Below are 1,009,620 nucleotides of genomic sequence, written 5' to 3' on the forward strand. Positions count from 1 at the left end.
TCACTTTTCACTTTCACACATTGGAGAAGGAAATGGCAACCCATTCCAGTGTTCTTGCCTGGAGAATCCCAGGTACAGAGGAGCCTGGTTGGCTGCCGTCTATGGGGTCGCACAGAGTTGGACATGACTGAAGTGACTTAGCAGCAGCGTTTAGATTTAAAAGGAATAATAAACACTATTTTTATTAGACAGCTTGGTTATATCTCTGTTAGCCTCTGATGGGCCAAAATATATATATTCATACATAAATATTGACATATACATATACAAAGATACAGATAAAATAAGAGATATAGGTACTTGGTAATACACTAATACAGTTTAAATATGTATTAAAACAATACTCAGTTTTTTCAACCATCTGTGGAGCACTAAACTAAAAAAATAAAATAACTGTAAGCGAACTTGCAAATAAAATATCAATAAAGTCTCCCAAGTAGGAACCATAAAGGGAAGGTTCTTCTACAACACTGCAATAAAATGACAAATTGTGTTCACAACCTTAGATACAAATAATTAGGTTTACAATGAAATTTAAAAAGAATCCCATAAAAATTTTAGGCTAAAGACAAATACAAATCTACAAGTATGGAGTACTTAGAAAATAAGAAAAATGAGAACATGAATTCTCAAATTTTGTTGATTGTGGCCAAAGCACAAGGAAAGATTTTGTGTTAAAAGCATTCATTATTTAAAAAAAAAAAAAAAAAAAAACAGAAATAAAAAAATGACTAAGGGCAACTCAAAGAGTTTGGATAAAAACAGATCACTTGTAAAACGGCATAAAAAAGGATGTGATGAAGAATAAAAATCAAATTAATCAACATCACAATCAATTAAAAAATAACATGGTAGTCCTTTAAAACCAAATAGCTTATAAATACAATTAAGAGAAAAGATAAAACACAAATTTTAAAAATAGGAATTAGATATTTGATAACACAAAAAAGTATAGAGGAAATAAACTACAAAGACATTATATACTATTCTATGAAAATATGTTAGGAAATTTCAATGGAGTAGATTACTTCTGAGACAAATTTAACATTCAAGTTGGTTCAAGAAATAAAAAACATTATTTTCTCTTATTTCTCTTATAAGAAATAATCAATTTTTTTCTTCTGAAAAGCTTTGAGCCATGTGGTTTTATTGTTGAGAATTATGTCAAACTTAAAAAAAAGATAATCCAAATTCTACATAAAATCTTTTCTCAAGTATGGAAAAAGCCAGCTTTGATTTTTAAAGAGTCTTTTAAAGATAGTTGAAAAAACTCTATTATATACTTTAAGAGAGTGAAAAGAAAAGCCACAGATTAGGGAAAAAAAAATTTGCTAAGCATTTCTTATAAAGGACTTGTATCCAAAATAAGCAAAGAACACTTAAAATGCAGCAATAAGAAAACAGCCTCATTAAAAAACAGGCAAAATATTTGAACAAATATTTCACCAAAGAAGATATACAGATGGAAAATAAGCATATGAAAAGGTGCTCAACATCACACATTATTAGGAAATTGCAAATTAAAGCAACAATTAGATACTATTACATTAATGCATATAAACACAGTCACTTCAGTCATGTCTGACTCTTTGCGACCCTATGGACTGTAACCCGCCAGGCTCCTCTGTCCATGAGACTCTCCAGGCAAGACTATTGGAGTGGGTTGCCATGCACCCCTCCAGGGGATCTTTGTGATCCAAGGACTGAACCTGTGTCTCCTGCGTCTCCTGCATCTCCTGCATTGCAGATGGATTCTTTACCCACTGAGCCATCTGTACTTGCTGGAAAGGCTACAGTCCAAACACTGACAACACCAAATGTTAACAATGATATAGAACAACAGGCACTGCCATTCACTGCTGGTGGCATAGTCACTTTGGTAGACAGTTTGACAGTTTCCTACAAAGCTAAACATAGTATATGATCCAGAAAACACATTCCTAGACATATACTCAAATGAGTTGAAAACTTATGTCCACACAAAAACCTGCACACAGATATCTATAGCAGCTTTATGTCTTAACTGCCAAAATGTGGAAGCTACCAAGATGTCCTTCAATAGGTGAGTGGATAAATAAATTGTGGCAAATCCAGACAATGTACTATTACCTAGCACTGAAAAGAAATGAGCTCTCAAGCCATGGAAGAGACATGGAGGAAAAGGAGATGCAAATTGCTAAGCAAAACGAGTCAGTTTGAAAAGGGTATGATTTCTATGATATGATATTCTGGAAAAGGCAAAACTATAGATATAGTAGAAAGATGAGTGGTTGCCAGAGGTTTAAGGAGATAGATATGGAGGGGTGAGTTAGGTGGAGCACAGACTCTACTTGTTGTTTAGTCATCAAGTCTTGTCTGACTCTTTTGCAACCTCATGGACAGTAGCCCAGACTTCCCTGGTGGCTTAGTGATAAAGATTCCATTTGCCAATGTGGGAAACCTGGGTTTTATCCGTGGATCAGGAAGATCCCCTGGAGAAATGGCACTTCAGTATTCTTGCCTGGAAAATTCCGTGGACAGAGGAGCCTGGGGGGTTAGAGTCTATAGGGTCAACACAGAGTCGGACACAGTGGAGCTATTGAACATGCACATATGGATTATAATCCACCAGGCTCCTCTGTCCATGGAATTTTCCAGGCGAGAAAACTGGAGTGAGTTGCCATTCCCTACTGAGGGATTCAACCAATGTTTCCTGCATTGTTAGATGGATTCTTTGCCACTGAGCCACCAGGGAAGCCCAGGGAATATTTAAGTCTTGATATTTGGCCTTGTCTAACTCAATGAAACAAAGCTATGTCTGTGGGGCAACCCAAAATGGGTGGGTCATGGTGGCGAGATCTGACAGAATGTGGTCCACTGGAGAAGGGCATGGCAAACCACTTCAGTATTCTTGCCTTGAGAACCCCATGAACAGTATGAAAAGGCAAAATGATGGGATACTGAAAGAGAAACTCCCCAGGTCAGTAGGTGCCCAATATGCTACTAGAGATCAGTGGAGAAATAACTCCAGAAAGAATGAAGGGATGGAGCCAAAGCAAAAACAATACCCAGCTGTGGATGTGACTGGTGATAGAAGCAAGGTCTGATGCTGTAAAGAGCAATATTGCATAGGAACCTGGAATGTTAGGTCCATGAATCAAGGTAAATTGGAAGTGGTCAGACAAGAGATGGCAAGAGTGAATGTCGACATTCTAGCAATCAGCGAACTGAAATGGACTGGAATGGGTGAATTTAACTCAGATGACCATTATACCTACTACTGAGGGCAGGAATCCCTCAGAAGAAATGGAGTAGCCATTATGGTCAACAGAAGAGTCCAAAATGCAGTACTTGGATGCAATCTCAAAAACGACAGAATGATCTCTGTTCGTTTGCAAGGCAAACCATTCAATATCACAGTAATCCAAGTCTATGCCCCAACCAGTAATGCTGAAGAAGCTGAAGTTGAACGGTTCTATGAAGATCTACAAGACCTTTTAGAACTAACACCCCAAAAAGATGTCCTTTTCATTATAGGGGACTGGAATGCAAAAGTAGGAAGTCAAGAAACACCTGGAGTAACAGATAAATTTGGCTTTGGAATACAGAATGAAGCAGGGCAAAGACTAATAGAGTTTTTCCAAGAAAATGCACTGGTCATAGCAAACAGCCTCTTCCAACAACACGAGAGAAGACTCTACACATGGACATCAGCAGATGGTCAACACCAAAATCAGATTGATTATATTCTTTGCAACCACAGATGGAGAAGCTCTATACAGTCAGCAAAAACAAGACCAGGAGCTGACTGTGGCTCAGACCATGAACTCCTTATTGCCAAATTCAGACTGAAATGGAAGAAAGTAGGAAAAACCACTAGACCATTCAGGTATGACCCAAATCAAACCCTTTATAATTATACAATGGAAGTGAGAAATAGATTTAAGGGCCTAGATCTGATAGATAGAGTGCCTGATGAACTATGGATGGAGGTTCATGACACTGTACAGGAGACAGGGATTAAGGCCATCCCCATGGAAAAGAAATGCAAAAAAGCAAAATGGCTGTCTGGAGAGGCCTTACAAATAGCTGTGAAAAGAAGAGAAGCGAAAAGCAAAGGAGAAAAGGAAAGATATAGGCATCTGAATGCAGAGTTCCAAAGAATAGCAAGAAGAGATAAGAAAGCCTCCCTCAGAGATCAAGCAGAAGATATCAGGAAGAGGTGGCAAGAATACACAGATCAGATCAGTCGCTCAGTCGTGTCCAACTCTTTGCGACCCCATGAATCGCAGTACGCCAGGCCTCCCTGTCCATGACCAACTCCGGGAGTTCACTCAGACTCACGTCCATCGAGTCAGTGATGCCATCCAGCCATCTCATCCTCTGTCATCCCCTTCTCCTCCTGCCCTCAATCCCTCCCAGCATCAGAGTCTTTTCCAATGAGTCAACTCTTCACATGAGGTGGCCAAAGGACTGGAGTTTCAACTTTAGCATCATTCCTTCCGAAGAAATCCCAGGGCTGATCTCCTTCAGAATGGACTGGTTGGATCTCCTTGCAGTCCAAGGGACTCTCAAGAGTCTTCTCCAACACCACAGTTCAAAAGCATCAATTCTTCGGCACTCAGCCTTCTTCACAGTCCAACTCTCACATCCATACATGACCACAGGAAAAACCATAGCCTTGACTAGACGGACCTTTGTTGGCAAAGTAGTGTGTCTGCTTTTCAATATGCTATCTAGGTTGGTCATGACTTTCCTTCCAAGGAGTAAGCATCTTTTAATTTCATGGCTGCAGTCACCATCTGCAGTGATTTGGGAGCCCAGAAAAATAAAGTCTGACCCTGTTTCCACTGTTTCTCCATCTATTTCCCATGAAGTGATGGGACCGGATGCCATGATCTTCGTTTTCTGAATGTTGAGCTTTAAGCCAACTTTTTCACTCTTCACTTTCACTTTCATCAAGAGGCTTTTTAGTTTCTCTTCACTTTCTGCCATAACGGTGGTGTCATCTGCATATCTGAGGTTATTGATATTTCTCCCGGCAATCTTGATTCCAGCTTGTGTTTCTTCCAGTCCAGCATTTCTCATGATGTACTCTGCATAGAAATTAAATAAACAGGGTGACAATATAGAGCCTTGATGTACTCCTTTTCCTATTTGGAATCAGTCTGTTGTTCCATGTCCAGTTCTAACTGTTGCTTCCTGACCTGCATACAAATTTCTCAAGAGGCAGATCAGGCCGTCTGGTATTCCCATCTCTTTCAGAATTTTCCAAAATTTATTGTGATCCACACAGTCAAAGGCTTTGGCATAGTCAATAAAGCAGAAATAGATGTTTTTCTGGAACTCTCTTGCTTTTTCCATGATCCAGCGGATGTTGGCAATTTGATCTCTGGTTCCTCTGCCTTTTCTAAGGCCAGCTTGAACATCAGGAAGTTCACAGTTCACATAATGCTGAAGCCTGGGTTGGAGAATTTTGAGCATTACTTTACTAGAGTGTGAGATGAGTACAATTGTGCGGTAGTTTGAGCCTTCTTTGGTATTGCCTTTCTTTGGGATTGGGATGAAAACTGACCTTTTCCAGTCCTGTGGCCACTGCTGAGTTTTCCAAATTTGCTGGCATATTGAGTGCAGCACTTTCACAGCATCATCTTTCAGGATTTGAAATAGCTCAACTGGAATTCTATCACCTCCACTAGCTTTGTTCATAGTGATGCTTTCTAAGACCCACTTGACTTCACATTCCAGGATGTCTGGCTCTAGGTGAGTGATCACACCATGGTGATTATCTGGGTCGTGAAGATCTTTTTTGTACAGTTCTTCTGTGTATTCTTGCCACCTCTTCTTAATATCTTCTGCTTCTGTTAGGTCCATACCATTCCTGTCCTTTATCGAGCTCATCTTTGCATGAAACGTTCCTTTGGTATCTCTAATTTTCTTGAAGAGATCTCTAGTCTTTCCCATTCTGTTGTTTTCCTCTATTTCTTTGCATTGATCGCTGAAGAAGGCTTTCTTATCTCTTCTTGCTCTTCTTTGGAACTCTGCATTCAGATGTTTATATCTTTCCTTTTCTCCCTTGCTTTTCACTTCTCTTCTTTTCACAGCTATTTGTAAGGCCTCCTCAGAAAGCCATTTTGCTTTTTTGCATTTCTTTTCCTTGGGGATGGTCTTGATCCCTGTCTCCTGTACAATGTCATGAACCTCCATCCATAGTTCATCAGGCACTCTATCTATCAGATCTAGGCCCTTAAATCTATTTCTCACTTCCACCATATAATCATAAGGGATTTGATTTAGGTCATACCTGAATGGTCTAGTGGTTTTTCCTACTTTCTTCCATTTCAGTCTGAATTTGGCAATAAGGAGTTCATGGTCTGAGCCACAGTCAGCTCCTGGTCTTGTTTTTGCTGACTGTATAGAGCTTCTCCATCTTTGGCTGCAAAGAATATAATCAATCTGATTTCGGTGTTGACCATCTGGTGATATCCATGTATATAGTCTTCTCTTGTGTTGTTGCAGTGCATGTGGCTGTGACCAGAGCACTAAGCGTGGTCGAGAGGAGCTACCCCACGTCCGAGGTCAGGGGCAGAAGCCAGCAGGACCCCATGCCTGAAGGGCGGCGGCCAAGAGGAGTTACCCCACGTCCAAGGTCGGGGGGGCGGCTGAGAGGAGATACCCAGGGTCCGAGGTCAGGGGCAGCGACGAGAGGAGTTACCCCACGTCCAAGGTCAGGGGTGGCGGCCAGAAGGAGATAACCCACGTTCCTAAGCCCGAGGCCAGGGGCGGCGGGCAGGAGGAGCTACCCCACGCTCCCACACTGGAGGCCAGGGGCAGTGGCCGGGAAGACCAACCCCACGTCCAAGGAGCCGTGGCTATGCGGGTGCAGGAGGGCCTAGAGGAGCTATCCCACACTGAAGGTCAGGAAGGGTGGCAGTGAGGAGATACCCTTTGTCCAAGGTAAGGAGCAATGGCTGCGCTTTGCTGGAGCACCCGTGAAGAGATACCCCACGCCCAAGGTAAGAGAAACCCAAGTAAGATGGTAGGCGTTGCAAGAGGGCATCAGAGGGCAGACACACTGAAACCATACTCACAGAAAACTAGTAAATCTAATCACACTAGGACCACAGCCTTGTCTAACTCAATGAAACTAAGCCAAGCCCATGGGGCAACCCAAAATGGGTGGGTCATGGTGGCGAGATCTGACAGAATGTGGTCCACTGGAGAAGGGAATGGCAAACCACTTCAGTATTCTTGCCTTGAGAACCCCATGAACAGTATGAAAAGGCAAAATGATGGGATACTGAAAGAGAAACTCCCCAGGTCAGTAGGTGCCCAATATGCTACTAGAGATCAGTGGAGAAATAACTCCAGAAAGAATGAAGGGATGGAGCCAAAGCAAAAACAATACCCAGCTGTGGATGTGACTGGTGATAGAAGCAAGGTCTGATGCTGTAAAGAGCAATATTGCATAGGAACCTGGAATGTCAGGTCCATGAATCAAGGCAAATTGGAAGTGGTCAAACAAGAGATGGCAAGAGTGAATGTCGACATTCTAGCAATCAGTGAACTGAAATGGACTGGAATGGGTGAATTTAACTCAGATGACCATTATACCTACTACTGAGGGCAGGAATCCCTCAGAAGAAATGGAGTGGCCATTATGGTCAACAGAAGAGTCCAAAATGTAGTACTTGGATGCAATCTCAAAAACGACAGAATGATCTCTTCGTTTGCAAGGCAAACCATTCAATATCACAGTAATCCAAGTCTATGCCCCAACCAGTAACGCTGAAGAAGCTGAAGTTGAACGGTTCTATGAAGACCTACAAGACCTTTTAGAACTAACACCCCAAAAAGATGTCCTTTTCATTATAGGGGACTGGAATGCAAAAGTAGGAAGTCAAGAAACACCTGGAGTAACAGGTAAATTTGGCCTTGGAATATGGAATGAAGCAGGGCAAAGACTAACAGAGTTTCTCCAAGAAAATGCACTGGTCATAACAAACACCCTCTTCCAACAACACAAGAATACACATAAGAGCTGTAGAAAAAAGATCTTCATGACCCAGATAATCATGATGGTGTAATCAGTGACCTAGATCCAGACATCCTGGAATGTGAAGTCAAGTGGGCCTTAGAAAGCATCACTACGAACAAAGCTAGTGGAGGTGATGGAATTCCAGTTGAGATCTTTCAAATCCTGAAAGATGATGCTGTGAAAGTGCTGCACTCAATATGCCAGCAAATTTGGAAAACTCAGCAGTGGCCACAGGACTGGAAAAGGTCAGTTTTCATTCCAGTCCCAAAGAAAGGTAATGCCAAAGAAGGCTCAAACTACCGCACAATTGCACTCATCTCACACTCTAGTAAAGTAATGCTCAAAATTCTCCAACCCAGGCTTCAGCAATATGTGAACCATGAATTTCCAGATGTTCAAGCTGGTCTTAGAAAAGGCAGAGGAACCAGAGATCAAATTGCCAACATCCGCTGGATCATGGAAAAAGCAAGAGAGTTCCAGAAAAACATCTACTTCTGCTTTATTGACTATGCCAAAGCCTTTGACTGTGTGGATCACAATAAACTGTGGAAAATTCTGAAAGAGATGGGAATACCAGACCACCTGACCTGCCTCCTGAGAAATTTGTATGCAGGTCATAAAGCAACAGTTAGAACTGGACATGGAACAACAGACTGATTCCAAATAGGAAAAGGAGTACATCAAGGCTCTATATTGTCACCCTGCTTATTTAACTTCTATGCAGAGTACATCATGAGAAACACTGGACTGGAAGAAACACAAGCTGGAATCAAGATTTCTGGGAGAAATGTCAATAACCTCAGATATGCAGATGACACCACCGTTATGGCAGAAAGTGAAGAGACTCTAAAAAGCCTCGTGATGAAAGTGAAAGTGAAGAGTGAAAAAGTTGGCTTAAAGCTCAACATTCAGAAAACGAAGATCATGGCATCTGGTCCCATCACTTCATGGGAAATAGATGGAGAAACAGTGGAAACAGGGTCAGACTTTATTTTTCTGGGCTCCCAAATCACTGCAGATGGTGACTGCAGCCATGAAATTAAAAGATGGTTACGCCTTGGAAGGGAAGTCATGACCAACCTAGATAGCATATTGAAAAGCAGAGACATTACTTTGCCAATAAAGGTTCGTCTAGTTAAGGCTATGGTTTTTCAGTAGTCATGTATGGATGTGAGAGTTGGACTGTGAAGAAAGCTGAGGGCAGAAGAATTGATGCTTTTGAACTGTGGTGTTGAAGAAGACTCTTGAGAGTCCCTTGGACTGCAAGGAGATCCAACCAGTCCATTCTGAAAGAGATCAGCCCTGGGATTTCTTTGGAAGGAATGATGCTAAAGTTGAAACTCCAGTTCTTTGGCCACCTCATGCGAAGAGTTGACTCATTGGAAAAGACTCTGATGCTAGGAGGGATTGGGGACAGGAGGAGAAGGGGACGACAGAGGATTAGATGGCTAGATGGCATCACTGACTCGATGGACGTGAGTCTGAGTGAACTCCAGGAGTTGGTGATGGACAGGGCAGCCTGGCGTACTGCGATTCATGGGGTCACAAAGAGTCAGACACGACTGAGTGACTGAACTGAACTGATTTGAATATTTCCTTTGGTAACTGTTATGATGGATACAAAACGATATACATTTGTTAAAACCCACAGAATTGAACAACAGGACAAAGAGTGATCTCTAATATAAACTATGGACTTAGTAATTTTTCAGTTTGGTTTATTAATTGTAACAAATATAGCACATTAATGCGAGATGTTAATAACAAGGGAAGTTGTGTAAGTATGAGGAGAAGAAGTGGAAACTATACTTTGTCCTCAATTTTTCGTAAACCTCAAACCAATCCAATAAAATAAATTATATTAATTAAAATATTGCATATAATTCAATGTTCAGTGTCCATAAATAATGTGTTATTGGCATGGAGGAAAATAAAACTACATACACAGAAACATTCTAAAACTACATACACAGAAACATTCTCATAAAGAGAGTTGCAAAAATCTCAAATAATATATGAGCAAAGCAATTTGGATAGTCTACTGAAGAAGTAATTCAAGGAGCATTGTTACCTGGAAAGCATATCAAAATTTATATATACATAGCACACTGTATAACAATTTTATTTATAATAATAATTTCAGTTGATGGCAAAACTGCATTTGGAAAGAAATATTGACATCCATTTCTGGTTAAGTCTCAAAGCAATATTAGGAATAGGAGTATATTTCTCTCCATTTAAAATATTAAAATTAAATCGAGTCAGCATCATATGAATGGTTTTTAACAATGCAAGCTTCTCATTTCAAGAGATTTCATAGTAGACATTTCTTGGGTGTCTTCCAAACTCATGATAATCTCCCCCTCTCTAGAAACAGCCCTTGAGACTCAGGGATGGAGCTCCATGTAGTATGTCTACCATCTGACCTTTACCATTGCTGACTGATGTAGTAGACACCCAACCCTCTGATGGCTCATCAGGCTTTGTCTCCTGAGAATCTGAAATTTAGGGCTGACAGACAGAGATTGGGAAGTAGTTGGTCCTCTGCTTTATTTACTGACAGCGTTTGACAGAGAGGCTTTCAGAATCCTCTATTTTTTCCTGAGTCTTGGCTTTCAACTGTTCCTTGGATTCTAGTATACTCCTATTTCCACTTAAATGTGTGAGATTTGTTTATGTGGCTTCCAAACAACAACAGAAAACCTCAAGTAACTCAAATGCTAATAGGTGTTTGATGGTGAAAATGGAGGCGTGTTGATCAGTAGACAATTTGTGTGGGAACTTAAACAAACTTACAGAGCTCTCTTTATTTTGGAACTTCTCAGAGTCAATAACATGTCACATTGTGAGTCTTGAGGAGAAATCTGCAGTATGCAATTTCACAGCCTTATTTGACCACAGAATATTTTTTCTTTTGGAAGATACTGTAAAAAGATTGGTGTGCTACAGAACATGTTTTGGGAAACAGTTCCCTAGCGGTATTCTCAATAAACCAGCATCTTCATCCTCTTGACTTAATTGGTTCTAGAAAGTCTTGGCCAATTCATGTCACATCTACAACAATCTTTTGGTAGCTGTAATGAGGAGGAAATTAATTCATAATAGCAGTAGTATCAGCAGCAAAAATAAAAACAGAAGGTGCCTGAGATTCCTTTTTAATCCAAGTTAATGAATTTATTGAGGGAAGCACTTATTCATTATTGTGTCCCTGGAAGAGTATCTGGCTCACAAGAAGCAAAAAAAAAAAAAAAAAAAAAGTGTGTGTGTGTGCGTGTGTGTGTGTGTTAGTCACTCAGCCATGTCCAACTCTATGCAACCCTATGGACTCTAGCCTCCCAGGCTTCCCTGTCCTTGGAATTCTCCAAGCAAGAATACTGGAGTGGGTAACCAGTCTCCAGGGGATCTTCCCAACCCAGGGATCAAACCCAGGTCTCCTACATTGTGTCCTTCATAATTAAATAAGCAGAAAGTGAAATCGCCCAGTCATGTCCGACTCTTTGTGACCCCATGAACTGTAGCCTAGTAGGCTCCTCCATCCATGGAATTTTCCAGGCAAGAGTGCTGGAATGAGTTGCCATTTCCTTCTCCAAGGGATCTTCCCGACCTAGGGATCGAACCCAGGTCTCCTGCATTTCAGGCAGATGCTTTACCTACTGAGCCACCAGGGAAGCCCTAAATAAGTAGATATTTTCTTTCAATTTCCTTGAGATTAAGATAGTTTCTGGCTATTGTTAACTGTTTAAATCATACTATTCTGGGAAATACAATAAAATTTGAGGATGCTGGTCAAAGATCAGGTAGTTCTAAGTATATACTTTCTTATCTTACAAAAACTGTAGTATAAAGTAGGAATTGCACAGAAAGAGTATTCATCCAGTCACATTGTCACGCTGCTTTTCTTCCTTTTGTCACCACCAGTAAAAGAGGAGGAATGAATTGCTGCTCCAATGACTGAGTATCTTGGTGGTGGTTTAGTTGCTAAGTCATGTCCGACTCTTGTGACCCCATGGACCGTAGCCTGACAGGGTCCTCTGTCCATGGGATTCTCTAGGCAAGAATACTGGAGTGGGTAGCCATTTCCTTTTCCAGGAGATCTTCCTGACCCAGGAGTCAAACCTGGGTCTCCTACATTGCAGGCAGATTCTTTACCGACTGATCTATGAGGGACGATTGAGTACTTTAGTATCCCAGACTTCTCCCTTTATTCTCTTCTACTCACACTCTCTACTCCATTGAACTGGATGCATTGTTTAGTCAGAACTACTTGCTTTTCTGAAGATTCTCATTCATTCACAAGACTGTCATAGTTGTTGTAATTAAAGTGTGTTAGTTAAACACGCTTTAACTAAGTGTTGTAGTTAAAGTGTGCTCAGTTGTTTTTGACTCTTTGTGACCCCATGGACTGTAGCCCACCAGGCTCCTCTGGCCATGGAATTCTCCAGGCAAGAATACTGGAGTGAGTAGCCATTCCTTTCTCTGGGGGATTTTCCCAACCAGGGGATCAAACCCAGGTCTCCTGTATTGCAGGCAGATTTTTTTTACCATCTGAGCCACCAGGGAAGCCCAAAGGAGAACATAAATCTGCATAGCCTGACTTTCCTAGATTTTAAATTTTAGTGGTGCTGGGCTCCTGGTTGATGCTGAGTCAAGTTTCCCTTCTCTGGGATTTTGGACTTGGGTAAAAAGAGAAGGGGGAAGGGAAGGAAGGAAAGAGGGAGGAAGAGAAGGGGGTGGAGGGAGAGAGAGAGAGTGAGAGGTGCACACCCGGAGAAACAGAGAGGCTGTTCTGTTGGAAGAGAATATGATGCACAGAGAACAACACAGTAATGGGGTAGAGCAGGACTTCTGACAGTGTATGATGATGATTATTCCTGCGATGCAGACATATTCCTTTCTTTAATCCTAGGAGACAGCTCAGTGTTTTTACAAGAAAGCTTCAGATCGGATAGCCATCACCTGCAACCAGTCTTGGACAATGCCTTTAAACTATCACTTGGAGAAAATTATGCTTAACTTGCAAGGCTATTCTGTTCAGCTGAGGGAATCTATAAATAGATTAGAAAAACAGCAAGGAGAAATCATAGATGTTTTGGATTTTGAAGAGACCTTCAAGAGCCAAAGTCTGGAGAGATAAAGTGATTTGGCCAATTACCAACATCAGCTTGCCAAACAGTCTGGTTCTTAATGCTCTTTACTCTTTATTGCATTGCTCAATTTCTGGTTTCATTTCCTTTCTGTCGGCTAGTTCATTCTTTGGTCCTATGTCTTTGGCTCACCATTCTTCTGCTGATGCTCATATACATTTCACATAGTTCCTTTCCTTGGCCCTGCATTCGACCATTAGCTTCAGGTTAAAATTACTTTCTTTGTGAACCCTGGACTCATGTGTAACAGCTCTCTAATCGCTGTCTCTTCTTTCCTGGGTTAAAGTCAGTTCAATGAACTTTCATAGAAGGAGTTTCCAATTCCCAGTAGTCGCATTAGTTTGACCTTAGTACTGTGATCACAGGGCAAGGTAAGATGTGAGAGCTAAGCTCAACACAAGGACATGTCATTTAAAACATTTATAGGAGTTGTGGCTCTGTTGATATAAAGTATATATAAATAGGGGCTTCCCAGGTGACTTAACGGTAAAGAATCCACCTATTAATGCAGGAGATGCATGAGATGTGGGTTCCATCCCTGGGTCGGGAAGATCCCCTGGAGGAAGAAATGGCAACCCACTCTAGTATTCTTGCTTTGAAAATTCCATGAACAGAGGAGCCTGGTGGACTATATAGTCCATGGGGCCGCAAAGAGTTGGACACGATTGAGCGACAGAACATGGATGAAATCTTACATAGATTCATTGAATATCAATCAACCTGGGTGGGTGCTGCAAACTTAAATCAGGCTACAAAATCAGGCAACATGACATCTGAATCCAAGGCCAGCTGCATGGGAACACGTGTACACCCATGGCGGATTCATGTTGATGTATGGCAAAACCAATACAATATTGTAAAGTAATTAGCCTCTAATTAAAATAAATAAATTTAAATTTTAAAAAAATTAAAAAAAGGAAAAAAAAAAAGACATGATATTGGAACTCTCAGAAGTCTAGTCTTGGCTTTGCACTGGCCCAGAGGTTCTAATCCTGAGAATGTCCTGGGTATTTGTGGTCCACATCCCACGTTATGGGCTCACATTCATGTCTAAAGTTCTGTTCCTCCCTCCCTCCACCCCGGTACCTCAGAATGTGATTGCACTTTGAGAAACAGCTTTTGAAGTGGTACCGAGGTAAAATGACACCATTACAGTTGAATCTAATCTAATCTGACTGATGTTCTCACAAGAATAAGAAATTTTGACATGTGGAGAGATACCAGGGATGCCTGCACAGAGGAAAGACTGAGTGAAGAAACAGCAAGAAGCACGGCACATGCAAGCCAAGAAGAGAGGTCTCAGAAGAAACCAAACTTTCTGATACCTCGATCCTGAGCTTACAGTCTCTAGAAGTGTCAGAAATAAATTCTCATTGTTTAAGCCACGCAGTCTGTGGTATTTTGTTATGGCATCCCCAGCAAACAAATACTCTGTTCAATACTTACTATCATTACATTCAGTTCAGTTCAGTTCAGTTCATTTCAGTCACTCAGTCAGGTCTGACTCTTTGCAACCCCGTGAACCACAGCATGCCAGGCCTCCCTGTCCATCACTAACTCCTGGAGTCCACCCAAATCCATGTCCATTGAGTCGGTGATGCCATCCAACCATCTCATCTTCTGTCGTCCTCTTCTCCTCCTGCCCTCAATCTTTCCCAGCATCAGGATTTTTTCAAATGAGTCAACTCCTTGCATCAGGTGGCCAAAGTATTGGAGTTTCAGCTTCAACATCAGTCCTTCCAATGAACACCCAAGACTGATTTCCTTTAGGATGGACTGGTTGGATCTCCTTGCAGTCCAAGGGACTCTCAAGAGTCTTCTCCAACACCACAGTTTATTCAGTCATTAAATTCAGTTCATTAAATTAAGTCTCTGTGCTGCTGGTGGGATGCAGATCACGTGCCCTGAGTTCCTGCTAGCATTTCTGCCTGCTAACTGGGGGATGCTAAGGTGCATGTGGCTTCTTAGCGCCTGGAGCTCAGGCCCCGAGCACTTCACTCCTTCTCAGTCACTCTTTTCAAGCCTTCTGCCATCTGTGTGGGCCTCAAAAGTGCATCCACACTTAACGTGACGATGGAGTAGGAAGAACATGGAATCCATCTCTCCAGCTAGACAACAATTGTACTGGCAGAAACTGTTGGAGATATTGACTAGAGGGGCACAACAACCCACTCAGTATTCTTGCCTGGAGAATCCCATGGACAGAGGAGCCTGGTGGGCGGCAGTTCATGGGGTTGCAAAGAGTTGGACACTACTGAAGCAATTAACACACCACACACATTCAATTTAGAAGGTAATATAAAAATTACTTTTGATGACATAATTAATTTTTGTGTCTTAAATGTTGGGAATAAATATAGAAGCAATCTAAATATATGAATTATTTTAAATATTTGAAATAGCTATACTTAAGAAAGATCTTCACGACCAAGATAATCACGATGGTGTGGTCACTCACCTAGAGACAGACATCCTGGAATGTGAAGTCAAGTGGGCCTTAGAAAGCATCACTACAAGCAAAGCTAGTGGAGGTGATGGAATTCCAGTTGAGCTCTTTCAAATCCTGAAAGATGATGCTGTGAAAGTGCTGCACTCAATATGCCAGCAAATTTGGAAAACTCAGCAGTGGCCACAGGACTGGAAAAGGTCAGTGTTCATTCCAATCCCAAAGAAAGGCAATGCCAAAGAATGCTCCAACTACTGCACAATTGCACTCATCTCACACGCTAGTAAAGTAATGCTCAAAATTCTCCAAGCTAGGCTTCAGCAATATGTGAACCGTGAACTTCCAGATGTTCAAGCTGGTTTTAGAAAAGGCAGAGGAACCAGAGATCAAATTGCTAACATCTGCTGGATCATGGAAAAAGCAAAAGAGTTCCAGAAAAACATCTACTTCTGCTTTATTGACTATGCCAAGGCCTTTGACTGTGTGGATCACAACAAACTGTGGAAAATTCTGAAAGAGATGGGAATACCAGACCACCTGACCTGCCTCTTGAGAAACTTATATGCAGGTCAGGAAGCAACAGTTAGAACTGGACATGGAACAACAGACTGGTTCCAAATAGGAAGAGGAGTACGTCAAGGCTGTATATTGTCACCCTGCTTATTTAACTTATATGCAGAGTACATCATGAAAACTCTGGGCTGGAAGAAACACGAGCTGGAATCCAGATTGCCGGGAGAAATATCAATAACCTCAGATATGCAGATGACACCACCATTATGGTAGAAAGTGAAGAGGAACTAAAAGGCCTCTTGATGAAAGTGAAAGTGGAGAGTGAAAAAGTTGGCTTATGGCTCAACGTTCAGAAAACAAAGATCATGGCATCTGGTCCCATCACTTCATGGGAAATAGATGGAGAAACAGTGGAAACAGGGTCAGACTTTATTTTTTGGGCTCCAAAATTGCTGCAGATGGTGACTGCAGCCATGAAATTAAAAGACGCTTACTCCTTGGAAGAAAAGTTATGACCAACCTAGATAGCATATTGAAAAGCAGAGGCATTACTTTGCCAACAAAGGTCCATCTAGTCAAGGCTATAGTTTTTCCAGTGGTCATGTATGGATGTTAGAGTTGGACTGTGAAGAAGGCTGAGCGCTGAAGAATTGATGCTTTTGAACTGTGGTGTTGGAGAGGACTCTTAAGAGTCCCTTGGACTGCAAAGAGATCCAACCAGTCCATTCTGAAGGAGATCAGCCCTAGGATTTCTTTGGAAGGAATGATGCTAAAGCTGAAACTCCAGTACTTTGGCCACCTCATGTGAAGAGTTGACTCATTGGAAAAGACTCTGATGCTGGGGGGGATTGGGGGCAGGAGGAGAAGGGGACGACAGAGGATGAGATGGCGGGATGGCATCACTGACTAGATGGACGTGAGTCTGAGTGAACTCTGGGAGTTGGTGATGGACAGGGAGGCCTGGCGTGCTGCGATTCATGGGGTTGCATAGAGTTGGACACAACTGAGCAACTGAACGGAACTGATACTTAAAAATATTTAAAATAGCTAAAACTTTTAAGAAACACTGGCATATTAGGGATAGATGATCTAATTTGAGTGTGTGTGTGTGTGTGTGCTTACTTGCTCAGTCGTGTCTGACTCTTCTTGATCCCATGGACTGTAAACCACTAGGCTCCTCTGTCCATGAAATTTTCCAGGCAAGAATACTGGAGTGGGTTGTCATTCCTACTCTACGCGATCTTCTGAACTCAAGGATCAAACTGCATCTTTTGTATTTCCTGCATTGACACGTGCCCTCTGGGAAGCCCAGATTATTTAATAGGTAACACCGACTCAGCTGACATGAGTTTGAGCAAACTCCAGGAGATAGATGAGCAAACTCCAGGAGATGGTGAAGGACAGGGAAGCCTGGCATGCTGCCATCTATGTATGGGGTTGCAAAGAGTCGGACATGACTGAGTGATTGAACAATAAGAAGCACTATTATTCTAATTTAAAATGTATACAAAACCAGAGAAACTTACATAGAAAACAAGTTTATGGTTACAAAGGGGAAAGGGACAGGCAGAGGGATAAATTATGAGTATGGGGTTAACAAATACAAATTACTATACATAAACTAGCTAGTCAACAGGATTTACTAAATAGCACAGGGAATTGTGTTCAGTATATCATAATAACCTATAATGGAAAATAATATGAAAAATGTATAACTCAATCACTTTTCTATACACCCGAAACTAGCACAATATTGTAAGTCAAATATACTTCAATTAAAAAAAATATGTAAATTATACCCACCTGGGAGGCAGCTCCTAAAAACAAAGGGATTAAGAGAAAATTAATTCTGGATAAAAGTTATTTTTATTTTAAAATAAAATATGATATTTGAATAATTAATTCAGACTATTTTAAATTAAAATCTTATAAATTTATGAACTATATTGAAACTTTTATGAGAACATGAATCATTATAAGTTTAATTTATTAAATTTATGACAGTTACTTAAATCTGTAGGAAAGGTTGTTAGTTGGAAAATTGAAATCATTAGAAACTTGAATGTAATGAAGCTCATAAATAAAATTTAAAATGTTTACAGGATTTTAGTTAACTACACTATAGAATTCATAAAAATAATTGCTAAAATTTCACCAAATCTATGGATAGAAAAATAATTTGTATATATATTTAAAATATAAGTTGTTGTATTGTTCTGTCACTCAGTCATGTCCAACTCTTTGCAACCCATGGACTGCTGCAGGCCATGCTTCTCTGTCCTTTATCATCTCTTGGAGTTTGCTCAAACTCATGTCCATTGAGTCGATGATGCCATCCAACCATCTCATCCTCTGTTGCCCTCTTCTCCTCCTTCCCTCAATCTTTTCTAGCATCATGTTCTTTTCCAATGAGTCAGCTCATCACATTTGGTGGCCAAAGTATTGGAACTTAAGCTTCAGTATTATCCTTCCAATGAATATTCAGGGTTGATTTCCTTTAGGATTGACTGGTTTGATCTCCTTGAAGTCCATGGGACTCTCAAGAATCATCTCCCGCACCACAATTCAAAAGCATCAATTCTTCAGCACTCAGCCTTCTTAATGGTCCAACTCTCACATGACTACTGGAAAAACTATAGTTTGACTATACGGATGTTTGTTGGCAAAGTGATATCTGTGCTTTTTAATACACTGTCTAGGTTTGTCATTGGAGAAGGCAATGGCAACCCACTTCAGTGCTCTTGCCTGGAAAATCCCATGGGCAGAGGAGCCTAGTAGGCTGCAGTCCATGAGGTCGCAACGAGTCAGACACAACTGAGCAACTTCACTTTTTTCACTTTCATGCATTGGAGAAGGAAATGGCAACCCACTCCAGTGTTCTTGCCTGGAAAATCCCAGGGATGGGGGAGCCTGTGCCGTCTATGGAGTCGCACAGAGTCGGACACGTCTGAACTGACTTAGCAGCAGCAGCAGGTTTGTCATAGCTTTTCTTCCAAAGAGCAAGCGTCTTTTAATTTCATGACTGCAATCACCATCTGCAGTGATTTTGGAGCCCAAGAAAATAAAGCCTGTCACTGTTTCCATTGTTTCCTCATCTATTTGCCATAAAGTGATGGGACCAGAGGCCATGATCTTCATTTTTTAAATGTTTAGTTTTAAGCCAGATTTTTCACTCTCCTCTTTCACTTTCATCAAGAGGCTCTTTAGTTCCTCTCTGCTTTCTGCCATAAGCATGGTTCATCTGCATATATCTGAGGTTAATGGTATTTATCCTGGCAATCTTGATTCCAGCTTGTGTTTCATCCAGCCTGGCAGTTTGCATGATGTACTCTGCATATAAGGTAAATAAGTAGGGTGACTATAAATATCCTTGATGTACTCCTATCTCAATTTTGAATCACTCTGTTGTTCCATGTCTGGTTCTAAGTGTTGCTTCTTAACTTGCATACAGATTTCTCATGAGGCAGGTCAGGTGGTCTGGTATTCCCATCTCTTTAAGAATTTCCCAGTTTGTGTGATCCACACAATCAAAGGCTTTAGGGAAGTCAGTGAAGCAGAAGTAGATGTTTTGAATTTGTAAATGTAATAAGTCAAGCATTTATCCTATTTCAAAAACAATCCCAGCTTTACAGAAATGTTGCAAATTCAGAACAAAGATTTTTTTCCCCCATGAAATATTTATAATTTGCTGACATGATGCCTTTTGACTCCCAAATACTTTAGTATAATTTCCTGCAATCAAGGACATTTTTGAATATAACCACAGCATAATAATCAAAATCAGGACATAAATATTTTTACATTACTACCATCTAATCTTTAGAAATCATTCAATTTTTACCGATTGTCCCCAAATTCCCTTTAGAAGATATGGATAAAACTCAGAATCTTGTGTTGCATTTCTTTTTTTGGCCCTACCACGTGGCTTGTGGAATTTCAGCTCCCCCACCAAGGATGGAACCCGGACCCTTGGCAATGAAAGCACCACGTCTTAATCACTGAACCACTAGGGAATTCCCCATGTTGAATTTGAATATTATGTCTCTCTAGTCTCACTCAATCTGGGATAATTTCTCAGTCTTCTACTCTGATAATCTTGACACTTTTGAAGATGTCAGGCCAGTCAGTTATTTTGTAGAATGTCCCTGGATTTGGGTTTGTCTGTGTTTTCTCTTGATTAAATACTAGCTATGCAACTTTGGCAGGATTTCTACAAAAGGGATGCAGAGTTCTTCTATTGCACCTTAATTAGGTGAAGAACAAACTCAGTTCACCTCTTTACTAGTCATATTCTCTTTGATCATTTACTGAAAGTGGTGTATTCCAGGCTTCTGCATTGTTCTCTCTGTAATAAGTATTTTGTGGGAGATACCATGTAAATACTCTGCTCCTCATCAAACTTTCCATTTATTCTTTTAAGTAGATCTGTATAGACTCATGGTGTCCTATTTTATACCTGCTGTTTTCATTATTTGATGCCCAACCTGTACCAAATTTGGCCAGTGAGAACCCTTTCAAGGTGGAGTCTGTGTTCCTTTGATAAGTTCATTTCATTTTTCTGGAACGTCTTTGCTTTCTGGCACAGAAAGGGATTCCAGACTCTTTAACTCTCCCTGACTCAGTCCTAGAACCAGTTATTTTCCTATGGATCCCTCCTTCCCTTTGGGAGAAAATAGTGTTGAGGAATGAAGATCTGGGTGCGAGATGTGCTCACTTACATTGGGTGTTGCTGCTCCGAGGTTGTCTCAGTGGACAGAGTGTTGGAATATGAATGCATACACACAGAGGTGTATGTTCTGTATCTGTTGTATTTACTGAGAATGAAGGGATCACACCAATACATCCAATTCTAATTTCACACCACTCTACTACTCCACACTGGGATCTGACACCTCGAACCAGACTATCACCTCCTCCATGAATACATCCTGCTCACTGCATTGGAACTGGGGACAACCTACTCTGTGCTCTCCCACCCCAACCCTGACACTGAGCCTTGCTTGGCTCCACCTAATTGCCTTAGAACTGGATTGCTTAGAAAAGGAAGGAAGGCAATGGGAAAGAGGAGAAGTAGCACGTGTGCTTAGGCATGTCTGACTCTTTGTGACCCCATGGGCTATAAAGCCCACCAGGCTTCTCTGCCCATGGAATTTTCCAGGCAAGAACACTGGATTGAGTTGCCATCTCCTACTCCAGGGGTCTTCCTGACCCAGGGGTTGAACCCTCATCTCCTGGGTCTCCTGAATTGGCACGCGGATTCTTTACCACTGCGCTACCTGGGAAGCCCCAGAAGGAGAGCCAAATATTAACCTAAATTCACAAACGGCCTCTGAACATCTTTTCTGCCCAAAAGTCACCTGCAGGGGCATATTAGGAAAACGTGTTCTTCACTCTTATGAGGTCCTCATTTCTCTAAAACCTCTCGTTTCCTTTAGATTTCATTTTCTCAGCTTTATTGTCATGAAGTTCACATTGTCTAGGCCTATGAACATATTAAACACTTCAATCATTTTATACATCAACTCATGGGATACTCAAGATTATATTTACTCATGTGTGTGTGTTAGTCACTCAGTCGTGTCTGACTCTTTGTGACCCCATGGATTGTAGCCTGCCAGGCTCCTCTGTCCATGAGATTCTCCAGGCAAGAATACTGGAGTGGGTTGCCATTTCCTTCTCCAATTTACTCGTGTAGTGCTAATGAAAACTTTAAAAACCTTTGGACAGTCTTCCAACCTCTTATGTCAGATGGTAAAGAATCTGCCTGCAATGTAGGAGACCTGGGCTTGATCCCTGGGTCAGGAAGATTCCTGGAGAAGGGAATGGCTACCCACTCCAGTGTTCTTGCCTGGAAAATTCCATGGACAGAGGAGCTCGGTGGGCTACAGTCCATGAGGACATAGCTGAGTGACTAACATCAAATTCAATGATTTTAGGAGATAGCACTGCCATGTAGCATAAGGCTTTGCCTAACTCTGTTTGGCAATATTAGGACCTAGGACATTTTTGGACATTTGGAAACGTGGAAAATCTGAGGTACAATGTAAGTCACTAATTACTTAATCTTTGAAGAAGCAGTAAGATTTTCTTCCATGAATTACTGCAATCAGCTTCAGTGTTTAGGGGGAAAAAAAATTAGAAAAACCTCAAAGCAGATTAAGACAATATTAGTACCACAGAAAGAAAGTCAAGGTCATGATTTCCTCTCTAATTTCTTTATTAACTTTTATTATTCTGATTTGCCTTATAGCTACTGGACTCACTTATTATTCTGATTTGCTTCTGGTTATAGGAGTCATTTACATTTAGCAAACCATTGGTGAGGGAACTATCTACGATGTTTGTCATTAAGTCTTTCTTCTGGAAACGTGGTCAAAAATGACAACTTGTGTGTAGAGCTCTGTTAGGATCGGGCTTCTAGTAGAGTTGTCACCAGGTTGAGCCTAAAATACACAATCATATTGTTAGTCAGGTCAGTCCATGCACATAATTCATATTAAATGAATTTTCCTCTTGCTTCAATGTTGTAGCAAACAGAACTAAGAAAGTTGTATCCATGGAAACATATCCAAGTTTCCCCCCCAGATTCTTTTCCCAGGAGTGGTGATAATTCCAGTCAGGAGCTCTGAGGCCCTGGTGGTGACATTACTGAAAACATCTAGGATCAAAGTGGTGTCGCAGGTTCATACTTGTCTAGACTCTGCCGAACCCCACGGGTCACTAACTCTGCAGAATTTCCAGGGAAGGGCTTTGCACACACAGGTGATTGCAGGGTAATAAGTTAAAAAGAACCCTATCTTGATTTCAAGTTTGTTAAATAAAAATGTCTCAGATTTGGAATTGGTTCAGACTCGTGGAACTAACTACCTGTCCATGGTGGGTTTCATGAATAGCTTCTTACTCGTTTGATAGCTATTTGATTTACATGTTCCCCCCTTTACGTTATAATCCGTGAAAAAAAGATTTGGTCCTTTTACTTTTATACAGATATTTTGCCATACTTATAAGGCCCCCAGAGAGACCCTCTGGGAGAAAGTATTCGCTAATGTGGTACTAAAAAGAGAGAAGACAGATCCGAAAAGAGCCAGATAGTATCTAATATTAGTCATTGGGCCTTTCCTGTATTTGATGTACAAAAGAATGCACGATGTTACTTGCTCTCTCTCCTCTTGTAGGAAGAGATGATAGGAATTTAGATCAGGGACTAGAGAGAAGCTTTGATATTATCTTTTCCCCTTGGTATTCAATTTCTTGTGCTAGTGAGAAAAAATATATCAGACCCATTTTCTGTTAAAAGAATGAGTAAAATTGTAAAGATTTTGAAATGGGGAAAACAAAAAGAGTGAGTGTCTTGAGTGGCTTACTCATCCACGTTTTATTCTATGTTTGTGCTATTTTATAACTCATTAAGTTGGAGAAAACTGATAACAATGCAAAATATTCTTCTCTACAAAGATGCAAACTAATTGTGCTAAGTGGCACACCACTGATTATTGCTTCATCTTGAGACCTTTTTTACATTAATTTGTAAATTAATTTCAATCTTTCTTTTTCCCTAAATGTGTTCTGATTTTTTACTTCTTCATTGAACTGCTTACAACATCTTACTTGTTCATTGCATAATTTATGAATAAACAAAATTTTTGACACATTCATTTTACATCAGTATGAGAGTCACAATTATATCCTTTTTTAGAAACACTATCTTGTAAACATTTTGGAGATTCCAATTTGATGCACAGTGGATTCACCTGACAGTTAAAAAGCTTGAGTAGCTGGAGCGTGTCTCTCTTGGGTGACTTAAACTCTTTATTTCTTGGTTTCCACTGGTAAATCCCTAGTAGCAACAGAACTTTAACTTTGTTGATCCTCTGTTTCTTTGCATATTTCCCTTTTTACTATGTTTGTATCTTGTTTTTGCTTTTGGAACTTTTACAGTGAATAAATTATTCCCCCTTGGTGACAACTGTGATTTGGAACTTGATTTTATGGCTTAACCTTTGCGTTTTATGTAAATAGATGAATAGATTACTGAGATTTATTCTTTTTTTGAGTAAGAAACAACAGAAAATCTGATTTGTTATTATTTTTCCTTTATCTGTCTACTTGTCTTTTTTGAAGAAATTAAGAATCTTCATGCCCAGTAGGAAAGAGGACAACTTTTTTGATATACGGGCAGATTACTTTTTTGAGTTTACTCTTGAGTTGTGTTTATGTTTAGACTTGAAGCTACAAGATCCCTATGTGTCTGTGTGTATATATGTTTAGAATTCAGAAAGACCTTTGCATCTTTATGTATGAGTACACAGTATTTTTCTATCTCTGGAGAGAATTAATAAATTAGATTTAGAAGTCTCCTAAATTAAAGAAACTCTGTTCTGATTGTCCGGTAGAGCTCTTATGTAAATAAGTTCTTATGTAAGTCAAATATTTATAAAATTCCATGAAAATGTGGAAATTAAAGTTTTGATACTTTTTTTTTTTTTTCCTGTTTGTCCATGCAACATGAGAATCTTCCCCATCCAGGGATAAAACCCATGTCCCCCATGTTGGGAGTGTAGAATCTTAACCACTGGACTGTCAGGGAAATCCAGAGTTTGGATAATTTTAATGTGCTATGCTTAAAGAGTATTCTTATAGAAATGATTTAAAATTTTAAGGTCACACAATGAGATAAATATTTGGCAAATCAGAGTAGTGTAATAATTTTGGTTTAACACAAATAGCTTTTCCTCTGATTTATCAATGTTAGGTATAACATAAACATATTTTATTCTACTGTACTTGTGTTTGCTTTTCTTAAGCTTATTGATGCATACTGATAAAATAAACTAACACTACTCTGATACAATCTGTAATATAATGAGAAATCCATATTCAACAAAATCATTATTCTGACAACTTTATTTCATCAGTAATTTTGTTTTTTACTGTCAACGTGAATATAATTACTCAGATCTTTAGGTAACATAAAAACTTAGACAGCTATTAGATTCAATAGCATAAAGAATATTCATGTGATATCCAGATAACTTCTAATCATGATAGAATACTGAAAATTTGATGCCTAATTATTAAACTTAACTTTAAGTTTATATACTTTTGCTTATAGCCAATGAAAAGTTCCTATTTTGGGTCATGTTAGTGACAATGTTCATTTTTTCTCTTTAAAAAGATATGTGTGTGGCTATACAAAGATGCAAAGAAGGCAATGGCCACCCACTCCAGTACTCTTGCCTGGAGAATCCCATGGGTGGAGGAGCCTGGTGGGCTACAGTCCAGGGGGTTGTGAAGAGTAGGAAACGACGGAGCGACTTCACTTTCACTTTTCACTTTCATGCACTGGAGAAGGAAATGGCAATCCACTCCAGTGTTCTTGCCTGGAGAATCCCAGGGATGGAGGAGCCTTTGTGGACTGCCGTCTATGGGGGTCGCACAGAGTGGGACACGACTGACACGACTTAGCAGCAGCAGCAGACAAAGATACAACATCAACTTCTCTTGTCTGTTAAAATGTCTTTGGAAGAAAGGAATTCTTAGTTATCTACCTCTAATTTTCTCCATGAAAGAGAGTTACTTTGGTTGAAAAATCATAATTAATATGAATGGTTGAGAAGACATCAAAAGCAATGTTGTTGTTGTTTAGTCACTGAGTCTTGTCAGACCGTTTTGCAATCTTATGAACTATAGCCCACCAGGCTCCTCTGTCCATGGGATTTGTCAGTCAAGAATATTGGAGTAGGGTGCCATTTCCTTTTCCAGAGGATTTTCTCTACCCAGGGATTGAATTGGCATCTCCTGCATTGGCAGGTGGATTCTTTACCACTGAGCCAACTGGGAAGCGCCATCACAAGCAACAGGGATAGAGTAATACCATAGTCTCTTTGCTTTTGTGTTTCAAAGAGAAAATAGTCTTATCCTATAGTGGAGTATTTTTTTTTTCAATTAATTCTTATTGGAGTATAGCTGATTATTTTTTTAATATAAATTTATTTATTTTAATTGGAGGTTAATTACTTTACAATATTGTATTGATTTTGCCATACATCAACATGAATCCGCCACAGGTATACATGTGTTCCCCATCCCGAACACCCCTCCCTCCTCCCTCCCCAATCCATCCCTCTGGGTCAAATTCTGTGTTAGTTTCTTGCAGTACAGCAAAGTGAATCAGTCATACGTGTACATATGGATACATATATATCCACTCCTTTTTAGATTTCCTTTCCATTTATAGTGGAGGTTTTATAACAGTATATAGTAGCAGTATATATATATATATAAATATAAATATATAGTCACTCAGTCGTGTCCGACTCTTAGCGACCCCATGGACTGCGGCCCACCAGGGTCCTCCGTCCATGGGATTTTCCAAGCAACAGTACTGGAGTGGGGTGCCACTGCCTTCTCCGATATATATAGTATATAGGGCCTTCCCTGGTAGCTCAGCTGGTAAAGAATCCGCCTACAATGTAGAAAGTCCCGGCTCGCTTCTTGGGTTGGGAAGATCCCCTGGAGGAGGGCACGGCAACCCACTCCAGTATTCTTGCCTGGAGAATCCCCATGGACAGAGGAGCCTGGAGGGCTAAGTCCACGGGGTTGCAAAGACTCAGACACGACTGAGCAACTAAGCACAGCACAGCACAGTAATTATATATATAGTATTGTGCTTCTTGGGTGGCACTAGTGGTAAAGAACTCACCTGCCAATGCAGGAGGCGTGAGGATCCCTTGGTCAGGAAGATACCCTGGAGAAGGAAATGGCAACCCACTACAGTATTCTTGGCTGGAGAACCCCATGGACAGAGGAGCCTAGAGAGCTACAGTCCATAGGGTCACAAAATGTTGGACAAGACTGAAAGTGATTTAACACACATATATATAGTATTAATTGTATATAAAATTGTATATATAATTTATAGACTTATGTAGCTATCATGTATGTATTAATAAATATAATTTATACAATTTCTATAGATTTATAATTTATATATGGTTATATAATTACACTATATACTGATATAATTATATATGAATAACTACATATGCAATAGTAGTGCTTTTCAGGCTTTTTTCCTCTTCTGTTATATCTCAGAACCCCTGTAAAATCTCAAGACTTACTGAGAACCACAAAGAATTTTTATGTGAGTTATAACTATCAATATTTACTATATTGGAAGTGGAAATTGAGACAATTTAAGATAGTGATTCATTTGACCATAGCTATGATAAATACATATTGAAATGTTAACAGAAATAACATCTTAGTGTGTGTGTGTGTGTGTATATATATATATATATATATAAATTATTTTGAGTTCATGGATCTCCTGAGAATTGCTGTGACATAACAAAGGAAAATGAAGGACAAAATTTGGAAGTAAATTTTGCTTGCCTTGGTTTATAGTACTTGATTCTGAAAACAGTAATGACATGCTAAAATTTCAGTTAAGTTTGCCATATCTTGATGGGCTTGCTTACTGGTTAATTCCTTTACCTACTATATAGTAGTAAGGTACTTTTTTTAACCTTCTGTGTAACTGTCTAGGTAGTAAATATTCCAAGTCTTACAAGAATAATTTTCTGCGCTTTATGTTGAATTTATTACATTCTTAATTGCTTAAGAAAAAGAAAAATAAGAAACAAATGCAAGGAACAAAAATTCCTCATTTATAAAGAGCTAGGACAGGGAGGCCTGGTGTGCTGTGATTCATGGGGTTGCAAAGAGTTGGACATGACTGAGTGACTGAACTGAACTGAACTGAAGGTTCTTTATAGTCATGTTAATGTACTGTTAATTTATAAATGTATTGTTTTAAATGTTAAAACAGTTAACTCGGTATTGTTTTTGCAGCATCCTGATCCCATCCTAATCAAGTGTCCAAATATCCTCTGACAACTTTTTAAAACTGATTTTTGCCTTCCTATAATTGAATCCTAAGTATTGAAAAAATTAAACTTTCCAGTTATATTTTACACCTGAAACTATCTTTGAGATTTCCCACAGGGCCTGGAAAAAAATCATAAAGATTTATTTTTTCACCTTTGAAGAGAGCTGCCAGAAAGAGCTAAATTTTTCTGTAGAATTTTGTGGGCAGATTTGCTATTGGTAAATCAGAAGGGGTGTTCAGCCTTGCTGAGATAGACTTGTATAGGTATAATGCTATTAACATAAATATTTCAAAAATTTTGGGGGAAGTCCCTGGAGTTATGTCATTAAACTTGCTGTCTTATGATATGGCTTTACCCTCAGGGAGAACACTGATTCCAACTCTTAGGAATATTTCCACCAGCTTTCCCTATATATAGCAGAGTTCTGGTGCTGCTGAGCTTGATGATATTAGACAATGGTAGCATAATGTTATGTGTCATCATTTCAACCACTGGTTTTAAAGATACAATTGTTTAGGTCTTACTGCAGACCTTACTAAGCCACTTGCTTGATGTTCCTGGTACAAACAATTGTATCTCAGGATTATTTATGTCATATCTCAATATTTTTTCTTTTATAAAATTATTTTTATTCACTTTTCTGAATCAATTATAGCATTCACAAACTCCTGAAATAAATTTAATCATTATCCTTAGACGGTTTATCATATTTCTTTATTTGGCGTTGGAGAGGAGGCAAGGAATTTGTTTTGAATGTCACAGAGAGAAGTAACCTTTTCTATTTTCTGCATTATTCTTATTCTGAACTCTCATCAGACTGCTTGCATTTGAAAATTACTAGTAATAAATCACTCACCGATTTTAAGTCCCTTTTATCTACAGATAGTATTGTTTTGCTCTGATGCTTCCCAGAAGTGTCTCTTATAGTTACAGGTGAGAATCTGTGTCTTCAACTAAGAAAAGTCTTAGAATATTGTAGAAAATAACTGTTTCAGGTATGTCAATTACTGACACTTCAAAGCTAAGCTAACATAGATTAGACAGCTTTCAATCTGCACCGCAATGGACTGAGTCAGGATTTCCAGGTTCTGTTTTGGCCAAAAGAGAGGACGGCATAGGACAGCTAACCAAGGATCCACTGGAGCAGGAATCAGTTATAAATGGGCTGAATAAACTCTTAAGAGAAATTTTGCTGTGGCTATTTGTCTGGAATATTGTTGATATTATTTAATGTTCTATTTTCAGATATCTAAGAATCACCCTATCTCCTTTTCGTTAAGTAATATGTAACACATACAATTTAGTAAAGTCTGCTTTTGTAAAATGAAGCCAAACATTTTAAAATGATTTTAAAATGATAGCTGATTCCCACTTATTCCTCAGTCATGTCCGACTCTTCGCAACCCCATGGACTATACAGTCCGTGGAATTCTCCAGGCCAGAATACTGGAGTGGGTAGCCTTTTCCTTCTCCAGGGGACCTTCCTAACCCAGGGATCAAACTCAGGTCTCCCGCATTGCAGGTGGATTCTATACCAGTTGAGCCAGAAGGGAAACCCATTTATTCCTCTAGGATTCAGAAAATTATTATATTGTCTCCTTTCTTTCCATGCCATTTAGTTATTTGCCTAGGTTCAGTAAGGCTCTGTCATCTATAATTGTACATAACATAATTGTACAAATTGAAAAACCAAAGCCTTGCCTAGAATGTCATACTTGAACGGAAGAAATGCCTATAAAGTGCTGACCTATTCCTTGACTTAAAAAATCCAAGAATATTGTATATTATATGCTTGCTCAGTCTCTCATTCATGACCAGTGCCTTGTGACCCCATGGACTACAGTCCACCAGGCTCCTCTGTCATGGAATTTTCCAGGAGAGAATACTGGAACAGGTTGCCATTTCCTCCTCCAGGAGATATTCCTGACTCACGGATTGAGCCCACGTCTCTTTTGTCTCCTGCATAAGCAGGCAGAATTTTTACCACTGGTGAAGTGAAAGTCGATCAGTCGTGTCCAAGTCTTTGCCACCCCATGGACTATACAGTCCATGGAATTCTCCAGGCCAGAATACTGGAGTGGGTAGCCTTTCCCTTCTCCAGGGAGTCTTCCCAACCCAGGGATCGAAATCAGGTCTTTCGCATTGCAGGCGGATTCTTTACCAGCTGAGCCACAAGAGAAGCCCATTACCACTAGTGCCAGCTGGGAAACACACTCTATGTAACTAACTTTAAAATATTTGGGAGACCTAGTGAACACAGGTGGAGAAGGAAAGGGCAACCCACTCCAGTATTCTTGCCTGGAGAATCCTAGGGCAGAGGAGCCTGGTGGGCCGCCGTCTATGGGGTCGCACAGAGTCGGACACGACTGAAGTGACTTAGCAGCAGCAGCAGTAAACAGAGGAATTTATGCAAATTTATAGGTATTTCAGGTGAAATATGGTGGAGAGCATTCCTTGGGCTTGGTTTCCTAGCCTCAGGTCAATAAATAATAGAGGATTTTAAAAATCCAATTTGAGATTTCTTGTGAAAATTTCCAAACTCAGTTTAATTTAGTTTTTGTTCAAAATTATATGGATTTAGAGTTTACATGGGCAGCTTAAGATGCCCAAAATGGTAAAATAAACCTTTTGTTGCATTTTTGTAAAAAATCAGACAAATCTAATGAGAGCAGCTTTATCTTATAAGAATAATCTTTCTTTGAAATTATTATGATAAAAAGAGGAGAGGAGGCTCTCAGGGAAAATTGTAAGAGACTTTGAGGGTTACATATCAAATAGTGGCTATCCTGAATGCTCATTTAGATTTTCTCATCTTTGATATTACAACTCTGTAAGTTCTCAAAGTCAGATAATGATTTAAAAACTTCGCATCTATATAAATGCAAGACAGTGGTACTTGGTAGACTGCAACTAACTTTTGCATTGATTTTAGTAGACCAATTGTGCATCTAGTCGTAAATTCATTTCAGAATTTCTTATTCCCTTTATATGCCTCTGCTCTGACTTTTCCTTGGCATCAACATTAATAGCTACCAGTTTGTCGTTAATTAATGAGTTAAAAATCTTTGACACATTCAGTTTAGTAAAAAATACATATACATTCTACCTGAGAATCATGATTCTACTTTCTTTTATTTTATTTTTTTATCTTTTTGTTTGTTTGTTTTTAACTTTTTTTTAAATTTTATTTTATCTACTTTCTTTTAAAAATTGTTCCTTAACAATAGATAACAAGAGTGCTAGAAATAATCTCACATATACAGCAACAATGACAAACATTGCAGGTGGTTGAGGAAATTTAGCACTTAGAAAACTGACTTCAAATTCACAGCATGTAAGAATTGCTATTAATAAAAGACTTCTGCCTGAAGTCACTACTAGGTCCTAGGAGAGATGGGACTCCAAGTCAAATATAAAATACAAGTAAAAAAAGATACTGGGATAAGATCACCTATTAAAAATTACTGGAAAAGAATAATTGAACAAAGTAAAAAAGACTCTAACCTTATTCTATAAAACCTGAGAAAAATTGTAGATTTTAATGTATAAAGAAAACCAAAAACTTTGTATAAGAGAAACTATCAGTAAAATATTGCCCAGTCTTAATATGGGAATCTTTTTGAATATAGTAACAATAGGAAGAACTCAGAATGGGACAATAGTTTGGACTATACAAAAATTTAAAATTTGTATGCCAAAAACATTATAAATATTAAGATAGATATTTAAATTGTAATGCATCTTTAAAATATGACTGCCAAAAGTTGTCTACCTTTATATATAGAATACTTTAAATTTAATTTTAAAAACTACTCAAACTCCATAGAGAATTGTGTAGAGGGCAATAACTAATACAGGAGAAGAAATATAGTATACAAACACACATGTGAAAGAAATGTTCACTCCTGACAACGATATAAAGTGAAAATTAAAGTGACCTCTAATACATTTTAACTATAAGATTAACAGTTTCAAAAGTGTGCAAAATAGAGCATGGTTTTTGGCAGTTTTAAACAGTTCAGGTATAACTGTAAATTGATATGGTCTAACTGCAAAGTGATTTGACAATATCTTTCTAAAGTTTTACAATGTACATATCTTTTGATGAAGCAATTTCCTTTTTAGGTATCCATCTTAAAGAAAAAGATCAGAAACTTGGTTATAGAGAGTTGTTCTTTAAACCTAGGGAGAAAAATGGAAACCAACCTAAGTGTCCATGAGTAGGAAATTCTTATATAAAAGATGAATGCTTTAGAGGATGGAGTGAAGTGTTAGTCGCTCAGTCGTGTCTGACACTCTGCATCCTGAGGACTGTAGGCTCCTCTGTCCATGGAATTTTCCAGGCAAGAATACTGGAGTGGGTAACTTTCTCTTCTCTAGGGAATCTTCTCAACCCAGGGATCAAACCTGGGTCTCCCGAATTGCAGGCAGATTATTTACCTTTGAGTCACCAGTGAAGCCCCTTATAAGATAAAACATTATTTACACTGTTTCACAGCAGGTCAGGAAGCAACACTTAGAACTGGACATGGAACAACAGACTGGTTCCAAATAGAAAAAGGAGTACGTCAAGGCTGTATATTGTCACCCTGCTTATTTAACTTATATGCAGAGTACATCATGAGAAAAGCTGGACTGGAAGAAGCACAAGCTGGAATCAAGATTGCCGGGAGAAATATCAATAACCTCAGATATGCAGATGACACCACCCTTATGGCAGAAAGTGAAGAGGAACTCAAAAGCCTCTTGATGAAAGTGAAAGTGGAGAGTGAAAAAGTTGGCTTAAAGCTCAACATTCAGAAAACGAAGATCATGGCATCCGGTCCCATCACTTCATGGGAAATAGATGGGGAAACAGTGGAAACAGTGTCAGACTTTATTTTTGGGGGCTCCAAAATCACTGCAGATGGTGACTGCAGCCATGAAATTAAAAGACGCTTACTCCTTGGAAGGAAAGTTATGACCAACCTAGATAGCATATTCAAAAGCAGAGACATTACTTTGCCAACAAAGGTCCATCTAGTCAAGGCTATGGTTTTTCCTGTGGTCATGTATGGATGTGAGAGTTGGATTGTGAGGTGTTGGAGAAGACTCTTGAGAGTCCCTTGGACTGCAAAGAGATCCAACCAGTCCATTCTGAAGGAGATCAGCTCTGGGATTCTTTGGAAGGACTGATGGTAAAGCTGAAACTCCAGTACTTTGGCCACCTCATGCGAAGAGCTGACTCATTGGAAAAGACTCTGATGCTGGGAGGGATTGGGGGCAGGAGCAGAAGGGGATGACAGAGGATGAGATGGCTGGATGGCATCACTGACTTGATGGACGTGAGTCTGGGTGAACTCCGGGAGTTGGTGATGGACAGGGAGGCCTGGCGTGCTGCGATTCATGGGGTCGCAAAGAGTCGGACACGACTAAGCGACTGAACTGAACTGAACTGACAGATTGATTTTTCCATTTGATAGTGTAAACAAACATCTGTCCACACTAACACAGCAAATTCAGTACATATAGTTTTAACTCATTTTTAGCTAGGGCTTCCCTGGTGGCTCAGCTGGTAAAGAATCTGCCTGCAGTGCAGGAGATCTGGGTTTGATCCCTGCAATGCAGGAGATCTGGGTTTAATCCCTGGGTTGGGAAGATCCCATGGAGAAGGGAAATGCTACCCACTCCAGTATTCTGGCCCAGAGAATTCCATGGACTGCATAGTTCATGGGGTGGCAAAGAGTTGGACATGACTGAGCAACTTTCACTTTCCCTGGTGGCTCAGTGGTAAAGAATCTGCCTGCCATTGCAGGAGATGCAAGTTTGATTCTTGCGTTGGGAAGATACCCTGGAGGAAGAAATGGCAACCCACTCCAGTACTTCTGCCTGGGAAATCCCATGGACAGAGGAGCCTGGTGGGCTACAGTCCATGGGTCACAAAACAGCTGGACGTGACCTAGTGACTAAACAACAATAACAACAATATTACTTCACTGCTATGATGTATCATAAATTAATTATTGCTGTCAGTCAAGGACATAGGGATTATTTCCACTTTTTATCTACTGCAATTAGCTTTTTACTTTTTAACAACTACTACTTTTACTAGTTTTAACAATAACTACTTTTTAACAACTTTCACTTTTCTAAGTTGGTACAACACCAGGAAGCAATATCTGTTTACCCAGCCCAATTCAGTAGCACATTAAACACGTTCTCTCATTTAATCATCACAACAACCTTGTGTAAAGTAGTTGTTTTTAATAGATTTAACAGATGAGAAAACGGAGATAGAGAAGTGGCCCAGAGGAGTTAAGGAATTTACCCTAATCACAAAGCTGATAAAAGTTTAACTCTAACTCATTTTCCCTATTGCCCCTCTTAAACAGCTTTTCTCTGAGTCTTAGGAGGTGTTCCCCAGCCTTTCCTACTTGTCCGGTTCTTTTTCTAGCTCCTTTGAACTGCTTTCGGGCATTTTGGAGAGTCCTAGGTCCTCAGGTCTCAATTGGAATTCATTAAAAGGCTTAGGCAGGTTTCTGAATATCCTAAAATATTTTTATATTACTCTGTGTATGCCAGCAGGTATGCATTTTCTTTTCTGAGCAAATCTATAAAATGTGTCAGAGTTTTAAAATTAGTTGTGTTTCCTAAAAGGTTGAGAGTCTTTTAGGACTCTGGAGCAGCCTCGTGTGCTTGTGAGGTAGTGTTCTGGGTTACCAAGTTGGGGGTTGCCATTTGTTTCTTTGTCTTATGATTTTTTTACTCTTGCTTCAGCTTTTCGAGCAATATACATCATCCAGGCCACTAATATGTACGCTGAAGCTCTCCCAACTAGCAATAACCATTTAGAGGTTATCAGCATGGGATTTTTCTCCCCTGCCAGGAGGCTTGATCACTGTTCATGCTATCGTGTTCCATGTTCCAACATATTTCAGTATCCCTCAACCTGCTTTGGGATTTCAGTGCCTCAGAAACTGTAAGCATCTAATGGGGTGATGAATTGTTAAATAGTCATGAGACTTGACTACTTGTTTAGCTGTTAAGACTGAGAAGAAATCATGCTCTCTTTGAATAAACAATAATTCCTTGACTGTGGTCTAGACCGACAGACACTATGCCTGACTCCTGTGTGTCTAGCACCTGCCTCTCTGACGTTAGTTACCAGGTCTTTGAAACCATGAAGGAAACGACTATTTTGTTCCTACTTAATCTTTTCATTCAGCTAGGAAAGGAAATGTTCCATTCTTTTCCATAGTCCTTGTACTGATTCGTAACACATTTTGTAAAAAAACGTGAGCATGAATTGAAGCTAAAGCTGTCTTTCTCAAATTTCTCCATTCTCACTTCTCTTTTGGTCTGTATTACTTTTGGCTCATTTGAGAAGACCCTGATGCTGGGAAAGATTGAGGGCAAAAGGAGAAGGGGACGACAGAGGATGAGATGGTTGAATGGCATCACCGACTCAATGGACATGGGTTTGGGTGGACTCCAGGTGTTGGTGTTGGACAGGGAAGCCTGGCATGCTGCGGTTCATGGGGTTGCAGGGAGTTGGACATGACTGAGCGACTGAACAGAACTGACTTTTGGCATAATGTTTGATTAGGCTGTCCTTCTAATCAGAAGCTTAACACAGCAAATTTTCTTTGTCATGTATGTTTTATTATATACTTTCTTTTCACTGCAGCATAAATATATACTTTTATTTTCACTAAGATAATATACTTGGATGGTGAAGGGTTGTCATTCACACTTTCATTACTAAGCATTGATATATATATATATATATAATTTTAAATTATATATTTAATTTTTTTCTTTCTTCCAGCTCACCTTTTCTGTGCCACACCTTGTATATGAGTTCATTCATACATTGGACTTAACAACAATGTACTTATCTCTAGGGGTTGTTTCATAATACTGCATATAAAATTAAAATCAGTTTTCCAGGTCAGAAAAAGGGCATAGCATTTAAGTTTTAGGAGTTTTAATTCATAAAAGCTAATCTCTGTTGTGTAATTTTTAATGTATTCCTCAAGGCCATTGATTTTAGCAGCAGTTTGTTAAGTAAATACTTAATTTATATGTGGTAGACTTTCAGTTCAGGTATACCAGGTGATTGCCCAAGGGGAGAAAACATTTAAAAGCTTCTGAGTATGTGGGTGTTTTAGGGCTATAATCAACCAAACATTCAGTAATTTGGGCAGCAAAACCAGAAAACTGGCAAGGCCTCAGCTTTACTTAATAACTGCGACTGTGCCACAGTTAAAAGCAGTACTTACAAGAGGCCTCTGAGGAAAACCCAGGAGCCAAAAAAGTGGTGCTGGTGACTCAGTAAGTGTCCCCTGCCCCATTAACTCAAGGTTGTGTGGAGGTGAGAGAACACTGTTGGAGACTTTCAAGAAAGAAAGCGTGGCTTCTCTTAAGCCTATTCTGTTCAGTATGGGTTTTTCTTAAAAATATCCAGTAGGAAATATACCTGAGCCCTGTAAAAAGACAACCTGTAAAATTGAGGACCTTCGCTGGGAGGGTGGAGCTTCAAGAGAATAAATTCAAACCATCTGCAGAAAGGATGTAGGAATGTTAGGGGCCCCCATTTTGAGAAGAGAATTTTCCAGCCTATGACAGGCTCCATCTGACTTTAACATAGTGAATTGGGAGGCAGCATTAGGAGGCAATTAACACCTTTCCTACTAATGTAGCAAGTGGTTGGGTGGAGGATGGCTTGGGAGGAATGGAGCAGAGGGACAGGAACTGTAAGGAGGTATTGCTGCAATGGTCCTCTAAATTAAGCAAACAAACAAGTCACTCCCCCCCCAAAACAAAAACATATGTTGTCATTGGAAGTAATTTTTAATTTTAAACCTTGTTCACCTAGATATTCTTTTGCTTATAGAAAAATAAAGTAAAATTTGACTTTCTGTTTTTTGTGTTTTTTGGCATCTGTATCAGACAATAATGACTATACATTTACTTTTTAAACATAATAAAATACTAAGTACCTAACACCTTGCCCTTGCCCTGGACACCTAGAATCAGCACTCCAAAGCAGGAAAGGACCCCCAGGGTTAACTCACCTACCAAGGAGAGAAAAGTACCAGAGTCAATTACTCAGGCAATTTTCAACTAAAAATAGCTTTAGCACTACATATGTTTCGAGTGTCTAAGATCCTAAAATATTTTAAAGTTAACCTCAAAAGTTTCCAGGATTATTTTTGACCTTCCTTCTTCTTTAGCAAATATTTAATATTCAGTTTATTCATTCCACAGATGTTTACTAAGCACCTACCATACCCTAGCACTGGAGATACGATGGCAAATCGACCAAAAATGGTTTCTGCCCCACGGTTCTGTGTATGCTTCACAAGTCTTTGTCATATATGTTTCATGTGAGCCTCTGGACTGATCTGCCTGACAAAATGATTCTTGGTGAGGCCATGATAGCAAGAATGGGTATCGTCATCCTCATTCTATCATGATCCAAGTAAGGAAGGAAAAATAGCTGCAATTTATCAATGGAAGTATCTGCTGAGGTCATTGGTATTGTGGTGGGAGTTAATCCAAAAGCCTTTGGTGTGTGGTCTGTACTTTCTAGTTGGTTCGTGCAATCTCAGAAATGTGTAATTTAGACTACATAAAATTAAGACTACTGACTTATAGCTTGCTTTAAAAGAATGAAGTTTGATTACCTTGTGGACATACGAAAAGGTGTGTGCATGCTAAGTTGCTTCAGTTGTGTCCAACTCTTTGTGACCCTATGGACTTGCCTCCTCCAGGGGATCTTCCCAACACAAGGACTGAACCTGTGTCTCTTATGTTCCCTGCATAGTGAAACAATGAGTTGAGTCCAGTTCAGTTGCTCAGTCGTGTTTGACTATTTGCGACCCCACGGACTGCACCAGAGTGCCAGGCCTCCCTGTCCATCACCAACTCCCGGAGTTTACTCAAACTCATAACCATTGAGTCAGTGATGCCATCCAACCATCTCATCCTCTGTCATCCCCTTCTCCTCCCACCGTCAATCTTTCCCAGCATCAGGGTCTTTTCCAGTGAGTCAGTTCCTCACAACAGGTGGCCAAAGTATTGGAGTTTCATCTTCAGCATCGGCCCTTCCAATGAATAGTCAGGACTGATTTCCTTTAGGATGGACTGGTTGGATCTCCTTGCACTCCAGGGGACTCTCAAGAGTCTTTTCCAACACCACAGTTCAAAAGCATCAATTCTTTGGCCGTCAGCTTTCTTTATAGTCCAACTCTTACATCCATACATGACTACTGGAAAAACCATGGCTTTGACTAAATGGACCTTTGTTGGCAAAGTAATGTCTCTGCTTTTTAATATGCTGTCTAGGTTGGTCAAAACTTTTCTTCCAAGGAGCAAGTGTCTTTTAATTTCATGGCTGTACTCATCATCTATAGTGATTTTGGAACCCCCAAAATAGTCTGTCACTGTTTCCATTGTTTCTCCATCTATTTGCCATGAAGTGATGGGACCAGATGCCATGATCTTAGTTTTCTGAATGCTGAGTTTTAAGCCACTTTTCAATCTCCTCTTTCACTTTCATCAAGAGGCCCTTTAGTTTTTCTTCACTGTCTGCCATAAGGGTGGTGTCATCTGCATATCTGAGGTTATTGATATTTTCCCTGGCAATCTTGATTCTAGCTTGTGCTTCATCCAGTCCAGCATTTCTCATGATGTACTCTGCATATAAGTTAAATAAGCAGGGTGACAATATACAGCCTTGACGTACTCCTATCCCAATGTGAAACCAGTCTGTTGTTCCATGTCCAGTTCTAACTGTTGCTTCTTGACCTGCATAAATATTTCTCAGGGGGCAGGTAAGGTGGTCTAGTATTCCCATCTCTTGAAGAGTTTTCCACAGTTTATTGTGATCCACACAGTCAAAGGCTTTGGCATAGTCAATAAAGCAGAAGTAGATATTTTTCTAGAAGTCTCTCACTTTTTCAGTGATCCAACGGATGTTGGCAATTTGATCTCTGGTTCCTCTGCCTTTTCTAAATACAGCTTGAACATCTTGAAGTTCATTGTTCACATACTGTTGAAGCCTGACTTGGAGAATTTTGAGCATTACTTTGCTAGCGTGTGAGATGAGGGCAATTGTGTGGTAGTTTGAGCATTCTTTGGCATTGCCTTTCTTTGGGATTGGAATGAAAACTGACCTTTTCCAGTCTTGTGGCCACTGCTGAGTTTTCCAAATTTCCTGGCACTGAAACAACAGCTAATAAAACATCACTTTGCTAAAGAGCTTCTATCAATCAGCTAATCTTTAAGCTCACCAGAAAAGACATTTGAAAATATTCTTGGCCATATATCTGGGGAAACTGTAACTGGAAAAGGTATATGTTCCCTAATGTTCATTGCAGCTCTATTTACAATAGTTAAGACATGGAAGCAAGTTTAATATCTAGAAGATGTGGTACATATATCAGTCAGTTCAGTCATGTCTCCTTCTTTGCGATCCCATGGACTGCAGCACATCAGGCCTCCCTGTCCATCATCAACTCTCCAGCTTGCTCAAACTCATGTCCATCAAGTTGGTGAGGACATCCAACCATCTCATCCTCTGTTGTTTCCTTCTCCTCCTGCCTTCAATCTTTCTCAGCATCAGGGTCTTTTCCAATGAGTCAGTTCTTTGCATCAGGTGGCCAAAGTATGTATATATTGTATATATAATATATATATATACATATATATGTTGTATATACATATATACAATAGAATATTACTTGGCCATAAAAATAATGAAATATTTCCATTTGCAACAACGTGAATGGACCTAGTGATTACAACATTAAGTGAAGTAAGTCAGACAAAGACAAATATCATATTATATCACTTATATGTGAAATATAAAACAAAAAAATGTTACAAATGTATTTATTTACAAAACAGAAATAGACTCACAGACATATAAAACAAACCTTGGTTACCAAAGAGGAAAGGTGGGATGGGGATAAATTAGGAATTTGGGAGTAACAGATATGCACATATTATATACAAAATAGATAAACAACAAGGACATATTATATAGCAAAGGGCACTATATTCAGTGTTTTGAAATAACCTGTATAGGAAAAGAATCTGAAAAAGAAAGAGACTATATATATTTGTATGACTGAATCACTTTTCTATACACCCTAAACTAATACAATGTTGTCAACCATGCTTCAGTAAAATAATTTTTTTTTTTAATGGGGATTCCTGGGCCTTGCCACAGACAGATGCAGCTTGAATCCCTAGGAGGATGAAGCCTAGGGCTTTCCTGACCGGCTGGTGTGAGGAGAGAGGAAGGGGAAATGCTATCTGGAAGTCGAGGAAATTGCTACTAAACAAGTCCTGGTGGGCTGGATGTAGATGAAGAGCTCTTGTAACAACAGTTTGCATTCCAGCATATCTCATTTTTATGTTTGAACAATTGTGATTTTCCAAGAGAGGAGACTGGATTGGGGAGCTCTTGTTGCATGGCGAAGAGTATCGATATGTAAAGAGATCATAAATACATCTGCTAAATCAGTGCAGTCTGCATTACACATGACTTCCAAGTTCAGTGACACTCAGGGCGAACCAGAAAGGTTGATGATACAATAGTGTCCTCTGTTTCTATTTACTATGTCTAACTTGGGGTGCCTCAGTGGGTAAAGAACTTACCTGCAGTGCAGGAAACACAGGAGACATGGATTCGGTCCCTTTGTTGAGAAGATCCCCTGGAGGAGGAAATGGCAGCCAACTCCAGCATTCTTGCCTAGAGAATTCCATGGACAAAGGAGCCTGGCGGGTTATAGTCCATGGGTCTCAAAGAGTCAGACACGACTGAGAGACTAAACACACAAACACACACGTCTAATAAAAACCCCGCATCTTTAAGATCTTTTAACATATTTTTTTATTTGCTTGTTTTGTTATTAACCATTTGTCTAGCAACTATATTTAAATACACTCTATTAGACATAAAGTGACAGAAAGAACATGCCGTGCTAAGTTTCTTCAGTCGTGTCCAACCCTTTGTGACCCGGTAGTTTGTAGCCTGCATGGCTCCTCTGTCCATGTGATTCTCCAGGCAAGAGTATTGCAGTGGATTGCCATTTCCTTCTCCAGAGGATCTTCCTGACCCAGGGATTGAAGCCATGTCTCTTCAGTCTCCTGCATTGGCAAGTGTGTTCTTTACCACTAGCACCACCTGCTGCTGCTGCTGCTGCTAAGTCGCTTCAGTCGTGTCCGACTCTGTGCGACCCCATAGACAGCAGCCCACCAGGCTCCCCCGGATTCTCCAGGCAAGAACACTGGAGTGGGTTGCCATTTCCTTCTCCAATGCAGGAAAGTGAAAAGTGAAAGTGAAGTCGCTCAGTCCTGTCCGACCCTCAGCGACCACATGGACGGCAGCCTTCCAGGCTCCTCCGTCCATGGGATTTTCCAGGCAAGAGTACTGGAGTGGGGTGCCATTGCCTTCTCCTGGGAAGCCCTAATTTCATATTTTTCATACAATTGATTTTCTTTTTTTTTTTGTACACCATTGGAATTTAGCCAGTGGAAAAATAACCTCCGTTCAGGATGGCTTAATCATTTTCATGCTCAGAAATTTTGATTATAAGTCTTGACACAAATGGTACAGATTTTCGTTGAACTGTACAGAACGGCAAAACCTCACTAGATTTGGCTTCCACTCTTGGACTTCAAGTTTCTTCCAAAACTTCTCTGCTATTTCTCTCCTTCCTGTACCTTGGTCTCAACCCTGCTTGCGCTTAAGACTTACCTGGGAACTTTTAAAAAGAATGGATGTCCAGGCAGACCTTCCACCCACACCAATTAAACTACAGTTTTTGCTGATGAGGCCAGGCATGAAATACTATAAAACATTCTGGGTGATTCTCATATCTGATCAGTGCTGAGAATGACTCTTGCCAAAAGGAGCTCCTCTCCCTTCTCTCGCAGCCTCATGCCCTGTGCTTCCACACCTTTCTATGTGAAGTTCCTGCCTACCAGAACATCCTTTCTGCTCTTGTTCTCATGTTTTCATCACATCCATCTTTCAAAATCTGGTTCAGATGCCATTTCTTTCACTAACTTGTTTTTGAATGCCTTGTGAAGTGAAAGTCACTGAGTTATGTCTGACTCTCTGCAACCCCATGGACTATACAGTGCATGGAATTCTCCAGGCCAGAATATTAGTGGGTAGCCTTTCCCTTTTCCATGGGATCTTCCCAACCAGGAATTGAACCCAGGTCTCCTGCAATCCAGGAGGATTTTTTACCAGCTGAGCCAGAAGGGAAGCCCTATGAATTCTTTAGGTTGAAAGTAATCTCTGCCTCCTTTGGAATTCTTAGAGCATTTTCTTCCCTGTCAGGTCACTTTCCAGCTTGCCATTTCTGTGCATATTATATTTTTGCACCCACCCACCCACCAGTTAGTTAACCTATAAGCTTTTTTAGGGAAAGAAAGCCAACTTTCTGATTCATTTTTTATACCTCACAGTGCCAGTAAACACAGGAAGAGGAAGATGGAAGGAAGAATAAAGAGGTGACAGAATGACTTAAATGATATCCATCCAGCTTATCTTTTTCTCTACTCTTATCCAGCATTAGAACTCTCTCTCTCTCCTTCTCTTTCCTAAGTGTTGGAGTAAAATGTCATTTCTCAACCACTTTTCTACATTGATATATTCTTTAAGTTTTGTCTTTTCTTGGATGATCAGGTAGTTGCAGTATTAAAAGCCTAACTCAGAAACATTCTAACTACAATGCGACCCCGAGTTCTAGTTCTCTTTGATTGTTGTAGTCTCATCTTCTCCAGTCTTTCTCCCTAGTGTGTCCTAATTTATACTCTGTAATCTCCTTAAAACGTACTTGCATCCTGTTATTTCCCTGCACAAGAGCCTGGGCATATTTCCCTATTTTCCATCAAGTCTACTCCAAGATAGCTCATCTTGGCCACCGCCCCTGACTTCAGACGTGGGATAGCTCCTCTCAGCCACCACCCCACGTCCAAGGTTAGGGGCGGCGGCCCAGAGGAGCTACCCCAAGTCCGAGGAGTGGCAGCTGCGAGGGTGCAGGAGGGCCGAGAGGAGCTGCTCTTCCAAGGTAAGGAGCAGTGGCTGAGCTTTGCTGGAGCAGCCTTGAAGAGATACCCCATGACCAAGGTAAGAGATACCCAAGTAAGACAGTAGGTGTTGTGAGAGGGCATCAGAGGGCAGACACGCTGCCATGTGGGGCCACCCAAGACAGATGGGTCATGGTGGAGAGGTCTGACAGAATGTGGTCCGCTGGAGAAGGGAATGGCAAACCACTTCAGTATTCTTGCCTTGAGAACCCCATGAACAGTAGGAAAAGGCAAAATGATAGGATACTGAAAGAGAAACTCCCCAGGTTGGTAGGTGCCCAATATGCTGCTAGAGATCAGTGGAGAAATAACTCCAGAAAGAATGAAGGGATGGAGCCAAAGCAAAAACAATACCCAGTAGTGGATGTGACTGGTGATAGAAGCAAGGTCCGATGCTGTAAAGAGCAATATTGCATAGGAACCTGGAATGTTAGGTCCATGAATCAAGGCAAATTGAAAGTGGTCAAACAGGAGATGGCAAGAGTGAATGTCGACATTCTAGAAATCAGCAAACTAAAATGGACTGGAATGGGTGAATTTAACTCAGATGACCATCGTATCTACTACTGCGGGCAGGAATCCCTTAGAAGAAATGGAGTAGCCATCGTGTTCAACATGACTCCAAAATAAAGAACATGGATGATCTCTGTTCATTTCCAAGGCTAACCATTTAATATCATGGTAATCCAAGCCTATGCCCCAACCAGTAATGCTGAAGAAGCTGAAGTTGAATGGTTCTATGAAGACCTACAAGACCTTTTAGAACTAACACCCGAAAAAGATGTCCTTTTCATTATAGGGGACTGGAATGCAGAAGTAGAAGTCAAGAAACACCTGGAGTAACAGGCAAATTTGGCCTTGGAGTATGGAATGAAGCCAGGGCAAAGGCTAATAGACTTTTGCCAAGAGAACACACTGGTCATAGCAAACACCCTCTTCCAACAACACAAGAGAAGACTCTATACATGGACATCACTAGACGGTCAACACCAAAATCAGATTGATTATATTCCTTGCAGCTAAAGATGGAGAAGCTCTATACAGTCAGCAAAAACAAGACCAGGAGCTGACTGTGGCTCTGATCATGAACTCCTTATTGCCAAATTCAGACTTAAATTGAAGAAAGTAGGGAAAACCACTAGACCATTCAGGTATGACCTAAATCAAATCCCTTATGATTATACATGGAAGTGAGAAATAGATTTAAGGGACTAGATCTGATAGACAGTGCCTGATGAACCATGGACGGAGGTTCGTGACATTGTACAGGAGACAGGGATCAGGACCATCCCCATGGAAAAGAAAAGCAAAAAAGCAAAATGGCTGTCTGAGGAGGCCTTAAAAATAGCTGTGAAAAAAAGAGAAGCAAAAAGCCAAAGAGAAAAGGAAAGATACAAACATCTGAATGCAGAGTTCCAAAGAATAGCAGGAAGAGATAAGAAAGCCTTCTTCAGCGATCAATGCAAAGAAATAGAGGAAAACAACATAATGGGAAACTAGAGATCTCTTCAAGAAAATTAGAGATACCAAGGGAACATTTCATGCAAATATGGGCTTGATAAAGGACAAAAATTGTGTGGACCTAACAGAAGCATTCTAATCAAGGCTATGGTTTTTCCAGTGGTCATGTATGGATGTGAGAGTTGGACTGTGAAGAAAGCTGAGCACCAAAGAACTGTTGCTTTTGAACTGTGGTGTTGGAGAAGACTCTTGAGAGTTCCTTGGACTGCAAGGAGGCCCAAGTCTATCCTAATGGAGATCAGTCCTGTGTGTTCATTGGAAGGACTGATGCTGAAGCTGAAACTCCAATACTTTAGCCACCTCATGCGAAGAGTTGACTCATTGGAAAAGACCCTGATGCTGGGACGGATTGGGGGCAGGAGAAGGGGATGACAGAGGATGAGATGGCTGGATGGCATCACCGACTCGATGGACATGAGTTGGAGTAAACTCAGGAGTTGGGTATGGACAGGGAGGGCTGGCGTGCTGTGATTCATGGGGTCCCAAAGAGTTGGACATGACTGAGCAACTGAGCTGAACTGAACTGAACAGAAGCAGAAGATATTAAGAAGAGGTGGCAAGACTACACAGAAGAACCGTACAAAAAAGATCTTCATGACCCAGATAATCACGATGGTGTGATCACTCACCTAGAGCCAAACATCCTGGAATGTGAAATCAAGTGGGCCTTATAAAGCATCACTACGAACAAAGCTAGTGGAGGTGATGGAATTCCAGTTGAGCTATTTCAAATCCTAAAAGATGATGTTGTGAAAGTGCTGCACTCAATATGCCAGCAAATTTGGAAAACTCAGCAGTGGCCACAGGACTGGAAAAGGTCAGTTTTCATTCCAATCCCAAAGAAAGGCAATGCCAAAGAATGCTCAAACTACCGCACAATTGCACTCATCTCACACGCTAGTAAAGTAATGCTCAAAATTCTCCAAGCCAGGCCTCAGCAGTACATGTACCATGAACTTCCTGATGTTCAAGCTGGCTTTAGAAAAGGCAGAGGAACAAGAGATCAAATTGCCAACATCTGCTGGATCATGGAAAAAGCAAGAGAGTTCCAGAAAAACATCTATTTCTGTTTTATTGACTATGCCAAAGCCTTTGACTGTGTGGATCACAAAAAACTGTGGAAAATTCTGAAAGAGATGGGAATACCAGCCCACCTGACCTGCCTCTTGAGAAACCTATATGCAGGTCAGGAAGCAACAGTTAGAACTGGACATGGAACAACAGACTGGTTCCAAATAGGAAAAGTAGTATGTTAAGGCTGTATATTGTCACCCTGCTTATTTAACTTATATACAGAGTACATCATGAGAAATACTGGGCTGGAAGAAGCACAAGTTGGAATCCAGATTGCCGGGAGAAATATCAATAACCTCAGGTATGCAGATGACACCACCCTTATGGCAGAAAGTGAAGAGGAACTCAAAAGCCTCTTGATGAAAGTGAAAGTGGAGAGTGAAAAAGTTGGCTTAAAGCTCAACATTCAGAAAACGAAGATCATGGCATCCTGTCCCATCAGTTCATGGGAAATAGATGGGGAAACAGTGAAAACAGTGTCAGCCTTTATTTTTTTGGGCCCCTATGTCACAGCAGATGGTGATTGCAGCCATGAAATTTAAAGACGTTTACTCCTTGGAAGGAAAGTTATGACCAACCTAGATAGCATATTCAAAAGCAGAGACACTACTTTGCCAACACAGGTCCATCTAGTCAAGGCTATGGTTTTTCCAGTGGTCATGTATGGATGTGAGAGTTGGACTGTGAAGAAAGCTGAGCACCAAAGAATTGATGCTTTTGAACTGTGGTGTTGGAGAATACTCTTTAGATTCCCTTAGACTGCAAGGAGATACAACCAGTCCATTCTAAAGGAGATCAGTCCTGGGTGTTCTTTGGAAGGACTGATGTTAAAGCTGAAACTCCAATATTTTGGCCACCTCATGTGAAGAGTTGACTCACTGGAAAAGACTCTGGTGCTGGGAGGGATTGCGGGCAGGAGGAGAAGGGGACGACTGAGGATGAGATGGCTGGATGGCATCACTGACTCGATGGACATGACTTTGAGTGAACTCCAGGATTTGGTGATGGACAGGGAGGCCTGGCATGCTGTGATTCATGGGGTCGCAAAGTGTCATCAGGACTGAGTGACTGAACTGAACTGATCTGAACTAGTCCAAGGTCCTCACCAGTTCTGCATTTAAGGCTTTTCATGATCTTTTCATGCTTTATTCCCATTCCACTCCTTCTCCAGACTAATTCAACAGCTAGCTTTAGCTATTTAGGTCTTCCTTTCCTTTGTTTTACACTCATCAACCTTATCTTTGCTAATAGGTTTCCTTCTAGGTATCATCTTCATCTCTATGAGTTCAGTTCCTAATCATTCTTCAATTTCAATGAAAGATTACTTCCTCCATTAGTCCTTAACAATCTCCAGTGCTCTCCCTGCCCTAGATCGAAAGTCATCTCTCCCCTGAATCCCCAAAGCATTTCTATTTTTTTTTTTTTATAGCATATCACTTTCCTCCTTAGGTTGCCCTTATATTCTTTACATGCCTGTTTTCTTAAAAATCCTGTAAGCACTTAAAGGGCAAGTGTTGAACTCATACACTCTTTATGCTCCCTATGGTGTCTCATATTTAAGTTTAAGTTTCATCACTAGTTTCTACTAATAAAGAAGTCTGTGACCCTGAGCAAGTCATTTAACCTGTTTGTGTCAATTTGTTCATAAATCAAAAACATATTCTAACAGTCTGAATTTGAGATGGATTAAATTACATATTCCTGGGGCTGCACAAGAACACTTGGAAGTACATACTAAAATAAAGATTCCTGCATAACTTCAACAAAGCCTCAAATTATGGCCACACTACTAGCTGTTTCCACCAATAAGTTCCTATAATTATTTTTTCTGACTTACTTGGATCAATGCAGAGTGGTGTGACTGTGCCGTTCCTGACTGTTACTGCTACCTCAAGCATCAGTGACATAGTATACGCCTCCCCTTTTTGTTATGTATAGCATTGCATTTGTGTTTGGAGGGAATCATACATTCAATCATTTATGCCATAAATATTTATTGAGTATCTATTAACCAGACATTTTTCCAGGTGATAGGTTCTATTCTCAGATTAGTAAATAGAAGAGGGGAGGGGAAAGGAAAAAAAAAAAAAGGTGTAAGTATGAAAGGTTTTTTTTTTTTTCCTATTTTAACTATTCTAAACAATCTCTCATTAGTAGATTATGAAACTTTTAGACCACCTATGTTAGGCTAGGACTCAAAGCAAACTCTTTCATGGTTAATGTTTCCTAAAAGCAAAAGGAAAATTCCTTTTTTTTTTTTCATTTGTGCAGATGATGCAGAGCAGTGAGTACAAAGTGTGTCCACTCAATCCTTCTAAAGATAATACACTGGAAACAGTTTGGTGGGTGTGAATCACTCAGACAAGCATTCTTCACTCAGAAATAGAAACTGGCCTTATTTGTTCCAGATGTTATACAGCTGCAGGGAAGTTAAAGCCAGTGGTCCTGTTTTCAATGCAACCAAACTCTTATTGCATTTGGAATTTCTTAACCAATGAACTCATGTTACTTGTTCTAAGACATGCACGATTTTCTTTTTTCCACTCTTTCCATTTACAAACAACTCTGTTTCAAGGGAACCACACTTCAGAAGTAATGAGTCTACATCTGTGTTGTACAAAGGAAACACATCCTGTTTACCACTGTCTCCACCTTTCATATATCTCAACCTCTTTAATTTCAGGCATAAAATATCTCAAAGAGAGTACTTGAAGGAAAGAAAAAGGAGAGTTGAGTTGTATGGTTCTTAATATTTTATAGCTCTTTAAAGATGGAATTATGAGATGTTCATCTTAGGAAGAATTTTAAGCAGAATTGTTAGGGAGGATATTGAGTACAAAGATGTAACTCAAATTGTTGTTTGTAGTTTTAAAAACTTGACTTATTAGCTTATTTCTTGACTTGCCTGTAGGTTTGTAAGAGCTACTGTGTTGATGCATGAAATATAAAATGATTATCGCTCTTTGAAGAGGGTAAATAAGTTAAGAAATTAAGTAGGTGATATACATGCTAATTTTATATCTAGTCCATAAAAATGAAAATATATGTGTTCTGTTTTGTTTGAGAACACTTGTGTCTGGGACACACACAAAGTACCAGATCTTGAGATTATTGTTTTTATAGGGAAGACTTTTTCAAATTGTGGTTCATGGACAATCTACAGCAGAATCACACTGGTAGCTTTATGAAAATATGTACTTCTAGGCCCAGTTGAGTTAGAATCTCTTCAAATTGGGCCTGGGTAAAGCTAGAGGGACTCCAGAGATCAAACAACAACAACAAAGTCTCATCTTCCAGCTGTGAACAGCAAAGCCTAGACAAGTTAAGTGAATTTCTCAAAACCATTAAGCCAGTTAATAATAAAGGCCTAGAATTTTGTTTATTAATGCTAAGACCAACATTCTTTTCATTAGTTTTTATCCTTCAAAAAGATAAAAAAAAAAAAATTTAAAGGAACATATGTACAAATAGGGGCTTCCTAAGTGTCTCGGTGGTAAAGAATCCATCTGCCAATGCAGGGGACACAGGAGATGGGAGTTCAATCCCAGGATCAGGAAGACTCCCTGGAAGAGAAAATGGCAACCCACTACAGTATTTTTGCCTGAAAAATTCCATGGACAGAGGAGCCTGGTGGGCTATATTCCATAGAGTTGCCAAGAGTTGGATACTACTGAGCAACTGAGCAAGTACTCAAATATCACTGGATGCCTCACTTAACAATTCTTTTATATAATATATTTTATGAAAGTGTTAGTTGCTCAGTTGTGCTCAACTCTTTGCAACTCCATGAACTGCAGCCTGCCAGGGTCCTCTGTCCATGGAATTCTACAGGCAAGAATATTGGAGTGAGTAGGCATTCCCTTCTCCAGGGGATCTTCCCAGCCCAGGGATTGAATCCAGGTCTCCTGAATTACAGGCAGATTCTTTTACTGTCTGAGACACCAGGAAGACCAATATACTTTATACATGTATAATATAATATAAAATCATATACTTCTATTATTAATTATCCAAATCCTTATTCTCCAGGATTTTGGAAGTACCTTTCCTTCAGAGTCACCATGAATCTTTTGAGTTAAAATCTTCCAGGAAAAAGAGGAAAATGTTATGTTTCATGGATTATTGATTAAGTCTTTGAAATTTCATGATTGATTATTATGGAAATGAGTGTTTATTAATTAAACTATTCAAACCATTCAAATAGCAGTTTGGATTCAGTAATGATTCTTCAAAGACATACACAAAAACTGTAATTGATGGCATACATTCTTGGTATATGTATATGGCATAGGTTAAAATCGAGCCTTAAAATAGTCTGTGTGATGCCATTCAAAACTGATTCAAAAACTTGTTCCACACATATTAATAGTGCTATTATCATTTTATATGTTTTCTTATGTATGTAGTTTAGTCTACAAAAAGGAAAAGACTCTAGCATAAGAATGCTATTTATTAGGTTTTCTATAATTTGCCTCAAGTGATAGTGTGCTGACACTCATTTGGTGCTTCCCAGGTGGCTCAGATGGTAAAGAATATGCCTGCAATGTGGGAGACCCGGGTTCAGTCCCTGGGCTGGGAAGATCCCCTGGAGAAGGGAATGGATTCCCACTCCAGTATCCTTGCCTGGAGAATCCTATGGACAGAGGAGCCTGGCGGGCTACAGTCCATGGGGTGGCAAAGAGTCAGACACGACTGAGCAACTTTCATTTTCACTTTCTGACACCCACATATGAGTAAAGAGGCACTATCAGAGACAAGGTGTGCACATATACTTCTCTGCTATTCATAAGTGAACACTCATAAATGCATTGAAGACAATATTGTTTTCAGTGTTGCTGCTGCTGCTGCTGCTAAGTTGCTTCAGTCATGTCCGACTCTGTGCGACCCCAGAGATGGCAGCCCACCAGGCTCCCGTGTCCCTGGGATTCTCCAGGCAAGAACACTGGAGTGGGTTGCCATTTCCTTCTCCAATGCATGAAAGTGAAAAGTGAAAGTGAAGTCGCTCAGTCATGTCCGACTCCTAGCGACCCCAATAACCGTAGCCTACCAGGCTCCTCCGTCCATGGGATTTGCCAGGCAAGAGCACTGGAGTGCCAATGCCTTCAGTGTTAGTCACATATAAAAAAGGGATATTAGAATTCTGGGTATGTATGTGAGATGAGAGCCTCTCTTCTGTAAATGACTCATCACCAAATTCTGTGACTAGACTCCACAGAATCAGAGCGAAAAATGGATGTGAAGTCTACTGGTTCTCTGACCTAAGTCTGCTGCCAGGCAAAGAGGAGTGTTCCCATATGTGAGTTCCATTTAAATTCCCCCCAAATTCTTCCCTGTTGATTTATTAAGTTTTGAAGTTTTTTTCTTTCTTTAAGGATAGTAGACGCTTGTTTCCACATAGCTTTTCATTTATAAATTAAAAAAAAAACTTAAGGTCAATTATTTAATAATTTTTGAGTGATAGTAAAGATACAATAAATATGATGAGATTCATAAATGTAAAAGCAGATGTACCTTAGGGTCCACATTGAGAATTTTTCTGTCTCTTTTGTATTTGAAAAGTAAGCCTTCTGGATTATTGGCAATCACTTGGTAGTTGGGAGTTGAATTCCAAACAGCAATATGACTGTCCCAGTTGTAAAAACTATAAAAATAAATATTTATTAGGAATTAATACGCATAATGAAATAAATGGACAAATATATTCCAGACAATATTTGAGGCAGGTCAGCTTCAAGATAAATGGATAAGATCATAGTCTGTAGAACCATGCAGACCACAGGTATGATTAAAATTCTTGCAGAAAAGATTAGACTGGGTTCTTAATTGTTTAGATACATATTTATGACTATTTTGCATGATTTCCTGGTTTGGACACTCTAAGATCTAGGGCCTATTCCAGGATTATATTCCCAGGAAGAAGAAAATTGATGTAATTTAAGGCTATTTCTTCTAGCTCAGACTCTTCAGGTTATTGAGTATTCAGAGTATTAAATAAGAGACTGTTTACTGGAAGGAAAAGTAGGCTAAGTCACCACTTTTCATTCAAAACCAATTAATTTGTTTCTTTAAGGCTCTATTTTTCAATGATACGTTTCCCAGGCAGTAAGAAAACTACTTGTGTTTGAGAGGTGACCACAGGCCAGGCATGATGTGATGTATTCTACAACAACATCCATATGAAACTGCTCTTACTTCGCAGACAAGACAGATATCAGAGGAGTTCAACTAGTATAGTTAACATTCTAAATCTAATATTTCAACCCAGATCTGTGTGTTTCAAAGCACACACATACTCTTTCTTCCACTCAGCATTGCCTGTTCAACTCTTTCTTTGGATGATCTTCTATGGAAACTTTGTATTTTTTCCATGTCTTATTTTATATCTATTTGTCAATACAAATATAATGCTGTTATGTGTTAGAAGCATCCTCAACATACTTATTTTTACATATCTTATTCCCGTTAACACATTTCTAATATTATGTTTGCTTTTAAAATGACAGCTGTCAAGATAAGACATGTATAGCTCACAGCCCAGTATGCATCTCAAATATTTTTAATATTTATTTATTTATTTTTTTTGTGTGTGTGTGTAATACAGTTTTATTAAAGTATAAAGGAGATAGAGAAAGCTTCTGACATAGGCATCAGAAGGGGGCAGAAAGAATACCCGCTTGCTAGTGTTAACAATGAGGTTATATAATCCAAAGAATGTCTGGAGGTTGTAAAGACCTCATCAGACCTACTCCCATAATTTACATTTTAAGAGAACAGAAGGTTGAATCCAAAGACTGTCCTTAGGCAGGATACATTATTGTTATATAATCCTAAGGAATATGGAGAAAGAAAAAAAGTTTGTCTTTTCTTCCTCCTTGAGAATTCCAGACCCCTCTCTCCTTGGGGACCCCTAGACTCCCTATCAACCTGCCTAGGAACTGACTCTCTTATTCCCCCCTTTTCTTTTAGAAGAATTATGTTGCCTAGGGAAAAGGGGCCTCATTCTCGTTCCATAACTGCTTCCGAGCTGACAAGGGGCTTTGTCCCTAAATTGGTGAGGCAACATATTCTCCTAATCCTCATATTGAGGATATCTGATCCAGGGGCCCCAAATAGTTGTTGGAGGAAGCTACAGCAGTAGCAGGAGTTTGAGCAACCATTTGTAACTTAAAAGCTTTCATGCGGCTAGAAACAAATCCAGTTATACAACTACAGAAGCAGGCAACATAGTCATTAAAACAAGTTAAAATCGAAATTAAAAGTCACATTATGTCCATAGTTGAAGTACAAAGTGTTGCACCAGTCCATTTTAGGGTTGGTAGATGTCATCAGATGAAGAAGAGGCATTGCATGTGATTGTTGTCGAAGGTATTCACAGACTTGGAGAAAGTCTTTTCCTTGAAGTGGGGATGTCTACCACGGGAAGCCTTCCACTGACGAAGAGGGGAGCGCTCCGCAGACCCAGCAGTTAGACCGATTGTGGAATGCAGCATAGGAGTGAGCCCAGAACAGGAAGACATTGTCTTGAGGATCCAACGGCAGACTCAGGATTTTTGGAGTCAGCAGTAGATTTTTATAATCATTTCCCCCTTATCCTATTTCTGGGTTGTTTTGCCTTCTATCACTGCTCTTCTTCATTTTGAAAGAGTAGATTTCACTGATTAAAGTCACCCTGAATTACATTGTTTTCTGAGGCATCAACATTTTGCTATTACCTGAAAATGTGATATGTTTACCTTCAAATATTTTAATATTCAAAAACTGATTGTATAGATCATATATCTTCAGGGGTGCATATGAGTGAGAACTAGTCTCTATCATCCCCTCTTCTTCTATGGTCAAGACATAATAACATCTGCCTTTTCTGAGGCTTAGAGTTAGAAAAAGAAGTTTTTCAACCACCTCTGTGTTTTCTCAACCCTTCCCAAGAGAGCAGGAATGACTATCTGATTAACGAATTGAGGGCCCGAGCTGAACATTCATGCTTTCTAGGTCCTCACTTTAGCCAGGTTTTGGCAGGCTCAATGCTCAATAGGTTGATGATAGGAGAGTCGCCAATAGTATTGGTGGTGAATTTAATCCAGTAGAAAAGGAATTACAAGACAATTTGACTTCACACTCAAACTGGGTTCCTCAATTCGGTTTAATTCATAATAAGGAAGATAAATTGACCTCCATCCTCCTGGGTGTTCAGTTACGAGACCGACAAACTGGAATAAGGGGCATGGGTGTGATTCTCAACTTTATGTGTGTGTATTTCTGAGATATATAGATAGAGACAATCTCAGTAAAATGCTTGAGTCATAGTTATACTCTGAGGGGCATGGTTTGTATCACACATTCCTATCTTGTTGCTCAGACTTCAAATGAAAAGCCTCATTGAAGTTCAGGCAGATTTTTTGAATATATATTAATATGTATATATATACACTTTTTATGTAAGAAAGTCAATTTGTCTAGCACATGGTACTTTTGATGAAGTGACTTGGATTTTTGGTCAATACTTTTTGTTCTCCTATTCAGCCAATTCTAATAGCTAATAATTATTAATATTTAATAATGATAACTAACAATAAATAAGCACCATGTACTGGGTAATGTCTTGAGACTAAGGAATCTATTATATCATTAATCTTATTGTCAACCCCATGAAGTAGGCATAAAGCTATCCCATTTTATACATACAGAGACCAGGTGATCGTGAAGTGTGTCTGTGGATGAAAATGAGGAACTGGATTTAATAACATACTGAAAAATGGATTTAATGGTTATGAGAAAAATGTCAACAAGATAAGAGTCTAGATTACTCTCAGATTTCTGATTTGAATACCTAAGTGGATAGAATTATTAATGTTTACTAGGAAATAAAACACAAGGTAGGGAACAGATTGCAGGAGTTAGAAGGGGATTATTTCAGTTTTAGATGTGTTCAACTTGAAATCCTCAGGAAATATCCAAGAAAATGAAACCAAACCAAAGGTCTTGGTTTGTGCTGTTTACTGCCATATTTCCAATTCCTTTTTACAGCCCATGCCTGACACATGGCAGATACTAAATGTATATTAACAGAATAAATAGGTAATGGATAAATTTCTAAATTTAGAGTTTTCTTAGATGGAGAAGGGGCTTCCCCAGTAGCTCAGTGGAAAGAATCTGCCTGCAATGCAGGAGATGTGGGTTCTGTCTCTGAGTTGGGAAAATCCCCTGGAGGAGGAAATGGCAACCCACTCCAGTATTCTTGCTGGGACAATCCTATGGATGGAGGAGCCTGGCAGGCTACAGTCTGTGGGGTCTCAAAGAGCTGGACATGACTGAGTGGCTGAGCATGCTTAGATGGAGTACCAGCACTACCAGCAGTATTTAAATTCCAATAGGTGACTGAGATAGATGAAGGAGATAATGTGAATAAGAATGAAATCTGGGAGACTTCCCTGGTGGTTCAGTGGTGAAGACTTCACCTTCCAATGCAGGGGGTGAGGGTTTGATCCCAGATTGGGGAACTAAGATGACATGTGCCTTGCAGACAAAAAACCAAAACATAAAACAGAAGCAATAGTGTAACATATTCAATAAACATGTTAAAAATGGTTCACATAAAAAAAACTTTAATAAAAATTTAAAAAAATTTTAAAAGAGTGAAACCTGGGAATGTCAATTTTATAGGAAAAGAAGAGGAATCAGTAACCTGAAAAGCTTCTGCACATCAAAGGAAACTATTAGCAAGGTGAAAAGACAGCCTTCAGAATGGGATAAAATAATAGCAAATGAAGCAACCGACAAACAACTAATCTCAAAAATATACAAGCAACTCCTACAGCTCAACTCCAGAAAAATAAACGACCCAATCAAAAAATGGGCCAAAGAACTAAATAGACATTTCTCCAAAGAAGACATACAGATGGCTAACAAACACATGAAAAGATGCTCAACATCACTCATTATCAGAGAAATGCAAATCAAAACCACTATGAGGTACCATTTCACACCAGTCAGAATGGCTGCGATCCAAAAGTCTACAAATAATAAATGCTGGAGAGGGTGTGGAGAAAAGGGAACCCTCTTACACTGTTGGTGGGAATGCAAACTAGTACAGCCACTATGGAGAACAGTGTGGAGATTCCTTAAAAAACTGGAAATAGAACTGCCTTATGATCCAGCAACCCCACTGCTGGGCATACACACTGAGGAAACCAGAAGGGAAAGAGACACGTGTACCCCAATGTTCATCGCAGCACTGTTTATAATAGCCAAGACATGGAAGCAACCTAGATGTCCATCAGCAGATGAATGGATAAGAAAACTGTGGTACATATACACAATGGAGTATTACTCAGCCATTAAAAAGAATACATTTGAATCAGTTCTAATGAGGTGGATGAAACTGGAGCCTATTATACAGAGTGAAGTAAGCCAGAAGGAAAAACATAAATACAGTATACTAACGCACATATATGGAATTTAGAAAGATGGTAACAATAACCCGGTGTACGAGACAGCAAAAGAGACACTGATGTATAGAACAGTCTTATGGACTCTGTGGGGGAGGGAGAGGGTGGGAAGATTCGGGAGAATGGCAGTGAAACATGTAAAGTATCGTGTGGGAAGCGAGTTGCCAGTCCAGGTTCGATACATGATGCTGGATGCTTGGGGCTGGTGCACTGGGACGGCCCGGAGGGATGGTGTGGGGAGGTTGGAGGGAGGGGGGTTCGGGATGGGGAACACATGTATACCTGTGGCAGATTCATTTTGATATTTGGCAAAACTAATACAATTATGTAAAGTTTAAAAATAAAATAAAATTGGAAGAAAAAAAAAAAAAATAGTGATCTGAAGCATCAGGAAGAACCAGGAGAGCTATTTTATTGCAAAATCTGAAGAGAGGAGAATATATAAAGAAACAGTATTTTAGGAAAGATTATAGTGCCAAATGCTTTACAATTCAGATAATGTATGAAAAGAGTTCATTCAAATTTTCACTTGGAAGGATATTACGAAAAAACAGTTGCAGTAAAATGGTGGGAGCAAAATTCAGTTATAGAGAATTTAAGAGAAGATGAGAAAAGATCATTGAATAAAAAATTCCTCTATTAATTTAGTTGTGAAGGAAACAAGAAAACTAGGACAGCACTGAAAAGGATACAAAACATTAAAGGTCAGTTTTTTTTTTAGTATAAACTATTCTTGAATTTGTTTCCATGATGTGAAGAGGGAAAAGTAGAGAAAGCAGGATCCTAAAGCGGCAGGAGGTATAAAAAGGTTTTATCATAAAACAAATTATATATGAAATGATATATTTAATATGTAACAGCATTATGATATATCTCTTCTATGGAGATTAATTTGATTTTAGTAAGAATCCTGCATACTGTTTATTTCTATTCCTATTATATAGATGAGGGCACTGGAGCTAAGGGGCTTCCCATGTGGCTCTAGTGGTAAAGAAGATGCTTGCCAATGCAGGAGATGAAAGAGATGTGGGTTTGACCCCTGGATCAGGAAGATCTCCTGGAGTAGGAAATGGCGACTCACTTCAGTATTCTTGCCTGAAAAATTCCATGGACAGGGGAGCTTGGTGGACTACAGTCCATGGGGCTGCAAAGAGTCAGACATGACTGAGCACATACACTGGAGCTAAGAGAAGATAAATATTTAAAATTTATATTACTAGCAAGTACTAGAATACAGTCTCAAACCCAGTCTATAGGCTCTAAAACAAGTACTCTTTCTTAAAATTTAATTTATTATATTAAGAACACTCAACATGAGACCTTCTCTCTACAAATTTTAAGTGTACATTATGTTGACTATAAGTACAATGCTGTACAGCAGGGCTTTATAGCTTACTTGTCTTGTTTCAGTGAAATTTGATGTCAATTGATTATTAACTCCACCTAGACAGTGTGTTGAAAGCAGAGACATCACTTTGCCAACAAAGGTTTTTCCAGTAGTCATGTATGGATGTGAGAGTTGGACCATAAAGAAGGCTAAGTGCCTAAGAATTTATACTTTTAACTGTGTTGCTGAAAGAAGACTCTTTTAAGAGTCTGTTGGATAGAAAGGAGACCAAACCAGTCAATCCTATAGGAAATCAGTCTTGAATATTCATTAGAAGGACTGATGCTGAAGCTCCAATACTCTGGCTTCCTGAGGCCTCACTGGCTTTCCAATGAGCCAACTCATTGGAAAAGACCCTGAAGCTAGGAAAGATTGAGGGCAAGAGGAGAAGGGAGCAGAGGATGAGATGGTTGGATGACATCACTGACTCAATGGACATGAGTTTGAGCAAACTCCAGGTGAAAGTGAAGAACAGAGAAGTCTGGTGTGCTGCACTCCTTGGGTCACAGAGAGTTGGACACAACCAAGCAACTGAACAACAACAAGCTTTTTGGATTTGGATATCCATTTCCTTTTTCAGATTTTGGAAGTTTCAGTTATTATTTTTTGGGTAAGTTTTCTGGTCTTTTATTTCTGTCTTCTCATTCTGGGAATCCTATACTGCTTATATTGGTTTTCTTGACAGTATCCCATAACTCACTTAAGCTTTGTTCACTTTTCTTCATTATTTTCTTTTTGCTTGTCTGACCTAATTATTTCCAATGACTGGTCTTTTTTTTTTTAATCTTTTATTTCTTTTTTTAATATAAATTTATTTATTTTAATTGGAGGTTAATTACTTTACAGTATTGTATTGGTTTTGCCATACATCAACATGAAGACATACAGATGGCTAACAAACACATGAAAAGATGCTCAACATCACTTATTATCAGAGAAATGCAAATCAAAATCACAATGAGGTACCATTTCATGCCAGTCAGAATGGCTGTGATCCAAAAGTCTACAAGCAATAAGTGCTGGAGAGGGTGTGGAGAAAAGGGAACCCTCTTACACTGTTGGTGGGAATGCAAACTAGTACAGCCACTATGGAAAATTGTGTGGAGATTCCTTAAAAAACTGGAAATAGAACTGCCTTATGACCCAGCAATCCCACTGCTGGGCATACACACCGAGGAAACCAGAATTGAAAGGGATACGTGTACCCCAGTGTTCATCGCAGCACTGATTATAATAGCCAGGAAATGGAAGCAACCTAGATGTCCATCAGCAGATGAATGGATAATGGCCAGTCTTTAAATTCACCAGTGTTTTATTTTGCTTGATCTAGTTTGATGTTGAAACACTTTAGTGGGTTTTGTTTAAGTTTGATTATTATCTTTAGCTCCATGATTTGTTTTGTACTTTTTAATATTTATCTTTGTTCAATTTCTCCTTTTGTTCATGCATTGTGTTCCTGACCTCAGTGAGCACCTTTCTGAAAGTTATTTTCAATTCTCTTTCAGGTATATATATCAGATTACTACTTTTCTTTAGAGAAGGAAATGGCAACCCACTCCAGTATTCTTGCCTGGAGAATTCCATGGACAAAGAAACCTGGTGGGCTACAGTCCATGGGGTCAGAAAGAGTCAGACACAACTGAGTGACTAACACTAACACACTTCTACTTTTCTTTAGGGTGAGTATCTGGAGGTTTATTTCATTCCTTTTTGGGGAACATTCTTGCCTGATTATTGATTTTCCTTGACTTTATGTGTTGCTGCCTGCATATTAGACAAAGTAGATGCCTCTCCCAGTCTTCATGAACTGGTTTTCTACAGGAAAAGACCACCATCTATCAACTTGGATAGAGATTCATTGGCCCATTCTAACTTTTTCCCTCCCCAGGAAGAGGCAGGCAGCTGTGGATTTTGTCCCTTGCTCTGTGATGAGCAGTGAGTGGGATGTATGATGTCTACCAGCCCAAGATGCTGTAACCACTTCCCTCCAGTTGCACAGAATGTGCCTGACCCAACAGAAGTCCAAGACTGGCAAAATGGAAGTTAGTTCCCTGGGGAGCCCCACTTAGAACAGCTGGGGGTTTGGGCACAGAAACCAATCCCTGCTTCCCTTGGGAGAAGCTGAGAGCTAGAGGGTTTCTTTTGCATCGTATGATGCTAAGCTGGCAAAAGGTAATCCAGTAAGAGGGTGTCTCAAATCTCTATTGGCTTTGTTAAGGCTGGGTTTCATTTGACTGGGGGGTACACGGACCTTTCAGTTGTTTCTGGATTTCTTACAAAGGGAATTTGTCTGAGAATAGTTACTGAATCTGTGTATTTGTGGAGGGAAAGAAGAGTCCAGGGCTTCCTACTCTGCTATCTTGTTGATCTCACCAACCCAAACATTCTTTTTAATCTGCTGTTTATTGATTTCTTTAAAGTGGCAAAGTAATTGTCAATGCAGAATGTGTTAATGTATATTTAAACCTTAATTCCACTCCTTTTAAGCCATCTATATCCAACTCGATATTCTAGATATTATTATAACTCATAATTCTATTTGAATTTTTATTGTCTATTAGTATTCTTTGATAGTTCTTCTACAGTACTGTTTTGCACTTATTGAGGCCTTGGGTTCCCCAGATCACCCTTTTTAATTCTCATTTGTAACAACTAATTTCTTGACTTCTGTCCTTCTTGAGACACTTGCCAATAATCACAACTGTCTAGCTCAATAGACTCTCTTGATATTTATAAATACCAGCTCTCGGTCAGTTCAAATGTTTGCCTTCTCTGTTCCTACATATAGTCTTCTGACAATTCTTGCTGTAAACAACAGACTGTACCATAGATGTAATTCTAAATTTCAAATTCTAACCCCCAATTCTGGATCCTACAGAGTAACTTTTTACATATTCTAGTTCTCTTTCTCTATCTTTCATTATGTTATTCATGCATCCTATTCCTCCACCTCCTTCTTTACTATCCGAAAATGACCTTACTTCTTAGTTTATTAATAAAAAAGGACACTAAATGGGAACATGATCAAGATCCTATCCCTTCACTTGCAAATTTATTCATATTGACAGTGTTCTCTAACCTCCCTTCAGCTCAGAATGAATGCCTCTCTTCTTTTTCAAGATAAAAAAAAAAATCTCTATTTGTTTTCTGAATTCCATTCCTTATTGTCTTCTTTGTTACTTCAATAGTTACTCAACATTTCTCTAATATAATCAAACTCATCTCCCTATACAATTTTTCTCAAAACTAACACACACATATAAATTTCAGCTAAACAAGGAAAAGAAAGACAGACATAAAGAGGCAGAGAGAAAGAAGTAAAAAACAGAAAGTAAATATAGTGAAAATGAGTATACTACCCAAAGCAATTTATAGATTCAATGCAATCCCTATCAAGCTACCAACAGTATTCTTCACAGAGCTAGAACAAATAATTTCACAATTTGTATGGAAATACAAAAAACTTCGAATAGCCAAAGCAATGTTGAGAAAGAAGAATGGAACTGGAGGAATCAACCTACCTGACTTCAGGCTCTACTACAAAGCCACAGTTATCAAGACAGTATGGTACTGGCACAAAGACAGAAATATAGATCAATGGAACATAATAGAAAGCCCAGAGATAAATCCACGCACATATGGACACCTTATCTTTGACAAAGGAGGCAAGAATATACAATGGATTAAAGACAATCTCTTTAACAAGTGGTGATGGGAAATCTGGTCAACCACTTGTAAAAGAATGAAACTAGATCACTTTCTAACACCATACACAAAAATAAACTCAAAATGGATTAAAGATCTAAACGTAAGACCAGAAACTATAAAACTCCTAGAGGAGAACATAGGCAAAACACTGTCCAACATACATCACAGCAGGATCCTCTATGACCCACCTCCCAGAATATTGGAAATAAAAGCAAAAATAAACAAATGGGACCTAATTAACCTTAAAAGCTTCTGCACATCAAAGGAAACTATCAGCAAGGTGAAAAGACAGCCTTCAGAATGGGAGAAAATAATAGCAAATGAAGCAACTGACAAACAACTAATCTCAAAAATATACAAGCAACTCCTACAGCTCAACTCCAGAAAAATAAACGACCCAATCAAAAAATGGGCCAAAGAACTAAATAGACATTTCTCCAAAGAAGACATACAGATGGCTAACAAACACATGAAAAGATGCTCAACATCACTCATTATCAGAGAAATGCAAATCAAAACCACTATGAGGTACCATTTCACACCAGTCAGAATGGCTGCGATCCAAAAGTCTACAAATAATAAATGCTGGAGAGGGTGTGGAGAAAAGGGAACCCTCTTACACTGTTGGTGGGAATGCAAACTAGTACAGCCACTATGGAGAACAGTGTGGAGATTCCTTAAAAAACTGGAAATAGAACTGCCTTATGATCCAGCAACCCCACTGCTGGGCATACACACTGAGGAAACCAGAAGGGAAAGAGACACGTGTACCCCAATGTTCATCGCAGCACTGTTTATAATAGCCAAGACATGGAAGCAACCTAGATGTCCATCAGCAGATGAATGGATAAGAAAACTGTGGTACATATACACAATGGAGTATTACTCAGCCATTAAAAAGAATACATTTGAATCAGTTCTAATGAGGTGGATGAAACTGGAGCCTATTATACAGAGTGAAGTAAGCCAGAAGGAAAAACACCAATACAGTATACTAACGCATATATATGGAATTTAGAAAGATGGTAACAATAACCCTGTGTACGAGACAGCAAAAGAGACACTGATGTATAGAACAGTCTTATGGACTCTGTGGGAGAGGGAGAGGGTGGGAAGATTTGGGAGAATGGCATTGAAACATGTAAAATATCATGTATGAAACGAGATGCCAGTCCAGGTTTGATGCACGATACTGGATGCTTGGGGCTGGTGCACTGGGACGACCCAGAGGGATGGTGTGGGGAAGGAGGAGGGAGGAGGGTTCAGGATGGGGAGCACGTGTATACCTGTGGTGGATTCATTTTGATATTTGGCAAAACTAATACAATTATGTAAAGTTTAAAAATAAAATAAAATTAAAAAAAAAAAAAAAACAGAAAGAAGAGGAATAAAAAAAGAGAAATAAAAAGGAGAAAAGAGATTTTAAAACTTCCTCAAACTCATATTCTCCTAATGCATATAATGAAGTCTATCTTCTCTGTGCCAGCTTACTCCAAACCATGTTCCATCTCAGTTCTCTCCCTGAATTGCTGATCTACATCACCTATTCAACTGTATTTACTGGGACAAACCACAAGCATCTCAATCACAGCATGAAGTGTTACTTGCTCAGTCGTGTATGACTATTTGCGACCCCATGGACTGTAGCCCACCAGGCTCCTCTGTCCATGGAATTTTCCAGACAAGAATACTGGACTGGGTAGCCATTTCCTTCTCCAGGGGATCTTCCCAACCCAGGGATTGAACCTGGGTCTCCTTCATTGCAGGCAAATTCTTTATAGTCTGAGCCACCAGGGAGCCCCAATGTCAACATATCAAAAAGTAATTTTTTCTTTCCCATCTTCCAACCCTGTTTATTCTACACTTGCTACACTGTTTCTATCAACAAGTAGCACTCAATAAATATTCATAAACTAAATTAATGATACAGTGCCAATATTTATTATCATTCATCATTCAATTGATTATATTATTTTCAATTACTACAGAACTAAAACAAAGAAATAGCAAGAAAATTATTTTAAAAGGTAATTAAGAGAATTCACCTAGAACATTGATCTGGGACTTAAATCTGAACTCTGAAGCGATTGTTTAAATTTTCTCTATCTAAAATTTAGAGGTTGACCTATATATTGCAAAGGCTCTTCCCAATGGAAATAGTCTATTATTATGAAAGCCTCCTTTGATTCAGTGAATTATTGCATGTTATTTTAATTTATGTGTAAATGTTCAGATCTAGAACATACTTGTAGAAAAGTTCAAACATACTGTATGAAAGGTGAAGGACATAAAAGGATGATTTGTGTGAAATTGATTAAGGTTTTGGAGTAACAGAACAAATTACCATTTGCTCCCCATGATAAACATCCTAGTAATTGGGCATTTTATTATATAAGAGCTTACTTATATACAACTTATATAAATAAGTTAGAATAATGAGTTGAGATGAATATGTATAAAATTTTTTCATTAAGTGACAATGGGTCCTTATGCATATTTTTGGAAACAATGACCTGTTTGTCATCTATTTTACATGATGACTCATAGTATCAGAAAAAAATATTTTTATTACATCACAGGGAAACAGGGCTTTGGACCACCAGGGGGAGTAAAGTTCAAAGCCATTGTCCCCAAAATGCTTTGTCCTAATTTTGTTCAATATCTTCCTTCAAGTGGCATATTTAGGGAAACTATGGAAGCATAACGGACAATGCTGTCAAAGATTAGAAAATTTTGCACATAAAAATACATTTAAGGCAAGCCAACATCTTAAGGGTGAATCCAGAACAAAAATAATGACTGTAACAATTGTAGTCTCCACTACCTAAAGCATAGGGGGAAAAAGAAAAGATCATTATCATATGAACAGGAAATTTGACATCACAGAGAACACATTACTGAAAGAGAACCTATTAGCTCCTAAGAGATTTTCCCTATGAGTATAACCAACAGTTCATAATGAATAGGAGGGAGTTTTTATTTCAATCTCCATTAATAATGGAATCTTCCTGGGTTTTAAAGAGTTGGACCAGTAGGCATTTATAGTACCTAATACTTGAATATGCTTATAAAGTTAAAACACATTTCATTTGAGAGAAAAATAAAGAATATTTATAAGACAATTTTTAGGAGGAGAGATAATCATATTTAAAGGAAATCTGTAAAAACAGAAATAAACTTAAAAACTTACAAAAACAGTTTTTGTGAAATCAAAAGATTTTATTGAAAAATGAAAATTCAGGGGGTTTTATCTGAGTCATGGGGACATTTAGGCATTAAAAATTATTGTCTCCTTTTTAATCCCTGTGTAGACAGTCTGTAAGTAGGATGGCTACAGTTCTACTGTCCAAACTAGGATCTTACTGAGAAAAAAAGAAGCTGCTGACAATTGTGCCAAGACAATAAGAGTAAGCTCAGACAATGCCAGGAAAACTGAGGTGTGTGGTCACCACACCTACAGACCATTTAAATGCTGCTGTTTTAGAGCTGATTTATCCAATGTTTGTCTAAACTGTTTCCAAAGGTTTACCATAGATTTGCCAAAACTATGATAAAGATGTTTAAAAAATGCTAAAACATGTTTTCTTATGGTTGATCCTTTTTATTTTATTGATGTGGAAAAATTATATGAAATTGCAATTGTGGTAAAGAGACATGAAATTTAATCTAGAATAATAAACACTCCTGTTGTTTTTCTATTTTTCAAATAATATCAAAGCAGTAAAACATTCTATAACAAACTAATTTCCTGAAATATCATATTCCCTGTAAAAATATAGGTTTGATCAGTGATTTTGGTTGGTAAGGATATGAAACCTAAAGTTTAGTGTTTTCAAAAGTTAGTTAACTTGGCTCCTATTCATAGCTATACAATGTATCTCTAACTCAATCAGCTATTTAATGAATGCATATTCCAGTTAGGAAAATATAGATAACTGTTGACCAATCTATTGCAACTATTAAAATAATTGAAAATATTAAGTGCCCTAGTGACAGGTAGTCAGAAGTGTCATTCAATTCAATTCAACACATCAAAAATAAAAAAGGATTATAATACAGCCTGAGAAATGATACAATAGGTATTTGTGTAAGGTATTTTTGGACTGTTCTGTCAAAAAAGAATATGTATCTTGGTAAGATATGTTCCTAATGAGATTTTCTTGATGGAAAGAAACAGGGCCAAGTATTCTAGGTAGAAAGGACATTAAATGTTAGACAAGAACTGAAAACTTTGTATGTTGTCATATTCGACTCTTGCGGGCTCCTCTGTCCGTGGGATTCTGCCAGCAAAAAATACTAGAATGGGTTGCCTTTCCCTTTTCCAGGAGATCTTCCCAACCCAAGGGTCAAACCTGTGTCTCTCAGGTCTCCTGCATTGGCAGGAGGATTCTTTACCATTAGTGCCACCTGGGGAGCCTGAAAAATGAGTATATATCAATTAGTGTTAACCTTTACAAGAGATTCTCAGTAGTTTCATACTAATGAGGCAGAAAATAAATTGCTGTGGATTGAGAATCAAATATGGACTGGTCTCCCACCAAAATGTGGAGAACTTTGGGTGTGCCTTTCCTTCAGGGAGAGCAAAGGAAGCAAGGAGAACTGGCAAAGTTGGCTCTCCTCTCCCTTGAAGGCATGTGGATAATAGGGAGTGTTCATTGCCAGAAGGTCACTGAGTCAGAAGACAGATGGGCACCTGTCTGGCATGTTCACCATGTTACCTGCTCTAAATCCAAAGTGCAATGTCAAGTATATGGACTGGTTATGGAAGGTGTTAAGGGTAAGGTAAATGTTATAATATATGGTATACTTGAATATTTGTGATAAGTCCCCTAGGGTAAAGAACAATGTAACCCTTGATCAGAGGAATCCCTCTTATAGAAAGATTCAGAGGAAGTATTCCAAATCTGCTTCCATACTCCCATGCTGGCCTCCTCACCGTGGATCCCAGCCTTCTGGCAAGGTCTCTGGAATGTTTCATTGCTACCGCAGGTAATAGGAAAGGAGTAGGTGATAATAACAGATCTACTCATTACCATACCTCCCCAGAGTAAGGAAAGAGAGTTACACACAGCCCTTTCTGATTTTTCAAAGGGAGCAAATATTAGAAACATCCTGGAATACCTCTCAGTTCCAAATCACAGAGTGAGAATCTCAAGGTCAAGAGAGAATGGCACTATCTAGCCCTAGAGTAATTAGGCTATCCGGCCATTCCTCATGAAGAAGCTGAAGAGGAAGTACTTTGCTTAGGCAGAAACCCGAGGGAAGGGTGCATGTATGGGTTGGGTGTCACAGAGACCCCTACCTTAATTTCATTCTCTTTCTGATATTATTATTGAAACAACTGTCAATAATGTTATTTTGCATTGATGTAGTGCTTTGTCATTTACCAAGAACCTTTATACTGTTGTTCAATGTCCAGAATAATGATGTGTTAGGCAGGGCATTTATTTATAGGTCATTTCAAGATATTGGATATAATTCCCTGTGCTATACTGTAAATCCTTGTTGTTTAATTTATGTATAGTCATTTGTATCTGTGTTAATCCTATATTCTTATTTTGTTCCTTCTTCTCTCCCTCTCTTCTTTGGTAAATATGTTTGTTTTCTATGTTTATGACTCTATTTCTGTTTTGTTAAATACATTTGTTTAATGTATTTTGTTTTATTCTTTAGATCTCACATTTCTAGGTCTAACTTACTCCACTAAGCATAATAGCCTCTAGTTCCATCATGTTGCTGAAAATGACATCATTTATTTCATTCTTTTGGGGGCTGATAATATTCTGTTGTATATATATATATATTGACTCTTCTTTATCCATTCATCTCTTGATGGGCACTTGAGTTGCTCCCAAATCTTGGCCACTGTAAATAGTGCTGCTATGAACACTGGGGTGGAAGTAGCTTTTCGAATTAGTGTTTTCATTATTTTTTTTATATCCATACCCATCAGTGGAATTATTAGATCATTTGGAAGTTTTATTTTTTTGGGGGGAGGGACCTCCATACTGTTTTTCAGAGTGGCTACATCAATTTACATTCCCACTAACAGTGTACAAGTGGTCCCTTTTCTCCACATTCTCACCAGAATTTGTTATTTGTGGACACATTTTATGTTTTTGATGTTACAATTTACATTTGGTATACATAAGAGAAGAATGTGAGAAGGAGACAGAGGAATCTCATACAAATGTAAGAGGAGTAAGACAGTGGCATGAGAACCAAAAGGAATAGAAGGTATAAAAAAATAACAAGGACATCTAACCCCTTGTCAAATGCAAGAAAGAAATGAGAAAATGACCAAAATTTGATGGCTATTATTGATAACTGTTCTCTTAGAGGCTAGTGTGCATTTATGAATATTGAGATGTTCTTTAGGTTTACTGATCTTTCTATAAGTAGAAAGATTCGGGCCTGTAATCACCATTGTTTTCCTTCATATCTATGGATGTATTTCTAGAATTATAATTTTTTAGTCATGACTATGTGAAAAGGTAAGGCATTTTAATAAAGAAATGTCAGTATATTAGGGAGAGGAAATTACGGTGGGTCTTGGGTCCTAGAGACTAGAGAATGAAAGCAGATGTGAAAACTGGATTGTAGGTATGTTGTGAGGAAGACTGGATAGCCTTCAGGCTCAGGCACTATAATTGTGCCTTGATATGAAATGGCTCTGAATTTGTTAAAAAGATGTGCAATTTAGAGCTATATTCTAGGTGAGTGTTATGAAACAACATTTAGGCAACATGAAGCTGTGGTGGAGGAACATAACGCTGGAGAAGAGAGACTGCCTTCTCTGCTGCTATACCTGGAGGGACACTGCCCAGATTAGAAGTGAAATCCCAAGTCACTGAAGTACTTTTTTTTAGTGGATAGAAATTTTACCAGGCAGATGCATCAACTGCCTGTTAAAACTCATGGTATGGTACATTTGTCTAGGAAATGGGATCATTTGGCAGTACAAGTAAGATGATCTCAAGAAGGCTGGAGTTTCTGTGCTTGAATTACAATCCTCTAGGAAGGGAAGATACCCAAACTGCTAGGTGGCTTGGTTTCAACAGAAACAACTTGTTGAAAGGGGGTTCTGTGGCTAATGAAAATGGTTTTGTGAGTTTGTGTCCTTCAAAAGATAGTAACAAAGACTTAACCACTTTGGAACAGGTAGACTTGAAAGGCAGAATTCAAAATATCTTCTGTGATCTCTACGCTTTGGTGGTATGCCCACAATATTGTATATGGCTTGGCAAAAGGGGCTTTACTAATTGTTTGACCTTAATATAGGGAAAAGATTCTGGATTATCCAGATGGGCACAATGCTACTGTTGTTGGTGTTTTAGTCGCCAGCTTGTGTCTAACTCTTTTGTGACCCCATGGAGTGTAGCTGGCCAGATTCCTCTGTCCGTGGGATTTCCCAGGCAAGAATACTGGAGTGGGTTGCCATTTCCTTCTCCAGGGGATCTTCCTGACCCTGGGCTCGAACCCATGTCTCCTGCATTGGCTAAGCCACCAGGAAAGCCCAGTAATGCTATCGTAAGAGTCCTTAAAAACAGAAAAGAAAGCCAGGATAAGTCACAGAAATTCAAAGTATGAGAAGGATTTGGTGCATTGTTGCTGGCTTTAAGATGGAGGGGCCATGGGGACCTCAGCTGAATAAGTAGATGGAACTGAAATCTGCCAACAATCTAAATGGACTTGGAAGTGTGTTCTTCCCCAGAGCATACAAAAAGGAATGCAGTTTTACCTTCATCTCAGTCTTGTGAGACCCTGAACTGAGAATCCAGCCATACGGTGCTGACCTACGGACGGTGACATGTGTGTTATTCTAAGCTGCTAAATTTGTGGTAATTTGTTACTTGGCATTAAAAAGCTAAGACATCAGGCGTTTGCAAGGGCCTTAGGATTAACTTAAGGAAATATGTTGAGGAGGAAATAAACATTTTATCACAGTTGGGAGGCTGGGATGGACCTGAGGCTCAACATTTATTTTGAGTGTTAAAAGGAATGTGACCTCATTTTGTACTCCCGATTGGTAAAGCAGGAATATAAGTTATAATTAGAATGTGATCAGGGAGAAATAACAAAAATACCGCTGAAACAACAACGACTAAAGCAATGAGAAGCCACATAGCAGGAAAACAACCTTAGGCAGAAAGGGGAGCCAAACACTTTATAGCCTTTGACTTTTCATTGGGCAGTTTTGTTTTATTTCTGTAGATGCTATGGAAAGCTATCTTTTTTTTTTTTTTAAAGGTCTGTCTGCCCAACTGTGCAGAGCTAAGCCAGGAAAAGATGTGCTGGCTCCTCCGGGATAGAATGAAAATGGAAGCAGCTATTCTCTGGGGCCCATCACGGTGAATGGGAGTAAGAACTGAGGAGAAAAACATGAAGTGGAAAGAATCAGAGCTGCTCATCCAGCTCTCTTTCCTCATCTGACATATGTCCTTTGAAAGCCTTCTTCATTCAAATAATCAGGTTTTCAGTGTTTTATTTTCACAAGTGAAACCATTACCTTATACTGACTTTGTGCCAGAACTCTTTTCACGACCCTACCTGCCACTCAGTCTTTTTCCTGCAATGATTCTCCTTCTCTTTCCTTTGCTGATTTTAATACTGAAACAGAAGAAGCAGTGTCTTATCATGTTTATGCGTCATGACTGGATGAATATGAGTCACCAGTAAGTGTTACCACTACCCATCCAGTCACCCAGTCTAGAAATGTGGGTCACTTCAGGCTTTTCCCACTTCCTCTCCTACATCCTCTCTCGTCAAGTCTTATAGATTGTATCTCCTTAAGCTCTCACGTCCATCCTCTTCTCTCCAAATGCTGCATCATACATCAGTTCTCACCTGAATTAATACAATTCCTTCATTACCAGCCTCCCAGCTTTGTCTGCATCCCCTATCATCCTTGCAATCACAGGTATCTTTCAGGATAGCACATCAGATATGACATCCCTGATAAAAAATACTTTTCTGACACCCATGGCTTTCTAACCACACTCTAGAATGTAGCACACAAACTCTCCAAAACCTGGAAGCTGCGTCTTTGGCCACCCCACCTATTCCCGACCCCAGATTTCTCTTAAGCTTTTTCCACGATGCATTTCTTTCAACATGCCAGTCCATGCCCTGCCAGTGCCTCTCTAACCATCAGGCATGCTGTTTTCTTTGCCTGGATTGCCCTCTCTGCATTTATTTTTCTTATCTTGTCGAGCGCTACTCTTTCTCCAAGTCTCTTATCACATAATCCCTCCTCCAGTCTCTGTGCTGAATAGACACTCTACTTATAAATATTTATTTATTTGGCTGTGCCAGGTCTTTGTTGCAGCATTCAGGATCTTTAGGTGTAGCAGGCAGGATCTTTTTAGATATGGCAGGTAGGATCTAGTTCCCTGTTCAGGGATAGAACCTGGGCCCCCTGCATCAGGAGTGTGGAGTCTTAGCCACTGGACCACCTGGGAAATCCTGATACTCTTCTTTTAGGAACATTAATGTTCTGTCTTGTAACAATTGATTTACTCTTCTCTCTCTCAGCAGTAAAGAATTTGCCTGCAATGCAAGAGATGCAGGTTCGATCCCTGGGTCAAAAAGATTCCCCTAGAGAAGGGAATGGCAGCCCACCCCAGTATTCTTGCCTGAAAAATCCCATGGACAGAGGAGCCTGACAGGCTACAGTCCATGGGGTTGCAAAAGAGTTGGGTATGACTTAGTGACTAAAGCATCAAACCATCACCTTCTCAATTAGCCTGTGAGCCCCATAAGGGTATTCTTGCCTGGAAAATTCCATGGACGGGGAGCCTAGTGGGCTGCAGTCCATGGGATAGCAAAGAGTCGGGCATGACTGAGCATGCATGCAGGCTCATAAGGGTAGGAACCAGGTTTTATTTGACGACTCCCAGAGCTTCTTGCAGAACCTGGGACTTGGTTATTTCCAACAAATGTTTAACTTTTCCCTTTGCTACCATGAGACTGCCGTCAATTTAAAATGGACTTTCATCTTCAGCATCAGTTTCTCTTTCTCTCTTGGGTCTACTGTTACCTTCTTTCTGTTTTGGTCTTCATCTTCCCTGCTAAGAGCTTTGGGTCAGACATTATGAGATACTTATACATTAGCACAGAAGAATTGTGTCTTCTTTCATTTGCTGGTGTCATGGATTGACACTGTGGGAGTGTATGCCCTGTCACTTTTAAGAGAATACATTTTTGAGTGGGAGAGGAGGCTGTTTACTGACACTCCTTCAACTACATCACATACTCAGCACCTCCTTTGTTTGTACAAAGCATAACTCTCGTCGGTATGACTAGAGTACCAGACACCCCACCGAAAATTGAATGGCAGAGATTATTATAGTTGGGTAAAACACTGCATTGAAAAACCTGTTGTTTAGCCCTTGAGAAGCTGGTAGGATATGCTTTTGGCAAGCATTTGGACTTGATAATAATGACAAAACATAAAAAGGTAAATGAGCAATATTTTGCTTAGTAAAGACAGAATATGAGGATTGAGAGAGAATACACATTGAATGTTACAAAGCCTCCAGAGGAAATGAAAGGGAGGATATGTGGGCTACTGTTTATTTGACTGGCACATACTGAGGGATTTCCTAAGCTTAAAAGCAATGGAAGGAATCCTAAAGGAAAAGATAGACCAATTTAACTTCATAACAATTTAAAATATTTTTATGTCAAGATAAGTCATAAAAATAGAGGCAGTAAATACGGAAAAATGTGTGCCATAAACATCCTGAAATTATAATACTCTCTTACAAAGTAATTTAAAAAATTTCAAGGGTCCTAACTTTAAAATTTGGAAGAGACCAGGGACTTTCCTGGTTGTCTAGTGGGTAGACTCCCACTCCCAATGCAGGGTGCTGCAGGTTTGATCCTTGATCAAGGAACTACATGCTTCATGATAAGAGTTCACATGCCACAAGAAAGATCATGAGAGCCACAACTAAGCCCCAGTGCAGCCAAATAAAACAAATAAATTAATTAAACAAACATTTAATAAATAAATACACTAGTCCTTTTAAAAAAATGTTGGGTGAGACCAAGGATAGATAGATCACGGAAAATAAAATAGTGGCCAGCAAATAGTTAGAATAATCACTGCTAACAAAAAAATTAAATGTTTTTGACTTTTAAAATGGAGAATAATTAAGAAGTGTGTATTACTACCAACTAGCAAGGGTATCATGAGACAAGCACACACACACACTGATAGCTTGTGAGAGTGCAATTTATTACATTTTTGGAATGCGATTTGGCAATGTGCAGAATAAGCCTTGTAAGAATTTATATCACTTGACCCAGCAATTCCACCTCTAGGAACCATAGACAGATATGTACATAAAGACTCTCTACAGTATTATTTATAACAACGATGGTTTGAAATCAGCCTACGGGGTCCAAACTCCTAGGCCAGGCAGTCAGAGGGCCAAATTCTTACTTAAACTGGGTCTGTGGCTTCCCTGATAGCTCAGTTGGTAAAGAATCCGTCTGCAATGCAGGAGTGGGGAAGATCCGCTGGAGAAGGGATAGGCTACCCACTCTAGTATTCTTGGGCTTGTCTTGTGGCTCAGCTGGTAAAGAATCTGCCTGCACAGTGTGGGAGACCTGGGTTCAATCCCTGAGTTGGGAAGAGCCCCAGGAGAAGGGAAAGACTGCCCACTCCAGTATTCTGGCCTGGAGAATTCCATGGACTGTATAGGCCATGGGGTCACAAAGAGTTGGACACGACTGAGCAACTTTCACTTTTCAACTAGCAGTAGCAATGAAAAAGGCAGACTAGGAGGCAGAGCGTGGAGAGAGAATAGTGGTTTTTAAACAGCAAATATTGAGATTCTTTTTTGAACTCCAAAATCAATTTGCTGGTCCACAGCCAGAATGAAAATCCAGAATGGTATAGAAAAGAGTAGAAAATATCAGAGGGCACTTCATTGGGTAAAGTTTTACAAACCTTTACCTAGAATATTTATTGAGAGACTCAAGTAATCTCTTCTTCCCCTTTAAAAAAAATGTTTAGTGAAAGATTTCAAACACACCTAAAAGTAGAGTGATTAGGTAACAAATCCCCATGTACCCATTATCCAGCATCAATAATTATCTACAAAGTGTCCTTCAGTTTCTTTTCTTTTTTAATATAAATTCATTTATTTTAATTGGAGGCTAATTACTTTACAATATTGTATTGGTTTTGGCATATATCAACATGAATTCACCATGTGTGTGCACGTGTTACCCCTCCTGAACCCCCCTCCCACCTTCCTCCCCATACTATACTTCTAGGTCATCCCAGTGCACCAGCCCCGAGCATCCTGTATCATGCATTGAACCTGGACTGGCGATTCGTTTCACATATGACATTATACATGTTTCAATGCCATTCTCCCAAATCATCCCACCCTCGCCGTCTCCCATAGTGTCCAAAAGACTGTTCTGTACATCTGTGTCTCCTTTGCTGTCTCACATACAGGGTTAACGTTATCATCTTTCTAAATTCCATATATATGCGTTAGTATACTGTATTGGCGTTTTTCTTTCTGGCTTACTTCACTCTGTATAATAGGCTCCAGTTTCATCCACCTCATTAGAACTGATTCAAATGTATTCTTTTTAATGGCTGAGTAATATTCCATTGTGTATATGTACCACAGCTTTCTTATCCATTCGTCTGCTGATGGACATCTAGGTTGCTTCTATGTCCTGGCTATTATAATCAGTGCTGCGATGAACACTGGGGTACACGTGTCTCTTTCAATTCTGGTTTCCTCAGTGTGTATGCCCAGCAGTGGGATTGCTGGGTCATATGGCATTTCTATTTCCAGTTTTTTAAGGAATCTCCACACTGTTCTCCATAGTGGCTGTACTAGTTTGCATTCCCCCAACAGTGTAAGAGGGTTCCCTTTTCTCCACACCCTCTCCAGCATTTATTGCTTGTAGACTTTTGGATCGCAGCCATTCTGACTGGCGTGAAAGGGTACCTCATAGTGGTTTTGATTTGCATTTCTCTGATAATGAGTGATGTTGAGCATCTTTTCATGTGTTTGTTAGCCATCTGTATGTCTTCTTTGGAGAAATGTCTATTTAGTTCTTTGGCCCATTTTTTGATTGGGTCATTTATTTTTCTGGAATTGAGCTGCAGGAGTTGCTTGTATATTTTTGAGATTAGTTGTTTGTCAGTTGCTTCATTTGCTATTATTTCTCCCATTCTGAAGGCTGTCTTGTCACCTTGCTTATAGTTTGCTTTGTTGTGCAGAAGCTTTTAAGTTTAATTAGGTCCCATTTGTTTATTTTTGCTTTTATTTCCAATATTCTGGGAGGTGGGTCATAGAGGATCCTGCTGTGATGTATGTCAGACAGTGTTTTGCCTATGTTCTCCTCTAGGAGTTTTATAGTTTCTGGTCTTACATGTAGATCTTTAATCCATCTTGAGTTTATTTTTGTGTATGGTGTTAGAAAGTGTTCTAGTTTCATTCTTTTACAAGTGGTTGACCAGTTTTCCCAGCACCACTTGTTAAAGAGATTGTCTTTTCTCCATTGTATATTCTTGCCTTCTCTGTCAAAGATAAGATGTCCATAGGTGCGTGGATTTATCTCTAGGCTTTCTATTTTGTTCCATTGATCTATATTTCTGTCTTTGTGCCTGTACCATACTGTTCTGCTGACTGTGGCTTTGTAGTAGAGCCTGAAGTCAGGCAGGTTGATTCCTCCAGTTCCATTCCTCTTTCTCAAGATTGCTTTGGCTATTTGAGGTTTTTTGTGTTTCCATACAAACTGTGAAATTATTTGTTCTAGCTCTGTGAAGAATACCGTTGGTAGCTTGATAGGGATTGCATTGAATCTATAAATTGCTTTGGGTAGTATACTCATTTTCACTATATTGATTCTTCTGACACATGAACACGGTATATTTCTCCATCTATTAGTGTCCTCTTTGATTTCTTTCACCAGTGTTTTATAGTTTTCTATATATAGGTCTTTAGTTTCTTTAGGTAGATATATTCCTAAGTATTTTATTCTTTTCATTGCAATGGTGAATGGAATTGTTTCCTTAATTTCTCTTTCTATTTTCTCATTATTAGTGTATAGGAATGCAAAGGATTTCTGTGTGTTGATTTTATATACTGCTACTTTACTATACTCATTGATTAGCTCTAGTAATTTTCTGGTGGAGTCTTTAGGGTTTTCTATGTAGAGGATTGTGTCATCTGCAAACAATGAGAGTTTTACTTCTTCTTTTCCAATTTGGATTCCATTTATTTATTTTTCTATTCTGATTTCTGTGGCCAAAACTTCCAAAACTATGATGAATAGTAGTGGTAAAAGTGAGTCCCCTTGTCTTGTTCCTGACTTTAGGGGAAATGCTTTCAATTTTTCACCATTGAGGATAATGTTTTCTGTGGGTTTGTCATATATAGCTTTTATCATGTTGAGGTATGTTCCTTCTATTCCTGCTTTCTGGAGAGTTTTTTTTTTTTTATCATAAATGGATGTTGAATTTTGTCAAAGGCTTTCTCTGCATCTATTGAGATAATCATATGGCGTTTATTTTTCAATTTGTTAATGTGGTGTATTACATTGATTGATTTGTGGATATTGAATAATCCTTGCATCCCTGGGATAAAGCCTACTTGGTCATAATGTATGATCTTTTAAATTTGTTGTTGGATTCTGATTGCTAGAATTTTGTTAAGGGTTTTTGCATCTATGTTCATCAGTGATATTGGCCTGTAGTTTTCTTTTTTTGTGGCATCTTTGCCAGGTTTTGATATTAGGGTGATGGTGGCCTCATAGAATGAGTTTGGAAGTTTACCTTCCTCTGCAATTTTCTGGAAGAGTTTGAATAGGATAGGTGTTAGCTCTTCTCTAAATTTTTGGTAGAATTCAGCTGTGAAGCCATCTGGACCTGGGCTTTTGTTTGCTGGAAGATTTCTGATTACAGTTTCAATTTCCGTGCTTGTGATGGGTCTGTTAAGATTTTCTATTTCTTCCTGGTCCAGTTTTGGAAAGTTGTACTTTTCTAAGAATTTGTCCATTTCTTCCACATTGTCCATTTTATTGCCATATAATTGCTGATAGTAGTCTCTTATGATCCTTTGTATTTCTGTGATGTCTGTTCTAATTTTATTGATTTGATTTTTCTCCCTTTGTTTCTTGATGAATCTGGCTAATGGTTTGTCAATTTTATGTATCCTTTCAAAGAACCAGCTTTTGGCCTTGTTGATTTTTGCTATGGTCTCTTTTGTTTCTTTTGCATATATTTCTGTCCTAATTTTTAAGATTTCTTTCCTTCTACTAACCCTGGGGTTCTTCATTTCTTCCTTTTGTAGTTGTTTTAGGTGTAGAGTTAGGTTATTTATTTGACTTTTTTCTTGTTTCTTGAGGTATTCCTGTATTGCTATGAACCTTCCCCTTAGCACTTCTTTTACAGTGTCCCACAGGTTTTGGGTTCTTGTGTTTTCATTTTCATTCATTTCTATGCATATTTTGATTTCTTTTTTGATTTATTCTGTGATTTGTTGGTTATTCAGCAGCATGTTGTTCAGCCTCCATATGTTTGAATTTTTAATAGTTTTTCTCCTGTAATTGAGATCTAATCTTATTGCATTGTGGTCAGAAAAGATGCTTGGAATGATTTCAATTTTTTTTTGTTTAATTTACCAAGGCTCGATTTATGGCCCAGGATGTGATCTATCCTGGAGAAGGTTCTGTGTGTGCTTGAGAAAAAGGTGAAATTCATTGTTTTGGGGTGAAATGTCCTATACATATCAATTAGGTCTAGCCGGTCTATTGTATCATTTAAACTCTTTATTTCCTTGTTAATTTTCTGTTTAGTTGATCTATCCATAGGTGTGAGTGGAGTATTAAAGTTTCCCACTATTATTGTGTTATTGTTAATTTCCCCTTTCATACTTGTTAGCATTTGTCTTACATATTGCGGTGCTCCTATGTTGAGTGCATATATATTTATAATTGTTATATCTTGTTCTTGGATTGATCCTTTGATCATTATGTAGTGTCTTTCTTTGTCTCTTTTCACAGCCTTTGTTTTAAAGTCTATTTTGTCTGATATGAGTATTGCTACTCCTGCTTTCTTTTGATCTCTATTTGCGTGGAATATCTTTTTCCAGCCCTTCACTTTCAGTCTGTATGTGTCCCTTGTTTTGAGGTGGGTCTCTTGTAGACAACATATTTAGGGGTCTTGTTTTTGTATCCATTCAGCCAGTCTTTGTCTTTTGGTTGGGGCATTCAACCCATTTATATTTAAGGTAGTTATTGATAAGTATGATCCTGTTGCCATTTACTTTATTCTTTTGGGTTCGAGTTTATACACCCTTTTTGTGTTTCCTGTCTAGAGAGGATCCTTTAGCATTTGTTGGAGACCTGGCTTGGTGGTGCTGAATTCTCTCAGCTTTTGCTTGTCTGTAAAGCTTTTGATTTCTCCTTCATATTTGAATGAGATCCTTGCTGGGTACAGTAATCTGGGCTGTAGGTTATTTTCTTTCATCACTTTAAGTATGTCCTGCCATTCCTTCCTTGCCTGAAGAGTTTCTATTGAAAGATCAGCTGTTATCCTTATGGGAACCCCCTTGTGTGTTATTTGTTGTTTTTCCCTTGCTGCTTTTAATACTTGTTCTTTGTGTTTGATCTTTGTTAATTTGATTAATATGTGCCTTGGGGTGTTTCGCCTTGAGTTTGTCCTGTTTGGGACTCTCTGGGTTTCTTGGACTTGGGTGATTATTTCCTTCCCCATTTCAGGGAATTTTTCAATTATTATCTCCTCAAGTATTTTCTCATGGTCTTTCTTTTTGTCTTCTTCTTCTGGGACTCCTATGATTCGAATGTTGGGGTGTCTAACATTGTCCCAGAGGTGTCTGAGATTGTCCTCATTTCTTTTAATTTGTTTTTCTTTTTTCCTTCCTGATTCATTTATTTCTACCATTCTATCTTCTAATTCACCAATCCTATCTTCTTCCTCCGTTATTCTACTATTTCTTCCCTCCAGTGTTTTTTATCTCATTTATTGCATTATTCATTATATATTGATTCTTTTTTATTTCTTCTAGGTCCTTGTTAAACCTTTCTTGCATCTTCTCAATCCTTGTCTCCAGGCTATTTATCTGTGATTCCATTTTGTTTTCAAGATTTTGGATCATTTTCACTATCATTATTCGGAAATTCTTTATCAGGTAGATTCCCTATCTCTTCCTCTTTTGTTTGGTTTGGTGGGCATTTATCCTATTCCTTTACCTGCTAGATATTCCTCTTTCTCTTCATCTTGTTTATATTGCTGTATTTGGGGTGGCCTTTCTGTATTATGGCAGTTTATGGAGTTCTCTGTATTGTAGAGTTTCCTCACTGTGGGTGGGGTTGTACGGGTAGCTTGTCAAGGTTTCCTGGTTAGGGAAGCTTGTGTCAGTGTTCTGGTGGGTGGAGCTGGATTTCTTCTCTCTAGAATGCAATGAAGTGTCCAGTAATGAGTTAAGAGATGTCAATAGGTTTGGAGTGACTTTGAGCAGCCTGTATATTGAAGCTCAGAGCTATGTTCCTGTGTTGCTGGAGAATTTGCATGGTATGTCTTGCTCTGGAACTTGTTGGCCCTTCGGTGGTGCTTGGTTTTAGTGTAGGTATGGAGGCGTTTGAGAGCTCCTGTCAATTAATGTTCCCTGGAGTCAGGAGTTCTCTGGTGTTCTCAGGATTTGGACTTAAGCCTCCTGCTTTTGGTTTTCAGTCTTATTTTTTACAGTAGCCACAAGACTTCTCCATCTATACAGCACCATTAATATAACATCTAGGTTAAAGACAGAAAGTTTCTCCATGGTGAGGGATACCCAGTGTGGTTCACAGAGTTACATAGAGAAGAGAAGAGGGAGGAAGGAGATAGAGGTGACCAGGATGAGATGAGGTGGAATCAAAAGAGGAGAGAGCAAGCTAGCCAGTAATCACTTCCTTATGTGTGCTCCACAGTCTGGACTGCTCAGAGATGTTCACGGAGCTATACAGAGAAGAGAAGAGAGAGGAAGGAGACAGAGGTGGCCAGGAGGATAAAGGGGGGAATCAAAAGGAGAGAGACAGATCCAGCCAGTAATCAGTTCCCTAAGTGTTCTCCACAGTCCGGAACACACAAAGAGATTCACAGAGTTGGGTAGAGAAGGGAAGGGGGAGGGAGGAAATAGAGCCGACCTGGTGGAGAAAAAGGAGAGTCCAAAGAGGGAGAGAGCAATTTTGGCTCCCAAGTAAAAATGGGTACTGAAGGTTGGGGTTCTTAAAGGTACAAAATTGATAACAAATACCAAAAAGCAAAGATTAAAAATCTAGAGTAGAGGTTGGATTTTCAAAAATACAATATCAAAGAGAGAAAAAACACAAAGTCACAAAGTTATAAAATATATGTGTATGTATATGTGTATATATATATATATATATATATGAAGTTTGCTTTAAAAAATTAGGTCTCTCTCTTTTTTTTCTTTTTACAAAATAATATTAGGTTATAAAAATGAAAATTAAAGGAGTAATAGAGGACTTCCTTTCAAAGACAATGGGCTGCTTATGTCCTCTGCTGACATTCAGAAGTTGTTTTGTGAAATTTACTCAGTGTTCAAATGTTCTTTTGATGAATTTGTGGGGAAAAAAGTGGTCTCCCCGTCCTATTCCTCCACCATCTTAGGACCACCCCCTGTCCTTCAGTTTCATCTTTCCCCTCTCACAAACTCACTCTTACCAACCAGATTAGCAAGTTCTGAACTTTATATAATTTTATATGAAAAAATTTTGTATCAATTTCTGTGATATTGTGATATAATAAGAAATATGGCTTGGTCTTCCAAACCCTTGTAATTTCTTGAGTAGAAGGGGTGAGTGGAGGGTGTTCTATTACATATCTTAAGCCCCTTTCAACCACCTCTGAGCATATGCTAATGAGAAGACTGTTGGTGGGGGCCTAGACAGATTCAGGATGGGGGTTGGTTGCCAGAGGAACCATCCTTGTGATTAGAGGATTAGAACTTTCAGCTGCACCCTCAGGCCTCCAGGGAGGGGAGAGATGCTACTTGGAGAAGCCAAAGATTGAGTTGATCACCAGAGGCCAATGATTTAATCATTTATACCTATATATAAGTGGAAACACAGACATATTTTCTTGGGCTCCAAAATCACTGCAGACGGTGACTGCAGCCATGAAATTAAAAAGTGCTTGCTCCTTGGAAGAGAAGACATGACAAATCTAGTCAGTCAGTTCACTCACTCAGTCATGTCTGACTCTGCAACACCATGGACTGCAGCACACCAGGCTTCTCTGTCCATCACGAACTCCCAGAGCTTGCTCAAACTCATGTCCATCATGTCGGTGATGCCATTCAACCATCTCATCCTCTGTCGTCCCCTTCTCCTATTGCCTTCAATCTTTCCCAGCATCAGGGTCTTTTCCAGTGTGTCAGTTCTTCGCACCAGGTGGCCAAAGTATTGGAGTTTCAGCTCCACCATCAGTCCTTCCAATGACTATTCAAAACTGATTTCCTTTAGGATGGACTGGTTGGATCTCCCTGCAGTTCAAGGGACTCTCAAGAGTCTTCTCCAACACCACAGTTCAAAAGTATCAATTCTTTGACACTCAGCTTTCTTTATAGTCCAACTCTCACATCCATACCTGACTACTGGAAAAACCATAGCTCTGAGTAGATGGACCTTTGTTGACAAAGTAATGTCTCTGCTTTTTAATATGCTGTCTAGGTTGTTCATAGCCTTTCTTCCAAGGAGCAAGCATCTTTTAATTTCATGGCTGCACTCACCATCTGCAGTGATTCTGGAGCCCAAGAAGATAAAGCCTGTCACTGTTTCCATTGTTTCCCCATCTATCTGCCATGAAGTGATGGGACCCAATGCCATGATATTTATTTGATTTTTGAATGTTCAGTTTTTAAATCTAGACAGAGTATTAAAAAGCAGAGACATCACTTTGCCAACAAAAGTCTGTCTACTCCAAACTATGGTTTTTCTAGTAGTCATGTATGTGTGTGAGAGTTGAACCATAAAGAAGGCTGAACACCAAAGAATTGATGTTTTTGAATTGTGGTACTGGAGAATACTTTTGAGAGTCACTTGGGCAGCAAGGAGATCAAACCAGTCAATCCAAAAAGAAATGAATGCTGTATATCCACTAGAAGGACTCATGCTGAAGCTGAAGCTCTAACATTTTGGCCACCAGATGCAAAGGGCTGACTCACTGGAAAAGACCCTGATGCTGAGAACGATTGAAGGCAGGAGGAGAAGGGGGTGACCGAGGATGAGATGGTTGGATGGCATCACAGACTCAATGGACATGAGTTTGAGCAAACTCCAGGAAATAGTGAAGGATAGGGAAGCCGGCTGTGTTGCAGTCTATGGGGTGGCAAAGAGTCGGACATGACTGAATGACTGAACTACAACAGCAATATAAAGAATGACTTTCTTGGATAATGTCATCTTTGCTCAAGATGTATTAGTTACCACTTATATTTTTAAAATTCCACATCCATTTCTCTGCTTACACATCTCAAAGATTCAGAAATACATAACTATCTACTGTATATTAGATATCCCACTGGCCCTTTACTTCATTTTTGTTTGTTTATTTACCTTTGACTGCATTGGGTTTTCACTGCTGTGTGGGGGCTTTCTCTAGTTGTGGTGTGAGGGCTTCCAATTGCAGTGGTTTCTCTTGTTGTGGAGCACAGGCTCTAGTATGGCAGGCTAAATAGTTTGTGGCTAACAGGCTTAGTTTCCCCCTGGCATGTGAGATCTTAGTTCCTGGACCAGTGATCAAACCAGTGTCTCCTGCATTGGCAGGTGGATTCTTAACCTCCGGACCACCAGGGAAGCCCCTCTAGTGGCACTTTAAATGCCATATATACAATACGGAGTGCTTGATCTTCCCCTTGAACTTCTGTTGTCCTGGATTTTCCTTTTTACATTAATTGGTACCTCTGTTGACTGAGACATTCATGTTTTAGGTTTAGAATTGTGCTTGACTCTCCCCTCTCCGGATTTACCCGGTGGCTCAGCAATAAATAATATGCCTGTAATGCAGGAGCTTCAGGAGATGCAGGTTTGATCCCTGGGTTTGGAAAATCCTCTGGAGGAGGGGATGGCAATCCACTCCAGTATTCTTGCCTGGAGAATCCCATGGACAGAGGAGTCTGGGGGGCTACAGTTCATGGAGTCACAGAGAGTTGAACACGACTGAAGTGACTTCGCACGCATGCACTCCCCTCTCCACACAGCCTGTTTCCACTCAGTTCTGCCAGTTTCCCTCTGTGAATATTTCTCCTACTGGTCTCCTTGTCACCCTGCCCCCCTCCACCATCACCCTAATCCAGTCCTTTAGTGTGTTTATTGTCTCCTTGCCTCCTGTCTTATATCTATTTAATCCATCTTCAACATTGCCTGCAGGGCGTTCTCATGCTCAAGATTTAACCATGTTGCCTCCCGATGCACATCCCTTTCAATGACTCACCATCACCTATAGCATAAATTCCAAGTTTCTTAATTTGGTTTGCAAGGCCCTTCATGTCTTATTGCTCCCAGTTTGAGGTTTATGCTGTAGCAACCTTGAACGACAAATAGATTCTCTTTCCTGTATTATGTTGTTTTTCAGTTTTACAACCTTGTTCATGCCTTTCCCTCAGCCAAAATGCCATTTCCCCATCTTCCATGAATGGTAACGCCTATGCATTCCTTAAAAATGAGTTTTGTGGGGACCTACTCTATGAAGCCGTGTCTTCCCTACCCTCCTTCCCCGCCCAGTGAATTCACTCTATATTTTCCTCTATAATTAGATATACTTTGGGCATATTTCTATCACTCTATTTCCAAATCGTTTTATAATTGTCTATGTCTAACTTTTTTTTAATGTCTAACTTTTTATTAGATGATGTGTTCCTTGAGGGAAGGAACTGTATATTATTTCTCTTTTGGAAATCCAAAAGATAGTAAAAGATCTGCCTGCAATGCAGGAGACTTGGGTCCCATCCCTGGGTCGGCACGATCCCCTGGAGAAGGGAATGGTACCTACTGCAGTATTCTTGCTTGGAAAATTCCATGGACAGAGGAGCCTGGCGGGTTATAGTCCATAGGATTGCAAAGAGCTGGACATGATTGAGTGACTAACACTTTCACTTTCACTATATATATAGAGAGAGTTGATTTGCTTTATTTTACAGCAGAAATTAATACAACATTGTAAAGCAACCATCTTATTAAAAAATAAGATAAAATCACTTAACACTGCCCAATGTATAGTGGGTTGATAGATAGAAATTTAGAAAATAAAATAATGAATGATGTGTCAGAGGATAAACTAAACTACTCTCCTCAAACCTGGGGATTAAGAATATGAGAATTGGGCTTGGTGCTTGGATTTGTCAATTAATGTGGGGGAAATAGTGTCAAAAAAATTTAGACTGGAAGGAGACACGTGTGCAAATTAATAAATGAGAAAATGGTAATTTAATCCATGAGAAATAGGGTAAAAGTCAAGTTATGCCAGAAAGAGAAAAACAAATATCATATATTAATGCATATATGTGGAATCTAGAAAAATAGTACAGATGAATCTACCTGCAAAGCAGAAGTAGAGGCACAGACTTGGAGAACAAACATATGGACACCAAGGAAGGCATGTGGATGAGTTGGGAGATTGGGGTTGACATAAATCCACTATTGATACTACGTATAAAATAGATAACTAGTGAGAACCTACTGTATAGCACAGAGAACTCCATTCAGTGCTCTGTGGTGATAAATAAGGGATATATATGTATTTAAAAAGGCTGAGTGCCAAAGAATTGATGCTTTTGAATTACAGTGCTGGATAAAACTCTTGAGAGTTCCTTGGATTGCAAGGAGATCAAACCAGTCAATCCTAAAGGAAATCAACCCTGAATACTCATTGGAATATTCAGTCATTCCAATATTTATTGGGAGCTGAAGTGCCAGTATTTTGGCCACCTGATGTGAAGAGCTGACTCATTAGAAAAGATGCTGATGCTGGGGAAAATTGAAGGTAGGAGGACAAAGGGACAAGAGAGGATGAGATGGTTGGGTGGCATCTCTGACTCAATGAACATGAATTTAAGCAAACTCCGGGAAATAGTGAAGGACAGGGAAACTGTCTTGCTGCAGTGCATGGGGTCTCAAAGAGCCAGACGTGACTTAATACTGAACCATAACAACAGTTAATTCATTTTGCTGTACAGCAGAAACTAACACAGCATTGTAAAGCAACCAAACTCCAATTAAAAAAAAAAAGTCAGGTTCACAGAAGGAATTTGTGGGTTTTATAAGGATTAGGTTGAGTAACTCTTGATAGGAAAATAATATTTTATTGATAAACTGGGTTTAATATAAGTTATTAAAAAAAAAGGAAAAGTCAGCCACAGCCCAGAATAGAAGTCCTCATCCTTACCTTAACTGTTCCTTTCCCAATTCCCCATGTACACCCCCCAAAAGCACTGGAAAGTAAAGCTAGAGTTCCCTGCTTCCTGTTACAGAAAGAAGTCATGGACTTTCAAGGGACTTCTGGACATTATTAATAAGCAACAAAAAGTGACTGCAGGCTGGGGCATCAGTATTTTGTAGTAAAAGGGCACATATTTTAGTGAAGGTTAGGTCAGAGACATTGCATAGAAAGGAGCTAAAAAGAAGATGCATTACAGGAAGGGAAAGTAGGAGAAAGGGCTAGAATTAAAGACTAAGAGGTCAATCATGTGGCATACCCTCTCGAGACCTAAGGACATCGAGTGAAGACTTAAGTCATGAATATTGGCCTCTCCTCCTCCTCCTGTGGTCCAGGAGGCAGGTTAGGTACACGAACCTACAATCTGTATGATATACTACATGACCCACCACCATTGATTGGCTTAGCATTGACTCCATTTGGTTTAGTTAGGAAATACTACTTTCATCTTCAGTGGGATCCAGTGTGTATTTAATATAGGAGAGATGAGAGTCACATTCAGAATGAGGAGCTAGTAGTCTAGCTCCATATTTGTCTGACAGATACTGACAAATTCTGCTTATGAACTTATTTGCCAGGAAGGAATTTTGTCCAGGATTATTTGTCTTGATCTTTAAGTTTGAAAGGGGATGTATAGTGTAGTTAACTTCAGTGTATGATTCTGGGGTAGGGTTGGAGATGGGGAAGTGCATCATATGAGAGTAGTATTTTTCATGGAGGAGATTTTGCAAGTCCACGTTTTTACTAAAACTTAAAAAAACCAAACAGGTCAGATAATCCTTTAAAGAGAGAGGTTGTGTTTATGTGGCCAACATTGTGGAGCTAGATGGGGTATCCTAGAAAGCTCATATATACTGCTGCTGCTGCTGCTGCTAAGTTGCTTCAGTTGTGTCCGACTCTGTGTGACCCCATAGATGGCAGCCCACCAGGCTCCCGCATCCCTAGGATTCTCCAGGCAAGAACACTGGAGTGGGTTGCCATTTCCTTCTCCAATGCATGAAAGTGAAAAGTGAAAATGAAGTCGTTCAGTCGTGTTCAACTCTTAGTGACCCCATGGACTACAGCCTACCAGGCTGCTCCATCCATGAGAGTTTCCAGGCAAGAGTACTGGAGTGGGGTGCCATTGCCTTCTCCAGCAGGGACACTAACTACAAAGCAAAGAATAAAAAGAAATATTGGAACTAAGGGCCTATCTTTGAGTTAAAAAATTATTATACCAATAAAGAAGAGGAAATAAGTTTCAATATAAAACTTAAAGAAAAAGAGGTTTCAACTTAATTTCAAATGGAGGCATTTCTTTTTTGTTGTTGTTGTTCAGTCACTAAGTTATGTCTGACTCTTTACAACCCATGAACTGCAGCATGCCAGGCTTCCCTGTCCTTCACTATCTCCGAGAGTTTGCTCAAACTCGTGTCCATTGAGTGAATAATACCATACAACCCTATTATCCTCTACTGTCCCCTTCTCCTTTTGCCTTCAATCTTTCCCAGCACCAGAGTCTTTTCCAATAACTCAGATTTGACACCTAAGGGACTTAGGTTCACATAAGAAAATTATAGCTCCCTTGATTTTATCTGGATGGCAATCTTTGCAATAGTCTTAGCTAACTTTGGCCTGGAATTAATAAATACTTACAAATTTTTCCTTCGATGAACTTGATGTCCTGATTCTATGTGAACCAGAGATAAATTTGGACCAAAACAATAGAAAACTATGCCCACCTAGGAATGAAATGATCCAAACATATTGAATTTGTGAGTCATGGATTTGACTCAGAGGGAAAATAGTTTCTCATGTAGCTTGGAAAAAGAGAGAGCTGCTTAAGTTTAAGTAATGGATAATTCAACTTCACCTGAGGATCGCATGCTAATAGTTGAAGATGGAAAACATTGCAATAGCCTCAAACTATAATATAATATTCTGCCCACTTGAATTATAATGTGTTGAGAACTGCAGATGACTGCACTTCTGTCTTAGACATGATTGTGACCAGAGGCTAAATTCTTGAACTTCATGTACCACATCTGTCCAATAACTTGAATTAGAGGGTTGCATGGTAATTCAACACGGTTATTAAAACATATGGAGGTTAAATACTGATATAATACACTGGATTATAACCTGAACTGTGGAATCTGGAAACCATTCTAAGTAGGAATATTCTGTTTTGTAATTTGCTCCTTGTAGCATGCTTTAGGAACTAATAATTGAGAACTAAATGTGTATTTACTGAAATAGTAAGAAGAAAGTAAATGCAAGTCCCTAAGGTTTTGGGTTCAGTACCAGATTGTGAAAACTACAGATCTTCCCTGGCTTTTGCCCACACAATTTACAACCAATAGTTACACAAGCTATTGTGTGTATCTTCCTTTAACCTCCTGATTGACAGGGAGGCTTGTGCTGCTGCTGGACAACTGAGTCATCATCACAGTCTATGGACCTTTTACTTCCTCTTAGTTTCCTTACAGACAGACACTGGAAATAGAACTTTCATGCTCAGAAACCAGTTCCCAAACCTAGAGCTTACCCTGATATAAGAGTTGCTATTGAAGCAACCCAAACACTGCCTGTAAGATTCCATCAGCCTCTCTTCCCTCCCTCCCCACTCTCCTCCTCTCCTGGTGCTACAATTGTGAAGCCTGTGCCTGAGCAGGGTAGGAAATAGTTCACCTTTAGTGTGGGGAAAACTATGCTATTGAATAATATCTTGTTCAGTTCAGTTCAGTTGCTCAGTCGTGTCCGACTCTTTGCGACACCATGGACTGCAGCATACCAGGCTTCTCTCATGTCCATTGAGTTGGTGATGCCATCCAACCATCTCATCCTCTGTTGTCCCCTTCTCCTCCTGCCTTCAATCTTTCCCAGCATCAGGGTCTTTTCCAGTGAGTCAGTTCTTCACATCAGGTGGCCAAAGTACTGGAGTTTCAGCTTTAGCATCAGTCCTTCCAATGACTATTCAAAACTGATTTCCTTTAGGATGGACCGGTTGGATCTTCTTGAGGTCCAAGGGACTCTCAAGAGTCTTCTCCAGCACCACAGTTCAAAAGCATCAATTCTTCAGCACTCAGCTTTCTTTATGGGCCAGCTCTCATATCCATACATGACTACTGGACAAACCATAGCTTTGACTAGACAGACATTAGTCAGCAAAGTAATTTTGTTGCTGTTTAGTTGCTACATTGTGTCTGACTATTGTGCAACCCCCATAGACTGTAGCCAGCCAGTCTCCTCTGTCCAAGGGATTTCTCAGGCAAGAATCCTGGAGTGGGCTGCCATCTCTTTCTGCAGGGCATCTGCCTGGCCCAGGGATTGAACCCGTGTCTCCTGCATTGGTAGGCAGATTCCTTACCAGTGACCCAGCAGGGAAGCCCATACTATGTTAGATATTATATATAAATATTAGAACTTATAAAAAAGTTTTCTTTTTTTACATAAACCACTTACTGTAAATAAAAGATAGTTATCAGTTTGCTATTAAAAGTTTACAGACATGCACACACAAACCCACTATCAAAGTAATAATATTGAACAGATCTGACTTTGATACATAACATTGTTGGGAAAATGCAGTAAATGTTTCTAATAGTCTGCAAACTTTTGGGAAATAAATCATTGGTAAATTGAGGTCTACAAGAATATGCTAGATATGATTAGTCATAAATCAAATTCTATCACTTGTTAGCTTTCCCCACCATTTTAAAGTGGGGAGAAGACTGACTTTGTTATTCATAGCCATGGAAACTAAAAATTTATCTCATAATTAGAGTCAAGGCATGTAGTAACAGAAGAGATACAGGCAAAACACTAGTTTTAGATGTGTTGTGAAATCAAGTGAGTCATTGTAGGGCCTCTGGAGATAACCTGGTGTTACCTAGTTGCTTATGAATGTGATAGAAAACTAGGGCAACACAGGTACTGATATTTAAGGTGAATAGATCGAAGAAATCGTGCTTGATTGGCATCTTCCCATGATAAGAGAGACTTCAAAAATATTTGCAAAGAGCAAAGCTAATGGTACAACATGTGGCACTGAGCAGACATCTTTTTAAATTGAAGTTAGAACTTCATCATTAATCTGGACAGGAAAGTGTACCATTTCTTACCGACAATTTCTGCATCTATACAATAAAGCATCTGGAGTGGGTGATTTCTAAGGTGCCCTGGAATGCTGTAATTTATGTTTTTGTCTAGTGATTAATTTAGACCAACAGTGGTGAATGAATTGCTACCGTAGGAAACTGTACGGAACAGAAAACTGTATGCTGTGTTCTGGAAGTTGTCTGTACCACAAAATGAGCAAAAACCCATCCATTGTGTTTCTAGAGCCTATTTATGCTGTATGAAATCTTTGCTCAAAGCACAAAAGGCTCAGATTCTTTGGGAAATGTGCCATGGAAAGGAAATGAAAGAATTAGCCTGGCAACTGCTGGTGGTGACTATTGAACAATTTGGAGACTTGTTTATCTGAAGGTTGGCCAAAATTCTGGTAAAGAATATGGGCTGGAGTTCCCTCAAACACAACATTTTATGCGAGGCTTCCAATACTTGTGTAAGTAATTACACAGAAGAACAGCTTTCCTTGCATTATTATGATATTTCTAATTCCTTTTCAAGTCTAGAAACCAAAAAGTATTCAAAATCTAAAACAGAGAAAATATTATTATTTAGTTTTTCTTTTACCAAAGTAAGATTGACATTAGGACAGAATTTTGAAGAGTAATACATTTGAAAAGTGACTAAATGCATCCATATTGACCATGGCATTTTTTGTCCAGACTAAGGTCTCCTGACTGAATATATGATCTGTAAAATAGTCTGTTGTCTTTCAATAGTGGTTACTTGGATATGCCACCTTCATCACAAAATACAAGTCCAAAATTTGCTCATCCGCTCCTCTTGAAAGCTGTTTTTTCTTGCCCATTTCTTTTAGTATCACCCTGGCTAGAAATCTTGGAGTCAGCTTTGACTTTTCCCTTTCCATTCCTAATATCATTATATCCAGCTTGTTACCAGGCCTTTCCTCTCAGATAATTTCATCCTTCCAAATGTTGCCCATATTAACCATTTTCTCTCTGCTGTTCCACACTCATCACTGTTGGAAAACAGTATATTACTTAATTGCCCCCCTGGGCTCTCTTTTTCAAGACCTTCTTTTCTTGAATGTACACCATAAATTAGTTCACCCCAGACTTTATTCCTTTGTATTTATCAGTTACCTTTTCAATAATCAATAATAGTTCCATCTTTGTTGCTATTGTTGTTCTGTCACTGACTCATGTCTGACTCTTTGCAAACCCAGGGACTGCAGCACACCAGGCTCTCCTGTCCTTCTCTGTCTCCTGGAGTTTGCTCAAATTCATATTCAATCTTTACTCTTACACTAAGTTGTAACTTGGCTACTTGGCTAGACTTTTAGTGTCTTTGATAACTTATTTACTCCTAATTACATAATCCCAGCAACCATTATTTGCTTTCAGTTAGAATTTTCTGGAACCTTCCTTGGCTGAATTGACAAATAAGGGATTTATTAAAGTGTCAGAGGAAGAGTTCCCAGAACTCACACAAGGGATGAAAGTAGTTCATGTTCCCTTCAGCTGGACCATAGATCTCATAATATCTGGGTTATTGGGCAGAGTCAGTGCTCTGAATCTGCCCAAGCATAGCATGAAAACAAATGTCAGAAGGATCTACCTGATTTCATGTAACTTAATTACATTTCAGCACAAAGTGCTACATTATTTAAAGCAATACAAAAATATCCAGCATCCCCAAATCTAAAATCTACAATGTTGTTTAATCAGTAAGTTGTATTCAATTCAACCCTTTTGGGACCCTGTGGACTCTAGCCCACCTGGCTCCTCTGTCCATGGGATTTCCCAGGCAAGAATACTGGAGTGGGTTACCATTTCCTTTTCCAGGGGACCTTCCTGGGGATCAAACCATGTCTCCTGCATTGGCAGGTGGATTCTTTATTGCTGAACCACCAGGGAGGTTCCCAGCTCTAATCTATATGCTAGATATACAAAGAAGTAGGAACATGTGATCTCAGCCAGGAGAAAACATCAGCTAATGACAATAGACTGAGAGTGACAAAGATGATGGGACTAGTTCATAATACAGTCAGTAAATATCTTTCAAATATGTTTTAATATGTACCTGGAAAAGAGAGGACTTGGGATGTATGAAAATAATCCAAATGAAATTTTAGAGAAAAAATATAATACTGGAAAGACAAAACAAATTTGATAGGATTAAGAGCAGATTAGACATTGCAGAAGAAAAAACAATACCAGTGAACTTGAAGACATAGTAACAGAAAGTATAAAAAAACTTAATAGAAGTTCAGTGAGCTAACATATGTGTAATTGGAGTCCTCAAAGGAGAGTAGGAGAGGGAGGGAGGATCCAGAGGGGACAGTAAAGAGGGAATTAAGAAAAAAAAATGAAAAAATAGACTTCTGAAATTTTCCAAACTTAGTGAAATCTATAAGCCTGCAGTAGTAAAAGGCTCAGTGAACTTCAAGTAGAAGACACATTAAAAAAATGCACCAAAGGAGCAATACACCAAAAGTTGTGGAAAATATACCAATTGTAGAAAATAAGTGACAAGAAGAGAAATCTTAAAGAACAGAGAAAAAGATACTCTATGTGCAGCTTAAAAGGGGTAAGAATGTTCAAGCTGGTTTCAGAAAAGGCAGAGGAACCAGAGATCAAATTGCCAACATATGCTGGATCATGGAAAAAGCAAGAGAGTTCCAGAAAGACATCTATTTCTGCTTTATTGACTATGCCAAAGCCTTTGACTGTGTGGATCACAATAAACTGTGGAAAATTCTGAAAGAGATGGGAATACCAGACCACCTGACCTGCCTCTTGACAAATCTGTATTCAGGTCAGGAAGCAACAGTTAGAACTGGACATGGAACAACAGACTGGTTCCAACTAGGAAAAGGAGTACGTCAAGGCTGTATATCATCACCCTGCTTATTTAACTTCTATGCAGAGTACATCATGAGAAGTCCTGGGCTGGAAGAAGCACAAGCTGGAATCAAGATTGCCGGGAGAAATACCAATAACCTCAGATATGCAGATGACACCACCCTTATGGTAGAAAGAAGAAGAACTAAAGAGCCTCTTGATGAAAGTGAAAGAGGAGAGTGAGAAAGTTGGCTTAAAGCTCAACATTCAGAAAACGAAGATCATGGCATCTGGTCCCATCACTTCATGGCAAATAGATGGGGAAACAGTGGAAACAGTGGCAGTCTTTATTTTTGGGGGGCTCCAAAATCACTGCAGATGGTGACTGCAGCCATAAAATTAAAAGATGTTTGCTCCTTGGAAGGAAAAAGCAGAGACATTACTTTGCCAACAAAGGTCTGTCTAGTCAAGTCTATGGTCTTTGCAGTAGTCACGTACGGATGTGAGAGTTGGACTATAAAGAAAGCTGAGTGCCAAAGAATTGATGCTTTTGAACTGTGGTGTTGGAGAAGACTCTTGAGAATCCCTTGTACTGCAAGGATACCCAACCAGTTCCTGATAAAGGAAATCAGTCTTAAATATTCATTGGAAGGACTGATGTTGAAACTGAAACTCCAATACTTTGGCCACCTGATATAAATAACTGACTCATATGAAACCACTACATTAGTGGTTCGCAATGAGAAGGTGATCATTTGCCCCCAGGGGACATTTGGCAAAGTTTGGAGACAGTTTTGGTTGTTAAAACTAGAGGGTTGTTACTGGAATCTAGTGGGTAGAGGACAGGCATGTTTCTGAATATCCTACAGTAAACAGAAGAAAAAATGATCTGGTCTCAAATATCAATGGTGCTGAGCTTAACAAACTGAAACTACATACACAATAGAGTAGCCAAAATTAAAAAGACTCACAATAACAATGTTAGCAAGAATGTGGAGAAAAAGGAACTCATAAAATGTTGGTAGAAGTGAAAATTACTACAGAATCTTTGGAAAACAGTTTGGCATTTTTTCAAAATGTTAAACATGAGCTTATTGTATCCAATAATCCACAGAAAGACTTGTTCATCGTTACGGTCATTTTAAGGGCTTTCTGGGTAGCACCAGTGGTTAAGAACCCACCTGCCAATTCAGGAGACATAAGAGAATCAGGTTTGATGCCTGGGTCAGGAAGATTCCCCTGGAGGAGGGCATGGCAACCTACTCTAATATTCTTGCCTGAAGAATCCCATCGACAGAGAAGCCTGGCAGGCTACGATCTATAGGGGAGCAAAGAGTTGGACACATGAAATTAAAAGACGCTTACTCCTTGGAAGGAACGTTATGACCAACCTAGATAGCATATTGAAAAGCAGAGACATTACTTTGCCAACAAATGTCTGTCTAGTCAAGGCTATGGTTTTTCCAGTGGTCATGTATGGATGTGAGAGTTGGACTCTGAAGAAACCTGAGCGCTGAAGAATTGATGTTTTTGAACTGTGGTGTTGGAGAAGACTCTTGAGAGTCCCTTGGACTGCAAGGAGATCCAACCAGTCCATTCTGAAGGAGATCAGCCCTGGGATTTCTTTGGAAGGAATGATGCTAAAGCTGAAACTCCAGTACTTTGGCCAACTCATGGGAAGAGTTGACTCATTGGAAAAGACTCTGATGCTGGGAGGGATTGGGGGCAGGAGGAGAAGGGGACGACAGAGGATGAGATGGCTGGATGGCATCAGTGACTCGATGGCATCACTCGACGTGAGTCTGAGTGAACTCCTGGAGTTGGTGATGGACAGGGAGGCCTGGCGTGCTGCAATTCGTGGGGTCACAAAGAGTCGGACATGACTGAGCGACTGAACTGAACTCTGGCGGATTCATGTTGATATATGGCAAAACCAATACAGTATTGTCAAGTTAAAAAAAAAAAAAACTTAAAAAAAAAAGACTGAAGTGACTTAGTGCACAGTCATTTTATTCTTAGAAACAAACTGCGAAGAACTCAAATATCTGCCAGCTTGTTAATGGATCAACAGATTGTGGCATATGTAATACTCAGCAATAGAAAATAGCATTGATGTCTGCAACAGCATGGATAAATCTCAAAAGCATTAGTCTAAGTGAAATACATCATACTTCAAACCTTACATGCTGTTTAATTCCATTTTTATGACATTCAGGAAAGAAAAATCATACTGTGATACCAAAAAGCAGATCACTTGAGCTGGAGTGGGGGTAGGAGATTGACTGCAAAGGGCCAAAAGTTGTATTTTAGTGGGTGATGAAAATATTCTATATCTTGACTATGGTGCTATTTGCATAACTGTATACATTTGCTGAAACTCACAAGCTGTACATTTTAAAATTAGAAAGTTTTATTGTCTGTAGCTTATATCTCAAAATAAACTGAAAAGGGGGAAATAAATTGCATGTCAAATGAAGGAAACCCTTCTATAACTAGGCTTCCCCGGTGGCTCAGAGGATAAAGAATCCGCCTGCAATGTGGGAGACCTGGGTTTGATCCCTGAGTTAGGAAGATCTCCTGGAGGACCGCATGACAACCCACTCCAGTATTCTTGTCTGGAGAATCCCCATGGACAGAGGAGCCTGGTGGGCTACAGTCCATGGGGTTGCAGAGTCAGCCGCAACTGACTAAGCACACATCACACCCTTCTATAACTGTGGGTTTCAGAACCATACAGCCTCTGTGAACACTGGGGCGCTCCCTGCCCAAGTAAGAAGCTGCCTCAGCTCTGTCCCCATCATAGTCCACACTCCCACGCTGGATGCTGACTATCCATCTCCCTCTCCATAAACAATTGTCCAAATTGAGGCAGGGAAGCCTATTCCTTGTTCAGAATCCTAGGTCTACTGGAGTCTGAGCAATGTGATTTTCAGCTCCAGGTTTCAAAGTATATTAAGGCATGTTAAATGGAAGTTAGTACCAAAAACAAATAGCCAGCTCAAGGTGTCCACCACAGCTCACCTTCAAGTAGTCACTGGCTAGTTTGTTCCCTGCTTATACACAGAACTTGTTTTCTTCTTTCTCACAGGGACTCTCTCTGTTGCTATCTCTCAACCTTTCTCTTTTGCTTACTGTCAAGTCCTTTTTCTTGTCTGGACCCTTACTATCTATCCAAGACTAGGTCCAGCCATTCTTTCTGCCAGTATGCTTCTAGGCCCAGGGAAGCAGGGCTTCCATCAGGGACCCCATTGTTGGGAGTGCATTTCTAAAAAAATGTCAAAGTACCCTTGCAGTGGTACTTGGTGGTGGAGATCAACTATGGAAGGCAATGCTATATGGGTGGAGAATCAGAACACACCAAGACCTATGTTTTCCCTGGTCTCCATTTTCCCCCTCAAGGTCCTCTCTGACTCTTCTTTATCCCTGCCTCATTCTTTTATTATCTGTCAGAAGACTCAAGGAGCTCCAGGACGCATATTTTTTGGAGTCTTCCTGGTCCCATTAGCTGGATCCTATAGCATGTGATCACAGGAGACTGTGCTGCTTAGAATACGGCTGAGGTTGATTTGAGTGAGCCTCACTTATGTCTGACACAGGAAGCGCTCAGGACACCAGGTTACCCCTGAGGCATGTGTCTACTTTGTCCATTAGGATTTCATCCCTGCTCAGGTCTACAGCATCCCATGGCCTCCAAAGGTCCTGCACAGTGAAGAAGGCAGTGTTCCAGGGCTGGCCATGTCTATCTTTCCCAAGAGCTTTTGACACTATTGCTCAGTGTTGCCGGTTAGTTCTTCTAACTGATGCTATCTTTTGACTCTGAATGATATGGGAACATTGTGTACACCTGCGCCTGCCTTAGGCTAATTGGTCTAGGACTGTACCTTCTTCTTGCCCTCTGATCATGGTCCCCTCACCTGGTGCCTGGTAAAACAGGTATGTGGTGATAATCTGATACCCAAGTATTCTCTAACTGCAGCCTGAATGTTATTTTTGCTGTGGAGATAGAATAAGTTCATGGAGAAAAGACACTGCATTTTACATATCTTTTGCATTTTCACTGCATCTAGCTCTTACTTTTGTTGTTGTTCAAGTCACTAAGTTGTGTCCAACTCTCTGAGACCTCCATGGACTCACTATGCCAGGCCTTTCTGTCCCTCACAGACTCTCCCGGAGTTTGCCTAAGTTCATGTCCATTGAATCGGTGATGCTATCCATCCATCTCATCCTCTGCTGCCCTCTTCTCCATTTGCTTTCAATCTTTCCCAGCATTGAGATCTTTTCCAGTGAGTTGGCTGGTTGTGTCAGGTGGCCAAAGTATTGGAGCTTCAGCATCAGTCCTTCCAGTGAGTATTCAGGGTTGATTTCCTTTAGGATTGACTGATTGGATCTGCTTGCAGTCCAAGGGACTCTCAAGAGTCTTCTCTAACACCACAATTCAAAGGCATCAATTTCTCGGCTCTCAGCCTTCTTTATGGTCCAGCTCTCACATTAGTACTTGGCTACTGGTAAGACCATAGCTCTTATTAGCACATGATTATTGTTGTTCATTTTTACTCTGGCAGATTGGCTGAAAGGTCCACAGAATACTGACTCTTCTCAATAAATCAAGCATTTCATTCAGGGGGCCAGATGCTTAATATTTTCTCTCTGAAAAAAGAAGCTATTAAGTATTGTTGGTTTGCTGCTTTGAGGGCAGCGTGTCTTAACTTAAAAAAGTAAAATACACATTTTTTTTATTTGAACAACTCTGGAAAAATTCTGCTTTTGAAATACAGTTGTAAGTCAGTTACAATGTCAGAGAATAAACCATTTTTGCATGGTATAAAAAAGACCAAGTAAATAGACACAGGTTTCTTGAATGTAAAACAAATGCCTCTTCCTTTTGTTATAGATCATTCTCCCTTTCAAGAAATTCTAATTTCATTATGTTGATCCTGACAGAAGCAATTCTGATTTCCTTCCTCTGGTATGTGGTATAATTTTAAAGGTTGGTGTGATGTACTTTGGTATGACATGAAACTTTTCATGAGATTTACAGAATCAGCCGAATCTTACTGTAGCCAGATATTTTCCTAACAATCTAAGCCTGACATCAATTTGGATGATGAATGTACTCAACTTAAATTCCTTTTAGGATACAGACAAATAAATGGTGGAAAAAAAAAAAAAGGAAAAATCTACCATTTGGAATAGATACCTAGTTCCAAATCTATCAAACACCTGCCTTAGTTATAAAATTAAACAAATAAACAACAACAAAAAAACCAGTTTGGTGCTCTTTCTTCTTTTTAAAAATTTTTAATTAATTAATCTTAATTGGAGGATAATTACTTTAGAATATTGTGATGGCTTTTGCTCACTAGTATATTTGATGTGAAAATTCTTATACAATCAATTTGTATTTGTGTCAGAATAATTTCTTCAAATGTGAATTGGCAGAATAGAATAGGAAGAGTGTGACTGTAGCAGAAAAGAATATTTTATATAAAAGGTGGCTTAAAAAAAAAAAAAACAAAAACAAGCAAAAACTTTGAAATAGTGGGTCAGATGAGAGACAAAGTAACCAGAAAAGGACAAACCATCTATTCTTTGTTATATTTAAACACTCTCAAGTGCTCAATTGTAAATGCGTAAATACTTTAAATAAAATACTTATTTTATGACTAAAATGTTAAGTTTGGAGTGAGTCAAAAAGCTAAAAGCCAAGGATTAGAAAAAGTTTCTAGGATAAAGTGTTACTGAACATTTGTTGAATTATACAAATTGCTTTTATTTTTTTTTCATTTGGAAGCACTTCTAGTAATCTATCTTGAGAATTAGAGAAAATGGCACAAATCTTGTAGAGAACTCTGAGTTTACATTTCCTAGACTATTCTACTTTTAGAGTAGAAAATGATAACATTGACCCATTTTTAATGAAGTCAATAATTTATGTAAAATAAATTTTCTATTTGGAGATAAATTTCAAATATAAATTTTGGTGTGCTAATCTGCTAGGCTAAGAGAACTTTTTATGATCAAATATATATTTAGTTATTCTGGACCATTTCCTTGATTATTTAATTTAGATGTAAATATCAATTTGTGGACTTTTTAAAGCATGAGTCAATTCAAGCAATTGTTATTAAACACACAGTTAATAGTAGGTTCATTGAACTCCATTTATAGTTTTAAAAAATTCAATTATTTCACTAAATTGAACCATTTAGAAATCTGTTATCATTGCAAGCCTACTTCAGAATACTGAGATTGAATAGAAGAATTTAAAGCATACTTTTCTAAGTTTTACATGGGCCATTTGTTCCTTTTAAAATCACATAGATTTTGTTTATTGTTTTGGAATATCGAAATGAACTTGTAAAAGTGAGTAAGAACTTAAAAATTTTGGTAAATTCTCTTTCCACTTGAAGTTTAAGAGACACAAGTCATAACGAAAAAAAAGCTTTCTTAGAATGAAAAATTTAGAATGGCAAATCATACATTGTATATCAAATTTAAATTTTGGGGGGACTCTAAAATACATATTATCAGTATGTATTCCCTTGGAATTCATTAGACCATTATATAATAGATTCACTTCCTATATCTGCCCATTCAGTCGCTAAGTTATGTCCAACTCTTTGCGACCCTATGGACTGTAGCATGTCAGGCCTCCCCGTCTTTCATTATCTTCCAGAATTTGCTCAAACTCATGTCCACTAGTTGGTGATGCCATCCAACCATCTCATCACAAACCTAGACAGTATACTGAAAAACAGAGACATTACTCTGCCAACAAAGGTCTCTATAGTCAAAGCTATAGTTTTTCCAGTAGGCATATGGTGGCTCAGATGGTAAAGAGTCTGCCTGCAGTGCGAGAGACCCAGGTTCGATCCCTGGATCAGGAAGATCCCCTGGAGAAGGAAATGGCAACCCATTCCAGTATTCTTGTCAGGAAAATCCCACGGATGGAAGAGCCTGGTCAGCTACAGTCTGTGGGGTCGCAAAGAGTCGGACACGACTGAACAACTTCTCTTTCTTTCTTTCTCTTTCTATACGGATGTGAGAGTTGGCTGAGCACCAAAGAATTGACACTTTCAAATTGTGGTGCTGGAGAAGACTCTTGAGAGACCCTTGGACTGCAAGGAGATCAACCAGTCAATCTGAAAGGAAACCAACTCTGAATATTCATTGGAAGGACTGATGCAGAAGCTGAAGCTCCAATACTTTGGCCACCTGATGCGAAGAACTGATTCACTGGAAAAGACCCTGATGCTGGGAAAGATCGAGGGACTTGAGGAAAAGGGGGTGACAGAGGATGAGATATCTGTTTAGGATAGCTAATTATGAATTTATTATTAAGATTATCACTATTAAATTACAAATTTTAATCTAGTATCATAACTGGAAGGAAACTCAGTCTTGTAACAAATATCCAGATAATTTCTAGAAAATGCTGAAGCCTTTTATACTGCAAACATGAACTATGCTAGGCATTACGAAAGCTTGGTGCCTACTGAACAAAATACAGTTAGTTCTTAGTAGTCAATTAGTAAAAAAGCTAAAGGCAATGGGAAAAACTGATTTGGATTTAAATCCAATCAAACACCTCTCTAGATGTATGTTCTAAGTATGCATTTGGAAAACTGGGGAGAATTGTGAGAATGATCAAAGTTGCATATACATTTGGTAGAGTAAAAAGCCTTTACCTTGTTATGAGACTTTCCCAAAGTTTGAGTCATAATGTCAGCATCAGGGCATGACTTGTCATCTGAGGGCTCAAATCAGGTGCGACTAAGGCAGAATGTGAGTTCATGTATGTGTCTGTGTGTATACATACACTTGAATGTGTGTGTGTTTAAAATGCATTTTAAAACATTAGCATTCAATCCAGAGATATGCTTTTGGTACAGATCATGCACCAGAGTAAAGTGGTGATGAAAGAGGTGAGCATTAGCACCTAAAGATCACTTCAATGAACTTGCAAACTACTTTAGCAAAAATGTCAATTGACAGTTTGAACCACCTTAGCAATATTATCTGAGGTGTAGTACACCGGTGCCCACAAGGCAATCTGGCTTGCACACTTACTTCCTAAGGACATTTTCATCTGGAGATGTAAAGAGAAGCAGCATTTAAAGTAGTATTTTCTCTCTCCCGATTCTAATGTGTAGGAGCAGGTGCATCACCAAAGCGAAGTTTGGAAGAATAAAATCCTGGCATGGGAGCAACTCTAGTGTGAATCACTTCTCCACTAATTTTTCCCAAACCTTGGTATTTAAGCAGGTAGGAATGTCACGCTGAACCCATAGTCTCAAAATATGAAACAAAGATGTGGGGAAAAAAACAAAACCCGAACTCAAAAAAGTATTCTTAAAGCTTAAACTCTATGGGATATCCTATCAGCAAAATAAATCAAGCATACTTTGTATTTCATGGGTGGTTGGTTTCACAGTGCTGATGAATGTAACCCGCAGGATTCATACACTATCTGCAGTCAAGCATCATCGTATATGGACATAAAGTGTCTCAACTGCTACACAACAGTTTATTACACGCTCATTAACAGTGACCACTGGGGACCACTGACAAAGTGGCACAAGGTTTGTGAGAGTGAGAAATGCCAGTACCAATGAACAGGGCACTTCAGGTTCCCTGAGCAAAGGTTTGAAACCATTTTTGCCTTTGCTTGTTAACCTCAAAATGAAAAAGCATGATAAAAAAATTGCAGGGATGGGCCCTTTGCCACAGAGTAAAAGCACTGAAAGCCAAAGGTAACTAAAAGAATGGTTTCTCCACAGAAACAAGGTGATGGGGCATGGACACCCTTAAGCTTTCTGAAAGGTTTCTCCTGGTGGGCTTGATGCTTTCTTGGCAACCGTTCTGGGTGAGGGAGATTCAGAGTGAAAACACTGTCAATATATTTTCTTCGAGCCCTAAGAATATTACTGCCATGTCCAGCCAAGTCTTCAGAGTTCTAATCGTTTTTAAAGGATAAAGTTTCTGATAAAAACAATTTTAGTGATTAGAAGGAACAATGGAAGTCAACCCAGTGGCGCCAGTTGAGGAGCAGGAATTAGCTGGCAGTCCTTATTTATGGGCAAACCCACCAGTAAATTTGGTCTAGAAGCTCATGGTAGCTCAGATGGTAGAGAATCTGCCTGCCATGCAGGAGACCTGGGTTCAATCCATGGGTCAGGAAGATGCCCTGGAAAAGGAAATGGCAACCTACTCCAGTATTCTTGCCTGGAAAATCCCTTGGACAGAGAAGCCTGGCGGGTTACAGTCCATGGGGTTGCGAAAGAGTCAGACAGGATTGAGTGACTAACACTTTTCTTTTTTCCTGGCTTTTTTCACTGAATGAACCAGATTCAAATACAGTGACCATGAATTTGATGGGCTGAAATGATCAAATGATTGAAATGATGAAAGTTAGCCAGCTGGTAGTACACAGGTTTGCATTATAACCAAAAGAGTGTTCTTTTAGTTTAATTAAGTCTTTCCAGTTTTCCTCAATCTCAAGAAACGAGGACCTTTACAAAGTATACTGAGTGGGAGTACTATTTCTTTTAAAAATTGTTTTAACTTATAAAATTTGGATCATGTTTTATTACAAACTTGTCTCATGTAGAATTTCATTATCTGACACATACTTTTAAATATCATAAAGTTGGATATTAGATCAACGGCTTCTCATATTGCAAAACCATTTTCTATTTACTCCCACCATACAATGCTTTTTCCCTCATATTTAGCACATGGTTTTTATTGCCTGTAACAAAGGCTTAAGGTACTCATGTTTGCTTCTTATGATACATATCACCCATTCCCTAAGGGTCAATATCAGTTTTACTGCACATCAAACGATTCACTTCTTCTCACTAAGATGTATACATTGATGATTTTTATTATTAGGCTTTTGTCCCAAATTCCAGTGTGTTCTCATGAGAACTAGGCTGAACCGCGGATGGCTTTTCTTGGATGAGGTTGACTTAAGGCCTATAAAAAACACACTGAACAACTTGCTTGTCCCTTTTATCTTGGCCTAGTCCATCTAGATATTACCACATCGATTGTAAAGAAAGTCAAACCCCAGGAAAAAGTCCTTCAAGGAAAATGAGGAGGAAAAGAACATCCCCTTCTCTAGGATATGAAAGAGAAAGATGAAATTATCCAACTCAGGGACTTCCCTGGTGGCTCAGTGGTAAAGAAACCACGGCCAATGCAGAAGATGCCAGGGATGTGAATTCAATCCCTGGATTGGGAAGATTTCCTAGAGAAGGAAATGGCAACCCACTCCAGTATTCTTGCTGGAGAAACCCATGGACAGAGGAGCCTGGAGGGCTATAGTCCTTGGGGTCGCAAAAGAGTGGGACACGACTTAACAATAACAAGGCAATTTAGAGATTCTGAAATGGTTCCCCATAGAATCTAAGCAAAAGGGCCCCACCTGCCAATCTGACCAGGACATAAGGGTGGAATGGGATGGAGAGAGGCAAGTGTCTTTACGTCTTTACTGCAGCAGGTCTCACTCAGACTTGCTGATACAGACTCCACAACACTAAGAATATTGAAGCTGTTTCCAGCCTGACTCTGAACCATTTTTTGAGATGCACTGCTTGAATTCAGCATTCCTCAGACCAAACATATTCATTCCTCTAACTGAATTGCTGGATTAAACTGGATAACAATTAGCATCATATTTGACAGAGGGCAATGAAGGCAATAATTTCAAAAACAGTACACTTGAAACTGGGAAATTTCCAATTTTACTCTAAATTCATAGGTAATTACCTAACTGTATTGCATTTTTATTGCTCTAAGCAGAACCTAAAGTATGAAAGTATTCATACATTGTAAGAATTATGTGACCCTTTGGACTGTAGCCTGCCAGGCTTCTCTGGCCATAGGATTTTTCAGCCAAGAATACTGGAGTGAGTTGCTATTTTCCTCTCCAGGGGATCTTCCCCATCCAGGGATCGAACTCATGTCTCTCATGTCTCCTGCATTGGCAGACAGATTTTTTACCCACTGAGACATTGAGGAAGTGCCTTTTTAAAAATACATAAATAAATAACATTACCTTTATTATGTGTATGCCAAGTAAAAACTGATAGATTTTCTACTCAGTATATATGTCTTTGGGCAATTCAGCAAATGTTTCTCGGTGTTCCTGATCAAGGACAAATTTAAGTTTATTTTTCTATGAATCCCTATATAAGTGCAGGGAATAATAAAAAAATCTCTTGAGATCAATGACTCTGAGTTACACCACTGTGAATGCTCTGAAGTAAAGTGAAGCTGCTCAGTCGTGTCCGACTCTTTGCGACCCCATGGGCGGTAGCCTACCACGCTCCGATATCCATGGGGTTTTCCAGGCAAGAATACTGGAGTGGGCTGCCATATCCTTCTCCAGGGTATCTTCCCAACCCAGGGATCAGACCTGGGTCTTCTGCATAGCAGACAGACACTGTACCGTCTGAGCCACTAGAGTGATCGTAGAGTGAATGCTATAGGTAATCACAATTATTTAGTAGGTTTCACTGAATTAATTGATAGATTTCTTTAAATGTATATTTCAGGAACTTCCTTACAACAACTTAATGATGCTTTGACTTACAATTCTTCACCTTTAGGTTGCTGTGAATGCATCGTAAATGTGAAAGCATTCTGCTGAAACTGGACTTTGAACTCTGAATTTGGATCTGTTCTCTGGCTCCTGCAGTACAATACTCTCTCGCGGTGGCAGTGGCAGCAGCCACTGCTCCCAGTCAGCCATGTGGTCATGAAGGAAAACAATCATTCAGTGCCCATACAACCATTGTTTTTCACTTTAAGTACAGGATTCGATAAATTATGTGAGATATTTGACACTCTATTATAAAAGAGGCTCTCTGTTAGATGAGCTACTGTTAATAGAGCTATCTATCTCTGTTAGATAGGCTACTGTTAAGTGTTTTGAGCATGTTTAAGGTAGGCTAGGCTAAGCCATGATGCTTGGTAGGTTAGGTGTTTTAAATGCATTTTCAATAAGCATGTTAAATGCAGGCTAGGCTAAACTATGATGTTTGGTAGGTTAGGGGCATTAAATGTATTTTGAATTATGATATTTTCAATTTATTGATTGGTTTATGGTGACATAACCTCATTGTAATTTGAGCAAGATGTGTGCTCTAAAAAAGACTTTCTAAGAGTAATTGAAATAATCTTGCATGAAAGCATGATTAGAATTTTGAAAAAAAGAGCTGCATTAGGATCTATACATATACAGCTATACATATAGGATCTGTGCATATACATTAGAAACTATACACACACATATAAAGCTTCCAAGGTAGCTTGGTTTCCCTTGTGGCTCAGATGGGAATGTGGCTCCGCTTGCAATGCAGGAGACCTGGGTTCGATCCCTGGGTTGGGAATATCCCCTGGAAGAGGGCATGGCAATCCACTTCAATATTCTTGCCTGGAGATTCCCATGGACAGAGAAGCCTGCTGGGCTACAGTCCACGGGGTCTCACAGAGTCGGACACGACTGAGCAACTAACACACCCAGGTGGCTCAGTGGCAAAGTGTCTGCCTGCCAAATAGAACATGGGCTCGATCCCTAGGTCGGGAAAATCCCCTAGAGAAGTAAATGGCAACACATTCCAGTATATTTACCTGGGAAATCCTATGGACAGAGGAGCCTGGCAGGCTACAGTTCATGGGGTTGCAAAAGAGTCAGACATGACTTAGCAACTAAACACCACCAAAAAAATATCTACCTGTACCTGTATTGATAGCCTCACCAACTCGATGGACATGAATTTAAGCAAACTCTGGGAGATAGTGGGGGAAAGAGGAGCCTGATATGCTACAGGCCATGGGGCCACAAAAAGTGAGACATGACTTAGCAAATGAACGACAACAACAATATTGGTAATCAATTTTGCTATTGCTAACTATGTATCTTCACACAAAGTAATACTGGAGAGAAATAAATCAGAATAATTGTAATATCTTACAGTGATGAAATTATAGATGATTTTATTTATTTGTTTATTTATTTTTTCACTTTCTTTCTTTTTTTAAAATTTTATTTTATTTAACTTTACAATATTGTATTGGTTTTGCCATATATCAAAATGAATCTGCCACAGGTATACATGTGTTCCCCATCCTGAACCCTCCTCCCTCCCCATATCATCCCTCTGGGTTGTCCCAGTGCACCAGCCCCAAGCATCCAGTATCATGCATCGAACCTGGACTGGCGACTCATTTCATATATGATGTTATACATATTTCAATGCCATTCTCCCAAATCATCCCACCCTCTCCCTCTCCCACAGAGTCCAAAAGACTGTTCTATACATCAGTGTCTCTTTTGCTGTCTCATATACAGGGTTATTGTTACCATCTTTCTAAATTCCATATATATGCGTTAGTATACCGTATTGGTGTTTTTCTTTCTGGCTTACTTCACTCTGTATAATCGGCTCCAGTTTCATAGAACTGATTCAAATGTATTCTTTTTAATGGTTGAGTAATACTCCATTGTGTATATGTACCATAGCTTTCTTATCCATTCATCTGCTGATGGACATCTAGGTTGCTTCCATATCCTGGCTATTATAAATAGTGCTGCAATGAACATTTGGGTACACATGTCTCTTTCCCTTCTGGTTTCCTCAGTGTGTATGCCCAGCAGTGGGATTTCTGGGTCATATGGCAGTTCTATTTCCAGTTTTTTAAGGAATCTCCACACTGTTCTCCATAGTGACTGTACTAGTTTGCATTCCCACCAATAGTGTAAGAGGGTTCCCTTTTCTCCACACCCTCTCCAGCATTTATTGCTTGTAGACTTTTGGATTGCAGCCATTCTGACTGGCGTGAAATGGTACCTCATTGTGGTTTTGATTTGCATTTCTCTGATAATGAGTGATGTTGAGCATCTTTTCATGTGTTTGTTAGCCATCTGTATGTCTTCTTTGGAGAAATGTCTATTTAGTTCTTTGGCCCATTTTTTGATTGGGTCATTTATTTTTCTGGAATTGAGCTTCAGGAGTTGCTTGTATATTTTTGAGATTAGTTGTTTGTCTGTTGCTTCATTTGCTATTATTTTCTCCCATTCCAAAGTCTGTCTTTTCACCTTGCTTATAGTTTGCTTTGTTGTGCAGAAGCTTTTAAGTTTAATTAGGTCCCATTTGTTTATTTATTTATTTTTTTAATTTTATTTTATTTTTAAACTTTACATAATTGTATTAGTTTTGCCAAATATCAAAATGAATCCACCACAGGTATACATGTGTTCCCCATCCTGAACCCTCCTCCCTCCTCCCTCTCCATACCATCCCTCTGGGTCATCCCAGTGCACTAGCCCCAAGCATCCAGTATCGTGCATCGAACCTGGACTGGCATCTCGTTTCATACATGATATTTTACATGTTTCAATGCTATAAATCCACGCACATATGGACACCTTATCTTTGACAAAGGAGGCAAGAATATACAATGGATTAAAGACAATTGTTTATTTTTGCTTTTATTTCCAATATTCTGGGAGGTGGGTCATAGAGGATCCTGCTGTGATGTATGTTGGAGAGTGTTTTGCCTATGTTCTCCTCTAGGAGTTTTATAGTTTCTGGTCTTACATTTAGATCTTTAATCCATTTTGAGTTTATTTTTGTGTATGGTGTTAGAAAGTGCTCTAGTTTCATTCTTTTACAAGTGGTTGACCAGTTTTCCCAGCACCACTTGTTAAAGAGATTGTCTTTAATCCATTGTATATTCTTGCCTCCTTTGTCAAAGATAAGGTGTCCATATGTGCGTGGATTTATCTCTGGGCTTTCTATTTTTGTTCCATTGATCAATATTTCTGTCTTTGTGCCAGTACCATACTGTCTTGATGACTGTGGCTTTGTAGTAGAGCCTGAAGTCAGGCAGGTTGATTCCTCCAGTTCCATTCTTCTTTCTCAAGATAGCTTTGGATATTCAAGGTTTTCTGTATTTCCATACAAACTGTGAAATTATTTGTTCTAGCTCTGTGAAGAATACCGTTGGTAGCTTGAGAGGGATTGCATTGAATCTATAAATTGCTTTGGGTAGTATACTCATTTTCACTATAATGATTCTTCCAATCCATGAACATGGTATATTTCTCCATCTATTAGTGTCCTCTTTGATTTCTTTCACCAGTGTTTTATAGTTTTCTATATATAGGTCTTTAGTTTCCTTAGGTGGATATATTCCTAGGTATTTTATTCTTTTCGTTGCAATGGTGAATGGAATTGTTTCCTTAATTTCTCTTTCTATTTTCTCATTGTTAGTGTATAGGAATGCAAGGGATTTCTGTGTGTTGATTTTATATCCTGCAACTTTATTATATTCATTGACTAGTTCTAGTAATTTTCTGGTGGAGTCTTTAGGGTTTAGAGAAAAACTATTAAATATTCCAACATATGGAGGCTGAACAATATGCTGCTGAATAACCAACAAATCACAGAAGAAATCAAAAAAGAAATCAAAATTTGCATAGAAACAAATTAAAATGAAAACACAACAACCCAAAACCTGTGGGACACTGTAAAAGCAGTCCTAAGGGGAAAGTTCATAGCAATACAGGCATACCTCAAGAAACAAGAAAAAAGTCAAATAAATAACCTAACTCTACACCTAAAACAACTACAAAAGGAAGAAATGAAGAACCCCAGGGTGAGTAGAAGGAAAGAAATCTTAAAAATTAGGGCAGAAATAAATGCAAAAGAAACAAAAGAGACCATTGCAAAAATCAACAAACCCAAAAGCTGGTTCTTTGAAAGGATACATGAAATTGACAAACCATTAGCCAGACTCATCAAGAAACAAAGAGAGAAAAATCAAATCAATAAAATTAGAAATGAAAATCGAGAGATCACAACAGACAACACAGAAATACAAAGGATCATAAGAGACTACTATCAGCAATTATATGGCAATAAAATGGACAACGTGGAAGAAATGGACAAATTCTTAGAAAAGTACAACTTTCCAAAACTGGACCAGGAAGAAATAGAAAATCTTAACAGACCCATCACAAGCACGGAAATTGAAACTGTAATCAGAAATCTTCCAGCAAACAAAAGCCCAGGTCCAGATGGCTTCACAGCTGAATTCTACCAAAAATTTAGAGAAGAGCTGACACCTATCCTACTCAAACTCTTCCAGAAAATTGCAGAGGAAGGTAAACTTCCAAACTCATTCTATGAGGCCACCATCACCCTAATACCAAAACCTGACAAAGATGCCACAAAAAAAGAAAACTACAGGCCAATATCACTGATGAACATAGATGCAAAAATCCTTAACAAAATTCTAGCAAATAGAATCCAACAACACATTAAAAAGATCATACACCATGACCAAGTGGGCTTTATCCCAGGGATGCAAGGACGTGTCCACAAATCAATCAATGTAATACACCACATTAACAAATTGAAAAATAAAAACCACATGATTATCTCAATAGATGCAGATAAAGCTTTTGACAAAATTCAACATCCATTTATGATGAAAACTCTCCAGAAAGCAGGAATAGAAGGAACATACCTAAACATAATAAAAGCTATATATGACAAACCCACAGCAAACATTATCCTCAATGGTGAAAAACTGAAAGCATTTCCTCTAAAGTCAGGAACAAGACAAGGGTGCCCACTTTCACCATTACTATTGAACATAGTTTTGGAAGTTTTGGCCACAGCAATCAGAGCAGAAAAAGAAATAAAAGGAATCTAAGTTGGAAAAGAAGAAGTAAAACTCTCACTGTTTGCAGATGATTTTAATTTTGTCTATACTTTTGTGTGCTATTTGTCATCACTAAAGGTAAGTTATCTTTAGAATTACAACCAAAATACGTGTTATGATAAAAATAATTTCCTATGAAAAGTTTTTTACATTTGATTTCAATCTTTATCTATGTAACTGTGATAGAGCTAGAAATCTACCTTCTGGATGATAAGTAGAGGTAAAATTTCTCCATTTTCCATTCCCTAATTGCTTTGGAATTTAGGTTCCTTGCTGGACCACTAGTTAAAAATCTCTTCTTGGGCTATGCAGACAATGGTACATGGATGTGGACAACAGCAACACTGAGGGTTTCTTTTTCCTGACACGTCTATAAACAGATGTCTGACTTGACTTCTGAGGTTAGGGTATCCTAGTGGGGCAAACACTGTCAAAACAAAAGATGCTTTGTAATATTCCACACCCTCCTTTAACCAAAAAGGTAATAACCTTCCAATATCATCTCACCAAAGATTTAGGTTTTCCCACTTTGTCTTTGCCAATAAATTCATTAAAAGACTTATCTTCCATTGAAAATTTCTAAGTAAATATAATAACCTTCTTAGGCTGTAACGCTTTATATGCAATTTATATGTAACGCTTTATATGCAATGCTTTATACTAACATATTGAAATAATCTCAATTTCTTTGAAGCATAATAATATACATTGATGATTTATAGTCTGTATACACACATGGCATGCTGCTGCTGCTGCTAAGTTGCTTCAGTCGTGTTCGACTCTGTGCGACCCCATAGACAGCAGCCCACCAGGCTCCTCCGTCCCTGGGATTCTCTAGGCAAGAACACTGGAGTGGGTTGCCATTTCCTTCTCCAATGCATGAAAGTGAAAAGTGAAAGTGAAGTCGCTCAGTCGTGTCCAACTCTTAGCGACCCCATAGACTGCAGCCAACCAGGCCCCTCTGTCCACAGGATTCTTTAGGTAAGAATACTGGAGTGAGTTGCCATTTCCTTCTCCAACACCCATGGCATATTTACGTGTAAATATACAGCTCAGACAGTGAAGAATTGCCTGCAATGCAGAAGACCTGGGTTAGATCCCTGGGTCAGGAAGATTCCCTAGAGAAGGGAATGGCTACCCGCTCCAGTATTCTTGCCTGGAGAATCCCATGGACAGAGAAGCTTGGCAGGCTACAGTCCATGGGATCGAAAAACAGTCAGACACAACTAATATTTTCACTTTCACTTCACACATACTTCAGTAAACCACTGTCATAATGTCCTATATACAAGCATAGCTCAGAGGTATTTCAAATTTGATTCCAGACCACCTAAATAAAGTGACTATCATAATAAAGCAAGTCACACAATTTTTTTGATTTCCCAGTGCATATTAAAGTTAGTTTTATACTGTACTGTATTCTATTAAGTGTGCAATAACATTATGTCTTCAAAAACAATGTACACGCCTTAATTTAAAAATACATTTTGCTAAATGGTCACAGAAGCACTATTTATAATAGCCAAAACATGGAAACAACCCAAGTGCTCATCAATGGATGACTGGCTTAAGATGTAGTATATATATTTATACATGATGGGCTATTACTCAATGGACCAATGGAATATTGTTCAATGAACATGAATTTGAATAAACTCTGGGAGATAGTGGAGGACAGAGGAACCAGGTATGCTGCAGTCCATGGGGTTGCAAAGAATTGGACATGACTTAGTGACTGAACAACAACAATAATTACTCACTAAAGAGAATGAAATATTTCCATTTGCAGCAACATTGATAGTCCTAGAGAATATTTTACTTATTGAAATGTCAGACAAATACAAATACTATGTGATATAATTTGCATGTGGAATCTAAAAGAACAATAAAAGTGAATCTACATACAAAACAGAAACAGACTCACATACATAGAAAACAAACTTACAGTTACCAAAGGGGAGAGGGAGAGGAGAGGAGCAAATTAGGACTATGAGATTAACAGACACAAGCTACTATACATAAAATAGATAAGCAATAAGAATTTATTGTATAACACAGGGAACTATATTTGTTATCTTATAATAGCCTATAATGGGATAAAAGTAGAAAAAAATAACTGAATCACTACACTGTACATGTGAAAGTAATGCAACATTGTAAATCAACTATACTTCAATAAAAATAAATAAGTAATATGATATTCTTAAAAATACTTTTTTGCCAAAAAATGCAATCATCCATCCAAGCCTTTAGCGAGTCACAATCTTTTTGCAATAACATTAAAAACCACTGACCACAGATCACCATAGCAAATAAAATAATGAAAAAGTTTGACATATTGTGAGAATTATCAAAAATGTGACACAGAGACACAAAGTGAGCAAATGCTATTGGAAAAATGGTACTAATTGGCTTAGTGGATGTAGTGAAAAGTGTTAGTCAGTCGTGTCTGATTCTTTGTGACCCTATAGATTGTGGCCTGCCAGGCTTTTCTGTCCATGGAATTCTCCAGGCAGGAATACTGAAGTGGGTAGCCATTCCCTTCTCCAGGGGATCTTCCCAACTCAAGGATCGAACCCAGGTCTCCTGCACTGTGGTCGAGTCTTTACCATCTGAGCCACCAGGGAAGCCCATTTAATGGATGTAGAGTTGCTATAAAACTTATATTTGTAAAAACAAAACAAAACAAAAAAACTGCAATATCTGCAAAGCACAAGAAAATGAGGTATGTCTGTATACCATTTTACTCTGGTAAAATAATTTATTCTTGTATTTGAACAGTTATAAAATCTAGCTGAAGGTAAAATGTTATCAACTTCTTTAAAAATTACTTCCAGTAGTGTGCATTTATAGAAAATGATGTTCTCTTGAAACTGTTCCTTCTGTGTTGGCAAACCAACCAACCTCTCTTAAAGAAAAGGCTGATGATATACTGTCATCCCTCAGTATCCACATCCTAGAGATACCAAAATCTACTGAAGCTCAAGTCCTTTATATATGATGTAGTGGAGTTATTTGCATATAAACCATGCATATTCTCCTGTATATTTTAAATCATTTAGGTTATTTATAGTACTTAATATAATGCAAATGTTGTGTAAATAGTTGTAAATACAATTTAAATACTACGTCAAGAGTTGCCAGAGGATGAAAATTTTGAGTTTGCTTTTTGGAGCTTTCTGGTATTTTTTTTCCTGAGTATTTTCGATCCATAGATTTAACCAAATGTGGATTGAAAATATTCAGAAAAAAAAAATCCAGAAAGTTCCAAAAAGCAAAACTTGAATGTTTCATATTCTGGCAACTCTTTGCTGTTCTTCAGTTGCCAAGTCATGTCTGACTCTTCATGATCCCATGGACTGCAGCATGCCAGGCTTCCATGTCCCTCACAATCTCCCAGAATTTGCCCAAGTTGATGTCCAGTGAATCAGTGATGCCATCCAACCATCTCATCCTCTGTTGGCCTCTTCTCTTTCTGCCTTCATTCTCTCCCAGCATCAGAGTCTTTTCCAATGAGTCAGCTCTTTACATAGCATTTATTTATTTATTTTATAAATGGTATCTACAACTAATTACATTACATTTATATTCCCTGGTGGTTCAGCTGGTAAAGAATCCTCCTGCAATGAGAGAACTGGATCTGATACCTGGGTTGGGAAGATCCCCTTGAGAAGGGAATGGCTACCCACTCCAGTATTCTTGCTTGGAGAATTTAATGGACCGAGGAGCTTGGCAGACTACAGTCCATGAGGTTGCAAAGAGTTGGATATGACTGAGCCACTTTCACTCACTCACTCACTTAGGCATTATAAGTAACCCAGATGATTTAAGTTATTGAAGGCTACCCAGGTGGGTCAGTGGTAAAGACTCTGTCTGCTAACTCAGGAGATTCAGGAAACATGGGTTCGATCCCTGGGTCAGGAAGATTCCCTGGAGGAAGAAATGGCAATCCACTCCAGTATTCTTGCCTGGAAAATTCCATGGACACAGGAGCGGGGCGGGCATGGGGTCGCAAGGGTTGGACACAACTTAGCGACTGAACAACAAATGGGTTAAATGTTCTGCAACTTCTTTTTCCTTAAGGAAAATGTTCAAACTTTTTGTACAAAGAAATGTAACTTCAGGGCATGTCACACTGAGAAAGATGGAGGCACCGCATTAAGATGAAAAACATCATGTTTTATTATTTAAAAATGCCACTCTTGAACATTTAACTGTCTTTCAGAAAGGATATATACTATATATATATATATATATATATGCAATTGTGTGTAGTTTTAGAAATGAAGGGATTTGAGTATGGAGAGAGAGAAAGAGAAAGTATGGAGAGAGAAAGCAAACATTAGCCAACAATTAGCTGGCCGACTCAGGAAGAAAGGGGAGAATTCAACTGGCAATCTTTGAGAAGGAAAAATGAAAGCTATTCTAAAACTTTAAAAGAAGATTCATTTAAAATCTCTTTGGAAATTGTAGACTTAATAATCCTATAGTCATATTTAAGCTAGACTATGTATGCATATCTGAAAGAAATGAGAGTGATGGCAGTGACTGAGCCAAGAGGATAAACACTAATTACTAAATCTGTAGTCCAGAAACCTGTCATTCTAGACAGTGGAATAAGATGAAAATTCAGATGGTGAACTAATGTCAGTGGGTTTTAAAGTTCCAAGCAGGTAAAATGAACTGTCATATCCCCTTGGCAATACCTAAGGATCATGAGCATCTTAGAAGTGACCAAGTGAAGCCAAATGGGCAACTAAATTCCAATAAAAAATAAGATAAAAATTAGAAAAAAAATTTTTTTAAGTTTACTATGATGTATAATATGGAAGCAAGTGATTTTTGTTCTTTTATTTTTAGAAAGATCCAGAATGTTTAATTAGAGTATCCTGTAACATCCAGTGCATCATTATATGGCTTCATCCAAAGGGGAAGAGAATGTCTCCAGGGATCCTGAGAGCCACTAAAAAATTCAGGATCAGCCCTTTGATAAAGCAATGGATTTCAAAAATCAAAATTGCTTACTATGTAATGTGTTCAAGTGTGTGTGTGTGTGTGTGCATGTTCTAGTTTATGCTACAGATTCTATACCTGGAACTGTTTTGTTCTGTACTGGGTATATTTTGTTTATCCCTACATATCCCTCCTCTGCCCATTCATGTCCCAAGGAGAGTCTTGCCTTGATAGGCAACTTTGCTATCTGATTTTGCATAATTTCTACCTATGGTGGTGACTTGTGATTTTACTCACTGTCTCACTGTTTTATTCCACAGCTGTCCATTTTCCAGTTTTAGAACAAAAATTATTCTAGTGCTTCATGTATTTTTCTCCAAGTATAGTTAACATGATAGATACTGAGTGAAAATTTACATTTTTATGGACCTTCATAAATTCCTTTAGATTCCGTATTTAATTTACCAACTTCTTACTCATTGATACTCAACACTTAATAAAGCGATTAACAATACCTTAATAGATTAAACATACACTATGGGGTAGTTTTCATACTACGTAATTTACATGCAATATCATATTGATCATATCCTCTATCATTTGAGGAAGATATTATTTTTCAACTTATATAAGATGTAGAAACTAAGGGTCATAAAATTCAAAACACTTGCCCAAGAAATGAAGGTTGAGTGATCCCAAAGTCCAGCTTCTTTAAATATAAGGTATATAACCTGAAAAGATCATTGCTATTTTAATATTTTCCCTACTATATTCACTGTGTAATTGGATCTTCCCTGGTGGCTCAGACGGTAAAGCGTCTGCCTACAATGTGGGAGACCTGGGTTCAATCCCTGGGTTGGGAAGATCCCCTGGAGAAGGAAATGGGAACCCACTCCAGTATTCTTGCCTGGAAAATCCCATGGATGGAGGAACCTGGTTAGGCTAAAGTCCATGGGGTCGCAAATTGTGTAATTATAAGATAGTAAAAGACTTCCCTGGTGGCTCAGATGGTAAAGCATCTGCCTACAACGCGGGAGACCTGGGTTCGATCCCTGGGTCGGGAAGATCCTCTGGAGACGGAAATGGCAACCCACTCCAGTACCCTTGCCTGGAAAATCCCATGGACGCAGGAGTGTGGTAGACTACAGTCCATGGGGTCGCAAAGAGTCAGACACGACTGAGGGACTTTCACTTTCACTCCCTCCCCCGCCCCTCAACCCACCCCACCCCCCGCTCCCCCGCTGGGAATCCGACCTCCAGCCCTTCCCCTGCCTCCATCACGCTCACCTCTTCCCTCCTCACACCACGGTTTGTAGTGGTGTGAGTAAGTAAAAGTAAAAAAAAAAGTAAAAGTAAGATAGTAAAAGAAAAACGTAGAATTGATTTAGAATGCGGCAGGATGGCTGGATGGCATCACCAATGCAATGAACATGAACTTGGGCAAACTCCGGGAGATGGTGAGGGCAAGGGAGGCCTGGCATGCTACAGTCCATGGGGTCACAAAGCGTTGGACACAACTGGGCGACTGAACAACAACAACAGCAAAGGATGGGATGATTTAAATGTTTTTCCTTTCCTTTTTGCTCTTTTGTCCTGAAGAACTTTCTTCATTCTCATGTCTCTCTTCCATGATTGACTACTGTTATCATCTACTGCTACCAATATACACACAGAATTTCTTCCTGTTTCATTTTCTTTTCCTCATCAAACTTCTAGAGTTTTCTACTCATGCTATTTCTCTTTCTCCACCTCCAAGTTATTTCAATCCACTACAATATAGTTTTACCAATACAACCACCACATAACTGAACCTGTTCTTATAAAGGTCACTAATATTCAATCCTAAAGGAAATCAACCTTGAACATTCATGCAAGGACTGTTGCCAAAGCTAAAGCTCCAATATTTTGGCTACCTGAAGCAAAGTGAAAGAAAGTGAAGTCGCTCAGTCGTGTCCGACTCTTTGCGACCCAATGGACTGTAGCTTACCAGGCTCCTCAGTCCATGGAATTTTCCAGGCAAGAATACTGGAGTAGGTTGCCATTTCCTTCTCCAAGGGATCTTCCCAACCCAGGGATTGAACCCGGGTCTCCCACACTGCAGGCAGACGCTTTACCATCTGAGCCACCAGGGAAGCCACCTGAAGAAAAGTGCCAACTAATTGGTGAGACCCTGATGCTGGGAAAGACTGAAGGCAAAAGGAGAAGAGGGCAGCAGAGGAAGAGATGATTAGCTAGCATCACTGACTCAGTGGACATGAATCCGAGGGAACTCCAGGAGACAGTGGCAGACAGAGGAGCCTGGAATGCTAGAGTCCATGGAGTTGCAAACAACTGGACATGACTTAGTGTTTGAACAACAGCAACAATATTCTCCACATTTCCAGACACAATGGACATTTTTTAAATCCTCATCTTAATCAACAGATGTACTTCTTCTTTCTGTTTTCCATAGCTCAGTAATGAGCTATAATTGACATATAACATTGTATGAGTTTAAGGTGTACATTGTGTTGATTGGATACACTTATATATTGCAAAATGATTAGCACCACATTGTTTAGCTCACATATGAATCACATCAGATAATTAATATTTTGTCTTTGTGGGAATGACATTTAACCTCCACTCTATTAGCAACTTTCAGGTACTTGAGAGAGTATTATTCACTATAATCTCTTTGCTGTACATTAGATCCACATGGCTTATTCATAGCTGAAAGTTTGTACCTTTTGATCAAAATTTCCCTTTACCTGCTCCAGCCCCTGGTAACCACCATTTTGTCTTTGTTTCTATACATTCATCGTTTTAAACTTTACATACCAATGATATAAGAGTGTTTGTCTTTATCTGTATGATTTACTTCACTTAGTATAATGCCTCCAGGGTCCATTCATGCTGTTGCAAATGGAAGCAATTCCTTCTTCCTCATGTATGAATAATTATATATATATATATATATATAGTAATTCTCTCTCTCTCTCTCTCTCTCTATATATATATATAATAACATATTCAACATCTTCTTTATTTGAACAACATTCAGATGTAGATAACTTTTTAATATCCTCTTTTCATTTTCTTTGGATATGTACCCAGAAGTGGGATTTCTGGATGACATTGTCATTCTATTTAGTTTTTAATTTTTTGAGGTGGTTACATACTGTTTTCCATCACTTCCTCACTTCTGAAATACTTTTCTTTCTTGAATTCCATGCTATGATCATCCTCTGTTTTTCTTCCCATGCCACTGTACCTGCATTCTCAGTTTTCATTACCGGGTCCCTTTCCCAGGATCTAAAATTTGGCATTTATACATACATCTCCTCTCTTCTTGTCTGTGGTTAGTAATATTCCTTCCCAGAGATTTAAGTACTAATTATCCGTTGAATCACTTTCAAATTTGTTTCTCTAGACTTCTCAGTTCTAGACTTATCCAATAGATAACTCAAACTTAACATGTTGGAAAAGTTAAAAATACCCCCCTCCTTTTCTTTTACTGCACATATTATGTACCAGTCACTGTTATAAGTGCTTTATACACACTAAATCATGCAATCCTCGCAGTAACCTTCTTAGGTAGTAATACTATCTTTGTTTTATAAACAAGGATAATAAAATAGAGAATTTGAATAATTTGCCCATGATTATAAAGTAAGCAAGGTTTTAACTCAGCTTAGTCCTAGAGATCTCACTCTATTACTACCCTCTATAAAATCTCTTTCCCTAAAATCATCTTTCCTCACTCTTTATAGGGAAAGTAGGAAGCACTGTCCTCTTTTACGAATGATCCTACATTTTACCTAGTCAGAAAAGCAACCCTTACTCCTGCTTGCTTGTTCTTAGCATCAGCAATTTATTTTTTTGAAATTAGTTATTAAAAAATGTAAGTCATGCAACTTACTCATCACTTTTGTCAGATACCATGGATTGTTCCACTCAGTATCCACTGTAATCCCTTTCTGGTGTGCCTTCCTGTACTGCAGAAGTGAGAGAGCTAAAATCTACCTTCCTAAGATTACACTGCAGCTGAGCTGCTCCAGGTGATTCAGTTTCCACCAACTACAAACTCTCACAGGAGTCATTAATTTGGAACTAAGTCATGTGGGGAGAGAAACAGGACAGAAGGAATAATTTTTCTCAAACAGATTTTGGTAGAAAAGGCATGGTTCTAGAACTGGCAGGTGTGGCAGAAGATTCACTGCAGCTCCTGATTGCTGCACAAGCAGCATGTTTTTGGAGCTGTCAACAGTGGTAGAAGCTTCTTGATCAAGTAGTTTCCTGATAGTGGTAGAAGCTGTGCCTTTTTATCAGTTCAGTTCTGCAGTGTGGCTCGAGTGTACAAACTCAGTCTGGAGTCTGTTTCTTTTGTCCTCCAAATGATTTTGTGAATTATTTATATTCTTATTAAATCTCTTTGTGCTTAAGCCAACTTTAGTAGACTCTACTGTCTGCAACTAAAATGCTTGGTCATTACATCTAGCAATTTTTGTTTCTGTCTGCCAGAATATAAGTACTTCAAGAGACGTTAGACCTTTACTGTTGATTGTTGAATTACAACCGTCAAATAGAGCTTATCTCATAGCAGGTTGTTAACATAATTATTGAATTTCCTAACAAAATTTTATAAAATGTTTAATTTCTTCTGCAGTTAGAGAAACTGCTTTGGAATACCATCTGAAAAAAAAATTTCCTTGCCAGTCCACCTTCTTCTTTCTTTATGTGTATTATATACTTCATTTCAGTTTGGTCCTAGACTATGCTATATCAAGGAGACCAAGATTGCTGAACTGTTGTGCAGTCACTCAGTTGTATCCAATTCTTTGCAATCCCATGGTCTGCAGCATGCCAGGTTTCCCTGTTCTTCATTGTCTCCTGGAATTTGCTCAAACTCATGTCAACTGAGTCAGTGATGCCATCCAACCATTTCACCCTGTCTCCCCCTTCTCCTCCTGCCCTCAATCTTTCCCAGCATCAGGGTCTTTTCCAAAGAGTCAGCTCTTTGCATCAGGTGGCAAAGTAATGGAGTTTTGAAGTTTCAGCTTCAGCAACTTCAGATTGCTCAATAGGTATCAGTTACTCACTATTCCTAAAATCTGTCAGACATTCTCCTGCTCTTGCTCATGTTTGGAACATCCTGTCCATTTTTCTGCTACTTGTTTTTTCAAGGAAATTTCTAATTATTTTCTTGCAGAAGGCTTTCCTGTACTTTCACAAATGATTAATTAATTATACCTTAATCTGTAATACTCTGTAGATATTTTATTATAGCATTTATAGAATAATAACATTTGAGTCATTGTGTAATAATTACTAGGTGAAATAAAATGTATGGGTGAAGAGCATTAAAATGACAAAGTGTGAAAATACGCTAAAACCTCATAAATGTTAAGTTATTATCTTTATTATTACATGGAGAAGTAGAGGAAAGTTATTGCTCAATTTCATTTATTTCTCTTCCAATGTTGGTAGACCCTCAGTTTATTCCACTTGTCTTCTTTTTTTGGACTGACTTACATATGACCTTACTTTTGGAAGCCCTATGAAGAAGAGCCAGGAAGCCTTTGGTAGCCAAATGTCAACGTGTTTGGCTGACTTGAAGAGTAGAAGGCTCCCTCAGAGTAATTCCTCAGAAAATTAAGAAATAATTCAGTTTGAAGCTAGTTCATTACTGCATACAAACATTATAATACTGTCCTCAAAAAAATTAATACAAATGAAACATTTTTACTTCCTCTTTTCCTTTTAAATGATTTATGGTCACTTTCAAAATCATTCTGTATTACAAGTATACCACAGAGACTAGTGTTTTGGCCATTTTGAGAATTTTCACAGTGAAAGTGAAAGTGAAGTCACTCAGTCGTGTCCGACTCTTTGTGACCCCCTGGACTGTAGCCTGCCAGGCTCCTCAGTCCATGGAATTTTCCAGGCAAGAGTACTGGAGTGGGTTGCCATTTCCTTCTCCAGGGGATCTTCCCAACCCAGGGATCAAACCCGCGTCTCCCGCACTGCAGGCAGACGCTTTACCGTCTGAGCCAGTATTTAATATATTAGATGACTCATATTCAAACAATAAAAATGTTTGCTATTTTCCAATATTTTCACTTTTCTTCTTTAGTGGGTTTTGGCAACACATGCTAGAGAACAGGTATCATTTTGTATTTTGAATATTTTATTTGAAATATTTAGCACTTGTAATATTAATACATCTCTCCACTGAATTTTATTTTTGTTAATAAACAAAAATTTACATCAAAAATAAAATTAAAAAATCAAAGCAGTGATATTTACAATATTAAACATAAGCCAGATGTGGAACCATGCTTTTCCAGATTAAACATTTACTGAGTTGGCATAAAAAGACTTTCTTCCTCATTCATCCAAGTTAAGTTTTGTTTGAATGGATTCTAATTTCTTATTCCTTTACCCTTTTCACCATCTTTCTGTTGCTTTGTTTACCTAATCGTGGTTTTTTCTTACCACTGCTTTCCACAGTTCTGCACAGCTGCTTCCCAGATGAGCTAAATAGTTCATTTTCATCTTTATACAAGTGTAAACTATGGGTTAATCCTATATGGCTTTAATAGACACAGTGACTAAAATCTCTTCATGACAGTTCCTATACATATGTATATACACATATACATACATATATATACATATACATACATACATATATATATATATACACATATATATACATTTTCTGCAAGTATTCAAGTAAACTTGACTATAGAAAACCATGAAACATCCTTATCTGGTTCTGCATCCTTCAAATCTTATATATTCTTTGAAAACTAGTGGAAACAAGGCCCTGATTTACAAAGAACATAAAGTATGCATTTGAAAAATTTTTAAAAAGACCTCCCCAGCAAGTTGAGAAAGTTTCTAATATTGTTCCTTCCTACTAAAGGTTGATTAACCAATTTCTACTGAGTATTTTACCCAATGCCTTTAAAGTGGCTACAATCAACATGAGCTGAAAAACCAAAGCAATAATTTTCTCTCCTTCCCTTTCTTTTCTGTGTTCATTTCTGCACTTTCTTGACAGTACATCACAGACAAAGGACTTAAGCACACAGCATACTTCCCACTTTAAAACCCCAAAGGTCTGACATGCAGACCTCTATTCAGGTGGATGATAATGGGTAGAACTATGGGAATTAATAAGAAGGCATGTTGGCATTCCCAGTGTTCCCAGTGATTTGCCTTTTCATGTTGGACTTGTTTATTGCTTTCCTTATTTGAAGGTAAGAGAGGGAAATGAGAGGTTGAATTCTGGGTTCTGACTAAAGAAGTTAAACCATTTAAAGTGCCATTATTCCATCTCATTAAATTTTGGGTTGGAACTGCATGCACATGTTCCTGGATTGTAAGGTGTGTTCATAAATCAGAATGACACAGCTTGAGGGCTTATCTGATTCACGGTCTGAAAAAATGATTATGTAAAAAATAAGTAAAAATAAAATATAAATGTTGATATAAAGTAAACATGATGAGAGTTAAAGGAATAAAAATGTTGGTAAGGGGTTTTTAGACCTATGTCATCAACAAGTTAACTTCCCTTCTTTTTGCCTTTACAAATTTATGTGTGATGGAACATAAATGACAGAATATTAATGTGTTAATAAGTCTTTACAATATTTGTGTGTACATGAGAGTTTGAATATATACATTGTCCTGCTGTTTCCATAGCTAAATAATATGTAATTGAGCTAATGTGGGACAGTCAGGAAATCAAAGAATTACGTTAATCATTCCTGAATTCCAGTGCTCAGGCAAACTGCAATTGGGTTTTCCTTCTCAACTGAGTATGCTTAGGACTATATGGGAAACTGGTATGTTTCTGGATCTTCTTATAGAAATAGACAAAGTTAAAGCATAATTGTATCTGGATTTTGGTTTCATTCTTTGCATTTGTTTATGAATACAAATTGAGAAGCCATCAAAGTAAACTGAATCATTTAGTTCTTTTAAAATGACCATTTTTACTCCTAAAAGTAGGGGTAGGGAAAATTAAAAAAATAAATAACACACAGATTGTTCCCTTGACCACAAAATCCTTTTATGTCTGTAACATTGCCTTATATATTGAGGTTCTCCTATGTTGGTGCATACATATGTACAACTATTATATTGTTTTCTTGGATTGATCTTTGCACCATTATGTAGTGTTTGTCTTTTGTAACAGAATTTAATTTGAAGCCTATTTTATCTGATATAAATATATCAGTTCTGGCTTTATTTTTATTTCCCTTTGTGTGGAATATCTTTTCCATCCCCTTGCTTTCAGTCTGTATGTGTCTCTAGATCTGAATTGAGTCTCTTATAAGCAGCAAATCTATGGGTCTTGTTTCTGTATTCATTCAGTCTTTGTCTTTTGGTTGGAGTATTTAGTCCACTTACATTTAAGGTAATAATGGTTATGTCTGTCCTATGGTCATTTTGTTAATTGTTTTGGATTTGTTTTTGTAGGGTTTTTTCCTCCTTTTTTTGTTCTCCTCTCTTGTGATGTGATGACTAAATTTAGTCTTATGTTTGGGTTCCTTTTTCATATATCTATTATAGATTTTTGTTTTGTGCTTATCATGAGATTTTTGTATAGGAATCTATATTTATTCATGTGTGTTTTAAGTTGCTGATCTCTTAATTTCAAGTGTATTTTAGATATCTTGCATCTGTAGTCTCCTCACCTCACAATTACTGTTTCTGGCTTTATATTTTCCATCTAATTGTTTTGAGTATCCCTTAGCTGCTTATTGTGAATACAAACGATTTTACCTTTTTTTTGTCTTTTAACCTCCCCATTAGCTTTGTCTGTGGACGATTTCCTACCTTTATTGTATGTTGCCTTTATCAGTGAGTTTTCCATTTTATAATTTCCTTGTTTCTAGTTGTGGCTTTTTCTTCTGCCTGAGAAGATCCTTTAGATCCTTTAAATTTGTTGTAAAGCTAGTTTGGTAGTGCTGAATTCTTTCAGCTTTTGCTTATTTGTACAGCTTTTGATTTTACAGCCATCAAATTTAATGAATACCTAGCTGGGTAGAATATTCTTGGTTGTAGACTTTTCTCCTTTATCACTCTAAGTACATATCATGCCACTTCCTTCTGACCTACAGAGTTTCTAATGGAAATCAACTGATAGCCTTATGGGAGTTCCCTTGTAGGCTATTTGTTACTTTTCTCTTGTTATTTTTAATATTCTCTTTATCTTTAATTTTTGCATTTTGATTATAATGCATCATGGTATATTCCTCTCTGGGTTAATACTATATGAGAGACTCTCTGTGTTTCTTGTACTTAGGTGAGTGTTTCCTTTCCCAGGTTAAGGACGTTTTCAGGTCTTATATCTTCAAATATTTTCTCAGGCCCTTTCTCTTTTCTCTTTCTGGGACTTCTGTAATGTGAATATTAGCATGTTTGATGTTGTCCTAGAGATTTTTTAAACTGTCCTCGTTCCTTTTCATTGTTTTTGCTTTTCTCTGTTTGATAGCAGTGACTTTCATTACATTGTCTTCCAGGTCACTGATCTGTTCATCTGCTTCATTTAGTCTACTATTGACTCCTTGTAGTGTATTTTTCATTTCAGTTATTATATTCTGTAATTCTGTTTGGTGGTTCTTTATATTTTATAATTATTTGTTAAAAACTTCTAATTTCTCATTCTCTGCATCTATTCCCATCACTTTTTTAACATGGTTTTTTAAGTCCTAGCTACAACAACTAGAGAAGAAAAATAAATAAATAAAAGGAATCCAAATTGAAAAAAAAAAAGTAAAACTGTCACTGTTTGTTATGCAAAACCAGCTTTCCTTCAGGCAGCCCTGATTTCTAGCATTAAAGAAGGAGGTAGAGGCATCCTCTGGACCAGTGGTTCTTAAAGTGTAGTCCGTGGACTAAGTAGCATCAGCATTACTTGAGGATTTGCTAGTAATACAAATTCTCAGGTCCTACTTCAATTTTACTAAGTTAAAAACTTTGGGAGTAGGACCCAGAAATCTTGTTTTAACAAGTACTCTATGTGATTAAGGTGTATGCTAAAGTTTAAAACCCAAGATTAGATCATCTTTATCAGAAAATCCAGTGTTTGAACTGCCATCGAGAAAGCTGACATTTCAGATCCCATAGCTTCTGTTTCCCCTGCTTCTATCTTTGTTTTCTCCACAGTTTCCTCTAAATTCTATAGATAGCATGACTGTGTAAAAATTTAATCCACATCACTACTGTTACATCTATCCTTTTGTGCTTATGCAAGTCATTAGTTGACTTTCCCTCATGGCTCAGCAATAAAGAATCCACCTGCCAATGCAGGAGACACAGTTTTGATCCCTGGGTTGGGAAGCTACTCTGGAGAGAGAAATGGCAACCCACTCCAGTTTTCTTGCCTGGGAAATCCCATGGTCAGAGGAGTTTGGTGGGCTATAGTCCATGGGATTGCAAAAGAGTCAGACACAACTTAGTAACTAAACAACAACAAAGTCATTAATCCTCTTCTCATCTGTGAGATTTACACTTAAGCATACATCCTTAGATATTTAGGTTTTCAGTCATTACCAGATTTATAGTGTTCCCTAAGTTATGAAGATTGGACTTTTGAACAGAATCTACCCAGAATGTATTGATGTGTATGTATTCAAATAGGATTAGATTTTGCTTGCTATTCTAGAGAGCAAGACGTGTTCCCTGAAATGTGTTATCTTACTTTTTTGATTCCATGATGGTCACAGCTATGTTGTCTTAAGGAAGATGATCATAGTGTGTTCCTATTTATTTAATTAGCCCAAATGAAATGGTCACCATATACCTGAGGAAGGGAACTTTCAGGACACTGGAGACATTTATTTGATGTCATTATGTTTCTTCTTGCTACATACAACAAAATTAATTTTTCAATAGAAATAATGGGTTTGGCATTTTGTGAGGTGACCTAGGAAATGGATGGATAGTTTCTTTAGGAAAATGGTTCTGAGCTCCAAGTGATAAACAAGTGCAGTTTTGGTGCACAGTTTATCTGCATATTGGAAATTGTTTATAATTTCTGATAGCTCTACAGTATAACTTTTTAAAAGTATTTTTGAAGTTTTTATTGAATTTGTTACAATACTGTTTCTGTTTTATGTTTTGATTTTTTTGGCCATGAGACATGTGGCATCTTACCTCCCTGACCAGGGATTGAACTCACACCCTCTTGCACTGAAAGGCAAAGGCTTAAATACTGCCAAGGAAGTCCTTCTACATATAATTTTAACTCTATTTGATTTCTGTTATAACAAATACTGTCTTTGCTTCTACTTTAGAAAAATTTTTAAAAAGATCTCTGTATATCAAGGTTAACTTGCTACTAATAGTCTTTCTTTTAACCAATGTAGATTTTTGAATAGGAAATAGGCACATATATAAATGTTCATACTAGTTTAGTTACTATAAAATTTTCCCAAGGGAAATAAAATATATCTTTCCACAATAAATAGTTAATCATTTTTCATTAACATAGGGGTCAGACTGAGCATCACTAACAACAGGACAACTTGACATTAAGTGCCTTCTCATATGATGCAATACATAGTCCTCACCAATAGAGAATTCCTACTGAAAAAATATTTGTACTTAATACGATCAAGCTTTTAGAATTATCTCCCATCCCAGTTTAAAGAAAATACAGAGATGAGAGAAACAAATAAAATACTACAAAGAAACAATCAGACAAGTCCAGAATGCAGAATAATATAAAAGGCAACTGGCCTTATCTCTTTAAAAAAACAATGTTGTGATATATATACACATACACACACACACATATCTTGTTGGAAACTGAGGAAGAAGGTGCTATCTTAGCATAAACGAGAGTCAAGATACATAAGCAATGCAATTTTTGTACATCATCTGAATGATAGTTTACAAAACCAGTTACAAAACAGATTTTGAAATAATTAGGAAAATTTGAATATGAGCTGGATATTAGATGATAGTGGGAAATACTTATTAATTTTCTTAAATTGATAATGGTAATGCTATAAAGGAGAAAGTTTTCATTCTTAGGAGATGAATGGTGAAAAAATATTAAGGGATTAAATCTGTAAGCTACTTTAAAATGGCATGCACACACACATACCAATGTACTAAGAAGAGTTAAAGCGTATTTGGAAAAACGTTAACAGTTGTTTAGTTTAGGTTGTGAGTATACTGGCATTTATTGTACTTTTCTTCCAACGTTTCAAATTTTTTAAAAAAATTTTATAATAAAAGCTGGAAGAGTTACACAATTTGAATATACTTAATATCACTGGAGACTACACTTAAAATGATTAAAATGGTAAATTTTATGCTATATATATTTTACCAATATTTTTAAATATTGGAAAAAATCTTGTATAAAGAATAACACTGTCATAACCACAGTAATTCCAGTTGAGCTATTTCAAATCCTGAAAGATGATGCTGTGAAAGTGCTGCACTCAACATGCCAGCAAATTTGGAAAACTCAGCAGTGGCCACAGGACTGGAAAAGGTCAGTTTTCATTCCAATCCCAAAGAAAGGCAATGCCAAAGAAGGCTCAAACTACCGCACAATTGCACTCATCTCACACGCTAGTAAAATAATGCTCAAAATTCTCCAAGCCAGGCTTTAGCAATATGTGAACCATGAACTTCCTGATGTTCAAGCTGGTTTTAGAAAAGGCAGAGGAATCAGAGATCAAATTGCAAACATCCGCTGGATCATGGATAAAGCAAAAGAGTTCCAGAAAAACATCTATTTCTGCTTTACTGACTATGCCAAAGCCTTTGACTGTGTGGATCACAACAAACTGTGGAAAATTCTGAAAGAGATGGGAATACCAGACCACCTGATCTGCCTCTTGAGAAACCTATATGCAGGTCAGGAAGCAACAGTTAGAACTGGACATGGAACAACAGACTGGTTCCAAATAGGAAAAGGAGTCCATCAAGGCTGTATATTGTCACCCTATTTATTTAACTTATATGCAGAGTACATCATGAGAAACGCTAGACTGGAAGAAGCACAAGCTGGAATCAAGATTGCTGGGAGAAATATCAATAACCTCAGATATGCAGATGACACCACCCTTATGGCAGAAAGTGAAGAGGAACTCAAAAGCCTCTTGATGAAAGTGAAAGAGGAGAGTGAAAAAGTTGGCTTAAAGCTCAACATTCAGAAAATGAAGATCGTGGCATCTGGTCCCATCACTTCATGGGAAATAGAAGGAAAAACAGTGGGAACAGTGTCAGACTTTATTTTTTTGGGCTCCAAAATCACTGCAGATGGTGACTGCAGCCATGAAATTAAAAGACGCTTACTCCTTGGAAGGAAAGTTATGACCAACCTACATAGCATATTCAAAAGCAGAGACATTACTTTGCCAACAAAGTTTCGTCTAGTCAAGGCTATGGTTTTTCCTGTGGTCGTGTATGGATGTGAGAGTTGGACTCTGAAGAAGGCTGAGCCCTGAAGAATTGATGCTTTTGAACTGTGGTGTTGGAGGAGAGTCTTGAGAGTCCCTTGGACTACAAGGAGATCCAACCAGTCCATTCTGAAGGAGATCAGCCCTGGGATTTCTTTGGAAGGAATGATGCTAAAGCTGAAACTCCAGTACTTTGGCCACCTCATGGGAAGAGTTGACTCATTGGAAAAGACTCTGATGCTGGGAGGGATTGGGGACAGGAGGAGAAGGGGACAACAGAGGATGAGATGGCTGGATGGCATCACTGACTCGATGGACGTGAGTCTGGGTGAACTCCGGGAGTTGGTGATGGACAGGGAGGCCTGGTGTGCTGTGATTCATGGGGTCGCAAAGAGTCGGACACGACTGAGTCTGAACTGAACTGAACTGAACCACAGTAATGTTGTCAATAAACTAGAGGTTATCTCAGATCTTTAATTATTCACTTAAGGTTTACCCAGATACATAAGCTTCTGGGTAAACCTTAAGTGAATAATTAAATGTACTCAGGGGAGTACATTCTAAACAATTAAATATAATTTAATTGTACATTCTAAACAATTAAATATTCTAAATAATTAAATGTACTCAGGGTAGTACATTCTAAATAATTAAATATACTACCAGATAATTGTTCTGGGGTTCTGACTTTTTAAAAAAGCAATGAGCCAAACAGCCTGGATAAAATTCTACCATATAATGATGCAGACAAATATTTCAGTAGAAATTTGGTAGGAGCTGTTCTAGTATATTTGGGTTTTATAGACCAACAGGAGGAGGTCCATCTTTCAGATCTCCCTTCTCCACCCTTGTGTCTCCCATGAGAGAGAATACTAAATGTTTACCTTAGGAATAGGAAAAAAATTCAAATGAGTTAATTATTGGAAAATTAAATTTATTTTTAAAAGAATTCCAAGTAAATATTACAAAAATTATGTAAGCCACAGTTCAGAGGATATGAATAGATTCTAAAAGTATCCTGGGATATAACTGAGGTTCAACACGTCAGGGCCAATTTTTCCCTAAAGATTTTTAGGCTGAAGCCACAATTAAAGGCCACTTTTAGTTCTGTCCAGAGCTCTTCCACACACAAAGCTGTGGGACACTGTAATTTTTACTCACACAGACTGAAAATAAAGGCCTGGTTAAGTACAAAGGGTTGTTTTCTGCCAAGCTCAATGAAAGGAGGAAGTGGCAAGGGTGGGTACAGGATGGCTGAAATTCCCCAGTCTTAACCGTAGATAGCAGGATTGTTTAAAGCTCTGAAAAACAACCTCAAATTAGGTCTTGTCAAGTCAGATACACATCTGCAAAGAAATATATGGCCTGACAATTGCTAGTATATGGATATGAGACCAAAGAGAAAAATATCTTTTTGTGACAAAATCCTAAATTAGAATCATATAGCATTGATTAAACAAAAAACATGGCATCTGGAGTTCCACGGGTCTCTATTTGGTCCTGGCTTGTGAGTTCATTATCTATGTGTAATTTTGGTTAAGCCAATTAATACCACTATGATGCATGTTCTTTGAGGTTAAAATGTAAAAAATATTCCTAACTCATAAGGTTGTTGTTCAGTTCAGTTCAGTCGCTCAGTCGTGTCCTACTCTTTGAGACCCCATGAATTGCAGCATGCCAGGCCTCCCTGTCCATCACCAACTCCCAGAGTTCACCCAGACTCACGTCCATCGAGTCAGTGATGCCATCCAGCCATCTCATCCTCTGTCGTCCCCTTCTCCTCCTGCCCCCAATCCCTCCCAGCATCACAGTCTTTTCCAGTGAGTCAACTCTTCGCATGAGGTGGCCAAAGTACTGTAAGGTGTAAGTGAAATGACATATATAAATCATTTAGCATAGAGCATTATGCATGGTAAGTGCTTGGTTAATTTTTATCAGCAATACAGTCATCTTAGACTGACTCAGCCTAGTCCCAGTGCTATGGGACAACCTGAGAGAGCCCAAGGACTGAAGTTAAACCCACCCAAAGGGATTGAGCAAAGGAGTCATAACTGGACTAATCCTGTCTGACTCTTTGTGACACAGGCCAGAATACTGGAGTGGGTAGCTTTTCTCTTCTCCAGGGGATCTTCTCAACCCTGGGACTGAACCCAGGTCTCCCGCATTGCAGGTGGATTCTTTACCAGCTGAGCCACAAGGGAAGCCCTTGAAAACATTAGGTGGTAATTCAGACTGGAGGTCACAAACTCCAATGTCTAGAAGAATCTCATAGGTGTTATAAATGAGTGACTTAAGGATGACAGTGTAGATGCCAGTAAGTATGAGTGGTCATGGAGTAAAAGTGAATATTAGTCACTCAGTTGTGTCCAGCGTTTTGCAACCCCATGGACTATAGCCTTCCAGGCTCCTCTGTCCATGGAATTCTCCAGGGAGTGGGTGACCATTCCCTTCTCCAGGGAATCTTCCTGACCCAGGGATCAAACCCAGGTCTCCTGCATTGGAGGCAGATTATTTTTATTTATGGTCTGAGCCACCACCAAGTCTCTGTCAATGTGGTGAGAACATACCCCATCTTAAGTAGCAGCTGCTTTTTGATTCATGGCTGGGATGAGAGCATGCAGGCTCAGTGTGGGAAGACCTTATCAGTTTTTAGAGAATCAGCAACTCAGAAATATTTTATGTGTTGACCCAACTTTTAAATATATTGTGCAGGCCCAAATAAAACATGTCTGCAGCCAGATGCTACTAACTGGTGATTTCTGGCCTATGACTTCTTATTAATGTAGCACATCTACCTAACACCAGTACTGGTCCTAATGATCTGGATGGGAGTGAATCTCTGGGCTGGGGAGCAGTAGACCAGACCAGTGCTATGTGTATGTATGCGTATGTTGTTGTTGTTGAGCAGCTAAGTCATGTCTGACTCTTTCTGTGACCCCATAGACTGTAACCAACCAGGCTCCTCTGTCCACCATGGTATTTTAAGGGCAAAAATACTGGAACGAGTTGCCATTTCCTTCTCCAGGGTATCTTCCTGACCCAGGGATTGAACCCGCATCTTCTATTCGGCAGGTGGATTCTTTATATATGTGTGTGTGTGAAAGTGAAAGTGAAATGGTTAGTCACTCAGTGGTGTCCAACTCTTTGTGACCCCATGTACTGTAGGTATCCCACCAGGCTCTTCTGTCTATGGGATTCCCCAGGCAAGAACACTGGAGTGGGTAGCTATTTCTTTCTCCAGGGGATCCTCCCAACCCAGGGATTGAACCTAGGCCTCCAGCATTGCAGGCAGATTCTTTACCATCTGACCCACTGGGACATGTGTGTATATATATATATATACATACACACACACACACACACACACGCACATATAATGTGAGCCACAACACAAGGAGGCATGTGTGTCATTTTGAATTTTCTAGTAGCCATACTGAAAAAGGTAAAAAGATAGGTGAAAATAGTTTTAAATATATTTCATTAACACAATACATCCAGCATATCACTATTTTAACATATAATAAATGTAGATTTATGGTGAGATACTTTATATTTTTATAACATCTTCAAAATCAGGTGTGTATTTTACCCTTGTAGCACATCTAAATTCAGGGCTAGTCAGTGTGATTAAAGTGAAAGTACTCAATACTTGTATATGAATAGTGGTGACTCTACTGTAGAGCACAGGTCTAGACTATGCTTCTCAAACTTAAACATGCATATTGAAATGCAGAAAGGGAAATGTGAAAGTGTTAGTTGCTCAGTCATGTCTTTACTCTCCAACACTATGGACTGTAGCCCTCCAGGCTCCTTTGTCCACAGGATTCACAGGCAAGAACACTGGAGTGGGTAGCCGTTCCCTTCTCCAGGGGATCTTCCTGATCCAGGGATGGAACCTGGGTTTCCTGCATTGCAGGCAGATTCTGTACCATCTGAGACACCGTGGGGGGATCATATTAAAATGCCAGTTCTGCTTTGCTGGTTGGTACAGAGCCTGAGATACTTCACTTCTTCCTGGCTCTCAGGTGATGTCACTGCTCCTTGTCCATGGACCACACAGTTTCAATACCTAGGAGCTGGGTATTTGTGGCAGGTCTCCCTCAATCAGTATTTTTACTCCCAAAGCATTTCTTCCCCTTCCAAATTCAGTGAATATTTGTTGAAGAGGCTAAAATGATGTTCTAATGGCAAGTCACCATATTCAGATGTGGGACAATATTAATAATTTCAAAATAAACACTATTTTACAGATCACTTGCAGAAGCACTGAATCATTTACTCCTTTTGTTTTAAACTTGAGAACTTGCCAACGTGTTACCAGATGCTTTCATGAGAATGAGCTTAAGCACAGGATAAGCACAACTTTATAATTCTAACTTCAGAGATTTGGCACGTTTAACATTTTAATAAAACAGACAATGGGACTGCAAGGGAAATTTGACAATAATACCTCTCAAAGCTTTAGTATACAGGGGCATTCCTTGGTCAAGGGTATGAATATTTCATGGACTCTCTAAAAAGAAACACAAAAAGAGAACATTTTAATTTCCTCATGACAATTCTATTTGAGGCATGAGTAGAGCTCGACAGGAGACATTACATCTTTGTTCAACAATACATAAATATGGAAATTTAAACAGCTCAATGTGGGGGGTGGGGGGCAGAATATAACTCAAGGATTCTACATAGTGCATTGTCTTCAAGACACAAACACTTTTACACCCAGAAGAGAGTTCTGGAAGTGAACAGTGAATTCCTAAGAACTTGTTCTCACTTACCACTGTTTGACTTGTGAACTTTAGCAAATGATTTATCTTCTTTTATCCTCTCTTGGATGTTGAGAATAATGCTTGTTGAGCTTATTTCACAAAGTTGTTGTAGGGCAGTGTAAAGGAACTTGGTAAACTGTAGCATGGCATTTGTTTATAGGTTGTTCACAGTCACGCCCAGAGGAAGGGACTGAATCGAAAACACATGATCAAGATGAAGTCTGAGCTGACAAGATCATCAAGTTCTCAGCCCTTTCTACTGCTGCAATTCATAATAGTTGCAGCTGTCTGCTGATATTTATGTTTTCCTCAGTAAAAGTGCAAGACAGGATTCTAATAAAATAGCATGTCAAAAGATAAATAGAAAGGAACCTTTGGAAAGTTTTAATTTTAAAGTCTTTGTTTTAGTTCTGAATCAAACTGACCATGGAACTATGGATACCAAAGATAATTTTTCCCTAGCAACAACTGTTTAAGTCATTTACTGGCATGAGATCTCTTGAGTGAAAAAATCTGAAGTCTGGTTCTGACAGATGGCTTAAACTCAATGTGGTAAAAGTTGTAAAGTGCAGTCTTTGTAATATAGTTAATTTTGCTTGAAAGGTCAGAAATTATCTGGCACCAAGGAGAAAAAAAAAAAAAAAACCCAAGATGATAAAACCCTATAATTGAGAAATTTACAAAATATTATGAAAAGACATTAGTTCAGTTCAGTTCAGTTCATTCTCTCAGTTGTGTCCGACTCTTTGCGACCCCATGAATTGAAGCACGCCAGGCCTCCTTGTCCATCACCAACTCCCGGAGTTCACTCAGACTCACGTCCGTCGAGTCAGTGATGCCATCCAGCCATCTCATCCTCTGTCATCCCCTTCTCCTCTTGTCCCCAATCCCTCCTAGCATCAGAGTCTTTTCCAGTGAGTCAACTCTTCGCATGAGGTGGCCAAAGTACTGGAGTTTCAGCTTTAGCATCATTCCTTCCAAAGAAATCCCAGGGCTGATCTCCTTCAGAATGGACTGGTTGGATCTCCTTGCAGTCCAAGGGACTCTCAAGAGTCTTCTCCAACACCACAGTTCAAAAGCATCAATTTTTTGGCGCTCAGCCTTCTTCAGAGTCCAACTCTCACATCCATACATGACCACTGGAAAAACCATAGCCTTGACTAGACGGAAATTTGTTGGCAAAGTAATGTCTCTGCTTTTGAATATGCTATCTAGGTTGGTCATAACTTTCCTTCCAAGGAGTAAGCGTCTTTTAATTTCACGGCTGCAGTCACCATCTGCAGTGATTTTGGAGCCCCCCAAAATAAAGTCTGACATTGTTTCCACTGTTTCCCCATCTATTTTCCCATGAAGTGATGGGACCGGATGCCATGATCTTAGTTTTCTAGAGGACATAAATAAGTGTAAATAAATAACTGAAAGACCTAATGTCATCAAGATGCCAATCAACGATACATTTAAGCATAACATGAAAGCAATTGCAATCAAAATTACACCATTTTTTGTGTGTAGACATTAAAGTTTGACTAAGATTTATATGAGAGAGTAAAGGGCAAGCATAGACTAGATATTCCTGAAAAAGAAAAACCAGATGAAGAAATTGCCTTTTTTATATCAAGAATTATTATGAACATTCAACAAATGAGTAAGATTCTATTATTTTAAGTAAAGGCCAATAACACAAAAGAGTGAGCCCAGGAGCAACCTATCACATGCAGAATCAACTTTTGAAACAAATTGTATTGTGTATGTGGGGGAAAAGATAGTGGACTTTTCAATAAATATTGCTAGGGCAAATTATTAGTAATACAGAAAACAAAAAGTGGACTCTTCACAGGGCACTGAGCTGAGTTCCCTGTGCTATACAGCAGGTTCCCGCTAGCTATCTATTTTACACATGATCACCTTGCTTATTTAACTTATATGCAGAGTACATCATGTGAAATGCTGGGCTGGATGAATTCCAAGCTGGAATCAAGATTGCTGGGAGAAATATCAATAACCTCAGATATGCAGATTATTCTACCCTAATGGCAGAAAGCAAAGAGGAGCTAAAGAGCCTCTTGATGAGGGTGAAAAGAGGAGAGTGAAAAAGCTGGCATAAAACTCAACATTCAAAAATGAAGATCATGGCATCTGGTCCCATCATGTCATGGCAAATCGATGGGGAAAAAAATGGAAACAGTGACAGAATTTATTTTCTTGGGCTCCAAAATCACTGTGGATGGTGACTGTAGCCATGAAAGTAAAAGATGCTTGCTTCTTGGAAGAAAAGCTATGACAAATCCAGGCAGCATATTAAAAAGCAAGAGGCATCACTTTGCTGACAAAGGTACATATATTCAAAGCTACGGTCTTTCCAGTAGTCATGTACAGATGTAAGAGTTGGACCATAAAGAAGGCTGAGCACCCAAGAATTGATAGTCTTTGAACTGTTGTTCTAGAGAAGACTCTTAAGAGTCCCTTGGAGAGCAAGGAGGTCACACCAGTCAATCCTAAAGGAAATCAACCCTGAATATTTATTAGAAGGACTGATGCTGAAACTGAAACTCCAATACTTTGGCCACTTGATGTGAAGAGACAACTCATTGGAAAAGACCCTGATGCTGGGAAAGATTGTAGGCAGGAGGAGAAGGAGAAGACAGAGGGTGAAATGATTGGATGGCATCACTGACCCAATAGACATGAGTTTGAGCAAACTCTGGGAGATAGTGAAGGACAGGGAAGCCTGGCATGCTGCGGGTCATGGGGTCACAAACAGTCAGACACGATTTAGTGACTGAACAAAAGGTGTGTATATGTCAATTCTAATCTTCCATTTCCCCTCCTGTTCCAAAGGCCGTTCTCTAGAAGGGTGGTATAGGAGGGTGGGAGGGAGGTCTAAGAGAGAGGGGATATATATACACATAGAGTTGATTCATTTTGCTCTACAGCAGAAACTAACACAATATTGTAAAGCAATTATATTTCAATTAAAAAAAATAGACCCTTACCAACCACCATATACAGCACTAAATTCTGGTAGGTTAAAGATATAAGCCTTTGACTGTGTGGATCACAATAAACTGGAAAATTCTGAAAGAAATGGGAATACCAGACCACCTAACTTGCCTCTTGAGAAACCTATATGCAGGTCAGGAAGCAACAGTTAGAACTGGACATGGAACAACAGACTGGTTCCAAATAGGAAAAGGAGTCCATCAAGGCTGTATATTGTCACCCTGCTTATTTAACTTATATGCAGAGTACATCATGAGAAACGCTGGGCTGGAAGAAACACAAACTGGAATCAAGATTGCCAGGAGAAATATCAATAACCTCAGATATGCAGATGACACCACCCTTATGGCAGAAAGTGAAGAGGAACTAAAAAGCCTCTTGATGAAAGTGAAAGTGGAGAGTGAAAAAGTTGGCTTAAAGCTCAACATTCAGGAAACGAAGATCATGGCATCCAGTCCCGCCACTTCATGGGAAATAGATGGGGAAACAGTGGAAACAGTGTCAGACTTTATTTTTGGGGCTCCAAAATCACTGCAGATGGTGATTGCAGCCATGAAATTAAAAGACACTTAATCCTTGGAAGGAAAGTTATGACCAGCCTAGATAGCATATTCAAAAGCAGAGATATTACTTTGCCAACAAAGGTCTGTCTAGTCAAGGCTATGGTTTTTCCTGTGGTCATGTATGGATGTGAGAGTTGGACTGTGAAGAAAGCTGAGCGCTGAAGAATTGATGCTTTTGAACTGTGGTGTTAGAGAAGAGTCTTAAGACTCCCTTGGACTACAAGGAGATCCAACCAGTCCATCCTAAAGGAAATCAGTCCTGAATATTCATTGGAAGGACTGATGCTGAAGCTGAAACTCCAATACTTTGGCGTTTCAAAGAACTGACTCATTGGAAAAGACCCTGATGCTGGGAAAAATTACAGGCAGGAGGAGAAGGGGACAACAGAGTGTGAAATGGTTGGATGGCATCACCAATGCAATGGACATGAGTTTGAGTAAGCACCATGAGTTGGTGATGGAGAAGGACGACTGTCATGCTGTAGTCCGTGGGGTCACAAAGAGTCGGACATGACTGAGTGACTGAACTGAACTGTGATATTCAGAAGGTTCTCAAGTGAGTAGCAGGATAATTGGGTCTTAAATAAAGAGATCTATTCTACTTTCAAAGACAACTCTACTCCAGAAAAGTGATCAAATCACCCACATGGTATGAAAGAAGTCAAGAATGAACTCTGGTGATTACCATCATGCGTGAAATAAATAAGGCGAGGATTCAATGAGGGATTCTGATATAAAATGTTAGAGTATTTGAATAGATTTGAGAAGAAAGAATTAATCAGCATACTGATTCAGCAACAGTAATCAAATGATGTAGAGAAGTTAAATAAGATGAGATCTGAAAATAGCACATAGAAGTTTGAAATTGGCAGTCAGTCATAATTTTCACAGGAGCTGTTTCATCTGAATAATAGTGGCAGAGGGCTAATAACAGTGGGTTATCACCTCCATGAGAAGTGAGAATTGAAGATACTTGTTATTTTGAAGAGTTTAGCTGGAAACTATAAGAGAGAGGTAGGTCAACAGTTGGAATTCAAAAAGGATTTCTTTAATATAGAAAAAGCTTCAGCATGTCTAGAGGTGAGATAAAGGAGCCAGCTGATAGCATCAGTATGAGAAAGCATGAAAAAAAGAGAATAATAGATGAAGCATGGCTTCACTGGAAAGAGGGGTGAAAGGTAAAAAAAAAAAAAAAAAACAAGTTGAATAAATTAGCTCTAACCAAGTCACGGAGTTCTTTTTTTTCTGCATCTGGGAAAATGTGGTGAGAATAAATGCATGTATTTCACTTAATAAAAATGAACTATTGATTTTTTTTTAAAGAAAGAAACAATTTTCTTCCTTGGTGTTCCAGTAGTTAAGAATGCGCCTTGCAATGCAGAAAATGTGGGTTCAGTTCTTGGTCAGGGAACTAAGAGCCCACAAGCTGTGGAGCAACTAAGCCCATGTGCCACTACTAGTGAGCCCACATGCTACAACGATAGTCTGTGGGCTGCAAACAAAAGAGCCACATGACACAGTGACGATCCTGCATGCTTCAGTGAAGACCCGATGCAGCCAAATAAATGAATAGGTTAAAAAATAAAAGCAAGTACAAGTACTTGTGGTCAGGCATTTTATTTCAGACATGTCTCCAGAAAACGCTGAGTCACTCTTAGGGCACACATTCCCCCATGGTTCTCCGGAAATCCTAAGCCTTGCTGTGTGGGGGAAATGTGCACAAGTTTGCAGCGGACTGAATGTCCGAGAGGTTGGCTGAGGGAAAGGCGGCGGGGCGGTGTTCTGAGAGTTAGGGATGGACGTGTTTTGCACATAGATGGTGAGCCCAGGAGCCAGTAGCGGCCAGAATGGAACGGTGACTGAGAATAATCAGAAGAACACTCTGAGGGGTGCACCTGCTCATGAGGAAGCTGATTTGCGTTGAGAGAGAGCCAGATTAGGCCGTGGTTTCTCTGTTTAGACCCAATGTTCTCTCTGAAATGTGAGGCAAATCATATATGGAGAGGAGTCAGGGTCAGAGTCGAGAACAATGGTTTTGAGTAAGTGATGAAGCTTCAGATTATTGGGGGCGGTGGGGAGAAGGATGAAGTTAAGAACTGAGAAAAAACATACAGATGTATGGCTGAGGGCCACATACGGCCTGGCTGAATCTGGAGACCATAAATTATTGGTAGCAGCCATCCACACCTTTCTGAAATATCCCAAAATTTCCTTCAACATTTCCCAGGGATCTTGCAGACAAGAGGATGACTGGCTCAATCAACCTGAGGGTTAGCAGGATAGATACCATCAAAGCACAAGAAAGTCATGGGCAGCAGGGATTAGTGCAAGAGGTAAATTAAATGATTTTGCTCTGCATCAAGGTGGGATAGGGAAAGGAGTGTGTCTGTGGAATGGTGATGGGTTAGGAAGTCTAGAGGACAGCAAGTAGGATGGCCGAGATGTCAGAGGAAGGGTTGTTACAAGTGTCGAAACATAATCTGGATACAGCAGTGAAGAGATAAAGCAGAATGCTGCTAGGACTATTGTGTTCTAGCATAAGTGATAGGTGTAGAATAAAAGTTTAGCTTGAGAGCTACTCAGAAGGTGGGAGAGGGATCGGGATCTGTACATGGATTGACTTTGTTGAGTAGATCCTATGTTATGGATTGAGGGCATCGGAATAAAGCGTAGGGCTTAGTAAAAACAACCATGAGTAGAAGAAATATCCAAAGAGGCCAGTGGTGAAAACAAAGGAGTGTGAGCTATTCAGAGGCCTGGACTTTGGTTGGTGACAAAAAAAAAAAAAGTGAGAGGAAAATGTATTCCCTGGACTGCTCTTGAGGTTCTAGACAGGCAAAGTCCCAAGTGGTGCAAGATCCTTGTGAGATTAGCAATTTTTAGATTCTACTTATCATTTAAAAATGTCACTGAGAATTTGCTTATCTCATCTCTGAAGAGTTCCCTTCATTGGCCTGTTAGTGGAAAATATGCATCTATGTTCAGTCCCCATTTTAAAATTTACTTACTTTTTTATTCCAACCACTCTTACTACATTCCTATTATACATACATTGGAGTTCCAGAATATAAATAACCTTTATCTTTACTCTTGAGAAGCTTGTTCTCTTATTGAAGGTGTGAGAAATGTGTTACACTTTACCTCATATCTGTGGGTCTTGGAAGAAGTCGTTTCTTTCCACTAAAGTAGACTTCGAAATCTTCAGTCTTCAGCCTGTGGGCATAATCGATGTATCCTGACACCTCCTGCCCATGAGAATTTTTGTCACGAATAAAAATCACGGACTAGTAACACAGAAAAACAGAGAATGGAGAGAGAGTAAGTGAATGAAAGTCATTTGAGTAAATTTTACATGATAAAATCTACAGTTATTGAGTGATACGTGTGTTACAGCTTATTCTAAGGCTTCACGTTTCATCCTTACAATGAGCCTATAGGTATTATTACTTTCTCCTGACAGTGAAGAAATTCATGAAAAGTTAACTAAATATGCGTATAATGTTCATTTACAGCAATTCAGGGCTTCCCTTTTGGCTCAGACAGTAGAGAATCTGCCTGCAATGGGGAGCCAGGTTTGATCCCTGGGTTGGGAAGATTCCATGGAGAAGGGCGTGGCTACCCACTCCATTATTCTTGACTGGAGATTTCACAGAAAGAGGAGCTTGGAAAGCTATGTCCATGGGATTGCAAAGAGTTGGACATGACTGAGCAACTAACACTAATTAACTTACAGTAATTGTATATAACAGTTTCAGTAAATTACTCCAGAAGTATTCCTAAGGACAGACATTATTTTAAGTGTTTGTAATACATTATTTTCAGTTTTGTAATACATTTATTAATTTAATATATTAATTTATTCCTAATGACAGACATTATTTTAAGTGTTTGTAATGTCTTTTTCCAACCCTATTGTCTTTTCTTTGTCATCATTTTGTTAATTTAAAAACTGAGAAACAAAGAAGTTGAGTTCCTTATACAGCTAGTAAGTTGAAAAACTCAGATTAAACCCAGGCTCATGTGTCTGTCCTTCTGATTAGAAGAAAAGAATCACTACATTCTTTTTCCATTTGAGCACCTATATATTTTCTGTTACAAGAATAGAAATGGGCTCTCTCCTCTTTATTATAACAGTCAAAAATTGAAATCTCTTTACAAAATTAATTCCATAGGTCAAAAATGTACAGAAAGTACATATTTCTCCTTTATCTTAATTCCTTCACGAATATCATTGCATGGCTACAACATGTTAGACATTGTTGAATGTGCCACGGATACAGTGATAAACAGAACAGTAAAGCTGTGATCTCTTGGAACTTATGTTGAGGTAAGCAGAAGTAGACAATAGGCATGAAAAGAAAACAACACTTACAGTGAGTGATAAGTGTCATAAAGAAAATAAAGAAGATGATTGGCTAGAGAAGTTCATAGAGTTAAAGGCCACTTTAGGTAGAGTGATCAGACAAGACCTTGAGAAGATCTTTATGCCAAGACTTGAAGGCTGAGAAGAGGTAAGCCATGTAGAGATGTAGCATGCTGCTGCTGCTGCTAAGTCACTTCAGTCGTGTCTGACTCTGTGCGACCCCATAGACAGCAGCCCACCAGGCTCCCCCGTCCCTGGGATTCTCCAGGCAAGAACACTGGAGTGGGTTGCCATTTCTTTCTCCAGTGCATGAAAGTGAAAAGTGAAAGTGAAGTCGCTTAGTCGTGTCTGACCCTCAGCAACCCCATGGACTGCAGCCTACCAGGCTCCTCTGTCCATGGGATTTTCCAGGCAGGAGAACTGGAGTGGGGTGCCACTGCTTTCTCCAAAGATCTAGCATGCTGCTGCTGCTGCTGCTAAGTCGCTTCAGTCATGTCCGACTCTGTGTGACCCCATAGACGGCAGCCCACCAGGCTCCCCCGTCCCTGGGATTCTCCAGGCAAGAACACTGGAGTGGGTTGCCATTTCTTTCTCCAGCGCATGAAAGTGAAAAGTGAAAGTGAAGTCGCTTACTCGTGTCTGACCCTCAGCGACTCCATGGACTGCAGCCTACCAGGCTCCTCTGTCCATGGGATTTTCCAGGCAGGAGTACTGGAGTGGGGTGCCATGATCTAGCATAGGAGCCTATAAATCAAGGGGAACAGTTGATAGAAAGACCCTAAAGTGGGAACAAGATAATGGAAATGGAAGAAGTGTAGTCTTTTCTCTGTCAAGCCAAAGCACATGGATCTCAAGTTCTATGGTGGGGGCGGGGGGTGGGGAGGAAAAAAAACAAAACAAAACTCTAACTGTAATTGGAAAAGCTCATAATGTATTCATTTCCAAATCTAGATCAAAGTGTAGAGTTTCATGGTGAAGTTCTATATTTGGGGGAATCTGTAAACAAGATTTCCTTTTCCTCTTGAGCAATTACTGGATGGTTACTTGTTGGGTCTTTGTATAGTCAATTATAGGGAGCACTTACAGGGGTTACCTTAGATAGCAGAGTTTCCAAAAGGGTGAAGTTAGAAAATTGAAATAATTCTTTTCCCTGCTACACTTATGAAAATATATTGTTAACAACATGCCAACTTAAAAATGGAAGAACAGAGATATAATTTACAATTATTTGTTACTCTGCTGACGTTCTGTCTTTCAGCCTACTCTGGTATGGCATTGGGTGCTGAGAATACTGTGCTAAGAAGAATCCTGAGGCCCTTTCTTAGCACAAGAGGAAGGAATATTGTGCTGGATTAGTGATGTTTCCCTCAGAAATGACTGGATGAACAAACATTCATTACTATTCCTGTGGTCAAATTAGAGTCAATCCTTAGTCCTTCTCATTACCCCTACATAACTCTCAGTTAAATTTATGTAGATTTCTCCACGCTTTTAGTTACTTAGCTTTTACTTTATACAACACAAAATCCAAAGGGTTGGTAACTCAAAGAGACCCTGAAACTCTCACACTACTAAAGCAATAACTAGTGTTGCTATCCCAACTTAAATGAGGCCATGGGCTATTAATATTTCATATGCTGTTTGAAAGGTACTTAAAATCTTTATTCCATCATGGCTGTTCCTGATGTTAGCAAGTCATGCAGGGACATGGAGATGGAAAAAGGCCCAGAATAAGTCCTCTACTTTCAAAATGGAACTCTATTAAAAATAACAACAACAAAAAGCTCTTCTGTTTCTCTCTGTTTTTGTCTCTGTCTTTCAAAATGAGAGATTCTGTTATTAGCAATTATTAGCTAATTATTATCAATAATTAGCAATTATTCAATTGCTAAGTTGTGTCTGACTCTTTGTAACCCATGGACTGCAGCACACCAGGATTCCCTGTCCTTCACTGTCTCCCAGACTTTGCTCAAGCTCGGGTCCATTGAGTTGGTGATGCCATTCAATCATATCATCCTCTGCTGCCCACTTCTCCTCCTGCCCTCAATCTTTCCCAGCATCAGGGTCTTTTCCAGTGAGTCAGCTCTTCACATCAGGTGGTCAAAGTATTGGAGCTTCAGATTCAGCATCAATCCTTCCAATGAATATTCAGGATTGATTTCCTTTAGGATGGACTGGTTTGATTTCCTTGCTGGCCAAGGGGCTCTCAAGAGTCTTCTCCAGCACTACAGTTTGAGAGCAACAATTTTTGGCACTCAGCCTTCTTTATAGTCCAACTCTCACACCTGTACATGACTACTGGAAAAAGCATAGCTTTGACTGTGTGGACCTTTGTTGGCAAAGTGATGTCTCTGCTTTTTAATATGCTGTCTAGGCTGGTCATAACTTTTCTTCCAAGGAGCAAGCATCTTTTAATTTCATGCCTGCAGTCATTGTCCTCAGTGATTTTGGAGTTCAAGCAAGTAAAATAAGAGATGGACCAGACATTTTTCCAGCAGAATAGCATAGCAGATATTGTTATGGACTTTTCTGCTAAAAACAAATACGAGTTCTGGATAAAATCTAAAAACTAACTTGTAACATACATCAATACATGAATTTAGGAGGAAATGGCAACTCACTCCAGTATTCTTGCTTGGGAAAGCCTAGTGGGTTACAAGAGTTGGACAGAAATGAACACTGTAGTAAACTTATATCTATCATTAAGTTCTAGATTAAAGGGAATATACACATAAATATTATAGAATACAGATTATAAAGTATTAAAATATAAGCTTGATTGTTTAGCTTTTAACTTAGTCAAGTACCTAAACATCTTTAGTCTTTAATGTTCTTATGGGTAAAGTGACTGATTGTCTAGAATGCTGGCAATACGGAAGATCTGGGTTCGATCCCTGGGTTGGGAAGATCCCCTGGAGGAGGACATGTCAACCCACTCCAGTATTCTTGCCTGGAGAATCCGCATGGACAGAGGAGCCTGGTGGGCTATAGTCCATGGGGTTGCAAAGAGTTGGACGTGACTGAACAACTAAGTCCGACTTAGTTGGATATGAGCAACAATAAGCAAAATATGTATCATTTTGTTATATATATTTGTTAATATATTTTTGTTTTATATATATGTATATATATATATATATATATATTCCTCCCATGTGCATTAAAGCTCTCTATCCAGAGGAGAAATATTATGTGACATCCCTTATATATGGAATCTAAAGAGAAATGATACGAATAAATTTACTTACAAAACAGAAAGAGACTCACAGACTTAGAAAACATACTATGGTTGTCAGGGAGAAGGATGAGGGGAATGGATAGTTAGGGAATTTGAGATGGATACGTACACACTGCCATATTTAAAATGGACAACCCACAAGGACCTACTGTATAGCACAGGGAACCCTGCTGAAAGTTCTATGGCAGGTGACTGGGAGGGGAGTCTGGAGGAGAATAGATACATGTGTATGTGTGGCTGAGTCCCTTCACTGTTCACCTGAAACTATCACAGTTTTAATTGGCTATGTGCTGTGCTGAGTTGCTCAGCTGTGCCTCACTCTTTGCAACCCTATGGACTGTAGCCCACCAGGTTCCTCTGTCCATGGGGATTCTCCAGGCAAGAATACTGGAGTGGGTTGCCATGTCCTCCTCCAGGGGATCTTCCCAACCCAGGGATCGAACCCAGGTCTCTCATATTGCAGGCAGATTCTCTACCATCTGAACCACCAAGGAAGCCCTTAATTGGCTATACCCCAATACAAGATAAAAAGTTTTTGAAAAAGGCCCTCTATCCATAGAAATCTAAATAAATTTGAAATATTACTTCTCCAGCCTTTGAGAAATAAGAGCCTGCTCTGTGATTTTTGTGAGTTCTGAGATTTTGGGGTTTTTTGAAACTAAATAACTTCAAGTAAGTTCAAACTGGGTCTAAGCGTAAGTGTGATTCCCTCCATGTTCACTGTGTGTCTTTGGGTGGATTGTTCAAACTCTTAATGCCTCTCTATATTCATAAGTCCTGTGCCCTTAATCAGGTTCCTGCAAAATCCAGCAAGTCTCTACACCAAAGCAGACTGAACAACCCCCAAAATAACAAAACAAACCATAACAAAATAAACAAGAATCCAAAATCCTGCTTGGACCTAAGCATTTAACTAGTTAAGCCTCCTCTTTCTTTTTTCTCTTTCTTTTTTATTGAACTATAGTTGACTGATTCTGTATGTTTTCACTTATATGTGAAATCTAAAAAATAAACAAATATAACAAAAACCAGAAACAGACTCACAGATACAGAAACAGAGTCACAGATACAGAGAATAAACTAGTGGTTACTAGAGGGGACAAAATAGATCGAGAAGATTAAGAAGCATAAGCTACTAGGTATAAAATAAATAAATTGCAAGGATGTAATATACAGCAAAGGGAAGACAGTCAACGTCGTGTTATATCTTTGTATAGAGTATAATACATGAAAATATTGAATTACTATGTGGTACACCTGGAGCTAATATGATATTGTGGTTAAGCCTTCTTGCAAACTCTCTCTTCTTCCTGTTTGTCTTTTTACTTTACAGAGTAACAGAATAATCTTTTCCTTCTGTCTTGTGTGAAACTTCCAAGTTCACATTTAGGTGTTGTCAGACCCATACCTTTAGCCCTATTTGACCAATTTGTAAGCAACATGCAAATATGGTTTCTTTCCCAATAGAAATTCTTGTCACCATTATATCTATGATTTTTTTTATCTTCAAGAAAAGCTAAATGTTCAATTAAAATTTCTACGATTTCAAATCTAGAAAAATAATTGCAAGAAGCTGTTTTCACAAAAATCTTTACAGAGAAAATGAAAATTACTTTATTCATGTCTTTCCAAGTATGAGTACATATGTGTAAAAGTATATTTAAAAACTTTTTAGTAAAATAAAAAAATCGGTGAAATGAAAAACCTTCCATATGAACAACTTGCTTTATGAATTATTTTAAAACTCTGATTAGAACTATTGAAAGTCACTCAGTCATGTCCCACTTTTTGCCACGCTATGGACTATACAGTCCATGGAATCCTCCAGGCCAGAATACTGGAGTTGGTAGCTGTTCCCTTCTCCAGGGCATCTTCCCAACCCATGGATTGAACCCAGGTCTCTCACACTGCAGGTGGATTCTTTGCCAGCTGAGCCACAAGGGAAGCCCAAGGATACTGGAGTGGATAGCCTATCCCTTCTCCAGGGGATCTTCCCAACCCAGGGATCGAACCAGGGTCTCCTGCATTGCAAGCAGATTCTTTACCAACTAAGCTATCAGGGAAGCCAAAACTATTGAGTTACAGTAATTGGTAAAAGTCAGGAAATGACATTTAGCTTTCAAAACATATCATTAAAAAGCATACGGAAGGGTAACAGAAAAAATAGTGAAACAGAAGAGGTGAGAGGTAATTAGAGAATTAGAATAAAGTTAACTAATACTCCTGATTAATTAATTTAATGTATTCATTTACAAAATGTATATATTCCTTCTAAAATGTGTGTATATATATATATAAAGTCAATACTAATTACTCCTACCATTAATACTACTATCATTTATTAATAAAATACCATGTTCTGAGCAAAATATTAGCTTCATATTTATCATTGCATTTAATTATCTAAAATACACACACACACACATATATATAAAGGTTACTACTACTACTACTAAGTCACTTCAGTCGTATCCAACTCTGTGCGACCCCATAGACCGCAGCCCACCAGGCTCCCCCAATAGATACCATTAATATCCTCATTTTATAAATGTAGGACCTCAAAGAACTGAGAGTTTGAGGAACCTCCCTAAGGACATTCAGCTACAGTGGGGCACACACCCTTACACACTTACTTCCATGAATCCCAACACTCTGCACAGACACACAAAACTTGGATCCAAATGCTGGCCCTGCCATCTATTTACTCTGTGACACTAGTAAGTTAGTTATCATTTTTAAGGTTTAGTTCCCTCTATTACAAAATGGTCATAACATCTGCCTCTTAGGGTGGCTGTGTGAAATGAATAAGACTGTTTTTGCTAAGCACACAACAATGACTTGTATATGGCAAAAACTCAGTAAATTATAATATTACATATTAGTTTAAAAAAGTTGCATTACTGTCACTTCCGTAGTTACAATACGATAAGAGTTTTGTCAGTTCCTCCTGGATAAGGAAATGGAATAATTATATCAGAATTCCATTACCTAGGTGTATATAATTATGTTTAGGCTGCAGTTCAATTCATTTGTTGTTTATTCATTCTCAGTTAAAACTTTGAATGCATTTTGAAGTAAAAATTTAAGCAATCTTTGTAGGTATTAAACAGGATGGATCTAATTGACAATAAAGTTATGACTTTGGCATCCAGAATGGGTATAATAGGAACCCCTTTGAAGAATTAGGCTTATTTCGGCCTGAGTGTGACAAGTTCTACTAAATGAAAGTTTTCTTATTTGGAGTCCTCTACTGTTTCAACATATAAAATAGATTCAATACAAAATATAGAATAGAATCAAGGGATTAGATCTGATAGACAGATTGCCTGAAGAACTATGGACAAAAGTTCATGACCTTGTACAGGAGGCAGTGATCAAGACCATCCCCAAGAAAAAGAAATACGAAAAGGAAAAATGGTTGTCTGAGGAGGCCTTACAAATAGCTGAGAAAAGAAGAGAATCTAAAGGCGAAGGAGAAAAGGAAAGATATATCCATCCGAATGCAGAGTTCCAAAGAATAGCAAGGAGAGATAAGAAAGCCTTACTCAGTGATCAATGCAAAGAGATAGAGGAAAACAACAAAATGGGAAAGACTAGAGATCTCTTCAAGAAAATCAGAGATACCGAAGGAACATTTCATGCAAAGATGGGCATAATAAATGACAGACAGTGTATGGACCTAACAGAATCAGAAGATATTAAGAAGAGTTGGCAAGAATACACAGAAGAACTATACAAAAAAGATCTTCATGACCCAGATAACCACGATGGTGTGATCACTCACCTAGAGACGGACATCCTGGAATGTGAAGTCAAGTAGGCCTTAGGAAGCCTTACTACGAACAAAGCTAGTGGAGGTGATGGAATTCCAGTTGAGCTATTTCAAATCCTAAAAGATGATGCTGTAAAAGTGCTGCACTCAATATGCCAGCAAATCTGGAAAACTCAGCAGTGGCCCAGGACTGGAAAATGTCAGTTTTCATTCCAATACCAAAGAAAGGCATTGACAAAGAATGTTCAAACTACTGCACAATTGCACGCATTTCACATGCTAGCCAGTAATGCTCAAAATTCTCCAACCCAACCTTCAACAGTATGTGAACTGTGAACTTCCATTTGTTCAAGATGGATTTAGAAAATGCAGAATAACCAGGGATCAAATTACCAACATCCATTGGATCATCAAAAAAACGAGAGTTTCAGAAAAATATCTACTTCTGCTTTATTGACTATGCCAAAGCTTTGACTGTGTGGATCACAACAAACTGCGGAAAATTCTGAAAGAGATGGGAATACCAGATCACCTGACCTGCCTCCTGAGAAATCTGTATGCAGGTCAAGAACCATCTGTTAGAACTGGACATGGAACAACAGACTGGTTACAAATTGGGAAAGGAGTATGTTAAGGCTGTATATTGTCACTATGCTTATTTAGCTTATATGCGGAGTACATCATGAGAAATACCGGGAATCAAGCTGGAATCATGATTGCTGGGAGATATATCAATAACCTCAGATAAGCAGATGACACCACCCTAATGGCAGAAAGCAAAGAATACTAAAGAGCCTCTTGATGAAAGTGAAAGAGGAGAGTGAAAAAGTTGGCTGAAAACTCAACATTCAGAAAACTAAGATCATGGCATCTGGTCCCATCACTTCATGGGAAAAAGATGGGGAAACAGTGTCAGACTTTATTTTCTTGGGCTCCAAAATCACTACAGATGGTGACTGCAGCCATGAAATTTAAAGTCACTTGCTCTTTGGTAGAAAAGCTCTGACCAACCTAGACAGCATATTAAAAAGCAGAGACATTACTTTGCCAACGAAGGTCTGTCTGGTCAAACCTATGGTTTTTCCAGTAGTCATGTATGGATGTGAGTGTTGGACTATAAAGAAAGCTGAGGGCAGAAGAATTGATGCTTTTGAGCTGTGGTGTTGGAGAAGACTCTTGAGAGTCCCTTGGACTGCAAGGAGATCCTACCAGTCCATCCTAAAGGAGATCAGTCCTGAATATTCATTGGAAGGACTGATGCTGAAGCTGAAACTCCAATACTTTGGCCACCTGATGTGAAGAACGAACTTATTTGAAAATACTCTAATATGGGAAAGATTGAAGGCAGGAGGAGAAGGGGACAACAGAGGATGACATGGTTGGATGGCATCACCAACTTGATGGACATGAGTTTGAGCAGGCTCTGGGAGTTGGTGATGGACAGGGAAGCCTGGCCTGCTGCAGTCCATTGGGTCTCAGAGTCAGACACGACTGAGCAACTGAACTGGATTGATTGTTTCAATAGGAATTAGAAAATGTTATAAATAATTGTTTTAAATTTCTCTACTAACCTTTTTCTTTTAAAGAATATAGTAGCTTTATTGAGGTATAGTTTACATAACATAAAATTCATACCAAAGTTTTAAGTATAAAATTCAATAGTTTTTAGTATATTTGTAGAGCAGTGTAATACAATTTAGCTTTAGAAAATTTTCATCACCCAGAAAAGATCCCCTGTGCCCATTTGCATTCATCCCTGTTCCCATCCCCAGGTCCCAGGCAACCACTAATCTACTCTGTATCTCTATAGACTTGCCTTTTCTGAATTTTTTCATATAAATGGAATCGCACAGTATATGGTTTTATTCACTCTAATAACTTTTTAATCACAGTTAATTTCCCAAAAGACACATGAAAACTATACTTCATATACCAAAGAGCTCTTCTAAATGATGATGTTTTGTTTATAGAAAAAAATTTTCCAAAATGTTCATTGTCCTTAGATATGACCTTTTAATCCTTCCTAGAATAAGTCAAGTTATAACCAGTACAAGTATTACAGGAAATCAAATGATATTCATTTGAATGCATGACTCAGTTCACTTCAGTTCAGTCACTCAGTCACGTCCAACTCTTTGCGACCCCATGGACTGCAGCATGACAGGCCTCCTTGTCCATCACCAACTCCTGGAGCCCACTCAACCTCATGTCCGCTGAGTCAGTGATGCCATCCAACCATCTCATCCTCTGTTGTCCCCTTCTTCTCCTGGCTTCAATCTTTCCCAGCATAGGGTCTTTTCAAATGAGTCACTTCTTCACATCAGGTGGCCAAAGTATTGGAGTTTCAGCTTCAGCATCAGTCCTTCCAATGGGTATTCAGGACTGATTTCCTCTAGGATGGACTGGTTGGATCTTCTTGCAGTCCAAGGGACTCTCAAGAGTCATCTCCAAGACCACAGTTCAAAAGCATCAATTCTTCGGCACTCAGCCTTCTTTATAGTCCAACTCTCACACCTGTACATGACTACTGGAAAAACCATAGCTTTGATTTAATGGACCTTTGTTGGCAAAGTCCAAAGTTCTACATTTATTTGCAACCTAAGCAAAAGATGGATCATATTACTGGTAAAGAATCTCCCTGCCAATGCAGAAGATGTAAGAGATGCAGCTTCAACCCCTGGGTTGGAAAGATCCCCTGGAGAAGGAAATGGCAACCCACTTCAATATTCTTTCTGGGAGACTCCCATGTACAGAGAAGCCTGGTGGGTTACAGACTGTGTCGCAAAGAGATAACAGAACGTCTGAGCAAGCAAGGAAGCAAAAGACACGAATTTCTAAGTAACAAAAATGATAGCAATGAAAAACATAAGAAGAAGGTATCGATAAATATCAAGACACAAGCATTCTTGAAATTGAAGTGAGAGCTCAGGTACTAAAAGGTATGTGGAAACTGAGATTTTACTGAGATGGTCTGTGACCTCAAGTGTGAACCAAAAAACTTATGGAATGCTGAGTTAGGTCCTCATTACTTCTCATGTGTTGGGAGAAGATGAATTAAAGCACAATTTAGACCATTAATATATCATTTGGATCTTTGGCTGCTTGTCTTTTTCCCAGAAGTGGATTAAAATACAAATTCATAAAGTTGTTATGGGCTGAGTACATATGTTGCCTGATTTTTCTTGCCAAACACTAATGAGGAGACATAAACCTGATACACTGAAATGGGACTTTTTCAACAATGAAGCCAAAGTCACTTGTAAAAAAGCGTACTAAGCAGTATGTTGCTGCATAAAAACTGAACCATCCATTTCAGGGTATGAAAGCTGTCTGACAAGCTAAGTTCTGGTAATTCCCTCCTGAGACTGTCAGCATGCCCCCTGATAAAGACAAATGAAGAAAGAATTTTTATTTCTTAGAATTTTAAGATCCTGGAATGCTTTTATGAATCATTAGCTTTAGGGAATCATTTTGGTTTGGAAGAGAAATAATTTGGCTAAATGAAGTCTAAGTTTTGACAAACAATTGTTTTCTAACATTTTAAAATTTCCGTTATAAATTTCTCTGATACAAATTGTTTTCTTACTTTTTATGCTGATAATTATTTCAAAATTCTGTATCTTCTTATTCATTTGCAGTTAGATATATCTTTTCACTGTTCACAGTTATAACTGTTTACACAGTTCTCAGGGTTATGGGGAAGATGGTTCTTTGTCTTTCTCGTTAAAGGCTTATTCTAAGAACCAGCAAGCTTTTACTTCCACATTCTGTTGCCGAGGGGAATTCCTGGTTGCTCAGTGGTAAAGAATCTGCCTGTAATGCAGGAGACCACAGTTCGATCCCTGGGTTGGGAAGATCCCTTGGAGAAGGAAATGGCAACCCACTCCAGTATTCCTGCCTGGGAAATCCCATGGACAGAAGAGCCTGGTGGGCTACAGTCCATGGGGTCACAAGAGTTGGACACAACTGAGTGATTAGACCACCATCACCACATGTTGCCCAAAGCAGGTCACAAAGCAGCTCAGTTTCAGAGGCAGGCAGAGTGACTTCTCTTGATGGGAGCAGATGCAAAGTATCATTGCAAAGGGACATGGATAAACGACAAAGTGGAGAATGGTAGCCATTATTTTGCAATTTAAGTATTTATCATATAGAACCTAAAAATTTTGCTTATTTTTTGACAATTAGAGATTTTATTTCTGAGGGGAATTATTGACTTTACTATTTTTACTCTTTAGATTATAAAAATATCCATATTTTAAAAAGTTTCTTTTTTGCATTACTAATGAGGTTAAGAGTAACTTAGGAATGCCTGATCTCACTGTAGTATCCAAAATGTTCTGGAAATTTTAGTGAATGAAAGTAATATCAGTGCTTTGTGGTGACCCACCTAAATGGAAAGGAAGTCTAAAAGAGAAGGGATGAATGTATGTTTAGTTGATTCACTTCGCTGTACAGTAGAAATTAACATGACATTGTAAAGCACCTATACTTCAGTAAAAATTAATTTAAAAACAACAGCATAAGGCAGTTCTATTTCCAGTTTTTTAAGGAATCTCCACACTGTTCTCCATAGTGGCTGTACTAGTTTGCATTCCCACCAACAGTGTAAGAGAGTTCCCTTTTCTCCACACCCTCTCCAGCATTTATTGCTTGTAGACTTATGGATTGCAGCCATTCTGACTGGCGTGAAATGGTACCTCATAGTGGTTTTGATTTGCATTTCTCTGATAATGAGTGATGTTGAGCATCTTTTCATGTGTTTGTTAGCCATCTGTATGTCTTCTTTGGAGAAATGTCTATTTAGTTCTTTGGCCCATTTTTTGATTGGGTCATTTATTTTTCTGGAATTGAGCTGTAGGAGTTGCTTGTATATTTTTGAGATTAGTTGTTTGTTGCTTCATTTGCTATTATTTTCTCCCATTCTGAAGGCTGCCTTTTCACCTTGCTAATCGTTTCTTTTGTTGTGCAGAAGCTTTTAAGTTTAATTAGGTCCCATTTGTTTATTTTTGCTTTTATTTCCAATACTCTGGGAGGTGGGTCATAGAGGATCCTGCTGTGATGTATGTCGGAGAGTGTTTTGCCTGTGTTCTCCTCTAGGAATTTTATAGTTTCTGGTCTTACGTTGAGATCTTTAATTCATTTTGAGTTTATTTTTGTGCTGGGCATACACACTGAGGAAACCAGAAGGGAAAGAGACACGTGTACCCCAATGTTCATCGCAGCACTGTTTATAATAGCCAGGACATGGAAGCAACCTAGATGTCCATCAGCAGATGAATGGATAAGAAAGCTGTGGTACATATACACAATGGAGTATTACTCAGCCATTAAAAAGAATACATTTGAATCAGTTCTAATGAGATGGATGAAACTGGAACCTATTATACAGAGTGAAGTAAGCCAGAAAGAAAAACATCAATACAGTATACTAACGCATATATATGGAATTTAGAAAGATGGTAACAATAATCCTGTGTACGAGATAGCAAAAGAGACACCGATGTATAGATCAGTCTTAAGGACTCTGTGGGAGAGGGAGAGAGTGGGGAGATTTGGGAGAATGGCATTGAAACATGTAGAATATCATGTATGAAACGAGTCACCAGTCCAGGTTCGATGCACGGTACTGGATGCTTGGGGCTGGTGCACTGGGATGACCCAGAGGGAGGGTAGGGGAGGGAGGAGGGCGAAGGGTTCAGGATGGGGAACGCGGGTATACCTGTGGTGGATTCATTTCGATATTTGGCAAAACTAATACAATTATGTAAAGTTTAAAAATAAAATTAAATTAAAAAAATAAAAATAAAAACAACAGCAACAAAAAACCCAAAAAAGTATATATTATGCATGCTAAGTCAGTTCAGTCGTGTCCAACCCTTTGCAACCCTATGGACTGAAGCCTGCCAGGCTTCTCTGTCCAAGGGATTCTCCAAGTAAGAATACTAGAGAGGGTTGCCATTCACTTTTCCAGGGGATCTTCCTGATTCAGGGATGGAATCCGAGTCTCTTTACGTCTCCCGTATTGGCAGGCAGGTTCTTTACCACTAGTGCCACCTGGAAACCCCAAAACATGTGCCTCGAGAAATAGCCAAGTTAAAACTAGAGAGGTCCGTCAGGATATATTATAGAAGCTCTAAGTACTGGAAAAAAGAAAAATTATTTTATTTGTATATGAACTGATAATTTACTTAGAAAATCAGAGATAGTTAACTGAAACCAATACAAAATATCTATACAAAAATACAATAATAGCTAGACAGCAAAAACTAACACAATATAGTAAAGCAATTTTACTCCAATTAAAAAAAATAGCTTGGTCTTGCATTGGCAATAACCTATTAGAATATTTCACATGCAACCTTTATTTGCATTCTGCTTTTTTAAAATTATAACTCTCCTCCAAACATTTTTTATGAGAAAGTTTTCTAAAATAACATAAACTAACATAAAAAAACCAGAGGTTACATTGCTGAAGGAAATTTATTATTACAAAATAAATGTATTAAAATTTTAAGCAAAATACCAGTGGGTTACTTTTGATTCTTTGAAATTTTACCTTAAACATAAAGATTAACATTCAGCTGGTAAAGAATCCGCCTGCAGTGGGGAGACCTGGGTTCAATCCCTGTGTTGGGAAGATCACCTGGCGAAGGGCATGGCAACCCACTCCAGTATTCTTGCCTGGAGAATTCCATGGACAGAGAAGCCTGGCAGGCTACAGTCCATGAGGTCAGAAAGAGCTGGACATGACTGAGCGACTTTCACTTCACTTCACATTACCCAAGATAATTTTGAAGAGGAAAAATAAACAGCAGAACTTGCATTATTAGATATAAAGTTGAAATAACTAATCAATAACTAATCTTATATCATTGATATAAAGTTGAAATAACTGATCAATAACTAATCAATAACTAATCTTATATCATTGATACAGTGATGCATAATGAAAAGTATTAACTTCAGAAACACACCCTTACACAAATGTGTATACTGCATATAGTATGATATTTTCTAAATTTTCTACAATGGGTGTCTATGCTTTGTTTTTATTTTAGGTGTGTTTTTTTTTAATGGAACATTTTAAAAGTCTTTGTTGAATTTGTTACAATATTGCATTTGTTCTCTGTTTTTGTTTTTTGGCTTCAAGGCATGTGAGACTTAGGTCCCTAACCAGGGATTGAACCCACATCCCTGCATTGGAAGGCAAAGTCTTAACCACTGGACCACCAGGGAAGTCTCATGTCTGCACTTGCTTTAACTACATGATTCTAAAATTTTCTGTGCAAATATGCACCTCTCTGACCTCTACCTCCTATCTTTCTAGGTCACAGATGCTGGTACCATTTCAGATCTTTGAGCTGCTGATTCATTAAACCACCATGTTTCATCACTGTTTACTATCCTGTTTATATAGTCAGTTCTCTCTTTATCCAGCTAAGAGTCCATGGTGCCTGCATTATCATAATTGTTCACTTGCATACCTTTTCAAATTTCTTGCACACATCCTGTCACACTCATGAAAAAAATTCCAATGTGGTTTCAACCCAACATTCCTTTTATTGTTTTTTACATAGCAATGACTGATTTTGGCTAGAGAAAAAGAAAACTAGAATGACTGGATTAAAAAAAATGACTATAAACTCCTTTGTACCTATATCAGATCAGATCAGATCAGTCGCTTAGTCGTGTCTGACTCTTTGCGACCCCATGAATCGAAGCACGCCAGGCCTCCCTGTCTATCACCAACTCCCGGAGTTCACTCAGACTCATGTCCATCGAGTCAGTGATGCCATCCAGCCATCTCATCCTCTGGCGTCCCCTTCTCCTCCTGCCCCCAATCCCTCCCAGCATCACAGTCTTTTCCAATGAGTCAACTCTTCGCATGAGGTGGCCAAAGTACTGGAGTTTCAGCTTAACCATCAGTCCTTCCAAAGAAATCCCAGGGCTGATCTCCTTCAGAATGGACTGGTTGGATCTCCTTGCAGTCCAAGGGACTCTCAAGAGTCTTCTCCAACACCACAGTTCAAAAGCATTAATTCTTCGGCGCTCAGCCTTCTCCACAGTCCAACTCATATAGCACTTACATAGTAATTGTCTATGATAAGCTCTTTCTCTCTCCCACACTCCCAATTTTTTTCATATCTTCTCTCCTCAAACTTTCAACAATACCCCATTTCTTATATTCAGATTTTCTCTCTGAAAGTAGAAGCATTTGGGGAATTTCCTCTGCTTCTCACTAGTATTAATAAATATTTTTTATATTGGGAATATCCTCTGCTTGTCACCAAAATTAAAAACATATTTTTTTTCTCTGTGTACTTCCTATTTTATATTGTAGTATTTGAAGTCCTTTCAGGCTGGACGTCATATCTTTATCTAAATTTGTATGCTTAATATGATATCTCAAAGGTATATAATTAACACAGTTTTGTATTTGAAGTGATTAAATAAAGTCTAGCAATATAATCTGCCAAGGTGCTATTTATTCAATCATGCTTCACAAAAAGTGTCACCATGTAACAAAATAATATTAGTGATAAGACCTAACTTCTAAAGAGTATTTCAGTTCAGTTCAGTTCAGTCGCTCTGTCGTGTCCTACTCTGTACGACACCATGAATCACAGCACGACAGGCCTCCCTGTCCATCACCAACTCCCGGAGTTCACCCAAACTCATGTCCATCGAGTTGGTGATGCTATCCAGCCATCTCATCCTCTGTCGTCCCCTTCTCCTCCTGCCCACAATCCCTCCCAGCATCAGAGTCTTTTCCAATGAGTCAATTCTTCGCATGAGGTGACCAAAGTACTGGAGTTTCAGCTTTAGCAAAAGTCTTTCCAAAGAACACCCAGGACTGATCTCCTTTAAAATGGACTGGTTGGATCTCCTTGCAGTCTAAGGAACTCTCAAGAGTCTTCTCCAACACCATAGCTCAAAAGCATCAATTCTTCAGCGCTCAGCCTTCTTCACAGTCCAACTCTCACATCCATACATGACCACTGGAAAAACCACAGCCTTGACTAGACGGACATTTGTTGGCAAAGTAATGTCTCTGCTTTTGAACATGCTATCTAGGTTGGTCATAACTTTCCTTCCAAGGAGCAAGTGTCTTTTAATTTCATGGCTGCAGTCACCATCTGCAGTGATTTTGGAGCCCCCAAAAATAAAGTCTGATGCTGTTTCCACTGCTTCTCCATCTAATTCCCATGAAGTGATGGGACTAGATGCCATGATCTTAGTTTTCTGAATGTTGAGCTTTAAGCCAAGTTTTTCACTCTCCTCTTTCACTTTTATCACGAGGCTTTTTAGTTCCTCTTCACTTTCTGCCATAAGGGTGGTGTCATCTGCATATCTGAGGTTATTGATATTTCTCCCAGCAATCTTGATTCCAGCTTGTGCTTCTTCCAGTCCAGCATTTCTCATGATGTACTCTGCATAGAAGTTAAATAAACAGGGTGACAATATACAGCCTTGACAAACTCCTTTTCCTATTTGGAACCAGTCTGTTGTTCCATGTCCAGTTCTAACTGTTGCTTCCTGACCTGCATGTAGGTTTCTCAAGAGGCAGGTCAGGTGGTCTGGTATTCCCATCTCTTTCAGAATTTTCCACAGTTTATTGTGATCCACACAGTCAAAGGCTTTGGCATAGTCAATAAAGCAGAAATAGATATTTTTCTGGAACTCTCTTGCTTTTTCCATGATCCAGTGGATGTTGGCAATTTGATCTCTGGTTCCTCTGCCTTTTCTAAAACGAGCATGTACATCTGGAAGTTCATGGTTCACGTACTGCTGAAGCCTGGCTTGGAGAATTTTGAGCATTACTTTACTAGCGTGTGAGATGAGTGCAATTGTGCGGTAGTTTGAGCATTCTTTGGCATTGCCTTTCTTTGGGATTGGAATGAAAACTGACCTTTTCCAGTCCTGTGGCCACTGCTGAGTTTTCCAAATTTGCTGGCATATTGAGTGCAGCACTTTCACAGCATCATCTTTCAGGATTTGGAATAGCTCCACTGGAATTCCATCACCTCCACCAGCTTTGTTTGTAGTGATGCTTTCTAAGGCCCACTTGACTTCACATTCCAGGATGTCTGGCTCTAGGTCAGTGATCACACCATCGTGATTATCTGGTTCGTGAAGATCTTTTTTGTACAGTTCTTTTGTGTATTCTTGCCATCTCTTCTTAATATCTTCTGCTTCTGTTAGGTCCATATCATTTCTGTCCTTTATCGAGCCCATCTTTGCATGAAATGTTCCCTTGGTATCTCTAATTTTCTTGAAGAGATCTCTAGTGTTTCCCATTCTGTTGTTTTCTTCTATTTCTTTGCATTGATCGCTGGGGAAGGCTTTCTTATCTCTCCTTGCTATTCTTTGGAACTCTGCATTCAGATGCTTATATCTTTCCTTTTCTCCTTTGCTTTTCGCTTCTCTTCTTTTCACAGCTATTTTTAAGGCCTCCACAGACAGCCATTTTGCTTTTTTGCATTTCTTTTCCATGCGGATGGTCTTGATCCCTGTCTCCTGTACAATGTCACGAACCTCTGTCCATAGTTCATCAGGCAGTCTGTCTGTCAGATCTAGTCCCTTAAATCTATTTCTCACTTCCACTGTATAATCATAAGGAATATGATTTAGGTCATACATAAATGGTCTAGTGGTTTTCCCTACTTTCTTCAATTTAAGTCTGAATTTGGAAATAAGGAGTTCATGATCTGAGCCACAGTCAGCTCCTGGTCTCGTTTTTGCTGACTGTATAGAGCTTCTCCATCTTTGCCGGCAAAGAACATAATCATGCTGATTTTGGTGTTTCAGTGTGTCTGCCCTCTGATGCCCTCTCGCAACACCTACCATCTTACTTGGGTTTATCTTACCCTGGACATGGGGTATCTCTTCACGGCTGCTCCAGCAAAGCACAGCCACTGCTCCTTACCTTGGTAGAGGGGTATCTCCTCACGACAGCCCCTCCTGACCTTGAACGTGGAATAGCTCCTCTCAGCCCTCCTGCGCCCACGCAGTCAAAAAGAATGTTTACTATGTGTCTAATCTTGTCTCATTTAATTCTAACAGGAGTCCCACAATGTAGGTAACACTAATTATCCTATTTTATAGATAAGAAAACCAAAGCAGGGAGTACTAGGGTGCAGGCTTACATGGTTAACATGTCAGAATTCCAACAGAATATAATGGCAATATTTTTATTGCCATTATATTATATTAATATTAATATAATGCCATTAATATTATATTAATTCCAACAGAATATAATGGCAACATATTATGCAGGGATAAATGGATGGTACGAAGGGGCACCAGAAGGGATACTGCCTGAAGCCAGGGCTACGAATAATGACACTGACACTATTCCTGCCACAAACCTCTCCTCACCCCCAAATAGCAGAATTTATCAAAACCCAAGAGCGAGTGAGAGATATACAGACTGAAAACATGCTGAAGAAGAGCGGATGCCTGATGTCAACGGGACAGAAAGAGCTGTAAGTAGAAGGAGGATCAAGGGAATAAATACCTTACTGCTGGAGCCTCATACTGACTATATCTAACTGGGACCAGAGCCCTGATACCATGCATGTAGTCACATAGAGCCAGCCTTCTTAGGCAGAGAGGAGGGTGCAGAGAAGAATAGAAGAGGCTCTGAAGAAATAAAACCAAGGTATAAGGAATAGTTACTAATAATGCTGGGATCTGTACCCACACCGTTGACTATATATACCTAACTTGGGCTTCGCAGGTGACTCAGTGATAAAGAATCCATCTGCCAATGCAGGGGATGTGGTTTGATCCCTGGGTTGGGAAGGTCCCCTGGAGAAGGAAGAGGCTGCCCAGTCCAGTATTCTTGCCTGGAGAATCTGATGGACAGAGGAGTTTGGTGGGTTACAGTCCATGGGGTTGCAAAGAGTTGGACACAACTGAGCCACTAAAGAACAACAACTTGACTATGAAGCCTCTGCTAGGCTGGTGGGGTGGCAGGCGGGAAGGGAGGTTATGTTTTCAGTTCAGATTCCAAAAACAAAATGATTCTTATGAACAGGGGATTTTTATTTCCTTTCCACCATTAACATTGATGGAACATTCATCTTATACACCTAATACAATGCCTAGGAGAATAGGGGACCATTTGGGAATAAGAGAAAAATGACTACAATGGTACATATGGATTCTCTTTAGCAAGCTTATAGGCACTTAGAATTTTGCAGGGTGTTATTGGTTTGGATCAAAGGGCTTCAGGTACCTTAGAAGACTAAGAAACCATAAATAATAGAGGCTGACAGTGTGGTCATCCCAGTGGAATAACTGCATCCTGACAATGAGGATATGACAAAGCCAGAACACAGTCTCATCAATTAACAAGACTAATTATGGGTTAAAACCACGTCCTTAGTGAGAAGAAACTATAAACTGATATCTAAACTCACTATATAGTGAGGTTCTATAATTCATTGAATATGAATGTGTAATAAATTATTTATCATTCTCATTATAGACTGGATTCTGTCAACTTCAAAAAATCTTTTCATTGCCTCCATACAATCCTAAGTTAGAAAACTCATCTATATTTTTTTTAATATAGGCTTCTGAATACAGTGAATCACTTAATACTATGCTTTGGAGGGACTCATTCAAATGCACTTAATGGGAGATGAGAGTGTACTGGGTGCTGTCCTAGGTGCTGGAATAATACTGAGCAAAGTAAGAACCTGACCTCATGCAGTTCACAGTCTAATGAAGAAGACAGACAACTTCTCCATTCAGAAATCTGGAATGAACTTCTCCTTTACCATCTGTGCATTTTCTCTTATTCCTCGACCTCACCTTCTTGGAGGATTTTGTGGACCTTCTGGAGAAATGCTACTGGAGATCAGTGGAGAAATAACTCCAGAAAGAATGAAGGGATGGAGCCAAAGCAAAAACAATACCCAGCTGTGGATGTGACTGGTGATAGAAGCAAGGTCCGATGCTGTAAAGAGCAATGTTGCATAGGAACCTGGAATGTCAGGTCTATGAATCAAGGCAAATTGGAAGTGGTCAAACAAGACATGGCAAGAGTGAATGTCGACATTCTAGCAATCAGCGAACTGAAATGGACTGGAATGGGTGAATTTAACTCAGATGACCCTTATATCTACTACTGTGGGCAGGAATCCCTCAGAAGAAATGGAGTGGCCATCATGGTCAACAAAAGTGTCCAAAATGCAGTACTTGGATGCAATCTCAAAAACGACAGAATGATCTCTGTTCGTTTGCAAGGCAAACCATTCAATATCACAGTAATCCAAGTCTATGCCTCAACCAGTAACGCTGAAGAAGCTGAAGTTGAACGGTTCTATGAAGACCTACAAGACCTTTTAGAACTAACACCCAAAAAAGATGTCCTTTTCATTATAGGGGACTGGAATGCAAAAGTAGGAAGTCAAGAAATACCTGGAGTAACAGGCAAATTTGGCCTTGGAATATGGAATGAAGCAGGGCAAAGACTAATACAGTTTTGCAAAGAAAATGCACTGGTCATAACAAACACCCTCTTCCAACAACACAAGAGAAGACTCTATACATGGACATCACCAGATGGTCAACACCGAAATCACACTGATTATATTCTTTTCAGCCAAAGATGGAGAAGCTCTATACAGTCAGCCAAAACAAGACCAGGAGCTGACTGTGGCTCAGACCATGAACTCCTTATTTCCAAATTCAGACTGAAATTGAAGAAAGTAGGGAAAACCACTAGACCATTCAGGTATGACCTAAATCAAATCTCTTATGATTATACAGTGGAAGTGAGAAATAGATTTAAGGGCCTAGATCTGATAGACTGCCTGATGAACTATGGAATGAGGTTCGTGACATTGTACAGGAGACAGGGATCAAGACATTCCCATAGAAAAGAAATGCAAAAAAGCAAAATGGCTGTCTGGGGAGGCCTTACAAATAGCTGTGAAAAGAAGAGAAGTGAAAAGCAAAGGAGAAAAGGAAAGATATAAACATCTGAATGCAGAGTTCCAAAGAATAGCAAGAAGAGAAAAGAAAGCCTTCCCCAGCGATCAATGCAAAGAAATGGAGGAAAACAACAGAATGGGAAAGACTAGGGATCTCTTCAAGAAAATCAGAGATATCAAAGAAACATTTCATGCAAAGATGAGCTTGATAAAGGACAGAAATTGTATGGACTTAACAGAAGCAGAAGATATTAAGAAGAGGTGGCAAGAATACACAGAAGAACTGTACAAAAAAAGATCTTCACGACCCAGATAATCATGATGGTGTGATCACTGACCTAGAGCCAGACATCCTGGAATGTGAATTCAAGTGGGCCTTAGAAAGCATCACTATGAACAAAGCTAGTGGAGGTGATGGAATTCCAGTTGAGCTATTCCAAATCCTGAAAGATGATGCTGTGAAAGTGCTGCACTCAATATGCCAGCAAATTTGGAAAACTCAGCAGTGGCCACAGGACTGGAAAAGGTCAGTTTTCATTCTAATCCCAAAGAAAGGCAATGCCAAAGAATGCTCAAACTACCGCACAATTGCACTCATCTCACACGCTAGTAAAGTAATGCTCAAAATTCTCCAAGCCAGGCTTTAGCAATATGTGAACCATGAACTTCCTGATGTTCAAGCTGGTTTTAGAAAAGGCAGAGGAACCAGAGATCAAATTGCCAACATCCGCTGGATCATGGAAAAAGCAAGAGAGTTCCAGAAAAATATCTATTTCTGCTTTATTGACTATGCCAAAGCCTTTGACTGTGGATCACAATAAACTGTGGAAAATTCTGAAAGAGATGGGAATACCAGACCACCTGATCTGCCTCTTGAGAAATTTGTATGCAGGTCAGGAAGCAACAGTTAGAACTGGACATGGAACAACAGACTGGTTCCAAATAGGAAAAGGAGTTTGTCAAGGCTGTATATTGTCACCCTGTTCATTTAACTTCTATGCAGAGTACATCATGAGAAATGCTGGACTGGAAGAAGCACAAGCTGGAATCAAGATTGCTGGGAGAAATATCAATAACCTCAGATATGCAGATGACACCACCCTTATGGCAGAAAGTGAAGAGGAACTAAAAAGCCTCGTGATAAAAGTGAAAGAGGAGACTGAAAAACTTGGCTTAAAGCTCAACATTCAGAAAACGAAGATCATGGCATCCGGTCCCACCACTTCATGGGAAATAGATGGGGAAACAGCGGAAACAATGTCAGACTTTATTTTGGGGGGCTCCAAAATCACTGCAGATGGTGACTGCAGCCATGAAATTAAAAGACGCTTACTCCTTGGAAGGAAAGTTATGGCCAACCTAGATAGCATAATCAAAAGCAGAGATATTACTTTGCCAACAAAGGTTCGTCTAGTCAAGGCTATGGTTTTTCCTGTGGTCATGTATGGATGTGAAAGTTGGACTCTGAAGAAACCTGAGTGCCGAAGAATTGATGCTTTTGAACTGTGGTGTTGGAGAAGACTCTTGAGAGTCCCTTGGACTGCAAGGGGATCCAACCAGTCCATTCTGAAGGAGATCAGCCCTGGGATTTCTTTGGAAGGAATGATTTTAAAGCTGAAACTCCAGTACTTTGGCCACCTCATGTGAAGAGTTGACTCATTGGAAAAGACTCTGATGCTGGGAGGGATTGGGGGCAGGAGGAGAAGGGGACGCCAGAGGATGAGATGGCTGGATGGCATCACTGACTCGATGGACATGAGTCTGAGTGAACTCCAGGAGGTGGTGATGGACAGGGAGGCCTGGCGTTCTGCGATTCATGGAGTCGCAAAGAGTCAGACACGACTGAGTGACCTGATCTGATCTGGAGAAAACTAAGACTTATCCCAGGGTTTAGTAAGTGTCCACCTCTTCTTCCTCAGACCCCAAAGAGAGGTGATGGCACCCCACCCAGCAGTCAGTAAGCAAATGAACAAAAGAAGTCCATGCAGCATTACCTAGAATGTGAAAGGCAGGGTGACCACATGGAAAGTTACAAGGATTAGGTAAAAGATAACTATTATAAAAGTAGAAAAGTCCTAAATATTGCTATTCAATGCTGAACACATTTCAGACATATGGAAATGGGAATCAGTAAGAGACCAGCGTGTTAAAGGAAAATTTCAGGACATTCACTCATTTTCATATTTTATGAATATTTATTGGGAACCTATAAGCAAATCACTGTTCCAGGCACTGACAATGAGTCGTAAATAAAATAAGGTCCCTGCTCTCGGTATAATGTTTTTCAGTAAAGAAAGAAGAATCATAAATATGTAAACAAATAATTGCAAGTAGAGACATTGTGCTGTGAGAACAATGGAGTGGCTATTAATTGGAAAGAACCTAGCTACTTTAGACAAGGAGGTAGAATCAAGAATCTCTGAGAAGGAAATGTTTTAATTGAAACTTGACTAATGAGAAAGCCAGGGGAAGACGCTAGGGAATAACATTCCAGGCAGAAGGAATAGCAAATCCAAAGGCCTTCTTACAGGAAAAAAACTGGCTTGTTCTAAAAGTAAAAAGGTCATTGTGTCCAGATTATAGTGAGACTAGAGAAGGAGGCAGGGAAGGGAGGACATGAGATAAATTTTAGGATTAAGTAGGACCCAAATTCTGTAGACTAAGGAGGCTCTAAGAATAACTTTCAATTTGACTTAAATGCAATAGGCAGTCACTGAGTAGTTTCATGTAACAGAGCACCACAAATTTTAATTTAAAGATATCACTTAGGAATTTCAAAGCTCTTTCCTAGAAGAAAGTGTGGGGCTGGAGCAGACTGTGCTGTGACACGAATGGAGGACAGAGCAGAAAAGACAACTGAGACATGTAAGACTTTGCCCTAACCTTCAGGACTAGAGAGCTGCTGCAAGCCAACATGAGCCCAACAGACATAAATTCTATTTAGACATGTTTTAGCTTACCAGGTGGTACTACTGGTAAAGAACCTGCCTGCCAATGCAGCAGACATAAAAGATGCAGATTTGATCCCTGGGTTGGGAAGATCTCTTGAAGAAGGGAAAGGCAACCCACTCCAGTATTCTTTCCTGCAGAATGCCATGGGCAGAGGAGCCTGGCAGACTACAGTCCATAGGGTGGCAAAAAGTCAAACATGCCTGAGCAACTAACACTTTCATTTTTAGTCACGTTTTAGGCAGAAAATTGGCATCTGACTTACATTATGGTTGAAGAAATGGTGATAAGTTTGGATTTAGTAAGAATACTCCAGACCCTCAAACCCTATCCACCACCCACTCCTGCAAAGAGTCTTAAGGAAATGAAAACTTCAGTTCAGTTCAGTTCAGTTCAGTCGCTCAGTTGTGTCCGACTCTCTGCGACCCCATGAATCACAGCACGCCAGGCCTCCCTGTCCATCACCAACTCCCGGAGTTCACTCAGACTCATGTCCATCGAGTCAGTGATGCCATCCAGCCATCTCATCCTCTGTCATCCCCTTCTCCTCTTGCCCCCAATCCCTCCCAGCATCAGAGTCTTTTCCAATGAGTCAACTCTTCGCATGAGGTGGCCAAAGTACTGGAGTTTCAGCTTTAGCATCATTCCTTCCAAAGAAATCCCAGGGCTGATCTCTTTCAGAATGGACTGGTTGGATCTCCTTGCAGTCCAAGGGACTCTCAAGAGTCTTCTCCAGCACCACAGTTCAAAAGCATCAATTCTTCAGGGCTCAGCTTTCTTCACAGTCCAACTCTCACATCCATACATGACCACAGGAAAAACCATAGCCTTGACTAGATGGACCTTTGTTGGCAAAGTAATGTCTCTGCTTTTGAATATGCTCTCTAGGTTGGTCATAACTTTCCTTCCAAGGAGTAAGCGTCTTTTAATTTCATGGCTGCAGTCACCATCTGCAGTGATTTTGGAGCCCCCCAAAATAAAGTCTGACACTGTTTCCACTGTTCCCCATCTATTTCCCTTGAAGTGATGGGACTGGATGCCAATGAAAACTTAAGGTGAGTTAAGTTCATGATTCCTTGGGGGTTTTGTTGGCAATACCTGGTGTCATAGCCTAAGGACTTAGGCTGAATCACGTGAAAGAGCAACTGTTTTTTAGATGCCCGAGGCAACCCTGAGTCTAAGATTGCAGGTGGTTGAAAGGCCTCCTCTTCCCACGTCTCATTTAAGCTCATGCTCAAGCTTCAGCTATTGTTATTAAAATCCAGTATTTGTTAAACGATCAGACCGAGTCCAGCACTCTGCAGATTGTGCCGTGTACTGTGCTCTACACCTGACATGCACTTCATTTTTCACATGCAAGTGTTTCCATGCACATGCAAACACTTCACACAAACATCTCACCTAGTACTTGCAGTGAACTTGCTAAATAAGCACACAGATTGCCTCCACATTACTGATTAGAAAACTGTGATTTGAGAGAAGTAATTTCCCCAAGTTACAGCCATATGTGACAGAGCTAGAATTAGAAACCTAATTTGTCGGATTCCTGAGTCTATTTTAATCCCTGTTATGATCAACCTCCCCTCTACCACCCTGATGGTAAGGAAAGGACAAAGAAATTAGCTAGAGATTTGAAAATGTTATAAGAGGTGCCAACCATTTCCTAGCGTCCAGGATAGAACTGGTTAATAACTTGGCCAAGTTCACCCATACAGTAGATGGTGGAGACAGGATTAGGATTCAGTAGCTTGTGGATATTGCCCAATAACATGCTGCAGCCTCTTCTAAGTGTAATTTGTTTTTTCTGTCCAGCGGAAGGTCCAGACAAAGTATGGCTCTTCTCCCTCATACCAGCCCCAAGGAGAAGGGATGAGTGAGGCTCCAGGATGTGTCTAGCAGAGGGGCTAGGGGCATGCAGTCTCTTTTCCTTGCTAACACACTGAGAAAAACTGGGAACAGATTAGCTAGTTTCCTCTTGGCCTTAGAAAGAGATTTTGGCCTGTTTTCTTGCCAAGACCTTCTCATTAGACTGATAAACAAAGATTTATAGAAGAAGGTTTGGGTGAAAAGGAGACAAGAAGTTCTTCTCAGTTTATTTCAAGTATTTTGGGTCACTTAGGACAAAATGTAGTACAGACAAAAAGGCATCCTTCTCATTTAGTTTCACTCATCATCAGATTTGGGACAAAAGCCTCATTTTAAAAGAAGTACCTGTTTGCTTGAATTATTGTCTTAGCATCCAATTAGCTAAAGTTTTAGTTGTCACACAAGTTTTAGTTGTCTGAGGATCAAATATAATTTTTTGGATTTAGTTTGAAATATAGGTGGCTCAGAGGGTAAAGAGTCTGCCTGCAAAGTGGGAGACCTGGGTTCGATCCCTGGGTTGGGAAGATCCCCTGGAGGAGGAAATGGCACCACTCCAGTATTGCCTAGAGAATCCCAAGGACAGAGGAGCCTGGCAGGCTAAAGTCTATAGGGTTGCAGAGTCAGACACGACTGAACGACTTCACTTTCAGTTTATAATTGTAACACTACCTTAGATGTAACTTACATTGTGTGCTCAGCCACTCTGTTGTGTTCAACTCGTTGGGACCCCATGGACTGTAGCCTGCCAGGCTTCTCTGTTCATGGGATTTTTGAGGCAAGAATACTGGAGTGGGTTGCCATTTCCTACTCCAGGGGATCTTCCTGACCCAGGGATTGAACCAGCATCTCTTGTGTCTCCTGCATTGGCAAGAGGATTTTTTTACCACTGTGCCACCTGGAAAGTCCATAACTTATATTACCTAGCATAATCTTGTAATATTTTAATTACTTCCTTGGTTTCTAAAAATGTTCAAGGAGTATATTGTAAAGGGAATTTTTGAGCCTGTGTGGACTGTCTGCTCATCTGGGCAGAACAATACAGTCAGGACTGGGTTGGGACATCAACTTAGGTGTTGTAAAATGTCCTTTGCACAGGGACCTTTGTATAGTCACTTTGAGCATTAAGATCTTCAAGATCAGTTCTCTAGAGATATTTCCTTTTACATAAAAAGAGTTTGTGGCCTTTATTGACAATGAGACCACAAAAGCGAGGCTAACTGAACAGCTAGGCTTGAATTAATATGCCTACCTCAGTCAAAGGTGATACACTGATCCCAATGCCATGTGAAAATGAGCACCAGTCAGCAGCTCCATTATTCAATGTGTAAAGTGTTCATTGTTACTGTGTGCTGCTGCTGCTGCTAAGTCGCTTCAGTCGTGTCCGACTCTGTGCGACCCCAGAGACAGCAGCCCACCAGGCTCCCCCGTCCCTGGGATTCTCCAGGCAAGAACACTGGAGTGGGTTGCCATTTCCTTCTCCAGTGCATGGAAGTGAAAGGTGAAAGTGAAGTCGCTCAGTCGTGTCCGACTCTTAGAGACCCCATGGACTGCAGCCCACCAGGCACATGGATAAATAAGACAACATCTTTGCCGCCAGTCTTCCTGTATTCTAATGTATGGTGAAAGGAACCCACTCCACTATTCTTGCCTGGAGAATCCCAGGACACAGGAGACTGGTGGGCTATAGTCCATAGGGTTGCAAAGAGTCAGACACAACTGAAATAACTTAGCACACACACAATAACATATTTATCCTTCTTGGAAAGATTTAGTTGTTATGAGTGGCAGTTTGAGACAGTGGAAAGAGTCTAGCCTGAGTAGGAAGGACAACATCAGAGGCTTGTCTCAGTTCTGCCTTTAACCAGCTATATGACCAGAGATGAGCAACTTAAATTTTGCAACTCATTTTCCTCATGTGTAAAAGGAAAGTGGCAGGAACGATTAGACATCTGAATCTAAAAATCTAAGAAGTAAACACATTTTTGGGGAGGCTGTTTTAGTTTGGTGTTTTCCAAAAATTCTGGAATAACTTGTGTGCTTAATAAATATTAAATAAAAATAAGATCATCTTGATCCTCTTCTTCCTTGCTCATAAGTCCAGAGGATCTTTAAAGAACCTAAAACTCTTATGTATCATGCTAGGGAAAAAATTAAAAACAAACTCTGAGAATAAGCATTAGATAAAAAGAACTGCCCTTAATCCTAAACTCTCTGAAATTCAAAACATTCAGGATGTGGTTTAAGGGTAATGTGCAGATACAACATTGTGATCTCAAGATTACAAAAATAATAAATGTGTGTTTATCTTTGTTATCTGCCCATTTAAAATACCTTTCCTCTTAACCATGATAATTATGTCCAAACAACCCAGTAGCATTTACCTTTAAGACAAAATACCAACTTGTCTACTTATATTGACATCAATTTAAAATATCAAGTCATCCAAGTCTTTTCTGCCTGTATGACTTGTTTAGGCACTTTAAGCCTATGATAAACATTACTGATAGGCACAGCCACAGAAACAGTTGATGCTATACCTTATTAATTGGTGCTTCCCAGGAAGCTCAGTGGTAAAGAATCTGCCTGCAATGCTGGAGATGCAGGAGACAAGGATTTAATTCCTGAGTAGGGAAGATCCCCTGGAGGAGGGCATGGCAACCCACTCCAGTATTCTTGCCTGGAGAATCCCAAGAACAGGGGAAACTTGAGGGCTACAGTCCAAAAGAGTTGGACATGACTGAAATGATGGAGCATGTTCGCACATACCTTATTAATTAATGAAGATTAGGACATAACATATACCATCTAGTTGAAATCACATATTTTGATTATGAGAAACATGAATTTGAATGTGGATCATTCAAACCCAAAATGTCAAATTCGTGAATTTTTCATAAACAGATACTTATTTACATTAGCAAAGCAGATAGATTAATAGATGAACTTATTGAACTTTCCTGAGTTAAACACCTAAAAGCGATGTCTTTGCATGATAGTTTTCACAAAAGTTAACTCATTTGCAGTTCACAACAATCCTGTAAGGCAATTTCATCATCTGTAGAGTGAATGCACTCTGCAGAGTAGGTACAACAATAACACGTCAGATAAATTAAGCTTCAGCATTGACTGGGGTCTTCCTTCCTGGGACTTTGATCATTTCTTGGACAATTCCAGAAACTTCAAGTTCTCAGAAGTAAGGAAGACAAGTAAATTGCTCTAGGTTGGCACCACAAACAGAGAGGGGGTTTTTATTACCTTAAAACATATTCAGGGGATTTTTTAAAATGAGTATTCCATAGATACTGTCTTATTTTTCTTTTTCACTTTTTAAAAAAAATTGGGGTAGAGTTGCTTTGGGGGCTTCCCCAATGGTTCAGTGGTAAAGAATCTCCCTGCAATGCAGGAGACACAAGAGACATGGGTTCAATCCCTGGAAGGGAAGAAATGGCAGATCCCCTGGAGGAAGAAATGGCAACCCACTTCAGTATTCTTGCCTGGAAAAAAATCCCATGGACAGAGAAGGCTGGTGGGCTACAGTCCATGGGGTCGCAGAGTGACATGAGTGAGTGACTTAGCACACACACACACACACACAGTTGCTTTACAATGCCGTGTTAGTTTCTGCTGTTTGAGGAAGTGAGTATGTATACATATAGCCCCTCCCTCTTGGACCTCTTTTTCCCACCTCCACCCCAATCCCAGGCATCTAGGTCACCACAAAGAAGACATACAGATGGCCAACAGGCACATGAAAAGATGCTCACTATCACTAATTATTAGAGAAATGCAGATCAAAACTACAATGAGGAATCACTTCACACTGGTCTGAATGGCCATCATCAAAAATATCTGCAAACAATAAATGCTGGAGAGGGTTGGTGGAAAGGGTATAGAGAAAAGGGAACCCTCTTCACTTTTGGTGGGAATGTAAATAGAGCCACTATGGAGAACAATGTGGAGGTTCCTTAAAAAACTAAAAGTAGAGCTATCATAAGACCCAGCAATCCCACTCCTGGGCCAATATCCTGAGAAATCCAAGGAGAATGTCTTTTAAAAACCATTTAGTCCCTTGGGAATTTCCATTTGAGAATGTGATTTTACAATGACAATGACTGAGAATTTGGCTTTTATGAGGCATTTACCTTATTAAAGTGAATTATCTTCTATTTTTTAAATATATCTAGAGTATATCCTGGTTTAATACATAGGGAAGAAATCACCAGAGGGACAATTTTCCAGAATGAGGAAACAGCACAATGGCCAGGATGACTTAGGTTGTCTAGAGTTAATCTGTTAGTGAAGACCTGAAGGAGTAGGAGGCAGATTTCCTGATTTTTTTTTTTAATCCCTTAAAATGTTTATTAGATCACACTGCCTTTTTGTGCTCATAACTGACCCATGAATCCACCACTATAAAACAGCATTTCCTTTCCTATGTTGTTCAGTGGCTCAGTAGTGTCTGACTCCTTGAGACCCCATGGACTGCAGTATTCCAGGCTTTCCTGTCCTTCACCATCTTCTGGAACTTGCTCAAACTCATGTCCATTGAATCAGTGATGCCATCCAATCCTTCTCATTCTCTGTTGCCCTCTTCTCCTCCTGCCTTCAATCTTTCCCAGCATCAGGGTCTTTTCTAATAAGTCAGCTCTTCGCATCAGATGGCCAAAGTGTTAGAGCTTCAGTTTCAGCATCAGTCCTTCTAATGAGTATTCAGGACTGATTTCCTTTAGGATTGACTGGTTTCCTGTGTATGATGCAAGAAAAATATGTGTTAAGCATTTCTGAGGACATTCTTTGCTGTTGCAGACGACGACTTGTCATTTTCTCAGTAAATGCTGACTGATGATGCTGATAATGATGATGAGGATGGGAGTGTGATACTGCTGGCCCATCAACAAATGTACTATAATTACCTACAATGGGCAGAACAGTGTGATAAGCATGAGAGGAATATGAAGAAATATAATGAACGTCATTTGCACCAAGTAGCTCACAATTCATTTGAAAGAGAATGTTTATGCATATAAAGAGTCATGCATAATTCAAGGCAGCTCACATGTACCAAATAAACAATATACCAAAGAAAGTTTAAACCTTTGAAAGAATCATATCAGTATGGGCTGGTAAAATCAGGAAAGACTCATTGGAAGAGAGGAATAGAAATAGATTTTTAATGAATCTGTGGATTTGAGACAGGCAGAGATGTCCACTTATATTAAAAAAAAATCAACAGATTTCTGCTAGTTTTCTCTAACATTTAGGCAACACATGTGTTAGAAAAATGCAGTGAATCAATAACTTCATTATTACAGAATTTAAAGAATCACAAAAATGATTATAGATGAAATATTTTTGACCTCTTATTTTAGCTCTTTTTTCCATCTTGATATCTACTGATATAACCAATTTCTCCATCTCAGTTTGCTGACTTTTAAAAATAGGATAATTCTTATTACTCACTTCAAGAAAGATCATCTAGCAGGTCACTAAACAACATTTTTAAATAGTAGAACTAAAATTATTATATATCCTTAACTCAGGAAAAATAGTAATTCCAGTATAAAAACTACTCTCACAATGTGGTGGTGATTGTGGTTTAGTTGCTAAGTCTTGTCAGACTCTTGCAACCCCATGACGGCTGCTCACCCGGCCCCTCTGTCCATGGGATTTTCCAGGCAAGCATATTGGAGTGGGTTGCCTTTTCTTCCTCCAGAGGATTTTCCCAACCCAGGGATTGAACCCGTGTTGCCTGTTTTGCAGGTGGTCTTCTGCACTGTAGGTGGATTCGTTTACTGCTGAGCCACTAGGGAAGCCACTCTAACAATAATGATTCTGAAAATAGCTGAAAGCCGAGAATTGTATTTTGCAGCACTATGCAAAGGGAAAATATTTGAATAAATAATATTTTAAATAAGTATCTTATTTAAAATGAGTGACTTCAGAAAATACAGTTAAGATTTTAAAAAATCAAGAAGACTCATTTTCTAAAAGCTATATGAAATATTAAAACCTCCTATATCATCATAATTAGGTTGTAGAACTAGAAAGACATGAACCCTAAGGATGTCCATGTCTTAATCTCTGGAACCTGTAAATAGGTTGCTTTACATGGCAAAGGGACTCTGAATATGTAATTGAGGTTAAGAACCTAGAGAAGGAGAGATTATCCTGGATTATCTGGGTCATCCCAATATTCATGAGGGTCCTTAAAAAGGGGAAAAGGTTTTCCAGCTGTGAACAAGGAGGAGCTGTGACTCTTGAAGATGGGTCAGATATATGCAACACAGTTGCACTGACTATGGAGGAAGAGGGCCATGGGCCAAAGAAAGTGGGCAAACTCAACAAGCTAGGTAAGAAAACTAATTCTCTCCATAAATTCTGCAGAAAGGAACTCAGCACTGTTGCCTCTTTGACTTTAGCCGAATAAAACCTATGTCAGACTTCTGAACTACAGAACTGTAAGATACGAAATTGTGTTGTTTCAAGCTTCTAACTTTGTGGTAATTTGTTGCAGATTGCAGAGAAAACAATGTAGCAAGAAGTTTAGATTATCTTCATTAGAAGGAGTTATTTAAATATTAGCTCCAACCCAGGGGTATTTAGAAAACTCAAATCATAACATTAATTACAGTCAGGCTTAGGGCAAAAGTGCTAAATCAATTTAAGAACTGCAGTGGTTAAAGAATTAAGTAAATGGGTGCAGTAGCTCCATAATTGAGACACAGAAATGTCTCAGCACTAAATATGTAATCATATCTAAAACCAAAAGGTAAAATGGACAAAACTAGCAAGTGGTGTTCTGCAGTAACATGAAGATAACAGGCAAAGGACTTGTCGCTCATTTCCTTCAGGTTGCCTAAAAAGAGTTCTCAGAAAAGTATGTTTAGTCTTAATGGCACCAAAAGAAGAGAGATACTTCATTTAAAAAAAATATAATTAAAGATGGTGTATTTGTTTCCTTTTGCTACTAGCAAAATTGTCACAGACTTGGGGACTGAAAGCAATAGTTGTTTATTTTGTCTCAATTCCAAAGGCTGTAAATCCCCAATTAAAGTTGTAGGTATCCTTTCACTTCTGGAGGCTCCAGGAGTAGCATCTGTTGTCTCTTTAAACTTCTTGTGGTCTCATTCGGCTACATCCCTTCATTCTAATCTGTCTCTGCGTTCACGTGGCCTTCTTCATGTGTGTTTAATCTCCTTGTCTTTCTCTTATAACACTTGTGATGGCATTTGAAGCCTGCTTGCATAATCCAGGATAATTCTTTCTTTTATTTCAAGGATCTACAGAAGTTTCTTTTTCATTTCAATATCTACAAAAATTTTACAATATATGGTAACACTCACAGGTATCTAGGATTAGGACCTGATAACTTTGGAATCACCATCCAACTCACTGCAATGTATTAATGTAGTGCTGGTAGTGATCTTTTTTTTTTTTTTTTCCCCTCTGGATGCTATACTCAGTTGCATTTTGTTTATAGAATAAGTTTTACTGAAATCTGCATTGTAACAAAATCTTCAAGTGATTTATATGCACATTAAAATTTGAGAAGCACTATTCAAGAAGTGGTTCAAGGTTAACTATTGTGAGAACTTGAAGAGTGATTGACTGGCAGTGAAAAAAAATAAATAAGAAGGCAACATGTAGGACCTGAGTCAAACTTTTATATTTTAAGGAAATAAAGTTTTTGGCTAAAGGAACAAAGGTTTTTGGTTCTGCTGAACACATTTCCAAAATGAGAGGAGACTGGCAGAGATATTTGGAGTCAGTATGTCACTGAAGTTTCTGACTTATTCTCTGTAAGTGGATGCCCATTGTCTACAGGCGCAAGTCTCTCCTTTATGTACTAATAAGAACCTCTGGGGTCATCCAAAATATCCCATAACCAACATCATACTCAGTGAGAAAAAGCTGAAAGCATTCCTTCTAAGATCAGGAACAAGATAAAGATGCCCACTCTCACCACTTTTATTCAACATAATTTTGGAAGTTACAGCTACAGCAATCAGAGGAAAAAAGAAATAAAAGGAATCTAAATTGGAAAAGAAGTAAAACTGTCACTGTTTGCAGATGACACAGTTTTATCTGACTCTGTGACCCAGTGGACTGTAGCCTGCCAGGCTCCTCTGCCCATGGAATTCTCCAGGCAAGAATACTGGAGTGAGTGGCCATATCCTTTTCCAAGAGATCATCCCAAACCATGGATCAAACCTGGATTTCCCACATTGCAGGCAGATTTTATACATAGAAAATCCTTAAAAAGCCATCAGAAAACTACTCAGTTCAGTCACTCAGTCATGTCTGACTCTTTGCGACCCCATGAATCGCAGCACGCCAGGCCTCCCTGTCCATCACCAACTCCCAGAGTTCACTCAAACTCACGTCCATCCAGTCGGTGATGCCATCCAACCATCTCATCCTCTGGCGTCCCCTTCTCCTCCTGCCCCCAATCCCTCCCAACATCAGAGTCTTTTCCAATGAGTCAACTCTTCGCATGAGGTGGCCAAAGTATTGGAGTTTCAGCTTTAGCATCAGTCCTTCCAAAGAACACCCAGGACTGATCTCCTTTAGAATGGACTGGTTGGATCTCCTTGCAGTCCAGGGGACTCTCAAGAGTCTTCTCCAACACCACAGTTCAAAAGCATCAATTCTTTGGCACTTCTTTACAGTCCAACTCTCACATCCACACATGACTACTGGAAAAACCATAGCATTGACTAGATGGAATTTTGTTGGCAAAGTAACGTCTCTGCTTTTTAATATGTTGTCTAGATTGGTCATAGCTTTTCTTCCAAGCAGCAAATGTTTTTTAATTTCATGGCTGCAGTCACCATCTACAGTGATTTTGGAGCCCCACAAAATAAAGTTTGTCACTGTTTCCATTCTTTCCCCATCTTTTTGCTATGAAGTGATGGGACCTGATGCCATGATCTTAGTTTTCTGAATGTTGAGTTTTAAGCCAGATTTTTCACTCTCCTTTTTGACTTTCATCAAGAGGCTCTTCAGTTCCTCTTTACTTTCTGCCATAAGGGTGGTGTCATCTGCGTATCTGAGGTTACTGATATTTCTCCTGGCAATCTTGATTCCAGATTGTGCTTCATCCAGCCCAGCATTTCACATGATGCACCCTGCATAGAAGTTAAATAAGCAGGGTGACAATATACAGACTTGACATGCTCCATGTCTGGTTCTAACTGTTGCTTCTTGATCTGCATACAGATTTCTCAGGGGACACGTCAGGTGGTACAGAAGTCCCACCTCTTTAAGATTTTTCCACAGTTTGTTGTGATCCGTACAGTAAAAGGCTTTGGAATAGTCAATAAGCAGATGTTTTTCTGGAACTCTCTTGCTTTTTCGATGATCCAGTGTATGTTGGCAATTTGATCTCTGATTTCTCTGCATTTTCTAAAGCCAGCTTGAACATCTGGAAGTTCTCAGTTCACATACTGTTGAAGACTCACCTGAAAAATTTTGATCATCACTTTGCTAGCACATGTAGAGGTCATCAATAATCAGTAGTTGCAGGATGCAAAATTAATATACAGAAATATGTTGCATTTCTATAATATATGCTAACAGCAAACTATCAGAAAGAGAGATTAAGGAAATGATCACATTTACCATGGCAACAACAACAACAAAATACCTATAAATAAAACCTGCCTAAGACTTCCCAGGTGGTACAGTGGTAAAGAATTCGCCTGCCAATGCAGGAGATGCAGGTTTGATCCCTGGCTTGGGGAAGAATTTTATGGTCTCAGATAATGTTCACAGCAACCCATGAGAGGGGAGGCACTTCACAAATTAGGGGACTATAGCCTTTCCTGCACACCTGGCCCCTGGTCACTTCAGGACACCTGTAGCTTGCTTAGTATTGTCCAGTATCTTTAATCACTAGTGCAGACTAGAAATACTCACTTGTTCATCCATTCAGAAAATATTGAATGCTAGGTCATGTGAATGAATTGTAGATGTATGGGTGCTTTGAGGAGAAACAAAGACAAACCAGAAAACAAAGAAAAAGAAATTGAGTATATTGCTTTTTTAGATGTATATACGGTTAGAGAACACGCTTCCCCAATAGCTGAGAGGGTAAAGAATCTGCCTCTGATGCAGGAGACCCAGGAGACAGGGGTTTGATCCCTGGGTCAGGAAGGTCCCCTGGAAGAGGTAAAAGGCAACCCACTCCAATATTTTTGCCCACTCCAATATTTTTGCCTGAAAAATCCCACAGACAGAGGAGCCTGGCAGACTATTCATTCACAAAGAGTTAGGGAAGAGCAAATATTTCCTGTCTGAAATAACTAAAACATTATCACTTTACTCTTCTTACCTATACATTTGCAAATTTATTACTTTCATTTAGTCTCTAATACACCGCTGATTTGGGGCATTTTCAGCGGGTTTCCATTTCTCTACTCTGGGCCAAAAATTCATCCCTGGATTTCATTGAAAAGGTTGATATGGGGTTGTCTTGTGTATCATTGTTGGAGTAATGTTAATGTTAAAGAGATCAAATGTGATTTCACATCTACAAAGGAAATTGTTTTTTCCTTCATTAGAACAGGTATACTCTGGTAGACAGTTTTCCATGCAGGGTACATTCCACTGTTTGCTTGAAAATTATTTATTCATTAAAATATCTCCAATAACTAAGTGGTCATGCTATTGAGGAAGAATCAGAATAGATGTATGAAATATAGAGAAAAATCCTTAAACATGCTGTTAATCAATAGTATCATGCATTTCCTTATTAAGCTTATTAGCACTGCCTAGGGGCATCATAATTGTCTCATTTATGTTTTGCCTCTTCTCCTTCCCTCCTGATTTGGTAAAAAGCTCCTGCGTCCCACACTGTGTGGCCCACAGTAGGTCCAGAACATGGTATTTCTATCTTAACAGAAATGTTGATAATGCTATCAATTATAATGAAGCAGGTAGCTGGGCAGGGCCAGATTAGTGTTAGGGAGGTCTCATGGGTTTTTAGTTCCCAAGTAAACAAGCATTGATATTAACTATCCATATTCAATATATTTTCATGTTCAAGAAGCCGAATATATTTGTCTTCACTAAGCAAAGGAGAAAAGGAAAGATATAAGCACCTGAATGCAGAGTTCAAAAGAATAGCAAGAAGAGATATTCCTCAGCGATCCTCAGCAATCAATACAAAGAAATAGAGGAAAACAACAGAATGGGAAGGACTAGAGATCTCCATTAGAGATACCAAGGAAAATTAGAGATACCAAGGGAACATTTCATGCAAAGATGGGCTCGATAAAGGACAGAAATGATATGGACCTAACAGAAGCAGAAGATATTAAGAAGAGGTGGCAAGAATATACAGAAGAACTGTACAAAAAAGACCGTCATGACCAAGATAATCACGATGGTGTGATCACTGATCTAGAGCCAGACATCCTGGAATGTGAAGTCAAGAGGGCCTTAGAAAGCATCACTACGAACAAAGCTAGTGGAGGTGATGGCATTCCAGTGGAGCTATTTTAAATCCTGAAAGATGAAGCTGTGATGCTACACTCAATATGCCAGTAAATTTGGAAAACTCAGCAGTGGCCACAGGACTGGAAAAGGTCAGTTTTCATTCCAATCCCAAAGAAAGGCAACGCCAAAGAATGCTCAAACTACCACACAATTGCACTCATCTCACACGCTAGTAAAGTAATGCTCAAAATTCTCCAAGCCAGGCTTCAGCAATGTGTGAACCGTGAACTTCCAGATGTTCAAGCTGGTTTTAGAAAAGGCAGAGGAACCAGAGATCAAACTGCCAACACCCGCTAGATCATGGAAAAAGCAAGAGAGTTCCAGAAAAACATCTATTTCTGTTTTATTGACTATGCCAAAGCCTTTGACTGTGTGGATCACAACAAACTGTGGAAAATTCTGAAAGAGATGGAAATACCAGACTATCTGACCTGCCTCTTGAGAAACCTGTATGCAGGTCAGGAAGCAACAGTTAGAACTGGACATGGAACAAAAGACTGGTTCCAAGTAGGAAAAGGAGTACATCAAGGTTATATACTGTCACCCTGCTTATTTAACTTCTATGCAGAGTACATCATGAGAAACGCTGGGCTGGAAGAAGCACAAGCTGGAATCAAGATTGCCGGGAGAAATATCAATAACCTCAGATATGCAGATGACACCACCCTTATGGCAGAAAGTGAAGAGGAACTAAAAAGCCTCTTGATGAAAGTGAAAGTGGAGAGTGAAAAAGTTGGCTTAAAGCTCAACATTCAGAAAACAAAGATCATGGCTTTGGTCCCATCACTTCATGGGAAATAGATGGAGCAACAGTGGAAACAGTGTCAGACTTTATTTTTCTGGGCTCCAAAATCACTGCAGATGGTGACTGTAGCCATGAAATTAAAAGATGCTTACTCCTTGGAAGGAAAGTTGTGACCAACCTAGATAGTATATTGAAAAGCAGAGACATTACTTTGCCAAAAAAGGTTCGTCTAGTCAAGGCTATGGTTTTTCCAGTGGTCATGTATGGATGTGAGAGTTGGACTGTGAAGAAAACTGAGCCCTGAAGAATTGATGCTTTTGAACTGTGGTGTTGGAGAAGACTCTTGAGAGTCCCTTGGACTGCAAGGAGATCCAACCAGTCCATTCTGAAGGAGATCAGCCCTGGGTGTTCTTTGGAAGGAATGATGCTAAAGCTGAAACTCCAGTACTTTGGCCATCTCCTGCAAAGAGTTGACTCATTGGAAAAGACTCTGATGCTGGGAGGGATAGGGGGCAGGAGGAAAAGGGGACGCCAGAGGATGAGATGGCTGGATGGCATCACCGACTCCATGGACGGGAGTTTGAGTGAACTCCAGGAGTTGGTGATGGACAGGGAGGCCTGGCATTCTGTGATTCATGGGGTTGCAAAGATCGGACACGACTGAGTGACTGAACTGAACTGAACTGAACAGCACTCTGAAGTTAAATGGATAGTACTTCATAAAATAGGCTTATGGGCTTGTAATTTATGCCTTTTATTATCAAAAATAGCTCACCCATTTTTGGTTACTATGTTTAGTAAATACTGCAAAGTCTATTTTGCATAATCCCATGTTAATTGAGTAAAGTAAAATGTATGGTTAAGAAAATATAATTACTATAAACTCACAAAAGTTAAATATAATACTCTTCCCTAGCAATGAATATTTCACAATTAGACTCTTTTATAATATTTGGATTTAGAAGTTTAGAAAAGCAAAACAAATCAAGAGTAAAAGAGAAATATCTGATTATTTTTAAGAATAAGTTTTTTTAAACTACATATCTCTAAAGGTTAACAATTGTCAAATTTCTTGAAATTTTGAGATATCTGTCATAAATGTAAAGTGAAAATTTTTGCATTGGAATCTTTGATAAAACATTTACTAGATCATTATATTTTTGTAATTAAAAAAAAAAAACACACATTCTCTAAGTGGTACCTCAGGTTTTGTGATAACAAACACTGTTACTTCAAGAATGAATTAAAAAGGATTTTATTGTTTACATAAACAGTCAAGATTAAAATAAATAATGTTAAATCTTTACATTTTAAATTAAAACCAAATTAGGGAAACATCAGAACTTCAAATTTTCTTTAAAATCTATTATTTTTGAAAATTATATTTTTTTGGTTTGTTTTTATTTTATTTTTTATTTTTAAACTTTACAAAATTGTATTAGTTTTGCCAAATATCAAAATGAATCTGCCACAGGTATAACTTTTTTGTGTGTGACTAGCTTCCACAGGTTTTCTTTTTTAATATAATTTTTAGAACCAAATTATCAGTGACCTTATCTTTGGTGAGTACGTGTCTTGCTTTTCTTTTATTTATCAATGTGCCTTCAAGTTATTTTAGTCAATAATGCACACGCCTCATTTCAGGTAAAAGACATATTTCCCGATGTGATATCATAGGAAATAGTAAAATAAGACAATTTAGAATTGAAAAATTCCTTTGGGATTTAATTATTGCCTCTGGGAGTTGGCACCATGTTGCATATAATATGCATGGTGCCCCCTGGAACTGTGCAGTACACAGCCTGCATGACCACTCCTGAGAGTCCTAATAGATACACGGGAGGCCAGCTCTCAGGGGGACTCAAAGTCCATGAGCATTAAGCAAATATTTTGAAGCATCAGAGGAGTGAAAATCCATTCATATTGCGCTCATTGTTTTGACACAGAAAAACAAACCTGACGCATGTTTTCTGTGGAAGCTTAATTTGGAAACAGTTCCTGTAAACTTGCCATGGCCTAGATTTATTATGAATGGAAATAGTACAGTTCTGACATCCAAAATTATTTGGAACACCATTATGAAGTACCAGTTCCTACCTATCCAGAGGTTTGCATTCTGTAACACACTAGTGACTGATTTGGGAGTGACAGGAAATGGAGTATTATATTTTTAAATAGTAAACAAAAAGGAACAGAAAATTATTATATGCTAAAATGGTATGTTCTCGATATATAATGTCAGTATTACATATTTGGAAAATTAATGATATCGTTTTTATTATTAAAATATCTTTATAGTATGAATGCAGATAAAAAACACATGCTAATAGTTGCCAAATGCAGTGCCAAAAGATTCTACTTAAAGTGTGGGAGGGGAGTTAGGATTTGCGTTTTTTATAAGTACTCCTGAATTCCTATTGCCAGCAGTCTTGTTCTCCCTTTTTGAAAAACACTGCCATAAACTATATATCATGGTGGTTCTTAGCTCTGGCAACTCTGAGAAGTTTTAGAAAAATACAGATACCTCTCTATACGTTTACTCCATGGGTATAGTCCAGACATGCCTTGATTTTAAAAATTCTAAAGGTGATTCTGACTTGCAGCTAGGCTAAGAAACATTGGGGTAAATAGAATTAACTTCTATTGGGAGATGTCCCACTATTCTTCAGGAAATGGCCAAATTGTCTACCCAGTTGAAGAGACGCTGACTGTATAGGCAGTGGTTATGAGCACAGGTGTGGGACTGAACAGTCTTTGATTGCAGCCCTACTTCTGTTATGCCCAGTCTGTGCAAAACTGCACAGTTACCCAGCATTTCTAAATTAGTAAATACCCTGTATATTATTTTGCCTTTTTGCATTTCTTATTCTTGAGAATGGTTTTGATCACTGCCTGGAGTACAGTGTCACGAATCTCTATCCATACTTCTTCAGGCACTCTATCTCTCAGATCTAATCCCTTGAATCTATTTGTCACTTCCACTGAATAATCACAAGGAATTTGATTTAGGTTATGCCTGAATGGTCTAGTGGTTTTCCCTACTTTTTTCAATTTGAATCTGAATTTCGCAATAAGGAGTTCATGATCTAAGCTACAGTCAGCTCCTGGTCTTGTTTTTGCTGACTGTATAGAGCTTCTCCATCTTTAGCTACAAAGAATATAATCAATCTATTTTCGGTATTGACCATCTGGTGATGTCCATGTGTAGAATCATCTCTTGTGTTGTTGGAAGAGGATGTTTGCTATAATCTGTGCATTCTCTTGGCACTGAGGCGTTTGTTAGCCTTTGCCCTGCTTCATTTTGTACTCACGGCCAAACTTGCCTGTTACTCCAGGTATCTCTTGACTTCCTATTTTTGCATTCTAGTCCCCTATGATGAAAAGTACATCTTTTGTGTGTGTGTGTGTTAGTTCTAGAAGGTCTTGGAGGTCTTCATAGAACCATTCAACTTCAACTTCTTTGGCATTAGTGGTTGGGGCATAGACTTGGTTACTATGATATTGAATGGTTTGCCTTGGAAATGAACAGAGATCATTCTGTCGTTTTTGAGATTGCACCCAAGTACTGCATTTCAGACACTTTTGTTGACTATGAGGGCCATTCCACTTTTTCTAAGGGATTCTTGCCCATAGTAGTAGATATAATGGTCATCTGAATTAAATTCACCCATTCTGGTCCATTTTAGTTCACCGATTCCTAAAATGTCGACATTCACTCTTGCCACCTCCTGTTTGACCACTTTCAATTTACCTTGATTCATGGACCTCACATTCCAAATTCCTATGCACTATCAGAGGGCTCAAACAAAAGCTTGTGTGCACCAGAACCCAGGGACCCCATGCTGAGCCAGACCTGCCTTTGTGTGTTTGAGTGTCTCTTGCGGAGGAGGCATAGATCGGCAGTGACCTGCCATGTGGACAGGGCTCTGGCCACAGCAGACCTGGGAGGGGCGGCGTATGAGCCCCAGCACAGAGCTACAGAGCAGACGACCCAGAAACTGGAAGCCACAAACAAAACCTTGTGCACACCAGGACCCAGGAGAAAGGAGCATTGACTCCCCACAAGAGACTGAGCCGAACTTGCCTGTGAGTGTCCAGGAGTCTCCAGCAGAGGCGTGGGTGAACAGTGGCTGCTGTGGGGTCAGGAGCACTGAACACTACAGTCATGGCATAAGTCCTTTTGAAGTAGGTCACCATTACCTTTACCTTTTCCATAGTTTGGCCTTAGGCCAAACTATAAGGAGGGAACACAGCCCCACCCTTCAACAGAAAATTGGATTAAAAATTTACTGAGCATGGCCCCACCTATCAGAGCAAGACCCAGATTCTGCCACAGCCAGTCCTTCCCATCGGGCAGCTTCCACAAGCCTCTTATCTTTATTAATCAAAAGGCACACAGAATGTATACCACAATCACACAAAACTAATCAAACTGATCACATGGACCACAGGCTTGTCTAAGTCAATGAAACTATGAGCCATGCTGCGTAGGGCCACCCAAGACAGACAGGTCATGGCAGAGAGTTCTGACAAAACATGGTCCACTGGAGAAGGGAATGGCAAACCACTTCAGTATTCTTGCTTTGAGGGGCTTCCCTAATAGCTCAATTGGTAAAGAATTTGCCTGCAATGCAGGAGAACCCAGTTCAATTCCTGGGTTGGGAAGATCCACTGGAGAAGGGGAAGGCTACCCACTCCAATATTCTGGCCTGGAGAATTCCTGCCAATATTACTGTATTCCAATATTCCTGCCTTGAGAACCCCATGATCAGTAGAGTGGGGTTACATTCATATTGGTATGTAGCCATTGCCATCATCCATCTCCAGAAATCTTTTCATCTTGCAGAATTTAAACTCTATACCCATTAAACAACAACTCTCTATTCCCTCCATTCTCTGGTAATCACCACCATACTTTCTGTCTCTATGGTTTTTTACTACTCTAGGTACCTCATATAAAAGGAATTACATGATATTTGTCTTTGTGATTGAATTATTTCAGTAAGCATGTCTTCAAAGTTCATCCATGTTGTAATATATGTCAGAATTTCCCTTCTTTTTAAGGATAATAATATTCCATTGTATATTATATATATATGTATATGTGTATATAGGACTGACTGACTGATATATGCAATATCTACTTATTCATTCATACATCAATGGATACTTGGGTTACATCAACATTTTAACTGTTGTGAAAAACGCTGCTATGATCATGCTAAGTCACTTCAGTCGTGTCCGACTCTGTGCGACCCCATAGACTGCAGTCCACTAGGCTCCCCCGTCCCTGGGATTCTCCAGGCAAGAACACTGGAGTGGGTTATGGGTGTACAAATATATTTTCTTTGATACTCTACTTGTTCTTTTAGGTATATTTTCAGAAGTGGCATTGCTAGATCATTGGGCTTCCTCAGTGGCGCAGTGTTAAAGAATCTGCTTGCCAATGCAGGAGACTCGAGCTCAATCCCTGGGTTGGAAGGTCCCCTAGAGTAGGAAATGGCAACCTACTCCAGTATTCTTGACCCGAAAATCCCACCAACAGTGGAGCCTGGTGGGCTACACTCCAGGAGGTCACAAAGATTCGAACATGGCTGAGTGACTGAGCACATATACACGTGGCAATTCTATTTTTAAAAAATTTAGGAACTGCCATATTATTTTCTACAGAAGCTATGCTACTTAATTTCCATCAACAGTGCACATGGCTCCAATTTCACTACATCCTTCTCAGCATTTGTTATCTTCTGGTTTTCTTTTTTTGATAGGAGCCATCCTAATTGTGTGAGGTGATTCTCCCTGCAGATTTGGTTTGTATCTCCCTAATGATTAGCAATGTTGAGCATTTTTTAATGTGCTTATTGGCCATTTTTAATCTTCTTTGGAGGAATGTCTATCCTTTTGTTGATTTTTGAATCTGGTTGTTTTGGTTTTATTGTTTAGTTTTAGGAGCTCTCTATATATTTTGGATATTAATCCCTTATTAAATACACAAATTGCAAAAACTTTCTCTCATTCTGTGGGTTACCTTTTAAATTCTGTTGATAGAATCTTTTGATGAACAAAGTTTTTAAATTTTCATGATACATAATTTTAAAAATTTCATGAAATCTAATTCATCTATTCTTTTTCTTTTGTTGCCTGTGTCTTTACGGTCACACCCAAAAAATCACTACCAGATTTAATGTCACGAAGCTTTTGTCCTGTTTTCATCTGAGAGTTTTAAAGTTTCACTTTCTACTTTTAGGTTTTTAATCTGTTTTGAGGTGGTTTTTGTATAAGGTGATAGGTAAGGGTCTGCTTTCATTCTTTTGCATGTCTACATCCAGTTTCACCAGTACAGTTTACTGAACAGACTATCCTTTTCCCCATTGAATGGTCTTGGCACCCTTGTTGAAAATCATTTGACCTCATAAGTGAAGCTTATTTCTGGGCTCCTTATTCCATTCCATTGAACTATATATGTCTGTTTTTGTACTATTCTGTTTTGATTACTAGAGTTTTGTAGTAAGCTTTGAAATCAGAGAGTTTTCCAGCTTTGCTCTTTTTCAAGATTGTTTTGGCTATGTGAGGTTCCTTGAGATTCCATATGAATTTTAGGATGGATTTTTCTATTTCTTTAAAAACTTCATTGGAATTTTTATGGGGGATGCATAATACCTGTAGATCATGCTGAGTAATATGGGCGTTTTAACAATATTAATTCTTCTAATCCATGAACATGGAATGTGCTTCTACTTACTTATGGCTAATTACTTTTAGCAATGTTTTACAGTTTTCAGTGTAGTTTTTTTTTTTTTTTTTTTTTTTTTTACTTTCTTAAGTTAATGTCTGAGTATTTTATTCTTTGTGATGCTATTGTAAATGAAACTGTTTTCTTAGCTTCCTTTTCAGATTGTTTGATGTTAGCATATAGAAATGTGCTTTGAATCTTGTCTTTTTCTGAAATAATTTATTAGTTCAAGAGTTTTTTAATGAAATCTTTAGGGTTTCTCTACATATAAGATATTATCTGTGAACAGACAAAATTTTATTTCCTCTTTTCCAATATGGGTGCTTTTTATTTCTTATTATTGTTCTCAGTTGAATTTCCAGTACTGAACAAGAGTGGTGAGAGAGGGGCATCTTACCTTCTTGCTGTTATTAGAGGAAAAGCTTTCCATTTTTCACCTTGACTGTGATGTTCATATATGGGTTTTTCATATATGGATTTTAGCATGTTGATGCTGTTTCTATACATTCTTGGTTTGTTAAATCTTTTTATAATGAACGAATGTTGAATTTTGTCAAATGCTTTTTCTGCATTGACTGAAATAATCATGTAGCTTTTTCCCTCTTCATTCTGTTAATATGGCGTATTAACTGATTTTCATATATTAAACTATCCTTGCATTTGATAGTCCCAGTTTTTCATGATGTATAATTCTTTTAATACGCTGATGAATTCAGTTTGATGGGATTTTGTGAAGATTTTATCATCAGTGTCGATGATTACCCTTACTGAGATTTTTATTTCTTCATATGGCTTCAAATTACTGGCTAGCATCTTTTCATTTTAACTTGCAGGATGCCTGAGCATTTCTTGCAGGCAGGTCTAGTGGTAATGAACTTCCTCAGCTTTGTTTATCTGGGAGTGTCTTAATTTTGCATTAGTGTTCATAATGTGGCTCCAAATGAATATCAAATGAGTCATGATATGACATATCAATGAAAGCTTCATGGAAATGAAAATAAAAGTGATTTTACTCCTGACATGTTATTATGAAATATGCAGAGAAGGTGAAAGAATTACACAGTGAACCCTCATATACTTGGTGCCTAGATCCTATAATTAATATTTTTGAAAGCGATTCTATTCAAATATTAATTCTATAACTTCTTAGCAGGATAACCTTGGGCAAGTTACTTAACCTCTTTGAACTTCAGTTGCCTTATCTAGAAAAGGGGAATAATCATAGTACTTACTTTATGCATTACTGCAAGTTTAAATGTTATGATCTATGCATAATAGATCAGGCACAAAAGAGATATATGAAGTTAGTGAAAGCTATAGTAACTAATATTTGGTGAATAAATGAATGAATGAATAAACAAAGGTATAATAAATTTCCTGAGTCTTCCAAAGGAACTTTAATATCTATATTTCAGCTGCTAGATGTACAAAAGTGGTATATCTATTTAAGAATAAGCATTAGGAAAAATATAAACATGGAAAGGGTTTTTTGAAATTTTTTAATAGCTGAAATAATGTGTATATATATATATATATATATATATATATATATAAGCATTGTACCAGCCCAGGTGGTACAAATAATAAATAAATTTATTATTTAAATTGTTCTGGTTACATGCAATGAAAGAAGGTGTCCAGTATATCCCTTGGATTTCTTTCATAAAAATAATAAAAGGGCAATATGAAGGAATTGCTACAGTTTCTGATTTATTAATATGTAGCAGCGACTGACTACTGCCTATACTGAGTTTCAATTGTCTGTTGGAGCGAAAGGAGAGGTATATGGGAAGCAGGAAATAGAAGGGCCTTGGAACAGTCTTGCCAACACAAACTAAGACTAAGCCTCTTGCTCTCTCCAGGTTTCATTCTTATCCCTGTGGAGTCCAAGGGCATGTGTTTAGGGTTAGGGTAAGGGAGGAGGTGCTAAGTAGGTCCAGGTGGAATTTTTTAAGGCAAACTGGCTTTTCTCCAGCTTCAGGTTTTGCTCACATACTTTCTACAGCTGCATTGCTGCTTAAACCACAGCTGGTGTGTTCTCTCTTGTCCAAGAATGGTTTGGACTATTCCTAAGATTGATGTAAGTGATTTTAAAGACCATCAGACAGATGCACTTCGTTAATGAGAAAAAAATGAGAGAAAACCAAACGATTTCAACTTGCTAGAATCTCTAAATTTTAAAGATAGTACCCAATTGTTTACTCATTTTTCTTACAGAAAATTACTGTACCATTGATGAATACTGAAATAAGACGAGCACAGGTTAGGCTGTACAATATTCTAGAAAGAGTATTTTGTACTAGAGGTTTGAAGTCTAGTTTCCATGCTCTGTCTCTCTCATGTGGCCCTCGGTAATGTTATGATATCAATATATCTTTGGATTCAATAATTTTCTATTCTTATGCCCTCTCATAAAGCTTATCCAGTTCAAAAATATTGTAAGTGAACTGAATCTTAGGCTTTGGAAGACACACAGTTGCAAAAATCAGCTTTCCTTTATTTCTCCTGTCATGAATCCATATTAATTAAAAGCACTGAGTCTATCGAATATTTAAAATACCAAGCAGGCTCCTTAAAGATGTTAATTATTGTATTTGCATATATTTTAAATATTTATTTCATAACATGGTGAGTGTTACTACATATATTCCTATTGATTTATCACCAACTTAAATCATATTTTCTGAATTATTTAGAAAAATATTTCAAACTTGAATTCATAGAAGAAAAAAAAAGGCCTTTGTTGTCAATTCCAAGAAACCCAGTTCTGAAAAGTTTTCAAATGTTAGTGAAGGCTTTTCAGGTTACTTGAAGGCACCTGCTTGATCGGACCTTCAACAAAGTATTTTCATTGGCAAATATGTAATTTATGAATAAATAAGGAGTTGGAGCCCGAGAAAGTGGAATAATAAGCTCCATGCCTTCCAGTCTTTGTGCAAATGCTTGCATGCAATTTCTACCAAACTTTTGCAAAACTAATTTCAGCAAGTCCAAGTGCTTGGGATACAAGGGGATGACTGCACACAGAGGCCTTTTCACACATTGCTCTCCACAGTCAGCGGTGCTTTTCTGTTAGTTCTCTTGGCAGTTCAGCAGGCCCTCAGGAGGGTCCTTGGTAAACTTCTTTCGGGCGAGTGTGTGTGTGTGTGTGTGTACTGAGTCTGCGGATGGCTACCCATCCACCCCCTGGTCCAAACGCCCCCCCCCTTGGATGAACAATCCTGCACTGTGAGTGTTCTGCAGGTGTCTCTGGGTGTCAGCTGGCCTCTGTTTATTATTGGTGTGCTGCGTACAGGGGAGGCCTAGTGGGCCATCAGTAACAACTCTCGGTAAATGGGTCAAGGAAATGAAAATAAAGCCTGTGCAGCAGGGACGTTTAGGGCCTGGGGTTTTGCTGGCCAGCTCTGCCCGAGTTCCTCTTTAGGTGCTACTTTAAAATCGCTACTTGTTTGACTTGGACGAGACTTCACATGGTGAGGCCGTGTGAGATATGTGAAGGGGGACTGGCTGCGAGCAGGTGTGCTGCGTTTCCAGTTCAGCTTTTACCAGAACACATCCTCTGCTTGGTTCTGAGGCAGTTCTCTTCTTCAGAAGTTTGTTTGTGTACTTTGGTTTCCAAAAGTGAGGGAGGGGGGGCTACTATTAAAGGAGCTGAGAACCGTTCACATGATTTTGAATTATTCTGTTTTTCAAATCTATTATTACTCACAGTTGAATAAAAAGAAATAAACATCTTTTAAAAATGGGAAATACTTTCCTCCTCAACTTACATTTTCAGAGACCAAAAGAACAAGAATGGTGCCTCTTATCAAGGTTGCTTGGTGATGAATTTCCAAATATACCTTCATAAAACTGGGAAGGTTACTGGTTTCCTTACTAGGCTCACTCAAAACATATCAGATTTAATGTCTTGAATGCAATATTCAAAAAACATTTTTCTGCTGAAGGAATTGCCAATTGTTAGAAATTACTTAGCATCCTTGTTTTATGATAATTCAGCTCTGTGATCATCTTTTCTATCTTTCCCCATAACTGGAAAAAAAAAAAAAGTGTTAGTTGCTCAGTCGTGTCTGATTCTTTGCTATCCCATAGACTGTAGCCTGCCTGGATCTTCTGTCTCTGGAGTTCTCCAAGTAAGAATACTGGAATGGGTAGCCCTTCCCCATAACTACTCTAATAATATTGTGGACACTATTTATTACATTTAAAGGGATGTGGTCAAGTGGGGCTCCCTCAGTGGTTCAGTGGTAAAGAATCTGCCTGCAATGAAGAAGACGCTGGTTCAATCTCTGGGTCAAAGGAGGAAATGGAAACCCACTCCAGTATTCTTGCCTGGAGAATTCCATGGACAGAGCCTGGCAGGCTACAGTCCATGTGGTTGCAAAGAGTCGGACATGACTAAGAGACTAACACTTACTTACTTATATCTTTATTAGCTCCATGGTATTTATCTCTTGATCAGATTCTGTTCTCAGTAACCTCTAGCTTTGGTTCCTGAGGTCAGAGCCTTTGTGGTTTTCTTCTTGCATGCCCTGGGTCTGGAACAGCCTTTCCTACAGTAGAATTTCAATAAATATTTGTTCAATGACTGAATGAATGCATCACTACCTGGTCCCTAGTCTACTTAGAAAGGGTGTGTGTGTGTGTGTCTAACTCCTTGCAACCCCATGGACTGTAACTCACTAGGATCCTCTGTCCATGGAATTCTCCAGGCAAGAATACTGGAGTGGGTTGCCATTCCTTTCTCTAGAGGAACTTCCCAACCCAGGGCTCAAACCTGTGTCTTCTGCACTGCAGTGGATTCTGTACTGTCTGAGCCACCAGGTAGGCCCAAGATATGTGAATAAATAGCCCTAATATTTGTGTATGCTAAGTCACTTCAGTCATGTCCAACTGTTTGAGACCTTATGGACAGCAGCCTGTAGGCTCTTCTGTCCACAGGATGCTCCAGGCAAGAATATTGGAGTGGGTTGCCATTTTCTCTTCCAGGGGATCTTCCCAACCCAGGGATGGAACCACGCCTCTTTTGTCTCCAGTATTGGCAGGCAGTTCTTTACCACTAGCACCACTTGGGAAGCCCAAATAATCCTAGTATATCACCATAAATCTTTGATGTTATGGTATAAGATGTTATAGTGATTGTATATTTGTTGTATTTCTTATACTGTAAATTTACTAAGGTATAAATCCACATGCTTTTAAATGAGTGTTTAGAAGTCAAGGAAATCATCATTTGTTTCAAGCTTTATTATATTACTAGTATTTCTTCTGGCTATTCTGATACAGCCACTTTCATGTTTAATTCTCCTATCACTTCTAAAAATTTTGGAGGCAAAAAAGAAATAAAGGAAAAATAGGAAAAAAAAGAAAAAAGGAAGGAAAGAAAGAAAGGAGGGAGGGCGGGAGGGAGAGAAGAAGAAGAAAGGAAGATAGGAAGGGAGGAAGAAAGAAAAGATATTTCCAAAAATTTTCAGCAGTTCTCAAGAAGTTTAGCTAGTTAGTCTTTGGATTGGGAAAACTCGTCAGGGTTTGACTGTCCATGAGAATGGAGCCTTTTTAAAGGTCTCTAAAATAGTAGGAGCCTGGTGTTGACAACACACTGTTGTATTTGTTTTTGTCAGTTTTATATTAAGACTCTCACAGTACTTACTCAAGCTAAAAGCTGTTTTGGATTTTATGAGTTGGGATGTTTCCCGATGGATTTTTTCAGTTTAGGTAAATAGAAATGATTAAGGTCAGTGTTCATAGAGATCGTTCCTGTAGCCTGGAAATAAATACTTCTGTGGCTCTCTTACATACTCTTGTTGAGACCGTAAGTTACAGCAATTTCCTCCTCTAGACCAATTAGCTGTTTTTTTTTTCTTTTTATTTGTCTAGATATCAAGTTAATTTTGACCACTTCCCTGGATTTTCTGACCTGAAAGCTTGTTTCTTGTGGATTTGCTTGGCTCATTAGTACAGCTTTCGTGTGAAGCCATTCTCTTGATCATCTCCAAAATCTACCAGGTGACTTGATCTCTCCTTTTCAGCTAACACACTTTTAATACTCCTAACCATAAGTCTTAGGTCTCCTGCACTCCCTGATAAAGCTTGAACTTAGTCAGCGTTTTTGCACCTAGGCTGTTACAAAAACCTCCTGTGACTTCTGAAGTCCACAGACAGTGCGTTTTTACTCTGAAATTCCTGTTGCCTACTTGAAGTCCTCATAAATCCTACACAGCTTCTTCTCCTAGTTTAAGACTGAATGCTCACATTATCATTTTCAACTTTCTGTTGCCATGCACAAAATCAATTTTATATACAATGACTTCCCAATATGCCCAAGTCAAAGAAAATCACATTCTTTCAGTTCTTGTATTGCACGTATCCATCAGGTCTGCTTGGTCCCTGGTGGCTCAGAGGTTAAAGCGTCTGCCTGCAATGCGGGAGACCTGGGTTCGATCCCTGGGTCAGGAAGATCCCTTGGAGAAGGAAATGGCAACTAACTCCAGTATTCTTGCCTGGAGAATCCCATGGATGGAGGAGCCTGGCGGGCTACAGTCCACGGGATCGCAAAGAGTTGAACACGACTGAGTGACTTCACTTCACTTCACTTATCAAGTCTGCTAAGCAACCAATTGTCCCACTATGAGTTACATGTATATAATTTCCAAACCTTATTTGTAACACTATGAAGCGAAAGTATTTTCCTTCCCCTTGTGGGCCATTTCCTGTTGAGTTTACCTCCCCTTGAATGAGCTTCAGAGAAACCTATATGCAGGTCAGGAAGCAAAAATTAGAACTGGACATGGAACAACAGACTGGCTCCAAATAGGAAAAGGAGTACATCAAGGCTGTATATTGTCACCCTGCTTATTTAACTTATATGCAGAGTACATCATGACAAACGCTGGGCTGGAAGAAGCACAAGCTGGAATCAAGATTGCCAGGAGAAATATCAATAACCTCAGATATGCAGATGACACCACCCTTATGGCAGAAAGAGAAAAGGAACTAAAAAGCCTCTTGATAAAAGTGAAAGAGGAGAGTGAAAAACTTGGCTTAAAGCTCAACATTCAGAAAACTACATCATGGCATCTGGTCCCATCACTTCATGGGAAATAGATGGGGAGACAGTGGAAACAGGGTCAGACTTTATTTTTTTGAGCTCCAAAATCACTGCAGATGGTGATTGCAGCCATGAAATTATAAGACGCTTACTCCTTAGAAGGAAAGTTATGACCAACCCAGATAGCATATTGAAAAGCAGAGACGTTACTTTGCCAACAAAGGTTCGTCTAGTCAAGGCTATGGTTTTTCCAGTGGTCATGTATGGATGTGAGAGTTGGACTGTGAAGAAAACTGAGCCCTGAAGAATTGATGCTTTTGAACTGTGGGGTTGGAGAAGACTCTTGAGAGTCCCTTGAACTGCAAGGAGATCCAACTAGTCCATTCTAAAGGAGATCAGTCCTGGGTGTTCTTTGGAAGGAATGATGCTAAAGCTGAAACTCCAATACTTTGGCCACCTCATGTGAAGAGTTGACTCATTGGAAAAGACTCTGATGTTGTGAGGGATTGGGGGCAGGAGGAGAAGGGGACAACAGAGAATGAGATGGTTGGATGGCATCACCGACTGGATGGACATGAGTTTGAGTGAACTCTGGGAGTTGGTGATGGATAGGGAGGCCTGGCGTGCTGCGATTCATGGGGTCGCAAAGAGTCGGACATGACTGAGCGACTGAACTGAACTGAACTTAATTTAAGATATTTCTTTTCTTTCTTTTTTAAAAAGATTTTTAATGAGTTTTATTTGATTCAATTGAATCATACCATAATGACTTAACAAGAAAGAATATTAAAGTCTGGTTAAAAAGATAGCATTTCAAAGTAAGCAATATGAAGCCTGGGGGAGGAGGGGAAGCAGAGAAGGTTTGGTTCACCAGTCATCATTTGTCTGGACAGTATATAATCTTTTTTCGTTTGGTGGAACAGGTTTTTATGGGTTTCCTTGGTGGAAGCCCAGACAATAAAGAATCTGCCTGTGATGCAAGAAACCTGAGTTTGACCCATGAGTCAGGAAGATCTCCTGGAGGAAGGTATGGCAACCCTCTCCAGTATTCTTGCCTGGAGAATCCCAGTGACAGAGGACCCTGGCGGGCCCCAGTCCATGGGATGACAAAGAGTCAGACATGACAGTGACTAATATTTTCACTTTTTCACTAACAGGGAAATGATGACAAAACATCACATTTTAATGTGAAACATTGTTTTTAATTCTTTGCATCAAAACTGTTACCAAGGCTCTCCGAATCTCTATTCTAATGCCTCTCTTTGATTTGCTTTTTCCAATTTCAGCAAATTATTATACGTCTAGATTTCTTTTTTTTTTTGGTGGGTGAAGGTGGCTTGATGCAACTTTTCCTTTTATATCCTTGAAAGAATGTAAGAGAATCTAATATGTTAAACAGAAGAGTAGTGAAGCATTTACAGTTAAACTTTAATATTCTATTACCTGCTAAGATGTTGTCAGAGCAATGGAACAAAATATATGAGACATAAGTATTAACACATATAAAATAATTTAGTATATGAAAAAGTAGTGTTTCGAAATACTGGTGATAGGATAGTTTATTCAAAAAAAGCTATTGGAAAAAAATTGACCAACTAAGAAAAGTTTAAAAAATCACCTTCCAAGGCGACACTAGTGGTAAAGAACCTGCCTCCCAATGCAGGAGACATAAGAGAATGTGCTGGATCCCTGGGTCGGGAAGATGCCCTGAAGGAGGGTGTAGCAACTCACTCTAGTATTACTGCCTGGAGAATCCCAGGGACAAAGGAGCCTGGCAGGCTACAGTCCATAGGGTTGCGAAGAGTTAGACATGACTGAAGGGACTTAGCATGGATGCAAAAATGATTAAAAAATAAAAGGGAAACTAAAGAAGCACTAGAAGAAAATAATAGATTCAGAAGAAAGTTGGGATGATGATGATGAACATACCAAACATTCCACCAAAGCCATAAATTAAAAAAAAAGATTAATAAAAATTTTTTATAAAACCTTGATTTTAAAACACAAAATTAAGAGGCAAAGAAAAGCTGGGAACAAATATTTAGACCTATGTAAAAATTGCTTTTGAAGAAGAAATTATTCTAATTACATACTATGATATCAGGTTTGTTCTAAATGTGAATCATTGATGGCCCTTTCTCTCATAAAGTTTTAAATCTAGTGAAATTAAACTTATTTTATTTTATTAACAAATATCTATATGGGTTAATATACAGGTAGAATCCATAATAAAATTTGTGAAGAAAAGTTGCATGATGGTATAAAAAAATAAGCCAATCTAATTTGTATTTTGCGGTCAAGAAGACCACATTAAGGTAGTTGGGTTTGTAATGTAATTTTAGTATATTCATACTAATATTATTTAGCAATTAATTTTAATTTATTCATATATCACTACTTACAAATATATGTTGTGAAAATATTAGTCGATCAGTCATGTATGATGTGACCCCAAGGACTGTAGCCCACCAGGCTCCTCTGTCCATGGGATTCTCCAGGCAAGAATCCTGGAGTGGGTAGCCATTCCCTTCTCCAGGGGATCTTCCTGAGTCAGGGATCGAAGCCAGGTGTCCTGTATTGCAGGCAGATTGCTTACCATCTGAGCCACCAGGGAAGCCACTACAAAATACTTAACTGTGAATATTTACATGTAAATGATATTATTATAATTTACTTATCAGTCTGTATATTAATATATTATGTTTTATAGCCCATGTATTCTCACCCCCTGTGAATGAATTCACATTAATACAATTCGTAAGAATTATATATATATATATAAACATATAAACTCCAGTTTATTAGTTTTACTGAGTATATATAACTGACATGAGGACAAAATATTTGTGTTCACTGACAGCTGAGAAAAAAATCTCCTTGTGAAAACAAATAAATACCAGAAAGTTTTTTGATTTGCATTGTGTCAGGGGAAAAAAAAGTGATGGTACTAAAAGATAATTATTTTCAAACTGAAATAGTCCCATTATACCATTTTCTATATTTGAAGGATGCATTTTCCTTTACTGCTGAATGTACACTGATAACTTTTTCCTTATTTTTTCCATACTTAATATAGAATCTACATTTTATTTTATCTTTCTTATAATTTACATATTGGTTCTAAATTTGGAAGAATCTTGTTTACAACCATTCACAAATCATTCAGTTCAGTTCAGTTCAGTTCAGTCGCTCAGTCATGTCCGACTCTTTGTGACCCCATGAATTGCAGCACGCCAGGCCTCCCTGTCCATCACCAACTCCTGGAGTTCACTCAAACTCACGTCCATCCAGTCGGTGATGCCATCCAACCATCTCATCCTCTGTTGTCCCCTTCTCCTCCTGCCCCCAATCCCTCCCAGCATCAGAGTCTTTTCCAATGAGTCAACTCTTCACATGAGGTGGCCAAAGTTTCGGAGTTTCAGCTTTAGCATCATTCCTTCCAAAGAACACCCAGGACAGATCTCCTTTAGAATGGACTGGTTGGATCTCCTTGCAGCCCAAGGGACTCTCAAGAGTCTTCTCCAACACCACAGTTCAAAAGCATCAATTCTTTGGCACTCAGCTTTCTTCACAGTCCAACTCTCACATCCATACATGACCACAGGAAAAACCATAGCCTTGACTAGACGGACCTTTGTTGGCAAAGTAGTGTCTCTGCTTTTCAATATGCTATCTAGGTTGGTCACAACTTTCCTTCCAAGGAGTAAACGTCTTTTAATTTCATGGCTGCCACAGGTGTACATGTGTTCCACATGTACACCTGTGGCAGATTCATTTTGATATTTGGCAAAACTAATACAATTATGTGAAGTTTAAAAATAAAATAAAATTTAAAAAAAATAATAATTTCATGGCTGCAATCACCATCTGCAGTGATTTTGAAGCCCAAAAACTGAAGTCTGACACCGTTTCCACTGTTTCCCCATCTATTTCCCATTAAGTAATGGGACCAGATGCCATGATCTTCGTTTTCTGAATGTGGAGCTTTAAGCCAACTTTTTCACTCTCCTCTTTCACTTTCACCAAGAGGCTTTTTAGTTCCTCTTCACTTTCTGCCATAAGGGCGATGTCATCTGCATATCTGAGGTTATTGATATTTCTCCCGGCAATCTTGATTCCAGCTTGTGCTTCTTCCAGCCCAGCGTTTGTCATGATGTACTCTGCATAGAAGTTAAATAAGCAGGGTGACAATATACAGCCTTGACATACTCCTTTTCCTATTTGGAACCAGTCTATTGTTCCATGTCCAGTTCTAACTGTTGCTTCGTGACCTGCATATAGGTTTCTCAAGAGGCAGGTCAGGTGGTCTGGTATTCCCATCTCTTTCAGAATTTTCCACAGTTTGTTGTGATCGACACAGTCAAAGGCTTTGGCATAGTCAATAAAGCAGAAATAGATGTTTTTCTGGAACTCTCTTGCTTTTTCGATGATCCAGTGGATGTTGGCAATTTGATCTCTGGTTCCTCTACCTTTTCTAAAACCAGCATGAACATCTGGAAGTTCACAGTTCACATATTGTTGAAGCCTGGCTTGGAGAATTTTGAGCATTACTTTACTAGCATGTGAAATGAGTGCAATTGTGCGGTAGTTTGAGCATTCTTTAGCATTGCCTTTCTTTAGGATTGGAATGACCTTTTCTAGTCCTGTTGCCACTGCTGAGTTTTCCAAATTTGCTGGCATATTGAGTGCAGCACTTTCACAGCATCATCTTTCAGGATTTGAAATAGCTTGAGCTATCACCTCCACTAGCTTTGTTCGTAGTGATGCTTTCTAAGGCCCACTTGACTTCACATTCCAGGATGTCTGTCTCTAGGTGAGTGATCACACCATGGTGATTATCTTGGTCGTGAAGATTTTTTCTGTACAAGAAGTTCTGTGTATTCTTGCCACCTCTTCTTAATATTTTCTGCTTCTGTTAGGTCCATACCATTTCTGTCCTTTATCGAGCCCATCTTTGCATGAAATGTTCTCTTGGTGTCTCTAATTTTCTAGAGATCTCTAGTCTTCCCCATTCTGTTGTTTCCCTCTATTTCTTTGCATTGATCAGTGGTGAAGGCTTTCTTATCCCTCCATGCTGTTCTTTGGAACTCTGCATTCAGATGCTTATATCTTTCCTTTTCTCCTTTGCTTTTCGCTTCTCTTCTTTTCACAGCTATTTTGTAAGGCCTCCACAAACAGCCATGTTGCTTTTTTGCATATCTTTTCCATGGGGATGCTCTTGACCCCTGTCTCCTGTACAATGTCACAAACCTGCGCCCAAAGTTCATCAGGCACTCTATCTATCAGATCTAGGCCCTTAAATCTATTTCTCACTTCCACTGTATAATCATAAGGAATTTGATTAAGGTCATACCTGAATGGTCTAGTGGTTTTCCCTACTTTCTTCAATTTCAGTCTGAATTTGGCAATAAGGAGTTCATGATCTGAGCCACAGTCAGCTCCCGGTCTTGTTTTTGCTGACTGTATAGAGCTTCTCCATCTTTGGCTGCAAAGAATATAATCAATCTGATTTCAGTGTTGACCATCTGGTGGTGATGTTTTGCATGTGTTTTCTATGAATCATTATCCTAAATAAAGCATATTTTTAAAAAATCTTATTCTGTAATTCTGACATACCCTACTAATTCATTGACTTTATAGGTAGTTTTGTAGAAACTGTCAGATAGGGGTTTTGTGATTATGTATGTATGTATGTATAGATTTATTTAATACAAAATGTTTTTCATTGATAGAATTATTTTTTGAAAATAGGAAAATATTTCTTACTTTTAATGTTACAAATATTGTACAACTATTTCATTGGTGAAAAATATTCACTGCAGTTTTCCATCCCCACTCCCAATTCAATTCCTATTCAGAGTGAAACATTGTTAAAAATTTGATGAGAAGAGAGGAAGGGATAAATTGGGAGATTTGGATTGACATATACACAGTACTATATAAAAGTAAATAACTAATAAGGACCTACTGTACAGCAAAGGGGACTCTACTGAATACTCTGTGATGGCCTATATGTGAAAAGAATCTAAAAAGAGTGGATATATGTATATGTGTAAGTGATTCAAGTTGCTGTACACCTGAAATCAACTCAACATTGTAAATCAACTATACTCCAACAAAAACTTTTTAAAAATTGATGTATACCATTGATGCTTTTGAACTGTGATGCTGGAGAAGACTCTTGAGCGTCCCTTGGACTGCAAGATCAATCCAGTCAATCCTAAAGGAAATCAACTCTGAATTTAATTGGAAGGGCTGATACTGAAGCTGAAGCTTCAGTACTGTGGCCACCTGATCAGAAGAGCTGAATCATTAGAAAAGACCCTGATGCTGGGAAAGATTGAAGGCAGGAGGAGAAGAGGATGACAGAGGATGAGATGGTTGGATGGCATCACCAACTCAATGGACATAAGTTTCAGCAAGTTCCAGGAGATTGTAAAGGACAGGGAAGCCTGGCATGCTGCAGTCCATGGGGTCGCAAAGAGTAGCACACGACTGAGCAACTGAATGACAACATTCTAACCCTTTACCTATGCATTCACACTCAAACATATGTACTGTAAACAATGTTCAAACATAATTGTGATCATGATTAACACACTGCTTTGCTACATGCTATATTTTATTGTTATGATTGACTTGGAGAGACTTTTAGGGCTCCACAGTGTGCTTATAACAAATTGATCAATACAGTACCTACTTTAATAGATGTGTTACTAATTAATGTTTATTTTGATTAGCAATTTTTACTGCCTTATTTTTCCTGTCATCTTACTAATTTTTAAACAAATACCTCATCATTCAATATCTGTTTATTTTGACGTCTTCCTCTTTTTTTTGAGTTTATTCATGTTTATTATTTCAATCTTCTTATACATTAATTATAATTAAAACAGAAAGGGTCTGTAGTTATTGACTTCTTGAGACCTGACTCTGAAAAATATTTTCAATATAGGGAATTTCTTTTATTCTTTGTTCTGTGAGCAAAGTCCCCCACAGAGCCCGAGAGGGAAAGGAGTTTCAGAAACACAGAATTCCTAGTCTCTAGCATGCAATAGGGTATGTTACAAAGGGGTTAGAACAGAGTTGAGAAGAAATCTGAAACATTTGACACATCATAGTTTATTTCTTCTCCTGCATTTTCTTAGTCCTATCCTTCTAGAACTCCTATTAGACAAGTAGTGGAAATCATAACTATACCTTTTGTGCTTTGGTGTTTCTTTCATATTTTCCACCTCTAGGTCTTCTGGTGTTACATTTTAGAGATGACTTTAGTTTGATCTTCCAACTCATTAATTCAATCTTCAAAATGTATCTATTTTGTGCTTCAACTCATATATATCAAGCTGTATTATTTAAATGATCACATATATCAATCAGGGTTTCAATCAATCTGGCTAGATAAGGTAAAAAATTCTTAGTAGATTAAATTAGATGTTTACAAAATCATCTGAAGATCAGGAGGAGCAGTCTGTAATTGGGAAGTGCTGGAACGACTTCCAGAACATGATGGAACTGGCCACCCTGGGGGCTGCTTCTGCTCCTGTGAGGAATGCCACCACGAGGGCTGGCTCCGTGACTAAGTGCCTCACCCCCAGTCCAGGGATACAGTGCCATTACATTACACCTCTGCTGGCTACAGGACCCTGCAGCCTCAGCCCTGACATGTAGCAGTAAAGAGATGTCACACGCTGCTTCTGGGGGCCCCCGAAGCCAGAGGATAGACACTTGGAAGTTGGCGAGAGCTGCCTCAGAAAAGCCAGATGCCTCCCTGACTGTACTTGCCAGCAGACACAACAAGACCAGCTCAAGTGTGGCCTCCATGTCGGCATGTTCTCCTCTGCCCTCCAAACCTCACACACAACATTCTCCTTTTAAGAAGTGAGCCAAGAGTCCCCCACAGAACACAAGAGGGAAAGGAGTCTGAGAAATACAGACGTCCTAGTCTCTAGCACACACTAGGGTATGGTACAAAGGGTTAGAACAGAGTTGAGAGGAAACCTGCCACATTTGACACTTTATAGTTTTACTTTTGGGGCTTCCCTGGTGGGCCCAGATGGTAAAGAATCTGTCTGCAATGCGGGAGACCGAGTTAGACCCCTGGGTCAGAAAGATCCCCTGGAGAAGGAAACAGCAACCCACTCCAGTATTTTTAATTTCGGGCTTCCCAGGTGGCTCGAGTGGTAAAGAATACGCTTGCCAATGCAGGAAATGCAAGAGACGAGAGTTCGATCCTTGGGTCAGGGAGATCCCCTGGAGTAGGAAATGGCAACCCATTTCAGTATTCTTGCCCAGAAAATTCCATGGACAGAGGAGCTTGGTAGGCTACAGTCCATGGCGCAGCAAAGAGTTGGACATGACTGAGCACACACACATTTTTAATTTTATGAGGGTTTATTTCTCTTTCTTAGTAGCTTAATTTTATTTTATAGATGCAATATCTTCTCAACTCTAAGTACATTAAATGCCAATTTTAAAGTTTGGTTTTCATCAAATGTTTGGCAAGTTTGGTTTATTTGTTCATATTTGTACTTGATCATTCCAATTTGCCTTTGGGCAAGGTAGGTGCTGATTGCATAGGCGAACTTACTTCTGACTTGAGTAGTTGCATAGGCGAACTATTTCTTACGTGTGTTTGTGCACAGAATATGTATAATTTGAGATATATGAGTGGCATGTTTTTAGATTCTATATGTCTTGGAGCACTATCCTGATACCTAGGTCAGAATTTTCAATACAGACTTTATCCTAGGAGCAAATCTTAGTCCTTATTTTTTTTTTTTTTTCTCTCTTAACTGTCTTTATGGCTTTGCCCTGCTTATTTTTCTAATGTCAGTATTCACTAGGGACTTCCTCTCAGCCAAACTCTTTAATTTGTTAAAAAGAAAGTGAAGATTTTTTAACATTCATTTAACATGAATAGTTGAAAGGAAAAAGAACTAATTTTGCTAAATACTCCAAGGAAGTATTTTAAATCACGTTTATAGAGCTTAAACTATTTGGAGACATTAACATGACTCCCAAATTACAAAGAATCTTAGAAAAAAATCATATGGACACAAAACTCACTGGGGAGTTAATTTCTTGCATACTTTTCAATGGAATGTATGTTCTGGTTCAAATATTCCCCCTTCGTTGAAATTATCTAAAGGCCTTCAAAATACATTATAAACATGAAAAAAAAAATGTCTCTCTATGGGTTTACTAATGACATGATGACACTCATGTCCATCTGGGTTTGATACCAAATGCCAACATCAAGTACACTTCCAGAACATAAAATAGGCACGTGCTTTTAACAAGTTTGGGGGTTGCTGAGGAACACGTGTGGATGTCTCAACAACATTTTAAAAGGAAAAAAACATCATTAGCTCACTTGTTTAAGAGGAGTGATGAAGTGTAATTGAATTCAACTTGTTCAAACATACTTTACAAAGCTTTGGGCAGCAGAAGTCTGCTTCTAAGAGTTCTGGGATAGAGAAATGATAGAAGACAGAAAAAGAAAAATTATTTTGCTGAACAAAACTTTCCAGTCCTTTGGAGAGCTGGCTAACATATAAGCAGTCACAGCAGACTGGAATATGTAAAATAAGGGACCCTGACTTTTAAAAACATAATTAATTAGGAAAGAGAAAATAAACAAGATCAAATGCAGTCTATTCTTACTTAGCAATAACAATAACTTCAGACAAACGGGCTAAATTGATTTTACAATAAGTTGAGGATTTTTCAAATACTCCTTCAAATTTTCTTTTTTATTCTGGGTAAGAAATTATGCCAAATTTTTGGCTACATCAAGTTTTGCTTCATATCTATGTTTATACTTCAGACAGTGATTTTTGTCAGAGTGATGATGTTATTTTATTTGTTAGTCTTATAAACCCATTATTCCTACTCCACATGTCCCCTCCCTACTCAATAGATGTTTAAATGAACTCCAGTTTTCTAAACTTCTGAAATCTATGTCAATAAAATCAAAGTCTTGATTCATATAAATTCTGTCTCATTTGGTACAGATTTAATTGATGAGCCATTTATATGTTTTATTGACAAATCCAGAAGATTTATTTTTTGAAAAAGACACCTACTTCCAAAAAATGTATTGGGATAAAAAAAAGATGTCCTTCCTGTAAAAACAGATAGAGAACTACTTTGGCCATTTCTTGCTATCCTATACACAATGCTCTTTGATTTAAAAGAAAAAAAAAAAAAGAATCCTTTGAAGAGTTTAATATAGTTTTAAGAATAAACCTCTAAACCCCAGAAAAATTCCTTTGTTCATGGAAACCTGCCTTTCATAAATCTAGCTGTTGAGTGACAGAAAATTGCTTCTCAGTTTATGATGTCAAAGACTCAATATAATGATTTTTGTCATCTATTTAATGACAATCTAAACTTTGGAAATATAAACTTTTTTCACTTGTGTTAAGTGGAATTTCATCATGTAGATTTTCACATGGATATCAACATTTGTGCATACAGGTCAAGTAAATATTTATATAGATCCTATTTAATATGTGATGATAGGTTTTTGCATTTGTCTTGTATAATGAAGTGTTAAGATTAAAATATTTTAAATTTTTATTTATTTATTTTGTAACTTTACAATATTGTATTGGTTTTGCCATATATCAACATGAATCAGCCACAGGTATACACGTGTTTTTTAAAACAACAGTTTTCTCCTCTAATTTAATATATTCTGAAAGTTAAGAGAACAATAGAATAGAAAATAACACTTCACATGGATTGTCAATAATCTCTTAGAGAAATGTCTGCTGACTTTAATGAGCAGCTTATAAATAAACAAATTAGTGATACTGTTAGACCCAAATGTGAAATATGAAACCAATATACATTGTAATGATTAGTGTAGAAGTTGCAACCATATTGTAGTCAGTCTTTAGAATAAGTTGATCTGAAAGTTATTTATGTAAATAATGATTGACCAAAGTGATTCCTCCGTAGCCATTCCAATACTAGGTGAATGCTTCCTCTATTTGAAAATAATGGACGAACTATTTCTGCTAATTTGACCATATTGGTTCTTTGCACTGGATTGCAAGTCCCAGATCAGTTTGGAAAGCTCTAAAGGGGTATCAAGCTCTTTGTAGGGCCATGAAAATAGTAGGTGACTCAGTAAGTTGAAATTGAAAGTGTTAGTCACTCAACTGTGTCCTTCTCTTGCAAACTTCATGGACTGTAGCCCGCCAGACTCCTCTGTCCATGGAATTCTGCCAGCAAGATTACTGGAGTGGATTGTCATTTTCTTCTCCAGGTGGTCTTCCCAACCTAGGGATCAAATCTGGGTCTCCCACATTGCAGGCGGATGCTTTACCATCTGAGTCACCAGTGGAAGAAATGGAAGCTACTTTTCATGACAAATTTTAGTGCTTCCACCACTTTTAGAGCCTCCTTCTTCAGTTTAAGTGCCATCTCATCTGAGACACTTTCCTTGCTCAATTCCAAAGGAGGTGACTCTTTTCTGTAATATATAATCTCTCAACATACAAATTTCTATCAAAACATTTGTCACCTGTACCTTAATAGTGTCAATACATCCAACCACAAGAGGAAATCTTGTGGGATGTAGGGACTATGTGTGCAGAGAAGTTTATGGTACCTAACAGGGGGTCAATAAATGTTGAAGCAAAAAAAAAACAACCAAGGCAATCAGAAAACAGTTCCTTCCAGCTATGACTCAGTGGTTGACTCATCTTGCTGGGTACATGATAGACATATATTAGTCACTATTTTTACAAGCTTAATTTTTGGAAATTTTGAATGTATGTATTACTGACTCATTAAAAAGAGACTTTATCTCCCACTGTTGAAACTATGTGGCTGCTATTGTAATTCCCTTTGATAGAACCTTTTTGTTTTTCAGCCACTTCATATATTGCATTTTCATGGGTTTATTACTTCTGGTGTGTGTGTGAGCATGCAAGTTGCTTCAGTCGTGTCTGATTCTGTGCGACCCTATGGATCATAGTCCTCCTAGCTCCTCTGTCCAAGGAATTCTCTAGGCAAGCATCCTAGAGTGGGTTGTCATGCCCTCTTCCAGGGGATCTTCCATGACTCAGGGATCGAATCCAGGGTCTCTTAAATTCTCAGGTGGGTTCTTTACTGCTAGCATGACCTGCAAAGCTCATTACCTCCCATAATCCTGCATTGTTCTAAGCTTTCTTTTTTAAGCTCTCTCTCTCTTTTTTTTTTTTTTTATGATTCCCTTTTTACCAAATTTCTGCCTTTGTGTTTTATTCTGCTTTTATACCTATTCTCCTTTATATCAATTTTCTGGCTCTGGGTCTTCAGTTTACACCAAAATTAACTTCTCACATCTAAGGTGCCAAATGCCCTACCTTCAATCTTAGAAGCCATTTATATCCAGCTCTCCAGTAATATAGCATCTCAACTCACTGCCTTTTCAACTATCCCGGAATTGACAGATCACTTCTCTTAATGACCACAGATTTATGAGTCAGCCAGCTATGGCAAAGGGGATAGTCTGTAGCTGCAAAACTAACCAGGCCATAAGGAGATCAAACCCATGGCCTTAGTCATGGTCTTTGAAGAAATAAATAACAACACATTGGTGCAGCAGTCACTAACACATCCGTCATTTTAACTTTTACAGCAAATTTGGATTACATGTTTTCAAGCACGCGAACATTTTCATCTAAAGAATTTACATGAGAAACAAATTATTATCATAGCTGAACACAATATATATAATTAAGTCATGAGTTAAAGAATAGCTTCACTATGACAGCAATATAATTATATATAATTACTATATTTGTTTGGGGGAATATATCATATTTTTTCAATTGATGTTAGATACAGATGTTTCTGGCTATTCAGGGACATGTCTCACTGAAAAGGTATTTAAATATACAGTTTGCATATTTTAAATATATAATTTGTTGTTATTATCAGTTAGTTGCTCAGTTATGTCCTGCTCTTTGAACCCCATGGACTGCAGCATGCCATGCTCCCCTGTCCTTCACTATCTCCCAGAGTTTGCTCAATGGACTCTTGTCCACTGAGTCAGTGATGCCATCCAACCATCTCATCCTCTGTCACCCCCTTCTCTTCCAGCTGTCAATCTTTTCCAGCGTCAGCCTCTTTTCTAATGAGTCAGCTCTTTGCATCAGGTGGCTAATGTATTGGAGTTTCAGCTTCAGCATCAGTCCTTCTAATGAGTATCCAGGGTTGATTTCCTTTAGGATTGACTGGTTAGATCTCCTTGCAGTCCAAGGAAGTTTCAGGAGTCTAAAAATATCTTGACATTTAAGTGAATTGTTTTTATGGCAGATCTTTCAATAAATTTACAGATTCTTATTATTCATAACATTCAGAGGTGATTTGGACCAATTAATATTTATCACATCCTACAGTGTTAAAGCCTTTGACTGTGTGGATCACAATAAACTGTGGAAAATTCTGAAAGAGATGGGAATACCAGATCCCCTGACCTGCCTCTTGAGAAACCTATATGCAGATCAGGAAGCAACAGTTAGAACTAGACATGGAACAACAGACTGATTCCAAATAGGAAAAAGAGTACATCAAGGCTGTATACTGTCACCCTGCTTATTTAACTTCTATGCAGAGTACATCATGAGAAACGCTGGGCTGGAAGAAGCACAAGCTGGAATCAAGATTGCTGGGAGAAATATCAATAACCTCAGATATGCAGATGACACCACCTTTATGGCAGAAAGTGAAGAGGAACTAAAAAGCCTCTTGGTGAAAGTGAAAGAGGAGAGTGAAAAGGTTGGCTTAAAGCTCAACATTCAGAAAACAAAGATCATGGCATCTGGTCCCATCACTTCATGGGAAATAGATGGGGAAACAGTGGAAACAGTGTCAGACTTTATTTTTCTGGGCTCCAAAATCACTGCAGATGGTGACTGCAGCCATGAAATTAAAAGACGCTTACTCCTTGGAAGAAAAGTTATGACCAACCTAGATAGCATATTGAAAAGCAGAGACATTACTTTGCCAACAAAGGTCCGTCTAGTCAAGGCTATGGTTTTTCCAGTGGTCATGTATGGATGTGAGAGTTGGACTGTGAAGAAGGCTGAGCGCCGAAGAATTGATGCTTTTGAACTGTGGTGTTGGAGAAGACTCTTGAGAGTCCTTTGGACTGCAAGGAGATCCAATCAGTCCATTCTAAAGGAGATCAGCCCTGGGTGTTCTTTGGAAGGAATGATGCTAAAGCTCAAACTCCAGTACTCTGGCCACCTCATGTGAAGAATTGACTCATTGGAAAGGACTCTGATGCTGGGAGGGATTGGGGGCAGGAGGAGAAGGGGACGCCAGAGGATGAGATGGCTGGATGGCATCACAGACTTAATGGACGTGAGTCTGAGTGAACTCCGGGAGTTGGTGATGGACAGGGAGGCCTGGCGTGCTGCGATTCATGGGGTCGCAAAGAGTCGGACACAACTGAGTGACTGAACTGACTGAAGTGAACTATATGCCAGGCAGTCTATATAAGTGTTTGACATGTTCATTAGTATTCGAAAATTTCACCAAGACTCTAAAATGTGGATGAAATGATTAGAGCCACTTAGATGAAGATATTGCACCTCAAACTTGTTACACCACTGGCCTTCAGTCATACAACTGGTGAGTAATGTGACTGGACTTGAAACCTGGACGATCTAAATTCACGAGGCCATGTGCATTTCCAAATACAATACTGATGTTAGGAAGGGATACACCAAGAAGAGGAGTTTAGGGACAGCTTTGGAAATTTGTGAAAGCCAGGTATGGGAATCTGGTCTCTAATCTGTAAGGAATGTGGTCACTGAAGTTTTATAGAGGGTGTGTTACATGATAGAAACAGGGAAATGGGAACATTGCACCAATGGTTAGTGTCCAGAAGACACTGAAGAATGAGGGATCTTTTTTCTTTTTGATTGGAGTATAATTGTTTTACAATGATATGTTAGTTTCTATTGTACAATAAAGTGAATCAGCTATATGTGTATATATGTATATATATATATATATATATATATATTCAGTTCAGTTGCTCAGTCATGTCCAACTCTTTGTTACCCCATGAACCAAAGCACGCTGGGCCTCCCTGTCCATCACCAACTCTTGGAGCTTACTCAAACTCATGTCCATCGAGTCGGTGATGCCATCCAAACATCTCATCCTCTGTCATCCCCTTCTCCTGCCTTTAGTCTTTCCCAGCATCAGGGTCTTTTCCAGTGAGTCAGTTCTTTGCATCAGGTGGCCAAAATATTGGAGTTTCAGCTTCAGCATCAGCCCTTCCAGTGAATACGCAGGACTGATCCCCTCCCTCTTGAGCCTCGCTCTCACAGTTATCACAGAGTTCTGAGATGAGCTCCCTGCACTATATATTATAGCAGGTTCCTACTAGCTATCTATGTTACACATGGTAGTGAATACATTTCAATCCCAATCTTCCAATTTCTCCCACCCTTCCCTTTCCCCGCTGGGCCCTCATGTCTGTTCTCTATGCCTGTCTGTATCTCTGTTCCTGTCCTGCAAATAGATTTATCTGTACCATTTTTCTAGATTCCACATATATGTTAATATATGATATTTGTTTTTCTCTTTCTTACTTATGAGGATCTTGTTGCAGTCTGCTAAGAAGACATTTGCATGAAGAATCTTTGCAGTCAATAATATCTTTGCAGTCAAGAATCGATAACTTCCTAAACCAGGACAGGGGTAATTATGATTCATTTCAAACATACTCTTGGAGGGAATCATCCTGGCTATGCAGAGAGCCCTCTTTCCCTTCTCTCTTTCTCTTTCATAGAACATAAAGAGTCTCTGTATGCAGTTAAGAAAAATTATGAAACATTATCATAGAGCAATGGCGTGGTTTACTCTGTGGACAATTTTACTTCCTTAAAAGTTGTACTTTTTGTCACCTAGATGGAAACAACACAGTCCTCCCATTCCCTCCCAAAGGATTTAGCTGTAATACACTATCAACAAAATCATGAGTGATCCCTTCCCATGTAATTACAGGGTGTGCCAAGGTACAGATGTCTTGGTGCAAAGCAACGGTAGCCTGCAATTAGCCAGAAGAATTCTGCAGCAAATGTGGTTAGAGGCAAAAGGTTTACTCTAAATTTGACAGCTTGAGCTATAGTTAAAAATAGTTTGTTAGGCTATTTTTTTTTTCTTTTGGTCTTTGTCAGGACATTTTTGCTTCATCGGAGTGTTTTCTGCAATATAGTGAGTGTTACAGCCATGGATGCCATATGTAAAAGCTGTTTTTGCTTTGGATTGGTTCCCCCCCGCCCCCCACTCAAAATGGTCTGAATAATCCATTATGAAAATATCTCTGCATTTTCCCTGCATCTGGAAGGTATGCGTATGAATTTATAATGCTTATGTGAGGCATAAGTCAGTGGCTAATCCATCTGATTGTAAATCATGGGACTATGTACCATGACCACATTAAAACTTAACCACAAATAAAAAGGGAGAATAAGTTCTAACCTATAATTGTGGCTCTTAGAATCAAGACTCTCGCAAGCCTCTAGTCCTAAATGTGTCACATGTAAGAGATGCTTATCATATAAGTTAATGTCTAACATGTGCAACGCATGAAGTGGCAGGTTAGCAGCATTTGAGATGCTTATTTTATGGAAAGACAGGAAAGGATCACTACATACTCAATGCAAAAGCATTAGAGCTGACCACATAGTGTATACTGAAATCAAAGATCTTTACTTCACAAAACTCAATAAATTTCCTGCATGTCAGAATCAGCAATGTATTTTAGAATACTGTGGAGGATACATTTGAATTCAATATTAAGTTGAACTTCTTTTTTTTCATGAGATTCAGGTGCTTTTCTATAGGAAAATAATTTAAAATACAGGCTGACAAACATATCACCATGTTGGTATTTCAGGTTAAACTAATGCTCCCACCGTTAGGCATGCAAATGCCTTCACAAAGGTCATCCAGGGTCGCAGCATATGAGGATCTATGAGCGCCAAATTCCTTCTTCAGACAGAATTCTGATTGGTAACCAATGAATATGGTTCTGTCATAATGGTGAACATGTAGATCTTAGGAAATTTTAATGGCCAAATTAATTGGTTCGACTCAATACTTCAGAGTTTCAGTATCAAAATGAAAATACTGGAATGCAGTCTTACGAACTTTTCAATATTTACATACAGAAACCTTTAATAGACGCATACAATTTTTTTCAAGTTCCATATTATAGAACAAAGTGCCAATTTCCCCCTCTGTTTTCTTTGCTCCTGACTGACAGTGTTTAAATTCCTTGCAGTCCAGGAGCAGTTTCTCTTCCTGGGTTTTCGTTTTTGACATCTGCATGAAAATTTTTGAAATAGGGAAATTCCTACCAATGAGGTTCCCCCTACCTACATCCTGTCCTCAATCCTGACTTTTAATTGTGATGCAGTGAAATGGGTTATATTTTCATTTTAATCCAAGATGTATCATTACTGAACTGAGGCTTCCTGGTATGAAAGCTTTGAAACATCTGAAAAAAATCTCATTAGTGAATTCCTTAGTATTTTCACATGATATTTGATTCAGTATCTTACTGCCATAGGAAAGTTCTTCAAGGACATTTTCACAACTCCAGACCCTAGTACAGGGTCTGCTACAAAGTAAATGTTCAATAAATACCTAATAGACTGAAGTTAAGTGACATGGTTTTAGAAAGCAAGCAAAGAGTCTTTTTCTGATAATGTAAACAGAGGCATAAGATGAAGAATTATGAATTAATTTCTTTAACAGGACCTGATGCTAAATAATATCATTGGCAGTGTGCCAACCAATGACTGTGTGCTAATGACTGACACACAGAATGCATTCAATAAATAGTCATTTTCAATCATTAAATCAATCAGCATGATTTGATTGGCCTCATTTTTAAGAATATACAGAGAGAAGTGAGTGCACAGCCTCCTGGAGTTGCTATTTGGTATTTTACTGTTCTGGCATTTAAGACTTCCTTCTTATAGCTGATTGATTATTATTTTACATGTTATTAATTACTACAATTCTCCCCAAGAATGTTATGGAATTCTTGAGTGCAGAGATTATTATATTTGTCTGTATTCTCAGAGCTTTTAGCACATTACTATCCACTGAATAGGCATTCAAAGATTATTTCCTAAAGGTAATTCTGCTTTACTTTAAAATCATTTATTTTATGAATTAAAGATATGTAGTCCTTGCTTTCACGAAGCATTATAATTCAGTGGAAAGACCTTATTTATATCACTTTTCCTCTGAAGGTTTGTGGTTTTTTTCTTTTTTAAAATGTGTGGTGACCAAAATTGCACTCTGGTAAGACAGTTACAAAGAGCATAGTGAAGACATGTAAATGTAATTTTTCTGTCTCTTAATATCATCTATAATGGATCCCATTCTCAAGATGTCTTTAATATATACAACCTACACATTACACCCTGAAATTTGTTTGTGTTCTCAAAATGAAAAATTTTAATAATGACAATGTAAAGTTTAGCTTCTCTGTATTTTAGTTTCTTGTCTCTATAAAGTGGAAATGATAATAATGGGGATGAGGAAAGATTAAGTGATAAGATAATAAATTCTCAAACAAGGCAGCTGTCATCTCTTTACATGATATTTTCTGTGAGTTTGACTGTTCTCATTTTTCAAGGTTATCTAGAATATAATAATACTCTAAGATAGTAATGTTCCTTGAAAATGTCTAGAGACCAATTATATAAATAAAGGAGATAAGGAGCATGTGTAATAATAGCAAATCAGTAGAAATAGTGTTGAAACAGGGGAGAAGAATGAAATTAATAAATAGTTAAATGTTTAAATTTATGTAGTATCTTAATGAAAATTTCACAAACCACAACAGAAGTCTATAACTATATGGAAAGAACAAAGTAACTTTTCTTAAGTTCAGTCATATTTGCTAATATACTGACAATATATATGCCTCCATTAGGCTTACAAATTGATTAGCAATGCCACTTAAAGGTATTTTTCCTATTATTTCTAATGAGTCTGCTGTTAGATACACAGGTAAAAAACAGATAGGCAAACTCTCATTTACCTAGCTAAGCTATGAGTACTCTAGTTAATTGAATATTTTGGTTATAAGAGTGTTATTGCCTCACAATTTATACATAAATGATCAATGTTCAAGAGATTATAGCTGACACTCATAAAATCTAAGAGTATCCTAAGCACTACTTGCCGGGAGAAATATCAATAACCTCAGATATGCAGATGACATCACCCTTATGGCAGAAAGTGAAGAGAAACTAAAAAGCCTCTTGATGAAAGTGAAAGAGGAGAGTGAAAAAGTTGGCTTAAAGCTCAACATTCAGAAAACGAAGATCATGGCATCTGGTCCCATCACTTCATGGGAAATACATGGGGAGTCAGTGGAAACAGGGTCAGACTTTATTTTGGGGGGCTCCAAAATCACTGCAGATGGTGACTGCAGCCATGAAATTAAAAGACACTTACTCCCCTGTATACAAGACAGCAAAAGAGACACTGATGTATAGAACAGTCTTAGGGACTCTGTGGGAGAGGGAGAGGGTGGGAAGATTTGGGAGAATGACATTGAAACATGTATAATATCATGTATGAAACGAGTTGCCAGTCCAGGTTCGATGCACCATACTGGATGCTTGGGGCTGGTGCACTGGGACGACCCAGAGGGATGGTGTGGGGAGGGAGGAGGGAGGAGGGTTCAGGATGGGGAACACATGTATACCTGTGGTGGATTCATTTAAATATTTGGCAAAACCAATACAATATTGTAAAGTTTAAAAATAAAATAAAATTTAAAAAATAAAAAAGAAGACATACAGATGGCTAACGAACACATGAAAAGATGCTCAACATCACTCATTATCAGAGAAATGCAAATCAAAACCACAATGAGGTACATCTCACGCCGGTCAGGATGGCTGCTATCCAAAAATCTACAAGCAATAAATGCTTGAGAAAAGGGAACCCTCTTACACTGTTGGTGCGAATGCAAACTAGTACAGCCACTATGGAGCACAGTGTGGAGATTCCTTAAAAAACTGGAACTAGAACTGCCATACGACCCACTGCTGGGCATACACACCAAGGAAACCAGAATTGAAAGAGACACGTGTACCCGAATGATCATCACAGCACTGTTTACAATAGGCAGGACATGGAAGCAACCTAGATGTCCATCAGCAGATGAATGGACAAGAAAGCAGTGGTACATATACACAATGGAGTATTACTCAGCCATTAAAAAGAGTACATTTGAATCAGTTCTAATGAGGAGGATGAAACTGGAGCCTATTATACAGAGTGAAGTAAGTCAGAACGAAAAACACCAATACAGTATACTAACGCATATATATGGAATTTAGAAAGATGGTAATGATAACCCTGTATGTGAGACCGCAAAAGAGACACAGATGTACAGAAGAGTCTTTTGGACTCTGTGGGAGAAGGCGAGGGTGGGATGATCTGAGAGAATAGCATTGAAACATGTATATTATCATATGTGAATCAGATCGCCAGTCCAGGTTCAATGCATGAGACAGGGTGCTCGGGGCTGGTGCACTGGGATGACCCAGAGGGATGGGATGGGGAGGGAGGTGGGAGGGGGGTTCAGGATGGGGAACACATGTACACCTGTGGCAGATTCATGTCAAGTATGGCAAAAACCACTACAGCATTGTAAAGTAATTAGCCTCGAATGAAAATAAATAAATTAAAAAAAATAAACTAAATTCTTTTGCTTAAAAAAAAAAAAAAGACTCTTACTCCTTGGAAGGAAAGTTATGACCAACCTAAATAGAATATTCAAAAGCAGAGACATTACTTTGCCAACAAATTTCTGTCTAGTCAAGGTTATGGTTTTTCCAGTGGTCATGTATGGATATGAGAGTTGGACTGTGAAGAAAGCTGAGCCCTGAAGAATTGATGCTTTTGAACTGTGGTGTTGGAGAAGACTCTTGAGAGTCCCTTGGACTGCAAGGAGATCCAACCAGTCCATTCTGAAGGAGATCAGCCCTGGGATTTCTTTGGAAGGAATGATGCTAAAGCTGAAACTCCAGTATTTTGGCCACCTCATGCGAAGAGTTGGCTCATTGGAAAAGACTCTGATGCTGGGAGGGATTGGGGGCAGGAGGAGAAGGGGACGATAGAGGATGAGATGGCTGAATGGCATCACTGACTTGATGGACGGGAGTCTGAGTCAACTCCGGGAGATGGTGATGGACAGCGAGGCCTGGCGTGCTGCCATTCATGGGGTTGCAAAGAGTCGGACACGACTGAGCAACTGAACTGAACTGAACTCTAAAGCCTTTACATTTATTAACTCCACTAAGCGTCAGTTTTACAGAAGGGAAAAGTAAAGCACAGAGAGTTTAAGTAACTTGTCCAAAGACTACTAGTAAGTGTTAGAGACAGGATTTACACCAAAGAAGACAGACCCCAGGATCACTGCTCTTAACCCATACATTATGTTGCATGGAGTCAAGCATAAAATACTTAGGGTAAGAAGACAGTCAACCAATACATTTAAAAAAAAATGTTTTATTGGAATATAGTTGCTTTACACTGCTGTGTCAGTTTCTGCTGTACAGAGGAGATGTATGTATACATAAAGTGAATAAGCCATATGTATACATATATACCCTCTTTTTTGAATTTCCTGCCCATTTAGGTCACCACAGAGCACTGAGTATATAGAGTTCCCTGTGTTACACGGTAAGCTCTCATTAGTTATCTAATGTATACAGGTCTGTGTGCTAAGTAACTCAGTCGTGTCTGACTGTGACCCCATGGGCTGCAGCCCGCCAGGCTCCTCTCTCCATGGGATTATACCAGCAAGAATACTGGAGTAGGTTGCCGTTTACTCCTCCAGGGGATCTTCCTGACCCAGGGATTGAACCTCCATCTTCTGTGACTCCATCACTGACATGAGAATTCTTTATCATCCAGCCACCTGAGAATTCCCAATATATACATAGTAGTATATATACATATCAGAGAAGGCAATGGCACCCCACTCCAGTACTCTTGCCTGGAAAATCCCATGGACGGAGGAGCCTGGTAGGCTGCAGTCCATGGGGTCGCTAAGAGTTGGACATGACTGAGCGACTTCACTTTCACTTTTCACTTTCATGCATTGGAGAAGGAAATGGCAACCCACTCCAGTGTTCTTGCCTGGAGAATCCCAAGGACAGCGGAGCCTGGTGGGCTGCCATCTATGGGGTCGCACAGAGTCGGACACTGAAGTGACTTAGCAGCAGCAGCAGCAGAAGCAGTGTATATATGTTAGTCCCAACCTCCCAATCCATCCCACCCTTGCTTTTTCCCCATCAGTATCCATATGTTTGTTTTCCACATTTGTGGCTCTATTTCTGCTTTGCAAATAAGATCATCTGCATCATTTTTCTTGATTCCACGTATCTGGGTTAATATACCATATCTGTTTTTTCCTTTTTCTGACTTACTTCACTCTGTACGACAGTCTCTTGATCCACCCATATCTCTGAAAATGACACAAATTCATTCCTTTTTCAGTTCAGTTCAGCCACTCAGTCGTGTCCAACTCTTTGTGACCCCATGGACTGCAGCACGCCAGGCTTCCCTGTCCATCACCAACTCCTGAAGCTTGCCCAAACTCATGTCCATCAAGTCGATGATTCCATCCAACCATCTCATCCTCTGTCATCCCTTTTTCCTCCTGCTTTCAATCTTTCCCAGCATCAGGGTCTTTTCCAATGAGTTGGCTCTTTGCATCAAGTGGCCAAAGTATTGGATTTTCAGCTTCAGCATCAGTCCTTCCAATGAATATTCAGGACTGATTTCCTTTAAGATTGACTAGTTGGATCTCCTTGCAGTCTAATGGATTGTCAAGAGTCTTCTCCAACAACACAGTTCAAAAGTATCATTTCTTCAGTGCTCAGCTTTCTTTATGGTCCAACTCTCACATCCATACATGACCACTGGAAAAACCATAGCCTTGACTAGACGGAAATTTGTTGGCAAAGTAATGTCTCTGCTTTTTAATATGCTGTCTAGGTTGGTCATAACTTGCCTTCCAAGGAGTAAGCGTCTTTTAATTTCATGGCTGCAATCACCATCTGCAGTGATTTTGGAGCCCCCCCAAAATAAAGTCTGACACTGTTTCCACTGTTTCCCCATTTATTTCCCATGAAGTGATGGGACGGATGCCATGATCTTAGTTTTCTGAATGTTGAGCCTTAAGCCAACTTTTTCACTCTCCTCTTTCACTTTCATCAAGAGGCTCTTTAGTTCTTCTTCACTTTCTGCCATAAGGGTGGTGTCATCTGCATATCTGAGGTTATAGACATTTCTCCCAGCAATCTTGATCCAGCTTGTGTTTCCTCCAGCCCAGTGTTTATGATGTACTCTGCATATGTTAAATAAGCAGGGTGACAATATACAGCCTTGATGTACTCCTCTTCCTATTTGGAACCAGTCTGTTGTTCCATGTCCAGTTCTAACTGTTGCTTCATGACCTGCATACAGGTGTCTTAAGAGGCAGGTCAGGTGGTCTGGTATTCCCATCTCTTTCAGAATTTTCCACAGTTTATTGTGATCCACACAGTCAAAGGCTTTGGCATAGTCAATAAAGCAGAAATAGATGTTTTTCTAGAACTCTCTTGCTTTTTCCATGATCCAGTGGATGTTGGCAATTTGATCTCTGGTTCCTCTCCCTTTTCTAAAACCAGCTTGAACATCTGGAAGTTCACGGTTCACGTATCGCTGAAGCCTGGCTTGGAAAATTTTGAGCATTACTTTACTAGCGTGTGAAATGAGTGCAATTGTGTGGTAGTTTGAGCATTCTTTGGCATTGCTTTTCTTTGGGATTGGAATGAAAACGGACCTTTTCCAGTCCTGTGGCCTGGAAAACTGGACCTTTTCCAGTCCTGTGGAAAACTGCTGAGTTTTCCAAATTTGCTGGCATAGTGAGTGTTGCACTTTCACAGCATTATCTTTCAGGATTTGAAATAGCTCAACTGGAATTCCATCACCTCCACTAGCTTTGTTTGTAGTGATGCTTTCTAAGGCCCACTTGACTTCACATTCCAGGATGTCTGTCTCTAGGTGAGTGATCACACCATCGTGATTATCTGGTTCGTGAAGATCTTTTTTGTACAGTTCTTCTGCGTATTCTTGCCACCTCTTCTTAATATCTTCTGCTTCTGTTAGGTCCATACCATTTCTGTCCTTTACCGAGCCCATCTTTGCATAAAATGTTTTCTTGGTATCTTTAATTTTCTTGAAGAGCTCTCTAGTTTTTCCCATTATATTGTTTTCCTCTATTTCTTTGCACTGATTGCTGAGGAAGGCTTTCTTATTTCTCCTTGCTATTCTTTAGAACCCTGCATTCAGATGCTTATATCTTTCCTTTTCTCCTTTACTTTTTGCTTCTCTTGTTTTCACAGCTATTTGTAAGGCCTCCCCAGACAGCCAATTTGCTTTTTTGCATTTCTTTTTCTTGGGGATGGTCTTGATCCCTGTCTCCTGTACAATGTCACGAACCTCCATCCATAGTTCATCAGGTACTCTATCAGCTCTAGTCCCTTAAATCTATTTCTCATTTCCACTGTATACATGTAGCACAAGAGAAATTAAGAAAAAATCTGCAGAGTAAGCTCAAACTCATATCCATTGAATTGGTGATGCCATCCTACCATCTCATCCTCTGTCATGCCCTTCTCCTCTTGCCTTCAATTTTTCCCAGCATCAGGGTCTTTTCCAATGAGTCAACTCTTCACATGAGGTGGGCAAAGTATTGGAGCTTCCACTTGGGCATCAGTCCTCCAATGAATATTCAGGATTGATTTCCTTTAGGGTTGACTGATTTGATCTCCTTGCATGTATTAGAGAACCCATAATTCTATTATTCTTATAAAATGAAATATGATAGAATGAGAATAAGAAATGGAAAATAAACAATACCACAGTCATATATACCACAACTCAAAGCACTCACCCACTTCTAAAAACACATTTCTTGAGCAAAGCCAGGCCTCAAAACAGATACGCTTGTGTTTTAGAACATCTGTCCCATTGCATTCAAAATTCATTTAAAATTAGTTATTTACTCCCTCTTTCCATTTCTACAATCCTAGCATCTAGTGTTCACTTGTTAAATAAACAAGGTGTTGGAGATAAGAATGTTTTCAAATTCTTTAATTAAAATGACGAATAAAACAATCCTGTTTTGAAAAGTCTTAGGCTAATTCATTTTGAACATTTAAATCATTTTAAAAAATACAGTGCTTTGTTCTTTAGGTTAATTTGTGACTTACTGCTTCAGCAAAAAAAAAAAAAGGCTTCATAGAGAGACACAACATGTTTCTCTGACATCAAAAAGTGCTTGCAAAACATTGTTGCGCTGAATTAGTTGAAAATGAATCAGAAACATAAGGATTGCATTTCTACTGAATGTCACAGGAGCTTGAATGTGAGAATGCAAAGAGTGCTTTGGGAAGAATGGTTTTGAGATTTTACTTAATATATTCTTGTGAGCGTTAGAGGCATCTTTTTATGCTCAAAGTTTTGCCTGTTTCAATTTGGTGGACAACTAACTTGCTTTCTTTTGTCCTTCTTCCCAGTTGATGACATAACTCTACAGAACTTGAGAAGAATCTGAAAACAATCCACCAGTGATAAGTGGAGCATGACTGATACCACTTCATGATTTCTCTATTAGCTTGGAAAAAGCAAGATTCTGACTTAATAATTCACAAAACTGACTTGGAACATATGCTTTAAAATGCAGCCTTTATTCTCTTGTATGTATGTAAATTTAATGAACAGCCTGTTAACTTCTTGTCAATCACTTTTTTAGGTAATGACCCACAGTGCATTTTTTTCCTCTTTATTTGAATTTCACTCAATAGAAGACTTGATTAAAATTTTTAAAGTCATAAAAGATGCCCACTTTATTGATTAAAAAAATTGGTACACTTCAACGTTTGTATTGGTATTCATGAGTTTTATTTCATAAACTTTTGTGGGGGAGGAATAACTGTCATAGGTAAAAAAGTCTCAAAACCATTTTTTCAAAAAGTAATCATTTAATAGCATAAAGTGCTTTTTAAATCTCAAAATTCATTGTCTTTGTTGTTGCATAAGAAATAGGTGTCCCTCAATTACATGGTCATAAAATAAACAAACTGGATATCATTAGATCCCTTGTTTATTTTAATCACTAAATCATGTCAGACTCTGCAACCCCATGGGTTGTAACCTGCCAGACTTCACTGTCCATGGGCTTTCCCAGGCAAGAATAGTGGAATGGGTAGCCATTTCTTTCTCTAGGGGATCTTCCTGACCCAAGGATCAAACCCATGTCTCCTGCACTGGCACATGAATTCTTTACCACTGAGCCACCAGAGAAGTCCCGTTAGATCTCTACTTTTAGATAAACATTATGGGAAGAGCAAGCTCAGAATCTCCCTTTGAGTCCACAGCTAAATACACCCAAAATATTGGATGACAAAGTTTTCAGTTAGACATAAGAGTCGTACATAGATATATGTTGATCTTGAAAAATTAAAATTGCCTACACAAACTGGATTATGGAAAGAATAAATGTAGAAAACCTATCTGAACAAACGTTTCAAAATACCAATTTTGTTTATGTAGGGATATAAAGAAAAGAAATTCCAAGTGTGGTTAACTTAACCTTTGACTAGTTGCCTAACAATACTGTCTCAAACCCACAGCCACCAAAAAAAATAACATTTTAATGATTAAATCAATGACATTATGCTTAAAATTCATAATCACTATAATGACAGCATCAAATACCAGCACTACAATTTGCCCAGAATTTCTAGAGTTCTAATGCATTTCTATCTTCTCTAAATGTCGTTTAATTCACAATCACTAGTATGCATTTTTGTACTCACTCATCTAGTGATAGTTTAGGAATTTAACCCAAAAGAATACTAAATCCCACTGCAACTCAGTCAGAAAACTCAACTTTTGTATGGGACCAAATCAATCCAGATATAATTTTGCTGTATAGTTTTACCAGGCTCATATGAGCATGCTCTGTTTGCTTCAGTTGTGTCTGATTCTTTGAGACCGAGTGGGTTGTAGCCCACCAGGCTTCTCTGTCCATTGGACTTTCCAGGCAAGAATACTGGAGTGGGTTGTCATTTCCTCCTCCAAGAGATCTGCCTGACCCAGGGATGGAACCCACATCTCCTGAGTCTCCTGCATGCAGATGGATTCTTTACCACTGAGCCACTGAGGATGTCCATAGTTCTGCCAGTTGCCTACAAAAGCTTTAGTAAGTCAGTAGTGTAAAACAGAGATCATAGTCTCATTTTTTTGTTACTGAAGAACCAACTCTGTGCCACTGAGACTCCATTTTTTAATTTAATTTTAAATAAATATTAATTTTAATATTCACAAGTAGTAGATGGCCATATTCAAAAATTATTGCCTGATAAAAAATTTAAAGTCACATACATAAAATTACATATAGTAATCTGATAACTACACTATGGAAATTTTCAGATAAAATTTATTGTGACTTCAAGTAATGAATTTCAAAAGATTTGGGGTGCTTTCTGTTTAGTAGCTCTTGGTCAAAGTTGTTTATATTTGATAATCCTGCTCTTTAATGTCTTCTGCCATTCTTTTAAGAACATGTGGATAATCAAAATTTTATGCATTTTAAACATATATCTGTCAATATTTCATTCTGAGAGGGAATATGGTCTCGATTTCCTTTTTTGGTGAGGTTCTATAGTTTATATGGATCATTTATGTAGGCAACAATATGACTTAACTCTGAAATTTCTAGTCACTGGCAATTACTCCCAGACTTATTTTCTTTCTAAGTCAGCTTGCATGTATTTAAGGGTTTGCAAAGGTGCAGTAAAGCATGTGTTATTTTACTTTTCTTCATCAATAATGTATTCATTCCCTGATTTCAAAGTTAAGTTCTAATGTGCATGGAGGGTTTATTTTCAACTTATCAAAGCATGTACCATATCTCAGAAATTGCTGTAACTACTAAGACCAAAAAAAATAACATTTTCATGATTAAATCAATGACATTATGCTTAAAATTCATAATCACTATAATGACAGCATCAAATACCAGCACTACAATTTACCTAGAATTTCTAGATTTCTAATGCATTTATACCTTCTCTAAATGTTGTTTAATTCATAATCACTAGGATGCATGGAACTAAATATTTTCTGTGGATTATCTCACTTAATCTTCACTACTGCTCTTAAAAGTAGGTATCATTATCTCCATGGATATTCCCATGACTAAGAATCAATGAGGTTAAATATTTGTCCAAGTTCACACAGTTAGGAGACATAGAGGTAGGAATCAAATCCAGCCTGTCTGACATTTAAAGTTGGTGTATTTAAACAGTTTCCCCCCCCTAAATTCCTCATGTATAACAGGGAAATTTTGTCTTTTATATTCATGAAACAAAAGGAGACTTGCTAAGTAACATATCTCCTTTCTCTAAAATAATAACAAAAATTGCAACATCAGAAAATTCAACTTCAGACTTTGTTCATTTTTTTTAGGCAGTTAAGACCTAGTCATTGAAAATTTAAGAGGTTGTTTGTTTGTTTGTTTTTTTCCTGAGGGAGGAGGCATGTATGTTTGGCATTATACAATTAGAAATTGCAAAGCCTCACTTACATAGCTCTTGGTTTAAGATGTATTCAAATATAAGTATTCCACTAAAATTTTAGCATGAGAACTATTTCTGCTATTTAGTATTTTAGGTGAAATATTACTAATCTCATGCATGCTCAGTCTCTCAGTCATGTTTGACTCTGCAATCCCATGGCCTGTAGCCTGCCAGACTCCTCTGTCCATGGAATTTTCCAGGCAAGAATACTAGAGTGGGTTGCCATTTCCTTTACTAATCTCATTGCCATTACTAATCTCATCCTTAATTAAATATTCTTTGCCCATATCTGATGGTTGTGATAGCTTTAACAGGGAAATCTAGTTTATCATGTGTATGGAACCTGGCGGGCTGCAGTCCATAGGGTCATAAATGGTCAGACATGACTAAAGCAACTTAGCATGCCCACACTCATGTGCTGATGGTGGTTCAAGATGAGAGTTCCACTGTCTACGAAAAAGAAAATCACATTGTGACAATTAAGACAAATCTGTGTGCAAAGTGGAACTAGAAAACAGTGGAGAACACTCTTTGGCCACAGGTAAATTCGTATTTCAAGGAAACTGTGCATCTAATGGAAACTGGTGGTTTTCAAACTCTTAAATAGCTTCAGTAAAAATAACACTTGATCTTACTTTATGCAATAAAGAACAGGAATCTGCATGGAAATGCAAAAAAAAAAAAATGGATATGTGGGGAGAGTCTATTGTGATATAGACTGAATTATTTGTTGGATAATCCTGAGCAAGTCTCCTACTGATTTATACTAAGGAAATAAAGTACTAGTATATTAGTACCCGGGCTTCCCCAGTGGCTCAGTGGTAAAGAATCCACCTGCAATGCAGGAGCTGCAGGAGACTTGGGTTCAATCCCAGAGTCAGGAAGATCACCTGTAAGGGAGCATGGCAACCCACTCCAGTATTCTTGCCTGGTAAATCCCATGGACAAAGGAGCCGGTGGGCTGCAGTTACAAAGAGTCAGATATAATTGAAGTGACTTAGCATGCATGCATGCATATTAGCACCTGGGCTTCTCATGTAGCATTAGTGGTAAAGAATCCACCTGCCAATGCAGGAGATGCAAGAACTGCAGTTTTGATCTCTGGGTCTGGAAGGTCCCCTGGAATAGGAAATTACAACCTGCTCCAGTATTATTGCCTGGAAAATTCCATGGAGAGAGGAACCTGGTGGACTACAATCTATGGGGCCACAACGAGTCAGATACAGACATGGCTGAGTGACTAAAAATATTAATACCTACCTTTACCTAGTCATGACAAGTTGAATATGTAAGTGTAGAAGGCACAATTCCAGTTTTTCAAAAGCAAGTTAACTTTTAAGTGAGTGGTCTATAATCAGTAAAATAATTGAAGAGCTAACATATAGAGAAAGTTAATGCAATTTTAAAATGTATGAACAGGCGAATAGATTTTCATTCTTGATAAGGAGGATTTAGTTGAAATGTGTTAAATTCTAGACTTGCAATCAGGAACTGGTCCCAGGTCTGCTTACTAGGTGTTATTTTCTTGGGCAAATCTCTGGCTCTTATTTTTTTATTATTGGAGTATAATTTATTTATAATGTTGAGTTAATTTCTGCTGTACAACAAAGTGAATCAGCTATATGTACACATATATCCCCTCCCTTTTGAGTATCCCTCCCACCTACCCCTCGTCCCACCCCTCTAGGTCATCACAGAGCAATATCTCTTATTCAGAGCTTCTATTTGCTCATCTCTAGGGCAGTGATGAACATCAGCCATGTAAAGAATAAACTCATGTCCAAGAGCTTAAATACAGCACACACTTAGTAATGTTTGGTTTTTCATTTGCAGATGGTGAAAGTAATTGAGCATTGATTTATAAGGACGTTTAGGAGAGAATGATTTAGCAGAATTTTAACAAACTCATCTTCTAATAATTCTATATCAGGTAACTTTCTATCAGTATTAAGTTCTACCAAAGTTAATGAGACAATTTAAAGAAAGAGCAGATTAGGTTCTAACTGAAATCAACTGTCTTTTCCTAAAATTCATTTTGCTTTCCTCCTAACTGCCCCCCACGGCCCCAACCTAAGTATACTAAGAAATCAGTTTGGCATTTAAATCACTCCAACATAGGAGCAAGATACCTCTCAGTTTTCAGGATTTGGATGGTGAGAATAGCTTCAGTGACATCTCTAAGACCTGACAGATTGAAGCACCTTTTTTCCTGCCCAACACTGGTTGCTGCTGCTGTTGCTGCTAAGTCACTTCAGTCATGTCCAACTCTGTGTGACCCCATAGACGGCCTCCTACCAGGCTTCCCCGTCCCTGGGATTCTCCAGGCAAGAACACTAGAGTGGGTTGCCATTTCCTTCTCCAATGCGTGAAAGCGAAAAGTGAAAGTGAAGTCACTCAGTCGTGTCCAACTCTTAGCAACTCATGGATTGCAGCCTACCAGGCTCCTCCGTCCATGTGATTTTCCAGGCAAGAGAACTGGAGTGGGGTGCCATTACCTTCTCCCCAACACTGGTTAGAAGAGGACAGTTGTATATTTCAATCAATAATAGCTATTCCTAGAATCTGAGATTTTCTCTTAGTCAGAATCCCTCAGGGTTTAAGTGTACACACATGTAAAATCTCCAGATGGAAAACTAACCTCACGCTATATGTTAATCATTACTCAAGAACTGTATTTCAGCAACTCTCCAGTGACTTGGCGGTATTCCAAGGAGAGCAGATATAGGAGATGAAGAAAGTATTAGATGTTTATGTTAAGTTAACCACATTTAATTTAAAGACTTATCCATTCCAATGAAAACCAAAGCTTTGAAAATTCAAGAACATATTGTCTAACCCTAAACCACTTTTAATAAACAAGGACTTTCCAGTTACCACAGCAAATCCTGTTTCAGGGACCTACCATGTGTCCTCCATTCTGTATAGAATAATTTGTTCTTCCTCTTGTTTCCACTGACCAGTCCCATGCCTCCATAGAAGCTGACCAGTACAAGTTGTGCAGTTAATGCGGTTAGTAGCCAGAAGAAAGACTTTCAACCAAGTTTATTCATAATTCTAATAAGAAACTGCTTACTAAGTACTTAAGATGCACTAACAGTGAGCTTATCATTATACACACACACACACACATAAAACAAAACCAGTAGAGAGGATTATATCAAACATATATTTATATATGTAATGTGTCAATGCATGCATGCATGCTAAGTCGCTTCAGTAGAGTCCAACTCTTTGAGACCCTATGGACTATAGCCCGCCAGGCTACTCTGTCCATGGGCTTCTCCAGGCAAGAATACTGGAGTGGATTGCCATGCCCCTTGAGCCCCACCAGGGGATCTTGACCCAGGGATTGAACCCACATCTCTTACATCTCCTGCGTTGGCATGCAGGTTCTTTACCACCAACACCACTTGGGAAGCCCAACATATGCCAACAATTTAATTTAATAAAATAAGCAGATAATGTGTGTACTAGTTTTTAATCCTTAAGTATAGATGAGCAAACTGAAGACTTGACAGCTAAAGTTAGATACCCAAGTTCCTGAACAACTAGTTTAGCTAGTTATTGGTACAACAAAATGCATTTCAGCCTGCCTCCCAATTCTATAATCTTTTATTTGTCAGCATCATTGATGGGCTTCCCTGGTGGCTCAGATGGTAAAGAATCTGCCTACAGTGTGGGAGACCCAGGTTGAATCTCTAGGTTAGGAAGATGCCCTGGAGAAGGGAATGGAAACCCACACCAGTATTCTTGCCTGGAGAACTCCATGGACAGAGGAACCTGGTGGCTACAGGCTGTGGGATTGCAAAGAGATGGACATGACTGACTAACACTTTCACTTTCTTCACTTTTCATTAATTGCTTACTGAGTGTCAGGCAGCATGCTCAAGTACTGAAAAGACAACTGGATTGTTGTCCTTCAGCATCCACAGGATGATTGGTTTCAGGACCCCCTCAGACACCGAACTCCCTGGTTCAAGTCCCTTATATAGAATGTCATTATACAATAGGCCCTCCACATTCATGGGCTCTGCATCCACGGGTTTCAGACCAAGTCCTTTGCCTTCAAGGGGTCACAGTTGACTTGGGGAAATTCTACATAGTCTTATAATTTTTCCATGTTTGATTAGAACTTGGAACAGTGAGTCTTGAAGTGTATCCCTACATTCCCAGCATCAACTTCCCCTAGAGACTAGTTAGACATTCAAAACCCCAGGCTGCATTTCAGATCCACTGAAACAGAAACTCAGGAATCTGTACTGAAACAAGTCCTCTAGGTTATTTCAGTGCACACGGAAGTTTGAGGGCCTAAACACACAGGGATTACCAAGAGACAAGAGAGAAAAGGTTGGTACAGCCAGTATGGAGAACAGATGGCATTTCCTTTAAAACTAAAAAATAAGATTTATAATTATATGATACAGAAATCCCACTCTTTGGCATCAAATATCCAGACAAAACTATAATTCAAAAGATACATTACTCCAATGTTCACAGAAGCGCTATTTTCACGGTAGCTAAGATATATAAACAACAGAAATGTCCCATTAATGGATGAATGAATGAAAAAGATGTGGGGTGTGTATATATATATATATATATATATGTGTGTGTGTGTGTATACCCCCCCACACACACACATGGAATATTATTCAGTCATGAAAAGAGAACAAAGCAGTGCCATTCTCAGCAACATGAATGAACCTAGAGATTATCATACTAAGTGAAGCAAGTCAGATAGAGAGTCAAATACCATATGGTATCACTTATATGTGAAATCGAAAATGTGAGACAATTGAACTTATCTAGAAACAGAAGCAGACTCACAGATGTAGAGACCAGACTTGTGGTTGTCAGGACAGGGGATAGGAAAGGGATGGACTGGGAGTTTGGATCATCAGATGCGAACTGTTGTACCTAGGATGGATCAACAACAATGTCCTACTGGATGGCACAGGGAGCTATATTCAATATCTGGTGGTAAAACATTATGGAAAAGAATGCGAAAAAGAATGTCTATCTTTTTCATATTCTGAAATATAAAAACTGAATCACTCTGAAGTACAGCAGAAATTAACACAATATTTTAAATCAGCTATACTTCAATAAAAGAAATTTTAAAAAAGAAACACACAGGTGAACTAAGATTTGGGAGAAGGCTTCCTGGAGGAACCGACACTTGAGGTGTGGGGAGGATTTGTAAATGTTTTTTCCAGGCAGAATGGACACCATTAACAAAAGCAGAGAGGGAAGAACATCACTGGTAGGAATTGAAAGTAAGAGACAGGGGATGAGAATAGATAAACTGGAATTAGAGTCTGTGTGTATGCCTTAAATATTACAGGTTTTGTCTCATATGCTGCTTGATATAAGGCCTGGAGCAAATAAGGGACCCACTGTGAAAAGGACCTAGAATTGATGCAAAATTTGGGTTTCTTTTTGGCTACCTGTTACAAATTTCTAGAGCTTCCTCAGGATGTTCTTAGACAGTGTGCAGGAGACGCTTTGCTGTCCAGTGATGGCAGAGAAGGAGATAACCATAAGAAGGGAATCCTGAGACTCAGGTGCTTCCAGATAGTTGCAGCTCAGGAACCCAGCTAGGCTGGATACACATAAGCAAAGGCGACTGAGATGGAGTAAACAGAGGGAGGAAGAGGGGTGGAAGGACAGTAAAAAGTGATTTTAACTAAAGTTCAAGTTAGCTTTCTTCTAAATAAAACATATATACACATACACACAACAATAACAAAACTCAGCATGGGGGAAAACCAAACCGACTTGGAGGTGGGAACCTCTGGGGTGGATGATGGCTGAAGCAGAAGGATCAACTACAGCAGTGCACCAAATAAAAAAAGCCAAAGTCTTCAGAAAATAAAGAATCTGTTGAAGAAGAGAAAAGCAAAGACACTCCAATTCCTGAAAGAGCTCTGAAACATAACAAGATCATGAAACTGAATACCACTAGAGTACCTTGGTTACTTGGTGGCTCAGTGCTAAAGAATCATCCTGCCAATGGAGGAGACACAGGTTCGATCCTTGGGTTGGGATGATGCCCTGGAGAAGGAAATGGCAACCCACTCCAGTATTCTGGCCTTGGAAATCCCATGGACAGAGGAGACTGGCAGGCTATAGACTATAGGGTCCAAAGAGTTGGACATGGCTGAAGTGACAGCACACACACATGGATAGATCATAGATCAGAAGACAGGAAATAGTACTTTATCGGCAGAATTATTAATAACCTCATATATGCATATGAAACCACCTTTATGGCAGAAAGCAAAGAGGAACTAAAGAGCCTCTTGATGAAGGTGAAACAAGGGAGTGAAAATAGTGACTTAAGATTCAACATTCAAAAAACGAAGATCATGGCATCTGGTCCCATCACTTCATGGCAAATAGATGCGGAAACAATGGAAATACTGAAAGACTATTTTCTTGGGCTCCAAAATCACTGCAGATGGTGACTGCAGTCATGAAATTAAAAGATGCTTGCTCTTTGGAAGAAAAGTTATGAAAAATCTAGATAGTGTATTAAAAAGCAGAGACATTACTTTGCCGACAAAGGTCCATCTAGTCAAAGCTATGGTTTTTCCAGCAGTCATGTATGGATGTGAGAGTTGGACCATAAAGAAGGCTGAATGTCAAAGAATTGATGCTTTTCAGCTGTGGTGTTGGAGAATACTCTTGATAGTCCCTTGAACAGCAAGGAGATCCAACCAGTCAATTCTAAAGCAAATCAGTCCTGAATATTCACTAGAAGAACTGATGCTGAAACTTCAATACTTTGGACACCTGATGCAAAGAGCCAATCCATTGGAAAAGATCCTGATGGTGGGGAAAATTGAAGGCAGGAGGAGAAGGGGGTGACAAAGGATGAGATGGTTGGTTGGCATCATGGAACCAATGGACATGAGTTTGAGCAAGCTCTGGGAGATAGTGAAGGACAGGGAAGCCTGGTGTGCTGTAGTCCATGGGGTCACAAAGAGTCAGACATGTCTGAGTGACTGAACAATAGCACAACTCCAGCATTATCTATGGAACTGCTAATAATTAGAGGCTCAAGCGTGAGCTCTGCACACTCATTTATTCCTTCCTGTTGCTCTCCAGCAATTTGTTATTTGCAAGTTGGGGAGTATTATTTTATAATCATCAAACCCATTTCATAGGGACAATTTCTGAATATATTACCTGCCCATTTTATTGATTGTGTCAGAAGGACACGATCCTTAACAAAAATGGTATAAACATTTTGAGTGGTGAGGTAATATTCATTTTAAAGGTAAAATGAATATTTGGGTTTTCTGATGTTGAGCTCCATGAACTGTTTGTATATTTTGGAGATTAATCCTCTGTTTGCAAATATTTCTTCCCATTCTGAGGGTTGTCTTTTTGCCTTTTTAATGGTTTCCTTTACTGTGCACAAGTGCTCCGTGTTGACCTGGGGGAAGTGGATGAGGGGAGGGTGGGAGGTAGGTCCAGAAGGAGAGTATATATGTATGCATGTGGCTGATTTACTTCATTGTACAGCAGACACTAACATAACATCCTAAAGCAGTTACATTCCAAAAAATTTTTTTTTAATTTAATAAGTGAATATTTTTTATTAGTTACTGAGGAATCTGAGTGACAGAATGTGGCTGACTTCAATAATGGGTAGCACACTAGCAACCAAAAAAACACTTTCCCACTCTGGGGCCTCCAGTGGCCGAGGCACAGCTACAAATTTAGCATTCCCTCATTTTAAGCATTCCAAAATATTTTAGTGATTGTCTTGATAGGATTCCAGTAAAAAACAGCTGTCAAAATGTATCATATATTTGCAAACCTCCTACACAGCACTGTTACTATAATTGGTTGAGGGTTTTTTGTTTTTTGTTTTTTTTTTTTTTAACTTTAAAAAGGTTGTGGAAAGCATAATTTAGATTTGGTCAAACTTTTATTAATGTTCATTGGAGGACTATAATCCATAATTGGACCAGGTCTTAAGTATTTCATATTTGAAAAGTAAGCAAGCATATAGGTGGCAGTTTTTCTTTACAGCTTCATCAATCTGAAAGTCAACAACTCTTGGACTGTAGTATGTACACAGTATTGCAAATCACCACTTTTTAATCTGATGTATCTGCCCCATCAAAGAGCCAAAGTAATTTGGTCAGCAGTGTTTTCATTGGTTTTAATATCTCCTCCACGTCCTTTCCACTCCAAACTATGACTTAATTGCACTAGCATTATCCATTTAAAGCCATAACATTAAAATAGTCTGGAGGACTGCAGTTCTTTCTGCAAAAACCATAGTCCACTAAACAGAGGGTCTTTTTCACCAGCCACATGTCGATCACGAGTGTCTTAGAACTTAGGTTAACTAGTTTACTGTTAAATCAGAGCCAAATACAATAGCAATTCCAAATTGCAAGTGTTCTAGAAAACATGTGGAGGTCCTCTCTGACACTAAAAGAAAAAAATAAAAAGACTTACTAGGTTTTTATTATTATTATTATTATGTTCTGCTTGGCCCTGAACATTGTGTTTTATTGCCTGACTCGAGAAGGGTACCTCAAAAATATTATTTTAGTGCTCTGAGTTACTTTAACTATGTTTTGAAGCTAGGCACTTTCCTATATTGATGAAACCAATTATAGACTCCGTCAATTTAAAAAAAGTTGCACTGTGAGAAATATTGGCTCCAGTAATCACTAGGAAAAATATCTATTCATATGGCTTCCATTTTTAAAAAAAGTTAGTTGTGAACAATCACTCAATTGTGTCTGACTCTTTGCAGTCCAGTAGACTGTAGCCCATCAGGTTCCTCTGTCCATGAGATTATCCCCCCAAGAATACTGCAGTGCATAGCCATTTGCTTCTCCAGGAGATTGTGACCCAGGGATTGAACCTAAGTCTCCTGCATTGCAGGCAGCTTCTTTACCATCTGAGCCACCATACTCACTGGGAAAAATATCTATTCATATGGCTTCCATAGGCAACTCTGTATATGTCAAAGGTCAGAATTTCTATCCTGACATTTTATGCTCCATGCCCTCTAAGGACTCTTACTATTATTGCTGTGTCATCATTATCCAAAAGAAGTGTGTTTATATAAGACTCCATAATTTCATATCTTCATTTTAGTAAATAAATGTTTGGGGCATTCAATGCATAAGCCCAGCAGAGACTTATCAAGGTAATTAGACTATGGACTGAAATTTTAACCATGGAAACAGAAAGAAAATGTGGTCCTAGAGATGACCTGAAAGAAAAATTCTAGACATACTGTCCTTAGCTCAAGGACAGAGGTAAGGGGGATACCATTGGTATATGTGTAAAGTAGGGTGCCGTATACAGAAAGTATAACCATATGTTTTGTCAGGGAACATTTAACATATGTAAAATAAGAAACCCGGGTGGCACAGTGGAAAAGAATATGCCTGCCAATGCAGGAGACACAAGAGATGCCGTTTCTATTCCTGGGTGGGGAAGATTCCCCTGGAAGAGGAAATGGCAACCCACTCTAGTATTCTTGCCCGGAAAATCCCATGAACAGAGAGCCTGCTGGGCTACAGTACTTAGGGTTGCAAAAAGTTGGACACTACTGAGCACAAAACACACAGAAAATAACAATCTTTAAATAAATAATAAAAAAATGAAGATAAGCTAATGATGAAGTGCCAAAACCACAATGATGAGAAAAACACTTAAAGAGTTTTCTTTTTGTCATTCAGTTCAGTTCAGTTCAGTCACTCAATCGTGTCCGACTCTTTGTGACCCCATGAACTGCAGCACGCCAGGCCTCCTGTCCATCACCAACTCCCGGAGTCCACCCAAACCTATGTCCATTGAGTCGGTGATGCAATCCAACCATCTCATTCTCTGTTGTCCACTTCTCCTGCTCTCAATCTTTCCCAGCATCAGGGTCTTTTTCAATGAGTCAACTCCTTGCATCAGGTGGCCAAAGTATTGGAGTTTCAGCTTCAATATCAGTCCTTCCAATGAACACCCAGGACTGATCTCCTTTAGGATGGACTGATTGGATCTCCTTGTAGTCCAAGGGACTCTCAAGAGTCTTCTCCAACCCCACAGTTCAAAAACATTAGTTCTTCAGCACTCAGCTTTCTTTATAGTCCAACTCTCACATCCATACATGACCACTGGAAAAACCATAGCCTTGACTAGATGGACCTTTGTTGGCAAAATAATGTCCCTGCTTTTTAATATGCTATCTAGGTTGGTCACAACTTTCCTTCCAAGGAGTAAGCATCTTTTAATTTCATGGCTGCAGTCACCATCTGCAGTGATTTTGGAGCCCAAGAAAATAAAGTCAGCCACGGTTTCCCCATCTATTTAACATGAAATGACGGGACAGGATGCTATTATCTTAGTTTTCTGAATGTTGAGTTTTAAGTCAACATTTTCACTCTCCTCTTTCACTTTCATCATGAGGCTCTTTAGTTCTTTTTCACATTTTGCCATAAGGGTTGTGTCATCTGCATATTTGAAATTATTGATATTTCTCCCAGATATCTTGATTCCAGCTTGGGATTCATCCAGCCCAGCATTATGCATGATGTACTATGCATTGAATTAAATAAGCAGGGTGACATATACAGCCTTGATGTATTTCTTTCCCAATTTGGAACCAGTGTGTTGTTTCATGTCCAGTTCTAACTGTTGCTTCTTAACCTGCATACAGATTTCTCAGGAGGCAGGTCAGATGGTCTCGTACTCCCATCTCTTAAAAAATTTTCTATAGTTTGTTGTAATCCACACAGTCAAAGACTTTGGCATAGTCAATAAAGCAGAAGTAGATGTTTTCCTGGAACTCTTGCTTTTCAATGATCTAGCAGATGTTGCCAATTTGATCTCTAGTCCCTCTGCCTTTTCTATATCCAGCTTGAACATCTGTGTTTTCTAAAGCCAGCTTGAACATTCATAGTTCATGTACTGTTGAAGCCTGGCTTGGAGAATTTGGGGCACTACTTTGCTAGAGTGTGAGATGAGTGCAATTGTGCGGTAGTTTGAACATTCTTTGGCATTGCCTTTCTTTGGGATTGGAATGAAAAGTGACCTTTTCCAGTCCTGTGTTCACTGCTGAGTTTTCCAAATTTGCTGGCATATTGAATACCAATATTATTTTCCTCTATTTCTTTGCATTGATGACTGAGGATGCCTTTCTTATCTCTCCCTGCTATTCTTTGGAACTCTGCATTCAGATGCTTTTATCTTTCCTTTTCTCCTTTGCTTTTCGCTTCTCTTCTTTTCACAGCTATTTGTAAGGCCTCCCTAGACAGCCATTTTGCTTTTTTTGCATTTCTTTTCCATGGGGATGGCCTTGATCCCTGTCTCCTGTACAATGTCACAAACCTCCATCCATAGTTCATCAGGCACTCTATCTATCAGATCTAGTCCCTTAAATCTATTTCTCACTTTCACTGTATAATCACAAGGGATTTGATTTAGGTTATACCTGGATGATCTAGTGGTTTTCCCTACTTTCTTCAATTTAAGTCTGAATTTGGCAATAAGGAGTTCATGATCTGAGCCACAGCAGCTCCTGGTCTTGTTTTTGCTGACTGTATAGAGCTTCTCCATCTTTGGCTGCAAAGAATATAATCATGCTGATTTCGGTGTTGACCATCTGGTGATGTTCATGTGTAGTCTTCTCTTGTGTTGTTGGAAGAGGGTGTTCGCTATGACCAGTGCATTCTCTTGGCAAAACTCTATTAGCCTTTGCCCTGCTACATTCTGTATTCCAAGGCCAAATTTGCCTGTTACCCCAGGTGTTTCTTGACTTCCTTCTTTTGCATTCCAGTCCCCTATAATGAAAAGGACATCTTTTTTGGGTGTTAGTTCTAAAAGGTCTTGTAGGTCTTCATAGAACCGTTCAACTTCAGCTTCTTCAGTGTTACTGGTTGGGGCATAGACTTGGATTACTGTGATATTGAATGGTTTGCCTTAGAAATGAATAGAGATCATTCTGTCATTTTTGAGATTGCATTCAAGTACTGCATTTTGGACTCTTTTGTTTACTATGATGGCTACTCCATTTCTTCTAAGAGATTCTTGCCCACAGTAGTAGATATAATGGTCATCTGAGTTAAACTCATCCATTCCAGTCCGTTTAAGTTTGCTGATTCCTTACATGTCGATGTTCACTCTTGCCATCTCCTGTTTGAGCACTTCCAATTTGCCTTGATTCATGGACCTAACCTACCAGGTTACTATGTAATATTGCTCTTTACAGCATCGAACTTTATTTCTATCACCAGTCATATCCACTAATGGGTGCTGTTTTTGCTTTGTCTCTGTCTCTTTATTCTTTTTGGAGTTACTTCTCCACTGATGTCCCATATCATGCTATGTTGCCACCTACCGACCTGGGGAGTTCATCTTTCAGTGTCCTATCTTTTTGCTTTTCCATACTGTTCATGGGGTTCTGAAGGAGAGAATACTGAAGTGCTTTGCCATTCCCTTCTCCAGTGGACTATGTTTTGTCACAACTCTCCACCATGACCCGTCCATCTTGGGTGGCCTTACATGGCAAGCTCATAGTTTCATTGAGTTAGACAAGGCTGTGGTCCATGTGATCAATTTGGTTTGTTTTCTGTGACTGTGGTTTTTATTCTGTCTGCCCAGTGGCACCCCACTCCAGTACTCTTGCCTGGGGAATCCCATGGACGGAGGAGCCTGGTAGGCTGCAGTCCATGGGGTCACTAAGAGTTGGACATGACTGGGCGACTTCACTTTCCCTTTTCACTTTCATGCATTGGAGAAGGAAATGGCAACCTACTCCGGTGTTCTTGCCTGGAGAATCCCAGGGACAGGGGAACTTGGTGGGCTGCCGTCTATGGGGTCGCACAGAGTTGGACACGACTGAAGTGACTTAGCAGAAGCAGCCCTCTGATGGATAAGGATAAGAGGCTTATGGAAGCTTCCTGATGGGAGAGACTGACTGAGGGGAAACTGGGTCTTGTTCTGATGGGTGGGGCCATGCTCACTAAATCTTTAATCCAATTTTCTGTGGATGGCTGGGGCTGTGTTCCCTCTCTGTTGTTTTATCTGAGGCAAAACTATGGTGGAGGCAATGAACATAATGGGGACCTCCTTCAAAAGGTCCCATGCACACACTGCCGCACTCAGTGCCCCCAACCCTGGCAGCAGGCCACCATCGACCCACCCCTCCACCGGAGACTCCTGGACACTCATGGGCAAGTCTGGATCAGTCTCTTGTGGGGTCACTGTTCCTTTCTTCTGGGTCCTGGTGTGCACAAGGTTCTGTTTGTGCCCTCCAAGAGTCTGTTTCCCCAGTCATGTGTAAGTTCTGGTGGCTCTATGGTAGGGTTAATGGTGACCTCCTCCAAGAGGGCTTATGCTATACCCAGGTCTGCTGCACCCAGAGCCCCTGCCCCTGAAGCAGGCCACTGCTGACCTGTACCTTCGCAGGAGACACTCAAACACTGTTCTGGCTCAGTCTTTGTAGGATATCTGGGTCCTGGTGCACACAAGGTTTGTTTGAGCCCTCTGAGCATCTCTGGTAGGTAAGGGGTTTGATTCTAAATGCGATTTCATCCCTCCTACCACCTTGCTGGGGCTTCTCCTTTGCCCTTGGATGTGGGGTATCTTGGAATGTGGGGGATCCAACATTCTCCAGTTGATGGTTGTTCAGCAGTGAATTGTAGTTTTGGAGTTCTCACAGGAGAAGATGTGCTCTGCATGGGGCTAATTTTTCACTTTACTTACAAATCACTTATTTCCAAGTAAGCTATTTGCTAATTAAAGGTGTAGGGATCTGGGCTCATAATTCTCTTGCTCTGTGGAACTTCTTTGCCTATTTCTGCCTGGCTCTGTGCTCTGAAGGATAACCCTGAGAAGTGCATTCAAGGCTCCCAAACTGGCTTGTTTCTGATTGGGTTTAGCCAATGGAGACACCAGGGTAGTTGTTCAAAATGTTTTAATATACATGAAATCTTTTGAAACAGACTTTTGCAAGGATACATTGTCTTAAGCCTTCTGATACATGTTTCAATATTAAAGTGATAGAGATAGACATTAAGTTTTATATTCTATGTTCTTACATTCACTTAGGAAGGCAAATGAGTTGCTGGATACATGATAAGTAATAAAGGATAACTTCTACTGAGATAGTTAACCAGAAAGCATTGCATTGTGAATAAGAGAGTAGGTCCTGGACAAAAGACTAGCTAAGTCCCCAGTCATGTTCAATCACTGAACAGCTATTGACTTTGGACAAATTATTTATACCAAGTCTTAGTTTTCTTATATTTAAAACAGAGATAATGGCATACTCTGTGTGGTTAGCCAGACCCCAACTGTCCCTGCCTCCTGTAGTCACATCCTTATGTAGCCCGCCCCTACACTAAATAGGGATAACTTGTGTAAGCGATAGGATGATATGTAAGTGACAGAGTGTCACTTCCAGTACTCAGTCATGAAAGACAGTGAAGCTTCTGCCTCTAGAGGATCACTTATTTTTCTAGCTTGAAAGTGGATCCTCCAGCCCCAGTCAAGTCTTCAGATATTTGCAATCCCAAAAGATATTTTAACTGAAAGCTCTTGTTAAGACTATGAGTCAGACCAGGATTAAATAAGCTGATCCCTTATTCTGTAAGCTCCTGACTTACTGAAACATGAATGTTAAACTTTGGTGTAATTTATTATGCTGCAATAGGTAAAATAAAATACCTTGCCTAGTAGATTGTAAGTATTACATGAGATAATTATGATGCCAACAGAACAAGAAGAGTATCTAGAATATAATGAATACACAGAAGTGTTATATTCCTGAGCACCAGTGTGCATTTTTCCTGTCCACTATCCTAGTTTATATGTATAAAATAGGATAGAGGATATATATATATATATATATATATATATATATATATACATGTATATATATATATATTCTCATGTAAACCTCATCTGGTTAGCATTCTTTCTACTTCAGGGGTCAGAAGACCCAACCTGGACTGGCTTAAACTCAACCCTCCCACTCCCCTTATGCAATAAGGAATTTTGCAGTTCAAGTAACTAAAAGTAAAAGGCAACCTTCTTTCACAAACTGCTGGATTAGAGGGCTTAAACAATTTCTGCCTGGTCTAACTCCATGCTTAGGCTCCACCTTCCTCCCGTGTTATTTTAGTTCTCAAGTTCTTCCCAGTGAGATGGCTCATAGCAATTTCAGAGTCACATTCTTCTAGATTCCAGTCCAGTGGCAAAGAAAATGTCCCTCTCTCCCAAAAATCCTAGAAAAATTCTCTCTGTGTCTCTGTTTTTCTCACTGGACAACGTCTCTGACCCAATCATAGAGCCAGGTTGAATCACATGCTTTCTGTTATGAACACAGGTTAAAAGTGGGAAAGGGGTGGCTTACCAGATAAAAACTGAGATACCAAGGACTCAGGATTAGAAGAAGGGTAAAATGGATACTGGGCAAAAAGAATAGATCTCTCCCCTGACTCATAAGAATTACATGACCTAGTTGGTATGATTATCACATTCCACAGAGGACATTAAGGCACAATGCTTGAGTGGCTTTCCTGGAATTGCATAGATACACCTGGAAGGGCCAGATTCCAGACTTCATGTGCTACACCACGTAATTGTATTACCTCTCTAAGTGATGCTATGAATTATTATTCGCTGTGGCTTAGTGATTTGGGTTAATTTAGACACTACACCTGTTCCACTCCCTCTTTTGAAATGATATGCCTGTCCTGTATAATCAGCCCAATTACTTCAACTATCCTGTCTACTCAACTATGAAATCTCAATGTTTGCATCATGGGCTTGGCGAAAGAAAATCAATGTATAGTATGTTAACTTAAGCTGTCCTTACAGTTACTGGATGAACAATAAAAGTCTCAATCATTTCCCCCTCAAGTCTTGCAAATGCTCTTATTCTAGTTTCCAACATATTAGATCAAGAGTGGTGACAGACAAGTTCTTGTTGGCTATCCTTTCTCTACTTTATGGAATGTATCCCTTGAAGATTAAATCTCAAAAAGAATCTACTATTCTAGAATATTATACAGAAATATAGGTGCTTACCTATTCCTCACCAAATTGGTGCATAAAGCACACTTTGTACACTCTGTAGAGATGGTTTGTGATTTTCTATTGCACTTCAGCTAAGAAGTCTTGTACAGTGCCTACAGCACAAATTTGAAAGAATTTTTTCTTTCTGGCCAAACTGTGCAGCTTGCAGGATTTTAGTTCCCTGACTGGGGATGAACTCAGGTCCAGAACAATTAAAGCCTGAGCCTTTTTCTTTCCAATAGGGGAGGCTTGATTGATTTAATCATTGATCATCTGCTTGAACTCATATCAAATCTCTGCCCTTTCATCCCTCAAGGTTAGGCTTGCTCCAAGCCCCAAGCCTCTTGGTTGGTCTTTCTGGTGCCCAGCTCCCATCCTGAGTCAGTTCATCCCTTAGCATAAACTGAGGGGTGATCCAAGGGGCTCATGAATAACTAAGACACTCCTATTACTCAGGAAATTTCAAGGATTTAGAAGGTTCCTTCCAGGAACCAGAAAGATTCTTATACAGCAATGATGCATACAAATAGTGTCTCTTTGAAATGATGATGTATTAATGTTAGACAAAGGATGTACAGAAATTTTAAAACACAATGTTTTATGTTTATATTCTTGGTGATCTGAGTCTTAACAGTTGGACTGCCAGGGAGTTCCCAGAAGAAACAAAAAATGTGATCCTGAGTCACTATTAAAGAACTGAAACTTTGGAATCAGGAACTGTTGCTTTGACTTTGTTTCTGAGGAAATACCTGGGACTTAGGTGTAGTAAAATAATTCCACAGATACGCCTTTTTAAATGTGAATTGCAAGCTCATTTTGTTCAACTCAAAGAGCTAAAAGCTATTTTTAGCTATTTCTTTCTTTTTATGACTTTGCCTTTTTATTACAGAAAGGTTCTAAAATACAAATATGGCAGTATATTTCTGGTATTCATCAACAGCTTCAAAAATTATCAACGTGGAAAATCTTGTTCATCCATTTAGCCACACCTCCACTGAATTATATTAAAGGAAACAATAAATATCATATTGTTATCTGTGTTCAGTTTGGTACATATCTCTAAGAGTTAAGGGCTTTTAAAAATATGTTCTTTAAAGAGGGAGGGGCTATATTATACATATAGCTGATACACATTGTCGTATGGCAGAAACCAACAAATTATTGTAAAGCAATTATCCTCCAATTAAAAATAAATTTAAACAAAAAATAGGATTATCACACCTACACTTCACCAGCTGTTTCACAAATGTCTTTTCTGAGTTTATCAAAATAGGATACGTGCAAAGTTCCAACAACGCATAAGGTTAATATGCATTTCAAAATAATTTCCCCTCCTCCGCTTCCTCTTTTTCCTCCCCCTCCCCCTCCCATTCCTCTCCCTCTTTTCCTTCTTCTTCCTTCTCTTCATCCTCCTCTTTCTACCTTTCTACAGTAAGTCCCCTACATACTAACCTTCAAGTTGCAAACTTTCAAAGATGCAAACACGTGTTTTCCTGTCCCATCACTTGAGTTAGTTCATGTGTCTGGCGTACATTGTCACATGTGTGCATCCTCAACCAGTGCTTGTGCTGTTGTGTACTTTACTGTATAGTACAGTAGTGCAGTGTCTTCAAGCCCAGGATGTCCAGAAACAAGTGTGAAAGCAGCAGTGATAGGCATCACTAACCTGTTACAGCACAGGACTACATAGTTGATTGTGTTAGTGGCACCGAGGCTCATTTTGTTGGACTTCTGAGCCAACTGGACTCATGAACAGGCTCCTAGAACAGAACTCATTCACGTGTAGGGAACTCACTGTGCTTTTCTCCTACTTCCCCCTCCCCCTCTCCTTCCCTCTCTCCATCTCCTCCCCTCCTCCTCCTCCTCTTCCTAGATTTCTCCTCTCCTCCTCCACTCTTCTCCTTCTCCTCTTTCTTCTTGACCTTCTGGATTTGGTTGTGTTTATACCTGGTGATGGGGCTTCCCCAGTGGCTCAGCAGTAAAGAATCTGCCTACAATGTGGGAGTCACAGTAGACGTGAGTTCGATCCCTGGGTCAGGAAGATCCCCGGGGAGGAGGGCACAGCAACCCACTCCAGTATTCTTGCCTGGAGAATCCCATGGATATAGGAACCTGGCAGGCTGTGGTCCATAGGGTCACAAAGAATTGGACACAACTAAAATGACTTAGCAAGCACAGCATGGCAGACCTGATGACATTTAATATCATCCTGTAGCTTTTGTAGAACTTTGATCAGATTCATCAAATTTCCATAGTTCAAGTTAATAGGTGCCAGTCTTACTGTAGCTTCATTGACGGAAATGTAGTTTTTTTTTTTTTTTCTTTCTGTCTCTGGCTGTTTTTACAGTTTTCTCCAGCTTTACATTTTCAGAAGATATATGAAAATGTAGAAAGTATAGCTTCTTTTCATTTATTTATAATATATTTTAAGAAACTAGTATCTCTTCAAATTGTGTTTCCACCTCATTCTCTCTCTCCTCTATATTAGAGCCCATATGACAGGCATTTAGGCTTTTCATCAGGACCCATGTCTATTACCCTTCCTTGTATGTCTTCCATCTTTTTTTTTTTTTTATTGCTTTAGTCTAGTTGTTATCTACTTGCTTCTCCTACCGCTCAAAAATAAAGAATCCACCTGCAATGCAGGACATTCGGGACACATGGGTTGAATCTCTGGGTTGGGTTGGAAAGATCCCCAGAGGAGGAAATGACAATGCGCTCTAGCATTCTTGCCTAGAAAATCCCATGGACAGAGGAGCCTGGCGGGCTACAGTCAATGGGGTCACAAAGAGTCAGACATGACTTAGCGACTGAATACACAAACATATCTATTGTGCTCTTCCTTTCTCTATATTTTTTAACACCAGAAATATTTTGTATTAGGGTACAGCCGATTAACAATGTTGTGACAGATTCAGGTGGATGGTGAAGGGACTCAGCCATACATATACATGTATCTATTCTCTTCCAAACCCCCTAGTTTGGTTAATGGTATTTTTCACTTTTCAAATTTGCAGTTTGGGCCTTATTATCATTCTGTGGTGAGTTACAAATACTGTCATTTATTTTCTTATATATGTTGCTCAGTTCCTGTAACTGGTAACTTCACTACCTTGACACTTTTAGGTTCCTTTTTATTATGTATTTGTTTTCCTCTCTTACTTTTCCCTTGTGGTGTCTCCTGATATTTCTGGTAGTTATTGACTATATGTCAGGCACTGAATATGGAAAGTTGTAGAAGTTCTGGATAAAGTTGTATTCTTTCAGGAAAGATTTATTACTCTTCAGTTGGTTAAGAAGAGTTGGTATAAATCAAGGACTTCAAATCCATTCAAGGACTGAGAGGAAGCAAAGTTGGGTGTTGCGTTTTGTGGAGTCTATCTTGAATTTGGTTTTAGTCACAGTATAGCTTTTCAGAGGTCTCAGCTGAAAGACGTGTTTTCCAGCACTCCTTGACACTGATATTCCCTTTCTAGTTTGTTACTGTTGTCCAGTTGCTAAGTCTTATTCAGCTCTTTGGTACCACATGCAGTGTAGCCTGCCAGGCTCCTGGGATTGCCCAGGCAAGAATACTGCAGTTCATGGGATCTTCCTCGATCAGTGATTCAACCCAATTAGCAGCCCTAAAATCCAGGATTTTTCCTTCCAGTTCTGTGAAAGAAACATAAAGACATGTCTGATTTACAAGCTAGGAAGTCTGATAAATCCTTTCAACTCTGCCATTGACCTCCAGAAGCAGCCACAGATATTATGTAACCCAACGAGCATGGTGTGCACAACAGACCAGATCTGGCCCTCGGGTAGCAGTTTGCTGACCCCTGCTTTAGGTTATTGCTTTCTGCTTCACCTTAGTGCTGTGTCTGAGATTTGACTAATATTCTGTGAGGAAAACTGGCAGAAAGAGTTGAGTCACCTAAATTTCTTTCTGGAATGTGAAGCTCTCAAATGCTGGCCACCTTGGTAATTCATTGATTAACTTTAAAACATTTTATTTATTTATCAATTTTTTCATCCTGCCTTTATAATAATACTCAATAAAAGGGATGGCCTGATACAGATTACTCCATAATAGCCAGAAACAGATGTTTCATCTACGTATCCTTCTTCTTTTTGATGATGAAACTGTCTTCCATACAACTCTGGTCTTGTTTGAGAGCTTCCGTGATTTCTAGCATGTCAGGGTATTCAAGGTTTATCTCCTGTGTTTGGAGGAGAGCAAGGGCTATGAAGTTGACAGGCTGGCTTCACTTGAAAAATAAAGACATGAAATAGGAGATAAGAAATACTTCTTTAATTGGAAGGAAGGGGGAGGGAAGCAGGGAGTGACTCAGATAAAGTGAACAGCAATTCAAAAGCTTTGAAATGGGAGTTTGTGTGGAATGTTTTAGAAACAGTAAGAAAGCCAGCATGGCTAAAGCTGAAGAAAAAGGACAGTGTGGGGTGTGAGGCAGTAGGAGGAGAATACGTTAAAGAGTAGAGGCATGCATGTGGTATGAGGCCTAAAATTCACTAAGCATTTACTAAGCATTCCTCAGTCTTCTTCTATAGGCATATAATATAATAAAAATACTAACACTGTTAACAGTTGAATGTAGAAAGGGGAAAGAATAAAGTTAATCTAAAAAAAATGTATAGCCAATCTTCTCTAATTCTTATAATGCTGTGAATTGGATATTAATATTTCCACTTTATAGATGAAGAATGCTTTGATGTTTTGAAATGTCAACTAAACTATTAAAGATCATACAATGATTTTTAATAATAAGAGACAGAACTAAGAATCAAACTTCAGTGTTTCACATCTGTATGACTTGTATTTCTCTATATGCTCTCCTGGGAAATTTGGGAGGAAATAAGATCAGCAGACAGACAACTTTGCCTGCTCTGAATGAAAAGTCAAAGCAAGCACAAGAGTGACTCGACAGAAGGTGAGGCTAAACAATCAAATGTCCTAGTCATAGAAAAGAGAAAATAAAGTAGCTGGGGGAGCTGGAGTAAGAACGAAAGTGAAAGTGAAAGTTGCTCAGTCATGTCCGACTCTTTATGACCCTGTGGACTATACAGGCCATGGAATTTTCTGGGTCAGAATACTGGAGTGCGTAGCCTTTCCCTTCTCCAGGGGATCTTCCCAACCCAGGGATCGAACCCAGGTCTCTGGGGATGCATACTTTCAGTTTCCTTTATGGAATTAAGCAAATATTACATCTGAATACAAAAAAAATTATTTGATATTCAAAGAGGAGAAACATTTGTTATGGCTCCCTCCAAAAGGTAAGTATCTCTCTATTAATATAAGATGAGTGAACAGAATATGAGGAGAATTAATCCTCCTTGTTGTGTGTGTGGATAGGATAACACCTGAAATTTGCATAGATGGAACCACACTTCAAGAAGCAATAATGATCAAAGTGGAGTATGTATAAAAGAGCGTGGCCATGGTGATGGGGCAAAAAGTCATCAGTAAGGAAACACTTAAGAAAATGAGAATGTTTAGAGTGAAAGAGATTTTAGGAATAAATAGTGAAGCGACTTAGCAGCAGCAGCAGCAGTGAATTTGTTGTTCTATTGAAAGGGTTATAAACAGATCAAGTGACTAGACTTATTCTGTTTTGTTTCAGAATTTATATATGTATGTATGATGCCATTTCCTTCCCCAGGGGATCTTCCCAACCCAGGGATTGAACCCAGGTCTCCCGCATTGGAAGCAGACGCTTTAACCTCTGAGCCACCAGGGAAGCCGTGTATATATATACACATATATATATATCAGTTCAGTTCAGTTCAGTTGAGCTGAAAGCATCAATTCTTCGGCGCTCAGCCTTCTTCACAGCCCAACTCTCACATCCATATGGGAAGGATAGTAATACTTATATTTTGAAAAATAAAAGTAATACTAATTTAAACAAGTGCATATAAAAACCAAATATCATTGTGCCTTCATCCAGTATCATAAATCCTTTCACACTTTTCTACATACATACAATAAATGCATACATTTATAAGTATTATAGTTCAAGTTTATTTTCTCTCTCTCTCTCTCTTTTTTTTTTTTTGCAAAAATACTTCTTTGGACAAAGATTTTTATTGAAGTATAGTTGATTTATAACTTGTATTAATTTCAGTGTACAACATAGTAATTCAATATTTTATAGAGTATATTCCATTTTAAGTTATTATAAGATATTGGCTGTATTCCCTGTGCTGTATAATATATCCTTATAGCTTATTTATTTTGTATTTACTAGTTTGTGCTTCTTAATCCTTTACACCTATATTGTCCCTCTCCACTTTTCTCTCCCCACTGGTGAACATTATTTTATTCTTTATATTTGTGAGTTCATTTCTATTTTTGTTATATTCATTTGTTTGTTTTATTTTTCAGATTCCACATATAAGTGAAAACAGTATTTGTCTTTCTCTAATTTATTTTACTAGGCTTATTACTCTGCGTGCATGTGTTCAAGTCACTTCATTTGTGTCTCTTTGTTACTCTAGGGACCATAGCCTGCCAGCCTCCTCTGTCCATGGGATTCTCCAGGTAAGAATACTAGAATGGGTTGCCATTTTCTTCTCCAGGGGATATTCGCAACCCAGAGGCTGAACCCACATCTCTCATATCTCATGCATTGGCAGGCGAATTCTTCACCACTAGAGCCACCTGGGAAGTCCTATTACCCTTCAGGTCCATCCATGTTGTTGCAAATAGCTAATTTTCACTTAAAAAAAATTATAAATAATGCTGCCATGAACATTGAGGTGCATGTCTTTTCAAATTAAGGTTTTCAGTTTCCTCAGATATACACCCAGGAATGGAATTGCTGGACCATACTATCCCTGGTGGCTCAGATAGTAAAGAACCTGCCTGCAAAGCGAGAAACTGGGATTCTATCCCTGGGTGGGGAAGATCCCCTGGATAAGGGAATGGCTACCCACTCCAGTATCCTATCCTGAAGAATTTCATGGACAATGTAGCCTGGTAAGCTACAGTCCATTGGATCGCAAAGAGTCAGACATAGCTGAGCGACTAACAATTTCGTTGTTATTTCATGTATTCGTGGTTAGTTCTATTTTTTAGTTTTTTGAGGAAAGTCCCTACTGTTTCCATGGTGGCTGCCCCAATGACATTCCCACCAGAAGTGTACTTGGGTTCTCTTTGCTCCATATCTTTACCAACATTTTTTATTTGTGGTCTTTTTGATGATAGCCATTCTAACAGATGTGAAGTACTATCTTATTTTGGTTTTGATTTGCATTTTGCTGATAATTAGTGATTTTGAGCATCTTTTCATGTGCCTGTTGGCCATCTGTATGTATGTCTTCTTTGGAAAAATGTCTATTCATATCTTCTGCCAATCCTTTAATTTGATTTTTTTTTTTTTTTGGTATTGATTTGTATGAACTGTTTATATATTTTGGACATTAGCTCCTTATTAGTCATATCACTTGTGAATATTTTCCCCCACGCAATAGGTTGTCTTTTCATTTTGGTGACAGTTTCCTTTGCAGTGCAACAGCTTTTAAGTTTGATTAGATCCCATTTGTTTATTTTTGTTTTTGTTCCTGTTGTCTTATGAGATGGATCAAAAAATATTGCTATGATTTATGTCTAAGAGTATTCTGCCTATATTCTTTCCTAAGAATTTTATGGTTTTCAGTCTAACATTTAGGCCTTTATCAATTTTGAGTTTACTTTTATATATAGTGAGAAAAAATGTGGCAGTCATTCTTTTACATGTAGCTGTCCAGTTTTCCCAGCACCACTCATTGAAGAGACTGTCTTTTCTCCATTGCATATTCTTTTTCTTGTCTGATTGCTGTGATTAGGACTTCCAATACTATGTTAGATAAAAGTGGCAAGAATGGGCATCCTTGTCTCTGATTTTAAAAGAAATGCTTTATTTTCTCTATTAGATATCATAAATGGCCTTTATTTTATTGAGTTGTGTTCCCTCTATACCAACTTTGATGAGGGTTTTTATCATGAATGGATATGGAGTTTTATCAAATGCTATCTCTGTGTCTAATGAGGTGATCATGTGACTTTCATTCTTTCTTTGGTTAATGTGGCATATCACATTAATTGACTGCAGATAATCAACCATCCCTGCATCCCTAGAATAAATTCCACTTGATCATGGTGTGTGATACTTTTTATATATTGCTAGATTCAGTTTGCTAATATTGTTGAGGATTTTTACATCTATATTCATCAAAGATATTGACCTGTAATTTTTCTTCTTCTGTACTGTCTTTTATGGTTTTGGTATCAGGGTAATAATGGCCTGCTAGAATTAATTTGAAAAATAGACAAACTTTCTGGCAGATACTTTGGTGGTATACATCAGATAGCTTAGAACATTCATATTCTTTTATCTATTTGCTATTTCTAAATATTTATGGACAAAGATATTCATCACGTGTGTGCCTACTAAGTCACTTTAGTCATGTCCAACTATTTGTGACCCTATGGACCATAGCCTGCCAGGCTCCTCTGTCAAAGGGATTCTGCAGGTGAGAATACTGGAGTGGATTCCCATTTCCTACTCCAGCGGATCTTCCTGACTCTTAAAGTCTTCTTCCTTGGCAGGCAGGTTCTTAACCACTAACACTACCTGGGAAGCTCATTCATCACCATCATACTTATTTTAAAAATTGAATAAAACTAAATGTCCAAAGAAAGGACTCATTAAAAAGCTGTCTTCATTTGGTGAACTATATATGATGTAGCTATTAAAAACTTTGTTTTCAGAACAACTGCATGAGAATATTGCTTAGTGAAAAACTAAGCAATAAGCCTATGTATAAATATGCTTCTAATCAAAATGAATATGTAATATGGAGAGATATATTTGTAAGTATAAAAGAAGACTAGAAACTATTACATCATAATTTTAGCATCTCAGGGTGCTAGAGTTATAGATTTTAAAATGTGTTTTACTTATAAACATATCCAGGTCTTCCTCAGTGGTCATATGTTATCTTAATAATTATAAATAATCAATGATTTAACATTTAATCATACAAATAATGGATATTGAATTTTATATAATCATTCATTCATTTTACCCACTAATTCATCACTACACCTTTTCCATCTTTCACACATTGTGTTTATTTTCTTGTGATTTGGCTCTGTTTAGTTGATATATTTTTAGATCATCTAGTTAATAAATTTGGGGAATGAAATTAGAACACATTCTTCCAAATTCCAACCAAGCATTCTTTGCCTGAGACTACATTGCAAAAAAGGAAATAATTTGAAAATTAACTAAAAGAAGCACCAGAACACTAAAAATGAATAAAAAGAAATCAGTGCAAATATGTTTGTACGAAAGTTTCAAATCTTGGGCTTGTAAGAATTTTGGAGAATATTTTTGAAAAACTGGTATCCAAATAAAACAAGTTTGTGTGAGATGTAAATTCATAAACAAAATGGTTATATGAAGTGAGAAAGGCATGAGTCTTTGTTTGCTTCGATATTATTTTTAACACGTTGAAATATTCCAGTAAGTGATTTGAATTGCAATTTAGGAACCAACTGAATCAACAAAATAAATATGACAATTTGATGCCATTTGAGGATATTGGCATTTTATAAAAGAAATTGTCTTGCAGAGTAGATCGTGGTTCTGGCTTGGGTTGCATCTCTTTTTCTTTTTTTTTTTTTTCCTCCTCTGGATGGAGATGGTTGCCACCAGGTTCAAAGTATTCTCTTGCCAACTCTAACACCATGGAAATAATTTAAAAGGTGCAATGCATGAAATGCTTCAAGGTAATGAGGCTTTTATAACTGTTTAGGATACAAGGATACCCTTGTACAGGTGATCAAGAGAGGGAATGTACAGATATATCATGCTAATTTGGCAATTTTCACCCTTATTTTAGGACCATAGCCAAAATCTCATCAAAGTGTGCTTCTCTACAATGTTTGAACAAACTCTGGGAGATGGTGAAGGACAGAAAAGCCTGGCATGCTGCAGTCTATGGGGTCGCAGAGTCAGACACGACTGAGCAACTGAGCAACAACAACAACAACAATAATCTCAGGTCGTAGAGGTTGCTCAACAGAGAAATCTCAGTCTCTCCTGGGTTCTCAACTGGGATTACAGATATTCTGTGTGTGTGTGTGTGTGTTAGTCACTCAGTTGTGTCCTGCTCTTTGTGATCCCATGGACTGTAGCTCGCCAGGCTTCTCTGTCCATGGAATTTTCAAGGCCAGAATACTGGAGTGGGTTGCCATTCCCTTTTCCAGGGAATCTTCCTAATCCAGGGATTGAACCCAAGTCTCCAGCATTGCAAGCAGATTCTTTACTGTCTGAGCCACCAGGGAAGCCCCACAGATACCATAGGAGTGCCCAATTGAGCTTTAGGGATCAGATAACACCTTGAAGTTACATCCACATTTTTTGATTCCTGTGTTAGTTTTCATGTCTTAATTCTCCAAAACATCAGAATCCTCAAAATATTAAAAATCACTGCAGAGGTAGCTGATTACATTTTTCAAGCAGATTGAGTAATTGAAAAACTGGATTTTATATCTAGTCAAGGCTATGGTTTTTCCTGTGGTCATGTATGGATGTGAAAGTTGGACTGTGAAGAAGGCTGAGCACCGAAGAATTGATGCTTTTGAACTGTGGTGTTGGAGAAGACTCTTGAGAGTCCCTTGGACTGCAAGGAGATCCAACCAGCCCATTCTGAAGGAGATCAGCCCTGGGGTTTCTTTGGAAGGAATGATGCTAAAGCTGAAACTCCAGTACTTTGGCCATCTCATGCAAAGAGTTGACTCATTGGAAAAGACTCTGATGCTGGGAGGGATTGGGGGCAAGAGGAGAAGGGGACGACAGAGGATGAGATGGCTGGATGGCATCACTGACTCGATGGACGTGAGTCCGAGTGAACTCCGGGAGTTGGTGATGGACAGGGAGGCCTGGTGTGCTGCGATTCATGGGGTCACAAAGAGTCGGACATGACTGAGCGACTGATCTGATCTGATCTGATCTGACCATTTGTTATTACTCAAACAAGCTTCTAAATAATAATATAAACTGAAAAGATGCACACAATGTACCAAAGTGCTTTTTATTGGTTGAGATCATGTAATAGATTATATTCAATTGAACTGATTGAGTAGGAAAACAAATTTAGTTATATTAACTCTATCATCCAGTATTTCAATTAATTTTTATGTGTGTAAAATGTTTCTGTATCAAATACCTATATTTCTTAGCAAATATGGATTTATCTCTTTACTGCTACTGCTGCTGCTAAGTCGCTTCAGTCATGTCTGACTCTGTGCGACCCCGTAGACTGGTTGGAGGTAAATAAATTTGACCCGTGCTTGATACTTTGAAAAAGCATATACATCGATTCTGGCTTGAACATATTAAGTTACTAAGAGAGTCAATTCTTCTTCCCTAATTCCAGAAAGAATGAAGGGATGGAGCCAAAGCAAAAACAACATCCAGTTGTGGATATGACTGGTGATAGAAGCAAGGTCCGATGCTGTGAAGAGCAACACTGCATAGGAACCTGGAATGTTAGGTCCTTAAATCAAGGCAAATTGGAAGTGGTCAAACAGGAGATGGTAAGAGTGAACATTGACATTCCAGGAATCCGCAAACTAAGATGAACTGGAATGGGTGAATTTAACTCAGATGACAATTATATCTACTTCTATGGGCAGGAATCCCTCAGAAGAAATGGAGTAGCCACCATAGTCAACAAAAGAGTCCGAAATGCAGTACTTGGATGCAATCTCAAAAACGACAGAAGGATCTTTATTAGTTTCCAAGGCAAACCATTCAATATCACAGTAATACAAGTCTATGCCCTGACCAGTAACCCTGAAGAAGCTGAAGCTGAACAGTTCTATGAAGAAGTTCTATACCTACTAGAACTAACACCCCAAAAAGATGTCCTATTCATTATAGGGGACTGGAATGCAAAAGTAGAAAGTCAAGAAACACCTGGAGTAATAGGCAAATTTGGCCTTGGAGTAAAGAATGAAGCAGGGCAAAGGCTAGTAGAGTTCTGCCAAGAGAACGCACTGGTCAAAGCAAACACCCTCTTCTAACAACACAAGAGAAGACTCTACACATGGACATCACCAGATGGTCAACACCAAAATCAGATTGATTATATTCTTTGCAGCCAAAGATGGAGAATCTCTATACAGTCAGCAATTCTTAGGTAGATGATAAGAAGTCTGGGGTCCCCAAGGAGGAGAAAGGGGTCTGGGGTTCTCAAGGAGGAGAAAAAGACAAACTATTTTTACTACATTCCTCAGTCTTGGTCACATAAAACATATTCTTTTTTCTTTAAACCCAGAGCTATGAGTACACAACAAAACAACTCAGCTTGAACTCTGTACTAAGGATTATATAACAATGTATCCTGCTTGAGAACCTTCTGCCTAATCCTGTGATCTTAAAATGTATATTGTGGGAATGAGTCTGGTAAGATCTTTCTATTGTTAGTTCTAATCCTGTCATCTTAAAATGTAAATTGTGGGAGTGGGTCTGGTAAGACCTTTACAACCTTGAAAGATTCTTTTAATTTACTATAATAACCAATTGAAAAAGTATATAGCTCCCTTGCTAAGACTAGTGGGAGGGGCGGGGCGGGGCGGGGGGTGGGGGGGGTGGGGTTAGAAAGAAAAAAACTGGGTCAGGCCCTTATACCCGTGCTGCTTAGTCACTGGGAGCCCTGTGCTTTGGTGAAATAGCTCTCTTTAGTTGAGACAATTTCCAAAGGGCGTGTAGAAAAGGTCTCTCTGCCAGGCACTCCTAACAACTGGAATAATAAATCTTTTATTAAAAGGGGATCTAGAAGTATATCATTCTCCATAGTACAGACATCAAGGGCCCCAGTTCCCCTCTTCCAGTGGATTCAAGACTTCATCTCCTATTCCTATATGAGCATTAAATTTATGCTCTAATTTACTAACATCAAAATTACAAACTCCCTTCCCACGGCATTCTACCCCCCACACCAGGACCAGGTGCATTAATAGTTCATGAGCTTCTAGTTCCTGTTTATAATTACTGGAGTCATCCAAACCGAGATATTTTTGGAAGTCCACTTACGCTTGGACGGCAGGACTGTTCTAGGCAGAAGGGGAAGCATGTTATTTATTTCAAGTATCTTTCTTTCTTGTGATTTTTATCCATGAGGGCAATTTTTGGTTTTTATATTTCATCCTCAGCATCTCTATGTTCATGTAGGAAGTCTTTCATGTTATCTTAGTTCATCAACTTGCAAGAAAAGAAATGTAGGTTTTGAACTTCTAAACTTAACCTGAATTGATCAGAATTGCATCAAATATAATATATGTACGTACTGTTATGTTTTATACCAAGTTAAAATCCAGCACCATTTATAGAACAATTAACCACTTACCTATTGATTTAAAATACTTTATTACATTTGAATCCCAAACACACATAAATGTGTATAAAGATATTCATATTTCTGTTCTTGTATTTTCTATCCCTCCCTATTCATCTATTTCTGTACCAATATCACATTATTAGATATTGTAGATTTGTGTTTTTTTTTTTTTTTTTTTTTACTATCTAAGATCCTCTATGGCCTCCTAACATAGGCTATTACCTAAAAGAAATACTAAAATCATCTTTAAAACTGCATAGAGTTCCACTGGAAATTGGATTGGAGCTTATTACATTAGTTTGAACCTCCATATTTTTGGTAAGCTGTCTAATTATTATTTACTTGTCTAATTATTTTATATTTATTATTAAGTTTTGTCCCTTATAGAGTTGATCATTGTAGAAACAGAGAAAATCTTTTATTTTTTTCTGTATATAATGCATAGTCATCTACTTCACTAAATATCCATTTTAGTATTTATACCTTGGGTATTTGAATCTTAGGTGAAGCTTTCTCTTTATACCCCCTTCCCTACAAATACATCAGTTTTTCAGTTTTGAATAGTGTAGCACATCATGACCATGCTGATAATAACCACAGGAAGTAATACATGATTGTGGTTTCTTTAGTAGTCTAATTCTAAGCAAAATTCCACTGTGGTTTAGTTTACAGGAGAGTCCTCCTATATTTTCCTTTGTATAAAAACAAAGACCACCATAATGACCACCCAGAAGGAAAAGCCTTGTTGCTAAGAGGATATGGAGAGAGATGAAAAAAACATTTGCTTAAACATATGCTCTTGTTTATATTATACTCTTAGGCAAATTTAAATTGAGATTTTAAAATAAAATGCAGTTTCTATTTGATATATTTCTAGAACATCTGCTGTGAGAGACAATTCTACTAATCAAAATGCACTCATCCAGGATCAGAAGAACTTTCATATGACAATCTTCCAATAACTGAATTACTATCAAAATGAGTATGGGGACAGGAAAAAAATTAATTATATGTGTAACAGTCCCCTCTCCCCCACCACCAAAACCAGTAATTTGTTCATCACAGGTTACCCATTCCTCCTAAAGTCTCGGTATTCTAGTTATCCTGAATGTTTCTCAGTTCTCCCAAGACACCGTGATGTCTCTTGGTTCTGGGGCATTTCATATTTTACTTCCCTTCCTGCATTTCTCTCCCCCACCCATCACCTCTGTCCACCAATCAGGTATTAGTTTAGATGCCTCGTTGCCCAGGGAGGCTTCTCTGGTGAACTCTTTGGGGAGGGTCTCGCCATTCTCTCTCATTTTAACATGTACTTCTACTCACACTTTATTTTGTTTCTTACATTTTTTTTTGTCCCTAAAAAATGTTGAATTTTGAGAAGACGGGGAATTCTTGTTTAGAATTGTATCTTCAACAGCTAACAAGGAGCTTGTGTGTGCTCTTTGCGACCTGCAGTTCTTGTGTCTCCTGCATTGACAGATGAGCCTTTACCACTGAGCTACCTCAGAAGCCTCCAACAAGGAGCTTGGAAACCTGTAAATGCTTATTAAATAAGGGTAAAATAAATGAAAGTATATTATGTGATTTTTTAAAAAAGAGCAATATGGTAGTTTTGTCCTTCCTTGGTGGCTCAGATGGTAAAGAATCTGCCTGCAATGGGGAGTCTTGTGTTTGATCCCTGTGTCTGGAAGATGCCCCAGAGAAGGAACCGGCAACCCACTCCAGTATTCTTGCCTGGAGAATCCCATGGGCAGAGGAGCCTAGCAGGCTAGAGTCCACAGGGTCACAAAGAGTCAGACATTACTGAGCAACTCACACACATTATGTGTGTGTGTGTGTGTGTGTGTGTGTGTGTGTGTGTGTTTTAAAGAGCAGTGTGATAGTTTTGTACTATTTCAATTTAGCTAAGTTGAAATTGTGTCTCAGAATCCCCTTCCCTGTATAGTTCTTAGCTAAAGGAGCGCTAAAGAGAAATTTGCACAAGGTTTAGAAATTACCTAGTGGTTATTGGGCTTTGAATGTCAGTGAGGTTAGACATGTTGGACATAGTTACAAGGGGTGGTGGGTTCTAGTTTGTTCTATCTCTCTTTGCTCTATACCCAGCTCATCTTCCTCCCAGACACTTAATTACTCATCATCTTCTTTTACAACTGTGTAACATCTAAGGTCCCATTATCGTAAGGTCCCATTATTCCATGATGTCCATTGTAGTTGGCTTTTCTGATTGAAGCCCTAATTGATACGAAGAGTAATAAGCACTACTCTCTCTTTGAGGTTATTTCATACTTTGCTAAAAATGCTAGAGATCAAAATTCAGGTTAGTGATTTCCAAGGAGATTTTCACTGCAGAAATAAAAATGGAACCAATATGGAGATTTTAAAAAGACAGTCTAGCTTTATGAAAAGTTTATGGAAATCACAAAGCCAACTAAATCAGGGTGAGCTAAATAATTTTTCTCTGGCTTTGGACATGCTTTCCAGACTTGTCAACAGGCTGTTTGCAGTTGTGGGAAAACTTACCCATAACATAATCCCAAGTAAAAAGTTGCTGTGATGAATCTAGACAGTTTTTTAATATATACTGAAAAAAAAAACTTAAGGAGAGTAGGTCCATATTGAGGTGAATAATATTATGGAAAATCAGAAATAAATATGGGATAAAGTTACAGACTTAATTTTGTGAATAAATTCAGTGTAAAAGTTGTGTACATCATCATTATTTCTATTTTTTTTTAAATCCCTGTAACACAGACATCAAATAATTCCAGTTGTCTATGTTTATGGAAAGTTTGTCCTATACTCTAGCAACAGAACTACAATAAAACAATTCCAGAAAGATATGAAATAATGGTGGTGTCAAAATTGCCATGGATACACAATAGTAAATATTATTAACTTGATATCTTTATCCCAACTTCTAAACATAGGTGAGAACAGTGGTTGAAAGGAGAAAAATTAAATGACAACCAAACAAATGAAACAAGAGACAATCTTGCTCACATTTTTCCTTCTATGATTTTTAACTACAATTATAATCATAACTGGGCTTCCCAAGTGGTGCTAGTGGTAAAGAACCCTGTCTGCCAACGCAGAAGACATAAGAGACATGCGTTTGATTCCTGGGTCAGGAAGATCCCCTGAAAGAGGGCATGGCAAGCCACTCCAGTATTCTTGCCTGGAGAACCCCATGGACAGGAGAGCCTGGCAGGCTATAGTCCATAGGATCACAAAGAGTTGGACATGACTGAAGCAACGTAGCATGCATGCATGACCATAACTACCTTCCACTCAAAAGTTTTTAATGAGGACAAATGAAGTTCAGACATTGTACAGGAGACAGGGATCAAGACCATCCCCATGGAAAAGAAATGCAAAAAAGCAAAATGGCTATCTGGGGAGGCCTTACAAATAGCTGTGAAAAGAAGAGAAGCGAAAAGCAAAGGAGAAAAGGAAAGATATAGGCATCTGAATGCAGAGTTCCAAAGAATAGCAAGAAGAGATAAGAAAGGCTTCTTCAGCGATCAATGCAAAGAAATAGAGGAAAACAACAAAATGGGAAAGACTAGAGATCTCTTCAAGAAAATTAGAGATACCAAGGGAACATTTCATGTAAAGATGGGCTCGATAAAGGACAGAAATGGTATGGACCTAACAGAAGCAGAAGATATTAAGAAGAGATGGCAAGAATACACGGAAGAACTGTACAAAAAAGATCTTCATAACCCAGATAATCACGATGGTGTGATCACTGACCTAGAGCCAGACATCCTGGAATGTGAAGTCAAGTGGGCCTTAGAAAGCATCATTACGAACAAAGCTAGTGGAGGTGATGGAATTCCAGTGGAGCGATTTAAATCCTGAAAGATGATGCTGTGAAAGTGCTGCACTCAACATGCCAGCAAATTTGGAAAACTCAGCAGTGGCCACAGGACTGGAAAAGTCAGTTTTCATTCCAATCCCAAAGAAAGGCAATGCCAAAGAATGCTCAGACTACCGCACAATTGCACTTATCTCACATGCTAGTAAAGTAATGCTCAAAATTCTGCAAGCCAGGCTTTAGCAATATGTGAACCATGAACTTTCTGATGTTCAAGCTGGTTTTAGAAAAGGCAGAGGAACCAGAGATCAAATTGCCAACATCCACTGGATCATGGAAAAAGCAAGAGAGTTCCAGAAAAGCATCTATTTCTGCTTTATTGACTATGCCAAAGCCTTTGACTGTGTGGATCACAATAAACTGTGGACAATTCTGAAAGAGATGGGAATACCAGACCACCTGATCTGCCTCTTGAGAAATTTGTATGCAGGTCAGGAAGCAACAGTTAGAACTGGACATGGAACAACAGACTGGTTCCAAATAGGAAAAGGAGTACGTCAAGGCTCTATATTGTCACCCTGTTTATTTAACTTATACGCAGAGTACATCATGAGAAACGCTGGACTGGAAGAAGCACAAGCTGGAATCACGATTGCCGGGAGAAATATCAATAACCTCAGATATGCAGATGACCCTACCCTTACGGCAGAAAGTGAAGAGGAACTAAAAAGCCTCTTGATGAAAGTGAAAGTGGAGAGTGAAAAAGTTGGCTTAAAGCTCAACATTCAGAAAATGAAGATCATGGCATCCAGTCCCATCACTTCATGGGAAATAGATGGGGAAACAGTGGAAACAGTGTCAGACTTTATTTTTTGGAGCTCCAAAATCACTGCAGATGGTGACTGCAGCCATGAAATTAAAAGACGCTAACTCCTTGGAAGGAAAATTATGACCAACCTAGATAGCATATTCAAAAGCAGAGACATTACTTTGCCAACAAATGTCCGTCTAGTCAAGGCTATGGTTTTTCCTGTGGTCATGTATGGATGTGAGAGTTGGACTGTGAAGAAGGCTGAGTGCCGAAGAATTGATGCTTTAGAACTGTGGTGTTGGAGAAGACTCTTGAGAGTCCCTTGGACTGCAAGCAGATCCAACTAGTCCATCCTGAAGGAGATCAGCCCTGGGATTTTTTTTGGAAGGACTGATGCTAAAGCTGAAACTCCAGTACTTTGGCCACCTCATGCAAAGAGTTGACTCATTGGAAAAGACTCTGATGCTGGGAGGGAATGAGGGTAGGAGGAGAAGGAGAAGACAGAGGATGAGATGGCTGGATGGCATCACTGACTCGATGGACGTGAGTCTGGGTGAACTCCGGGAGCTGGTGATGGGAAGGGAGGCCTGGCGTGCTGCGATTCATGGGATCTCAAAGAGTCAGACACGACTGAGAGACTGAACTGAACTGAACTGAAGTTCAGAGAATCACCATGGCATTCAAGTTTTTCTCTTTAATCAGATCTCACACTACCACTCTAAATCTCGTTTCTGATAATCTTATCTGACACACATTTGGCCATGTAAGAACTGTCAAAATTCTACATTATCTGTTGAACTATAACTATCTGTAGAGTCAGGTCTACATACTGACCAACTTTACCTCCTCCTTCAGAACCTAACATAGTGCCTAATACCTAAGAGGCATTTGAAAAGATTTATGAAATGAAAGTTATTTGAACCACACTAAAAAAAAAAATAATCAGAAGTTTCAGGCATGAATATGACACAAACCAATTTTTATGTCTTTTTGTAGTCGTGACTTTATTTTTTATAAAAATATAAATATGCTTTTCAAAATAACTTGAATGAGCTTCACCATTTCTTTTTCAAAGTTAATTTTAAGCATAAGAACCCAGGAACATACAAAAAAATATTAATAATGCTTTCCTGCTGTTTTAATATTTAGAAGGTGATAGGTATTTGGGGGGTCCAGTATACCCTTAATTTATCCATATCTGGGGAAGTTTACATCTGCTTTCTGGCCATCTTTGATATAAAATTCTCTGTTTTGATAGCCTTAAAATATATACCATCTGTAATAAGACTGACATACTTTTTTTTTTTGCAATCAAATTAATACAAATTTTGAAAGGGAAGTATTGTTATGTTTGTATTGCTATATTTAGGTCCACAGAATTAAGTCGTTTAGAAATAATTATCCTTTATTGTTTATGTAATGAATGTGTTAGGAAACATAAGTCCATGAGGAAACATCAGTTTAATTCAATTTAGATTGGGAATATGAAAAAAAATCTGACTTTGTGAAAAAGTAGGAAATACTTTTTAACAATGAAGAATGCCTACATTAACTTGCTAATATATAATACTGAACTAGTAATATGAATAATAGCATCTTTGCTCTGGTAAGAAACTACTGAAGCTTTCAGGATTAAAGGCATTGTTTTGACATTAGGAAAAAAACTGTAAAAGAATAAAAGGTTGCCATAAATAAGTTAGCAATGAGTAAGTATTTTGAATAAATAAACATAAAATAACAAAAATTCTTACAGAAAACTTCCTGAAACACTGATATCCCCATTGGTGAGAAATCCAATTGTTTGAGTCATGAGAAATACAATTTTTAAATTACTGTTTACTGAATTTTCAATGTGAAATAGTTCACTGATTAACAATATATTTAAAAAACTGAGCTTTAAGTACTTATCAAATAGCTGATATTTTATTTCTAATTATAATATTGCTTTCTCTTTTTTTAAAAATTCTGTCTAATGTCTTATATGTGTGTGCGTGTGAGTGTTTAGTTGCTCAGTCGAGTCCAACTCTTTGCGAGCCCATGGACTATAGTCTGCCAGGCTCCTCTGTCCATGGAATTTTTCAGGTAAGAATATTGGAGTGGGTTTCCATTTCCTCTCCCAGGGGATCTTCCTGACCCAGGGATGGAACCCTTGAAAAGAATACTGGAGTGGATGGCCATTTCCTTCTCCAGGGAATCTTTGCAACCCAGGGACTGAACCCATGTCTCTAACATCTTCTGCATTGCAGGCAGATTTTTTTTACCACTGAGCTACCTAAAAGGTCTGAGCAAACTCTGGAAGATAGTGAAAGACAGGGAAGCTTGGCGTGTTGTAGTCCATGGGGTCACAAGAATTGGACACAATTTAGTGACTGAACAACAACAACAACAAATGTCTTATATAAAATGATGAAAGATTATAAAAACTGATGTCATAACACAAGAAAAACCATACAATGATTATGAGAAAAGAAAAACAGTATTGATTTCTAGGTGTGGTTTGAGTAATCATTGTCATTATTTTAAAGTTGATTAGAACTCAAAACATGGTGTGTGAATTCTTGAGGTGTTATCATTATTAGCTGCCTGCAGGCATGCTAAGCTGCTTCATTCATGACCAAGTCTTTGCCACCCCATGGACTGTAGCCCTCCAGGCTCCTCTGTCTAGGGGATTCTCCAGGCAAGAATACTAGAGTGGGTTGCCATTACTTCCTCCAGGGGATCTTCCCCACCCAGGGATCAAACCGTGTCTCCTGTGTCTCCTGCACTGCAGGCAGATTCTTTATGCTGAGCCATTGGGAAAGCTCAATACTAGCTGCGTGTACCCACAAATATTAAATACATTATTTTGTAAATATCTAATACATTTTAGGACATCGTGAATCCTATGTAATGATAGCAATATCCAGTCCCTTGCATCATCTACTGTTTGCCACACTTCTTTCTTTTGAAATATTCTTGAACTTGATCAATCTAGATTATATACAGCAGAGGCCAGCAAACATCTCTTGTAAATTGGCAGGTACGTATTTTAGGTTTTGCGGGCCATACAGTTCTGTGGCAGCTACTCTGCTCTGCCATCATAGCAGAAAGCAGCCATCAAAGTATTTCAAAGACAAATGACTATGACCATTTCAATAAATTTTTGAAAATATTGAGCAAACATAGAGCCAATAAAACTTTATTTATGGACATTGAAATTTGAATGTCACAATTTTCTTTTTTTTTTTTTTTGAATGTCACAATTTTCATGTGTCATAAAATATTACCCTCTTTTGATGTTTCTTAAAAATAATTTTAAAGACATAAACACCATTCTTAGCTCCTGAGTACAGAGAAACAAGTGATGGACCGGATTCGGCCTGTGGGCCACAGTCTGCCAAGTCCTGTCACAGAGTACGGAGGAGTCTGTCAACTGAGTTTGCTTGTGGGGTAAAAATCTTAAGCTCCCTGATGGTGGTTGAATGAAGAAAAATAATCACACATTTTTATCCTTAGTGAATAAATCATATTATTCTTTATATAAATAAAAATAGATGCAGTGACACTGTGCAAAGGCAACTAGCCAAATATCTGAACCGTATTTCCTTTAGAGAAAGAAAAAAAATGAAAACCTTGGGGCACAGAAAATAAAAAGTAAAATTAGTGAAGCCACACAGATGAATCTAATATATTTGATTTTCTAGTTGGAGAACTACTACAATTGATTCACAATAGGCACAGTATTTTCTGTGTTAAAACTACCTAAACTGCAAAGCAGTGATACACGGGCCCCTTTGAAAATGAGGCGACCTGGGGCCTGGGATCCTTCACTGCAATGCTTGCACCTGGACAAAAGTCTCCTCCAGCAACAAAATACAAAGACACTATAAGGCACTAAAAATAATTGCATGCATGTGCAGTTGGGTCAAATTATGAAAAACAAGATACAAAAAGACCAAAAACCCAACTGCCACTTCTGAGGTGTTGTGGGCAAGAGCAGGGTCCTCACAATATAGTTCTCTGATATCTCTAATGAGAGAGGCCACAAGCAGCACAGGAAGCCTTCCCTAAGACTGACACTAGCCCTTTGTTAACAGAAGCACCAGAGGGAAGAAACGGGTCTACTTGAGCCAGTTTTTTTTATTTATTCATGTAAGAATACAAAAATACTTGCTAGTAAAATGAACCAAACGGATGTTTCTGCTGGCCATGGAGTTCTAATGAAAACCACGGCTCATTGCACAAAAGTTAGAAAGGCAGTCTTTGAGATACTCAAGCACTGACAAAGATCTATCTAGGATTTATTATTAATTGGGTTATGCTGGATTTCCACTTCTCATTTAGCTCAACTTCTACTTTCATTAACCACTTATCACCCTGAGGAGTAAAGGGTGACCTTAATAATTGAATGGCTGAATTTTCTACACGATCATCTAAGTATTTGTTCTACATGATTTATGATCCTTTCATTTCACTCTCAAAATACTCTGTCACAATATATAATTGAGAAAACATTGAAGGATAGTTGCAAAATCAATCAAATGAAATGGAAAGAAGTACTAAGTTTTAACGTCTTACATTTTTAGCACTTTTACATGTTTAGCATTTTTCACCAAGGATATTTGTTTGGTTGTTTCTCTTCTTTTGTTAGCTCTGACTCCAGAGGAGGCAATTTTGTATTTAGCCTAACACCTATGAGCTTCTGCAGTGGCTCAGAAGTAAAGAATCTGCCTGCAATGCAGGAGACCCAGGAGACAGGGCTTTGATCCCTGGGTTGAGAAAATCCCCTGGAGGAGAAAATGGCAACCCACTCCAGTATGCTTGCCAGGAAAATCTCACGGACAGGGTATCCTAGTGAGCTGCAGTCCATGGGGTCACAAAGAGTTGGACACAACTGAGTGTGCATACAACAACACAACTGTTGGTTCTACTCACCTCTTTCAAAGAGCAGACCAAATGTTACAGTTTGATTCTTTCCAAAAAACAATCAGACAACAATAGTAGAGAAATGACACCACTGCTCACTTACCTAACTCTTCAGTCTGGGCTCTATCTCAAGTAGTTACTGAAAGTGAAAGTGTTAGTCATTTACTCATGTCCGACTCTTTGCGACCTCATGGAGTGTAGCCCACCAGGATCCTCTGTCCATGGAATTCTCTAGGCAAAAATAATGGTGTGGATAACCATTCCCTTCTCCAGGGGATTTTCCAGACCCAGGGACTGAACCCATGTCTCCTACATTGCAGGCAGACTTTTTACTGCTTGAGGCAGGCACCAGGGAAATCTCGTTTGATTACTACTGACCTAGAAAACCTTAGACTGCCCGGACCTCTAAGACTAAGATTCTTATAACCTCTTGACTATCTATGACTTAAAAATGAAAAGCTGGTTCCACACAGGAGGTAGGTAAAAGGAAAGAGAATCGCTGCCACTCTTACAACACCTTTGGCAATCTGCATACATACAGCTTTTCTTGAACATACCAGAGAGTTGAATTCAACAACAAGAAACCTAAGGAAGGCAGGTATCTCCACAGACAGAATACATGCATTTGCTTACCTACAGGGGAGTAGAGCTAAGTGAACATCTAGAAGAATTCAGCTAAAATTTTTAACAAATTGCTGAATGCTGACTGTGGGAGAGCAGGATAATATAGAAGATGATGAGAACCACAAACACAAGAGAAATTCATGCAAACACTTGGGCTCTTCTTGCAAAAATGACCAATGAGAGTGATAAGAAAGTACATATGAGGTGCAGGCCTACAGAAGTTGCAGAGCAACCACTTTCAGAAAAGGCATAACACCCAATCATATCATTCTTATTTCCTTTGGGCGGGGTGGTTGGGAAGCCTGAAAATGGTGGCGAAATGGGAACAAACACTATCACCATAGGAACATTTTGATAACTCATTGTAACTAAAAGAAGAAAACTAGGAAAAACTCCACTCTGCCTCTGGGGCAGGAGGGAGGTGGAGGATACATATATAGTCCAGACCTGAATCCGGTATTAGAAGGTATTAGAAGCAGAAGGTAATAAAGCAGAAGTAGATGCTTTTCTGGAACTCTCTTCCTTTTTTGATTATCCAACGGATGTTGGTAATTTGATCTCAGATTCCTCCACCTTTTCTAAATCCAACTAAACATCTGGAAGTTCATGGTTCACATACTGTTTACCTGGCTTGAAGAATTTTGAGCATTACTTTGATAGTGTGTGAGATGAGTGCAATTGTGAAGTAGTTTGAACGTTCTTTGGCATTGCCTTTCTTTGGGATTGAAATGAAAACTAAAATGTTGCAGTCCTGTGGCCATTAGAAGATATGAGATCTGATAGAGTGCCTGAAGAACTATGGACTGAGGTTTGTGACACTGTACAGGAAGCAGTGATCAAGAACATCCCCAAGAAAAAGAAATGTGAAAAGAAAAAACAGTTGTCTGAGGAGGCCGTACAAATAGCTGTGAAAAGAAGAAAAGCAAAAGGCAAAAGAGAAAAGGAAAGATATACCCAATTTGAATGCAGAGTTCTAAAGAATAGCAAAGAGAGATAAGAAAGCCTTCCTCAGTGATCAATGCAAAGAAATAAAGGAAAACAATAGAATGGGAAAGACTAGAAAGCTCTTCAAGAAAATTAGAGATACTGAGGGAACATTTCATGTAAAGATGGGCACAATAAAGGATAGGAACGGTATGGACCTAACAGAAGCAGAAGATATTAAGAAGAGGTGACAAGAATACACTGAAGAACTATACAAAAAAGATCTTCACTACCCAGATAACCACGATGGTATGATCACTCACCTAGAGCCAGACATCCTGGAATGTGAAATCAAGTGGGCCTTAGGAAGCATCACTACGAACAAAGCTTGTGAAGGTGATGGAATTCCAGTTGAGCTATTTTAAATCCTAAAAGATAATGCTCTGAAAGTGCTGCACTCAATATGCCAGCAAATTTGGAAAACTCAGCAATGGCCACAAATCTGGAAAAGGTCACTTTCATTCCAATTCCAAAGAAAGGCAATGCCAAAGTATGTTCAAACTACTACACAATTGCACTCATCTCACAAGCTAGCAAAGTAGTGTTCAAAATTCTCCAAGCCAGGCTTCAAGAGTCTGTGAACCGTGAACTTCCAGATGTTCAAGCTGGATTTAGAAAAGGCAGAGGAAACAGAGGTCAAATTGCCAACATCCACTGGATCATTGAAAAAGCAAGAGAGTTCCAGAAAAGCATCTACTTCTGCTTTATTGACTATGTCAAAGCCGTTGACTGTGTGGATCACAACAAACTCTGGAAAACTCTTCAAGAGATGGGAATACCAGGTCACCTTACCTGCCTCCTGAGAAATCTGTGTGCAGGTCAAGAAGCAACAGTTAGAACTGGACATAGAACAACAGACTGGTTCCAAATTGGGAAAGGAGTTTGTCAAGGCTGTATATTGTCACCCTGCTTATTTAACTTATGCAGAACATCATGTGAAATGTCAGACTGTATGAAGCACAAGCTGGAATCAAGATTGCTGGGAGAAATATCAATAACCTCAGGTACACAGATGACACCATTCTTATAGCAGAAAGTGAAGAACTAAAGAGCCCCTTGATGAAAGTGAAAGAGGAGAGTGAAAAAGTTGCTTAAAACTCAACATTCAAAAAACTAAGATCATGGCATCTGGTCCCATCACTTCATGGCAAATAGATGGAGAAATAGTGGAAACAGTGAGAGACCTTATTAATTGGGGCTCCAAAATCTGCAACCATGAAACTAAAAGACACTTGCTCCTTGGAAGAAAAGCTCTGACCAACCTAGACAGCATATTAAAAGCAGAGACGTTACTTTGTCAACAAAAGTCTGTCTAGTCAAAGCTATGGTTTTACCAGTAGTCATGTGTGGATGGGAGATTTGGACTATAAAGAAAGCTGAGCATCAAAGAATTGATGCTTTTGAACTATGGTGTTGGAGAAGACTCTTGAGAGTCCCTTGGACTGCAAGGAGATCGAACCAGTCAATCCTAAAGGAAATCAGTCCTGAATACCCTTTGGAAGGACTGATGCTAAAGCTGAAACTCCCATACTTTGGCCACTTGATGCGAAGAACTGACTCATTGGAAAAGACCCTGATGCTGGGAAAGATTGAAGGCAGGAGGAGAAGGGGACAATAGAGGATGAGATGGTTGGATGGCATCACTGACTCGATAGACATGAGTTTGAGCATGCTCCAGGAGTTGGTGAGGGACAGAGAAGCCTGGTGTGCTGCAGTCCATGGGGTGACAGTCAGACATGACTGAGCAACTGAACTGAACTGAACTAAATCTGGGGTTGGGACAGGATCACTGAGAATCCCCTATTTCAACACCCATTGACAAAAGGCTTACCTAAGCCTAGGTCTAAAGAAAAAATGCCCCTTTCCCTCACCCCCAGCAGGATGGCAAGCATTGCCTATAGTCATTTTCTTACCCTTGGGAGAAGGACAGGAAGTTTTAGGAAGACCACCTAAGGCACTATTGAAAGGGAAGACCTAAAGTTCAGGGTGGAGCCACCTAAAATATATTAGAACAGAAAAAAAAAAAAATCAAGGAGAAAGAAGAAGAAAATCAAAATCCCTAAGCATTAATCTCAGAGAGAGACAGAAAAACAATAAAAAATAAATGAAGAAAAACACCATGGAGGGAATAAAAAAGATAAAAGCAATAGAGAGAACCTTAGAGAAACATTTGGATTTTTGATAATAATAATAATGTCATCTGGTGATACTGGCTTTGAGAGAGAGAGAAAGAATAATCAGTTGGAAGAATGAACACTACTTCAGATTATACAGACTTTAAAAATGTCATAAAAGAATTTTACAAAAATTATGCAAGAAAATTGGAGAATCTGTGATGATATAAAATTCCTAGAAAAGCATAACCCACTACATTGAAATAAGCAGAAAACAATTTCATTGAATCCATAAATAAAAATCTTTCTTACATCAAAACTCTGCCTCATAGTTTCATTAATAAGTTTCATTATTCATTTGAGGAAGAAACAATGTCAATCTCATAAATACTTATTCTGAATACTTAAAAAAGAAAATACATCCAAACTTGTTTTATGGGGCTAAGATACTCTTGATGCCAAAATATGAAAAATAAACCATTATAGCCAGAGAAAATTACAGGCTGATCTCATTGATGTATATCAGTTTTCAGTCGCTCAGTTGTATCCGACTCTTTGCGACCCCATGAATTGCAGCACACCAGGCCTCCCTGTCCATCCCAGTTCCCGGACTTCACTCAGACTCACATCCATCGAGTCAGTGATGCCATCCAGCCATCTCATCCTCTGTCGTCCCCTTCTCCTCCTGCCCCCCAATTCCTCCCAGCATCAGAGTCTTTGCCAATGAGTCAACTCTTCGCATGAGGTGGCCAAAGTACTGGAGTTTCAGCTTTAGCATCAGTCCTTCCAAAGAAATCCCAGGGCTGATCTCCTTCAGAATGGACTGGTTGGATCTCCTTGCAGTCCAAAGGACTCTCAAGAGTCTTCTCCAACACCACAGTTCAAAAGCATCAATTCTTCAGCACTCAGCTTTCTTTATGGTCCAACTCTCACATCCATACATGACTACAGGAAAAACCATAGCCTTGACTAGATGGACCTTTGTTGGCAAAGTAATGTCTCTGCTTTTTAATATGCTGTCTAGGTTGGTCATAAGTTTTCTTCCAAGGAGTAAGCGTCTTTTAATTTCATGGCTGCAATCACCATCTGCCATGATTTTGGAGCCAAAAAAAATAGTCTGACACTGTTTCCACTGTTTCCCCATCTATTTCCTATGAAGTGATGGGACCAGATGCCATGATCTTCATTTTCTGAATGTTAAGCTTTAAGCCAACTTTTTCACTCTCCTCTTTCACTTTCATCAAGAGGCTTTTTAGTTCCTCTTCACTTTCTGCCATAAGGGTGGTGTCATCTGCATATCTGAGGTTATTGATATTTCTCCTGGCAATCTTGATTCCAGCTTGTGCTTCTTCCAGCCCAGGGTTTCTCACGATGTACTCTGCATATAGCTACAAATATTTATGTTCAAAATATTGACAAATGAATTGTAGTCATATATAACAGAATAATATGTCATTATCTGGTTAGGCTTATTGATACTAGAAAATCAGTTTAGGTAATTCAACACATTAAGCAGAATAAAATGGTGAAAGTAAAATTATTCTCTCAGATAATATCTAGAAAAAAGCATCAGTAAATCTGTGATTTTAAAAATCCCAGCAAAATTAAGATTAGAGGGGACTAGTCTCAATCTGATAAAGAAAATCAACAACAACAAAAAAATCTAAGCAAACCTCATATTTGGTAGTAAGTCTTCCCCTCTGAAATCAGGGAAAGAATATAGATGTCTACTGTGAGCATTTCTATTCAAATTCTAGTGGAAAGCCTCCCCAATGAGATTTTTTAAAAAGGAAAAAAGAAAAAAGCAACATCTATGAGTTTTAGAAGAAAAGTAATAGCTTATTTTTATATAACTGTATATATAGAAAATGCAAAAGATCTTTTTTAGAGTAAATAAGTGAGTTTAACCATTTGGCTTGATAGAAAGTTAATATTAAAAAAAAAAGCAACCATATTTGTATTTAACAGCCACAGGAGTAAAGAAAAGGACATTTTCAAGTTACCATTTATAATGAGGACATCAAACACTTAGAAATAAATCTAATAAAATTTTTGTAAATGTTGAATAGAAGGAAATATCATATCCATAAACTGAAAAGGTCATGCTTTACAGGCTCTCAATTTTCTCAAAATTGTTTTAGAAGTCAGTACAATTCAGAATTCATCCAATTTTTTGTGAAAATTGACAAAATGTCTGTAAAACAGTTATGGATGTGTAAAGGTCAAATAGCTCCCTTTTAAGTGGTTGGTAAACTTAAATATGAATGGCAAAACAACACAACAGAGTATCTGCACGTTATTAGGACAGGGAAACATTTCTGAAACATGGCAGGAAAAACGCTAACCACAAGAAAGAGACTAATAAATAGGAGTACATTTATCTGGGGACCTTCCATTTATTCAAGACACCATTAGTGAATGGAAATGCAATCTACACAGCACAGACGACATGTGCAACCCATGTGTATCAGCTTCTCTAGCTGAGTACCAAAAACCCAGTGAATTAAAAGAACAGAAACATATTCTCTCCCAGTTCTGGATGACTATGGTCTGAGATCAGCATCGGTGGGTCAAAATCAAATTGTCAGCAGACCCTGGAGGGAGAATCAGGTTCTTGCTTCTTTGGGCTTCTGAAGTCACATTAAGGAGGCTCTAACACCTTGTCTCCTTATCTTCTATGTCTGTGCCAAGTCCCCCTCTGCTTTCCTCTTAAAATGATACATATGACTGTATCATTCACAGTCCACCCAGATCATTCAGGAAAATCTCTTTATCCCAGCATCCTTAATTTAATCATATTCGCCAAATTTTTATCATACAAGCTTAAGGATTTCTGCCTACTGCACAATGTAACTAACAGAGGACTCAAATCAAAACAAGATAAAGAACTCTGACAAATCAACAATAGAAAGACAACTCAATAAAATCTGAAACACACAACTTCACAAAAGAAGATATCCAAATGGCCAGTGAAGATTTTTTAAAAAATAGTCAACTCTATTAGACTTTGCAGGGAAATGCAACTCACTAGAATAGCTAAAAAAGAGACTGACAGATCTCAAAGTTTGCTGAGACTCTTGAGCAACTGTAAGCCTCACACATGCCTGATGGGAGTATAAAGTGTTAGAACTACTACAGAGAACTGCTAATATATTTCTCCTACATGAAACATTAACAACAGATTCAATGTCTGGTGAGAACCTGCCTTCTGGTTCACTGATGACTGTCCTCACATGGTAGAAGGGAGAAAGGAGTTCTCTGGGTCTCTTAGACAAGGACACTAATCTCTTTGATGAGGTCTCTGTCCTCAGGACCTAATCACCTCCCAAAGGCCCTACCCAACCTTCAAATACCATCACTTTGAGGGTTAGGTTTCAACATATGAACTGAGAGGGGAATGAGCATTCAGTCTATAACAGACATATTAAGTTAATACATAGGAAAAATAACAGTAATTACACTGTAAATGCAATCTTTCCTTGTCAGTATGGATATAATTGCAAACAACAGAAATGTAGGCTGAACTTAAACCAATCTGACTATGTTTTACAAAAATAGAACTCCATTCCATTTCAAAAGAAGATTTCACATTTATCAAAAAGAATATAACTCAAATTAGAATGCTTGCACACCTTTACAATTTTTTATTTGTTTATAACAATTTTTTAAAACTTAAACATAATAAAAAATGGAATTTTTCCCCTTTTAAACTAAGTATACCTCTTTTTCATTTAAAATCTTTATTCCAGAGTGATAGCAAAGAGGTAAAACTACAGGGAAACATATTAGTGCACATACATTTGGAAATAATTTTGGAAGACAGCCTATGTATGTGCTTATAACTAAAACAATCTTTGATACAGAAGGTTTCTTTGAATTGAATATTAATGCAGAGGGTTTGGAATGTTTCAACATTTCTCCTGTATAAATAATAGCTAAGGACATTATACTTAGTTTGCTTCCTGAAAAGTTAACCTGACTCATACATATATTATTATACTTAGTATATTAAGTATTTGTTGAAAATGCCCTTAGCCCTAAAATTCAAACCTGTTATCATGTGATGATATGTATATGAACTTAAGAATACATATTCTCTCTACCATGAAGCTCTCCCAAATTTCCTTGGCTGGAATTAATTGTTCTACTGTCTTTGTACTGTAATTTACTCAAAAATCTATTATAGAAACTAGAATTGTATTCTCCTCAAATCCACATGTTGAAGTCCTAAGCCTAAAATGAGGGATTGGCGTCCTTAAAAAGAGAGGCAATTATGACACAGAAATACACAGAAGGATGATCACATGAAGACACGAGAAGAAGGCCATCTACAAGCCAAGCTCAAAAGGGGCCTTGGAAGAAATCAACCCTGCTGACACCTTGATCTTGAACTTCTAGCTTCCAGACTGTGAAAAAAGACATTTGTATTGTTTGAAGCCAGCCAGTGTATGGTCCTTTGTGATGGCAGCCTTTGTAAACTAATAGAGTACATAATTGTACTCTTTAGCTAGAGATAATTGTACATGGGAATATTTCAGACATCCGAGAGCCGAGATTGCATCCTTTCCTTTTTGTTCTACTTCCTCTTTCTGTCTTCCCTTTGTCTTCATATGCTTCCTTCCCTTCTTCTTCTACTCCCCTTGCAGCCCATGTTGGTCAGTTAAGCTTTTAATAGTGAGCCATGACTCTGATATTCAGTGAAGGCAGAGTAGAAAAAAATCACTGACCATTTTAGAAAATAATGAAAGTAATAACATTAATCTGAAATTTTCAATGAATACATTTTAAAAGATAACGAAAATTAGAAAGATAATATCTCTTTTTTTAAACAAAGCTTCTCACTCCCTTCAAGTTTCACTGCTCTGCAGGCATGCTACTTGATAGACTTTGTGTTTGGAAATTGATTATGCTGACTGGACCCCATGCTTTCCTTTTCCTCCTTCCTCCTTTATCAAGCCTCTGTCATAAACTGGCTGGAAAAGGTTAACCAAACTCCTGAAACTCTGAACACGATATTAACTTGCAACAGGGACAGGGGAGCCCGGTGGGCTGCCGTCTCTGGGGTCGCACAGAGTCGGACACGACTGAAGTGACTTAGCAGCAGCAGCACATAATCCAAAGCATGTTTTGTTCCTGATGTCTTCACAACATGATCAAACCATGATATTGCAAAAGTAACTCACATAGGGGCTAAGGCTTTCAATACAACTTAAATCAAACACAAAGTCTGTCCTGTAAATAATACTAATTAACTCTAAGCCCATAAGATAAAGAAAGAATATAATTAATGACCACTGTGTTTTCCCATCTGATAGACAGGTGTACTTTCATTGGTTTTGAAAAACTATGGCTGAGTTCCAAGACCATAAAGCCACAGGTGGATTCCTATTATATGGTTCTTATGGATGGATTTCATTGTGATCATTCATGTAATGATCTTGATAACAGCATTATTCCACATGTAAACTCAGTAGTTATATGAAAGTATATTAGAATGCTACAAAGTCTAACAGTAACTTGAGAACTAAGAGTAGAAGCCTCTTCCCACTTAAGTATGCAAATCACTAACAATGATCTAGATATGTCAAGTATATTATGAATACTTTAAAGCGACACCCTCTAATTTTTAAAAATATTACCATTTTCAAATGTAATTCTATAAGGGTATCAGAGAGATTTTCATTATAATTCTGTTTTATGCAGTCTAAATAATTTATCATGCATTTGTATAACCTACTCTTACAGTATTAGAAATTTTACATTAGAAAAACTAAGTAGTGAAATGTGCCATATTTTAAAATATATTTCATAGCATAAATGATAATTTAAAATGAGAGATTTATCTTCTTAACTTTTACTTTAGTAATTGCTAAGATTTACTAATTGCATACCAAGTTAAATAAGCAGGGCGACAATATACAGCCTTGACATACTCCCTTCCCAGTGTGGAAACAGTTCATTGTTACATGTCTGTTTATAACTGTTGCTTCTTGATTTGCAAACAGATTTCTCAGGAGGCAGGTAAGGTGGTCTCATATTCCCATGTCCTTCAGAATTTTTCTGTTTTTTTTGATCCACACAGTCAAAGGCTTTAACATAGTCTATGAAGCAGAAGTAGATATTTTTCTGTAATTTCCTTGCTTTCTCTATGATCCAGTGGATGTTGGAAATTTGACCTCTGGTTCCTTTGCCTTTTCTAAATCCAGCTCATACATCTGGAAGTTCTTGGTTCAGATACTGTTGAAGCCTAGCTTGAAGGATTTTGAGCAAACTACTATGGATACCTGTTAATATTTTCTACTAAATGTGGACCTAAAAACAATCTATGGCCCAGCAATTCTACTGATATTTCATAAATATGTCTATTGATTCAGCTGACTGTATAGAGCTTCTCCATCTTTGGCTGCAAAGAATATAATCAATCTGCTTTTGGTATTGACCATCTGGTGATGTCAATGTGCAGAGGCATGTCTTCTGTTGTTGGAAGAGGGTGTTTGCTCTGACAGTCTGTTCTCTTGGAAAAACTCTATTAGCCTTTGCCCTGCTTCATTTTGTACTCCATGGCCAAACTTGCCTCTTACTCCAGGTATCTCTTGACTTCCTACTTTTGCATTCCAGTCCCTATGATGAACAGGACATCTTTTTTTTTTTTTCAGTATTAGTTCTAGAAGATCTTGTAGGTCATCACAGAACTGTTCAACCTCAGCTTCTTTGGCATTAATGGTTGGGGCATAGACTTGGGTTACTGTGATATTGAATGGTTTGCCTTGGAAACGATGTGTATACACACACACATATGTATAGGTACATACGTGCAATATTTCCCATAGTAATGTTTGCACAAGTCCCCGAGAATTATTTGTTATAGCCCAAATCAGAGACAACTCAAATGCCTGGTGTTTCCTCTATCTTCTTAACAATCCCAATCTTTCTCTTCCAAAGCTCTGCTCAGTTTTAAATCATATTTCATAAGAACTATGTCATCTCTCATATATATCACATCAAACTCACTGAAATGAAGGAATCCCCTTATTCATATCAGAAAGCATTTTAATTAATTAGGTAAAATTTGTGTCAGAGTGGAATGGGCACACATGTACGCAGAAACACAATCATCACTAGTTGGTTAATACTGCCTCTTCCTATCCCAAGACAAACTACATGGCTGAAACCTGTGGAAATATGGAAAGCACCATTGCAAGAATGAAGCAATTAGACGTGGAAAAAGGGAAAGAGAAAGAACATGATAGATATCAATCTTTGCTTGTGATTTTTAACAGACAAGTGCCTGTTAAATCCCAGCAACTCTACTCAGTGGGATAAATCATTTCATTGATGTGATAAGTGTGTTCCTAGTAACTGCTGGGTACTCAAGCACAGCTCCCTTAAACCACTGATAATCCCACTGAGCAGATTAGGAAGCCCTCTGCTGACAACTGCATAGCTCTGAAGGCATACCACTATGCTCAAGGTTAAGTTCCAACAGTCTTGGCACCCTCCTTTTTTTTTTAAGTGACTGCTCCTTGTCAAAGTAATTTGATTAGTACTGAAACTAGACTGTTCGTAACTATTGCCTTGCTTGAGGGAAACAGGTCTGGATGCTTAGGCTATTGTTCATAGACATGCTGATGTCATGGCATCTGGAGTGGAAACAGAAAATGGACTCATCTCATCTGTAGGCCAGCTGGACTCTAAATACAAGGTTGCCACTTGGTTGCTCATGGATTCATTTCATTAAGGCTTTCTAGTTCAAGTTTGCTCTTCCTTTAAAAAATTAAAGAAAGCTTGGACCCAGGAATATTTACTGTTTGTGCATGTAGCCATTACTGTTATTTTTTCCCCACTTTTGCAAAATGGGGGATTCTAGTTATGTTGGAAATTAGAAATATTAGCTATATTGACCAGAGAAGGCAATGGCACCCCACTCCAGTACTCTTGCCTGGGAAATCCCATGGACAGAGGAGCCTGGTAGGCTACAGTCCATGGGGTCGCGAAGAGTCAGACCCGACTGAGCAACTTCATTTTCACTTTTCACTTTCATGAACTGGACATGGAAATGGGAACTCACTCCAGTATTCTATCCTGGAGAATCCCAGGGACAGAGGAGGCTGGTGGGCTGATGTCTATGGGGTTGCACAGAGTTGGACATGACTGACACAACTTAGCAGCAGCACCAGCTATACTGACAATCTAAAACTTCATTAATTTTATTATTGTTTTGTTCTTTTGAAGCAATAAACAATGAGACCACCAAATGAGTCTGAATTCTTTGTGATTATAATTATTATGTAGAAACATGTTCAGTGTGAAGGCTGTTGAATGTGCTAACTTGGGAGGAGCACATTCCTTTAACAGAGACATTAATATTTGGTTTCCATAGTGTGTGTGCTCAGTTGCTCAGTCATGTCTGACTTTTGTAACCCCATGGACTGTACCCTGCCAGGCTCCTCTGTCCATGGGATTTCCTAGACAAGATTACTGGAGGGGGTTGCCTTTTCATTCTCCAGGGAATCTTCCTGAGCCAGGAGTTGAACCCATGGCTTCCTGCGTCAGCAGGTGCATTCTTTACCACTGAACCACATGGCATTTAGCAATTTCCTAAGTGCTTTCATTTGGAGCCTATGCCAGATTCAATTAATCTGCATACCAATATTATTTACAGATAAAAATCCAAACTTAAGGATGGTTCCAACATGAAAAGGTTTCTTCAAAAATAAGAGATTTTGAGCAACAAACCTAGCTAGAACTCAAGATCCTGGTCAAAATGCCTTTTTCTCTGATCTCAACTTTTATTTTTACTATATATTAATACTTTTAATGTGCTAAATTGCATTCTTTAGACCTTATTTATATAAACAACTCATTAGGATATAATAAACATCACCTTAGATTCATGCAATCATTCAATTCATTAATTGCATATGTTCTGTGTTATTTTTGGTTCCTCTTATTCTAACAGTCAAGTTTGACCTTGTAATACAAAATGAAGCAGGGCAAAGGCTAACCAAGTTTTGCCAAGAGAACACACTCATCATAGCAAACACCTTCTTAAAAAAAAACACAGGAGAAGATTCTACACATGGAGATCACCAGATGGTCAATACTGAAAACAGAGTGATTATATTTGTTGCAGCTGAAGAAAGAGAAGCTCTATACAGTCAGCAAAAACAAGACCAGGAGCTTACTATGGTTCAGATCATGAACTCCTTTTTGCAAAATTCAGACTTAAATTGAGGAAAGTAGGGAAAACCACTAGACCATTTAGGTATGACCTAAATCAAATCCCGTATAACCATATAGTGGAAGTGACAAATAGATTCAAGGAATTAGATCTGAGAGATGGAGTGCCTGAGGAACTATGGACAAACATTCCTAACACTGTACAGGAGGCACTGATCAAAATTATCCCCAAGAAGAAATTCAAAAAGGCAAAGTGGTTGTCTGAGGAGGCCTTTAAAATAGCCAAGAAAAGAAGAGAAGCTAAAGACAAAGGAGAAAAGGAAAGATATAGTCGTCTAAATGCAGAGTTCCAAAGAATAACAAAAGAGATAAAGTCTTCCTAAGTGATCAGTGCAAAGAAATAGAGGAAAACAACAGAATGGGAAAGACTGGAGATCTCTTCAAGAAAATTAGAATTACCAAAAGAACATTTCATGCAAAGATGAGCACAATAAAGGACAGAAATGGTATGGACCTAACAAAAGCAGAAGATATTAAGAAGATACATAGAAGAACTATACAAAATGATCTTAACGATCCAGATAACCACAATGGTGTGATCACTCACCTAGAGCCAGACATCCTGGAATGTGAAGTCAAGTGGGCCTTAGGAAGCATCACTACAAACAAAGCTAGTGGAGGTGATGGAATTCCAGTTGAGCTATTTCAAATCCTGAAAAATGATGCTGTGAAAGTGTTGTACTCAATATGCCAGCAAATTTGGAAAACTTAGCAGTGGCCACAGGACTAGAAAAGGTCAGTTTTTATTTCAATCCCAGAGAAAGGCAATGCCAAAGAATGTTCAAACTATTTCACAATTGCACTCATCTCACATGCTAGCAAAGTAATGCTCAAAATTCTTCAAGTCAGGCTTCAACAGTACATGAACCAAGAACTTCCAGATGTTCAAGCTGGTTTTAGAAAAGGCAGAGGAACCAGAGATCAAATTGCAAACATTCATTGGGTCATCAAAAAAGCAAGAGAGTTGCAGAAAAACATCTATTTCTGCTTTACTGACTATGCCAAAGCCTTGACTGTGTAGATCACAACAAACTCTGGAAAACTCTTCAAGAGATGGGAATACCAGACCACCTTATCTGCCTCCTGAGAAACCTGTACGCAGGTCAAGAAGAAACAATTAGAACTGGACATGGAACAACAGACTGGTTCCAAATTGGGAAAGGAGTACATCAAGGCTGTATATTGTCACGTTGCTTATTTAACTTATATGCAGAGAACATCATGTGAAATGCCAGACTGGAAGAAGCACAAGCTGTAATCAAGATTGTGGGAAAAAATATCAATAAGTTCATGATGGACAGGGAAGCCTGGTGTGCTGCAGTCCATGGAGTCACAAAGAGTCAGGCACGACTGAGTAACTGAACAACAAATTCTATCTGAGAGCTCTTCCACTCAAAAATGACAACTCTAGTCCCTATACCTGGAAAGAAATTATTTTTTTTAATCTCATCTGCTTATGTTTTAATATTTCACACATTTAATAATTGTTTATTTGAGGTATTTCTGCCAATTGTTTCAATCAGTTTACTTCTGTGTCCACCTTAGAATTTGGTGCCTGGAATTGATGTGATAATTGTTATTGCCTTTGTGTAAAACATAATTTGACTACATTTAGTAAGATTAATATCACTATCAAGCTAGTATTTACATTTATTGAAAAATTAGAAATGTTGAGCAAGTTCATTTGTAAATTTCTTAGTCACATACTCTTTATATATTAAATCTTAAAGTTTCTTCCATAGCAGATATATTCGGAAACTTTATTTAGTAAAATGTTAAGAAACATTTTTGCCATAAAACACATGTATAAATAACCACTATATATTGCTTGGAGCAAATCAATTTATATTCCTACTGGACTTACCTTTTGCAACCCCTCTTTATATTTAGATATACTTTACAAATACATGGAATCAATAAATGGAAATTTGTCTAGTAAGTCAAACTATTACAGTTCATTTTTGACATTATTACATTTCTATTCTAATAATGGAGGCTAGATTAGTTAAACTATGAAACAGAAACAATCAAACACCCCACTCATGCAGGCAAAAGCTATAAATCTCCTTTATATTAAAGAGCATCAAAGTATAACTGTAAAGCTTCCCACATTCTCCCTGACATACACCAGTGGTGCCCTCTCCTTTTTTCCTATGTCTTTCTCTGCTTTGCCATATCTATAGACTCAAAACCAACCATCTTCCACCTGCTTCAGATAAACTTAAAATTGTCCTGTAAATAGAGATTTGTTCCCAAAACCAAATTAAATAGAAAGCAGAAAGAAGAAGCAGAGAACATTGAATTTCCTTTAGGCTCCCTGCCTAATTCTTCTTGGGCTCAGAGCCCAATTTCCACTGAGCCCATTCTGGTTTCTTTAAAGCCATAGACACAAAGGCCAGTACTTACTGTCATGATCGTTCAATCTTACCCAGCTTGTCATATTCTGACGACCATTTCCTAGTTTCTAGTTTGCTTTTCTAATGGCCTTATTTGTGCAGACACACTCTGAATGGGCTTGATTACGTTACTTATCCCAGGCTAAATGAAAAATGCATTACAAATAAGACTATATACTATCTTTTCTATTTTCACTACACACTTGAATAGATGTGTATAAAATCAGCTGGTCTGTTCCAATACCAGATTATTTTCACTATAGCATCAATTGTTGTTTGACTATGAATGTAATTTTAATAATTAGCTACTTAAGAATGATGAGATACCAAGGAGCTGACCCATCTCTGCTCCTGAAAGAAGTCTTGTCAACCTGATTGATATCAACCTCTAAATTTAATGAATAACAAAAATTTTGCACTGTAAAAGCTGAATAGATTCTAGTAAAACCAAGTGCAAAAATGTTAATTCCTGTAGGATAATAGTATATATTTCCAAATTAAATATTTTCACAAACTAAGTCAGCTTACTTCTCAAATCACTGCAGATGGTGACTACAGCCATGAAATTAAAAGATGCTTACTCCTTGGAAGAAAAGTTGTGACCAACCTAGATAGCATATTCAAAAGCAGAGACATTACTTTGCCAACAAAGGTCCGTCTAGTCAAGGCTATGGTTTTTCCTGTGGTCATGTATGGATGTGAGAGTTGGACTGTGAAGAAAGCTGAGCACCGAAGAATTGATGCTTTTGAACTGTGGTGTTGGAGAAGACTCTTGAGAGTCCCTTGGACTGCAAGGAGATCCAACCAGTCCATTCTGAAGGAGATCAGCCCTGGGATTTCTTTGGAAGGAATGATGCTAAAGCTGAAACTCCAGTACTTTGGCCACCTCATGCGAAGATTGGACTCATTGGAAAAGACTCTGATGCTGGGAGGGATTGGGGGCAAGAGGAGAAGGGGACGACAGAGGATGAGATGGCTGGATGGCATCACTGACTCGATGGATGTGAGTCTGAGTGAACTCCGGGATTTGGTGATGGATGGGGAGGCCTGGCGTGCTGCGATTCATGGGATCGCAAAGAGTCGGACACGACTGAGTGACTGAACTGACTGACTAACTGACTTCTCAAATCACTAATTTTAATAGACTCTTATTAAACCCTATTCTGTGTCCAACTCTTTATATGTGATATCTAATAATATTTTTATATTTAATAATATAGAATAATAATAATTTATCTAATAATATTATTATTTAATATTTATTCAAATTATTATTTAATAATAATTTATCTAATAATATTTTAAAACTACTACTTATTAACAACTTATTATGTCAAGGAACTATATTAGAAACTTAGTGTGAGTTCTTTCTTTTAATCCTTAGAATATTCTCTAAAGTAGAAAGTGCCCTTGACTGACGAGTAAACTGTAATATTAAATTATTTGCCTAGGTACAAAAACCTAATAAGTGGTTGAAGACTCAGGCAGAGATCCTTTTTATTTTCTGTGATATTTCCAATTTTTTACTTGCAGAAATGCTACAGGTCCTAAATTGATTGTACCTTGGGTTTTTTTTTTTTTTTTTTTTTAACTTTACAATATTGTATTGGTTTTGCCAAATATCGAAATGAATCCACCTCAGGTATACATGTGTTCCCCATCCTGAACCCTCCTCCCTCCTCCCTCACCATACCATCCCTCTGCTCGTCCCAGTGCACCAGCCCCAAGCATCCAGTATCGTGCATCGAACCTGGACTGGCGACTCGTTTCATACATGATGTTATACATGTTTCAATGCCATTCTCCCAAATCTTCCCACCCTCTCCCTCTCCCACAGAGTCCATAAGACTGTTCTATACATCAGTGTCTCTTTTGCTGTCTTGTATACAGGGTTATTGTTATCATCTTTCTAAATTCCATATATATGCATTAGTATACTGTATTGGTGTTTTTCCTTCTGGCTTACTTCACTCTGTATAATAGGCTCCAGTTTCATCCACCTCATTAGAACTGATTCAAATGTATTCTTTTTAATGGCTGAGTAATACTCCATTGTGTATATGTACCACAGCTTTCTTATTCATTCACCTGCTGATGGACATCTAGGTTGCTTCCATGTCCTGGCTATTATAAACAGTGCTGCGATGAACATTGGGGTACATGTATCTCTTTCCCTTCTGGTTTCCTCAGTGTGTATGCCCAGCAGTGGGATTGCTGGATCATAAGGCAGTTCTACTTCCAGTTTTTTAAGGAATCTCCACACTGTTCTCCATAGTGGCTGTACTAGTTTGCATTCCCACCAACAGTGTAAGAGGGTTCCCTTTTCTTACACCATGACTAGACTATCTCAACTCAGATAGGATTGAAAGCCAGAATATTCTAGGAAATTTTTCTAGATTGAATTCCTTAGGAAATTTCTTAGCTCAAGACACACATCAGGCAAATTAAAACTTACAGGAAAAATCCCTACTGAGACATGTTCTGATAAGTACTCATCTAAACTGTCAAATCTTCAGAAACAGAGAAGCCATGGGGAGCCTAATGAAAGGCTCCTGGAACACAAAAAGGCTCTTCAGCACAGACTATGGAAATCTGAATATAGTAGGACTTTAGTCCATAATGATGAATCATATTGGCTCATTAATTCTGATGTGTTTCACACTGATATAAGGCATTATTAGTACTGTAAACTGAGTATGTGATATCTGGGAAATCTATATTATCTTCACAAATTTTCTACAAATCTAAATCTATTCTAAAATAACAATTTTATAAACAAGTAAAAAATGCTACTCTCTAATTCATTTTTACTAAAGGAGACATAAACACAATTCTCAAACTGAATGCAATCTTTTTAGTGAAGACTTACTAGAAACATGGGCTTCCCTGATAGCTCAGTTGGTAAAGAATCCACCTACAATGCAGGAGACCCCAGTTCAATTCCTGGGTATGGAAGATCTGCTGGAGAAGGGATAGGCTACCCACTCCAGTATTCTTGGACTTCCCTGGTGGCTCAGGTGATAAACAATCCACCTGCAATATGAGAGACCTGGGTTCAATCCCTGGGTTGGGAAGGGAAAGGAAAGTTCAACCCCTGGAGAAGGGAAAGGCTACTCACTCCAGTATTCTGGCCTGGAGAATTCCATGGACTGTATAGTCCATGGGGTCACAAAGAGTTGGACACGACTGAGCAACTTTTACTTTCACTACTAGAAACATATAAAGGCAATTTTGTTTGGTATAGCATATCCATGTACAATATTTCAAGCTGCAACTTAATTAAGGTTTGGTTCATATTCTGTTTGGATCTGCTGGTCATTTTAATGATATCATTTTTATGTAACCTATATCATTAGTTTCATACTTACTGTCAAGCATTAGCCTTTCATTGACTCCTTAACTCTTCTCATTCTGTTTCCTTGTGTGTGAAGTGGGTATAACAATGGATAACTCATAGGATTGCAGGTGGGATGGAATGAGATAATGATATCAAGACTAGTTGAAGATCTTTATATAGGTTAGCTCTTAAAATACAATGTTACCCTATTCAAACATTATTTTTCTTGAATATAGGATATCAAGTTTTGCTTCACTGCCTGTAACTATCTGAAAACTTTCAGAGGACCAGATTAGAAATATCCCTTTAAGATTTGACTGCAAGATTGGCTAAGGTACATGGGCTTTGGCTGAATCACCAAACATGAGTATTGACATGTTACAGCGCAGGGATGTGCAGTCACCATTTCTGAATGTTTGCTTCCCCGCTGCTTAGACATCGTGTCCTTCCCTCTGACTGAATACCCACCTACACTGTGGAATTGGCTTAGCCACTTTGTATGTTTATGATCTTCATTTCAAAGTCAGTTTCTATCTGTCCTTTTCAATTATTATTACTATTACTTTTTTAAGCCAGATGAGTCGTTTGGTTTTGTCCTGGTTGAAACCAATAATACACTGGAAATTCCATTTGGTAGGGCAAGCCTTAGTTCAGGATGTTTTTATTCATCTGTCAGAAACATTTCCTTATCTTTAAGAAATATTCAGTGCCACATACAAGGTGACCAACCCAACTTCTCAACCAGTGGAGTAGTATTTTGCATAATTTTTAAAAGTGATCTGTATCGGAGATGATTTGGATTCTTTCTAATCATGAAACTCACTTTCTCAAGTTGAGGAGAAATTTGAGGCTCATCATTATTATAATAGGTGGTCAAATTCTTAACAAATCAATGTACTTCGTATCAACCATGTAAATGATTCTTGAAGAATAATTTATATGCTGGGTAGATCTTGTGTATTAATAGGAATAAAGCGAACAGCCTTACAAAAGGAAAACAAAACAAACAAAAACACAGAAGATAAGAAAGGAGGTGTTCATAGGCAGGGAAGCAGAATTATTTGTCAAAAATGGTGTTTTAGCATGCAAAAATGTGATGGCTGAACTGCATTAGTAAAATTTGTAAATCAGGTTTTTCAAAGGTGAAAATGAGTGCCTAAATAACTATTTTCCACTATTGTACTGTTGTTTGTGGGGCTGTTGTTTGTGCGGCTCAGTGAAAAAGAATCTGCCTGCCAATACAGGAGATGCAGGAGAGGTGAGCTCAGTCCCTGGGTTGGGGTGATCCCCTGGAGAAGGAAATGGCACCCAGTCCAGTATTCTTGCCTCAAAAATTCCATGGACAGAAGAGCCTGGTGAGCTACAGTCCATGGGGTGGCAAAGAGTCGGACACGACTGAGCACACACACACATTGCCTAAAAATCTCTGAGCTGACTGGTCAGGTTTGGAAGAGGGCTAAAACAGAGACAGAGAACACAGAAGGGATTGCAGTAAGGACCTAAATGAGGCACAATGTCTCTGGATTCTTTCTAGGACATCTGGAAGATAGAAAGACAGCAATAGCACTCTGATAAGGTCATTATATTGCTGTCTTTAAAATGAAATAGATGTCTCTATTGTGAAGAAACTGCCATCTTATTTTCCTATCCTTTTCTTCTTTTACAGAAAATCATGAAGATTTAGTCCTAGCTTGAATCACATATATAATGTTATCATACACCTTTAAGAGATAAATTAAATAATATAATTTACAGTTTGTAGCAAAGTACAAAGATATTATCTTTATGGAAAACTCACATCTGTAAAGAGTTGAAAACAGATTGGACTAAATTTCCCAAGGAAGAACCTGGGTCCATATTTACAATCTGGCAATAATCATATTTACTATAAGTGACGAAAAAGACCACTTGTGTTATACTTGTAGGCATGAAAGAACTTTAGATACATTTGCTTTTATGGCTTCTGACATGTGGCAAATTAAGTCATATTTTATAGATTTCAGTTCTACTCATTCTCAAATACCACTGTGCAGCTGAATAGTCTTTTATAAAGATTCCTATGTAGACTAAGCCAGAAACTAGTTCATGAAAACCAAGTGTGGACCCAAAATTCAATTTAAAATTACTTTATATTTATAATCATTTATACACATATATTAATGGCTATCATCAGATATATCCCCTATTTTATCAGAGGTCAAAGTTAACCATGGGATCAGATAAACCTGTGTTTGGGTGTATATGTGTGTGCATAGAAAATGGTATAAGTAAATATATTGTCTAAAGAATTAGGTTTTGTTACGATGTTTAAAGTTTGTTTTCTTTTTTTTGTCATTTCTAGCAACAAATTAATGTGTATAAGTTATAGTTCTACAAATATTTTTTGCTGAATATTTCTGTGTTGGTTTAAAATTGCTCCTTTAGCATTCACATTCCAGGTTGCAGGATTGCTGCTGCTACTGCTAAGTCGCTTCAGTCGTGTCCGACTCTGTGCGACCCCAGAGACGGCAGCCCACCAGGCTTCCCCGTCCCTGGGATTCTCCAGGCAAGAACACTGGAGTGGGTTGCCATTTGAAAATTCAACGAATTATATACTAAAAGTGACCACTGATAACATGGAGTGAAGCCTAGCTTAGGACCCCACATGACAGTACATTAACTTTTTGAAATCAAGTGTATTTCATGAATTTAAAAGCACATTTCACAGTAATCTTTATGATTTTTAGGGCAAGGATTTAGATCTCCTTTATAAAGAAGAAATAAGAATTGCCTTATCTATCTAGATATATTGTTTTAAAAACCAATATTTATTAATTCCTTGCATAATCAATATCTCAGTAAGTGTGAGGGAAACAGCTTGATTTAGTTTTATTGGCAACATGTCCTCCGAGATCCAACTCTCAACTGCGGATGAAGAAAACATATAAATCTATCTTGTCTGAAAATGTTACCAGCTATCTAAACTTAAAACGAGAAACCAATGACTTCAACCCACCTTCTTCCTAGAAATAAAAATAATATCCAATTTTTTTGCCATTGAGTTATTATTTTCCAGTTTATCTCAAAGAAACCCTAATATTTTAATGATCTTTAACAAAATAAGTTTGAAAGTTGTTTGAATCTTGCTATGAATGTAACATATCATTATATAACTGATATATTGTGTGTGTGTGTGTGTGTGTGTGTGAACACACTCAATGTATGTATATATAGATATATACTCATAACTTTTAATGAAATATAAATATTAAATTTGACAATAAACTACACAATTACTTTGAGTCAATGACAGAAACAGATGCAATGAAGTCAACTGATGTCACACTATTTCTAAGATAAATTTTTTACATAATATCCAATTTTTTTCATAAACAGTACTACCATCAACATACATACCTAAATCACCTTTTCACACATGAAAGATCAAGTTAAGTTGCCAAAGGGAGTCACATTTTCTGAAAGATACACCACTGCCTCTTTCTGAGTTGAATTTGTCTTGAGCTTTTAAATGTAGGACACTAAAGTGGTCTACATGTCTAGCTGAATTAAGACCAATATTTTTTGGCTTCCCTGGATATCTACAGTTGGTCTCCTATATCTCACTCTTATCTAAAGTCATATAGTCTTGAATGCATAAAGAAGCTGTGGAGTATATATATACAATGGAATATTACTCAGCCACAAAAAGAATGAGTAATGCCATTTTTGGCAACATAGATGCACCTAGAGATTATCATATTAAATGAAGTAAGTCAGAGAGAGAAAGACATGATATGACATCACTTATATGTGGAAACGAAAAAATGATATGAATGACCTTATTTACAAAATAGAAACAGAGTCACAGACATAGAAGACAAACTAATGGTGACCAAAAGGGAAAGTGGGGGGAGGGATAAACTAGAAGTTTGCACTTAACATATATATGCTACTGCTGCTGCTAAGTCGCTTCAGTCGTGTCCGACTCTGTGCGACCCCATAGACGGCAGCCCACCAGGCTCCCCTGTCCCTGGGATTCTCAAGGCAAGAACACTGGAGTGGGCTGCCATTTCCTTCTCCAATGCATAAGAGTGAAAAGTGAAAGTGAAGTTGCTCAGTCGTGTCCGACTCTCAGCGATCCCATGGACTGTAGCCCACCGGGCTCCTCCATCCATGGGATTTTCCAGGCAAGAGTACTGGAGTGGGGTGCCATTGCCTTCTCCGAACATATATATACTCCTATATATAAAATAGGTAAACTGCAAGGACCTAGTGTACAACAAAGGGAACCATACCCAGTATCTTATAATAACCTATAATGGAAAATAATCTAAAAATATATACATACATATATGTATAACTGAATTGCTTTGCTGTACACTTGAAACTAATACAACACTGTAAATTAACTACTTTTCAAAAAATGTAAAAAATATAAAGTCGTATATTCTCTGAAATTATCTCACTTGTAGAAAATCTTTTCAGCTCCTGACATCTTCAGCCTGATAAAGAGTTCTCCCCTTACTATCTACCAAAATAGCCCATCATTCTCTGACCCTTCAGTTTTCTTCATTGTACTTATCAGAGGCTGATATTATTCTTTCTTTCTATTTGTCTGTGTCAGTTTATCATCAGTCTATGACAGATATGCTTATTGGCCTCTATCCACCAATGTAATTTCACCTCCTTGAGGACAGGGAATTTATTTTATCTCCTGTTACATCCTAGAACTATAATGACACCTAGCACTTTATAGGAACTCAGTACTTATTTCCTGAATGAGGAAATGAATAAATACGTTTAATAATTTTTATTAGAAAATGCTTCATTTTTCCTATAAGGATGCTGGACACTTTTTATTTTATACCCTTTTTCATTAGTTGGCATATGTTTAAACAGTAATTTAATAGTTCATTAAAATTTTATTTGCATGCTTTTACAAGTGTTAATTTATATTTAATAGCCATTCATAGATTTTCAGTTATTGTTTAGGCTGGTACATTTATATAGATTTCAAAATTATTATATGCAGAACATAATATATTATGGCCTCAAAATTATAGCCATACAGATAGATGATAAGCAACCATAATTACATTATGGGTGCGGGGCCCCACATTACAGATGTGGGCCCAATTAATACTGATTTAGTAGTATACATGTATATTGCTGGTAGCTTTAAATGTAATCCATATCAAACACCTCATAACGCTTATAATTAATCGAGTTAGAATTAACTCTTTATAATAATGCTAAAATTGTCATAGCTCTTAGAAGATGATGAAAATTATCCATAGAAATTCTTTCTTCTTTCTTCCATTCTTCAAAACATTTGTTGAGAGTCTATTATATAACAGACTCTTTTCTAACATAAAGAATACAGAAAAGAATGAGCCCAAAGTCTAAATAGAAAATATTAATGCAATGTGATAATTACTCAGTGTGGAGACCCAAGAAAGGGTGTCAGAAAATACATGCTTCAAGGAAAATTCATGGGGAAAAAAGAGAAGAATAATTACCATTAGAGACAATTGCTACTCTGCTTCTAAAAGGTGAATCAGAACAGTAATAATTAAACATTGTGTGCATGCTTACTAAGTCACTTCAGTCATGTCCAACTTTTTGTGACCCTATGGATGGGATTCTCCAGGCAAAAATACTGGAATGTGTTGCCATGCCCTCCTCTAGGGGATCTTCCCAACCCAGGGATCGAACCCACATCTCTTATGTCTCCTGCAGTGGCCAGTGGGTCCTGTACCATTAGTGCTACCTGGGAAGCCCAATTAAGCATTATAGTATTGCAAAATAATTTCTCTCCAGTTGCTGTTTCTTTTCTTTACTGGCTAAAAACTCATATGCATTTCTTAACTAATCCTCTTATGTGTTCTCACTGTGTTCTGTATTTCCAGTCAAAAGGGAAGACAATATCTCAATTATTAAAAAGTTGAGTAACCCTCCAGGCTCCTCTGTTCGTGTGACTTTCCAGGCAAGAATACTGAAGTGGGTTGCCATTTCCTTCTCCAAAGGATCTTCCTAACCCAGGGATTGAAGCTGCCCATCTTCTACATTAGTAGGCGGATTCTTTACCACCGAACCACGTGGGAAGCCCAAAATGCAAAGGAAGCAAGGTTAATGTGTAATCGAAGAGTAGGCAGCAGGTCATTCTATGGCCTGCTGGAAATGCAAGGTCATTTCCAGACCTTGCATCTGGAAACAGCAAGCAGAACTCATAGTTCAAGGTGTGTGATTCTTTAAGCAAACTCCCAGAGTATCTGTGGCTTTTCTCCAAGTAAACAGCAAGATTTATGAAGGAAAACCATGAAAGTGAGCCATTTCTTTCAAATATTCCACCCTTTCTGGCACACTTCCAATCAGATTGGTCGTTTTCCTGCTTTCAGTATCTACAACTCAAAACACACAATATTTTTTTTTAAATGCAGGGCAATCTTTGTCCAAAATTTTAAAGGAGAAAACATTTGTAACAAAGAGAAAAGTTTATGGAAGCTTTCAGAAATGAAGCAATTAGGGGTTATAGTATAGCAAACACATGAGAAGCTGATAATAAAAATTATGAAAGATAGAAACAAGTTAGCAAAGAACCACACTGAGGGTTGATGGTAGGGTTAAAAGTCAGTGGTTTTTCAGAGTTCTATACCTAGAAAATAAACTGGTCATAATCTTGACATTATGAGGAAAACCATGAAAAGTTGATGAAAATCAACTCTGCCAAAGTCTTTATAGTTTTAAGCCAATGAATATAAGAATACTAGGTCACTCCCTACCAGATAATGATGAAATCAAGGAACTTTTTCCTTTGCATTGGTAAACTGAGCTTGCCGAGGCAGTGCTAAATGAGTGAAGGATGAGGGCGAACAGATGGAGTGGGTACTGGGGTAACAGCCAGTGATAACTGGATTAAGTAAAAACAAAACATGTTAAGAGCCAACTGCACCTGCACCCATTAAAGCTTGGTAATGGCCACTGGGCCCTGACAGAAACCAGAACGTTTGACTCCTTGTAATTTGAAAGTTATTTTACAAGCCATTATTGTGCATTTCCTCAGGCATGCCTTTCTTTTTATTGTCAGAGGAGGTTTCAAGGAAAACTGCCCGCAGGGCATTTTTAAAATGCAAAAGATCTGGTTGTTTGACTGTGCCTGTTTTGTTTACCCATGTAGTCTAACTGAACGTTCATTTTAACGATAGGAAAAACAATACTGGACCTGTTTTAGTATGTGATTTGATTGACATATCGAAGCTTTGAAAAGTTAAAAAAAATAAATCAGGCAACTACTACCCTCACCAAGGTTTTACTTTTTATTTTCGGAGAAAAGAAGTGTCATCTTTAAACACACACACAGAGAAAAGAGGCACAGAGAATTAGGTTATGTGTTTGTGAGTCAGAGGATCTCTCAAATCATTACAATAGAATGTCAACAATAGATACAAAACATAGAAGTAACCAGAGGAAGTACATGTCTAAGTTTACCATCTCAGGAAATCTCACGGTAAGACTAGAAAACAAGTGGACATGAAAGGCAGACAGGAAGAAGACAGGCATATGAAAAGGAGGGAAGAAATGGAACAACTCAGTGTATATGGTAATTTCTAAAGCTGTTCAGTACTTTGGCAGTGTAATTAGCCTAAAGGCAGCCAGTGTACTGCTCAGGGTATGACAGCTGTAAGGAACAGTGTATTGGTTATCCACTGCTCAAATGACTCCTAAAATCTAGCAGCTTAAAACAACAAATGTTTATTATTTCACGGTTTCTGTGAGCCAAGAATCTGGTCCTGGGTGCCTCTATCTCAGGGTGTCTCATGAGGTTGTAGTCAAGCTGTTGGGCAGGGCACCAGTCATCTTAAGGCTAGACTCGGAATAAAGGATTCATTCCCAAGCTCATTCAAGTGTTTTTCTCCCCAGGCCTGCTCATAACATGTCAGCTTGCTTCTCCCAGAATGAGTGATCTAAGACAGAGTGCTCAAGAAGGAAGCCACAGTCTTTTTATAACCCAATCCCAAGATTGACATACCATAAATTCTACTGTATTCTATCTGTTAAAAGTGAATCACAAATCCAGCTCAATCAAGGGAAGATGATGGCATCAGCACCTGAATATCAGAAGATGATTTGAAGCTGTCTGCTGATGAGACTGCCAGCCACAAACACATGCGAATTTCCTTCCAGGTATGCTTAAGGTGGCAATGCTGAGGCTGAGGGGTCAGCAACCAAAAAGACCTCTGACCTGGCATTGTGTGTGTGGAAGTTGCTCGGTCATGTCCAACTCTTTGCGACCCCATAGACTGTGGCCTACAAGGCTCTTCTTGAAGTCCATGGAATTCTCCAGGCCAGGATACTGGAGTGGGTAGTCATTCCCTTCTCCGGGGGATCTTCCTAATCCAGAGATTAAACCCAGGTCTCCTGCATTGCAGGCAGATTCTTTACTGTCCGAGCCACCAGGGAAGCCCACCTGGCATTGGTATAAACCAAAGCTGTCATACTGTTCTGCCTACGAGGCCAAACTGGTGTCCTCACTCCTACAGACGACTGTTACGTCTGTGAACGCTTTGTGGCAGCTCCGAGAGTACAGATACTTACTAGGATAAAGATACAGCTTACTTTCCATTCTTTTGTGTAATTTCAACCTCACCATTGAAGAAGGACAGTCAAGAACAGCAACCTACAATCTTCTTTTTCATCTATCTAAGAAATTTTGTCTTGGTTAGTCAAACTCACTTTCCCTGATGTCAGCAAAAAGGAGTTGATCTCTTTTGGTTGAATGTGGGTTGGGGGAGCAAAAGCATCTTTTAAAAACTGAGTATACCTTTGGTGCAAAGGTGAGAACAAGATACTGATCGGGTAGGCGGGAACCAGCAAAGATGGGTTTTGTCTCTCACACTAAAAAGCTTAAATTTATTCTGTGGGCAATGTGTGACTTCTAAAGGGATCATGTTTTCTAGAGAGCATACTGTCAACAATGTAGAAAGAAGAATGGGTTTGAGGGCTATGTTTCAAGGATGATTATTTCTTCAAGTCCTCATGTTTGGCGCTGGAACAGAAACTAAGACAAGGACAGAAAAGACAGAGAGAGGAACGGAATTGACAGACTGTTTAAAAGCAAAATGCATGACATGATGACTGACTGAATGCAGAGTGTTTGGAAGAAGGAAGGAATTCAGTTTCCAGTCTCCTACTTCACTTGATGAGATCAGTTGGGAAGACAGAAGGAAATGTAACTTTGAATGAAATTATAATAGGAAAAGATAAGTACAGAATACGGCTCTGAATAGTTTCATAAATCAGAGGTCAAGAGCAAATGAAAGAATTATCATAAATGTTGCTATTGGAAAAAGAGTATTGTTTTTTTAAAGAAAACAGAATCCATGGTAACATTTTCAGTCTACTGGTTTTTGCTTTTCCAGAATATATTTTAGTTTATTACTCCATTGTCACTGAAATATGTGGAAGGTGCTAAGCCAAAGTTTTTCAGACTCAAAACTGAAGAAAAAGCTTTAAGATTATAAGAAATAATATTTCACAAGTTTGGAAAAATAAGAGGATTAAAAAAGAATATCACTACTGTATAATAAATCATATCAGTTTTAAGATTACTAACTGAGGTTTGAATATGGAAATAATAAGGATAATTTCCTTTCCAAAACCAACTAAAACTTTGCTATTGCTATTAATTCTTAAACTGTAATATGTTCTGACATTCATGGTTTTATACATAGAAAGTGTTCTTTTGTGATTCATTAAATGCATGTTTGAGTTTTTCCTAGAATGCCAATTAATGGCTGCAAAAAGAAATTCTATTTACAAATTCATTAATATTGCTATCACTTCAAAATAGGATGAGAAATTTCCTAACATATTTTCCCAGTAAGTTCATATTTGTTTTCTAGACCATTCTCAGAAATATATTTTGCTCATCAATGGATGCCTAGGAAGTCAGGAATCAATACCTAAAAAGCTGTCCCAAATCAAACAACAGAATAAAGGGAAATATCTTAAAATGATCTGCTGTGACTTGGTGATAATGATAATAATAATAATATTTCTAGTTTATGATAATAATGACAATTATTACATAACATTTATTGAGTTCTTATTAAGTAACTGGAGCTATGTAGTGCTTTTTATGTGTGTTGCTGCTGCTGCTAAGTCGCTTCAGTCGTGTCCGACTCTGTGCGACCCCATAGACGGCAGCCCACCAGGCTCCCCTGTCCCTGGGATTCTCCAGGCAAGAACAGTGGCATGGGTTGCCATTGCCTTCTCCAATTCATGAAAGTGAAAAGTGAAAGTGAAGTCTCAGTCGTGTCTGACTCTTCGCGACCCAATGGACTGCAGCCCACCAGGCTCCTCCTTCCATGGGATTTTCTGGGCAAGAGTACTGGAGTGGGGTGCCATTGCCTTTTCTTTTTGTGTGTTACCCTTCTTTAAATTTCTTAACATTTCTATGAGGTACTATTAGTAGCCTTATTTTTAAAATGAGGACACCAAGGGCCATTCTTCTATAAGATAATAAGTGGTGGGATCAAGGTCTGAATCCAGGTAGTCTAACTCAAGAGTCCATTGCACTTCCCCTCCTCTACATAATTTTCTAGGCATTTGTTGTCCTTAAAGCAATAATACATTACAGCATATGTAAGTTAAAAAATTCATACTCTATATTCTTTATCCTTTAGGGTAGTAAACTAAAGTACAGCCTAGTTAAATAATTTTCTGCAGATATTGTAGCTATTTTAAAATATTATAGTAGTAAAATAGTAAATAAAATATTCTGGAAGAAAAATAAAAACATGTAGACACCTTCATTAAATGACCTGGAATGCTGAACTATGGAATATCTTACTAGTGAGCTGAATAAAAATATTTTTTCTAGAAAGGATACACAGAAGTTCTTTCACATTGAAAGTAAATATTTTCCTTTAAAAAATGTTATCTTGGAATATATAGCACATTGCCCTAACTTAAGATGATTTATTTTCTTTTATTTATTTTTTAGTTTAGTTTTGCTGGAAGCCTGGGGGATAGGGTGTGGAAAAAAGAAACCTTTAGATTTTCTCTGAAGTAAATTTCTGAACTGAAAGAAAAACAATACAATCATGAAAAGTATTCCTAGATAAGAACAAATCAATTGATAAACACATATCTGTATCCAACTGATTATATAATATCTCATGGGTGCTGTGGTAATGCTGTCAAGACATGGCTTGTATCTTTGAAATATCTGATTTAATTTAAATCAATTTCAAGCTAACTACTTTAGTCCACCATCAGTGAGTAATATAGTCAGCCCCCACAATGTTTAAGTTAGTGAAGAAATGGAAAATCAGGGAAAGAACATATGCTAGTTTTGATCTGCATGAACTGAAGTGCCAAAAGCATTACAAAGAAAGATAGCTCATAACACATTTCAGCACCAGTGAAGTGTGTGGGGAAAAAAAAGTATCTTCTTGATACATTTTATTTTTACTTTTAACCCTCATTATTTGATAATTATTTATTCAACTTTGAACACAGGTTGTATAAACATATGTTTTATTTTTAAGTATATTTAAAGTAAGTATGGTATAAAATTAATGTATTTGGAGGCTTTATAAGAGACATTTTCTTTTCTCTTCTAAGTTAAATTTAACAGGTATTAGTGATCGCCGAATGGAACAGCTTTTTAAAATGGCCAAAGAAAACCTACCCAAACACTTGAAAATTACAGACAGCTTCAGTATATAAATTGTAATGTTATTAATTTAAACATGTCATACAGGAAGAGTCCAAGCTTCTGGATAAATTTGGCAGATTGAACACACCCATCTACCTCTGCTCCTCTGGAAAGCCTAAGAAGTAACAGTAAAGGGATAAAAATCATCTAAACTCACAAGGGCAAAGAGAATTATGAAGTGAGGGACAAAGAGACTATACTTTGTCCCTTACTTGGCATAGTGAGATCTATACTTCTGTATCTTTGGGAAAAAGTCAATCACAGGGCTAGAGACCTTCCAAATTGACTTTTTCAGTGCATTCTCTTAAATATAAATAAACCAAAGATCTCTAGGCATTGGAGGAGAGTTTCTAACATAAAACAAAGAGGATAAAAAAAAAAAAAGACAAACTGAAAAGGAGATTCAGAGGAAATATAGACTCTTGATGCTAATGAATAAAGTATAATAAAAACCTCAAATTATATAAAATTAGTATTCCCAAAGGGTTCAAAGGGTGTAGTTCATCCATAATATAAAAAGAGAAACATTCAGAGAAAAAAATATTTTGGGAATTAGAAAAAAATGGAAATAAACTACTCAGTAAGAAATATTAAGAAGTAATTGGATGTAATGATATATCAAGGAAGGGACAAAGGTAGCGGTCCTATAGGCAAGAAAGGGGTGTGCGGTGTATAGAAAAATTAAAAAGAATAAAACCAACTAAAAGTAGTTAGCTTTTTATCATTAGCATGAGCCAACAATTCTAAGCCACGTCAGTGATAAAATAGTCTTATCCACAACAAGTGTGTGTGTCTCTAACTTCTAAATAGTTGTTGCAGTTGCTGTTACGTCTATGAAGAAATGAACTCAAGGAAACAAAGATATGAACAGTAGCAAAATTTCTGGAATATTTTGAAATGATATTTTTTGTTTTGATGGTGATTTACATATTATCATTTCTTATTTTGTATAATTTTGTGTCCCCTCACTTTTTTGCCTTATGAAATTAGCTGGAAGTTTGTCTATTTTGTTAGTTCTTTTCATAACACCAAGATTTTGAGTTATTTGTTAGGTAGACTTTTTCCATTGTCTACCTTATTGATCTTTACTTTTATACTTAATAATTTCTCCTTTGGTTTGTTGTTGTTTATATAGATTTTTGGGGGGGAGCGGATGTAGGTATTTAATCCATTTATTTATTTTTATATTTTAATAGGTGCCATTGACATACATTAAAATATGCACATATTTAAAGCGCACTATTTATGTTTTACCTGCTTAAAATCTGTAAAAACTTCCTGACAATAAGGATAATGAACACACTACCCACAAAAGTTTTCTTGTTGCCTCCATAACCTTCCTCCTACCTCTCTCCAGCCTCTCATCAGGAGACAATCATACAGCTTTCTTACACTATAAGTTAATTTGCATTTTTAGAATTTTGTATAAATGGAATCATCTATGGACTCTTTTTATCTGGCTTCTTTCACTCTGCATAATCATTTTGGATTTCATTCTCGTAGTAACAGTATCAGCAACTCATTCCTTTTTTTGAGAGGAGAAGACTCTTGAGAGTCCCTTGGACTGCAAGGAGATCCAACCAGTCCATTCTGAAGGAGATCAGCCCTGGGTGTTCTTTGGAAGGAATGATGCTAAAGCTGAAACTCCAGTACTTTGGCCACCTCATGCAAAGAGTTGACTCATTGGAAAAGACTGTGATGCTGGGAGGGATTGGGGGCAGGAGGAGAAGGGGACGACAGAGGATGAGATGGCTGGATGGCATCACTGACTCGATGGACGTGAGTCTGGGTGAACTCCAGGAGTTGGTGATGGACAGGGAGGCCTGGCGTGCTGTGATTCATGGGTCACAAAGAGTCAGACACGACTGAGCGACTGAACTGAACTGATTCCTACTTGTATTTGTATGGGTAGGCTACTGTATTTTTATCCTTTTGCCTGCTAAAGGATACCAGAGATCAAATTGCCAACATTTACTGGGTCATAGAATAAGGAAAAGAATTCCAGAAAAACATCTACTTTTGCTTCATTGACTACGCTAAAGTCTTTGACTGTGTGGATCACAACAAACTGGAAAATTCTTAAAGAGATGTGAATACCAGACCACCTTACCTCCCTCCTGAGAAACCTGTATGCAGGTCAAAAAGAAACAGTTAGAACAGGACATGAAACAATGGACTGGTTTCAAATTGGGAAAGGGGTACGTCGAGGCTGTATAGTGTCACTCTGCTTATGTAACTTATACGCAGAGTACATCATGCAAGATGCCAGGCTGGATGAAGCACAAGCTGGAATCAAGATAGTCGGGAGAAGTATCAACAACTTCAGATATACAGATGAAACCACCCTTATGGCAGAAAGTAAAGAAGAACTAAAGAGACTCTTGATGAAAGTGAAAGAGGAGAGTGAAAAAGCTGGCTTAAACCTCAACATTCAAAAAATGAAGATCATGGCATCTGGTCCCATCACTTCATGGCAAACAGATGGGGAAACAATGGATACAGTGACAGACTTTATTTTCTTGGGCTCCAAAATCACTGCAGATGGTGACTGCAGCCATGAAATTAGAATATGCTTGCTCCTTGGAAGAAAAGCTATCACCAACCCGGATAGCATATTAAAAAGCAGAGACATCACTTTACCGACAAAGATCCATCTAGTCAAAGCTATGGTTTTTCCAGTAGTCATGTATGGATGTGAGAATTGGACCATAAAGAAAACTAAGTGCAGAAGAACTGATGCTTTTGAACTGTGGTATTGGAGAAACTCTTGAGAATCCCTTGGACTACAAGGAGATCAAACTAGTCAATCCTAAAGGAAATCAGTCCTGAATATTCATTGGAAGGACTGATGCTGAAGCTGAAATTCCAATACTTTGGCCACCTGATGTGAAGAACTGACTCATTGGAAAAGACCCTGATGCTGGGAAAATTGAAGAGGGGAGGAGAAGGGGATGATGGAGGATGAGATGGTTAGATGGCATCACCAACTCGATGGACATGAGTTTGAGCAGGCTTCAGGAGTTGGTGATGGGCGGGGAAGCCTGGAATGCTGCAGTCCGTGGGTTCTCAGAGCTGGACACGACTGAGCGACTAACCTGAACTGAGCCTGTTAATGGACATTTAGGTTGTTTCCAGTTTGGGGCTGTTATGAATCATGTTCCAATGACCACTCATGTATAAGTCTTTGTATCAGGGTATCTTTTTGATAACTAACTAGGGCAATTACTAAGTCATTTAGTAGGTGAATATTTAGTCATTAAGAAACTGTCAAAAAAGTTCTCCAAAGAGACTGCGCCATTTTACATTCCCACTAGCACAATATGAGCATTCCACATCCTTGCTAACAGATGGTATGATCAGTCTTGTTTATTTTAGACATATTAATAGGTGTGAAATGGTTTCTCATTATGATTTTAATTTTCATTTCTTAGTGAGATTAGTAACACTAAACATCTTTTCAAGGGTTTATTTGCCATTTCTGTATTGTTTTTGGTAAGGTATCTGTTCAAGTTATTTGCCTGATTTGATTACTGCATTGTTTGTTGTCTAATAATTAAATTTTGAGAGTTCTTTATATATTCTTGATACAGATCTTTTATCACATAAATGTTTTAAAAGTATTTTCCAAGTCTATGGCTTATCTTTTCACTCTACTAAGAGCATCGTTTGAAGAATGGCATTCTAAATTTTTATAAAGTACAATTTATCAATTTTCCTTTTATAGTTTATGCTTTTTCATATGTTAGAAGACCCACAATTTGTCATTATTTTTCCTTTAAACAGTTTATTATCTATTAAATATACTTACGTAAGTAAATGAAAGTCTCAGTCATGACCGACCCTTTGCGATCCCATGGACTATAAAGTCCATGGAATTCTCCAGGCCAGAATACTGGAGTGGGTAGCCATTCCCTTCTCCAGGGGATCTTCCCAACCCAGTGATCAAACCCAGGTCTCCTACACTGCAGGCAGATTCTTTACCAGCTGAACCACCAGAGAAGCCCATTAAATATACTTAAATACATCTTAGAATATATTTACCCACATACTTATCATTTCTAGTGTTCTTTGTTCCTTTGTGAAGATCCAGGATTCTGTCTGGTGTAATTCTCCTTCTGCTAAATCCTTTAAAATTTCTTTTAGTACTGGTCTGGTGGTGAGTAATTATTTCAGCTTTCCTATGTTTGAAAAGGTCTTTATTTTGCTAGTTTCTTGAATAATAATTTTGTTGGGTAAAAAAAATTCTAGGTTGACAGTTTTTTCTTTCAGCTGTTTAAGGACATTTCTACACTGTCTTCCCCTTTGCATTGTTTCCTAACAGAAATATGCTGCCTCCTTTATCTTTCTCTGCATATAATGCATCTTTTCTCTCCTCCCCTTCTTTTTGCTACTGTCAAGATTTTTTTCTGTATCACTCAGTTTAAGGATTTTGATTTTGATGTGCCTTGGTATAATTTTTTTTATTCTTCTTATACTTGGGGTTCATTGTGTTTTTTGGATCTGTGGGTTTATAGATTCCATATAATTTATTTTACATGTTTTCATCCATTTCTTTAGCTGTTGCATGAAGAAGGTAAATCTGGTACCCATTACTTCACAATAGTCAGATATGAAAATACTTTAACTATTTGTTAACCATCTGGGGTTGATATCTCATTCATCTGCTTCTCCTCCTACTTCTCTACTTATACACTAAGATAGCAACAGTAAAAGTCTTAATTTGGTAAGTTTCAGATTTTCTTCTGATTATTGTTTAAATGCATGCTGTTGGTCTTGATATGTAGTATTTTTATTATTACTTTTTGCACATTCTATTCTATTTTCCCCCTTTATCTGAAAGTTGTTTAATGGAAGATTTTATTTTTAATTTACAGATGAAAAAAATCTTTTAGTATTTATTTTATGAATAATTGATAATTTTATTGCTTTATGATTGAATGATAATTTTGTAATATTTTTACTTCAGGACACTGATGTTTTATTTGTATTTTAAGATATAATTGATTTTTTAAATACAAATACATCTGTAAGAATTACCTTATTTTTTGTTCTTATTTTCAATACTTTTAAAACCTTCTCTCTGACTTATGTTAAATCCCCTCAAGTCCCTCTATCATCAATTTTTCAGTCTTGACAACTGCTCCAAAATATTATACAGAGACACTGCTCCTATATGTTTCCACTGATGAAAATAACCATTTTAAACACATTTCTTATTGAAGAGATTATTTCCTCTCCACCTGTATATTTTTAGGTTTTAAATTTTTTAATATTTAATGGAGTATAGCTGATATACAATGTTGTATTAGTTTCAGACCACCTGTATATTCTTCAGTTCACCAAAAATTTGAGTATAATGTAGGAACAACAGATACCCAGTTGAAGACTTGGTCCTTGTCCCAGAAGAAGCTTGGTAATCTGCCATGCTTTTCTTTTCTTTCTTCTTGAGTATTGTTAGAACCACTCATAGTTTTTGTTCCCTATATTTCAGTGCAGTGTCCCAAAAACTTACTAATGCCATATAGTGTACAGCCAAATTATTGTACAGCCTATGTAGAAAAACTATATTGATGATCACCATAACACGATTGGGTATTATTCACCTGTTCATGTTCTCTCTTACCTTTCCTTGAGTTACAAACACCGGCTTCAACAAATAGTAGGGCATTGCTATCACCAAATATAAACTTAAAGGAGAATTTACAGAAAATAGTTGATACTGGAGAATTAACACACAATTATAATTGTAAAATAGAAATGGTCAAAAATTATGGTGATTAATAACAAGGTATTTGTGAAATGGGGGAAGTCAAATGTTTCAACTAGCAAACAGTCACATGTAATATTTTATAAAAATTTCCTGATTAACAGAATAAAATAAGAATTAAACAAGCTGTATCTCAGTTTTTATTTGTACAATATGGTGATAAAAATATCAGTTTTATGAGGTTGATGAGATCAGAACTAATGAATGCAAAGGCTTTCTTGATACATAGCAGGCACTGGAATATGGTAGCACTTGTTTTCATTATTATTAGTGTATTCTTATATAAAGTTAGACATTTTTTTAAACAATGATCCTGAGACATAAATAACTTGCAGGCCTTTCCAGGATACATTTTGAAGGAATTTAGATGTTTTGTCTACCAGTTGTTGGAAAGAAAATCTAGTAGTCATATGTGATTTCTGCTGACCTGAGTTTATTTCCAGTAACACACAGTGGTCACAACAAAGCATTCAAATATGACTTTGTATATCTCAAGTGTCATGGGAGAAGCTGGAACTACACAGAAGAAAATCACTGCCAGACGTTCTGGTTCTCTTCTCATTTAAAAACAGCCAACTCAACTCATCCTTCAGTTTTCTGCTTTAACACTCACTTCCTTAGTGAAGCCATTCCCTTTAGGCTAGACTCCTCGAAGTGGTCCCATGCCCTAACCTAAAATTTTCCTATCATAATATTCATCATATTTTTTCATAGTTTTTTAGTTGTATATCTTCTCAATATATTGTAAAGTCCACGAAAAGAAGAGATATGTCTGTCTTATTCATTGTTGTTGCCCCAGCATATGCAAACTGTATGGCACAATGTTGACAACTCATTATTTATCAAATCAGTGATTGAGTACATGAATAAATTCCCTAACAGATGAGCAAGGAGATCAAACCTGTCAATCCTAAATGAAATCAACCCTGAAATTCATTGGAAGGACTGATGCTGAAGCTGAAGTTCCAATACTTTGGCCATCTGACGTGAAGAATTGACTCATTAGAAAAGACTCTGATGCTGGGAAAGATTGAAGGCAAAAGGAGAAAGCATGGCAGAGGATGACATGGTCAGACAGCATCACCAAGTTAATGGATATGAATTTGAGCAAACTCTGGGAGACAATGAAGGACAGGGAAGCGTGGCATGCTGCAGTCCGTGGCGTCACAGTGAGATGTACACGACTTAGTGAATGAGCAACAGATGTGCAAATTTCAACGTACAGCCAGAAGTAACTCTAGAATCTGGATCTGAAGCAAACAGAGAATATGCAAGCACATCCCTCCAAAGGTCTAGATACAATGATCACATTTTATTTGCATCCTCAAGTAACTTCTCTACTATTGATAATGATGTCAGACCTTCAGAGACCTTCAGGACTGGCACTGCTTTAGAACTAGCTAAGTATCTTTAATCCATAGCTATGAATTGAATGTATACATACTCAAATTTAACTAAACTAGATTATAGGAAACTAGCTATGTACCAGGCTAAGAGCTATGTGCTTTATCATGTCATTTTACTTTACTCAGTGGCATAAACTATAAGGGGGTAGGATGATCATTTCTATTATAAATAAGAAAAGTGGCTGCAAAATATATCATAAATGAAGAAAAGTCATGTAGCTTGGTAATAGAAGAACTGGGACGCATATACAAGATGTAAATTCACATATTGGGAGTGAATGCTTTAAGGTAAGACATAATGAAGTGATTACATTCAAATTGTCTTTGCATGGGTATAAGCAGGTCTGCACATGTCATCAATGCACTCAAAGCTCAAATTAACTTAGTTATAGCATATATTACAAGTCAGACTTATTCTTACTGATATTCACTTGCTGTCAGACATTAGATATCTTAGCTTTCTAAGCTTCCTTTTTCTTCTCTGCAAAGGAAACTACAATGCCCCTTGTTTCTCTCACAGGGCCACTGAAAGGAACAAATAAGACACCTGTACAGAAGCCACATTGTGTTAATATAGCACTTTAAATATTTAAAGAGATTACTAACACAGCTATCATGTTGACATTTTTATTCTATTTTACTGAACAAAGTCTGTTCTCTGCCTTATTTCCATTTGGACTTTTATAGACTTACAGGTTACAACCTATAAGAACCTATAAGTTCTTTCAGTCTTATGAAAATTATGCCATTATTAGTAGGTTTACAAATAGAATCATTTTCAGTTTCTGACATAATGACAGTCAAATCAGGGTCCAAGAAAAATAACAATTGCTGGTACTAAAGGTTTGCTATGTCTTTGGTACACTGAAGTGGGTACAAATTCAAAGGTTGATGGAAACAACATTGGATGTGACTTTTAATCACAGCTTTAAATTTATGAGTGTTGCCATCCTTGCCAATAAAATGGGGATAATAAACTCTAAACTTCTTAAAATCATTATATTCCATTAAATTGTACATAGCAATGTTATAAAGAGTGTATGGGGTGCTCACATGGTCAGTATTTAAGGAAGACATACATTCAAGTGAAAAATGTGTATTTTATATTTAAAATGAATTTTTAATTTTTTTTTAAACAAACATCTATCTAATGGGAAGCTGCTATATAACCCAGGGAGCCCAGCTGGTGCTCTGTGACGACCTAGAAGGACAGGATTTGGAGTGGGTGAGAGGGAGGCTCAAGAGGGAGGAGATGTATGTATATATATATAACTATATATATAATTATATATATATATATGAAACCAGTGTTTACACAGTGTTTTACAGCAGAGATCAACACAACATTGCAAAGCAATTATCCTCCAATTAAAAAAAAACACACACACACAAATGCTTTATTTCTGAAAAGCACTCACCCATAATGTTAGCCAATGAGAAATGAAATATATTTCTTTGACCACACTTTGTAGGCTCATTTAGTCTTTCAGAAGTGCAATATTTATGATGACCCTCAGGAAATTAAAAGGTATGCTATTTCCAAACCATAAACAAAAATAATGTATGCCATCACAAACACAAAACAAAACCTTTTGCGGAAAATATTTCTTGATCTGTTATTACCAACAGCAAGCAGACCTAAGTATTTCCAGGATTTGCAAGGGAGATCAAAATATATCTGAAGTAAGCCAACTTGTCATTTTTTTCTCCTCTCAAAGGTTGGGTCATACACAAGCAGTAAAACTTTTGTGTTTCTTTTACCATGTTCCACCCAAATCACACAGCCAAGTTTCAATACCATTATGTTGATCTAGTGAACTTCAAATACCTATTTCCTAATTTGGATTGATCGGAACATCTTCAAAACATCTGCCCAACTTGGTACACTGCCCAGGAAGTCAAATAACTTTGAGAAGAGAAAATGAGATTTATTGTTTAAGACAGGGAACTACCTGGAAAATTATGAGGTTTTAGTAAGACTATCAGTATTCCTAACTTTGCCAAAAGTCAGCCATGTGGAATGCAGTAAGAACTCTAGGCAGCTTTAAAATAAACTCTTTGATGAAATGCAATTATAAAACGTTGTCAGCTGTCAGGATTGATATTTTTCCTTCCAATAATTTAAGAAGTCATCAGTGTCGGAAGTATGATTAGGAGATTTCCAAAACTCGCTCAATTTTCCTACATGATATGGTCTGAAGGTAATGGGAAGGCCAACTCTTTCTCAGAGCTCTATCTCCCTTCCAAGATGGAGACACTTACAATTTGAATTTCTAAAGAGGTCTTGTAAGAATTTCCAAAGGGAAGGGAAATAGAGCAAGGTAAGGGTGTAATATAGGAAGACAAACTAGGTTACTGCCAAGGAGCATTGAAAGGGAGCATTTTCCTTGATGAAGTCACCATTACTTGAAGCCTATCATCAGTGTGTCAGACTTAGAGATTTGATTTGGGAGCATTCTGGAAACCCACTTGCAACTCAGAAACTGACTCACAGGAACCAAAGCTCATAACAGTTAAGAGCTAAAACTAGATGCCGTTTTAAGGTTGAAGAATTATAACTGCCTGTGTATCCAGATACTTGAACCTTTCCCCAGTGCACTCTCTCCAGGCAATCATATCCCAGCAGACGTCAGATTATAATCAGATATTTGCTTTGAAGGACAGAATCTGAATAAGGATTTTTTGTGCTGCAATTTGCATGCTTAAATTCATCACATGAGATGATTATTTTAAAATGAGTTAGTCCTTTTAGGAAGCAACTCTTTCTAAGTACTTCTGAAGCCTCTCTCTTCCCTTCCATCCTTCTATAACTCATGTTGCTGCTTATTCGCTAAGTTGTCTGACTCTTTGAGACCTCATGGACTGTAACTCACCAGCTTTTCTGTCCATGGGATTTCCCAGGCAAGAATACTGGAGTGGTTGCCATTTCCTTCTCCACCTATAATCCATTCTTCATATAAAAATATCCTTTAGGAGCAATATCCCACTAAGTCACTATTAAATATAAATGTTAAAATCAACTTCTCAGGTCACTTATATCTCAAGAGGTGGGAGAGACAGCATTAAATCACAGATAACCTAGGGAGGAGGATAAAAATCAACAAGAAATAAGGATGAACAGACAAAAAGGACTGAAGATGTATTCTACTACTTCATACATTTAATAGGGCTTGCTTGCAGCTTGCTTCTGTTTGGGTATAAGCAGATGCCTCTGCAGTTTAAGCACCTGTCAAAATAAGTTCAAACTTGGAAGTTAAATGCCTCTTTGAAGTATGGGCAGTTCAGTTCAGTCGCTCAGTCGCATCCGACTCTTTGCAACCCCATGGACTGCAGCACTCCAGGCTTCCCTATCCATCACCAACTTCCAGAGCTTGCTCAGACTCCTGTCCACTGAGTCAGTGATGCCATCCAACCATTCATCTTCTGTTGTCCCCTTCTCCTCCTGCCTTCAATCTGTCCCAGTATCAGGGTCTTTTCCAGTGAGTCTTCCAGTGGCCCAAGTATTGGAGCTTCAGCATCAGTCTTTCCAATGAATATTCATAACTGATTTCCTGTAGGATTGACTGGTTTGATTTCTTGCAGTCCAACAGATTCTCAAGAGTCTTCTCCAAAACCATAGTTCAAAAGCACAGATTCTTCAGTGCTCAGGTTTCTTTATGGTCCAACTCCCACATCCATACATGACTACTGGAAAAACCATAGCTTTGACTAGATGGGACCTTTTTCAGCAAAGTAATGTCTCTGCTTTTAACATGCTGTCTAGGTTGGTCATAGCTTTTCTTCGAAGAAGCAAGCATCTTTGAATTTCCTGGCTGCAATCACCATCTGCAGTAATTTTGGAACCCAAGAAAATAAAGCCTGTCACTTTTTCCAATGTTTCCCCATCTATTTGCAATGAAGTGATGTGACTGGATGCCATGATCTTCATTTTTTGAATGTTGAGTTTTAAGCCAGCTTTTTCACTCTCCTCTTTCACTCTTATCAAGAGTGAAAATAGTCACAAAGTCCACTAACTTGACTACTTTAGTAGACAAATTTATTCAATTTTTATTCTGAAAGTCATTAGTATTTTATGCAAACTTAAATTTATAAACTAAATAAGCTTGGTTGCATAGCATGGTAGTTAAGACCATAGCTATAAGTTGATCTGGCCTGAGTCTCAGCTCACTCAGTTCCTAGTTGTGTGACCTTCTCTAAACATGGAGATAATAAAAGCACCTAACTCACAAAGTCACAGGAAGGATTGCACCAGAGCATGTAAAGTCTTGGCAGAGTGCCTGGCACCCGTAAGCGCTCTGTAAGTTCTGGTTGCTACTGATGTTACCATCGTTGCTATTGGTGATGCTTGTGCCGGATTCTCCTGATAACCTCAAAATCTTTCTACATTCTAGAAAACAATTTATTATTCTATGGAATAAAAGCAACCTATTTCAGACCATCATCATCTCCTGCTTGGCCTCTTGCCTTAACATCTGAGAGTTCTCTTCTCAAAATTGTACTCAGCTGCCTCCTGCACAGCTGGATATGCAATTTTTCTGACTTCAGCTCTTCAGTGGCCTCCCTACAGGGGTTCAAACCCATTAACTGAGTCCTTGTAGCCAAGCTTTTGCCATTCAACTCTTCCTTTTATAATACTTTATGGCCCATTAACACCATTCAGCTTTAGTCCTTTATACATCAAGCTGTCTCTCACCTCCGTGCCTCTGCTCCAGTCTCTCTGTTCCAGTTCTGAAACACACTCTCATGGCCCATCCATTGGGTTAACTCTTGCGTATTCTGAAACAGTCAGTGTTCACATCCTCTCCCTAGTTTCCCAACTCAACGGTTGGCTCACCACTATCCCCCAGAACCCAGAACAGTGCTTGGCACATTATTGACTATCAAAGAATGAAGAGATGGAAAAAACAGCCCTCTAATAGGGTACTCTAGACAGAGAACTGAGAAAATGAAGGCATACAAAACTTCTGTTTGCAGGTTCAAAGTACATTGGTCAGAGTGTACAAAACAATCTTCATGTATATGAACAAGGCAGAATATTTAGTGCCATTTTGTTAAATCTATAGGTTAACAGATTATTTTTGGACAAACCATTCACTGACTTGTTAAATTAATCAAGCTATTATGGAAGGACAAATGATTCCAAATCATTTCTATATCTGATTTTTAAAACATTTTTGGATCTAAATTAAAAAAAAAAAGAATGAAATAATTCCATTTGCAATGACATGGACGGATCTAGAGATAGTCATATTGAGTGAAGTAAGTCAGAGAAAGACAAATGTCATATGATACTGCTTATATGTGGAGTTTAAAAATATGATACAGATGAACCTATTTACAAAACAAAAATAGAGTCACAGATGTAGAAAACAAACTTATAGTTGCCAAGGGGGAAAGAAAGGGAGGAGATATAAAATGGGAGATTGGGATTGGTATATACACACTATTATGGAATAGGGCTTCCCTGGTGGCTCAGATGGTAAAGAATCAGCCTGCAATGCAGGAGACATGGGTTTGATCCCTGGGTTGGGAAGATCTCCTGGAGAAGGGAATGACTACCCACTCCAGTATTCTGGTCTGGAGAATTCCATGGACAGAGGAACCTGGCAGGCTACAGTCCATGGGGTCACAAAGAGTTGGACACGACTGAGCAACTTTCACTATGTAATAAAATAGGTAACTAGTACTTTGGCCACCTCATGCGAAGAGTTGACTCATTGGAAAAGGCTCTGATGATGGGAGGGATTGGGGGCAGGAGGAGAAGGGGATGACAGAGGATGAGATGGCTGGATGGCATCACTGACTCGATAGACGTGAGTCTGAGTGAACTCCCGGAGTTGGTGATGGACAGGGAGGCCTGGCGTGCTGCAAGTCATGGGGTCGCAAAGAGTCGGACACGACTGAGCACTGAACTGACTGAAATGAATAAGAACTTACTGTATAGCACAGGGAGCTCTACTCAATACTCTGTAATGACCTACATGGAAATAGGATGTAAAAAAGAGTGGCTATAATGTATATGTATAACTGATTCACTTTACTGTATAGCAGAAACTAATACAACAGTGCAAATCAGTTATATCCCAGTAAATATTAATTTAAAAGTAAATAAATTTTTAAAAGAATAAGAAAATTTTTCAAGGCTTTGGATATATTATAATACATTTGGTTGACTTGAAAGTTTACAGTTTACTCATTTTATTGAAGAATATAATTAAAAATTGTTAAGTATGGATTATACAATTAGTCATTACTGACTTACACATTGAATTTGTTCAAGTCAAAACAAGGTTTCTTCTTTTTTCTTTTGTGCAGCCAGCAGTACAAGCTCAAGCTAGTAGCTAAGAAATGAAGATTGCCATTGTTAGCTGGTCTTCTTCATACTTTTATGTTATCACATGCAACCTAGATTCTGGACTTAGTACTTATCTGAAGTTTTTGTTGATATATAAGTTTAAATTACTCTAATCTACTCTGTCCTGGCTGTACTGGCTTTGCAATGTTAACAGTGGTACAGATGGAGGGTTTTCTTTTTCTCAGCATGCTAAATAGTCATGATTCAGACAGTACTTAAGGAGCAGATGTTAGGAGATAATGGTTCTCAGGGCAGTATGGTTATTGAGAAGTAACCAAATACCTTATAAGGGGGGCATTTCAGAGACTTGTACCTTCATTTTCAAGGAGTGTGGCTACAGTCAAAACCACTGCTTCAGCGTGTGTAAACTCACCAGTTTAACCCAATTAATCTTCTCAGAACTTTTTTGAATGACAAGTTAAACTTATTGCCTCTTCAGTACTAACATGAAAATTTAATATTAGTAAAATTAACATTACAAAGGATAGTACATTTTAGAAATGCAAGCAAAAAATGAAACTTTAAACACTGGGATAATAACCACAATTGTACATTTTAATCTGCTTTAAGAGAACAGAATCAATTCCTAGAACTTGTGTTCTACAATGCCCGGTTAAAGAAATCTCTCTTAAGTCTACTAAGAGGCTCTAACCTTGAAGTAACCTCATCTTGATGAAAAATAGTAACTAATTTCTCCAACATAATTAGAAAATATGTCACTCTGGATGAGAACACCAACTCCCGGAGTTTACTCAAACTCACATCCATGGAGTCGGTGATGCCAGCCAGCCTTCTCATCCTCTGGCGTCCCCTTCTCCTCCTGCCCCCAATCCCTCCCGGCATCAGAGTCTTTTCCAATGAGTCAACTCTTCACATGAGGTGGCCAAAGTATTGGAGTTTCAGCTTTAGCATCAGTCCTTCGAATGAACACCCAGGGCTGATCTCCTTTATAATGGACTGGTTGGATCTCCTTGCAGTCCAAGGGACTCTCAGGAGTCTTCTCCAACACCACAGTTTAAAAGCATCAATTCTTTGGCACTCAGCTTTCTTCACAGTCCAACTCTCACATCCATACATGACCACTGGAAAAACCATAGCCTTGACTAGATGGACCTTTGTTGGCAAAGTAATATCTCTGCTTTTGAATATGCTATCTAGGTTGGTCATAACTTTCCTTCCAAGGAGTAAGCATCTTTTAATTTCATGGCTGCAGTCACCATCTTTGGTGATTTTGGAGCCCCCAAAAATAAAGTCTGACACTGTTTCCACTGTTTCCCCATCTATTTCCCATGAAATGATGGAACCAGATGCCATGATCTTAGTTTTCTGAATGTTCGAAGGTGGTTCTGAGGGTTAGTCTCAAGCACATAAAAGGAACCCAATAATTAGACAGTATTATTGTTCATTCTATCATTATCGGCAGGCACTAGTGGAATTTTAGAGCAAACAAACAAACAAAAATCCTAAAAGACAATAGAAAGAGAGGTAGAGAGGTTTGAAATTCAAACATTGTCAAGGGCAAAGCAAGTGCTCGTGCAAGGAGGACAAAAGGTGGAGCAAGGGAATCCTGATAGAAACAGGGAATGTATACAAGCTTCACTGAGACTTTAGATTCAAATCTAAACATCACGAACAAAAGTCTCACTTCAGTTCTTCAAGGGCTTCTCAGATGGCTCAGTGGTAAAAAATCTGCCTGCCAGTGCAGGAGATGAGGTTTGATCCCTGGATGGGGAAGATCCCCTGGAGGAGGAAATGGCAACCCACTCCAGTATTCTTGCCTGGAGAATTCCATGGATAGAGGATCCTGGCAGGCTGCAGTCCATGAGTTTGCAGAGTCAGACATGACTAACAGCTGAACATGCAATCATTTCTTCAAAGTTAAGACCAGGTCATCAATCTATAATGCTTGATACCGCAACATAATTATTTTAGTAATAAGAAAGCCAATGCTCAGAGAGACGGTTACTTGTCTTAATCACCCAGAAGCTTATTGCCAGAGCTGGAATTAGAACTTGCTTCCCTAGTAAGTTTACTTGAGCTTCTTTCTTTCAGTCTCATGTTTGTCTCTTTCTGGCATCTCTAAGAATCAAATTTCCTTTGCAGTTTTCTGGATGCTGCTCTCAAAGGAAAACTATTTTCTTCAATCATCCTGGCCAGTAAGAAAACTTCACCTACTTCCACACTGGGCCTCAAGTAATGAAGTTCAGATAAAATGCCCTCCCAGCTCACATTCCTCAGATTTTTTGACCTTGAGATAGCTGGTTACGGAGTTTTCTTCTCTCTTCAAGCCCCAATATTTAATCCCAAAAAAATTTGTTCAGCTGCTCTACTATCACCACAGGCTTATATAATTCAATCTTGATTTACCTTTCTCAGTATTCTGAAATCAATTTCTCCAGCTGGCATTCAGATAAATTTGATAGTTTCCTAATAGCTATTGATTATTATTGCTTATCAGAGACAGAATGAGAAGTCAATCAGTTGTACACTTCTTACTATATATGCATAGCTGTCAATACACAGGTATAAAGTATATTATGCATAGCTGTCAATATACAGGTATAAGTATACATGGTCTTGTATGCTTTGGATGAATAACTGTGATTCATGTTATCGTTCACTATGTGCTTAATAATTGTCATGCGTGCGTGCGTGCATGTTTAGTCACTCAGTTCAGTTCAGTTCAGTCGCTCAGTCATGTCCAGCTCTTTGTGACCCCATGAATTGCAGCACGCCAGGCCTCCCTGTCCATCACCAACTCCTGGAGTTCACTCAAACTCACGTCCATCGAGTCGGTGATGCCAGCCAGCCATCTCATCCTCTGTCGTTCCGTTCTCCTCCTGCCCCCAATCCCTCCCAGCCTCAGAGTCTTTTCCAATGAGTCAACTCTTCGCATGAGGTGGCCAAAGTACTGGAGTTTCAGCTTTAGCATCATTGCTTCCAAAGAACACCCAGGACTGACCTCCTTTAGAATGGACTGCTTGGATCTCCTTGCAGTCCAAGGGACTCTCAAGAGTCTTTTCCAACACCACAGTTCAAAAGCATTAATTCTTCGGTGCTCAGCTTTCTTCACAGTCCAACTCTCACATCCATACATGACCACTAGAAAAACCATAGCTTTGACTAGATGGACCTTTGTTGGCAAAGTAATATCTCTGCTTTTGAATATGCTATCTAGGTTGGTCATAACTTTCCTTCCAAGGAGTAAGCGTCTTTTAATTTTATGTCTGCAATCACCATCTGCAGTGATTTTGGAGCCCCCCAAAATAAAGTCTGACACTGTTTCCACTGTTTCCCCATCTATTTCCCATGAAGTGATGGGACCAGATGCCATGATCTTCGTTTTCTGAATGTGGAGCTTTAAGCCAACTTTTTCACTCTCCACTTTCACTTTCATCAAGAGGCTTTTGAGTTCCTCTTCACTTTCTGCCATAAGCGTGGTGTCATCTGCATATCTGAGGTTATTGATATTTCTCCCAGCAATCTTGATTCCAGCTTGTGCTTCTTCCAGCCCAGTGTTTCTCATCATGTGCTCTACATATAAGTTAAATAAGCAGGGTGACAATATACAGCCTTGATGTACTCCTTTTCCTCTTTGGAACCAGTCTGTTGTTCCATGTCCAGTTCTAACTGTTGGTCATGACCAAATCTTTGCAACCTTATGGACTGTATGTAGCCCGCCAGGCTCCTCTGTCCATGGGATTGTCCAGGCAAAAATACTGGAGTGAGTTGCCTCGCCCTCCTCAGGAGGATCTTCTTGACCCAGGGATCAAACCCGGGTCTCCTGCATTGCTAGCAGATTCTTTACCAACTGAGCCACCAGGGAAGTCCAATAACTGTCACAAAGACTTTAAAATTAAAATAATTTTAAGGAAAATGAGAGTCTCTATTACCAAATGGCCCAAGCTTCCTCCCTTTCTCCCTCAGATATGCCCTGAGTGCCTAATAAGGTTGAAGCATTGTTCTAGAAAAAACCAAGATTTTTTTCACATCACCATCAACCTGAGAGAAATCTGGATCAATGGGTAAGCATTGACTTAGCAAAATATGCTTCCTGTTCATCCCTATTCCCGACAATTCAGAGGAGCCAGTCTGTGTTTGTGTCACATTTTACCTAGCTTATAGATGGTGGGACATTATGGGCCTTTGCTGAATCAGACTGTCCAGCATCTGAACTACGAGGGCATAAGTGAAGCGCTGACCCACTCAGACTGAAGAAGAAATTTAAACTTGGGAAGAAACTTCCTCAGTAATATTTCTTAATCATAGGGTTAGTGATTTATATCAAAATATGAATGTGGATAGCAGCAATATATAACAGTGCTTCTGACAACCTTCATGTTTAAGCCAGATTATTTATATGTATTACAGGCTTATACTTGTTTGCAACATTGACAAAATTTTCTTTTGTCTTTATACTTTACAACAACATCATTTGCTTTCATTTACCCATACAACAGAGAGGCTGTAGTTCAAAATGTCTTTCAAAGGAGCCACATCTTTTAACAAACGTAAAACATGTGGAAGAATCAAACAGCTAAACTCAAAAAAAAATAATAATAATAATGCATTTTCCAAGCTACTGACTGATATGTAAATGTAAAGAACATTTGGTTATAAGACTATATTTGCCCTCATTAAAACATTTACTGGATTCACTTTGGTTGAATATACTGTTTCTAGCTATTGGAAAAAAACAGCAAAAGTGTTAATAGCTATAGTATTTATAATAGTAAAACCAGAGCTGACATTTATTTTGTGTGACTTTTACAGGTTTAAGATTGATATGCTACAGATCAGATATCAAATTAATCATACCCTGATTCCCTCTAAATATATTTTTCTTTATACTTGAAAACAATGCTTATAGTCATCTATTCTAGTATTTTATGTTGTGCTTTTGGTTATTAATAACTAAAAGTTCAAATTCAAGAGCACGTTCTTATGATGTATCAACCATACATGTTATTTGCTCTTAACTACATTTTTACTTGGATAGTTTTTGTGTGCAAGTGATCACAGATTGAGTGTATAGTATAACAACTTTTAAAATTGCCTAAGTGACTCTCTCCACTGAACAAGCTATTTGGACAGGCGCATATGTAGTTCGTTCAGTATGGTAAAAATACTAACATCAAAGACAATTTTCTCATAAATAGTTTACACTAATTTAAAATAGAATCTTAGCAAACCTTGTAAGAAAAATGCCAACTGACAGTCTTTCTCAATTGAACATCTCTACAAAGAGAATCGGAGAAGGCAATGGCAACCCACTCCAGTACTCTTGCCTGGAAAATCCCATGGATGGAGGAGCCTGGTAGGCTGCAGTCCATGGGGTCGATAAGAGTCAGACATGACTGAGCGAGTTCACTTTCACTTTTCACTTTCATGCATTGGAGAAGGAAATGGCAACCCACTCCAGTGTTCTTGCCTGGAGAATCCCAGGGATGGGGGAGCCTGCTGGGCTGCCATCTATGGGGTCGCACAGAGTTGGACATGACTGAAGTGACTTAGCAACAGCAGCAGCACAAAGAGAATAATTGCAACTGTAAATCATACATTGAATCTAATAAAGAAAATGGAAAATATCATGTGGCATGTTAGACTCAATTTTACTTACATTCAGTAAAGTAAAAAGAATTTGGAATATATTCACATAAAGAGCAAAAAGCCAAAAAAAAAAAAAAAAGTGTTTCCTACTAGGACTGGACTCTTATCTAGGTAGTCTGCAAAGACAACAAAAATGTGAAAGCCCATTAAAAAAAAGTCTCAGAATGTTATGAAAACCAGAGAATATAGTGAATAATACTGTAACAACTTTGTATAGTGACTGATGGTAACTGGTCTTATTGAAGTGATCATTTCATAATGTACAAAAATGCTGATTCTCTATGGTACCACTGAAACTAATATAATATGTTAATTATAGCTCAATAAAAAGTATAAAATCATAAAGCATAATTTGATTAGTCCTTTTTTTTTTTTTTTTATTCCCTAGCTCAGACGGTAAGAAATCTGCCTGCAATGCAGGAGACCCAGGTTCAATCCCTGGGTCGGGAAGATGCCTGGAGAAGGGAATGGCAACCCACTCCAGTATTCTTGCCTGGAGAATTCCATGGACAGAGCCTTGTGGGCTATAGTCCGCATGATTGCAAAGAGTCCTATGTCTATGACTGAGTCACTAAACTAAAATCACTCACTCTTTTTTTATCTAGCCAGCTCAAGAGGAGAACTGATTAAAATCTAGCAGGAAAACACTGTGCAAACATGAGATGATCAAGCTGTGAAAATCACACCAAATGAAACAATTCAACTGAAAAACTTGCCCCGTATTGAGTTTGCTGGTGAGCAGCTGCCACTCAGTTATGCATTCCCATTTGCTATTGAAACTGGGTCCAGATTCATTTATTTGAAAACAACAATCTCAAGCTCAAACTACCTGTGCCTCATGGATGAAAATAAATGAAAGCTCCTGGTTTGTGTACCCTGGAACTTCAGAGAGTCCCTCATCAGATTCCTGAAATTTTCCTTGCTCCAAATTTTCCTCTTTCAAAGACCACTTAATCTAATTCATCACAGCTAGAGTAGTTGAGACATATGGCCAAATGAACAATGATACTTTCTGGAACCAGAAGAAATTGCTCCTTTACTCCAATTTTGCTTGCTGCACAGATAGCTATAATTTAGCAACTGACTCATTCAATGAAGTTTTAAAATACTCAAAGATGGAAATAATGGGATTACTGTCCAGAAAAAAGACAGAAATAAAGTTGAATAAAACATCTGGAAATCTAGAATTTATTTTCAATGTCTAGAACCAGAAAAGTGAGGATTAAGAACCATTGTGAAATAAATAAATACTTGGCAAGATGAGTTATAGTAATGGTGAGGTTGTGAATGCCCTAGAAATTATAAAATTTTAATAAGCAAAATAAATGATAATTATGGCATGGTCTAAAGTAAAAGACAACTTAAACATCAAAGTACATTATTGGTGATTATAAAGGTTACAGAGAGAAAGATATGATGAAGTTGTGTTGGTTGAGAGACTGATAAAATGACTGATTAACCAATGTAGCTAAAAGAAGAAAACAAGTTACATAAAAATGAGACTGAAAGGACCTAATTAAACTTAAAAGATTTTGTACAATGAAGGAAACTATAAGCAAGGTGAAAAGGCAGTCTTCAGAATGGGAGAAAATAATAGCAAATGAAACAACTGACAAAGAATTAATTTCCAAAAGATACACACAACAGCTCATGCAGCTCAATACCAGAAAAACGAACAACCCATTCAAAAAGTGAGCCAAAGAACGAAACAGACATTTATCCAAAGACATTATCCATACAGATGGCTAATAAACATATGAAAAAATGCTTAACATACTCATTATTAGAGAAATGTAAATCAAAACCACGACGAGGTACCTCACACTGGTCAGAATGGCTGTCATCAAAAAGTCTACAAACAATAAATGCTGGAGAGGGTGTAGAGAAAAGGGAACCCTCTAACAGCATTCGTGAGAATGCAAACTGGTACAGCCATTATGGAGAACAGTGTGGAGATTCCTTTAAAAACTGGAAATAGAACTGCCATATGACCCAGCAATCCCACTGCTGGGCATACACACTGAGGAAACCAGAACTGAAAAAGACACATGTACCCCAATGCTTATTGCAGCACTATTTACAATACCTAGGATACGGAAGCAACCTAGATGTCCATCAGCAGATGAATGGATAAGGAAGTTGTGGTACACATACACAATGGAATATTACTCAGCTATAAAAATAATGCATTTGAATCAGTTCTAATGAGGTGGATGAAACTAGAGCCTATTATATACAAAGTGAAGAAAGTCAGAAAGAGCAATACAGATACAGTATATTAATGCATATATATGGGATTTAGAAAGATGGTAATGACGATCCTGTATGCAAGGCAGCAAAAGAGACACAGAGGTAAAGAACAGACTTTTGGATTGTGTGGGAGAAGGTGAGGGTGGGATGACTTGAGAGAATAGCCTTGAAACATATATATTACTATATGGAAAATAGATGACCAGTGCAAGTTTGATGCATGAAGTAGGGCACTCAAAGTCAGTACTCTGGGACAACCCAGAGGGATAGAGTGGGGAAGGATGTGGGAAGGGGATTTGGGATGGGGGGACACATGTGCACCCGTGGCTGATTCATGTTAATACATGGCAAAAACCCACCACGTTAGTGTACAGTAATTATCCTCTAATTAAAATAAATAATGTAAAAAAATAAGATTAAAGACACAATATGCTGGAGAGAAAAAAACTGGAAGCTGCTAGGGCAAGGGTAACATAATTAATGAGAATGTAGGAAAGATGAAAATATTGGAGTTTCTTGCTTTATAAATTTGACAATGCTGGATATGAAGCAGTCTTGAATGACACATGTAGCAACCTTAGAGTGGGCAACTGGCATGGTGTAGCAGAAAAACACCTGTAGCTTCTTTTAGGCTTTTCCTAAAAGAGCTAGTAAGGACAAGAAACTGTATGATCAGAACACTAAGACTGTTAGTATATAAATGTTGAGTTACTAAAACTAAAACTAATGGGTAAAAGAAAAAAGGGTGAGTTTGCTATTAATATACCCAAGGAGAATAAATTAATTCATTGTTTCAAATAACCATGTAACATTTATTGAGTCCCTTCTACTTTTCATTAACACTGAATCAAGTATAAGAAATAACATAAGTTTTTAGCTTAAAGGTGGGAACCAAATTTATATGGAAGTAACGTGGATATCTAAAGAAACTCAAAAGAACTTATTTCTTTCATCAATAATAAACCAACCTTAAAATAAATGTTAAAGAGTCTTCTCTAAATAGAAAAAAAATAAAAATATATGGGAAAGAAAAGTCTCACAGAAAAGGCAAATATATAATAAGGACTAACAATCAAACAATAAAATAAGCCAGTATAAAGATTAAAAGACAAAAAATTATAAAAGCAACTATAACTACAATAAACAGTTAAGGTATAACCACAAAGATATAAAATAGAACATCAAAAACACAAAAGGTAGAGGCAGGGAGTAAAAATGCATATCTTATAGAGTATGTGTGAAATTAAATGACTAAGTTTGCAACAAGTAGATACAATTATAGATCAACATAGATGAATCTCATGCTAACCACAAATCAAAAACCCACCATGGATATAAAACTACAAAGAAAGGAACACAAGCATGCTAACAAAAATCATCAAGTAATAAGAATAAAAAAACAAAGAACTACAGAACAACCAGAAAACAAGTAATAAAATGGCAGTAAGTAAATACCTCACGGGTTTCCTTAAGGATCAACTGGTTTGATCTGGCTATCCAAATGATTCTCAAGAGTCTTCTTCAGCTTCACAATTTGAATGCTTCAGTTCTTTGGTGCTCAGCCTTCTTTATGGTCCAACTCTCACATCTGTACATGTACTACTGGAAAAACCACAGCTTTGACTACACAGACTTTTGTTGGCAAAACGATGTCCTTAAGGAAATCAACTCTGAATATCCATTGGAAGAACTGATGTGAAGCTGAAGCTCCACTTCTTTGGCCACCTGATGTGAAAAACTGACTCACTGGAGAAGACCCTGATGCTAGGAGAGATTGAGGTCAGGAGGAGAAGGGGACAACAGAGGATGAGATGATTGGATGGCATCACTGACGCAATGGACATGAGATTAAGCAAAGTCTGAGAGACAGTGAAGGATGGGGAAACCTGGCATGCTGCAGTCCATGGGGTTGCAAAGAGTCGGATACAACCAAGTGACTGAAAAACAGTAACATCTACAAAGAACCTATTTCCAAATAAGGTTATTCTCACAGATGTAAGACCTGAAACCATAAAACTCTTACAAGAGAACATAGACTGGACACTCTGAAATAAATCATAGCAATACTTTCTTTAGGTCCTAACGCAAAAGAAACAAAAGCAAAAATAAACAAAGGGGGCCTAATCAAAGTTAAAAGCTTTTGCACAGCAAAAGAAAACATCAACAGGATGAAAAGACAATCTATGAAATGAGAGAAAGTACTTGCAAATGATGAGACTGACAAATGCATTGTTCCCTATCATCAAAATCAACCACAAATGCTCATCCATTAATGCTGATCTTTAATGAGATTTTACATATTTCATGTTTGAAAATGAGTTTTTACAAAGACAAGTATTGCCAAATACTGATATCAATATACAAAAATATTATTTTAATTGAGTATATTCATCCCTTGGAAGGCATTTGTCTTCAGTTTATTTTCTCTGGATAAATTTCTTAATCTACTGCAATCAAAGATGATTTAATTAATTCAACATCAGAAAATGGCTTTCCTTGCTTAACTAACAAATGAATGACTCAGAAACTTTCTATGGTTGCATCTTCATTTTCATTTGTATTTTTGAGAAGGAATTCTTCTATGATGCAATATTAAATTTTAGTTTTCTAATTTTTATGAATGCTGTTTTCTTGTTAATTGGGAATATTACTGACGAGTGCTCAGTTTGGTGATGTTGACCTATTTTATTATTTTTGCAAAACCACAGTGCCACTGCTTTGCCAATCATGTGGTATGACCATACATGTGGCACTTGAAAGACTACAGAATTATAACGGTGTCACTGTGATTGGAACTGCACTGAACAGCAACGCAAAGAGATGAGAGCATAGTATACAGTCTCTGTGGCTGCTACTCAGCTTTGACATTAGAGTGTAGGAATAATCACAGGTGGATACATAAACAGATAAGCATAAATAAAACTAATAAAACTTTATTTTATAGCACTGAAATTTGAATATAATTTTCACATCAGGAAATATTCTTCTTTTGATTTTTTTTAACCATTTCTAAATGTAAAAACCACTCAGCTTAAAGGCCCAGCAAAAACAGACAGGCCATATTTGGTTCACAGACCATAATTTCCAGTCCTTGTTGGACAGCATAGATGTTTCATGCTCAAAGGCAAAACAGAGTGGGTTCTCAATCAGGAACTTCATGTGTCACTATAGAATTTAAGTTGAATATGGATGGCACAATATTCATTTCAGAAACATCATTTCATATAAGACTTTATGCAAGATGCATGATAAAAGTCAAACACTGAAATATTATTTGATGCACTCCTTAAGGCAGTGTTTCTTGACATGGAGCAAACATTAAGAGGTGGTGCTTAGTAAATGTATATTCATGGACCATAAACGTATATTCATGTTCCTTTAATTTGTTTCATTAGAAATCTGTATGTTTCGTTAGGTATGAGGTTAGTTTCCATGCGTACTAAATTTCAAGAACAACCTCCTAGGTAAAGAGATATATTGGTAGGTATTATAAGTGATGAAATCAATGTTTCATGTTCATGATTGAAACCAAAGAAGTTCATGTGAATATCTAATTATCTACAAAAATGTTCTCAAAACTGACTGTAGCATAAGCCCATTTGGTAAATCTCTCTCTAACGAATTGTTATGAGAGCAAAGGGAAAATAGAAAACTCAGTCTTACATGCATGCTAAGCATACACACGTGGTATACACACAGAAGCATAAACATTGGCACGCAATCTTCTATGCCACAGTAGGAAGCAATTCAATGTATCTATAAAATTTTTATAAATTTCTCCTTATTTTATCCTTATTATTCAGGCTATAATTCCATATAGGACTTCATTTATGATTATCAGGAATTTGCATATTGGGAGGGCATTAGGAGAGAAAAGACTAATAATTCCAAATCTGACTTGAATTCATGTTTTTCCCAGAAAACTTTTCTTTTGGGCAAAATCTTTATTCCTTAAAACTCTGAAGCTTGTGCTAACTAGTGTGACCAAGACTTAATATAAATAATTTTTCATTTAATCCTTAGACAGTACAGGGATTCTCCAATATTCTCATTTGTGTTAACTAAAAATTTTAACATTTTAAGATATGTTCACACAAATTCAACTCCAAAATATAAGAAAAATAAATAATATTTTCTTAAAACATAACACAGACTACATTAACAAAGGCAGATAAAGATGACAATTTTTTAAATAATGCATCTGGGTATACTTGCTACATACTAAGAGCTTATATTTAAAGTCAAAACTGTAAAAGAATTATAATCTGAATTTTGAAAATTCCATAGTAGCCTTTTAAATATAATATATACATTAATATAATGTGGAGACTTACACACATTTGAGAAACCTGCACTCAACATTAAAAAGCAAGGACTTTTATTTATTGCATAAACAATACCGAAGCAATAGGAAAAATTTTTTAATGGAAAAATATATAAAATCTCACTACTTTAACAAATGAATACTATTATCCATTTCTCAAGTCGAAATGCACTCATTCTTCTCACATAGTGGGGATAAAAGTTTGTTTCCTTGAAAAACCAAGAATTTTCTACATTGCCTCATCGTAATTAAGAGTCATTTATAGTAATGGGACAGGTCTTCCACAAGCCTCTTACGCTTATCCTTCAGAGGGCAGACAGAATGGAAACGACAAACACAGAAAACTAAGCAAACTGAACACTTGGATCACAGCCTTGTCTAACTCAATGAAACTATGAGCCATGCTGTGTAGGGCCACCCAAGACAGACAAGTCTTGGTGGAGAGTTCTGACAAACCGTGGTGCACTAGAGAAGGGAACAGCAAACCACTTCAGTATTCTTGCCTTGAAAACTCCATGTACAGTATGAAAAGGCAAAAAGACAAGACACTGAAAGATGACAGAAGCAGAAGATATTAAGAAGAGGTGGTAAGAATACACAGAAGAACTGTACAAAAAAGATCTTCACGACCCAGATAATCACGATGGTGTGCTCACTCACCTAGAGCCAGACATCTTGAAATGTAAAGTCAAGTGGGCCTTAGAAAGCATCACTACGAACAAAGCTAGTGGAGGTGATGGAATTCCAGTTGAGCTCTTTCAAATCCTGAAAGATGATGCTGTGAAAGTGCTGCACTCAATATGCCAGCAAATTTGGAAAACTCACCAGTGGCCACAGGACTGGAAAAGGTCAGTTTTCACTCCATTCGCTAAGAAAGGCAATGCCAAACAATGCTCAAACTAACGCACAATTGCACTCATCTCACATGCTAGCAAAGTAATGCTCAAAATCCTCCAAGCCAGGCTTCAACAATACATGAACTGTGAACTTCCAGATGTACAAGCTGGCTTTAGAAAAGGCAGAGGAACCAGAGATTAAATTGCCAACATCCACTGGATCATGGAAAAAGCAAGAGAGTTCCAGAAAAACATCTACTCCTGCTTTATTGACTATGACAATGCCTTTGACTGCATGGATCACAATAAACTGTGGAAAATTCTTCAAGAGATGGGAATACCAGACCATCTGACCTGCCTCTTGAGAAACCTGTATGCAGGTCAGGAAGCAACAGTTAGAACTGGACATGGAACTACAGACTAGTTCCAAATTGGGACAGAAGTACGTCAAGGTTGTATACTGTCACCTGGCTTATTTAACTTAAACGCAGAGTACATCATGCAAAATGCCAGTATGGATCAAGATTGCCAGGAGAAATCTCAATAACTTCAGATACGCAGATGATACCACCCATATGGCAGAAAGCCAAGAGGAACTAAATAGCCTCTTGATGAAAGTAAAAGAGAATAGTGAAAAAGCTGGTTTAAAACTCAGCATTCAAAAAACAAATATCATGGCATCCTGTTTCATCACATCATGGCAAAGAAATGGGGAAACAATAGAAACAGTGACAGACTTTATTTTCTTGGGCTCCAAAGTCACTGCAAATGGTGACTGCAGCCATGAAATTAAAAGACACTTGCTCCTCGGAAGGAAAGGTATGATGAAATTAGACAATATACTAAAAAGCAGAGATATTACTTTGCTGACAAATGTATGTATAGTCAAAGCTATGGTTTTTCCAGTAGTCATGTATAGATGTGAGAACTGGATCATAAAGTTGAGTACCAAAGAATTGATGCTGTTGAACTTTGGGGCTAGAGAAGACTCATGAGAGTCCCTTGGACTGCAAGGAGAGCAAACCAGTCAATCCTACAGGAAATTGGTCCTGAATATTCATTGGAAAGATTGATGCTGAAGCTGAATCTCCAATACTTTGGCCACCTGATACAAAGAACTGAATCACTGGAAAAGACCCTGATGCTGGGAAAGATTGAAGGTAGGAGAAAGGGAAAATAGAAGATGAGATGGTTGGATGGCATCACCGACTCAACAGACATGAGTTTGAGCAGGCTCCAGGAGTTGCTGATGAACAGAGAAGCCTGGTGTGCTGCATTCCATGGCGTCACAAAGAGCTTGACATGACTGACCAACTGACCTGAATTGGTAGCAATGGTATTAAGTAGGTGAATTCTGAAATTATTCAGCAGTTTTTGAATGCTGGATAATGAGGTTAATTGCTAAAAATATATTCAAGCAAGAGCCAACTGAAGGGAAACCAGCCATGTTTTCCTAATCTTTAAATGGAGATTAGGGTTAGGTAGGAGATAACTCGGAGAAGGCAATGGCACCCCACTCCAGTACTCTTGCCTGGAAAATCCCATGGATGGAGGAACCTGGTGGGCTGCAGTCCATGGGGTCGCTAGGAGTTGGACACGACTGAGTGACTTCACTTTACTTTTCACTTTCATGCATTGGAGAAGGAAACGGCAACCCACTCCAGTGTTCTTGCCTGGAGAATCCCAGGGATGGGGGAGCCTGGTGGGCTGCCGTCTATGGGGTCGCACAGAGTCGGACACAACTGAAGCGAATTAGCAGCAGCAGGAGATAACTTTCCCTATTAGGTGAATATACCAGTGCTTTTGTCACAACACTTACTAAGCAGTTAGTATGGCACTGACTATAAGTTGTTCCATACCTCTTTTCCTCTTCTCCTAGGCATACAGGTAGATTATATTCTTATCTTTCCTTACAGTGGGGTTTGGCCACATGACAGAGTTTTGGTAATAGAACATTAGCACAATCTATGTGCTCCACTTCTATATCAGCAAATCAGGCTTCCCAGAAGCCAACTTCCATGATCTTTCTCATTTTTTCACTGGAAGGAGACAACTATACAACCTTGGAAACCATGGCTTGCATATGACAGAGACTTCCATTAAGCTGGGTTTCTGAATGACTGAGTGGAATGAAACATTTCTTACTTTCCACTAAACTGGAATAGCTCAGCAGTGTTTTGTGAGCAAGAAATAAACTAGTTGTTCAAATAGTGATAAATGTTGTGGACCATTTTCTACAGCAGCTACTATTACCCTATTATTATGTAACTGGGGATATAGGCAAAGAGGAAGTTGCATTTTCCCCCTTTCTTCTTTCCAAGACAAAACTGCTAGCACTCTTGTCCGTATTGCCTCTGATTTCACTGTCATTACCATTTCTAGTTTCTACTTGAACCTGTGGTCGAGTCTAAAGCCAACGACTATATGATCTCCTAGCTATTCAAAAACTGGGTGAGGCTTATCCAATTTCTATCATCACATCTAAAATGGTAAAATAATCAGTTTGTCCTTTAGTCTTAGTTCTTCTTAACTGACAACTCCAATAATATAAAACCATGTATATCAACAATCTCTAAAACAGAATGTATCAGAACTGACTGAAACCTCCAAAAGTTCTTGGTACATCTGCAAATATAGTTCTATCTAGGACAGGCTGCTATTACATGAGATTGTTTTAGCAACTAATATTTATCCATTTATTAAAATTAAAGGCTTGAAGAAAGGCACGCTGCTCCTGCAGTTTCAGGAATGTCTGATCTTTTGCCGACAATAACAGATCCCATGGTCTGTAGCCCACCAGGCTCCTCTGTCCTTGGAATTCTCCTGGCAAGGATACTGGAGTGGATTGCCATTTCCTTCTCCAGGGGATCTTCCCAACTCAGGAGTTGAACCCAGGTCTCCTGCATTGCCGGTGGATTCTTAGCCATCTGAGCCACCAAGGAAGCCTGCCAACAATAACACTGACATGTAATCATGCCTATTATCTGCTATATCTATCAGGAACCTAATCATAAAATATAACTGTACGGCATTATGCATTATTCTTAGAAATGAACAAAATATGAGATTCCTTAACTGCAACTTGCATCATCTCTATATGCAACTGACCTCAACTAGATCTTCAGTTTAACTTTGCATTCCTTAAATTCAGCTGACAACCTATCTTATTTCTTATGATAGCCCTTCCAGAACTTTTCTACTCTTCTGAAGTATCCTCCTCCAACCCTGTATTTCTCATTTTCAGCAGTTAAGTTCCTGAGAAGATGCAGGCCATTATAATGAGTTCACTCAAATTCTTCACCTTTCACCTATCTACATATGTCTTCAGCTATTCGTTCCTCCTTACTTCCCGAAGCAGATGAGTAACTTTACAGCATCTCTTTGAAGCCTTATCACACACAACCGCCTAGATGCGAGATACACACCCCCATCTTACGTCCTTACTGTTTATTTTCACCTCCTCCAGATTTTCTCTATCAAGCTTTCCCATTTTCCCAGGCTATACAATTTTCTCTTCCTCTCTATTAGTTTTCGAGTCTAAAGCAAAATTCTCTACACCCATGAGGACAAAAAAAAGTTAAAGAGAAATCTCCCTCAGGGACTTTCAATATTATCCCCACCTTTTTCTTTTTGCTAACAAATTTTTAAAAGGAGAACCTACATTTTCCCCTTCTTTTCCTTTCTAGGCACTGGTTTTTTAATTTGCTTTAGTCTAGATTTATGAAGAAGTGTGCAGGATATTGTCAGCTGAAGATGGACTAAGATAGACATCAAAATAGAAGTGTAGAGGTAAGACAAAATGACAACATGTTTGGAGGGAAATACATGTATCTTGGGCAGTTGCAGGGAAAGAAAGGAAAAAGGGCTGGAAAAGTAGAATATGATAGATGGCTGTTGTTGTTGTTTAGTTGCTAAGTTGTGTTTGACTCTTTGTGACCCCATGGACTGTAGCCTGCCAGGCGTCTCTGTCCATGGAATTTCCCAGGCAAGAATACTGGAGTCGGTTTCCATTTCCTTATCCAGGTAGAGAATTCAGAATATCAGTATTTATGTAGTATATCCAGTGGTTTCATTACAGTTTTTTTTTTAAGCAAAGAAATATTTCACAACCTCTAAAGCCACCAAAATATGAGAATACACTTTAAATTCAAGAAAATGGGTAAGCCAGGGACCTCAGCTACCCTTCTTAGTCTCCATATTCTCATATTTTTCTGCTTCCTATCACTTATTTCTCTATATTCCTCTGCCTTTAGACCAGTTCTAGTTATCTACATACTTATCTCATGATAACAGTTCACAGCTTTCTTTACCACTATCATAACTGACATTTTCATACGTTATATTTCACTTAATATATGAAATACAGTGAAAAGAAATCTGAATGTGTAAATAAGCCACTAATATAGGATACTCTGGTTAAAAATGAGGAAAACTAACTGTTTAACATCACTTACAATATTTCTTATGGACTTTTAAGACATTCTTTCACAAGGTTGTTCAAACTATAATGGGGAACTTATTGAACCAATAATTTAGCCTTCCAAACAAATTTGCTCTTTTAGAAATATATATGTCACTATTCCTTCTAAGGAAATGGAAACCCACTCCAGTGTTCTTGCCTGGAGAATCCCAGGGACGGGGGAGCCTGGTGGGCTGCTGTCTATGGGGTCACACAGAGTCGGACACGACTGAAGTGACTTAGCATAGCATAGCATAGCATAGCATTCCTTCTAAGTTTCCTCATGAAAGTGTGAAAGTATTAGTCACCCAGTTCTGTCCTTCTTTCTGAGACCCCATGGACTGTAGACCACCAGGCTTCTCTGTTCAGGGAAATCTCCAGCAAAGAATACTGGAGTGGGTAGCCATGGCCTTCTCCAGGGGATCTTCCCAACCCAGGGACTGAACCCAGGTCTCCCGCATTACAGGCAGATTCTTTACCATCTGAGCCACCAGGGAAACTCATTTTTTTCATGGAGTTATCATATATGATAGCTTTAAGGTGCCTGCTGTGGCAAAGTCCATAGGCTGACCTGATATGTGCATAACTATCTATATGCATTAATTCACTGATTTTTGACTTATTGATTTTTCTCTATGTTCTGGAGACTGAATCATATTCTTTACATTGATTAAGTTAATTTTTAAAAGAATAAAGAAGAATAAAGGTGGCCCAGAGAAGTCAAAGGTTTTAGCTAAAGTGGAACAGACAGGATCTGCCCAGTCAGATGAGTACCTGGCCCACACTTCTTTCATCACATAATTGCACCAAAGGTTGCCACCTTTCCCAAGACCTAGTAAAAATGGTTGGTGCAGACAACAGAGGCAAGGAGCATTTTCACAGAAATATCACAATTTAAGGGAAAAGGAACCTGAGAAAAGAGATGTTCAATTTTCTCACAGTAATAAGCAGATGTGTGCATCCATTTACCTGGTTTTCAGATTAGATATTGCTCTGTAAAAACTGAGCAGAAATTTGAGTATTTTTCTGTATGGAAGTGAAGGATCAAGATTATTCATGTACTGTTGATTGAAGTGAAAGTCACTCAGTTGTGTCCGACTCTTTGTGACCCCATGGACTATACAGTCTATGGAATTCTCCAGGCCAGAATACTGGAGTGAGTAGCCTTTCCCGTCTCCAGGAAATCTTCCCAACCCAAGGATCAAACCCAGGTCTCCCATATAGCAGGCGGATTCTTTACTCGCTGAGCCAGTCTTTCAGAAATTGACATCTCCTCAAGGTCATAGAGTGGTAGTTACAGACAGCAGATCAGTAGATCCAGGTCCAAACAAAGACCAGTTTTTGGTCAGAAAGATTTCAGTTTAATGAATAAGAAAACTACAGATGTTAATTGAAGTTAACCTGAAAAAGGACCTATTAACTTCTTTATTAGCAGACAAATGCTATGTTTGTGTCAAGGGGAGGGAGTAGATTCCCCTCTAGTCCCACTAAGACAGGACAGGTCATGGAGGTTGAAACAGACTTAAGCAGGAAAAAGACAGCTGAGTATATGTCGAGCTGAAGGTTGATCTAACTGTGAAAGATGGCATTAGCACAGTTTATTTCCATAACATCTTTCCAGAAAGTTAAGCAGTTTTTCTTCCATTATGTCAATTTTTCCAAGGCTAGTCTCGAAATGCTCTATGAATCAGAAGACAGACTCAACTGGAATAATTTCCAGTTTATCTGATGAGGCTTATTTGTTATATGATATAGGATTTTAAACCCCACTAGAAATTAACTAGGGTGAAATACTTAATATAGGAAAACTTAATTGAGACATCATATGTTTATTTTTTAAAAATCAAAATGCAAAATATTGGCAGATCCATTTATTTCTTACTTAGCAGATGCTGTAAGGCAAAATGGCCGGGAAAAAATATTCAGTAAAATTCCAGAATTTACCCAAATAGCAATGACTTTAAAAGGGACCCATAACTTCAAAAGGGACCCTAGTCAAAAAAAAAAAGACAAAAAAACAAAACAAAACAAAACAAAAAAAATAAATAAAAGGGACCCTAGTCATATGGTCTTATCTGAGTACAGTTTTCTAGAATGACCTAATATCAATCACAGACATGCAGATTAGCCTTCATTGATGCCAATATTTTAGACATTTGGTAAGATATTTATCTTCATTCCACTAAAAAAACAGCTTAGTGCAGTATATTAAAGCAGAGAAGTAATTTATTTCTGCAGAATTTCCAAGACAAATTTTCTGTGCCATACGTTTTCTTAATTGTTAAATGTTTCTTTAACAGAAGGGGAAAATGAAGTAAATTAAATATGGATTCATGAAACATATGTAAAAAGGGTTTCTGAAAAATGAATATTTATAAACATTGAATTACATTCTCTATACTGCATTAAGCTAAAGAAAATACAAAGATGTAAAGAGAACTTCCTAAATTTGTGATTAACTTGAGTAATGGAAAAGGGCTAAGAAGATTCTTGAAAGGCTATTATAAAAATAAATCTATTTATGCATCTCCTCAAGCATCACTGTAGAGTTTTTCCACTCTGCCTCATTCTCCCACCTGTTTGGAAAGATATGCCCTGGCAGTGTGTCTAGAACCTAATATCATTCCTAACCACATACAAATTGAATTCCAGCCTCATAGCATCAAATCTCTGGGGAATCAAATCTGGCCGTATACAAAGAACACAAACTGTTCCTTAACAAGATGGCAGGTATTTGGCACTTGGTATGGATTTTGTTTAAACAAGCTGATTAGCAGTATCACGTTGGCAAGTTCATTGTTTATAATCATTCTATTTCATTTGCCTATAAAAAGTAGAAGCACACATTCTGTTTTATAAGCCTGGTATGAATCAGTAGGAATTTTTTCCCCTTCTGGAGTAAATACTGCATAGCTAAAACAAGGGGGAAAACAGATAATTTAAGTACAAGGGATTTTAAAGCCCACCAACATTGCCATAAGGAAAAGGTTTCTGCTAACAATTACCCCGTTAACCACATTTAAACTCTGGTGGGAAAAAAAAAAAAAAGACACACACCAGTAAATCTCTCTGTATTTTCTGCCTAAAACCAGTGTAGATAAATGGACTCTCATCTAGGATTATTACTTTTTTCATGTAAATATATTTCTTCTTTTTTGAAATTGAGATATAGTTGTTTACAATGTAAAGTTTCTGCAGTACAATGAAGTGAATCAGCTATATGTATACATATACATATATGTATATAGGCTATGGTTTTTCCAGTAGTCATGTATGGATGTGAAAGTTGGACTGTGAAGAAAGCTGAGCGCCGAAGAATTGATGCTTTTGAACTGTGGTGTTGGAGAAGACTCTTGAGAGTCCCTTGGACTGCAAGGAGATCCAACCAGTCCATTCTAAAGGAGATTAGTCCTGGGTGTTCTTTGGAAGGACTGATGCTAAAGCTGAAACTCCAATACTTTGGCCACCTCATGCGAAGAGTTGAGTCATTGGAAAAGACTCTGATGCTGGGAGGGATTAGGGGCAGGAGGAGAAGGGGACGACAGAGGATAAGATGGCTGGATGGCATCACCCACTCGATGGATGTGACTTTGGGTGAAGTCCAGGAATTGGTGATGGACAGGGAGACCTGGCGTGCTGCAAGTCATGGGGTCACAAAGAGTCAGACAGGACTGAGAGACTGAACTGAACTGAACTGAACTGAACTGATATATATCCAAGTCCTTCCTCTTGAACTTCTCTCCAACCCCCTCATCCCATGCATCTAGATTAGGTTTAATACTTTTAAATATCGTTTTCAATCCTTATAGCCAAAGGAGTCTTAGCACTTTTTCAAGAGAATCAAAAATTTTAGGTAATTTTTTAAAAACAAGTAACTTCATTAAATTTTTTTGGTGATTGGGATTTGATAATTGAATATCAAGATTTAGAAATTTTTAATACAAATATAATTTCTATTTTAACAGGGGCCAAGCTATGAGAAGGATGGCATCACTGACTCGATGGACATGAGTTTGAGCAAGCTCCAGGAGTTGGTGATGGACAGGGAAGCCTGGAGTGCTGCAGTCCATGGGGTAGCCAAGAGCTGGACAGGACTGAGCGACTGAACTCAACTGAAGGTGTGAGAAATCTGTTTTCTTTATTCCCTTACTCATTTAATATCTTTCTTTCTAACCCAACCCAAAGATTCTTAAATCATATCCTCAACTATTTGATGCTTTTGATTTTTCCATTTAAAAATTTTTATTGAAATGCAGTTGATTTATGGTATTGTGTTTGTTTCAGATGTACATAAAGTGATCCACATATATAAATATATATATATATACATATACACTTCTCTTATATTCTCTTCCATTATAGATTATTACTTTTATTTTTCCATTTTTTTCTCTTTATTGTAATCTCTACTATTGTTTTTAGGATCACTGTCCATTATCCCTTTCATTCCAAGTATGGGAAGCAAAATCATATAGTACCTAAAGATAAGAACTTACAGGCAGTCCTGGGTTCAAGGTCACACACTCCAGCTTAGCCTCTTAGACTTCAAGATTCCTCATCTGGTACCCATCTTGCTTGCTTCTGAGGGTCCAGTGAGATAATTCATGTAAATGCTTAGAACAGTGGATGACTCAGAATAAATGTCTTTTCCATTAGTAAATAGTTAATATTAGTTTTTATCTTGATTTTTATTAAGCATTTTCCTTTCCTTTCCCTCCTCTGGTTTTATACAAACTCAGTCTGTAAATATATTAAAGCTATTCTTTCATTTAAAATATTTAAAACTTTTATTTTTAAAAACTTTATTAAAAATTTCTTCCTCTCTCTGGCTACTGTCATACCTATTTTTCTCTCATCTATAACTTCTTGAAAGAATGTGCTAGATATTCTATCACCACATTCGCATTTTATTTATTCCTGATTATGTTTAGTTCTCAAACCCTAGCACATTTTTGAAGGAAACCTTAGCCTACTTACATTCTTCTATCCAGAGCCCTTGCTAGAACTGCAGGCTCATCTTCTGGTAGTACTTCATTAGCTGGAAATATGACTGACATCTCAGACTCAGTAAGTCTAAATTAAAACATAATCTTAATTTTCAAGTATACTTTGCCTCTTCTACAGCCCATTCCAATTAGCAGCACCATTACCACCCATTTTATAATATTAAAATAATATAACATCAAGTACAAACTACAACAGCATTTATTTCTGCTTTATTGACTATGCCAAAGCCTTTGACTGTGTGGATCACAATAAACTGGAAAATACTGAAAGAGACAGGAATACCAGACCACCTGACCTGCCTCTTGAGAAACCTATATGCAGGTCAGGAAGCAACAGTTAGAATTGGACATGGAACAACAGACTGGTTCCAAATAGGAAAAGGAGTATGTCAAGATTGTATATTGTCACCCTGCTTAGTTAACTTATATGCACATTTCCCATCATGAGAAATGCTGGGCTGGATGAAGCACAAGCTGGAATCAAGATTGCTGGGAGAAATATCAAAAACCTCAGATATGCAGATGATACCACCCTTATGGCAGAAAGTGAAGAACTAAAGAGCCCCTTGATGAAAGTGAAAGAGGAGACTGAAGAACTTGGCTTAAAGCTCAACATTCAGAAAACGAAGATCATGGCATCCGGTCCCATCATTTCATGGGAAATAGATGGGGAAACAGTGGAAACAGTGTCAGACTTTATTTTTGGGGGCTCCAAAATCACTGCAGATGGTGACTGCAGCCATGAAATTAAAAGACACTTACTCCTTGGAAGAAAAGTTATGACTAACCTAGACAGTATATTAAAAAGCAGAGACATTTGTCAACAAAGGTCCATCTAGTCAAGGCTAAGGTTTTTCCAGTGGTCATGTATGGATGTGAGAGTTGGACTGTGAAGAAAGCTGAGCGCTGAAGAATTGATGCTTTTGAACTGTGGTGTTGGAGAAGACTCTTGAGAGTCCCTTGGACTGCAAGAAGATCCAACCAGTCCATCCTAAAGGAGATTAGTCCTGGGTGTTCATTGGAAGGACTGATGTTGAAGCTGAAACTCCAATATTTTGGCCACCTGATGCGAAGAGCTGACTCATTTGAAGATTGAAGGCAGGAGGAGAAGGGGATGACAGAGAATAAGATGGTTAGATGGCATCACCGACTCGATGGACATGAGTTTGGGTAAACTCTGGGAGTTGGTGATGGACAGGGAGGCCTGGTGTGCTGCAGTTCATGGGATGGCAGAGTCGGACACGACTGAGTGACTGAACTAAACTGAACAACAGCAATAACTAAAACTATTTAAATTTTTATTGCATACCAAGTATTGTTCTAAGAATTTACAAACATTAACTTACTAGTGGTCAAAAAAAAAATCCTAGGAAGTAATAACTATACATATCTGATGAAAAGAAGGCTTAAGTAACTTGCCCAAGGTCACACAGCTAGTAAGTAGTAAAACCAGTGTTCTGCCTTGTGAATCTGTACATTTGACCAAACTTTACTTTTTTGACCTCAACTTGGAAGCTATGCAAGAAGATGAAAGTCACATTTAACTTCTCAATTTCCTTTCTACCTCCTTTATTGCATTAGTATTCCACACTTGGCACATTTTAGCTCCTATATATCTAACAAAGAGATCTCTTCAGATTCTCATTTTATCTCACCTATATGGTTACTAGATTCTTTGCTTCTAGTTCTTTCCAATTCCCCCACCCTAATCCTGCCAAAAGGATCTGTCTAATATTAAATTCTGATGAGTTCCTTCCCTGCTTCAATGGTCCCAATTTACTTTGAGTATGAAACTAAGTTTCAGTATCAGAAACTGCTTACCTCTTCAGTGCCAACTCTTGTCAGTTTCATCCACATGTGTAACCAGGGAGGTCCAAATTGAGTATAGACTGTGTCCAGAGCTGAAGTTCAGGTATGTGTGATAACTCAGCAGTCTACTAAGCAGAGGACTGGGAGAGTTTAAACATAAGGACAAAAAATACATAAACTCAAAAAACCAAAAACTAGACAAAAAAGGGACAGGAGATTAGGAGTCTGGGTAAGTGTGAAAAATAACACAATGAGTTAATTTTGGACATACTGAGGTTGAGGCACCAGTAGTAAATCCACATGGCAATGTACAACAAATGAACTTGCATTAGTAACAAAGCCTTTGGCTATCAGAGGTAAGGAGCTCTTCCAAATAGATCACAATGACTATTTCTTCAACTCTTTCTTCTGGAACTTGACTGTCTATAACAACTGAAGACAAAAATATAAATAGTACCTGATGTGAAAAAGTTTTCCGCCCCCTGGTGGCTCAGACGGTAAAAATCTGCCTGCAATGCAGACCTGGGTTCTATCCCTGGGTCAGGAAGATGCCCTAGAGAAGTAAATGGCAACCCACTCCAGCATTCTTGCCTGGGGAATCCCAAGGACAGAGGAGCCTGGCGGGCTACAGTCCCCAGGGTTGCAAAGAGTTGGACATGCCTGAGGGACTAACACACACATGACAAAAATTGTCAGTGTCATAGCTGAATGTAGGAAGATTGAGGAATTGTGGAAGACTGCACCAATTGTGGCTCCAGTATTTGGCCACCTGATGTGAAGAGCTGACTCATCAGAAAAGACCCTGATGCTGCAAAAGACTGAGGACAGGAGGATAGAGGGAAACAGAGGATGAGATGGTAGGATTAACTCAATGGACATGACTTTGAGCAAACTCTGGGAGATAATGAAAGACAGGGAAGCAGGCATGCTGCAGTCCTTGGGGTTGCAAAGAGTCAGACACAACCTAGCGACTGAACAACAATTGAAGAAGCTGTAAAATATCAGCTAACAGCATCTTGGGATCCTCTAATAAAGCCTAAGTCAGAGGAGAGAAAGTCACCTGCCCGTTATCCATTTTGCCACAGATTGCTTCCCATCTTGGGCACTATGGGAATTCCAAGTGTTTCTGGCACTTCCTGGTGGAATAGTAAGTGTGTTTCCTGCATCTGGAAGCAATGTGGCCATTGGTTGGGAACTGTTGGGTCTGGAAAAGCAGCCACAGATAACATGGTATCTGTTGAAACAGTAATGAAGTGCTATAGAGTGAAATGTTGACAGGCCACCCACAGCCCAACAGAGAGCCTGCCCAGTACAACAGAGCAAATGCAGAACCTGTTTGGAAGAAGTCTGTCATAAACACGTTAGAGATAATATTGACTAATCTTAGTCACAACTAGGTTGCCAGGTGGCGAGGTATATCAGTTATATCCCCCTGGTGTCAGGGAGCCTAAGGCACTTACTGTAAAGAAGAAAGAAGTTGCAAAATTTAAATGTCACTGTTAAATGACTTCTGAGGTGCCAGTGAGCTTATAGGGACTCAGGAAATTCAAACTGTGCCAGTAATATTAAAGAATTTGTCATTTTCCAGATAAACCTGACCTGCTTACTGTTTGTTCTAACTCTACTTTTATTCAAAACTTTATAAGAGCATTAGTCCTTATATTGGGTAGGCCAAAATGTTCATTCAAATGTTTCCATAACACCTTACAGTCATTTTCCATAATACTTTGTAAAAAAACTTATTTTGTATTGGGGTATAGCTGATTAACAATGTTGTGACATTTCAGGTGAACAGCGAAAGGATTCAGCCATACACACACATGTATCCATTCTGCCCCAAACTCCCCTCCCATCCAGGCTGCGACATAATGTTGAAAAGAGTTCCATGTGTAGAACAGTAGGTCCTCAAGGATTATCCATTTTAAATACAGTGGTGTGTACTTAACATCAATATGTTTCAAGGGTACTGAACTTCACTTCATCTTTTCCACTGACACAATAGACTATAATTCAAATTTCTTCTCTTCACAAAAGGTCACGTGTGATTTGTGTCCGGCCGCCCACTCCCATCCTCTTCTCATACTACTCTTCCCAGTACTTGCCGTTCAAGCACATTGGCCTTTCTTACTTCTTCATGCACGTTAAGCTCATTTATGCCTCAAGGTCTACGCACTTACTCTTCCTTCTGCCTAGAACACTTTCATCAGTCCCTCCGTTTGCTTTTCTAGACATTCAGCCCTCCCCTCTGGAGAAGGAAATAGCAACCCGCTATAGTATTCTTGCCTAGAGAATCCTGTGGGCAGAGGAGCCTGGTGGGCTGCTATCCATAGGGTCACACAGAGTCGGATACAACTGAAGTGACTTAGCATGCATGCATGCATTGGAGAAGGAAATGGCAACCCACTTCAGTATTCTTGCCTGGAGAATCCCAGGGATAGAGGAGCCTGGTGGGCTGCCATCTATGGGGTGGCACAGAGTCAGACACGACTGAAGCGACTTAGCAGCAGCAGCAGCAGCAACAGCCCTCCCCTCAAATGCCACTGTCTCAGAGAAGCCTTCCATAACCACTCATTGTAAGTTTTATCATACTTTGTTTTTATTCCCTTTTGCATTTATCCCATAAAATGATCAAGCTTATTTTTATTTGTGTGTTTAGTGTCTGTCTCCTCAAAATAGAACATAAATTATACAGAAAGAGGGGCTTTGTCTGTTTTATCCTCTGCTCTACATCTTTTTTAAAAAATAAAAATTTTATGGAACACTGATTTATATATTTTTTAGCTGTGCTGGTTCTACATTGCTGGGCGGGCTTTTCTCTAGTTGTGGCAAGTGGGAGCTACTCTAGAGTTGTGGTGCATGGTTTCTCATTGCAGTGGTCTCTCTTGTTGTGCAGCACAGGCTCTTGGGGATGTGAGCTTCAGTAGCTGAGGCATGCGGGCTCAGCAGTTACAGCTCCCAGGCTCTAGAGCACAGGCTCAGTAGTTGTGGCACATGGGTTTAGTTGCTCTGCAGCATGGGGGATTTTCCTGGATCAGGGATTGAACCAGTGAGTCGTGCCTTGGCAGGCAGATTCTTAACCACTGAATCACCAGGCAAGCCTTCTGCTCTAAATCTTCAATGTCTATATCCTTACTTCCTGTTCTAGATCCTCATTCACCATTCTGTATCTTTACTATCTAGAATTCAGTTCAGTTCAGTTCAGTCGCTCAGTCGTGTCTGACTCTTTGTGACCCCATGAATCACAGCACGCCAGGCCTCCTTGTCCATCACCAACTCCCGGAGTTCACCCAGACCCACGTCCATCGAGTCAGTGATGCCATCCAGCCATCTCATCCTCTGTCGTCCCCTTCTCCTCCTGCCCCCAATCCCTCCCAGCATCAGAGTCTTTGCCAATGAGTCAACTCTTCGCATGAGGTGGCCAAAGTACTGGAGTTTCAGCTTTAGCATCATTCCTTCCAAAGAAATCCCAGAGCTGATCTTCAGAATGGACTGGTTGGATCTCCTCGCAGTCCAGGGCACTCTCAAGAGTCTTCCCCAACACCACCGTTCAAAAGCATCAATTCTTTGGCGCTCAGCCTTCTTGACAGTCCAACTCACATCCATCCATGACCAGAGAAAAACCATAACCTTGACTAGACAGACCTTTGTTGGCAAAGTAATGTCTCTGCTTTTGAATATGCTATCTAGGTTGGTCATAACTTTTCTTCCAAGGAGTAAGCGTCTTTTAATTTCATGTCAGCAGTCACCATCTGCAGTGATTTTGGAGCCCAGAAAAATAAAGTCTGACACTGTTTCCACTGTTTCCCCATCTATTTCCCATGAAGTGGTGGGACCGGATGCCATGATCTTCATTTTCTAATGTTGAGTTTTAAGCCAACTTTTTCACTCTCCACTTTCACTTTCATCAAGAGGCATTATAGTTCCTCTTCACTTTCTGCCATAAGGGTGGGGTCATCTGCATATCTGAGGTTATTGATATTTCTCCTGGCAATCTTGATTCCAGCTTGTGCTTCTTCCAGCCCAGCATTTCTCATGATGTACTCTGCATATAAGTTAAATAAACAGGGTGACAATATACAGCCTTGACGTACTCCTTTTCCTATTTGGAACCAGTCCGTTGTTCCATGTCCAGTTCTAACTGTTGCTTCCTGACCTGCATACAAATTTCTAAAGAGGCAGGTCAGGTGGTCTGGGATTCCCATCTCTTGAAGAATTTTCCACAGTTTATTGTGATCCACACAGTCAAAGGCTTTGGCATAGTCAATAAAGCAGAAATAGATGTTTTTCTGGAACTCTCTTGCTTTTTCCATGATCCAGCAGATGTTGGCAATTTGGTCTCTGGTTCCTCTGCTTTCTCCAAAACCAGCTTGAACAACTGGAAATTTATGGTTCACGTATTGCTGAAGCCTGGCTTGGAGAATTTTGAGCATTACTTTACTAGTGTGTGAAATGAGTACAATTGTGCGGTAGTTTGAGCATCCTTTGGCATTGCCTTTCTTTGGGATTGGAATGAAAACGGACCTTTTCCAGTCCTATGGCCACTGCTGAGTTTTCCAAATTTGCTGGCATATTGAGTGCAGCACTTTCACAGCATCAGCTTTCAGGATTTGGAATAGCTCAACTGGAATTCCATCACCTCCACTAGCTTTGTTTGTAGTGATGCTTTCTAAGGCCCACTTGACTTCACATTCCAGGATGTCTGGCTCTAGGTCAGTGATCACACCATCGTGATTATCTGGGTCGTGAAGATCTTCTTTGTATAGTTCTTCTGTGTATTCTTGCGACCTCTTCTTAATATCTTCTGCTTCTGTTAGGTCCATACCATTTCTGTCCTTTATCGAGCTCATCTTTGCATGAAATGTTCCTTTGGTATCTCTAATTTTCTTGAAGTGATCTCTAGTCTTTCCCATTCTGTTATTTTCCTCTATTTCTTTGCATTGATCACTGAAGAAGGCTTTCTTATCTCTTCTTGCTATTCTTTGGAACTCTGCATTCAGATGCTTATATCTTTCCTTTTCTCCTTTGCTTTTCACTTCTCTTCTTTTCACAGCTATTTGTAAGGCCTCCCCAGACAGCCATTTTGCTTTTTTGCATTTCTTTTCCATGGGGATGGTCTTGATCCCTGTCTCCTGTACAATGTCACAAACCTCAGTCCATAGTTCATCAGGCACTCTATCTATCAGATCTAGTCCCTTAAATCTATTTCTCACTTCCACTGTATAATCATAAGGAACTTGATTTAGGTCATACCTGAATGGTCTAGTGGTTTTCCCTACTTTTTTCAATTTAAGTCTGAATTTGGCAATAAGGAATTCATGATCTGAGCCACAGTCAGCTCCTGGTCTTGTTTTTGTTGACTGTATAGAGCTTTTCCATTTGGCTGCAAAGAATATAATCAATCTGATTTCGGTGTTGACCATCTGGTGACGTCCATGTGTAGAGTCTTCTCTTGTGTTCTTGGAAGAGGGTGTTAGAACTCAGTAGACAGTAATTGTTAAAGACAGAAACACTTTTGAGACCAGGTGATGAAGTTTTTGGATTCATTGTACTTTTACAGATCATGTGCTGCTTTCTTTATTTTCCTGTCTCTTATCTTGGTATTTGATTATCATTTGTCACTTTTGACTGATGTCAGGAGGTCCTCCTTTGCATGGGGCAGGAAGTCCACAGATTCATAAATCCATTTTCTTCTCTTTCTTACATGTCCACTGAACAAATGACTCAATAAACAAACAAATAACATTGAAATTAGTAACTTTAAGACATAGTGAATCAAATTGTTCTTCTATAATTTTAAAAAGTCTACATATATGAGGCTTTGATTTGTCTATGTCCAAGTTTTCATAGCATTTAAGATGATAATGATATGGTTTACATTGGCCAATTTCTGATACAGTCAACTCTAGCCTATTAAAGGAGGAGATCATTTGAGGATTTGGTGGTGGGGAGTAATACAAACAAAATTTATGCAGATGCTCATTTCCATCTGGGCCAGATTTTCATTTTAAAAAGAATATGCAGATGGATAGAACACAGGTTGGGCTTCCCAGGTGACATTAGTCATAAAGATTCTGCCTGCCAATGCAGGATATATAAGAAGTGTGGGTTTGATCTCTGGATCAGGAAGATACCTTGGAGGAGGGCATAGCAACCCACTCCAGTATTCTTGCCCGGAGAATACCATGACAGAGGAGCCTGGTGAGCTGCAGTCCAGATGAGCTGGACATGACTAAAGCAACTTAGCATGCACTCACAGAACACAGGTTGCTCCATCTGGGTAGTGATGGTATCTGCCAAGAATGGCAATTGGACCTCAAGACATGTGAGGAAGCTGCCCCTGGAATAAAGTAGTGGGGAAAATCTAGGTATTTATTTATTTATTTTTTAATTTATTTTTTTTTAATTTTTGAACTGAACTGAACCATTTATTGAGTGCCAGGCCTCATACATGCATTACTTCATTTAAACTCACCCCATGAGGTGAATCCTCATGGGATAAGAATCCTCTTATCCTCATTTCCAGGTGAGGCTCAGAGAATAAGCTCCTTTAGATCACATAGCAGGTAAGTACTGAGGACTCAACCCTAAGCAGTTAGATTCCATAGCCTGTATTTAAAAAACAAACAAACAAACAAAAAAACCAAGAAGTTTCTAGCAGTCCATATATTATTACTAGACTTAATTGGTAAGATCTGCTAATAAAATCAGTTTTCTAATATAGATAAGATTATCCAGACTAGTCCACACTATTAATTAACAACACATCAAATATTTCCCCACATGAATGGTGAGGTGTGAATGTACTATAGAAATATTTCCCTGCGCCCAAATAAGAAAACCATGTGCACATTCATATGTACTTGGCTCTCATCACATCTAAATGAAAACTTGGTTTGTCTAATGATGCTACTATGAGACATTTCCAAATACTACAGAGCGTATAGTATTTGTTAGCAAACCTTAAATATCCAGTAACCAATAGCACAATTTCAGCTGCCCAAACCTGGTCCCTGTGTCTAAAAAAAAGGTCAAGTTATGGAGACTCATTGAAGCTATGAAAATGAAGTTTTTGTTTCCGCTTTGGACTCTAAAACTTATCATACATTTGTTGCTGCTACTGCTGCTAAGTCAACTTCAGTCGTGTCCGACTCTGTGCGACCCCATAGACGGCAGCCCACCAGGCTCCACCGTCCCTGGGATTCTCCAGGCAAGAACACTGGAGTGGGTTGCCATTTCCTTCTCCATTGTGTGAAAGTGAAAAGTGAAAGTGAAGTCACTCAGTTGTATCCGACTCTTAGCGACCCCATGGACTGCAGCCTACCAGGCTCCTCCATCCATGGGATTTTCCAGGCAAGAGTACTAGAGTGGGGTGCCATTGCCTTCTCTGATCATACATTTGTTATGCACAATTAAATCACAGTAGTTTTTTTTTAATGTTATTTTAAAAGTGTCACATTCAAGACAGGCCCAAAACAAACACTTTCAACTAAATACATGGTATAGATAATCTGAGATTTCTTTAAAATAGTAAACAAGTTTTCTACCCACAATTAACATTTATAAATAATAAAGAAATGATTTCTAATGAAAGCTGAAACTTTTTAAAGGGCTACTGCCAAGTTAGAATTCAAGATATCAATTGAACATTAATTATCCTGACAAGTAATCATTAAATTCACAAATAATATGCAGATATTGGCAACTCTTTTGCACACCAGTTATTGCAAATTACAATGAAATTCAAATATTCAGAGTATTTGACAAGTCATCTGCTTTAAAGCTATGTTGGTAGATAAACAAAATTGAGAGAGGCATATAGATACATACAGTTCTTTTCTAGTGAGAAAACATCACCATATATAAAACTAGTGGAGATCACCATCTTGCCTTGCAAAATAAGAATAAGAAACACAGGCCCTTCCACTCTCAGTCAGGTGGTATGAGTGCTGAGGTTTTGCTTTTCATTAGAATCTGCAGGAAAAGAGCTGAAGAACGCCTGTCTTGTGACACATATGTATTGACCTCAAAGGGTGAAATGCAGGGCACTATTTATTCAGGTGAAAAAATACAAAGCTTTGCATGTTGTTCAGCAGTGATCAAACAAAGAAGATTCCAAAGAATGTACTCCATGTGTGACTTTCAGAACTCAACGGTTGTATTTCCAATATTAAGTGGTGAGGCAGAAACACCACAATTGTTAGGGCAGTGACAATTTTATTCATAACAAACTTTAAAATAGAAGTTTTTAAAATCATTTTTATGTATAAATAGTAAGTATTAGCACTAGCTTCCATTATGATTAAATGCAGCTGTTTTTGATAGCTACTAATAGCTGTTTTTGATAGCACTAATCTGCTGAGATGAATGAATAATTTTTACAAATTATTTTTGTTGCAGCGTTTCTAATGATGGAAGCCAGTCCTCTATGTTTTCTACGTAGCCTTTACTTTGGATGATTAAAACTGCCCACCGTATTCTATCATGTAAAGCTTCTCAGGATGTCATCATCAAATTATCTACGAAGCACCCGTTTCATACTTGCTAGGTGACAAGTATAAGACGCAAATCCCGATCTCAAAGAATTTACAGTTGTGATTTCCTCCTCTCCCCAGGGATGAAACCTTTCTCTGTGTATTTTTTAAGCTTTTTGCAATAGCAAGCTGTTAATTTTATCTTCCATGGCTCTCAGTTTTCTTACTGAAATGAGTTTATTCAGACAGGTCACTTATAAAGCTCCCTTTAGGTATGCAACTTCTGAGATTCTACATAACTAATTTCAAGAGTTCTGAGGCTGAGGACATCATGGGTGGTAGAGCTGGAGTTTGAGATAAGAATGTGAAATATCGAGGTTTAATAAATAGAGTGGAGGGAGGGGCACATTCCAGGGAAATGGAATTGGGCAAGCACAGATTAGAGAAGAGCTGACCAAATAGTTTCAGAAGTCCGGTGATGGGTCACCCTTGCTCGAGGGTAGCAGGAGAGAAAGTGGACTGGTAAGTTAGGCCAGATGGCGTAATGACTTGATTCTCTTGAAACTTGGGTTTCAGGATTTATTTTAGAGGCAAGAGGGTTTTCTAAGGAGAAGGGGTAACGTTTGCAAAGTACGTTTTATAGAGATTGATGAAACTGATGGGTGTGGGTGTTTTAGAGGTGATAAGTTCAGTTAGAAAGTTCTAGAGAAATAGGAACATGTCTGTAAGGCAGATAACTCAGGGGATTTCTGTTGTAAGTATAAAGGGAAAAACAAAAATGTTATACCATGCACATGGTCTACCAATCACTACACTGGAGGGTGGATATCAGTTTTACACGCATCTTTGGAGGAAATTTAGTCCATGCTTTCATTTCGCAGGACAGATGCTTCACATCACAGTAGAAATCTAGGCTCAGGAAAGTTCATATCCTGATAAAGTGCCAAAGATATGATCAATAATTGTATTCTCTGGAAATCTTTTTTTCTCAGAATTAAGAATGGCATCTAAGTGCTACCACTGCTCAATAAATCCTATCATTGTGCAATAGCAATGAAAACCCATGAAACAGTGAGAACCAGGGCAGCAGTTCTTTTTTTATTGGGGTAGAGTTGCTTTACAATGTTGTGCTAGTTTCTTCTGTACAGCAAAGTGAATCAGCTATATGTTTAAATATATCCCCTCTTTTTTGAATTTCCTTCCCGTTTAGGTCACCACAGAACATAGAGTTTCCTGTGCTGTACAGTAGGTTCTCATTAGTTACCTATTTTACACATAGTATCAATAGTGTATATATACATATATATATGTATGTATGTGTATATATATATAGACATACATATGTGTATATATATGTACATACATACACATATATCGGAGAAGGCAATGGCACCCCACTCCAGTACTCTTGCCTGGAAAATCCCATGGACAGAGGAGCCTGGTGGGCTGCAGTCCATGGGATCGCAAAGAGCTGGACATGACTGAGCGACTTCACTTTCACTTTTCACTCTCATGCATTGGAGAAGGAAATGGCAACCCACTCCAGTGTTCTTGCCTGGAGAATCCCAGGGACAGAAGAGCCTGGTAGGCTGCCATCTCTGGGGTCACACAGAGTCGGACATGACAAGCAACTTAGCAGCAGCAACACATATATATATATATCAGTCCCAACCTCCCAGTTTATCCCACCATCCCCCTTTTCCTCCTGGGGGGCAGCATTTCTGTACCCAGTAGGGTAATAAAAATTTTTCTTCACAAGCCTTTGTATGATCATAATGAACCAAAATATTACTCATCTCTAATGATGATTTTAGTAGGAGAATAATATATGTAACAGGGCTTCCCAGGTGGCACTAGTAGTAAAGAATCTGCCTGTCAATGCAGGAGATGCAAGAGATGCAGGTTTGATCCTGGGTCGGGAAGATTCCCCTGGAATAGGAAATGGCAACCCGCGACAGTATCCTTGCCTGGAAAATCCAAAGCGCAGAGGAGCCTGGCAGGCTATAATCCATGGGATCGCAAAGAGTCAGACACAACTGAGCAACTGAGCACACAATACATGTAATGAAAATAAGAGGATTTTATAACAGAATCTCAAAAAAGGAGCGAACAAGAAGAAAATATAAAAATGTTAGAGAGGCGTATGAGCAACTGGAGGGCAGAAGGTTGTGAAACATGGCTTTCACTGGATAGGTCAGCAACCTAAAAAGTCCTCTTAGGGGTTAGCATTCAAACGAAATTTTCATCAAAGTTCTCATGGATTTACTTAATCCTCAATACATAGGTTATATCTACGTATTGGTTGGTTAGTACAAATTTGCAATTAAATCTTGAAAATGGTTTTTAGCATGTTACCTCTGGGGCCCTTTCTTCTAACTTAGTTCCCACAAGAAGATGAAAAATATTAAGAACCTGAATCACTCCGTATTTCTTGTGCCAGATACACTATGTAGATCCCATGGCAGGCATATGTAATGAGGGAGTCAATTGCTGCCTCAGTTCTCATTTGGCCTTTCCCAGTGTCCAATATGTTTCTCTCAGATGAACTGGTCCACAGGGAGCTTCAAAAAGTCAGGGTGTATGAAGAGAAGGAACAGAAAAAATTTCAGCGTTATGACAGTTTTCTGCAAGCTTTATGTTTTTACAAAGTTACGTTAATTGATTTCCACGGTTTAAATTAACCAGAGCATAGTCACCTTAATTAATCAAACCCCCCCCTTGCTATCAACTCACACACATGCTACCATTCCACTGCAGAGTAACATATTTCTGCATTGTCCTACATATGGTCCAAATTAGCACCTGCATAGTTCAGTTATTAAATGAAAAACAGCCCTTTACTTGACCTAGAGAGTTCTTGTATACAAGAGCCTATCCAACAGCATTATGTCTTCCCTTATCAGATGTGTGTGGTATGACATAATGAATGTAACACTTCAGTGCAATTGGCAAGATTTCAATTCCCAAGCACGGGGTCACATTTCCCTGCTCATTGTTTTGAAAGCAGACGTTATGCATTGGGTAGCTAATGGTGACGCTCTGGAGTTTTCCCCTCAGAGATCTCAAACCAAATCTAAGAAACTAGTAATCTAAATTTAATAACATTCTGAAAATTAATTTGCTGAACAAGAGCTTCTTAGGATAAGTGATGAAAACTCCAGAGAAATCTTAGGTGAAGGTGTGAGGCCAGCCTCAAAGTCTCTTTTATCTGAAAATTTTAAAGGATGACAGAACTGCATAGAGTGTTCAATTCTGGTTTTATGAATAAGTCTCCTATTTTTGTTGCCTTCAGAAAGCAACATTAGAAACAAATTTTAAATCATTTCTAATATACTTTAATTTGTGCATAATGGGCTAGAGTCCATGGGGTCACAATGAGTTGGACACAACTTACCGAATGAACCACCATCACACAAATAATACATATCAACATCATCACACCCTTTATATGAACTTTAGTATTTTACCATTTCTATCCATTAAAATTTTTTTCTGAAGCTTTACTGGGACAAACATATACACATATGTCTGAAGTGGTTAGGCTTCAAGAAAAGAGAAAGAGGCTTTTGAGACTGTTAACAGACAGGATAGAATCTATAAAAAGATATTCTTTTACTCAGAAAAAGAAAAGTGTGAAGGTGATAGAAGCAAGAGTTTTTAATGATGTAAAAGACTAGTAGTCCTGGCTAATTGTGGCCAAATCTTATCACTGGGTGAAGAACAAGAAAAAATGGAATTCATTTGGAACAGAAAAGTTAGTATTTAGATAATATTAATGACTTACTTATTCTTTTTTTTAATTTAATTTTATTTATTTTAATTAGAGGCTAATTACTTTACAATATTGTATTGGTTTTGCCATACATCAACATGAACCCACCACGGGTGTACACATGTTCCCAATCCTGAATCCCGCTCCCACCTCCCTCCCATACCATCCCTCTGGGTCATCCCAGTGCACCAGCCCTAAGCATCTTGTATCCTGCATTGAACCTGGACTTACTTATTCTAAAGAACTGAACCAGCATGGAAAATCCCATGGACGGAGGAGCCTGGTAGTCTGCAGTCCATGGGGTCGCTAAGAGTTGGACATGACTGAGCGACTTCACTTTCACTTTTCACTTTCATTCACTGGAGAAGGAAACGGCAACCCACTCCAGTGTTCTTGTGCCTGGAGAATCCCAGAGACGGGGTAGCCTAGTGGGCTGCCATCTATGGGGTCGCACAGAGTCGGACACGACTGAAGCAACTTGGCAGCAGCAGCAGCATAATAGTTAGAAAGATTTTTTAAAAGATATGTCAGGATAAATGACAGAAATAAAGCAGAGAAAAATGTTTTGATGCCCTGAAGACAACCAATAATGGTCACTCAGACCTGAAAGCTTACATTCTGATTAATCAGGTGTGGAACAGAAAAGATATAACTAATCTGTCAAAGGTTCAGAAATGGACAGCTGCAATGAGCAAGGATGGGATATACCTCTCATACAAGAGTATATTGGGAACAACTGAGACTCCAGTTTAGAAAGTGAAAGATAAAAACAGATGATTAAAGTATTCAAAATCCTAAAACTTACATAAATGAACTTCTCTCCCAATAGTAAGACTAGAAATGTGCACTCCTAGACACTCAAAAAAAGACATTTTAAAATACAGAAAAGAAAATGGACTAGATTTCCATATAATACAAAAGTTCTTTACATAAGTAATTATTGAGCATCTGCTATGGATAAGGCACTGTATAAACACTAGGAGCAGTAGTTATAGTCGCTAAGTCGTGTCTGACTCTGCGATCTCACGGACTGTAGCCTGCCAGGCTCCTCCGTCCATGGAATCTTCCAGGCAAGAATACTGGAGTGGACTGCCATTCCCATCTCCAGAGGATCTTCCCGACCCAGAGATAGAATCTGGGTCTCCTGCATTACAGGAAGATTCTTTATCATTTGAACTACAGGGAAGATATGTATTTAATTTTGTGCTATCCTTATTTTTCAAAACTAAAATTATTTAGAAATTCAAAAATAGTTATTTTAGGCAGTTAAGTGGTAAACATATGGAACTCATTAACTTTAAAAGTTAAGGTAAAAATAAAAATATGTTCAAGAGATATTTCATTGCATTCAATGTAGATAGATCCATATTAGGTTAGTTAAAAGAAAGTAGAGATTTTCCAAGCACACCTGTAGCTTTTATGTTATAAAATGAACATCGGTATCTTCTATTAAATATCTTTTGGTAATAATACAAAAGAAAATATTTGCTCCAATAAGGGGAACTTTTCCAGGACTTTTGACTTTGTGAAAATTTAAACATCAGGCCCTAGGTTTTGTCACTAAGAAGCACGAGGACTTATAGAATAAATGATATAATTATTAATGTAATGGTAAGAAAAGCACATTGGGAGACCCCTTAAGATATTTTCACCTTGTGAACCTATAAATAATAGTTTACAGAGGCTTCATATTTATACTGTATTCTTTCCACCACCGTCACATCTGCCCATAGAACAGCAAATTTTTCTCATATTATCTTTGAGATAGATGTGTTATACTACAGAAGGAGAAAGAATTTGATAAAATCTGTGGACCAGATTTTTCTTAATGGGCTAAATGAGAGTTAATTCACAACCTGTAAGTCAACAGCACTCATAGAATGTTGATGGATAAATGGATACAACATGAGGAGTGTTCTCTGGCAGAGGACCTCAGGCTCTGCTCTTGGTACCAATCTGTTCAACCTTTTTATCAACAACGGGGATGATGACAGGGAAGGTTTTATTCACTGGCAGCCTTCACGAGCTAGGAGAAAGAGGCGGGATGACAGAAACACTGGAAGGATCTCAATGGGCCAGAATTGATGGAGTGAAAGTTTAAAAATGAAATCTAAGTGATACGTGTAAAATGCTGCCTTGATGGGAAAGATTCAGGGGAAGAAACAATGAAAATAAGACCTTTGAGAAAGAGACTTCCCCTTCTAAGTCTCAGTTCCCTCATTTACATGAGGGAGGCAACAGTAAGTTTATTACAAAGAATAAATGTACATGCATATAGAATGCAAAGTTTAGCACTCAAGTTTTAGCTACTGTTCTTCTTATTCAAAAGAATATAAAATAAACAACAAAACAGAGTCACATTTTCCTACCTCAAATGTAACTTGAGACCTTATCTGGTGATAATAAATGCACATTAGAACAAGGGTTTGATTTAGACTGGACCGGACTCTTAAAAACTAAAAGTGAATTTGAATTAACTATAAGACTATTTTTAGTGGGGGAAAAAAATACAAAATAAGACTGTGATACTGTCCAGGGAAAAGGCAGGCAGATTCCACAGGACAAATTTGAAGGCAGCGGTTGGAGGAAAACAAAATCAACCGTTTTTGTATATCTCACTGAAATCAGCCTGTTCAACAGGGAATTTCTCTCTTTTCTGTTTCACAGGTATTCCAATATCACCTTGTACCCTTTCTCTTCACTAGCTCCTGAAGTTATAAGTTTCCAAAGCCTTCCCCAAAGTTCTGGAGACGTCTGATGGTCTAACATTCTCCAGGCTCTTGAATCCCCAAGGGTTGCCTTTGCATCAGGCTACATGAATGCTGGCATGAAAGATAGCCCTTTGTCAGATTGCTATTGTTGTTTAGTCACTAAGCCTCATCTGACTCTTTTGCAACCCCATGGACTGTAGCACACCAGGCTCCTCTGTCTATGGGATTTCCCAGGCACCAAAATGTTTCTCATACAAAAGCATTCATGAGCTTAGGGGACTTTACTGAGTATTTGGTAAGTACATGTTCAGTCATGTCTGCCTCTTTGCAACCCCACGGACTGTAGCTCGGCCAGGTTCCTCTGTCCATGGAATTTTCCAGGCAAGAATACTGAAGTGGGTTGCCATTTCCTTCTCCGGGGGATCTTCCTGACCCAGGGATCAAACCCGTGTCTCTTGTGCCTCCTGCATTGCAGGCGGATTCTTTACCACTAAGTCACTGGGGAAACGGAGTTACTGGCCAGCATCACAATAAGCATCTTACACATCTTGCCATCTGTTAAATTGCCTTTGGCTAGTGCATGCTATGTTACCTCTTCTTTCTAATTGCATCCTGTTTCTATGCTTCCCTCTTCCCTTTCAACACTTCAGGAATAGCTCTTTTTCTCGGTTTCTATATCTCTAGGTCCCCAGGCAACTAAAGAAGTGGGTAGTCCTAGTTCTAGTTCAGATACCTAAATAAAAGTATCCTCTACTGCCCCAGTTTCCAGCAGTCCAGTGCCAAACTTTTCAGTTCCACAGGCTTCCCACCTCCTTTCCTTGACTGGCCTCTCATTCTTGTTTGCCTCTGGTGCTAAACCTCTTGTGATTTTTCTTGTTTATGCAACTTACTCCTTTCTGCACACCTGGGTACAACTTGTCTTTCATCCTTTGTTAAACTTCCACCTCATCAATCTCCTGATTGATGGAACATTAACAAACATGAGCATGAACGGAATTCACAAGAGAGATTTCCCTCTGCCAGAGGAAGAGATACACATAATATACATTTGATGGACAGAAAGACTGCTTTTCATAAGCATAATATTAGCTAGGAGTAGGCAGGGAAAGGAACTAAAACACTATCTTGCAGAGTTTCCAAAGATTTTATTTTTCATACAAATCTGAGTTAGAGCACATCTTAGAGATAATCAGTTTCAATGATCTCACTATGAGAAAAAAGAAACTGGGGCCCAGATGGATTAAATAGCTTCCTGAAGACCACAAAGGTAGTTAGAAGTTATAACCAAAATCTCAGAACTTCTCAACTGCTATTCCAAGGTTGTTTCCATTATATAACATCGTCTTCTTTGTATTCTAATGGTTTGTGTATTATTAATATCCAAAAATATTCAAGTTCTTTGACACTAAAAATTGATGGAATACTAATTGTTTTTATTCTTCTCGATATTTGTGTAACTAAGCTTCCCTGGTAGCTCAGCTGGTAAAGAATCCACCTGCAATGTGGGAGACTCTGGTTCAATTCCTGGGTTGGGAAGACCCCCTGGAGAAGGGATAGGCAACCTATCCAGTAATCTTGGACTTCCCTGGTGGCTCAGCTGGTAAAGGATCCACCTGCAATGAGGGAGACCTGGGTTTGATCCCTGGGTTGGGATGATCCCCTGGAGAAGGAAAAGGCTACCATTCCAATATTCTGGCCTGGAGAATTCCATGGACTGTATAGTCCACAGGGTTGCAAAGAGTTGGGCATGACTGAGTGACTTTATTTTCAAGCAAAGGGAAGATAAGAAATTTGGCTGACAGCTAAAATTCATCTGAAATCTCAAAGTATCCCAAATAGTTAAAGTAACCTTGAAATACAACAGAGTTGGAGGTCTCACATCTCCTGATTTCAAAACTTACTACAAAGTAATCAAACAGTGTGGTACCAGCTTAATGAGAGACATGTTGACAAAGAGAATAGAATATTGAGCCTTGAAATAAGCCCTCAAATGTATGCTCAAATGATTTTCAACAAGGGTGCCAAGAGCATCCAATGGAGAAAGAATAGTCTTTTCAATAGTTTTTTTCTTTTTTCTTTGAGAAAACTGGATATCCACATACAGAAAAAAGAAGTTAGACCCTTACCTTCAAGCACAATCAAAAAATGAACTCAAAATGGATCAGAGACCTAAACAAAGATATAGAACTATAGAGCTCTTACAAGAAACAAAAGGGGAAAGCTTCATGCTACTGGTTTTGGCAATGATTTCTTACATATGACACCAAACTCATAGACAAAAAATGAAATGTAGATAAATTGGATTTTATCAAAATTGCAATTTTCGTGCACCAAAGGACACTATCAACAGAGTGAAAAGGCAATCCATAAAATGGAAAGTATTTTCAAATCATATATCTGATAAAGGATTAATATCTAGAATGTATAGAAGAACTTCTATAACTCAACAACAACAAAAACAAATAAACAACTCTATTAACAAATAAGGCAAAGGACTTGAATACACATTTTTCTAAGGAAGACATAAAAATGGGCAATGGGCACATGAAAAGGTGCTCAACATCCTTAATTATGAGGGCAATGTAATCAAAACTACAAGGTTATACTACTTCATACTTACTGAAAACAAGGGCTGTTATCAAAAAAAAAAAGAAGAAGAAGAAGAAGAAAATAAGGAGTATTGGCAAGGATGTGGAGAAATGAGAGTACTGCTTGTGGAAATTTAAAATTGTACAGTACAGGCACAATGAAAAAAGTAGAGCAGTTCCTTCAAAAGTTAAACATAGAACTGTCATATGATCGAGCAATCCACTTCTGGGTATGCGTCCAAGATAACTGAAAGCAAGGACTTGAACAGATATGTGTACACTCATATTCAAAGAAGCATATTCACAACAGCCAAAACATGGAAGCAACCCAAGTGCACATTGATGGATGAAGGATAAACAAAATGTTGGTATAAACATACAATGAAAAACTATACAATTTTTAAAAAGAATGAAATTCTTTTTTTTTATTTTTTTAAATTTTATTTTATTTTTAAACTTTACATAATTGTATTAGTTTTGCCAAATATCAAAATGAATCCACCACAGGTATACATGTGTTCCCCATCCTGAACCCTCCTCCCTCCTCCCTCCCCATACCATCCCTCTGGGTCGTCCCAGTGTACTAGCCCCAAGCATCCAGTATCGTGTATCGAACCTGGACTGGCAACTCGTTTCAATTCTTAACCTGGATGAACCTTAAGGATACTACGCTAAAATGAAACAAACAGTTACAAAAGGACAAATATTGTGTGATTTTACTTACATGAAGAATCTAGGGTAGTCAAATTCATGGAGGCAGAATGTAGAAGGGTGGTTCCCCAGGGCAGGGGCTAGTTATTGTGAAATGGAAAGTTTTGATTTAACAGGTAGAAAGTTTCCATCTAGAGAAATGAAAAAGTCCCAGAGATGGATGGTGCTAATAGCTACACAATAACATGAATATACTTAGTGCAATTAAACTGTACAGTCAAAAAATAGCAAATTTTAGGTTATTTTACCACAATATAAAGTCTTGGTCAATAATTACATTCATACTTCAGTAATTTTTAATAAAAACCATTTATTCATCCAGAATATTTAAATATTCAAATTCCCAAAACTAAAAGATGTAGGGATACAGAGAAAATATAAACTATTTCTTAAGAAATTATAGAAGAGAAAAACCATCCTGTAAATAGATGAATTCCAGTGTATAAAATGATAAGAGAAGTGACAGAATTGAAGCAATCCAGGAACAGTAAGACTACATTTGTGGGGGTGAGGTTACAGCTCCATATGGGAAGAAAATTTGGAATAGATACTTAACCACATGAAATTATGATTTAAGTATGAACAATAAAAACAGTTCTGTCTGTCTGTAATACAGAGTAATAGAAGGACAAAAAGAAAATAAAGGTAGATGAGCTGATCTGGGAGAGTCTTGAATGCCAGACTATGGAAATTGAAGGCAACGCAGAAGAAATGTGTAATCACTCTTCATTCCCTTGGGAATTTGAATGTTAGGGAGTCTGCTTCAGCTGTCAAAAAAAATCAGATGGAACCACCACAGTTCAACAGAACATACAATGCTTGTTGAGTTTGACCACTGCATCTTCTCGCTTATCTATTCCCTAGAGAGTCTAGATGGAGAAGGCGATGGCACCCCACTCCAGTACTTTTGCCTAGAAAATCCCATGGACAGAGGAGCCTGGTAGGCTGCAGTCCATGGAGTCGCTAGAGTCGGACATGACTGAGTGACTTCACTTTCACTTTTCACTTTCATGCATTGGAGAAGGAAATGGCAACCCACTCCAGTGTTCTTGCCTGGAGAATCCCAGGGACAGGGGGAGCCTGATGGGCTGCCGTCTATGGGTCGCACAGAGTCGGACACGACTGAAGCGATTTAGCAGCTGCAGCAGCAGCAGAGAGTCTAGAATTATGTAACTTTGTTATTTTCCAGCTCCTATTAATAGAATATGAGAAGTTAAAATAGAAAGGGGTTGGCACTGATATTGAATGAGACACTTGATAAGCCTTGATGAATACTGTGGGAGATAATCTGAGAAGGAAGATAGTATCTATAGGATGATGTCTGTGTTCCCAGCCTATTCAAGTACTAGTGGGGAAACATGGGGCTGGGATCAGGTGGAATAGAGGAAAACGAAAAATGATAAGTCTTACTTAGATAAGCTGAGTTTAACGTATTTGTAGAACAACTTAGTAGAGATTTCCAATAGCATTTTGATGATATGGTTCTGGAGTTCAGAGGAGAGAATCGAGAAGATCTGAGAGCCTTAAGCATAAGGTGAAAACTTGGGGTGGTAGGTAAAGAAGTACCCAGGGTAAACTTAATTAAGAAAGGAATATACAACCCAAATAAAATTCAGATAAAGTTAAGAGGCTAGCAGAGGCATGAGATGCTGCTATGAAAAAGTAGCAGGTATAGGAGTAGAGGGAGACTTTGAAAAAAGCAAAAAACTTAAATGACTAATACCTTCAAATGTGACAAAGAGAATTCAGTCAAATCTTTAGAAGTGAGCAACAGATTTATCCATGCCTGATCTGCCTCTTGAGAAATTTGTATGCAGGTCAGGAAGCAACAGTTAGAACTGGACATGGAACAACAGACTGGTTCCAAATAGGAAAAGGAGTACGTCAAGGCTGTATATTGTCACCCTGTTAATTTAACCTATATGCAGAGTACATCATGAGAAATGCTGGACTGGAAGAAACACAAGCTGGAATCAAGATTGCCGGGAGAAATATCAATAACCTCAGATATGCAGATGACACCACTCTTATGGCAGAAAGTGAAGAGGAGGAACTCAAAAGCCTCTTGATGAAAGTGAAAGAGGGGAGTGAAAAAGTTGGCTTAAAGTTCAACATTCAGAAAACGAAGATCATGGCATCTGGTCCCATCAATTCATGGGAAATAGATGGGGAAACAGTGGAAACAATGTCAGACTTTATTTTGGGGGGCTCCAAAATCACTGCAGATGGTGATTGCAGCCATGAAATTAAAAGACGCTTACTCCTTGGAAGGAAAGTTATGACCAACCTAGATGGCATATTCAAAAGCAGAGACATTACTTTGACAACAAAGTTTCGTCTAGTCAAGGCTAGGGTTTTTCCTGTGGTCATGTATGGATGTGAGAGTTGAACTGTGAAGAAGGCTGAGTGCCGAAGAATTGATGCTCTTGAACTGTGGTGTTGGAGAAGACTCTTGAGAGTCCCTTGGACTGCAAGGAGATCCAACCAGTCCACTCTGAAGGAGATCAGCCCTGGGATTTCTTTGGAAGGAATGATGCTAAAGCTGAAACTCCAATACTTTGGCCACCTCATGCGAAGCGTTGACTGATTGGAAAAGACTCTGATGCTGGGAGGGATTGGGGGCAAGAGGAGAAGGGGGTGACAGAGGGTGAGATGGCTGGATGGCATCACCGACTCGATGGACGTGAGTCTGGGTGAACTCCAGGAGTTGGTGATGGACAGGGAGGCCTGGCGTGCTGTGATTCATGGGGTCGCAAAGAGTCGGACATGACTGAGAGACTGATCTGATCTGATCTGATCTGAAACAATTCTAACCCAAGATATCTCATAATTTTGAGACATACAAATAATATATTTTAAAAAAATATTTCAATGATACACATCAGGTGGCTATTATCAACATTTGAAAAATGTTTATTAAATGTTGATAACAAATCAAAGTCATTTGCCACTTCAAAACTCATAATAATGGATATCAAAACATTTTTACACTTTAAATATTCTTTTTCCTTTCAAGGAATTCTTTAGCATTTAGAATCTTCATGAAACAGGATTACCATAGATAAAAGTTACATGTTTACAGTGTTAGTTTAAATAGTAGAAGCTGACCCCAAATACAAATGTAATCAATACTTTTCTTTTTGATTGGAGATTTTTTATGAAAAAAATCTGAAGCTATTTTATGAACAATAAATGACAAGTCAAGGTAATAATAAGGTATATTCAGAGAGCTAACATTTTCAAAACATTAAAAATTTCAATAAATTAAAAAAGAAATGAAGTCAGGAAGACAAATACCATATAATATACCTTACATGTGGAATCTAAAATATGACATGAAAGAACTTATCTACGAAATAGAAATAGACTCACAGACATAGAGAACTGAGCTGTGGTTGCCGAGGGGGTAGTGGGTAGAGGAGGGATGGATTGGAAGTTTGGGGTTAGCAGATGCAAAATACTATACATAGAATGGATAAAAAACAAGATCTTACTGTACAACACAGAGAACTACAATCCATATTTTGTGATAATGGAAAAGAATATGAAAATAATGTATCTATATGTATACTTGACTCATTTTGCTATAAAGCAGAAATTAACACATCATCATAAATCAACTACTGTTGAAGTTGCTCAGTCACTCGGTCGTGTTCAACTCTTTGCAACCCCATGGACTGCAGCACGCCAGGCTTCCCTGTCCTTCACCATCTCCCAGAGCTTGCTCAAACCCATGTCCATTGAGTTGGTGATGCCACCCAATCATCTCATCCTCTGTCATCCCCTTCTCCTCCTGCCTTCAATCTTTCCCAGCATCAGGGTCTTTTCTAATGAGTCAGCTCTTGTCATCAGATGACTAAAGTATCAGAACTTCAGTTTTATCATCAGTCCTTCCAATGAATATTCAGAATTGATTTCCTTTAGGATTGACTGGTTTGATCTCCTTGCAGTGCAAGGGACTCTCAATAGTCTTCTCCAATAGCACAGTTCAAAAGCATCAATTATTCTATGTTCAACCTTCTTTATGGTCCAACTGTCACATCCATACATGATTATAGGAAAAACCATAGCTTTGACTAGACAGACCTTTTTTGGCAAAGTAATGTCTCTGCTTTTTAATACACCGTCTAGGTTTGTCATAGCTTTTCTTCCAAGGAGCAAGTGTCTTTTAATTTCATGGCTGCAGTCACCATCTGCAGTGATTTTGGAGCCCATTATCCTTACCATAGTTTGGTCTCAAGCCAAACTACAGGGAGGGAACACAGCCCCACCCATCAGCAGAAACTGGATTAAAGGTTTACTGAGTATGGCCCTGCTTGCCAGAGCAAGACCTATTTTCCCCATGCCAGTCTTTCCCATCACAAAGCTTTCACAAGCCTCTTATCCTCATCCATCAGAGGGCAGATAGAAGGAAAATCAAAATCACAGAGAACTAACCAAACTGATCACGTGGATCACAGCCTTGTCTAACTCAATGAAACTATGAGCCATGCCACATAGGGCCACCCAGGATGGACGGGTCATGGTGGAGAGTTCTGATAAAACATGGTCCACTGGAGAACAGAATGGCAAACCACTTCAGCATTCTTGCCTTGCGAACCCCATGAACAGTATAAATCAACTATACTTCCATAAAATGAATTTAAAAAAAAAATGATTTAAAAATAGAACAAATGTATCCTGGATAAACTCAAGAACTGAATTAAAAAATGAAAACTAATGAAAAGTCACAAAGTTTTCACTTTGTCCCAATAATGAAAAATATATGGCAGGGAGCATATTAATTATTTCACATGGCTTTGACAAAGCCAACTATTACCTTTGACAACCAAAAATGGTATTAATAATTTTAAGGGGCAATTATAAAGAAAACTAAATAGATTTTTTTGGAAACTTTGAAACCGAAAAATTTCTCTAGCTTTTGTCAGAAGTTGCTGAGAATTTTCAAAGTGAACATGAAGTAGCTTAAAATATGTCTCAAAGATCCCATAACAATAATAGTCCATTTTGCATGGTATCAAAATGCAGCATTAATCCTTCTGCCTTAAAAATGTTCAGTGCAAACTGAAATAGCCAAGAAGATAAAGTGAGACTTTCCTTTTGATTGGAGCTGAGCTTTGGTCTATGCATATTCAAAATGATGCTATACAATTTAGTGCAGCTGCTTATCCCAAACAAATGAGAGGAAATCATTAAAGCAACTTCCAACCACCTGACTTCCACCTTCAAATAGAAGTAAGTGGTAGAGAGCAAGGAGACGGTTTACATGTCAATAAAGGGAAGAGGGTGACAAAATGTAAATTTCTTTGTGATATGTGTGGCCGTTTTCATAAAATGCAGTTGGCAGCTTTCCAACTTTCTTTGGGGGGAGGGGCACATTTATAAATTCAGTAGTTAAAATCCACATAATTGCAATTTCAATTTCACTTTGAGGATATTGTTGGGCTTCTTTTGTGCCTGATCAACTGAACAGCTGTGTCTTCAAGTTGAAGTGTCTGCTCACTGTTTCAAACATTTTAAGAAAATAAAACGAAGATCATATTTGGGACTATTATTAAAGGGGAAAAAAATATTCTCATGGCCTTGAACGATGAGGGGACTGCTTTATTATTTGCTCTTCGAGAACAACACATGCAAAGCATTTGTGAAGCCAACACAGCTGCAGTACCCACTTAGCATACCAATTCTGTCTACCCAGGATCCTTCTTAGCTTTTATATAGATTCAAATTTAAAGACACATGAAATGTATTTCCTGCAATGACTCCAGGATATTTGCTTTTAAAATCGGTATTTCAATGATGTTATATCAGACACCTATGGAAGAAAGCTAATCCTTAGTACTTTCCAGTGCCACCTTTACTTCATGGTAAATCCTTTCTTTCTATCCATCATGCTAGAGAGACTGCTTAGCAAATAATTATTTACTGGAAATGATAAATAGACAATTGATACTTTATCAATAATTTAATGGAGAAAACCTATTCAAATTAATCAGATTCCTTGGTAACTTTCATTATCTTCTGTTAATTCTGCATAACACAAACTCCTACCACATTAATTTTATAAATAAAATAAGCTAATACTGACAATTAGGTGGTATCACCCTAGAATTCACCCTTAATGTCTTTTACGAAAATATTCCCTTTGGTGGGGGGTGTGGTTTGACTAAGGAGAACAGGAAACAGAAGTCTTGCAATATTTTTACCTATATAAATGGAATTATCTATTAATCTTTAAAAACAGTAATTAAGAATAATGAATATAAAATTGCAAAAATTAATAAATTAGTGCAATATAGATAGTGTATCTGTGGACATATTTCCATTGACATTTTCCCAGGTGGGAAGAGGAACTAAAAAGCCTCTTGATGCAAGTGAAAGAGGAGAGTGAAAAAGTTGGCTTAAAGCTCAACATTCAGAAAACTAAGATCATGGCATCTGGTCCCATCACTTCATGGGAAATAGATGGGGAAACAGTGGAAACAATGTCAGACTTTATTTTTGGGGGCTCCAAAATCACTGCAGATGGTGACTGCAGCCATGAAATTAAAAGACGCTTACTCCTTGGAAGGAAAGTTATGACCAACCTAGATGGCATATTCAAAAGCAGAGACATTACTTTGCCAACAAAGGTCTGTCTAGTCAAGGCTATGGTTTTTCCAGTGGTCATGTATGGATGTGAGAGTTGGACTATAAAGAAAGCTGAGTGCTGAATAATTGATGCTTTTGAACTGTGGTGTTGGAGAAGACTCTTGAGAGTCCCTTGGACTGCAAGGAGATCCAACCAGTCCATTCTAAAGGAGATCAGTCCTGGATCTTCTTTGGAAGGAATGATGCTGAAGCTGAAACTCCAGTACTTCGGCCACCTCATGCGAAGCGTTGTCTGATTGGAAAAGACTCTGATGCTGGGAGGGATTAGGGGCAGGAGGAGAAGGGGACGACAGAAGATGAGATGGCTGGATGGCATCGCCAACTCAATGGACGTGAGTTTGATTGAACTCCGGGAGTTGGTGATGGACAGGGAGGTCTGGTGTGCTGCAATTCTTGGGGTCACAAAGAGTCAGACAGGACTGAGCGACTGAACTGAACTGAACAGTGGTCAAGTAGCCACCTGCCAATGCAGGAGATGCAAGAGATGCAGGTTTGATCTCTGGGTCAGGAAGATCCCCTAGAATAGGAAATGGGAATCCACTCCAGTATTCTTGCTTGGAAAATTCCATAGACAGTGGAGCCTGGAGGGCTGCAGTTCATGGAGTTGCAAAGAGTCAGATATGACTGAGCATGCACACACACTCTTTCATTCACTTACACCAGAATATTTCATGGTAAGGTTGCTGTTGCTGCTGCTGCTGCTAAGTCACTTCAGTCGTGTCCAACTCTGTGTGACCCCATAGACGGCCTCCTACCAGGCTCCTCTGTCTCTGGGATTCTCCAGGCAAGAACACTGGAATGGGTTGCCATTTCCTTCTCCAATGCATGAAAGTGAAAAGTGAAAGTGAAGTCGCTCAGTCATACCCAACTCTTAGCGACCCCATGGACTGCAGCCTACCAGGCTCCTCCGTCCATGGGATTTTCCAGGCAAGGTTAATCAGATTTAAATACAGAGTGACCAAGAAGCTGAAAAAAGGAAAGAGACCAAGAACTGTAAACACATTATTTAGTATAGAGTGTACTGGTATGCATGTTTGCTCAGCTGTGTCTGACGCTTTGCAATTTCCTACTCCAAGGGATCTTCCCTACCCAAGGATCGAACTCACATCTTCAGTGTCTCCTGAATTAGCAGATGGATTCTTTCCTACTGCACTACTTGAAAAGCCTCAGTATAGACTTTTAGTTCAGTTCAGTTCAGTTGCTCAGTCGTGTCCGACTCTTTGTGACCCCATGAACTGCAGCACGCCAGGCCTCCCTGTCCATCACCAACTCCCGGAGTTCACTCAAACTGATGTCCATCGAGTTGGTGATGCTATCCAGCCATCTTATCCCCTATGTCCCCTTCTCCTCCTGCCCCCAATCCCTCCCAGCATGAGACTTTAACAAGACCTAATAAAATCTATCAGGTCTCTGGAGCAATGCAGAGTTTATGAAATCTCCATGAGCCATCTGCACTGACCAATAAATACAACCTAAATACCTGCCATCTAACTTTATGTCTTTCTTTCTCTTGCCCCTCTATTTTAAGAGCATAATGAATCACTAAATATGCTTCATCTTCCTTGAGCATGAGCAGTTAGAAGATACACAGGAACCCAATAGTGTATCGCTACTGTTGATTCTATTAATCAGCTTTCAGAAGATCCATCATTCCCCAGTACCCCAATATTCATGGAGATTTATCATCAGGTAGCCACAATCTGAACAAAATCTTATAAGTGAAATATAGTAACTGCAATGAGTTACATCTGAAAAAAAATCAGCTTAATATTTGCTTACTGCATTTATATATGAAAATGAATTTTCCTTAATTAGCATGCTGCATATACCTATCTATATAAGACTGGACACAGACTTCATGACAGTGAATGATTTCATAAAACACTCACATGAAATGTCCAGCAAGAGAAGAACACTACATTGTTGTCTAATTTATTGAAAAAAAAAGTCTTAGTCTGGGGAAAAAAATTCAATATTGGAGTATAATAATTCAAGTGATAAACTGAATAATTTTAGTGAAAATGAAAATCATTTTAATATAAAAGTGAAGTGTTTCTTGATACCACATCATGAATATCCATCTTGTATGATATAAAACATTATATAATTGAGTAATCACTTTTAAAATAATTTCTAAATTTCCCTTTGCTCTCAGGATGTCAGCTCATACATTTATTTTGCCTGTGCTAATCTCACAAGTACTTTCCTCTAGGAGAATTGGGAAACCAAATAGTGAACTTTATTATACATTATATTTAAGTTAGATGGACAGGATTTAATGAATAGCCCTTTTTATTTTATCAAAATGCTTAATTTTATCCATCCCTTCCTAAATAGCCTATATTCCATAAATATCCTAACTGTATGCCTGTCTTTGTTAACCTTTTAAAAATATGCACAATAGGCAAAAATAAAGCACAGAAGTATTTTACATTTGTGCCTTTTTTATTACTGAGACAAATGTATACATATATATATGCATCATTTTACTATCCTGGATGTATGTTTAAACATACATCAAATATATATTTTTAAAGGATACACTAGAGATGAAATACAGAATTTTTTAAAATAAACAGGTATCATCCCACCCCCGGCCCCCATTTATACCTAATAGTTTCTAAAACAGTGCTTTTAAAATCTGATTCTACATTTGGATTCACCACCCACTTGCTCTTGATGTCTGTCAGAACAGAAAAAAGATAAACTCACTTAGATGCAAGTAGAAATAAGAAGGACAATACAGTGTGTGAACATGACGGGGAAAGGGGGAAAAAAAAAGGTGGGGGGAGTACCTGGCATGTAGAACACATTAAGAAGCATTGACTATCACTGTTTTTAGATATTTTTTGTGATTTTAAAAATTACTAAAATATATTTTAACAGCTTATTCAAACAAAGCCTATGCATAATGCATATAAAAGGGATAATAGTAACAACAACCTGTGTCAGATCAGATCAGATCAGATGTCACTCAGTCGTGTCCAACTGCCACCAATTTAAACATTCTCAGCACATTTGTTGCCCCTGTTTACCCACTTTGATCACACTCCCTCTTCTCTCTCCCAGAGGTAACTACTAACCTAAGATTCATGGTTTTCATTTTTTACTTTTCTCTACAGCTTTGCCAACTAAATAAATACGTATTTTCTAAAATATTGTTCATAAAATATTTGTACGTGGTGAAACTTCACCGCATGCAGAGAATCCACTTGATGAAATATTTTTGGCGTTGTTGAAGCTCTACATCCATTAACAACAGTCTTTCATCATCTAAGATGTCCAGTGTCACTTCTAATGGGAAACATTTATTGGCAACCATGCAGTCAGCTTCAAGTTCTCATCAAATGAAAATTTTGTTGTGACAGTCACAGCCTAATTTGTCTTGAGTGTTTTGAGAGACTTAATCATACCACCGATTTTTATCTCTAAGCATAAGAGTAGCTTTTCATTTTCCTAGGAATTCTCTCTTCTGTTCAATTTTCAAAATCACCCAAATACGCTAATTTTGAGTAGAGTGTGTCCTAGTTTCTGATTGTAAGAGAAAGGAACCTTGCAACCTAAGTGAATCCTCAAATTCATAAATATATGGACTGTTTAAATAGGCTTTGACTTTGTCCTGAATGAAACTGAATAATATCAATACGTAGTGGATTAATATTTGAAAACTTATCTGAGTGCTTTTTCCTTTTATGTGCCCATTTACAGCCTCAGACCACACACATACACACGCATGTGCCATAAACAAAATACCAAAGCAAAGGACAAGAGGAGAAAACTGGAGAAGAAAATGGCAAGCCACTTTAGCGTTCTTGCCGTGAGAACCCCATGAACAGTATGAAAAGGCAAAAAGATCAGACACCGGAAGATGAGCCCCCCAGATTGGAAGGTGTCCAATACACTATTGGAGGAGAGTAGAGGGCAATTACAAATAGCTTCAGAAAGGATGAAGCAGCTAGGACAAAGCAGAAATGATGCTAAGTTATGGATGTGTCTTGTGATGAAAGAAAAATCTGATATTGTAAAGAACAGTACTGCATAGGAACCTGGAATGTTGGGTCCATAAATCAAGGTAAATTGGACATGGTCAAGCAGGAGATGGTAAGAGTGAACATCGACATCTTAGGAATCAGTGAACTAAAATAGATGGAAATGGGCAAATTTAATTCAGATGACCAGTATACCTACTACTGTGGGCAAGAATCCCTTAGAAGAAATGGAGTAGCCCTCATAGTCAACAAAAGAGTTGGAAATACAGTACTTGGGTGCAGTCTGAAAGATGAAGAATGATCTGTCTATTTCCAAGGCAAACCATTCAAAATCACAGTAATCCAAGTCTATGCCCCAACCACTGATGCTGAAGAAGCTGAAATTGACTGGTTCTACAAAGACCTATAAAACCTTCTAGAACTAACACCAATAAAAAATGTCTTTTTCATTGTAGGGAATTGGAATCCAAAAGTAGGAAAGTCAAATGACAAAAGGCATCATATAAATTCACAGGAATAATAGACAACTCATAAAAATGCAAATTGTCGATAAATGTAAAACAATCAATATCAAATAAATAATTTAAAACAGAAAACTCCAAAGGATTAAAAATAACAAAAATAATAATGAAATACTGATGATTCCTGGGATGGCAAAATTTAAAGAAAGTAGGCATTTAAGTTGGATGGCCTTTTCACTGCTGCTGCTAAGTCACCTCAGTCGTGTCTGACTCTGTGCGACCCTACAGACGGCAGTCCACCAGGCTCCCCGGTCCTGGGATTCTCCAGGCAAGAACACTGGAGTGGGTTGCCATTTCCTTCTCCAATGCATGAAAGTGAAAAGTGAAAGTGAAGTCACTCAGTTGTGTCTGACTCTTAGCGACCCCATGGACTGCAGCCTACTAGGCTCCTCCATCCATGGGATTTTCCAGGCAAGAGTACTGGAGTGGGGTGCCATTGCCTTCTCCATGGCCTTTTCACACTATGAATCAAAAGCCTTAAGATGCTTACTGCCTACATCCCTGTACTGCCCTCTAGGAGATGGGGCCAAATATTTAAGTTTCAGGCAGTTCATCTTCATAGTTACATCAGGGGTGATAATAACAGTGTAAATGCCAACCACAAATGGCTGGCTAAATAAAATACAAAAACACCAATACAATAACCTTTACGTAAACCATTCAGATCAGATCAGATCAGTCGCTCAGCGTGTCCGATTCTTTGCAACCCCATGAATTGCAGCACGCCAGGTCTCCCTGTCCATCACCAACTCCTGGAGTTCACTGAGACTCATGTCCATCGAGTCAGTGATGCCAACCAGCCATCTCATCCTCTGTCATCCCCTTCTCCTCTTGCCCCCAATCCCTCCCAGCATCAGAGTCTTTTCCAATCAGTCAACGCTTCGCATGAGGTGGCCAAAGTACTGGAGTTTCAGCTTTAGCATCATTCCTTCCAAAGAAATCCCAGGGCTGATCTCCTTCAGAATGGACTGGTTGGATATCCTTGCAGTCCAAGGGACTCTCAAGAGTCTTCTCCAACACCACAGTTCAAAACCATCAATTCTTCGGTGCTCAGCCTTCTTCACAGTCCAACTCTCACATCCATACATGACCACAGGAAAAACCCTAGCCTTGACTAGATGAACCTTTGTTGGCAAAGTAATGTCTCTGCTTTTGAATATGCTATCTAGGTTGGTCATAACTTTCCTTCCAAGGAGTAAGTGTCTTTTAATTTCATGGCTGCAGTCACCATCTGTAGTGATTTTGGAGCCCAGAAAAATAAAGTCTGACACTGTTTCCACTGTTTCCCCATCTATTTCCCATGAAGTGATGGGACTGGATGCCATGATCTTCATTTTCTGAATGTTGAGCTTTAAGTCAACTTTTTCACTCTCCACTTTCACTTTCATCAAGAGGCTTTTGAGTTCCTCTTCACTTTCTGCCATAAGGGTGGGGTCATCTGCATATCTGAGGTTATTGATATTTCTCCTGGCAATCTTGATTCCAGCTTGTGTTTCTTCCAGTCCAGCGTTTCTCATGATGTAGTCTGCATAGAAGTTAAATAAACAGGGTGACAATATACAGCCTTGACGAACTCCTTTCCCTATTTGGAACCAGTCTGTTGTTCCATGTCCAGTTCTAACTGTCGCTCCCCGACCTGTATACATATTTCTCAAGAGGCAGATCAGGTGGTCTGGTATTCCCATCTCTTTCAGAATTTTCCACAGTTTATTGTGATCCACACAGTCAAAGGCTTTGGCATAGTCAATAAAGCAGAAATAGATGTTTTTCTGGAACTCTCTTGCTTTTTCAATGATCCAGCGGATGTTGGCAATTTGGTCTCTGGTTCCTCTGCCTTTTCTAAAACCAGCTTGAACATCAGGAAGTTCACAGTTCACATATTGCTGAAGCCTGGCTTGGAGAATTTTGAGCATTACTTTACTGGCATGTGAACTATTAAGATCCCATAATTTTAAAAATGATTTATAATATTAAAATATGCTAAAGGGATATGCTAAGAACTTAAGTTTTAAAAATGAAGTATCAATATAAATTTTATAAGAAAACAGTAAAAAATATAAGTAGGTTACATAGTTTTATGTATGCATAAAAGATATATCCTACAAAATATTTTGGGGGGATGGTAGGATAAAATTTTTTTTTTAATTTTATTGACATTTCTAAAAAGTTTTTCATTAAGTATTAATTTAAAATTGTTATTTTAAAAATAAGTACACTAATACACAAAAATTACAGCTCTCAATTTATAAATACTATGAAGTATGCAAATCTTGCAAATATTAACCTTCCCAATATATTTTAAATGATTCTACATGTGAAATGTATTCATATTTCTTATACCATAAGTATTATATAGGTATTTCTGTACAGTGAAGCTGTTTTGTCATTATTTTACTATTCACAAGCTAACCTCTTAACTGAAAGCCAGAACAATATTGAAAAAAAATGATATAATTGTACCTCTTTCTTTTATTAATCATGAATACAACTGAAAGTTCACTTCATAAGGAACATATTCTTCAGTGATTTATGGATGGCAAGTACTTAATGCCTAAACATACATGAAACCGAACCATATGACAACAATTAGGAACCTTTCAAAAACATTTAAAATCCAACTTTAGTTGTCTTTTAATAATACAACAACTTGAGCAAACATTTTATCTTTCTATACAATAAAACTGTACTTTTATTTTACCTCTCATTTTATTTAGAAATAATGACTGGTTTTGATAGAAAGATTTTTTAAATTAATTTTTTCATTTTAGTCAAATGACTCCAAGATGCTTACTTCATGGTGAACTTTCTGAATATAAGGGAAAAGGACAAATAAAGTAGAAGGACATGAAAATATCTTCAATTCCATGAATTTGGAATTTATTTTTAAACATCAACAGTAATTGCCTTAAAATTGACTAAAGAGAGAAATTGTTTGACTAAAGTCTTAAATTATTTTCCATTATCCATATCATATCCATATCACTGTCTCTGCCTCTAGTCTATTTTCCCTTCAAAATATGACCAACAAGCAGATCTGAAATATGCATCCATCAAGTTAAAATGAAGCGTCATCTCCTCTATAAAGAAGCTTTCCTACAGGCAGAATTAGTCACAGCTTCCCAGGTTCTTCTAGAATACTTTATACCCATCTAAACAGATGTTCCATAAATTGTGTCATTCTCAGACTTAGGCAACATCAGTGGTTCAAAAAAGCCACTTTATTTGACAGGACCAATGCCTTGGCCTTTAGGCAGCTCTCTCCCTCCCCAAACTCCAGGACCAATAGCTTCTGGTAGCAATTGTGGTTTAGCCGCTATGTCGTGTCCGACTCTTGTGACCCCACGGACTGTAGCCCTCCAGGCTCCCCTGTCTATGGGATTTCTCAGGCAAGAATACTGGAGTGGTTTGCCATTTCCTTCTCCAGGGGATCTTCCCAACCCAGGGAGCAAACCTGTGTCACCTCCATTGGCAGACGGATTCTTTAACACTGAGCCACCAGGGTAGCCAATCAAGAGCTTCTACCCTTCTCTATAAATACTCTGTTTCTCTTGTACCATCCTTTGCTGAATTTCCTCTCTTGGAAATTACCTCTCCCTCTATTCGCCAGAAAATTTTAAGGCTGAGTTTAAACCTACTTCCTATGTGAAGTCTCCCCTATCGTCTTACTGAAAATGAAGCTTACTGATTCCCTTTGTGTCAATTTGATAGCATCCTGTTCTTCCTCTGTTGCTAGGAAGCTCAAGTAGCATCTAAATCACTTTTCTACACTCTAAATTAGAGTATTTGAGACACAGTTTGATAAAGAAATACTTTTTTGATGAAAACTTACATAAATCTCTCAACCTGTTAAATTGTGTTTTAAAATCTCTTGCTTCTGTTTGCATTTATGATCTTTACATTTTTTTTTTTTTTGGTAGTTACTCAATGAAAATAATGAGGCTACTTTGAGAGACATTTGAAACAAGAATCAGAGTCACATTTATTTTCATGTCTATCACCTGTACTTTTGCTCTTATTTTTAAATTTTCTTTAGGTTGCACAATATTAAAAAAAAATTATGACTCACACAATTAAATTGAAAGTGGTAATAGATTTTTAGCACCTTTTCAATTTTGATATCTTTCAATAACATTGCCCTGGAAGCATTAAAAGAGGGGTAAAAGGAAATATCAGGATTGAGTTATGGTAGATATCCTCTCCACTGACTCAGTTAGACTGGTAAGTAGTCTATACATCAAAAAAAAAAAGAAAAAAAAAAACACTTACAGAGATGATTATAAAAGGATGCATGCATGCGTGTTCACTGGCTTAGTTGTGTCCCACTCTGCAGCCCACCAGGCCTATTTGTCCACAGAATTTTCCAGGCAAGAATACTGGAGTGGGTTGACATTTCCTCCTCCAAGGGATTTTCCCGACCCAGGGATCAAACCTGCAACTCCTGCAATGGCAGGCAGATGCTTTACCACTGAGCCACCTGGGAAGCCCTTTCTAGAAGATGATACAAACCATTTAATTTTTATGTAAAACATACAAAGGTTCACATAGTTGCCATTTTAAAACTATGGGTAAGGTGTTTTCTAAGTAAGCAGTTGCTCCTCAGAGCTTCTTACATTCCTTTTTCCTCCAGTGCATCACGTATGAAGTCTAGTGTCTTTAAGACATAGCAGAACTGAAAATACTTTAGAAGCAACTTGCACATGAAAATCATCTAGATTTTGATGATTCTTTTTCCAATAATTCACCATTTTTTTCTACACCTAATTTAGCTGTGATTGTAACCAAAGCTTTCCAAAGCATTTAACTTACTTGTCTTAGAAACAACATTTCTTTTTGTTCCCAAAATTCATCTCTTTTCGTACCATTTAATTATATGAACAATTAAATATAAATTTAATGTATTAGTAAATAAAAGAACAACTAACACAGACAGGTTTGGAAACAAAAATAAATTGCTCTTGACTGGCTGGCATACAGCACAGCCAGAGGGAGCAGGAGTGCATGGGGCTTCTACCAAGTTTATTGCTAATTTTGAACATCAATACCATACTACTGGGGTTTCCCTGGTGGCTCAGATGGTAAAGAATTTTCCTGTAATGCAGTAGACCCAGGTTTGATCCCTGGGTCAGGAAGATCCCCTGGAGAAGGGAATAGCTACATACTCCAGTATTCTTGCCTGGAAGATTACATGGACAGAGGAGCCTGGTTGCCTACAGTCTATGGGGCCGAAAAGAGTTGGACACAACTCAGCAACTAACACTTTCACTTTCACTATCCTACCATGGTCTTTCAGAGGAAATGAATATTTTCATAGTTCAGGGACTCATGAAATGTAGATTTACAGGCTTACTATTGCATTAATTACTTAACAATATCTGAACTTCCGGTTAGAAATATAAAATACAGAAGAAAAATAAAATACATATGAAAACTTTCTATGATACCATTTTAGTACTTGCCATTAAAACACTGATATGCGGAGAAAGCAATGGCAACCCACTCCAGTACTCTTGCCTGGAAAATCCCATGGATGGAGGAGACTGGTAGGCTGCAGTCCATGGGGTCACTATGAGTCAGACACAACTGAGTGACTTCACTTTCACGTATTGGAGAAGGAAATGGCAACCCACTCCAGTGTTCTTGCCTGGAGAATCCCAGGGACGGGGAAGCCTGGGCGGGCTGCCATCTATGAGATCGCACAGTGTCTGACACGACTGAAGCGACTTAGCAGCAGCAGCAGCATTAAAACACTGATATGCTAGTTCTGTGAAAAAAGTTGTTGGTAATTTGACAGAGATAGCATTGAATATGTAGACTGCACTTGGTAGTATAGTTATTTTCACAATATTGGTTCTTCCAGTCCAGGAACATGGAGTATCTTTCCATCTGTTTATGTTGTCTTTGGTTTCTTCCATCAATAGTTCTCTATATACAGCCCTTCTGTGTATTGATTTTGTATCCTACAACTTTACTAAACTCACTGATTAGCTCTAACAATATTCTGATAGTATCTTTAGGGTTTTCTATGTATCATATCATGTCTCCTGCAAACAGTGAGATCTTTCTTCTTTTCCAATCTGGATTCCTTTTATTGGTTTTTCTTCCCTGATTGCCGCAGTTGGAACTTCCTAAACTATGTTGAATAATAGTGGCAAGAGGGGGCACTCTTGTCTATTTGCAGGTCAGCAATGGAGATGCAGACATAGAGAACAGATTTATGGACACAGAGAAAGAGAGAATGGGACGAATGGAGAGAGTACCACAGAAACATATACACTACCATATGTAAAATGGATAGCCGGTCGGAATTTGCTGTATTTGCTGTATGACTCAGGGAACTCAAACCAGGGCTCTGCAACAACCTAGAGGGGTGGGGGGGGAGGTTCAAGAGGAAAGGGATATATATATATATACACACACACACATATATATATACACATATACATACACCAGTTCCCATGGACAGAGGAACCTGGCAGGTGCAGTCCATAGGGTTGCACAGAGTCAGACATGACTGAAGTGACTAAGCAGCAGCATATATACACATGTATGTATATTTATGAATATTTATAAATTATGTGATGCACATCTGTACATATAATGGCTTATGAAATATGTAGAGTCACCTTTGCAATCTGTGGTTCTGAATGTGGTAAAATTGTACTTCTGCAGTTTTATATAAAGGAACATGCACAGAAATAAGTTTTTCTTTGTAACATGACCAGTGCAAAGATGAAGTCATCCTTTTGATGGAACAGTTATCATATGAGCCAACTTCACCTTGATGGTGGTGGGTGTTTAGTAGCTCAGTTGTGTCCAACTCTTTGCAACCCTGTGGACTGCAGCATGTTAGGCTTCCCTGTCCTGAACCATCTCCCAGAGTTTGCTCAAACTCATCATGGTGACGAAAAGAGAGTTTATTTCATGGTCTACAGTGAAAAAAAAAAAAACAAACCTGTCTTCATAAGTTGACAAATTGAAGGACCTAAAAAGCTTTACAACACACGTGAGAGTGTTTTAAATTATATTTTAAGGAATGTTTGTAGGGTCTCTACAAAACCCTAGCATTCACTAGCACCTGGTTTGAAGGCCACTGCTCTCTGCTCAGAGGCATGGAGTCCACTGACACAGATGTGCTCTACATAGTATTTATGATTTGATTCACATTATTTTAAAGAGAATTGCTCGTATACTTGAACAGAAAACTATATTGTGTACTTCATTTTTCAATGCCTTGGAAATACTTATACATTCAAAGAATTGAAAAACTGAATTGAAATCCAGTTTCAAGCCTTTTTCTTTCACTCTATGTTTCACAGCTCAGTTGGCAAAGAATCCACCTGCAATGCAGGAGACCCTGGATGCATTCCTGGGTCAGGAAGATCCACTGGAGAAGGGAAAGACTACCCACTATAGTATTCTTGGGCTTCCCTGGTGGCTCAGCTGGTAAAGAATCTGCCTGCATTGTGGGAGACCTGGGTTCAATCCCTGTGTTGGGAAGATCCCCTGGAGAAGGGAAAGGCTACTCACTCCAGTATTCTGGCCTGGACTATATAGGCCATGGGGTCACAAAGAGTCCGACACAACTGAGTGACTTTCACTTTCACTATGTTTCAAAATCACAGTGTCAGATGGGAAAATTACTATAAAATTGAAACATCTGTTAATCCATTCTGCACTTATGTTACTTTATGAGCACAATTTGCTGTTGTTTAGTGGCTAAGTAGTGTTCAACTCTTTTGTGAACCCATGGACTGTGGCCCTCCAGGATCCTCTGTCCATGGGATTTCCCAGGCAAGAATACTGGAGAGGGTTGCCATTTCCTTCCCCAGGGAAGCTTGCTGATCCAGGGATAGAACCCGCTTCTCCTGCATCCCCTGCATTGCAGATGGATTCCCTACTGCTGAGCCCCCAGAGAATGATGCTATTAGCACAACTAAGTGTGGCTTATAGTTTGAAAGGGGCAGAAAGAGGGAAAGGGAAGAGAGAGGGGGCAGAGGACGGGAGGAAAGGGAAGGTGGAAAAAAGAACAAACCAACATCAAGGATTCCCACATTATCTGGAGTCTATGTCTGAATGGAGACAGTGACTTTCACCAGTCAAAATGCATGGTTTTCACGGACAAATGAACTAAAAAGGCATTTTTCCAAAGATGTTAAAAAGTAAGTGAAAATACGCTCAACATAACTAATCATCAGGGAAATGTAAGTCAAAATCATATGAGATAGTACATGACACTTGTTAGGATGACTAATATCATCATTATGTTGGGATGACTAACATCATCATCATTGTTGGTAAAGATGCGGAGTTAAAGGGAGTCCTTGCACACTGTTGGTGGTAATGAAAATGGGGCAACCATTATTTTTCCTCAAAAAATTAAATAGAACCACCATATGATCCAGCAATCTCACTTTTGGGTATTTAGCCAAAGGAATTTAAATTAGGATCTTGAAGAGATACCTGAATTTCCATGTTCACTGCAGCATAACTCACAATAGCCAAGATATGAAAGCAACCCAAATGTCATCAATGGATGAATGGATGCAGAAAGCGTAATACATATGTACACGTGAGTATATATGTATACCTCATATGTGTGTATATATGATATGGAATAGTATTATATATATAGTATATAGCCATATTGGAGAAGGCAATGGCACCCCACTCCAGTACTCTTGCTTGGAAAATCCCATGGATGGAGGAGCCTGGTGGGCTGCAATCCATGGGGTCTCGAAGAGTTGGACACGACTGAGCGACTTCACTTTCACTTTTCACTTTCATGCATTGGAGAAGGAAATGGCAACCCACTCCAGGGTTCTTGCCTGGAGAATCCCAGGGACAGAAGAGCCTGGTGGGCTGCCATCTATGGGGTCGCACAGAGTCGGACACAACTGAAGTGACTTAGCATAGCATAGCATATAGCCATATAAAGGAAGGAAAATCTTCCAGTTGGGACAAAATAGATGGATCTGGATTTCGTTATGTAAGTGAAAGAAAGTTAGTTGCACAATCATGTCCGACTCTTTGTGATCCCATAGACTATAGCCTGCCCAGCTCCTCTGTTCATGGAATTTTCCAGGCAAGGGCATTGGACTGGGTGGCCATTTCCTTCTCCAGGGGATCTTCCTGAATCAGGGACTGAACTCAGGTCTCTTGCATTGCAGGCAGATTCTTTACCAGCTGAGCTACTAGGGAAGCCCAAGTGAAATAAACCAGATCCTTACAGTACATGAGCTTCCCTGGTGGCTCAGCTGGTAAAGAATCCGTCTGCAATGCAGGAGACCTGGGTTTGATTCCTGGGTTGGGAAGATCCCCTGGAGAAGAGAAAGGCTACCCACTCCAGCATTCCGGCCCAGAGAATTCCATGGACTGTATAAACCATGGAGTTGCAAAGAGTCGGACACAACTGAGCGATTTTCACTTTACAGTGCATGATTTTCCAGAAATGAATATGTGAAAAGTGTGACACATACCTTGTTTTCTGATAAAACTTTCAAAATGATTTGGATGACTTTTTTTCTAACTTTTCAAAACACTCAAAAATAAGAGTGGTTCACACAGGAGATAACTGATTAAATGCTGAAATTGTAAATGTGTAACTGGGAATAAGGGTCTTTTTGGAATAAATTACAGCACTCGTACTCCAGACAGTAGATCTATTATAATTAGTAAGTCACCAGCAGTCATCAATTTCAATTGGATACAGAAGGCCAGCCCTGGTGTGGTACTACTCAGTGACAGGAAAGACATGGTGGAAGAATTTCCAGCCTGACCAAATATCATATCTGGGTGAAGCACATCTGCTCCTTTCTTTTTTAAAAAAACAAATATTCCATGGGATGAAGGAATGTCAAGGCTAACCCCTCTAACACAGATGCAGAGCACATGCATCTGTGGCAACTCAAAGCAAGAGTACAGACACTGGAGGCACTGTTGTGGTTTGGCTGTTGAAATAGTCCATTCTCATTAACTTGTGGCTCAAAGATGGGACCATGTTTAGGGATGGATGTTGACTTTTCAGGGACTGTGTGTTAAAAGCTCAGTCCTAAAAGCTGAAGAGTGGAAACAACCACAAGTTGGGAGATCATGCTAAATTTCAAATATTTCAGACTGAAAGTCATTCAACCACAGTAAAAAACAAGGGTTCTAAACAAAAATTCTTTGCAGATAACGTCTACCAAGCACTTTCCTCATTTTAACTTGCTATTTTTTGTTTGTGAGAAGAGGCACAACCAGTACTTAACCTTCCAAGTCATGAAGGCCTTGGAAAATATGCCAGGTTATAGAAAGAACCTCACACAATAGAAGCCAAATGTCCCTTCCCCACCTCAAAATTAATCCGAGTGATGGGAAGATATTTCAAGTACCCAAAGAGCTATTAGTTCTCTCTTTTTTCCTAGTTATTTTACATTCCCTAAGTTAGATGACTTGCAACTGACTGTTAAAGGGTGACCTAAAATATTTATTAATTCAAAATCTGAAGATAACTCTAATTTAAATCAGCTATGACTCTAGGCAGTTACTTGCATCACATAAAGCCAAACCTCCTGCGCTCAGTGTCATCAAATTGAATAACTGACATTTTATCTATTCTTTCAATACAAAATAAAGTAAGATTACCTCTATAGTATGGGACCTTCCCTGGTGGTTCAGACGGTAAAGAATCCACCTGCAGTTTGGGAGACCTGGGTTTGATCCCCGGGTTGGGAAGATCTCCTGGAAAAGGAAAAGGCTACCTGCTCCAGTATTCTTGCCTGGAGAATTCCATGGACAGAGGAGCCTGGTAGAGGAGTCTACCAGAAGAGTCCATGGGGTCGCAAATAATTGGACACAACTGAGCAGTTAAGCACAGCACAGCATCTCTACAATTTAGAAGGGCGTTTTCCCTGGCATTATGATTTTAGACTAGCATTGGCCACAAATGTCTTCGGGTTGTGGAAGCGGAAGAGAATTTTTCATTTTCTAGATGGAGACATAAGTTGTATTTTGCTGAAGAAAGGGAGCTAATAAAAGCAGGGACTCAGCTGGTATTGATCTTCCCAATTGCATAGCTCCAGCCACTCTGAACAAGTGTGGCAACAGAAGATTCACTGTCACCAAATAGCCTAGACATGGGGGAAAGAATAAGCACTAATTATTGCCAATAACCAATTTGTGCCATCCTCTTAGTCTCCTGTGTTTCCAAAGGCATCCATTGAACTCTTACTGGACAAGTGTGATTTTATTGGAACACCTAAGAACACATCAGAGGAGAGAATATTCCTGACCCCATCACCACTCACGCCATTCATGTTATGTTTGCTCCCACGTTCTCTCCCTTTGATTACTTGATAAGTATTTGACACCCCACTCTACTCTCCTTTTGGTGTGTGTGCATATCGTATTTGCATACATTTTTTAAGGGTGAACCCATGTGTTTGGTAGAATGCCATGCTATGCTGTGCTTAGTTGCTCAGTCCTGTCCGACTCTTTGCAATCCCATGGACTATAGCCTGCCAGGACTATACCCTTGAGGCCTCAGCAGGACTGAAGTCCTATCTTACCCCAGTGATACCTGTTTCAGGCACCCGACCTCCAGAATCTTAGAACAACGAATTTGTGTTAAGTCACCAGCTTTGTGTTAATTGTTTACAGCAGCAACAGGAAATTAATACAGTCTAAGGAAACAGAAAAAATCAAAGGGAATAAAAGATGCTAAAGACTGGACTTTCTGAAGGCTCAACTGGGAGAGAATCCACTTCTAAGATCACTCTCCTGGCTTCTGGAGGGATAAGATGAACTATTTCATAAACTGTTGAACTCTGGGCCGCACTTCTTTGCTAGCTGTTGAAGTACATCTCCACAATTGGATAAAGGATAGCCACGTCTCTGGTTCTCCCTCTCTTGCCTCTGTGTTTTACAGTTATAAGGACTCTAAGCATTTATAAGGCCCCTCAACATTTGTTGAGGCAGCAAACACTGGAGAACAGCAAAATGGGAAAGATGGCGAGCTCAGCTTGGGCAATGTCAGGTTTCAAGTTTTGATCTAGTGAAGAATATCTGTACCTAAAGTAGGTACTCTGAAACCCAGGCAAGAAGCTTGAACTGGAAGACATAACTGGGGTGAGACTTCTGTGGGAGTGTGTCATGTCATAGAGACTCAGTAAATGAAGCCTTCCAAGAAGGAAAACTCGACTCAAAGTGATAAACACTGACGAAAGATCAGTTTTGCGGGGGGGGTGAAAAATACTTCTGCAACTAATATCCTTTTTTATTTCTTTGCTCACATTTTGCTATGAATTAGGCATCTTAAAAATTATTTCATTTAACAACAAAGCATGAGAAATATTTGTTCATGAAGTTAGGCAACAGGCCCAGAGTCACACATAAGCCCATTTACAGGGGGAGCAAGTTGCCTCTGGCATAAAATTCTTCTAACCAGGTCACGAAGTACACCCGAGGAGCACAAGCTGCCATCCTGCTCATCTGAATTAGGCTTCATAGAACACATAGATACCTACTATTATCTCCTTCAACCCAAATACCAATTGATCTGTCATTCCATGGGGATACAGGAAGAAAATAGTAGTATGAAAAATATAGACTTCCCTGGAAGCTCAGTGGTAAAGAGTTCACTTTCAATGCAGGAGACATGGGTTCAATCCCCAGGGGTCAAGGAGAATCCCTTGGATAAGGAAATGGTAACCCACGCCAGTATTCTTGCCTGAGAAATCCCATGGACAGAGAAATCTGGTGGGCTACAGTCCATGGGGTTGCAAAAGAGATGGACACGATTTAGTGACTAAACCACAAGTGAAAAATATGAAAAAGTTGATATACTTTTCATAAAAAGAACCATAAAATGGAATTAAGTCTGTTAACAATTTTTAAGATATTGTGTTACATAAAGATGATATTGAATAATTCAGAATCTCTGGATCTGTTTGCTCTTTAATTTTTTTTTTAATATTTGGCCATACCAGGAGGCGTGTGGGATCTTAGTTCCCAGACCAGGGACCAAACCCATGCCCCCCTATGTTGGAAGCACAGAATCTTGACCACTGACTGCCAGGGAAGTTTCTTTAATTATTTATTTATTTAAAAAAAATTTTTTTTTAAATTTTATTTTATTTTTAAACTTTACAATATTGTATTGGTTTTGTCAAATATCAAAATTTTTAAAAAGTATACTCATTATCATCAGTGAAACAATGAAAAGATCTATAAAAATAAAGCTACTATTGTCTCCATCATGCCTTCATTCTCACTCTACAAAAGGCCGTTAATGCTAATATGTCACTATATATCCATTTTAATTGCTTTTTATATTAATAATGTGATATACAAAAATGCACACAAGATACTTGCTTCATTTTTATAAAATCTGGGATCATAATAACTACATTACCCGTAACTGGAACTTTTCTCACCTGACAAAGATACATTGGAAATCCCTCCAGTCAAGTAGCTGTGGAACTAACAAATTCATTTTCTAATAACTACACAGCAGTCCCCAGTGTGGATGGACCATAGTGCATCCAACTGCTTTCCCACCGAGGGACATCAGAGCCATTGATGCTTTATCTTATAACTCACAAGACACAAAAATCCATATCTCATACAGATACTAAAACATCCTATAATGCCTACAACTGTCTTTTAAAAAGGTGTATTACATTGTAAAACCAAATTGTTCTCTTTTTTCCACTAAATCTATTATACAATAATATCTTTATTGATGAGAGTTACACAAAAAACTCACTCTTAGTAACTTCTTTGATTCTTTTTATTCTGAAACAAAGAAAATAGAGGCAGTAAGTACAGACCTTTCACAAATTCCCTCAATCATATCCATCTACACTGGACTCCCAAACTCTGCTTTCCACTAGGATAAGTCATCCATCTTCCCATCCAAAAGCCAATTCCCCAACTTGTACACTGGATGCTATTGCCCCTTATCTACTCAAAGACATTGCTCTAGAATTCCTCCCTTTACTTAATCATAACTTTTCCTTCTCTAATGGATTTTCTCATCAATAAACAAATATCCTACAATTTCATCCACTCCAAAACAGACAAGCTAAAGACTTCACAAACCCTCTATCAGCCCTGGCTTATTTCCATACTCTTCATTACACCATAATCATCTAATAAGCGGCTGAGTCTTTTATACTCATTCCCTCTTTTTTTAATTTAAATTGGACACACCCCACTCACCTACTGTCATAAAATCACCAACAATGTTCATCTTCTCAAATCCAAATGACAATTTATTTATCTTACTCTTACTTTACCAGTGGGATTCCCTCGTGGCTCAGCTGGTAAAGAATCCACCCGCAGTGCAGGAGACCTGACTTCAATCCCTGGGTTGGGAAGATCTCCTGGAGAAGGGAAAGGCTACCCACTCCAGTATTCTGGCCTAGAGAATTCCATGGACTGTGTAGTCCATGGGGTCAAAAAGAGTCAGTCATGACTGAGTGACTTTCACTCCACTTCACTACTTTACCAGCAGCATGTGGCCCAGTAGATCACTTTCTTTTTGTTTAAACAATCCCTTTGCTTCTATTCCAGTTTAGCATCTCTCTGGATTTTCCTATTTCGTTCAAGTGTTCCTTGCTGTTTTTCTAACACCAAATGTAAGCTCCACGAGGAAAAAGTCTTTATTTCTGTCTGTTTTATTAACCACTACATATCCTAGCACTTAAAGCAGTGTCTTGCATGTAGTAGACAATGTAGTTGATCTATGATGTGCTTGTAAAACTATTGACTTTTCACTGAAGTATCAAGGTAGACAGTGGTAATTTTGGCACAGTGGACCTGAAGAGTTTCTATTAATTTATAAAATGCCAAAACAGAATTAATTATATCTTCTCATAAGCCAATTTTCTCCTGACTTTCCTAGTTCAATTAATAATGCCAGCATTCATTTCCCCAGCCAACTATATTATTCAGGACAGTGCTTAAATCCAAGTTCTGTCTGTTGCCAACTCCCCTGAGGTTTTCTGTTTACCGTATCCCTTCCAACTGGATCCTATGACCTCTATCTTTCCATAGTTTAAATGACTCTTCACGCCCTTAACAGATTAATCTTTCCTAAACAGAAGATTTAGAATGATAATTTGCCATTTAAAAATTTTTTTAACTTCCTAAAAGCCTCAGATTAACTAAAAACTTCTCAGACTAGTCTTTAAGACCCTATTAAATGCAGAACCATTCCCCTCTGTTAGCTTCATTTAGTTATCCCTTAGTTACCCCTAAATATCCATGATTCCTGAAGTAGGCACCTACCATTGATTTTGCAGGTTCCTTGCCACCCAAATGACAACTTCATTAAGTACTGACAAACTGTACTTTGCTTAATTTCAGCTTACATAGATTCTTCTCATACCATTTGCTTAACTCATATGACAACTTTTCCTGTTCAGCTTCATGATTTGTGAATGTCCCCCACTCTGTGGCTATATCCATGTGATGCCTTCTCTACTGTTCCTTGTTACACTCATCTGCACTTTTGTATGAAATGTAAGCTGTGGGTAGATTACTTCAGTTCAGTTCAGTTCAGTCGCTCAGTCGTGTCCAACTCTTTGCAATCCCATGAATTGCAGCACGCCAGGCCTCCCTGTCCATCACCAATTCCTGGAGTTCACTCAGACTCATGTCTATCGAGTCAGTGATGCCATCCAGCCATCTCATCCTCTGTTGTCCCCTTCTCCTCCCACCCCCATCCCTCCCAGCATCAGAGTCTTTTCCAATGAGTCAACTCTTCGCATGAGGTGGCCAAAGTACTGGAGTTTCAGCTTCAGCATCATTTCCTCCAAAGAAATCCCAGGGCCGATCTCCTTCAGAATGGACTGGTTGGCTCTCCTTGCAGTCCAAGGGATTCTCAAGAGTCTTCTCCAACACCACAGTTCAAAAGCATAGATTACTTATTCATGATTAAATTCTGTTTAGCACCTAGCACAACACCTACTAAAGAGTATATACTTAATTTGTGTGTGTGTGTGAGTTCCTCAGTCATGTCCAAATATTTGTGACCCATGGACTGTAATCCATGAGGCTCCTCTGTCCATGGAATTTCCCAGGCAAGAATACTGGAGTGGGTTGCCATTCCCTTCTCCTGGGTACCTTCCCAACCCAGGGACTGAACCTGTATCTCCTGCATTGACAAGTGGATTCTTACCATCTGAGCCACCAAGGAAGTCTGTACTTAATTTAAAAAGTAATTAAACTAAGGTGTTAAAAAGGATCAAGTGTTGTGAAATCTCCAGATAAATACCAGTGTGATATTGAGTTTAAAAGAGAAAACGTTAATGTAGCTAAATATGCTATCAGGGCTTCCCTGATAGCTCAGTTGGTAAAGAATCTGCCTGTAATGCAGGAGACCCCAGTCTTGATTCCTGAGTTGGGAAGATCTGCTGGAGAAGGGATAGGTTACCCACTCTAATATTCTTTGGCTTCCCTTGTGGCTTGGCTGGTAAAAAATCTGCCTGCAATGCAGGAAACTTGGGTTCAATCCCTGGGTTGGGAAGATCCCCTGGAGAAGGGAAAGGTTACTCACTCCAGTATTCTGGCCTGGAGAATTCCATGCACTATAATCCATGGGGTTGCAAAGAGTCAGACATGATCAGGTGACTTTCACTTTACTCATACTATGATGAATATATTAATGTTGCAGAAATGACTTTTAAGTTTTGGATATAATGATGTTACATCTGTACAGATACAATGATCTAGTCTTTAAAATGCTTGGATGAGCATAAAATAAGTCTTGCAAAATAGTTCACTGTGTAATAAAATTTTTAAAACTCATATAATTCATCTGTAATCATATTTAGCAGATATTAATATTTTCTATCTATAGTGACAGATATATACAGAAAATTTAATTAATGAACATAGCATATTTATTTACATATCACATTAATACTTGCATGGAAATGTAAAATATTTTCATCTGGATTTTGCTGAGCAAAGGATGGATGATATTCTCTAATAACCTGCAAAAACCTATATGTCCATCAGCAGATGAATGGATAAGAAAGCTATGATGCATATACACAATGGAATATTACTCAGATATTAAAAATAATGCACTTGAATCAGTTCTAACAAGGTGGATGAAACTGGACCCTATTATACAGAGTGAAGGAAGTCAGAAAGAAAAACACAAATGCAGTATATTAACACATATATATGGAATTTAGAAAGATAGTAACTGTGTCCTTACATGCGAGACTGCAAAAGAGACACAGATGTAAAGAACAGACTTTTGGACTCTGTGGGAGAAGGCAAGGGTGGGATGATTTGAGGGAATAACCTTGAAACATGTATATTACCATATGTGAAATAGATCGCCAGTCCAGGTTTGATGCATGAGACAGGGCGCTCAGGGGCACTGCACTGGGATGACCCTGAGGGATGGGATGGGGAGGGAGGTAGAAGCGGGGTTCAGGATGGGGAAACATGTACACCCATGGCTGATTCATGTCAATGTATGGCAAAAACCACTACAATATTGTAAAGTAATTAGCCTCCAATTAAAATAAGTAAATTAACTTTAAAAAAAAAGAAAAAAAGGCAATTGGTAAAAACAAAAAATAATAACCTGCAGAAGTAGTCACTTTCTATACACAGGGGGCCACTCATTAATCTTGAGTAACCCTCTAGATGTAGAATGTAAGTAATGTGCACACAGGAGGAAAATAATAATTCACCAGAAAATAGACACAGAGAAAAAACAGATGACATTTAAACAAATGCAATGAGTATTATAGGTGATATCTAGTGTCACTGCTGGAGTTCACTTCGGAGGAATTATACAATTCCCAAGACTAATCCTGAAACATGACTACGTGTGTTTCGTAGCACTCCAAGGAGGAAAATATATGAAGACAAATTTGGGGCTGCCACTTAACTAACCACTGGCAATGGGAATCCTCTGAGTATTGCTCAGTTTTGATAGACTAATCAGTATTAAGCTCAGAACTTGAGACAGGATTACTGTGCCCAAGGGATGTATACCTGAACAAAACAGGTGGCTAATTAAGAGGAAACAAGGGCAAACCTCTTACGGGAGGCAAGCAATACTGTGGGTCAGAATGACCTGGTCTCAGTCTACTGTTCCAGCTCTCATCTCCTGCCAGCCCAGGTACATGCGCGCGCACACACACACTCACACACACACACACACACACACACACACACTCCTCTGGCATTCCAGCAGATCTAAAGACTAAACATTTTCCTCGCTGCGAAAAACCAGAGTATACCTCCCAGAAGCCACATAGTGCCCTGGACTCAGAAGAGCCCCATGCTTGGTTCATTTATTTTTTTTACTGTGGTAAAATAGCCATAACATAAAATTTACCATCTTAATCATTTTTAAATGCACAATCCAGGGGCATTAAGTCCATTTACATTGTTGTGCAACTGTCACCACCATCCTCTGCCAGAACTTTTTCATCACCCCAAACTAAAAGTCCTTAAAAAAAATAGTATCTCCTTCTCCCCTCCCTCCACCCCTATAGCCCCTCAGCTATTTTCTGTCTCTTTGAATTTGACTGCTTTGGCTAGCCCACATAAATGGAATCATACAATATTTGTTCTTTGCTCATACTGGGTTTAATATTTCACTGTCACTGCCTTGAAATTCTTAGCAATTTTAGAAAAAGAGCCCCTCCGTTTTCACTTTGCACTGGTCCTCTGACAAATGATGTAGCTGATCCTACTGTGAATGGCATCTCTGCATTCTCCACACCGAAAACACATCTCCGTGTCCTTCTATGAGAGGAATAACAGATGAAATGGCCCACGACCCTCCTTAGAGTATTGGTATTTTGCTCACTGATGGCACTGTTTGCATTGTATTGTGATACTTTCTGTTGAAGTCCGTCTTCCCTGCTAGAGGAAAGGTCTATGTCTAACCCTTGTGTCCTTCGTGCTTGGTGTAGCTCCTGAATTGTGTTTCCCTCCCCAAAAATGCATATGCAGAAGCTCCCATCCCAACTGCGATAATATTTAGAGATGGGGCCCTTGGGAGGTAATCAGGTTTAGATGAAGTCAGGGGAGGGGGTTACAACACTCACGATAAGATTACTCTCCTTAGGAGAAGAGAAACCAAAGAACTTGTCCTTGTTCTTTCTGCCGTGTGAAGACACATTGAGAAGCTGGCCATCTGGAAGTCAGGAAGAGAGTCCTCGCCTGAAACTGACCATGTCAGGACCCTGATCTGAGAATTCCAGTCTCCAGAAAGTGTGAGGAAATAACATTTCTGTTCTTTCCGTCACCTACTCCAAGACATTTTGTTTTACGGTGGCCTGAGTGGGTTAAGACAATCTGAAAAAGAATGAGTGCTCTGATATGTTCACCAAATATAAGAATCGCTGCTTGCTCCCTTAGGGAATCACACCTGGCATTGTTGCAGTACTTTACATTCAATGATAACTTGTGGGGAAACAACAGAACACTGGGAAAGGTGATAGCTTTGCTGATCCAGAAACTCTGGTCAGGGACTTGATCTAGTTACTGAAGACTGTGATCTAGCGCTTACAGTCTCAGGAAAATGTGACCCAAGACTCCACGTGTTAGTCATCTAATAGGCTTGTCCTAGTGCTTCTGAGTTGGGAAGTCTCCAGCTCCTTTTCTTTGGAATGAGAAGTAAGGATCAGGCTACCTTACTTGTTTGTATCTCTCATGCCCACCCTGTATGCTCATCTGGGGACCCATGACTAGACCTACCAAGAATGGCTAAACATGCTTCAAAACGTATAGTATCACAAGCACCATATCAATAAAGCGCACAATAATATTTAAACATTGAAGGAAATGTCCTCAAATCGGAGCTCTTTGTCATAACGTAACTCCTTGCCATATCTCAATAAGGAAACTGAATTAAAGTTCTCCAAGTGGGGAATTAGAGTGGCACTGTGAGAAGAGTCTATGACAGAGATTGGGGTCATTTGTTTCTTGCCTGCCAGCCACGCTCTCATTCATTGTGTAACTCTGGAAATAAAGGCTCTCTGAGCCTCAGTTTCCTCATCCATCAACACAAGATGGTTTGGTAAGGTGAATCACCCTGAGTTCTGAACACTGCAGAAGTCACCAATTTCCCTCCCATCTAAATGCTAAATACACATAGAAAGGTAAAAAAGAATTGTCTTTATTGCTAGAAATCAACCATAAGACTATACATTAAATATTTTGAGAGACAACTATATGTGACAAAAGAAATCAGAACAAAAGCATCAGAACATTGTACTGATGCTTTAATAATAATTTAAATAATATTAATTTAACAGTGGCTTCTCCAGTGAAAACTGGGAAGTAAGGCTCCATGACCTTTGGATGAACTGCTGCTTGGACACGTTATTTTTTTAAAGGACATGATAGAGATTAGAGACTTTTGTTAATTACTCTTTCTGCCATTCTTTTAAGTTATCTAATAGGCTTGTTCTAGTGTTTCTTTTAGTTCCTTTTCCATGGAATGGAGCTACCTTACATGTTTATATCTTTCATGTCAACCTTATATTCTTATTTGGGGACCTATGACAAGTAAACGAGCCTGGCTGGTGAGGAGCTTTACATAAAATGAAATGCTATAGTGCTGGGAATTCTTCTTTAATTTTAACTTTAAACTCGATCTTTCGGTTGCTTGACTGACCACCTTATTATTACCTGTACTGAAAAAGGTCCCATCAGTACTGAATGTCTTAGGTCCACAGACCAAAGACAAATGCTGCCATTGTGCAGTGTGGTATAATCTGTCAAGGAAATGCACAGGCATTGACAACCATTTCTTTCCAAAGTAAGGGAGTTTCACAAAAATGAAAGTGCTTGTCTATCACTTCCCCTTCTTACTGTACATTATATCATATCTATTATCTATTATACCTTGCTGACAATGATTTTTTCTCATTTTCCTTCTATTTTGTTAGAATACAATTTAGAAAATATTATCCATACCTTTTATATAGCTTTTCCATACTAACATTTTATCTTCATTAAATGTAATACAATAGGTTTCAGATTCTTGATCTTTAAAAAATGAACAAAAGTAATTAATGAAAGACTCAGGCTTTATGACATTCATGGATGGCCATAATCTTTATTTTTGATTGGAAATTCAGAGTAAAGTTTCAAACTATTTTTGGATAGGCACATTGAACAACACTTTTTATAAAAGTATTTCAATTTTCTCTTCATTAGCATACCCTCATACCTTAGTTTTGTATACAGAAAAAGTTTGGTGAACTTTTTCTGTAAAAGGCCAGATAATATGTACTTTATATTTGGGGGGTATTACAGTCTAAGTAATATACTGTTAAATAGCACAAAAGTAGCCATAAGCAATATGATATTGAATGAACACAGATGTAAGCCAATAAACTTTCATTTACTAAAGCACACAGTAGGCTGGATTTGGCTCACAGGCCAGAGTCGGCCCACTCCTGCTCTATACCCTTCTATATATAGTGTTGTGCAAATCCTAAACATAGGAATGCAAGATATGCTCATTTAGAGCAAGCTTTTCCATCAGCTATGTCACTTTGGGCATGCCTCTTAGCCTTTCTGAGCTTCTTCATTTGTAATGCGAAGTTGTCTGGTCCAAGTGAATGTCATCAAATCCTAACATTTCAATAGTCACTTGAGGATCCCCTTCACAACTTGTGGACAAATGCTAAGAAGCTAAATGCTACAACTTGTGAATAAGTTTTGTTTTGTTTTTTAAGTCCTTTTTGCAAATTATTTTATTTTTTATTGCTTTTCTTTGAAAAGTAAACTTTCAGAATCACTCAAAATTTTTCTAAGTAATTATAAATGTTCATCCATAACTGAACTTTTAATACTGAAAAGGAAGGGTTTGAGAATGTGGCATCTGATACCACTTGAGTAGCCAAGGTTAAGGCTGCTGTTTTGTCCTACCAGGCAGAGGCCCTCTTTTTCCCTCTCTAATTCCTGTCTGTACCCCTGAAGAAGAGAGTGAGCTTTCAGGGGAAGGATGGGCTGTTATTCTCTAAACCCTCTGAAGAATATTAGTGGCCATAATACATGACAACTGAGGTCATATCCAAAAGTTTTGTCATTTAGGTAATAATATAGTACTCCTATTAACTAGCTAAAATGCTGATACGATTTGCTTTTCATGGTACATTTACTTTGGGTATTAGTGAATTTATGCAAAGTTTCTTCCAGGAAACATATAATTTATAATTCTATCAGAATGTAAAACAATCCAATTATTAGTGGGCCATATTTAACAAAAGATCTAAGATCTCCAAATGCTCTGCAGTTGCTAAGGTAGTAAAGTTCAATAAGTGAGAGCCCATGGTTGTTAGAATACTATTACTGACAGATGAATGCCTGTTGCTACTTTCAATACTAACATGGGTCATAAAAATCCACTTCCTAACAAATTACTGCTATATTACCTGAGGGGAATCAGAGAGCAGTTGGGAGAATGAAAATAAGCATGAAAAACAATGAAATAATCTGCTTTTTTATTCACATTTTCTTTTATTAATTTAAAATCTAAAAATAAGTTACAGATAAAGAGTAAACAGCAGTCATTAACATACATTAAGCTTGAGGGCAATTTTGTTTTGGAGAATTTATCTTAGCTTTTCATAAAATGTTGCATTTTTTAAAAAAATAAAAAATTAAACCTACCTTCCTCAGTGATCAGTGCAAAGAAATAGAGGAAAACAATAGAATGGGAAAGACTAGAGATCTCTTCAAGAAAACTAGATATACCAAGGGATCATTTCTTGCAAAGATGGGCTCAATAAAGGACAGAAATGGTATGGACCTAACAGAAGCAGAAGATACTAAAAGGAGGTATCAAGAATACACAGAAGAACTATACAAAAAATATCTTCATGACCCAGATAATCACGATGGTGTGATCACTGACCTAGAGCTAGATATCCTGGAATATGAAGTCAAGTGGGTCTTAGGAAGCATCACTACAAACAAAGCTAATGGAGGTGATGGAACTCCAGTTGAACTATTTCAAATCCTGAAAGATGATGCTGTGAAAGTGCTGCACTCAATATGCCAGCAAATTTGGAAAACTCAGCAGTGGCCACAGGACTGGAAAAGGTCAGTTTTCATTCCAATCCCAAAGAAAGGCAATGCCAAAGAATGCTCAAACTACCGCACGATTGCACTCATCTCACATGCTAGTAAAGTAATGCTCAAAATTCTCCAAGCCAGGCTTCAACAACACATAAACTGTGAACTTTCAGATGTTCAAGCTGGTTTTAGAAAAGGCAGAGGAACCAGAGATCAAATTGCCAACATCTGCTGGATTATCAAAAAGCAAGAGAGTTACAGAAAAACACCTATTTCTGCTTTATTGACTATGTCAAAGCCTTTCCCTGTGTGGATCACCACAAACTGCGGAAAATTCTGAAAAAGATGGGCTACTAGACCACCTGATCTGCCTCTTGAGAAACCTGTATGCAGGTCAGGAAGCAACAGTTAGAACTGGACACAGAACAGACTGATTCCAAATAGTAAAAGGAGTACGTCAAGGCTGTATATTGTCACCTTGCTTATTTAACTTATATGCAGAGTACATCATGAGAAACGCTGGGCTGGATATGGCACAAGCTGGAATCAAGATTGCCAGGAGAAATATCAATAACCTCAGATATGCAGATGACACCACCCTTATGGCAGAGAGTGAAGAAGAACTAAAGAGCCTCTTGATGAAAGTGAAAGAGGAGAGTGGAAAAAGCTGGCTTAAAGTTCAACATTCAGAAAATGAAGATCATGGCATCTGGTCCCATCACTTCATGGGAAATAGATGGTGAAACAGTGTCAGACTTTATTTTGGGGGGCCTCCAAAATCACTGCAGATGGTGACTGCAGCCATGAAATTAAAAGACGCTTACTCCTTGGAAGGAAAGTTATGACCAACCTAGACAGCGTATTACAAAGCAGAGACATTACTTTGCCAACAAAGGTCTGTTTAGTCAAGGCTATGGTTTTTCCAGTTGTCAGGTATGATTGTGAGAGCTGGACTATAAAGAAAGCTGAGCACTGAAGAATTGATGCTTTTGAGCTGTGGTGTTGGAGAAGACTCTTGAGAGTCCCTTGGACTGCAAGGACATCCAACCCGTCCATCTTAAAGGAGATCAGTCCTGAGTGTTCATTGGAAGGACTGATGTTCAAGCTGAAACTTCAATACTTTGGACACCTGATGTGAAGAACTGACTCCTTGGAAAAGACCCTGATGCTGGCAAAGATTGACGGCAGGAGGAGAAGGGGACAACAGAAGATGAAATAGTTGAATGGCATCACCACCTCAATGGACATGAGTTTGAGTAATCTCCGGGAGTTGGTGATGGACAGGAAGGCCTGGCATGCTTCAGTCCATGGGGTCACAAAGAGTCGGACACAACTCAGCGACTGAACTGAACCAAACTGAACTGAGTATTATTTAGTCTAAATATAATCAAGTAAAGTGGGCTTCCCTCACAGCTCAGTTGGTAAAGAATCGGCCTGCAACGCAGGAGACCCTGGATTGATTCCTGGGTCAGGAAAATCTGCTGGAGAAGGGAAAGGCTACCCACTCCAGTATTCTGGCCTGGAGAATTCCATGGGACATGACTGAGTGACTTTCACTTCACTTCAGTCAAGTAAAGTAAGAGTGCAAGCGACTGTTATAGGACAACTGTTTATTATAGGACGACTGTTTGCAGTAGGGGGAAAAAAAAAGAGAAGAAAAAGTAGATTCCAGATCTTTAATTTATGGTAGGGATAGTCCATTCCAGATTCAGTATTCTGTAGGGGTTGCTTTCTTTCACGAAGCACATTTTATGTTGAGAAAAGGTACATATGACAGTCACTATTTCAGCTGATTTCATCTTAGTTTCATGTATACTAAACTCAAGATGAGCTAAAATGTTACAAATGAAAAATATCTATAAACATGAATGAAATTAATTTCCTACTTTATAATTCTAAGAATTACAGAATTTTATAAAACTAGATTACTCTAAGGATTACTCTAAGGTAGCAAAGAGTTGGACATGACTGAGCGACTGAACTGAACTCTGCTGCTGCTGCTGCTGCTAAGTCACTTCAGTCATGTCCGACTCTGTAGGACCCCATAGACGGCAGCCCACCAGGCTCCGCCATCCCTAGGATTCTCCAGGCAAGAACACTGGAGTGGGTTGCCATTTCCTTCTCCAATGCATGAAAGGGAAAAGTGAAAGTGAAGTCACTCAGTCGTGCCTGACTCTTAGCGACCCCATGGACTACAGCCTACCAGGCTCCTCCGTCCATGGGATTTTCCAGGCAAGAGTACTGGAGTGGGGTGCCATCGCCTTCTCCAGAACTGAACTCTAAGGATGCCTATATTAAGAAAGTATGATTTTTGTACAATTAATCATTTCCTATATTAAATTCCTTTGGGAGATAGCATAATATGAAATGATTTGCAATGGTCTCAGTGGAATACATAAGGTTCATTGTATTTCACTATTCACATTAATCATTTCAGGTTAGACAGTGGGTTTCCTACATCTTTTACATTTTAACAATTCAAGTTTAACTGGTCTTCACTAAATGGAACTCTTAGTCAACTGTAACTTTAATACAACTACAATTTAATGATACTAGGTGTTGAGAAGATGCTCTGGAGAAGGCAATGGCACCCCATTCCAGTACTCTTGCCTGGAAAATCCCATGGACACAGGAGCATGGTAGGCTCCAGTTCATGGGGTCGCAAAGAGTTGGACACGACTGAGCGACTTCACTTTCACTTTCAGGTGTTTATAATGGTGTCTCCAAAGAACTAAAAAAAAGAGTACCCTAAATGCTTTTAGAAGCTTAGAAAATTCAAATTAGTAGGTCCAACGTGGACCTACGTGGCTGTGCTTTTAGATGCAATCTAATAATTCAGTTATAGTGGCCTACCAAAAAAAGCATATTTTGTTACACATGTTCAACCTATATGCTCTAGGACCAGGGTCCCCAGCACCTGGACTGGTACCAATCCATGGCATGTTAGGAATCAGGCCACATGATAGGAGGTGAGTAGTGGGCAACTAAGGCTTCATCTTTATTTACAGCCACTCCTCGCTGTTCACATTACCACCTGAGCTCCTCTCTTGTCAAGTCAGTGGCAGCATAATCAATGTAATAGGCTCGAATCATCTCAAAACCATCTATCTCCCTGTCCTGAGTCCCTGGAAACATTGTCCTCCATGAAACCAGTCCATGGTTCAAAAAACGTTTGGGATGGCTGTTCTAAGATCACACCACTTTACGATCATTGTAATCAAGGTAGAATGCTTAAACAACTAAATGAAAATGTTATAAAATAATGGCTAACATTCAGTTCAGTTCAGTTCAGTCACTCAGTCATGTCTGACTCTTTGCGATTCCATGAACTGCAGCACACCAGGCCTCCCTGTCCATCACCAACTCCTGGAGTTCACCCAAACTCATGTCCATTGAGTTGGTGATGCCATCCAACCATCTTATCCTCTGTCGTCCCATTCTCCTCCTGCCCTCAATCTTTCCCAGCATCAGGGTCTTTTCAAATGAGTCAGCTCTTTGCATCATTAACAGTGTTTATAAAATAACATGCACATTCTTTTAAATGTGCTATTATATTATATTTATTATATCATATATATAATGAAACCAACAATCTGAGGAACATATTACCTTCTCTAATTTACACATGCTGGCACTGAGGACCATAGAGATCATCCTGCCTAAGAAGCTGATAGCAGAGTTGATTTGAAGTGAACTTGATTTAGCTTTCACCCCTTCACCTCTACTCTTCATTATTCTATGCTATCTCAAAAGCTTTTCTCTCAGCAGCAAGAGTTCACTCTCAGCTTTTTGTTTTAATAGTTCCATAGTTTCCCATTCTCTACATTATTAGAAATGTTTAAAGAGAGAAACATTAAGCCATGAAGAAAAACCTGTAGTTAAGACTAATTAGTTTCAGGAAATATTGCTTCTCATATATTAACGAAGTTGGTATTCTTGTACAAAATTTGGTCTCTGAGCAAAGTATATAATCAGTATATATAAGTACAGTTCAAAATAAATTATCCTCCTATGAAATTCAGAAGCAAGCAAAGGAACAAGATTTTGTTTTTTAATGGCCGGTGTAGTTATAATCTTAATTAGACTCAGAATTCAAGAATCTACATTCCCGATAGTATCCTGTCTTATGTTAAATCCTAAAAGCATGACATAATCTAATAAAATGTGTCCTAAGTACAAAACAGTAAACCAAGTAATAAAACCTATTAAAATCAACAATTTAATTTTTAAACTGTAATTTTAAGAGTTAAGTAGTAATGTTAGATTTTAAGAGGATTCTACTACCATAATGTATATGATTTACAAGTTTCCAGATTTTAAGAAGAAATGAGTGATAAGATAAATATTTTTTTTTTCAAAATGGCATTTTAGAGATGAAAAACAACCATGTTTAACGCATGTTCTTTCAGTAAATTTTTATGGCTTAATTGTTATATCAAATAAGTCACTCACATAAAATTTTTCATTCTTCATATTGTGAGTTTTCAACACAATGTGGAGTGCTTATTAAAATTATATTACTCAAACAAAAGACAATTTTTAAGCTCTTTTCTTTTACAAATCAGGTAAATAGGTTTAAAAGTTTTCCATTAGTGCTATTTTAGGAAATATTTAATTTCTATTTACTTGATAATACATTTTCTCTAGTTCAATTATCACCGTGTTAAATATATACAAAGACACTTGCAAAAAAACACCTCCTCACCAAAAAATGATTTTACTTCTCACTTATACATATGAAAAGTAGCAAGTGTATATATTCTCATAAGTATGTATATGTTAATTAGTCTGTTCCATATAAGTCTTTATTCTTGTCCACCTCTCCCATGGAGCATTAATTTCCATGATATCCAGGGACTTGTCAGACTTCATTACCAGCATCTAACATTTGCTAAGCACATAACAAATGATGAATAAATATATAGGGAAAATAGGAAATAAACAATTAAGTATTAATAATAACCAGGCATTTGGGGCCCTTCTGAAAACAAATTCATAGTTATAAAAATAATTTTGATACAAGAAAATAATTTTTGTTAAAAAATGTTCATACCATAACTAAATATATCAATAATATGAACTACAGCATGAAACCTCAGCAAAAATGGCCTGAATAGCTCTAATTTTCTAAAATACTTTTATTATTGTTAACATGATGAAAGCAATCATAATCCATGATGATATGAATCAAAAAGAAAAAATTTGAAAAAATTTTATGTAACTTGCTTTGAAAACAATATGTTTATACAGTCAGAATTATGTTAGAACAATGCAAGAGACAAAGTGAAGTGCTTTCTCATTTTTAAAATGAAAACCATTCAAATACTCAATAATCTGAGGTACCAGGATTATAATATACAAAAAAGTATAAAGATAAGGATGTTTACATACTGGAAAATTATTAAAAGGGAAGAAATGCATATGGCCAGGAATCTCACCATATATATTTTTATTTTTTAATGTTTAATTTTATCACCTACTAATTTCCAGCCTTAGTCCTTAATTCATAATCTGTGCTTCATACTTATATCAGCATCTATTTCAAGTGTCTGTGTTAAATCTAATGACATTTATATAATTTATCAGTCAATAAAATATATGTAAATACAATTAATAAGACATATATATTATATAATACTGTCTCAACAAATAATTCATATAAAATCAATTATAAAATAGCAATAGAGCTTACTATTCCTATCCACTAATCTGGTAAAATTCAATAATCACTAAATCAACACTTTTACTGGACTTTTTATTAAAGTACCTTTGTATCTTTTATTAAAGTCAATAAGATAATTCTAGTGACTATACCAGTTTAATGTTATTTAATAATTAATTTATACAGCACTATTTTCTAATACAGGAAGAAACTATTTTATGAATAGCCCTACAACTGATCATGCTTCCTTTTTGCTTTCTGTTTCTAATATTTTAACAGTCTAAATAGAATCTTTGTGTCAGTAAGCAGATTTGGTGACAATCTAGTCTCAATTTAGACCTAATTAATTTCTAAAATGTACTGTCCTAAAGTAATATGGACAGGGAGGCCTGGCGTGCTGCAATTCATGGGGTTACAAAGAGTCGGACACAACTGAGCGACTGAACTGAACTGAAAGTAATATGTTAACACGACTCTTAAGTATATTTGAGTGAAAAAATAATTTACAAGTCTACCTATTCTTGGCATTTATTTCATAGAAAATCTACCATGAAACAAGTAATATCATTTAAATAATTACAAAAACATTATGCAGTTATGGTCAATATATTACTTAATAAATAGATCATTAATTTCTGTCTATAGTAATAGCATGCAATGAATATAATAATTTAAATGTCGTATTGTAAATATTTAAATGTATATGCTGAAAACTTTATCATCATAACCTTGTCCTTCTTTGAATGAGTCCCATGACCCTAAAGAAATGCATTTTCCAGGCCCATGGGCTATTTCAAACTTTTGACATGTTTATCCAAGTAGAAGAAAAATTGAAGATCTTCAAGTAAGAAAATCAAAATATAGAACTATTTGTTTCCAAAATATAAAGAGAATTAATATTTTCAAATACTATACCAAGGAAACTTCTTTATAAATTATAATTTTTAGGAAACTATGAAAGGTATATTTATAAACAAGCCCTTAACAGAAAATAAGAATCCTGAGATAGTGATTTATAGTTGTGATGTAGTATGCCTATATATCATATACTTTAGCAAAACTATTAATAGTCTATCTGCTGCTGCTGCTGCTGCTAAGTCGCTTCAGTCATGTTCGACTCTGTGTGACCCCATAGACAGCAGCCCACCAGGCTCCTCTGTCCCTGGGATTCTCCAGGCAAGAACACTGGAGTGGGTTGCCATTTCCTTCTCCAATGCATGAAAGTAAAAAGTGAAGTCGCTCAGTCGTGTCCGACTCTTCGAGACCCCATGGACTGCAGCCCACCAGGCTCCTCCATTCATGGGATCTACAACTGCATTATTCAAATACTCTCAAAATTTCAACATACTACATCACCTAGTTTCGTGGTTTGTTTGTTGTTGTTGTTGTTTTCTAAGAAACTGGGTAATTTGGAACGTATTTAGAGTCAGGTCTATGTCACTAGCTATCACTGAACTATATCTACTTAAATGGCAGATATCACAGCTTTTGCTATTAAAAAGGGAGAAGGAAATGGCAACCCACTCAAGTACTCTTGCCTAGAGAATCCTGTGGATGGAGGAACCTGGTGGGCTGCTGTTCATAGGGTTGCACAGAGTCGAACATGACTGAAGCAACTTAGCATGCATGCATGCATGCATTGGAGAAGGAAATGGCAACACCCTTCAGTATTCTTGCCTGGAGAATCCCAGGGACCGAGGAGCCTGGTGGGCTGCTGTCTATGGGGTCATACAGAGTTGGACACTGGACATGACTGAAGCGACTTAGCAGCAGCAGCTATTAAAAAAGTAAGCTTGAACTTCCCTGGTGGTCCAGTGGTTAAGAATCCACCTGCCAATGCAGGGGACATGAGTTCGATCCTTGGTCCGGGAAGATCCCACAAACCGGGGTGGGGTGGCAATTAAGCCCATGCATTACAACCACTGAGCCCACACTTTAGAGCCTGTGCTCCACAGGGAAGCCACAATGAGAAGCCTGCACAGAGCCACAAAGCATAGCTCTCTCTCGCCCTTGCCGCAACTAGAGAAAGTTCGCATGCAACAATGAAGACCCGGTGCAGCCAAAAATGAATAAATAAACATTTTAAAAGTGTATGTCTTTCACTTGCCTTGAAATGAACAAAATATGATTAGATAAATTATATGAACATTACAGTTGCCACTACATATTTTCTAAGTCACACAATAGCTCCAATTTATTTAAATACTCCAGGCCAGATGTTCTACATACCTCTGTTATTTAGTCTTCATCACAAACCAATCCCCAAATGCAGAAATCATTTTTCTCACTTTATGCACTAGGAAAGTAACATTTATAGATGATAAATAGCTAAAAATCTCATGCAAAAAAGTGGTTGGGCCAAAATTTGAACCCAACTCTACTCTGCTGTATAGCCAGTCCTCTGACTTCCTACAGGGCACATATTTAAGGAGAAAAAAAGAGAAAGGAGAGACTATCAGTCAGTCAGTGTAGAGCTGATTAAACATGACCTCAAAGAACTAATTAAATCAAGTGATGAGAAGGTTGACAGGGATGAGATGTTCAGTATCAATTTATCAATATGGCATCAGGAATCAAGCCATAACCCTGAAGCAAGAGTAACATAGTCTAAATTCACTTGATTGTAGATCAAACACAAAATACAAAAGAAATACCTATTAAAAACATTTCAAAACTGTTTTGTGAACGTCTTTGGAGAAAGTCACAATGACTGTCAATTACAAAGCCCTTTCAGACATTCTCCATTATCTCTGAGAGGAGAAACACATCTCCTTCATCACCACGACATCCCAGTGACTCTGCAGTCACCCCTTTTCCAGCAAATTGTTCTTTTTATTCCCCTCTGGAGTCCACTGATAAACACTACATAAGTAAAGTTATACACTGTATTATTTCTCTTATCAAAGATCATAGGTAGTGGCAAACATTCAACTCCAAAGATTCTTGTCTATAAATTCACTGGACAGCCTTGACCAGTGGAATATAAGCCTACAGGTGTTGAGACTAGTGTGTATTGTTTGATAGATTTTTTTGGTATCATTTTCCATAAATGTAAAGTGTGAAGATATATAGCAGGGGATGACAGAGGATGAGATGGTTGGACGGCATCACCGACTCATTGGACATGACTTTGAGCAAGCTCCAGGAGTTGGTGATGGACAGGGAAGCCTGGCATGCTGCAGTCTTTGGGGTCGCAAAGAATCAGACACGACTGAGCAACTGAGCTGAACTGATAGCATTCAACCTAAAGACAATAACAATGACAAAATACTTGTATTTTATATCACATACTTTAAAATTGTTTCCACACCTCTATGCTATCTTATTCTTTCAATGCTTCTGATTGTTGATGGTATTTTCATGAGCATCAGTTCAGTTCAGTTGCTCAGTCATGTCCAACTCTTTGCAACCCCATGGACTGCAGCATGCCAGGCTTCCCTGTCCATCACCAACCATCACAACTATATCAATAGGTTTATATGGAAATTGGAAAACAATAATTTTAAAGATTTTTTAGTCATTTTTATAGCAGAAAATGGGCTGCTAACAGCATCATGACAAATTCTCTCAATCTCAGCTTATTCCATTGCAATAGAGAAAGAAATATTACAAACCAGTGCATTAGACATAATCATCCTGGAATATATGCCTAAACATAAACTGTATAATTAGGCAGATAATTTACATGGGCAAATCAAATGAACTGTCACAGCCAGTGATGGGAGCTTAGAGAGTGAGAGGTTTAATAGGTGCTTACTGAAAACTTGTTTGCATTGTTTTAAGATGAAAGAAAATATACTGCATTTCAGTCCTTCAACAGTGTTAAGTATCTGCTGAATATTTAACTATATTCTAGATACATAATATATGTAAGGCATCTAGTTAGGTAGCTGGCACATTAAATAAAATATTTTCATCTTTCTTTCTTTTATGATTGTAGAGGATAATAAAGGTTAAGGAAATGAGTTATTAGATGTTTTCCAACCCTAAATGTATTCAGAAAATGCCACAGGTCTCAAAGCAGTAAGGTCAACTATCAAAAAAATATAAGGAAGTAGAAAGTCACTCTAAAGAGAAGGGCCTTCAGTGCTCTCAGAAAGGCCACCAGCTTGTGCAGGCCATGGCCACCGTGCCAACTCAACTCAGTGAGTTTTGATAAGGGATCCATCTCTAACACCTCATCTAACCATCTCATCTGCTGCCCTCTTCACCTTCTGCCTCCAATCTTTCCAGCAGAGATGAGATGGTTAGATAGCATCAAACTCAATGGACAAGAACTTGAGCAAACTCCAGGAAATAGTGGAGCACAGGGAAGCCTAGAGTGCTGCAGTCCATGGGGTCACAAAGAGTCAGACACAACTTAGTGACTGAACAACAACAACCTTCCCTAACATATCATGATGAAGTGTGAACTGGAGTATGGATCTTTTCAGATTATTTTAAGTCAGTTCAGTCACTCAGTCATGTCCGACTCTTTACAACCCCATGGACTGTAGCATGCTAGGCCTCCCTGTCCATCACCAACTCCCAGAACTTGCTCAAACTCATGTCCATCAAGTTGGTGATGCCATCCAACCATCTCATCCTCTGTCGTCCCCTCCTCTTCCTGCCTTCAATCTTGCCCAGCACCAGGGTTTGTTTTCAATGAGTCAGTTCTTTGCATCAGGTGGCCCAAAGTATTGGAGCTTCAGCTTCAGCATCAATCTTTCCAATGAACACTGAAGACTGATTTCTTTTAGGATTGACTGGTTGGATCTCCTTGCAGTCCAAGGGACTCTCAAGAGTCTTCTCCAACATCACAGTTCAAAAGCATCAATTCTTCAGTGCTCAGCTTTCTTTATGGTCCAGCGCTCACATCCATACATGACTACTGGAAAAACCATAGCTTTGACTAGAAGGACCTTCATCGGCAAAAATAATGTCTCTGCTTTTTAATATGTTGTCTAGGTTTGTCATAGCTTTTCTCCCAAGGAGCAAGCGTCTTTTAATTTCATCACTGCAGTCACCATCTGCAGTGTTTTTGGATTATTAACTTCGGTGGTAAAGTGGTAAACTGATTCTTACTGGATTTTAATGCTGTATAGGTGATTCTTTTCATATCTAGTTTCTATTTTCACATATTCAGACAAAAAAGTCAATTACTTCCTAATAAAATAAAATATTCAACAACTCAATGTAGAACCTGAGTTTTGAATGACTGAAAAACGGAAAGATAACCAAAGATCACTTTATTAAATGCAATATCCTGATTTATAAGAAATATAGATTTGGTCATTCAGATGACAAAACTTTATATATATTTCCTCTTCCTCCACAGTTCCTGGCTCATAGCTTCCCAAACACTTGCAATTTTATGAGCCAATAGAAGAATGGGAACAATTTTTATGACAGTATTTGTTTCCTATCCTGAGTGCCTGAAAGGGCTTCTGAGCTGCAAAGGTGAAATGGGTGTTTTGTTATTCTCAACAAATCCCCTTCCATAACAATTGAGCTTATACTATGGAAGGTTACTTTTGGAAAATACTAAGGATGAGGGCTGGTGCCCAGGAGAAACAACCGTGTGATTATAGAGAGTTGAAAATTTCAGTTCGACCCCATGATTTCCAGGGAGAGAGAGGAGCTAGAGGTTATATCAATAACCAGTGGATAAAGATGGACAGGGAGGCCTGGCATGCTGCGATTCATGGGGTCGCATAAAGTCAGACACGACTGAGTGACTGAACTGAACTGAACTGAAAGATATAATCAACTATGCCCAGGTAATGAAGGAGATGTGAGAGTTAGACCATAAAGAAGGCTGAGTGCTGAAGAATTGATGCTTTTGAACTGTGGTATTGGCGAAGACTCTTGAGAATCCCTTGGACTGCAAGGAGATCAAACCAGTCAATCCTAGAGGAAATCAGTACTGAATATCATTGGAAGGACTGATGCTGAAGATGAAGCTCCAATACTTCGGCCACCTGATGCAAACAACTGACTCCTTGGAGAAGACCCTGATGCTAGGCAAGATTGAAGGCAGTAGAAGAAGCGAGTGACAGAGGATGAGACTGTCGGATGGCATCATTGACTTAATGGACATGAGTTTGAGCAAACTCAAGGAGAGAGTGAAGGACAGGGAAGCCTGGCATGCTGCAGTCCATGGGGTCACAAAGAGTCAGACACAAGTGAGCACCTGAGCAAAAATAAGCAATGAAGCTTCCATAAAACCCAAAAGGAGGGGGTTCAGAAACCCAGGCTGGTGAATGAGAACACTTCCAGGTGCCACCATACCAGACACCAAACTTCACAAGGAAGGAAGCTGTTTTTCCTGGGACTCTCCCTATGCATTCCTTCAACTGGCTTCTGACCTCTATTCTTTAATATCCTTTCCAATGAATCAGCACTCTAGTGAATAAAGAGGCTTTTCTGAATTCTGTGAGCCATTCCAGTAAATTAACTGAACCCAAGGAGGGGGTAATGGGGAACCACTGATTTAAAGTCAGTGGGACTTGTGATTGACATCTGAAGTGGAGAATGGTCTCATGTCAATGATTGAGCCCTTTACCTGGGTAATGTGATACTATCTCCAAGTAGACATTGTCAGAAATAATTCAAATTCTGCCCCCCCCCACCACACACACACAGATATAGACACACATTGAAACTGAGTCCAGGAAGCCAAAAGAGTAATCAATATTACATGTATAGATGTCACACTTCCTCCATGTTTTTATAGTTTATGGTATGAGTTTCATAGGTATTTTAAATAAAAATTTTATTTTTATTTCATTTCTATTAGAATATAGTTATTTTAAAGTAAGAGTTTGTCCTGTTTATAACATAGTAAACCCTACTGTAACTACACTAAATAAAAATCCACTTGTCATTAAGTATCTCACCTTCAATTCTGAATTAAGAAAAATTTATATAATGTATTTTTTAGCTTATTAGTAATTAAAAATCATGGAAATAATCAGAGCTTATGTGACTGATTTGGCTGCAAGACCCTTCAGAAAAAACTCCTTTTCTGATTTATATGATTTTGGTTTGAGTTACCATTTTATCTTCAAAGACTTCACTGATCTTTACTTCATATTATTTCACCTCTAAATAATTTTTATATAGCTCTAATTTTTTCCTAAAACAGTAGAGGTCCTTAACATCTTTGTGTCCATGGCATAACTCTGAATATAAGAACACTTGGTCACAAATTTGAAAGACTTAGATTTAATTATTATCAAATTATTATGTGCTTGGTTGTCCTTCAGTCCTATGCCTCTGTTTGAGAAAAACTGTTTACTCTCTTTACTTACATGTACATGAGATGAAAAATTTTACACACTGTAGATAACACTTTTTTCTTCAAAAATAACTTGACTTTATACAATACCTCCTACATCTTAATTCCAAAAGTATACCTGGCTTGACCTCTTATTTTTCCTTCAAAGACCTGAAAGAGTAAAAGCTTATTCTTTCCATACATGACCTTCATTAATAGCCACAAGATGCTTATCGGTTATAAGGGATTTGTAACCCTTCATTGCCGGAGAAGGCGATGGCACCCCACTCCAGTACTCTTGCCTGGAAAATCCCATGGACAGAGGAGCCTGGTGGGCTGCAGTCCAGTGGGTCGTGAAGAGTCGGACATGACTGAGCGACTTCACTTTCACTTTTCACTTTCCTGCATTGGAGAAGGAAATGGCAACCCACTCCAGTGTTCTTGCCTGGAGAATCCCAGGGACGAGGGAGCCTGGTGGGCTGCCATCTATGGGGTCGCACAGAGTCGGACACGACTGAAGCGACTTAGCAGCAGCAACTCTTCATTGTAATTTTACATGTTTAGGGGCAGCCAGAAGGCTTTGCTGTGTTCACAGAAAAGAGCCACTTTGGTCTGGTTCCAGTCTTGGCACCCAAAGTAAACAGTTCACAGTTAACTTGGGAAGACACACAAATACAATTTACATGAAAATAGAATATAATACAACATAATACAAAACAATGTGATATTTGTTATAATTTTATGTGAGGTAAACTCTTAGACATATGAAGCTGAATTGAGCAATCAAAGGAAATAGCTACTCTTTCCTGGAGAAGTGAAGTGAAAGCTGCTCAGTCGTGTCCCACTCTTTGGGACCCCAGGCCAGAATACTGGAGTGGATAGCCTTTCCTTTCTCCAGGGGATCTTCCTAACCCAGGGATTGAACCCAGGTCTCCCGCATTGCAGGTGGATTGTTTACCAGCTGAGCCACGAGGGAAGCCCTTTCCTGGAGAAGGTTAGTAACTAAGCGGTGGATAACTAAGGCTAATTACCAGCTCCCAAGCTCCTGAATGAATGGTATTGCTCTTGGATTCATTTCGATATTTGGCAAAACTTATACAATATTGTAAAGTTTAAAAATAAACTAAAATTTAAAAAAATAAAAAATAAAGGAGACCATGAGGGCCCAGATTTCCACACAGCTAAACGCCATTCCCACAAGCAATAATGTGATTGTTTAACAATGTCTTAAAATTCTTGCAGAGGTTGTGGAGTTAAATACAGAAGACAAAAATTATTCCTAAGCTACCATTGCTGGAAGTACCAAGACGCATGCCAACCTAGGGTGAATCGGTGGTGTCAGTTTTCTTTTCCCAAGTAGACACACTGGAGCTGGGTATTTAAATATGCTGAGAGCTTTACTTTGTAAAGAAGTTTGGCTCCAGTAATCCACAATACTTTGTTATAAATAGTTGAAAATATTAGAAAAAAGTAAATACACTGCTATTTACGTTGTACTTATATAAGTTTGCTTCCATATCACTGTTTACCTAGCCAGTGAACAGTGTTTGACCAGTAAACAGCCAAGAGTTTCTAAATTCTGCACTCTGTTTGCAGTTCCCTAAGCTCAGATCAGGATTTCTAAAGACTAGTACACTAATTTATTCATATTAGTAAATATTAGTACTTTCAATTCTCAGTATTAGCCAAAATTTATTGACTACGCAGAAAGAAGGAAAAAGTTAATGCAATAAAATGAAGAGATTTTCGAATAAGTAAAGTATGTTATTAAGATACAAATGATGTTTTAGTACTCTTCACCGGTGAGGCTATCCATAATAAAACGATGTGTAAAATATAATTAGTTAATAAACATTTAAATATATCACTGAAGAAATGGGAAGTGAATCTATAATTAAATATAGCTCACAAAGCTTTGGTGTAAGTGCAACCAAAGGTGTCTTATTTATGTTGACCTGTGGTGGATTCATTTTGATATTTGGCAAAACTAATACAATTATGTAAAGTTTAAAAATAAAATAAAATTTAAAAAATAAAATAAAATAAAATCATGTTTTTCTCTTCTGATCAAAAATATTTCAAACATGTCAACTTCAAACAACATATTCATAACAGTGATGTTCAATTTTTTTTTTAATTTTTGATAAGTGGGACTAATATATCTACTTTTTTTGAGGCAGGGGATAACCAAAAATTTCATTATCTAGTTTTGACATCAAGCTCTATTAACACTGAAGTCCCATTAACTGACATTCAAAGCAGCATTTTTTTGTTACTGAAGTATAGGTGAGTTACAGTATTTAATATTTTCTGGTGTACAGCATAATATTCAGTATTTTTATAGATTATATTCCATTAAAAGTTATTACAAAATAATGACCATAATTCCCTGTGCTATACAATATATCCTTGTTGCTTATCTATTTCATAGATAGTAGTTTGTGTCTCTTAATTGTATATCCCTAATTTTCCCCTAATTCATTTAAAGACTTGTAACCACATTTAAAAAGAGCCACATTGCCAGACATTGTCAAAATTTATTTTTCCAAGTTAAAAAACAAAAAAGCATTTTCCCATATCACCCAACTTCTCTGTCAAACAAACTACATGAATTTTGCCTGTTAACTTTTCAGGAGTGCAGCCAGACTTCCAAGAACATAGTAACTTATGCTTTTCCAGAAAAGATCTGGCACCAGTTCTCCCACATCACCCACATCCAATCAGTGCCAACTTCTCCAGTGAGAGTATCTGTGATATCTGTTACATCAAGAGCTCCTTTTCAGTAGAACTGCCTTTAATTTAGAGTCAGTGCCTCACGACTGCTATGGTCTGTCTGTCGTCTCTATTAAATATAGAGCTGCTGGCTGGCACCACATGGTTATTAGTCATATAAATGCACCTCTTAAGACACTTTCTATCAGGAACACTCTTTCTATATGTTTTGAATCACCCCTTGAGACTTGAAATATGCAAAGATAGCAGCAAATTTTAATCAAAACTCTTCTCATTAAGATAGAAAGACTATAACTTCAGTCCAAACTGACATTAACAATCTGTTGGGGTGAACTTAACTTGTAAATGGATCATTTGTTATATTTACAGAGAGAAAAAAAAATGGAAAGATAACAAATGTACTTAACAAAAGGACAGGGGTCTATGAACCATAGCATCAATTAACAAAACCCAATTCCATACTAACTGGAAGGCAGTAATAATAACTAAAAATAATTAGAGAAAATGAATCAAATATGTGCCTGCCTGCTTTTCTGGCAAAGATACAAGGAAAAGCATGGTCAACAGTGTTTAGAGTTATAAACTGAAGACAGATTCTTGTCTTTCCCATCAGTTTTGTCTCAGTCAACAGTGTTCCGAACAAGCATTAGTCCTAGTAGGTGTAGATGGATTATAAAACGCCATCAGTTTCAAAACAGCACCATCATATGTACAAAAGGAAATGATGTTGAACTGAAAGTGGTTCTCAGAGTTTAAGTGCCTAAGCCCCAGTTCCCGATGAACTAATTCAGCATTCTACAAAAGCAACATAGGGGTTTCTCATGGAGGTCACGTGTGGACTTCATTTTGCAAAATTCTGTTACATGGATGCATACCAGTAAAACACTAAAGCCAACTGAAACGGGGCAGAGGACAAGTGGCTCTGTTTGTCCTGACTGACATTATGGATGTGACCAAGTTCTGCAGAGAGAATGGAGGAAGTAATGTAATTTGGGATTATAATGAATTGAATTTAAGGAACTGAGTTACTTAAATTTATTTGCAACACCATAGGGGTCCCATCAGATTTAGAGTTAAATGATTCAGGCAATGACAACAAAAATATGTAAAACAATGTCTTAATTATCCTTAGAAAATGAGAGGTTCCAGAAAATACATGATGCCAGTGACTTCAAAGCTCTGTAGATTTTACCCATTTCTATGGATCTCCCTAAAATGAATTTTCTACTACTTCTTTCTCTGACAAACACACTAGACAACATTTACATTACATAGGTGACTTGTCATTCTTCTAACTTTTCCCTGCTCATTTAAGGTAAAATTTTGCTGTTGTTAGTCGCTAAGTCACGTTCAACTCTTTTGTGACCCTATGCACTGTAAACCAGCAGCTTCTCTGTCCATGGGATTACCCAGGCAAAAATACTGGAGTGGGTTGCCATTTCACTCTCCAAGAGATTTTCCCATTGGGAGTGAGTTGCCATTTCATTCTCCAAGAGATTTTCCCAAGCCAGGGATCAAACTTGCATCTCCTACATTGGCAGGCAGATTCTTTACCCCCGAGGGAATATTCTGAGTTAACATCCCAATTCTGTTCCTTACCAGTCTTGAAGAAAAATGCATGCCTTGTGCCCTATGCCTTAGCCTAGGAAACAAGTAATGTGTTTTTTTGGGGAACAAGTAATGTACCTCACATACAGTTTTGAGCATTAAATGTGAAAGAACCTAATAACATATCTAGTACATTACTGTTACTTTCCTTTCCCTCCATGGCTGTTATTTTTTCCATTCTCACTATCGTACTTAATTCTTTAAGCTTCATGCTTCTTATATTCTAAAGGTAAATAGAACAGAAAAACCAGCTTATTAAGTACTATGTATTAAATGCAAGACTTGTAGTGAGAGTCCAAAGTGCAATGTTAGGGTTTGCGGTGTTCAGAGCTATTTCACACTTAATTGAGAGGATTGAGAGGATTGCTCAACTTCTGTTTAAGTGAAAATAGTATCACAGAACTTTAAATTAAACCATAGAAATTATTTGGTATAAGGATGATCTGAGTACAGAAATGGGAATAATTGAATTCTCACAAATTTTTTATATAAAAAAAATTTCACAAAACATTTTTGGAAGTACTACCCATGACAATCAGAGAAGAAAAGAAATAAAAATAATCCAAAGGGGGAAAAATGAAGTAAAACTCTCACTGTTTGCAGATAACATGATAGTCTACCTAGAAAGGGGCTCCTCAGGTGGTGCTAATGGTAAAGAACCTGCCTGCCAATGCAGGAGACGTAAGAGATGCTGTTTCAATCCTTGGATTTGGAAGATCCCCTGGAGGAGGTCATGGAGGCCACTACAGTATTCTTGTCTAGAGAATCCCATGGACAGGGGAACTGGCAGGCTACAGTCCATAGAGTCACAAAGAGTCAGACACTACTGAAGTGACTTAGCGTGCACGCGCGCGCGCACACACACACACACACAGCTACAGAGAAAATCCTAAAGTGACCATCAAAAAACTACTAGAGTTCATCAATAAATTCCTGAAATTTGCAGAATACAAAATTAATACAAAGAAATCTGTTGCACTTCTATAAATTAACAATTAAAGATCAGAAAGAGAAATTAAGGAAACAATACCACATATTGTCCCATCAAAAACAATAAAATACCTAGGAATAAACATACCTAAAGGAGGCAAAAGACCTGTACTCTGGCAACTATAAGATACTGACCACAGAAATTGATGATGAAATGAACATATGAAGAGATATTCCATACTCTTGGATTGGATTAATATTGACTGTACTACTCTAGGCAAGCCATAAACTGAATGAAATCCCTATCCAATTATCAATGGAATTTTTTTTTTTTTTTTGCAGATCTAAAACAAAAAATTATTAAATTTTGCATGGAAACACAAAAGACCCTGAATAGCCAAAGCTATCTTGAGAAAGAAAAATGGAGCTGGAGGAGTCATATGCCTCAACTTAAAACTATACTATAAATCTACAGTAATAAAAACAGTATGGTCCTAGCACAAAAACAGAATTGTAGATAAATGGAACAGGATAGAAAGCCCAGAAATAAGCCCCCACACCTATGGTCAATTAATGTATGAGAAAGGAGGCAAGAATATACAATGGAGAAAAGATAGTCTCCTCAATAAGTGGTTCTGGGAAAACTGGAGCTACATGTAAAGAATGAAATTACAATATTTTCTATCACCATACACACACAAAAAAGCTCAAAGTAGATTGAAGATCTAATGTAAAACCAGATACAATAAAACTCTTAGAGGAAAACATAGCAGAAGACTTTTTGACATAGATTGCAGCAAGATCTTTTTTTGATCCAACTCCTAGAGCAATAAAAATAACAAAAATAAACAATGGGCATAATTAAATTTAAAAGCTCTTGCATAGCAAAGGAAATCATAAACAAAACAAAAATATAACCCACAGATTGGGAGAAAATATTTGCAAATGATACAATTGACAAGGCTTAAAATTTGTATGAAAACAAAAGACACCGAATAGCCTAAATATACAAACAGCCTAAACATACAAATGGCTTATGCAGCTCAATATAAAAAAATAATCAACCCAATCAAAAAATGGAAAGAAGACCTAAATAGACATTTCTCCAGAATGATGGCCAAAAGCCACATGAAAAGATGTTCAACACTGCTAATTATTCAGTTCAGTTCAGTTCAGTTGCTCAGTCATGTCCAACTCATTGTGACCCCATGAATTGTAGCACACCAGGCTTCCCTGTCCATCACCAACTCCTGGAGTTCACTTAAACTCACATCCATCAAGTTGGTGATGCCATTCAACCATCTCATCCTCTGTCATCCCCTTCTCCTCCTGCCCCCAATCCCTCCCAGCATCAGAGTCTTTTCCAATGAGTCAACTCTTCTCATGAGGTGGCCAAAGTATTGGAGTTTCACTTTAGCATCAGTCCTTCCAGTGAACACCCAGGACTGATCTCCTTTAGAATGGACAGGCTGGATCTCCTTGAAGTCCAAGGGACTCTCAAGAGTCTTCTCCAATACCACAGTTCAAAAGCATCAATTCTTTGGTGCTCAGCTTTCTTCACAGTCCAACTCTCACATCCATACATGACCATTGGAAAACCCATAACCTTGACTAGATGGACCTTTGTTGGCAAAGTAATGTCTCTGCTTTTGAATATGCTATCTAGATTGGTCATAACTTTCCTTCCAAGGAGTAAGCGTCTTTTAATCTCATGGCTTCAATCACCATCTGCAGTGATTTTTGGAGCCAAAAAAAATAAAGTCTGACACTGTTTCCACTGTTTCCCCATCTATTTCCCATGAAGTGATGGGACCGGATGCCATGATCTTCGTTTTCTGAATGTTGAACTTTAAGCCAACCTTTCACTCTCCTCTTTCACTTTCATCAAGAGGCTTTTTTTAGTTCCTCTTCACTTTCTGCCATAAGGGTGGTGTCATCTGCATATCTGAGGTTATTGATATTTCTCCTGGCAATCTTGATTCCAGCTTGTGCTTCTTCCAGCCCAGTGTTTATCATGCTGTGCTCTGCATATAAGTTAAATAAGCAGGGTGACAACATATAGCCTTGACGTACTCCTTTTCCTATTTGGAACCAGTCTGTTGTTCCATGTCCGCTTCCTGACCTGCATACAGATTTCTCAAGAGGCAGGTCAGTTGGTTTGGTAGCCCATCTTTTTCAGAATTTTCCACAGTTTGTGGTGATCCACACAGTCAAAGGCTGGCATAGTCAATAAAGCAGAAGTAGATGTTTTTCTGGAAGTCTCTTGCTTTTTTGACAATCCAGCGGATATTGGCAATTTGATCTCTGGTTCCTCTGCCTTTTCTAAAACCAGCTTGAACATCTGGAAGTTCATGGTTCACATATCGCTAGAGCCTGGCTTGGAGAATTTTGAGCATTTATTTACTAGCGTGTGAGATGAGTGCAATTGTGCAGTAGTTTGAGCATTCTTTGGTATTGCCTTTCTTTGGGATTGGAGTGAAAATTGACCTTTTCCAGTCCTGTGGCCACTGCTGAGTTTTCCAAATTTGCTGGCATATTGAGTGTGGCACTTTCACAGCATCATCTTTCAGGATTTGAAATAGCTCAACTGGAATTCCATCACCTCCACTAGCTTTGTTCGTAGTAATGCTTTCTAAGGCCCACTTGACTTCACATTCCAGGATGTCTGGCTCTAGGTCAGTGATCACGCCATCGTGATTATCTTTGTCATGAAGATCTTTTTTGTACAGTTCTTCTGTGTATTCTTGCCACCTCTTCGTAATATCTTCTGCTTCTTTTAGGTCCATACCATTGAGACATCACTCACACTGGTTAGAATGGCCATCATCAAAATGTCTATAAAAAATAAATGCTGGATAGGGTATGGAGAAAAAAGAACCCTCCTACAGTGTTGGTGGGAATGTATGTTGGTGAAACCACTATGAAGAGCAGTATGGAGTTTCTTTAAAAAACTAAAATAGAGCTACTGTATGTTCCAGCAATCCCACTCCTGGGCACATATCCAGAGAAAACCACAATTCAAAAGATACACACAGCCTGATGTTCACTGCAGCACTATTTTCAATAGCCAAGACATGAAAGCAACCAACAGATGAATGGAAGAAATTGGCAGATGACTAGATAAAGAAGATGTGGTTCATATATACAAGGAAATATTATTCAGTCATGAAAATGAGTGCCATGTGCAGCAATATGGACAGACGTAGAGGATGTCATACTAATTGAAGTAAATCAGACAGAGAAAGACTAATATATGATATCATTTATATGTGAAATCTAAAGAAATGATATAAATGAATTAATTTAAAGAGAGAAATTGACTCACAAATACAGAAAACAAACTTATGGTTACCAAAAGGTAAAGAGGGGAGGGATAAATTCAGTGTTTGGGATTAACACATAGATACTACTATATATGAATAAATAGATAATCAACAAGACATACTAAATAGCACAGGGAACACTACTCAATATTCTGTAATAACCTATATGGGAAAAATTCTGAAAAAGAATAGATGTAAGTATGTGTAAAACTGAATAATTTTGTTGTACACCTGAAAATAATACAATGTTGCAAATCCACTATATTCCAATATAAAATAAAGAATTTAAAAAGAAACAAACAATAAACCACATAATATTAAATAATAATAATACATTTTTAGCCTTGCCTATGGTTTAGGGTGGGTTTCTGTAAATAAAGATGAGATTGAAAGTGTTAGTCATTCAGTCATGTCCGACTCTTTGAGACCCCATGAACTGTAGCCCACCAGGCTCCTCTGTCCATGGGATTTCCCAGGCTAGAATACTGGAGTGGGTAATCATTCCCTTCTCCAGGGGATCTTCCCAACCCAGGGAAAGAACATAGGTTTCCTGCATTGCAGGCAGAATCTTTACCATCTAAGCCATATTAGTTGATAAAGCTTGAAATAGATACTTTAGGATTTTTTTTTTTCTCATCAGACTCTAACGTAATCATTTTCAGAGAAATCAAATTTATATTGTTCTTTTGAGATAAATTCTTTAGTTTAGTAACAAGCAAGTCAATCCATCCTTTTCACCAAATTTTAGCCTCTGTGCTTTAGTTTGCTGTGTTATTTTTATCCTTAGGCAAAATAAGAGAAAGGACAACACAGGGTGAGAAAGAAAGGTATAGAAACGAAGAATTATATTATTTCTTTTGGGCTCTGAAAAAAAAAAATACCATGCCTGTGGCAAACAAAATATAACAATTCTAGTAGATAACTGTATTCATGTACTCTTACTGTATCACTAATCTAAAAATAACTGGCCCATACTTTCTCCTTGAGGGATAACAATGACAACAAAAACCCATTAGAGCATGGCCATTATCAGAGATTTGTGAAGTTCACACAATATGCATTCACTCATCTATAGCTCAGTTTTAGGACAATGACCCAAACGTTTTCCCTCACACACAAATGTATTTCAAGAATTCTCTACCGGGGACAGCATATGTAGTACGTGTTATGGGCAGTAATGACACCATTCAGTGTTTCTCATTGCTTAGGTCAAGACCTATCATAGGGGTGGTAGCACTACAAGTAATGCACTTCAGTCTCCCAGCTTGCCTTTCATCCTTCAGTAAATGGGGAGTTAAGAGACTAAGTTCTCAGAACTTTCAAGAGAACTCAAGAGGGTTTGCTCAATGGAGTTCAAATATCAAGCTAAGAGCAAGTTGCAGTTTTGATTTGAACCCTGTTTCCTACTAATGTCTCAACCCAGGTGTGACCTGCATTTGATAAAACATTAACTTTGTTCTCTGTGTAAATAAAGCGGTGGCTCTCCAGGTGCACCTGCCGTATGGTATTACAGGCAAACAGAAAGTTATCAGAGGGTAACGTACAAAAAATAAACAGAACAAGTGTGCTAAGGGGCACATTTAGATTGCCGTTGTAGATTATGTATACAGTTAAATCTTTCTGTCAAAGAAGTTTAACACAGTTACTGAATATAACGTATAGTCCACATGGAAGCTAATTTCTTCAAGGCTCCTCAATTTATGGGGAATATTTTTAAAACTACCTTAGGTGAGAAAGTTTTAAATTCTCTCAACAATTACACAACTGGAAGGTATTGAAATGTACCATGGAGAAAAGGGGGGAAAAGTGTTCCTAACAATTTGGAATAAGCTCTGCCTCCTTTTAATATCTTCTGTGACATGACAGAATGATATAGAGTACTGGGCACATTTATTACTGACAGGTGTAATTTCACCCCTACTTGAGGGGCCATGACTTTAAAAGGAGATGAAAGCCTCCAGCTGATGTATGAGGGACGAAAAGTCTGACAGGAATAACATGGCTGTCTCAAGGGAATTGAGTCATGTGGTCCTGTGGTTTACCATTCGGCCATGAAGTTACAAAGATTTACAGTGTGCTCTGAAGGGGTTTGGAACCCGTTTATTTGCATTTTCTCCTGGAGAACTGATAGACCAACTTAGTGAACCTACACACAGCGAGACTAGCTCACCCTGCAGCTGATAATGACATAATGGTTATAGGCCGCCCAGAGCAATTGAACCAGGACTGATGAAACCCTCCTGCCAGCAAGTTTCTGGATTAATCACAAGATTTAAGACGTAAAAAGCCTTTATAATTATCATTGAACATGAACCATAGTTTTACATTTAGGAAGGATCTTATTTCACTTTTGTAGATTATACAGTATTGACAAGAAGGTCCCAAAGGACTTTGTAGCTTAAGGTCCATTCTGATAAAAGGTCTTTAAATTATATTGGTTAACTAAGCCAACATACATTCTGTACTATTATCATTAAGGAACTGGGCATAGCAACACTGAGTTTAAGAAACATATTTAAAACATGAAGCAGAGAATATGTGAGTAAGGAAGAATGTAATGAGTATCACAGGAAAGACATTGGAGAGAATGGGAGAGAAAAAGCAAGTGGCTATTTCTCTTTAGATATAATAATAGCATGTGTTTTGTTAGAATTTACTCTTTGCGGGGAAAATAATTGCAAACCATACACCTGATAAATTCATATCCAAATTATATGAGGAGCTCATGCAATTCAACAGCAAAAGAGAAATAATCTGGTTTAAAAAATGGGCAAATGATCTGAATAGACACTTTTACAAAGCAAACTTACAAATGACCAACAATTATCTGAAAAGGTGCTCAACACCACTGATCACTGGAAAATGCAAATCCAAACCACAATGAGATATCACCTCACTCTTGTTAAAGAATGGCTATAACCAAAACATTAAGAGATAAGCAAGGAAGAGGATATGGAGAAAAAGGAACCCTTGTACATTGTTGATGGGAATGTAAATGGATACAGCCATTGCAAAAAATAGTACAGAGGTTCCTTAAAACTAAGATCCCATTTCCAGCTATATAGCCAGAGGAAATGATATCTAGACCTCAAAGAGATAACACACACACATATATTATATATATATATATGTATATATTTATATTTACATATATATAATTATATATATACATATATATATATAATTCAGCTATAAGATTATAATTATGAAATAGTATTAAGGCATAGAAAGAAATCCTACTATCTGTACAATATTAATCAACCTTGGGGACATTACACTAAATGAAATAAGCCAGACACAGAAAAACAAATTCCATATGATTTTATTTATATATGGAATCTTAATTAAAATAGTCAGACTCAAAGAAGAAAAGACTAGAATGGTGGTTGCTTGGGGCTGTGGAGGGGTAGGTAACAGGGAGATGTTAGTCAAGGGTATAAGGATAGTTATAAGATGAACAGATTCTGAGGATCTAATGTACAGCATGATAACTGTAGTGAGTAATACTGTACAGTGTACTTGAAATTTGCTATGAGAATAGATCTGTGTTCTCACCAAGAAAAAAGTATGTGAGATGATGAACATGTTAATTAGCTTCATTGTGGTAATGATTTCATGATGCTGCTGCTGCTGCTAAGTCGCTTCAGTCGTGTCCGACTCTGTGCGACCCCATAGACGGCAGCCCACCAGGCTCCCCCGTCCCTGGGATTCTCCAGGCAAGAACACTGGAGTGGGTTGCCATTTCCTTCTCCAATGCATGAAAGTGAAAAGTGAAAGTGAAGTCACTCAGTCGTGTCTGACCCTCAGCGACCCCATGGACTGCAGCCTTCTAGGCTCCTCCATCCATGGGATTTTCCAGGCAAGAGTACTGGAATGGGGTGCCATTGCCTTCTCCGTGATTTCATGATATTTACATATATAAAACCATCATATTGTACGTTTAAATATGTAAGACTTTTATGTGTCAATTATATCTCAATAAAGTTGGGGGAAAATTGCTCTCTTTTTCTTAAGTGTGCAAATTTTTACTACTTCAATGCTATGTTCAGTCAAGGTGGATTGTGGGGGTTCAGGTAAGTCTAGGGTATTCACAACTTTGAAACCAGTGTAATGGTCTTCTGTGAACAGAGAGAAGACTCATTTCCCTCTGCATCTTATTGATGTTATTTATTATTATTATTAGAACTTCTATTAAAGAAGTTGTTAATATGATCAGAAAGGGGAACTGAAATCTCTTCAAATAATAAATTACAACTTCATAAAATACAGATTAAATAAATATGTAAGTTACCAGAAAACCTATAGATATTAATGAATATTATTCTGCCTTAAAGTTTTAACAAACTTTCAGTGGGTAAAATATTGGTGAGATACAATTCAAAAGAGATAACTATGAAAACTCATTTGATTTGTTCAAACATCATTTAGAATTTTTTACTTCATTTCACTTTATCATTTTGAGGGTCATTTATGAACTATTCAAACAAAATCATTATTTTTATTGACAAAAATCCACTAGTTGGCACAGATATATGGTCACAAAAAAATCACAGAAGGTAGCATACAAACAGGTTAATATCTAGACAGGCTAGGTATTGGTGAAAAGCTACAAAAACATACTATTGCACATAAAATAGAAACTGTAAAAAAATTCCATTAATGCCATATAAACAAAAAGTAGGGAAATTTTAAATATTCAAAGCACTATCAAAAAATCATTGGAGAATTCCTTGATATTTACGCCAAGGAGTTGAATGATTATGCTTACAGAAAAACCTGCACATAGGTGCTTAGAGCAGCTTTATTGTTAATTATTAAACCTTGGAAGCAACCAAAATGAATAGATAAATGAACCCTGGGATAACATTCAGTGCTAAAAAGAAATGAGCTACCAAGTCATGAAAAGACACAGAAGAAATTTAAAGACATATTGCTAAGTGAAAAAAAAATCCAACCTGAAAAAGGCTGCATACTGTACAATATCAACTATATGACATTCTGAAAGAGGTGAAACTATGAAGACAGTAAAACATCAGTTTTTTCTTGGTGAGAACACAGATCTATTCTCATAGCAAATTTCAAGTATACTGTACAGCCAAAGGTTTGGGGGCCAGGCAGTGGAGAGTGATGAAAAGGCAGAGCACAAAGCATTTTCAGGGCATATGGGTACATGTCATTTTACATTTGTCCAAACCCACAGAATGTACGTTCAGATCAGATCAGTCACTCAGTCGTGTCCAACTCTTTGCGACCCCATGAATCGCAGCACACCAGGCCTCCCTGTCCATCACCAACTCCCAGAGTTCACTCAGACTCACGTCCATCGAGTCAGTGATGCCATCTAGCCATCTCATCCTCTGTCGTCCCCTTCTCCTCCTGCCCCCAATCCCTCCCAGCATCAGAGTCTTTGCCAATGAGTCAACTCTTCGCATGAAGTGGCCAAAGTATTGGAGTTTCAGCTTCAGCATCATTCCTTCCAAAGAAATCCCAGGGCTGATGTCCTTCAGAATGGACTGGTTGGATCTCCTTGCAGTCCAAGGGACTCTCAAGAGTCTTCTCCAACACCGCAGTTCAAAAGCATCAATTCTTCGGCGCTCAGCCAAGAGTCAACTATAATGTAAAGTATGGACACTGGGTGATCATGATGCGTCAATATAGGTTCATCAGTTGTAATGAATTGATGAACCTACGTCCCTCATTCCATTGATGTTGATAGCAGGGAAGGCTAGGTGTGTGTGGAGAAAGCAGACATATGGGAAAAAATTAACAACTATGAATATTATTCAGATTTCACTGTAAAGCTTTGCTAGTATACATAATTATACACAAGGCAAAAGTCTTATTGATTTACAAAGTCATGTTATTTAACAAAATGTAAGCTTTTTTTCCCCCTCCAAAACAGTCTTAAGTTTCTGAATATAGTGAGGTGCTCAAATAGAAAACAGTATAGTTATATAAAAAATCCCTTGGAAACTTTTCTGAGAAATTCATCCCTACATTTCTTTATATTGAATTATAATTTCTAATTAAAAGTCTCACACACTTTGCGAACTTAAAACAACTGAAATAAATTTAAATGTACTCAATGCTCTGTGCTGACCTAAATGGAAAGGAAATCCAAAAAAGAGGGGATATATTTACACATATAGGGGCTTCCCAGATGGCACAGTGGTACAGGATCTGCCCACCAATGCAGGAGACTCAAGAGATGCAGCTGCAGTCCCTGTGTCAGGGAAGATTCCATGGAGTAAGAAATGGCAACCTCCTCCAGTATTCTTGCCTGGAAAATTCCATGGACAGAGGACCCTGGTGGGCTATTGTCCATTGGGTCGCAAAGAATGGGACATGACTGAGCAACTGAGCACTCATTCATATATACATAAAGCTGATTCCCTTTCCTACACAGCAGAAACTAACACAACACTGTTTAAAGCAACTACAGTCCAGTAAAAACTAAAATAAATGGAAGGAATGAATGAAAGTAATGCCAAATTATTTGGAGAATTGAATTTTAACACAGAATATTTTCATAAAACATTTCCTTATTTTCACCTCTGACTGGTTCCAAATAGGAAAAGGAGTATGTCAAAAGGCTGTATATTGTCACCCTGCTTATTTAACTTATATGCAGAGTACATCATGAGAAACACTGGGCTAGAAGAAGCACAAGCTGGAATCAAGATTGCCGGGAGAAATACCAATAACCTCAGATATGCAGATGACACCACCCTTATGGCAGAGAGTGAAGAAGAACTAAGGAGCCTCTTGATGAAAGTGAAAGAGGAGAGTTAAAAAGTTGGCTTAAAGCTCAATATTCAGAAAACTAAGATCATAGCATCTGGTCCCATCACTTCATGGGAAATATATTGGGAAACAGTGGAAACAGTGGCTGACTTTATTTGGGGGGGGGGCTTTAAAATTACTGCAGATGGTGATTGCAGCCATGAAATTAAAAGATGCTTACTCCTTGGAAGGAAAGTTATGACCAACCTAGATAACATATTCAAAAGCAGAGACATTACTTTGTCAACAAAGGTCCATCTAGTCAAGGCTATGGTTTTTCTAGTGGTCATGTATGGATGTGAGAGTTGGACTATAAAGAAAGCTGAGTGCCAAAGAATCAATGCTTTTGAACTGTTGTGTTGGAGAAGATTCTTGAGAGTCCCTTGGACTGCAAGGAGATCCAACCAGTCCATCCTAAAGGAGATCAGTCCTGGGTGTTCATTAGAAGGACTGATGTTGAAGCTGAAACTTCAGTACTTTGGCCACCTGATACAAAGAGCTGATTCATTGGAAAAGATCCTGATGCCGGGAAAGATTGAGGGCAGGAGGAGAAGGGGATGACAGAGGATGAGATGGTTGGATGGCATCACTGACTCATTGGACCTGGGTTTAGGTGGACTCCGGGAGTTGGTGATGGACAGGGAGGCCTGGCATGCTGCGGTTCATGGGTCGCAGAGAGTCGGACACAACTGAGTGACTGAACTGAACTGAACTTTCATCATCAGCTCCATCTGAACCTCTCTCTCTCTTCATACATACCCACAAGTTTATACACAAAAACATACACACCCACTCTCTTAGCTTTACTCAGTTGTATATTAAAATTCTAAGCCATTTCTGACCCTTGACATGATGTTTCTGTGTGTGTGTTAGTCGCTCAGTCATATCCAACTCTGCAACCCCATGGACTGTAGCCCACCAGGCTCCTCTGTCCATGGAATTCTCCAGGCAAGAATACTGGAGTGGTTGCCATTTCCTTCTCCAAGGGATCTTCTCAACCCAGTAATTGAACCCATTGCAGGCAGATGCTTTACCGTCTTAGATACTAGTGTGATGTTTCTATCTCTGTATTATTCTGGGTTAAACCTCCTGGCTTCATCCCATCAGGTAACATCTGCTTTCTATCAATGCCAAGAAAGACAGGCTCTTTAAATAGACTTCTTTAAAAAATAAGTAAAAATAAAAATCTAGGAGTTGTATGGATCTTTAAAAAGTAGAAATCTAGGTTCTTTTATTACATCTGAAATAAGTTTTTCTATATGAAAGCTCTCCATTTACCTCCAGAAAATTGTGGAAAATACCAACATCTGTGTATTGCAATAAAAGCACTACTTGTAACTGCCATTCATCAAGTCAGTGAGTAATTCGGAAAACAGTAGCAAAAGACCTTGGAGTGTAGTATACGTAGGATGAAGCCAAAATGTTTTCCTAACTTGTAAAGGAAACTTTGCTATGAGCACTACTTTCTGCCAGTTTCTTCTTAAAGGTATGAGCAGCATCAGCCTCCTGTTGATTTAACTCCGATAATTGAGAGGAAATCCAAATGAGGCATGTTCCATAGGTTAACAATTCATCCTGTTAGAATAAAATTTGAAGCCCACTCTCTGTTATTACTGGAATTAGCCATCAGTCAGGCATACTGATAAGTGAAATGAACAAAAATATGCAACCTGTTAATAATTAAATATATCATTTATTTTCCTTTCAAGAACCCACTTTTTTTTTAATTCTTGCTTTTTTTTTTTTTTTAACTTTACAATATTGTATACCTGTGGCGGATTCATGTTGATATATGGCAAAGAACCCACTTTTAAATGTTAGCGAAAACACACACAGCCCAAGAATGAAAGTGAAACAGAAAAAGCAAGAAGCTTATAAATTGAATAATTTACTTCTTATTGTTTTATGTTTAGCAACACTTTGAATGGTATTGAATTTAAGATGGTTCATTTCTTTAGTGTGAATGTCTCTACATCCTATAATTACATAAATACCTTCTCTGACCCAGGGATTGAACCCAGGTCTCCCGCATTGTGGGCAGATTCTTTACCATTTGAGCCACCAGGGAAGACCAGGTATATACAGACATAGAGAAATATTAAGATGAAGAGTTATATAATTATGATGTACTAGATTCAAAAAGAAATTTCAGCTAGGAAATGTTTTATAAATGTCTCTACTACATTACATTCTAATCTAAAGTAAAAATAAGCAAAACCACCTCAGAGAACCTTCATGCTATTAAATTACATAAGCTTTGAGTCCAGTGCAATTTCCAAACAGCCCCTCTATGATGGATTCATGATTGGAATTATATTCATATTTTCCTAGCATTAATAGTAGAAAGCATGTATTCATCTTTACAGTGATACCTTTCCTAGTTCTCTGCATATCACTGAAATGGAAAAACAAGTCCTACAAACAATCCTTCTTACTCTAGACCTTCCAACACTCACAGCTTTCACTCTGCAGTCAGAAACTAAGCTACGGTCAACTCCTCTGGTTTTCAGGAAAATGACCCAATGTTTCCCAATTCTAAAGTCAGAAAATACTGACAGTCATATACCTGTGAGTTTTTTTCTTTCTTACCATTGACTTTTCACCTTGTTATTGTTCAGTCATTCAGTCATGTCTTACTCTGTGACCCAATGTACTGCAGCATGCCAGGATTCCCTGTCCTTCACTCTCTCCCAGAGCTTGCTCAAACTCATGTCCATTGAGTTGATGATGCCATCCAACAATCTCATCCTCCATTGCCCCCTTCTCCTCCTGCCCTCAATTTTCCCCAGCATCAGAGTCTTTTCAAATGAGTTGGCTCTTTGCATCAGGTGACCAAAATATTGGAGCTTTAGCTTCAGCATCTGTCCTTCCAATGAATATTCAGGATTGATTTCTTTTAGGATTGACTGCTTTGATCTCCTTGCTGTCCAAGGGACTCTTAAGAGTCTTCTCTGGAGCACAATTCGAGAGCATCAATTCTTTGGTCTTAAGCCTTCTTTATGGTCCAACTGTCACATCCATACATACTGGATAAACCATAGCTTTGACTATACTGACCTTTGTCAGCAAAGTAATGGCTCTGCTTTTATATCCGCTGTCTATTTTTGTCATAGCTTTTCTTCCAAGCAGCAAGTGTCTTTTAATTTCACGGTTGCAGTCACTGTCTGCAGTGGTTTTCACCGATTTCCCCCATATTTACAGCTTTAACTCCTGGCATCATCACCCTGCTCATTTCCTTCCTCTTCTCCCTCCCTCCCTCCCTTCCTTCCTATTTCTCTCTCTCTCTCTCTGTGTCCATTTCTCTCTCTCTCTCTGTGTCTCTCTAATTCTCTTCTCCCTACCTTTTTGTTTTTAACAAATGCCGAACACCTAAACATCCTTATTTAGAGAATACACCGAAAAGACAGACATGGTCTCATTCCTTATGGTGCTTCTTGCCTCTGGTCTATCTAAGGAGACAGATATTGAAAGAAAGTGCAGGTGCGATGAAGAAGTTTAGGGTATGACAAGACCATACAATAAGAATATTTAACATTCTATTTTTTATATTCCTCCTAACGAAGTAACAGTCAAGTTTGTCTCTGAAAGATATAAAAATTACACAACATAAAAGTACATAAATTCAAAAATATAAAGCATAATAGAAAACTGTTAGATAAAAGCAATCATAATCTTGTTTGAAAGGTCCATCTTCTTCTTCACTTAGGTAAAGAAAACTGTCCCCAAGAGACTAGCCTTCACTGCTTCTTTCACTCCCTGTCTACCTCTCTTCCTCCCTTCCCTCTTTCTGTAAATATTTTCTGAATGCATACTATTTTCCAAACACAAGAAATATCAATCATTATCAAAATTATCTAAAAACTGTTATCACAATTTAAATCCGCACACACCCTGCTATAAATTTATTTTACAGAAACTCTCAGGTAAGCTAAGCATATTTATTAGTTTTATAACAGAAAAAGGTAAAAAAAATGCTTATCATTTGTGGTATAGATTAAAAATTATGGCATATACACCCAATGAAATTACTATGCAGTTTTTAAAAAAGATTGAGACAAATCTATATGACCAGCTTCACAAATGAATTCAGATTTATTGCCACATGGAAACAGCAAGCTGCAGAAAAGCATATACAACATAATCCCATTAGAGTATATATGGAAAATTATTTCTAAATCTATATCTGTAATTCCATTTACAAACGTATTTATACCTCTTCATGTGTCTACAACTATGTGCCTGTTGCTATAGTAATAGCCATATATCTTTGTACATCCATGGAATGTTTCTGGAAAGATTTACAAGATACTGTTGGTTTCAGAAGCAGTAACGAGATTGGAAAATGGGACTTTTAACTTTTAAACTCTATACCTATTCTTGGGAGCTTCACTGACTCTTCCGTCAACAAGTGGAGAGGCCTCCCTAAGGGTTACAAAAGAAAGGTAATTTGATTCCCATTGCCCTAAGAGGACTTACATGGACTGGCCAGAACTCACCATCCCTGGAAACAGGAATGTAGCACATCAAACCCACAAAAGAAAGCAGCATGACTAGCTTTTAGTACTCAACATACTAAAATTTTGACAAGTGTCATTAAAAATAATAGCTAACAATAGGTGAATCTGGGTAAAAGGTATACAGATATTGTATTATTCTTGTGTCTTTTCAATAGTTTAAAATTATTTCTAAAGGAAAAGATTCAAAAACAGAAAAACAACAGCTGGCATAATGAAATGTTACAGAGTAGGTGACAAAACAAACTGGTTTTGGTTTCTGTAAAAACAAATGTCCTCTTTTCATTGCATTTGTAGGTTATGTTTAGAGCCAGAATGAAATACCACAAGCAAAAAGCTCATTTTGAAAGCACATTCCTGACATTTGTTTCCATTTCTTTCATTTAAAAGGTGATGTAGTAAGTCAGTGGGCTTTGCAGATGGTGCAGTGGTAAAGAATCCACCTGCCAAAGCAGGAGACACAAGAGAAGTGGGTTTGATCTCCTTGAGTCGGGAAGATCCCCTGGAGGAGGAAATGGCAATCTACTCCAGTATTTTTGCCTGGAAAATTCCATGGACAGAGAAACCTGGAGGGCTACAGTTTATGAGGTCACAAAGAGTTGGACATGACTAGCGCATACAACACAGCAGTAAATCAGTAGGAGGATTTTTTAATGTTATTTCCTCTTGGTGATAGAATCTTTTTCAGTCCTCCAGCCTGTATCCAGAGTCAGATGTACTAGTATAACTTCTTTTATGTTTAAGGAAAGATGATTATTTTGAAAACACAGTAGAAAAATCATTTTGATATTTTTCTTCTCCCATTAGGCCAATTTTTACCTTTGGAAAATAAAGTCAAAGACATGCTTAGTAAGCAATTGGTTGAAAAGTAAATGCTGTTCCAAAGGAAATGTATTTGCACAGATCTCTCCAAGAGAAATCATTTAACTCCTATTTTTAAAAATACAAATAATTTATCTTAACAAGACCTCAACTAGAATACAAATAACAATTTCTCTTTTAATTGAGGTATGAATTTTTATAACTGAGTCATGAAAGATGGAGCTTTAAAATTTTTTCTCTGTAACTGAACTTACCTTGTGATCCTTCATTTCAACTGGTGGCAAAATATGTGATCTTGCCAGTGCAAAATAAACTCAATTCCTTTCTTCCTAGTTTAAACACACTTTCTCTGAAGAAAATATTCCAATGGCTCGAAATTCTCTTCATCATCAATCTCTTTTTGATCTTCTTAAGATTAAATTTCTCCTTCCAGTATCACACTGACCTCAGAGGACAGGTGTCCAATCCAAGTTCACTGACATCTACCCATTCTGCCTTTCGGATGCAATGTATAATTCGTGTGTGTGTGTGTTAGCTGCTCAGTCATATCTGACTCTTTGCAACCCCATGGACTGTAGCCTGCCAGCCTCCACTGTCCGTGACAAGAATACCAGAGTGGGTAGCCATTCCCTTCTTGAGATTTTCCTGACCCAGGGATTGAACTCGGGTCTCCCACATTGCAGATGGATCCTTTACCATCTGAGCCACGTAATTCATACTTTTGGCTTTTGATGGTTGTCCCTGTGTTTACCTTGAAACATGAGTGTCCCTCTCTGCTTCCTAGTTGCTAGTCATGGGCACACACCACCAACATTTCACAGTGCAGACAGAATATGGGGGTTATCAAGAGAAAACTGATAAGCAGAGAAGCAGTAGAACACACAGCATGCCCAGCCCTCAGTGCTCATCATCCAGTGCTCAAATCCATGTGCGCATGGCCAACTTTCCAGCAGAGAGGAAACTGGCATCAGTAATGCCCCATGTATGTGTAAGGCTAAGAGCCAAGGACATCTATGTGATCTGTATCAGTAGAAACTTTCTTGTCAGGGGAGAGGCCCTGTTTGAAAGGGGTTGCCTTTGGACCCCAGTGACTATTCTTCTATTGAACTAACTCACACCTGCTGAGCCAGCTTCCTGCTAAGCAACCAAGGTAAGAAAAGAAGTGAGTCACCAGGCTGATGAATTCCCTGGTGGTTCAGTGATAAAGAATCTACCTGCCAATGCAGAAGATGCTGGTTCGATCCCTGGGTCAGGAAGATCCTCTGGAGGAAGAAATGGCAAGCCACTCGAGTATTCTTGATGGGGAAATCCCATGGACAGAGACAAGCCTGGCAGGAGGGCTACAATCTGTCGGGTCTCAAAGAATAGGACATGACTGAGCAACTGAGCACACCCACACAACCTAAACCTAATGATTACTTTTTATATTTCAATTTTATACTGGAATGATCTGACAAAAAGCAAAGAACTGGTATTTTGTCTTTTTACTTAGTAGTTTCAATAATTTTTCATTTAATTGTCTTGAAATTTGAAAAAAAAATGACATAATTGTCTGCTTTTAGCCCTTTGAATTCTTCCCTCATAGCTCAGTTAGTAAAGAATCTGCCTGTAATGCAGGAGATCCCAGTTTGATTCATGGGTCAGGAAGATGCACTGGAGAAGAGATAGGCTACCCACTCTGGTATTCTTGGGCTTCCCTTGTGACTCAGCTGGTAAAGAATCCACCTGCAATGTGGGAGACCTGGGTTTGATCTCTGGGTTGGGAAGATGCCCTGGTGAAGGGAAAGGCTACCCATTTCAGTATTCTTGCCTGGAGAATTCCATGGACTGTATAGGCCATGGATCACAAAGACTCGGACATGACTGAGTAAACTTCACTTTCACTTTCCATGTTTATATGTACAAATGTATTTTATTTTGTTAGGTTAGTTTTTAGGCTAGAGCATTTAGAATATTGATCATCTTATACAACTTCAGTGAATGCCAATGATCTTGCCAAGTAGTCCAGCTTTAACAGGTATGCATCTAGGGTTTAATTTCTGTATTCTCTTCTTCTACACTTACTTAGAACCTCTTGTTTTTTTTTTATGGGTTTTCAAAAAAATTTTTATTATTATTATTTTTTTACTTTACAATATTGTATTGGTTTTGCCATACATCAACATGCATCTGCCACGGGTGTACATGTGTTCCCCATCCTGAACCCCCCTCCCACCTCCCTCCCCATACCATCCCTCTGGGTCATCCCAGTGCACCAGCCCCAAGCTTCCTGTATCCTGCATCGAACCTGGACTGGCGATTTGTTTCTTATATGATATTATGCATGTTTTAATGTCATTCTCCCAAATCACCCCCCCTCCCTCTCCCACAGAGTCCAAAAGACTGTTCTATACATCTTTGTCTCTTTTTCTGTCTCGCATACAGGGTTGCCATTACCATCTTTCTAAATTCCATATATATGTGTTAGTATACTGTATTGGTGTTTTTCTTTCTGGCTTACTTCACTCTGTATAATAGGCTCCAGTTTCATCCACCTCATTAGAACTCTTACACTGTTGGTGGGAATGCAAACTAGTACAGCCACTATGGAGAACAGTGTGGAGATTCCTTAAAAAACTGGAAATAGAACTGCCTTATGACCCAGCAATCCCACTGCTGGACATACACACTGAGGAAACCAGAATTGAAAGAGACACATGTACCCCAATGTTCATCACAGCACTGTTTATAATGGCCAGGACATGGAAGCAACCTAGATGTCCATCAGCAGATGAATGGATAAGAAAGCTGTAGAACCTCTTGATTTTTAAGAAAACTGCTTTGTTCTACCTCATACTCCTCCCTATAGAATTGGACACGTTGGTAATCCTTGTTTCTCTCAACTGGGTGGAGCTAATAAAGCTGTAAGTGTGAAGTGGTATAGTGATCTTGTTGTTGATTAGTTGCTAAGTTGTGTCTGACTCATTTGGGACCCCATGGACTGTAGCCTACCAGGTTCCTCTGCCCATGGGATTTCCCAGGCAAGAATACTGGAGTGGGCTGGTATTTCCTTCTCCAGGGGATCTTCCTGACCCAGGGATTGAACCCATGACTCCTACATTGACAGGCAGATTCTTTACCACTGAGCCACCAGAGTGATCCTAGATAAATTAAAGTCTACACTGTAGAGCAAAGCATTCCCTTTTAGACTAGTTGTTCCAAAACCTATCCCGGGAAAAACAGTAGCAATGGCAAGTGCATGTGCTTTCAGCGTAAGCATCAATTCAATAGAGATTTATCTGTTTGAAGAACAACATCTTTTTCCATCTGACCTTAGGATGTTCTCTCAATCAAATCCAAATTTAGGTGAAGAACAGAGAAAGGATATACATATAATGCCCTCAAACTCCAGTGGTATTTATTATTTATTTATTCATACACTTACATTTCAAAATGCACAAAATATGGCATATTTTCTTTTTCTTTTTTTTTCTTTTTTCTTTTTCTTTTTTTTTCTTTCTTTTTTTCTTTTTTTTTTTTTCAATTTTAATTAAAAAAAATTATACATGTGTTCCCCATCCTGAACCCTCCTCCCTCCTCCCTCCCCATACCATCCCTCTGGGTCGTCCCAGTGCACCAGCCCCAAGCATCCAGCATCGTGCATTGAACCTGGACTGGCATCTCGTTTCATACATGACATTTCACATGTTTCAATGCCATTCTCCCAAATCTTCCCACCCTCTCCCTCTCCCACAGAGTCCATAAGCCTGTTCTATACATCAGTGTCTCTTTTGCTGTCTCGTACACCGGGTTATCGTTACCATCTTTCTAAATTCCATATATATGCGTTAGTATACTGTATTGGTGTTTGTCCTTCTGGCTTACTTCACTCTGTATAATAGGCTCCAGTTTCATCCACCTCATTAGAACTGATTCAAATGTATTCTTTTTAATGGCTGAGTAATACTCCATTGTGTATATGTACCACAGCTTTCTTATCCATTCATCTGCTGATGGACATCTAGGTTGTTTCCATGTCCTGGCTATTATAAACAGTGCTGCGATGAACATTGGGGTACACGTGTCTCTTTCCCTTCTGGTTTCCTCAGTGTGTATGCCCAGCAGTGGGATTGCTGGATCATAAGGCAGTTCTATTTCCAGTTTTTTAAGGAATCTCCACACTGTTCTCCATAGTGGCTGTACTAGTTTGCATTCCCACCAACAGTGTAAGAGGGTTCCCTTTTCTCCATATTTTCTATCAAGGGAAGTTCATCAAGTGAAAAATGTTACTTACTTAATCAGATAAACTCAAAATGTAGGCAAAAGTTGAATTATTGTTTCCTGGTGACTCAGCAGTAAGGAACCTACCTGCCAAGCAGGAGGTGAGGGTTCCATCCCTGGGTCAGGAAGTTCCCCTGAAGAAGGAAGTGGCAACTCACTCCAGTATTTTTGTCTGGGAAATCCCACAGACAGAAGAGCCTGGGGTTACGGTCAACAGGGTTGCAAAGAGTTGGGTGCAACTTAGTGACTTCAAACAACAACAACAAAGCGCAAATTTCCACTTTAAATAACTCTGTATCACAGATAGAGAAAACAAATGTATGGATACCAAGAGGGAGAAGGGGAGTGGAAGGACATGTATACACTACTGGTACTATATATAAAATAGATAGCTAATGAGAACATACTATACACCACAAGGAACTCTACTTAGTGGGTGACCCGAATGGGAGGAAGTCCAAAACTGAGCGGATATACGCATATGTATGGGTGATTAATTGCACCATACAGTAGAAGCTTATACAATATTGTAAAGCAACTATGTTGCTGTTCAGTTGCCCAGTCTGTCCAACTCTTTACAACCCCATGGACTGCAGCACACCAGGTCTCTCTGTCCCTCACCATCTCCTGAAGTTTTCCCAAGTTCATGTCCATTGCATTGGTGATACCAGACATCTCATCCTCTGACACCCTCTTCTCCTTCTGCCTTCAATCTTTCCCATCATCAGGGACTTTTCCAATGAGTTAGCTGTTTGCATCACATGACCAAAATACTGGAGTTTCAGCTTCAGCATCAGTCCTTCCAATGAGCATTCAGGGTTGATTTCCCTTAAGATTGACTGGTTTGATCTCCTTATTGTCCAGGGGACTCTCAGGAATCTTCTCCAGCACCACAGTTCAAAGGCATCAGTTCTTCAGCACTCTGCCTCCTCTACAGTCACAACTGTACTTGACCACTGGGAAGACCAAAGCCTTGGCTATACGGGCCTTTGTCAGCAGAGTAATGTCTCTGCTCTTCACCACACTGTCTAGGTTCGCCATAGCTTTTCTGCCAAGAAGCAAACATCTTTTGATTTCATGGCTGCATTCACAATCTGCAATGATCTTGGAGCCCAAGAAGAGTAAATCTGTCACTACTTCCACCTTTTCTCCTTCTATTTGCCATGAAGTAATGGGGCTGGATGCCATGGTCTTAGTTTTTTAAATACTTATTTTTAAACCACCTCTTTTACTCTCCTTCTTCACCTTCATCAAGAGACTCTTTAGTTCCTCTTCACTTTCTGCCAATAGACTGGCATCCACATATCTGAGGTTGTTGATGTTTCCCCTGCCTATCTTGATTCCAGCTTGTAACTCATCCAGTCTGGCATTTCTCATGATCTGCTCAGTGTATAGATTCAACAAACAGGGTGACGGCAGACAGCCCTGTCATACTCCTTTCTCACACTTGAACTGGTTCTAACTGTTGCTTCCTGAACTGCATACAGGTTTCTCCAGAGACAGGTAAGATGTTCTGGTATTACCATTTTGTTAAGAGCTTTCCACAGTTTATTATGATCCACACAGTCGAAGGCTTTGGTGCAGTCAATGAAACAGAGATAGATGTTTTTGTGGAAGTCCCTAGCTTTCTCTATCATCCAGTGAATGTTACCAATTTGATCTCTGGTTCCCCTTCTTTTTCTAAATTCAACTTGGACACCTGGAAGGGTTTGATTCAAATAATGCTGAAGTCAGCATGCAAGATTTTAAGCATGACCTTATAGCATGGGAGATAAGTGCAATTGTCCCATGGTTAGCACATAGTATAGCAACTATACTCCAATAAAAATTAATTGTATATATTACACAAACAATGCTGTATGATAAAACAGTGAGATTAAAAGTTTAACCTCCTCAATTTACCTTCTTAGGTATTTAATATAGCTATAATAAACTGTTACTTCTGAGTCTCAATTTCAGAAGTGTTAGTTGCTCAGTCATGTCCAACTCTTTGTGACTCCATGGACTGAAGCCCACCAGGCTCCTCTGTCTACGGAATTCTCCAGGCAAGAATATTGGAGTGGGTAGCGATTCGCTTATCCAGGGCATCGTCTTGACCCAAGGATTGAACCTGAGTTTCCTGCACTGCAGGTGGATTCTTTACCATCAGAACCACCAGGGAAGCCCACTAAAAATAACTGAAACTTCTTAATTTTTCCTAGTTGTTCCTTTCTTCAACCCTCTGGGAAGATCACTACTTTATATAATACTCTTCTTGTGAATTTTAGTAATAACTAATATTTACTGCGCACTCACTAAGAACATTACACACTCTATCTCATTTAAAGTGTTCCATAATTAAATGACCAAGAGCCAGTTTTCACCTTGAATCCATAGCTGAGAAAACTGAGGTACAGAAAAGGCATATCATTTTCCCAAAGAGCTCAAACAAGTAAATATCACAGCTTAATTATAAATCTAAAACTTTGACTCAGACACCTAGTATTTTTTTCCCACAAAGTCTAAATTCATTTATTAAAAAACTTCTTCCTTACATTTTGGACACTCAGAACCATTTCTTTAGGAGCCATCCATTCCCATGGAATAACACCTTAAATTTTCAACAATCAAAAGAAAATAAATGACTACAGTATTTAATAGCTGCCATACGTAGTGCCAGTGGTAAGGAACCCGCCTGCCAATCCAGGAGACGCAGGTTCGATCCCTGGCTCAGGAAGATCCCCTGGAGGAGGGCATAGCAACCCACTCCAGTATTCTTGCCTGGAGAATCTCATGGACAGAGGAGCCTGTTGGGCTACAGTCCACAGGGTCACAAAGAGTTGAACACGATGGAAGTGACTTAGCACACACGTACATGAAATCTACAGTACAGACTTGATAAAACATTTTTAATTTTTCTACTTTTTACAGCTATAAAAGACTTTAAGACAAAAGCTTATTATTTGTTTCAAATCTTATAACAGTACAGGGAGTCCAATCTGTATTATCATACATTTGCATTTGGAAAATAAATTTACACCATCAAAGGAGAAAATCGACTTAAACAGAAGCTGATTAAATACTTGAAAATAATTCAAGTCACTATACCATTGAAGCAATTCCAAAAAGTGACATGGATGTAATATAAGATCCTGAACTACATCACAACTCCAGGATTTAGCAAAAGGGTAAGAGGGGAGTTCATTCATATAGAGGAAGAGAAAATTTTCTTTGGACAAGTTATATCAGATAATATATTTGTTTAAGGAAAAATAAACAGGTGGGAAAAAGTTCTGCATGCCTAACATGGAAGGAAAGCATAGTTGTGCCTAATGTATTGCAGAAACTGTTTTAGTACAGCTCATTCTTTCAAAAATACTGCCTCCATACAGTGGCCAAGGTCAGTTTGAATTTAGGTAATCTGCTATACATAAGTGCAGATCATATATGTTAAACTGATCTCAGAGGTATTCTGACATCCTACCTTTTAAAAATATTTTTCCTGTTTATTATTCATGGATTACTAATTTTTCCCTTTGCGATCTTGAGCTGTCTGTTTTGTTTTGTATCCTGATTTCAAGTATATAACATCCAAGTTTCCTACTGATAATCAACCACCTTTATCCCTTCACTGCTAAAGGCACATATTATGATTTGGTCACATGCCTTATAAAAATACTACTGCAAATATTTCAGGAATAAATGATCCCTTGTAACCGAGACACAAGTTTCAGACCTCAAATATTTCCTGGGAGTGTAATAGTAGTAGCCTGCTCCTAAGATCAGGAGCAGCAGTATCTCATTTTACATGGCATTCATACCAGTCATGAGGTACAGTTAAGAGAGTTTTGAGTCCATATTCACAGTTACTAGGGGTCCTTAAATTCAATGCCTCTGCAATTTTGAAGTCACAGTTTGTGGACTAGGAAAAAAAAAAAAAAACAGAACTGGAGATGAAGGCATTTATTTTCTAGACCCTGCTGGCCAGAAACTATATGGTTTAACCTCTAAAAGACTCAGTGTTCTTATTTTTTTTTATTTCTCATTATGAACTCTGTATGACAGTATAGAAGAAAAGGTGGTTCACAAGATATGAATACTAAGCATGTGGATGTAAAGAGTCAAATACTGTCACTGCTAGAAAGAACTTAGAAAAGTACCTTGTAACAACTTATAGGGGTGTCTTAAAGAAGCAACGAAATCACAGGCAACGACTGGAGAACAAATTATGCAAAAAATGAAGAAAATTATAGAGTTGTGGGCTCAACAGCAAGGTAAGTGACAGACCTCTAGATCAGATAGCAGAGTGATGGCAGGGAACCATAATTCATATGATTCTCCTCACAGCATCTAAAACAGCACATTGCATAAAACAGGCACTTCATAAATGTTGCAACTGAAATGTCTTCATGCTAAGGGACTTTTTCTTTTCGCATTTGGCTGAATAAAAGTTACTCTGCACAATTTTTACTTTCACATTGCTGGAGGTGGCTGGAGGCCAACTGTGACATTTGAGCACATGTCATACCGTCTTTTGGATATTCCTTTTGGCAGAAGTGAAATAAATTGACACTGGAAGTGATTTACACTGTCAAGAATGTGGGTGAGATTCCAGCATTAGGCAACATAAAGTGAGAATTCAAAGAAAGATGGCTTCTCTCATGAGAAGCTGAAAGGTTCTAGGAAGGTTCTCGAAGAAGCTTCCTAGAAGAGCCAAGGGAATATGATCGGGATGACAGTAAGTTACATACAGCTGAACAGCTTTGCTCAAACAAGCTTTGGGAACAATGTCAGCTAGAAGAGGAAGGTTTGTAGTGTATCTAGAAAGGTTTCTAGTGTTTCTAGTGTCAAAGATTTCAAGATATGACCTTACAGTATCCAATAATCCCTATTAATCCCTTACTTATCAAACCTGAAAGTGTTGAATGTCTGGATGTATGAGACATAGCTAACATGTTGGATTCATTATTTAGAATCCCAAAATATCCTGATAGGTTGAGACAAATAACTCAAGGAACATGAAAAGCTCATAAAATGCTCAAGGAAAAAAAAATACAAATCATTGCTTTTGTATGCCAACTAGTTAACTCCATTAGGACAAAATGAAGCATTTGGCTTAATAACAACTCATATTTTAAAATATGACATTCTAGCTTATGTGACATTGAACTAAGTTTATATTCTGACTTGACTGTGGCATAAGCCAACATGATCATGGGATGCGCTACTGAAGGTGATATCCAGACAGTCAGAATTATGGGGTACACGCTACCCTCTGTTAGTACACTGTCCTCCACATTTACACCCAGCAGAGTCCTGAGTGAAGATTCAGGTGACACGCTGGAGTGTCCCTGGACTCTGTCTTCAGGTTTCTTCTCAACCTATGCTCACTTCTCTAGTAACAGCAATCTCATAACTGAGCATTTGCACACTAAACACTCCCAGAACTTTAACTTCAGTGTAGACCTCTACTTGGAAATCCAAATTTTTATATCTGTGCCTGCCTGACATCTTTGCTAGGATGTACTGATATAACAGGCATCTCATTGGAAGCTGACCTCAACTTTATACTATTTGAAAAAGTAAATGCAGGCAAAATACATATCTAATGTAAACCTTAAACAATAAAACTACTATAAGATAACATAGGAGTATATATTTATGATCTTGGGATAGCATAGATTTGTAAAACAGGATAAAACTAAAGCTCTGGTCATAAAGGAAGAAATTAATGAATTGAACTATTACATCAAAATTGGGAACGTTCATTGAGAGAAAAAGTCAAGGTACAGAGTGGGAGAAGATACCTGCAGCACACACAATCAACAAATAAATTTTATCCTGAACATATGGAAAATACAATCAATTATGAAAAGGCCAAAATTACAGTAGACAAAGGGAAGAATCTTGAACAGACACTTCTCAAAAAGGACATCCAAATGGCTAATGAACATACAGAAGACCACACCAATAATCAGAGAAATGCAGATTTAAATCACAGTGAGATAACATCACACACTCATGAGAATTTCTAAGATCAAAACTTCAAATAAATGAATGTTAATGAGACTGGGGCCATGACTCCTATGTATGACTGCTGGGAATGCACATTGTCTCAATTGCTTTACAAAGCGTTTGGCATTATCTACTTACTAAAGCTAAACACGTGTCCATGCTAAGTCACTTCAGTTGTGTCTGACTCTATGCAATCCTATGGACTATAGCCTGCCAGGCTTCTCTGTCCATGGGATTCTCCAGGCAAGAATACTGGAGTGGGTTGCCATGCCCTTCTCCAGGGGATCTTTTCAACCCAGGAATCAAATCCACATCTCTTATGTTTCCTGCATAGTCAGGCAGGTTCTTTACCACTGGTGCCACCTGAGAAGCTCAAGTTAAACAAATATATAAAAAACTTATAATCTGACAATTTTATTTATAAGTATATATCCAATAGAAATAGAAAGCTTATGCACATATGTACACAAAGACATGTACAAGGATGTTCACAGCACCTTCATAGCAGCACCAAACTGTAAACAATCCACTGTGCATAACAGTAAAACAAAAATAAATTGTGTTATCATATAGTAGAAAAACCACAGAAATGAATTAGTATATACTACAACTACACACAACAACATGGGTGATTCTTGTAAACAAAACTGTGAGATGTTCAGACAATCCGGTTCTAATTTTATAAAATATGTCAAAAATGACAAAACTGTTCAATGGTGTTAGAAATTAGAATATGATTATATTTGGGGGTATGAGAGTAGTGAATAAATGGGCATAGAGGGAGTTTATTTGATATCTGTAATACTATTTTTATTACTCTGGGTACTGATCAAATTATGGTAAATGATGGAGCTGCACATTTACAACTTGACTTCCCTCGTGGTGTAGATGGTAAAGCATCTGCCTACGATGCTGGAGACCCAGGTTCAATCTCTGGGTCAGGAAGATCCCCCGGAGAAGGAAATGGCCACCCACTCCAGTACTCTTGCCTGGAAAATCCCATGGATGGAGGATCCTGGTAGGATTCATGGGGTCGCTAAGAGTCGGACATGACTGAGTGACTTCACTTTCATATGTAGGTTATAATTCAATCTTAATAAACTTGTAAAGTGAAGTGAAAGTTGCTCATTCGTGTCCAACTTGTTGCAATCCCATGGACTATACAGTCCATGGAATTCTCCAGGCCAGAATACTGGAGTGGGTAGCTGTTCCCGTCTCCAGGGCATCTTCCCAATGCAGAGATCGAACCCAGGTCTCCTACATTGCAGACAGATTCTTTACCAGCTGAGCCACAAGGAAGCCCAAGAATACTGGAGTGGGTAACCTATCCCATCTCCAGGGGATCTTCCCGGCCCAGGAATCAAAGTGGGGTCTCCTGCATTGCAGGTGGATTCTTTACCAACTGAGCTATGAGGGAATCCCAATAAGCTTGTAAAGGGATACTGAAAATTAGGGAGTACCAAGAAAAAAATCAGTCAAAACACTGTGTGTTTAAGTAAAGAGTGATTGAAGGAAATAAGACATTTAACTTAAAAAGGCCAGAAGATGTAAAAGAAAAAACTGAAATCCATCTTCAAAAACCAGAGTGGCAGTAGCATTATTTTATGTTGTTCCAGAAGACAAGTAACTGAGGTGGAGATTTTTCCCAGCTCTGTTAGATCTGAAATATATTAATACATGACAGCCTACAGAGAACTGAGCTTCCTACTAATGCAAGTATTTAAACCATTCTGTTAAAGAAGCTGGAAAGGTTGATTCATATTGGAAAGGGGGCTGAATAAGATGCACTCTGCTTTTCTGAGATTCTATGATTCATGATAACATTGGTGTCAAATGTATCTGTCTTTCTCTCCTCCCTCCCTCCCTTCTCCTTGCCTTCCTTCCACAGTGTCTCTATCCCTCAGTCTCCAAATAGACAACAGAAAATCAGATCTTTTGTTTTCCTAAATCTATTTCCTCCCGGTGAGTCACACACAGCCTGGTAACTGTGATGGGAACCCTCATCAAGGGCCAGATATGGGTGCTACATAGTTCATTCCCAGCCAACTACCCCCAAAGGAGAAAATATTATGGAACTGGATGTTTTTCCTGCCCAAATATTACTCCAAGAATCTTGAGGAACTCCACTACCTTGGAAAACATACAAAAAAATATGTGCTTAAGAAATCACAAACTCGACTACAGATACCAAAGTGTTATGCAGCATCATCTCATTGACACCTCGTCACTTAGGTCTTCGGAACAATAGCATTTTGTTGAATTTTATATACATTTCAGCACATTAGCTCTTAAATAATTGAGATGTCATTTTATTTGATTACCTTTAACCTAGTAGAAAGCACTTAATTTAAAAACTCAATTTAGTTCTAGCCTATCAAATAGCATCTATTACAAAGCAACAACATATATACAAAGTGTTGCAAAGCCCCTGCAACATAATTCCCAAAGAGTTTCTGCATCATTTTTTACATATATTATATTTCCTATATTCCTAGAAATCTCTAACATATGGGAAAATCTTCTTTATAAAAAATTACATTAATCAATGAACAGCACCTTTTCTTGTATAGTTTATAAATTATACACATATATGAGTACACAGGCTTCCCAGGGGGCACTAGTGGCAAAGAATTCACCTGTCAGTGCAGGAGGGATAAGAGACACAGGTTTGGCCCCTGAGTCAAGATCGCCTGGAGTAGGAAATGGCAATCTGCTCCAGTATTATTGCCTAGGAAATGCCATGGACAGAGGAGCCCGGCGGGTTACAGTCCATGGGGCCACAAAGTGTTGGGCACGACTGAGCAACTGAGCACACATACACATGAGCGTACTATGCTCCCATCAAATGATTCCTGGTAGTAAGGATACAATGGCATGATTCTTTGAAAAAACAAAGCTCTGTAACTATCAGGGATTAAAAAATACCTATTAATATTAATAATAATAAAAGAGAATCAGATATAATTGGACCTTCTCACAAAGGAAGAAAGGAAGAATGGCTGGCAGGAAGGAGTATATAGAGGACTGAATCTAAGAAGAAAACCAGTTTTATTAGTTGAATGCTGGAGAAGCTCAGAGCTCAGAGATTCCAGTTACATAATATCAAACAATGAGAAGTGACCTATAAATAAGAAAGCCAATCAAAATATACTCCACCTGCATGAACAGAATTATCAGTAGCTAGACAATTACGCCCCTCAAAAACCCAGACAAAGAACTGAAGAATAATATCTAAAGAGAGTGCACAAAATCCCTGGGGAGAATCAGAACAAGCACTAGGTGCCCCAGAACTAAGTCTTCCACAATTAAGAGAGCTTCTGCCTAACGGTAGGCTCCCTGACCAGTCATAGGTTGATGCAAAACCCATTAGAGCTCATAGTCAGCATTTAGATTGCCTCTTTCTTAAATACGAATGAAGAACCAAGGATTACTAAAAGTTTGGGGGGGAAAAAAGTCTTGCAACATGATAGACAAAAATAAATACAAAATTATTCACCCCAGAGGACTTAGAAGTAATTTAGGCAACAGAGAAAACAACCAAAACAAAACAAAAACCTCCAGTCTCCTCAAGGATCACATAAGAACACAATACTATGATGAAAGAATATCAGTTAAATCAGTGACTCACCAGTTCAGCCTGTTGATCTCAAATGATACAACTGTGACAGTAAAGGAAAAAGAGGCATAAAGTAATCAAATTTAATACATTAATCTTAGACCCTGGGACCAGCTTCAGTTCAGTTCAGTTCAGTCGCTCAGTTGTGTCCGACTCTTTGCGACCCCATGAATTGCAGCACGCCAGGCCTCCCTGTCCATCACCAACTCCCGGAGTTCACTCAGACTCACGTCCATCGAGTCAGTGATGCCATCCAGCCATCTCATCCTCTGTTGTCCCCCTCTCCTCCTGCCCCCAATCCCTCCCAGCATCAGAGTCTTTTCCAATGAGTCTACTCTTTGCATGAGGTGGCCAAAGTACTAGAGTTTCAGCTTTAACATCAGTCCTTCCAATGAACACCCAGGACTGATTTCCTTTAGAATGGACTGGTTGGATCTCCTTGCAGTCCAAGGGACTCTCAAGAGTCTTCTCCAACACCACAGTTCAAAAGCATCAATTCTTCGGCGCTCAGCCTTCTTTATAGTCCAACTCTCACATCCATACATGACCACTGGAAAAACCATAGCCTTGACTAGACGGATCTTTGTTGGCAAAGTAATGTCTCTGCTTTTTAATATGCTATCTAGGTTGGTCATAAGCTTTCCTTCCAAGGAGTAAGCATCTTTTTATTTCATGGCTGCAATCACCATCTGCAGTGATTTTGGAGCCGCAAAAAAATAAAGTCTGACACTGTTTCCACTGTTTCCCCAACTATTTCTCATGAAGTGATGGAACCAGATGCTATGATCTTCGTTTTCTGAATGTGGAGCTTTAAGCCAACTTTTTCATTCTCCTCTTTCACTTTCATCAAGAGGCTTTTTAGTTCCTCTTCACTTTATGCCATAAGCATGGTGTCATTTGCATATCTGAAGTTACTGATATTTCTCCCAGCAATCTTGATTCCAGCTGTGCTTCTCCCAGTCCAGCGTTTCTCATGATGTACTCTGCATAGAAGTTAAATAAGCAGGGTGGCAATATACAGCCTTGATGTACTCCTTTTCCTATTTGGAACCAGTCTGTTGTTCCATGTCCAGTTCTAACTGTAGCTTCCTGATCTGCATGCAGGTTTCTCAAGAGGCAGGTCAGGTGGTCTGGTATCCCCATCTCTTTCAGAATTTTCCACAATTTATTGTGATCCACACAGTCAAAGGCTTTGGCATAGTCAATAAAGCAGAAATTGATGTTTTTCTGGAACTCTCTTTCTTTTTTGATGATCCAGCAGATGTTGGCAATTTGATCTCTGGTTCCTCTGCCTTTTCTAAAACCAGCTTGAATATCTGGAAGTTCATGGTTCACGTATTGCTGAAGCCTGGCTTGGAGAATTTTGAGCATTACTTTAATAGCGTGTGAGATGAGTGCAATTGTGCAGTAGTTTGAGCATTCTTTGGCATTGCCTTTCTTTGGTATTGGAATGAGAACTGACCTTTTCCAGTCCTGTGGCCACTGCTGAGTTTTCCAAATTTGCTGGCATATTGGAAGCTGGAAAATTCCCAGATATTTGGAAACTAGATAATAACTTTTAGATAACCCATGGGTTAAAAAGAAATCCAAAGGAAAATCAGAAAGTAATTTGTACTGCATATCAAATGAATTTTTGAAAATTAAAACACGACCTATCAAAATACCTGCTGGAGATAAACCAACACTTAGAGGATAATTTATGGCACTAAAATACCTATATGATAAAAGAAAAAAAACTTCACATCAATGACCTACACTCTCATCTTAAGAAGAAACACACACACACACAAAATAAACCCAAAGTACGCAGGAGAAACAAAATCATAAAGGGCAGACATCAAAGGCATAAACAATACAAAATTAATAAGAAAATCAATGAAACAAATAACTGGTTCTCTAAGAAGACCAAGAATATTGATAAACTTCAGACTAGACAGCTCAGGAAAACAGAGAAGACAGAAATCAGCAGTATCAGGAATGAGAGTGGATATCACTACAGATCTTACAAATGGTAAAATGATCAAGCAGTATTATGAATCAGCTTATGCTAATAAATTTGACAAATTACAAGAGCCAACAAAAAGTGAGCAGTCAACAGAAGACAATTATCTTAAATATAGCTGTAATCTAAAAACAGTCAAAGCCTCTATCTATATGAAGAGGAACAAAGCTATATTTAAAAAAAAAAAACAAAAAAAGAGTAACAGATAAACTGACCCTTTTGAGAGTTTTCCTCCAACACTCAAGAATTAAAGTTGAGTAAAAATGTACTATATTTGAGCTCCCCCCAAAAAATGCCAAAGGAAGCAGGTATTTTTGATATCTTGGCTTTAATGAAGATATTGGTTCAGATCTTGTCCCTCTCCTTGAAACTCTTTCCCTAGGATTAGTAAATATAGAGACCAGCACTGGTCAGACATGTAAAACGTCCAAAGAAGAGCACAGACAACACTGCACTGTTTTCCTCATCTAAAGAAACATAACTTTGTCCTGTGTGTACAGCTATAACCCCTGCTCTAGAGAAAGTGAAAAAAAAAAGGAGAGCACTTAATTCACCACATACTGGAGTTAAGGAGGAAAACAGAAATTAGCATGATTGCTAAATTTGTTTGTGATCCAAGTCTTGTTGAGAGCCTATCTACTAACCTCTTAAAGTGCTAAATTATATTCAGTTGAAAAATCAAAAGAAAAACTGTTTTGAATATAATTTTCTTCTGATAGCACAAACATTAAATTGCAACTTTCTTTCAAATTCACCATCACGTTTTGCAAATTAGGTTGAGCAAAAATGTTAATAAATTTTAAAGAGTAATCTTTGTTGTATCCCTTTTATTGTTTTGAAGAAGCTCTATTATTTAATATACTACAGTCAACCTCTTTCCTGAAAGCTGATTTTCAGTAGAAACTTCATAAAGTTTCTACTTTATGATCTTCTAAAGAAGGTCTCATAAAGAAATCCTCTGTTAATTTCAGGAAGTGAAACTATCTGTTGACAGAAGACCTAGTCAATCCATTCATTATAATAGCATATATTATATATCAAAAAATCCCCTTTTCCCATTGTTATGTATCACTCATGTTATGAAAATCATCCTATTTGTTAATTTTAACAAGTTTTTCCTTAAAATTTATGGATTTGAAGAAAGAACTACTACTATATGTTGAATAAGTTGTCAAATAGCCTCATGAATATACTTGGCCTCCATTGCCCATGTCCAAATACAAAACAGTATGTAAACATTTTCTCAGTTATCAGTTCAGTTCAGTCGCTCAATCATGTCTGACTCTGTGACCCCATGGACTATGGCACGCCAGGCTTCCCTGTCCATCACCAACTCCCAGAGCTTGCTCAAACTCATGTCCATCAGTCAGTGATGTGATCCAACCATCTAATCCTCTGTTACGTTAATAATTTCATTAACATAAATTTTTATGTTAATAATTTCATTAAAAGTCTATGTTAATTTCATTAACATAAAAAAAATAAAAGCTCTTAGGTATATCATCACAATCGGCACATCCATTAATTTTACATTTTGTTACACATTTTGCATGATATATCTCAAAAAATTTGTAGCAATTTACCTTTGAATTGCTGTGTGACAAATTAAGTACACAGAATTGCCTTTGACTGTGTGGATCACAATAAACTGTGGAAAATTCTGAAAGAGATGGGAATACCAGACCACCTGATCTGCCTCTTGAGAAATTTGTATGCAGGTCAGGAAGCAACAGTTAGAACTGAACATGGAACAACAGACTGGTTCCAAATAGGAAAAGGAGTATGTCAAGGCTGTATATTGTCACCCTGCTTATTTAACTTATATGCAGAGTACATCATGAGAAACGCTGGGCTGGATATGGCACAAGCTGGAATCAAGATTGCCGGGACAAATATCAATAACCTCAGATATGCAGATGACACCACCCTTATGGCAGACAGTGAAGAGGAACTAAAAAGCCTCTTGATGAAAGTGAAAGTGGAGAGTGAAAAAGTTGACTTAAAGCTCAACATTCAGAAAACAAAGATCATGGCATCTGGTTCCATCACTTCATGGGAAATAGATGGAGAAACAGTGGAAACAGTGTCAGACTTTATTTTGGGGGGCTCCAAAATCACTGCAGATGGTGACTGTAGTCATGAAATTAAAAGACGTTTATCCCTTGGAAGGAAAGTTATGACCAACCTAGATAGCATATTCAAAAGCAGAGATATTACTTTGCCAACAAAGGTCCATCTAATCAAGACTATGGTTTTTCCAGTGGTCATGTATGGATGTGAGAGTTGGATTGTGAAGAAGGCTGAGTGCCAAAGAACTGATGCTTTTGAACTGTGGTGTTGGAGAAGACTCTTGAGAGTCCCTTGGACTGCAAGGAGATCCAACCAGTCCATTCTGAAGGAGATCAGCCCTGGGATTTCTTTGGAAGGAATGATGCTGAAGCTGAAACTCCAGTACTTTGGCCACCTCATGCAAAGAGTTGACTTATTGGAGAAGACTCTGATGCTGGGAGGGATTGGGGGCAGGAGGAGAAGGGGATGACAGAAGATGAGATGGCTGGATGGCATCACTGACTCGATGGATGTGAGTCTGAGTGAACTCCGGGAGTTGGTGATGGACAGGGAGGCCTGGCGTGCTGCGACTCATGGGGTCACAAAGAGTCGGACAAGACTGAGCGACTGAACTGAACTGAACTGAAGACCTTTATTGAGGCTCCTGTGGTGGCTCATATGGTAAAGAATCTGCCTGCAATGCATGAGACCCAGGTTCGATCCCTGGGTTGGGAAGATATCCTGGAGAAGGAAATGGCTATTCATTCCAGTATTCTTTCCTGGAGAATTCCTTGGGCAGAGAGCCTGGAGGGCTACAGTACATGGGGTCACAAAGAGTTGGACAGAGTATGAATCCATAGATTCCAACTCTGAAATGCTTCTGAAAGTCTCCTCTGGATGAAATTGGAAATAATCTATGCCCACAGAAGGATTCTACGAAGTGATTACCCTCTCTGTATCAGAGATAAACTACTAATTTTAAGATTGTAGATTTATTTGCTGTGAGCCAATTGAACTCTAAGAAAAATGGAGGTTTTGTTGGATACTCCTGCAATATCCCCCAGATTCAAAGGCAGGATTGAATGTTCAAAACACAACAGTAGATCCACAGGCAACTCCAAGAACTCAGCATTTGGAGTTTAGACTGTCTCTTTTAGCTTCAGTGTCTGCTAGCCTGTGTATCTTCTTGAATATTGCTTCACACCTGAATACATTTTACTGACCCAACATGAATCAATCATCTGGGATAGACAGGAAAAAGCAGGACCCCTGTGGCTTCTGAGGGCCCTCTTCTGGATCTGGGCTCCTTTCCCAGAGGAAAAAGAATTGTTGTAAGCTGCCACCCAAAGTTTGTCCTTTATGTTTGACCTCTTGGCTGCATTTTTTGTTTATTTCCCTATAAAAATTTTACTAGCATAATAATTTAATTTTTTTCCTAAAAATATCACAATCTTGTTTTGCTTACATTTATAACTATGAAATATTTTAAGCATAAAAAATTGCAAAGAGATAAACATAAATAGCATTTATTAATATAACTACCATAACTAATATCCTTTAGCCAACATCCAGTTAAGCTTAAATCTTTACATTCACTCTTACTGGTATCATAAATTTTAAAGAAATAAAGCATTACATAAAAGCCTGCTCTCTAATTCTATTATTTTCCCCCTCTTTCCAAGCTTCTCTTACCTTGCACAATTTCCAAAATTTGTGTACATTGTCACCATGCAGTTTTTATAAAATTAGAACATGGATGTATCCATTAAAAAATCAGTTCTTTTGTATGTTTTTAAGATTTATATAAATGTTTGTAATAATGGTGTTTCTTGATAATTTACTGTTGTCCAAATAGAGTTCCAAGCACTTTGCTTATGTTCAGCTCAGTTCAGTCACTCAGTCGTGTCCGACTCTTTGTGACCCCATGAACCACAGCACACCAGGCCTCCCTGTCCATCACCAACTCTCGGAGTTCACTCAAACTCACGTCCATCGAGTTGGTGATGCCATCCAGCCATCTCATCCTCTCTCATCCCCTTCTCCTCTTGCCCCCAATCCCTGCCAACATCAGTCTTTTCCAATGAGTCAACTCTTCGCATGAGGTGGCCAAAGTACTGGAGTTTCAGCTTTAGCATCAGTCCTTCCAAAGAACACCCAGGACTGATCGCCTTTAGAAAGGACTGGTTGGATCTCCTTGCAGTCCAAGGGACTCTCAAGAGTCTTCTCCAACACCACACTTCAAAAGCATCAGTTCTTCAGTGCTCAGCTTTCTTCACAGTCCAACTCTCATATCCATACATGACCACAGGAAAAACCATAGCCTTGACTAGACAGACCTTTGTTCGCAAAGTAATGTCTCTGCTTTTGAATATGCTATCTAGGTTGGTCATAACTTTCCTTCCAAGGAGTAGGCTTCTTTTAATTCATGGCTGCAGTCACCATCTGCAGTGATTAGTTCCTTTAATTCTCACACCTATTCTACTAACCTGATACTGTTATTAGTTCAATAGGCAGATAAGGAAACTAAGACAAAGAAAGGAACAGAGCTTGTTAGTGACTAAGGGAAGGTCATCTTGCACATGTCACTCTGGAACATACCTTTTTTCTTTTAACTTAACATGATGTTTTAAAGATGATTCCATGTTGATATACAGAATACACCTAGTTTTTCAGATTGATGCTGTACAGTATCCCATTCCATAAAGAGACCACAAGTTTATTATCAAGTTTAAGAACATTTAGGTTATTTTGCTATTCTAAGCAATGCTTTAATGCACCTGCGAGTAATGATCTTCATATATATTAGTATATATATACGATTGACAGTTTCTCTTAGATATATATCTACTAGTTTAAAGCTTGTACTCATCTTTATTTCTACCAGATATTGCCAAATTTCTCTCTGAAGTGCATGTAACAATGTACTCCCCTGCTGTCTCAGAACTTCATGGATTTTAGGTTGGTAGCTAAGGGATTGTGGACTTGGAAATTCACATAATCTTCACATCAGGGCACTTGCTGTTAGAATATTGGTGCTCCCCCACACACCTTTCTTTTTTAAAACCATTTTTAACTCTATTTTCATTTGTGGAGAAGTGATGCAATCTTAGGATATTCAGACCTCTGTTACTGTCTAAACAATCCTACTTCATTTCACCATTAGACAAAGAACCAAGGTAACTTGTTTGCATAGAATATTGGGGCTATAATAGCTCCATTATATGACAAAGAGATTTATTTTCAAATTTTGGTGACTTTGTATCAACTTTACTCTTTTTCATATTCCACAAACAACCAAAAGCATCCAAAATACGTTGTACTACATCTGAAAATGGGTAGTGTTTATTAAATAATAAACTGTATCTTCATTTTTTTATGATGACTTTTTTCTTATACTCACAAACCTGTCTTTTGTGAATACCCTCAAACATGATGCTGGTTGCCCATTCTTAAGTAGAGTCACTGGCTTGATTATGTCAATCCAAACAAAATAGTCCCTGTTCTATATGGGAATAGGTTCTAGCGCAAATAAGATTTAAATGGGAAAGTTTATAATATGCACAACATTTCTGGACCTCAAAACCGTGTTTGGACTTCTGATTATTTGTAAGTGAAGAGCCTTCTGCAGTATAATACATGGAAAGAGGATATTAGACTGAGCAACTGAGAACACACAAAGATATAATTAAATTTTCATATAAAAATAATTGATGAATTTAACTATTTAAAAAATATTTTTGCCTATACAGGATTACAGTATTGAAAAGGGGGCATTCTTTTCTTTCAAATATGGCTGAAACTAAAAACTTTGGCATCTTCAGAACATGTTGGTGGGGGGCCTCCTAGGTTCCTTTCGTAGGCTGGTCACTCAGCTGCAGATGCTGCATGTGTTAATGGCTAATGGTTCACACCTGCATTCCCTTTGAAAAGGACTGCCCTTAGGTGATTTGAGCCACTTTCCCTCTCCCCCAACCCCTGTGACAGCTGAGGATTAATGGATGGAGATAGGAGAAGGGACAGAGATTATACATATAAGCACATTCCCCTTATCTCGGGCAGAACAGATCTCATACAATTCATGTTCCCGAGATCCCTGCCTGATCAGACCGAGGCAAGATTTCCAATGAAACCACATTTCTGCCTTCGTTTTCCTCTATACAATCATGCCTCCCTCATTCCCTTAGTAGGTTTCACACGAGAGACCTTTCTCAATAAATCACATACCCCAAAATCTGCATCTCAGACTCTGCTTCTAGAGCAGAGGTCCTCAACCTTCAGGATCTAATGCCTGATGATCTGAGGTAAAGCTGATGTATAATGGGGCTGATATAACAATAAAAAAAAATAAAGTGCACAAAAAAATGTAATGTGCTTAAATCATCCTGAAACCATCCACCCCCCCACAACCCTGGTCCGTGGAATATTTATCCTTGGTGCCAAAAAGGTTGGGAACTGTTGTCTAGAGGACATGAGCTAACACAACACGTATTATTTCACTTCAGTTCAGTCACTCAGTCGTGTCTCATGCTTTGTGACCTCATGGACTGCAGCACGCCAGGCTTCCCTGTTCATCACCAACTCCTGGAGCCTACTCAAACTCATGTCCATCACAACGGTGATGCCATCCAACCACCTCATTCTCTATCATCCCCTTCTCCTCCTGCCTTCATTCTTTCACAGCATCAGGGTCTTTTCTAATTAGCCGGTTCTTTGCATTAGGTGGCCAAAGTACTGGAGCTTCAGCATCAGTCCTTCCAATGAACACCCAGGACTGATCTCCTTTAGGATGGACTGGTTGGATCTCTTTGCAGTCCAAGGGACTCTCATGAGTCTTCTCCAACACCACATTTCAAAAGCATCAATTCTTCAGCACTTAGCTTTCTTTATAGTCCAACTCTCATATCCATACATGACTACTGGAAAAACCAAAGCTTTGACTAGATGAATCTTTGTTGGCAAAGTAATGTCTCTGCTTTTGAATATGCTGTCCAGGTTGGTGATAGGTTTTCTTCCAAGGAGCAAGCATCTTTTAAATTCATGCCTTCAATCACCATCTGAAGTGATTTGGGAGTCAAAAAAAAAAAAAATCAGATCAGATCAGTCGCTCAGTCGTGTCCGACTCTTTGCGACCCCATGAATCGCAGCACGCCAGGCCTCCCTGTCCATCACCAACTCCCGGAGTTCACCTAGACTCATGTCCATCAAGTCAGTGATGCCATCCAGCCATCTCATCCTCTGTCGTCCCCTTCTCCTCTTGCCCCCAATCCCTCCCAGCATCAGAGTCTTCTCCAATGAGTCAACTCTTCACATGAGGTGGCCAAAGTACTGGAGTTTCAGCTTTAGCATCATTCCTTCCAAAGAAATCCCAGGGCTGATCTCCTTCAGAATGGACTGGTTGGATCTCCTTGCAGTCCAAGGGACTCTCAATAGTCTTCTCCAACACCACAGTTCAAAAGCATCAATTCTTCGGTGCTCAGCTTTCTTCACGGTCCAACTCTCACATCCATACATGACCACTGGAAAAGCCATACTCTGCATATAAGTTAAATAAACAGGGTGACAATATACAGCCTTGATGGACTCCTTTTCCTACTTAGAACCAGTCTGTTGTTCCATGTCCTGTTCTAACTGTTGCTTCCTGACCTGCATACAAATTTCTCAAGAGGCAGATCAGGTGGTCTGGTATTCCCATCTCTTTCAGAATTTTCCACAGTTTATTGTGATCCATACAGTCAAAGGCTTTGGCATAGTCAATAAAGCAGAAATAGATGTTTTTCTGGAACTCTCTTGCTTTTTCCATGATCCAGGGGATGTTGGCAATTTGATCTCTGGTTCCTCTGCCTTTTCTAAAACCAGCTTGAACATCAGGAAGTTTACGGTTCACATATTGCTGAAGCCTGGCTTGGAGAATTTTAAGCATTACTTTACTAGCGTGTGAGATGAGTGCAATTGTGCGGTAGTTTGAGCATTCTTTGGCATTGCCTTTCTTTGGGATTGGAATGAGAACTGACCTTTTCCAGTCCTGTGGCCACTGCTGAGTTTTCCAAATTTGCTGGCATATTGAGTGCAGCACTTTCACAGCATCATCTTTCAGGATTTGGAATAGCTCAACTGGAAATCCACCACCTCCACTAGCTTTGTTCATAGTGATGCTTTCTAAGGCCCACTTGACCTGTTTCCAGTGTTTCTCCATCTATTTGTCATGAAGTGATGGGACCCTTGAAGTGATGGGATTAAGATGCCACGATCTTAGTTTTCTGAACGCTGAGTTTTAAGCCAACTTTTTCACTCTCCTCTTTCACTTTCATCAAGAGGCTCTTTAGTTCTTCTTCGCTTTCTGCCATAAGGGTGGTGTCATCTGTGTATCAGAGGTTACTGATATTTCACCTGGCAATCTTGATTCCAGCTTGCGCTTCTTCCAGCCTGGGATTTCGCATGATGTACTCTGCATATAAGTTAAAAAAGCAAGGTGACAACATATAGTCTTGACTTACTCCTTTCTTGATTTGGAACCAGTCTGTAGTTCCATGTCTAGTTCTAACTGTTGCTTCTTGACCTGCATACAGATTTCTCAGGAGACAGGTCAGGTGGTCTGGTATTCCCATCTCTTTAATAATTTTCCAGTTTGTTGTGATCCACCTGGCTTCCCAGATGGCAGTAATGATAAAGAACTTGCCTGTCAATGTATGAGACACAAGAGACGTGGGTTCAATCCCTGTGTCAGGAAGATTGCCCTGGAATAGGAAATGGCAATCTGCTCCCAGTATCTTGCCTGAAATATTCCATGGATAGAGCAGCCTGACGGGCTATAATCCATGGGATCACAGATTCAGACATGAGTATTGATGGCACACACACAAACACACACACACACACAACATGTACTAAAGATTAGAACACAGTATAATTTTATTCTAGAAGTATCTCAGTTATATGAAAATTATGATCCCCATAGGGTGGGTGGGTAAACTCAGATTGTAAAGTTGAAGAACTTAGTGTATAATAAGTAGGAAATCCCAGAATCAAACTCAGATGAATATGGCTCCATAATCTCTACTCTTTAGAATTTCTCACTGCCTCTGTATCATACTTTTATCCAGGAAATAAAAAATTAAAGATCTATTTGACTATACATTTTTTATTGACATAGAAGTTGATGTGCATTCTGTTTTCCAAACATTGATGTAATTTGTTTAAAATGAAGGTAAAACTGTATGAGTCATATAATTTCCATAGGGTTTATTGGTAGACGAGCATGGATTCAATTAAAAAGGAAATAAACATCTGTATAATACCTTCATTTTCCTGAAAGGGAACATTTTATAGAAGTTGGAAAACAGCAAGGAGGGAAAAGATCATGTCAGCACAATGTTACTGGTCATATACAACGCAATCTTATGTTTCATAGAGATTTCAACACAGGAAATGGGTATATTAGGAACTGCCTAATTCATAGGTTTTCCTGAGCCACATACAGTAGTTTCTTTGAATGACTCTGAAGGAAAATCTGTAAGTAGTGCCTTTATACCAGCTTCAATAATGCATATTTCAAAGCCCAAACGGGTCAGCCATGTAACTGTTTACACAGTCAACATTCAGTGGGAAAATAAGTGTCAACAGGTTCCACTTCCCCAACCCAGAACAGCGTGTGACCCTCCATTTCAATCCTCATCAGTCTCTGATTAGGAAAGGACTATTTTAGTGGAATCAATAAATGCTAGAGTCTTTGTTTACTACCATCTCAAAAAATAACGACTCCTGTCACCCACCCCTACCCTGCCAGGTCACTACTTAAAAGAGTTACGTAATCCTATTACGTTAGAAAGCCTGCAGGGACAGCCTGTCCTTTGTGTCTTTGGAAAATAGCAAATATTATGCAAGTAGCAAAGTTTTCACACAGCAGAAAACTAATGAAATGGACTGTGGTTTCCTATAACATTAAAACATCTATAATATAAAGGCTTTTAGAAAATATTCTGACTGCTATAATATCTTGCCAATGACTGACAATCTTTAGATTTCTAATAAAATCTGCAAGTATCTATGGTCTCAAGGAACCCTCTCTACAATATTTTCTAAAGAAAGATTCAAAACTACTCAATACTTACCTCAGAAACTTAACAAAAGTATTTCATACTTTCTACAATTTCTATTTTATTTACAATTTTAGCTCTAGCAATGTTATAATTTACCAGAAAAATCACATTATTTACTAAATTATTATCATGTATCATGCAGTGTAGACTTCCCTGGTGGCTCAGACGGTAAAGCGTCTGCCTACAGTGCAGAAGACCCGGGTTCAATCCCTGGATCGGGAAGATCTCCTGGAGAAGGAAATGGCAACCCACTCCAGTATTCTTGCCTGGAAAATCCCACGGACAGAGGCTCTACAGTCCATGGGGTCGCAAAGAGTTGGACACGACTGAGTGACTTCACTTCACTTTATCATGCAGTGTGCCAAAGGTCTATATTTTCTTTTCAGTGCTCAATCAGTATTAAGATGCATGCTAAGTCACTCCAGTTGCATCCGACTCTGTGCTACCCTAAGGACTGAAGCCCACCAGGCTCCTCTGTCCATGGGATTCCCCAGGCAACAATACTGGAGTTTTGGATTGCCATTTTCTTCTCCAGGGGATCTTCCCAACCCAGGGATCGAACCTGAGTCTCTTACATCTCCTGCATTGGCAGGAGGGGTGTTTACCACTAGTGCCACCCAGGAGGCCCCGATATTAAGATGAGGGTACTCTTAATAGTCCTTTGGCAAATGTTAATACTAGGTAAGTGGTAAATTGGGAACTTTAGACCTCTAAAGCCAGGAACACACTCCTCTTCCCATTAATAAAATTATCATCAGCTGCTTATATATGCCATCGCGTTCTCCAAAGAGAAATGCATGGATAGTATTCAAAACTCCCTCTCACCATTTCCTTATCAAAACAAAGTTATCTCCTGAATTACTCAAATCCATCTTTTTCTCACTATTCATTTTGTCGTTTCTTTATTCTAGTCTTTTATTATCTATCTGTAATGTTACAATGACCTCCCCGTCCTATCCCTACAGACATGTCTTACGCAGTGGCCCTGCTGTACCCTTAAGTACACATCTGATCACACAGACCATTTGCGACTCAAGTCTTTCAGGGATACCCATCACCTTCAGGACATTATCCACACTACTGAGCACAGCACAGTGGAGTCCTCAGACCTCTCTGGCTTTCTTGCCATCTCCCCCACATTTATCTGAGACAAATACACAAGGTAGAGTTGACCAGGTTTGGTCACCAACTGGATGTGATACCTGGGGAATGGAAGAGGAACAGAAATTTGGTTTAGTAGCAGATTAAATGAAGTATTGTGAGGTGTAGCAAAATGTGGAGATAAACACTGGAATACAGTCCAAGAAGAATTCTTCTTCTCCAGATCTCTACTTAACACCTAAACAATGTTTTTCATCAAAGATGTATGTCCAAAATCAGAGCCATGATCTCTGTACCCATTCACAATCTTAGAGTGTCCCATGTCCCAAAGAGTAGTAGCACCTTCTATCCAACTGTGAAGGCCAATATCCATGGCCACTCCCTTTGTCTCAGTCCCCTCCTTAGCAATATCCAGTTACCAATTTCTGCCCAGTTTACCTTCTAAATAACTCTCAAATCTTCTTTATCTTCCCTGTCATCTTCCTGGTCCAGGCTACCATCTCATCTTCTCTTATTAGCTCTTGAAATGCATTTATCGTATTGCAAAAATTAAAGCAACTGCTTTATGCTTTCTATCATTTATTCTCTACATTGAAAGCACACTGATCTTTTTTTGTCTGAAAATCTGATCATATCATTTCTCAACCCACTTAAACGCAATCAAAACTTTTTGTGTTTTTATTCATATCAATAGCACTTATCACACTTGCAATTTTGCTTCATCTGTATGTTTACTGGATTGTACACTTTATTTTCCAAGCAGCTCTAAACTCCTTACGGCACTTGCCATCCACTGCCTCCCCCAGAAGCTGATATAAGGCCTTCTACAGAACCAGTTGTCACCATTTAATAAATAATTGAATAAATTAATAAGTAGAAGGAAGCAAACAGAGGTAAGCCTCTTTTTATGGTAGCAAGAAGCATAGAGTAGTGAGTTCATGGGTCTGGGTGATTCACCAAGGGGAAATGTATACAGTGAAAAAGATGGAGCTCAAACGGAGATATACAGTAGTCAGTCCAAGAAAGAGACTGAGATCAAAAATCAGAAGACAGTTGGGAAACTACACAATAATCATGTCATAGACATCAAGATAGGAGAGAAAAAAGATTTATCAACTACATAAATACCTCAAGGCAATTTAGGAAGAAGTTATCATCTCAGCATAATCCATTTTACCTCTTCACTCTGTTGTTTATCTAGTCTTTTCTTTACTGTGGTTGTTGTTTAGTTGCTAACTCTTTGCAACTCATGGACTGTAGCTCGCCAGGCTCCTCTGTCCATGGGATTTCCCAGGCAAGAATACTGGAGTGTGTTGCCCTTTCCTTCTCCAGGGGATCTTCCCAACCCAGGGACTGAATCCACGTCTCCTACATTGCAAGTAGATTCTTTACTGCTGAGCCACTAGGGAAGCCCAGTCTTTTCTTTGTAAAATCATCAAATCTTGACCTCAAGTATTTTTCTTAGTCTCTATCATGGACATGAAATGCTCTCAAGATGTTACATCTTCACTCAAGCATCCTCTGTAAAAATTCAGCCATTTGATTATGATATTTCTGTAAATTGCAAAAAATAAAGTGAAATACCTTTAATATCATCCTCATTGAAATATTTAATATTTCCACAGATTTTTCTGAGAAAATGCATTTTGCTCTATCTCATATGTTCACTAATCAATCCTAAAGGAAATCAATCCTGAATATTCATTAGAAGGACTAATGCTGAAACTCCGATATTTTGGCCACCTGATGTGAAGAGCCAGCTCATTGGAAAAGACCCTGTTGCTGGGAAAGATTGAGTGCAGGAGGAGAAGGGGACTACAGAGTATGAGATGGTTGGATGGCATCATCGACTCAATGGGCATGAGTTTGAGCAAGCTCCGGGAGATGGTTAAGGACAGGGAAGCCTGGCATGCTACAGTTCATGGGGTCGCAAAGGGTGAGACACAGCTGAGCAACTGAACAACAACAACATATGTTTACACAATGTGTTCAGCTTTCTGAAAACTTTTTATGTCCACCAGCATCACTATGATTTGCTTCTGATCTGAGTTTCGGGCCATCTAGAACCAGACCTGTTTAATGTGCTTTTCTAAGCATTTGTTATACTCTTAATAAATGCCTCATTGTGGGGACAGTGTTAAACACTTCATAGATGGAGCAATCAGAAAATTACACCTTCTCAGGAAACAATAAATCTGCTTACAAATGAGAAGAAAATGGTTAGCTATTTTAGTCTTCAAAGAAGTTTTAAACCTGAAATTTATGAGGTATGAGGTAGAAATGTTTTCTTATATGAATAGCTTGCATTTAAAATATAATTAAATACTCTGTTACTAGGAAAAAATACTCATGATACCTGTCATTTGAAGTACTACAAAATTATTTCAAACATTTTCTATACATGAATTACACATAAGGCTCAATGCTTTGTCTAGACAACATGCTGCATCATAGTCATTTAAAATGGAGTATTTTGGAAAAGATGTAAAATAATGTGTGCTTATGCATACATACCTATATATATACTTATACGTGGTGTTTGTATATGTTTATATACTAAAGCTGAAACTCCAGTACTTTGGCCACCTCATGCGAAGAGTTGACTCATTGGAAAAGACTCTGATGCTGGGAGGGATTGGGGGCAGGAGGAGAAGGGGACGACAGAGGATGAGATGGCTGGATGGCATCACTGACTCGATGGACATGAGTCTGAGTGTACTCTGGGAGTTGGTGATGGACAGGGAGGCCTGGTGTGCTGCGATTCATGGGGTCGTAAAGAGTCGGACACAACTGAGTGACTGAACTGAACTGAACTGATATAGATATATACATATTCAGATACTATACATACCTAGTATTTTGCAAGCATTATATATAACATTTATATACAACATTCATAGGTAACTATGAAATAATACTAATTCTTGAATTCAACTGAGTTACCTCTGGCTTATCACATTTCATTTGGAGAAGGCAATGGCACCCCACTCCAGTACGCTTGCCTGGAAAATCCCATGGACAGAGGAGCCTGGTAGACTGGAGTCCATGGGGTCACGAAGAGTTAGGACAGGACTGAGCGACTTGACTTTCACTTTTCACTTTCATGCCATGGAGAAGGAAATGGCAACTCACTCCAGTGTTCTTGCCTGGAGAATCCCAGGGATGGGGGAGCCTGGTGGGCTGCCGTCTATGGGGTCGCACAGAGTAGGACACGACTCTGTCTATCACATTTCTTTTAAAAGGAACTTATAGAAATAATATCTATATCTAAAACATCTGAACCACTGAAACCTTTAAAGGAAGTACATTTTCAAGAAATTTTAGTCTTTAAATAGCAGCTCTATAAACTTTTAATTTTCGTAAAACCCTACTCTCTCCCAGGGCATAGCCCAAGACTACATCCCCAGGCAGCAACTTTGTGGGGATTGTATAAATGTGTATAATAAGCAAATAACCTTATAACTTACACATTGAAAATATTAGGTGGGGGCTCCTAGGGATGAAGGACTGAGAGGAGACCTGCTTTTTCTAAATTCCAGGCTCTATAGCAGTGTCAACTCAAAGCATTAAAAAAAAAAAAACTAATAAATCACATTTGCAATTAGTTGACCAGAGGGAGAAAGAGGACACTCAGAAAAAGATCCAATTACACTAAATAGCATTTGAAACCTGGGATCACCAAACTTAAAAATATACTCAAAAGTTATGAGTGTGGGAAAGTAAATCCCATCTTCTTCTTATTTCCTAGCTACATTTAAAGAAAATTACCTGGGAAAATTGCTGCAAAATTAGAGCTTCAAACCTTATTAGTCCATGCAGGTCAAGTATGCCAGTTCTAAAACTATATCATAACTTTTTTACTATTTACTTTCAATAAGATGAAACAAAAAGAGTAGCAAATGTGCCCCTGAAATGAAGTTCTCCATGTATTTTGTATCTATGCATTATGCAGAGAAATCTCAATGCTCAGGAAATAGTCATTTCCCTTGGAGAGTTCAGACCTCATAAAATTCATATATAATTTCTGCTGACAGCAAATTAATATAGATTCAAATCTCATGAATATTGTATATTTTATAGGATTACTTTTTTAAAGCATATCCATTTAGTAAATGGCTTTTAAGTAAGCTTATGATCCTAATATTGATAATTAGATCTTTCTAAAACATACTGTATTCTGTTGTAAATAGTTTGCTCTAAAACAATTTGGAGTCTTCATTAAGACAAGACTAGATACAGAAAAGTAAGCTGTAAATGCTGCCCTTGATACAATGACATGCATTCTGCTGATTATAATAGTATCACAAATTCAAAGGTCCAAATAAGTGACCATATGTTATTTTCAGAGTCAGCAACGAGTCTAAAAAAGATGCTAGTTTCCAAATCAATGACAGCCTACCAAACATTAAATGACTCAAAAAAGTTAAATTTAGGATGTTTTTCTAAGGGGGGGGGGGCGGGGGGGGGGGAACCTATACTGATGTAATTAAAGGTCATTTAGCAGCAATGTCAAAAAATTAGATAAACTCCCAGAAGAGTTATCTCATTTTCCCAAATCCAAATTCACGAGTCTACCTAGTACATAGACCTATAGATTCCTTTTTCCCTCCTGTGAGTGGCCTTTTCCCCTCTCAAAGGCAAGCCCTTTCCTTGTGTTCTGAATCCCATTCCTCCAGCAAAGATCCCCTCTGTCCTCTACAGCATCAACACTCCTCTCTCTATGGGTCATTCCCATTGACATAAACTTGGTTAATACACACTTTGGCCACCTGATGTGAAGAGCTGGCTCATTGGTAAAGACCCGATGCTGGGAAATATTGAAGGCAAAAGGACAAGGGGACAACAGAGGATGAGATGGTTGGATGGCATCACCGACTCAATGGACATGAGTTTGAGCAATCTCTGGCAGATGGTGAAGGACGGGGAAGCCTGGCGTGCTGCAATCCATGGGGCCGCAAAGAGTCAGGTACAACTTAGTGACTGAACAACAACAATGATCCATCTTAAAGCATAATAAAATAAATTTCCTGGACTCTTGACCCTGTACCAGTTATCAATCAATATCTAAGTGATACTTCACTGCAGAAATCCTCAAAAACAGTTGATCTTCCTTATCTTCACCTATACAACTTTTTCTTTACTTACTCCAAGGAGACACTTAACCACAGTCTTCCACTGAAACTGCCCTTGCCAGTATAATCCATGATATTTACCCACCCCAAAACAACAGCAAATATTTTATCTGTTGAATTGATGGGGTTTTCATGGATTGAATTCTGTCCCCCTCGAAATATATGTTAAGATCTTAACCTCTAGTACCTGTGAGGACAACCTTATTTGGAAATAGGTTTTTTGTAGGCATAATGGAATTAATATTAAGTCATATTCAGGGTAGGGAGTTGCTAATCCCATATGACTGGTGCCTCTATGAGAACAGAAAACCCAAACACAGGTACACAAGGAGAAATGTCTTGTGATGACAGTAGCAGAGATCAAGTGATGTCTCTACAAACCAACCAAAGTATACCAATGTGCCGGGAGCCAGCGTGAGGAACTCCGCCCATGGCAAAGGTCATGAGGAAGGAGGCTTGGCATACGCAAAGGCAGGATCGAGCCTCAGGAGTCCCCCTGGAAATTCTCGAGCATCTACCCCCAAAACCAGAGTCTGCCTACTTTCTACTTTGTGCTCTCACCTACACCTCTGACTTTACGGGGGGCTGTCCCCCACTACCTCTCTCTGAAAAAAGAGTTAACTTACAGCTCCAGGTAATAAAGTTCCTAGGGGTGATAGTGTTTCAACCTACAAACTCCTTTGGAAATCCTCTAGCCTGCCTGAATAGGTTTTTCCGGCCACATGTGATTGTTCAGAGCCTCCCAACTGTGAGAGGCAGGAGATGTTCTAAACTGTCTAAACACAGATTCCTTTGAGTAGTTAAAAGATTGATTAGAATTTGTATTGGTGAAGGGTTTTTCATTTGTTGGGCCAATGTTTGCTGCTAAGTCTCCATATCCCTTACCTGCTGTGTCCCTGGCAGTGTATTGATTAATATAATTGGTGTAAGTAGTAGCTTTAATGTTTGTAACCTTGGACCCTTGAGTTAATTCTTTTTCTTGTTGTAGACCACCACACCTTTGCCCTATAGGAATGCAACTTTATCTAATGCTTCTGGAGGGTGGCGCCTGACTAATCACCTTTAGAGAAAAATAAGTTTTCTGAAGAAAGGGTCTTAAAATGTTAACAGGCCTCTGGGCCAGAAGATGATGCAAATCACCTAAACTTTTGCATATGATGTTTGCAGGAAGAAAGCCTGGCTTACTGCATGACTCTACCCCTTCCCCCATTATCCTCTATGCATAACTTAAGGTATAAAAACTACTTTGGAAAATAAAGTGTGGGCCTTGTTCACTGAAGCTTGGTCTCCCCATGTAGTTCTTTCTCTCACCTTCTGGCTGAATTATTCAGCCTCTTTTCTCCACTGAATTTCCTCACTGAGCTATCCTTATTTACCCACTCTTTATGTCTTTAATTAACATTTAAATAAGCTGTTGTTTCCTGATCCCCGATGCCGTCTCCCCTTCGAATTCCCTGGATCCACCGGGGCTGGACCCCGGCACCAATGATTGTCAGCAACACCAGAAACTGAGAAAGGAATGGAACAGATTCTTCCCTAGACCCTTCAGAATGTTTCTGCTGAACTGTGAGAGAACAAATTTCTGTTGTTTTAAGCTGCTTGGGTTATGGTAATTTCCTATGGCAGCCCTGGGAAATTGATATATCCTCTTATGTAGCCTCTCAGCAGCAATTGCCATGGCGAGCATTCTTTCCTTGGAGTTTTTTTAAATTTTTCTTTTCACAGCATGGCTCTCACCTGATTTTTCTCCTACGTGCTATTTCTCAGCTTCCTTAGCTACTTCTTCAACACATTTCAGATCTCTATATGTTGGAGTGTCTTAAAAATCTGTCATAGAACCTCACTCTTTTTACCTATACTCTCTTCCTGGTTAACTTTTGCAAGTTCATGATTTTACATACCATTTAGATGTTGTAAATAATCGGCCTGCAATCGTGGAGACCTGGGTTGGATCCCTGCGTTGGGAAGATCCCCTGGAGAAGGAAATGGCAACCCACTCCAGTATTCTAGCCTGGGAAATCTCATGAACAGAGGAGACTGGCAGGTCACAGTCAATGGGGTCTCAAAGAGTCAGACACGACTGAGTGACTAATATTTGATGTTGATAACCTTCAGGTTTACATGCAAGCCAAGACTTCTCACAATTTCCAAACCAATATATGTAAATGACCAATCCAATTCTCCATTTGGGCATCTAATAGGCATCACAAAATTAATGTAGCCAAAATATAACTATTTCATTATTGATTCCTGAAATAAGTTCCCCAGCCACACAAAATGCCACCATCATCCCCACCTGTTCAAATGATACACCTAGAAGGCATCCTAATTTCCTCTTTCTTTAAGATTTTACATCCAATCCATCACTGAGTCTTGTCTGCTTTGCCTCTAAAACATGGACACGATTCAGTTGAGATGAACTTCCATCTATCTCAACTACAACCATGCTGTTTTAAGAGCTTCTTCTTTTGCTGATTGACTAGAAGAGCTCCCTAACTTATCTGCTTGCTTCTGCTTGACTTCTTCCCCATATTATCCTACTGTACACAGCAGTGGTGAAGTCAATCTAAAGTGTAAGCCAGATCATGTCACTTCTCTACTTAACATCATCCATCCATTGACTTCTTATCACAGTAATAAAAGAATAAATATAAACATTAAAAAAGAATAAAATAGAAATTCCTTATAACCTGTATGGTCCAGCTTCTGACCTTCTCTCTGACCTCATCTGTCTTTATAATCTCCTTCAATAACTGCCTTCCAGTCATTTCAGTTTTCTTATCATCTCTTGATTATGCCATGATTGCTGTTATCTCGGGAGATTTTAATACATGTTCCTTCTTAATGGGATATATTGCACCCTCTCAAATATTTATCTCTTTGGGATATCTTACTCTTCACATTCCATGACTATCTTCCTCATTTCATTCCAGTCTCAACAGATGTAACCTCTTTAAAGTGATTTTCCTATACACAGTAGCTAAAGCATCCAACCACTGTCTGTTCAATCTCTATATCTGATATTCTAATTCTGTGCTCTTCATAGCACCCATCCAACGTTGAAATTAACTGTTCCATTTTTGTTTTCCTCACCTAGAAGGCAATGGCACCCCACTCCAGTACTCTTGCTTGGAAAATCCCACCGACGGAGGAGCCTGGTAGGCTGCAATCCATGGGGTCGCTAAGAGTCGGACACGACTGAGCGACTTCACTTTTCACTTTTCACTTTCATGCATTGGAGAAGGAAATGGCAGCCCACTCCAGTGTTCTTGCCTGGAGAATCCCAGGGATGGGGGAGCCTGGTGGGCTGCCATCTATGGGGTCGCGCAGAGTTGGACATGACTGAAGTGACTTAGCATAGCATAGCATTCTCTATCTCGCGCTCTAAAATACAAATGCTTTAAGGTCACAGATTCGTCAGTATCGCAGTGTCCCAGAGACTAAAACAGTTCCAGGCTTGAGCAGGTGCATAAGAAGCATGAGATTGGAAAATAGATCAGAGGCGGCCAAGAAAATGATAACAGGTATTATCATTTAAGAGGCTGTTATAGTAATATATTTAAGATGTGATGGAGGTTTGAATCTAGATAAATGCTATTTGAGACGGTGAAAAGTGATGTAATTTGACATATTTAGAAGAATTTAGTAGCTCATTCCGGAGAAGGCAAAGGCACCCTACTCCAGTACTCTTGTCTGGAAAATCTCATGGACGGAGAGGCCTAGTGGGCTGTAGTCCATGGGGTTGTGAACAGTCAGACACGACTGAGTGACTTTACTTTCACTTTTCACTTTCATGCATTGGAGAAGGAAATGGCAACCCACTCCAGTGTTCTTGCCTGGAGAATCTCAGGGACAGGGGAGTCTGGTGGGCTGCCATCTATGGGGTCGCACAGAGTCGGACACGACTGAGGCGACTTAGCAGCAGCAGCAATAGCTCAAGTCAACATGCATGAGTAAGAATTAAGAGTTTATTATAACTTACATACTTCTGATTGAGTAAATAAGTGAATGATGCTGTTATTCATTGTTAAAGGAAATACCAATGGGATAGAAAGGTTAAAAAGGCATTTTTGAGAGGCATTAGACCATTTCAGAACAAACCATGGGCCTCGGGTCTCTAAAGCTGTTTGTGTTTTTTGGTGGTACTGCCTAACCACGGGCCATTTTTCAACCCTGAGAAACCTGACTTCTATCCTTACTATGGATGGAATTTGTTCTTGTCAAGTATTTTTTAAAGTAAATATTCCCAAACACAACAGATCCTTTTCCAGACCTATCCTGCTTGATCACTGATGATCATTTGCTTTTTCTTGAAGGTCCTTACCATGGATTACTATGACACCACATTTTTCTACGTGTCTTCCTCCTTTCTAGCTGCTCTTTCCATAAAGGGTCAGATAAATTCCAACTTTTCTGTTGTGATTTACAAAATCCCCCAAGTCTAGTGTCCACCCATGTTTCCAATCTCACCTCTTTTAAATTTCACTCTGCCCACTTCCATCAAGAAACTTTCCCTGATTTCAAGTCCAGGATCATTCTATACAATTACCTAACCAAAGAGTGATATTTTTTCTTTCTGAGGTACACTGAGGATTTTATCTGCATGTGACAGCTTCCAGTGACATGATAAAAAAATACAACTTTTTTAATTAAGAAAACTTTGGTAAAAATAGACACTCTTATAACATATTTTCCTGTTGCTCTAAAATTTGCATCCTGCTACTTCTGATTCTTTTCCTGTAAGTCACTCATTACAGTTTCAGCATGAATATTTGTCTATTTTTACATACAGAAGACTGTTATCACCAGTATTATATTAGTAAAACATGAAAGTAAATATTCCAAATAATATTAGCAATTTTAAATATCTGATTTAGCACAAGTTTTAATAAAGCAAAAGCATATCCTCCTTGGATGACTCAAAATCATCTCTCTCCATTATGTGGTTTCTAACACACCTCCCAACATAGGACTATAGGGAAGACTCTATCTTCTAGAGACAGCATAAAATCAGGTATGCAGTGGGAAAACCTTCAAGATGAGTGTTAAGAGATGAGGCTAAAAAGAAGCAGGAAGTTTCAGCATAGCAGTAGCACAAAGTTGGAGATGACAACCAGTCTGCCACATATAGGCATTTTCTCCACAACAAATATGCAGAATGATACTAATATTTTTCACCATGTAGCTACTTCTACAGATATAAACTGACATAATTTTTCCACATATATTCCAATAATAAAGAGCTCTGTTATATCCCTAATGAACTACCTTTCAGAGACAGTATTTAAAATTATATTATTAACTAACTAGATATTACATACTAATGTGCCTTTAAGGTATACGTTTTTAATCTCTGAATGAAATGTACTCACGCTCACTTTTCCACTGCGATTGTCTTCTTCTCTCACTGCCAAAGCCTTCAGAAAATTATCATGTAGGTCTTTACCAGCACTTGTTAGTGTCCTAAAAAAAAAAAAGCAGATCTCCAGTTATAATATATTAGCTAAACAAATATATTGAAAATAATCTGGGTACAAAAAAACAGCCTTCTTTATTTCAAGTGACAATTCCTTCAACATGAAAACTACAAATAAACAGTATACACAATTCACAATCATTATAATTATACATAATTATAATAAACTATCAGATTCTTAAATTTAATTTCATACAGTTATAGAGTCTTTATTTTAAAATAACTGGAATCAAGATTATAAATAATATCAATACTCATGCCAGATATAGTTAATTGCACTTACATGTCCATTTTATTCTTTTTATCATGTCATGGAATTCAAACTATGTACTCTCCTCACTATCCATAATAATTTAAAATGGACTGTAATCTAAGCACAATTATTTAATATAATAAAAGTAAAATATTAGCCACTTAGGCCAATTCAGTTACTGGAATAGAACACTATTTTAGCTCTATGAGTGGAGATACTCAAGGCAAGACAGGAAACCAGGTTATCTTTGTCAAAAAAAAAGAAAGTATTAAGAATTCAAGAGAGAAATTACTTTCTCTGGAAATAAATTTTTAAGGAAATTTATCACAATGATCTTGATCAAGCAACACTGAACCACAAAATAAAGAGTGAGTTCAAAAGTGATTACAAAATAACAATCCTTTCTTTATTTGGCAATATTCTATACATTCAACAAACATTTCTACTGTGTGTCTATTATGAACCAGGAACTATACTAAGGACAAATTAATGAGATATGATTCCTGCTCTCAAGTTGCCTGTGGTCTCATAGAAGTCAGTAGATACAGAAACATTATAATATTACACTGTGTGATAAGTATAATAATAGAGATACGGATGGATTTTGAGTTCATAAGAGAAATATCCTAGGTATTCGAAGAACAGTCAACTTAGTCTTAAGCTTTAAAGCTATCATTGAACTAAACATTAAAAGATGAGACAGCATTAGCCAGTTGGAGGGTGAGGGTAGTGGAAGAGGGAAAGAGTTATGAGTAATTACAAAGGAATTCAAGAATAGAGATGAAAATCTGTACCCTTGAAAGTGGAAGTTAGTCCCTCAGTCATGCCTGACTCTTTGTGACCCTGTGGACTGCAGCCTCCCAGGCTCCTCTGTCCACAGAATTCTCCAGGCAAGAATACTGGAGTGGGTTACCATTTCCTTCTCCAAGGGATCTTCCCAACCCAAGGATCAAACCCAGATCTCCCACATTGCAGGTAGACTCTTTACCGTCTGAGCCACCAGGAAAGCATTGAGTAATTATTAAAAAATTAATTGGGTAATCATTACCCTTGGGTAATTTTTTAAAAAATCAGAGAGTAAGTACAGGAAGGGAGGGAGAAACCATATAAAATTAACAAAAGCTAACATTTTTACAGACATACTGTTGTAAATATTTAGTAAAAGTCACTCAGCTAATTTAGAGCAGATCTATTTTCAAACCTAGGAAGTGTGGTTCTAAAACTCATTCTTATAACCAACAGGCCATGCTGCCTTTCCAGGAAGCCCTTATATGCTACATTAAGGAGCCTGAACCTTGTCTTCTAGGACATGTTGAACCACAGGGTCATATGCAAGGAAATACGATGGTCAATGTTTTATTTTAGTTATAGCATCCAGTGGTTGTGGTAAACATAACCTGGAGGAGAAGCACACTGGAAATATTAATTAGAGAGCTTTGGTAAGAGATAATGAAGACATGACTTAAAGCAGCGGTGGTAAGAATAAGAAGAGGTAGATTTGGGAAGTACTTAATAGGGAAATAGACCTGGGATTTCTTTTTCTAAAAAGTTAAAGAGAGATTATTACCAGGTTTCTTTAAATCAATATGGGCATATACAGCATGTAACCTAATGATTATTTTGTTGAACAATACATGCAACTTATTAAACTAATCATAACTTGTCAGCTTCTTCTTTACTAGTTTTATATGCCTTGGCTTATAGTATCAATGGACTTCCCAGGTGATGGTAGTGGTAAAGATCTCACCTGCCAATGCAGGATATGTAAGAGAGGTGGGTTCAATCCCTGGCTTGGGAAAATCCCCTGGAGGAGAGCATGGCAATCCACTCCAATATTCTTGCCTGGAGAATTCCATGAATAAAGGAGCCTGGTGGGCTATAGTGCATGGGATCACAGTCAGACACGACTGAAGTGACTTAGGATATGTATACACGCATAGTATCAATATCAACTAATAATCAAAACACCTGTGTGTGTGCATGCTCAGTCGCTCAGTTATGTCTAATGCTTTGCAACCCAATGGACTCTACCCCACCAGGCTTCTCTGTCCATGGAATTTTCCAGGAAAGAATACTGGAGTGGGTTGCCGTTTTCTATTCCAGAGGATCTTCCCAACCTGGTGATCAAATCCATGTCTCCTAAATCTCCTGCATTAGCAGGTAAATTCTTTACCACTGGGCCACCGGACATCTAACTATACATAAAAATAACTACTAATTGGTACTAAAGGAGAGAATCATGCGTTTGAGAAATTTTTCAATCTGTTGCTCTATTTAAAACTAAGTCTTCCATATTATAATACACCTATGTACTTCTGCCATTAAATCTCCAAAATATCAAATTATTTTGTCAGAAGCTTGCCCAGAGAGAAGTATTGCTTCTCCAGTGCTCACAAAATAATCCTCTCTTCACTTCATCACTTTCTACCTAATTTCCTACTTATGATAGGAAATATTTAAAACCACAATGAGTTAGAAATTATCTGTGAAGTCTGAACAGAAAATTAGTTTTACAAGTGTTTCAGTTAGGACTGGTTAGCTTATACTAAGCTAACAAATACCCCAAATCTCTGTGGTTTAAAATTACAAATGATTGTTTCTCAAAAAGCTGTGCATCCACAGCAGGTTGACTGTGGCTCTTCACCGTGGAGGGATGTACTGGGAGGCTCCTGAAAATAACCTCTATTTGAAACATCTTTGTTACTGTGCAGAGGGAACACCATCACTTGCTGGCTCTTAGAACATCTGCTTGTAAGAGACTCATGTCACTTCCACTCTATTTTATTGGAGAAAGCAAGTGCCACGCCTGAAATCAACAGAATAGAAAAGGATAATCCTGCCTACGGAAAAGTAGTAAATATTTGTAAACAGTATCCCATGTACCCATTGCCTTCAACAGCATAATCAAAGATGAGTACATAGCTCAGTAAACAAGAGCAATAAAGAAAAGAATTCCTGAGCAAAATTTAAAGGTACAGAAAATGTGTTCATGCAGTTGATTGCATTTTAACCAAATAAAGACACTTTTGGACAGTATGATCACTAAACTTAGCTCCACAGAAGAATATCTTTCCGCAGATGCACAGAACATCTAAAAACTATGGTTGAAGAAATGAGACAGACTTTGGTCTGTGTTCTTCTGTGATAGCTATAGACACTTTTTGGTTTTGCCTTCCTGACAACCTTCACATTTTTTGAAAACAGAACCCTAATTTTTATTTGGAGGGCTTCCCAGGTGTCACTAGTGGTAAAAGAATCTGCCTGCCAATGCTGGAGATATAAGAGACGTGGGTTTGATCCCTGGATAGAGAAGATCCCCTGGAGAAGGGAGTGGCACTCTACTGAGTATTCTTGCCTGGAAAATTCCATGAGCAGAGGAGCCTGGCGGGCTTCTGTCCATGGGTCACAAAGAGTCAAGACACGACTGAGCGGCTGAGCACACATACACTTTTTATTTGGAAAATGGTCCTTCTCACATTCTTTGCTCTGGTGACACAGTCAATGGTACCCACTCACTCACAACTCTTACCTCCCAAAGCTCAGCTGATGAATATGCCTCAAACTTACCTAATGTCACGTCACCTCATGGGAATGCATATCATAAAGAGAGAGATCCAAGGTTGCGAAGAAACTGGAGTTGTACTAAGCTGAATTAAGCTGTCCTTAATTCCTACTAGATAGCCTCATCATTCAACTTTTTCCTCAAATCCACAATAATCAGTATCCCTCCAGTAAACCCCCTTTTTGATTTAGTTCATTGGAATTGGTTTCTATTGTTCACAAACAAAACCTAGAATTGATATGATGGGTATCCAGCTAAGATACTGCAGAGCAACAAATATTGTTTGATTCCACTTATACAAGATACCTAGAATAGTCAAGTTAATAGAATCCGGAAGTGCAATAGTAGATGACAGGGTCAAGGGGTCAGAGGGGAGGGAGGGGGAATGGGGAGTTAGTGTTTAATGGGGACAGAGTTTCAGTTTAGCAAGGTGAAAAATTTGGGAAACAATGAGTGGTGAGAGCTACACAATAGGAATGCACATAGCACCACTGAACCATACAGTCAAATATAGTCAAAATAGTATGTTTCATGTTATGTGGATTTTACCACAATGAAAAAAAATTTTTTTTAAGTTACTTTAGGGGGTGGTCCAAAGATGGTGCAGGAATAGGATGGGGAGACCACTTTCTCCCCCACAAATTCATCAAGAGATCGTTTGAATGCTGAGCAAATGCCACAAAACAACTTCGGAACACTGGCGGAGGACACCAGGCACCCAGAAAGGCAGCCCATTCTCTTCGGAAGGAGGTAGGACAAAATGTAAAAGACAAAGAGACAAAGAGTTAGGGACAGAGACCCATGCTGGGGAGGGAGTCGTGAAGGAGGAGAAGTTTCCAAACAGCAGGACCCCCTCTCACTGGCAGGTCTGTGGGGAGTTTTGGAATCTCAGAGGGCAACATAACCGGGAGAAAAAAAAAACAACAATACTGCAGCAGTCCTAAAGATTTCCATATAGTAAGTCTACTCCCCACTTTTCCTATCCCAAACACACCTTATTTTGTTGTAAATCCTTAGAACATTACAGATAAAGTCCAATCAGATTACCAATCTCAACCCTAAACATCCAAAGTAAACATCATTATCATTTTGCACACAGCCTTCAGTTACTTTCAGTTGTTTACGCATATACTCATGTACCCATAAAAGTATATACTGTATCAATATCATTTTGTGAGTGGTTCATTTTATTACATATTTTGCAACTTACTGTTTTACTGAATTGTTATTGTTCCTAGGAATAGATGTTTATGCAAGTGTCAAGGAAGATCATATTTATTCCCAGGTTTATCAGACATGAAAAACCTCTGGAATATAAGGCTAAATAAAAAGAGTTTATAATTGGTTTCAGTCACTGTCACTTTGGGGTTTTCAATTATTTTTAACTAAGTGTTAACTTCTCAGTCATGTCCAACTCTTTGTGACCCCATGGACTATAGCTCTCCAAGGCTCTTTTGTCCATGGAGTTCTTCAGGCAAGAATACTGGGGTGGGTAGCCATTTCCTTCTCCAGGGGATCTTCCTGACACAAGTCTCCTGCATTGCAGGTAGATTCTTTACCATCTGAGCCACCAGGGAACCCCTATTTCTAACTAAACTTAATCTAAACTGATACTTTCACCATATGAAATGTTCACTCTTTCAACAAAGATGTTGTTGTGGGATTGGCTTGATGATCAAATTAGACTTTAACCTAATCTGTAATATACTGAAGATATCCCAGGAGACTGCACAATTTATCTAATTAAAATGAATTGCTTTTTAAATAGTCAAAATGTTAAGTATTTAAAATGGAAACATGAGATAATGGAAATCAAACTGAAATATAAGACAGGACATCAGTCTTTAATTCTTATTCACTTACCAACTGATTAGTCCAAGTCATCAAGTTTTTCTAAACCTGGGTTTCATGATGAGTTGAATAATCTCTAAGTAGCCTAGCAGCTGTATGTGTTAGTTGCTCAGTTGTGTCCAACTCTTTGCAACCCCATGGACTGTAGCCCATGAGATTCCTCTGTCCATGAGATTCTCCAGGCAAGAATACTAGAGTGGGTAGCCGTTCCCTTCTCCAGGGGATCTTCCTGACCCAAGGATCAAACCCTGGTCTCCTACATTGCAGGCAGATTCTTTACCATCTGAGCCACCAGGGAAGCCTTAAACTTTTAATTTAAAATGATCATATTCCATCATCAAGCACCAAACATCATTTATTTATAATAAGGTTAAGAAATGTGACTGCCACACTGACAATACATGAAGACCATATTGTTCCTTTTTAATATTATTCAAGTCTTACATACACAGACTTAACATCATTTCTTATAACCTCTATGAGGAAGATAATAGTATTTTTGTTATACTAGGAACAGAGAGGATACAGTCTAAAAGCCCTAAGCTATTTGCAGCAGGGTAAAAAAAAGTTATATAAATAATCAATTATTATAACATGCTACATCTGAGAACCTGAAACTTCTCAGCAAGAAGAAATACTGGGAAAGAAAGGTAATACAGAGTGTGTGGTAAGGAATTCTTAAATCTTTAACATGATTTACTCTTACTTAACTAGATTTATTTAACAGTCAGTGACCTGAGAAACCTTGCTTAAATAAATATTACAAAAGGAGTCACTTCCTTAAGAAGTGAAGTATTTCTGTTACAAAATCTGAGGGTTATAAGTTTTAAAAAGGCAAACACTCCATCTATGTTGTTTACACTCCACCACACTTTCAAAATAGGCTAAAAGTCATATGTATGAGTTAATTTTTACCAACCTTATTTAATCATTAGCTAAATGTATTTATATAATTCTACATGAATGTCTCTAAATATATTCTTAATCCTCAAAAATTAAGCTACTGGTTTTATGATTTAATTATGTTGTTTAAATAACCCACATTCACATTTTATATTTCTAGAATTTATATCCAGCTCATTAGTACTTGTTTGAAAATATGTTTTTTTGTTTGTTTGTTTAAAAGGATGTTTTTGTATATTTGGTTTAGAAACATTAAGTGCAGAGTAAAGTAAAAAATAGTAAATGGGTAAAATATTTATTATAAAAACTCTATAATATTATCTTCTTTAGACACAAGCACACTAATTTATGAAAGAGCAGTTTTTCATGGGTAGCTTTATTTCCCATGATAAGTTTACTGAGAAAATGATTTGTAAGTATGTGTATTTGTATGGTCTCAAATAATACAACTTTGATTTTTTAAAGGCCAAAATAGAAAAAAAGTTGTTGGCAAACTTGATTAAAAAATACATAATTTCAATTAAAACAATGTGTGAATTTTTAGATAATTCATTTGAGTGTTTCAGTATGAAATGTTTTTACAGTACTTTAACATAGTCTTTTACTTTGTCAGGGAGAGATGATTCTGTACTTTTCCAGGACAACATGATATATTTTGCTTTAGTCCTTTGCATAAATTAGGAGAAGAAAAATCTTAGTTTCCCCTAAATAAAGTGTTTTATAACTATCTTTTAACTGGTAAACCCTCACTTTCCTTTCCTCAATGTATCATTGTATATTTGCAGGGGATCTTCCCCACCCAGGGGTCAAACCCACATCTCCTGCATTACAGACAGATTCTTTACCATCTGAGCCACCAGGGAAGCCCAATAGTCAGCTCAGACTGCCATAACAAAATACTATGGAATTTACCATACCATAGACTGGGTGGCTTCAATAATAGAAATGTATCATGTTCTGTACATCAGAAGTCTGAAGTTGGGGTACCAGCACGTTCTGTACCTGAGGAGTGCTTCCTTTAGCCTGCACCTGGCTGCCTTCTCATTGGGTCCCCCACAGCAGAGACAGAACAAGAGCAAATTCTCTGGTGTCTCTTCTTATGTGAACACTAAACCAATCACGAATGCTCAGCCATCAGAATGTCCTCTAAACCTAATTACCTCTCAAAGGTCAGTCCTCAAATACCATCCCACTGGGGGTTAGGGTTTCAACATATGACTTGGTAGGGTCAAGTGGGGTGGATGGGGTACACAATTCTATTTATAGCATGGTTTTTTCCTCTCTTCAGAATTCATTTCCCACCTTTTTTCTTGCAATATTCTGTCTTGCTTGTCTTATCACTTCTTTGGTACAACTTGGAGCTATTTCAGATTTTCTTTTATCCTATGGAGAATGTTAGCAAGTTTTAGCTCTTGAGAGAGCAACCCCACGTCCAAGGAGCAGTGGCTGCATGGGCGCAGGAGGGCCAAGAGGAGCCACTCCATGTTCAAGGTCAGGAGGGGCAGCAGTGAGGAGATACCCCTCGTCCAAGGTAAGAGAACCCAAGTAAGATGGTAAGTGTTGCAAGAGGGCATCAGAGGGCAGACACACTGAAACCATAATCACAGAAAACTAGTCAATCTAATCACAGGGACCATAGCCTGGTAAACCAATGAAACTAAGCCATGCCCTGTGGGGCCACGCAAGACGGGCGGGTCATGGTGGAGAGGTTTGACAGAATGTGGTCCACTGGAGAAGGGAATGGCAAATCACGTCAGTATTCTTGCCTTGAGAACCCCATGAACAGTATGAAAAGGCAAAATGATAGGATACTGAAAGAGGAACTCCCCAGGTTGGTAGTGCCCAATATGCTACTGGAGATCAGTGGAGAAATAACTCCAGAAAGAATGAAGGGATGGAGCCAAAGCAAAAACAATACCCAGTTGTGGATGTGACTGGTGATAAAAGCAAGGTCTGATGCTGTAAAGAGCAATATTGCATAGGAACCTGGAATGTCAGGTCCATGAATCAAGGCAAATTGGAAGTGGTCAAACAGGAGATGGCAAGAGTGAATGTTGACATTCTAGGAATCAGCGAACTCAAATGGACTGGAATGGGTGACTTTAACTCAGATAACCATTATATCTACTACTGCGGGCAGGAATCCCTCAGAAGAAATGGAGTAGCCATCGTGGTCAACAAAAGAGTCCAAAATGCAGTACTTGGATGCAATCTCAAAACAACAGAATGATCTCTGTTCATTTCCAAGGCAAACCATTCAATATCAGAGTAATCCAAAACTATGCCCCAACCAGTAATGCTGAAGAAGCTGAAGTTGAACGGTTCTATGAAGACTTACAAGACCTTTTAGAACTAACACCCAAAAAAGATGTCCTTTTCATTATAGGGGACTGGAATGCAAAAGTAGGAAGTCAAGAAACTTTGCCTGGAGTAACAGGCAAATCTGGCCTTGGAATACGGAATGAAGCAGGGCAAAGGCTAATAGAATTTTGCCAAGAGAAAGCACTGGTCATAGCAAACACCCTCTTCCAAGAACACAAGAGAAGACTCTACACATGGACATCACCAGATGGTCAACACCGAAATCAGACTGATTATATTCTTTGCAGCCAAAGATGGAGAAGCTCTATATACAGTCAGCAAAAACAAGACTGGGAGCTGACTGTGGCTCAGATCATGAATTCCTTATTGTCAAATTCAGACTTAAATTGAAGAAAGTAGGGAAAAATCACTAGACCATTCAGGTATGGCCTAAATCAAATCCCTTGTGATTATATAGTGGAAGTGAGAAATAGATTTAAGGGACTAGATCTGATAGATAAGAGTGCCTGATTAACTATGGACTGAGGTTCGTGACATTGTACAGGAGACAGGGATCAAGACTATCCCCATGGAAAAGAAAGCAAAAAAGCAAAATGGCTGTCTGGGGAGGCCTTACATATAGCTGTGAAAAGAAGAGAAGCGAAAAGCAAAGGAGAAAAGGAAAGATATAAACATCTGAATGCAGAGTTCCAAAGAATAGCAAGAAGAGATAAGAAAGCCTTCCTCAGCAATCAATGCAAAGAAACAGAGGAAAACAACAGAATGGGAAAGACTAGAGATCTCTTCAAGAAAATTAGAGATACCAAGAGAACATTTCATACAAAGATGGGCTCGATAAAGGACAGAAATGATATGGACCTAACAGAAGCAGAAGATATTAAGAAGAGGTGGCAAGAATACACAGAAGAACTGTACAAAAAAGATCTTCATGACCAAGATAATACCTACGGTGTGATCACTCACCTAGAGCCAGACATCCTGGAATGTGAAGTCAAGTGGGCCTTAGAAAGGATCACTACAAACAAAGCTAGTGGAGGTGATGGAATTCCAGTTGAGCTCTTTCAAATCCTGAAAGATAATGCAGTGAAAGTGCTGCACTCAATATGCCAGCAAATTTGGAAAACTCAGCAGTGGCCACAGGACTGGAAAAGGTCAGTTTTCATTCCAATCCCAAAGAAAGGCAATGCCAAAGAATGCTCAAACTACTGCACAATTGCACTCACCTCACACGCTATTAAAGTAATGCTCAAAATTCTCCAAGCCAGGCTTCAGCAATACGTGAACCATGAACTTCCAGATATTCAAGCTGGTTTTAGAAAAGGCAGAGGAACCAGAGATCAAATTGCCAACACCTGCTGGATCATTGAAAAAGCAAGAGAATTCAGAAAAACATCTATTTCTGCTTTATTGACTATGCCAAAGCCTTTGGCTATGTGGATCACAATAAACTGCAGAACATTCTGAAAGAGATGGGAATACCAGACCACCTGATCTGCCTCTTGAGAAACCTATATGCAGGTCAGGAATCAACCGTTAGAACTGGACATGGAACAACAGACTGGTTCCAAATAGGAAAAGGAGTATGTCAAGGCTGTATATTGTCACCCTGCTTAGTTAGCTTATATGCAGAGTACATCATGAGAAACACTGGGCTGGAAGAAGCACAAGCTGGAATCAAGATTGCCAGGAGAAATATCAATAACCACAGATAGGTAGACGACACGACCCTTATGGCAGAAAGTGAAGAGGAACTTTAAAAAGCCTCTTGATGAAAGTGAAAGAGGAAAGTGAAAATGTTGGCTTAAAGTTCAACATTCAGAAAACAAAGATCATGGCATCTGGTCCCATCACTTCATGGCAAATAGATGGGGAAACAGTGGAAACAGTGTCAGACTTTATTTCAGGGGGCTCCAAAATCACTACAGATGGTGACTGCAGCCATGAAATTAAAAGACGCTTACTCCTTGGAAGGAAAGTTATGACCAACCCAGATAGCATATTCAAAAGCAGAAACATTACTTTGCCAACAAAGGTCCGTCTAGTCAAGCCTATGGTTTTTCCTGTGGTCATGTATGGATGTGAGAGTTGGACCATAAAGAAAACTAAGTGCAGAAGAATTGATGCTTTTGAACTGTGGTGTTGGAGAAGACTCTTGAGAGTCCCTTGGACTGCAAGGAGATCCAACCAGTCCATTCTGAAGGAGTAATTAGTCCTGGGATTTCTTTGGAAGGAATGATGCTGAAGCTGAAACTCCAGTACTTTGGCCACCTCATGTGAAGAGTTGACTCATTGGAAAAGACTCTGATGCTGGGAGGGATTGGGGGCAGGAGGAGAAGGGGACGACAGAGGATGAGATGGCTGGATGGCATCGCTGACTCGATGGACATGAGTCTGAGTGAACTCCGGGAGTTGGTGATGGACAGGGAGGCCTGGCATGCTGCAGTTCATGGGGTCACAGAGTCAGACACAACCGAGCAACTGAACTGAACTGAACTGAACTGACCTCTTGAGATATGCTAGATTAAGTTACGACAGACAATTATTTGTTCCTCTCCAGCTATCTTTAGCAAGGTGCAAGCAATTTCAAGTCATGTAACCACAAAAAATTTTAAAAAGCCCAAATGACAGACCATAGGAATTTGCCTCAAATAGCCTAGAGAAAAACTTTCTGTTTTTTATCTTGAATGTGAATTTAAACAATAATATACTCATTATAGGATATATGCAAAATATAACTAACAAACATAAAAACAGCATAAAACTTAAATATAGAGTTAACCAATTATTTCAAAGCCAACCCCTGTAACTTATCACCAAGTCAAGAAACAGAGCAATGACAACGGTCTAGAACTCCGATTATTCCTTCCTGCTCACTACTCCATCTCCCATCACCACCATCACCAAAGGTAACCACTTTCTCACTCTAATGAAATCCACTCCCTTGCTTTTGGCTTATATGTCTTCAACTTTCATGATCACCATTTGCTTTTATCACGTAAGTATCACTGTACCCCCTAGACAATATAGTTTAATTTGCCTGTTTTTGAAGTTTCTACAAATGGTACCATGAAGTATGTGTTTTTCAAATTTTGTTTCTTTTCATTAACATGTTTGTATGTTCCACACATCTTGATGCTTGTGGTTGACTCTCATTTTCACTGAATTCTTTTATATTAACACACAACTATTTATTTACCATTTTTATTAACATAGACCTCAAAGTTGTTTCTCCTTTGGGTCTATTATAAACCAGAATTTCCTGTACATGTGTCCTGAGCAGAAATTTCTCTAAGAAATGTAGCTAGCAGTGGAATACCTGTGTTGTAGGGTATTTGTAACTTTAACTTTACAAAACAATGCCAACTCCTTTTCAAAACAGTTGAACCAACTGACACTACCATTACCAGAAAATGAGGTTCCTTCTGATCCACATGAACATGAGAGTTCCTTTTGATCCTCATCACTCCCCAAATGTTGTATTTTAGGAGTTTTTAAATTTTTTTTATTTTAATTGGAGGCTAATTACTTTACAATATTGTATTGGTTTTGCCATACATTGACATGAATCCGCCACGGGTGTACATGTGTTAACCCCCCTCCCACCTCCCTCCCTAGATCATCCCTCTGGTAATCCAGTGCACCAGCCCCGAGCATCCTGTATCATGCATCGAAGCTGAACTGGTGATTCGTTTCACATATGATAATATACATGTTTCAATGCCACTCTCCCAAATCATCCCACCCTCGCCCTCTCCCACAGAGTCCAAAAGACTGTTCTATACATCTGTGACTTTTTTGCTGTCTTGCATACAGGGTTATTGTTACCATCTTTCTAAATTCCATATATATGTGTTATTATACTGGAGTTTTTCATATCAAGTAATTTGGTGTGTTTGTACTGTCTTGTCATGCCTTTAATTTGCTTTCCCCTGATTACTTTTATGTTTCATATGTACATACTTTTATGTCTGATCTACATGTCCTCTGAATAACAGAAGAAATACCAGAAAATGTATAGAAGGGGAAAAAAGCAACCGGTAAACAATTTCAAGTCCTTTCCTTTGAGTATAAATTCAATAGGCGAATCTACTTTTAATACCAAGGGATAATTTTCTGAAGATTCAAAAGGAAAAAAACAGTGGAGCTAAATCCAGTGTGTGGTTTTTGAGTCTCTTGTATTTTCTTGTAATCTATTCTTGGTGGCTTTTCTTTCTTTCTTTTCTTCAAATGTAATTGAAACAATGTTCCTTAGGAGTCAGGTCAGTCAGGATTGCATTTAGAGAGATTTATGAATACAGATGGGAAACGGCAACCCACTCCAGTATTCTTGCCTGGAGAATCCCAGGGAAGGGGGAGCCTGGTGGGCTGCCGTCTATGGGGTCGCACAGAGTCGGACACAACTGAAGCGACTTAGCAGCAGCAGCAGCAGCATTAATGCAGAACTTTTACATTACATACTATGATTTCCATAGAATTTCCAGGAGGTCATCAATTTATATTCTAATAACTTTCAGAAAAGGAGTAGAATACTTGAGGAATGAGGTTCATTTATTGGTGAGAAGTAATGAGAATCAAATTTCCGTTAGGAAGATGAATGGCACCACCTTCCCACCCTTTTCTGTGTGAAAGAGTTTTTAAGTTATCAAACGTACAGTAAAGCTCTCAACATCTCTGGGAAAAACTTTAACTGTCAGAAGCACACAGACGAAAGACGAGAAGTGCTAACACGCACACTGGACAGCTGTTTCTTTTCATTTTCTATTTTGAGGAAAACCCAAGTGGGAGTCCTGAAATCTGTGGTATCTGACATCAAACTCCACTCCCCCTGGAGGAAAACTTGTGCTTTTCTTTGAAGGGACAAAATGGTTTGGCTTCTGTGTGAGAAAGCATCAATGGATTCCTCATTTCTTGGTAACTTTGGCAAATTTATCGAGATAGTTCTTAAATATGGTAGGTTAAGATGTTCTCACACTTTGAGGGGAGAAAAAAGACAACTTAGGAAATAAAAGTTCTTAGTTTCTGAATGTGTTCGCTTTTCTATAAACATTAAAATATAACTTCACTTTCACTCTCCTCTGAGAGGCAGCTAAATCTTTTATCTGGTTTGAAATATACTCCCTGATCTCCTGGTTATATTTATACAAGCCAATTAGAAAACAGAAAGCAAGGAAAATAACCCCGTGTTTGATATACTAGCCTTTAAACTCTCTTCAGGCATCCGTCTTACTGCTTTACATCATAAAAATATTATTTACATTTACAATAGAACACGGAGGTTGATCATGCACACGAGGCTTTAGAAAGTCGAAGGTCTTGAGGCTCAACATCTTGATGCTATTTATACCTAGTCTCCATGTGTGTGTCTCTTGTTAATAATGTTTGAAAAATTCTATATAAGGTGGAAGACAATCTGATATGATGAAATTCCAGGGGGCAACTACTCACCAGAGAAAAGCAGTCTAAGCAGAAAAGCCACGCTGCATTTCTCAACAACCATATGAGGCAGGTAGAGACTTTCAAGCATCAAGACAGTGTGTACTTAAAGCAGAAGAGTATACAGATGAGGGGGATACAGTAGGAGGGCGTATACAGAAGGAGAGGAGTATCCATGTGGGACCTCGGGGAGAAAGATACCCAAAGAAGGCTGTTAGGAAGCCTTGGTTCCTGTTGTCCCCTGTATGAACCTCTGTGTTACCCTTTCAATAAGAATTGCAGCACTGGGATATAATTCTGACCTTTAGTGACAAAGAAGAGTTTAGAAAAGATGGGACAGCATTAGAATGGGGAAGGAGGAGAGAGAGAGAGAGAGTCAGAGAGAGAAATAAGTATCCTAAACTGCTATGCTAAGGAAGATTCAGCAAAGCTCTAAGTCCTTGAACCAAAGTTAGCCAATAAAGAGTTATGGCTCCCAGAAATGGATCCATGCTTAATATTCCTGCCACACTCAGTCACTGGGGGAAAGCAGCCTATGGCAGGTGTGGCAGGGGGGAAATGGACAACAGGTTTCAAAGAGCATCTGATGGGGCCCTCGATGAATTACGCTCCTTATACAAGGTGCCTTGTTCTTACAATCAGTCTCCTTCCATCCAAAAGCAAAAATCCTGAAGTTCAAAAACACCATCATAATAAATCATTTTCATTGTTGTTCAGTTACTAAGTTGTGTCCGACTCTTTGTGACCTCATGGACTGTAGCCTACCAGGTTCCTCTGTCCATGGGGTTTCCCAGGCAAGAATACTGGAGTGGGCTGTCATTTTCTTCTCCAAGGGATCTTCCTGATGCACGGATTGAACCTGTGTCTCTTGTATTGCCAGGTGGGTTCTTTATCACTGAACCACCAGGGAAAGAGCTAATATCTCATTCGCTTTATCATAGAGTCCCAAATAAAACTTATTATCATAAGTTTTATGATAATAAAACTTTTATGATAAGTTTTATGATAATTATCATAAGCCAATATTATCAACAATATGCTTTGAAAATACTTTAAGGTGCAAATGCAAATCTTTTTTTTTTTTCCATTTAAGCTATATCCCACTAGGGACATATGATCAGATAACTGTGTTTTAAAGTCACCACACTTGGGAACTTCCTTGATGGTCCACTGGCTAAGACTCCATGCTTCCACTACAGAGGGTGCAAGTTGGATCCCTGGTTAAAGAATTAGCATCCTGCATGATACTCAGCATGAGTAAGAAATTTTAAAATTAACAAAAAAATAAAGTCCCCACACTTGAAAAAGATACCTTCTTTGTAACTGTGATCCCAGTTACATACACAATTAGGTTCATTTATTAATTTTATTTACGTTTTTAAGATATATAAAATTTTTCCTTATGATTATAGAAAATATTCTTAGAATCCTAAAGTCAAATCTACAATGTAGAGATTTTAAAGAAGCCTAGCTTGCATCTTCCTTAGTTTTTTTCTATCCTGTTCTATTCCCTCCCTTCTATACAGATCCTCAATTTAAACAAAAGGATTGACTTGATATTGCTTTTTTAATTGCTATTTTTCAAAGATAAGCATATCTATCTATTATCTTGCCAGCTTTATATTTATTTTGTAAATAGTAGCATCTTATACCCATTTATCTCAACTTTTCTTTTTCACTTACATTACAGTCAGAAAATTACGACATAGTAGTAAGAGACATTGTCAGTCCTTTCTTAGGTGCATAGTACTCTACTATATGGATATATTCCAGTACAGTCGCTTGGCTACTGATGGTCATTTGGGTTGCTCCCTCTTATTTACTAAGACAAATACTGCTTTAATGTATAGCTTTGGGCATTGGTCATTCATATTTTTGCCAGTATATTTTTAGGATAAATTCCTAGGTGTAGAATTCCTGGTTAAAGAATAAATGAGTATTTTATTTTGTTAAATATTATCAAACTCTCCTTCAATGGGTGGGCCATTCGGTAGTCCTTTCTGTCATTTATAAGAATATTATTTACAAGTTTCTGCATACTCTCATCAACAAAGTATATTCCAAAGCTTTTAGGTTTCTGCTGATTTCATAGGTGAGAAACTAACAGTACATTTTTTTGTATTTATCTTATTATAAACAAAAGCGAACATATTTTCATATGTTTGCATTTCCTCATTTGATGAAGGATCAAAACAGGAAAAGACAGCTCGTGTAGTAAAGTTATATTTTGACATCTAAATTTTGAATCTCTTCATCTGTCTCTCCCTATGCTCCAATCAAGATGTGCAGTTTTCCAAATACACTAATCATAAAGTATCTGTCTAGACCACTGTTTTTTAAAAGACTTACTGGACATTTTTCAAAATGGCAAAATAGCATCTTCTATCCTACATAATCATATGCTTTGTGCTCATGCCATCCTTCTCAACAGGAGTAGTCTGTTTTCTCCATCTCTTTGAACCTGATTATTCTGAACAATGGAATACAGGGAAGTAACACTGTACCAGTTCTAATTACCAGACAGTAACTGAACTGGCATCTTCTCCCCATCTCTCTTGGAACATACTATCTTAGAAGCCAACTGCTATGTAAGCCAACTACACTTAAGACATCCATGCTGTGAAAAGCCCAAGTCACATGGAGAAAACCTGAAGCAGGAGCTGCCACTTGGAGAGAAGGAGAGAGACAGACAGACACTGGTAGACAGAATACTGAGGCATAAGCATATCAGTGAAGAGGCCATGTTGGAAGTGGACCCTCTAACTCCAGCCGCCGCAGAGTCTATTGAGCAAGGACCAGATTTCCGGACGAGCCCTTCCTGAAGTTTTGACTCACAAAACTGTGAGCAAAACAAAGCAGATATTTAAAGCTGTGGTGTGCTTTGCATAAAAAGAGATAATCATAATATATATTTACTTAGAAGATGTGGAATGAAATTTATTTCCTATGGAAAAATATAAACCTTTATGTTTATGCTCCAAATAAATGATTCTTACATTCAGGGAATGGAAAGACACATTTTATTTTCATTTACTTTTCATTGCATAAATTTGTCTACCATTCATAACTGGCTATTCATTCACACATGCTCTAAGAATAAAGCTACTAGATGTAGTAATACACTCTTGTTCAAAATGTATTTAAATTTTTGTAAAGTCAGCTTTCATGTTAGCAAAATTTTTCCCTTTTTCTATAATTCTTTTTCTCTCTAGAGCTTCCTTTGTAATATTCTAGACCATACAAATACTTAGGAGACATATTAAAAGACTTTAAAGTCTAGATAATAAAATAAACCACTCACTTCCAATAAAAAACACTATGGTCCATGCTATTCTGGTTGGGACTTTCACCTGGCTGGCTCAGAGTTGGTGGCATAATTATATATATTTTAGGAAAATATTTAACAGGTCAGGGCCAGGTAAAAGATATTTTTGTTTTTTTATTTCCAATTGTAGGCACTGTCTACTTCATTGAAAGCAGAGTCTATTTGACCTGACCTACTTGCTGTCATGTCTTACAGACTGTAGCCCACCTTTGTCCATGGGATTTTCCTGGCAAGACTACTGGAGTGGGTTGCCGTTTTCTCCTCCATGAGATCTTCCTGACCCAGGGATTAAACCCACTGTCTTGCATTGCAGGAAGATATTTTACCACTCAGCCATTAGGGGAGTCCAGAATCTATTTATATTTCCCCAATTATAAAAGTAATCAACTGTGGTAACCTGTGTTAACCAGTACCATAGTCCAATTTAAACAAGCAATATTTTAATACCTTTTATTAACTAAAGTCTCATGTGTGTGTGCTCAGTCACTTCAGTCATGTCCAACTCCTTGTAACTCTATTGACTGTGCCTGCCAGACTCCTCTGACCATGGGATTTTCTAGGCAAGAATACTGGAGTGGGTTTACATACCTTGCTCCAGGGAATCTTCCCAACCCAGGGATAGAACTCATGTCTCCTGCACCTCCTGCACTGCAGGCAGATTCTTTACCCACTGAGCCACCTGGGAAGCATATCACTTATTTGTTAGTTTACCCCGATAAGGAAAACAAATAGGAGTCTATCATGGTATCTGGTCCCATCACTTCATGGGAAATAGATGGGGAAACAGTGGACACAGTGTCAGACTTTATTTTTCTGGGCTCCAAAATCACTACAGATGGTACTGCAGCCATGAAATTAAAAGACACTTACTCCTTGGAAGGAAAGTTATGACCAACCTAGATAGCATATTCAAAAGCAGAGACATTACTTTGCCCACAAAGGTTCGTCTAGTCAAGGCTATGGTTTTTCCTGTGGTCATGTATGGATGTGAGATTTGGACTGTGAAGAAGGCTGAGCGCCAAAGAATTGATGCTTTTGAACTGTGGTGTTGGAGAAGACTCTTGAGAGTCCCTTGGACTGCAAGGAGATCCAACCAGTCCATTCTGAAGGAGATCAGCCCTGGGATTTCTTTGGAAGGAATGATGCTAAAGCTGAAACTCCAGTACTTTGGCCACCTCATGAGAAGAGTTGACTCATTGGAGAAGACTCTGATGCTGGGAGGGATTGGGGCCAAGAGGAGAAGGGGACGACAGAGGATGAGATGGCTGGATGGCATCACTGACTTGATGGACATGAGTCTGAGTGAACTCTGGGAGTTGGTGATGGACAGGGAGGCCTGGCGAGCTGCGATTCATGGGGTTGCAAAGAGTCAGACATGACTCAGCGACTGATCTGATCTGATCTGATTATTTGAACAACTATTTGTATCTAAATACTTCCTTGAAAGGCAAAGAATTGTATTATGTTTTTAAGTAAATTAAACAGTTACAGTTTCTTTAAAAACATTAATAGATTTTAAAAAATCTATATATAACTTAAAAGGCAAATCTTTTATACACAAAAATTCAAGTATTAGTCATGTGAAAAAGTCTTAGGTTTAGTAATAGAGGAATGTACACATAAATTTCCATGTATAAAACTAAAATCTATTCCAAGGGAAAAAAAATTTAACACAAGATATTATTTATAGTACATTTAGCCGATACCTGGACTAAAAATACATATGAATTAGAAATAACAACGTATATGTTGTCAGAATAAACATTGGTCTATCTATCATGTATTTTATTTTTAAATTAAAGATACTTTAAAAATGTGCTATCCTTTACAAGAAATAATTGGATTAGGAAGTCATTTTTTAAAGCATAGATTGTTAGCCATCTTGATATTTCTGGCATGTTGTCAGCTGAAAAATCTACTATAAAAATTTCATTGCTACTGACATAATCTAATGTACAGGAAATGTCTTTGTAAGGATCTTAATATCACATATTTTATTGTTTAATAAAATGAACAAGTAATTGTAAAAACTACACTTAGTATATCATATTTGAAACTCCACAGAGTAAATGATTTAAAAAATATTATTATTGCTCACATACTTCAATTGAACAGTTTCCATGGTTATGGGAGTTTTGGCTTACACTGGGAAGTCGACACCTGACCAAATATTGGCACAAATGTTTCAGACAGTTAACAAAGCTACCAGTGGCATGTCTCATGTCACTTACCCAGCACTAACTATATATATACATTTACATTTATATATATATATATATATGTTTCTTTATCAACTTTCTGCTAAGTTTGTAAAATGCACCACTTCCAGAAAGGGGGAAAATTATGACTGAGAAGCTCTCCTTATATGGTTATAGCATAGACCAGTATATGTGAAGAGGTAATTTTTCTTCTTTAGATTTCATACTTAGAATGTGTGTCTGTGTGTATATCTGTGTGTATGTGTGTGTGTGTGTGTGTGTGTGTGTGTGTTGAGTGATACTTTTAAAGGTTTAGAAAATAGCCTATGTTATATACATTGCTATACCCTGAATCGTATGGGACATTAAGTTAGGAACTGTAATAATTTCAGGATAAGAATGGTAGGGATTAAAAGAGGAGGGATTAGAGTCAAACTCTAACTTTATTTTCAAGGTGAATAATTAATGATAGTAAATAATAAAACAAACCTATGTAGAAGCCACTTAAGATGATGATCAGTTCAGTTCAGTTCAGTCGCTCAGTCGTGTCCAACTCTTTGCGACCCCATGAATTGCAGCACGCCAGGCCTCCCTATCCATCACCAACTCCTGGAGTTCACTCAAACTCACGTCCAATAATACCCAAGAAAAAAAATCTAGAGACATTGAAGCATTAAATTGAGACACGGCTAAGAAAAAGTAAAATTGGCCTATATCAAGTGAGCCAAACCTATGCAGATAAAAGTAAATGTAAGAAAGAAAGAGTTGGATATGGTGACATAAGGTTCAGATGATTCGTCTAAAAGTGTACATGCAGTCAACATCAATCAATAAATATTAATATTGGCTAAACACTTATTAGACACAATTTTCATGTCTTATTTATAATTTCATAGGCAATATATGTCTAAGACAATATTTAGCTCAATAAATGACTCTTGAACAGACAAAATCCACTTTGAAGGACTAATGTTACAGTGTGTAAAACTTTGTTGCTGTTGTTTAGTTGCTATGCCATGCCCCACTTTCTGTGACCCATAAACTGCAGCATGCCAGGCTTCCCTGCCCTTCACTATTCCCCAGAGTTTGATCAAATTCGTGTCTATGAATTTGGGACATGAGTTGGGGCTAAATCCCCAAATTTATCTTATAAACACTCTCAGTAAGTTAAAAGAAAAAATTATTCCAATTCAGAATTTAATATGAACAATTAAATTTATATGAGAGTTCAGTTACTCTTTTAAGCAGCAAATCACAAAGCACATTCAGGAAAATACTGCAAGAATTTCAACAAATACAAGAGTTTTTTGGTCACCCTGCTGACAATCTATACTGTACAAGAGTATATTAAAGACACTGAAAAGTCTTATAGTAATCTTTCTAACTTTCTCTAAACTGTGTTTCCAAAATTTATTTGACCATAGAATGAGTTTTGTCATTTCACAGAACATCTATTAATATATGTGTAACAAGTATGTGCATAAACATACAAAACATTTTTTTAGAAATGTTGTAAACATTTCAATAGTTTAATCTGGTAATGTCCTTCCCTCTCACTCTTTCAGTTCAGTTCAGTCGCTCAGTTGTGTCTAACTCTTTGCGACCCCACGGACTGCAGCATGCCAGGCTTCCCTGTCCATCGCCAACTCTTGCAGCTTGCTCAAGCTCATGTCCATCAAGTCAGTGATGCCATCCAACCATCTCATCCTCTGTTGTCCCCTTCTCCTCCTGCCTTCTATCTTTCCCAGCATCATGGTCTTTTCCAATGAGTCAGTTCTTTACATCAGGTGGCCAAAGAATTGGAATTCCAGCTTCAGCATCAGTCCTTCCAGAGCAAATTCAGGACTGATTTCCTTTAGGATGGACTGATTTGATCTCCTTGCAGTCCAAGGGACTCTCAGGGTCTTCTCCAACACCACAGTTCAAAAGCATCAATTCTTCAGTACTCAGCTTTCTTTATAGTCCAACTCTCACATCCATACATGACCACTGGAAAAACCATCAGATCAGATCAGATCAGATCAGTTGCTCAGTCGTGTCCGACTCTTTGCGACCCCATAGCTTTAACTAAATGGACCTTTGTCAGCAAAGTAATGTCTCTGCTTTTTAATACTCTGTCTAGGTTGGTCATAGCTTTTCTTCCAAGGAGCAAGCATCTTTTAATTTCATGGCTGCATTCACCTTTACCCCCATGGAAAATGTGAAAGTCGCTCAGTCATGTCCAGCTCTTTGCAACCCAGGGACTGTAGCCTGCCAGGCTCCTCTGTCCATGGAATTCTCCAGGCAAGAATACTGGAGTGGGTTCTTCTCTAGGGGATCTTCCCCACCCAGGAATCAAACTCAGGTCTCCTGTGTTGCAGGCAGATTCTTTACCATCTGAGTCATGAGGAAGCCCATCACTCTTCACTGTCTTGCTAAGCCTCTGTCTATAATAGATCTAGAATCCATTCAACTTCCTCTACTTTGCCTCTACTTATCCTAAATCTAATACATCATCATCATTTAGTTTAATATCATATTTTAAAAAGGCCTCTTAGCTGGCATCTCTCAATTTATCTCCAGTTTTCCTCACTGAAGCCACAGTACCCTAAAAATATATGTGTCTGCATGTGTATATGTGTATGTGAGTTGCTTGCTTGCTTAAACCCTTCTAATTAATTGTTCCCTATAGAATTTAGAATAAAATATAAAGGTCACAAACCTGTTCTAAAAGCTTTGCAAGAGTCTTCTTGCCACTCTCTTCCTCTCACTACTTTGGTCGTGCTGGTCAGTGTTTAGTTCTTGACACTTGTGATGCTTTTTCCCACCTGAGATCTCCCCACGAGATATTTGCTGAAAATAACACCCAGAATTTTTTTGTCTAATTCCTGTTTATCTATAATATAACAGGTCAAATGTCACATCCTCAGAGAGCCCTTCCTGATCTCCTTTCTAATTTAGGCAATTACACAGCTTCAATGAAAGATAAGTATAGCACTTGAAAATACAGCAGATTAAAACTAAAGTTTTATTACATAAGATAGTGAGATAAGCAAACCATCACATCCCGATCAGAGTTTTAATTCACAAACAACAGACAAAAGAGATTGGTAGGGCCACAGTTCCCTTCATAGGGAAAAGACAAAACGCTGCAGTCATATACAAACTGAATTTCTTATAATCTTAGAGTTTCCATGATTAAGTACGTAGCTGGATATTTCTACATCCTCACTCTCATGACTTTTTCTTATTTTTCTTGTGAATATGCCTTCTAACCTTGATTTGCTTGTCAATCCTTGGCCAGTGGCTCAGTAGTGGCCTCGTACTTTGATAAACTATTTAGAATTCCAACCACGTTATTTAAGGTTTCCCATAAATTCACATAGAATTCTTTTCTTTTTTTGGCACCTATAACATTTATTTTTGTGTTTAATTGTGAAATGTCTGTTATCTTCACTGGGCTGAATCTGATGAGATCATGAACCTTGTCTATCTTACTTAACTCTGCATACCCAATGAGTAGCACAGCGCTTCCACAAATGTCTGTGAACTGAATCAGCTACTTTTATAAAAACTAGAAGAAGAAATGTGATTATACATGCTTCCTTTAAAAAGTTATAAGTGAGGTACAATGAGTGCCAAATGAGCCTGTAGAAAAGGCATACAGTACTACATCAAAAATACCCTAAGGTTCTCATAACTAATACAAAATGTTAAGAAGAAAAATACTCATAATATACATATGCAAATGTACATATTTAACACATTTATAACTTTGATTTAACTAACCCAACTGTCTCTTTGAAGAATGTTTAATCCTTACAATGGTCAAAACTACCAACCACAATGAAGTAATATGGAAAAAAGGAATTCAAATAAACTTAACCATGTTTATCTGGAATACACATAAACAGAGAAATTATATTTCTGCAATGTCTAAAGAAAGTTATAAAAAACAGCATGTATATTATTTCTCACAATTATCTTTCCTGTCATATGAAACATTTATTTTCTGTTCATATTATGTCTAAATCACATAAAACAAAATCTCCATCATGTTTCTTGGAAAATGCAAAATACATTGTTAAATATCTTGGAGAAAGCAAATTTCTTTCTTAAAACAAGGTTTTCATTTGACCAGGACACAGAGATCAGAGCAAGAATTGAATCATCTGGTTCTCTGATCCTTCTCTGTGGTTAGCGGCTTTGATAATTATCAAGAATAAAAATCCCCATCAAAGAAACATGTGTGAGTTTTGCAAGAGTTGAAAAAAGTCTGTTAGATAGCTCCTTACTAGTCACTACAAAATTTCTTATACAGCATAAGAAAAAATATTTGGGCCATTTTTGGGACATTAACTCTTCATTATTTTTAAGTTTCAAGTATACGTTATTCACTTTACATCATGGAAATAAAAGCTACATAGAGAAAATATACACTTCATCATTCTTATTTGAACCAGAGGTTTTCAGCTTGCTATCCATGGGTAAGGGTGTGCTGGATATTCTGATGTATGATCACCAGCTCTGTCTTTCTCTGTTCCACATAAACAGACTTTGTTTGGGTTTCTGGCTAAAGTTGCTCATCATAAAGAGTTGTTTTCCTTTAAATCTCTTTGTGCCATCAAAATAGTCATAAAAGTCTATATTTACAACTACAGTTTACAAGTTAATTGGCCTATTTTTGATTTCCCGTCCTTGTTTGGGGTATTGGAATTATAGAGTTTTGCGACATACTATTTGCTGAACCTGCTTACAATTTCTCCATCTCCTCATATGGTACAGTAGGTATTTATGTTTCAAAGTATAATTATTTTATTGATATTCATGTTTAATTAAAATAGGTAAAGTATACTTTCAACTATTTTTGCCTGGCTTCTCTATTTATTAAAAGAAAATTCAGGAAAATGCGAACTCCTAGAAAGTCACTGTATCTCTCAAGGTTCTTAATTGTGAATAATAGAATCCACTCTAGCAAGGTTAAGCAGAAATTAAATTAATCAAAAGATATTAGGGAGATCATATAACTTTGAAAAAGGTCAGAAATCCAGAAAAAGAAGCTACTGAAAAATACTCAATTACACTGAATTGATAGCTTTAGCAAAAACCCTATGGCCTCTGTACTTAACCAAGATATTGTGCTTTTATAGACTGCATAGTTCATATCAAAAATACTAAGACTAGATTCCAGAAACTTCTCAACCGCAGGACCCCAAAACTAGATGCTTTACTCACCAAAAAAAAGTATCTCCAATATGCTTGATTCCCTCATCTTGGACACCTCCAAGTACAGATCTCTTGCAAATCAAGAGATTTGTAAGTTGAAGTCACATGTATGTGCTGTAGAAGCAAGAGAGGCTAAGATAATGATCCTGACTTCTACTTTGAGGAAGCATTCTCTATTTTTTGTTAATTCTATATTTGTTTATTTGTACCAAATAATCACAGAGATAAATTAACAGCCAAACTTGTTTACATCCTCCTTGCATTCCAGCTTCTTCAGGGATATGAAAGTGATATAACAAACCCTCCAGCCAATCAAGACTCCATTCTCCCAACCATCTCTTTTACCTACCTCACACATATCAAGCCAACATTCCTCTTGTACTAAATCATGCAGAGCCAAGTACCAAAGAACTAGACACTGTACCCATTGCCCAGAGCGTTCTGAGATTATTCAATCTAGCCAGTCTTTACTGGTTTCCCTTGCCTGCCTTTCCCACAGAAAACGTGATAAAGGCTCTCAGTCATGCTCTCCCCTTCACTCCTGCTTCTGCAACCTGACAAAACCTGCTGCTTTCCATCTGGCCCTCTGTGACATGGCAGGTCCCTTCTCTTAGAAAACATAAGTAATAAATTCTTCTTTCAAAGGCAGATGCCCCTTGTCTGCCACCTTACCATACCTAATTAAAACAAAATCCAAGATACAAATCTTAGACCATAAGTCCAAGGCATATAATCTGAGGAACTATCCAAATATAGAACAGGTGTTTCAAAGATGTTGTAAGGCCACAAATGTGATAAACAGCCAGTACATCTACGAAGTAAGTGAGATCATTTTATTAACAGAAACTTTTCCTGTTAATTAAATTTAGTGAGAGAAATTGTAGGCAAATTTCAGCTTACGATACTTCCTTGGAAAACCACCAATATGCCCTTTAAACTTGCCCTTGATCTGAAGATGTCTTTAGAGCTGTGAGGCAATTAAAAACCTACTAAGAAAGTCACGGTGCAGAAATGTGAATGAACTCTGTTGTTTATACAAAACATGTTAAAGTACCTTAATCTAACAGTTGTAGATGATGTAGCACTCTTTCATTAGATTTTGTTAATGAAATAGTATTTATCTAATGTATCTCAGAGTAGCATAATTACAACACCTTTAAATGATATATGTATACCATGACTCAGAGTTACATAGTGGAACAATTCTTCAGATTAGCTTATTTAAAAGAAAAAAAAAAAAACTAGAGTCATTAAATCAGAGGATCTAAGAGTTCCTAACCAGGGTAGGAATCCACTTAGTGACATCCTTGAAAGGCATTAATTTGGATTCTGCAGCAAGATTTTCAATGGCAGGAAATTTCTATAGGCTATTATCCCACAGTTGAGCAGTTCTAAGAACTAGAAAATGGTTCCTGAGACAGCTGAAATTTTCCTGTGTGTAATAACCACCCAATGCTTCTACTTTATTTTCCAAAGCTCCACTGTCATGTCCAACAATCAGTTATATTTTCAACCTTGAGTATAGCTTTTCTGTGACCACCATAAAAGCCACCTCTTTATGCTTAATATCACCAGTTCCTTAATAACTTCAATATACATGGTTCTAGAGCTCACATTAGTTTGATGACCCTCCTCTGAATAATCTCCAATTTTAATTATTTCCTACAAAATAAAGTTCTCACAACTCGGAACTATACTCTGTAAGAACTTAACTAAGGCTACAATGACAAAACATTTGTGCTCGACACTTGTAAGCATGTACATCATGATTTTAACAAACAGCATACTGATTTTAACAAACCTTAAGGTCACTTTTAACTAACTGCCCAAGGCATTCAGTCATACCCACTATCAGATCAGATCAGATCAGATCAGATCAGTTGCTCAGTCGTGTCCGACTCTTTGCGACCCCATGAATCACAGCACGCCAGGCCTCCCTGTCCATCACCAACTCCAGGAGTTCACTGAGACTCACGTCCCACTATAGCACAAGGCTAAAGGAATGACTATCAAGTTGTAAATTTATCAAAACAGGAAAAGAGCTTGTTAAAATTTCTATTGCTAAGAATCAAGGTTGTCTTCCAGTGCTAATATCCCCCCTTTGCTAAGTGTCCACCAATCAGTTGTGTATTATATATTCCAACATAGGATTGGGATTGACATGAAAGTCCTCAGGCTATAGTCTCTGAAACTCAACTCTTCCCCTTTGGAAAAATGAAGAAGGATCCCTGCTCAGGTCTCTCATTCTTAGAGATAACTCTGAAAATAAAATGGCCATTCTATTCTACACCTAACATGTGGGCTGCGGGGACTAAAAATAATGAGACTTAGTAAATATGCTTCATTCTTAACTTTTTATATTTTTATGATACGTACTTTGCTGTACCCAGGTTGAAGATGATTCCTCTCAAGTAAATAGGCAGACTCACAACCTGGCTAAACTCTGAATCTTTCTCCTCTGTCATGTACTTCTGCCCCATCATCTCATCCAGAACTGGCACAGATGGAATGAAAGTTCTCTTTTAATCCTTATTACTTTTACTGTTCAGAAATCAAGTTAAAAAACCCTGTTGATATAAATTTATTTATTTTAATTGCAGGTTAAAATAAATAAATAAATAATAAAATTTAAAAACCCTGTTGAACCTAGAATTTTTAAAAGATTTCTTGATATTCTTAAAAATTCTTTGGTTATTCCTATCATCCAAAGGTTTCAATCATTCCTAAGTTTTTTAAAAAAAGAAAAAGAATCTGTGTTCAATTAAAAATGCTGATGAATATAAGTCTATTTCTCCATTGCTGCCCCTGTAATAGACTTATGGACATGGGGAAAGGGGAGGAGAGGGTAAGATGTATGAAAAGAGTAACATGGAAACTTACATTACCATATGTAAAATAGATAGCCAACGGGAATTTGCTGTATGGCTCAGGAAACTCAAACAGGAGCTCTGTATCAATCTAGAGGGACGGGATGGGGAGGGAGATGGGAGGGAGGTTCAAAAGGGAGGGGATATATGTATATCTATGGCTTATTCATGTTGAAGTTTGACAGAAAACAACAAAATTCTGTAAAGCAATTATCCTTCAATAAAAAAAATTAATTAAAAAAATACTGATGACTAAGGAATTCCATTTACTCTCTTTAAATTGGCAGATGCCATTCAAAAATTTCCTAGTGTGACTCTTAAAATATCTTTGTCCTATAAATATTTTAAAATAAAATGTCTTTATTTTAGTAACATGAGCCCATGATTTACTTTCTGAAACAAGAATTTTTTTATATTCCAGACATAAAACTATAAACTAAAATTTTTATTTTTTAGTTTTTTTATATTCAACTAATTACTACTATCAGAGAAGGCAATGGCAACCCATTCCAGTACTCTTGCCTGGAAAATCCCATGGACAGAGGAGCCTTGTAGGCTGCAGTCCATGGGGTCGCAAAGAGTCGGACACGACTGAGCGACTTCACTTTTCACTTTCATGCATTGGAGAAGGAAATGGCAACCCACTCCAGTGTTCTTGCCTTGAGAATCCCAGGGAGGGTGGAGCCTGGTGGGCTGCACTATTGAACTAGATAAGGCCCAAGATAGAGTAATTCATGCTAAGCCACGTATCACCAAATCGAAACTTAACTATGCTTCCATGCTTAACTCTCTCAGAAAAGGAAGAACTAAGTTAACCACTCAACACATGTCTACTCAGGACAAGTGACCTGACCTGCCTCCAATACTTTGCTCGACCAAAAGGCAAGCTGGGCTTTCCTGGTGGCTCAGCAGTAAAGAACCCAATCAGCCTGCAATGCAGGAGATGTGGGTTCGATTTCTGGGTCAGGAAGATTCCCTGGAGAAGGAAACGGCAACCCACATCATGGAGAATTTCATGGACAGAGAAGCCTAGTGGGCTACAGTCCACGGGGTCACAAAAGAGTCAGACATGACTAGCAAATAAACAACAACAAAAGGAAGGTAACCTTGCTTTAACCAATCAGCAAATGTCCAGTATAAATTCTTTATTCTTGCTCACTTTGGTCTATAAAACCCCCTCGCCTTGTATAACTCTTTGAAACCCCCTTGTATTGATATTTTCTAGACTAGGTCCTTCATGATTCACTAAATAAAAGCCAACTAAATCAGTAAATTGTCTGTGGAAAATTTCCTTTTAATACCACAATAAATCATATCATTTCTGTAGATAAACAGAACAAAAGCAAACTTGTTAAATTCAAAGAAAATCATCAGAATCTTAAGACATAATTTTTTATCTCTAATTGTTAAGAATAATTGTTCATTGTACTTCAGTATATTTAACTACTAAGACCAGGCCAGCATATATTGCCAATGGAATTACCTCCTATAAACATGTCATAAACTTATCTGAAACTTTTAAACCTTCACAAAAGTATATTAGAAAAACTTTGCTTTCTTTCTGTTTTCTCTTTAATTTGTGGATAATGTGCTTTTAAGGAAAGATCCCTAAAAAAGTTTTGTTGGGTTTTTTTTCAATGTAATAAAATAAAATCATTTCTCAAAGGTTTGAAAATGAGAAGTAACCAAAAGTAAAAAAAATTAAATCCCCTTTAATCTCCTTACCCAGAAGTGACCACGTTTACTGTTTGGGGCATGAATTTTAAATATATAACATTCAGATATTAGTATCCTTTGCTTTACCCACGGTAGAGGTTGATAATAAATATTAATATTCTTTCCTACTGAGGATATTATTTGCCCTACAATTCTTCTGAGCACAGTACTGGATCTAATCAACAGTTATATGTATTTCCATTACTTGTATATAATGTATAACGTATCTTCCCTCGTATCTCAGTCGGTAAAGAATCTGCCTCCAATGCAGGAGACCCAGGTTCAATTCCTGGGTCGGGAAGATCCCCTGGAGAAGGAAATGGCAATGCACTCCAGTATTATTGCCTGGAGAATCCCATGGACAGAGGAGCCTGGCAGGATACAGTCCATAGGGTCGCAAGAGTTGGACACAGCTTAGCAACTAAACCACCACCATTTGTATATAATATTATGCAACATATTTGTTGTTTATATTTCTTATATTTACAATTTTTATGTTTCTTATATTTGTTACTTAAGAAATTATGAACATATTCCCAGGTCATAGAACATATTTTTTATACTATCACTTTAAAGACCACCTTAGGATTCAATTGTATCCACATTTTACTATGGAAAGTTTCCTAGGTTTTGTCTTATAAATAACTCTATGAAGAACATCATTGGAGTATGTATGCATATGATGTAGAATTCACTAGCATATTAAAAAAGTTTCTGAGATATATCGCTTAATTTTTGTTAGAAAGGGTTTTTTTATTTTTATTGGAATATAATGGCTTTATGACATGTTATTTTCTGCTGTACAGCAAAGATAATCTCCATATGCATAGATATATCCCCTCTTTTTTGGATTCCCTTCTCATTTACACCACCAAAGAACACAAAATATTTTGTCTTTGTTTTCAAACATTGGAAGACTGTAAGAAATGACTGGATCTTACATATTTAGTCCATGGAATTGAGCCCCAATCCTTTTTTAAAGTTCCTCTGAGGGCGGAAACCCAGTAGCTTTGTTTTGCCAACAGTTATGCTCTTCTATAATTAAAATTGCAAAAGGCACCCACCCTGAAAGGAAAAAAGTATTTAGTGGCCAAAATTTCCTTTCTAGCTAGAGGAGTCTAAAATAAGGTTTAAAGAAGGGACTGCAACATTCCAGGAAAAGAATTTATAAATAGGAATCCTAGCATTCTGCACCTGTGCATACTAATAAATGGTAACAACAGTCATTCAAGTTTGTAAAGACTAAAAGGTAGACGGATTTAGGAACCCATGCTTGAATACAGTGTTTTTATCTCTTGTGTTTGGCCAGGTAACAACTGACAGCTTCAATTACCCAGCTACTATTATGCAAATGAAACTGAAGCCAGAATTCATGCACCTGTGCTTGCCTCTGGATTTAATATTTCTAATGAGTACTTAAATCCTGTTCTGCAGACAAGCACGTGAGATTGCTCAACTCAGATTACAGTAGAGCAGGTGAAAAGCTTTTCAAATGGAGACAATACTTTCAAGGAATTCAATAAGGCAGAGTATACACAAGGCTTAGACATTGTCAGATGGAAAGTAGACACAACAGGAGTATAATAAATTATTAAGAAGTCTGTTAGTATTGAGATGCTTGGACCAAGTGACATTAAAATAACGAGGAAAAAACGTAAAGAAAAATACTTAGCTATCCACTAGGTTTCTCATTGTAGGAGATCCTTTGTACTTGCTTAGCAGCATCAGATCTGTAGTCTCTCTGCTGCTGCCACTGCTTAGTCACTTCAGTCATGTCCAACTCTGTGCAACCCCATAGACGGCAGCCCTGGGGAGTTAGTTCTCTTTCTGCTTTATAACAATGTGCTCAACTTAAACTTTACTTGCAAAATTTTTTACTGTGTTATCCAAATAACATATGGCTTTCTGAATATCAGTGAAATAGCAGCAGCAATAATAGTGTGTGTGCATTGTTGCTCAGTCATGTCCGACTCTTTGCAACTCCATGAACTTTAGCCCACCAGGCTCCTCTGTCCATGGAATTCTCCAGGCTAGAATACTGGAGTGATAGCCATTCCCTTCTCCAGGGACTCTTCCCAATCCAGGACTGAACAAGTGTCTCCTGCCTTGCCTTGTGCAAGATATAGATTATAGGATTTCATGGGATTTACATAATTTGCCAATATTATGTCATTTAATCCTCACAAAAAAAAACTAATGAGAAAATAACTATTGACCTTATTTTACAAATGAGGGAACTGAGCCTTAGCCAACGAATAATGATTAAGAGACAGAGCAGAAGACAATTCTAACTCAAACTACAGAGAAAAGGGCAAGATAAATATGCCTTTCCAATCTTTTCCAGAATGTTGCAGAGAAATGAACAAAAAAGTCAAGGAGTTTATAATGAACTAATTACTATTTTTTTTAATATCATGTACCCTTCTGACAAACCCTTCCCAACACTTAGCAATAAAATATCTAGAAAAGCAACACATTCTTCTATATGCTAATTTCTCTTGTTTAAAAAGTAGAAGTATTAAACTGTGATAAGATAGACCCCAAATATTCAGATGTCCAAGAGATTAAATATTCAGCTGAGATTTTAAGATGGCTCCAGTCTACGTAGGAAGAAGAGGAGAAGGTAGTATGGCATAACACAAGGTCATCTTCATCTTTGTACCTTAAAAAATCTTTCCAAGAGTCTTATCACCTGTGCTTGCTTATTACATTTGAATGGTCAGAAATGGGTCACCTGGCCATGTATAGTTGAAAGGGAAGCTGAGAAAGTGATTATAATTAGTTGGGCACATTTCCATCTTGAAAGAAATCAGAGATTTATGTTTAATGAAGAAAAGAATGGATATTCAATAGGTCACTATCAGTTGCTGCTAAGAGAATAAAATATAGCCTGGTTTTTTTTTTTCTGTAGATTTTGAAAGATAATAAAAGTCTATAGTTTAGTATTATAATGAAAATTTTAATTCTAAATTGGACAATTATATAAGCTGCAAATAGAGTAACATTTTTAAGTAAATCTTTGAACCACAAACTGAAATAACAAAAAACTAGCAAAATTAGCAAGCACTTGATTTCACAATTTAAGAAATTTTTAAAATTGTATTCTGAACATTAAAAAGCAGTGTTTAAATTGAAATATAAAGGTAATAAAACTATAATTTGAAAAGATATATGTTCCCTATGTTTATAGGTGGCTGCTCAGCCCCACCCGTAAGCAGAAAATTGGATTAAAGATTTACTGAGCAGGCCCTGCCTACCAGAGCAAGACCCAGATTTCCCCACAGCCAATCCCTCCCATCAGGAAGCTTCCACAAGCCTTTAATCCTCGTCCATCAGAGGACAGAACGAAAAACACAGAAAACTAACCAAACTGATCATATGGATCACAGCCCTGTCTAACTCAATGAAACTGTAAGCCATGCAGTAGGGCTACCCAAGATGGAAGGGTCATGGTGGAGAGTTCTGACAAAATGTGGTGCACGGGAGAAGGGATGGTAAACCACTTCAGTATTCTTGCCTTGAGAACCCCATGAACAGTATGAAAAGGCAAAAAGATATGACACTGAAAGGTGAACTCCCCAGGTCAGCAGGTGTCCAAATTGCTACTGGAGATGGGTGGAGAAATACCTCTAGAAGGAATGAAGAGGCTGAGCCAAAGTGGAAACAACACCCAGTTGTGGACATGTCTGGTGGTGAAAGTAAAGTTCAACACTACAAAGAACAGCATTGCATAGGAACTTGGAATGTTAGGTCCATGAATCAAGGTAAATTGGACGTGGTCAAACAGGAGATGGTAAGAGTGAGCATCGACATTTTAGAAATCAGTGAAATAAAATGGACTGGAATGGGCAAATTTAATTCAGATGAACATTATATCTACTACTGTGGGCAAGAATCCATTAGAAGAAATGGAGTAGCCCTCATAGTCAACAAAAGAGCCCAAAATGCAGTATTTGGGTACAATTTCAAAAATAACAGAATGTTCATTTCATTCTGTTCATTTCCAAGGCAAGCCATTCAATATCACAGCAATACAAGTTTATGCCCCAAACACAAAGAAGCTGAAGTTGAATGGTTCTATGAAGACCTACAAGACTTTCTGGAACTAACATCAAAAAAAGATGTCCTTTTCATCATAGGGAACTGGAATACAAAAGTATGAAGTCAAGAGACACCTGGAGTAACAGGCAAGTTTGGCCTTGGAATACAAAATGAAGCTAACATTTGGCTAACAGAGTTTTGCCAAGAGAACGTACTGGTCATAGCAAACACCCACTTCCAACAACATAATGGATGACTCTACACATGGACACCACCAGATGATCAATACTGAAATCAGAGTGATTATATTGTTTGTAGCTAAAGACGGAGAAGCTCTGTAAGTACAGTTCATTGCTCAGTCGTGTCCGACTCTTTGAGACCCCATGAATCGCAGCATGTCAGGCCTCCTTGTCTATCACCATCTCCCGGAGTTCACTCAAACTCACGTCCATTGAGTCGGTGATGCCATCCAGCCATCTCATCCTCTGTCGTCCCCTTCTCCTCTTGCCCCCAATCCCTCCCAGCATCAGAGTCTTTTCCAATGAGTCAACTCTTCGCGTGAGGTGACCAAAGTACTGGAGTTTCAGCTTTAGCATCATTCCTTCCAAAGAACACCCAGGGCTGATCTCCTTTAGAATGGACTGGTTAGATCTCCTTGCAGTCCAAGGGACTCTCAAGAGTCTTCTCCAACACCACAGTTCAAAAGCATCAATTCTTCAGCGCTCAACTTTCTTCACAGGCCAACTCTCATATCCATACATGACCACTGGAAAAACCATAGCCTTGACTAGACGGACCTTTGTTGGCAAAGTAATGCCTCAGCTTTTCAATATGCTATCTAGGTTGGTCATAACTTTCCTTCCAAGCAGTAAGCGTCTTTTAATTTCATGGCTGCAATCACCATCTGCAGTGATTTTGGAGCCCAAAAATATAAAGTCTGACACTGTTTCCACTGTTTCCCCATCTATTTCCCATGAAGTGATGGGACCAGATGCCCTGATGTTAGTTTTCTGAATGTTGAGCTTTTAGCCAACTTTTTCACTCTCCTCTTTCACTTTCATCAAGAGGCTTTTGAGTTCCGCTTCACTTTCTGCCATAAGGGTGGTGTCATCTGCATATCTGCTGCTGCTGCTGCTGCTGCAAAGTCGCTTCAGTCGTGTCCAACTCTGTGCAATCCCAGAGATGGAAGCCCACCAGGCTCCCCTGTCCCTGAGATTCTCCAGGCAAGAACACTGGAGTGGGTTGCCATTTCCTTCTCCAATGCATGAAAGTGAAAAGGGAAAGTGAAGTCACTCAGTCGTGTCTGACTTTTAGCGACCCCATGGACTGCAGCCCACCAGGCTCCTCCATCCATGGGATTTTCCAGGCAAGAGTACTGAAGTGGGGTGCCATTGCCTTCTCCACTGCATATCTGAGGTTATTTATATTTCTCCTGGCAATCTTGATTCCATCTTGTGCTTCTTCTAGCCCAGCATTTCTCATGATGTACTCTGCATAGAAGTTAACTAAGCAGGGTGACAATATACAGCCTTGATGTACTCCTTTTCCTATTTGGAACCAGATGGAAAAGCTCTATACAGTAAGCAAAAACAAGACTTGGAGTTCAGATCATGAACTACTTATTGAAAAATTCAGACTGAAACTAAAAAGGGTAAGGAAAACCACACGGGCATTCATGCATGACCTAAATCGAATTCCATACAATTATACAGTGGAAGTGACAAATAGATTCAAGACTTTAGGTCTTATAGACAGAGTGCTGAAAAACCATGGACAGAGGTTCATAACATTGTATAGGAGGCAGTGATCAAAACCATCCCCAAGGGGGGAAAAATGCAAAAAGGCAAAATGGTTTGTCTGAGAAGGCCTTACAAATAGCTGAGAAAAGAAGAGAAATGAAAGGCAAAAGAGAAAAGGAACGATATATCCATCTGAGCAGAGTTCCAAAGAATAGCAAGGAGAGATAAGAAAGTTTTCCTAAGCGATCAGTGCAAAGAAACAGAGGAAAACAATAGGATGGGAAAGACTAGAGATCTCTTCTAGAAAATTAGAGATACCAAGGGAACATTTCATGCAAAAATGGGAACAACAGAGGACAGAAATGGTATGGACCTAACAGAAGCAGAAGATATTAAGATGAGGTGGCAAAATACACAGAAAATAAAAGTGAAAGTCAGTCAGTCGTGTCCAGCTCTTTGCAAACCCCTGGCAGCCTGCCAGTTTCTTCTGTCCATGGAATTCTTCGGGCTAGAATACTGGAGTGGGTAGTCTTTCTCTTCTTCAGGGGATCTTCCCAACCTAGGGATTGAAGCCAGGTCTCCCACATTGCAGGTGAATTCTTTACCATTTGAGTCACCAGGGAAACCCAAGAATACTGGAGTAGGTAACCTATCCCTTCTCCAGGGGATCTTCCCAACCTAGAACTATATAAAAAAGATCTTAATGACTCAGATAACCACGATGGTGTGATCACTCACCTAGAGACAGATATCCTGGAGTAGGAAGTCAAGATCACTCTGAACAAAGCTGGTGGAGATGATAGATTTCTAGCTGAACTATTTCAAATCCTAAAAGATGATGGTGTTAAAAGTGCTGCACTCAATATGCCAGCAAATTTGGAAAACTCAGCAGTGGCCACAGGACTGGATTTCATTCCAATCCCAAAGAAAGGCAATGCCAAAGAATGTTCAAACTATTGCACAATTGCATTCATTCCACATGCTAGCAAAGTAATGCTCCAAGGTAGGCTTCAACAGTACATGAACCTAGAACTTCCAGATGTTCAAGCTGGATTTGGAAAAGGCAGAGGAACCAGAGATCAAATTGCTAACATCTACTGGACCATTGAAAAAGCAAGATAATTCTAGAAAAAAAAATCTACTTATGCTTTATTGACTATGCAGGACCCTTGACTGTGTGGACCATAACAAATTATGGAAAATTCTTAAGGAGATGGGAAAACCTGACCACCTGACCTGCCTCCTGAGAAATGTGTATGCAAGTCAAGAAGCAAGGGTTCAGATCAGATCAGATAAGTTGCTCAGTCGTGTCCGACTCTTTGCGACCCAATGAATCGCAGCACACCAGGCCTCCCTGTCCATCACCAACTCCCAGAGTTCACTCAGACTCATGTCCATTGAGTCAGTGACGCCATCCAGCCATCTCATCCTCTGTCTTCCCCTTCTCCTCTTGCCCCCAATCCCTCCCAGCATCAGAGTCTTTTCCAATGAGTCAACTCTTCGCATGAGGTGGCCAAAGTACTGGAGTTTCAGCTTCAGCATCATTCCTTCCAAAGAAATCCAGGGATGATCTCCTTCAGAATGGACTGATTGGATCTCTTTGCAGTCCAAGGGACTCTCAAGAGTCTTCTCCAACACCACAGTTTAAAAGCTTCAATTCCTCGGTGCTCAGCCTTCTTCACAGTCCAACTCTCACATCCATACATGACCACTGGAAAAACCATAGCCTTGACTAGATGAACCTTTGTTGGCAAAGTAATGTCTCTGCTTTTCAATATGCTATCTAGGTTGGTCATAACTTTCCTTCCAAGGAGTAAGCGTCTTTTAATTTCATGGCTGCAGTCACCATCTGTAGTGATTTTGTAGCCCAGAAAAATAAAGTCTGACGCTGTTTCCACTGTTTCCCCATCTATTTCCCATGAAGTGATGGGACCAGATGCCATGATCTTCGTTTTCTGAATGTTGAGCTTTAAGCCATCTTTTTCACTCTCCACTTTCACTTTCATCAAGAGGCTTTTAAGTTCCTCTTCACTTTCTGCCATAAGGGTGGTGTCATCTGCATATCTGAGGTTATTGATATTTCTCTTGGCAATCTTGATTCCAGCTTGTGTTTCTTCCAGTCCAGCGTTTCTCATGATGCACTCTGCATATAAGTTAAATAAGCAAGGTGACAATATACAGCCTTGACGATCTCCTTTTCCTATTTGGAACCAGTCTGTTGTTCCATGCCCAGTTGTAACTGTTGCTTCCTGACCTGCATACAGATTTCTCAAGAGGCAGATCAGGTGGTCAGGTTTTCCCATCTCCTTAAGAATTTTCCATAATTTGTAAGCAAGGGTTAGGACATGGAAAAACAGACTGTTTTTTAGGAAAGGAGTACATCAAGACTATATATTGTCACCCTGCTTATTTAACTTATATGCAGAGTACATCATGAGAAACGCTGAACTGGATGAAGCAGAAGCTGGAATCAAGATTGCTGGGAAAAATATCAATAACCTCAGATATGGAGATGACACCACTCTTATGGCAGAAAGTGAAGAGGAACTCAAAAGCCTCTTGATGAAAGTGAAAGAGGAGAGTGAAAAAGTTGGCTAAAAGCTCAACATTCAGAAAACTAACATCAGGGCATCTGGTCCCATCACTTCATGGGAAATAGATGGGGAAACAGTGTCAGACTTTATATTTTTGGGCTCCAAAATCACTGCAGATGGTGATTGCAGCCATGAAATTAAAAGACGCTTACTGCTTGGAAGGAAAGTTATGACCAACCTAGATAGCATATTGAAAAGCTGAGGCATTACTTTGCCAAGATAGTCCATTTAGTCCGTATAGTCAAAGCTATGGTTTTACCAATAGTCATGTATGGATGTGAAAGTTGGACCATAAAGAAGGCTGAGTGCCAAAGAAGTGATGCTTTTGAACGGTGGTGTTCAAGGAAATTCTTGAGAGTTCCTTGGACTGCAGGAGATCAAACCAGTCAATCCTAAAGGAAATCAACCCTGAATATTCCTTGGAGGGACTGATGCTGAAGCTGAAGCTCCAATACTTTGGCAAAGAACTGAACCATTGGAAAAGACCCTGATGCTGGGAAAGAGTGAAGGCAGGAGGAGAAGGGGATGACAGAGGATAAGATGACTGGATACCATCACCAACTCAATGGACATGGTTTTGTGCAAGCTCTGGGAGATGGTGAAGGACAGGGAAGCCTGGTGTGCTGCAGTCCATGGGGTTGCAAAGAGTCAGACACGACTGAGAGACTGAACAGCAGCAGATGGCCCTGATGGTAAAGAAGACGCCTGCCAACACAGGAGATGTAAGAGACACAGGTCCAGTTCCTGAATCAGGAAGACCTCCTGGAGGAAGGCATGGCAACCCACTCTAGTATTCCTGCCTGTAAAATCCCACGGACAGAGAAGCCTGATGAGCCACAGTCCACAGCATCACAAAGAGTCAGACATGACCGAAGCGACTAAGCGTGCACATGTCCATAGCAGCACTATTTACAATAGCCATGACATGGAAGCTATCTAAGTGTCCATCAACAGATGAATGTAATATTATTCAGCCATCAAAAATGATGAAATAATCCCATTTGCAGAAACATTGTTAGATCTAGAGATTATCAGTCTAAGTGAAGCGCATCAGAAAGAGAAAGACAAATGTCATTATGACATATTTTACATGCGGAACCTAAAATATGATACCAAATGAACTTATTTATGACACAAAAACAGATACAAAGAATAGACTTGTGATTTCCAAGCAGGAGGCAGATAGCGGAGTAAGGAATGGGATTAATTTGGGGATTAGCAGAGGCAAATTATTATATACAGGCTGGATAAATAGCAACATCCTACTGTATAGAACAAGCAACTATATTCAATATCTTGTGACAAATAATAAAAGAAAAGAATATGAAAGGAATATACAACTATGCATATCTGAGTCCCTTTACTGTACAGAAGAAATTAACACATTTTATATCAACTATGCATAAAATTTTTCATGATAAAAAGAAATTCAAAGGTAAAAAATCTTAAATCATGATTTCTTTCTTTCACTCACATTTCACATAGAATACTTTAACATTTAAATAATTACGCATGGAAAAGGAAATGGCAGCCCACTACAGTATTACTGCCTGGGATATACAATGGACAGAGGAGCCTGGTGGGTTTAAGGCCCATAGAATTGCAAGGAGTCAGACAGTAATGATTGAGCATGCACATCAGGAAATCTTTTGAAAGTTACCTTCAAAATATATCTGGAACTTGGCCATGGTTTCCTATTTCCATTCCCTTACCATCATGATCAAGCTATCCTCATCTCTTTCATAGATTATGAAACTAGACTTTTAATTGGTCTCCCCACTTCCTCCTTTGCCTCTCAACACAGCAGCCACAGTCATACTTCTGAAATGTAAATCATTTTTGTCTCTGCTTTTAACCATCTAAAAGATTTCAGTATTTTTCAAAACAAAACTTCAAGTTTGCATATTGATTTACAATGTCCCGTGTGATCTTTGCCATCACCCAGCCCCACATCACAGATCTTAAATGTCATTTCCTACCGGCTCTATTACTTATCACCTCTAGCCAGTCCTGGAAGCATATGTCTGCCTTAAGCTCTTTGCACATGATTTCACTCTGCCTGGAACACTTTCTTCTCCAAAATTGCTTGGCTTTCCCCTCACTTGCTTTGTTTTTTTTTCCTATATTTATTTCGATTTATTTGGTTAGGCACTGGCGGGGACGCTACAGAAAATGACAGTCCAGCCCCTCTCCTCCAGCATTCTGTATCCAACCTCTTCTACTTTCTTTTCCTTCCCTACATTTATCATCCTTGTAACTTACAATGCTGTCTTCCTTGTTTATTGTCTCTCTTCCCTGCACAGAGTAACCTCTAACAAAGCAGGGACTTTACTTTCTGTTAACTGGTTAATCCTTGCACCTGAACACCTTTGGCACATAGAAGACAATAAGTACTTGTTGAATCTCTTGGTGAACATTATTATTTAATATAAAGAAGAAAAGCCTTAGATTTCAGGAAAATGGTCTAGATTACAGCTGAATTAAATTACCTTCTTTTTGCATACAATTTCTACAAATGATATTCTCCAGAAAACATAATCTTAGTAGCAGGGTTATTTTAAAGTATCTTAAAAGTTTTTCACTGACTGTTTCAAGAAGTAGTTATATCTTACCAATAAAATCTCTACTATTTCTGAAAGAAATCACCAATATTGGCATGATCTATTCTGCTCTTCTTTCCATTTCAAATTTTGAAACACCATTATCATAGCTGCAGATATACTTTCAAATGTATCTGTGATGTCATTGCAATCACATTCCAAGGCAAACATCTGGAAGTCAAAACCCCTTGTGTATTTCACATAAATATCCTCACCACACTGGTGAATGTGTGACCTGCTTTGCTAACTCACATGCATCTTAAAAACCAGTATTTACAGTCTGTAAGGAAAATATTTTGTCTCAGTGATTTAATACAATTTCTCCCCTCAGGTCCCATTTCTTTTCCCCTCACTATTCAAATACTGCTCTCCAAACAAGACACTAGGTGTTTAAAAGTGTTGCACTATATCTAAGAAAGGGCTTCCAAGGTGGAACTTGTGGTAAAAGTCTTGCTTGCCGATGCAGGAGACATAAGAGACGCGGGTTCAACCCCTGGATCAGAAAGATCCCCTGCAGGAGGACACGGCAACCCACTCCAGTATTCATGCCTAGAGAATCTCACGAACAGAAGAGTGTGGCGGGACACTGTCCATAGGGTCACAAAGAGTCGGACGTGACTGTAGTGACTTAGCACTCACACAAAGAAAGGGAAATCTGGTATCTTCTAATGCAGTTAATTTATAAGTACTTCATTGTCCTTCCTGTGCATCCACAGGTCCCCTCACCTCATTGGGTTTTTCTTAACAACCTACCTTGTTTATCAACAAAAGGAAGGCACTGTACCTAATCAGGGAATAAGCAGGTACAGGTGAGCAAAGAGTCCTTGGCCTCTCTCCACACACAGAGAAAAACAAAACCAAAAACACAACACAGTAGTTCCAAAATAGTTCTTTAAAATGTTTCTCTACAAAAATTCAAGATAAAAATGTGTTCATGTGAAACACATGACTGTATTCCAGCAATAATTAAAACACAGTAGGATGATTCAAAGGGCCAACTAATTTTACTGTAAATGAATAAAACTATAAGCACAGATTGAGAGAAAATGAACAATACAACACAGAGATACAAAAGCATTGAGTATTTTATGAAAATTCAACTAGAAAATGAAAAAAAAAATTCATGTAATATGACACCTTATATTCTAAAAATGAACCTGGGAAGTTTCTTAAACTATTTAAATGACTAAACTGTGACCCAAAACACAAGTCACAACTATTCCACGAAAGGAACTGGAAGTGCTCTGATTAGCAGAGAACACAGCACATGCAAAGGGCTGGATGTAAGAGAATATGTGGTGGTTTGGTCACGTCTGACTCTTGCGACCCCATGGGCTGTAGCCCGCCAGGTTCTTCTGTCTGTGGGATTTTCCAGGCAAGAATACTAAAGTGGGTCACCATTCCCTTCTCCAGGGGATATTCCTGACCCAGGGATTGAAGCCAGGTCTCCTGCAATGCAGGCAGCTTCTTTACAGACTAAGCCACCAGGGAAGCCCCATAAGAGAATATGGCACAGGCAAAGGTGAAAGACACAGGGGCTTTAAGAATTCAGCAAGAGAGAAGATTGCTAGGTCAGAGAGTCTAGAAATCACTGAAATGTTTCACTGAGAAAGATTGTTCTGGCCACATGCAGAGAGATTGAAATGGAGATATTCTAAAGGGAGATATAGAAGCTTGTGGGAGTAATCCAAGCAGGTCATTTCATGGCCTGAAATAAGGTTGTGGGTGAATAGAAGTGAATGTATTTGGTATCAGTAAGGCAGTAAAGGTGTCAAGATGTAGGAATTGTTTGGGTAGACACAGAAAGGAGAAAAGGTGATCAGAATAAGAAAGAAATGTTGGGATGCTGAAATTTACATACCAAAATGAAAGATGGAGAGAATGAGTTTCATTTTGAATACACTGTCTTTAAAATCACTGTAGAATATTCAAGTCCAAAATCCAGGAAGAGCCCTTTTCTTTTCTCATCCAGTCCACAAGTAAAGCCTATTGGCTCTAATTTCAAAAATGTACCTATTAGAATCTGATCTGAGCACTTCTCATCATTTGCTCTGCTCTTATCCTAGTCCAAGACACCACCATCTTGCTCTGGGATTATTGCAACAGTCTCCTAATTGGCCTCCGTGTCCCTTTATAATTGATTTTCAGTATAGCAGCCAAAGTGATCCTTTTAAATTTAAGTCAGATTGTGTCATTGCTTGGCTCAAACCCTCCAAAGACCTCCCATCTCACACAGAATAAAATCCAAAGGCATAGCATAGCCTCCAAGGTCATGTCCCTCCCAACTCCTGCATCTCTGATCACGTCTCTAACTCCCTCCCCCCACCCACACCGTTCTCCTTGCCATTTCTCAAACAAGTCAAGCATGCTTCCATCTCAAGGCTCTGTATATGTGCCTCTTTCTGCCTGGAACAATCTGCACTCACATATCCACAGAGCTCACTGCTGTACTTGGTCACATAATTGAGAAGTCACCCCTGATGATGGAGAAGGCAATGGCACCCCACTCCAGTACTCTTGCCTGGAAAATCCCATGGACAGAGGAGCCTGGTAGGCTGCGGTCCATGGGGTCACTAGGAGTCAGACACAACTGAGCGACTTCACTTTCACTTTTCACTTTCATCCATCAGAGAAGGAAATGGCAACCCACTCCAGTGCTCTTGCCTGGAGAATTCCAAGGATGGAGGAGCCTGGTGGGCTGCCATCTATGGGGTCACAGAGGGTCAGACACAACTGAAGCGACTTAGCAGCAGCAGCATCGCTGATGAACCCATTGTGAGACTATTGAAAATACCACCCCACCCTTTTCTGTTTAAACATTCTTATTTGTCTTCATGACACAGTGTTCATCACTACCTGGAATTATATTATTCCCTGACAGATAGCTCCTTTCTTTCTCACAAGCCAACAGTTATGAAGTTCTAATGAATCTAGCACCTAAATTGTCTCTTGCTTCTGTCTCTTCTCCTCAGTCTCCTGTGCCACTGCATTCATTCATCCACTCATTCAAAAAACATTCTTGGGATTTCTCTGGTGGTCCAAAGGCTAAAACTCCGAGCTCCCAATGCAGGGGGACCCAGATACGATCCCTGATCAGGGAACTAGGTCCCACATGCCTCACCTAACAGTTTGTGTTCAACTAAAGATCCCATGCAACTAAGCATAGGGCTTCCCAGGTGGCACGAGTGGTAAAGAACCCACCTGCCAATGCAGGGTTCGATTCCTGGGTTGGGAAGATCCCCTGGAGAAGGGCTTGGCAACCCACTCCAGTATTCTTGCCTGGAGAATCCCATGAACACAGGAGCCTAGTGGGCTACAGTCCAGGGGGTCGCAAAGAGCCAGACACAACTGAAGTAATTTAGCACAGCATACAAAGATACCACAACCAAGACTTGGTGCAGCCAAATTAATAAATTTAAAGACAAACAAAAAAATCTTCTTGAGCTTCTTGATTAAAGAAAAATCATTAGCTATCTGTTACATGCCAGATATAATACTTTGTTATTGTTCGGTCGCTCAGTCATGTCCAGCTCTTTGCCACCCCATGGACTGCAGAATGCCAGACTTCCCTGTGCTTCACCATCACCCAGAGCTTGCTCAAACTTATATTATTGAGTCAGTGATGTCATCCAACCATCTCATCCTCTGTCGTCCCCGTCTCCTCCTGCCTTTAATCTTTCCCAGCATCAGGGTTTCTAACAAGTTGGCTCTTCGCATCAGTTGGCCAAAGTATTGGAGTTTCAGCTTCAGCATCAGTCCTTCCAATAAATATTCAGGGCTGATTTCCTTTAGGATGGACTGGTTGGATCTCCTTGCAGTCCAAGGGACTCTCAAGAGTCCTTTCCAACACCACAGTTCAAAGGCATCAATTCTTCGGTACTCAGCCTTCCTTATGGTCCAACTCTCACATCCATACATGACTACTGGAAAAACCATAGCTTTGACTAGATGGATCTTTGTTGGGAAAGTAGTGTCTCTGCTTTTTACTATGCTGTCTAGGTCTGTGAGGAGAAGGCAATGGCACCCCACTCCAGTACTCTTGCCTGGAAAATCTCATGGATGGAGGAGCCTGGTGGGCTGCAGTCCGTGGGGTTGCTAAAAGTCAGACACGACTGAGTGACTTCACTTTCACTTTTCCCTTTCATGCATTGGAGAAGGAAATGGCAACCCACTCCAGTGTTCTTGCCTGGAGAATCCCAGGGACGGGGGAGCCTGGTGGGCTGCGGCCTATGGGGTTGCACAGAGTCGGACACGACTGAAGCGACTTAGCAGCTAGGTCTGTGAATGCCAAGAGAAATGAATCAATGAACATACAGTTTAGTGATGAAAACAGGACTGCAAATAATTATCATACAATGCGGGACACTGTGATTAAAAACACAACATTGCCCAAGAGATTGTAAAGTCACATTTTTGGTTGTGGGGTTGGCAGTGACTTGTGACCTGGGTCTGGAAGATGGTGAGAACAGCAGAGAATATGGGAGAGACATGGAATTTCTCAAGGGAAAACAAAGGGCAAGTTCAAAGACCAGGAGTGGAAGGTGAGGAACAACATCTCATGTTTCTGGAAGTACAAATAACCGGGTCTGGCTAGAGTAGAGGTTAGAGGGGAGTGAAGTGGCAGGAACAGCAGAACTTAGTAACCATCAGCTGAAAACAGGAAAGATTTTTTTCTAAAAGAGGAATATTGTCAAGAATAGTAGGTTGACAGCTCCCTCGCTCCTTCTGTTCTGTGAAGACAAAGTGAGAGACAGTCTTCTGTGAACCAGGAAGCAGATTTTCATCAGACACAGATCGGCAGTCTTGATTTTGGAGTTGCCATCCTCCAGAACTGTGAAAAATAAATATCTGTTGTTAATAAGTCACCCAATCAATGGTATTTTTGTTATGGCAGCCTGAAGAGAGTAAGATAGGGACCTAGCCATCTCTCCATGCTGTCCACTGCAAATGGAGACAGACAGACACAGGAGTTTCCATAATCCATGACTCTAAAGACAAAAGGCTAGGAGATACAGGAAATGACTGCCTTTTTCTTTTCAAACCAAATGGTATAAGCATGTTGTAGGTAAAGATGCAGTAAGTGGGATGAGGTTGCAAATACAGGGGAGTGGGTCTAATGGGCACAAAAGAGGATTAGAGGAATTCTAAGGATCGGCATTAAATTCAAATGTGGAATAGCTCCCAGTAAGATAGAGTTTCCCTGGTGTCTCAGATGGTAAAGAATCTGCCTGCAATCAGAGGACCCAGGTTCAATCCCTGCGTCAGGAAGATCTCCTGGAGAAGGGGATGGCATCCCACTCCAATATTCTTGCCTGGAGAATCCCATGGACAGAGGAACCTGGCAGACTACAGTCCATAGGGTTGCAAAGAGTCAGACATGACTGAGCGACTACAGCTACTACTCCAGTAAGATGGAAACAATAAAGCAGCTCCTTCTTCTTTTTTTTTTTTTTTTTTTGCCACGGCATGAGGCACGTGGGATCTTAGTTAACAGACCAAGGATGGAACCTGCCGGGAGCAGGAGCTCCGCCCCTGGCAAAGATCATGAGGAAGGAGGCTCAGCAAACGCAAAGGCGGGATCGAGCCTCAGGAGTCCCCCTGGAAATTCTCGAGCATCTACCCCCAAAACCAGAGTCTGCCTACTTTCTGCTTTGTGCTCTCACCTACACCTCTGACTTTATGGGGGGCTGTCCCCCACTACCTCTCTCTAAAAAAAAGAGTTAACTTACAGCTCCAGTTAATAAAGTTCCTGGGTGTGATAGTGTTTCAACCTACAAACTCCTTTGGAAGTCCTCTAGCCTGCCTGAATAGGTTTTTCCGGCCACATGTGATTGCTCAGAGCCTCCCAACTGTGAGAGGCATGAGATGTTCTAAACTGTCTAAATACAAATTCCTTTGAGCAGTTAAAAGATTGATTAGAAATTGTATTGGTGAAGGGTTTTTCACTTGTTGGGCCAATGTTTGCTGCTAAGTCTCCATATCCCTTACCTGCTGTGTCCCTGGCAGTGTATTGATTAATATAATTGGTGTAAGTAGTAGTTTAATGTTTGTAACCTTGGACCCTTGAGTTAATTCTTTTTCTTGTTATAGCCCACCACACCTTTGCCCTATAGGAATGTAACTTTATCTAATGCTTTTGGAGGGTGGCGCCTGACTAATCACCTTTAGAGAAAAATAAGTTTTCTGAAGAAAGGGTCTTAAAATGTTAACAGGCCTCTGAGCCAGAAGATGATGCAAATCACCTAAGCTTTTGCATATGATAAGTTTGCAGGAAGAAAGCCTGGCTTACTGCATGACTCTACCCCTTCCCCCATTATCCTCTATGCATAACTTAAGGTATAAAAACTACTTTGGAAAATAAAGTGCGGGCCTTGTTCACCGAAACTTGGTCTCCCCATGTCGTTCTTTCTCTCACCTTCTGGCTGCATTATTCAGCCTCTTTTCTCCACTGAATTTCCTCACTGAGCTATCCTTATTTAACCACTCTTTATATCCTTAATTAACATTTAATTAAGCAATTGTTTCCTGATCCGCGCCGACGCAGTCCCCGCTTCGAATTCCCTGGATCCACTGGGGCTGGACCCATAACCCCTGCAGTGGAGGTACAGAGTCCTAGCCACTGGACCACTGGGGAAATCCCAATCAAGCAGTTTCTGATGTATCCCCTTCCATTTATTTACAGAAATGCACGTGTGCCTACCCAGCTAGGTCTGACTCTCTGTGACCCCACGGACTGTAGCTTGCCAGGCCACTCTTTTCACAGGATCTTAGTGAAAAGTGCAGAGTCCTAACCACTAGACCACTGAGGAATTCCTTATCCAGCAGCTTCTGATGTATCCCCTTCTGGAGATTTATGAGAATAACACACAACCACAGGAGAAACCAAGAATCTTAATCAATAATCTACCAGATTGTAAGAATTGTCCATTAACCAAAAGATAGGTGGGGCTCTGAATCAGTAAACAGGAGAAGGAAGTTAGGGGGTAATAGCCAACCCCTCAGCTGCTTGCAAACCTAATGGAGAGCTTATGAGATTTGTCAGCCAGGAAAATAGCAAGCATTCCCTTCTTCAAGGTCTGAGATGGCTAAGCTCTTTAAGCACCCTTCTCCAACAATTATTTTCTTAATGTAACAATGCCATAGAGTATCCCTTTTTTTCAGGCATACACATAGTGTTGGAAAAAGCAATCATAAGAAGCCGTGAAGATTTAATAAACTCTGAAACAGAAGGGGCTCACCAGGATATGAAAAGGAGACGAATGGAAGTGCAGAGGTGAGCATGGTCAGGCAGTTCCAGTGAAAGGGAGAACAAACCAGTCCTGGTGAGGCAGCGTGTACAAGGGGGAAGAGGAATCATTTGGTAAAAGATGGGGAAAGACTTGGGTTTTTTTTTTTAGGATTTTTTTTTTTTATGTAAACCATTTTTAATTTTTACTCAATTTGTTATAATACTGCTTCTGTTTTGTGTTTTGGTTTCTTGGCTTCAAGGTATGTGGGATCTTAGTTCCCTGACCAGGGATTGAATGCAATCCTTTCATTGGAAGGCAAAGTCACAACCACTAGACCACTGGGGAAGTCCCAGGAAAGGTCTTATTATAGAGGGACCTTCACTTTCTGATTTTGGCTTTGCACACTGTTCTCCAAACAACAGAAAGTCATGGAGGACTTTTATAAAACCTGGGTGAATGAAAAGAGTGGCATTTTAGGAATACTAGTAAGGCCCTATGTCCTTTAGCTTTGTCATTGCCAACACCCACATAGGCAAATATTGTGAAAGCAAAAGTTTCTCACTCGTGTCTGACTCTTTGTGACCCCATGGACTATACAGTCAATGGAATTCTCCAGGCCAGAATACCAGAATGGGCAGCCTTTCCCTTCTCCAGGAGATCTTCCAAACCCAAGGATTGAACACAGGTCTTCCTCATTGCACATGGATTCTTAACCAGCTGACCCAACAGGGAAGTCCAAGAATACTAGAGTAGGTAGCCTATTCCTTCTCCAGGAGATCTTCCCAACCCAGGAATTGACCCAGGGTCTCCTGCATTGCAGGTGAATTCATGTAAGGAAGATGCAATAAACAGAAAAGGGTCACAGATAAATTCTTTTAAAACCCTCTAAGTCTCTTCCTACACACAGATAGTTCAGTTGCTCAGTTGTGTCCGACTCTTTATGACCCCATGGATTGCAGCATATCAGGCCTCCCTGTCCATCACCAACTCCCAGAGTTTACCCAAACTCATGTCCATTGAGTCGGCGATGCCATCCAGCCATCTCATCCTCTGTCCTTCTCTTCTCCTCCCACCCTCAACCTTTCCCAGCATCAGGTTCAAATGAGTCAGTTCTTCACATCAGGTGGCCAAAGTATTGGAGTTTCAGTTTCAACATCAGTCCCTCCAATGATTATTCAGGACTGATCTCCTTTAAGATGGACTGGTTGGATCTCCTTGATGTCCAAGGGACTCTCAAGAGTCTTCTCCAACATCACAGTTCAAAAGCATCAATTCTTCAGCACTCAGTTTTCTTTATAGTCCAACTCTCACATCCATACATGACTACTGGAAAAACCATAGCCTTGATGTGATGGACCTCTGTTGGCAAAATAATGTCTCTGCTTTGTAATATGCTGTCTAGGTTGGTCATAACTTTTCTTCCAAGGAGCAAGTGTCTTTTAATTTCATGGCTGCACTCACCATCAGCAGTGATTCTGGAGCCCCCAAAAATAAAGTCTGACACTGTTTCCACTGTTTCCCCATCTATTTGCCATGAAGTGATGGGACCAGATGCCATGATCTTAGTTTTCTGAATGTTGAGCTTTAAGCCAACTTTTTTGCTCTCCTCTTTCACTTTCATCAAGAAGCTCTTTAGTTCTTCTTCACTTTCTGCCACAAGGGTGGTGTCATCTGCATATCTGAGGTTATTGATATTTCTCCCGGTAATCTTGATTCCAGCTTGTGCTTCCTCCAGCCCAGCGTTTCTCATGATGTACTCAAGCAGGGGGACAATATACAGCCTTGACGTACTCCTTTTCCTATTTGGAACCGGTCTGTTGTTCCATGTCCAGTTCTAATTGTTGATTCCTGACCTGCACACAGGTTTTCAAGAGGCAGGTCAGGTGGCCTGGTATTCCCATCTCTTTAAGAACTTTCCACAGTTTGTGGTGGTCCACTCATGGCAAATAGATGGGTAACAGTGGAAACAGTGTCAGACTTTATTTTTCTGGGCTCCAAAATCACTGCAGATGGTGACTGCAGCCATGAAATTAAAAGACGCTTACTCCTTGGAAGGAAAGTTATGACCAACCTAGATAGCATATTAAAAAGCAAAGATGTCTAGTCAAGGCTATGGTTTTTCCAGTGGTCATGTATGGATGTGAGAGATGGACTATAGAGAAAGCTGAGCGCTGAAGAATTGATGCTTTTGAACTGTGGTTTTGGAGAAGACTCTTGAGAGTCCCTTGGACTGCAAGGAGATCCAACCAGTCCATTCTAAAGGAGATCAGTCCTGGGTGTTCATTGGAAGGACCCATGTTGAAACTGAAATTCCAATACTTTGGCCACCTGATGTGAAGAGCTGACTCATTGGAAAAGACCCTGATGCTGGGAAAGATTGAGGGCAGGAGGAGAAGGGGACAACAGAGGATGAGATGGTTGGATGGCATCACCAACTCGATGGACATGGGTTTGGGTGGACTCTGGGAGTTGGTGATGGACAGGGAGGCCTGGCGTACTACGGTTCATGGGGTTGCAAAGAGTAGGACGCGACTGAGCGACTGAACTGAACACAGTCAAAGGCTTTGGCATAGTCAATAAGGCAGAAGTAGATATTTTTCTGGAACTCTCTTGCTTTTTCAATAATCCAGTAGATGTTGACAATTTGATCTCTGGTTCACCTGCCTTTTCTAACACCAGCTTGAACATCTGGAAGTTCACAGTTTACGTATTGTTGAAAGGCTTCCCTTGTGGCTCAGCTCGTAAAGAATCCACTTGCACTGCAGGAGAAATGGGTTGGGAAGATCCCCTGGAGAATGAAAAGGCTATCTACTCTAATATTCTGTCCTGGAGAATTCCATGGACTGTATATCCATGGGGTCACAAAGAGTCAGACACAACTGAGCAACTTCCTATACTAATCTGTCATGAAAACTGCTTCCAATCTGAGTAGGATAATATTTTTTATGGAAACAAATGTTAGTGGTTAATATTAAAAGTACTTACAAGGAAGTTTCCAGTGATTCCATGATAAGCAAGCTTGACATGAGACTGAGGAACACAATTCTTGAAGATGATGATGAATTTGTATCAACAGCAAATGGTGGTGGTAGTTTAGTTACTAAGTTATGTCCAACTGCAACACCACAGACTGTAACCCACCAGGCTCCTCTGTCCCTGGGATTTCCCAGGCAAGATTACTAGAGTGGGTTGCCATTTCCTTCTCTAGGGGATCTTCCTGACCCAGGTATCGAACTTGTAACTCCTGTGTTTCTTGCACTGCAGGCGGATTCTTTACTGCTGAGCCAGCATGGAAGTCTCAAATAGCAAATAACAATTGCTAATATTACCTGAATATTCTTAGTATGAACTAGGCATTCTATTCGGAGAAGGCAATGGCACCCCACTCCAGTACTCTTGCCTGGAAAATCCCACGGACGGAGGAGCCTGGTAGGCTGCGGTCCATGAGGTCGCTAAGAGTCGGACACGACTGAGCGACTTCACTTTCACTTTTCACTTTCATGCATTGGAGAAGGAAATGGCAACCCGCTCCAGTGTTCTCGCCTGGAGAATCCCAGGGACAGGGGAGCCTGGTGGGCCGCCGTCTATGGGGTCGCACAGAGTCGGACATGACTGAAGCAACTTAGCAGCAGCAGCAGCAGCAGCAGCAGCAGGCATTCTATTAAGCACTGTGAGCCTTAGCTCTTTGTACCTCACAATAAGAAGATGTAGGTACTGAATGAGAAAAATGTAGCTTGAAAAGTTTAAGTATCTGCCCCAATAACACACAACTGGTATCTTGCTCTCATACAGTATGCTTTAGAAAGAGATGGAAAAAGTTCAAAGCAATTGTAACATCTCAGAATAAGGGCCTTGTATACATGTTTGTTCAAGAACTAGATATTAGGTTCTTAGGATGTGCACAGAGATAGCTAGGCTGGAAACTATTAATATAATTATAATAACAGTGATATAAGACATGATACAATAGAACAGCTAAGTAAATCCATTCCACTTGCCTATTTGTCTATTTACATTTCTTTGTTAGTTTTAATTAGAATCACATTTGTTTGACTACCTTACAAACTACAGAATAACCTTATTTACTAAAATAACAGATTGCTAAGAGAACCCATTTTAAAATGGCAATATCTCATTCAATTTTAAAGCTATAAATTGCAATTGTAGGATTTTATGAATACAAAAAATTTGTACTCATTATTAAAAATCATTAGAATATTTAGAAGGTTTTATTTCTGTTTTAATTGGAAAGACAGAATGATATTGAAGAGATGACATACAGATTTTTTTAATTTAAATTTTCTTTTCAATAAATATACATTCTGAAGAAGGGAATGGCTACTCACTCCAGTATTCTTGCCTGGTAAATCCCATAGACAAAGGAGCCTGGCAAGCTACATTCCACAGGGTTGCAAAGAGTCAGACATGACTAAGCAACTAATATACACACACACAAATATACCTTGGCATAAGTAGTAGAAGCTACAGTACTAGTCTCTAGAGATTTATGATTTTGATTTAGTATGTGTTAGGAGAATTTGCATGAAGGACCTTTGTAAGCGGGTAGTAGAAAGATTTATGAAGAAGGCAATGGCACCCTACTCCAGTACTCTTGCCTGGAAAATCCCACAGACAGAGGAGCCTGGTAAGCTGCAGTCCATGGGGTTGCTAGGAGTCGGACACGACTGAGCGACTTCACTTTCACTTTTCACTTTCAGGCATTGGAGAAGGAAATGGCAACCCACTCAGGTATTCTTGCCTGGAGAATCCCAGGGATAGGGGAGCCTGATGGGCTGCCGTCTATGGGGTCACACAGAGTCAGACACCACTGAAGCAACTTAGCAGCAGCAGTAGCAGAAAGATTTGGAGCTCTGAAGGAACAGAGAATTATTTTTCACTTTGAACTTCTGTTTATTCTTATATAATGAATTTTCTGTTTCTTATGCCAAAATGTACTTTTTCAAGCTATTTTCCAAGTGAATATATTTTCTTAATTTCTTGATTATAATTGCTGAGTAGTTCATCTCAGTTGAAGTTTTCAAAGTATTTAACTGCAGCTTATCTAGTTTATTCCAGCTGCTGTAACAAAATACCACAGACTGGGTAGGTTATAAACAACAGAAATTTATTTCTTTCAGTTCTGGAGGCTGGAAGTCCAAGATTATGGTGAGGGTTGACTTTCCTGGTTCATAGCCAGCACTTTCTCTCTCTGTCCTCACATGGTGGAAAGGACCAGAGACCTCTCTGGATCATCTTTATATAAGGCACTAACCATTCACGAGGGCTTCATTCTCATGACCTAAGCATCTCCCAAAGGCCCCACTTCCTAATATCATCATCTTTGGAGGTTAGGATTTCCAACATATGAATCACGAGGTCCGGTGGGGGGTGGGAGGGTGTGAAGGGTCAGAGATAAAATATTCAAACCACAGTAGATCCCAAGCCAAGGACCCTGCTGAGCTACACTCGGACTCCTGATCCACATAAACTGTGAGATACATAACTGGTAAGTAGTACATGTATGTACAGTTCTCATTCTGGAATCAGTTAAAAAACCGAAGTATCCATATCTCCTATATGATTCCAATTTCCTGAATTATCTCTCTGATCAATCACGCATCTACTAAGACAAAACAATTTAAATGCCTATTTGTGCCAGACGTAGTGCTTCATGCAGAGGCTAAAGAGTGAGCAAGACCAGACACAGTCTCTGCCTTCATAAAGTGTGTTGCCTAGTGGAAGAGAGAGAGAGAGATTATTCAACTAACCATAAACTCATTTATAATATTGAGACCACTATAAATTCTAAGAGGAAGAACTTGTCGTAAGGAGAGTATATATTCATAGACGTCAGAAAGTTTCCGTGAGGAAGTGATCTGGGTGAAGGATAAGATGTAAAATCTTTCTAGGCAAAGGAAGAAAATACATACAGAAATCCTGTGACAAGGAAAACAAAGGATTTGAAAGAAGCCAAAATGATCCTGGAAATTTTGCTAAGAATCCCTGATGGCTCAGATGGTAAAAAATCTGCCTGCAATGCAGGAGACTGGGGTTAGATCCCTGGTTTGTGAAGACTCCTTGGAGAAGGGAATGGCTACCCACTCCAGTATTCCTGCCTAAAGAACCCCACAGACAGAGGAGCCTGGCAAGCTACAGTCCACAAGGTCACAAAGAGTTGGACATAACTTAACAACTAACACTTTGCTATGGAGTTTAATCACATCAAGAACTCTTGAAAGACTTCAAAAAGATTTAAGCAAAAGGAAGCCATGAACATATTTGCATTCCAAAGAGATCATATGGGCTACGTGGTTGAGAGTGGACTGGAGAAGGTCAGAGTGGATGTGGTGGTGTTTTAGTCACTAAGTCATGTCCAACTCTTGCAACCCCATTGACTGTAGCCTGCCAGGCTGTCCATGGGATTCTCCAGGTAAGAATACTGGAGTGGGTTGCCATTTCCTCCTTCAGGGGAATCTTCCTGATCCCGGGGTCAAATCTTACATTGCAGGTGAGTTCTTTACCACTGAGCTACTAGGAAAACAGATATAGACAAATATTAATGAAGATACTGCAACAATCTGGGTAAGTGATGATGATAGGCTGGAACAGCTTCATGATAAACACTGAAGAGAAGACAGATGGAAGCTGGTGGATATACATGTTAAGATGAAATTCACAGATGTTGGTGATGGACTGATTCTCTAGTAACACCCTAAGATGACCCCCAATGAGTCGTGCTCTTGAATAAGCCCTTCTCCTTGAGCACAGGTGGAACCTGTCACCTCCTTCTAACAGAATGTGCCAAAGGTAGTGGGATTTTACTCTCCTGATAACATTATGCCATAGAAGACTCTGTCTTAACAAACAGGAGAGAGACAGAGTCTTTTACTGGCCTTGGAGAAGCAAATGCCAGATACGGTGAACTGCTTATTGAGGCGGTCATACGGCAGGGAGCTGTGGGCAGTCTCTAGGACAGTCTCCAAACAACAGCCAGCAAACAGCCAGGGCCCTCGCTCATACAGCCACAGTGAAATGAACTTCACCAACAATCAGAAGGAGTTTGAGGTAAAATTTAACCTCTTCTCAAATGAGATGAAAGCCTGAGGCTTTGACTGCAGCCTTGTGAGACCCTCAGCAGAGGAGTCAGTAAAGCTGTGTGTAGACTCTTCCTGACTCATAGAAACTCTAACAAAATAAGCCTGTTCCAGTTTTAAGCTGAAAAATTTGTGGTAATTTGTCACATATCAATAGAAAACAAATACATCTAGAAAAAGAAGATATGATATCTAGGCTAGGTTTGCACAGTCAGAGGGTGAGGTGCTTTTCATTGAGTGAACAAGGACTGGGAAACACCCAGGTTTAAACACAGGAGTTCCACAACTAGTTTCACTTGGGGTATTTTGAATTTGAGGTTTTTTAAAATACTCAAGAGGCATGGCAATTAGATATTTGTATATATGGGGTTAAAATAAGCTTTTGGCTAGAACAATGGTGATTTTGCCCCTCAGGAACATTTGACGATGTCTAGAAACATTTTTGATTGCTACAAATGGAGGTTACTACTGGTATGTAGTGGGAAAAACCAATAATTCTTCCAAAAACCCTAAAATCCACAGGACAGATGATCCATGTGTCAAAGAGCAAAAGACAAACACAGAAATTATCAATAATGATAAGATTGAGAAACTCTGGGCTAGCTGTATAAATGTATACATAGGTGTGTAAATTATGTATGAGTCAATGGGCATGATATTGGATTATCTAGAAAAAAAGTATAAAGTGAAAAGTTGACGCAACTTAGAACTGAGCCTTCAGTAAGATCAACATTTTATGGCTGGAAAGAGAAAGATTAACGTGCAAAGGAAACAAAGATGGAGTTGCGAGGAAAGTAAAAGAAAGAGTACTGTGTAAAATAGATGTTTGAGTTCCTAGAGCCTGTTACACAGGCTCTATGTATTATATACAAAATAATGTATGTATATATATATATATATATATATATAGGATCTAGAAAAATGGTATTGATGAACCTATTTTCAGGGAAGGAATGGAGAGGCAGATGTAGAGAGTGGACTTGTGGACACAGCTGGGGAGGGAGAGAGTGACGAATGGAGAAAGTAGCATCAACACGGATACACTACCATGAATAAATGAATAGCTGGGGAGAAGTTGCTGTATATCACAGGGAGCCCAGCCTGGCACTCCGTGATGATTTAGAGGGGTAAGATCGGGCGGGGAGGAAAGGGAGGTTCAAGAGGAAAGGCTAATGTGTCATTATAGCTAATTCGCGTTGTTCTACAGCAGAAACCAACACAACATCGTAAAAATGAAAAAAAATATATAAATAAATAAAAGAAGTCTGAGTTCTTCCATAATTTGTCCTAGGTATTTTGCCTTCTAAGCTGTACTCTCCTTCAATGATCTCATCCACTATTGAGTTTCAAGAGAAGTGAGTGTTCCAGGGTTAATTCCAAGGCTTGGCTGTTGTAAAACTCAGTGGTATACGCTTTGATTCCCATTACTCTGTTCTCAGATATCAGTGGATTAATATTAAAAAAATCATCCAAGTCAATTCCCATTCTTAACTAAGATGCCTGGCCAATAAAAACATTCACCCAGTAATGAACACATTATAGTATTTCATCAGAATGAGTAAGTTTATGTTCAATCATAGTGTCCATGGTCTTAGAAATTTAAGTCAAATCTTCTGTCTTTCCTTGTACAATATGAATCCAAAATATTTCATATGTTCTCAAGTTAGTATCTACATATTACTCTTCTTTAATGTCTTAAAGAGTGCTCAAACATGATCTTCTAGGCATAGATATAGTCTCCTGGAGGTCAAAAGAAATCCTTGAATTTTAGCAGTCTCAATGACGGCAGTATTGTGAAAATGGTTGATCAATGTTCTTGTCATGAATAAATGTGTTAAAAGTTGCTCAGCATCACTCAAACTTAACCAAGTACTGTTGACCCTTAAACAACATGGGGATTAAGGATACCAACCTCCCCAGCGTTGTTGAAAAATCAAAGTTCAAATTTATAGTCAGCCCTCCAGCCTTCATTATCAAGAGTTCTCTATCCACAGATTCAACAACTTCAGGTCTTATAATACTGCAGTACATTTTTTTTTTTTTAATCCACATATAAGTGGACCCACACAGTTCAAACCAATGTGGTTCAAGGGTCAACTGTACAGGTAAAAATATAGTGTATCATTTTTCATTTAGGAATTTGAAAAGATAAAAAAGAAGCTTCATAATAGCCTGTGATAGCTGAGTACAGTAAATCTCATAGCCCACTTTTAGGAATGTAAATTGGTAAAACTGTTTTGGAGGACTATTTGGAAATATCTATTAAAATTAAAAATATACATAGTTTAGTACAAGGATCCACTTCTCAGAATTTAATATATAAATATTCTAATAAAACAAAGCAAAGTTTTAATATAAGGTTAGTATAAGGATATTAGCTACAGAATTTTTAAATTTATTTTTGAAGTAGAGTTGATTTATAATGTATTAATTTCTAGTGTACAGCAAAGGGATTCATATATATGAAAAGTATGTATATGCTTTATCACAGGGTATTGAATATAGCTCCCTGTGTTATACAGTGGGACCTTTTTGTTTATCCATCTTATATATAATAGTTTGCACCTGCTATTCCCCAAATCCCAATATATCCCTCCTTCAACTCCTACCTCTTGGCAAGGACAAGTCTGTTCTCCATGTCTGTGAGTTTGTTTCTGTTTGTTTCTGATTCATAAATAAGTTCATTTGTATCATATTATGGACTCCACATGTAAGTGATATCATATATTTGTCTTTCTCTTTCTGACTTTCTTCACTTAGTATGATAACCTCTAGGTCCACACATATTGCTGAAAATGGCATTTTTGATGGCTGAGTAATATCGCACTGTGTATATGTACCACATATTTTTTATTTTTCATCTGTTGATAGACATTTAGGTTGCTTCCATGTCTTGGCTATTATGAATAGTACTGCTATGAACATAAGGGTGCAGGTATCTTTTCAAATTATAATTTTGTCTGCATATATGCACAAGAGTGGAACTGCTGGATCATATGGTAACTCTGTTTTTAGTTTTTAAGGAAGCTCCATACTGTTTTTATAGTGGCTGCACCAATTTACATTCCCACCAACAAGTGTAGGAGGGTGCCCTTTTCTCCACACCATCTTTAGCATTTATATGTAGACTTTTTAATGATGGCCATCCTGACAAGGCTGAGATGATACCCCATTGTAGTTTGGATTTGCATTTCTCTAATAATTAGCAATGTTGAGCATTTTTTCATGTGTCTTTGTCCATTATATGTCTTCTATGGAGAAATATATATTTAGGTCTTCTGCTCATTTCTTGATTGGGTTGTTTTGGGTTTTGATATTGAGCTATATGAACTGTTTATGTATTTTGAAAATTAAACCCTTGTCATTCCCATTGTTTGCAAATATTTTCTCTTAGTCTGTAGACTGTCTTTTCCTTTTGTTGATGGTTTCCTTTCCTGCGTAAGTACTGTAGCATTTTTTTTTTCACACTAAAATGGGCTTTTCTATTATTTTTTTTTTATCTAAAATTGTATTAGTTTTGCCAAATATCAAAATGAATCCACCACAGGTATACATGTGTTCCCCATGTAGCATTTTGATAAAAGTAAATAATTAGGAAAAATATAAGTGTCCACCAATAGGAACTTGGTTAAATAAACTATAGGACATCCATATGTTAAAGTAATGATGTAAACCTATATCCACAAAGTGAAGTGATATCCAAAATACATTGATACGTGCCAGGGGCCAAAGGGTGGAGAGGTGAGGAGGGGGAAAAGGGAGTTCATGTTTAATGGAGACAGCATTTAGAAAGGTGAAAAATTTGGGAAATGGATGATGGTGAGAGCTGTACAACAATGTGAATGCACTTAAGGCCAACCAGATAAATATGGTTAAAATAGTATGTTTTATATTATGTGACTTTTACCACAATAAAAAACATATAAAAATAAATTGGTAAATGATGAAAAAGGCCACAATATCTTACATTATTCCATTTACATGTAGTAAGTACATGCATGTGTAAATACATAAAAACTATAAGTACCTTCTATTAAAAAATGTGTGAAAGAATGACTACCATAATATTTTTAGTAGCTAACTCCAAGGAGTGAATTAAGGATATAGACAGACTTCCGCTTTTTACTTCAGTTTTATTTTTTAAGTTTTAAAATAAATATATATTATTTTATAATAAAAATATTATAGAAAAACCATAATACAAAAATTTTCCATAAAAAATGGCAATAACTTCAACCTGAAAATCTCCAGTAAGTCATGCTAGTTTCAAAAAATGATTAATTATATTTTCTCCACATATATGTGTATATCTAAAATTCTCCTCAAACATAGATTTAATAATAAAATAAACTGCTGCTGCTGCTAAGTCGCTTCAGTCGTATCCAACTCTGTGCGACCCCATAGATGGCTCCCTGTCCCTGGGATTCTCCAAGTAAGAACACTGGAGTGGGTTGCCATTTCCTTCTCCAATAATAAAATAAACTACCCAATATGAATGATGTATGGAAAATTTAATGCGTTTTTTAAATATACCCCTTAAAAGCGATTGAATGCTGTTGAAGGACAAACTGGAAAAAAGCCAGGATAAAGACAAGAGATTTAGAAAAGTGCAATATGATTTTTCTTTTAAATACAGGGATGTTTAATCAGGAAATCAGTCCTGAATATTCATTTTAAGGACTGATGCTGAGCTGAAGTTCCAATACTCTGGCCACCTGATGCGAAGAACTAACTCATTGGAAAAGACCCCGATGCTAGGAAAGATTGAAGGCAGGATGAGAAGGAGATGTCAGAGAATGAGATGGTCAGATGCCATCACCGACTCGATGGACATGAGTTTGAGCAAGCTCCAAGAGTTGGTGATGACAGGGAAGCCTGGCATGCTGCAGTCCATAGGGTCGCACAGAGTCGGACATAACTGAGTGACTGAACTGAACTGAACTGAATTTACTGTATCATTTATTTGTTGTATTTACCTTTTACTTCAGGAAAATTTCAAAAGTGGTAAAATAACTCTTTAAAATTTTACTTAAGTAATTTACCATTTCAGAAAATGGCACAGAACAAGACATTTTATACATGGTAAAATAAAACTATTCTCTTACTTTTGTCAAAGCCAAAGCCTGCACGCCATAAAATTCAAGTATGAAAACATTAGCTTCATATAACAGAAATAGAAACCACTGCAATTTAAATCAAGGAATAAAATATTCAAGTGAACATCAATTTTGCATTAGTCATATAAGAATCAGAATAAAATTTATCTCTTATTGTGCCTAGGGAAAATCTGCACCAAATCTGTTGTCATTTGGTGAAAGTTTGACTTCTTACTTAGACAATATATATAAGAACTGTTTTTCGTCAGTTTAGTCCTCCAGGAATGAACCCCAAATCACCATGACTTTGTTTTAATATCTAACTTTTTGTGCTATTTTTACATTTTCAAGTGACCCTAAGATTTCTTTTATCTATTTATTTGGTGTCATTGCTTAAATGACAAAAGCTTTCTCTATTTCTTTTCTTACATAATTTCTTTTTTCTATTCATTTTTAAAAGTTTTATTTGTTATTCAGTTTTTAAAGCTTAATTTCCATTTACCATTTATTACAAAATATTGGCTCTATTCCCCATGGTATACACCCTTGAGCCTGTCTTACACCCATGGTTTATAGCTCCCATTCCCAACTCCTATATTGCTCTATTGCCCCTCCCCACTCACTAGTAAACACTAGTTTGTTCTCTATCTCTGTGAGTCTGTTACTCCTTTTTTCATTGACAGTTAAAAAACCTAAATTGGTGGCCCATTATTCATGAGTATATTCACATTTATGGCATGTGTTTTCATAGACATCACAGACCTAATTCCAAATACCTTTACTTTTTCTTCATTTTCTTTTTTGTTTCTAAATTACATTTTCTTACTCTGAAAGTGAAAGTCACTCAGTTGCATCTGACTCTTTGCACCCCCATGGACTGTAGCACACCCAGCTCTTCTGTCCATGATATTCTCCAGGCAAGAATACTGGAGTGGGTTGCCACGCCCCTCTCCAGGGGATCTTCCCAACCCAAGGATCAAACCTGGGTCTCCTGTAGCTGCTGTCTGAGCCACCAGAAAAGCTCCATTTACTCATTCTAAGGTGCCTTAAATTATTTATAGAATAAGCTACACCATAATTTATAATGTTTAAAAGTGTTCTTAAATGTGCATAACTATAGCTGTAGTTTTAATTTTTAAAACATGTGTAATTCTACTGTCTTTAAAGTCACCTTTCTTAAACTATATATTACTTGAGTGTTTTCTGCTAGTACAACTACTTATGCCTGAGTATATATGGCCCACGAAGGTGTCATCTTCTCACATACAAGGCTGACCTCAGTACCTTGAACTTGCGCACTAGTGGGGCATGATTTGGTGAAAGTGTATTACAGCTGAGCTACTGCTTGCAGGGACTATTTAATGATGATCCATGGGCAACTTTTTTCCACTTTTATTGTGATATAATTGATATAATTGACACATAACAATAATATAACACAATTAACACTATGTATGTTTAAAAGGTACAAGGTGCTCATCTGATACACTTATATATTGCAAAATGATTACCACTGTCTAATAAACTACTACCCCCATCACATGATATAATTACCATTTCCTTTTTGTGAGGATTACATTTCAGATCTTCTCTCTTAGCAACTTGCAAGTATATAATACAGTACTGTTAACTATGTGAGAGTTGGACTATAAAGAAAGCAGAGCGCTGAAGAATTGATGCTTTGGAACTGTGGTGTTGGAGAAGACTCTTGAGAGTCCCTTGGACTGCAAGGAGATCCAATCAGTCCATCCTAAAGGAAATCAGTCCTGAATATTCATTGGAAGGACTGATATTGAAGCTGAAACCTCAATATTTTGGCCACCTGACGCAAAGAGCTGACTCATTTGAAAAGACCCTGATGCTGGGAAAGATTGAAGGTGGGAGGAGAAGAGGACGGCAGAGGATGAGATGGTTGGATGGCATCACTAACTCAATGCGCATGAGTCTGAGTAAACTCTGGGAGTTGGTGGTGATGGACAGGGAGGCCTGGCATGCTGCAGTCCATGGGTCACAAAGGGTCAGACACGACTGAGCAGCTGAACTGAACTGAACTGTTAACTATAGACATCATACTGTATACTAGATGCTCCAAATTTATTCATCTTCTAACTGGGAATTTCTACCCTTTGAACCAACATTCTCCATATCCCTAAGCTCTCAAGCCCTGGTAACCACCATTCTACTATCTGTCTCCACGAGTTTAATTTTTTTTAATTCCACATATAAGTGTTATCATACATGTATTTATTTTTCACAGGTGACCTTTCACTTAGCATAATGTCCTCAAGGTCTGTCTATGCTGTCCCAAATAGCAGAGTTTTTTCCTTCTTTCTCATGGTTGGATAATATTCCATTATATATGTATCTATGTGTGTTGAAAAGCAGAAACATTACTCTGTTGACAAAGGTCTGTATAGTCAAGGCTATGGTCTTCCCAGTGGTCATGTACAGTTGTGACAGCTGGACTGTAAAGAAGGCAGAGAACCAAAGAACTGATACCTCCTAACTGCAGTGCTGGAGAAGACTCCTGAAAGTCCCTTGGACAACAAGGAAATCAAACCAGTCAATCTTAAGGGAAATCAACCCTGAATAATCACTGGAAGGATTAATGCTTAAGGTGAAGTGATTTGATGGTCATCTGATGCGAATAGCCAGCTCATTGGAAAAGTCCCTGATGCTGGCAAAGATTGAGGGCGGAGGGAAAAGAGGGTGTCAGAGGATGAGATGGCTGGATGGCATCATCGATGCAACTGACATGAACTGGGGCAAACTTCAGGAGATGGTGAGGGACAGGGAGGCCTGACGTGCTGCGGTCCATGGGGTCACAGAGTCAGACACGACTTGGCAACTGAACAACAAGAGAAATATATATATATATATCTCTCACCACTTCTTCATCCATTCATCCTTGATGGACACTTGGGTTGTTTCCATATCTTTGCTATTGTGAATAAGGTGCAATAAATATGGAAGTATAGGTACTTCACCAGGATCCTGTTTTCATTTCCTCTGGCTGTATACCCAGAAGTTGGATTTCTGAATCATATGACACTTATACTTTTTATTTTTTGAGAAACTTATATACTGTTTTTCACAAATCAATCAAGTTACATTCTAATCAACAGTGCACAGAGGTTCTCTTTGTTCCATATCCTTTCCAATATTTGTTATTCCTTGCCTTTTGAATAAGACTCTCTCTAACAGGTCCTAAGCAGTATCACACTGTGGTTTTAATTTCTATTTCCCTGATGTTAGTGATGTTGAGCACTTTCTCATACACCTTTTAGCTATCTGTATGTTGTTTTTAGAAAAATGTCTATTCAGATCCTCTGCCCAATTTTTATTCAGATTGTTTTTGTTCTGAGTTGTATGAGCTATCCTTTTATTATATATATGGACTGCAAATAATTTCTTCTATTCCATAGATTCCAGAGGTTACCTTTTCATTGTTTTTGTTAAAAAAAATCTTTATTTGGTTTGAGTTGGGAGATACATTCCTACTTTTAAAAAAAACTAGGCTGTCATATGAAAATGAAGGTACATTTCAGAACACACTCAGTAAATTTACTGATACTTCATGTGTACTAGATAATGCTTTAAATTATTGAATAACAATGCTTGAAACAGATCATTACTACCTATCCTCCTTTTATAGTTTAAGAAGCTGAGGTTATATAATTATCCCAGTTCAGTTCAGTTCAGCCACTCAGTCAGGTCCGACTATTTGCAACCCCATGGACCACAAACACCAGGCCTCCCTGTCCATCACCATCTCCCGGAGTCCACCCACACCCATGTCCATTGAGTTGGTGATGCCAATCAACTATCTCATGCTCTGTCGTCCCCGTCTCCTCCTGCCCTCAATCTTTCCCAGCATCAGGGTCTTCTCAAATCAGTCAGCTCTTCCCATCAGGTGGCCAAAGTATTGGAGTTTCAGCTTCAACATCAGTCCTTCCATTGAACACTCAGCACTAATCTCCCTTCAGATGGACTGGTTGGATCTCCTGGCAGTCCAAGGGACTCTCAAGAGTCTTCTCCAACACCACAGTTCAAAAGCATCAATTCTTCAGGGCTCAGCTTTCTTTATAGTCCAACTCTCGCATCCATACATGACTATTGGAAAAACAATAGCCTTGACTAGATGGACCTTTGTTGGCAAAGTAATATCTCTGCTTTTTAAGATGCTGTCTAGGTTGGTCATAACTTTCCTTCCAAAGAGTAAACGTCTTTTAATTTCATGGCTGCAATCAACATCTGCAGTGATTTTGGACTCCCAAAAAATAAATTCTGTCACTATTTCCACTGTTTCCCCATCTATTTCCCATGAAGTGATGGGACCAGATGCCATGATCTTAGTTTTCTGAATGTTGAGCTTTAAGCCAACTTTTTTGCTCTCCTCTTTCACTTTTATCAAGAAGCTCTTTAGTTCTTCTTCACTTTCTGCCATAAGGGTGATGTCATCTGCATATCTGAGGTTATTGATACTTCTCCTGGCAATCTTGATTCCAGCTGGCAATCTTCATCCAACTCAGACCAGCGTTTCTCATGATACTCTGCATATAAGTTCAAATAAGCAGGGTGACAATATACAGCCTTGACATACTCCTTTTCCTATTTGGAACCAGACTGTTGTTCCATGTCCAGTTCTCAGGATGTAGATCAGGTGGTCTGGTATTCCGATCTCTTGAAGAATTTTCCACAGTTTATTGTGATAGATGCAGTCAAAGGCTTTGGCAGAGTCAATAAAGCAGAAATAGATGTTTTTCTGGAACTCTCTTGCTTTTTCCATGATCCAGTGGATGCTGGCAATTTGATCTCTGGTTCCTCTGCTTTTTCTAAAACCAGCTTGAACATCAGGAAGTTCACGGTTTACGTATTGCTGAAGCCTGTCTGGAGAATTTTGAGCATTACTTTACTAGCGTGTGAGATGAGTGCAATTGTGCAGTAGTTTGAGCATTCTTTGGCATTGCCTTTCTTTGGGATTGGAATGAAAACTGACCTTTTCCAGTCCTGTGGCCACTGCTGAGTTTTCCAAATTTGCTGGCATATTGAGTGCAGCACTTTCACAGCATCATCTTTCAAGTTTTGAAATAGATCAACTGGAATTCCATCACTTCCACTAGCTTTGTTCATAGTGATGCTTTCTAAGGCCCACTTGACTTCACATTCCAGGATGTCTGGCTCTAGGTGAGTGATCACACCATCAGGATTATCTTGGTCGTGAAGATCTTTTTTGTACAGTTCTTCTGTGCATTCTTGCCACCTCTTCTTAATATCTTCTGCTTCTGTTAGGTCCATATGATTTCTGTCCTTTATTGAGCCCATATTTGCAAGAAATGTTCCCTTGGTATCTCTGATTTTCTTGAAGACATATCTAGTCTTTCCCATTCTGTTGTTTTCCTCTACTTCTTTACATTGATCCCTGGCAAAGGCTTTCTTATCTCTCCTTGCTATTCTTTGGTACTCTTCATTCAAATGGGTATATCTTTCCTTTTCTCCTTTGCTTTTTGCTTCACTTCTTTTCACAGCTATTTGTAAGGCTTTCCTAGACAGCCATTTTGCCTTTTTGCATTTCTTTTTCTTGGAGATGGTCTTGATCCCTGTCTCCTGTACAATGTCACGAACCTCTGTCCATAGTTCATCAAGCACTCTTTCTATCAGATCTAATCCCTTAAATCTATTTCTCACTTCCACTGTATAATAATAAGGGATTTGGTTTAGGTCATACCTGAATGGTCTAGTGGTTTTCCCTACTTTATTCAATTTTAGTCTGAATTTGGCAATAAGGAGTTCATGATCTGAGCCACAGTCAGTTCCCAGTCTTGTTTTTGCTGAGCGACTGATCTGATCTGATAAAGCTTCTCCAACTTTGGCTGCAAAGAATATAATCAATCTGATTTCAGGATTGACCATCTGGTGATGTCCATGTGTAGAGTCTTCTCTTGTGTTGTTAGAAGAGGGTGTTTGCTATGACCAGTGCATTCTCTTGGCAAAACTCTATGAGCCTTTGCCCTGCTTCATTCTGTACTCCAAGGCCAAATTTGCCTGTTATTCCAGCTGTTTCTTGACTTCCTACTTTTGCATTTTAGCCCCCTATAATGAAAAGAACATCTTTTTTTGGTGTTAGTTCTAAAAGGTCTTGTAGGTCTTCATGGAACCATTCAACTTCAGCTTCTTCAGCATTACTGGTCGGGGCATAGATTTGGATTACTGTGATGTTGAATGGTTTGCCTCAGAAACAAACAGAGATCATTCTGTTGTTTTTGAGATTGCATCCAAGTACTGCATTTCGGACTCTTTTGTTGACCATGATGGATACTCCATTTCTTCTAAGGGATTCTTGCCCACACTAGTAGATATAATGGTCATCTGAGTTAAATTCACCCATTCCAGTCCATTTGAGTTCGCTGATTCCTAGAATGTCGACATTCACTCTTGCCATCTCTTGTTTGACCACTTCCAGTTTGCCTTGATTCATGTAACATTTCAGGTTCCTATGCAATATTGCTCTTTACAGCATCGGGCCTTGCCTCTATCACCAGTGACATCCACAACTGGGTGTTGTTTTTGCTTTGGCTCCATCCCTTCATTCTTTCTGGAGTTATTTCTCCACTGATGTCCAGTAGTATATTGTGCATCTACTGACCTGGGGAGTTCATCTTTCAGTGTCCTATTGTTTGCCTTTTCATACTGTTCATGGGGTTCTCGAGGCAAGAATACTGAAGTGGTTTGCCATTCCCTTCTCCAGTGGACCACATTTTGTCAGAATTCTCTACCATGACCCTTCCATCTTGGGTGGCCCTACACGGCATGGATTGCTTGCATTGAATTAGACAAAGCTGTGGTCCATGTGTTCAGACTGGCTAGTTTTTTGTGATTGTCCCAGTTACACAGCTAAGTACTAAAGCTGGGTATTTTAACATAAACACTTTCCATATGATAATACCTGCTTATAGCGAGAAAACACATGTCCCCTAAAGAATGCAGTCCTATTTTTTAACTAATTTTGATTGGAGTATAGTTTGATTTACAATGTTGTGTTAATTTCTGCTGTACAGCAAAGTGAATCAGTAATACATGTATCAATACATAGGTCCACTCTTTCTAAGATTATTTTTCCATATAGGTCATTACAGAGAACCAAGTAGAGTTCCCTTTGTTACACAGTAGTTGCTTATTAGTTATCTATTTTATATAGTGTATATGTCAATCCCAATCTCCCTCACTTTCTTCTTGGTAATCATTTCCTTTGTTTTCAAATTCCTACCTTCTAATGCACAGATTCTTTTTCAATTTGGTCTATTCTGTGCTTGATGCTTCCTACTGCACTTTTTTTTGTTGTTCACTGAATTCTTCAGCTCCAGAATTGCTGTTTGGTTCTTTTTTAGGATTCCTATCTCTGTACTAAATTTCTCATTGTGTTCATGGTTTCAGTGAATTGTCTTTGTGTGTTTTATTGTAGTTCATGGAGTTCTCTTAAAGTACTTTCTTAAAATTCTGTATTGGATAAATCATAGCTCTCCACGTCTTTGGCTTTATTTACTGGGAGATTACAGGGCTTCCCAGGTGGCTCAGTGGTAAAGAATCTGCCTGCCAGTGCAGGAGACGCTGGCGATGCGGGTTTGATGCCTGATTCGGGAAGATAACCCTGGAGAAGGCAATGGCAACCCACTCCAGTATTCTTGCCGGGAAAATCCTATGGACACAGGAGCCTGGTGGGCTACAGTCCATGGGGTTACAGAGAGTTGGACATGTCTGAGCTCACACACACTGATTATTGTGATCTTTCATAATGTTTCCTTGATTTTTCATGTTTCTTGTAGTTCTGTATTGCTGTCTTCACCTCTGTGTTAGCAGTTGCCTCCTCCAATCTTTATGGACTGACTTTAATGTAGTTATACCTTCCATCAGTCCTATTAGAGATTCTGAGGCTTTCTCAGATCCTGTGTGAATGTACTGCTCCACACTTCTTGTTCCCACTGTGGCATAATGATTAAGCTTGTATGTCTTCTCTCAGTCTTGCAGAGCACCAGGCTGGCCACTGACAGCATCTTTGTTGTTCTTAAGGAAGCCATACCATGGGACTTTTTAGTGGTTTCCCTCTGGCCCACAGACCCTGACCTGCTTTTTCTGCTTTCTGGAGTGACCACAACGAGCCCGCAGTAGAGCCGGGGGAGCCGGACAAGCATGCAGGTACTGGGGGTGCCCATGGGCCAGTTGAGGGAATTCACACATGAGGCTTCCCCAGTGGCTCATGGGCCAGCTTCCTAATGGAGCCCACTAGGCAGCCATCAGAAACTACATTTCTTTAACACCCTCTCAGAATCATAGCGGCCTCTTTCCCAATGTCCTTCCACCCCCAGCCCCAATCCCCACCCCCTCCATACCGCTGTCCACTCATGAAACACTCAGTTTAGGACTCTGGATGCTGGGAGAGGGGCTTCCCAGGTGGCCCTAGTGGTAAAGAACCTACCTGCCAACACAGGAGACATAAGAGACATAGGTTTGATCCCTGGGTTGAGGAGATCCCCTGGAATAGGGCGTGGCAACCCACTCCAGTATTCTTGCCTGGAGAATCCCATGGACAGAGGAGCCTGGCAGGCTAGAGTCCATGGGGTCTCAAAGAGTTGGACACAACTGAAGCCACAGCATACACGCACGCACACAGGCTGGGAGAGAGAAATGAGTCTCTGGCAAAGTGCCTCACCACTGGACAAGTCTCACACTCATTCACCAGGTCTCCCTTCTCCCACAGGAGAAATCTCGGGCCAAATGGGTCTCATTTAGGCCGAAGCTGTGCCTCCCAGGGGTGGGGTAATATGGGCAAAGTCAAGCTCTTCTTCTCACCCACTCCAATTCATCCAAATTCATATTTTATTTTTTTTCTCCAGCAGAGTGCTACAACTTCTTCTCTGGAAACCTGAACTTCCACAAAGGCGCTCTTGTTCCTCTGTGGGTAACTGCCTTGAGTTGGTGTTCTCCAGGTGCTCTGGCCTGCTGAGAGAGGGCTGGAACTGGTTCACAGGCCACAGCAGGGTCCACAGCTGGTACTGAGGTCTGTCAGCCTATTACCCGATACACAGGTGGGCGAGACTCTTTCGGGTCCCTTGGCAGATGGTGTTGGATCCCACAACTCCCAGAGGGGCAGTTTCATTTGTGGATGAATCAATGCCAAATTTTTGTTGTTGTGCTGTTGTTGTTTGGTCCTAAGTCACACACGACTTTGCAACCCCATGGACTGTAGCCCGCCAGGCTCCTCTGTCCATGGGGATTTCCCAGGAAAGAATACTGGAATCGGTTGCCATTTCCTCCTCCAGAGGTTCATCCTGACCCAGGGATCAAACCCACATCTCCTATGTCTCCTGTATTGCAAGTGGACTCTTTACTACTGAGCCATCAGGGAAGCCCGTTTGTTATTATGGGAGGGAATAAAAATGAGGAATTTACTTTGATGCTCACATCACTACCTTCTTGGGAAATGTTTTGACTGTTCCATATTAAAGGTGATTTAATGATGGTTTAGACGGTAAAGAATCCACCTGCAATGCAGGAGACTTAAGGGATGCAGGTTTGATCCCTGGGTAGGGAAGATCCCATGGAAAAGGGAGTGGCAATCCACTCCAGTATTCTTTCCTAGAGGATCCCATGGACAGAGGAGCCTGTCAGACCATAGTCCATGGGGTTGCAAAGAGTCAGACACGACTGAGCAACTAGCAATTTCATTTTTCATATTAAAGGTAAGGAGGAAATTTTAAGAAAAAAAAGAACCTTAAACAATAAGTAGATTATTTGGGCATATCAGAGTGAAGTATAGCCCTCCCTAGTGTGTCAGAGGAGGTTATCACAGAAAGAATGTTGATAGAGAACAGGGCCAAGTGCACTAACTCTAAAGTATGCCACTAAATTCACCCCACCTAGCTGGTAAAAGTCAATATTTTGGTGCTCAGAGGAGATAAAATTAGTTAGGGAATGCCCCTCCCAGAACAATGTTTTAGATAGGAGGCTTATTTCTCTCTGGTTGTGTCACATGATGCAATTAAACATGTGAGGTACTCAAAACAGAGTGAACACGTAGGAAATTAAATAAAGAGCTTTAAGAGTCAACACGTGCTTCTTTCATACTGTCTCCAATAATGTGTTGGCAGCTCTCCAGTGAGACCCCAAACTAATGGTTGCCTCAAATGGAGATTTGGAGGCAGGCAAGAGGCAGGCAAGCCTATATCTCATTTTGTCCTCCATCCCAACACTCACTAACTATAGTTCTTACACTATATGAATCATAAAATTATGTGCTCAGAACTCAAAATGAGGCTCCAAGCATAGACTAACTTATAGACAACCTGTGCATGTTAAGCCAGCATGCTTCACACAGTCCTGCAATCTTTCCACCCAAGGCATAAGCTTCATCATCATCTTCTCTCTCTTAAATTCATTCTCCATACAGTTCTGCAATTCCTTTCATCTGATGGAACATTGGTTTTCCTACCTCTTAAAACAGAGTGGTTCCAAAAAATGTATTCACAAAGAAGGAAAAGACATGTATTCTGAACACTTTCACTGAATGTTTTCTCTATGTGCTTGCCCTGATTCAAACCAGGCTCTCCCATATGGAACTCACAAGTAAAATCCATTTTTTTTCTCATATTGTGTTTTATGTTAGAGTCAAGATAATTAGCTACCATTGTCCTAGAGCCTCAATGATACCGCTAGATCTTTTTGACAACATAATTCCATGAGAACCTTTATCTTTAAAGGCTCATGGAGCATCCCAGCTTTCTACTGCCTAAATTACCTCATTACTATTTACCTATCAATCTTTTAGCCATTCCCCCTACATTCGCTGAAGGCTTTGCACTTCTCTCAGCATTATTTCCTATGCACAAATTGCTAATATCAACTTGAGCATCTTCAAAGTTCAAAGGTACAATCTTAACATCTCAGTTCCTCTGCTTCCTCCTCTTTAGTGAATCTCACTTCTACTCCACTTTCCATCCAGCTCTATTGTCTACACCCTGGGTCTTGTCATCACCTATAACTGGTTCACTGCTAAACTCTGAAACTCAAACAGCAGCAGCTGTCTATAATCCTAGCTCTGAGAAGTGAAAGTGAAGTCGCTCAGTCGTATCCATCTCTTTGCGACCCCATGGACAGCAGCCTACCAGGCTCCTCTGTCCATGGGATTTTCCAGGCAAGAGTACTGGAGTGGGATGCCATCACCTTCTCCGCTCCTGCATTGCAGGCAGATGCTTTACCCTCTGAGCCACCAGGGAAGCCCTATTGGTTGTTTAGTATGTAGCAAATCACTCAGTTTTTCCCTCCTTGCACCAGGACTTAGATCTTAGTAACAAATCCAATTTTTTTTTTTAATAATCCTTAAATCCTCCCCTCAAATATTGAAGAATTATGGTTTTACCAGCTATAAAGTATCTTATTGTTGTTGGTGTTTAGTTGTGTTTAGTTGCTAAATCATGTCTGACTCTTTGTAACCCTATGGACTGTGGCCCACGAGACTCTTTTGTCCATGGGATTTCCCATTTCAGGAATACTGGAATGGGTTGCCATTTCCTCCTCCAGGGGATCTTCCCCACCCAGGGATCAAAATTGTGTCTCCTGCACTAGCAGGTGGATTCTTTATCGCTGAGCCCCAACAGGGAAGTCCAGGTATCCAATTTCTAATGCTTCTACTTTCTGCCTATCAAATACACTCATCATATCTCCACTCTATCTCCCCTATATTCAACTCCATAGCACAGTGTATCAGTTGCTGTTACTATGTCCTCAACTCCCTTGCTTGTCCCTAAAATACATCCACACAGTTTAAGTGGAATGTCTGCCTTCTAAACCTGGAAAGCTGTATCTTGCTAGAGAAAATAAGAAATGCATGTCAGTGTCACTAAAGATCTGTGACCTACACTCACTGCTATCTAGGTTACTTCCAGGTATAACTAGTGAATGCTCTTTCCAGTCCTCGTGCAGCCATTTAAAAAAAAAAAAAGTCTCCACTCATTTCAAAGCTCTAGCCACTTCCTTGTTCACTATAAAACAATAACCTTAGTATTACAAAACAACAGAGAATCCCCTCAATTTTCTGCCAACACAGGTACAAACAGCTACATCGATATGCCTGTTTCTGTCTTCTCGCCTATTATAGAGGGAGAGGGATTTGGCTACCCAGTAAGGGCAATTTTTTACTTATTCCAGAAATTTCAATATGTAGTTATTGAACTTTGAAGCAATGACGCTTTATCTTCATTAGTTTTATTTTTCCTAAAAAGGACACAAAATTATACTTCTTTTTAACAACTAAAAGAGGTGGATGAAACTAAGTGGAAGGAGTGAGAAAGTAGGGAAAGATTCACCAGGTATACAAAAATGTGGTTAGGAAGGAATGACAAGGGGATATAGAGCTTAGTCTTTAATGGGATTTGATTGCAATAGCAAGGGACTAGAGGGCTTTAAACAATTATTTTAATTTGATAGTGGCTTGCCAGTCAAAGCCTATTTTGATGCCAATAATTCTCTTCCAATTGACTTAAAGAATTAAAAACTTTTAAAACTCTGGTCTTTTTCTTCGCCATCATATGCTATTACAGACACTTAAAGTTTATTGTCATTATCGACTACCTCTTAGTTTAATTGTAAAACTGGCTTAAGCATTATTAAATTCCTGGAAGATTAATAACATGATCAAAGAGCAAAGCCCATTCCTTTAAGTGCAATTCTCAAACTTTCTTTCAAATTACTGTCTGAAAAGTTCATGGCCTACTGATGAGCCTTCAAGGTCTTCTCCTCTGTAATATGGTGTATATTTCTTAATTGATGTTGGGCTGAAATCACAAGTCACCTCTCTGAAGACAGAAATTTGTAACATAACATGGAAAGTATATTTTTAAGGGGCTCCAGAATAATTATTGATACATTTTCAATAGCAAGTCTGAAGAAATTAATGGGTATACCATTCACCATGACAAGAAATTCAATTACTTTATGGTACTCTCCCCTCCCCTGGAGGAGGGCATGACAACCCACTCCAGTATTCTGGCCTGGAGAATTCCCATGGACAGAGGAATCTGGCGGTCTACAGTCCATGGAGTCACATAGAGTATGACACGACAGAGCAACTTAGCAGAGCAAAGCAATCTCCCCTCCACAACCTCAGACATGCAGATGCTACTCTAATGGCAGAAATCAAAGAGACACTAACGAGCCTCTTGAAGAAGGTGAAAGAGGAGAGTGAAAAAGCTGGCTTAAAGCTCAAAATTTAAAACCTAAGAGCATGGCATCTGGTCCCATTACATCATGGAAAATAGATGGGGTAAAAGTGAACACAGTGACAGATTTTATTTTACTGGGCTCCAAAATCACTGTGGATGGTGACTGCAGCCACAAAATTAAAAGACGCTTGTTCCTTGAAAGAAAAGCTATGACAAATCTAGACAGTGTATTAAAAAGAAGAAACATTACTTTGCTGACAAAGGTCCTTACAGTCAAAGCTATGGTTTTTCCAATAGTCATGTATGGCTGTGAAAACTGAACCATAAGAAACCTGGGTGCTGAAGAATTGAGGCTTTCAAACTGTGGTGCTGAAGAAGACTCTTGAGAGACCCCTGGACAGCAAGGAGATCAAATCAGTCAATCCTAAAAGAAATCAACCCTGAATATTCATAGGAAGGACTGGTGCTGAAGCTGAAGCTCCAATACTTTGGCCACCTGACACAAAGCTGACTCATTGGAAAAGACCTTGATGCTGGGAAAGACTGAGGCAGGAGGAAATGGGGATGACAGAGGATAAGATGGTTGGATGGCATCATCAACTGATGAGTTTGAGCAAGTTCCGGGAGATGGTGAAAGACAGGGAAGCCTGGCGTGCTGCAGTCCATGGGGTCTCAAGGAGTCGCACATGACTGAGCAGCTGAACAACAACTTTCCTCTCCACATCATCTCTTTCCCTCCTTCATATTGAAACATATATGAGTTAAGGTTTCTCAGTTACTATCTCACATGGGATAATTTAATTAATTCTTGTAGTGTATCCTAATAAATATAGATACTAGTGATTGGCTATTTCTCAAGTTAAGAATTTTATTATTCCCATTGTAGCTTGGATGACTTGAAAAATAATGCCATTTACTAAAACAAAGTAATATTTTTAAAATTTAGAAAACTATCATTGCTACTCATTTACTCATTTAACAAATATCTATTAGGTGCCTACTGCATAGTAAACATTATACTACATTCAGAGTGACATTTCCAGAAGCCAAGAGTTTACCCAAGGATGAAATTGACTAATGAAGGTGTGGTTTTCAAAAGATCTTTCCTCTTCTGAAAAATAACACAAACTACTAAGTACTGTAGAAATGAAAATCTTAACATGTTACTATGTTAGGGGGAAAAATGAGCTTGTATTTGTGAACATTCTGAATAAAACATACTAGAAAGGAGCAATACTTTTTTATTTTAAAGAACATGGCAAAATATTTGGAAGAATGTCTCATAAAGAAGCAATGCTAAGTATGACAAAGCAGAGGAATTGATGCTTGCTATGACTAGCTACCATTATATGTGACTCACAATCTGATAAGTTCCAGAATTTTTTAGACTATAAAAGTACATCACAAACAAATTCTCTGTACTAGGTAGCATGCTTTATTAGTGAAAGCACAACATTTTTGAGAATAGAAGACAGTGTCATGAATTATTATGCTGGGACAACTGATACAACCTGAGATTATCCAGACAAAGTCAAAAGTGAAAGTGGTCTTATTATCAGGGGACCAAAGAGTGAATGTACAGTTCTTCTACACATTTTTATTTAAATGAAAATGCAGCAAAGTTAAAAAATTTGAACCCAACTTAGTTTACAATTGGAAATATTCTTGAGCTACTATTATGCGTTCAACTGAATTACTTTAAAAACATGCTATTATATAATTTATTTTAATCATTATCATCAATCATTTATGTACATACAGAAAAAGTGAATTCTAAAAAGGTCAAATGTGGGACTAGAGGTAATTGAAATTAATCCTATAGAGGCAAGTAAAAACCATTGTTTTTCTCAATATTAATACCACTTAATCATCCAATACATCTAAACTTTCCTGGTCTTGATATCCAGAGATTATGTTTGCACAAAGGCTCCAATGTAATTTCTCTGCAGCTGAATAATGAGGAGTTAGTTAACATATTAGTTGAGAATTGAAAATGGATTAAAGGTGATTATCAGAAGGTTACATTACAACTGCTTGAAATCACTTATTTGTCGAGTGATTTAAATATTATTGCCCAACTACTTCCCCCTTAAAATGGCTTTTGTTGTGAGTTTATTTGCTGAGTACTCTTCAAAAGAGCTGCGGAAATACCCAGGCCTGACTATCCCAGAGAAGGTCAATGAAACACTCCGAGATAAAAACTGGCTAAAACCCATTTGTATTGCTATGGCTTTGGTTTCACTTGCAGCTGTGTCAGCATCTTTTGTGCATTCCCTTCAGGCTCTTAGCCCTAGGAATAATGTAGATGCCATTGGTACATATGTGTATTTTCGTAAGATCAGAAACTATAAAACTCCTAGAGGAGAACATAGGCAAAACACTCTCTGACATAAATCACAGCAGGATCCTCTATGAACCACCTCCCAGAATACTGGAAATAAAAGCAAAAATAAACAAATGGGACCTAATTAAACTTAAAAGCTTCTGCACAACAAAGGAAACTATAAGCAAGGTGAAAAGACAGCCTTCAGAATGGGAGAAAATAATAGCAAATGAAGCAACTGACAAACAACTAATCTCAAAAATATACAAACAACTCCTGTAGCTCAATTCCAGAAAAATAAACAACCCAATCAAAAAATGGGCTAAAGGACTAAATAGACATTTCTCCAAAGAAGACATACAGATGGCTAACAAACACATGAAAAGATGCTCAACATCACTCATTATCAGAGAAATGCAAATCAAAACCACTATGAGGTACCATTACACGCCAGTCAGAATGGCTGAGACCCAAAAGTCTATAAGCAATAAATGCTGGAGAGGGTGTGGAGAAAAGGGAACCCTCTTACACCTTTGGTGGGAATGCAAACTAGTACAGCCACTATGGAGAACAGTGTGGAGATTCCTTAAAAAACTGGAAATAGAACTGCCTTATGACCCAGCAATCCCACTGCTGGGCATACACACCAAGGAAACCAGAATAGAAAGAGACACGTGTACCCCAATGTTCATCACAGCACTGTTTATAATAGCCAGGACGTGGAAGCAACCTAGATGCCCATCAGCAGATGAATGGATAAGAAAGCTGTGGTACATATACACAATGGAGTATTACTCAGCCATTAAAAAGAATACATTTGAATCAGTTCTAATGAGGTGGATGAAACTGGAGCCTATTATACAGAGTGAAGTAAGCCAGAAAGAAAAACACCAATACAGTATACTAATGCATATCTATGGAATTTAGAAAGATGGTAACGATAACCCTGTATGTGAGACAGCAAAAGAGACACAGATGTATAGAACAGTCTTTTGGACTCTGTGGGAGAGGGAGGAGGGGATGATTTGGGAGAATGGCATTGAAACATGTATAATATCATATATGAAATGAATCGCCAGTCCAAGTCCAATGCATGATATTGGTTGCTTGGGTCTGGTGCACTGTGACGACCCAGATGGATGGTACAGGGAGGGAGGAGGGAGGGGGTTTCAGGATGGTGAACACATGTACACCTGTGGCGGATTCATGTTGATGTATGGCAAAACCAATACAATATTGTAAAGTAATTAACCTCCAATTAAATAAAATTATATTTAAAAAAATAAAAAATAATAAAACAGAGTTAAAAATGCAGAAGTTGTGCTTGAACAGGTTTTTTAGATTTCTCTATTCATTATCAATTTTTATTTAGACTTCACAAAAATTCAAATTTTATTTAAAAACAAAAAGTCTGTTGAAGCAAATAAGCCAAAAGGAAGCCAGAAATATGTCCATTTCTATATCTTATATTCACCATGCATTTATTTAGCATCTACTGTAGGAAATATAACAAGTAAACAAGACCCACATCTGTGTTCTTATGTATCCCCTTCTCAAAAAGTTATGAAAATACACAAGAAAATTTTAGGTAGTAGCTTAGGAGCAGTTACAGAAATAAATAGTACTCTTAGTAAGTAAATGGAAGACAGTGACTCTAAATAAAGACTGCTTATGTTTCTAGAGTCTTGTTTTTACTTTTCCATGACATTTATTTTCAGTAAATATGAGGACCAAGGCTACCTACTTCTCATTAGAGTCAGCTTCACCCCAAAGGTGTCAGCCACCTCTCCAACTACTCATACCCACTAACACAAATCAAAATGCACATTTCAAACTTCACTCCTCCAGCGCAGAGGCACAGATTTTTTTTTTTTCCTATCAGAGGAAAGAAGCCGCAGGTAAGCCTACCAGCACGTCACACCTTAGTGTGCGTTTACAAATAGGTGTGGTCCCAAGTGCTGACCAGGTTTAAAAAAAAAACAGTTTCACTGGTGGGAATGGGCAAGAGGGTAAGAAGTTATTTTAACACTTTGTGGTAAGGCAGACGCAAGGAAAGCACTAGAGAAATGGACTTCAGAAAACCAGTGTGGCAGCTAAAAGGCATTATGTTTATAAAAGTAGCTAAAAAGAGTGTACTGAGTACTGGAAAAGAGACAAGGGTACAGAAAGAGAGGCCATTGTTCAGTTGCTAAAGTTGTGCCCAACTCTTTGCAAAACCCATGGACTGCAGCACGCTAGGCCTCCCTGTCTCTCACCATCTCCTGGAGTTTACCCAAGTTCAAGGGAGAAAGCACACGACAAAAAAACAAACTTCAGCAGCTTCATTATTTTTTCCAGGCCAGGCCAGTGAAGGTGTTTTTGAAAAGTCTGATTTCTCTTCTTTCATACCTAGGGAAAGGCAGCAAGAGTAACAGCAATGGTTTAGGAGAAAGCCCAATATAGGGACATGAAAATTTTTAATACATATTTTATATATATATATATATATATATATATATATATATATATATACACACACCCACTCATATATACACACCCACTCATCTATACACACACACAACATATTTATTAATGTGTGTGTCTATTACATAGACAGTCACATGTGTGTGTAAATATACATATACATATATATAGTACTTCCCTGTAGCTCAGACAGTAAAGCTACAGGACTCCTCTATAGTTCAGACAGTAAAGAATCTGCCTGCAATGTAGGAGACCTGGGTTCAATCCCTGGGTTCGGAGATCCCCTGGAGAAGAGAATGGCAACCCACTCCAGTGTCTTGCCGGGAGAATCCCATGGACAGAGAAACCTGTCAGGCTACAGTCTGTGGGGTTGCAGTGTCAGCACGACTGAGTGACCAACTCTACACTATGTATATACATATATATACACACACACACACAGAGAATATATACATTCTATAATCCTTGCAGAAACCCAATGAACTGGGTACTATTTTAACTGGTTTCACAGATGAAGAAACTGAGGCACAGAGAGGCTAAATAATTACCCCGTAGTCAGAGTCATGCCTCCAGCAAGGATTGTTGTTCAGTCGCTCAGTCATCCCCAACTCTTTACGACCCCACGGATTGCAGCACACCAGGGTTCCCTGTCCTTCCCAGCAAGGATAAGAGCTCAGATTTTAACTTACACAATCTGTCCCTGGTGTTTGGACTTTTGACTCCTCTGATATCTTATTTTGGGACTGGTACAGTTGAGGGTAAGGTACAGTTACTTACAATCTGTTAGCATTTAAGTCAAAATTGAATTTTCAAATTTGTACTTTATAAACTATAGCTTCAAATGCTCCTTGATTGAATTTAATAAAAGTTTTAATTACATGGAATGTTCTTTATTTAAACAGGCAACTTTTTAAGTAAAAATAAGAACTACAAACCAACTAGTTTTGCACTGTTTTTTCACTAGCTGGCTTTCAGAGTGAATTTAAACAGTGGAATTGTGATATACGAATAGAATTATGGCCTCACTTGTGTGCTTTCTACCTTATGTATCTTTCCGCCGTTGTTCTGGGGAGCTAAATATTTTTTATTGTATTTAGCTTTAAAAATCTGCAATGACTTTGAAGCTATATTTTAAAGATTCATAGCATCTGGTTCCTATTTACAATCTTTCAGTTTTCTAAGATATGTTAATAAGAAACATAATAAAGAAAATTAGATTTTTATCATTATGATTATTAATAAAAAATCCTCCCTGGTATAGCCGACATAACCATATCTAAAAATTATATGGAGTAAAAAATATTTCAAATTTTGTATTTTTAAAGAATGTAACAATAGATGTAGAAAACAGGCACCAAAGGGCGAAGAATCTTGAATCACTACAAAGTAGAAGTAAAAGTAGGCAAGTTCTTCTCTTGAATTCTGTACAGAATTTATTAGTAAATTTCCAAATAAACAAATTTAAAATACCATTTATTGAATGGTTATTAAGTACTAGGCATTGCTCTAAGAGGGGTTTCCTAGTAGCTCAGATGGTAAAGACTCCTGTTCAATCCTTGAGTCAGGAAGATCTCCTAAAGAAGAGAATACCCACCCGGTATAGTAATCTTGGACTTCCTGGTAGCTCAGACAGAAAAGAATCTGCCTACAATGTAGGAGACCTGAGTTTGATCCCTGGGTTGGGAAGATCCCCTAGAGAAGGGAATGGCTCCCCATTCCAGTATCCTTGCCTGGGAAATCCCACAGACAGAGGGGCCTGGTGAGCTACAGTCCATGGAGTTGCAATTGCTACTGCTAAGTCACTTCAGTCATGTCCGACTCTGTGCGACCCCATAAACGGCAGCCCACCAGGCTTCCCCGTCCCTGGGATTCTCCAGGCAAGAACACTGGAGTGGGTTGCCATTTCCTTCTCCAATGCATGAAAGTGAAAAGTGAAAGGGAAGTCACTTAGTCGTGTCCGACTCTAGCGACCCCATGGACTGCAGCCCACCAGGCTCCTCCGTCCATGGGATTTTCTAGGCAAGAGTACTGGAGTGGGGTGCCATTGCCTTCTCCATGGAGTTGCAATACTTACTCCTAATAATAACTCTAGCAGGTAACTATTATTATTTCCATATTTTCAAATGAGAATATTGAGACAATAAGAAGTTAAGCAACTTACACAAGGACCCACAGCTGATAAATGGTACAGCTGGAGATTTGAACCCAGGCAGCATAACCTCTTGAGCATAACTGGGGCTCTTAGCTTATAGAACCCCTACTAAATGGCTATAGTTATCTTGTTGGGCAGCTCACACATATAACATGTAACTTATTCACTAAAAGCTGTGAGGACTGCATCCTCATCTGGACCTAAAATATGTGTCACTATACTGAGTACTGCCATTCAGAGCTGTTTTCCACACATGCTCCATAAGCACGTTGCTCTGTAAGTTAAATACAATTTTGTCAGGGCTTCCCAGGTGGCTTGGTGGTAAAGAATCTGCCTGCCACTGCAGGAGACTTGGGTTCAATCCCTGGATCAGGAAGATCCCCTGGAGAAGGAAATGGCAACCCACTCCAATATTGTTGCCTGGGAAATCCCATGGACAGAGGAGCCTGGCAGACTACAGTCCATTGGGTTGCAACAGTCTAATATGACTTAGCAACTAAACTACAACAATTTTCTCTAGCAAGACATAACTCTTCTTAGTATACCACGTTGCATCACTTTCTCTCACTTTCTCCCACTTTCTGATTCTTCAAATCAGTAGATATCAAGGTAGTCAGTCAGGGATATGACTGATGGGAAAAGATGTGCTCTATTTTACATTTTAAAAAACTCCCAAGGTACTAGTATATACTGTGTACAATGTGCACCTGCCTTCACAGCCAAGCAGAACTGACCTTTTCCTTATTCTCCTCTTCTGTGATTGTACTTAACCCTCATTTTAATCTGATTTCACATACATAAAAGTGTTTGAAGTTAGAGATGAACAGTTTGATTGTCCGAGGTCCTGAAAAAACTGAAGCAGGGCAGGAGGGATGCTCTCCAAAAAGAAAATATATATATATATGTGTGTGTGTGTGTGTGTGTGTGTGTGCATGTGTGTGTGTGTGCGTGCATGTATATATATAATAAATGTTAATAATTAAAACTGTCAATCATTAACACTTTATAATTTTGAAAAATCCACTTCCAGGCCTCTATGAGTCTCTCAGGTTTTCATAGGAAATCTTAGCATCAGTGTCGTGAGCCTTACTATTATCCTAAAAGAAATTAGCATTAAGGCAATTCCTGAGTTAATACAACTTGAAAGAGAAGAGGACCTGTTATTTTATGCTTGGTTTGACTACAGTTATTGGACATATTAAGATACATAAAGACTCTCTTTTAGTCAATCATTAGGTCATGTGATGGGCCTGGGGTCAGTAGCTTTATAAATGCTATATATGGTTTGTCTGAAGATTCTGGTCTTTAATAAATTCAAGGCAAATAAATTCACCCTAAGTGCTGTTCAATGACCAATTTCATTATCACTAACTACTGACTAACAAAAAATAGATATGAAAACATCATTCATATTCACTTTAGTGGAAAAATATGAATAAGTAGTTCTGAATACTTCAATGTATTACAATTAAATTAAACCAAAATTTTATTCCCTCACAGAAAATTTTAGCCAAATTAAGATATGCAATCATTTTATCAATTCAGGAAAAGTCATTTACAAAATAGCAGTGACTATAGCTATAATGCATTCAGACATAAATTCTCAAATGCTATGGGCATCTCCCATATTTCATGTCAAAAGTAATAATTACCAACATCAATAGAATGCTTTCTATGTGTCCGAAGTTCAAAACTTTTTTTTTTTTTAACTTCTTATATGTACTACCCTAGTTCATTCATGAAGTAGGTAGGTATGTTTACTACAGTTAGGGAGAAGCACAAAGAGATTGCCCAAGATAATATACAGATAAGTGAAGTGGGACTTGAACTCAGTTCTGTAACCACACCCATCTCCCTTCCACCTTCAACTTTCCATTGTTCCTAACCTCAGATATCCTCTAATCTTTCCTCCATTTCTAAAATCTTGTTATTCAAAAACTGCTCTATAATTTGGAGCGTATTATGCTGAGTGAGGGCTTCCCTGGTAGCTCAGCTGGTAAAGAATCTGCCTGCAATGCAGGAGACCCCAGTTCAATTCCTGGGTCTGGAAGATCCCTTGGAGGAGAGCATGGCAACCCACTCCAAAATTCTTGCCTGGATAATCCACATGGAAAGGAGTCTAATGGGCCATAGTCTACCCCATGTTGCAAAGAGTCGGACACCACTGAGCGACTAAGCACAGAACATGCTGAGTGAAATAAGTCAGACAGAGAAAAACACAATCTGTATGATGTCACTTATAACTAGAGTCTAAAAGAAACAAAAACTATCTGTAAGTCTGCTCCTTTTTTTTTATAGTCACTATAACTGAAAACAACAAAAAAAAGCAAACTAGAGCAAAAAAGGAGCAGATTTACAGATAGAAAGAATAAGCTATTGGTTACCAGTGGGGAGACTGAACAGCAGAGCAGCAATATAGGGGCTGGGGATTAAGAGGTACAAACTATTATGTATATAACAAGCTACAGTGATACACTGTACAACACAGAGAATATAGCCAATATTTTAAAATACCTATAAATGAAATATAACCTTTAGATTTTTGAATCATACATTATACAGTTGTAACATATAATATTGTACATCAACTGGACTTCCATTTTTTAAAATGTTGTACAAATGGAACCAAGGTATGTAACCTTTGGCGACTGGCTCTGTTTTTCACTTGGCATAATTCCCTAGATATTCATCCAATTTGCTATCTGAATCAGGTCCTTTGTTTTTATTCCTGAGTAGTACTCCATGGTCGGAGAAGGCAATGGCACCCCACTCCAATACTCTTGCCTGGAAAATCCCATGGACAGAGGAGCCTGGTAGGCTGCAGTCCATGGGGTCACTAAGAGTCAGACATGACTGAGCGAATTCCCTTTCACTTTTCACTTTCACGCATTGGAGAAGAAAATGGCAACCCACTCCAGTGTTCTTGCCTGGAGAATCCCAGGGACGGGGGAGCCTGGTGGGCTGCTGTCTATGGGGTCGCACAGAGTCGGACACGACTGAAGCGACTTAGCAGCAGCAGCAGCAGTACTCGATGGTATATACACATGATAGTTTGTTTAATCACTTATCTGCTGAAGAGCACTGGGGCTTATTTCAATTTAGGGCTACTCCAAGGAAAGCTGCTATGAATTTTACAGGAGTTTATGTGACCATAAGTTTTCACTTCTCTAGGATAAATGCCTAGGAGGACAATTAATGGGTCATATGGAAATTGCATGTTTCGTTTTATAACAAACTGCCAATTTGTTTTCCAAAGAGGCTGTAGCATTTTACATTCCCACCTGTGACAGATCCAGTTTCTCCACATCCTCTCAAGCACTTGGTATTGTTACTATTTTTTTTTTTTCATTTTTTCCCTTCTGATAGATGTGCAGGAATGCCTCGTTGAGGTTTTAATTTGTGCTTCTTTGATGTTGAACATATTTCCATGTGCTTATTTGACATCTGTATTTCCTTTTCACTGAAATGCCTCTTCATGTCCTTTTTCCATTTTCTGTTTTTTTTTTTTTACTGTTGTGTTTCCAGAGTTCTTTATATACTCTACATTTTAGCCTTTTGTTGAATAAATAGCCTGCAAATATTTTCCCCTGATCTGTAGTTTTTTTCATCCTTTTCACATGGACTTTCACATGGCAAAACTTAACATTTTGATGAAATCCAATTTATTCAGTTTTCTTCTTATAGATCATGCTATTGGTATCACATCTAAGAACATCTGAATAGCTCTAGGGGCTGAATATTTTCTAAACTGTTTTTCTAAAAGTTGTATATTTTTATATTTTGTATTTAATTCTATGATACAGTTTGAATTAGTTTTTACATAAGGTGTGAGATTTAAGTTGAGATGCTCCCCTTCTGCTTCTCCTGTTTCTCCTTCTCCATCTCCTTTTCGTCCTCCTTCTTCTTTTACCTATGGAGATCCAATCATTCCAACACCAGTTGTTGAAAAGGCTATTCTTACTTTAAGCTGACTTAAAACTCAACATTCAAAAAACTAAAATCATGGCATGCTGTTCTATCACTTCATGGCAAATAGATGGGGGGAAAGTGGAAACAGTGACAGATTTTATATTCTTAGGCTCCAAAATCACTGCAGACAGTAACTGCAGCCAGGAAATTAAAAGATGCTGGCTTCTTGGAAGAAAAGCTATGACAAACCTAGACGGTGTATTGAAAAGCAAAGACATTACTTTGATGACAAACGTCCATATAGTCAAAGGTATGGTTTTTCTAGTAGTCATGTACTGATACGAGAGTTGGACCATAAAGAAGGTTGAGAACCGAAGAACTGATGCTTTCAAATTGTGGTGCTGGTGAAGACTCTTGAGAGTCCCTTGGACAGCGAGGAGATCAAACCAGTCAATTCTCAAACCAGTCAATCCTAAAGGAAATCAACCCTGAATATTCATTGGAAGGACTAGTGCTGAAGCTGAAGCTCCAATACTTTGGCTGCCTGATGTGAAGAGCCAATTTACTGGAAGAGATCCTGCTTCTGGGAAAGATTGAGGGCAGGAGAAGAAGAGGGTGACAGAGGATAAGATGGCTGAATGGCATCACTGACTCAATGGACATGAATTTGAGCAAACTCCGAGAGATAGTGAAGGACAGGGAAGCCTGGTGTGCTGCAGTTCATGGGGTTGCAAAGAGTTGGACACGACTTAGAGACTGAACAACAATCCTTACTTCACTGAACTTTTTTGCATTTTTCATAAAAAATCAGTTGAGCATATTTGTGTGTATCTTCTTCTGGGTTCTGTAGTCTATTCTGACTAGTTTATCCCTCTACCAATAGCACACCGTCTTTATTGCTGAATCTGCACAGTCATCATTATGGGGTAGAATGTAGTCAACAGTACAGGTAGAGTGATTCCTCCAACTTTATTTCTTTTTAATTTTTATTGGAATATAGGTGCTTTACAATGCTGTGTTAGTTTCTGCTGGACAGCAAAGTGAATCAGTCATCAGATCAGATCAGTCGCTCAGTCGTGTCCGACTCTTTGTGACCCCATGAACCGCAGCACACCAGGCCTCCCTGTCCATCACCAACTCCCGGAGTTCACCCAAACTCACGTCCATCGAGTCAGTGATGCCATCCAGCCATCTCATCCTCTGTCGTCCCCTTCTCCTCCTGCCCCCAATCCCTCCCAGCATCAGAGTCTTTTCCAACGAGTCATACGTATACATATATCCCTTCTCTTATTGATTTTTTTCCCATTTAGGTCACCACAGAGAATTGAGTAGAGTTCCCTGTGCTATATAGTAGGTTATCTATTTTATATCATTAGTTATCTATTTTAAACATAGTATCAGTAGTGTATATACATCAATCCCTCTTACTTTATTATTCTTTGTTAAGATTATTTCAGCTATTCTACTTCTGTGCCTTACATATAAATTTTAGAATATGCTTTTTTACATCTACCAAAAAAAAAAAAAAAGCTTGATGAAAGTTTACATGAATTTCATTCTACTTGTAGATCAGGTAGGAGGGAAATGACACTTTTATTATGCTGAGCTCCCAATCCATGAACCCAGTAGTACCTTTTCATTTATTCAGATCTTTGATTTCTTTCATAAGCATATTAAAAAATTTCCAGCATACATGCTTTGTTAAATGCATCCTATTTCTAACCTAAGAATTTTATCATTAACTATGTTGAATTTTATTCTAATGTTTTCTCTATATCAATTGATATGATCATATGATTTTTCTTCTTTAAGTTGTTGACAAGGTGAATTACACTGGATGATTTTGAAAACTGAACAAGCCTTGCATACCTGGAATAAATTCCACTAATTCTCTTTGTACATTGTTGAATTCAGTTTGTTCATATTTTGCTGACAAATTTTGAGTCTGAATTTATTTGAGATACTTTTCTTCATGTTGTCTTATTTGCATTATTATCTTTTTCTGGCTTTACTGTAGGATAATACTGGCCTCCTAAAATGAGTTGGGAAGTATTCCCATCTCATTTATTTTCTAAGAGACTTTAAAATAACTGTTAATTCTTTTTGAAGGCTTACTAGAAATCTCTCCTGAAATTATCTGGATCTGGTGATATTTTTTCAGTAATTTTTTAATTATGAATTCAACTTTCCTAGGTTAAAGGGCTATTGAAATTATTTTCTTTATCTTGGTTGAAATTTGATAGTTTGTGGTTTTCAAGAAATTGGCTACTTTCTTCTACATCATCCAATATATTAAAGTTGTTCAGATTATTAAGTTCTTAATTTTTAATGGCTGAAGAATTTGGAGTAATATCTATTTCTAATATTGTCTGTTTCATTCTTCTTTTATTTTTTGTATTATTAGACGTTTATTACTTTTATGGATTTTTTGTTTCAATTTATTTGCTCTATTGTTATCCTACTTTACTATGTCATTGTTTCTACAATAATCTTTATTATTTCCTTCCTTTTGCTTTGGATTTCTTTGTTTTTGGTTTATCTGGCTCTCTTTTTCTACTTTCTGAGATAAGAACTCAGATTATTTAAGGCCTTACCACATTTCCAATGGAAGCTGTCAATTATAAACAATTTATAAATTATAAATTTCCCTCTACATGACACTTCAGCTGCAATTTATTTTAATATTTTCATTTTCATTCAGTTCTATAAATTTTTTTCTCTTTCCTTTTAGCCTTTCTCTTTGATCCATGTATTATTTAGAAGTGTATTATTTAATTTCCACATGTTTAGAGATATTTTTGTTATCTTTCTGTTATTGATTTCTAGTTTCATTACATTATGGTCAGACAACACTCTATGTGTGAATTCAATTCTTTCAAATTTGTTGAGGTTTGTTTTATGACCCAGGAATTATTCTATTTATCTGAATGTCCCATGGGCACTTGTTCTTTATTTGTTGAGTGGAGTGTTCTATATACGTCAATTAGATATTGGTTTTAGTACATTGTTGAGATCTTTCTTACCCTTGCTGACTTTATCCAGTAGTTCTATCTGTTACCAAGGGGATGGTGTTGAAGACACCCACTATAATTGTAGATCTGTCTAATTCTCATTTCAGCTTTGCTTCTTAAATTTTGAACCTTTATTGTTTGGTGTATAAGTATTTAGGATCATTTTGTCTTTCTCATAAATTCATCCTTTTATCAATGCTCTTTGCTCCTAGTAATTTTATTGGCCCTGGTATTTGCCAGATATTAATATGTTACTCTTGATTTTTTAATTAGTATTTTCATGTATACTTTTTTCAGTCCTTTATTTTCAACCTAACTATGTTCTTGAATTTGAAGTGAATCTCTTGCAAAGAACATCTGGTTGTATTTTTTTTAATTCATTCTGCCAATTTGTGTTTTGATTGGTGTATTTTGAGTGGTATCACTGAGCTGTTAATGCTCTAGAACTTAAGACTTCCATTTTATTATTATTTTTTTTTCTGTTTCTTTCTCCTGAAATTCATCTTTTGTTTCTCTTTTCCTGCTTTCCTGGGGGTTAACTGAATATATTTTAGGATTCCAACTTGATTGATTTATAGTGTTTTTGACTCTATCTCTTTGCATAGTTTTCATAGTATTACTCAGAGAATTACAGTATACACATGTGACATAATAATTTACCAGTATCAACATTTTTACCACTTCCATTTAACTGCGAACATCTCCCTTCAAGTCACTTTACTTTCCTCACCTGTAAATATCATTGTCTTGTGTACCTTAGACAGGAAGACCTAGCAGCAGAGCCTGAGACAGGGATTCGGATACTTCTGTACCATTAAGGGAATTCTCAGAGGAGAAGAGCAGTGAGGGAAGGAGGATAAGTTAGAGGATAAACCAAAGCAAGGCTGTGGGCTCAGCTAAAGTTTACTTTAGATTTTAGCTGATCCTACGGGAGACCACGGGGAGCTGTGTAACATGAGTGGCATGGCAGAGCAGTTTCACCTGAAGGCAGAGGGCCTTCTGCATCTGCAGCACAATTCTCTGGAGAAGGCTAGTACTCACAGCATCTAGGAGATGAGTAAGCTGGCTGGTACCACGAGCATCTACTACAACTGTCTGAGAAAGTAGATGATAATCAAGCTATAGTGTAACTTGGTATGATAGTTCAGACTGGTACAAAAAAAGTATAAAGACAAAGAGGAGAATAAATTCTGTTTGGAGCATCAGGATAAGGATTCCCACATAATTTATGAGACCCAGTAGAAAATGAAATGTGGAGAATGTTCAAAATTATTACAGAGCTTTAAACTAAGCAAGCAGCCCTTCTTCTTTCCCACCCCGCATTTGGCCATGTGCATGTGTGATCTTAGTTCCCCAACCAGGGATTGAACCTGGGCCCCTGCAGTGGTGGTGTGGAGTCTTCACCATTGGACCACAGGGGAGGTCCCCTGAGGGGCCCTTCTAAATGTAGGACGCTATGCAACTACACAGGTCACTCCCCAGGGAGCTTGCTCTGAAGGTGAGGAGTCTGTGAACAATGAGGAAACAACAGAATCTTGAAAGAGATGAGATATAAGTTCCAACAATATTTTTTTTAAGTAGTTTCTATAAGCAGGACAAAGGGTGATCAGGGAATAAGTTTGTGATAAATTCATGATTTTTTCTAGATAGTGCCATCATTACTCGTCTCAATGAAACAAATATTCAACCTTCAAAATGTATGGTTATTTTTTGTTGCTGATTCATTAATACTAACATCTGTAATAGTCAATTCTATGTGCAGAAATAATAATGATATATCCCTAATGTGTAGTGTTCTTCAAGTTATTTATTACCTGATAAATTCTGTTGCTAGTTACTATTTTTTTCAGAAATAGGCAATTTTATAAGATCATAATATAGAGTTCTAATATTCACACTTAAAGGTCAAGATTGAAGGTCTGACAAAGGAAAATTGCTACGAGTGTATATAACAATATATTTTTGACTAAAAGCCACATTCACACATGAAAATAACAAGGATTTTGTTATTTATTCAGCTTTCATTTCAAGTAAGGCCTACTTCATGTAAAAGCAAATACAGCTTAAATTTGTTTCTTCAGTATGCAGTCCTATTGTCAATAAATTCTCACATTTAATTCCACCTCCTCTACTCAAGCCTGTTCTAAAATGCTTTCACATAAATTTAAGATTGAACAATATATTTCAGCATGCTATAAACTAATAAAAATAAAGGGGTGCCATGCTATTACTTTTTATAAGGTATTTAAAACAAAAATTACATAATTTCACATATTTAGACTATATAAGCAAATGTGTTTAACATTTAATTTATATCAGCCACAGTTAGGTATCTAATTCCAACCACACTATATCCTGTGGTTTAAACATCTTCCTTCATTCCCTTCATTAGTCACCAAGATCATCATGGAAGCATCTGGGGTCAAGATGTTATCTTCAGGATTTATATCCAAGAGAGGCTAAGCTTCTAGAGTTGACCTCTGGCTCTAGAAGTTTTGTGGGTCTCAGTTTAAAAAGTACTCTCCACTGTTTCCCATATTTCTCTGTTGGCAACTTGTCATTTGGCTTGTTCTAGTGTCTGGAGAGCTGTGTTCCAGAGAAAACCTATAAACATTGAGGGGAGGAGGCAATCCTCCATGAACTTGGAAGTTAATCAGTGTTGGATCCGGAAGCCTAGAAATCTCTGAGTGTGGTGTTTTTACTTGTTCTTCAGCACAGCAGATAGAAACTGATTTATCCATAGTGCTTTTGTATATATAAATGAAAACTATCTGGATTCTCCTCTTGTATAGATCTCAAATGTTCTGAAGGTGAGGGTAATCACTATTCTACACTCGTAAAAGTTATTTTTTGCCAATCAGGGCTGTATAAAGTACTCCACATGCCAGTTATATGGCCCCTGAAATGTACCTACCTAAGCAGTTCTCCACTGTCATCATATGATTGTGGGTTATCTGTTGAGTTAAGGATATGTACAAGCTAAAACATACCCTTTCAATTTGTTTGGGAAAAAAAAAAAATTTGAAGTAGGTATGGAGCTCTATCCATATATTCAGTTGTGAGGGGAAAACAAACAAAAAGAAACCTTTATTTGTATCTAGCAAATTAATCTCTGAACTCATCCAAACTCTAGGATTTTTGTTTAGGATTGAGTCTACACACCAAAGGTCTAACAGAGTAATAAAACATAGGCAGTAGAGTTCAGGGGTGGTTGGTCCATGGTGACATCTGTCCATGCTTCTGAATCTTAGCTCATCTGTGGCCTGATCCTTGGAAGTTAGTCTAGTCAGGTTACAATTCTGTCAAACCTAATTCTCATCCATAAGACCTTGTCCAGTAACTCTCTTCTGTATTTTCATGATCCTCTTGGGTGTGCCTGAAGATTTTCAGTCACTGCAGAGCATGGTGGTCCATGAGAAAGTTATGGGTCAACCTCAGGCCAGGCTGCTTAGAGGTGTTATGCAGCCATCTCTGCTCCCTGGAGTAGACCCCTCTAGACATGCTTGATAGATTCTGCCATAGGATAAGGAGGTCTAGGTCTGTTTTGCTCTGGGATCTCAACCGAGATCTCTACTGATCTTCACCTGGGGCTCAACTACTAGAGAGAGGTAGTCAGTGAGAGAGTTAATTCTTAGGTAGGTTGATAAGAACTCCTGAGTCCCGGAGGAGGAGGAGGAAGAGGAGGAGGAAGAGGAGGAGGGAGAGGAGGGGGAGGAGGAAGAGGAGGGGGAGGAGAGAGAGGAGGGGGAGGAGGAGGACGGGAAGGAGGAGAAAGGATTCCTGGGCTTTCAAGGAGGAGACAGGGACAAATGTTTTCTACATGGCTTTGTTTTAGTCACATAAGAGGTTTTTTTTCTTAAACTCTGAGTTTTTATGACAACAGTCTTTAAGACTAACTTTCTTAAGCCCAGAGCTAATGATTACACAACAAAACAACCCATCTTGCTCAAGGGTATGTTTTTCCTTAAGCTCTGTTCAGTTCAGTTCAGTCACTCTTTTCTGTACTAATTATTATATAACAAAAATGTATCTTGCTCAAGGACATGTTTCTCCTTAACAAGAACCTTCACTAATCTTGTTATCTTAAGACACAGTCACAGTTAAGATTCCCAAGATGGAATCAAGATTGGAGAAATATCAATAATCTCAGATATGCAGATGACACCACCCTTATGGCAGAAAGTGAAGAGGAACTCAAAAGCCTCTTGATGAAAGTGAAAGAGGAGAATGAAAAAGTTGGCTTAAAGCTCAACATTCGGAAAACTAGATCATGGCATCTGGTCCCATCACTTCATGGGAAATAGATGGGGAAACAATGGAAACAGTGTCAGATTTTATTTTGGGGGGCTCCAAAATCACTGCAGATGGTGATTTCAGCCATGAAATTAAAAGACACTTACTGCTTGGAAGGAAAGTTATGACCAACCTAGACACCATATTCAAAAGCAGAAACATTACTTTGCCAACAAAGGTCCATCTAGTCAAGGCTATGGTTTTTCCAGTGGTCATGTATGGATGTGAGAGTTGGACTATGAAGAAAGCTGGGTGCCAAAGAATTGATGCTTTTGAACTGTGGTGTTGGAGAAGACTCTTGAGAGTCCCTTGGGCTGCAAGGAGATCCAACCAGTCCATTGTAATGGAAATCAGTCCTGAATATTCACTGGAAGGACTGATGTTGAGGCTGAAACTCCAATACTTTGGCCACCTGATGCGAAGAGTTGACTAATTGGAAAAGACCCTGATGCTGGGAGGGATTGGGGGCAGAAGAAGGGGATGACAGAGGATGAGATGGCTGGATGGTATCACCGACTTGATGGACATGAGTTTGGGTAAACTCCGGGAGTTGGTGATGGATAGGGAGGCCTGGCATGCTTCGATTCATGGGGTCTCAAAGAGTCAGACACGACTGAGTGACTGAACTTAACTGATGCTGTAGGCATGGGTCTATGTCAGAAGCTTTCTCAGTTTCTTTTTCAGTGTAATAAAACTTCTGTCACACAAGAGCCCTGAGTGATCAAGCCTGGTCCCTGATCTTGAAGCTAAATCTTTGGAGATCACAAATCTGACATATTTCACCATAAGCTATTTTCTCTGGGATCCCCAAGACTGAATCAAAACCATTATCAACTCTCCTTTGAATTTCTCCCCATCCCCATCCCTACACACTCTTGAACCTAAACATTCTCTTGCTTTTCCCTTGATCCTCAGAATTTTTCTGAGTATTCCCTTCTCTGGAGAAATGAACAAAGACTTCCCTAGCATACTGAGTAGCTGATGGACCGAGATCCACCAAAAATCTGCAGAAGCAGTGAGGGAAATACTTTAAAATACTATCAGCTACAAATGGTTTCATACAAAGGCACCCCACTCCAGCACTCTTGCCTGGAGAATCCCATGAACGGAGGAGCCTGGTGGGCCACAGTCCATGGGGTTGCTAAGAGTAGGACATGACTGAGCGACTTCACTTTCACTTTTCACTTTCATGCATTGGAGAAGGAAATGGCAACCCACTCCAGTGTTCTTGCCTGGAGAATCCCAGGGACAGGGGAGCCTGGTGGGCCACCGTCTATGGGGTCGCACAGAGTCGGACACGACTAAAGTGACTTAGCAGCAGCAGCAGAATGTTTATAGGTTGATTGTCCAACTTGATTCACAATTATTTAAGTGCATTTCTAATAAAGGGTTATTGAGTCTGAAATAATTCTTAAAATTAATATATTGATTTGCAGATATTGAAGAATCTTTGCATCCCTGGGATAAAGCCCACTTGGTCATGATGTATGATCTTTTTAATATGTTGTTGGATTCTGTTTGCTAGGATTTTGTTAAGGATTTTTGCATCTATGTTCATCAGTAATATTGGCCTGTAGTTTTCTTTTTTTTGTGGCACCTTTGTCAGGTTTTGGTATTAAGGTAATGGGGGCCTCATAGAATGAGTTGGGAAGTTTACTTTCCTCTGCAATTTTCTGGAAGAGTTTGAGTAGGATAGGTGTTAGTTCTTCTCTAAATTTTTGGTAAAATTTACCTGTGAAGCCATTTGGTCCTGGGCTTTTGTTTGTTGGAAGATTTCTGATTACAGTTTCGATTTCAATGCTTGTGATGGGTCTGTTAAGATTTTCTGTGTCTTCCTGGTTCAATTTTGGAAAGTTGTACTTTTCTAAGAATTTGTCCATTTCTTCCAAGTTTTCCATTTTATTTGCATATAGTTGCCGATAGTAGTCTCTTATGATCCTTTGTATTTCTGTGTTGTCCATTGTGATCTCTCCATTTTCATTTCTAATTTTGTTGATTTGATTTTTCTCCCTTTGTTTCTTGATGAGTCTGGCTAATGGTTTGTCAATTTTATTTATCTTCTCAAAGAACCAGGTTTTGGCTTTGTTGATTTTTGCTATGGTCTCTTTTGTTTCTTTTGCATTTATTTCTACTCTAATTTTTAAGACCAAAGAACTAAACAGACATTTCTCCAAAGAAGACATACAGATGGCTAACAAACACATGAAAAGATGCTCAACATCACTCATTATCAGAGAAATGCAAATCAAAACCACAATGAGGTACCATTTCACGTCAGTCAGAATGTCTGCGATCCAAAAGTCTACAAGCAATAAACACTGCAGAGGGTATGAAGAAAAGGGAACCCTCTTACACTGTTGGTGTACAGTGTGTACACCAAACTAGTACAGCCACTAAGGAGAACAGTGTGGAGATTCCTTAAAAAACTGGAAATAGAATTGGCATACGACCCAGCAATCCCACTGCTGGGCATACACACCAAGAAAACCAGAATTGAAAGAGACACGTGCACCCCAATGTTCATTGCAGCACTGTTTATAATAGCCAGGACATGGAAGCAACCTAGATGTCTATCAGCAGATGAATGGATAAGAAAGCTGTGGTACATATACACAATGGAGTATTACTCAGCCATTAAAAAGAATACATTTGAATCAGTTCTAATGAGGTGAATGAAACTGGAGCCTATTTTACAGAGTGATGTAAGCCAGAAAGAAAAACATCAATGCAGTATACTAACGCATATATATGGAATATAGAAAGAAGGTAACAATAACCCTGTATGGGAGACAGCAAAAGAGACACAGATGTATAGAACAGTCTTTTGGACTCTGTGGGAGAGAGTGAGGGTGGGATGATATGGGAGAATGGCATTGAAACATGTAAAATATCATATGTGAAACAAATCTCCAGTCCAGGTTTGATGCATGATACGGGGTGTTCGGGGCTGGTGCACTGGGGTGACCCAGAGGGATGGGATGGGGAGGGAGGTGGGAGGGGTTTCAGGATGGGGAACACGTGTACACCTGTGGCAGATGCATGTTGATGTATGGCAAAACCAATACAATATTGTAAAGTAAAAAAAATAAAAATAATAAAATAAAACAGAAAACTAACTTATTAAGTTTCCAAAATAATTTTTTTCAAAATGCAAATGTCACATTTTTGTTCTTTGTAAGCCAAAATAATTTAAATAAAGATTGCTAACTTTTAATCATAAAAAATTAATATAACTTGCATATAATATCTTTTTAAAACAACTACACTTAGGTTAATTTTTTCATGTGTATCACAGAACTAGTTAGAATAAAAGTATGAAATGACATTTCCTATATCTAACATAATCTAGAAATGATAGCTCTACTTATATACATTTTGCAGATAGCCAAAATGACTATAAGCATTTATAAATAAAATTTATTTTAACAATTTATGGATATCTTCTAAAATATGTATTTTTACTCCTTAAATAAGGAATAAGGCTAGACATGAAGACACCTTCTAATTGTTTTTTCTACATCATCATTTTGTTGCTTCAAAATTCCTAAAATCTTGATGATTTTTTTATAAAGTTTAATCTCTGAAAAATACATATGGTGCTGACTGCAGGACTGACATTCTTATTCCAGACCAGCAACATTCCTACAAATTTATGCAATGTGTGGTGGTCTATTTGAAGACATTATGAGGCTTTTAAAATATTTGAAAATGTGAAACAACTGGACTTTGTTAAAATGATATTCTGTTGTATTTGGTTTCAGAAATAAAATTAAAATTAATTTTTACTTTGTTTTAAACTTTACCATAAGTATAGTCAACATTTGGTTTTCATCATTACACCTAAGTTCTAAATGAAGTCAGTTAAGTCTTAAGGAAGTATTATAAGAAGTTACATTCATCTAAAGCAACTTGACCTCTTTCCTCCAAAGAGAAGCAAGATGTTAAAATACAGTTCATACACATCGAAGGACACCCTAAATAAAATGAAAATATAACCCATAGAATGGGAGAAAATATTTGCAAACAAAGGAACTCACAAAGGATTAATCTCCAAGGTATACAAACAGCTCATGCAGATCTTCAGGTTGGGCTTCCCACGTAGCTCAGTCAGTAAAGCATCTCCCTCCAATGCAGGAGACCTGGGTTCAATTCCTGAGTTGGGAAGTTCCCCTGGAGAATTAGATGGCAACCCACTCCAGTAAACTTGCCTGGAGAATCCCATGGACAGAGGAGCCTGTCAGGCTACAGTTCATGGGATTGCAAGTCAGACATGACTTAGCACTATCTTTCTTTCTCTCATGCAGGTTTATATCAAAAAAACAAACAACCCAATTAAAAAATGGCAGAGAATCTAAATATACTAGACATTTCTCCAAAGAAAACACATAGATGGCCAAGAGACACATGAAAAGATGCTCAACATCACTAATCATAAGAGAAATGCAGATCAAAATTACAATATCACCTCACACCAGTCAGAATGGCCATCATCAAAATGTCTACAAACAATAAATGCTAGAGAAGGTGTGGAGAAAACGGAACCCTCCTACACTGCTGGTGGTAATGTAAATTGATAAAACCCACTATGGAGAATAGAATGGAGGCTCTTTAAGAAAAAAACTGGTCAACCACTTGTAACAGAATGAAACTAGAACACTTTCTAACACCATATACAAAAATAAACTCAAAATGGATTAAAGATCTAAATGTAAGACCAGAAACTATGAAACTCCTAGAGGAGAACATAGGCAAAACACTCTCTGACATAAATCACAGCAGGATCCTCTATGACCCACCACCCAGAATACTGGAAATAAAAGCAAAAATAAACAAATGGGACCTAATTAAACTTAAAAGCTTCTGCACAACAAAGGAAACTATAAGCAAGGTGAAAAGACAGCCTTCAGAATGGGAGAAAATAATAGCAAATGAAGCAACTGACAAACAACTAATCTCAAAAATATACAAGCAACTCCTGCAGCTCAATTCCAGAAAAATAAACGACCCAATCAAAAAGTGGGCCAAAGAACTAAATAGACATTTCTCCAAAGAAGACATACAGATGGCTAACAAACACATGAAAAGATGCTCAAAATCACTCATTATCAGAAAAATGCAAATCAAACCACTGTGAGGTACCATTTCACGCCAGTCAGAATGGCTGAGATCCAAAAGTCTACAAGCAATAAATGCTGGAGAGGGTGTGGAGAAAAGGGAACCCTCTTACACTCTTGGTGGGAATGCAGACTAGTACAGCCACTATGGAGAACAGTGTGGAGATTCCTTTAAAAACTGGAAATACAACTGCCATATGACCCAGCAATCCCACTGCTGGGCATACACACCAAGGAAACCAGAATAGAAAGAGACACGTGTACCCCAATGTTCATCGCAGCACTGTTTATAATAGCCAGGACATGGAAGCAACCTAGATGCCCAACAGCAGATGAATGGATAAGAAAGCTGTGGTACATATACACAATGGAGTATTATTCAGCCATTAAAAAGAATACATTTGAATCAGTTCTAATGAGATGGATGAAACTGGAGCCTATTATACAGAGTGAAGTAAGCCAGAAAGAAAAATACCAATACAGTATACTAACGCGTATCTATGGAATTTAGAAAGATGGTAACGATTACCCTGTATGGGAGACAGCAAAAGAGACACAGATGTATAGAACAGTCTTTTGGACTCTGTGGGAGAGGGTGAGGGTGGGATGATTAGGGAGAATGGCATTGAAACACGTATAATATCATATATGAAATGAATCGCCAGTCCAAGTTCGATGCATGATACAGGATGCTCAGGGCTGGTGCACTGGGATGACCCAGAGGGATGGTATGGGGAGGGAGGTGGGAGGGGGGTTCAGGATGGGGAACAAGTGTACACCGTGGCGCATTCATGTTGATGTATGGCAAAACCAATACAATATTGTAAAGTAATTTGCCTCCAATTAAAATAAATAAATTTATATTAAAAAAAAAAAAAGAAAACCTAGAACTGGAGTTGCCATATGATTCAGCAAAGAGTCAGACATAACTGTGACTGAGCATGTAAGATCCAGCAATCCCACTGCTGGGCATATACCCAGAAAGATAATTTAAAAAGACACATGTACCTCAATTCTCATTGCAGTACTATTTACAAAAACCAAGACATGAAAGCAACCTAAATATCCATCAATGGATGAATAGATAAAGAAGATTCAGCACATATATACAATGGAATATTACTCAGCCACTAAAAGAATGAAATAATGCCATTTATAGCGATATAGATGGACCTAGAGATTATCATACTAAGTGAAGTAAGTCAGAAAGAAATATCATACACATTTATGTGGAATTGAATTTTTAAAATGACACAAATTAACTTATTTACAAAATAGAAACAAACTTACAGATATTGAGAACAAACTTACGGCTGCCAAAGGGGAAACATAGGGGTGAGAGATAAATCAGGAGCTTGGGATTAACATACACTATTACATATAAGAGAAATAAACAAGGACCTACAGGGAATTCTACTCAGTACTCTATAATAACCTACATGAGAAAAGAATCTGAGAAACAGGGAATACATGCACATGTAAAACTAAATCATTTTGCTGTACATCTGAAACTAACACAACATTGTTTATCAGCTATACTCCAAAATATTTTAAATAAAATAAAATAAAGATCATAACACTAATAAAGATTATTGAACCTGTTGAACTTGGATTTTATCTAGGGTTTCTCCTGGGTTCCCTTCCCCTACTGCTCTCCACCCGGGTGCCCTTTCCCAATAAAATCTCTTGCTCTGTCAGCACATGTGTCTCCTCGGACAATTCATTTCTGAGTGTTAGACAAGAGCCCAGTTTCGGGCCCTGGAAGGGGTCCGCCTTCCTGCAACAAATGGCGACTCTGGCGCGGGGGGGACTCTTCTTCGCTGAGACTGACATCCTGACCACTCGGGGTACTCAGGGGTCAGCTTGCCTGCCAATGGACCAGACCCAGCAGCCGCAACTGGGACCCTTTTGTTCCTGGTCTCCTCCTGACGTGGACAACTAGCCAGAGTGCCCCGACCGGGTAAGGAACAAGAGACTTTATTGACATGTCTCCTCTTCCCTCTCTCTTTCCTCTCCTTAACTCTTCCTATCCTTCCCTGTTTTTCTAGTCCCCTGGTCCTGGACGCAGGAATCTGGTCAAAGGGCCCTCAGCCTGAGCTGAGGATTGGAGACTGATCACCTCCTCTTGGCAGAGAACTTGAATTCTGGTTCTGGTCTGATCTGATTTCTGATAGGGCCGAGTTCCAGTCCTCCCTTCTCTGGAGGCCCAGGGAAAAGTCCCATAATGCCTGGGTATCTGTAGGTGGCAGGAGACGTCTGTAAGGCTACCCCTTTCGCCCCCTCTCCCGCCTTCTCTCCCTTCTTCTTTCTACCGGCTTCCTTTCCTCCCTTGAAATCTTTGATGTTAGTACTTGGATCTGAAGTTCTATGTCTCTATAGGAGGTTTTCTGAGAGACTGTATTCTCGTATTTAAGGGCTTCCCTGATAGTGCAGAGGTTAAAGCGTCTGCCTGCAATGTGGGAGACCTGGGTTCGATCCCTGGGTCAGGAAGATCCCCTGGAGAAGGAAATGGCAACCCACTCCAGTATTCTTGCCTGGACAATCCCATGGACGGAGGAGCTTGGTGGGCTACAGTCCACAGGTCGCGAAGAGTCGGACAGGACTAAGCGACTTCACTTTCAATCTGGTAACAGGCAACTAATCAACACCATTCCCTGAGGGAGAAAATATGGTCTGAAAATTAATCAAAGATTAATGAGGATATCATTCAAAACATTTACTAGAGTCAAGTTTTCAAGGTTGTCAACGTTTTAATATTTAATTCAAAAGATACCCATTTATTTAAGAAGAGTTTTGAAAACATCAAACAAATCTTAGCATACAATAAAGATGATCCTCAAGAAAATATGAGAGGTACAACACATACTATTTCTGTGATGCAGTACAATCTCAATAAAGGATATATATGTGATTCATTTATTCAAGAAATAATTATCTGAAAAGCTCTTAGGATGCAGGTACTGAACATGTAGTGGTAAACACTCTCTATTTGCCTTCCATGATGACACATGAAAACAGGCAAGGTGATGAGGTACAAAAATACAGCTTAGTATAGGATGCAATGACTGCAGGTAAGAGGTGCAACTAATTCACTCTTGATATGGGAGCAGGATGGGAAATAAAGCCTTCTCAAAGTAGGTAATGGATCAAATAACAATTGAAGAATGAATAAAATTACAGAGTGAAAATGGAGAATATATGCATTGCATTTTACTCGTTCATTCCTTTTATAAGCTTTGTTATTAACCTAGCCAGGCACTGTTCTAGGCACTTAAAAATCAGCAAAGGAAAACACTAGATGAAAATCCTTACCCTCCAGGCGCTTACAATCCAATGTGGAGACAGACTATGCACACATTAGGCAAGTAAATATCCATTCAGTCATATGGTAGGTGGTATGGTTGGCTGCATAAGAAAAGGTGCAAAGAAGGAAAGGGTATGACCCATGAGGAACAGTATGATCTGGAAGAAGAGTGTTTCAGGCAGCAGGAAGAACAAGAGCAGAGTCCTTGAGTTAGGAGTTTGTGTGACATGTGTAAGGTTAATGTAGCTTCTCTGAAGTATTGGGTTTGCCAAAAAGTTGGCTAAAACCTGAAAGAACTTTTTGGCCAACTCAGTAGGTAATGGGGAGACTGGCAAGAGGTAAGGTCAGAAAGGTGAAAAGGCAGTTTGGGTTGGCTTTGTAAGTCATTCTGTGAATTTTGACTTGTACAGTGAAGGAAAAGGATCTATAGTGAAAGTTGGGGTAGAGAACTAAACTGATATAACCTAATATGATCAATCTGGCTACTGAGTTGAGAAAAGAAAGTGATGGGGGAACAGAAAGGGCACAGAATCAAGCAGACCTTTTATGAGGCTGTTATATGGCACATAATATTCCAGACTAGAAAAGTGGTGTTTAGACGAGAAAGGTAGTAGTAGAGTTAGTGAGTAATGATTCAATTCTACTTATATTTTCAAGGTAGATCTTACATGATTTGTTGACAGACTTGATTTGGGGTGAGGTAGGAAGAGAAGGATCAAGATGACTCAAATATATACATATATTTTGGTCTGAGCCACTGGATGGATGGATTTTCTGCTTCCTGATATGAGACAGCCTGTGGGAAGAGATGGTTTGGAGATGGAATGACAGGTTACAAGTACAGTACAGTTTTGGACATGGTAAGTTTAAGCTGCCTGGTAGACATCTAAGTAGAGATACCCAGTAGGCATCTGAATATAAAAGTCTGGAGTTTAGGGGAAATAAGTCTGAATTGAAAGTATAAATCTGGAGGTGAAAACATGTAAGTGGATATGAAGAGACCAAGATCTTAGTTCCAGAGTACCCAAGCCTTTGAAGTATGGAATATGAAAAGTAGTCAGTCAGTGAGATTGAGCAGAAATGACCAATGAGGTATGGTTTCCTGAAAGAGTCTTAGAAACATAGCAGAGATGTTTCAAGAAGAATGAAGTGTTTTTAAAAGAGAAAAAGGAGAAGAAAAGATTGTCTCTGTCATACCAGGACTGAGGATCAGCCACTGGAAAAAACAACGTGGAGATCAGTGGTGACCTGAGCAGAGCAGATTCAGTGGAGAGATGGGGAGGGAAAAAACCTGGTTAGAGCAAGTTCAAGAAAAAAGGCCCTGCAACTTTATGACAGAAAAATATGGGTATGTATTTCAAGTCATAGCATCCTGCAGTTAAGACCAAACCAGACAACATTGCTAATAAACTACTTTCCATATTAGTGAATATAATTAACACCAACCTAAAATGGTCCCATCACTTCATGGCAAATACATGGGGAAAAAATGGAAACACTGATAGATTTTATTTTCTTGGGCTCCAAAGTCACTGCAGATGGTGAGTGCAGCCATGAAATTAAAAGACGCTTGCTCCTTGGAAGAAAAGCTATAACAAACCTAGACAGCTTATTAAAAAGCAGAGACATTACTTTGCCAACAAAGGTCCATCTAGTCAAAGCTATGGTTTTTCCAGTAGTCATGTATGGATGTGAGAGTTGGACCATAAAGAAAGCTGAGCACCAAAGAATTGATGGTTTCGAACTGTGGTGTTGGAGAAGACTCATGAGAGTCCCTTGAACTGCAAGGAGATCAAACCAGTCCATCCTAAAGGAAATCAGTCCTGAATATTCATTGGAAGGACTGATGCTGAAGCTGAAGCTCCAATACTTTGGTCACCTGATGTGAAGAACTGACTCATTGAAAAAGACCCTAATGCTGGGAAAGATTGAAGGCAGGAGGAGAAGAGGATGAGATGGTTGGATGGCATCACTGACTCGATGGATGTGAGTTTGAGCAAGCTCCGGGAGTTGGTGATGGACAGGGAAGCCTGGCATGCTGTAGTCCATTGGGCTGCAAAGATTTGGACATGACTGAGTGAACTGAAGATAAAATGGTAATTATCGTGTCACATATATTAAAGGCCTATATAGTCAAAGCTATGGTTTTTCCACTAGCCATGTACAGATGTAAGAGCTGGACCATAAAGAAGGCTGAGCATGAAAGAACTGATGCTTTCAAACTGTATTGCTGGAGAAGATTCTTGAGAGTCCCTTGGACTGCAAGGAGATCAAACCAGTTAATCCTAAAGGAAATCAGTTCTGAATATTCATTGGAAGGGCTGATACTGAAGTTCCAATACTTGGGCCACCTGATGCAAAGAGCCAACTCATTAGAAAAAAACCCTGATGCTGGAAAAGATTGAAGGCAGGAGAAGGGGGTTACAGAGGATGAGGTGGTTCGATGGCATTATCGACTCAATGGACATGAGTTTGAGCAAACTTCAGGAGATAGTGAAGGACAGGGAAGCCTGGCACACTCTAATCCATGGGGTCGCAAAAAGTCGGACATGACTGACTGAACAACAACAAATTGTGTCACAAAGGTAAGCACAAAATATCTCATGACATTTTTTAAAAGTGAAATGTCACATTTAAGTATCTTCTCATTGAGAATTTTTAAAAGTGAGACTTTACTTAAAAAGCCATATTTTTAAGATGACAGAAAGTAGAAAGTTTTAATATAGTCAATGGAAAAGTTATATAAAGCTCACTAGTTCAAGAAATCATGAAAGAATAAAACTTATCCTGTATACCACACGGTGCTAATCAATAAATCTGAATACAATTTTTTCTAAAGTGAGAAATAGTAACAGGAGAAGGCTTGGATGCAGAAAGTACAAATAAGTATCTCAAGTATTGTTTTGTCGTAAAGAGAAACAGAGAGATGAGGTGATATCTAGAGTGAAATATGGACTAAAGATAGAGATTTATGAGATGAGAAAAATTACATTAAAATTTTCTACTGACATGGTTGACCAAATAGGGAGAAAAAAGTTTATGTTGAAAGAAGAGAGGGTGGCTGGAGTGATGTCCTTAAGCTGGCAAGAGGGGATGGGCTCTAGTATATCAGTGAAAATATTAGCTTTTGATTGAAGCATAATCAGTTAATTAATTTTTAAAAGGAGGAAGATCAAAGTATAAGGGTACAAGTATAGATTTGTACAATGTAGATTTGCTACAATGGTAGTAGCTTTTAAATTTTTTATTTATTGTTTCTGTATCTCAGGAAGATGAAAAGAAGGATTATCAGCTGAGAGTGAAGATAATGAGAGTGAGGGTGGGGTGTTTTGAAAAGATGGAAGAAGGTATAAAAAAGTCATTAAGGAGTGTGGGAAAGCAAATGGATTAGGTAAATGTAATAGGACTACTGAAAACACTAATAAGGCACATAGGTTGATGATTGTGAACTTAGGAGTGAGTTTCAACATAGCATTTTTCTCTAGACATGTTCAGCTCCACAGGTACAGGCACAAAGTAGAAAATGAGCTTTTATCAAATTTTGGATTTTATCATATAAATATAAAAGAGTGAGAAAGGGTCACAGGAGTAAGCAGTTGGGTCTGAAATAGAGTGGTTATAGTGATGGACCTCGGCATTTGAATGGACAACTGGCAATTGGGAACATGAGTGAGAATGTGAGAAATGTGATCAGGTAGTGAAAAAAGGCATAAAATAAGGGAATTGTAAGGTCCTGATGGGTTTGAAGAATCTTTGAAATTGGTGTCATTGTGAAAGTGAATTGTAGAGATAAAAGGTGGTCAGAGAATGGACTCCTTGAAACTGAGATTAAAGATAGGTTGACTTTACCAACAATGATAAGGTCAAGATTACGGTACTGGGACTGAGAAACTAAAGCAGACTGGAAGATGACATAAATAGAAGATAGTAGGCCAAGAAACTATTAAACTGAAGTGAAGTGAAGTCACTCAGTCGTGTCCGACTCTTTGCGACCCCATGAACTGTAGGCCTACCAGGCTCCCCCATCCATGGGATTTTCCAGGCAAGGGTACTGGACTGGGTTGCTATTTCTAGTAAAAAATACTAAAATCACCTAGAAATGTTTTATAGGAACTAATATAAACCACAACCTTCTATCTGTAATAACTGACGATTATCAAAGTGTAGATGATATTCAGCTACTGTCTGTTGAATTAACAGCTAAAATGAAACTTTATTATAAAAGAAACTTTAAAATTAAATGATAATCTACCACATCATCCTTAGTCTTCTTTCTCCCTGGTTTTTATGGTATGTCTTCTCTCTTTCTCTGGCCACCTCCTCCAACACATACATTGTGTGTGTATATACATCAGAGTATTATTTTTCCAGTAAATTTATTTTACATAATCAATGCTGTGCTGTGCTTAATTGCTCAGTCGTGGCCAACTCTTTGTGACCTCATGGACAGAGAGCCTGGCGGACTACTGTCCATGGGGATTCTCCAGGCAAGAATACTGGAGTGGGTCACCATGCTCTCCTCCAGGTTATCTTCCCAACCCAGGGATCAAATCCAGGTCTCCCACATTGCAGGCAGATTCTTTACCTTCTGAGCCACCAAGGAAGCCCTGCATAATCAATAGAACTGATTAAAATTGAAAAGATGAAGGGAATCTGAAGACAAGACATACTTGATACTGGACATAGTCATTACAAGATTTATACAACTAAGTTCTTATTGCAAAAGTTTCTTCTTTATTTTATTACCTTAGACAGAAAATAAATCAAAAGAAACAATTGCTTTTACAGGACCATCCATTTCATAGAAATGGTTGTAATCAGAAAAAAGTTATATCTTTCTACCATATGATAGGAAAATAATTGTTATACTGAACTATATCACAGAAAAATATTGTTACATAGCACTTCTCTTTGAAGCAAGTTATTGCATGTATGGGTCAACTTATTTAGATATTAATATTAAATAGGCATAAATGTGAAAATTTTCAGAATATAAATAAATGAGTAGAAAAAAAATCAAATTCATACTAACTGCTTTCCCTAGAGAAATAACACCTTTCACAGTATCATCTAAATATGGATTTTTTTAATTTTGTTTTTTCCTAGGGTGCAGCAGACATGACACAATTTTGAGGTCTCAATTATGTATTATTCTTGTCTACCAGATGAGACCAACTTTAAAAATGTATCTAGATAGTATAATTAAAATTATTTTGGGTCTGACTAATTATAGTGTACAGTATAAATAAAAAACTGCCCAAAAGTGTCATCTGTCTTTATATGGAAATCAGTTGTAATTTATTGTTTTTGAATCAAGAAAATATAACAAATCTCCAATAAGTGAAGCTTCTGGAATCTAAGAGTCCATCACAAAAGTTCCTGAGGCTTGGAGCTTGGCACCCATAATGTATCTGCTGTAAAAGCATCAGAGAGAAGCTTGCAGAGAATAAGAGCCCAACAGCCAACAGCAGGCACCCAGACCAGGTAGGAGGCCAATGTGGTGATTTTCTGCAGAGGAAGTCACACGATTGGACCAGAACAGTGGCAGTGAAAACTGGCCCATGTCAATCAATTTAAAATCTCTTTTTGAACTGGGATCAACTCGATTTGGTAATAGATTAGATTTTAATTAAAAGTGAATCTTCCAAAAGAATACTTGTGAAAGATCCAAGAAAGTAATGCTTCTAAAGTTAGTATTATAAAATTAATGCAACTCTCTCAAAGTACTACTTAGGAAATTGCCTCAATTCTCTTTAGAGGATACAGTTCTAAAGGCTCCCAAACACATTGATGTTATTCTCAAATAAGTATAATCAGGATCTACCCGTAAACAAAGTGGGAAAACCATGTGATACTCCAAAGAATGTCCCTCCATCACACTGTCCAAGGCTTGTTAATCTTAAATCTCACTATAAGGAATGCCTTCAGGAATCTGTGGCAACACAATGACCTCAACTGATATGGACAAGTCCTTTCCCCAACTACCCACATACAAACAAATATTTGTTTCCTCAGACCATGAAGAAATAAACATCTGTGAAAGAGTGTGAGCAGATATAAGATATAGGAGAACCAAAATCTCTAGAACTGGAGATAATAGGACAATCTGACATTGAGTTTCAAATGACTAAGAGATGAATTCCTTGAAATAAATTCAGATCTTCATTAAAATGTAAATAACTCTAGAAAGTACTGCAGGTTTATAATCTAAAAATGGAAAATATTGTTAGGTAGACTTCAGTTCATAGAACTAGACTAATTATCATGGGCCACACATAATCAACTTTTCCTTTTTTATCTTGAACTTCCATGAACTGAACCACCAACTCTAGAATTAGAACACTGACAATAACTCACACCAATCCATGCATTAATCCAGGTGTTATTGTCTTACATACTACTGCTTTTGAGATGCCTGTCAGATAATTGACAGCTGAAGTTCATGAGACAGAAAAAGAATAGCTATTTGAGATTAGGAATAGGAGAAGAACTTTGGGGAAATAATGAAGGGGGGAAAAGATAATTTTTGTCTATTTCACAATTCAGTCAAGGGCTTCCTGAGTAATTATATTTCTTAAATTTTATATCTGAGTATAGCTGACTAACAATGTTGTGTTAGTTTCAGGTGTACAGCAAAGTGATTCAGTTACACATATGCTGAGTACTTTATATCAAGACATTAGTCAATACATTGACATTTATTCAAGTAACAGAGAAATTAAATCTCATTACCCCAATTCTTTTTTCCTACAAAACCATGAACAGATATTAAAACAAAGGTGGTGGTAAGCATGTCATTCAAAGAATTTCAGAGAAATAACAAACTCAATCTTGCAAATATCTATTTTTTCATTTACTTTGTGGCCAGCAAAAAAGTTAATAAGGATAGCTTCTGTCTCCAAAAGAGTTGTAGCTTGAATGTGCAGGATGATATATAATTTTTTTAAAGTGACAATAACTAAGAAACTGACTGCTTAATATTAAGTCAGTTACTGTTCTAAGAAATAAATACCTATGGCCCTTCCAACAACTTGATGAAGGAGGTATTATCGTTAGCTTATACGAGATCACACAGGTAACAATCAGGAGAAACAGGATACTGACTCCAGGCAGTCTGTGTCCAGAGCCATGGTCTGAGTATCAATACAATGACACCTCTTGTGAGTAAGATATGATAAAAACATAATAAAGTCTTGCAAAAAGTTCTGCAAAAACCCACTGTGTAGGAAACTTGCGGAGGTATCATATTTCATTGGGCTTTGGATGATACATAAGAGATGCTGGCCAGGAACAAAATGTGGAGGAAGAGGACAATCCAGGTAAAGAAATAGTGTAAAACAAATGATAAAGTCTTTAATGTACACTGAAGTTTAGGAAGCAACCAAGTAGATCAGGGCAGAAGGGGAAGGGGCAAAAGAGGATGAGATGGTTGGATAGCATTGCCGACTCAATGGACATGAGTTTGAGCAGACTCTGGAAGATAGTGAAGGACAGAGAAGCCAGGCCTGCTGCAGTCCATGAGGTCACAGAGTCGGACATGACATAGCAACTGAACAACAAAGTAGATTAGAGGGAGTGCTAGAAATCAGATGAAAGTTAACTTGAGGCCAGGATATGAGGGACTTCAAGTCCTAGGCTAAAGGATTTTACCCTTATTCTGTAGATGATGAGATAGCACTGCAGGATTTTACTATTGCTACTATGAGAATGATGTTCAGCAAATTCAGTTTTAGACAGCATGCAAGAATCTTGCTTGTTCTTCTACCTCCTCACAACATCATTTACACCACTGCCTTCAAATGCCTCCTCAACAATCAGTTCCTCCAGGAAGCTTTCTTCAACTACCTTTTCCCAACAGGTCAGATTCTCCCTTTCATTTTTCTGAATTATTTCTTTATTTCCATGGCTCCCCTGAGCTTGTAATTATGCTTCATGGGTGATCCAGGCTCATGAGCTAAGAAAGGGTTTTGTATGCATGTAAAATGGGAGTCCTCAGAAGTTGAAGCCATAGGAATAAATGAGACAGACAAAGGAAAACGTGCCAAAAGGAGGACAAAAATGGTATGTAAGATACCTAACTAGTAAGGGTAGACCCTGTTGCTGGGAAAGATTGAGGGCAGGAGAATAAGGGGGTGACAGAGAATCATATGGTTGGGTGGCATCACCAAATCAATGGACATGAGTTTGAGCAAGCTCCAGGAGATAGTGAAGGACAGGGAAGCCTGGCATGCTGCAGTCACTGGGGAAGCAAAAAGTCAGACACAACTTAGTGACTGAACAACAACAACAAGGTTAGATTCAGGGGAAACAACCCAACAAAGATCCTTGGAGACAGAAGATAAACTCAGAGAGAGGTGTGACACTGTAGGCAGAAGCTAAGATATTATCAAGGAAGTACTGGTCTCAGTGACAAAAGCTATAAAGAGACTGGGTAAGATGTAGATATAAACAGTAGTGAACCTAGCTTCTTCCAGAAGAACTCATAAAAAGGTGGGAGGAAATCATATTGATATTTAAGGACTGAGAAATAAAATCAACAAACACAGACTACCTCTTAAAGAAATTCCATGCTAAAGATAACTATAAGGATGTCTTGGAGAAATCAAGAGTTGAGAGTAAGCTTATTCAGACATTAAAGGAGAACAATCTCAGTTTATAGTTTCATGTAATTCCTCGTGTTTTCTGTGAGAACTCAACTTAATAATTCCAATCATGGAGAGGAGATGGTGTTTCAAAATCCTACAGAAAGATCTTTGGATCTCACATTTTCTCTCACATGTCCTTCAGGAAGTTAATGACACTTTTCTGCCCCTCTCAACCCTTGTCCATTTTCCCACCTAAGCTTATGTTACCCCAAGGATTTTATTAATTGTGCACCAGAATGAATTCTCAGTAAATGAAAAGCACTTAGTCATAATCTCTTATTTGCCAGTTTCTATCTGGAAAAAAGAACAACCTGAGTAAAGGAAAATTGCTGTTTTAATGCACTTGATAAGTGGGTATTTGTTACAAAACTTAACGCATCAAATGTGACTCATTCATCTAAGCATTTCATAATATAAAAATATGGGGAGAGATATTATATCATAGTCTTTTATAAATCAGCCATCTTGATCAAAATAATTAAAATGGATCATATGAAACATTAAAGTATTTCAAATTATTTACCATGAGGTAAAATGTTAGACAGTTCAGCAGAACTGAGCAGAACCAAAACTGAATGATAACCTTAGAAAAATAATTAAAATTCATCCTAAAAAATGAAAAAATATTTTCCAAACTGCTAAACTTCATATGCTTCATTTTCTCTCTTATGTCATGAAGAAGAAAAGAGAACACTACATCAAGAACAGAGCCATCTGTGAACACTGTGGAAATTTTACTCTGTGTTCAGAAATGTTGAGACAAATCCAAACTGTTAAGGAAACTCTTAGAAACCTATCCAAAGTTATATGAATAATTTTTAATTTTAAAATTAACAAATGAATTGCAGTTTATATATTTTCATATAAATATATATTAATAACACATGATTTTAATTACAAAAGAAAGAACCTACTGAGAAAAATAGAGTCAACTATTAAGTACAGCACACTAATTTCCTTCTTAGTATTTTTGCTTGCATTTAAAATTTAAATGTCAATAGCAAATAACTCAATATTGTAAATACAAATGTCGAAGAGTGGTGATAAGGTAAGCTAGACTTATGAAGGCTTATGAATTACAAGTTATCTTACGAATTATCAGAAAGGTTGACTGTTAATGCGCTGATACGTATTTGCTGTGACCACACATTTTACAAGCTTTAGTGGTCTTTTTTAAAAAAAACCTTCATTTTAGAATGATCAGACTTAGCTAGCTATCGCTTTAGTTCTATGTCTAACATTTTATGTCATTAAATAAGACTGCCTTCCATTTGGTTATTCCAGTAATTCTGAGTACTTAGAAGATCCAGGAAACCTAAAGTGCCACAATGAGCACGTAGGCGGTCTGATGGAGGGAAAATTTTTTTAAAAAAAGGTTTTAAAAAAAGAACTAAAATCACTTCCTGTGGTTAACATTTTAGAACCTGGTCCAGAACAGTCTGTACCAATATTGTGGGTTTGTTGGTATCTTATTTATGAGCATCAGAAACGGACTTGCATTGGTGCCATCCTTTGAGTAGGGCGCACGTGCAAGACAGATGGAACTTGTATTTCTATCGGATGTAATTAAAGACTTACTGAATATACTGCCAAATACCACAAATATTAAAACGTTTTAGAATAAATTTACTATTGCTTTGACAGCAGTTTCAACAAAATAGCTGGCTATTTCAACAAATGAGAAGATGGAGTACATTGAAATAGAATTATTGCAATTTAAAATGCGGTAGTTTGGCATAATTTTATTCATGTTCTATAATCTACACAGGTCTAAATTTAAGGATTTTATTATAATTAAATATTTCAGGCTCTTATATGAGGAAAAGTTAGGAAACAGCTTTTCAACAAGTTCTCCCAAGGAGAAATTAATAATCAGAAAAGAACAAACTCAAAGACTGAAAACTGAACAAAACCACTTTCTATGCATATAAGAAGGCTGCCCAAAGAATGCTGATTAAGGGATCACTTTCTCATGGTTTCCTACCATATTCTTCTAGGAACCTCTTTGCAATAATGCCAAAAGCATCAGAGACATTAGTTAGGAGAGCAGTATTGAATGATCAATGGATTGATTGACTAGAAGTCACTGATGATGCTCACAAGGGCAATTTTGATTGAGATGGGAGTTCTATTCTGATTGCAATAGTCTGAAGACTAAATAGAAGTTTAGGTAAGATTCCTCCCGACCAAAAAAACCAAAATGTGACTATTTCAAAATGCAAATACATTGGCTTATCATTAAAACAGCAACAACAACAAAATGAACTCAATAAAGTAAGTACGTTTCTAAATTCCTTAGAGCTAGGCTGGCTATTTATGGCTATTTTATATAAATAAAATGTTAGATGTGAAATGGTAACGTTTAGTTGGAAGTTATGAGACATTTTGCCATCATACTTCAGAGTATGGGCTTTAATCAGAGAAATATTGATTTTATTATTAATCTTAGGAGAAAAGCTCAAGAGGAGATAGAGGAAATAACCTATATGTGCATTGATGGATAAAGAAAATGGAATGTGTATATATATATATATATATATGAATATATTCAGCCATAAAAACATGAAATCTTGTCATTTTTGACCACACACATGGACTCTGAGGGCATTATGCTAAGTGAAATATGTCAGACCCAGAGAAAGACAAGTATCACATAATCTTATTTATATGCGTAATTTAAAAAACAACACCACCACCTCATAGATACAGAGAACAGATTGATGGTTGCCAGAGGCAGGGTATGAGGAGTGGTGAAATAGGTGACGTGAATTAAAAGATAAAAATGTCCAGTTTTAAAACAAATAAGACACAGGAATGTGATGTACAGCATGGTAAATATAATTAATAATATTAAAATAAATATTTGAAAGCTACTGATATGGTAAATCTTAAAAGGTCTTATCACCAAAAAATTTGTAACTATGTATCTTGATGAAAGTGAAAGAGGAGAGTGAAAAAGTTGCTTAAAGCTCAACATTCAGAAAACGAAGATCATGGCATCCGGTCCCATCACTTCATGGGAAATAGATGGGGAAACAGTGGAAACAGTGTCAGACTTTATTTCTGGGGGCTCCAAAATCACTGCAGATGGTGACTGCAGCCATGAAATTAAAAGACGCTTACTCCTTGGAAGCAAAGTTATGACCAACCTAGATAGCATATTGAAAAGCAGAGACATTACTTTGCCAACAAAAGTCCATCTACTCAAGGCTATGGTTTTTCCTGTGGTCATGTATGGATGTGAGAGTTGGACTGTGAAGAAGGCTGAGCGCCGAAGAATTGATGCTTTTGAACTGTGGTGTTGGAGAAGATTCTTGAGAGTCCCTTGGACTGCAAGGAGATCCAATCAGTCCACTCTGAAGGAGATCAGCCCTGGGATTTCTTTGGAAGGAATGATGCTGAAGCTGAAACTCCAGTACTTTGGCCACCTTGTGCAAAGAGTTGACTCATTGGAAAAGACTCTGATGCTGGGAGGGATTGGGGGCAAGAGGAGAAGGGGACGACAGAAGATGAGATGGCTGGATGGCATCACCGACTCGATGGACATGAGTTTGAGTGAACTCCGGGAGTTGGTGACGGACAGGGAGGCCTGGCGTGCTGCGATTCATGGGGTTGCAAAGAGTCAAACATGACTGAGCGACTGAACTGAACTGAACTGAACTGATGGTGATGAATGTTAACTAGATTTACTGTGGTTATCATTTCACAATATATGCAAATATCACATCATTATGTTGTGATGAAACTAATACAATGTTATATGTCAATTATAGCTCAATTGAAAAAGGGAGAAAATATAACTAAAATGACCAAAGTAGCTCCTGTACCTAAATTGTACACACATACACCCATCCACTAAAATTAATTACACAAAAAATATTGAAAATAGGTTAAATTCTCCTCTTAACTAGCAGTGATTTTCCACTTAGATGAATATTAAAAAAAAAGCCTACACACATTATTAATAAGAAACACAGCTCATCAACATATATCAACATATATCAAAATACCAAGAAAAGCTAAAAATTAAAGGGATGAAAAAAGTCCATGGGTAAATGTTAGCAATATGTACAATAATGTAGAAATATTAATGCATGAAAAAAGTCCACGGGTAAATGTTAGTGGTATGTACAATAATATAGAAATGTTAATGCCAGAAACATTACATCAAGGTTAAAACATTACATTGTAAAAATAATATCTATTAGTGTCTAGGAACACTAGTGGTCTAGGAAGCAAATTCAACTTTGAAGCATATTATCATTATTATATTAAGCATATTATCATTATTATAATGCAAGAAAAGAATGTGAAATACAAAATGTAATAAATCCTAAACTAAACATGGTATTGAATATATCCATATTACAATACTGACATTAAAAATTATGTTACATGAAATCACTATCTTGAAGAGTTAGTTGTACTCGCATGTTCAGTGAAGCATTATTCACCTCATCCAAGGTATAAAAACAACCTAAGCATCCTTCAACAAATGAATGAATAAAGAAAGTGTGGTTTACACATACAATGGAACATTATAGTCTTTAAAGAAAAATCCTGGCAATTGTAAAAACATGTCTCAACCTGGAAGGAATGATGCTAAGTGAAATAACCCAGACAAAGGAAGACAAATGCAGTTGTCCCCAGTACCCATGAGATATTGGTTCCAAAACCCCCCACAGACACACAAAATTCACGGATGTCTTCCATAAAAGTGTTGTATTTGCATATGTTGTATTTGCATATGTTGTATGTGCATAGCTTATGCACATCTTCTCATATATTATGAGTCTTCTTGAGGATGCCTAATACAATGTAAATACTATGTAAATAATTGTAAATTAAACAAATGCTATGTAAGTAGTTGTTCAGTTCAGTTCAGTCACTCAGTCGTGTCCAACTCTTTGCAACCCCATGAATTGCAGCACGCCAGGCCTCCCTGTCCTTCACCAACTCCCAGATTTCACTCAAACTCATGTCCATCCAGTCGGTGATGCCATCCAGCCATCTCATCCTCTATCGTCCCCTTCTCTTCCTGCCCCCAATCCCTCCCAGCATCAGAGTCTTTTCTAATGAGTCAACTCTTCGCATGAGGTGGCCAAAGTATTGGAGTTTCAGCTTCAGCATCAGTCCTTCCAATGAACACCCAGGACTGATCTCCTTTAGGATGGACTGGTTGGATCTCCTTGCAGTCCAAGGGACTCTCAAGAGTCTTCTCCAACACCACAGTTCAAATGCATCAATTCTTCAGTGTTCAGCCTTCTTCACAGTCCAACTCTCACATCCATACATGACCACTGGAAAAACCATAGCCTTGACTAGATGGACCTTTGTTGGCAAAGTAATATCTTTGCTTTTCAATATGCTATCTAGGTTGGTCACAACTTTCCTTCCAAGGAGTAAGCGTCTTTTAATTTCATGGCTGCAGTTACCATCTGCAGTGATTTTGGAGCCCAAAAAATAAAGTCTGACACTGTTTCCACTGTTTCCCCATCTATTTCCCATGAAGTGATGGGACCAGATGCCATGATCTAGTTTTCTGAATGTTGAGCTTTAAGCCAACATTTTCACTCTCCTCTTTCACTTTCATCAAGAGGCTTTTGAGTTCCTCTTCACTTTCTGCCATAAGGGTGGTGTCATCTGCATTAGTGTAAGGCAAATTCAAGTTCTGCTTTTTGGAGCTTACTAGAATTTTCTTTTTTCAAATACTTGCTATCTGTGGCTGGCTGAATTCATAGATGCAAAACCGATGGATTGGGAGGGCAGACTACTACTGCATGGTCTCACTTATATGCACGATCTTTAAAAAAAAAAAAAAAGTAGAACTCATAGAAACAGAGTGGAAACAGTGGTTGCCAGGAGCTTGGTGCAGGAAGAAATAGAAGCTGGTTAAAGGGTAAAAACCTTCAATTATAAGATAAATATATAACAGGGTGATGACAGTTGATAATATTATATTGCATAATTAAAATTTGCTGAGAGTAGTACTTAACGTGTTCTCACCAAAACAAATAAATAAATTAAAAAGGTAAATATGTGAGGTGATAGATGTGCTAATTGTGGGAATTCGTATGTATACTGAATCTTCATGTTGTATGCCTTAAATATGTAAAATTTTTATTAAAAATATACTCATGAATAAATAAATAAGTTACCCAAGAAAAATCCAATGACTTTGGATATTGCCCATAATATACTCTTAGGTTAAAAATTAAGTTTCAAAATGGAATGTATAGCATGATCCAAATTTTAAATAGTATATAAAATATAGATTCACATATATCTATAGAGATAGATGGCCTTCCCTCATAGCTCAGTCAGTAAAGAATGTGCCTACAATGCAGGAGACCTGGGTTCAATTCCTGGATCGGGAAGATCCCCTGGAGAAGGAAATGGCAACCCTCCAGTATTCTTTTCTGGAGAATCCCATGGACTATAGCCTGGGATCACAAGAGCGGGGATGACTTAGTGACTGAACACCATACAGAGCCCACCATATATATCAATATACCAAAGCCAGTTGACAGAATTACAGGCAATTTTTTATCACTTTTTGCTTATTTTTTGAAATTTTCTATACTGAATATGTATCATCTTTATAGAAATTTACTTTTAGAATAACAAACATGGACTTTATCTTATTTAGTTCTCTATTCTTTACCTTTTAAACTAACACATTTCTGTTTAAGAGTCTCATTTATCAAAACCACTTAAGGAAATCTCCATCCCCCCCCCCCAAAAAAAAATGACAACAAGCTACTGGTTACCAGTGGAAAGGAGGGGGAGGGCGAGTATGGAAAAGGGGAAGTGAGAGGTGCAAATACTAGGGTGTAAGATAAGCTCAGGGATATATTATATACACAAAAAATGTAGCCCATTTTTGGTAATAACTATAAATGGAAAGTAACCTCTAAAATTTTATAAAAATAAAATGTTTTAAAAAGTAAAAAAAAAAAAGGGAGGAGCCAAGATGGCGGAGGAGTAGGACGGGGAGAACACTTTCTCCCCCACAAATTCATCAAAAGAGCATTTAAACGTCGAGTAAATTCCACAAAACAACTTCTGAATGCCGGCAGAGGACATCAGGCACCCAGAAAAGCAATCCAACTCTTCGAAAGGAGGTAGGAAAAAATATAAAAGACAAAAAAAGAGACAAAAGAGGGAGGGACGGAGTTCCGTCCTGGGAAGGGAGTCTTAAAAAGAGAGAAGTTTCCAAACACCAGGAAACCTTCTCACTGCCGAATCTGTGCCGAGCTTTGGAAGCACAGAGGGCAACATAACAGGAAGTAAAAATAAATAAACAATTAAAACTCGAAGATTGCGAGTCCTACCGTAACTCCCCCAGCGGAGAAGCAGCGCAGACGCCTGCACGCGCCATTAGCAAGCGGGGGCTGGGCAGGGAGGCGCAGCGCGGGCTGCATGGCTTAGAGTAAGAATCTGGCCTGAATACCCTGAGCACTATCTGAGCGAAATAATTTGGGCTAGCAAACCAGACTGTGGGATATCTACCACGCGAAAAGCCAGCCCCAACCTAAGACACCGCCAGGCCCGCGCACGGAACAAAGAATTGAACAGAGATAGCCGGCTGCAGACCTTCCCCCTCCGGTGACAGGCAGCCAGAGCCGGAAGGGGGCAATCGCAGCCCCAGAGAGACATTATCTATAAAACTGTAAGCAGGCTTCTTTGCTAACTAAAACTTCTTGGGGGGTCTGGACGGTTAACATCTGCCTGAGAAGGTGCGCCGGTTTTACACCCAGATAACCGAGTGGCGGGGAGGCGATAAGTCGCAGCATTGGCGCTCGCCAAACACCTCATCACTTGAGCTGCTCAGACCTGGGAAGAGCACAAAACTCAGGCCCAACTGAGTCTGCGCCTCTGAGGACTACCCGAGTGCCTGAACCTGAGCGGCTTGGACCTGGGAGGTACATGCAACCCAGGGCCAGCCTCGGATTGTTCCCGGCGGAACAACCTAGAGCCCGAGCAGTGTGGGCAGGGAGGCTACACGCGCCGTGAGCGGGGGCAGACCCAGTGTGGCTGAGGCACTGCGAGCGCATGCCAGTGTTATTTGTTTGCAGCATCCCTCCCTCCCTCCCCACAGCGCGACTGAACAAAGAGAAGAAATACAACTCCACCCATCAGAACACCGACACAAGCTTCCCTAATCAGGAAACCTTGACAAGCCACCTGTACATACCCACACACAGCAAGGAAAAGCCACAATAAAGAGACCTCCACAAACTGCCAGAATACAGAAAGGACACCCCAAACTCAGCAATTTAAACAAGATGAAGAGACAGAGGAATAGCCAGCAGATAAAGGAACAGGATAAATGCCCACCAAACCAAACAAAAGAGGAAGAGATAGGGAATCTACCTGATAAAGAATTCCGAATAATGATAGTGAAATTGATCCAAAATCTTGAAATTAAAATGGAATCACAGATAAATAGCTTGGAGACAAGGATTGAGAAGATGCAAGCAAGGTTTAACAAGGACCTAGAAGAAATAAAAAAGAGTCAATATATAATGAATAATGCAATAAATGAAATTAAAAACACTCTGGAGGCAACAAATAGTAGAATAACAGAGGCAGAAGATAGGATTAGTGAATTAGAAGATAGAATGGTAGAAATAAATGAATCAGAGAGGATAAAAGAAAAACGAATTAAAAGAAATGAGGACAATCTCAGAGACCTCCAGGACAATATTAAACGCTACAACATTCGAATCATAGGGGTCCCAGAAGAAGAAGACAAAAAGAAAGACCATGAGAAAATACTTGAGGAGATAATAGTTGAAAACTTCCCCAAACTGGGGAAGGAAATAATCACCCAAGTCCAAGAAACCCAGAGAATCCCAAACAAGATAAACCCAAGGCGAAACACCCCAAGACACATATTAATCAAATTAACAAAGATCAAACACAAGGAACAAATATTAAAAGCAGCAAGGGAAAAACAACAAATAACACACAAGGGAATTCCCATACGGATAACAGCTGATCTTTCAATAGAAACTCTTCAAGCCAGGAGGGAATGGCAAGACATACTTAAAATGATGAAAGAAAATAACCTACAGCCCAGATTATGGTACCCAGCAAGGATTTCATTCAAGTATGAAGGAGAAATCAAAAGCTTCTCAGACAAGCAAAAGCTGAGAGAATTCTGCACCACCAAACCAGCTCTCCAACAAATACTAAAGGATATTCTCTAGACAGGAAACACAAAAATGGTGTATAAATTCGAACCCCAAACAATAAAGTAAATGGCAACGGGATCATACTTATCAGTAATTACCTTAAACGTAAATGGGTTGAATGCCCCAACCAAAAGACAAAGACTGGCTGAATGGATACAAAAACAAGACCCCTACATATGTTGTCTACAGGAGACCCACCTCAAAACAGGGGACACATACAGACTGAAAGTGAAGGGCTGGAAAAAGATTTTCCATGCAAATAGGGACCAAAAGAAAGCAGGAGTAGCAATACTCATATCAGATAAAATAGACTTTAAAACAAAGGCTGTGAAAAGAGACAAAGAAGGTCACTACATAATGATCAAAGGATCAATCCAAGAAGAAGATATAACAATTATAAATATATATGCACCCAACACGGGAGCACCGCAGTATGTAAGACAAATGCTAACAAGTATGAAAGGAGAAATTAACAATAACACAATAATAGTGGGAGACTTTAATACCCCACTCACACCTATGGATAGATCAACTAAACAGAAAATTAACAAGGAAACACAAACTTTAAATGATACAATAGACCAGTTAGACCTAATTGATATCTATAGGACATTTCATCCCAAAACAATGAATTACACCTTTTTCTCAAGCGCACATGGAACCTTCTCCAGGATAGATCACATCCTGGGCCATAAAGCTAGCCTTGGTAAATTCAAAAAAATAGAAATCATTCCAAGCATCTTTTCTGACCACAATGCAGTAAGATTAGATCTCAATTACAGGAGAAAAACTATTAAAAATTCCAACATATGGAGGCTGAACAACACGCTGCTGAATAACCAACAAATCACAGAAGAAATCAAAAAAGAAATCAAAATTTGCATAGAAATGAATGAAAATGAAAACACAACAACCCAAAACCTGTGGGACACAGTAAAAGCAGTCCTAAGGGGAAAGTTCATAGCAATACAGGCACACCTCAAGAAACAAGAAAAAAGTCAAATGAATAACCTAACTCTACACCTAAAGCAACTAGAAAAGGAAGAAATGAAGAACCCCAGGGATAGTAGAAGGAAAGAAATCTTAAAAATTAGAGCAGAAATAAATGCAAAAGAAACAAAAGAGACCATAGCAAAAATCAACAAAGCCAAAAGCTGGTTCTTTGAAAGGATAAATAAAATTGACAAACCATTAGCCAGACTCATCAAGAAACAAAGGGAGAAAAATCAAATCAATAAAATTAGAAACGAAAATGGAGAGATCACAACAGACAACACAGAAATAAATACAAAGGATCATAAGAGACTATTATCAACAATTATATGCCAGTAAAATGGACAACGAGGAAGAAATGGACAAATTCTTAGAAAAGTACAACTTTCCAAAACTGGACCAGGAAGAAATATAAAACCTTAACAGACCCATCACAAGCACGGAAATTGAAACTGTAATCAAAAATCTTCCAGCAAACAAAAGCCCAGGTCCAGACGGCTTCACAGCTGAATTCTACCAAAAATTTAGAGAAGAGCTAACACCTATCCTGCTCAAACTCTTCCAGAAAATTGCAGAGGAAGGTAAACTTCCAAACTCATTCTATGAGGCCACCATCACCCTAATACCAAAACCTGACAAAGATCCCACAAAAAAAGAAAACTACAGGCCAATATCACTGATGAACATAGATGCAAAAATCCTAAACAAAATTCTAGCAATCAGATTCCAACAACACATTAAAAAGATCATACACCATGACCAAGTGGGCTTTATCCCAGGGATGCAAGGATTCTTCAATATCCACAAATCAATCAATGTAATACACCACATTAACAAATTGAAAAACAAAAACCATATGATTATCTCAATAGATGCAGAGAAAGCCTTTGACAAAATTCAACATCCATTTATGATAAGAACTCTCCAGAAAGCAGGAATAGAAGGAACATACCTCAACATAATAAAAGCTATATATGACAAACCCACAGCAAACATTATCCTCAATGGTGAAAAATTGAAAGCATTTCCTCTAAAGTCAGGAACAAGACAAGGGTGCCCACTTTCACCATTACTCTTCAACATAGTTTTGGAAGTTTTGGCCACAGCAATCAGAGCAGAAAAAGAAATAAAAGGAATCCAAATTGGAAAAGAAGAAGTAAAACTCTCACTATTTGCAGATGACATGATCCTCTACATAGAAAACCCTAAAGACTCCACCAGAAAATTACTGGAACTAATCAATGATTATAGTAAAGTTGCAGGATATAAAATCAACACACAGAAATCCCTTGCATTCCTATACACTAATAATGAGAAAACAGAAAGAGAAATTAAGGAAACAATTCCATTCACCATTGCAACGAAAAGAATAAAATACTTAGGAATATATCTACCTAAAGAAACTAAAGATCTATATATAGAAAACTATAAAACACTGGTGAAAGAAATCAAAGAGGACACTAATAGATGGAGAAATATACCATGTTCATGGATTGGAAGAATCAATATAGTGAAAATGAGTATACTACCCAAAGCAATTTATAGATTCAATGCAATCCCTATCAAGTTACCAACAGTATTCTTCACAGAGCTAGAACAAATAATTTCACAATTTGTATGGAAATACAAAAAACCTCGAATAGCCAAAGCGATCTTGAAAAAGAAAAATGGAACTGGAGGAATCAACCTACCTGACTTCAGGCTCTACTACAAAGCCACAGTTATCAAGACAGTATGGTACTGACACAAAGACAGAAATATAGATCAATGGAACAAAATAGAAAGCCCAGAGATAAATCCAAGCACATATGGACACCTTATCTTTGACAAAGGAGGCAAGAATATACAATGGATTAAAGACAATCTCTTTAACAAGTGGTGCTGGGAAATCTGGTCAACCACTTGTAAAAGAATGAAACTAGAACACTTTCTAACACCATATACAAAAATAAACTCAAAATGGATTAAAGATCTCAACGTAAGACCAGAAACTATAAAACTCCTAGAGGAGAACATAGGCAAAACACTCTCCGACATACATCACAGCAGGATCCTCTATGACCCACCTCCCAGAATATTGGAAATAAAAGCAAAAATAAACAAATGGGACCTAATTAAACTTAAAAGCTTCTGTACATCAAAGGAAACTATTAGCAAGGTGAAAAGACAGCCTTCAGAATGGGAGAAAATAATAGCAAATGAAGCAACCGACAAACAACTAATCTCAAAAATATACAAGCAACTCCTACAGCTCAACTCCAGAAAAATAAACGACCCAATCAAAAAATGGGCCAAAGATCTAAATAGACATTTCTCCAAAGAAGACATACAGATGGCTAACAAACACATGAAAAGATGCTCAACATCACTCAAAATCAGAGAAATGCAAATCAAAACCACTATGAGGTACCATTTCACACCAGTCAGAATGGCTGCCATCCAAAAGTCTACAAATAATAAATGCTGGAGAGGGTGTGGAGAAAAGGGAACCCTCTTACACTGTTGGTGGGAATGCAAACTAGTACAGCCACTATGGAGAACAGTGTGGAGATTCCTTAAAAAACTGGAAATAGAACTGCCTTATGATCCAGCAATCCCACTGCTAGGCATACACACTGAGGAAACCAGAAGGGAAAGAGACACATGTACCCCAATGTTCATTGCAGCACTGTTTATAATAGCCAGGACATGGAAGCAACCTAGATGTCCATCAGCAGATGAATGGATAAGAAAGCTGTGGTACATATACATAATGGAGTATTACTCAGCCATTAAAAAGAATACATTTGAATCAGTTCTAATGAAGTGGATGAAACTGGAGCCTATTATACAGAGTGAAGTAAGCCAGAAGGAAAAACACCAATACAGTATACTAAGGCATATATATGGAATTTAGAAAGATGGTAACGATAACCCTGTATACGAGACAGCAAAAGAGACACTGATGTATAGAACAGTCTTATGGACTCTGTGGGAGAGGGAGAGGGTGGGAAGATTTGGGAGAATGGCATTGAAACATGTGAAATGTCATGTATGAAACGAGATGCCAGTCCAGGTTCAATGCACAATGCTGGATGCTTGGGGCTGGTGCACTGGGACGACCCAGAGGGATGGTATTTTTTTAGTTTTTTTTTTTTTTTTTAAAAAAAAAAGAAAGAAAGAAAGCTGAGCGCAGAAGAATTGATGCTTTTGAACTGTGGTGCTGGAGAAGATTCTTGAGAGTCCCTCGGACAGTGAGGAGATCCAATGAGTCCATCCTAAAGGAAATCAGTCCTGAATATTCATTGGAAGGACTGATGCTGAAGCTCAAACACCAATACTTTGGCCACCTGATGTGAAGAACTGACTCCTTAGAAAAGACCCTGATGCTGGGAAAGATTGAAGGCTGATGGAGAAGGTGATGACAGATGATGAGATGATTGTGTGGCATCACCGACTCGATGAACCCAAGTTTGAGTAAGCTCTGGGAGTTGGTGATGGATAGGGAAGCCTGGTGTGCTGTGGTCCATGGGATTGTAAAGAGTTGGACTTGACTGAGTGACTCAACTGAACTGAAACAACAAATGGGAGGAGGAATGTCCAGTTAGGAACCATTCTATGAATCAAGAGATGGGCTGGGCTGCATATAAGTCTTGAAAACATAGCCATGTAGTTAGTCATCAAAGCCCCCAGAATATAACAGAGATGTTCATCTCAGGAGACTGTCTAGAGTCAGGACAGAAAAGAACTCATATCAGTGCCTCAAATAACATTCTTTGGAGCAAGATGTGGCCATCAATTCCTTACATCAAAAGGTGCGATCTATGTAGCTTCATTTTGAATCTGGGTGGGTCTTGACTGCAGAAGTGATGCTGTGTGATTTTTTTATGCCAAGTCATTAAAAAAAAATACAGTTTCAAAAAAAAAATAATAAAATAAAAAGTAAAAAAAAAAAAAAGAAAGAAATGGCGAAAGTCACTTGTAAATTACAAATATTGCATTACGGCTTTAAGAAAATTTAAACCAAAAATTTGACACAGATCATATAATTACTTTGGTAGAAATTAAAGAAAATATTCTTCCAAATAAAGTGAAACCAACTACAATTTTTTTTTTACCCATCCTAAAAATCTCACAATGACCAAGAATTGGCAGCTCAATGTGTCTGTGATGTTTATATGATTTCCTAAAATGTTATTTTAAATATAATAGGTAAAATTTGTTCTTGCTGCAGATCCTTTTTTGCAAGGAAAGTAAGCTGTATAAGGATATATTTCAAGAAGGAAATCAGAGTTTCAGCCAAATTAAATAGCTTTTCCTTCTCCTTCCCCTTGCTACTTTCATTGTAAAACATAGCTATTACTGAATTTCCACTCTGCAGATGAACACCAAATCCATAAAATCTAGCCTAGCTTTATATGCATTAACAAAACAAAATAAAATTTAGCATTTAAATTGTGATGGTTTTCTTTTAAAACATAAGGTAAAAGAGATACACATCTATCTTTAGATTATAATTGAGAAAGTGATGGACTTAGAGTCAGATATACTGGAATTAAGGTTCTTAACTATCGCAGATGATCTTTTTTATTTTTCTGAGTCTACCACATATAATTGGCTTTCCTGGTGGCTCAGTGGTAAAGAATCAGCCTGCCAAGCAGGAGACGCAGGTTCGATCCCTGGGTTAGGAAGATCCCCTGGAGAAGAAAATGGCAACCCACTCCAGTATTCTTGCCTGGGAAGTCCCATGGACAGAGGAGCCTGTAGGCTACAGTCCATGAGGTCACAAAGAGTCAAACGACACTGAGCGACTGAGAACACACAATGACATATTTTAACATATTCATTTATTGCACCAATATTGACTATGTGTATCATATCTAGTCACTAAAACACAGAGGTGGTTTACAGCAATGGGAAAGAGGGAGAGAAAGCCAGGCTAGGTCTCAGCAGTCGAGGGTTTCAGCTCAGTGGAGGAAAAGACAATACCAAATGCCTGAAAAACTCAAGATAATTATAAATTGCAAGTTTTAAAAAATGCTGTGAAAGAAATAAACAAAACTGACATAGAGTTAAATAGCAGAGGATGGCTTCATTAACTCAAGGGATCAAGGAAGACTGCTCAACATAACTGCCATTTGGGCCCAGACCAGAAGGATAAGGCCTTACACGTGTACCCAAGTACCGTACAACTAGAGAGACAGCCTTATATATATTTCAGAGCTGGTTGAAACTATTTAAATTAGCAACTAGCATTATGTTATACCAAACTATATTTCTTCCTAACTCCTTTACACATACTTTCAAGTCCCTTCACTTTATCCTACACAAGAGTTCTCTGCCTTTGACCTTCTATTGGTCACAATTGCTTTCCCCGCCCCCGCTAAAGAACTAGTTTACCATGAGCCACTTTATGCTTATTTTACAAACATCTCTGTTGTTAATTCTTCTTGCCACTGGATTGTCAAAAATATCAACCTATGAAATCTGGTGATAATGAAAGAAAAGTCGTTTTTCAGAGTTATTATATATAAATATGGGCTGTGTGATATTGTGTCCATATTAGATGCTCAGTTATATCCGACTCTTTGTGACCCCATGGACTGTAGCCTACCAGTCTCCTCTGTCCATGGAATTCTCCAGACAAAAATATGGGAGTGGGTTACCATGCCCGCCTCCAGGGGATATTCCCTGACCCAGGGATTGAACCCAGGTCTTCTGCGTTGCAGGCAGATTCTTTACCATCTGAGCCACCAGGGAAGCCCCACTATTGCATTGACCTAACTACAATAAAACATTTCCTTAAATAGAGAAAAAAATGGCTATATTACTCTTATGTCCTGTTTACGAATGTTAACTATGGTATTTGTATGTGTATTACATGTGTTGTCCTTTATAACATATTTTCCAGATGAGTTCTTTTTTAAAGCCTGAGCAAAACTCATTTTTGTTTAAGTGCTTTTATCAAATGGAATTCAGAATTCTAAGTTTAATTTGCTATACCTCTATTTTTATGAACATGTTAAACTTTCAGAAAATCTGGTGTCCAGCCTATATTAATTCTATTTTTAAACTATGAAATTATCCTTAGAATTTTTTTTAAGATCTTGCTCATTAAGACAATCATTACATAAAACATGTGGTCTTTCCTGAAAAGCATTTTACAATTATTTTCATTACAGTTAAATAATTTTTATCTGTAACTTAATGATATTCATATTAGACAAAATTAAATATATTAAACAAAGTATTTCATGTCAGAATATTTTTACTCTTGCCAAATATTGTTAAGTGCTAAATTGAACTTTTTGCTAGGAGAATGACAAGCTACTCAGGCACTGTTAAAATGAAAAATTTGCCTTTCGTAAAATGGAGAAACAAACAAGATTAATTAACCAAGAAAAACATTCTCTTTATAGAAATACTAGAGAAAATGATATTTATATAGTAAATATTTATGGGTTAAATTGCCTTTGAAAAGGCAGTAATCCCTTCTGTAGAACATTTTACTGAATTATTGCATAGCTATTATGGTTTAAATCTTATACATAATGACTATTTAATGCACTGAATTTCAAACTATGAGATCACAGAACAAATGTGTTTTATTTTTCTTAAGCACTGGTTTAAACAACAACAACAAAACTCCAGAAAAGTTTTGGTAACTGGGAAGAACGTAAATTGGGAATTCTCAGAATATATAAATTATATCATTTCTAGAAGAAGAAAATTAGGATAAGGAGCCACTCAGTTCAGTATTTATATAATATCTAACCTCTGTTTTATCCAGAGATAGTACTAGTGAACGACACAGAAGAGGTTTCTGCACCCACAGATCTTATACTCTATAGGATGGACACTGGTAAAGCAGAAAGAAAGTAGATGGTGACTTGTGAAATCAAAGTCAGGAAGCTCTGTAAAAGAGACAGTATAGGCAGGCTGAAACACAGAGACACCGAGTGCCAAAGCAGCTCAGTGTAGAAGAGACAGAATCAGGAGGCAAAGGTAAGGATTCAGAGAGCCTTGAGGGGCTACACCTAAGGCAGAAAGATATCAATACATTTGCCACGTAAGAAGAGACCCTTACAGCTAAGTCCAGAAACCCCTGACTTTACTGTTTCACAAAGGGAGAGTAAATACAGAACAGAAGAGGTTTCTGCACCCACAGATCTTATACTCTATAGGATGGACACTGATAAAGTAGAACAAAAGTAGATGGTGACTTGTGAAATCAAAATGTCAGGAAACAATAGAATGCACGTTACTTTTTTAAATGAACAAAATCATCATAGTTGACAAAGATCATTGTTGATAAAGTAATTTTTAAATTAAATGTACCTTTATTGCTAAAATAATAATTACTAAAATTACTAAATTGATTATTTTGTATGCCTTTGGTGATAGAAGTTCTATACATCTTTCCAAAGAATTTGACATAATTGAAAGAATGTTACACATAGAGAAGCACCTAGAAATGGAGAGAAAAGAGGCCAAGCTATATAAAGTGCCCAAATATACTTGGGACTTGACATTCAAGAAGAAAGTTCTGCTTAGTAGAATGATATAGTCTATAGGAGATAGTATGGGTCTAGAAAATATAAGGTCAAGTTGCAAATAGGACTAAAAATGCCTGAAGCAGTTGGCAGGTCACACCAGCTGGTTGTCCAGGTAATTAGGCTAAGGGGATACTGATTCCTGCTAACCAAATCTCTGAGAAATTGATGTAAAACCAGACAGCTAATTTGCACTGAGAATTTTAACTAGTAAGTTTGCAAGTTATTTCCTTGTTTCCCCAGAACAGAAAATTCTACAAAGAGAGCAAATTTAAAATCAGAAGGTGCCTTCAATGGCCACAGAGGCCAACAAGAGCAGAGAGCTGAATAGTCTTAATGGTCAATAAAAAATAAAGTTATAATTAGCAGCCTGATAGATCATAACTCCAGGATATATTTGCCAAGCAGTTTGCCAACTTTCAATGCTATAGTAGAGTGATCAAAGGAACTTGCTTCAAACTTTTTACACAGAGGGGAAAGGTCGGGGGAATAGACAGGGACTTTGGGATGGACATGTATACACTGCTGTATTTAAAATGGATAACCAATAAGGACCTACTGCATAGCAGAGGTAACTCTGCTCAGTGTTATGCGGCAGCCTGGAGAGGAGTTTGGGAGAGAATGGGTACATGTATATGATGGTTGAGTCACTCTGCTATGCACCCGAAACTATCACAACATTGTTCATTGGCAATACTACCATATAAAACAGAAAGATTTTTTTTTTTTTTAAGTAAAGAAAGAACAACAGACAATCAACCACTAACAGTAAGGTATAGTTCTCAGTACTCTAGGATACCTTAAATTTGGGTGTGGTGTCTTTCTGCATATGATTATACATTGCCATTTCCTTCTCCTATATATATATATATATATATATGTACACACACACACATATATATATATATAAATCCAAGACAGAATAAAATTGTATAAACTCAAAAAAACTTTTTACACAAAAGTAATACAGTAATTTGAACATTCAAGTGTCCTAACTAAAGATTAAAAGTTGATTTAAATAATTAACAACAAAAGCAAGAATCCAGGTCTCTGATTCACAAAGGTATGTGGTTGGGACAAAAGAAAGGAAAAAAGAGGAAAGTTCTGTTTTGTTTTTTTATTGGGGTATAGTTGCTTTACTGTTGTATTAGTTTCTACTGTACAGCAAAGTGAATCAGCTATATGCATACTTTTTTTTTTTTTTTTTTTTTTGCTCAGTCACTTCAGTCGTCCAACCCTTTGCAACCATAGCCCACAAGGCTCCTCTGTCCATGGAATTTTCCTGGCAAGAATACTGGAGTGGGTCGCCATTCCCTCCTCCAGGGGATCTTCTCAACCCAGGGATCAAACCTCCGTCTCCTGCATCACCTGCATTGTAGGTGGATTCTTTACCATTGGGCTTCCCTGGTGGTTCAGAGGTTAAAGCGTCTGCCTGCAATGCGGGAGACCTGGGTTCAATCCCTGGGTCAGGAAGATTCCCTGGAGAAGAAAATGGCAACCCATTCCAGTATTCTTGCCTGGAGAATCCCATGGACAGAGGAGCCTGGTGGGCTACAGTCCATGGGGTCGCAAAGAGTCGGACACGACTGAGCGAGCGACTTAACTTTCTTTCACTTTACCATTGAGCCACCAGGAAAGCCCATATGTGTGTGTGTATATATATATATCTCCCCTGTTTTGGACTTCACTCCCATTTAGGTCACCACAGAGCATTAGGTAGAGTTCCCTGTGCTATACACCAGGTTCTTATTAGTTACCTATTTTATACATATCAGTGTCTACACATCAGTCCCAATCTCCCAATTTAGCCCACCTTCCTTCCCCCTCTACGTATGTGTCTCTATATCTGCCTTGAAAACAGCTTCATCTATAGCATTTTTATCAATTCCACACATATGTGTTAATATAGGATATTTGTTTTTTTCTTTTTGGATTTAGGGAGGTTCCTTTGAACGCTAAAAACAGAATTATCATATGACGGAGTAATCCCACTACTGGACAAACACCCTGAAAAAAACAAAATTAAAAAAAAAAAAAACACATGCACCCCAGTGTTCACTGAAGTACTATTTACGACAGCCAGGTCATGGAAGCAACCTAAATGCCCATTGACGGATGAATGGATAAAGATGTAGTACATATAGACAATGGAATATTACTCAGCCATAAAAAGAAACAAAATTGAGTCATTTACAGAGATGTGGATGGACCTAGGAACTGTTATACAGAGTGAGGAAGGCAAGTTTTAAGAATACAACTTTTAAAATAGTTTTAACATTTGATGTAGACAGTTTGGAACTGACAGAAAACTCCTAAGGACCTTTTTATATTTTCATTCAGGATTTTAAAAACTGACCCCATACTTCATCTAGTTATAAGTACACTTTAATATTGTTTATACACAGATTTCAAAAGACTACAGAGAAATGCAATATATAATGAAGACAAAATTGAGAATGATGCAAACATTTTTTAAAATACTTTTATCCATAGAAAAAAGAAATCATCAATGTAATGCATCTAAAACATAAGTAAAAAGAAAGAGAATGCTAAAATTGGATCTGGTTTTCTTTAATTTTGGAGAAGGAAATGGCAATCGATTCCAGTACTGTTGCCTGGAAAATCCCATGGACAGAGGAGCCTGGTAGGCTACAGTCTGTGGGGTCGCAAAGAATTGGACACGACTGAGCAACTACACTTTCACACTTTAATTTATTCTCTACTGCTTTGTTCCTTATTGTTTCACTAACTTCAACAATTGCTGGACCACCCTGATGGTCCAGTGTTTAAGCATCTGCCTGCCAGTGCAGGGGACAATGGTTCAACACCAGGTTTGGTTAGATCCCACATGCTTCAGGGCCATTAAGCCCGTGGGCCACAACTACTGAGCCCATGTTCAAAAGCCCATGCTCTGCAACAAGAGAAGCCACCACAGTGAGAAGCCTGCACACCGCAACTACAGAGTAGCCCACACACAGCAATGAAGACCCAGTGCAGTGAAAAATAAATTAATTAAATACATAAAATGGAAAAAAATAATTCCTCAAATGCATATGTTACTCTGGGCCTGCATGCCAAGACATTTTATTAAGTTTATGTGCTAAAACTTTCTCATTTCTTGGATTACTTAATAAGAGATTTCTTAGGAGTATTATAATCTTGAATGGTATTTTGATCTACCCAAAAGGAATACTTTGGAGTAATATTATTATGAAACCAATGATAGAAATGTCATTTAGACAAAAGTGACAGTCCATGAGACTTCACTCTGAATTTCTTCTCGTCCTCTAATAAATATCTCTTTAAGGTCAGAGAAAAGAGAAGAGGCAGAGCCGGTACTGATGTTACTGCAAGGAGTAGTATGTACTTTCTTATTGATATAGTACACATTTCTGGTAAAAGAATTTCAAGCATCATAAACTCTTTGCTTGAATTCTATATTCCCAGATAGAGTTGCCACCTGTGAGGTTACAGGGCCATTATACAAGATTGTCTGACTCTTCTACTTCTTTTATTACAATCCAGTTTTAGACAGTAATCCTTTCTCATATAATCACTCAAAACATGTGTGTTCCCATATTTTCAAATAATGTCACATATACCAGAACACAAAAGATTCTGTCTTTTCGCTTCTTGAAATAGGATTTCTAAATTAAATGTGTGATACTGGCATTCGCCAGATACTAGGTCTTAAACAGGCCTCCCTGGTGACTCAGCAGTAAAGAATCCACCTGCCAAGTAAGAGATGTGGGTTTGGTCCCTTGGTGGGGAAGGTCCTCTGGAGAAGGAAATGGCAATCCACTCCATGTTCCCACCTAGAAAATCCCATAGACAGAGGAGCCTTGGTGGGCTACAGTCCATGGGGTTGCACAAGAGTTGAACATGACTTAGTGACTAAACATCAGCAACAACAGGTCCAAAACAAACCAGACATACTGGAAAATTTTTAGATGGACAGAATAAATGGGAGGACGGGGGATACACGGTAGCATTGCTATCATCATATGTTAACTGATAACAGTAACTACATACTTGTTCAATTATATTTTCTATTTTCAGCTTAGAAGTAGGAACATTAAGTCCCAGTTCTGACACTAATTAGCATGAAATTTTTAAACAACTCATTTTTAAGCCCTCAGAGTCAGGCATGGTGTCCTCATTCTGTTAAATAAGTAAATAAAGACTAGGTCTCCAAGTTTCCTTCTAGTTTTAAAATTTTATCCATATTGAGTTGCTATGGTCAGTAATCGAAATTCTCTAAAGAAAATACAATTCATATTAACAAAATTATTTCATATGTACTTTGCAAAGCCAGTAAAATAGATGAATTTATGCCTTCAACAGAGTCTTTTTAAATGCCCTAAGCTGAGTGCAGGCTCTGAAGTGAGCTTCAATTTTGTCAATTTTTTTAAAAAATCAATACTTCACCAATACTTACAGATCTTTTTAAAACAATTTTACTTAATTTTGCCTGTGCACAGGCTTTCTCTAGTTGCAGCAAGCAGGGGCTACCATTCAGTTCTGATGCCCAGATTTCTCGCTGCATGGCTGCAATGGCTTCCTCAGTTGTCAGGCATGAGCTCTAGGGTGTGCAGCTTCAGTACTGTGGCATGTGGACTCAGTAGCTGTGGCACGCAGGCACCCAGGGATCAAAGCAGTGTCCCCCGTGCTGCAAGGCAGACTCTTAACCGTTGGACTACCAGGGAAACCCACATATAGGTCTTAAAACATGTTATTTGCTATGAGTTTCGAGGGACTTAAATGGTAGTAATTAATTAGTTTAGCACATTACTTTGTTCTGTGGCATATGGAGACTTTTTCTGAAACAACAAGGTATGAACTTGACAAGAGCATCTTCATTTCAGTGAAGTACTGGCATCCTTGTCTAGATTATGTCTTTAGAAGTCAGACCTAAAGTCCTCAAAATATCTGTTGGCTGCCCCTACTGACATTAAGCTTTTTCAGCAAAGTGCTGCCTCTTCTTGGAAGTATCTATCACTATGCTTTTCCATCTGCCACACATAATGAAGTCAGTCTTTGAACATGACATTTCTGCTTTCATGGCTTAAAGAGACCAATAGTCTAAACATATGTCTTTGGGGCATTCTGACATTTTTCCAGAGATAATGATTAACTTTCTGGCCATTGATTGATCTTTAACAGTAACACTTACTTTTTTAGATAAATTTATGAGCTAAATTTTTAATTTGGAATGATTTTTTTAAAAAAGACTTCATGGACAAATGCATATTATATTGCACTCTTTATAAATTGAATTGAGCTATGAATAATATGATCAAATTCAATACCAGAAGTTCAGAGGTTTTTCTACTTATAGTGTAACTGGAATTTTATTTTGGTTGGAATATAATATCTTAAAAATGCAATTATCTGAAACAATCCACCCAATAAGCAACTAGCAGCTTCTTTACAATATCAACTTAGACACTTTCAGTCTTGGAGTACTATACAATCAATAAAGAAGCATGCGAATAATACCGGACAAAGAACACACAATTTAAAATTTTGTATTAATTTGTTTTTAAGAAAAATGCTGTAGTACATGAAGAAAAGAATACATCAACTAAGTATTGCCCAGGTTCACATTACATTGTTACAGCTGGGTATAACCATTTTTTAAAAATCTGGATATGACTATCAGCAGATACTTGGCCGGCATAAGTCAGAACACGTGTTTCAGCTTTACGGCAATAGGCTGTGAGCTTTTTGTCACTTGGTTCTCTTAAGGCCTCCCAAAATGTGTAAATGTTCCAAGTGTCCACTTAATTTAGTTAATACCAATACAATAAAGATTTTTCAAGATGTAGTCTAAATGTACTGAACTAAACAAGTTTATTGGACAAAAGTAATGCAGCTCTGTAGTAATGTTTCAGTAATTTCACATGACCACTTAACATTAAAATAACTAGTTTTACTTTTTTATTTAATCAATTTGTTTACAATGCTACTTTTCCAAATAGACCAGTTTTTATAATAAATAATTCATTACTTTATCAGTTGGTGGTAAACATTTGTACTTTTGACCAAAGATGTGTTCTAGTCTTACCTAACAGTTGTAAAAAACAATGAATGTTAGAAGCATTTATTTAAAATCTAATTTTAAAACATTGGTATGATTTTTTTCTAACTAAGCACTTCTCAAATTTACTTGACTATGAAATTATTATATCTCATAAAAATAGTAACCTCATGCAGAGAGTACTTTAAAAGGCTAGGGACAGAAAAGATACCTCCAAGTTTTCTTTGGATACTTCATGTCTAATTCTTAAATAATTTTTCACATTTTTCAAATCTATATTTTTTCACCTAGAGCCCCTACATCTCATTCTTTTTTTTTTTTAAATAGAGGCTACTAATAAACTGGCAACCTTAACTTCCACTTTTACATAATCCAACTCAATGCAGTAAATATTCACCAAGATAGTATGCTTGCTATTGTAAAATTGTTGTATCACCCCTTACTTTTCACTTTGGTAGACTAAATTGACCAAAATCCTACTATTTTTTCCCTTATATATCACAGTTTATACTCATGTGATCATTCTTCTGGAACCATACTTTTCAAAAGTATCTACAATCATTTTGAATTGCGGTAATTGACACTAGGCATATCAGTCTAGTGAATGTGGCATACTCCGGGAATCAGGAACCACTCTGAACATCATCGAGGCCTGTCTGGTATTACTGCTGGACATTCCTTTTTTAAAGTGGGCTTCTTTGAAAATTTTGTGTGAAATCAATGTATCAGCACCCTCTTCTCCCACTCCTACCCTCCAACGTATACCTCTTTTGTCAGGGCTCTCCACTACAGCCATGTCTTTATAACCAAGGACTTTAATTTCAAAGATAAAAAGATAATCAATTAAATCATAAATACATGAAGACAGGGAGTGAAAGTTCCTTCCATCTAAGGAACATGCAAGGAAATAGAATCAATTTATATCCAACTATTGCATTCAGAAACAAAATGGTTTCATTAGGTGGACATATTTATTGGTGCTTAAAAATTGTCAGTCTCTTTTGACACTGAATTTCCAGCAATGTTTTTAAACTTCTTATTTTTCAAAATGCATAAAAGATTTTTTATTTGGTCAGCTGCTTACTAAAAATATTTGTACTGATAATAATCCATTAACTACTTTAACAATTAGAGGATTATGCTCATAGAATAAAAAGAATTCTTAAAATTTTATTTATACACATTGCTATTCCAGATAAGTATGATAAGGTAATAAATGAAAGGCTAGCAAACACAAAGGAAACGTCATTAGCACAAAATAAAATCCTGTGGGGTAAGTAGAATGGAATCAAAGTCAGGAAGAAACATTAGTGATAAACATTTTGAACTGTTATGGAATAGCTTGTTTGACCTTTTAAATGGGAAAGAGTGGACATATCTGCTTTGGCATTTAGTTACCACTGGATACATTTTAAAAAGTGGCATCCAATATACCAGGTGTGACATCCTTTAGAACAATTCAAATTGTGGTGAAATTATTAGATATAAACTTGAAAAATACATGAGGAATGTATTTCAAAATTCTTAGGACTAAATGAGCAATATGTTTGAAGACCACTGATTTAGGAAAGAGGGAGAGTAAACAAATGCCCTAGGGAACAACGTAGAAGGATTGCTGGAGCAGTAAGGGGATTCATGCAGGTTAGTTCTCATGAATTCAAAAAAAGGAGGGGTGGGATGAACTGGGAGACTGGGACTGACATATATACAATACTAGGTACAAAAGAGATAACTAATGAGAACCTACTACATAACACAGAGAACTCTACTCAGTGCTCCGTGGTGACCTAAATGGGAAGGAAATCCAAAAAAGAGGGGACATATGATACATATAGCTGATTTACTTCACTGTACAGCAGAAACTAATACAACACTGTAGAGCAGCTATCCGCCAATACAATTTTTTTTTTTTAATGACACTAGTCACTTTTGCAGGATTTTCTCCAGCTATATTCAGGTCTGCAAGTGCAGGTGTGGAGAAAGAGGAAAGTTGGATTTAACCAGCATTGGAGTCTTACCAGGCAACAATAATAAAGCAGAAAATAGACGCAAGTGAGTTGACAGTGTCTGCAAGGGAGTGATTATAATGATGGACCATGGAATCAAAACTAAGTTGGGAGGGAAATGGGAGAATAGAGACTTTAGGGATACTTTTAAAAGGTGTAGGAACAATGAGCTATAGAGCTCATGAGAGTCAGAGAATAAATCTAGAGAACTAGAGCGAAAACTGTGGAAAGTTCAGTGGTAGTGCTGAGACATTGTGATCTCATCACCTTGACATTGTGATCGTGGATGGATTGCAGATATTAGTAATGCAAGATCTAGAGTTTGATGGTGGGATGAGATGCATAAGGTTGTTGTCAGAGAAACTCATTGGAGGAGAAGAGAGCCAGGATCTGAGTGGCCAGACTGGAAGGTTTATCTCCATGCTCACTGAACCTCTGAGAGTATGATGGGCATAAGGATTATTGAATTATTTAAACAATAGATCATCTGACTGAGGTGACTCTAATGTCTTGGAAGCCTACATAAGTAAATAAATAAAAATCTAAGCCATAAATTTCTCATGGTTACAAAATCAAAACCTAAAGACAACCAATCAGAAACAGTCAGGGAGGCCGTAAGATGTCATCAACCAATAATTTCCTTGCTTTGCTTCTGCCTTTTCTCTATAAAGTTCCTCTCTGAACTCCTGTTGACAGAGCTCTCCTAACCACTTCCAGTTTGGTTCTGCATGATTAAAACCACTTTTTGCTCAAAAAATGAACTCTTGAAATTCTTCACACACTTCAGTTTATCTTTTAATAATTTGAAAAGACAGACAAATCCAGGAGCTTAAACTCAAGTCTGTAGAGAACACCAAGAAGCAGGAGCGGTAGACTGTATCGTCTGAAGATGTGATTTCCGAAGCTGGGAGACTGGAGGAGACAAAAATTGCCTAGGACTTTGTCCTTGGTCATTTTTACTCCATCACTCTCCCTGGAGAGTCGCAATTAGACCCACTAAATTAGCTTTAAACATCAAATATTCCTTGATGATTCTTTTTTTTTTTTTTTAATGTACAGCTCGTAGCCTGACTTTGGCTTGAGATCAAAATTCACATATCAAGAGATGACCTAAGAGGTTCACACAGATGACAGAAGCTATCTCAACTTTGATGTGTCCAAAAACTACTGATATTCCCTTCATGTCCCCAGAACAACCCTCTGCTTTCACACGTTTCCTCATCTCAGTAAATGACACCAAAATTTACCTAGTTTCTCAGGCCAAAAATAACATTTACTCAGCCATAAAAAGGGACAAATTTGAGTCAGCTACAGTAAGGCAGATGTGTCTAGAGCCCGTCATACAGAGTCAAGTAAGTCAGAAAGAAAAACAAATATCATACATTAATGTGTATATCTATTCACAAAGAGTCAGCCACGACTAAGCACACATGCACGGAATCTAGAAAGATGATACTGATGAGCCTAGATGCAAGAAAGAAATGGAGACACAGATGTAGAGAGTGGACTTATGGAAACAGCAGGGGAAGGAGAGGGTAGGACGAATTGGGAAAGTAGCATCGACATATATATACTGCTGCTGCTGCTAAGTCACTTCAGTCATGTCCGACTCTTAGCGACCCCATGGACTGCAGCCCACCAGGCTCCTCCGTCCATGGGATTTTCCAGGCAAGAGTACTGGAGTGGGGTGCCATTGCCTTCTCCAATATACACACTACCATATGTAAAATAGCTAGGTAGTGGAAAGCTGTTGTATAGCACACAGAGCCCAGCCTGGTGCTCTGTGACGACCTAGAAGGGTGGGATGTGGGGGAATGGGGATGGGAGGGAGAATCAAGAGGGAGGAGATATGATATATCTATAGAGTTATGACTGATTCGAGTTGTTGTAGAGCAGAAACTAACACAACATTGAAAAGCAATTATCCTCGAATTAAAAAATTAAAACAAAAAACAATAACTTAGACATCCAAGTTGATTCTTCTCTTTTACTCTGCATATCAAATCTATCAGTATATCCTGACCCTCTAATTGAAAAAAACAAAAGGATTCCTAACTGGGTCCTGCTCCACCATCTCCCCAGAACAAGCGTTGATCTTTTCTTGCATGTGCTACTGCAGTACCTGTTAACTGGCTCATGCCTACTTCTGTTTTCCCCTATACTCTGGTCTTTACACAACAGTCAGTGTGAAGAGTCATTCTTCCAATTTATGAGCACAGAACTTCTATTTATTTGCCATCTTCCTCAATTACTTTCATCAAAGTATTAAATTTTTCGGCATACAGGTGTTTAACCTTCTTGGTGAACTTTATCCCTAGATATTTTATTCTCTTGCTGCAGTAGTAAATGGCATTTCTCTCTTAATTTCTCTTTCTGATAGTTCAAAGTTAGTGTATAAAAACACAAGAGACATTTATAAATTGAACTTGTAAATTGATTTTGTGCCTAAACTTTACTGAATTTTTTCAATAATTCTAACTACATTTTGATGGACTTGTTCAGCTCAGTTCAGTTCAGTTCAGTTCAGTCGCTGGGTCGTGTCCAAATCTTTGAGACTCCATGAATTGCAGTACGCCAGGCCTCTCTGTCCATCACCAACTCCTGGAGTTCACTCAAACTCACATCCTTTGAGTCAGTGATGCCATCCAGCCATCTCATCCTCTGTCATCCCATTCTCCTCCTGCCCCCAACCCCTCCCAGCATCAGAGTCTTTTCCAATGAGTCAACTCTTCGCATGAGGTGGCCAAAGTACTGGAGTTTCAGGTTTAGCATCAATCCTTCCAAAGAACACCCAGGACTGATCTCCTTTAGAATAGACTGGTTGGATCTCCTTGCAGTCGAAGGGACTCTCAAGAGTCTTCTCCAACACCACAGTTCAAAAGCATCAATTCTTCAGTGCTCAGCTTTCTTCACAGTCCAAATCTCACATCCATACATGATTATTGGAAAAATCATAGCCTTGACTAGATGGACCTTTGTTGGCAAAGTAATGTCTCTGCTTTTGAATATGCTATCTGCTGCTGCTGCTGCTAAGTCACTTCTTGGTCATAACTTTCCTTCCAAGGAGTAAGCGTCTTTTAATTTCATGGCTGCAATCACCATCTGCAGTGATTTTGGAGCCCAAAAATATAAAGTCTGACACTGTTTCCACTGTTTCCCCATCTATTTGCCATGAAGTGATGGGACCAGATGCCATGATCTTAGTTTTCTGAATGTTGAGTTTTAAGTCAACTTTTTCAATCTCTTCTTTTAAGAGGCTCTTTAGTTCATCTTCACTTTCTGCCATAAGGGTGGTATCATCTGCATATCTGAGTTTATTGTTATTTCTCCTGACAAACTAGTGGAGGTACTTTCCAATTAAAATACCCTTTTTTATTTTTCTTGCCTAACTTATTTTATTATTTTATTTAATTTTAAAATATTGTATTCGTTTTGCCATATATCAAAATGAATCTGCCACAGGTATACATGTGTTCCCCATCCTGAACCCTCCTCCTTCCTCCCTCCCCACACCATCCCTCTCAGTCGTCCCAGTGCACCAGCCCCAAGCATCCAATATCATGCATCGAACCTGGACTGGTGACTCGTTTCATATATGATATTATACATATTTCAATGCCATTCTCCCAAATCACCACACCCTCGCCCTCTCCCACAGAGTCCAAAAGACTGTTCTATACATCAGTGTCTCTTTTGCTGTCTCGTATACAGGGTTATTGTTACCATCTTTCTAAATTCCATAGATATGCATTAGTATACTGTATTGGTGTTTTTCTTTCTGGCTTACTTCACTCTGTATAATAGGCTCCAGTTTCATCCATCTCATTAGAACTGATTCAAATGTATTCATTTTAATGGCTGAGTAATACTCCATTGTGTATATGTATCACAGCTTTCTTATCCATTCATCTGCTGATAGACATCTAGGTTGCTTCCATGTCCTGGCTATTATAAACAGTGCTGCGATGAACATTGGGGTACATGTGTCTCTTTCTATTCTGGTTTCCTCAGTGTATGCCCAGCAGTGGGATTGCTGGATCATAAGGCAATTCTATTTCCAGTTTTTTAAGGAATCTCCACACTGTTCTCCATAGTGGCTGTACTAGTTTGCATTCCCACCAACAGTGTAAGAGGGTTCCCTTTTCTCCACACCCTCTCCAGCATTTATTGCTTGTAGACTTTTGGATCACAGCCATTCTGACTGGTGTGAAATGGTACCTCATAGTGGTTTTGATTTGCATTTCTCTGATAATGAGTGATGTTGAGCATCTTTTCATGTGTTTGTTAGCCATCTGTATGTCTTCTTTGGAGAAATGTCTATTTAGTTCTTTGGCCCATTTTTTGATTGGGTCGTTTATTTTTCTGGAATTGAGCTGCAGGAGTTGCTTGTATATTTTTGAGATTAGTTGTTTGTCGGTTGCTTCATTTGCTATTATTTTCTCCCATTCTGAAGGCTGTCTTTTCACCTTGCTTATAGTTTCCTTTGTTGTGCAGAAGCTTTTAAGTTTAATTAGGTCCCATTTGTTTATTTTTGCTTTTATTTCCAATATTCTGGGAGGTGGGTCATAGAGGATCCTGCTGTGATGTATGTTGGACAGTGTTTTGCCTATGTTCTCCTCTAGGAGTTTTATAGTTTCTGGTCTTACATTTAGATCTTTAATCCATTTTGAGTTTATTTTTGTGTATGGTGTTAGAAAGTGCTCTAGTTTCATTCTTTTACAAGTCGTTGACCAGTTTTCCCAGCACCACTTGTTAAAGAGATTGTCTTTAATCCATTGTATATTCTTGCCTCCTTTGTCAAAGATAAGGTGTCCATATGTGCTTGGATTTATCTCTGGGCTTTCTATTTTGTTCCATTGATCTATATTTCTGTCTTTGTGCCAGTACCATACTGTCTTGATGACTGTGGCTTTGTAGTACAGCCTGAAGTCAGGCAGGTTGATTCCTCCAGTTCCATTCTTCTTTCTCAAGATTGCTTTGGCTATTTGAGGTTTTTTGTATTTCCATACAAATTGTGAAATTATTTGTTCTAGCTCTGTGAAGAATACTGTTGGTAGCTTGATAGGGATTGCATTGAATCTATAAATTGCTTTGGGTAGTATACTCATTTTCACTATATTGATTCTTCCAATCCATGAACACGGTATATTTCTCCTTCTATTAGTGTCCTCTTTGATTTCTTTCACCAGTGTTTTATAGTTTTCTATATATAGATCTTTAGTTTCTTTAGGTAGATATATTCCTAAGTATTTTATTCTTTCCGTTGCAATTGTGAATGGAATTGTTTCCTTAATTTCTCTATTTTCTCATCATTAGTGTATAGGAATGCAAGGGATTTCTGTGTGTTGATTTTATATCCTGCAACTTTACTATATTCATTGATTAGTTCCAGTAATTTTCTGGTGGAGTCTTTAGGGTTTTCTATGTAGAGGATCATGTCATCTGCAAACAGTGAGAGTTTTACTTCTTCTTTTCCAATTTGGATTCTTTTTATTTCTTTTTCTGCTCTGATTGCTGTGGCCAAAACTTCCAAAACTATGTTGAAGAGTAATGGTGAAAGTGGGCACCCTTGTCTTGTTCCTGACTTTAGAGGAAATGCTTTCAATTTTTCATCATTGAGGATAATGTTTGCTGTGGGTTTGTCATATATAGCTTTTATTATGTTGAGGTATGTTCCTTCTATTCCTGCTTTCTGGAGAGTTCTTATCATAAATGGATGTTGAATTTTGTCAAAGGCTTTCTGTGCATCTATTGAGATAATCATATGGTTTTTATTTTTCAATTTGTTAATGTGGTGTATTACATTGATTGATTTGTGGATATTGAAGAATCCTTGCATCCCTGGGATAAAGCCCACTTGTCATGGTGTATGATCTTTTTAATGTGTTTTTGGATTCTGATTGCTAGAATTTTGTTAAGGATTTTTGCATCTATGTTCATCAGTGATATTGGCCTGTAGTTTTTTTTTGTTTTGTTTTGTTTTGTTTTTTTTGTGGCATCTTTGTCAGGTTTTGGTATCAGGGTGATGGTGGCCTCATAGAATGAGTTTGGAAGTTTACCTTCCTCTGCAATTTTCTGGAAGAGTTTAAGTAGGATAGGTGTTAGCTCTTCTCTAAATTTTTGGTAGAATTCAGCTGTGAAGCCGTCTGGACCTGGGCTTTTGTTTGCTGGAAGATTTCTGATTACAGTTTCAATTTCCGTGCTTGTGATGAGTCTGTTAAGATTTTCTATTTCTTCCTGGTCCAGTTTTGGAAAGTTGTACTTTTCTAAGAATTTGTCCATTTCTTCCACGTTGTCCATTTTATTGGCATATAATTGTTGATAGTAATCTCTTATGATCCTTTGTATTTCTGTGTTGTCTGTTGTGATCTCTCCATTTTCATTTCTAATTTTATTGATTTGATTTTTCTCCCTTTGTTTCTTGATGAGTCTGGCTAATGGTTTGTCAATTTTATTTATCCTTTCAAAGAACCAGCTTTTGGCTTTGTTGATTTTTGCTATGGTCTCTTTTGTTTCTTTAGCATTTATTTCTGCCCTAATTTTTAAGATTTCTTTCCTTCTACTAACCCTGGGGTTCTTCATTTCTTCCTTTTCTAGTTGCTTTAGGTGTAGAGTTAGATTATTTATTTGACTTTTTTCTTGTTTCTTGAGGTATGCTTGTATTGCTATGAACTTTCCCCTTAGGACTGCTTTTACAGTGTCCCACAGGTTTTGGGTTGTTGTGTTTTCATTTTCATTCATTTCTATGCAAATTTTGATTTCTTTTTTGATTTCTTCTGTGATTTGTTGGTTATTCAGCAGCGTGTTGTTCAGCCTCCATATGTTGGAATTTTTAATAGTTTTTCTCCTGTAATTGAGATCTAATCTTACTGTATTGTGGTCAGAAAAAATGCTTGGAATTATTTAAATTTTTCTGAATTTACCAAGGCTAGCTTTATGGCCCAGGATGTGATCTATCCTGGAGAAGGTTTTGTGTGCACTTGAGAAAAAGGTGAAATTCATTGTTTTGGGATGAAATGTCCTATAGATATCAATTAGGTCTAACTGGTCTATTGTATCATTTAAAGTTTGTGTTTCCTTGTTAATTTTCTGTTCAGTTGATCTATCCATAGGTGTGAGTGGGGTATTAAAGTCTCCCACTATTATTGTGTTATTGTTAATTTCTCCTTTCATACTTGTTAGTATTTGTCTTACATATTGCGGTGCTCCTATGTTGGGTGCATATATATTTATAATTGTTATATCTTCTTCTTGGATTGATCCTTTGATTATGTAGTGACCTTGTCTCTTTTCACAGGCTTTGTTTTAAAGTCTATTTTATCTGATATGAGTATTGCTATTCCTGCTTTCTTTTGGTCCCTATTTGCGTGGAAAATCTTTTTCCAGCCCTTCACTTTCAGTCTGTATGTGTCCCCTGTTTTGAGGTGGGTCTCTTGTAGACAACACATATAGGGGTCTTGTTTTTGTATCCATTCAGTCTTTGTCTTTTGGTTGGGGCATTCAACCCATTTACGTTTAAGGTAATTATTGATAGGGCCACCCACTCCAGTACTCCTGCCTGGAAAATCCCATGGATGGAGGAGCCTGGTAGGCTGCAGTCCATGGGGTCACTGAGTCGGACACGACTAAGCAACTTCACTTTCACTTTTCACTTTCATGCACTGGAGAAGGAAATGGCAACCCACTCCAGTGTTCTTGGCTGGAGAATCCCAGGGATGGGGGAGCCTGGTGGGCTGCCGTCTATGGGGTCGCACAGAGTCAGACACGACTGAAGTAACTCAGCAGCAGCATGATCCCATTGCCATTTACTTTATTGTTTTGGGTTCGAATTTATACACCGTTTTTGTGTTTCCTGTCTAGAGAATATCCTTTAGTATTTTTTGGAGAGCTGGTTTGATGGTGCTGAATTCTCTCAGCTTTTGCTTGTCTGTGAAGCTTTTGATTTCTCCTTCATATTTGAATGAGATCCTTGCTGGGTACAATAATCTGGGCTGTAGGTTATTTTCTTTCATCACTTTAAGTATGTCTTGCCATTCCCTCCTGGCTTGGAGAGTTTCTATTGAAAGATCAGCTGTTATCCTTATGGGAATTCCCTTGTGTGTTATTTGTTGTTTTTCCCTTGCTGCTTTTAATATTTGTTCTCTGTGTTTGATCTTTGTTAATTTGATTAATATGTGTCTTGGGGTGTTTCGCCTTGGGTTTATCCTGTTTGGGACTCTCTGGGTTTCTTGGACTTGAGTGATTATTTCCTTCCCCATTTTAGGGAAGTTTTCAACTATTATCTCCTCAAGTATTTTCTCATGGTCTTTCTTTTTGTCTTCTTCTTCTGGGACCCCTATGATTCGAATGTTGTAGCATTTAATATTGTCCTGGAGGTCTCTGAGATTGTACTCATTTCTTTTGTTTTTCTTTTTTCCTCTCTGATTCATTTATTTCTACCATTCTATCTTCTAACTCACTAATCCTATCTTCTGCCTCTGTTATTCTACTATTTGTTGCCTCCAGAGTATTTTTGATCTCATTTATTGCATTATTCATTATATATTGACTCTCTTTTATTTCTTCTAGGTCCTTGTTAAACCTTTCTTGCATCTTCTCAATCCTTGTCTCCAGGCTATTTATCTGTGATTCCATTTTGATTTCAAGATTTTGGATCAATTTCACTATCATTATTCAGAATTCTTTATCAGGTAGATTCCTTATCTCTTCCTCTTTTGTTTGGTTTGGTGGGCATTTATCCTGTTCCTTTACCTGCTGGGTTTTCCTCTGTCTCTTCATCTTATTTAAATTGCTGAGTTTAGGGTGTCCTTTCTGTATTCTGGCAGTTTGTGGAGTTCTGTTTATTGTGGTGTTTCCTCACTGTGTGTGGGTTTGTACAGGTGGCTTGTCAAGGTTTCTTAGTTAGGGAAGCTTGTGTCGGTGTTCTGGTGGGTGGAGCTGGATTTCTTCTCTCTGGAGTGCAATGAAGTGTCCAGTAATGAGTTATGAGATGTCTACGGTTTTGGGGTGACTTTGGGCAGCCTGTATATTGGAGCTCAGGGCTGTGTTCCTGTGTTGGTGGAGAATTTGCTTGGTATGTCTTGCCCTGGAACTTGTTGGCCCTTGTGTGGTGCTTGGTTTCAGTGTAGGTATGGAGGCATTTGATGAGCTCCTGTCAATTAATGTTCCCTGGAATCAGGGTTTGTACTTAAGCCTCCTGCTTCCAGTTATCAGTCTTATTTTTACTGTAGTCTCAAAACTTCTCCTTCTATTCAGCACCATTGATAAAACATCTAGGTTAAAGATGAAAAGTTTCTCCACCATGAGGGTCACCCAGAGAGGTTCACAGTGTTACATGGAGAAGAGAAGAGGGAGGAGGGAGTTAGAGGTGACCCAAATGAGATGAGGTGGAATCAATAGAGGAGAAAGCGGGCTAACCAGTAATCACTTCCTTATGTGCACTACACAACTGGACCGCTCAGAGATGTTCACGGAGTTATACAGAGAAGAGAAGAGGGAGGAAGGAGACAGAGGTGGCCAGGAGGATAAAAGGAGGGAATGAAAAGGAGAAAGACAGATCCAGCCAGTAATCAGTTCCCTAAGTGTTCTCCACCATCTGGAACACACAGAAATTCACAGAGTTGGGTAGAGTAGAGAAGGGTTAGGGAGGAGACACAGGCGACCTGGTGGAAAAAAAGGAGAGTCTGAAGGGGGAGAGAGCAGTCAAGCCAGTAATCTCGCTCCCTAGTAAAAAATGGGTACTGAAGATTGGGTTCTTAAAGGTACAAAATTGGTAACAAATTCCTAAAAGCAAAAATTAAAAATCTAGAGTAGAGTTTAGAATTTCAAAAAATACAATGTTAAAGAAAAGAAGAAGGAAAAGAAACAGAGAAAAAGAAAAAAAAAGTCACAAAAATTATAAAGAAAATATAGGTACAAAATTGATAACAAATACCAAAAAGCAAAAGTTTAAAAATCTAGAATTTGGAATTTCAAAAATACAATTTTAAGGAAAAGAAGAAGAAAAAGAAAGAGAAAAAAATAAAAACAAACAAAGTCACAAAAATTATAAAGAAGATATAGGTACAAAATTGATAACAAATACCAAAAAGCATAAATTAAAAATCTAGAGTAGAGTTTGGAATTTCAGGAATACAATGTTAAAGAAAAGATGAAGAGAAAGAAAGAGAGAAAAAAAAAGTCACAAAAGTTATAAAAAATATATAGGTACAAAATTAATAACAAATACCAAAAAGCTAAAATTAAAAATCTAGAGCAGAGTTTGGAATTTCAAAAATACAATGTTAAAGAAAAGAAGAAAAGAAAAAAGAAAAAAAACAAGGTCACAGAAGTTATAAAAATTATACATATGAAGTTTGCTTTTTTTTTTTAAAAAAGGGTCTTTTTTCTTTTGCAAAGTAATAGTAGGTTATAAAAGTGAAAATTAAAGGAGTAATAGAGGACTTAAAAAAATTTTTTAATTAAAAAAAAAAAGAAAGAAACAATGATTGTAAAAATAGTAAAAAATATATAGGACTTTCTCTGATGTTGTGGGTATTGTGGGTTCAGTTCATTTTCGGCTAGTTCCTTGGTTCGGCTTATATTTCTCAAGATCTATAGGCCCCTTCCTATGTCAGTACTAACCACGGGGTTTTAATCTATTGCCTGTCACTTCCAAGGCGGTTCCCTCTGTTATAGCTTCTTCTGTTTGCTGGTCTCTTCAGTGTCTGATTTCTGCCCTGATACAAAGGGGGCAGTGGTGGACACCTTTTTTTTTTTTTTTTTTTTAAGACTCACTTGTTCAATCGTGCTGTGGGGAGGGAGGGACGCTGCAAATAAATAAGACTGGTGTGTGCTCGCAGTGCCTCAGCCACACTGGGCCTGCCCCCGCTCATGGCGCGTGTAGCCTCCCTGCCCCCACTGCTCAGGCTCTAGGTTGCTCCTCCGGGAACCATCCGCGGCTGGCCCTGGGCTGCTTGCGCCTCCCAGGTCTAAGCCGCTCAGGTTCAGGCACTCGGGTAGTCCTCAGAGGCACAGCCTCGGTTGGGCCTGCGTTTTGTGCCCTTCCCAGGTCCGAGCAGCTCAGACAAGAAAGACAAGTCATATACTTGTCTTTCAATGATGGCGAGCGCGGTTGCTGCGACTTATCACCTCCCCACCACTCGGTTATCTGGATGTACAACTGGCGCACCTTCTCAGGCAGATGTTGACTGTCCAGAACCCCAAGAAGTTTTAGTTAGCAAAGAAGCCTGCTTACAGTTTTGTAGATAATGTCTCTTTGGGGCTGCAATTGCCCCCTTCCGGCTCTGGCTGCCTGTCACTGGAGGGGTACGTTCTGCAGCCAGCTATCTCTGTACAGTCCTTTGTTCCGTGCACGGGCCTGGCGGTGTCTTAGGTTAGGGCTGGCTTTTCGCATGGTAGATATCCCACAGTCTGGTTTGCCAGCCCAAATTATTTCACTCAGGTAGCGCTCGGGGTATTCAGGCCAGATCCTTACTCTAAGTGATTCAGCCCACACTGTGCCTCCCTGCCCAGCCCCCGCTTGCTAGTGGTGGGTGCAGGTGTCTGCGCTGCTTCTCTGCTGGGGGAGTTACCGTAGGGCTCATAATCTGTGGGTTTTAATTGTTTATGTATTTTTCCTCCCTGTTATGTTGCCCTCTGTGCTTCCAAAGCTCAGCACAGACTCAGCAGTGAGAATGTTTCCTGGTGTTTGGAAACCTCTCTTTAAGACTCCCTTCCCAGGACGGAACTCCGTCCCTCCCTCTTTTGTCTCTTTTTTTGTCTTTTATATTTTTTCCTACCTCCTTTCGAAGACAATGGGTTGCTTTTCTGGGTGCCTGATGTCCTCTGCTGGCATTCAGAAGTTGTTTTGTGGAATTTACTCGGCGTTTAAATGTTCTTTTGATGAATTTGTCGGGGAGAAAGTGTTCTCCCCGTCCTATTCCTCCACCATCTTAGCTCCTCCCCTCTTGCCTAACTTCTATGGCTAGGATTTTCAATACTATGTTTAAGAGAAGTAGTGAGAGCGGGCATCCCTATTTTATACCTCATCGTAGAAAAAAGTTTTCAACTTTCACCATGAGTTTGATGATAACTGTGGGTTTGTCATATATTGCCTTTATTATGTTGAGGTATATTCCCTCTGTACTCACATTGTTGAAGGCTTTTTATTATTATAACTGGATGCTGGATTTTCTCAAAAGTTTCTCCTGCATCAATTGGTATTATCATATGATTTTTATCCTTCATTTTATTAACATGACATATCACAGTAATTTATCTGCAGATGTTAAACAATCCTTGCATCCCTGAAACAAATCTCACTTGATCATGGCATATGATCCTTTTAATACATCATTAAATTTGGTTTATTAACATTTTGGTGAGAGATACTGGCCTATAATTTTGTTTTTGTGTGCTTTGTTGGCCTTCTAAAGTGAATTTGGAAGCATTCTCTCCTCTTCATTTTTTTAGAAGAGTTTGAGAATCTCGGAAGTCTTTGAAAGTTTGGTAGAATTCAACAGTGAAGCAACCTGGTCCTGCACTTTCATTTCGGGGTAGATTTTTGATCACTGTTTCAATCACTCTACTAATAATTAGTCTATTTAGACTTTGTTTCTTCATGATTAAGTCTTGGAAGATTGTATGTTCCTAGGAATTTATCCATTTCTTCTACTTGTCCAATTGGTTAGTGTATAATTATTCATTGTAGTCTATTATAATACTTTGTATCTTTTGCACACATTGGTGGGAAATGATGCTTGGAATCATTTCCAGATGGTTGGAAAAGATGCTTGAAATGATTTAAATCTTCTTAAATTGATTGAGACTTGTGGAGCTTAACATATGAGCCTTCCTAGAGAATGTTCTGTGTACCTTTGAGAAAAATGTATTCTCCTTTTGGGGGATGGAATATTCTTTATGTGTCTATTAAATTTATCTTGTCCAATGTGACATTGACAATGCCTTATTAACTTCCTGTTTGGATGATATATCCATTAACATAACTAGGGTGCTAAAGTTCTCTATTACTATATTGCTGTCAGTTTCTCCCTTTAGGTCTACTAATACTTGCTTGATATATTTAGCTGCTCCTATGTTGAGTGAATCAGTTCAGTTAAGTTGCTCAGTTGTGTCTAATTCTTTGTGACTCTGGACTGTAGCACATCAGGCTTCCCTCCCATTACCAACTCCCAAGGCCTGTTCAAATTCATATCCATTGAATTGGTGATGTGATCCAATGATCTCATCCTCTGTCGTTCCGTTCTCCTCTTGCCTTCAATCTTTCCCAGCATCAGGGTCTTTTCCAATGAGTCAGTTCTTCACATCAGGTGGTCAAAGTATTGGAGTTTCAACTTCAGGATCAGTCTTTCCAATGAATATTCAGGACTGATTTCCTTTAGGATGGACTGTTGGATTTCCTTGCAGTCAAAGGGACTCTCAAGAGTCTTCTCCAACACCACAGTTCAAAAGCATCAATTCTTTGACGCTCAGCTTTCCTTATAGCCCAACTCTCACATCTATACATGACTACTGCAAAAAGCATACATTTAACTAGACAGACCTTTGTCAGCAAAGTAATGTCTCTGTGTTTTAATATGCTGTCTAGGTTGGTCATAGCTTTTCTTCCAAGGACCAAGCGTCTTAATTTTGTGGCTGCAGTCTCCATCTGCAGTGATTTAGTAGACCAAAGAAATTAAGTCTCTCACTGTTTCCCCTGTTTCCCCATCTATTTGCCATGAAGTGAAGGGACCAGATGCCATGATCTTAGTTTTCTGAACGTTGAGTTTTAGGCCAACTTTTTCAACCTCTTCTTTTAAGAGGCTCTTTAGTTCTTCTTCACTTTCTGCCATAAGGGTGGTATCATCTGCATATTGATTCCACCTTGTGCTTCACCCAGCTCGGCATTTTGCATGATGTGCTCTGCATATAAGTTAAATAAGCAGAGTGACAATATATAGCCTTAACATACTCCTTTCCCAATTTGGAACCAGTCTGTTGTTTCATATCCAGTTCTAATTGTTGCTTCTTGACCTGCATACAGATTTCTCAGGAGGCAGGTAAGGTGATCTGGTACTCCCATCTCTTGAAGAATTTTCCACAGTTTCTTGTCATCCACACAGTCAAAGGCTTTGGCGTAGTCAATAAAGCAAAGTAGATGTTTTTTGGAAGTCTCTTGCTTTTTCAGTGATCCAACAGATGTTGGCAATCTGATCCCTGGTTCCTCTGCCTTTTCTAAATCAAGCTTGAAAATCTGGAAGTTCATGGTTCACATACTACTGATGCTTGGCTTGGAGAATCTTGAGCATTACTTTGCTAGCATGTGAGATAAGTGCAATTGTGTGGTAGTTTGAGCATTCTTTGGCATTGCCTATCTTTGGAATTGGAATGAAAACTGACCTTTTCCAGTCCTGTAGCCACTCTTGAGTTTTCAAAATTTGCTGGCATACTGAGTGAAGCACTTTCACAGCATCATCTTTGGGGATTTGAAATAGCTCATCTGGAATTCCATCATCTCCACTAGCTTTATTCATAGTGATGCTTCCAAGGACTACTTGACTTCACATTCCAGGATGTCTGGCTCTAAGTGAGTGAACGTACCATCGTGGTTATCTGGGTCATGAAGATCTTTTTTGTATAGTTGATCTGTGTATTCTTGCCACCTCTTCTTAATATCTTCTGCTTCTGTTAGTTCCATACCATTTCTGTCCTTTATTGTGCCCATCTTTGCATGAAATGTTCCCTTGGTATCTCTAATTTTCTTGAAGATATCTCTAGTCTTTCCCATTCCATTGTTTTCTTCTATTTCTTTGCATTGATCACTGAGGAAGGCTTTCTTATCTTTCCTTGCTATTTTTTGGAACTCTGCATTCAGATAGGTATATCTGTCCTTTTCTCCTCTGCCTTTAGCTCCTCTTCTTTTCTCAGCTATTTGTAAGGCCTCCTCAGACAATCATTTTGCCTTTTTGTATTTCTTTTCTTGGGGATGGTCTTGATCACTGCCTCCTGTATAATGTCATGAACCTCCATCCATAGTTCTTCAGGGACTCTGTCTATGAGATCTAAACCCTTGAATCTATTTGTCACTTCCACTATATAATCATAAGGGATTTGATTTAGCTCATACCTGAATGGTCTAGTGGTTTTCCCTACTTTCTCAATTTCCAAGGGAAACCATTCAATATCACAGTAATCCAAGTCTATGCCTCAACCAGTAATGCTGAAAAAGCTGAAGTTGAATGATTCTATGAAGACCTACAAGACCTTCTAGAACTAACACCCAAAAAAGATGTCCTTTTCATCAGAGGGGACTAGCATGCTAAAGTAGGAAGTCAAGAGATATCTGGAGTAACAGGCAAATTTGGCCTAGGAGTACAGAATGAAGCAGGGCAAAGGCTAATAGAGTTGTGCCAAAAGAACGCACTGGTCATAGCAAACACCCTCTTCCAACAACACAAAATATGACTCTACACATGGACATCACCAGATGGTCAATATCGAAGTCAGATTGATTATATTCTTTGTGGCCAAAGATGGGGAAGGTCTATATAGTCAGCAAAAACAAAACTTGGAGCTGACTGTGGCTCAGATTATGTTGGGTGAATAAATATTTCCAAATGTTATATCTTCTTGTTGGATTGACCCCTTAATCATTATGTAATGATCATCTTTATCTTTTATTACTGTCTTTGTTTTAAATGGCGACCCACTCCAGTATTCTTGCCTGGAAAATCCCATGGGTGGAGGAGTTTGGCAGGCTACAGTCCATGGGGTCACAAAGAGTCGGACACGACTGAGTGACTTCACTCTCACTTTGTTTTAAAGCCTATTTTGCCTGATGTAAATTTAGCTACCTCAGCCTTCTTTGCTCTCTACCTATATGAAACATCTTTTTTCCATCATTTTACTTTCAGTCTGTGTGTGTGCTTACATCTGAAGTGAGTGTCTTACAGGGAGCAAATACAGGGTCTTATTTTTTATCCATTTGGTCACTTACTTTGATTGGAGAATTAAGCCCATTTACATTTCTCTTAATTGTTTTCTGGCTGTTTTGTAGTTCCTCTCTGTTTATTCTTCTCTTGTTCTCCTCCCTTACAGTTTGATGATCTTCTTTAGTGTTATGCTTAGAACTCATTCTCATTATTTCTTGGTATGTACTGTCCATTTTTCATTTGTATTTACCAAGAGGTTCATACTTAATAGCCTATGTATGTATGTATGCATATACATGTATGTGTATGTTTGTGTGTGTGTATGAGTGTGTGAGTACCATTCTATTTTAAGTTCTTGGCAATTTAAGTTTGAACACATTCTAAAATTGTATATTTTTACTCTTCTCCCACATTTTATGTTTTTGATATCACATATTACAGCTTTTTATTCTATATAACATTATTATAGTTGCAGCTATTTTTATTACTTTTGCCTTTTACCCTTTGTACTAGCTCTATAAGTAATCAATCCCCTACCTTTACTACATAGTTACCTTTACCAGCGAGATATTCATAAACATATGTTTTCTTGATACTAATCAGTGTCCTTATTTTTTACCCTAAGGAAGTCCCCTTAACATTTCTTGCAAGGCCAGTTTAGTGGTAATGAATACCTTTACTTTTTGCTTGTCTGGAAAATATCTCCCTTCAATTCTGAATGATAATCTGACAAGGCAGATTATTCTTCTTTGAAATTTTTTCGTTTCAGCTCATTGAATATGTCACATCACTCCTTTCTGGCTTACAAAGTTTCTGCTGAAAATCTAAGAGTCATTGGGAGATTCTTTTGTATATAACAAGTGTGTGTGTGTTTTTTTTTTTTTTTCCTTACTCTTTTAAGATTCACTCTTGAACTCTGACATTTTAATCATAATGCATCTTGGTGTAAATCTTTCTGGGTTCCTCTTACTTGGAACTCTCTGGGCTTTCTGGATCTGGATTGTATTTCCTTCCCATGTTAGGGAAATTTTCAGCCATTATTTTCTTCAAATAAGTTTTCTACCCCCTTTCTCTCTTTCTTCTGGAATTCCTATAATGTAAATGTTGTTCTGCTTCATGTTGTCTCATAGGTCTCTTAAGATACCTTCACTTTTAAACAATTTTTTTGCTATTCTGTTTGGATGAGTTCCACTGGCCAGCCTTCCAGGTCCCTGATCCTTTCTGCTAGTTCATCTGGTCTTCTGATGAACGCCTCTAGCATATTTTTCAGCACAGTTATTATATTCTGTAATTCAACTTCAACTTCCATTTGTTACTTTCTTATATTTTCTCTTTGTTGAAGGTCTCATCTTTATGACCATTACTTTGAACTCTTTCAGTTCAGTTCAGTCGCTCAGTTGTGTCCAACTCTTTGCGACCCCATGAATCGCAGCATGCCAGGCCTCCCTGTCCATCACCAACTCCCGAAGTTCACTCAGACTCACGTCCAGCGAGTCAGTGATGCCATCCAGCCATCTCACCCTCTGTAGTCCCCTTCTCCTCCTGCCCCCAATCCCTCCCAGCATCAGGGTCTTTTCCAATGAGTCAACTCTTTACATGAGGTGGCCAAAGTACTGGAGTTTCAGCTTTAGCATCATTTCTTCCAAAGAAATCCCAGGGATAAGCTAAATTATTTATCTGCATTTAATTTAAGGGTTTTTTTTTCCTGGGATTTTATCTTATTGTTTCATTTGGAACATATTCCTCTGTTTCCTCATTTGTTTGACTCTCCATGTTTGCTTCTATATACTTGGGGGTGGTGGGGAGGACTCCTTCCCTCCTATTTGAAGAAGTGGCCTTGTGTAAGAAATGAACCTTATCATTCAACCTTGCCCTAGTTCTTAGTTGTCTCTTGAACCTTTGTGATTGTTTAAGCAGCCTGATTTATTCTTGATAGGTCCTAGTTATTGAGGGTGTGCCAAGACTTGTTAGCATTCCAGACAGAGAGATCTCAGTTAGAACCTCTTTTCAGGCTGATAAGCCAGACCCTCAGGCAGCAGCTTTTAAAGCAGATACACACATGCTGTCTTGTGGAACCTCAAAGATAAACCCTGCTGGCCTCCTGAGCATGTGATCTGGATGTGTCTTCTTGAAGAAAGGTACAAAAATCAGGGGTCCAGGCAAGTGTATCAACTCCTTTCTGGGAGTACTGGCAAGCTGTAGCAAGGCCAAAGTGTTAGTCACTCAGTCGTCTCCGACTCTTTGTGACCCCATGGACTGTAGCCCACCAGGCTCCTCTCTCCATGGAATTCTCCAGGCAAGAATACTGGAATGGCTTGCCATTTCCTTCTCCAGCAAGGCCATAGGAGAGTGGAAAGATGGTTCCTCCAGCCCACATAACCTCAGAGCAACTCAGTAGATCAGATCAGATCAGTCGCTCAGTCATGTCCGACTCTTTGTGACCCCATGAATCGCAGCATGCCAGGCCTCCCTGTCCATCACCAACTCCCGGAGTTCACTCAGACTCACGTCCAGCGAGTCAGTGATGCCATCCAGCCATCTCATCCTCTGTCGTCCCCTTCTCCTCTTGCCCACAATCCCTCCCAGCATCAGAGTCTTTTCCAATGAGTCAACTCTTCGCATGAGGTGGCCAAAGTATTGGAGTTTCAGCTTTAGTATCATTCCTTCCACAGAAATCCCAGGGCTGATCTCCTTCAGAGTGGACTGGTTGGATCTCCTTGCAGTCCAAGGGACTCTCAAGAGTCTTCTGCAACACCACAGTTCAAAAGCATCAATTCTTCAGTGCTCAGCCTTCTTCACAATCCAACTCTCACATCCATACATGACCACAGGAAAAACCATAGCCTTGACTAGATGAACCTTTGTGGGCAAAGTAATGTCTCTGCTTTTGAATATGCTATCTAGGTTGGTCATAACTTTCCTTCCAAGGAGTAAGCGTCTTTTAATTTCATGGCTACAATCACCATCTGCAGTGATTTTGGAGCCCAGAAAAAGTCTGACACTGTTTCCACTGTTTCCCCATCTATTTCCCATGAAGTGATGGGACCGGATGCCATGATCCTCGTTTTCTGAATGTTGAGCTTTAAGTCAACTTTTTCACTCTCCACTTTCACTTTCATCAAGAGGATTTTTAGTTCCTCTTCACTTTCTGCCAAGGGTGGTGTCAGTAGCCTTTAGATATGTGGAAAACCTGAAGCCTATTGCTCTGGCTGAAGCTCCGGTAGGCCTTTTTCACAGGATGACTGGGGACGTGTTTAAGTCTACTGTCTGTGCAAAGCCTGACAAGAACTGTCTCTCTGATTGTTTTCAGTTCTGCAGGGACCAAAAGTGTACAACCTGATGCCACCAGAGCCAGGTGCTCAACAAGACTTCTCTGTGTGAATTGTGTACCCCACATACTTTAACTGAACAAGAGGAGAGTGGGGCGAGTGTGCTCCTGCTGACTTTAGCAGGTCCGTGATTAAGCATGAAGCTGGGGCACACCCACCAGCTTTTGTGGGACTGCAGGAGAGTCTGGGACCAGGTCACACCCACTGTTGCTAGAAGGATAGACGAAGAACACAGAAATGGCACCCACTGCCACTTCTGTTCCCAGAGAGGGTGCCAATAGGCACCTGCCCCTCCAACAGATGTTTTAAGATTAGCAAATGAATCTCCTTCACATATGGTCTATGTGCTTTTCCAATTGCTGTTTTTATGCTGGGTCCCAGGGTGAGTGACTCTATGTGTGAGTCCTTTAGGGGTGAAATATCTGTACCCTATACCCCAGTGGGCCTCTTTAATATGTCCTGTTTGTTTTCAAAGCCATACCTTTTGGGGGCTCCTCCTATGGTGCAGGTTCCAAGGGTTGGGGTGCTTGATATTGAGCATGAACACCTGGCTCTTCAGAAAGAAACTCTGTGTTTGTAAGACTTCCTCCTGATTGTGGAAGGGTGGAATTCTTGTGAGATATCTCTGCTTCTCCTACTGCCTTGATGTAACCCTTTTAACCTTTGTTGGAGAGGACCATTAAGCTAGTTTTAAGGTCTTTTTTAGACGGAATTGTTCAAAACATAGATGTAGATTTAGTATGTCTGCGGGAGGGGATAAGTCTTCAGGATTTTCCTAAACTGCCATCTTGAACTGGCCATCAGAAAATGGTTTTAAATTCAATTTGAATACATATATTCTTCATCCCACCCTACCATGTCAAAGAAGAAATGTGAATTTGTCTCAGATTGTTTGTTTTTTATAGATGAAAAGGGAATTATTTAATACCTTATTAACCTTAAGTATTCAGAAACTGACTTTAAATTTATTGCCCCATCTAGGAAATTTATTGGAGAAGGCAATGGCACCCCACTCCAGTACTCTTGCCTGGAGAGTCCCATGAACAGAGGAGCCTGGTAAGCTGCAGTCCATGGGGTCGCTAAGAGTCGGACATGACTGAGCAACTTCACTTTCACTTTTCACTTTCATGCATTGGAGAAGGAAATGGCAACCAACTCCAGTATTCATGCCTGGAGAATCACAGGGAGAGGGGAGCCTGGTAGGTTGCCATCTATGGGGTCGCACAGAGTCCGACACGACTGAAGCGACTTAGCAGCAGCAGCAGCAGGAAATTTCTAGATAGAAAACATTTTTCTAATTACAATCACTTTCTTATTTCCATTTTTAAAATAAGGAGTATTATTTATTAAGTCAGTAACCTCACTTCTCAGCTTTTGGAAAAGATTTATAATTCAGTAAGTTAAATGTATATATAATAAAATAATATTTATCAGATAAATTAGGTACTCAAACATTATTGTTCAAATAAACACATTTTTCCTACTCTCAGTACTCAGCATGTTCCTTTGCTTAATGAAAATAGTGATAATATAAAATTGGAGAAACTTGAGACAGCCACAACGTGGTGAAAAGTTAAATGTTTTTCCAGCTATATTGAGATATAACTGAATACTAACATTGTGTAAGTTTAAGGTATATAACACGTTGATTTAATATACTTGATATTGCAAAATGATTACCACTACAGTGTTAGCTAACACCTGCACTATATCACATATTTCCACTATATTATAGTGAGAACATTTAAGATCTACTCTCACAGCAACTTGCTAGTATGCAATACAGTATCACAAAATGTAATCACTATACTGTACCTGAGATCCCCAGAACTTGTTCATTAAATTTCAACTTTGATTTCAAAATATTCATTAATTTAATTAAATTTATATTTTAAATTTATTCATTTAATTAAACTTCCATTTTAAAATCATAACTTTAAATGGTCAAAATATATTTTAAGTAGTAAAAAGAATGATTTATAATAAAATCTTTTAATACTAGAAAAATTTTAATAGCAAAAAATTTTTGGTTCTAACATAGCTTATAACCAACCTCTTTTTAGTAGTTCACTGACTGAAACAAAATTTCTAATTTTTTTGAACAAGCGGGGACCTTTCCATTTTACTCCAAAAGGGCAGAAAATATATAAATAAAAGAGATATTCCATGAGAAACAGTTCACCTCCCTAAAGAAATAGCACCTTAGATTCTTTTTTAAAGATGGGATGATTTAAACCTATCAGAAATTATAAATAAGTTAAACCTTATATCCCTTTCCAAAGGATTAATGATACTGGCCTTAGACCCATTTTATGGAATTTGTTTTGTAGAAATCTGTTTTTGGTTTTGGGAATTCACACATCTCTACCTTCTGCCTAGAATATTCTTTACCCAGAGCCTTACCTGGCTAGCCCCTACTCAGCTGTCAGGTCTGAACTTGACTGTATCTCCCTCTTTGCTCAGGCTTCCCTGACCTCACAGCATTTTGATTAGAGGAGCTTCCTGTGGATTCTGCAATTCTCTTATTTATTCTTTTTGTAACCATCTATTTGCTTATCTCTAACCCCTAAACAATGTTAAGTTCCTTGTGGGCAGGAACTGATTATCTTCTTCAGGAATGAACTTTAGGAAAGCATAGTTTTCAAGAATCAATTAATCACATCAGTCACTCTCATGTAGTTGAATATAGCCACAGTACCTGCTATTTCCTGAGAAATCTAGAGGTCAATGCATTCTACGTACTATTCATTCATTAGGCTCTAAAAGCAATGTCATATACTTTGATGAAAAGATTAATTATACATCAATTTTTTCATGAAAAGCAGCATCTAAAAACTTAAACCATCACTTCAAAGTTGTATTGTTTTAGATTTATTTTGCCTTAATATCTTGTACCTGAAACCTAAGAAGCCTCAAAGAAATATTATCCCCCTCCTCTCTTGCTATATATTTTGCTAAATAACCAACTCATTTTAAGCCCATGATCCCTATTTTCCAAGAGATGCAAATGGGGAGAAATATCTTAAGTCCATATAAAGCAAAAAAGTTACATGAAAACAACGCCCCCATTCCCTTTTTAAAGTTCCACAGTATTTACACGACATAATCAATTCCAGTTTAGGATTTAAGAAAATATCTGTGTAACATTCTAAAATGAGTGAAATTCAACAAACTGATTTATATTAAATTCCAAGCTTAGGACTCCTAAGTCAACATTCTAACAGTGCTAGCCAGTGAGAGTGCAGGGACAGTGCGGCTTGCCATGGCTGAAGGCAAACCGAGTGCTGTGAGGGATGGCTGAGGGGTCATGTGCTGCCAAGGCCTCAATGTAAACACAGGTGTGTGGGAAGGAGCGCAAGGTCTCTCCCATCGAGCAGCTAAAGAAACACTGGCAGTCACGCTGTGGAGTCTGAATGCTAAACTTTGAAAATAGATCATTTTTGTGAAACTGCTACATCTTAACTCGCATGTTAATACATCCTCAACTTAAAGGGGTCATGAAGAACACTTGAACCTCATATCATTGTTTTACACTGAAAAATTTGAGATGGAAAGCAGATCTTTTTTTTACCCCTGCTGAGCATCTCCCTGCTGAGTAAAGAAGTTTGAAGTTATTACCACCTCATTTGCTGGCATTTAGCAAGGATTCTTTTTATGGTTGCATGGAATTAATGCCACAAGAGGACTTTTCCTGCCAATGTCTGTTAAATGGCATGGCAGTGCTTTACAAAAATATATTAGGACTATGGCATAGAAGACTAATAAATGTATCAATAACATTTGTTAATAGGTTTGGGTTTGTGGGGATTTTTTATTTTTTGGGGTTCTGCTTTTTTTAATTTGTTTTTGGCTTTATTTTGGAGTCTTTTTTTGGGGGGTTGGTTTAGTTTTCCCATATATCCATCTGTTGTTATCAAAAATAGTGCTAAAATAGTGTACAATAACCCATAGGGTAGCAAATGGTAATAAATATAGGATTTAAAGGCAGACAGTCTCAGTTCATATTTTAGCTGAACAACCCACTACTGTGAGGCTTGAGCAGATTATGTAAATTCTCAAGTCTCAGGGCTTCCTTTGCAAACTGGACTAATTGTGATATCTCCCAGCAGAGGGTAATTTTCTGCATTATACAGTGCCTCTTAATAATGTCAAATAGCTATTAATGTCATTAGTATCACTATTTAATAATGTCTACTTACTTCATATAGAAGTAACTTTAACTCAATTTCATATTGTTTTCAAATTGTTTGACTATATGAAGTGACTGACTATAAATACAAATAAATAAATTTGTAACTAACTTCTCTGCTAAAATATATTCTCTCTCCCCTACCTTCTTTTGTCAATTTTGAGCATTTCTCTTGAGTCAGTCTTCTGCTGGGTGAAAGATGACATTTTGCTAGACTGTTGAAATGCATCCCAAGATTTCATTAATAATATGTCATGCTATCATTCCTAATTCACAAAACCGATAAATGTTAAGGTCAACAAAATATTCTCATGAAATTGAGAAGACTGCCATATCTGCAATTGAATATGAAGAAAATAAAAACAAGTATGAGCCATTAAATGACATCAAGTGACTCAGTAATAATATGTATAACAACAATTACATTTGTCTTAGGTACTTAAAAATATCAATTTCCATTTGAGGTGATATCTACATGAAATGAACACAATGTTCTTAATGACAAAATGAATTTCATTTATTAAAACATTGTCCTAAACTATGTTCTAGAAGCCAATACATTTGGGCATGACAAATGAAAGAGAGAGAAGGAGAAAAAGGCAGATGAAGAATCCATTCGTTCATTGTTTACTCACTTATTTAACAAATGGTATCTATGTGATAAAAATTTTATATACATCAGCTTCAACTTGTGCATAGTTTTGTTATTTACCAAGCATTTTTACATAGATTTTCTTATTTGATCTTCATAATCTATTCAAGAGATGAGGGAAGTGAACATATAGCATGTCCAATGTGACAGAGGCATATGGTTGGTTTTCCTAAATACTGGCTAGGGCTCTTTTCACTACATGGTATTGGAAAATCATTATTCATTATGCAGAGGAGAGGCTAAGCCTGAGAAATCTTATGACCACAGAAAGAACACAGAAGAATTCTTTCAATATGGAGACTTTCCTGGTATTCCTAGCATTCTTAAGTAATTTTACTAAATCAAGTGATATACCTAGGTATTTTCCTTCTTTCTATCTTCCATTTTTTACTAAGGCAAAAGAAAAAGTAAGTGTAAAGGAAGTTATAATTGGGGACATATCTTGAGAGTCCCTTGGACTGGATGGAGATTAAACCAGTCGATCCTAAGGGAAATCAACCCTGAATATTCATTGGAAGGACTGATGCTGAAGCTGGAGCTTCAGTAATTTGGCCACCTGATGCAAAGAACTGACTCACTGGAAAAGATCCAGATGCTGAGAATGATTGAGGGCAGGAGGAGAAGGGGACAACAGAGGATAAGATAGTTAGATAGCATCAATGACTCAATGGGCATTTGAACAAACTCTGGGAGATAGTGAAGGACAGGGAAGCCTGGCATGCTGCAGTTCATGGGGTCACAAAGAGTCAGAAATGACTTAGCAACAAATAAAATTGGATGAATTTTAAAAATAGAACCACATATAAAAATGAAAAGAAGTACATATCACACGAAAAGTCTTAAGTAATTGATGGGACTGAGTATCAAATTTGGCCCTGAGTATCCTATCAACCAAACTAAAAATGAACACATGAAAAATTATATAATTCTCATTAGCAGAAACAAACAGGGGCACTTATTTCTTGCAGATAAATAAGTCATTTTTCCAGTCATTAAACATTTTAAATAGTTATTTTTTTATTTATTTTTATTTATTTATTTGGCTGCAATGGGTCTTAGTTTTCGCCCACAGGATCTTCAGTCTTTGTTGTGACATGCTGCGTCTTCAATCTTTAGCTTCAGTATGCAAACTCTTAGTTGTGGTATGTGGGATCTAGCTCCCTGACCAGGGATTGAACCTGGGCCACCGGCATTGGGAATGCGGAGTCTTACCCACTGGACCACCAGGGAAGTCTCTCTGTCGTTAAAATTTAAAAGAAACTTCTCTCTTCCTTTCTTCAACTGGAGACCCACAGATAATATATTAAATAATGTCCTTTCCTAACAGCCTAACCCAACATCCTCCTATGTTTTGCTATTGTTAATACTGTTATTATTAATATTAAATGAATAATAATGCATAATTTTATGTTTTCATATAAATACCTTTTGAATTAAGTACTGATATTATCCCCACTTAATGGATGAGAAAACATCTGTATAAATGAGAAAACTTAGTAGCTTGCCCGAGGTCACATAAATAGTAAATTCTCATGCATTTTATCATCAAGACTTCTGCACATCTTGTTACTCCAAATCCCATGTTCTACCTCAGACAAAAAGACACCACCTCATTGGCAGTCAGTTCTGTGGTCACAGCCTGAAAACCTAGTTCTCAAAGCCAGCAAGCATCCATCACCTGGAGGGCTTGTGAAAAACACAAATTACAGGGCCCGAGCTCCATCAGAGATCATGATTTAGTAGACCTGAGATGCAGACAGAGAATTTACATTTCTAACAAATTTCCACATGATGCTGATGTTGCTGGTCAGAGACTACAGATTGAGAACTACTGGCCTGTAATTTTGAAAGCTTCCAAATATATATCACACTTAATAGGGTATTTTGCTGAATGCTTTTTATTAGTCATCCAAATTTATTTGGCAATGTAGGTCCCGTCACTGAGATAAAGAATAATGAAAGAGGACCCAGGTGGTATCTGGAAATAACACCACTTTCTTTTTTTTTTTCCAATTAAGTTATTTTTCTATTGTGGTAAAATAAATATAACACAAATATGCTATTTTAACAATATTTAAGAACACAATTTAGTGGCATTAATTATTCACAATTTTCTGTACCATTATCACTATTTCTAAAACTTTCCATTATCCCAAACAGAAACTCTGTACCCATCAAACAATAACTTTCCATTACCCCTCTCTCCAGCTCCTGATGAAAATTAATCTACTATCTCTCTTTATATATTTCCTATAATATTATCCTTTTGTGCCTGGCTTGCTCTAAGATTCATCCATATTGTATTAATAATATGTATGAGAACTTCATTCCTTGTAAAGGCTGGATATTATTCTACTGTAATTAACATCCTTTTCTAAACCACATTTGCCAATGAGTTTTCTAAAGCTAACAAACCAATGTTCACTTTGGTTCTCACTATCTTCTTTTATTTAAGGTATCTACAGTGGTCACATTTCTTTTGGTCAATCTCATTTCATAGTGAAAAATTTGGATTACATATAAGGACAAAAAACAAACAAACAAAGCACATGTAACACCACACCTATTTGGTACCAACTTCTTCTTCCTGTAAGTTGACTCTCATCCCCACTTGCATCATCGCACTTGGCATTAAAATCTACATTATTTAGTCTCTACTACATGTTCCTGTGTTGGAGAGCACATGAAAGGAAAATATTCTCCCACATTTAACAAGAGGGATGTAGGTGTAAAGGTGCAGGTTTAGACGCCTGCCAAACTGAGACAAGGCAAAAAACTGGGGAATTTTCTGGGAAGAGATTCAGGAGGCAGCCGACTTTATGAGAAAAGCAGAATAGTGAAAGCTGGAGAGCGAGAGGCGGATTAGTCTGGAGAGGAAACCAAAAGCAAAATGAAGATCAGAACAAAGGAGAAAAATGAAAGGAACAAGGTCTACATTTTAGGAAGTGCTTAAGACATATGTGCCACCAAGGCATCGACCTAGAATGGCTTTAGCAGCTCTGCTCCAATCAACCATCAATATCCCCAAATCCGGCTGGGGTTGGCTAGAGGAGAGACAGGGGCCCTGACTGATAGCATCTGCCAGCATCCATGGTATAAAGGCATAAATACAACCACCTTGGCCAATTTCGGGCTACCAACTGATGGCCTATCTGGGAAGGGAAGTGCCCAGGGGTCTTGCTAGTTCGTGAAAGCTAGCTCCAACACATCCGTGTCTCAAATCCACACATGAAAACACAACCTAAGAGAAAATCAGTGGACCTGCTATTCAAATACAGCTTCGGGACAACAGCTCTACAGGCTTATCCGCAGCCCTCTGCTAGAATTTTGACCCCAAAATCTTCCTTGTAAAAGATGGAGAACCATCTCTTCTCTGTAACTGAGGGACAGGCATGGGATTGCCTTCCTTCAAGCTTCTAAACAAAACCTTAGCATGCAGATATTTCCTCCTTTTGTGCTGATACATGTATCTAGCTGCTCTCATTGTACAGATATCCTGCAGTGCACAGGTCTGAGGTAATGCAAGACTGCAGCAGCCTGGGGTGAGAGAGCATTTGATGGGGTAGTAATAATGACCTGCAGTCAGCTTCAGGGGTGAAAACAGAATTCAAGGCTGAGGGATGAGAAATATTGTCTTTAGCTGACTCTGTGATTTGGAGTGGGCTGGTGAGGGGGATAAGCCTCTCTACCACAGTTAGCCTCAAGGGCACGAGAAGGAAAACAATTGCCCAGGAGCAGAAGGCCTCCATGAGGGGACTTCCCAGATAAGAATCCACCTTACAATTGAACCTTACAAAGGTTCAATCCCTGGTCAAGGAACTAAGATCCCACATGCCGTGGGGCAACTAAGCCTATGCCTCCTCAACTACTGAGCCTGCACACCTCAACTAGAGAGAAGCTCACTCACCACAAAGACCTGACACAGTCAAAAATAAAAATAAATTAAAAAAAAGAAGAAGGCCCCCATAACCACTTACCAGAGTTCCAGTGCTGGTCAACACTTCATAAGCAGGACCAAACCTCCAAACTGAACCTTCAGGTTAAATATTTTGAAGTATAGCTCTAAATATTTTGTACCTATTTTTTATTTTTATACATATTTATTTTAAAAATACTCAAAAGGAATTGTTGCATGTTTCCTTGCTTCAGACATTGATAAGCAATTCACAATTTTTAAAACCTGCAATTACTTGGTTCCTTTTGTTTGAAAGAACAGAACAATGGTGAATGGAATTGTTTTCTTAATTTCTCTTTCTGTTTTCTCATTATTAGTGTATAGGAATGCAAGGGATTTCTGTGTGTTGATTTTATATCCTGCAACTTTACTATAGTCATTGATTATTTCTAGTAATTTTCTGGTGGAATCTTTAGGGTTTTCTATGTAGAGGATCATGTCATCTGCAAATAGTGAGAGTTTTACTTCTTCTTTTCCTATTTGGATTCCTTTTATTTCTTTTTCTGTTCTGATTGCTGTGGCCAAAACTTCCAAAACTATGTTGAATAGTAATGGTGAAAGTGGGCACCCTCGTCTTGTTCCTGACTTTAGAGGAAATGCTTCCAATTTTTCACCATTGAGGATAATGTTTGCTGTGGGTTTGTCATATATAGCTTTTATTATGTTGAGGTATGTTCCTTCTATTCCTGCTTTCTGGAGAGTTTTTATCATAAATGGATGTTGAATTTTGTCAAAGGCTTTCTCTGCATCTATTGAGATAATCATACGGTTTTTATTTTTCAATTTGTTAATGTGGTGTATTACATTGATTGATTTGTGGATATTGAAGAATCCTTGCATCCCTGGGATAAAGCCCACTTGGTCATGGTGTATGATCTTTTTAATGTGTTCTCCTAGAGGAGAACATAGGCAAAACACTCTCCGACATACATCACAGCAGGATCCTCTATGACCCACCTCCCAGAATATTGGAAATAAAAGCAAAAATAAACAAATGGGACCTAATTAACCTTAAAAGCTTCTGCACATCAAAGGAAACTATTAGCAAGGTGAAAAGACAGCCTTCAGAATGGGAGAAAATAATAGCAAATGAAACAACCGACAAACAACTAATCTCAAAAATATACAAGCAACTCCTACAGCTCAACTCCAGAAAAATAAACGACCCAATCAAAAAATGGGCCAAAGAACTAAATAGACATTTCTCCAAAGAAGACATACAGATGGCTAACAAACACATGAAAAGATGCTCAACATCACTCAAAATCAGAGAAATGCAAATCAAAACCACTATGAGGTACCATTTCACACCAGTCAGAATGGCTGCCATCCAAAAGTCTACAAATAATAAATGCTGGAGAGGGTGTGGAGAAAAGGGAACCCTCTTACACTGTTGGTGGGAAGGCAAACTAGTACAGCCACCATGGAGAACAGTGTGGAGATTCCTTAAAAAACTGGAAATAGAACTGCCTTATGATCCAGCAATCCCACTGCTGGGCATACACACTGAGGAAACCAGAAGGGAAAGAGACACATGTATCCCAATGTTCATCGCAGCACTGTTTATAATAGCCAGGACATGGAAGCAACCTAGATGTCCATCAGCAGATGAATGGATAAGAAAGCTGTGGTACATATACACAATGGAGTATTACTCAGCCATTAAAAAGAATACATTTGAATCAGTTCTAATGAGGTGGATGAAACTGGAGCCTATTATACAGAGTGAAGTAAGCCAGAAGGAAAAACATAAATACAGTATACTAATGCATATATATGGAATTTAGAAAGATGGTAACAATAACCCGGTGTATGAGACAGCAAAAGAGACACTGATGTATAGAACAGTCTTATGGACTCTGTGGGAGAGGGAGAGGGTGGGAAGATTTGGGAGAATGGCATTGAAACATGTAAAATATCATGTAAGAAACGAGTTGCCAGTCCAGGTTCGATGCACGATACTGGATGCTTGGGGCTAGTGCACTGGGACGACCCAGAGGGATGGTATGGGGAGGGAGGAGGGAGGAGGGTTCAGGATGGGGAACACATGTATACCTGTGGTGGATTCATTTTGATATTTGGCAAAACTAATACAATTATGTTAAGTTTAAAAATAAAATAAAATTAGAAAAAAAGAAAGAAAGAACAGAACAATGAATATCTTGGTGGTATTCCACGACTTACACTTGTTATCCTTTTTGCAGAAAGAGTCTAGAAAGATATTGGCTCAAAAGGGCACTAATTTATACTTTGTGCCATCTTTTAAAATATTTAAGTCGATGACATTTGGGTCTGCAATTTTTGTTGTTGTCATTCAGTCACTCAGTAGTGTCTGACTCTTTGCAACCCCCTAGACTGCAAGGAGATCCAACCAGTCCATTCTGAAGGAGATCAGTCCTGGGTGTTCTTTGGAAGGAATGATGCTAAAGCTGAAACTCCAGTACTTTGGCCACCTCATGCGAAGAGTTGACTCATTGGAAAAGACTCTGATGCTGGGAGGGATTGGGGGCAAGAGGAGAAGGGGACGACAGAGGATGAGATGGCTGCATGGCATCACTGACTCAATGGACGTGGGTCTCAGTGAACTCCGGGAGTTGGTGATGGACAGGGAGGCCTGGCGTGCTGCGATTCATGGGGTCACAAAGAGTCGGACATGACTGAGTGACTGATCTGATCTGATCTGATCTGAGACCGCAGTGTGCCAGGCTTCCCTGTCCTTTACCATCTCCCAGAGTTCACTCAAACGCATGTCCATTGAGCTAGTGATGCCATCCAACCATCTCGTCTTCTGTCGCCTCCTTCTCCTCCTACCTTCAATCTTTCCCAGCATCAGGGTCTTTTCTGATGAGTTGGCTCTTCGCATCAGGTGGCCAAAGTGTTGGCGCTTCAGCTTCAGCATCAGTCCTTCTAATGAATATTCATGATGTCACAAAAAAACAGATTTTTTTTCCTTTGATTATTAGCTCATAGTTAGATCATCATCCAGTCTCACCACTTCATGGAAAATAGATGGGGAAAAAATGGAAACAGTGACAAGCTTTATTTTCTTGGGTTCCAAAATCACTGAAAATTGTGACTGCAGCCCTGAAATTAAAAGACGCTTGCTCTTTGGAAGAAAAGCTGTGACAAACCTAGACAGCATATTAAAAAGCAGAGACATCACTTTGTCGACAAAGGTCCATATATGCAAAGCTATAGTTTTTTCAGTAGTCATTTATGGATGTGAGAGTTGGACCATAAAGAAAGCTGAGCACCAAAGAATTGCTCAAACTGTGGTGCTGGAGAAGCCTCTTGAGAGTCCCTTGGGCAGCAAGGAGATCAAACCAGTCAATCCTAAAGGAAATTAACCCTGAGGATCCATTGGAAGGACTGATGCTGAAGCTGAAGCTTCAACACTTTATCCACCTGATGTAAAGAGCCAACTCATTGGAAAAGACCTTGATGCTGGGAAAGATTGAGGGCAGGGGGAGAAGAAGGCAACAGAGGATGAGATGGTTGGATGGCATTATTGACTCAATGGACATGAGTTCGAGCAAACTCTGGGAGACAGTGAAGGACAGAGAAGCCTGGTGTGCAGCAGTCCATGGGGCTGTCAGAATCAAACACGACTGAGTGACTGAACAACAACATAGTTAACCTATTAGGAAATTATTTGAGTTTTTTAAGGTACCCTGAATTATTTTCAGGTATCTTCATTGAAATTTAAAAACTGCAGCTGGGGCCCTCAAAACCTGTAGATTCTGTGCTTCTCTCAACCTATGAGAGGATCTGTGTTTTCCCAGAAATTACGGCTACTGAATGAAAGAGAAGTTTACATTCGTCTGCATGTGAAATACAGCTTGAGTTGCTGGGCTGCAATCCTCAGGGCTGTGAATGTTAATCAATCAAAGTGTTTATTCATTAGGCACTCCTTTTTTGTTTTCTTTGGGACTGCATGTCTCAGAAGCCTTGCTCAAGTAGGTCCAAGAAAAGAACAGTCTACAGAGGGTTAACACATGAAGGAAAAACTCCAAAATGTATCGGAAGGCTGCAATTTGTTAGTTTGTGCCTTGGTTTGGTTTGTTTTTTCTTTCTGTGTCACTCCATTGCTTCCCTTGGTTTCCTTCTCTTTCACTCTCCCAAGGGAGGGAGAGGGATCTTTTTTAATTTCCTCATAATATAACAACAGTTTTTAGAATGTGGAAGAGATGGAAGGGTGGTGATTTATATATATAGAAAATTGAAGCATTTGGTTCCCAGGCTCCAGTCCTGAAGAATGATCTCAAGTTGCTCTCAGGATCTGTGGGGCAAATCCAAAAAATCCCCAAAAGGGATCTTTGCCTCTGAGACTCTCTATCACTTTGTTCCTAACACAGGAATCTTCATCCCTCCCTGTTTCTCCTTTTACAGGGATCACTTCATGGGAAATAGATAGGGAAACAGTGGAAAGTGTCAGACTTTATTTTGGGGGGCTCCAAAATCACTGCAGATGGTGACTGCAGCCATGAAATTAAAAGACGCTTACTCCTTGGAAGGAAAGTTATGTCCAACTTAGATAGCATATTCAAAAGCAGAAACATTATTATGCCAACAAAGGTCTGTCTAGTCAAGGCTATGGTTTTTCCTGTGGTCATGTATGGATGTGAGAGTTGGACTGTGAAGAAGGCTGAGCACAGAAGAATTGATGCTTTTGAACTGTGGTGGTGGAGAAGACTCTTGAGACTCCCTTGGACTGCAAGGAGATCCAACCAGTCCATTCTGAAGGAGATCAGCCCTGGGATTTCTTTGGAAGGAATGATGCTAAAGCTGAAACTCCAGTACTTTGGCCACCTCATGTGAAGAGTTGACTCACTGGAAAAGACTCTGATGCTGGGAGGGATTGGGGGCAGGAGGAGAAGGGGATAACAGAGGATGCATGGCATCACTGACTCGATGGATGTGAGTCTGAGTGAACTCTGGGAGTTGGGGATGGACAGGGAGGCCTGGTGTGCTGCGATTCATGTGGTCGCAAAGAGTCGGACATGACTGAGCGACTGAACTGAACTGAACTGATGACCTCCTAACGTCACCACTCGGAGAAGGCAATGGCACCCCACTCCAGTACTCTTGCCTGGAAAATCCCATGGACGGAGGGGCCTGGTGGGCTGCAGTCTATGGGGTCGCTAGGAGTCGGGCACGTCTGAGCGACTTCACTTTCACTTTTCACTTTCACGCATTGGAGAAGGAAATGGCAACCCACTCCAGTGTTCTTGCCTGGAGAATCCCAGGGACGGGGGAGCTTGGTGGGCTGCCGTCTATGGGGTTGCACAGTCGGACACGACTGAAGTGACGCAGCAGCAGCAGCAATGTTACCACTCTCCTCCTGTCAGCTTAGTCAGTACCTCTCACATTTTTGTTACCTAAATTAGAGTATTCTATAAAACAGAAATGTCAAATTCTATCTTTATCTATTCTTGACTTCTGCCTGCTAGAAAATAAGGTCCAGTACATCCAATGGGAAAAACCCTGATACTGGGAAAGATTGAGGGCAGGAGAAGGGGGCGACAGATGATGAGATGGTTGGGTAGTATCATCAACTCAATGGACATGAGTTTGAACAAACTCCGGGAAGTAGTGGAAGACAGAGGAACCTGGAGGGCTACAGTCCATGGGGCTGCAAAGAATCAGACATGACTTAGCAACTAAACAACATACAATGCATGGTATTTAATAAAATAACCCAGATCATTTAAGTCACACACACACCCAAGAACTGTCATTTTTATTGCACTACCAATTGCAAATAAAATTTGATCAATACCTGAAAACAACTTCATCATGGTAAAATAATTTTCAAAGGAATCATTGACATAATTTATCATTTTAATGCCATTCTTAATAAAAAGATCGGCTTCCCTGGTGGCTCAGGCAATAAAGGATCTGCCTGCAATTCAGGAGATCAGGGTTAAATTCTTGGGTTGGGAAGATCTCCTGGAGAAGGAAATGGCAATTCACTCCAGTGAAATTGGAGTGAAAATTCTTGCCTGGGAGATCCCATGGACAGAGGAGCCTGACAGGCTACAGTCTAGGGGGTCACAGAGTATCCAGCACAACTGCGTGACTACCACTCTCAAACTTTAAAAAAAAAGATTAGGCTCATCATAGAAGAGAAAAAGATGCTAGTCAGATTTATCTTTGAGTAGAAAATTAAATGACTGAAAAAGTAAAAGACAGAAGTATTCCCTGCAGTTTACAGGATCATTATTTTTCTATTAATCAATAATAGTCCAGGTACATTTTTAAACTTGAAGCTCACTAGAAGATGTCAAAATATTATGACAAGGTAGGAGAAAATATAAAATCTCTGAAACTCACAGTTTTATGTCATTTGGTACAACTCACAGAAAGCTCAACCCATTTCAAATTTATTTTAAAATGAATTATTTCAGTACTACTAACTTTATCTGCAAATGGAAAAAGCAAAAAGTGTGCTTAAAAGGAAAGGTTACAAAAATAATGGAAGTAAAACAAAAACCAAAAGTTTGCTAGTTTGCAATTCATTTTTTAGGCCTTTGAAGTTTGGGATCCTGGACGATATATCTCATCTGTAAAGCTCTGACATGTTCAGAGCAAAGTTTTAAATACTGAAAAACACTCATTGTTTTTAAAGTTCTGCATCACACACTATTGGGTGTACTATTTAGCACCGCAACATTTTGAGTGGCCATGAAGGTCACCTTCTTCATTTCTTAGGTAAAAATCATCACTTTCTCAAAAGAGTAAACTACATAGAAAATACAGTACGTAGTTTCTTATGTCTTAAACAGCCACATTCAGTTTCCTTTAGCTTAAGTACCAGTAATGTAAGTAAATGAAACAGTAAGCAATTGGCAGCACAGTAATGTTAAGGTTCTAGCAAACTTCTACATTTTGGGGAGTTATAAGTTAGTTTTAACATTGGATCCAGGCTTAAACTTGGCATAGAAGTTCTTTACTAGAATGTGCAATATTTTTCCTTTGACTTTACAAAATAGAGTCAAAATTAGTTTGCTTGTTATTTAGCTAAAGGTGGCCAAAAATAACATGATCTTGGCTAGAATTTAGATACTTTTCAGTTCAGTTCAGTCGCTCAGTTGTGTCCGACTCCTTGCAACCCCATGGACTACAGCACACCAGGCTTCCCTGTCCATTACCAAATCCCGGAACATGCTCCATCGCTTGTCCATCGAGTCGGTGATACCATCCAACCATCTCATCCTTTGTTGTCCCCTTCTCCACTTGCCCTCAATCTTTCCCAGAATCAGGGGCTTTTCCAATGAGTCACTTCTTCACATCAGGTGGCCAAAGTATTGGAGTTTCAGCTTCAGCATCAGTCCTTCCAATGAATATTCAGGACTGATTTCCTTTAGGGTGGACTGGTTGGATCTCCCCACAATCCAAGGGACTCACAAGCGTCTTCTCCAACACCACAGTTTAAAAGCATAAATTCTTCAGCTCTCAACTTTCTTTAGAGTCCAACTCTCACATGTATACATGACTACTGCAAAAACCATAGTTTTGACTAGATAGACCTTTGTCAGCAAAGTAATATCTCTGCTTTTTAATATGCTGTCTGGGTTGGTCATAGCATTTCTTCCAAGGAGCAAGTGCCTTTTAATTTTGTGGCTGCAGTCACCATCTGCAGTGATTTTGGAGACCGAAAAAATAAAGTCTCTCACTGTTTCCATTGTTTCCCTATCTATTTGCCATGAAGTGATGGGATCGGATGCCATGATCTTAGTTTTCTGAATGTTGAGTTTTAAACTAGCTTTTTAACTCTCCTCTTTCACTTTCATCAAGAAGCTCTTTAGTTCCTCTTCACTTTCTGCCATAAGGGTGGTGTCATCTGTGTATCTGAGGTTATTGATATTTCTCCTGACTATCTTGATTCCAGCTTGTGCTTTATCTAGCCCAGCATTTCTCATGATGTACTCTACATATAAGTTAAATAAGCAGGGTGACAATATACAGCCTCGACATACTCCTTTCCCAATTTGGAACCAGTCTATTCTTCCATGTCAGGGTTTAACTGTTGCTTCTTAACCTGCATACAGATTTCTCAGGAGGTAGGTAAGTCGTTCTCGTTTTCCCATCTCTTTCAGAATTTTCCATTTTGTTATGATCCACACAGTCAAAGGCTTTGGCGTAATCAATAAAGCAAAAGTAGGTGTTTTTCTGGAACTCTCTTACTTTTTTTAACTATACAACAGATATTGGCAATTTGATCTCTGGTTCCTCTGCCTTTTCTAAATCCAGCTTGAATACCTGGAAGTTCAAGGTTCACATACTGTTGAAGCCTGGCTTGGAGAATTTTGAGCATTACTTTGCTAGCATGTGAGATGAGTGCAATTGTGTGGTAGTTTGAGCATTCTTTGGCATTGCCATTTTTTGGAATTGGAATGAAAACTGACTTTTTCCAGTCTTGTGGCCACTGCTGAGTTTTCCATATTTGCTGGCATATTGAGTGCAGCACTTTCACAGCATCATCTTTCAGGATTTGAAATAGCTCAACTAGAATTCCATCACCTCCACTAGCTTTATTCATAGTGATGCTTCCTAAGGACCACTTAACTTCGCATTCTAGGATGTCTGGCTCTAGGTGAGTGATCACACTATCGTGGTTATCTGGGTCATGAAGATCTTTTTTGTATAGTTGTTCTGTGTATTCTTGCCACCTCTTCTTAATATCTTCTGCTTCTGTGAGGTTGATACCATTTCGATCCTTTGTTGAGCTCATCTTTGCACGAAATGTTCCCTTAGTATCTCGAATTTTCTTGAAGACATCTCTAGTCTTTCCCATTCTATTGTTTTCCTCTATTTCTTTGCGTTGATCACTGAGGAAGGCTTTCTTATCTCTCTGCTCTTCTTTGGAACTCTTCATTCAGATGCCTATATCTTTCCTTTTCTCCTTTGCCTTTCACTTCTTTTTTCTCAGTTGTTTGTAAAGCCTCCTCAGACAACCATTTTGCCTTTCTGCATTTCTTTTTCTTGGGTATGGTCTTGATACTTTTGTGCATCTCTAATTTTAAATCAGTCTTAACTTTAAAAATGAAATGTTGCAGACATTTGTGGATAATGGAGAAGAGGTCTGACTGGCAGAGCTTTAATATTTGTTCATGTGAGCCTATGACCAGAGCATTCTGTTCACAAAACTCTGTTAGCCTTTGACCTACTTCATTTTGCATTCCAAGGCCAAATTTGCCTGTTACTCCAGGTATCTCTTGACTTCCTACTTTTGCATTCCAGTCCCCTATAAAGAAAAGGACATCTTTTTTGGGTGTCAGTTCTAGAACGTCTTGTAGGTCTTCATAGAACCATTCAACTTCAGCTTCTTCAGCATTACTGGTTGGGGCATAGCCTTGGATTACTGTGATATTGAATGGTTTGCCTTGGAAATGAACAGAGATCATTCTATCGTTTTTGAGATTGCATCCAAGTACTGCATTTCAGACTCTTTTGTTTACTATGATGGCTACTTCATTTCTTCTAGGGGATTCACAGTAGTAGATATAATGGTCATCTGAGTAAAATTCACCCATTCCAGTCCATTTTAGTTCCCTGATTTCTAATATGTTGATGTTCACTCTTGCCATTTCTTGTTTGACCACTTCCAGTTTGCCTTGATTCATGGACCTAACATTCCAGACTCCTATGCAATATTACTCTTTACAGCATCTTTACTTCCATCACCAGTGACATCCATAACAGGGCATTGTTTTTGCTTTGGCTCCGTCTCTTCATTCTTTCTAGAGTAACTGCTCCACTAATCTTCAGTAGCATATTGGGCACCTACCAACCTGGAGAGTTCATCTTTCAGTGTCCTATCTTTTTGCCTTTTCATATTGTTCACGGGGTTGTCAAGGCAAGAATACTGACATGGTTTTCCATTCCCTTCTCCAGTGGACCACGTTTTGTCAGAAAGCTCCACCATGACCTGTCCATCTGTGTGGCACTTTGGTGACCTTTATTTTTGGGGGCTCCAAAATCACTGCAGAGGGTGACTGCAGCCATTAAATTAAAAGACACTTGCTCCTTGGAAGAAAAGTTATGACCAACCTAGATAGCATATTAAAAAGCAGAGACATTACTTTGCCAACAAAGGTCCATCTAGTCAGAGCTCTGGTTTTTCCAGTAGTCATGTATGGATGTGAGAGTTGGACTATAAAGAAAGCATGGCACCGAAGAATTGATGCTTTTGAACTGTAGTGCTGGAGAAGACTCTTGAGAGTCCCTTGGACTGCAAGGAGATCAAACCAGTCGATCCTAAAGGAAATCAACCCTGAATATTCATTGGAAGGACTGATGATTAAACTGAAGCTCTGATATTTTGGCCATCTGATGTGAAGAACTGGCTCATTGGAAAAGACCCTGATGCTGGGAAAGATTAGAAGAAAATGAAAAGAGGGTAATAGAAGATGAAATGGTTGGATGGTGTCATATTTATGTCTTTATCTCTTTAAGGTCATTTCCTTTTGTTCATTAAATTCTTCATAACAGTTTCTTGATCATACCTCATGTTCTCTCATCATGTAGTTTTATAGCATTCATTCCCATGATCATGTTTCTAAAGTACCCACTTGCTACACAGGATTTTCAGGAGTTTTACTTTTCTTCTGAACGTTTAGTCTCATGTTTCTTTTCCTCTATTATGTAAAAGTTTTGATAAGCCTTGTGTTAAAAAAGTTTTAATATTTAATCATTTTATTCTGACTTGCCATTACCAGAAGATAAATTTTGAAGATTTTTTTCCTCTCCTATTCACTATTTGGGGGGAGCAGGCAGTCTTTCTTCTCTCAGATCCACAACTTTGAAACAATCTGGTGGGCAAAAATTCCTCTTCCACGTATGGTTTTGCTCAGATATTCACTTGGTCCTATTCTGTTGTCCTAAGGGATCATCTTCTTCTGCTATCACTACCTCAGTCTCTAATAGTCTAGACTAAAGTGGTATGATAAAGAAAAAAAAAAAAAAAACTAACATTTCCAATACAGGCTGTTATTATGACTTCAATATTCATTAAAAGGAATATTAGGGAGAGGGAGAAGCTTCTCCGGGTAATAGGCTGATGAGAGGACTTTAGGACATTTGGGTCATCCAGTGAACAGTTCAATAAACAGATCTGAAACTGGGAAGAGGCTTGAGCTGTTGTAAATTGGGAAAGCATTGGTGGGAAGAGATCACTTAGAGTCTATAAACGGAGAAGAAAGCAAATCAGTACCACCAGCATGAACAGATAAACTGATGGTGGGAGGGCAAGAGCAGAGAGATAAAAAGAAAAGCAAAACTATGCAACAAGGGAACATGTTATGGTGGGGGTAGGGGAGTAACAACAGTGTGAAATTCAGCAGAGAAGTCAAGGAAACTAACATAGAGTGTGGCTGTTCTTTTATTTCAAGAACTACAAAGTCCTGCTGACCTTAGTGAAAAACATCTTAGTGAAGCAAGGGAGACAGAAGTCTAGCCATAGTGGGTTGAGTAGGAGAGTGCATATAGATAATTCCCAGAAAGGTTGCTCATAGAAAAGAAATAGAGTAGGAATTCAAGGAGTTTAAAGGTTGAGAAGATTTTATTTACTTCCATTTGTATTTCATAGGAACAGGATTGACTCTATATTGAAGAGGAAAAATATCAGTAGAAAGGATGATGTTGAAAATACAATAAAGAAAATACAATTTATTTTCTCACTGAAGAAACTTGTTTTGAACACCCACTATGTGTCATGTACTATGTTTCATGATGGAAATACAAGGCTGGGTTAAATTAGCCTGTTAAGAATGCCCTGTTAAGAATCCCAGGTGGACCAAAGGCTCTAAGAAGATAAATGAGATGGATGTACAAGTGGAATTATTAACCTCAAAAAGAAAGAGAATCAATTGTTTCATTGAATGAGGGTAAAGTGGACATGATGAAGGCAGGCAAGCTTGTAGATGAAGGGAAGGGGGAATACGAGTTGAATAGAAGCTTGAAGAATTCCAATTTATCAAGGTCTTTCATATTTCTATAACATAAAATACAAATCATATACCCAACTGAGCATGTTCATAAAATTAAAAAAAAAAATAGTTATTGGGGGAAATGAGGAAAAGAAGTAATATGACACCCAGAGTGATCACTGAGCAAAACTGACAATCCAGCCAAAGTTGAAGGTGGTAGATTTTGGTACTAATCCACACAGTGGTATGAATTTCTCCAGTACCACTCAGTGGCAGATCAAACATGGGGAAGAAAAAAAAAAAAAAAGGAGAGGTCTGGATCTATCTTAGGTTATGATAACATGAACTGCTGTAACAGATTAATTTTTAGAAATGTCAATAATTTAACACAAAAGAAGCTTATTTCTCATTCATTTAAAATTATCTGGAATAGAAGTAGGGATTTAGTCAGGAAGTCTTTAGGAAGTCAAGATAGCAAGGCCCATCTGTCTTTAACATGCAGCTTCCAAGAACACCTCGAGTGTTGTCATCCAACCAGCAGATGGGACTGGGAGAAAGGAGAAGGGTCATGCCAGAGGTTCATACAAAAGTGGCGCACACATCATTTCTATTCACGGCCTGTTGGTTAGACCTCAGACATACGCCAAAACCTAACAGGAGGCCTGAGTGCTAGAAAGAGAGAAAGACAGGTTTTAGATTAAGAACTTAACCAAGTTTCTGACACAGGGTATAAGTTTCAATAAGTTAGGATGGATGGATACATAGATAGATAGATTAGATAAAAAGAAATACAAAGAAAAAACTAAAGATGAAGGCAGGAACAAAGGAAGGGAGGGAGGAAGGAAGAGAAGGGGAAGGAAAGAGGGAAAGACAGAGACAGACTAAGAGGTTGAGTAGTCAAGCAAAGGAAGATGTAAGTAGTAATTTTTTAAAAATGAAGTTTTACTAGAAGGGGAAGGAGAGATGAAGCAGTTAAGGAACTGGAGATTAGGATTTCTGAGTAAGAGACAGAAAGCTAGAAATAGCAGAGACTGTGACTAGAACTAAAGATAGTAGAATTTTGGAGTCCAAAGACAGAGAATGAGAGGTTCCAGAATGTAGCCACTTGTCAAGCTATCATAAGAACTGTGAACTTTCAAGAGTTGCGTGAACCACAGGAAGTAACAATAAAAAATGAAAGCACTTGGAATGACAAATAAAATTTTGACCTAGTTGCCAAAATACTTGACAAACACAAGAGATGTCACAGATAAACATGTCACAGAAGGATGGAGATGGATGTCAGGAATAAGTTTCAAAGCAGAAGGAAGATTTTTATTGGAAGATGCAGGAAATGGTCTAGAAAACCAATAGGGAATGACAAGCCCAGTTAAACATGCAGTGTATAAACGATCTCTACGGCAGATAGTTGCCAGAAAAATCATCTCCTCAGCAGGGGGGGCTAGCTTCAGTTAGGGCAAAGGTGTTGTATGAAGCATACTATGAAAAATGAGTGTTACAGTAGATATAGTTAAAGAAATCAGAAAGGCATCTGAAAATGATCTATGGGGCAGGGAAGAACCAGCAAAAGAGGATTGGCTCAGAAGAAAAGCTATGACTAAAAAATCTTGAATTTGAGTTCTTTGCCTAAGAACTCAAGGGCAAAAGTAAGCATTAGGGTACTTTATAGCAGAGGTCTGTTAGGAACCAGGCCACACAGCAGGAGGTGAGCCCCGGGTGTACAAATGAAGCTTCATCTGTATTTACAGCCACTTTCCATCACTCACATTACCACCTGAGCTCAGCCTCCCGTCAGATCAGCAGCGGCATCAGATTCTCACAGGGCGGCGAACCCTACTGGAAATTTTACGTGTAAGGGATCTAGACTCTGTAATCCTTCTGAGAATCAACCTGAAACCATTCCCCAACCCTGTCCATGGAAAAACTGCCTTCCATGAAACCAGTCCCTAGTGTCAAAAAGGTAGGAGACTGCTGCTATATGAAATTCTTACACATAAATTTGTTCCAGTGCCTCCTGGAGGTGAGAGAAGAACGGCATTTGTTGCCTCTAGCCACACTGGCCCTGGAAGCTGAAGGCTGTCCCTGTGTCACACCTGGTGTGGCTGGGACTCTCCATTCTTAGGGACCGGGCTTCCTGGGCCCATAGTGCAAGGTACTGCTCTAAGGTGGGAATGGATTCCTTCCTACTCAGAAGACCTGACAACCTCTATCCTGCTGAATCAGGAAGAAAAGCTGTTCTGTTCCTCTCCTTACCTTCAAAGATTGGGTTCTCTCTACCATTCAGAACACTAAGCAGAATCTCTAAGAAAATAAATGAGGGGAGAAAATGCAAAGGACCAAAAAAATAGTATCTCAACAATTAATATATATTGCTGCATTTATAATAAATGGAGTCTTAACAGTACACTAGGCACCCAAAGGATATACCAATACAATATTGTAAAGTAATTAGCTTCCAATTAAAATAAATAAATTTATATTTTTAAAATAAATAGATAAATAAAAGCAAGCATATTTTCTGCTATTCTGCCAATCCATCCAACCCAAAGGGATTTCAGTGGATAAACATCTATGACTCCATTTAATTTTGCAAAAGTGTGAAAACTCAAAAAAGTATGTTTTCAAATACCACAAACTGGGTAGCCTCATCTTCAAACTAGGGAAATTACCAAAAACAACTTTCCAACATGCCCCAATAATGATTCCAGGTTTCAGAGATGCTCTTGCTGCTGCTGCTGCTGCTAAGTCACTTCAGTCGTGTCCGACTCTGTGCAACCCCATAGCCGGCAGCCCACCAGGCTCCTCTGTCCGGACATACACAAATAACAAAGACAGTTACTCAATTTCCCACATGATTTATTGGTGGGTGGGGTGGGCAGGGGGCGCGGTAGGAAATCCTGGCTCTGGATCATCAAATGGTGTGACCCTTGCCTCTCAATTGAGTGGTTGACTGAATAATTTGTTTCTACTCTGCTTACTTCAAAGTTGTATTTGAAGTGGCTACATTTTGGTGTAGTGCAAACTACTTACGCAATGTAACGCTTCCATTTTTACTTACTCTCAGTTCAGTTCAGTTCAGTCGCTCAGTCATATCCGACTCTTTGCGACCCCATGAATTGCAGCACACCGGGCCTCCCTGTCCATCACCAACTCCCAGAGTTCACCCAAACTCATGTCCATCGAGTCGGTGATGCCATCCAGCCATCTCATCCTCTGTCGTCCCCTTCTCCTCCTGCCCCCAATCCCTCCCAGCATCAGAGTCTTTTCCAATGAGTCAACTCTTCACATGAGGTGGCCAAAGTATTAGAGTTTCAGCTCTTAGCCTCATAAAATAAGAAGAGCACTGCCACTACCCATTTGCAGATGAAAACATTTTTATAAAATCATTTGGAATGATTGATTACTGCCTCCTTCCCAAAATACCTTCCAATCTTGGTATCCAGAACACCATATTCCCTTTGGTCTCTTCCTGGCTAACCCTTCTCAGTCTCTGTTAGTAAGTTCTTCCTCATGGTGTGAACTTCTACATGTTAAGAGTATTACATGGCTCATTCCCTGTAACTCTTATCTTATCCATTCAAGTGACTTTAAATATTACTATACTTGAACAGTTCACAAATCAGTATCTCCAGCCCAGACCCCTCCAATGAACTCCAAAATGTTTGCCCAACCGCCCTTACCATCTCCACTTGGACTTCTACATGGCGTCTCTAATTTGATATGCCTGAAACACAAACTCTATGGATTCTAACCCTCCAAAAATCCTCCTCCCAGGACTTTCCTGGTGGTCCAGGGACCAAGACTCCACGCTCCCAATGCTGGGGGCCTGGGTCAGGGCACTAGATTCAACATGCCACAATGAAGAACTGGCATAGCCAAATTTTAAAAATGATAATTAATAAATAAGTATTTTTTTAAAAGTCCTCTTCCAAACCCCATACCAAGCAGCACCTTCCTATCTCCTTGATCTGCTTTATTTTTCAAAGTACTTATGACCATCTATCATACTATTTATTTTTTTGGTTTCTGTTTATTGCCTATCTTTCCCAATGAAAACATAAGCTCTGTGAATACAGAAATTTTTGTATGTTTTGGTCACTGATTTTTTTTTTTTTTTTTTGCCTGCACTCTGTGACTTGTGGAGACCTTGGTTCCCTGACCAAGGATTGAACCCATGCTCTCAGCAGTGAAAGCATGGAATCTTAACCACTGGACCACCAGGGAATTCCCTTGATCACTGTACTGATCACTACTTGGTGCTTAGAGTAATGATAGATCAATAGTAGATGCTCAATCAATACCAGATAATGAAAGAATAAAGGATAATTCATTGATATGTGAATCACTGCATACTGTACACTGGTGACTGTCAGATTTTGTATCTGAAAACAGTAACATAAGAAATTTAAAGACATTTCAAGGAGGTACTTTTATTTTCTTGGGTTCTGTGTGAGAAAAGGGCTTCCATGGTGGCTCAGTGGTAAAGAATATGCCTGCCAATGCAGGACACACTGCATCAAGGAAGATCCTATGGAGAAGGAAATGGCAACCTACTCCAATAGTCTTGCCTGGGAAATCCCATGGAGAGAGGAGGCTGGAGGGCTACAGCCCATAGTGTCACCAAAGAGACACGATTTAGCGACTGAACAACAACAAATATAATAGAAAATGAAATAGGCCAGTCAGTATATATTTTTTCCTGCTTTCTAGGAATTTTCTTCAACTTTACTGGTCCTATGCTTTAAATCTTTTATTTTGCTTATACTTTTAAAAATCTTTCTTGTTCACCATGTTGCTTTCGGATAGCACTGTATCCTTATTTTAAAGAATAATGCATAGAGTATTAATAGTGAAAGTGTGTATGAGTATGTGGTGGGAGGATTCACTAAAATCCCCAAATAATTTGAATAAGTATCTGTTTCATTTGTGATCATGTGTCCATCTATGGGCATTTTTTTTAATATGTTTACCTTAATTTTTCTTTCTTATGTTTCAAGTTTTCCTCAAATATCTGTTGACCCTAGTTATCTCTTCACATTTAGGAATGAGCCGATAAAAACCTAAACGTGTGGAAATGTGCACACGGGTGCTGGTGGAACGTTTCAGTGGGGAGGTGGTCCTCACGCTGGAGAACTCCTACCTCCCAGAATGCTAAGGTCTTCGATCTGGGCACGAACTCCCACACCAACTGTCTGCATGCAATTCAGACAGTCACTTATTTGTAAAAGGAAGAACCCTCTGATTTTTGCCTAAGTGGGTTGATGCTCATTGTTGGGTATTTTGTCGACTCTGTAAAGTATAACATTATCGTGACCATCCAAGAAGTTAAAGTGAAAATGTTAGTTGCTCAGTCGTATCTGACTCTTTGCAACCCCATGGACTGTAGCCTGCCAGGCTCCTCTGTCCATGAATTCTCCAGGCAAGAATACTGGTCGGTTGCCTTGCCCTCCTCCAGGGGATCTTCCCAATCCAGGGATCAAACCCAGGTCTCCTGAATTGCAGGCAGATTCTTTACTGTGTCTGAGACACCAAGGAAGCCTTTCCATGTATAGATATAAATGGTCTTGTTTTTCAACTCACTCTTCACTTCTGTTCTTCATCAGAACTGGCATTCTAGAATCTTGAGGATCTCCAGGATTCAGTAAAATAAAAATCTACTCCTTCTCAGGTCCCAGATCCTTCTATCCTCTCAAATTGCTCTCCCCAAATTGCTTTCTGTCTAACAGAAAATCATTGAAAATTGTCAGCTACTGATGGTCACCTATTACCTTCATTGTGATGTGTTTATACATTTAATCCCTTTGGAGTGTCTGAAATGATAAAGGACACAGTATCATGTGATTAGTGTGTCACTGTGAACCAAATATCTTCCCCAAACCAAATATCTTCTCTTATTTAAAGCTACACTTAAGCTATACTCAACAGTAACAACAAAGCTAAATGCTAGGGAAACAGCTAGATTGGTTTAAGAAAAAAAGAACATCAGGCTTGTGGGAGATTATTTTTAAGAAATAATTTAAGGAATAGGTATATGTGAATTTTTAAAAATTATTCTTTAGAAAGGCACTTCTAAAGCTTGCTGAAAATTTAGATAATAAAGCTTGTTGTTCACTTGCTCAGTTGTGTCTGACTCTTTGCAACTCCATGGACTGCAGCACACCAGGCTTCCCTCTCCTTCACTATCTTCCGGAACTTGCTCAAACTCATGTCCATTGAGTCGGTGATACTATCTAACCATCTTATCCTTTGTAACCTCCTTCTCCTTTTGCCCTCAATTTTCCCAGCATCAGGGTCTTTTCCAATGAGTTGGCTCTTTGCATCTTTACTCGGCAAAAGTGAAGTGAAGTGAAAGCCGCTCAGTAGTGTCCGACTCTTTGCGATCCCATGGACTATACAGTCCATGGAATTCTCCAGGCCAGAATACTGGAGTGGGTAGCCTTTCTCTTCTCCAGGGCATCTTCCCAACCTAGGGATTGAACCCATGTCTCTCGCATTGCAGGCAGATTCTTCACTGGCTGAACCACACAAGGGAAGCCTAATGATGCTGGAGTGGGTAGCCTATCCCTTCTCCAGCGGATCCTCCTGACCTAGGAGTTGAACCGGGGTCTCCTGCATTGCAGGTGGATTCTTTACCCTTATTCAGCTAAAATCCTTACTAATTAAGATATATAGGACAGGATACATACACATTAAAATCTGGGAACAAATGATTTAAAAGGATGATATATGACAATACACTCTTAGTATGAGAGTACTCTTGAAGGAGTTTAAATACCTCTGCCTGAATGCTCACAGAAAACTCTACTGTGTATTAAAAACTGGAATGTTTGTGATACGCAAGATTCATTAGATAAAAGCATGATCTCTTCTAATAGCTTTTATGATTTTAAAACCTTTTCTTAAATATAAATAAATAAAAGGGATTGAGTTCTCCCTGCTTACTCTAGTCCTGTAGAATAATGGGTAAGTGCAAGCTACTGTCAATCACATGAAACTCGATAAGACTGCAGTTTCTATGAGACTCTATGCAGGGATTATGTTGACTCTTTGAGTCAGGCATTTTAATAACTTGTGCCAATTTTAGTTTCTCCTCTGCTCTCAATCCCTATGCAAACACCAGGGGCCACTTTAATGTAAACATTCTAAGGCATCATCGTGGCCATCTGTTTTTACTACCATTTCTCATGGTGTCTCTGACTTCAACTAATAATGCAAACATCATTTCCAAATTAATCATCAACAGAGTCGTGTGATTTGTTTTAAGTTAAATTAATGTCTCTGAAGATGACTAATGGAAAACATCAATGTAGACAGATGTTTTCATTTGGGGAAATGTGTTATATCCCTTCAAACAAATCCCATAATCTACCCCCAAAACTCCTACTGCTTAACAAGTAATCAAGTAAAATACAGTAATTTAATTATCTTATTTTTCAAACTTATTGTTGTACCACATTGTTCTCATTCAGCTTGGTTTGATGGCCCTTTTAATGTTCACAATATTAACAATAATAACTTTAGCTCCAAAAGGCATTAAATTTCCGCCATCTAAAATAAACCATCAGATGTATTTTACAATAGTCTTTACCCAAACAGCAGCATGTTAAACAAAAACTCAGCTAGTTCCATACAGGATACCCAGAGCCTTCACAAACTGAGAGACCAACAATTCTCAGAAGAAACTCTAAAAGTAATTTTATCCACTTCCCTTTCCCAGAAATGACAGTAGCCAGAAAAAACTAATTTGGATTTACATGTCCTGTAATTTATTCTGTTGGGTGTTCCTCTGTATCAAGGGAAAGAAGTGGGAAATGAAATAAATAGTTGAGGGCCTGTTTTCCCCAACAGGATAACTGACTAAAAGATACTCAAAGAGCCAGGCATGCTAAGACTACATCACTCCTTTAAAGAAGGAAAGGACTCCATTCACAACATACAGCTTACTACACGCACCAGTGATGACGTGTGATGCTCCCAGCCAGGGGGCAGACTTCTCTGCCTCAAATCCCCACCAAACATCTATTATCAGGGTCATCTCTCTCTCTCTCTCTCTCTCTTTTTTAATAAGTTTATTTATTTATGGCTGTACTAGGTCTTGTTGCTGTGCAGGCTTTCCTCTTGTTGAGGCAAGAGGGGGGTTCTCGTTGTGATGTCTTGTCTTGTTGCAGAGCACAAGCTTTAGGGCTTCAGTAGTTGCAGCTGTGAGCTCAGTAGTAGCAGTTCCTGGGCTCCAGAGCACAGGCTCAATAATTGTGGCACATAGGCGTAGATGCTCCTGGGCATGTGAGATCTTCCCAGATCAGGGATCGAGCCCGTGTTTCCTGCACTGACGGGAGGATTCTTTACCACTGAGCCACCAGGAAAGCCTGGGGTCCTATCTGTTTAGAGTGAAGATCTCCTATGGCCTTCTTTGCTGTTGCTTATTCACTAAGTCATGTGTGACTCTTTTGCAACCCCATGGACTGTAGGAGCCTGCCAGGCTCCTCTCTCCAAGGGATTTCCTAAGCAAGAATACTAGAGTGGGTTGCCATTTCCTTCTCCAGGGGATCTTCCCTACCCAGGGATAGAACACATATCTCTTGCATTTCCTCCATTGGCAAGTAGATTCTTTACTGCTGATCCACCAGGGAAGTCCCTATGACCTTCTAGAAGTTTCCTTTATATTTCTTCCAATGGGTTTATATTTCTACCCTCAGCAACCAGGCTTGTGCCCAGGAGGCACAAATCAATGGTAACATCCCTAGCGCTCTTTTGAGTGTTGACTGCAGGACCTGAGTGTTTACTGGTGTGCCATCAGTTTCCTAGGAACAATTTTCCAGGTAACAGGATCAGGCTTTAGATATGATGGGATCTAGTCTTTCACTAGTAATTACCAAATCAAAATAGTCAGTCTTAAATGAGGCTCCATCTTCTCTACAGCATAGTTTGTTAGAGTAATGGGTGAAAGTGAGGAGGAGACTCAATTAATCTAAAGATCAACCACTGGAAGTTTCCATCCTTTAACAGTATAATGCTTTATAACTACTGTCAAAGAGGAAAGGAAATAAATGGATTATATTGTCAAAAGATTTAAAGCAAACACTAAATCAAGCATTTTAAAAAGGCTTAAATGGAAGCAGTTTATCTATAGATAACTAACTATATTAATTATATGCCAGACAGGACTATGTTTCCTTTATCATTACAGAATAACATGAAAATCATTCCTACACTGAAAAATATTAACTTAAGTTTTTAAAAAATAAGCCCTTACAATGTCCCAACTGCACTGCTGGATCCCTATTATGGGATGAATTGTATCCCCCTAAAATTCATAAGCAAAAGTCCCAAGCCGCAGTAACCCAGAGAGTGACTACATTTGGAGATAGGGCCTTTAAAGATAATTAAAGTCAAATACGTTGTACAGTTCAGTTCAGTCAGTCAGTGCTGTCTGACTCTTTGCAATTCCATGGATGCAGCATACAGGGCTTCCCTGTCCATCACCAACTCCCAGAGCTTACTCAAACTCATGTCCATTGAGTCAGTGATGCCATCCAACCATCTCATCCGCTGATGTCCCCTTCTCCTGCCTTCAATCTTTCCCAGCATCAGAGTCTTTTCCAGTGAGTCAGTTCTTTGCATCAGGTGGCCAAAGTTATCGGAGTTTCAGCTTCAACATCAGTCCTTCCATGAATATTCAGGACTGATTTTCTTTAAGATGGAAACTGGTTGTATCTCCCTCACTATCCAAGGGACTCTCAAGAGTCTTCTCCAACACCACAGTTCAAAAGCATCAATTCTTCAGTGCTCAGCTTTATACTCCAACTCTCACATTCATACATGACTACTGGAAAAACCATAGCTTTGAGTAGACGGACCTTTGTTGGCAAAGTAATGTCTCTGCTTTTCAATATGCGGTCTAGGTTGGTCATAACTTTTCTTCCAAGGAGCAAGTGTCTTTTAATTTCATGTATGCAGTAACCATTTGCAGTGATTTTGGAGCCCCAAAAAATAAAGTCTGACACTGTTTCCATTGTTTCCCCATCTATTTGCCATGAAGTGATGAGACCAGATGCCACGATCTTCGTTTTCTGAATGTTGAGTTTTAAGCCAACTTTTTCACTATCCTCTTTCACTTTCATCAAGAGGCTCTTTAGTTCATCTTCACTTTCTGCCATAAGGGTGGTGTTATCTGCATATCTGAGGTTACTGATATTTCTCTCAGCAATCTTGATTCCAGCTTGTGCTTCCTCCAGTCCAACATTTCTCATGATGTACTCTGCATATAAGTTAAATAAGCAAGGTGACAACATACAGCCTTGACGTACTCCTTTCCCATTGTACAGGTAGACCCTATTCCTGTCTGACTGGTACTCTTATAACCAAAGGAAATTTAGACACAGAAAGAAATACCAAGGATGCTTGCACACTGCAAGAAAGCAGCCACCCATAAGCCAAGGACAGAAGTTTCAGAAGAAACCAACCCTGCCAACATTCTGATCTTGGACTTCCATCCTCTAGAACCAGGAGAAAATTAATTTCTATTGTTCGAGCCAGCCATCCGGTCTGTGGTACTCTGTAATGGCAGCCTGAGCAAACTAATACAGTACCCTCTCACTCACAGATACCGGGCTTCCCAGGTGGCACTAGTGGTACAGAACCTGCCTGCCAATGCAAGAGACATAAAAGACACAAATTTGATCCCTGGTGGGGAAGATCCCTGGAGGAGGGCATGGCAACCCACTCCAGTATTTCCTGCCTGGAGAATCCCATGGACAGAGGAGCCTGGCAGGCTATAGTTCACAGGATCACAAAGAGTCAGTTATGACTGAAGTGACTTAGCTCGCATGCATGCACCAGATACTATCTGAGAAAGATGGTGGAATTAGACGGCGCTAGCTGCTGGGTTGGGTACAGCCTGGGTGACTGTTCCCATTTTAAGCTGCTCAGGGCATTACAGAAATGCTTTATGTGACTGAGAAGATAATTACTTTAAAGAGAGACAGAGAAGAGAAAAGCTATTAAAAATCAACATAGCTTTTTCAGCTTCCCAAGAACAATTGTCTTCCCTAAGCTACTTTAGATTTACCTCATGTGCTTTTAGTCTGATGAAAATTATCCAACTCATTTAGCACAATCTTTTAAACCACTGCCATCTCCAAAGCTGCTTTTTCAGCCCTTATAATTTCACCAGTTACTGACTCACTATTCTCCTCTGCTGAATTATAAAGAAGTGACTAACAGCCTTTTTCTAATGACACACATTAAAATAAATTTTACAAAATTGACTCTGGGAGCAACTATGAGACTTAGAGAAGAAAGTATTACATTTTCTTTGCATTTTGTGATTATAAAATACAAAATATTAGGGAAGATTTAAAATATTGACTATAAATGCACTTTCCAAAAAAATATTTTTTTACTTTTAATAAGAAATGTGACATTTCTTCTGTGGGCATAATGCTTTAGTATATGGTTTTATGTTCAAAATGGCTATACACAAATCCTTGTCAAAACTGTTTAAGGATGATCTCCTTAAATTTTTCATAGTGATATTAATAACACATTTTGTTCACACAAAGTAGGCAGTATCAAATGAATATATGTTGCTTGTATTTCCATTGCTTTCTTGTAAAATTACCAGAATTCAGATAATTCTGTTTAAATTATATGTCACAGGAGCAATCAGTCCTTTAAAACAGTTTTAGCTTCCTTCTTTTTTGTGTGTGACAAATTTAACAGTGAGTAGTCTTGTAGTAATGCTGATTTTAAAATTTCAAGTATTTAAAAATATTAAAGATTTTCCTCAAGCCTACACAGATGTTGCTCTGCTCATCTTAAAGTTTCAAGATACAAATTTCTCTATTAACTCTATTAGTACCTGCTAAAATACTTTAATTAAGCTCCTTGGAAGCTGAAAAAATATCAGTGAAGTGCACTGTTTTGAAAGCCAACAACAACGCCTCTAAAAAATAGGCAAAGAAACCAGCCCCTCCACTTCCTTACATTCTTTCATATCCCGTCCTCTCTCTCTCTCTCTCCATCCTTCCTTCTCTCACACACACACAATTTATCAATAATTGTATAAATTCTTGCCTAACTCTCCTTGGGTCACCAATGTACTTCAGTATGAAATTATGTTCTGAACATTCTTTGAATGAAGATGAAAATGGTATTTTATCAGCTTGGATTTAATTATCACTTTATGTATATAATTATCCTCATTTTTAGTACTCATCACAATCTTTGTAACATCTTTTAATACAGATTATAGATCTATGGACAAACATTGACATATGTGAATATTTCTAATGTTAATTAAATAATGTATTTCTGAATTCTAGGGTATAAAGAGAACTTTTGATGTAAATCTCAAGATGCTTTCCTGTAACCTCATATAACTTTCGTCACCCAGATATTTTGGGGAGTGCTTCTTCAGTATATTATTGGTTTCAAGTATTCCTTTACCACTTTATTCTCAGATGTTTGATACAGAGCTTCATTGGAATAAATAATATTCTTCCAAGCCTTTGTCTTCAAGAATTCCAAGCAGTAATATATCGGTAAGTATACTACTTTTGTGAAATCATCCATGTGTAATGAAAATTTTTTGATGTACCAATCTTCTGGATTCATATTGTCTTTCTCATATTTGATATGAAATGTCAACGTATGTAGTAACACATTATTTGAAGAGGCAACTTTTTTATTCTCTTTCCCTTTTTGGTATCAAATACAGTATGGGTAAGTTTTTATACAGGTTGGTAAAATTAAAGGTTTGCAGTGATGTGAGATATCTTTTTTTCTGGTGTCAGGAATTAACTCTAAAACCAGTTTCTTGGGCTTTGATTTGACACTGTTATAAGCAGTCTAAAAATAATGGTTTCATTTTTTAATTTTGTGCTAATATATTGTACTTTGCTCCACTGCTCAACTGCATATCTCTTCCAGGCAAGTAAGACATTTAGGCAGAGGAAGGCAGAAATTATTAGGGGACAAAAAGCCTATCTGAATTAATGACAAGATAGTCTACCTCATGAATAAGTAACTTTCTAGCTTTGAGAAAGAAGTTAACCTTTTGGTGAAAAATTAATATCCATAAATAGTGAATCCAATTAAAAATAAAGTACTGAAGGAGACTGTGGGACTCTCTAACTTCAGAAAATAAATTTGTCAGTGTTTTTTAGATGTTGGCATTCTTAGAAATTACACAAAACAGAATGGATTGAGAATGTGATCATGAAAAATGTGGTTAGCAAAGCAGAAAATATTGATGAATTATCCAGTTTCTCAAACCCAATGCTCTGTGACAACCTAGAGAGGTGAAATGGGGTGGGAGGTGGGAGCAAGGTTCCAGAGGGAGGGACATATGTCAACCTATGGCTGATTCACGTTGATTATGGCAGAAACTAACATAATATTGCAAAGCAATTATCCTCCAAATAAAAATATTATTCCGTTTCATTGTAATCATGGAAAATTCAAAAATATAATCATAATATCAATTAAAATAATCACTGTAAATGTTTTTTAAAAATACATTTTTAAATCCAATAAGATACACAATCGTCTTTGATAACTTTATTAAATTGTTTTCAGTTATCTGCTTTTAAAAGTAAATATTTTATACACCTACATGAAAAAAATTACGGGGACTTTCCTGGTGACCAAGGGCTAAGACTCAGAGCTCCCAGCGCAGGGGGCCCAGGTTGCATCGCTGGTCAGGGAACTAGATCCCGCAGGCCATAACTAAAGGTCCCTCATGCCACAACTAAGACCCAGTGCAGTCAAATGAAAAAATAATTTTAAAAAAAACTGAACTATATACTTAAAAATGGATCAGAAGTTGATTTTTTTTAATTATGAAATTCCATCAAGAATTAGCCTTGGCAAAGTGTTAATATCAACAAATCACTGAAACAATATAATCAAATTGTTATTATAACAAATTTTTAATATCAACAGAAAATAAGGAAAACAAGAATGTCGGCAACTAACAAAGTAATTCTGCTTTATTTGTGAATACTAATATTAGGTGAGTGATAAAAATAAAATTAAGCATGAAACGAGTTCATTGTGAAAATTCAGAGCAAACTAAATCTTAAGAAAAAATGAATATTTGACTCATACCTACAAAGTAAGAACTTTATTGATAAACATCAGGGCTTACATAATAATCAGATTATGGTAGAAAAGTGAATGGGAGAGTCTCCATGCCATCATGCAAACTTTGACTAAAAAATCAAAACAAACCCGAATATTTTACCCCATCGGGATATATGACCACCTGCAAAACAACTTTATAATTTGTGGACTGTACCAGCGGAATATGTGAATCTTCTTGTCTGACTTAAATCTCCAAAAAGTATATTAAGCTGTCTTGCTTGATGGGTTTCACTGAGTTCTATCCAGGGGGAGACAGAAGATTAGATTATATCACTTAGGCTATGTTCATGTCTCAGGATCAGTAACCCTCTCATCACTGTTTTGTATGCAAAGCCCAGAACACCAAAACTCTTATTTAGAAATATTGACATTTAGAAAGTTTGACAACTTTCTATGTGGGATACGGCATAATTTCATTAGAATAATAAAATAATTTCAACTTGAATTTTAAGAATTACTTGAGACTAACAATAAAGCACGTTAAATGGTAAAATTGAGTCCAGAGATATGTATTTCTCTATTATGTTCAATGTTACTAACACTTAAACACAACTGAACCAAAAAAAAAGGCATAACAATAGACCCAGGGCTTCCCTGGTAGTTCAGCTGGTAAAGAATCTATCTTTAATGCAGGAGACCTTGGGTTGGGAAGATCCATGGGTTGGGAAGATCCCTTGGAGAAGGGAACAGCTACCCACTCCAGTATTCTGGCTTAGCACAGCACAGCCCACAACTATAAACCCAATAACCAAAAAGACATGTTACTGTAGTTTAAGTACTGAGGAGTATAAAAGAATATTTCAATAAGTTAATAAATCACAATCTTGTGTGGGATGACAACATAATACAGTTGCCATGTTCACTTATCTATCTATCATCTATTAAGCACAACATAAATTAAAATATCTAGAAGATGTTGAAATTGGACATAAGAATTATACATTTCAATTGGAAAAATAAGGAGGACAGTCTAGAAATTTCTAAAAAAAAAAAGTCATATAATTAAAATAGCTTCTTAATGAATTTTAAAAATCAACAAACAGGAATGGAACAGAAGTAAAAAAAAAAAGCCTATTCATATAAGAATTTATTTTAATTCTTAAATGACAAAGGCAACATTAAAAATCAATGGAGAAAGTAAAAGATTAGTGAATAAATTATCTTAGAAAAACTATATACCTTTTGGAGAACTCTCTACCTCAACTATTACAAATGGATGAAGCATGTCTCACAAATACACACACACAAAACCATAAATTTGTAGAAGAAAAAAGTAAAATCAATTTTATATTGTCAAGAGTTAGGATGAACTTTGGAAGATAGACAATAAAGGAATAAGTAACAGGGCTTTTTCTTGCTATTCCTCAGACACAGGAGGCCCACCATGGGCTCAAGGTCTTGCATTTCCTCTTGGCTTTTCCTAGACCTTTTCCATGCATACCTGCCAAGTTGCTTCAGTCATGCTTTGCAACCCCATGGACTGGTACCTGCCAGGCTCCTCTGTCCACGGAATTCTCCAGGCAAGAAAACTGGAGAGGACTGCTATGCCCTCCTCCAGGGGATCTTCCCAGCCCAGGGATCAAACCTGCATCCCTTTAGTCTCCTCCATTAGCAGGTGGGTTCTTTATCACTAGCACCACCTAGGAAGCCCAGGCCTTTTCCATCAACCCTCAAATAGGGCCCAAATAACCTCAAGGTTTGCTCACTTATTTCAGATGGTTATTCAAATGCTTTTTACTCAGTAAAACCTTTGTTCTCAAACTGTAACCTACCCTAATCTTCCTATTTCCCTATTCCTTTACCTTGCATTATTTTCCCATTTAGTACTTGCCCCATCTAAAACATTACACATCATTTATCTCATTTATTACCTGACTTCACCTTAAGCTTCCCCTGCTAGCTTTAAGAAAATAAAGGTGCTTTTTCTGTATTGTCCACTTCTCGGTGCCTACAGGACTGCTTGGAGTATATGAAGTACTGAAAACATATTTGATAAATGGAGGAAAGAATGAATAAAGAAGTGAAGGGGTGATTTGCCTGGTGGTTAAGAATCCACCTGTCAATTCAGGGGTCACAGGTTCAATCCCTGGTCTGGGAAGATGCCACATGCTATGGGGCAACTAAGCCTGTGAGCTGCAGCTGCTGGGCCCACAAGCACAAGTACTGAGCTCGAGTGCCCTAGAAGCCATATTCTGTAGCAAGGGAAGCCACCACAATGAAAAGCCTGTGCACCATAACTCGAGAGTAGCCCCCACTCACAACTAGAGAAAGACCACATGCAGCAACAAAGACCCAATGCATCTAAAAATAAAATAAATTTTTTAAGTCAAAGGAATAAGAAGAAACTCTAGAGAAAATGGTATAATTAAGTCAGGATGGGTAAAATGACAGTAGAGCTGTAAGCTGTAAAAGCTCAAGTTAGGTAAGTAGGAAAAGTGCACATTAGAACAAAACTTAGAAAGTCACAAATGACTTGGGCAAAAGCAGTTGGGAGCCAATTCTCCATGGATCTCTCATTTCTATACTTGTTGCTAAAAGGAATACTAATGTAATTATGTGCATGCTCAGTAGTATCCAACTCTTTGCATCCCCTGGAGGGGGTTGCCATTTCCTCCTCCAAGGGATCTTCCCCACCCAGGGATCAATCCTGCATCTCCTGCATTGGCAGGCAGATTCTTTTACCACTGAGCCAGTTGGGAAGCCCATTACTACCCACTGGTTACTGCACCCAACTAAAAGTCTCTCCTCTCTGGATGACATAATGCTTTCCCTAACTAACCATGGAGGTGGAGCCTCATGGTTTAGCAGCCTACAAACTACAACAAGTTTATCTGTGCCCATACACACAATGCTCAAAGCTTATAAAGAAAATGCATAATGCAAACTAAGCTGCCCCCACTGAGCAAAGAGGGATTGGTAAACTTACAGCAGCCACTGGGCCATGGCAATGATCAAATCCTACTAGGTAGGAGTTACAAATATTCCATGAGCCAACAATAGACTAGTCTCAACTGGAAGGCCCTGATTCTGCTTTCCTGGAAGAAATGTGCATTTTCTTCCATAGCCTATCATTCTATCCCCAAGAAGGAGCTTTCTTATCTTTTGTCCTCCCTTGCTATGAATCCAGTAGGCCTTACAAGATTGCTCTCCTTGAAGACTGAAGTGTTTTTGTAGCCTGCTCCTGGCTGGTCCAGATTTGGTGGCTGAGGAATTTCCTAAAGGGCTGAACAGTTACAGGCTTTTGCAGTCTATGTTGTTGTTCTGTAGCCATACAATTCCCTCAAAACCATAGCAAGCTTCCAGGCAATTTGTTTTGGATTAGTTCCATATGTAAGTAACTATAGCCAAAGATTTAATCTGAGCGTAGTCTTTAAGCCTGAAGATGCTTGTATTTTCCTTACCCCTTCTCTGGATGGAAGCTATATCCAGGCTATCTAAACCATTTTGTAAGGGTGGAAAAGCAATACTTTTTTAATTTGATTGTGCCTCTGGTCTGGCTCCCAAATCTGGCAGGGCATTGAGCTTATCTCCTACTAAGGCAGTGGCTTTGAAGCTACCAGTTATGATTGCTTGGGTTTGGAATACAGAAGTTGACTTTTTCAACCCTCAAAGGCCTCAAATTATAGGACTCTCAGTGAAATTATTTTGCTAACCTGGCACAAAGAGCTTTTCTTAAGAGAACTGTATTCCTTTCCACCTCTGATCACAGACTGGTTAACTCTAGCTTGAGTTCATCTCTGTCATAGAAATTTGCTGGAGGAGCAAGCAGCTGCCAACACACATGAAAACTCTGCAGCTTTGCAATGATTTCCCCAAATGTTATGTATGGCCTCTGTCAACATTTCACGTGCCTTCTAAAATACTGAAAGCAACAACTATATCAAAGCTTATCAATGATCAACCAGCATTTCAATCTCCAATATCTGTGGTTCTGCTTCCCAAACGTTAAACATATTAACACAGAGCTAGGTTATGCCACTTTTAAACACCCCTGTCTGGTAATACCAAATTCTTTCTTAGTTAGGATGTAAGTTTGAAATGCATGGCTGAGATTCAAATACAGAAAGAAAATAGAGGTTTACTCCTTTCACACTACAGTCTAGAAATGGTAGATTTTATGGGGGATCCAGGCTCTTTCAGGGCAAATTCTGAAAGAGATGGGAATACCAGACCACCTGACCTGCCTCTTGAGAAATCTGTATGCAGGTCAGGAAGCAACAGTTAGAACTGGACATGGAACAACAGACTGGTTCCAAATAGGAAAAGGAGTACGTCAAGGCTGTATACTGTCACTCTGTTTATTTAACTTATATGCAGAGTATATCATGAGAAACGCTGGACTGGAAGAAGCACAAGCTGGAATCCAGATTGTCAGGAGAAATATCAATAACCTCAGATATACAGATGATACCACCCTTATGGGAGAAAGTGAAGAGGAACTAAAAAGCCTCTTGATGAAGGTGAAAGTGGAGAGTGAAAAGGTTGGCTTAAAGCTCAACATTCAGAAAACTAAGATCATGGCATCTGGTCCCATCACTTCATGGCAAATAGATGGGGAAACAGTAGAAACAGTGTCAGACTTTATTTTTTCGGGCTCCAAAATCACTGCAGATGGTGATTGCAGCCATGAAATTAAAAGATGCTTACTCCTTGGAAGGAAAGTTGTGACCAACCTAGATAGCATATTCAAAAGCAGAGACATTACTTTGCCAACAAAGGTCCGTCTAGTCAAGGCTATGGTTTTTCCAGTGGTCATGCATGGATGTGAGAGTTGGACTGTGAAGAAAGCTGAGCACTGAAGAATTGATGCTTTTGAACTGTGGTGTTGGAGAAGACTCTTGAGAGTCCCTTGGACTGCAAGGAGATCCAACCAGTCCATTCTAAAGAAGATCAGCCCTGGGTGTTCTTTGGAAGGAATGATGCTAAAGCTGAAACTCCAGTACTTTGGCCACCTCATGTGAAGAGTTGACTCATTGGAAAAGACTCTGATGCTGGGAGGGATTGTGGGCAGGAGGAAAAGGGGATGACAGAGGATAAGATGGCTGGATGGCATCACCGACTTAATGGACATAAGTTTGAGTGAACTCCAGGAGTTGGTGATGGACAGGGAGGCCTGGTGTGTTGCGATTCATGGGGTCGCAAAGAGTCGGACATGACTGAGCAACTGAACTGAACTGAACTGGTGGCTCAGATGATAAAGACTCTGCCTGCAATATGGGAGACCCGGGTTTGATCTCTGGGTTGGGAAAATCCCATGGAGAAGGGAGCAGCTACCCACTCTCATATTCTGCCCTGGAGAATTCCATGGACAGAGGAGCCTGGCAGGCTACAGTCCAGGGAGTCACAAACAGTCATACACAATTGAGCATTAGACAGCACACAGGCTCTTTCTATCATGTAGCTCTGTCATCTCTAAGATACTGCTCTTATCCACATGATACAAGATAACCCATCACCACAAACACTTCTCAAAGCAGCATGATAGGGAAAAGTTAGCCAAGGGACAACTCTTCCTCCCTTCAAGGCAAGTCTGAAGGTTGCACACATCAAAAGGAGCTTAGCAAATGTCATCCTTACTCTGTAGGCACACGCCCTGCTACAAAACAAGAGTCCTTTCATTATAGAAAATAGGATCATGGATATCAGGAAGCAAAAAACAGTCTTAGTGACAACCTTAAAACAAGTGACATTATTTGGATCTAACGTGTTAGTGTATTATGAAACAGAATTAAAACAATAAGAACTAAGGGGACTACCCTGGTGATCCACTGGTTAAGAATCCACAGCCAAATAAATTTTTTAAAATCTTTTTTAATTAAAAAAATAAAAACACAAATCCAACCATATCCTATTAAAAAAAAAGAACTAAGTTGACTAGAACATTATTTTAAGAACTGATATTTATAGAATATTTTATAAGGTACAACATCCAAATATAAATTGTGGCATAAATAAATGTAAATTTACAGCTCATATTTTGCATTAAATTTTTGTTGTTGTTCAGCACTCAGTTATGTCCGACTCTTTGTGACACCATGGACTGCAGCATGCCAGGCCTGTCTTTCACCATCGCCCAGAGCTTGCTCAAACTCATGTCCATTGAGTCAGTGATGCCATCCAACTGTCTTATCCTCTGTCATCCCTTCTCCTCCTGCCATCAATCTTTCCCAGCATCAGGGACTTTTCTAATGAGTTGCCTCTTCACATCAGGTGGCCAAAGTATTAGAGTTTCAGCTTCAGCATCTGTCCTTCCAATGAACACTCAGGACTGATCTTCTTTAGAATGGACTGGTTGGAACTCCTTTCAGTCCAAGGGATTCTCAAGAGTCTTCTCCAGCACCACAGCTCAAAAGCATCAACTCTTCAGCATTCATCCTTCATATTCCAACTCTCACATCCATATATGACTACTGGAAAAACCATAGCTTTCACTATATGGACCTTTGTTGGCAAATTTGCTTTTTAATACACTGTCTAGGTTTGTCATTGTTTTTCTTCCAAACACCAAACATCTTTTAAATTTCATGGCTGCAATCAACATCCTCAGTAATTTTGGAGACCAAGAAAATAAAGTCTGTCACTGTTTTCATTTTTCCCTCATCCATTTACCATGAAGGGATAGGAGCAGATGTCATGATTTTTTTTTTTTTTTTTTGAATGTTGAGTTTTAAGTCAGCTTTTTCACTCTCCTCTTTTACCTTCATCAAGAGGCTCTTTATTTCCTCTTCACTTTCTGCCAGAAGGGTGGTGTCATATGCATATCTAAGGTTATTGATATTTTTCCCGGCAATCTTGATTCCAGCTTGTGCTTCATCCAGTCTGGCATTTTGCATGATGGACTCGGCATGTAAGTTAAATAAGTAGGGTGACAGTATACAGCCTTGATGTACTCCTTTTCCTATTTGGAACCAGTCCATTGTTCCTTGTACGATTTTAACTGCTGCTTCTTGACCTGCATACAGGTTTCCCAAGATGGTCTGGTTTTCCCATCACTTTAAGAATCCACAGTTTGTTGTGATCCACACAAAAGCTGTAGCATAGTCAATGAAGCAGAAGTAGATGTTTTTCTGGAATTCTCTTGCTGTTTCTAACTATACATAATCAACATTTGATAAATAATTGCAGCATGGAAAGAATGAATGAAGTGACCAGTTAACAAATATTTTTTGAGTCCTTGCTATGGGACCATAACTGTGTTGGACACCCAAGACATATTTTTAAATGTATGACATGTGAAAGAGATTGGCAGCATCTTACTTGATAATACTGGCAACATGAAGCACTATACCCATCTAATATAGATATAAAACATTAATAATATACAAATAATATAAGAAAGAAATTTTCAACACTATTCCCAATAATTGTACAGAAAATAAAACTTTCCCAAATTAATTTTTTTCTTAAATTAAAAATTTCAAATAAAATACCTCTTTTTAATTTATGCTGAGAAGGTTATGCTAAGAGCAAATGAATAATTGGTATTTATTCACATAAATTTTATATTACACCAAACTGGTATATTCATATTATACCAAATCTTATACTTAGATTTTAGTAAAGAAAAAAAAAATGGCTCAGATAGTACAGAATCTGCCTACAATCAAGGAGACCCAGGTTCCATTCCTGGATCAGGAAGATCCCCTAGAGAAGGGAAAGGCTGCCCACTCTAATATTTATGTCTGGACAATTGCATGGACAGAAGAGCCTGGTGGGCTACAACAGTTCATGGGGTTGCAAAGAGTCAGACACGACTGAGCAAGTAACACACACACACACACACACAAAACTGCACATTTAGCATGAGATTCTGACATGTAATTATTTGCTTAAAATTGGAATGGTTTTCAAGTAAATTAAAATCAATAACAAATAAGGGAACTATTTCTTCATAAACATCAAAGCTATGTGTGCTTTTATATAAAGAATAAACTAATTCATCTGTAGTTTTGAGAAACTGAGAAAAGCAGAACTTGAAGCAATACTTTCATTAAAGTATTCTTCTCACTTTTCCACAGATGTTTCTCTTTTCTATTCTTCCAATCCTTCTTGCTGTTGTTCAGTTGCTAAGTTGAGTCCGACTCTTGGCAACCCCATGGAGTGCAGCATGCCAGGCTACCCTGTCCTTCACTGTCTCCCGGAGTTAGTTCAAACTCATGTCCATTGAGTCAGTGATGCCATACAAACACATCATGCTTTGTTGCTCCCTTCTCTTCCTACACTCAAATTTCCCATCATCAGGGTCTTTTCCAATGAGTCAGCTCTTCTCATCAGGTGGCCAAAGCACTGGAGCTTCAGCTTCAGCATCAGTCCCTCCAATGAATATTCAGGTTTGATTTTCTTTAGGATTGACTGGTTTTATCTCCCTGAAGTCCAGGGGATTCTCAAGAGTCTTCACCAACACCACAATTCAAAAGAAAATTCTTCGGTGCTCAGTCCTCTTTATGGTCCAACTCTTACAACCATACATGACAACTAGAAAAACCATACATTTGACTATAGGGACCTTTGTCAGCGAAATGATGTCTCCTCCTTTTATACACTGTCTGGGTTTGTCATAGCTTTCCTTCCAAGGAGCAAATGTCTTTTAATTTCATGGCTGCAGTCACCGTCAGCAGTGATTTTGGAGCCCAAGAAAATCTGTCACTGTTTCCAATTTTTCCCTTTATACCTTCCATGAAGTAATGGGACCGGATGCCATGATCTTCGTTTTTTGAATGTTGAGTTTTAAGCCGGTTTTTTCACTCTCCTCTTTTACCCCCATCAAGAGGCTTAATAGTTTCTCTTTGCTTTCTGCCATTAGGATGGTATCATCTGCATATCTGAGGCTGTTGTTATTTCTCCCAGTAATCTTGATGCTAGCTGGTGATTCATCCAGGCTGGCATTTTGCGTGATGTGTTCTGCATTGAAGTTAAATAAGCAGGGTGATAATATACATGTCCTTCTTGACATACTCCTTTCCCAGTTAAAAACCAATCTGTTGTTCCATGTCTGGTTCTAATTGTTGCTTCTTTACCTGCATACAAGTCTCTCAGGAGACAGGTAAGGTGATTGGGTACTCCAATCTCTTTAAGAATTTTCCACAGTTTACTATAGATCCACACAGTCAAGGGCATTAGTGTAGTCAATGAAGCAGATGTTTTTCTGGAATTCCTTCGCTTTTTCTATGATCCAAGGAATGTTGGCAATTTGATCTCTGGTTATTCTGCCTTTTTCTAAATGCAGCTTGTACATTTGGAATTTCTCAGTTCATGTACTGCTGAAGTCTAGATTGAAGGATTTTGTGCATTACCTTGCTAGTATGTGAAATGAGTGTAATCGTACCATAGTTAGAACATTCTTTAGCATTGCCCTTCTTTGGGATTGGAATGAAAACTGACCTTTTCCAGTCCTATGGCCACTGCTGAGTTTTCCAGATTTGCTGGCGTACTGAGTGCAGCACTTTCACAGTACCATCTTTTAGGACCTAAAATAGCTCAGCTGGAATTGCATCACCTTCACCAGCCTTGTTCATAGCAATATTCCCTAAGTCCCACTTGACTTCACACTCCAGGATGTCTGGCTCTAGGTGAATAACCACACCATCATGGTTATCTGGGCCATGAAGATCTTTTTTTGTACAGTTCTTCTGTATATTCTTGCCCCTTAACCTCTTCTGCTTTTGTCAGGTCCTTGTCATTTCTGTCCTTTATCATGCCCATCTTTTTATGAAGTGTTCCCTTGGTACCTTCAATTTTCTTGAAGAGATTTCTAGTCTTTCTCATTCTATTGTTTTTCTCTATTTCTTTTCATTGTTCACTTATGAAGGCTTTTTTATCTCTCCTTGCTATTCTTTGGAACTCTTCTTTCAAATGGGTATATCTTTCCCTTTCTCCTTTGCCTTTGTCTTCTCTTCTTTTCTCAACTATCTGTAAGGCCTCCTCAGACAAGCACTTTGCCTTCTTGCATTTCTTTTTCTTAGGGATGGTTTTGGTCACCACCTCCTATACAATGTTGTGAACCTCCATCCATAGTTCCTCAGGCACTCTGTCTACCAGATCCAAAACCCTGTAGCATTTAGCTATCACCACACATCATTTTTAGGAATGCATTGCTATAGATCACAGCATACTATATCACAGATATAGTATTTAGAAAGCTGTCTACACGTTAAGGGAAATGACTTATTCACATACATATATAAAATGCATGACACATCCAGATTGTTTCTTCCACAAGATAATGTCTTAACAGAAATCATACATGTTTAGCCTTTTATAACTCTTTATTTTTACTCCACAGTTTACATACTTGGGAATGAAAAGATGACGAGAAAAAAATTAAGGACAATTAAGCACAGGAAAACAACTGCTCAATACCTGCCCTAAAACACCAAGAACATATTTTTTAAGTCTCCTGATAAGAGTAAATTTTTGTTCTGTGATAATGGACAGTTAGTTAGTGCTCTATCAGGCATAGAAGGTGGGTGAAATCTGAGAAATATTTGTCATTAAAAAGCAAACACTAGTGAAAATATTCTGGAAAAGATGGCAATCTAGGCCAATTTATTCCCCTCTCTACAATGCCTTATTCCCATTAATATGAACAAAAGTATACAAAAAAGTAGGATGCATGCTATATAAGAACTGTAAACCTTGTTCCAAAAACTACAAAGACTTTCTCTTAGGAAGAGAATGTGTGCATGCTAAGTTGCTTGAGTCATGTCTCACTCTTTGTGACCCTTAAGGACTATAGCCCACCAGGCCCCTCTGTCTACAGAATTTTCCAGGCAAGAATACTAGAGTGGGTTGCCATGCCTTCTTCCAGGGAATCTTCCTGACTCAGGGATCAAACCCATGTCTTTTTATGTCTCCTACATTGGCAGGCAGGTTACTTACCACTAGCACCACCTGGGAAGCTCCAGAAAGAGCATAGATAAGACAAATGAAAGAAAAAGTGATGTGCTTATTACCAATATTTTACCATTATAAACTAGCTTCCATCTTTATTTGTTTTTAGATTTTTCTTTCTATAAGTGAAATTTAGATATTTGGTCCTTATTCAATAAATATTTATTTTCATGAATGAGGCACCATCCTTGGCCTTGATATTCAGAATATGTTCCTATCCTCACAGAGCTTACAACTTACTGCCATGAAGAACATAAATGAGTCTATGAATACAGCACAGTATCACCTCAGGTACTGAGGAGGGTAATCCAGAGCTGTGATGCGGGCAGCAGCTGGGACACTCATACAGGAACCAGCCACTTCCCAAACAGAACTTCCGCAGCCGCGTATCAGTGGCATTCAATGACTGCTGAGCCATCAGCAGCAGAATTCAAATTGAATGGTTAGCAGGCAGGGACCCTGAAGATAAAGAGGCATCTCTATGATATACAGGTAGCTTATACCTCAGACAAACGAGACACAGATTTACCACATGACCAAATGACTGCCAATCCAGAGAGCCAGGAATAGAAAACTAGCCTTAACTCAGTGGCTTCTCCAAGTTTATTAAGAACAATGAAGGAGGAGGTGGAGGGATGCGGGGGACTAGGAAAAAGGAAGACAGGGATGGATGGAAGGAAGTAGGGTGGATAGTAGGGTGCCTGAAGAACTAGATATGATGAGGGAAGAAGGACGGGGGGAACCCTGCAGAGACGTGGCTCCTCTGCACTGGAGCCACTCATTCCACTGAGGACTTACTGCAGGCCAGATCCCACTCTTGGTACAGAACAAAACATGAAATTTCCTGGCCATGGAGCTCATGTTCTAGAAAAGGGAGAAGCTAGGAAAAAGTACAGGAGAAGTAAAATATATAGTATATCAGACAGGGATAGATGTAATGAAGAAAAATAAGAAACATAAATAAACAAAAACATTTTTTTTTAATGTAAGAGAGAACAGTTATGGGGGGAAGGGTTATACAATTTTAAAAAAAGATTGGTCAGGGAAAGTCTCACAAGTGAGTTTATCTGGGAGATGAGAAATCAAGCACAAGGCCCTAAGGCTGAACCATATATGATGTACTGGAGCAATAGCAAGGAGGCTAGAATGGCTGGACTTGGGAAAATGAGGAGTAATGAAATCAAAAAGACAGTGAATTGGAGATGTGTTAATAGAGAAAGAGAAGTGAATGGTAACTTAGATTTTTGGCTAGAGTTACCATTTACTAAAATGGAAAAGCCTGCAGGACAAGCTGATCTGGAAGAGACAATCAGGACTTTGTGGGTATCAGATTATACGGAAGACATACAGAATAAACAAATCCACGGTGAATCTGGAGATCAGGGGAGAAGTCCAAGTTGGAGATTAATGAGTAGGCAGTTGTCAGAGAAGAGAGTGTATTTAAAGCCATGCTAATAAATACAACCATCAAGGATGGAAAAAAACAAGAAGAAGTTCAAGGACAATCCTGGAGCACTTCAACATTAAGAAATCAAGAAAATAAGGAGAAATGAGCAAAGGAAATAGAGAATAAACAGCCAGAGAAGAAAACCTGGGGAAATCCCAAAGCTAAGTGAAGAAAGTATTGCAAAATAGAGAAAAAGATCCTTTGTGTTGATGCTGCTGTAAGTCAAGCAAGATGAGAACTGAGAATTGGCCAATGGATTTCTTGGTCTTGTTTGTCTTCTCTCCTGCGGTGATGTAAACATCATTATTGCAGGAAGTCTTTTCTTAGTCATTAGTAAATTCTTAGGGCTTCCCTAGTGGCTCAGCAGACAAGAATCCTCCTGCAAATGAAGGAGATGTGGGTTCAGTCCCTGGGTCAGGAAGATCCCCTGGAGAAAGAAATGACAGCCCATTCCAAAATTGTTGCCTGGAAAAAATCCCATGGACATAGGGGCCTCACAGACTATGGTTCATGGGGTCACAAAGAGCCAGACACATCTTAGCAACTAAAATGACAACAGTAAATTCTGAGTGACTGTCTGGTACATAATTAATGTTAAATAAATGCATATTAATAAGCAAATAGATCTTTGTTATGAATATAAATAGAGCAATGCAAAATAAAATTTTAAATGGTTTATGATGGTAAATTGTTCATAAACATTGTTAGAAAAAAGTAGGACTTTGCTGTAAAATTTCAGGTTCTAGATGACACTACTTCACAAAATTTAGAGGGGTAACAGTATCTAGAAAAGGAAAACTTGGAAATAAAACAACAATTTGCATCCCTGATTCTGCTTTAGTATCCAGATTACTTATTTTACCTAAACCTTGCACATTTACAAACACTGCCATTTTATATAATGTTTTGCAATGACACATTACATTACAAACTACAACCTTAATTGACAGATGCTGAAGAACTCCACTAGAATCACATTAGTTATATAACGTTTTACAGCCTGCTTGAAACTAAGCAGGACCTGTGGGGCCATCCCAAGTTTAAAAGAAAAAAAGGCCTTTTTGTGTCCCCACTTTCGTTTGTAGGGGAAAGGCATCAGCCACCTAAACTTACTTCCCTGAGTTTCAAAGATCAGGTGCAAATCATTACTAATCAGGAAAGTAAAGGAATGCAGAGACAAAGGGAAAGCTGTCAAACAATGTGATGGTTTAGTCACTAAGTCATATTTGACCCTTGTGACCCCTTGGACTGTAGCCTGCCAAGCTCCTCTGTCCATGGGATTTCCCAGGCAAGAATACTGACTGGAGTGGGTAGCCATTCCCTTCTCCAGGGGATCTTCCCAACCCGGGGATTGAATCCCAGCCACCAGGGAAGTCAAACTATAATGCAGTGATAAAATCTTAGCTCCTTCTCAAGAGATATACCTAACTATCTGAGTTCTCCTGCAGGAAGTAAGGACCCCACCCAGGTGGAGGATGGTAACTTCAGGCTGAGCACAAGATCTCTGGAGCACTGCCCTGTTACCTTACCACCAACCAATCAGAAGAAAGTCATGTACCCTGCAGTTTTTACCCCAAATCCTGCCTTTAAAATTAAACCTCTTTTCTGAAAACTGTCAGGGAGTGTGGCGGTCTTTTAGCATCAGTTGCCTGTTCACTTTGCTTTGCCCTCATATTAAACTGTTCTCAGTTCCAAATTCCGACATTTCAGTCTGTTTGGCCTCACTGTGTGTCGGGCGCACAAACTTGGATTTAGCAACATGCTCACACTCTTAAAATCAAATTTTAGACTCGTGCTACCACTGCCAATCAGAGTCTAAACTCTCTGAATGTGGCACAATACTTTCTATGAGGCAGAGTTTATAGTTCAAAATGACATAAAATTTCAGCACTATAGCCACCGAAATAAATTAACAAGTGAAGAATGTTGATGGCATAGGCAGAGTGCAACAGTAACATGTCATTAAGTGAAGTTAGAGTAGAACATTTCTACCGAGTTCCTACCTAGATTTTATCCTGAGATATACAGGACTAGATATCTGTATGTTGTGTGAGTTACCAATAATATGCATGCTCATGCTCAGTAGCTTCAGTCGTGTCTGACTCTGCGACCCCATGGACTGCCCACCAGGTTCCTCCATACATGGTATTCTCCAGGCCAAGAATACTAGAGTGGGCTGCCATGCCCTCCTCCAGGGGATCTTCCCAAGTTACCAATAATATAACTGTCATATTATCAAAGATACAAATTCAACATATATTTTTCCAATCAATTTTTAGGTAAAAGAGTACTTAAGTCTTTCAATTAAACGTATCCTATTGTTTCAACAGGGGCTTCCCAGATGGCTCGACTGTAAAGAACCTTCCTGCCAATGCAGGAGATGCGGGTTCAATCCCTGGGTGGGAAGATCCCCTGGATGAGGAAATGGAAACCCACTCCAGTATTCTTGCCTGGGAAATCCCATGGATAGAGGAGCCTGGCATGCTACAGTCCATAGCGTCACAAATTTGGATTTGACTTAGTGATTCAGTCAGTTCAGTCGCTCAGTCGTGTCCGACTCTTTGTGACTCCATGGACACACAGGGAAGCATACCAGGCTTCCCTGTCCATCATCAACTCCAAGAGCCTACTCAAAATCAGAAACATGTTCATCTCATTGGTGATGCCATCCAACCATCTCATTCTCTGTTGTCCCCTTCTCCTCCTGCATGGAGAAAGGAATGGCAAACCACTTCAGTATTCTTGCCTCAAGAACTCCATGAATAGTATGAAAAGACTTAGTGACTAAACAACAATTGTTTCAGCAAGTCTAATGGAGAGTCGTCTTATTCAGTAAATAACTCTAGAGCAATTAATTAGTTAGTCCCAGCTGATGACTGATTTTATAATATTAGTTGAATATTGGGTGGGATGCAAACAAATCTACCAGAATTTTCCTAGGCAATTTGCCAGAGAGAATTCTTGTCAAGAAAAACAGTGCTGTGATTTCAACTTTGAACTATGAACTGTACATTGTGTGAACATGTCAAATACACATCCCACAAATAACCTCATGCTCTTTTTGAAAAATCTTGCCAAATGCAATGAATCTGATTTAGTGGAAAAAAATGTTGAAGGCCAAGAAAAATACACACATTGTGTATAGAGTGTCAATAATTCCGGAAATATTAGTTTACCTCTATTTATGATTTCACTTTAAAAGAATGCAGTGTTGTTTCTGCTGAAATATTTTTACCATAATTAGTTCATTTTTCTCCCAAGGAAACATTTTCTTCACATGTTACTACACTTGTACATTATTTTTTTTAGAGTAATTAATTCAGCTTTTTAAAATATGATGTTATTGAAGTCAGGGTTTCTGATTTTGCACCCCCAGCCATTCCTCATTCCCATGAGGAATTCTTAAATTATTAAAATTATACCCTGTGACCTAAATTCTGCCCACATCACTTTATAGAACACAGATAAAAAATTGTCCCTCCCTGTTTTCAATATAAAATATACTTTTAATAACAAGATATTAGATGGATACAAATAGTGGAAGAATGAAAACAGAAACTTTGGAAAATCAAGAATCAAACTAGAAATAAAAGGACAGTCATTAATGGGAAGTGCTGTAATACAGGGGCTTCCCTGGTGGCTCAGTGGAAAAGAATCCGACAGTCCATGGGGTCGCAGAGAGTTGGACACAACTTAGGGACTAAACAACAACAGTTGTAATACAGAGCCAAGGAACGGCATCAAAACGGGTGTCTAAAGTAACAAACAGGAGCAGATTAGGCTGCTCAATAAACTGCAAAATTGCAGCCCTAAATTTCTCTTGATTTTTCATGGGGGAGAGGAATACAGTTTCTTCAATGTCTAGCAATGTGTAGCATATTAACCTTACTAATTATCTTCCGAGAAATGTAAAGCTCAAATGAAGAGCTATTCTGTAAAATCACCTGATGATTCTTCTTATTTCATGATATATAATAAGATATTTAATATGTGGCAGACAGTAGACATTAAATAGCCATTTGTCAATTAATATAAATGGACAAAGAAAAACACATCAGGAAAATAAACCACAATGAAAAATAAAATTTGCATCTGCTATTAAATATAAAAACATAAACAGTATGACTTCCTCTGCCCTTTTATACAAGTTCTAAGCATTATAGGTAGTTGTAATAAAAACAAAATGTCCTAAATGCCTTCACCAATATATTGCAATGTACCTTTATTTCTTGTTTAGATACATAAATTGCTGTTTAATTAAGTACCTTGATTTGAGAAATAAAAAACTACACTCACTAATGGACAACTACGTCCTATAGAACATTAGATCTTAATCTTACAAGGGTCACATGACTCTCTGAGGACTGAATATTAAAACAACAAGCCCTTTCTACAGAAATGTGCACATCTTATACAAAATACCATACTCAATTTGGGGACTCTTCATGCCATTCACTGAAACCTGAAAAGGCCCATAAGATCCAGATTAAGAAAACATCCTAAAGAGGAGATGACAATAAAGCTACAGATTTGTTATTACCTCTTTAAAAAGCCAAGAAAGATTAATTATATCAGTGCATCATATAACATCCCACATATTACAGGAAACAAACTACTTTGAATTTATATTCCCCAAGCTAAAATTAGTTTTAATAGGTATTAATAGACTAAATTTTGTTAATTGGTGATAGGCAAAGTCACTCTCATGCACTGGAGAAGGAAATAACAGCCCACTCCAGTGTTCTTGCCTGGAGAATCCCAGGGACGGGGGAGCCTGGTGGGCTGCCGTCTATGGGGTTGCAGAGTCGGACATGACTGAAGTGACTTAGCATAGCAAAGTAAAACAAAATGAAATATGTTGGAGAGAAATTATGTAGTTAAATAAATCTGGATTGTTTAATTATGTAGAGCTTCCCTGGTGGCTCAGTGGTAAAGAATCCACCTGCCAATGCAGGAGATGCAGGTTCAGTCCCTGGTCAGGAAATCCCCTGGAGAAGGAAATGGCAACCCACTCCAATATTCATGCCTGGAGAATCCCATGAACAGAGGAACCTGGCAGACTACAGTCCATGGGGTTGCAAAAGAGCCAGACATGACTGAGCAATTAAACAACAATTATTAACATGTAGAATTATATAATTAAATGCTAGATTAGACAACTTTAAGCAGGAATTTGTTCACTACACAACTTTTGAGAGTTGCTACCATATCAATACACAAAAGTGGGACAGGTTATGTACCATTTTTTTTTAACCATGAAGTCCAATTTTCCTCAAAACACTTGTTACCTGTTGCTGGAAATTACTAATGATGGCTGTGGTAGAACTAAAATACAGGAGACCCACGTTTGATCCTTGGTTCAGGAAGATCCCCTGGATCTTGAAGGCTTGGAGCCTTCAACACTTCTCTCTCAACAATTGATAAAACAATCAGACAGAAAACCAGCAAGAATACAGAAGAACTTGACAACATCATCAACCAAAAGAATCACAACATTTATAGAACAATTAACCCAACAACAGCATAATACACATTTTTTTCAAATGCATGAGAAATATACATCATGATAGACTATATTATGGGACATAAAACAAGTCTCAAAATTTAAAATAATTCAAATCACATTCAGTGGGTTCTCCAAAAGGAAAATAACTAGAAATGAACAAGAAAGATAACAGGAAAATCTACAAACACTTAGGAACTAAATAATACACTTCAAAAGTAAAGAATCTGCTTACAACGCAGGAGACCCAGGATCGATGCCTGGGTCAGGAAGATCCCCTGGAGAAGGAAATAGCAACCCACTCCAGTATTCTTGCCTGGAGAATTCCATGGACAGAGGAGCCTGACAGGCTACAGTCCATGCAGTCCATGGGGTCACAACTGAGTGACTAACACTTTTGCTTTCAAATAATAAATAGAAGAAAAAGAAAAGTTCAAGAAAAATTTAAAGATACATTGAACAGAACAAAAATGCATCAATCTATGGGAGACTGCTAAGAGTGCTGAGACAAAAAAATTTACAGCATGAACTTAATGCAGTAGAAAAGGGGGAAATTCTCAAATCAATAATTTAAGCTCCCACTTCAAGAACCTCGATAAAGAAGAGCAAAATAAACCCTGAGCAAGCAAAAGGATGAAAAAAAGTAAGGAGAAGAAACTAATGAAATTGGAACAGCAGAGAGAAGCCAAAATTGCCCCACACAAATAATACCCAACTGACTGTGAAGAAGGCTGAGCGTGGAAGAATTGATGCTTTTGAACTGTGGTGTTGGAGAAGACTCTTGAGAGTCCCTTGGACTGCAAGGAGATCCAACCAGTCCATTCTGAAGGAGATCAGCCCTGGGATTTCTTTGGAAGGAATGATGCTAAAGCTGAAACTCCAGTACTTTGGCCACCTCATGCAAAGAGTTGACTCATTGGAAAAGACTCTGATGCTGGGAGGGATTGGGGGCAAGAGGAGAAAGGGGCGACAGAGGATGAGATGGCTGGATGGCATCACTGACTCGATGGACGTGAATCTGAGTGAACTCCGGGAGTTGGTGATGGACAGGGAGGCCTGGTGTGCTGCGATTCATGGGGCTGCAAAGAGTCGGACATGACTGAGCGACTGATCTGACTGATGTGATATCTGTCAGAGGTGAAAAAGCAATTCAATGTAAAAAAAAAAAAAAATCACCTCTTAAATAAACAATGCTGGACGATTAAACATTCATAAGCCAGAAAATGAAACTCAAACTAAGTCTCACTCTTTATACAAAAATCAGCTCAAAATGGACCACAGATGAAAATATAAAACACAAAATTACAAAACTTTTAGAAGGAAAAAAAAAAGAAAATCTTGAAAATCAAGGTTTAGGCTGAATGTTCTGCAGTTCAGTTTAGTTTGGTCACTCAGTCATGTCCAACTCTTTGCGACCCCATGAATCTCAGCATACCAGGCCTCCCTGTCCATCACCAACTCCCGGAGTTCACTCAAACTTATGTCCATTGAGTCAGTGATGCCATCCAACCATCTCACCCTCTGTCGTCCCCTTCTCCTCCTTCCCCCAATCCCTCCCAGCATCAGAGTCTTTTCCAATGAGTCAACTCTTCACATGAGGTGGCCAAAGTATTGGAGTTTCAGCTTTAGCATCAGTCCTTCCAATGAACACCCAGGACTGATCTCCTTTAGAATGGATTGGAGCCTATTATACAGAGTGAAGTAAGCCAGAAAGAAAAACACCAATACAGTATACTAATGCATATATATGGAATTTAGAAAGATGATAACAATAACCCTGTATATGAGACAGCAAAAGAGACACTGATATATAGAACAGTCTTTTGGACTCTGTGGGAGAGGGAGAGGGTGGGATGATTTGGGAGAATGGCATTGAAATATGTATAATATCATATAGGAAACGAGTCGCCAGTCCAGGTTCGATGCATGATACTAGATGCTCGGGGCTGGTGCACTGGGACGACCCAGAGGGATGGTATGGGGAGGGAGGAGGGAGGAGGGTTCAGGATGGGGAACACATGTATACCTGGGGCAGAGTCATTTAGATATATGGCAAAACCAATACAATATTGTAAAGTTAAAAAATAAAATAAAATTTAAAAAATAAAAAAATAGAATGGATTAGTTGGATCTCCTTGCAGTCCAAGGGACTCTCAGAATGTTCTTAGACAACACCAAAAGGAAAAAAATGATAAATTGGAATTTGTCAAAATTAAAAACCTTTGTTCTATAAAAGATCATGTAATAAATGTGAAAAGACAAGTCGTAGTCCATAAGAAAATACTTACAAACCACACAAAGGACTAGTCTCTAAAATACATAAAGAACAGTTAAAAAAAAAAAAGTGCAACTAGAACATGGGCGAAAGACATGAAGAGACATGTCAACAAAGAAGATGCACAGGTGGCAAGTAAGTACAGGAAAAGATGGCCAGCATCAGTAGCCAGTAGGAATGCCTTAAAACCACAAGGAGATACCACTCTACAGTTGCGAGAATGCTAAGACAAAAACCAGTAGCAACCACACAAGCTGGCAAGGATGCAGAGACTCTGGATCACTCAAACTTTGCTGTTGATACAGACACTCTAAAAAGTTGAGCATATTCCTAAAAAGCTGAAATGTGATTATCATATAACCCAGCAATTGCACTTCTGGGCATATATCCCAGAGAAATAAAAAAATCACATTCACAAAAAAAAACCTGTACACCTATGTCTATAGCAACCTTATTCATAACAGCCAAAACAACTCAGGTATCTTTCAATGGGTGAATGATTAAACAAACTGTGGTACAATCCATATGATGAATAACTACCAATCAATAAAAAGGAATGAACTTTTGATACACACAATGACCTCAGTGAAGCTCCAGAAAATTATGCTGAGTTAAAAAAAAAAAAAAAAGCCAACCCAGGTTACATATTGTACCACTCCATTTAATGTAACAGTCCTGAAATGATAAAATTATAGAAATGAAGAACACATTTGCAGTTGTCAAAGGTAAGGAAGGAGTGATGGTGAGAGTGACTATGGCTACATAAGGGCATACACCAGAAGAGATCCTTGTCGTGAGGAAAATGTTGTCTATCTTGACCGCATCAATGTCAATATCAAGGCCACAGTGTGTTATAGTTCTGTAGAATGTTACCATTGAGGGGGTAATGGCTAAAGGATACATGGGATCTCTATTATTTCTTACAACTACAACTAAATCTACAAATAGCTCAAACTAAAATTTTATATTCAAAAACATTTACATAAAGATTAAGAGATGTGCTACCAGTATTTATTATCAACAGAAAATTAAGAGATGATTGTGGAAATTTTAATACATGAACCTTAGATTGTTTTTGTTCAGCTCCATTACCTGTCTTGGTTTTATCTGGGTTATATCTCTGAATACTTTCTCAACCAACCTCTTCTGCCAAAGGCCCCCACCAATTCTGTGCTTCTAGCTGACTGTATTCCATGTCTTCTTCCAACAATGCTATGGTGGCCCAGAAAAAAAGCCAGAAATTTATGAGTTTATTATGTATTTGCTGACCTTTTTCTTCTACTTGTTGTTCAGTCACTCAGTCCTGTGCGAGTCTTTGTGACACCATGGACTGCCACATATCAGGCTTCCTGGTCCTTCACTATCTCTAGGAGTTTGCTCAAATTCATGTCCGTTGAGTCAGTTAAAAGTGAAAGTGAAAATGTTAGTTGCTCAGTCGTGTCCAACTGCCCTCCAGGTTCCTCTCTCCATTGGATTCTCCAGGCAACAATACTAGAGTAGGTTGCCATTTCCTTTTCCAGCGGATCTTCCTCACCCAGAGATGGAATCCAGGCCTCTCACATTGCAGATGGATTCTTTACCATCTAAGTCACCAGGGAAGCCCCTGGAAATATCATCCAAACATCTCATGCTCTGTTGCCCTCTTCTGTTCCTGCCCTCAATCTCTGCCAGCATCAAGATCTTTTCCAGTGAGTTGGCTCTTCGCATCAGGTAGCCAAAGTATTAGAGCTTCAGCTTCAGCATTAGTCTTTCCAATGAATATATACAGTTGATTTCCTTTAGGATTGACTGGTTTGATCTCCTTGCTGTCCAACTCTCAAGAGTCTTCTCCAACACCACAGTTCAAAAGCCTCAATTCTTCAGCACTCAGCCTTCTTTATTGTCCAACTCTCACATCCATACATGACCACTAGAAAAACCATAGATTTGACCATACAGTCCTTTTTGGACCTTTTTTGGTAAAGTGATGTCTCTGCTTTATAATACTCTGTCTAGGTTTGTCACAGCTTTTCTTCTGAGGAGAAAGCATTTTTTTATTTCACGGCTGCAGTTACCATCCACAATGATTTTGGAGTCCAAGAAAAGAAAATCTGTCGCTGTTTCCATGTTCTTCTACTGCAGGGGTACTAGTATGAATCTTTTTTTAAAGCCAGTGAATCACAAATACAGACCTATCAGAATGAACACCATTCCATGAAAGGCCAGCTACATGTTTAGTAAACAGCTCTCGGTGTGGATGGTGAGGGAATTTCTAAAGCTTGACAACTCATAAACATCCCTACAGCTTCCCAGATGGCACCAGTGGAAAGAACACATCTGCCAATGCAGGAGACAAAAGAGACACGGGTTTGATCCCTGGCTCAGGAAGATACCCAGGAGGAGGGCATGGCAATCCACTCCAGTATCTTGCCTGGAGAATCCCATGGACAGAGGAGCCAGGCAGGCTACAGTCCATAGGGTCACAAAGAGTCCTACCTGACTGAAGCAACTTAGCACCCATGCACGCAAACATTCCTGCCATGTTCTATTTCAAACTACTAATGAACTGGAAGAGAGATGGAAAATGGCCTCTTTTGAGTAACACTATGATACCAAGGGTTGAAAAACAAATACTAAAATGCCTAAGATTTTGACCTTCAACTTTAAAAACTGCAATGGAACTAGGAGATATGTGTGAACTGAAATAAACTTATGTGATGTTAAATTAATGAAACAAGCCATCAGATTGAAGTGGTGCTAATGCCTGGGTGGCCTATGTAAGCAAAACAAAATCTCAGCCTGTAAATGCCTCAAGGTTATGAAATCAAAAGTGTACACCCGTGGTGGATTCATGTTGATGTATGGCAAAACCGATACAATGTTGTAAAGTAATTAGCCTCCAATTAATATAAATAAATTTCTATTTAAAAAATGCTAAGGACAACCAATCACAAACAGCCAACAGGGCTTTACGTTATTTGTTGTTGTTACTCTGTCGCTAAGTTGTGTCCGACTCTGCGACCCCATGGACTGCAGCACGCTAGGCTCCTCTGTCCTTCACTGTTTCCCCGGAGTTTGCTCAAATTCATGTCCTTTAAGCCAGTGATGATATCTAACCATCTCATCCTCTGCCGCCCCCTTCTCCTTTTGCCTTCAATCTTTAAGCTATAGCCAATCAGCAATTTCCTTTCTTTGCTTCTGCATCCTCTCTAGGTAAGGCTTTACCCTGGCTCCTGTCCAAGGAGTACTCCTAATGACTTCTGGTTTGGCACAGCCCAGTTCAAATCAATTTTTGTTCAAATAAACTTTTTAAAAATTTTACTATGCCTCATTTATCTTTTAACAGTGGTCACTCAAAATTGGTCACATTTTTCCCCCTGAATATCTCTTGCTTAGTAGGCTCTAATGATCAAAGGCAAGTGAGGGCTGAAAGTGTCCTTTTCTACAACTCACCACTAGAATATGTGGAAAACAAAGTTAGCTTCACAATGAATTCTGCCACGGGTATAAGCATTTATGGCAAAGGGACACAAACCCAGGTCTGTAAGCAAGATGAAGTCCTCACGGGCCACTAGGCTCCAACAAGAGCCTCATATGAAAGATTCAGAGACAAACACAGCTTTCTGCAAGCAGGATGAGCTGATCTAAGTGTCTGGCTGAATCACACAATGGCCCATCCTTTAAGTCTTGGGATACGAGACTGAAGGAAAGTCTGTACCAATCCCAACGGATTAAACTGAGGGACGCTCCTAGTTCTTCTACCACAGCCATGCAAAAGTGGTGATGCTTAATTCACATATATTAAAAATTCACATTTAATCAATGAAAATGTTTGTCTAAAATCATTTATGGTAGTTAATAGAATCTCTTCCAGATTTAGATAATTCTCTGTTTGAAATGCTAACTTCTCAGTCTGTGGATTCCTGATTAGGTCATTTCAAATGTTAACAGATGTGGTTTAAAAATAAGTTACATCCAGAGAGAAGAAAACAGCTCCACCCACCAGAACACCGACACAAGCTTCCCTAACCAGGAAACCTTGACAAGCCACCTGTACAAACCCACACACAGTGAGGAAACGCCACAATAAAGAGAACTCCACAAACTGCCAGAATACAGAAAGGACACCCCAAACTCAGCAATTTAAACAAGATGAAGAGACAGAGGAATACTCAGCAGATAAAGGAACAGGATAAATGCCCACCAAACCAAACAAAAGAGGAAGAGATAGGGAATCTACCTGATAAAGAATTCCGAATAATGATAGTGAAATTGATCCAAAATCTTGAAACTAAAATGGAATCACAGATAAATAGCCTGGAGACAAGGATTGAGAAGATGCAAGAAAGGTTTAACAAGGACCTAGAAGAAATAAAAAAGAGTCAATATATAATGAATAATGCAATAAGTGAAATTAAAAACACTCTGGAGGCAACAAATAGTAGAATAACAGAGGCAGAAGACAGGATTAGTGAATTAGAAGATAGAATGGTAGAAATAAATGAATCAGAGAGGATAAAAGAAAAACGAATTAAAAGAAATGAGGACAATCTCAGAGACCTCCAGGACAATATTAAACGCTACAACATTCGAATCATAGGGGTTCCAGAAGAAGAAGACAAAAAGAAAGACCATGAGAAAATACTTGAGGAGATAATAGTGGAAAACTTCCCTAAAATGGGGAAGGAAATAATCACCCAAGTACAAGAAACCCAGAGAGTCCCAAACAGGATAAACCCAAGGAGAAACACCCCAAGACACATATTAATCAAATTAACAAAGATCAAACACAAAGAACAAATATTAAAAGCAGCAAGGGAAAAACAACAAATAACACACAAGGGAATTCCCATAAGGATAGCAGCTGATCTTTCAATAGAAACTCTTCAAGCCAGGAGGGAATGGCAAGACATACTTAAAATGATGAAAGAAAATAACCTACAGCCCAGATTATTGTACCCAGCAAGGATCTCATTCAAGTATGAAGGAGAAATCAAAAGCTTTTCGGACAAGCAAAAGCTGAGAGAATTCTGCACCACCAAACCAGCTCTCCAACAAATACTAAAGGATATTCTCTACACAGGAAACACAAAAACGGTGTATAAACTCGAACCCAAAACAATAAAGTAAATGGCAACGGGATCATACTTATCAGTAATTACCTTAAACGTAAATGGGTTGAATGCCCCAACCAAAAGACAAAGACTGGCTGAATGGATACAAAAACAAGACCCCTACATATGTTGTCTACAAGAGACCCACCTCAAAACAGGGGACACATACAGACTGAAAGTGAAGGGCTGGAAAAAGATTTTCCATGCAAATAGGGACCAAAAGAAAGCAGGAGTAGCAATACTTATATCAGATAAAATAGACTTTAAAACAAAGGCTGTGAAAAGAGACAAAGAAGGTCACTACATAATGATCAAAGGATCAATCCATGAAGAAGATATAACAATTATAAATATATATGCACCCAACACAGGAGCACCACAGTACGTAAGACAAATGCTAACAAGTATGAAAGGAGAAATTAATAATAACACAATAATAGTGGGAGACTTTAATACCCCACTTACACCTATGGATAGATCAACTAAACAGAAAATTAACAAGGAAACACAAACTTTAAATGATACAATAGACCAGTTAGACCTAATTGATATCTATAGGACATTTCATCCCAAAACAATGAATTTCACCTTTTTCTCAAGCGCACATGGAACCTTCTCCAGGATAGATCACATCCTGGGCCATAAAGCTAGCCTTGGTAAATTCAAAAAAATAGAAATCATTCCAAGCATTTTTTCTGACCACAATGCAGTAAGATTAGATCTCAATTACAGGAGAAAAACTATTAAAAATTCCAACATATGGAGGCTGAACAACACGCTGCTGAATAACCAACAAATCACAGAAGAAATCAAAAAAGAAATCAAAATTTGCATAGAAACGAATGAAAATGAAAACACAACAACCCAAAACCTTTGGGACACGGTAAAAGCAGTCCTAAGGGGAAAGTTCATAGCAATACAGGCACACCTCAAGAAACAAGAAAAAAGTCAAATAAATAACCTAACTCTACACCTAAAGCAACTAGAAAAGGAAGAAATGAAGAACCCCAGGGTTAGTAGAAGGAAAGAAATCTTAAAAATTAGAGCAGAAATAAATGCAAAAGAAACAAAAGAGACCATAGCAAAAATCAACAAAACCAAAAGCTGGTTCTTTGAAAGGATAAATAAAATTGACAAACCATTAGCCAGACTCATCAAGAAACAAAGGGAGAAAAATCAAATCAATAAAATTAGAAACGAAAATGGAGAGATCACAACAGACAACACAGAAATACAAAGGATCATAAGAGACTACTATCAACAATTATATGCCAATAAAATGGACAACGTGGAAGAAATGGACAAATTCTTAGAAAAGTACAACTTTCCAAAATTGGACCAGGAAGAAATAGAAAATCTTAACAGACCCATCACAAGCATGGAAATTGAAACTGTAATCAAAAATCTTCCAGCAAACAAAAGCCCCGGTCCAGACGGCTTCACAGCTGAATTCTACCAAAAATTTAGAGAAGAGCTCACACCTATCCTGCTCAAACTCTTCCAGAAAATTGCAGAGGAAGGTAAACTTCCAAACTCATTCTATGAGGCCACCATCACCCTAATACCAAAACCTGACAAAGATGCCACAAAAAAAGAAAACTACAGGCCAAAATCACTGATGAACATAGATGCAAAAATCCTTAACAAAATTCTAGCAATCAGAATCCAGCAACACATTAAAAAGATCATACACCATGATCAAGTGGGCTTTATCCCAGGGATGCAAGGATTCTTCAATATCCGCAAATCAATCAATGTAATACACCACATTAACAAATTGAAAAACAAAAACCATATGATTATCTCAATAGATGCAGAGAAAGCCTTTGACAAAATTCAACATCCATTTATGATAAAAACTCTCCAGAAAGCAGGAATAGAAGGAACATACCTCAACATAATAAAAGCTATATATGACAAACCCACAGCAAACATTATCCTCAATGGTGAAAAATTGAAAGCATTTCCTCTAAAGTCAGGAACAAGACAAGGGTGCCCACTTTCACCATTACTATTCAACATAGTTTTGGAAGTGTTGGCCACAGCAATCAGAGCAGAAAAAGAAATAAAAGGAATCCAAATTGGAAAAGAAGAAGTAAAACTCTCACTATTTGCAGATGACATGATCCTCTACATAGAAAACCCTAAAGATTCCACCAGAAAATTACTAGAAATAATCAATGACTATAGTAAAGTTGCAGGATATAAAATCAACACACAGAAATCCCTTGCATTCCTATACACTAATAATGAGAAAACAGAAAGAGAAATTAAGGAAACAATTCCATTCACCTTTGCAACGGAAAGAATAAAATACTTAGGAATATATCTACCTAAAGAAACTAAAGACCTATATATAGAAAACTATAAAACACTGGTGAAAGAAATCAAAGAGGACACTAATAGATGGAGAAATATACCATGTTCATGGATTGGAAGAATCAATATAGTGAAAATGAGTATACTACCCAAAGCAATTTATAGATTCAATGCAATCCCTATCAAGCTACCAACAGTATTCTTCACAGAGCTAGAACAAATAATTTCACAATTTGTATGGAAATACAAAAAACCTCGAATAGCCAAAGCGATCTTGAGAAAGAAGAATGGAACTGGAGGAATCAACCTACCTGACTTCAGGCTCTACTACAAAGCCACAGTTATCAAGACAGTATGGTACTGGCACAAAGACAGAAATATTGATCAATGGAACAAAATAGAAAGCCCAGAGATAAATCCACGCACATATGGACACCTTATCTTTGACAAAGGAGGCAAGAATATACAATGGATTAAAGACAATCTCTTTAACAAGTGGTGCTGGGAAATCTGGTCAACCACTTGTAAAAGAATGAAACTGGACCACTTTCTAACACCATACACAAAAATAAACTCAAAATGGATTAAAGATCTAAACGTAAGACCAGAAACTATAAAACTCCTAGAGGAGAACATAGGCAAAACACTCTCCGACATACATCACAGCAGGATCCTCTATGACCCACCTCCCAGAATATTGGAAATAAAAGCAAAAATAAACAAATGGGACCTAATTAACCTTAAAAGCTTCTGCACATCAAAGGAAACTATTAGCAAGGTGAAAAGACAGCCTTCAGAATGGGAGAAAATAATAGCAAATGAAGCAACCGACAAACAACTAATCTCAAAAATATACAAGCAACTCCTACAGCTCAACTCCAGAAAAATAAACGACCCAATCAAAAAATGGGCCAAAGAACTAAATAGACATTTCTCCAAAGAAGACATACAGATGGCTAACAAACACATGAAAAGATGCTCAACATCACTCATTATCAGAGAAATGCAAATCAAAACCACTATGAGGTACCATTTCACACCAGTCAGAATGGCTGCCATCCAAAAGTCTACAAATAATAAATGCTGGAGAGGGTGTGGAGAAAAGGGAACCCTCTTACACTGTTGGTGGGAATGCAACCTAGTACAGCCACTATGGAGAACAGTGTGGAGATTCCTTAAAAAACTGGAAATAGAACTGCCTTATGATCCAGCAATCCCACTGCTAGGCATACACACTGAGGAAACCAGAAGGGAAAGAGACACATGTACCCCAATGTTCATCGCAGCACTGTTTATAATAGCCAGGACATGGAAGCAACCTAGATGTCCATCAGCAGATGAATGGATAAGAAAGCTGTGGTACATATACACAATGGAGTATTACTCAGCCATTAAAAAGAATACATTTGAATCAGTTCTAATGAGGTGGATGAAACTGGAGCCTATTATATAGAGTGAAGTAAGCCAGAAGGAAAAACATAAATACAGTATACTAACGCATATATATGGAATTTAGAAAGATGGTAACAATAACTCTGTATACGAGACAGCAAAAGAGACACTGATGTATAGAACAGTCTTATGGACTCTGTGGGAGAGGGAGAGGGCGGGAAGATTTGGGAGAATGGCATTGAAACATGTAAAATATCATGTAGGAAACGAGTTGCCAGTCCAGGTTCGATGCACGATGCTGGATGCTTGGGGCTGGTGCACTGGATGGCCCAGAGGGATGGTATGGGGAGGGAGGAGGGAGGAGGGTTCGGGATGGGGAACACATGTATACCTGTGGCGGATTCATTTTGATATTTCGCAAAACTAATACAATTATGTAAAGTTTAAAAATAAAATAAAATTAGAAAAAAAAAAATAAGTTACACATATATATCACACTTGCTATTCATATGTTTTTAAAAGTAACTTATAGACAATATAACAAAAACTGCCTTTAAGATCTGTTGCTGTATTTTACTTCAGGAAAATGATATATATTTTTTAAATATAGCATTTAAATATGCTTATTTAAATGCCATATGTGAATAAACGTGCAGAATATATGTGCATGCTGCTGCTGCTAAGTCACTTCAGTCGTGTCCGACTCTGTGCGACCCCATAGACGGCAAGCCACCAGGCTCCTCTGTCCCTGGGATTCTCCAGGCACGAACACTGGAGTGGGTTGCCATTTCCTTCTCCAAGTTCCTTTTCTTTTAAGGAAAAGCTGGAAAGACTGAACTAGCCTCAAAGAGTGGAAACAGCATTTCGGTTCATTTGATTCTCACATTAAATAATATTCAACCTACTTAACTATCTAGTGGATTTTTTTTAATTTTTTGAGAAAATGTATTTGAAAATGTATTAAGTATTATACTATAAATGGTAATAGCTAATATTTCAATTCAGTTCAGTTCAGTAGCTCAGTCATGTCCGACTCTGCGACCCCATGAACCACAGCACGCCAGGCCTCCCTGTCCATCACCAACTCCCAGAGTTTACCCCAACTCATGTCCATTGAATCAGTGATGCCATCCAGCCATCTCAACCTCTGATGTCCCCTTCTCCTCCTGCCCTCAATCTTTCCCAATATCAGCGTCTTTTCAAAAGAGTCAGCTCTGTACATCAGGTGGCCAAAATATTAGTTTCAGCTTCAACATCAGTCCTTCCAATGAACACCCAGGACTGATCTCCTTTAGGATGGACTGGTTGGATCTCCTTGCAGTCCAAGGGACTCTCAAGAGTCTTCTCCAATACCACAGTTCAAAAACATTCATACTTTGGTGGTCAGCTTTCTTTATAGGCCAAGTCTCACACCCATACATGACTACTGGAAAAACCATAGCCTTGACTAGAAGGACCTTTGTTGACAAAGTAATGTCTCTGCTTTTTAATATGCTGCCTAGGTTGGTCATAACTTTCCTTCCAAGGAGCAAGCGTCTTTTAATTTCATGGCTGCAGTCACCATCTGCAGTGATTTTGGAGACCAAAAAAATAAAGTTAGCTACTGTTTCCATTGTTTCCCCATCTATTTGCCATGAAGTGATGGGAATGGATGCCATGATCTTAGTTTTCTGAAAGTTGAGCTTTAAGACAAATTTTTCACTCTCCTCTTTCACTTTCATCAAGAGGCTCTTTAGTTCTTCTTCATTTTCTGCCATTAGGGTGGTGTCATTTGCATATCTGAGGTTATTGATATATCTTCTGGCAATCTTGATTCCAGCTTGTGCTTCTTCCAGCCCAGAGTTTCTCATGATGTACTCTGCATAGAAGTTAAATAAGCAGGGTGACAACATACAGGCTTGATGTACTGCTTTTCCTATTTGGAAACAGTCTGTTGTTGTTGCTTCCTGACCTGCATACAGAAAGAGGCAGGTCAAGGTGGTCTGGTATTCCCATTTCTTTCAGAATTTTCCACAGTTTATTGTGATCCACACAGTCAAAGGTTTTGGCGTAGTCTATAAAGCAGAAATAGATGTTTTTCTGGAACTCTCTTGCTTTTTCAATGATCCAGCAAATATTGACAATTTGATCTCTGGTTCTTCTGCCTTTTCTAAAACCAGCCTGAACATCTGGAAGTTCAGGCTTCACGTACTGTTGAAGCCTGGCTTGGAGAATTTTGAGCATTACTTTGCTAGCATGTGAGATGAGTGCAATTGTGCATTAGTTTGAGCATTCTTTGGCATTTCCTTTCTTTGGAACTGGAACGAAAACTGACCTTATCCAGTCCTGTGGCCACTGCTGAGTTTTCCAGATTTGCTGACATATTGTCAGCATCATCTTTTAAGATTTGAAATACCTCAACTGGAATTCCATCGCCTCCACTAGCTTTGTTTGTAGTGATGCTTCCTAAGGCCCACTTGACTTTACATTCCAGGATGTCTGGCTCTAGGTAAGTGATCACACCATCGTGATTATCTGCCGTGAAGATCTTTTTTGTACAGTTCTTCTGTGTATTCTTGCCACATCTTCTTAATATCTTCTGCTTCTGTTAGGTACATACCATTTCTGTCCTTTATTGAGCCTATCTTTGCAAGAAATGTTCCCTTGCTTTCTCTAATTTTCTCGAAGAGATCTCTAGTCTTTCCTATTCTATTGTTTCCCTCTATTTCTTTGCACTGATCACTGAGGAAGGTTTTCTTATCTCTCCTTGCTATTCTTCGGAATTCTGCATTCAAATGGGTATATCTTTCCTTTTCTCCTTTGCTTTTTTCTTCTCTTCTTTTCTCAGCGATTTGCAAGGCCTCCTCAGGCAGCCATTTTGGTTTTTTGCATTTCTTTTTCTTGAGGATGGTCTTGCTTCCTATCTCCTGTACAATGTCATGAACCTCCGTCCACAGTTCATCAGGTACTCTATCAGATCTAGTCCCTTAAATCTATTTCTCACTTCCACTGTATAATCATAAGGGATTTGATTTAGATCATACCTGAATGGTCTAATGGTTTTCCCCACTTTCCTCAATTTAAGTCTGAATTTGGCAATAAGGAGTTCATGATCTGAGCCACAGTCAGCTAATATTTACTGAATGTTTAACTAGTGCCAGGCATTGTGCTAAATACAGGATACAATTTACATCTCTTTCTATCTATAGATCAACGCTTTTAGTAGGTATTACCATTGCCCCTATTTTATATATACGAAAACTGAGGTGTAGAGCTTTTTTCAATAATACTTCCTCCATGGATCAGCTTTGCTCAAGTAGTTGTGCCCAACTCTTTTCAACCTCATGGACTGTAGCCCACGAGGCTCCACTGTCCATGGAACTTTCCAGGCAAGAATACTGGAGTGGGTTGTCACACTCTTCTCCAGGGGATCTTCCCTGTCCAGGACTCAAACCCACGTCACCTGCATTGGCAGGCAGATTCTCTGCCACTGCACCACCTGGGAAGCCCAGGTGGAAAAGCAGTGAACTCAAGGTTCTAACTCAGATACTCTAGTCTCTAACATCTGTTCTTAGCCATTACCCAACGTTTCTATCGTAAACAAGCACTCTAGGCCCTCCCCATGGAGATTCTGATTCTGTAGGCCTAAGGGACCCAAGAATCTACATAAGCAATAAGTCCTCTTATAAGCAGATAGGGTAGGGAGATCCCTGGAAAAAGAGAACCAGGCATGGCTTTCTTGACTTAAGAGAAGCTATTTTGGGTTTAAACCCTTTTGTGATCTAAGCCTGGCAAAAGTGCCTGTCCTTAAACAGAGCTCAGTAATTAAGGATCTTTAGGGAAGGGAGGGAAAGCAGGGACAAAGGAAAAGCAGTCAACAAACAACTGTTAGGGGTAGGATGGGGAGGGAGTTTCAAGAGGGAGCGGACATATGTATACCTATGGCTGATTCATGATTCAAGTTGATGTTTGTAAGAAACCAACAAAATTCTGTAATGCAAGTATCCTTCAATTAAAAAGTAAATAAATTTAAATTTAAAAAATAAACAATTGTTGTTGTTCTTGTTCAGTCTCTAAGTTGTTTCTGGCTCTGCAACCCCGTGGACTGTAGCACACCCAGCTTCCCTGTCCTTCACTATCTCCCAGCACTGGCTCAAACTCATGTCCACTGAGTCAGTAATACCATCCAACCATCTCATCCTTTGTCATTTCCTTCTCCTTCTTCCCTCAATCTTTCCCAGCATTAGGGTCTTTTCCAATGAGTTGGCTCCTCGTATCAGGTGGCCAAAGTATTAGAGCTTCAGTTTCAGCATCAGTCCTTCCAATGAATCTTCAAGGTTGACTTCCTTTAGGATTGACTGGTTTGATCTCCTTGCAGTCCAAGGGACTCTCGAGAGCACCACAGTTCAAAACCATCAATTCTTCAGTGCACAGCCTTCTTTATGGTTCAACTCTCGCATTCACACATGACTACTACTGGAAAAACCATTGTTCAATGAAACAGATTCTGAGTTCCTCCTCAAGGAATACACATAATAACCCGATACATACCTTTGAATTCTGTAGGAACTAAAGGCCCTCAGCCAAGTAGGAGAATGGATGATGATATTTACCTTTCTTAACTTTAATTAACTTTACCAACAAAGGCCTGCTTAGTCAAAGCTATGGCTTTTCCAGTAGTCATGTGTGGATGTGAGAGTTGGACTATAAAAAAGTTGAATGCTAAAGAATTGATGCTTTTGAACTGTGGTGTTGGAGAAGACTCTTGAGAGTCCCTTGGACTGCAAGGAGATCCAACCAGTCCATCCTAAAGGAAATCAGTGCTGAATATTCATTGGAAGAATTGATGCTGAAGCTGAAACTCCAATACTTTGGCCACCTGATGCAAAGAATGGACTCACTGGAAAAGATCCTGATGCTGGGAAAGATTGAAGGCCGGAGGAGAAGGGGATGACAGAGGATGAGATGGTTGGATGGCATCACTGACTCAACTGGCATAAGTCTGAGCAAGCTCCGAGAGTTGGTGATGGACAGGGAAGCCTGGTATGCTGAAGTCCATGGGGTCGCAAAGAGTCAGACATGACTGAGAGACTGAACTGAACAGGACTCTGTCAACCTTTGCCCCACTTCTATACTGAATTCTCCTATGCTCAAGCCTCTTCATGAATATGCATGACCTTCAGCTTAAAACTTCCCTAATTTTGCTGTTCAAGGACACATTACTTTTGAAAATTTCCATACTATTTCAAGTAATGGACATTTGGGATTCCCAAGTGGTTCAGACAGTGAAGAGTCTGCCTACAATGCAGGAGACTCGGTTCGATCTCTGGGGCAGGAAGACCCCCCCCCCCCCGGAGAAGCAATCCACTCCATTATTCTTGCATGGAGAAACCCTTGGACAGAGGAGCCTGGTGAGCTACAGTCCATAGGGTCGCAAAGAGCCAGCCACGACTGAGCAACTAACACTTTCACTTTCACTTTCTCTAGATCTTTGGCTTGGTTGTGCCTTTTGCCTTGACACCCACCAAGAGGTGAACCCAGTTTTCGGATAATACACCAACAAGATTCTTATGAACAAGTTAAGTTTGGGAAATCCCACCCTATGTTATGCCTAATCAATGAAAATTCTAACGTACACATAACCTAAATTCTAACATATGTGTAACCTAATTTCTAGTATATGTTCACAGAAATTCCTACATTTTAATTTTTTAAGTACTATTTTAATTTGGGGATTAAAAAAAAACAGTTTTCCATCTCCATGTATTCCCCACCTTTCAAGATGTACTCCATATTAGAGAACTCCACATCCCAAAGAAAATATCCAGAGCCTTCCAGAAAACAGCAAAACATGATGTACTGATCATATTAAAATATAGAGTGAAAAAATAAAGGCTAATAAAAACAACTTTTTTCCTCTCCTAATCTCTTTAAAAATAACTGAAATAATCTCCATTAAATAAACATTGAATCTGTTCAGGTTAAAGAGTGTGGAAATAGTCGATATGATAAACTTCAGTCTAACGTTTTTTTAAAAAGTCCAGCAACAAAATTAAAACTAACAGCCATAGGAATACTGTGAAACTGTCTTTGGTTGTTCAGGGGACAAATTATCATTTTCCCTCCACCCGTCTAGGTTCTCAGGTGAGAACACCTATAATAAAAGGCAGATTAACAGGAGAAAACAAACAGAAGCTTAATACTATACACACTTCTTACAAATATGGGAGATGTCCAAGAAAACTGAGTACCCAGGAAATGGCCCAAGCATCATCTTAAGCTAAACAGCATCATCTCCAGCTAAACAGATGGGAGATAGGGAGCCAGTCATGGGAGATTATCAGGCAAAGCACAATAAGCAAGGTTAAGGTTGTTATGCAGGGCCTCCTTGGTGGCTAGGTGGGTAAAGAATCCACCTCTGATGCAGGAGATGTGGGTTCAACCCCTGGGTCAGGAAGATCCCCTGGAGAAGGAAATGGCAACACACTCCAGTATTCTTGCTTGGGAAATCCCATGGATAGAGGAGCCTGGAAGGCTACAGTTTATGGGGTCACAAAAGTCGGACACAACTTAGCAACTAAACCACCACCATGGTTGTTATGCAGATTTAAGTTACAGCCTTCTCCACTGATAAAGAGTTTCTAGAGATTTGGATATCCTCTTCCCATTAGAGCTGGGAAACATCCTTAAAAATGGAGATCTCCCTTATGAATGCAAACGTTTCTTGCTGCTGCCGTTTAGTCACTCAGTTGTGTCTCACTCTTTGCAAACCCATGTACTGTAGCCCACCAGGCTCCACTGCCTATGGGATTTCCCAGGCAAGAATACTGGACAGGGCTGCCATTCCCTTCTCCAGGGCATCTTCCTGACCTAGGGATCTAACTCACATCTCTCATGTCACCAGCACTGGAAGGCAGATTCTTTTCCACTCAGTTCAGTCACTCAGTCATGTCCAACTCGTTGCAACCCCATGGATTGCAGCACACCAGGCTTCCCTGTCCATTACCAATTCCTGGAGCTTACTCAAACTCATGTCCATTGAGTAGGTGATACCATCCAACCATCTCATCCTCTGTCGTCCCCTTCTCCTCCCGCTTTCAATCTTTCCCAGCATCAGGGTCTTTTCCAGTGAGCCAGTTCAGGTGGCCAAAGTATTGGAGTTTCAGCTTCAGCATCAGTCCTTCCAGTGAACATTCAGGACTGATTTCCATTACGATGGACTGGTTGGATCTCCCTGCAGTCCAAGGGACTCTCAAGAATCTTCTCCAACACAATAGTTCAAAAGCATCAATTCTTCAGTGCTCAACTGTCTTTATGGTCCAACTCTCACGTTCATACATGACCACTGGAAAAACCATAGCTTTGACTAGATGGACCTTTGTTGGCAAAGTAATGTCTGTGCTTCTTAATATGCTGTCTAAGTTGGTCATAACTTTTTTCCCAAAGAGCAAGTGTCTTTTAATTTCATGGCTGTGGTCACCATCTGCAGTGATTTTGGAGCCCAGAAAAATAAAGTCCCTCACTGTTTCCATCATTTCTCCACCTATTTGCCACGAAGTAATAGGACTGCATGCCATGATCTTAGTTTTCTGAATGTTGTGTTTTAAGCCAACTTTTTCACTCTCCTCTTTGACTTTCATCAAGATGCTCATTGGTTCTTCTTTGCTTTCTGCCATAATGGTACTGTCTTCTGCATATCTGAGATTATTGATATTTCTCCCAGCAATTTTGATTCCAGCTCGTGCTTCATCCAGCCTGGCATTTTGCATGATGTACTCTGCATATAAGTTAAATAAGCAGGGTGACAATATATAGCCTTGACGTAATTCTTTTCCTATTTGGAACCAGTCCGTTGTTTCACGTCCAGTTTTAACTGTTGCTTCTTGACCTGCATACAGATTTCTCAGGAGGCAGGTCAGGTGGTCTGATATTCCCATCTTTGGAAGAATTTTCCAGAGTTTATTGTGATCCATACAGTCAAAAGCTTTGGCGTAGTCAATAAAGCAGAACTTCCAGGTGTTCAAGCTGGATTCAGAAAAGACAGAGGAACCAGAGATCAAATTGCCAACATCCACTGGATCATCGAAAAAGCAAGAGAGTTCCAGAAAAATATTACTTCTGCTTTATTGACTATGCCAAGGCCTTTGACTGTGGATCACAATAAACTGTGGAAAATTCTTTAAAAGATGTGAATACCAGACCACCTGATCAGCCTCTTGAGAAACCTGTATGCAGGTTAGGAAGCAACAGTTAGAACTGGACATGGAACAACAGACTGGTTCCAAATAGGAAAAGGAGTACATCAAGGCTGTGTATTGTCACCCTGCTTATTTAACTTCTATGCAGAGTACATCATGAGAAATGCTCGGCTGGAATCAAGATTGCTGGGAGAAATATCAATAACCTCAGATATGCAGATGACACCACCCTTATGGCAGAAAGTGAAGAGGAACTAAAGAGCCTCTTGATGAAAGAGAAAGAGGAGACTGAAAAAGTTGGCTTAAAGCTCAACATTCAGAAAACTAAGATCATGGCATCCAGTCCCATCACTTCATGGCAAATAGATGGGGAAACAGTGGAAACAGTCACTGACTTTATTTTTCTGGGCTCCAAAATCACTGCAGATGGTGATTGAAGCCATGAAATTAAAAGATGCTTACCCCTAGGAAGGAAATTTATGACTAACCTAGCTAGCATATTAAAAAGCAGAGACATTACTTTGTCAACAAAGGTCCATCTAGTCAAGGCTATGGTTTTTCCAGTAGTCATGTATGGATGTAAGAGTTGGCCTATAAAGAAAGCTGAGCACCAAAGAATTAATGCTTTTGAACTGTGGTGTTGGAGAAGACTCTTTGGAGTCCCTTGGAGAGCAAGGGGATACAACCAGTCCATCCTAAAGGAGATCAGTCCTGGGTGTTCATTGGAAGGACTGATGTTGAAGCTGAAACTCCAATACTTTCGTCACCTGATGCAAAGAGCTGACTCATTTGAAAAGACCCTGATGCTCAAAAGATTAAGGACAGGAGGAGAAGGGGACGACAGAGGATGAGACGGTTGGATGGCATCACCAACTCAATAGACATGGGTTTGGGTAGGCTCTGGGAGTTCGTGATGGACAGGGAGGCCTGGCATGTTGTGGTTCATGGGGTTGCAAAGAGTTGTACATGACTGAGCAACTGAGCTGAAGTGAACTGAGATGTTTCTCTGGAACTCTCTTGCTTTTTCGATGATCCAAGAGATATTGGCATTTTGATCTCTGGTTCTGCCTTTTCTAAATCCAGCTTGAACATCTCGAAGTTCATGGTTCATGTACTGGTGAAGCTTGGCTTGGAGAATTTTAAGCATTACTTTGCTAGCATGTGAGATGAGTGCAACTGTGCAGTAGTTTGAACATTCTTTGGCATTGCTCTTCTTTAGGATTGGAATGGAAACTGACCTTTATCAGTCTGTGGCTACTGCTGAATTTTCCAAATTTGCTAGCATATTGAGTGCAGCATTTTCACAAAATCATCTTTTAGAATTTGAAATAACTGGAATTCCATTACCTCCACTAGCTTTGTTCGTACTAATGCTTCCTAAGGTCCACTTGACTTTGCATTCCAGGATGTCTGGCTCTAAGGGAGTGATCACACCATTGTGGTTTTCTAGGTTATGAAGATTGAAGATCTTTTTTGTACAGTTCTTCTGTGTATTCTTGCCACCTCTTCTTAATATCTTTTGCTTCTGTTAGGTCCATACCATTTCCGTCCTTTATTGTGCCTATCTTTGCATGAAATGTTCCCTTGGGATCTCTAATTTTCTTGAAGAGATGTCTAGTCTTTCCCATTCTGTTGTTTCCCTCTATTTTTTTGCATTGATCACTGAGGAAGGCTTTCTTATCTCTCTTTGTTATCTTTGGAATTCCTCATTCAAATGGATATATCTTTCCTTTCTCCTTTGCCTTTCGCTTCTTTTCTTTTCTCTGCTATTTGCAAGGCCTCCACAGACAGCCATTTTGCCTTTTTGCATTTCTTTTTCTTGATCACTGCCTCTTGTACAATATCACAACCTCCATCCAAAGTTCTTCAGGCACTCTATCAGATTTAAACCCTTGAATCTACTTGTCACCTCCACAGTTTCATTGTAAGGGATTTGATTTAGTTCATACCTGAATGGTCTAGTGGTCTTCCCTACTTTCTTGAATTTAAGTCTGAATTTGGCAATAAAGGGTTCATGATCTGAGCCACAGGCAGCTACTGGTCTTGTTTTTGCTGACTGTATAGAACTTCTCCATCTTTGGCTGCAAAGAATACAATCAATCTGATTTTGGTACTGACCATCTGGTGATGTCCATGTGTAGAGTCTTCTCTTGTGTTGTTGGAAGAGGGTGTTTGCTATGACCAGTGCGTTCTCTTGGCAAAACTCTGTTAGCCTTTGCCCTACTTCGTTTTGTATTCAAAGGCCAAATTTGCCTATTACTCCAGGTATCTCTTGACTTCTACTTTTGCTTTCCAGTCCCCTATAAAGAAAAGGACATCTTTTTTGGGTGTTAGTTCTAGAAGGTCTTGTAGGTCTTCAAAAACCGTTCAGCTTCAGCTTTTTCAGCATTACTGGTTGGGGCATAGCTTTGGATTACTGTTATATTGAATGGCTTGCCTTGGAAATGAACAGAGATCATTCTATCGTTTTTGAGATTGCATCCAAGTACTGCATTTTGGACTCCTTTGTTGACTATGATGGCTACTCCATTTCTTCTAGGGGATTCTTGCCCACAGTAGTAGATATAATGGTCATCTGAGTTAAATTCACCCATTCCAGTCCATTTTAGTTCTCTGATTCCTAATATGTCAATGTTCACTCTTGCCATCTCCTGTTTGACCACTTCTAATTTGCCTTGATTCATGGACCGAACATTCCAGGTTCCTATGCAATATTGCTCTTTATAGCATCAGACTTTACTTCCATCACCAGTCACATCAACAACTGGGCATTGTTTTTGCTTTGGCTCTGTCTCTTCATTCTTTCTGGAATTATTTCTCCACTGATCTCCAGCAGCATATTGGGCACCTACTGATCTGGGGAGTTCATCTTTCACTGTCCTATCTTTTTGCCTTTTCATGCTGTTCATGGGGTTCTCAAGGCAAGAATACTGAAGTGGTTTGCCATTCCCTTCTCCAGTGGACCACATTCTGTCAGAACTCTCCACCATGACCTGTCCATGTTGGGTGGCCCCACACAACATGGCTTAGTTTCACTGAGTTAGACCAGGCTGTGGTCCATGTGACCAGCACCACCTTGAAAGCCCACATGTTTCCTACTTCTATTTAGTTTTTGAAACTTCTCTGTATCTGCTGCTTCTTAAAAAAGACCAGGCAAAGAGGATCCTTATGCCAAAAAGAGGCATATTTCAGGGTGGCAAAACATGTTCCCCTTCGCTTCAGAGACCAGTTTTACTAAATATATAATGTTATCAAAATTTTAATACTCATAGTTGTAGACTTAATGATCCCTTTCTGCGTATTGAGATAAAAATCCAACTTCATCTATAATTTTAAACACACACACACACACTCAATTGAAGCATTTCTAGTGAGCATGGCTTTTATCAAGCATTTTACCAGTCTTTTTCACTTTAACCTAAGAGTTTGCTATTTTTACATAAGACTATAATCATTCCCCAGTGTAAAATCACTCCCCAGGCCATTCAGTGGCTTAATGGCAACACCGCCCTTTTACTAACAACTCCAAGATAAACGGAATGTTTTTAAACAGTGAATATGTAACAAGGCAGCATGTGATTAAAATTCAATACATTATCTCTCTCGAATTTTATTGCTGCAGGTGCAGAAAACAACTGTTCAGAGGCTTGCGAAGGGCAAGGTTCCCTTTCATTGAAAACAATTCTATTTATACACCTGTTTTATAAAGATTCTAAGTGAAAAGACCAAGAAACAGATAACAGAACCAAGAAAACAACACTAAACACTTTCTTCACACAAGCCTGAATCAGTTCTCCCCAAGGAAAAGAAGGGGTGAGAATAATCCTTAATCTAGCAAAGGTTTTTCCAGAACTATGTAAGTGTATTCTCAGAAATTTAAGTGTAGTAGTTAATGTGTTCGAAGAAAGCAATGACACCCCACTCCAGTACTCTTGCCTGGAAAATCCCATGGACGGAGGAGCCTGGTAGGCTACAGTCCATGGGGTCGCTAAGAGTCGGACAGGACTGAGCGACTTCACTTTCACTTTTAACTTTCATGCATTGGGAGAAGGAAATGGCAACCCACTCCAGTGTTCTTGCCTGGAGAATCCCAGGGACGGGGGAGCCTGGTGGGCTGCCGTGTATGGGGTCGCACAGAGTTGGACATGACTGAAGCAACTTAACAGCACCAGCAGCAGTTAATGTGCTAGATTATAATTGTAAAATACTTTTTATCATTCTCCAAAGGCAAAATAGTTACCACGAGTAAGAGCTAATTTTCTCTGTGCCATTTGTTATACAGTTATCCTTTTCAATGCAACAGGCATGTATTAAGCAACTACTATTCACTCAACAACTATTTACTGATAGCCTATCATACATCCTCAGTGTACAATGTGAAAAAAAATCATGTGAGAAATTATGGGTTAGGCCTTGAGAGAGGCCTAAAAACTCTTAAGAGGCCCTGAGAGTAAAAATGACTAATAGTAATAAACAGAACAGTCTCCAAGAACAGATGATACCATATCTTCCAATAATTCGTGGACAAATGCTGACTCTTGGCTGGTCTGCCCCTAGAATGTATCAGGTCCCTATCTATATAACCCAGTTGGTTAAATAATTTACTTCAAAAATTCATGAGTCTATACAATGTCTAGTGATTGATGACAATTGAGGAAAATGGGTAGAAAACAAGCACTTAATTTTTTTTTTTTTAGGGTCCAATGAGTGCATGTGAATCTGGGTGTCCCAAAAACTGGGTTTACAATTAACTTCTCTATCCAAAACTTTAGTCTTTTTCTTGTCCTGCCCTCTGTTCCTCTTAGGATTGAGAAATATCAAAGAAAGAGGGAGAAGGAAACCAAGTGGGACCCTGTGGGGCCTTCCTGAGTACAAAAGCCTCTCTTCGTCCTCCGCCATTTGTAGGGCTTCCCTGGGAGAAAAAAGGGTTTCCGTGGTGGAAAAAAAGCTTTAGTCTCCTCGGCCTTCCTTGAGTTCCAAAAAACAGACTCTCACCCCAAATGTTGCCTTTAAATACCCTTCCCTGACAGCCATCGGGGAGTTCAGGCCTTTTGAGCCCAAGCTACCCATTCATGCTTGCTGTCTGCAATAAATGCTGTACTTTCCTTTACTACCACTCAATAGTGTCAGTAGACTGGCTTTGCTGTGCGGTTGGCAAGTGAACTCAAGTTCACTCCAATAATACATGTGACAATTCCTCTTCATGTTTAGGTACCATCTCTTCTTGAACAGGTCCTGGAACTCTCTCTTCATGTTCTTGATTAATTTCCTATCTCCTTTGGCAAGAAAAAGGTAAAAACGCTATTATTACTCATATCACCATGACTGGAACTTGTTTACATTGAAACAATATTTGCCTCTCTACTTTTCCAGTACCAGTTCTTTCACGCTAATTGAATCATTCCTAAGGAAGTTGCTTCATCCCTGGTGCCACTCATGAATGCTGGCATTCAGTGACATTCAAAAGATGACACTTGCTTTACACAAGCAAGTCTTACCCAGAGCATGCAGGAAAGTGTGAATAATAATCCTTTTTCTGGTCATGATAAATTTATCTTCAGAGCTTTATAATACAGAGCAAACATCTTCCAATAGTGTCTCTTCTTGATGTCTTCTGGATATAATTACTGAATTCATCGAATGTGAACTCTTTTGAAACTGTAACCCCACCTCCCACATACTGACAATAGAGCACTGGTTAGAAGAAGAACCATGTTCGGTGTGAGAAGAGTCCCACTGGAGCAAGGAATGTCCTTCCCTTCCAGCATGGCTGAAGATTGACTAGGAGAACGTGCATCTACATAGATCCGAGACAAAATAGGATATCAATCAAGAGGGCCCACTGCTGTTGAGAGCAATGATTTCTGAAGTTCTCAGAGGGCAGGAACTTGGCCACTTAGGAGGACCACCTGCAGAGAGGTGGGTGGCCTTCGGGGATGCCAGCAGAGGTGAGGGGCAGGGGTGCTCCTGAGAGCAGGATGCATAACCTCAAGGCAGCACCACATTTGGAACACAATGACAATACCTATACCCAAGTGGTTCCAGCACAAGACTCTTTCAGTCTCCCAGAATCCTGCATTCGTTCATTGACATGCGTGAGTGAGTTACCAATAATCAGTATGTCAGCACCATTCTTTTCACTCAGTGCTGCCCAGTCAGAGAAAGAAATGCTACACCAGTCAGAAGAGGGGTCTGCCCAGCAGACTGCCCCTCCTGGAACTCTAGCCCAACCGAGATGGACTGAAATGACCCGAAAACTCAAGTCCCAGAGCTCTCAGGACATCTAATTGGCTTCCATCCTCAAGGAAGAGAGTTGGAGAACCCCCCTAGTGGAAGACACAGGGACTGCAGCTCACACTGTCCAGAACTTGCCAGGGGCTGCTCCAGAACCCACCACCCATCTTAGCAGATCCCAGGAACCAGAGGAGGACCCCAAACATTGAGGAAAGGACCCCAGGTCACCAAATTTAGCTATCATGTGTTAGTCATCATGTGTCTATTACATCACCAATACTTATTTAGAACTGGAACTTTGTACCTTTTGACCACTTTCCTCCAATTACCCCTCCCACTTCCACCCAACTCTGGTAACTCCAAATCTAATCTCTTATACAGCAAGCTCAGATTTATTTTTCTTCTTTTAGATTTGAGATATAAATGAAACTATACAGTATTTGCCTTTCTGTTTGACTTTATTTCACTTTAACATAATGTCTTCTAGGTACACCCATGTCATCACAAAAGGCAGGCTCGCCTTCTTAATGGCTAAACCAACTTCATTTTACCAATATACACCACTTTCCTTTATCCATTTATATGTTGATGGACACTTAAGTTGTTTCCATGTCTTGAGTATTATAAATAATGCTGCTATGGACAGCAACGGGTAGGTCTTCAACACAATGTTATCATTTCCTGTGGATATAGTCCCAGATATATGGAATATATGGAATTACTGGATCATAATAGGTCTATTTTTAATTCTTTTGAGGAATCCTCCATACTGTTTTCCAAAGGGGCTGTACCAGTTTACAATCTCACCAACAGTTCATAGAGGTTCTCCTTTTCTTCATCTTCTCATAAACTCTTGTTATCTCTTATGTTTTTGATGACAGCCATTCTAATTGGCAAGAGTTGACATCTTATTGTGGTGTTTATTTGCATTTCCCTAATAGTGATACTGAGCTGACCTTTTCATTTATCTGTTGACCATTCATAAAGCTTCCTTGGAAAATGTCTATTTAGGTCTTTTGCCCATTTTTTTATTGATTTTTTCTTTTTTTGCTATTGAGGTGTATGAGTTTTTTATATAGTTTGGATATCAAATTTATAATTTGCAAATATATTTGCAAATATTTTTTCCCATTCTGTAGGCTATCTTTTTATTTTGTTGTTGTTTCTTTTGCTATATGGAAGTTTTTAGTTTGATGTGTTGTTGTTTAGTTGTTAAGTCATGTCTGCTTCTTTTGTGACCCCATGGACTAAAGCCCACCAGGCCCCTCTGTCCATGGGATTTCTCAGGCAAGAATACTAGAGTGGGTTGCCATTTTCTTTTCCTAGATTTTTCTTGTTTAGTTTTTACTTTATTGTACTTTAGATTACATATTAAAAAAAAATCATTGCAAAGATTTAGGAAGACTTTTTCCTACATTTTCATCTAGGAGTTTTATGATTCCAGGTCTTATATTAAAGTCTTTAATACATTTCATTTTATTTTTGTGATGGTATGATATAGGAGTCCAGTTTCATTCTTCTACATGTGAATTTACAATTTTCCCAACACCATTTATTGAAGAGACTGTCTTCTCCATTGAGTATTCTCAGTTCCCTTGTAAAAAATTAGCTGACTAGAAAGAATACTTATTAAAATAACATTTTCAAGAAGGGCACATAGGTAAAAATGTATTAATAGATGGTCCAAATGTTTGTCTGGTGTATATATATATGTGTATGTGTGTGTGTGTATATATACACATACACAGTAAAAGTATCCAAGCAGAAGAAAATAGGTTCTCTACAAGAAAATGTATAAATAACTGTAAGGCTGATTTTATATACATCTTCACATATATAAAATTTATACTGATCATCTACTGATTGTTGTTGTTGCTCAGTCACTAAGTCATGTCCGACTCTTTGTGACCCCATGGACTGTAGCCTGCCGGGCTCCTCTGTCCATGGGGTTCTCTCAGAAAGAATACTGGAGTGGGTTGCCATTTCCTTCTCCAGGGGATCTTCCCAGACTACCTAGTAATACTTTGTCTTATTTAATTACTTACATGGCCAGGGCAGGGTGTTGACTGCCTGAAGACTATATCTTATCATTGAATCCCTGGTGCTCAGTCCTGGTAGAGGGTACTTACTCAATAAAAAATGGTTAAATAAATAATTGAGTTAGTTAATTCCATTTAAGAAAAAACCAACAAACAAAAAACGAGATGAGGAAAAGTAAAAAGCTAAGAAAGTGCAAGGCCCTGCAAGTAACCTCATTTGTAAGAAACCTGGATTCCGCATAAGAAAGTCCCAGGAGATGCAGTTAGAAACGAAGTTCATTACCATGAAGTGGAGGGCTAAGCTGAAGATTCTCTTCTTAATTTGGGTAGCACTGGAAAAAGCAATGCTTTCAGATTAGTAAGGGGGAAAACTATTTCCTCAGCTACAGAGGACTGTTTTCCATCAGGTCTGAAATACCAACAACTTTATAGGGCACTGAATTATGCTGGATAGTTACGAGTCCAAATTTAGTGGACCGAGAGTGACATCCCAGAATCACCGCATTCTCTGTTTCCTTAAGCCTTGGCCAGCTTCAAGCAAGGAATCATTCTTTCACTCTTTTACTATATAGGGAACAAATCACCTGTTCTTTGAACATTGTGCACCAGCCTTTGGGACCGTTAAATTCATATCACTGTATTTATCTCATTAAGATGGGGGAAAAAAACAACTTTGACATTCACTTCTCTAAGTCTTAGTGATGAATGATCTTATAGAATTATATCAAGTGACTATTTTTATGGTATGGACTCTTGCTGACAACAATAATCTCTAAAATTAATTCATATATAGGATTTAATTCCTCAAAAGCCTTTCACATACAGTGACACTCTTTGAAACGCCAGGATAAAGTAAGAGGATAAAGAAGACCAATGAGAATAGTAGGGTTTTTGTTACTGTTGTTTTGCTTTATTTTTGTGTAAAAGGCACCTTTGAGCATTGGATAAAAACCACTGACTCACCCACTGCAAGATCTGCACAGAATATCATGGAGTTCCCAGGCCCTTGAAAGTCCATTCATAAAAAAAATAAATACATACATACACAAATTAAGTCAAAAATACGTAAAGTTCTTTCGTGGAGTCCCCTCTTCAATGAATTTGGGGAACTGAGGTTTAAAACTTGATTTGGTCTTAAATTATTTCCCCTACTTACCTTTCTTATCTAAACATTTTAAGTAAGAGAATCACAAGACAGAGGGAAATAAAAATTCATGGGAATGTAAGTAATCAGTAATTGCTAATGATTTAGAAAGCTGCTGTACCAAGACCACAAAATGTCATAAAGTAGATATACTGGCCTCCTAATTTCTCAAGATGGAAATCAATTTGAATTAAAACTAGTTTAAAATATAATTTTGGTTATTTATCCCACAAATGCCTATGATGATCTACAAAGTACTGTGCAAGGGATTATGAGGGAAGCAGAAGGACTGAAACACAGTCTATGTCCTCAAGGAGATTATAATCAAACAGAAGTACTAAAAGCCTTCATAAGTCATGATCATAAACTTGAATGTGACTAGAGAAAATGTGACATGAGAAAAATACAGATAATATGACAATAGGTAATGAGTTCCCAGAAAAAAAGGAGAATTGGGCTATCAAGGTGTATCTTAAAAGGCTTCATGAAGTGTTTCAGCTGGGTTTTGAATAATAGGGACTGTACAGTATATGAGGAAATTAAGAAAGAGGTCTTCTTAGAAGAACAAGTGCCTGGCAGGAAGCAGCCCCAATATATAGTTTTTCAACAAATGAACAAACAACGGGCTGGGAAAAGGCAAAGAAGCAATCAGTGAAAACCCGATGTGAGCCACAAAGAGCAGCTTATTTTAGTGAAAGTAAGTATGAAATAAATATGAATAATACTTATAAATATGAAATATCAAATTGCCAACATCTGTTGGATCATTAAAAAAAAGCAAGAGAATTCATGAAAAACATCTGCTTCTGTTTCATTGACTACACCAAAACCCGTGACCATGTAGATTACAACAAACTGTGGAAAATTCTTAAAGAGATGGAAATACTAGACCACATTTCCTGCTTCTTGAGAAACCTGTATCCAGGTCAAGAAGCAACACTCAGAACTGGACATGGAACAACAGACTGGTTCCAATTTGGGAAAGGACTACATCAAGGTTGTATACTGTCACCCTGCTTATTTAACTTCTATGCAGAGTAAATCACGTGAAATGCTGGGTTGGATGAAGCACAAGCTGGAATCAAGATTGCCAGGAGAAGTATCAATAAACTCAGATATGCAGATGACACCACACTTACGGCAGAAAGCAAAGAGGAACTAAAGAGCCTCTTGATGAAGGTGAAAGAAGAGAGTGAAAAACTTGGCTTAAAACTCAACATTCAAAAAATGAAGATCATGGCATCTGTTCCCAACACTTCATGGCAAATAGATGGGGAAACAATGGAAACCGTGACAGACTTTATTTCCATGGTTTCCAAAATCACTGAGGATGGTGACTAAGGCCATGAAATTAAAAGACGCTTGCTCCTTGGAAGAAAAGCTATGACAAACCTAGAAAGCGTATTAAGAAGCAAAAACATTATTTTGCCAACAAAGCTCCATATAGTCAAGGCTGTGATTTTCCCAGCAGTCATGTACGGATGTGAGAGTTGGACCATAAGAAAGGCTGAGCACTGAAGAATTGATGCTTTCAAACTTCGGTGTTGGAAAAGACTCTTGAGAGTTCCTTGGACAACAAGGAGATAAACCAGTCAATCCTAAAGGAAGTCAACCCTGAATATTCATTGGAAGAACGGATGCTAAAGCTGAAACTCCAATACTTTGGCCACCTGATGTGAAGAGTCAACTCATTGGAAAAGACCCTGATGCTGGGAAAGATTGAAGACAGGAGAAAGGGATGAAAGAGGATGAGGTGGTTGGATGGCATTACCAACTCAGTGTACATGAGTTTGAGCAAACTCTGGGAGATGGTAAAGGATAGGAAGCCTGGCATGCTGTGGTCCATGAGGTCGCAAAGAGACACAACTGAGCAACTGAACAACAAAAACATTAAGATGAGTTGTGAGGAATCAGATAGAAAAGTATGTTAGAACAATAAGTGAGGGAAAGCTGTCAGAGGCTTTATAAGCTAGGGAGAAGCAAACCAGAGCTGCGTTTTAATGGGAACAGAGCAGAACATAAGATCTAAGGGCAGAGAGGGTGGCTGGGAGGCATAGAATCATGAGACATGTCATAACCACCCTCTTGTCAAAACCTCCCTAATACATGGCAAGGCATCACCCAGCATCTTGGGCGCAAAGCTCTGGAAACACTCTTTAATGTAATGAAACAGAAAGATAATTGGATTTCGAATTGCCACCCAATTGTGAAACTAAGCCTTCTATAATAGGAAAAAATGACCTAATATTGCCAAAACAGAAACAAAACATGCTGAGTACCACCTCAAGGAAAGAGCCAGCAGCACAACATCAGAGCATTTGCATCTGACCTCACATCCAGGACGGGGCTATTCTACTGCTGATGAGCTGCTGGGATAGCACTCCTGTCAGTGCCTTTCTTTTCTGAGTGTCAGTGTTATGGGCCTTTACCAAACCGCCAAGCTTCAGCGTCTATACACAGGAGATCATTTAAACTCATTTTAAGTCAGTAATTATAATACGATGATGTAATTTATAAAATCACTTATTCAGTTCAGTCACTCTGTCGTGTCCCACTCTTTGTGACCCCATGGACTGCAGCACACCAGGCTCCCCTGTCCATCACCAACTCCTGGAGTCTGCTGAAACTCATGTCCATAGAGTCAGTGATGCCATCCAAACATCTCATCCTCTGTCATCCCCTTCTCCTCCTGCCTTCAATCTTTCCCAGCATCAAGGTCTTTTCCAGTATTTTATATTTATAAAATAACTCCATGTATTATCACATCATGTATGGATATGAGATTTGGATAAAGAAAGCTGAGCACTGAAGAACTGATGCTTTTGAACTGTGGTGCTGGAGAAGATGATTGAGAGTCCCTTGGACTGCAAGGAGATCAAACCGGTCAATCCTAAAGGAAATCAACCTTGGATAATCATTGGAATGACTGATGCTGAAACTGAAGCTCCAATATTTTGGCCACCTGATACAAAGAGCCAATTCATTGGAAAAGACCCTGATACTGGGAAAGATTGAGGGCAGGAGGAGAAGGGGGCGACAGAGGATGAGATGGTTGAAAGGCATCACGGACTCAATGGACATGTAAGTGAAGTCACTCAATTGTGTCCGACTCTTTGCAATCCCATGGACTGCAGTCTGCCAGGCTCCTCTGTCCATGGGATTCTCCAGGCAAGAATACTAGAGTGGGTTACCATTTCCTTCTCCAGGGGAGCTTCCTGACCCAGGGATAGAACCTGGGTCTCCCGCTTTATGGGCCGACTCTTTACCATCTGAGCCACCAGGGAAGCCCCAGTGGACATGAGTTTGAGCTAACTCCAGGAGACAGTGAAAGACAGGGAAGCCTGACTCTCACTGGAGGAACCAAACAACAACAATTATCTAATTTTCTCATTAAAATAGAATTTTATAAGAATTGTGCTCATTTTACTCAAAGTAGTGAGAGGTGAGACGAAGTTTATGTAAATGCCACAGAAAATCTTGCCATATTTCTTTTCTTTCTGATGCACAGAAATGTGTGAATTTACAATTTCAGACAGATAAGTAGTCCAGCTATTTATACCAAATATGCTGAGATACAGAATATATCTGCTTTTAACACATTTCAGACAAATATCTTAAATTATAAATGTTCAAAAGCAGGATAGTAGGTCTTTTGTCAAAAGCTAACAAAAATAAAACAATATAGAAATTAAAATAATAAAATATGTATGAGGTAAATAATAATTAGAACATAGTATTGACAATTTCGTCCTGTAACAAAACCATAATTTTGATGGCAAAATCAAAGAGACCATCAAAAACACATCACATAATTAAGATATTTGTGAAATCACTGTAGATGGTGACTGCAGCCATGAAATTAGAAGATGCTTGCTCCTCGAAAGAAAAGCTGTGACCAACCTAGACAGTATATTGAAAAGCAGAGACATTAGTTTACTGACAAAGGTCCATCCAGTCAAAGCTATGGTTTTAACAGTAGTCATGTATGGATGTGATAGTTGGACTATAAAGAAAGCTGAGCATGGAGGAATCGATGCTTTTGAACTGTGATGTTGGAGAAGACTCTTGAGAGTCCCTTAGACTGCAAGGAGATCCAACCAGTCCATCCTAAAGGAAATCAGTCCTGAATGTTCATTGGAAGGACTGATGCTGAAGCTGAAACTCCAATACTTTGGCCATCTGAAGCAAAGAACTGATTCATTAGAAAATATCTTGATGCTGGAAAAGATTGAAGGTGGGAGGAAAAGGGGACGACAGAGGATGAGATGGTTGGATGGCATCACTGACTCGATGGACATGAGTTTGAGTAAGCTCCAGGAGTTAGTGATGGACAGGGAAGTCTGGCATGCTGCAGTCCACAGGGTCTCAAAGAGCTGGACACAACTGAGCGACTCAACTTGACTGGACATAACTTTTTAGTAACCCTGGCAATATGGGTATCAACTGCCTTTCCAGAATTTATACGAATGATAATTTTGCATGCTTTCAGCAGTTTTTCAAGAAAAGAATATTTTTCAAAAAGCCAACAGAGAGAGAAATGAGAAGGCAAGTCATGACTTTCAGTATTTCCAAAAGACACATCTGATAAAGGACAGTTTTCCAAAATATACAGAGAACTCTTAAAACTAAACAAACAACCTGATTTTTAAAATGGACCTAAGACCTTAACAGATACCTCACCCCAAATGAAGAATATGTATAATCAAAATAAACATGCCAAGAAAGATGCAATTCCTCTAAGGTACCCCAAGGATAGTTTCACGTGGATGTTATGGGTAGAAAGGGGACTAGAAATAGAAGATGGAACCTATTAGGATATAACATATATATTTCAAAGAATGGGGCAGGGAGGGTTCCATGCCCCTTGAAAATACTTCTGCAATAGCACTCCACCCACATCTGTTCTGTCTTTTGGTGCTACACATGAGATTTCAGTGGCAAAAAGTTTCTGCTGAAGGAAAAGCAAAAACCTTTGAAAACCACCAACCTAATTACTGTGCTTCATTTTCTTCCTTAAACTTAATGAAAAACTACTTCAGAACTATGTAAAAATCCTTTGATTATTAAGGATAAAGTTTTGAACTGGTTTCTATCTAAAAATTAGATTTGGAATAATATTCTTCTCTAGCTGCACTTCCCAGCCATATCCCACTGCACCACAACTGCCCACCCATTTCCTGCAGGCGCATCACACTCCAAGACAACAACTGAGTCTCCTTTTCAAAGATTCTCATGCTTCTTAAGAGGGCAATGGACCCTAGACTTTGCTCTCTCAGCCAGAAGTAACTGGATCCAGGTCCGTCACAATTATTGCCATTGTGACTCACGACTTTTATGAGTTTCTGATGGCTTGAATGGAGAGACATTTAAGGCTGCATCTGTCACTTTAAGGCATAAACCCAGAGTAATAGTGGAGCAGGTTTGTAGCTAAAGATTGAAAATAATGACACAGACAGGCACACAAAAGCAGAAGTGAGGAACTATGAGACACTGGAGAGACAGAAAAAGTAAGCTTCATTCCTGACTTCGCAATTCCTGGGCTCTGGCCTTCTGAGACTGAGCCACCAAACAGGCTTCTGTCCTTTTCATACAGAATTCTAAGGCATCTACTCTCCATGGTTCCTCCAATTTTGGGGCCCCTTCCAGACTCTTGACCCCTTCCAGACTCTTCTTGCTTTTCTTTCACTCTTGTAGAGTGAGTTTCAGCCTCAGAAATCTTCATGTTATAAATGCAGAAATCTGCATCCTTTTCATACAGAATTCTAAGGCACCTATTCCTCACCATTCCTCCAATTTCTTGGCCCCTTCCAGACTCTTCTTGCTTTTCTTTCACTCTTGTAGAGTGAGTTTCAGCCTCAGAAATCTGCATGTTACAAATAGGGTTTTGATAAAGGAAATAATTTAACTTACATGCAGAGTACATCATGAGAAATGCTGGGCTGGATGAAGAACAAGCTGGAATCAAGATTGCCAGGAGAAATATCAATAACCTCAGATATGCAGATGACACTACCCTTATGGCAGAAAGTGAAGAGGAACTAAAAAGCCTCTTGATGAAAGTGAAAGAGGAGAGTGAAAAAGTTGGCTTAAAGCTCAATATTCAGAAAACGAAGATCATGGCATCTGGTCCCATCACTTCATGGGAAATAGATGGGGAAACAGTGGAAACAGTGTCAGACTTTATTTGGGGGGGGGGCTCCAAAATCACTGCAGATGGTGATTGCAGCCATGAAATTAAAAGACGCTTACTCCTTGGAAGAAAAGTTATGACCAACCTAGATAGCATATTCAAAAGCAGAGACATTACTTTGCCAACAAAGGTCCGTCTAGTCAAGGCTGTGGTTTTTCCAATGGTCATGTATGGATGTGAGAATTGGACTGTGAAGAAAGCTGAGCACCAAAGAATTGATGCTTTTGAACTGTGGTGTTGCAGAAGACTCCTGAGAGTCCCTTGGACTGCAAGAAGATACAACCAGTCCATCCTAAAGGAGATCAGTCCTGGGTGTTTATTGGAAGGACTGATGTTGAAGCTGAAACTTCGCACCTCATGCGAAGAGTTGACTCATTGGAAGAGACCCTGATGCTGGGAGGGATTAGGAGCAGAAGGAGAAGGGGATGACAGAAAATGAGATGGCTGGATGGCATCACCGACTCGATGGACATGAGTTTGGGTGGACTCCAGGAGTTGGTGATGGACAGGCAGGCCTGGTATGCTGTGATTCATGGGGTCACAAACAGTCGGACACAACTGAGTGACTGAACTGAACTGAAAGGAAATAAGCTACCTCTGTAGGTGTGAGCACCTGCCGGTATAGCTGTATCTCCAGCTCCTGAATCCCATCCTGGGAGGCATCACAGGTGAATTCACTCATACACAGCCTTGTTATCTTCCCCCACCCCTGGTCTCTTCTCAGGAAGTCTGCTGCGTGCACAGTCATCTAAGGGTGAGACCTCAAAGCTGCAGCCAGCACCACAGTCAGTACCTAAGTAATGACACCAATATCCGGATCTTGCTCTCTAATTCCACTCCTCCCATTCTCTCTTAAACCCATTCCAATCAGACTTATTCCACTATTATTGATGTCATCACACAGGCAGCTTTGGGATACAAACAACCATCTTTTAGCCTTTTAAACTCTGCTAATAAATCTTAGTGATAAGCTGAGAAACTTCTAAGGGTCTATTTAAGTATCTTTTGATTGACATTTGGATCTATTTATAAAACTAAATACCTTCACACATACTAAAGTACATCATAAACTCAATATATTCAATTTCCTTTTTAAACACTTTGTCTTACTAAGAAAAAACTTTCTAAAATGCTTAAGTATTTTTTATATATTTAGTAAATTAAACACATAAAAAGGGAAATCTTAAGCTTTCTTAAATATCCTGAAAGTGAAAGTGGCTTGGTCGTGTCTGACTGTAACCCCATGGACATACATAGTCCATGGAATTGTCCAGGCCAGAATACTGGAGTGAGTAACCTTTCCCTTCTCCAGAGGATCTTCCCAACCCAGGGATCGAACCCAGGTCTCCCATATTGCAGGTGGATTCTTTACCATCTGAGCCACAAAGGAAAGCCCAAGAATACTGGAGTGGGTAGCCTATCCCTTCTCCAGAGGATCTTCCTGACCCAGGAATCAAACGGGGGATCTCCTGCATTGCAGGTGGATTCTGTACCAACTGAGCTATCAGAGAAGGCCTTAAATGTCCAAATACAACATATAAATTTAGAAACTTTTATACAAAAAACAACAAGCTGAAACAACTTACTCAATTACACATTTTAACTTGAAGCTACTAGGATATCATCTTAAAAGCCCAAGATCTGCTCATTTTAAGCAAATACAATACTAATTATGAAGACTCTTCCTTAACACACAGATATCAGTGCTCTAAAATTTTGAGTCTTAAACGCTTTTACACTCTGTTTTAAATCTTCTTGAGGTTTAAAAATGCATACCTATTAAGGAAAACAATCACCATCCCAATTAACTGAGACTACTTTAACCAGAGATTTGATTTTAAAAAGTGAGTAGCCAGATTGGTGGGTGGGTGGGTGTGTGTGTGTGGGTGTCAAGGTACAGTTTCCTGATGTTTATAATCCAGCGAATAAGAGAGAGATAATCTACATGGTGCCGCATCCCCCCATATCCTCAGTGGGCATAAGCCACTGGAAAGAATGTCCCTCCTCCCTGTCCTGCACATTGTCTGTGCCCACATGTCTTGTTGTTACCCTATTTAATACAGATCCTTTAGCTCTCTCACCCTATGGCAAGCTCCATGGCTCTACACTTCCTTCATGAGAATGAAACTCTCCCTCCTCTGTGCTTCTGGAATATGTTGTTTATACTTCTCTTATACCAGTTAGCACATTCTGCTTCAAGAAATATATCTAGCTGAATTTACGTGTTAATCTCTCTGAACTGTAAGTTCCTTAACGAAACAAAAGGAGTTTTTTCATGTTTAACTTTTACCCTAAAATGTGTCATACAAAATACGTCCCTTTAAATCACAGCTTAGAATAAACAAATATTTATTTGAATTGTAAAGGTTTTATGATTAGTGTTTAATAAGCAAAAAAAAATAAGAACTCTAAACTGATTCAGGCTATTAATTAGAAATAAAGTGCAGAAAACTTGGGACATCTGAAATGACAATGATAAGATTTTACAGAAGCAAACAGTCTCCAAAAGAGCAGGCAACATAGTATGAAGTCCAAAGCATGGTCATGTGATTGCCTGAGCATGAATCCTTACTTCTCCATTTTCTTGCTGAGTGACAAGGGGCATTAGTTAACCTCTCTGTGACTGTGGTCTACACAGTACACACTCAGTTTCTCATTCCATAAAAGGAGCCTAATCAAAGCCCCACTCAGTAGGATGAGTATAAGGATTTGACAGTACTGGCAGAGCATTTACAGGAACACCTGAAAGAGACCACTGCGTTGACAACACCATAGATGATGCCTTCAGTGGCACTGACGATGAAAGCTGAATTTTTCTTGTTTAGTCGCTAAGTCACGATCGACTCTTTTACTACCCCACAGACTGCAGCCCGCCAGGCTCCTCTGTCCATGGAATTCTCCAGGCAAGAATACTGGAGTGAGTTGCCCTTTCCTTCTCCAGGGGATCTTACCTGACAAAGGGACAGAACCCACGTCTCCTACATTAGCGGGCAGACTCTTTACCACTGAGCTACCTGGGAAACCCTGAGTGGTCAATAAATGTTACCTGTTTCTTTCTCTTTACCATGAAGTAAAAGAAGTCTAAATTACAGAATATAAAAGAGACATTAGGCAAAGAGAAATTTTATTCCAGAAAATAACATTCAAGTGCTCTTAACATTATTTGGCTGATAAGCTTCCCAAGAATCATAGAAATGAAAACAGCAACAAAACAGGGTAGAAGAATTCATACTCCTACTGCCCTAACAAATTAAGAGCTCCCAACACCTAGCTGTAGTGCCTTTAAAGTTTTTAATTGAATAAATTAATGGGAAAGGTATTATTTTTCTAAAAAACAAGATAAATGCTGTAGTATGTTCACTGCTAATTTTTAGTTTAGAAAATTGATTTTTTACATCTGGTTGGATGTTCCCAGAAGTATTTTTTTACTAGAAATACAAAAATCAGATTAACTCTATACAAACTTTAGGCTGTGATAAATTTAAATGAAGCACTGATGGAGGACCGTGAAGAATCAGTGAATCAAACATCAAACACATACTATTTTATTCATTTAAATTTACTCTAAAATAGTTATATTATCATTTTGTGTTTAACTTAATTATGGAAGTTTGCAATATTCCATGTCTCTCATGTCTTTAGGAAATGTAGATGCTCAAACTTCAAAGTTTACTTAAATTGTAAATCACAAATTGTAAATTTGTGATTCATGGGCCCACTATTCAGTTGTCCTAATTGTGGATCCAAAGGCCAAAGGAAATAATCATCTTTGGTTACATACAGTGCTGCTGCTTTAGTGAAGGGGAGCACCTTAATTATGACACATATCACAACACATCACCAAATTCAACTTCAAATCAAAGTCTTGGTCATTATTTATTGAACACATATTTCCTTATATTCTCCTAATGAAGGTTATTACTTTTGTACCCATATTCTATTCTTAATATTAACAAAAGTTGCCATTATCAACTTTTGTTAATATTGGAAATATTAACAAAATTAATATGTAAAGTATATATATAAATATAATATATAACAAAATTAATATAACTTGGAAAATACTTCTACATGAGTATAACCTCTCCTTAGAACAATGAGACAAACAAGAAGTCCTAAAAGGAGTCCTATTAATACTTTTCTTGCTAACTTGTTGAAGGACCTTAAGCTAATTCTTTGAAGTCTCAGTTTCCTTATCTATGAAAGAAGAAACATGCCACCTCCCTACGACTGAGATAACTTAGTACAATGCCTGACCTTCCGTATCACAGTAGCTAGCATAATTTCCTAAATAATCACTGCATACTGAGAAAGTTCTAGGAAGAAAGAACATATATAGTTCTTTCTACACATAGTTCTACAAATGAACAGGTGAGAAACAGGCTTCTCCTCTCTCATCCACTCACTAATACCTGTGGGGTTAGGAAGAGATCAGAGACACTCAGGGGAACACCAGGTAGCCCTTTGATCTCTGCCTTTTCTGAGATTTAGCCTCTGTCCTTGGATAGATAGTTATTCCTAACTGACTGTCTTTCAGGTAACTCCAAGAGTAGAAACAACGAGCATAGAATCTCCAAGTTGGAAGAGTTTCAAAACGAGAAACAGTGTAACTCACTGCACTGAGGTGAAAGATACTTAAAGCTTCCTAGGCAGATGGCTATCCATCCCTAGTTTTAAAGATCTCTAAGGATTGAATTTCCCTGCATTCCTTGGTTACCTGTTTCAGTGTTTAATCCCTTCTTCATAGTTATGTCCATCTTTATGACCAACTGAACTTTTTCTCTTGCTACAATTTAAAACTATTTCCTTTTATTTGCTCTCCTGTGGAAGTAAAGAACATCTGTTCTGCATCTTCTATATAATAACCTTTCAAATACTTGAAGACAGTTAAATCACCCCTTAGTCTTCCCTTCTCCAAGTTAAACAGTCCTGATCCCACTGAGCCCTCTCATAGGAGCTGGTCCCCATTCCTTACATCACTTTTGCTGATCTTCGCTGGACCTTCTCCAGAGTCTCCATATACTTTGCCAAATGCAAAGACCAAAATCGAACACAGCAATAATGCCAAATAAAGCAGAAGGATTACTTTTCACTTCTGTATCCCTCTCTTGATAAAACATTCCAAGTGGTGTGCTTGCCCTTTTTTCCAAAAATATATTGCTCTTGCTAATCCTCCTTGCTTTGTAACCATGTATGCTATCATCTTGTGGTACCTTTCTCCAAGGCTCAGATCAGATTTCAGGTGCTTCAAATAATTCCTCCCTGTCAGTAAGGACCAAATTTAGAAGCACACAGCTTCAGAACATTTTTCTACCTTCTATAAAAGCTAAAATAGAAAAGCTGTGAAAACAAAATCAAAATTCATACAATCCATGAAATAACCGTCAATGTTTACCTCTTGATGACATTTAAGAAATCTGTTTTCTTCACATGTACATAGAAATCCATTTTCTTCTAATTTAAGATGATATAACCTGACAGATTTTATAGGAGTAACTTGTAAACATGTAATAATTGAAAAGTTAAAAGTTACAGATGAATTTGTCAATGAATTTGTGAAAATGGTGACTCAACACACATTTTAAATCTAATTCGAATTTCACAATTTTAATCTAGACTCTACTTCTTAATAATACACGTTAAACATTTTCTGACCCCTGTATTGCTTTAAATGTTTGAATGCATGTACCAAGGGATATGTTTCTAAGGGTATTAGAATTGGCAATAACTATTTTTGAACTATTATAAATTAATATGTTTAAAACCAGTTAAATTTCTCATAATTTTTTTCTTTTTCTATTTACCATCATGAAGATACCAAACTATGTACAAATTCTCCCATCACAAACATGTTAAGCTAGAATAGTTCCACAACACATATATTTATCAGTTGTTTATGTTTTAAACCATCACTTGATCACATCATTGCTTATATGTGTGGTTAGTCACTCAGTTGTATCTGACTCAGCAACCAAATGGACTATAGCCCACCAGGCTCCTCTGTCCACTCAAGGCAAAAATACTGGAGCGGGTAGCCATTCCCTTCTCCAGGGGATCTTCCCAACCCAGGGATTGAACCCAGGTCTCCTGAATTGCAAGTGGATTCTTTACCATCTGAGCCACCAGGAAAGTCCATTTTATTGCTTAGGAATGCGAAAACTGAAAGATGTGAAAAGAAAAATGTTACAATGATTTGAAGAAAAAAGTAGAAGAAAGACTATGCTTTCATTTTAAAAATTATTTTTTTTAATAGGGAATTTTCTTCCCAATTAGTCCCATAATTTCAGAGCCTCTTATGGGTATTTGTCATTCTTAACCATTCCCTCAAATAGCAGAACACAATCTAAGGAATGTATGGAAGAGAGGACAATATGCATCTCTGTTCTATGTATAACAATGCAAATGTATGACCCACCCTATGACCCTTCATAACCTCACATCAAAGTTAATTTCAGATTCTATCAAAAGACACCTTAAACTAAAGAAGACAAACTGCAAACTAGAAGAAGCTACTGGAATTATATAAAGCTGAAGCAGGTACAAATAAAATATTCCTACAAGAAAATAAGAAAAGCACAGAAGAGAAACCTATATGGCCAATAAACATACAAAGGCACTTTTGATTCAATTTCTTTAGTGATTAGGGAGCACAAATCAAAACTACAATGAGAAGTCATTTTTAAAATATTCGAATGACAAAAATAAATTCTGACCATACAAGGATGGGATTGGATGGGATGGAGAGCCAAAAGATACACTATTAATTGGTGGCAGCAGGCAAATTGGTTCAACCACCTTGGAAATAAAATTAAACATTCACATACTCTATAACAGATACATTCCAGTAAATGGCATATTGCTCAGGAGAAAGATCCATTAGGAGACACTTTCATAGCAGCTCTGTTCACAATAGCAAGACCCATAAGTAACCCAAACCCCTATCAACAAGGATGTTTAAGACTCAGTGCTGATACCATCAATAGAATGTTATACAGAAGAGAAAAAAGAAACAAAATATAGCAACACACAACAATATGAATTATTCTTAGTAATAAGATACTATGTGAAAAAGTAAATCCCCAAAGCAAACATTTAGCAATAGCATCTTTTATAAAGTCAAAACAATTAAAATGAAAACTCTACTTTTTAGCAACACACATATAAAACTATATTAAAAGGAGAGCAAGAGCATAGTGAATGAAGAACTCAGGGTGTAGGCTAAGTTGTGAATATAAAAATGGCTCCAATTATTACAAAAATGGGCTCAATACTTCATGCCTCTCCCTACATTTATGCCCTTTGCAATATAATTTCACACCTTCTTCCAATAAGAGGCAGAGTCTTTTTCTCCATCTCTTGAATCCGGAATGACCTCGTGACTCATTTTAGTGAATAGGATAGTACAGAAATGATAGTCTGCTGGTTCCAAGCCTGCCTGTCTCTCTCCATTAGATCCCTGCCTCAGCCAGAAGAATGCACCCAGGACCCATGCTTCTGACATTTTGGGATCAAAGGTACAAGATCCACTAAATAAGCTGACTGCTGAATATACTGACATCCCTGCATCTCTCTAAAATTATTCCTCTTGGGTCCTGGGTGTGATTTAACCATTTTTACTTTTCAGTTAAAACACGATGTATTCTCTCTCTGGTTCCCATAAGAATATGGAAGTGAAATCTCTGAGGGAGGAATGAAAAGGGAAGGGGACAGGGCACAGCCTTTGAAAGAATGACATAGGGCGGGAACATAACATAAACTGATTGGAACCAAATGGGTCCAAGATGTCAGATGAGCTGACTTCCACTCGACCTTGAATTTCAGTATACACTCATCACAACACATCAGTTTGTTGTGTAGATCACAACAAACTGTGGAAAATTCTTAGAGATGGGAATACCAGGCCACATTACCTGCCTCCTGATAAACCTGTATACAGGCCAAGAAGCAATAGTTAGAACTGGATGTGGAACAATGGCCTGGTTCAAAACTGAGAAAGCAGTATGTTAAGGCTTTATACTGTCACCCTGCTTATTTAACTTATATGCAGAGTACATCATGTGCAACATTGGGCTGGATGAATCACAAGCTGGAGAAATTTCCAGGAGAATATCAGCAAGCTCAGATATGCAGATAATACCACTCTAATGGCAGAAATCTAAGAGGAACTGAAGAGCCTCTTGATGAAGGTGAAAGAGAAGAGTGAAAAAGCTGGCTTAAAACTCAACATTCAAAAAACTAAGATCATGGCATCTGGTCCCATCACTTCATGGCAAATAGATGGGGAAACAATAGAAACAGTGACAGATTTTATTTTCAAAAATCACTACAGATGGTGACTGAAGCCATGAAATTAAAAGACACTTGCTCCTTAGAAGAAAAGCTATGACAAAACTAGACAGCATATTAAAAAGCAGAGACATCACTTTGCCAACAAAGGTGCATATAGTCAAAGCTATGGTTTTTTCAATAGTCATGTATGAATATGAGAGTTGGACCATAAAGAAAGCAGAGCACAAAACAATCGATGCTTTCGAACTGTGTTGCTGGAATAGACTCTTGAGAGGCCCTTGGACAGCGAGAAGATCAAACCAGTCAATCCTAAAGGAAATAAATACTGATTATTCACTAGAAGGACTGATGCTGAAGCTGCAGTTCCAACACTTTGGCCACATGATGCAAAGAACCAACTCATTGGAAAAGACCCCAATAATGGGAAAGACTGAAGGCAAAGGAGAAAGGGGCAACAAAGAACGAGATGGTTGGTGGCATCACTGACTCAATGGACATGAGTTTAAGCAAACTCCAGCAGACAGTGAAGGTCAGAGAAGCTTGGAGTGCTGCAGTCAGACGGGACTTAATGATTGAACAAGAACAACACATCAGCAAACTAAACGACACACTCAAAGGTGCCATGACAGTTCTGAGGCTGACCATCAAAGACCAAAAAGTGGGCAGGGACCCAATCCATGGAAATCTCTGCCCCTCCCACACAACAGTTGGCATAATCCTCCCATTTATTAGCCTATGAAATTAGTCCATAAAAAACTAACTGTGCCATATTTCTGCACCACTCTCACCTTCTGAGATGGCCCACACTCTGTCTGTGGAGTATGTTTCTCTAAATAAATCCACTTCTTACCTATTAAAAAAAAAAGGACACGGCATATCCTGATGGGTAGGTACAATAAAAATATCACTCATAATTCTGTAGTTTTTGATCAACTAATTAAAAAAGCATATGAGTTGATATTAATAATTACTGTCAAGGCTAAATAACTATATCCAGGATATAATTAATACTTTTTCAAGAGTTGGAAAAGTACTTAAAAAATAATGATAATATACTCTTCAGGAGGTCACAAAGGAAATTCTGAGACATGCTACAATGTGAATGAACCCTGGAGGACATTATGTTAAATGAAACAAGACGTCATAAAATAGACAATATTGTATGATTCCATTTATATAAGATATCTTAGAGTAGTCAAATTCACAGGGACAGAAAGTAAAATGGTGGTTGCCAAGACTGGGGGAGGGGGAGAAAGAGTGAATTTTGTTTGACAAGTATATAGCTGCAGTTCTGCAAGACCAAAAAGTTCTGAAGATTGGTTGTACAATAATGTGAATATACTTTACTGAACCGTACACTTTAAAATGGTTAAGATGGAAAATTTTATGTAATGTGTATTTATACAACAGATATAAATTTTATATTATGTATATTTATATACTATATATGTTATATATATATAGTTGCTACTTGACAATTGACTTGTTATTTATTGCCACTGACTTGCAATCTAACTTAGAAGCAATTTGCCTAAGTACATAGTTTCACAGAGAAGTAAAGTTTTAAAAGATGTATGTAGGTATAGGTTTTGTGATGGGAATTTTTTTTAACAATGTGGGTTCAAGTACATGGGTTAAGTTGCTGAACTATGTTGCAAAGCTCTGGGTGTCATATCTAGGACTTGACTGTCCATACTAGACAAACATTAGTGTTACAGATTGGATGACAAGCCATTTTACTATTGTTTAGTCTCTGAATCACGTCTGACTCTTTTGCGACCCCATGGACTGTAGCCCACCAGACTCCTCTGTCCATGGGATTTTCCAGGTAAGAATACTGGAGGGGATTGCTGTTTCCTTCTCCAGGAGATCTTCCTGACCCAGGGATTGAATCCATGTCTCCTGCACTGCACGTGGGTTCTTGACCACTGAACCACCTGCGAAGCCCATTTTACTGTTACCTTATCCAAAACACATCCAGCACCGGGCGCTCTCAACTCCTGAATCACAAAGTCATGTAATTCAACTAGTAGCTGAGAATCTGCTCTTCATCAGGACTATAGTTGACTTTGGTGAGACAGTAGTGAGCAAAAGAAAGACACTTGCTCATACAGAGCTTACATGTGGCTGAGGAAAAAATACTGCATATCAGTTCAGTTCAGTTCAGTCGCTCAGTCGTATCCAACTCTTTGTAACCCCATGAACCGCAGCATGCCAGGCCTCCCTGTCTATCACCAATTCCAGGAGTTTACCCAAACTCATGTCCACTGAATCGGTGATGCCATCCAACCATCTCAACCTCTGTCATCCCATTCTCCTCCTGCCCTCAATCTTTCCCCTCATCAGGGTCTTTTCAAATGAGTCAGCTCTTCACATCAGGTGGCCAAAGTATTGCAGTTTCAGCTTCACATCAGTCCTACCAATGAACACCCAGGACTGATCTCCTTTAGGATGGACTGGTTGGATCTCCTTGCTGTCCAAGGGACTCTCAAGAGTCTTCTCCAACACCACAGTTCAAAAGCATCAATTCTTCAGAGCTCAGCTTTCTTTATAGTCCAACTCTCACATACATACATGACCACTGGAAAAACCATAGCCTTGACTAGACGGACCTTTGTTGGCAAGCAATGTCTCTGCTTTTTAATATGCTGTCTAGGTTGGTCATGACTTTCCTTCCAAGGAGTAAGCATCTTTTAATTTCATTGCTGCAATCACCATCTGCAATGATTTTGGAGTCCCAAAAAATAAAGTCAGCCACTGTTTCCACTGTTTCTCCATCTATTTCCCATGAAGTGATGGGACCAGATGCCATGATCTTCGTTTTCTGAATGTTGAGCTTTAAGCCAACTTTTTCACTCTCCTCTTTCACTTTCATCAAGAGGCTCTTAGTTCTTCCTTTCTTTCTGCCATAAGTGTGGTGTCATCTGAATATCTGAGGTTATTGATATTTCTCCTGGCAATCTTGATTCCAGCCCAGCATTTCTCATGATGTACTTGGCATATAAGTTAAATAAGCAGGGGGACAATATACATCCTTGCTGCTGCTGCTGCTGCTGCTAAGTCACTTCAGTCGTGTCCGACTCTGTGCAACCCCATAGACGGCAGCCCACTAGGCTCCCCCGTCCCTGGGATTCTCCAGGCAAGAACACTGGAGAAGGCAATGGCACCCCACTCCAGTACTCTTGCCTGGAAAATCCCATGGACAGAGGAGCCAGATAGGCTGCAGTCCATGGGGTCGTGAAGAGTTGGACCCAACTGAGCGACTTCACTTTCACCGTTCACTTTCATACATCCTTAACATACTCCTTTTCCTATCTGGAACCAGTCTGTTGTTCCATGTCCAGTTCTAACTGTTGCTTCCTGGCCTGCATACAAGTTTCTCAAGAGACATATCAAGTGGTTTGGTACTCCCATCTGCTGAAGAATTTTCCAGTTTGTAGTGATCCACATAGACAAAGGCTTTGGCATAGTCAATAATGCAGAAATAGATGTTTTTCTGGAACTCTCTTGTTTTTCCATGATCCAGTGGATGTTGGCAATTTGATCTCTGGTTCCTCTGCCTTTTCTAAAACCAGCTTGAACATCAGGAAGTTCACAGTTCACGTATTGCTAAAGCCTGGCTTGGAGAATTTTGAGCATTACATTACTAGGGTGTGAGATGAGTGCAATTGTGTGGTAGTTTGAGCATTCTTTGGCATTGCCTTTCTTTGGGATTGGAATGAAAACTGATTTTTTCCAGTCCTGTGGCCACTGCTGAGTTTTCCAAATTTGCTGACACATTGAGTGCAACACTTTCACAGCATCATCTTTTAGGATTTGAAATAGCTCAACTGGAATTCCATCACCTCCACTAGCTTTGTTTGTAGTGATGCTTCCTAAGGCCCACTTGACTTCACATTCCAGGATGTCTGGCTCTAGGTGAGTGATCACACCATCATGATTATCTGGGTCATGAAGATCTTTTTTGTACAGCTCTGTGTATTCTTGCCACCTCTTCTTAATATCTTCTGCTTCTGTTATGTCCATACCATTTCTGTCCTTTATTGAGCCCATCTTTGCATGAAATGTTCCCTTGGTGTCTCTAATTTTCTTGAAGAGATGTCTAGTCTTTCCCATTCTATTGTTTTCCTCTATTTCTTTGCATTGATCGCTGAGGAAGGCTTTCTTATCTCTCCTTGCTATTCTTTGGAACTCTGCATTCAAATGGGTATATCTTTCCTTTTCTCCTTTGCTTTTCACTTCTCTTCTTTTCACAGCTATTTGTAAGGCCTCCCCAGACAGCCATTTTGCTTTTTTGCATTTTTTGCATCCAGCGGTGCAGGGACGGCAGCTGGGCAGTGGAGGGGCAGCGGCTGGGCGGCGCAGGGGCGGGGAGCAGCTACCCCATGTCCAAGGTCAGGAGCCCCAGCTGCGCTTTGCTGGAGCAACCATGAAGAGGTACCCCACGTCCAAGGTAAGAGACACCCAAGTAAGGCAGTAGGCACTGAGAGAGGGCATCAGAGGGCAGACACACTGAAATCACAATCACAGACAACTACCCAATCTGATCACAGGGACCACAGCCTTGTCTAATTCAATGAAACTAGGCCATGCCATATGGGGGGACGGAAAATGGAGGGGTCATGGTGTAGAGGTCTGAGATAATGTGGTCCACTGGAGAAGGGAATGGCAAACCACTTCAGTATTCTTGCCTTGAGAACCCCATGAACAGTATGAAAAGGCAAAATGATGGGATACTGAAAGAGAAACTCCCCAGGTCAGTAGGTGCCCAATATGCTACTGGAGATCAGTGGAAAAATAACTCCAGAAAGAATGAAGGGATGGAGCCAAAGCAAAAACAACACCCAGTTGTGGATGGGACTGGTGATAGAAGCAAGGTCTGGTGCTATAAAGAGCAATACTGCATAGGAACCTGGAATGTTAGGTCCATGAATCAAAGCAAACTGGAAGTGATCAAAGCGTGAACTTTGACATTCTAGGAATCAGCAAACTAAGATAGACTGGAATGGGTGAATTTAACTCAGATGACCATTGTATCTACTACTGTAGGCAGGAATCCCTTGGAAGAAATGAGTAGCCATCATGGTCAACAAGAGTCCAAAACGCAGTACTAGGATGCAATCTCAAAAACAACAGAATGATTTCTGTTGATTTCCAAGGCAAACCATTCAATATCACGGTAATCCAAGTCTATGCCCCGACCAGTAATGCTGAAGAAGCTGAACTTGAACAGTTTTTGAAGACCTACAAGACCTTTTTGAACTAACATCCAAAAAAGATATCCTTTTCATTATACGGAATGCAAAAGTAGGAAGTCAAGAAACACCTAGAGTAACAGGCAAATTTGGCCTTGGAGTTCGAATCAGAATGAAGCAGGGCAAAGGCTAATAGAGTTTTGCCAAGAGAACACACTGGTCATAGCAAACACCCTCTTTCAACAACACAAGAGAAGACTCTACACATGGACATACCAGATGGCCAACACCAAAATCAGACTGATTATATTCGTTTTTTTTTATTTTATTTTAATTGGAGGCTAATTACTTTACAATATTGTATTGGTTTTGCCATACATCAACATGAATCCACCACAGGTATACACGTGTTCCCACTCCTGAACCCCCCTCCCACCTCCCTCCCCATATCATCCCTCTGGGTCATCCCAGCGCACCAGCCCCAAGCATCCTGTATCCTGCATTGAACCTGGACTGGCGATTCATTTCCCATATGATATTATACATGTTTCACTGCCATTCTCCCAAATCACCCCCCTCCACAGAGTCCAAAACTCTGTTCTTTACATCTGTGTCTCCTTTGCTGTCTCACATATAGGGTCATCATTACCATCTGTCTAAATTCCATATATATGCATTAGTATACTGTATTGGTGTTTTTCTTTCTGACTTACTTCATTCTGTATAATCGGCTCCATTTTCATCCACCACATTAGAACTGATTCAAATATATTCTTTTTAAAGGCTGAGTAATACTCCATTGTGTATATGTACCACAGCTTTCTTATCCATTCATCTGCTCATGGACATCTAGGTTGCTTCCATGTCCTGGCTATTATAAACAGATTATATTCTTTGCAGCCAAAGATGGAGAAGCTCTATACAGTCAGCAAAAACAAAACCGGGAGCTGACTGTGGCTCAGATCATGAGCTCCTTATTGCAAAATTCAGACTTAAATTGAAGAGAGTGGGGAAAACCACTAGACCATTCAGGTATGACCTAAATCAAATCCCTTATGATTATACAGGGGAAGTGAGAAATATATTTAAGGGCCTAGATCTGATAGATAGAGTGCCTGATGAACTATGGATGGAGGTTCATGACATTGTACAGGAGGCAGTGATCAAGACCATCCCCAAGAAAAAGAAATGCAAAAAAAAACAGAAAGAAAAACTGCATTTTATCAATCAACACAAACAAAACCTATGAAGTTTCTGACCTCAGAGAAGAATAAAACAGCAGTGCTGAAGTGAGCGACTGCATGGCTAAAGTCTGGGGTGCCTCTATGGAGATATGGAGATAGGGACTGTGATCTGAATGACAAAAGGAAACCAACAACATAATGATCAATTAGGCAGAAGAGTTTTCCAAACAAAAAGAAGGCCAGTGCAGACTCTACATAAGGAACAAGCTTCATGTTCACAAAAGAAACAAATCAGAACTACCAGTTAATATTGAAGTAAAAGAGGAAAAGGATTCACAAGAGCAGAATCATTTTAAGCCTGTGCATAACAGCCTCGGACTCCACAAACAAATGACGGCCTTGAATCTAGCCCCTTTTGCTTAAAGATTATAAACTTATTACAAGTAGAAACAATCCCTGTTACAAGGAAATATTTTGTTGCACCTAAGTAAACAAATTTTATTTATTGCTGTGGGGTTTTCCAAAATTATTTAGGTTTAGAATATTTTTAAATCAGAGGAGGAAAAAAATTTTAAAGGAGTCCAAATTTATTCTTAGGCTGAGAAAGTCTGTTATCGCCGTCCAAATCCAGGTGCAAAAACATTATTGCTAATGTTACAAATTCACTACTTAGAGAGAAAAGCTACCCAAACACACCTGCACCTTTTCAGAACTGACTTAATATTGTGTTAAAGTAAACATATTAAGGACATGAAGGTTTAGTCATCAAAAAGCTCTATTGCCCAATGTGTTACTTAAAGTGAATGAGACAAGTTACTTGGATTCTGATAAAGATAAACCTGCATTTCGTGACTTCCTTTCCCAATTCAATATTATCAAGTAGTACTGGTGCTTATGATTTCACTCTAATATTACCTCAGTCATAACACATACAGATTGAGAATACAGAGAACAACGTATGAGGAAGGCACTCTGTTCTGAGGATATGGCATTTAATGACACATTTCATTATATGAGGTAAGAGAGTGTAGAATCCAGAGTGTAAGAATCCAGGTTCCAACACCAGGCTGCTTGAGCTTTCCCCTACATCTGCCTCTTAAGGGCTGTTTAAACTTGTTTGTAAACTCTAGGTACTGAGTTTTTCCACTGTAAAATGGAGGTAATTATACTTATATCCACGAAAACAGTTGTGAACATTAACTAAGTTAAAACACATAAAATGCTCTACAGTGCTTGGCAGATATTAGCAAATGATACTTAAAATACGACTAATTATTGTGTTATACACAAAATATACACAGATCACTGTACTGGCAAACGATTCACTGCCATGAAAGTTTGTTTCTAAATACATATGTGTGTGGGGGGGCACACGTGCATGTGCACATGCGTGTGTGCACACGTGCTAACTCACCTCAGTTGTGTCCAATTCTGTGCAGCCCTACAGACTGCAGCCTGCCAGGCTCCTCTGTCCATGGGAAAAATACTGGAATGGGTTGCCATGCCCTCCTCCATGGGATTTTCCCCTGCCAGGGATCAAACCTATGTCTCTTATGTCTCCTGCACTGACAGGTGGGTTACCACTAGTGCCAATTGGGAAGCCCATATATGTATACATCATTGATCTATGATATACGGATACATCTACAGTTCAGTTCAGTTCAGTTTCTCAATCGTGTCCCACTCTTTGCGACCCCATGAACTCCAGCACGCCAGGCCTCCCTGTCCATCACCAACTCCTGGAGTTCACTCAAACTCATGTCCATCGAGTCAGTGATGCCATCCAGCCATCTCATCCTCTGTCGTCCCCTTCTCCTCCTGACCCCAATCCCTCCCAGCATCAGAGTCTTTTCCAATGAGTCAACTCTTCGCATGAGGTGGCCAAAGTACTAGAGTTTCAGCTTTAGCATCATTCCTTCCAAAGAACACCCAGGACTGATCTCCTTTAGAATGGACTGGTTGGATCTCCTTGCAGTCCAAGGGACTCTCAAGAGTCTTCTCCAACACCACAGTTCAAAAGCATCAATTCATTGGTGCTCAGCTTTTTTCACAGTCCAACTCTCACATCCATACATGACTACTGGAAAAACCATAGCCTTGACTAGACAAACCTTTGTTGGCAAAGTAATGCCCTGCTTTTGAATATGCTATCTAGGTTGGTCATAACTTTCCTTCCAAGGAGTAAGCTTTTAATTTCATGGCTGCAATCACATATAGATGTAAATAAAAAGAGAATATATAAACTAAATCAAGTACAAAATTTTAAAGTCATAATATTAACCTAACAGTTACAGAAATTAAATTTTAGTGTTAAAATCTAGTAGTTTTACAATAATTTGTTTCAAGGATGTGACATATAATCATTTAATGTTATGGCAAAAACAGACAAAAACCCCTCTGGTTGAAAAGAAAATTTGTCTTTTTTTAGAATGTATAAGTTGTGTCAAGTCAAGAAATCAGTTCACATCTGGAAATTGTTTCAACATTTGAATTTTAAAAGATCACTTTTAATCATCTTGATTAGAATAATTCTACTAGCAAGATTCTATGCACTTGAAAGAACTTAATGCTTATTACTCATCTATAAAATGAATACTGTTGCTAATAAAATTCACAGTATAAAATTTTTAAATTATCTGAATATTAGGCATGAAATGTTTATGTATATATTTGTATATATATATATAAACATATTTTATTTTCTCAATGGATGTTTACAATTACCCTTGAAAATGTGTTTGAGGCAAACAGGGGTGTTTATGATGTAATGAACTGACTCCATAACAAACTGGAAAAACCCTGTTTATCCCTCTTCTAACACCCCTCCTTATTATGCACTGATTACTAGAAATGAACATCTCTAAGTAGATCAAAGGACCCTTGTAATGGGGTTCTGCCATCCTTCTCCTAGATCAAACCATCCTTCTCTTTGATGGTTAAAAGGAATTTTCCCATCAAATAAAAATTAAAACCAATAAGAAAAATAATTTGTCAGCTAAGCAAACTAGTTAATCAAATATGCTGAAAGACGAGAGCAATGTATATAGCACTGTGGAAAATATCTATTGCTTTGTTTACTTATTTTCCATGAGTCCTTGCTAGGCTCCTCTCTAATGGAAAAAAATTTAATGTTTTCCTACTTTATCCTTCATTTCCAATCACATTCCTCTTTCTCCTTATATACCTACCCTAGGAAACAGCATGGAATGGAAAGAAGAGCAAAATCAACTAAACTGTGTTCCTGACATCCTTAAATGAAAGAGACTTAGGCATGACATAGTTTTGCTTTCTGAAACAAATACCTTGGTAGTTTTTTTAAGTTTTACTGAAATATACTTAACTTACAGTGTTGTTTCTGGAGAGTTTACCATAATGGATGTTGAATTTTGTCAAAAGTTTTTTCTGTATCTACTGAGATGATCATGTGGTTTCTGCTCTTTAATTTGTTAATGTGGTATATCATACTGATTGATTTGTGGGTACTGAAAAATCCCTGCATCTCTGAGGACAAAGAAGTGCCAAAAAGAATCCTAACAAACAAGCCTTGCGAAGTTTCTCCAGTTTACTGTAATTATCTCATGCTCCTTAACCGATCATATTCCTTGACAACTGTCCACTCTTCATCAAACCTAGTACAAACTACTTAGGTCTGTTTCTTTAGGTTTTTATTTCCTCTTGAAGGCTCCTTATATTAAATACATTTGTATCCTTTTCTCCTGTTAATGTGCTTGCCAGTTTAATTTTCAAACCCATTCAGGGACTCTAAGATGGTCGAGGAAAATTTTTCTCCCCCTATAGCTCTTAGAACCAGGAATATCTACACTTCTTATCAATAGTTTTGTTGTTCCAAGTGGACATATGAATTATGTAATGTAAATATTTTCCTCTTTGAATTACCTTCCCAAATTTGGCATACAACCTCAGCTTCATTGCATTTCTTCCACCTTTACTTTATCTTCTATCTTTCAAAGTCTTGTTGCTATGAGATATTCCTATTTCTCTTGCAAGCCACCTAATATCCTTTTGTAGGGATGAAAATTCAAATGTTGAAGATAGAAAGAGGGGGCTTCCAAGGTGGCTCAGTGATAAAGAACTCACCTCCAATGCAGAGATGCAGGAGCTGTGGGTTTGATCCCTGGGTCAGGAAGATTCCCATGTTGGAGGAAATGGCAACCCATTCTGTATTCTTGCCTGGGAAATCCCATGACAGAGAAGCCTGGAGAGCTACAGTCCATAGGCTCACAAAAGTCAGACATGACTGAGCGACTGAGCATGAGCACAAGCTAGAAAGAAGAAAGAATGGAAAGAGGAAGGGATGGGAGGAAAGAAAATGTTTTGAAGGCTGTTCCACAGACATATGATTGGGCAGCATAGTATTAGATGATAAAGTTGAGATTGAGCAATCATGTGATATTGTAATAAACTAAGTCAATCTGAAGAAAAATTGGATTAGCAAGATGTAATAAGAGTGAAAAATATATGAAGGTAGGAACAAATCTGAACAAAGGACTCAACAGAAATCCAGTGTCAATTGTCTTTTAGAATTGCTCACAAATAGTCTTTTGAAGATATTGTAAAATATAATGCTTATAGTTTTCTAAAATGGTATTACCAGCACTTAAAAAGGAATCTTTGTATGGGGAGTGGATCTCTATAAAGGAACAACAGTAAGACTTTTTGGTATTTTGGTATTGGTTTAACAACACAGTTATTTAAAAAACAAACATGGAACTAAAAGCCCAGGAAAGATGTCAGGACTGGAGATCTGGTTTAGGAAACTGGAAACGTTAAGTGTTTGAGATATGAAAACAGTGGAATATAAAGAGTGAAAAAAAAAAAAAGAAGAACTGTCCTTTGGGAGAGATCCAAGTTAGTGAGAAAGGAGAAGATACAGCAAAGCTAGTAGACAATAGCAAACACAGAAGAAAACGGAAGGTTAAAGGTAATAAAAGTCAAAGGTAGGAAATATTTGAAGAAATGGATAATTCCAAATTGCTATTAAAGGCATCAGAAGAAGTCAAGCAAGTAAGGTGAATCTGAGAAGACATCCTTGAATTTGCCTATAAAGGGACTATTGCAAGGAGATCCAACCAGTCCATCTTAAAGGAGATCAGTCCTGAGTGTTCATTGGAAGGACTGATGCTGAATCTGAAACTCCAATACTTTGGCCACCTGATGAGAAGAACTGACTCATTTGAAAAGACCCTGATGCTGGGAAAGATTGAAGGCAGGAGGAGAAGGGGCTGACAAAAGATGAGATGGTTGGATGGCATCACCAACTTGATGGACATGAGTTTGAGTAAACTCCGGGAGTTGGCAGTGGACAGGGAGGCCTGGTGTGCTGCAGTTCATGGGGTCACAAAGAGCCAGACACGACTGAGTGACCGAACTGAACTGAACTGAAAGTATAATAATATGGATACATTTGCTGATAGGCTGACAGGTATAGATAGACATGACATTCCTAAAAAGATCAGCACCCTCTATAATCACTTGCTTGTTGGAGAGAAAGGGAGGGAGGGAAAGACTGGTGGAAGGAAAAAAAGTGAAAGAGAGGCAGAGAGAAGGAAAGAGGAAAGGAGGAAAAATTGAGAATGTAATCTCAGTGATGTTATAATATAAAGCTAGTTAATACTGAGCATTTATCAATATCATAATTTGCAGACTCAGATAAAGAGCTTAATCCAGGGACTTGATCAACAAGCTCAGAGTGGCCGCTTAGGACCCTCACATGGAGAAAATCATGCAATTGGTGTGTTGAACATGTCATCCCTTGGGGCAAAACAGATGCTCCGTCAACAAAGGTACTACTCAATGTGTATCACAATAAGAAATCAAAGCTGATTATTTGAGGTTGAAGGAAGCCATCACAGTAGGAAGTTAGGACGTCTTGCCCAACATCCATACCTGATCCAGTATTGGACTAGGAACCTGCTGACTGAAGAAGTTACCCTGTCCTAGAGGAATGGACCTGTAACCCAATATCAAGTATCTGTTGCAATGAGTCCCTCTGTTCTTTGCCAAAGGGATCTTCAACCATTTACTTAGATTAACAGACACTAAAGAAAGGAGAATACCCAGACAGCTGATAGACTACTGGGTGCAGGGTCACAGCTGAGATTGGTATCTGGAGATCCAAAGCATCTTCATGGTCCCACTATTAGAGTGAAGGCACGTGGGGAGGAGATAACAGATGGAGTCCTGGCCATTTGACGAAAGGGTCAGTTTACAACAGGTCCACTGTGCTTACTGATCTACCCAGGGATCATTGATCCAAACATCTAATTCAGATTGCCACACTTAGCAACTGGCACAATCCCCACACTGGATCCTGGAAAATGACTGTAGACTACCACAAGCTCATTCAAGTCATAGTATTGATTGCATTTGTTGTGCGAGTTGCTAGAACAAATTATGACTTCAGATACATGGCATATAGCTATTGATTTGGTGAGTGAGTCCTTTTCTCTGCCAATTGGGAAATGGGGTCAAAATCAATGAATTCACAATAAACAACAACAATACTCATTCACAGTTTTGCCTCGGGGCTACAGTAACTATCCCCTTTCACAATGGAATCTGGGCCAACTGGACATTCCACAGAACATAACATTGATTAATTCCACCAGTGACACCACACTGATTGAAAGAATGAACAAGAGGCGGCCATCACATACCTTTTATAAGACACACGCACTCCGAAAGACAGAGTAAACCCTAAAAACTGTGGGTATCTGCCACTTCAAAGCTTTTCAAGATAAAGACTTCCTCAGTGTAGTAGCGTCCTAGGGCTACTACAACAAAGCATTGCAAATTGGGTGGCTTAAAACAACAGAAATTGATCACCTTTATAGGCTCAGAAGCTAAAATCCAAACATCAAGATGTATCAGCAGGGTCATACTTACTCTGGAAACTTTAAGGGAATCTTTTCTTGCTTTTCATAGCTTTTGGTGGCTTGCTGGAAATCTTTGCCATTCCTTCATCTGTAATCACTTGAATCCTTAATTGTCACATGGCATTTTCCCTAGGTATCTGTCTTCACATGAAAGTGAAGTGAAAATCTTTCAGTCATGTCTGACTCTTTCTGACCCCATGGACTATACACTCCATAGAACTCTCCAGGCCAGAATACTGGAGTGGGTAGCTTTTCCCTTCTATAGGGGATCTTCTCAACCCAGACATCAAACCCAGGTCTCCCACACTGCAGGCAGATTCTTTACCAGCTGAGCCACGAAGGAAGCCCAAGAATACTGGAGTGGGTAGCCTATCCATTCTCCAGCTAATCTTCCCAACCCAGGAATCAAACTGGGGTCTCCTGCATTGCATGCAGATTCTTCACATGGCCATCTTCTTATAAGGACACCAGTCATACTAGATTAGGGGCCCACCCAATTTCAATACAAACTTATCTTAAGTTAACTGATTATAATTTTATTTTCTTAGGCTCCAAAATCACTGAGGACAGTGACTCCAGCCATGAAATTAAAAGATGCTTCCTCCTTGGAAGGAAAACTATGACAAACCTAGACAGTGTATAAAAAAGTAGAGACATCAGTTTGCCTACAAAGGTCCATATATTCAAAGTGAAAGTGAAAGTCACTGTCGTGTCCAACTCTTTGTGACCCCATGGACAATACAATCCATGGAATTCTCCAGGCCAGAATACTGGAGTGGGTAACCTTTCCCTTCTCCAGGGGACCTTCTCAACCCAGGGATCGAACACAGGTCTCCCATATCGCAGGCAGATTCTTTACCAGCTGAGTCACAAGGGAAGTCCAAGAATACTAGAGCAGGTAGCCTATCCCATCTCCAGCGGATCTTCCCAATCCAGGAATCAACCAGGCTCTCCCCCATTGCAGACAGATTCTTTACCAACTGAGCTATCAGGGAAGCCCATAGAGTCAAAGCTTTAATTTTTCCAGTAGTAACACACTGATGTGACAGTTGGACCATCAAGAAGGCTGAATGCTGAAGAATTAATGCTTTTGAATTGTGGTGCTGGAGAAGACTTGAGAGTCATTTGGACAGCAAAGAGGTCAAACCAGTCAATCCTAAAGGAAATCAACCCTGAATTTTCATCAGAAGGACTAACACTGAAACTGAAATTCCAATACTTTGGCCACCTGATGTGAAGAGCCAACTCATTGGAAAAGACCCAAATGCTGGGAAAGATTGAAGGCAAGAGAAGGGGGTGGCAGAGGATAAAATGGTTAGATAGCATCACCAACTCAGTGTACATCAATCTGAGCAAACTCTGGGAGATAATGAAGGACAGAGGGGCCTGGCATGCTGCAGTCTATGGGGTCACAAACAGCCAGACACAAGAGAGTGACTGAACAACAACAACTGGTCATATCTGCAATGATCTTATTCCCAAATAAGGTCACATGCTGTGGTATTGGTGATACTGGGGATCAGGATTTAAACAAACCTTTGCTGGAGAATCCAGTTCAAGCCATAAAATCTAGGAATGTCTGTAAATTACAGTGAGAAAGAAAAGTTTTCCCAATAGGCAGAATTTTCAGTGACACATCTGATCATCTACTTTGTTTTTGTCGTTTATTTGTTTTTTGATTGCCCAGCATGTGGGATCCTAGTTCCTTAAGCAGGGATCAAACCCACACCCCTTGCAGTGGAAGCATAGAGTCTCAACCACAGGGCTGCCAGAGAAGTCCCTGATCATCCCTATACATCTCTGTGTAGAACGATAAGGAAAAACAAATAGGCATAAGGATAAAGAGAAACAAAGACTCATAGGCAATGGTGAATGGGCTAAGTGGCTGGGCAGGAAACTGGGAAGAAAAAAGGTGGAAACTAAGAATATCTGAGGTGGTGTCACATGGATGGATATAGGGTAATGAGTACAAGTGTGAAGATTCTTATAACACCCGTCAAAAATGATGCACTAAACAACCAAACAGACAAAAGGGCTCAGCCAGTTGATGTCACTCAGCCTTGTCAGCAGTCTTCTCAACATCAGCATGATAGACACATCAACAAAGTACAACAGATCAAGGACCCAACAGCAGACTCCCACTCACTATGGCGGATCTAGCTACTCTACTTCTCCAGGTCCAATTTTCCAGCAAAAGAGACCAATGTTGAGTCTCTGGGAGGGCATTAGTCCTCGAGGAGAACAATGAACTCTTGTTGACAGTTGTTGTCCCCTGAAAGGACAAAAATTTATTTCCATGGGAACACCTACCTATTCCTGATACGAATGTGCTTTTTGCTGCCTACCTGACCTTAGCTGGCACCACTATCTGGGTGCCTACAAAATGCCTAATCCACAGGCATGAAATCCAATACAACACAGCACCCCAACCAGGAAACCCACTGTACAACCAAAAAAAAGGTGTGGGAGAGAGTTCATAATCATGGGATCCTCTGGCCAAATCACTTAGCGCCCCATCAGAAGTCGTCAGCCTAAAACTGTTTGGAATAGTCCACAGGACGCACAGCTGAATCTCCAGCTCAGAAGCAATATTGTTCTAGGATAGGGCGCTGTCTTTGAGAATACTCTCACCAGGAAAAACAGCAAGTGTGTCACTGAACTACAAACTCTGACTTCCATGTGAGCACTCTTAAGTTTCTTGTGCCCACGTCCCAGCAAACAAGATGGAGAGACATTGTCTTGTGAAGAGTTACTCTTGCTGATCGGCAAGAGAGATGGCACTGCTGTTACAGAATGGGGGTAAAGAGTAACAAGCGACAAACTTGAGTGGCCCACCCAAGTACCTCTTGGTACTTCCTAACAGAATTTTAAATGAGGATGAGAAATTCAGCAACTTCAACATGAGCACAGTAGGATTACCATGGCCTGCATCATCTTATGGTTGAGACTAACAGAGGTGACAGCTTAAGACAGAGGATACAGGATGAACAGTAGAAGAATGAGATGATGAGAACCACCTCTGGCCCCCAAACCAACACCAGTGATGGGGACTGTAGCTCATCCCACTAACTCTCCTCTTGTGAATGACCTCTCTGGGAGAAAGGCCCTTGGTGCTGTGGAAGAGCTGCTCCCTGCAAGTATAAAATGGATCCATACGTCACATGGGGTGATCCGTAGCAGGCATGGGGACATGGCACTCAGATACCCCTTGGAAAAAGGCCTCGCTGCCTGACTGCGGGAAGATGCTGAAATGACAGCCTCCAGCTGTTAACCCTTCCAGGATCTGCCTCAGTTTCAAGCTGAGATCACACTTGGAGGGCAACCCTCAGGCAATGACTAAATACAAAAGTGGTACTAAGGGCCTGAACGCTTCACCCAAACTTTAACAAACAGCCTTTACTCTGGAGCTTTCTGAGGTGCTGGGAGAGTCTTTGTAACTTTGGTATCAAGAAGTCTGGCCCTCCAGTACTCTTGCCTGGAGAATCCCTTAGACAGAGGAACCTGGTGGGCTACAGTCCATGACGTCATGGAGACAGACACGACTGAGCGACTGACACACACAAAATTGAGGATATACTTGATGGTGCAAGGATCCCCTCTATCTACTCTCCCATCTCCTGCAGGAAGCAGGGTGGGGCAGGCAGCACCTGGGAGACAGGATGGCTCACCCCCTCCCCCATCCCTTCTGGAAGTCTTGGGGCCTCAATGCCTGCAACAGCTGGCCTTGGGCAAATAAAAGACTAAGTTGTTTACTGGCCAAAAAAAAAGAGTCTGACCCTGGGTCTTCCTGGGTGGTCCAGTGGCTAGGACTCTGCGCTCACAGCGCCGGAGGCCCTGGTTTGATGCCTGGTCGAGGAACTCAGTCCCACATGTTACCACTAGTTTGTATGGTACAACTAAAAACATCCTGAGTGCCGCAACCAGGACTGAAGATCCCACATGTAGCGATGAAGACCCAGCACAGCCAAATAAATACATAAACATTAAAAAAAAAAAAAAGAAGATTCTGACCCTGCTTAGTCCTGCTTTCCCACTTTCCCTTTCACAGGTGTTACCTTCCCCAGCAAACCTTCTCTCTTCTGACCCCCACTGTCTGCTTCCTGGAGAGGCTAATCTCAGACAAGCCACAACACTAGATTTCTTGCTTGAGCGCTATTAAATGCACAAGAATGACTTTAAAAGCATAAACTACTTGAAACAAAGTGAAAAGGTGAAACATTTTATAGAAATCAGATGTTAACTAGCAGAAAACATTAAACTTACAGAAATTCATTTAATTCACTAGCATGTGGTATTCCCTTTTGATCATAAAGTGAATCATAAAACAAATTTTGACCTTGTATCTAACATCTTCAGGAAAAGTATGCTATCAATTAATAGATACATCCAACTCCTATTTTTAAAAATAAATTGAGGAAGCATACTCCACTTAGAAATAGTGGACAGATGATAAGCTGACAATTGGTTGGAATAAGAAAGGTTGGGGACTTGTCCAACTTTTTAAATTTAGTCCCCGATGTACTTGAGGATAAAAGAATATAGGGCCTTCTCCAAAATCACTATGCATACATGTGTGCTCAGTCATGCCCGACTCTTTGCAACCCCATGGACTGTAGCCCACCAGGATCCTCTACCCATGGGATTTCCCAGGCAAGAATACTGGAGTGGGTTGCCATTTCCTCCTCCAGGGATCTTCCCAACCCAGGGATCGAACCCAGGTCTCCTGCATCTTCTGCATTGAAAGGTGAATTCTTCACCACTGAGCCACCTGGGAAGCCCAAATCACCACAGATATCCTCTCTATTTCAGCAAGAAAGATCACAGGGATCCATATATATTCGGCATCTGAGATGCCTGTCAAGCTCCCTTTACAGGAATTCCCAAAGGCGCATCACAAAGTCTCTCAAGAAGATGGCAACAGCCAAGCAGTACAATTCTCAGTTCCTCCAGGGCTACTATTTATGCCCTCTGTGTTTCAGATTCTGCATTTCAGTAAAAATAAGGTCATTATCTCAGAAGCAGTTTAAAGAAAAGCTAATTCATCTCCTAAAAACATAAACTAGCCCAAAGCTAAGAGACTGACAATCTTACAAGGTCATCCAGAAGAGTGTTCAGGCTGAGATATAACTACTCAGATATTAACTACTAACTAGACCCCAATAATCCAATATTCAACCTGTGTACAGTCAACATCTTTTTCTCTATCACCCATGGAAATCAACTGAACTTCTCACTACAAATAGAGATTCTCCAGGACTTATGAGGGGAGCTACCTCAGTAAACACCAGCTAAACTAATCCCATCCTTTCTTTCCAACCTTTACAAAAAGTCTCTGCCTTGCAGCTACCCAGCTGGCATGAATCTCAGTGGATGGGGGATGAGAGATGATGTTTATGTTATAATGAAGCACAGAGGGCTTTGAAGCAAAGGCTGAGGGAGCTAGGAGAATGCAGAGCCCACCCACGACCACCACTGCCACCAACCCAGTTAATGTGGAAATGAGTGACCTCTAGTTGGTACAACTTGGGTTGGACGTGGTGGGACATCTTAGCAAGGGACTAGGCACAGATTAAGACAAAGAGGTAGAGAGGATGATTTGTGAAGAAGGCAAGTTTATCATGAATTGAGGCAAACTGAATGTGTGTCCATCTTCATACCCTTGTCTTCCTCATTGACTCCTACTTGCCCTTTAAAAGTAAATTCAGCTGACATGCCTTAAGAAGAGCCTTCCCTGTTCACATTCAAATCTTGACTTAGTACTACTTCAGGGTGTTGCTGTGAGACCTATGATAGCATATGTTACCTTCTGTTGTAACTGCCTTCCTAAGTTGAGATATAATTCACAAACCACAATATTCAAACTTCCAAGGTCCACAATTCAATGGTTCTTAATACAGTTACAAAGCTGTACAGCCATCACCAATATCTAATTCCAGAACATTCTATCACCCCAGAAAAACACCCCATACCCACTGGCAATCATTCTTCTTTCACTCTTCCTTCCAGACCTTGACAAAGACAACCACAAATCTACTTTTGTCCTTATGGATCTACCAATTGTGGACACTTTACATAAATGGGACTATATAATTTATAAACTTTTTTACCTGCCTCCTTTGCTAAATCTAATATTTTCAAAGTTTATTCATGTCATAGCAGAGAAGAATATTTCACTCCTTTTTAAGACTGAATAATATTCCATTGTTATCTATGTATATTACATTTTTTATCCATTCATCTGTTGATGGACATTTGGATTGCTTCCCCTTTTTTTTTCCTTTTTTCCCTCTTTTGTCCATGCCATGCAGCATGTGAGATCTTAGTTCCCTGACCAGGGATTGAACCCATACCCCCTTCACTGAAAGCTCAGAGTTTTAACCACTAAACCACCAGGAAAGTCCCGGAGTTTCTGCCCTTTTCTGGCTGCTATGAATAATCCTGCTATGAACATTGGTGTATAAGTTTTTGAGTGGACCTAAGTGTTCAATTGATGCTTTTGAGCTGTGGTGTTGGAAAGGACTCTTGTGAGTCCCTTGGACTGCAAGGAGATCAAACCAGTCCATTCTGAAGGAGATCAGCCCTGGGATTTCTTTGGAAGGAATGATGCCAAAGCTGAAACTCCAGTACTTTGGCCACCTCATGCGAAGAGTTGACTCACTGGAAAAGACTCTGATGCTGGGAGGGATTGGGGGCAGGAGGAGAAGGGGACGACAGAGGATGAGATGGCTGGATGGCATCACTGACTCGATGGACATGAGTTTGAGTGAACTCCGGGAGTTGGTAATGGACAGGGAGGCCTGGCGTGCTGCAATTCATGGGGTCGCAAAGAGTCGGACACAACTGAGCAACTGAACTGAACTGAAGTGTTCAATTCCCTTGGATATACACTTAGGAGTGGGATTACTGGGTCATATGGTAACTATTTGAAGAACCACCAAACTATTTCCCAATGTATACTCCCACCAGCAACATCACTGTCTTTTCTTTATCCAGCCCTCAGTTTTCTGGAGGGCAGGGACTAATAACTCTTCTATAACAGCCCCCGTACCTAGCATAACACCTAGGGCAGCACAGTTGTCTATGAGTATTTGTGAAGCAAACAACTAAGGAATTTGTTTCAACCTTGTGCTTTCTTCCAGCAAAATACTCTCTCCCAATATCTTTAACCGGCCACTTTTATCCATGAAACTATTCTAAGAAAGTGACATACTCTTGCTGCTGATGAGTGCTCTATGATTGCTGGAGAATAGGGTTGTGATCTGCATGGGGCTTCTTGCCCACACATTAGAGAAGCTAACTAAGATAATCTCATCGTAGAATCATGTGTTTTCAAGTCGGTACCAGTTGGCAGGCAGGCAGATGTTCACACATATTTTCAAAGTGATCCTCAGCATAATAGGTACAGGACATGTTTGGTGTCCAGACTCTGCTGGCGCTGCTGCCAATAACACGACAATGGACCTGGGCAGAGAAGGGAACAAAGGAACTCCCACATGGGGCAAGAGGAAACATGTGGGGCCCATCCCGTATGTGGATGGCCTTTCCCTTCTCCAAGGCGTCTTCCCAACCCAGGGATCGAACCCAGGTCTCCCACATTGCAGGCGGATTCTTTACCAGCTAAGCCACAAGGGAAGCCCAAGAGTACTGGAGTGGGTAGCCTTCTCCAGCAGATCTTCCTGACCCAGGAATCGAACAGGGGTCTCCTGCACTGCAGGCGGATTCTTTACCAACTGAGCTATCACAGAAGCCCCAAATGAGTGTGGAAGCAGATTCATTCTCAGAGTCTCCAGAAAAGAACTCAGTCTAGCCAACACCACGATTTCAACTTTGTGATACAGAGTGCAGAGAATCCATCCAAGCCACTGTACTCTGATTTCTGACCTATAGGACGATGAAGAAATACATTAGTGTAGTGTTCAGCCACTCAGTTTGTGGCAGTGTGTTATGACAGCAATAGAAGACTAATATATTACTGAATGTCAGCATATTAAATTCCAATATTCTATGGTTCTGAAGTACAAGAACCACTACTTCAATGGAAAGATCCATTAAAACTGCACATTTCCAGAACGGATTCACAGTCCACTACCAAATGTTACTTTGATAGCAAATCCATGGGAGATTTCTACTCGTAATTACTGGGTATTTTTTTAAATGTTACCTAAGAATAATGTGGGCTTCCCTGGTGGCTCAGTGGTAAAACTTCGCCTGCCAATGCAAGAGATGTGGGTTCAATGCCTGGGTCGGGAAGATACAGTATTCTTTTTTTTTAAGTTATTTGTTTTTTAAGGATAATTGCTTTACAGAATTTTGTTGTTTTCTGTCAAACATCAACAAGAATCAACCATAGTTAGGGAAATCCCATGGACAGGGGAGCCTGGCAGGTTACGTCTATAGGGTCAGAAAGAGTCAGGCATGACTTAATGACTAAACAACAGCAAGAATAATATACCAATTTCGAAGTAATTATCTTCTCCAGCATTTACAACTTAAGCATTAACTTTTAAAAAGAAAATAGGTAATTACTTATCAAGTCTTTTTCAAATTGTCTTACTTGTTTATTCACTTTAGATGTACCTCTCTTTCCTAATACATTTAATGTATTTTATTAAATTCACATTTCATATAACCAGGTATGAGTCACATTAACAAAAGCCAGTGATTGCTAATAGAATCCAGTGAATTAGTATTTACAAAAACGTGAGAATGTAAATAAAGCCAAAGATTAACAGGCCTCAAAAGTACAAAGGCAAAAATCACTCGTAGTTTTTGTGTAAAGCCAATTATATAGAATTGTGTTTTAATAGGACTTTATTGGTATGATGACCATATTTCAGTATCGATATTTTTTAAATTAGTAGCTCACAGTTGCCTGTGGCTTTCTTGCAACCATACCACAGTTCCTCCAATCCCTGATCTGCACAACACATGCTTAGAATATTCCAAATTCTACCGGTTCCAACCAGTGCTTCTAAATTACCACAATGCCAACAAAACTGGATTTTTTTCACAGACTCTACGATGTAATATAAAATCAGTTTGGAACATGGACACTTACTTTTTCTGAGTTCTTTCAGCCAACCTTGCAATCTCTATAGCTGCCTTCCTTGCTTCAAAATCTTCTCTTTTCACCACCTCTCCAGTACCTCGGTAGCCTAGCTCCACCAACTGGCGGGCCAGACCTTCATCCTGAAAAGAAGATTGATTGTTAGGTTTGTGGATGAATGAGATGTTTTATCAATGTATACGGAATAACTGTTTCAAATGAAAAAGCAAATGTGTTATTTAAATGAGACAAGATATGTTAGACATGAAAAGTTGGAATTCTTTCCAATAGTAATTTTATAAACATCTGATTTGTCATCCATTTCCCAGAGATGTAAGATGGGACAAAAAAATGATAATAACATCATGCACTAAATTTTCTCTAAGGGACTGAAAGACAAAAGTCTGTTATGTTTTTAATCAATTTATGAGAAGAGCTGTAGATAATTAATAAAGTATCCTTAAAACAATAAAACTTAGAGACAATAGTATTTATACAAGACAATAGTATTTACACAAAAAAGACTTTATAAAAAGCAACTGCACAAAAAAGAAAACTGGATTGCTTTCAGAAAGTTCAATACTTCAGAGAGCTACTTCCTTGAAGTCAATTAACTGATGACATGGGGCATTATAACTTCAAATACAAAGCACAGAGCAGATGAATTTCCTATTTGAGTAGAAGGATATTGTTTCCATATAATGTCGGTACCAATAAAAACAGAGAAGTAGAAACCCAAGATGACCACAAAAAGCTTCAAACTGAAAAGAAAAAAAAATATATATATATATATATATATATATATTTCCCTACAATTCTCTGGACCTTTTATATTTCAGTTATTTTAAAAATTGTCACACACATTTCTGTTACTTGCATAGCATATTCAAAAGAGACAAGCATCTCCCCATTGAAGAGGTGATATTTTACCAGAAGTTACTGATATAAAGGCTTAAGTATTACTTGTCTGTGCATGCATGCTAAGTCGCTTCAGTTGTGTCTGAATCTGTGTGACCTTATTGACACTAGCCCACCAGGCTCCTCTGTCCATGGAATTTTCCCAGCAAGAATACTGGAGTGGGTAGTCATGCCCTCCTCTAGGGGATCTTCTGGAGCCAGGGACCAAACCCATGTCTCTTACATCTCCTGTAGTAACAGGTGGGCTCTTTACCACTAGTGCCACCTAGGAAACCCCTAAGTATTATATAACAACATGTATATTAACATTTTATATTATCCCTTATATTACCATCTTAATTAAACAGAAAATGTCTGTAATATCGTGAAAATAGCATTTATTTTATTGTTACAGACCCTCACTTAATACATCACTGCTGAATGCAAGAACTGTCTCAGTTCAGTTCAGTTCAGTTCAGTTGCTCAGTCATATCCAACTCTTTGCGACCCCATAAACTGCAGCACGCCAGGCCTCCCTGTCTATCACCAACTCCCAGAGTCCACCCAAACCCATGTCCATTGAGTTGGTGATGCCATCCAACCATCTCAACCTCTGTCATCCCATTCTCCTCCTGCCCTCAATCTTTCCCAGCATCAGGGTCTTTTCAAATGAGTCAGCTCTTCCCATCAGGTGGCCAAAGTATTAGAGTTTCAGCTTTAGCATCAGTCCTACCAATGAACACCCAGGACTGATCTCCTTTAGGATGGACTGGTTGGATCTCCTTGCAGTCCAAGGGACTCTCAAGGGTCTTCTCCAACACCACAGCTCAAAAGCATCAATTCTTAGGAGCTCAGCTTTCTTTATAGTCCAACTCTCACATCCATACATGACCACTGGAAAAACCATAGGCTTAACTAGACGGACCTTTGTTGGCAAAGTAATGTCTCTGCTTTTGAATATGCTGTCTAGTTTGGTCATAACTTTCCTTCCAAGGAGTAAGCATCTTTTAATCTCATGGCTGCAGTCACCATCTGCAGTGATTTTGGAGCCCAAAAAAATAAAGTCAGCCACTGTTTCCACTGTTTCCCCATCTATTTGCCATGAAGTGATGGGACCAGGTGCCATGGTCTTAGTTTTCTGAATGTTGAGCTTTAAGCCAGCTTTTTCACTCTCCTCTTTCACTTTCATCAAGAGGCTCTTGATGAAACACATGTATACCTGTGGTGGATTCATTTTGATATTGGCAAAACTAATACAATTATGTAGTTTAAAAATAAAATTAATTAAATAAAAAAAAAGAGGCTCTTTAGTTCTTCTTCACTTTCTGTCTAGCAGAATTAAAATGAGAAAACTTAATTCATGGTTAATAATCTATTCAACCCACAGTGGCTATTTTAAAGTTCAAACTACTCAAACAAAATAAAAAATTCAGATACTATCAACGTGGAAAACCTGACTACTTTGCTTTGCTAAACACTAAAAGCAAATACTGAAACCTGTGTAGCAATATGGGTACATTTGCCAAGTGAAGACAATGCAAAGCAGCAGGGCTTGCCAGGGCTCTTTCTTGACTTGTTCCCCTGCTCACTTTACTCTCTATCCCAGGCTACTTTCCTCTGAACCACAAAACTGAGCAAATGCCTCCACCTAGTGGAGTCAACATTTAATAGAAAAGGGATGCAGATTTTGAGTTTGATTTAGAAAAAAATGAGATGACTTGAGTATAAATTTTCTTAAATACATTACTAAAAGTGAGCTCAGAGGAAGAATTTATAGCTGAGCTCTGTGAGACTGTGGGGTTCTTCTAGCAGCAAAACATAAGTTGCCTGTGGTCAACAAAGCATTTTATATAATAAAGACCATTAAAAAGTTGCTGTATTGACTAGTTCTTCTTTTTCTTATACCTCTTTCTGCTCTATACCACAGTGTGCTATGGAACTAACCAGCCAGGTATAAGGAACCATGGTTCATCACATATAATTCATCAGTGATTGAATTAAACCCAACCCAACTGCACTATTAACTTTGCATATGGAGTGAATTATTGTTGTGTACGCTACCAGAGCCACACTGAATTATTTGGATAGTTCTGTGCTCATTGACACAAATATGTTGTTGTTCAGTCACTAAATCATGTCTGACTCTTTATGACCCCACGGACTGGAGCATGCCAGGCTTCTCTGTCCTTCACTATCTCCTGGAGCTTACTCAAACTCATGTCCATTGAGTCGGTGATGCCATCCAACCATCTCCTCGGTCATCTCCTTCTCCTTCTACGTTAAATCTTACCCAGCATCAGGGTCTTTTCCAATGAGCCAGCTCTTCACATCAGGTGGCCAGAGTACTGGAGCTTCAGCTTCAGCATCAGTCCTTCCGATGAATATTCAGTGTTGATTTCCTTTAGGATTTACTGGTTCGATCTCTCTCCTTGAGAGTCCAAGGGACTCTCAAGAGTCTTCTCCAGCACCACAGTTCAAAGGCATCAATTCTTTGGTGCTCAGCCTTCTTTGTATTTAACAAATGACAAGATCAAGCAGAAAGTTGAAGTTGTTTCCCCACTTAACCATTACCATGTTCTAACTGGTGGAGTCACAAGTCATCTCTCTAATGGTTAATCATCTTTAAATAACTTATCTTTAAAGAAACAGAAATAAAATAGTTTTATTCATTCACATATTCATTCATTCATTTGCATTTCTCGTGATTTTCATTATTTTGTGTAGATCCAACTTTCTTACAGATACACGATTTTCCTTCTACCTCTAAAACTTCAACAATTCTTGTAGGAAAGGTCTGCTAAGGGATTTCCCTGGTGGCCCAGTGGCTGAGACGCCATGTTCCCACTGCAGGGAGCCCAGGTTCGATTCCTGGTCAGGGAACGAGACCCCACATCCTGCAACTTAGGTGATCACATGCCACAACTTGCTGAGTTCACACGTCCTTGTGTCGCAGTTAAGACCTGGCACAGCCAAATAAATAAAATAAATATTTTTTTAACAGGCCTGCTAACAAGTTATCTTGGCTTTTTTAACTAAAGAAATATTTATTTCACCTTAATTTTTTCTTCAAGTTTTACTGAGATATAATTGACATACAGCACTATATAAGTTCAAGGTGTACAGTATAATGATTTGATTTATATACATCATGAAATGATTACTGTAGTAAGTTTAGTTCACATCTATCTCATACAGATACCAAATTAAAGAAATAGAAAAATATATATTTTTCCCCCTTGGGATGAGATCTCTTGGATTTACTCTCAACACATTTCAAAAATGATATAAAGCAGCATTAATTGTATTTGTCATATTGTACATTATATCCCTAGTACTTATTCATCTTGTAATTGCAAGTCTGTACCTTTGCACTGGCCTTCATTGAATTCCCCCTCCCTCCACCCTCCTCGATCTCTGTTTTTCTAAAAGTGTGTTTGTTTGTTCATTTTAAAGTACATTGAACAAACTACAACACTGTTAGTTCCAGTTACACAGCAAGGAGATTTCATACTCCTATCAAACAATAACCATGATATCTAATTAACAAATATCTCACCATACAAAGATATTACATAGTTATTGACTCTTTTCCCCACACTGTACATTTCATACCCACGACTCACACAATTCTGTGCACCTGGAAGTCTTTATCTCTTAATATCCCTCATCTATTTCTCTCCTCCCTCTAATTCATTCCCGTTTGGCAATCACCTGTTTCTTCTCTGTATCTATGACTCTACTTATGTTTTGTTAAATATAGCTGTTCATTTGTTTTGATTTTCTAGATTCTACATATAAGTGAGATCAAGGAGTATTTGTCTTTGTCTGTCTGATTTATTTCATTTAGCATAATGCCCTCTAGGTCCATCCACGTTGGCAGAAATGGCAAGATTTCATTCTTTTCTATGGCTAAGTAATATTCTATTGTAACCACATTCATCTGTTGATGGCACTTAGGTGTTTCCATATCTTGGCTAATACAAATAATAGTGCAATGAACATAGGGGTGCCTATGTCTTTTTGAATTAACATTTTCATTTTCTTTGGAGTAGAACTGCTGGATCATATGGTAGCTCCAGTTTTAAATTCTCGAGGACTGTAGCAATTTACATGCTCTTCAACAGTGCATGAAGTTTCCCTTTTCTCAACATCCTCATCAATATTTGTTATTTGTTGTCTTTGATAACAGCCATTCTGAAATTTGTGAGGTGTTACCTTGTGGTTTTGATTTGCATTTCCCTGATGACTAGCCAGGCTTCAGCAATACATGAACTTCCAGATGTTCAAGCTGGTTTTAGAAAAGGCAGAGGAACCAGAGATCAAATTGCCAACATACGCTGGATCATGAAAAAAGCAAGAGAGTTCCAGAAAAACATCTATTTCTGCTTTACTGACTATGCCAAAGCTTTCAACTGCGTGGATCACAATAAACTGTGGAAAATTCTGAAAGAGATGGGAATACCAGACCACCTGATCTGCCTCTTGAGAAACCTGTATGCAGGTCAGGAAGCAACAGTTAGAACTGGACATGGAACAACAGACTGGTTCCAAATAGGAAAAGGAATACATCAAGGCTGTATATTGTCACCCTGCTTATTTAACTTATATGCAGAGTACATCGTGAGAAATGCTGAGCTGGATGAAGCACAAACTGGAATCAAGATTGCCGGGAGAAACATCAATAACCTCAGATATGCAGTTGACACTACCCTTATAGCATAAAGTGAAGAAGAACTAAAGAGCTTCTTGATGAAAGTGAAAGTGGAGAGTGAAAAAGTTGGCTTAAAGCTCAACATTCAGAAAACTAAGATGATGGCATCCGTTCCATCACTTCATGGCAAATAGATGTGGAAACAGTGGATGACTTTATTTTGGGGGGCTCCAAAATCACTGCAGATGGTGACTGCAGCCATGAAACTAAAAGACGCTTACTCCTTGGAAAGAAAGTTATGACCAACCTAGACGGCATATTAAAAAGCAGAGACATTACTTTGCCAACAAAGGTCCGTCTAGTCAAGGCTATGGTTTTTCCGGTAGTCATGTATGAATGTGAGAGCTGGACTATAAAGAAAGCTGAGCTCCTAAGAATTGATGCTTTTGAGGTGTGGTGTTGGAGAAGACTCTTGAGAATCTCTTGGACTGCAAGGAGATCTAACCAGTCCATCCTAAAGGAGATCAGTCCTGAATATTCATTGGAAGGAATGATCCTGAAGCTGAAATTCCAATACTTTGGCCACCTGATGTGAAGAGCTGACTCATTTGAAAAGACCCTGATGCTGGGAAAGATTGAGGGCAGGAGGAGAATGGGATGACAGAGGTTGAGATGGTTGGATGGCATCACAGATTCAATGGACGTGAGTTCAGGTAAACTCCTGGAGTTGGTGATAGACAGGGAGGCTTGGCGTGCTGCGGTTCATGGGGTCGCAAAGAGTTGGACACAACTGAGCAACTGAACTGAACTGAACTGAACTGATGACTAGTGACACTGAGCAACTTTTCATACATCTGGTGGCCATTTGTGTATCTTCTGTGGAAAAATGTCTATTCTGATTACCTCTCATTTCTTTGATCATCTTGTTTGGGTTTTTCTGATGTAGAACTGTATGAGTTCTTTGTATATTTTGGGTATTAACCCCTTCTCAAATGTATCATCTGCAAATATCTTCTCCCATTTACTAAGCGGCCTTTTGTTTTGTTGATAGTTTCTTTTTCTATGCAAAAGCCTTTTAATGTGATGTAGTACCATTTGTCTATTTTTGATTTTGTTTTCCTTGCCTGGGCAGATATATCCAGAAATGTATTTCCCACACCAGTGTAAAAGAATGTACAGGCTATGCTTTCTTCTAGAAGTTTCATAGTTTCAAGTCTTGCATTTAAGTCTTTAATCCATTTTGAATTTATTTTTGTACACAGTATAAGAAAGTACTCCAGTTTGACCTTTTTGCACACAGCTGTCCAGTTTTCCCAAAAGCATTTATTGAAGAGGCTGTCTTTTCCCATTGTATATTCTTGTCTTCTTTGTCATAGATTATTGCCCACTAAAGTCTGGGTTCATTTCTGGTCTCACTCTTCTGTTCTATTGATCTGTGTCTGCTTTTGTGCCAATACTATATTATTTTGATTACCAGAGCCTTGCAGTATAATTTTAAATCCAGTTCTTTCTATATTAAGGTTGCTTTAGATATTTGACATCTCCTGTGTTTCCATAAAATTTTAGAATTTGTGCTAGTTCTATGAAAAATCCCACTGGTATTTTAATAGGGATTGCACTGAATCTGTAGATTGTCTTGGGTAGTAGAGTCATTTTAACGATACTAATTCCTCCAACCAATGAGCACTGTATATCTTTCCATCTGTTTGTGTTGTCTTTGGTTTCATCAGTGTCTTATGGTTTTCCAAGTACAGGTAATCTATCTCCTTAGTTAAATTCATTCTTAAGTATTCTGTCCTGTTTGATGCAGTTACAAACAGGATTGTTTTTTCAGTTTCCCTTTCAGATAGTTCACTGTTAGCATATGGAAAAGCAACAGGTTTCTGCATATTAATTTTGTATACTGCAACTTTACTTAATCTTATGATGAGTTCTTGTAATTTTTTGATGGTGTATGAGAATTTATTGGGGCTTTCCTGGTAGCTCAGATGATAAAGAATCCACCTGTAGTGCTTCTTTGGTGGCTCAAACAGTAAAGAATCTGCCTGCAATGCAGAAGACCTAGGTTCGATCCCTGGGTTGGGAAGATCCCCTGGAGAAGGAAATGGCAACCCACTCCAGTTTTCTTGCCTAGAGAATTCCATGCACAGAGAAGCCTGGAAAGCTACAGTCCATGGGGTCTCAAAGAGTTGGACATGACTGAGGATTTATTATGTATAGTATCATATCACCTGGAAAGAGTGGTGGTTTTACTTCTTCCTCTCCAATTTGTATTCTTTTTCTTTCTTTTTCTTCTCTAATCGCTATGACTAGGATTTACAATATTTTGTTGAACAAAAGTGGCAAGTGTGGGCATCCTTCTCTTATTCTTGACCTTAGATAAAATGCTTTCAACTTTCTACTGTTAAGTATGATGACAGCTGTGGGTTTGTCATATACAGCCTTTATTTTTTTGATGTATGTTTCCTTTATACCCACTTTGTTGAGAGTCTTTATCAGAAATGGATACTGAATACTGTTAAAAGCTTTTTACTACATCTATTGAAATGATCATATCATTTTCATTCAGCAATTTGTTAATAACGTCATATTAATAAATTGTTGAATGAAATTTGATTAGTGAATATTAATCCACTTTGATTGATTAGTGAGTATTGCTCCATCCTTGTATCTCTAGAATAAATCCCATTTGACCATGGCGTATGATCCTTTTAATGTATTATTGAATTCAGTTTGCTAACATTTTGTTGAGGATTTTTGAGGATATTGATCTATAATTTTCTTTTCTGTGTGTGATATCTTTGTCCAGTTTTGGTATCTGGATGATGTTGGCTTTGTAGAATGAGTTTGGAAGCATTACTTCTGCTTTAATTTTTTGAAGTGTTGAAAGGGACAGGAGATAACTCTTCCCCAAATGCTTGGTAGAATTCACCTGAGAAGCTATCTGCTCCTGGACTTTGTTTGCTGAGAGTTAGTTTATTACTGATTCAATTTCATTACTGGTAATTGGTCGGTTCATATTTTCTATTTCTTCCTGGTTCAGACTTGAGAGTGTGTACATTTCTAGGAATCTGTCCATTTCTACACGGTTTTCCGTTTTATTGTCATACAGTTGTTCATCAGTTCAGTTCAGTTCAGTCGCTCAGTCGTGTCCGACTCTTTGTGACCCCATGAATCGCAGCACGCCAGGCCTCCCTGTCCTTCACCAACTCCCGGAGTTCACTCAGACTCACGTCCATCGAGTCAGTGATGCCATCCAGCCATCTCATCCTCTGTCATCCCCTTCTCCTCTTGCCCCCAATCCCTCCCAGCATCAGAGTCTTTTCCAATGAGTCAACTGTTCGCATGAGGTGGCCAAAGTACTGGAGTTTCAGCTTTAGCATCATTCCTTCCAAAGAAATCCCAGGGCTGATCTCCTTCAGAATGGACTGGTTGGATCTCCTTGCAGTCCAAGGGACTCTCAAGAGTCTTCTCCAACATCACAGTTCAAAAGCATCAAGTAGTCTCTTAAACAATTCTTTGTATTTCTGTAGTATCAATTATAACATTTCCTTTTTTATTTTTGATTTTGTTTGGGCCTTCTCTCTTTTTTACTTGATAAGACTGGGTAAAAGTTTATCAATTTTATTTATCTTTCAAAGAAATAACTTAAGTTCATTGATCTCTTCTATTGTTTTTCTAGTCTCTATTCACTTATTTTTTTCTCTGATCTTAATTTCTTTGTTTCTACTCAGTTCAGGTTTTGTTTGTCTTTTTCTAGTTCCTTTAAGTGCAAGTTTAGGTTGCTTATTTGGGATTTTTCTTGTTTCCTAAAAAGCTTCTTTCATTATACACTTCCCTATTAGAACTGCTTTTGCTTTCATCCCCTAGATTTTGGATTGTTGGTCTTCTCTTTTATCTTTTTCAGGAACTTGTTGTTTTCTCTTTGATTTCTTCAGTTATTTCACTTAATATTTGAAAGACATTTTTGCTGGATTAGTGTTACAGGTTGACTTTTTAACCTTTCAGCACTTTAGAGAATGTTATCCCATTATACCATGGCTTGTATTACTTCTGATGAGAAGTGCTATCTTTCCTGTTTGAGTCCATCTTTGCATTCCTATGATAAACCATACTACTTAAGAGTAGTATTTAGCAGTCTCTGATCTATTGTTTCTTATTATATTCCTAGATTCATTTCTCACTCAGTAAGTAAAATTAGTCTTTAGCTTTCCATTTTGTGCTATCATTTTATGGATTGATGTCAGGGCTATACAAATCCTATAAATGATTCAAGAAAATTACATGCTTTTCTTTTTATTAATTTTTAATTATATAAGTTATACTTTAATTCAGTCTCCTTGTGAAAAGTAAAATGTGGTAGATGCAGTGAATGCTGTATTCTGTCAACTTAGCTAAGTTAGAGCTTTGTTTCCATAACTTTCCTTCCTTAGTTAGTTACAGTTAGGTTGGACCCCAAGAGACATTTGCAATAGATTTGGATGATAGAAGAAGAGCAACCATATTGTTCTAGCTCTTACAGGATCTTCTCCTTTACCTCCTCCAACTCCTGGGTCAGGTGTATGAGTATGTTTATCTCCGTGACTAAAGATATTAGTTTCTTCTGCAGATCTCCTCCTACCATCAAAGTTGGAAGTGTAGAAAAGGTGACAGCCTGATCCAAGTTCCAGTTTGTCCTTATGAATTCTAGTGCACTTTTATAGGTCCATTTCCCCTCGTTTCCCCCACTTCTCAGGTAACTTTACTTCCTGGCTGTCTGTCCTAATGACCTCAGTTTCCAGACACTAAAGAAACAGCCCGTCTTCAACCATTTAAACAGTTTTCATAATGGTGCAGGGGAAAATCTCTATAAAAAGGTAAATATACATGACACACACATATTTGCATCTACGTGTGTGTGTGTGTGTGTGTGTGTGCATGTTCTGCTTCTCTTAGTGAACCCTGAATGAGTCACAGTTGGCTATTGGCAATGATTCCAGAGGAATGGAAATTTAAAGGACAGATTGAATGGTTCTGCTTTTCAATATGCTATCTAGGTTGGTCATAACTTTCCTTCCAAGGAGTAAGCGTCTTTTAATTTCATGGCTGCAGTCACCATCTGCAGTGATTTTGGAACCCAAAAGAAAAAGTCTGACACTGTTTCCACTGTTTCCCCATCTATTTCCCATGAAGTGATGGGACCAGATGCCATGATATTCGTTTTCTGAATGTTGAGTTTTAAGCCAACTTTTTCACTCTCCTCTTTCACCTTCATCAAGAGGCTTTTGAGTTCCTGTTCACTTTCTGCCATAAGGGTGGTGTCATCTGCATATCTGAGGTTATTGATATTTCTCCCAGAAATCTTGATTCCAGCTTGTGCTTCTTCCAGCCCAGCATTTCTTATGATGTACTCTGCATATGTTAAATAAGCAGGGTGACAATATACAGCCTTGACGTACTCCTTTCCCTATTTGGAACCAGTCTGTTGTTCCATGTCCAGTTCTAACTGTTGCTTCCTGACCTGCATACAGATTTATCAAGAGGCAGGTCAGGTGGTCTGGTATTCCCATCTCTTTCAGAATTTTCCACAGTTTATTGTGATCCACACAGTCAAAGGCTTTGGCATAGTCAATAAAGCAGAAATAGATATTTTTCTGGAACTCTCTTGCTTTTTCCATGATCCAGCAGATGTTGGCAATTCGGTCTCTGGTTCCTCTGCCTTTTCTAAAACCAGCTTGAACAACTGGAAGTTCACAGTTCACGTATTGTTGAAGCCTGGCTTGGAGAATTTTGAGCGTTACTTTACTAGCGTGTGAGATGAGTGCAATTCTGCAGTAGTTTGAGCATTCTTTGGCCTTTCTTTGGGACTGGAATGAAAACTGATCTTTTCCAGTCCTGTGGCCACTGCTGAGTTTTCAAATTTGCTGGCATATTGAGTGCAGCACTTTCACAGCATCATCTTTCAGGATTTGAAATAGCTCCACTGGAATGCCATCACCTCCACTAGCTTTGTTCGTAGTGATGCTTTCTAAGGCCCACTTGACTTCACATTCCAGGATGTCTGGCTCTAGGTGAGTGATCACACCATCGTGATTATCTGGGTCGTGAAGATCTTTTTTGTACAGCTCTTCTGTGTATTCTTGCCACCTCTTCTTAATATCTTCTGCTTCTGTTAGGTCCACACCATTTCTGTCCTTTATTGAGCTCATCTTTGCATGAAATGTACCCTTGGTATCTCTAATTTTCTTGAAGAGATCTCTAGTCTTTCCCATTCTGTTGTTTTCCTCTATTTCTTTGCAAATATTTCTTTGCAACAAAGGTCCATCTAGTCAAGGCTATGGTTTTTCCAGTGGTCATGTATGGATGTGAGAGGTGGACTGTGAAGAAAGCTGAGCACCGAAGAATTGATGCTTTTGAACTGTGGTGTTGGAGAAGACTCTTGAGAGTCCCTTGGACTGCAAGGAGATCCAACCAGTCCATTCTGAGATCAGCCCTGGGATTTCTTTGGAAGGAATGATGCCAAAGCTGAAACTCCAGTACTTTGGCCACCTCATGCGAACAGTTGACTCATTGGAAAAGACTCTGATGCTGGGAGGGATTGGGGGCAGGAGGAGAAGGGGACGACAGAGGATGAGATGGCTGGATGGCATCACTGACTCGATGGACGTGAATCTGAGTGAACTCCGGGAGTTGGTGAAGGACAGGGAGGCCTGGCGTGCTGCGATTCATGGGGTCACAAAGAGTCGGATGCGACTGAGCAACTGAACTGAACTGAATGGTTCTAGGTTACCTAAAATTGGTTCTCTGACCTTATTAAAGGTATTACAAGCCCTCTTTACAGTAGAAAAGATTATGCTGTAGTCAGTGAAGTGCAGAGGCCAAGTTTTAATTTATCAACTTTACAGACCTGCAATGAAGTCAGGGCTTTGGGTAACCAAGTGTTTTTTGCCAGAGTATAACTTAGTGGCAATAAGAAAGATAATGGCATTGGTTGCTTCTAAGTGTGTTGAACGCTATGGGAAAAGAAAATGAAAAGCCCAAGTCTTAGGGATTAGCCAATCACTTGGTAGCAGGTTAGTTACCCCTGACTACCTCCATCATGAAAGGGAAAAACATTTGATATAGTTTCATGATATTTAAAAGCTTTTTTCCAAGAGAAAAAAATACTCCATAGGCCATTAGATAGTGGAGCAGACTTATGACTACAGCCAGAAGAGGCAAACCCATTACTACCAAATGTATCTGTTCCTATCAGATTGAACTGTTGACCTTTCCAAAGTTGAAGGGGCCCAATGTGGTCAATTTGCCACCAAGTGGTTGGTTGGTTCCCTTGAGAAATGGTGCGATATTGCAGGTATTCAACTTGGTTGCTGACAGTCAAACGCCTGTCATTTGAGTCGGATATTCAGCAACACCAGCCTTTGCAAGAGGGCACCCATGCCACTGGGCCCATGTGTAGCCTCCGTCTTCCTCCATGTGCCCATCATGCCAGCACTAAAGTGGCCAGTGAAAGAAGTTGGCTGACAGCAAATGGCTTAACTAACATCAAATGTAAAAGCAAATTTCTTTACCTTTCCCCCAAACATAGTCATCATTTTCCATTTTGGAGACCTTTGAAATTATGATTAATATAACACAAAGTTTTCATTTCTCACTCCTAATCAATGTCAATAAGTTTCATTGCTAACTCACATGAAAAACTCTGCCTTAAAAAAAATTGAAACCTTTCTTAACAATATTAAGCTGAAGCTTGGCAATTGTGCACATGTGCTACAAAGATAATTATATCCTACTGGGGTATTTATTGTCTATATTTCATTATTATTTATTAGATATTCAAAAATTTACATTCAAACACTGTTTGGCACCACTACTTTTTGCCCCTCATTTATTTCAGTGACTTCCATTGCAAGGCATAAAACTGAACCTTCATGATTTTAACTTTATATTATCTGTATAAAATATTAAAAGCTTGATTTTGAAGTCAGAAAATATGTTGGAAATACCACCCGGCTTTTTTTTAACACATAATTCCAGAAAGATCAAATTTTCTGCCCAAGGTCACACAATTTGCTCATGGAAAAGATAGGACTAAAGTGAAATGTTTCTACTTCCTTAAAATTATGTTCCTGGACTTCCCTGGTGGCACAGTGGGTAAGAATCCACCTACCAACGCAGGGGGGCACAGGTTCAATCCCTGGCTGGGAAGATTCCACATGCCTCAGAGCAACTAACCCCATGAGCCACAACTACTAAGCCCATGCTCTAGAGCCCTCCAGCTGAAACCACTGAGCCCATGTGCCACAACTATTGAAGCCTGAAGCTCTAGGGAGGCAGGTCAGGTGGTCAGGTATTCCCATCTCCCTAAGAATTTTCCACAGTTTGTTGTGATCCACACAGTCAAAGGCTTTGGCATAGTCAATAAAGAAGAAGTAGATGTTTTTCTGGAATTCTCTTGCTTTTTCGATGATCCAACAGATGTTGGCAATTTGATCTCTGGTTCCTCTGTCTTTCCTAAAACCATCTTGAACATCTGGAAGTTCACAATTCACATACTATTGAAGCCTGGCTTGGAGAATTTTGAGCATTACTTTGCTAGCATGTGAGATGAGAGCAACTGTGCAGTAGTTTGAACAATGGACTGGCTCCAAACTGGGAAAGGAGTATGCAAGGCTGTATATTGTCTTTATATTTAACTTATATGCAGAGTACATCATGCAAAATGCTGGGCTGGATGAAGCACAAGCTGGAATCAAGACTGCCAGGAAAAATATCAATAACCTCAGATATGAAGATGACACCACCCTTATGGCAGAAAGTGAAGAACTAAAGAGCCTCTTGATGAAACTGAAACAGGAGAGTGAAAAAGTTGGCTTACAACTCAACATTCAAAAAACTAAGATCATGGCATCTAGTCCCATCACTTCATGGCAAATACATGGGGAAACAGTGAGAGACTTTATTTTGGGGGGCTCCAAAATCACTGCAGATGGTGACTGCAGCCATGAAATTAAAAGACATTTGCTCCTTGGAAGAAAAGCTATGACCAACCTAGACAGCATATTAAAAAGCAGAGACATTACTTTGCCAATAAAGGTCCGTCTAGTCAAGGCTATGGTTTTTCCTGTGGTCATGTATGGATGTGACAGTTGGACTATGAAGAAAGCTGAGCACCGAAGAATTGATGCTTTTGAACTGTGGTGTTGGAGAAGACTCTTGAGAGTCCCTTGGACTGCAAGGAAATAAAGCCAGTCAATTATAAAGGAAATCAGTCCTGAATATTCATTGGAAGGGCTGATGCTGAAGCTGAAGCTTCAATACTTTGGCTACCTCATGCGAAGAACTACCTCATTGGAAAAGACCCTGATGCTGAGAAAGATTGAAGGCAGGAGGAGAAGGGGATGACAGAGGATGAAATGGTTGGATGGCATCACCGACTCCCTGGACATGAGTTTGAGCAAGCTCCAGGAGTTGGTGATAAACAGGGAAGCCTGGCGTGCTGCAGTCCATGGGGTTGCAAAGAGTCGGACATGACCGAGCGACTGAACTGAACTGAAGCTCCAGGGACAGCAAGCCCCAACTACGGAGCGCCTGTGCAGCAGCCACTGAAGCCCTCACGCCTAGAGCCTGTGCTCCCACAGCAAGAAAAGCCATGGCAAGAAGCAGCCCAGGAACAGCAATGAGAAGCCCAAGAACCACAACTAGAGAAAGCTATAGTGCAGCAACAAAGACCCAGTGCAGCTAAGGATATACAAATAAATGAAAGCATTGTGAACATGTCAAATATATTGTATTAAAAAATTATGTTCCTATGTAGCACATAAATGTGTTTTGAAGAAGCACTTTTCAGACCTTGGAATCCCCACTGAAGTAAAATCTAAGTTTTAATACAATCATTTTGGACTCCAAATCCAAAAATTTCAATCCACTAAAAGACAGAATGACTGTTGTGGTGAATAAGTATTTGTGGAGTTCACTGCAGGATACAGATCCTTCTCAGACTCACATGTGGAGTGGACCCACATAGCAGTACTTGCTCTCTCTGGCCTAAATATGGGGCAACTTGGGGGTCCGGGGTTTGGCTCCAAAACAGCAGAATTTCCAAGTCAGTGTCCGTTTAGTCGGCCTGGTCTGGGGACTATATCAGGGCTACAGGGACGTTCGGTCCATATCCTGCTTCTCAGGACCCGCAGCCCATTATCCACCCCCCCCCCCCATTCTGATTCTCCTCCAGGAGGCCAAGCACTTTATCATTCTGCCCTCCTCCCAGCCCCCCACTTGCTCCCCACCCATCCCCAACACCTTTAAGAAGCCAGAGAAGGACTGTAGCCAATCCCAATTACATTCGATTTTGCTGTGTTGCAGGCTTTTTTTTTTTTTTTTTTAACTGTCAACAACAGTTGTGCTCCATCAACTCGGTAAACAGGAGTCAGCTTATGCCTGCAGTCACAGGGAGCTGTAACTGTACCTGTAATCAAAGCGCTTTCTGAACCAACTAGCTGGGGGTGACAGTTCAGGGAACCAAATGCCCAGTAGAACACGAGATACACCTGGAAGAATACTGCCTTCTGTTCTTTGGTACAAACTGGCAAAAAGAAACAGGGTGTCAGACCTGAACTGCAGCCCCCGGAAGGGTCTCCGCGGGTCTCCGAATCCAGCCCCTCAGCTCGGAGAGGGAGGATTTTGGAAGCGGGGCGGCCAGGAGACGGCGAGGGCGGCGCTGGGCAGACAACCGAAGTTCCGCGGCGCGTGTGTGCGCGTGCGCACGGGCACGGGTCTGCGCGGCGCCACGGACAAAGGGGCCGGAATACCGCTCAGACCCAGGTAGTGGAGGGGGCGGGGGGCGGGTAGGGACACGGACACGGCGGCACATTCCACCGCGGTGGCTTTGGAGCCGCGGTCAGGAAACTGCCGCGCCTGCAGTCCCCAAGATTCACCGCCAGGGGGCGAACACCCCACGACCCGGGGGCTCAGGATCTTGCGCGGACCCAGGGAACGCAAAGGCGGTGGCCACCCTACTGGGCGGCTGACCTTACCTCCAGGTAGTACAAGTCCAGGGTCGTGATCTGCGAGTCCAGGAAATCTTCGTAGGTGTTGAACTGCGTGACTATATTGTCCACGGTGGTCAACGCTTCGTCCTGATCCATCGCTGTTGCCGTGGCCGAAGCGTCCCTAGCTACGGAGGCCCGGGGGCAGGGTCAGAAGATTCCACCCACTTCGTCCCTTCCAATCAGTTAGAAACAGGTGCGGAGTTTGGGGCGTTAATCCCACCCCCGTGTCTGGTTACGGTTTCAGGTTCCCGCCTCACTCCTAGGAAAGCTGTCTCAAATTACCCTCCCCAAGTTCAGGTCTGACGACTTCAGTAGACGCGCACTTCGATAAAAATGAGTAGTCTTGGAAGAGAGGCAACTGCAATCCAAAATTTGAAAAGGTGAAACTCCTGCCAGGATATGTAGACAAAATACTACAGATCAGAGCTTCTAGTCTCATTCTAAATCAATGCTGTGAAGGACCAGATTACCAAAGTTAGTTCTCTGGTAACTGAAGGTCCATTTTTGCAGAGTGTCTCAAAACAGAAATTTCTAGAAATGGACTTGTGAATAAATCCATTAACAAAAGAAAGATTAATAACATTTTCAAATTGTTGTTGTTGTTGTTGTTTAGTTGCTAAGTCAGTCCCGACTCTTTTCCAAGACCCCATGGACTGTAGCTTTGTCAGGCTCCTCTGTCCATGGGATTTCCGGGGCAAGAATACTGGAATGGGGTGTCATTCCCTTCCCTAGGGGATCTTCCCGACCCAGGGATCGAACCCACGTCTCTTACATCTCCTGTATTGGCAGGAGGATTCTTTACCACTGGGCCACCTATTTTTAAGTTATTGCTAATTTTTGGACATGAGAAAGAATTTATGAATTTCCCAAAGGAAACTAACTGAACGAAAATATCTTTGAAGACTTCTTTTGGCCCCAGGCGCTTGTTTTAACTTTTTTTTTTTTAACCTTTAAGTTTCAGTAAACACACAAAGATCTTGGCCTGTGGAAGCTGCCTTCTTTTAAAGGGTAAAATATCTGTGGAAAATTAGAAAGCAAAGGTTTTTACTAAAGACTTTTCCTTTAGAACAGAGTTTTACATTTTGAAAACATGGATTTAAAGTAATCCACCCTGGCAGCTGGCAAAATTTTTCAGAATCCATTTTTGGATTTTAATGTTCTACAAATCATCCTTGGGAATTAACACATAGTGCAACACTTGAGTCTGTGGTAGTTGCTCTCTAAGTACTTACCGAGTTAATTTTGAAGCTTTCCACAGAAGTGCAAAAAAATTTTTAATGAAAACATCTGTTAAGATACTTCACCTTGAGTTAGCTTTCTTACTTTAAAAAGGCCCTCTCAAAATTAGAATGTCATGAATGTTCTGATTTTAAGTGCTGGAAACAATAATCTCTAGGATATCAGTAACCTGTCTTTTAATTAATTACATTTTAAGTGGCACTTTGGACATTATTTTTAAATACAATGTAGTCTTGATTTAGGAGAACAGAAAGGAGAAAAAAACCCTGGACACTCATAATACAACAATGACATTAATAATAATAATACCAGTTATCGAGTGCACCCTGCATGCTAGGCACTGTCCTAAGTACCAACAATGGATTACATCTTTAGCTAGTATCTGTGCTAAAATTAACAACCACCAACACTTTGACATCATCTAATGCCTAAAAAGACATGAAAATTCAAATAGCTCAAGACTGAGGGAAAAATCCATGTGGCTTAAGGCATTCTACCTGATAAGAGACAGAGGTCTCAGGATTCTGGATTATCTGCTGCTGCTGCTGCTGCTAAGTCGCTTCAGTCATGTCCGACTCTGTGCGACCCCATAGACGGCAGCCCATCAGGCTCCCCCGTCCCTGGGATTCTCCAGGCAAGAAGAGGAATGGGTTGCCTTTTCCTTCTCCAATGCATGAAAGTGAAAAGTGAAAGTGAAGTTGCTCAGTCGTGTCCGACTCTTAGCGACCCCATGGACTGCAGCCCACCAGGCTCCTTAGTCCATGGGATTTTCTAGGCAAAAGTACTGGAGTGGGGTGCCATTGCCTTCTCTGTCTGGATTATCTAGGTCTCAGTATTCTCTATTATCTAATGTCTCCTCATTATTCTGAGTGAACTGAGCACAAGGAAAGGCTTAGAAAATATATATTTAATTTAGTATGATAATATTTATTAAAATTTTATCATGTGCCAGCCCTGTTCTAAATGCATGCTTTATATGCATTATCTTGTTTAATCATGACTACAGATCCACCAGGAAAGTAGCACTAGCGTTATTCGTAATATGGAAACAGAATGAATCTAAGTGGATTGGCCAAAGTCTTAGAGATAAAAATAGCAAAACAACTCACTACTCGTGCTTTCCCAGAAAGAGAAAGGTGAATCGAGGTTTGAAGGGCCACATGGAATTAACTATCAAAGTTGGGGTTTTGTATTTATTAGAAATACATATATATGTCAAATTGTGAAAGGGAACGTGGATCAGCACAAATAAAGAAGCAAAAGGGGTGGTGTATTCCAAGATGTGGAGGCAAAGAAAGATTGGGTCCTGTGTAGGAAAAAGAAACCCGGGAAGGAGCACAGAAGGAAGGAATCTGACTAAGGAGACAAATTGGTAGGAAGGCTTTGAATGCTTGAATGAAGAGTTTGCAGAGGTAATAATCTTAGAGTAAGACAGGGTACGAAGAAAACGACTGATGATCACGTACAAACAAAACATGTCACTGTTGAAGCCTCCAGAGTGCTTATATTATCATATCAGCTTTGAAGTCCTCCTCCTTCATGATCTCATGCATTCTGAGAAACCATAAAGAATCTGGGGAAACTGTGTGTCTGTCTGTCTGTGTGTATGTGTGTGCACGGGCACGCGTGGGCATCCTCAGTTGCTCAGTAGTGTCCAACTCTTTGCGACCCCATAGACTGTAGCCCACCAGGCTCTTCTGTCCATGGGATTTTTTAGGCAAGAATACTGGAGAGGGTTGCCATTTCCTCCTAAAGGGCATCTTCCCAACCCAGAGAATCAAACCCACATCTCTTGTGTCTCCTGCATTGCAGGTGGAATCTTTGGGTTTATTCAACCATAGCAATTTGATTACAAGGACCTATATGTTAGTAAAATCTGAGATTACTGTTTGCCTGTATATTCTTCTATTAGGATCCACTGTGACTATGTATTTTTGGTGGAAACCTCATTAAACGTTACCATTTGGCCATCAGCTCTTTGATGAAGGAATCCCTAAAACATCTAAATTTAAAAAATCATGAAAATGCTTCAAGTCAATGAATCTAGCAATGTGTTCCAACGGAGAACACTGAGGATGATTTTCAACAAATTAGTTTCTTTATACATCAGTTCAGTTCAGTCGCTCAGTCTTGTCCGACTCTTTGCGACCCCCTGAATCGCAGCACGCCAGGCCTCCCTGTCCATTACCAACTCCCGGAGTTCACTCAAACTCACATCCATCAAGTTGGTGATGCCATCCAGCCATCTCATCCTCTGTCATCCCCTTCTCCCCCTGCCCCCAATCCCTCCCAGCATCAGAGTCTTTTCCAATGAGTCAACTCTTCGCATGAGGTGGCCAAAGTTATACATAGTGGAAGAAAAAAATATCAATTCAGCCTTACTTCTCAAGAAAAGCTTGAATGATGGTAGGCCTAAGTCAATTGTATTTTTCTTGACCTTCAATTTAAGTTTAAAAGCACTTTCAGACCTGTGCCTGAGAAATTAATGAGCTTTGGCAGATCTCTATTTCCTATTTTAAAGTCTTTGTTATGATCAGTTATTTTGGGTAACATGCATTCCTACTTGTAGTCCAGGATTTTTAAAGATGGAAACCTGAATTTAGCACCCAATCCTGGATATTTCATTCTTTGCAAGAGGACCAGCAAGGAATATCTATATTCACAACAATACTCCAAAAGATGAAAGAAACATGTGCTATGTAAGAATAACAAAATATATACCATATTTAGCTTAGTTTTATTGCTGTTAGTCTCTAAGTCATGTCTATCTCTTTTACAACCACATGGACTGTAGCCCTCCAGGCTCCTCTGTCCATGGGATTTCCCAGGACATGAATGAATACTGGAGTGGGTTGCCATTTCCTCGACCAGGAATCGAACTCATGTCTCCTGCATTGGCAAATGAGTTCTTTACCACTGAGCTACCAGGGAAGCCCTTAGCTCAGTTTACTGAGTTTAAAAAATGACACAATGTAAAAATAAAAGTCATGGGAATGTAGGCAAAAATCTAAGCATCATTATCTCTTTGAAATAAAAAGGCTTTGGTATTATACTTACCAAAGTATAAGTGGAAGTGTATGAAAAAATTTCCAATTAAGCTTTTTGCTTTTCTATTTCCAAATATCCAGCAATATACCATGGTATCTGGGAAAGTGACTAGAAAACATACTTTAGGTAAGTTGACATGATAGAAACGAAATGCCTTGTTTATTATGCTAATAAGATGCTAAACACTCTGAGTAAGAACTTGAGGTTCTATTAAACTGCACTTAATACATTACCATATTGTAAGAAAGAGAAACATAATGCTCACTCTAAAAGGATAAGAGACTTGTGTCTGACGTTGCCCTATTGCTCATGAAGTTCCTGTGGGTTGCAGATGAGGACTAGTGCTTAATCATCAGTCAAGGAGAGCTCTTTTGCACTTTGTAATAAAAACAACACTGAATTTATTTCTTGTGATGAGATCACTGGACTTCCACATCGTCTGTTATTCTAAAGTGCTGGAGTTCTGGTTCCACAGCTTCTAGCTCATGCAGACGTGATATGTCCATGTGTCATAATTCCAGTTTTCTCCTGGCCTCTGACAATGTAAAGGGAAGGATCCAGAAGAAAGACCAGAGGTAACTGCTACCAGGAATGGGGCTGACAGGTGACAGAAGCTAATAAAAGTTTGGAAGTTACTGTGCTATGGGATTTTTGTTGTTGTTGCTGTTCAGCTGCTAAGTGATGTCCGATTCTTTGTGACCCCATAGACTTAAGTCTTCACCATCTCTTTTCTGGAATAAATGGTGGATACGGTAGCTGCAACAATCTTCTCAGAACTGGGCTCTCAGCGACTCTCTAAGGTTTTCCTAGCAATTCCACTGAAAATTCCTTCAACCTCTTTGCCTACATGGATATCAGGCTCTCCCCTAATGCACCACTCCCGCTGAGGGGCCAAACGCTCTCAGAAGGCATCGCAGGTGAACAGATGGCCACCGCGACCAGTGCAGAGCTGCCAGTTTCAGATGGTTGCTCGGCACCACCCCCGATCTTACTATGTGTTTTTCCCTTCAAATCACTCATTTTCTGCAGTGACTTTTCCTCCTTTGTCTTCTCTCTTTAACCCTATATCCTCCTGTCTCAAAGCAGATCATCTTAACTCCTACTTCACAATGGAAGTAAAAGGCATCAGATTAGATATCCTACGAGATTACTCACATATCAATTCTTCAATTTCTTCCCTTTGGTTTCAAAAGAAGAGATTCACCTCCTCTTAGACCTTCATTCTACCCTGGCTCTCTCCTGCCTTCTCAGGATTTCTTATTTTGACTATCCCTTCTCACTCCTGTATCATTATCTCTCTTCCTCTCTCTTTCCTTTTCTCTCTCCCCCACTTCTTTCCCCATTTTTAGAACAAGCAAATGAACCCTAAAACAAGCCTTCCACTCCACAGTCCACTTCAGCTACAAGCTCTCTCATCTCTCACAGCAAAGCTTCTTGAAAGAGTTAGCAACCGCCCCTATTCCCATGTTCTAACCATACAGTTTCTGCTCAGCCCTTCCCAGTCTAGTGTTATGCACTGGTCCACTGAAACTATCTTTATCACAGGCAATGATGATATCCTAGGCTTTTTTTTTTTTTTTGGCTGAGTGGCATGCAGGATCTTAGTTCCCCAACCAGGGATCAAACCCATGCCCCATGCATCGGGAGCTCAAAGTATTAACCACTGAACCTCCAGGGAAGGCCTCCTAGGCAATTTTTTCTATTCTCATACTACGTCACTCTCAGGGGCATATGAGTCTGTGACCACTCTCGTCTCTTCAAAACTCTCCTTCAGTTGCCATCACATCATTTCTGACCAGTTGTTTGGTTGGTCAACTAGATGGCTGATTTTCTATTAGCTGTCTTTGCTGTGTTCTTTGCAGGCTCCTCTTCCCCTTAACTGGCTTTTAAAAGTTCAATGGTCTTGGAGTTCTCTTCTGGGCCTTTTCTTGCCTCTATATGTTCTGAGACTATAGTCAGTCCCCTATGTACAAACAAGTTCCACTCTGAGAATACAATCATAAGTCCAATTTGTTCATAAGTCCAACAAAGTTAGCCTAGGTGCCCAACTAACACAGTTGGCTACGTGGTACTGTACTGTAATGGGTTTATAATACTTGTCACACAAATAATACATAAAAAACAAACAGAAATGAAACATTTTTAATCTTACAGTACAGTACCTTGAAAAGTACAGTAGCATAGTACAACAGCTGGCATACAGGTGGCTGGCATCAAGTGACAGGCAACAAGAGTTACTGATGGAGGAGGGAGAGGAGGTGGGAGATGGTAGAGCTGAAGGATTGTCAGCAATAGGAGACAGAGGACAAGCTGCAATTTTACTCATGCCTGACGGTGATGGAACATACATTCACATCTTTGAAAGTTCGCAACTTGAAGGTTCGTATGTAGGGGACTTACTATATATCTATATCCATAACTTATATCCTACATGCATATGATTCTCAGGTTTATATAACTAGCCAGATCACTCTCCTGAGCTCCAGCCCACAAGTCCAACTGCCTACAAGACATCACCAGATGAAAATGAGTATACAATTGAATTTTTCTCTCCCATGCTTCCTAAACTTGCTGCTCCACATGTGTTCCCTCCTTCAGAATACATCTTTCTCTCTTCTCTCCATGGTTCATGGAAGAAACCTGGAAGACAGTTGTGACCTTGACTCTCCTTTACCCCTGAAATACATGACCTGTATTATTTCATTCTCCCAAATATATCACTTAAAGGCTTTGATTTCTTTCCAACCTCATTGCTTTTGCATTCTTGTCTAAGCCAGAAACTGACATCTAGACTCCAAAGATAGCCTCTTTTCTGGTTTCCTTAGACCCCTTGGGCACCCTCTCCATTCCACTCTTCACAACTGAGTTAGAGGGTTTACTTAAAAACAGTGATCTGATTTCATCACACTTCTCTGAAAACCTCCATTGGCTTTCCACTGCCTTTGAATTAAAATTTCTTTCTTTTCTTTTTTTTTTTTTTTTTTAAAACATGGCTAACAAGGCCCTCCATATTCCTTCATCTGACATTTTCACTGTCTCACACATTACGTGTAGAAGAGACAGATTCCAGAAACTACTGGGATAAAGTGTATAGAGGCGCAACTGAGCACTTTTTATCCTCAAATAAGAGTCAAAAGATTTTCATTTTAGATCAAAATAAGAAATACAGTGATGTGGTTGGTTTTTAATGAAAGCTTGCAAGTATTTAATAAACTCTAATAATTAGGTACTGATTTGAAGGTAAAAAAAATTTCAGATGAAATTTCTGGAGAAAATAAGAAGTGACATCTTTAAAACTCTAGAGACAAGGTGGAAACAAGCTGCTTTTCTGAGGAGTATATTTAGCACCTCTAAAATACTCACTGACCTCTATAGAATTCCTCAGAGGAGAAACCTGATCTATTTTAAATCAGCATCTTCTTTCTAGCCTCTGAATACAATGTCAGAGCTCATCAGGTAGCAAAGTGTTTTTGCAGCCATGGTAATAATACAACAACCCCACTCACAACTAAGCCAACACAAAAAGAGGACCTAACCTTCATTAGTCTTCATTAAACACTCTAGAAGAAGCATTTAAGGAAGGGACGCCAACTCCATTAAGAGCTAATTCACTCATTGAGCTTGGCTCTAATTCTCCAGGATATCCAACATTCTCTGAGTATGGATAAACTTATCACAAGAATTACAAAAAGAGATGTTTGGGTCCATCTTTGCCACTGACACTCATCAAAGCAATAAAGTTAATCACTCAGCAATAATTTAACATAACTGGATCAGGCACAGTGTGTGCGTACATGCTCAGTCACTCACTTGGGCCCAACTCTTTGTGACCCTATGGACTGTAACCCTGCAGGCTCTTCTGTCTATGGGATTTTCCAGGCAAGAAAACTGGAGTGAGTTGCCATTTCCTTGTCCAGGGATCTTCCCAAGTCAGGGATTGAATCCACGTCTCCCGCATTGGCAGGTGGATTTTTTTTTTTTACCTCTAGGGTCACTTGGGAAGCTCAAAAGGCTCTGAAAGTGCCACAAAAAATAAAACCTGGTCCTTCACATCTTCAAGGATATCACAATTTAGGCAAGGGGGATAGAGGTCCTGAACTGGTAAGTGGTTGAGGGGAGGGAAAGAAGGAGATAAATTAAGCAGATTTGGGAAATACATCTTTAAATAAATGAGGACAATTCAATTTTATAGGAGCTAAGTGATAAAAAATATTTACAGTATACAGAGTGGGATATAGGTGAAAAAAACTGGTCCTGTGTGTGAACGACAGGCTTAATAGAAAGAATGCAGGAATTTGTTTTAAGAAATCAGAAAATAATTTTGTCTTCTCTAAAAGAACTGGATGGTCTGTAAGATCACATCTAGATGGAAAATTGTGTGATATAACATAACATATGTGTTTATTAAGTGTTTGGATTTAACCTAAAGAAAGTCTCTGAGAAGAAGGGGAAAGAGTAGAATTGCTCCCCCATGCAATAAGAAAACACATATTGTACTAAGTTATTTTATAACCGTAAATCTCAGTATGCTTGGCAAGATTTTTTGTCAGTGTCAAAAAATGTGTATTTCCCATCTTTTCTTTTATTCATAATTATCTCTTTTCTTCTCCTTTTTCCACCTGCCTCTACCACCACTACCCACCCAATACATCCACCCAATAATTACTTTAATTTTTAAATACAAAAACAAATTAGATGAATATTATTTTTAGGATAATTCAGACAGATAAAGCTAACCCTTGCCAAATAATATGAACACTAAACATATTAATACCATAGCACGTACTTATGAAGAAAAACGAAAAGCTTATATAAATAGATGCTGTCAACCATTGGTCAAAATGATGTGGTCAACTTTAGCCAAAGGCACACAAAAATATTAATGTCAATAAGCAAGAGAGAATATTTCTAGCAACTATAGTGTTTCAGTAGTATGCACATTAAATGTAAAGTTATTTTAATGAATATGACACAAACGTGTTCTTGTACAACCACGTTAATGGATCTCCAGCTGCTGCCTTTTCTGTCTGGACCCGTAAACCTTTTTATTTCTCAGATTCTTTTTACCTTTCTTCTAAAACTACCCCTTTTCCATGTCCATTCAGAATATCTACAGACATATGCAATTACTGGCTCATATTTTCTTTTTCAAAATTTTTGCTAGTCTCAAAATTTCAAATTTCTTTAAAAACCGTTTCCTCCCAGCATACCTCAGTGTTAATGTCTCTGATTTGCATTCTAGAACATCGAGACTGAGGAGATGATGGCAGCAACAGACCTGAAATGACTGTGCATCTGTGATAAAGTTTTATCACAAAAAATGTGGCTCTGTATGCATGCTTATCAATAACCAAATGCATTAATAATGGTAACTTAGGCTTCTGTTTATGATACCATGTGTAATGCACTGTGCTTCCTAATTTTTCCCCTTTCCACTTACTATTTAGTTTATGAGTCAATTACTGGATTTTGAGGGTTTTTGTAAAGGGCTGATCATAAAAATTGATGGCAAAGTACTCTGAGAGCCTTTCATGATAACCACTCTGGAGAGCAAAAGAGTTTTTTTTTATGTTATGTTCTTTCATAATGTTTCCCAGTAGATTACATATTCCAGAAAGAGTGTACGTGTAGATTCCTGAACTTTTTTAAAATGTTGTTTAAGAATATTGTCTCTTACTTTAATTTAAAAAATCTAATATTTGCCTCAAAGTATGACTACAATAGCAGCTACCAAGAACATGTGACTGTTGGCAAACATTCTGACTGCCCTAAATCACTCAACATTTCCAAATAATTATTAATATGCAGGAGGAAATCTAATTGTTAATTTAAAATGAACTAAAAATAGGCTAAGTAATTTTGAAATTAAAACTTCTACTGATTTCTAGAAGTTTGGCCTGCATAATTATTCAAGAGTGAAGAATTATATTATTTTTATGAAATACTGGCACATTTTCTATTATAGGTTTATATAATTTATTGATCATTATAATATATATGATTATGTAACTGATTTGTTTCTCCACATCCTGCTGCTGCTGCTGCTAAGTCGCTTCAGTCGTGTCCGACTCTTTGCGACCCCAGAGACGGCAGCCCACCAGGCTTCCCCATCCCTGGGATTCTCCAGGCAAGAACACTGGAGTGGGTTGCCATTCCCTTCTCCAATGCATGAAAGTGAAAAGTAAAAGTGAAGTCACTCAGTCGTTCCCGACTCTTAGCAACCCCATGGACTGCAGCCAACCAGGCTCCTTCGTCCATGGATTTTCCAGGCAAGAGTACTGGAGTGGGGTGCCATTGCCTTCTCCGCTCCACATGCTAATAAACCCTAATTAATAGGTTTTGGATACTAAGAGAAAAAAAGTAATTAAACGTGTTGTTGGTAAAGAACCCACCTGCAATGAAGGAGACCCCAGTTCGATTCCTGGATCAGGAAGATCCCCTGGAGAAGGGATAGGCTCCCCATTCCAGTATTCTTGGGCTTCCCTTGTGGCTCAGCTGGTAAGGAATTTGCCTGCAATGCAGGAGACCTGGGCTTGATCCCTGGGTTGGGAAGATCCTCTGGAGAAGGGAAAGGCTACCCCACAATCTTCTGACCTGGAGAATTCGTCAGACATGACTGAGCAGCTTTCACTTGTCAAACCTGTTGTTGGGTCAAGAAAAAAATAAGGCCATTTTCCTGCGAATCCAACATTTAAGAGAGAAAGTGTTTGTTTAGGTTCTAAAAAAGTCAAGCCTCAATTATTTTTATTTAGTTGGGAACCATAGTCAAATCCTATAACTCCTTTCTATCTTACTTTATTGAGAGACACTGATAATAAATTATCAAGTCATAGTTAAACAATGAAGTTAATTAATAGAAATGAGCTACATAAAACAGAGACCATGTTTTCCTCCTTTAAAAAAAATTTTATTTATTTGACTGTGCCAGGTCTTAGTTGCAGCACGTGGGATCCAGTTCCCTGACCAGGGATTGAACCCCAGTCCCCTGTATTGGGAGCTCGGAGTCTTAGCCATGGGACCACCAGGGAAGTCCCTCTTTCTTTATTTTTTAAGTCAAGAGCTCTTCAGTCCATAAGCTCTGCACCCAAGACATCACATGATAGCTGGCTTCTTCATTTATTTACTTACTTCAGTGTGCCAGGTCTTAATTGCAGCATGTGGGATCTGGTTCTCTGACCAGGGATTGATCCTGGGCCCCAGGCCCTGGGAGCACAAAGTCCTAGCCACTGGGCAACCGAAGAAGTCCTGAAGCTGGTTTGTAATCACTACTCAAGGGTCTTGGTGCAGAACCAATTGCCCTAATCTATACACTGTGCTCTGGCCTTCCAGGTGGCACTAGTGGTAAAGAACTCGCCTGCCAATGCAGGAGGGGTAAGAGATGCCCGTTCAGTCCCTGGGTCGGAAAGATCCCCTGGAGGAGGGCATGGCAGTCCACTCCACTATTCTTGCCTGGAAAATCCCATGGGCAGAGGAGCCTGGAGGGCAATAGTCCACGGGGTCACGAAGAGTCCGACACAACTGAAGCGACTTAGCATGCACCATACGCTGTGTTCCACCCAGTTTCTGACCTTTCTATTCCTGAATTTTTTTATTCCTCCATTTACAATCTAACTTTGTCTTTTCACCACACGTTACCCTATTTTCCCAGTTACGACCCTGGGCATTGCTTCTGGTCTGGAGATGGATGTTTCCTCTTTGCTGTTTCATCTTTCCGCGAGTAATGCATTTATTCCAGCTTCCTGTGGGTGGCGCTCCTGCCTGAGGCTCCCCAACCGGAAAGCAACATCTAAGGGTTACTTCTACGTCTGCCAATGGTGCCCTGCAGAAACAGCTTCACCCACAGGTGAAAGCTGTAATATCGTGTGGTTTGAAGGGCATCAGGCCTGCCAGCCAAAACCTCCCCTGGCAGCCTACCTGAAATTCCAGCCAAGGATCATTAGTGTTGCTCCTTAAAATAACTTTGTTGTTTTGACTCAATTCTTCTTGCCCCCACTCCTACCTTTTCCTATTGGAATAATCATTTCCCTACATGATTATTGAGAACTCAAGATTTCGTAAATTTCAGCAGTTGTGTTATAGCAGAACAGATGGCGCTTGGTAAGCAAGATTTTTATGTTTTTTTGTAATCCTTTCATTCTTTCTACTAAATACTAAGTACTACTTTAGTATTTAGAATGGGGGAAAAAAGGTGTTAAAAATAAGTTTGCCTACAGACAAGAAATTGTATGCACACAGGGGGAGAGAGGCCTACAGGTGACTGTAACAAAGTGATAGAAACTGTAACAGGTTGAGAAAAATCCAAGCAAGCAGGGACCCTGAGGGAACATTCCTCCCCAGAGGATTCTACTTCCTAAAACTCAGGAAGTTCTGAGTTTTCCTTTCAAGTGAAGTGAAGCGAAAGTCACTCGGTCATGTCCGACTCTTTGTGACCCCATGGACTATATAGTCCTTGGAATTCTCCAAGCCAGAATACTGAAGTGGGTAGCCTTTCCCTTCTCTAGGGGATCTTCCCAACCCAGGTCTCCTGCATTGCAGGCGGATTCTTTACCAGCTGAGCCACAAGGGAAGCCCTGTGGAGGTTATTTTCCTTATAATGCCTTCTGAGCAGAAGTAAATTTCAACATTATGAATCTTTTTGTTGCCTGGAACAAAGAACACATTAATTAGTAAATGGATCATTAAAGATACATTTAATTCATTGATTAAGCTACCAAGAGCAGCACAGCACTTCCTGGAACAAATGAAGACCTAGTTACATTGACCAAGGGTAGGAAAGGATGAGGAATGGAAGGAGTGAGCTTGGTCCAGGAGAGGTAGCCTCTTTGGTAGGCAATTAAGAGCAGCCAGCATCTCCTGCATTGGCAGGTGGTTTCTTTACAACGAGTGCCACTTGGGAAGTCAGTGATAAACAGGGATTCCCTAGTGGCTCAGTTGGCAAAGAATCCACTTGCAATGCAGGAGACCCAGGTTTGATCCCTGAATAGGGAAGATCCCCTGGAGAAGGAAATAGCAACCCAGTCTAGTATTCTTGCCTGGAGAAGCCCTTGGACAGAGGAGCCTGGTGGGCTACAGTCTGTGGGGTTGCAAAGAGTTGGGCACAACTGAGCATCTGAGCATATAGTGATAAACATATGGGAATACAGTGTGATGGGGTGTTGAGAAGAAATAACCAGCGTGACTGAGAGATATACATAAATGCAGCACAGAGAATCTTTTCTAAAAAGATTCTTTTTAGAAAAAAGAACCAAAGAATCTTTTTCTAAAAAGCTTTTTAAAAATGTAAAAAATGCTTTTATTGAAAATTGTAGCACACCTAAAGAAAAATACCCAGAATGATTTATATCAAAGTGAATACCCATATTATTTCCCCCCAGGACAAGAAATATTTCCAGTATCCTCCCAAATCCTTTTTCTCCTTCTACTTGATATTTCCTCTCCCCACTACTAAAATGTTACAGTTCTTGTTTTTGCACCAATGATTCCCATCCCCCAAAGGGAGGTCTTAACCAAGTTTACCATTTTGCCCAGGGTTTAGAGTTAAATTGTTCTGAAAATGTGTGCTCCTTGTAGAAGAGAGGGTGTAACCATGGAAACATACTCATAGGAGAATGTCTTCTGAAGAGTGGTGAATATCTACTTTCAGGCCCAGCCCCACTGTTTCCATGGCTTGGAGCCCAGTTCTCCCCTCTCCTCTCATCCCTAATGCACACGTAGAGGTTTAATCAGGGTCCACAGCTGACATGACCACCCTTCAGGCAAAGTCCGCACACCTGCAGTGTGGAGGCTCAGTTAACGGAGAATTCTGGAATCCCAGTATCCAAAGCCCAGTCCAGGAGGAAAGGACTCACACCTGGGTGAATGTGTTCTGTTGGCCACTTAAGTCTGGGGAAGAGCGGGGGCAGAAAAGTAGGCTCCACTGAAAAATACAGGGCCCAGGCTTCAGTTTTCTCCTTCCGACTTCCCACCACAAGGAAGTCAACTGATGGTGAGCAGAGCTAAAGCCGCAAAGGGCAGTCTATAAAGTGGCCCTTAACACGTACTGTGACTGCAACTGAGAACACTTGCCAGTCACGACTGGGCCACTGCCACACTGGTCCTCACTGCATTTGGTCTTTTTTTTTTTTTTTTTTCTTGAAAAAGCGAAGAAGAATAAAAAAGCAGATGGGCTAGAATCCAGCAGTTTTTCAAGACTAACAAAATATCTTGTCATTTCTCCCTATTCAAAGTAGAGGGAATTTCCAGCCATTTAAAATTGTGACACCACACCATAAGTTGTCCAGTGTCATGTTTCCATTGCTGACTTTATTGTGGGGCTGAGCACGCACACACAATTTTCATTTAAAGTGACTTTCAAAACTGAATTTAAGGCATGTACAAAACACCACTTAAAAACAGAGAACTTCTCTATGAATGAGAAAGTATTGTACTAAGTGTACAAATATGGGTAAAATTTCTGAGTTCCCTAGAACTGAGGTCAAGTGTGTTAACCTCTGCTCTCTGGATCATAAGAGAATAATCAGCTTTACAGCTTAAAAATCATGTTTCATTTTACAGCGGAAGAAACTGAAATCTTATGAGTTTAGACATCTAGATGATACTTTGTACATTCACAGTATGTGCTTATAAATATTTGTTGGATGATGGAAATATCACCCAAAGGCAGAGATAGTGACAGAGAAGCCGGTGTTAGAAGCCAGAAGGACTCCTACTTCCTGGTCAGTTGTTTTGGCTCTGTTTCGTCCTCACATTTTCCCCAGCCAGAGTCAGCAATGCAATGAGACATAATTGTAGTCACGGAGGTCCAAAATTCAACAAGAAAAAAAAAAAATGCACTCCCAATCACAGAAATGCAATTTTGTAAAAAGCTCAGCTGGTAAAGAATCTGTCTGCAACTCGGGAGACCCTGGTTGGATTCCTGAGTTGGGAAGATCCCCTGGAGAGGGGATAAGCTACCCACTCCAGTATTCTTGCCTGGAAAATCCCATGGACAGAGGAGCCTGGCAGGCTACAATCCATCGGGTCACAAAGAGTTGGCCAAGACTGAGCGACTAAGCTCAATAGGTAAAGGAAACATAATGCCAGTCATTTCAAAGGTATAACAGAATGTCTTTGCCAGATGCTTCATGGGCACAAGGCCCTGACAGAAAGGAAGCTACTCTAATGTTCTGCTGAAATAAGGTTAGAAGTGTTTTAGTTTCTTTAGCCAAGATGCACCCCCCAAAAAAGTATTGAAGTATTTCCATCTACCTAAAACCCTTTCTTCTAAAGGTTTGCTAGACAAAAATCTGGCCTACAATAACTTCCTAGACACCTTAGAAAATGGCCAGTACTGATTTTGTTTCATAGTACTGAATATTTTATCTAAACACAATAGTTACTTGAGACAGAGAACTGGTTTCAATGAGTCCTTTATTAGCAGTCTACTGTTTTTAAAAATACTACGATTACAGATCTGCTAAAAGCATGGAGTTATTCCCTACCAAACCAACGTTCCAAATGTAATTCCATCTGCCTGATACTTTGACATTTTAGGTCTGGAAAAGCACAGGGTGAGAGATGGCAAAGAGCGGGGAAATTTTAGTTCAGAAGTGCAACAGCTCACTTAGAGCTTTAGCTTAGAGTCAAAACCACTGTGACTAATACATTTTTCAGATTTATTAAGTAAAAAGGCTCAGAGGCAAAAGAAAGGCAAGAAGCAAACAGAATTGGCTCTTGCACCAGCTCTTCAGGATTCTGGTGTAGTGCCCTAGGATTATTTTCATAGCTGGGCAAGAATGATAGATTGTAAATGTATAACTCATTGGCAAGACAATACTTTCTGAAAATAGTATTTTCTGCTGAGATATCAACAAAAAAGATGGATGTAAGGGTTACACCAACTGTTTCTCTGGATACGGTGCACCTGTTAAAAAACAAAAAAAAAGTCTAAAGAATTTGTTCTCCTATTTCACATCCCTTGACCTTTACAACCATTAACTTCACAATGCTAATAAGCTCGTGACATACCAAAGTTTAAATGAATCCATATTTTTGAAGTACATTGGATGTTTTTCCATCCAAACCAAAGTTCTCTTAAAAAATGTTTCCTTATTTTGCACAGGTGTAACTGGAAAACCCATGTTGAAGGGGCTGGATACTTACATTAAAAGTGTGTGACTGCTGCCTCAGAAATAATGCTGTTTTGGTCACAGCTTTGTTGAGATATAATTCACATACCATACAATTCACAAATTTAGTATATATGACTCAATGGTTTCTAGTATATTCAAAGAGTTGTGCCACCAATTAACACAATTCGTTTTACAACATTTTATCACTCCCCAAAGATACCCTGTACCCTTTAGTTATCATCTCCAGCCAGTCAGATTCCTACCCCGTTCTAGGCAACCAATGATTTATTTTCTGTCTCTATACATTTGCCTATTCTGAACAATTTATGTACATGGAATCTCAAAATACATGCTTTTTTGTGATTGACTTCCTTCTCTTAGCATCTAGTTCATCTATGTTATAGCGTGTATCTATACTTCATACTTATTTTTGAGAATAACATTCTGTTTTATGAATATATCACATTTTGTTTATCCATTCATTAGCTGATGGACATTTGGGTTGTTTCTATGCTTTGGCTATTGTGAATAATACTGCTGTGAAGATGAATGCATCTGTCTTTGTATGAATGTGTTTTCATTTCCTTTTAATATATACCTGGAATTAGAATTCTCGGGTCATATAGTAACTCCATGCTTAACTTTTTGAGAAACTGCCACACTTTCCAAAGATTCCAAAGTGGCTGCACCATTTTACATCCCCATCCAACAACAACAACTAAGAAATCATTGCTAAGTCCAGGTCATGAAGGCTGACCCCTATTTTTTTAAGAATTGTATAGTTTTATATTTTCTACTAAACACATTTCCAGTTAATATTCACATGGAGTATTCAGTAGTAGTCCAACGTTTCTTTTCAAGGTGGATGGATATTCAGTTGTCCCACTGACATTTGTCGAAAAGACACTTCTTTCCTCATTAAATGGTCTTGGCATCTTTATTGAAATCATTTTTGACCATAGATATATTGGGTCTTTTTCTATAGAATCTATATGTCTATCCTATGCCAATACTATGCTGTCTTAGTAACTGCTGCTTTGTAGTAGTAAGCTTTGAAATTAGGTGTAATTCTCCAATTTTTCTTTTTCAAAATTGTTTGGATGATTTGGAGTACTTTAAATTTCTATATTCATTTTAGGATCAGCATGTCAATTTCTACAAAGAAGCCAACTGGGAATCTGCTAGGGACTGTCGAATCTATAGATCAGTATGGGAAATATTGCCATCTTATCAATAAAATGAAGATAGTGTTAGTCACTCAGTCATGTCTGACTCTTTGCAACCCTATGGACTGTAGCCCACATTGTATTCTTTTGATGTTATTTATAATCAAAGCGTTTTAGATTCTGTTTTTGGATTGTTCATTTCAAGAGTCTAGAATATATACTCTTATATGTACATACAATATATAGATTTTTATATGTTTATCTTATATGCCACAACCCAGCTGATTTTGTCCATTGCTTCTAATGGAAGTTTTAGTTGATTCCTTAGTATTTTCTATATACAATACATATTATCTCAAATAGTGAAAGTTTTACTTCTTAGTAATGCTTTTAAAAGAATCCTTTACTACATTTGACCTTAAATGAAATCACTGAATGTAGTAAGTCCAGATGTAAGAATTTATACATGAATTTTTCCATTTTATCAAATCTATTTTCATTAATGGGCTTCCCAGGTGGCAGAGCGGTAAACACTCTGCCTGTCAATGCAGGAGACGTGGGTTCAATCCCTGGTCTAGAAGATCCCCAGCAGTAGGAAATGGCAACCAAGTCCAGTATTCTTGCCTGGGGAATCCCAGGGACAGAGGAATCTGGCTGGCTACAGTCCACAGGGTTGCAAAGAGTTAGACAGGATTGAGGGACTGAGCATGCCCGCATGCACTCTTCACTAATATGTGACTCTCTGATAAAATATTTCTTCTCTTTTTGTTCTCTGTTCTTTAATTATGCTTGGACAATTGTTTCCTTTGACTGCTTTACTTCCCACAATAAAACTGTCACCTTTCTGCAAAAAAATTAAAATGTTATTACCATTTATGCCAAAAGGATTAGGCTACCTAACCAATCCCAAGGCCAGGAGTATGTGATTCAGTAAAATAAGACAAATTTCTTTAGAATAGGGTTTACACAGCAATCAGAAGTACAGAAGAGCAGGGCTTCCCTGGTGGCTCAGTGGTAAAGAATCTGCCTACCAATTCAGGAGACCTCGGTGACTTCCCTGATCTGGGAAGATCCCACATGCCCCGGAGCAACTAAGCCAATGCACGACAACTAGTGAGCCTGTGCTCTAAAGCCCAGGAGCCACAACTACTGGGTCCACATGGAACAGCTACTGAAGCCCGCGTGCCCCAGAGCCCGTGCTCTGCAACAAGAAAAGCCAGGGCGATGAGGAGCCCTTGAATGGTCCAGCAATGAAAACCCAACCCAGTCAAAAACATATAAATAAATAAATACTAATCTCTTTTTCTAAAAAAAAAAAAAAGGACAGAAAAGCAATGTCCCATCACTATGGCAGTAAGTTTGTAGTAATATAAATGAGAGACTAGAACATCAGTCCACAAAAGGCCAATTAAAGTTTTAATGTACATGCCCCCCACCACATCACAAAACATACCTGTCACTTATGGCTAATTTTTCCTCTACCTAGAAAACCTCTCCTTCAATCACTTTGTAACACATTGAATTAAAAAACAAACAAACAAAAAATACTACCAGAATTTGGCACAAGACTGATAGCAAAGCAATAAAAATTAGTCAAGAATTATATAACTGATTCTGGGAACACTGTGAGGCTTTCAACATGTCTCTCTGTCTCTGTCCAAAATGCATCTATCATCCCCATATGGCTGTCTTCACAGAATTATGTTTCTGAGGCACTCATTAAGGAGCTCAGCTGAGGGGTTAGTATGTTACCAAGGAGGATATTGAGTTTAGGGGCAACTTCCTGCTCCCAGGAGGTGGGGTTACCCCGCAACCAAGGCATATTATAAGGAATATGGCCATGATGTTGCTCTGAGAAAATCTCTCTTAAGGAGTTTTATCTGGAAGTTAGGCAGTCACACACAGAGAAAGATCCTGCATTTAGGATTTGCTTGAAATTCCTCATCAGAAGGAAACAGACTAATCTATGATAGAACTTCACCCCTGTTCTGAGATGTTTTCATATTATGTGTGTCTATAAAGGAAATATATATAATCACAGGGACGGTTTAAGTAATTAGTCTTCTAGTCTGGCTGGTTGTATTTCATGTTTTTGACCATTACCACTCAGACATTTTTTTAAGACCAAGCTTTAACAATTATAAAAACAGTTATCAAACATATATTAAACATATATTAAAGTTTGGCAGAGTTGACAGCCTAAGTTATCATTAATTCATAACAAAACAAACCGCAAGAATGCTTACTTACAAGTAACTTATCCGAACATGCCCCCATAAACTGTATTTAAATACTGTGGATTTTAATCTCAGTGAAAACACTGGAGCATCCCTGTTAGTAAAGAGGTAGGAAAATCAGTCTAGCATTGGCTCCAGAGCCTTAGCTATTTACCAGGATAATCTGAATTTTAATCTCAGATCTACCTTTTCATGGCTGTCATATTGGGTAAATCACAAAATCTCTTCTTTGTAAACTGAAAGTAATAGAACTACTTAGCTTATGAATTATCATAAAAGATGAAATGAGAAAATGCACATCGAAAAAATTAGCACAATGCTTGGCACATGGTAAGTTCTCAAATAGACTTTGAATTGTTTCTTTCTTAATGTACTTATCTGAAAATCTTAGCTAATAATTTGTCTTATACTCACATTTATTTTAATGAGCATTGAAAGCTAACAGGAATATCCTATAATTTCCTCTTATATACATTGATACTGTCTACTATTAATATTCCTGAAACATTTTAAATTTACAAGATAAATAACATATATATATACTACATATGCTGTATGCTAAGTCACTTCAGTCATGTCCGACTCTTTGTGACCCCGTAGACGGCAGCCCACCAGGCTCCCCCATCCCCGGGATTCTCCAGGCAAGAACACCGGAGTGGGTTGCCATTTCCTTCTCCAATGCATGAAAGTGAAAAGTGAAAGTGAAGTCGCTCAGTCGTGTCTGACTGTTAGCGACCCCATGGACTGCAGCCTACCAGGCTCCTCCACCCATGGGATTTTCCAGGCAAGAGTACTGGAGTGGGGTGCCATTGCCTTCTCCACATACACTGTATAAAAGCATATATATTTACATATAAAGTACATATATGCTATATATGATGTATATACATGGGCTTCCCTGGTGACTCAGATGATAAAGCATCTGCCTGCAATGTGGGAGCCTCAATTTCAATCCCTGGGTTGGGAAGATCCCCTGGAGAAGGGAATGGCAACCCACTCCAGTATTCTTGCCTGGAGAATTCCATGGACAGAGGAGCCTGGTGGGCTATAGTCCAGTCCAGGTCACAAAGAGTCGGACACAACTGAATGACTAACACTTTTATACATAATTTTCTAACTTTTCTACCTTAGCATTCACTTTATTATCTCCCTTACTTCCAGGAAGACAGTATTCCCTAGATAGAGGACTGGCAAATAACAAACCACAGCCTGCACTGAACCATATGACTACATTTATTCAACAGGGGCTATTCTATTATGTCCAGGATGCATCTTTTTCAGAGATACTGGGCACACAATAGATAGATATGACAAGCCTATTTCAAATATTTATCACCTAGAGATCTTAGTATTGTATATGGAAATAGTAGGAGTTCAAAAAAGTGTTCACTGAACAAAAACTACATCTCATACATGGTGAAAGATAGGGGGAGATGATAAGGTAGATTAAAAAACTCAGTAATACAAAAAAATAGTCCCCTTAGATATGCTATAAGCCAATATAAAAATATTTACTCTGTTTTGATACATATTATTGATAATAATATATTGGTACAACAGTACTTTATGTAATTTATAAAGATATAAAATTTGGGGGTTGGGTTCAAATACTCTTTTATTAATGGAGTTGATTTTAAAATGTAAGGCAACGGGTGGGGCTGGAATGATTCAACTCATCTACCTGTACGTCAATCTACCTATTGGCCCACCCTTTTGTTTTTCAGCTTGAAATTTCTCTCACCTGAAATTTTGTTTACATCCAGATATGATGGAAGAGAAAACAGGAGGTATGATTGATCATCAGTGGTTATAAAATGGATTGTGGAAATTCTCTTAGCATCTAATTCCCCAATTCTCATGGGTACTATGCAAATTATGCCATCAAAGTAACTCTACTTGTCAAACTCTTAATATGTATCAGAAACATTTCAATAAGATGTGTGGAGGTTTTGGATTATTATTTTTTAAATCGGTTTTTATATTTAAAAAACTATAGTTGCCTTTGTGGATGAACTCAATACTCTAATTCATTCGCCTACAGTCCTTTTTGCTACTAATTTTCTATTATAGGTTGTCCCCTATATAGCTGACCTTCCTTTATAAACATGAAAGATGAATATGTCATACATATTATATATAATGTATGTGTTATAAATATATATGAAATTTAAAAGGATGAGATAAAAATGTAATTCACGGGATTTCCCCGGTGGTTCAGTGGTTAAGACCCTACCTTCTGATGCAGGGCCATGGGTTCAATCCCTTGGGAAACTAAGGTCTCACATGGCTAGAGTATGGACAAAAAATTTTTAATGTAATTCATAACATTTTAAACAATTTTGGTTATTGACAAATAGTACATAATTTTTCTGTAATATATTTTAATTGAAAGCAAAGTGATTGAGTGTCTTATAATGTTTCTAACCTTTTGTGGTATAGCAATTCAAAGCTATGTGTCCAGAGTCATCATGTTTCAATACATGATCTTAAATAGCTGTTGTAACTAAAAAATATTCTTCGTAAGCTTCCTAGACCCATATGGAAGAGGTGCAACTAGGCACTGCTTATTGAATCACAGTAGCTTTTTTCAATCTCATCTGCCAGTTAGGTAAAAGAGTTTTGTTGATAGCTATTACATACATCTCTATCTTCTGTGATAACAGTCTTTCATGCTAGTTAGAAAGTACTGTGCATCTTAAACTAGGAGAGGTCTCATTTCCTCCAGTTCATACTTCCTTGTTCAGCCTTTTGGCTTGGCGCATGTGCTTGCCTTCAAGACCGTGGTTTGGTTAAAGAGAAGGGAATGGTTTTGCTAATAAGGCTGCAAATGTGCTTGTGTGTGTGTGTGTGTGTGCGCACACACGTGTGCATACACATATATATATCCATACCGACATATGTATTTTGAAGCTTGTCAAAAGCACATGAATGAAAATTGGCATTTATCAATTGACCTATGACTTGGAAAAAATTAAAGGTTACATGAACTTTGGGATTTTCCTGGTGGTATGGTGGCTAAGACTCTGCACTCAGTGCAGATGGCCAATGCTGACGGCCCAGATTCCATCCCTGGTCAGGGAATTAGATCCCATGTGCTACAACTAGAGTCTCTGCATGCTGCAACTAAAGACCATGCAAGCCGCAACAAAGACTGAAGATCCCACATGCTGAAACTAAGACCCATTGCAGCCAAATAAATAAATGTTTACACGAACATCTTAAGTGAATTTTTCAGAGTTAATAATACTTGGAGATATGTTAAATTAGAATGAAAAGGGGAGGGGAGGGTGAGAGAGCTAGTGAGAGATAGGAAAAGAATTATTTTCTGCTACAGAAGAAGTTAGATTTACAATATTACCATGTAAGAAGGATAGAGTATGTGAGCAATAAAGATAGAGGTCATGTCTATCTCCTGCCTAAGTACTCCATTTAGAATCTGATCCTTGTATGGTTTCCAAATACATCGGTTGAAACCAAGCATAATGAATGGACCATGATAATTATATGATACGCTTCATATGGTACCTCTCAGAATAGTATAATATCTGGAGCATCATTTATGAGAGGACAGGAATGTCCAAGCCTTTCTCAGCTTATAAGTTGGCTTCATAAACAGAAAGTATCATGAAATGAAATTTAAGCACATCTAATAGTAGTTTTTTTTTTTTTTAAAAAGGCAGCCAGAGAAGCTTCGTACTTTCTAGAATCAATTCCATTCTTTTTACAAAAACATGATAGTACAGGTACCTGAATGGATTGCTTTCAACTGATTTTACAGTTGAAGGAGGTAAAATGAACACTCTCAGTTCATAGTGTGAACTTAATTTCAGCAGTTTCTGTGTTTCCCTTAGAGCATCCATCTTAATGGGCTTCCCAGATGGCACTAGTGGTAAAGAACCTGCCTACAATGCAAGAGATGTATAAGAGACTCGGGTTCAGTCCCTGGGACAGGAAGATCCCCTAGAGGAGGGCATGGCAACCCACTCTAGTGGGTTCTTCATACCTGAAAAATCCCATGGACAAAGAAGCCTGGCGGGCTGCAGTCTGTGGGGTCACAAAGAATCGGACATGACTAAAGCAACTTAGCATGCATGCATGCATCCATCTTATTTATCCAAAGGGGAAAGTTTTGCTTTAATAAAAAGTCAAAGGAGTAAGACTCAAGGTTAGAGATCTGTGATGCCTCAGACCATGTTGGCTCTTAACAGACAAATGTGCAATTGTCCAGTTTGCATGAAACTAAAGAAGCTCTGTGTGTGTGTGTGCTTAGTTCTCAGTTGTGTCTGACTCTTTATGACTCTGGACTGTAGCCTGCCAGGCTCCTCTGTCCATGGGATTTCCCAGGCAAGAATACTGGAGTGGGTTGCCATTTTTTTCTCCAGGGGATCTTCCCAACCCAGGGATCAAACTAGTGTCTCTTATGTCTCCTGCATTGCGGGCAGATTCTTCACCCACTGAGCCATCAGGGAAGCCATGGTATGAGTAAAGATTTTATTTTAGAGCTGGAGGAAGCCTACTGAGTAGTACAGACAAGGACACAGCTGCAGAGCACTCAAGTTATATATGATCTCATTGTAGGTCTTGCTAGTGGTGAAGCTGGCACTCCTGGGCAGATTTTCCTTCTCTGAGACCAAGCTTTTTCCATGAGTCTTATTACTTTCCCTTCACTTAGGGGATAGTTGTAAAAAGGGCAGTGGGCTCGATTCAAGGCACACAACTCTACTTGTGCATGTGCCCAGCAGTCTGCAAAGGCTGCTAACTAGGAACAGTGGCAATGGCCTTGCACTCTAGCACGTGTGTATACTCACGTGCTTCAGTCGTGTCCAACTCTTTGCAAGCCTATGGACTATAGCCTGCCGGGCTCCCCTGTCCATGAAATTTTCCAGGTGAGAATGCTGGAATGGGTTACCATTTCCCACTCCTAGACCATCTCCTAACTGTGACAGGAGTTCTGATAACTCAGCTAACTGGTAGCTGTTATCATGCAGTACTTAAGTTATGCTTTAAAGTAATATCAGTAACTTTTTCTAATGGTATCCCAAGTTCCAAACTTCAAGCCTCTACAACAGATATTCTTAACCCAGGCCACCACATTACAGGCATCTGAGCAAGCCTTAAAAATATGAAAGCCTAGAGCCCCCCTCAAGGAAAATGAAATTGTTAGGATATAGCCCAAAATGGTTGGTGGTATTTCTCAAAGGGACCCAAGTGACTCAAATGTGCAGCCAGGGTTGAGAATCACCTGGAACTTTCTCCTGCTCTACTTTTAAAGTGTCATTATGAAAGACTCCACTGGAGGTAACACACCAGAGTCACAGCTCATATCTTAGGTCAGTGTACTATCTACACTTTTGTGTCTTTCTTTAGGAAAATTGCCCTAAGACTGTTCTTAAATGTTCCTGTTCAGCAGGATCCCCTGAAGGACTTGCTAAAACACAGATCTGGGCCCTTGCCCAGGGTTCTACTTCAGTTAGGTCTGGGATGAAACTAGAGAATTCGTATTTCACAGGAGATGCTATTGCTGCTGGTCTAGGGGACACACTGAAAGAATTACTACTCTAGGGCCTTCCCTGGTGGTACAGTGGATGGGAATTTGCCTGCTAATATAGGGGACACAGGTTTCATCCCTGGTCTGGGAAAATCCCACATGCCTCGGAACAACTAAGCCTGTACTCCACAGCTATTGAAACCCATGCTCCTAGAGCCTGTGCTTAGCAACAAAACAAGTCATCTCAGTGAGAAGCCCACACACCGCAATGAAGAGTAGCCCCCTGCCTCATCTCAACTAGAGAAAAGCCTGCCTGCGCAGCAACGAAGACCCAGAACAACCAACAATATATAAATAAATAAATAACAAACAACAAGTGAAATTAAGTTTTAAAAGAAAAAAAAAAAAAAAAACTACTACTACTCTGAGCAGTTGATAAAGCTCACCAGTTTCCTTCTTCCTTACTGATCTTCCCCATGGAAGGCAAGTTTCTTTGACAACTAACTGCCAATGCCCCTTCTGATCAGTACCTAAATTCTATCAAATGTGCTTCCCTCTCCATAGCTTTAGAGAGGTTCTGGCACATTTCATCAGCTAGACTCTGCCATTTACTTTCAGTTCTTAAAGAGCAGCCCTCTTTCCCTCAAAACAAAGTTTGAATGACTTTGAACAGAGTAACCTTCTAAAGACATGACCTTTTTCCATAAAGGCAGCGCAGCTGTAGTTACACCACACTGTCTCTTGATGCCAGGTATATTTTGCTTCTTTTTGCAGTACAAATAAATGGGTAGAAATACCCTTTATTCTCTTTTTTCTAAATGCATTAATAAAAGAAACCTGTTGTTTGTTAATAGGAAATTGATATTCAAAGACTGGGGAACATCAGGGTAAACCTCACATTGGGAAGATGTGAGGATAATTTAAAATGTAGACTAAAAAAGGAAATAACATTTATTGAGTGTCTACTAGGAGCCAAAGTATTATACTTTGTATATTTGTATATTTGTAAATATACAAAGTATATTTAATTCACAAGATGGCAATCTGTGTTTTAGCAAGTGCTCCAGGTAATTCTTATGCAAACGTTTGAAAATCATTAATCTAAAGAAATAAATATTTAACTGCTGGTATTTCAGAAGAAGAAAAAATGCATTTTAACAGGTCTAGTGAGGTCTCCCCCAAGAGAAACACCTAATGAAAAAACAGGATAGCTGGGAACTTGGGGAGATTATTTGTAGAGGGAGGGGGACAGGAAGTAGCAATGTATAGAACAAAAACAGAAGTCATCTGTTTCAAGCAATCTATGTGTGTGCCCTATTGTGGGGTGCTCACAGAATAGGCTAGTGGACCCTTTCTGGAGGCGTGGAAGAGGGATCCTTTTTTTTTTTTTTTAATTAAAGTATTCAGTTCAGTTCAGTTCAGTTCAGTCACTCAGTCGTGTCCGACTCTGTGCGACCCCATGAATCCCAGCACGCCAGGCCTCCCTCTCCATCACCAACTCCCGGAGTTCACTCAAACTCATGTCCATTGAGTTGCTGATGCCATCCAGCCATCTAATCCTCTGTCCTCCCCTTCTCCTCCTGCCCCCAATCCCTCCCAGCATCAGTGTCTTTTCCAATGAGTCAGCTCTTCACAGGAGGTGGCCAAAGTACTGGAGTTTCAGCTTCAGCATCAGTCCTTCCAATGAACACCCAGGACTGGTTGATTTACAATGTTATGTTAACTTCTGCTGTACAGCAAAGTGATTCAGATATATATTGGGCTGGCCAGAAAGTTTTTTTGAATTTTCCCATATCTTACTGAAAAATCCAAATGAACTTCAACTTTTTTGGCCTACCCTATGTATGTAGTGTATATATCTCAGTTCAGTTCAGTTCAGTCACTCAGTCATGTCTGACTCTTTGTGACCCCATGGACTGCAGCACACCAGGCTTCCCTGTCCATCACCAACTCCCAGAGCTTGCTCAAACTCATGTCCATTGAGTCAGTGATGCCATCCAACCATCTCATCCTCTGTTGTCCCCTTCTCCTCCTGCCTTCAATCTTTCCCAGCATCAGGGTCTTTTCCAATTAGTAAGTTCTTTGCATCAGGTGGCCAAAATATTGGAGTTTCAGCTTCAGCATCAGTCCTTCCAATGAATATTCAGGGCTGATTTCCTTTAGGATTGACTGGTTTGATCTCCTTGCTGTCCAAGAGACTTTCAAGACTCTTGTCCAACACCGTAGTTCAAAAGCATCAATTCTTTGGTGCTCAGCTCTCTTTATGGTCTAACTCTCATATATATATTCTTTTTCAGATTATTATATTACATTTCAGATTGTATACATATTCTTTTTCAGATTATTTCCATTAAAGATTATTACAAGATATTGAGTATAGTTCCCTTTGCTATAGAGTAGGACTTTATTCTTTATCCATTCTATATATAAAAATTTGCATCTGCTAACCTCAAACTCCCAATCCTTCCCTCCCCCATTCCACTCCCCCTTGGCAGCCACAAGTTTGTTGGAAGTACAATGTTGTAGAGAAAGCCTGACTTGGTGACCCCACATGGCATGGCTTAGTTTCATTGAGTTAGACAAGGTTGTGATCCTCGTGATTAGATTGACTTGTTTTCTGTGATTACGGTTTCAGTGTGTCTGCCCTCTGATGTCCTCTCACAACACCTACCATCTTACTTGGGTTTCTCTTACCTGGGGGTATCTGTTCACGTCTGCCCCAGCACAGCACAGCCGCTGCTCCTTACCTTGGACGAGGAGTATCTCCTCACCACCGCCCCTCCAGACCTTGAACGTGGAGTAGGTCCTCTCAGCCCTCCTGCGCCCATGCAGCCTATGCCAGCAAATTTGGAAAGCTCAGCAGTGGCCACAGGACTGGAAAAGGTCAGTTTTCATTCCAATCCCAAAGAAAGGCAAAGCCAAAGAATGCTAAAACTACTGCACAATTGCACTCATCTCACACACTAGTAAAGTAATGCTCAAAATTCTCCAAGCCAGGCTTCAGCAATACGTGAACCATGAAATTCCAGATGTTCAAGCTGGTTTTAGAAAAGGTAGATGAACCAGAGATCAAATTGCCAACATCTGCTAGATCATGGAAAAAGCAAGAGACTTCCAGAAAAACATCTATTTCTGCTTTATTGACTATGCCAAAGCCTTTGACTGTGTGGATCACAATAAACTGTGGAAAATTCTGAAAGAGATGGGAATACCAGACCTCCTGACCTGCCTCTTGAGAAACCTGTATGCAGGTCAGGAAGCAACAGTTAGAACTGAACATGAAACAACAGACTGGTTCCAAATAGGAAAAGGAATACATCAAGGCTGTATATTGTCACCCTACTTACTTAACTTCTATGCAGAGTAGATCATGAGAAATGCTGGGCTGGAAGAAGCACAAGCTGGAATCAAGATTTCCGGGAGAAATATCAATAACCTCAGATATGCAGATGACACCACCCTTATGGCAGAAAATGAAGAGGAACTAAAAAGCCTATTGATGAAAGTGAAAGTGGAGAGTGAAAAAGTTGGCTGAAAGCTCTCAACATTCCGAAAACGAAGATCATGGCATCTGGTCCCATCACTTCATGGGAAATAGATGGAGAAACAGTGGAAACAATGTCAGACTTTATTTTTCTGGGCTCCAAAATCAGAGCAGATGGTGATTGCAGCCATGAAATTAAAAGACGCTTACTCCTTGGAAGGAAAGTTATGACCAACCTAGATAGCATATTCAAAAGCAGAGACATTACTTTGCCAACAAAGGTCCGTCTAGTCAAGGCTGTAGTTTTTCCAGTAGTCACATATGGATGTAAGAGTTGGACTGTGAAGAAAGCTGAGTGCCAAAGAATCAATGCTTTTGAACTGTGGTGTTCGAGAAGACTCTTGAGAGTCCCTTGGACTGCAAGGAGATCAAACCAGTCCATTCTAAAGGAGATCAGTCCTGGGTGTTCTTTGGAAGGAATGATGCAAAAGCTGAAACTCCAGTACTTTGGCCACCTCATGCGAACAGTTGACTCATTTGAAAAGACTCTGATGCTGGGAGGGATTGGGGGCAGGAGGAGAAGGGGACGACAGAGGATTAGATGGCTGGATGGCATCACCGATTCGATGGACATGAGTTTAAGTGAACTCCGGGAGTTGGTGATGGACAGGGAGGCCTGGCGTGCTGTGATTCATGGGGTCCCAAAGAGTCGGACATGACTGAGCAACTGAACTGAACTGAAGCAAGAAATCGGGCTTGTAGAGAGGGATGGAGAGTACAAAGAAAGGGATGGAGGGAAAACGCCGCCTGAGTCAGACAGATTCAGACTTAATTCCGAAAGTCACTTCCCTAGCTGGTGATCTCAGGGAATTACTTAATCTAACTCAGGTTTTTTCCTTATCTATAAAAGGGGATAATCATACCTACCTCAGAAAATTGTTGAGAGGATTAAAAGAGATAATGACCTGCTTGGCACCCAGTAGGAACTCAATTGTCCAAAGGCAGCTGGCAGACACAGCACTCCCTCCGGCATAATGGAAGGAGTCCTACCTTTTTTCTTTGAGTTGAAGCTTTTCTCGATGGGTTTCTGCTTTTCATTATCTGCTTTGTCTTGTGTGAATAGAAATAACCAAAGAGAAAGAGCGTCCACTTCCCCTGCAAGTAGCTGGGAGTTGGTTAGGTATCAGCTAGCTCTCTCCTCCTGCTCCCAGTCTTTCCAGTCTTTCCCTATAGTGGGGGCCGGGGAGGAGAAGGAGGGGTGAAATGGGGGGTAGGGAGGGGTGGGGTGCTGCCACAGGCGTGTCTGTGTAACTCTTCCAACACTCAGCCAGCTCTGCTGGTAGACTCAGCCTTAATTAGTCATTTAGCAAGCATAACTCAGCAAATCTGTGTTTTAAGTAGAACTACTATCCTATACAGAACTTAATTTCTCTCTTTCCCATTTTGCCTCAAGAAGGTAAAATGGACTCTTCAGGACGGAGGAGGATTAGGTCTTATTTTTTCTTCAACCTGCCTGATTTGGATTGGGGAATTTTTAAAGTAAATACTTATGATGCATAGATGAATTCTGCATGCCAGCTACCTGTCAAGTGTAGCAAGTCCTCAGCCAGCTACTGCATTAGGTTTTGGTTTAAAGCCACTCTAAATGATTTATTGTTTTTAAATTATTTACGTGGTATTATCTCTTTCCTGCAAAATGCAAAAGTACTGTCAGGAGCAACACAGCAGCAAGGTTATGAATGGAGCTACAAGTAAATCAGGGTAATTAGAAGCCTCAAGCTGCGAATACTGACAAGTTCTCCACCAGCCACCACTTCACTGATGATAATAAAATTTGCATGATTTCCTGACATTATACTTACCACATATTTTCATTGCACGCTCACTATAATTACTTAGGGCATGATCTCACACTCATGGCAAGCAGAACTCTCACTGAACCCAGCCGTGACTATTACAGATGCTTAGAAATGAAGCGAATGGAATTAAGGGAAGAGTTCCCTACATAGCTTTAGGGATCTGTGATGTATCAACTGAATTTTGACAGCTAAGAAAAAGGGAAATATTCTCAACAACTCCTCAGCTACAGTCAGGTCACACTTTAATGAGACAAAGGTATCACAACAACAGGATGCATGTCCTGAGTTTTATGATAATTGATTCCTACCATTTGTTTTTGGTTCTTTGATGTAAAACTTAAAAAATTAAAGATGGCATTAATCCCTGATATCTAGATGTAACTACAGAAAGTAAAATGGTGTGTCATTCACCAAAAATCAGAATGGACAAGTTAAAAAAAGGATTCGATACCCTAAAAGATCAGTGGGCATCTCCAGATATACAAGGTGATATCAGTTCAGTTCAGTTCAGTCGCTCAGTTGTGTCCGACTCTTTGTGACCCCATGAATCGCAGCACACCAGGCCTCCCTGTCCATTACCAACTCCCGGAGTTCACCCAGATTCACATCCATTGAGTCAGTGATGCCATCCAGCCATCTCATCCTCAGTCGTCCCCTTCTCCTCCTGCCCCCAATTCCTCCCAGCATCAGAGTCTTTTCCAATGAGTCAACTCTTTGCATGAGGTGGCCAAAGTACTGGTGTTTCAGCTTCAGCATCAGTCCTTCCAAAGAAATCCCAGGGCTGATCTCCTTCAGAATGGACTGGTTGGATCTCCTTGCAGTCCAAGGGACTCTTAAGAGTCTTCTCCAACACGATGTCATTCAATATTTGTAATCCTTATCCAATTACTCATTTTTGTTACTTCTCATTTTGTTACATCTCTTCTATATACCAGCACATGGACTCACAAACTTCTAACGTGCAGAGTCAGGAAGTCAAATTTACATCTGACTATTTGCTCTTCTTTTCTAAACCCTAGACACCCCAACCCACCTCCTATAACTCTCAATAGAGGGAAGCATTTAGGTTTTGAATGATGTAATATATAACAGAATTTCAAGGATGAACACACTGTTTAAGCTAAAACTTGGGGAAGACAGGGGCAAAAAACAAACCTGATTTGACTCTCAACTTTGCCTTGTGATCCTGGAAGATTTAATCCCCCAGCCTCAGTTTCATCAACCCGAAAAGGGGGAAATTACACACTCCATACGGTGATTATTAGGGCTAAAGAGATAGGGTGAAAGCCCTGAGCACTGTAGCTGGACTATAAGAAGTAATGGTCAATTATGAAAGAAAAGACAGAGCTAATTATCCAGAAATGGCCTTATTTCATAGGTGTTTTAGTGAATCCACATAGAATGGAAAGCCTTACTATGGAAAGTTAAGAGTTTGAGTTAAGAGAAAACTACCAGACAGCAAGAAAAGGATCCTTATTTTCTAGAATTTAATAACACTTCAGTTCAGTTCAGTTCAGTTGCTCAATCGTGTCTGACTCTTTGCGACCCCATGAATCGCAGCACACCAGGCCTCCCTGTCCATCACCAACTCCTGGAGTTCACTCAGACTCACATCCATTGAGTCAGTGATGCCATCCAGCCATCTCATCCTCTGTCATCCCCTTTTCCTCCTGCCCCCAATTCCTCCCAGCATCAGAGTCTTTTCCAATGAGTCAACTCTTCACATGAGGTGGTCAAAGTACTGGAGTTTCAGCTTTGGCATCATTCCTTCCAAAGAACACCCAGGGCTAATCTCCTTTAGAATGGACTGGTTTGATCTCCTTGCAGTCCAAGGGACTCTCAAGAGTCTTCTCAAACAACACAGTTCAAAAGCATCAATTCTTCAGTGCTCATCTTTCTTTACAGTCCAACTGTCACATCCATACATGACTACTGGAAAAACCATAGCCTTGACTAGACGGACCTTTGTTGGCAAAGTAATGCCTCTGCTTTTCAATATGCTATCTAGGTTGGCCATAATCAGATGTTTAAAAAAAAAAGAGAGAATTTTAGTAAAGAGTCACCTTTCCCCCACCATGTAAAGCAACTTTGTGGCATAGCAATAAAAACAACTTAGTTGAGACAAGCATATTTTTTTCTGAGTCCAAGCTCCCTTTGCTCACTGCATGATAGGTCAATTAATTCAGCTAACTGAGAAGATGGCAGACTAATATCTCAAAATAATCATCTTATCAGGGTCTGGATGCCAGGTTCTTTTATAGAACAGAGAGTGGGGGGAGGTGAGGAGGTAAAATTTTTAAACGGCCATTTATCTTACAAATATCTCCTTGAATGGCTAGCTTTGGGGAGAGAATGTGTTAATTTTTTCCTTCATGTATCCATCCACAGATGGACAGGGTCCTGAACAAAGACATAATGGTTTAACCTTTAGGCAGAGGTTTCAGAGCTCCCCAAGGCAGGTCTTTATGTGTAAACAGTATCCTTTTAGTGAAAAAAGCAACAGGAAGAAATGTTAAAGTGAAAGCAGCAGATCCAATATGGAGTCAGCTCTTCCCTGTAACAATATCTCATTGGAAATTATCAATCCAAATCATACTACTCCCAAACCTAGAGATACATACTGGTAAATTTCTGATGTGGTGAAATTCATGTAGTATCCCCAGATCTTGGTCTGGCTGTGATCAAACTTACAACCATGGTTACTGGACTTACCTGCTCTAAAACTGTTACAATGCAGATATCTCTTCGCTTTGTGGGACTATGTTGGGGCGGTGGGGGGTGGGAGGGGGAGTTGCTTTTGTAATGGAAAGATATATGAACTTGTAATAACATATATGCAATCTTTAGAAAAGTGGAATAAAAATCCATTGTAAATAGTTTGGGTTAATTACCCTAAAAGATTACATCAAGCTCTGCGGTAGGTTTACTCATCTTTAATTATATCCATTTTTAGACCAGTAGTAACTTATGAGATTTCTGGAATGTGTTTAGTAATCCACTGAGGAGACTGACTCAGAGTCATAGAAGAAAGATTTTCAGTGTGTCCAATTGCCGTGACTGTTGACTTTTATCACTTGTTACCCACACTTTCACATGAATAGAGAATGCATCAAAAGTACATAGTTCAATTAGCACAATAGTAAGCATGAAGCTATTATGTAGATGAGACATATTTTTTATTGGATGACATGAGTGGTCATAATTTCTGCTAAAAATATGTGTCATTTTTCCTAAAGCGCCCTTTCCTTTGCCCTCTACTGTATTTTGAAGACAAAACAGACCATCTTTTGTAGAATTCAGCCGTCCACTCATTTTGTTGTTGTTGATAACAATAGTGTTCTCATTTCTCCCACTCAAGATATGTGGGAAATGAATCTTAGCTCTCTCAGAGAAAAGATCACAAGCTTTCTGAATGAATACCTCACTATTTGAATGTGTGGCTTATCACCGAAATATTGAAGCATGTCTTAAGGTCAGTTCCTTTGAGGGCTATTACTATGGTTTTCCATTTCAGTGAGATTTTCAAAAAATGACTAAAATTATAAGTAATATAGTAGCTGGTCAATCACCATGTTTACAACTAGTGAGTTTTATGTGATTTTAAAAGCTTAAATTTGGATAGTGCCTTAGAAGCAATTTAAGAGGCAACTTCCTACATCTTACTATAAATATTTCTCTTTGTCTTGTTTTTTGTCACATTTGTATTTAAAACAGTCATATTTTTCTCCCTCTTTCTTTTAATTTGGAAATAATTCACTATAAGAAAGAAAAATAAGTCGTAAAAGAGAATTGGGTTTCTGTATCAGTAGATTGATAGACGCTGTATTAGGAAGTGTGATTTATTTTGAGAAAGTCAAGCTGAAAACAAGATTTAAATCTAGTGAAGTCACTAAGTCATGTCCAACTCTTGACAACCCCATGGACAGGCTCCTCTGTCCATGGAATTCTCCAGACCAGAATACTGGTGTGGAGAACCTTTCTTCTTCAAGGGATCCCAACCCAAGGATTGAACCCAGGTCTCCTGGATTGCAGGTGGATTCTTTACCAGCTGAGCCACAAGGGAAGCCCAAGAATACTGGAGTAGGTAGCCTATCCCTTCTCCAGGGGATCTTCCCAACCCAGGAATCAAACCAGGGTCTCCTAAATTGCAGGCAGATTCTTTACCAACTGAGCTATCAGGGAAGCCCCTTAAATCTAGTAGGAGATTTTAAAGTTTTGGTTACCTATGAATTGAAATAATTCATCAACTCCTTCTACCCTACAGTGAAATGTTGTTAAAAGACCTTGGAGAGCTGGCCTGTACAGGCAAAGAAAGTAAGGAAATCATTGGCAATTTGTTTCATTCATTCAATTAACTGTATTGATTAAACTAACCATGTCTTATACACATTCTCTCCCCTTCTCCCCTCATAGTGTGTAATTATTATTAAGTAGATTATTCCTGAGTGCACACATGTTCTATGTGTTCTTACAGAAGACTTTGCCTTACTCCTCTTCTCCCACTAGAGCCTTCCTAAAGGAAGCTTACAGAAGTCTGTGGAGTTCTGGTGGAAGAATAGTGTTCTCCACAATATCATTTACAACCTGAACAGTGGTTCAGCCTTAAATGCAGCCAACTAGGAAACTGGGCTGAAGGGGAAACAGAGAAAACCCAGCTGTGATGGTTAATTTTACATGTCAACTCGGGGATCACAGATGACTGGTTAAAAAATTATTTCTAAAAATGTGTTTGTTAGCATGTTTCCAGGCAAGATTAATGTTTGAATGGGCTGACTGAATAAAGAAGATCACCTTCTCTGGTGTAAGTGGTATCATTCAATCCACCAAGAGCCCATAGAGTAGCAAGAGATGAAGGGTAAATTCCCTCTCTCTCTTTGAAACGGATCATCTATCCTTCCCTGCCCTCAGACATCAGTGCTCCTGATTTTAGATGTTTGGACTTAGATTGAATTGTACCATTGGCTTTCCTGTTTCTCCAAATTGCAGATAACAGATCCTGAGACTTCTCAGCCTCCATAATCACATGAGCCAATTCCTATGTAAATAAATAGATCCTACTGGTTCTGTTTCTCTAGAGCAGGGGTCGCCAACCCTCTGGACCATGGACCATGAGATGCAACCAAAATGAGGTTATGGAGTAGACTGGACATAAGCAACACACTTCAAGTGTCACTGTATCCCATCACTCCCAGATGGGATTGTCTGGTTGCAGGAAAACAAGCTCAGGGCTCCCACTGATTCTGCATTATGGTGAGTTGTACAATTATTTCATTAATATCACAATGTAATAATAATAGAAATGAAGTGTATAATAAATGTAATGAGCTTGAATCACCCTGAAACCATCCTCTGCCTCCATCCATGGAAAAAATGTCTTCCACTAAACCAGTACCTTATGCCAAAAAGGTTGGGGACCACTGTTCTACAGAACTAATACACCAGCTCACATTTCTGGGAAACTTTATGAATCATCAAATTAAGCCCCATTTAAAGGTCCAAGCCCTTCCAGTTAATTCATGGCAGGGCTAAGATTAGGACACAGACTTACATCTGCCAGTTGCCACTTTTCCTGTTACAAGCAGTACACCCAATGGGTCCCCCAATAGAGAATGTACATAGCAAATGGAACAACTAACAGAAGTCTTCTTTAGTCATTTTTATAGATTTGCACACAGTACATGTTTGATGGCTGCTCTTGTGGCTCAGATGGTAAAGAGTCCACCTACAATGTAGGAGACCCGGGTTCAATCTATGGGTCACAAAGATCCCCTGGAGCAGGACATGACAATCCATTCCAATATTCTTGCCTAGAGAATCCCATGGACAGAGAAGCCTGGTGGGCTAAAGTCTATGGGGTTGCATAGAGGCAGACAAGATTAAGCGACTAACACACACACACATGTTCAATAAATATCATCTGATAATAAAATACATGGCTTCTTAACTATAATAAAATGATAGTTTATGTGTCAATCTACTTTATATTTTTATTTGAGGCTGAACTGTGTGATTTGAAGCTGATATTATTTAATAATAATAATGGGTATTTGACCTTCAAAATGAAATAAAGCATGACTCAAACTCTTAACTTATTGAATCCATTGATATAGCATTTAAAATTTCAATCTGTAAAGCACTGTCAGTGAAAGACTTTGGAGTGAAGTTATCTAAGTCATATCCTCATGTCTTTTTCCAATGCAAGTATCACCACAAAGAGACAAAGCATTTCAAAAATGATCAGATTAAAGATAATTCAGTTCAGTTCTGTTCAGTTCAGTCGCTCAGTCAAGTCCGACTCTTTGTGACCCCATGAATTGCAGCACGCCAGGCCTCCCTGTCCATCACCAACTCCATAATTGGAATGTACCAAAGATAATTGGTAATGTTTAAAAATAAGGGTTAATATCAGAAAATACAAGACAGAAGCTTGCCTGGGATAGTAGAAAATACATTATAATTTATGCCTAAGGCTTCAATCTTTTGCTTCATCTATAATTTTTTTGGTATATATTTGTTATATATATGTATGTATATCTCCATATAGTTATATGTATTTATATTTGCACAAATATATGGATATACTTGGGGCTTCCCTGGTGGCTCAGCACAGTTTATATACCTTAAATGTTTAAGAAATATATAAATATGTCATTTTACCTTAAAAAAGTTTTAAGTTTGCTTATAGTTAAGCTTCCAGGGTGAGTAACAGAGACAGATCCATAGAAAAAAATGTGAGACAATACTTATATCATAAAAGAGAGCTGAGAGGAACTGCCCTGGTGGTCCAGTGATTGATTCTGAGCTCCCAATGCAAGGGGTCTGGGTTCCATCCCTGATCAGGGAACTAGATCCCATATGCCATGACCAAGATGTGGTGGAGCCAAAGAAATAAAAATAAATATTAAATAAAAATTTTTAAAAGAAGAGGAAAAAATACCAAAAAGGCTGAGAGGAGAAAGGAGAGCACAGGACTGTGTGATAGAGTGGCTGTTGGAAGAGATATGGCTTCTGAGTTTTCAAGTGGTTTGTCCTAGTTGGCTGGGGCTGCCATCACAAAAGCCTACAGACTGGATGACTTAAACAGAAATTTATTTCCTCATAGTTCAAGACTGAGGTTCAAGCCCACTCAGCTTCTGGTAAAGGCTCTCCTTCTGGCTTCAGCGGATTGCCTGCTGTGTCCTTTTTTCTCTGTGTGCACATGCGCATGTTTCCGTAAGGGGTGGGGAGAGCTCTCTGCCGCCTTTTCCTCTTCTTATTAGGGCATCAGTCTTATATGAGATCTATCAGAGTAGGGCCGCACTCTTATACATCTGTTTAAACTTAATTATCTTCTTAAAGGACCTATTTTTAAATACACTGGGGGCTAGAACTTCCAACATATGTATGTGCGGGAGACACAATTCCGTCCATAAAATGTTTGAAGGTGGTGCTCTGAATCAGGTGGAAAGTTGTAAACCCAGATGTGGACAGATGTAGCTTGCTGACTTCATGAGAAGTGTGCAATATATATTATGCACATCGATGCAATTTGGTTCATCTGAAATACAGAATATTTCTCCCTGATGAAATTACTTATCAGTTCAGTTCAGTCACTCAGTCGTGTCCGACTCTTTGCGACCCCATGAATTGCAGCACGCCAGGCCTCCTTGTCCATCACCAACTCCCAGAGTTCACTCAAACTCATGTCCATCGAGTCGGTGATGCCATCCAGCCATCTCATCCTCTGTCGTCCCCTTCTCCTCCTGCCCCCAATCCCTCCCAGCATCACAGTCTTTTCCAATGAGTCAACTCTTCGCATGAGGTGGCCAAAGTATTGGAGTTTCAGCTTTAGCATCAGTCCTTGCAGTGAACACCCAGGACTGATCTCCTTTAGAATGGACAGGTTGGAATTACCTATAGGCAAACACAAATTCACCTTTTGTTCAAGTTGTTCCTTTTTGTATCCATCAAATTGGAACAAATTAGCATTTTTCAAAAGAAGACTTGCAGCAAAATGGATAGTATGTGTTCATTCAATCAGTAAACATGGGGTGACTCCTATGTGCCAGGTACATTGCCTGGTGCCTGAGATACCACAGTGAATAAACCCAACAGGGTGGCTTCTTCCTTCAAGGTGCTTACATTCTACTGGGAGGAGACAACTATTTACAATCCCCTTGGGAATCCAGTAAACACAAGAAGGACTTAACATCATTGAGGAGTGTGTAACGTGTGCTTAAAGAAACTAAGGAGGAGATGATGGAGGAGCTCAGGAAGAGGTTTTAAACAGCACCATCATGGAGGACAGCTCTCAGGAGAAAGAGAATGCAACTGGTGAAGAACTCAAGGGAAGGCATTCCCGGCCATTGTGGCTGGAGTAGAAAGAGTGAGGCTGGCCGAGGGTGGAGATGTGATGGAAGAGTGAAGAAGGGACCAGGTTCATTCTAGTGGGTGGAGAAGCTACTCAAGAGTTCTAAGCAGCTCAGTGACAGCACTTAAGTTTTAAAAATTTTACTCTGACTTCTCTGTCAAATCCATTCTTATGAGACAAAGGTAGACCTGTTGAGAGGCTGTAGGGGTAAATGAAATGAAAAGTGAGGGTGGCTTGGACTGAGGTATAGAGTAGAGAGAGGGGTGGTAGGAATAAGGATTTATTTTGAAAGTTTGGGCAAAAGGAGTTACTGGTAGATTGATGAGGGTTAGGATGAGGATTATGAAGGAAAGAGGAGGCACAAGAATTATTCCTAGATTTTTGGCTCACATCACTAAATATATCATCATGCTGTTTATTAAACTGTGCAAGCCTGGAAGCTTAACCGGTTCAGGAACAAGAGTTGAGTTGTTTTGGACATACTAAGGTTGAAATTCCTGTTAGACATCCAAGGAGCAATGTCAAGGAGGCTGTTGACTGTGTGAGCCTGGCACTCTGGGAGAGATTGAGGCTGGAGATTTCAATTGGAGAGTCATCAGCATACAGATGGTTTTTTAAAGCAGAGATGAGATTACACAGGGAGTGAGTTTGAGAGAGAAAGAGAGAGTAGAAAAGAGCCAAAACCTGAGCTCTGAGGAACTGCAAGCTTTAGAAGTCAGGTGCAAGAGAAGTTAGCCAAAGAGATGAGGAAGAAGGGGCCACTGACCTAGCAAACCTACCAGGAGAATGGGGCACTTTGGAAAATAACTAAAAAATGTATTTCATGAAGGAGAGAGTAACAAACTTTCCAAGAGACTTTCAGAAATGTTGGTGATAAATCACAAAATGATTACACTCCTTGTATAATTTTAGGAAAATGCAGTCCATTCAGCATAAAACATACAAACAAGCAGACTGACAGCTAATATCTTGGTGGAGTGAAAGGTTGATGCCTTTAGATCCCACTTTGAATAAATAATAATTCAGAGTTTATATAGCCACCAAAACTTCTGAATTTGGCATTGTTTATGAGTGTAAAGGTTTTTATGACCATGAGAATGTTGAACTGTGATCCCCCAAATGTGGAAAGACAAATTTCTAGATCTCTTCATGTTCTTCTGTAAGTTATTTTTGTAACTCAAGGTACTTCTTGATGTTTATTGACCATAATACCTTCTCCAAAAGGTCCATATAGTCAAAGTTATGGTTTTTCCAGTAGTCATGTACAGATGTGAGAATTGGACCATAAAGAAGGCCGAGCACTGAAGAATTGAGGCTTTTGAACTGTGGGGCTGGAGAAGACTCTTGAGAGTTCTTTGGACTACAAGGAGATCAAATCAGTCAATTCTAAAGGAAATCAACCCTGAATATTCATTGGAAGGACTGATGCTGCAGCTGAATCTCCAAAACTTTGGCCACTTCATGCAAGAGCTGACTCATTGGAAAAGACTCTGATGCTGGGAAAGATTGAAGGCAGGAGGAGAAGGGAACGACAGAGGAACGAGATGGTTGGATGGCATCACTGACTCAATGGACATGAGTTTGAGCAAACTCTGGGAGATAGTGAAGGACAGGGAAGCCTGCTGTGCTGCAGTCCATGGGGTTCCAAAGAGTCAGTCACGACTTAGCGAATGAATAACAACAACAATCTTTTCCTGAAGAATGGATTATCTGGAAATAATCTTAAGCTACTTCAGAGTAGTACACAGGTTTATTGGGGAGTCCTCTTGAGAGTAACATCCATAAGTATAGTTGCCAAACCTCATAAATAAAAATACAGAGTGCCCATGCAATATTTGAATATACTAAAACATTGTTTATACCTGGGATTTTAATTAAACTGAATGTGTTGTATTTTATCTACATCCTTCCCTGTAAGGAAGTGAAGAAGCTAGTATGGTCCTCCATTTTTATTACAAATTCTGGCAAGAGGGATAGGCTATTGAATCTCTGAAACAGCAAATCACTGTCCTCATGGTGTCCCTGGGAGTGGGTATAACCTTGGATGGGACAGTTCCCTAAGGGCCAAAGGGCACATTTCCAGCAGTTGGGAAATGAATGTCATAGCACTGAAGAAGGAATCTGCGTAGAACAATACAGGGGCCAAGGTTCAAATGTCAACAATTTATTAACTATTCATTTCCCTTTAGGTGTTTTAGCTGTGTATCTAAATAGGTTGTGCTGTGCTCAGTCTCTTCAGTCACATCCCACTCTGTTAGACCCCATGAACTGTAGCCTGCCAGGCTCCTCTGTCCATGGGATTCTCCAGGCAAGAGTACTGGAGTGGGTTGCCATACCCTTATCCAGGGAATCTTTCCAACCCAGGGATAGAATGTGAGTCTCCTGAATTACAGGCAAATTCATTATCATCTGAACCACCAGGGAAGCCCCAAGGAGACAAGAACCCTTTCCCATCTGGGTGCCTGCCTTTGGGAAATTCTGAGAGTTTCCTTCCTAAATGGAAGATGACATTCTACATTACCTCAACAGTGAAATGGAAAAGGAAATGGCAACCCACTCCAGTACTGTTGTCTGGGACATCCCATGGACAGAAGAGCCTGGTAGGCTACAGTCTATGGGGTCACACAGAGTCGGACACGACTGAGCACACACACACCCACACACTCAACAGTGAAAGCCCTGTTAAGAAGTCCATGAGGCCTCTATTTCTCTCTGAATCTGCAACCTCACCTCTTATGAATGCTTCCTTCCATTAACCCTTGAGTGAGTCACACTGATGCTGGATGATAATCCTCTTGATGGACTTGCTCCGTCTCCCAGAATGAGTGTTGACATGAAGAATTCTGCAGATCCCCTACAGCCAGACCAATGATCCCAAATGTTAACCACATTGGATCCTGCCTGCACTTTCCGCCTCCGGCTCCACACCCACCTTTCCGCCCACAGCACAAAGCTGTGAGCACCGAGTCAGACACTAGCAGGGTGGTCCTCTGAGCACACCCTGGGGGCAAGAGACATGAAATATTTATTGACTGCAGGCCAGCATTACAGGAACGCTGGCTGGAAGCACTGCAAGGGTGCCTCTGTAATATTCAAGGTAGATGCAGCAACACTTGCCAACCCCCTCACATGTCTTGGAGGAGGTTGCTTTGCTCTAATCCTTGCAGCCCCCAAAGGAGTGGCTATTTTCAGAAGGAGCTGATATAATCCTTTAAGACCAACGGTGGGAGGTAGTGTGTATGTGTATTGGGTGGGTGTATGTGTGTGTTTTAAGTGCTAAATGGTTAACAATTGTCCAGCTTCCTGCAGACAGGTAGAGAAGAGCTGAAAAGTTACGGCAGACTCAGGGCTACTTTCCCCTTTCAATTTTTTAACCCACACATGTTCTATCCCAGGGACGTCTACATCATGAGAAATATATCAGATGCTGAGAAGCACAAATCTGTTTTTCCCTTTCTAAGCAACACTGAAATTAGATGGCCGTTGATCTTCCAATCTCAGCTATCGGGTCAGTGTTGTGACAGATAGAATTAGAGGTTTCCGTAGAAAAATGTGGAGCTTCCCAAGTGGCACCAGTCCTAAAGAACCCACCTGCCAATGCAGGAGACAAAAGAGGTGCTGGTTTGATCTGTGTGTCGGAAAGATCCCCTGGAGAAGGGCATGGCAACCTGCTCCAGTATTCTTGCCTGGAAAAGTCTATGGACAGAGAAGCCTGGCAGGCTACAGTCCATAAGGTCACTAAGAGTCGAACACGACTGAAGCAACTTAACATGCATGTAGAAAAATATACCTCCTGCTTCCCATGCTCTATTGGGTTCCTGATTATCTTTCAGTGATGTATTGTTGTTTAGTCACTAAGTCGTGTCTGACTCTTTCGCGACCGCCGTGGGCTGTAGTGACCGCATGAGCTGTAGCCCCCCGGTCTCCTCTGTTCATGTGATTCTCCAGGCAAAAACACTGGGGTGGGTTGTCACGCCCTCCTCCAGAGAATCTTCCCGACCCAGGGATCGGGACCCGTGTCTCCTGCATCTTCTACATCGGCAGGTGGTTCTTTACAGCTGTGCCACCTGGGAACCCCTCCCTTAGGTGGCAGTGAGATCTTGTGGTTTGTGTCTGTGCCAGTGCCAGGCTCTGTGTCTTTTTCTCATTTGTCCTCCTGCTGTGCAGATGGTAAAGGCTGAGGATCTCAGACAACACAATTACTAAGGTGAAAACAAACTCTTTCTCAGAGCTGACCCAGTTTTAGAACTCAGTGACATAACAAATGTGGCAACAGAAATGGGCATGGCGTTCCTCCTAATCATCATTTAGAGGAACTGCAGGTCTCAGAGGAGATTTATAGGAGTCATTGGCATGACTGCCATTCTTTCATTACCTAAACAGAAAACATGTTTTCACCCCTTTGTAATGCATCTTGTATGAAAAAAAGAGAGAGAAGAGAAAGAGAGAGAACAAATAGAGAACATACAATTTTCAACTGCTTTTCTCTTCTAGAATTTAAACACGTTCTGTCTCATTTTCTATTAGGATGGTGACTGTTAGGGAGGTCTTGGTATCGCCTCTTCCGGTACACTGAATAGTATATTTCCCCTTGCTTTCAGAGGCCTTTTCTGGAGAAGAATGTAGAACAACTAGCAAACTTTAAAAAATGTAAATATATAACATGTCTCAAAGCATGGAGACAGGTTATGGAATGCACACCTCCCCCAAAGAGAGCCTGATGGTCAACGAAGCGGAGCTGTGGAAGCCGAGCCATAATTGCACTCCGGAGAGTAAAAGACACTGTGTTGCCTCCTCAGCAGAAATTCACCTCCTTGTAGGAAAATCTGATAAATTTCCCAGTTTCCCACAGAGGGGATGACAGAGAATTTAATGAGAAACACATTGGAACTGGACCTGTCACTGTGTGATTATGCATTCACTAATCTCTCTGTAGGGTACAGAAAAACGCGGACTTCACTGAGAGAGTTTATCTGCGAAAAGGAGGAGGGGCAAGGGAAGCATCAAGGAACAAATTACCAAAAATTAATGTCTTCACTCTCCCACTGATACCTACTGACATCCCACTGGACTGCTGGTTTGGCCTGCAAACTGCCAAAAAAAAAAAGGAGGGGAATTTGCACTGTCACCTATTTTTATGATTGGGGATGAAATTGAACTTTCATACGGTAACTAAATTTATTGATAGTTCAATGCAGCTTGTGAGTGCCTGATATTTTTAGTCTGGGCTTGGGATTTGTGTTTGAGAAATCCACGTACAGTGAGGGAGGCAGCCGGTATTCTGACTCTTGTTGTTTAGATCCATTTCATATCTTGCAGGAATTTCTCTTAACCATCATCATCTTCAGCAAATAAATCTTATTCAGCACCTTTATCCATTCTATAAGCATTCTGGAGCACCTAACATATTCAAGGAACCTATAATTATGTAGCTAGTGCCTTGAATAAGTAGAATGTCCAATAGCCTCCACAAAATGTTAAAGTCAGGGGAACACATTATTCAAAATTGCTATCACCTAAGAACATTTCTTATTTTCTTTTTATTAGCCTGAATTTGGGTTGGCCAGCATGCAAGGAGAGCAGCTATATTCTCTACATAGGTTCAAAAGCAATGAATACGTTTATTCACCTCCGCCTGGAACATACTGAATGAGTATTGAGCAAATAAAGAAACATTTCACTTGCTGAGTGCCTCAGCTAAGCAGGATCTCAGAAAATACTAAATTAATTGGATAATAAGGGAAAGGCGATGGAAAGTTATGTCATGAGCTATACCTATTTGAAGGACTGGTGTCAAGATAAGATCATTCATATTTCTTCATGAATTTCTAGAAGTCTTCATGAAGAAGGTGGCATTTTGGTCAAAACATAGATATTCAAAAATTACATATTTAATTAAGATCTTGAGGTATTTATTATGAACAATGTTGCTACTCTGACCATTCCTGACCAATTAATACAAATTTGCAAAATTCCTCACAAAATGGTAAGCCGGGGATTGATCCCTATATTTAAAATCTCTTAATCCAATGGCATACTCAATTTTTTTCTTAATGTAAGACAAGGCCTTTAAAAAATAACAGCGTATTACTTCTTCAATGATCCCTTTCACATGGCTGTCCAGTTTCATCTGGACAGACTTTAAGTTCCACCTGAAGAGGACCATGTCTTCTTTTTGGTACCTCAACAGTTTAAGGCTCACATAATCATTGATGACAAAATTGGAAATGGCGTTCAAGTTCCTATGGTGGAATAAGGCTAGAGAGTGACTTTGGATAAATAAATATGTGTCAGTCAGGACAAAAGAAGATTTGAAATAAAAGTATGTATGAGCTATTGATTTCTATCTTTTTATTACATAAAATTGCTTAAATACTCACGGATGATTTGTAGTGCCATTGTTTGATGGTACATCTGAACTTTGTATGTGATTCTCAGATGAAAAAAAATGCCTCTACTGACTCAGGCTGGGTTCTCCTCCCTGTTCTCCCAGGGAATGAGATAGAGCAGGCAATGCTTTTCTTCCAATAATGCCTAATCATATGATAATCCTATTTCAGTACAATTGGACTGACTTCTAAAAGAAAAATAGAGGAATCATGTTCATTTGCCTGAAAGTTTCTTTCTTTGAAAAGGTGTAAAAAGATGATTGATTTAAAAAAAATAGATTTTATGTAATCAAAATTTAGATGTAACAATAAAAGAAATCTTATAGAAGGTGTAGAATTCTTTGGACAAGATGTTTCTGTTAGCTTGCCATTGCTGCAGTGTCCACAATATTGTTTTTATTTTAAAAATTAACTGTACAAGAAATTTTCTGCAGCTGTAAACATAGTGCCAGAATTCAAGATTTTAGTTAGTGCAGTATTTTCATTTTGTTATTGAAAATGTGAGAAGTTATGGCTAAATGCCTCTTTCCTTTGGAAGGGTAAAAGTGTTAATTTAAGAAATTTGTTCAGTTTTCTATTTCAAGATCAACTTTATAGAAAATCTACCTACCAGAATTATGTTGTTTTATTCTCAGGTCCAAGAAATAAAAGTTATCTAAGATGATAAAATTGTTAAGTCTGGAAAATCTTTTGTCAGTACCCTTTATCACCACCACACAATCTTGTACAGCTGAGTCATTATAACTCAGCTAAAAGAACTAAGGTATATGTAAGCCACACTCTCAAATGAGTTCCTTAAAAAGTGATGGTATATTCTGTGAAATAAAAACCGCAGTGTTATTACATCTAATTGAAAGCGTCTATTTACCTCTACTGATGTTCCAAATAAAGATTATCGAAACTAAATTAAACATAATTAATAGAACTGAAATGTCAGTCTGAAGGTGTTTGTTGTCTCTCTTCTGAACAAGTTTCCTAAACTGTAATGTAAAATTCATTGACATTTTTAGGTGAACACAATCACAATTAAATAACTTTATTGACTATTCGGTAGGTCTAGTTACTTCAAAATCACCAAAAACTACATAAGCAAGGACCCCTTTAAAAAGTGCTAGGTATTAGTAAGGAATTATACATATTTCCTCTACATGAGTTCTTTCAATTAATTACTTTGAGTAACTTTCTGCTTCAGTGAGATTTAATTAAATATAATTGTTTATGGCCAGTAAACTAAAGAGAAGTGTAATTTAAATATTTTTTAGCTTTGCTTTAAATTTTGAAATTAATGAGTCTTGATTTGCATAATGCATATTCTACTAAAGCTATTCTACTTTAACTTCCATATGCTGATCAAATCAAATTAGGATTACAAGATAAGGTAGTGTTTTTTAGTTTAACATAAACTACCAGCAATATTTGCCCAATACAACATATGTATTAACTTTATTATTAGCCATCATTAATACTGCATTTTCCTTGCCCATTTTGGGACACATGTCTACTGCTCTCCTGTTCTGCAATTTTATTTTTCATGTGCACTAAAAACTTGATATACAGTGTATAATTTTAAACAATAAATCAGAATAAACTAGAGGATTATTTTTAGCTTTTACCATGTATGTAAGAAAATATGATAATTAGATAAGAGTTAGGCACACCTTTGTTGGCAAAATTTCATTGTTTCATTTAATCCAGGAGATTTTTAATATATAAATTAGTTAAAACTTTTGTAGAATTTTATTTCTTTTAAGTCATGCATTAAATGCAAACAACATTTAATCAGATTGTTGGTTCTATAATAAAAACACCATACTAGATATACATATGATGTTTTAGTTGATGGATGGATTTTATATAAATTATATATAATGTGTATAGTTTCTATTGAAACATAGCAATCTGTTTAAATGGTAGTAAGTTCAATTTTGTTGCGTTTCCACTTTGCATTTGTAAATCAAAATAAACTATGCTGTGTTTCTAAAAAAAAAAACAGTTTAGCAATATCTTTTAAAAGAAAAGAAACGTGCTTAAATACAAATCACATACTTTCTGTGCACAATTTTTGCTCTTCCTGTGGGACATACTTTTAAACATTAGCTTTACCATTTTTATTGCCACCTTTCTGAAGAAAATACTTCTATCTCATAGAACTCCATAAAAATGATTACCCAAGAAAATAAATTATGTAAATTCTTTTCAGTTAAATTTTCTGTCTTATACCAAACATTCAGTATTTGGGTTGACATTTAAGTGCCATTTTCAACTCATCAGATTAAGTTTCCCATGTCACATAGCCAACTATTTAAAAATATACATCAGAAATTTTCCTTATAAAAGGGCAGATCTATTCACTGAGGTGGTTACCTTTAGGATAGGAAACTCAAAGAGTGTTTGAGTAATAATATTTTAGATAATGGGACTTGACATGGATAACTGTTACATGATTCATCTCCTTCGGTTCTCCGTGTTTTTCCACTAAATGGGTTGCTCCCTGTGGATCTATACAGTGGAGATAGCAGAAGGTCATAGAAGAGGTATTTTAAGCACTTTGGTTTCATAGTCTATGCTTGATGGACAGAATAAAATGTATTTCTCCAGCTTTAAAGAATGAGGGCAGGGGGTAGATAAAATGGGAAGTGAAGGCAAGGTAGAATTAGCTATCAATAAACACTGCAAAATCAGTGCACTTGAACCTCTAATTCTTTTCCTTGCCTCAACTTTTAATTCCACCAAAAATTCCTTACATTTTCTCCTTACTTCTAACCCATTATAGCCCAGCCACCACAGAGACAGGATTCCATATATAAAATCATGAATTTACACACACTCACACACACACACAAACACAAGCTGAGCCTTTAGTGCTGTTGAAGAGAATTTAAACATTTTAAGATGTAAAATTAAACTTACATGATCTGAGGTATGGTAGAAAAACAATCATAATAAAAATTAAAAGTGCAATGAATGAGAACAATGAAAAAGAAATCCACATGTTAAAAATGGTCTATAAACATATTTATAATTCATAAACTGCATTAAAATGGTTGTTTCATATCTTATCAATTAGAAATAATAAAAGTAAGAAAATATGCTCAATGCAGAGGTACTTTAAAAAAAAATCTAATAAAATACTTTTATCTCCATCAAAATATTCTTTGGAAACCAAAAATAAAAATGTATCATGTATGTTTTCTTCAGGTTGATCTGTAAAAGTCAGAAAAATACATAGTCCCCACTGTTGAACTTTCCAAAAAAGAATCCCTGTATGCACCAAGCATAAAGCAAAAGGCTTTATGTCGTCGTGAACTCCCTATATTGGTACAAAGAATTCCAGTTCAGTTACTATCAGAAAACATTTTTGTTTCAGTCAAGCTGAAACAAATGACCTGACTTCAATACAGTGTAGTATATAGCTGAAGCTGTGTCCAAGAAGTTGTCTTCAGAGCACTGAGGACAGCTGCAGAAACTCCTGAGGAGACTCCATGGTTTCTCACAAAACCAAAGTAAGTCTTAACCAAAGCGAAACTTGAGTCTGTATTTCACGGTGTTAGGACTTCTCCGAGGTGCGGAAAGGGGAACCTTTGGCTTGACGGGATTAGGTGGCTTTTTCTTTTCGGGAACAGTAACTGTGAAAGAAAGTTCCGGCTGCTCCGATTGCTTGAATCTTGGCAGAAAGTGGGTAGAGACGTGCTGAGGTTTAACCCGGGGGCTACAGCCCCGTTTAGCCTTCCCCCTCTTGTTCAGGGCCACGTACCACTCCCGCCCCGTCTTTTCAGTTCTGTGTATCGCGGAGGCATAGGTATTATAGCTGTTTTCTTGAAATCGCTCCCTGAACTTGCAGTCATCTGTAAATTTGGCCTAGAGGAAAAAAAAAAAAGAAGAGGAGGAGGAAATTCAAGCAATGATAATATTTTCAGCATGTAATATAAAGAAGTCTTTATAGAAGTCTTTATAGAAGACTATAAAGAAAAACAAGAATTCCACTGGCCCCTGCACTCCGACTCCATTCTCTTTATAAAGACACATTTGCCTCTTTTAAAGTTGCTTTAAAATTACTATTTTCATTTCTATATTCCTACTTCATTCATCTTTGTAATGCTGGTGGTTTACTACGAATTACACAATTGTGAAATAATATCAGTGTATATTAAAATAACAGGAATTCAATATATTTAAATTCTGTTGCTCTTTTTAACATACATTGAAAATTTTAGTTAAAAATTTAACTTTTAACGTAAGATTTTCCCCCTCCTAAACCATCAGGAAAGTAAATAGTACTATATTACTAAGAAAAAATTGCCTGGTAAAACATGAATTCATTCAGAGAAATGGGGTCATGTTATCCTTTGAAACAAGAATACAGTTTTCAGTCTCATCTGTGTGCTTCCTGGTGCTGAGAAAGGGGTAGCATATGGCCCTATTAATATTGCATGTGTTAAGAGTTCTTTAGCAAAAAATTCATCTTCACACAGTGATACAGGAGAGTCTATTTGATGCCAGGAAGAAAAAAATTACCTTTTGGAGTCACTAGCAACACTTCAGGCAGATATCACTCTCTCTTTCCCTCTACACACACACACACACACACACACACACACACACACACCTGCCCTTGAAAATGCTCACAGAACAGTGGAATAAGCAAAGAAGTAGACATTCATCATGGTGCAGTTTGATAAATGGAATTATGATAGTGGTATGCAGAGGGTACAAGGCATCTAAAAGGATAGAGGTGGCAGCGAAGAGGGCAGGAAGGTCTTCCCAGAAAAAGTGACTTTTGAGCTGAGTCTCAAAGTACAATGAGATAATAGTAATCAGGTGACATGAGAGGTTTTTCAGGGAACAGCAACGGTGTGTTCACAGGTCATCAGGAAGCTACTATAAGTTGTTCAATGTGACTTTCACTTAGGATGCATAGAGAAAGGACCCAGAGATAAAGATGACAAAGTAGGCCAGTACCAGCTCTGAAAAGGCTCAGTGTGCTGTACTGAGGAAGTTGAATGAACACAGCATAGGAGAAGAGCGCGAGATGGTGCCAAATAGACCTGCAATCAAATGCTAGTTCTGCCAATTGAGTTCTTAGCTTTAGGCTCCTTGTTCACAATACGTGCAGCCATAAGGCTATTGTGAGAATCAAAATATTTTTCTAGGAAAAGGATCTGGAGTTTAGCTTTCATCAAATACAAAAGAGTCCATAACTCCCAAAGAAGTAGAATTCCCTATCCTGGACTAGGTTTCACAATTTCAGGGAGGACCATTTGTACAAACGTCTTGGGCTTTGGAATACTAAGGATCTTGACCCATATATATGAACACTAAATACCAACTCTAGTATTCTTCCCTGGGAAATCCCATGGACAGAGGAGACCAGCAGGCTACAGTCCACGGGGTTGAAAAAAGAGCTGGACATGAATTAGTGACTAAACAACTACATATATATTATATACATAAAATATATATTTGTTTACATATATAATTCTTTATATATCATAGAGGTTCCATCAGTTCAGTTCAGTTCAGTCGTTCAGTCCGACTCTTTGCAACTCCATGAATTGCAGTACACCAGGCTTCCCTGTTCATCACCAACTCCCAGAGCTTGCTCAAACTCATGTCCATTGAGTTGGTGATACCATCCAAACATCTCATCCTCTGTCATCCCTTTTCCTCCTGCCTTCAATCTTTCCCAGCATCAGGGTCTTTTCAAATAAGTCAGTTCTTTGCATTAGGTGGCCAAAGTACTGGAGTTTCAGCCTCAGCATCAGTCCTTTCAATGAATATTCAGGACTGATTTTCTTTAGGATGGACTGGTTTGATCTCCTTGCAGTCCAAGGGACTCTCAAGATTCTTCTCCAACACCACAGTTGAAAAGCATCAGTTCTTTGGTGCTCAGCTTTCTTTATGGTCCAACTCTCACATCCATACGTGACTACTGGAAAAACCATAGCTTTGACTAGGCAGACCTTTGTTGGCAAAATAATGTCTCTGCTTTTTAATATGCTCTGCTTCAGTTCCACACTGGAACTAACAGTCCTCTAGTTTCCTTGCTTCTCTAATAATATCAAGCTTTCTTCTGCAGTACAGATCCCAACCTTGTAATCTGGAAGTCTGAACACTGCAAAACAATCTACATATACCTACTGTTGATGGCCACATAGAATTTTTGAGTTTTGAAAGGTACTGACAATATCAGAAGACAACCAATCTCAGAGTATTTCCAATAGCACATTTATCTTACACATGACAGTCTACCTAAGTTATTTACATTCGAGTGTAGAGTGTAGTTCAGTCAAAAAGCTCTTTATCTGAGGACTCTGATACTATGTATCTGAGAATCTGCCTACTGGCAATTTCTTTGACTGGGTCTTTAGCAGGCTATAATCTAGTGTTTTAAAGAACCATTGTCTATGGCTTTCTCTCATCACATCCTAACCTACTGGCCCATACCTAGGACAAGGGTGCTATGCTGACATTCCTTTAGAAGAGGAGACATTTATTGTTCTTATTGGCTTTCCATTAAAAAGGCTTTCTTACAAACCAAACATAGATTTGTCAACTTAGCTCTTAAAAGGCCATCAGTGCTCTCCCATTCAATTAGATAATCTCAAAGTTTTATTGTAAAATAAAAACTATAGTCATGTGGTAAAAGAAGAGGGCTGCAGAGGAGGAGATGGTTGGATAGTGTCACCGACTCAATGGACATGAACTTGGGCAAACACTGGGAGACAGTGAGAGACAGGGAGGCCTGGTGTGCTGCAGTCCACGGGGTGGAAAAGAGTCAGATACAACTTAGCAACTGAACAACAGCAATAGTCTTCTGGAATATTTTCTGCTACATAAATGGACAAGCATTTTAGAAAGGTGTGGAAGATTTCATTAAAGAACAGTAGCACGTATATTCATCCTGCTTCAGATTTTTTTTCTTAAAATATGTCTGAATAACATTTCTAATGTACAGTACATTATACTTTGACTTGACTTCTACCCCAGTTTCACACACACACAAAAATCATTTTCCTGAAATAAAGACAGCAGTGATTACTTAATTCAATTTTGACAAATTTTTTAAAAGTGTTGGCACCCCACTCCAGTACTCTTGCCTGGAAAATCCCATGGATGGAGGAGCCTGGTAGGCTGCAGTCCATGGGATCGCTAAGAGTCGGACACGACGGAGCGACTTCACTTTCACTTTTCACTTTCATGCACTGGAGAAGGAAATGGCAACCCACTCCAGTGTTCTTGCCTGAAGAATCCCAGGGATGGGGGAGCCTGGTGGGCTGCCATCTCTGGGGTCGCACAGAGTCGGGCACAACTGAAGCGACTTAGCAGCACTGTATAATTTAACCTTTTTCTCCTAACAGTGTCAATGAAAATAAAGAAGAAACCTGTATTTTTTTTTAAATTGATGTGACCAACAGACACATGCATACACACACCTAACCTATAGCAATACTGTCCCTAAAATTATTGCATCTAAAAACTTTCTCCCTCTCCCCCTCCTCTGCTCAAGATTCATGTTCTTTCTTAAGAGAAGCCTTTACCAGGATGACTGTTCATGCTCTAGGTCTTTCAAGGGGCACTTAATTGTCACATGGGGTATAGAGATAGAATTCTGAGGACCCACACACTACTTGTAGGCCCTTAGCCATTCCAAACTTCACACTGAAACAGAAGCAAAGGCAGTCAGACTGTTTTGGTTTTCTTAATTGACTTCTAATTTAATGTTTTGTCTGAAAAATTCTTCCAGCTACGATGGAACAGAATCATTTGAAATGAACATTTCAGTGAGTTTTTTTTCATCAGGGGATCTAGTTTCTTCTGGAGAAACTGACTGTTCCTATCAATATTCCTGGCCCTTTTCAGACAAGATGGGAACCCCAAGCAGTGCATGAAAGTGAAAGTGAAGTCGCTCAGTTGTGTCTGACTCTTTGTGACCCCCGTGGACTGTAGCCCACCAAGCTCCTCCATCCATGGGATTCTCCAGGCAAGAATACTGGAGTGGGTTGCCATTTCCTTCTCCAGGGGATCTTCCCAACCCAGGGATTGAAGCAGACGCTTTAACCCCTGAGCCACCAGGGAAGCAGTGCATGGCTATCCTTAATGTTACTCATTAAACATCTCTATAGCAGAGTCATCAAGCAGCAGAATTATTTAAATGTACATTTGCCATTATACAATTTTAGATAATAAATCTACCAGGCTAAGTTTAACCTTTGAAATTCTTTTGGAATTATAAAAACTCCTTTAGCAAAATATATACTTTTAAAATAATAGAGCTGTGGTGTTCTGTGATAACCTCAAGGGATGGGATGTGGGGGTGGGAGGGAGTCTCAGGAGGGAGAAGATTCATGTATATTTATCACTGACTCATGTTGTTTTATAGCAGAAACCAACACAACATTGTAAAGCAATCATCCTCCAACCAAAAACTTAAAAAATAAAGATTATTTCCCTAGAAAAAGTGAAGTCAACATAAAGACTTTATCTACAGTTCAGGTGTGAAGTAGAGAGGTGAATCAGATTTCAAATAAGCTACTGAAAACAGAACACACATCACCTTCATCCTACCACCATCAGTCACTACAACAAAACCAATCATTAACATGTTCATAAAGAACCCCTATCTTTGTTTCTAATTCATTATTTTCTGAATTTATTCAATAGATGTTTATTGACTATCTATCACATCCCAGACACTGCTGGTTGCCATTTTTACGAAGAAAGACAATTTAATATGGTTCTGCCTGTGTTCTTTGTTGACTTAAATTATCTGTGTTTTTCTCTTTAATTTCTCCTTGATTTTGCAAGTGTAAAAATAAGTTACAGTCAACAAGCCATAACTGCAAAATTAAAATGAAATGTTTAAATTGGCTGATTTCTACATAATTTAAAATAGTCTTAACTGACAGAACAAATAAAAACTAAATTACACTACTTTTGCTTGAAACTATGGAAATAATTCAGAGGTGGGGCAACACAGTGCTGTTAAATAAAACAAGAATTTTGGGCTTAGGAGAACACTTTGCCTTGATTCTACTCATCTCCTCACAGGGAGAGGGCACACAGTGGATATTTAAAAGAAAAATCAAATTCAGTTCAAAGAAAGTAATATTCCACAAAAGAACAAGTCTGCTTAATTGAAATCTGAAGGTCAATTAAACCAGAGAATTCTTTCTGAAACAATATTTTTAAAAAACTTTCTAAAACCTTTTAATATAGTTTTTTTCTTAGTCAACATGCTCTAAGATGATTGAGAATCTTATAGCAAGGGAGCTGAGGGCATGTTAATAGGGTCCCAATTCTCATTATGTGCCACTATCAAAGTAAATATATGATGTATGAAAGAGATGTATAAAGAGGATTGAATTCAGGCTAATAGCAAAGCCCTGGAGTATAAACCCTCGAGTCTGTGGGGTATTTAATCAATTTTAATTCTTTATTTCACTTTTTATTTGATTTGCCTCTTGCAAAACTTTATAAAGTTAAGTAATAAATACAAATAATTAAAATGTTGTCGAAGGCTATATAATATTATTAAATCATTAAACTATTCTTATAGACTGTAATCAACGCAGTTATAGACCAAATTGTGCTCTAAACAACACTTTCTTGCTGCCTGCATCCCTACTTCCGGTTCCTCTATGTTCTTTCAGTGTGTTTTGGTTCCCAGTACTACCCATGCCAATGGGACTGCCCGGGTCAGGCGCCCTAAGCCCAGGCTGTTTTGTACGGTTGCGCAGGATGTTCCCAGCACAAAAGTACCAACCTTCGGTAGTGAGTGAAAGCCGAAAGCCAGACCCTGCTCCAACTGCTCCCAAGCAGAGAACTCCAGAACAGGGCAGCACGCACACTGAAGGTGGCCTCCTACTCTTCACAAGTATTGTATGGGTCAGTTGTAGGCAAGCCGTGCCATCTCCAGAGCTTGGCCATATTTCCTGCTTAGCAATCTCTAATCTGGCCATTCTGTATCTCAATACTTCATGCTGAGCAATCAAGGGAATATATGTGAGTGCTCAGGCATGAGTTCTCAGTCCCTTAGTCATGTCTGACTCTTTGTAACCCAGTGGACTGTAGGCTGCCAGGCTCCTCTGTCCACGGGATTTCCCAGGCAAGAATACTGGAGTGGGTTGCCCTCTCCAGGGGAATCTTCCTGACCTAAGGATCGAACCCAGGTCTCCTGCATTGAATCAGATTCTTTACCGTCTGAGTCACCTTGCTCAAAAGAGCTGGGCTATTGAGGCCAGGTGTTTTACGTATATTATTTCATTCTCACATAATTCCACAACTATTAGGATGCTATTATCTGATTTTCCAGCCAGAAAAATAAAGAAACTAGTTCCTCTAAATCCCCACATTTACCAAATGCCAAGGTAAGCCTAAGACTTAAATCTCATCTACTGAATCCTAGATTCAAGCTCTTTCAGTAACAACGAGCAAATTCAAGGGTATCTCCTAGGCTTCTGTACAGTACTACCTTGCCCTAAAGTTGCTCCATGTTAAAATACTGATAAAAACAACTGCCACTCCCCAAGCCACCGGAGATATAGAACACCATCTCTCACTTTAGGCTGAAATGGATCTCCAAAGCTACAAGTCAATTCATTACATGTAATTTTCCTCAATAAAATAGAGCTTCAGTGTTGGAAAGATCCCCTAGAGGAAGGCATGGCAACCTACTCCAGTATTCTTGCCTGGAGAATCCCCATGGACAGAGGAGCCTGGAAGGCTACAGTCCATGGGGTCCCAAAGAGTCGGACACGACTGAGCACAGCACAACCATATAAACATAGTGTGAAATTAAGGGAAAACTGACATTTACTGCAAAGGTAGAATCCTGAACCCATTTTTTTTTTTTTTAGCCTGAGTTACTAGGTACTCAATTTTACTGTGTAAATTGAAAGTCCTTAGAAGATGGGGGTGCTTCCCAGGCGGCGCTACTGGTAAAGAACCTGCCTGCCAATGTAGGAAACATAACAGACAGGGGTTTGATCCTTGGGTTAGGAAGATACCCTGGAGAAAGGCATGGCAACCCACTCCAGTATTGTCGCCTGGAGAATCCCACGGACAGAGGAGGGGGCGGGCTACAGTCCATATAGTCCCAAAGAGTCGTACATGACTGAAGTGGCTTAGCACAGCACAACACAGAGGATAAGGGAAGTTTCTATTCAATTCCTTTACAGAGGCCAATAAATTATTTTTTTAATGATGATGATAGCCATCACTCAAACCTTCATTTCTCCTTTCAATAAACATGCCCAGCTCTGGGGCTGCGGACTCCTCCTCACTCTGCCCCCAGCTCAGGGAGTCCAGTCCAGACTCTCATCCTGGGCAAGCCAGCTGGCACCCTCTGAAACCAAGAAAGGAGGCTTTTCTAGTCCTTGCTCAGGGCTGATCAAGCATACATTCCATGCCTGTTTCGTAAACTCTGCAATTAGCTTTCCTTCCAAGCATGATCCCCTAAAACCCTGAGAAACAAAAATAATTCCACCACATGCTTCTTTCTGTATGTTTAAAATAAGCTAAAATGTTTTCCCCCAACAACCAATGGGTGATCACGTATAGTTTATGAAAAGACTGACAAATTCATGATAACCACTTTTTCTAAGATTTAGATTTTTAAGGGAAAAAAACACGATGCACGAGAAGGATCTTAAAAAGTTATGAGATTATGACCATTGGAATTCCTTGCTTTCAAATTAAGTTCCTTGGGAAAAGGAAAACCCAGGACATAAGAGGCTACTGTATGCAAGACGAGTTGGGACCTAAAGAAAAGAACAAAAAGGCCAATAATGAATGCGATTTGAGGCTGGTCTAAATATCCAAGGGGGTCACAGCTGCCTGACCCCAAAATCAGAAAGAGGAGAGAGGGGATATAGGATCATGAAACAGCTGCCTGAGAGCAAATTCAGGAAGATCTGTTCTAACATTAAATGCTGAATACTTTCCAGGAACTATTCTAAGTGTTTTATATGTATTATCTCATTTAAAATGCTCCACTATCACCCTGTATTGTTAGTTTAATTTTCTTCCTTTTACAGCTGATAAAGCCAAGGAATAGAAAGATTAAGTAAAACAATACGGTTTAAGAAGAATGACACAATTTAACTACCAGACTCAAGATCTCCCTCTCTTACATCCAGACCCATCTCAGATAAATCCAGGAAGGCACCGTATATGAGACTCTGGATAAAGACAAGCAACCTGAGAAGAGAGCAAGAACAGAGTGAGGAGGGAGCATGAACAGACAAGCAGGCAGAGAGAGACCGAAAGAGAAGGGTGCTCAGCCTCACCTAGTACCTCAGCCTGGGAGTAAGTGGATAAAGTACAGAGGCCACAGAGAAGGCTCTGACTAACCCTCAGGGTCTTGGGGAAACAATTACCTCGTGCTTCTCTCAATGATTCTCAAGGCATCTTGAGAAAAAGACCAGACACCTTCCTCCTTGCAACGGCTGCTGAAAAAAACCTGCACACTAGGGATCTGACTGCATTGTCTATTTAGGGTCTTCCAGTTAAAGGTCCAGAGAAGGCAATGGCACCCCACTCCAGTACTCTTGCCTGGAAAATCCCATGGACAGAGGAGCCTGGTAGGCTGCAGTCCATGGGGTCGCTAGAGTCAGACACGACTGAGCGACTTCACTTTCACTCTTCACTTTCACGCATTGGAGAAGGAAATGGCAACCCACTCCAGTGTTCTTGCCTGGAGAATCCCAGGGACGGGGGAGCCTGGTGGGCTGCCATCTATGGGGTCACACAGAGTCAGACACGACTGAAGCGACTTAGCAGCAGCAGCAGCAGCAGTTAAAGGTCTGAATCGGAGCTGCGTGGAGATTAATATGAGTGTGTTGGTTGACTGAGTGCACAGAGCAGAGCACACTGAGATGGCTGAAGTCCAGATAAAACTTCTCTTACAGAATTAACAAACTTAGCACACAAAGGAGGTCAGCATAAATGTTGCCTAAACCTGAGCTTTCTGGGCTGATAATACTGTTCACCATCTTCATGTCCACTGACCATGAAGCATTTTCTGAAAGATTTTCTGTGAATGAAACAGATCTCCTTTTTCTTCCGGGAGTACATCCTAAAAGAGGTTCCCGATGCAGCTCCTCATCACACTGAATGACCAACATTTACAAAACAGTGTGATAAGTTTCATGGTGCACACGTCTCCTCCTTTCTAGACTTTAAAATCAGGTACAGGAGACACAGAAGTAGATGGGGGAAAAAGATCCTCCCAAAGAGCTTGGAATGAGAGAGAAAGAGAGAGAAGAAAGCAAAAATAGTCTAAGGATGAACCACAGTATTCACTCTTTAAAATGTAGCATAAAAATATTATTAAAACATGCAACTATTAATTTCCATAAAATAATAGCTGAAAATAGTGTAAATAGTTCCAAATGAAACAAAATATCTTCTTTCGAGCTACCTTTTCCATACCAAGCATTATAGCATTTAAATGCAGAGAGAATTTTTAAAGCATGTTATTCTGGTTCAAGTTTTTGTTAACTGTGGTAACTTAGGAAAATATTTAACATCTCTGACTGAGACTGTTGCCTCACCTAACCAGGTAATGAGAGAATGTGAGTGAAAAAACTTTGAAAGAAATATACAGATATTTTATCTCTACCTAGTAACTAATTTGTAATAGTCTGATTGTTACTATATAAAACAAGAAAAATCTACTATAATCCATGAATATTTCTCGACATACTATGGGTTTACTTTCCCCAGAATTATATGACTACTTTACATTTATAGTTCACACTTTGTAAATAGAACCCCAAAGTTACTCTTCATTAATTTAAAATTTTTCCGGTTTTATTGAGATACAATTGACATACAACACTGTGTAAGTTTAAGATATACAACATGACGATTTTATATAGCTATTTTTTGAAATGATTATAAAGTTACTCTTTAAATGGCTCTGCACAATTATTAATTTAAAGCAACTCACTTAATTATATATTTAATCTTGAAAGTGTAAGGCATTTTAGCCTTTTTAGTGGTGATGAAACTTTGCAAAAGTCAAACTAAATCAAATAATTATATTTAAAGTTATAAGAACAATTTTTCAACATGTTTAACTAGTAACTAAAAAGAAGAAGCAAATCAACTGGCATATAACTAATAAACATTAGGGCTAATACTATACCTAAATTCAACTTCCTCAAAAATAATTCGCTTTATAATCTAATTAGGTGTCTATCGAGAGAATAATAAAAGCTCAAATAAGAGACAGTGGGCTTGGACAATTGGTTTTTAAAAAATTCACATAATCATAGGGCTTAATTTTTTATCTTCAATTCAGCTCAAAGTCATCAGAATGACTTTTATATCAAAGAGCTTCAATGAGTAACAAGAGCAAGGCTTGCTTTGTACTGTTTAAAAGTCATTACTCCATGAAATAACTTTTAGCCTGCCAAGATGAGAAAGAATAACAGATGCTGTTTTTGCATTATCTGCATTATTTCAGCCAGCCTTCCTTAGACATTTGGGTCAAGTTTCTAGAAATTTGTTACTTGCATTTGACAGAGGAATCATGTATCCTAACCTCTCAGTGTGACCTTTCTAATTGGCATCCATTTGTAATACTTTGCTTGCTGCGACAATTATCCTTAAGCTGGCCCAAGGTAGTCTATTTTTTGCATATGCTAAGGCTTGAATCAGAATATTTTAAAAATTAAGATTTTCACCCAAAATAAGCAAACCAATAACAGAAAATTTTTTTCAGGAATTGCATATTATTATAATGCTTAGAGTTTGAAGGTGTTTCAATCTTTAATGACCAAAGTAGATTGAAGAAAAGTTATTCAGTGCAGAAGCATTTGATGATTCTTTTCCATTCTGTGTGTGGATTTTTAGAACATCTTTTTAAAAATAAAATGGCATGTCCTGCTTTCCACAGAACTTTGCCCCTTAAAATAGGTTATAAACCAGAGCAATTATTTTATGAATATTGTAATTTGCTAGAATAAAATAATCTGCTCAGAAAATGAGATAAGTAAATCTAGTTATAACTCTTGCAATGGATGATTGAAGAGGTTAACAAAGATTTAATAAACTGAGATTATAGTAGTTTATTGTATTTAAATTTGAATTATCTAATAATAGGTAATATTTATTGAGCACTTACATTGTACCTAATATTGTTCTAAAAAGCTTTGTATATATTATCTCATTTAATCCCCAAATAACTGTAGAAATAGCTTCAGTTTTATGATCTCCTTCAAAAGCTATTAACAAGCCACCTTTAGATGCTAGAGAAAGGAAAACAAAGTCTTAAACAGTAAACCAAGTGAAATTCTCTTTCAATTTTTTAAAAGTCTGTAAAGCAGAAATCATAATTAGTAAGTTTCAATTGACTGCGCTCGATTAAAACTTCCTATATACTTTGAAAACTGGGAGTCATATTTCTCCAATTTAATAAGAATTAAAGTGAATAAGGATTAAAGGAGTAGCTTTAAAGAAGAACTGCTTTTTAAAATGATTTAGTGTGACAAAACAGTACACCACAGACAAAGCATAAATAACTTTAAGGGCTGTGCATACACACTAATACTAATGAAAGAAACTCTCAACAGGAAAATTAAGCTAAATGTACTTTACTAACTTTAAAACATTTTAGTGTTTCCCAAGTAATGAGCATTTTCAGAACAAAGCGTAGAAATCTATAATTTATAAATTGATTACAAACTGCGTAACTAGTCCAAAAAAAGTGTTTACGAGTGCAGAATCAGTCTTCGTAGTTTTAAGAAGTAATTGTTTTTGATGTAACAAAAACTACAAGATGAAAATGTCTCAAATGAAATTTCTCTATTAAAGGTCAAAATCATCTCATTATTGGTTTCTTCCCACCATACTTATTAAAATAAATATGTTTTATGACTTAGACTCCATTTTTGACATAATAAGTAGCTTTTAAAATTAATAACATGATTTACTGGTTACACAACCACCATCAGTATGTAACTTTAAAATATAATATCGTATTTCCATAATGTTTCTCCTTACTTGGACCACTATTAAGACATAAATAATGACAATCACTTAGAGAATGCTTTTTTCAAATAAACTTATCCTTAAACCTGTTTGTGGATTCTATATTATCTTTTCAAATAAATAAAATATTTAAATTATTACTTACAAAAACACACACAATTCTCTTGGTTTAATGGACACATAATCTTATAAAAATGAAAAACATAAAGTTCTCTGGGCAAATTGTCTTATCTATCAATTTGGAAAATCACTCGTTCCATTTTACACATGTAAAATCTCTGTAACACCTTTAACAAATATAAAGTAGTTCTACTTACACTTGCATGGAGTTTTCCTTTTTTTGACATCGCTAAAAATTTGTTGCTGAAAACTCCTCGTATTCCTACAATCCCCTGAGACACAGCAAATATTTCCAAAATACCTAGGATGACAGAAATCCCAAAATAAAACACAGACTCCTCTATATATCATTGTGAAGATTTAAATTTCTACAGAGACTCTTTCCATTCCTTATTACTGTGATTTTTTTAAAAAGTATTGAACATCCTTGTTTATTGTGACATTTATTATGTAAAAGGAAAAAAAGGTTTAGCACTCAAGTATTCATTTAAAATGATAAATTTCAAGGTTCAAAATTTGCTTGTGCTTCATTAGCACTCATTTTTTCCTAAAATGATGTCACTATTCATAATCAGTGTTTGACAGAAGAATCTTTTCAAGTTCTAGAGAAATGGAAAAGACTGTTTAAAATGTTTTACAAAATAATTCTCATGCATTGTTGCTCGGTCAAAGTTAAGACAGTCCATTGAATATTAAAGCACATACAACTGCACTCAAAATTAATATAAATCACTGGAAGCCTTGAAAACAATATTCAATGAAGTAAAAAATCCCTCTTCTCAAATGACCATAATTATAAAAGTACAAATCAATATATATCATACCCTATCATTTAGTGGTTGCTTATTTCAAGATTACACATAACAAGACATTGAAAGCACCATAGATAATTTGGGGTTGTAAGCTCAATGAAGTGTTTGATGGATTACGGTTTGAGACATCTTGCATTTTGAATGACTCTTCTGGAAAAAATCTCATGAGGTATTTTATTATGTTATCATTTATATTTGGTATTTCATAGTGAGAACTACCAAGTCTATGTCCCTCTGTCTCCTATAATAACTTGAAAGTTCACATCCACTGGGTCAAAAGAGTTGCACACTACAGTTCATAGCGTATTTTTAAGAAGCTGAAACTCATAGTCTGTATATAATTGGAATTCCTGCCTGTTTACCATAAACTCATATGTAATGCCATATGAACAAGAGAAAAGCATAGGGCTTTTTGTTAACTGCCTACATCAAATTGCAAAAATAAAAAAGATAAAATATTATTCATTAAAGCTATAAATGGACCTGCCTTGGAAGAAAGGAAGGAAGCAAGTGGGAGTGGAAGGGAGAAGGAAAAAAAATCTCAATATTTCAATCTGTAGTATTTTGAGCATATATTCTAATTAGCATATTTCAATAGGACTCTGTTGAATAGGGAAGTTCATCAGATTTTCTTAACATGGTAATCTCCTCCTACAGTATTTTAAGTATATATAAAATTATTCAATATACAAGAAGCAGTGTATTGTGGATATACATGTATATAATACATACAAACACATATATGAGTATCTTTATAGAGCACTAAATGTTGCATAATGTGACCTAATACCTATAACTGTAGCAAATCCTGCCACTTATTTATTCAACTTCATTTTTAAAAAATACTTGAACAGAAAGTTCATAGGGAAACTACTGTTCTTATGAATAAGTGTTCTTAGCCTGGAGTAAATAAAACACATCTCAAGAAAACTACCACTACCACTTTATTAGTGGGTGTTTCTTTAAAACGAACTCCCCCAAATCTAAAAACTATTGGAAAGGAATTACTTTTGCTTTCAGGAAAAAAAAAAACTAAAAAAAAAACCAAAACAACACTGTGTCTTAGAAATTTTTTTCTTCAAAATGTTTTCAAAATTCAATTTATAATAGATGTTATGATACAGACTGATTGTGATGCGTATACAAAGACTTAGAAGCATTATCATTTTATCAAATAGTAACAAAGCACACAGAATGCTTTGTAAAGACAAATTTACTACATAATGTAGTACAATAATAATATTATTAATAAAGCATGATTAGAATATCTGATGCAAAGTTATATTTCTATCAAAATTACAGGGTGATATTGAAAATAGCATTAATGATTTTTGATATTTCGGAGATGATAAATACAATTGAGAATACTATGTAGACATCTGTTAAAAAATGAGACAGGGAGAACACAAGAAATCATCTATGTGTAGAATGACAGATACAAAACAGACAATGTGGAGTTGGTAGAAAAGACTTGATTGTATGTTTCCCTCAATTAACGCCTGGCTCTTTACTGGTAAAGGCTTTCTGTATTATTGTCTGGAAAATCACCTGGTTTTGTAATCTATTGTGTATTAGTCGGGGGAAAAAATTCTCATTAATTCTCATGTGTTTGCAGGTTAACATTTAAGAGGTCAAGACAAAAGGGCTCTGTAAATATTTGTTTAATATTTTGTTTATATAACTGGCTTCCGACAACATATTCTATTTTTAAGAAAGACCCATTTTGACTCATTTCCCAATTGCATGTATATGTTATATAAAATTTGCATTGTAATAAATTTTAAATATGGGGAAGATGAAACAATATGTGTGAAAATGTTATTTTATTACATACTACATGGCTTCTTTTCTTATAAGTTCCAGTACAAAAAAATGATATATTGCCTGAGAATAAAAGGATTTTATAATTTTAAGAAAATTATATTTAATTGAAACCTTGAAAATATAATTCTGCAAAAATCATTCTATTTCAAGTTATGAAGAATGAAGGAAAGAAACAAGCTGAGATTAAATGAAATAATTGTTTTTTCAAAAGTTAACTTTGGTATGATGTTCTAAATTTTAATGTAATTATAGTGTACTATTGGGAACACTTGTAAGATTATAGTTTTAAAGTCATTTCAACAGTAATTTCACAATGTCTTTTTTCATAGAATATTGGAGTAGATTCTTCAGGCCCCACAATTCAACCTCTTTCCCCTCACCTGCCTAAAAAGATCACAGGCCTATTGATTTTTATGCCAAATCTCAATAACTCATTAAAGAATTCTAAGTGTTTTAAACCTATGTGCACTAAATCACATGTATATAAATTTCAGAAAGCATTTCTCTAAAATTGATTTTTTTTTTAATTTTAGTAATTTCCGCTTAGGAGTCAGCAATAATAAATTTGATGGGAATTTACAATTCCCATGGAAGCCCAAATGGTAGCCAGAAGAAAAACTGTGGAAGGCCAAGTGTCTCAGATTACAGTCAGTGAATGTTTGTAAGTTGGATTGTTTCTTTGATCATCTCACTACCTCTCTTCCTTTTCAGGATACTCCATGTGTACACATGTATGAATATATGTCTTAGTAATCTCCTGCTATTTTGGTCCTGCTGTGGGAATGGGAATGGCACCCCACTCCAGTACTCTTGCCTGGAAAATCCCATGGATGGAGGAGCCTGGAAGGCTGCAGTCCATGGGGTCGCTGAGGGTCGGACACGACTGAGCGACTTCACTTTCACTTTTCACTTTCATGCATTGGAGAAGGAAAAGGCAACCCACTCCAGTGTTCTTGCCTGGAGAATCCCAGAGACGGGGGAGCCTGGTGGGCTGCCATCTATGGGGTCGCACAGAGTCGGACACGACTGAAGTGACTTAGCAGCAGCAGCAGGGGGAATGGGAAAGAGAGAGAGATCAGTATAAATTAATTCACATTAAAGTACAAGTGACAATGTGTTATCTTTCCTAGGGTGCTCACATTTAAGAGGATCAAAAGTAAAAAGCAGTGTTAAATTGAAGGAATTATTCTCTGTTGGTGGAATTCTGGGATTGACATCTAGGTTGAAGGATGCAGGGATTCAGGGTCTCGCACTGCTTAATCTACTTACAAGCATTAGGTGTTCATTACAAAGTAAACTTATTCCCATAAGAAAATCTCTATCTAGATTTGTTCACTTAGTCCCCTCTAGAATTTTTAATACAGTAAGACTTTTATCAATGATGGTTGATACAGTTATGTAGACATCTCCCTTTTTTCTATTTTATCAGTGAATAAGATACACAAATATTCCATGTATTCAGAAGATTTCAACAGTGCATCTGAAAACTCTCAAAGATAAATCATTTAAAGCTGAAGTTTCTCTACTTGGCTTCACACAGCAACAAACATGATAAGTCATTATCAAATCTGAGTCTTGAAATCTGAGTTTAGCAGTCTTCATTAAGTTAGCAAATTTGCCACTTGAGTTTTTCCATATAGATTCTGGTTTATTTAGGCTTCAGGGACTATATAAAGGTTGACTGTGCATTAATATCAAGGTTGACAGTGAATTCAGATTTTTAAAAGCTAGCCAAAATAAATGACTGTAATCTCCATAATTTTATGTGAACGGTTAGTCTTTGTGTAGCTATAGCCTTAAGCTTTTGCTCCCTGAACTGACAGTTACTTGACTGCCTTTTCTTCAGTGGCCCAAGATAAGCCAACAGAAGCATTGTATTGAAATTAAACTTGAAAATGTAGAAATTAAAGGAAAGTTTTATTTTCATTCAGTAGTGGAATTCTATCATCTATCCTGTCTTGCCCATCTTCATCCTTCCTTAGCATTTCCTATGATAAGAGTTTATGTGCAGTGAGCTTGATTCTTGTCTTTAAAACTTGGGATAACTCTTGTATGAGAAGCTAAGACTATATTAAGTGGTACACCTTAGCTAAACAAATTATATTTCAAGATCTATGGGAAATGTACTTTTGATAACAAAACAAAAAATATTCAGGGTTTTGGAAAATTTTTAATGTCAAATGATAGTCATGAAACATACATGCATATATATTTCTCTCTTCTGATAAACATTACAGAAAATTATGGAGTTTAGAAGAACCTGTAAGAATGCAGTTTCATGGCAGAGTTTTGACTCTTTACAGAGGTAACAAGCTGTGTCAGAATAATGTGTTTTCCATCACTGCTAACTCATAGACAGTAGAATTAGATGATGAGGTAAAACTGATGTATCCTCCATGGTTCTCATGGTCCAAGCTCTCTCAGCATCTCTTAAGAGATTTGGGCAAATGTTTCCTCATCTACTCCAACCAATAGTCCATAAACAACTCCTGTGTTTACATATGTATCAGGAAACCATCATGTGCTATCTTCAAAAAGGTCTATGACCAACTTCAATTAGCAGATCTTGTTTCTCTTTCACAGCTACTTAAAGACAGAGATTCATTTTAAACTTTCAAATTACATGCTGTCCTTTTAAACATGACATATTTTATAAATTCTTCATGGATCAACAGTAGCAAAATCTTATGATACAGTATAGGACATTCCAGACATCACAAAGCTGAAAATCACCATGATTTAAACAAATTATACTTTCCTCTGTGAGAAAATCCTATAGAAGGCAAAGGAAAAAAAAATCCCAACTAACCCAATATCAAGTAACCAGAATATCAAGCTTGCTGAGCTAGGTATCCTGTGTTGGGTACATGAACAAATGCATGAATGAATAAGTGAACTGATCGAAAGCCAAGCAAAAGATACAGACTAAACTGTGAAAGGCTGTTATAAACTGGAATGAATTAGGAAAGCGTTAAATTTCTTAGTTAAATTAAGAAAGTTTTATTTAGGCACTTTTATTTAGTTTTGCTTAAGAAACAAAGCAGCATTTTGTGTCTGTTCTTGTTAGATATCTTTCAAAGTGGATTTTAAAATAAAAGGTACCTTGGAAATAAATACTGGCCAATGTCTTCTTTAGCTGAATGTATTCTCTGTTGATCTGTTCTCATTTTCCCTTTCTCTACTTTTCTATAACTTCCCCTCCAAAAGGCCTAAGCTGCAAAAAATCTTTGTCTCTTGTGGTTTCTTCCAAGAGAAGAGGGTAAATACTGTGGGAATGAGTCTGGTTTTCAGAGATTCCTAGCACACCAAAACCCGCTCCAACACCTCCTTTACCCACTCTGGGATCCAACCTGTGGCTCCTTGCAGGTTAGCTTTGAATCTTCCCTTGGGAACATAGAAGTCATTCTCTGTTGAGGCTGAGTTTGGGGATAAACTACAGGAAGAATGGGCTTCCCTGGTGGCTGAGTGGTAAAGAATCCACCTGCCAATGCAGGAGATGTGGATTTGACCCCTGAGTTGGGAAGATCCCTTGGAGAAGGAAATGGCAACCCATTCCAGTATTCTTGCTTGGGAAATATCATGGACAGAGGAGCCTGGTGGGCTACAGTCCATGGCATCTCAAAAGAGTCAGACACAACTTAGCTACTGAACAACAGGAAGAACAGAATAGAAACAGTGTTCCTGTAAGAGGAAGAGGGAAAGATTACCACAAGTGGGGAAATGAGCTCTGATGTCTGGTGGAAGGAGAGCTGGGTGGGACAAAATGAGGACAGATGGAAGTAACACTTGCTTAGACATAACATTTGCTTACCCTGAAATCTCCGGAAATTCCCCTTCACCCTAATTGACCTTGCCTTTTACCACCAAATATGGCGAGAAGTTTAACGAGTGCAATGAACCTTAAAACACAGAAGTAGGCCCCTCGGACTTTCCTGGTGATGCAGTGGATAAGAGTTCACCTCCCAAAGCAGGGGACAGAGGATCAATCCCTGGTCCGGGAAGATTGCATATCCCCCTGAGCAACTAAGTCCTGTGCCTCAACTCCCGCGCCCACACACTGCAACTAGTGAAGTCTGCACTCTGCAACTAGAGAAACACTGCAATCAGAAGCCCATGCACCACAAGGAAGGGTAGCCCGGGCTCCTGAAAGTACAGAAAGACTGCCACTGCAAGGAAGACCCAGCCAAAAATAAATACATTCTTTAAAAAAAAAACAAAAACAGTCCCCTCTGAAGAGCGTGTGGGAGGCCCTGGCATTCGCTAGGGCTGACGCGGAAGGCCCTCTCTGGGGTTCGGTGCTCCAAGCCACCTCACCACGGGCAGCACAGCAAGCTGAAGGCAGAGGCGGTAGGAGCAGTCAGGGGCAAGGGGCAGGCGTGGACGCGCTCGCGTTCCACTTCCCGCCTCCTGAACTCCCAAGAGAGAGCTTGCCAGCCGGCCCCCCCACCGATATGCGCATCTCCAACCCCCCGTGGGGGCGGCTGCCAGCCCCGCAGTGGCGCCCCCGCTCCTCCAGAGCTTGGTTAAGAAGAAATCTGTGGGTTCACTGGCTTGAGGCAGAGAAAGTTAAGTACACCTGGGAGCCACCAGGCTGACACTCCGGGCCGGATGACTGTGCGCTGTCTCCTGGCCACGTTTCCACTCTCCCTGGGTCCCTGAGGCCCGGCCGTGAGTCTATCTGTTGGACCAGCCCCGGCTGGAAGAGCCATCTGGCCCTACCGAGGAAAACGTCCGCAGAGATGTCCCCAGTCCCACACATCTTTCCCCTCTGCTGCCTTGGAGAAACAGAAGAATCAGGAACCGCAGTGATGGTCTGGAAACTCAGACAGAGTGGAAGGGAGGAGACAAGGAAGGAGGGAAAGAGAGAGAGAGCTAAACTAAGAAAGAAAATTTTAAACTTGGCTTAAATTTAAAAACCCACAAAATTTTCACCTGTACTGAACTGAACTGCCTCTAAATGTTCTCTAAAATACCGAACTTTCCTTTAATTGTCCTTGGAGGACAAAAGGCCGGCCACTCTTCCTCACAAGGTCTGGTCATGGTCTCAAGATACTAAACGTTGCTAAACTCAACTCCAGAATTAATAATTCGAATGTCCATCACGTCTCCCTCTCGAAACGTGTCCAGTTTTCTAGATCACTGTCTTCTTCCAGTCAGAGAACGTCTGGTCTCCTGTCTGGTATACCTATATATCCTATATGTATATGATGTGCAAATATGTACCTACCTACAAGAGACATATACGGATACACACACACACATATACGCACACACATTATGTAGCAATTTGGGGTTTGTGGTAGCGGTTGTGAGAGGGGAGTATGTGAGATTTGGTTATTTTTAAAAGAACTGTTCCGTTATGGGCAGGTAAAGGGGTGCACTTTGCTGCCCAGTGGAACATGCTAGTCTGGTAAACAGAAGCAGAAGGTAAACAGAAACTAAACAAGGAGAAAGATTTTTGGTTTTCCTCCGGGCACAGGTTGGAGCTCCTCTTTGGGACCAGGGCAAGCTGGAAACAAGATGCCTGTCTGCACCAGCCTCGGGGTAGCCTGTACCTCAGGAATCGCCTTTCCCCATCCCCACGAGACCGGTAAGGGTGTGCGTGCCACCCAGACGCACCTCCAACCCAACCCGCCCGGCTGTTTCGAGGGCCGGCTGAATCCCAGTGGCCCAGGCTCCGGAAGGTGCGCTCACAGCCTGGGGAATAACCGGCGGTCCCTCTCGATGCTCCCACCACCCGCTCAAGACAGGTTTTGGAGGAGAGCAAGCAACTTACTTAACATATTGGCTTCGTGGGAGCCGTTGACTTTGCCATCCGGGTAGATCTGCAGATGGAAACCGATGCCCACTCTGCAGTAGAGGCTGCCGGTCCGGCGCCCCGAGGGGCTCCACTGGAAGCTGCTCTGCTCCAAGCTGCTTCCTGGGCCGCCCCGAGAAGCCGCGGAGGAGGAGGAGGCAGGGGAAGAAGAGGAAGTCGCGGTGCTACTGCTGCTCCGGCGGCTGCTGGCGCCTCCCGGGTTCCTCTCGGTGGCAGCAGGTCCGGGCTGCCCTTTGGGTGCGAGGCGCTTCTCCCCTTGAGCCCAGGCGCTGAGGATCAGGTGGCTGAGGAAGAGGAGGAGGAGGAAGGACAAGCTCATGCTTCCAGCCGCGGGGGTCCTAAGTGCATCTTGCAGGGTTGGTTCTGGGCTTCGTAGCCCCTGCGCGGCTGCGTGCCTCTGGCGCTGCCCCCCTCGCCGCACCGGGTGGACATAGCCTCGGGGAAGAGAGAGAGGGAAAGGGGGGGAGCGAGAGAGAGGGAGGCCACCCGAACGGATCTCGGCGCTGGCACTGGGATATTTATAACGCCAGTGATCTCACTGCTCCGTGCACGCCTGCGAAGCTTCCCCTCACCCGCCGCTTTGTGTACTCTCCGGCCGGTGCGGGGAGGGGCGGGGGTGTGGAGGAGGGAGGAGATGGGAGAGGGCGAATGGGAGGGGAACCCGGGCGGAGGGAAGCTGCACCCCGACGCCCGGCGCGCGCGCACCCGGGCCACGCACCCCAGCAGTTCTCACGCGCCGCACGGCCACCTCCACTCAAGCCAACGCGGCGCCGAATTCAGCCCCGCGCGAGCCCCTGGGATGGGGGCTTGAAATGCCGAGTGAGTGAGTTCTCATCCTCTCGCACCTCCGCGGAACGCTGGCGTCCCAGCAACGCGCCCTCGCCTACCCAGGATCCAGTCTCCAAGTTCACTTCCCCGGTGCCCAGCCGACCCGACTGTCACCACCCCCGCCCCGGGGGTGTCTCGGGAACTGCATCCCGAGGGGGATTCATCCCGGCCGGGGGGAATCCCCCGCCCGTGCTCCAAGTGTTGGCCGCCAAGAACCAAACAAGGATTCGCAGCCCAACTTGGGAAGGCTTTGGTGTGGCGCGCTGGGTAGAAGGCTCTGGCCGTTGTTGTGGCTACTGATTTACTAAAGAGCTAAGGAGTGGGTTTATTCAGTGTTTAGAGAGCCACCTTAAGCAATTAACGCCAGGGCTCGAGCTGCTTTCCTGCTGGGAAACTCTTGGTAGCGCTAAACATCCTGCCGCCTGCCGCCGAATCGGTTTTTCCTTCTGGGTAGCTCCGGGTCTGCGTTCCGGAGCGTGAGCGCACACGCACACCGTGCTCGGAGCCCGGCAAGAGAGGCAGGGTCTGGGCACCACCGACGCATGTGACCGACTGTCCAGTTGTCCTCTCTCGCGCCAGGATCCCCGTGGCAGGAAGGATTAGCTCACGGCTCGCTTCAGCTTACTCAGAGCTGCCACTGACTGAAGGGCCGACCCCACTGAATGATTAATGATGCGCGCTCTGGATTTCAGGAAACCTGAGAACCGAGAATTCCCGTGTAGGCGATGCCCCTACTGTCATTTATCTGAGAAGTATACCTGGCTTACATTCTTGAAATATTTCCGTCTGGAAACATATTTGAAGCCTGAAACTACGTTCTAGTACATTATTCACTGTTCAGTTTAATGAAAAGGCTGTGATTTGGCCTGATAAGGTGATTTGGCCCGGTAAGGTCTAAGACTGATGGGAAGAACTTGCTTCCTCTATTATTGAGTCCCACTTGAGGAATCCTATCTCAATAATTAGAAGCCTATAAAGCACTTGTTTGTTTTTCAGGATTGGTAATCTTCCTTGGCTGGAATACTTAACATCAAGGCAGCTGTTAACAGAAAGTCACCTGGACAACTTAGTGAAGCCACTGGGTGGAGGGAGAGAGGGGAAAGAAAGGGTGCATCACTCGCAGATGTGTATGGCCTGGGCACAATGCTCCTGACATACTGTGTAAGATGCTAAATCACTTCAGTGCTAAGTTATTTCAGTCGTGTCCAATTCTTTGTGACCCCATGGACTGTAGCCTGCCAGGCTCCTCTGTCCATGGGATTCTCCAGGCAAGAACACTGGAGTGGGTTGCCATGCCCTCCTCCAGGGGATCTTCCCAACCCAGAGATCAAACCCAGGACTCCCATTTTGCAGGCAGATTCTCTACTGTCTGAGCCAACAGGGAAGCCCTATGTAGGATGCCATCCTGGGCTAAACACCCCTTCTCTTTCTGCTGTGCTTGGCTCAAGCTCTAGGCTTCCGGCTTAACTACCACAGGTAAGCAGATCCTTGCAAGGCAATCCTGAAAGTGGAGATTGAGGACAGGTGGTCCCTCACAACAATCTCCTTGACTGACATTACCTCTTTTCAGGCTGAATGAGTAAAGAATGCTGAGCCTGGGCACTGTGCCTTCTGCAGGTGATGCCCTTGAGTCTCTGACAAAGCTGTCAGGGTTTAAGGCCCATGGCATCGGTAAGTTCCCCTGCCTGTGACACCATATACCACCTATGCCTCAAGTGACAAAGATTTTCCAAAGCAAATCCAGTTGCTTGTGTCTCCACCTCCTCTTCCCTGGGGGTCTGCTGAAAGAGCAGGAAAGTGACTGACCTTGAAGACACCATCAACCTCCTTTCCAAATCCTAGGGCCAAAGAGACTCTGAGGCTGAGCCTCTCTCGCTGAAATTCCTCCTTTTCTTTTCCTCTGTTTTTCAGATTCTCCAACCCCACCCCCAGTGAAACAGCCATTCTTGTATCCCTTTCATCTCCTGCAAGATTCCAGCTAGGGATCAAACTTTTGTCTAGGGATGACCCCAGAAGGCCAAGACACTTGCTCAAGTTTTAGCTCAGCTGTACCTGGAGGGTGGGGAGGTGCCCTCCGACTTCCTCTGAGAGTGAAACGTCAGGGAAAGCAGAGCATTGCTAAGCGGAGGAGTGACCAGTGGAGAAGAGTGGTTTGAGTCTGGCAAATCAGATCTCAGATTCCTTCTCAACTCTGCTGGATGCTGGTTTTTTGTTTGTTTGTTTGTTTTTTGTTTTTTTTTTTTGAAGTTGCGATTAAAACTGAATGAGTATGGTGTGCAGGAGCATGTAGAGTGGGTACCACTGGACTTTTAAAAATCTAGAAGAGGGCTGAACATGTATTTGGGTTGTTAAAAAAAGAACAAGCTGAACAGTTAAAGAAGACAGGGCTGCGCCTGCCCTCTGCTCTGAACAGCCAAGCCCCCTTCCATCCCTCCACAGCTCCGTAGAGAAAGGGACCAGTCGCCCCTCGATTCCGACTGCACCTGTCCTGGCCTGCGCCCTCCCTGCCTAACTCGGGGCACAGCAGATCAGCTGAGCCTGTGTCCACCACACATCTGAGGTCTGAAAAACTCTCATTTCATGGTCTTGGCTACCTGGTCTCTACTCCTACCAGCTCCACTCAAAAGAGTGCAATCCTGTACCGCTTTTTTTTTTTTTTTCTCCATCATCAAAAGCCCCCTGACTGGGGATGATCCCTCAGTCCATTCACAGGCCAATGAGCCTGGTCAAGGTCGCCAGGGCTTAGGTGGAGGTGCCCGCGGCCAGTGCTCCATCCTGTTTTTAATTCCTGCACTCTCCCAGCCTCGGAAGCGAGGCCGGAGAGAAGGTGTGTGTTCCTGGCTGCCTGCAGAGAGAAAGCAAACGGTCCTCCAAGGCTAGCTTCCACTCATCGCCCCCTGGAAGGGTCACCGAAAAACTAACCAAAAGGTTAATGGGTCCCACCAATCATCCAGGCATCAGCTGTGTCCCCAATTCTTGGGATTTACTTTCCTCAGTTCCTCAACCCCTCAGCCTCAGGTTCGGTAGCCCTATCTCCTTAGACTTACCTTTCCTAGCCCTAGCACCTGAGTTTCTTTCCAGTCCTCCCCCAGTTCAGCGTGAGAACCCGGAGGTGAATTTCTCTTAGCTTTTTGTAGCTGTACCTATCGTCCAGTCTCTAGGAATGGGAGTCAATTGAAAAGCAAGCTATAATGACTTGTATCCTTAGATCGGTACTCAAAAGTCTAGGGAGAAAGAGATGGGGATGAAGAGGTCAGCGCCCAAGGTTCCCTTCACCTGAGGGATAAGCTTACTAATTACAATCTTCCTCTGGCTGGAAACAGAGGTCAGAGGTCTCTGAGACCAGAGGTGAGGCCAAAACTTGGTCCATCATATCTATAGTGCTTCATGCTGGGTTGAAGGAAGGACCAGAGGTAGATAATGAGACTGAATGAGCAACCCTGGACAGTGCACACCAGTTTCCCAGAAGGTTCTCCAACCCAAGAACTAGGCTGCCAGGGGGAGCCTCTGGACCTCACACAGGCTTCTGTTCAGAGCCAGTCAGTCTCTACACATCTCTGCTGCTGGAGGTGCTCAGTCACTTCAGTCACTTCAATTGTGTCTGACTTTCTGCGACCCTATGGACTGTAGCCTGCCATGTTCCTCTGTCCATGGGATTCTCCAGGAAAGAATATTGGAGTGGATTGCCATTTCCTCCTGCAAGAGATCTTCCCAAGGAGGGATGGAACCCGGGTCTGTCTCCTGCATTGGCTGGCCGGTTTTATCACGAGCGGCCACCTTAATATAGGTTTGCTATAGTGCAAGGCAAGGGCTGGTTTTCTTGGCTTGATTCATGCAGACAAAAGTCCAGAGGATCTCAGAAATTTTTTCCTTTGTGAAGGGCTTCAGTCTGGCCCTCCCTCTCCATTCCTGCTGCCCTTCCACACACTCAGAAGCTGTATCCAGACAGCAGCATCGCTTTTTTTTTTTTTTTTTTTTTTGCTAACAGGGTCCCTGCTGACCCCACAGAGACTTCTAGCTCCATAGGATTTTTGATGCAGGCACAGTTGCATTGTGGGAGGAGTCAGGCACTGACCTCGTTGGAGCCGTCAGTCCACGTTCCTGCCAGGACCCTCAGTTTCCTCCAGGCCTGGCTTCTCACCAGCCAAATTGGCAGCAACTACAAGAACAAATAGCCTGTGGCTAAAGGAGCCGGGAGCAGGCTGAGAAGGGTGGGAAGGGCCGGCTGTGCGGCAAGGAAGCAGAGAGGAGGGGCGCACCGGCAGGGTGCTGACGAGTGATTAGGAACTCTGCGGGTCCGGAGGTTAGATCCCCTCCTCTTTCTCCAGGGCCTACTACTCCTCTCTGAAGAGGCAGCTGCTTTGAAATGGTCACAGGCATTTGGTCTCCTCCGTATCTGTGAAGTCAGAAAGCAAAGCAGCCTTTGCTAGTAGAAGGAGACCTTTTGTGAATTGACTGCATGGAATCAGTTACTTTTTCTCATAAAATTAATCTCTGGTGCTTTCCAACTAACTTTGTGACTAGTTTAACTTTAGCTTCTGCTGCATCCATGCACTGAGTCCCAAAGCACTATAGGTCCCCCAGTTACCTCAGCACATGATGTCCAATTGGAGAAAATACATTCTCTTCTTAAAGTACTAGAAGCCCCTTATTCTGTCCAGGGCCAGCCATGGAAGATGGAGGACATAGTTCTTTGTGCTGGTGACACATGAGTGCAAAAGCTGTGATTTGATTTTTTTTTAAACTGTTTTATATTGGAGTATAAAGCTAGTGGAGGTGATGGAATTCCAGCTGAGCTATTTCAAATCCTGAAAGATGATGCTGTGAAAGTGCTGCATTCAGTATGCCAGCAAATTTGGAAAACTCAGCAGTGGCCACAGGACTGGAAAAGGTCAGTTTTCATTCCAATCCCAAAGAAAGGCAATGCCAAAGAATGTTCAAACTACCACACAATTGCACTCATCTCACACACTAGTAAAGTAATGCTCAAAATTCTCCAAGCCAGGCTTCAGCAATACATGAACCATGAACTTCCTGATGTTCAACTGGTTTTAGAAAAGGCAGAGGAACCAGATTAAATTGCCAACATCTGCTGGATCTTGGAAAAAGCAAGAGAGTTCCAGAAAAACATCTATTTCTGCTTTATTGACTATGCCAAAGCCTTTGACTGTGTGGATCACAATAAACTGTGGAAAATTCTGAAAGAGATGGGAATACCAGACCATCTGACCTGCCTCTTGAGAAACCTGTATGCAGGTCAGGAAGCAACAGTTAGAATTGGACATGGAACAACAGACTGGTTCCAAATAGGAAAAGGAGTATGTCAAGGCTGTATATTGTCACCCTGCTTATTTAACTTCTATGCAGAGTACATCATGAGAAATGCTGGGCTGGAAGAAGCACAAGCTGGAATCAAGATTGTCCGGATAAATATCAATAACCTCAGATATGCAGATGACACCACCCTTATGGCAGAAAGTGAAGAGGAACTCAAAAGCCTCTTGATGAAAGTGAAAGTGGAGAGTGAAAAAGTTGGCTTAAAGCTCAACATTCAGAAAATGAAGATCATGGCATCTGGTCCCATCACTTCATGGGAAATATATGGGGCAACAGTGGAAACAGTGTCAGACTTTATTTTTCTGGGCTCCAAAATCACTACAGATGGCGACTGCGGCCATGAAATTAAAAGACGCTTACTCCTTAGAAGGAAAGTTATGGCCAACCTAGATAGCATATTGAAAAGCAGAGATATTACTTTGCCAACAAAGGTCCGTCTAGTCAAGGCTATGGTTTTTCCAGTGGTCATGTATGGATGTGAGAGTTGGACTGTGAAGAAGGCTGAGCGCCAAAGAATTGATGCTTTTGAAGTGTGGTGTTGGAGAAGACTCTTGAGAGTCCCTTGGACTGCAAGGAGATCCAACCAGTCCATTCTGAAGATCAGCCCTGGGATTTCTTTGGAAGGAATGATGCTAAAGCTAAAATTCCAGTACTTTGGCCACCTCATGCAAAGTGTTGACTCATTGGAAAAAACTCTGATGCTGGGAAGGATTGAGAGCAGGAGGAGAAAGGGACGACAGAGGATGAGATGGCTGGATGGCATTGCTGACTCGATGGTCGTGAGTCTGAGTGAACTCCGGGAGTTGGTGATGGACAGGGAGGCCTGGCGTTCTGCGATTCATGGGGTCGCAAAGAGTCGGACACGACTGAGCAACTGAACTGAACTAATAGCCATTAAACAGTGTTATAGTAGGACTTCCCTGGTGGTACAGTGGATAGGAGTCCTCCCGGCAATGCAGGGGACATGGTTTCGATCCCTGGCCCAGGAAGATTCCACATGCAGCAAATAAGCCACAACTACTGAGCCTGCACACCTAGAGCCTATGATCAGCAACAAGAGAAACACTGAAATGAGAAGCCCACAAGCAAGAGTAGCCCTCATTCACTGCAACCAGAGAAATATCATGTGCAGCAGCAAGGACCCAGCACAACCAAAAAGCAAAAACAAAAAGCAATGTTGAGATAATTTTAGGTGGACAGCAAAGGGATTCAGCCATGTATATACATGTATCCATCCTCCACAAACTCCCTTCCCGTCCAGGCTGTCACATAACATTGAGTTTTCTGTGCTGTACAGTAGGTCCTTGTTTGTCATCCACTTTAAATACAGCATTGTGTACAATTTGGGCTTCGCTGGTGGCTCAGATGGTGTATATTTCAATCCTAAAATCCCTAAGAAAGGTCATGATTTGAGATAATACCACCATACCCTGCAAAACCCACTTTGCTCTTAGTGATTGCTTTTGTTCCTCGCACAGTTCAGTTGCTGAGTTGTGTGCAATGCTTTGCAACCTCATGGACTGCAGCACACCAGGCCTCCCTGTCTGTCACCAACTCCCGGAACTTGCTCAAACTCATGTCCATCAAGTCGGTGATGCCATCCAACCATCTCATCCTCTGTCATCTCCTTCTCCTCCTGTCTTCAATCTTTCCCAGCATCAGGGTCTTTTCAAATAAGTCAGTTCTTCTCATCGGGTGGCCATAGTATTGGAGTTTCAGCTTCAGCATCAGTCCTTCCAATGAATATTCAGGACTGATCTCCTTTAGGATGGACTGGTTGGATCTCCTTGCAGTCCAAGGGACTCTCAAGAGTCTTCTCCAACACCACAGTTCAGAGGCATCAATTCTTCAGCACTCAGCACAGTGTGTCTCTAATAATGTCTAGAGAGGTCATTCTCAACATAGGTGGAGAGGTATGGTACTTCCAGCCTTAATTCTCCATAAGAAGTGGGTTGGGTGGCAAAGAGGATGAGGAATCAGAGACTTTTCTCATCTATGAGATAAAAAGAGGGTCAATTAGAGTTGCTGGTATTGGAATAGCTTTAGCATTCTGGATGTTTGGATGGTATCCAGAGAGACAGACCATAAGGAAATGGGCTCTCATTCAAGAAAAATCAGGAGGGGGTGGGAAGGAGAGAAAGGAAGCACAGTGTCTTTTCTAGGACATCCCTCTTGTTCCAGATGAGACAGGAGGAAGAAAACAGAAGTGAGACCAAGCCTGGTACCAGTGATAAACAGATAGGAAGCTGCTGAAACCCAGGGCACATGGCCTATCCTTTCACCAACCCAGTCAAAGGCCATTTGTTCAGAAAGTAATTTGATCAAAGCTGATTTCTCATACTAAGTCTGAGAGCTAGTCCACACATACTAAATTTCCCTCTCCCCATAATAAGATGCCCATTTTTCTTCAGTGTTAAAGAGGTAAGGGGACCAAAATTGAAGATGCAACCATTAAAAGGAAGTACACAACATTTGAAAGATATCAACAATAGCAAGTGGAAGCTTCATGTCAGTTTAGTTTTTCCCCAAGTAAAGTTTAGGCAGAACATTCTAGAGGAATACTCCTTGCATACCTAAAATCAAGAATTTTCTGAGAAGTCCAAAAACTTTTCAGCTTAACCAAAAGCGGCTTGGAAAAAAAAAAAAAAAAAAGCATCCCATTCCTAGGACCTCTAGAAGAATTATTTGTGAACTGCCCTTTTTACTTCTTTCGATCTTTCTTTCTTTTTTTTTTTTTAACACTGCAAAATAGCTAGCTAAAAAATCTTGGACTATCCTTTTGGCGATCACAATACAAAGGTGTTCAATAACCGCAGTATATAAGTTATTTATTATTCTGTTTTCATGATACATTACTTATCCCTTTAATAATTACTGAAATAAAATATGATCTTTACTAAGCTAAGCTAAGCTAAGTCACTTCAGTCGTGTCCAACTCTGTGCGACCCCATAGACGGCAGCCCACCAGGCTCCCCCGTCCCTGGGATTCTCCAGGCAAGAACACTGGAGTGGGTTGCCATTTCCTTCTCCAGTGCATGAAAGTGAAAAGTGAAAGTGAAATCGCTCAGTCGTGTCCGACTCCTAGAGACCCCATGGACTGCAGCCTACCAGGCTCCTCCGTCCATGGGATTTTCCAGGCAAGAGTACTGGAGTGGGGTGCCATTGCCTTCTCTGATGATCTTTACTATGTAATACTAAATACTAAGAAAATCAAAATGAAAAGCATAAAACTTTTAAACTTGGCTAAGGAGTTGGGAGAGAGGAATATAAAGACCTACAAAATCAAAAATTGTGCAAGAATTTTTTAAAATTGATTAATTTATTTCTTTGGCTTTGCTGGGTCTTAGTTTCAGCATGTGGGATCTTCAGTCTTTGCTGCAGTGTATGGGATCTAGTTCCCCAACAAGGGATTGAACCCAGGCACCTTCACTAGGAGCTCAGAGACTTAGCCACTGGATCACCAGTGAAGCCCCTATATAAGAGTTTTTAAATCATATATGATTAATAAAAATTATATTGTCTACTGGAAAAAATAATATATTTTCCACTTCTATAAATTAATTAAAATAAAGACGTTCCTGATGGCAAAAATAATAGTAATAATAATCACAGTATGTAACAGCTAGAATTGAACTAACCACATGCCTCCCCGCTCAACTCCCAGGGGCATGCTCAGTCTTTCAGTTGTGTCCAACTGTTTGTGACCCAGGCTCCCCATCCATGGAATTTTCCAGGCAAGAATACTGGAGTGGGTAGTCATTCCCTTCTCCAGGGGATCTTTCTGACCCAGGGATCGAACTGGATCTTCTGCTGTAATGAGGGTCACCCCAGACATATTGTGATTTGAATACTGCTTAGCTATTTCTTTTTATTTAGGGGTATATAGGCCTCTCAAGCAAATTATACCTCTCTCAAAGGCAGTCTCCTTCAGCATACACTGATTTGTAATCCCCCAAGAGTACAATGATACACACTTTAAAAGAAGAACCTTATGAGGGATCGTTTCAAAAGATGCCTTAATCATCATTTCAATCTCTTCCCCAAAGAACCGAGAACTTTAGCGTTTTAAAACTACATTATAATGCTGGGTGATTTGTAGTCTGTCATTTCCTCTATCCAGGGGACAAAGAATTTGAGAGGTTGTGAGTTGCAGAAAGTGTATGAGTTTTCATTGTTTGCATTGCCATAGCTCTTAATTACAGTAATCATTTTCACAAATGGGCTTTGTTTTCTACTCTGGCTCCTTGGCTTTTGGCAGGCTGCACCGGGCAAACACCTGTTGTCTGGTTATACAGAGAAGCACCTGTCAGTACAGCCATTAAGTGCTAACATAGAGACTGTCATCTGGGTCTTGGGAACCTTTGCTATTGTCAGAAAAAAGGAAAGAGCACCTGCTTAGGGCCTGGGAGAGTTGAATGATGGCTTATTGACTTCTGACAGAGGATGTCAATGAATCCCTTCCCCTTTCTCTACCTACTCCCCAGAAACGCAGCCTGGGGCCACAACATCTGTTAGTGAGTGACTGAATGTGGCCAGATTCGAGGAAAATTCCTTTCCAGCGGAGACTAGTTTAACAGCTATGAGTGCTTTGCAGCATCAAACTGTAAATGGCTTTTATGGATGAATATCCAGCTGAAGGGAGTGGAGGATGGGAAGCAAGAAGAAAAAAGAGATTGGGGAGAAATGTTGAGAGAGCAAAAAAAAAGTAGGACAAACAAAGTTTTTCCATATGTAACCTCCTTGAAAAAAATCACCATTTGGAGCACATTCATGGTACTGCACTGCATTTGTGTCGAGATAGGTATAAAGAGAGATTGTGTAGAGATTGAGCTTAACAGACTTCACTGAAAAAAGTCAGTGTCAGTTCCTGCGCTTATTAATTATTTGAGCTTCCCTGGTAGTTCAGATGGTTAAGAGTCTGCCTATAGTGCAGGAGATGCAGGTTTGATCCTTGGGTCTGGAAAATCCCCTGGAGAAGGGAATGGCAACCTACTCCAGTATTCTTGCCTAGAGAATTTCAAGGAGAGAGGAGCCTGACGGCTACAGTCCATAGGGTCGCAGAGTCAGACATGCTGCTAAGTCATTGGAGAAGGAAATGGCAACCCACTCCAGTGTTTCTTGCCTGGAGAATCCCAGGGACGGGGGAGCCTCGTGGGCTGCTGTCTATGGGGTCGCAGAGTCAGACATGACTGAGTGATTAATACACTCATTAATTATTCTTCGACAGTTTAGTTTAAACATGGTTATGTCCGCACACAAAGAAGGAAGAGAATGAAATGACATGAAGGTTTGGGTAGGAGAGAGGAGATAAGCCTACGTTTTTCAAAGATGGATTTTAACACCAATATTTATTTTTAGTTTTGCTAACCTTTTGTTCCCCATCTTTAAGATATATAGAAATACATTCCAGCTCAGAGAAATGTCTTGATCCTGCCTCATCTGGTGGAAGATCGCCCAGAGATCTGGGAAATATAAAAATGGGGCCATCGAGCCTTTTCATTTGCATCCTTTTCCAGTTGGAACTCTTTTCCACTATATTCTGTGGGAGGAACCATCAGCCTTAAATTCTTCTTCCAGACAGATTTTGCTTCTCTCTTCTGTCCCACTATCTCTCACAAATACATTCTCCTTTCCCTATATTATGACTTTTTCTCATCTCGGAGCTATCTTGGCATTAGATACAAAGAGGAAACGGGGGTGGATGAATAAAATTGTAGGTAAGGAAAGCAGACAGGAGAAATCATTACGAGAACTTTTAATCTTGGATTCACTCTAGATTTTCCTCTTTCCTGCACTCTATATGCAATCCATCAGGACCTCCTTTCAGCTTTATCTTCCAAATATATGCGGAAGCCACCCACTACTTAACATCTCTGTTGCAACCACCCAGGTATAAGCCATCACCATCTCCCCAAAGACCCTGCCTTTAATTTTTCTACCCTTTCAATTTATTTTCAACGAGGGGTAGTAATCTTTTTAAAAAGGAAAGTCAGTGTTTGCCCCTCCTCTCCTTACAACTTCAATCACCTCTCATTTCATGCCTAAAGGAAAAGCTAAACTCCTCCCAGTGGACTTCCAGCTCCTAATTGAACCCCAGACTCACATCGTTCAAACTACACTTGCTGCCTGGCAGTTCTCAAAGCTTAGCAGCGGCACCTTCACTTTAAGACATTCACCAAGGTCACTTCCTCTGTAACTACTATCCAATATATTTGTCTAACTCTGTCCCCTCCTCTGGAATCAAATTACAGGGAGAAATATCAATAACCTAATGTATGCAGATGACACCACCCTTATGGCAGAAAGTGAAGAACTAAAGAGCCTCTTGATGAAAGTGAAAAAGGAGAGTGAACAAGTTGGCTTAAAACTCAACATTCAGAAAACTAGGATCATGGCATCTGTTCCCAACACTTCATGGCAAATAGATGGGGAAACAATGGAAACAGTGAGAGACTTTATTTGGTGGGGGGGTAGTGCTCCAAAATCACTGCAGATGGTGACTGCAACCAGGAAATTAAAAGACAGTTGCTCCTTGGAAGAAAAGCTATGACCAACCTAAACAGTATATTAAAGAGCAGAGACATTACTTTGCCAACAAAGGTCTAGTCAAGGCTATGGTTTTTCTAATAGTCATGTATGGATGTGAGAGTTGGACTATAACGAAAGCTGAGCACTGAAGAATTGATGCTTTTGAACTGTGGTGTCAGAGAAGACTCTTGAGAGTCCCTTGGAATGCAAGGAGATCCAACCAGTCCATCCTATAGGAAATCAGTCCTGAATATTCATTGGAGGGACTGATGCTGAAGCTGAAGCTCCAATACTTTGGCTACCTGATGCAAAGAATTGACTCATTGGGAAAGACCCTGATGCTGGGAATAATTGAAGGCAGGAGGAGAAGGGGAGGACAGAGGATGAGATAGTTGGATGGCATCACCGACTCAACAGACACGAGTTTGAGCAAGTTCCAGGAGTTGGTGATGGACAGGGAGGCCTGGCGTGCCGCAGTCCATGGGGTCACAAAGAGTCAGACACAACTGAGTGAGTGAACTGACTGACTGAACTGTCCCCTCCTTCAAGGTTTTGCTTATATGTTTTCTTCTCAAACATTACCTGACCATCCTCTACAAAATACATACATACACTCTTCATATTCCATAATATTCACACCGCTTTTCTTTTTAATTTTTTTCATAGCAGCTATTTGTTTAACACACAGTTATGTGGCTCTTTCTTACTCTCAGCCAGGCATTCTTGCCAGGTATTAATTCATTTCATGCACATAACAATCTTACGGAGTACGTGCCATTGTCTTGTGTACTTTGTAGTCATAAGAAAACTGGGGCACAGAGAAGGTAACTAACTTACCCAAGTTACACAGCTAGGAAGTGGTAGAGCTGAGGTTCAGACTCAGTCTGATTCTAGGAGCAGTACCCTTACAACTGTGCTTGAAGTGCGTATCACTTTCTAATACACTATACAATCTACTTCGGTGTCATGTTTATTGTTTTCTTCTTTCACCCTGCTAGCATGTAAGCTCCACAATGGTACGGATCTTCTGTTTACAAATATTTATCATCCACCTAGAATGATGTTTGACACATATTGTGGGTGCCCAATAAATATTTGTTGAATGAATAAATAAACTTAATGACGGACAGTCTGCTCCCCAGCTTGAGATACTTTATTCTGGGCTCATTACTAAAATATCCACTTCTCAGTTTATCCTCCAGGGGCTTTAGGGAGAGTAGAACAAGGAGAAACAGCTTCTAGTTCAGATACTTTATTTCATTGTATAGTTTTTGAATGAGAAAAACAGCCTCAGAGATGCTGCTATTATTTCCCTCTGATTTTTTCACTTTGTTTCCTTTACAACTCCACCTACCCCTCTCCACCCTAGACATGAGAGGAGAGAAGGAAGGAAAGAAATAAGAGCTCGTTCTTGGTTTTACACACACATGCTAAACACCAGTTAGCCTTTTGTTGTCGTTGTTCAGTTGCTCAGTTGTGTCGGACTCTTTGTGACCCCATGGACTGCAGCACACCAGGCTTCCCTGCCCCTCACTATCTCCTGGAATTTGCTCAAACTCATGTCCATTGAGTTGACACCAGTCTTACCAATGGGGAAGTAAAGTTTAGGCTTTAAATCTTACCTTCTCAAAGAATTTTGTAGTGATGACAATGCAAAGACAGAGAGATCAGGAGCCAGAAAGTGGGGATGGACTACGAGACAGTGTGACAGCAATGTACTGCCTCTTGTGTGTGTGTGTGTGACATTGCACAGCTTGTGGGATCTTACTTCCCTGACCAGGGATGAAACCTGGATCCACAGCAGTAAAAGTCCAAGTCTTAACCATTGGACCACCAGGGAATTCCTGCTGGCTCTCTGTGGTACAAAGAACAAAACAAAGCAAACCACATGCATCCAGATTTTTTAAAATTCCAGCACAGCAGAGTGGAAGCCTGCAGGGCTTCAAAACTCAGCTCATTTTGTAAAGACAGTAGGAGCGATGGTGAGAAAGATCTCTCATGAGAGCAAATATACTCTAATTCCAGAGCTCACCTCCACATGTAAACACACATACACAAGGTAAATAGTGTGATGAGTCAAACCTTAGAGCCTCATTTTCACTCTCTGTAAAAGTAGAGGTAATAATTTCTGTTCAGGTGACCTTTGTTTTGAGAAGTAAATAAAAACACAGGTGTGACTGTAAATGTGAAATTAGTATGCAAACTTAATTTATAATTCAAATTATATAATTATAAGAATTAGAATTGTTTATGTTAAATTTGTCAAAATAATGCATTTCCTTAACATACAAAAAAAATCTAACAATGTATGAAATAAAGATATTTTAATCAACTCATCCTGCCTTTGTAAAAATGCAGGTAGTAAAATAAATCAATTTAATACACTTGGGTGTCATAATTTGTGACAGAGGAGCTGGGTCCAGCAGCTTTTTACAAGGTTGGATTATGATTCCCTGTTGGTATTTCAGCAGCTGAAAGACAATTGTAGTGAACATTTGTGAATCATGAGATAAATGAAATTTATCGGCCTTATTCTAAGGAAAGCTAAAGGAAAGGAAGATAATCAAAGTAAAGAAGCCCAACCTGAGGACTTCCCTGGATGCCCAGGGGTTAGGACACTGTGCGTCCAGTGTAGGTGGCACCGGTTTGATCCCTGATCCGGGAACTAAAATCCCTCATGCCGTGCAGCATGGCCAAAAATAAATAAATCAGAAGCCCAATCTGTACTGGCCACTGTCTTCTTCAAATAGTGATCCTAATACTACTAACACTTCTAAGGCAGCAAGAGTTACTGGTGTGTCATCTTTTCTGACTCTAAGGCTTTTAGCAGGTACAGCAGTTTGCAGGATTGGAGAATTTGCCCAGATAACCTGTCCGCCTTTTAAAGGAAAGGGAGTTAGCTTCAGATTTCCACATGGGAACACCTTGGTAGCAGACACTTTGACACCACAGAAAACTGCTGCTGCTGCTGCTAAGTCGCTTCAGTCGTGTCCGATTCTGTGCGACCCCATAGAGGGCAGCCCACCAGGCCCTGCCGTCCCTGGGATCCTCCATGCAAGAACACTGGAGTGGGTTGCCATTTCCTTCTCCACTGTGTGAAAGTGAAAAGTCAAAGTGAAGTCACTCAGTCATGTCCAACTCTTAGTGACCTCATGGACTGCAGCCTACCAGGCTCCTCCGTCCATGTGATTTTCCAGGCAAGAATACTGGAGTGGGGTGCCATTGCCTTCTTCCCACAGAAAGCTACTAGTCTTCAAATCAAATGATAATGTCCCATAGATGGAGTTGAATAATCTCACAGTGACTGAGGGCTCAGAGGAGATCACTTGGAACAAACTCTTTTTCCACCTCATCTTCTCCATGAGTAAAACTGAGACACAAACTAGTCAGCTTTAAGAGTTTTCCTTATATACTAATTTCCTTTGATTAATTTTCAAAGCTTTTCTTTAGGGCTTTCCCAGGCAGTCCAATAGTTTAGCTTGTGCTTCCAATGCAAGGGGCACAGGTTTCAACCCTGGTTGGGAAACTAAGATTATAAATGTCTCTGTGGCATGGCCAAAAAAAAAAAAGAAAGAAAGAAATATTGTACAAAAAAAAGGTCTTTTTTAAAAAGTATTTTAGGGTCTTTTACTGCATTAAGCTTCATCTATAATGTGTTTTGATTTGTTTGGAAAAAGATAAGCAACAGGATTGCAGGTGTACTATAACAAGGCAACTTAGGGAAAATTTGAGGACATGTCTAAGACCAAAGATTTTATTGATTTTTTTTTAACAATATTTATTTGTTTAGGCTGGGCCAGGTCTTAGTTGTAGCATGTGGGATCTAGTTCCCTGACCAGGAATCAAACCCAGGGCCCCTTGCATTGAGAGCATGGAGTCTTACCCACTGTACTACCAGGGAAGTCCCAGACTAAAGATTTTAAAGGCCAATGCATTGTAAGAAAAAAAAATCATAAAAGAATTGTCTATTTCAGTGGTAAAGACCACTCTTAGTGTATTACCAAGCACTTTGAAACATTTGAAATTATCATTAAAAATATTCCCTTGGCGGGACTTTGCTGGTGGCCCAGTGATTAAGAATTCACCTTCCAATGCAGGAGATGAGAGTTCAATCCCTAGTTGGGAAACTAAGAACCTACATGCCGTGGAGCAACTAAGCCCCATGTGCTGTAACTGGAGAGCATGGGAACTCTAGAGCCCATGCTCCGCAATACCAGAAGCCCCCATGCCATAAATAAGTAAAAGCCCCAGGGCAGCAACAAAGAGCCCACAAGCTGCAATGAAGACCCAGTGCTGTCAAAATATATGTGTGTATATATATATATATATATGACCTTTGCATTGATTAATAAAATTCTCGCACCCTCCACTGCAATTGTTTTGCACCCAATCTGTTACTACTGAAAGGAGGATTATTAAGGAAGCAGAATCTGGGGGACACTTTGGTTACTGCTTCTTAAAGGGAATCACAGGAACATACCTTCTGTTTAAAGGCAGGGAACCAGGACGTACAATACTGAGGTTTTAATATGAATTGACACAAGATGCAGGCCCAACATGAAGAAATCAACATGCACCTAAACATCAGTCTTAAGGGCTGCCTGGGTGAATTAAACAACATTACTCCTCTCCACAAACACTCCTGATCTTGGCATGCAAAACGCACATTCAGTCTTCTGCACAAGCACAACGCTCCTAGCTCTGCAACCTGGAGCAAGTTTCTGAACCTCTCTGGGCCTCACTCTCCTCACTGGTGAAATGGTACCAGTGATAACCTCTGCCGCCAAGTGCTGTTTTGATGATTGGTGTAAAAGCTAAGGAGCTAAGGCTCATAAACTGGGCGGCACTACCCTCTCCTGGCACATTGGTTGCCTCGATACCATTAACCATCAAAATACAATCTCTCTGTTCCTCACATACTTCAGGTGAAATCATTTTGGAGGCCGTAGGGCTTTACATTCTGGTGCAAATCAACAAAAGCATCTAAATGGAACTTCCTTTTCTAAGTCAGATTTCTTCAATTCTGTGAAAGGAAAAGAAAATGTTCTTTATCCTGATGGGTAAAAATTGCAACAGATTCCCTTTGTCATAAACACCAGAGACAGTGTCATCAGATGACGCACAGAGAAGTGCCAGGCCTCCAAGTTAACAACAATAGTACACAAGTTTTGTGGGCTATGGAATAAGGATCACTCAAATCTTCCCATTACTGGAGTGGTGACATTCAGGCACCTATATCATGGGTTCTACCAGCGCGGGTAGCATATCTCTTCTAGATAACAGAGACACCTGTCATGTCATGCCAGAATAAAGCTTTAAAATGCCACTCCATTTGTTACGTCTGTATGTCACAAGAAATATTTTTCTTGCAGGAATTTCCCCAGCCTGTCTACATATTAGAGGCAGATTAAAGAGTCCTTCTTGGGATAGAAACATAAAACATTCAAATAATATCAAGTGCAAACAGTCCATTCTCCAGGGGAGGATTAGAATTTCCAGGAAGCACGCATAATCCTGTGCACATTTCTGTGTTACTTGCTGTTTCTTAATATGAAGGTCAAGGAACAACTGGACAACAGTAGTCAATGCTGTACTCTTGTTTTATTTTGGTTCTCTTTCTTTGAAAGCTTTATATGTAGTAAAATTTCATTTTTTTTTTGGTGTATTGATCTCAGTTTTACAAAAGCATAGTATAGTAATCATCATCACAGTCAAGACCTGCATTTAGTTGTAACTGGCTCTAAGATATATGTGAGAGTGGAAGTCACTCAGTCGTGTCTGACTCTTTGCAACCCCATGGACTATAGAGTCCATGGAATTCTCCAGGCCAGAATACTGGAATCGGTAGCCTTTCCCTTCCCCAGGGGATCTTCCCAACCCAGGGATTGAACCCAGGTCTCCTGCATTGCAGGCGGATTCTTTACCAGCTGAGCCACAAGGGAAGACCAAGATATAGGTAATGCAATATAAATGGTAACGTGTAACAGATTCAGTCCCTTAAATGGAAAATACAGAGAATTTGGGAGGGGGGGATATTAGAAGAAAGGTACATGTGCTTCTGATTTCTAAAATAAGCCCTTTACTTTCTGTAATTTTCCTTAACTGATTTCTTCTCTTTTGTTTTTTTTTAAGAAAAGATGCTTAAAAACTGTTTTCTCTCAAGCGTGTTCCCTAATTCATCTCCCACTCGAATCTAAATTAGGTCCTCCCATGATGGCCTGTGTTTTCAAAGTACCCCATTCTTTATAAAGGATTCTTACTTAGCATACTTGCATCTATACCGCTTTTTCCTACATGACTTTTCATGAGATAATTAGCCAAAGTCCATCTCCCACACTGCGTAAGTGGAGAGTGTGATTGGGTCTCTCTTCCTGTCCTGTAAATAGGTTCATCTGTACCGTTTTTTTTAATTCCACATATATGCGTTAATATACAATATTTGTTTTTCTCTTATATCACCCTGCATGACAGACTCTAAGTCCATCTACATCTCTACAAATGGCCCAATTTCACTCTTTTGTATGGCTGAATAATATTCCACTATATACACACCACGTCTTCTTTATCCATTCATCTCTCGATGGACACTCAGGTTGTTTCCATGTCCTGGCTTTGTAAATAGTGCTGCAGTAAACATTGGGGTACATGTGTCTTTTTGAATTACGGTTTCTCAGGGTATATGCCTAGTAGTAGGATTGCTGGATCATATGGTAGTTCTACTTTTAGTTTTTTAAGGAACCTCTGTACTGCTCTCCTTAATGGTTGTATCAGTAGGGGAAAGAAGAGGATGGGATGAGTTGGGAGATTAGAATTGACACATATACACACCCATGTATAAAATAAATAGCTAGTGGGAACCTGCTGTAAAGCACAGGAAGCTCAGCTTGGTGCTCTGTGATGATCTAGAGGGGTGGGATGAGGGAGCGGAGGGAGATCCAAGAGGGAGGGGATATATGTTTACATATAGCTGATTCACTTCATTCTACAGCAGAAACTAACACAACATTATAAAGCAATTACACTGTAATTAAAAAAAAAAGTTTATAAGCGGGGGAGGTAGTGTGGTTGGTCTTGCTAATCTCTCCAAAAATGGATTTCAACAATTTTTTTAGCCACTAGGATAAAATAAGTCTAATACTATTAAATTTTTCACTGCACCAACTGTACCAATTTTCCTCTAAAGGTCAGGTAAAACCTATGTGAAAGTAAAGATCAGTGTGTATAGCTGAACATAAGCAGTAGGGTTTCTAAAGCACATAAACAAAGTTAAATATGGAGACTTCCTCATATCAACTTTTCCCAACCAATAAGTGTCATGAGACCAGACCTGCCACTGGTCTCTCTTCTCCAATCAGTTTCACTTTTTAGTAGCTTTCACTGGACAATCAGCTCTAAGCTAGGCTGGGCCACAAAGGTTGATCTAGGTTCAAACACTGGCAGGAAAGGCAACAGCTCATGTGTGCGTGCATGCTAAGTGGCTTCAGTCGTGTCCAACTCTTTGCAACCCCATGGACTGTAGCCTGCCAGGCTCCTTTATCCATGGGATTCTCCAGGCAAGAGCACTAGAGTGGGTTGCCATGCCCTCCTCCACGGGATCTTCCCGACCCAGTCTCATGTATCCCGTATTGGCAGGTGGTTTCTTTAACCACTAGTGCCACCTGGAAAGCCCAGAAAGACAACTGAGATGCTAACAAAGCTTTCACTTTGTCTTACTACAGAACCAGCAGACATGTAGAGTAAGGCTTACGTACTGAAAGATTTTACAAGGGAATGTACATGGCCAACCATTTCTCCTTAGTTCCTCACTCTACTGTGTGCAAAGAGCTGTGCTGGTTTAGTCAATCCTTTAAAAACAGATCAGGTAAAAGGAGACAAAAGCTATAAGCCTCTTAAACTTCTAGGCTCTGGAAGAACAGGGCATTACCAGCAGCCAAGATCCTATCAATGAGGAATGCTTGCTACTCCACAATTAGGTGTTCTCAAGTTCTCTTTCTTACATCTCGTTTGGACCTTCCAACAGCCTGGACATCCCTACCATGAACTCCATCCCAGAGGAAACTATTTTGGTCCCTAGTTGAATTCACATGATGCCTGTGACTGAGAATGTACTCAGGAGATACTTGTTGCCTAAGTGAAGAAAGGAGTGAATGGCTTCTGGTTCTGGCTCTGCCATCAGTCAACTCCATGGGTGACCATTACTCACTTTCTCCATATTATCAGGCTTTTCTCAACTGGTAAAATCTGCAAAAGCAATTAGGTTAGATAATCACTACGAGTCTTAAAAAAAAAAGAGAGAGAGATGTTACAAACTCACAAGATCAACAAGAAAAAGTCACTTGTCTCTACCTTATCTCAGGCTTTACAGACCAATAAGTGGCACGAGACCAGACCTGCCACCAGTCTATGATATTGCAGCTTGTTTCAAATAAACCACATTAAATAATGGAAAGAGTATATCTTAGTCCTGGTGATGCTGATTGTTAGTAGATGGCTTTGCATACTATGTAAACTGCACGGGTCATTCATTTCTTGTATACAATCTTAGGATAGCTCTGACTTTTGTTTAATCACCACCTCGATTAATCACAAACTAGATTATTCTAGTTTTTAAAAAAATATTTTTGCTTAAAGTTAGAAAATTTTTGAATTGGTGTCATTTAAATGCCTAATTTCCAATGAGTTTCTTTAAGCTTGTCAAGCTAACCAAGTCCCCTAAACCTTATAAAGGTGATAAATATTGTAGGAAAGAGTTATTTCTGAAAAAAGACAACAGAGAGTAGATATAAAACTAGGAGAAACAAAGCACAGCGGAAAACTGATACCCCAGGAGATGGGGATCACTATAATTGCAGAAAGATTAGGATAAGGAAACATGATCACAGCATCCTTGCCATGAGGAGAGGAAGAAGACTCTAACTTACAAGAGTGGATTAACATAATTTCTCTTCCATACCCTTCCCCTTTTGTTCTCTTTGAAACTACAATTTTGATTTAAACAGAATGACTTTACTTCTCCCAGACACAAGCACCTTTCATTATTGCAAGAATTTCTTTTAGCATTTGGGAAAGTGCCAAAGATCCATGATTCCTCCAGATTTTAACCACATTTCCAACACTGTGCATCCAATAAGATATGACACATGGACATAATGGGTTCCTAGAGGTGTTTTTTAAAAAAAATAAAACTTACTTTGTTACAGTAGCAAACCTTTCTTAGACTGACAAGACGAGGTAGAATCAAAATATCTTTTATTATATTTGTTCACATTGTTTTTAACAACACTACTTTGCATCAGATGAAATAAAGGCATAAAAAAGAGAACATGCCCTTATTCAGAGCAATCAGATTGAGGAAAAAATTTGGAGTGATCCTGGGGCCAAAAACTCAAGAGGGACCAAATAATCTCTGAACAGAAACTAGACCTGTAGGCAGTCACCTATGATTCATTTGAGGAAGGACAATGTGAAGTGTTTTAAACAAAATTTCTGTTCAGTGAATTTTCTTAAGATCTCAGACTTTAAAAAAAAAAGAAGCAAAACAGTAAAATAGGAGAAGGAGCAGAGAACAATGATAAATGTAAATGAGTGGCAGAAAGAAAAATTATTGAAAGGATGAAGAGCAAAATGGATCAAGACAATGGAAAGACTATACTTTTGGTGCAACAATACTAATTTTTAACCTTCTAATGGATATCTTCAATGAATCTCCCAGTGACTCTTAAATGTTATGTATCCTAAATATTAATATCATTCAATATCTTTATCTTGATTTACTCAGAGTCTGAGACAAGGCTTGGGTGTAGATAGTTTATTTAGAAAATGATACAGCAGAAAAGCAGAAAGAGGAAGTTGAGGGAATGAAACCAGACCTGAGGAAAAGGCCAAAAAAAAAAAGGAGGGATAGATTACTGAACTGATTACCATCATCAGTAACTGGGGCTCAAACTCACTAGAGACATACTGGGCACCATGTAGAACCTGCCTCAAAACTAACTTATAGAAGAATGGGGAAGTTGGAGCAATTATCCATTGATTCCCTCTTCCTCCCATTTCCAGGTCACAACAGCATGCCTTGGAGGAAAGCCCTGGAGCAGAAAAGCAGATACGCACAACATTTCCCATATGAGATGGGACCCTGGAGATACACAGGGAACTGCTTATTAAAGCAACGCTGAAATACTTGGAAAAAGGAGAGATGGTGCAGACCACCACACTATTAATGTTTTCACTCCAAATTGCTCCTCTTCATCAGTGCTCAGTGCTCAATCCCTTCAGTCATGTCCAACTCTTAGCCATCCCATGAACCAGATCCCACCAGGCTCCTCTGTCCATGGGGCTTTCCAAGCAAGAATACTGGAGTGGGTTGCTACTTCCTCCTCCAGGTTATCTTTGCAATTCAGGAATCAAACCTGCGTCCCTATGTCTGCTGCACAGCAGGCAGATTCTTGACTGCTGAGCAAACCGGGGAAGCCCCTCCTCCTCTTCATACATACTCAGTTTTTCCAATAATACAATCACCCTCTACCAAGCCAGGATGCTCTGAGTGATCCGATCCTTTCCCATCCACCATATCTAATATTGAAGCTTGTTCCTTTCACACTTTTTTCTAACTGTGATAAAACACACATAAAACAAAACTTAACCATCTTGACCATTTTAAAAGAATGTTAGTTTAAGCACCGTTAAATACTGCCACACAGTTGTGAAGCAGACTTCTGGAACTTTTCATCTTGCAAAACTGAGCATTTAAACCCATTAAACAACAGCTCCCCTATTCCCTTTGCCTTTTATCCTTTTAGGTCAGGAAACAGGTCACACTGGCACCCAAGATCTATCAACTAGGAATTCTTGCTACTTCACGATTAAATGTTCCCAAGTTCTTTTTTCTTATGTCATCATCAGATATATAGCAGTTTGTTCAAACAAACAAGATGAAGGTCATTTTATTTTTTTGTATTTAAAAGAATGTAACTTTTCATTGAAATATCATGAAAGAAAATTATCAAAACGGTGTGAGGAGAGCAAATCACTTATGATTCTTAACACTCAGCCATACTCATGGTCATTTTGATCTGTTTATTTTCTTTTTCAGGGGCTTTCCAGGTGGTGCTAGTGGTAAAGAATCTGTCTGCCAATGCAGGAGACACAGGAGATGTAGGTTCAATGCCTGGGTCAGGAAGATCCCCTGGAGTAGAAAATGGCAACTCATTCCAACATTCTTGCCTGGAAAATTCCATGGACAGAGGAGCCTGGTGGGCTACAGTCTATGGGGTCACAAAGATATGGATATAACTGAGCACAATTACACTTTCTTTTTTAAATTTCTTTTAACAAGTATATGTATTTTTTACATAATTTTCTTTTCATTTTGCTTTCCCGTCTTCTTTATTTTTTTAATTTACTTATTTTAAAAAATATTTTTTTTATTTATTTGACTGTGCCAGGTCTTAGTTGCAGCATGTGAGGTCTATTAGTTGCTGCATGTGGGATCTTTTAATAGTTCCCTGACCAAGGATCAAACCCTTGCCCCCTGCATTGGGAGTGTGGAGTCTTGGCCCCTGAATCACCATAAAAGTCCCTTGTTTTAATCATACTATATGTGCAGTTTAGTTCCTTTTCAAATTTTAACATGATGAACACAGTCAATCTGAAAATGGAGAATGATAAAGCCTGACATTTAGCCTTAAAAAGTCATTTGCTCAAGTACAAGATAGATGTGGCAGAGACTCTTACATCGCTTGCATTAAAACATTCACAAACACAACAGGGTGAAAGACCTTGGGACTGTTGTGTTGTTCAGTCACTCACTCATGTCTGACTCTTTGCGACCCCATGGACTGCAGCATGCCACACTTCTCTGTCCTTCACCAACTCCTGGAGCGTGCTCAAACTCATGTCCATTGAGTTGGTGATGCCATCCAACCATCTCTGTTGTCCCCTTCCCCTCCTGCCTTCAATCTTTCCCGGCATCAGGGTCTTTTCCAACAAGTCAGCTCTTCACATCTGGTGGCCAAAGTATTGGCGCTCAGCTTCAGCATCAATCCCTCCAACCATCCAATGAATATTCAGGATTGATTTCCTTTATGATTGACTCAATTTTAAATTTGGATTAAAATTGGGAATTCATGCAAGTAAATGTCAAAAAAATTATTAACTCCAGAAGAGGTGGAATCCTTCAATTCTATTTTCCATGATAAACAAGCTCAGATCATTCAATCAAATAATATTCTCAGATTTTTTTACCATATTGGCTGTGATTCTCTGGCTGTATTTTAAAATAATGTTCCCAATTCCTTTGGGATTGTTAGTTTGACACAATCTCAGTGTAAATTTCCATTGAATCAAGGCTTCTCAAAATCAATTGCAATATCAGGATACTTTAAGAAAGTACAGATAACTGTTTACAAAGCAGAAGAAATATTTCAAAATAGAGCCAGAGAATCACAGCCAATATGGTACAAAAGATCTGAAAATATTATCATTTGATTGAATGATCTGAGGATGTTTATCACAGAAAATAGAATTGGAAGAACTACACCTTTTTGGGAAGTTATAACTTTCTGACATTTACCTTGATGTCCCAATTTCAACCCAACTTTTAAATTGAGTACTTAAAAAAAAAAAAAACAAAGATTTTATTGCCAGAATTTTATTAGAGTTGAACAATTAACAGGATCCTAATGATGCATGTATGAAAACTGAGAGTCCTTTAGGTATAAATGTGTCACTGTAACTGGGAAAATTAGTGTATAATTTCCACACCGGAAGAAATCCTAGAAGCAACTTCAATTTCATGTATATTTATAGATCAGCACAGAGTTAGATTCACTTTTTAAAATATGTTTTATGTTTGCAGATATTTAGTTCAGTTCAGTTCAGTCGCTCAGTCGTGTCCAACTCTTTGCAACCCCATGAATTGCAGCATGCCAGGCCTCCCTGTCCATCACCAACTCCCGGAGTTCACTCAAACTCAGGTCCATCGAGTCGGTGATGCCATCCAGCCATCTCATCCTCTGTCATCCCCATCTCCTACTGCCCCCAATCCCTCCCAGTATCGGGGTCTTTTCCAATGAGTCAACTCTTTGCATGAGGTAGCCAAAGTACTGGAGTTTCAGCTTTAGCATCATTCCTTCCAGAGAACACCCAGGACCAATCTCCTTTAAAATGGACTGGTTGGATCTCCTTGCAGTCCAAGGGACTCTCAAGAGTCTTCTCCAACACCACACTTCAAAAGCATCAATTCTTCGGCTCTCAGCTTTCTTCACAGTCCAACTCTTACATCCATACATGACCACAGGAAAACCCATAGCCTTGACTAGACAGACCTTTGTTGGCAAAGTAATGTCTCTGCTTTTCAATATGCTATCTAGGTTGGTCATAACTTTCCTTCCAAGGAGTAAGCATCTTTTAATTTCATGGCTGCAGTCACCATCTGCAGTGATTTTGGAGCCCAGAAAAATAAAGTCTGACACTGTTTCCACTGTTTCCCCATCTATTTCCCATGAAGTGGTGGGACCGGATGCCATGATCTTCGTTTTCTGAATGTTGAGCTTTCAGCCAACTTTTTCACTCACCACTTTCACTTTCCTCAAGAGGCTTTTGAGTTCCTCTTCACTTTCTGCCATAAGGGTGGTGTCATCTGTATATCTGAGGTTATTGATATTTCTTCTGGCAATCTTGATTCCAGCTTGTGCTTCTTCCAGCCCAGCTTTTCTCATGATGTACTCTGCATAGAAGTTAAATAAGCAGGGTGACAATATACAGCCTTGACATACTCCTTTTCCTATTTGGAACCAGTCTGTTGTTTCGTGTCCAGTTCTAACTGTTGCTTCCTGACCTGCATACAGATTTCTCAGGAGGCAGGTCAGATGGTCTGGTATTCCCATCTCTTTCAGAATTTTCCACAGTTTACTGTGATCCACACAGTCAAAGGCTTTGTCATAGTCAATAAAGCAGAAATAGATGTTTTTCTGGAACTCTCTTGCTTTTTCCATGATCCAGCGGATGTTGACAATTTGATCTCTTTTTAGATATTAGATAATTTAAATGTAAAAAAGAATACAATCTTATTCAAATATAAAAGACTGATGTTCTCTTTTCTTAGGTGATCAATGTTGGTTTATAGTATATTCTTCCATGCCTTTTTCCATGCTATTTCAAACACATATCCCGAAATTTATGTATTTGGGTTGTTTTTCTGATTGTTTTAAGAAATGAGATCCTATAGTGTACATGGTTGTGCTTCCCTCACATAAAAACATGCCGAGGGCAGCCGTCTTAGGCTAGATCAATGCATATGAATCTAACGCATCCTCTTAAATAGTCACTCTATATTCCATAGGATCAAAAGAATAAATGTATATTCTTTTGTGGTTGTTTCAGTTGTTTCCAGTATTTTCTTAACTATAATTACTTACAATGCAAAACATTCAGATGTACCTTTGATTTTATTTCTGTGGGATAGCTGGGTCAAAGATTTTGAGCAATTTTTATTTGAATGTATATTAATAGATCACTTAAGCTATACATCTCTCCACAGACCCCTAAGCACAAAACTCTTGATTCTTCACTTTTACAAATCACAGATATTCTAGATTTTACATTTATACCTTTGATTGCTTTGAAAGGTTTGCTAATGAGATTGGACTATTTTGTATCAAATGTTCTAGAACATAGTATAAGTGAAATTAGCTTTTGGCTTGATGTAATTTTTCTAAAATGAGAGCATTTCCTAAAGGAAATAGACTGCCATTTTAAGAGATCAGTTTCTGGAAGCTGTACTTTGGAAATAACCTGCTTATAATAATCCTTACATGTGTATAATAGTTTATTGCTTACATAACATGTTCATATCACTTCATTTCTATTGATCTTTGCATCTCCATTACTCTATTATTCTATAGATATGCAAGTTTTTAAGAAATCTTGTTTTCTGAAAATTTGTTAATCTCTAACATACTCACTCATTTTCCTTCCGTCTCTCTCATCCCCAGTTTTCACTTTGGCATTTTGAAAAAAAAACAGACTATCATAGTGCACATCCCGTCACACAGAAGTATGCGGTATAACCATCAACATCCTAATTATGTATCTTTTACAGATCGTATACCAACTTAATATTCACCTTAAAATCTAAGAGCTTAGTTCACACTTACCTGTAAACATAATGAAAGTGAAAATCACTCAGTCTTGTCCGACTCTTTATGACCCCATGGACTGTACAGTCCATGGAATTCTCCAGGCCAGAATACTAGAGTGGGTAGTCTTCCCCTTCTCCAGGGAATCTTCCCAACCCAGGGATTGAACCCAGGTCTCCCGCATTGCAGGCAGATTCTTTACCAGCTGAGCCACAAGGAAAGTAGACGTGACAGGGCTCTTTGATTTTGACTTATCTCTATACCCTAGCCAATGTCAGTAATGCTGAAACCAGACTTGGCAAAATATCCCTCCCTTTGTCTCCCTGTAGCTAAATTTTGATATGAGAATCAAAGAAGAAGACTTTAAAAACAAGCTTAATGGAGGAGTTTGAGTTAATAGTTGGATCTTATGTTGATTGGTAGAGGTTGCAGTTCTTAGAAAGCTGGCGGGGGTAGGCGGGTGGTGGTGGCGGTGGGGAGAGTTCTAGAACAGTAAGCACCACAGACCTTAGAGCTTTGTGGTTAAATGTCTTGGCAACAATGAGAGTGAGTGCACTATCTCAAGGACAGACGACATAATATTTCCCAGACATCACTGCTTGGTTGTGTCACTGTCCAACAGCAGCCACTGATTAGGAAGAAAATATTCTTCCTCCGTTGCAGGAGCGTAGCCAGCACTGAAGGCAGTAGGGGAGATGTTGGCAAGGTACCGGAACAGGTGGCAGCAGCAGGTGTGATAGGCGAGAGATGACAAGGGCAGAGTGTGCTGTTGGCAAGCTGTTGGGAACCAGAGTTCAGGAACTACTGATCGCAGAGACAGTGGCGTGGGGATAGAGAGCCGGGCAGAACAGACTGTCATAGCAGGATGGCAGGTACCTCCTGAACAAACAGGAAATGGGATGAGAGTGGAAGTGGTGGCCTGCAGCCCCAAATTGGCTTGAGGGGATCACAGCAGGATGACAGAGAAGCCGGCGGTACCCCAGCAGACGTGTGAGTCGCCCAGAGCTCCCACGCCAGAAGGCAATCCACACGCAGGAGCCACAAAGCGAGAAGACAAAGAGAAAGGGACTTTAGTCATAACTGTTTTTCATCAATCGTTGATGCTTTGCTTTGTTTCTACTCAAGGAAGCACGATTTGAGAGGCACATCTGCGTGTCCCCAAGTGCTCTAAGAACCCAGAGTTCTTAGATTGAGCCTCAGAGATTAAGTATCTTGTTACGGCCCCAATTCTATCTGCCCTGTAGCTGTGTTGAGACCAGATATCAAGATGGCTAATTACAAATGATTACAAAACACTTCTCTCATACAATTCAATTGAGTAAATATTCACAGATGCCAGAACATTGCATTAAAAGTCCTATAAAATAAGGAGTCACTGAGGACTGCTATTAGGCCACATTTGGATTCTGCCTTGTCACTACATAACTATACGGTAAGATGACATTTTAATTCACTGTGATAGAATTGCATCAATGTTTTATCATGTTTGTTTTAACAAATTGTCTCACATGAAAGGATGTTCCTCCAGGATTCCAAAGTGTCAGTCCTGCTGAGGAGAGAGTTGTGCAACAAATCAGAGTTTAATTTAAGTACTGTACAATATATTATGTTTTCTCACACACTTAATAATAATTTTTAAATGGTGGTTTTTAAAATGTTTTTAAGTGGGCTTCCCTTGTGGTTCAGCTGGTAAAGAATCTGCCTGCAATGCAGGAGATCTGGGTTCAACCCTTGGGTTGGAGAAAGGAAAGGCTGCCTACTCCAGTATTCTGGCCTGGAGAACTCTATGGACTGTATAGTCCATGGGGTTGCAAAGAGTTGGACACAACTGAGTGATCTTCACTTTCACTTCACTTTTTAAAATGTCAACCTATAGGTATAGGATAGGTTTATTCTTTTGAACTGTGGTGCTGGAGAAGACTCTTGAGAGTCCCTTGGACAGTAAGGAGATCAAACCAGCCAATCCTAAAGGAAATCAATCCTGAATATTCATTGGAAGGACTGATGCTGAAGCTGAAACTCCAATACTTTAGCCAGGTGATGAGAAAAGCGAACTCACTGGAAAAGACCCTGAAGCTGAAGGCAGGAAGAGAAGAGAATGACAGAGGATGAGATGGTTGGATGGCATCACTGACTCAATGGACATGAGTTTGAGCAAGCTCTGGGAGTTGGTGAAGGACAGGGAAGCCTGGCATGCTGCAGTCCATGGGGTTGTGAAGTTGGACATGACTGAGCCACTGAACAAGAGCAATATTCATTCAAAAGTTTTTTCTTAGTGTTTATTTTGTATCAGGTGCTGTTCTAGGTGCTTGAAATATTATACTAAATAACAACACAAAACAACTTAGACCTTTATTGAACTTTCATCACAGTGAAGGGAGGATAATGATAAATAAACCACTGAAATCTTAATCATAGTAAGCAAGATAGAGATATTTGTTTGAAGGATAGAATGTTGCTTTTTAAATATAGAGTATTCAAGAACAATTTTGACAAATGGCCATTGCAGAGAGATGAAGCAAACTGTGCAGATATGGAGAAAAGAAATATTCTGAAAAAGACATGCTTGATGCAATTCAGGTAGATCAAGGAGGCCAATGTGATAGAAACAGAGAGACAATGAGTTATAGGAGAACAGGTACAAGAGGAAAGTGAAAGTCACTCAGTCCTGTCCAACTCTTTGTGACCCGATGGACTGTAGCCCACCAAGCCCCTCAGCACATGGAATTCTCCAGGAAAGAATACTGGAGTGGGTTGCCATGCCCTCCTCAAGGGGATCTTCCCGACCCAGGGATCCAACCCAGGTCTCCAGCTTTGCAGGCAGATTCTTTACCATTCAAGCTATCTAGGAAGCCTTCGGTTAAAGAGGAAAGGGATGCTTATTATGTGTGACCCTATAGATGATGGAAAGGATTGCGAATTTTATTCTGAGAGATAAAGAAAACTGTTGAAGGTTTCTGAGCAAAATTACATGATTTGACTTAGTTTTCCAAAGAGTCATTCTGGCCCTTGGGTGAACAATAGATTGTCAGGGACAAAGTCAAAGTTGGAAGTTCTGTTGAAAGGCTATTGAAGTCATCTAGTGCTGAGATGATGTGATTGAACTGTGGTATTTTCAGTGAAAGAAACTGAAGAGGTTGATGCTGGATACATTGTGAAGATAGAGCAGCAGGAGCTGATGGAGATGGATAAATGTATGGAGCACAACAGAAACATTGGAAATGTACTTCTCTCTTTCATCTGAGTATAAGAGCTTTAGGAAGCTGGGGACTTCCCTGGTGGTCCAGCGGCTAAGACTCTATGTTCCCAGTGCACAGGGCCCCAGATTCAATCCCTGGTCAGGGAACTAGATCCTACATGCTGCAACTAAGACCAGGCAAGGCCAGACAAATTGTGATGGCCAAATAAATAAATTAAAAAAGAAAAAATACTTTATCAAGCTGACCTCAAATATACAAGTGGCTGAAAGGGAAACTAATAGTAAGAGTTTACTAGAAAACGAAGAGAAAGGGTAAATTAACATTTACTTATGACATGGAGAATGGGATTGGGAAGCAGGGCTGGTTAGGAATAGCTCTGTAAAATGGGCTACTGTTGTGATAGGCCAGGGTTCCTCAACCTCAGAAAAGTTGCTTTGTTTGGGGAAGACTGTCCTGTGCATTATGTTAATAAGATGTTTAACAGCATCCCAAGTTTCTACATAGTAGCACCTTACCCAAAGTGTGATGTCCCTAAAAAAAATCTCCAGATACTGTCAAATATCTCCTGGAGGGAAAAGCTGCTGTTGGTTGAGAACTACTGTGGTAGAAGATTTCATATATTTCCTTTAGTCTCGTTTATTATGGGCTTCCCTGGTGGCTCAGATGATAAAGAATCCATCTGCAATGAAGGAAACCTGGTTCAATCCCTGGGTTGGGAAGATCCTCTGGAGAGGGGAATGGCAACCCACTCCAGTATCCTTGCCTAAAGAATCCCTGCGTACAGAGGAGCCTGGCAGGCTACAGTCCATGGGGTTCCAAAGAGTAGGACATGACTGAGTGACTAAGCACAGCACCGTTTAGTATATCATTCATATACAAGTATATGAAGAACTTATTAATACATGATAGAATCTTTCAAAGGATGGAGAAAATATCCTTTTCACCTAGAGTAGCTAAGCCATAAAAAAGAATATAATCTGAATAGAGGGGGAAATGTACAATGGGGCAAAATCTCCCTTACTTTATTTAAAACAATAAAAATATGTTTCCACTGTTGGCCCAATTATCATCCTCCGTAAGTAAATGTACCCAGAACAGTGCATGCATGTGTGCTAAGTCGTTTCAGTCGTGTCTGACTCTTTGCGACTCTATGAAATGTAGCCCATCGGGTTCCTCTGTCCATTGGATTCTCCAGGCAAGAATACTGGAGTCGGTTGCCATGCCCTCCTCCAGGGGATCTTCACAACCTAAGGATTGAACCTCCATCTCTTACTTTTCCTGCATTGGCAAGTGGGTTCTTTACCACTAGTGCCACCTGGGAAGCCCACCCAGAACAGTACCTAACATATAAAAAGCAAAAAAATATAGTAGAAAATCCTCCAGAAGTAAATAATTTATTAATTATTTAATAGTACTTCAACTGTTTAAAGACAGTTATCATGTCTTATCCGGTTTCTTTTGAGTTAATCATTCCTAATTACATCAACCAATTTTACATGCTGGTAAATTTTGCTGTAAATTTTGTATAAGCATCTGAATGCAGAGTTCCAAAGAATAGCAAGAAGAGATAAGAAAGTCCTTCCTCAGCGATCAATGCAAAGAAATAGAGGAAAACAACAGAATGGGAAAGACTAGAGATCTCTTCAAGAAAATTAGAGATATCAAGGGAACATTTCATGTAAAGATGGGCCTGATAAAGGACAGTAATGGTATGGACCTAACAGAAGCAGAAGATATTAAGAAGAGGTGGCAAGAATACACAGAAGAACTATACAAAAAGATCTTCATGACCCAGATAATCACGATGGTGTGATCACTCACCTAGAGCCAGACATCCTGGAATGTGAAGTCAAGTGGGCCTTAGAAAGCATCACTATGAACAAAGCTAGTGGAGGTGATGGAATTCCACTTGAGCTATTCCAAATCCTGAAAGATGATGCTATGAAAGTGCTGCACTCAATATGCCAGCAAATTTGGAAAACTCAGCAGTGGCCACGGGACTGGAAAAGGTCAGTTTTCATTCCAATCCCAAAGAAAGGCAATGCCAAAGAATGCTAAAACTACTGAACAATTGCACTCATCTCACATGCTAGTAAAGTAATGCTCAAAATTCTCCAAGCCAGGCTTCAGCAATACGTGAACCGTGAACTTCCTGATGTTCAAGCTGGTTTTAGAAAAGGCAGAGGACCAAAAATCAAATTGCCAACATCTTCTGGATCATGGAAAAAGCAAGAGAGTTCCAGAAAAACATCTATTTCTGCTTTATTGACTATGCCAAAGACTTTGACTGTGTGGATCACAATAAACTGTGGAAAATTCTGAAAGAGATGGGAATACCAGACCACCTGACCTGCCTCTTGAGAAACCTATATGCAGGTCAGGAAGCAACAGTTAGAACTGGACATGGAACAACAGACTGGTTCCAAATAGGAAAAGGAGCTTGTCAAGGCTGTATATTGTCACCCTGCTTATTTAACTTCTATGCAGAGTACATCAGGAGAAACGCTGGGCTGGAAGAAACAGAAGCTGGAATCAAGATTGCCGGGAGAAATATCAATAACCTCAGATATGCAGATGATACCACACTTATGGCAGAAAGTGAAGAGGAACTCAAAAGCCTCTTGATGAAAGTAAAAGAGGAGAGTGAAAAAGTTGGCTTAAAGCTCAACATTCAGAAAACGAAGATCATGGCATCTGGTCCCACCACTTCATGGGAAATAGATGGGGAAACAGTGGAAACAGTGTCAGACTTTATTTTTTTTTGGGCTCCAAAATCACTGCAAATGGTGACTGCAGCCATGAAATTAAAAGACGCTTACTCCTTGGAAAGGAAGTTATGACCAACCTAGATAACATATTCAAAAGCAGAGACATCATTTTGCCAACAAAGGTTCGTCTAGTCAAGGCTATGGTTTTTCCAGTGGTCATGTATGGATGTAAGAGTTGGACTGTGAAGAAAGCTGAGCGCCAAAGAATTGATGCTTTTGAAGTGTGGTGTTGGAGAAGACTCTTGAGAGTCCCTTGGACTGCAAGGAGATCCAACCAGTCCATTCTAAAGGAGATCAGTCCTGGGTGTTCTTCAGAAGGAATGATGCTAAAGCTGCAACTCCAGTACTTTGGCCACCTCATGCAAAGAGTTGACTCATTGGAAAAGACCCCGACGCTGGGAGGGATTGGGGGCAGGAGGAGAAGGGGACAACAGAGGATGAGATGGCTGGATGGAATCACCGACTCAATGGATGTGAGTTTGAGTTAACTCCAGGAGCTGGTGATGGACAGGGAAGCCTGGAGTGCTGCAATTCATGGGGTGCAAAGAGTCGGACACAGCTGAGCGACTGAACTAACTAAATTTTGCTGTGAATCATTTTTATGAGGCTGTGAATTTTATGAAGCTAAAATATAAGGCTTCTTTTTCTCTATAAGCAAGAGAATATATCCTCAGGGTTTCTTAGCACACTTAACAGATATTTATTTTAAGACATTGACAATATCCACAATTCTGTTTCTTTCATGAATGCATATCTATCTTATAATATCCCTTATTGGCCTCTTACAAAACTAGGGGCCCTCACTTCTACATTGCTAGTAGCAAGGCAAGATCCACTATTGTTGTTGTTTAGTTGCTAAATTGTGTCCAACTCTTGCAACCCAAGGGACTACAGCCCACCATGCTCCTCTGTCCATGGAATTCTGCAGGAAAGAATACTGGAGTGGGTTGCCAATCTCTTCTCCAGGGGATCTTCTCAATCCAGGGATTGAACCTTCATCTCCTGCAGGCGGATTCTTTACCATCTGAGTTACCAGGGAAACCCAAGATTCACTATAATGACTCATAATATTCAAGTAGTATGGGAGATCACTGGAATTGCCTAAGACTGGGGACACCAGCCTCTAGTCTAAGCTTCAAGATAATGGTCAGTGTGACTTTTACTTGGTGACTTAAATAACTGATGTTTCTTCTTTTTAACAGTAGCCATATCTTTTTACCTGTATCCTGAAACTGCAACATGGTAGTCAGTTCGGTTCAATCGCTCAGTCGTGTCTGACTCTTTGCGATCCCATGGACTGCAGCACGCCAGGCTTCCCTGTCCATCACCAAGTCCTCCCAGGGCTTGCGCAAACTCATGTCAGTGATGCCAGTATGAAAAAGCAACATGGTAACTACTACCTAAAAGAATAAAAAGAAGTAAGTTGAGACTTTTCTCTGGCAGTGCAGTGGCTAAGAATCTGCCTTCCAAGCAGGGGAGGCAGGTTCGATCCCTCATCAGGGAACTTAGATCCCACATGCCACCAGGCAACTAAGCCCGGAGACACAACTAAAGAGAAGCCCACGTGCCACAATGTAGATCCAATGCACCCAAAAATAAAATAAAGAAAGAAAGAAAAGAAAAGAAGTAAGTAATGATTGAAAGAATTCCAGTAGAAGTTATAGGAAATTACCAAAGGAGGAAAGGGGAGAATAGAAAAGAAGTTAATAGCCACAGAAAGGAAGGGGCAGGGGTAGAGGGAGAGGGAGAGGCAGAGAAACAGCTGGAGAGTAGCCAAAAAGTATAGGATAGGAATCTATGCTTTTCCCTTTTCCTTTTTGGGAACTGGCAACCCCCAGTCAGCTATACCAACTGGAAGGAAGGAGTGGTGAGGGGAGGGTATGGAAGGACCCGAGGGTGGAGAAACCGAACACTTGAGAAAGGAAAAGGAAGGAAAGTGAAGCCACGGAGAGAGAAAGTGTGAAGGTTCAAAGGTATTCCAAGAATTAGAGAGTCCCTGCTGAAGGAATGCAAAGTGAGCAGAAGGGAGAGAAATCTGAATTTAAAATAGAAATCGGTCATCAGAATAACATGTAAAGAAGGCGGCAAGCAGTAAGACCTTTGTTAGAACTTACCTAAGAATAGAAAACTTAGAGCCTCTATCAAATTATTACAAATTACAGGGACATATTTATACATCATATAATTATAAATATTATGTAATATATGCACATAATTTCCATGAGAGTTAACTGGATGCTATAGTCAGAATTAGAATGCACTTTGGATTCGACTAACTATGCTGTTATGTGAACAGGGAATGTTGGTTTACTTGTCCAGCAGTGAAAGCTGAATGGTTTTTCAAATTCTCTTCAGATATTGCTATGGTAAGAAAGAATATTTTACAGCAACTGTAATCTCAAGAATGAATATATGTAGCTTAAATTTTGGAAGGAGAAAATGTATGAAATATTTTCAAGGAAACTGAGGCTTGGGTTTAGTTTTGTGATACGTTTGTACGCATGTTTTCTAACCATGAAATACTGAGTTCTGCTCAGCACCAGTGTGTGCTTAGTCACTAAGTTGTATACCAGTCTTCGTGACCCCATAGACTGGGGCACCTGGCACTTCTGTCCATGGGATTTTCCAAGCAAGAATACTGGGGTAGGTTGCTATTTCCATCTCAAAGGGGTCTTCCTGACCCAGGAATTGAACTCTCATCTCCTGTGTCTCCTCCATTGGCAGGTGGGTTCTTTACCACTGAGCCACTTGGGAAGCCCACTAGAGACTACCACACACACACACACACACACACACACACACCCTGGTCTGATTATGCACACTCTACATTTGAGCTGGAAAATAAGCACCGGGCAAGTTTAAAATGTATTTCTTTTAAAGTTATTCTATTGTGCTTTTTAGACTGTGACTAACCATAAGAGGCAATCAACCCAACTGACTTAACCTCAAAATGGCTATGTTTATTTGTTTCCATGAAGACCTGATAGTCTTTCTATTATAACTTTTCTTTAGCAGAGGGAGAAGGAGCCTATTGTATCATTTTCAATGAAGTTCTTATAAAAGTTGAAAGTTGTTAAGAGTTCTCATCACAAGGAAAAAAATTTTTTTTTCTTTTTTAAAAAATCTATATAAGAATGTTCACCAAGTCTGTTGTGGTAATCATTCCATAATATATGTTGGTCAAGTCATTATGCTGTACCTCTTAAAATTATACCATCAGATCAGATCAGATCAGATCAGTCACTCAGTTGTGTCCGACCCTTTGTGACCCCATGAATCGCAGCACGCCAGGCCTCCCTGTCCATCACCAACTCCCGGATTTCACTCAGACTCACGTCCATCGAGTCAGTGATGCCATCCAGCCATCTCATCCTCTGTCGTCCCCTTCTCCTCCTGCCCCCAATCCCTCCCAGCATCGGGGTCTTTCCCAATGAGTCAACTCTTCGCATGAGGTGGCCAAAGTACTGGAGTTTCAGCTTTTGCATCATTCCTTCCAAAGAAATCCCAGGGCTGATCTCCTTCAGAATGGACTGGTTGGATCTCCTTGCAGTCCAAGGGACTCTCAAGAGTCTTCTCCAACACCACAGTTCAAAAGCATCAATTCTTTGGCGCTCAGCCTTCTTCACAGTCCAACTCTCACATCTATACATGACCACAGGAAAAACCATAGCCTTGACTAGACGAACCTTTGTTGGCAAAGTAATGTCTCTGCTTTTCAATATGCTGTCTAGGTTGGTCATAACTTTCCTTCCAAGGAGTAAGCGTCTTTCAATTTCATGGCTGCAGTCACCATCTGTAGTGATTTTGGAGCCCAGAAAAATAAAGTCTGACACTGTTTCCACTGTTTCCCCATCTATTTCCCATGAAGTGGTGGGACCAGATGCCATGATCTTCGTTTTCTGAATGTTGAGCTTTAAGCCAACTCTTTCACTCTCCACTTTCACTTTCATCAAGAGGCTTTTGAGTTCCTCTTCACTTTCTGCCATAAGGGTGGTGTCATCTGCATATCTGAGGTTATTGATATTTCTCCCGGCAATCTTGATTCCAGCTTGTGTTTCTTCCAGTCCAGTGTTTCTCATAATGTACTCTGCATAGAAGTTAAATAAACAGGGTGACAATATACAGCCTTGACAAGCTCCTTTTCCTATTTGGAACCAGTCTGTTGTTCCATGTCCAGTTCTAACTGTTGCTTCCTGACCTGCATACAAATTTCTCAAGAGGCAGATCAGGTGGTCTGGTACTCCCATCTCTTTCAGAATTTTCCACAGTTTATTGTGATCCACACAGTCAAAGTCTTTGGCATAGTCAATAAAGCAGAAATAGATGTTTTTCTGGAACTCTCTTGCTTATTCTATGATCCAGAAGATGTTGGCAATTTGATCTCTGGTTCCTCTGCCTTTTCTAAAACCAGCTTGAACATCAGGAGGTTCACGGTTCACATATTGCTGAAGCCTGGCTTGGAGAATTTTGAGCATTACTTTACTAGCGTGTGAGATGAGTGCAATTGTGTGGTAGTTTGAGCATTCTTTGGCATTGCCTTTCTTTGGGATTGGAGTGAAAACTGACCTTTTCCAGTCCTGTGGCCACTGCTGAGTTTTCCAAATTTGCTGACATATTGAATGCAACACTTTCACAGCATCATCTTTCAGGATTTGGAATAGCTCAACTGGAATTCCATCACGTCCACTAGCTTTGTTCATAGTGATGCTTTCTAAGGCCCACTTGACTTCACATTCCAGGATGTCTGGCTCTAGGTGAGTGATCACACCATCGTGATTATCTGGGTCATGAAGATCTTTTTTGTACAGTTCTGTGTATTCTTGCCATCTCTTCTCAATATCTTCTGCTTCTGTTAGGTCCATACCATTTCTGTCCTTTATAGAGCTCATCAATTATATCTTAATAAAATGAGAAAGAAAAATAAAAATGGTTAAAATTACACAAAACAAAATTTTATTTATTAATTTAAGCCTAAAAAATACATATGTGGACCATTTCCAGGGTCACTATGATGATTAAGTGAGAATCACTTAAAGTGTAAATGAAATGCTTTGGTAAGTATAAAATGATAAAGAAATACAAACTCTATTATTATCCATATTTCTTCTAAAATAAAAGTCACTGAAATGTGTATTACTGATGACTCAACTAAATGAAAACATTACATGATAAAATACATATGAAGAAAGATAATTCAGTTTCTACTTGTTTAGAAAAATTTGAAGTTTGGAAGATACAAATACTTAAAACAGAAAACCAAGTCATGTGGACCAAAGTTGGAAGAGGCAAAGTATTTACTACTGCTACTCTTACAAACAGACAATTGCCTTTCCATCTTGGAAATTTATGATGGATTTACTCATGAAGAAAAATTTTGGTAGAAATGCATTTTATTTGCAAGACACATTTCAGAAGGAACAAGAAAAATAGACAAATAATAGTTTTGTAATGTGGACTGTTAATAATAAATGATTTTGTAAAGATGGGGAAGTTTAGTAAAGAGACACAGTGCCTGAAACTAATATTACATTGCAAAGTGTAAATCAACTATACTTCAAAAAGATTTTTTTAGAAAAAGAAAAAAATAGGTGGAAAAATAAAATTTAAGCCAGACCAAGTCAGTGAAGCTAGGAAAGGCCTTCACTAAAGGGAAGCAATAGAAGGTTATTATAATAATCCAGGCTTGATATCATCTTTGCATGGGCCAGGCAGTGTGGTAGTGGCAAAGATGATGAGATATGTATCATACTGTGATACATTTTGATGTGGAGCCAACAGGATTCATTGATAATTTGCATGAAGAATAGGAGAAAAATAGGGGAATGAAGGATAACTCCAAGGCTTTTAGTATGAGAAATTTAGAACATGAAATTGTATATATTTTATGAAGAATAATCATATTTCCCAGAGTCAAAAGTAATTTAGTGGGAAGAGAAGACTTGTCTTATATTTCTAAAAATCTCTTTACTATGTGAGTTAAAAGAGAAGTGGACTTTCTTATCTGCATTCAGTCCATTCTGACAGCATGTCACCTAGAGATTCTGAAACACTCAAGTGTGAGAGACTGAGATTATATGAAGTTGTATTGACATGATGGACTTTCCACAAGTGTCCTGGGGATATCTGAACGTTTAGAACTGTTGTGGTACACCAGGGATAAATGTTTAAGTTTGGGTGCCTGTTTTGACTTCTGGAATATGACAATGACAATTGAATCGACTCAGATTTTCAGAGGTATAACGTCCCTCTAACTTTAATATTCATCTTCTATGCCTGGCAAAAAATGAGCATTCTTTAAATGTCTGTTGAACAAATCACAGACTCCCTATACTATCATTGGTTGGAGATATTCATTATAACAATGTCAAGACTAATAGTGGGGTACCTAGTAGTTGGTTAGTTTTAAGCATCAATGTTCTTCGGAAAAACTGGACAAAGTAATTAATATGTAGTTTAAAGGCGTGTTGTATTTTATATTTTAATCTACACCAGTGGTGCATTCAGTTTAATTCTCACTTTGAATAGGATTTTTCAGTAACCTTCACAAGCCAATTCTAAAATCAATGTGAGGGACTTTCCTGATGATGCAGTGGCTAAGACTCCATGCTTCCGACACAGGGAGCCTGGGTTCGATCCCGAGTCAGGGAAGCAGCTTCCGCATGTCACCACTAAGACCTGGCACAGCCAAATAAATACATACATTTCTTTAAAAGAAAATAAGGAAAACATGGTGTCTGTTTTCCGACACACCACAGTGAAGACCCAGAGCAGTCAAATAAATAGATAAATGTTTAAGAACAACAAAAAAACTAATGTGAAAGAGTAAATCAAAATAGCGAAGGTAACTTTGTTATTAATTTTGCCATTTTAAGGAAGAAAAAAGGGTGTGATATGCCAGATAGCAAAGTGTGTGCTACTTTAAAAAATGTGGTGTTGTACAAGTATCCATTAATAATGATCAATTAATAGTGAAGTGCCCAGAAATAATTTTGTGAAAGGTAGGAGATTTACATTATCATGAGAATAACATTTTAAGTCAATAAGATGTTAACTACACATCAAAGGGTATAAAGAATATTCACCATCCATTTGGGAAAAAGAGTGAAATGAGATTTGTGCCTCACACACAAACCTAATCCTCATGAAATTTGAAGACAACAATAACAATGAAACTATATGAGAATTAGATGAAACTATAAGATATAAGATAGCTGGATGAACTATAGGTCTGGCGAGTAGAAGTGGTCTTTTTAAATGTTGTTTATTTTTGGCTGTGCTGGTTCTTCATTGCTGTGAGAGGATTTTCTCTAGTTGTGGTGAGCAGGGACCTCTCTCTAATTGCAGTGTGTGGGCTTCTCCTTGTGGTGGCTTCTGTTGTGGAGCACAGGCTCTAGGGCCCAGGGCTCAGTAGCTGTGGCGCACAGGCTTGGCTGCCCTGTGACCTGTGGAATCCTCCTGGACCAGGGATTGAACCTGTGTCCCCTGCACTGGCAGGTGAACTCTTAACCACCAAGGAAATCCTGGAGTGATCTTCTTAACCAAGATACCAAAATTAAAGCTACAAGAGAAAGAATTGGTAAATTGACAGCATAAAAATTAAAAACTTTTTACAACAGAAAAATTATAAGTTAAAAGTCAAGAAATGAACTGGAAAAATATATTTGCATAAATATAACTAGGCTTCCCTGGTGGCTCACACAGTAACGAATCTGCCTACCATGCAGGAGACATGGGTTCGATTCCTGGGTGGGGATGATCCCCGGGAGAAGGGAATGGCTACCCATCCCAATATTTTTTTTTAGAGAATTCCATGGGCAGAGGAGACTGGTAGGCTACACTCCATGAAGTCACAAAGAGTCGGACATGACTGAGCAACTAACACTTTCACTTTCACCTAGGAAGCACTTAGTATTCAAAATACACAAAATCCCCTAGAGATTAAAAAGAAAAAGCAAATAAGTATAAAAACGGGCAAAAATATGAATAAGAAATGCACAAAAGAGGAAACACAAATGCTCACTAAAGGAATGGATAGAGGGTGAATGTAAATAGTACTAATAACTAGGCAAATGCAATTTCAGACATGAGATACCATAGAAATAACAAAAAAAATTAAAGATAGGTAATGAATGTTGGCTTCAGTGTGGGAAGTCTGCTCTTCTCCAGTTGTTACTAGCTGAGAGGGCATTGGCGATACCCCGAGAGAAGAGCCACTTGGCAGTATCAACTAATGTGTTCAATGCTTCTACCCTATGACCTAGCAATTCTCTTCATAGAATCCAGTGGAGAGGAATGCTTGACCACATACAGGAGGATACACACACACACACACACACACACACACACACACACACACACACTGTTTCCAAGAGAAAAAAGGAAATGAACTGGACTTCTCTAGGAAAATGGGGAATTCAACTATAGTCATTCTCAAAGACTTCATGCTGTAGATCAAAAGAATGAGAGAGATTTATAGGAACCAACTTGTAAATAATTCCAACACCTATTATTAAATCAAAATCAAGTACATAAATGACAGAACAATTTGTTGCATCTTATATTTATCTTTAAAACATGGGTACATAAAGCAAAATATAGGTATATATTCTATTAATAGGTGTTTGAAACATTTAAATGTAACTCTTTATTACAAGACCTATGTCAGAGAAGAATACATATAAAGTGGCATACCTTTGGGAAGGTTTGGATTATAGCTAGTTTCTGTAATATTTCAGTATTTTACATAGAGAAATTATTCATGTATTATATTCATGTATGAAAATAACATAATACCATCAAAATTAAGTAATACATGTAGAATGATTTTAACTTTTTTTCAGATATCAAATATTTTCTTCAATAAGATCTTTTCAACATTGGTAAAAATTATGCTAAAGGGATCTTTGTTGTTAAAGGAATCACTTATATAAATGAGTGTCTAGTGAATGATACAGAGACAATCTTTTGGAAGATAAGAATAAATCTCTCTACAATATTTCCCTTTAAATGCCTCCATTTCATAGAGAAATGAGATACTGCACTGCATTATTTCTGAGTTTAAAAACCATTGATCTGGGGTAAATTTTAATAACTGAAAATGTTTGAAAATCAATATAGTTATGGAGAGGACATTTATTAAACTGGGAGGCCAGAAAATTATAACTTTATGCCAGATGGTTTAGTGGAAAATACACAAGATTGTATATACACAAAGATATGTTTGTAAAGTTACTTTTTATGCACAAGTAGTGGTACTAGTAACATAATAGCAGTTAACCCACTTCTTTAACACTAATGTTATTGTTCAGCCGCTAAGTCATGTCTGACTCTTGGCAACCCCACAGATTATATTTCGCCAGGCTCCTCTGTCCATGGGATCTCCTAGGCAAGAATACTGGAGTGAGTTGCCATTTCTTTCTGCAGGGGATCTTCCCAGAACAGAGATCAAACCAGAGTATCCTGCAGTGGTAGGCGGATTCTTTACCACTGAGCCTCCAGGGAAATCACACTAATACAGCATTGTAAAATCCATGAAAACTTTATGAAATAGTCACACGTATTCTAGATACTAATGTTCAAATAGAGATATTTAAATAATCAAAAATTAACATAGACTTAGATATCTAAGATCATTTAAAATGTCACAATAGAAAATGTGCTTGAAACATAAGAACATATCAGTCTCAGAAAGATTTCAGGGGAAAAAATGTTTGAAATACAGACATTTTTTTCTTGGAGGAGTCAAAAATTCCAATATGGAAAACAAAGGCATGTAAAAAAGACTCAGTGGCAGGAATCACAGCTAAATTTTTCCATTTTTAAGGGAAATAAGTTGAAAAAGTGACCTCTAGTGGACTCTTAGCTTCATGTATAAAGCTGACTCCATTAAAAAAAAATAAAAGGTTTTGTTGTGAATCTGGATAACATATTTTAAAAACACATTTAGTAACATCATGTATCTATTTTGATGGCTTGAAAAATTTGAAAATCATTATTTCAAAAGGAGTTCACAAATTCTCCTGATATAATCTAATATATTTAAAACAAACTTTAAAAAGTACGTTTCACACATGGAACAGTTTTTATTGACCAAAATGCATTTCTAGTTGGGCAGGAAGACACAGTCTAGACCCATGAGAAATGAGGGACAGGCTCCCGTCAGCACTTGTCTCTGTGGGCCCAGTGCTTCACTGCATTCACCTCCCACTTTGCCAGCCAACGGCACGCCGACAAACCTGACCCACAGCACTTGCTGGTTTCTAATAAGGCTGATCCATAAAAAAGAATGAAATAATGCCACCAGCAGCAACCTGGACAGGCCTAGATAGCGATTATCACACTAAGTGAAGCAAGTAAGAAAGAGAACAATGAACAGGATATCACTTATCCATGGAATCTAAAATATGACTCAAATGAACTTATCTATGAAATAGACACAGAGGAGAATAGACTGGCGGTTGCCAAGGGAGAGGCATGCAGGGGATGGATGGAGCTACAATCTGGGATCAGCAGATGAAAACTAGTACATATAGGATGGGTAAGCAACAGTGTCCTACTGTATAGCACAGGGAAATATATTCAATATCCCATGATAAACCCAATGGAAAAAATGTGGAAAATAATTATATGTATAACTGAATCACTTTGCTGTACAGCAGAAATTAACACAACATTGTAAATCAACTGTACTCCAAGAAAAAAAAAAATAGGGTGGATCCTCGGCAGGGGCCTAGACTCTCTGATGAATAAGTGACCCAAACCATCACCAGTTGTTTCCTGACTTCAGTATCTTGAAGGAAATTTCTTAAAAAGCACAAATTGGAAACAAGATTTTGATTTAGAGTAGGGTGATAAAATAGTAAAAGTAAAAGAGGTCCCCACCAAGTTAAAGATGAGATTTCTTTTTTAAAATCACTCTGAAGGTATTACTATTAAAAGAAAGAAGAGAATCATTTTTTTTTCAAAGAGCAAAAATAGTTTAGATGAAATTTCTCAAATATAAAAGGAAATATGTTCAGAAACCATATTTCCAAGTAAACACAGGAATCTTGTACCAGTTCCAAAGAGCATTGAAAATTCCTGGAATGATCATTTTACTTTCTAAACCAGAAAAACCATAATTTTTTATTAGAGTTAAAATTAATTAAAAAATAAGTTCTGATAAGTTATGAATCAGTAATCATCTTGAGGTGAGGAGATTTTCAGAAGGAAAACTTTACAGGTCTTTTTCAACTAATATAACATAGTTTTATGGGAAAAATAAGATTTCAGTAATGGGAAAATCTCTTCTAGAAGCCATTCTGAGAAATATTAATATGAAATGAGTGTGTGAGCATAGTATTACTTTCATCTACTGTCCATGTTTTATTTTTTCTTCTTGGTCAATTCCCTTAGATTGAAAACTGCAGAACCACCAGTTTTTCATCCTTCTTGGTTTAAATTTTTCTAGCATCCAGGTAATTTAGGAGAAAAAAAAAAAAAAAGAGTCCTGAAACACTATTTAAAGAGATAGATAAGATAATTCTTTTCCAAGGTTAAACATAAGAGATTTCAAAGTGTTCTAAATAGAATCATCTTTTAGGGCTCTAATAGGACAGTTTGCTAATCAAATTCATGCTTTTATTCTTTTTTTTTAATGCAGACTTCCTAGGGACCACTTGACAATTTGTCTCACCGGCCTGTTCAAGTGCTCAGAACCTACCTTACATGCTTAAGAAGCCAGCTTATCAGGACCTCCCATGCTGCTCACTCTAAACTTGAGTGAGCAAACAGGTCTGGCCGGTGTGCCCTAAAGGCCAGCATTCCTGGGCTCCACCAGACCACCAGGGAAGGGAGCTCTCTGGAGTGGTGAGCTCCCAAAGGAGACTTGAGGGAGTGGATTTTTACAGAAGATGTTGAAGGGAGATAAGGAACCTACTCTGTCAAGTGGAATCCATAGTTCAGACTCCAACTTTATTTGTCTTAGTTTTCCACCTACAATTCTCAAGAAATGATCCATATCCCAGGAAGCCTCATATTAAAAAATGCTTTTTAATCCCAGTAAGCTCATATTTTGTGAAGCCTTTGTTTCTCAGATTAAGACACTATTAGAACCTTAAAGTAGTAACTGATGGGTATCTGTGAATTTTTTTTTTTTAATTAAAGTAGATTGTCTAAATTAGGCATCCTCCTCTGTATTATCCAGGACCTTGCTCACTGTCATGCGTACTACAAGCTGCAATTTGGAAAACTTACTGTGCTGAAATCCTGTCAGTTCATGGTTCTTGAAGACCAATGATCTCTCCCAAACACTGGTGACTGCGGCATAGTTAGTGTGTAAGAGGCCACTGAGGCCAAAGATTTTTAAAAATTATTGTACAAATTCTTATGTTAAACTATCTAAGCTTTGCTGTAGGAAAAAAAAATGCTTTTTAATATGCTGTCCAGATTTGTCATAGCTTCCCAGTTTCCCATCCTCTTCTTTATACAGAGTACCAAAGACTCTTCGGGTCATTCACAAAAAAGGAGAAAGCCATTTATGAAGTTGAGAAACCCCAAGGAAATAGAAAACTCATGAAGACACAGGAAATGCAGTTATGAAAATAATCATTGTTATGCTCCTACTGCCTACTAGGTGGCTTGGACTTCCAAACTTCATCTCCAATCTTTACAACATTATGTGGTTTCCAATGTTCAGTTTACAGGGAAGAAAACTAGGTTCAGAAAAGTTAGGCGGCTTACCAACAGTACATTCTGCACAGGACACGACCAAGAGTAGTAACTCTTGGAACAATGCCACGGTCTTTCTGTCTCCAATATCTTTTTCTGGAGTAAGAAAACCTATGGCATCCGGTCCCATCACTTCATGGGAAATAGATGGCGAAACAGTGGAAACAGTGTCAGACTTTATTTTTTGGGGCTCCAAAATCACTGCAGATAGTGACTGCAGCCATGAAATTAAAAGATGCGTTCTCCTTGTAAGGAAAGTTATGACCAACCTAGATAGCATATTCAAAAGCAGAGACATTACTTTGCCAACAAAGGTTCATCTAGTCAAGGCTATGGTTTTTCCAGTGGTCACGTATGGATGTGAGAGTTGGACTGTGAAGAAAGCTGAGCGCCGAAGAATTGATGCTTTTGAACTGTGGTGTTGGAGAAGACTCTTGAGAGTCCCTTGGACTGCAAGGAGATCCAACCAGTCCATTCTAAAGGAGATCAGTCCTGGGTGTTCTTTGGAAGGACTGATGCTAAAGCTGAAACTCCATTACTTTGGCCACCTCATGCGAAGAGTTGACTCATTGGAAAAGACCCCGACGCTGGGAGGGATTGGGGGCAGGAGGAAAAGGGGACGACAGAGGATGAGATGGCTGGATGGCATCACTGACTTGATGGACGTGAGTTTGAGTGAACTCCGGGAATTAGTGATGAACAGGGAGGCCTGGCGTGCTGCGACTCATGGGGTCGCAAAGAGTCGGACATGACTGAGCTACTGAACTGAACTGAACTGAACTGAAGAAAACCTAGAAAAGCAAGGAAGGACAGTGGTCATTCCCTAAGTCATCAGTAATTCCAACATCTGAATGTTGTTGTTCAGTTGCTAAATTGCATCCAACTCTTTGCAACTGCATGGACTGCAGCACACCAGACTCCTCTGTCCTCCACCGTCTCCCAGAGTTTGCTCAAATTCATGTCTATTAAATCAGTGGTGCTAGTTAACCATTTCATACTCTGCCACCCCCTTCTCCTTTTGCCTTCAATCTTTCCCAGCTTCTGGGTCTTTTCCAAAGAGTCAGCTCTTCCCATCAAGTGGCCAAAGTATTGTAACATCAGCTTCGGTATCAGTCCTTCCAATGAATATTCAGGGTTAATTTCCTTTCAGATTGACTGCTTTTACCTCCTTGTAGTCTCAAGGGACTCTCAAGTCTTCTCCAGCACCACAATTCAAAAGCATCAATTCTTCAGCACTCAGCCTTCTTTATGGTCCAGCTTTCACATTTGTACATGACTACTGGAAAAAACATACCTTTGACTGTACAGAACTTTGTCAGCAAAGTAATATATCTGGTTTTTAATATGCTGTCTAGGTTTGTCATAGTTTTCCTTCCAAAGAGTCTTTGAATTTCATGGCCAGAGTCAGCATCTGCAGTGATTTTGGAGCCCAAGAAAATGAAATCTGTCATCACTTCCACTTTTTCCCCTTCAATTTGCCATGAAGTGATGGGACCAGATGTCATGATCTTAGGTTTTTGAATGCTGAGTTTCAAGCCAGCTTTTTTTTCTGCTCTTTCACTTTCATCAAGAGGCTCTTTAGTTCCTCTTCATTTTCTGCCATTAGAGAGGTATCGTCTACATATCTGAGGTTGATATTTCTCCCAGTAATCTTGATTCCAGCTGTGAGTCATCCAGCCTGACATTTTACATGATGTACTCTGCATAGAAGTTAAATAAGCAGGGTGATGATATACAGCCTTGTCATATTCCTTTCCCAATTTTGAACCAGTCAGTTGTTCGATGTCCAGTTCTAACTGCTGCTTTTTGATTTGCATACGGGTTTCTCACAAGACAGTTAAGGCAATCCAATAACTGCATCTTTTTAATAATTTTCCACTTTGTTTCGATCCACACAGTCAAAGGCTTTGATGTAGTCAATGAAGCAGAAGTAGATATTTTTCTGGAATTCCTTTGCTTTCTTCATGATCCAACGAATGTTGGCAATTTGATCTCTGGTTCCTCTGCCTTTTCTAAACCCAGTATGTATATCTGGAAGTTCTCGGTTCACGTACTGTTGAAGCCTTGCCTGAAGAATTTTGAGCATTACCTTGCTAGCATGTGAAATGAGTGCAGTTGTACACTAGTTTGAACATTATCTGACATGGCCTTTCTTTGGTATTGGAATGAAAACTGACCTTTTTCAGTCTTGTGGCCCCTGCTGAGTTTTCCAAATTTGTTGGCATATTGAATGTAGCACTTTAATAGCATCATCTTTTAGGATTTTAAATAGCTCAGCTGGAATTCCATTACCTCCACTAGCTTTGTTTGTAGTAATGCTTCCTAAGGCCCACTTGACTTCACACTCCAGGATGTCCAGCTTTAAGTGAGTGACCACACCATCATGGTTATCCAGGTCATTAAGACCTTTTTTGTATAGTTTTTCCATGTATTCTTGCCACCTCTTCATGATCTCTTCTGCTTCTGTTAGGTCTGAACTGTTTCCATCTTTTATTGTGTCCATCCTTGCATGAAATGTTCCCTTGATATCTCCAATTTTCTTGAAGAGATCTCTAGCCTTTCCCAGTTTATTTTTTTCCCCTCTATTTCTTTGCATTGTTCATTTAAGAAGGCCTTCTTATTCCCCCTTGCTATTCTCTGGAACTCTGCATTCAGTTGAGTTATATCCTCCCTTTTCTCCTTTGCCTTTTGCTTCTCTTCTTTCCTCAGCTATTTGTAAAGCCTCCGCAGGCAACCACTTTGCTTCTTGCATTTCTTTTTCTTTGGGATGGATTTGGTCACTGCCTCCTGTACAGTGTTATGAACCTCCAGCCATAGTTCTTCAGGTACTCTGTCTACCAGATGTCATCAGAGTTATAAAAGACAGCAGATACAAGCCCCAAATGAAGCCTCCACCTCTAAGGTAGAGAAAGCCGTTTAGGCAGCTTGTGTAGCCTGTCAATTAAGATGCTTTTCAGAGTACAGCAACAAGAGCACAAACAACTGTTCTGACTTGAGGTACTGAAAAAGGAACAAAGACTTTGAATCTCTCAGGCATTTGTTTGACTGACTCTTCAACACCAGAGTACTCTAGGCTGCATGCCAAATGAATGTTTGGTTGAATATAAATAAGCTTATTATCATGCACATGTGTAAATGTATATAATAGAACTGAAGGTTAATATAACATTTTATACCTAGGCAGACCAATATTTTACCAGAAAGGACCATAGTCAATTTTGCCTGTATTTCTGGGACATGTTTCTATCTTAACACTCAGAATTCTAAGTGTGAGCAATATTTCCAAATTATCTCAGTATCTTAAAACTGCTTTCTATTAGAAGCCATAGAAAATGCCTGGAATTTCACAAGTATGACTTCAGAAATTTCTTTTCATTTATTATGACAAAAACCTTTGACTTTTTAAATTCAGCTTCCCTGGAATGTGTATCAAATGAAAGTGCATTTGGGTAATAAAAAGAAAAAAATCAAGGCAGTCAAAACAAAGTTACCTTACAAAGTACCCATTCCATCGGTCTGTACTTAGGATGCCTCCTTTAGACGAAATGGAACGTTTTCATAATAGATTACTAGCTGTTCTGCTTAGTCGCTCAGTCGTGTCCGACTCTTTGACACCCCACGGACTGTAGCCCACCAGGCTCCTCTGTCCACGGAGATTCTCCAGGGAAGTGGAGAATAGGTTACCATCCTCCAGGGGATCTTCCCAACCCAGGGATTGAACCCAGGTCTCCCACATTGCAGGCAGATTCTTTACCCTCTGAACCACTAAGAAAGTCTAGATTGCTAGAGAGGGAATCATTCATTATTACACAATATTATAATAATAGATTACTAGAGAGGGAATCATATTATTATTACACTGTTCTAGCACAATGCAGGGGAAAATGCTACCTTAAAGAGAACAATAATGGTAATTAGTTGACAGATGTATCTGTTCAAGGAACAGATATATTAAATCATGTTGAAATTTAAGTCATAGATCAATCTGAGTTTCTCCCCAAACCTATAGAAATTGCTTCCCTAATGACATGTGTCATGACCTTTAATTTGTCCTTGTCAAGTACAATTGTTGTTTCAAGCATGCAGTACCCCTCTCTCATATTCTATTGCTGAAACTACCTTCCTATTGAGAAATTTGATGCTATATAATAGGCTGGTGACATTGACAATGAAAACGATATGAAGCAGCCATATAATCTGATAGAATAAACAGTATTTCACATAGTTAACTGAAATTTTTTACCTCTTAAACTTGGGCAATCTGGTTATCTGTGTAGAAAAAACAATAAAGGAGAAAGTTACATATTCTAAGAAGGCACATAGTTTCTAGCTGCACATTTGAGACTGAGAACATCATTTTTCTTCGGTGTTGCTTGTTTGAAAATAGAATGGGCAACAAATACAGTATGCACCTAATAATCAATTAGTACAAAAAGTTTCTAGGAAGAAAAAAATGAGACCCTAGATGTCTTCTCTGTGCTCTTCAACTGTCAGAAGCAACTTTCTGAGCCTTTATTAGAATAAGTTTACTCTGGAAAATTAGCCATTTCTCTCTCTCTCTCTTTTTATTTTTCCTTTCTTTCCTCTTTTCAGGGGGTGAGGGTAGGACAGAAAAAGGGAGAAATAAGGGAACTTACTGGGGATTCCCTGATGCCTCAGATGGTGAAGAATCTGCCCACAATGCAGGAGACCTGGGTTCAATTCCTGGGTTGGGAAGATCCCCTGGAGAAGGGAATGGCAACCCACTCTAGTATTCTTGCCTGGAGAATTCCATGGACAGAAATGCCTGGAGGGCTAAAGCCCATGGGGGTCACAAAAAATTGGACATGACTGAGTGACTACTGAGAGAGAGAGAAGGGAAGTACTAGAAATAATATAATTAGCATTTCTGGCTGCCTTATCTCTGGATGAAGCCTCAAACAAAAGTTTGCTATCAACCACTCGTATGTCTTCTATTTTCTTAAAGCTCATATAAATGCAATTTCTCATGGATATTTAAAAGTTGAATGATTATAGCAAACTATGTATCTGCAGTATTTCACAACACCTACTAAGTTAGCATGCTTATTTCCCATAGAGAGACTGACATTTGCACACTAAGTCCATCCCACTTGAAAAAGAAAGACTTTCTACATTAATGCTGTACAGCAAGAAATCATATCCAACAGTTTAAGCCAAAACAATTTGATAACTTAAGCTCCCTGAATTACATCACCTGAAAAAGGACCTTTTCAGAGAGCATACATACAGTAGGGTTAACCAGTGAAAGACTGTGACATTCTTGGGACATACCAAGGACTATTGAAAAAGAAGTATCTTTAAACTCTCCTTGCCTTCCCTGGCCTATGGTAAGAAAGTCTTCGTGCTTATTAAAGGTCAACAACAGTAAATCAGTTACTAGCAACTTCCTAAAACTTCAGGACAGGAAACAATAAAGGATGCTATATCCAAATAGAAGCTCCAAGGATAACTTAGCTGGGTAGACTGTAATTCCTGAAGTTAAAATTAGCCAGGTCACCTTACTCTTACGGAAAAAACCCTGGGGAACCTGGCAACCAAATAAATAGATAGGAACTTCCTTCCCATTAATAAGCTTCTTTCAGTTCTGTGCTGAAACATTACTCCAAAGACATGCACTTACTAACTCGCTAACACTGCTTTCTAAACCAAGTTTGGGCACTGTCCTAGTTATTACAAAGATCCTGAGCTTAATAACTATAAATACGTATTATAGAGATATACCCTCAACATATTAGAATTGAAAATGTCTTATAAGTCATGTCACTCAACCTTACTTTTTTTTTAGATGAGGACAAGGTTCAGAGCTGTGACTTGCCCAAGCTCAGTCAGCTATATTCACACTGGTTGCTTACTATATATTACTGAACTTTTGTGGGTGGTAAATGTTTTAAATATTTAGCTGTAAATGCTTTTGTCACTTTTGCTAAATATCTTTGATAAAAATAAAGTTCAGCTTTACCACTCAGCATTTAGTATATGGATATGAGACATAAGAGACCGGGGTTCAATCCCTGGGTCAGGAAAATTCCCTGGAGGAGGGCACAGCAACCCACTCCAGTATTCTTGCTTGGAGAATCCCATGGACAGAGGAGCCTGGTGGGCTATAGTCCATAGGGCCGCAAAAAGTCAGACAGGACTAAAGCGACTTAGCACATAAAGTGAGTAAAGTCACTCAGTCGTGTTCGACTCTTTGTGACCCCATGGATTGTAGCCTACCAGGCTCCTCAGTCCATGGAATTTTCCAGGCAAGAGAACTGGAGTGGGTTGCCATTTCCTTCTCCAGGGGATCTTCCCAACCCAGGGATTGAACCCGAGTCTCCTGCATTGCAGGCAGATGCTTTACCGTCTGAGCCACCAGGGAAGCACATAAGTAGTAACTAAATAAAAGTAAAGAATATATAAAAGTCAGAAGTGATATTGCAGCTGAACTTGGAAAACATCCTTTCACTAACAAAGCAGAATTATTTATGATTCAAAAACATTTGAAAACATTTCTTGTACTAACAATTTTGTAGATAAAAATCTAAATTACAAGCCAGTGATTCTGCTTATTTTCCACTAGGTGGCAATATATCTTTTTCTTTACAGTTTAAATGTGTTTTCCAGGGTATGATGAAAATACTTCTTGGAGTAGTTTTCCTTCTTAGTTGACCCAACTGAAATGAAGACTTAAAGAAATCCTAAGAAAGAGAGATAAGAAATTTGGGATGTACTAGGATAGGGGACAGAATTATCTAATAAAACCCAGAAATAAAATGAATAAATTTTGCTTCACACAGGCTCTAATTAAAATTTAGATTAAATTTATATGACCACATTAAAAATTTGGTAGTGATTTATTGTTACATTGAAATCAGGTTTGTTATTTATTATTAGTAGCAAAAAGCACAAAATTTTCTTAGTCCTGCTTAAAACATCATCTTCAAGATGAGGTCATAGTATTCTCAACTATAATACGTATTTCCATAGCCTATCTCCAATCAAGACTTTGAAAAGAAATACACATTAAATCACAGTGACTCAGTGGTAAAGGATCCACCTGCCAATGCAGGAGACATAAGAGACGCAGGTTAAATGCCCAGGTCAGGAAGATCTGGATAGGAAATGGCAACCCACTCCAGTATTCTTGCCTGGAGAATTCCATGGACAGAGGAGCCTGGCGGGCTGCAGTCCATGGCATTGCAAAGAGGTGGACACAACTGAGCCACTAACACATGCACATTAGAGATAAGGTGGTTCTGAATGAATAACAAGACAAATACTATTTTCTTTAATTTAAAAAAAAATGTTATTTATTTACTTTTGGCTGTGCTGGGTCTTTGTTGCTGCATAAGGGCTTTCTCCAGTTGCAGTGCATGGGCTTCTCACTGCTGTGGCTTCTCTTTTGCAAAGCACAGGCTCAGGCTCTATGGCATGGTTTCAGTAGTTGTGGCGCACAGGCTTAGCTGCCCCGTGGTGTGGGATCTTCATGAACCAGGGAGCAAACCTGCACTGGCAGGTGGATTCTTTACCACTGGACCACTGGGGAAGTCCAATATTTGCTTTAAAGTCATAGAATTTTCAGTAAACTGTTTGACTTTATATATATATATATATATTTTTTTTTTTTTTTTAGCTTTCAAGGGCCATCATAACAAAATACCACAGACTGGAGGAAATTTATTTTCTCACAGTTCTGGAAGTTAGAAGTCCAAGGTCAAGATGTTGGCCGGTTGGTCTCGTCTGAGGCTTCTTTCCATGGCTCCCAGGAAGCAGTCTTCTGTGTCCTCACACGGTTGAACCCCTGTGTTGTGTATGTCTAAGTCTCTTTATACAAGGCCTCCAGTCATGGTGGATTAGAATCCACCCCTAAGATCCTATTTTATTTGAATTACCTCGTTAAAGTCTATCTGAAAATACAGGCACATTCTGAGATACTAAGGGTTAGGAACTCAACACATGAATTTCACAGGGGGACGACAATGCAGACCATAACGACTAGTAAAAGTACACACAGAATGCCCCATTTTCTAAACTGTGGTGTTGTGGTGAAACCAAAAATCCTAGCTTGGAGGTCCGAGATCTAGAGCTAAGGAAGGATCTTAGAGATAATCTGTTTCACCGATTGTTCACGTTTGCCAGACAAAAGAACTTTCAAAACACACCAACGCCTGGTCCCAGACCCAGACATTCTGATGAATTAATTTGGGATGGCACCAGTGATGAGCATTTTAAAAAACTTTCCAATTGTTTCTGAGACCTGAGTAGAGAATCACTAATTTAAAATGCTTATTTATATTTATTTGGCTGTATCGGGTCCTCGTTCTGGCATTCCAGCTCTAGTTCTCGGATCAGGGATGGAACCCAGACCCCCTACATTGGGAGTGTGGAGTCATAATCACTGGGCCACCAGGGAAGTCCCAAGAATCATTGATTTTAGACAAATATTTCCCAAAAGTGATTAGAGAATCACCCAATAGGTTTATGAACATGCAAATTCCTATACATAGGCCATTGCTGCCTTCATTCTGAATCTCCAGAAATGGAGCCAAGTCCATTTATCAAGTGCCCTAGGAATTATTATTAACCCCAAAGTCTGAGAAGCTCTGAACTAGTTTTCACCCTCTCATCTTACAGGTCAAAGGGCTGAGGCTCCGTGAAGTTAGTTCATCCAAGGTCACCCAGCTAGAGAAAGGCAGAACCAGAAGGAGATTAGATGTTAGATCTCTTGAAACCTAATCTAATTTTTTTAGCTGGATTCTCTGTGCTGGTAAAGCACTGTGTGGACGTTAAAACGATCTTGCAGCTCTGGTCCCAGTCCTAAACTGCATCTACCCTTGCATTCAGGCATGTTCTGACAAATCTGGAAGCCCAATAGGATCATTACAGTGATATTTCCATTAAAAAGGTTCCAGGAGCCTGTATTGTGTTCAGGGACAATGGGCAGCATCAGAAGTGATGGGTTATTGTGAATTCGGCCTTCTACCGTGCTGCCAGGCCCCGCTGGCCTCACCTCCTCAGATGTAGGCCTGAGTCCTGGGTGGCAAATTCAGGGAGGTGAAGCCAGTGGAGGAGACTGTTGCCCTGGCACCAGCAGCAGCAGCAGGAGTTAGTGGCTTAGAATCACTCGCCGTCAGAAAGCAGCAGTCTCTTTTCAGTCATCGGCTGGCAGAGGAGCAGCAGTTGTTGACGGGTGAGCTGGAACAGCAGCTCAAGAGATTTTCAATTCTGTTGCTACAATCCATCCAAAATCCATGGGCAAAGAGAGCTCTTAGGAGCTTGGTGTCAGGCTGTGAGTTGGTGGAGGCTGTGGACATATATATACAAATAAGTTGCGACAAATTTTAGACAACCTACTGTATCAGAATCCAAAAAATAAGCATCAAATCCCTCAAGAGGTGATAATCCATGTATATTGAATTCTTGTCCATAAAGATGTAGCTTGAAGGTTTTGTTTAACAGAGGCTTTCTTATGCATTTAGGGGCTTCCGGGTGGCGCTAGGGGTAAAGAACCTGCCTGCCAATGCAGAAGATGTAAGAGATGTGGGTTCAATCCCTGGGTCAGGAAGATCCCCTGGAGGAGGGCATGGCAACCCACTCCAATATTCTTGCCTCGAAAATCCCATGGACAGAGGAGCCTGATGGGCTACAGTCCATAGAGTTGCACAAAGTCAGACATGACTGAAGAGACTGAGCATGCGCTCTTATGCATTTATATTTTGTTGTTGCTGTTCAGAATAACCAGACTTGAATGAGAAAAGAACAACAAAATGTTGACATGTTATGAAACACCAGAAATGGGCGGGGGCGGGGGGGGGGATGGATCTGAAACCAAGATAGACGTCACTGAAGAGTTTTTTAATTTAGTGTATAATTCAGTTTAGCCTCAGTATTTCAGTACGGTTCAGTCGCTCAGTCGTGTCCGACTCTTTGCAACCCCATGGACTGCAGCACACCAGGCCTCCCTGTCTGTCACCAACTCCCAGAAAAAAACTCAAACTCATGTCCATCGAGCTGGTGATGCCATCCAACCATCTCATCCTCTGTTGTCCCCTTCTCCTTCTGCCTTCAATCTTTCCCAGCATCAGGGTCTTTTCAAATGAGTCAATTCTTTGCATCAGGTGGCCAAAGTATTGAAGTTTCAGCTTCAGCATCAGTCCTTCCAATGAATATTCAGGACTGAGTTCCTTTAGGATGGACTGGTTGGATCTCCTTGCAGTCCAAGGGACTCTCAAGAGTCTTCTCCAACATCACAGTTCAAAAGCATCGATTCCTCCATGCTCAGCTTTCTTTATAGTCCAACTATCACATCCATACATGACTACTGGAAAAACCATAGCTTTAACTGGACGGAACTTTGTTGGCAAAGTAATGTCTCTGCTTTTTAATATGCTATCTAGGTTGGTCATAACTTTTCTTCCAAGGAGTAAGTGTCTTTTAATTTCGTGGCTGTAGTCACCATCTGCAGTGATTTTGGAGCGCAGAAAAATAAAGTCTGTCACTGTTTCCACTGTTCCCCCATCTATTTACCATGAAGTAATGGGACCAGATGCCATGATCTTCGTTTTCTGAATGTTGAGTTTTAAGCCAAGCTTTCACTCTCCTCTTTCACTTTCATCAAAAAGCTCTTTAGTTCTTCTTTACTTTCTGCCATAAGGGTGGTGTCATCTGCATATCTGAGGTTATTGATATTTCTCCCTGCAGTCTTGTTTCCAGCTTGTGCTTCATCCAGCCCAGCATTTCTCATGATGTACTCTACATATAAGTTAAATAAGCAGGATGACAATATACAGCCTTGATGTACTCCTTTCCCTATTTGGAACCAGTCTGTTGTTCCATGTCCAGTTCTAACTGTTGCTTCCTGACCTGCATAAAGATTTCTCAAGAGGCAGGTCAAGTGGTCTGGTATTTCCATCTCACAAAATGTGGTCCACTAGAGAAGGGAATGGCAAACCACTTCAGTATTCTTGCCTTGAGAACCCCATGAACAGTATTTCAGAGACATAGCAATTTTCTAGACTGAGGACACACCTGTTTTAATTGAAGTTTCTATAGGACTGGTTGCTGTTCTAACCCTGCAGTGTGTTTCTCAAAGTGTGGATCCAGAACCACCTGCTCTAGAATTACCTAATGATTATTTAAAATGCAAGATTCTCATGCTTGTTGTTGCTGTTGTTCAGTCACTAGGTCAGGTCCAACTCTGCAACTCCACGGGCTGCAGCGGGTCAGGTCCCTCTGTTCTCCACTATTTCCCAGAGTTTGCTCAAATTCATGTCCATTGAGTCTATGATGCTATCTAAACATCTCATCCTCTGCAGCTCCTTCTCATGAAATCTACCCAATTTCTAGAGATGAGTTTGAGAATCCGCATTTTTCACAGCTACCTAGGTGATTTAATGAGATCACTCCTTCTAGGGTCTCTGTAATGTCTGAAGTTATTACAGAAGTTGTTACCTGAGGTCCCCTTTTTCTCAGTATCCTTACCTGATTTTTCCAGTTGACCATGCTCTTGGGTCCCTGAGTTCAGTTCAGTTCAGCTCAGTTGCTCAGTCGAGTTTGACTCTTTGCGACCCCATGGACTGCAGCACATCAGGCTTCCCTAACCATCACCAATTCTGGGGGCCTACTCAAACTCATGTCCATCGTGCTGGTGATGCCATCCAACCATCTCATCCTCTGTCATCCCCTTTTCCTTCTGCCTTCAATCTTTCTCAGAATCAGGGTCTTTTCCAATGAATCTGTTCTTTGCATCAGGTGGCCAAAGTATCGGTCCCTGAGTAGGCTGTCATAAATAGTTGATATGACAAAGACTCTGAAACTGTACTTATTAAAAGTTAAATTTTTTCTTCTGCAGTGTGTTCAAAGAAAAGCCACCATCCCCAAAAAGAGAGAGATTTGTGCTATCTGCAGTCCCAAGTCCCTGTTTTGAGCTGTTATAAAATTGGCTTAATACCAAAGAAGATGTATTTTGACTATTGGAAAGATTTAAGAAATTCAGATGTGAGCTTCTGGCAATCATGTAACTTGATGAAACTTGTCTTATACCATGTCATTCCCTTTACTATGCACGGAGTTAGTTTTTTGCCATTCCCTTTACTATGCATGGAGTTAGATGTTTGAAAGGTAGGTTTTCTAAATATTTCCCTGGTTTTAAGTTTAGGCATGTTTGGAGGCTTATAATAAGCACTTTCGAGTGCAGTCTCAAAATCAAAGATCTCTATTTTGAAAGCAGTTTCAGGCATTATCACCCCCAGAAGGGGAGTACCTCTACATACCAATGCCTCATCTTTCCTTAGATTGTTCCAAAATTAGAAATTAAGTCCCAAAATGCAAATGGGGTAAAAGAAAATGCTTTCAAATAAATTCAAACTTTTTTGTCTTACTACTGATTCATACTGGTGGGAATTTTCTATACCATCTCTTTGCTGGAGGGGAAAGGACTAAGGGAGATCTGACAAAGTCAAATGGCAGAAACAACTGAGGATGCAGCGTTCTGAGATGGAATTCAGAGAGCAGATTATATGTTCATGAAGATAAACTTCATGGCATTCACTATTGACTTCTATCCAGCCCTGCTAAAGTAAACAGTTTAACTTATACTTTCTCCAAAATATTTTAATGTAGAAGTCTAAGTGACTTCTCTTTCTAGGAGAGACCCTGCAGGGATATTCCTTTCTTTTTCTTTTCTCCACCTTCATTTGCCTCCTACACTGGAACCTCTGAACCTAGAGGAGCCTATGGATACTTGGATTTTTCTAACTGTGATTTGCATCGTTTTGGGGGCTGGGTGTTGCTGTTTGGCTATGTTTTCCGTTTTCAAAGACCCAGTGAAATCTGGCCAGAGGGGAAAACAGATCTTAACTCAATTGTTTTGAAGGGGAAAAGTCATCAAATGCTTTTTTTTTTTTTTTAATTTCACACTTCACCCAAAAATTACTAAACACAGAGAAAGCTACTTTGAGTTCCACAAGCAATGGTGTAACACAGGCACACCCAATTGAGATGAGTCCCTAAAGAAAAGTATAATCACGCTACACTTTCCAGCCTCCAACCCCCACAGCTGATGTGCTCTGGGATGTTGCTCAAGGGTGGGACTGTTTTCTGGATTTCTCCCCTAAAACCCACATCCCTGCCTTTCTTCAGGAAAGAAAAAAAGCAAAAACAAAAAATGATGGGGACAAAAGAAATTTGGATCAATGGCTAGACATCTGAAAACAAGTGAAGGGCCGAAGATCTGATAGAGTTAGTCTCTCTCTTCCTGTGGTTTTTTCCCTTCCAAATCTCATCCCTATTCTTGGTTTACAAAGGTTCTTAATATTTCCTTGAAAAATTTACTCCCTGGAGAATTTGAGAAAGAGAAGATAGCATAGGCATCCATCCTTCAAGTCTCCATTTTAACAGAGGGGAAATGCACAATTAAATAATGCATTCTAGCTCAAAATACATTTTAAAACACTGAACAACATAAGCTGGAGTCTGTTGTTCAATTGCTAAGTCATGTCCGATCTTTTGCTACCCCATGGACTGCAGCACTCCAGGCTTCTCTGTCTTTCACCAGTTCCCAGAGTTTGCTCAGACTCATGTCCACTGAGTTGGTGATGTCAACCAATTTAATTCTCTGTCATCCTCTTCTCCTCTTGTCTTCAATCTTTCCCAGCATCAGCGTCTCATATCCAATGAGTCAGCTCTTTTTATTAGGTGGCCAAAGTATTGGAGCTTCAGCTTCAGCATCAGTCCAAAACATGAGCTGGAGTCAGAGTTCCCCTCCAAGATATTGACTCATGGATTTGTATCATTCATGGATCTCCATGATCTGCAGACCCAGAGTTGTCTTCATTAAGCACTAAGACATCTTTCTAAGCAAGATGCCATTTGTTACATGGTACTCAGGAAGAGAAATGGGCTACTGTTCTGCATTTTGCTCATCTTTTCTACAGCAAGGGAAATGATAACTAGCCCTCCTCTTACAGCCATTTTCACTCTTGGTGTTTTGTTTACACGTAACTTTTAAGTACTGGGAACATATTGTACTTACCATTTAAGATTATTCTGGCTAAGACAATTAAAACTACATACCCCTGGATGGATCTGTAAGCTTGCTTGATTTTACTTCTTGAATATTTTTCCAGTGACCCTTCTGTAATTTTAGGACATAAGGAAGAAACATTGAGTAGTTAAATACACATCCACAAAACCAAACCAGCTGTTACTCCCACCTCTGCTTACAAATGAACAAAGATCATTAAAGAAAGTCAAGGCCACAAGACTTGTTATAGAGGAAGGTACCTGAGGATTTCTTATAGAAGTTCTTGACCATCTGAGGAAGATAAGTTGAGGCTAAAAGTACATTTCTTTCACCAACTGGGAAGTCTATCATGTGTGATAGTATGAAAAGCTTCTACATGAATGATTTTATTTGCTTTTCAAGACACATCTATTTGATAAGCTCACAGGTAGAATTATTCACAAGCTCAAGTAAAGTAAACTGAGATGCATAGACGGAAAGGCCACAGAACTCCAAGCAAGCTTTCTGACTTAGGAGGCACTATTCTTGCCATTACTTTATGGTATTGAATCTCAGCTTTCTGTTCCTAGATGACAGTCATACCAACCACACAGTTTTAAAACTTGATGGAGTAGAATCCTTACTAGGCTTCCTCCTGGGTAGGTTGTGAGAATTATACCAAGTCAATATGTGAAAAGTACTTAGAATAGTGTCTACCAATTCTGTGTCTACATGTGTACTAGAATGGATATGTACATTTGTATATATAATACACATGTGTGTACATAATATATACATATATAAGTGTAAATATATATTATGTGTGCAAACACGTACACACATACATTCTAGTACATACACACAACTTGACAACAGAGGCACACGTGCATGCTAAGTTGCTTTAGTCATGTCTGACTCTTTGCGACCCTATGAACTGTAGCCCTGCAGGCTCCTCTGTCCACGGGATTCTCCAGGCAAGAATACTGGGGTGGGTTGCCATTCCCTCCTTCAAGGGATCTTCCAGACCCAGGGGCTGAACCCACAGCTCTTATGTCTCCTGCATTGGTAGGTGGGTTCTTTACCACTAATGGCACCTGGGAATCCCTGAAAAGGCATATGTAAATAACAATTATAACCAGATTAGCTATTCAAGTAGAACAGCTTACCAGATCTCTAACCCTCAGTTCAGTTCAGTTCAGTTCAGTCGCTCAGTTGTGTCCAAATCTTTGTGACCCCATGGACTGCAGCACGCCAGGCCTCCTTGTCCATCACCGACTCCTGGATTTTACTCAAACTCATGTCCATTGAGTTGGTGATGCCATCCAACCATCTCATCCTCAGTTGTCCCCTTCTCCTCTCTCCTTCAATCTTTCCCAGCATCAGGGTCTTTTCAAATGAGTCAGTTCTTCACATCAGGTGGCCAAAGTATTGGAGTTTCAGCTTCAGCATCAGTCCTTCCAGTGAACATCCAGGACTGATCTCCTTTAGGACTGATCTCCTTTAGGACTGATTGGATCTCCTTGCAGTCCAAGGGGCTCTTAAGAGTTTTCTCCAACACCACAGTTCAAAAGCATCAACTCTTCAGCACTCAGATTTCTTTATAGTCCAACTCTCACATCCATACATGACTACTGGGAAAACCATAGCTTTGACTAGATGGACCTTTGTTGGCCCTAGAGAGTTTTAAAAAATAAAATTTTAAAAGAACTTTCTCTTTAGTTTCTTCATCCTCTTGCCCTGGAGAATAGCTATGTTTTAAAAGTTTTAGGTCCAATTTAAAGTTTTTTAAAAAAGTAAAATTGGCCTTAGGAATAGGATCTGTGAAGCGGAGAGGCTGAGAACACCCCTTCTGCCCACCTAGGCCGGTCACAGTCAGCAGGCATTCTGCCTCAATATTCTAGGCTCCTGGCCCACCTGTCAGCCAAAACGCATTTAGAAGAGGAAAAGGAGGTAGGCCAGCTCCTCATTCTATTCCCAGTTCAGCTTCTGGGCAGGCTTAATTTTCTCCATCCCTTGGAGGTACTTTCGCACCTTCAAGGAAAGACAGCATTTCAAAGCAAAGACACAAGCACATCAGTTTAAGGACAGAAGAACATCAGACCGACTGCTTCCTCTCCTAGGAGGAACTTCTCAGGAGGTGACACACATGAGTGTTTGTTCGTATATGGGGGCGGAGGGAGTGTCTGTTTTGGAGGGGGGAGGGACTGGCATTTGCTCATCTCTTTGATGAGCAAGGTAGGGTGTGCAGTAGTCCTTAAGGCTCATTCAATCAAATCGACTAAGCAGTCTCCCCTTGGGCTGGGGCAACCACCTTAGGAGTCGGTTGCCTGAATGGTTGAGAATCATCAGGCGGGGGAGGTTTCCTAATAAAACTCTAGGAATGATCTCAAATCTCCAGAAGTACTTAAGAGACGGAATAGAGTGCGAAAGTGATGGAGGGGTGGAGGGAAGGGAAAACGGGAGATACCAAAGAATGAGCGAAACTGATTCCAGCACACGGGATTGGGCGAAGGCAAGGGGCGTGGGGAGGAAGGAAAATCTAAAAGCTCAGGGCGGATCCTTGGCCGTCGCGCTTGCCTGCTGTCCCTCGCTGGGTCCTTGGTGGTTCCCTTATGTGCCCTGTCTCCGCACTGCAGAGCGCTGAAGGCTTCGGACTCGGACGCGTGTGCCTTGCCAAGCGCACCTGGCCTGGCACTCCAATCGTGGACTCTTCCGCTCGAGCCAGCTGCACCGGCCTGGTTGGTGGAGCGGAGTCTGGGCCGATAGTGCGTGGAGAAACCCCTGACTCAAGGGGCGAGGCCGCTTTCGGGGTCCTCGGAATCCGGGAGGAGAGGTTGCTCTTCCCGGTCGTTTTCTGGGTACTGGTGGTCCCGGGTGTTCCAGGTTTCGGCGCTGGGATGATGCTCACTAAGAGACAAGCTGCAGGGAGGGTAAACTTAATAGAAGACGAGAAGCGGGTGCTACACAGCGGTTCAGACGCGGGTGTGAGCGGGAAAGGCTCAACCCTGTTGGACCCACTCCCTCCATTCCCACCGCCGCGCCCGGCGGCGGCGACACGTCTATGTTGGCTGGCGCGCCGGTGTGACGGCTACACCGGTAGCCTGGGCCTCAGAGAGCCGCAGAGCGTAGAAGTGGGCCCAGGACTCAAGCCCAGGACCCTGGGAACTATCCCCGGTGGGTCCGGTTTCAGTTTTGGCTCCCCGGTGCCTGAGAACTGGTGCAGAGATGCGCGTGCATTCTTTCCCCAGCCCTCCGGTTCCCGCACGCCGGTGAGATTCGGCTACACCCTGTAAACTCATCTTGGGAAATAGACGCGTTCCCCTCCTACTCACAAACGCCAGAAGACGAGAGGGGTTCGCGATCCACGCAGAGAGCGCGCTCGGAGATTCCAGACACTAGGAGCCGGGTCATTTCCAAGCAATCTGCCCTTGACTGGGGACACAGCAAATGCTTGTGCGGCAGCCGCTTGAGTTGCCTTTTCCCCAGTCCGTAGGACCTGGCAGGCACTCGGAGCGCAGGCCACCTGCCTGGACTTCATGGCACCAGCCTACTCCAAGCCTGCATGACCCTATGACCTTGTTTCCCCCGCAGCTGTGTGTAGACATTTACGCCAATGGCTTCAGCCGGCAACCTCAGCTAGTTTGGCAGATGGGTGGGATTATGGAATTTTAGAAACTCTCATCCGAGAAAGTTGATACATCCAAACGCTTGAAAATGCAACATTAAAACATTTCTCAGTTTGCCTTGGCTGAAGGCAAAACTAGCTTTGGGCACCCTTCCCCTACTGCTTCCCGCCCAAAAAACGTCTCCTAGGTAGATTGTTCAGCAAAACTGCCCAGCCCTAAAGTGTCTGCCACTCACACAGCTACCTCATCACCTGGGCATTAGCTCAGTCAAGGTTCAGTTTTCTTCCAGATTGAGTATTTAATTACCATACAAAAGAAAACACAGGAGAAGCTCCAAAGTGTCTACACGTATCCTTTAAAAAAAAAAAAAAAAAAGATTCTAGACTATGCTGCTGCTACTGCTGCTAAGTCGCTTCAGTTGTGTCAGACTCCGTGTGACACCACAGACAGCAGCCTTAGACTATGGAGAAGTCCTTTTCAAGAAGCAGTATTTACTTACTGTTTCTTTAGACTTGAGTTCACCTTTGACTACCCAACAGGTAATCTAGCCACCATAGTGAAAGGAAGATTCTGGAAGGATGGGATAGAAATGAAGGCGCATTCAAGGTTTGTGTTTGTTATTGGGTTTTTGTTTTTAAAGTTAGGCCCCAGGCAACCTTGATTGGTTGACTTGGTGGTTGGTTGGCTTGTTTTTAAGAAACTTTTGTTCTAGGGATTCACTAGTGTTCTAGGCATGGATAATTTGGTCAGCCTCTTAAGCGTTGTGATGTAAAGATCTTTGAAATCCACCTTCTATTTGTCCCCAAATATCTTTCTGATTTCTTGCCATCAAATTTGCTCCAAACCAATCTTGCTTTTTTCTCTAGAAAGCCTTCTTTAGATTTAATTGGAGCCTGATTAGCCTGTTAGAAAAAACAACTCCCCAGTGCTAAAAGTACTTTAAAGATAGCAGAACCTGTCTCACTCATTGCACAGACAAGAAAAGCAAAATGCAGATAAAGTAATGATACCAACAATAATGATGCAAGTCCTACTAATCATGCAGAGCAGAAACAGAACAGGAATTTTGGACTGTTCTTCTCATCACATCTTGCTGGGGATTGGTGTTTCAGATAATCAGACTGTTGCTTAGGAAAACTGAGACCAGGTCTCAAAGAAATGTAGCACAAAAAGTACTTGGGTAATCTTAAGAAGTCAACCTGTTTTTTCACCCATCTCAGTGGTCACACTATGGATCCATCTCTGCCCTATCCCTAGTCTCTGTTTACCTAATTGTAACTTGCTATGTAGTCCCCTTAAGATAATGAAGTCTTTAAAATCCTTTTAGGGAAGGCCATTGAAGGTCTGCAATAAGACCTTGTACAAGTCTCCCATTTCAGAACTTTTCACAAATACTCTCCTTCTGACATAGGGGAGGGTTGGCAAGACATGAAGGAATTAAAAATGGGAAGGAACACCTCCTGTGATACATAAACCAGTGTAGTATTGGTTACTAGAGCACCTGTAGAATGACCACTCTGAAGATGCCCATGGATTAAGTGCATGCTACCCTGAGACTTAAAGGACCATTTGGTTTTGATCTACTGATTTCTACATACCACATACACTTACATACATACACTATTTAAGAACTATCATCAATATATGAAGAGTACAGAGGGACTTTTCATAAGAGGAAGGGCAGGGAGAAGAGGAAATTTATTAGGTCTGTATTGTAATACTTCAGGGCTAGTTTTTTCCAGAGGCTGTGCAGCTCTTCAGAACTTTAGAGGGCCTTGCAATACATAGACTACCATGGTCATTTCACCTTAGTTTCTGGAGAAACTCTCCCAAGGGTCTCTTAATGACTAATGACAGAAAGCCAAAGGGTTCTAGAGCACAAGATACCCCTCCATGCAAGCATCACTAGTAAGAACCAAAAATGGGCTTTTCACCTGTTGTCCCTGATCCAGGTCTGAAAATCATTTGTCTTTGGCCACTTGTGAAGATGCTACTTATCCTGCTGCTGAAAATGTTGACATCCCAGACACTGGTTAGCTTCATGGCAGGCATCTTAGTTTAAATGATTTGTGCTTTGATCAAGAAGTGCAACACTTTCCAGATAAAGATTTCCCAATAATCACCTTGTCTTCTCACTTTTAGGCTCAAAATTGGCTTAAAGTAAATAATACAAGTGGGGCAGGGTTTATCATTCCTCTCTTTTGCAGTTTCTTCTTTTCAGGGGCTCAATGAAAATACATGGTATCTACTCAGAGTATAATCCCATGGACAGAGGAACCAAGGGTTGGAAAGAGTCAGACACTACTAAGCAACTGAGCACGCACTCAAAAGTGTAGCCTTTAGCTACAAAAAACATTTTAAAACACTTTCCCGATAATTGCTTTGAGGAAAATAGTCATTTATTGTCAAAGCATCCAACATACCCAGATAATCTATAAAGTTTAATAAATCTTTCCAGGGATAAAAGAAACACATAACTATTCAGACTCCATTTCACTGGCACAAAATTACACTTTGTATTAAAAGAAAATACATATTTACATAATGATGACATTCTTCATTGAAGTCCATAATCATTTCATGATACATGCACTTCCCCCTGGAAACTTAAACTGAATGGTTACCTCCTTTTTATTTGTTTTGCTTATTTTTGTAAGAACACAAACTGTAATCAAGAAACGCAGGAAGCATCTCACCCTCCTCCTTTACTTTATATCTAAAATAAATTTTGCCCTTACATATAATTATTACATCTAAACCGTAAGTGCTTAATAATTTAAGTAGAAACGTATGACAAATGCATCAATATGTTGCAATATATGACATTTTAAAAAATGTACCTTTGTTTTTGGGAAAGTGAAAATGCGTGCATTCAAAAGAAAACCCTTCAAACAACCCACCCGATCAAAAATCCACCATCCTGTCTCGTGTGTGTGTGTGTGTGTGTGTGTGTGGGTGTGTGTGTGTGTGTGGTGTAGGTCACAGGTAAACATCTGGATGTAAGGGTTGCTGGAGACCACGTGTGTGTGCCTATGTGTGTGCGAGTGTCTCCGGGTGTGATGTTTTCGGTCACAAGGAGGTGGTGGATGTCCTCGCGTGTTTGCTCCTGCAGGTGGTTTGACTGTGCGTGCGCGCGAGCGGAAAGCGGAGGTCCTTTCCGTGTCAATTATGCGAGGTCATGTGCCTGGAGAGGTGGTGGCGCTCCCTGAAGGACTCGTTGCAAATGGGGCACTTGAGTTTCTCCTCCCGCCTCCGCTTCACCAAGGGCTCCATGGCGTACTCCTTTTTGTGATGCGACCTCATGTGGTACACTAGGTCGGAGGTCATGCGGAAGGAGGCATTGCACTTGGCGCACCAGTTCTGCGCGGGCAGACACAGCGAGGTGAACGAGGGCGGCAGCAGCGTGAGCGCCGACGGCAGCTGCAACTGCAGGGGCCCCGCAGCCGCCGCTGCTGCGGCCGCCGCAGCGGCGGAGCTCTTGGGCCAGAAGGCGGTGGCATAGAGGAACGGGCTCTGCTTGGGCAGCCCGCCGCCGCCGCCGCCGCCGTTCGGCAGGGCCCCGCAACCTCCGTTCAGCTCCGCCGCTCCCTGGAGCTTCACGGCCAGCGGGTCGGAGGCGGCGGGGTACAGTCTGGTGGGGCCCACCCCGTCGCCGGGGTGGCAAGGCTCGAGAGCGCCTAGCTTCTGGCCCAGCACCAGCGGGGACAGCTGCGAGAAGGAGCGCGCCGGCTGCGAGAAGGCGCTCTTGCGCTCGTCCGCCGCTGCGCCCTGGCCCCCGCCCGCCCCGCCCGCGCCGCCCCCAGCGCCCGCGCCGCCGCCTGGGCCGCCGCCGCCCGCACCGCCCAGCTGCGGCACCGAGGTGAAGGCGCTGCCCCGCGCCGGGCTGCTGCCCTCCAGCCGGCCTGGCAGCGCGCCCCCGGGCCGCGGGGCCAGCAGCTTCTCGGTGCTGGCCGGGGACGCGGCCACGGGCGTGGAGGAGGAGCCGCCGCCGCCCGCGTCCTGCTCCTCGGCGGCCGCGCCCCCGCCATCAGCGGCCGCCTCCTCCGGCCCCCCGGCCGCCCGGGCCGCCTTCTTCACCTCCACGAAGGCGCTGCGCTTCGCCTCTCCCGTCTCGGGACTGGGAGGCGCGAAGAGGCGGCCGTTCTCCTCCAGGCTGAAGTAGCTGCCCGAGTTGCGGTACTGCTGCGGCGTGCACACCAGGTCCTCCTTGGAGGCCGGCAGGGCCCGCTCGGCAAAGCGGCCCCGGCCCCCCACCAGGCCCGCGCCGCCGCCCTCGGTTGCCTCCTCCGGGAACTTCCTCTTCCCTTTGCCCATGCCCGCGGCGTTGCCGTCGGGACTCAGCTCCGCCTCCTGGTGGCCGCTGCCGCCGCCGAGGCTCCGCACTGGGGAGCAGCTGCTGGCGCCCCCGGAGTTCTCCAGCTCCCGCGCCAGGTTGTGAAAGTCCGTGGACGGCTTCGCGCCGCTGCCGCCACCAGCCGCCGGCGGGTTACCGCTCTCGGGGGAGGGGGCCGGGTAGTGGTGGACCGGACCGGCTTTGCAGAACTTCGGGCCGGGACCCAAGGGTGCCTCCTGCGACTGCTGTTGGTCCTTGCCACCGCCGCCGCCGCCTCCGTGATCCTTGGTACCCACGCTGCCGCCTTGCTCCTCTCGGGGGCTCAGATCAGCGCCGTGAAGTCTCTTGGGGCAGCGGAAGCGCAGATGCGCTACATAGGGGAACTCAAACTGGAAACGTTGGCTGCACTCCAGGCATGTGTAAGGGGACGACCCTGCTTAGTGAGCAAACAGCGCGCGCGCGCGCGCGCACACACACACACACACACACACACACACACGATTACTCAGCATCGTCTCTAGGCCAGTTTGCCATCACCCCCTCCACAAATCCTCTTTCACCTCTCAGGGTCTGAGTGCCTGAAAACAAGAACATCGGACAAGACCTAGTCTAACTTTCCCTCCAGATTTGAGGAGAGTGCAGGAATTAAGCCTAGCGTGTCCCGATTCATCCTCACCTAGCTGTCCCAGCTTCACCCCAGACTATATCTCAGAAGCTCTCTACAAGGAACCCCAAAGGAGGGAAGGCTCGCCCAGGCGCCAGAGTGACCCCAACGCTCCCCACCCTCCGCCCCTCTGCTAGCTAAGGGCCCGGACGCAGGTCTTGAGCCAACCTACCATTCATTTTGCTGTGGGATCTAGAGGGGCAGAGCAAGAGTAACTCGGTCAGTTCTTTCCCGTACCAAACTAGTAACTCCTCATCTTTGGCAATCCTGCGGAGAGAGCGGTAAAACAGCTGTCCGTTTTTTATATAGGCTTCAAGGTTCTGCTCTTCTTTATCTCTGGCTGATTGGACCAGACGCAGCCACATGAGACCTTCGGAGGAACCATTCGCCGCTGAAGTGTCTACCTACAGTTTAGAGAAAAGAAAGAATACAAGAAGGAAGGGAATGAGGGAGGGAGACTCTTGTGAGGGAATGAAGTCAAAGGAGCCAGGGCCATTTCCGCTGTTATTATTTCTCTAAGAATTATTATCTGAGATCAAGCTTCCAAAAACTTGACCCGACTTAACACCCATCCTCATGTTTGCAGCTGGCAGGCAAGATAACATCCCTGGCAAGCTGCATTAATTATACAGATTATTTAAGTTGTCAGGCTTGTGTGTGTGTGTGTGTTTTAGCCAAAGGGGTAGTGGGGTCTTAGTTGCCAGACTAGGGATCAAACCTGTGCCCCTGTTTTGAAAGGGCGGAGCCTTAACCACTGGACCACCAGAAAAGTCCTGTCTTTTTATATATTGGATGAATACCAAATAGCAAATTTTTTTTTTACAATTCAAATTAGTGCTAAGCTCTTGAGAACTGATTTCTAGATTATCCCACATTGCAAAAGTATGTGGAATTTTGTCTGTTTTAGAAGTGAAAAGCAAACTTAGATTTTAGAAATTATTTTGTGACTTTTGCTCATCTTCCTTATTTTTGCTTAAACAACTAATGGTTCTTTGTAAAGAAAGAATAGGAAGTGACAGGACTTTTCACACTCAAACATATGGCTGGAATGATGTTGTATTGTCAAAACACCAACACTTGTATTTAAATACAAACTCTAGACACTAGCTAGCTTAACCAGAAAGAGTAATATTCCAGGGAACAGAAGGCCTCTGGGATTGGAAGGTGAATGCACCTAATATTTACAGAAAAGTACTTATAGGAAGCACTTAGCCTACAAATAGCCTCAATCCTAGTGAAATTTCCCACAGAGTTAAGGAAGTGGTGTTCATCTTCAGGAAAGCCCAGAATCCAGGCATTGATTTAGATACATCTGGCATTCAAAATCTAATTTTGTCACTTATTCCCAAAAATCAGTTGACAATACTCTGGAGTTTGATTTTCCTTTTCTAATTTCTGGTGTGTAAAATAGAATTGCATGTATCACTGCATTTTCTACATGTAGAACCTGTCTCAGCTTGTTATTCGAATGATTCTTAGTCTGTTTTTAAGAGGATATTACCCTCATATCCTACAGAACATAAACCAAGACTTACCCGGAAGATATAAGGGACCGTTCTCTTGTCTGTGGACTTGAGAGCTATGAAAGCTATGCTGTCGTACAGGGAAGTATGGCTCAGGACGCAGGGACCAAATATAGCATTCTCAGGGATGTCGCAGGTGGTGTAAACGCTGGTAAAAATATCTGTCAGACACTGCTGGACAGCCTTGGCATCTCCCTCCCAGATGCCTCGCTGGATGCCCGAATCCTCCATCACTGGAGACAGATACATAGGACAGTTGAAGCGAATTTACATTCCTCCTTTTGCCTTCCTGAATCCAGGCAGAATGTTCTGACTACTAGACAGATTTTTCTTGAATTTGCTTGGTTTTTGCATTGATCTTATTTCAAAAATAAAGCCGATGGCAGATTAAATCTGGCATATGACAAAGATGCCAAGGAAGAGTACTTTCTTTTCCTTTAAAAATGTAAAGAGAATTGTGATGGGGGAGCTCAGGGTGGACCGACTGCTAGAAAGAAAGACAAGCGGGGCTAGGAAAGAGGAAATGTTTTCTGACTTACCTTGGGGGAGGATGAGACAGGATTGGGGGGGAGGGGGAGAGAAGTGGAGAACAAAAGGATTTTTTTTTGCTAGCCTATAGACTTTCTAGACGGAAAGAAACTTCTAACCTTTAGGGGAAAGCTCCTCTCCTTTACTCTTGTGTATTGAGTTGGGTGTCCGGGAGCTGGTTTTTATCTTATTTTTCTTCCAAAGAGGGGAGCAGCACTAGTGAGCAGGCAGAGACAGCGGAGCATGGCGAATGGATTTCAAGTGGAGTGTCAGGGCCACTGATTCCCTGTCAGCTAACCTTTCTCTGCAGCCTACAAGAGGGGACGTGTGTCTGCTCATTACCATAATCCAACACTGTCCCTCCGAGGCTTTAATTAAAAGCAGCAAGCAGAGGTAATTATTTTCTTCTCGACATGCTTATTTATGGATGAGGGTGAATCCCAGTTACCTTGTTATACAAGGGGGTGGGTAGAGTCGCATGTGCCTCATGAAGTGAGCAGGTACAGAGCAGGACTGAAGTGTCCCCTGTCTGAAATACTGCATGTGTAATGACTGGTGAATGTTTGCTCCCCCAGATCGGACCTTGTCTGGGCAAGAGGGGGCAGCCCCGCTTGAGTAGACCTCAGTAGGCTCTCCAGCTGTTTAATCTGCAGCAATTCAGAAAGTAATGCCCCAGTGGTGGGCTCTCTTATTATTAAGCTGTCATAAAGACACATTTTCCTTCCTTTGCCATTGGACACCCCCCCCACTACAAGACTTATCGTCAAAAAACAAACAAATCATATGTAAAATTTAAAGCAGCTTTGAACTAATTGCATTGTTCACTTTCGCTGACTGATTAGAAGATTCCTCCAAGTTGATTTTTCCTCAATAATGTTGCTATTGGCAGATATTTAAGTATATTTTGTACAGTTAGCAGGAAAGGGAAACCCAATTCTCTTCCTAAGAAGCTGTTCTTTCTGGAACAATATTGGCAATGTCCATTTTTATCTTAATGTCTATTAACCAGTTAATCTTGCAAATGTCATTAGAAGGTAGTGCCCCCCCCCTCCTTTTCCAGCTAACAGAGCAGGAAACTTTGGTCAGCCTCTTTTCCATTCATTCTGCTATCTCCTCCAAATATCAAGTATGGGCTGTATCTGCCAGAGAGGAATCAGAGAAAATATCCGTAAAGTAGAAACTCCCTTTATTATTCTCCAGCATTTACCTCTGGGCATTTTACCCCACCCAAGGTAGCCTTTCTGATCTCCAACTGCACTTTTAAATACATTTTTTGAAATCTCTCAGCATCTCTCAGAACCTCCTTTTCAACCGAATTCTATTCTCTCCTTTTCAGTTTCCTCAATTCAGCGTTTTATGCCCCAATTTTTCTCTTCCATTTAAAAGTCTCTTTCACACAAACGGCTCATTGTGCCAAGAGGTCGCCCCGTCACTTGGGGCAACAGCAGGGACGCAGTCATTAAAATGCAGTCCTACCTAACAATACGGTGAAAAGCTCCTCGCTACGCCGCGCTAATAGGGGTTCGCGTCGCCGCGGCGGCCGCCACGAGCCTCACGCCGCTCACAATAAGCGCTGGGCGAGAGCCTGGGCTCTGCCGCCCGCGCACGGTCGCTTTCGCCGCCCAGCCTTTCGCAGCTCTGCATCCTCCGCTAGGCCCGGGTTCCCAGCCGCCCGGAGCATCTTCCCAGAGTCGGCCCGGCTCTCCGAAAGCCGTCGCTGCTGCCAGCCGCTCGCCCTCCCCCGTAGGCAGGCATTGTCTGGCGGCCGCGCGCGCCCCAGTCGCTGGCTTTTTCTTGGGCAAAGTGCTCTCCACCCGCCCCTCCCTTTGTATAACCCTGTTGGCAGTAGCAAGCCCCTCCACAATTATTTCCTCCCCCTCTTCTGGATAATGAGAAGACGGAGGACAGAATTCTCCACTCTACCCACCAAACCTGTCTTCCTCCCCCCCGCCTCCCCCACCCTCATCAAGGCAAAGAGACTTACCAGGAATAAGGTCAGGATCAAACCGCCCCAATAAGGCCACCTGGAACCGGGAGATGCAGACGAGTGTTTCTTTTGCCTATTGTATCAGTGTATTTCCATGTCGAGAGGTGTTGGTGTTGCTGTCAAGTAGGCTCTGCCTAAAGGGAGGAGAGATGGAGAGACGCAGAGAGAGAAACCAGGGAGAGTAGGGAGAGGAGAGAGAAGAGAGAGTTGTACAGATGGGCCCGATGCAGTGACTGACTGGCACGCAGACACACACTTTTTGTTTGCTGCACATAATCTGCCCAATGACGCGTGACAGCCCACGTCCCCTCCCTTTAACTCTTTGCTGGGCTGGGCGCTCCCTCCGGCGGCGCCGCCTGCCTGGAAGCGGTCTCGCCGGCCTGCCCGCGCCCCGCGCAGCCCCTGAGCTCTTTCCCCATGTGGCAACGCCTCTCGGACCTCGGCCCGGCTCAACTCCTCCGAAAGCCTGGGCCCTCTGGGACTGGTTGGGGGCGGTGATCAGCTTGGGGGTCGGAAAGGGAAGTACCAAAAAGACCTGGAGAGGGCCTTTTCCCGTTTCTCTTGGCACCTGGAGAACCCCTGGCAAACGGTTGTTCACTCAGAGCGAGCAAGGACCCCGCGCGCATTTCCCCGAGTCTGAGTTTTCTGGAGGGGAAGGGGGTTTGTGGATTAGCCCCTCCAGCCGCAGCTGATACGCGCAGCTAGTTGCCCAGGGGGTTGACAAACCCTCACCAGCGCTCTCCAGGAGCGCTCACACTACCAAGCCCTTAAGAGCAAGACTCAAAAAGGATGCGCTTTGGTGAAAACTTGGCTCAGTCCTTCCTTGAACACGGTGTTGGGTAAGAGGGATGGAGTAGAGACGCCGCCAGACCTCCGAAGGGGATTTACAGGGGTCTTTTGGGCCCAGTACACAAGTACCGGGCGGGAGAAGGGCTGAGGAGGAGACGGGTGGGAAAGAAAACCCAGATTGCGAGACGCAAGCTCTTCCTGCGCTTCCGCCCTCAGCCTGGCGCGTTCCGCCTAGTCCCCAAGGGGGTCCCCTGCCAGGAGAGGCCGGTATTCTAAGACCCCCGGGGTTGGGGAAGGTGAATTAAAAGTAAAAATTATTACCGAGGTGGGCTCTGGAGAGCTTTTCACGTCCAGCAGGTGGTGGAAGAGCGGATGGAGTGGCCGAGACCGTCTCGGAAGCCTCGTTTGTGCGCTAAGCCACTTAGAGGCGCTGGCTTGCCCCTTTAGTGCAGCAGCTGATGCTAATGACTGGAAGTCTTTAACACCCTGAAAGTTGACTCCTTCTGCAGGATTCCGCCACACATTTTCGCTGGGGGGTCTCAGGGTTCTTTTTTACATTCAACTCTCTCTGCTCCTAAGGGAAGAAAGACCTTTTGAGTGGTATAGACAGTCCTATTCCTTCAGCCCCACCCACGCCACCACTACATTGAAGAGGGCAATCCATTAGCTTTAGGATAAATCGGACGAGTAGCCAGTTAAAGTGGCCAGGACTTGAGACAGCCTAGTTTGTATCCTGTGTTCAAACAAAGTAAGTGGATTGGGGGTTGGCGAAGAGCAGCTTAAAAGGAAAAGGTGTGTGCTTTGATGCTCTGAGACCTCCCTCCGGAACCCAGTGAAGCAACCAGGCACGGAGCATCTTTACCCCTGGCTCCCACAGTACTAGGAGGCCTGGAAAGAATTCTGCAGAGGAGAAATTAAAAAACAGTGCGAGGAATTTCCCACTGAGTTTTCCTGTCACCCCCGCTCCTCCCCTCTCTTTTCATCCAGCCCTGGCCAGCCGCGCTCCCTGCTCTCCCGCTCCCCGCCCCCCACACATAAATTCGGAATCCTTCTGATTAGACAGGGCCCATTGCCTAAGCTGACTTGAAGAAAGAAAAGTTGCAAAATCTCCATATACTAGGAAGTAAAGGGAGAATTCGCCCTTAATTTTCAGGTTAGTTATCAACTTTTCAAAGAAACCTCAAACTGCAGTTGCCTTCCATCTGAACGTATCTTTTCTCTTATACTTGTCCACACTTTAAAATAGTTTGGCTAAGGGCAACTCATGTAATGACCAAGGCTTAATGCTGAGAGTTTTCATATGTGTCTATATAAAAATCTTCAAAGTTATAAGCCAAAGTCACCATTTGGCTTATAACTGGATGCTCCATTCATTATTCCCCTCATCTCATTCACACACACACACACACACACACACACACAAGCATCTCTCATCACTTGTTTAAAGAAAGGGTGATGGGATTAGAAATGTCAAAAGAATTATCTCAAACATCTGAAAAATAACTTGCAGTGTTTTAGAATTCACTTAAGTGAATTCAGAGAAGGAAGAAGGTGTAAACAACAGCAAATTAAGATAAAGAAGTAGCCATAAGAGAGTTGTGGTCCCTAAGAAACTACAGCAAAAATGTGTGTGGGGGGCAGGGGGAGGTGGCAAGGGATGGGGAATGGGAGTGGGGGAGTGCAGTGTTTTCAAACTTAATTCCCAAACTGTAGAACAAAACACTCCTCAGGGCCTTCTTTTACTGTTTTTGTTTGTTTTTTAAGAGAATAGGAAGTTTGCTTTTCCCAGGAAAAGTCATCCGTCCATGCAAACCGCTTTAAAAAAAATCTTACATATTGTAAGTATAAAAAGATCTACCCCGGAATAAAAGCATTCTGGAAAACCTTAGAATCTAAATGGCAGAAAGCATTTTTCTTTTCCCTGGCCTTTCCTTTCTTAAATATCAAGGGCATTTGGACTATGTCTTCTTTGAGGTACTGAAACCTAGACTCCAATCTGTATAAAATAATAAATGTTTTTGGCACTGAAATTGGGGGTGAGGGAGCTTGGCTTTCCAAATGTCAGGCTAGAAAATAACTAAGATTCTACACATCAAAGAGGAGAGAGATGTATTGAGAATCAGCTATCTGATTCTCTCAATCTCACTTATCTTGCCCCCTAATTAGATTTCCCCTACTGATTTTACATAAAAGTCCCCAAATTTTAAAAAATTCCTACATTTTATGAATCCAACCAACTGTTTGTCTTATGTATTAGATGGATCACACAACAACAACAAACCCCACAAATATAGTAAGTTTCAAATTCCTACTTTGAGGGTTTTCTAGTATTTTAAGTAAAGCATATTTTGTTAGGTAGTATAAGTGACCTAAGTGAAAACTGTTAATTGGAGGTAAAGAAAATCCACAACTTACTTTAATTTCTCTAGAAATCTATGGGCTAAAATGGTGCATAAACCACTTTGAAATCATCCTGAATTATTACTTATTGGAATTCACTGATACTAAATGAAGGGTTGAGGCATTTATTCAGCCTCAAACAGTACTATAAAAATATATCTCGGTCAATACTTTTTATCTAATTCACATGGAACAATGGGTTTGTGCATATATTCAGAGCTCTCTTGCTTCGGATTTTATTTCCAATTAACTTATTAGAGGGATGGCAGTAAGAGTGAGGGTATTTGCCTTGCCCCACTTTAACAAGGCTTCTTGGAGTTATGGCAGAAAATACATGTGTAGACAACTGCAGTATTGTTTTGGAAGAGAAGGCTGAAGAGAGGTTGATGAATGATTCCTGAGACGGTGCCTTTTATGACCTAAGTGAGAGGGTGGAGAAAGGGTAAGAAAGGAAATCTGATACTTGAGAGTGTTACAATGGAAATGTCCTTTTTCCTCCCAGGGTAGAGAAAGAGGGCCTCAAATATCTCAACTTGTGTGATAGGAGGCAGGTAAAGTCTCCAAGAATAACTCACTCAGAAGGATTATTACTTTATAAGAATGAAACATTATTTTTCTTTCTCTCTCCCTTTCCAAGTCCTGGCTCATCTCCCTCCAATCATATCTCCAAATCACTACACCAGCAAAGACTTAGTTTGAAATATATAGGTATATAATATTATATATTTTCACACTGGAAGACAAGATGATGCCAAAGAAGCAGATAGATGGTGGAGACTTTTTCCTAAACATATCAGTTTCCTACAGGGAGGTATCTGGAAGGAGCTATGGGGAGATTGGGGGAGACAGATTAAGGAATTTCATGGAGGGGTACTGCACTGCCCTAGCCTTACCAAGGAGGATAAAGAACTTTCTAAGGGATAAGTTAGAGGCAAGAAGAGGCAATTGGCTGAACTGGATAAAGGTTTACAGGAATGGGGAGGGGGCACTTTACTTTATATAAATATTCATGGCAAAATCAGTCTGGGTCTGTTCCTCACCAAGGGTTACAGCAGATTCAATAGGTTATAAATGAATTAATGTTTCCTAGGCTCATTCTAGGACAGCCAGAGACTCAAAGGATGGATAATTTTGTAGCCTGTGAAGAGGGACTCCAGCTTCCAACTGCAGGGATCATTACTCCTCACTCACATTTTTCTCTCTTTGGCTCTTCCTCTTTCTCAATAGATGGTAACTGTTCTTAATCCTGTTGCTACAACTGCAATCATCATTATAGCCGTAAAACCTTCTCTCTGAGGGATCTCAAGTTCCATTTGCCCTTCCTTCTGTTGGAGTTCAGCTTAGAGCTGGATAGCCTTTGTGCAATTCACTTTCTCTCCTGGATCTAAATCGTAGTCAGCTGGCTTAAGGGCTTCTGAAAATGACTTCCAGCAGAGCAAGGAAACTGTGGTGATCCTGAAGGCAACCACTAAATGAATTGAATGCCTCATGCTCACCTGTGTGAATGTAACCCGTGAACCAGATCTACTATCCAGTATCCTGGCCCCCTGCATTCTCTCAGATTTTATACCCCTCCCAGGTGACTATCTAGAGATCTAGCAAGGAATATTCCGTCTAATCCTCAGGCTACAAAGTCCTCCCCAGAATCATACATACAGTCCTTGAATATACCTTAGTAGATGGAGTAGGGTTGTTGTTTACCTACTAAGTAGTGTCAGACTCTTTTGCAACTCCATGGACTGTAGCCACTCACCAGATTCCTCTGTCCATGGGATTTTCCAGGCAAGAATACTGGAGTGGGTGGCCATTTCCTTCTCCAAGGTGGAGTAGGGTAAGAGGAAGAAAATGTAGACAGGGCCATAGTCAGCCCCTCCTTATCCTCTGGGTCAGGGTTTCCAGACAGATAGGGGACCAAGGGGTGTCCAGCAGTCTCAGATTGGAGGGATCATCAGATTTTGAGAAGACTGACTCTAGGCCTTAGGAATGCCACCAAGTTGAGAGGCTCTACATCAAATTTCTTTACACAGCCAAGACAAGGGAATTATCCCAGTACTCAGCACCTGACTTCTACCTCTTTTCCCCTTTATTTTAGGCTTCCCAGGTGGTACAGTTGGTAAAGAATCCACCTTACCAATGCAGGAGCCTCAAGAGACAAGACTCCAGTTTGATTCCTAGGTTAAAAGAGATGCTTACTGAAATAGTGGGTTCATACTAGGCAGATTTGACTCCCTGGCACCTGATCACAGCTAACCTTTGAGCAGCATATAGCATTCCTCTCCTGGGAAGGGGGTCTTGTCAGAATGCATGCACACCCAGGACTTTCTAGCTAAGAATCTGTCCATGGCATACTTTTCTGAAGCCTGAGGAGACATCTGATTTTCTCTAACAAAAAGGGAGGCAAAAAAGAAAAAGAATGAAAAGGATAGGGGCAATAGATATCCATCACTCACCACAACAGGGACGACTCACATTACTTTGTTAGAGCCTTGGAAATAGTTTAATTTTTTCACAAACTACGTCCTCATACACAAACTGCTTCCCTGGTCATCTTGCAAATTGGATTGTTTGAGTGAAAATTATCTTTCATGATTTCAAATGAGTTGCATGTATTTCATAATTTAATCTGGGGGTATTAATCTAGCACCACAGGGGGAATGTCTCCCAAAATAGTAGATGGAAGGCCTAGAGTTTTTTTCATCAGCACTAAAAAACGATCAGTGTAGGTCACGAACAATAGTAATATCATCACTACTATAGGCAATATTGCATGTACATTACAAAGTGGCAAAAATGATAGGCAGGGGGACTGAAACTTGTATTTGTTCTCTTGTATAATACTTTCTTACTGAAAAGCCAACTTCCACATTGATTTGCTAGTCTTCTGGTGATGTAATATAAAGGTAACCAAGATATAATTCATAATGTCCTCTAAAGTTTTAAAGAAAACCCATACTTTAAAAATAAATACTATCCAGAATTGTGAAAAAAAATTCACAAATTCCTGAGAAGAATAAATACACTGAATTTAAAGACCTGAATGTTGAGTTTCCTGAAGACCTAGAATCCAATTCTGTCTGAACAATTTTATACCTGATCAGACATGGTCATGTATATGTGGGGGGGGGTGGGGGGGGGACGAGGGGAAAGGAGAGATTTTTCTTGGCTGCATGTCTACAAAGTAGTCACTTCTTGTTGCATGTTTTCATGTAAGATGGTTTTGAGAAAATATGTGACATCATACAGGAAAGCAATTGCTCCCAGAGAAGCAAAACAATAGAGTTCTGAAGAATGTGTTTTATATATATCACTCAAGTATCTTGCGTATGTAATCAGGTGCCTCACAGTGTTATCTACATTCTAGAGTCAGTTTACCTGACTGACATACTAGGAAGTTTCCAAGGAGCTTCTGAACTTGTGAAAATGTCCTGGCGAAAGTCAATGCTCTGAGAGTGCAGCCAGTTCCATTTCTTATCTGGGGGACTGAATTAGTTTTTCTATCCCTAAAGCCACTCACAGCTGAGTTAGACCAGACATTTGGGCCTCAAGGCTAGGCAGGGAAATGTTTGCTAGCCTAAGACAATTCTTGATTATCTGGATTCCCCGCAGCAGTCTGCAGGTCTCAGTAAAGGGGGACAGAGCTATGAGTGCAGAGAAAGCCGAATGACAGAGATGAACTTGGTGGGCTAAGGAGGTCTCCTCACGATGGACCCAAAGAGAGCCTTACCCGGACAGTACACAGAGGGCAGACAACACTCCCATCACATTTGGAGTGACACTGGCCAGAACCAGACAAGCTTTCAGTGGAGGGTTACTCTTTCAGAAGCAGCGCTAGCAAGCCGGCCACATTGAGCAAGAAGACACGCAGCGCTCCCAGTGCGGGGACAGACACGCCCCGGCCTAAGGTGGGAGGAAGTGCAGTTAAGCCCCCTCCCCTCCAAGTGTTCTGCGTCCTCCAGTCTCCTACCGCCTCCCTGGAATTAGCGCCAACTCTGGCCTCCTGCTAAGCGCCTAGTTTTCCTGTGGTAAGGCTTCTGGAGCGCTGGGCTTTTGGGTACCGCAGCTCCCCCCACCCCCCACACGCCCCTCTGGGCGGTCCTCACACGGCGCCCCCATCCCCTTTTTCAGATCTTTTACTAGCTGAGCTGCCCGTGACCTTTCCCAGCCTTGGATTTTCTCCTCGGGCGAACTAAGGCTGGCCAGAGCTGCCTCCGGGGTCGCGGGGAGGACTCAGTGAGGAAACCAGGGCGAGCGCGCTTTGGAAAGCCAGTTGCTGAGCAGATGGTAAGGGATTACTTCCAAGAGCCGGAGTTAGTTTCATTTCAGCCTTGGCCGTCCCAGAGAGGTCTCAATGCCTTCATAAAGGAACGTTCTTTTCAGACGTCTAGAGAACTGACCCGAGAAGGGCCACCAACAACTCAAGTTTAGGCCACGACTCTATCAGAGCAACTATCTACTTCTGTTCGAATCCTGACCCCTGACGCGTGGCAGGAATTTAACCCGTCCGTTTTTTAGGCCTTCTTCTGTGAACCAAGGGTAATAAAGACAGCTCTTTTTATGACGTTACTGTAAGGGCTGAGTTGATATTTAGCAAGCGCAGAGAAAAATGCCTAGCACACATTAAACACCTATTTCAGTGCTTGCTACTCTTACTGATAGTAACACTGCCTTGGCTTCCCTTTCAGAAAATTTAAGAATTGTACTGTGCCCCCGCTTTCAAAGCCACTCAGTGAAGGCTGAGGATTTCTCGATGTTTCTAACAGGAAGGAAGTCCTGGAGGATAAAGTAAGAAGGTATGAGGGATGTGTCTAGGTGTTCAGGGATCCCCAAGGGCCCAAACACAGACTTTACGGTAGAACGAGCGGTTTTTCGGGCAGGATCCTGGGAGATTGGACTTCTATCCCTCATTCCGGCCTGAGTCTTTTCTTTAGACCTGGCAGCGTCGCACGTTGGAAACGCGGGCAAATCCGGGCAGCGCGACCCCGTGGGGTGATGGGCTTGGGAACTCAGCGCTGACCGACTCAAGTGCCCTGGCCAGAATGCCAGAGCCGGGTGGGGCAGAAGAACCTGAAGCCCCGGCTGCCGGCCCCGACCGGGACTCAGGGCCTGGGAGCCGCGCGGCCCTTTCTCTTCCACAAAGGGCTGAGGCGCAACCGTGGGGCTCAGGAGCAGGTGGCCCTGAGACCGGGTGGGCATTCCTGGACCTCCCCTACACACGCTAGCGTTTATAGCTGCCGGACCTGCACTACAGCCGGGCCTCAGCCACGTGGTCGCACCCTGGCCCCGCCCCCAACGTCCACACGCGGTCTGCGCGGGGCCTTGTGGGCTGCACGGCGCCCCCTAGTCCCAGGCCAGGGCTTGGGGCAAAGCCTCCTTGCCCCGGTCCCTGCTGCTTTCGGGCCTCTTCAGTCGCAGTGCCTTTGCCCCAGGCCTACAGTCTCATGAACCCTCCTGCCTGGGCAGGGACAGGTAACAGAGGTCAGTGTGGGCTCTTTCTTCTGAAGGGTCCTGGAACCATTGGACCAAAATTTGGGATCCTAAACACTTAGATTTGAACCCCGAGCCTGCAGTCTACTACCTGTGTGTCTTTGAGCACACACTTAACCTCTCTGAGGTCTAATTTCCTTGTTTGGAAAATAGCAGAAACACCATTGGTCTCAGAGTCACCATGACTATTGTAAAAGCAAGCCTGGGTTCAGAACCCAGCTGGCCCAGTTGCTTGGGTTAGCTTCTCTGTTCTCCTGTTTCCTGTGAAGGAAGGGGATCTGTGAACTAGGGTTGATAATCCTTAACTCAAAGGGTTGTAAGAATTAAAGGTGATAAGCCTGTTGGGGGCATTTAGTCTAGCACATGGTAAGAGCCTAAACAGTTAATTATTTAAAGCATCTCAGTGTCTGCCACTTTGAAATGCTGGGTAAATACAGTTTTTTAATCTTAGTTCTCCTAATCTTTTTATCCTCTTCAGAGAGGAACAATGTAAAGGTGCATGTGGCCATGTTGGGTGGTAGTGCACACCACGGGGAAGAGGCAGCTTGTGGCAGTAAATTAGGTGACACTTCTGAAAGCTACATGCCTTTCCTTCTGGCTCTTCCTCTTTAGTTTCTAGGGACAAAGTAAAAGAATAGGAAAGGCAGGGAAAAGGAACTTAGAACATGGAAGATGCTCAACAAATGTGTCTTGAGTAGAGAATGGCATTTTGAATATTGAGACAAAGGGTCTTTGGGAATGGAATAGGAGACCCAGAATTGGGGTTGGCCTCCATCTCTCTGCACCTGGCTGCCAGTAGGCATGTTAAGAGCGTTTCTGTGTGACATTCTGTTTTTGGCTTCTGGGAGGGGAAGATACAGGGGTGAAATATCTTGGGGGTGAATGAGGCCTTTAATGGAGGGATGGGATCTATATATTCTCCAAAGCTTGAAAATTCAATTTAGAGTCCAGGAGCTTACATTCATAGGTATCCCTTAGTCGTCTTTAAGGCTCAGACCCTTTCAGACACCTATATCATCATATGCTTTATCACTTGCCTCATCCTCTCAATACCAGGGTCCTCTGATTTTTCAGATGGGAACACTGATATGTTTTTTTGTTCTCCATAGATAATAGGATAATGGAGGATAATGCTGTACCAGGAACTAACAATCCATCGGGGGAAACATGGCCCCAAACAGCATTCAAGTCCATACCCTTCTGCTTTATTCTTAAGGGCAGAAAATACTGATGCAGCAACAGCAATCTAAGGTATTTCATAAACTTCTCTTCCTCTGCTCTCTTCTAAGACCTTGACTAAAAAGCATTGGAATAGAAAGGAGAGTGAAATGAAATAAAACCATATCCTCAGTGTTTCACTGCCCACCCCCCCCATCCCCCCCCCAACCCCATTCCAGGGCAAAGGCAACAACTGGTGAGAAGGAGCTGCAACTTAGAAAAGATTTATTTTTCCTGGCCATAAATCTCATCCTCTTGTTCCTCTGCCCAACGAAGCATGCTAAAGTCCTTTTCCATAAAGTATTCAGTATTAGAGCCACAAAGCTCCCCCAATCAGTAGCCATCTGCTTCTACCATAACTGCTGCTCCCGAAGCAGGGAGAGCAGCAGCAGAGAAAGGGCACCACTGTTAGGCTGCTGGACAAATGAGGAGACTGAATAGCTTTGGTTTGCCTTGTGTATCTGTATCTATAGAGACAGGAGAAGAAAGGCGGCATTATATTGATACAACAATTGTAAAACAAAACACGGAAGAGGCATCTAAAGGGCAATATCGCATGCATCAGGGGTCTCCAGATAAAAGGGGAACTAACAGATTTATAGAAACCTTTAATTGGTTTTCAATTGAAAGCTAAAGAGGCTGGGACGAAGCTATGAAGAGTGGCAAAGTGCCCCCCTTCAGCCGTCTGGGAGGCGTGATCGATTTCGCGGAGGGCGAAAAGAAGAATCCGAAACCCGCCGGGCGCCTGGGAGAGGGCCGGGAACAGCTCCACGTGAGGAGGCCAGGGAGTGACTGATTTGATCTTAACAGAATCTCTCAATCTCTTTCTCTCTCTCCTTCCCTTGCTTCTTCCCTTCCTCCCACCCTCTTTCAGACCAGTAGGCAAATGGAGAGGGAAGGAAAGGATGCAAGAGTAAATCTAAGTTTCCATCTCCGGAAGAAATAGACCCCAACCTGAAAACACCAAATTCTGCCGCTAAAAAGGAGGCGTCTTTGGAAGAAATAGGGAGTCCCGCCCTCACCCTATCCCAGTCTTGTCCTCTCTCCCTCTCTAGACCCAAACAGGAAAAACTAAACATCACTGGCGACTGTGCACTCGGGAGAAGTCTTTGCTCGCGCCCACTGGGCAGGTTTCCGAGCGGGTCTCTCCTATCTGCAGGCACCGCGCGCCTTCGCTTAACCCCTTCCTGTCCGACCGGCGCCATAGCCACCCCCGCCCCGAAACCGCCTCCGCGGACGGTGCCCACCCACACAGCAGTCCCAGACGTCCGTCCGTCGGCTCCTGAGGCTAATTTATTGGCCCGACCCTCCATTATCTTTTTCGATTTCCTAATTAATCAAAGATAAAAAGCAATGGTGCAAATTACGATTATGAGGGAACTAGAAGACGGTTTTGAATAAAACGGGAGACGGGGAACGTGATTGATTGAACGACAGAAGGGTGGAGAGGGAAATCTCAAGTGTGAGGAACAGGCCTCAGGGGCTGAAACCTTGACCCCCTCCGTCTAGCGAGCTGACCCCCTCTGCCTGCCCTAGCGCCGTTGCCACGGGTCAGCCCCAGAGGAGGTCATTTGTGTCCGAAGGCTTCGGAGGAAGGAGAACTGGATTTCCTCTGGGCTCCAACCTCCCCGGGCGCCTGCCGCCTACCTCACTCGACCTTCCCCACACCGGCCCACTCCGCAACCGCCCCTACAGGAATTTCAGGGCTCCGGGCCGGCGATCCCACTCTACGGCAGGAGCACCTCCGGACTGACATGCACCCCCATTATTGCGATGCTGTGTCGCGTCGCCAGTCTCTCACGGTTTTCTCTCTGTCTTTGGGTATTCCTCTGGCGAAGCGAGGCCAACTCTTCGTGAAATTGCAGGAAAACAAGTCTAGTAGGTCAGAGATTGCATTTGCTCGTGTAAGGGATTAATAGAGCCCCTGTCTGATGCTGCCTTGCAGAATTACGTTCGGGATTAAAAGGCAGACACGGCGCGGGCACACATTTTGCATTTTCTGGTGGTTGTGATTAATATTTCCGAGGGGATTTGTACCGGGAGCTTACGGGACGCACTCTCGGGGGGTCTAATGCCAGACGGTCCCGCGCAGGGACCGGCAGGGGGCCTGTGGGCACGCGCGCAAGCCCTGGGGGAATTAGAGGGGACGCCAGGCGCCGAGACCTTTTAGCGCCTCCCCCCCCGCCCCCCTACCCTGATACCGGCACAATTTCTATGGAAGACCGCAGGGAGGACTGTCCGGGGAGGCAGACTTTAAAGTCTTATCGGGCTTTCTATACGGGAAAATGCCCTCGAAGGGTCCTGACTCTAGGGTGCGAGAAAAGGGCTCAGTGCCAGGCCGCTGAACTTCACACATTCGTCCAGTAAAGAGAATTCCGAAGTCCGTGTTCAGGGGAAGCACTGCTCCTAAACGCATCACTCCCCTCCCCAAGTGAGTCAACGGACCCAGGTCAGGAAGAGGGTGATCTCAACCCTTTCGAACCGCCATTCTCAGAGCTGCTTTCGGAGGGCCCACCAGGATGCACCTGCGGAGGGGAGCTAGCGCCTAGGCACTAAATACACCCCCTTTCCCATCGCCCCAGGAGGCGGACAAACCCTGACCGCGCGGGTGAAGGGACCGGGAAAGGAGAGGAAAGGTCCAGGATGCGCAGGCGGGGAGAAGGAAGGGAACCTGGCAAGCGAGAAGGGGGGAAAAAAAGGCAAATAGGAAGCTAGAGAGAAGAGTGGAGAAAAGTGAGGAAGCGGGTGGTCGCAGTTGGTGGGCATTACCGCTCTCCGGCAGAAGGGGGCACCTCTCGGGCCGGGACAGCCTTCCACAAGGGCCGGGGCGGGACGTCCGGGCGGAATCCGCCCTCGGGCAGGGGCTCCGGGGTGCTGGGCGCCCCCTCCTGGCGGCTGCGCGGCGCTCACCTCCGCGGTCCCGCGGGTGCTGGGGTCCCGCGCCGGCTCGGCCCGCGGCGCCGGGGACCGGGAGGTGGTGCGGGGGAGGGAAGTCGGGAGACGGAGGTGGTGTGAGGGTGCCAGGGTGGCGGGCAGGCTCCCTCCCCTCCCGCTCTCTACCCCGCGCGCTCCTCACCTGGGGCCTGCTGGGCTCCTTCCCCGCGGGCACAGCTCCGGCGCGCCCCTCGGCGGCCCGGCTCCTACCCCAAGCCTAGCCGGCGGAGGAACCCGCCCTCCTCGCCGAGCAGTCGCCGTCTCCGCAGCCGCAGCAGCTGGGAGGGAGGGAGAGACCGGCGGCTGCTGCCGGGCGGCGTCTGGGGGCCGCGAGCCGAGCGCGAGGAGCCGCCATCTGGAGCCTCGGCTGCGGGCGGGGGTGCGGGTGCCAGGGAAGGGGCCGGGCGACTGGGCCCGGGGCGCGCGGGGGGCTGGGGTCCGAGCGGCGTGGGAGCGGAGGCCTGGGGGTGTGATGGGAAATGCGCGGGAGGGGGTCTGGCCCCTGGGAAGGGGGAGCAGAGGCCTGCCCCCTTTCGAGCCCCCCTTGAATCCCGGGGCAGTCCCGACCCGGAGTTCTAGCGAACGAGCGAGGCACCCGCGTGGCAGTCCCTCCTCCTCGCGGGGTGGAGAGCTGAGGGGGGGAGGGCGGTGTGAGGACCAAAACACTCTTACACGCTCACACACCCGCTGCCCATCAGAAGTGGTTTTCTCATTTCCCTTTCCTCCCACCTTGTCCATCCCACTCCAGGAAACAGTCCCTTCCACACGGCGTGGATTTTTGGACACCTCCACATCACTCCAGAGAACTTTTTCAGCCAGAACGTGGGACAGACACTGACAAGATACCATCCTTGGGGATAAATACCATCTAGTTTCCGGTGGACGGTGGAAAAGGAAGGGGGTGGTGGGGCGGGGGGGTGGGGGGAGTGCATTCTTGCACTTTTAGCGTAGGTTGGATGGGGGCACGGAGGATAGGGAATGTCATTTCTCCCCTCTCCTTTTTTTTTTTTTTTTTGTATTTCAGCTTCAATGTTTTTATATTTTTAACTTAAAAAATTCTCTGTCCTAAATTTGGATGGGGGCGGGGAGAAGAAACTCAAGGAAGAAGAAAGGCGACGAATGCGGGAGAGAGCCAACGAACTCCAGCCCTCCAGTTTCCGGGCTGTCTCTGAGGGAGATGCCCTCAGCCATAGGTTTTAGCTCAGTGCAGGGGGAACTGATTGGGTGTATGGGTGGTGGCGGGAAGTCCGGATTAAAAAAAAAAAAAAAAAAGCCATGCTCACTCCCACCCCAAGGCATTAAAAGACACTCCCTCCCCCAGCTGTCTCGTGTCCGGCAGAATGGCATTATGTAAAAGATCTGGCATGTCACCCAGTGGCACATCTGGTAGGTGTAGATGACATTCATTAGCACAGGGCTTCTACTCCGCAGCATGCCAAAGCCCTGACAGAGATGCCCGCTGCCAATCATTCATTCGCTGCCAATCCCAGAGCGAGGCCGGGCGGGATGGCTCCCTTCCACCCTGGCACAAGGACTGGAGGAAACAATGTGCTGAGATACGAAGAGATGAAAGCGGGGCTGAGGATGCAAGGCACCCAACAGATGTATCCCGTGAGGAGATAACGGGGCGAAGAGTCATTTAGCAACCAAGCATATGCAGGGTCTCAGGAGGGAGGCTTGGGCAGGGGTCTGCCTGCCTAGGGATGCGCTGAGGGAGGAGCAGGGGAAGCCCTTCAAAACCTCAAAGTTGGAGCTGCTCCTCTAAAAATACACGAAGATCAACCCCCTCCCACATTACCTGTAAGACCACTGTCTCTCTCCTCCCCTCTCTCTTTCTCTCTCCCCTTACCCCTGCCCCACCCTGTATGTACCTCTGTGTCCCTAACTAGCTCTGAAAAGATGCACTTCTCTGCCCTCTTCAGGCTTTCTGGTCACCGATATAAGGAACACCTTCCTGTTCTTAATGTTCCACCGCATTCTTTGCCTTGTAATTTGAGGAGGAAGGGAGTCTGTCAGGCTACCTTTACTGCATTTGAAAAAGTAAAGTGTGTTTGGGGATTAAGTGTTGCATATATTAACAACTTAAGTGAAAAAAAGGGAAATGTTTCAATTTCTAGCCTTTCAAAGGGCATAGAGATGAACAAGGGAAAGCAAGGGAATTTTTAAAACAGCAAGGGATGGATAAATGTAAAATGCAGGATAGAAGTTTCCTCTGAGGGTTTTTTTTTTCTTCTTAGGCTGGGTTGTGGTTACCTAGGTGGACAGCATATTGTTTTTTTTGTTTTTTGTTTTTTATGTCAGGCACATATTTTATAGATATTCTTTTTGTCCTGTCCATATTTAATAAAACAACAACAAAACTCAGAGGCTTTAGGGCTTGTGGAACTCAGTATTTAAGTTGAGTATAACAGCTTGTTATTGAATATATATATACATATTATGTATAAAATTATAATACTCTTTTTAGTGTAAATAATATACCATGAAATATTTGGGTCATTCTTATACTGGCTCATGATCACAAGATGACTGCCGTAATTCCAGGCATCACACCATTAAGAAAGGGAAGGGCAAAGAAAAGTAGTTCTTTCCTTTTATGTGAAGGAAATACTTTTGGTTTTTATTTATTCCCTGGCCACAGATACTTGCAAAGTCTGGGAGAACCAACCTTTAAAATGTAAAAAGATAGAGATAAGGATATTGGGAATGGTTGTGAGTTGCAACCAAAGGCATCTGGCAAAAAGCTCAGGGCAGAGAAGACTTAATGCTAGCATCAGGCAAGAGCAGATTATCACACTTATTATTTTAAATAAATGTCTTTTGTTCTCATTATTGTCATTAAAACTTATCAGTCAGGGATGCCATACTTGAATTTAGCAACTTCTTTGTGAGTTTCATCAAATTCTATTTCAAAATAAAGGCTCAAGCTTACTCAACATGTTTATAAGACAGAGACATAAACTCTGACTTATATCTGAATAAAATTAGTTTTTTGGGGAAAAATATAAATAGAGCTAACTTGTTTTTAAACCTAAATGAAACAAGGAAAATGACTCCTGTTAGAAGGACTAGAGTTTCAATCCCAACTCTGTTAACTCACTAGATGTGTGACTTTGGATATTTTTCTGGTTTAAGTCTATATCCTTATCTGTAGCTATGGCTTCCCTTGTAGCTCAGTTGGTAAAGAATCTGCTCGCAATGCAGGAGACCTGGGTTCGATTCCTGGGTCGGGAAGATCCCCTGGAGGAGGAAATGGTAACCCACTTCAGTATTCTTGCCTGGAGAATCCCGTGGACAGAGGAGCCTGGCAGGCTGTAATCCATGGGATCGAAAAGAATCAGACACGACTAAGCGACTAAACCACCACCATCACCTTATCTGTAAATTGGTTAATAATGTATTAACCTTGCAGGGTTATGGTAAGACTTAGAAATATTGACAGGTTTTAAAATGTAGTAATTGTTAGGGACCCAGCAGAAATCAGAATTCTGCCAAGTGGATCAAAGGAAAAGATTACTTAAAAAGAGGTGGGCACAGCTGTGGGAACAAATGAGAAAATGAAACGCACAGAAATGGCACCACAAGAAGCTCTTAGGAGAGGAATTAGAGTTTCTATAGCCCAGTAAGGACTGGAACCTTGGAGGAGAGCTCAGGAGTACAAGCTACTGCCAGAGAGGTCATGGCATAGCAAGGAGAGAGGAGGGATGCAACACCCTAGTCTTTCTCATCTCACATCTTTCAATTTCATGTTAATATCTTCTGTTGGCCCGACCCAACTGGGAACTAGTTGGCAATGTACTGGAACATGAGGCTGGATCTACATGGGTCAGCTTTTGAGGACCTCAAGTCAGGCTTAGAAGGCTGGAGAATGGATCTTGGGGAGAATAATCAGCAAGTAACTGTTATTATTCATCAAAAAGTTTGAGAACTCTCTCTGCAAACCTCTTTGAGCACAATTCCAACTGGAAGTAAAAACTTAACAGGCTTTAAGTAAACCTAACCATCCAAGTTTTTAAGAGTCATCTCTCAGAGCCCTTTGGCTGCAAGTTCCTACTAGCACTGATTTCCAGAGGTCTTGGCAGACTGTGTAAGCCAAGACCTGGAAGAATTTTAGAGTACACCCTATTGACTTCCTTTGGGCATCCCTAGGTCTCTCATCATTTTGTGGTTTCCTGTGTCGGCCTCAGTCTTGCTAGACCTGGTTAGTCACTTGCTGACTGTTGCTTTCAAGAAAGTCAGCCAAGATTCAGCAAAAAGTGACTACCTCATAACAAACCAACCCCACAGCAACAGCAAATCCTACTAACACATTTTCTTGAGTTCAAAGTCTGTGTGGACTTCAGATTGAAGTAACTTTTCCTCTTCCTGATTTTGCCAGCCCTATCCTCTCCTCCTATACCTGAACTAACCCATAGGCAAAATGATGAAAAACAGTGGTAAAGAAACATGTTCTTTTTTCTATTTTTATATAAAATTATAACGAATCTTGATAAATCTCTATAAATCTAGAATTACATCAGAATCTTGAATGTTCACACTACACATTAGTACAATAAAAAGCCACATTTTTGAATTTCCTAGGCACTGAGTTTAAAAATTTGTGAGGCCTGATACAAAATTAAAAGTCACTGTTTAAATGGAGAGAAACATTATAGAAATATAGAATATGAAGAGTGAGATGCAAAGATGAATAATTTGGAAGTACTATATACAACTAAACAATGAATCAAAATGAATACTCAGAAGTGTTTAAATGCAGACATAGAGATCAATAGAACAGAATAGAGAGCCCCAAAATAAACTTACACACCGTCGATTAATTTATGACAAAGGAGGCAAGAATATACAATGGAGAAAAAACAAGTCTTTTCAGCAAGCAGTGTTGGAAACACTGAACAGCTACATGTAAATTAATGACATTAGAACACTCCCTCATACCATATACAAAAGTAAATTCAAAATGGTTTGAAGACCTAAATGTAAGACATGATACCATAAAACTTCTAGAAAAGGACGTGGGCAAAACACTTTTTGACGTAAATTGTAGTAGTATTTTCTTAGATCAGTTTCCCAAGGCAAAAGAAATAAAAGCCAATGAGGCCTAATCAAACTTAAAAGCTTTTGTACAGCAAAGGAATTCATCAACAGAACAAAAAGACAACCTATGAAGTGGGAGAAAATATTTGCAAATTATGAGACCAATAAGGGATTCATATCCAAAAATATACAAATAGCTCATACAACTCAATCAGTATATATACTAACAATGAATAATTAGATACCAAATATTTTCTGTATTACTAAAGCTCCTGATAAAAGAGGGAAATACCTATGAATCTAACTAAATTGTGTAGGATCTATATGCTGAAAACTAAAAACTGCTGACTAAAGAAATTAAAGAACATTTAAATGATGGAAACATATATCTCACTCATGGTTTGCAATACTCAATATAGGAAATAAATAAAAAAGATACAAATACAGCTTTTATTTTAGATTTTTTGGCAAAGGTGCAAAAATAATTAAATGGAAAAATGAATAGATTTTTCAATAGATGTTATTGCAACAATTGGACATCCATATGCCAAAGCAGAAGAAAATAATAAAATCTCACACTTATTACATCAATATTAATACACAATAAATATATCATAGATCTAAATCTAAAACCTAAATCTTATAGAACTTTTAGAAGAAAACAGAAGTAAGTCTTTATGACTTGGGGTTAAGCAAACTTTATGACTTGGGGATATCAAGAGCATGACTGAGAAAAGGAAAAATATAACTTGGACTTAATAAAAATTTAAAACTTCCCTGTGAAAGCCTCTGTTAAGAGAATGGATAAACAAGCTCAGGCCAGGAGAACACATTTGTAAATCATATATCTAATAAAAGACTTGTATACAAAATAGAAAAAGAACCATTGAAACTCAAACATAAAATAAAGAGCTCAATTAAAATATGGGTAAAGGGTTTAAACAGATATTCACCCATCAGAATGTATCGATCAAATGAAGACATGAAATGATGTTCAACATCGTTAGATACTACAGATATGAAAATTAAAACTACAGTGATTTTCAATATTTGAATAATTTAAAAGAATATTGCTAATACCAAGTATAAGTGTATTAGTCTGCTTGGGCTGCTGTTATCAGAATACACTAGGCCTGGTGGCTCAGACAACAGGAATTTCTCATAGTTCTCGGGACTGAAAATCCAAAATCAGGATCCTGACATGGCTGGGTTCTGATGAAAACCCTTTTCCTGTTTTGCAAATACTACTTTCTTGCTGTATTCTCATGTAGTAGAAGGAGAGATCATTTTTATCCAGTCTCTTCTTATGTGGGCACTAATCCCATTCACAAGGGCTCTACTCTCATGACCTAGGGCTTTTCTGGTGGCTCAGTGGTAGAGAATCTGCCCACCAATGCAGGAGACACAGGAGACATGATTTTGATCCCTAGGTCAGAAAGAGCTCTGGAGGAGGAAATGGCAACCCACTTCGCTGTTCTTGCCTGGGAAATCCCATGGACAGAGGAGCCTGATTGGCTACAGTCCATGGGGTTGCAAAGACTCAGACAGGACTAAGCAATTGCACACACAGGCTCATGACCTGATTACTTCCCAAAGTCTCTACCTCCAAACACCTTCACACTGGGGATTACAGAATCAGCATATGAATTTTGGAAGGAACATAGACATTTAGTCCTTAGTAACTAACAAAGATACAGAGGAAATAGAACTCTAAAATACTGTGGGAACGTGAAATCATCCTGTCACTCCGAAAAGTTTGATAGTTCTTCTAAAAATAGAGTTAAACACATACTTATGTGACCCAGAAATCTCATTGTTTGAGTGTTTATCCTAAAGAAATGAAACATATTTACAAAATCTTATTCACTAACATTGATAACAGCTGTATTCACAATATGGAAAAAAAAACAAAATGTCTTTCAATGGGTGAATGAATAAACCACTTTCATACATACATACAATGGAAAGTACTCGGAGAAAAAGGTATGAACTCTTGATATATAGAAAAACTTGGATAATACCCAAAGGCATTACACTGAGTGAAAAAAGCTAATCTGAAAATGTTGCTGTTGTTTAGTCACTAAGTCGAGTCCCACTCTTTTGTGACCCCTTGGACTATAGTCCACCAGGCTCCTCTGTCCATGGGATTTCCCAGGCAATAATACTAGAGTGGGTTGCCATTTTCTTTTCCAGGAAATCTTTCTGAACCAGCGATCGAACCCAAGTCTCCTACTTTGGCAGGCAGATTCTTCACCACTGATCCACCAGGAGAGCCCCCTACAAGGTTATATAAACTGTTGTTTTTATTTATGTTACATTCTCCAAAAGACAGAACTATAGTCCTGAGAAGTGGAGTGTTGCTTTAACATATAACAAAAAATGTGAAAGTGGCTATCCTATCCTTATCAATACTTTAGGGGTTTGAGATATTTAGAGGCTGATCTCGGGGAAAAATATGACCATGAGGTGGTAGTTCCACAAACAGGCTTTATTTGGGTAACACTTTGATGGATTTACATGTTAGGTGGAATCTCTCACAGCAGGAAATTGTCCAGAGGAACAATTGTCCCTCTGGTGGTAATTGTTTTACCACCAAGAAAGGTAGCAAGACAAGGGAATTCTGAGAGAAAGGTGTGAGAGGTGATGTTGCTCTTTAGCCCAACAGGGAGTCTCTGTGTTTTGAAGGGTAGCAGTAGTTTAGGGTCTTTACAGCTCTTGAGTTTGTCTTAATTATCGCTAGCAGATGTTGTGTACAGGTTTATGGGGCATGCAAAGCAGATGGACTTTACATGGCTAAAAATCCATTTGTTTGGGGTGTGTTTAAAACAATTGGGGGTATGAAAATTTGAGTTTGACACTGATAAAGTTGATGGTGGAGACTTGAAGAAGTAAATATCCTAGAGGCCAATATACAGAGGCTAACTTTGACTCATTTATATAACAATAGAGTAATAGGTAGAGGCTGGAAGAAATTTGAGCACAAAAAGTTTGCCTTGAACAGGCTGTTGGGAGGAACATGAATGATAAAGGCAATTCTAGTAAGGATGCAGAAGGGAAAGAGGAACACTTTATTGGAAGATAAAGGAATTTTAAGTATAACTGGAAAAATTGTTATAGTGGCAGAAAACTTGGCTTCATTGTGTTCTACAATTGTGGAGAGAGCATAAATTGTAAATGATGAAATTGGATATGTTGCTGAAGAGATTTCCAAGCAAAGTATTAAAAGGGCAACCTGTTTTTCTTTTTCTTTTTTTGCTTAGTAAAATGCAGGAGGAAAGAGATAAATTGAAGAAGGAATTGTTAAGCAAAAAGGAAGCAGTGCTTGATGATTTGGGAGGTTATTGGCCTATCTATATTTCAAAGGATGTTAATACTAGAAGACTGACTAGGGAAGTGTGTTCTGGAGAGAAGGCCAAGGGTATAGCTGGATAACATTTGCTGGATCAATTAGGCATGTGACTCATGAATCCACTCAATTGTCTTAGGAGAAGGGAGGAATAGAGACAGAGTTATTCTGGAAATATTTCTGGGGGATTCTTTTGTCTAATGCTATGGACCCATGTGACATAAGGGAGACTCACAAGGTTTTTGAGAATGTTATATCAGCAGAAACACTGCCTGCTTGGACTGAAAGGAGTAGCAGTGGGACACAATGAGAAAGCTGTTGGGCTTCCAAATTACTCAAGCAGGACACTGCTACAGCAAACATACGCTACCCTTCAAGAAAAAGTAACCATGACTCCAAGGATGCAGCCACTGCAGGTTGTAAGAGACCTATGGAGTCTCAGAGGCAGAGCATTAAAACACCGAGTATTACTCATAGACGTTGAAGCTTAATGGAATTTTCCTTTATGTATTTCTAACTTACCTGAAACTGGTGACCCCTATATTACTTCCAATCTCTCCCTTTTGGAATAGGAGTATCTATCCTGTCTATATCTAATATCTATGCCTATCACACCATTGTATTTTGGAAGCAAGTAACTTGTTTCCTTGTTTTAGATGTCCACAAAATAGAAACTTTTGTTCCAGGATGGATCAGGCTTAGACTCTAACCCATACCTGACATAAATGATAAGATTTGGGACTTTTGAGCTGACGATATTTTGATGAAATCTTAGATTTGAGAGTTGATGCTGTAATGAGTTAAGATTTTGGAGGATGTTGGGATAATGAGAATATACTTTACACATGAGACAGTTGTGAACTTTGGGGGACTAGACAGTGGACTTTGGTAGGTTGAATGGCATCATCCTCCAAAGATATTTTGTTCTTGTTCAGTCACTCAGTTGTGTCTGACTCTTTGTGACCCCATGAACAGCAGCATGCCAGGCTTCCCTGTCCAAAGATATGGTGGCCATATTCTAATCCCTAGAATCTGGGAATGTGATCTTATTTGGAAAAATAGTCTTTGCAGATGTAATTGTTAGGATTTTAAGATTAGCTTGCCTGTGCTGTGCTTAGTTGCTCAGTTGTGTCCAACTCTGTGACCCCATGGATGGTGGCCCATCAGGCTACTCTGTCCATGGGGATTCTCCAGGCAAGAATATTAGAGTGAGTTGCCATGCCCTTCTCCAGGGGAACTTCCTAACCCAGGGATTGAACCCAGGTCTCCTGCATTGCAGGCAGATTCTTTATCGTCTGAGTCACCAGAGAAACACAATGACAAGTGTCCTTATAAGAGACACACAGAATAAAGACACAGAGGAAGATGAGAAGGCTATGGGAAAACAGACACAGGGATTGGAGTTATACAGTCATAAGCCAAGGAATGCCTGAAACCATTGGTAGTTGGAAAAGTCAAGAAATTTTTCTTTCTTAGAGATTTCAGAGAGACTTACACCTTGACTTTGGACTTTTGGCCTCCTCCAGAACTATGAGATAATTATTTTCTATTGTTTTTAAGTCACAGAGTTTGTCATTAATTTGTTATGAAAACCCTAGGAAGCAAATTTACCTACCTTGTTACGTTTTTGGATTTAGAACTCTGTTAGGAGAGAGTCACATTAGCATTATAAAAGAGCCTTCATATGGTTTTAGTTTCTTTGTAAAAGTTTGGGAGCCTGAGATTTTTGATTCTGGAGATAATTTGTTGTTGTTCAGTTGCTAAGTCATGTTCAACTCTTTGTGACCCCATGGATGGTTGCCGCCAGACTCCTTTGTCCATGTGATTTTCTAGGCAAGAATATTGTATTGGGTTGCCATCTCCTTTTCCTGGGGATCTTCCTGACCCAGGGATCATATCTGCACCTCCCATGTCTCCTGCATTGGCATGTGGGTTCTTTACTACTGACCCACCAGGAAAGCCCCTTTTGGGGTGATTGGGACAAAGACAATACAATAAGTTTATACAGACATCTTTACAGGTCTCTTGCACAGACTTCTATGCGGAGCAAACTTTTAGAAAAAGCTTAGGATTCTGTATCACCTATATTTTTGTGTCTTATTTGGAGATATGCAATTCCTCTGGGAAAGTATATTGTTTTTAACTTGTGGTGGTATTACTTCTAGAATGGGATGTAATTCCAACATATAGTTAAGACATAAGGACAAGAGGACAACCTTTCCGAGCTGGTTTTCTCATCTCTGAAATGGGAAAGCACTAATATCCAATGTGCAGAATTGCTTATTTTTTTCTTATGGGAAAGAATATGAATATGCTTTTAAAGGTGTAAAGTACTACTTGTGATGGTTAATTTTGGCCATGGGGTGCTTAGGCTAAATACTATTTCTGAGTGCATCTGAAGATGCTTCTGGTTGAGATTAGCATTTGAATTGGTGGACTCAGTAAAGTAGATTGTCTTCCTGGATGGGGGTGGACAGCATCTGGTCTGCTGAGGTCCTGAATAGGACAAAAAGCAGAGGGCGAGAAGATTCATCCCCTTCTTGCCTGCCTGCTTCTGCTGGGAAATTGGTTTATTTTCCTGCTCTTGGACTAGAATGTATATCATTGGCTTCTCTGGTTCTCAGGCCTTCAGATTAGGATTGGAATTACCACTGGCTTTCCTAGGTCTTCAGTTTGCAGATGGCAGATTGTGGAATTTATCAGCCTCATAATTATGTAAGTCAATTCCTTATAATAAATCTATCTATCTATCTGTTTGTCTTGGTTCTAGTTCTGTGTTGGTTCTGTTTCTGACAAAAACACACACAAATCTACTTTAAAACTATTAGTATTATTGGATGATTTTAAGTCAAACCATTATAACTTTTAAGCTTTACCTTGTGTGGTTTTCTTTTGTTTTTCCTCTCACTCCTTACTCCATTAAGTTCATTCATTCAACCAGGATATATCAACCAGTCAAGTATACTAACTTTTTATCAATTTGTACAAATTTGGATGACTTGTCTATCTCAGATCATTTTAGACTAAGAATTTTATTTCTAATTTTTGAGACTGTTAAAATCATAAACTGTTTTTAGAAAATTGTGAATAAGTGGTTTTCTCCTAGGATTAATATATTCACCAAGTTATTCCCATTCGGTTGTCACTTACCTGTTACATACTAGAGGTATTCAGCTATTTTGATGTCTTTCTTATTGGTAAAAGTTGGTCTTTTTGGTCCCTGGACCCAATATTCACCCATCAGCAGAAGATAACATTGGATTCCACAGGTAAAGGGCTCAATCCAAGACCACCCTACACTTCAGATGCCAGTTACAAGTCCCTTTGACTTCTGAAAGAGATGGGAATACCAGACCACCTGACCTGCCTCTTGAGAAATCTGTGTGCAGGTCAGGAAGGAATAGTTAGAACTGGACATGGAACTACAGACTGGTTCCAAATAGGAAAAAAGTACATCAAGGCTGTATATTGTCACCCTGCTTATTTAACTTATATGCTGAGTGCATCATGAGAAATGCTGGGCTGGATGAAGCACAAGCTAGAAACAAGATTGCCAGGAGAGTATCAATAACCTCAGATATGCAGATGACACCACCCTTATGGCAGAAAGTGAAGAAGAACTAAAGAGCCAACATTACTTTGCCAACAAAGGTCTGTCTAGTCAAGGCTATAGTTTTTCCAGTAGTCATGTATGGATGTGAGAGTTGGACTATAAAGAAAGCTGAGCAGCAAAGAATTGATGCTTTTGAACTATGGTATTGGAGAAGACTCTTGAGAGCCCCTTGGAATTCAAGGAGATCCAACCAGTCCATCCTAAAGATCAGTCCTGAGTGTTCTTTGGAAGGACTGATGCTGAAGCTGAAACTCCAATACTTTGGCCACCTGATGCAAAGAGCTGACTCGTTTGAAAAGACCCTGATGCTGGGAAAGATTGAAAGTGAGAGGAGAAGGGCACAACAGAGGATGAGATGGTTGGATGGTATCACTGACTCAATGGACATGAGTTTGGGTGGACTCCGGGAGTTGGTGATGGACAGGGAGGCCTGGTGTGCTGCAGTCCATGAGGTCGCAAAGAGTTGGACACGACTGTGCTACTGAAATGAACTGAACTGAATTTGCTAGAACAGCTTACAAAAGTCAGAGAAACATTTTACTTGCTGCTGCTGCTAAGTTGCTTCAGTCGTGTCCGACTCTGTGCGACCCCATAGACGGCAGCCCATCAGGCTCCCTCATCCCTGGGATTCTCCAGGCAAGAATACTGGAGTGGGTTGCCATTTCCTTCTCTAGTGCATGAAAGTGAAAAGTGAAAGGGAAGTCGCTCATCGTGTCCGACTCTTAGCGACCCTATGGACTGTAACCTACCAGGCTCCTCTGTCCATGGGATTTTCCAGGCAAGAGTACTGGAGTGGGGTGCCATTGCCTTCTCCAATTACCATTTTATTACAAAGAATATTAAAAGACACAAAACAACAACCAGATGAAGAGACACATAGTGCAAGGTTCCAAACAAAGGGGCTTCTGTCCTCCTGGAGCTTGGGGCCTGGAACAGTAGCATGTGGAAGCGTTCTGGTTCCCCAACCTTGGAAGCTCTCCAAACTTTCTTTGGGTTTTTAGAGACGCTTCATTACATAAGTATGATTGATTAACTCACTGTCCATTGGTGATTGACTCAATCTCTAGCCCCTTTCCCCTCTCTGGAAATCAGGGGGGTGGCACTGAAAGTTCCAACCCTCTATTCATGGTTGATTACCCTGGCCAAAAGTCACTTTCATCAACACAAATTCACTTGTGGGGGGAGGGGCTTGTTTTGAATAACAAGACACCTATTTCACCTTTCGTGGCTTTGAAGCATTTTCAGGAACTAGGGACAGTAGATGAAATATTATTTAGTATAGCAAAAGAATCTCCTATTGCTGTTATCGCTCAGAAAATTTAAAGGAATTTGGGAGCTGTGAGCTAGTAACTATGAATGAAGACAAAATATACATGAGAAATATATTTTGGTCATCTGAATGACCAAATATATGTATTCCCTATAAATCACAAAGTTGCAGTTGGCTATAGAATTTTTGTTTGTTTCTCTATTCGAGAGAGCCAAATATTCAATTATACTGATTTTAACTTTAGAGTCTTCTTATGTCTCAGAACAAAAACCAAAAAAGCCTCTAGATGTTAGCTGAAAAGCTCGGTCAAAAATCTAAATAAATATTGCAAAATCATTCCTAGTATTTGAGTTTTTCTGTTTTAACCTGGATTTTAGATGTCCCTGACTGTAGCCTTCATGTTAATTAACTTCAATCAAATGCAGACTGATTTTAGAAAGAAATGTCAGGAAGAATAAGATAAGAAAAATATGTCAACTCTCACTCTTCATGTTGCAGCCTTTAACTCCAAAAAAAATAGTTAAAAGGCTATCTAAATTTTATTCATGCAAAACAATTACTTCCCGTATCTGATTCATTACCATGTAGCCATGTTAACTCATGGTAGATTCATTTCCTTTATTTGCTTTCTCTGAAGGCATTTTTTTTCACTTCACTGTTTACTGCTTGTCCAATATTTTGTTTTTTCTACTATTCTTTGTTCAAACTGCAAAAATCTGAAATAAAAATATAATATAGAAGTATAGGCATCAGCTAACATTTTCTATGGCATATGGTACTTCAGATGCCATATGTACCAGTGTTTAGTGATTCTGGCAAAGAGGCATAGAATGGTGAAATCCAACTGCCAGGATTGCTGAAAACAAATATGTAAATGCTCCAGGGCTTTTGTTATTCATAACATACCTCTAACACAGCACATACAATATGCTGTTCATTCTGTAACTAGTATAACTAATAAACCACATTTTTCTCTCTTATTTTTTAAGGCTTCTCCAAGTTTGTATGGTCTTCTGCCTCTAACCTTGACTCTCACTACTGAACTCTGCATTTCAGGAAGCTCATATTAATGAAAGAGGCCTGGGGGAATACAGTTTTCCCTTTCCAAGGGCTTTTATTTATTTTTCAAATTAAAATCCAAAGTCTTCTACAGGCCTCTTCTATGAAACAAAGAAAACACTGGGCATGTTCTCTAGACAGCAGGAGTTAGGGGAAGGCAGCTAACACCAGGAAAGGCAAATTTGGGCAGGAGAACAGAAGTGACTTTATTAGGAGGCTAGTCAGTGGTTTTCCCAACAGTGAAGTTCTATAGGAAGTCACAAGAGAGGAGACTACAGATATAATGGCTTTGAAAAAGGGAAATGATCAATTTAATAAGTTTTAAGCCCATATAAAATGATCACAGTTTAGAGAATAAAAGTTGACCTGGTTTGTTTTGTTGTTGTTATTTTTCTGCTGGTTTAGGTATAGCTAATGGGAGGCACACTTAATCTCCTCCTCTCTGTTTCATAGATAGGAAATCCACACGAAGTGGACAGAGCAGTAGACCAGCAGCTAGAATACTTAGAGGCCATTACTTTCCATTTGTCCTCAGACAAGCTGTTTAACCTCTTTGAGCCTGTTTCCATATGTATGATGAGGATAATATCTTCTCTGAGGATATTACTGTGAGGATAATATGATATAATCTTTGTGGAAGTGCACTTATCTAGCATTATTATTATTAAAAAGAAAGCATCTGTAGATTTGCTGATAGTTTAGAGACTTAAGGAGGCTTGTACTACCTCTGAGTATTTTTCTGTACGCATATAAACCTAGAAGGAATATTGGAAATGGAAAGTTGTGAAACGTGCCCGTAACACTGTCAGCAATGAAAGTGTCTCCCTCTAGGTTTAATTCTTTTAGGCAAAAATCAAGTGAAACTGACATTTTATAGGTCAAAAATGGTCTACTGTAAGAAATTTTACTTGTTCCCCTTTATCTCTTCCCCAGAATTCCAATGATCTCTCTCTCACTCTCACTCTCTCTCACACACACACTCATACCCTTTCCTTTCAAGCAGTAACTGGTAACTAGAAGAACAGTCTGCTTTCCATTTCTGTTTAATAGCCTCTTCCCTTTCTGTTTAGTATCGTCCCAAATTAACCCCCAGATTATTTTATTTGTAAGCAAGTGTGTATGTTAGTCACTCAGTCGTGACTAAGTGACTAACCATGGACTGTAGCTTCCCTGGTTCCTCTGTCCACAGAATTCTCCAGGCAAGAACATTGGAGGGGGTATGCCTCTAAAATGTGAACCTCTCATTTTCATTGCTGTGCTTCAGTCCAGGTCCTCCTGTCTTATTTGTATTATTGAATTACTCTTCTACCTAATATTCAACCTAATAATTCTGTGGTGGCAGCAACAGTAATCTGAAAGCCTTGGGAGTGAGTTCAGAGTCTGTAGGATCAAGAAACTATCTCCAGGTTTAGTCTGAAATTCAAGGTATAATCTTGAAGAGATTATCAAGGACATTAGAAGAAGGCTGGGAGGAGAAGTTAAATGCCTAGGAAATGGGTGCCAAGAGTCATTCCAAAGAGGAAGACAAGGTCAAGAATCAGGGAGCTCTAGGATAAGGTAACAGAACTCCCAATAGAGTTTTTTCGGTTTTCCTCTTCTTTCTCTCCTATTAGAATATAACCTCCTTGATGGTTGAGACTGTCATATTTATATTCCATCTCCAGTGTCTGTTTCTAGGATATTGAGTTAATTAATTCAATGATTGATATGTACTCCCATTAAAGCAGTTATTGGAATTGCAGGCAGGTTCTGCTTCCCTGGTGGCTCAGAGGTTAAAGCGTCTGCCTGCAATGCGGGAGAGCTGGGTTCCATCCCTGAGTTGGGAAGATCCCCTGGAGAAGGAAATGGCAACCCACTCTAGTATTCTTGCCTGGAGAATCCCATGGATGGAGAAGCCTGGTGGGCTACAGTCCACAGGGTCGCAAAGAGTCAGACATGACTGAGCGACTTCACTTTCTTTCTTTCTTTCTGTTGTCTCATTGTCAGACATTGGGACTGAAGATAAACCTCTTCTTACCTATAGGTGAAAATAGTCTAGAAGGATTGTTTCTCTGGGAAACTTGAGGACAGACTTTCTAAAGGAAAAGGAGATGGAGTTATGTTGCAGGGACCTATAGAAAAATCCCAAGTGGGCCTGAGTTCTCTAGTATGCTACCATGTAATATTAAATTTTCCTTTCCATGAAAACAGATTAAAACTGGTACACTCCAACTATTTTTATTCAACAAGGTGCCTCAAGATTGTTGGGCTCCTTTTTGAAAAAGTCCAACACTGAATTGAAAGAAAAATGAATCCCTTTTTAAAAAGCTCTTTTGCTTAGGAATTATACTTCATTAATATTTTGGTATGTGTAAATCCACATATAAAATAGGGAAAACCTTGTCTCTGAATTCCAAGGAAGATAAAAGGATGTTACAGTGAGTTTCATTAGAGGTGAATTCCAAATTTCTGCCTGGAAAAAATACTAAATGTAAGAACAGTATTTCTCCTTCCAGCAAAGGCATATTGGACAAACATGCAGAGAATCAGCAATTAGGAATAAGCAATCCCTTTATCATTAGGGTCCAATTACTGGAGAAATAATATCAATTCTGGGACCATTAACAGTTAAAATTTTTTATCCTGAGACAGAGATGTCTAGCTTAGGAAAGCATCCTCAAATGTAGCAGAAACTGTGACATATTGTTACCCTAGTTTTATTATTGACCTAGCGTTTGTTAGATATATCTGCTCTACTACAGAAGCCCTTCAGTAAGAAAAAAATAATAGTGGTGATGAAAGCTCAAAATAGCTTGCCTCTGATCATTAGAAGGAACCAATGTAACACAGACATACTCCAGAGAATAGTACCAACAACCATCAATCAAAATTCTCAGGTGAGACTAGGTCACAGTGCTAGCTTAGCATTTTGGATGAAGAAGTTCAGACTACCCTCCTGAACTCCCAATGAATACATTTTGAAAAATTCAGAAAGGACAGAGAAAAGTGCTTTGTTACAAAGCAGGGCTCCCAAGAACAGTAGACATGCCAACCCAGGGCAGATGTATCAGTCAATCAGTTAACAGCTCAGTATCCTAGAAGTAGATTTTATAAGAGACACTAGGGATGGAATATAAATATGATACAGTCTCAACCATCAAGGAGGTTATGTTCTAGTAGAAGAAAAAGAAGAGGAAAACCAAAAAACCATGAGAGCCTCACAGCCATGGTATGAAGTAGAATGGTCCATTGTCTTCAGGTTGGTCAGAGCAGGCTTCACTGCTCTGGAGGATTATCAAAGATTGATCAGGAGGAGGATTATCTGAGATTGATCTTGGTGAGGGAGAAAACTCTTGAGAGTCCCTTGGACAGCAGGGAGATCAAACCAGCCAATTTTAAAGGAAATCAATCCTGAATATTCATTGGAAGGACTTATGCTAAAGCTGAAGCTCCAATACTTTGGCCACATGATGTGAAGAGCTGACTCATTGGAAAAGACCTTGATCCTGTAAAAGATTGAGGGCAGGAGAAGAAGGGTATGACAGAGGATGAGATGGTTAGATAGCATCACAGACTCAATGGAGATGAATCTGAGCAAATTCTGGGAGACAGTGAAGGCCAGGAAAGCCTGGTGTGCTGCAGCCGTGGGGTCACGCAGAGTCGGACATGACTTTGCATCTGAACAACAACATACAGGGAGAGAAGACATCATAGGCAGAATGAACCGCACATAGTGGAATTTAGAAGGCCAAGAGAATCATACTGGAAAAACAAGAAATACAAGATTGGGACTTGCAGACAATATGTGTTACAGAAAAGATAAACTAGGGTGATGAAGAAAAAAGTGGAGATTCGGGAACTTGAAAATACAGTGCGTGTGCGAAGTCCCTTCAGTCATGTCCAACTCTTTGTGACTCTATGTACTGTAGCTAGCCAGGCTCCTCTGTCCATGGGATTTTCCTGGCACGAATACTGGAGTGGGTAGCCATTTTCACCTCCAGGAGATCCTCCCAGCCTAGGGATGGAACCCCTGTCTCCTGCGTCTCCTGCATTGGTAGGCGAATTCTTTACCATTGCACCACCAGGCAATGCATACATTGGCTTAAAATTGGCATAAGATGGGCACACTTCCAAATGACGACAGGTAGTCAGTATGTCTATAATTCTGGATTTTCACATTTTCTTGTCTTTCATTCCCTTTTTCCCCCACCCCTCACTTTGCTAGATATCTCTGTAGCTGGTCTACATGGCACTGTGGCATGGTTAAACAGCCGGAGCTTTGAGAGAGGAACTGGTGTTAATCACAGACTGTCATACATGACTTCAGGAGTTACACCAAAGACATTTCTTGGATGCCCCAAAGCTACTGGTCATGCTCTTACTTCAGCCTGATTTTGCCCGTTCTTGAAGTGACCAAAAGGAGTAAATCTGCTAGTGAATTCTAGTCAAGGAAAAATTGGAAAAAGAAGAGTATTGGTAATATTACTTTAGATGCAGAGAGAGAAATGGATTGAGTAAACCTTTTGTCATCTACAGAAACAATAGAACTTATTAGTAGTCTTATACTTTAAAACATTCTCTGTTTACACAATGACTATGCCTATTCTCATGGATCACCTAAGACATACAGAGTTGATGCTGAAAAGTGCATTCTAAATAGAGATAAATGCTGTAGTGAGGAGGTAGAGCTCAGCTTTATTCCATAAACATGATGTATTTCCTAAGTAAATAATTGTCTATCATTATAAAAATTATTATCATAATAGCTCATGTACAAATGTTGCCATTAAGGAATTGAGAAAATATCTTTATATAACATCCATGTTATATATTTTAAAGAATATTTATACATGTATTTGCACATATGTGCACATGCACACATGCCCACATGCACACACACACACACACAGAGAACATACTTTAGAAAAGAGCCAAACCCCTTTATCACAAATTTTCCAACAGAATAAACAATCTTGAATATAATGCAGAGCTTGCCAAGTCCTGTCAGAAAGCTCTTGTGGCTGAACACAATTCTCGGATGGCAAAGAACCACTAAAATAACCCCTTCACTCAGACTCTTGTGATTCCCTGCAGGGAGCTTTCATTGCAGTTGTCAGTGTGAAAAAGCAATCAATTTTAATATATAGATACAGGAGGTGAAGGCTTTTGAATATATGTGTGTGTGTGTGCTTGTGTGTGTGTGTGCTCCCTCGATATGTATATAGAGGGACAGTTAAGGTCTTTATTCTAATAAAACATATATGATTAATTGGGAGAAATGGTCTGTTAGGATTTTGGTGTCTTCTTTTTCACTCTAATAGAGTTCAAAACAATTTTTATTAGAGCTAATGAAGATTTCTGTATATAAGGAAGATTTCTGTAATATAACCTATTTCTGTATAGGTTATATTAATGCATTTTTAGTGTACATTCCATAGGATGAAATAGGCATACTTCCCTTGTGGCTCAGCTGATAAAGAATCTGCCTGCAATGTGGGAGACCTGGGTTTGATCTCTGAGTTGGGAAGATCCCCTGGAGAAGGAAAAGGTTACCCACTTCAGTATTCTGGTCTGGAAACTTCTATGGACTGTATAGTCATGGGGTTGCAAAAGAGTTGGACAGGAAAGAGTGACTTTCAAATGATAGGATGTAATTTATTAGGAGATTATGAAGTAAATTAAGAGAGTTGTGACCAGCATTTTACAAAATGAAGTGGAATAGAACAGCAAACTATGAGAAACTATATTTAGTGTATGGTAAGTGTGAGTAGTATTTTGTGAAACGTTTGTCTGAGTATGTGTATGTGTATATTAGACCATAATTTCCACTTACAATGTGGACTTTTTTAAAGTAACATTTTTTAAATGTTAAAATTTTCTGACATATTAGTTGGCCTTGGCTGACATAACAAAATACCCTCAACTGGGTGGTTTAAACAACATGAGTTAATTTTCCTACAGTGCTAGAGGCTGGAAGTCAGAGATCAGAGTGCTGGCATTGTTGAATCCTGATGAGAACTCTCTCTGGCTTGCAGACAGCTGCTTTCTTCACATGGTGAGCAAAGAGAGTAAGCTCTTTGGTATCTTTTTATAAAAGCACTAATTCTATCATGAGAGCTCTATTCTCATGACCTTATATAAACCTCATTACCTCCCAAGGCCTCTTCTCCAAAAGCCATCATATTGGGATTAGGGCTTCAGCACAAAAAAATTTGGAAGGACACAATGCTTTCGAATTGTGGTGCTGAAGACTCTTCACAGTCCATTGGACAGAAAGAAGATCAAACTGTTAGGGGAAGCACACTGATTGAAACCGCCCACCCTGGCCAGGCACCGTAGTAACCATTTGCATGAGTTGTTTTATGACAGGAGATCCTGATAAGGAATACGGAAGTAATAAGCCACCACCAACAGGAAGAGTTCAGGAAAGGTTAAAAGGAGACACCGCGTGTCCGTCCACTTCCCAGAATCCCTCTCGCAAGCATCCATCTTGGATGAGCGATGCGTGCGCCACCAGGAAAGACTCTGAATTAGAATGATTGGCCAAAGACCACCCGGAAACTAATCCCATCACCATAAAACCCGAGACTGTGAGCCACGTGGCAGAGCAGTTCTCCTGGGTTCCCTTACCCTACTGCTCTCCACCTGGGTGCCCTTTCCCAATAAAATCTCTTGCTTTGTCAGCACATGTGTCTCCTCGGACAATTCATTTCCGAGTGTTAGACAAGAGCCCAGTTTGGGGCCCTGAAGGGGTCCCCCTTCCTACAACAGAACCAATTCTAAAGGAAATCAACCCTGAATATTCATTTGAATACTGTTGCTGAAGCTCCAATTCTTTGGCCATCTAATGTGAAGAGCTGACTCATTGGAAAAGACACCATTGTTGGAAAAGATTGAGGGCAGGAGGAGAAGGTGACAGAGGATGAAATGGTTAGATAGCATCACTGACTCAATGGACATGATTTTGATCAAACTCTGGGAGATAGGAGAGGACAGAGGAGCCTGGTGTGCTGCAGTCCATGGGGTAGCAGAGTCAGACACGACTTAGCAACTGAACGACAACAAAAACAAAATTCAGTCCACAGCACTAACGTAGAGTTTATACCTTAAATCTTCAGTTTACAGTGTTCTCAAACTGGAGACAGTGAACTCAAAGGGAAGTATTGGATGTATTTTATCTTTATACCCTCCATAGCCCCAGGAGTGTCATACACTTACTGGAAGATTACAAAATAGTTATCAAAGTAATGTTGAGCGCTCCAGATGCTTGCATATAAAAGGATAATAAAAATAATAATTTGCATGGATATAGTAGTTACTACTTTTCAGAGTGCTTTCCATCAGTGATCTCAGTGATAATTCAGAACTATTTTTTTGGAAGGAAGCATGCAGAATGTTGCATTAGTAAGTTTAATTATTTCTTAAGCTTGCTTCACATTACAGTGGTACACAAATGATTTAAGTAGACCCTAATATTTGTGTTAGGGAAGGACCCAGGTTTTATGGGGCCTGGGGCTTGTAGAATTTTGGAGAATTTCATTAAAAGCAAGGATACAAAATGATGGGTAGAAAGCTAAGTGCAACAGTGAATATTTATTAAAAAAATTAATTGCAAAACTTAAAAATTGACAAATACGTAGTTTCCAAATGTGTACTAATAAAATATTGAAATAAAATGGGTATTTGTAGATTAACCTGTATCCTGTAATTTTGCTTAGCTTACTTATTATAATAGAGCTAGGTTTTTTTTTTTTTTTTGTAGCTTCCTTAGGATTTTCTACATATACCAGGTATCTTTTTTGGAAAAAAAAAAAGAGAGAGAGAAATAAAAAAAATTATTTTTTCCCAACATGAGTGACTTTAAAATTTTTATTATTATTTTGCCTTGTTTCACTGGCTAGTATTTTCAGGGAAATAATAAATGTGCTGAAAGTGCCATATTCTAAATAATTTGCCTTATTCCAAAATTACAGGTAAAATAGCCAGTTATTCACCACTGAGTATTCTACTGGTGATTTTTTTTTTTTTTTTTTTGCAGATAATCTTTTAGGTTGAAGAAATTCATTTCTATCTATAGTTTGTGGAGAGTTCCATCAGAAATAGATATGGAACTTAGCCATTTGTTTTCTTCATTTATTGAATTTATCATTTCAGCAATTTGATTATTATGTGTCTTGGCATGTTTTTTTTTCAAGTTTCTCCTGTTTGGGACTCATTGAGTTAGATTGTGAGTTTAGTATTTTAATTAAATTTGGAAAGTTTCATCCATTATTTTTTCAAATGCTGTGTTCACTCTCTACCTCATTTTCAGTATTTTCTTCCCTTTTGTCTTTCATTTGGAAAGTTAGTATTGTTATGTCTTCATTTCACTGATATTTTCTTCTCCAATGTCTAATTTGCTGTTGATCCCATTTCATGTCTTTTTTCTCCTTGCAGATACAGTTTCACCTCTCTGGACATATAACTTTTTATATAACTTCCATTTATTTCCTCACGATGGTCATGATTTTATGTTCTTAAATATAAAGAGTTTATTTATATTAACTGTTTTAATATTCCTGTCTGCTAATTTCATGTATGGAGTTATTCTGTGCATTTCTATAGTTTGCATTTTTCTTCTGGTTATGAGTGATATTTTATTGTTTATGTTCATGTCTTGTAATCTTTTATTAGATACCTGGCATTGTGAATTTAGGTTGTTGGTTGATGGAGTTTGATTATCTTTTAATGTTAGATTTTTTTCAGACTGCAGTTAATCAATTATACTTTTTCAAGGTTTAATCTTTGCTTCTTGGCATAGAGAACTCTTTAGTCTGAGACTAATTTAACTCTACTACCAAGGTGATGCCCTTCTCAGAATTCCACCTGATGACCATATATTATGAGATCTTTCCACTCTGACTGATGTGAAGACAAACTATTTCCAGGCTTGTGTGAGCTCCAGAATTGTTTTGTCTGTTCCTCTTTGGTATTTCCCCCCTGACCTCACATATTTTTTTCTTAGACATGTACTGACCAGTACTCAGCTAAAGACTCAGTGGGATTCAACTGCTGAGCTACAAAGCTCTTTCTATATAGAGCTCCCTCTTTTTCATTACTTTGCTCTACAATTTATAGATGCCTTGAATGCTATCTCTGTCTTCTCAACTAGGCGATACTGATGATCTTTATTTGAGTTCTTCCTACTTGTTCCATGGACTGAAAACTGTCTCCTAGTAGTAAGCTGATGAAAATGCAGGGCTCACCTTGTTTGTTTCTGATCTCTCAGGGATCCCACAGTTCTATGCTGCTTGTTGTCCCATGTCTGAAAACTGTTGGTTCATATATCTGTCCATGTGTATCTGTCCATGTGCTAAAATTGGCAGAGTCAATCTGGTCTCTGTTATTTCATCTAGTAAGAATTTGAAGTCTACAGTATTATATTTACTATATTCATAGTATTCCATTTTATCAATACCATAAGTTAACTAGTTACCTGTTGTTGGATATTTACTTTTTTCAATCATAAAAATTATTATGCATAAATATTATGAAAATTATTATGCATACATATTTCTGCCTTTGTTTAAATTATTTTAGGTGAAATTTCTGGGTCAAAGGATATAAAAACAAAGACTTTCGTGTAAATTGTATAACTCTTACTTATTTCACTTAAAATAAGTGCTGAGATTCCTTAGAAACTAAGTAGCAGTCTTCTTCAATATTCAGATTTTAAATAAACTTATATATAAAACAAAGGAATGCAGTAGGCCAAAATAGAACCTTGTTGCCCAAAGAAGGTAAGTCAAATCATGTGAAAGCTAAATGAGCCTATAACTGAGCCCAGGGTTAGTAGAATGCACAGGTACAGATAATGCTGGACCAGGGGGAAGCTTCACTAAAGGGACAGAGTCTGTCTCTGAGGGAGTAGTAGGTGACATGTTCCCACTGGACTATCATTGGCTACAGGTTCCCATGAAGAAGCAGGAAGGAACTGAGCCAACAATAGTCCAGTTCATTCTTCCCAAAGTGACCAATAAATCATTCCATTTCCTGGGCCAGATAAAATTGTGTAAAAAACACCAGCAGTTACACTAATTAAGGCTTCTTAATATAGAATAAAGTTAAGGAGTAAGAAATGTTTCTAATTAACAATGAGTTAATAGTTATCAGTAACTTACTATCCGGAGAAGGCAATGGCACCCCACTTGAGTACTCTTGCCTGGAAAATCCCATGGACGGAGGGGCCTGGTAGGCTGCAGTCCATGGGGTCACGAAGTCAGACACGACTTCACTTTCACTTTCACTTTTCACTTTTCACTTTCATGCATTGGAGAAGGAAATGGCAGCCCATTCCAGTACTCTTGCCTGGAAAATCCCATGGGCGGAGGAGCCTGTTAGGCTGCAATCCATGGGGTCGCTAGGAGTCGGACAAGACTGAGCGACTTCACTTTCACTTTTCACTTTCATGCACTGGAGAAGGAAATGGCAACCCACTCCAGTGTTCTTGCCTGGAGAATCCCAGGGACGGGGAAGCCTGGTGGGCTGCCGTCTATGGGGTCGCACAGAGTCGGACACGACTGAAGTGACTTAGCAGCTTAGCAGTAACTTACTATACACCAAGTAACATGTTTCACTAAATCCTCATCTTTAACCCTAAGCAGCAGGTACCATTTTATAGGGTAAACTGAAGATCTGTTTGGAGGAGGACCTAGACTTTAAGTAGAGTTCACAGTATTTCTCAGTGTGGTTTGCATGCCACTTGAATCAGAACTTATGTAGCTTTTTAAACTGTAGTAGGCATACAAGTTCCAAAATGTGTGGGAAAGTTTAACTTTTATAAGATTTTCATATAACTGGATTTAATTTCTGCTGAGAGCCATTGTTCCTGGTGATGACAGAAGAATTAATCTACTGACCTTGGAATTCATGGATTATCCTGTCATTGTACCTTTTAGTTTACTCGTGGTTCTGTTCCACCTCCTTTTTCTGAAACTGTACCTAAGTTCCAAAGTTATTTAATGATTTCAGGGCATCAGAGGTTTGGACTAAGTTGTCCTCCAAGCGCCTTGATCTTTGCTGACCAGGAATTTCACATTCACACCTAATTCTGCTCTCCGGCTTAGGGCTCCTTTACCTCTAGTTGGGTAAGCTGCATCTTTTCTTGGACTCAGGTCGGGTGGGAAAATGGGATGTTATCTGATTCTTCCTCAAATCCATTGCCTATGGTATGGGTCACATATTTCGACATTCACCATAAACCTTTTTTCTCCTTTCAAAATTGTAGGCTCTGTGGAATTAAAAGTTGACTCTAAAATTTTCTTTTGACAGTTTGCTTTGAAAAGTAATTTCTAATAATAAGACATTTGTTTTTATTTTTTTTTGGCCTGAGGTCATGCAGCTTCTGACTGAACAAGAGAAGAGCAAAAAGAAAATTTCGTAATCAGATGAAAAACAGGGAGAGAAACCTCAGTTCTTATCTTAAAACATTAGTCTCTTTTGTGAAAATACAGAAGAATATTTTGAATCAAAACCTCTGGCCCTGGCACCCGGGAATTAACATTGTAGCTTGTTCCCCAGTTTGGACACTGATTTCAGATGGATTCCAGAGGATTTTGAGGAGACTGGAGATGACCTAGTAGTGCCCCTGCCATGACAACTTGGCTGCTCAGACTAGACATAAAATTTGGGTTTGTTAGAATGCATGTGGTAGAAAAGCAAGGCGCCTTGCATAAAGTTATTTTGTTTTTCACTCTTATTTCTGCATTTTTCCTGGAGCTTTGCTTTCTTCCTCTGTATATTCAGTCTCATTTATCCAAGATGCCACCTCTTCCTTCTCTTAAATGTGGGTAGTGGGTGTGAATGGGGTGGAAAAATGAATAGTTATTGGACATTGATGATGTTCCTGAAACGTTATATGGTCTCAGTTAATCTGCATAACATCCAGTTAATTCTCAGAAAGGTTAAATAAATTGCTCAAGATTGCACAGGTAGCAGGTGGCAGATCTGGGATTAAAATCTGAGCCCATCTGGTATCAAAACTGGGCTTTAATTACTTTACTTTGCTGTTCTCCTTGACAGAGGTGTTAGTGACTCCCCTGATTCCCTCATCATCAACATCTCTCCTACTTCCCAGCCATATGGAAGGCCTAATCCTCACGTTTTCTTTTTCCTGTACTAATTATCAGACTGATCTGTAAAATAACTTTTATATGATGGATAGATTCAAAGGATTGGATCCAGTAGACAGAGTGCCTGAAGAATTATGGACGGAGGTTCATAACACTGTACTGGAGGCAGTGACCAAAGCCATCCCCAAGAAAAAGAAATGCAAGAAGGCAAAGTGGTTGTCTGAGGAGGCTTTACAAATATTTGAGGAAAGAAGAAAATTGAAAGGCAAGGGAGAATGTGAAAGATATAGCCAACTGAATGCAGAGTTCCAGAGAATAGCAAGGAGAGATAAAAAAGCTTTCTTGAGTGAACAATGTAAATAAATAGACTAAAATAATAGAATGCAAAAGTCTAGAGATCTCTTCATGAAATTTGGAGATATCAAGGGAACATTCCATACAAGGTTGGGCACAATAAAGGACAGAAGCAGTAAAGATCTATCCAACAGAAGCAGAAGAGATTAAGAAGAGGTGGCAAGAATACACAGAACTGTACAAGAAAAGGTCTTAATGACTTGGATAACCACGATGGTGTGATCATTCACCTAGAGCCAGACATCCTAGAGTGTCACGTAGGCCTTAGGAAGCATTACTACAAATGAAGCTAGTGGAAATGATGGAGTTCCAGCTGAGCTATTTCAAATCCTTGCACTCAAATTTGGAAACTAGCAGTGGCCACAGGACTGGAAAAAGTCAGTTTTCATTCCAATCCCAAAGAAAGGCAATGCCAGAAAATGTTCAAACTACCATACAATTGTGCTCATTTCACATACTAGCAAGATTGCACTCAAAATCCTTCAAACTAGGCTTCAACAGGACATGAACCAATAACTTCCAGATGCACAAGCAGGTTTAGAAGAAGCAATTCATTGGATCATAAAGAAAGTAAGGGAATTCAAGAGAAAACATCTATTTTTGCTTCATTGAGTACACTAAAGCCTTTAACTGTGTGGATCACAACAAACTGTGGAAAATTCTTAAAGAGATGGGAGTACCAGACCTTACCTGTCTCCTGAGAAACCTATACACAGGTCAAGAAGCAACAGTTAGAACTAGACATCAAACAATTGATTGGTTCCAAATTGGAAAAGGTGTACTACAAGGCTGTATATTGTCACCCTGCTTATTTAACTAATATGCAGACTACATCATGCAAAATGCTGAGCTGTATGAAGCACAAGCAGGAATCAAGATTGCCAGGAGAAATATCAATAACCTCAGATACGCAGATGATATTACCCTAATGGAGAAAGTGAAGAGGAACTAAAGAGCCTCTATGAGAGTGAAAGAGGAGAGTGAAAAAGCTGGCTTAAAACTCAGTATTCAAAAAACGAAGATCATGGTATCTGGTCCCATCACTTCATAGCAGATAGAAGGGGGAAAGTGGAAACAGTGACAGATTTTATATTCTTGGGCTCCAGAATCACTGTGGATGGTGACTGAAGCCATGAAATTAAGATACTCACTCCTTGGAAGAAAAGCTAGGACAAATCTAGACAGAGTATTAAAAAGCAGATGGGGAACATGTGTACATCCGTGGCGAATGCATGTTGATGTATGGCAAAACCAATACAATATTGTAAAGTAAAAAAATAATAATAAATTTAAAAAAAAAAAAAAAAGGCAGAGCCATCACTTTAGTGTCAAAGGTCCGTATAGTCAAAGCTTTGGTTTTTCCAGTAGTTGCGTGCAGATGTGAGAGTTGGACCATAAAGAAGGCTGAGCACTGAAGAATTGATGATTTCAAACTGTGGTGCTGGAGAAGACTCTTGAGAGTCCCTTGGGCAGCAAGGAGATCAAACCAGTCAATCCAAAAGGAAATCAGTCTTGAATATTCATTGGAAGGACTGTTGCTTAAGCTGAAGCTCCAATACCTTGGCCACTTGATGCGAAGAGTTGACTCCTTGGAAAAAACCCTGATGCTGGGAAAGATTAAGGGCAGGAGGAGAAAGGAGTGACAGAGGATGAAATGGTTGGATGGTATCATCAACTCAATGGAGATAAGTTTGAACAAGCTTTAGGAGATAGTGAAGAACAGGGAAGTCTTGCATGCTGTAGCCCATGGGGTCGCAAAGAGTCAGACACTATTGAGCAACTGAATAACAATTGCCTTTTCTGTTTTAGATTTCCAATAATAGTGCCTTTGTTTATATGACAATTTATAAAGTGCTCTGTAAAATTGTGATTTGAGTCATCTTGATTAAACCTGATGTGGGTTTGAAGCTCCCGTTAACACTTATGTGGACTGTTAAACTCTGAGATCCCCACAGTCCTCTTCTTTTGACTTCTGTGTTAGGATCCATTTCACAGAGTTTTATAAAACACAGTAATTCTTCATCTGAATGAACTGCTTCAGCTCTAAGGTGTCTAAAGTTTCCCTTTGTGTTATCCTTCTTAATGACATTTGGATTCAGAGTAGGTGAATTATGAATTGTCAAGAGAAGACACAGGACATGTATAGGAGAAGTGAGGGGACAAATTTCCAGAGAAAAGGAGAAGGTACAGGGTCAATTGTTAATTGCCTTTTGTCCTGATGGCTCTTTCAGTTCCCCTGAAACCCAGGATCCTCTAATGTACAGCCTCACCTCTTTCCTGGTCTCAGGTGAATCTGAGTGTCTGCATCCAAGGGCTCTCCAGCCTGTGTAGCCTGTTGTGCTTAGGATCTTGTCTTTTTCTGCCTTTACATCCCTGGAAACTGTAAGTGATGCACTCCAGGGTATCATATTATTATAATAGCATTATATTTAAATATATATATCAAAAGCATTTCCCCCTTAATAAATAAAGGAAAGTGATAATTCAGTTATTCTTTGAAGACATTAAATCTATAAACTGGGGGTGCCGTTAACATGAAACTCTTCCTCTGGAGCCCCACTTAACTGGACAGCATAGATTGTGCTGTGGCAGTATTAAAACTTGGCAGTAAAAATGATCTCAGTCCCTTGGTTTTAGACAACCGCATGTTATATTACTGTTTGGGCTTCCTTGTTGGCCCAGATGGTAAAGAATCAGCCTGCAATGCTGGAGACACAGGTTCAATCCCTGCATTGGGGAGATTCCCTGGTGAAGGGAATGGCAACCCACTATAGTATTCTTGCCTAGAGAATTCCATGGACAGAGGAGCCTGGCAGACTACAGTCCATGGGATTGCACAGAGTTGGACATGACTGAAACAACTTAGCACAGCACACACATTCAGACAGTCCAAATTTCAGCTTTCTGTGACTCCTCCTCTCCTATCCTACTTGAAATATATCTGGATTCGAGAGGATTTATGTGTCCTTATGGAGAAGGCAATGGCAACCCACTCCAGTACTCTTGCCTGAAAAACCCCATGGATGGAGCAGCCTGGTAGGCTGCAGTCCATGGGGTCGCTAAGAGTCAGACACGACTGAGCAACTTCACTTTTCACTTTCATGCATTGGAGAAGGAAATGGCAACCCACTCCAGTGTTCTTGCCTGGAGAATCCCAGGGACAGGGGAGCCTGGTGGGCTGCCATCTATGGGGCCGCACAGAGTTGGACACAACTCAAGTGACTTAGCAGCAGCAGCAGCAGCATGGTCATGGGATAAGAGATTGTGTTCTCCCTGGATTCTGGGCAATACCTTTCATCCCTCCTCATCATAGATAGATACTCTTATGGAATCACCTGCAGAAGTCTGTCTGAAGCTAGGGAGACCTTTCTGGTCTCTTGCTGTGGTCAAGGCACCATGATCTTACATGTGTAGAAGTGGCTCTATATGAATGCTTGGTGGTATTTCTGGCCCTCACAGCATCAGCAATGATGTCACCTCATTTCTCATCTCACCCTAGCAGATCTTCTGGCTTTCAACTCAATTACATCACAGCAGAATTTCTAAATATCTGACAAGCTTCACAGAAGAAGACTCAGAAGGTGCTATTCCTTGCCCCTGTTTTTGTGCCTAAGTGTCACATCACAGTTTCTCATTTCTATCAGATATCCTGTATTGATGATGGATATCTTAGGTAATGATGTGCCAGAATCCCAAAAGAAAAAGGGAAGAAACTTTTTACTTTCTATTCTGTTTACTTGTATTAATATATCTTAATATGCATTCCTCCCCAGAAGCAGCACTAGACACAAATATTTGAGCATACATATTTGGGAGGGATCTATGGAAACAGTGCTCAGTTAAGTTCTATCTCTCAGTCATGTCCAACTCTGTGACCCCATGTACTGCTGCACACCAGGCTTCCCTGTCCATCACCAACTCCCGGAACTTGCTCAAACTCAACGTGTGTTGAGTTGGTGATGCCATCCAACCATCTTATCCTCTTTCATCCCCTTCTCCTGGCTTCAGTCTTTGCCAGCATCAGGATCTTTTCCAATGAGTCAGTTCTTTGCATCAGGTGGCCAAAGTATTGAAGCTTCAGCTTCAACATCAGTCCTTCTAATGAATATTCAGGACTGATTTCCTTTAGGATTGACTGATTTGATTTCCTTCCATTCCAAGGGACTCTCAAGAGTCTTCTCCAACACCACAGTTCAAAAGCATTAATTCTTTGGTACTCAACTTTCTTTATGGTCCAACTCTCACATGACTACATGACTACTGGAAAAACCATAGCTTTGATTAGATGGACCTTTGTTGGTAAAGTAATGTCTCTGCTTTTTAATATGCTGTCTAGGTTGGTCATAACTTTTCTTCCAAGGAGCAAGCATCTTTTAATTTCATGGCTGCAATCACCATCTATAGTGATTTTGGAATCCAAGAAAATAAAGTCTGTCATTGTTTCCATTGTTTCCCCATCTATTGCCACAAAGTGATGGGACCTGATGCCATGATCTTCGTTTTTTGAATGTTAAGCTTCAAGCCAGCTTTTTCACTCTCCTCTTTCACTTTCATCAAGAGGCTCCTTAGTTCTTCTTCACTTTCTGCTACAAGGGTGATGCTATCTGTATATCTGAGGTTATTGATATTTCTCCCTGAAATCTTGATTCCAGCCTGTGCTTCATCCAGTCTGGCATTTCACATGATGTACTCTGCATATGCATTAAATAAGTAAGATGACAATATACAGCCTTGATGTACTCCTTTCCCAATTTTGAACCAGTCAATTGTTTCATGTCTGGTTCTGTTGCTTCTTGACCTGCGTATAGGTTTCTCAGGAGACAGGTAAGGTCTGGTACTCCCATCTCTTTAAGAATTTTCCACAGTTTTTTTTGATCCCCACAGTCAAAGGCTTTAGCATAGTCAATGAAGCTGAAGTAGACATTTTTCTGGAATTCTGTTGCTTTTTCTATGATCCAAGAGATGCTGGAAACATTGCTAGGAGAGTAATAAATCAAGACCAAGAAGAAAAGATAGCCAATATAAAGTGCATTACCAAGCCACTTAAAATATCATTTGAAACACAGTAGAACATAAGCCTCAAAGGTAACAGGAGTTGGGTTGTTCTTAGGTGGCATTCATTTTTAAGAATCCTGTCTGCTGTGTGTGGAGGCAAGAGCTTTGATGGTTAGAGAAAGCCATCAGATAAGGAGATGAAGGTGCTATAATTTGAAGTCAGATTTCAAATGTAAGATAAAGTCTTACATCTTACAGATGCTAAGAGCTCACAGAATTCCAGCTGAGTATTTAAAAAATAGGAGGTCCGGTGGTCATGTATTTACTTCTTTCATTATAAATAATGTTTCCACTGTATCAGTATTATCTGTCTTGGTATCCAACATCCCTGTGAACATTTGCACGTTTCACTTTTATTAGTGTAAAATTTCTGTATAAGTCACTCTGGGAAAGTACAAGGGGAATCACAGTTGTATATACTTGTAGTGTAAAGATCCTTCCTCAAGGAGATTGAATTCCCTTTTGATTATTGGCCTCTGGGTCTAAGAACTGGCCAAGATCTTGAAACTAGGTGAAGAATCATGACATTTAATTGTAGTAACTGACACCAAACTTTGGCTTACTCACTCTTGATCTTTTTTGGTTATACAGGTGAAGCAATACCCACATTGTCTGTCAGGTTAATCTCTTGGAACTCTAAGGTCTACTAGCTATTTTCATATGGCCTCTGTGGGCAAGAATCCCCCATTGTCACCCCAGCTTTGCTGCTTGTGTCCATCGTGCTTCAGGAAGTTAAGTGCTGTCACCTGGTCTCACCTATCTTGGAATTCTATCTTCCCCATTGCACGTAAGGAACCCAGTAACTTAAAGAGGATTGCCATTCTACTCAATGACGCCTGTGCCTTCCTTATTGCATTAACAAGGGGAATGTCCTTTGGACCCTCCTATACCACTCTTATGGCTGAAAGTGAAGAGGAACTAAAAAGCCTCTTGATGAAAGTGAAAGAGGAGAGTGAAAAAGTTGGCTTAAAGCTCAACATTCAGAAAACTAAGATCATGGCATCTGGTCCCATCACTTCATGGCAGATGGGGAAACAGTGGAAAGAGTGGCAGACTTTATTTTTTTGGGTTCCAAAATCATTTTAGATGGTGATTGCATCCATGAAATTAAAAGACACTTACTCCTTGGAAGGAGAGTTATGACCAACCTAGATAGCATATTCAAAAGCAGAGATATTACTTTGCCAACAAAGGTCCTTCTAGTCAAGGCTATGGTTTTTCCAGTGGTCATGTATGGATGTGAGTGTTGTTGGACTGTGAAGAAAGCTGAGTGCCGAAGAATTGATGCTTTTGAACTGTGGTGTTGGAGAAGACTCTTGAGAGTCCCTTGGACTGCAAGGAGATCCAACCAGTCCATCCTAAAGGAGATCAGTCCTGGGTGTTCATTGCAGGGACTGATGCTGAAGCTGAAACTCCAATACTTTGGCCACCTCATGCGAAGACTTGACTCATTGGAAAAGACTCTGATGCTGGGAGGGATTGGGGGCAGGAGGAAAAGGGGACGAGAGAGGATGAGATGGCTGGATAGCATCACTGACTCGATGGACATGAGTTTGAGTGAACTGTGGGAGTTGGTGATGGACAGGGAGGCCTGGCGTGATGCAATTCATGGGGTCGCAAAGAGTTGGACACGACTGAGTGACTGAACTGAACTGAACTCAACTGAAACAATAGAGAAGCCTGGTGTGCTGCTGTACATGGATGGGGTCTCGAAGAGTTGGACATGACTTGGTGACTGAACAACAATGACAAAGGAACATAGCTAATGATCTCTGGTCATAAATAAAATAATTTATTGTAACATGTCCATTTCTCTGGGCCTTTTGACTCCATCATAACTACTCTGCCAAGGCAATTCTATTTCATTTACTGTAGGCCACTATCATCTGTCATCTCCACATTCGAAGACCTATCTCAGCAACATGCTACAATGGGCTCAAAGCATCTTTGTTCCCAGTGTCCAGAGTCATGAGAAAGTGTTGGTAGATCAAAACTCAAGACTCAAAACTGTTTTATATTTGCTTTATATACTATACTCTCAGATCCATTCTTGGGCTCATTTTCTTGGTTCCTATGGTAACAAATTATTCAGGTTCTGTGGCTTTTTTGGTAAATAACCTCTTTCTTTCTAACAGAGACTACTTCCCTAATTTAGGCTGGACTGAGAGTTGTTCCTCATTATTCTTCTAAAAGAGTGGTTCTGGGAGTGTGGTGTCCAGACCATCGGCATTAGCATCACCTGGGAGTTTGTTAGCAGTGCCAGCTCCCAAGTCCCATCCTAGACCTACTGAATCAGAGCCTCTTGGGGGTAGTAGCTTAATAATCTGTGATGTAACAAGTACTCCAGGTGATGCTGATAAATGTTGAAATTTGAGGACCATTCATCTAGAAGCTGGGCTTCCCTGGTGGCTCAGATGATAAAGAATCTGTCTGCAATGCAGGAGACCTGAGTTCAATCCCTGGGTTGGGAAGATCGCCAGGAGGAAGGCATGGCAACCCACTCCAGTATTCTTTCCTGAAGAATCCCATGGACACAAGAGCCTGGAGGGCTACAGTCCACGGGGTCGCAAAGAGTGGGACATGACTGAGCAATTAGGCACAGCACATCTAGAAGCCATGACCAGCAGTGGGGCAGATCTTGAGGAATGCAGACATCATCTGTGGGTCATTTGCCTTAGGTGAGGACCTCTCATGGTTTCCAGGCAACGAGAAGCTGTGATCCTCTACCAAGAAGGAGACAGTTGCTTTGGCTACCAATTTTTAGAGGAAGTAGTGGTTGAAGATTCTTATGTGTATAAACCCAGATATTCTTGTTCCAGATTTTAGATTCTCTTCCTCCCCATCAGGGCCATGAATTTAGTATAGAGACTTGCCAGGGGATTGTAAATTCAGCTATTATTTGTAATGATTACTTTCTTAGTAAGACACAACCTCATTTTCAGCTCAGTCTGTTTTCTAGCTGTGGATGAGGAGTCTCTTTGAATACTGCCATAACAGGCCGGTGGCTTTCACACTGTGTTTTGAGTTGATAGCTCCCTCATATGACTTTGTGATCTTCTTTCTTTGTCACTTTGATTACACAACAACGTCTCCATGGGCATTAGCATTATCACTGTCCCTTTCGCCTCTCAAAACTCAGAGATGTTGTATAAGCCAGTGCTCCTCTTCTACATGAATCCCATCCCAAGTCACCATAGCTAAGCCTCTAATTGTGTTGTTACAGTACTATTGAAGTTACCATCATCTCATTTCTGTCTTAGCTTGAGTTCCTCTAGAAAAGTATTCTGAACATGAACTTGGGCAAAATCCAGGATATGGCAAGGGACAGGGAGGCCTGGCATGCTGCAGTCCATGGGGTCACAAAGAGTCAGACATGACTTGGTGACTGAACAACAACAACAGAAGACTCTTCTAAGACAAACATTCAATTTCATGCAGATTTGTTTGTTTGTTGTTCAGTTGCGAAGTCGTGTCCAACTCTTTTGCGACCCTATGGACTGTAGCCTGTCAGGCTCTTCTGTCCATGGGATTTCCCAGACAAGAATACTGCAGTGAGTTGCCATTTCCTTCTCCAGGGGATCTTCTCAACCCAGGCACTGAACCCATGTCTTTTTCATTGGCTGGTGGATTCTTTACCACTGAGCCACCTGGGATCCTTCATCCAGATTTAGCAACTCCCATTTCTGCCCAGAATTGTGGCACATGGCCTAACTGAACTGATGATGACTATTTTTTCTACTATAATGGGAAACAATTATAGAGGAGGGTAATAGAAGTAGATACTGAATTAGCCAAACAGTAATGTTTGCCCCAGAAGGTATGTAAAAAACATTACATACAAACATACACCCACACATGTCTGAAAATGCATATGTATTTTGTTCTAACATCCATTCATATAACAATCACATCTTTTAAAGTGTACAGTGAGGAGCAGACTGATGGTCTAAAAGGTGGTAGAAATTACAGAAAGTGGTATATCCGTCTATATTTAGAAGAAGGGCTGCAGAGAGTGGATGTGCTCTATAATACCAGCAATGATTTTTGGGGTTGGAGAAGTTCCATATAGACTTCTTTCTTCACACACAAGAATTTTTGAACAGGCAAGGGTTTAGAATACAAAGTCTTTGCACAATAGATCACTGAGAAGCTGCTAAATCACAAACTAAATAAATAATGGAATGCACAAAACTATGAGAAAAGAGAGGTGCATATAAAGATTGCTCAACAGTAATTACTGACCAGAAATGAGTTTGAATTTTTAAAGTCTGTAGACCTGGCTGCTTAGGCTAAATCAAGGACATATTCATGTCCTTTTTTAGGAGACAGGTGAGGTTTACCTGTCTGGTTGCCTTTCATGTAATGGGAGATCTTAGTGCTTTGCAAACCTTTATTTTAAAAAAGTGAGATAACACAACATAATGTTTAAAATGGTGTTAAGTTAGAAAACTCAATTTGAAACTTGACTCTAGAAAGGAAAACTTTTTCCGTTTCTTTCTCTAAAATTTAGTCACAGTATTAGCACTCTTTCCTACAACAACATAAATGTATGTATCTCCAACACTTAGAATTTTATTTCTGACAGCCTTCGCCACTAAAAGAAATCACACCTTCTTTGACAGTGGCTGTTTCAATGTCTTCAAGCAGTAAAAAGTCAGGATTAGAAACAGCAGGTCTAAAACATATAGCTTTTGTTAGAGAATAAAATGTTTTTAGGAACATCATGGGATGATGACTAAAAGGATAAAGAAACTAATGAAGTTCAACTTATGAAAACCTGAGTTTCAAAACACAATATAAATTACTATTAATTAACCATAAATTGAATGTGTGAAAGCCCATGAATTCGTAATGACATGCCAAAAAGTTATAACTATGAAAAATTTGAAAACAAAAAGATGATGAGAATATAGTAGAATAAGACTTTTTAAAATCTTTTAATAAGTAGAGAAAAACTTTGTTTGTTTTATTATATATATGAATTTTCACAAAATATAGCTGTTTGTTTCTCTCTAAGTAAATGGAGAAGAGTGAATGCAGAGAACAGTAATTAAAACAAATAACCAGTCCTGGTGGTTACCCATCGTACTGACATACAACCAGTAGGCAAACACATTAACAAAGCGGAAAGAAGCTTTATCTGCGTATATGGAGATGACAGATAATCCAAAGGTTCTACGAGGGGATTTACTTTCACATAATTAACTCTTTAGCTGAGTGATGAGATTTTTAGATGGCTCTGTTAATTATGGTGAAACAGCTAAGATATTAGTAAATTTCCAGTCATCGTAGGTAGCCTTCTAGGATGACCCTTGTCTCCTGACATTCATATCCTCGTGTGACCGGCTTCCTTTGAGGGAGGGCCTTACCAGGTTACTCACATCCAATGAAGAGAACATGCAAAAGTGATGTGATATCACTTCTTAGATTAGGTTTTGAAAAGACTGACTTACATCATTATTGTCCCTTTCTGGCTTTATTGGTTTGTTTTCTCTAATGAGGCTAGCTGCCTCAGTTGCGAGTTTCCCTATGGAGAAGCCCATGTACCAGGAAACTGCAGGTAACTTCTTGTTAACAGCCAGTGAAGAACTGAGACTCTCAGTCTTACAGCCAGAAGCAACTGAATTCTACCAACAGAAAAATGAATGGGCATGGGAACTCATTCAGTTGAGCCTTGTATTGACTGTATCCTTGATGATTGCCATTAAGAGACCCTGAGCCACAGGACCACTGAACCATGCCCAGATTCCTGACCCTCAGGAACTGTGATAATAAATGGTAGTATTGAAAGCCACTAAGCTTTTGAATAATTTGTTATGTGGTAACAGATTATTAATACACCAACAATGATAATGCCAGAGAAATGAAGCTTCTCTGCATTCTTGTTCCATGTCCCAATCAGGAATCTTGGTAGATAATCCAGAGTTTGCTACATGGACTACCGACACCAGTGTTTCATTCTGTTGAGATTTCTACTAGGAATATATGTTTGCTAACCTCACTATAAACTGTATTCAGGAAGAAGAAGAATAGGAATTGGGATAAGAATAGAATAATAAAGAAAAAATATGTAAGAATTTAAAATACCAGAAAATAATTAGCTGGTTTTAGTGTATGGTGGTGAAAGTCACTCAGTTGTGTCCGACTCTTTGCTACCCAATGGACCATACAGTCCATGGAATTCTCCAGGCCAGAATACTGGAGTGGGTAGCCTTTCCATTCTCCCAGGGATCTTCCTAACCCAGGGTTCAAACCTAGGTCTTCCGCATGGCAGGTGGATTCTTTACTAGCTGAGCCACAATTCAAATCATTGTTACTTTGTGCAAGGCATTAATAGATTCTAATATAACTTGGGCATTAAGAGGTTCTACTAGAATACATTGTAATATAGTAATATTAAGATTCTAATGATAGAATTTCTGAATTATCTTTTAATGGTCATTATTAAAACTATATAACATTAACTGTTGATCAATAATCAAAGATGAGTTTCTTGACTGTTTGATATATTATTGAACTGGTTACTGCTAGGTGACTAAAGCCCAATCCTACTGGAGATCCTCTGCAGAATCATTTAAAATACACATAAATTTTTCTTTCTAAAATATTGATACAGGAAGCCTAAACTTTTATCCAGTGACTCTCTCCATTTGGTTGAGGGTTATCCTTGGAAATCCTTGTATTTCTGGCTACCCAGGAATTCTAATTCAAATGAAAGAAGTCAGAGTAACTCATTCTTGAGTTACTAGTGGCCAGTAATTACTTTGTAATCTCCCATGTTATACTCACCCTATCAAATACTTTGTTTTTCTCTCAGAAACTAGAAGTAGACAATGGTAAGGGTTATAGGAGATTGGCCTGTCACGTCTGATGGTTCAGAAGTGACAGATTCAGAAAAACTTCTTCTAAATCATTTGGGGTTGGATATTTTGCCTTTTCCCCATTCCTAAATTTTCATTCCATGTGGAAAGCATTTAATTAGTGCAACATTCATGCCCTCTGCCTACGCCCTTACTCCTCCCTTAGAGAGGAAAGAGTGACTTATCTGATAGTTGAGTTTGGAAGGAGAAACTAGGCAAACACAATTTATTCCTCTCAACTCCCATTTCTCTTGGGATCTAGCTGTAAAGGAAAAAAAAAAAAACACATATACAGTTTGACTCTTCCTGGAGTAAGTTTTTGGAGAAGGCAATGGCAACCCACTCCAGTACTCTTGCCTGGAAAATCCCATGGACAGAGGAGCCTGGTAGGCTGCTGTCTATGGGGTCGCAGAGAGTCAGACACGACTGAGCGACTTCACTTTCACTTTTCACTTTCATGCATTGGAGAAGGAAATGGCAATCCACTCCACTGTTCTTGCCTGGAGAATCCCAGGGAGGGCGGAGCCCGGTGGGCTGCGGTCTATGGGGTCTCACAGAGTCGGACACGACTGAAGCACCTTAGCAGCAGGAGTAAGTTTTACAGGGGTAGGTCTCTCCACTCAGGGATGCCTGTGGGGGTAAATTATTCCCTGAAATTAATTGAGTAAATATAAAGAAAGGCCCTGGCCTGTAAGCCAGTCTAAGTGATTAAAGTGATATTTTTATTTCTATCTGCTTGATTCCCATTTATAATTTTTAACTTTAAAAATTTATTTTAGATCCTCTATGACCCACCTCCCAGAATATTGGAAATAAAAGCAAAAATAAACAAATGGGACCTAATTAAACTTAAAAGCTTCTGCACATCAAAGCAAACTATTAGCAAGGTGAAAAGACAGCCTTCAGAATGGGAGAAAATAATAGCAAATGAAGCAACCGACAAACAACTAATCTCAAAAATATACAAGCAACTCCTCCAGTTCAACTCCAGAAAAATAAATGACCCAATCAAAAAATGGGCCAAAGATCTAAATAGACATTTCTCCAAAGAAGACATACAGATGGCTAACAAACACATGAAAAGATGCTCAACATCACTCATTATCAGAGAAATGCAAATCGAAACCACTATGAGATACCATTTCACACCAGTCAGAATGGCTGTGATCCAAAAGTCTACAAATAATAAATGCTGGAGAGGGTGTGGAGAAAAGGGAACCCTCTTACACTGTTGGTGGGAATGCAAACTAGTACAGCCACTATGGAGAACAGTGTGGAGATTCCTTAAAAAACTGGAAATAGAACTGCCTTATGATCCAGCAATCCCACTGCTGGGCATACACACTGAGGGAACCAGAAGGGAAAGAGACACGTGTACCCCAATGTTCATCGCAGCACTGTTTATAATAGCCAGGACATGGAAGCAACCTAGATGTCCATCAGCAGATGAATGGATAAGAAAGCAGTGGTACATATACACAATGGAGTATTACTCAGCCATTAAAAAGAATACATTTGAATCAGTTCTAATGAGGTGGATGAAACTGGAGCCTATTATACAGAGTGAAGTAAGCCAGAAGGACAAACACCAATACAGTATACTAACGCATATATATGGAATTTAGAAAGATGGTAACGATAACCCTGTATACGAGACAGCAAAAGAGACACTGATGTATAGAACAGGCTTATGGACTCTGTGGGAGAGGGAGAGGGTGGCAAGATTTGGGAGAATGGCATTGAAACATGTGAAATGTCATGTATGAAACGAGATGCCAGTCCAGGTTCAATGCACGATGCTGGATGCTTGGGAATGGTGCACTGGGACGACCCAGAGGGATGGTATGGGGAGGGAGGAGGGAGGAGGGTTCAGGATGGATTTTCTTTTAAAAATTTAGAAAAAAAAAAAAAGAAAAAAAATTTTATTTTATGCTTATTTTTGGCTAGGCTGGGTCGTGGTTGCTTTGCCTGAGCTTTCTCTAGTTGTAGCGAGAGGTGGGTTTCTCACTGCTGTGGCCTCTTTTGTTGCAGAACATGGGCTCTCGGCACTTTTCTTTCCAAAATACTAGTTGTGGTTTCCAGGCTCTAGAGCACGGGCTCAGTAGTTGTGGTGCATGGGCTCAGCTGCTCCACAGCATGTGGAATCTTCCCAGATCTGGGATCAAACCTGTGTCCCCTGCATTGGTAGGCGGATTATTATGCACTGCACCACAGAGGAAGTCCTTATTTTTCTCTAATTAGTCCAAAAAGTGGTTATGAAAAGAAGGGGGACTTCCCTGGTGGCTCAGACAGTAAAGCATCTGTCTACTATGCGGGAGACCCAGGTTCGATCCCTGGGTTGGGAAGATCCCCTGGAGAAGGAAATGGCAATCCACTCCAAGACTATTGCCTGGAAAATCCCATGGACAGAGGAGCCTGATAGGCTACAGTCCATGGGGTCGCAAAGAGTCAGACACGACTGAGCGACTTCACTTCTTCACCCCAACATTGTCCTACCTTCAAATCATAGAAACAGTCTGAAATTTCCTAAAACAGATCTTCCTTTTTGTATATAGTTACTTACAAATGATGACAACTGCCATGTTATGTAACTTCCTGTTGCGAATGTAGTTCCTCTTCCACAAATCTTAACGTCTACAGTTGGATTTGCGTTTTTAACAAAATTAAGCATCTATTTCACAACTTTGTTAGACCTGTGATGTACTTTTTAGTCATTCTTCTATAATTTAACTTTCTCACAAAATCCATTTTTTTGGACATTCTTAATAGATAAAAAGTATTTTTCTTTTATTTGTTAATAACATTCATGCCACCCATGGTTAACATTGCCAATTGTTACTATGACAAATTGCCTTTTTATTCAGGTACTAAAAATTTTTAATTTTTGATGGAATTAAAATCTATTTCACCTGACTATTTGATGACAAGTGTATTAATAAATCTGATATACAGATCCTGTGCTAATTTGGGTTCCCTTAAAGCTGAGACTGAGATAAGGATGCTGCTAGTTTATTTGACTAGGGACGGTGAGAGGTCCTGGCTAGAAGCTAGGAAAATGAGGCAGGGCAGAAGGGAAAGTCCACAGAGGGCATCAGTATTCCCAAGCTAGTTTCTGCTCTGTGCCACTGGAACTCATTTCTTATTTATTTTTATTTATTTAAAAAATTTTTTTAAACTTTACAATATTGTATTGGTTTTGCCATATATCAACATGAATCCACCACAGGTATACACGTGTTCCCCATCCTGAACCCTCCTCCTTCCTCCCTTCCCTTACCATCCCTCTGGGTCGTTGGAACTCATTTCTGCTGAGGATCCTCTGGAGGAACCACATAGAACGCAGTCAGAGTTTTCCCTCCAGAGGATGGGAGACCAAGGGGCCAGGTCATCTGCCTAGTGATTCTCCTCCTCAATTAATTGAGGGTTGTCCTTGGGAGGATTAACTCACTACCAGCTTCTGGGCTGCCCCTTGTGCAGGCAGAATGAAGAAAGGTGGAGTGATACAGCGGGGCCTTGAGGGGGCTGAGGATCCTTGTAGCCGACACAGAATCTGTCCAGCACAGCTTCAGCTGATACTCAGGGTGAACTGAAAGAAAGTGGCACAGGGCTCTGCTTTACGTATTACCCAGAAAATATTCAAAATAGAGCAACCATTTGCTAAATTCATCCCATCAACCTTAACTGTTGACCTAGTTTGGCTAAGCAAGTGTTTGCTTTTATCTCACCAAATTCAAATGAAGTTGCTTTGAGTTCTTCCAAATTCCAGAGGGGTCAGATATATCTTTATCTATTGCTCTACATTGATCCAGTCAAGATTTCCTTTATGTTGCACTGACTTTGAGTCAATGATGTGTATTATTGAAGTAGCAACTGTGTATTGATATTAAGTCTTAACACAAGTCACAGTTCATCAAATTGGTCCTTGTAGGGAAATTGCTGCTTCTTTTTACTCCTGATATGTGTATCTCTGGTACCAAAGTTGGAATTGTCTTGTGATCTCAAGATGATGATTACCCTGTTGTGATTTACTTTACAAGAGTGAAATCAGGGTTTCATAGATCACAAAGTACATTCTGTTTTGAATGGTTCGATTGACAGGGAAAGAAAACTGAATTTGGAAGGGAACTGAATTTGAAGACTTAGGTTATTGAGTGCTGGGTGCTGAAGACAACACCTCTCTTGGAAGCCAGCCAGCATCTGGATAGGATGAGAACTTAAGCTCTGGTAATTTTTTTCAAAACTCATAGTCCAGATCTTCTAGATTCCATTTCTTTCTGTATATATTTGTTTGTTGTTGCTGCCTTTGGCATTAAAAAAAATCATGTTGAAATGTTTTCATCCATTTCCTCTCATGCTCTTGGATATGATGTAAAAGATTTGATGTTCACAATTGTCCCTCAGTGTTCAGGGATAATAGCATCCATATCTTATGTCTTGGTTTAGGAGTAAGGGACTCTCCAGTCTACACAGGGGAGACTTAGCCTTCTTTGTTTTTTGATAAAAATGTAGTAGTTTCCCACTGGGTCTGACTATGAATAGTTAATAGTCTTTAATTATTGTTTCACCCTTTATAGCAGTTGATTTAATTCATTTGTTTTCTAAATAACATTGACTCAAAATCATCTCTTCACCAAATAGCAATTATAGATTTTAATTCTTCTTCATACATTGTTTTAGTTTATTCAAGCACTTTATATCAAGAATCAGTTCAGAGGCTGATCTTACTAGCAGCTTTATAAGTGATGTGGAAAAGAAATGTTCACAATGAAATTCCCAAGTTTGCCAGTAACATTAAGCTCTTCTCATTAATAAATTTCAAGTTGATGGGGATAAACTGCAGGAAGACTTCATTAAGCTGTGCTAGTGGACAGAAAATTGACATATGAATCTCACAGAGAATAAGGTTAAGATAATGAACCAATATGTTTGTGCTCAGTTGCTTCAGTTGTATCTGACTCTTTGCGACCCCACAGACCATAGCCCACCAAGCTCTTCTGTCCTTAGGATTATCCCAGCAAGAATACTGGAGCGGGTTGTCATTCCCTCTTCCAGGGGATATCCCCGACCCAGGGATCGAACCCACATCTACTGTGTTGCAGACCAGTTCTTTACCTGCTGAACCATATGTTTCAGTTCAGTTCAGTTCAGTTGCTCAGTCGTGTCCGACTCTTTGCGACCCCATGAATCGCAGCACGCCAGGCCTCCCTGTCCATCACCAGCTCCCGGAGTTCACTCAGACGCACGTCCATCGAGTCAGTGATGCCATCCAGCCATCTCATCCTCTGTCATCCCCTTCTCCTCCTGCCCCCAATCCCTCCCAGCATCAGAGTCTTTTCCAATGAGTCAACTCTTTGCATGAGGTGGCCAAAGTACTGGAGTTTCAGCTTTAGCATTACTCCTTCCAAAGAAATCCCAGGGTTGATCTCCTTCAGAATGGACTGGTTGGATCTCCTTGCAGTCCAAGGGACTCTCAAGAGTCTTCTCCAACACCACAGTTCAAAAACATCAATTCTTCGGCACTCAGCCTTCTTCACAGTCCAACTTTCACATCAATACATGATCACAGGAAAAACCATAGCCTTGACTACATGGACCTTTGTTGGTAAAGTAATGTCTCTGCTTTTCAATATGCTATCTAGGTTGGTCATAACTTTCCTTCCAAGGAGTAAGCGTCTTTTATCATGGCTGCAGTCACCATCTGCAGTGATTTTGGAGCCCAAAAAAATAAAGTCTGACACTGTTTCCACTGTTTCCCCATCTATTTCCCATGAAGTGATGGGACCAGATGCCATGATTTTAGTTTTCTGAATGTTGAGCTTTAAGTCAACTTTTTCACTCTCCTCTTTCACTTTCATCAAGAGGCTTTTTAGTTCCTCTTCACTTTCTGCCATAAGGGTGGTGTCATCTGCATATCTGAGGTTATTGATATTTCTCCCGGCAATCTTGATTCCAGCTTTCTTCCAGTCCAGCATTTCTCATGATGTACTCTGCACAGAAGTTAAATAAGCAGGGTGACAATATACAGCCTTGACATACTCCTTTTCCTATTTGAAACCAGTCTGTTGTTCCATGTCCAGTTTTAACTGTTCCTGACCTGCATACAGATTTCTCAAGAGGCAGGTCAGGTGGTCTGGTATTCCCATCTCTTTCAGAATTTTCCCCAGTTTATTGTGATCCACACAGTCAAAGGCTTTGGCATAGTCAATAAAGCAGAAATAGATATTTTTATGGAACTCTCTTGCTTTTTCCATGATCCAGTGGATGTTGGCAATTTGGTCTCCGGTTCCTCTGCCTTTTCTAAAACCAGCTTGAACATCAGGAAGTTCACGGTTCACGTATTGCTGAAGCCCGGCTTGGAGAATTTTGAGCATTACTTTACTAGCATGTGAGATGAGTGCAATTGTGCGGTAGTGTGAGCATTCTTTGGCATTGCCTTTCTTTGGGATTGGAATGAAAATTGACCTTTTCCAGTCCTGTAGCCACTGCTGAGTTTTCCAAACTTGCTGGCATATTGAGTGCAGCACTTTCACAGCATCATCTTTCAGGATTTGAAATAGCTGAACTGTAATTCCATCACCTCCACTAGCTTTGTTCATAGTGATGCTTTCTAAGGCCCACTTGACTTCACATTCCAGGATGTCTGGCTCATGTGTTTAGGAAGCAAATAATCCAACCTACACTTGCAGAGTAATGGATTTGTATCTAACATTACAACCCAGGGGTTATTGTAGACTCTTCTCTGAATACTGTGTTGAATCTATTAAAGGCAGATGAAGTTTTGACAGTCACCAGGAATGGAAAGGAAACAAAATATAACACAGTATCCTCTTTTTCAGAAAATTATGGTGCAAATGTGCTTGTTCTTAATATTTATAGGTTGGATCACAATATGCAAGAATATAATGAAAAATGAAGCACTAAAAGTAAGACACCAGAAACAACCAAGAAGAATGGCAATGCTGGGACTTCCCTGGTGGCTCAGTGTTAAAGAACCAGCCTGCAATGGAGGAGATGCAGCAGGAACCACCTGGAGAAGGAAATGGCTAACCACTCTATTATTCTTGCCTGGGAAATCCCATGGACAGAAGAGTGAGGTGGGCTACAGTCCATGGGGTCACAAAAGAGTAAGACTTAGTGGCTAAACAAGAACAAGCCACATAAATGTAGACTAGTACTCCTACCTGGAAAATCCCATGGATGGAGAAGCCTGGAAGGCTGCAGTCCATGGGGTCGCTGAGGGTTGGACACGACTGAGCGACTTCACTTTCACTTTTCACATTCATGCATTGGAGAAGGAAATGGCAACCCACTCCAGTGTTCTTGCCTGGAGAATCCCAGGGACAGGGGAGCCTGGTGGGCTGCCATCTATGGGGTTGCACAGAGTCGGACACGACTGAAGCAGCTTAGCAGCAGCAGCAGCAGAAAGATATAAACTCCAATATAGAATGGCAAAGTTTGAAAAGAGAGCCAAAACCTTCAAAATCCTTAAGGGTTCTCTTTTGTTTATGAAAACTAGGCAACTCTCTTAGAAGAGGCAAAACAAAGACAACCAAAGGAATTTTTAATTGATAGATTCAGCAGAGAGTGAATTTATGAAACTCTTTTTGTAGAGAGTTCTTGATGAAAGTAGAATTTCCAAAAAGAATTTAATATACTCTTGTGATATGCACTTGAGTTATTTAAGGGGGAAATAATGATTGTGAATTTATTTTTAGTATTTAAACTGAATATTCTTGTTATTTATCCCTTGATGTCCATCAGAGACAAAGAAAGAAAAGACAAAGAAAGAAAAAAAAAAAAACCCAGCAGCTTCTCAGGACTAGTAGTTTCTAGAGCTGAGAAGTTAAAAATGGAGATATATAATTAGTACATGTATTTCTCAAACATCTGTCACATCATATTGTTTAGTTACTATTGAGACAAGGCAGTGAGCATCTAACAGATTTCATCTTTGTAAAACAGAAACATTTCTCAACATTTTTCTTTCTTAAGTAAGTTAATGTATTCTCATCTGGGGAAGACTATCCAATATCAGAAAAATCCCTGTTGAAACAACCTGGAAACACACACAAAAAATTTTTTTATGATTGGAAGTTATATATCTGAAATAACTGGACCACAATCTTAATTGTTCCAGTAGTGTTGATATTCAATAGCTAATTAAGAGTAGCCTGGGGTAGAATCAATCGACTACAGCGTGACTGGCCCTTGATGTTACTCAAAAACAACTTTAGAAAGGTTAATTTGGCAGCTATACATAGACACCAGACAAGGCAATGACACCCCACTCCAGTACTCTTGCCTGGAAAATCCCAAGGACGGAGGAGCCCGATAGGCTGCAGTTCATGGGGTCGCTAAGAGTCGGACACGACTGAGCGACTTCACTTTCACTTTTCACTTTCATGCATTGGAGAAAGAAATGGCAACCCACTCCAGTATTCTTGTCTGGAGAATCCCAGGGATGGGGGAGCCTGGTGGGCTGCCGTCTATGGGGTTGCAAAGAGTCGGACACAACTGAAGCGATTTAGCAGCATACATAGACACAGTTTACTTCTAACGAAATTATACTTTGCTGGCTACAGTCTATTCTCATTTATCTAAAGATTGTTAAGGATAAACAGGAGTAAAAAATCTAAGACAGAGGTCAACAAACATTTTTTGAGAAAGTCCAGATAATAAACTTTTCAGGCTTTCTGGACCACATGGTCCCTGTTTCAGTCATTTAGCTTTGCCTTTGTAGTATAAAGACAGCCCTAGATATACATGAACAAATAGGTAAGCCTATTTCCTTCAATAAAATATTATTACAAAAAACAGGAACCATGCCTAATTTGACTTGAAGGTCAGCTGACATCTAAAATAAGGAGGAGCTGATGTTAGCGAAACATAATTTATGCAAGTAAAGGCATTAAATTAAAACATATGTTTTACAAAAATCCTCTTTAGCTTAATTTATGTATATAGCTGGCCTTTCCTTTGAAGACCTGGGCTGCTCTTCCTAAGGTTTTCTGTTGAAAAGGGTATGGGATTTGCAGATGGTGAAACTGGGCTCAGGCCCTGCTCTGCCATTTGCTACTTGTGTGACCTTGAACAAAGGGCTTAACTTCTCTAAGTTGTGGTTCCACCCTTATGAAATAAGATTATAATAATCTCATTAGATGCAAGAATTAGATAATACCAATGAAAAGAATTTTGTAAAAAGTCCCCTACTCAAACTTATAAATGTCCTTGATTCTAGGTTGTTGGTTAACGAGTGTCATTTTCCTCTCTGTATTTTTACAGGCCAATTAGCTTCATGTATTGGATTGGCCAAGAAGTTCGATTGGGTTTTTCTTTCAGATGTTACTGGACAACCTGAATAGACTTTTTGGTCAACCCATACTTCCCTTAGATGAGAAGTAGGTTAATCCAAGGAGTATCTTTTACTTCACTAAAAGAATTAAAGTGTCCACTGATCATAAGATTTTAAGAAGTGTGCTTTTAAGGAAAAAGGAAGCCTTAGTTTTTGTAAAAAGAAAAATTAAGAAAAGGTGTAGTAGTTGATATAAATGATAATGCAAATTTCAGAAGACATTAGAAGGCAAGATATTAGAAAAACAAAGTAAGCAGGAATGAAAGATAAATCAAGGGGCAAACCAAAATAAGGCCAACAGTAGTAGTTTAGAGGGGAAAAGTATTAAAAAGGTAAAGTTAATAAAAGTAGTCTAGCTTAAGGTAAGTGCCAGAGTCTGCAGTCAAACACTGAAGAGGGGATTTGCAGCTCTGGGTTTATCTGTCCCCATTACCAGTGTGATTGTGATGGTGATTTTTGCCTTCTATGTTTGTTTTAGTTATTACACTGGAGACTTTCCCATTAGTACCTGTGTTTACTGACAGGCATCCAAAAATAACGACCAGGGAAGCATTTCAAATAATAGCCCACAATTCTATTGGTTCTGCATTTCTAATCAGAGCAAGCTTCCTTGAGGAAAATGACGCCCATGTGCCCTGACTACAAAATGAGTTAAGATAAATGAAGATTAAACAACAGGCTTGTTAATCAGGATTTGGGATAGACTTAAATTTTCACAGTCCATTTTCTCGCTCTCACTTTCTTGCGCTCTCAAGCCTGGATTCCTGCTTATACATTCTCACAACACACATCCACACCCACGCACGCCTGTCATACTTTCTCTACCCAGATGGATAAAATGGACTGAAGTTGGGTGCACCAATGTGTCTTTTATAATCAGTATTCACTGTCTCAGACAAATGAGGAAAAAATAAAAAGCATACTTTTTTTTTTTAAAGCATAGAGAAATGACATTCCTGTTTTACTTCTTGTTACGGCTTAATCTAACCTATCTAGGTACCATGTTCCTATTAAGTGGATATTCAGTTCTACCATCTGGCAAACAGAAGGTTAAAAGTAAGACTGTTTAAGGGGGAACACACAATTCAAGAGGGTTTTATTTTCATCTCAGAAAAGAAGTATTTGAAATATGTCTCCTCATTCCCAAATAGATATTTCAGTCATTGGATTATATGTAGTCTTGGCTGTACCAGAAAAAAATATGAAAGCAGGCTGAAGAATTGTATCTTTTGTTATCTTGGAGTTGTAGAGGATTTGGAAGTTTGGGCTTAATGGCAAAGGAAGAACAATGAAGAAGAATGGGAGTGGTATGATATGTGAGAGAAAGGAAATTCATTGCTTTGATGAGAAATACTTTGAAAATTCTAGGAAACACTATCTAAGGGTTCCCACAGATGAAAATATTCTCAGAAAAAAATGTAAGGTCAAAATATTAATGACATTTTCACTTTTCTGCTGAGTTTAAGAATGAAGAAGAATGTATTTTGGATACTTCCTAAATATCCAGGGGGAAAATACACGTTCTGGTGGTAGTTCCGTCTCCCTTTGTTTCCTTTTCAGCAATGTAGTTATTATTCTATACTGAAAAATAGAACTTAATAGGGCTTTCTTGCAGGCCTCTAACCCCCATCTTAATAAGATAAATCATTTTTATACTCTTCTTTTACAGACCTTCTTTATTTTCTTGGTTGTAAGCTTAGACTTAAGCCCCTTTCAGTCTAAGGAAAACGATTCCTTGGACTATGTTTTCAGTATATGTTCTCCCAAAAGGATTGAAATAGTCCATCTAAATTATTTTATTTCTATCCTAGTTGATAGAGAAAGCCAGAGACATGAATATTATAGATTTTCCTTAGAACTCTCCTCTCTACAGGTCCATTAGGCTGATGCCACCAAACAAAAGTGGATAGCACATGTATATACTCTGAATTTTAAATTCGTTTTTACAATAGGTTCTCATCTTACCTCTATCACCTCAACTCAATCCTAGAAGAGTAGTTTCCAAACATAAAAAGTCCATTATTTTAGTCAATGACTAAAGACATGAATACTAGAAGGAAGAACCTGAATTGGGTCAAATCTCATCTCTAGATTTTGTTGCTGTTGTTCAGTCACCAAGTCATGTCTGACTCTTCGTGACCCCATGGACTGCAGCACGCCAGGCTTCCCTGTCCTTCACTATGCTTTTAGGTAATTATAGATACCTGAAGTAATAAGAAGCATGCACTTAAATCAGCTTTGCAGAGCAGCTTGTCAAAGTCTGTTTGCTTAAGAATACCCTGTTTTTGCTCTTTTTTAAATGCATTACAGAAGAAACACTCCACGGTGGTAACATATGATAAAAGTGACACTGATTTGGAATGTAAATATATGCAGGGTGTTTTAAACCGACAGCATTTTGTATATAAAAATACTTTAAAAATATATACTATATTTGAAACTCAATTGACAGAGACTAAAACAAAGACAGTCATTATATTACAATTTTTAAAATGTGCATTGGAAGAGGATATTCACTCAAGGATATTAAAAAAAATTTTTAACTGACACAAAGGGTAATTTCACATGTTCAACCTAAAATACAGGGCTTCCTCAAAGGAACAGTATCTCCTCTAAAAAAGGGATGATTTTAAAAACAGTAACTCTTTGTTATATTTTGAGTAGTGACATCTTTTTTTTTGCTAAGTCACTTCAGTCGTGTCCGACTCTGTGTGACCCCATAGACGGCAGCCCACCAGGCTCCCCTGTCCCTGGGATTCTCCAGGCAAGAACACTGGAGTAGGTTGCCATTTCCTTCTCCAATGCATGAAAGTGAAAAGTGAAAAGGAAGTCTTAAGTTTCATAATTATGTGTGTATGTATGTGTGTGTGTGTTAGTCTCTCAGTCATGTCAGACTCTTTGTGACTCTTTGCGACCCCGTGGACTGTCCATGGGATTTTCCAGGCAAGAATACTGAAGTGGGTAGCCATTCCCTTCTCCAGGGGATCTTCCCGACTGAGGAATCGAACCTGGGTCTCCTGCATTGCAGGCAGAATCTTTACCATTTGAGTCACCAGGGAAGCCAGCCTGTGAAAATGAAATGTGAAAATGTGCCAAACCTCATCAAATTGGTGCTGACAGGACTTCCCTAGTGGTCCAGTGGTTAAGAATCCACCTGCCAATGCAGGGGACACAGGTTCAACCCCTCTTCTGGGAAGATGACACATGCATCTAAAGGCAGCTAAATCCATGTGCCACAACTTCTGAAGCCTGTACCCCAGAGCCCATGCTCAGCAACAAGAGAAGCCATCACAATGAGAAACCCATGCACTTCAGCTAGAGAGTAGCTTCTGCTTGCCACAACTAGAGAAAGCCTGTTCACAGCAACAAAGACCCAGTGCAGCCAATACATACATAAATAAATATTTTAAAAAGTTAACTCTAAAAAAAAGAATTGGTGCTGACAAAACAATGACTATTGTTCAAGACTTTAAAAATGTAAGGGACATTGGTCTACACTAGTGCTCTACATTCACGTGGATTCTAAATGTTCCCATCTGGTTTCCAGAAAATAACACTGGGAAACTACACAAACAAATATTTACCTGATAAATTACAAATTTATCAGGTGGTGGCTTCTCTCGTTGCTGAGCACGTGCTCTGGAGTACAGATTTCAGTAGTTGTGGCACATGGGCTTAGCTGCTGGTGGCATGAGGAATCGTCCCAGACTAGGGATTCAATCCTGTGTCCCTTGCATTGTCAGGCAGATTCTTAACCATTGGACCACCAGGGGAAGTCCTGTCAGCACCAGTTTGATGAGTTTTGGTACATTTTCACACCTGTGTATCCACCACAGCAATCAAAATGTAAGATACTGTCTTCATCCCACCTTATGCCCCCTTACAGGCAATACTTCCCACAACCCTAAACAGCCAATGACCTGATCTCTGTCACTATAGATTAATTTTCCTTTCATAGAACTTTTAAAAGAAGAAATATATAGTATGTACATTTGGTTCCTGGCTTCAGCCTGCATAATGTTTTGGAGATTCATGCATGTTGGTGTGACTATCAGTAGTTCATTTCTGTTTATTGCTGTGTTATCTCATTTTATTACATGAATACATCACAATCTTGTCTATCCATTCACCTGTTGATGGACATATGGGCTATTATCAGTTTTTGTCTGTTATGAATAAAAATGAATACTGGTGTATAAGACTGTGTTTTCACATCTCTTGGGCAAACACCTAGAATGGAATTTCTGGGTCATATAATAAATATACATTTAACTGTATAATAAATTGCCAAATTGTTTTTCAAAATGGTAATACCTTGATTTTTGTTTCATATTCTTGGTATTAAATTTCTTGTTACTGCTGTAACAAATTACCATACATTTAGTGATTTAAAATGACACATATTTATGATTTTACAGTCCTGGATGCCAGAAGTACAAAATGGGTCTTTGTGGTAAAGTCAAGGTGTTGGAGGGGCTGATTTCTTACAGAGTCTCTGAGGGGAGAATCCATTTCCTTGCCCTTCTTGGCTTTGCGTGGTTGCCTTGACTCATGATAACTGTCTTGCTTCTGCCTTTCTATATCCTAATGTCTCTTTGATCTCCTCTTGTTGATCAGGTGCTAAGCCATGTCCAATTCTTTGCAACCCCATAGACTGTAGCTCGCCAGGCTCCTCTGTGCATGGGATTTCCAGGCAAGAATGTTGGAGTGGATGGCCATTTCCTTCTCCAAGGGATCTTCCCGATGCAGGGATCGAACCCGGGTGTCCTGCATTGACAGAGAAATTCTTGACTACTGAACCACCAGGAAAGGCTTTGATCTCCTGCCTCCTTCTTATAAGGACCCCTATGGTTACACCAGATTTACCTCAATAGTCCATGATTCTCTCAAGATCCTTGATTTAATCAAGCATACAAAGTTCCTTCTGACATGTAAAGTAATAATCACAGATTCTGGAAATTAGGACCTACACCCCTTGGTGGGCCATTATTCACCCTACAATATCCTCTAACCTTCTTATCAAGTAATTTCAACTCAAATTACTCATTCACCCAAAACTTTAAGGTGCGTGCATTTTTTTTTTTTTTTTTTGCGTACATTTTCTACGTTATCTACTAGTTATTGGTGGTTACCATTTGCCAAATACTGCAGTATTGCATTGGCAAAAGTGTAGGAAGATGTAGTTCTTTTTTTTTTTTTTTGTCACTTAAAGGCTATTGGACATGAATTTGAGCAAACTCAGGGAGATAGTGAAGGGCAGGGAAGCCTGGCATGCTGCAGTTCATGGGATCGCAAAGAGCTCAATACAATTTAGTGACTCAACAACAACAAAGGCTATGAGACTCTAACCAGCTGATGGGAAGATGTGTGAGAGGGACCTGTGGGAGCACTAGTGGTCAGAAAGGGCCTGCTTATTTCCATTCTTTTGAGTCTAAACCTCAGAGGGAGGTCAAAAGAAAGTTCAGTCAAGTGTGTGGGGATCTCAGAATAGATGGGCCCATGGTATTACTCCATAGGGTGCAGCCACCAAACTGCAAAGTATGGAAGCCACCAAACTGCAAAGTATGGAGAAGCCGACAATCCATCATTGTGCCTGAGTGGTGGATTGACCATACTGAGATGTCTGATGAGTCCAAGGACAGCCTCTCAGAGTCCCATGCACCCAAGTGAGAGAGGCAAGCATTACATGTAGATGAGTAATTCCAAAGGAGAATTAGGGTTTATTTCACTGATGACTAGAGGCTATGATGGGACAGACTTGGCTTCCAGGTAGGACAGGCATCGAGGGCCAAAGCAGTAATCAAAGGTAGAATGAACAAGACACTCAGCATTGGCTAGTGAGGACAGTAGGTAGCAAATTTCTTAGGCATTCCTGACCTAGAAATTATACTGGAAACATAATATGAGCTTTATAGAATTTAGATTATCTCACTGTGTGTGCATGTGTGTGTGTGTGTGTGTGTGTGTGTTAGTTGCTCAGTTGTATCCAACTCTTTGGGACCCCATGGGCTGTAGCCACCAGGCTCCTCTGTCTTTGGGATTTCCCAGGCAAGAATACTGGAGTGGGGAACCATTCCTTTCTCCAGGGGATCTTACCCATCCAAGGATTGAAACCAGGTCTCCTGAATTGCAGGCTGATTCTTTACCATCTGAGCCACCCGGGGGCCTGAGTTCAGTCTTTGGTCAGGAAACTAGATCCCACATGCTGCAACTAAGGGAGACAAATAAATAAATAAATTATATATATATATATATATATATATATATATATATATATAGTATGTGTGTATGTGTGAAAGTCAATGGAAAGTCCTACTTACATGTGAAAAACCATTGTTTTCATTTTGTAAAAACTGAAAAAATAATGGTTTATCTCAAAACCAAGTTTCTTAACTGCAGTTCATTTCCTTTTCTATAATATACACATTGTCTTCCATTTCCTGAATTCTTTCCTGCCCCAGCTTACTGTAAGAGGACAGCATCAGATGATGGTGAAAAGGAAAGCATTCAGGTTCTTCAATCTTCAAGTCATATGAAGCAAGGCAATATTAGGTGTCTGTTAATAAAAGCTTGAAAATCTGTCACTGGGCTGTGAGTATTTTCTGAAGTTTATAATTTTTTCAATTTAATGTGAGATATTTTATAGGGGAGGGTTGAGTAGGAGAAGCTGATCTAACTGCATTTTCTATTGGTTGTAATCATGCTTGTCACTCACCTGCTTGAACTGCTATCACCCTCCAGGAGCCTGATTACTGAAGCCTCTTGTTAAGTGGGGGAAAGTCTTCTCTGCCTCTTAGCAGATCATTGTAAACATGTCAACACATTATGGAATGTGGTAAACTTGAATATGTGAACATCTGATGAGGAGATCTTTTTGATCGGAACTTTTATGTTGGTTCAATAGGCAGGGCTAGTTATCTGCTTTGCTTACGTTCAGGTATCTGAGACAGTTACACACACATGCTGGAATTTGAGGTCAGCTTCCTGTGAAATGAATGGAAACACATTTAATGCACGGGCTTTCAAGTCTCCTGCACCCCTCCTGGTATTTTTAAGTGGGAGGTCCTGCCTCTAGGATGGTGCCTAGATATTCTAAAATAAAGACAAGAAATCTAGTACAAATGTGGTTAGATTTTTTTTTTCTGGGTGTTTGTAGCACATTTGTACAAGTTGTGAAAAGACTTGTTTTGCTGAATTTTCATTAGCACATTCTTAGTGAGATAGTAACATTCAATATCCACTGACAAATATACTGGGCATCTCTAGTAAGAGTTTTTCTAATTATTGGATTTGTAGAGATCAAGGTGTTGGCAGAAATTCTAAATGCTGATAATTTACAGAATCCAACTATTATTGTGATGACCCTAATATTTCAACTAATATGAAAACCCCAGCTACACTTTTTTTTAGGATTTCTTATATTCTAGGAATTGTTCACAGTGCTTTCCATATGTTACCTTAGTAGTCACAACAACCCTATGAGACAGTTGCTACTATTATCCCCATTTAAAAGATGAGGAAGCTGAGGCACTGAGGGATAACTACTTCGCTCTAAGTTTCATACCTGGTAAGTGGCAAAACTGTAATGTGAATGCAATCAGGCTCTATAACCAGTATTCTTAACCACCCTGTTAATTATATCCCACTTTCTTTATTCTTCATTTCATTTTTAAGACATTTTTAGAGCAGTTTTATGTTCACAGCAAAACTGAAAGTACAGAGATTTTCTACCCCAACATGTGTATAACCTCCTTTATCAATATACCTCACCAGATAGTACATCTGTTACCGACTGATGAAGCTATATTGACACATCATAATCACCCAAAGTCCATAGCTTACATTAGGGTTCATTCTTGCTGTTGTACATTATATGGGTTTGGACAAATATATAATTACATGTGTCCATCATAATCATATTATTCAGACTGCTTTCGCGGTGCTAAAGATTGTATTCATGCCTTTACCGTCAACCCCTAGCCACTGATTACTTTGACTGTCTTCATAGTTTTGTCTTTTCCAGAATGTTGTATAATTGGAATTATACAGGATGTAGCCTTTTCAGGTGGGCTTCTTTCACTTAGTGATATGCATTGAATGTTCCTACATGTCTTTTTAGGGCTTGATAACTCATTTCCTTTTTAGCACTGAATAACAGTCCGTTGTCTGAATGTACTACACTCTATTTACTCATTCATTTATTGAAAGACAACTTTGTTGCTTCCAAGTTTTAGCAGTTATGAAGAGAGCTTCTGTGAACATCCATGTGCAGGTTTTAGTCTGAACATAGTTTCAAGTCCTTGGGGTGAATATCAAGAAGCACTATTAATTTTGTGAGAAATCACAAAACTGTCTTCTAAAGTGTCTGTACCATTTTGCTTTCCCATCAGTGATGAGTTCTTGTTGCTCCACATTGTTATCAGTATTTGGCTTTGTCAGTTCTCCAGAATTTGGCCAATCTAGTAAGTGTAGTACATTGGGAGTATCTCATTTTAATTTATATTCCTCTGATATAATATATATATATATATATGGAACATCTTTTTGTATGTTTATTTGCCATCTGTATATCTTCTTTGGTGAAGTGTCTGTTAAGATCTTTGGCCCATTTTTAAAAATTGGGTTGTTTTCTTATCATTGAATTTTAAGGGTTCTTTCTAAATTTTTGGATAACACTCTTATTCTGTAGTTCATCTTCTCATTCCCTTGACATTGCCTTTTGCAGAGAGAAGTTTTTTATTTTAATGAAGTCCAACTTATCAATTATTTCTTTCATGGATCATGCCTTTGGTATTGAATTTAAAAAGTTATTATCTCATCTAGGGTTGTCTAGATTTTCTCCTATATTATCTTTTAGGATTTTTATAGTTTTTATAGTTTTGTACTTTACATTTGGAGAATGCAATGGCAACCCACTCCAGTATCCTTGCCTGGAAAATCCCATGGATGGAGGAGCCTGATGGGCTGCAGTCCATGGGGTCTCGACAAGTCGGACACCACTGAGCGACTTACACCACTGAGTGTATGTTGTGCCTAGATTCACTTTTTTTCATGTGAATGGCCAATTACTTCAGACTATCTTTGCTCCATTACATTGTCTTTTCTCTTTTGTCAAAGATCAGTTCACTCTACTAATATGGATCTATTTTGGGGCTTGCTATTCTGTTCCATTGATCTATTTGTCTAGTCTTTCACAAATACCACCATCTTAACTACTGTAGCTTTATACTAAGTCTTTTTTCCCTCAATGCTTTATGAAAGGAGGAAATTTGAACTTGAGGAAGGTTAGAATATGAAACTAATATTACACTCCTCCTTCTTTCCTGCAATATTTCTAAGTCTTCTTCTTGAAGGGACTTTAGAACACTGGATATCTAATGAGAAAACTGTCCTGAGGTTTACCAACATAAAACTCACTGTTTTGAGGCTACTCAAAGTAGTTTTTTCACCAATATCTTTCCATCAGTGGAGAACTTAGATTCTGAGTCTCAGTCAATGGCTGGGCCAATGATGCTCTCAGAATTCCACAAAGTTTTAACTGGATTAAACATAGAGTTAAACTGCATCCAATTTTCAAGAACATCTTGGTGATAATCTCATCTTCACCTGATGCTGAGAACAGATGCTATCTAGAACTTATATGTGCTCAAAAGAGCTTTCTGAATTTTTCTTCTCAACACTTAAAATACTGTTTTCTTGTTTATTTCTTTATCTAGATTTAAACTCTCTGAAGTTCAGTTCAGTTCAGTTGCTCAGTCGTGTCCGACTTTTTGCAACCCCATGAATTGCAGCATGCCAGGCCTCCCTGTCCATCACCAACTCCCGGAGTTCACTCAAACTCATGTCCATAGAGTTGGTGATGCAATCCAGCCATCTCATCCTCTGTCGTCCCCTTCTCCTCCTGCCCTCAATCCCTCCCAGCATCAGAGTCTTTTCCAATGAGTCAACTCTTCGCATGAGGTGGCCAAAGTATTGGAGTTTCAGCTTCAGCATCAGTCCTTCCAATGAACACCCAGGACTGATCTCCTTTAGAATGGACTGGTTGGATCTCCTTGAAGTCCAAGGGACTCTCCAGAGTCTTCTCCAACACCACAGTTCAAATGCATCAATTCTTTGGTGCTCAGCTTTCTTCATAGTCCAAGTCTCACATCCACACATGACCACTGGAAAAACCATAGCCTTGACTAGATGGACCTTTGTTGGCAAAGTAATGTCTCTGCTTTTGAATACGCTATCTAGGTTGGTCATAACTTTCCTTCCAAGGAGTAAGCGTCTTTTAATTTCATGGCTGCAATCACCATCTGCAGTGATTTTGGAGCCCAGACAAATAAAGTCTGACACTGTTTCCACCGTTTCCCCGTCTATTTGCCATGAAGTGATGGGACCAGATGCCATGATCTTCGTTTTCTGAATGTTGAGCTTTAAGCCAACTTTTTCACTCTTCTCTTTCACTTTTATCAGGAGGCTCTTTAGTTCCTCTTCACTTTCTGCCATAAGGGTGGTGTTATCTGCATATCTGAGGTTATTGATATTTCTCCCGGCAATCTTGATTCCAGCTTGTGCTTCAGTTAGAAGTAGTATATTTTTGTGATTGTATATCTAATACCTAGTCATATTAGTTGTCTAAAATGAAGGCCTTTATCAGGTAAGATTCCTTCAGTTGCTAATAACTGAAAATCCGACCAAGGAAATCCTTAAGGAAAACTAAAACACACCTCCACCCTCCTCCGCCAAACTCTTATCACCTTACTAGTTTATAAATAACAATCAATACATATGCACGATAATTTTAAGTTGGTTTCTTAAATTCAAATTCAGTTTAACAACCATGCACTTTAATTTCTCCATGCAACATTTATTGTGTTTATTTATTTATCATGCCACACAACTTATGGGAATCTTAGTTCTATGACCAGGAATTGAATATGGGCCCTGGGAAGTGAAAGCACAGAGTCCTAACCACTGGACCACCTGGTAATTCCCTGTTTATAGTTTTTGGCATCATATTTTACATCTTTACATTTTGTATATTCTTTAACTGCTTATGATGATTTTACTACTTTTGTATTTTCACATTCTTGCTTTGTAAATAAGTGGTTCATCTACTACCTTTACTGTTTATTTTTATCAATAAAGGTTTTTCCTTTTGTGTATTTCAAATTTTTGTTGTGGTCTTTTCTTTTCCACTTAGAGAAGTCCCTTTAATATTTCTTGTGCAGCTGGCTTAGTAGTGCTGAGTTCTTTTTAGTGTCTGCTTATTTATAAAACTGTCTCTCCTTCAGACTTGAATGATAGCCTTACCAGGTGAAGTAATTTTGATTGTAGGTTTCTCCTTTTTTTTTTTAAACAAAAATTATTTATTAATTTCTGGCTGTGCTGTCTTTGTTGGTGCACATGGGTTTTCTCTACTCGTGGTGAGCAGGGGTTACTCTCTAGTTGTGGTGCGCAGTCTTCTCACTGCTGTGGCTTCTCTTGTGGAGCATGGACTCTGGAGCACGCAGGCGCAGTGGCTGCCGCTCACGGGCTCTGGAGCCTGGGCTCAGTAGTTGTGGCACACTAGCTTAGTAACCCTGTAACATGTGGAATCTTCCCTGACCGGAGGTTGAACCTGTGTACCCTGCACTGGAGAAGTCCTAGTTTTTTTCCTGTTATCATTTCAAATATATCATGCAATTCCCTCTGGTCTGCAAAGTTTCTGCTGAAAACGCTTATGTTCATGTTATTATAACTCCCTTGTATGTAACTAGTTGCTTTTCTCTTTTTGTTTTTAAGATTTTCTTTTTATCTTTGGGCTTCCTTGGTGCCTCAGCAGTAAAGAATCTGTCTATAATGCAGGAGATGTGAGCAATGCAGGAGATGTGGGTATGATTCCTGGGTCTGGAAGATCCCCTGGAGAACAAAAATGGCATTTTTTGCCATTTCAATTATACTGTATCCTAGTGTGGTTCTCTTTGGATTTATTTTGTTTGGGACTCTGTTCTTCTGGACCTGGATATTTACTTTCTTAGGTTAGGGAAGTTTTCAGTATTATTTCTTTAAATAAATTCTTTGCTCCTTTCTCTCTTTCTTTTCCTTCTGGGTCTCCTATAATGTAATTGTTAGTGTGCTTGATTTTATTCCAGAGGCCTCCTAAGTTTTCTTCATTTTTAAAATTCTTTTTTCTGTTAGCTTAGATGATTTCTACTACTATGTTTTCCAGTTTACTGATCTGTTCCTTTTTATCATCTAATCCACTTTTGATTCATACTGTTGTATTTTTTATAATTTCAATTATTGTATTCTTTAAATATCTTTGGTTTTTCTTTATATTTTCTAACTTTCTGCTAAATTCTTCTCACAAGGTTATTGAGCATCTTTACTATCTTTACCTTGAAGTCTATATGAGGTAGGTTGCTTTTCACCCCTTTGCTTAGTTCTTCCTCTGGGGTTTTACCTTGTTACTCCATTTGGAACACAGTTCTTCATCTCATTTTGCCTAATTCTCTGTTTTTATTTCAATATATTAGTTAGGTGGATTACATTTCCAAGTCTTGAAGAAGTGGCCTTATGTATGTGATTTTCAGTGGGGCCTAGCAGCACATCCTGCTCCAGTCACCACAGCTATATGCTCTAGAGATACCTTTTATGTGGGCTGTGTGGGCCCTTGTACCCAGTGGGCCACACTGGGTACATTGGTAGGTACATAGGTATGACTTTCTCTTGACCTGGTTTTTGTCAGGCTCTGCCTCGTGCAGAGGCTGCCAGCCCACTGGTGGGTGGGTGGGACTGAGCCCCCATATGCCTGGCTGCTTGGTTTTTGGGCTTTTGTTAGTGGTACCAACCACCGGTTGGGTATGGAAGGCCCTGGTGCTGATAGGCTAGAGAGAGGATTTCAGAATTGTGTTTGTTGGCACCAGTATCCTCATGGTAGAACAAGCTCCCCCGAATGTGTGCTGCCAGCCTCTATGCCCCTAGAAGGAATTCCCATTGCTTCTTGCCTTGCTGGAAGGCTCTCCAAGATCAACAAGTGGATCTGACCCAGGGTTCCAAATTACCTCCTCTGTGTTGGGTCTCAGATTGTGTAAGATTTTGTGTGTGCCTTTTAAAACCAGCATCTCCTTTCCTGTAGCTCTCCACCTCTCCCATAAGCAAAGCCCTGCTGCCTTTCAGTGACATTCATTCTGGGTCCTCATCTTGCTGGTGTAGGACCCCTGAGTTGGGGAGTCTAATGTGGGACTTGGACCCCCCACTCCTTGAGGAGAACCTCTGCAAGTGACTGTCCTCTTACATGGTTCACACTCCAGGGCCGTGGGTCTTAAATATATCCCACAACCTCCCATTTCACCCATCTTGTCTTTATTCCTTCTTTATATCTTTAGTTCTGAAAAATCTTCTGTATTGGTCTTTGGGTTGCTCTTATTGATAAATGGGCTTCCCTGATAGCTCAAGTTTTTAATTATGGTGTGCCTGTAGGACGTGGCTAGTTCAAAGTCTTCTTACTCAGCCATCTTGGCCACTCCCCCCCTTTGCTTTTTATTTTTGATGATTCTATTGATATATTCTCTAGAACAGAGAGTCTTTTTTCAGCCATGTCCAGTCTGCTAATAAGCTCATCAAAGGCACTTTTCATTTTTGCTGCAGTGTTTTTATCTCTAGAACTTTTTTTCCCCCTTTAGGATTTCATCTCTCTGTTTACATGGATCGTCTGTTCTTGTATGCTGACTATTTTATCTATTAGAGTTCTTAGCATGCAAATCATAGTTTTTTTAAATTCTCAGTCTGATAATTCCAATATGCCTGTCATGTCTGGTTTGGGTGGTTGGTCTGTCTTTAAAAAAAAAAAAACAGAGTTCTCTGGCATATTTCAAAATGGTTCCTTTTCCCCTCCCCTTTCTAGAAGCACAAAAAAAATTTTCTCTGATATTTATTGGCTTCCTTGGTAACTCAGCTGGTAAAGAATCCCTCTGCAATGCAGGAGACCCCAATTCACTTCCTGGGTTGGGAAGATCCCCTGGAGAAGGGAACAGCTCCCACTCCAGTATTCTGGACTGGAGAATTCCGTGGACAGAGGAACGTGGCAGGCTACAGTCCATGGGGTCACAAAGAGACGAACATGGCTGAGCAACTTTCACTTTTACTTTCATGGGAACCTGGTCAGCTTCCACAGGTAACTCTCATCAATATTTGGGGACCTCTCCCTAACACTCCCTCTGGAGTTTTAGCTGCCCTCACTGAGCCTCCAGCAAATTTATCAATTCAGCTCAGGTTTTCCTACTCCAGCACTTGTTCTCAAGGTGGTTTCTACTTGTGAGTCTGCTCTTGTTAAGCCATGAATCCCTATATCCACCTGTTTCTCCACTTTTGGGGGCAATGGTTTTCCCTGTGCCTTCCTCTCTCTTATGGACCCAAGAAGAGTTGTTGATTTTTCAGTCTGTTCAATGTTTTACTTGTTAGAACAGAGGTACATCTTCTAAGCTCCTTATACATGGACTTAGACACCAGAAGTCTAGTCTTTATTTTTGTTTTCCACTTTTCACTAATCATCCCTAATTTTCTTTGATATTCTGTTTCTCTTTTTTCTACATCCTCATCATCCCCTTGCTTCTTTTTTACTGGCTCCTCTTTCTTCTTATCTTCCCCTTTTCTTTCTTTCTTCTTTTTCTTCACCCCACTTCTTCTGTTAAAGGTTACATTTTCCAAAGTATTCTCCATGTATACAGTGTATCACTAAACAAATGTAAATATTGGTACCAAAGGTTTAAATTAGACATTTTAGAAAATAGATTGAAATTGTGAGTTCTAACATTGGGAGATGCAGAGGAGGAGGTGTTTTACCATTTGGGTTGAGACTCCATTCATTTGAGGCCTTGAATTTCCATAGGTATCCACTTTTCTGGTCTTCCCTGATGGCTCAGCAAGTAAAGAATCTGCCTGCAATGCAGGAGACACAAAAGACACTGGTTCAATCCCTGGGTTGGGAAGATCCTCTGGAGAAGGAAATGGCAACCCATTCCAGTATTCTTGCCTGGACAGAAATTCCATGGACAGAGGAGCCTGGTGGGCTGCAGTCCAAAGGGTTATAAAGAGTTGGACACAACTGAGCGACTGAGAACACAAACAATTTTTTAGTCACAAATGGCTTTTTTCTTCCCTGTTTTTTTTTTTTTTCCCCCTCCAGGGAATTATGAGGGTAAAAAGCAAGTGATAAGGAAGGATATATAGGTGATTCATTAACCATACTGTGGTTTAAAATATGAAATAGACTGGGAGTAGGAAATGACTCAGTGAGAAGCAACCCAGGGAAAATGTCCCATGAGAGAAAGAATAAAAGTACTTGAAAAATGGGTGTCCTTTAGGAAAGTTGTAAAAGTAAGGTATTTAATAGACAGGATACCTGGAGGCTTGAATAATAGCTCTCTTGTTCATGCCTAAAGTTTCTTTATTAGTAGTTCTCTTCCCTATTTCAAGATACAGAAATAAACTGTAAGAAATAAATAGGTAATATTCATCTAGAATATCTTACTTTGACTTACCTTCAAGTTCATTAATCTTCTATTTACCTTATCTAATATGCTCGTAAACCCCTATATTAAGTTCCTAATTTTGGTTATTATATTTTTATTTTCTAAAATGTATTTTATTTAAAAATAAATTTTAATTCTCTGTCAAAATTCTTTTATTTCCTTGAGCATATAAGGCATAGTTATTTTTAAATTATTGCTGACATCTATATGGCTCTGTTTTTAATTTCTCATGTTTTTCTTGTTTTTAATCAGGTTCTTATTTTGTCTTCTCTTACACTGCTTTAATTTGGATTGTATGTCTGACATTGTATATGAAACATTGTCAAGATAATTTGAGGCCTAAGAAATGGTATCTTTCGCCAAGAGATTTTATATTGACTTCTTGGATTTAAGAACGTTTTTCTATGGTTTTAATTCATTTGGAGGTTAAGATAATTTGAAGCTGAACTACAAAAAGACCTATTTTTTTCTTCAGCCATCAGTGACATTGCTCTAGTATTCTGAAAACAATCTTCAATCCTTGCTCCATCACCTGCTCCAAATCTTCTGGCTATCGATTGTCCAGAGCTGAAAATTTCAAATTACAGTGGTGGTATTCATAGTTCTTTTAATTATGGCCCTATTTACCTTCCAATCTTACCTTCCACTGTTCTTCAAAGTGTACTTCCATTTTGTGAAATAATTTGTTTTGCGCTGAAGGCATGCACCCTTCCACTTTCTCATTTCTGAGCTAGCATTCTGCCTGAAAAGCTTTCTCTGTTATCCAAAGTCTCATCCTTTTCACCCACTAGGACTTCTCCAAATTTCATCCTATTTATGAAGCCCCTTTTTACAACCAAGGTCATGTCATTGTCTGCCTCCTATAGGTTTTGTCCACACCTTTTATTTAGTAAATATAATGCACTGTGCTGTGCTTAGTTGCTTAGTGGCTCAGTAGTGTCTGACTCTTTGTGACCCCATGGACTGTAGCCCACCAGGCTCCTCTGTCCATGGGATGCTCCAGGCAAGAATAGTGGAGTGGGTTAGCATATCCTCCTCCAGGGGATCTTCCCAACCCAGGGATCAAACCCAGGTTTCCTTCATTGCAGGCAGATTCTTTACCATCTAAGTCGCCAGGGAAGCCCTGATTGTGTTATTAGGACAATAGTGATTAATTTTTCCAGCTAAGTGCTTGTTTCGTGATAGCAATGCTTTGACTTTCCAACTTCGTTATTTCTGCAGCATCTGAAGTGTTATGTGTATATATTATGCATATAATAGGTGCTCAAACTATTTTAACTCTTGGAGGTTTTTATAAAATCTTGTGCTGCTGCTAAGCTGCTTCAGTTGTTTCCGACTCTGTGCGACCCCATAGATGGCAGCCCACCAGGCTACCCCGTCCCTAGGATTCTCCAGGCAAGAACACTGGAGTGGGTTGCCATTTCCTTTTCCAGTGCATGAAAGTAAAAAGTGAAAGTGAAGTCGCTCAGCCGAGTCTGACTCTTTGCGACCCCATGGACTGCAGCCTACCAGGTTCCTCTGTCCATGGGATTTTCCAGGCAAGAGTACTGGAGTGGGGTGCCATTGCCTTCTCCGTAAAATCTTGTAGAGACATTCATTTTGGGTATACTTTATAGCCTGAGTCAACCTTTCTAAGATTTAAGTCATGTGGGGATTCCTTCTGAAAGGACCCTTATGGACCCTGAAAGGGTCTTCCTGGGTAGCCTAGTGGTAAAGATCCGCCTGCCAATGCAGAAGATGCAGGAGACATGAGTTTGATCCCTGGGTTGTGAAGACCTCCTGGAAGAGGAAATGGCAACCCACTCCACATTCTTTCCCGGAAAATCCCATGCACAGGGAAGCCTGGCTGGCTGCAGTCCATGGGGTCACAAAAAGTCAGACACAACTTAGCAACCAGGCATGCACGTGCAGATCCTGAGAGGTGAATTAAATTACTTTATTGTAGTAATTCTTAACTAGTTAAAACAGAAATGCTGGGAATAAATTCTCTATGCTTATTGTTCTTATATTAATAAAAGCAAATTTGCCAATCAGGAAAAAAGTTATAAAGTCAGTAACATTAATTTAATATAGCAGATGACATTGTTTTTCTAAGATGGACTCTTTGGTACAGATTTCTATGGAGCAGGGTTTTATGGAGTTGAGAGTGCTTACACTACATTATATTTGAGATGTCTCAATTTTCTATTACTTTGTTTTTACTCAAACTTACAAACACTTTTTAGAGCATCCTGTAACATAACATGACTTTCACTTGTCAAAAATATTAATATTTTTGATTTTTTAACTTGTTAACTTTATACTTGTCATTCAAACAGGATTTGAATTTTTAAATTTAAAATTTTAAATATGAAAGATGATTTTATGCTTTGGGCATCTCTATAAGAAAGTGGTCATCAAGATGATTCAGAATATATTTACTATGGAAACAGTGTCAGATTTTATTTTTCTGGGCTCTAAAATCACTACAGATGGTGACTGCAGCCATGAAATTAAAAGACGCTTACTCCTTGGAAGGAAAGTTATGACCAACCTAGATAGCATATTCAAAAACAGAGACATTACTTTGCCAACAAAGGTCCGGCTAGTCAAGGCTATGGTTTTTCCTGTGGTCATGTATGGATGTGAGAGTTGGACTGTGAAGAAGGCTGAGCGCTGAAGAATTGCTGCTTTTGAACTGTGGTGTTGGAGAAGACTCTGGAGAGTCCCTTGGACTGCAAGGAGATCCAACCAGTCCATTCTGAAGGAGATCAGTCCTGGATCTTCTTTGGAAGGAATGATACTAAAGCTGAAACTCCAATACTTTGGCCACCTCATGTGAAGAGTTGACTTATTGGAAAAGACTCTGATGCTGGGAGGGATTGGGGGCAGGAGGAGAAGGGGACGGCAGAGGATGAGATGGCTGGATGGCATCACTGACTCGATGGACGTGAGTCTGAGTGAACTCTGGGCGTTGGTGATGGACAGGGAGGGAGGCCTGGTGTGCTGTGATTCATGGGGTCGCAAAGAGTCGGACACGACTGAGCAACTGATCTGATCTGATCTGATATAGCACATACATGTATATTATATGTGTATGTGTGTATATAGTATATATAATATACATATATCCCTCAACCTGTGAATTCCCCCAAATCATGTCATCAGACTTTGAGAAGATTAAGTCTAGAGATTCAACTTGAGAAACACTTGCCTCTTCCTTTTGTATCAAAATGTCACACATTCTCAATCCTTTATAAAAAGCTATACCGGATTGCATTCCTACAAATTATGATTTTAGATTTAAAATCTTAATTATTCCTAAATTCTTATTTCAGTCTTCAGGTGGAAGTTAATTTAACAGTATACTCTGGGCTTCTCTTTTCTGCTTGAGCATATGGTTTAAGAATCTTATCATTCAACTTGTGGCATCTCTGTATTTGAACTGATGTTCAGGTGTCTTTCAACGTTGTTGTATAACTGAAAGAGGACTTGCTGCACTTGAGACCTTTTTAAAGCTATCAGAACATGATCTTCTTCCCAGATTTCCAAAATTTCAGAAATTCTTCCAGTTTTAGAAATTAGGAGAATAAATGCCATGAACTTCTCTTTCTTTTGTGTTGGTGGAGCAGATGTTTTGGTTCTTTGTTTCACATCCTCTCTTTTCACACCTAATTTTAGCTGTTGTTATCATGTTTAGTTTCCTGTAAGCTCAGGCTCACCTCATCTTGCTAGCATCTACCAGCCTGTATCTTTCTAGTTTCTTCTTCAAGGCTTTCTCCAAAGCTGTGTGAACCTACTTGTGCTTTTTGGAAGTGTAGGGATATTGACACTCCCAGGGTGGCCCTCTATCAACATAGCCCACAGATAAACGCTCCAGTATCCTGTTTCTGGGGTGGACCCTTCTGTGAGTGTTCTAGGGAAGTTGAGCTCCTACTACCTAGAGGGCAAACTTGATTCTTAAATGTTACATTGGCTTTTCTCCTCCCTTAATTTATTTCTCTTTCTCCCTCATGCCTATTTCCAGGGATTATCTTCCATACAAATGGCTTCCATACAAATGGCCTTATCTGATGTTCTGCTTTGGGGGAATCCAAATTCAGGAAGTATATCCTAAAGGAAACCAACCCTGAATATTCAGGAAGGACTGATGCTGAAGCTGAAACTCCAATACTTTGGCCACCTGATGCGAAATGCCAACTCATTGGAAAAGACCCTGATGCTGGGAAAGATTGAGGGCAGGAGAAGAAGGGGACAGCAGAGGATGAGATAGTTGGATGGCATCACTGACTTAATGGACATGAGTTTGAGAAAACTCTGAGGGATAGTGAAGGACAAGGAAGCCTGGCATGCTGCAGTCCATGGGACTGGAAAGAGTCAGACACGACTTAGCAAGTGAACAACAACAACAAAATTAAGACAGTTAGATTGTTCCTTTATGAGTTTAAGGATGTAGTACAACCATATGCATTTAACAAATATTTAGTGATGCCTACCGGAGAAGGCAATGGCACCCCACTCCAGTACTCTTGCCTGGAAAATCCCATGGACGGAGGAGCCTGGTAGGCTGCAGTCCATGCTAAGGGTTGGACACGACTAACGACTGAGTGACTTCCCTTTCACTTTTAACTTTCCTGCATTGGAGAGGGAAATGGCAACCCACTCCAATGTTCTTGCCTGGAGAATCCCAGGGACGGGGGAGCCTGGTGGGCTGCCATCTATGGGGTGGCACAGAGTTGGACACGACTGAAGTGACTTAGCAGCAGCAGCAGTGATGCCTACAGTGTTCCAGGCACCACTTAATATTGTGCTGGAAATGCAGAATGAAAAAATTAGACCAAGAATCCTTCTTCTTTGGAAGACTCCTTTGTAGTGCAAATTAGTTAAGTCTCAAAGTTTCTCCGTAGTGAATGAATCTGGATTAGGTTTGTAAAGCGGTAGATTAGGTAGTGTCAGGAAGCTTCCTGTGTGCTGTTTTGGATCTGTCAGGAATCCTCTGTTCCTTATTAATTCCTGAATATTCAGGAATTAAGAATATTCAGGAATTAAGAGGAGAGGCAAGCCTCTCCCAGGCTGAGGGATCCAGGCATTTCCTTCTTTAGTTTTTCTTTTTTCTAAAAGGTCTTGTAGGTCTTTTTTTTTCTTTCTTTTTTTTTTTTTTAATTTTTCAGCACTTTCTTTTTTTTTTTTTAATTTGATAAATTTAATGCCTTTTATTGCCATACCTCATTTTACTGTGCTTTGCTTTAGTGAACTTTATAGATACATGTTTTTTTTTTTTTCCTTGTTAATTTTCTGTTTAGTTGATCTATCCATAAGTGTGAGTGGGGTATTAAAGTCTCCCACTATTATTGTGTTATTGTTAATTTCTCCTTTCATACTTGTTAGGATTTGTCTTACATACTGCGGTGCTCCCATGTTGGGTGGATATATATTTATAATTGTTATATCTTCTTCTTGGATTGATCCTTTGATCATTATGTAGTGACCTTCTTTGTCTCTTTTCACAGCCTTTGTTTTAAAGTCTAATTTATCTGATACGAGTATTGTGAGTCCTGCTTTCTTTTGGTCCCAATTTGCATGGAAAATCTTTTTCCAGCCCTTCACTTTCAGTCTGTATGTGTCCCCTGTTTTGAGATGGGTCTCTTGTAGACAACATATGTAGGGGTCTTGTTTTTGTATCCATTCAGCCAGTCTTTGTCTTTTGGTTGGGGCATTCAACCCATTTACGTTTAAGGTAATTACTAATAAGTATGATCCCGTTGCCATTTACTTTATTGTTTTGGGTTCGAGTTTATACACCATTTTTGTGTTTCCTGTCTAGAGAATATCCTTTAGTATTTGTTGGAGAGCTGGTTTGGTGGTGCAGAATTCTCTCAGCTTTTGCTTGTCTGAGAAGCTTTTGATTTCTCCTTCATACTTGAATAAGATCCTTGCTGGATACGATAATCTGGGCTGTAGGTTATTTTCTTTCATCATTTTAAGTATGTCTTGCCATTCCCTCCTGGCTTGAAGAGTTTCTATTGAAAGATCAGCTGTTATCCTTATGGGAATTCCCTTGTGTGTTATTTGTTGTTTTTCCCTTGCTGCTTTTAATAGTTGTTCTTTGTGTTTGATCTTTGTTAATTTGATTAATATGTGTCTTGGGGTGTTTCTCCTTGGGTTTATCCTGTTTGGGACTCTCTGGGTTTCTTGGACTTGGGTGATTATTTCCTTCCCCATTTTAGGGAAGTTTTCAACTATTATCTCCTCAAGTATTTTCTCATGGTCTTTCTTTTTGTCTTCTTCTTCTGGAACCCCTATGATTCGAATGTTGTAGCGTTTAATATTGTCCTGGAGGTCTCTGAGATTGTCCTCATTTCTTTTAATTCGTTTTTCTTTTATCCTCTCTGATTCATTTATTTCTACCATTCTATCTTCTAATTCACTAATCCTATCTTCTGCCTCTGTTATTCTACTATTTGTTGCCTCCAGAGTGTTTTTAATTTCATTTATTGCATTATTCATTATATATTGACTCTTTTTTATTTCTTCTAGGTCCTTGTTAAACCTTTCTTGCATCTTCTCAATCCTTGTCTCCAGGCTATTTATCTGTGATTCCATTTTAATTTCAAAATTTTGGATCAATTTCACTATCATTATTTGGAATTCTTTATCAGGTAGATTCCCTATCTCTTCCTCTTTTGTTTGGTTTGGTGGGCATTTATCCTGTTCCTTTATCTGCTGGGTATTCCTCTGTCTCTTCATCTTGTTTAAATTGCTGAGTTTGGGAGTCCTTTCTGTATTCTGGCAGTTTGTGGAGTTCTCTTTATTGTGGCGTTTCCTCGCTGTGTGTGGGTATGTAGAGGTGGCTTGTCAAGGTTTCCTGGTTAGGGAAGCTTGTGTCGGTGTTCTGGTGGGTGGAGCTGTATTTCTTCTCTTTGTTCAGTCGTGCTATGGGGAGGGAGGGAGGGATGCTGCAAACAAATGACACTGGCGTGAGCTTGCAGTGCCTCAGCCACACTGGGTCTGCCCCCGCTCACGGCGCGTGTAGCCTCCCTGCCCACACTGCTCAGGCTCTAGGTTGTTCCGCCGGGAACAATCCGAGGCTGGCCCTGGGTTGCATGCACCTCCCAGGTCCAAGCCGCTCAGGTTCAGGCACTCAGGTAGTTCTCAGAGGCGCAGACTCAGTTGGGGCTGCGTTTTGTGCTCTTCCCAGGTCCAAGCAGCTCAGGTGATGAGGTGTTTGGCGAGCGCCAATGCTGCGACTTATTGCCTCCCCGCCACTTGGTTATCTGGGTGTAAAACCGGCGCACCTTCTCAGGCAGATGTTGACCGTCCAGACCCCCAATAAGTTTTAGTTAGCAAAGAAGCCAGTTTTATAGATAATGTCTCTCTGGGGCTGCGATTGCCCCCTTCCGGCTCTGGCTGCCTGTCACCGGAGGGGGAAGGTTTGCAGCCGGCTACCTCTGTTTAGTCCTTTGATCCGTGCGCGGGCTGGCGGTGTCTTAGGTTAGGGCTGGCTTTTCGCATGGTAGATATCCCACAGTCTGGTTTGCTAGCCCAAATTATTTCGCTCAGATAGTGCTCAGGGTATTCAGGCCAGATTCTTACTCTCAGCGATGCAGCCCGCGCCGCGCCTCCCTGCCCAGCCCCCGCTTGCTAATGGCGGATGCAGGCGTCTGCGCTGCTTCTCCGCTGGAGGAGTTACCGTAGGGCTCGCAATCTGCGAGTTTTAATTGTTTGTTTATTTTTTCTCCCTGTTATGTTGTCCTCTGTGCTTCCAAAGCTCGGCACGGATTTGGCAGTGAGAAGGTTTCCTGGTGTTTGGAAACTTCTCTCTTTTTAAGACTCCCTTCCCGGGACGGAACTCCGTCCCTCCCTCTTTTGTCTCTTTTATTGTCTTTAATATTTTTTCCTACCTCCTTTCGAGGAGTTGGGTTGCTTTTCTGGGTGCCTGATGTCCTCTGCAGGCATTCAGAAGTTGTTTTGTGGAATTTACTCGACGTTTAAATGCTCTTTTGATGAAGTTGTGGGGGAGAAAGTGTTTTCCCCGTCCTACTCCTCCGCCATCTTGGCGCCTTCCCTAGTTTTTCTATATGGTGATAAGTACCCTCTTCTTTCTTGTGAACCATATGGTAAAAGTGAATATGTACAACTCTCTCTCTCTCTTTAATATGGATTGCCTATGTTTTGTAAGTCTGGAGTTTTAATCTTTATCTTTGCTGAAAATAACTATAGTATATATGCCCACACCATGTTGATTAAAACACCTTTGCTCCATCAGAGCTCTGGTCCCCATGTCTTTCTTTCTCTCTCTCTCTCAGGCTATTTCTTTGGAGCACAGAGGCCCCCTGAGTTCACTTTACTGCCTGGGCTTCTAAGACCCTCTTGAGAAGGCACTCTGTGCCTTCACCCCATCGAGAGGGTGCCTGGGGCTTCCATGAACAGAGCAAACCCCATGCCAGGGGCTTTATTGGCTTTCTACATAAACCAAGGAATATCAGCCTCTTTCTCTCCTTTACTTTCTTATTGTTGACTCCGGAACACCAGGTTCCAATCAATTAAAGATCCTCAACAAGGTAGGACTTGAGAGAAGACAGGAAAGAAAGATCTAGAACTTGGGATAGAGGAGCCTAAGTCTGTTCTTCATACACAGAAAAATAGGAAGCCACTAGTTTCCTGGAGTGAGACACAGTCTCAATTTGTTAGATGTTTGAGATGGGGAGGGGCTAAACTCAAGCTTTGCTCTGTCATTACCTTTCATAAGGATCAAGCCTAATTAATTCAGTTCAGTTCAGTTCACTCTCTCAGCTGTGTCCAACTCTTTCCAACCCCATGAACTGCAGCATGCCTGGATTCCCTGTCTATCACCAACTCCTGGAGTCCACACAAACTCATGTCCATTGAATTGGTGATGCCATCCAACCATCTCATTCTCTGTCGTCCCCTTCTTCTTTTGCCCTCAGTCTTTCCCAGCATCAGGGTCTTTTCAAATGAGTCAGCTCTTCACATCAGGTGGCCAAAGTATTGGAGTTTCAGCTTCAACTCAGTCCTTCCAAAGAACACCCAGGACTGATCTCCTTTAGGATGGACTGGTTGGATTTCTTTGCAGTCCAAGGGACTCTGAAGGGTCCTCTCCAACACCACAGTTCAAAAGCATCAGTTCTTCGGTGCTCAGCTTTCTTCACAGTCCAACTCTCACATCCATACATGACCACTGGAAAAACCACAGCCTTGACTAGACGGACCTTTGTTGGCAATGTCTCTGCTTTTGAATATGCTATCTAGGTTGGTCATAACTTTGCTTCCAAGGAGTAAGTGTCTTTTAATTTCATGGCTGCAATCACCATCTGCAGTGATTTGGGAGCCCAGAAGAATAAAGTCTGACAGTGTTTCCACTGTTTCCCCACCTATTTGCCATGAAGTGATGGGACCAGATGCCATGATCTTCGTTTTCTGAATGTTGAGCTTTAAGCCAACTTTTTCACTCTCTTCTTTCACTTTCATCACGAGGCTTTTGAGTTCCTCTTCACTTTCTGCCATAAGGGTGGTGTCATCTGAATATCTGAGGTTATTGATATTTCTCCCGGCAATCTTGATTCCAGCTTGTGCTTCCTCCTGCCCAGCATTTCTCATGATGTACTGTGCATATAAGTTAAATAAGCAGAATGACAATATACAGCCTTGATGTATTCCTCTTCCTATTTGGAACCAGTCTGTTGTTCCATGTCCAGTTCTAACTGTTGGTTCCTGACCTGCATACAGATTTCACAAGAGGCAGGTCAGGTGGTCTGGTATTCCCATCTCTTTAAGAATTTTCCACAGTTTATTGTGATCCCCACAGTCAAAGTCTTTGGCAGAGTCAATAAAATCAGGAATAGATGACAGAATGTGGTCCACTAGAGAAGGGAATGGCAAATCACTTCAGTATTCTTGTCTTGAGAACCCCATGAACAATATGAAAAGGAAAAAAGATAGGACACTGAAAGATGAATCTCCTAGGTCGGTAGGTGCCCAGTATGCTACTGGAGAATAGTGGAGAAATAACTCTAGAAAGAATGAACGGATAGAGCCAAAACAAAAACAACACCCAGTTGTGAATGGGACTGGTGATGGAAGCAAGGTTCGATGCTGTAAAGAGCAATATTGCATAAGAACCTGGAATATTAGGTCCATGAATCAAAGCAAATTGGAAGTGGTCAAATAGGAGATGACAAGAGTGAACATTGACATTCTAGAAATCAGCAAACTAAGATGGACTGGAATGGGTGAATTTAACTCAGATGACCATTATATCTACTACTGTGGGCAGGAATCCATTAGAAGAAATGGAGTAGCCATCATAGTCAACAAGAGTCCAAAATGCAGTACTTGTATGCAATCTCAAAAATGACAGAATGATCTCTATTGATTTCCAAGGCAAACCATTCAATATCACGGTAATCCAAGTCTATGCCCTGACCAGTAATGTGAAGAAGCTGAAGTTGAACAGTTCTATGAAGACCTACAAGACCTTCTAGAACTAACATCCAAAAAAGATGTCCTTTTCATTATAGGGGACTGGAATGCAAAAGTAGGAAGTCAAGAAACACCTGGAGTAACAGGTAAATTTGACCTTGGAGTACAGAATCAAGCAGGGCAAAGGCTAATAGAGATCTGCCAAGAGAACGCACTGGTCATAGCAAACACCCTCTTCCAACAACACAAGAGAAGACTCTACACATGGACATCACCAGATGGTCAACACCAAAATCAGATTGATTATATTCTTTACAGCCAAAGATGGAGAAGCTCTATACAGTCAGCAAAAACAAGACCAGGAGCTGACTGTGGCTTGGACCATGAACTCCTTATTACCAAATTCAGACTGAAATTGAAGAAAGTGGAGAATATCACTAGACCATTCAGGTGTGACCTAAATCATACCTGACTCTATGACTCTTATGACACCTTTATGACTCTACAGTGGAAGTGAGAAATAGATTTAAGGGACTGGATCTGATAGATAGAGTGCCTGATCAACTATGGATGGAGATTCATGACATTGTATAGGAGGCAGGAATCAAGACCATCCCCAAGAAAAAGAACTGCAAAAAGCAAAATGGCTGCCTGAGGAGGCCTTATAAATAGCTGTGAAAAGAAGGGAAGGGAAAAGCAAATGAGAAAAGGAAAGATATTCCCATTTGAATGCAGAGTTCCAAAGAATAGCAAGGAGAGATAAGAAAGCCTTCCTCAATGATCAATGCAAAGAAATAGAGGAAAACAATAGAATGGGAAACACTAGAGATCTCTTCAAGAAAATTAGAGATACCAAAGGAACATTTTATGCAAATATGAGCTCAATAAAGGGCAGAAATGGTAGGTGGCAAGAATACACATAAGAACTGGTTCTTTGAAAGGATAAATAAAATTGACAAACCATTAGCCAGACTCATCAAGAAACAAAGGGAGAAAAATCAAATCAATAAAATTAGAAATGAAAATGAAGAGATCACAACAGACAACACAGAAATACAAAGGATCATAAGAGACTACTATCAACAATTATATGCCAATAAAATGGACAACGTGAAAGAAATGGACAAATTCTTAGAAAAGTACAACTTTCCAAAACTCAACCAGGAAGAAATAGAAAATCTTAACAGACCCATCACAAGCACGGAAATTGAAACTGTAATCAGAAATCTTCCAGCAAACAAAAGCCCACGTCCAGACAGCTTCACAGCTGAATTCAACCAAAAATTTAGAGAAGAGCTAACACCTATCCTGCTCAAACTCTTCCAGAAAATTGCAGACGAAGGTAAACTTCCAAACTCATTCTATGAGGCCACCATCACCCTAATACCAAAACCTGACAAAGATCCCACAAAAAAAGAAAACTACAGGCCAATATCACTGATGAACATAGATGCAAAAATCCTTAACAAAATTCTAGCAATCAGAATCCAACAACACATTAAAAAGATCATATATCATGACCAAGTGGGCTTTATCCCAGGGATGCAAGGATTCTTCAATATCCGCAAATCAATCAATGTAATACACCACATTAACAAATTGAAAAATAAAAACCATATGATTATCTCAATAGATGCAGAGAAAGCCTTTGACAAAATTCAACATCCATTTATGATAAAAAGTCTCCAGAAAGCAGGAATAGAAGGAACATACCTCAACATAATAAAAGCTATATATGACAAACCCACAGCAAACATTATCCTCAATGGTGAAAAATTGAAAGCATTTCCTCTAAAGTCAGGAACAAGACAAGGGTGCCCACTTTCACCATTACTATTCAACATAGTTTTGGAAGTGTTGGCCACAGCGATCAGAGCAGAAAAAGAAATAAAAGGAATCCAAATTGGAAAAGAAGAAGTAAAACTCTCACTATTTGCAGATGACATGATCCTCTACATAGAAAACCCTAAAGACTCCACCAGAAAATTACTAGAACTAATCAATGACTATAGTAAAGTTGCAGGATATAAAATCAACACACAGAAATCCCTTGCATTCCTATACACTAGTAGTGAGAAAACAGAAAGAGAAATTAAGGAAACAATTCCATTCACCATTGCAACGGAAAGAATAAAATACTTAGGAATATATCTACCTAAAGAAACTAAAGACCTATATATAGAAAACTATAAAACACTGGTGAAAGAAATCAAAGAGGACACTAATAGATGGAGAAATATACCATGTTCATGGATTGGAAGAATCAATATAGTGAAAATGAGTATACTACCCAAAGCAATTTATAGATTCAATGCAATCCCTATCAAGCTACCAACGGTATTCGTCACAGAGCTAGAACAAATAATTTCACAATTTGTATGGAAATACAAAAAACCTCGAATACCCAAAGTGATCTTGAGAAAGAAGAATGGAACTGGAGGAATCAACCTGCCTGACTTCAGGCTCTATTACAAAGCCACAGTTATCAAGACAGTATGGTACTGGCACAAAGACAGAAATATTGATCAATGGAACATAATAGAAAGCCCAGAGATAAATCCACGCACATATGGACACCTTATCTTTGACAAAGGAGGCAAGAATATACAATGGATTAAAGACAATCTCTTTAACAAGTGGTGCTGGGAAAACTGGTCAACCACTTGTAAAAGAATGAAACTAGAACACTTTCTAACACCATACACAAAAATAAACTCAAAATGGATTAAAGATCTCAACGTAAGACCAGAAACTATAAAACTCCTAGAGGAGAACATAGGCAAAACACTCTCTGACATACATCACAGCAGGATCCTCTACGACCCACCTCCCAGAATATTGGAAATAAAAGCAAAAATAAACAAATGGGACCTAATTAAACTTAAAAGCTTCTGCACAACAAAGGAAACTATTAGCAAGGTGAAAAGGCAGCCTTCAGAATGGGAGAAAATAATAGCAAATGAAGCAACTGACAAACAACTAATCTCAAAAATATACAAGCAACTCCTACAGCTCAACTCCAGAAAAATAAATGACCCAATCAAAAAATGGGCCAAAGAACTAAATAGACATTTCTCCAAAGAAGACATACAGATGGCTAACAAACACATGAAAAGATGCTCAACATCACTCATTATCAGAGAAATGCAAATCAAAACCACTATGAGGTACCATTTCAAGCCAGTCAGAATGGCTGCGATCCAAAAGTCTACAAGCAATAAATGCTGGAGAGGGTGTGGAGAAAAGGGAACTCTCTTACACTGTTGGTGGGAATGCAAACTAGTACAGCCACTATGGAGAACAGTGTGGAGATTCCTTAAAAAACTGGAAATAGAACTGCCTTATGATCCAGCAATCCCACTGCTGGGCATACACACTGAGGGAACCAGAAGGGAAAGAGACACGTGTACCCCAATGTTCATCGCAGCACTGTTTATAATAGCCAGGACATGGAAGCAACTTAGATGCCCATCAGCAGATGAATGGATAAGAAAGCAGTGGTACATATACACAATGGAGTATTACTCAGCCATTAAAAAGAATACATTTGAATCAGTTCTAATGAGGTGGATGAAACTGGAACCTATTATACAGAGTGAAGTAAGCCAGAAAGAAAAACACCAATACAGTATACTAACGCATATATATGGAATTTAGAAAGATGGTAACAATAATCCTGTGTAGTATGAGACAGCAAAAGGGACACTGATGTATAGATCAGTCTTATGGACTCTGTGGGAGAGGGAGAGGGTGGCAAGATTTGGGCGAATGGCATTGAAACATGTGTAACACCATGTATGAGACGAGTCGCCAGTCCAAGTTCGATGCACGATGCTGGATGCTTGGGGCTGGTGCACTGGGATGGCCCAGAGGGACGGTATGGGGAGGGAGGAGGGAGGAGGGTTCAGGATGGGGAGCACGGGTATACCTGTGGTGGATTCATTTCGATGTTGGGCAAAACTAATACAATATTGTAAAGTTTAAAAATAAAATAAAATAAAATAAAATAAAAGATTTTCATGATGCAGATAATCACGATGGTGTGATCACTCACCTAGAGCCAGAAATCCTGGAATGTGAAGTCAAGTGGGCCTTAGGAAGCATCAGTTCAGTTCAGTTCAGTTGCTCAGTCCTGTCCAACTCTTTGCGACCCCATGAATCACAGCACACCAGGCCTCCCTGTCCATCACCAACTCCCGGAGTTCACTGAGACTCACGTCCATCAAGTCAGTGATGCCATCCAGCCATCTCATCCTCTGTCATTCCCTTCTCCTTACCCAATCCCTCCCAGCATCAGAGTCTTTTCCAATGAGTCAACGCTTTGCATGAGGTGGCCAAAGTACTGGAGTTGCAGCTTTAGCATCATTCCTTCCAAAGAAATCCCAGGGCTGATCTCCTTCAGAATGGACTGGTTGGATCTCCTTGCAGTCCAAGGGACTCTCAAGTCTTCTTCAACACCACAGTTCAGAAGCAGCAACTCTTCGGTGCTCAGCTTTCTTCACAGTCCAACTCTCACATTCATACATGACCACTGGAAAAACCATAGCCTTGACTAGTCACACTATGGAGCAAAGCTAGTGGAGGTGATGGAATTCCAGTTCAGCTATTTCAAATCCTGAAAAATGATGCTGTGAAAGTGCTGTACTCAATATGCCAGCAAATTTGGTAAATTCAGCAGTGGCTACAGGACTGGAAAAGGTCAGTTTTCATTCCAATCCCAAAGAAAGGCAATGCCAAAGAATGCTCAAACTACTGCACAATTGCACTCATCTCACACGCTAGTAAAGTAATGCTCAAAATCTCCAAGCCAGGCTTCAGCAATACATGAACTGTGAACTTCCAGATGTTCAAGCTGGTTTTAGAAAAGGCAGAGAGGAACCAGAGATCAAATTGCCAACATCTGCTGGATCATCGAAAAAGCCTAATTAATAAATGGATACTTAAAAAATAATTGTTGATTTACATACAAATTGTCATTTAAGTCCCTGGTGGCTCAGCAGTAAAGAATCCACCTGCTAATGCAGGAGCCTCGGATTGGATCCCTGGGTTGGGAAGAATCCCTGGAGAAGGAAATGGCAACCCACTCCACTATTCCTGCCTGGAGAATTCCATGGACAGAAGAGCCTGGTGGGCTACAGTCCATGGGGTCGAAAAAGTCAGACACAACTTAGCGACTAAACCACCACCACCAGGGTAAGTGCTCTGCTATTTACTTTGAACGTGTAATTTAGCATCTATGTACTTTCCACATCTATAAATAAGGATAATAACACTGACCTCATAGGATTATTGTGCAGTGTAAATGAAGGATTATAAGTAAAAAGCACATTTTAAATTGAAAAGCAAACATGAATATCAATTGTGGGGTGAGAAATGTAAATAAGTGTACTTATTAAAATCCAGGTTAGTAAATATCCCTTTAGTTGTGCCAGAAAAGTTCAAGGCCTCACATGGAAGGCTCTATGACTATTGAGCTGGTCATGTTTTGCTTTATCCCTTCCAACTATCATACCATTTGATCTAAGCACCTCAGTGGTCAAGCTCTTTGTTAATTTTGTTTTATTGGAATACAATAACTTTACAATGTTGTGTTAGTTTCTGCTGCACAAGGAAGTGAATCAAGCATATGCATATATATATCCCCTTCTGCTTGGACCTCCCTCCCATTGCACTCCCACCCACCTCTCTAGATCGTCACAGAGCACCGAGCAGCTGAGCTCCCTGTGCTTTATAGCAAGTTCCCACTAGCGATCCATTTTACACATGGTAGTATATTTTGTCAATCGCAATCTCCCAATTCATTCCACCCCTTCCCCCCTTGTCCAAGTATCTCTTCACATCTGCTTACTATAGCTTATAATCCGTGCCTAATCATAAAGGTTGCTGTTTTTTGTTGACTGGAACTTAAATACAGCATCAGAAAACTGCCCTTTCAAGAAACAACTGTATACTGGTTATTTTCATTTGTAGACTGTGGTGGAAAAACCTTGTTAATGTTAAACAGCACGACTCTATCACAAGGCCTATTTTCTTTCTTTTTCCCCCTGCGTGTTTGATAATGCCCAATGAAAAAAGAAAACAGCATTCTCGTGAGCCATTGTCCTCAGAACTATTCTGCCCACGAATGAGTATTTCACAGACTTAACCGACAATGAATTACACATCCAAAGCAGGTTGTGTGTGTGGTTTAGCAAAACAAAATTAAGAGTCATTGGAGGGAAGGACATTGCCACAGCTTTGGCATAATTAGGAATCATCATAATCAAATACAGGAAATTGGCACATCTGCTTTTCAGGCTGTTGATCCAACTGTGAGGCTGCCTGTGCACACTGGCACAAGCGGTTCCGATGTAGCTCACTGTGTTCTGAAAAGCTGTCTTTGCATAAATATTTACATAATTTTCTCCAAACACCACGATAAGCAGTTGTTTTTTTTTATCACTTTTTTCTCCCTTGGTTGATGATTTCTTCCCATCCCTACTCCTGGTGAAGGAGTGATCACTTGTTATTCTAAGGGTTTCTCTTTCTTCAGGGGAATTTTGGGGAAACAACTTGGAGCCTGAGAATTTAATAAAAAGACAGTGAGATGGAAGAGTCCCTTTCATTTGGTATATTTCCCTAGGAGTACAAGAAGAAAAACTGCACTCCAGCCAGATGTGGGAAACACAAAGCAGAGAATAACAGGGAGAGGAGAGCTGGAGAGGGAAGCCACTCGGGGTTTGAGATTGATGGAGAACAGAAAGTCAGATGAGGTGAGGAGGACTAGCAGGGCCTTAAAGAAGCCATTGTCTCCACCCCACCCTCTATTTCCTCCGTTGTTAAAAAGGTCTCTTACAGAAGCAGTGGTTGAGTTCTTTGACTTCTAGTTACTTAATAATTCCCATAGTTTCCTTTTCCTTAAAATGATCTAAAAGATCTCTCTTGTCTCTTCCAGTTTTGACGTTCTATTCTGCATTGTTGAAACTACTGCATGTTTTAAAATGAAACATATTTCATGCTTTAAGAAATCCCATTTGAAAATCTAACATCTCCTTTATTTCAAAGCATTGTTTTGCCCACCAGTGTGCATGTGTCCTATTTTTAGTAATAGCATATAAACTGCAACAAAATATTTTATAATGTTCTAAATATTTACAAAAAACATTCCTTCAGTGTGTAAGGCATATTTGTTCTATTTAAATATGAACTCCTTGATTCTCATGCAGACTCTTGCTGACACATTCCAGTGAGTATGGGATTTGTACATTGGAGGGTGGTTTAGGATACGTTTTTATAATAAAATAATTGGAGAGTTTACACAGGGAAATATGTGTTCGCTTTTCCTTACAACATTATTATAAAGAGGCTACTTTTCAACTATTTGCAAATAGGAAAAGAAAAAAGATTCTAAGCAGGAAGAGGTAAGAAATCTCCCTCAATCATATCCCCAGCTACAACTTACAGTAATATATAAATTATGAGGTATCACTAGTCATCAGTTGTGTGGTTAGTTGTGTGTATATGAATGCTGGATTGTGAATGGGGTTAGTTAGTTGTGTTAGTTGCTTATTTTATTTAATAAACTTTTTAGTGAGTTTTGCGTACTTTAAATACAGAGTATAAATAACTTTTTTCAATGAATCATTCTTTTATTTTAGATCATATTGAACCATAAGAATCTTTTCAATAATACTAAGCAGGCATTTTCCGCTTTCCCTTCTGTCCTTCTTAAAGCACAGTTTTCGTTCCATTGCGTGTTTCCTCACAGATCCCAGATAACTTCTGCAGCACCAAAAAACACAAGGGAGATGAAGGGTGAGAAGTAGGCTGTTTGATGCCCACACTCCTGCTGAGAACCCATTTCTGCTCTTTTACTCTCTTTTCTCCTAGTATCTGTCGTACTATCATCACCCTACATCCCATACTTGTCCTCCCTTTAGTTTTCCAGATGCATTGATCACAGCTCCCTGTCAATAAATGGGACCATGGGGTGCTTTCATTTTGCCTGCAGAAGATTCTGGGAGTATAAATACTCAAAATGATCCAAAATCAGATTTAGTCAACTTAATCAGATTTAGGAATAAAATCATGTGTCCACTGTTTGATTCATAGTTATCTTATACTGATAACTCATTCAATTTTTTTTATTAGAGTTTAACTGGACAGAATGTTTTTGTATGATGTACATGAACACCTGTGGATATTTTTGAAACCTTAAAACCCCTCACATATGTATGGTGGTGGTCACTGTGTGTGTGGTAGTGTATGTGTGTTTACAAATCATTTTTATCCTTCTATCAATGACATGCTTAAAGTTTTAAATGTTCTCTTTCCTCCTAAGTCTGATAACTCTGGATTTTTCCTCATTTCTTGTCGAGTCCTGGATTAAACACCTATATTGTCTTTAACTGATCGTGATTATGATCTGATTTAACAGCTAAGGAATTGACAACAGTTTTTTTGACCATATCTAATCTCACTGTCAGCTAGCAATTGAATCTTTTTCTGCTTGTATTATCTATGGCAAGAATTTTAAAAATTCCATGTATGTCTTATTTGTATTCCATAATATAGTTATAATCATCTCTATCTCTACTCATAGTTATTCTGATAATATATAGTTTATTATATTAAGTTTGAGTAACAGTGTTGAGGGGGAAAAGGGGTCTTTCCTGGAAGTCTAATGTTTGTATTCAAGAGCTCCAGTTTCTTATCTGTAAAGTAAGGAAGTTGGACGAGAGAAAATTTTAGTTGGCATTTATTGAGCAACTGTCATGTGCCAGCAACTCTTGTAGGTAGGTGCTTGTGAGAAAAAGAGATTCCCAGTTCAAGCTTATGACATTATTTGGAGAAGAATCAATTAATAAGTCATTAGAAAGAATTATAAAAAGTCTCTATTAGGAGATGCATAGAGGATTAAGGTACACAGAGGGTGCATTCATCTTCCTCCAGAGGGAGTTAGGGAGAACTTCTGGGAGTAAATTATGTTTAAGTTGAAAACAGAAAATAAGTCGCACTAAGATCAAAACCTGGACTGGGTATTAAAAAACAGAGACATCACTTTGCTGAGAAAGGTTCATAGAGTCAAAGCTATGGTTTTTCCAGCAGTCTTGTATGGCTGTGAGAGTTGGATCATAAAGAAGGCTGAGTGCCAAAGAACTGATGCTTTTGAGCTGTGGTGCTGGAGAAGACTCCTGAGAGTCCCTTGGACTGCAAGGATATCAAACCAGTCAATCCTAAAGAAAATTAGTCCTGAATATTCATTGGAAGGACTGATGCTGAAGCTGAAGCTGAAGCTCCAGTACTTTGGCCACCTGATGCAAAGATCTCACCTATTGGATGAGACCCTGATGCTGGGAAAGATTGAGGGAAAGAGGAGAAGGGAGCAGTTAAATTTTTTTCTGGAGAAGGGAGTGACAGAGTATGAGATGGTTGGATGACATTACCACCTCAATGGACATGAGTTTGAGCAAACTCTGGGAGACAGTGAAGGACTGAGAAGCCTGGCGTGCTGCCGTCTATGGTGCTGCAAAGAATTGGACACAACTTTGCAACTGAACAACACCAACCTTTTAGAAATGGAATTTGGGGCTTGATTTGTAATGAGAGATCCTTAATTATTTTTAATTTCATGTTATATTTGTCTTCTCCAAGTCCTCCGTCTGGGCCTGCTAGCTCAGAAAAGAAATTTTTATAGCAGGAACTAAATAACTGATATAATAGAATGTTCAAGCTGGAAATAATCTGAAAGTTTATTCAGACCAGCATCATTCTGGAGACTGTTTCTCTAAGGTAGAGAGATCAAGCAACTCATTTAAATTTTCATAGCTGATTAGTGGTTGAGTTCACATTAAATGTAGTCTTATTCCTGGTTTAGTGATGGTTCTACTAGCTCCTGTTATAACAGAAGGATAAATAAATGTACATTTCCATAGTATTTTATACCCAAGTACCAGGAGAAGAAAATCATAAAAGAAGAGGGGTGAAAATAAATTAACAGTTTTTTGGGTTCATTTATTTTGGTTCAGTTTCTGTTCTCTGGTTAGTGGTTTCACTGTTGTGATGTTATAAATTGTCTCCAAAGTTTAAAAAATGGACCTATTCACTGCTGCTTTCTTCAGGATACATTTTGGTGTTAATTATATATCTGTGTGAGAATTTTAATTGAGAAATAAATATTTTAACCTAGAAGAGTTAGCATAAGTCTAAATTTCTCCTTTCCTCATGATACCTAATTTTCTGTTGCTATCTGTATCTGTAGTTTGAAATTACATATACATTCTTACATCACTTTGGTTGGTCAAAGACGGTAAAGTTCAGATTCTGATAAAACTCTTAATTCTGGACTTGGTATTTATACAACTTAAGGCAAGTAATGTAACTACCCTCTATGATTCTATTTCTTTAACTGTAAAATGTAGATGAGATTGTGATGAGGATTTAGTGAGATAGTTCATGTAAAACATTTAACCTAAGTTTAGAACTGTATGTCAGTTGCTATTATTGTTATGATTCATAAAAGTCAAGTTCTTGGTACAGAACATGGTTGGAGGTGGTCTCCAGAAATACTGCTTGCAGGAGTACTTGTCAAAGGAAATAAAAAAACAAAATTTTACATTTGTGGAATGGAGCAAACTAATTTTGATACTGATGTTCCCACTGCTGTTGCTGGAAACCAGATTTAGTTTCTGGGTCTTGGCTGCCAGATGAATGAAGCAGAGAGCCAGTTTTCTGTAAGTGGGCCCCACATGGTTCCTGGGAGTGTCCGGAATGTGAGGAAGACGCAGTGTGTTACTGCTGCAAACCTCTCTTCCTGCCAGCAGGACATTATCCGGATAGCCTGGCTTAGCGTGGTCATCCCACCCTACTGGCAGCAGGACAGCTGTGAGACACAAACAAAAAGCCTGGGCCAGGCAAAGTAAGCCCCTGGGGAATGTGGGGATGGGGAGGGAATGCAGACAACTTGTGGGAGGATAAGAACCAGAAAGAGGTTTGGGTAAGGATGTGATCAAATAAAAACTGGAGTAGATCAACCCCGTGGGATTCCAACTGGGAAAGATGGAATAATATTTTTGAGATATTAATCAAATTTTTCTTGGCATTTTCCATTTCCACTGTCTTTCCTCTTAAGCTCATCTTCCCCCTCTTCCCCTTTGCAGATTGAAGCTTGTCGATGCATGCCATGGGGACATGACACTTAGGATGAGATTCTATCTGTCCATCCTCCACTATTTCTGCATGTGTAAATACCTTGGTACTGAAGATGTCCTTTTGATTGTAGATGTACCCTGCAAAGGGAGTGAGGAGTCACAAAGATTGACCAAGATTGTTTAATTACTTTCTACCCTAGTAGGAATTTAGTAGCTAGAACAACAGAAATAATATTAAATTTCTTCAACATCTAGATTTTGGGATGAGATTCAAATGTGAAACATATGTGCAATTTATATATTTTCCTCTTAAATTTCCAGTTTCTATCCAAAATAGACATTAGGTATAAATGCCTTAAGAAGGATTCTTATTTGTGCTATACTTGTGAACAAGGAAATATGAGGATGTTTCTTATGAGGATTTCACTGTGTTCTCTATAATCATGAAACCAATATTGATGCAAAATAAATCTCTTTGAAAATAACAATGATGATAAGCCTTAAAACTTTCTTGCTGTGCTGAACTAAAATTCTCTCTGTTATCTATCCTAACACAGGTCTTTGTGTTCATTCTCTCAACAAACATTTATTGAAGCACTAATTTGTGGTTAGGCACATGCTTGGCACTGGAGATTTACTGACAAGGATCATAGATGGCAGGGAGAGGGATGTTTGCAAGCAGATCAGCTAAGACTTTATGTGATATTGTGATGAGAGTATGTTCTTACAAGCAATTTTCACATAAGGTTATTTAATCATAGACTTAAGTGGAAACTGTATAATCTATAATTTCTTCTCTCAATCAACATTCTCATTCCCTAAATTGCTTTAGAAAAGGCCAGGATACTGAGAACACTATGGGTAAGTGTGTTCTCATTGGTTGATCTGGCATGTATAAGACCTCACCTCTCAATTACTCACTTAACATTCCAGTATATTTTTGGAACAACAGATAATTTTGGAGGCTGCCAAGCAGATGGATAAATGGTAAGGGACTTAGCAGATCTAGGAAAGCTGAAATCTAAGCCTACCAATAAGCTAATTCAGTCTGCTGAACCCTGGAAATGTTCCTGCATTGAAATCACCAGGTGCTTCTGAAGGTGAGAATGCAGGGTGGGGCTCAAAGCAGGAGACTAGGTCGACAGTGCTGTGTTATGAGGAGGGGCTCCCATTCCCCCTCTTCCATCTCCTCCCCAAGCAATAGCCTTGGGTTATTGGTTAGCTGGTTAACCAAGGATGTTTTGCTCATAGAGATTCCAGACACAGTTGAGAGTGAAGGAATTTCCCGAGTGATCCAGTGGTTAAAAGACTTAGCCTTCCAATGCGTGAGAGTGCAGGGTCAATTCTTGGTTGAGGAGCTAAGACCTCACATGCCTCTCAGCCAAAAAACTAAAACATAAAACAGAAGCAATATTGTAACAAATTCAATAAAGACCTTAAAGTAGCCCATATCGAAAAAATATTTCAAATAGTGGATATGGAGAGCTGATACCATAATAAAGATGTGGAAAATGTGAAAGCCTGCAGTACGAAAAATGAGACCCTCAGAACACTTTTCCATGGGGTTCTTAACATCTAGAATATTGGAGGCTAAATTTATATTCCTCAGGTATTAGATCGTAGGGTTCCTTGGAAAAACACAGCCTATGAAAAAAGACCTAAAGATATTACAGCTCTTTTGTAAAGGTGGGAGCAAGGAGGGAAATGGCTACATGCAAGGCAGTGGTATAAGGGAGTCAAGGCTCATCTTTTATAGCATGTAGTCATTTGTGATAAATCAGAACATAACGAAATAAGTATGTTATTTGCTATTACAGAGTATTGGAAATATACAGACAGTACCAGAATCTGCTGCTAAAGTATTTGAAAGTGAATTTATCCATTTTTCTCTTCTTAGCAAGAATTAGAAGTGGGTTAAGAAAATGAGAAATGTATTACTTCACAATAATAAAAGATAAAAAATATATCTAATCTGTATGGACCTAGAGAATATTATGCTTACTGAAATAAGTCAGAGAAAGACAAATACTGTATGATATCATTTATATGTGGAATCTAAAAAAATATTACAAATGAATGTATGTGCAAAACAGATTAACAGATGTGGAAAATAAACTAGTGATTACCAAATAAGGAAACAGTATAAAGTGAAAGTGAAGTCACTTAGTCGTGTCCGACTCTTTGCGACCCCATGGACTGTAGCCTACCAGGTTCCTCCATCCATGGGATTTTCCAGGCAAGAATACTGGAGTGGGTTGCCATTTCCTTCTTCAAAGGAAACAGTAAGGGGAGGGGCAAATGAGAGGTAAAGGATTAAGAGATACAAACTGCTATGCATAAAATAGATAAGCAACAATGGTATATCGTATAGCTCAAGGAATTATAAGCATTTTCTTAATAACTTTTAATGGAACGTTATCTATAAGAATATTAAACCTCTGTGCTGTACACCTGAAACTAGTATAACATTATAGATTGCTATACTTCAATTAAAAAATGAATTAAAAAAAGAGAAATCAGTGGAGTTAAACATAGCATATTTCAGCTTCTCTGTCCATGAGTTCCATGACTTTGGCCGTGTTGCTTAAATTTTCTGAACTTCAGTTCTCTCTTTGATAAATCAAAAATTAGGACCAAGCAAGCATAGAGTGAGCAATAAATAAATAATATCTGTATCTTAGGATTTTTTTGAATATTAAATGAGATAATATATTTAGATACTTAGTGTAGTATCCAGTGGGCTTCCCCAGTGGCTCAGCAGTAAAAAATCTTCTTCCAATGCAGGAGACATGGGTTCAGTCCCTGATTTGGGAAGATCCCCTGGAGGAGGGCATGGCAACCTACTCCAGTATTCTTGCCTGGAGAATCCCATGGACAGAGGAGCCTGGCAGCTACAGTCCAGTGGGCCAAAAAGAGATGGACATGACTGAAGCGACTGAACACTCACCACATATAGTATTCAGTGAAGCTTAATGAACACTATTATGACAATGCCTTTGAAAGATGGGAAGAAAAATCAATCCAGTGTAAGGAGAGGAATAAATATTTGGCTTTCAGTACACACACACACATGCACGAAGTATATAAAAAGGGGAGTTGAGTGAGGGGTAGACACAGTGAAGACAATTATATTTTTCCTTTATGTTTAAATTAAAAGGGACAGATTAAAACAAAGAGTGCCAATTGTAGGGAAGAAGAAGAGAGATAACTTTCCTAACTAATCTTTGATTGACTTACCTTAATTTTTTATGCGGAACTAAGTGGCAAACAAATAAATATAAAGATTTGATAAGTACCTATAATGTGCAAGGTACTCATTTCAATTATAAAACCACATAGTTGCTACATTTAATAAAAGTTGTTGTTGTTATTTAATTGCTAAGTCATGTCCCACTCTTTTGCTGCCCCATGGACTGTAGCCTGCCAGACTCCTCTGTCCGTGGGATTTCCCAGGCAAGAGTACTGGAGTTGGCTGCCGTTTCCTTCTCCAGGGGATCTTCCCAACCCAGGGATTGAAAAGTACCTTAATTTATACTCTTTCACTTACAATTTTCATAATTACCCTATAGAACAGGTAGGATAACCTGTTACAGTTGATTTTGTTAGGAGGCGAGAAAGGGAAGAAACAATAGGAGTTGCTTAAACACTAGCATAGCTATAGAAGCAAGGTTAGAGAGATAATAATTTTGTTATGGGTGCCTCAATGTGACCATTTATTAATTTTCAGTGGAAAGTACAGCTGCCAAGTGAATCAACATACTGATATCACCCAATATGCACATTCTCTCCTTTGTAAAAAAATATTTCCATGGAAACTCAAATTAGTTGGTAGAAATGCAATCACAGCACCGCTATGGGATGGTTTTCATACCTGATATCATCAAATGATACCACTTGATGTCCCCCAACACCCGGTAAGGCAATATTTGCCAAGCAACCAGAATGTCCATGTCAGCTGGCCAAGTCACCTTCATCTCTGGGTGATGCTGAAACTACAGAACTGTGTTCTTTGACTTCATGCAGACCATCTGGTGACACTAATTCTTCAGTGATCTTTCCGTACAGTTGGTTAAGTTGAAGCCTTCTCTTATATCAAGCCACATTCCAGTCATGCCTTCTTGATGAGTATCGCATATTAAATGACAATTAGAAAGCCCAGTTTGTGCATAGATTAAGAATGAGTAATGTATCCATATGGTTTTCAAATATCCTTATGAGTGCCTTATAAGAAAAGCCAACAGTTAATGAAAATGAACTCAAGTTCATTTTGATAAGAATGAAGCTAAAGCTGATTATTGGATTAAACAAATATGGCATTAGAAACAGGTGCTAGTGTCAGAATATAGAATGCACAGTCTGTGTTCTTCTTTATATTGTGTACATTTAAGATGCTATCAAACTCTTTTAATCACTACCCTTATGTTAGAAGCTTTGTTTGTCTTAGCTAGTGAAATGTCACTTCAACAAAACCAAAAGAATTTTTAAAAATACCCACATGCTTGGAAAGCAGAAAATAGCAAAATGTGGGAAAAAAGTCATCTTTGCAAGGAAAGGTCAGCAGAAACATATGGATCCCAAGTGAAATTGAAATAAGGTTTCTGTACAGACTAGATACTGTGGCAGATAATGGTGCCACAGGCCAGACAGAAGGTTCCCAAGGCCCCAGGCTGCTTTCTTACTTCTGCTCGGCTCAAGACTTCATCCAACATTATTTTAGTGATAACACTTGTTATACATCCTCTGGGTCCTCAGATGGTAAATCATCCTATAATAGACTTCATCCAGGAAACCTAAAGGCCAGCCATATTTCATCATTTTTAAAGTTTCAGTGATTATAAAACAGCCATCTGTACATGTCTGGAAGCATATTTTTATTTGGGCTATTATTTGATAATGTACAGACCATCCAACCTTCAATCCTCTCTAATGTGTCTGTTTTTTTAAAATCCCATAAGAAATTTTTAGTTACATATTTTTAATTTATATTTTATTTAGCTGAAATGCATGAAAGACTTCTTTTATCCATATTCAATAAGAAAAGAATAATTACATGGAATAACAAAGAATATGTTCATTGAAAATTATTTGAATATATTATCTCATTGAAAAAAAAAAACTGTTTTTGATTGAGCCAACTGCCTATGTGATAAGAGTTGGCGATTATACATAGTCATCCTATATATAGAAAGCCCCCTGGAACTTTCCATCTAAAGCACACTCTTTTGCTCCTGTTTAATATTAATGTATTACTTACCAATTTTTATCTATTAGATGCTTTTATCACCAACCAAATTCAATGCAGGGAGAGAATGAGTTAGATGCTGCAAAAATAACTTTGAAACTCAGCTCTATCCAATAGTCCCTCCACTTAACTATGGTCCTTTGAGCCTACATGGTTTAAAAAAAAAATCTGACCCTAAGCCACCTGCAACAGATGGCTGGCATTCTGCCATTAGATATTTATTCTTTGAGATTAATGCAAATATGCAAATATTGTTGGTCAGCTTAGAGACAGGGTAGAAGGAAAGGTAATACATTAAATACTTATTAGTGCTGCATATATTAGTGTGAATTTTTTTTTTACCAGATTATATTGTCTTTATGAAGAAAGCCTGAAGAACTTGTTTGTTTTGAACAAGAATTGCAGCAAGGGATACTTTAAAGGAAGCAAGTCAGAGAGTAGTTGAGATGGACTTGGTAGAAATGGGAGCGGGGTTGGTCGTTGGAGAGTTCTCTTTAGGGGTGAGCCATATCAATCAGGTTCCCAGCAGGAAATAGACTAAAAACATTCCAATTGGATAATCTAATGGAGAGGTGATTTACAAAGGGGAAGGCAGGAATAGATCAGGAAGCAGTTATACCTAGAGCTGTGCAGAGAAAGTTGCCTGACAAAACCTATGCCCTTTGATGGGGAGACCCTGCAGAAGAAGGGCCAAGGCATTGTAGAAAGAAAAGTACACAGAACATCCATCAAAAGATCCGCCCTTAAATCTCCGCCCTTCAGTGTACTAGCTACCTCTCAGCTCTCTATGCATCAATTTTCTCATCCAGAGGATACCGTACCTTTTCCAGAAATTCATTGTCAGATGACATCATTTACATAAAAACTCCAAATATAGAGCCCTACAGAGAAGGAAGGTTGGAAGAAGTGAATGTTTACTCTGGGGGGTATAGACATTAAAGGCACAGGTAAAAGGAAAGGAAGACCTTCCTCACCTGAGATAAATCTTAAGGTTAATATATGGGAGGTGATTAATATACATATATCATTCACGGACAATGTTTCAGGGCTATCTGTGTGTAAATATGGAATCAACTGAATCAGCAAGTTCGAATCAGTGAGAAATAAATTAGAGGTAGGAGAACAGAGTGAGAAAGGGAAAATACCAAAAAACAGTCAAACCTTTTACCTGAATCATCAGGCTCAAGAATATTAGCTGCAGTAAGCCAGGCTTTCTTCCTGCAAACTTATCACTATGTGTTTTCTAGTGGAGGTCTGACTAAAGAGAAAGTCGATAACGCAGACACAATTGAAAGGTTCATTTCTCCATATATTGGAAACGGAATAGCCCATAAATTTTAACAAAAGGGTGATCGCAAACATTTTGTCATATTTCTCTAGAAATTTATTTGATACTCATGTGCACACTTTGAGTTTGCACCGTTAACTTTCTTAGTAAGCCACAGTAAGGAGACTTAGAAATGCTCTTTTTCTCCTTTCCCTATGGAACTAGCTTTCACTTTAAATCCAAGTGTAAAGTAATGTATGAAGAATGTCAATGCACTTTACCTCTTACAAGATACTCTTGTAAGAAAAATTACTAGTTAAAAAGGATGATACACTTCTTAAGTCTGCATCAGGGAAAAGAGAAATTATTTGATCTCATGAGTTTGGTATTGTGTTTTGATACCATCTAACATGAATGCAGTTTAAAATTCTATGTGAAGTCCCTCTGTTTTGACTGTCAATTCAGGGTGGAAAACCATTTTGTTAGAAGTGTCAAGGATATGATGAATGGTGAAGATATCAACTTTGTTAGCTTATTTTTTTGACTGCCACATGATTCTTCTTGTACTATATCATGTATGAACAAAAAAGGCATTAATTCAAAGACTAGAAATTCAATGAGCTTTAAACTAATCATCTCAAGGTGCAATGAATTTATCTGCGCTATCCTTCACATATTGATGTTTGTGCCTACCCAGGCTCCCTTGGTTTATATTCAGTATTAGTACCACAGAAGGGAAATCATTAATGAGTGTCTTTAAAATGCAAATTTGTCAAGGTCAGAGTTTCAAAAACAGAAGCTTGTTGGCTGAACCATGCCTTGCATTTTATTTCTTTTTAATAGTCGGTCAGGTTATCAATCAAAATGTTGACTGTAATTGTTTGAAAATTAATTTATAAAAGTCATTTTCAGACTTTTCTTTGTTTAATTGAGCTTTGTGTGAGAGAAAAATCTTTTGGACAGAAAAGAGATGATCGCTATAAGCAATACAGACACTGTACTGTGTGGAACTGAAGTCTCCCAAAGAACTTGCCATTAAGCAGAATTTTTGTAAAGTGAATCTTACTCCCTCGATGACTCTCTTTATAAAAGAGGGGCTCCTCTTCTTGCAGAAGACACCTTTTAAGGTATCTTCCTGGTGTGTCGTCTCTAGAAAACGTCCTCTCACCACCAGGGTGGGGCCCTGTCTGCTGTGTGTCAGTTACATGCTCCTGCCTCTGCATTTGAGTTTCAGTCAAGGGTGGACATCTGCACCAAATGACGTCAATGCAACAAAGCCTTTCTTTCTGGAAAAGTGAAATTGGAACCTGGATCTTCAAGTTCAGACTCTAGTCCCATCCCTAAGTGCCATTACAGTCTGCTCTGGAGTTTCTATGAGACACTCTGTAGCTAAATGATACTTCTTTTTGTCTCTACCTGGTTTACCTCGCAGAGAAGGCAATGGCGCCCCACTCCAGTACTCTTGCCTGGTAAATCCCACGGATGGAGGAGCCTGGTGGGCTGCAGTCCATGGGGTCGCGAAGAGTCGAACACGATTGAGCGACTTCACTTTAACTTTTCACTTTCCTGCATTGGAGAAGGAAATGGCAACCCACTCCAGTGTTCTTGCCTGGAGAATCCCAGGGACGGGGGAGCCTGGTGGGCTGCCGTCTATGGGGTCACACAGAGTCGGATACGACTGAAGCGACTTAGCAGCAGCAGCAGTTTACTTTGGAATCTGTTACTCTAATCAAATTTACTTCTTCCTTGGGGTGAACCCTATGGATGGAATTGAAGACTTTGGTTTAGAAATGGCAGGCTTACTACCTACCATGGAGACTTTCCAGGACTGAATTCCAGCAGTGCGATTTCCCACGTGTTGTTTCCTCAGAGCCTTCTTAGCCACAGTCCTACACAGTGCTGCTCACTCCCCAGCTTCTTTCCAGGCAAAGCTTACATCCTGACTACATGTATTTCTCTAAGGCATAGAAATTTCTATACCTTTCCATTCTTTGTTTGTTTAAGATTTTTTTTAATGTGGACCATTTTTAAAGCTTTTATTAAACTTTTTATAATATTGCTTTTGTTTTATGTTTTACAATATTGGCCACGAAGCATGTGGGATCTCAGCTCCTTGACCAGGGATCGAACCCACACCCTCTGAAATGGAAGGTTAAGTGCTAACCACTGGACCACCAAGGAAGTCCCATACCTTGTCATTCTTAAAAGTGTCATTCTTCTGATTTTACTGCCAACTTTGCAGCTTTGAATCAGTCTAGGCTTTAGTATTTCATCGAATACAAGATAAAAAGCAAGAAAAGAATACCAGATTTTATCTCTTTTGAAAACAGTTTTAAGTGTTCTCAGCTCTTTTGCACCTTTCCTCTCTAATTTGTCTTGCCAAAAGCAACCTGGTTATCCTTCTAAATGCAAAGCTTTGTTTGAACTCCTCTGGTGTTTAAAAGTTACTATTATCTACACTTTGTCTACTGAAAAGTTCATACATTAAAAGTTTTTTAAAACAAAGGTTGGACTTTTTTTCATAAAAATCCCGTAAATATTTTAGGCTTGTAGGCCATATGTTTTCTGTCTTAACTACTCAGATATACTATTGTAGCACAAAAGTAGCCACAGACAATATGTAAACAATTGGGCATGACTGTGTCCAATAAAACTTTATTTACAAAAACAGATGGTGGACAGTATTAACCTAAAGCCTTCTACATATTGGACCTTACCTAGCTCAGTCAGCTTTACTTTCTACCCTCTCCCTTCATACTCTCAGGACTCAGAACACTGACATTAAGTTTTTTCCATGCCTATTATATACTCTGTACATGCACTACTCTATGCTTCTGTTCCCTTGGATGGAGGCTGGAGTAGGGCTCAGGAGGACTATTGTATCTCCAAGCATGTTCTCCATTAGAGGTGTCTTAACATTAAGTTTAAGATACCATGTAGTCATACTACTTGTTAAGAGTATGATGACAATACTCTGGAGAAAGCATTATTAGGTTTTGCACGATTAAAACACAATACAAATCCTGTGAAACAGGTAAAGAAAGTAATCAAAGGATCGTGCCTTAAAAAACACATGCTTGTTCTTCTACACATGGTTTTTTTTAATTTACTTATTTTTAAATAAAGAATAATTGCTTTACAATATTGTATTGGTTTCTGCCGTACAACAACATGAATCAGCCATAGGTATATGTCCCCTCCCTCTAGAACCTTCCTCCCACCTCCCACCCCATCCCACCCCATCCCACTTCTCTAGGTTGTCACAAAGCCCCAGTTTGAGTTCCCTGAGTCATACAGCAAATTCCTACTGGCTATCTGTTTTACACATGATAGCTATATGTTTCCACGCCATTCTCTCCATTTGTCCCGTACTCTCCTTCCCACCACCCCATGTCCATAAGTCTGTTCTCATGTCTGCGTCTCTATTGCTGCCCTGCAAATAGGTTCATCAGTACTATCTTTCTAGATTCCATATATATGTGTTAATATACGATATTTGTTTTTCTCTTTCCGATTCTGTCTAATAGGCTCTAGATTCATCCACCTCATTAGTACGGACTCACATCCCTTCCTTTTTATGGCTGAAGAGTATTCCATTGTGGGCTTCCCTGGTAGCTCAGCTGGTAAACAATCTCCCTGCAATTCAGGAGACCTGGGTTTGATCCCTGGGTCGAGAAGATCCCCTGGAGGGGGGCATGGCAACCCACTTCAGTATTCTTGCCTTGAGAATCCCCACAGACAGAGGAGCCTGGTGGGCTACAGTCCATGGAGTTGCAAAGAATCAGACACAACTGAGCATCTAAGCACAGTAATCCGTTGTATATATGTACCACAACTTCTTTATCCATTCATCTATCTATAGACATCTAGTTTGCTTCCATGTCCTGGCTATTGTAAATAGCACTGCAGTGAACACTGGGGTACATGTGTCTTTTTCAGTTATGGTTTTCTCAGGGTGTATGCCCAGTAGTGAGATTGTTGGGTTATATGGTAGTTTTATTCCTAGTTTTTTAAGGAGTCTCCATACTGTCTTGCATAGTGATTGTATCAATTTCCATTCCCACCAACAGTGCAAAAGGATTCCCTTTTCTCCACTTCCTCTCCAGCATTTATTGCTTGGAGATTTTTGGATGATGGCTATTCTGACTAGTGTTAGGTGATAGTCAGACAGGTGACAGTCAAAACTACCTCACTGCAGTTTTGATTTGCATTTCTCTAATAATGAGTGATGTTGAGCATCTTTTCATATGTTTATTAGCTATTTGCATGTCTTTTTTTTGAGAAATGTCTGTTCAGGTCTCTTGCCCACTTTTTGATTGGGTTGCTTGCTTTTCTGGTATTGAGTTATATGAGCTGCTTATTTTATACATTTTGGAAAGTAACTCTTTGTCAGTTGCTTCATTTTCTGTTATTTTCTTCCATTATGAGGGCTGTCTTTTCACTTTATTTATAGTTTCCTTTGCTGTACAAAATCTTTTAAGTTTAATTAGGTCCCACTTGTATATTTTTGTTTTTATTTCCATTACTCTAGGAAGTGGGTCATAGTGTATATTGCTTTGGTTTTTCTGGTCTTACATTTGGGTCTTCAATCCATTTTGAGTTCATCTTTGTATATGGTGTTAGGAAGTGTTTTAATTATTTTACTTGTACCTGTCTAGTTTTCCCAGCATCCCTTATTGAAGAGATTATCTTTGTACCATTGTATATTCTTACATCCTTTGTCAAAGATAAGGTGCCCATAGGTGTGTGAGTTTAACTCCAGGCTTTCTATATTGTTCCATTGGTCTATATTTCTGTTTTTGTGCCAGTATCATGCTGTCTGGTGACTGTAGCTTTGTAGATGATCTCAAGTCAGAAAGGGTGATTCCTCCAGCTCAATTCTTCTTTCTCAAGATCATTTTGGGTATTCGGGGACTTTTGTGTTTCCATACAAACTGTGAAATTTTTTCTTCTAGTTCTGTGAAAAATGCCATTGGTAATTTGATAGAGATCACACTGAATCTGTAGATTGCCTTTGGTAGTATAGTCATTTTCACAGTATCGATTCTTCCAATGCAGGAACATGGACTATCTCTCCGTCTATTTATAGTCTCTGAGTTCTTTCATTAGTGTTTTATAGTTTTCTGCATATAGCTCTTTTGTCTCTTTCAGTTCAGTTCAGTCGCTCAGTCATGTCCGACTCTTTGCGGCCCCATGAATCACAGCACGCCAGGCCTCCCTGTCCATCACCAACTCCCGGAGTTCACTGAGACTAAAGTCCATCGAGTCAGTGATGCCATCCAGCCATCTCATCCTCTGTCGTCCCCTTCTCCTCCTGCCCCCAATCCCTCCCAGCATCAGAGTCTTTTCCAATGAGTCAACTCTTCACATGAAGTGGCCAAAGTACTGGAGTTTCAGCTTTAGCATCATTCCTTCCAAAGAAATCCCAGGGCTGATCTCCTTCAGAATGGACTGGTTGGATCTCCTTGCAGTCCAAGGGACTCTCAAGAGTCTTCTCCAACACCACAGTTCAAAAGCATCAAATCTTCGGTGCTCAGCTTTCTTCACAGTCCAACTCTCGCATCCATACATAACCACTGGAAAAACCATAGCCTTGACTAGACGGACCTTTGTTGGCAAAGTAATGTCTCTGCTTTTGAATATGCTATCTAGGTTGGTCATAACTTTTCCTCCAAGGAGTAAGCATCTTTTAATTTCATGGCTGCAGTAACCATCTGCAGTGATTTTGGAGCCCCCAAAAATAAAGTCTGACACTGTTTCTACTCCTTAGGTATGTTTATTTCTAGGTTTTTAAAATTCTTTTTGTGGTAATGGTAAATAGGACTAATTCCTTAATTTTTCTTTCTGATTTTTCGTTTAGTAGTGTATAGGAATGCAAGCAATTTCTGTGTACTGATTTTGTATCCTGTGACTTTACTAAATTCAGCTTTAGTAATTTTCTGATAATATCATTACAGTTTTCTACGTATAGTATACTGCCATTTGCAAACAGTGAGAGTTTTACCTCTTTTCCAAATTGGATTTCTATAATTACTTTTTCTTCTCTGATTGCCATAGTAAGGACTTCTAAAATATGTTGAATAATAGTGGCAAGAGTGGGCTTGCTTGCCTTGTTCCTGATCATAAAGGAAATGCTTTCAGTTTTTCACCATTTAGAATAATGTTTGCTGTGGGTTTATCATGTATGGTCTTTATTATGTTGAGGTAGGTCCCTTGTGTGCCCATTATTTGAAGAGTTTTTATAAATGGGTACTGAATTTTGTCAAAAGCTTTTTTTTTTTTGTCTATGGAATATTATGTGGTTTTTATCTTTCAGTTTCTTAATATGGTGCATCACATATATTTGCATATATTGAAGAATCTTTGCATCCCTGGGATAAACCTGACTTCATCATGGTGTATGATCTTTTTAATGTGTTGTTGAATTCTTTTTGCTAGAATTTTGTTAAGGATTTTTGCATCTATGTTCATCAGTGATATTGGCCTGTAATTTTCTTTTTTTGTGTGATGCCTTTGTCTGGTTTTGGTATCAGGGTGATGGTTGCCTTGTAGAATGAGTTTGATAGTGTTCCTTCCTCTGCAAGTTTTTGAAAGAGTTTCAGAAATATAGGCATTAACTCATCTCTAAATGTTTGACAGAATTCACCTGTGAAGCCATCTGGCTCTGGGCTTTTGTTTCTTGGGAGACTTTTGATTATAGTTTCTATTTCAGTGCTTGTAATTGGCTTGCTCATAGTTTCTTTTTCTTCCTGGTTCCGTTGCAGAAGGTTGAACTTTTCTAAGAATCTATCCATTTCTTCCAGGTTATCCATTTTATTGACATATAGTTGCTCATAATAGTCTCTTATGATCCTTTGTATTTCTGCATTGTCTGTTGTAACCTCTCCTTTTTCATTTCTAATTTTGTTGATTTGATTATTTTCCCTTTTTTCTTGATAAGTCTGGCTAATGTTTTGTCAATTTTGGTTTATGCTCTAGAAGAACCAACTTTTAGTTTTACTGATCTTTACTATTGTTTCCTTCATTTTTTCCCCCATTTATTTCTGCTCTGATCTTTATGACTTCTTTCCTTATACTAATTCTGGGGATTTTTTAGTTGTTTTTCTTTTTCCAGTTTTAGATATAAATTTAGGTTGTCAATTTGATGTTTTTATTTTTTCTTGAAGTAAGATTGTGTTGCTCTAAACTTTCCTCTTAGAACTGCTTTCGCTGCATCCCATAGGTTTTAGGTTGTCGTTTTTTTTTGGGGGGGGTCATCTTTCTAGAAACTTTTTTATTTCCCTTTAATTTCTTCTATAACCTGTTCTTTATTTAGAAACATATTGTTTAATCTCTATGCTTTTGTGTTTTTTTGCAGTTTTTTTCCCCTGTAGTTGATATAGTCTCATAGCATTGTGGTCAGAAAAGATGTATGATACAATTTCAATTTTCTTAAATTTACTGAGGCTTGATTTGTGACCCAAGATGTGGTCTATCCTGGATAATGTTCCATGTACACTAGAGAAGACAGTGTATTATTCTGCATTTGACAGACTGTCCTGAAGATATCAATTAGGTTTATCTGGTCTGATGTGTCATTTAACGCTTATGTTTCCTTATTAATTTTCTGTTTTAATGGTCTGTTCATTGGTATAAGTGGGGTGTTAAAGTCCCTTATTATTATTGTGTTATTGTCAATTTCTTCTTTTATGAGCCTTATGTGTTGAGGTTCTCCTATGCTGGGTGCATAGATATTTACAACTGTTATGTCTTCCTCTTGGATTGACCCCTTGATCATTATGTAATGTCCTTCCTTATCTCTTGTAATAGTCTTTATTTTAAGGTCTATTTTGATTGATATGAGAATTGTTACTCCAGTTTCTTTTGATTTCCATTTGCATGGACTATCTTTTCCACCTTCTAACTTTTGGTCTGTATGTGCTTCTAGATCTGAAGTGGGTCTCCTGTAGATAGTATATATATGTGTCTTATTTTTGTATCTATTCAGACAGTCTGTGTCTTTTGATTGGAGCATGTAATACATTTACATTTAAAGTAATTATTAATATGTATGTTCATTTTGGCATTTTCTTAATTGTTTTGGCTTTGTTTTTGTAGGTCTTTTCCTTCTCTTGTGTTTCCGGTCTATAGAAGTCCCTTTAACATTTGTTGTAAAGCTGGTTTAGTGGTGCTAAATTCTCTTAACTTTTGCTTGTCTGTAAAGCTTTTGATTTCTTCCTAGATTTTGAATGAGTTCCTTGCTGTTCAGTACCTTAAATATATCCTGCCATTTTCTTCTGGCCTATAGAGTTTTTCTTGACAGATCATCTATTAATCATATGGGATTTTTCTTGTATGTTACTTGTTGCTTTTCCCTTGCTGTTTTTAATAGTCTTTCTTTAACACAAAACACTTTCTTTGTATTTAATCTTTGTTAGTTTGATTATATGTATCTTAGCATGTTTCTCCTTAAGTTTATCCTGTATGGGACTCTCTGTGCTTCTTGGACTTGATTGACTATTTCCTTTGTTGGGGATATTTTTGACTATCAGATCAGATCAGATCAGATCAGTCGCTCAGTCGTGTCCGACTCTTTGCGACCCCATGAATCACAGCATGCCAGGCCTCCCTGTCCATCACCAACTCCTGGAGTTCACCCAGACTCACATTCATCGAGTCAGTGATGCCATCCAGCCATCTCATCATCTGTCGTCCCCTTCTCCTCCAGCCCCCAATCCCTCCCAGCATCAGAGTCTTTTCCAATGAGTCAACTCTTCACATGAGGTGGCCAAAGTACTGCAGTTTCAGCTTTAGCATCATTCCTTCCAAAGAAATCCCAGGGCTGATCTCCTTCAGAATGGACTGGTTGGATCTCCTTGCAGTCCAAGGGACTCTCAAGAGTCTTCTCCAACACCACAGTTCAAAAGCATCAATTCTTCGGCACTCAGCCTTCTTCAGAGTCCAACTCTCACATCCATACATGACCACAGGAAAAACCATAGCCTTGACTAGATGGACCTTTGTTGGCAAAGTAATGTCTCTGCTTTTGAATATGCTATCTAGGTTGGTCATAACTTTCCTTCCAAGAAGTGTCTTTTAATTTCATGGCTGCAGTTACCATCTGTAGTGATTTTGGAGCCCAGAAAAATAAAGTCTGACACTGTTTCCACTGTTTCCCCATCTATTTCCCATGAAGTGGTGGGACCCGATGCCATGATCTTTGTTTTCTGAATGTTGAGCTTTAAGCCAACTTTTTCACTCTCCACTTTCACTTTCATCAAGAGGCTTTTGAGTTCCTCTTCACTTTCTGCCATAAGGGTGGGGTCATCTGCATATCTGAGGTTATTGATATTTCTCCCGGCAATCTTGATTCCAGTTTGTGTTTCTTCCAGTCCAGAGTTTCTCATGATGTACTCTGCGTATAAGTTAAATAAACAGGGTGACAATATACAGCCTCTATAGTCTCTTCAAAAATTTTCTCAGATCATTTCTTTTTCTCTTCTTCTAGGACCACTATAATTAGAAGGTTGGTGTGTTTACTATTTTACCAGAGGTCTCTGAGACTATCCTTAATACTCTTCATTCTTTTTCCTTTATTCTGCTCTTCACTTATTTCCACCATACTATCTTCCAGCTCACTTATCCATTCTTCTGCCTCAATTATTCTGCTATTGATTCCTTGTAGAGTATTTTTAATTTCAGTAATTGTGTTGTTCGTCTCTGTTTGTTTCTTCTTTATGTATTCTAGGTCCTTATTAAATGTGTTACTTGATTCTTGCACTTTCTCCATTCTGCTTTTGAGGCTTTGGATCATCTTTACTATAATTATTCTGCATTGTTTTTCAGGTAGTTTGCCTATTTCCTCTTCCAAATAAATTTGGCCTTGTAAGTTTCTACCTTATTCCTTCATTTGTAGAATATTTACGTCTTTTAATTTTTTTCTAAGTTACTGTGTTTGAGGTCACCTTTCCCCTGGTTTTAGGGTAGTTTTCCTCCTTTCTTTTGGTTTAAGCCTTTGGTGGATAAGGTTGGTCCAGTGATTTGTGTAGGCTTTGTGTTGGGAGTGACTTGTGCCTACATTCTGGTGGGAGAAAGTAAGTTAGTTTTTGTTCCTCCTCTGTTGTGCAAGGCTGGGTGAGGTGGTATGTTTTGGAATGTCTGTGGGAATCCAGTCTGCTGATGATTTGACTTGGTTTTTGTCTTGCTTGTTGTTTGGGTGAGGCATCCTGTACTGTGTTGCTGGCAGTTGGGTGATGCTGGGTCTTGTATACAGTTGGAAGCCTTCATGGGAATTCTCACTAATTAATACTCACTGAGGTTAGGAGTTCTCTGGTGGTTTAGGGTCCTGGACTCAGCTCTCCCACCCCAAAGGCTCAGGCCTGCTCTCTGGCTGGGGAACCAAGATTCCACAAGTAGTTTTTATGGCATTACAGGGGATTAAAACAAACACACAAAAACACAATAAGAAACAAAGATGAATCCCAGACAAATGGTAAATACAAAACCAGACAAATAAGAACAGAAACTATGGAATATACACATACACACAAACAAACAAAATCAAAATACTTCAAAGAAAAGAAAACAAGAGAGTGACCCAGCAAACAAAGAAAACCAAAAATGATATCAACCAATTAAAAACGGACTAAAGCACAAACTGGAAAACAAAACCAAAGTAGGGTGCCAACTGGCAAATAAAATAGAGAAAACAAAACAAACAAACGTTGTGAAAAAAGGAAGAAAAGAAAAAAATAGAAAAGCAAAGTTAAATAAAAGTATATAAAAAAGGATTTATATATTTTAAAGAGTAACTACAGCAGAAAAGAACAGAAAAACAAACAAACAAAAGATAAGAAAATCAAAGAAAAATGAAAAAACGAAGAAACCAAAACCAAACCCCTACCCAACCACAAAAGGCTAATGTAGAGGTAGTCATATATCAATGAAAAAAAAAAGTGTGATTCTTAAAAAAAAGCCTTCTCAAAAGCTTAAATATAGTTAATAGTAATAATAAAACCAACAGTCACAGCTACAGAGGAAATAAAAAGAAGAAAAAAAATCTAGAACCAACTACACAGCAAATCAAAATATAAGAATAATAATAAATGTTTTTCTCAAATCTCAGCTCACTGAGTCACAGTCCACCTCCACATCCCTAGGATGTCCTCCAATACTCGGCTGGTTTCTGGACCTGCTGTGGGGACAGCTCAGACTCTAATCTGGTCTTACTTTTGCTTGTTCTTGCCTCCAATGTCTACAGCTGCCAGAGCTAGTGTGTTTTCTTTTGTGGGACCTCTCAATGTCCTTTCATAGACACAGAGTTTGCCTACTTGATTATGTGGATTTAATCTGAAGCTTGTACAGCTGGTAGGAAGGTTTTCAATCCTCTTCCTTAGCCACACTGCCTCTGGATTTCAACTGTGGTTTTATCTCCACATCTGCGTGTGGATCACCCACAGGAATTTGCTCCTGAGGCTGCCCTGGAGGACTTAGGTCTGCCCCAGTGAGGTCTGGGTGTGGAGGTGGCACAGTTGCTTGGATTGCAAGGACCCTGACAGTGCCAGGTATTCAGGGGAGCCCACAACCAAGAGATGCAGGAGATATGGTGCTTTTAGGGTTTTTTTCTAGTCTCTGGCAGCTCTGCCCCAGTGAAGACTGAGCATGGAGGTGGCACAGCTGCTTGGATCGTGGGGACCCTGGTGGTATCAAGTGTGCAGCAATGAGCTATGGTACTATCAGAGTCTTTTTCTGGCCTCTGGCAGCTGGCATTCAAAGGTCCTCTTTGGCTGGTCTTTCTCTGTTGCTTGGTGTGTTTAGGTACTTAAAGCACCCCCCTGATTGGAGTCCTTCTCTATTCTCAGTGTTTCAGGGACTTAAAGGGCCATCTTCTTTGGGTCTTTCTATATTGGCACTGGTGTGTGGGGAGACAAAGGCTACAGTGATGAGTCCACCCACTGTGCGTGACTCAGCAGTATTGCCTTGCCTCCATGGCTGCATAGTTTTCCTTTAAAGTCATTTCCCACTGCAATCTCCTCCTTCGTGTCCCCTCAGGTCATCTCCCTGCAATCGACAACAGACCTCACCCTGGGATTTCTCTCCAACCCCTATGCTCCAGCTCCCATCCATTGTGTGTTCCAGGGAACTTGTGTCCCTGTCCTGGATATGTAGAGCTGTGGCAAAGATTGTCTGTGTGGGTCTCATTCCATTCTGACTGTCACAGACCTGCTGCTGCACTCTCCAGCAGCCTCAAATGCTTCTCCTCTGTCCCAAACAACTCCCCAGTGTGGGGATCTGACCCTGCTTCAGCTCCCCCACCCCTGGGCGCAGGTGCAGTCCTGCTCTTTTCCTCTCCTTCCTTTGTCCTACTGAGTTTTGCATGGGTCTGTACATTTCTTTCCGGTGGTCAGGGATTCCTTCTTGTACTCAGCTGGTGTTCTGTGCGGTCTTCTGTGTCTAAAGGTGTAATCCAAGTACATCGGTGGAGAGAGATTTTTCTCCACATCCACCTACTCCTCCACCATCTTCCTTCTACACATCTTAATTGATAATGCCATCTTTTACCAACCCACCCCCATCGTCAGACATGAGCTGGTTATGCTTTTTTTTCTGCAGACATTTCTTCCCTTCATCTGGGCTAAACTAAAAAGACTATCCTTCTCTCAAAATGCAGATTAAATGCTCTGTCCTCCATTGATCCTGATCTTTCCAGCTATGAGTAACTTCTCAGTCTTTGGAATTCCTATTACACTCCATCACATAATTTTAATCTTGGTATTATGGGTATTTAATTATTTTAGTTCAGTAACTAGAATATCTCACTAGAGTATCTCTTACTAGACTCCATCTTCCAAAGAGCAGAGATCAGTGCTTAGCAGAAAGTGGGCATTAAACATTTGCTTGATTAATAAATTTTAAAAATTTGTAAAAATGAATTTCTTCAAATTAAGACCCTTCCTTTATTTGATGAACAAGTGTTAACTCTGTATAAATATAAGGGTCAAAAGCAAACCTCTGGTTTAGTAAACTTTGAAAAATATCCTCAGGCGCTTGTGGTCCAGTGTTGGTGAATACCAATGTTAAGCTGGTATTTTTGCTAGCCAAATTTGCTACATATGAAACCCATTGGCCATTTGGGGATTGACAACTTTCCTACTGCTCCTTTCAAAGAACTTCCCAAGAAAACTGGGATGGATAATCTATGTGCCATATGTGCTGTTAAAATAAAGTTGGATATGCACCCATCAAGTGGTTTCCATGAGAAACGCAAGGACTCCAGAATATGAAAAATCTTTTTAATTGTAGTACTTATGGTAGGCACTCCAAATAGAAAAATTACATTTCAAACTTTTTTATCTTAAAAAAAATAGTTTATACCACAGCTTAAATATCTTGGAGCAGAAACAATGTGGCTGTTTAAAATGTTATATAAACAAGTTTGGAAGAAGCAAAAAAAAAAGTTTCTTTTTCTTTTTCATGTTGCCTACAAAGTCTTTAAATATAGTGCTTAGCTTAAAAGAGGGACTTTTTTTTTTTTTGCTTCTTGAAAATGGTGGAGACATAGGTATGGGGACCCCTTCTCCCACAATGATTTAAGGTAAGGGAAAATGGGCAACCAAACTTGAATTCCCTCAACTGAATGGATGGGCTAAGAAGACCTTCATTTGGTATCATCCACAGGATAAACCTGGGGGTTTATTTGTCTGTCTCTTTTGGGGAAGGTGTTGTTCTTAACTGTAACTTGTTTTGTCTCCCTTCTGAGTTGTCTGTTTCTATCTATAGCCACTTCCATTCTTTGAATTTTGTTATTTAAAATTTCTGCTTCTGTGTTCTTAAGAAAGCTAAAGAAATTTGTACTTGTCTTATGATATCCTCAAAGAAGTAGATTGGGTCTTCTTCTTCTACTTTTTAAAAGAATATTTTCCAGTATGTAAAAATTTATTGATCTTGCTTACTGTGAAGGTTACTTTTAAAAAATGTAAGTTAATGTTTTTGGTTGTGCTGGGTCTTCATTCCTGCATGGTCTTTTCTCTAGTTGTGGCGAGTGGGGGCTGCTCTATAGTTGTAGTCTGCGGGCTTCCCATTGCAATGGCTTCTCTTGTTGCAGAACACAGGCCGTGTGCTGTGTAGGCTTCTGTAGTTGCAGATCCTGGTCTTTGGAGCATAGACTCAGTAGCTGTGATGCCTGGGCTTAGTTGTCCCAGGGCATGTGGAATTTTCCCAGACCAGCGATTGAACCTGTGTCTCCTGCATTGGCAGGTAGATTCTTTACCACTGAGCCACCAGGGAAGTGCTATTTTTTTGTTTTTTTTGAATGAAAGATTCTTTAAATTCTACAGTGCTTTACAATGTTCAGTTTTATGCCAAGTGGAATAAGTCAGACAAAGACAAACACTGCATGATATCATTTATATGTAGAATCTAAAAAATACAACAAACTAGTGAATAAAATCAAAAAGAAGCAGACTGACAGAGTGACTGACCAATGGGGAGAAGGATGGGAGGGGCAATATAGGAGTAGATTTTTCAGAAAGTGTTATTAGGGGATTATATGAAATCATGTGTGTGAAACTTTTGAAGAGTGTAACCCCCTTTTGAAAACATTTCTCTTTAAAAAAAAAAAATTAGGGCTTCCCTGATGGCTTAGTTGGTAAAGAATCTGCCTGCTAATGCAGGAGGCACATGTTCAATCCCTGGTCTGGGAAGATCCCACATGCCTTGGAGCGACCAAGCCCATGTGCCACAATTATTGAGCCTGTACTCTAGAGCCCGAGAACTGCAATTGCTGAGCCCACACACCGCAACTACTGAAGCCTGAATGTTCTAGAGCCTGTGCTCTAGACAAGAGAAGCCACCACAATGAGAAGTGTGACCACCGCAACTGGAGAGCGGCCCCCACTCTTTACAACTAGAAAAAAGCCCGTGCAGCAACGAAGATCTAGCACAGCCAAAAATAAATCAATAAAATTATTTAAAAAACATTTAAAATTTCCCATTTCCTTCAGAATTACTTTGCCAACAAAGATCTGTCTAGTCAAAGTTATGGTTTGAAGAATTGATGCTTTCAAACTGGGGTGTTGGATAAGACTCCTGAGAGCCCCTAGGACTGCAAGGAGATCAAAGCAGTCAATCCTAAAAGAAATCAGTCCTGAATATTCATTGGAAGGACTGATGCTGAAGCTGAAATTCCAATCCTTTGGCCACCTGATCTGAAGAACTAACTCATTGGAAAAGACCTCGATGCTGAGAAAGATTGAAGGCAGGAGGAGAAGGGGACAACAGAGGATGAGATGGCTGGATGGCATCCCTGACTCAATGGACATGAATTTGAGCAAGCTCTGGGAGCTGGACAGGCAAGCGTGGCATGCTGTAGTTCATGAGGTCGAAAAGAGTCAGACATGACTGTGTAACTGAACTGAACTGAACTTCCTGCAGAATATTTGCATTCACCAAGGAGAGGAATAATATCAAATGAGTGCAAAGGATAATTTAAAATTTCACAATTTCTTATCTCTTTTCTTCCATTTACAATCTTTTATCGTAATTATAAATGCCAGCAAAATGACTAATGTAAGATTCACAGAGATTATAGAATGTTAGGACTTGTCTGTGTGCTTGAAAACAGAATTGCAGCTAAGAGAAAGGGATTTATTAAGAAGTATAAAGAGCTCACAGAGTCATTTGAATTGCTGAAGAAGGAGGATGAAGGCCAAGCATTCAGGGACAACTCCTCAAATACACCCAGCATGGGGGTGCAAGGGAGCTGCTCACTCTACTGAGATTAAGGTAGTTAATCCTGAAGCCACTAAATGAGGTCCAGATGCTGCCTCCTGCACACAGCCTCTGTCATGACCTGCACCAACAAAAGGACACTGCAGGGACTTCCCTGGTGGTCCAAGAGCTAAGACTCTGAGCTTCCAATGCAGGGGTCCTGGGTTCGATCCTTGGTCGGGGAACTAGATCCCTCATGCCCCAGTGAAGACTGAAGATTCTGTCTATTGCAACTAGGACCCAGCACAGCTAATTAATTAAACAAATGACACTGCATGCTCTGTTTGTCTCCTCATAGAACTTAGTTCTGATCCGAAGTCCAGCCTGAGCATATATGGGTGGATTCTAAACCATGAGGAAAACCTGTAAGGGAGTTTAGGAAATGTCCATTTTTAGCTTTTTCTAGCATGCAAAAGACACACTGGAGGGGAGTTGGATCAGTGTTGAGTGAGTTCAATTAGGGTCCACCATTTTAGGCAGCTTTTCTATTTTCCTTGATTTCCACCACTCCCTGAGCTGGGATGTTGAAAAACAGCAAAATGACTAGAATTTGAAAACTGGCGTGTGAATCAGGTTGTGTCAAGATGCATCACAGACCTATGAGAAGAGTAATTACTTTCTCATTTCCTTATTTGTAACTTCCTTCTCAGATGGTGAAAAGTGTGTTATCTGTGTATTCAATCTATCTATCCCTCTGCACGTAGCTGCTTTCTCATCACCACTGTGACCGGCCCCCAGGACTGCTGCCCTCGTCCTGCGAGAGTTCTGACACTGTCACCATCTGTTGCCCCCACTAAGGCAGTGACACACTCTGAACGTGGCTGCCACCCTGCCCTGGGGTGGCTCTTTCTATAACCCTTCTGGGCTCTGAAATCCTATGGAGGTGACTCCTGAATAAAAGCCTCCATGTGCTATTAATACTTAGGTTTCAATATATCCAGCCAGGTGCTCCCCAATCTGAAACTTTCCCTGCTCTGCTTTGGTCCAGTCCCACAGCAGGCTGGCTCCCTTGTGCAGAATTCCTTTACACACTTCTCAGGCTTGGAGAAGGAAACGGCAACCCACTCCAGTATTCTTGCCTGGAGAATCCCAGAGACAGAGGAGCCTGGTGGGCTGCTGTCTATGGGGTTGCACAGAGTTGGACACGACTGAAGTGACTTAGCAGCAGCAGCAGCAGCAAGCTCTTACACTCAGCTCTGCACTGCCCCACCCTCGGCTTGTCTCCCTCATGCTTCAACATTCTGGACAGCTGGTGTTCCAGTTTAGTCTCTCTTCATGTTCTATCTGTGCTCTGACATCCTGCACTGGGGGACTTCCCTGCATGGGAGTCTGTGTGTAGGCTCCAACTGCTCCACAGTGGGCTTCCTTCCCTGAACAGAAGTCTTCTTGTCCTCGCTTAGGCTCAGAAACCACACATCGGGTAGTGCCCCCTACACACACACACACACACACACACACACACACACACACACACACGGGTAACCTCCTCACCTGGCTGATTCTTTGACGCCTCATGCTGGGCCACTGCCCTCCCATGTGGAAATATCCCTCACCCTTTTTGGTTCAATATTCCGTGCCAGGCTGCCCCTCCCTGCACCTGGGGAAATTCCTTACTCTGCTTGGCCTCTGATATCCTGCCTTCGAGTACTATAGATCCTCTCCACCAGAACACTGTTTGCTTGGCCTCGTCTAATGGCTTTTGACCTGAATTGTTCAGTAACAGAATGGAAGGGAAGTGAAAGAGGAAATAGAATCTGAAACCTGAAATATGGTGTCAGGGAAATGGAAATACAAAATGAGGCAAGTCCCAAAGGCATATTTGTGTATATGGGGGCATGGTGATTACCATGGTTTCTCTGGAGCATAGAGTACATGAGGGGGCTTAACTTATTCGAGGTAAAGATATGGAGCTAATCTGTGATGCTATTGTGGAGGGCCTTAAGTAACTAGGAGATGGTATCTCACTGGCAATTATTACTTAGGTGATTAGCATGATTGGTTTGCACTTCAGAAAAATAATTCACCCTGAAGTGTGTAGGAGGTATGGGAAGACAGGACATAGTTAGAATAATTTCACTAAGCATTGAGAAACTGGCCTGGACCAGGTCTGCTCTAGAGTGCGTGAGAAGAAAGGGTGTCATCACAGGGCATTATCACTCCAGGATGCCATTCAGAGCCTGCGTTGGTTTGTGAACATCTGACATTTCACACGAGATATGACTTTCATCAAACAAGCTGCCAGGTGTTTATCTTTTTATGGATGTTCTGGATGCTGTGGTCCTCCTTCAGGATTGAGGTACTCATTTCCACAGCCGGGAGTTTTGACTGCTGGCAGCTCACATCTCCTTCTTATAGATGTCCTAAGTCAGAGGAAGCTGTCTTGCCCAAGGTTACACTTATTTTTAAAGGGGTGTCCACAGGGACACAAAACTCTGACTTCATTCAATTCAGGACAGCTGTGAAAGGCCATTCCAGCTCCAGACTACCACTGGGGTGGGCTGAGACTGCCTCTGCAATTGTGTTATGTTTCAATCTTTCCTCTGACTAGTTCTGCTTCTTCACTCTTCAGAGGTTTTGCTTCTGAGAGCATGACCCAATATACCTCCTGCAGGAAGATCTCAGAGTCTCAGCTCTGTTTCTGGGAAACTGGATTTAAGACACACCCAGTCCCAAGCAGCTTCCCTAATAGCTCAGTTGGTAAAGAATCCGTCTGCAATGTAGGAAACCCTGGTTAGATTCCTGGGTTGGGAAGATCTGCCGGAGAATGGATAAGCTACCCACTCTGGCTTCCTTTGTGGCTCAGCTGGTAAAGAATCCTCCCACAGTGTAGGAGACCTGGGTTCAATCCCTGGGTTGGGAAGATCCCCTGGAGAAGGGAAAGGCTACCCACTCCAGTATTCTGGCCTGGAGAATTCCATGGACTGTATAGTCCATGGGGTTGCAAAGAGTTGGACACGACTGAGCAACTTTCACTTTCTTTCAATCCCAAACGCAGATGTTAGTAACCATTTTCTGCCATTGGTTGACATCCCCTGTTGTCACACACAGAGATATTAACTTAGAAGTAATCGGCACCTTCAAAAAGCATTTTGTTCACTGTCAGGAACTAGTTCAGACGTTGGGGAAATCTAGCTCTTTAGTGACTATACTGATAAAAGTTTGAATAAACTCTGTCATCTATAGGTACTTATTGTCTTCCTGTGAATCATGGTAGTTATATAATGAATCACTCTACAGGTACTGTGAATATGAATCACTTCCGTTGTGGTACTTTATTTACATGTCATAAAAAGTTATCAACTTGTAAATAATATAGATTATATGACTTTTTACACATAAAGGATACATTCATTTCTATTTTCCTGTGTTTATTATTGTAGCTTATTTGTCTCTTCTGTTTATTCTTTGCTGGCGTCAGAGGAGACAGAAATAAATTAATGATAGGATATTGGAAAGATGAACTCCTGAAAGCATAAGTTATATGCTTAGAATATTACCAGATACCTAGTGGGTATTGATAAATACTTGTTAAATAAAAATTAGTAAATAAATAAATAAAATTTAACATAAAATCCATAGGAGCTCTGTGGGTGTAAGAGATGGGACGTGACCAAAGGCCTAGTGGATACTTTTAACCAGGTGTCAATGTCAAGCTACTCTAAGTGCCTTAAACTGAGTTTAAAATGTTCTTGGATTTATTAGTATGTTTTACAATAAGGTAATAAATTCTAATGTTGAACTAGAACTTCAGTTTGATACAAAGAATAACTTTCAAAGAGTAGGGGCTTATATGGATTATGAAGCAAACTACTTCAGCAGAAATGCAGATAATTTGATCAAAAAGAAATATTTTAGATTTATTTATCTAAATCATTCAGTTTAAGTGTCCCCCCTCTGCTAAAAATCTGCATTTCTTATCTCATTTTTGATTTAAAATAGAAAGTTAGGGTCTTCCCTGGTGGTCCAGTGGCTAAGATTCTGTGCTCCCAATGCAAAGGGCCTGGGTTCAACCCCCTATTGGTGAACTAGATCCCACATGCTCTAACACCTGAAGAAGCAAAATAAAAATAATAAATTACAATAAATAAAAGAGTTAAACAGTGTGCCAGAATGTTTGTAATGGTGAAGTGAAGTGAAGTGAAGTCACTCAGTTGTGTCCGACTCTTTGCGACCCTATGGGCTATATCCTCTGTCCATGGGATTTTCCAGGCAGTAGTCTTGGAGTGGATTGCCATTTCCTTCTCCAGGGGATCTTCCCAACCCAGGGATCGAACCTGGGTCTCCCACATTGTAGACAGATGCTTTACTGTCTGAGCCACCAGGGAAGTCCGTTTGTAATGGTACAGAAGTCAATTTGAAGCTCTACCTGGCTAGTATCCAGCTGACATAAGGCCTGAGTCCTCTCTCCCAAGAGTGGGGGAAGAGAAAGTTTTACTGTTGTGACCTCTCCTATTTCATGGCTTGTTGCGATTCCTGTCTGCCCTCGCTGTCACCTTCCCTCATTATTTCTTGGAAATAGTGTGACTAACAGCCCTCTTTAGGGACCACCCCAGCGTCTGCCCCAGTTTCAGCACTGAAAGTTGCATGTCCCTGGACACTCTTCAGTCTGGGACAAATTGGGACAGTTGGTTGCCCCAGCAAATTAATGACCTTCCCACTCATTTATATTAGATGAAAATGATTCCATTAATTATTGGCCTGTGCTAGATGAAGCCACATCCTTGCTGCAATGATAAAAATTTCAGAACTGGGCTGGATTAATTACCCAAGTAAATCAACAAGGATTAATCTTTCCTTCTTTATCAGGAAAGAAGAACTGAATGAGAGAAGTCTAGGAGGGCCTAGGAATTTGGAGGAAGAACGAGTTTTAATTGCAAAGTATTTTGCTTTAGTTTGTTCCTAGCACAAGATGGATCCTTAAACTAGTTTGTGGAGTCCCAGAAATTGAACAGAAATGGATGAAGGAACCTGGGGAAAAGAAGCCAGTGTATGTGAATTTAAAATACTTCATCATGAGGATAGAGTGCATGAGACACATATTTCCTTAACTTCTGTCATCTTCTAACTTGAAAGCAATGGTTATTGCTTTTTGGCAATCCCCCACAACCCTGATTTTATTCAGTCATGTACTAATATGATATTCATTGCTAAAGATATATGGTATCTCAGATTCTATCTTAATTAAAATGAAAGTTGAAAATGGAGATCAGTTTTGACCAACAGTAAATGATAAAAACCTTTAACAAGCTGTTAATATAAGTTTCCTGAAAGTCAACCTGTGTCAATTCTGCTATGGGAAGTCAAAGAGATGAATGTATCCATTACAACCCCATGGACTGTAGCCCACCAGGCTCTACTACCCATTGAATTCTCCAGGCAAGGATACTGGCATGGGTTGCTATTCCCTTCTCCAGGGGATCTTCCTGACCCAGGGATTGAACCCAGGTCTCCTGCATTGCAGGCGGATTCTTTAGAGTCTGAGCTACGGGATTTCCAGTGTATCCACAACAGGGCCTAAATCTGAAATGAGAGGTGGCAGCATATTCCTGGAGGCCTTATGGCTGCAGAAAAATCAGAATTTCGGAAACTTAAGAGAAGATGAGACCAAGGAGCACAGAATTAGGATTCTGATAATATAGCCATCCCTCTCATTGGACTTTTTTTCCCCCCTGGAGCTCACTTACTTGAAAACAATGGAGGATTTGTATTTCTTTCTAACAAAAGTGTTATCTTCTACTCAATCAGCCACTTGGCCCATCAGTACCTGCCTTACCCTATCAGGTAAGAAGTGGTAGGTCCAGTGGATGATAGTGGAATTTCCATCTCTAAGTGGCAGACATTTCCGAACTGGGGATCCACCTGTATTTACCGAAGTTCTTACCTGTTTCTGTCTTTATGTTCAGACACTACAGAGATGCTGGTCCAGGGTACCATTTTATTGTGCCCTGGTACTGCACTAGTCTGCTAACTGGTTTTCTTGCTTTCATTCTTGCTGTCTTCAAATTCATTGTATCACATCAGCTATAACGATCTATAAAAAACATAGATCATAACAATTGATCCCCTTCCCCACCCCTAGAACTCCTTGAATGGGCTTCAGTCGCACAATATAAAATACTTGAATTCTTTACCACAGTTTATGAAACATATACTAGCTAGCCCCTGTCTGGCTCTCTTCCTCTTTCTCATAAAACTCCAGTTACACTGTTTTTCTTTCTGTTTCTTGAATGTGCTAAGCTAATACTTCTGGAAAGTTGCAGTCACGGGAAATGTTTCCTCCTCTAGCTCTTGGAATGGCTACCTTCTTGTTAGTCATTTAGTTGGTCTTTCTCTATCATATGACCGTATTTTAAATCTCTGTGAGCTACCTTCTATATAGACATTTACTTATGTATTTCTGCCTGCTTTTCCTCCTCATCCAGACTGCAAGCTTCATGGAAACTGGGGCTTGTCATCTTATTCTGAGCTTTAACTCTAGGTCCTAGAACAGTGCCAGGCATATTGTCGTTGTTTTAGGCGCTAAGTTGTGTCCCACTCTTTTGCAACATGGATTTATAGCCTGCCAGGCTTCTCTGTCCATGGAATTTCCCAGGCAAGAATACTGAAGTGGGTTGCTATTTCCTTCTCCAGGGGTCTTCCCGACCGAGAGACTGAACTGAGTTTCTTGCATGGGCAGGCAGATTTTTTACCTAAAGTAGATACTAAGGTGATAGATTTCAGTCTTCAAACAGCTTGCAAATCTGGTTGTAGTCAAAGACGATGTAAACGAAAAGTTAAATGTGCACCACAACTATTCAAACTGCTGAGACAACATGTAATGTAGTACTATATGAACTTTTTATCATAAAGCCTTGACTTGATTCAAATGAAGAGGAGGTGACACTGAATGTTACTCTCAATCACTGGTGTGTATACCAGTGGGATTCCCTGTTGGCTCAGTGGTAAAGAATCCGCCTGCCAATACTGAAAACTCAGGAGAGGAGGGTTCAATCCAGGGTGGGGAAGATCCCCTGGAGGAGGAAATGGCAACCCACTCCAGTATTCTTGCCTGGGAAATCCCATGGACAAAGGAGCCTGAGGTGGTACAGTTCATGGGGTCACAAAGAGGTGGACACGGCTGAGCGACTAACATACCGGTCAGA

General features: G+C 39.3%; 3 protein-coding genes, 5 long non-coding RNA genes and 1 other non-coding gene across 32 annotated transcripts; 3 read left to right on the forward strand and 6 right to left on the reverse strand.

Moving 5' to 3' along the window:
* Positions 1 to 11,613: 11,613 nt before the first annotated feature.
* On the reverse strand, positions 11,614 to 11,685 carry TRNAF-GAA (transfer RNA phenylalanine (anticodon GAA)). Its single transcript has one exon. It is a non-coding gene; the product is annotated as a tRNA-Phe (tRNA).
* Positions 11,686 to 22,319: 10,634 nt separating this feature from the next.
* Positions 22,320 to 740,173, reverse strand: CFAP299 (cilia and flagella associated protein 299). 14 transcript variants are annotated; one of them, XM_086407554.1, is made up of 6 exons: positions 739,185 to 740,173; positions 722,634 to 722,764; positions 450,873 to 450,957; positions 138,238 to 138,380; positions 51,211 to 51,340; positions 22,320 to 22,563 (listed from the first exon to the last, which is right to left on the reverse strand). In XM_086407554.1, the coding sequence occupies exons 1-6, from the start codon at positions 739,293 to 739,295 to the stop codon at positions 22,468 to 22,470; spliced, it is 696 nt and encodes a 231-aa protein (XP_086263680.1). In that variant the 5' UTR covers positions 739,296 to 740,173; the 3' UTR covers positions 22,320 to 22,467. The 14 variants fall into 14 exon arrangements, 13 of the variants coding, with proteins under 13 accessions (XP_086263680.1, XP_086263679.1, XP_086263678.1 ...); XM_086407553.1 differs by having other exon boundaries at positions 450,867 to 450,957; XM_086407552.1 differs by lacking the exon at positions 739,185 to 740,173 and adding an exon at positions 738,761 to 739,075.
* Positions 78,234 to 117,373, reverse strand: LOC147370396 (uncharacterized). 2 transcript variants are annotated; one of them, XR_015166128.1, is made up of 3 exons: positions 117,248 to 117,373; positions 92,835 to 92,971; positions 78,234 to 78,693 (listed from the first exon to the last, which is right to left on the reverse strand). It is a non-coding gene; the product is annotated as an uncharacterized LOC147370396 (long non-coding RNA). The 2 variants fall into 2 exon arrangements; XR_015166127.1 differs by having other exon boundaries at positions 78,234 to 79,033.
* A 9,800-nt stretch (positions 740,174 to 749,973) lies between the features above and the next one.
* Positions 749,974 to 750,930, reverse strand: LOC147370397 (uncharacterized). Its single transcript, XR_015166133.1, has 2 exons — positions 750,615 to 750,930; positions 749,974 to 750,126 (listed from the first exon to the last, which is right to left on the reverse strand). It is a non-coding gene; the product is annotated as an uncharacterized LOC147370397 (long non-coding RNA).
* Positions 750,931 to 751,246: 316 nt separating this feature from the next.
* LOC147370398 (uncharacterized) lies at positions 751,247 to 785,236 on the forward strand. Of its 3 annotated transcripts, none has more exons than XR_015166130.1 (4): positions 751,247 to 751,583; positions 760,724 to 760,786; positions 774,906 to 775,080; positions 782,782 to 785,236. It is a non-coding gene; the product is annotated as an uncharacterized LOC147370398 (long non-coding RNA). The 3 variants fall into 3 exon arrangements; XR_015166131.1 differs by having other exon boundaries at positions 783,117 to 783,373; XR_015166129.1 differs by lacking the exon at positions 774,906 to 775,080.
* A 2,196-nt stretch (positions 785,237 to 787,432) lies between these two features.
* Positions 787,433 to 810,448, reverse strand: FGF5 (fibroblast growth factor 5). 4 transcript variants are annotated; one of them, XM_086407569.1, is made up of 4 exons: positions 810,316 to 810,448; positions 809,098 to 809,423; positions 800,883 to 800,986; positions 787,433 to 788,427 (listed from the first exon to the last, which is right to left on the reverse strand). In XM_086407569.1, the coding sequence occupies exons 2-4, from the start codon at positions 809,102 to 809,104 to the stop codon at positions 788,080 to 788,082; spliced, it is 459 nt and encodes a 152-aa protein (XP_086263695.1). In that variant the 5' UTR covers positions 809,105 to 809,423; positions 810,316 to 810,448; the 3' UTR covers positions 787,433 to 788,079. The 4 variants fall into 4 exon arrangements, with proteins under 4 accessions (XP_086263695.1, XP_086263692.1, XP_086263694.1 ...); XM_086407566.1 differs by lacking the exon at positions 810,316 to 810,448 and having other exon boundaries at positions 809,098 to 809,692; XM_086407568.1 differs by lacking the exons at positions 800,883 to 800,986; positions 810,316 to 810,448 and having other exon boundaries at positions 809,098 to 809,725.
* Positions 809,849 to 814,551, forward strand: LOC147370400 (uncharacterized). The gene is made up of 3 exons (XR_015166132.1): positions 809,849 to 811,443; positions 811,538 to 811,638; positions 811,879 to 814,551. It is a non-coding gene; the product is annotated as an uncharacterized LOC147370400 (long non-coding RNA).
* Positions 814,552 to 875,653: 61,102 nt separating this feature from the next.
* PRDM8 (PR/SET domain 8) lies at positions 875,654 to 895,416 on the reverse strand. Of its 4 annotated transcripts, none has more exons than XM_086407572.1 (6): positions 895,279 to 895,416; positions 883,422 to 883,674; positions 882,309 to 882,445; positions 879,809 to 880,029; positions 878,446 to 878,677; positions 875,654 to 878,042 (listed from the first exon to the last, which is right to left on the reverse strand). In XM_086407572.1, exons 4-6 carry the CDS (start codon positions 880,025 to 880,027, stop codon positions 876,439 to 876,441), a joined length of 2,055 nt encoding a protein of 684 aa, XP_086263698.1. In that variant the 5' UTR covers positions 880,028 to 880,029; positions 882,309 to 882,445; positions 883,422 to 883,674; positions 895,279 to 895,416; the 3' UTR covers positions 875,654 to 876,438. The 4 variants fall into 4 exon arrangements, with proteins under 4 accessions (XP_086263698.1, XP_086263697.1, XP_086263700.1 ...); XM_086407571.1 differs by having other exon boundaries at positions 875,654 to 878,045; XM_086407574.1 differs by lacking the exons at positions 883,422 to 883,674; positions 895,279 to 895,416 and having other exon boundaries at positions 878,446 to 878,540; positions 882,309 to 882,447.
* Positions 890,079 to 893,295, forward strand: LOC147370402 (uncharacterized). 2 transcript variants are annotated; one of them, XR_015166134.1, is made up of 3 exons: positions 890,079 to 890,290; positions 892,094 to 892,235; positions 892,833 to 893,295. It is a non-coding gene; the product is annotated as an uncharacterized LOC147370402 (long non-coding RNA). The 2 variants fall into 2 exon arrangements; XR_015166135.1 differs by lacking the exon at positions 890,079 to 890,290 and adding an exon at positions 890,795 to 890,975.
* Positions 895,417 to 1,009,620: the final 114,204 nt, after the last annotated feature.

This window comes from Bos grunniens, chromosome 6 (genome assembly GCF_055505025.1).
Source record: "Bos grunniens cultivar Pamir isolate PY7600 chromosome 6, Bosgru_T2T1.0, whole genome shotgun sequence".
In the NCBI taxonomy this organism is placed as follows: Eukaryota; Metazoa; Chordata; class Mammalia; order Artiodactyla; family Bovidae; genus Bos; species Bos grunniens.

Excerpts from the sequence above, each read along its gene's own strand:
- PRDM8 (XM_086407571.1), bottom strand. The coding sequence starts at position 880,027 with ATGGAGGATTCGGGCATCCAGCGAGGCATCTGGGAGGGAGATGCCAAG. Across the intron at positions 878,678-879,808 it reads CGGTCCCTTATATCTTCCGG|GTAGACACTTCAGCGGCGAA; the intron begins GTAAGTCTTGGT and ends TCTAAACTGTAG. Across the intron at positions 878,046-878,445 it reads ATCCCACAGCAAAATGAATG|CAGGGTCGTCCCCTTACACA; the intron begins GTAGGTTGGCTC and ends TTGCTCACTAAG.
- CFAP299 (XM_086407551.1), bottom strand. The coding sequence starts at position 739,021 with ATGTGCCGCCGTGTCCGTGTCCCTACCCGCCCCCCGCCCCCTCCACTA. Across the intron at positions 138,381-450,866 it reads ATCGCAGTGGAAAAGTGAGC|TCCGTGATTTTTATTCGTGA; the intron begins GTGAGTACATTT and ends CTGTGTTACTAG. Across the intron at positions 22,564-51,210 it reads TTCTCAATGTGGACCCTAAG|GCTCAACCTGGTGACAACTC; the intron begins GTACATCTGCTT and ends TGTGTATTTTAG.
- FGF5 (XM_086407566.1), bottom strand. The coding sequence starts at position 809,458 with ATGAGCTTGTCCTTCCTCCTCCTCCTCTTCCTCAGCCACCTGATCCTC. Across the intron at positions 800,987-809,097 it reads CCACGAAGCCAATATGTTAA|GTATTTTGGAAATATTTGCT; the intron begins GTAAGTTGCTTG and ends CTGTCATCCTAG. Across the intron at positions 788,428-800,882 it reads AAGGAAAACTCCATGCAAGT|GCCAAATTTACAGATGACTG; the intron begins GTAAGTAGAACT and ends TTTTTCCTCTAG.